The following is a 1,153,433-nucleotide window of genomic DNA, read 5'->3' as shown; positions in this document are numbered from 1 at the left end:
GGGCAGACCCCTGCTGAGGCAAACAAATCTTTATCTGTTACAGCTAAGTGGAGTTTTACCAGCTTTCTTCCCCCTCTCATTATTTTCTAAGTCTTTCCTTGCAGACCTTTTCTTGGCTCTTTCGCCATTCACTTCACCACCAAATACCACTTGTAAAGATGTATGAATTAATAAAAAAGTTCATTCAGTGCATTCTTTTCAGCCAAATCATAACATTTTTTTTCTTTTTCTTTTCTTCTTTTTTTTTTTCATTCCTAATAAATAGCACTGCTCAGGTAAAGTCTGAATCATGTAATACTGTGATTTCATCACTCATTAGTCTGATACTTAAAGCATTCCTCTTTCCAGACAGCACTGTAGTTCATACTATTGCTACATACTGAAACCTTTCATTTCTTCCTGAAGAAACTTTTTCCTGGGTTGATGTTTGGCCTCATGTATTAAAAGGTAGAGATGTGAGGAAGCAATTGTCACACAGTGAAGTTTCACATCCTGGAACTTACGTTTTGCTCTTAACTGGGCACACTGGGATTCTGTCCTCACAAAGGATGAGCAGGATCACTTCCGGCTCATGTTAGGGCTTATAAATCCTTAGCTGACTGGGTTAATTATAAGGGCAAAAAATAGGGACCACTAGAGGTCAAAAATGGATGGTTTATTTGCTAGGCTCAATGTGTTTCTCTAGATCTACAGTCCTTGCTAAAGAGACTACGCAACTTTTAGCTGGAAAGCACAGGTGCTGGCTGTGCAGCTCTCTCTGGTCAGTTTGTCAGCAAGGCTCTGTAGTCTTTGGGTGAACTCATTCAAATTGAGCTGACCTGATCCCATGGGTTGCTGCCACCAAAAGGTGGGTCCTCTTGTCCCTCCCCATGAGGCTGTGCACTCCTGCCATTTAACTTTTGCTACTTCAGGACTACTGTGTGAAACATTTTTAACTCACTAAACACCTAGAAAAATTTGTGATAGTTCTCTGCTGGATTAGGGAGCCAGACTGAGCAAAGCTCCCACAAGCTCTGGATCTGACACGAGAGAGGAAGCACACCAACCTAAGGACAGGGATTATCTAATAGGATCATCTGATAGGAAAAGGAGAAAGTGGAGCTGAAGCAAGCTCTTGGATTGCAAACAATCCAAGCAAGCTCAGGAACTTTCACAATTATTTATGAAAGAATTGAGCTGCTACTTTCCTACTTAATCTGCTCAAAAATGCCAAGATAGCAAAAAAATAAAAAAAACAAACAAACAAAAAAAAAAACCAAAACCACAAACAAACCTAGGATATTTTTTTTGAAAGAACCCAGACATTTCCTGATTCTATATATTTACAGATTAAATAAGCTTTATATTATTAAGCTAGATATTGTTCATAGGGTACTTATGTACAGAACTTTTACTTTCTAAGAAAATGCAGCAGTCTGTTTCTTGGAAGCTAACTGGGAAATACCAGCAGCTTATGCTCAGGATTTTATAAATAGATTCTGTGGGTTTTAATTCTGTGTGAGGACTCCTGAAACACAAATTCTGGCCTCTGTTTGAGCAGAATTAAAATAAAATGCAGAAAGATGGGGAATTGCCATGCAGTCATGCACATTGTCTCATCACCTTTACGTGGTTATACTTGTTTTCCCACTTGAAGTGTATAATTGTATGAATTTTATAAGGGTCAATTACTATGGCTATTTCTCTAGCTACTGACAGAAATTCAGATGCTTTGGTTTGCATATTTGTAATTTTGTGAAATTTTAATTATTTCCTGCAATCTGGCAACTTCTTACCACTCCAGCTGCACAGAGCAGCTGGAGAGCCCAACTTAACTGGAAACTTGGGAGTTAATTTTGTTCATAGGGGATGTTAAGTGGACATAGAGATAGTGAGACTCCTAGCATTTAATATTTAAAAATATTAAAAAGGAAAAAGGGTGTGTGTCCAAGGCACTGTCTTGCTCCAGTGATTGAATGGTCCCATGGCCCAAGGGCAGCCAGATGCATCTTAGAACATGGCAGAAAATACTGATGAGAGTAGCTGAATCAATACCTTTGATGGCCTGAGCTTCTAGGATTTGCAATAGTAAAGAAAAATTAAATGTCCTTCAGATACTCAGAAACTGGACTTCTACAGCTGTAGCTGGAAATCTGATGCTGCTAATCTGATGCTAAATCTTGGAAGAAACAAGCTATAGGAACTCTTGCCATCAGCTCCATGTTTACTGATGTAATCCTCTGAAATTACAGCACATAGAAGTTTGATTAGAAGATAAAACTACTGTTATTTCTTTGTGAGGGTACTCTTTCATTTCTTTCCAACATTTGGTTCACAAGGTGTGTTTGTGGTCATAAAAATTGCCACTGTGTTTGTGCCCATCTAAATAACATGAGGGGGATTTATGTTGCATGTATACCACAGTTCAAGGAAAGCCAAAATTATAATTGAATACTGAGATGTGATGAAGGATTGATGATAATGAATGTGATGATTGATTTTAGTAAATAATATTTCTGAACTGAATTATTTTATAACCTTTTTTAGCATTTGGCGGCAGCTTTATTTCTTTGATTTTGATTACACTAAGGAGGGGTAATTATAAAGCCTGGAATATTGACACTCAGATATAAGACTATGGAAGCTGATTGAATGACTTGAAAGGATTTTTTGTTTTTGGAGGTTTTCTTTCCTCTTCAAGATACAATGAAGGAAGTACACAGTGAAGGACATGCCAGCGACTTTTGACTGGAAGTGTTCAGGAGAATACCTATTGTACTCATTTTGTAGAAACTTTGGAGATATAACCACTAGGATTCAGGGCCAAGTAGGAAATGGTTCAATGTGTCTGGAGGTCCTGGCCATTAAAACCCTCATCAAGAATATACTCCTTCTTGCTATTAGCTGATGCTTCCATGGGGAGCCACATTGCCCATGCATGGTTCAGTGGGCAGTTCCTCCTCTCTTCTGAGCCTGTTTAAGTACAAATCAGTTAATTCTCCCCCTCTATGAGAAAGCACAGTCTCTGCAAGTTTCCATGATTCCTGACCCTTGTCCAGCAACAGCCAAGAACTTCCTTTGCTAGACACCTGTGGTAAGGAAATGACATGAAAAAAGTTATGAAGGCAGGAGAGAGGACAAAGCATTTTTGCTTTAGAACAGTGTGTTATTTATCCAAGAAGAATTTGGACCCTCAGAACAACTTTGTCCCAGAATGTTTGAAAAAACAAACAGAAGAAGGCCTCTATCTAGTCTGCATATATTCTGCTGTCTGCAGAATTAACATTTTGTTACAGCAAATATATTAGTTTCATTATTTGCTAGTTATATTTGAAGTGGAAGACCTATGCATTATGTCATGGTTATAACCATATTTGACTTAGATTCTCTTGGGCAAAATGACACAGTCAGGGGGTCAACTTACAAAACTGTTCTCTCCAAGGTGGTGATTTGGGGAACATTCTTTACCTCAGCAATCTCTTTCTCCTTATCCATGGCCACAGCCACTTCTTCAAAGTAGTAGTCTGCCCTATTTTTCCCATGCAATTTACACCTTTGCATTTTTCCATTTGCTCACAGGCTGTTTACTTGCCTAAGTAGACTTTAAATTAGAAAACACTTCTTTACTGGGAGGGTGATTAAACAAGTTGCCCAGAGAGGTTGTGGCGACTCCATCCTTGGAGATATTCAGAACCCAACAGGGGACAGTCCTGGGCAGCCTGCTCTAAGTGAACCTGCTTGAGCAGGGGAGTTGGACCAGATGATCTCTAGTGATGCCTTCCAACCCCAACTATTCTGTGATTCTGTGAAATGCAATTTCCAGAATTTCCTTCAATCTCCAGCTGGACATTTCTCAAATTTCCAGTTTCTCTAGCATTCTTTGAATGACAATTTTAATGTACACTTAGTACTTGGGAGACTTCCTAAACTGTACAAACTCTTTACAAGCTGTAGGCACAACCTTGAGAAACTTTATTTCAAAGTAAAGACCTGATCTGACGATGACAGAGACAAATACAAATAGCTAGTAGATATCAATAGGTCAAATTCTGTCTTCTCATTTAAGCATGCCATCTATGAATACATCCTCTGGAATCTGGATTTACATTGTGGAGGGAAGAGTACTTTCTCCATGATTAGCCTGATGCAAAGATCTAGGCTTGCGATTTCTTAGATTTTATGTCTTATATCACTTGCCATACAATGAAGTTTAAGCATCACTTCATCACCACTTCAGAGCAAAAATACCTATAGGTAAATCAACCTTCTAGGTATTTAAAAAGGGAAATACAAGCAAATACATATATAGATTAAGAGACAACTGCATAACTGCAGAAAGAATGATATCCACTAATTCTCTAATATTCATTTGCAAAACAGAATTTGATGATAGTTAGAATAATTTAAGAGAAGCAATAGCAAAGTTCAATGAAAGAGACATCATACTTGATAGCACTTTCTTAGAGTAATATATACTAAATTGCATGTGTAAAGATTTTCAAATGATACTGTTTCAAAACCCAAAGTAAACTAAACAAAATAGAATCCTAGATCAATTAGATTGCATTTGCAGAAGATATGATTAAACAGATTAGAAATGCAGCTAAAATATAGTTATAGAACAATCCAGAAGAACAAAACTCAGTCTTTATTAAATGGAGAAGTGTCACATGGTACAGATAAAGACTTGGGAATTAAAGTCATGTATCATAAACTAAACAGGCCTTGGACTTGTCAATATGTGAGTAGAAGAGCTCTAAAGAAAGCATTGTTACAGCAGGAAGTTGTTTGAATCACTGATCCTCTGAGCTCGTACTGGAAAAATATTGCATCATTAGGTTAGGGAGGATGCCATGGTACCATGATCTGTCATCCTGCAAGGAGGCTATTGAAAATACCATTGATTTGGGGTTTTTTTTTTCCTTAGCAGCCAAGTGTGTTAATTCTGGTCCCCTGGATAATTTCAAATAGTTAGTTATATTGAAGGCTATATAGAGCAAATGATGGGGCTCATTTTATCCTGAAATGTTTTTTTCCTTCCTTGTTTCAAAATTGTCACTGCTGAAGTCAGCTGAAGTTAAGCAAACTGGTTTTCGCAGCCTGTTAAGAAACTTTTTCTTACCTTTTCTGCATAAGGCAAAACAGTGATTTTTAAAAGCCATGTTTAAAAGAACAAAAGAAAAAAACTGGCAAATTTTCTTTGGAAAACTCCAACAATCTTGAGATTTGCAACTGTAATGTGAAATTAGGTACATAGGGTGGCCTTTGTCAGAGGTTTGCTTTTTGCCATCCCTGTAAAAATCTACTCAAACTTGTTGCACCTTTGGGAAATCACACCTTGCACATGCTCAGTAGTGACTTGTTATATTTTTTAACAGCTCTGTATTCCCTGAGGGGTGCCATCTGCATTGGCAATCCTCCAGACAGGACTGAGAATGACTTTTCCCGCAATTGCATCTTTAAGATGCTGCAGGCCATGCCTGGTCCAGCAACTGCACTGAACACTGCGCATCTGTCTGACTAGCACTCTCGGTGACACCCTACAAAGGAGACCAAGGGGAGGTAGTAATAAACCTGCCAGAATCAGATACAGAGGAGATAAAATCCAGTAGGGGAAGGAACCCAGGGTAATGTGGAGAGAAAGACAGAGAGGGAACGATAGGCTCCAGTAGAAAGGATGGTGGTACTTGAGGGTGTAGTGGGAGAAAAGCATGGGCCTGCGAGGTTAATGACAGCAGAACATGAAGCCTGAGCTATGAGGATAGTGAGACTTGATAAAGGTCTCAAAGAAAAAGTCTAGGACTGGAAGCTGCAATGTTTGTGTGGACAGGGAAAGAGAGGGAGAGAGAAACTGAATGAGGAAACAAAGATGGAAACTGCATATGACTTATGAAACAAGCTTATTGTGTGACCTCAAGGTTATGCTACTTGCATGCATTGAATTGGTTTCTGCCTTTTAATGAAGTTTAAACTGGAGGGGGAAGCCATAAGCACCAACTCTAATCTTAGCCTCTTTGTTTCTGAGCCTGACACTCTAATCCCATTGGGATATCTGCCCCATCATTTAGACAGTTCTGCTTTTCTTCCCCCAGGACCTCCCCTCAGATGTCAGCCTACATTTTCCTGACCTTGAATGATTCTTCCTCCTTTGGAATTTTTCTCCTTTCTGTCCATAAATCTCCCAGAAGACCTGGCTCCAAGTCAGATGCTTCTTTTGTTTCTCAATCTTTACACTCATTCTTTTTATCCCTGAAGTCCCAACTAACATCGGCACAGGCAACACTTAAACTCAAATCAGTAGTTTGCTGTTGATCAAAGAATCAACTGCACAAAGAAGAACCTATCAGAAAGTGACCACTAGCAAATGCGCCTAAACTCAGAAAATCATCTTTAAATTTGTTTTTTGTCTGAGGAAAAGAGAAAATATATGAAGAAAAAGGAAAAACCTTCCTGGTAGGCTATGGCTGGTATTACAGAAGTTAGGCAAGGTGTCCAAGTAGTAAGATATATGAATGGGAATCCTATTCCTCATTTTTGAGCATGCCTGTGAGCAAGCCCACTGATATGCCTCTTCTCCCAGCAAGATTGTTCTGTCTTTCTTCACTCAGCTGTGTGAAAAGCAGAGACGTATATGGTGTGTGCGTTTGGATGTGTTTGTGAGAAGATACCCTGAAAAAAAGACTGCTCCTACCCTATGGTGTCAGCCTCTCCCTGTTTATACTGCCTGGGATCTGAAAAAGCTTTTAACAGCAAACTTTGCAAAAAATTTCCATCAATTGTCTGACAGTGAATATAAAATCACTTCTGATAAGTTTGCAGAAGAGATCAGGCCATTATGGCATAGCAAAAAAAGGATGATTCTTGGAGCTGCTTTATTTGGTAAATGGGCACCCTTCAATAAAAATGTGTTTCGTTCAGTATCACCAAATGCTAGGTAGACTATGAAATAAGGAATGCAAGTTAAATCTAGAGAATGGAGGAGAGTGCCTTGGAAAGCAGTGACTCTGAAAGGAATTTAAGGGTCACAGTAGATATATAACTCCACAAAAGCCTTTATGTTAGTGTTGTGGGAAAAGGGTTAATGCTGTCCATGGATATATAAACACAGGAGTAGGGGGAGGTGAGCTTACCTCTGTGTGATTGTTATTGCAATACACTCTGCTGTTCTGGTCTCCATATTTTTAAAGGATGTTGGTGAGAGTGCTAAAAAGAGCCATAAAAATGATTTAATGGCTGGAGACTTAATGACTTACAGTGAGAAATTTAAAGCACTCATTTTGTTAAGCTTATAAAAAGGAAGATTGAAAGATGATTTGATAATGGTTTATAACCACATGCATAGGGAAAAAACACTAGGGAACAAAGGATTCTTTAATCTACTGGGGAAAAAAAGAAGTATAACAAGAATCAATGACTAAAAGCTGGAACTGCAAAATAGAAATGCAACACACGTTTTTACTCGGAAAGGTAAAAATTGATAAAAATCAGCAGGGGAAGTGGTGGAGCCTCCACCTCTTGCTGCCTTTGGATCAAGACTGGAGTATCCTTCAGAAGTGGGCTTTAACTGAGCAAAATATGTTTAATAAAAGGGAAAATGAGAAAAAAATTATTTCCAGGATTATTTTTTGTGTCTAAATAGATGGCCTCTGAAAACTTCTAATAAAAAAAAAATCAGCTCAGCGTGGGCAACAGAGTGCTGTATTACTTGGTAGATTGCTTGAGTCTTAGATTAACAGGTCTCCCGTGGCTGGAACAATGCAAGGCGGTATACAGATACCATCCAGAGCAACTGCCTAGAGACACGAATTTAGCTCTGAAGGAAAATGTGGGTAAGAAAGTGACCTGGGAAGACAGGCTGAGACCTATTCAGCAAAGATAATGGGCATAGACTGGATGTTAGAGAGAGCTTTCCATCAGATTTGTAGGACATGGCTAAAAGACCTACAGCAACCCAGCATTTGGGGTGAAAGAATTTGGCCCCAGCTGTTTAAAAGGTAAGAGCCTCTTTGGGATTTGGAGTCTATTTAGACAGAACATTTCCTTCAGGAGTTCATGAGACAAAAGAACACTCAGCTAAAATGTCAGGGAAAAATTTATCAGTAGAAACCTCCTCCTTAATCTTTGAACATAATTCCAAGGGTTTTGGTCTGAGTTTGTGTTTTATTTGTTTTGTCTTTGGATCTTCCCCTTTTTCCTTCCTTATTTCCTTACTCTTCTGGTATTTCCCACACAAGGAGGCCAGGCTGCAATAGGGAATTCCAATAGGAATAGTTCTTGTTACAACTCCTGTCCCCTAAACTGTCTGCACTGATTGACCACATTTCACCTTACTGTTGAGATAGAGGAGGCCCTGGTCCTTGTTATTCTCCTTTAAGAGTGAGCAAATAATTCATAATGAATTGCTGATTTGGTTAATTTCACTCCCTCCCCCCTGTTTGTGAGTTATTTATGATTCTCATAAATACGCTTGCTGAATAATTTCTATTAGCAATTCTGGTCTGCATCTCACTTCAGAGCACTTCACTGCATGTCTTCAATGTGTGACATTTGAGCTGTGTTGTCTAGTTTAAAGTAAGGGATTCCAGAGTATTCTTCCATCAGCAAACTGAATTCCTGGGATTTGCTTCTCTTAACAGCTTGGGATAGTCTCTCAAAGGAAAGCAAGATACACACTGTGTGATCTCTAACAACTCTCTTCACCTTTCTCTGCCCTACATATAAATTGGAGACAACATTTTCCTACTCATCTCTCAAGCATCTATTTCTGTAATAAAGTAATTCCCTGCTTGTAAGTAGTGTGTTAAATGAAGCTTCCACAGTCTGGAAGATGATCCTAGCTCTTTTTTTTTTTTTTTTTTTTTTTTGCCCTTTTTTTCTTTTCTTTTGCCTTTTGAGTTCCGTCATATTCCTGATGGTGCCTTGCATCTTCAGGCCCTTTCTCACCTGGCACTCAAAGAGGTGCTGCCTCCTTGCCCATTCCTTCCCTGTAGGCCGCACTGCTTTCCCTTTTCTTGAGCAACGTTAAGCAGGGACAAGGTCTAAAGGACTTAATGAGAAATCCTAGCTGTAACATATTCCTCCAGCAAGAAAAATTTGGCTTAATGGTTTCTGAAGCTTGGGCCAGAATTTATTATGTAAGAGGCTCTGTGTAATGCATTTGCAGTGGCCATGGTGTCACTAGCCCTGTAGTGTTGCTGTGCAGGGCAACTGTAGAGCTAACGACTTGCATTGTAATAGAGCCTCCCATGAACCTGCTAAATAGACAACCACTGTATTTTTTGCTGCTCTGCAGTCTGTAAGGCAGAGATGAGCTTGGGGAAAAACACAGTAGGGGGATTCCTTCTCGTAGGTTTATCCCTCAGATTCATTACAGTAATCACACCATCCATTCTTGCCATAATTTACCCTAAGTGCTAGTTCCTCTTGATAGTTCTCTTTTACAGACATTGCCTTTCTTCTCATGCATCACCTACTGAGGGAAAGACTTTGCCCTCTGAATTAGATTTTTGCTGGATTTCAGAGAGCTCAATCTGTCATAAACTCTGTATTATTAGTTTTGCTTCCACTAAGATGCTATGGTGTACTGTATAAGGTAGTCTATTTCAGAAGATTTAGTGTGCTTTTAGTAGTGGTGCATTTACGAGCAAATATTCATTAGCAATGTTATTTTATATCCCTTTTCAGCGTATGCTGCACATATGGTGACACAGCCTGACCATTGAGGGTTAGGATGTTGCACAAGCTACTTTGTGAGTGTTACTGCAGCTTTTGGATATAATAAAACGTTCTAGTGTGGAAGATGGAGGCACACTCATGGGATGAAAGAACGCCTGCATTGGAGACTGTCTGGAGCAGCTAGGCATAAAACTAGCAATGCAGAGGGGACAAATGTGGGTCAGACTCAAGGTGATACACAGAAATTGTACAGAGGTGGAAAAGAAGAAGAAAAACAATTGCTTATTCACTGGTGCTAGAGGTCTATAAGAGATAATAAGCAGGAAGAACTGGAAATTCTTCTGAGAGACGGGAAATCTGGTGTAACTAGCTTTGCTGAAGGCCAGTGAGAAGAGTTGCCAGGTTGGAATGTTAAAAAAAAAAAAAAAAAATCACTGGCCACAATGTTTTAGGAAGGACAAGGCAGGGAGAATATCATTTGCTGTTAAGCATTGTTAGCTCTGCTTCAGAACTGGAGAATCATGAACATGTGTAAATGGCTGTACCGCCTAGCAGGGTGAAAGGGGAGTCTGGTGGAAGTTTGCTACAGATCAAAATTAAACTAGCAAAGAGGATGTGCTACTCATTCAGCAGCTGTCTATCCTGAACAAAAGCAAATGATATTGCAAATGAAACTGCAGCAGGGTGAACATGAATTAAATTTCAGATAAAATAAGATAGCTTCCTTACATAGCACCACTGCATTAAGATTAACCAATTTCTTGGCCATCATGATGATGGACAAAGATGAATTGATCTTTAAACTGAAATGGAGTAGTTGTCCAAGCACTGACACTCATAGCCTGATGACATTCACTATGCATGAATAGATGACTTATTTCTAGGCTGTCATACTCACATCTGTCAACTGAATTTTTCGAATTTTAGGAAAATTATATATAAAAACTGGGAAGAAAAAGAAAGAAAAAAAAGGGAATGAAAGTTGGGGCTTCATTTAAGATGCTTGCCAATAGTCAGAAAATGTGCTCTGCCTCAGAGCACATACTGGTTAAATGAGGTGCCTTGAATACATACAGCAGTTAAATGGGGAAATGGGAGAGTAATTCAGGGACAAATTTGCTGTCTGAAACAGCTGAGTATATAGCTGGTCAGACTAGCATGGACTTCCCTTCGCAGTAGTAGAAATATGAGTCGAAATAGAAATATGTGACAAGATATTCATATACCCTTTGGAAACGTGATCCAGACTTGGAGGTTTAGGATATACATCCATTTCATTCAGTTACACGAGCACTCTTTTATTTAAAGGCATTATACCATCACTCTACCAGTGGGCTTCCTACCCACGCTGCTAGTGCCTGCTGTCTATGTTCATCACTGATACTCAAGACACTTCATTACACAGGACACAAAACAGGATTTTGGTTTTAGTAGTTTATCTGCCAGGAGAGGGACCTCCCCTAAGAGGTATTGATATTAGAAAGACAATTTAATCATTTGACCATCTTCTCATATTTATTAAGGCAATATTTGCAGCATGACTTATTATTAATTTAGCAGGAGTTTCTTGTCATTAAAATACTAAAGTTCCATTCATACCAAATAATATTTTTGGAAAATGGCATATAGGGTTGAGCTATTTCAAGTGAGGAGAAAATCTGCTGAAACAATTATCTGTTCTAAAGGTGTGGTTTGAACAAGCTCAGTTGAGATATACAAGATTTTAGCTGCTAAAATATCCACAGCCTAACGTAAGTGCTCTGAATTGTATTCTACAGGACTCTCTTGTTTGCTCTATCTCACTGTTTACTTCAGGAGGCAGCCTAATGAAACTCCCCTTGAAAGAGATGTCTGAAAGTTACTTTTACTAAGTGGTTGTTATTTTCTTTTTCCCAAACCTTGGAAAAGTTGCACTAAAAATTGTTTTAAACCATTATGAAGCCTGCAGGATGAAATATTTAAATGTTAGAAAATAATACTATTAAGGTTTCTGGTGAAAATCTATTTTAGAAATTTGGGCATAAATGATATGATATGGTCTTAATTGCATGATCACTTTCTTCTTCTTTCCCTATGCGATTCTTCTGTTTATGACAGTGCTTACATAATGGGCAACTATTCAATATGTCTTTTATCATTATTGTCCACTAGGTATCTCCAGAATTTATTTAACACACTCTGTCCAACTCTTCTTTGAAATCAGAAATGTTAATCACCTTGTGGATTTTTCTGAGTTGATCGTTACTATAGCACCTGGATACTTTTTAAACCATATTATAGTCCTCAATTACAGCTGGAAAAGTTGAACATTCAGAGATTAACATTAAAAGTATTTGCTAATTTTACATTCTCAAAATGATGAGGACCTTATTCTCTGGAGAACATTTGTATTACCCACAAAATCAGTTGCACCTTGTCCAGGTGTGCTTTGGTCTTGTAGGTACTCTCCGTGGTGCTTACATACCCCTGCTCTGTCACCTTCCAGCATTAATCTCCCCATGTCTGATTTAAGTTGGTGTAATGCTACTGAGAAATAGTTACACTTTTATACTGCCCAGAAAATGAAATCATATGCAAATGAATGAGAATCAGATTGCAGTGAAACTCTTCAGACAAATTTTATTAGTATCCGGCACATCAATCAATGGCTGTGCATAAAAGATATGTATCAGACTAATCCTGCATCTTTTATACAGCATAAAATTTACAGTACCTATAATATCCTTATGCATAAACTTAAATGTGAATTGCCAATATTTGCAATTATCTAGAAAATGGCCTGCTCTCATAATTATTAAAGCAAATGTATAAACCCTGGGTGACAGAAAACACAATTTTACCGCTATTAAGAGACAATTTAATGTATGAAATCACATTAGCATGCTCAGAAGATGTCTTTCAGTCATTCATATGAACACTACAAACCTGTTTCTATGGAACTTCAGAAAGAAGAGGGATGAATTTTGAGAGAGAAAGCTTTATGAGGAGATTATTTGCTCACTGCAGGTAGAACAGAACATCTATCTGCTGTCCTGATAAATCACCAACTACACAAGCTTCCTTTACATATCAAGGAATGAAACTACTTATACAAAACCAGTACCAATTTTTTGCTTGGGATTAAGGCCAATATCCAGATCTCATGACTTGGTATTAATCAGATGTGTCTCCCTCACTTGAAGGGATGGGGCAGGGAGTAGAAGGAGGTGAAGGAGGGCCCCTTATGGATGCTGGGACAGAAAGCGAGAAGACTCAGATTCCTTCCCCTGGGTGAGCTCAAACCAAAGATTACCAGGATGGTGTCCTAACTTCCCAACCATCTGGAGCCGGGAGTGCAGACCCAGTGTGCTCAGGCCTGTCTGAAAATGTATGGGTTTATACACCCCAAGATTGTGATGTGGATCTGGTCTTTGTTCTGATGCCCTCGCCACAGCAGCAGCCATCTCCCTCAGTCTTTCTCAGGAAATAGAAATGCCCCAACACTCCTCAAAGAGCTGTTTAGAGAACTTCCCTGACCTCTTTTCTCTCTCTGTTTGTTCTCCTGCCGTACAGCTCCACAAATGATCTAGACTGTTTCAATGGCTACAATAGCTATTGCTTTTGACACAACTCCAGTGCTAATGTCTGTTGTTTGGAGATGTACTTCCAAGTCCAGAAATAATGCCAGCAGGAAAACTTCCAGTAGCACAGACCTCCTCCTGATTTTTGAGGATTACCTGGATATTCTATATTTTAACTAGAACACTGTTTGTGCAGAAGTGTCATTTTTCTCAGTACAAGAGAAACGGCATCAAATTCATACGAAGGTACCGCAGAAGTCCTAAGCAAAAGGCCAGAGAGCTTCTATCATGTAAAATACTTTATAGTATTTTTCACATATCTAGAGGTTGTATAACTAGTTTACCTTTTTCATTATAGATTATTTAATGTCTGCCACAAGTCAAGAGCCAGTTGTACTGCAGTTATATTTCTGACTACCTGATAAATACGAACTCCAGTTTAATTTATGAGAGCATAGCTAAGTGCAAGACCTTGATATAGAAGATACATGAATGACCAAGGTCAAAAACCATAATAGACTTTTGTGTTTAGGGCTTGAATAATAACTCATAATCAGTAAAGATAGGAGAGAAAATGGAGGTCAAATGGTGGTAGAAAGATTGAAGCAGTAAGTGCAGATGTTATTCAAACCGACAAAGTAAATATTATTTCAGTGAATGGCACATTTAGATTTTTTTCTGGCTCCTCTTTGTGATTTGCAATAAAACGATACCTGCCTGAATGAGAACTGCTTATCTGCTAAGAAGAGTGAGGGAAAATGTGCATATAGGTACTCACACAGGCACTTGGGAGGAAAATCTCATATATGTAGCCAGACAGGCTACAAACTATATATATTCTTGCAATGGAGAATAGCACCCAAGCCCAGTTTTCATTGTTGCAAAAACATGGCTAGCTTTCAACTTTCATTTTCTACTGGAATTATCATCTACATCCCCACCCATGAAAAAAATTAAAATTATTTCCAAATAATTAAATCCAGCCTCTGCCTTTCAGTGCTAGGGGCTTCCACAGTTTCATACTCTCTGAGCTTTGATTAATAAGTCTTTAGTTGAAAAAAAAATTATTAGGAGGGGACTCAAGGGAATAACTTCCTCTGAAATTTTTAATGGTGTAAGATGGTATAGTTTAGAATCCAATTATGTGCATGAAAGAAGAGATGCATTTCTTGCCAAAGAAAATGGCATTCAGAGTACTTGCTAGAATTCTTTATCATTTGTTTCCTTGAGCTATGCATTAAGTATATAGATTGTAATGTGTAAGGAACTTTTCTCATTGAGGAGCTATTGTCCATATTGGGATGGATGTTTATGATCCATGCCACAAGGCGAGATCTCAGGAGAAACACAGAGCCTCAAGTCAAAGTCTAACTGAAACAGTGAAGAAAGGAGCAAGGTATCACATCAGAAGAGAGAGTGATCCTATGTCATGTGACAGCTGCAGTGTGGATACTGTGGATTAAACAATCTGTTTTGGTGAATAACTTTGGTAAAGAAGGCAAAAAATATGAGGCTCTTAGCAAATTAAGGGTTTGGTCTTTTACCATCAGATATCAAGATGGGCAGAGATCCATGTGTTTCAAGTGAAGAGATACTACTGGGAATTGAATTATATGAGACTGAAAAATTCCTGATGTATGTCAAAGGACAAAAACAATGCACAGGTAAGTCCGAGACATCCAGAATGTGATAGACCATGGATTTATTTGCCAAATAATGACAAGACAGAATGCTGCTTTAGATTGTTTTGGTAAGTGGTGAGGACATTATAGATGATCCTCATACTGCCTATCCATAGCATAAGCCACAGATACAATCCCTGGGACATTAGCTCTGTGATTCCCTGAGAATTCATATGCTCTACAGCAGTGTTTCCCTGTTCAGCTCCATGTCAGGCAGAGCACTCTAAAACCTTGGCTGAGAGCATGTCCCCTTTCGGGGTTACTGTGAAGCCCACCTGGTAGGAGTTCAGTTTCTCTGGGTCAGGGGACAGTGGCCTAGAGGTTGTGCAGCTTTTGGCTACTTTTTGGCTATGTGTTTTAGATAAAGTGAAACTTGAACAACTTCATATTAATTTAGTGAAAAATGTTAATTTTCATGAAGCCCCTGCACACATGGTGAGCCTCTGCTGCTATATTCATAGGCCTGCTGAATACGCTAACTGGAGATAGTGTTGCAGAAGGAACACAGGACACTGAGTGACTGAAGAATGAACTGGACGACATTCAGGACAAACAAATGTAAAGTAGTGCACAAACACGATGATGGTTTCTGAACTTTCTAATAGCACTGAGAGAGTGACAACATCAGCTAGATTAAATACAGAGAATAAATTTGTGAAAAAGAATCCATTGAGACTGTTACAGAAAAAGACAGTTCTTGCACCACAAATTGCTAGAGGCTGGGAAAGGAAGGGAAGCACTCTAGGGCGGTAGCACTGTGTACTTGCTCTTGGTCACTGTTGAAAAGGAAATACTGGGCTGGAAGTGCCCTTGGTCTACCATGGTACAATTGTTCTTAAGGCATTTTTGTATCAGTACATTAGACAAACTCTCCAAGGGAAATAAGCCAGGCCAATACAAACTCTGTTTGTCAGCTGCATCTATAGTAGGAGCCTTGCTGGTGTGGCAATTACAGGCAAGAGGAACGGAAGGGAGATTTTAACGTCTCAGGGAAAATAGCCCTTCTTCTGGTTAGGGCTCACCAGGGCTATCATAGCAGAGCTTTGAAGCTGAGCTCAAAAAACATTAGGCCATAGCTGTTTCTAAAGTTCAGTGAAATCATATCCATTGATTTCAGCTTTGGACCTGGGATTTACAATAATTCAACCCTACATTCTCACCAGAATGATGCCTTTACCATAAAGCTACATTTCAGGGCTGCAGTTGTCATTTCAGTCCATGCCAGGAACAGGTTGCGAGGCAGGTCCATGGTTTACCAAAATTTCAAAGTTGCCAGTTTTAATTATGATAGTAGGGCTCAACCCCCGCAAAAATCTGGTCACACAGAGAGTCCCTGGTTGTTAAGATTTATAGGATTTGGCTTCAGCAAATAAAGCAGAGGTCATCTAGGTTTAAACTTTGCCTTCTGATGCTAGAAGAAATCATTTCATGGGTTGAATCAAGTTTACTCACAGTTACCCAAGCACTCTCCAGAATTATTATTTTTCTCTTTTAGAGAATGATCCTGGGATAGAGTGATATATAGAGAGATATATTCTCTCTTGCTCATGGGCCAGCTGCAGAGGTTTTAGAGAAAATACCTTCGGCCACACAGAAGACTTCGCTCCTGTATCTTCCCCCTCCCCAGGGTCCTGTGCTTTGTGTTAGGATTTTGTCCCAGTCCTTTCTCTCCTGAAGAATTTAGTTCCATTTACAACCTACAAGGTGCTTCCTCAGGACCAAATATGAAATTGATAGATACAATTACACCCATCCAAACACTTCCCTCCTATATTCCATTAGCAGAAGATTGCTTGTAAATGCAGAATCTTCGGTATAACACACCTACCTTCTTGAAAGAAGATGTTGTCTGTAATATATCCTACAAGAAAACAAAACATATCTGAATATTAGGGGAGCTTTGTACTCATTTTCACAATCCTTCTCATATTTGCATGTTTAATATGGCCGTGATAGAAGAAGTGATAACTGACACTTCAGGTGGAGCAACATAAAACAAAATTTGTCTTCAGTCAGAAAAAGAACTTGGAAAGATAAAGGATTTCTGAAGCGCTGGCCGAGCTGCAGGCAGATACACAAGTATGCAGTGCTGCAGCAAAGAAAATTGATACTAGGACACTGTCTCTTGAATGAAGAATTTATTTATAAGCCCATTAATTCTTGCTCAAAGCTGAGCATTGGGCATGAGAAGAATATGAATAAAAATAGAACTAACATACCCACCTGGCCACATTCCATAGGGACCAACAACATTGGAGGATAATCACAAAAAAGGGTGACGACTTCCAGGCAGAGTAGAGAATAGGCAATAGGGCTCACTAACCATCTCTATGCCATACAGCTGTATAATTGATATCCCCATACAAAGAATGAATGAGCTCAACGAAACATTTGCAAAGTGATCCTGGTCATTTGTGCTATGTAAGAAGACAAAACATTGCAGAATTTATGTAATGTCAAATGTTAGTGCCTTTTATTGATACCTTCTGGTTGAGAACTAGCACAAACATTAATTCCAGGCACATAAATTGTGTGTGACAGGTTCCAATAATTGAAAGAAAAGTTGTGCCACCTTGTGAGGAGCAGTCTAGTCTCATCAATTCCTGGTCACATAATGCAGACAAAAATCCAATAGATTACAAAGCTAAGGTATAAAACAAGTAATCTCTTTACTGTGCAAGTCCCTCTGCATGAAGTTAACCAAAGATCACAATAAGGAAAGCAACCAAATATTAAATTAGGAGAAGTGTGTGAGTTATTTTGCCTGCCCTCAATGCTTTAAACAACCATATAGGATCACTGTGCGAGACTGATACCATTGGTTTCAGCACCCTTTTTTTGTATGCAACATATTAGAAACCTGCCACAAATCTGCCACAAATTAAAGTTAATAAAACGACATGCTTCTATGAGCTTAATGTATGGAATGCACTATGGGCCAGCATGACTCCTAGGATGACCATACTGTTAATGTTTTTTGCAAAACAGAAAAACCTGGGAATTCTAAAACTTAGGCAAAAAGAGTACAGCTTGGAGGAGCACAGAGCACTGACCCAACAAGGTATAGTGGGACAACTGATACCACAAAGAACCGAGACATTCAGAGACTACTAGATCATTAGCCCTCAAAGATGCCCTAGAGCTTATGAAAAGCAGCTTGTATAATCAGTGAATATATACTGATTAGTAATGTACTAAAGTGTACAGAGATATGCCAGCTACCAACAGTACCAATCAGAAATTGATGACAAAAAGTATAGAAGAGTGCAAAATTATTTCAGTGTTGGCTTGCAGGAAGGAGAAAATTTTCTCCAACCTATCTAAAACATCGTCACTGTAATTATCAAAATAAAACTGTTGTGTTTTGTTCTAACATATTTAAATAATAATTTTCTTTTATAAATTGCACAAGTATATATAAGGCTTAAGCTATAATGCAAAATATTCTTCTTCGCAGATGAGAGATTATCAATAAGCACATAACTATCTCTATTACTAATTGAAAGTTATATGCAAACAAATTTTATCAACACAGATATCTCAAAACACCAAAAGAAATGCCATCTTAGATAATGCCAGTAGCTGAAATTTTTGATCTTAGCTTATTGATGGGGGTAAATCATTTCATAGAAGAACAGAAAAATTCAGTTTGGAAAGGACCTCAGAAGTCATCTGTTCTTACTACTCCAATTAAAGCAAGGTCAGCTTCAGTAGCTAATTAATTGTAGCCTTGGGAAGGAAAGCTCCCTAAAACAGCTCTATAGTCCATGGAAAGACAAAGAGATTGAGTGAATAAAGAGAGAAGATCTTCCTATGAATCAAAATGGGACCTTCTTTTATTTACTCTGACTCAACTCTGGAAGGTCTTTTATAAATTAGAGAGCTTAGCCCCTCAAAGACTAAAATTAGTCTTTGTGAATATGCTCTCATATTCATAAATCTTCCAAGTAATTTTTTTGGGGAAAAAAAAACCAGTCCCAAAACTATTCATTGTTCTTACCTTCTGTATGAAAAAGTTTCAGGTTTCCCCATTCGGAATAAAACATGTTTTTTATAAAGATTACTGTCATATGGCTAATTTCATGCAGCTAAGCTCAAAGTTAGAGAATATGCTAACATTCAAGTAAATGCAATGAAAGGAAGTCTACGGCCCTATTTTTGTAAGTCCGCACCTGGGTAGTGGTGTCATGTACCAAAGATGACAGGCAAACACAAGGAAAGTTAGGTCAAGTGGGAAAAGCAAGCTGGCATGGATATTAAAGGCGGGGATGTTGATGGGGGGTATGGTTACAGCATTTCCAGTGGGATTTACGGTAGCTGTAATCCAGAAGCTGTAAAATTCTTTAGGGATAGTAATGGAAATCACACAGCTCATTCCTCCCAAACAGAGAAACTCAGAAAACATAGCCCTAAAAACAGATTCAATTACAACTTTTAAGCTGTCTCTTATGGCTGTGCATTTTTTTCACATTTCTGGACAATGATATTAATGTCGTTCCCCTTGAGCCATACTTTATAGTGCACCATTAACCTTCCTGGATCCTATGAATCCGACACCTCGTTCCCTAGCGGAGTGCACAAACACACATGTGCACGCACACACATGCACACAGAGTCTATTTTGAGACTGTTCTTACAATGTAGGCAAAGGTTAAAATTAAGTTTTAATACAGGCATGCATTGTACCCAGATGGCAGTCAATAGATCTAACACTATCATAAAGTACTCAAAGAGAATTTATAAATCTTCAGTTTTCAAATTAATTTCAGGCTGAACTGCATGCTCTTGCGTCTACCTGTCTCTTATGTACCTGGGATTTAATTGTTTCTCTCTTTGACATAATGAATGCCAGAAAGTAACCCTGAAGCACTTATTTTGCATCATAAATCAGAATATCTTTATAAAAAGGTCGTATAATTACAACAAAATAACAGTTCACAACTGCTTGGAATTCACTACTTACCTTTGACAAATAGTGGAGAAAATAATTGCCTAAAGACAATGTACAACATTGATTCAGATGACTTGTTATGCACACAGAGTGTATTCTGCTAAAACAATCGTCTTTCCAAAAAAAAATCCAAACCTGAGAACTGTGCAAGCTGCTGACAAATTAATTTGTTCAGGGCAAAATGCTGCACATTTGTAAAACCTTGTCTTTTCTTTAAATGCTTGTGTGTCACATCTCTTCTGCCCTGCATGTGTGTGTGTACGTGTGTGTGAGTGCGTGTGTGTCTATGTGTGTGTATGTGTGTGTTGCAGTTTATTTTAAAGAATGCTTCATTTTATCAGCCTATTTTTTTATTGTTGCACTTATTTTTCATGAGTTGTCTTTCTCCTGCTTTCTTGCTTTTTATCTCTTCTAGTTTGGACAGAAATATGATAAGATGCCCTGGTTATATGAACCACAGTGTAGCAAGTACTGTTTTGTTTGTTTGCTGCCCTATTCTCTTTTTGGTGTGGAATCTATCTTTACAATCAACTGTCTGCTTTTGCTGAAAGCTGCTTGAGATAGATAAAGTTATACTGGAGGACGTGATGATATCTTATAATTGCTGTCCCAGACAAATAATTATTATCTGAATTATATAATAGCCATCAGATTGTACTAGCCTTTTATTATAAAAAGCCTAAAAGAGATGTCCCTTCCTTAGTTTAGGGGAATATGAGGGAAACAGAGGCAAAGTGTTCAGTATTCAAGCTAGCTAGCTTAAAGCTAGTTCAGGGATGTCTGTATGAATTGCTGTTAGTTTTGCAGTTACTTTTGCTGTTACTTTTACATAGTAATGTAGGCATATTGTGCAATGTAGGAGAGCTGTTTTGCCTCCCTTCAGCTGTCTTCATCCCTTCACCTTTTTCTTCCCTTTCTAGGTGCCATGGAAGTCCTGGAGAACTGCTCCACTAGGCCAGCACGTCCATTAAAATCACTAGGGTTTGCAGCTCTGAGCAGCCTGGACATCCACTCTGCTTTGCAGGGTCAGGACTGGCACAGGGAAGGCATTCAGCAGCTTGTCTGGAGCTGGCAGAACATTCAATACATTTAACCTGAAGGTCTCCAGGTGCCATGGAAGCAGAAATTACATGAAGAATGGAAAGTACATATGAAAAGCAGGTCCACCTGCTGCTTCCCCAAAGATAGATACCTGAGCGATATATATATATATATACACATATATTCAGATCCTGAGGGATGACTTAGTTATATTCCAGACTTTCTCTTTGCCTTCTTTCCCAGCATAAACTTCTCCTAAACCTTGTTCTTGAATATGATCCTTGGCTGCGACCAACTAATATCATGAGCATACCAAGCAACCCACATCTTTCTCTCTTACCCTCCCATACAGCGTTTAATGGAAGATCCACTACATTCAGGAAACAGTGATCGGTCCCTAAAACAAAGAACAAGCATGATGGTCTTTAGCATACCAAGGTTTAATAAAAATACCCTCAAAGGGGGATTATTTAATTATAGTATTATATTTTTCATGGAGAATAACTGTAACACCACACTAAAATACATAGCTAAGAATTACACTTCTCTTTATGACTAAATCAATGAGTAGGTCTGCTTTATTAATTTACAAGGGTCTATACTTTTTTCTTATTCTTTTACAAACCATAGAGTAACTGTGAAGTTAATTTTAATTAGCAAAATTATCTCTTAAAATATACCACATTATTCCTTTGAAACATTATATATGATACTACAAAATTACTGTCCCCTAGAAATTAGGAGAAAGCCATTTTGAATTTCTTCTTCTAAAATAAGATCTACTTAAAGGAAATTGTAGTTATGTAAAGCACCTCTCCCGGGGCAAGAGAAAATCAGAACTTTCAAAGTTTCAGCAAAACAGTTTGGTACTTGGAATACAGGCATCAAACCAGACTCGCTATCTTGGACTGAAGATCTAAGGGGTCAGAGTGCTCTGCTGCAGGCATAAGTGAGAGAAAGGACTCCATTTTTTTCTTCAGGGTATTTTGGACAGGAGAGAAAGAATGAAAAAAAGAGGGTACCCCTGACCATTTACATAGAATTGGCTTATTTAATACTGGTGAACGGGGCTCAGTTTGAAGCCAAATGTCAAATGGAAGAGAATGTAAATGGAAAGAAGTAGAACTGATCATTCACCTCTGGAGTTTATTATGCAAAAAGTGTTGCAAAGAGAGTGACTGGAAAGTCCATGAAGGCTAGGACCACCAAGGTACTAAATTCAAGCAGTAAAATTTTCCACTTAGAGTTTCTTCAACTTTCTTTGATCCTGTTGTCTCATAGCAATCCTATCAACATCATACTAGATTTAGCACACAGAAATCCTGCTTCTGTTATTATAAAACACAGAAGTGGTTCGTTGTCTGTGTACTCATTAGAGAAGATTTTTTTCGTTAAAAGTCAGCTGGGACTTTTCTTAATGACTTAGTAATAAAGCCCATTTTAAAGATCGGGGTTTTTTTACAGACAAAAAACAATCAAAAGGCAGCAGTCAGATTACTAAACCCACAATGGAAATGTGAATTTCCTAATAACATGTAGATGTTGAAAGCACAGCTTATGGCTGTGGACATATTACTACAAAATTCATCACTGCTAAAGTATCACTTTGATGACATTTTGTAAAATAGCTTTTCATTAGCAGGGTGTTTTGTTTCCTCTGCTTGTTAGTTGTGAGGTTTGGCAGCAAATACAATAAAGTAGTTCTCCAAAAGAAAGTATCTCATATTTTGGGTTTTTTTAGTATCGCAAGAAAACATACATGAGGCTCTTTCTCCTTAGCTATACAGCTAATATTCAAAATGACAAATTAACTGACCTTTGGTTCTTCTTGACTGATCCCTGGGGAGCCCTGTCCCTAGCAGTGGTCAGTTCCTGAGGCTAAGAGCTCTGTAACAGAATAACTTGCCTTAGACAAAGCTTCTTCTAATCTATGTTCTACAGTTTATGCCTGGAAGCATGAAGTTTTTTTATCCCCCCATAAAGAAAAAAATAAAGCAAGGCAAATATAGAATGCCATGGGATACATCTGTTGCCACACTCAAAAACGCTATAAAATATCTAGTCTTGTCTCGCAAAGTTCTCTGACCTCACTGTCACCATGACAACATATTTCAACTGATATATTGATCAGTATAAATGTGTTAGTCAACTACTAATTTTTTACCAAATGCAAGTTAGGTAGCAAAAGGTGATTGAAAAGGTGATTAACCAAAAATAAAAAGCATCCAAACACTTTTGAACTGCAGCTAGAGTTTAGTTTCTTACTTGGGTCCAAACTCTAAATTACTTCTGTAAACGATTGAAGAAGCCTTCAAACTGAACACACCCAAACTTTGGAGTTAAGATGTGTCTGAAGAAATTCATGCGTATGGTATTTAACCCATGGGTGTCAGCCCTGTGAGGTTAACTCAAAATACTTCAAGTTACTTCCAGGGAAGCTTTGCCTAGCCGAATGTCATTACAGTGATTTCAGCATCAGCAACAATGAGAATATTCATGCATGACTGAAAATGTTTTAAGATTTACATGAATGAGGCAGAAGAATGGGTGAGAAAAGAAAGGTTTATATCAAATATATCTAAATGCTGATCTTTTGAGAATAGCCAAACACCTTGGATTTATGCTTAAATGATATTAAAAGGAATATACTGTATCAGGTCCCCTCTTTCTCACGGAATAATATTGTAGGGCATTCTTTGATGTCATAGGCACAGTCTGTTAGCCTTTCAGCCTCAAGTAAATTAGGCAGTAACTTTTGATACACTTTTAGGATGTATGATTAGATTTAAGTAGCAGCCAAGTTACGCACAGCATGGGCTGCATGTTGATACAGATTGGGCTAAGTAGCTCTAAAAGGACATAAAACAGCAGGAAAAACATCAGAAGTGTCAGGCCAAGTACAGCTTTCCAGAAGCACAAATAGTAAGATAAGCTAATTGGCAGATAATAAAATAGGTATATTTGCTTATCTGATTTAGATTCTCATGGAAGACCGGGCTCCCAAGTTTATGCTTACTCATTTCAGCTGGCACACCATCCCCATCCAAGAAGAAAGGAATTTTGCTTCTCCATATATTTACATACCACAGCCAAAGAATGGTTGCGCAGTCCAGGTCATACAATTTCCTCCCAATTACAAATTGCTAAATAAAGTTATTGTTTCCCCTTACCCACCCATAAGCATTTCTGCTACCCCAAACCCTAGATTTTACCAAATCATATGATTCTCAAGAAAACCACTTTTGCTTTTCTTAATCAGTTGATTTCAAAACAAATTTCTTTATCCCTTTCCAGACAATCAGCTCCAAACCCAATTGAAGTGTTCATTTTCTTTCACTGTATTCAGGAGTGTTCGGCCAGTTCAGTCTGTAAGTTCTTCCCTCTCCTCGCACAATGAATATCCACAGCAGCCAGTTCCCAAAGTAGTCCATCTCCAAAATCCTCATCTGTAAAATCTCTGTTCATATAAGTAGTTCTGTTACAAGACAACCCTGAGAAGCTCAGAAAGAATGTTTGAAGTAGGTAGATTTGGATAACTTCTATCTTAGGCAGAATTTGCTTAGCATAAGTAGCTAAATTTGCTGAAGCCTTAGGCCGCGCTCCCAGTTCGTTAAGAAAAGGCCTCAGAGCTGGTGCAGGCTGGAAAGATAAGGGAGTTACAAGCAGTCTGCATTCCTGTGCCCCACTCTCCAAAAGGGAGGATGCCAAGGCTGAGAAATAAGGCCTGTTTGGGCGCCAAGACCTTGGGAAGTAAAAAGCTTCCTCTCACTGTTAAAACAGTGATGATTAAGGGGTCTGGATTATGTCTTCTTCCTCAGGGCCTTAGAAGATAACACCTACTGACCCAGCTGGGGCAGTGTTAATTAATTGACCAGGACCTTGAGAAGCAGGGGTGGGACCCAGGGAAATGTGAAGAAATCATTAACCAATCAGTGTGAAAGAGGAAGGAAGTCACAAATATGGCAATAAGAGGAAGGAAGTCACAAATATGGCAAATTTGATTGTATAAATGCTACCTGAAAAGTTGGGGGGGGGGGGGGGTGCTTGATTTGTGGGAAACCACCGAGCACCCAGGCTTGCGCAATTCTGAAATAAATAAACAAATGTCTCTCCTGAGTGTGTAATTATTGGCTCATTGCACACCGGGCAACGAATCCGCTTTTCGGACAACAGTTCTTACTCACATTGCACATTGCATAGCAGGAAGATAAAACTAGAATACCAGATGTCGAAGAGTAAGTGGAACTGCAGCAGCCTGTAAAAAGATATATACTATCAAACCACGTAGCGTCTAAGTAGTATTTAGAATCTTGAAAGCAGGGCAAAATTAATCAAACAGCCAGAAGAAACTGGCCTCAATTGAAATACCAGACACAGTAGAAGAATATTTTTCAGGCTTACACAGAAATGATAGAATGGCTGGTGTCTTGGAGGAAATAAACCTGCAGACATCCTACTGTTTAAGAACAGAGTATGACAAGCATGAGCAGCAGAGAAAATGTCATTAAAGTTCTATGTGGGAAAAGCTCTAAGTGTGTATCAATCAAGATAATATCAGTAGGAAGATGGCTTCAAACCCTCAGTGGCTAAAACTGCTAGGTATACTTAGAAGCATATGCTCACCTTAAAAATGTAATGCAGAAAGGAAAAGATTTAAACAGTCAGTTTGCATGCTTGGTGATTCCCAGAGAGCTTTTCAGCCCATCCTGTGTGAACGTGTATGCTGGGGCATAACTATGGCCCTCCCTGTCAGGGTGTATTCTCATGGAAATTTCCAACTGAATCACTCACTGGACACATTTACATGGCAAAAAGCTGAGGAAAAATCTCCCAAAGCCAGAGAAAGGTTATATTGCCAAAACTGTTAAGCCCCAAGAGGGTTTCCAAACAAAATTCGGTTGCTCTATTGGGCACTACTTCAATGAGTCAACAATAAACCAAGGCACTAGTTAAAAAAGGCCTTTTTAAAACAGAAAAGTATCTTTCAGCTTCTGAAACAGGAATGCCCTTGAGAATAAACTGAAAGGTGAGATTTCTGAAAGGCTTTGTCCAGTTTCAGCCCAGTGCCTTTTATATGTTTAGGGATGCAGTCTACTGTTGCTGCATATCAAGTTTTCTGCTTTAGTGTGGTTTGCATCGGTTGCACAGAGCAAAAGAAACATTTCTTTGGATTTTAGAGAGCTTCTGAACGTTTTCCATATTGTGACTAACCTTCTAACATACAGGCCCATTCATGGACCTCTTTCACTCCCTCCCTCGTTAACCTCATCTCACGCCTTTTCCTTTAGTTGTTCATCTGTTTGAGTACATGAAAAGTTCTCAGAAGGCAAGATTAAAATAAGCTTCCTTCAGTGAAGGGCTGTGGTGGTTGCTAATTTATTTCAAACAGCAATGAGTCTTCAGAGGCCTACTATTCTTTCATAATGATCTTCATAACTCGTCCTGATCTGCAGTTTTTTCCAAATACTCTTGATGTCAGTGAGGCAGAAAAAATACATTTGTTCTAAAAACCAGACACCTTGGGTGTATTTATTTAATGGGTGACATATTGTGCTTGGTGACTTCAGGAAGCCAAAAAAGTCTGTGATAAGGGGAAGTATGTACAACCTAGTTATTCGTGATGAATGTTACAAGACATTCTTGCTCACTGGAGTTGTAAATACATCCCGGGCTAAATTCTTTCTTCTCTAACCAGTACAAAAACAGATGCAAATTTTGAATCTTAAGGAATTCCGTTACTTGAGCTCATCAATGTATTTCAGATTATGGTTTCAGCATTATTACACAGCTGTTAAAGAACTGGCTCCTAACAGCTATTTTAAGCAAGAATAACATTTTATTTTTGGTTACTTAAAGAGACAAAGTATTTAATATCTAACAAGAACTGCAAGCAGCTAAAACCTAAGAGAGAACTGAGGTCTGCTGAGGTTCACCATCAAAGACCATATCTGCAGGCTTCCAGTAAGCTTTTGCAAGCATCCCCCATGAATCCAAAAAGGTATTCTTCACTATGTAGAAGAATATTAATTATGGCAAAATGTTCAATCAGTTAGAGTATGCATGGCAAATCCTGTCCATACCCAAAGTAGCCAGCTACCCTACTTTTTAAAACATACATTTTTGTAAGTTAATTAATTTCCTAAACACATGAAGGTTTGGAACAGTGCTCTAAAGTACTGTGGTGCTTCATGTACACTGTGATAATATTTCAAATGTGCTAGGCCAGGCTGCATTTTGTCACATTTCACCCAATTAGCAAGATCATGCTTGGGTGAATGGCTCCTAGAAAGTAAAAGACATGGCAGCAGTCAAAGACTAGTCTGATGGGGGTAGATGCATGCTGCAAATGCATACCTTCCAAGCTCCTGTTTTCTGAGAAGTTCCCAAATCTCTAGATTCCTGTTAAATGTAAAGGTCCCTTTTCAGTGTTATATTTTTTTCCTATTTAAAAATGGATATTTAAATCCTTATACACAATCATTTCTTTGTACATAGAACAGAACATTTTCCATCTCATACCAAAGCTTCCTAGTTTAGAAGATCAGCCCCTAGTGTGGAGATTCAGGTGGTAAAGTTATTTTCAATAACTCAGTTCTGAGCAAATGCATCAGACTGGTGTTTGGGGCACACTATGCTGCTTGAGACTTTGGCATTTTCATGACACACAACTTGGTCCAGGTCATTGGGGTTTAGTAGAGATCTTCTGATACTTTTTGCAAAAAATTCAGTTGCAGTCCTGATGGTCTTAAATTCTGCGTAATAATGCTTTCAGTTACAACTTAGTTATACACTACTCTTTGCTTTCTGCTTAGATGCTTTGTTGCCATGTAGATTTTCCCATTTATGGGATATCAAGTCTGACAAACAACGGCTAGGACTAACATGGACTGAATATATAAAATGAGCCATACTCAGCATCCTTAGGAGCACGAATAAAATCTGCTACTACCAGATCTTCTGGATCATAATAATATTTGAAAAACAATAAGCATCTGCCATGAAAAGAATTTTTCATGTTGATGCTTTCCCAATCAAGAAAGGGTGGGTGGATGACAGCATTGAAAACAGAGAAAAGGGGGTTAAGTTTTAAATAGAATAAATGATAGCAGCATATAGACAAGCTTGCTTTAATCAGTCAGCCAGCATTAGACAATTTCAAAAACTGGCAGTTAACAGTGTTTTTCTTAGCTGGTGGTATCTGAAGGACATTGATATACACATCAAACAAAATTCAAAGCACGCATAGTGGAAGTGCCAGTTGAGACTTCATATGTAAGTTTAAGCTGGAATTCAATCCTTTTATCATACGTGAGGCATACAGCCTCTATCCTATCAAATTTTTACTCTTTTTGAGTGAAGAATTAATTTTCTGAGGATTTACAAGTAAATGTGTTCATTAAAAGCTGTCCTTAAAACAAAATTGTCACATACTCTACACCAAAGATTTAGGGTAGTTAAAATTAGATAGAAAGTTGGAAATGCTTCTGTTATTGTGTTAACAGTTAGCATTGAAAATAGCCTAATAACCAAATGCTGAATTTCTTAAAGGGGTCCTATTAAAAACAAGCAACCCCCCCCCCCCCTTTTTTTCCCAGGGAGAACACAAACAAATCTACATTTCAAAATCTTAACCTTTATTCTCATGTTATTCCCCCTGCTTTAACCGTGTTCCACTACGCACAAATGAGCATGTCTGAGTACAGACATGTCCATACATCAACTTCCCTCTGCTTTCTGTGGCCACATTTCCTCTTCTGCAGCTATTTCAGCCCAAATTTTTCTATCTTCCTGAAGTTTAAACCTTATTAGTGAAAAGCAAATGATCATTATTTGTTCAGTTTTTAATACATAGCTGCTTACCAGCCAGCACAGGCTGGCACATAACCTCTTCTCCAGAAGGGAAAATCACAAAGACTATCTCCCAGCCATCTAAGAAAAATAGGATATGGATGCCCTTCTAAAATAACCTACTGAAAGCAACTTGGTAGCTTCGGTTATGTTATTGACAGTGGAAGATGGCAATCGTTTTGAACAATGTTTTCTTCATGTACAGTCTGTAGAGTAATAACTTTTTCCTCAAGAGAAAAATATTTCTTAGAGAATAACAAGAAAAGACTTAATGGACCTGTTAAGGTAGCTTAGTTGTCCTGTTTTCACATACTTACATTGAAATATCACATTTCTTCTTATGTGAAAACTGCAGGCTGTCTTCCCCAGGCTGTCTTGCCCTAAGTGTCTGTAAGTCAGTGATACAAGCTAATGGAACACGGAGAGTCCTCCAAAATGACAGCAAATGAAGAAAGGCTCCTTAGTTTAAACAGCCAGTTACCAAATCTGCCAACTAAGCTCTCATCTGTATCCTTTATAGGAAGGCTATGATATACCAAAAATCAAAAGCTAAACGCAATTGCTTTACAGAGCATTTATTTTACGTTGTATAGCATTTGAAATATAATAAATGTAATTTACTATAAAAAGTAAAAGAATTTTAAAATGTTTATTAATGCCATCTAGAAAGGGAAAAGTGGGTAAAAGATCTAGCTCAATGCACTTCCAGCAAGGAAAATAAAAAAAATTTGGAATCAAACTTGTAATGAATGCTTTGGATATGAAAAATACTTCTAACTAAGTTCTGAATTCTCCAGCTGCCATAGAAAGCAACAAGAAACCTCCAGCAAATATATTTGGGAAGGTGTGACTGAGAGAAAGGGTTCACATCTGGAAACATATTTGGGATGTTGCATCGCTTTGAAGATAAGAAACACCAGCATAGCTGCAGGCAGTGGTGACTCTTGGGGGCCTTGCACCAGAGGCATGGAGTGGGGTGGCTCCTGCCAAGGTTCGAGGACAGCGCTGGTGCCACTGGGTGCCCAGCTCATGGGAGAATCCCCCTCCACAGACACAAGCCGCCCGCTCCCCTTCAAGGAGCGGGCAACCGGCAGCTGCAACTCGAGCAAACCAAACAAAATCCATCACAGCGACTAGCTGGCTTTTTAAAACATCCTTAATGAGTCTTCTGTGACTCTTTTAACCAGCTACAGGGTTTGAGGCAGAGCTGCAGAGCCATTTTTTATGCGTACCTAAAACTCTCCTTCTTTCCCAAGATGCTGAATGTCATCAGTTCCCATTTTGGTCAACAAGAGCCACAGATGTTTAGACTGACATCGAAAGCCGTAGTCTTTGGAAGGGAACTTATAAATCTCAGAGCTTATTTCTGGCCCTTACTTAGACATTTGTTTTTTTGCAGATGTTTGGCCCACTATGCAGTATATAATTTGTTGAAAGGCTAAGGAATCATTTGGATGGAAAGCATGATACAGTTGTAAGAAATAATTATCTTTGTTCCCCAAATGTCATATAATCAATGAGAGGAAAAATTGATTCTGTGAGAAGTATTACGGCTTTTAGAAGATTAATGCTAATGGAAGAGAGTAGCAAAACAACACCCTGCATACTCTACATATTTTCTAACTTACTTAGACAATGTTTTTTGAACCTATACTGTAAATAAATATTTCCTATACATCCCAGCTATATGGTCTAAGATGAAAAAAAGAGAAGAAAGAAAAAAAAAAGATAATCTCTCAGACTTTCCCTTTTTTATTTTTAGTTGATTCTCTACTTGTATCAAAACATATCATTTTACACTGACTTCAGTGTAAAAAACAATTAATGTAAAAATTAAGAGATGAAATTTCCTGGGAAATGAGAGACTTATGATCTTCACTGTCTTCTGAGTAATACTTAAGGTATCAGGCTTCGTGCAAAGTTACACATATTAGTTACTGTGCAGTAAGCTAGAGTGTGGATTCATGCTGTGTTAGCTACTCCATTGAAATTTCTCCTATGTTCTCAGTTTGCATGTTTATCCTACAGCAAAGGTGAGGAGTAAGTTATTTCACATTCCTTGTGGATAGTAGATGCACAGGGACAGTTATTTCAAAGTAACTCAATCTGCAAACTGTTTATCCTGTGGTGACTTCATTATGTTGCCACACCTGCAATACAGTGTCCTTGGGATCAGATTTACTAGCTTGTCTAGTCAAGGTCACTCAAGAAGGTTGATCAAAAGAAGTAAAATTTATTTATTTTGGTTTTGCTAAATCATATTAAATTTATTCATGTAGAACTTAAAATATTCATTTAAACTTAAATTGATGTCAATAAAATTGAGCTTCATTTAGTTGAGTTCACTTCCAGGGTGTGACCAGGTTTAACACTATATAGACTAGCCTTTCCTAAAGCAAGACAAATATCAGCTGGGGTAGCGACTCTGCAAATAAACAGCTTACAACTCAGTCATTTTGTTTCAATACCTGCCATTTAATTCTTATTTAATCTTAGGAACCTTCAAGGCTTTTCCTAAAGTAGCTTTATCTACACTACACTAGAACATCTATTTGATTACCAAATAACTAGAGGCAGCCAATAATGCTGGCTAAAAGGTAGCAGGACAATAACTTATACGCTTCTCCCAGCTTTCAAAGGAACAATTTTACTTTAAAAGAGTCAAACTTATATCCACCAGTATCTCAATCAATACTTGAAAATTTGCCAGTCTTTTATATTAGATTTGCTTAGGGCAATGCAGAACATCCAAAGCCTGCTGCCAAAATGTCTGTAGTGTCCACTAGCCTTTAAGCCTGCTAACTACCTCAAGTTACCTGCTGACCAATTAACTGAAGATAGAAATATCTCATGAAGAAATCCTTTTCACGGCACACTTTGAAATTATTTGCTGCTAGAACTTTTTCTCTACAAAATGCATATGTCTGAATCTCTTTGTAGTACAGAAAACCTTAAAAAAAACTATTCTGAAGCATAGTTAAATCACTTTGTGGAGGACAGACAACAAGAACTTCACAGAATCACAGAACGGTTGAGGTTGGAAGGGACCTCTGGAGATCATCTAGTCCACTCCCACTACTCAAGCAGGGTCACCTAAAGCACATTGCTCAAGATTGTGTCCAGATGGCTTTTGAATGTCTCTAAGGAAGGAGACTCCACAACCTCTCTGGGCAACCTGTTCCAGTGCTCTGTCATCCTCACAGTAAAGAAGTTTTTCCTCATGTTCAGCTGGAACTTCCTGTGTTTCAGTTTGTGCCCGTTGTCTCTTGTCCTGTCACTGGCACCACTGAAGAGAGTCCTGCCCTATCCACCTTAGTTGAGATTATCAGTATTGCAATGTAGATCAGATCTGCCTCCAGTTGCTGCAGGGACAGAACTCGAGTTTTGGGAAACACACAGATGTGCACACACATGCACACACGCACATGGATGCAGACGCACACACATGCATGCACACATACACACACAGAGGACAATACACTGAGCCAGTCCAGGAAGGCAGCAGGCTTTGTGGATGTACCACAGAAGAATCCAGAAGAACACCACCCAGGTGGCCTAAAATTTCAGAACAGCAGGAAACTATGGTTCCTTTTGTCCCAGGGACTACAATAATAAAATTGCAGAACAACAGTTAGGCACTTATTCTTCCCATTTCTGTGCTATTTCTAATGACTGCCCTAAGGAATTCTTCTAATGACTTGTCTGTATGTGCCACCCTGCGCAGCTCCTTGCTTTAGTATCCTGAGACATGGGTGTCCCAAAAATGTTTATTTGCTTCTTCCTTGGCTGTGATGTCTCTTCTCAATGGGAAACTGAGTGTCATGTCAGCATCTACTGCCCAACACCCAGATCAATGACCATGAGGTGCGGCTGCCAGTGACACTGATGTGGAGGGGCTGGAGGAGCCCTTCCACCCTGCTGCCACTCTGCCCCAGGCCCTTGAGCCCTATGGTGCAGCAGGAGCAGGAAAGCTGTAGCAGAACTGGGAAAGCTGCGGCAGAACTGGGAAAATTGTGGAAGGAATGGGAAAGCTGTGGCAGGAATGGGAAAGCTATGGCAGGATGCAACAGGTGCCACAGGAGGAGTTTGAAAGCTTGGGCAGATGTCACTGCCCCTGCAATCTCTTGTGGTCTTTTCTAGGGAAAAGGCAGAACACAAGAGAGAAACAGCGCACAGGTTTAATCCATGGGTTCACCTTGACCTAGATTGTCCAGATTTCACTGGGACAGCAGACAAGATTAGATACTAGAGGAAATTAATAAAATCCCTAGTTTAATTGGCTGATATCACTGATGTTAAATAGATCCTCTTAAAGAGTAGTGCTACTGAATCACTAAGGTTCAAATCAAATTGAAAATGTACTTATGAGAAACATTTTTTGCAAAGCCTGTGAAACTGTGAGGATTATGTTGGTGCATCCAACGTGATCAATATCTTGCAATTGCATTAAGGCCTCAGGCAACAGGGGCCCTCATTCCTTCCCATTTCCCATTTTCTGTTTTCTGTTTCTAGGCACCATCATAGGCAATCATACACGAACAGAAAATGAATTTGCTACAAGCTAGTAGCATTGTCAGTGGCTTTGATATAAGTGGAACAAGGGTCAGTAACTTCTAAGCTCCAGTAGCCTGATAGGAATATTAAGTCTACCATTTATCCCCAATGAGTGCTCGATTAGCCATACAGTGCTCTGCTGACAGAGTTCACTAAAAATATATTATGCTAATAACACTTCAGTGCCAGCAACACTGGGAAAGCCCAAGTCTTAACACAAAGAATGAGTCATTACAGTATTTACCTGGCTGATACAGTTACAATAAAAAAAATGACTTCCTAGTTCTATTTGCAAAGATACTACTAGAAACAGGTGATTTCTCAGAGCACTAAAGGGCTGGAGAAAAAAAAAAAGACATGTCAGCACAGTGGAGTTGTGGGAAATAAAACAATGCTTGGTGTTTCAGGCCATGTAGCTGTTAGTGGGGTCAACTGGCTTATATGTGTTTATCTCTGTCTAAACTACTTTGTACAGCTGCTTCGCTAGTGCCTTTCAGCATGTTTCCTCCTTATTGCATACTTGGACCGTAAGCAGGGATTTGCCTTGTGCTCCCGTGGCTTCTGCCTGTTCCCCAGCACACTGCCATTGCTGGTCTTCAGTTATCTTCCCCTGTCTCCATACTCACGCTCACCACTACCAAGACAGCTTCCCTCGTCTAAGGGAAGGATTCATGGGCTGCCTTTCTTTTTTACAATAGGCTGCAGGCATTAAATACCTCAGCAAGAATCCAAACCATACTTCAGTGTACTGAAGACAGTTGGGTGACGAGTTCGATGCTACTTCAAATTAACTCCCTGAATCCTACAGCTTTTTCCAAATGCTGAACCTGCCCATCCTCTTCCCAGTCCTCTCGTCCTCTGTCACAGCTGCTAACAGCGGAGGCAATGTGCAATTAGCAAACTGCCTAGGAGGTCTAAGTACCGTGAACAGGACTAAGATACGGTCTGCAGTCAACTGCTTGGTTTCCAGCTATTGCACGGGCAAATTATTGTACAGCACTTAGGCATAACCCATAACAAGGGCAAGCAATCATTTCACAGATGTACAACAGAGACTGGATCAGGCATGGAAAAGAGGCACAACTAATTTGGCCATTAGAGCTGGGAAAACCATTTTCTTCAGATCTTTTGTTAGTCAAAAATGCTTTTTAATCCCAGCAAAATTAGGTCAAATTTGCCAAATATTTTCAAAGAGCAAAGGCAACATTTTAAAAGGAACTGGATTGTCTTCGCAATTTTAAAAAGTTGTGTTATTTTTATATTTTTTACAAATGTTATTAAAATATTTTTAAGAGCTGATAAAAGATAAAACCAAAATATTTGTTTTTGAGTGGATAAAATATTTATTTTTTTGTGAAAACATATCTTGAAACTTATCTTTATTTTTAATGCTTCATTTTGCCCAGAAAATTGAAGAAAAGAAATAAACTTGGGATTCTACCAATTTTAAGAAATGTTGGTTCTGGCAGTGCACCAAAAACCTCAGGTACTCACAGTCAACTATTACGAGCCACCAGCTTGTTTAAATGCAAAGGTACAAAAGAGCTGAGCAGTCTGATCTATTGTAGCTGCTCGTACCTGGGTTAGTAATGTGAGAAAGGTCCTGGCAATGGAGAAAAGCAAGCACTTGCATGACACAATTTATCTCCTGTTAATGTAAATGCCTAAAATAGGTCAGTAGAATCACGTCTTAAAATTCCCATTTCTCTTCACTGACTACAGGGGAAACATAGGTGACTAATGCTGATGTAGCATTCTACCTTATTAATGGCTACAGTTGGGTAAGATGAATTTCTGCATTTTAATGATGCACAAACAAATTAAAATTAGCGTGTGAAAGACCCAAAAATGTAGCACTGGAAACTGGAAGAAGGATTGACCAAAGGAGAGGACATCTGATGATGCCTACCATACCCCGTAAAAATACAGTAAGAATCACAGCAGAAATTAAAGGTAATCTGAACTACTCTTACCTGTGAAAAATCATGCATTTGACTACATCTCTGAAGAAAGAGAGCAGTGCTTGTATCTGCCCCACTCCGTAAGAGCCACTTACAGGCACCAGACACGTAGATAGCAAATGTAATATTGAAGGAATCCACCGTGCTTCCAGATGAATAAACTGCTGATCACTTTGTCTGATGGTATGGAAAGCTAAAGCAAGCTGAAAGTTTTCAATTTACAATGAACAGTGTACTTAAGTAGCAGAAAATTATGTACTTACTGCTCCACTCCAACTGCGTGTGATGTATGAAGGACAATGAATTCCAGTAAAAAAATAAATGAATCCATGTGGTAAATAATCAGACTATTCTCTTCATTAGCCTTGGTATCTATTCTGCTATTTTGCAGTGCTACATGCAGTGCTAGTGTCTTTTAATTTCTTCTTTCCTTTATTCTTTGCCATTTTTATTGTTCCTTTTGTCACTATTTCCCTTCCACAGTTTCCCCAAATGTTCCTTTTTCCTCCTCCTTCTGGGATTCCAAATTTGCTTTCAGGATTAAACATTTGTTGGTTCATAAAGTTAATCCTCCATCACTAGAAACATGCCATTATAAGTTCTCTAACTAATTATATTAAAGTCTACTGTTATCACCTCCTCTTTCCAGATAAATTCACAGTACCTTGCAGGAATACAGAACAGGACGGATTTTTTCCCTGAGCTTCTCTGAGCCTGATTTTTGACCGTAGAAAGTGCCACTTAGATATATGCAAACTGCATTTGAGGCAGTGTAGTTATGATCACATAAAATCCTGCCCCTACTTCACAGACTTCTAAGAAATTCATGCAGCTAAACTTTGGTAGATATTGAACATGAAGCGAATTAAAGACACTGCAGAAGGAGGTTTTATGAAAGCAAATTTACATTCTACTTTCAGCTAAACGTGCAATTACTTTCATGAAAACTGGAGAATTTTCCCTTTTTCTTCAATTATTTAAACTCTCTTGTCATCTGACTGTTTCATAGTTCTGTGCTGTACTCTTGGCAGTAACAGTGAGCATGTTAGACTCAGAAACAGTAATTAGTATCTGTTCATATAAATGTTCTGGCCTGTTTTTTCTCATTACTCAAACTCCATACACAAGACATGTTTATAACCATAAATTGTTTTCCTACTGCGCTTCTAATTAACACTTCCATTAAGACCCAGGCAGAGAGTATGGAACATACTGAAAGAAACTACTGTTTACAGAAACATTGATAAAATGTATACAAACATGTCCTGCAAAGTGCAATCAAGCCAGCCTGGGTGACGTATGGGTGTGTTTCTCTGTGTATGTAGGCACAAACAGATGTGTACATTCACATGCAAGACTGATTTGTTCATTAACATGAAAAAACTACATGAATAACAGTCCATTAATTTTTATAATTACCTCTTGCATACCTTTAGCACTGCTCAACTTATTTTCTGAAGCCCTTGGTAGCTTCAAATTGGCTTCTTGAACCTGATCATACTTCAGTCACCTTCTACTGGTTTTGCACTTACTGGATTGGATTTATTTGGATTTCTGTATTTATACAATTTTTAATGACCTCTAACCCTTCTTTTTATTCTGTGAGAAGTCTGAATTAATCTTAAATTAAGATCAACTAGTAACAGGTTAGTTTAGCATTTTCTTTCAGCCTGGAAAGACAGAATAAACTGATCAAAAGGCTTGCTAAGCATCATAAACTGTTCTGGATTTTTACCTGAGCTGGTTTATGCCTTTGAATAAAAACATATAATCTTTCAGATTTTGCATATTTTCTATTCAAAACCAAGTATAGAAAAGCTCCAAACAGCTACAACTGACTTTCACCTCCAGAAATCTCATTGCGAGACTCAGGAGAGTCAATGCACAGGGAAAGAGATTAAATAAAAAGTCCTGTGACCTAAAGTGCAATAAGCTTTGCACTGGGAGAGTAAGTTTGAAAGCCTGACAATTAACTGTAACTCAGGGCTGGTGGTAGGGGGATTTTGTTGTCTTTGTTTTTAATTACATTTTATTGAACAACTAAATGATAAGCATCAAAAGACAAGATTGTCTTGGATCATCAAAGACAGAGGAGTTTGTTTGTTCTGTGAATTCAAGCAAGGTAAAAGCACTCTTCCTGTGTTTACCTGAGTAATTAATGAAAGACCAAATTGCTTTTGAGCCAGCAGGCTGCAGTTAATTGGAGTTATGTGCGTTCATTGAACTGAGTGATTGGGAGTAAAAAGGATTTGGAATATAGACGATAACCCTTTTCAGGAAAATATTGCAGCAAAGGCTGAATACTAAAAGACAGCTTCCAGATAATGTCATTTATGTGGGGGGCCTTCTCTTTTTCTTATAGTTTGAAAATGGATACAGTAGTGGGTTAACTGAGCAAAATGCTGGGGAAAAAATTCAGTTAAATAATGAGGTTAAAAAGTGGGACTCAGACATTCAGCCTATTGCTATCACTTTTAAACTTGTAAGGTTAGTGAACTAAGAGAAATTTGCCAGTCTACATTAAGGAAAATTATGTTTGCAGGGAAAGAAATGTTCTAATTTCTGACACTATTATCATGCCTATTTTTCCATGATATCTCGCCAAGGACTGGAGGCCATATTTTGAAGTTCCTGCTCAGATGTAGTAGCATTTAATACTCTACTGCCACTTGCAAATAACAGTTGAAGTTAAGGCAATTTGCTTTTTAATGTATACTTGAAATGCCTAGGATTATCAGCACGTGCAATCCTACTGATTATTTATTTTATTTTTCCAGACCTGTCTGAGTGTATTCACCAAAAGGTTCTTGGGCTATGGTGATCACAGCTATGGAAATATTGAGGACTGAAAATTGCTGATGGGCTGAAGGAGAAACAGAAATGAGATCTCTCTTATTCCTCATGAATTAGGAATTAATTAAGTTAAAAAGACAAGGTTTCTCTTGCCTCCTTGCTTGCTACAGTAAACCTCAAGTTATTTTCTTTCTCCCTCTTACTCAAAGAATTTTTTCACTCATGCTAGAAAAAAATTTAAAAGTAAAGATGAAAGAGTGTTATTCCTCCCTTCCTGCTCTCCAGAAGAAATTACCTTTTAGGTACCTATATTCTTTCTTGGACTTAACTCTCACCAGATAGCAACAAGCTGATCAGACCTCAATCTCAGCACACTTCATGAAGTTGTGTATTAAATGTTTACCTTACTGTTCAGAAGATCTGTTAAACTGCAGCTTTTTTTTGCCTTTTTTTCCCAACAAAGTTTAAAACAACCTGAGTTCTGTCGCTAAGTAGTTGCATTATACACAGCAGCAGGATAACTGAATTCTCAGCCTCTCCGTCTTACCTCTGATCTGTGCCCCAAAATCACATGCCTAGACTCCCTGGAGGTCATGCTGCTGTTGACGGCTTGATATTTTTATAAATATTGATTATGAAAAAACGTATGTTTTTAATCATAAAACATGTGAAATAGTATAGGTGGTTCAATTACACATAATTTTAAATGGACATATTAGCTTTATGTTCCGTTTTTCTGGGAAAAAAAAGTAAAAGATATTCAGTTGCTGTTTTCTGCTTTTAATAGATCATAATTTTACTGGGACTTCCAACAAAGATTTTTTGTAGAAGACTTCAGAATTCTTTTTTCAAAGTCAGTAGCTGTACTTCTGCCTCCCTTCTGCCCTTCTTTCCTTGTCTTCCTTGTCTTCTTTTTAGTGAAAAACACTGATGAGCTGTATCGACATTTCAACATACTGTCAAACATAAAGCATAATAAAAGCAGTATATAAAATCTTATTGACACCACTGACTTGGGGATCAGGCCTAAATGCATCTATCCTGAGCCCTACTACTGAAATCTCTGCAACGCTTTGTGGGAGGTAGTAAGATGTTTCTACAGTTTTATTTTTAACAGCTATCCGTTGGGACTAAAATTGTGCAGCGCATTATAAAACTTCATTCAGCCTCAAGTGCAGTGGGTATCTGTAGAGGCTGCAGTATAATCTGTGTTTAAGTTATTATGGGATAGATTCCCAGTGGCTTCCTTTCTAATTTGATAAACTCAGAGATCCATTACATTTTAATATGCAGTTCATGAGCTAATAGAAAAAGCTGGCTCAAATTAGTAATAAGGCGCACGTTTCCACACTGGACTTTAATCATTTCAGATGACTGGGTATTTACAAAGAACCGGAGCTCTATAGGAATTGCAAGTTGTGCTGACTGTGAGAAACAGCATAGGGCCACTGGATGCCATTTCTTTTAAGCAGAGATCTCCATTGAAGTCAATGAGGAGGTATGCTGAAAAACTGGCCTGATATTTTCTATTTAATTCAAGGGCAGATTCTGCTACGCTTACTCCAATTGAGTAGCACCTTATGTTGTGAATCACGATAATGAAACCCTGAGACTCCATGAGAAGTAGTTTCTCAGTGTGTGCAATGGCAAAAGAATCTGACCTTTTTTTGAAGACAAACTGCTAGAGAACTGGGAAATAGTACTGAACGCTTTGCTTTCATTGGAGTTGGCTTTTACCTAATATATTAACCACCAACATATCATATAAACAAGGCCATTTAGTGGAGCTACATGAACCACACCCAAACAAGCTGTAAATATACGTATACACACACACACACACACACACACACATGTATATGTGCATTCTCACTGTTAGTTATTTGACTTGTCAAATTCCATATTTCTTCCTTCCACTTCCAAAACTGCTGAATACAACCAAGAGAGCCCAAACAACCCTAGGCAATGCTGTTATCAGGTGGAAAGCAATTACATAAGGATGACTGAGACCAAAAATACTTCATTGACAGACATCTTGAAAAATACAATTTTATTTTCTCTGTCTTTGCAAGAGTAACAGCTTTCTTTCAGAGAGATGGGAAATTTTCATGGAAAGTACTGGTTTATTGCATAGTCAACGGCTCTTCCACAGCCTTAACAATATTATTTATAAATAGTTTAATTTTCTTTCCTTGTTTGATGGCAATTTTCATTATTTATTAGGATAATGTTGTAAAGTCACTGGTTATTCATTGCACGATTCTGTAAATTACCTTAAATCACTGAACAAATTGTTAGCAAAACAAAAGAAAAGGAAACATACAGGCTTCTGAGTAATATTGTGCATTTACGATGGAGCTCAGAAAAGATGGCTAAAAGCAATAAAAATCAGGGTAAAAGCAAATAAAAACATTATAAACTGGCTTCTTTTGGTTACGTTTATATCCATTTGTACTTGCTTCATAAGAATCATCTAGTAAAGGAATTTTCTGACAATAACATCTGTGCTAATAGCAAGCAAGGGCACTTGTTGAAACTCTTCTCAGTTCCCAATTCAGAACAGTTACATGCTCTAGTGACTAGTGATATTTCTTGAATTGGGAACCATTTTAGAAATCTGAATATTCACTTCAGATATCTGACTGTAAAGTCTTATAGACAGATAGATGTTTTACACTAATAACTGGCTTGATACTCAGTTTTATCAGCAATATTGTTCCTATGAAGAGAAGGGGATTAAGTCTATTACTATGGGGCATTTTCCCAGGACTGTAACTGTGTAATTGTTTTTACGACTACAGTTATATTGGTTGTAATTTGTATATTTGTGTATTTGTATGTTATTATTTACAAAGCAGGTTTACAAATGACATTTGTTATATCAAGGAATTCAGCAAAAGAAAAAAATACACTGTGATTACTGAATATTTAAGTAATTTGAAGAGCCAGATTTACTTTGAATAGCCAAATGGTTTTTGAAAGTCACAGTATTCTCACAAACTCCATGCAAAGAGAATTAATTGAATAATTCAATATTGCAATTTTTTACACAGAACGAATCTTTGGTATTATTCTGTGAATATATTATTTCCCAGCATTACACTTTTGCAGAACTTATTGACTGTGTGTGCCTGAGTTCTTGCAAGAAAATAAACACACAAAGCACTTCTCATGATCAGAAATTAATATGAAGTGTGATGTGTTTGATTGCCAGCTTCCTATGGACAAGAAATTTCAAACATTTCTTTTCCTGGAACTATTGTGTTCTGTGAAATTAGCTGAAAAAAATAAATTATAACTTATGGAAATACTTCGTTCTTAATGATTTGTAATCATTATATTCTTCCCTTTGGTTTAACATGGAAATGTACCTCCCGTGTCATATATTGAACATATCTAGATAGATCAAAAGAGAGAAATTCAAAGAAACGGGAACAGTACAATCCACAGTATGATTTGTGGGCCCCGAATCCTGATTCTGGTGTCCCAGGACAATCAAAGTGCACATAAACTGATTCAGTTGATAATTGGGCTCACCGCTAGCATATCCCAAAGGCAAAAATAAGGCTCCTAACATTTAGGTAAAATCAATGTGCAAATTCAATTAAAAAATGAAACCCACAGTGAATTGCAAGTCTGTTCCCTGCCTTCAAAAAGAGGAAGCTTTTCTGGAAGAGGTATCAGTGTAATTCTGATGTTTAACAAGGGGATTAGGGTCTGGAAAGATAACCTAGCGCTACAAGCTTCCTTGCACAGAGGGTAAGGGCTTACCAGCCCGTGGATGGGCTGGATAAGTCCTCCACTCCATTGTATTTCACCCCACAGTTCAGCAAAAATATCTGTACTTACCTGGCTACTTACCCTGGCCTGGCACAGAGTAGACAAGATGGGATCTTACGGGTAGGGAAAAAGAAAGCAAAAAGGAATGCAACATATGGATGATTAATTCCAGGCACAGTATCCAGCTAGCAGGCTCATTTTCTCATATGGCTTGTGGAGGCCTGTGTAGATAATTCAGATATCATAATGCCAAGTCACATAATAAATAAAAACCCAATTATACTCATCACCTCATATTTTGGCCAATGCAACACTTGGCCTCATTCTATCCTATGGGATCATTTTTGCATAAAAGAAGCCAGAAAGTTTGGCAAAGGAGAAATAATTCCTTGGAATACGAGATATGTAGCACCCCAGATATGTGCCAAGCCCAAGAGTTCCTCTAAGGCAGAATGATATGGGAAGTTACTCTGAATATGATTTGGGGGCAAATTGTGATTGTTGCTCTCTGATTTGTAATGCAGAAAGAAACAGGAGACATAAGAAGCTTTTTTCTCTTACACACACACCTACAGACCCCAGCACATAATCTGGCTGCATACTTCCACAGCAAGCAAAGGATGCTCCATAGATTATGTCCAGAAAGGGGAAACAGATGAAAAAGACCTTCTCAGTGAATCAGACAGTACAAAATTGAAACTATTCTGCGTACTTTACGTATATTAAAAAAAAAAAAGCTAAATAAAGAAAAAGCAAATACAGCTGTTCATTCCATTATCCTAAACAGCATTAGGCTCGAGTCACAAGAATTGCATTGCGCTGGCCAGCTTGTAGTCAACTGCTGCCTAAGGGCATTTGCAACCTCATATTTAGGCGCTAAGGGTCTCTCCCCACTATGAGGACTCTCCGAGAACCGAGTGCCCAGAAGTCCCCATGCCCCAGGGACCAACCTAATCCAGCTCCTTTGAAATCCTGAAGCATCCTGCTGAAGCTGTTCTTCTGGGCTCCAAATCATGAAGTATATGGGGAAGAAGAAACAGAGTGTGCATGAATAACAGCTAACCTACTGATAGTGCTGTTTCCAGGATAGCATTCAAGCCTCTGCTCAAAAAGATATGTAAGTATTTTATGAAAAGCACAAAGGTTTCAAAAAGAGCAATGAAAAGAGCCCTGAATCGGAATATGCTGTAATATGGTGATCAGCAAACTCCATCAAGTGTAAAAAACATGGGCTCAAGTACCTTCAATATCATTTTACAGATGAGTTCTCTAATCACTGAACTGTTGGATAAAAAGAGGAGACCACACTCTCTCCAGCTGTGCCTTCTGCAGATTTGGAAGTGGTTTGACACTGCTTCTTCCTGGATCAGCCCCTCAAGTGACCTAGAGAAAGAAATACCTGCATTTCAGACTCCTGAGCTAGTGAAGGATCAATACTGCCCTTCCTTTTCCTTTATACCCATGTCATCATATCCTTGCCATATCAAGAGCTATTTCTAAATCCTGTATGTTAAGGACATCCAATTTTTATTTTTAATTTTTGCCCATACAAATGAGTTTCCTGAAATCTAATGGAGTGTAAAGGGAGAAGCTGTTCAATTTCAGAAGCAAATTCTCAAATCGTTTTGATGTATTTTTATGACACTCTATATTCAAATTTGCAACGAGCCAAATATTATAAATCCTGAAAGGACTTTGTACCATTAATATTTCCCATGTTACATAATTTGTAAAATGAAATCAATGTATTCTAGGAAGGCTGTAAGCAGGAGGAAGCAGCCTGAAGCCTAAAGCTAGGAATCTACTAATTAAGATATGCAATAAAAATGTTAATCAAGTAAACTTAGAGAGGATGGGGGAAAGAGATTACATAAGCCTCTTGGCACCATATAATGTCTCAGTGCACTCACATAGGAAAATGATGAGTAGGTAAACAATAAGAGAAAGAAAAAAACAGGCCCTTTGATTATAGGCCAAAGATGAAACAGTTCCAAATGGCTCCTCTAGCCAGCATTAGCGGTTCAAGTAGAAAACATGCAGATCTAAGAGCTCTCTCTAGTGTGCCAGCCTTGGGATAGCTTGGAGAAACTAACTGCGCAGCCGCAGAAGCAAGCTGGGAATCCGGCATATTTAAGGAAGATTCTTATCAAGTATGGTCATCGCTAGACATTTTGTTATTTTATTTCTTTACAACTCTATTCCACTGTTGCAAATCTATATTTTAAGCAAACAGAATATTTGCTTTGGTGTCCTGTATTATAGATGCTTCAGTGCTACCCAACAGGTAGGTACCTCATTCATACTTTCATGGATCCTTAAAGCCAAGGGTTTGGGATTACATTTGTAGCCTTGTCACCCAGTAAATATGGTGTTCCTTGTAAACAAGCTTTGTACTAAGCTAACAGCACAGCACTTAGGATTTGTCAGGCTTTGTCAGGACTTGTTTTAGCCTGGTTGGAGCCATATTTTAGCTTGCTTAGCTGTAACAGCAATTATCTAATGACCAGGTAACTATTAGCGACTTTATTTCAGCTTTTACACAACTGTATGGGGTAATAGCAAGCACTTGCGCTGTGTAGAATGAACTATTTATGACCCTAGAATAAAATGCAGTGTATAGGAGTATAGCCAAGGGATGGTAGCAGGGGTCTTGAGCTACAGGCACAGGATGATAGCAGAGGCCCCAGGGCTATAAACAATTCACCACTGGTCAGTTAATGATCATTAAAGGAAAGCAACCTTGGGAGCTGGGTAAAAATAGTTTTAAGGGTAACAAAGAAAATGAAGAACTAGCATCTAAACTACGTAAATGCACTATACACTGTAAATTCAGATGTAATGCAGAACTGCGGATCGACGAAACAAAAGCAAGGTATAGAGCATGTTAAAAAATTTATAAAATGACCCCAGGGCAGATCCAAAAGTGAGGAGGAAGAAATCATTAACATCAACATCATAGCTCTCCCAACAAAGGATGAGGGATGCTGATCACTGTCTGTAATCAGTCCTCCTGGCTCCCAACCAAAGCCATCAACCTTAGGACCCAGAAGTACAGTGGAAGGGTGAGAATAATACCAGAGAAGGGTGGAGAGACTAGACAGTTTGTGTGTATATAATTTGAACCAGAAGTGTTAATATAATTGTAACGGGACTAATAACTATCCCTTGATTAAACTGTTAAGACTTAGAATAACAATAAATATGTGGCTTTGTAAATGAGACATGCTTATTTTCCCCATAGAAAGATTTTGAGTGCAGCAAATAGGTAGGAGTAAACGTCACTTACTCTGTAACGTGGATGCAACGAACTGGTAACACTAGCAAGGTGCATTGTATGCCAACACATTTCTTTGGGGCTTCCAAAAGGGAAGGAGATACATCTCCACCAAGTTGTTGAGCCATTTTAGGAGATAATAATATAAAGTCTGTACAGAGAAAGCATCTTCGCAAATTAGCCGAGAATCTCCTTGTCCGGAAGCAGGATAATAAAGACAGTGAAAGCTGAGAACCTTCTTAAGTTCATAACAGACCTGAAATTGCCGTCGGTGGTATCTGCTGCAGCTCGAGGCATTGTGTTGCATTGAGTACTGCTGAGAACTGCCTGATTATGAATGCATGAACATGAACCACAGTTTCAGATTCTCTCTTCTAGGCAGTTTGCTAGGACTTTGCTTTCCATGGGGACAGCTGGGTTCTTTGCTCAGGCAGCCAGTAGAGTCTTTCGTGGAGTTTTCCCCCTCTTTTGGAGAAGTTCCTTTTTTAATACAAAAAACACCATTGCTTAACACCCAAAGCAATGATAATAGTTCTGTTCTTTCAGTTCTGTCAAGATTAAAAATGCTTACCAAAGAGCATAAGCATACACTTCAGAGCACTTACTATTTTCAGTGTAATTTATTTTTTAATTAGAAAGCAAAACAGTTAATCACAGCAATAGGCTTTCTGGCCACAATGAACTCCTTGGCACTAATTTTGACTAAATTTTCATGTTACATCACCAATATGATAGCTTTAAAATCCCTTCACTGAAATATTTTCTCATTATATTTATGCCAGATATTATTATATTGGTCCTTTGTCCAATACAATGAATATTATGAATTAGGCTAAAAATATTATTCCATGTCTACAGTTGTGTTAGACATAAGTAATCAGGTAAAATTCAAACACTGCATCTATTTATTACCTGGCTAAAGACGCCTAATGTTTTGGGATTCTGTGTATTAATATTTTGTATATTGATTTCAGAGTTTGCCTTTCTAAATTGTTTTTAACATATCTCTAAATTCTATTACTTAAATTCCAAGAGAGTAATAACGATTTGCAACATGCAATTTTAGTTTGCAATAGTAATACTTCTACAGCTACTAGGCATAATTATTAGCATGCAAATTTTTGCCTGGAATAGCGCCAACAGTATATGCAGTTTAACTGCATATAACAAACCTGTGTGGGACCTGGATAAATTTCTGTTATATGAAAATGCTCATTTTAGTGTGCCAATCTGCAGTGGCAGAGTGATGAAGAAAGAAAAATATGAATTGAAAATAAATCTATAATGCTTGTATGGAGATTACATCCCACTAATCAACATTTTTAAAGAAAATCAACACACTTTAAAGAAAGATATTTACAGAGGGGAAATAAAAAATTATATCTTCTTTTTATATATAGTGTAAGAAAAGCAAGAAAAATATGATTTTTGTATCCAAGTCAGTTACATATACATCTCCTGCAACATTAAAAAATGATGTGGATTGGCAGAAAGTAGGCTACTAAAATGAACAATAATAATATTTTGTAGTTTTTTCCTAGATATCAATGTTAGCTGTAATTGTTGCTGTTTTACAAAGACAGTAACATATGGGTTATCTGAATGATCTGGGTACCAGTTGGTGTGAGATCTCTTAGTGTTCAGTCCTAATGTTATCCTCCTAAATCAGCCTGGTGTGTGCCAGAGCAGGCCATAAAGTATTTCTGAGCCAGTTTTGATTTTGGTAACCTGGCTTTGTTTTCAACAGTAACATATAAAGTTTTTTTGTGTACAATTGATGTTTTCCAGGCAGTCTTCAAGTGGAAGTGGATTTCAGTACATGATGCAGGTATTTCCAAAGGTGAAATACAACCCAATAGCATGCAGGTTGGGAACAGACCATGTATATCAAGGAGCAGTCTAGAGAATAGGGCAATAAATACACAGAAAACAATGACAAACCTCTAACCCTTAACCGTGTGGCACTACTGCCCAATACAATAATTTAGTATATCAATAAAACTGGATGGAACATCAACAAAAATGCCTTCCCAAGAATATCACTGACAAAGGAAAGGTTAAAACTGCCATGAACATGCCTTTTTTTCTTTGCACTCTGGAGTTTTAAAGAAAAGCTGAAATTTACTCCACTCGATAGTCAGTGATGTATATAATTAAATAGAAAGGTTTTGGAGGATGTGATTTTTTGATTACCATAGCAACTAGCACCTAGATGGTCCATATTCCTATCCTCTTCTACCATCAAAAAAAAAAAATCTGTCTACCACCCACTTGAAAACAAATAGGTTTCTACTGTTCAAACTCCCATTGTTCTTAGCAGGCATCTATTATTGCTCAGAATCAGGCCCTAGGATAATCCTGCTATGGAAATCTGCCAGTGGTTTTACCAAATAGCAGTATGCATAAACTTCTGAAACATATTTATAGTGGAAGGTCACCTTACAGTCATTTTTGCCTGAACTAAAGATGAACTAAAGCAGAAGTGCTGGATACACTATGGCCAGAGAGAATATTTACAGGTTCACACTGCTAATAAAATCTCTCTCATCACCTTTCTCATGGTGCATCTGAGAACTTTAGAGAATAGGATAGCAGACATGTGATGAAGCTTTGAAGTGGAACAAAGTTATTATCTATTGTTAAAACATGTAGTACTTTGTGGACACTACTGAAATCATTTGTTCTGAGTTTAGAAGGCTTCTAGTTGCAAATCTTTCTCATGTGACCTTTTCGATGGACACAAGTGCAAAAATTCAGTGCAACAAAGTGCATAATAGCCATTTAGTAAGTTTGCCATCTCTTCCTTCAGAGGCCTCACAAATGCTACTCATCATTTCTAATGCAATCCTTGACTCCCCGCATGCATATGAAAGAAAGAATTAGTATTAACATTAATGTTAAAAAGGCAGGAAGATGTTCTTTTCAATTTTCTCCTGAAATTGCTGGTTTTCATTCCAGATGAGTTTGAAAGAAATTTTTTAAAATCTCTTTCTCTTTCTCTCTCTCTTTTTTAAATAAGTAATTGTTGCTGGAATATTAGAGGTGGAAAAAAAAAGAAAAACAACAACATATAACACCTCTTTATCACATAATGGTTTTAGGTCTTCTAATAATCAAAATATACAGCACATCAAAATTTAATACATTTATTTATTAACTAAATATTTCTTATTAGAATGACAGTTTCCTCTTTTACATTCCTTCACTCTTCTCCCAGTGGACCTTCCAATCCTTATTTCTAGACATCTTAACTTTAAATCATACTCATTTCCATTCTGTGATCAGAATATAAATACCTAATTCTGCCAGACAGGCATACAAGAAACTACTTTTTCCTTCTCAGTCAGTGAAGCTTCTAATTTTGCCATTCCATCCTTTTAGAACAACAATGGAAAAAGTCCAGAAATAGGACTAGAGAAAGGTTTTACACAGGCACTATGCTGCAAGTATCTCTATAAGCGTTCATGTACTTCAAATCTCCAGTGTACTTGCCAACCCATATGCAGGAGACAGATGTTCGTCCTTCCACTTTGTTAACTACCTTGTCACAATACATCACCATTTATGTATTACTTCTTGGAGGTGTGGTTTACACAAGGTATTCTGCAGTTCCTCTTGTGCTTGAATAGGACTGGGGAAGTACCTGCTCAAGCTATGATGTTATTTCATGTTTATTTAGCCATTATAATTTATTATCTTTACTATTCTTATTACATAGAGATTATTTAAGTCTGTTCTGTGTTCACTGCAGGTAACAAGCTTGCAGAGCTGAAAACAGAAATCATTTGGCTGTCTGCATTGTATTTTCTCTTTGGTAGCTAACCTGAAATGGATTAGCTTAAAGGGTGGCAAGACATCTAAGTTCCTAGCCCAATTAGACAGCTTTTTGATCTCACTCAGGTATTGCCAGCAAGGACAGGCAGGCTGCACTATGTCTAGGCTCATCCAGGAATTTAAGTGAGATCCCTGAATCGTTTCAGGTGCATTTGAAAAGAGTTATCGTATATGAAAAACTCATGACATGACCAATGTGGGGTGTTTGATCCAAGGACCTCGCAGAGACAACAAGAACCATGTATCAGATAGGTGGAGGTAGACTGCTGACTCCTAAGGGCTGGGTGGTTATCCTGAGCACTCCGATTGACACTGTTTGTCAGTGTGACGTACGGGTTCACAATCCATGAATTGACATCAGATATCAATTTACCGATCTTAGATCAAAAACTTCACATTGCTTACCTACTTTGTAAGAGCCCAAAGGGAGGTAGAACCCATCAGTCTCACTATAAAATATATTCTAGTTTTTCACTGCACCAAATAAAAATGCAAAAGTGAACAGTTCTCAAGGTTAATAAGCCAAGGTATATTTTCTGATATACTGCATTATTTATCTTAGGTAAACTGCCTTACCTGTTTAACATACATTGAAGATTATGGACATAGATAAGAACAAAGCATACTGAATACTGTCCTTGTTTTCTCTGCCTTCTTCTGATTTACACTGCTCTGACCAAAAGCAGAACTGGAATTATGCTAAGGGAGTTGAAGACAACTCACCTTCAGTAAAACATACCCTGCCCTTTTTTTCTAAACACCAAATACAACTGCAAATATAAGGCTATTCAACACAGGGAGTGATAAAACACAGGCATAATTCACACGCAGACAAAGAAATGTCAGAATTACTGAAGCACATGGGCAGTCCCTAAAATATTCATATTGTAGCCCAGCACACTGTCAGACTCTCTAGCAGAAATAAGGAAGGGGAAGTTGGGAGAGCTGATGTTCACACACCATCAGTCCAAAGTTATTTAGCACAATTGTTTCTGTAATTGCAGCTCACTGGGAATGTTCGGTGTTCAATGATCCTCGAAAATCAGACTTCCGATTGGCTGATGATGGGTTTTGTTAGATGCACACACTGAGCTGTGAAATACAGCCACACATGGCAAGACTGGAGAATTCTTGACACTATCACAGGCTTTGGGGTGAAGAGGGTCTTAATGGGATTTGAGCTATTTTTCCTTATACAAACATTTGTCTCTCACTGAATTAATACATAACATATATATAAAAGTCAAAGCTACTGAAACTCAGTAGCTCATAGCTGTTTTAAACTGAGGAGAGAGAAAATTACAGTGACAATAGTGTGTTCTCTGAGAAAAGTCTTAAGGAACTTGTGATTAACCATTTCCATACCATTGCACTTGAAAAATAGCCAAGTCTGAGATGTCACAAATGTTACGAAATTGAGGTTACCTAAAGAGCTTTCCAGATGCCCTGTTTCATTATTTATTATTATTAGCACTATATACAACCCCATCCCTCAACTCCTAATTAACATAAATGAGCTACCTTCAGCTTTTATCAACAAGAGTGGCAACAACCTCATGACTGGAGTAGGAGAGAAACACTGGGACACCTTCTCCTCCTGGGAATGTCTGGTGACAGACCACTCTCCTGCTGTATGCTTCGGGGATGTGGATGCAGACAGGAGGAGGCAGTGGCTTGGGACCGTAAAGGTGCAGGAGTACATTCCTCCACCAGCACCACAGGTCGCCCCCACATCTGGAGGGAGCAGCAGAAGGCCGAAAGGGCAAAGGCATGTGGACTGGCCTGAAACCTCTGGATTCTTCTGTATCCTGCACCCCCGGTAAATCCACACCTGAGCATAACATAACAGCAAAACTGGGTGACAGTAAGCCTCTCACAGAGACTTCCATTCTGCAGCAGGATAAAGGATGGAGGTCAGTAACTCTGCTGCCTCAGGAACTATTGTGCTGGGTAAAATCACATCCTTGAGGGGAAGAGAACTCTCTGCTCAAACACTTGATCTTATTTTATAGACCCGAGTGTTCTCTGATGGGAGAAAAAATGACGGTCCATGTGTAGGAGCTATAAGAAAGAGTGGGCTGCAAGTCTAAGGGCTGGGACTGAGGAGTTGGGCTGATTGTGGCTGAGGAGCCTTCCCGTTGGATTAAGCAGGGGCAGCTGAGGATAGTTAGCCTTCCTGGCTGGGAACATGAGCCCTAGTGGTGCCAGGGTGGTGCGATGTGTGATATGTGAATGGCCTCTGAGTGCACGCAGGGGAGAGAGGTGACCCCAACACAGGCGCATGTGGGAAGCCACAGAAACCTGTGTCAAACAGGTACAAAACTCTCCCCAACAGCAGAATTGCAAATTGGCTGTGAAACGCACACAGCGTGCTAAGCGCTGCCGTTGATATTATGCTGAGCAAAACACATCATGCCTAGGTTTTACTGTGATGTGCCAGAGGAAGAGACTGCTGAAAGTTGCCAGGCTCACATACTCTTCCTGAACAGCATTTACCATTGCCACCACAGGGGACTTGCTACTGCAGGAGATGGGCCTTTGCTCTCACCAGCTTGGGTATTTCCTACCTCATATCATCAATTAAATTGTTCGACACTAGTACAAAGCCATAGTAAACAGACCAGTGAATCAAATCTATTGCTTACCGGTATGTAAAGAAATAACCAAGACAACTTGTAAAGAAATAACCAGTGCAATCAAATCTGTATCTTTCACCATCTCCTACATGCTGCTTCAGTAATCTGTGTATTTAAACAAAGCTTCCTGGTGTTTGTGCCTGAAAGTGCATACTGAAGGAAACTGAAGCCAGATGGTTAGTTGTCAAAGTGACTAAAAAAATTGCTTTTAAAAAGGTAGGCTTCCAATAATTAATAGTCCAGATCTTGAGATAATGCAGATCACTGAAGTGAATTGCACAGTTCTGATTTACACTACCACATAATCTAGTTGTGTGTGTCCAACCTTTATTTTCAAAAACGTTTAGCACAGATTGCTTGGATAACTCATTTTCAGGGGCGGAAAAAAAATCCAAACATCCATTTGCTGAAAGCCTTTAAGGATATGACATATTCTCAAGCACTCTAAAATGTAACTATGAGCTAATTAAAACTTCATGCTTTTAAATAATAATGCAGGAAAGAGATATGACTCTAGCCAGAATAAGCATCCTACTACAGTGTACAGTCCAGGCAGTTTTTAAAGGCACAAATGGCAATGAAGCACCTCCCATTCAGAACTAGCGATGACAGGGCAGGTCATGCAACTCTGCACTCTCTCAGTATCCTAACGTAAAGATGTCAAAAAGCTTCCGAAGACAAAAATCGCTGTCACTTTTCTTTGCTGATCAAAGAAAATTTTGCAGTTCAAGTTTCAGCATAATTCTTAGCACTTGTAGAGTGGCAAAAAGATATTACACCTCTTCCCATCTGGTAGGCTCTTGTATTACACCATGCATGGCAATAATGAAGACAGATTAATGCTATTTATTTACTGACACTGACAAGAGTAGCCTGTCTTTGTTTCTGTATTTCATCATTAAAGTCTTGTTTTTCAGCCTCAAATAACCCCAAGGCAAAACACCGCAATAATTAAATAAAAAAAAAAGAATAGACTGGATGAAATCAACAAAAGCCAGGAAACTGTGGTCAGACCAACAATCTAGCCTTAACTTATTCGTGAGGTAAGAAACAACAGAAGAGGAAGGGTCTGCTGATATGTAAAGATTTTCCTCCTTTGCACAAGTGTTAGGGAACCTAATAGTGTAGGTAAAGCATTAGAAAAAAAAAAAAAGAAAGAAAGAAAGAAAAGAAACATTCATCAGAGAGCAGGAGCAGGCTACTTGGAACAGCTGTCAGATCTGCATCTTTCCAGGTTTTAACAATCCTGCTAGACCAAGGTGCAGATGACCTGATCTAGCGTGGGTAATAGTCCTGGGGTCTGGACTAAACGACCTCCAGGGGCCCTTCCCCCTGTCATTGCTGTGATTTGATGATTCTGAGGAAACAATTGCAAGATGGTGTACGGAAGGCAGTACATGCTTGGGCAGCTTATGCCTAGAGAAGAAAGGAATAGAAGTAGTGCCACTGTGCCTTTTTAGCTTACATGCATGCTGAGACTTTTGCTTTCTGCCTCTAGTAGCATAACTCTTACTAAAACAAGCAAATAGACAAAACCTCTCCTAGTGAAAATAGTTATACTCTTAAGTAAGGATTTAATTACAGGACAAAGACCATTGATTTTCACACATGGAATTAAATTTATTCTGATGCTTGTATTTGCAAGACCCAGACCATAAATAAATATGAAAATATTGGCTTACTTGTTCTAAATTCTTGAGCTGGCTTCTTTGATCTGCTTTATTTTTTAGTTATTAAAAATTAATTAAAGAAAGCTATCAAGCTCATCTTTCTGGCTGAAGTCAGCCGTCTTTGCTTGGATAAGTACAGTCAGCATTTACAGTGGTGAGCAGAGTAAAGTCTGTTTTTAAAATGCTCATTATTTAGAAGGGTCACTGCCAAGGTGATTAGCACCAAATCCAAATGAGCTTTTAACCTGCCTCCTTCCCTCCATTGCTGATCTGACTGAAACAATTCTGCCAGCAATGCCAGCCTTAAAAATCACTCCTTGAAGCTGAACCCCAGCAAAAGGCTTCTTGAAGTCCAAGGAGATTATGCCTATGGCCACACTGCTGTCAGCTGTCATTGTCGCTTCCTTGGAGAAGTTAATCAGATTTGTTCAGCTTGACCTCAGCTTTAACTAGCTTTGACCTCTCTATGTCTGTACCTGTCACGTGCTGTCCGGCGCTGTCCTTGTCCAGAGACCGTGGAGTCTTGCTCAGTGCTGAAATCGGACTGTGGGTCCAGCCTAAACATGAGTGTCAAATTAGCTCCCCTCCCTTTCTTAGCCTCTCATCTCCATTCTCTCACTAGGAGAGATTTTAAAGTCTCTGCCATTTGTCCTTTTCTTTCCTCTTATTGGGTTAATCTGGGGATAAAGGGTATTCTGCTTTTATGTTTGACGTGTGTGTCAGGTGGGTATATACATTCTCCACAAACGGAGCTACATCATCATTATGCCTTTGAAGGCATTCTTTCAGTCTTGTTTTACACCCCCTTATCAGTGGAGAAGCACTGGTAAAACAAATTCAATCAATATCTCTTAAATATTCAATTGAAAGAGAAATGAGTCACCTAATATATAAATGGGGAACCTGTAATTTATAAACATAAAAATATTAATCATTTTGGGCTATATTTTGCATGCTTGATTTCTGCCTCGAAAGGAATTGAATAAGGATTAAAGGCTCCTGCTTCCTATTTATCTTCCCCAAAATATTCTCTTACTTTAATAAAGTACAGTAGGCTGGGAGCCAGGAGCCCATAAATTGCACTTTCATCATTTCTTCTGCATAATGCTAATAATTCTGTGTAATTCAGTCTGCAATCAAGCAAGGTGTTATGCATCTTTTGCATAGGAAGCAGAAAACTGTCAGTCCATCAGCTTAATCAGTGAAGTAAAGGAGGTTTTCAAAAGTTGTACAAGGTCATGGATGCAAACTGGGATTAAAACTTTATGGAAGAAACCTGATGTTGTCCACCATACAAAAAAAGCTTCTAGACTGCTTGCTTTTGCAAAATCATTAAACAGAAGAAGCCAAGAAGTGAAAAGAACTTCTGCAGTCATCAAATTTTACACTCTGATTGCAAAGGATGCCATGCATACCATATTCATAACACATCAGAGACATGGTCACTTGAGCTGGGACTCCTAGGCTTTTTGAGCACTCTTGGATATATGGCTGAAAGCCTAAAAGCGGGTTTTCCAGATCAGCATGGGGAGTCTTATACAAGTCATTTCTACAGGTTGAAATAAAAAATTATTCTGATTTTTTTTTAATGTGAATGATTTTCCATTCCACTGCACACAAGTATTACATGCGGAAGTGGAGTCTTTCTCTCCTCTCCTTTCCTCTCCTGTCTGGACAGGGTACTGGGCAACCTGCGGTAAGTGACCCTGCTCTGAGCAGGGGGTTGGACCAGACCATCTCCAGAGGTGCCTGCCAGCCTCAACCATTTTGTGATTCTGTGACAGCAGGGCAGCCTTTCTTGCTTCTATTTACTGCTACTACCTTCACAAAATCAACAGGAAAGCTTTCCAGCCTATATTCTTCCAGCATCCACCACTTCAAAACAGGTACCTCTCACCTTTTCTCCTTCACTGTTAGGCTGTTCGAAAGCCTAATGGGGCACAAAGTGCTCAGCCAATGTGGATTTCTCTACTCCTTGGCAATGCAGAAAAGTATGCATCTGTGGCCCAATTCCATTTGCCTCAGCCATGAGAGTAGCTTCATTGAAGTTACTCTTAAAACATGCAGGCTTTGCCCCTTGAGAAGAAAGCTGCCTTCACCTTTGGCACTGAATGCAAGATCACTCACTGTTCTGCTTCTGCTACGATACTTAGGTCCAAGGGATAAGGAAGACAACCTGACTCTAAAATTCTCCAATTCTGTGAGGTTAACCTTCACTTTAATCCTTCTACTTTTCATTTATTTTTGTGAGTGTGCTTTCTTGAATATATAGGGTCACAAGCTTCAGTAGCAGAAAGAGAAGGGGCAAAAACCATTCTTAGACAAGAATGCTAATTCTGAGAGCGAGCATTGAAAGGTTGAGTCAGCCTGTGCCACATTGTGAGAGTTCAGCAATGCTCCATTCATTTGTGTGACAAGCCTCATTATGAGGAAGCTTTATAAAAGCAATTCGTTCTGAGGAAGCTTTGGATACAGTTCCATTGCAAGCAGAAGATAAAACCTGGGAGAACTGGGGAAAGCAAAAAGAGCAGGCAGCAGAATCAAGCAGGAAGGCATGCAAAAATCAGCTCTTTTGCAAGTTCATCTTTTCATTATGTTTGACATTCTTTGGGAGACAGAGCTGCGCTACACACTTGTGGCCTCAGGCACTAAAGCTGGGAGAAGATATTTCAAGAACTGCAGAACACACACACAGCTGCATAACACACAAAAGATATAAAAATTGAACTGACAAGATTGTGATGTTAGCTTGCACCAGAATTGCAGCAGCCAAGGTAGTCTATTTGCAAGCAGAAAATTCTACATAATCCTAATTACTGTGCTACCCTTAGATCGTGATATGGGATCTAACGTTCAGTCGAAAAATTAAAGTCAAATCTATCACAAACAGGCTAGATAGATTTTCTAAAGAAAGCAAGCAATACCTGAATGTTGCGTGTGGATTTTTGAGCACAGAGATACCATCAGTAATAGTTCTAAACAGACAGCTAAAAAAATAAGAAACTTGATAATACCCTATGGGTTCTAATACCTGGGGGTTGTATTTGTCATTTTTAAGTCAATCACACCATCACTGAGAAATTAAAAGAAAACAAACAAACAATGTTTTGTGCTCCCTCTGCTGGCTCTGGAGCAGCAGGTAGCTGAAAAATACTAGACCCAGAGCAATGCTGTTTGACATAATTCAGTGATGCTGAAGCAGAAACAGAAAGCTTTGGCTTTAAATGTGTTTTTGGATGAAGCTGATGCTGTTATTAAACAATCAAGCAAAAACAGCAGAGCTCATTTTATCTCTCTTTTAAAGGAAAAATATATTTCACTATTTGAGAGTGGTAGAAAAATCATTTATAGTCATATATATCAAGGCACCTTGTAACAACTACAAGCTGATGCTTGAGACAAAGCTCGGAGACTAAGTGGCTTGGAACAATACAGATATTGGCATACTTGCTCCAAGTCCAAGCAAATTTATATTCACAAGCTTAGGCCTGAACCTGATGCTATTAAGATTTTCAGTCTCAATCTAAGCTAATAGTCGATCAAACCTCAGCTGTGCTTATTAGCTCAGTTGAGCTGAGGATTTAACTCACTATAGAGATGCCCAGAGAATGTAAATATGAAGGACTTTCTATAAAATGAGATTAAAGAGATGAGATTAAACATAAATAAACAAACTAGAGTAGATACAAAATAGACTCCAAATGATTGGCCCTTCAAATATATGTAGCTTCAGCATGACTTGTAATTTGTTCATGAAAGGAAACTTGTACTCACTGGGTTCACAGGAAAATGTAAATGAGTTTGAGACATGTTCATATTCCAGTGGTGCAAACAAGGTGGTTCGTTTCCTACTCTACATCCTCACCTGCTATGTAGAGGATGGTTCCTCTCAGGTAACAACCCCTGTAATGGTACCTCTGCTGGCAGTTCCTTCAAGAAGAGGAAGGTGAGAAGAGTGAGGATAGAGTCACCTTATGGTGACCTCGTTACTCCTGAAAATGTTTCACCCTCACCTTCTAGTAGAACATGGGGGGAGCACAGAAGTCCAGTGCGACTTCTGGGATGGGGCAGATTTGATTCATGCTGAACATAAAACCACTCAATCCTCATAGGAACAGAAGCTGATCTATTGCACATAAAAATATATTTGTTGATATTTTAGGTCAGATTAAAGCTGGTTTTTTGGTTTCAGCATTAACTCAGCAAAAAAAACATGCTTTGTAAAGCATCACAGACAAACACATCACAAACATCACAGACACATACAGGCCCAGCTTTCTGACTGGGAACTTGTGGTGCTATAAAGCATCAAAATAACATGCATGTTAGTGTTAGAATACATTGCTACAGTTCTAGAGAAACTAGAACACATTACTCCCTTCCCAGAACATGCATATTTGGAAGCCATAATTCTGCTAATTCTGTCTTCTATCTACTGTGTTACTACTTCTGGTCTGGAATTGCACTGGTGTCACTCTTCCTATGTGGGCCACAGTTACAGAGATAAGGGCAGTTCTCATTTGGTGGCATGACTGTGGAAACAAGTCTATCACAGAATCACAGAATAGCTGAGGTTGGAAGGGACCTCTGGAGAACACATAATCCAACCCCCTTGCTCAAGCAGGGTCACCCAGAACAGGTTGCCCAGGACCCTGTCCAGACAGCTTTTGAATATCTCCAAGGAAGGAGACTCCACAACCTCTCTGGGCAACCTATTCCGGTGCTCTGTTACCCTCACAGTAAATATGTTTTTCCCTATGTTTTCTTATGTTCCATTATGTCTAGTCCCAAAGAAGATATAAGTTCCCCAAAGACAATGGAATTGCACTAGCAGAGCACCTGTGTAAACAATCGGATGATTAGGCCACTACTTTGCACACCTTTGACCTTGGCGAGCTCTTCTTCATTTAGAGAATTGCTGTTAAAAGCAGTTTTAGGTGGGTATAAACTGTCTTCTTTCAGCAAAAAACCTTACATAAGGCATAAGTGAAAAGACATGAGAAAATTCCACTAGTCCTTTGATTAACCCTAAGGAACAGAACTTGCTAACATAATGAAGCATGACACATCATCAGGAGACTGTATCTATCTGAAGAAGTGTCAAACAGCACAGTTTTATGAAGCATGAATAGTCTGCATTATGGAAAGATAAAAAGATTTTAATTTTATTTCAACCTCAGCTACCGACTCACCACCCCTAGGGTAGAGACACTTCCATATGCAGGGTTGTATAACTTAGAAAGTCATGTAAGTTATTATGGCATGAATAATAGTAAAAGCACCAAAGCCAGTCTTTTTTCTTTGTTTGAAAGGGTAAATAAGTTTTATCCTTACCTTTATTAAATTATTATTTTTTCTTAAAGAAATCCTAAGAAAATAATTCTTCCTTTAAAATAAAACAGACAAGGCATAACATAAAAATTGAAGTATATAAATTATTCACTTGGTTCAATTTCATTAGAGAAAAATAGTCGCAGGAAACATTTTCCTTGTGATGCTATGAAAGCTGTATTCTTAATAGAATCTATGTGCTTAATTTTTTCTGGATAGATCACACTAATAACATGCATTTGTGTACTATTTCTCTCTGTGGCAATTACAAGAACATCTATGAACTAGGTTTATAACATCCCAAAACTGGAGAGAGCAGGGTTAGGGTCTAATTTTAGAATGCACCCATTAGCCTGATAATCATTTACACCAGTGACATTACTATGCTTTCTTATGAACTGCAGCTGGTAATACATTACAGGAAAAAAAAAAAAAAAAAAACAAACTCCCTCATTTCTGCAACTACTTTTGTATGATTAAACCAATAGAAAGAAGTCTCAACTTCTGGAGAAACAGCACAAACTTATACACAAATAGACTGAGATTCAGCTCGCTTTCCACCCTGCATGATGAGCAGTTCTCTCCGAGTCTGTAGCTGCTGTGGACCCACTCTGCCCAAGTAACCGTGTAGGACAGTAGCAGAAATCTTCACAACCACCTCTGGGCTATCCTTCGTTTTCTACAGTTGGCACTTTCACTCCTCTCTGAAATCAAATTTCACTTCCTTCTACACAACATCATATAGGAAGGATACAGTTCCACACTTCGTTCTCTTTCTCTGTCCCTTCTAGCTTATTGAACATCATTATTTTTGTGGAGAAGGTTCTCTGGTGTATTGAAGACTCTGTATTTGGCCTTAACACCATTGTTAAAAGACTTTGTGAAATATTTTGTTAAGAAAAATCTCTACCAAGCAGGCAACGGAGCTGCTAATATCTCTTTCTAAGCACTGTTGCAGTATTCATCAGGTCTAGGTAAAGATCAGGAATGATTATTTCAGAGCGGTATCTTTTCTGAAATATTCAAGTGTCCTTGTTAAGCTCTGAATGAAATGCTATCACTGCCAACATTTTATCTCCTTAGAAACAAAAATTACACAACTGGAATAATAAGCAAAATTAAAAGGAAAAATATAACTGTATACAGAGCAGGCATCAAGACTCATTTCCAACAGGAATAATCAGACTGATCTCTTTCCTTTTGTGTCTAATTTACAATAAGTAGAAAGAGAATGTAAAGTAAGCACCATCCTGAAATACTGCACAAGAATTATGAAGTTAGCGATACCCAATCACTGTGTTCAGTAATTTTCTACATACTAATTCCTGCACAGCATGGTCTGCTTGAGAGGTGCTGAAGATCAACAGCTGCCAAAACAGACCCATAGCTACACTGAAGTTTCACACCTGCGTGCAGAGTCCTTCATCAGCCCAGTGAACTTTGTCCTTTAACAATAATGCAAAGCGGCTTTTTAAGTGTCATGCTACTGTTTCCTTAGCAAACAATGAGAATAATTAAAGCTATTATGTCTCCTCCAAGCAAAGGAACACCAGTAATAAAGTTGGAAAAAATATGGCTTGGAATTTAACTAGCTAGATTTGTAATTCTTCCACTGCAGATGGCAAAATGTTACCAAATGAAAAAAAGGGGTAGTTAATTTTTGTTATTGCACAGGAAATGTCTGCAACCCTTAGTTCTAAACACAATTCAAAGTGAAGTGTTATTAATAAATATGTTTCTGACAAGAAAGGTTGATTTTAGTACAGCATAACATCAGCTGCATTCAATTGCATTTGCATTTAGTAAACAGAGCTACCTACAGGTCTGGAAATAACTATAGCTGGAGAAAACATGTGAATCAGTAGAATCACTTTAGAACCGTGGACTTGAACCCAGAAGTCAGTAATGTGAAAATGAACTGTTGTTCTCAATGAAGATTGAGAAATAAGCAGAGAGGTAGGGTAGAAAAAAAAGGAATTGTAATTTGCCATCCTGTGATCATTTTACAGTGGAAAAATAAGTGGTAAGATGAGTGGAAGAATTTCATTTGGTTTTTCCAAATCCATTAACTATTTAAATGATGCAGACAACTTTGGTAAATGGTTAAAATGGAAAGGAAAAAACCCACGAAAATAAGAACTCTTGCCAACAGCTGTCCAAAATAGAGTATCTTAGTATTTCATTTAGGAATATCCAGCAGGTTGACTGAGTAATTCCACACTGCAGAAATGCCCTTGGGATGCACTCCTGCTGGCATTCTTGTATCACCTGCTTTGGAAGTACTGTACCATGGGTCTTAGCATTTGCACAGACTTCTGTAAAAAGAAAATGTCATCTTCCATCTAATGTCTCAGTTCTGTTGCTACAAAAGATGTATTTGCATAAGCAGTGGCTGGGCTTATGGAGGCAAGACACATGCATACTCTGCATATTTCAGCGAGATTGGAATCTACCTCTGGATTTTTCTATCCAAGTAAAGTGATTATGTGGTGGATGTACAGTAGATTTCACGCATATCAAATATGGCCTATTCTATACTAGCTGGTAAATGGGAGCCCAGAGACAGTGCTCCATGGACTTTGGCCTTAAATCTTTATAGGCTTCTTATAAGAAACTTTGTTTCAAGTTATATTGAGTTATTGATGTGTCTTCCTTTTAAAAAATATTTCCCATGTCACGACTGCAAAGATTTGCACAATGATAGACCTTCTGTTCTCCCCCTACTGTTATTATAAGCCAGATTTTTACGTCTCAGAGGAAGTGGTCTGCAAAAAAGTTTATTAGATTGGGGAATGACTAGAGAGAAAGTACCAGGAGAATAAAGCTAACTGCACTGTACAGGATATAGAATAACAATAATACCAAAAATAAGTGTTGAAAATTGAACAGGCCAGCATAAGTCACTGGTGGAACTTAACACTGTAGTTAAAAACATGTCAAATGCTTGTGTTTTGTTTTCTGTTGTTGTTCAAATTTCTTCTAATCAGGGGACTGATGAAGTAAATAGCTTTCCATTCTGGTCCATAGATTATCTTGGAACATGTTTGATGTGAAACCACTCCTATTTACCACAGGATATGTTGTAATGAAGGCCACCAAAGCTGACATATATCATTAGAGTAAATTCTTCTCTTACTGACATCGGACTAGTTTTTCTACCACAGGACACATTTTACCTATTTAAGAGCAAAATCTGGTCTGCTTACTCTTTCTCGCATCTGCATCACAACTTACTCAGACCATGATTACCAGTGTCTACCCCATGCTATTTAGTACTGCAGCCAGTTGGATTTCTATTAAAAAAGAAAATCAGCTTCCTTACCAAGTCAGTAGGTAATAACAACTGACAATTTAAGAATCAGTATTTTAACAGTTTGGAAATTTTATAGACACCCTTTGTAACATCTCCCTTTTTCAATTAATCCCGGCAGAAGCTGTACTCCTGCTGGGATATAAAGTTCCACATCCAAGGACACAAGCAGGCAATCCTGTGAAAAAATGTATGTTTGTTAAATATGTGTAAATAAATAAAGGAGTCAATAAGAAAAAGGCAGGCCCAAGAATATCTCTAACAAACACCTTCAAAAAACACATAAATTCTTCCTAGGGAGAGAGAAGCTGCCACACTAAAAGATGGCTACCGAGCTCGATAGTTTATTGCAGAGAGAGCATGGGAGCAGATCCATCTTGGTAACTAGTTACTTAATTTTTATGTTTCTTGCTGTTCATTGCAATGCACTTACAGCACGTCACTTAAGCTACATTCACTCTGAAAAATTAAGCCTTGATACTGCATTTCAATCTTAAGAATTTATTTGCCAGATGTTAAAAGGACACAGGAAATAAACACTTGAAGAAAGCCAGAAGCTATGTGTGTCCAGTTACTTCACAGTTCTAAGATCTTCTCTATGCACATACCATAAACCTGTAGATTCCATGTTCCAAAGGTCTCAGAAATAATTTCCAAAGTACCAGAGTATTTTTCTAAGGTTCCAGTTACTTCTATGCAGCTGGCAGCTCTGGTTCATTGCATTTAAGGAACAAACAAAGCAGTTTAAAACAACATCATTTTTTAAGACAAATTACCCTTCTGAAACTCCAAAGAAGTAATCTCACTCAGACACAGGAAGATCTATTGTCCTCTCATCCCCAGGCACAACTTCCATTAAAGTAGATCAAGGAGAGAATACACTTCTAGTATTTAGATTTTGAAAACTATCTCAAATCAGACCTGTGAAGAATATTAAGGCCATCTTAATGGACAAGCCATTAAAAGAGAGGGCAAAACACATACATTTTACTGAGCAGGAAGAGCCATGCATTATGTGCAGGTTGCCACACTAGCACAACTCCATTTTACTGAGTGCAGTATATTACTCCACCCTGACAACACCAAGGTAAATGATAAAACCACAATCAGGATGTAGGACTACAGTCCACTTCAGAAGAACCTCCGTGGATTTCGTTGCCGGATGGCAGTGGTTAACTAGAAAAACCACAGAGAGCCGTAAGAGGCATAAAGTGGTCATGAGTAACATCCCATTCTCCTTGTAGATAACCCTGATTTAAGCCCACTAACCTGTTTGTAGCTGAATATCTTTAACTGTGCTAACATAGAAATTTAAAATCAGTGATACAGTAAGCATGAGTATTGTGCTAACGATGCTCTGCACAGAAATTCTACTTCTTCCATCACAGAAGTCACAGACTTTACTTCAAGTTTGTATATACAGAAGCTTCACAGTCAACACCACACAGAAATAACTGCAACAGGTGGGGACTTCAACAACATATGACCACCAATTTGTATCACAACATCTCAAAATAAAATTCTGACTAAACCTAACATTTACCTCAAGAAAACACAGAGTAGAAGAAAGATGCTATTGCTTTTCCTGCATTTCTCTTTTTTATGGCCTCCTGAAACATCTGTCAAAGAAAAACAAAACAAAACAAATCTTTGTTTCTTTTAAGAGGTGAACAAAGACCATTCAGTACTCTTAGCCTGACAGTTATTCTCAGCACCCTCAAGTAACTGCCCTCCCTGCGCTCAGTTTGTTTTGGTGTAGAGCCAGATAAAACACTCAAAGTTTAAGTTCACTTTTTTTTCAAAATACTTTAGTATTCTTATCCAGTTTTATAAGGAAAAAACACATTGAGCAGTGTTCTAGTAATACTATAGGTTCATTGTTCACAGAGGCATTGGAAGGTGTCTGTGAATAAATCAAAATAGAGATGTTTTACCAAGTCACCTAAACCTAAACATTTTTATTACAGCTTTACACTTGACACATGGAGCATTTATTTTATGTAATATCAGTGTTCAAACTCTTTTATCTCTTTGTCCTGTTACAATGTTTGAGAACATGTAACACCATCTGATGTCTTTTACGTTTCAGTGGGCTTCCTTTCTGTTTATAGCATTTTGTTCTGTATCTTTCAAATTTGATAATAGTAGCCAGAAGAAAAATGATGTCCCATCCTACTAATACTGCTGTCTTTTGGCTAAATCAATTGTAGTATAGACTTGCTATACCTCAACTGTTGTAAAGAGTTATCTATAATAACAGTTGGTTATTTCTTAGGTGCAATCTCTTTATTTTATTAATTTTTTAAGAAGAAAAATGCACATAAAGTGTTATTTCCCTCTAAACAGAAAGTAAGAAGGAAAACACACAGTTTCTTTCCTCACCAAGCCTGTTTCTCCGGCAGCTACTGTGTTTTAAAAGAGAATATTCTTTTCTCCATCCCAGGAACAGGACAGATTTCTCTTCCTGCCTTCTGACACTCTAAAATACATAATTTGGACTGTTTTTCACTGCCCATCTCCTCTCTTTGCAGTCAGCACCAGGCAAATTGGCCTAAATGGCTTAAAGCACAATTACACGCTGTTTCCCCCAAAAGCCCACACAATTCAAGACATAGCTGCCCCTGTTAATGCCCTCCCTACCCCCAAAAACCTGGGATGGGATGGAAAAAAAAGGGTAATGCTACTGATGTGCAAAACCAGACATATTATGCTACCATGGACACGGATACTCGACTCCTTGCCTTTGTGCCCTGATGCATTTGGAAGTGCTCACAAGTCATGACTGACCTGCGTAGAGCAGTAACCTCCAGCAAAAGGGCTGTACGGTCTTCCACCTCTCACACCAGACCTGAAGTAGGTTGTCTACTATACCTTTAGCTTTGGCTCAGCCTTTTATTGTGATCCACATTTTTGGACAGAGGCTTTTTATGGTAGAAGTTACTGATAAATAGGAGTATCTGCAGCCACAATAAAATACAATTGTGCCCTCGTTTAGACATGATAAAGGATGCTTGCTTTGGTTTTGTTCAAGTTTGTCACAATGAAGGCTATAACCAGGATATAATACTATATTTGCATGAGATAAGTAACATACATGGCAAAATATTACTTATGTTGATCAAAGTTAGTTCCATTTTACTGAATGACCTCCTGTTTATCGCCCAGTTCAGCATAACAGCAGGGTCAATATTTATTCAATGAACTACTTGTATGCTAATAGCTAGGACTGTCCCATAACCACTCTATACCAAGAGGACTTAATGGTCTTAAAAAAAAAAAAAAAAAAAAAAAAGATTTCCAGTTTCTAATGTCAATAGCGATTCCTTTTGTCCAGTCTCTCCCTCCCAGTCAGCTGTATGTGTTGGGATAGGGTATGTGTGTAATTACTAGTATATTCTATAGGGAAAAGGACCTGCTATAGCTTATCTGTACAGGACCAAATCATCCTCTCCATCGTGCTGATCTAATCTTTTAGTAACATGGTGCGTAATAAAGTTACTTTGGTGAAACTGTCCACCCAGGATATTAAAACATGAGCAATTGTGCAGTTTGATAGAATTCCTTGGCTAAAGCACTTATTGCTATATCATAAACTATTCTCCTACTTTATCAAGTGCTATTACTTCTGCACTATTGACGAGTGGGCCCCTTTTACTTATTTTCTGCATTTTACTAGTCAAGAAAAGAGTACCTAGATATGAAGTGTGAAATTAGAGCTGAGCTTTGTGTAAGGTTTCTTTATAGCAGCTTCCGTTTTGTTTATGCTTTCCTTTCCTCTTTTTTCTCCTAATATATGCAGCAGTAACAGAAGATATAGGCAAGGCAATGAAATGGAGAATGGATTGCAGAAAGTAAACTATTCTTTTCACAGGTAATGAGGATTATTGGCTATTCTACAGTGCTGATAGCTTTTCAGATAACAGCAATAGAGATTTTAATATCAAGCCTTATAGCTAGAAAGATAGCATTTGCAAATATGACTAAATTCCTTCAACTGTGAGAAGCATACTTATGCCTCCTAAATCCTAAATAGTTGAAAAACTACATCAAATGATATTGTGCATAAGAATAAAAGCTGGTTAGTTGAAGTCTCCCTCTTGCTTGAAGTTTAGTCTATTTTAGATATGATTTGCTGTTATAGATATACTAACAAAATTTTATGTTTCAAGGACAACTCCTTTTGACAACAATGAACCTGTGTTAACACTGCTTACAGAAGTTTCTCAGAGTATGCCACAGCACCTTCAACAGAGAAGTGGTAGAGAAGTGTTGCAAAGAATCACACCTGTAACCAGCCATATAACTAGAAAAAGTTTCTACCATAGATGCGAGCTTCAAGAAATCATTTTGATCATCCTATGTAATACAGGTGATGATGTAGAAAGAATACAAGAATGCTGGTGATCCAGAGGTTGATGTTATTGCTTATTACTTTCGAAATAAGGACTCCTTTGTTAATACGTCAAGCTTTTGGCATTCCTTTTTGGTCTGGCATGTGTCTAAACAGCAGGATTTAGTGAATGTCTACAAAGACAAATCATAGGATAAAGAACTGGCCTTGTTCCCATTGGGATGCTCATTTTGCTGAGGTGGGAAAGGTCTCAAAGCGTCAGTAGTGGCCACGTTGCCAAGACAGAGAAGGAGATGTATCTACCTTCACTGGAAGAAAGAAATTCTGAACTGTCTTCCCCAATACTTCCAATGTCTCCACTGCAAGGAGGATACCTAACATAAGTATCTAGAAGATCAAGATTAATCATTTAAATTTTTTTAAGTACCATACATATTTTCCTCAGCTTTATATAATACACAGTATCCTAAACTGAACATTATTCCACAGTCATTTCCTCTCACAATTTATAGCCCATGTTCTGACTTGAGTTCACTGTCAATTTCTTTCCTTGTAGCAACATGATCCCTCCTGGTAAAGAGGGTTTTAGCCTTTTCTAAAGAGAGTGAGATGCTAGTTGCTTTCATAAATAGAAATACTTCACTCGTTCTTTGATATTTTTGCATTACTGTAACATTCTGGACTTTCATTTACCACACTATCTCCATATCAAAACATATTGTTTGACAACCTTGATGCAGACTTTCCTTCTGTTTATGTGGAAGGTGTAACTACTTTGCTAATGTATTTTAACCTGCACACTACATTCTTCACCATCATCCTTTGGTTTGCAAGCTTAAAAAAATCTCTTCAGATCTATTTCCCTGCTGTCGTATTTTCCTTTAGATATATTCTGAAGAAAGCTTCTCTCTCTGAATTGAAAAATGTCATAGTATGCTTTGTAGTGTCTAATTTTTCATCTTATTAATACCAATAATATAATGTATTTGAACACTGCAGCATTTTCATAAGATTCATTGGGGGTCTATCTTTTTCCAGGACTACTCTAATGTTCAGATAATGAAGCATGGGGGCTGAAATAGATAGCCTGCTGACCACCTGAACCCAGAAAGATTAAAATGTATGACTCAAAACTGTTGAACAGACATGCTTCCTGGAAGAAAGATTCCTGTAGTGCTCTATCATTAACATCTAGACACTTCATACTGGAAAAGTCTGAGGAAAGTAGAAATTCAATTGCTTCATATAGCCAAAAATACATGTTTAGACAAAATGCTAGGCAAAAGAATAAGGGCCATTGAGTTGCGTTTATAATGTCAGTTAGGCTATTTGAAAAAATATCCTTTTCCTAGGACTCACTTCTAGGTAAGTCAAAAGGAACAAGTAACTGAAGCAGAACTACTCAGAATCTCCTTTATTTCTACCAAAGAAGACAGAAAATGGCACCAAAAAATATCAAACAAAGGGAACAAAAGCAACATGCTGATAATAAAGTTTCCTATGACATTTTAGCCTCCAGAAATTAGCTGTCAAGGAAGGTGTATAATTAGTGAACTGGAATACATGCAGTAGTAAGATCAACTGTAAAGAATATAAGCTATTATCAGAAATTATTTTTTAACAAACATATCAGTGATGGACAAGGAACTGCAGGGGATTTTCAGAAATTTTTAATGGTCTTTCAAATTTTCAAAATGCATTTTTTATGAGAGCTATTAAATAGCTAAAAAATGTGGAATATTCAGCCACATTCATTTTCATACAAATTTTCTTTAATGATGAATATTGTCAAAAACCTTAAATGCAGAACATTTTGTGGACCTCTAATTGAATTGAAAAAAAACTGTAGTCAACCAATACAGAAGCAATACCTTGCCTTTGACTTATTCTAGACTTCCAGGAGTTAAAGATGTGTCTTAGGTCATAGCGCAGGCACTTTCTACAAATGGTACAGAGCAATCCCAGTCTGATTTGATGAAATCTTGGCTTAGACAACTGGCTCATTGACTTCAGTGAGAACAGGGCTTCACTGACTTCTCTAAATAAAATTTACAGGAGGCTCAACAAGAGCTACAACTGTATTGCTTTGGAGGATATATTTAATTATCAAAATTCAATAACATCATAAATGTAACTGTATTCTGAATGTAGCTGTTCTTTGTTAAATTAAGTGTGTTTTGCAGTTCCTTGCCTTCCCCAAATAAAGCACACATTGTGACTGTTCCTTTTCTGTGAGTGTTCTTTTTCTGGCTTACTTCTTTAATGCTACATCCAGACGTACTGCATAAACTCTCTGCTGAGGATCATTTGTTGTACCTGGAAGCCCTGAGACTGTTCTTCTGCATGGAGTACTCCTGCCAAGTTAGAGTTTTCTGCTCTGCAGAGGAATATAAACAGGTAAAAATCGTACTTTGTTTGACACCTTGATTGTGCCTTTAGGCTACAAGTCTGATGGTTTTTGATTAGTGAAAAGCATCGTGGTTCCAAGAACAGGTGGAATATGACGATTCAAGATGTTCCTAAAGTGTAATGAGGGATAAATAGACTTCAGTGACTTTGACAGGTGCTTCTAAAAGATAACTATAACTGCTTCAGTCTCAAAGGCTTTTTTGGCCATGAACAAAAATTTTGGTAATCCGTAGGCATTGTGACAAATAATCAGCTCTTCTGCATTACTTTTAGAGAGCCCAGAGTTCAAGAACAACCCACCCTCTTCACTCCCCAGGCTATTGGGAGACTTCTTTGGCAGTTGCAAAGTTTGATGGGTTGTTACTTATCTTGCTGTGAGGTGCAGTTTTCACACATAGCAAACTGTCCTACAGGGTGTTAACATTTCCCATTCCCACTCATCGAAACACTTACCACAAAACAGATGCACCAAAGATGAATCAAGTTTGAACTTGTACTTTAGATACCAGGCTTCATTTTCAAGTGGTCCGTATAGGCAATTCAGACAACAACATGATGCAGCTGAGCTGACCATGGGGCAGGTTTCAGCAAGCTGCTTTTAGGACAGCTTAGGTGAAGTAATTGGCTTACTCCCCTCAGCACTGAACCTATACAGTATTTGTGTCCTGACCAATCAAAAGAAGAGGATATATCAAGAGTCATGCTACTTTTATTACCAGTTCATGGCCCCAGGAGTTATTCCATCATATGAGCATCACTGCAGAATGGAAGTGCCCTACCTGCAGGGCAGGAACTCACCAGTATGTGTGGATCCTCTGAAGGAAGACTGTGTGAAAAGATAGTCTTTTGGCAGGGTAGGGAGGAGATGGAAGGGAAACAACACAAAAGTAGACACTCTGATCACTCAGGAGCTTTACGTTTCCAAGGCAAAAATTAAGCTTACGAGTAGAAACGAACCCAAAAACAACCACCAGGTTTAGTACTACTATCTAATATTCTCCTCCTATCTGTAATGATTCATCTTAAAAGGGGCAAAAGAGTTTGATTTGCTGTAACTAAAATGTGTTTGCATTCTTTGAAGAATGTGTGTTGTTAATCCTCATCACAGTCTGGACTGAATATTTATTGCCAGGTACAGCAATGTTCTGCTACCATTAAGAACCCTTTCCACTGTGAGTTCTCCAGGAAATTCAGCAAAAAACTTTTGTATAGGAAAAAAGAGCACAAATTAAAGCACCTGCTTTTCACTAATAAATTCACTAGGAATATCTTGCTTCATAGCATAATGAGCAGTCATGAGCTTTTATCATTATGACAATAGAGAGCACTAATCTGACAGTTCTGTCATCAGTCTCCTTTGCACTTATTTTAGATCAAAATAACTCCACTGACTTCCCTGGAACTTCATGGTGCTTTGTACCAGGTTTTGAACACAATCACGTCCAAATTTTCTTACTTCAACAATGCACTCATTTTTCTTGGACATTGCTGAAATTCTGAAGCAACCATAAATGGGACCTACCCCCGGTTTATATCTGATCCTTCAAAATGAAAAAATCAGCTATATGCTATGCAATGGTTTGATTGGAGGGGGCACAGCTTAGGTCTGCTGTTTGCAAAATGCCCTTCTAACAGTTCAAAACCCTTTCCTTATTACCAAGCAGTCTTTCATCAGTCTCAGCATTTTCTTACCCCTTCATAGTCTCCCTTCTCTTCTCCTGTAGAAGTCAACACATCCTTAAAAGCTTACCTGGGAGGCCAGTTAAGGACAGAAAAAATTAGCCACTACTGACCTCTCCATAGTTATATGTCTATGTAGTTTCACTGTTTAACTACATATGCACCAGCATAGTTAGAAGCCTGTACACCTTTATGAGATGCAGCAGCCAATGTTGTATCTAAATATAGGAAGATGCTTCAAGCAGAAGAGTAGAGACAGGAATCTTTTCAGAGTGTGTTTTTACAGGGCTGCATACAAAGATTGCTGACCAAAGTCATGTATGATTAGTACATAGTATATGGTACTACTTCAATTGTAACACAGTTGGAGACTAACGATAACACAGTTAATTTTAACATAAAGTGAAAAGGCTCATTTATGAACTTTATGTGCAGAAAGCTATGCTGAGACACAGAAAGCAGTCCCTGTACTCAGGAGAGTGCATGGATGCAGTTATTTGTGCCCAGTCAAGAGCTCTATAAGGGGTCTCCCTGTGATCACCTTGCACATCCATGCAGGTGCTGTTGCTGACTGCAACTACAGTAACAGAAGATACGTGCTTTTTTCCTTAAAGCAGGCAAATCTTTAGTCTGTCTTTTCTGATCAAATTATACCATTCAGGTGGGACAACCACACAGTATAGATGAAATTGGGAGAGAAATCACAATTTGTATAGCGTTCATGGTCATTGCTTACAATAATTGTAAGTCTAACATAACTTGAGAACTAGTTTCTTTCTGTTGCTCTATGGGAAAAAGGCAAACTCTCAAACAAAGCAAAGCTGATGAAATTTCTTGTCTACAATCATTTCTAATAAATCAAATAAATTACATGACCAAAAGGTTACACAAATTATTTAAACATCTGAGTGAAATCTTAAGGGACCCATAAACATTTCTCAATGATGAAACATAACAATAAGAGTTTTCTTTGTGGAGGTTATGCTGAGGTTCTCTTGGATTCTGTATATATAAAACCATAAAAAGTGATTCTTGGGATATATATATCAAATGAGGTTCCCTCCACCCCTTACTTGTAGCTAATATTTCACTAAAATCTAATAGCATTACACCTATAAACACACCTATACAATATCCTGTATACAGAGAGATGTTGAACACTTACTGAAGCACTAAAAAAAAAAAGTATCTAGTTATTTGACAAAGTGAAGCAATGGAACATGAACTATATATATTATAATTTTCTGAAGCACTGACCACCTTTTTTTTTGCACCTGAATAGCATGTAGCAAAAAATGATTCCCAAACACTAAAATACAATGAGAAATCCAATAATCGTGAATTAAGCTGGTTTTCATTCACATTTTTATTCCTGGTTTTGGAAGACCCCACTCCCTTCTTCTCACTGCTCTGCCGCTCTCTCCCCTACTTCAGTTAAAACGCATCCTGAGCAGCAGGTCACCCACCAGCAGCACCAGGCAGGGGGCAGAGCCCTGGGCTGGAGGGGGAAGGGGGAGTCCAGGCATGGGGGACAGGGCAGGAGAGAGGTACCCACGTAAGGCTGAAGTACCAGCTGAAAAGGTCCCTGTCTGTCCCAGCACCCCCAAGCACGGCATCAGCTCCCTTAGCAGCTACTGCTGGGGACAGGAGGACCTTCATCAGCACTGCAGAACTAATAAACAAGCTTTTAAACTACATTTTTCCTCTCAGACTAGTTCACTTGGGGGCTTAGGAAGCAAAAATAACAGCAATAATATGTTAAAAATGTTCTGCAATACTTAAACATTGCATTTGGATGTACAGTAGGTGTGTGCAGAAATACTAGTGGTATGTACAAATTATTACTTTACAGACTCCGATCTGGCAGTTTTGAAGTGAGTAAGAACTAAATCGTTGACTTTCTTGCAGAATGTGCTTGTCTTGTAAGCTCTTTACACAGGGTTAGTTGTTTTGTTAGTATTTAGATGGGGTGATGATATTTGTGCCTTAAGCCACTATCAAAACACAGACCCAAAGGTTGTTATTCCAGAGCAGAAGTTTGGTCACACAGCCCTTTCTCATGAAAACTTTACTACAGATTTCAATATGTAAATGTTGTAGTATCAATTATTTATAGGAGGAAGTATCAAGAATAAGCAGCAAAACACAAACAAACATGGAAAGATCTATGGTATCAACTATTCTGCTAGACTTCTTGTGGTCTTGGACATAAATTGTGAATAGAAAATAGTGTTGTGCCATTCTGTCACAAAATTATAGATTCAAAACCACTAAAATTCAAACCCTCGTAAATGAAACTATTTTTTCTTGTCATCCTTCAGGACCACAATGTTATTACATAAAGGAAACAGAGGAAGAAGACATTGTTTCTACAACTAATTCTCAAAAACTATTTATGTATTTTATAAAAAGCAAATCACCTAGGGGTTGTTTTTCTCTGGATCGTGTTGTTAAATTTAGTCACTCTAAAAATATGTTTGCAATATTCCTGCTTTCAATAGGCCTACAACATTCCAGAGAAAAGCAAAAAAAAGTTTGAGTGCGAGCTATTTTCTGTCATCTTTGTGATTTTTTTTTTTTACTACTTTCATTACTACACTTCACACACACACACAGGAGAGTTTTCAGGAAAGTATGCTTTTGTTCCTTGTCTAATGAAAAAAAAAAAAAAACCCTAAGCAGTTGCTTGTTAACTGAGGCAAGCTAAATAATTTTTTGTGAAGGAAGAACGACTCTTCCTCATAAGGGTTGAATGTAGTAGTAACTGTATTCTCACTAAATCATTTGGTACTGGCATAGACAAGGACATTTTTATCAACCGAATATGTACAGTTAAACCTTATGATAGTGTGCTTTTCCGACTATTTCACTGCCTATCAGATTTTAAAAGATGAACTATTAGCATCAATTAGCTGACATACTGCTTAAAACATTCAATGTTACTGTAGATGAGGCATACTGCTTTTCAGATGAATTTATACTGGACTTTCACGACATATATTCATCACCACATTTAAGGTGCACACCTTGAATTCTCATCCAAACAAATCAATTGCTGTGTAGATGTAACCATTTAATTTCTTTAATAGAGCATTCAACAGAGGAAACATAAGGAAAACACCTAGTGTTTCAAATACATGGGGTTTGTTAGTTCAAATCCAGAAATAATTAGAAATCAGGAATAGGTTCTTGTCAGGATCTGGCTTAGTGGCATGCAGATATGTCTTCTGGATTAGAGCTAATTTGTGCCCAGCTGCTCAGTGCAGATATAAACATATGTGCGTAGACTGTTATCACTAATAATAAAGTGTTCCTGATTTTTAAATCCAACTAAGTTCACATCCAGTTTCCCTGAAGTGATAGGACAATCAAGTTTACATAGGTTGCAGTTGTAATATTCCTTATAAAGCAAAACCATTTTGCTCATGATCCTACAGCTCTTGCCATTCATGTAATTCTCATTTTTGGAACTGATGGATTGACAGTCCTGGCACAAGTCTTGTACCCTGGAATCAAGAGGGGTTCAGCAAGAGAAGGTTTTGTTCCCATGCATTCAGATGACAGAGGGCCTGATTTGATTTTTACCTTAAAATGCTATTACATAATTCCACCTGCATCTTGAATGCTGGCCATACCAGTGTATTACCATAGAAAAAACAACAAGAGCAAACAAAAGCAAAAAAAGATCACAGCTTTGGTGAAGATACTCCGTCTGTTTGGTTGTTGAAAGCTTTGGCTCTGGCAGTATTTTATCTCAAGATAGGGACCTCCCACATGTTCTGTAATAAACACAGCTACTGGAAATGTAACCAGACTTAACCTAAGCACACCTGTAAATTTCCCTATGTTAATATTGCAATCAGATCAGCTGGTCCCTATTCTTCTACAACACACTTTTCTGTAGTCAGGGGAGATGTGAGATTCCCGTGGATTTGCCCATTTCCCTTGTTTCTTACTTGGGAGGGAGTCACTCCATCTTTGCCTATTCTGTCTTTGACTTTCCGGCTGTGATAGGAGTTTTCCTTTCATTCCTAATTTTGGGAACACTGTGGCAATGAACTGCTCCGCCATATTTGATCAATAAACATGGAAAGGATAATTTTTTGCTTTCTACCAATCTGGCTACTTAATAACAGCCAATGACAACCTCCAAAAAGTTCAGATCCCGCTGTCAGTCTCAGAGGCTATCTTGTCCTCAGGTGTATTCATTAGTTGAAAAGTGGCTTGTAAACATTTATAAATTTCTATAGCTCACATTTCCAAAAACAATGAAATCATATGAATTCACAACTTTGTGAAACTGTTTTATGTTAATGAGTGGAATACTAATGTTTTACTCAAAAAATAATTGCTATTTTTCAGTTATGACAAAAGGGTATTAGTAACTATTGAGAATGTGTACAATAACATGCAAGAATGAGGAAAGAAATACAGTAGCTTTACTGAACAAGTATCTTGCTACAGTATGAAGAAATTAGAAAAACCCTCAAGACCACATCTTCTATGGATATGTGATGTACGGAACATGCATACCTTCCGTAAGTAACAAAGTCGCCCGGAAAAATTAAATTGGAGACCACCAGTACAGTCAAGGGACATCTCTGAATAACACTTTCTTCTTACTGTCAAAGTGTTTATGATCATGTATCTTCTAAAGCTAAAAATATCCCTGTTGCTTGAATAATGTACTTGGGGGAATGGTCGGATGAAAGCCAAACATGCAGCTCCTTTTGAAGAACTTGACCCAGCTACAGGATTTCCAGTTTCTTCGATGTGATGCTGTTAGTTTGCCAGACTTATGATCCAGCTTGCTGATTCCAGCTATAGAGGGCTGGGTGCTTGGCTTGCAGTACCTTGGTATAGGGTAGTGTGTGCTACATTAGTCTGCCAAATAGGGGAAGATTATAGCTCCACTTGTGTAAGACTAAACTGTTCCTGGGCATAGTCACCACGAGGCAATGATACTGATTATCCCTCAGAAATAAGAACACTCCTAGAGTGGTGTAAAATTAAACTGGTTCAAGACATAAATTGTCCTGTGGTTCACTTGGTTTCTTGATCAGACAGCCCTGTGGCGCATCAAAGTCTGCCTGCATACACACTGCAAACTCTTTTGTTTATTTAGCTATGGGCAAATTCTGAATATGGTTTAAAGGCCAGATCTGGCTTTCTTTGATGTGAATAATCAGCACTGAGGCCAACAGCGGTTTTCCTGGCAGAACTGAAAGAGTAGTACAGAAGCTACCCAACACTCATGGCATCTGAAGCTTTACCTTTAAAAAAAGTAAAAATGAGTAGTGAAAAGCTGTCATAGCTTGAGAGGCACCACAAAGAAAAAGAGAAGGCAAATGTCTCCACATGCCTGCTGTAGACAGAGCTGGTGTTAACCAGCGCAGACACAGGTGCAGAAGATGCATGTTCAGAGAGCACAAGAAGATCACCTTAGTAAGGTGAGATCTGTTTTAGGAGTGCTTGAGTGGATGAACTATTTGTGTATATGCACATCTCATAGCCATGCTTTTGTTTGCGCCAGCAGGATAAAACCTTCCCTCTCCAGGCAAGGAAAACAAGACCGTAAAGCTGCATAACTACCTACATCTATGCTACTAAGCACATCCAACAAGTGATTCCAGGTCAAGTAATGCAGAGTGGTTACATCTGCACTGGTCAGAGTATCCTCCTGCATAACAGAGGACTCATAGGACACAGCACCAGTCCCAGGTATTTCCTCAGTCCTGGGTAGCCCTTCTGTCTCTGTGATATAGAAGTACCATGTTCCTGTGATTCTTTTCAATGTAGTTTCCGAAATACTGTCAGGATTGTGCTGCAGACCATCAGAGCAGGCTTTTTGATTTTCTCCCCCCTGCCTTTTTTTAATGGTATGTAACACGGGGTGCAACTTCCATAAGAAAACATGGGATACTTGAGTCTGCTAGGATGGTGGTAGAGGAATGCATAGAGAAAAGAGGGCCAAGTCTGGTGTAGCCCCATCCATACTACTTAGTAGAGGGGTTATGACAGAGACAGAGAGTGGGGTCTCGCCACCAGAATCACCCTGAGTTTTGTCTAGGAGGGAACCAGCATCTATGGGGAAGGAGAATTGGGGCTCCAGAACACAGGACTAGCCCAGGAGCTATGTTACTTTACCATGCAGGCTCGTGTGTCTGCATGAAAGGCATCTGCTAGCTTGCCAGCAATTATCTCTCTTTACAGAAAAGGTGTCTCTCAGGCTGACCAAGCTGAGCGAGAGCTTGCTGCTCCCTGGGCATGCTACCCTCTGTACGTGCTCACCCAAGATGGCAGGAACCTCCATGCCAGGACAAGCCTTTTGCTCACTCTTCTGTCACCACGGCTGTGCCTGTGCACTCCTGGCTGAAATAGCTCTGCTGCCAGAATCCAGGGTAGAGCTCTGCTAAGTTTCTGGAAACAAAGGAACAGCATTTAAGGGAAGCGAATATTTGAATGAATATGTAAGACACCAAAGATTGAAAGACAGGATAAAATTTAGATCTGTAACTTTGTTGCACGGCTCAACACCTGATTCCTCACTATTCTACAAGGGTTCCCAGTCCCACACCTCATCATTGTCATCACCCAGTGCCTACTGGCTGTGCCCGGGGTTTTCAAAAGAATAAAAGAGAGTTTAGATTTCAGTGGGGTCTGGGCACCTAATTCTGCCATGATAACTTGATAATCCCAGCATACAAAAGAAGACTTTTCTCTGGAGAAAAAATAAAAAAAAGAAAGAAAAGAAAAGCAGCTAAGGTTTAAACTACAGAGTTCAGTCCACCTGGTGAGAAATTCATTGCATCATGTTAGATCCTTTTCTAAGATTAGTGACTGCATCACCAAAATCAAGAGCATATACAGGACAGACTGATCTTATGAAAACTAGAATCCATGTGGTGATAAGGGGAGATTGTATTAATCAAATGTACAGAAACAGACACTGAAAGAAATTTCTCCCCAGACTGAAATGTGGGATTATCTTTGAAAAAATAATATTGCAGATGGCAGGGCTCAGGCTAAAGAAAATCTAGTTATAGCAGAGGAGAAAAGCATATTTTCCAGATAAATACTATAAATAGGTACTCTTATGGGATACATCAGCATACAGAAGAGCAGCAATAGGAACAGCCAGTATAAATGTGCAGGGCTTTTTTGGTTTTGGTTTTGGTTTTTTTCACCCATCAGTTTCCTGCATCCATCTGATGGCATTACAGTTTCCTGCTCATCATATGTTCTAAAATCTAGTGTTTGATTCAAAATAAAGCTAATTTGCATTGGCATAGTGACTTAGCTCACTGGTGTATTATTACTGTGTAAGCAGGTGTACCAGCAACTGCAAATAAATGCTTGCTGATGGAATCCCAGCAGGGTTTCTGATGAGTTTTCATTTTGTTGAACCTTACCCGGGAAATTACTGTGTAAAAGCTTTGCTCTTAGTTCTGCCTGAAACATTATTTAGCTACACCTGGCCAAATTCATGGCAATTATACTAACTATTCATAGAGGACATACCAAAAATCCCATCAACCTTTTTAAATCATTGTCTCAAATCCTGCATAGGAACAGTAAAAAAATCCCCCTCAGATTAATATGCACAATGAGACTTCTGATCCAAATGCTGCTCACTGTATAACCTACATAGAGAAAGATAAAATGAAGACTTTAAGGTGGAATCTAGGTGACACATCACTGGAATATTTTAAGTTAAAGCATTTTACAGTAAAACATGTCATGCAAAGCAAAAATATTTACTTTAATGAGGGTTTTGGCAACATATTTGATCACATCATTAGAGCTGATTTTTATTTTAATTATTTGGGCTGAGAACATCTCCAATTATTTTGCTGTTTGGGGCTTAATAGCTTATTCAAATCAATTCAGAACATCCAAGAAATGCTGCAACGGGTGCTGCATGTCCCACATTCTATAGTCTCCTATGAAGGAACTATTTAGGTCAATCTTTCTTACCTACACTAAAGAGAAGGGAAAAAAAAAGTTTTCAGTGAAAGCCAAAGAATAGCTATTGATGCTTTTATATAGATCTGTGAAAGTAACTGCCAAAAGCACATACAAAATCCACAGCTAATATTATATGAAGATTTGCAAGTTATCTTCAAACATGACCAGGGTGATTATTTGAAAGTCAGCAAAAAAGATCAAAATTAACGTTTAACTTTTCTACACTAACAAGAAGACATTTTCCAAAAATGTAGGAATTAAAGTTTCCTACTGATTTTCCTATTGATTGTCACAAGTGTTTATGTATTCTCTTAATTGATATGATGACAATATACATAAAATAGAGAAAAACTGATAAATTAACTAAAACAGACTATGCATGGGTCTGTAGAAGAATTGCCTCAGTATCTACAAAGGATACTGACCTGCTGGGTTTTTTTTTAATTCCACTCAAAGTGTCTATACACTCAGAGCAGTAAGAATTTTTGCAAGCTTAAAACCAGATCTAACCTGGAACCTGCTTGGTTCCAAAAGGATATACTATAGCATGAATTTCCCTCACTCGTGACATGAGAGTCACTAGGCACAGTTCCTGTAGCATCTGGAAAAGAATGACACAGGCATACTATCTCTTAGCCACCTGGCTATTACAACGTGACACCTGCCTACATGTATAAAAAAATGCAAAATTCACTTCGGGAATGTAAAACTCCCACATCTTTCCTCTTTGTTGCATAGCTGGTCGTTAACTTGCCATGGTTTTCAAGCACACAAGAACATGTGAGGCAAGGCTACAGAGTACAGCACATGCCTTGGAAGCTGTTATAAGGGCGGACTTAGTAATGAGCAGGCATGCGACACCTTTTCTAGAAGCTGTTTTTGGGTTTTTTGGCATCGCAGTGCCAGCACTCATTAGAGGAAAGCTGGGGTAGTTGTGCTGACATAAAAGCTGTGCAAGGGCCTCTCCCTCCCCTGGGAGTGGGCTATCACCAGGCAACTAAAAAGAAGTACCTCATCTCTGTAAAAAGTGGCTGCTTCTGTTTCCCAGCTTATGCTGAATTCAGCACTCAGGCAAATATGCTGCCTCAGGCAGAGAAAAGGATCCCGTTTCTGTGAGAAGAACAGGTTCCTGCTGCCTTCTGGCTGCTGACTTGGCTCGGGGGAAAGGTAGCTCCTGGCTCTCCGCTCTCACTTGCTGCAAGCACAGCAGTGGCGGGAGCTGCTACCTCTCCTAGAAGCAAGATTTTTGACTATATGAGGAGCTGTGATTCAGAAATCATGAGAGCTTCAAATTTCGCAAAGCAAATTTTAGAAAATCAGGAGTCCTGCCCCTTCTCCCCACTTGTCCTCAGATCTCAGGAGAAGCCTGAGTTTGAGCAGAGGCACAAACCCACCAACTCACTAGAAGCCTAGTAAAGACTCAAACAGCTTTCCTTTAGAAGAAATTAGATTATTTTTTTAATTCAGTGAAGAGAAGAATAAGCAAGCAGGCATGCAAGCAACACTGTTCATTGAAGAAAAATGTAAGGAGCATTTTTATCAGGGCATCCTTGTTAAGATATGATTGTTACCTCGACAAAAATGCCTTATCTCACTGAGATCTGCACGATAGACTGACTGGCAGGGTTATTAATTGATTCTTTATATTTCTGATCTCACTAAGGCCAGCAAGCATTCCTAACAGTTCCTAATTCTTCATCATGACATCCATTATGTTCACCTCAGAGATGACTAAATGTATTCCACGTATAATGGCGATGTTATTTAAAATGTAACATGACAGGAATGCTTAGAATTTTTCAAAGCTGCACTGTAGAAACCAGCGTGATTTGTGCTAGCCATCCAACACGGGATTTGCATATTTTGGCTTTCTACAAGCATACTGAGAAGCTCCACTAAGTAAGGGTTTAGACATTGCAGGTGGACTAATGCTATGTCCCTAGTGGCTCCACCATGAACAGAAAACCAAACACAAACAAAAATAATCTATACAGGAAGAACAGACATGCTGACAAAGGTTGTTTGGCATTAGAAAAGCACAGCTACAGCTGCCTACTCTTTGTTACAATGCCTACAGCAAGTCTGGGATAATGCTCACAGAAGGGACAAAGAACTACCGCAGAGGACTCTTAAATAGGAGAAATAGACTCTGAAAGGTGTCAATTTAAATAGTTTAACTACAGCAAATGAAAATTAAAAGAATTCTCTAAAATTTGAACCTTTCAATTATAGGAAATAGCTATGAGAAAAACTAGCTTTTCTTGGAAGAAGAGAAAAATAGGGCAGTTGTATAATACAGGCAAGAAACTAGAAGTATCTGCATTCATAAAAAGTAGTGTGTTTTGCTTATCTGTATAGCACAGTAAAAGACTACTAAATCTACTGTTTCTGTGCCTGAACTGGGCAAGCAAACTGTGATATGATCTCCAGCATGGCAAGATGCCTTGTGATCACAGAAGCAAATACGGCTTATTGGCTCACTGGTGTCAGGTGCCTTGCTCTAGTGCCATAGACTACCTCACGGGTCTCACTCAGCTTGGGAAGGTAAGAGAGTGTTCACTTAACAGTGCAGCAAACTGTACTAGCCATAGGGGCCCTGCCAGTTATAATTAGGTAGCACAACAGTGATACTGTTTTATGAATTATAGAATTTGTAACTCAAAATATGTTCCCAGATATACTGAAAATAAGCATAGTTTATTCTTCCACCACTCAAGAAGAGAAAACACAAGCTTCTTTTAGATTTCAGTGTCAAATGTCCAACGTGATAAACTACACGTGAAGCACAATTTGAACACAAAATGAAGTATTTGCTACATAAGTTTCTGCAACATGCCTGAGAAAGACCTGAAGCATTGTTCCCACTCCAAATTCATCCACCTATAGATTAACTAGTTTTGCTACAAGAAGATGCAGAAATATCCCTTTATGGCTTTGCTTTATTGGGTGTCATTGCCCACTTATCTGTCAGCCACATCTTCTTTTTTTTTTTCCAGATGAACAGAACTGCTATAAAAAGGCTCTTCTCAAGAAAAAAATCGAGATATAGATATTAAATATATGCTGCTTTAAGAGAAAACAGATTGTTCTTTTTTCTTCATATTACCCCAAAACTGATAAAATCTTTTTTGAAACATATTCAGAACAAGAAGTCTGTGAAGAACATCTGAAATCTAGTACTGGCAAAATATAAGGCGAGAGCAGAAAAACTTCATGTTATTTTTGCATCTGCGTTCACTGCAGAAGTGTTTGGAACTGGCTTCAGAACCTTTCTCTGCAGGGGATATAGATCAAATCAAAGCGCAGGTAGAAGAGGTTGTGGACTGAATAGTTGAAACAAATGGCAACAAATAATCCCATTCACAGGGTACTCATCCAGCATTTTAACGTAATTCAGGGAAAAAATTCCTTGACAACTAATTGCAGTGTGTAACTTCTCTGCATTCACATGTGATGACTGATGGTCAAATATCTAATCAATTTTGTAATGGTTTTGCATATCTGAGATCCATAGAACTGCAAATTGGTAAATCTTCCAGGAGCATGAGTAAAAGCATTAACAGAGAGCCTATCAGCTGCTGTACAAACAAGAAAAGAAGAATTAACTCAGCCTTTGAAGGGCAAGCCACAACTCTCAAATTGTTAGATTTTTTAAGGGAATCAAAAGCATATGAATAAGAGAGACCTTGTTGATGATAGCCTCCATGAATTTCAGAGAGGCTTTCAAACCCTTCCATAGATAAATACTTTGTTAAAAGAAAGGAAACAGAAGATATTATTAAATGGGAAGTCTTCATAGCCAGGAAAAGGTCTGAAGGAGTCTATGTTGGGGATTTTGCTGTTGCTTGTGTTCATAAATAATCTGGAAAAGGGTATGACAAAACTTGCAGATGAGACCAAGTTACTAAGGGTGGTCATAAAGATTATGGACGATGAAACACTGTAAAAGGACCTCATGGGACACTGGATGATGCTAATGGCAGTCGAGATTCAAGGTGGGTAGATATAAACTGATGCACAAAAAAACAATCCTAGCTTGACATAGGAAATGATGAACTTTAAGCTGACTATTCCCATTTGGGACTGAGATTTTGAAGGGATAGTAGTTCTAAGCTGAATGCTTAGTGGTGAGTGAAAAAAACAGAAAGAAGAAAGAGCAAAAATGTTATGCCCCTGTATAAATCCATAACACACTCACAGCTTAAAATTTTGTACAGTGCTGTTTTCTGCAACTTAGCAGGTGTAGCATAGAATTGGTAAAGGTTCTAGCAGGACAAGGAGGGTGAGAAAGACATGTCATTGTTTCTATAAGAAGATTTAGTGAACTATGATTCCTGATCTGGGAAAAGTAAAAATAATGGGAGATACACTAGAGAACAATAAAATCATGAGTGGCATAAACAGAATGATTAAGGAATGATGTTCTCTTCCAGTGCAAGAACTAGGAAGGTTAGCAGGTGTCAAGTTTGAAACAAAAAACAAACAGTCCTGCCGCAGGTAAGCTGTGGAAATCCTTGCAGCAGGGTAATGTGAATGCTAAATGTTCACATGCCTCCTGGGGGTGAAGCTTTTGGGAGGAGGAGATCATTGAAGGCTTTAAATGGAAAGACAAAACCTCTGGCCCAATAAGTCTTTGAGCCACAAGTTGTTGGAGCCTCAGAGGAAGTTTTTTTTGTTATGCCATTCTTGCTCTTCCATACGTATCTACTTTTCATCAGTGTCAGATGCTGCTTAGATAAAACTTTGATATTATCCAGCTTGACTCTCCTTATGTTCCTATCCTAATACCTTCCAAGGCACATTACAAAATGAATCCAATAAAAGAACCATCCTTTCTAATCTTTTCATAACACTAATCAGGTGCTATGTAGCTCAAGAATAGTATTTAAGATCAATGAAAGCATATTTTAGTTTACTGGACATAATTTCAAATCCATTCTTATTAGATATCTACTTATATAAGTTTATATACATAAGCTTACTGATATTTATTTTACATCCTCATTCAATATTTCTCATCTCTCTGCAGGACAAAGTCAGATCTGAACCCAAAGTTGCTAAGGAAGATCATGAAAATATCATGAAGAGAAGTACTAAAGAAGCATTTCAGAAGAAAAGTGAGGCTAATCTAAGCTAAATTGATGCTATGAAGTGTAAGATGGACAGAAGAGAAGAATGATGAAAATATACAGTTGAGATTTTTTTAAACAGAAAGGATGAAGGGTTGTTAAACGTCTATTTTTAATTTCTCTAGAATAGAGGATCTGTGGTAAAGTCTTTTTATCCCATCTTACATAATAAAATACACACTGATACCGCATATCTTCCCTATTTATGCAAGAAAGGACAAACTCTTGCTTTTCCCTTTCCCCTCTTCTTGCTTTTTCCCTTTCTCTTAAAAGCCTCAAGCAATTTCTCCTCCCAGACTGCATCCTTCCAACACTAAATAAATCAACCTCTAAACTTGTAAAAGGCATTTTGCAAACCAAGTGGTTTAATTAATTCAATATCTATTTTCAGAGAAATGAAATTTAAACTTCACTCCAAATTTTAGAGTATCCACACCTTCAACATTTGAGAACAAGAAACAACTAAGTCTGGTTTAATAAAGAATAAAGCCAGACTTTATTCTTTCTTAAAGATACATTGTTTTTCTTGTCAAGCTCTTTCTAAAAATAGAGTTCTATGAAATTCTTTGCATAATCACACCATTGAAACTCCTGCTGGGCAGCTGTGTAAAACAGTAGCTTAAAGCACCCTACATAGCCAGTTTGGGCTCTGTATCCGTGGTATGATCTGTGGTAAGTTATTAAACAAATATAGTCATCAGAGGTTTTGCTCATGACAAGAACATTTAGTTTTTCTTTAGTGAAAAAATTATCATTTCTGTCTTTCATAAAGAGTAAAATCCTACATATTTCATTTGTAAATCTTAAAAGGCAGAATAAGAACAGAAACACTGGAAATCTAAGGCTTTGGCTGTAGCACTTTTTTTCAAAATATAAAACCCTTGAAGTAGGAAAAAAAAAGAAGATAAACTTCTTACTTCTTACCTTGGCAAACTCCTTCTATAGAATCAAAAGGAGATAAGCCTACAAAAGAGGAAGAAAATGGAAGAGGATTGTCATAGCAACCAGTTAAGAACATATTCAACACAGGCAACAATCTGATTAATCTTCTTTTTTAAGAACCATGGCACATACTGCACCATCCAGTTCAGTAACAGGACATTTTTTAAAAGATAGTGTATTAAATCTCACTTCATTAAAATTAATGATTTATCTGCAGAGCTTTTGACTCATTCAATGCATTTGCAGCTTATAGGGCCATAAAAGAAAATAAAGATTCTTCTGTTTGTTTAAATTACCTAGACCATAAGTAAGCCCAAGGATTTTTGGTAAGAGACAAGGAAAAGGTCATATTACTTTTTCTTACACTGAAAACAAGAGTGTTAGAAAACTAAACTGGTCCAGGACTAGAGACCAAATAAAGTAATCCTAACTATCCTTCTTTTCCTTTTTTTTGCACGGCAGTCTACAATGCTAGAGAAACCTCAGCAGCTTCAGAGTAATGTCTTCAGCTCATGAGCCCACATTCTTGTTTTAAAATTGATATCACTCATTGATCTAGTCCTACTCAGTTTGAATATAGGGCATGCAGTAGTAAAAGAGTGCAATATTGTCAGGTTTAAGAAAATAAATAGACACTTCTTTTTTTTTCCCTCTTGGGGATAGTCCTGATATAAGTAACATTTCATGAGATAAGTTTCTGAAGGATTTGATTTCAGCTACTATGGGAGTCCACATAGGAGAATTCCAAGAAAGACTCATCAGTAGGGCTGGGTCAAAAACTTTGTCTCTTGTTAGCAGAACTTCTGTTGAAAACAAAAAATCAAGAGACAGCAAACTTTTAAGAAAATGTTCCAGCTTTTTTCAAGAGAAAGACCAAATATTAAATACAGTCAAAGCCTGCTTTTCTAATAAGAAGTTGAAAATTCTGCAAGAAGCTGACACTATCTTTTTCTAATGATAAATAACTTTGATGGAATTTCTGTTTCCTGTTTCATTAAGCATAAGGGAATTTGCAGGAATAGTAGGTCATTTGCTCTTCTTGAAGTTTTCAGAACCAAACTGCATTTCCTTCAAATCCTTTTCTGTGTGTAGCTGTTTTTGCTTAAATAAGTCAAGTAAAAATGCTGTGTGAGCTGAATGTAAAGGATATTTATTATATAATTGAAATGTGCAATTAATTTCTGGGAAGTTGAAGGCATTTATTTATTTCAGATCCTTCAAGGAAAAAAAACTGTTCTTGCTACTATTAAAAGCTGCATACTTCTGAATTCTAAATGTTTACCCTCAGGGCTTCCATCTTCAGATGCAAGAAATCAAAATGCAGAAACTTATTCTGGTAAAAAGGAGAGAGAATAAATTTGATCTCACTCATTCATTTGCTTCAAAATATCTTAACTGATCCTAAACATAAAGTCTTATTCTCCACTCCTACCCTAGGAGTACTCGTGACACTGATCAGAGTGCTTGCTCAAGGGTTACATAGGTTACATCTACTCTATTTTTGGTAGGCCTATGAGAAGTACCCTTTCACTCCTTGGCCAGGCAGTGTAGCACCACCTGCAGCCATACAGTGTGGCAGAAGCGCCCCATATCACAAGACGTGTCCACAGCTCTGCTCGTAGAAAACTCGGGACTCCCCAACACACCCAGTCCCTGCCTCGTGCCCGGGCCTCACCACGCTCACTATAATAGCCCATTGCTGCCACTTGCCCCCTTCACTATAGTTGCTATGCAGCTGTGCTGCTCCTTTCTATCTTTGCACCTGCTGTCGTCATCACGGGGGAAAAGCTCTGATCTGCCACCTAAAGCTGATGATGGACAGATTTGGAGTTGGGAGGCAAGCACGCACAACACTAGGAAAATCAGCAACAGATACATTTTTGCATGATGGCACTCTCCTTTGGTGGCCTTGTGGACATCTGGTATCTGCACAGCAGCCGCAGCACAGAACTCTCAAATCCGGCGTTGTGTGCTCAGCCCAGCTGCATTTACCAGAGAAAACTATCCACTAGCGCTAAGTGGAGGACAACAGATCCACTACTGCTTTGTTCACACATGAGCTTTGCAAAGCCACCCCAGATCTACTCCATCATCCATACCACTCCCGCCAGCAGCTCCTGTGACTAGAGGTAATATGTATCTCGATTCTGTCTGAGTGATTTCCTGTTCACATTATTTTAATTACAATAGCACCAGTAAACTGCATTCAGGTTTCAAGCCTTTATTGTTGGAGGAACATGAGAGGAATATATTCCCTACCCTGAACAGACCTCTCCTTATTTTGTCCCTTTCCTATCCCCCTTCCACCCTCCTTCCACTCACACACTTCTTCCACATCACTGTTCTTGACTGACCACATTGAGCAAATGAGGGTCACCTTGTAGAACTATTTAAGGTTCAATTTTTAACCCTTTATCAGCTTATCACAAAAAAGTGCCAGTAAAGCATTAGTGATGGTGGCAGTCAAAAAACAGCCCTTAAAACTGCAAAAAGCAAAGTTTTGACTTCCATGGATCCCTGACACTCTCTGCCTCTCCTTTCTACAAATGGTCTGAAAGCAGCAAGGCAGATTTGGGAAAGTCTGTGGTGGTGTGCATGGGTGTGTATGCAGAAAGTAGAATGGCCATTTCAAGGGGAAAAAAGATACTTCAGAAATTGCTGAGAATTTTAACAAAAATGCCAGTAACTACGTTCCGCAAGAACACACAGAGAATGGGAACAGGCTCCTGCCCTATGGTTTGTCCATCATGAGATGCAGACATAAAGACTTAAAGATTCAGGGCTCATAATTTAAACTGTTGGATGACTCAACCTCCTCGTATTTTATATTCCTGACTTAACATAGGTCTTGTTTGATATATTCGTCCTTTCATCTTACAATAGTTAATTCATGAGTCAAATGCTCATTTACTGGATTTTAATCTTACCATTTGCTGTTTCCTGTCCTCTGAGGATTTTGTTAAAACTCTTCATAAAAAGTTCCTCTTATTTTCCTCTTAATACTTGGCGGCATTTAATGAAGTCCCAACAAAGTATGTGCTGAAAAAATACATTCTCAACTATTGTTGCTTTGTGTTGTTCTTGCATTTCATGAAGGATAAAGTAGTTTTATTTATTCTGTATATAAACAGACTGATTTACCACAGTTTTATGTTGTTGAACTCATTACAAGGGATTAAGTGTAAAGCACAGACGAAAAAGGATGTTGTACCAGTGTTAAAATTTCAGGATGCCACTGAAAAGGGAAGATTTAAAAAGACAAAGCAGCAATATTTTTCCACTTCTTCCCCATTCTGGGAACTGTGTATTATATATTTATAGAACATATGAAGATTCTGTATCCCTACTATGGAAACCTATAGGAAATTAAATTTCTGTTAAAAAAAACCTCAAAGCTTTTCTTTATTTTTTACAGTTGTGATAAAGTTTTATAAAGATAAAGATTTTCCTTTCTCTGTATTTAGCCTCTGGATCATTGTACACAAAAGCATCAGCAGAAATCACTCTGGAAGAGTACATGTGAATTGCTCCCCCAAATCTCTAAAAAGAAGCTAGAGAATGAGCCATCCTTGAATCCACACTGTATTATCTTCAGTACACTTGCAAATGAGAATGATCCACACAACAAGGAAACACATTTAAACAACTTCCAAAGGGGTAGATAAAATTCTTTTGCCTAGCAAACAAAGCTTTCTAACTAACTTTTATATAAAGCTCAGCTGGAATAAAGATGGTAACTTTAAGGTGGTCAGTAATGACAACCAGCCTATTACAGTCATTTCAATGACAATACTGGAACATTTCAAATACATAGTTCCAGCAATTTGTAGGTTAGACATTCATGCATTATCATGGCTAAGATCACTGGTAGAAATTAATCAGTGACCCTATGGCACTATCCATTGGTAAAATAATTTTTAACAGAGTATGACTGGCAAAATGACCAGTTTGATGGAGAATTTGCTTTTATGACTAAAGAGTAATTTGCATATGTATGTCTTTTACTTACAGTGCAGCTATCTCAAACTTGTACTTCACTTTTTGATGTGTGTGAATAGACACTCACACTTCCAGAACTAATAAAAAAAGATACAATAAAAGGAATCAACAAATACAATAAAAGGTGTATCGTATTTCCCTATGAGATTTTAATGTATTCCAATTAGATATGGCTGGATTTTTTTCACTGGTAACTCTATATTCCATTAATATAGCTTTCTGTAGTCAATTTTTTGAAAAAATAGTTTTCCACACATGTAGCTATTATTCATCCTAACAGTGAATTTACACCTTCTCCAGTTGAGAAAAATAGCATTTAAAACAAAACAGACAATGGAAAACTCTAACCACAAGCTTACTGTAACTGTCACCAGATATGTGAGATAGTATATAAGAATACATTATAATTACAAATGAACAGTGAAAAAATGGATATTGCTTAGAATGATATAATTACCAATTATCTCAAATAAACACTCATAAAATGAAATCTTTCTGCAAACTGAACCAACATGCAGTAAATGGAGACAATCAATATTTGCTTCAAAAACATATTGCTGCTTCAAACCAAAAAAAGCCAGTATAGCCACAGCATATTAAGCCTATTGTGAACAGAATGTATGTATATGCATATATATGTTTATATAAATGCACAATAACATACTGGTTGACATCAACATAGAAAGAGTGAACTGTTCAAAATACAGGAAAAAAAACATTTAGAAGCCAACCCTTTTCTTTGTATCATATAACTTGCTCAGAGCTGCACTAAATTATATGAAGGTTGAGCGAGAAAAAAGAATACAATTCATGAGCATGTCTTCATTATCATCTGTGCTCTTAGGAGCACCAATTGAGCTGTGGCAATGTTACAAAATACAAGGAAATTTTCTTGGAAAAGTTAGTAGGAACAAGGAATAGCATTACCACAGTGGTATTGCATTAAAAAGGACTAAAAATTTCATACTGACTCTTCTTGTAAAAGAGCTGGGGGACATCAGATGAACTTAGGAGGTGGCAGGTTCAAGATAGTGAAAAGCAAAAAGGTTGTTCATACAAAGTACAGTCACGCTTTAGAGCATCTTTTTCCAAGATGCTGTAGGTGCTTAAAGTTTACCAGAATTCAAGGGACAACTGAAGAAATGAAAAGACAATGTATGTACTGAGGGCTATTAGATACAGAAAAAATCATCTCTGGGTTTGGAAGTCTCTGAACCACAAACTGGGAAAATACGTTGAGGAAATACCACTGAATGAAACTTCTGGAGGCTTTCTATATATGGGTGTCACAGAAAAGGAGATGCAGGCATATTAAAATATGCTGTTATTAACAAGATTCTGACTTCGTTTTCTAGCTTCTATTTATTATCAGTCAGCATTATGCAGAACTCTCCTGGGTCATCTCAAATGGTGTTTATCTTCCTAAGGTCCACGGACCGATAGTGACTTATGAAACAGTCAAATATAGTCTGTGAAGGGTCAAGTATGAAGAAGTCAGTTACATTTCAAGAAACTGGACTAAAACAATCTTGCTTAAACAAGGTTGCAGAAAACATAGTTTTATATCCAGAATAACAAGACTGTAAATATTCATGTGTTTAGATTAGTACTGTAAACAAGTCTTATTTCATAAGCACATTTTGACATTTTAAAGCAGAAAGGTGCATTGTCCCTTATATTAATCTGTTCAGTGCAACTGGAAGTGAAGTCACATTTTCTTAGCTAAGTCAAAAAACAAAAAAATAAGAGAAAACTTGTTTTGTTTGGGGGCTTCGGTTGCTTGGAAGCACTGGAGAGCTCGAATACTTGAGCAGATCAGACAGCACAATTCATGGTTCATTATGTCTTCTCTGTGTTTTGCTGACAGCACAGTCATTCGTCTTTAAACCTGCAAATAAGAAAAATAAGTAGTTTTGTGAGCAGGGAAACTTAAGCTCAGCTTCCTATGTCTTAAAATTCTGTTTCTGAATTTTTCCCATTCTACTAAGTTTTTCTTCTTCAGTGGGGCATTCACAATTTCATTTTGTTTTTTCTGGTGTCTAATAACTTAGATAAGCTGACATGACAGTCTTTATCAAAATACATAGTTTCACAAAACTGTTTTGGAAAGAAACTACAGGATTTAAGGTGAAGGCAGCCAAGAGGCGTCTCCTGTAATGATTCTGAAAAACAACCGATAGCTATGGGTTTATTCATTTTCATCTATGTTAGCTAATGCAAGATGATGGGTCTAATTTGCCATGCTTAGAAGCATGGTATCATGTCTTAAAATGGAAAACTATAGTAAAGTTGGGTACATGTCGATGGACAAACAATTCTGTTCTGAGAGTGCTAGAACTATGTCCTTGAGATTTATTATCAGGTTTTATAACTGAAACTTCCTTAATACTATGCAATATTTAGATATACTGCATAATTAACAGTTATATTTATTTTATCTTTCCGATTTTGTGACTAAGTTTATTCATTGACCTGGGAATAACTACTACTGTTGTACTTAAGGAATAAACCATAATTTTACTTCAAAAGATTCAATACAGGTTTTTTCTGATGTATTCATGCTTATGGAAATATGAATATTGTAGAGTGAAGTCACATGAATCCTACCTACTATAGTAAAAATATACACAGATACAAAACATTGAACAAGGAGCTCCAGGACGAAGGCCTATTTATGGTTGACAGAGATTTTTATCAGGCTGTATGTCCCATTACTGTTCCATAATTTTACAATTCTTAATTTGTCTGGGTTTGCTACAGCAGTGCTGCATTACTAGAAGACTCTTCAAAATCAGCCTTAGAACACTAGGTAACAATTTTATGGATTATTACACACAGAAAGGGAACACATTGATTATGGATTTATATATGTATGTATAAGTATTCATATCAATAACCTATGTAAGAATTGATATTAATAATCTATAGGTATTGTATACTTATATAAATGACTGTATAAAGGATTTACAGTGCTTTAAATGTGTGCAGGTGTGGCTGGATGAACAGATAGGTAGATTTTGCATTTAATAGGAAGATGCAGATGGTTATGCGCAGGTATAAATCTCTTTTGCTTCAGAATATTTGGGAACTTCATACCATGATGCTGGCTTGTTTCTGTTTTACATTATCTCCTGTCCCAGATTAATAAACTAGTAAATACAAACAGAAAAGGAAGATAAGAATAAAGTGTGTGTGTTTGAAAATTCTGTGGTATTTAGGCATGTTGGGAATAGCAGGCACTGATTTGATTTCAAAACAACACAAGACAAGCTGACAGCAGAGAACTCATTTATCCTTAACACAAAGCACAAAGTAAATATTCGGCCTTGTTGTTTGAGTGTTCTGTCTGGACACACTGTTCACATATTACATCTGACTACATTACTTTGAACAAGTTCAGCTACAAACTACCAACAATCCTTTGTGATTTAAATTCCTCAGTCATTTTTCTCTTTATATCTTCCAGATTTTATGATGTCTCATCTTGAACAAACTGCCTTGGGCTACTGCTGCTCCAACAAAGCTTAGTCTAGAAGGCCGTCTAAGCTAATGAAAAAGGTAAAAATCAGAAAACAGAATCATGTGGACTCTGTTCTCTCAGGAACTACTGCTTTTCTGGTACTACTTACTACTACTTACACTCCTCATGTTCTCTGAAATATTTGGCTTAATTTTTCCTCCTACTTCTGTATTGCAGAAATACCTTTTTCTAAAATCTACAAAACTAGAAATGCCTATGACTATCTCCAAGACTGAAAACAGTGATTACTCAGAAATCATAACTTAGGCCACAGTAAAATATTATATGGATCAATGTCTTGAATTTACATTAATGTTGTTTTAATACATCTTTGAAGCTGTCACGTTTGCAGAGAAGAGCTCAGTAAGCAGCAGTCACATAAACAGAATCCTAAACACACTGTTTTTTTAAAAAAAGTATGATTTTTAAGGTGATCCCTTCTTTTCAGTATTTGAAACTATTGGCAAAAATACCTTGTGCCACATAATTTCCAATAAAGCCTCAAAAAATGAGAACCCATTGTGTCTTTCATAGTTTTGCTCCTTCATCAGAGGAATAGCAAAGAGGCAAAGAATTCCTAGAGAATTTAGTTCCGCTTGTTCTAGGCACAACAGAATATGCCAGCATGAACTCAACTAATAGCAACCTTCAGTGTCACTGTTGAGGTGGGTGTTACACGTAAATACAGAAAGCAAGACAAGAAAAGAAAAATAAAAAGAATCTGTGGAGAACTGGCATATTACAGTATGGTAATTTGAACGATCTTTATGGAAATGTTCTTAATTCCAAACACCATCCTTCACTGTGCCCCGCTCTAGCCCTAGCTTTTTTAGGAAGAAAATGCAATGATTTAACATCAGACACTCTGAATGACAGAGTGATTGTGAAGTTAGTCTGACTGAAGAAAAGGGAAGGTATCTAGAGGAAAGAAAAATCCTCAGAAAAAGATCGAGTTCTAAATTTATTTTTAGAATATACTTACAATATATATGTATGGGCTGCTCATTAAAAAATGCATGTCCCAAGGGTCCAGGTCTCCATCTGAAATGTCAACAAATACATCTTTCCACAAATGCCAAATAACAAATGAAAAATAAATGCTCCGAGGAACCAGTGTTTAGTGAGGTTTAAATGACAAAAAGAAACAAAGAAGTGAAAGAGGAAGGTTACAAAAGATTCAGGCAAATCTCCATCCTGATTTTAATCTATAAACAAAAAGTAACAGTATTTGGCAACGAATAAAGGAATATCAAAGAGCCAGAAGATGTAAATTGATATGGACAATGAGAAACATCTGAGCTGTTTGAGCTGAACTAATTTAAGGTGTCCTAACCGCAAAATGAAATACGGGTACAGGATGGAAAAGCACATATTAAAGGAACAGAACTATAACCACACTTTGCAGGATCTAGTTTTAATTGGTAAAGGTCAGTAAACACTGCTTTTTGACACGCTACTCTGCCTCTGAGCTACTAGGATACCTATTTCTTGGTTATAATTTGTAGACAATTTAGCCTCTGAAATTAAACAGAAGGCTAAAATTATCAGGAAAAAAGGCAACCCCAGGTAAGGAGAGGCTTGAACTGCCCACCAGCAATGACTGTATAGTCCTGGAGGGAAAATCCTGAGTCTCCAGCATTGCTGCAGGGAAGAAAGGCTGAAACTGCCCAGAAATTACAATCAGCAATAAGCATCAGCAATCAAACATCAATTTTGACAGTCAATTTTCAATAAAAATGCAAAATGAAATTCTAACAAGCCTAGATGTAACACCAATATCAAAGGGTATGCAATAGAAAGTAAAATGTGAAAGCAAAAAGAATAGGGTAGCAGATATAGACTGAATAATTAATGCTAAGCACAATTATAAAGTGCAGCTATTTCAGGATATAATAATAAACAGATTTATTCACCAAATACCTACTGAGTCAGCAAGAGATGATTTTATGCTATTTTTAGATGAGGTTTTGGTAAGCAGCAAGAACAATAAAGGAGAACTGATTGCAGAAAATAACCTTGAATGGAGTGATCATGAGTGAATTCAACTTAAACTAGGATTAATGTAACTATGGATTTCCATTTCGAAAAGACAGACTTTGAGATAGCAAAGTCATCTGGTCCTCACTGATGAATCAGAATGTGGAAAAGGCTTGGAATTCCTTTTAGTCAAAACGCAAAAGAAAAGTGGAATTTGCACCCTAAGGTGTGTGGGGGGGAATAAAAGCTTGTGTTATGACCTGTATCTATACAAAAAGGGCCTTCTCTCATTTGCACTAATTTCAGTAACTGTATAAAATGCCATTCCCTATGAGCATCTAAGATGTAATTTATATACTCCCAGAAGCATAACAGTTCTGTGTTTGCAAAGCTATTTATTCATTTGTGTTAATTCATCTCAGAATGGCAAGATTTGCTTGCAGAAGACCCAAGATCTGTACACTCTATAAATAGACTATTTTCTCTTACTATTGAGAAGTCTGGTCTTGGCAGATGTGTTGATGAGGCAGGGTGCCAACCCTTGAAAATCACTTAATATTCATCATTAGGCTTATTATTGTGTCTTTGTGTACTCCCGAAGTAGTTGTAGTTGAAGATATTCTCATGTCTGGTCACAGTGAAAGATTTTTTTTTCCCCCCATTTAAATATATGAGAAAGAAGTGAAATGTCTGGAGATCGTCTTTAGGTTACACAGACACTCCAGTGTTCCAGTTGTTACCGTGAGACGTCTGGATTGACTGCCCACATAACGAAAAATCTCAAAACGCACTAGGAGGTTAAAGATGAACTGAAAACCTTGCTGTAAATAAACACATTATTAGCAAATGGAACATCACAAATCAGTAACAGAAGAGGATGATATAATCTAAATAAACACATTTACATTATCGATTTGGCTTGCACAGTCAAGCAAAATGCTGTCATTTAACCTGTTTTGTAAGAATCTCAGCATTTAAAAATGTCATTTCTGTCCACATGATACAAATGTCTACACATACAGAAAGTGAAACTCTGAAGAGAGGGGCTTCATTACTTGTTTTACTTTGTTTCTTAGGTAAGAGAATTAACTTAGCAAGAATTCAACAAATCCAGAATACTGGGCAACTGCTAGGCTGAATTAAAGCTGAGCAGGAATTAGAATAACATACTTTACCATTATGTAAACCTCAGATTCATGAGGAAAACACTGATTTCAAAACAATAACAAAGTTATTTAATATTTTTTCAAAAAAATTTTTTTCTTGTTATGAGAAAAAACTATTTCAAGTCATGAAATTTTTGTCTTTACTGAGGAAGGGGCAAGTGCATTCACATGGATGTGGACAAACCATGTAAGAAAAACATCGTTCAAAATTGAGAAACTTGTTTTTTCACACAAAAATGTGTTAAATTTCAGCACGATTCTATGTTCAAAGAAATTTTCAATTACATACAAAATGATAAAAATATTCCAAGCTCAGGAAAGCTCCATAAAACAGAATTATTGTTCTCTGCACAGCTCAAAATTAAGACATAATCACTCTTATTGTCTTTATATTATACTGACACTATATCAATGAGTGCATCTTTAGCTAAATATATTAATATAGCTGATACATCTTACTGTTAGTGTGTCAATACATGTGACTATGTCCTAAAGTCAATTTATTATATTGATAAAATATCAATGAGAATAACTTTGACTATAACCATTCCCACCCTTGTAACTGGAAACCTATACTTGAGCTGACAGGCTGACATGCCTTCATGACTCATTGACTTTTTCCAGGATTAAGGGGGAAGGAGGGGGAAGAGATAAACCAAGACAAGCAAAGAAATAGCACAGATTTTAATATCATAAATGTGAAGTGCGTGAAGCAGATTTAAGTTTTTTGACTGCAGATGTATATGCAGGTCTTATTATATAGTTTACTATAATCTTAAACTATAATGCCAAAATAACAAGCTACTTGTTTTTCAGAATCACCAGCTTCAGTACCAATGGTAATAGCATGTTTCTCTCAGATTTCATGTCTAATCCAAAGCCTAGGGGCCAGTCTTTCATTAACTGTCAAGAGCAGTGTGCCAGACCTTTCTTGCTGTCAACTCTACATGTAATAATATTTCATCTCTTAACCTACAGCCTATGAAAGAAGGAAATAGGACCTATCTTTTGGACTATCATCCTCCTGGTACTAAAAAAAAAAACCCTCTTTATGATGTCCTCTTGTCCTAATAATGTAAATTAATTTACCATCATATGCAATTGCAGTGTACCATATTTTATATTCTTCCATACACAAAATAGGAATATTGCTTAATTCACAGAGGGGTTTACCTTGAAAATCATGGCTTTGAGTAGGTTAGATGTACTGCTGCACGCAAACATACATTGTTCTTATTTTGTACAAAACTAAGCTAGTCTTATCACTTGACGCTTTCCATGAATCTGCATGATATAGCTTTCATTTATTTCTTCTAGCACTCAGCATTTACTACTAGGCTTAAGATAATCAATTACAAAACAATATGAGGATCCCAGTTTCCATAGGGTGCTACTCCCGTATGAAGAGATTGTCCTTGTAAGTACACACAGTCTGCCTTCCAAGTTGTTTGTCCTCACTGCTACTTGGTCAAGATGTTCAGAAAATAGAAAAACCTAACAGCAAATACTCTTTTTCCTTAAAACCACTGTAGAATAATTTTCACTGAAATGTTCAGCTTCACCACCAGTTCTCTTAACTGGATCTTCTGGGTTTTTTTTAGTGGTGATAAAAATTTGTTTTTGAATCATTAATCTTGTATCTTCCTATTTTGTGATGATCTTTTGAACCTAAGGCACAGGACAAATTATTAATATGCCTTTTTTGTTGGTGGTTTCTGGCATGGTCTAGAAACCTGTGTTCCTATGTCCAGAAAGGAAAAATCACCCCTCTTATACTTCTTTTAGGAATAAATATGCAACGGTTTTCCAAAACAACATCAATTTTGTCTCTGTTTGATATTTTTGCATTTCTTATATCTTATATTAATTAATTCAGGAATTAGATGTTTATGTTGACATAAATGGCTATTATTGTAGTGCATTTAGGGGATTTGCAGGTTCAGAAAGTTGTAATAAACTGACTGCCTCAACAGCTGAAAAAAAGAGGGAAAGCAGCTTGGAAGAAATGAAAAGGAAGAGTGTGAGGACACTAGGTAGCCCCCAGAATGAAGAAAACCAGATTGTGAACTAATAAGGAGGGAAAGGGTTTGCATGCACTGTGGTGATATTTTCTCTCATTTAATTCAAATCCATGAGAAGAGACGGCAAGAAGGACTTTGCTTTCACTTGGCTGTCAGAGGGAGAGGGACTGGCCGGGAAGATATGCGAAGCAGCTGCTCATAGGGTGGTAGCCCACAAATCTCATTGATGGGTTTTAATGGTAATTAGCTCCTAGTGCAAAACAGATTTTGTCCCTCTTCAGTGTGTTTTTGCATGGCTAGTAATCAGAAGGGGCCATAAAAGTCGCTTATTCTTTTTCCTCCATTCTCCTTGATAGGAAAGAGGGGGGATGAGGTGCCCTGAATGATGCAAGGCTAGCAAAAAAAAAAAAAAAAGAAAGAAAGAAAAAAAAGAAAAAGAAAGGAGGTGCTTTAGATGCATTAATGCAGAGTTATCTAGGGCCTTGCCCTTGTTTTATAACCTCTTCAGCACTGTCCTGAAGGAGCTCATGGATGAATTCTGTTGGAGGAAAGCAGAGTTTGCTGCTGAGGCACCCCTTGGAGTACGTGCAACAGACCCCAGAGAAAAACATGGAAACAATTCCTGTTCCTCGCTGAGCCCAGGGGCTATAATTGCCCACACAGTGGAGGAAAACCCCTCCGGGCACCCTACCCATCCTTCTGCCCCCTCTGACAGCTTGCCCCTGAAGTCTGAACAAAATTTTAAAATGATGCAGGATACCACTACAGCTTCCATCCTCTCACAGTATCAGCTCTTTGGAAAAGGACTTTGGGATACCTTGCTTATAAACTGGGATACAAAATTAAGTTCTCTGCCATTTCTAGGCAAAAGAAAATATAAAAATCACTACTGTAAACACTACATCCATCTTTTCAAATGTATCGCTTTTAAGCCTACATCGCACATGGTGAAAACAGATCAAGAAAACAGATTGAGGCTTTTTAAACCATTGGTTTTATCCTGCCAGCTGCACTTATACCCACTGTCATTTACTATCAACATTTAAGTGTTCCAAAAAAAGTGTAAAGAATCAAACATATTCTTGAAAAATAGTATAAGCTGCATGCTAATGAAGTCACTCTTCCTGAGGGTCTGTCTCCTGCTATTTGTCAATAAAGACATTTAAGTCTCTATAGTAAATAATGGCTGCTCCTTAGAACATATTGCAAAGCACCAAGAAGAAATAGAAGGATAACAAGTACCAGGCATTGTTACTTTGCTATGAGAAACACCAGTGACTTCCTCCATGAATCACCAGCTCCTCCCACACACGCTTCCTGAAAATCCTGTCTAATTAATCGTTTTATCATTCAAAAGTTTGGATTCCAGCATTCAGCAACACAAATATTATATAGTAGACAGATCATAAAAATAGTACAAATTTTTGACTGTAAATAATGAAAGAAAGAATCGGATTCATGCCATCTTTCCTCGCATCATACACAGCAATTTTAAGAAGCTGAAGCTGACTTCTGACTGACTTAGCAAATATTACCCCTGGCTTCACTGGCAGGTTTCACCATAATATCCAAGACCAAAACACTAACTGACTGCTGCCAAGCCAGGACTGAGGCTTGGTTTTTATATTGCCTATTACTGCATGTCTATTCTGGGGATTTTTTTGTTTGTTTTTTTAAGAAATGATTAATTTGTGCAAGTATTTACATTTCTGCTTTACATTGTCTGAACACATAGTAACAATAATAAAAGAGTCTACAAATACTCTCTCTCTCTAGTGGCCTCAATAAGATTTGGATTTTCTTATCTCTTAGCATTGCTGTTCAGTGCCATAAAACCCATGAAAAATATGCGAGCATATGAAGGCAAGGATAGCCAAGAGGATATACAAATAATTTAGCTTTTATCCCAAATATAAACAACAATATTGCAGTGTAAATAGATAAGCACTGCTTCAGTTCCTTCAGTGGGTTCTGCTGCTATCTATACAGCATGATATTTATCATTCATAAAATGACCTTCAACCATTTACTTTGGTACGCTACCAAGACCCCTTAATTGAATAAAGGGCAAATTTTACAGAATTAGAAAATATTAGTCTTTCCATGAAGCAATGTTACATAGGGCTACATGCATCCTAAGGGTAAAAGCACGGCAACATGTTTGCCCTCGGGTACACCTACACAGCTCTCACAGTGACTGAATTATTCATGAGTCATGTGGGGACAATATATTGTCTTTAAAGTCCTGACTGGAAATATGTGTTACTATCGGGGATGAGAAACATTTCTGATCCAAGCAAAGTCTCCTTGGCTCAACATATTGCCTTCCCTCCCCCAGGAATGATGATGTTTGAGGACTAAAGGGTTGGAAAAGGTAAGTGTTTGATCCACTAGTCCAAATGAATAGAAGGACCTCATCCAAATGTCTTTAAACTCTTCCATAGAGGTTGTCTCCTGAACCTTTCCCTCCACCTTCCCACAAAGGCATGAGTTGGCCAGCAGGACCGTCCCACCTCACCTTGGGTGGAGGCAGGACATTTCTGGAACTTGAGAGCATCCCCCAACCAGAGGCAGACATGGAATTCCTTGGGACAATTCTACCCAAATCACTTGTGACAGCCACACTGCTGCAAGAAGAAAAAAAATAAAGCCATGTTTGCAGGGACTGGAGGTGGCAGATGAGAAATGACCTTCAGGAGATTGTATTAAGGTGTTTTACTCAGATTAAAAAAGAAAAAAATGGAACAACAAACCATTTGAAACATAAGAAGCAGCACAGACTTTGCAGTTATATCAGGTAGGATAACAGTTATAAGGGCTATTAGCCTCTGTATTACAGATCAACTGAGGAGGGCAGAACTATATTTCAGCCAAGCAGTATATCTCAGTGAGGCAGAAGGAATCATTTTAATCTTCTTTAGGCTATTCACTGGCCTAAACCAAGTGATATAAGCAATCATTCTAGAGTTCAGGGACCAGGTCTGCCCTTACAGAAAAGTAGATAGAGACAATTAAAATACGAGCCCCTTGATTTCTTTGGCTGTTGCTGGAAGTAAATCAAAATTAGGGTGCATTTCCCATGCTAGAGAGGATTGCCTTGAGCAAGAGAGAGGAATCACTGGTTTGATCTGGTTTAGTTGCATAACAGTTTATTAGGCCTACAATGCAAGCAAAAATATAAAAAAGTCTTTAGAGAGGTCATTTGCACACTTTCTTTTTAATGGTAGTGGCAAAGCACTAGAAGAGACTTTCATGTGATTTTTTAAAACTAAAATTCCATGCAAACGTAAGACTCAGAAGAATTAAAAAAGAAACAATGAGGATACATAAAAGCATTTATATTCCTCTAATATTTATTTTATGTTTTTAATCTAAAATGGAAACATACAAACATAAAAGCATTTATATTCCTCTAATATTTATTTTATGTTTTTAATCTAAAATGGAAACATACAAACCAGAATCATTGGATTCAACTCATCCAAATTTTAGGCAAGTTTAGGTCCAAGTGTGGGTACAGATTCCACTTGTCAGCCCTCTCCTGTAAACATACCCCAAAGTATGGGGGATGGCATTCGGGGCTTTAATATAAGCCAGCTAAAGTTTTCCATTGATTGCAGTAGAGTCTGGCTCATAATATCCGAGCTGTATGTGTGTTTCTGCATGCAAAATTATACTGAATGATTTTAATGTCTGATTCACATAGAACTTCATCTGCTGGTGTAATACCTTGACAGGAATGTCAGGCAAATGCAGAAATCAAAATTATAGTATTAAAAATAGATGCGAGTTACTACACACTTTGAGAGACATGATTTTGTCCTACAGAAATACAATGATAAGAATACTTGGTCAGTCTGGGATATTAAAAAGGTGTTTTTCTCTTCTCTTATGCATAACCTTTGTGTGATAGGAACAGTTATGCTTTTTCACAATAAACATTTTATGCTTCTCTGTCCTGCAAGGTCAGCTACGCTTATGAAAATCAAGCTGCTTTCTGTCTGCCTTACTTCATCACTAAAATTTCCAGACAGAACAAAAACTCCAAAACTCATCAAAACGCCATCAGTTAGACTGAAGAGAATTAGAGCTGAATGCTAATCTTTGTAACTCTGTTATATATGCACAAGACAACTATACTTGAGGTTGAAATAAGCAACGTATCTTGAAGGGCCCTTGTTTATTCACTCTTTCCTAAAAGAAGAAAAGTAACAATTCCATCTAATGAAGTGAGAAGGTGAAGGTAGTTTTACTTCGTAAGCGAGTTAGTTAATGAGGCAATATCCTCTTGAATCTTTGAGATAAGCGCTAGGTCAAAAGTAGACAAATTAGCATAACATTTATATTAATATATTTCAGAATCAGATACAGAAACAACCTGCACTCTGAAACCTGCCTAATCACAGACAGCTAATTTTCAAAGGAGTTTTGGCACTCATTATGGTGATGGATGACAGTACTAAAAACATCAACACTTTCTTGAGCTCTGCCATGCTCTGTAGGCACTTCTCTTATGTACTCTATGAATGGTATTTTATGCCTTTCATAATTTATTTAGATACTCAGAGATGTAAAATGACGTTCCCTGTTGAAGATATTTTGGCATGCTGCAACAGTGTTTTTGCATACTTGCAGCAGAGAGAATGCAACACAGTGCAGTATGACATTCTGGTACTAGGAAGCTGCAGCTCTGCTCATCTAAAACTATTAGTGTCGTATCACAATGAAAAAAGTACACAAACATTTGTGTAAACACACACATATGCAAAATGTTCTGTACATGATGTATACATCAGTATTTATGGACTTTTGCATGCACACACGCGTGGACACACACACATACAAACACCTCTGTTCTTGTAGCTATGTATATAGACTGTAGCCACTGTCAGAGTATATATAAACCCACATGCTATTGTACGTAAATTATTAAATTTTCTTCTTTTCCTTGGAATGAAAATAAACACTGGAAACATTGGCACCAAGGGTTAACATTGCTGATGCTGTCTAGGAAAAAAAAGAAAACAAAGCTGAGGGAATGGATGGGTGGAAGATGCTATTTCTATCTGAAATTTTTTTAATCAGTCATTTTAAAGAGAAAGGCCCCTATAACTGTTTCATAAAGTTTTGAGTGGATTCAATTAATTAAGCTAGTTTAGCCTGGAAATCTGTGTAACACATGTATGAGTGAACATAATGACCTTAACTCTAGAATGAAATGATTTTATGATATCAAAATTGTGTTGCTGGAAAAATTTTTATTTCATTTTAAAATATAGTATTAATCAGGAATGAAAATGAAATGCAGCCCTTTGACCTGTGAGGGATGGATCTGAATGAAAAGGTATCAGGGCCCTACCTTAGAAGTGTGTTAAGCAGCCTTGGAGGTGATGAATACACTCAGTTTTCACCATCCACAGCAGAAACTGGTGGGGTTTTGGCATCTTCTGGGTTCGGGCTCAATTTGATTGTAGTAAAAAAGAACACACAGGGCTCCGGCCTTAGGCAGTGCAAATTAACCAAAAAGGCATACTGTACTCCTAAAGATAAGAAATGGCTGGAGTGTTTTAGGCAATGGTAGGGAGGATGGGAAGATTGCTCCTGCAAGTCACTGCAGTGAGAGCTGGCCACGGGCCTACGAGCAGCAGAAGCTGGAGGCTGAGCCAAAGGAAAGGAGCTCATCTTATGTAACACAAGAGTGGACAACATGTTGGCAGCCTTGCTCACAGCATCCCCTCTGCCTCCTCCAGGGAAGCCACAGGGTCTCAGACCATGCCCCGCTTGCAACAGAAACACGATCCGCAGCTCTCTGGGTGCCAGCAGTAAGTGCTAGCAGAACACCTGTTTTAGTGGCTGCTTCCATCTCACCATATCTCACATTTCTTTATGACCTCAATATTATTTCTGCTCAATTTCAGTTCTTCTTGTGTCATCCTAAGATCCTCTTTCCTGCTTTCATGTTTTCTGAACAAGTTCTACCTATTGCCGCCTTTCTTCCTTAGCTGTTTGGGGCTGTGAAAAAACACATCTTCAGGAGCTGAGTGAGCCAGTTCTTATGGTCCTTTAAGCATTGATATACTGGTTAAAATGTTATTTTCTAAAGAACTAGTTTCTAAAGTTTCTAAACATTCATTGCAAACACTTCGGATCTCTCATACCATCGCAGCTGGCACAAGCTCAAAGATAAGCAGAGAAATTGTAGGTGACATCCCTGTGTGGGGACTTACTGGCACAAGTACTGCTGACAGCACAAAGCAAGCAGCTTCAACACACTGTAAATTCACTTGGCATCCAAAGGCTTCTCTTAGTCAGGCCACTAATAATCCAGAGAGATTTTTACCATCGGCCAGGGACTAGCTGTATGCGTTGTGTCCTGGGCTCATATCCGTATGCTTGGCCTTATTCTTTCATCTTGCAGGAAGCAAGGATCAAAAACTGTTTTGAGACCATGAATTATGGGGTTCCTCAATAAAGAGGAAAATTTCCTTGAGCCTGATCTGCTGGATATGTGACTACAGCGTAGATACTAATCTCATTTATTTTTAATAAATTTTAATTCAGATTAAAAAATGATGCTGTAATCTCTCCACCCAATGATGGGGAAAAAAATAAAATTAAATTAAAAAAAAAAATCAAGCCTTAAAACAAATCAAGTCATAAAAACAAAAAATGTGTTATCATATCGGAAAAATACAATAGATCCTTATTTTCTTCTTACTGCAAAATTTCTCTGTTGATGTAGCATGGGAAAATTGCTTTGTGAAAAGTTTCTGTTCTCCACAGGTAGTAAATTTTCACTTCTGTTAGGTAGCTAAGAGTTCTCTATCAGTTATCTAGAAAGCTCATAACCATGCCTATCCATTGCACCACTGATTCTCCTATACTGATTTAAACACTTTCCCTCCCTTCCCCCCAGGTTGATCCCTACCTTACCTGGCATTTATTGACCAGTATTGAAAATTTAGCTCTTGTTTCCAGTCAGATTATGACAGCAGCTTTTGGCTCACCAAACACCTTTGCGTTTTTCACCACATGGAGCCTTGCCACAAAGCCATCTAATAGTTCTTTAGATGCCTTCTGAAAACGTGCAGTTGTATGGCAGCTATGTGCCAATGAACAACTTGGCTACAGCTCAGCTGCTGCTATTTCAGGTCATCAATGAGATTTTCTTGTATATTCTCATCTGTGAATTAATGTCCAGTTATCGCTCAGTCTATGGAAGGGACAGCATTTTTACTCTGTCCTTGTACATCATCCGGCACGAGGTGGTTCTAGTTCAAAAGAAATAGCAACAGAACACTGCGGTGCACAGCCTGAACAACTACAGACTCCTCTGAGCCCTTAATGAGAAGGAAAACAGCCCTTCCCACAGCAAGTGACTGTGAACCACAACCTGGTTTCACCCCACCATGGTTTGGGTGCTCACATCAGGTGTCCAAGTTAGGAAATAACTGTCTGTGCTCCTCCTGTAATCCATGAAGATAGATAGACAATTCCAGAGACTGAGTCCATGCTGCAACCATCTACTGGGAGCGATCCCCACATCAAAGAAATGCAATATACTGATGCTATGTCCCTCTCTCAGTGCTTGGCCTTAGGAAACAATGTTAGAATTAACAGCTGATTATACATTCGTACTGGTGGTCATAATTGATCACATGTTCGTACAAGTATTTGCATGCAATACTAATTATTAAACCTCACTTGATGGAGAACAAACAACAAAACAAAACAAAAACTTAATTCTCTTTTTAAGGGCTGAGATGTTTTTGTCCCTCAATGTCTTTATGACATTTCAAATTTTCTTAGATTTTAGTGCCTTTGAAAGTGGGGATTGTACTTTGTTCTGTGTTTGTGCAGCACCTAGCACTACAGAGTTTCAGCTTGTAACTATGGCTCCTTCTCAGCTGGTTGCAACCACAAATTAATATTAGAAAAAATAAGAAAAAAATATTTTTTGTTTTTCAGGCACTGCATCATAGGTATCGCTAAAAAAATGATCATTTGTATGTGGTATACATTTACGTGCTCGTGTTACTATTCATCAATTACTGCTATAGAAAATGCATCTTTTATGTCTTTACAGCGTGCTTCATTTTGTATCTTTAGGCATTATAGATTCATGAGCATTATGCAAAACATTACAAGGATAATCGGCACAATGGGGGTTCAGTATTTAATGAAAGTAACTCTTGTTTTTAATTACAGCATTTAAGATCATCTTATTGTCAAGTGGAATACAGCCTTGCTGTTTTGTGATTTGGCATCCATGATTCCATTGGATTTAGGAAACATCCCACCATCCTCTCCTTTTATAGTCAAGATTATTTCCCAGATTTCCAGATAACTGGGTACACATGATATGCTTTGTGCAGACATGAAAGGAGCTTTCCAAAACCAGGACTGAATAACAAACAGATCAAAGGCATTTTATGAACGTCTTAGCGGAAAATATTTTATTATTGTAACATATTGCAAATGAATGAAGGCAGAAGTTCAGTTTCAGGTATATCTCTACAGGATGTTTTAAATTCCTAGCATATAAAGTTCCCCTCTTTGCAGCTTCTTCCTCCTAAAAAGCAAATCCCATGAGATTAAAACAGCTCAAATGCTAACTGACTTGGAGCAGACACTTTGGCTGCAGGTGATTATATTTCACACTTTCTTACATTTTCAGTGATTTCATTTATATTATAATCAATGTTTTTCACAGGTGAAGAACACTACATTGGACTACAGCTTCCCATCTTCTTGCAATAGAAACTACTAAACAAAAGAATAAAAAACATAATTAACAAAATGTTCTAGCTTCATGTTTGCATACAGATACGCACTATACCTCTGCTATAACAAAAAGTAATTGTATCCAGGCACATACATTCCAAGACTGAAAAAAAAATATGTAATTGCTGTATTTAATGTTTCTATCTTTTGTGTATATTTTAAACCATATTTGCAATTTGCAAAGCTATTTGCATGATGCCATTATTATAAACCTATAAAATCCATACTTTGAACAGATGGTACTTTAAAATACAATGGTAGCTGGGAAGAGGTGTCTGAAGATATAGTATATGTATAGGCATACATATGATGACACCTAGAAGACCACAAAAGCTATGTAAAACAGATAAGCCCACCAACTGGGAGGCCCTTTGCCTGGGATGACTGACAGAAGTATCTTTTTCATAATATGAAATGCCATCTTTGCAGTGCTTGTAAAATAATACCCATTGGGTATAGCAATAAAGATCTCCACTGGTACCTCAGCAGTATCTTTTTCCTGAAAGCTCTGTATTCCCTATGGATGCTCTGTTTCAGCAAGTAAGCGATAAACAATGTGTCATGTTATTTAGCTCTTCTGCATTTTTAGATGAATCCTTTTTTTTGTGGAACAATTTTTTTTAAAATCAGTATAAAACCCAGCAAAAGTTAAAATGTTTCATCATAAGAGGGGTAGTATCAGCATTTATTTAGTAAGTATTTGAGGCTATTTTTTTCTTCATGAAAATATGCGGCAGATATAATAAAAAGCCAATATCATATTATTTGATCTGATGTCTATAAGAAGCTGACTCCAAGTGCTGAAATTCCTACAACATGTTGGCAAAGTTCAAGGAGAGCAAATTTGCAATGAATGATGATAATTTGCACTGAAAGAAATTAGTGCCTATTTTGATTAGGAATTAGCCTTCTGCTCAAATTTCAGCAAAGTAATGTATTCATTCCTGGTTAGAGCATTAGCTGGATTTAAAGGGTGGAAGAAAAGCTGGTGGACAAAGTGAAAATTAAAAAGCAGAAAAGATTAAAGGGTGATCTCGCTAGTTCCATAATAAAGTTACAGAGTTCAAACAAAGAAATCACAACCGGTGTGTTACATATGCATGTATGATACGTATGCATTTATCATGGTACCCAGCCTTTACCTAGCTAGGGATTCATACTCTTCTTTTTTAGGAGTACATTATTCATCTTCCTTGTCTTACACCTAAGCTGCACAGCATTGGAGGCAGGCAGAATCAGCACCATTTTGTGACTTCCTGAAAAGAAAGCAGCACTTGAGCAAACGCCATATGACTTGTATATTTGGCATGGTGTGCAGACAATGTAAACTTTCCCTCACCAGCGTTAATTTGATACTGCACAAAGCACTTTACTGACAACTTTGCACCATAAGGTAGATGCTTAACTGATGAAAATTGCCATCAGTCTTCTGGCTTCAGTAGGCTATGCCAATACACAAGAGATGAGGATGTGGCATGCATGCCACAATTACATACAAGTACTGCAAAGCTGAGACTTTGCTTCCTTCATTTTAGCCCTGACCTGGAAGAACAATTCGTGAATTATCTTAAGGTAATTCGTGTTTAAACCTACCCAGGGCGGCTTCAAAGTTACTGAGATCTTCAACTGCCCTGCTGCTGTTCCTAGCCAGGGTGTCACGCTAGCCAGGGCTACAGTTCTTACAGTCTCTAGCCAGGGCAGACACATTTCCAGGATGGAAATTCAGCTCTCTGTATATTGAGAAACCTGGCAGAGAACAAATGAATCCTCAGCAATGTCTGCTCAGAGAAAGCGAAAGGCAAAGCATTGACGGTGATAAAGTGGAACCAGGAAGGGTCTGCCATTCAAGTGTGCAAGCTCTTTGAGGAGTTAATCTACAAGATATGCTCAAAAAATGCCAGTATTTCTGTGGTAGTGCCAGCTGTCAGGGCTCTGACAGTTTACCTCAGCACTGAAGCTTCAGAACAAAGGAACTAGGTCATGAAATGGAAAATTTAAGCATATTCCCTGCGAAACTTACTTTAAAAGAAAAACATTCAGGTTGCACAGTGAAGCACTGAAAAGTCAGAAAAATGACAAATTTAGGGCTATGTGTTCAACTTTAACTCGCTTTCTTTATATATGTGCACTATTGAACTACTAATTATATGACTGCAGAAATAATTGTATGTAAAGACCATACTTCAGTTGATGGCAAAAAGGAGTGCTTTTGCTTAATTTTCAATGATTAATCAAAACAGGAGGTTTAAAATATCTCACTGAATACAGTGCCTGTCCATCAATGTTTTTAAGTGATTTATGATTAACTTGACAATTAAAATGACTCTTTTATAATTGACATTAAAGCAATTAAAAATACAAAAAAATATTTACAAGTATTCCTAAGGAAATTGGCTAATTATTTGCAAATAAAATCTTCTGTACAATGATAATAGCCTTATGCCTTTTTTCTTTTTTCCCACTGCAGGGAGATATCTAGTATCTACACTAATGACCAATTTTTTTCCCCTCGATTAATATATTGTAAATTTAGACTACTGAATGAATCTGGGCTTATAGAGTAAGCAGGCCTTAACCTAAATCCAGTGAAAGCAGATCATGATCAAATACGGATTTAATCTGAGGAGGAAACGAGCATCTCAATATCCAGCCCGTTGAGAGAGCACCTGCATGACAGCAGCCTGGGAGAAGCTGGTGGCCTTTTCAGCCAAGCTGGCCATGGCACCAGGGCGACAAGGGACGAGCCAGGATCTGGTGTTCCTCTACCGGCTTCAGGTCGCGGGGAAGGCAGCTTCACCAAAGCCCATACATCCCCTTCATCCCCCAGGATTGCCAGATTCAATGAAGTAGCCTAGCAACACATATGCACTGCTTCACCGCAGAGACAAGCAGAAAATCTATGAAGGCTTGTTTAAGAAGGGGTTTGGGGGCGGTGGGGAGGAAAGGGAACTAGTTGTCTCTTTTGTCCTTAAGGGACTGAACGACGCCACCTCCTTCTGCATCCTGTCCCCCAGCCCGACAAGCCGCAAGCTCCTTCCCTTCAGCACCTACCTCCCACCCTGCAGCTTCATCCCTCACACCCTTGGCTTCCCACATCTCCAATCCCCATTCAGGTCTACAGACACACAGATGCTCTACTCCAGCACTCAGTGGCACTTCTACATCTCTGTTTTGCATTTTATTCCCCCTCCGGGATGAGAGGGGGGAGGATGCAGCAGGTGAGGAGGGGGGTCTTCCCCCTTTCCACTCCCAGGCACCGAGAGCCAGCTCAGGAAAGCCAGGGCACCTTGGTGGCAGCTTCCTTTGGCCCCAACAGGGAGACACACACTGAAGCTGCCTTTTAGCTACCCGTCCTCTAATTGTGCAGAAATCAGAATCAGAAATTGCTCAGAGCCAAGGGGGTTTTGACAGAGGACCACTTCATTTACAGGAGCCTTTTTCACCTGCCTTATGCCAGAAACTCTTCAGTGTACAGCTCTCAATGTAACCAAAGAGCTAATAGCTGAGAGGGAAGCTTTATAAATGATGATTCACTTTAGGCGCATCGTCATCATTTAAGGTTTACAAATGATAAGGTACAAATGATGCTGCAAGAGCAGCACTGCTCCTAGTTCCCTTCTGTCTTTCTGCTCCAGATATCTCAAATGGGGGTGAGGGGGGAGAAGAGGGGTAGGGAAACACACAGGTCTATCTCCACTTGTACCAAAAATTAATGAAGGCAACGTGTTTGCCTCGTCCCCCTTTCTACCAGCCACAAAACGCATGTACTTCATGAAACACTTCTAAGTTTTGCAAAGTTATTTTCTCCTATTGGAGAAAATAACAGTATGCCACCATAAATTAAACCTCAGTCTTTAATGAATGGAGCATTTCAGAAGGAGAGACAAAATCTTTTATGAGGCTAACTATTAGAGCTGAGAAAAAAAAAATCAAGTTTTGGGGAATACAGCCTTCAGGTCACGTTTTCTTCAGATCATGCATTTGTGGGTTGAGTCTATTTAAAAAACACCAGTAGCAGGAGTGTATAGTACATCACACAAGATACAGAGAAATAAGGCAGATTATATCTAATATGTATTTACAAAGCCATTGCTCATAAACTGCTCAGAAAATAAATGTTTCCTAAAGCCATTTTAAGCATGCTGAAATATGTTCCCTGACAAACACATCCTTTACAAACTCTTCCAAGTCAGAAATGGTTTTCAGTTTAAAAACAGCAGATATTGTTTCTCTAAAGCAGTACAGAAGTGGCATATCCTTCTGCATAAAGTGCTTGCTTAGTGAAGATAATTGAGAGTGGAAAATACATTATTTTTCTGTTCTATCCACCATGGCAATTAAAAACAACAATTAATTGTGTCAAGGTGCAAAATGATGATTTTAATTACACTGCCAGAGTAACACAAGAGGTTCACATGCAGCGACTGCATCCTTGATTGGACCAGGATATTACAGAGGGAAAGACAGAAATCCTTCCCTAGAGCAATATTCTCCAACTTGTTCATGTTGATTTACTTCACAAATAACCTCACTAACTTATTTCACTAACCTCCATGGTAGCAGGCTTTTGGAACTAAAACGAAGATGTTTTTTCCCCTGTATGGAAGTTTTATTATTTTACACTATTTTTAAATACTACCAGAGAATTATAAGCCATACACAGCAGCAGATTTTACAGCCTGTTTTGTAATTTAAAATCAGTTATGAAGGTAAAAGAAACAATTCTAAAAGAATGAAAAAGTTTTTCAGCAATATTCATGATATTACTCAGGGCTCAGGAAGTCCAGAGTTTTCATTACTGTTGCTATCACACCGTAGCACCCGTGGAAAACAGAACACCGAAAAGCCCCTCTTTTTTTAATTATGCTTGTACCTCTACCATCATTGAAATAACTTACCCTAGGGCAAAACAGAGAGAAACAGCAAATTCTTTCCTGAAAAGTTCATAAAACAAACACGATCCATGTATCTAAGCTTCTATTCCCATTGTACCTTCAGGGAGAGAGGAATATTATTAAAATGATGAAGTTCATTTTACTGTCAGTGCCTTTGAATAGTATTGTTAGATAGGGAGAAGAATATCATTGAACTCTTGAAGCCAGAGTCTCTAATCCAATGCTAGAGGCACATGGAAGCACACCCAGATACTGTAGATTATTAATATATTCAGATTTATATTAGGTATTCCAAGTCGAAGAGGGCAGTTTCACAGTAATGCAAATCCTAGCTTAAATGGCTTCACTGAAACAAGTTTGCCCATGGTTGTTGACCTTTTTTTGTTTAACTGTCATAAATACAGAGATCACTTTAATCCCTCTTGTTTTTATTCAGACACGTGTGCTGGTACATATTCATAAAGATCTTTCATACCCCATCATGCATCCTCCAGCTTGTTTTTATTAAAGGTCTTTGGGAAGATTGTCTTCCTACCCCCCTTCTTGCTTCTTCAGAGTAGTTAATTAAAATACTTCTACAGAGATGCACAACATAGACCCACTAACTAGTGTCAGTCAATGTGCAAAAGGAGCCAATGTGTGGGGTAGCGGGTTATCACAACCCTTCTTTTCATGGCAGCCCTTGTTCTTGCTGTGATTCAACAGAACTGCTGAGGCATCAATTGGTGTGTGGTTTCTAAAAGCTTTTATAATTTATGTTTAAAATGCCAGCTTCAACCACAAAGCACAGCAGTCCCATAATCGACAAAATAAAATTTGGGGCTCAGTTTCCATTTACCTAAACTTCTTCAATAATACAAATGTGTCTGCTGAAGACATCTATTACAACTCAGTAACATCTAATTTTAATGGCAAATAATAGAGTTCAGCTCCATAAGATTAGAGGTTATGGGCTAGGCCTTCTAGCTGGTTTGGCATCCCTGTTGAAATGTACTGCCAGCCAACTTAATATATGCATTAGAAAATCCCAATGACTTGATGTTTCCCTCCTCCTAAGCTTCAAAATACAGCAATTCCGTCTTCCCTTAATGCTTTGCTCCATTGCACTGTTGAGCCTATGGCAGTGTCTGTTAGATTGGACTGACAATAATATTATTTCTTTTCACTAAAAATACAGGCTAAATGAGGAGAAAACCAGAGTTAATTATATGGTGGAAACATACGCTCTGCTGGAGAGGAGGTGGAGTTGCAAAAAATCAATCTTTTTCAGGCCAGCCCTGCTTGTGCTCCTGAATTTAAAATGTTGACTTCGCCAACCGAAAACTTGAGACTCAGGTTTTCTCAGATCATTCTACCGAATTTCAGCCAAATACAGTCTATCACATGTAAATCACAAAATGGTACACTGCTATTGTTGAGCAGGCTTTTGGAAAACAAATACCATATCATCACCTTTCATAACAGTCAAACCTCCCGTGAGTTTTAAACTCTGAACCAGACTTCTGCGTTCCTTTTTAATCCAAAACCCTGCTAGAAGGTATTCATGGTTCTCCGAGGTAATGCATACTTTAGTGGAATAACCAGATTTTGAAATGCCTGTGAAAATCATGAGTAGGAAAAGGATACTGTCACTTCATCCAGCCTCTAACAGAAGCAACCCATCCAGCAAATCACTTAATAGAACTACTCACCAGGACATGCATGAATGAAGCTGCAGTAAGCCATTCACCAGAAGTTGAAATGCTACTGAATAAGTCTCTGTAAAGAAAGTCTATAGAATCTGGGTAGATTGTGCCATCAAAATCAATCTGTCCCTTTTGAAAGATGAGTAGCAGAAATATTGTAAGCATGGGAAGAAAAATGATCCAACACACCACAGACTCGCTGCTGATGTTGCAGAGGTCTAAATGGCCTTCTGGGATTTTCGTGAGAGAAAAAAATGTAGGCCCAGACACAGTTTGGGTTTTTTTCCCTCTGGGCCCTGCTGTCCCTCAGGGCACGCACCCTTACTCTGGCTGGCTGTCACCTTTCTCAGTTCAGCAGCTTGCACTGTTTCTCCCTCTTTTCCAGGGACTTGAACTTACCGACTCCACACTTCACTGTTATATATCAGCAGGTCTGACTTCAGTTCGATACCTTAACCCCATGGGCACTTTCAAGCACACTACTACGCCATGTTCAGAGCACAGTCTTACAGAAGAAACCTCTCAAGGGACCGCATTTAGATACATAGCTACTGCTGGGGTGGTGAAGCCTTTTGCATGAAGTCTTGACACGAGCAAGCAAATTTATCATTTCTCCTGTTTTGGTTCAAGAATAAATGATTTCATGTCCAACAGGCATTTTGCATTCTGTAAGTCCCTCATGTTGCTGAACAAGGCCCAACTTGTGTGTGTGTTTTTCCTAGGGGGTGGGATTTGCCAGGTTGCACAGCCTAACCATGGGAGTTGCACCAGTAATCCTACTGACTTCAGTTGACCCATTTATTGGTAACACAACCACTAGGAAACTCAAAAAGATACACGCAGCACTTATAACATGGGTATAACAGTGTTCAAGTATTCTGTGCATCCAGAATAATATAGTCTTTAACTACTCTGCAAGCAAAGCATCTGCAGCAGTTGAGACACCTAGGGCCGGTCCCACAGTCTATTTGAGTGAAAAGAAAAATCTTACTGTTTTCAGAGTACTTCAGAACAGATCTTTATTACTTATAAAAGAGTCGGCAAGGAGAGGAGAGGGTTCTGGATGCGTCACTTTTTCAATCTAGACATATATATTACTGTTGGAAAGGCAGCTGTTTTGGGAAATCTGCTGCTTCCCTCACACTCAGCATCAGAGTGCTCTGCCTCTGCCAGATGTTGGCTGTCTACATAACCAAAAGAGGAGTCTTATTCAAGAATAAGGTCAGCTAATTTCTCTCCACAGGGACTGAATACACTGCACCCATAGTTCCTTCGCCCAGAAAATGGAGGAAATAAATCTGAATCTCTGCAACCAATTGCCCAGATAGGAAGAACAAAGTGCTGCATTGATAGAAGGATGGGAACAAATTTACATTATATCACTTCAATACTGAAAAACAAATAAAAGAAACAGTATTAAGAATAGTATTTTACAAGCACATTAAACCTGAAACTCTTAAAGGGCCTTAATTCACATGTAGTTTGCACACAACAGTTTTTTCCAGAACAGTAAGTAAAAAAGGTACTATTTCTAGTGCCATTCCATTTGCAGATGGTGCCTACAGAATAGATTTATCAAATCAGCCATTTATATAACCCAAAGATGAACAGATTGCAATCCAGGAACGGGGAAAGTGCCCTGAAAAGACCATCTCCCCGGCTATCATCAGGCTTTCCTCAGCTATCACTCAGGACTAGTTTTTTTTAATATACTATGGTCCTGGTTCCTCACTTTAGCATTTCTAGTGCAGTCATATACAGCTATACAAATCAAGTAAAAATTGGGTGTTAGACATCTTTATTTCATTCTGGTAGTGTTTTATGAACTACTCTGTAACGTTTGGAAGTGAGCAACCAGCTTCTGGAGGGAAAAAAAAAGAACACACATTAAAAAGGGCTAAAGACTTTGGACAAACCAGTTGCATCTTTTACTCAGGTGTAAGTAATCTCATAAAAATATCCTGCCCCCCTCCAGTCCCGGCCTTTTGCTCCTTCCCATTTTCTGCACTGCATTAGAATGAGGGCTGGTTCCCAGCACCTGTAACTGCATGTCAGTGCTGATGACTGGCCCTGTGACCACAGACGCAAGGGAGGCACTGTGGATGCATAGCCCGGGGCAAAGAGACAGCAGCACCAGCATTTCAGGGGCTTTATGGGGAGAGTTTCAGGCTTGTAACTGAGACAATTTAATGCTCACTTCCATGAAGAAAAATCTTGCCCCCACTCTCCCTTGTACTGACTCTACCACTCAGCTGATCACCAGGTAAGTTTTCACTAAGCATGTAAAATAAAATTCACTCTTTTTCTCAAGTGGTTCCCTCCATTCTTTTTATGAGCTGTTACTGTTTAGTGGGAGCTCATCTGAGTGTCACACCATGCTCAAGAAAACGAGCAGAAGTGCAGGACTGACAGAAGAGAGCTGGAAGCGAGGGAGGGGAAAACCCCTTTCCAAGGACAGCAAGCAATTGCATGAGCTGAAGCCATTTCATGAAAGCACATCCTCCAGGGTGTGGGGAAAGATCTTCAGACTTAGCTGAACAGTCAGGAGGAAGGTAGGCAAGACTTACCTACTATGTGCTCTTACAAGTGCATGGCTAGGCAACAGAAGTGGAGAAAAATGCAAGTGGGAGAAGCAGTGGTGCTCTCTCTATCCCTTTAATTGTAAGGCAGAACAGCTGAAAATAGTATTTACCCAGTGGGCTAAAGGACCTAATCCCCACCCCCCAGCAAGGGAGGCTGAGGGGACATTGTCATCACAATCACAGCTCATTCTCTCTTCTGTCCAGGGGTTAAACTTCTGCTCACTTGCGCTTGTTAAGGACACGTTGCAAAGCAACAGGCTGTCTGGAGGATTATTTTTGTTCACCATGGCTTTTTTGAATAGACAAATACTAAGTAGTCCTACTGGTTTTCTTCTCCGGTGCTGTAACAAGCACCACTTTCACTTCTCTCTGTTGTGCTGGACACACCTGCAGAGCTCTTTAGAAACAGAAGATTGGTTATCACCCAGCAAATCTTTCTTCACCTCTCACAACTCTATTTATGATATACTGATTAATCAATTATCAGAAAGATTAAAGGTCATCTTTATAAAATAAATGACTTATGGCTGCAGCAAATCATGAGTCTGAGATTTATTGGCAAAGGCTGTAAATTATCAGTCATGACATTGCACAAGCAAATCAAATAGTTACTGCAAATTGATTAACTGATTCCAATTTTTTAGGAAAAAAATTGTTGCTCCAACCTATTTTTCTCTCTTCTTGGACAAAATGATCACTCTGTAGTCCAAGTGAATGATTATCTGTGAGTCCAAGGCCATAGTTATTCCTTTAAGTTACTTCACACACACACGTCGTTCAACACAATTTGCTTTCACATGAGCACTGTTCCCTGTCTGAAAAGACTGAATGGTACAATGGTTGCCTGAGATGTTGCAAATAATATTTCAATAGTATAATCAGCATTATATTTATATATGGAACAAACCTACAATTAATATAGATTTTTTTTCAATTTCCACAATAAAAATAGGAGATCAAGGCTAATTTCCTACACTGAAAGAGGAACAATTAAGGCTGTCATTATACCTGACTTGCTGTAAACATATCAATAATGGGGGATGAGGAACAGAAAAGGAATTAATGGAATGTTTCAATAACAAAAAAATAATAAATTTGGCTGGAATTCAGCACATTCAGTGCTGAGACTTCAATGAATTTTCATTCTTAATGAAAAAAATTATAGAAGTACATGATATCAGAAATTAAAAATGGATTGAGCATATTTAACCTACTCTCATTCTCATTGTATTTGCACCATCTGCATGTCTCAAACTTATTCCCCAGGGTCACAGCTAGTAGACACATTGGTTGAACTTACACTGTCAATTCAGATTACTCTCTTTCATTTCAGAGTCTTGTTCCTGTGACTATCCTTACAGCATGCCTGCGGGATCCCTTCTGGAGGAAAAGAGGTAGGTTGTTCTCACCAGCTAAAATCCAGGCATGGCTCCATGGTCAGATCAGCTCAGGCACTGCTCAGATGGGCCATATAGATACGTCTGAACCAGGTTTTTTTGTTCCTGCTATAGAGCCCTGTCCTGCAATGCTAACAGCTCTTGCATCCTCACACATCTTCATGGCATGTCCTGCTGCAGGCGGGACCTTAAGTGTCATGTTACCAAAACACAAATGCAGAAGGCTGTCATCTCTGGTATACTGTAAAGAAATACCAATTATTAAAGTACCTTAAAATAGCTAAAACATCTCAGGGCCAGAAAAGGCTATGCAGGGCCAGCAGGCTCATGCCTTGAACTGTTCCAGAACAGGGAATGTGGGGAGGCAAGGAGAAGGAGTTCATAACTGCAAGAGTCTTCCTGGCCACCTACGGGAGGACATACCAGCTCAGCTTGGTACTGAGAATTTTAGAGTAACACCACTCAAAACTGAAAAACTAAAAGCATCCTACTTGAAAGCCCATCATGAAAATTAGCATGGATATATGAAAAGTATGGAGCAGCCAAGTTTTGTGCACAGAGTATACAACGTGCCAGAGGGGCCTATGGGTGAGATGGTACAAAAAGCTGTGTGATAGGTATCAGCCAAAGACCATCCCACATGCTGTCTTCTGGGACTAGGCAAAGCTTCTTAAAAGAGCTCTCCATGAATGACCTGAAACACCCAAGGCCAAGCGCAAGCAGTTTGATGCAGATTAATAGACTGGGTGATGAGGCCCTTACATTTGTGCTATACATGGTTAAGGGGGTTACTTCAGATTAGATTTAGCCTGGTCCCATATATCCCCACAGTAATGATACCCACAGTAAAGCAGGCCCACAAATCTTCGCTTTCTTAGATGCAGTCTCTTTACGGGAAACTTTAGGAAGCCTTGCACAATCTTTTTGACTGTCTCATGCAGAGCACATCACTGCTTTGTGACCCTGGTTCCTATTAGACAGCAGCTAACTGGTGTGCAAAGAAGTAATGAAGGTCTTCAAGCTATTAAATTCATGACAGCATGACACCAGACCGGTGATAACACATCATCTCTCTGCAGCTCTCTGACCAACATCCTAATTCTAACAGAAGCTTTATGTATTCCTTTTTGCCCCATCTGCCCTCCCTCACATACCCTCTACTAGCTTGACAGTGCACTTTTTCAAAAACAGTGCACTTTCCTGGGGTGAAATCTGGAGCAGAGAGGGCCCTTCAGGTAGGTCTCTGTGGGGAGTCTCTGGATGCTTCTTTATTGTGGTCTTCTGCAGGGCTTAGGAATAGGGACCTGAAGCAGCTCCAGATGATTATCCGCCTTTCTGAGTGTCCCACACGGTGAGCCCAAGACCTGCAGTGTGGGCAGCCAAAAGGGTGACCAGCTCAGTGGGGTGTTCTCACCTGACCACTTCTGCAAAGTCTCTGTAGTAGGGACACAGCTACTCTGCCACTTCCAAAGGGAGATTATTGTCCTGGGTCTTCAACAATGATGGCTTCATCTTCTTGATTTTAATGTGTCAGCATGTATGTGTTTGTAGTCATGAGTTTAGTGGCTTGCTGATATTGCCATGGGTAATCCTGCCATCAGAAAAACTTTTGGCCCCTCAGGGCACAGGCAGATGTCAGTGTCACTGGAACATTTTCTGGAGCTTCTGGGACATTGAAGGGGAGTATTCTGCCCTTTCTAAGGAGAGTAGGAAGAAAGGAGGCATAATGCTCTTTAAAAAGGTGATAGGATACAAAAGTTCAGCAATGGTAGATGACAACTGAAGGTAAGGCAGTTAAAGAAGGGAAAGGATCTTGAACAAAGAAACAGCTGTATATAAGAAGAAGGAACACGGGAGTCAGCAGGAGTTGACTGCTGGTGGTTGACTGCAAATGTGAAGGCGCATATTTCATATGGATCTTAATACACCATAGACAAGCTCTTCTTGGTATTGCAGGAGATCTCATTGGATTGTAAACCTGCAAATTGCACCTACATGCTTGGTATGCATAGGATGCCTTTGTGCTGATGTGAGCCAGTCACTGTGCTGCACCCCTGCGTCCTCAGCTGTGTGTCCTGGGAAGAACTTCTGGCTTTGTTTCCCTTGAAAGGAATCAAGTTTGCACACACTATGCTAACTCTGTGAGCCCAACTGACACCTCCGAAGGGAGGATGATCTGTGATTCACTTCAGAATGGTACTAGAGGTACTACAAAGAAAATGCTAATGCAGCCCAGCCACTTCTGTTACACATACATAATGGTTAGCAGAATTGTTTATACTATCATGAAGCAGCAGCTCTGGCAGTGTAGACAGCAGACCTGATTAGCAAGTCTGATTCACACTGATCCCTCATTAAAGTCTTATCCCTTTGCTTTTACAGTATCACAATGGCTTTTAAAATATCCACTTTGCCAACATGAATACAGCTGAAAAGAAGTTATCGTTAGGTCGCCTGTATGCTGGAGTTCCTTGTCCCTTGATACAGGAATGGCCCCAGTAGCTAGCTATGGGTTGCCCATCACAAAGCAGACCAGATTGAGGATAAATGCTTATTGGCAAAGACCTAACTGGCACCTGGCAGCTCCTGAAAGAAGGAGCAGAAAAATAACTGAAATGTCACTTTTTCCCTTCTGAACTTGCACAAAGCACAGTTCAGGCAAACCAGAGAATATGGGCCAGAAAGTTGAAACAGTCGATCACCTTACACTCAGAAGAGGAGCGTATCGGGTTTTCTGTGTAACATATTACTGCTAGGCCTCAGCTATTTTTCTTTTTAGGAATTATTGCTTTCAGAGAGGTACATTAGAGGACCTGGTGCTGGTTTCTCTGTAAATACATTGATGAAATGGCAAATCTCAGACTTGCTTATTATATAACTCATGACTGTTAAGGGGTCTAGAAATGTCATGTACTTGTTAACATACTTAAAAACAAAAAAGTAATAGGATTATCCATTGAAATTATTACACTAATCTGGTTAGGAGATGATCTCACAAGCACTGATGATTCAGAAGCCAGTCAATATTTACTGGTCTTAAAAGATGAATAATACCTGGTAATTCCATTTAAGAATTGTTTAGGTGATTTCTTCAGGTGGACTGACTCATGTGCATCTGATATGCTAGATCCTTACCTAGATGGTAGGTAAAGTGATGTAAGGTAAGATGATGCAAATCATTTTTATTCCATCGACTCGAAAAAATATGTCATTGTTTGGAGCTAGGCTGATGCTTTTTATGGTAGACTCCATCCTGCAAATGCTTGCAATACCAGACAGTCAGCTTAAGGTTGCTGAATTCGGTGAAGCAAGGCTGATTATCACCAGCTGGAAGCCTCATCCTTCCTATAAGCAAGACCAGTTATGTGGGATATTTTTCTAGCTGTATCCTGAATATCTTTTAAAAGTTTGTCAAAAGTTTCACACTTTCTAAAATGGGCTCTAAAACATTAAAAATCTCTATAAATGTTTTAAAGATTTAACAAAGCCAAATAAAAAAAAAAAACTCTCTGCAGGTTTGTCCATTCCTGCTCTGAAGTTCCCTGTGGGCACACTGCTTCATAGAAAGTCTTTTCCCAAAGTAACAGAATATGCCTTTAATGGCAAAAAGCTGTATTGTTATTCTTAACTCTTAGACCAATATTTGCTTTAGTTACATCATAATGAAACCTTTTCTATAGAAATCAGCTGGAAAAAAGTCCCAATGGAACTGTAACAAACAGAATCTGCCACCAAGCATGTTAATTTAAAAAGAGCCCAGTTATTTCTTCTGCTAAATTTGGTATGATCCTTATAATATACTTTCAAGCAGCACCAAGCAGAGCTGTTGAACTTTGCTTTTCAAATATCTTTTTTCTTTTCTTTTTCCTGTTTTGCCCTGAGGTCTCTGAACTTCGGTGAGTACATGAAAGCCCTCAGAATCCCCACTATTTTCTTTCTCTTTTTTCTGTTACTAGCCATCTTCTGGGTCGTCACTAAAAATGTCAAACTGTTGTAAGCCTGCTGTAGGTGTGCCACTATCTCTTGACAGTCAGGCCCAAAAAGCCGAGCAAACACAATTCCTATTGGACTCTCTTTAGGGTGTCCAACCATCTTACAAATGCCCAGTAATAGAACAAGTAACACTTGATCTATTGGGGAACTTCATTTACTTATTTCTCTGAGCGTTTTAACATTCTGTAAGTAGTAAGCAAAAACATAATGTACTAGATTGCTTATATCACTCAAGCAACTCAAAACCTACTTTATCTATAAATCCCACTGACAGATCGAGCCTGAAAGGGGCATGTCTGGATGCATATATTGGAACTCAGAAATTCGAATGCCATTATGTTATGACATTGCGTTTTGATCATCTGAATGAGAGATTTGCATATCCTAGTGAGAGACTCGAGAGTACTCAGATAGTGAGTTTGAAAACCAGAAGCACAGAATTGAATCCAGTGGTCACTGAAGTCAATAAACAAATTCCCACCTGGCACACTGCATAATCACAGAACCACAGAATCAGAGAATAGTTGGAGTTGGAAGGAACCTCTGGAGATCATCTGGTCCACTGCCCCCTGCTCAAAGCAGGGTCACCTAGGGCAGGTTGCCCAGGACCCTGCCCAGTCAGGTTTTGAATATCTCCAAGGACGGAGACTCCACAGCCTCTCTGGGCAGCTTGTTCCAGTGTTCAGCCACCATCACAGTGAAGAAGTGTTTCCTTGTGTTCAAGTGGAGTTTCCTGTGCTCCAGTTTGTGCCATTGCCTCTCATCCTGTCACTGGGCACCACTGAGAAGAGTCTGGCATCCTATTTACAGTCTCCCAACATGTATTTATACACATTGATGAGATCCACCTGAGCCTTCTCTTCTCCAGGCTGAACAGTCCCAGCTCTCGCAGCCTTTCCTCATATGAGAGATGATCAGTCACTTAATTATCTATGTGGCCCATTGCTGGACTCGTTCCAGTAAGTCCGTGTCTGTCTTGACCTGGAGAGCCCAGAAATGGACCCAGCACTGCAGATGTGGCCTCACCAGGGCTGAGTAGAGGGGAAGGATCACCTCCCTGGAGGAAGGAAGGGAGGGACGTGATAATTTCTGTGGAGAAACAAATAATAAAACCAAGTTACCAAAGGTACTCTTCATTTGCTTTCAAAACGACTAGATAAGGACCCAAAATAGTCATATTCCTTTGTCAAGCAAATGTATATCCTACCATTTTAAAACAAGCTCCAGCACATAATTTATTCCACCACCACCCAAAAAAGAGGCTGTCAGTTTAAAGAAAAATATTTTCCTTTCTTTTGTACTGTGTGTTTTTTATACTGCATTAAGCTGTTAAAAAATACATCATACCCTTCCTTCTCTTCTTGGTGGCATTGCCACCACTGAGTTAGTATGTAAATTACTGCAATCTGGTTAGCTCCTTCCGTCTCTTTTCTTAACAAAAGGGGTCTGCAAGTGCTAATCAAAATGTTGCAATTTACATATTAATGAAGTTTTCATAATAGTGTTTGCTTCATATGCAATGTGCATGGTATGGAGACCCTTCACGCTTCTTTTGAGCAACCACTACATTTTGATTTCATGAAGTAGCTGAAGTGCATTTGAAAACAAACTGTAAGTGCATCTTAATATATATCTCTATATATCAATATATCTGTATGTCTCTGTTATCACTGTGATACACTCCACATGTGATATACATATAGTGTCTGAAGCTTGAACATAGCTTCACTTGTGCCTGTGGACTGTCATTATTAACAAACATTCCCTTGAACACGTTTGTTGCAATCATTCTGCAAAATGCTAAAGGCACATTTTTCTGCTGAGACTGCTGAGCGCAAATAAGTAGTTAATCATTTTCCAGTTTAAAAAAAAGAGAGAGAGCAAGAGAGAGAGAAAGTTTAAAAAACACCACAGACCTCTGCTATGAAATGTTGAAAGGTAAAAAAAAATTGCCCTACCTGGATAAACGCGATGTTAAAAAAGCCAAATAGGGAAGTGCATTCAGACTACATTTTCTATTTTGCTATTATTTTAAAATATAGCTCAGTTTTAGGAGTTCAAAGGTTTTAATTAAAGGATCTGTGATCATATCTACCTGCGAATGTAGATAAGTAGACTTCCCTATATTGATTTCTACTTTCAGTTGAATAGCCAAATGTGAGGAACATTATGTCTCTTAAAATCTTGATTTAAAGATAGGAAGTGTTAGGGAATCCATCACAATACCTGGTAAATAGCTCCAGTGATAAATTGCCATCTATGTTGGAAATGAATCTCCGATGGGCTTTTGTCTAGCTTCCATTCATGTGGTCTTGTTCAGCCCTTTCCAGTTAGACTGAAGTGTTCTTTATCAATTTTTTGTTCCTCACTAAAATGCTGAGATGAGGTTAGTTGCCTGTTCGACAAACTAAATACATCACATCAAAGCTCTCCAATTGTCTTTAACCTTGCTCTTTATTCTTCTTTGAACCTTTTCCAATATTCAAATACGTGCTTCAAGAGTGGGCTCTAAACTTGAGCATTCCCAAAGTATTTATTCTGGGTGATATAAACTCCTTACTCCTAATCAGTCTCCCACGTTTGTGCTCTAAACAATTACACTGGCCTTTTTGGCCAAACATTCCACAGGGAACTCATTTTCAATGAGATAACCAATATACTTTCCTACTCCATAGTTCTGTAAGACCTTTTTTTTTTTTTTTTCCACGTTCCAGGCACTTCAAGTAAAAGCAGCTTTACCCCTGCCCTCCTCCCTTGAATTGTTTCTGCTGCTCCTTCCTTCGTCTGTTTTATGCCCTCACTATTGTGGCATAACTATCTGTGAGCCATGTGGTGAAATGGACTGAGGAACTAATGCTGGTTATTTAACCAATTCAGATCAATCAGTCAATTCAGACTGACTTTTCTTTGTCAGGATGAGATCTAATATAGGATTACTTCCATGCTGGATGCAAAATATTTTGACCTTGGAACTTTTATAATGCATAGATAGCAATCTTGTAAGATATTTGAATTTCGTAGCATGAAAATTTAAACGTATTACTCAGATTTATGACCTATCAGAAGGTCACAGATTTACCTCTATTTTCATAAAACAGTTGCAGCATAATTGATAGATATTCAAGGTACTTAACTGACTTCCTCTTGCTTATTTATGAGTTAGTGCTTTATCTGAGAACACCAAACCAGGAGCTTACCAATTATTTATCTCCAAATTTTCAGGAACCAAAAAAATGAGGAATTTTATTTTCACACAGAATTTCACTCTTTTTTCTCCATTTACCCACTCAATCCTCTTTAAACAAGCTGTAATTTAGGCTCTGATCCAAAGCCAACAGAGTCAACATTAGCTAGGCTGCAATGGAAGATTTGCTTTGCATGGAACATGTTTTTTATTATTGAAAGAAAGACCTAGTGATGGATATATCCAAAGTTCCTTAACAAATACTTGAAAAGCAGATTGAGGACAAGTAGGAGTTATAGAATGATATTAAGAAAGAGGATAATTTACACTGAATTTCAGGAAAACACTTGAGAATAAGCTTGATTCGGCTATAGAGAATATTCCCAGAGGAGCTGAGAAGTGTTTCATTGCTTGGAGTATTTAGAACTACTGCTAGAGGATAAACATCTTTTCCTTTTTTAGTTTAAAGTGTTTGAAACTGAAGTAATGTTCCTTGTTTTCTGTAACTTTTTTTTTAACTGACGTATGATCGATATTTCTAATTCACTGAAATACCTAGTTTTTAGAAAATGATTTGTTTCAGCAACAGTTGCAATCATATTCTCAATAAGCAGTTCAGAATTAATCCTGAAAGGGCACAAAATAATCATTAAAATGTATTATTAAGAAATTTACTGTATGTAAGTGTATTTTTTCAACCAGAAAACCCAGCCCATACGAAATGTAGGGAACCTCCATTTACAACAAAGTCAAGTAATGCTTTGGAGAGCTTACCTGCTCTCTGCACCTCCTGTCCAGTTCTTCTCACTATTTTATTCGCTGAAGGGAGAAGCAGCAAAGAGCCACCTCTATATGATGCCAGCCATCATGATGGTGTCTTGTAGTGTTGTGCAGAGGAAAGATGGAAAATCTCTTATGTAACTGTTCTCCTTGCCAAGGCATTTTATGACCCACCTAGAGACAGAAAACCCTTCCAGCCCTATGAACCTCTGATCAAAAACACCAAATGATTGAAAGCCACCTGGCACATCCCATGTACTTCAAAGACCAAAAACGTGAGCTCTGAGAGGGGGTTTAATTGAAGCACAGGAATTGGAAAAGATGTACTTGAACTGTTCATAAGCTGCATTCAAAACATGAGTTGCAAGTTGGCCACCCTGATCTGACAGAATGCCAGAATCTAAAGCAAGAAATAAAATAACAAGTACACTCCAGCACACATATTACATAGGGTGTCTGATAAAAGATAAGGAAACTTTGAAACTTGCTCTTTCTCCATAAAGCTTGAGGGAGTTTTGTTGTAGCACTGCATAATTTCTATGAGGAATTCTGGCAAAACATTAAAGCAGAACCCATCCTCATTTTATGGTCAACTTAGTTATCTTTAAATTTGCCTCTACGAAGTTACTTTTGTCAAAAGGCTGAAGATTATGTTTTAGTGAGGATGATGCTCTACCACATAAAGAGACAAACTTCAGTGTTTTTATCAGCAGGTTAAGAAAAGAGATGATGTTCTGTGTCATTTGGAACCTGAGGTGACATAAATATTACAAAAACAAAGTGGTGCTTTGGAACTGGAATATGGCATTTTATACCATTATATTGGTATAGCAACTGGTACACATTTGGTCCGTGCCCACTAATTCTCTCCCAAGCAACTCCCAGGTATAGCTCAGGAATTAGGTCTTTCCAGAGCTGTTACCAGCTGGCAGTGTGCACACAGCCAACCTTGGTTTGAGGAATAAGGCATGTTACAAGCAGTGATGCAGATTATTCTCTGACACTTGGTCTCATTGTCCAAGAGCCTTTCTGTTCGCTCTACTAGTACAGATGTAACTGTACAGTTCTTCCAAGGATGAGAAGGGGTTTGGATATGCTGGTTTATTTTCCTAAACCTTAGATAACTTCTTTTTCTAGGCTTCATGCAAATCAGGTGCTTTTTCCTATCTGTAATCTAGTTTTGAACCTGATATTCATTGTTTATACATTTGGTGGCTTTTTGATAGAATACATCCCAACTGTAACAAGGTCTTACACAAATGCTATAAAAGAAAGAATTAACCTTCTAAAGTAGAATTTTGCTCTGATTCCACAACAATGGTGGAAGTATTATTCCCAAAACTGAAAAGCTCAGTTTTGAGGCAAACCAATCACCTTTCACAGTTGTTATTTATTCCAGAAGGGATAGCACATATTCAGAATCCTGGAAAACAAACAACAAATTCACCTTCTGCTATGAGTGACAGGAAAACCTCAAACATGACACTGTATAGTTTACCTGGAAAAACAAAATACAAAGAGCGTTTCAGAGAGAGTTCTCAATCAAACATTCTTAAAGAGAACAAACTCACTGATCTATCCTGTCTCTGTTACTTCTCATCTCAGAACAAATGGCCCAAAAGAATTCTTTGTACAGGTACTTAAAAAGACATTACAGACAGATTGATACCGAGCGCAGCAAAACTTCCTTGCAGATTTTCTATTTTCGTGCGGATCTGCACTGCGTTCTGACTCTCAGAAAACTCCAGCAGAGTTCCTTCTATAACATCAGTTACCTATCAGATTTGATCTGCTTAGAACAGATTTAGCAAAGAAGTGGAAGCAGAGCAGCAAAAGGTTTAAAAGCATTCCCCAGGAAATATACTCTACAGGACATTGGCATGAAATTACAGGGGAGGAAGTAAATGGGAGAGAAGTGTATTTCTAGGAAGGTGTTGCAACTGTGACGTGCCTGGATGAGATGTGGGAGGAAACAATAAAGACCAGCTAGTCAGCTAAATAAAGAACAGCTAGCCAGCTGTTACCCAGGAAAGGCTTAAATAATTTAAGCGCTCCATTTCTGAGTATTATAAAGATTAAAAGGTGTTTGGTAAGAAGTGGCAGAGAGGTCAGGGAAGAGAATAATAGTGGGCTACAGTAGGGAACCTGAATCTGAAGGAGCCCGGCTGGTGAAAGCAGAGACCCTTGATAGGAGCTAAAGAATCTCTCCAAACTTAGGGATTACAGGATATTACATTATGCATAGCCACTTCCGTAGAGAGCTGCAAGGGCAGACAGCATAAAACTGGACCACCAGTGCTGATGAGCTTCCTTACCTTGCAAACTTTTTTCCCCACTATGTTCAAAAACATATCAAATGTCAAATCCATCCCTGGAATAGGAGGTTCAAAGTTCCAAATAAAAGTATTTTTCACTTTCTTTACCTACCCTTCTTATCTTATAATGCTAAGAAAATGATTTTAAACTAGGTACCATGGCATCAGAATGAGTCCTAGATTACTCTCAGCTTTTACTTATAATGAAAGGCAATACCGCACTTCAATAAAATTGTTTGGAGTCCAGCCAGAAGCCTTTTCTGCACTGTAATTTCATTTCCTTTTAGAGAAAGGTGCTTTCAGTAATAACATTCCAGCTATGGCCAAGGACACGTGGAAGAAATCATGTCATTGCCTCACACTTAGAAACAAATGACAGATGTCATTGTTCTAGAGAGACTAGGATACCATACAGACACAGAGGTGAATGGCAATGATCAGCTATTAATATAATGTCCCTGTAAATCATCAGACCTACTCATGTTTTCACATGTTTAAAATTGGCATGTCTAATTTAAGAGTAATGAGGAAATGTGAAACAAAATTTCAGTGGAGAAAATGTGATACTTGGGATTTATGGTAAGAAGTCAACAAAAGACAATCTACTTGGAACCTTGAATGCACAGGTTCACTTTAAAGCATTTGTCTGGTCCCCAGTTTCATCTAGAAAATATAGCTCTTTGACTTAGCTGTATGTTTCAAATATATGAGCAAGCAGAGAAGTGGTTTGGGTCCGTATGTCTGGAGACCAGTTACTGTCCAAAACAATCACTTTCTCCTCTTTTTCTAACACTAAATTCCCAAGTATATGAAAAAGCCTATTCCAAGTCACCTCACACCAGCTGTTAACAGAAATTTCTTGCTTTTCTGTGGTATTTGTGTTGGAAACAATTGCCAAGGTGTCCAGACTGTTGAATCGCAGGGAAGTTAAGATTTAACCTTGGCAGAAGGCCATGTGATTGACATTTCCATTGCCAGAGTTTGTCCAAGTCATTTGAAGAGCCAACTGGATTTCATTTTGCCTTATCTGTGGGTTATCATTCTTACGAGAATCATCTCATTCTGGCGGGATCTTGATTTAAGGCTTTAAAACTCAGCTGGGCTCAAACTGATTTTGCAAGGTCACAGACACTGCAGCTTTGTTCCATAATACAGAATCAGAAGATTAAGTGCCAGTCCTTTCAAGGTCCTAGCAACAGTTAGATGTGCCTCACAGTCTCATTCTCAATTAGGGCAATTTTTAAGGCTGTCAGCAGCTCACAATTTTATCTCATGGTTCTCCCATCCAATATTTCTTCCATGTGCACAATCTTGCATTTGCTTCCCTACAATTTGCAGGCTGCTTGGAGAGTCTCCCTTTGTGTTATATTTAGATAAGTATAAATTTTGAATTTCCTTCCAATCAACTAAAATTTCCCTTTGCAAAAAATGTCTGCCACTGTAATTGACTCTCTTAACCACAGGGACACGTAAGATGTAATGCCTGCTTGAACCATATTGACTTATGAAGGGCCAGTCTTGCAAATTTATTACCATATTTGAATTAATTGCCAATTTTTTAATGAACTGACAATAATTAATTATTGCTAAATATATTGCTGAAATTTACATTAAGTCATTCCCAAACAAACAATAAGCACTAAACTGCTGGTAAACTAAACTGTAGGCAATTGCAGGGCATAGCTTTAATGGCTTTACTATGAAAACACTATGAGTTTACTACTACTTGTAGATTTTACCACTTACACTACCACTTTGGCTAGTCACTTTTTTTCCATTTGATTGAAAGAGGGTAACTAGCCCAAAATTCTGGGCAACTGGTCATCATATAAGTGTCAATTGACCCTGAGATGCAGTAGTCCGACTGTGCATGCAGTTCAGAGTATATGCAGGCTACATGCACATGAGCAATAAAAGTGATATGGTGTCCACTCCTCGTACGTTGGTCTGTGCATGTCAGATCAATTGTACAGAGAGGGCACTGTATGGCAGATGGGTGCTGGACAAGTGAAACTCATTACAACTACATTGCATGAGCATCTTCTTCTGTGTTAGAAACCCGAGACAGAAATCTGGGAGCCTTTTATCTAATGGAGATTTTTTTTTCATTTTGAATTTCAGATGTGGGTTAGTAAGTACTACCTGGGTGTCTCATGCCAACATGCAGTTCTGCATACATGAGGTATGTTATGTGGGGTAATGCCATTTACTGGGAAAGAAAGCAAACACAGCAAGCTCTAACTTTTGACAACAATAGCATCTATCAAGTATTTTAAAGTAGTTTAGTTTATCCCCATCTTAACCACTGCTAATTTTTACTGTTAAATGTCTCCTCCTCAAATTCTTCTGCTAAGTAATTGCTATATACAAGATGCTATATACAAGATGCTATATACAAGACCAAAAGAAAAGAAGCTGCATGCAAATGTTTCATTAATAACATTATAGAACCCTGAAGGAACAAGATAACTCTATATAATCAAACATAGCAAGAAGATTGTTTTTGACCAAAGCAGCCAACAGGCTGTACAGAGTTTTATTTTAATAAGGACTGCCAAACAGCACAATAATTACTATTACTTATTATTTCCATAGTACTAGTATCAACAATAAAAAGTTACAAATCCTTCCCCACAGAGCTTTGGTCCCAGTCCAGCCACGCACTTGAGCAAATACATAACTCCAAGTAAACCTACTGAATTCAAAACACAACTCACCTGCTTTAAGTTAAACAGTGTGTTTAACAACTTTTCTGGGTCAGGACCTTAAAGCCTGTGAATCTCTTCTTGGAAAACAGACTTAGCAATGTTCAGCTATGAAATGCTTTATTTAATGAAGAACACAAAAGCTTCATTTATATTTTTCCTTCAGCCTTTTCCAGTAAGAGTATTTTCCATTAGTTAGAAAATTGCTTCCTCCTGAAGAGTGCCCCACAAACATATATGTCAGGGATTGCTGCTGCATCATAAATATAACCATCCACAATATAGCCACCCAGGGATAGTCCTGTTATTTATTATATATCATGAAGAACATCTTCTTCTCATCATTTTGAATTATCCTTGATGCTGTGCTCTGTACTTTCAGCAGGGCACTATCTTTGTTTGGAAAGGTCATGAAATCAAATATGGTGAACTATCTGAAGTCTGGCCAGTAGCTTGTATAGAAAACAATAGCATTTTAATTTCAATATCCCTATGGAGACACCTCTATAGCCTGCTCATCTTTTCCAGTGCCATTATATGCAGTTAGGAATTCAAGGACCATTAAACAATAAAATCCCTTTTTGTCACTTGTGTCTTGAATTTCTTGTTGCTGTTAGCTTTTATTCTTCATCTTTTTCCTCTTACGCACAAAAGGATGCACTTCAGCCTACTTGTGAGAGCCTCAGAAACTGAAGGGAGGAGGGGAAACCAAAGCCATCTTCACTATTATGAAGTTTCCTGAAGATATGAATGTTGCAAACTTCTTGCATGGTAATAAAAAAATAATAATCTCAGTGTTATAAAAAACATGTCAGATGACATTTTCATCTCTCTGGACCAGCAGCATAGCAGCTCCTGATTCCATCGTAAACCATTCCCTAAAATTTGCCTTGTTTACAGATAGGCTACTAGTGGTAAATAGTGGTACAATGATAAGCATTAAGGCTTCCCAGTCACATGGAAGAGGAGATGGGCAATGCTAACACAATTTGAAGATGCTACTGAGTGGGGACAACCTGTTGGCACTACACAGGAATTCAACTAGTTGGACATAGTAAGCATTTTCAGACATTTCAGGGGTGTTCTGTACTTGTTTTTTATTAGGTAATTAAGGTCAAACCCCTTTTTGTTCAGTGTATGCCAGTCAATAATTCACACACATGACTAAAACACAACTACTTAAAGATTTTAATAAGAGGCTTGACTGACACTAGGTATAACCTGAGAAGGTGAGACACAGTGACTAAGTCATGAAGCACTTGTAAGGTAGCTATTCATCATCATTAAAAGCCGTGTTTCATCTTAAGCGAGACATAAGCCAAAGAAAGCAGACCTCTATGTGTGTAAGTAGCAGGAGAAAGCAGAAACAGCGCTAAGGACATGGAGTTGGGAAAGCAAATAGAGTGGTGAGCTGCTTGGGTAAGCTGCTGCTCAGTGTAGCCCTCTGCGGCAAAGCCAGGCTCTAACACTCACAGATCGCTCTTCCTAGTGCAATCACTGGCTGACACATCACCCAGCATTACTTCAATATTTTGCCTGCATGTTCCTGAAACGTTACTTCCTCAGTCACATATCCCATAATTAAAGAAAAGGGAACACAGAATCAGGTAGAATGAACAAAGGCTAAGATATTTATATGAATAATAAATAACTTGGCAACAGTCTGTTAATTTGATTTTCCAGCCATTACAGTGAATGCTTTTAGATAAATCTGCCTTCTAACCAAAACAATAATCCTGCAATAGTCATTAAACTCTAAGATGATTGTTGCCCGGGTAATTCCGTAACCAAGAAGACTCCACACTTCCTGGAAGAAGAGAAACGGGTCATAATGATGATTACCCCCCAAATCTGCCCCAAACTCTGAATTATTTTGACATATTTGTTTGGACACTTCTGTTTGGCTGGTTTCAGTCTGTAAGTGTGCTCCTTCATAAGCAACCTTTTGCCTGATATGTTCTAGAAACTATTTGAAAATGTGAAATCGCCAGACAAAAAGCAACACTACATTCAGTGAAAGTTAACTTACCCACAAGCTTCAGTCCCACTTGCAAAAGTGATGTACAACATGTCACAACCAAAAGACAGAAGTATCTGCTGACGTGAGGGGCCAAGTTGTGGCAGTACAGAGGTCTGCATGAGCTAGCTCACCCTGCCTCTCCACCACAGCCAAAACAGTGCAATTGCAAACCCTGCAGGAGTATCAGACGAAATGGTGGGAATAGGCTCAGTTTCCAGATGAAAAGCATAAGCTTTGCCTCCTTCACCAAAACAACCCCTTCATGAATTAATCATTGTCAGTGGTGAAAGCACTATAAAATACATTAACAAATAAATTTGTGTCAGCTCTTCCTGTACTGGATGCAGAAAATATCACACAGTAAAAGGTGAAAAAAAATCGCAATTGAATTAAGCCATACCAGACTCTCATAAATCCGTGTCACTTGTCTCTAAAGGAATTAAGTACCACAGCATGCTCCATCAATGACCCTACACATTTTTGCTTATATTTTTCCATAATTGATGTCACTGACCTATCTCAGACTAATGACATTATGTTTGCAACTTTGTAGTACTCTCATCAAGGAACTTGAAAAATAATTTCCCAAAGACTTCATCTGCTCCTATCTTATTTTATTGAGCTCTCATGGTTATGTATTACCTGGCTATGTAGTTACATGGTTATGTAATACCATTCTGGTAACTTCTCTTTCCTTAAGATGCTAGAAATTTTCCTTTACAGTCATGTCTACAGTCATGAAGACCATGGCCCTAAATCATTTAAGAACATGAACTTGTTCTTAACTCCAAGCAGAGGAGTGGTCTTTTTGAAACTGGTGGAAACATTTATAATTTTAATTCCGACATGTGCTTTGCAAGCCAGGGTCCAAATTTTCCCTTGGGCTTTATGACAGAGCCTGTGGTGAATGAATTGATGGATAGACAAATGGATGGAAGGAAGGAAGGAAGGAAGGAAGACTTGCTTGCTGCCTAGGCTTATAGACTGGGTTCTGCACAGATACAAACATGTATGTCGTCTGTCCACTTGCAAGCATGGCCAGGCCCTCTCTTCCTCAGATATCATAAGCTATTCCACTTGTTATAGGTTCCTAAAACATTCCTGTCCCTCTCCTGCATATGATTTCAGGTAGGTGGAAACCTGTGCCACTGCTGGCTTCAGTGTGGCTGTGAGAGGAGCCTGCTGATGTGGAAAATTTTGTAAAATAAGAGACACAGAAAATTCATTTAACTCCCATTCTCTTGCTTCTTCTTTTTTTTTTTTTTTTTTTTTTTTTTTTGGATTCTTCCCCTGCCTAAAACCAGAAGTTGACACCCTTGCAAGAACAGGAAGAGAAAGGCAGGGAGCTGTCAATCAAAAAGCCCTTTAATTCCATCCATGCTACCAATTCGATTTGCACCAGACTTACCACAGCTCTGCCTCTGCTTTCCTGTCTGTAAAGTGGAGCTAACTTCTCTGTATCTCTTACCAGGCAGTACAGAGCTCTGAATGTGCTAAATACAATAGAAGTGTTGATAATTGGCTTCATTAGGAAATACAATCTTTGCCCTGAGCAGCTTGCCATCTCCCACCTCTTCTTGAAATCTGTAATTTTATTAGACTTTTTTCAGTTCCCCAATCTCCCTTTTAAGTAGATCACTTTCACATTTTATTCTTCATTTACTGTAAATACAGCAGCAGAATGCTTTGTTAGTTGAAATACCCTTTACGTTTCGACATTCAGTACTGCTAATTATGTTCTTGACTTTTTCATGTTTATTTTGAGAGATTTCCCCATTCACCCTTCACTACATTTTGTATGTATTTTTAAAGAAGCATTCTGTTTATAATTATTTTTACATTGACTCTTAAACAAACTTACATCTGTTGCCTTTTTTCCCTTTAGACTGAACCAGGATGGATTTTAATTGCATCACCAACTGTTTCTAAAACACTTCCTAGAGTCTCCACTAGATTCTGTCTGCATAATAAAATCTTGACCAATAAAATACTAACAAAAACCTGTTAGGACATTTCATATTTCCTCAAAGTCAGCTTTCCTGCAGTCCAGAATGTTCACTTTGCTTCCACAAGCCCCCAAGAATATTTTGAACTAATGATATTGTAATGTCCTGGGTGTTTCTCTGCTTTAGTCCTATTAATCATACTCGGTATATTTCCTAGGACTTGGTCCAAAATAGCCTCTAACCATCTGAATGCTTCAATAAGCCGTGGAAGAAAGCAATCCTGAAATACCTTTCAAAATGTGTTCCTCCTCTTCATTTTTGTATTGACTTGCATCCAAATCAACATCTGAGTAATTAAAACTCTGCCAGGATCAAATATCCTGCCTTGTTATAGGATTCTCCAATGTATAAAAACATTTGCTGATTCTGTGTTATTTTATTTTAACTACCCTAGAGATGTAAACTCTCTCTGTAGCATCCTAGAATCAACTTACCACTTTATGGCTCTAATTTCTATACAGATTTCTGTGTCAGCCATAATATTTCTATTCCCAAATCAACATTCTGCCTAACCAGCTCGCTTACCCACTGCTTTAATTTACTTAACCCTTTGGCAGATTCTGTATTCTTCATATTGTAAGAGATTTCTGTGTAAAATTATAAAAATATATGTATATTATTTATAAAACTATAAATATATAAAAAGCATACAAAATATGCAAAGATAACATACAGGCACAGAAAAATATTGGCAAGATGCATACACACAGAAGAAAAGGACTCAAATCACTTCTTCAAAACCTAATTTAATAGCCACGCTAAATTTTGCCTAGCATTCTTAGTGGAGTAACAGGGTTTTGTAGTCACAGCCTCACGGTTCTCCCTCGCTGCCAGTAGAAATGCTGTTGGAAGGAACTGAGAGAGGTTTACCCTTTCAAGTGGAAAACAGGCCTTGATAGAGCAGAGAGACAGATCAGCAGAGATCAGAAAACAGGCTGATTAGATTTTTGATCCCAGAATCGCTGAAAAAAAAAGGGGGTGCAGCTTTCAAGGCAGAAGCAATGCAGCAGCCAGGGAGTAGGGGGTAAGGAGAGACAACCCCCAGTGATGGGAAAAGGAGCCCAGTCACTGAGGTAAGGCAGGACCTGGGAGCCATCTCAGGGAGTGAAGCAGTGTAAAGAGGGGTGGAACCATAGGGGAGTTACCTGGCTAGACAGGGTGAAAAGCCTACACAAAATCAAGGGTCTTTTTGTGCAGGATTCGACAGAAAATGAGACAAACAAATTTCAGAGGTCATGGGGGTGAGAAAATGGCTGGAATCATGAACTTGGCGATCCCTGAATATTTTTATGATCTTTACCTATATTAAACCTTTTTTTCTTTTTGCTTCACCTACCATCAGCTAATAAAAGAAAATTATACTCCCTTTCATTTTTAAAGATACAAGTCAAAAATCTAAATTTCTAACACATGTCCAGTTGCATATCTCCCATGTGATATTCATTTCAGGAATCACAACAAACTGCAGCAGGCTCATCCTCCTAAGTTCTCTTGTCTCACTAACTGACCTTCTTATTATCTTCCCTAATATTTGGCCTGCACTGAATAATCATTTTACAGGTAGCCTTATGCTTATCCTTAAACAGTTATCCAAAAGCAAATCAGTTATCTCTATTCTAGCAGAACTTCCACAGTGTCCATCTTATAGATGCCATGGTCCCCTTCCTTTCTTCTGCTGTTTCATGCATCCCCTTCCTCTGACCTGTCTACAAATGCCAGCAAAACCTTTAGCCACTCGGACAGTGAAATTTTTAATACCATTCTTCTAACTAGTGCCTTCTCTAAATCTGATCATAGCCATGGATTTAGAAACAAAACTCCAGATGAGTTCTGAATTTCAGAAAGATATCATCAGATCCAAATCAGGATCCCAATGTCTCAAAGAGACGGCACAACCTCAGCTTTTAAAATTTCACGTTTTCTACAGAAAAAGAACAGCTTAGAAATACACGAGGGGAATCTCAGCACTGGGAACCCACTGCTTGGGAAATCCCATGCAAGGCAGGATGAATATTTGGGTTACTGTTGCATTTCTCTGTCATGGCTTCAACAAGAGTACAGGATATCTGGGACCAGATTTAACATTGTGGCCCTCGAAGAAACAGCTCTTGCCCAAATTTTATTCTCTTGAGCCTCGTGCTGAGCTACTCCAGTTACAGCTGAGGCACCTAGATCCTCTTTACTATGGAGATGCCAGAGCAGCACCACCAGAAGGGGAGTAGACCCGGAAATCTGTCCCCTTGCTCCTTTGAGCCATAACGGCATCACAGGGCCCCAGCAAAACCAATTTGGTGTTTCTACACTGGCCCAAACTCCTCTCTAAGTGTAGCGCAGGCGCACAATGGTGCCTGGTGGCAAGCACCAGAGGCTGGCTGGAGAGGCAGCCCTATATTTCCCTGGTCCAGCACTTCATCATCCATCTGTGCTGTACCACTGCTTCTTCATGACACCTTTTCACTTCATTTTGATATTAAAACTAGACTACAGATTTTGGTCTCAAATATAAATATCTTCCATGAAGCTTAGTTTACTTCTTTCAGAAAATAAATAAATAAATGGCAGACTAAAACTCACCTTTAGTCCACCCACATTAAATCAAATAAATTGGCCAGGTGGTGAGGAAAATCCTAGGTGGTGGGGAAGAAGTGCTAGGACTCCTTCCCTTTAACGTTGGCCATTGCTCACCTGCTGATCGTGCTGTGGTCCTGACCATGGAGCTCTCAGTCTGCAAATGCCCTGCAAAAAGCATCAATTGTCCATGTTATTCTTCTACATATGCAGGCAAATTATCCACTTCAGGTTGATGAACACTTATAATGACACAGGTTTACTGTCCTTGAAACTGTCAGTTATTTATTGACTTTAATTCAATATACACACTGGGGTAAATGATATGGGAGAAGGGGGTGTTTAGCTGGTTTTATATTCATTAAAATAGTTGTGTATTTATTTAAATGATAATATTCAGGCTATCTGACATCTTGAATTGAATATATATTACCATTTGTAAGTACAACCTTCTTCTCTTAAAAAGAATAACATTCATTTCATGTGATTTTCTGGTGGTTTTTATGAACTTTATTTTAAACTAACAGTATTTCTCCCTTCTACTCCCAAGGATTCTTTTTCCTAGTGAGAAAAGTGAAAACAGAGAAGGTAAGAAGGAAAAAAGAAGGAAGAAAAACAAAAAGAAAAAGTCAAGTTGGTTAAAGATTAATTTGTTTTTTTTTAAAGTAAGCTTTCCCTCTCTCCCCCCGTAGAATATTTAAAATCAAATACATCTTTTACCTTGATTTTTTTAGAATCTAACAGGAGAAAAAAGAGACAATTTTTAACCTTTTGACTCTTTTTTTTTGCAAAATACAGACACTGCAAAAAAGTATTTCGCACATTATGGCCTCCCTAATTGTTATAGCTGTATTGTAGCAGAGGACGAAAGGTATGTGTCTATCTTCGTTGACAGAAGAAAAGAAAGGAATGAAAGAGGAAGAAAGCCAGCTGGATTACACAGTGGCTTATACAGTGTTATTATTTGAAAGCCTTGTTATTTCAGCAAAGCTTATTTTATTTAATTCTCAATTTTCCTAGAACAGGACAACTCAGTCCAGAGAGGTGGCACAGATAGAGGAGGTCTCTACTCATTTCCAGCACTCTGAGCGATGAGGCTTTGCAAAACCATTTCTGAGATGATTAATGGCAGGTTTGACTCTGGGGGGTAATTACAGGTTTTGACAAGAAGTTTGAGACTTTGGGATGAAAGTGGCTGTGAAGGTTTCACTGAGGAAGCCAATCCCTGACAGGCACAACATGCTCATTACAGAAATTCTGAAAAAGCACAGAGGTCTGTAAAATAAGCTAAGTACAGAGGAACATATTTTTATTAATCCCACTGCTGCTGATGGCAGATGCATCCTTCTTTTTGTTTGGCAACTAATATAATTTGTAGCCTCAGTGACTGCGGTCTGTTTAAGATGCTGTGGTTCACTTGCTTGTGAACTCCTGCCCATCTTCCTTCCTTCACCCCTTTTTTCTTTTGAGAGCTGGGTTAGAGGGAGCAAAGGGAAGGAATATCAGATAAATAGTGTCATGAAGAATAAATTATAACTGATCAGAAAATTCTTCCCATAATGCAACTAGTTATAGTTGCTGTTATCGTTTTTTATTGTTTGGGTTTCAGTGGTGTTATGAATAAAGAAAATATCAAAGCAGTATATGCACTCCTGAGTCTCAGAATACTTATTTTGAGCTAAAGTCTGAGAACTGGAACAAAGCCTAATTAAAAGGGCTTCCTCAAAGGAAAAGGTCCTTAAAGACAGCAGGGCTGCTGGCAGGTGATCTTAATGTCAGCAAGTGCATTAGGCTATTCAAAAGCAGCAACTTTCACCTGTGTCAAGCTACAGTCAGGGTTAACTGTCATGTTAGTCCAATTCAAAAAAACACTGACCAGGCCCTTGCTGCAAACTCTCTGATGTCACAGCTCCTTCTGGTATGGAGAGTGAACTGTCTGCATCAAGCAGCAGAGAGCAGAGTCCAAATGTGAATTCAGAACAGAACTTTTCCTCAAAGAAAGATTTGTTTCCACTGAATAAGAGCATTGAAATAGAATCCCGCCCTAGGAAAAGGCCATGAAAAGACATACTGTTGTGTCTAAATGTATTTACTATTCATACACTGCTTTATACATCTTGCCACTATTCAGGTACAGACCTAGTTTCAATAGTACCTTCTGGCTCCTTTGTGCCTTTTTCTCAACATAAAACCGCTGTAAACCTGCCTTCTTTGGCCAATTAATTTGTTTTGTATTTCTGGAGTGGCACAAAGGGAACCCGCCCCTCCTTCTCAGTTTGATTTAATAAAGTAGAGATATATGAGGCACATAGGAATCACAAAAGTCAGAGAGGAACAAGAGGCATGGGCCAAATTCTTCAGCTGCAATAATTCAGTGACAATTCAAGAGGAAAGCTGCAATTTATGCTAGCTGGGAGTCTGTCTCTATGAGATTCCATAAAAGCTGTTCTGTCAGAAAATAAAATGACATTATTAGGCTACCTGTCACCAACATCCCCAAAAATATATCTCAACAAACCACTTGTGGGAATCTCTGAAAAAGGGGCATATGCTCACATTCTTTTTTATTAGATCACTTGTATTATTTCATATTAATTATGAACAAATGCCCCAGCACAGCAGGAGCTTATCAAGAAAGGCTAAGAATCATGTTGCATCAAGAGGATACACCCCCGACCAGAGTCAGCGTGGGGCTGTTTTACTTCCCTTCAAAGTCCTATTTTGAAGTTTGGAGTGAAATTTAAATCAGAAGTTTTGCCTTGACTTTGATCCAAGAATAAATCTCACCTGCAAGGCATGATGAAAACCTTAATAAACAGAAGCAAGGTGGATAGTAGAGCTGCTCCCAGTGACGCAATAGGAATTTCGCTGCTCTGGAGAGAATTGAGTCCTTATTGTTACTATGCTTACACATATACTCCACTGCATAAAAAAAAGATTATGATTTGATTTCACTTAACTTAAGCTATGATTCATTTCACCTAGATGCAGATAACTTCAATGTAGACATTTCTACCCGAGTTAGTCACATTAGCGTTGCACAGCTTTAGAATAAAATGAATCATTTTCTAGAAAGTCCTATTTTATTGATGTCCTCTGCATGCCTGTATCGCTGATGTCTTCTGCATTTCAGTTCTATAAATCCCGCCTTTGGCCTCTTAGTTTCCCACTGTGATCACTGGTGAGACAGAGCGAGATGATCCAGAGAGCAATTCAGAGCACTTGTGACCCAAGTTGTCCTTGAATGGTTCTTGTCTCCCCCTGTCTGTGTTGACTACAAAGGGAGCCAAAAGCGGTGGCTATAATGAAATAAACACTTTGAGAGTGGGACTCACCTCATGAGCCTCACATAGGATCCTTAGGAAAGTGCCTGAAATTAGGTGGAGAGCATCTGGGCCTATACATTTCTGTCTGACTCGGATTCACAAACTATACTTCTACACAGACGTATTCATTTAATGGTCTGGCCTTATAAAAAATACGAAAAGAGTGAGAGTAGATGATGTGCTGTAGCACCCAAATAGTTTTGTGACTCCACCTCCAACATTTAATGTCACATTTGCTGCACAGTGAAAGCAGCAGCTACTGGGAAGTTCATGCGTGGCCTCAGCATCCCTGAGATGGAAAGGTCAGATCACACACTACAGAGAAGAGTAAAAGAAAATGACACAAAACATGAAGCCTCAGAACTAAAGTTAGTTAATGTGAGTGAATATGGAAAAAAGCCTGCAAGGGAAAATGTTTGAAATCTTAGAGGAAGTTACTTAAATCTGCATCTGCACTAGCTTTTCGCCCATATATTCGCTGAAAGCAACTTCAGAGTTGTAAGCATGAGAATTGGCAGAAACTCACCTTTACTTCTGCACATAAAATACTCAAACATAAGAACTGCATGTTTTTTCATGCAGGCTGGGCACAGAAGTACCATGGGATTCAGGAGGCCAATCGTAGCTAATCAAGGATCAGATAAAAAGCGTCCCATTTATTTTGAAAGAATTACAGTACATTGCTCCATTTTCAAATGAACCCTGTCAAGACATAAAACAAAAAACTCAGAGAGACGTCTGTCAAATAAAATTTTAATAACATATGAATCAGAATAAGTTGTTGCCTATTGTTTGAATATTCCAATAGTAGAAAGGAGGTTAAATTCAAATAAATTATTCATTGAGAATATTTGCTCATGTCTAGTATCTCTCTGTATAATTTAAACAAAAACAAAGGTTTTCCACAGAATAAAATGAAGATTTTTAAATACTTCATTGAATCTAGGTGATGCAATTCTCCATCTCATTCCAAAATAATTATTAAACACTTGGGAAAAAAATACTAATGCATAAAAAATATATTCAATTGGCAGACAACAAATACATTATTTATTGCTTCAAGTTATTGATGAGCTTTCATACCACCTCGTCATTCTGTTTTGCTCTGTCACTCATGAGCTATAAGATCATCAGTAATTCATAATAAATAATGTATCCATAGTCAGTCTTTCGGGTAGCTACCCTTATTTATCTAGATATATGTACATGCATATGCACTTTTTCACCAAAAGAAATGGTCAGCATACTAAACAATACTGATTTGCAGATTTGTAGGCAGAGAATTAAAAAAAAAAAAAAAAAAAGGAAATTGAGAACTAAAATTTTTTTAGCAGTGTATTTTTTCCATTCTAAGGATGAATTGCTAGAGCAATATATAAATACAGAAGGTTATAATAGGATCAGTTCAAACCACTTTATGTATTAAACCTACAATATATTTTAGTTCCTCCCATATTTACTGTAAATCAAAATCATAATGAAATTCCATTTTAACAGATTTAATATAAGCAAAGGGAACAAATTAATACAGAGATTGGTTTAACTATTTGTGGATAACCTCTGTGTAGTGAATAGTTTTAAGTTTATGGAAAATATTTGGGAAAGGATAAAATGGAAAATAAATTCAAAAGGTAAGTTATTGTTATAAAAATGACAATTTCCACACAAAAATGACAAATTTCCACACAGCGTTGGATTGAATAGCTGCTTGGAATTATCAGTAATAAAGGACAGATTACAATACAGTAACATCATTTATAATAATAAGCAAATATCTAATATTTTTTTGTCCTGTAGCACAAGTGTTTCTGAATATTTGCACTGAAATGCTGATGCAGAGTGATCACTGACAAAAATTTCCTTTGTTTCGACCTGCATCATATTTCAAAGTTCTATACAGTGCAGCTATTAACTCTTTCTTCAGCTAATGAAGTAAAAATTGTATTGGTTCATGGCAGCTATATAATAGTATATAACATAGTTAACAGATTAATATGAATAATGATTTGTACTTTCAAAAAGCACCAGGAAGAGATGTTTTCTATACATATTTCGTCTTTGGGGAAATGAGTTTCTGGGGCCAATTGCTCTAATATTGTATGCTGTGTGTTGGATTACATATTTTTCTGTTGTTTTATCCACCTGTTTTGTATCTTGCTCTGCACAAACATCTGTTGTAAATGACTCAGGAGAAAATATGGGTGTATTAGCTGCATAAACTATATGGATCAATGAAATGTATAAACAGGATATACATGAACCATTGGTGCCTTTTGATTTAAAAGAGGCTAATGTGATTGTACAACAATGCAAACAAAATATTTCCATAGGTTACACAATATTAACTCCATTGTATAAGACCCTGATGATAATTTATGTAGAAATATCATAGAGTAGAAGTATCATAGAGATACTGTGCATATGTCTAACCATATGTATTCAAGAAAGACAGCTTCAAACTGGAGGAGAAAAAAAGAGGATTTTGTAAGAGAATGAGGACTAAAAGGGCTTATGTGTTTAGCTTACAGAAAACCTGACTTTTCATGCAAGTCAGTATGTATATTTTGCATGCATGTGTGTTACGCGAAGAGAGGGATAAATGCTCAAAAGAAAAGCTATTTACACTAAAAGAGAGTCTTTGGCACAAGAACAGAGGGGAATAAAATGTGGCCAGGAATAAACTTGCTCAGAAAATTAGAACATTGCCAGCGGAATTGTTTTGGAGCAAATTTCTAGAAGTAGTAGGCACAAGGAGCCTAACTGAAGAGGGAGTTTGATAAATCAATGACTAACACCAGGCAGAAGGCAAAGGTGCTTGATGACCCCAAACACCTTTCCTATGGTCTTAAAGACTAAAATGTGATTTTTTTTCCCCAGTAAAGGTGAGTACAATTGCACACAGAACTGCAAGGCAGTCTCAGCTCCTTCCCACCTGCAAGAGAGGGGGGAAAAAGAGGCACAGACACCTGTGATGCCTCTTTTGCCAGTGCTTCAGCAACACAATGTGGCGGATGGATGGAGGAGTAAGGCCCTCCTTATCCCCTGAATATGAGAGGAGATAGCAGAGCCTGTTCTCCCTGCCCAGGCTTCAGCCCGAGGCACTCACACAGCATGAGGCAGCTCCTCTTTATACACAGCCACTTCAGCAACATGGATGCTCAGTGATGGCCAGTACTGGGCCCTAAGCAAGCAGAGGGAAAAAGAAAAAAGCATCTAGTATGAAAAACAAAACAAAACAAACAAGACCCCCAACCTGCCGACTCTCAGCTGCTTTTTCAGTGCTCAGCTTTCTGGGACCATATGGCTAATGTCTTGTCTTAGCAGGGCACCAAGAGCTATGCTTTGCCGTTTTTATTCTTTTTGCATAGCACCTTTCTCTACAATAGAAAGGTAGAGACTGCTCACCAAGAAGTAACCTATATATACTGCTTTCACTTATTAAAAGAACCCAAGGTGCTTACAGAAACGACAGTGACTCATGCCAACTGAAATCAATAGGTATAGCAGTGGAATACATGGAAATAAATAAAGAGCTGGCATGCCAAAATCGTCAGTGTTCCCACTGACTTCAAAAATGAGTGCTAGGAAAATGTCCAAATAAATTTTGTGTGTGTTATTAAAGTTTTCCATCATGCGAGGCAGAAGTATCCTGAGGCCCCAGTGCTGCAAGGAGCTCTCCTGCAGCATGCGCATGCAGCCACACTACAGTTGGCGAGAATTGGAGCACGTCAGTCCTGCTATATGTGACTGAGGCCTTTGCGCGACTGCTACTTAAGGCTCGGATTCTGTTGTATGCCAAAAATCAGAAACCAAGCTCTGCCTTAGCAGGGTGTAGCAACTGAGTCCCAACATTTGGGCTCATTTGACACAATATGCATAAAGCAACTAATTACAGTGGCCAGCCAGTTAAGTGTCTATGACTATTTTTTTTAAGAATAAAATGAACGAGTTCAATTCCCTACACAATCTCGCTCGTCTCCTTTTCAAATCTCATATCTGCTTTCATAACCAAAATTTTACACTAGAAAGCAGCAGCCTGGAATTTCTCAAATGTGTAGATTTTTTCATATTGCACTGAGATGACAAGAGCCTTCCTAACCAACTGCGTCTATCTGTCACCTGCCCAGCAGCACTCGCAATCTGTTTACAGTCAACTGCAAGGAGATATATAAACTTCCCCAGATGAGGCAGATGTTGAATTTACACAGACAAGTGACAAATGAGCTCAGAATGAGAACGTACACAAGAATAGCCTACAGTATGCCATTATATCATGACATAAATATATGAGAAATAGCTCCAGCCAATGCCCGTGGCAAATGTTCCCATGTGTTACTGCCATTAGAGTAATTTCCTACATGTTGCAGTTTTTTTCTTCATCTCTCATTCTAAAGTAATAATGAATAAAATAGCACCTATTAGAAGGAGCAGACTGTGCTGTACTGCATGGGTTTCAGGACAACAGTCTGATTACTGCAGGTTTCCCTATAGTAAGTTAATGCACCTTGTTTCTTGTGGAGCAGCTTCCGGATGCCAGTAATACACATCACCAGAAATACACACCAACAAATATACATAAGAGATAAACTATAACCTCCCTATATCTAGCAGTATACCTAGACTTTGATTATAACAAACAAAATAACCTACCACATATATCTGTAGAGTAATACAAAGCAAAGCTTTCGGTATACATGAACTACAGCTTTTCATAAAATGAATGGACTCTGCGTAAATGTTAGCATGGGATGGGAGCTTCACCCTGTCAAGAAGCATTTCCAATTCTTTCAAAGCTTGAAAATCACACCTCTGCAGAGAAACAAAACCAAAATCCGCTATGCACAAGTGATCTCTTCCCTAATTCCTCAAAATGAAGCTTATGTTGCAGGAGGCGTTGCACAGATTGTGGGGTAATCATTTGGAGGTGAAGGAGTATCTCTGAAAAGGAGGAAAAGGTGGCATCAGCTGTGTCAACTTCCCCAATTTCTGCATGTTGCTAGCAGAGATGGGTGAGACCAAATCCTTGTTCCAATCTCCGATACATTTAACAAGTAACATCTCAGTTTTAGAAAGGTTACCTTTTGTAGCTAATGAAATCTCCCATCTAAAATACTCAAACTCAGGCGTTTACAATCTGAGGATTACACTTTTTCAGCTTGAAGCCTTTCCCTGTCATTTACTATTCATACCACTGCAGTATCGTACTGGGAAGTTACAATTTAGTTGAAGACCCAAGACAAAGCAACCCGCCTTCATTCAGAACATAAACAAAACATTCAGCAAGAGAGAGCTGAAGCAGGAGTCACTGCCCAAATGCAGGCCAGCCAGCGCTGGTTAAAATCTTACCAAAGAGTCTTGACTGAATGAGATTTTTTTGTAAGATGAATCCAAAACATCACATCAGGGAAAGGAGAAGGTAGCAAGAAAACATCTACACTGTTCTACAAAAGCATGAGTGGTAAAACCTGAAAAGGGAGAGCTGTAAATTAGATACTAGCTGGAAGTGGGCTTGAACTGTAACCAAGGATATTGAATCCTAGATTTGATTCTTAATATGTTCAGAAAACTGAGACTTTGTCTTCGTTTTTTTCAAGGAAGAACACAGCAAGGAAGTAGCTTGGAACTGACTCTATCAAATATTTCTATCTCTAATGGATATAATCCACAGGATACCAATTTTGGCTAACCACTTGGTTCAAAAAAGTTAATACTTTCTTCTCTGTCAATAAAAATGTGATTGATCTTGACATCTCATGCAACTACGTACTAAAGGCAAAGGAATTACAGACCTGAAATTGCAAATCAAGAGCCTCACCCCAGATACCTTCTCTGTGCTGGCCAAGTCACCAGCTGGTCCCTAGTCTTCCTACTCTGATATTGTGGAAATGTAATCATGGAAGGTGGCTGGGAAGGAGTCACAGCACATTCTGGCCATGTTCTTGTTCAGGATAATGGAAGGACTGGGACTTCGTATGAAGCCCCAGGTGGCACTTCCTGCCCACTCAGTACAGATGTGAGTGTAGTTACAGACACCCAAGCTGTACATGCAGTACAAATACTACTTTTTATTTATTATAATTATTTAATAATAATGTATATAATAAATATATATTTATTTTATGGTTTGTTTGCAGGAAAGGGTGCAGTACTGTCAAATCCTGAAACCCTTCCAGACTAAACCATCCCGATGCATACCAGAATCATTGCTTCTGCCACAAAAAGCCAGAAGACAGACAGGAGTTGCACTGAAGTTACTCTGATAAAAAATAGGAATTGCACTGAGGAGAAAGGAGCTTCATTATACCCTTACACAATTCAGTGCGTGAAGCAATTTTCAGCTTCAAGAATAATATAATTTACATGTAACCTCACATAGCCCAGAGGAGTCGTCCCAGTTGTCAGGCATATCCAGAGTAATTCAGGCACCTAAACAGAGTGCTATTTTAGATGCCCTAGAGTATGGCTTCAAGCCTCTCCTCCAGCTGCCTCTCTACAGATCTTCCTGAAGTCCCACGCCACGTTTGCTGCACCTGTGAAGTTGCATCAGGGAGCTAAGGACCTTAGATGGTCTAGACACTTGTGTCTAGGCAGCTGAATCCCACCCATTGTGTTTTCCCTGTTAGGTTTTTTATGTTGAAGCTGTAAAGAAGATGATAGTCTGTTTCTCTACCACCCTGGGACATGTTCGGTAGGAGAAGAATGGTTGCTCTGGCTTAACAACCCCTCTGTGTAAAATGCAGCATAAAGAGGTCATATCAGAACTGAAAATTGGGCCAAAGAGAGTATATTTTCCTCTGGATGCACAGTTATAATTGCTATTATGTTTAGGGAATTGGGCTTGATCACTGAATGCAAAACACTGCAGCTAAGACGGTTGAAAGCATAACTAGATTTGAATAATTGATGTTAATTTCCATTTGCAGAGTAGACTATCACAATGCTGAATCCAAATACCATACACTATTCTAGTTCATTCCCTCATTTCTTGTTGCCATAAATCGCAAGGTAATGCTAACTGGAGGGTCTTGTAGAGAACTGCTGTATGGATCACATCCCACTATACTTCTGAGATCAGGAAGAATCCACTCTTGCATTACTCATGCTTGCAAAGCAAGTTCTTTCCTTATTTGGCTATACAATTAACTTGAATGAAACTGAATGTAATGCCTTGAAAACAATACTAAATTAAATGGTAATGCAGTAATCCATCAATTACAAGGGTCAACTAATGGCTTGAAATAGCTTTGTACAAGAGTTTCTAGTTGGATTAATAATATAATTAATGTTATGTACTCACCATTAAAGTAGGAAATAAAATATTGTTTTAGTTAATCTCTCTTTGTCATTGATGGGAAAGTGTAATGCAACAAAAATGGATATTCATTGCAGTTTCTTGTAATGTAGTGCCTAAGTATGCAAGTATCTATTCAAAAAGAAAAAAAAAATCAGGATTTTCCAACTGTTACAACATAGTTGTTACTGACATTTCTGTAAGTTTCAGAAATAGTGAATATATTTTTAATACCTTATTTGTTCTTAAGGCAGTAATAGACACTTTAGCTTTGTACAGGTTATAGAGAGAGATCTGGATAATACTGTGAGCTGGTAGCCTCAGTATTCAGCTGGTTCACAATTGTTTTAGAGACACTATCATAAAAACAGAAAAGAGAAAAAAGTGAGATGCAAATCATCTGGCCAGCTGTAGCAAGAGGGACCAGAACAGTGTACATTTGGAAAATGAAGGGAAGCTCACTCCTGTCCCCTTTGCTGTTACAGATGCAGGTGATCAGCTAATGCCGGTTTTCAAATTTTCTACTGACATCAAGCAAAGCTCAATAACCGCATGAACTTGAAGGCACATGCATGTGCATAGTGTCCCTGTGTGACATGTGTGCAAAGGAGTGCACAGTAGGTGTTACTTTTTCTGATCTCTTCCATAAGACCCTGGATCTGAATTATGCTGACTGGCCTCTTGGTTTATTCAATCTACAAAAGCAGGTGCCCAGAGTTGTAAAGCAGCTACCAACTCCATGCTTCAAAGCAGAATATCTCAAATTTACTCAGCGGAGTCGAAAAAACGCAGCTTTTCCATGCTGGTGGCCGGCTGAGGTGGGAGAAGAGAGGAAGGCCAAGGGAGAGGAGATAGGGCAAGCTCCCTCTCCCAGAGCCTGCATAGGAGGGCTGTGCCCCTATATCTCCAGTGCAAGGGGGGCAACTCAGCACATCCAGTGCTATTTCATCAGTTGTGCAATGCTTGCTGCTGACCTAAAGCGGAGCTGTAAAAAGGAACCCAAAGATCTGATTTTGTGCAGCATGAGAGAGCTTTACCCAAAGAAAGCCGGTTAGCATATGACATAAGCTACAGACTGAAAGATTTAAAGCTATCATCTAAAAACAGAAATAGTGAAAAATATGTGCATAGACACATCATCATCATCATGGTATGTTTACAGTAGCCTTTGAAGCAGGTATTAAAAAAATCTCTTTTGCAGTAGGGATGGCTCAGAGAGTCCCAAAGAGAAGTGACTTGCTCCTGTATGCCTTTGGGCCAACAAATTAGAAAGCACAGATATTGTCCTAGTTCTTCCTCCTTTCTACTTTCCATCCCTCAGGTTTTGTCTTGCCCAGTGGCTGCATAGACACAGTTGTTTCTGAGCTGTGGAAAAGCAAGGAAATGACAGGTCTGCTTTACTTTCTAATGCTTTCCCCTGACTCCAGCAAAACACCCCATGGGCAAAGTATACTGAAAGAGAGGGGCAGCACATAGTACAGGGGTCACATGCAGAGCAAAAAGCTATCCTGTATTATTTACAAGAAGTACTAGATAACATTTTGGCCATGGAGACACAAAGAAGCATCATGAGATCATTAAAGCTTTAAAGTGCATGTAAAACAGAAGGGTGTGTTTTTGAGAGGTTATCAAAGGATACCACATGTGTATCAAGTCGACTCTAGCTGAAGCAAAAAGACATGTGCCTGTTAACATTAATGGAAATTGTAGAGTGCGTAGAAAGGCAGTAAGTCTGACTGTCTCTGAAAACTGGAGAATACAAGTTTCAGCAATACTGAGATTTTAACTTGTGGTTTAAGGCAATCTATACATTTTTGATGGGAAGCATAGCCCATTAGACATCATGTCTAATAATTTGCAAACACTAAACATCCACACGGGTAGATTTTTGTTGCTTATTATTTAAGTAAGGAAAATCAGCTACCTTACTATATGGATTTTATTCTAGTAAGGGAGGTGGAAGAAAACAACACAGGATACCAGAAAACCCAAGGGGATCAGTCAGGCAAAAGGTTAAAATAGCTATATGGGACAGGGTTGCCACTGACCTTGTGCATTCCGTGCTTTAAGTGGAAAGCAAGTAGAAAGAAATTAAAGAAAGCTACCTTTCAAATTGACAGTATTTTGTATTTCCTTGGTGCTTGTGGAAGAACTATAAAAATGCAGAAAGTGTAAAATCAAGCTTCTGTGAGATAGCTTGAATATGGTAAAATTAAAAGCATATCTTACCTAATTCAGGTTTTATTTTGTGTTATGGTCATGCCTAAGAATTTTCAAAAGATATATTGAAGATGATGATCATGGATAGTTTGTGGCTATACATTTGTGTCTCTCAAGAAAAGGAAAAACTGTGTATGAGAAAGCTGAGGTTTGGGAGAAGGAGCAGAGAAAAGGGAGGATGACGCAACCAAAGATGGGTGAGAGGTGGAGGGGAAATAATAGAGCGATAGCGAGAGAAAGGAAGAGAGAAAATCAGTTTGGAGCTGGATTGTGTGTGGGGGATTGCTTAGGGGTTTTTTGTTGTTGTTCTTTGATAACTGTCTACAATTACCCAAGGTGTCTTAACATCTGGAACAGATTTGAATTATTAAGGGAGTGAATAACTAGGAAAAATAACCTCATTTAATTATGAATGGATAAGTTTTAAAGCAGGAAAATGCCAGCTCAAAGAGAAATTCCTTCAAGTGCAGAACACTCTCCCCCTCAGAAACCGCAGCCCCCCCCCCCCCCACTATTTGGGATAGCTGGATAGTGTGACCAGGAATGTGAAGCTGGGAACAATCCTGTACGATCACCCTTTACTATAATTTATTGACTGCTGTTGTCGTATGTGGCACCACGCAAACACTGCCCCAGGGTGTTTATCCTCTAAATCAGACACAGATAATAGAACTCAGACACAAAATACCAGGGGAGAGCCCGAACCAGACGGAGATAATCCATTTTATATCACACGTGGATGGGACTTCCTTTTGGGCTGATTACTTCTTGCTAGAAGAGAGCTTTACTCCGGGATTTAATTGAAAAGTCGCCATCACTTGTACCAAGACAAAGAACTCTCTTGCAGGAGGTGCAGAGTAAGTGCACAAACTGTAAACTGAGATTAGGGAGCACCATTCAGAGATGCCCTAAAACTAAAGATAGTTTAGCTGAGGTTCTGGATGCAGCAGAGCCATTTTATGTAGTGCCACCCTTGAGTAATTACTACGTTACGAAAAAGCTGTTCTGTGTCTGCTGAACACGGAAAGAGGCCATGCTGACCTGCCACCTTGTTCAGAGCCAGCTTTTATTTCTGTGTCTGGTCTTGCATTGCACAAACTATATTTTACCCAAGAAGAAAGAATAAAAGCGAGTGATACTGGCAGGCTCTTTCATCTGCTTTGGCAATTTCAACACCCAGCTCTTCATGGGTCTGACCGTGTTTATGTACAGAAGGAGGATGACACAGTTGGACAAGCACTGAATCAGCCCAGACCATAAATTTTAGCAAACTTGCTGACACACCTTTAAAATCGTCATAATATATACCCCCAAATCAGAGTACCTAGGTCGGACAGCTGCACTGCCCCACACACCAAGACCATGCAGAGACTGCTATACACACAGATGGACTCATGGGCAATCCATAAAAGACAGAAAGCCCCAGTGACTCACATGAGAACATTTCCCACAAAACAATCACTCTCAGCCCTGATCTCAAGACGAATGTGCAAAACGTTTCCAGACATGAGCTTGACATCAAAAATTTGTACATCTACTGAATACCAAAAAATCACATAACCCATAAAGATACTGGTCTTAAAACTTTCTCCTTCCCATACTCGCCTGCACTCCTATTAATCTCTCCAAGTTCTGGAGGCTATGAATTAGCATTCTCTTTTTCCTTCTACCTTATCATCCCTTCCCACCAGTAACATCCCCTTTACTTCCAGCAGACCTAACAGTTTTTGTCTCATGGTCTGAGACTCACCTGATTAAACTCAGCTTATATTTAACTTCGAAATTTGCCATTTCTATTTTGAACCCAAAAAGCTATATAGAAAAGGTTATTTCCTTTGTAAACTCCACTAAAAGACTTAGTAAAAGATGTTATCTCTGCCTAGAAACAGATTGGGTGGAAAATTAAGCTGCTGAAAAATTTCTGGAGGGAAATTTCAAATTCACCAGCATCTTCCATATTTACCTTGATGAAAAGCAAAGCAAACACTATTTCAAATGTAATTATTTTCACTTGCTGAACATTAAGTTGTATTTCTCACATGAAGGAATCCCAGCTCCTGTACCATAAGAACCCATCCACTCTGATCAACTCAGGTTTTTTTCCAAATTACATCTTTTCTGATATACAGTGGCCACCCTTCTCATGCAAGTGCATAGCACCCCATGGGATTCACATGGTCATACATTTAGCTGTTACACTTAAAAGTGGAATTCACCAGCACAGAATGTTTTTCTTTGCTTCAAAAATTACTGCAAACTGAATTCCTTGAATCCTCATTCACATTTTGTCTCTTTTGCTCTGCAGTTAGTTTCACTGGAATGAATGGGACTACTCAGAATCTAATGCATGTCTCAGTGTGGGCAAGTATAGTGGAATCAGGCCACAACAATGGATAAAGTAAACACATTATTTTGTTTCCATCCTTTCTGTTCTTAAAAGCCCTATTTAAAATAACCATCAGACAAAGAAGATGATGAAAAGGCACAAAATGAGGCCATGAATAACAACACAATTCAGATTAAGAATTCTAGCCTAAAACGGCCTTCAGAATTAATAGGCCATCCAAAGAAAAAGAATACCCTCAATAAAAACAACTATTTATGTGAAATCCTCCCTTTATGCCTTCAATTTAGGCAAAGCTTTTTTCCTGAGCTGCTGTCTTGCATGTATTTATGTGCTTCAGTCCACATCCAGGAATAAAGAAAACCTGCCTATTGCACATATGTACATCTACAAATTGAGTCAGAAATACTGTCACAGTTATGGTAGACCAAAATATAGATAATACAACTTCATGATTCAATTTGATCAGTTGCTTAATGATATCTAAATTGTCACAACATTTGAAAATTACTGCCTGATTTACTATGGAAGCCACTGGTAGCAACTGTGTGTGTGTATTTGCATGAAGAAAGCATTCAAGTAGCTACAAACTGTAATGTTAAAACTAATATTTAGACACAGAAATCGTTTTTAATGCACTTTTTAGCCTTCTAATACAGTTTATTTGTAAAGTCTGTAAAATGATACTGTAATGCTTTGGAAGATTAGGGGATTTGCTCTTTGTTATAGGGCAGCAAAAATTCATGCTCCATGCTGTCACTTTCTTGAAAAAATTACGCACAATATCATAAGAATCTCTCAGCAGCTCCTCTCAAATATATGATTGACATTGTCCACTACAAAGACTCCTGAACAATGGGATACAAAATATCTTTTTAAATGATTTGTTATGTTTTATGCTCCTAATGTCTATTATTTTCCTTTCCAAAAATCTATTCCACCCAGAGAAGTTTGTACAGCCTCTATGTTTACAGGATTTTGTTAAAGTTGCACTGGCTCTTTTCTCATATATAAGTGATATTTCTTCTGGCAACAGTGCTAGCATGATTTTCCTGAAGTACTTCATTTTCCTAAAAAATTTCTATATAATTCAGACAAAGAGGCTAAATAGGAAAATCTATTACAAAGAAAATGGAGACATGCTCAGAGAGCAAAATATGAAATTCATTTTTTCACCATGTTGTACTCTGTTTAAAAGCACACGTGTGACTACCTGAAAAGCCATTTTGCAACTTGGAAAAAGGAAAGAGGAATAAGAAACCAGACTGAATCTGTGAACAAAACTGGGATTTTCTCCAAAGTACTCAAAAAATAGCAGAAAGCCCAACAACTTGACAAAGGAATTTGTTCAGATTGAATCAAGAAGCAATCAAGTGAGAGAAGGTGCTCAGAAATCAAATAAGTGCTTATCCAACTGCTACAAGAAGAGACATCCAAGAAAAAAGAATCAGAAATGTGGTACAAAATAGGAGTCTGCAAAAGCTTGCATGTGCTGCCACAAATGGAACATGCCAAGGCAATATCCCACCCTTACAGAGAAGAAAGAGCTCCAGCAGTTTTCAACACTGTGAGAATTTGTAAGCACACAAACAGTGGAGTTCATGACCATTAAGGCAGTGTATGAATGACTTTTGTGATTAGAAATGAGAAAAGATAAAATCCAAAATATTCTCAAAGGAGGAAACATCCTTTTTGTAAGTTAAGAGCAATGCAAGTCCTTGGTCTGCTAAAAATTTGCAAGGTGGGAGAAAAGTCATTGGAGATGTTGGACATGGCATAGAAAAGGTCTTAACAAACTACAGAAGGAATGTGAGCAATTGTGTGTCCAAGTCAATCAGAAAGTTCTCCCCGTTCTTGAAGCTCTAAGAAACATAAAGCAAAGATAGGATCAACTGACTCACCGCCCTCCACAGTCACTATAAAAAAAGTTCTGAGGGAGGGGATAATTGTCTTATTTAGGGATACCAATAAAATATAGATATAAAAATTGTTCACTGCTTAGAAACATAATAGCCAAGGGTACATAATGGATACTGAGCTTTCTACACCTTGAGTGTCAGGAATGTCATAGCTAGTGCAGAGGACGAGCCCTTGCAGAACATACTGAATTTTGTTGCAGGGAGTAGGTTGAATGATCTGCAAGACATTAGAAATAAAGATATTTAAAAGGAAAACTGAGGGCCAGTAGGGACTGGAATATACACATGCACACACACACAAAGTAAGACTGCAGGATTCTATATTCATCTCAAACATACAATATTTTACAGTAAAAAAAGAGCTATATAATGGAGCTTTTTTCTTAGCAAAAATTGGAAAGGTGGTCATTGACTTTTTTACATAGGTTGTAAGAAACCATAGCTGTGTCTTAGACTTCTTAGACTCACTTTCTTCAGATAGCCTTATGACATGATATATCAGTTCAGTAGCTGATTTTGCTGCCCACTGCCCTTAAATGGTGGGTATGACTATGCATTTTTCAGCAAATTACATGTTTTGACATAATCTGCTGAAAATCTAAATAGAAAACACTGAAAAACTCTTTAAAATCAGACCTTGATCCATATTTAGCACCACAAGATTATAGTTTGGAACCAGTGAAATATAGCTTGCAAGCTGATAACATTTAGTTTAGCTGAAATCAGAAAATAGGAATGTTTGCACTTCTGTGAAAGGCACTGGAGGCTTCCAGATGTGCAACAAGACAGACAGGGCTAAACAAAGCACTCAGTATGATTTGAAGGTGAGGAAATTTCCACTAATTCCTGAAAAAGACACTGAATATCCTTCCTATGAATACAAGTCCTTCCTTGTGTCCTGCCACAACCAGTGGCACCAAGGAATTAGCACCAGAGGTCCACCGACTGCTGTTCCAGTCACACAGGCACACTCCAAAAAAGCAGATATCACTTGCAATAAGGCCAGAGAGTGAGAAAGACTGGAGGCAATTCACCTGCCATCCTCTCAGACACACAACAGACTGCAGCCTCAGGACATGGAGACACCAGAAGAAATAGCACTGACAGAGTTCAAGGAAGAACATACATGTCTGTGAAGCAACGCATGGCACTTTGGAGACTTCATGAACATTATTAGCTAAGAGGAGGGAATGTGCATGTGAAATTTCACCATTCCTCATGCTGTTACTAGTTAATATCATTGTGCTTGGCTGCAGAAGAAAGGTGTGGGAAACTGAGCCTTTAAAAAGCCTTTGCAGGGGACAGCTGAACCACTCCAGCTGTTGAGCTATTCAGAGCGTTACATTACACAGCGGTGAGCAGCCAGACTCTGCATAAAGCAGAAATCTGTCCCACCCCCTGGTTTCAAGGGATTGATGGCCATATATAATATTAGCGAAAGGCCAGGGCAGCTCCAGCAACAGCTTAGCAGATCAAAAGCATGTTGCTCCCCACCGGAGAAGGGCCCATCCTGCTCTCCCTGGTCCCCATGCCAGAGAGCCAGCCCAGTTTGCACCAGGTTTGCTAGCCACTCCTTCAGACCGTTAGAAAAGACGTGTGGGGGATCTGACGAAACCACAGGACTGGTTCCCCCGACCAAGCAAGCAGCAGGAGCCCCTAGCCAGGATTACCAAGGGGAGTATGAAAGGTGGGAATAACCCTCCCTTGGTAGCAATGTGCTATTAATTTGCCTCAGCCATACACTGTGGAACAACAGCCAGAAATCAATCTCTGCTCAGCATTAACTGCAGCAGCAGAGCATTTCTGACAGACTAAATGTGCGCCGTGAATGGAGAGGAGAGATAGCAAAAGGTTTTGCTGTGCCATCCTCCTCTGCTTCTGGAAATTGAAAAAAATGTGTTGCCCCCCTCTGCTTTGGGGTAAAAGGTCTCACATTCCTCTGACCAATGCAAATCTGTGTACTGATAATTTTCCCAGGAATAGAAGCAGTAAACAGTAAATATTAACCAGTTATTAAGTGTGCTTGTCAGCTAAATCACCCATTCGGCAGTGGAATCGCTGTCCCTGTTATGTGGGAGGCAGACGTAGCACTGTAACGGGAAGGAACCAAATGTCAAGTAATACGGTATTCTTATTACAGCTTCAGAACAGATGTCATTTTTGTCATAGCTGCTGACATAATTTTGAAGATAAGAAGATTTGGAGATTTAGTCCATGATGTTTTAAAGCTAAACACAGACTGGATTAAAGCTTTAAATATAAACATAAGCTAGATACAGCCTTGCGACACAGGATTATATCAAACGTAGCCTAAAAAACATTTAGAAAAACATACTATTTTTAATTTATTGTAGCTGTGGTACTAATGCTACTTCAGTTATTATTTTACTTTCTCATATATTATTAACCACTATTTTCACAGAATAATGAACTAATCAGAAAACCTGACCCAAGTCCGCTGTTCCGGAAAAAAAAAAAAATAGAACTAACGAAGCTTGGTTTCCTTGGATTAAGGTCTATCGACTTTAACGTCTAGGATGATGTAAACTGCAGTGCAGGCTTTTCTCTCTGAGCGGTATTCTTAAATGAACATCTCTTGTGTGGGTTCTCCGGTGTCTAGTAGTGTATGAGTGCATGCCGTAGGATTTATTTCAGCTAAAGATGTTACAGAATTTCTCTCCACTCAGCCATGTGTTTTCAAATAGCTTTGTGGGTTTAATAACTGTCAAAACGATGCACCTTATTCAATTTTGACTGATTAGCCAAATGGTTTTGAATCTATTTGATGTGAGGAAAGAGACACCCACCAATGTCTGAAGAGACAACTATCACTTAACCCTTGTTTGAGAATATTGCCCAAAACAGTATCCACATTAGACTATTTTTAATGATTTTACAATTAAAAAGAGAAATACAGAACACTGTCTACATCACAATTAAAGCTGCAGTAGGAATTTCTTTAGAAATTGCCAAGTTGATCTGAAGCTACCCAGCCTGGGTATGGCCATCAGTACAGGCTAAGAAGTATGGAGTTTAGTGCACAGTACGGTAAAGATAAGGAAGGATAGCCCATACTGATCTCTGGTCTACCCCAACTAACCTGTTGATGCTCCAACTAGATTAAGCCAGTTTAAAGGCTGGGTATGCTTTTATATGCATGTAAACTGATGTCACATTGTTAACTTCAATGCAGACTATACACATGCCGCTGTATCCAGTTTTATTCCTGATGTGTATCAGTATAAATATGTTGAAGACAAACCATCTGAGGAAAAGGAGAGAGCACTCACTTCACACAAATGAATCCAACCCGTGAAAGCTTAACCTCTTATTTTGAAAAAACTCTATTCTGTAACTCTGGGTCCAAGGAAAAGCAGAACTGAAAGCTGTTGCATATTTTTTAATTGTTGCTGTTGCAATATTTTTTAAATATTGTGTAAGAATTTTCTTTTACTGATTAAATAACATTAGTAAAGGCCTCTCATGCAGCTTATATACTTTACTATGTAGTTTCATACAAAACCGTATAGTAGTAAAGTATTCTATGTACTTTCATATAAGCTTTACATGAAACCAGCATTTGTTTTCTACTGAGGTTTGTTCATGCTTACAGGTACTATAGCAAATCTCAAATACCTCAAACTGTATCACAGTTGAATGGTTTGAAACCAAATCAAAGTCTTGCAAAGCGAAAAGAAGTATTCCTAAGGCTTTTGATAGTGACTGAGCCTGGTCTTATGGGAGCTTTCGAGCCTTTTACTAATACCTACTCAAAACTCTTCTTCTATGTATAGTATCACTATTGGAAAAAAAAAACTGCAAATGCTTATAAGTCTCTATCACTTTTGATAAATTTAACAAGACTTTCAAATAAAGACCATAAACATGCTGCCAGTGGCCTGAACTGGCAAACTCACAATGAATAGACTGAGGCCTCTGACCGGCAAAATGATTTTTCTGCCTCTTACTAGACATTTTAGCAACCTCTTCACGATCCTCTGACCACAAGGTTGTTCATTGCTCATGTTTACTTCTGTAGTGCAAAGTTCATCCTTCCTGTTGCTTTGTGTCAGCACCTAAAGTTCATTGCTACTGCAGTTCAAACATTTTGGCAAGTAACATGCAACTACTGGTCTCACACTCGAACACAGACTAGGAAAAAATGTCAAACTAGCCAAGTCAGGCTGGCACTGAACAGGCAAAAGAACTGGCAGCAGGCATTAATTATTTGTGGCTTCCACTACCAGGGCAGCATATACAGTATTTTACTTTGTTTCATGCTGGTTGAATGTACAAGAATTTTCTAAAGCATTGTTCGGAAGTGTAAGCTGAGGAGGAAAAAGTGGAGAAAGACAGAGGACAACTAGCTACGTATGCCGTCAAGTAATTCTCTTAGGAAAGGGAGAACTCCACCATTTCATACAGGAGTGGCTTTATATTTCAAAACTAAAAGCAGTCAATCTAAGTTAAGACAGGCAAAATGGGACATTCCATTCGGCCTCTGTTTTGGTTCCTGATCTTGAGTCTTTAGGGGGTACACAGTTAATCTCTGCAGGTATGTCTGAGTCTCTCTGAGTTTTTCACGTAACATTTAAAATGATCTGCAGTGGATTCCTGAACTCAGGTATACCACCTGAAGTTACCTAACTAGTCTCACTAAACCTGCCTCCTTTGAATTGTCATCCTATCTTGTGACTTCATTGATTTATCACCACACCATGTTTTCAGAGATAAAACTTACCTCACTGCATGACAGTTCACTTACTTATCACCTTTTGCTGAGCCTTATGCGAAAGGACTTCTCATTGGCTCTCAAAAGAAGCCATATCCATATAGAAAAGGCAGATTTGAGGCCTGATGTGAAGTCAGCTTCATTAAGTTCTATTTCACCTGATGGAAAAATCACTAGCTAAAGTTAGTCCATCAGAGGACCATATAAGTCACTTTTCTGTTGAGGCACACTGAAATTTCCAAGGTGTGGAGGGGCTAGGGCGTTCTTTTTCTTTTCTTGTCTTGCCTTGTCTTTTCTTTTCATCCTTTCCCCTTGAATATTTTGCCTTAACAACATCCTAGATGTACTCCTACTCCAGGACTTGACTTGCTTTGGACTTCAGTAGGAAAAGCAACACTTTCTCCCAAGTGTGTGTGTCCATATCTATGCACGGAAGATTCAAATATTTAGTACTCTAGTACCCCATAACTTGTTAGAATTCCTACATCAATGTATTTTGGTTGTCAACACCTTGTCTATCATATTTTCCTACTGAAATATTAAGTGTAGACTTTTTTAAGCTTGAAAGGCATTGACTTTCTTTTGGGGACTTTGAAAGACTAGGGGATAGGAGGCCAATACAGCATTCCTGTGAAATGCAAAGTGGAAGCAGTTATGTTGTCCTTCAGCTCTGTTAATTCCTACAGGTGACTATCATCTCTCACGGGTTCAATACACAAGTAAAGGCTTGTGTCCTGAATTTTAATTCATGTACTTGTTTCTCTCTATTGATTTCCTGCTATTGAATTTTCAGAAACACATGGATTAGAGAAGCCTGTAGCTATCACTTTATACTCAGTCAGATAAATGGTTAAAGAACAAACCATCACACAGTGAAAAACCTTGCAATCTTAAGAAATGGTTTCAAACTAAAATGGGTTTGGCCCTCTTTTGATTCTCTCTAGCACAGAATGACTGAAAATGGGAATTTGTTATCTTCCTAGGCTTTATTTATTCTGCTTTGGTCAGAAAATTACTTTTCTGTTCAGAAAAACAGATAAAGCTATGAAAATCAAAGCTCTACAAACTTGTTACACTGTGCAGCATACAGGGTCACTATAAATAGCTGCTTAGGATATTAAAAGTGTTTACCAGTATAAAAAGAACCAATCAGAGTCTTAAGATCTAAAACAAATCAAAATGTTTGTGCTGACCTCATCACTATCCTGTTTTGCAGCTCTCACAGGAGGAGTGTCGGCTTTCTTCACTGTGTGTAGCTCGCTGTGTGGATACTCATGTACTGCAGAAAGGAAGCTGTGGCATATGGTGCTCTGGCTCCTGGGTTGCTCCTTCCCCTTTGCTCACCCTGAGTGCAGCCGTGTGCAGCCAGGAGGATTTCCAGCTCCTTGGGGTGGGCAGGCAAGGAGGAAAAAGGGAGAACCACTGCCCACAGAGACCTTGCAATAGGACGCAAAAAACACCTAAGAAGAAGCGACAACATGTACACATCCGGACCTTCAAATGACAGAACACAAAGTCTTGCTAGAGACCCAGCAGTTACTTTGTGGAGCTTTTTAATACCTAATAAAACCAGCAAAAGTTTTTGGACTTAGAGCAAAGATGACCCTCTTTGCAAAGGTGCAAGGGGCAGGAGGTCAGTCTTGTCCAGCAATTTTCCCTGTGTAAAATGCAAATGTTCTAGGCTGTGGTCTAGAAAAGTTTTGTTTTAGAGGGTCAAATTCCCCATTATTTTTACTTGTTTTTCCTTGAAGGAAGAGGGGTGGGCAGACCCACCTTGCATCCACCCTTTACTTGGGGCCTTGTCATAGCAACAACTGAGCATCTGACCTCAAATGGCTAGCTTTATATTTATTTTATTCTTTCTGCATTGTTACTCCTTCACCTTTTGGTGGTTTCCCTTTTATTAAGAAAATATTATCTCCTTATTATTATTTTATTACCAAATAAGAGCCTTTTCTTTGGAATCATGAACTTTCTCACAGTATTACATCAGACTCATTATCAGATTCCAACCCTTTTTGACAGACTAATGTGGCACAAAAATCCCTAAATCCACAGGGGCAAAATTCTCCTTGATAGGAATTATCAGAAAAAGCTGTAGGCTATTCCCTTGAACTTCTCACAGAGGAGTGTCCCAAGGAAGAGGAGACCCGTATCAGGGACAGGACTGATGCTACTGAGTGTAGCACTGTTGCCTCCTAGGTGAGCGGTGGCTACCAGAATAACCTGGCCCAGGAGCTGGATTCAACCATACCGATGGCCAAAGGCTGCTTTGCATCAATCTTATTCCCTGAGACACTGAGCTCTTCCTTTTTTTACCACAAATATTAAGCAAGTAGCCCCACATACAGAAAGAAACCTTCTTCTCAGAAAATGACATGGTATTTAAAGAATGAAGCTCTCTTTAAGAACCAATAGTTGAGATCAAATGTTTCTGTATATTTCAAAATTCAAAATTTTCCACAGTGCATGCAATAAAACCTATACATTTTCATCACTTGCTTTTGTTTACCTACATGCACATACATACAGAGTGCATGGCTATGCAATACACAGCACAGCATACTCATTTTTCCCTCTCCTCCCTGTTGTGCAGTAGCAGACTGAATACAGGTGGCCTCATAAAAGCAAGCATAAAAATGACAATCATTTTTTTATTGTAAAATAATCCACACTGTCAGATGTACCACCATCTGTGTTATTCAGTACTACTGCTCTCTGCCTGCTGCCATGAGCACGGGCCCATTGTCGGAGAAATTACAAGAGGAGATGCTTGGCTTAATGAGAGAGCTTGAAACCAGTCCCAGAGTTGACTATGACACAAATCCCAAAGCCAGACTTACGTGTGTATTCAAATGGTGTCTCCTGCTGCTGTACAGCCGTGGGCATATCTGAAGGGAATGGTTTCCACTGTTTCCTTGTCAGTGACCAATGTGTTAAGGTAACTTTCAAGACCAGAAGAAGCTTTGTGTAGCTGTGAGAGGAGAAATAAAGATCCCAGTGACTCAAGCTTGCTTAAAACATTCACCTCTGCAGCTGTCGCTGCTGTGGTATTCCAGAAAAACCCTTAGCATAGAGCCTGTGCATGAATCAGGCATCAAACCTGTAAGCCAACTTCCACAGAATTGCCAGAATCTAATTATTATTGGGTGAATCCTCATGAGAAAAAACCTTTTTCACAATTTGTGGAACATTATCTTTTCAGTTACCATATTACTTTAAAATCATGCCCTAATGAATGCCGGTCAACATTAACATAAAAATGAACATGCTTTGTGCAGAACAATAAATAAAAGAACATTAAGACCTTTTATGCTTGTAGTAGGGTCTTTGTCTTATTCCCTTTTCCCTCACAGCCTGAAGTGCTAATGAAGAATGCTTTCTGATATGAAGAAAACTGTGCTGGTTTAATTTCCAGTAGGCTAGTACCCGTTTTCGCTTTATTCTAGGCAGCTGTATTTTGAGAATAAGAGGTTATGAAAACCACCGTTGAATTAAAATATTGAAAGACTGAGGCATGTTTCCATCACCAAAACATTTTAACTAGTTAAAAGAAAAAAAATAAAAAAATAATTAACTTCAGTAGAAAGTACAGGTTAGTCGCAAATATTTTGCAGGTGTTGGCCTTCTTCTACATATGCATTCACAGATCAAACTGCCATCTACTGAATCACAAATAAAACCTGCCAGATGGACTAAAGATTGGAGGTAATGATTACAGATTAAACATGGACCAGACAGGGTCCCAGTTGTCCCATTTTACCAGTGAAGGGCCTGACAAAATGTGGGAAGGGTTCCTATACAAATACTGCTTCAGAATTGTTAAATAGATTTTTCATAGCCGTGACATTTTGACATGCCTTTACCAGTAAAATCATAGTGAAGAAGTGCAAAACAGCTCAGAATGACTTAGCAGTCAAACTACCTACTGTGATCCCTCCACAGGTTTGTATAATTTTCATTTTGCTTTCAAAAAAGCCTTTGTCTTTTCCAACATACTCCATGTCTGTGACAAACCTTATTCCCATTCCTCTCATCCTGCTCTGAATCCCTGAACAATCTGAAGCTGGTTGATACTTGTTAGTCACCCACCAACAGGTTTGCTAATGTAATATTTTACATTACATTGCAATAATATAATAATGTGATAATATAATATAATCATGCAATATAATATTCTCTTTTTCATTGCTCTGAAAGAATTTATGAGCGAAGGCTAAAGTTTGTCCTACTCCAAAGTTATGTCTTTCAAAGCTGACTTCTCTCTTGCACTGTCCCCTTCAGCTCTAACATGTGTCATCAGAATAAGTTGGTGTAGCTAGATAGACGTCCATGTTATAGTCACTCTTAAAAGATGTCACATTATAATCTTACAATCATGATGTTCATTTCACTGACCTTTTTGCTTTTCAGAACAGCTGAAGTTTTCATTCATTCAGGCTACTATTAAAAAACATTCACATATATACTGGAATCATGGTAATACGTCAGCATCTCTTAGAAGTATCAAAAGATGAAGAAATAGAAATCCAGAGAGCTCAATAAACTCTGTAAACCATGTCTGAAATGACAAAAAATGTACCACTGCAGTAGATTGTAACCTTGAAAGAAGGATGAGTCAAGAACATAAATAAACATAAAAAATCATTCCAATTCTAAAAATGGTTTAAATAGATAAAAAATTTCCATGATATTACTGAAACATTTATATTTGATGGTTTTGTCTTTCACATTCTTCCTTCCTTTTAGTGCTATGAATTAGAAGGAAAGAAACAAAGATGAGAAAAAAGAAACAAAGATGAGAATAAAAGAAATGAAGAAAGCATAAAGCAGAAGATTAAACTGTATTCTTCTTTAGTTTAGCCTTACACAAAACCCATCAAATTAAAAAAGGATGAAAACTTTGTTAAAGTTTCCTGAAAAAGAGAAGTTATTTTTGGTTCAAAAAATGTTGGCCAGCCAAATGGAATGAATGTAAAATCATGAACCCCGTGTCTTTCACTGATACATTAAAAGGAGACTCTTGGCATTAGAAGCTCCAGAATATAACTAATTTAACTTATATGTTGTTGTCCTTCATCTATTTCATTTTCTTTTCTTTGTTTTAAAAATGGCTCTTCATCTGTATTCCTATTGGTAGAAAAGCATATGCACACAGTTGCACTTTCACTTTCTTAAAAAGAAATTTACTTATTTTAATTGAAGTGCTGGTAAATCTGGAATATATTTTAAATAAATTTAGCTATAAGAAAGAAAAAAAGCTAATGAGAAATTCACCAAGCATGAAAATTAACTGTGGTATGTTAATTGAGGTTGAATTTCAAATGGAATATGGACTCTCATAGAGCTTCAATTACAAAGATGGTACATTCAGTTTAGCATAATAATAGTGTTCATTCTACCACAATCTGAAAATTTTATTGAACTCAAAAGTCAAGAATTGTCAAGAAATACGGGCATCACACCACATGGTGTCTACCGAGTATGCGTGTTTCCCAAACACTGGTCAGAGTAGTGTACTGTGTCACTGAGAGAGGGTTCATGAATAACTTTTGATTGAAATCATTCTTTTATAAATATGCTCAAATTTAGAACAAATTTGTGTCAAGGTTCCTTCTACCAGCAGTTGTTTTCCAGGACTGGATTGACAGTTTGACTGAGTCCATAATTTTCACAGTTTGAGTTTCATGATTTGTCATGCAATGGTGATTGGCGCAGTGTATTGGGAAAGTCCAGGATTCTCTAAATGCCCCAAACTTCATACTACGATTTGGCATGCATATTTTGATCAATTGGTCAGTGTTCAAGTCAGAAATCATTCTTTTCACTCACAGGCAGGAAAATATTCCTGATCAACAGTAAAAGGATAAAGTCCTGATTTTGAGGTTTATGTTATTGTCTTTGTGCCACTAGCATTTTTTCTTGTTTCTTCATACATACATACATAACTTATTGTATTGATAATGCAGGCAAAGCAAGCAAATATTTAGATCTTGAGTGAAAATTCCTTCTCGCATGCTTTCTGGGCTATAATCTCTGCTATTATTAAATCAAAGAGCTGCTAAGCACCCCCATATCCACTGAGTTAACTAAGACAAAAGGGTGGTTGGCACCTGGCAGGGCTGGGGATCTAAATGGTTTATAAAAGCTCAGTAGCACCTCTTCTAATTCAGCATAACTTGTTCTGAATATGATTTTATGTGTAAAAAGGATTTACCAGACTCGTAATAAAGATAAAACAGTGGACTATGATGAAGATTGGCAAGAAAAGTAAGGAGGAAGAGCACAGCATAATGGAAAAGAAAATAGAGAAACTGAAATGCATAAACAACTGAGAAGAGCAGAGAGAGAAAAATAAACCTAGTTTCTTGTGAAAATCTCTCCTTCTAGAGCTCCCTTTTGCCAATTACAACATATTAATACAGTACTCCCAAATCTTCCTTCTAGAAAAACCCTCTTTGAAAGTTTTTCCTAGAAACTTAGTGATAGTTGAAAATTCAACATTTTCTGGCGAGTGATTTGGTTACCAACGTTACAACTGTTGTTTTGTCCTTCTTTGTTACTCTGCCCAGTTCTGTGCACATCTTTATTTTTCTTCTGGCAGCTTATCTCCTCTAGTTTAGGTTCTTTTTAGTTTATGGACCAAGAAATCCTGCATCATCTTCTGAAGTGGGGTGCAGAGCAATAGCTGAGACTCCCAATTTACTCTTCTGACATGGTTTTTTCCTCTTACCCAGAAGCCCACAGGAGTAAACTATAGTGCAAAGGGGAGAGTAAGCAGCGGGAAGAAGAAAAGTCAGTGAAATAAATAGCTTACAAACAAGTGCAACTCAAAGGTGAAATGAGTCTGTGGGTAGCTGTTGCTCAATTAATGGAAGAAATGAAGGTAAAACATCAGCACTAAGACAGCTAGCTGTCACAGACTCAGAGCCTAGGTAAGCCAGTTTTTCCCAGACAGAATGTCACATCTCTTGTGCATTTTATAGAATGCATATCTTTTTATCTCACACTCTGTGTGAGCAACCTGGCCAGTGCAAGGAGGGCTGTTTCTTTAGGAGATAGACCTGTGCTTCTGTGCCCCAAAGACAACACTGGAAGAATGCTGCTGGAGCTGTGGGGTAGGCAAGGGATGGCAAATGCCAACACTCCGTTTTTTTGGTATTTTTTTCCATCTGAGTTATTGTTTAGCATCCTGTTTAGCTCATCAGGGAGTGCTCCATTCTGGACTGAAAACTTGCTAAGAGTCACAGGTTCAAGTAGCTGCTGAAAGCGTTTTTCTTTCTTTCATCTCTGCTTTGCTTACTGAATATTAATGCGACTCTGACTTTCTGTCACCATTAGAAGTCCCAAGTCATATGCTGGCTGCAAACCTGTTTCAGGAATTTTGCCTCATTTCTACTCTGACAGTTACCCGTGCCTGTTTATTCAATATATCGCCTTACCCTTTTTGCGAGGATGGGTTAAGTGCCCTCCTTTTCCATTATACAGACGTAGCACGCTACTCCTCTTCCATAATTAAATACCCGCAAAGGAAGTAGACGGGTGCAATGATGGATGTGTCAGAGCACAAAGGAGCGACGGTGGCGTGGGCACCTCAGCTAGGCGGCCGGTACCAGAGGGAGCGTCCTCCTAGGGAGCAGCCTGAGGGAGGGGGGACGCATAAGCACTGCGGTTTGGCAGAAGTGACTGTGCAGTCATTATTCAGATGAGATGTCTCCAGCCAAACAGAGTGCTAGAAACTACATATCTGTGAAATAAGTATACAGTCATGGGTCATTAATTCTACAGTATCTCTGTTCTCTATCTGATGGGGGAAATAACATAAGACTGAAATTTTTAAGAATGTTTGTGGTCAGAGGAAGGTTAGATTTTGTATTTGCCAGATCATTTTTTTGTTTGTTTTCCATATGAAAAATTGTGTAGAATATTCCTGGCTCAGTGACTGCTCAAGCAGAGCTCATATGTTCTCTTTGTGGTCAAATGATATCATGCATGTATGCTTTTTCTGGGTTATTCTGAGAGAGAATGGGACAACAGAGCTGGTCCTCTTCCTGCAGGTTAATCAGGATATTACTGACCATGTCTTTTCTTCAAGTACTACCTCTGCCAACAAAGCTGTTCCTAGGGCTATACCAAAACATAGATGTCCATGCCTTTCCCTTAACTAAGGAACTTCTAGAGACAGCCCTAGCTTTTCTGGGTGAAACCATTTTCTTTTCCTTTTTTAGATATGTCTAAACATGGGTGGAGTCTTGTCCATTACAATCTCACTTTCAAGTACTGCACAGCCAAATGCATGTTTTGGAGGATTAAAATTTTCATCCAAACCACTTGGCAAGAGACAGAGAGATGTCTTGTAATGACTCTATGACTTCAGACCCACAGTGTGGATACCATACTGTATCATCCTAATTTATTGGCGCTTGCTCCCTTGTGATAATTTAGACTTCATTAGTTAGTGCAAATATGGGAAAAAATTGAGCTACAGCTCAATGCTTGGGATTTAAAGTTTCTGTCTGTTCCATCCTAAGAAAATAAACAGATGAAACCCCTTAAATTGCCCCTGCTACACAAGTTTGCACTAAGCTTCCAGTTCTTACGGGGACTTTTTTAGCTATTACAAAACACCCATTTCTCTTTGGGATAATGAGTTACACAAACATATCCAACTCCCTTGTCTCTCCTGTCCCTCAGAGGAAGGAAAGCTCTTTCAGTTCTAGATGCAGGGCAGTATTGCTAAAGAATTTTGGTGTGGTAAAAGCTCCCTAAAGCCTCTCATCAGTATGCCAACGAAACACCAACCTTCACATTATTATTTATCCAAAATAAAAATCAGTGTGATCATTTTTAATGTCTCCTGCAGCACTGAACTGGAACTTCCTTTACCATCCATTCCTGTCAATCACTGTGGCAAAGCTTTGCCTGAAAGCAGAACTGATTCTACTCAGCATGGAAGCTGAAAAACTCAGCTACAAGGCATTTAGTGTTAATATGCTACCAGAAATGACATTAAGACAGTGAAAAGTTCTGACAAACAAAAGTAAACAAATTTAAAGCTGTGATGAAAATATGTTCATACACATATTTACAGTGATGTAATGGACCAGCTATAGTATGACTTTCTAGAAATACGGGGAAAGCTGTTTTGCCTTTAAAGGTTCAGCATTACGCACTGATGCTTTAAAGCAAAGCCCTCAAAAAAAAATAATTTTTTTTCTGAAAGTCTTGGTTCAGCCAAGACTTGCAGCCTGTCAGATCCCCATTGACTCCATAACATGCATATTTTTAAAAACAAGATTATGAGGATAAAGGATTGGGTATCTAAGCCTAAAGACAGTCATAAGTAGGTCTTCAGCCCTGTTTCTTTGTTGCTGTGCTCAATGCACACCACTCTCTCTCAGTCCAACGTGCTGAGCAATTATTTCCACCCAGCGTTAGTTACACCTTGAATCCTGCCCTCCGGTAAGACGAGCACAGCCCAGACCAGAGGTTTTCTTCTGCAGCCCTGTCTCTTGCTTTCTTTATGGAAGAAGTTACAGAAAACCCTGCCCTACAAGAAAAGGGGCAGAAAAGGAAACAAGGAACTGGCAGAAAGGAGATGCTCCATCCCCGTCTGTCCCCACAGCGCAGCATTTGCTGCCAGGGGATTGCTGTGCCCTGCTGCAGAGGGGAGTTGCCTCAGGGGAGCGGGGCCAGGGCCGTGGAGGTGCACAAGACGCATTGCCCCAGTGGGAGCATGGCTGCACCCCCCTCCCAAATGAAGAACGTGCCTCTGCAACCCAAATGGACCTTGCTTCCTCAGGTACATTGGAGCAGTGTTTTCAGACTGTACAGACAGAAAAGTTTCTTTTTCTTTCTCTCTTTTTCTTTCTTTCTTTTTTTTTCTCTTTGCTTTCTTCCTTTTTTCTTTTTCTTTTTTCTTCTCTTCCTTCCTTCCTTTTTTCTTTCTTTCTTTCTCACTCTTGCTCACTTGTGTCTTTCTCCATTTCTCTTCCTTCCCTTCCCTTCCCTTCCTCCTTCCTTTCCTTCCTCCTTCTTTCCTTCTTTCTCTTTTTTTCCCTCCATCTCTCTCTTTTGTCTTTTTCTCTCTTTCTTTCTTTTCTTTCCCTTATTTCCATGTGACCCCCTTTCACCAGGAAAGAAGTTGCCTCACTGTATGCAAAAAGATTCTTTAATGGTGCTGCTAAAATGTTCAGACACACAGTTTGCAAGCTAGAATCTGAAGCAGATCTTCCCCTAGGAGTTCAAAGAAGGAACTGAGTGCCCAAAACTTTGTGGAGATCCCTCAAGTTCACTTCTCTTCTTGATCACCACCCTTCAGATCTACCACAAGGTATTCAACTAATAAAAGTGTGGCCATTTTTATGCTTAACTTTTATGCAGAAAAAATAAAAATAAATAAAATTCTTTTCTGGATCATATTTTGTGCAATACACCAAATTTGAGCCTGAAGCAAATTTTTACAGCTGAGTTATGAAGCTTTAAAGGCAGAAGTCATAATGGAAATGATGACCAGGTCATTATTCTGCTAATAATAAAGTATTTCAACCATCTAAAATAATACTGTGGCATAACATAGAACACCAAACTGCCTCAGCAGACAGAAAGACTGAGTGAACAGAAGTCTGTACAACTATATCATCACACTCAATTGCACACTCCAGGGTAAATATTTGAAACGATATGAAGGGGACTCAGCCACATGATGCCCAGTGACACTAATGGGACCCCACACAGCTAACCCCCTCCCTGTACAGCTACTCCCAGATTTCTGATATGATAATTAAGTTACTCGATATGAAGGTGTGTGAACTCTGTTGCACCAATTCATACCTACACTGTTACCTCAGGCCAGAAGCCAGGTACCATCAACACAAGTAGGTTTAGATTCACGATACACAGTTCTTGTACCACTGCACCTTATTGAGATTAGAACATGTTAAAAATATTTATCTAGTTAACCAAGCAATGATGTTCTGGAGCTGTAACTGTAATCAGCCCTATTCATGGCAAATGAGTTCAGTATCATGAATGGTGTTGATTAGTCATAGCTTATAAGGCTTTTTAAACAATCAGATCACACAGTAGTTCATGCCCATTTTATAATTATTTAAGAGAGCAGTAAATGGAATTTTCACCAAAAATCAAGTAAATAATGCCTGCAATTTTTTTAAAAAAATTCTATGTAGCTAACCCTCTGCCAACTTTTCCATCGAGAACCTCCTATTGAGTTTTACCAGGCATGGATCTTGCTCACATTCCACAGACTTAAAAAGATATCTTTAACTTTGATCTTACTTTGTGTTATCTTCTGTGATTTATTGAGGGTATCACACTTTTGCAGAACAGACATAATCCTATATTTTAATACTCCCAAATCATTTTATTTTAAACCACCTTTTTAAATGTCATTAAATTCTATTTTAGCTCCATAACAGTGAATAGGCTATAAAAATCTTCCTGTATTAATACAGAAAGGCCTTAATCCTAGAAGGTAAAGGCAACATAAATAGTCTTCAAGTATTCATTAAGAATGAAATAATTTTGTTTCCCTAATCACTAAATAAAAAAGGGTCAAAATGTAATGGTTAAAACCATCACCAGTAATCCACAAGAGCTCAAGTTCAGCTGAAATGAGGTAGAGGATTTGTCTATTGAGACTGCTTTATTATCCATGCTGGATGACTAAAACAAGTGAGGAAGTCATCCATAGTATAACTGACCTAATGGTTTAAAACCATTTGGGAGGGGTATATTTTTCTTGAACTGTGCAATAACTCTGTTGGTCCCAGTAGCTCAGATCTCAGGGAGATCCCATACTAAAACAGTCAGACAACACATGAACTGAAGGGACGACAACCCCAGGGGATTTCTAGGCTGCGGAAAGCTGGACCTAGGCAAGACCAAAAAAAGCCAGGGAGCAAAGAACAGTAGAGAAGTTATGTGCTTGTTCTGCTGGCATAACCTGATGAGGTTAATACAAAACATTCATTAATCTTTGCAGGTATACCTGACAAGATTTATACCAGCAAGTATAAATCTGAGGGACTCTGAACAAGCTTAGCAGCAAGAGATTACTTGTCATTTAGCTACATATCCAACTCAAAAGGATTATTTTAATACTGATATCAATACTACTTTGTTTGCCCAGGCTGAGTGTTTGCCCTACTGTGACTGCAACTGAAGAGTATATCCTATTCCCTAATGCCAGTACCATGCCTTGCTTCTGTTTAATGAAAACCATCATGGTAAATGCTTGCTGTAAACATAATTTGAGGTACTGTTATGAAGGCTTGAGGGGAGAAGAGGAGGACTTATGTGTGTTGCTTGGATCCAAAAGGGGATCTGCTTGATCAGAATTACTCTTCCAGTAAATGTTTTTCCATCAGTTTTTATGTAATGAATATCGGTAATTACTGAGATTGATCTACACAGCTATGGTAGTGCTATCCAGTTATCAAACTTGTAACAGCGATACAGGGACTACTCTGTAGAGTGAAAGAGAGAAAATGCGAGCTTTCCGCCCACAGCAAAAAAAATGAAAGCAATATTTGCTGTGCACTATAGAAACTTATAATGCTCAGCACTCTTTAGATGACACATAAATAATAAATTAAAAAATCACAGTGACATATAGTGACAATATCAGTAATAGAATGCAACCAACCTAGAAAAAGACATCAAAGCCAGAAAAAAAAATCAAAATAATGAAAAAACAGAACATCAGAATATTTGTGAAATAAAGGTGTAATAAATATCTGGGTAGCACCTATTTATATCTGTATATCTTTATATCTTTATAGCTATAATAAATATCTGTTTAGCACCTATTTAGTACTGAACACTATTTTTGAAAATATTAAGAATGATTAAGGGAAGATTTTTTTTTGGAGTTGGCTGTGCTCTTGTGAGTGCAACTTCCCACTGCAGACACTGTGTCAATGTGTTTTGCAGATATGCTTCTTACAGGTTGTGACCTTTTTTGAAAAACAGCTTAAATTCTCTGTTAAAGACTATAACAAGTGTCAGTAGTTCTGTAAATAGTACGGAACTTCTATTTTTTAGAGATTCCACACCCCACAACCAAGAATAATGAAAACAGAATGTCCATACAATACTTAAATATATTAACAAATATTTTGTTTTCCTACTGTCATGATATTCAAAGTCAGCTTGTGTTAAAGTGCTGTGACTATTTTTCAAACACTTGTACTGAAAATTCACAGGGAAATCATCTATGTTTTAGTTTAGACAAAGCATTAATTTTTAGATTCAAGTAAAGGTCAACCACCATAGCCAAATGCAGCTGTAATGAAAACATGTTCTGCTGAAGAGTGAAATATTTCTTTCAGTATTCCGCATCAAATGCCTCTTTACATTAGCTATATTAAAACTGTGACAAAAAAGTGCCCACTAATTCTTCAACTGTCAGGTATGATAAAGAATGAGAGAGATGTGAATTACAGGGCTGAGACTGGAAAACAGCACCAAGAAGAAAATAAAACTTGAAAAGTCTGAAATATAATTAATGTTGTGGTGCTTTAAAAAGTAGCAGGGGCTACACTGATATAGATAACATACAGAGAGATATTCAAGAGGTTTACAGAATTTATAGATTTTACCCTATGAATTTTAGAACAAAAGAGTACAATATTATGACTGGTTTGGTCATAGTGAAGAACAAGGAGAGCTTTTCCTTAAAATACCATAGTTTTTGCATAGTCCTTGGAGCAGAAGTATAGAGTCTGCTTTAATCTACACATACCTTTGATGACCTCTTTATGAACTGCTCTCATATAGTGAGTTTCATGCTAAAGTGAGAACTTGGCCCAGATTATTTCTGAATGTGATTCAAATTGAACAACATTAAGACCTCATTTTCTGGATCTTAATGAAAATATACTCTAAGACACCATTAAAAATATTTAAAAAATTATGCTGTGCATCTCACAGCTCTATGTATTATTGATAAAATTGTATCTTATAATTGCCATGTTCACATTAACTTTTAATAAAGCTGTACTTAAAATTTCTAGGAATAAAGCTTTTATCTTAAAATTTGGACTCTAACCAAACAGATTTTAAAAGCTAGCCATCACAGTGCTTTTCATCAGAAATATAACTACTGTACTTCTACATATTTGCTGTTAGAACTATCTCCTTCTTTGTTGTCCTTTTGCATTACTATAGAGTATAGTTCTGTTCAGTTTTAAGGGTAGCTTGAAAGGTGATGATACTGATCCAAGCAGGCATTCACATCATTAGAGTTTGGAAGTTTTAAGCAGAATTGGATATTGAATGAAAACCATGCTTAAAGGCCTCCAACCAAGATCAAGATTTTGATCATATTTGCATTTTTATAAGGCCAGAAGGGTTTGGTTGAAATTGTAGACTTATGCCAGCATTTTTAAACTTCAGTGTCTAAATAAATCCACAGCTCAACAGAAAAACAGAATTCTTTCTCAGTTTGTTTTTATTCCCTATCAGAGCCAAAAATTTTCAAAATTTTTCCATAGACAGGATTACAAAAATAAAGCTAATAATTTATAGAATGTTGAAACCTTTCAGGTCAGCCATGTTTACATTTTGCTGTGTTAACATATAATGACAAAAAAGAATTGATAAATTGAGAAATCAAGAAATTCAAAATGAGCCATTTTGGCATTTTCCAAGAGAAGATTGCCTGAGAAGAAGTACAGCTCCATGAAACTTTTAACTCTACGTAAACTAATGTTTCTGTTGTCTTTTTTATAATAATAATTCTTATTATTCTAAGAGGAATGAAGGCAATGTGAGTGATCCAGGAAAAAAATTAGGCCTTCTTTAAAGGAACTACCCGAGATGCCCGAGCAGAAATATTCTGCAGTGCAAGATGGAAAGTTATCTCAATGCAAAAAAACCAAAAACAAAACCAAAAAAAATACTATGTATCTTAACACTATAATCTCTTTTTAAGGAAGGAATTCATCTAGCCTAAGTTTAGGCATCAGCAGTGCAGATAACAGTATCTGCGCTCGTCATCCCGGGCTCCTTGCATAGTCTGTCACCGAAGAGAAATAAGCCTTGTTAGAGCATGATTTATCTGACCTATTTTAGATATGTATCTAAGGATAAAATGAATCACATCAAAAAAGTGGCATTTCCTCTCCCATATGAGGAGCTAGTACATGGTCCTAGCTCAGGTATAGACAGCTACATTAGGGCCAGATGCCTCTCATCCGTGGGGTTTCCATCACAGCAGTAACAAAACCCAGGGAGATACCACAGTTCTACCTGTAAAGCATTCACATCATCCTGCTATTTAGAAGAAGAGAAAGGTATATGTCATCCATGTATCTATATGCCCAGTTGTTGCCTAAACACAGCAGCTGGAATGAATAATCCTTTTAGACAAGTTTGCCTTCTCTCTCAGTTTTTCTTTCTCCTGAAGGACAAGGTAAGATGTAACTTCTAATTTAATTAAATGTGACACATGTTGCTATAAGCTACATACTTGCAAGTACAGTATTTATGCCAAGTATGAGCAATACTAGAGTAATTATGGTTTATGTTTTACACAGGGCATGTCACTCAGTAGACAAGTTTCCTGAAAAGACTGAGAGAAAGAAATGCCAAAAAAAGAAAAGGAAATTATGAGCCAGAGGGTTTAAAGCTCCCAGCAGAATAAAGTGTAACTGGAAAGTCTCTTAATGACAGAGGAGCAAGATATGATGATGATCATCATCATCAAAAACAAGAGGTTAGAGTTTAAGGTCAGACTGCCAAACCAGGCAATGTCCTCAGGTTGCTGAGAGGCAATCACTCCAAGACTTGCCAGGAGAGGTACTTTTCCCAAAAATCTGCTCTGGAGCCTTTGGGGGATAACTCCCTTTTAATGATCCAAGCCGTATATGAGAAGAAACGTCAGTAGGTGGGTACAGAGGGGTAATGTTTACTGTGAGGGGTGTACATCTGTATACATATGGTGGACTCCATCTTAAAAATCATGTTACAGATTTCATGGTCCGGTGTATAACATCACTGGCAAAAGCCATGGGAGGGATCATGACAGGCAAAGAAATACATTACGATATTTTTGTACTAGATACAATTTGCAAAAACACTTAAATGCAAAGTATCTATATTTGTTGCCTCAGAATGGGTATTCAGTTTAGAGTGGTTGATTTAACGTTCTATAAACTCTACTGTGATTACAATTATATTGGCATTAAAGTATCATGTCACTGTAAGATATTTTAATGCCAATATAGTCATTATATACTATTGTAAATGTTCTTCCTCTTTTTGTGTGTGATTCAGCTATCCAGATAGCAACTCTACTATATTGAAATATTTGGGGGGGGGCTTGTAATTCTGCAATTACACTGATACTTAAAACTACACAACTATCATGTGAAGGGGCTGCAGTCTATCTGAATGTAGCAAAGGGTGTTCCGAGGGCTAAATCTGAGCCTTCTAAATAATTTAGACATATTTGAAAATTATTTTTTACTTTCACTCTTAGGGCCTTGTGTGGAAAAGGTGCATGCTCAGGACACTGAACCACTCATGCACACACACAGAAAAGAATGAAAGCAATAAATAACACACTATAAAATAAATCAAAGCTGTGGGCTAAGAAAATTGCAGGAGGAGCTGAGTTGCCTCAGTTAACTGCATAAAACTAACATGCATGAAAACTAACATAAAACTAACTATTTTCTCATCCTGCTCTTGAGTTCATGTATGACAGTTAGTGCCTATAAACATGCTAATTGCTTATCATTACAGCGGTGTCAGAGGATTATTCCAGGCACAGCTGAGCCTTCCTTGGGCCTGGAGATGATCTGCTCCTCATTAGCATCCTAGTTTCTGTGATCCTGCGGTAACTCAAACTTCTTCTCGGATGCCGTGTCAATACTGCTCCTGTGGCCCTCCTGCCCCTCTGTACCTCATAAAATTGACTTTCTGGTTACAGGGTATTTTATTCTCCCCAGCTTCTTCTATAATCTTATAGAGATGTCCTCTTTCTGTCTTTGGGGCCATGCCCCTCTGTGTTTTTTTTTTCCTTTTCAGCTTTACTTTTGGAGGATGCACTTTCTCCCTTCTCCTCAAATGCTGATTTCCACTTCCTCACATTTTTTCTCTAAGCTATCATGGACATTCAGATGGTTTCAGTTACCACCTTTCCAAACATATTAAGATGCCTCTGGTTCAGATTCATGTTAGGGTCAAATGTTTAACTTAGGATCCATCCCCCATAGATGAGTTATTATAGGAATGAAGTTCATTAGTTGCTGTCTATCCATTTAATCATCTGAACCGTGAAACCAAGTTCACCAGTGTAGGCTATCTCAAACCATTGGTATTCTGCTTCCCTTGCCATTTCTCCAGACCACTAAGATAACTGCTCAGTTTTCTCTCTCTAGCTTTAGATTGAGGTTTGGATGGAAAATCCTGACTTAAGTATTAACCTTAACACCTTGCTCTGAAAATGACTGAGTTACTCAATCATTTTAGGCTGTTTCAGAAGCAGAGGTCAGAAGCCACTGCCAGGGGAAAAGTTATGCCTTGCGCTCTCAGGAGTTTCCTGACAAGCCCAGCTGTCAAAAGAGTTGCTACTGAGGACTAGGATTTCACTGGTACTTTATGCCAATTACTCCGGGACCAAATAGGAATGATTCTGGATTTATCATGTATAATCACGACAAACAGCCCTTTTTCCACATCTGCCATAGTTCTTGTTAATCAAGTATAAAGCAGGCAAACAGCACATACAGTGTGCTGCCCATTACTCCATGCTGGGTCCTGGAGTCTCCAGCTCTGTCAGAAAGACAGGAGTTATGGGAAGTGTACTAGAGGTAACTTTAAAATCATTTCCAATTTTTAATCTCTGCATTGTGAGTTCTGACAGATCTCTCATATTTATGTAAAATGACTTACCTATGAAAAAGTTTCACTGTGATATGAATGACAATCTCTCTTTACCACAATCATATAGTTTACCAAGAGCATTACTTCTAATTTTCTATAAATTTCACCACAGCATCAGCTCCATGAACAACTAGAATTCAACAAATTGTCACATTTGTGGTTTTACAAGTGCTGAGACAATGGCATCCATATTTCCCTCTCTGTGCTGGAAATAACTTCTATGAGATATTTCAGGTTTGCATTTGTTCTGTTTTTACTGGCAACATCTCACTGGGAGCTCATAAAACTTCTTGGGATCAACAAATACATTCATGCCTTTCTCTTCCACATAGTTGTTTTCAATTGACAAATTTCCAGCACATAATAGGCATTCTTATTAATTCCTAAAAGCATGACCTTGCATACCGAATTATTTTATTTCATACCATTTCTATTACTTCAGTCCTCAAGGTCACCCGTGCCTCTTGCATACTGACGATTGCTCACAACTTTTGTGACTGGTGCACTTCATTAGCAGACTCCTGCCTTTGTGCCAAGTACTTTAATGAAAATATTAAATAAAATTGTCCCAAAATTGATGCTTGAGGAGCTCCACTGGTAGTCTCAGAATATCATTAAGCCTTACATTTTAATACTAATTATATTGTATTATTTACATTATAGCAGCAATGCTAGGCTCAACCTTCCTGTAGCACTATGCATATCTACATAATAAGAAGCAGTCCTTGTCCAGAGGAGCCAACAACCTAAACTGACAAGACAGGTGGAGACAGACTGGAAGCAGTGTTCAGAGTCTAGTACCAGATAAGAAGCACATGGTCACTCAAGGAATTCAACACAACCCTGCTGGCTCCAATTCTGGTATCTTTGTTGTAAAGCCACTTTTTTTCTCTTCAGTATTAGTCCCTCTATTAATTGGAAGACACTGTTACACATACACAATTTTTGAAGTTATTGCTAGAACTACGCTTTCTCAAACAACAGGGTAGATGCTGCTTATATTTCAGAGGATGTTTTAATCGAAGACGTTAAAAATCCTTAACTGAACATGATGCAGAGGGATCTGCATTATCTACTAAAGGCAATGGGCTGTACCTTTGATACTTCTCCGTTGACAGGGCACTGGCATGCAGCACACATTCAATATCAGACAAGTGAGCGGCAGTGTGTGTGTAGTGGGGAGGGGAAGCAGGGGAGCCACGTGCACTGGTTTCAACCGCAAGCACCAGGCTCAGACCAGTAAGCTCACGTTGCTGTTAATGGGAAAAGATAGGCTTCTCCAGAGGGCAGTGCAAAACAGCTGCATCTTGGTCTCCAAGGCACCTGCTGGACTACAAAGCAGGGCCCACCTTCATGCCAGTGTAGAGCAGGTAAACATCTTGCTTACTGGTTTTGCTGCCATTGTTTTTAATCATCTTTGGCACAGAGTCCTGGACTCTCAGATGGCTCGAGCACACAGGTGTGGCTTTCATGTTTTACTTATCCTGTCACTGGGCTAAAAAAGGCTTCAGACATTCCTTTTTTGAAAAAGCCTATCTTCATATGTTTCCATCATTTTTCGTGGTCCTGAAATTTGACAGGCCGTAGTCAAGATGTCATGATGGCAGCTGTAATAGTGAAGCTTATCTGAGAATTCAACATTCTTTGAAATTTAGATCTCTGATATTTGGAGATTAAGAAAAAAAAGTGAATTCCTGCTATGACTTATTCAACTACAGGATGATCTAAGGTCAGTAGAAAATTGAAATTTTCTAGCAATTGTTAAGCAAATTGATAGTGCTACTTTGCTTTGCTATTCAATCAATTATAAGGTCTCAAAAAGTATCAAGAGTTTTCCTCTTGATATTCTTCGCAAATCTGATGATTGTTGTTAAACAAAACTTCCCTGGATCTGTTGTACAAGATTCCTAGCCACTTAATAGAAACCTTTTTCAACCTTACTTTCAGAATTTCTGGATTTTTTAACCATTTTTCTCAAACATAAATAGGTAAGATAACAATAATAAGCATCAGTGAAGAACTGTTTGTTTTTGATTGGTGAAGTATTACAACTAGCAAATATTTAAGGAAAGTATCCTTTTTTTCTCTCAGTTTTACTTTGATTCTTTCTACAAATCTACAGCCACATTTGAATTAATTTCTTTAAAATTTGATGAATTTATTGAATCATTCCATCTGTTAGGAACTTAATAAATATATCACTGATAACTTATTAATAAAGCACTTCTAAGTAGCTGGACTAACATCTTCCATAGCTTGCCCTCAGCAAGCAGAGTAAAGGGACTGAATTTAGTACGTAAGTGGTTTCCTGGCACTTGGAAGCTACACTTCCACAGTGCGAGCAAGAAGTCAAAATGTAGTGACAGTGTGCATGCACCCAAGAAAGCAAGCCAATGAGCAGTGAGCAGGAAAAAAAAAAAGATCCACAGAAAATCTAATTTTTGTTTTCCTTTTTTGTAATATAGATTTATTACACTTCAGTGGTCTGGTTAACTAACTAACTAAAAGCTCTCCAAAAGCTATTGAGAAATCATCTTGCCTACGATCACAAAGCAAAAGTGACAGAAGTAGTGCTACTACTTATGGCTTATATAGAAATGTTCATATCCAGAGTGCTTGACAGACATTAAATTAATCCCACTGTATCTTAATTGTAACTGTCACAGGGCTTCAGAAGGTTCTGAGGCGTATCTGCCGCAAAAGTTAAGTGTCTGTAGCACCTATCCACAACAGGAAATTCTCAGCTAAGCTTCAATTTGTCATTTTAGTTAGTGAGAATATTCTTTCAGGGACATTTTGCTACATTTTAAAACCTGACTCATAAATATCCTGGTTTGTATCTTGTTGGCACAGCCTTAAGCTCAGCTCTATAAAAATGAATGTAGCTGAAGCTTCTCATTTGAAAGTTTCACAATGATTACCATGATGGTCAAAAATGACAATTATTTCCATAGGAAATATCACCAGTCATTTGTTTTTCTAAAGCTTTCATACACAGCAAACTAGGAACACAACAATATTTACTCAGTCTTTTTTCAGCAAAAGCAAAAACAATTATTTTTAAAGCACATTTTTTTTTTCAAAAAGCCCACCTTTTTTTCGACTCTGCATCTTTGTTCCAGGACATGTAACACTTCTGACAAACTCCTTTCCAAACACTCGGGCATTCAATCAGCTCTTCGCAGATCAGAAAGCAATGCCAGGGGGACCAAATACTTGGCAGATGGACATCCTGATTTCTTTCATGCTCTGAGAGCAATATTCTGGAAACAACAGCTTCTTCACTCACCCCCCCTCCCCCCACCCCTTATATCTAGCTTCATGTTATTGCCCTACCTAACTTCTTCTTTGGAGCATATTGGACATATGTCAGCAGAAGCAGAGCAGAGCGTGTGGATGTGTTTGTAAGAAAGAACTGTATGAGGTGCTGTACAAGTTCAAAAGGAAAAAAAAAGATCCTTCCTATTTCCAGAATGTCAGTAGATTGAACTGTGAACCCCCCTCTATATTTATAGGCCTATTTATTAATGTGGAATGAAGGAAAACATTATAAGACTTCAGAAACTGAACATTGCCACTGTGATAGTCTCTCTTTGTGGTTTTGATAAATTTTTGGAATCACTCTGAGAATGTAAGTTTTAGCTTGTATTCTGCATAGTTGAAAAAAAACCCCTATCTCACAAGAATGTGACGAGGATGCCTATATGAAAGGCTGTAACGGTGAAAACAGCTACCTAATACATAGGCAGGATAGCGTGTTTAGTAGTGCGGGCTTTGGATTTACTGCTTGCCTCTGTTGATCAGCCAAAAGGAGTTCTCAGTGATTAGGTTCCCAGTGCGGATGTGTTTTTTGGTATCCTAACGCTGTGCAGAGCTTTAGAGAACAAATTAAAATTTGTTTGAAAAGAATAATTTGAATAATATTCATTAAAAAAGGAGTGGAGGTGCTCAACAAACAGAAAAGGTTCTAACAAACTAGGCAATCTTCATCTTCTACACTCCAAGAAACAGGTTCTATAGGAAAAGAGGTAAGATGCAAGTAAAAAGAACATCATATTGCAAGCATAGAAGGGCAGAAAATTTTAGGTTGAAGGGCAAATTTCTTCCTCACTTCATCTTGACATTCATTTCACTCAGGCTTTGTGCACATAAAGCTGCTGATGGTAAAGTCCTTTTGGAGCATTCAACATACAGTATCAGCAGCATAATGATACCTATGTGCCTCCCAGGTGGACCCCTACAACCAAGGTCAGCTCAAGAAACAGAGAAGATATATACATAAAGTCATTTGGCACTCAGCATTGTTCACATCTGTCTAAGATTCTGTTTCCTTTATGGACTCCATTATCATCTTGCATTAAGTAATACAAAATCATTTCAGGTGCTGGTACCTGAGAAATAGTTAAAGCCTTCAGCATTACAGTGGCTTCAGTGTCTGAATTTTAGGCTGTCTGAACCACCTGATACTGCCACCTTTGCAGCATCTGTCTTTGCATCTGTCAATGATGGCTGTAGAAACAAGTATTTTGTTTCCATTTTCATTCTTATTAGTGAGGTGCGTGATTAGTAGGGTACAGACCTGGCACTCTACTGAGGTGATTGTAACGGCACCTACTTCTCAGCTCAATTTTTTTCAGGCATTTGGTAGGTAAAGGCAACTCTGCCTTGCTCTGTACACACTCAGCAAGACTACAATTTCTTTTGCAACTGTCTGATTTAGGAATATAATGGAATCTTTGATTCAATTATAATTAACATTGCAGATATAAAGGTTTTTGGCCATTATTTTCATGCTATTTAAATGTTTTATGAATATCCCATTAGTTACCATTTGCTGAAAGAGTTGGGTTTTTTTTTTTTGCTTTGTTTTTCTTTTTTCCTTCTATGCATCGAAGCCCATAAGGGCCTCTTTGCTGTTATCCCTTGCTGCTGACTTTGAACCGTACCTATGCATTAAGACTGATGGGAAGCCACAGAAGAAAAGTCAATACTAAGTAGATTTATTCTACATTTCCTGAGGTTGGTCTTGCTAAAAATATCTTAGACCTGAAAAAAATTCAATAAACACAATTTTTACCATTATGGCTTTGATTGTCATGCTCCAAAAATCTGAAAAGCAATTGGCTCCACTTTATGCCAGATAGAGAGACTAGAGCTGAGTAGGTTCCATCCTCATTATCTCATGTGACAAGGATGCTGAATGCCATGGTGAATTAAAACCTCACTTTCCTCTTCTGGCAGCTGAAAATGAGCCCATTTAATGTATATTTAACAAGGAGATAGAGCAAAACAAGCATGCAGCGAGGATTTCACTCTTCTTCTAGTGTTTATCGCATTGTGATGGCTATTGTTTTCCAGTTTATAAGGAGGTAATTCACTCCCAAGGCAGTTCAATTGAACAGGATTTTTGCCATTATGTTCAATGAGATCTGGAGTCCTTAATTCCTTGACTTCTTTTCTCCTTATACACCTTTTATTCCCCTTCTCCAGCAAGCCATCCTGCTTTAAGGGTTTCACAGAGACTGGATTCTAGTTTCACCAATTCCTTTTCCTTTTTCTGAATAGCATGGAATTTTTTTCCATCCTCAATATCATGAAAGGGATCCTCATTTGTACGGTGTCATCTCAAATCTTTGTCAGTTTCTGAGATCCACGATTCACATTTCACTGTTACAGACAGTATAACACTGCACTGGCTTTTGTGAAGAATGCATTTATATAGACAAGGAAAAACTCATCATAATATAATGAAGAAAATGTAAAAAGTCAAACCTGAGTAAACAGTTCATACTGAGGTCCACAGTTATTATCCATTTTAAATATTCACCTTGTCATCTTAATTCTGAAATTTTCATTTAGTTCAATACACAACAAAGATACTCAAGCATATGTCCAGTGAGGATGATGTCCATGGCAACACTGGCAGTTACTCATGCATGGGTTATATCTGTAAACTTCAAACACCAATAAACATATTCACCTTTCAGCTGAGACTCTGGAACAGACTCTCAGCTCCTGACCTTCATCTCAGCAAATACAAAAGTGTATACATATGTAAAGCTGCATTTGCAGATACCAGTATCTTCATGCACACACACTAAACAAATAACACTTCTCTTACACATAAGCGTTAGGATTTTCATTCGCAAACAAAGAGTTTTCATCTGCAACCCTTTAGCATAAGCAAAACCAATGTAATTTTCTCCACTTTCAAGAATCTACTTTCATTAATTTGAAAGCTTCACTTAAGCAACAAAATATTTGTCCCTTTTAATAGATGGTTCTGTGGCTGATAGCAAAAGCATCTCAGTAGCTGGGAATACAGAGGCTGAAGGTTAGATTTTGAGAAAAGCATATTGCAGAATACATGCTATTTTAGGCAGATCCTATGTTTTTTTGCAGGAAAATTCTTTCTTCCTTAAGCTTATTCAAGGAAGTTATGGGATACTAAAGTAGAAAATGTGCAACACTTTGTGTGAAGCATCTACTTTAACAACAAATTAACTAGGTAGCTATTCTAACAAATTGTTGCTTCTGAAACACAGGAACTAAGGTGGTAGACAATCCAAATGTATTTTCAGGAGTTAAAGGAAATTATGTTATTTAGGTTTAATTTTCAGTTGCAGCTAACCTTGTTCTATACGATTTTTGCAAATACAGATTATAACATTTTATATTTGCATTACCCTAATGTAAAACCACTTTGTCATTTATGCTTAAAAACAAGTACTCCTTGGAAAATAAATTGAAATTTAATGCTAAAACATGTATCAAGGCGTTATAGTTCTGATTTTTAGATATTTTTGATACTATCCTACTGAAATACTACTTTACTCTGAGTAAAGTTAAATTTAATAGTTCCTAATATAGGATTTCACAGAACACAGTATAAGAAAAATCAAACTTTTCATCCATTATATTAATTCAGCACACAAATATTAAAGGACTTCTCTAGCACAACTTTTGGTGTCTATAGGCATTAACCTGGAGACATACAGCACAATTAAGAACTCTGATGACTATTTTCTTCTATTATGTTGACTTCCCAATCACTGAATAATTTTTTTTTATGTAAAGTAGCAATGAAAAGATGACTGGTTCTACTACATCTGAATGCTGAAGACCAAATCAAGTATGTATCAAAACTGACTAACAGGACCTACAATTTTAAGACTAAGCTGTTGCACTTTTTATCTTCATTACAGTATTTTTGGTAAGACCATAGTGTACTGAGGAACCAGTGTGGATGAAAGAATTCTATGATATACTGTCTTTTCATTTACTCATTTTAAGATATCGTTAATCACGACTGGATATAATCACAAAACAATCCAGAAATGTTCCAAGGGAACACCATCAAACTAATTTATAATAATTGCTAATAAAAAAATTCATTGGTAAGATTTCCCACTTACCATTACTTGAGGTCAGAACTTTAGCTGGGGTCTGATTTGTAGTGAAGCTATGTAGATTTACATCAGCTGGGGATCTGACACTTGGTTTCCAGTATTTCACCACGCCAGTAAAGAATGAAGTGAGTACCAGTTATTTCAGGCATGTGGCACCAGTGTCTTTGGACAAATAAACCTTACAGAGGTCTATACTCTACAGCTTTAACTAGATCCCAGCTTTGTGATTCACCACAACACCTTTGGCAGCAGCCTGCGCTTTTGTGCCAAGGCGCAGACCTCTCAGGGAACACACCTAAAGTTCCACCTCTTTCCCCACACACTGGCACAGTAATGGCTTGAGCCCAAACCATCAGGCCATTCCCAGCGTTCAGAGAGACAATCAGCTATTGAAGCAGTCTGTGCTCATCAAACAAGCCATTCCCACCTCCTCCGACAGCAAGCTGGCAGGCCAGATGGAAGTCTCCTGTGGCACGGTCTAGTCTACAGGCCCTTGCCTGGATTATGTTGACAGCTACAACACATGGCAGTCTGAATTCAGGCATCAGGACTGAAGACAAAAACTCCCTTAAGCATCATATAAAGATAATATATTTAATTTATTCTACTATCTTACCACCTGCTTCAAAGCCACAGTTACAGAAGAAATTATATTTGAGACATAGGCCTGATTAAAGGTGCCAAGGTTCTAGCAATCTTCTGTGGCGAGACACTCGGTGCTGTCTCAATACTCTGCAGCATCTTAGGCGCTAGCTCCAAATGTCTGTTTTAAGATCTTGGGAAACAAGAAGTATGACAATCAAAAAGACAAGGAACAAGAAGGTTCTGTTGAATAAAAGACGGGGGGTTTTTTGCTACACCATTTGCTGTCCCTTTTTTTTAAAAAAAACTGAGATGAAGCCAGAAGGGGAAGGAAGGGCAGGAATGGAGGGTGCAGTAAGAGTAAAGGGTTAAGAAAATGCAGGAAAGGAAAAGGGATCGTTACCTATTCAGTCATGAATCCACAGCAGGATTCTGCAGAAGACCCCAAAATGGCTAGAGCAGAGGAGGCAACAGTAGGCACTTAGAAAACTTGTATTTGTGCAGGCTCATAAGACTCAAAATATTCCTTCCCTTTAACTATTTGAATCTTACTTCCTTTTTAACAAAAGTGTCTCACCTAGGAGGTGAATGCTATTGTTGGTACAGATTTTCTTCATCAGCTCCCTCTGGAAATTAGCAGGCAAATAGAAATTTTAGTTGTCACAGCTCATGAAGCACCCAGAAATCAGATTTTTAAGGTAACCAAAAGTAAAATCAGAAGTGGCCCTAAACAAAAATTTCAGGGAGCACAAGAAACTACACAAGAAAAATAATGTATTTGAGAACATTTTTAATAAATAATGTGGCAAAAATTACTTTTCTGATTATTGGATCTTCAGTATGTAAAATTATGGCTAAAATATGAGGTTTCTTACATGAACATAATGAAAACATTAATCACATGGATTGTTCCTTTAGTACTGCACACCCTTTCTATGTAACCGTTCTTTAAAAATTAGCTAAATGAAAAATTTCAGTCTTCGGTAAACACCAAAACACTTTTTTTTCTTCTTTTTTTTTCCATTGGGGCTAGTCCTGATAGCTGTCCATAAACAAACACACAATTTTCCATTAGCACCAATGACAAAGAAATTTTATAATTACAAAAAAGATCATAAAATCTACAGACAGAGGACATCATTTGGCAAATTCAATGCAACTAATGCCTCTATTTCAGCTTCAATGAAAATCCAATGTTGAGAGAGGCCACAGCAAAATTGAGAATTTTCTGTAAGTCCAGGAAAAGTGAGAAGTATTCTGATTATGGCCCACATTTAGGTTTGTTACTTTACCATCTGTCATCATTCAAATACTCCAAATACAAACATAGAGCATTAACAAAAAGATGAAAAATATCCCAAACAAATGCTTAACATTTTCAATAAGACAAAAAAGGTTAATAGTTACAATGGTTTACAAACAAAGTTTAGTGATTGTGCTTTTAAAACCAAAAAAAAAAAAAAAAAAAAAAGATAAGCAGTGCATTACAAAAAAAATAACCCCCAAGATCAAACAAAACTTCTTTAAGTGGCACTTCTTCTTTAAGGTGAATTGAGACAAGTAGAGGTCTGAGATTTGGGCCAGTAACAGTTAATGATATTATCCAATAATTATTAAAAATGTCCATTGATTTCCTTGCTTATTTTTATAGGCATTATTGAGGCTTAAAATCAGAACAAGTTTCAGATAAACTTCCTCATGCCATGATTAGACAAATAAATAGCATTTATATTGGCTTGCTTCCTGCCTATCCCAAAGGACATTTTTAATAAGAATGTACGTAATGATGAAAATGGAAAGACAAATTAAAGTACCACAGGGGATTTAAAATGAGTACATATTTACAATAAGAGCCACCTCACCCCAAATTGATTCTAGTTGCATCTGTAAAACTGTTGCTTCTGCAAAAGGTTAGCAAAAGACTGGCAAAAAACAAAATACAGTCTGTATTGAAACTGCAAGATACCATTTGCACTAACTGCAGACTACAGGAAAATCGCTATAATAAGAGCGCTCTGCGTGATGTTCACTTTATGCAACTTTTTACCCAATGCTGTATGTAACATTATTGATTGGCTCATTAGTGTACGAGCAGTGTACCGCGCACTGCTTTTTAGGGGCAAAATGTAGGGATTCCAGCTTTTGCAATCCCCTCCTGTTCTAATCCTGAAGCAGCAGCTGGCTTAAGCACCACGAAGAGCAGCTTACCTGCCTTCTTGGGCAGCGAAGGTGATGCACTTAGCATTATGGAAGAGGCAAGGGCCATTCCTAATAAGGAGGGTTTACAAAGAAATAGTAAAATAAAAACTAGCAATCTGATGGCAGAAAGAACAAAAGGAAAAATTGTACACTCTGATTGCACTGAAGATTATTTCTGGCGTCAAATATCATCAGACTTGAGGCATCTTAAGTAATATTTTTTTCTGATTAGATTTTAAAAGCCTGTTACAGTACTTCTCATGTTGTCTTCAGCTTTCTGTTTCCTGTTAAAAAATGAAAATCAATAGCTACATGTTAGATATTATTAAAGTTTGTTTCACATACATTTTAGAGATCTGTTAACTTTAAAGCAGATTAACTTTTCGTAATTATGTTCAACAACATGGCTGCCTGCTGGGCACCCCTTCCAGAAAGAGGATTTAAGTTAAATTAATACCAGAAGGAGGCAAAATGAGAAAGGAAAAAAAAAATTACATGTCTTTCAATATCTAATATAATCTAGAATTATAAACTTTCAAAAAATGTGAAAGAGCAGTGTCAAGGTGTTCTTGGATGCTCTACCTCTTTATTTTCACATTTGGAAGAATCTGGATAATGTAAAGTCCACATTTTAGTATTTTATTTCTGCAAGTTCTGTTCCATAACTTTTAGTATGGAGATAGTTACACTGTATCACATCTTACTTGGCTTTTATGTTTTTGATACATTCTTAAAGTTTCTTTTCTTAGATTAGGCATAATGATAATGGACAGATAAATTTACTAATTTTCCAAAGAAAAGTATTTCTGATTCAAAACTGCTTTTTCTTGGCATCTGTCTAAGAACAGAAAATGGCCTTATTCTGTTTATCTCTAGTATGCAGCTGCAGTTACCTCCAGCTCTTCTTCTTCTTCTTCTCCTTGTTCATACGCTCCCAGTACTTGCATTTCTGCAACATTCCTCCGGGCCATGTTTGCTTGATCTGCTCTCTGTCTACCTCCTGATCCTCTTGATGACATGGAGCTGGAAGAGCTGGGATCTCTAGGATTATTTGATGTTGGAAATGTTGGTCTAGAATATGGCAGGATGTCCTCTGTATAATGAAATACATACACTGTTATGTTTACAAGCTCTGAGATACTGTGATCCTAAAATTTCTGCACACTGTTCATTTGTTTTATTTTTTATGGTCCTCAAGGCATTTAAAGAGATGCCTGACAGGAATAGGAAGTAAAACTGTTTCCATAATAAAATTACAGAAGCTTTACTGAGGAAATATATAATATTCACAATGTAACATTCACCACAGAAAAACTAACTTGTGAATAATGTCCTCTTCATCTTAATTTATGATCCTTGCTCTATGTTCTATGGGAAAATGAAGAAAAAACCTGTTGCAATATATTTTCAACATGACTAAGTGGGAGGAAATACAATACATGCATGATATTTACCAGAATAAGGAGCTCATTGCATCTAAGTATTAGACCCTGTATTTTTCAAACTGAGTTTAATAATGCAGATATTCAAAATTAGTCGGCATGTTTTAAAATATCAGCACCATCCTTTAAGCTAACCTTCCAATAACTTTTCTCTGTAGTAAACCACTCAAACCAATAACAACCTTTTAGTTATGTGCCCATTTAACCAACTTACTACTCGGTCTCCCCTGATTTGGACCTTGGACACCTTGACTGAGAAAGGACTATGCATTTATATGAATCTTTTTTGAAAGCTTTAGTGAACACTAGGCAAATTCCATCAACCATGTTCCACTTATCAATAACCTTACCTACAGCCTTAGAAAAGAGATTATGTTGATCAGGCATGAGTCATATAATACCATGTGAGCTACTCCTTATAACCAGTGCATCACTACTGTACCTTTCTCACTTTTACACAGGACCAGGTACCACTTTGGTATTTTTCTCCTTTACAAATATTAGATAAAAATGGGTCAAGTTCCAGTTCTTTGGTAGAAAATTTAAATACCTGACTTACAGCATTTCAGTTATAAATTATATTGCAATTAGTTAAGATTAGATATAATTAGATTATAAATCTATGGTAAGGACAAGGACAAAGCTCCTTATGGCTCCTGGAGAGTATTTCTTCTCAAGCTTCTTCAAAATTAGCTTTCATACATGATAGGTGCATAAGGAATTTAAAAGAGAGAAAGCGAATCTATGTTTTCCGCAAGCTTCTGTTTCCATTTTGCCCTAATAAGAATCAGCAATGTGACCTGTATTAGCACTGCATAATTTCAGATAAATGGTCACAGTTCAGCAGATCCAACTTCACTCACACCAGCAATGCGTGTGACCTGGAAGACGGCCTCTGCCCTATGATCAACACTCAGTACTTTATTTAACCCAGAACATGCAAAATAACCTTGAAGAAGATGAGTTTTTGCTGGTGTGCCTTCTCGTTTTGGTGCTTTATTTCCTCGCAGTTTCCCGTCGTTTTGCTGTTCCTGTAATTCTCTCCGCTCTCCTGAATTTGTCCGCACATCTGAATGCTGTCTCCCATCCACCCCTTCCCTCCCCTTGTAGCTCGCTCCTTTTCTTTCTGCCGATCTGTCTGTCCTCGGTTCTATAGAAGCAAGTTTTGGCAACATGACAGGCCGCACCTCCAGCTGCGACTTGGACTGGGCAGTTGGTGATTTTATAGCTGGAGGTGGCACAGGAGGAGGTGGCAAGTCTAAAAAAGTTAGAAAAAGAATAACAATTAAAATGACATCATACACTAATAACATTAGGAAATAATATTTGACTGCCATTGAGGAAACAGGTGCCTATTTAATTTCGGCCTCCCCCCCGCCCTTCTCTCCCCGCCTTGAAAAGATTATGTTACTATAACAACTGCTAATGGATATTTTCCCAAACCTCAAGCTTTAAAAATGCAAGCTAAAGACCTCCCACTGCCTTTCCAAATCACAATATTCTCTTAAAAATCATTAGAAAAAATCTCTAATAATCTTTAGGCACTTGGATATTAACATTTCAGTAACTGCCTTTGCTGATGTTTATCATTGTTGTTAAGCCCATCCAACAGCACAGCAGCTTTTGCCACAGTTGTTCAAGGTCTTCAGCGTACCGAGTTCCAAAGCAAATCGGCCGAGGTGTAAGAATGTGTATCAGCCCCACCGCTGATATACCTATGGCTGAACTGAATTAATTACTGGATTCTTCTTTCAACCTAATAAGGAACCAGTTCATCTAACACACTCATGTAGACATTCAGAACTGGTGGGCATGTTTTAAAATATCAGCACTATCCTTTAAATCCGTCCGTGGGTGCGTCATGAGTTATTAAAAACATACTCCATCAAAGAAGTAACATGCTCATGGGGGGAACAAAGAAAGAAAAAAAGACAGAAAAAATTTTAGCCTTTGTCTCCCTAATTTATCTTTTGCTGCCATATTGCAACACAGTTCAAGGGTTCTAAAATTATCTGTATTTTAAACCAGTATTTTAAACATGTTCTTTACTTAGTTACATTCTAGTTTTAAAAGTCTTAATACAGGAATAGAAGAATGTGTAAACCATTCATCAGGGTCCAATAGTGCTCTGTAGAATATAAAATGTGAAGAAAAAAATTGAAAAGTCCAAATGAGGAAACTGCAATTCAAAATTAGTTCACAACAAAGCTATAGGAACAAATCACTTGCGTATAAGAGAAAAACAGATGAAAAATGTGAGATGGATGTGAAAGACATTCATGAGGCTATACTCTCAAGCGAGATTGCTAAAAAAAATGAGCAGCACTGTTAATTGAAAAATGTAACTTCGGCATTTTGTAATAGTGTGCATTCATTCTTACTACTTCCCCTCAAAATCTTGGAGCAGCTGTGTTTTTTAAACGACCTTATTATATGCTCAGCTAATTCACAGTCTATTCAAGAGGAGAACATTTGAACTGAAAACCAACTAAGCTGGCCCAGGAATAAAGGCAGTATTCCTACATAAGGAAAAAACAGGAACCTAACAGATACGTAAATAGTGGGATATGGCAGATGTCAGAAATTTTTGAGCGGTTTTCCTGTGACACAAGGTACAAATGAAATGATCTAGCCATGCTGAAAGGTGTAGCCATGCAGAACTCAGTGCTCTGTGCAAGCTCACTCGGCATCATGCTCCATGTTAAACTGGTGACATAAATTGGAATTGGCCTTGGCCTGTTTTAAATTAGTCTAGAAGCTGTATCAGTTGTAAGCTGGCCTGGGATGATGAGACAGAAAGACGGCTCAGAGCTCATTTCCTAAGTTTGGACATACTTCAGGTAAATGAGACAGGAAACATCGTTCTTACTGCATTAGCTCCGCTATGTCTTGGCAAAAAAATCCTACTGTTGTTTTAACAAAGAGTCTCTTGTCTTGAATAAGGGACCAAATCCATTTTACAAGAAATACAGAAACTTTCCTTCCATTCCTCTTGGCTAACTACAAATTGGGGATCTGTTGTAAATTCCATGGGTTTTTTTGTTTTTCAAACTCTGGCAGTCTGCAGAACAAGAGTCAAAGAAAGTATCTAGAAGTAAACAAGTGAATACCGACACATAACTCTAGGTACGTACTTAACCCTCACCGTTTTCAGATGTCTTTCAAGAAAAGGCATTGTCATTTCCAAAGCTTGAAAAAGCACAGTGTAAGTTAGCTGGAATGATTAAATGAACTAGAAGCCTGGATATACTAAGTGACTGAGATTTATTAGACTGAAAAGTAAGAACAAAGGCAGATCTGCGGGCAGTGGATCAGACTTGTTTGTCTGAGGGAAAAATAAATGTAAAATAAAGTCCTCTCTAAATGGTGGAGAGGCAACTTCTTATTCAATAAGGTGAGAATTACAATAGATTTCGGAAAAAAAGCACAGAATCAGTCATGAAGCATTGCTTCACTATCCTTAGCTCTTTAAAGGCAGTTGACTGAGGTACCCTCAGTCATATCCTCAACAGACACATACAACCTTTACAATGAAAATCTGTAATTCCAAAATCAGAGCAGCATTCAGATCCCTCTTCTGCGCATCTAAAAAAAGGCCCTATGTGGGCTCCAGCCCCCTAAGAACAAACCAAAACACCTCAGCTGTGCTGCCCAGCCCTGGAGATGCTTAAATTCAGTATGTGCCTACAGGTTCGGACACTTGGATCAACAGGACTCTCTAGCTGTGTAAGCTTACGTGTCAATACCTGCTCCAAAAAACGGTATGAAGAAGTAACAAATACTTTTTACATATATCCAGTTACAATTCAACAGGTAGCCGAGGAATCATGTGAACTCTGCCTAAGACCCCAGAATAGCCTGTGATATGTTCCAAGAAGCCCCAGCACATCAGGCAGTACGAGGTCCAGCTCAAAGCTTATCAAACGCAATCATTTTTCTTCAAAAACATTGCTGGAGGTGGTGATGGTTCCCACCTTTCACAGAATGCTTTCACTGATAATAGAAACTGCTCAAGATTTAGAAAGCCCTGACTGGACTCTCTGACTTAGCCTAAGGAAATTCAAAAGGTATTTTCCTTCACCAGGAAAACATCTTCCTCACAACATGTCTACTCTCAGAAAAGGACACACTGAGTCAGAAGTGGATGGAGACACTCAAACTCAGAATATCTAACTCAAGAAGCTTGGGCTTCTGGAACCACAGTGTTCAGGCAATATCTTGTGTCTCACATTCCCTATTGACTATTTCTATTAAGTTATCAGAGCACCGATTTGCCCTTCTGTGGAGCCCACCGGTGTGAAGGGAGGCACTTAGCACCAGCATTTTTGGTCACCCTGGGAGCCAGTCTCCAACAGTTTTGGTATGGCAATGCACTGGCTAGGTACTTAAGGCAAGGGACCAGAACCTCTCTGGTAGCCTATAAACTACAGCTTGGAACCAGCTATTCTATACAAGAATCCTATCCAGCTACACAAGACACGGAACAAAGTGGTGTTAAGTCTTGACTATGTAAAGGAAAATGCATTGATATAAAAAGTTTCATAAAATGGCAATAGCTCTACGGTACAGTAATAACTAAAGAAAAGTGATATTCTCTTTCGAGAGCTTTGGCACAACCTGCAGGGAAACTATAAAAATCTTCATTATAACACAGTACTCCTTGCTGAGAAGAATCCTTTACAGGGAAAAAAAGAAACTTTTCACAGGTCAACACTATTACACCCCTGTGGTATTTATTTTAACAGCTCAGATCACAGAGGAAATCCAGATTCAATCTGCCTGTTCTAGTACAAACCAAAACACTTGTTATTAAAAGGAAAATGGAAGCTTCCACTGCAAGAAATAAAAAATAATTCACAGAGCAACGTCAAACCAATATAAAGAACTCAGAAGTACTTGGTAAAGGTCAGCTGTGCTCATGTTTCATTTATGTCTCTGTATTGCTGTTGTATTGCTTCCCATTTAGCCAAAACAATTAATGGATGCCATTTTTACACAGTCTACAAGGGGAACCTTCCATATGTGTCTTTTGAAAGGAGGCACCACAATTTTCAGTCAGATTCTGAATGAGAACATACGTAGGAATCATAGGATAAACAAAACAACAGTGGGGAAAATAATCTACTAAGCTAGTGTTACACTGATGTGGAGAAACCACAAATTAGTACAAAAAGGATGAATCGTATGTAGTGACAAATGAAGTAAGTGGGCCTTATTAGACAGCTCTCTTTTTTAAGCTCTATCATGCTGAAGATTTCTACAGTCATATCCTGAGGAAAACAGAAGACAGTTACAGATTTGATACAATATTTGTGAAGTCAGTCAAATTTTCTCTACTGCATATTTATGCATGCATGCAAAACTCAGGATTGTTCCCAACTCAGTAAAACTTGAACTTCGTTTAAGACTTCTAGATGTGTAATAAACTTATCTAATATTACTCATGTACTAAAGTTATATTTATGCTTTATCTTTCAAGAAACATGGCTCAAACTGTACACAAGAATTAGGTGAACAGATACAGAAAAACTCAATATGATGTGTAAAGGCAGGGGGTCTTTATTTTTTTTCTTTTTGCCCATATGCACATTTATGCAACATTTTTATCAAAACAATTTTCATTCTACAAGAACTCCCTCAGTAACAAAATGAACATCAGCAGGTATTTCACAATGGAATCACAAGTGAAGACTGCAAAGAGATCAGATATCCAGACACTCTTATCATTCAATAATAAGCTTATTTTTGGTAGAGGTAGCAAATATATACCTACAGATTATTTTACCTTGTTGAAATATACGCAGAGTAGACTTTTTTGGTAGAGGGAGACAAAATAACAAATGGTGTTGGTATCCACAATGGCTTGCATTTCAGAATGGAAATTCATGTAAATATTTCTCAGATATTCATTAACATTTGCTTTTTATGAGAAATGCAGCTGCCCTAACTTCCTGTAGACGTCAGTGATAACATAGCCAAATAATTGTTGCAGGCTCAGCCAGATAGTTTTCATAATACTATTATTTTTTCCTACTGTCACTCAGAGAGTTAAAAAACAATGAAGATTTAGTTTGCAAACTGGCGTCATTGTTATAGTATCTGTTGAAAGACCTACAGAATACAAGCAACTACAAAGGACTTTTATTCTGTTTACTTAAATGCTTACAATTCAGAGGGCTTGTAATTACTTACAAATAAATTCAAGACAACAAGTTTAGAAGAGGTTTTCATACACATAATTTTAGAAAAGACAGAAAGATATTCTTTAAAATTTGATTTCTTAAATCAAGTATGTAAGTAGGTCAGGCAAGGTTGGGAAGGAGCATACATCTGTTAGTAGGTTCTCATAATGCACCCTTAGTATTTAACTCTCTAAAAGGCTAGATAAAGAGCAATTAAAAATTCATACATTTTAATCCTTACCACCTACTGGGCAAAGATTTTTAGCAACAAATATGGAGAACATTTCACTGCCTGGATGACTGTCAAGGAACAAAACAATGGAGCTGAAATTCTGTTTCACATAGAGTAGAAACTGATTTGAACTAAGATTAGCAAAGAATACTGAATTTCTACCACTTGTACAATGCAGAATAAACCAGAGAGCACCCTTCTTTATCTAAAAAGGGATAGTGGCAGGCCTTTTACTGCTATATTCAAAACAAACACACTTTTAGAAATACCACTCTCTTTTAACAAGCCTTTCTGTATAAAGTAAACAAAGACAGAATTTTATAGGACATACATACAATGCTAACAATGCTCTTCATATTTGCAGCCATTCATGCAATGACTGAATTTATTCGTGTATCTTTTCTGTCAGCCAATTCTGTAAATTCTTCATGACACAGGTATTTTCATAAAATTGTTAGCAAATATTTACTCAAGTAATTTGGGAAAACGTTCATTCCAGTAATTTCCTTTACTTGTGAAAGCAAATTCCTTTAAAAAGGCTGAGAAGGTAATGAAGTAATGTATTTTCATCTTTTTAATATTTATTTAATGATTCTAGCCATCAATAAATGCTTAAATTCAAAATATCTGCTTTCCTCCTCTACAAAACATTCATGCTCACTCACTACATGGAAAAAAAAAGAATTTTATTTGTATTAGGCACTCCTTTATAAAAGAAATAAATTACTGTGTGGCATCAAGACAAGAGAAAAACCTAAGAGGTACCTGGGAAAAGTCAGTTGTACTCAAATGTTTCATTCATGTCTTCATATCACTTTTCTCCACTTAAGGAAAACAATTAGTAGATGCTATTTTATAGCTAATTCTAAAGGGACAGTCGTTAGTTATGCCTATTAAAGTGAATGGTTATAATTTTCAGTAAGGTTTCAAATAATGTTATGTAAATGGACTGGGGTTAAAAAAAAAAAAAAAAAAAAGCAAGCCCTCCCCCCCCTCCAACCTTTGAACTGGGTTTTATTAGATCTGCACAAATTAAAGCCATAATTTGCTGTTCTCTAAATGACCACATTGTATTGCACATTAATTATAACACATGGGTTAGCAGAAATTCATATCTAATTAAAAATATGCTGCAGTAAGCAGGTGCTATACAACACAAAACAAATATTGATCATGATTGTCAAATCTGTTGCAATGTCTAACGACAGTGCTCTATGATTTAACTTGATGTAATTACTTTCACAAAAACCTGTCGTCAGCTGTAGGTCCCCCTCTTATTTATTCCTGTGTTAGAGGGAAGAAAATGACCACATAAAACTCCTGTCCAGATTTTTATTTCTGATGTCCTAGCTCCTGTGTTCGTACCAGGGCTTGATGCTCAGCCAGTTATTCAGTTAAGAGCATTCTCTTCAAGATAATAAAAGCTGATAAAATGTCCATAAAGTCTTGCAAAATGCCATTACAAGGGTCTCATAAATGTAACATTTCTGGTACAGTTTTGGGATTTACACCTTGCGTTGTCCTTTCACAGAAGCAAACATGCACAAAACCACTGTAATAACCTCTTGAAATCAGATAATATTCCAACAGCTCAGTTTCACTGACAGAAGGGGCCTGGGCATAAGCCAAGAGGCCCAGGTGCACTGTGTCATGCCAGTATTTAATGCAGTCTAATATCAGATAGATGCTAGTGAGAGAAAATACTCAGAATAAAGTATAGATAATAGCACGGACAACCACTCATTGCTAAATTACTTCTGCTCATCATGCTGTGAGCTTTGTATTAAATTTTTTCGTCAAGTGGCAGGAATCATAGGGAGAAGTGGCTCAAAACTCCCTTCTTGTAACCCTGGATAAGGATCTATAATATTAGGCTTTCATATGATAATGGCAAATGATGCCCCTCTCTGAAAAATTTCTGACTGGTAATGAAAGTCCTAATCAGATTGTTGTTGCTGAGAACCAGGACGTGGGGAATGATGCCTTTTTTTCCCCTCCCCCTGTCAGCAAATTTAGCAAGCTTGACAAGATGGGTTAAGTCTTTGAGAATTTATCTTACATGAATTTCCAACAAAGCCCTTGGGTTGTTTTATAAAACTGGAAGGTAGTGGTTTAATAAAAGCTGCACCACCTGAGGCATTTTCATTAAAGGCTCTCTCTAGACAACATCACAATGTTTGCATTATCCTTCTATACTCCCAAGAGAATACAAGCACTGGCTTTTCAGCAAGAGTTGATATTATGTGTGAAGGCACGAGAGAAGATTAGATTTTGCTTTTTGGTTCACAAAGTAACTGTTTGCAACAATACTCTGGCTAGGATTAAAACTCATTGATTTATGTTGCCCACCATTTGAATAGTACGAATTGTTTCTGTAAGAAAAAAAACACAATCTGAAGGATTTAGTATTTAGTCATTTCAATGAAGATTTTTAATCCTAACCACACATTACTCTCAACAACTGTACTATTTATGCTATCTGGGCGCTTAAATAATGACAGTAATTAGCCGATTAGGACACTCTAGAAAACAGGTGCAGGGCTGTGGAGTGGAAGAATCAATGTACAGTATTAAGGAACTATGGCATTTAAAATGATTAATCTGTTCAGTGTGTTTAGCAACAGGAAACACAAATCACCGAATTTTGAAACATAATGTTATCTCTGTGGAAAAATTTCACACACACACAATGAATGCATATTTAGAAAGGTTCACTGACGTTTTCACCCATTTCAGTGGACTCACCATCTGTGTAGACTTCTCTGCGCAGATGTCCTGGCTGGTGTTTTTGCTTTTTGGCAGGTCGGACCTTCTGTATTACAACAGCACTCATGTTGCTGTCAGTAGACACAGGGCTGGTGGGTCTAGGACAGTGTGATGCATGAAAATGTCTTCGGCCTGAAAATTGTTACAGAACGATCGTTATTAGTTTTCTCATCCAAAACCAGACATTTTATTCTTTCTCTTCCTTTACATGAGAACTATCTAGCTTTCTGGAACTTAAAATTATACTGTTAGAACACTAATATAATTCGCATTCTCACTGTGATCAGTTTTAGAGCAAGACTTTAGTTAAAGTGAAACATTTGCTATCCTATTAATAGGCAGGCTGGCTTAGTTTCACAGAAATTATCCAGCTGGTTTGCAGATACTAGCTCTTGCTCCAGGAACCCAAACTCTGTCACCAGTCAAGCACACATAGGCTTCCAGCCCAGCAGCCTTCCATAAACAACAAAATGTTTCACTTTCAAAACAGGTTTCACTTCCCCTGGCTTGGACGGTACCTAGGCTCACCCACACAAACAGCAGAGCAGGTCACTAGCAGGCCTTAGTCCCAGATGCCCCCAGCCCTGCTTTGAGTGAATTACTAAGGATGCATCTGGGATATATAACTGGCATTTTAGCACACCTTATTTGAAGACAAAATGTGCTGCATCTGTAGGATGTGCAGTCAGGTACAGGCAAGATCAATATATAAAAATCACTTCACAGCATGAATTTGACTACTGTAAAATTATTTATCTGTAATAGCAACAAGCTGTAAAAAGAAACCTTTCCTAAACATATAAATTTATATATGTATACACATGCATATTTATGTGTGTGTGCGTGCACATACGTATGCACGCACACACACACATACATACATTTTTATATATATATATGTGTGTGTGTGTGTGTGTGTATATAAATAAAAAAATGGGAAAAATTCTGGCCCCATGGGTATGAATGGGAGTTTTGCCACTTCTTACTTCAATGGGCCAGGATTTCATCCAAAATTACTAAATTACCTCCCCTCTCATTCTTCATGATGAACAGCTGTGTTGATATGAAACAAAGGGCTGTTAACTCAGAGAGGATATCAGAAGTGAGAGAGGAATTTTGCAAATCTGTGGAGTCAGTGCGGACACAGCTTTAACTGAGTTCCTCTTCTCTAGGTTTGGCAGTTTTATAGGATTGGCAAAATATTCATGGATCTGCTTGAAGCTAGCATTCCACACTGTGGTATTCCTATTTATTAGCTGAAATATAACAATATCCACCTGGTAATTATCAGGGCTAATCAGGTTACTGACTACCTGTATACATTCGGTATTACTAGTAACCAGTATGTTGTAAAACATTAAATATTTCGAACAGAGTATTTCATATCTCCAGTGGTGATTCAGGGGAAAAAAAGAAATATACACATATTTCCTTGCTGCATATTCATGGTCTATAATCTAACCCATCTCTAATGGCAGGTGTTAAACTGGGAAGCCAACACAAACCCAGTTCATCTCAGTAATAAAGCAGTAAGAGCTGGAACAGCATTCTCCAAAAGATAATAATGAAATATATAATAGAAAACAACTGCATTAACATTTTTTCCCCAAATCCTAGGGAAATAAATGTCTGAAGTTTTAATATTTCCTTGCACATTTCAATATGGGGGGATTAAATCTCTCATGAAGAGTGACTGAAAATACTGGGAGCCTTATATTGGGAAAGGGGTAGAATTCTCTAATGCCCTTTTTAACAAAAAAAAAATCCCTACTGGAAGAAATCTGAACAGAAACTTACGCATCTTTCTACAAGAATATGGGAATATTTAGTAAAAATGAAGATGACATTTTCTAAACTATGTGTAAGTTCATTTTACCTCAATTCATTGCCACAGGAAGCAACTGAGGCTGAATCATAGCAGGATTTTTTAAAAAAGGGCATCAAAGCAATGAGTTTGTGGAAAAAAGGATTTTTAAATCACTTTTAAGAAATATTTTTCAGAACAAACTGTCCCATATTTACCAACATCACTATCTCCGATTAAGCAGTTTTCTATGAAATACTGGTTTCCGAACTTTGCTCCACTGATTTGCAAGCGATGCACAGCTAGGCAAGACTGTGCTAGACTCATTCAGTGGAAATCCACCAGGAGGGTTGAGGTTTGGCAATAATCAATAAGAGCACATAATTAGGAACTACTTATGTCAAACAAGGTACTGCAACAATTTATTTAAGCTGTTCCACCAAAGCTCCTTTTCTGATTGTTCCCCTAGTGTAAACTGACCCCTTGGCTGTACGATTTGTTGCAAGAATGCTAATCTACAATATGTGCATGCAAAACAATTTTCTGCATGTGTTAAATTTCTAAATGTTGTAAGAACATCACTGTGTGATTTATTATTAAATTACTAAAGGAATTCAAGAAGAAGCTGTGGATAAATGCATGTCATAATGGCAATATTTTTTCTTCTCCTCTCAAACATAAGATGAACTCACCTCCGGCAGCATCCTGCATTTGACGTCTGGCTACTTTAAGGCCAGCGTATTCTGCGGCTGCTGCAACAGCCTGTGCAAAATCTGCATCAGTAAAAAATGATCCATCTGAAGAGCTAACACTGGACCGTCCACTTGAGATGTTGTCTTCTTCAGAGGCTGAACCCCAGCCATTGATCATGGACCCTGTCACAGAGCTCTCCAAATCCCCAACACTTGAGGCAGGTGTCTGCTCAAGGCCACGCAAAAGGAGTCTTCTGTTCTGCATCTTGGCAACCTCTATATCTGCTTCATCTTCTTCCTCCTCTGGTGCGTCGGTATCCATATCAGAGACCAAGGGGCCTGAGATATAGCCATAGGTATGTGGCGGAGAGATAGGCCTTGGAGGGGGTGGAGGACTCACAGGTTGACGTCTGCATAAAAATACAAGGATAAGAAGAATAGAAGTCACATAACGTAACGAGACGAGAAAGTAAATTGTTGAAAATATTTCTTCTACTTTGAAACCAGTTTAACTTGCCACTTTTAATCACCAGAATTTATATTTGAAAGGTTCAGGGATTTTTTCAGTTTTTATTTTTTCTTTAAATCAAACTGATCAACGATGTAGTTTGAAATCTATCAAAGGAAATCTGATTTTTCATACAGTTCCTTCAGCTCTGATTTTAATGAAAATGGGCTCATTTTGCATAAATCTCTTTATGTTTCTTCATACAGCTCTTGTACAGCTAGGAAAGAGACGGTTACAATTCTTGCGACGACTGAAAAATATCATTTGCACACCCTTGAGAGTATGCGCAAAAAAGTCTATGTATTGCTTTAGAAGCTTGAAACTACCAACAGATACCTGTACCCAAATACATTGCTCCACCAACACTATGCCCCTATCATTGTTTCAAAAAGATAGGAATGGAGATATTGCTGTTTAATGATTTCTGAAATTGGTCTAGGAGATAATATAAAGAAAATTATCTACTATCACGTTAGTTCTAGGTTTTAAGGATTCTAAAATGCATAAATATGCATAGATTAATATATTCTGAGTTTAAATAATCACTAATGATGTCTCCAGCTTAAGGAGGCAAAGTATTAGATGTCATTAGATCAATGTTCATTTACTTAATACTGGATTCAGAAGTCCATGTTATTAACATCGTCAACAGTTTCTCTTCATGAGGCCATGCACATGCTCTTTAATTGCCATTTGTGTGAAAGAAAGAAGTACGTGGTGTAGCAATGGCTGGATTGTTGACTTCACTTACCAGGAAATTCCAGTACAGTTTGGTTTGCAAAAATTTCCAAAGCAATTTTCCTCGGATTTCTCCCTTATTATCTCATTGACAAGATGGCAATTCTTATACACTTTAAATGTTTGCTTTTTGGGGGTAATTTCTCTTTTAAAAAATGGGAACACTTATTTTGAAAGGAAAAATGAGCGAAGAAAAATATAATATTTTGTGGCCTGAGAAAACTGGAACCTCCCTGGACTGTATCATCTAACCAGTGCTTTCCACTTGCTGTGTTAACTACTAAAATGGCAATGAAGACAAGGTCAGTTAGAGATATATACTCAATAATAATTTAATAAAAAAAAAAAGAAGCTGTTGCTGCCTGGGAAGTTCTACCTGCCTTTGACTAGAGACCTTGCCCAATAAAGTTTTACTGCCTTAATTTAAAGCTCTTGTGACATCTGTCCTTGTAATATATTTGCCAGCCTTCCTCTTCTCTAGATTTTGGTATTAGAAGACAGGCAACTGGTTACAAAACATGTTAGGGTTCTTGAAATTATAGCTTGCCTACCAACCCTTAAGGATAGGCTAATTGAGAGCAGCTGTTCATGGGCAGATAGATTTAACAATACTTCTTTCACTTTATCTGATGCAGTGGCTCTCGCTTTAACAGTGACATCGTCTCCTATCTCTGCTCTCGCTTTAACACTGACATCATCTGCTATCTCCCTAAACCTTTAGTTTCTCCTTTGCCTGCCCAGTCTTCCAGAGCACAGATTGCTATTTCAGTTTACTATAATTTTAGCAAGCTGACTGGACAGAGAAATGTTACCACAGACAATCATCATCACAAGAATCATATTCTAGATGCTGGCTTCTGGTAGGGAATGGAGATAATATGCAGTAGGACTACAAGGATCAAACAGAGCTAACAAAAAGTATGGCCGATAAAAACCAACATAATGTGATTTTAATATAGCAATATTTTAGGCACTGTTTTCACTATACAGCCACGACCAAGAAAACAGACCAAGAATTTGACCAAGAAAATGAAAACAATACAGAGAGATGCACCACTCAAAGTGTATTCTTAACTGGAAAGTATTGCCACACAGTATTCGAAACAGAAACCGTCTCCCAGAATGGGCTATAGCTGTTAAGCACAATACATCCAGCTCCTAAATAGCAATGCCATGGGTCATATCAACACCATTAAATGGAAAAGGTAGTCAGTCAAGCCTTGCTAATCAGGTAGATAGAACTGTGTGAATCTTTTTTAACTGAAGAGATAGAGGTAGCATACAGACAAGAAACAATGTTAGAAAAAGTAAATAGGAAAGACAAATATAGTCACTAACAATTCTAAGACCTTCAAAAAAGCTAGACTTAACCATCACAGGAATAACAAAATAATAAATACATTTTTCCATCTACTCAGTGATTAAGCTGTATGCCCTGGGAGTATAAACCACAACATCTTTCCAGATAAAACTCAGTCTTCTTCCACTATTTTTGATGGTATTTATGGTGACCAGCCATGACTGTGTCTGTTGAGAGAACTTTTTACTTTCCAGGCAGTTGCTGGCTTGTTCTGCATATTTTCATACATCTGCACCAATGCCTACTCCATCCTGTATATCAGTATGCATCTCACACTTTCCAGAACATGGTATCTGAGGTCACTCATAATAGGTTGCTCACTTAGCTTTTCCCTTTTCCATTAGTGTCCAGCAAGTTTGACCTCTACATAACCCTTGAAAACTGGAAGTGCTTAAAATGAGCACTTCTGTGCCCCGATACATTAGGGCCAATCAAAATTACAGAAAATATTATTTGCCACCCACTAAGAAAAAGAGTGATTATAAAGAATCAGGAAGATAAAGAAAGAGAAAAAGATACACAGTACAAGAACTGTTACCATAAAGAATAAAGAAATACAAAACAAAACAGACAAAGGAGAAGCAGGGAGTAAAAGTGAAGGCAGATATAGGCCCTTTTAAAACAATCAGATCAGATAACTACTGCATACTTAAAAAAGGAAAACTCAAAAATGAAGTAACTTTTCAAAAAAAATTCTGGAAAATAAATCCATAAATGTCCAGTGAACTATATTAATAAACTCAAAATTATCTCTTTATACAGCAAAAACTAAATTCATTAAATCACCATCAGGCTGCAGTTTTCTAAAAGCAGAAAGTATGGCTGGAATATTACAGGTAAGTTGGTAATAAAAATATGTGAAAACCACCAGAGGAAAAAAATTGAAAGGAATATATTTCTGGATGCTAAAGCTGTATTATCTTAACAAAAAGGCAAGACAAATAAGGATCATACATAAAGAGCCTCATTCAGAATTCACTGTTTTATGGAACAGAAGCTGTGAGAGAGCATATGCAAAATAGTTTGCGCTAAAAGCAACTCAGGGAAGAAACAAAATTTCCCTGTAACAAATATCTGTCTTTATTAATGTTGGTCATTTCTTTAAATGAGGGTAGGTGGAAATGTTAAGAAAATTTGCAAGTAATAATTTACTGTATTAGGATTTATGAGAGGAGAAAAATCTATAGGTTATATAAATTATATATTTATATATATTCATACATATTGGTGACAAGTTAATTGCACAGTTACTGTGAAATAATGCATGCTATTTTATGGTAATAATGCAGTAAATCTACTGGAAACAATGGAACTGTAATTATATGGTAAGCTGTGTTAACGATACCACTTTAATATCCTGATGACTGTGAATTTAACTTGTGTCAGCACTGTACGTAGCATAAAGTGATATACCGCATTTCTTTCCGTGGTATCATAATAAAGCAACTTAATTACATATTTCTAAAGTTACAAATAGTTCTAGCATCCCAGATCGTAAGTTAAATATTAACAGAATAAATATAACGGGGAAAATCTTGGCCTCACTGAATTCAGTAGGAATTCGCAGTGGGGCCAGGATGACCTTTGTCACATCTCGCTCTCTACATTTGCATTGACACACCTCCGGTCGGGTTGGTGTTGTATGTGTCCCAGATCCTCCTGACAGTCCTGTAACATGGGCTGGAGTTCTTCCTGGGGAGAGGGGGTGAGGGTGGCAGTTGACTGGTGGCTATAGGAGACAGCGGCTGGAGAGGAAGCTGCTCCTCGAACAGGTGGAGTAGGACCTCGCTCATCTTCTTCCTCTTCCTCTAGCTCATCCTGCTGCAGATACATCCTTGCAGGTGGGACTGGACAAGGAATTTCTTGGTCATAGCTAAAATTAATTTTTTAAGAAAATAAGGACTTAAATTTTTACTGTGTTATTAGCATAGCTGATATATGTATAAATAGCCCAGAAAAAATCACCTTTGTTATTTGTGCTCTTGAAAACAGCTTAGTAAGGATGCACTGACTGCCACACCACTGTCACTCAGCAATCTCTCTAATGAGCAACAATACAGCTAGTTGAGGAGCACCAGAAAAGCACTGAAGGAACATCTCACTGCCAGCTTGTAGGGCAAATTACAGATCAATTAGCTAGCTATTAAAATAAGACACGGATGATGTGTTCATGTCTCTTACCTTTCATCCACTGAAAGACTGTAATCTTCACTATTGCTATGGGGAGGGGGATGTGCTGGAGGGGGTGGAAGAAGATCTGCCCAGTTCATGCCAGCTTGCTTGGGAGCCTTTGGAGTACGAGCACCCTTCTTATGTCCTTGACTCCCTATGAATAAAAAGAGGTACATATTTTCAAGTTTTTAAATATCTTCTCACTGTTTACCCTTTGGAAAACAAAATAACCATAGTCCCTTCCAGATCCTCCTGAATTCTCTGGAAATTGTCTTGAGTGGGAATAAACTGGCATCCCACCTTGTTACATCAATTTATAGCTTCTTCACAGAATTATTCCACATTTTGAAGCTGTTGATTTTAACTAGAAACTTTACTATAGCAAGGAAAAAGCACACAGGATACATAACTTGAAATGTTAATAAATAGCCAAAATGCAATAAAACCATAAATGAATTTTACAAGCAATGTCATTAAGAGTGAGCTTCCTACTTCTATTAATTACATTATAGATTATCATCTAAAACAAATGAGCTGTAGACATATTTTCCAAAGTGCCTTTCTATTATTTAATTGCTGGAACCTAAAATACAATATGATACAGATATGATCTATTAAAGTTCCACTGTTGCATTAAGTTGCTGAATATATGTAATTTGTACTTGTCCACTGAAACGTTTTAGGCACAATGAAATTACTAGTTTTAGTCTAAATGGCAGGTGCAGCTGAAAATAATTGCGGGAAGAACTAAAATAACAAAAAAAAGAAAGAAAATCAATGAAGTATGGCACAAATGTTTTCAACTACTATTACTGGGAAATTATAGCTCATAATAGAACAATGCAGCTTTAACAATTCCAATGACTTTGAATCAGGCCAGTTATTCAGTTGCTCCTGAATTTTAACTTCGGACATGGCTATGATCAGAACTGACTCTACCATTGTTCATTTGTATACCTGTTATTCTTTCTTTGTTATTGTTACTTCTTTAGTGGTAGGTAAAGCCATTGTATTTTTGAGCATGTTTTAAAGTTCTTGATATTTATCTCTTCAACTGAGACAGTTTTATACTAGCACACTTAAGCCTATTCCCATAACTAAAGATGTTGCAGTGAGACTTAAAAAGCTTGTTTTTCTCACTTCTGCTGCCTCAGATTTTCTGTTCTCATGGACAATAGTTCTGCTTCTTATTGTCCCACATTAACTGCCAGATATCAGTATGTTTTAGCTACGTACAATTATTTTTCAGGTATCTTGGTATGTCAAGCAAGACCTTAACTATCCCAAGAAGACCACCATCTGCATTCTGCTCCCTAAGCACCATGATATCTACTAGGTTCAGTACAATTAATTTATTACTCTGGTCACTTTGCTTCATTCCTGCTGGAGTCCTTGGTATAGGATTATAAATTGTTAGCGTTATGAATAACGATAATAGGTGTCAGCATGGAGAATGCTACCTTCTCATTTTCATTTTGCATGGGTTCATACCCCTGAGACGTTCCTTGCTGAATTTCAGGTCTGAATGCCATTGAGCACAGGCTCAGCACTACATCCTGATGCTGTAGATCTGGGAATGGGCAAAAGGCTGGCTCCCAGAACACCCCTGAGCAGCTGGGAGAATCAGGCACCTTACTTATCTCACCCCAATAACTGAGAATTCAGGTCACCCAAATGAACACAGCAGGCTCATTTACATGTTTATACCTCTTCTGTGTCCCAGTTGCAATAGATTAAGATGGAGTGCAGGTTAGGATTAAGGCAAGTAGGCTATCAAAGGAGACAGCAGAACAAAAGGTGAAAAGAAAAGCCCTGATCTTGGTTAGCAGAAGTAAAGTCCAGGGAGATTGTGACTATGATCCATAAATCACCATATAATCAGCTTAATGTAGGTAAACATGGGCTAAGTATCAGGTTTATGGTAAAGTCCCAGGCCAAGCCTGTGTGTAGCTTCTGGATTTAGCTCTGAATATTTCACACACCTCTATCAAAATTCAAAGCTGAAAGCTATTAGCAGGTAACGCCAATATAAGAAGCAATAATTTTTGAACTAAACCCTGCTCTGTGGTTCAAGAGCACAAAGTGCAATTTCAGTGCCCCAGTCAGATTCTCAGGCACAAAAGACTAAGTTTTATCTCAAGACTTTTACAAAAGACTTTTAGACATGGAGACGCCTATAGGAAACAAAATGTGACTAATTATCTATTGTCTACATTTGAATAATGTACAAGAGTAGTTTTGACATACAACCACTGAATCTGTAAAAATAAAGGGAGATTTACACACCCGAATATGTTTGCAAGCATGTTCTTTTATCCAATAAAATGTAAGGGATTACATTAAAAAATGAAAAATTTCTTAAAGTAGTTCTGTTAGATACCATACAAATGTTCTGGTATCTTCAGCCCCTTTCATGAATACGATTGTCTTGGGTGAGTAGAGCCAAGAGAGGGAAAAGAAGTCAATAAAGCACCAGGAAGGTAATACGTAAATTAAAACTCTATTTATGTGACAGTAGAAAAGAAATTTCTATGATTTGTCTATTTGGAGGTCATACAATTAAACAGTAGTGCATTAACATTTCGAAATCCAACTAACTTACTATTTGATTTCATGGCTTTTGGAATCTTGGTCAACCAATTAATTAATTTATACGAAGATGATACTAAGTGATCATGACAATGTAAAAGAAATACAGACATCTATTTGGCCAGTTTTTATGCTGTTTAACAACCTTGTGCTATACTATTTTCAGTGCCCCGCCTTTCCATCCCTTCTGGAAGTTGAGTAACTGGTGCTAAATACAGCTATAAAGTCTGAAAAGAAAACCACAGATTGGAAAATGTAGTATATACTCACCAGATGTACTACTGCCTCGATCTGAGCTGTTGTAGGATCCACCTGTATTCTGGTCATATGACTGGTTGTATGGAATAGTTGGAGCAATGTTGTCATTTACTCGGTAATCTGCAAGTTTAATAGTATAGTTAATACTACCCTTCAGAAAAAGATAGACCTTTATATACCTGCTTTATAACACAAAGTAAGACCTCCTGAAAATAGTGAGGAAGAAGTAAACTGACTTTCTGAAAGGAAAATCTTTACGTTTTATTTTTATCTTGTCTCTAAGCATAAGTTTAGAGAGAATCATGGGAACTTAATAGCTCCACAGCAAAAATAATCCTATGCAGAGGGTTGTTACAATGCCTCTGCAATGATTTAGTCTCAAAGGACGTATATGACCTGTGTGAACATTTTGCATGAGAATAGTACTGTCACCTTGATTGATTATCCATGGATTCTGCTTAATTTATGCATGCAGGGCAGCCAATTGGCTGTGGTAGTTATTTTTTGAATTTCAAAGGTGACAACCCTACATGGAAGTCAGCCTACAAGGGCTGAGTGATCTGCTGGAGCAACAGTGCAGCTTCCCTAAATTCAGTTTTCAACAGCACAGGCCTTGGTTCAGTGTCTACTGTCTCCAGAAAGATTTCTATTTATATTGGGTCACACAGGTTCTAGTTATACAGGGCCTTTTTTTTTTGCTAATGGCTACTACAGTAACTTCCCTCTCCAACTCCAAAGCACTTGATAAACATTACTTTTAAATCCAGTTTTGGCAACCAGATCTGCAAAACTTTAGCAGGAGTAAAATACTCATCTGACAATATAGTACTTTCATGCCAAAAAGTGTTTATAATTTACAGAGAACAGAAATAAGCTGAGTTGCTCTTCATATAGCAAATAAAACTGAGTCATAAACAGCACCATGGACATAAAGTAGTGACAGTGAAGCACAGCATGTAACACATCAAATGGTTATTTCTCATTACAAAAGCTATAGGTATAATTTTCAGCAAGATGGTTTTGACTTAGGAAATGAGAAAACCAAGATCAGAATATTGACTCATAAAATAGCAAAGCAAAATAAAAATAAACAAAACTAAGAATCCAGTCCCCATCTGCTGTAGCAATGTTTGTGATAATGTAAGCATGGGAAAAAGAGCTAAATGATAAATTCCACACCAGAGCATATTCTGTAATAGTTTCTCAGCCTAGTTGCATTCCACAGACCATGGTGAAGCCCTACATACCACATACGTTTACACAGAGGATAAACAATAAATCAACACTGTGAAATATGTATATATGACTGTCAGCAGACAATGCTTTAAGGGGGCCTTTCCACACTACAATATGCTAGAGAATATGCAGCTGTAATATACACAGTTTGAAAGATGCAGTGTATTCCAGGGCATAAAAACCAAACATGTTTTAATTCTGAAACAGATATGTAATACACAGTTCATGAAAGTAAACATAATTACAAGAAAAATAAAGCTTTCACCCTCCAGTAAAGAGCCACAAAAACTGAATTTTCTCTTGACATGTTTATGTCAAAGGAAAGTGTCACATTTTGTATTGCCCTTTGAACTCCTCTGTGGGTAGACAGGTCCGGTAAAGAAGTCAACATTCTTGTAATGAAATGTGTCTTTTTACTGGATAACTTATCACTATATGATCATCTGAGTTACAACAATCCATTCAAAAAGTACAAAGTTAGAATGGGTCCAGTTCCTAGGGATACTGTTTTGCAAATCAGGTTATTAAAAGAGGTTGCATGGTAGCCTGGAGGACTAGCAAGAAATCACATACCTATTTCTTCCAACTCCCACACATTATATTAAAGAAAAATGCCCCCAAGGCCACAAAAGTACATTCTGATGTTTCACATTAACACTGAAATCAATTTATTTTTAGCTTCTGGATCCACAGACTTCAGTCAGGGTAACAAAGGAATTTAGTTTCCAAAATTGTGTGCAGTAGAATTGCCTCTGAATATGTGAATCGGAGGCTTGCTAGGAACATGTCTAAAATGAATTGGATGGCTCCATTTCTGTCCCCAGTGTACGACACAATACAATTTTACAGAGTCTGATATGCAAAATTTCATTCGTTTACATGAAGATGTAGATTTAATTAGTCTCCATCCACGACTGGGAAGAGTGGGTTGACCTATTTAAAATTTAAGGTAGAATATAATGTGACTACCATGCATCTGGCTTATGAATAAAATATCTGGTCTCTGTCCTAACCAATCCCTCAACTACTATTAAATTTAAATTAACCTCAAATCCATAGGAAATATATTTTATTTAAATCTTTTCAAAGATACAGCTTGCTATTTGTTATAATAAATTCAATCTCTGAAGGTTATTGTGGTGCTAATTAACTCTCTGACACTGTTAATTGTGAATTTCTAAATCTAAAGAGAAAGAAGTCTAAAAGCACCACAGAGGTCTGTACTTGCTAACCCTGAAAGCTTTGGACTCCCAGCACCAGAAGGTCACAACTCCTCTGATGCCTAGAGAGCAGAAACAAGCTAAAAGCTCTTCACCTTTGTTTAATTTGTTTTGCTCCATAATGTTGTACTGTATGGGTGCAACCTCTTGCTTTTGCTGAACAGAGGGTTTCCAGTGTTTCTCATTCATATCCCCGCTGCCATTGTTAACATTATTGCTGATATTTGACTGGATGAGTTGAGTGGTGGCATAAGGAGTGGGTTGCCCAGGTTGGCTGACAAATCTTCCATCCTTTAGATTTGGACTATTGAAGGTTTTCATCTCATTGATTTTGTTGCTTAGGTCCACGTCACCATATACAGTTGACTCGGGCAACATCAGGTTTGTTTGCTTGTTGTCCAGCTGATTGTTGTAATTTGCTATACAATCGGCTAACCACAGAGGAAAGAAAAAAGAAAAGGTCATTCTGTTCGCTTACGCTATACTTTCAATGAAATACCCTTTATAAATTTTCTAGTGCATAACTGTATGGCTCGCTTCCATGAAACAGAGACAATATAATTAACTATTGAAATCATGGAGCATAATTTACCTTTTAAGTCACTGCTCATACTGCTCAAGCAGCCAGACCAAAGGTTGTGTTCAATGTTTTGGTCCGCTGTACATTCAGATCTACTGAACTGTATCTACTATGACTTACCTTTTTTTTTTCTACTTTGGCCATATAAATATTTACATTTAGACACTATTCTCAAGGCAGTACATGTATCTAATGAACAACTGTGGTTAAAGGAATTTAAAGGAAATTTAAAGGAAAAAATGCATTTAAAGGAAAAATCAACCAAAACCTAACAGTAGGAATAACTAAACATGACAGTCATCTCATGTCTATACAGAATGAAGAGCACTTCGGCTTTTTGGTAATTGTGGTAAGAAAGGGAGAATACAGCAGATTTTTATGAAACAGATTAGAAAATAATTACACATTTACAGAGTTAATTAAAGAGAAACAGTACAGTGTGAAAAGTAACTCAGTACCCTGTAGCAAGACTTTATTTGACCATTGTTTCCTTGTACAATTTTATATTTTGGGTTGAAACAAAAAGACAGAAGAGCACTTTGGAATTTTTGCAAACTATTAGTTGCTTTGGATACTGCAGAGTAAGTAATACCATTATAATACCATTGTCCTGTATGCTAAATATAGACAGTATGAATTCATTCTTTGAATAGTTATTGTACCATGAGATCAGCACTCATTATAGTCATACATTAATTAGGCATGTACTGATGCTCTGGCCACTGCTGTGTGAACCAACGCGCCTGCCTTTCAGGATTTTCTTATCTTCTGTGTGACAGGAATGCTACGTATTTTTTTCCTCTCCATATCCAGGCCACTGGAAGGATGCTGAATGTAGTAACACAGTCCGTGGGTAGGCATTTAGAAAGTTTAATGAAACCAGCGTTCAGTGATTATTAAACAAGAATGACAATTCATCAGCTGATTAATGCAGCAGTAAATACATAATGATCACTAGGTATATAGTCTCCCTCTTTAAAAATACGTAGTATTTATGTTAATGAGTTTGATTCAAACGTGAAGTCCATTCCCTGTGGAGGCCAGAATTAATTTACTAGAGAGGGTGCCAAGCAAAACTAAATACAGAATTCAGGATCTGACCATAATACTATATGAAATAACCACTACATACAGAGGACATTCCATTTCAAAATAGTCCCTAATACAGACATCTTTCCTAAAAAGTAACTCCTGAAAAAAGGGCAATAAAATAACATTTGAGAAAGAAAACCACTCATCCACATTTTCAATGATTATGGAACAATATCAGAAGATGCCACATACAACTTATTCATTGCACATTTTATGCTTCCAGCTTCTGTTTTTTGAAGGTTTTACCATTTTATATATTTTTCTTTCTTAAGTGAGCTGTTATTTATTTATTGCTTCACAGTCTTCAACTTCTTGACTTCTACTTCTTAAATGTTTTAATTTCTGCTTTTTCTCTCACCTATTGAAGCCATCCTAGTCTTTACCTCTTTTCATGCCTATTCTGTTAAATTGGGTACATATCCAGGATTCACATTCTTTCCTGATAGCTCTTGCTTTGCTGTAATATCCTTGCAGAGCCACTTACAGCATATATTTTACCATTTTCAACTAGATACGATTTTTGTGTAGGGCAATATAACTGATACAGTATATGCGATAGATACACTTTTTCCATAGACTTATTAGAATTCTTCATACACAGTACTTAAAACTTGTTTACCTATATCACAGAAGATTTATTCTGTTAGATTTTTTCATATTGTCTACTTTTAAAACAATCTGTTCCCATTTTGTAGAGGTGGAAGACAGTACTATATTTAAAAGAGACTAAAAATGTGCACTGTTACTCAGGATATTCACAAATCTCAAAAACTTCCAGGACAGAGGAGACCATTATAAACATTGTCTGACCCCAAGCCAGTAAGTTCTATTTGAAAGGAAGGAATGTCTTAGCAAGACAACCAAGCTTAATACAAAAGCTAAAATGAGAAAGAATCCACTGCACCTCAGGACAAGATGTTATAATAGTTTATAATCCTCAGAAATGCGCATTCTCTTCCTTTTCTGAATTTGTTTTCATTTACTAGAACTTGGAATGTTTTTGCTTGCTACTCTAAAGGATCTGTATATCGGAAATCTTTTTACATAGGTATTTGTGGACATGTTATCCTTAGGCAGGGTAAGACACTAGTCTCCTATGTTAAAATCTCTCACCTTCCTCTGAAGCACCTGGCACTGGTCACTGTCAGACATGATACTGCAGTAGATCAATTATCACCTTCACATTATGTCTGGCTTCACATTAATTACACTAGAGGTAATGCTGTTTTGCACTTACACAACTTCACTATGGATAATCATAATCTCTCTGCAAAATGCTGGGAAATGCTACCAGCAAAAAGCAGCCAGAGTTGCTAGTAGTGTAGAAGGGATGGAGAAAAAACTCATTTTCTTTCTTCACCAGCAACACTAGCAGGGTTAAACTGAAAGGAATGTCAGGTCTGTTTAAAACAAAATGCGTAACAAATAGCACTTCCAGATATGTTTCCCCTGTTGTGTTCCTGGGGAACTCGCAAGGTTTTTTTCAAGAGCACAGTGAATCCTGCCAAGCTCCTGAGAACTAACACTTAACCTGACATTTCACAATTGCTTTTAGGTCATGAAGCTGACTTTCACACCCACACACTCTAAGCTATCCATTTTTGTACAGAATGGAGCCCCACAGAAGATTTTAAATGCAACCAGGTAGACTAAATATCTTGCAACTATCTGTAGCGATGAGCTAGTTCTTCCTTCCCATCACACCCAAAACAGAATGAAAATCTCACTAGCATCATTTTGGAACTTCTGTTTCTCAATCCAAGCAACACAAAGATATACAAAACATCCTAAAAATGAAAAGCTATCTGCACTTTTTCAAATGTTGGAATATATCATTCAGCATGACTTTTGGTAACACGTAACATTGCAGGGGCTCATTCAGCTTTTAACAAAGCTTGTTACAACTGGCCATAAAAGGAAACAAAAGCACAACCACAGCAAAGAGGAATGAAACTGTATTAAGTCTACGCATATCGAAAAAGAAAAAAAGAAGCCTATTCTCAGGTATTGTAAGTATACACTGTGCAAAGAAGATTCCATGGCAAGGTAGAAACATATCTAACCTGGTCGACTGTATGTTGTGAGGTTGCTATCGCTGTTTCCATTGCCAGAGGTGCAGCAGTTGATGGAGCAGTCGTTGTGATTGTTCCCTGTGTTAGGCCAAGTATCTGCTAGCCATGGCTGAGTGGCTGGTTCACTGATGTTTAGGAGTCCTGGCCTTTAAAAACAAAGTTTGGACATTTCAAAAATTAAGCCAAAGCATTTTCAGCTTGCAATTATATTCTTCTCAAAAGGTTAGATATTATGAAATAATATTATATATTTAAAGGCTTGGGCTCTAGGCAAATATAGCTTGATTCAACTATTTAATAGTTTCTGGTCTCTTACATAACTTATTTCTCAAATATGCATATTTGTTCATGTGCAACCTTTATCTGTTTGGAGCACTTTGTTTTTGGTTTGGGTTTTTTTTTTTTTTTGAGGGGGGGAAAGGAGGTTGTTTTTACTTTCCTGTCCCTTCTCCCTCCTTCTTTAAGAAAAGATGGTAAAAAAGTGGAAACTGGCAAGTGAAACAAAAGCAAAAAATTCAAACATGGAAGTGAGAGGGTGATGCAGAAATGAACAGAAAGCAGGCAAACACTGTGGTTGAATTAAAACCTAAGTTTGGATCTGGACAGTCCCAAATTCTTGGTGATTTATGAAGCCAGGTTCTAATCACCATCAGATACTACTACTGTAATGGATCAAAGGGGAACAGCAGATTACAGAAACCGCTATCGCTTGGGAGTATTTGGATCCTGCTAAACACACACAGTGCATGACACATCTGTGTTAATGAGTAAGCCACTTGCTTAATCTTTAAGTGGGTGGAACAGCGGCAGCTCCTAAGCAAGTTTAAAGTAACTGGGAATACTCGACACCTTTAAAAATACCCAGATATCTCTGCTGCATGTTGGTTGCATTTGGGATAAAGTGTGTTTCTGCCATCAGCAGAAAAAATAGTATTCCTTGGTTTCCAAGTTACTGAATTTTTCTAGTCAGTATGCAAGGCACTGAGAAACATTTTGTAGAATCTCTGGTGCCTCTTCAGTTTGAACACTGACAATGCAACAGCATGTCACAGAGTCCCACGTATGTGGCATCCTCTAACAATTTGACAGTTGCTTTTGATCACTAAGATACTTTTAACAATAGATAAGTTTAGCCACAGTCATATCAAAATGACGGAACGTGGTCTCTTCCATCACGGGTTTTAACCAGCAAGTTTCCATTGTAAACAGTAAAGAATCTAGCCTCCATACTATTAGATGTGATGCTCTTAAAAAAATAAAATATGCTAATCCTCTTAAACTGCAAACTGAGAATACCGATTGCACTGGCAGCTAGTTGTGGGGCATACAGTTTGCCTATGCCACAGGCTTAAGTCATAGTCTTAAGATGGCATTTAAAAATATATATACATATATACATAAATATATATACACACACATATATATTTCTGCACTGCATGTGTCAGCTGACAATTTAACATTGGAGCTGATGAGGCATGACACTGTCAGGCTAACAAACCAGCCAATACACACGCATTAGTCAAGAGTTCTTTGTAAATCTGAAATAAATGTACAGCTATGTAGCCCTGTGAGTGGTCCAGCTGATTGGAAATTTCCTGCATGTTTTTCCTACCACTTTTCTGCTCATGAAATGAAAATACATCTCAAGGCATTTTCAGGACACAAAATCTTCCAGAATGTTTCAGCACTTTCAAGGCCTGCATCCTGGACTTCTGGATAGAGAGCTAAAGGCCTCTCTCTTTGTTTCTCAAATTTACTTTGCATTTGAACAGGCTGTCATGTCAGAAATGTGCTGTATTATAAGTATATATAAGTGTATATGTAAGTAAAAAAAAATTCTACTGAAGATATTTAGGTGGAAATGTGCAGAACTGGGAATTATTTTGAAATATCTCACTACAGTATTTTTCGTTCTGAATGATGCTTTGACACGTTCACATATCTGTACCTGGCAAAAATGCTAAAACTCCCCAAAACATTACAAATGCAATATAAGGAAGTGAAAATCTCAAGTTTGAAATTCAGAGTAAAGGCTTCATATTTAAAAACAACACTTTTTTAGATTGTAGAAGTATCCTCCATATTCTACAAAACATTGCACAACATTAGATGTTCTGTAAATACTATATACTCAAATGAACAAAAGAACCATGGATTTTAGCACCTTGAATCAATTACACAGACAGACTATGGCACTGATCCTTAAAACTAGGACAGCAGAAAACAGTGCTGCTACTCCAGCAGTACCAGAATGACTGCATATGATGTATACACTTCTGGGTTCATTTCTGTCCTCTGTGTGTATGTGGCTGTGCTTTGCCTACCTTGAACTACAGGAAGAGAGAGATAACCCAGTGGCACAGAGAACACAAAACCTGTTAACTGTGTATCTTGCTGAACAACTGTATCAGGGAAAGAGAGGTTCATCTCTGTTCTCCCTTTTTTTCTCACTGTCCCATGGTGAAGGCAGCTACTCAGTGATTTACAGATTTATCCATTTAAAAATCACATGTTAACTGTTCTAGAGGTTTTCCTCCATGGTTGTATGGCTATGACTATGCAGCAGCATACAGTGCTGGACAGAGATATCTGCATTAGCTCTGAACATGCCAGGTGGAGTACCACCTCTGCACAGCATTCAAGTGTACATCAAGCATATCTGATAGGAATGTTTAATTTTACGCCTAATCTTCATCACTACCAAGTTTTTGTACAGTCTGGCAAACCAGGAATCACAAAATACCACTGGTGAAATAGGAACTTACATAGCAATTTATGACCCAGCTGTTCTCTGAGATTTAAAGGCTCATTTCAACATCATGCCGGACCTTTAACTCAAATGCTTACAAAAAAGCATGCCTGCAAGCGACCTGGAAAAAAACGTGTGCTACTAAAGTGACACATCTCTGACCTGCCTTTTTGCTAACACTGTTACTTTTTCTTCTGAAGAAACATAGATCTCTATGCAGGAAATGGAAATTACTGTTTTATCCATTGTCATTCATTAGGTAATAAACTAAACCCAACAAACATGTTTTAGTTAAGTCCTCAACCTGGAGTGGACTAGGTTCTCAAAGCACAGAGCCTTTAATTAGAAACCTACCTGCTTCCCTTTCAGTGTACCTTCTTCTCTTGCAAGTGATGCTTTAACTATTTTATATTCAGAGCAAGATTTTTTTCTTTAAAAGTCACCTTATAAGCTCTTTGTGTCTTCAGAAAATTCCTCCATTAATTGTTTTTTTCTTGTAGTATTTGTGAACCAACTATATTTCTTAATCTTCATAAATGCCACGACTTAATTACTTTTACTCCCTTAATCAGCTGCTAAGTCAGGTCTTTATTTTGAAGTTAAAGTGCTCCCTCTGCTGCTTGTTTTTTGAGATGCAGTTTTTACAGGTTAACAAAGCAACTCAGCTGAAAATACTGTGACTCACTCCTTGGAGATCAATGTAAAGCTGCAAATTGCATATTCTCATTCTAAACAGAAAAATATATGGCTAAAATGTACCGTGATATCATAAATTAAAAATAACTCTGCAAGTGATTATTCTGCCGTCACTTACAAGCACAGTTGTACACCTAACATCTTCAAATTTATTAGCCCACAATTTATAGTTTTAAAAATAAAGCACATAATTACCTGCCTCCACTGCTTACGGCATCTCCGCCTCTCTGATAGGTTACTGAAATATTAAAATATATTGAAATATTAAAAAAATAAAAAGCATAAAGAACGCCTTAAATAGCAGTATTAAGTCTGCCTTTTTTCATTTTAGCTAAGACAATAAGCATTGTTTATATTTTGAGTCTCATTCTGCAACTGTTTGTTATTCCTTCATATGCAAGTTTATACATAATATTTGTGTTGCTTGATAACTGTTACTCTTAGCTCCATCAAAGTTTGATATTTCAGTTGTTATAAAAAACACAAACATGTATCACTTAAGAAAAAAGGAAGCCATACATCAGACTGAACGTATCTTTAATGTAACTCTGCTGACTTCAGTGCAGTTACTCTGTGGAAGAATTTAGGTCATATATTTACTTCAAGAATGACCAGATGTTAAAGCTTTTCTCTATCTTAATATTTTGGTAACATTAAGGAGGTATCATGATTTTGTAACAGACCTTTACTTCCAGTGTAAACAATGGCTCATGACAGCTGAACCTACTGCAAAACCACATGCTCTTGCTGAATGTTACTGCATTTTACTCATGGAGCTAACACACTTGAAAAGTCCATGTAAGCTTACTATTTTATAACATTTTTCAATTGGATTTATTAATGATCCTTTACATCTAAAAACTTAAATATATAAATCTTGGTAAAAAATGTCTGAAAGAAAGAATACATCCTAAACTAGTAGGAACAACTGTGCTAACATTTCATAAGTGCATACATTAACAAAGCGCATGTCCACATGCATTTACTTGTTCACATGGATTGCATCTACTGCAAAGTTAGCTTTTTAGGACGCATACATCCAAGAAGAAAATACTATAAATTCTCCAGGTTTGCACTGGGTTAGGCAAAGGGTTAAGGAGATTAGCCTCCCTGCAAATGCTGATGGGTTCTACATTTTCCAACTAGGAATGTGTTGAAAAAAAGCAGCCAAATTCTGCTCTTTAGAAGAACTCCAAGCTGGGAGTCTGCAAGAGAGAGATAAATACTGGCAGTGATTACAATAACAGGATTAAAATGTAGGATGCATTGCTACAGGTAAGTCTTTTACTATAGGTAATGCTAAAGAAGAGAGTTTGGTACCATCTAAAGTCCATGGAACTAACGATTGGGATCCTGGCTGATTGAAAAAGGATTTCTTTTCCTTTAAATGTTTTACATACTTTTATTTTTCCATTTTCTTCTTTTAAAATCTCAGTGAGGCTTACTTTGCAGATCTGCCATCTCTTACAGAGCTCTGATATTTTCCTTTAATGTTAAGAATCCAACTGAGAAAATGTGCATTAGCTCACTCACCAACCTCTGCAGAATTTCAGTAGCATGCTACAACTGTGATTGCACTAGAAGCCCTATGTTAAGCCAATTAAAGTAACAGCAAAATAATAATAATTTGAATTAGTCTCCACTGTGGATCTCAAAGGACTTCAGAAACATTAAGGGCCACTCTGACTCATGCTGAACAGTAAGCAACTCCACTGAACTTAATACGATGACTTTTGAAACAATATACTATTCAGTGTGATTAAGAACATGTGGATAAGAATCTAGCCCATTAAGATTAGGTCTATATGGATGAACGCAGACAGACATGAGATTGCTTCATCTGCACTCCAAGCTGAAAGGAAGCAACTCAGCTGCTGCCCAGAGGCCACATTAGCACAGTGCTGGGTTTGAGCTAACATCCCCTGCTAACCTGAGTGGGCAGAGGAGTTTGGTCTTTTTTAACCTGCTTGGGTATATGTGACTTATAAGTCTCATAGACTAATGAGACGCATAGTGAAAATAAGGGATATAGACAAAGGAGGAAAATATGACCAGCCTGCTCACTCAGGTTTTAGCTGAAAGGAATATATGTAGTATAACGGTGGGTCGTGAATGTGTAGAATTGCATCCTGTATTGAGGAGAGCAACTGAACTTCCAGACTGTGGGACTGACTCAAGGTCAGGTCTACAGAATGGAAAGGCTCCCACTGACTCTGGTGGGCTATGGCTCAGTCTATGTTATGGTCATATTTTATACATTTCTAAACAAAAAGAAATAGAAGATGATTTTAACCCACCCTGAACACGAAATGCAGCTTTGCCTATGTAGAACAGGATAACTGTTTTAACATTTCATAGCACAAATACAGTTTAAGGCAGCAAGCAAAGAAATCTAACTGATACAATATTTTGCTTTCCGTGTCTTCCAAAGTAGGCAACTCCTAGGACACTGCTTCAGTAGAGACTTGGAGGAAAGAAGAGAAGCAAATGTTTCACCAACTTTAATCCCAGTGGACCCCCTTTCAAGTCAGTATCTGGGCTCTGCTAAATCACTTCTCCTCCATCAGGAGTACCTTTGGCATTACTAGGTGCCGATGGCCACACTACTGGATAGTAATGCAAGAACAGAGCCCAAGTTAGCGTGTACAAACTGACAGAATCATGCTACAAAAAGGTATGCTTGCATTAATATACATCAAACGGCATGTTGCTAAATGGTATGCACAAACGGAAAGGTGTCAAGTACAAAGCAACTACACGACTTCTTAGAGACCATGAATAATGATACTTGTAATTAATAGAATTGTTTAAAAAACTTCAGAACAGCTGGGCTGGTTATGTCAGAAAGAGAAACAGTACCACAAACACATGCTAAAGTAACAAAGAAGGGGGGAAAAGTGCAAATATATACCTGTTGGTGTGAAGGTAAAAGACGGGACTGAAAAATCAAAACAAAATACAAACTGGTTATTAAGCTGAAGAGAGAAAGGGAAACATACCACATCATTAGTACAAATCTAGCAGACAGCTGAACATAAAACAAATGCAAATAACTAACCCAGTAGTTCATTCACATTAATTTAGAAATAAAATTAAATTTGTGATTCAGAAAAAGCTTGTCTCCTCAAGTACCATTCCGAGAAAACTGCTCCTGAGGGGAACTGAATGTGGTTTAGCCTCTCAGTAGCCCTCAATTTGGTATCTTATGTTTTGCTGAAAAGCCTAGTACAAACAAAAACCCTACGCTGTTAATCATTTTAAAATGCAGAATGACAAATTCCTTAACAAAGCCTTATCAAGGTCCTATTGAATCTTATCTGCAGTTCACTAAGTAAATGCTCATTACACTGAACTAATAGGCCCGCTTAAGTATTCAGTACGGAAATAATAATCATATAAAGGAACAAAGAGAACTGCTGTTTGAGTCTATCTGAATCAAGAATGGCACCAAATTGCACTGTAATAAAGGCACTAAAATCTACTACAGCAATTCATTTTGTTTTCATAGAAGAGGAAATAAGAGACAGAGTTATTAATCTTGCTTTCTCAAATAATCATTAGAAAAAGGTAGAAGGCATCTCTAGCCATACCGCCTTCCTACCATGCCTTTAAGAGGAAAAGGTTAACAATGGAACAATGGCATTGCTTGACAATCCTCACTCTCCTGGCTACTATAAATCCCCTTCGGATCAATAGGGCCTCTAATCCGTGTACAGAGCACCAGCATCTGCTCTTCCTATTAGCACATGCTCCCCCTCCTGTTGACAACAGAGTATAGTTCTTGTACTGACGATGGGTAGAAAAAAGCTAGTATCATCCTTTTCAATCTAATGGAAGTAAAGAGAAATGCAAAAGAAATAATATAGTCTTCACTAAAAGAAGATGAAGTTTGATCAGCAAACCTGTCACAGACAGGAAAGGCTGTGGCTAAGACAGCAATTACTTAAAGAGCTTAATGTAATTTTTACAATAACTCCGATGCTTTGGGGGGCTCCAGAGTGTCTTGTTGGTATAATTTAGAACATGCTGTAATTTTTTTCCCCCTCTCTTACCAAGCCAATCTATTTCCAGGAATATGACACTGAGCAAAAAAGAAAAACCTCTGAACATTTTGCCCATTTCAGGCTTCATTTGTAAGACAGCTTTTTATCTTGGGAATTCCATTGTATTTCCTTTGAGCTAGCCCTTTTCACACAGTCAGTGTAATTTAGCTACATTCAGAAATATAGAACCATAGTAACAGCAGGCTTCCATTAAAAATAGAAGGTGCATTTAAACCAGAGCTATTCAAAAGAGAATGAATTGTCTCAAAATTAATTTGCAATCACAAGGACATGAAAAAAATCTTCAAATATCTGTCTCATTACTCTGCTGTGAGCTAAGTACTAAACTTAGTTTAGGTTTTAAGGAATTGAGAAACAGATGAACAGAGGCTGAACTAAATGAAAACTGCATAGCTACCACGTGAAAGAACAACTTAATTCTCAGAGCTTCTATTAATAAACTCTTGTGAGTGTGTAAGAGTGCTCGTACAATATGTATGTGTAGGGGTAATGAAGTATTTCAACAGATGTCAGGTCTGAAGCTAAACATAAAAATAAATAAGTAAATGCAAGACTGAAGAAAGTTTGCACTCACGGTCCTAACTCGATGCATTGTGGAGTGGAAAACACTTTGCAATTTCTATTTCAGTAAAGATGCTTTTTTTTCTTGAAGAATACTTGTTAACGGAGATGCAGACCCTGCTTTTCTGTATATTTTTTATTGAAATACCCAGTAAATTATACAAAAGATATTTTTACAGCTATTGAAAAAACACAGCTGTTTTGAACAATAGCTGATGTCATTGAAGTGATCATTTTTAAACATATTATATGCCTTTTGCTTAATCACAGATACTGCTGAAAGCATAGTGATATTAGTTTTACAGCACTGTAGAAAGGCAGTGTGGCAGCATGCTATTAGTAAAACAAAACAGAGCAGGCTAATGCAGCAGTACGTCAGGGTCTGTGTTACCTAAGAAATCCTAGAACAACAAAATCAAAAATGAAATTCATCCTTGATTTATGTGGTTGCAGCTCTACTAAAACCACTGTGACTGAAGTCTAACATAAGTTAGACTATTCAATAGTGTAGAATTGACACTTCAATAATATGGGGGCCACCTAAAATTCTGCTACATGTCAAAATTATTTATCTATCTCCATTACGCAACTCAGTTGCTATTTTTGCCATTGTTTTCTTCTTATTGTGACACACAACTACTGTTCAAAAAAATTTGTATTACATTGGCCTATCTCTCTGACCCATCACACATTCATACTGAAGTGACTGAAGAATGTAATCTCATGACACCTTTCAGAACACGAAGATGTGTGCACCTTTTAAGCCTAAGCCTATCTTTTAACTGCTAAATCTCCCAAATCCTCCCCCTGATTCTTTAAAAGGAGGATTGCTCATCCTGATTCATTCTATCACTCTGTGAGTGTGTATGTGGTACGATGTAACTTTGAGTTGCAATGAACAGTTGCTGACTGAATTCAGCTTTAACTTGAGGGCTTAATCAAAAGACTATTCAATTGGGAGAAAACAAGTTTTTATTCCAGAAGATCTTCCAGGCAGAGATCCTGGTTTTGTTTGCACAGATTATACTGTAAAGCACTGCTTGCCACCAACTATCTGATATAAAAGGTATCAATAACATGAAAATGAAGAGTGCTTTAAGTTAGTCCCAGAGCTGCCATTCTACCTGAATGCAAATGCTAGATTTGATATAGCCCCAGAATTCAGCCCCAAAGAAGGACCTCACAACAGCATTTATGAAAGGGTCTTGGAAAGTATTACTGTTGTGCTTTCTTAGACAGTCACTTTATCGCATTTCCCCAGAATGTAAGGAAATCCAGGTACACACACCAAGAGCATTACATTAACTGACACCACTGTTAGTATTCATAGCAGCAGGCAAAAGACTGAATAAAAGGGACAATGCACTACCATCCAGTTGCTTCCTTTTCAGATGGTACAGTGTCAGATAGCAAGGGCATAGTGGAAGCTGCCAGCCTTAAATCCATCTCATACATTTCTCCTCTTGTTCGTATGAGTATCTTCTATGAAAAGCTCATCTAGGTATTTTGCTGAAGGCTCATACTTAAAAGCCAGGTATTACATGTTGTGTAGTTATTAATGTCTCCTATATGGGGTTCTGATCCAAACTTCCTGACAGCTTTGAAATAGTTTGGTAAACCCTGCATCAAGTCTTAGAAAAGTAAGAGACGGGTGATAAAGAAAATGGCTCATAGCTCAGTAAACAGGCATTCAGCTGCTAATGGATTGAAACATGTAATATGGCACCTTTTCTGATACCAGCGTAAGTACTAGTGAGTCCATTTCGCTTCTTCCTGTGGCGATATAGCCAGATGCTGAAGACCATAAGGATAATCCAACAGGCTGCACCAATTCCCGCAATAAAGGCAGGCTGTTTTACTACATCAGAAATCTGCTGGGCTAAACTGACTTGATCTTCTGAAGACACGGGGTTTCCATGAGAATCTGAAAAAAAAAGACACCCAAAATCACCAATGAATTGGCATGAGCAAATGTCAGCAAACATCGCAAGACAATGAAAGCTGAAGTACAAAATAGATGCTTCGACTGCTCTTACGGTTTTGTGAAAGCATAAATTCAACTACATAATCATACATTCACATAGAACTGAAAATCACAGAAGAAACACAAATTCAAAATACATTCATAAGGTTGATATTGAGTAATGAACTTTAATTTAGCATTTCCTGATACAGGATTTGAATCTTATACTACACAGTCTAACATTCTCTTTGCGGTCTCTCACTTTGACCTCAACTCAAGACGACTGAAAATTTAAGAGTACATAAAGAAGTAAATGTACAAAATAACCAATTCTGCCCTCCTGACATGGATGAACAAGCTAAAGGATGACTAAAAAGGAGGTATGAATTGGTAGAAGCAGTCGAGCAGTCTCATTATTACTGGAAATGTAACCCTCTTCAAAAACTGTTTACTCTTAAAGATCAGATCAAAACAGAGGATGCATTTTTTGCACGTGATTTTTAATTTTTTACATAGGAAGCATCTGTAAGAAACAGTCTTTTGTTCTCTTTCTGTTCTACTTTTTCAGGAACCTTCTAGAAACAGTAGTGACAATATTTGGCTACTGAACAATGCTTTCCAACTGTAATGAAGCAGCTCAAAGATAAACTACTGTCTGCCTTATTTTTACCACCGCAGTGACTGCTCATTGCAAATTTCATTAGTACACAGAGTGAGGGCAAGAATTTGAAACCTTTACTCAGAGTGGATATTGCTTTACACATTCCACAGCTTAGTCTTTGAAATACCCTTTTTTGTTTTAGCGCAAATCCGACAGTTAGTTGTTTTTCTGCTATGGATAGTGACATCAGATTCTGGATCCGAGATTAGTGTTTTAAGGAGAAAGGTGCTGTTTACTCATGGAACTATTCTCAAACAATTGTATTAATAAATATGTATGAATATTTTAATAAAATATGTAACGAATGAAAATCTATCCACTTAAAAAACAACACTTTTCCCTAAAAATAACCAGGTGAGTAGGTTAATTTTTTTCGTTATGCTGTCTCTTGTTTGTTCCAAAGTAAGCTTAAATAAGATAAAAGCAACCACAATACAAACAGGATATGGAATTGCAACAAACTGTACAAGTAAAATCAAAAGAACTTCCTCTGGAGAGGACACCTTTATGAATGGGAAATGATTAAAATAATAATAGCTTTTTTCAAGTGCAAAATTCCAGATTTCTGTTTGTGTGACATCATGGCCAAATACCTATTTTGCCAAGGAATCGATGCCTTTGACTGTTAGCTTATTGAAATTTTTTTTTCGTATTTCAAATCCCTTTATCTTCTGTGATCCTAAGTGCACTGCCTAGTCTGAAAGTTCACTAGGCAGGCTCAGGCTTTGCGTACTAATACACCCTTTGTGTCTGCTGGGTTTAGAGATTTCATGCCTATTTGTGCAAGGTTAAGATGGCTTGCTTCAGATTTTACAGAGACAGCCAAGTGAAGTTCCACACAAGTGGCCAGATGGGCTTAAACGTATAAAGTATACTGTGACTAATGAATTAAAACTGTCACTCTGTATCTCATCTTTTGTCTCTTTGCAGCTGAGGCCATATTAAGATATGAAAACTTGCATCATCACTCTGATTTCAAAATGAGTAAGCTTACATTTTCTGTATTTTTAAACTGCTACACTACCTTGTATCTTTTAAAAAGATGCCTAGAGCACCTGTGGTTGCAAATAAAATAAGAGGAAAGTTGATATTTTTTCCCTTATCCTCTAAAAACATATGCTTAAAGCAAAAAAAAAAAAGCACTCCCATTCCTAAAACAAAGAGTGAATGAGAATGAGAAAATGAGAATGTTTTATAAACACATCAACAATACAGCCATGCATAAGGATAACACCTTTGTATATACCAGCATTTTGCATTGCTCAACCAATACATGTCTCAAGATTACAAAATACTGAAGAACCTCTTTGAACATTTATTGTTCTAATCTTTAATTAAGATTCATTTCATGGTGTTATTTTGCTGTCCCTTGCAAGCATATGAACAGCATAATAATATATTTGTTTTTAAGAAACCAGACTTGGGCCACACAGTATATGAGTGGACTGTTAGGGTCATTACATTAACCGGTATATATTTATACACACGATAAGGAGAAAAATGTGTTTGTGTGTACAGTCATATAAACAGCATCATAGAAAATAGCACAGAAGAGCCCTCAAGAGACCACATTTGACCCACCTCCTGCTCCTCTTTTAATTTAAAAATGGAAAATAAGCTAAACATAAAACAAGGGGAATTAAATCTAGTGAACTCCTTATTGCTAAAATTTTCAACATACATTATTTAGGAAGCCCTTCTTTGAGAAAGGCATCTTCATTCTTTGTAATAGTCCAGTGAAATGTGTCAGGAAAAAAGCTCTTGGACTTAAAAAGTGCTTTTTCTTCATCCTGGGAAACTTCTGGAAGCTTTGATTGAGAGATAAGTGGTTCATAATCAACATTCCTGTTCCGGCTTGCACTCCTCAGGGAAACATGCCAAAATAATAAGTGAACATAAACACTCTAAGGCAAAGCGCATCTTACTGCCAGAGCAGCAGCCACAACATATAATGTACTTGAAAATGCCTCAGAATTGTTGGAGCAGGCGGATCACTACTCCCTGAAACCAGCATATTATCACACTGACTCATCCCGTCTTCTTCTGCCCCAAGAGAAGAGACTTCTTTTGACCACAGATAACTCTTGCCGTGCCTATTGTTCACAGGGTACGGGATCTGTCCCAAAGCTCCAAGTTCAAAATTCAGTAAAATCTTATTGAAATGTATATTGAACAGAATGGAGTTCTCCAATTTAAAATATACATGTAAGTAATAATGTAAAAATCAATGTTAAAGTTGTTAAATGCAAGGTCAAAATACAATTCAGATTGGAATGCCAAAGATTCACAACAGATAGGAAATTCCAGGTTCACAGGTGTGCAAGCAACCTTAACTTTGCCCTGTGTGTGTACACCCTACGGCATGCTATTTTCCATCTGCCTGCCCGTCTCTTTCAGTACACAAAATGTATGAACAGTAAGTAGGAAAATTTAGGTCTCATGGAGACTGCTAGTTCTGGCAATCCAGAACTTGCAAAGCACTTGAAATTTGCAATAATGTCTGAGGTTTCCTTGAATATATGTGCATGAGGCAATATGAAAATTATTTGATAAAATATTACCAGCTTAAGAATAGACTGTTTTGTCTCCATTTCCATAACCGGAAAAATATCATTTTTGCACTTCGATCTTACGACATACAATTTGTGAGGAGACAGCACCGAGCTGGTTTGGAAGGGCTTGCTGTGAGAAAAAACAGTCTACTTCTATCAAGTCATTGGCAGGCCACAAGAGAAAGAAACATATCAACAAAAAACCTTACAACTATTGCACTGTAGGAGTACTTGAGGGGCTGAAAGAATAATATCCCTAAAGGCAGGCACAAATCACAAGTTCACAAATCATATCTCATAAAGGAAGTGATTAGAATAATAAAGATTCAAGGAGACTTGTATTTTGTACACTTGAGACACCCACTAGTTGAATAATGCACTCAACATCTACAATTATTTTACAGACATCTCTTAAAAATAAATCCATACAATATATTCATACAAATTATTTGTTTATGAGTAATATTAACAGCAGAGCTATCATAAGCAGCATGCCATCACTAGCAAAAGTGAGACTAGAGATCAGCAAATTTACTTTGTTCTGATAATTCTCAATTTTCTGTACAGAGCATTTTTGTAACCCTTGTCCTGAAGGTACATATCATTACAAGACAGAAATCATGACAGATTTCTCACTACAATTTTACCTCCACTGGATAGTATGATAAATGAAAATACTTAGAGTGAGCTGTGGCAAGTTCTCATGAAATATGTATTTTTGCCTTAACACCACAGGTCTTGCAGTCTTTTACTTATGTAAAATATCAACTTTTGTCTTAAAAACAAACAAAAAATGGGTTTCTGGCCTTTTCAGTTTCAGGGAAAGCTTTAAAAGGTGGCTCAAAACTAAAAAGAAAATTTAAAAGCCCCAAGAGTAGTGTTTTAAGTAAGATGCACCATTTTGTGGTTGGTCTCATGATTTTAAACCCTGAAATGTGACTGAATTGAATAACAAGTGCATCTATGGTTGGCCTGTCCCAGGTGGCACTGGAAGTCTGAGGTATGGCAGCTCAGTGAGCTGCTTCATGTCAGCTGAGATATGGAAAACAAAAGAGGTTTGAGCTCACAATTTGTACCTGTCTCGGTAAAAGGTTAAGTGTGCACACAAGGTCAGTTATCAGAGCTTGGCTGATGCACGGGGCAGCGATTGCATATCTCAGCTCTCAGAGAGTCCAGTTTCTCCCAGCCTCCCCTCTCAGTCTGGAGCGCGGCCTCAGGCAAGTGCAGCTTCCTCACGTCATGCACCTGTGGCTGAAACTCTGCCCAGGAGCCTCTCCCAGGCAGAAACCTGGGAGCATCCTGCATGGCGCACAAATGAGGTTGTGCTCTGCAAGGGAGTGTGTTACATCGGGGCAATAAACTTGCATGACACCTCTTCTTTGGATGCTCCGCAGCCAACCAAAATCTAGCCTCACATTTTTGTAATGAAAACACACTAGGAGGAGACGTACCTTTGATTTTTATGAAAAGTTGTTCAAAAAAATAAGTCTAACATGTAAATCGCACAGTATATCCCAATTGCACACATGGAATTCTTAAGTCAAAAATGGAAGTATTGTATTAATTCAGGCATCAGGAAAAGATTTACAGAAGGAAAAGTTGGGATCAGTGAAAGAAAAGCAGAATCTTGAAATCGACTATGGCAAAAATACAGTTTGTTGAGCACATAGATCCTTCCCCAGTCTAGCATCCCTCCCCTCTCTCTGTAACCATTTGATTTATTGCCTGTGAAAGGTGCCAAATGATGACATCAACAAGTTAATTTTCTTTCTTCAGAAGAGCTACCAGCAAACAGCAGTGCCTGCTCCACTCTCGTGCTGGGAGCATGTCCAAAAACCGAGAATGCAGCCCTCTGTGGGGGCTCTAAGAGAGCTGGTATCAGCGGGAAGAGTTAGGTAGCTTGGAGCCATTCTTGTGCCTTGATTTTAAGCTGCTCGGTGCTACTAAAGGGCACTCTTCTTAAATTTAAGTACTAATTCTAAGTAGCCTCCTGCAGTTGCCTAAAGCAAAGCAGCACTCTCTAGAAACTCCTTTGTACTGCTTCCAGCGGCATGGATCCCCACACGTCTCCTGTGTCCAGATCTTTGTCATGCAACTGTAGTGACCAAATTACAGGACTTTTACTGTATGTATGTACAGGACTTCTTACTGTATGTAGCTCTGGCCACTTAACTAGAAGCAAGCAGTAAAAAATATGAAATCACACCCCAATCACATGGGAATGCATGGCTACAAAAAAGGAAGCTGAGGTGAAGATAGGGACTGGAGTTTTATACCAGCCATACCCATGCAGGAACTAGGAACAAACCCAGTTCTCCCTTTCAGGGAGCACAATGTTTGTTTTAGCTTAGCCCCGAGAAGTATGATCTCATTGCCCACTGTCACCATCGCTGGCTCATACAGCTTGCAAAAGTGTGGGGTTGATAGCCAGTTACAGATGGACATAGGCAACACTTTGATCAACAGTCTGTCAGGGACCTAAATTTCAACAAACTTCAAAAAAATGTCAACACAGTGCTACAGGGATGATGCATTACTATATCAGCAAAGGAGTGGCAGAGGGCTGTGCCTTAAAAGTATAAGACAGCCTTAATGGCAAGGTGTTTGCTATGATTTTAACACTTTCAGATACTGTATCTACATACTGCATATGCAATATTCAGCCTATGTTGAAAATTATAGTGTTAATTATTAATAATATCAGGTGTAACAGTTTTGCCAGTACTTTAGGAACTGAACTCTTAGCACGGACACAAAGGCCACTAAACATTGGATTCTAATGAGCTAGTCCTTACAAAGATAGATAAATCGGAAAAATATAACCTGGAACAAAGACACTTTCAAAGGCAACACTGAACACCTGAATTATTTAGTACTAGTTTTGCAGTGCCTTGATATTTAAATGTCCAAGTTTGAATGAGAGTTCTTTCGCTTGTACTGTACTATAAAATGCATTAGAAGAAGACGTGCAAAGGCTAGGAATTTGACTTCTATTGGCTTTTACAAAGCTATAGCCATACTAGTACATCTGAACATCCTCTGAGTTGTGTGATCACTTCATGCTTTCCAACGTAGTGTCAATAAAGGCCAGCAACCCAGGAGCAGGGAAAAGATCCTGCTCTGATTTGCTCCTTTTTCTGCTTGCCAAAAAGCCAAACTGATTATTAGAAAATTCACTTGCAATTAGCATTTGTTTATCATCAGAGAAAAGACAAAAGTGTGGTTATCAAGTCTTTGGTTTTGAACATCAAGGTTTCGCCATTATTTTATACTTCACTGATCTAAAGTTTTCAAAATCTAAGCTGTATAGAAAGAACTTTAATTCCTGAGAATGGAAGCTGCCTTAGGAAAGAACATTCAAACAAACACCAATCGTTTTCTACGCATATTATTGAAGTACCGTGTAAGCCGTGTGTAATTTTGTCATAAAATCTCTCTTTATGTAAATGGAAATCATATGCTTATGTAAGTTAAATATGTTGTAGATGACCTTCATTTTAATAGTCAAGGTAACGTACATGTAATTTTCCAAATATATCAGTTGTTCTGTCCTTTTTTCATATCCAATAATTATAGACTTTTAAATATAAAAAAATCAAGTAACTAGGAAGATATATTGATGACATAAAAGTAGAAAGGGACACAAAGTCCAAAGCAACATGCTGAGTTTGCTTTTTGATTTGATAACACAGATTATATACTGTAATGATAAGGTATTCTGATAAAGGCCTACTGGCAAAGCAAGGTATGACTACACCTTTATCTTGTTCTTCTGCTAGCCAACAGCAAAAATGCAATTCTCCCAGATACATCCAGATGCAATGCCATTGATCCTCATTTGTGACACAGAGATGTTTGGTGTAGATAAACTTAGGAGATGAAGATTACTATAAATCATCTACATACCTCTTGTACCTGTACTGCAATTGTTTACTTGCTTTCTCCCATAGTTGATACTTATTGTACGTAACTGTAGCATGCTCTTGGTTTTTTGCCTTAATGAAGAAAGATAAAATCTGATCAAGACGAATTACATCCCTAAGCTAAAGTGAGCCAAGACTTGTGATTCATACTGCTTTACATGTTTTATTACACCATTCTTACTGTGAAAAATTACTTTGAAAAATCAACAACCAAAAAGCATTGCTGAACTGGGAGATTAAAAAAAATAGCAAGAGATATTGTTATAACCTCATCTTTAGAATTCAGTCCTAAGAAAAGTTTAAAGCCAGAAATGCCAAATCCTGCTATTCCAGACATCAAGTAACACTATCCATTCCACTGGTCTTGAAAATATTTCTGGTTCCATAGAAGACAAAAGCAAACACAACAAAAGTCACTGAAACCAACAGGTAGGATTACCAGCAGGCTTACCTAACTGGATAAACTGTGGATCACTTTTCACTCCAGGTCCTGCTCCGGTACTTGCTGCCACTTCCACGCTGTATCGAATACCAGGAACTAGGGAGGGGATGACTACGGAAAAGGTGGAACCATCCACTGTCTTGTTTATATGGTATCGACTTTCATTGCCAAGGCACCAAACCTGCAGGGAAGTGAAGTGTATTGTATATATAAATGTTCAAAATTCAACACTGAAAGGATAACTGGATGGAAGGATGACATAATTCCTTTCTGCTGGATAAAGAGAGTTAGAATTTGTCACTGCTAAAAGCTGCAGCCATGGATCACTGTTCTAGGCACTGCATGAGTACTAAAAAGATACTTCCTGTTCCAAAAAGCAGCTCCAACCATTAAAATTATTTGATAGGTTTGTCCTAATACATTTACAGTTCAACCCATGACAGGAGTGCTAATAAAAATAAAAGCATTTGTAACACTGGACAAATAAGGTAAGCCTCTTAGCCAAAAATCATGCACATAAACAACAGAGTAAGAGCATTCAGTTAAATGAATTTGCAATTCTCTTGTTCAAGAATAATCCATCAAGCAATGCTTTCTTCACTCAAGTGCAAGGGCAAGTCTTCCATCACACGGCTTCACAAGAGAATTGATATTATGCTGGAATCACAAAGTTGTCTTTTTTTTTTTTTCTCTGAACAGCAGCTAGTGGCAAGGGTAGAGTAATATGCCATCTTCTTTTGAGAGGCAACAACATGCTGTTAGATCTCATCTTTTGGATGAGATCAGGACACATCTAAAGGCTTCAATTCACCATTTTACAGATGACCTCCATGATATTAAATGACTGTGAGAAACAATCTGATGAGGTTTTTGCTTGTACAGCAAATGCTTTTAAAAGTATGGTTGAACTCTCAACTGCTATTAAAGATGAAGCAGCAGCCAATCTAGGTCCGTTGAAAATTTGATGAAGCTGTGTTAATTTCTTTTTTATTCCCTTTCCGCAAATGTGTTACTTTACCATGGACATTTATCCAGAAGGTGAAAAAATTCAGCACTTCCTCTGTGAAGAAACAACCTTTCCTGGGAACATCAACATTTCTGAAGGAGGGAAGATTCTGACATACGGAGCTCCTAAAAGATTTACTACCCAGGTATCTGTTCTTAGCCCCTTGTGCAATTCTGCTGCTGCAGAGATTATCTGGTGAACAAGCTTCACTTTTAAGGCACAGAACAATTGGTAGAGCATTTTGGGGGGAGTCCTTTCTGCTTGGATACTGTAAACCTTCTTTATTTCACCTTCAGGACACTGTAAGACTGTTTTTCATTCTCTGTATGCCAAGGACTGAAAGAATGCTAGTGGGACACTGTGAGGATCTGAAATGTTTTTTAAACTCCTTAGAAATAAAATGTCAATTTAGCAAATACATAACCGTTTTTGAAAAGCTGGTCAAAGCACACCGAGAGAACAAAAGAGAATCTCCATTTTATATTCCGATATTAAATACATATTGTTTCAGCCATTAGCAGTAGTAGTAGCGTTATTATTACTGCTCTTAAATTCTAAAGCATAGTCTATGGAAAAGCTATTATTTATGTAAGAACTTCATAAAAAGTAAGCAAAAATAGATATAAATGTATATTTTGACTTAGGAAATTTTGACAGAAACTGTTGCCACCACCTTCATAATAACATATATGCAAAAAATAAAATCAATGTATCGAGCATTTGCAAATATGCATTCCCTATCTGCGGTGAAAATGTGTTGTTCTTAAGTACTCAAATACACAGAGAAATTCACAAATTGAGAATATCACATTAAACTTCAGGTTGTTGAGTGCTTGCCAATACTACAGTCAATTGTATACCCTAAATAGGGAAGTGAAAACTAGTTTTTAGAATGTTATGAAATACAGAGGAATTCTCACTATAATGGACACATCAGTGAAGAAAAAGCCAGTATAGCAACTGACTTTCTAACTTCGTGATAGGGGATGACAGAATGATCTGTACTGTGATTTGAATTTCTTTTTCTCTCTCTTTTTTTTTTTTTTTTTTTTTGAGCGGTACTGGCACTTCTCCAATTAAGATAGTATCCTTTTTTCAATTTGTTTTATCTTTAATTAAGTAGGTACACTCTTGTCCTGGGTGTGAGTTGCTGAGAGAATGAAGAATCCCCCCCCCCCCCCCATACATACCTTTCTTCTAGGGAAAAAATAGGAGACAGAAGGTGGAAAACAGAAAATTTTACAAGATCTGTGTTTCTATGCTGCCCCCAGTTATTGGTTCTTAATTTCGAAACACTGCTTTTGCATTTCTTTAATTTTTAGACAAAAAAATATTAACTACATACTGCTCCTACAGCAACTACGTATGTGTCTGTTTTCTGTCCAAGGCAAACACCACAGAGGAAAATAATGGCATCCCTGCGCTAAATGTAGGAGTTGTAAAACGTGCCACTGTGCCATCTAATGGTACACGGGCACTACAAGATGTTTGCTCTTACACCTGATAGCCTCTTCTCTCTAAATGCTAGGAGGTACGTTAGATACTATATCCACTCTCAGATGTGAATTTCTTGTCTTCTATTGTTTTGTGACCACAACCTTAACATTCCTCTACTGCAGTTTCTTCAGGGGAAAAATTCTTTCTCTTCAGTTCAAGGTCTGCCTTTTAATGAAATACCTTTGTGAATATATATTTTTTCCAATTACATTATGTATCTGAAACTAAGCCACAAACTGATTCTGTAGCAGTCAATCAGTTTCTGAAAGGTGTTTTATTATTCTAAATTGACCATGAAGCTTAGAGATCTCTTCCTTTTCCTGTTTCTAGTGAGGGGAAAAAAATGCAGAATGGCGTTTGTTGGCTAGGAATAAATGTCCGTATAACAGTTTTTTACCTCAAAAGAATAGCCAGGATCAGTAATGCCAATTTGCAAGAGACTGAAACAAACCATCCTGCCACTCAGTGGCTATATAGCAGACCTGATATCCATGACTAGCCACGTAAAATGTCTGAAGCTTGCTCAGGAAAAATCAGCTTCATTTACTTTGCTATGTATCTCAGAGCAATTTAAGCTGAGAATAAATACAATGTCTGTTGCTAAATGAACATCAAATAATAAATATTTTATAATATACTTCCAATTTGTTAAAAAAATACATAGCATAATGAGAGCTGTGTTTGTGTTAAAAGAACAGAAATGTTTCTCTACATTATATATATTTAATTTTACACAAACACATTCTTTATTGGAAAGTTTTCCATTTGTTTTAACTACCCCAGTTACATATAATTTACTCAGATCTTAACATTGTTAATAATTATCCCTGAGCTTTTCAACTCATTAAGCCTGTTTATATTTATTACATCAGCCAATATCTTTCAGTCACAAAATGGGTCTCAAATAGGTATATTTCCCTCTCAGCTTGTGTACACATTTCTCAACGTATAATGAAGGCAAGAAGGTAGTTATTTTAATTATGAATGTTGACCCTTCGCTTTGATTTATGCAGGCTCTTTTAATTGCTTTTTACCATTTGGACAGAATTACTAAATATGGAGTTTGATTCAAAGAAGCAATTTTCTACCCCATGTGCTCTTACTTTAACCAGTAGATGGAGCCAAGCATCCACAAACAACTTATCCATCAATACCTTGTTGATCCTTGCCAGGAGATAAACGCGTATTACCTTATATTCTTGAACCATCCCATTCTGGTTATCCTCGGGGGGTGGCTGCCAGGTGACCACAATTGCAGTCCCATTCCCATCATTTTTAGTCACTGAAACGCTTTGTGGCGGAGCGCTAGGAGCTATTTATTTGGAGGGAAAGATCGAATGGTTAAGTTTGTCAAGTGCAGCAGCCAGCTTTTTAAGATGAAGCCAGCTTCTGAACTACATGTGGTCTATTTTGGGCTATGCAAATATGTTTTTTTAACTCCCCACCCTTCGTTAAGGGCAATTCTTGCCCACAAGCTAAAATGATGTACAAGGAAGGGGATGTGAACCTGCAACTGGGCTCCTGAGTTCTGCTGTAGTCTCTCTCTGTAAGATTGGAAAAGTCTCTCAGGTCACAAGATTCGCCTGAACTCAGGTGCCCTTTACCTGCATGCCAGAATTTCCAAGCAATGAATTCCTCGCTGGTCTCAAATCATCTCATCCAGGATCCACAGTTTCGAGAAGTACAGCCTATAAACTGACCCTGATGAAATGCTAAACCCCAGTTCCTCTACTGTGTAAGTAATAATAATACAAGCTGATTAAAATCAAGACAAAATGCATTACCATTAACACTCCTATTTTGCACTTTAAATGGTCTTTGTAAAACTAGATGCCTAAATGATGCTTAGGATGAATGCATTTAACCACTCTGCTTGAAACACACACAGAAATAATTTAAGCCAGAGCTAAACATACCTCTTTTGGGGAGGGAGAGAATTTAAGCCAGAGCTAAACATACGTCTACTGGGGAGGGAGAGAGAAGGGAAAAGGTATCACATCCCAACAGATGCACTGAAATCCCTACTCAGAGGCACTGGACATCTTGCATACCTATTATGCCTGAGTTACCAGAACAGCTACGACAAAAGGAACAGCTTTATGAATCTTCCCTTTTTAGCACATGTATGAGATGGAAATACATAATTTAGTCCACTATATCTGTTGCCCTTATTCATCTTTTCATTTTGAACTAGTGACTGATCCAGATATAAAAGCCTTTTAAAAAATGTGGTTTCCATTCCCTCAGCTACAGTGCTTTGATGATTTCTGTGGTGTCTGCTATCTACTCAAGATAGTGATTAGTAAGTGTTTGAATCTGACAGAAGTCACTTGTGACCAGACCATGAACTCAGCAGGGAGGAGCGCACACAACACTGAAGATAAAAAGCACATTTCCCATTGTGTGTTGGAGGGGGGGTTGCACATCCCTCTCTCTCCCCGTCTCTCATACATCCTTCTGAATATTTACTTCTGTGACACCAAACAATTCACATAATGATTGGTCCAACACAGAGTCTCCTCTGCTGCAGACTGCTGTTCTCCAGCAGCCTGCACTTCAAACAAAATCAAACAGTGAACAGATTGGAGAAAGGCAGGCTGGGATACTACTTCAAAAAGGCAAGACGAAGACAGCCTTGCTCCTACTTGCCTTCTTCAAGGGTTTTGGCAAATTTCACTTCACTGTCCGCTCCTTGAAACTCATTGAAAAAAGGGCGGGCTTTGATTTCATAGTTTACACCTTTCTTCAGCTCTGGGATGATAACACTGTTTTTGGTTGGAGTCCTCACTTCAAAAATTAGCCATTCTGACTCTCCATAGGATGCTGGTGTAGGCCGGTACAGAATTTTATATCCTTGAATATACTGGGATTGCTGGTCCACCTGGCAAAACAGCAGAAATGCACATTAGGACACAAAACAAAGTGTTTAATAAATATGAACTGTCTGTGACATTACGCACAGTCCTCTGACTATTTTATTTTATTCCAAGTAAACAACACCACCGAACTAGATAAAAGCTCCCTGAATTACAGCAAATTACAGGCCTGATGCACAAGTGCATTAATCCGTTTGACGCTGGTAGAATGACACCAGTTCCAGTGGATTTATGAAGGCATTAAAGGGAGATAACGGAGTGGTATAATACGCCCTCAAGCTGCGAAAAGATCAACCTTTACATTCACGGAGCGTCTGAGCAGAGCGGAAGGAGCTCTGCACAGGCACAGACTTCTTGCCCTCCCGAACGTGCTCTGCAGACGAGCCAGCACAAGGGCAAAGGGAGGTGGGCGAGGGCAGGGGATCTATAGCTCAGCAGTGCAGGATGATGAATGCAGAGATCAAACAGAGAAACCTGCCACCTCTCCTGAGGTGTGGAAGCCTCCCAAAATCCATGAAATGAGCACTGCTTCCTCCCTGCTTCCTTCTGGAGAAAGTGATTTAAAAGGGCAGCCAGCTGGCACTATCTGCCTTGTGCTGATTAGGTTTGCCTCAGGCAAAGGGCAAATTTATCCAGGCACTTCCTCCACCTTCACTGACTCAGCAGGAGGCTACTCTGCTGGAGAAAAGGGGCTGGTTTAAGAAGAGGCCCATAAAAATCAAGATGGCAATACAGAAGAGGACTACTTGGAAAAGTGGATCAAAATGATAGTCAGTAGTCCTGACTGCTTTTTCGACTGAGGACATAACACACATATGGAAAAAGAGACCATAACGCAAATGAGGAGGGACTCAATGTATTTGGTGATAACTGAGACAGAAAGTTATCTTAAAGGAGCAATCTCTTGTGAAACATTCACTGTCCTTTAACTGCTGGTTCCAGTTTCTGATGAATAAGGAAGTCCAACAAAAAGAAAGGCTTTTTAAAAAGTGCATCAGATTTTCCCTGTTTTCAAAAATGTCATACAGTGATATAATAAAACTGCTTGCTTGCAGTTTTACTCCAAAAAACAACATGCTTCATTTTTAATAATTGTGTAAAGAATACATGTGTTAGCTAACATTGAGGTAATGCTTACTTTTGAAATTGCAGAGAAGCCACAGGCCACCCAAGAGACTGACAAAAACTGGCTGTCTGGAAAAGGTTGTTCTGTAAGTAAAGGTCAAACAAAATTGCGCTAGGAACCTCAGAGATGTTATTAGTTAAAACCTGAGGTTGCCTGCTGCAGGTGGCCTTACTGCAGATGACAGTGTAATTAGTGTGCAACACAGCAGATATTATTATTTGTATTCTTGCAGCAACAAGGAACCCTGGTCATGGACAAGGACTCCATTGGGCTAGTCAAGTGCTTTGAAAAAATAGTCTGCCATCACCTGGCAGGGGCTATATCCTTTGCTGTCCTATGCTCTCCCCTATACACTTCTGCAGACAGGAGCTCTGAAAAGACCTCCAACTTCCACTCCTTTGGGATTTATTGCCACACCAGTATAATTGTCCCTCATTTGTTCTTCATTCTGCATTCTGTTTTAAAACTGGTCTCTTGAATTACATTTTCTTATCGTTTATTACTTTGTCTTTCCTGTGTTCTTCTTCCTCCTCATTTCTTTTTATTCCAGAATGTCTTCCACTCTAAGCCATTTCTAATTCTTTCTTTCACTGAGGCATCAGCCTGGTAACCTTTCTTGAATCTGTTTCATGCATGTTCTCATTCCCCTCACTTTGGGACTCATGCAGTATATTTTCCTCACTCTCTCATTTCCTCTTCTACTACATTCTCCATATGTCCAGCTTCCTGCTTCCTCCTGTCAGAGCCAACCTCAACAGACCACCCCACCACCGTTTGCCATTTTCCTCTCTTCTCCCTGCACCGCATGTATTGACTTATAATGCACTTGGGAAGAAGTGTAGGTTCAGATGAGGCTTTAAAGGTGTGGGTGTATGTAGGATGGAATTAACTCTCTCAAACAGAATTATGCACTATATCCCTCCACCTAATGACTGACAGACTGGGAAGTGCCGATGTTATCTCAAAGACATTAGGGGACTGATATACTTCCTCCTGAAAGCAGTGCAAAAGCCTCAAATAATATGACTTAAGAAGGCTTTGATCAGTCCTTTAGCTTCCAGGGGAGGACTCTGAAACCCTCACTGTATTGTAAGCAGCATTACCTACAGAGACACAAAATGGTGAAAAGAGGTCAGAATTTAATGATGTAGGTTAGCAAAGGACAAGTAGTACTTAGTTCCAAAGAAAAACATTGGCAAGTATACAAACTCCATAGCTTCTTACAGTGTGACTCCACAGCCGCAAAACAGTGCAATCTAGCAATGTATAGAGCCATCTCCATGATACCGATCTATACTTACGGTCCAATGAACTTCAATTGAGGAGGAAGAAAGGATAGTAGGGTTGTGTAGATGTAGTACCACATCCCCTAGTTCTCTCTGGACTTGCTTGTGATCCACACCTTGACTTGTTGGTGGAATATCTGTAATAATTTAAGATTCCATTCTCACAAGTATATTTATTTGTTTTATATATATTTTATATATATATTATATAGTTATATATATAACTATATATATCATATATATATAATACTACATATTAATAATATATTAATATAATATTAATAATAAAATTAATAATATTAATAATATAATTAACTATATAACTATATATTATATATATATAGTTATATATATATTATATACTTTATTATATAAGCATATACTTATTTTAACAATTACATATATCATAAAGTATATGATGCTATAATCAGTAGTTTACCCTGAGTACCTTCCAATTATGTAAGAAGCAACTACAGGAAGTGTTTTCTTAAGCAAATCACCAATGCTTGGTTAGCACCCAATCAATACACTGCACTTCCTTTGACATAACAAAACAGGAGACAAATGCTGGATAAAAAGAAAGAACCACTCTCAGGGATATCTATGGTAAATGACTATAGCAGCATCTCTTTATTCTTTCCTGCAGGGAGGAGAAAACTTTCAACTACCCAGTTCAAATTCCAAGAGACCAGGAAACCCACAATGAAGGGCAAAAGCAGAAGTTGTGTCTACAAATACATTCATGGGCAATCTAATGTAATGTTTTAATTACAAAAAAAGTGTAACAACAGAAGAGAAGAAAAACGAGTCATGCGGCTGATGCTTCTCTGATAGCAAATGACTTCTGTAAACAGGAGGCAGACCACAGTTGCTGTCTCACTCTCCCAATATTTGGTTTTGGCAGCTTATAGCTAAAAGAATTGTTCATACACATGAAAGAGAAATTCCCCTCAAAATATTCAGCGGTTTCAGCTTTTACAATGGAAACACATTTTCTGCACGCAGAGCTCTTCTGCAGAAAGCATACTTAACTGAAACAGAATGACTGTCCTAGACATATATAAAATTTATAGGGCAGTCACTAATAGGGTGGCTAAAATATACATGTACTATGGACAGCAGAGTAACATAGTTTCTATATTGATTTCATATGTCTCCCTTTGATCACCTCATTTTAAACAACTACCATGCTGACAACAGTTAAAATCACAGACTGGGAAATTCATGAAAAGTACTTAAAGTGATTTTTTTTTTCAACAATCCCAGATACAGAGTAGTGCATTGCATGCACTTTGCTCTAGCCTACTATTTTCCCTGTCTTTCCTCCTCCAGTGATTAGGCAAGATCAGGAAATCTTCAGTGTTTCTGTTCTCTGAAGTACTTAGTAAGACCATGGTAATTTCCATACCTGCCTGCTCACAAGAAGGGCCAGAAAGGGTGTACACAGAAACAGTGCATATATTTATCTACAATTCCAATTACAACTACTGTAATAAGTCATTGCAGGTTTGTAGACTATCTTGAAAGCTGAGGTGGGGATAGTGCAGCAGATGCCAATACAGAAAACGCACATATTAAATGCAAGTGCGACAGTTGTAACACATACTTTATATCACGGTGGTTATATTTTCAGTTTACCAGCTTTTGTTCATGCCTAAATAATGATAAAAATGTTAGACTGCATTAAAAATACTGGCACAAAGACAAGTTTCTTTTCCAGAAATACAGCTCCCATTTAAGAACAGAAAGCCCATGTCACTTTGCACTTTTGTCATACAGTTTTCCCAACATATTCACAAGAAGATTTATTTAAAGTTAAAGAAGTAAAGTGAGGTTACCACAGAGCTAGCGGGTGACAAATCTGACTTCTTAGAAATGAGCACAGAGAAAGAAAAAAACGCCCACCTCTGAGTCACTGCTGTATCCACGTGTAATATATTCTCTCAAATGGTCCATGTATCAGTGCATTCTGCCTCCCTCAGTTTGACAGTCTTAAAGATAGAAGCTTCTGTTTGGAAGTTGCCTACAGCTCTAGCCATTCTTTCCACTTCGGATGTAACAGAAAAGCCAGCTGAATAAGTAGTGATATCTTCTCTACTAGCCATGAGAGATGAGTCACTACCAATATGAGTAAAACCACTCATAGGCTCAGCCATTTGCACATCTGTGCTATACAATGTCTATTGTCTACCCCATATTTTCTTGTTTACCTCTAAGCTTCCAGGACCAGGACTGTCCTGTTACAAGTACTTAAACACGTTGTTAATGTTAGTAAAGCTGAAAGACCAAGGTAGGTTGCTCGTCTGGACATGCATTTAGCACAAGAATGCAAAGCCCTGTGAATGAAAGTTAAGTGGGAAACTTTAGACCCAACTTAGCTAGACCACAGCTTACACAAAAGTGAAATCATACTGGAAGAAGAGTGGAACTGCTTTAAAGAACTTCTCTCTTTATAACATTCTTACTACTGATGAAAATTGTATCTGTGGGTTGTTAATTCCCTGCTTAGGCTTTGGGTGGTCCTTGATTCTTCAGCTCCACCAGCTGCCCAAAGGACTGCTCTCCCTGCTGCCTCATTCACCATTTATCAGAGTCAGGCCAGTGATCACTTCATCTGGGACATGCAGACCCGATACTGCATCTCATCTCTAAGCATGAAACCACACTGTATGAAAAACTGGCTAATAACACTGCAGCCTACTGGCATAATAGCACACGTTGCCCTATAGGCATGTGTATTCCCAGGAATACAGAAATCACTGAAAAGCTATTAAATCTCTCCTTGGTAACAGACCCAGAAACTTGTGGGATCCCCACTTTCTATCTGGCCGTGACTCTAGTATGTGTCTACCGAAATTGCCACCCAGCAGGAGAAATGCATAATGGCAGAGGACTGCCGTGTGAAAACTATTCATTGCCCATCAGAGACAGGAAAGACTTGAGTTCAAATTGACTTCAGAACAAATAAAAAGTCACTAACTGAAAAAGCTTTATTTCCCTTCAGGAACTTCCTTTCAAAAACAAACATGTACTTACTTATACAAACAAAGAAACAAACATACAACAGAGATGCTCTTTATTAATGAATGGGTCTAATTCTCCAGATAAGTAGGGAAGTAGAAAAAAAGAGAGATATGATCTCCATTACTTTTACCTTGAAAAAGAGTATGTTCAATTTATTCTCTATTTGTTCTTAAGAATCCAAGTGTTCACACTGGAAAAATGCAGGCTGCAAACTTGCACTGCATTATCCCTTGTACACTGCCATAATTGACATTTATTTTCTATACTGAACACAAATTTATTATAAGTTTTACATAGCTGGATTCAGGAAGAGTGATGGTAGCTTAGAGTCTGTTCTCTGTTATTAGCCAGCATTTCCAGGGCAATGTAGAAGCTCAGATTCTACTACCTGTTGGAGCTCTCTTCCCTACTATTCTGCTTTCAATAGTAGTACTACCGCAGTACTTGTAACATATTGCCAAAAAACTCTTATTTACTGACTCATGAAAGCCGATTCCTCCAAATCTTAAATTTTTCTCTTAAATTCTTCTCCTAATGCAGCAGACAACGTGCTGTTTCTCTCTCTGTCTGAATCTTAGGGATCATTCGATTCTTCGGACATAAAGATAAGGTTTCCACTGAATTCTGGAAACTGTGTGATAACTTCAAAAATCTGAGATTACTTTTGCTGTTAAAAAGGGCTACTCTGCAAGATGTAACTATCTTTTGGTAAGAAATGCCAGGGTTCCCTTAGGCAATGCAATAGGCCGTCTAAGGAGCTTTAAGAATCTCTGTTACGGGGAAATGCAAGTTTGAATCCTTTACTTTCTAATACATATTACAGCATGCATAGATGGATAGTTAAAAGCTAGCAGAACTCCTGTATCCAGTATTGCTTAGTCCACTTGTGACAGCCATGCTGGTACCCAAAATGTTCAACATTAAAAGCTTACCTTGAGTTTTCACTGGATCAGATATTTGGCTAGGGTCACTAAGTCCATATGCATTAGCTGCCCTCACAAGGAATAGATAAATTGCATTAGGTTTTAGACCTTTAACTGCGAAACTCTCAGTTTTCACATTTTCAGCTACAGTTTGCCAGCTGCTACCAGATGCATGGCTAAGGATAAAACACAACAGCAGGTTAGCACATGCTTTTCTCTAGCAATATATTATTTATACAAACATAAGTACAGCAAGATCACATGAGACTCATATACCTGAAGGCCTCAATTATATAAGAGGTTGGAGTTGCACCTGAATTCAAATTAGGTTGCCATGACAATGTTACGGTATTTCTGCTGACATCTGTAACCTCAGGTTTCAATGGAGCACTAGGAATCAAGTTTGGGTCAGTGGGTCTCGGTGGTTGCACTGGGACTCCAAATTCTAACAAAGGAGAGAGAAATCCAATGTATAGACAGGAAGCAGCTGTAAGCTGAATACTGTTCACATTCGCATCTGTACTGGCAATTTATGACACTGTCAGATAACTGCTGCATTTCAATTTCATTTCAATTTCTGATTTTCTTTTATGTATTTTCTCCATGCAGAGCAACCCTAATTGATTTACCTTGGACCTCTATGTAAGCACTCCATGTAGCTTCGCCACTTGGGGTTGAAGCAATGCAGGTGTACCGACCAGTGTCACCCAGCTGAGTGGGAAAAGAGAAGAATAAATATTTGAAACAATCAGGCACTCAGTGGGCTAGAAAAGTAATTACAGATCTGGACATTCCCCCATGAATATGGATAAACATATTAGAATGCAGAAACTTTGAAGCAGAAACTTGTAAAAGTAAAGGGTATGATTTCACATGCTATAAAATGAAAAAGGATACATATTTTTGAGCATTCTTTAAAGAGCTGGAAATGCTGCAGATACTAATTAAATATTTCCCTTTCGCTAATGAACAGAATGAAGGCTAAATCTTGCAGCATTTCTTCCATGCTCCGCAGAGCTCTTTTCAAATAAATTGAGAAGGAACTTGGTTGACAAGGCCCCATGCAACCCTCAACCTTCTGCCTAAACAATGCCTAGGGATTTGTCTGGACTTGGACTGCAACACTGGAGAGAATGTCATCCTTAAAGAAAGCTTAAATATTGCACAGGGCCCCGTACTTATTGGGTTCTCTCTGCTAGTATAAATTTCACTCCACGGGAGACCCAATAAAAGATCTCCATATGCTATTCTCATCCATTTCTGAATGCTGGATTATTTGTCCATATGTGACTTAATCACATTTCAAAAGAGGGCTTTTTGCAAAGAAATGCTACTCTCCTGAGGTCTCAGTCTCAACAGATGAGCTAAAAGGGAGCACTCACAAATCAGAGGTTCAAATTCTACGACAGCGCAACTTGTAATTGGTAATAAGGCAACTCTAGGGAACATAGCAAAGTCATATATTTGGCCTAATTTTAAGAACTGCTATGTCTCAAACCACAGAAAAGACAGAAGAGAATAGCCAGCACGCTATAAATTGACAGCATTTTAAAATGTTTTACAGTTTGGTTGGCATGACTAGCAATACCAACCAGGTATCTTGCTCCAGTTCCTTAAGGAAGCCATTAATTGACAGGTGCTTAACCATTTTAAAATATGCTTAAACTGTCAAGTAAATAAGTTTAAAATTTTAAAACTACTTCTAAAAAGCTGTGTACACTGCTTTATTACTGCAGTACCAAAGGTCTGCTGAAACAAGGATGCTGAACAAAGGTATGTTTGAAATTATTAGATCATTTTTATCTATGAGTGCCAAAGCCCAAATCATTTAATGATTCATCTTACAGAAATACAAGCTTTGCATCCTCCCTCATGTTTTAAGTACCAAATAATTCTCTTAATTAATACTTCTTAGAAGCATTTTTCTTTACGAAACCTGAAATAATGTGCCCTAGGCTGAATAAGCCAAGGTGTTAAGCATAAAGAATGAACAATCTGAAAGCATAAAGTATCAAACTGAAACATTTTAATGCAATTATTTAACATTTCATTAATTCTAAAAGTAGGATTTGCTATACTAAAAGTTCCCTGGAGGTAAAAACAAAGTGAAACAAACAGCAAGAAAACTGAGCACAAAAAGCAAGGCTTGTCAATTCAAGTTACCTTGGCATATCGGATCTGTAACGCTCCTGTCTCTAACTGCTTGATGCGCGAGTCCTGGGTAGACATCAGGGCCCCATCTTTTTTCCAGAGGATAGTGGGCATTAAAGTCCCTGCGGCCACACAGTTCAGTACTAAAGTACCATCCACAGCTACAGTCTGATTCACAGGACCCTGTCGAATGACAGGGGGAGGCCGGTCTGCAATCACTGCCAGAAGAAACAACAGGAAATAGATTTCTGCAACTGGAAGCAATTTGGTAATCATCTAAGCAACAGCAGTCGCTTGAGGCTTTGAAACAAACTAAAGATAATTAAACAAGTAATTAAAGTTGGAGAATGCATTATCCAGGGCAGGGTGCATTAATATGATGCACAGCTACAGAATTTTTACATGATACACAACATAATATTTTCAGAAGGGAAAGAAGCAATGCATATTATATACTGGTATCTGCTAGACATTCTTTAAATTCCAGTGTCTTTATGAAGTGATAATGAAATATATGATTTATAAAGTGATAAAGAAAGGACATCCCAAATTCTCTGTAAAGGCACAGATTTCACTTTGCTCATCCTCTACCACGTAGTAGGTCTATATACCAGAGTTTGTACTTGTAGCATTTAAAGACAGAAAATGAGGAAAGCAGGCAGGGGATAACCTGGAAAATAATGTATTTTTCAATTTTTCTTTTCTTGTGTACCATGAACTCATCCTTGTGCTGTTTCCTAATTGAGAGATGCCCAGCACGAGGGTAGAATAAACACAAAGCTAACAAACAGAACCATATTAGATTTTTTCAATTAAGAAATACTTTTCTAGTAGTTTCTAACTTGCAGGTCTGTGATGGCTTAATCTGTCAATACAAGTTCAAAGTCACAAGGAGAATCTCACAGTGCATTTGCATCAGTTTTAATGTATCTTTCACACCATAAAAATTAAATGTATATGATGAGTTACTTAATAACTATGCACAGAAAGGTACAAAGCAGTGTCAGTGCTCACAGAAACAGGAATGACTGTCTATTTATTTCTTTTTCCTTATCAATGGATAATTAATATACTTGTTTATATTTGTTTAGCAGTGTCAACAGTTGCACTACTGCAACTTAAAAGTGGCTTTGGTAGCTGAAATATAAAACTGAAGTTCTCATAACTTGTGAACATTAAGTATTCCTAGATTTCTTTTTGAAACAGGAGGGTGTTAACACTGCTTTTTTGGCTAAATTTCAAATTTTGTAATTTCATTTGCATGTTTAAATGACACTGCATTTTCAGTTGCATAATTTATCCTTTACTTCTTGTCTCAACCTGTTGTAATGCACTGTAATGCACTGTTAGGTCACTACTATCTTTCTCTTCAGAGACAGTCAAAACAAACCCACATGTAGTTTGTATTTAACTTTGACAAGTTTGTAAAAAGCTTTGCAGTTGTCAATGATAAGAGGTTCTACATAAAGTTTGGTCATAATTTTTCAAGCAACGTATTTCATTGGGGCTTTATAGTTATGCTTTGCTTTACTATTAATTAACCTATTTAATGCTAAGTAAATTACAAATCGGCACAATCATAAACAGCTATGGCAGCATGTTGATGTAATGTCAGATGTTAAAAAACATAAACATAATCAGAAGTAATATGGATATATTTCTATTCATTATCAACCAGAGTTGATTTCATAGTGTCTTTATTCCCTCCACCTGCCCCAATAGCTACCCAATAGCTGACCAATCTGTGCTCTACAGGTGAAATCCAATACCACTGAAAGTGGTGAGCAAAGGTACACACAGTAATAGGGATAAAAGGTTAGGCAGCAAACAATCCAAAAGTAAACTAAATCTAGTGGGAGAAACTAAAAAAAGTCAGATAAATTAACAGACCAGACAAAAATCCATAATCTGAAGTGTACTTATTAAACAAAAAGTGGCAATACCACATTCCACAATATCTAAAATTTTAAACTCCTGACAGAGATAGTACAAACAGAATTTTTAGATTCAAAGAAGTAATGCATGCAATCTGCATTTATGCAAAACAGATATCTAAATAGTATTTAAATAAAAATAAAAAACTTGAGAATGATAAAATAATGGTATTTTTACCATCAGTAACTTCCAAGTAGGCTTTTGTTATGATACTTCCTGCAACATTTAAAGTCTGGCAGATATAGTACCCAACATCAGATCTCTGGACATTGGTGATAGTGAGGTCACCTGTCTGGGAAACTGAAAAACGGCTGGATGACTGGGGGGGCTGGTATGAGAAAAGCAGATTCTAGAAGATGTAGAGGAAAGAAAGTGAAAAAAAATGGGTTAAGTAAATTCAAACATCAATAAATTCAAACATCAATAATCTTAACTTCAATATAACTAAGTAAGTTTATCTTTTCACATCATACACATAGGTATTCTGCTATTCATACATTTCTGCTATTCGTATCTTAAGCATATCCCTTCATACAGTAATGTGAATAACTTTTTTAGGCTGTTTTATGATGAAGTAGGTGCAAATATACACATATGACTGCGTAAGTCTTTTTGGACTGCTCTAATGCCCTCTCTAGTCAATGGTGGCTTTTCAGCAAAGTTTAAGAGGCACTAACAAAGGCCTGATATGTGTAGACACTATAATGGTGCAAACAACTGTGGTGCACCTAAAGAACTTGCTTCAAAACCCTTTTCTCAGAACCTATTCCAGGGCATTCTATTTATTCTATTTCAAGAACAAATGTTGGTTTACTTACTGATATTTAACTTTGGACTTCCTAAGAAAGAAACAGTTTTATAAAAAGAGATGCTATGTAAGTCTCTCTGATCATAGCATTCCTGTTCTATAATCGGTCTTATATTGCATAATTAGATCTTATGTCAGCTTCTGCTTAGACAGTTTTGGTACAAAGTGCATGGTTTGCTACCAACAGTGGTCAAAAGTCAAAACTGAAACCATAATAGTACAAGTCTGTTACATCAAATACTAGTTTCAAATTTCTACCCCTGGCTGAACAATTTGTGAATGAGAATGAATGTGTATTTTCAAAAAGCATCCCATCCAAATCCAAAGGGCATTCCTAAACAAAAGGAATAGGACAAAAAATCTTCTATTTTACTGTTGGCAAACCCTAGCCATTGACCTTCTTCTCCACTTCCCTCCTTCATCATGAGTGGCCAACATTCAGCATAACCAAAATTGAGCCAGAAAAATCATGTACTGGACAAACCTTCAGAAAAAACAGGACATACAGAAATGTAAACATAATATACCAGTTTACTTATAAAATTAAAGATTATTATCTGAATTTGTTTACTAGTCTAGATTTACTTACACATTTAGACTGAAATGCTGCAAGCAAAGTAAAGGAGCCAAACTCTAAAAGTTCTCAGTTTCTCTGGGCTATTATTTTATAAAGGAAAGAACTCTGTCATATGCTATTGCAACTATTCATTCCTTCAGTCACAGGAAAAAAAGAATTCTATACTCCTTCAATAAATTATACTTTGTGTAAGATCACTCCTTCAAAAGATGTCCTTGAAAGAAAACTGTGATTCTCTTGCTCTGTTATATTGTGTTTCATCCACAATCTTTTAAGATTCTTCACAAAGCTGAATTTTTTCCTCCCATTCAAATAAGGAAGCTGGGAGAAAAAGTGACCTACTCAGATATGACCTGCCAGCCAAGTGACTGAGTGGGAAAATAAATCTCCTTAGTCCCAGATGAGTGTGCTGTCCCTGCAATGATGCAGATCAATATGGCACAGGTTAGTTAACCAGAGACACATAAACAGGGCAAACTAATAGCTCCACGATAAAGCCAGAGCGAAACTTTCTGAAAATTTGGGAGCATATACTAAGATACAGCAACTCAGAAAACTTCAGTATTATTCATGTCTTCATCTCTTAAACATTTCTCCCTGTTAGGTGAAAAAGATTTTCATAGTAGTGAAACATGGTATGTTTCTAGTTGGTTCACAAATTTATCTTTATGTTCATGGGTCAAAAGGGAGATTGAGCAAAACACAGCTTTCCTTTTCAGTAAGGCTGACACCACCTAGCATGCATGTGACATAGAATTTGAGAAGAAATGTCCAGCATCTCCAAGCTCTAAAGCTATTTTCCAAATCTTAAAAATGATAATTATTTTTTTTCCCTTGTGTGACATCATCTCCTCAAGAAACTGCCAGGAATAGTGGTCAGAAAGTCTGTTTTACCTGACTTCCCTCTCTCCGCCAAAAGATGGCTGGCTGAGGGTTTCCAGTTGCTTCACACTGGAAAGTCACTGTTCTCCCCAGTGCAGCTACCTGATCACGAGGCTTTACAACAAACTGTGGAGGCTCTGAAAGAGGAAAATACAGAAGAAAAAATTTACACTATTGTTAGAAGTTTGCCTATTTGAAAGCCACAATTTGCCTACTGCCTTTAAATGATGTGAAATAGAATAGTTACATCTCTCTAGCATGGAGAGGCAGCACAAAGAGACATCAGTCTCTGACAGTCACTGCTTCATCTTCACTCAGATCATCTCTTCTGTTGCTGGACCTCCCCATTAAAATTCTGACTCTGCATCACTTGCTTTTACTCATGACCACTTATAGAGCAAACTAACTCCCACTGACTTAATGGGTCGACCTCCAGGGTAACATTCACCAATCTGAACAAATTTGTTGCAATTTGGTTTTAAAAGAGAAGAATGGCTAGAAGTCACAATGGAGAAATCTTTGAGTGACAATTGGCTCATAGGCCACACTTTGGCAAGGGCTATACTAAACATTGTTGAGTAACTATGAATTCAGGTCTACAAGGACAGAAGTCAGCATCTTTGATGTAGAAAAGTTGAGGAAAGAAAAAGCCTTTAATTGCTTGTATAAGAGACTTTTGATGTAGTCAGGGTCTCAAAAATTTTCAATTTAACTCAAAAGCCCCAGAAATACTATTGAACAAATTATATCTGTTTAAAATCTTCAATCCAACTACTGAAGAGGAATGAATTTAAAGCAACAGTGGAGCTGAATGTCTCCTTCATTTACATAAGCAAGGGCATGTTCAAACAAAATATATATGCAAATGAAGGCAAATTTGAAACATCTGCTCATCCTAACATTATAAATACTGCCAGCATTGTCCAAACTCTGATTTATACAGACTTCAACAACCATTCTATCCAATAGTAAACAGAGCATCAAAAAATTGTATCAGTCATATTAAAAACAAAAAGTTAACATAATTGACAGCATTAGATATGCTGATGGGGCTAGCAGAGAAAAAAAATCTAACTTGTTTTAGGCTGTTCCCTCTCACTTCTTGAAAGATGTGCATTAAATGAAAGTCCATTTACTTAGTGTTTATGCATTTCCATTTCCTTTCTGATCTGTCCAAAACTAATTATTCTCTCCCTCTTGTCTGAGTTGAAGAATAAAGTGAATGTTTTGAATCAGACTGTGATAACCTGAATGTTTTTCTTCTTCTTTTAAAAAATCCGTATTTACAAGCTTTTCTTTAAATAGAGTGTAAATAACATCATTTGAAGATACAGCTCAATGTGTTTACAAAACCGAAGTAATTGTGACTTTAACTAGAATGAATTCAATAATACTTGAAGTCCTTTCTAGACAATTTGTTTTCATTGGTCATGTGGGTCACTATTTCTAGTTATCTGTTTCACTTGTCTGTGTCTCTGCTTCCTGTTGATCTCATAGTAGAATATACTGTTTCTATTACCCTCTACTTTGGGGGGAATTTTTAAAGCATAACATAGCATTATTTACATTTGGATGCAAATGCTACCATTCCCTAGAATTTCCTTAGATAAGAAACTGCATGAAGCTAAGGTCAAACTGACCTACAGTAATTACCATACTTCAAAACATTTAACTTTGAAACATTCAATCAAGATCTTGGAAGAGGATGTGGGAAGATTTTGACAGGACAGCATGTTTAATTTAGGATGGAAAGTGAAAATGTTAGGATGGAAAGTGAAAATGTTGGGGATTTGCCACAGGGTTGCAAGGTATGATTGGGAAAATGGAGATGAGGGAGAAGAACCGTCGTTACGCTGTTGGAATTTTAATAGCAAGAATAAATTTAGTGCATTTAGGGCTTGGCTAGCTCTGTACTAGACTGTGACACAATACCAAACAATATGGAAGTTGGAGTTTTTAAACTCTCTGCTAGAGCATATGATTTACAAGGTTTCAGATTTCACTGCACTTGAAAATGGATACAGTTTTCAAGAGATTACAAAAGTTGTGATCACCAGAGAAAGCTGAATCCTTGTGATTCCAATACCTGACGAAGATTGATCAGGAAGTACTGAACAGGAAAAATGGGGGGAAATTTAGCCTCTCAGGTAACTACAGTAGAATTTACAAACTGTAAACATGTATACACCTCTATGTATACTATCCTAAATATGTATTATGCCTGTCAATTATTCTATTCATGTATTTACACATAGGTATATTAGTCTAAATCTACTCCCATGACAGTAAAAAATAAAAATCCTATTACCTTTAATGCCAGAAGAATTAAAACAGGATTAAGTGAAACTTTGTTTTTGATTTCCACTCAATGTTGAATGCACTGGAGGCATTTTCATCATTTTTTTTTTAAATTTGTTTGCTTTCACACCTCGGGTCACACATACATGCATGGTATGTAATGAATATAATGTAATAGATGCTAAAATAATAATGCACTTAAGGAAAAATAACTTCTGCTATCCTTGAGACCTTTAAAACAAAAATGATTTTATTTTATAGAACACTTAAGTTCAACTACATGCAGTCACTGGAGAGAGAAGATATCAGGATTCAACTCATTACATCATTTAAAAACAGACAGAAAGTTAGCAACGCATTACCTTTGCTCTTTGCCATAAAGTTACCCATACTTCATGCAGAATCTAGTCTGTGCGATGTGTCTTGTCAATAACAAGGAAAAGATGGGAGCTGACTGGTTGAAGGACATGGAAGGGAATGGATGGGAAGGGGAGGAGAAGTTCTCGTCACAGTGATACGATGATTAGAAGATGGCCAATAAAATTTCAACTTACCAGACACAACTAAAAACAAAACAAAACAAAAAGAAAACATGGAATAAATAAAATCGAACAGACATGAAACAAACCAGAGTAAAGCAAAATTAAAAAGAAGAAAAAAAAACAGGACCTGTGGTAAGACCTTAGAAAGCACATACATATTCTGATCTATGAAAAGTAGGTTAAAAATGTTGAACCACATATTTTGCATTTGATTTTTAAGCAGAACTCTATCAAATCTTGAAAGAAGGCTGCACAGTGAATGGCTAACAGACTAAAATAATGGTCAGGCAACTTGTGTTCTAGTCCAAGCCTTTCCAATGTACTGTGTGTAACCTTGGATTAAATGTTTTTAGTAGCAGTAACATAATTTGTTTCTATTAATTTCTCTGTGCCAAGAGCTTTCCATAATAAAATTCACCTGAAACCTCCAGTAAATATGAATTTACATCATTGCTGAAATGCAACAATGACATTTACACCCTTTCTAAAGGATTCAAACATCTACAAATAGAAAATACTTTCCTGAGGCTAACAACTATTAAATAGGAAGTTTGTTCAAAAATTAATAAAACGGTGAGGCATTTAGCCTACTTACCAATTTTTTCAGTATAATGACTGCTGTATCAAGGTCCTAATGCTCAATATTAAATTCCAAATGCAAACTAAATGACTATTAAGATTAATTTTAAAACAGTCCTAACCCTTTTCCTTGCCAAAAATCTCAGTTTCAGTAAAATATGCAAAAAAGAGATTTATTGCAAAACATTGTATTTCTCAACAGAAGTTTTCCAGTAGTAAATTATGCTTCAATCATAGTTGAAATTTTTCATAACCTTTAAAAAGGCATAGATCCTGACAGGCTAATTTCACTTATAAAAGAAAAGCATTTTCAAAAGCGCTCCAACAACATATCTCTAATTTAAAGAACAGATTCAAATAAAAAGGTAAAAATCATGCATTTCTAAAACAGATACTCAAATATCGACAAAGAAAGTCAATCAGAAAAAGGGTAGTTGGTATAAAATAATTACAGTAAATGGCCAGAAATATATTATTTTCTTAATGCATCTTACAAATAACAAGCCCTTCAAAACTTTGGTCTTGTCCCTCTATGTTGAAACTAAAATAACTATTGTTCAGAAGGGGTACACTTTCACAATGGGTCAGTAAGCACCTGCAATACACTATTCTGTGGTAAAATGCTCGGAGGAAACTAATAATATCCAGTCTGCCAAAACTCATTAGGTAGGAGGAATACTGACTTACTGTTCAAATAAATGAAACATACAGAGGACTCCAGGTGTACAATGAAAATGAAACAGAACAAGAATCAGCTATAATATTGGAATCTGGAGAGTTCAAGCCAAGAAGCTGCAACTGAATGCGCCCAAACCAGGTCATCTACACAATTCACTTTTGATGTTAATGGAGACTTTTTTATGAAACAATCCCAAACAGAGGAAGTCGAACTGACAGTATTTTAAAGATTTTCAATTTTAAGGAAGGATTCTGTATGGATGGCAGCCTGCTTTAAAGGTGTGGGTTCAGTGTTTCTCAAAGAAAGCACCAGTACGTATTATTCTGCTCGGATTATCTATCCTGGCAAATCTAGGATTTACAAAGGGAGCGGTCAAGAAATGATATACAAGAATTTTTGAGGGAAATACATTCCTCATCTCCAAGACTCAGCTCCTACCCACTCTCTTCATCATATGGAAGTATATTACACAATAAGCACTCCTTTTTAACTGCAAAGCTCTCTACTAAACCTGGGGTCTAGAATACTTGCAATTACAGTCTGCCCTGTTCTGGAATTTGAAATGCTTCTCCATAGAAAACAATTCATATTCTAGACCAAATAGGCTGATAAGAGAAATAATAGGGTACTCTGATGAACTGAAATTCTTGCACAGTGGATGTAACTCTAAATTACCAATTGTCCATTGCTTAAAAAGTGCCTACAGGAGAAAAGTTAAGTCTTCTTGGTAACTATGCAAATCTGCCTGCAAGTCCTCTGCTGAAAGTTCACTTGAAATTTCCAACAGATAGGAATCTGTCTTGGTTGCTCAATTACATTACCACAAATTGAATTAACTTGTAAGTGCTAAATTTCCACCTTTCTTTTTACCAGAAGGTTTTGTTATTGTATGTCAAATATAACCCTGTCTAGCAAATGCAGTTTTTGCCCACCTGTAAAAACACAGGGGATACTGATGCATGAAAATAAATCCCTATAGAAACAGGGCATCACATTTGTGGTGAGAGCAAAGGGTGAAATTTTATAGAAAATTATAAACAGGTCTGTCAGAGGGGCATTGTGTGGTTTATAACAACAACAACAACAAAGCCACACTACCTTCTTGGTTTAATTTACATGCTATTGATACTTAAGATTACTAAAACTGGAAAGTGAATCATTTTTCCTCCATTATTACATATTTTATTTGACAGCACTTTGCTCACAATTATTAAGGAAATTAATTTCCCCTGTGTTTATCACAGCTTTTCATATGGCAATTAGGGGGAATAACCTGTTTGTAAAGATAGTGAAGCACCATGTGAAACCACAAATAACAAAAAAATAATATTTTTGTGTTTAAAATAATATCCTCAACGTGTGAGATTTATCAAGGAAGACACATGTCCAGTCACTGAACAAAAAACAAAAAAAAAGTGGTTTCTAGATTAGTGCATGATCTTCTAATACCTTATTCGTGAGAGCAATCCTATCCACCTCACTGCAACTAATTGTCTCATTAAATCTACTCTCAGGAGTATCAATTTGTAATTTCAGGACCCAAACTACAGGCTGGTATAGTTGCAAGATGTTAGTGGAGCAACTACTGTACTTGACAGATGTAGGATCACAGGCTCATAGGACAGTTCAGGTCGAAAGGGACCTCGGCAGGTCTCTAGTCCAAGCTCCTGTTCGAGTGGGCTCAGGTGTGAGGTCAGACCAGGTTGCTCAGGACTTTATCCAGTTGAATCTTGAAAACCTCCAAGGACAAAGACTGCACAACCTCTTCGGGCCACCTGCTCCACTGCCTGACTGTCCACCCAGTGAAGAAATTTCCCCTTATATCCAATCCGAACTTATTTTGTTTCAGCTTACACCTGTCGTCTCCTGTCCGTGCACTGCTGTGAAGAGCCTGGCTGTCTTTGTGACGACCTCCCCATAGGCACTGGGGGCAGCTGTTAGGTCTCCCAAAGCCATCTCTCCTCCAGACTGAACAACCCCGTTCCCTCAGCCTGTCTTTACAGGACATGCACGTCTGAGACCTCGACATACCATATGTATACTGCTAGGTAACACATTTTGTAATTCCTCCCACAAAGGTGAATGCAAACATAGATCTACTGTTTCTCTATACGTGATCTGTTGGTTAATATCTAGAACCAATATTATAGACTTGGGCCTATTCTTTACCCTGATACTGAAGAAGCTACAGTCTTCACATACCTCATTCTTGAAAGCTGTGGTAATAATTATCTACCTCAAAAAGAAACAGTAAAACGATAGAAATTTTCATTCAATAGTAATAATAAAGTGCTTTTGTGATCTGGAGGTTCAAGGTAGTATTTAATTACTAAACAGTATTTTATTCTGCTTATTAAATAGTCATTAATTATTATTATGACTATTCCTATTTATTAATATCTTTCAGGCTCTCAGCCTGTATCTTGCTATTCAGCTGACACAAGTTGAATACATTTGATTTAAGCTCTGTACATTTTATTTTTGTTTATTTGAACAAATAGCTTTATGTCTTCAAGGACTGCCTGACACCCTTAGAGCAGATAGAGGCTGATATACAGGAATGAAGACAATATAATGCTACGCCAGAGAAATCAAACAATGGCAATCCCCAGGCCAACATTTCTACACAACATCTTAGTTTTCATATAAATCCTTGGGCTTATGATAAACCTAGGATATGCCAGTCACAGCGAAATTTCATATCACTTTCAATTATTTTGTGTCACATTAATCTTAGTTCAAGTGAAACATGACCAGACGTTGGCTATGCCTGTAGAAACACAAACTGAGAGGCGATGGGACGCGAGTTTGAGGCTACTTGCTTGTGTGTGCTGGAGGAGACAGCAGAGCTCTGGGAGCAGGCATTTAAGATGTAGCTGGCCAGTTAGAGACTAGACAGAGAGGAAACTCTAGAGCTAGCAACGGAGATAGCACAGAGATAGCTATGCTCTCTGGAAGGAAACACTGCAGTTTTCCAGAATGGCTGAAACTTTTTGAATCCTCAGGTGTTTATAAGTGGCTGAACAAAGTACAGAAAATTTGGGTAGCAGAATTACATGCAGAGGAAATGTTAGAGTTTGAATATGCTTAGCAAACTGGTCAAACTCTGATTGCTTGCTCTTAAAAAAAAAAAAAAAGACATTCTGAAGATTTTTACTCTTTTTTTAACAATAGCTAAAAAGCTGCCAGCCTCTTCTGGTCATAAATACCTTTCATTGCTGAACCTGCTAAATTCTGAAATCTAATTAACCACTTTTTACTTATAAAACCATACCTTAAATCCTGCAGGCATAAATATCTGAAAAAGGACCACTCAAAGCCTTTCTGCACAGCAACTACCAGATTTCTTTTTTCTGTTCTGCAAACAGTTTAAGGCAATGTGCCGTCTTCCATTTCCCTTCCAATGATTTGTAGGCAATTTTGTTCTTATCAAAGCAATCTGAAACCTCCAATATCCTTGAGATGCACTTTTCTTTGCAGTCATTTGTAGAAAGTATCACCTTCTACAGAGAAATAAACAAAGGCCAAAATGTCTACTTCTGAGAAAATATAAATCCTGCCACTCATCTGTCTGCAGGCGACAGCCTGGGAAAATTATGGGAAAATAATACCAGGTACATTATAGAAGAACTACGGTATCCTTTCTCACCCTCATTCTTTGGTCTCTATGTATTCTCAGCTGTCACTTCTTGATATCTGGATACACATATAAGTAATTTATATTTTCACAGATTTTCTGCTAAAATTCACATTCATAGAAGACCATACTGGGATACCCTTCCTCACCATGAATGCTCATACAGTACATAGAGCCCCTGGGCATCAAATATGATTTTCTACAGTAAAAACTTCTGAGGAAAGGTCTAACAGCCTGGCTCCAAGTATGCCACAAATATATAGTTCAGCCAAAATGTTTATATATGCTTTTTAATGCTTCAAATCAAAAGTGATGACTTGTAATTCCAAGCTTCAGCAAGGAAGTGACCATAATTAATTACATTTATGGCAACCGGAAAAACTCTATTATTTCAGATTGCTGCTGAGATATCAGATAATCCATCTTACATTTATAGGAATAAGTGACCATGCTAATTTCAAAATGCACCTGATGAAAAGGAAGATGACAGAAATCTAAAACTGTTGTAAGAAGAAAAACAGATGAATTATTTTCTGTAGTAGTACTAGAAGCAAGAGAAAGAAATTCAGAAAGCAAGCAGTTGGCTGAATATCAGGAAAAACAGTTCTGATAGGAAAAAACTGACACAAAGTTTCAGTTTCACACACAGAAGGGCTAATTATGGAAAATCTCAATATCAGTTAGCTGCCGGGTTCCCCAACATACCTCACGCCAAGTTTATTGATTCATTTTTTTCTAATATTTTATCTATAATTGACCACATTCACTCCTCAATAAGGAGTCTGAGTAGTGAAGATTTGTCATGTGTTGGGCCCTAATGCAGAAGTGGGCTGGTGAGAGGCTGTGCCCTGCCTGAAAGAGCCATGTTACAGCATTCATGGACTGTGCATTTATCGTGCTGCATCTGAGCCAGCGGCCACGAGGCAGCTGCAGTCTGGCTGGGGACCTGGGAGCCACATCAGCAAGATGCTCACTCGCACTGAGCAGGGCAGGACTTATTCACTCAAATTCAGCACACAGCATGCAACTGGCAGGCTGGATTTGGCCTGGTGGCTTGGTACCCAGAAGAGAAAGGGCAGATGACCATGTGTATTCTGGAGAGTTAATGCGGGCTAGAAGAAAGTGGTCTGAGGAGGGAAAAGGCAAGCACTGCTCCTTAGTGCTGACAGTGTAAATGAAGCCTTGAAAATGTAATTACATTTAGAGTGGGTACATGTATCAGGGCAGAGGCACATGTGAGGCTATGTCATTACAACATATACGTAAAAATGTATGTCATAAAATAAACTGCATGGCAGTTTAACAACATCAATTCCAGAACCAATTTTAGAGATCAAACTAAATTGCCAAATGTTCAAAATCAACTATTTTCTCTATTGCAGCAAGCAGAAATGTATCTGTCCTCAGCTCTGCAGTGGGTGCAACAAGGGGTTTGTCACTTTTATTAACAGTGTCAAAATGTCACTAAGCTGCTTAACTCTCTTCAGGGGCTTAAACCCCATCCTGTGCTGATAAACAGCACAAGATGTAGGCACTAGCCAAACCCTTCTGCTTGTGGGCTATTTTGCTTTCAGGAGCTATCAAAAGGGTATTTTAATTCCTAATGAATTTCTGGCCATTCTGAGATTTAATTAGGACCAAGAGGTTTTTCTCCTAAATTTACTTGATGGGGCTGGGCAGTAACATCTGACTGTATCTCAACCGTCTATCAGTTGTGCAACTATATTATAACAATACCTGCTTCACAGCACAGCAACAAATCTCCCTTTCAAACATTTCAGTATTTAAGACAAGGAGGGCTACACGAGTGAGTGTGTGTGGAGGGGTGTGGGGAAGAACCTGCTGCAAAAATTTGTGGGAGAATGGTGTGAAAAATGTACTCACTTGAGATTTTTTGACTTTTATATAATCTGGCTGATACCAACTACAAAATACTAAAGTCCATAATCTCTCCTTCTGCCGGAGTGAATTAGGAAGATTTTTACAGTAAAACCTAAAATGTGGAAATAGACTTTGCAGTGTGGTTTTAAAAGGTGGCACTTCTCAGGTCAATACATGTAGCACTCTCAGTTTAAAATGTTTATAAGTCCTAGAGTCATGCCTTGAGGTGACAGGGAGAAAGCTGAAATGGGGGGGCTGAGAAGAAAGGAAGGATTTAAGTTTTTCTAGAAGTTCACTTCCCCACCCTCCATCCTTGCAAGACGTGGTCCTCCTAAACCATCCTATAAGCTAAAAACAATTTAGTGAGCTTACTTGAGACTGGTCTAACTCTATCTATTTAAAACCTGGAGTAACGCAACAAACTCGAGAATTCTGGTTCACAGGCTTTATTTTTCAGAGAAAAATTGTCTTCTCCTCTGTTTAAAAAGAACCTAGGTAATTTTGGGCATTGTTGCAATATAACTAATTGTGACTACAAATATTTATACTAAAGTCTTTTAAAAGAGTGAAAAAAGATAGACAAACTTTAAATAAGCTATAATGAGCTATAAATGAGCTATAATACAAGAAGATTATGATACCTGGATACTATTTGAACATTTATTAGGAGCTTCCTACTGCATTTTTTGACTTAGGAAGAGGATAGTAGAGCTGAAAAGGCAATGGAGTCTGATTTTTTTCTCAGATGTTTACGATAGCACAGTTTTATATTTGGAAAAAAGTATTTAAAATCCATAGCAACCATTTTCTAATAAGTTAAAGATATTTGTGAAAAGCAGCCAAAGCCCAATGATAAATGGATACCAAACACACATGAAAAATGGAAGGACCATAAATCTCTACAATGAAGTAACTTTTCATTATTGTAAAATGTTATTTGTGACATGCAATCCTCAGTAAGGAATACTGTTGAGTGAAACGGATACTATTTCAAAAGAAATCTGTACTTTTGCTTGATAGTTATGTCCTCCCTACCCCCGAAACACACACACAGACACACAACTCAAGTCTCCCTGTGGCAAGCTAATACCTGAATTTACTTTTGTGATTGTGTTATCTACAAGGTAACCATGACATTTTAACAACTTTTAATTTCAGGTAGCAAACAACCACAAACATCTAAGAATTACATCTAAGATGGAATTAGCCATCAGGCCTGGGAATTTTTATGGTGATGCAGGTAGAAAAGGGAACAAGCTGCTTAGGGAAACGAACTCAATTTGAAAAAAAAAAAAAATCTGGGACATAGCAAAACACTCAGCCTGTCCTTCATACAGTGAGCTCTATCAGGCAATGGTTCATTTTTGCCAAAAGACTGTAACACTATATAAACTGTTGGTAGTCTTGCTGCAGCTATGATAGTCTAGAGATATTAGCAAAAAGAGTTTTGAGTTAATACCTTTAATTAGGCTAATTATATTCTTTGGGGGGAAAAATCTGACAAGATCTGAGCACTCAGTAACTCTGGAGGAAGAGGTAGAGGAAAGGCCATCAGACATTGCTGGTGGAAAACTGGACCACCGCATGACTCTGAGGTGACTTCCCGCTCTGCACAGGGAGACCCAAGTATCAGTACACTACCTTAACTGTGTCAAAAGAGAGAGCGGCTATTGAACAGAGGGAAATGCAAGTGCCAAGGGACCTCCTTCCTGCTCCCTCCCTGAAGCAGGCAAGGGGCAGAATTCCCTTCACTGTGTGTTTAGTGAGCCTGGGACGTTCATGAGAAGGTGGCATGCAGCGCTGTGCCTGATCTCCATCCAGGCAGCTTTGCCTGCTTTTTTGTTCTTTAATCCTCTCATCCTTTTCCATCATCAAATGAAAACATATCTGATCCCAAACTTTAGGATTTCATGTGTGGTCATAGGGATAAGAGGAGCAAGCAGATATCTGCTGCAGAAACTACTGTGGACATACTTCTTATTTAGCATTTTAACCTGAAGAAGCAAGTCTTTTCTTGCACTGGAAAATCCTGACATTGAGCCTGCTAGGTGACACAGCTGGCATATGAAGACTGTAAGGTACTTTATTACCAGTATTTGTCCTTGAGTGTTACTCAGCACCTAACAATAAAATGTTTTAGTGTTCAATCAAAACAATTCATAGTCACAAGCTGTACCCAAAACAGCTTATCAAAATAATGTTTGAATGCACTGTCTGTTATTAAAATTCAGCCTTTTTTGTCAACAATTAATTCACAGAGATGACTGATTTTAATGATGCATGTAATCTAAGAAAAATAAGGGAGTGTATTTCTTTAGATTAAGGCAAGTTTGTATTTTGTTAGGTTTGAGAGCAAAAGTTATTAACCTTCTTTTTATACTTTACAAGGAACATTAACAACACTGCATTAGAAGGATACTTCTAATTTTCATATCAAACCAAATAGATAGATAACCTTCAGCGTATCTGTTTTTTTAGTGATAATCACTACATAGTCTATACGAAAATTAACTATCGGTTAGAAAGAAGGCAAAAAAAAGCTTGGGTTACCATTTTAAGCACGTCCAGCATAATTTAATATAGCCTAAGTTTATTTCAAAATGAACATAGAGCACAGGCACTTTTTTTAAACAAATTAACCAACCAATGAAAGTTATTATTCCTTGCACTCTGTTTAATTTTACACATAGAAACTAAAATCCCCACACAACAACTTGCAGTAAAATTCTACTTTGTCTTATTCCAATGGCAAAATTATTGAAATGTTATCTTCAGAATAACAGCCACAAAATACAGTCTGCAACAGTAATGCCTGCCACAAAAGGAATTGATTTTTCCCTGGCCACAGGGCTTAGGAAATTGCAGGCACTGGAAAAGAGTCTTCAAATTTTCTTTGCTATATTTTAATTGAGTGCAGAAGTATTTTATAAAATCTATTTTCTTAAATTCTCTGCAGTGAGTGATTAAAAGGTATCATTTTTAGGAACTTTACAGCAAATAAAACTTTTTCAGCAGGAGAAAGCGTCTGGCTTCAACATATTTTCATAGCACTATTTCTCCAAATTATTTGGCCTTTGCTGTTCTACTTACTGAGAAAAATCTGTCTCACCTCCTTCTTTCAAAGTACTAAATTGCAGTAAGGGATCTCCAAACTTTTTCAGCATTATTTCCCTGTAAGCAATTGCTGTCAGTGTCATGAGATGCTACATAAAAAATTAAAACTTCAGTTAAAAACCATAGAAGCAGCTATATATTAAAATTTTACATGAATTTGAAGTAACTGTAAATCACTTTATCTTTTTTATGTCACCAAAATATTTATTGATTCCTTCTTTTACCTGTATTTTAGCAATGCTTCAGGAATCTTAGTGTTCATCACTCACATCAGTAGAACAAGCACCTTCAGGGCACTAATCTCATCTTCACACAGTTTCCTCATATATTGTTCCTCTGATTAACTTTAGAGATTTATATTCATTCACCAGAAATAGGTGGCAGTCAAACTCCTCAGATCATTGATAGAAATCTCAAGTGCTGTCATAGTTTACAGCAGTCATTAAGGGGGAAGGGCTGTTTCCTTAAGCTACACAAATCACAAGAAGTGGCTTCCCTCATTTATCCTGCCACAAGTTTATTAATTAAGAACTCCTGAAGATCATAGGAACAGTCACATATATTCTTCCTCTCTCTCTCATGGAGACTGAAGACAGAATATGACCTAAAACCAGTTCTTTCAAAAGGACACATATTGACATATAGGGAAACCACACAGACAAGTTCAGATTTAAATCTGGATCCTGGTTCTAAAATTAGTGAGTTTAAATTCACGCATGATCCAGTGAGGCCTTCACTGTAACATATACCATATATCCGAACACTGTAACCACCATATATTTGAATAGTATTTTTTTAATTTCATGAAAATTTGCATTTTCTCCTTGTTGTTTTAATGTATGTAGCTCGGATACCATAAAGCTATTATATTTACAGCCAGCTATAATGTGTACCAGCAGTCTGACACAGTGGAAAATGTATATAAAATCTGGCAGATAAAAGAGCAAATCCCATTCCTTTTCATTCAGGGTGGTATTCTCATCCCCGCCCAGAAGCCCAATCAGATAGATGGCTCTTATAGCATGCCTTGAGGCTACTTAGTACCAAGACGGGGTGGAAAGAGGAGGAAATTCCAGACCTTAAGCATGTGCCGCCTTTTTGGATTAAAATTCTTTGTTAGTTGACCAGTGCAGCAAAATCACAGCCAGCAGCCATTTATTGAACATTCTGGTCACCATCAGCCTTACACATAATCTCTGCTAACCCTAAACGTAATGGCATCATAAGCCAAAAACTCCTTGTTATCAAAGATCACTGCTGTAAAATATGAATTTGCCAGAGTCATTTCCAGAGGAATTCTTCTTTTTTCCTGCCAAAACAATAACACTGAATGTCTTCAGTACCTTTGAATGCCAAATTTTACAATTCACCGTCCAGTTACTGCTGCTGCATGTGTATGTGCAGGGAATTTTAACAGGTATTGGGAGCTTCTCCAGAGTTACTGTCTGAGGAAAAGAAGTTAAAGAAGTTTGAGGATTGTTGTTTACCACCATCCTGTTGGGGACCGACAGGCAGTCCCCAGCAGTGGCAGTCTTGGTATTATTCTTGTGAAGTCCTCGTCAGCTGACCGGCTTAACCTGTTTCTCTTTCAGCTCCTGCTGAGAAGCAACTACACTGTCATTGCTGCAATGCTTCTTGGCCAACTGCCTAGTAAGGCTTCCACTAGAACCACAATTTCCAGTTGTATCAGAGAGGAAAACTTGCTTCAGCATAAATCATAAAACAAATATAAACTTAGATGCTAAAAAAAGCTTAATTAAGTACTGTAAATGGGAGCGAAGCAAATGGAAGTAGGGGAAAATTTGCAAAACCTTTGGTTGTTAGACTGACTTAGAAAGGCCTTCATGATTAAATGTGAAATTTGCAGGTTTTAGAAGAAGTCCTACTACGACTTCCATCAATGGTAAAGCCAAGGCTTTTTACAACTTGAGTTCTGAGGCATGTATTTTTGATAATTTTGTATATGTCCTAGGAATATGGGCTTCAGTAAAATTGTATACAATACTATCATATTTGCAGCCCTGCTTCAAGATATCAAGCTAAGCAAAACACATATTAGAAATCTCCAAGAACACATGAAAAGCATCTTGCACATATATTAAATACATCCACCATAAATACACCTAACTTGCTTAGGGCTACAGCAACAGAGAGCTGGGGTGGGCCCAGATGTACACTTTCTGCCATCATTTTCGTCTGCTGGAGCACATCAGCTACTTACTACAGATTGGTAAAATATAACATATTGCACTCTGGACTGTTTCTTAGCAGTTCCTATTGACTGAGGTATTTCTTTAATAGTTAGTCATCTCCTGAATGAAACTCTTCCACATGTATTAGTAAAGCTTCTAGATGTGCTACAATGTGCTACACATTGCTACAAAATGAAAACAGTGAACTGAGACATTCTGATTTTAGCAAGATGCAAGCAACAGCAGGATTAAATTTTTGTTATTTAATTTTCTAGGGAGAAAATAAGTTAACTTGACAAACAGTTTGAAAGGACAGAAATGCTTTTAAGTTGTAACAGTAAAGGACTAAGTGAAGCGTTCAGATTTCCAGGCCAATAGAGAATCTGAAGTTTAGTTTAGGAACATAAGTGAAATTGCAATAGTAATACTGCAGCTGCACATCACCTAAAGAGAGGAAACACTTATAAATCCCCAAGTTTGGAGCCTGAAGAGAGGGAAATATTGCTTCCAATAATCAGCACAAAACAAAATCTGTAACGCTGAGTGTCATGAGCAAAAAGAACGTTAAAATGAAATTGATATACCTGCCTATCATTTGTATTTTCTACAGTTAGCATCCAAATATGCAATTATTGAATAGCTGAATTATCCAAGCTGATGATTCTCCATTCCACAGATAGAGACAGAGTTTGTACGCAGAAGTGCCAATAGCTTAGATGCAGCATTGTGCGGTGTTCCTGAGATATGGAGCACTGTTGGACATGTCTTCTACAATTCGATGTCTGCTAGATGGAGTACGGTCAGTGCTGAGCTAAAGCTAATAAGACAGCTAGATGCAGGCTAGCTCTCTGTTGAGACACTAGGTTATCAGTTCACCATATTTCATCAACCTATTGTTGTATGTCGCGTTTCAGTCAGTACAGCAATTTGACTGTATAGACACTTACAAATTATGACTGCTCCTTTCCTAATACAGATGTACTTCTTCTGGGGTTACCATTACTAATTCTTGTATTCTTTCTTTGGACAGTAGTCTGGCATGAAACCACCACAGCCTCTCCCTGAGATACGGATAGAAAAGGGGAGGATCTTTTCATCTTTTGCTGAATTTAATGAATCTACATGGTGGCAGACCTAACTCTTTGAGGCTGTAGTTTGTAATATAACCCTCTATTTACAAATATGTAACAGAAATAACTCTGGCAAAACAGAATGCACCCTTATTTTTTAATCCTTAGGCCTCACCAAAAGCACAGAAAGACTTGTCATTTCCATTCCCTAACTCAACCTGAGAAAATACTCTTCATATTAAAAAAAATATTTTCCTCAATGAGATGTGTGTCTGTGAACACTGTCAGATCAATGTCATTTCAGCAGTGAAAAAACAAGATCAAATCTCTCTCTCAAAATGTAGCATAGTCAATAAGCTGACCCTTTAGAAAAAATTGGGTGTGTTTTAAACAAGAAGGAAAGGGAAGGAAGAGATAGAGAAGGAGAGGAAGAGGAGGAAAGGAAAAGGAGAGAAGAGAAGGAAAAGGAAAGGAAAAATGTGATCAAAATCTGAATGGAAAGCATTTTTTCTAGTACAGTCCTTTTTTACTTTTTTCCATAAACCTAGCTATCCTGAATATTCTAATAAATAATATTCTAATATTCTAATAAATAATAATAAATAATAAATATTCTAATAAATAAGATTTAATCATAATTTACTACATCACAAAATACAACTTAGCCCCAGACATTACAATTTCTCACATCAATCCATTCTATGAGCACATTAGTACAGAAAAATGGCTCAGAAGGTAATCCATTCTCATAGGGAGACAAATTATCGCATAATAACATCCACAGAACAAAGCTGTTACAACCTAAATATCTATTGTGTAATACAAGTACTTACAAAAAATTACAGAAAAGATAGCAGTACCAGTATAGTGATGACTTTTAATAAGGATTTTTTAATTGCATATTTCCTATCTCAATATATTTCTCAATTAAAAAACAAAAACAAAAAAATTACAAAAAACGCCCAAAGGAACTAATCCACACCGGTGACTAATATCTTACATAAAAAGCTGCTCTGAAATACACTAATAGTGCTTGAAATAAACTAATACTGCTATTTATTTCTAATCTACCAAATACTAGAAAGAACAACTCAATTAAAAAAAGCCTGGTGTCCTCCCATATCCTTCTTTGCAATGAAATGTCAAATATAAAATTTCAAAAAGTAGAATTTTTCTCAGAATCAAGATATCACCAATTGTATAGGCAAGTGCTGAGAGACTGAAGTTCAACAAGACAGTGTTAGGACTATTGGGAATTCATCTTTTGAGCACGAAGCCTTCATTCGATGATCCTTCACTTAATGTAGTGAACATCTTTAAGCCTGGTAAAGTCTAATTCTATACCCTGAATATATTCCTACATTCCAAAGCTGACAACCCCAGGAGATAATGAGCTGCTGCAGTACATTTTCAAAGTTAAAAAATATCCATTATAAAATGGCATGAAACATATCAAAATGCTGCCAGTTATCCCAAGCCTTGGACAGGTTCTCCCCTCCTCCACATGGGTGTTGATTTAGAGAACAACTCAAACACAGGACTCCCTGAAAGCATGTCTCTCAGTCTCATGAATTAACCCTGGTTAAAGCATGGTGGTTTTTTTACATGCTTTGTAAAAGCAGAAATGAAACTAGGCACATGCTGAAGTGCTCTGCTGAATCAAGACTTACGTTATGAGGCTGTTGCTAAAATTACTGTTGTTTTACCCAAATTCAGAAGATTTCACTCTAGACCTCTGATATCTACATACTTACGTCTTTTTATATCTGTGTAGCACCGTTAACCTAAATGGGACTACATGACTGTGTTTGCTTACTATGAAAATAAGACTATGAAGGATTAGGGCTACCAGTATCTTAGTTTCAGAAATGTAACTGCTCAGCCAGTCATAAAACAAGTTTCCTTAATGCTAACATTTTAATTTGGGTTTCAACATTAACAGTTGATGTAAGAAGTGTTCTCCAGAACAAATCACTGATTTTAAAATAGTTCAGTCTTTTTCTTCTGAATAAATGGTGTTTATTTTTCATGTGTTAATCTTTTATTCTAAAAAAAGAGCATAAAAGCTGATTATTTTGCAAACATAAGGTATCAGTTTTGATGCATAAACAGCATGACGACTAACAAAACAGCATATCTCGAAGTGCTTGGTTTTATGAGAACTTCAACAAAAGAATTCCTTCCCCTATTTTTCTAACAGCTACAGATGTTAAGGACACCAAATGTTCTTTGTGTCAGGCACTGGAAAAAGCTGAGCAGGTTAAGGACAAGATCTTTCCTGTTACAGTAAATGTGTCAGAATAGGGGCCTATTGCTAAATAAAATACTTCTAAACCTATACTTCCCCAGAACTCCATAATGACTAATTCCCACTGAGCAGAGAAAACGACAGAAGGAACATCAGCGCTTAGCAAAAAAGCATTGGTATGACATCATTGCCTGTCTGCTAGCCAGGAAAGGAAGAGAGGGATTATCTGAATGGTGAACATCTGGATTGTGTATATAAAGGCAATGAAGAATTTTTATACATATTAGTTCACTGAGTTCCACTGAATTTTTATCTTACAAAGAAACAGTAGTACTGTGATATGCTTTTGCAATGAAAAGGCAACAGAAATGCCAGTGGTCTGGGTTAGTGTATTAAAAGATATACACACACAAATTTATCATACACTGCTTCTTTACTAAATTGAATTGAAAAAAATCAGCAGATACTTGAACTTATAAGTCTTTCTTTTCAAGTTAGAGCAATGTGGTTTGGCAACACTAGTTTCTTCTTTCTGTTAGGCTTTCAGATACAAAAATTGTAAGCAACATGATTCTAATCACACCTAAGTTCAAAATGTATTTACTTCCCCATCCCAGTACTGTAAAGATCACTTACAAAAAAAAGCTGAATCTGAAATAATTGTTTCTTAAGAATACTACTCAAACCAAAACTGTATTTCCACATGGTTTCTTTTACAACCCTGCACAGTTACTTATTGTTACAATAATGTCACTGCATAAAAAATCCATTTTTTTTATTCTGGGTTAGAGTATTAGATAAAGAAACATTCTTACCTTGAACTGTTAGAGTTGCTGATGCTTCGGCTTTTCCAACCATATTCTCTGCAACACAAGTATATGAGCCCATGTCTCCTGCCATGACTTTCCGGATTTTCAAGGTATGATCATCACGGATTTCATATCTTTAAATATACACAGTAATAAATAATGACTACTACAGGAGTAAGACAAAAATTTGTACAATTTCTGTAAAGTGTAGGAATATGGTGGTTTTGCTTTAAAATATTTCTATTCATATGCTTCCTTGAGAAATAAAAATATTTATAAAATGCTGTAAACTGATAATGTAAAAATCAAGTTTTCAAAGCAAAAGACATTAAATATTTGAAAACCTCATTCTGATTTCATTTGCAATGTGTGAGTCAGTTTCACTGACATCAACAGAAGTTCACTGGTGTAATACAGATAAAGCTCTAACAGAACTTTTTACTATTAGAACTCTTTTAACACGTAAATTTAATAATATTTATTATTCTCCCTAAAATTTTTCCATCTGAATCTATGAATTTGTTAAGTATGGTCAATAAGAAAGCATTGTTCTCAAGAAGATAACTCAAGAACTGCTTAAAAGTCAAGATAAATCACAACTCATTCAATTATTTTTTAAAGAAATGATGTGGCCTTATACTATTTCCTCTCCTTTCATCACCTTTTTTCCTCTTCTTTGTATAATGCAGTCAATATGTTTCTCTTCAAGGAAGGTAGATTTTCCTCTTAAAAATGCAATAGTTATTATTAAAGCTATAGACTAGATTAACAGGAAACTGGATTTAGATGACAAACGCCAATTGTTACAGTGTTTCTTCTTTCAACCCTCCAAACCCCCAACAGCTTTTTCACTGATGGTTGGGAATTTAAACAAAATGAAGAAATAATCTATCACAGAAAGCATTTCTTTTTAATAAGGTGTTTTACTTTTTTGCTCTGAATTAGACCAAGGACAGAAAAAAAGTAAATGGGAGACTTAATAACAAAAAACATATGTTCCACAAGCAGCTTTGTACATTAACAGACTACATTTTATATCAATTGCAATTCCAATATACACTTCTTGATGCTGCAACCTAATTTATTATCTCTCCTGCATTCTTCAAAAGTTGTAATAATTACAGTAGACTCTTCAACTGAAGAATTAATCTATGTTGGGTATTACTGACTGATCTTAGTACTTTTTCTGTTGTATTTGTTCTGTGTTTTCAGGATAAATGCCTGAGCACGAGCGCTTCCTGAGTTTTAGTGTAATTTATAACTGCAATAGAGCACCACGGAAATTAGGAATGTCTCATTAGATCAGCCTGGCCTCCTCCACTCAAGCAAAAGAATTGTTGGATGTCAAATGTCAAAACGCTACAATATATACCGAACTGGATCTTATCAGAAAGATAGCTCCATGTACTGCACCTTGTTTTTGGTAATTCTCCATCATCTTTCCTCCATCTTACTGTAGGGACTGGGTCTCCTCTTGCCTCACATTTAAACTCAGCGCTGTCATCCACAGTTACAGCCAAATTACTCGGTCTCTTCACAAAAGATGGTCTTTCTAAAAGAAAAGGAAGGAAAAGGGGTATTAGAACTACAAGTCTAGCAGTTCCGTGCCTGAATTGCGATTTTCCCAGACTTCCTGTTTTTAGGGCAACAGGAGCAGCTCCACAAATGTGATGGAGGCGATTCTGCCACTGTTCCTCTAGCTGCTGACCCCAGGACAAGTGTTCAGCCTGGCGGCAGAAGGTCCACAGCCCTGTAGGTGGCTGGCACTACAACCACCAACAGTGGGGGCACATAGCCTCAGTGGCGGCTCAGGATCCAAACAGAGGCTTCTTTACTTCTTACATAACATCATATCAAATATAGCTAAAAGAAACACTACTTATGCAGAAAATCTAAACACATACCAGTCCTCAAACAGAAGCAGGCTTGCTGCAAGGCCCTGGAATAACAATTACTCACCTGCTGCGCTGCTTCCAAAGACAGAAGGCGCAAACTACATACTGTCTCACTGGACGTTTTGACACCACTGTGCATCTATACACCAAGTCTAAGCCCAGCACAGTATCTCTATGAGAGTGTTTGCAGGTGTCACCAGCGACTCGTATATGAGGCAATCATTTCAAATGCTCTATTAGAAAGAGAACATTTTCTTTCACTAACACACAGAGAATAAAACAAGCCAAAAAACCCCACAATGTCTTTGTAATTCTTGTTCCTGAAAATTGCTGTTATCTCTGAATCACATTCTAGGGCATGGATGAGCAAAGCCCTGGCTCACCAGAGTCATCATCAGAGAGATTAATTACTGCATACTTTTTCCGAGGCTTTCCAAAACAATATAGGATCTCAGTACAGGCTGTGTAGTTCTGGCAAATCAGCTGCCAGTTGGAAATTTCAGGGAGGGCATGAATACACTTTACTACCTAGACATAATAACAGGGTCCATAGCTTTATAATGCAGGGATATTAGTAGAGTTTCACTCCAGACTGAAGGGCAATGAGGTTTGCACATGCACAAGGAAGAAAATGTTGTTAACAATTAGTGGGATACTCCAGGAAGGATCACCCATCTAGAGAAGCAGCATCTGATGACAAAAGGATGTCCAGGTTTTATAATCTGTAAAAGAACAGGAAAGGTTTAACAAGGGAGTGTGCTTTACAGTTTCCTTTGCCTAAGGCAGATGATCTTGTTGCCTATAAAGCTGTGAAAGCTCTGAGGGAGTTTGGAAGACAGCTGCGCGTTTTGACTTGCACGTACTAAAGATAGAAATATCATCTCCCTGGAACTGCAGGAGTCTCAAGCCAATGGCACAATCAGGAACTGCATACCCCAAAACATGCTGTAAGTTTCTCCTAGAGAAACAAAGAACTGGACAGAAGGATAAAGAGACAACCCCATATTCTTTGTGTCTGATATTTGTGTTAGGTTTGACAAGGCTGGTTCTGAACATCACTTTGGCTTTGCAAATAGATTTGGAGTTTCAGTACTAAAAAACCTTAGTGAATGGTGCAGAAAGGACTGAAATGGAAGTGAGGACTAATCAAAGCCCTATAAAAGAACTTCCTTCTTTCTTGAGGATGTCCAGACCAACTGGACACTTGTGTTACAGGAAACTTGCCTGTGTCTGCAATGTTAGGCAAGTAATGTTAGATGAAATAACAAGCTGATCTTTAAGCTGTCAGTCCTAGGCTAGCAGTATCTTCAAGAAATGAAAAATAAAACAGTGACTTAGAGAAATGAACGTAACTGTGAATTAAAAAATACATATATAAACATCCTAACCCCACCTATTTTCTTGTAGGTACAATAAGCATAAAATCTGTATGCAGCACAAAACATTCCAGATTAAACTTCACTGTACAAACAGTTTTGGGAAGAATATTCAACTAAATTATGAAAGAGAAAAAGGGCTGTTCTGGCAAGGCTGAGACTGCTGTGCAACACCAAAAAACACAAAAGGCATATAGTTTTTAGACCAATTTCCTAAAGGAAGAGTAATAGTCCAACAAGAGTTTTTGTCTGCCCATTCATACTCCTCTTTTCAAACACATAAATGGATGAGGGAAATCAGCACTGATACTAGTATAAGTACTTATCTCTGTCACACAATTATTTGGTAAATAAAAGGAAAGCTTAGCAAGGATCACTTTGAAGCTTTCTAATATTATGGTTTCCGGCATATAATCCTCCCCCTGATTTAAAGTAGAGACCTAAAGCGAAAGTTCAACTTCCAAATAACCACAAACGATAAACAGAAGATTTATGTTGAATGATATTAATGTACGAAGTCAGCACGCTTCTCGATCTAAGACAGGCCTGAGCTGAAAGAATAAAGTGTATTAAAGACTTCTAGACATAGACTGATAAGACATTCAAAGCTCTACTTTCCTGTTTAAAAAGAAAACCTTACTTGTTTCTCCAGGCTGAAAATCAGAAATACATTTGAAGAGAAAACCAGATGTAGAAAAGGAAGGCAAAGCAAGCCATCTCTCTGTAATGAATCTCTCTTAAAAGTTTTCAGCAGGAGAATTAAAGTAATACTTTCCAACATTGATTATATAACAATCTATATTATGATTCTTTGCTTAGCAGTAGAGTGCCCTGACGGATAGTTAACCAGTACAATTAAACAGGAGCCTAGTGTCAGTACTATACCCATGAGATGCCTTCAACTCTACATTTTGCTTGGAAGTTCTAAATCAATTTGACAATAAATTTCTCCCAAAGTGCTTCAAAGTGTCTATCTACAAACAAACAACAAAAAAAGGAAACAACATAGCAGATCACAGGAAGTCTTTCTTAGCTTCTAAAAAGTTACTGCACTATCTCGCTGGATGTTGGTAAGATTTCAGCAATTTTAAGATAGTATATGATCTCATCTCATTAAGAAAAAGCCTGCTTCATATAAAACTGTGAAGAGGACTTCAAGTTCCATATGCCTTGATTCTAAAAAGCAGTGAAGACAGATGAAAGTGCCAAAGACTGAGAAGACAGGTCTTAGACTCAAATTAAAAAATAAAATAAAACTAAAAAAAAAAAAGGCAAGAGCCAGGACAACTACAGCAGCATGGTAATGGAAACAGAATAGTTCTGAACTCACGGCTTGGATATTCTCAGGTTGGACAATCCTGTGATGATAAAATTTCTATTCCTTCTGCAAATAGAATTTAGCTACCTCACACATTCCCTACTTTGAAGTAACATTAGATGCAGTTCGAACGAAGACTTCCAAAACTGTAACTACAGAGATCAGGAGACAACCCTTACATGCTGAAGATAGTCTGAGATTTTGCAGTGGAATTACAGCTTCTTTTCTGCAATGGCAACAAAAAGTATAATTTTCAACTAAGTTATCTTGAATACAAATCTATTTTTAATGCTAAGAGGAATTATCATTAGGATCATTTGAACAAGAAACCTCTTGTATCTTTGTAGCACACTACTATAACTTAAAAGATAATTGTTTGGAATAAAAATTTAGAATAATTCTGATTTTCTTTAATGAGAGAGAAATATTAAGGGTCTGCTTCATGATATTAATTTTTGTTCCACTATTTTTATCTTTCTGATGCAGTCAGTAAGCGCTGGAATTATTCTCAATTTGAAAGCCAAGTACAAAAATGAGTTCTGATAGCAACAACATTCCAAGGTGGGCTGCTAAGGCATTAATCATCACCCATTTGCTGGGACACAACTGTGACAAAACCATTTTCAATATAAACACTGAAAAGGAAGCAGAGAAGAATGACCCCTAATAAAAAGTTTCCTAGGAAAAATGAAGGTTAGACATTTTCATTTTCATGGACATTATCTCTAGCACAGCCTTAAAAGAGGAGTTCTTACCTAAAACAGTGAGCTCCGCCACTTCACTTTCCCGCTCTCCAACCATATTTGTTCCAACACAAACATACTTGCCGGCATCATTCTTTCTTGTATATGCGATCATAAGCTTTCCTCCTCTGATCTAGGAAAATCAAGGTTATATTCATTAACTTGAAAAAGGCCTTTTTGTTATAGATAATGACAAAAAACAAGTTAGCAGTGATTTTCCAAACCATGAAAAATCAAAAAACCCCTCAAACTTATTACTTAGTTTCCTCTTCTTATGCAAAAACTTGCTTATCTGAGTCTTATTTTTACAACTCTGTTTTAAAGTCTCTTTAAAGTGTTTTAAGTTTATACTCCTACTACTCTTTTTTTAATTTCTGCCTAATGTAATACTGGCTTTTCAATATTCCATTTAATGCTCATGGGCCAGAAGCAGTACACTTCCTTTCCAAATACTACTGTATTTTAATATAATTAGACAGAGTACTAGAAATTAGCACTAGATATAAATCCTATTTTCACATCAAGTGCTGCAATGACTTTTTCTTGGTAAGAAATGTATGTATTATTCTACTATAGGTCAAGCTTGCTATTCTGAATGAATTTTGTTTTTATTTTGGTTTTCGTTTCTAAAGGAAACAATGGAAACTTCTTACCCTTTACGTCTTCACCTTTAAATAAACAATTTTAAAGGCTGATAAGCAGCTGGGCAGAAACAATTAAATCCTAATTGAGAAATGAATTAATAATGTTCCGCTCTCAACTCTTAATTCCGTTCTTTGGAAGATAGTGGAAACCAGGAACCCAACACGAAACAACATATTTCCCCCATGTAATTCCAAATTTCATTACTTTATTCAAAAATATATTAAAAGCATATGAAAAAATCTGAGCTCCATTTATAAACATTTATTCTCTCCCTTGTTTTACAAAATGGTCAAAAAGTTTCAAAGTTCAACAAAATGCAGTGAAATTGCATAGACAACTGAATACATACCATGTTTACTGCAATTATACTAAAATATTACTTAATTATATCAATTACATTTTTAAGTGAACATATGCTTATGACTCAAATCACATATGATAACCACTGAAGTTCAAGACTTGGGTGGAATAAAAAAATAAAGCTACACTAAAGCGTCTAATGTGGTCAGTGACAAGGAGAACGTTCTCAGTATGACGTACTTTGCTCAGCTTGCCTGCAGCTAGAAATCTATCCCTGAAAATTTGACATCTTGAGCAGTGTTGTGCTCTTATTATCATTGTAAGATGTACGCACACAAAGATGACAGTCAGTTATTGAGATAAATGAACATGCACATGTAATGCAGATAGTGTTGCATACGAATTTCATTCTTTTGCCTTTGGCACTCATTGTTTGAGAACAAAAAAGGTATGTCTTTTATCATCCAGAAATCTAGTAATGCTGAAATTTCCATGGGGATTTGAGGCAGGAAGAATGGAAAAAATAAAGGTGACCTGCAAATACATTTTCTACATGAATCTAAGCACATTTTTAGATTGTTGATTGCCTCAAATGGTAAGCATGAGAAGAGAATGTAACACATAACTAAAAGTCTAACTATATTTATTCCTGTTTTACATATCCCTAAATCAGAGGATGTTATTTATTTTCAATTAAGGTATGCAAAAGGTTTTAAAAAACAATTTCATACAGATTTCTCTGTGCATTTTGAGGTACTTACATAAATATATCCAGATATAAGTATAAAAATGTATCTTTTCATGTGTATGAATGTTGGAATGCATTGGATTAAACATAAAAGTATATTTGCATGTCACAAGAGTCACAAGAATTACCTGATGATTTCAAACCCATGGCAGTTGAAAAGTCGTGATTTTCATACATATCTTAAAGGGCTTAAGTCCCACTGATGTTCAATAGCACTTGTGCTCCTTTGTGATTTTAGCACTTAAGAAAATCCCATCCAAAGCCTTTACAATATGACATAACTGTGTATTTTGTACAAACCCAAACCTCCAGCAAGAACTATTCTAGGAATGTCTTAGAGATCTTATTAGACTCTAGTGAAATGCTGCCTTCTATCTACCTGCAGTGTCAGATGCTTTATTCATCACAAGTCTCTCTCTTTTTAAAGGTTAGACAGAAGAAGGCACTAAAGCAGAAACATTTGAAACACCTAAAAGATTACTGAAAGCTGCTTCACTTCCAACTTATTTAGAGATTTACATCAGGAAGGATAGATAGTGGAAATATTCTCTCATGTCCCACATAAACCTACGGAGTCTCTCTTTCCAGCCTCAAGGCTAAGGACTAGCCATGGACTTTGAGACACAACTTAGAAAGAAGACACGATATGCCTAGGGAAGGTAGTTGCGGTTCCAAGGTGGAATTTTGAATGCATTTTGTTTATTTTTTCTAGAGTTTTTTTCTTTGTTGATCTTTTTTTTTTCCTTAAAGCAGCAGAAGGGTTTAGAATTTTAGCCAGCATGATGGCTATGTGGGTATATCACACTTCCATTAAAATGTGAAAAATTACACATTTCTGATAAAACGTGTAAGTGCATGTGGAATTATACATGTCTGCAACTGAGCATTCATAGATGGCTAAAAGACAAGTGTACTTCCTCCAGTGGTTCACTACCCAAGTTTTCCACTAATTTTTAATGAACATCTATCCACCCTGTGGGTAAGAAAGAGTGATGAAGCCCTTCTATTATTAAAACACTGCAAATCAAAACTGTAGCTATGACAAATACATATGCAAAGTCTGCCACATTTTTGCTCAACAGGAAATCCTACAGATACCTATAAGCTACAGACCAATTGCTTTAACTAACAGAAAGTACACAATGAAATACACATGTGCATTTTTGTAGGTATATATATACAAAATTACTTAAAACTCATTTCCTTGTCCTACTAAGCTGTAAGTTCATATCCAGGATTTAGAGCAGCAAAAAGCCAAACCACCTTTCGAGGTAGTATCTGAAACGATGCAAATTAAAAATATTCATAGTGTGTGGACCCTTAACAGTCACTGGGGGTCTTAATTTGAGTGTTTTGGCTCTTCCCCTTCATGTTTGTGCCCCTGCCTGAATATATCAGGTGGACTTTATAGCAGCAAATGATAGTATTAGGGGTTGAAAAAGTGACAGACAGTGTAATATTTCATCCCAAACTACCACAAGAGTTGTTAACATACTAAAACCAAAGAGAAGTCATTTCTCTTTAGTAAACAAGATACACCGAACTGTTCTATTACACCTCTGGTAGATACCACATACCATGGGAAAAGAACTGATTTGCCATCTGCCAAAGCTTTATGTCTAATTCTGAAAAGACAGAAGTAGGTATCATGTTTCATTTTCACAGAAATGATGTTAAGGTATTTTTTGACCTTTTATATCTCCTCAGGATTTTGTTTTGTTCCACACCCACCAAAAATTTATTGGGGCTGTGCAAGCAGAGAATGCAAAACTAACACTGAATGCTGATAAGAGACACAGGTTCTGATAAGCAGTTCACAGATGATCTTCAGTTGCCTGTAACACATATGGATTGTTGCGTTTATATGAACAGAATATTTGATAGCATGGTGGTTTATAAAGATCCATTGAAAGCTATTTTCTGTGACTTGCTTGACCATATTTTGCTCCTCATGAGCAAATTGTCCATTCAAGCAAACTCATTTCATTATTTCTTTCAACAACAGTAAGAAATGTTCCTACAGAAAACTGGAAGCAACCATACAGTTAATCAGGCCTAGAATTGAAAATTATGACTACCTCGCAGCAAAAAATCATATATAAACAATGAATCAAATTTCTCTTTCAATAAACTAAATCCAAAAAACTTATCCAAGGGTTCTACAACATATCGTCAAGTGTTCATATAGTTGTACACATATATACTTATCCTGAGACCATATTTTATATATTTATGTGAGTGGGTATTTGTAAATTTCTGCATGTATAAATCACATCATTTGTCTGTGTTACAAATATTTTGCACCTGTGAGTGACTCATCTACTTTTCACAGAAATGTGATATGGAATATGAGAAAGAAAGAAGCCATGAGAAAAATGTTTGGGAAGTCCAAATACAAAGATCACTGGCATCTTTTCATTTAATTTCTTTTAACTCCTAGTTTCATTCTATTTAATAAATGCAATCTGCACTATTGCAAATTAATTCTAAAACAAACTTAAATCCACTTAATAAATGAAATCTGTACTATTGCAAAATAATTCTAAAGCAAACCTAAATCCATAAGGAAATGAAATTCAGACTGAGGAGTTAAACACTGACCTCTGTTCCTATAACCTCAGCTTCTGCATATGTAATATCACAATATTCACATATACATAATATCACATATTATTTAGAATGAAAATGTGAGGGACGTGATATTAACCTGTCAGACATGGTCCTTACTTTAAAAGTGTACCATCTAATTATAAATGACAATACAGTGGTTAAAGAACAAAGTGAGTACAGGCAATTGTAATTAAAGGTGTCATCAAAGGTAGATACAGCTAAAATAAGAGTGCTTTTATTTCTGACTGGGGAAACACAGAGTTTGCACGTTTCTCCCTACGTGGCCTAGTATCCCAAAACAGATCAGTATATCCATTTTATTACATACCTTTGCATCACAGATTGTAAGGAATGGCATGTCAGCAATAGAAGACAAGTTTGAAGCTTTAATGGAGAAGTTTGGAAAAAGACAGAATACATATATCTAGCTTAAAATTTTATTTAAAAACACGTATCTTGTTCCAGGCCTTGTGAATTCTGTGACTACTTCCCTGCCCACTACAGTTTATTTAAAGAGCAGACACTAGACATAAAAAAAAATTGGAATAAGTCTTCAACAATGATTAAAATTTGTTTGTGTTCACTAAGGTTGAAAAAGATAAGTCTTTCCCATTTTTGGTCTGACGCTATTAGACCTAAAGAAGCTAGGTCTTGCCTTCCCTGGATCAAACACATATAAAATTCTATTTTAAAGAAATTTAAAAGATATTTTTATTGGCCTTTCTATACCATACATATATCTACCATGACAAAATGTAGGTCATTTCACTTCCCACTACCATGCAGATTAGCAAAGCAGTCTTACAATGATGATAGGCATGAAAACAGCGTTTATAATACATGGTGCCAAATGCATAGAAAGATGGATCTACTTAAAAAGAAAGAGGATTTCAGATAGATATATTGACAACTGATCCAAGCTGCCATTTTTGGCACCCCTGCCAATCTATCCAGGATATGTGAGAGTCAAATCAGATTCAATTCTGCTCATGAGAAAGCCTTAGTGTTTCTTACGGCCTCTTCTTTAAAGACTGAATCTACAAGAAAATTGATATCCAGAAAGCATTAAGGGTTTGCTATGCTCTAAATTGTTTGGTGACTTCAGAGGAAGTTGAAGGTGATTCAGCACTTGGCATTATCACAAGACATCAAATATCAGAATGATCATGTGTCGGATATTTCCCCCAATTAACAAGATAGTGGGAACAGCCAAGACATATGTACAATGTCACCAGTAATCTTCAGGAAAGAAAAAACCCTAGCTTGGCATAGAGAGCTTTCAGAAATTTAAAATGATAACAATCCAAAACCTACTTTCTACAAACATTTGACTTTTGTTAATCACAAAGGAAGATTCAATGCAAAATAGGCCGTATTGGCTCACATTAATCAGAACTGATTTCTGAACAGTCAGCTATGTTTATATGAAAATATTTGAACCAGTAAAATACTTTCCTCTAACATTTTCACAGCTATAAGACAAAATATTTATTATGTAGTACTTCCTTTGTTATTATAAACCAAGATTAAAATCCTCCTACAACAAAAGCTTTTTACAACTATCCCCATGGCCTTAAATCCGTTTTACTGAGATCTGGAAAAAAAAATGTGTAGTGACTCCCTGCCTCAGAAACCGCTTCTCACTATAGTATTTACTGTGTACAGAAAACCTGCTAACCTTAAAACTAATTAGCAACACACAAGCACATCCTTTGCATCAGGAAAAAATCTATGGAGCCAACCAGTCTTTCTGCAACACAGAACACACAAGTGAGCAAAACTGTCATTGACACCAAGGGGAATGATGTGCATGTAACTGAGACTAAAATATTTCTGTAAGATTGTAAATCTAGGCCATGGCATGAATCTATCCTGGATGCACTGGGGCATATATAGCTTTCATTGCAATCAGTGATTGAAATCAGAAATAAAAATGAACTTGAATTGAACTCAGTGTCTGGTATGTCTTCATTTCTCTCCCCTTAAGCAAGTCAGATGATTTGAAGTATCTGTTACAAAGGATTTTCTTTCAAGCATCACCACCACTGAGTTATTTACACACCTCCAAGGATAAAATCCTAGACCAGCTGGGGTTAATTAGCCACACAAAGTCTCTTAGGTTTTTATTATGTTACCTAAAGTACCACACATGTAATACGGAAAAATAAGCCTAACAAACCACAAATTTTAAAGACCTTTAAAAAAAATCTATCTGCTAACCATGAAAGAAACAATATAGCCCAAATCTATAAAGACATTTAGCAGCCTATTTCCCACTGAGCATGTTTACATTGCAAAAGACAGATGAAAGGCAATTCTTTAGGGCTGTGTTGAAAAGTCTGCAAGAAAGAAGCTAAGTGTGGTTTCAGCCCGGCTCTCCAGAGACCACATGGGCCTATTTACGTGACCAGAGCCAGTGATTTAGCGTGCTGAAGAGTATGCCTAACCCATGCAAAAGTGGGGGGAAATACTATTTCAGAGGACTCTGCTGCTGATTTCAAGGGGATTTCAGTTCCTAATTGCCACTCTAGGTAGGTCTAGACGACCTGTGTCGTCTTTCTTTTCTAAATCTGGAGTTACATTGGGTGGACAACGATATGGATTTAATACAATTCGATATTATGGGGCATATTTCCCACTTACTACATTTGAAAAACTTTACAGATTGAGACAGAGACAGATTTTTTTTTTATGAGAATGATTTTTAGCTTGGTGACCAAGCCCTAGAAATCATATTCAGATGCCCTAAATTCTGCTGATAGGACACACTGAATGCAGAGTTCCAATTACGCTCTGACAGATCCAAATGTCCATTTATTATCTGCATCAGTTTGGGACAAGCCCAGAAGATACAGTGATAAAAAGTTACTCCCTGTGAACAATCGGATCTCAAAATCACTAAGAAAAGGGAAGCTGTGCAGCGTATGGGTCTCCAACAGCAGAATTTTAATTTTCAACTTCAAAGCTTAGAAGCACCAATAGAAAAAACTTCACTAAGTCTTTTAATCTGACGAAAGTCATTTCTCAGAGTGCAGATGCTTCACTACCATGGTATCAAAATCAGTGATTTTTCAAGGTCCTGACATAGGATCTTCTACAGGGAACTGGTCTGACAGCATTCAAGTTATCAAGAGCTTTGAGGTGGAAGTTCACAGGCCTACAATGAGCTCCCAAAAGAAATTGAAAGGCTTTTAAAATACAAAAGCCATATTTTACTAGACTTAAAAGTACAGTAACTTCTGAAACAACAACCACTAAAAAATCCTCACAGTCTGAGAAGAGAGAATAGAAATAAAAAAATATTTTATGCAATTTTTCTCTTGCTATGAGTCTGTGCAGCAGGTCACTGTTTTCAGCCTTAGTTTCAGCTGTCTGAGTTTGCAGCAAATAAAATTTGCTGGGTTGCAATGAATTTTGCTCAGATCCTCCTAGCCTAGAGGAAGGAGGATGATCCCCTGAGTCTGGCTGGTCACTGCTGGCTCCTCACTGAAGGGAATAGGAATTACAGGCTCCCAGATCCTTCCTGCGACTGCCTCACTTCCGGCACTTGATTGTCTGTGCCAGCCTTCCTCCTGTGAGCTGGCTCTGTAGCTGCCCAAGGGAAGGAGGAATTCCTTCCCTCCTTCCTTCCTCTGGTGGTAAACCTGAGCTACTTATGGTACTGGATACAAACCAAGAGCCAAACCAGTCAAACAAGTCTGTCAGAGATGGCAGAAATGCAGTGTTGTTTTTTTTTCAGACATTTCCAAATGGATATTTTCATAGTTTTGAATTTGGAGAAAGATTTGACTTCTCATTCAAAATATTTTATTTTGAAACTCCTCAATCAACTTTACTTCCAAAGAAGTGTCAGAACTACCAACCTCGCACTACAGACACAGAAATGCTTTGCAAAATTTAACCTTGAAAAGTTATAACATATTTTTTATAATATAAACACTAAAAACCTGCTGATTCTCTGACTTTCGGCCAAGATCAAGTGTTGTGGAAATTAGACCACAGTTCAAGAAAGCACATAATCCCAGGTTAAATTCCTACTGCATTTTAATTTGATCAAGCCTAGGCTTAGCAGAGCTCCAACTTTTATTGTAAGACTATGTTGGACATTGAGTTGTGAAAACATAAAACTTCTTGCACCATTTGTGTAACATGATTTCAAAAAAAGGAACACACCCACTCTAGTCTTCATTTTTCACATGACAGTTAAACACAAAAGTCATGTGTTTATCTGCCATATTTCATTCTCCTATCAGTAATCAGTGCAACTCTGTCAGCAGCACATGCAAGGCATAAATCACCAAATTCCATGTATTTTCTGTGGCCTGTACATGAGCTCTGTGCTACAGAACTGACGTAGAAAAACTGGAGTTGCAGCCAACCACAGACAAATCTGATTATTATTTTCATTTTTATTAAAGGAACACTGCAAAGTTACTGTGCTGGACATTACAGGTGCAGGAAACGCCCCTACTCTGAAGATCTTAACATTTAAAATTACAAAGAATAAGAAGGAAAATGCATGCACAGAGAGGTAAAGGTCAAATCCCCAGATTTCCCCAAGCTCACACAGAAGTCCGGTGTCATTAATTTTTACTTCCCCTTCATGCGCAAATTCAGATCCCCCGGACAGACTCGAATGGCAGTGAGTGACCTGTAGAGATCTCAGCCAGTTCCCAAATGTTCAGTCCCCTCTTGCAACCAGGGTCTGTGTGGTACACACCAATCTTCAGTAGTGGTCAGTGAAACCAGGACCAACTTGGGAGTCTCTGCTATGGCTAAAATAAGCCAAGAGAGGTTACAACCGAGCAGAACGAAGACGATATTCCCACGGTTTGTACATAGTGGTCATTGCTCGCCTGCACTCACACGCTTCCCATAACTGTCCTTTAACCACAGCAGCTCTGAGAGCTGTTGTCTGGGGGCTAGTGCCAGGCTTAGCACCGAGAAATATGGGGCCCGTCCTGGTGATAACACTGCTTGCCTCTGCTCTTCCCACTGAGCCCTCGCCGTGTGTAAATGGAGTCGATTACAGTGTGAATAGCCGAGGAGCTGCGGGGACGGATGCCAGAAGAGCAGTCCCTCTCTGCTCGCCTGCCCACTGCCACACGCTCTTGTCTGCTCCCGGTCGGGGGCTGCCCAAGCTATTGAGGGGGGCTCTGGCGCCCTGTGGCGATAATTGCTTCCTTTGCAGCGGTTCCTTGCTATTCCTCTCTGATGCCATGGTGAGTTTCAACTCCCGGGACAATTTCTGTTGTTGCTAAAAGGCTATCGTAAACTGCACCAAAGAGGGGAGGGAAAAATAAAAAGAAAGTGGCTGGACATAGGGAGAAATTGTTTTGGACACTGGAAATCTCAGCTGCTTAACTTTTCTTTCATTTGAATTTACAACATGAAGAGCAAGTTGGCCTAGTTCTGTGTGGAAATTAGTGTTTCCTGTCTGTGGCAGTTTGCTGTTGGTAGAATGGGCTTGTAAAAGGCCTGAGAAATTAAAATTACTCAGCACTTTCCTTTTCCCAGTCTTTCCTGTGGCTGTGTGCCAGCCTTTTTTTAAACTAGTACTATCTTAACTTACGTAAGAAACCTGCATGTCTTCTATGTGAATGGTATGACAAACATACAATGAACAGGAAGTGATATTTAGAGAAAACTAATTAAAACCTGATCAGATTTCAGTTCCTTTGGTATGAATTAACTTTTTTATTACATTGGCAGGAATTTAAAAACTGCTATTGCATTTCTACAGTAAACTTTCCTCCCTAAATACACAGAAACAGCCACACTAAGCCTCCAAAAGAGATAAAAAAGCAAAAGTAAAAGCATCCAGTCTGAATTAATTACTTAACTTTTAAAGACATTAACTCTTTCAGCCAGCTATTTAGCATGACAAAAGGAAAGGATATATACCTTTTATAGTCCATTTAAAGGACTCATCTGCTTAAGATCCTGACCAAGCTTTCCAAATGAAGATGGCTAAAGTTAGGTGTCCTTGGCTGCTGGGTATAAACAGGGGGATACTCAACACTTGTGACTATCAGACAAATGTATTGCAATCCCACTTTAAAAATCTTGTCCCAAGGGCACAGCATCAAAAGGCACTGCTTGTAGCTGACAGTATGCGTGGACCGAGTGCTGACCTGAACAACACGCTACTGCTTACAAACCTGACGAGTGAGAGCAGCCCTCAGCTGCAGCCCCCACCAAGGTCTGATGGCACAACTGTTGTGATGCTCTACAACTGCATGCTGCACCCCTAACACATGCAACCATTTGCAGGAAAAAAATATTTACACAACTGGCATTTCTCAGTAGTATTCCTATTACTGCAAATTTTTCCTTTGCTGACTTCCTCCCATGCTCATGCACTTCAAAGAAAAGTAAGACAAGTAACAAAAAACATGCACTAAAGAGTGCTGGGAAAAATTAATGTATTTGAGCAGACATGAAAGACTCTATCTAAAGGACTGCCTTGTTCGCATCTATGCAAACAAAAGACCTTATCGATAAGCTTCCTCAGTCTTCTAAAAAAAACCCTAAGTATGATAACTTTAAAAATAAAAAATAGTCAACTGAGGAAAGACTTCATCAACTATATTATGCCTTGTATTTCATGTTTGTCATACTGACTTTTTCTAAGACAGCCACATTGCTGGGGGGGGGAGGGGTTGAAGAAAAGAAAGCCAAACTCCCCTGAAAATAGAAGACTGTCATGACAAAAAGTCAGAACTTCAGAGAATGATTGATACACGAGGCCAAAAAAAAGAGTTCTGATAGTTCCCTTTACTTCTCAAACATTTGCACGTGCTACCACACAATTGACAAAAGTGACATAAAATCTTAAAAAGTTTCCTTTCTTAATGAGAGTTAAAACATCCAGCCACTTGCAGGCTCAGTTTTGGTTTAGTGATTTCAGTGGACTGCAATAAAATGCCACATGTTTTCCCCAGAGCTAAAGTTTTGGCAAGAAATATTTGGCAGAATATAATACAAATATTTCTACTGCATTGCCGAACAATGCTTAAACCATTCTTAAATTTCTGTATACTGAATTCTGAATACTGAAATATTAGGAGGATCTGAGAATTTAATGAGATTCACACTTTTTTAAAAGACTTACAAGGACTAAAGGAAAAACACTGTACTATAGATATTACTACTGACACTTTCAAACATCTGTCCAAACAGCAATCTGACATACAGGCCATTCTGTGCGTATAGTATTAAAATACTGCATACACTGTAGTTAAAGTTGCCTGTAAGCGTGTCTTATAGATTGATACAGGCTCATTCTGTTCGCACAGCAAGCTAATTGCTTTGCAGCATTGCCGGAAAACATACCACAGACAAAGCGGCATGAGCTTATGATCCTAAAGGTTACTTTCCAACAAACCCTGAGGAGAGGTTCCCGCTGAAACTGCAGCATGGCCTTCTGCTGAGCCTGACACATTGGGAGTCCGAAGCAGCATCTCGGTTTCTGGAACACACGAGGAGGAGAAAACCGAAGCAGGAAGCGAGATGTAATGAGCTGCACGCTTTCCCAAGGAGTGGAAGACCAGAAACTTCTCAAGGGGGAATCTGAATAAGTTGATCATATGGAATTCCAGCAGAAAGAATGTTTAGATGCTAAATTAGTCAGATATGCATGCAGATACTAAACCGGTTTAAAGTGCCATTTCCTTTACTATACACTGTGATTATGTGGTTAAGTAAAAAATACTTTTCCTTTTATGAAAGCTCTTTCGTGTCATTATCATCTAGTATTCAAAAACTTTCAAAGGGACAAGCCTATGGTATCATAGCTACCTGGAGTTAACACAGTTATGCTGATTTTTGTAAGCCTCCAGAGAAGTCTATGAGAAGGAAAATGACATGACTCTAACTGAAAGCAGTAAGAGATTTAAGGCTTGCTACCTGAAGTGTTGTGCTCAGAAAGATCAGAGAGAGGACAGAAAGGGATACGGCACTGCCCCATTAATATCTCACCTCTCCCAACTGAATATAAAGGGAACATAGGGCAGCTTACTGTACAGTCTAAATGCTGCAGGCAGTAACAGCTAGGTGTAACACCTAGAGGCCTATTTTAAAGACTGCATTTTGTCGAAAGTAAGGAAAAAGAACACAAAGGTATAATATAGGAGGCTATGTGTTGTTTGGAATTAAAGGTCATCTCTTCCATCAGTGGAAGCAAAAATTGGATTGGCATTTCCTACTATATCTGAATAAACAGATCATATTAAAAATATTATCATATTATAAAACATTTCAGTGTTAGCTACTGTTAATTCTCTAATGAGAATATGTGAAAGTTATATGAAACAACGTTGGAGGGAAAATAAAACTGGTTTGATATCTATTCCTTTTATTATTTCATGAACACAAAAGTGACGGGCATAACAGTACCCAGAAGCAGACTGGGCCAGTCAAAAGGCGTATTTGTTGTTTCGGAGGAAATTCTTGACAAAAAGATGAAGTTTGCTGAGAGCACGCTTATAGGGCATGATGCATTAAAATAATGCACATTAATATACATTAGGAAAATCAGTGTCAACAGAGATCTCTTTTATAAGAGTTCCCTTGACTAGGTATCAATCCCAAAAACAGCATTTACAAATATAATTTTCTAGAGAGATAAAAACCCATTTTAATCATAACAGGCTAAGTATCCAGGCTGTTACTTGGTAGGAAAAATTGAAATACAGAAAGTGCCACTAACATGTCAGTAGCTAGAATTTATCCCACAAAGCCAATATGTAGTGATGTCCTTTGGTCTGTAACCATAGGCTGTTTTGCACTGCATAGCTATGTAGTATTATAAGGAACAGCGCTGGTATGCAGCTGCCAATTTTCAAATGCAAAAGTAAAATGCTTCCTGAAATTTTAATTTTAGTTCATAATTACATAATTGTTATTTTACTAAAGCAGGAAAAACAGGGATGAAATGGCAGGTTTTTAAATTTCACACCTATTTTTACACAAATTAGAAATAAACATAATTTGGTCTCCAAAATAAACAAAACACATTCCTACAAAACAACAGTAAGAGACTGAGTCTTCTGTTTTAAGTTGTTTGGAACTGTCCAGGCTGATCCAGGATAAAATGGACAGGGATCCTGAACACAGAAATGAAAACTACGAATTGTAATGATGTGTTAACCTTGGTGACAGCCAAAACAGACGGGTCAAAGGTTCAGCTGGCATCCCTGGGGATGATCCCCCAAGGTAAATCTGAGACTTATTGGCAGTGCAGCATGGTAAAGCTGACACAGCAGTCTGAGATACGTATCTCTTAAAAAGATTAAGAGCTGCATTCTTTCTTGAACTTAATATTTGTAACAGTATAAGAAATGGCATTTATTGAGATGGTTAAGGCATGGAGAATGTGGTTCTCCACCTGTTGAAATCCTTAAGACAAATATTTTCACAGGTTACCTTCTATTTTCAAATCAGAAATAGTTAGCAAAGCAGGCCTGCAGGTTTATCTGCTGTGGTTATTCCATCTACTCCTAAACATTTTGCAAATATTAAGTTATTTCCCTGTGTTCTACTTAAAATGTCCAGATTGCTGACACAAAGTTTTCTCCTCCCACCGCAAAACCTAGATTTCTTAGCTGCAAGAATAAAAGCTTGATATTAGGTAATAATTTCTTAATATAATAGAAGTCAAAGTTATAACTGTCACCTCCAGTTGGACAATTCTTAATATTTAAGAACGAGAAATGCAGGAAAGACCAGCTAAAAACATAGCAATGAAATTCTTTTAGCAGAAGACTCATTAGGAAAAAAAAAGGAGAAGGAAAACGGAGTGTCCATAAAACTCCAGCTGAAAAAAGAAAACTATCTTAATGACAAACAAGCCAAAACCAACAAACAGTGAAGTAGCAACAACAACAAACAGATGAAGAACCTCAACTCATTTTGCACTTCAAAAAAGGGGTTTTCACTTGTTTTAAAGGATACTATATGCTCTCATGGAAAGGGTGAAATATTAGTCCCAGTGAAGTCAATGGTAATATTCACACTGATTTCAGTAATGCCAGAATTTCACACTGAGAGTAGAGGATGTGCGCAAATTAAATTTGCATAAGACATCCTAATCATACAGTCTTTATGAATGCCAATCTCCCATAGGAATTATAATCATGCAAAGTACCTACTACAAGGTCAATCTTAGTTTATTAACAAACTTTTAAGACCCTGGACTTCAAAGGACAATAACTTCAAAACCACTCCGACACTTTGGCATACAACTTGTACAGGGAGGGAAATGTTTTCTTTAAAATAAAATCTCAAAATATTTACACCTGGGCTAGATCCTGCAAGCATTTAGACAGTCACAAACATCTGGAGTGGTGCATGGATCTGGGTATGTGAGTGAAGATATTACTCTCCTGCTTTGTCTGCCAAAAAGAGGAGGTTGATGATACTGGAGGTACTGGTGCTTTCCACTTTGGCAAAGTGGTGCAACGCCACTTTGTTGTAATAGCGTCAGAGTGCTTTGCAGGTATGAACGAATTCACTGTCACAACTCATGAAATGCTCAACGAGAAGTACTGAACAATTTCATGGCTTGCTAAAAATCCCATCAGAAGATTGCAGTAGCGGCCCAGGGAATCTGCTCTGCTCAGCTTGTAGACTTTCTGCCTCAGGGCAATCTTTCCTTCGCTGTACGATAATTTTCTCTCTCAGAAAATGTTTTTCAGTTCACTTGTAAAACCCTGCTGCAACTAATTTACACTGTGTGGTAAAAACAGTGTATCTTTAATTCTATTCAACATACAGGGCGGGAGAGAAAAGCACCATTCATTCCTGCAATTAGGAATATCTACCATGAACTATACCATGACCCCAGTCAGATACTTGCAGCTTCTATGATAACATTAGACACCAAACAAGCAACTTTTTTCCTACTTGATTTGTGTCAGGTTTTAAAAAAACTTGGAGACAAAAGCTCAAGCTGAACACCAGAGTTCAAAGCAGTCTCAAGAGCCAAAGAGCTGCAGGTGAATCGGAAGAGCAAAATCTACAGAGTTTAAAATGGGGGAGGAGGGGGGCACGGGAAACAACATGTTTCGCTTTCAAAAATTCAGTTTTCTGAATGGCATAACTATTTGGAAAAGTCATGATGGAAAAGTACTAAAAATTACAGTCAAAAGATCTTGAGTCACGTGCATTTTGTTCAAGGAACCGAGCTCCAAATTTTGTGAGGGAAGGCAAAGCTACACAAGCATACATCTCCAGGGCTAGTTTCAAAATTAAGTAAGTATATTCCATGTAGCACTAGAGAGATTTCAGGATCTACTTCAGGAGAGCACTTCACTTTCTCAAGCTTTATTTTTTAACCACACTATATTCCCTGGAAGTTTGTTTTCTTTTAAACTTGCAGGGGGGAAAAAAAAAACCTTTACTTTTTCCCCCCGGTATCTGAGTAATTTATTCTCCTTTATGCCTTTTCCCGCAGAACAAGGAGGCCCAGCAGAGGCAAGTAGACGACTGTCAACAACAGCAAAGACAGTGGCAAAAGAAAATCTGTTGAGTTAGAAGAAAATTAATATAATTAGATCCAACTCCAACTAACCGCCCACACTTCCGCTTTAAAAAAAGGACAATCTTTACGTGCCATGTGCCAAACAGATTCTTGTTAGATAATGATTTCTGAGGAGGAAAAAAACAATGAATTGCTAAATGCAGCAAAAATATTAGCACCAAATGACCTATAGCTAGATAAGGAACAAGAGTGGGGTTTGGGTTTTTTTTTTTTTTGTGAGGAGGGAAACCAGAAGAAGGCAGGCTTGGTCTGGAATAACACCCAGCAATGTGTATGTTAGTCCCATGCTATTGCACATGGTGAATATCTGAACTTGGCAGTAAGTAATTGTGAGTATATTATTACCTGGAGAGAGAGAAGTACTCTGTTGGGTTGAGGAAACCCAAGAACTGAAAAATTATTATTTTTGTAGTGCTGTGATTTGGACTAGACTTTTCATATAACCAGAAGCATCACAGGAAATTTTGTAAGGCAAAACTATCCAAACAAAGTGAAATAAGCAAAAATGAAGTTGACAGAACTTTCAAAAAGTAGACCAAAAGAATCAAAGCAAACCAAACAAGAAGCTCTAATCACTTACATCTGTTTGAGGCTCCAAAAATGGGCACTGTTCTTCTCCATTATTTTTATTCTACATTTTTCTTTTGATTATGAGAACATAATATTTGCAAACTCAGCACACAGATTGTTGAGGTTTTATTAAACATGCTTTTAGAGTCAGTGTCTTTTTTACTTTACAAAACTAGTTCTTAAAAAAAGCATGATAAACAAAATTTCAGTTAGCAGTTATCTGATATTTAGATTTTAAGTGACAACATGTGGTTGCTGCTGTGTGCAAGTGACTAGGAATAACACAAATGCCAAAAACAATCAAACTTATAATGTCCACTGGAGACTTTCAAGAACAAAAATGTAATTTCCCCCCCCAAAGTAGAGGGTTTCAGTGTCTGGAAAACAGAACCAGTGAGGAATTGGGTCGATTCACTTCACTAATACAGCCTTGCCACAAATAATCCACTGATTTCGGTTGGATAGTTACCTGTTAAAAGGTCTTTCACTCTGTATCAATGGAAATATTTTCTGTCTACAAATACAAAGTAAGTGTTTACTTAAGCTTTCCTCTGGACTTGGACTTGTGCTTCAAAGGCTCACAGGTGCAGGAATCCGGACCAAAGAACATGGGAAGACCGGAAAATGTCTAGTGCTATTTTGCACATTTGATACGCAGGGATCCTAAACCCCATGTCTGCTGGACTGAACTCTATCCTGGCCATTCTTTGCATCTGTACACCCTGCACATGCTACACAGCATCTGTCCTGAGTGTACCTGTGGTAGACCCAGAGCGTCAGATTCAGTCTGTTGAGGCACGTTCATATGCTCAGCAGATCTGACATGTTGGGCACCAGATCTGCTGGGCACTGCCTACACTTTCATGCCCTGGACAACATGAGAAATAATAAAGATGGAAGGAATAAGTCATTAAAACTGAGCACTGCATGTTAAGCTGTTTCCAGGGACCAAAAAGTAGGACTATGTAAATAAAAGCAGTACAAGGCCCACGTAAGAGTCTCTTTCTATAGCTCCAAAACACATACATTTTTTCATGTAAAAAAATACCACCTTAATAGGTAAATTCTGATAACTGCACATGGATAGACTCTAGAAAGTAAGGAATCAGGATTGCTTATTTCCCCCTTTTTTATTTACTTAATACAACCTGTAACACAAAGAAATGACTAGCGTTCAGTGCAAAAGCTCTTTGTGCTTGGAGACGGTATAATGTTTCATGTATCCTGGATACATTTTTTTTCCAGGATGTGATTCAACACTTCAGTTTTAGCTTAAAGGGCTCTTAGAAGTTTGATTCTTCAAATATTGCTTTGTCTCTCACTGCTTTTGCTCATGATTTGGAATCAGAGAAGGCACACAGCACAGCAGTGCCAGAGGCTGGGAAGAACAGTCTCTCCAAAAATAGATTTTGGACTCAGAGAAGGATGCCCACACTATACATTTTGGATTCCCATACAGCTGATGAGGGGAGGGCAGGAGAAGAAATAACTTTCTAAAACTGATTTTCAGCTTTATTGTGCGCCTAATGCAAGCAAAGTCTCCCTTCCCGACTGCTTAAAAAACCCCAAGCATACAAAAATGTTTCTTTTTCATTAAGAGAATAAAATGAAAGAAGAAACAATTTCCCTCCCATATCCTTCTTTCATCTCCCTTACCCATCCCCCCAAAAACAACAACTAGAGTATCAGTTAAACAAAGCAAAGGACTCACTTTCTCAGCATAATAAATCACCTTTGCTCCTGGCCATTCAAATCATAAAGTTCTGCATGCTCTGGATATCTCAAGTAACCTAGTCTGAGATAGCAGCCACCTGTTTTTCTTTTTCTTTGATTTTTTTTTAAGGAGGAGACGCTTCCCAGACTCCACTTCTATCATTTCAGATGGTCCCAGAGGTTCAAAAGTCTCAATAAGCCATTTTAACAAGAAAATCCTCATAGTCTAATGCCTAGGCCAGTGGAAGTCTCAAAACTCAGATATCTAACGCATATCCTATTTGCTGCAGGCATTTATTTTCTTTTATTATCTAGGTCATCAGTTCACAACCAGGGACAAAAGAAATCTGTGGAGAGTTTTGACTCAGTCAAGGAGCTTTCAAATTCCTTTAAGTCAGTAGAGCATCTGCAAGAGAACTTCATTCTTTTTTTGCTTTATTTTCATATTTAAAAGTAGAAATCATTGTAAAATAAAGTTGAACATAGAAAAATGCATACTTATTTCACACAAAGGAGTACCTGCTATTGCTGCCGGGTCAAACGATACAGAGAAACCATAATTCTACATGTCTGCGTGCCTAACACATTTTAAATGGCAAGAAAAAAACCAAAATAGCTGAAGCAATGTGCACCACTGATGCAAAAGGAACATTTTTGAAAGTGGTGAGAAAACAGAAAATTTAGCAACTCAGCTGTAGGGAGAAAATGATCTTCTGACACTGGGATCAGCAGTAACTTGGTTTAAAATGCCAGCAATGAAATGACCACAATCAGCCTTCTAATCTAACACTGAATTATGATGAATTTCTATTTCAGTAGTTTCAGTTTATGTCTCTAAGTCTCATAACCTCACACAGCGGGTTACATTATTACATGGCATATCTTTGCAAACACAAGGTGGCCAGCTTGGCCCTAAATGAAAAATTGAGTCTCTGTGAAACCCAGCACAAGCCTAACTGGACCTGTCACCCTCCCCAGTCTGCGGACGTTAGATATTCACCCATTTGCCACCCTGCATCACGATACTCCCTCCCATTTCAATAAATCCACCCACCAACATTATCTTTTGCAGATGTCTATAGAAAAGACAGGTCACTTTGGTTATTCTCTACCAATGCTCACTTTCCCAGAGCAGTCTCTGGGAAATTAGCCTTCTCCTCTGTTTTCTTCTGTGTAGATTCTTCCACAGTATGTACTGTCAGTGTGTCCCAATGCACAGCCTACCATGTCTTACACTCTATCCAACAACCTTGCATAAAGGGCGGGTGAAGCTCAGGGTTAAAAATGAATCATTTAAACCAATCAGAACAACTTCTGGCTTTGCGTATGACTCATAAGCACTTTAGACTAGCTGGCTAACTGGTGTTTTCCTGCAGCAAGCACATCACACCAATGAAGAAAGCAACTTGCCCCCCAAAGAAGTATTAGAGACAGTCGAGTGTAAGATGCTATTGAGAAGGAAGGGAAAGTCCACACGGGTGTTTTCAGGCCATTTGCATTGGCTTGGAGTGTGAACACTGCAAGCCAATGCAAGCTCCTTTTGCCTTTACGCTCAGCACAGCGGAGGCTGTGCGGCCGTATTAGTACAATACAGTGCCTGAGTGATCTAGCCTGTCTCTCAGCAGGGCTTATTAGCTCAGGCTCGGCGCCACATTAACCGCTGCCATATGGCTTCTGGTCGATTCAAAGAGCAAACTGAATGAGCTCACATCTGCCTGACAAAGCTTGCATAGCTATGCTCTTTAAAATGGCAAACCTGCAAAGAGCTGCGAGGGGAGAATCTCGGGGAGAGTCTAATAGGTTGGGATTTTCAATCCACATCTACCTTCAGTGCTTGTACGAACAGGACCTATCATTATTAACAGCTGTGCTCAGGGTTGGACACTACTTGTGAACAAGTGAGAGGTGAAAAGTTTTGTCTCAAGGAGCTGAGTGGGAAATAAGATGCAAGTATCTCTACATGGAGTGGAGGAGGAGAAAGAGGACAATGAATATGAATAGAAAATTTTCTGTTCAAAATTTTCTCTTATTCTTTTGTTAATAAGTCAATCATCCTTTAGCAGTACTTGGGCTATTAGAATTAGTCAGATTTTTTCAGTTTTCCAAGAAGAGCGGGGTCTTCTGTAGAGGAGGGTAATGTTTTTAGGGCTCAGTTAAAAAACAAAAACAAAAACAAAAACAAAAACACTCGCGATGCACAAAACTAATTGAACTACTAAAACAACGCAACTAATGCTAGCCATAAAGATTAACGCACCAGTGAAAAGTGCTCAGATATCGCTGCGATAATATAAAAGTGACATGGCAAGTAACAGCATGGCAGAAGATACCATTAGAACCCTTTGCCTAAACGCTGGAGCCGTGGCGATGCAGATGTGAAGAAACAAGAGTGGTTTAGATACGGGAGGGAGGAAGCAGGCATGCAGGGAGGACTGAAGAAGAAGGCAAGAGATTTGACCTGAGGATAATGCAGGAGACAACAGAAGGCCACGTCACGGTCCGAATAGCCAACAGGGAAGACTGGTCAGTAGATATTTTTTGAACGATTTCTGTGCGCTAAAGAATCTGCAGAGTAAAGAGAATCCAGCAAGAGTGAGAGGGACCCTGAAATAGAGCTTTAAGAGGCAACACAGAAAAACAATGTCACATTTTGGAAAAATTCAGAGCAAGAAACAGCAGGACACAGAAGCATTCTCATCGTCCTCTGGGATAACTATGTGGTTCCAAATTCTTTCTGACGATCTTTTACATTTTTTTCCCCTTTGGGTGCCAAGTTAACTCACAGCAGCTCTAATTGTGTTGCCAGAGGAAGCAATATTAATAACAGAAGAAATATAAATCATCAACAAAACCTGCTCTTGATCCTTGAGGAAGCCAGCAATGGAGGGATCAGCAAGAGGAGGAAAAGGAAAGGTAGAGCGGGGAGCCAAACCTCTCAGGAAGTGAGAAAAAGATGGAATGGAGAAAATGGACTGGGAAGAAAGGAAATTGCTGGGAGGACCAAATACATATTGGGAATCAGATGAAAAAATATACTTCTCTTTCTGACTCTCCTGGGGCATATAGGAAATTGCTGCCTGCCCTTTAATCTGCTCCAAAAAAGAAAAACAATGAAAATGAAATAAAACACTTAACTGTAGTTACTTGGCCCCCTACCCTACTGCTTTCTGCACTGTGTACCCAGCCCGTGATCTTGTGTGTAGTTCTGCACAGGACAGACTATGTTATCCTAGGAGTAAGCATTACATTTTCTACTAGAATATACATTCCTTTGATATGTAACTAAAATATGTATTTTGGGGAGCTGTTGAATAAAGATTAAGAAATTGATTTGAAAAAAAAATAGGAGGCCCGGAAAAAAGAAGTGAGAAATGGAGGAGAAAGAAATCAGGCTAAACACCTGAATGAATTGAGAGCAGCATCACAATAGTACTACAGGAACACAGCTTTATGAGAGTGTCATCTGTGGCAGGAACACGGCTGTTTTAAAGAGTTGAGAGCATTATTCCTGACAAAAAACAAACTCTACTCCATCAGTTTTCCCTTCCTGTTTCTTGATTCACCTACCCTCTGCAATTTTTCCCAATGCAATTTATCTTTTGAAGGAAAGGGCCCTTTGGTAGATAGGGAATCTATTACTGCTTTTCCACTGTTCCCTCCAATCAAAAAAATTCTTTTTTTTTTAACCGATATGCATAGTAGTTTCTTCGATTCCTTTTTTTCTTTCCTGTTATGACTGACATGATTTTGGGATCACATAGGTAGTTTTAAACTTGTCAGAGCACAATGAGGCTGTGAATGGCCTCCACCAGTAAGAATGAACCACGTTCTTTTTGGTAATTCATTAACAAAAAACTTGGGGCAAATAAATAAAATGTTTTCCTGTGGATGATACCTCTAAGGAGGTGCTCCTGTCACAGCAGAAGATCAGACGCTTTATTTTTGCCTATTGTCAAAAACATTTTCAGCACTCTGTTGTGTAAAAGCAGCACTGTGCAAGACACAACGACTGCTTCATATTTTTGACGTGCTATTTAAGGGCCAGGATAAGAAATGGGAATCAGGAATTCAAGTTACAACTTATCTAAAATAAGAGTGTAAGTCATTCAGAACTGTTGATGTCACAAGACAACCACACAAAAAAGGAATGAAAACCTGTATGCATTATTCATCTTGTAACTTTGATCTTAAAAGCTAAGAATCTTGAACAAGGAAAGATAAATGGCTTCTCAAGGTTTTTCTTTTAAAAATCAAATGAGGATGATTCAGGATAAATGATAGATAAGACTTAATATGAAAGGGGGAAAAATTGCAATCACAGTACTGCACCAAAGTTCCAATGCAAAAGCTTTGCTTTTTGTATTCAGTTACAAAAGGTTTCTTTTTTTGGTACCACCATTCTTTTTCATGTATATGTAAAAGATTTTACCTATTAAAAATTCATGTTCAGTATGCACAGTTCCTTTCTTCCACCACCCACACCATTACTTCATGTGAACAATTAAGCTGCATCCAAAAGTAGGGGCTACGGCTGGGCAAGGGGCAGGAACAGAGGCTGCGAAACTCTGACTTCTAATCCTGGCTCAGACATGGAGTTGCTCTGGAGCTTCTGCAAGATATGTATACATTCTCCCACAGGGCAAGCATTGATAATTACAGGCACTCTGACTGCACTGTGATTTTTTTTTAAATTTTAGTTTATTAAGCAGGCATTGCCCCTAAAACATGAAACAAATTGAGAGAGATCCAAAAGCGCATGTAAGTTCCTCTGTCTAGGTGAGAGATCCACAGCCTCCTCTTTGAACCCTTTGAGCTCCTGAGAGTCTGTAATTTTTGCTAGTCTTTGCCTGAAGATATGACCAGAGGTGCCACCATCTTGGTTAAGTTTCTGACGTCAGCATCTCCTGCACAAGCAGTCGCATTTGGGATTCACAAAGAAGGCGAAGCAGCAACAAAGTTCCCTAAGGGAGGCTCCAAGCCAATCTAACGCAGACAGACAACACTACATGCATAACAGATCACAGCACAGCAGCCAGTTACATTAAAATACCACCGAAGGAAGAGTGCCTTTACATTACAGCATGGAGCAGGAGGTTTTCCTTCTCTGAGCTTCCAAATTATTACCTCCGCACAAGCAGTTAACACCAAACAGATGATGGAGTGGGGCTAGACAGGCAGAGAAAAAGGCTACGTGGATGGAGGGATAGATTGCGAGAGGTGGAGAATGAGGCAGACACTTCATTATAGTGGTGCGTGGTAGGAAAGCAGCAGGGACACCATTTGGAAAGCAGCGGAAGGTTTTGAGGTGTAACAGGAAGATAGCAGAAAAGAAAATGGAGGCGCTCTTTCTGTAGGTGTTCACAGGCTTACAAGCAACCTGCCTCCATTGCAATTCCTGTCAGTACCCAAGCAAGTCATTGCTAATGGCGCTCATAGCTACTGATGCTCCTGTCAACTGTATGGAGACAAAGTCTGGAAAGACCCAACCCAGAGATTAGAGCAGTCAGCAGAAACTAGAAGACTGATTCCATCTCCTCCTTAACCTAAGGGAATCAAATTCACAGCCTCTCCCTCGAGGTAAGTGCCTTAAACACTCAGCTATGTACTAATACAAGTGGGCTGCCATGCAAAGAGGACAGACTGATGGGGTTGGGAGTGTGCCCGTTCCTGGTGAGGATACCGAGAACCCAGGAGTCCTGGCCTAGATCCTCACTCCACAAATTTGATCTGGGCAAGGCAACAATTACAAACGCATGAACAACATGGAGGTCTGGAACAGGACGAGGAAATTCCCCGCCCCAGTGAGTTACCGTCTCTTTTATTCATATTCATGATCTTTTATTTCCTTTCAGCACAGTGGCTCAGCTTCAAGATCAGAGTTGTTGCACAGCCTATACACATCTCCTATAGCAGATTTTTTTCAGAAAATTGGAAAATACATTTTATTTTTTGAGAAATTAGTTCCATTCACTGGACTGCACTGGAGTACTCCCTTTCACCTATATATATTGTAGGAGGGATTCTTGATCCTACAATGATCCCCAGAGAAAAATTAACTAGATGTGCATAGCATCTCACCAGTTTGGCTCCGGCCTCATGATAACTGTTTCTCAGTTCAACAAAATTAAGTTAAAGATAAGCATTTGCCTCACATGCAAGACTCTCATTCCTGCTTCATTTGCAATACATGGAGAGGGAATAACCACATCTACAAGCATATGTTTTCATACTGTGGTGCAAAGAATACGCATAAGAAAAACCATGTTTTGTTCCAATGCAATGAGAAAACTGTTTATAGACAACACGTTCAAGAGCAAGGAGAAAAAAATGTTTTGACAATGATTCTTCATCAGATGCACCCAGTGGAAATGTGTACAGGGAACAGCCTATACTGAGCCTGACTTGTGCTAAAACTGAGGAGTACTGGGAGAGCTACACTCAAAGAGAACACATGCTTCTGTAATCCAGCACAGATAGCTATGTGCCCGTACCCCTACTTTCATTTCATATTTGTTCCATTCACTACTGTTTATAACCTGAAAGACATATAAACTTATTTCTCTTCAAAGCACATTTATTTGCCCTACAAATGGACCAAAACTATGCAAACGCTACTTTGATTTTTATTATCTCACCTATATAAACATATCAATTTCCTTAACCCTACCAGGACAAAATAATATTTTCTTTTTATTGCATTCCAGAGGAAGTTATGCCTTAAACTTGGATCTTATTTAACTGCTATTTATCTCAATCTCTTAGTTCAAACTTTGTGTCAGGAACCAAGCTACCACCTCTGTTTCTCAGGCACCCTTAACACTCAGTCTCTAAAGCCCAAGTCTGCTGACTCCAAGATTAACATTGTTATTGCCCAGGAGGAAAAAAGTTTCCAAATAATTACAAGAAGGTTCCTTCATGGACATACCCTCTTTTTGCAGGATTTATAGATATGAATCAGAAAAGAAACATCAAGCATCATCCCTTATTCCAAAACAAGTACAATCTTAATGGTTATTTGAAATCTGTTGTCAGAACAAAAAATGTTAATATTAAAAGTTTCAAACAGCCTTTGACACTTACAGATGGCAATGAGTCAAAGAGGAGCAAGTGTTTAAGAATGAAAACAACTGGAAATGCTTTAAAAGTGGAGCCACTACGAATATTTCCATTGATAATATGTCTACTGGTATTACATACATATCATGCACCGCCACATATATTTTGCCATTTTCTTATCTGGTAACTTCATGACTTAAAAAGAGGAAGGGAACTCTTGTAAATTATGTTATCTGAAATTTAGCCTTACTGATGTGAATGAGAATTTTGCCATCCATTTTAATGGATCTATGCATTCACTTTATATATATATACACAAATGAAAAACATTCTGAAAAAAGCAGGTTGATTTCCTGTAAAAAAGAAGCGTCTATCACTTAAAAGCTGACAACTTCATTCTTATTTCAGTTACTGTACTGATTTAATTCTTACGTTCCTATCATTAAACTGAAATAGAAATGACCTAAAGAAGACTGTAAATAGAAATGCAATAATTCTAAGTCAGGTTTCCACATTAATACTTTTTGTCCATCTGTCCTTTAGTGCCTTGCCCATTCCAGGTTCCAGTCTCCCCTTTTCTCCCAGCCACAAGCAAGAAAATACAGATGGTTACTGCGAAGCTGTTAAGACACACATCTGAATGCATATTTATCCACTTGGCAAGATCCTGCTACAGCTGTAAGTCAATGCAAATCTGCATTACAATGTAGCTTTAGTCTCTCATCTGTGTGAGAAAGTGGCCGTGATATTAATAGTGCTATTTAAGACAATGCCAGGCAAATATTACGTAAATTAATGCAGTTGAGCTAGCTATCTCAGCCCTGTTAATTTACACCTCTGAACATAAACACTCATTTTGGCATGTGAAACAAGTGTATCTCTACACCTACATCAAAACTCATTTCCATTTGTTTGTTTTTGGAAGCAGAAACTGATAACACAAAATAACTCCAGCAGATGTCACGCTGAAAGAATACAAGGTAGGTATTCTTATATAATCATCAGAAAACAAAACCAAAATGAGGGGCTTTATTCTATCATTAGCACAGTTTTAATAAACTACAGGTCGTGATGCCAATCAGTGATACTTGCTTTTGTTCTGAGTATGTCTTTGTTCTGACAGCTGGGAGAGGAGACATTTTAATGCACAACAAAGGAAAGGAACTGCAGTACAGATCACCTGAAATTCCTTCAAGAGAATTAACTATAGCAATAGAAAATGCAAGTGTAGAAAGCATTTCCTGAAGAAAAAAGTAGTGCTGGAATCTTCTGTCGATTGACTTGTAACAGGAGAAAGGAAATTGCAAAGGTTTTTTTGTTTTTTTGTTTTTTTCGTATGATTGGAGGTATTTCGTTAACAGCAACCAGTAGAGGTTCTATAGGATACTTAAAAATTTAAATGTATGTGTACACCACAAGTGTGGGATGCCTGAGCTTTGTCTGGTTTCTAAGAAATGAATGAAACAAGGCAGTTTAAATCTCCAACAGAAGTTGTAGTTTTGTACCTACATTACTGGGTTTTAAGTGTTCTTTCATTATACATTTCCTCATTTCAGCATATGATTAAGGCATAAAGTGTACATGCCTCTGATCTTCTTTTATGATAGTATATTACCAACAGGATCCTACATGGTGTATACTTTCAGATGACACAGTTTCCCACCATATGGAGAGATGTTTTGGATCACCATGTTGGCAGCATATAAATGATTTTTGAACTCCTTATTCGTTTCCATTTCTACAAGCCATTTAGGGTCAACAGTTTATTGTTTTACATGTCAAAAACTAAAAGAATGATAGTTTTCTGATTTGAGAAGCTGCTTCTTCCATACTCTTGAATAATTGTGCACTGCACTCAGCAAGCTACAGATACAAATGAATATGACAACACTTCTAATGAAAAACACCTCAGTTTGAGAGACTAGGATAAGCCATTTTCTCTCTACAGAAATGCAGCTATATCCCCAAAGTCTTACTATCCTTTCTAATCCATTGCATATCTTTACTGCACTGATTCTTTTTGACGGAATTACAGAAAAGTCTCACTTAGACTACTGGTGGTTCCTCTTTCCAGCTAAAGAAGGCAGATTATGTAGCTTGCAGAAATTTGTAAGTGGATAAAATGGAAGAAAATTACAAGATAATGAATGAATTTCATTTTCAAAAGCTTCTAATTCCTTTAAGGAAGAGAAGAACATAGGTTTTGCACAGTTCTTGTTAACAAACATAAACACATAGCTTGCAATGAGACAGTGTAAGACTGAAGGACCCATTACTAGCTAAATGCAAATTAGCATTGCCTCCAAGGCAAAGAAAGGACCGAGCTCCAGCATGGCTGGAGGCTTGCATGCTCAAGAAACTAATAATTTTAGATTAGCTCATTTTGCCACTAAACTTTTTCAGACAATGCCTTTTTACACTTACTGTAATTCTCTCATCTTTGTCATCTAGAGGGGTCCCATCTTTCTTCCACGATATTGTGGGTTCTGGGTGACCTCTTGGGGGCTGACATTCCATCACAGCAGGCTCCCCCACAGCTACCATTACATCTGATGGATTTTGTCTGAAGTCATCCCGCAGAACTGAAAGAGTGAAGAAAATGAAGTCAAAAATTACACCAACAGGACAGCACTGTTTTGGCCTTTAACAGCTCCTTTTATCAAGTTTTTAATTAAATTAATCAACAATCCAAGTAATGAATTTCATTTGGCATCTGAGGATGAGCTCTAATGTTTCCATAGAGTAACAGAGAAAACCCGTTTATCCTATCATTAGTATTTAACGTCCAAGATATGAGCAAAGTGACTTTAACAGTGACAGAGATGAAAAGCTGACAGAAACATAGGAATGTTTGGATTGAATAACTGCTCTAATACGTGTACCTGGCATAACTTCTGCCTAGTGCATAAGTACAGGACTCCAATCACAACTCAAGGATATGAAATGCTATTTGTAATGTTGAAAGTCACTTGGGGAGAAGCAACACAGAGACTGCTTTCTGCCCATCTTTTTCCAAGGCACAAGGTCAGCCTGCCAGTAGCTTACAGGTTTATGGTTAAGGATTGGCCAATGGCCATACGAATTGCATTTATCTCTGTATTTAGGGCAAAGACGGACAAACTAGCTAAACTTCCCAGCTCTCAGATGACATTATAAGGAGGACAAATATCAGGGCAGCCTAAGCCAAACTACTTTTTCTAATTTGTCTTTTGTGTCTTTTCTAGGAAAAAAAAAATTCTTTCCTGATTCCTGGGAGTCACCCCTTTATCTGATCCAGGACCACATCCTTCATTTGGCAGAAGTCAATTTTATGACCTTTTCAAGGAAGGAAACATTTTTATTGTGGCATCGCTACTAGAATTTGTTCGCATTATTTGGCCAAGCCTAGGCCTAGGAGACTCTATTTCCATCCACTCAGTCCTTTCATGAATTTCATCAATAGCTGTGTCATTATTTTTCTTCTTGGGGAGGAGGAGAGACATCCTACTGTGCTCAGCAGACCATTTACACAGGGCAACAGTTTAACAGAATAATGGCATTCCTGAATCTTGCCAAGTAAGTGGCATTAGGTTTAATCTAAAAATAAATAACTCAAATGATAGCACATATAAAATTTTAGACCTCTCCACTGCTGTTACTCCATCCACACTGAGCAAAGCATATGGTTATGGAAAAGTACATTAGAACCAAAGAACTCTTATGGTTTTGACTCAGCTTTGGGTCATTCTTGCTACCTGCACCCATCTTGTGTCAATAGAAAATAGTGCCAAGAATCTGCAGCAAAAAATATGTCCCAAGAGCCATGGACCTCAGATACATGGCCATTCATTACTGAACAGTGGTTTGGTTGTTAATACTGTTTCAAAGCTTGGCGTGATTTATTATTAGACATTAAGGAATGTAGGTGCGCTTACAGATTGGCAGGTGGGGCTCTCAGGCTGCTAAGACCTTTCGAAATGGTCTGAGGACAAATAGGGCATCTGCCTTGGGACAGAGGGGAAATACCTTTCTTGCACCTACTTTCTGCTATGCTGTATAATCTAAAACAAAAAGGTGAGCAAAAAGGACTTTTAGTTCTTTGACTGTTTCTCTATTCTTTCTTCTCAAATATGTCTACTTCACATCCTACTACCCTATGATTCAGTGGTTACAACCACATGCATATGTGCTTAGCTATGTTCATTATAATATACAATAGGAAAATTTCAAGATTAAAGTGTAAAAGTGTAAATGGGAATCAAAAGCAATATATACAGAATATTTTACCACTGCTATAGAAACAGGATATAACTTCTGTAAGTACTAAAGAATATTTGAGTACCAAGGCTACTGAAGTATATTCCAGATGTTACCAAGCGTCTTCTGAAAATACCCGCCCTCTTCCATACTGAAGCACTGACATTTCAAATACTTTAACTTAATAATCAAACTTTCTGAATGTCCTGGAATCAATAGATGCTGATGCATTGAAAGAAGATAATGGGAGTAAAACGGCTCTAACACTTTAACAATGCAAACTACTACAAGAGAATGTTCAGATTTAAGGAAGAAGAAATCATGGAATAGTTTAAGTCGGAAGGGACCTCTGGAGGTCATCTAGTCTATAACAATGAAATGTTTTTGGATGAACATATTCTCTTGTCTCAAACAGACCTTGTCTAGAAAGCTTATTTCAAAAATAAATTTGGTGCACCTATTGTCTGGTGTAAAAGACTTGAGAAAGGATGCTCCATCTAAGAGCGAAGAACTTCTCTCTATAAAGTGCAAATAATATGGCTATTTTCCTTCTATGGACTAGGGAAAACTGACAGTTTTAAACAATAAAATTTATCCAGGTAACATCTAGGTGAAATAAGTTTTCAGAAAGGGGGACTATGTCATTTTTAGTTATCCAGAAAGGCAAGCCAAAAGACAGATCAATCCCTTAGCTTCCCTTCTGCTTTCAATGAAACTTCAGTAAGTTCACCTTACTTACTCTTAGAGCTTCCTTACTACATTATCCTAACTATTGATGAAACAGAACTGAAAACACCAAAATACTTTGGTTATGGAAGCATTGAAATAGCTACATACACACACTGAAAGTCAAATGCTTATATTCAATATGGTATTAATAATAGGATGTGAATTTTTTTGTTTCTAAGTAACCCCCAAGCCATCCAGATACAATAAAATGTGTAGTATAAGGCACTGGGCTGACACTGCTTCTGTTGAAGTCAAAGAATTTTTTTCTATTTACTTTAATAGAGACTGCATCTGGCCTGGAGCCACTGCTCATATTATTACTTCTTTTTTTTTCCCTTCTCCAAACAACAGAACATAAAAGAAACAGCAACAAAAGTTGCACCAAGTTACTAAAAAAACCCCATACATCCAGTTCCCAGTGCCAATAACATATGGAAGTGTAGAAGAGTTTATCTGCTACACCAAAGTTCTATTACAACATAATAAAAGGGCTGTTTAGACCACAAATAAGAAGCCTCTTATTACTGCTGAAGATTAGATCACTTGGATAAAGCTAAGAGATATATAAAAAGAAGTGCCATAAAGTTTTAAAAAAATCAAGTGAAATGATCTTAACAAAGCATAAGTGTTTTTCAAGTCTCTAAGACCTCATAAATCTAAGAAGAAAACCTTTCAGATAGCACCTCGGATGGCTTTTAGCACCTTTGAAGCAACAAAGAAGTCCAGTACTTGCCTAATAAAAGCAAATTACTTGAGTAACTTCTACACTTGTTAGTCTTAGATCAGCTTTACAAGCATAGTACCTTGTCTGTAAACCAAGACCTTTCACAAATTAACCGATTCATAATAAAATGCCTTAGGAGAACATCAAAGGTCCAGGCCATAGATACATCAAAATATATATATTTTCCATTTACTATGAATTATTTTGGCTCTAACATTACATAATGAAAAGCTAACAAAATGTAATCCATTAGAGATTACTCCACAGATAGTGGTCATGTAATTATTTTTGCAGCTGTAATGTAGATGCTCTGGTTTTTGCCTTATGCCCTGGCAATCTTGCATAAAGTTATAAATTTAAAATTTTCTTCACTTAGTGAAAAAAGGCAATTTTTCTTTTCTGTCCTCCACAGTCAAGGTTCATTGTAAATTGAGAATATATTTCCTTTTGAAGATATATTAGAAGTATACTTTGAAATCCAGTATAGTTGGTGCTTTCAGTTACCAAAGGGTCAAATTTCACCACGTGCATCTCATTTTCAACATGTATGCAGTTGGAATGAAAATGGACAAAGCAAGAGGATGCTTTTTAGAAATCCAGTGTAGAATCTTTTATGTATATGTGTGTATATATATATAAATCTACATTTCTGAAACATTGTGGGTTTTCTAACATTTTACTCTAACATTTTGTAAAACACAACAAATAATGATCATAATTGTTGTCATTACACAGCTAGAACAATAATGAGGTCCCTTGCACAGCTGAATAACTCCTCTGTGATCTCCCTGTGTGAAGCCCAAACTCCTATGCTTGTGCAGAACACACTTTCATGCTATGCTTGTTGAATTAGTCAAGTTCAAGAGCAACTTTGGTAAATCTATTTAAAAGTCAGCTACTCATACAACCATTTAAAATCTGGCACTTTTCAATCAATGAGGCAATTACACTTCCCCCCAGAATCTTTCCCAGAGCAAAAAGGAATTAGTAATCGCTTGAGGATAAATTTTTATTGAGAAGCAACATAAGTAGAGACAGCATTTTTGTGCAAATCCTAAATGGTGCTTTCCAATATGCAGCAGCCAGTGGTTTTTTTGTTTTTTTTTTTTCCCCTTGAAGCTCTTCACTTGCTATCATGAAATAGAGTAGGGAGCCATTACTAGGTGAAACGGCAACTATATTTAAAGATTCAGATATAAAGAAGCTGTACAAAGGTGTTATCAGAAGGAATGAAAACAGTGTCCAGACAACGAAAGAAGAGCATAGCTTTCTTAAAATTTTATACAGCCAAATGTCACTACTACTAGCTAAAACAGCTCTCTTGCTAGTAATACAATAGTCCAAAATGATACGCTAAACCCCCAAATGGTCTTCATTCTCCTAGTGGTGGCTATTTGATCCATACGTTAATCACCTGACAGTCATGGATAACCCAAGAGCAAGCAGTGTTCACCGCATCTTCAATGGTATGTTTAAGCTTTGTCTTGTAATGGACCAGAGTGAGAAGCATATGCTTATGTTTAATAGCTAACTTTGACTTAATCTCATCGCAGAAACAATCCATAAACATGTGTGATGGTAACTGCCAGGTAGGCAGTTTTTGCACACACACATTGAAGACATTTAAAAAAGATGACTGCTAAAGGTTATCATTATATAATTGTACTCTAGTTTAAAGAAAGTAAAGATAAACAAAGCACAGCACAAGAAAAACAAACCAGGCAAAAAACTCTAGGCACTAAGCCAAAAGAGTGAATTTGTAAGGAACATGCTAATTACCATCATACACTGTATATAGGGGATGCCTTACCAGGTGGTACCATTTAAGAACTGGAAATTAGAAAATCTCCCGAAATTTTTGATTATAGGTTTTACATTCTACTCAGACTGGCTAGACACTTCACACTAAACCAGTTCAAAGCAGTGCACCAAAATACATGCAGGATCCCTCATCAATGAAGATATTACAGCCATGGTCACCTGATAATACAGAACACCTTTGGAATAGGCTGTAAAGGCAGAGAGGATGTTGAGGGCGCGGTTTCATGATCGGATTAAGGTAACCTTAATCCATTCCAATTCTTCTAAAGACTTGCTTCTTGCTAACCTTCTTGCATTGCCATGGACAAATCTTGCCATTTTGCAAGGCTAGCTATTTGTCAAATGAGCAGAGATTAGTGAGCAAAAGTATCTCACAATTAGAAAACAAAGAAGATCCCAACAATTTCCGCTCTTTCAAGATGAAGATAATTTAAATGTTTCTTTGTTTTGTAGCACATGCCTCAATCTTCTTTCAAATTCTGACTGTGTGCATCATAATTTTACCTGATTGCCATGTTCTTACTCTGATTATTTGGGAATCACAGGGAAACTTAATGTGGAGAGTACTTCTTCAATGAAAAAAGTAGAAGAAATGATCATTCCTTACAGGACTTTAAAAAAGAACCAGATCTCAGCTAATGAGCAAGTTTTCTCTCATCACACAAAAATGTGCTAACAACAAACTGCGTGCTAAGCTAAGCAATGCAACCTAATTGTCCTCTGCCCTGCCTTTTGGCTAATTCCTTAAAAAATATGCAATAGACTAATTTTCTAAATATTCACCAATTCTATTATTTTAATTCCTGTAAAGTTACAGCAGTTGTTTCAATGCTTCCATTTCTGACCTCAACGAACCAAAAGAAAGTTTCATCTGACTAATAAAATGCAAGCAACAAGCACTTCATAGGAAAATGCTGTAAAATTTAGAAAAATATTTTGGATCCAGGAAGTTAAATAAACATTCTAAGCTCAAAATCCCATGAACACATAATCAAACAGACACTAATCATTTTTAGTCAGGACTGAGCTATTACTCAACAGCAAATCAGTTCCTGTAATTTAGGGCTAGCAATGATCCCTTTCCCCCCTACCTACTGAACTTTTTCTACTTCTAATTTAGTGAGACACCGCAGACATTTTTGACATTGAAATATAATATGAAACCATTATGTCAGTTGAAACAGCACTTCTAACCAGGTGCTGAATTTTAATCACAGCTCACTTAAGCATTAGCCGGAACTATGTTTTCCTGTTTAAAGACTTTGCTGGGATAAAATTTATATCAATGTCAGAATATAATTTTTCTTAATACATGTATGTCAGTGATAAGTAAGTGTTCTGGCCCTCAATTAAGTTCAAAAAGAACAAAAAATGTACACATGGCCAGATTTAAGACAATATATGTGTTGCCAAAATGTATTTTGGACCATATTAAACTCTTTAAGGATGTTACCTGGTTTGTTCAAAAACTTAATCATTTCCAAATTAGAAGAATCCTGTTCTGAAGGCGACCCCCCAAAAGTTTCCATCTAGCTGTATAAAGTCGAAGGAAAAACTGGTTCCCTGAAAAAACTGATTTATTTTCCTCTCTGAAGACATTAAAAACTGCGAATAATCCGTTAACAGCAACTACAGTGCACAGTTATTACAACAGAACAGAAGGAAAATGGCTAGAAATAGAAAGAATTTTTAAGGACAGTTGCGATCTAACAAGCTCACTTACATAATACAGGCAATACTGTTATGCAGTGGCTGAGCCCAGCAATACACAGCTGAATATTTCAGAGAATGTCTACTCTTTTATAAAGCCTCCAACAGATTAGAGAGTCACTTTTTTTTAGCAACCTGTCTAGTGGCTCACTACTTCCATCATTTTCTTTTCGCATCTTTTTCCTCATTTGAAGCTTTTTCAGCTCAGCTACTGGATTCTGTTACTCCTTTGTCAGCTGAAATAAAGAGCCTTCTAAAGGCAGGCTGATACCAATCAGTTCAGTATCTAGATCTCAAATCTTCTTTAAGGCCTCTCTGAACTTCAAAACTACTGAAATACTGGGCAGGCGACCTGATAGTTTAACCTGTCTGACACAGCCAGCCCTTCTCAGGATGTCCCTGGCGATGCAGTCTAGGAAGTCACATTCAACAGGTTGCCAGATGCACGCGACTGCTTGTTGTAAAAAAACTGATCATAAGAGACCACCATCACTTAACATCATCACAGTACAGATCAATTGCAGATGTTCAGCCGGACATTTATGGCGACAGATTCAAGGTAATATACTTGTGTAGAGCTGGCCTGTTCTGCTTTAAATTCCACCCTTCAGTAAGCAACACCACCTCAAAGCCAAAAAAAAATTAAAGTACTTTAAAAACAAGTGATATTATTTGCTTGGTATTCGAATGTATTAATATGAACTTATGTTGACAGCCTTGTCTTGAATCTTCACAGCTATGATCAGAGCATCATATATATTTGTATTTCAAAATCTCCTTTCAAGCTTAAAAAAGCAAAGTTAAAAGAAGCAACCACAAAAATTCCATATTTCTTCTACTCTACTACAACTGAAACCAACTAATTTAGTTTAAGCAGCTGGTTCATAAAAGCTTCCCCTACGACATCACCATGGAAGAAACAGTACTGTTAATGAATGCAAGAAGAGATTATAAAAGGCCTTTCATTTTCTAAGTTGATGTTGAACAAACTTAAGATCTATTATTATTATTACGTTTTTTTCTCTTCCTAGCCTTTCATATAACATGCAATGCTTGATTTTTAAACTTTAATTTACACCATTTAAAAAATTTTCGTAGGCATTATAATAGGCATGCCAAAAGATAAATTATTTTCTTAAATACCAGTAGCTTTTGAAGTCTCTTCAATATTCTATGGTGTGTTTCCATGTACTGCACCATTTAAGCTTACTTATTAATTATTACTGTGTGCAGATAGTAGGAAAAGAATGCTTCTAGATCCTCTATTGCTCCTCACTTAGAAATGTACCAACAAAAGAATTATTGAACAAAACAGCCCATATATGAAATAGTAACAACTCATGGCGTAACATACTGAAGTCCTTGCTCTAATTAGTTCTTAGCTCTAAGTCACTTAATACCGTATTGAATCAAAAGAATCACAATTGGCTGCTCTCCTTGCATCTGAGGGCAATTGTACTTCACACAGAAGCCCTTTTATTTCAATTTACAACACGAACAAACCAAGGTCAGCTTTTTCAGTATCTAGTAGAATTACAGGATTTACAAATCTTAGCCAGATTTTTAGAGGAATTGCTAATTTTGGGTACCTCAAATTTAAAGCACATTAAATGGGACCAATCTTCCAAAGAACGGATTAATTTCTTTTTTAATCAAAATCCTTAAACAGGACTCAGAAAAATTTGAAATTGAGGTATCCAAAATTGCTAGCCTTTAGATGTTTACTTGTACTAATCTATTGGCATTATATTATAGAAGTCCACCAAACACAGTTCAGCTGTTTTTATCCCACAAAATACACCAAATGTGAGAAAATGTTTGGTTAGTTTTCTATTTAAAAACTAACAATTATATTTCAGCTCTCAGTAAAGTAGGAAACAGAACCCTGTAACTCAGAGCTGGATCATGCAGTACAAAGGAAAGATAAATCAGACAAATGAGTACTACCAGTAATTGTAATATCTGATAATAAAACTGAATTAAAGAGCAAATGGTACACAAAGAATGCTTTAAATAATTCTGGGAAAAGAAGTTCAGAAAACTTGTATTCCTGTTCCCTACCACAGCTGAACAGCATTTAAAGCAATGGAAAACTGCCTATTTTCATTTAATGTGCAGATCCAATAAATATTTTACTGAATCTGGTACCACATGCTTCTGTAAGACTGCTAATAGATTAAAGGTGTCAAGGATGGGTATTAAGTACATGAAAGTACACTTTACAGAGTTATGTAACTTAGTATTAACATTATTAGTACTGCCTAGCAGGTAACACCAGCAAAGAGCACTGGTGGACAAAAGAACTAGGAAACACAGCCTCATTTCAGCGACCATTAGCAGAGATACAGTCAAGACCCAGTTGAAATAAGAGTTAAATATAGGCACTGGATGTATGAAACAGCAGCAGCCTCACTGGCTTATGAAGTTAGATCACACTTTTAAAACATTAACAAAATGTACTGCCTCAATTACTGTAACCTTTAAGTTGCTTTAAAATGTACTTTCTCTGAAGAGCAATGTTTTTCATTGATTGTTTTTTATACAGCAGCACTAAATTGGTATATTAATACCTACTGAAGGTTAATAGTTACCTCCTCTAGAAAAAGTGTCATTCCCTATTATATTTAGCAATGCATGTTAGTGAATATAACACCGGCATGTTTCTATTCTATTAATGTTGAAAAAAATCAAGGAATGTGGCACCTGCTGCATCGCATCTTTTAAAAGGCGCTGATGACAAATAAAGTACTAAATCAAGCAATAAGCCACATTGCAAAAGCAATTAAATGCTGAGGTATTTGGCAATAAACATATTGAATACACATATAGATGTTAAAATAAATATATTTATCCCATCATTCATTATTTGTAAGTGGTGTTGAGACACAATTGTTCATAGAAAGAAATATGCTTAAGAAGCAGGCTCCAAAAAAGACTCCTGTAAAAACCATTGGCTGCAAGTTCTAGATGATAATTATAGAAAAGTTTTAGAAACCACGCACGGTCAGTCTGATTTTCTTTCATCAGTTGAAGACCTAGACTTTTAGGGGCAGGAATGTTTGGGGAAAGACAGATGTCATCCCATAACAATATTTCAATGCGTGAAAAGGACAGTGTAAATGAACCAGATGATAAACTGGGAATCAATTAAATGACCAAATCTGAGAAGTCATATAAAAGCAGTATTAGCTCCTGTGAGAAAGGTAACTGACAGGCCTAAGAGAACACACTGGCGCACTGGGAACCCTAATTAAACCCCGAAGTATCTGTGATGCCTCAGGCATATGACTGAGAATATCCCTTAGGTTGATCAAAAATTGAAAATAGATAAGGAAAATGGACCTAATTATTAACTTGATTGACTGTGTTACAAAATGGGATCCCTCCCAACATCTTCCACATATTATGATCTAGGACAAGGCATTTACTACCCATAATTCAGAATCTGTCTCCTATGAGAGTAAATTCATTAGTACAGATGTGAAGAAACAGCTTGCCTTCACTTTTTCTAAATACCTACAGTTAGTTCCTTTCTTTTTTTTTTATTGTACATTTCATTTTAAAGTTCTTGGGTTATCTGAATCATGTTCCATGAGAAACAATACTTTCAGTGTCACTGAACGCAGCAGATTTCAAAAATTATGGACACAAATCAATGGCTTTTAGACAGTTCACAGAAGAGCTATGGCTTTGGGAGATCCACAAATCAGTCAAAGAAGTGTCTTCATTTTCAAAACCAAGGATTTGGGTGTATTCTAAAAACAAAGCACTTTTTTTTGTACACTGCCAGTCCAGGTCCCAATGCTGAGTTTGAAGTGAACTGTTAGCTGCACTAACCTTCCCTCAAAGCAGAAGATAATGGAGAAGAAGAATCAGTTTAAGATGTTGGAGCAAAACCTTGTTTTGGCCTTCCAAATTAAAGGATAAAGAGATAACTGGAAAAACAAAAGCAATATAAGGGACCAAAAGAAGAGAAAGAACAGGCGAGAAGACACATTACCAAAATGCCAGTGTCTGCCTTGACTACTTCACAAACCTTGCTGCAAAAGCAGGATAGTTTCCTCTCTAAAGAAAGAAAACTTGACCCCACCCAGAAATGCCAGTGTCCTTGGCTGCTTTTGCCATTTAGCATTCAAGGGAGAAAAAAGAAAGGAAGGAATTCAGCTACAAGGACAGAAGTAAAGACTTAGCCAATTTTTAATGAAAACTTAAAACTCTGATATAGGCCACTGGCAAATTGAGCCCGACTGGAATTGATTGAAAAGGTGTTGCTGTCATGGCTGTGTTGGCTTGAGATTTGACAAATTGACTCTCTTCCCAGAGCTGCTAAGCTGGAAAATCCCCCACTGTAGGTGAGACCTGAAGGAACCTTATTTGTCTTAATTTACCTTGTTAAAAGAAGAGATGTAGCTATTCCACAGACTTGCCAATGAAACTATAGCAGTAGTGTTTCTGAAGTATAGGCAAGATTTAAATGGCCTATGCTTGTGCAATTACTCATACTCATTCTTTAATTCTGAGGAAACCTAAAATGTATTGCAGAAGATGTTTTTAAAGAAATAAACAAGCATGTGACAATCCCATGGTTAAGCATTCGCCCACCTGGGAGTGACAAGGTTTATGCACTGTGCACAACTCTAAATCTGCAGATGCACTATCCTTCTGTTTTGCTAAGCTCCTGCCTCCAGGCAACCATTTTAGCCATGTCCTTTGCTTAGCATACAAATTTTAGTGTCATAACTGTACCACTACACTCAAGAGTCTTCTGAAAGGACCCTATTTCCACGAAAAAATCCCCATTATGCTATTAAAGTGGTTGAAAAATGGAACATGTTTAAATCAGAGAATATACACTACCATTACCGCAATCAAACGGCTAAGCCACTACTGCTTTAATATTCTGGAAAATATTATTCCACCATTATATCCGAGGTCAAGTCTGAAACATCATCAGTTAGAAGGTGCAAGACACAGACATTTCATATGGTTAAGTGGCTAATTCAGAACAATAACAGAGCTGCAAAGAGGATGCAGGATTTGTTGGCACTAAACACTATGGCAAAACCACATGGCTTAAAAATATTGCTGGACTGTTAGATTCTTCATATGTAATTTTATTCTACTGAAGGGAACTATTAACCGCACAGCTCCAAACTCTTCTCTCACCTCTCTGGACAATTCTACAGGAGGAATATGCTTTAGTGAGATAGTAGACTCTTAGTTAATTATACTCTGTAATTCCAACTGCATGAATATATATCATTCTTGTGGTAATATTGTTTCTCTACCTTCTAAATCATTTAAGATGTAAATTGACAAGACTGTCACAGTAAGAACAGATAAACTTTTTCAAAATTTCCTTTACACCAAATATCATATACTTTTCAACTTACTATTTCCTTAATTTTGCTGGCTTTAGAAAACATTCTAGGAAATCATCTCAGAGAAAAATAGCAGATGGCCTTATATAGAGGTCAACAAAGAGCAGAATAATTGTCCTAGAGACAGTCTTCACCTAATTTAATTGACTGTTTTGAGACAGATCCCACATAGTACAGACAAATGTTTGCTCTATTTTGGACATATTCTAAGATATGAATCATACTCCTTCCTCAATGTAAAGAAACATGGCTCAATATGATATACTCACTGTTTTATTGTTCAAAATGTGAAAAATCTCTAGACAGATGTTATGCTGATGTACAATGTTAGCTCTTTGTTTAGCCTTAATGTTCTGAAGGCTTCGACTACTGCAAAATCTATCCAAAGTACTACAGCAAAAAGCAAAGCTAATAGCTAAAAAAATGAAAAATGGTATTGTAAAAGAATAGACATTACCAAACCCACGAAGCCTGAATTCTTAATTGCAGTTCTTAGAGATATATCTGCTACAGCAAATGGCAAAAGACAATACAACCATGCAGAAAAATACTTCTGTATTTGGACTCTTATTCTGGCTTCAATCCCTATGTGATATTCAAAGGCAACATGCCAATTGATCAGTATGTTAGTTTTTAATGTACAATAAATGCTACTGAGTAAAAATCAGAGTTCTGTTCTCAGAGTATGCCTTATTGCCGGCAGGAAAGAGCACATGAAGTTTTGGATCGCCCCATGTGGTAAAACAGCAGCCAGAAGTCTGATTCAGAATTGACGAAGGGAAACAGAGGGGGATGCTCAGCCTGAACATGAGTGCATATAAAGACAAAGGGATTTCATTACTGAAGATTTTAATTTTGATTAAATGCTTCGTTTTATATTGGGTCACACTCATTGTTTTCAACTCTGTGTTTTCATTAATATTTTAATATATACAGAACATGAGGTTGCATAACTTCAGTATTGTGGCTAAAGATAACATCTTTAATAACAGTTACAAAAGAAGAGAAGCTGGCATGCATTGCTGTCTAACTTAATAATGCCGCGAGGCACAATGGGCTGCTATGGACTTTGCGGCCTGCAATACAAAATGCTACACCTGCACTCACCACCAAGTCAAAGCGGTTGATCATAACATTTGTTTAGTCTGTTTGAATAAGAACTTATAAATGCATTCAAGACAAACCAAAACAACATAACAGAAATGGCTGCTGAAGTCTGAAAGAAGCAAGGCAGTTAACCTTTACTTTAAAATGTCTAAGAAACTGCAGTACAGTGCAACTCCTTAAAAACTACCCAGGAAACAACTGCAATAAACAAATCATAACATGCATTTTTATTTACTGATTGTTGGATTTTTTGCTATTTCTAACCCCTAGTAGGGAAAATCTGGACAAAATTCAAGAGATGATACCTTCTTCTGATAAAGTGTGAGCTGGGATACAATTAGCAGAAGTGTTTAGGTTCAATTTCCCTTGTCATTACACCCTGAGGTATGTGGTGCCACACTACAAAGGCCTACCAGCCCTGTAATTCACTCCCTATCCATCCTAAGCAGCCCATATAGGTTAATTTCCTGGTAAACCACCACAGTCTTATGTTTCCATTAAGAATCACTATGGAGAGAAAAAAGAAAAAAGAAAAGCAAATACCATGTGAGACCCTGAGTGGGATTCTTTTATTTATGTTTACCTATGAACTCCAAATATGATCATGTTTTCAAGTCAGTTAGTGCAGTGCATTGGTTTTTTCTGTATATTTAAGCACAAAAGATACTGCAAAGCAGTCCTGAAAAGCAGAATGAGGCTCAATCTAGATTATCAATAGATGCACAATAATAAAAGTCACAGATATATACATTTTTAGGATAGTTTAAAAAAAAAAATACTTCGGGACTAATTTTGGTAAACAGGATGATAAAGTCAGTAATTTTTTAAGATAAGAGCTATGGGTATCTTCTAATAAATCACATAGAAAAACAGAGTGGAGGGGAAAAAAATAAAAACAAACAAAAAAATTCTCTGGGTTACCAAAATCCTTACGCTTGTTTTTCCAGCATACTGAGAAAATATTTGGCTATCATAAAATTTTCTAGTAATCAAAAGTTTCAGCTGGTTCAGCGACGCTTACTTCCATTGGCAGGCATGTTGAAACTTACTTTTGAATGGCATTGTGGAGGTTATGTCCCTATTTCTCATTTTTATTAGTGCTGGCTAATAACAACATTGGCTTTAGCAGTCTTCAATCAATAAGAATTCCAGCTTCTGCTTTCTTAACCTATCTAGTTTGTTTCTGCACAGAAACTGTATCAAGCAGGTCAGAATTTCTATTCATTTATTAGGTTTCCTGTCTGCACAGTTATGGGGGCTGACCTCCAGTAAATATACAAGATATAATAAAAGCAAAGGAATGTTAACTTCAACTGCCTTCCAGTCTGCTCACAAAACAGAGCAAAAATAAAATGCAAATGCAAAATGGAACTCCCTCTACGGATGCGCTTATATCAGTACTTTTAGTTTGGATCAGGAAGGTACTTCTGAAGCAATTCTCCCCTTGCTTTGATTCATACTGGGGAGCAGGCTTGGAATGCAAAAGCTGATTTTTTTCTTTTCTGGATGCAGCTAGACCAAAAGATGAACACCAGTTGCCAAAGGATGTTCAGTCAGCAGGCCAAATTAGAGTCCAAAGTCACTACCCATGAAGCATGCACAGTGTAGACACCGGCTCTCAGCCCCAGCTGTTTCACTCTATAAATACACCTCAGCTAGGCTACACTACTTGCAACCACTTGCTATCAACATAGCACATATACAGGAGAACTCACAAAGCCTGGTATCCTAAAGATTTTCTTCCTGTATCTCCTTCTTCATATCCACTCTAACAATCTCAGTCCTTCCTCCTTCCACTTCTTTCAGCCCCCCCCCCACCCCCCCCATGGCCTGTCCACCACTCCCTTCAGCAACACCATGCCTCTCCTCCCACATGGCCACTAAATTACTAGGGGATCAGAGGAATCACAGGCCTCTTGTCAATATTTATGTGCTGTTTGCCCAGCTAGGAGGCCAAACAGGACAGACAAGTTTTAAGTTCATATTACAGCTTCTCCTTCAGCGGATGCACTCATTTGATAGATTTTGGCCCAGTGAGTTCAAAACCAACTGGGAGGAAGAGGGCTACCAGATTGATGACACAAGCCTTCATTTGTCAGGAAAGACAGCTAAACACAAGAAAGCAAATAAAAAGCTTGAAAGTCATAATGTTCCTTTACATAAGGGAATCTAAAACAAAAGGAGAAATTCTCGTTGCTACAGAAAGTGCCTGTTGTTGTTGGAGTGCTTGAGCGACATTGATTGGCGTCTTTCAGTGCCTTACAATGACAAGTGATTACTGAGAATATTTTCTTAACTTTCAGGCAGAGGCCCTACCCTTACTTCATGTAGCAAAGGCTTCTAAGTAGACAGTCCTAATGTTTACACGGACTGTAAGGAGCATGTAATTACGCAGTTTTCTTTGTCATGTTTCTTTTTCCCTTTCTAGTGATGAGATGCTTGTCTGAGAACTGAAAAGCACAGTGTACTACATAGAATGAAAATGAAGAACAGGTGAGCGCTAAAGCTAAATGTTCAGATATTTTTGCACATTTTTATTCTGGCATATCTGTTCTGTTCTTACTAAAGACACAGAAATCAATCATATTATCATATATTCACAAATCAGGTGAATCAACCCACCTGGTCTAAAACTGGAAAGCTTAAGAATGTAATACTAAGCCTAAAAAAAAAAAAAAAAAAAAAAAAAAAAAGGATGTATGTAAGTGCATCAACCAATAAACAGAAGTAAGCAGTTCTATTCTCATTTATTCCCATCACTTTTTGCCAAACTTTTATTTTCACTATAACTGTGAATAATACCGAGGTATTCCTTATTATTTTAAAATATAAAACTGTATAACAGACACAACTGTGTGATCTTCTTTCAGAGGAAAATTTGTTAGAGAGCAAAGTGGTAACTCTAAAAGCATTCATCTTAAAAACAACAAAAATCTAAATTCTATCAGCATTCATAGAAACAACTGGGATTTATACATACATCATTTGGATACAGGCCATTATCAAACTATCCAGAGAGTTAATCAACAGAGGACACTTGCAGCAAAACAAGACTGATGCCACATAATCAGAAACACCAGAGCTGTAAACAATGAAAATGCACATTATTCCCAAACAGCATAAATAATTTAAGACTTCCAGAAATGAAGTTAATCTACATACCATTTGAAGCACACACAACCACCAATTCAGAGAGAATAATAAAAGGTAAGGAAAAAACATATGGTAATTAAAAAGATACTCTCCAAGTGGGAATATACTTAGCTTGGCAATGTTGGTAACAAGTAAAGAAATACATATTAAGGAAATCCTATTACACACATGAATATATTATATGATTTTGTTTTCAGAGGGGATTGGGATATTTTCACTGCTGTGACTGGACACCAAATGTGCTAGATCCATCAACACCTATCTGATTAGCTCTTCAGCTCTTTGAAGCGTCAATGTTTGATAGCACATTATTTGCACAGAAATTGAAACAACCTGAATTGCCAGTATTTGAGATGTGCATTCTTCTTTTAGTCCCCATTGCCCCAGAAGCCCATACCCTTTCTTCCCCAGATGAAGTCTCAACAGCTTACTTCAAAGGAAAAAGATATTCATGGTGTCTTAACCTTTCCTTTGAAACTGAATCTCTATATCCAGTATCATCTAGCAAGGCTAATTGCACAGTATGCAAGGGAATTATTATTATTTCAATATAACCCACCATAGAGAAATGATGAAAGCTGAAGCACTGTTGTAACAGGCTTTACATAGAGAACAGTGCAAACACACTATCAAAGGTGAGCATCTCACACAGGTGAAACAGGAGGCTTTCATAAATTATCTTTATAACCTTAACAATTACATTCAAGTATCAGCCTTCCTATCCTGAGAAGGAAATCTTAGGAGAAATAAAAGAAAATCAATGAATAGAAATATGAAGAAGGTATCTGATTTCACAGCTAGATGTTACTATATGGCTTTCACCATGTTAAGTCCTATTTATTTTACATTTCAAATCTCTTCATCCTCTACATATTTTACATTTTGCTATACTACAAGTTCAAACTAGTCTACAACTCGATTTCAGATGAAGTAGAAAGATATGGAAATGCAAGTAAGAAACTGGGAAGAAATTTTCATTGAAAAAACAAAAGTTAGCAATGTCATTTTTTTCATTAAACATTCATATTTAAGACTGTTTACCTACCTAGAAACCTAGGCCATATATTTTAAATATCTTTTACAAGTTTGTGGCAAAAAGTAGGCAGCTACTTGATTATTTTAAATTAAATATTCATATTTGATACTGTCTATCTACCTAGAAATTTAGGATATATGTTTTAAAAATTTAGTGATAACATTTTTGTAAGCCAAAAACTGAAGAACCAAAAAGCTTTTTCATGTTAGATTACTTACAAACTCTCTCACCTCTAGGAAGTTATTTTCCATACCACAGGAATTTGCTGTAAGTTATACCTCTTCCACTGACAGATTTTCAGACAAGTTTCTTTATTTTTGTGGACTCCTTTTTTAGCAGTAATACAGGCATATATAGTTAAATACATTAAAGCTATTGCTAGACTTGGATTCTCTAAAACAAGTGGTGTTTGCATATTGCAATTATATTGCCTGCAAAACAATCCACAGTCCTAAAAAATTTATGGAAAGAGTTATATGCGCAGAAGTAGAAGATCCGATCTAATCAGCAATTTGTCAAATTCTTATCACATTGCTCGTATTGCAAGAATGAACACAAAAGGTAACTAATTTGGAGACAACTAGAAATTTTAAAGTAAAGAGGAACCTCCTACTCTTCACTATGAAAATTTATATCTCAAATCAGTTCCAAGATTTCCATCAATGTGAAAGTAAAAGATAAGCACTGGAATCCAAGTTGGAAAAGTATTTAAGCATGTCCCAATGTACTTTGCAGAGCAACAATTTGTTTAGGACATGCTCAAAAGTTTTTTTGAATCACTGTGAAACCTGTCGGTTTTCCCCATAAATGCCGAAAGCAGTAAAACGGTCTTCATTCTTGCTAAAATGCAAACACAATATGGTGTTCAGTTCACAAACAGCACCCTAAATAACACTGACAACCATAAAGTTTCCAGGATGGGAGCTGTATTCTCATATTCATTTCTTACATAAGTGTAGGGAGGTACAATTACCTTAGTTACAAGGAGGCATGTTTTATGCTACCTATAATTACACACCAGGGTCCAAGTAAAATCTTATTCAGAATGCAACAATTCAACTCAAAGTGTTAAAGGCCTGGTATGCAATAAGAAGATCGAGCTCCATGTGAGATACCAGGGATTCAGAACAGCTTTGTCCACTTATATGTTCAAGGAATTTTTTACATTTCGCATATTAAAAAGTTACAAATGGTTAAAATTATAACAGAACAAATGCTTTTGCACAGATACATATATTCCCATACTGTCCAGACACTTGATCACAATATCTTTTGTCTCTTTTGCTTCAGAAGAAATATAACTTACTTGCATGTATTACCTATCATAAAATAAAAAATATCTAGAATTCATACATATCTTTATTTTAGGCAACACACTCAATCCATAACAAGTTACATTTTTAAAGGCAGCCAAACTCTTCAGAAATGGAATGGATGTACTTAGTAACTTTAATTATTTTTCCATATGAGTGAATATTAGCAGCACTCACGTCAGCAAACGTTGAAAGAACCACTCAGTACTTTTAAAGACATTTTACGTCAGATGTAAAAGCTAGACCTGAAATCTTTGATTAATATGTTTTCTGAAGAAACAGCCATGAAAAAGAGCAAATAAATAAGGTTATTTTTAATTGAACTCAGAAATTAATATCTAGCACAAAGTAACACATTATTAATGTGCTAATTGAAAATATCATATTCTGAAAGATAAATATATGAGAAAGCCAGAAGGATCTGGCCTTATTTTATTGTGTATTTTAATAGACAGCAAACCTAGTTAAACAGATGGCACTCAGGATTTCTCAATGAATTCAGCATCTGTGAATACATGTTGCATAAATGCCAATTAAAATGTGTCCGAGTAAATTTAAATCCCCTGCTGATAGAACGTAAGCCAATATAGCTGGCTTAAGATCAAGGTTAAACTTAATCGTCTGCTGAACTTGCAGCAAGTTGCTCTCAAATTGTACAGAAATTCCCAGTGAAATAATAAAAACAGAGCTCCTATTGATTTATATTTATTTACATCCATAACTCTTAAGCTTTGGGCTGAAGCACAAAGGGAAAAGAGTACTAAGTGAATCATTTGGCAAATCTAAACTGAAAAAATACTTCTTTGATTAAAAATGTTTCTGGAGGAATGTTCTGCAGAACCTTCCCTTGGGGTAGTTTTATGAAACAATTACTTTAAAAGTGTCTTGATAATTTTTTATTAACCACACAAGCCACTTGCCACTTTCCTTTTTTTAGTCTGTTAGTGACAAATTACCAATATTTTATATTAGGCTGCCATCTAAATTTTTCATACAATGCAAAGTAAATGTTGAATACTTAATTCAGGCAGGATATATATTTTTAATTTGAAAATGTATCATGTAATAAAAGTTTTAGAGAAAATTTAAGGCAGTGCCATTATGCAAGCCTACAAAAAATCTGTTTCAATCTGACACTGCACTATCTTGTAATAAAAAATGCAGAGATGCACAGAGAAAATAGTACCTTTTTTTTTAATTAAAAAAACAAGGCTCTAAAAGTTCAGTGTACATTTGAAGAATTAAAATGTGAAGTCTAGCAAGTCTGTACCCAGGAAGGTTGAGGATCCACTCACACGAAAAAAAAAGAAGGCATCTTTGTGATGTGCTGGGCCATCCATAAAGATTCGGTATCACTGACTGAACTGCGGCAAACCTACACCAAGTCAAGGCTGGCTTTTTTGCAAAGCTAATGAATTAAGTCCCTTTACACCATAATCCATGCACACAAGTCCTTTCCCACACCAATTATTTCCTGCTAGCAGTGTGGTGAGTTGAGGAAAGAGCCTATCAGAAACTATAAAACTCATACAACACAACAGCAAATGAAATTAAATGTGCAAATTAATATCTAGGAAAGAAATTCTGAACTATTCATGTACATACACATCCTGGTAATAAATTAAATGCTGGTGGTCAGGAAAACAACCAAAGTGTTATTAGGAAGAGTGCAACGAAAACACTGGTGTAATACTCAGCAGCCATAAAATGAAAGTGTTCGTTGAAAGTGGGGAAAGCAATTGGTTTATCACTGTTTTCCACATAGTAGGAATAAACTGACCAGCAAAAAACCACACATCCCTATGTATCTTTAAATTATAGAAATCATACTGGATTTTGAATTGTTGTTTATTATTTCAGCAAAATCTGTTTCGTAGGCAATTCTGGGAGACTGGATACGGAAGACATGAAAAAGTCTTTTACAGAAGCTCAGCAGAACTGCCCATAAATAGCCTGATTTTCAGACCTATTCATCACTGGCCTATTGAAGCTTTGGCTGAGAAGTTTCACTGAAAATCAGGCCCATAAACATTTTAATAACAATAGACAGTGGTATCACGAAAGAAAGGAAATAAAAAGCCAAAAAGTCAGGGTCCCCAACAGATGTGCTTCCTAAATTGAATTATTAATTCGGTAATGAATTTAACGAAATACGGAAGGCACGCTGTTCTCAACTGCCTTGCAACTTGTGGCTTTTCATTATGGCACAGAGTGACTGCGGTAGGAATGGTAAAACATTAAAACATTGAGGTAGTTGAAGGTCATATAGTACAACATGACTGACTATATAATTTACAGGGAAAAGAAGCACCTAGTCCAAAATAAGGTGAGAAAACTTGTCATTTGAAATATCATTGCCAAGAGAAATAAAACCAGAAACCTTTGGAGTGAATTTCTGAGAAGAGGCAGCACTAAACACAGGGGGAGGCTGGGGGAAGCAAGGTCCAAGGGGCAGAGTAGCAGGGGAGGGCCAGAGAAGAGAAAGAGAAGGTCTATGTGGTGTGTTCTTATTTTGTGCTTCTGTTGTTTTCCAGTTGCTATTCCTGATTGCAGCTGTGCTTGCTTTCATGTACTGGCTAATATTTGCAGCCTCTTCAAAGATTTTGGATCCCTGCATGTAAAAGTTTCATTTAAGACACGACAGGCCCCTTCCGCCCATCAGCTGCAATGGCCGAGTGTCACGTACATCACAGCAGACGACAGGATTTTTGAAAGTGGATTCAGACGTTTGGATGGAGGAGGCATCCCTAGCTTTACAAATAACAAGTTTTGCAACTGGAATTTCAGACATTTGATTTACAACAGAGGTCTTGGAAAATCAAAGGCAGAGCAACTAATAGGATGGATCAAGCCCTACCAAAACCTTTCCAAGTAGCAATCATCACAATGACTGCAATGATACTTGGATTAGATTCTTTACTATAGCTTGCAAAGCACAAAATTATGCTGATAATGTGATTCAGCAATTGCTGTAATTCACTGCAATTGCACAAAGAATAAACACTTAAAGATAAAGATTCAACAGAGCAGCTTGCATTGTTTTCTAACGTAAATGCTGCCTTATTTATTCAGACGAAGCAACCTTCCAGTAACCTTGTTTTGTGGCTATGAATGAATGGAAATTTGAGTTTGACCTCAGTTTGTAACCTCTATAAAAAGAATTACACTACAATGATCTTGCATCTTTATGTCAACATGCCAGATAAGTATTTTATTCAACTCCTAACTGGATAATGCATTTTCAAAATAACCCACAATGCTGAGTGTATTTTGAAAAAATATTGCTAAATGAAGCAAAAATGGAACTAATTCTGTAATATTTAAATAAATTTGACATTTGTGAAATATAGGACTCATTTGCCCCGCAGAGAATGTATTATGCATTAAAAAAGTTTTAGCTTCCATTAAGAAAAATTATCTATGAATAATACATCTTTTTCTAATGTCTTTTTCTGCACACAAAAATATCAGTTTGTACCTAGCCTAAAAGAAAGCTAAATTACAGGTAAACCTTCTAATGTGTCTCTTACTACCCTCTGGCAAGCTTAGTCGAATCAGAGTTTTTCCACTAAATTACCCAGATCAACAGAAACCCTGTACAATTATACCCTGCTCTCTAAAACAGCACATGATCTTTGCTCATGTGGGTAATTGCTAGGGTGGAAAATTGCAGTGAGGATGATGGTACAGATATTCTTTTTCAGTTGACCAAACAAAGTGAAAGAAAACAAAGAATTCCTGTTCCATATTAACTTCTATTTAAAATGTGCTGTTTTATACACACACACACACACACACACACACACACACACACACACACACAATGTGGATTTTCAATATATTTTTCTCATGTGAGATTACATTTTTCTGTTGAGGGTACAAGAAAAGATTGGACTTTCAGGTAGAGAAAGTATTAATAAAGCATCAGCATGTGAAAAACTTTCAGCGTCTGCAAACAATAAAAACATTCACTATAATATTTACTAAGTTAAAGTTGTTGAAGAGTTTTGAAGGTAAGATAGATACATTGGATAAAATCTTTTAAACCTGCATGTGAAGAAAAAAGACAACCAATCTCAGCACAGACAGGATAAAAAAGTTTGGCTTGTAATCATTATTACTGTTACTTTTATTGGACCCCATGAGTGACCAGCTGGAACCACAGCTTGCATTTTAAGGGGATAAAGGCAAGGCATCAAGAGCAGTGTCCTTTTTACTCACCAGCGACTGTCTCAGACCATGCCCACAGAAGGGGCACTGAGGGACATCCGTTCTCCAAATCACTCAACTCCTACCCACCCCACCCTCGGTTTTCTTCCTTAGCTACTACGCCTTGTTCCATCTACTTTTGTCCAGGAATTGTTCTCCCTCACCTGTCTGTTCAGTGAGATTCTACCAAGTTGTGGGGTTTTTTGTTCTTATAATTATTTCACATCATACTCTAAAAAAAAAATATTGAGTACTGTTGCTGTTAGTTGAGTTTTTTTTAACATTTAGGTTACTCCCAAAGGGTCCTGCTTATTCTTAAATACAAAGCAAAACAAACAAAAAAAGCTCTAGCTATTAATTTGAATTGATGTATATTGGCATTTGTCTTCAACTATGGCATTGAGTTCACTACCATATGATCAAGACTGGGAGACCTGACAGGGAAAAAGGGAGACACAGAACCAAGGACAAAGGATGGAGAGCTTAGAAGAGAAACTATCTAAAGCTAGAAGACCACAGAGTCCCACTGTGTAAGTGACAACAGTGATTTCTATCAAAACCAATAGCTTAATACAGAGAACAGGAAGGGGAGGAACAGAACTTCTATCTATCTGTCAGAATATACTAAGAGCAGTAATGAAAAACAAACTGCCTTTACCTCCACTGAGAAATATCTGGGCTAAAGAGCTTCCATCAGGCACCCAGAAGCCAGGAGAAGCAGATGGCACTATGCACTGCGTTATTTTTCCTGCTTGTCAAGTCCTTCATCGCCACAAGCTTTTGTATACGAGAAGCAGAAGGACCAAAGTTAACAGGTGTCTTACGTGCATTAAACGCTGCTCTTGTGAGGGGTGCCAGAATCTGCACCTCAACAAATCCTAGTGAGGTAAGCACAGGCCAGAGACAAACATTGCCCATCTTCTATAGTCTAAGCAATAGTACTTTCCTGTTTCCTATCTTAAAGCAGACTTTTGTCCTAGTTTTGTGTTGCTTGGGTACATATAATACTCATTTTCTTCTTATTCAGCATGGATACAAAAAAGACTGAGAGGTATATTTGTCACACCAGGACAGCATGCTGATATCACCTATCTCTAGGGCTCCACTACATCTAATCCTACCAGTAGAGAAGGAAGAATAACTCAAAGTCAACTTGAGACTGGGGACTAGATATACATTAGCTACCCTGGGCCTCATTACTCACAAAATTCAGATGTTGATGGTTCTAGGTTAGGGCAAGCTACTGCAAATAAAAAAAATAAAGTTAGCAGCACTTTTTAAAGAAATACAGGATCCATTTGATGTTTCACAGCTGAAGATCTTGTAAGGTGAGTGGTTGCTGCACAAAAGCCTGTTGGCACTCACTGCGACCTGTCCTTCCATCACCAGGCCCTGACAGCGCTACTGATCGTTTTTTACAGATGATTCCCTAACTATTGTTTAGGTCCACTGCTTTGCTATTCATTGTAAATAGCATATATGTGTCAGAAAGGGAATAAACATCAATGTTGGATGTAAACTGCAACTGAAATCAACCATATTTTCTCAGATGTCTCTTTATAAGTCACACTGCAAGTCATCTGCTCTGTGTTAGGCTAGATAGAAGAAGCAATAGAGGAAATGCCTTGCCCATGTAAACACAAGAGAAGACAGCTTAGAAGATAATTATTGAGTCTTAAACTCCCTAAGTCTATTACTGATTTTCTGCTTAAATAAGAGAAACAAAGAGGACTGTTTTACATAATAGTTATACAATTTTCTCTTGTGATTTGCTACAAGATAATAGAACAATGCATGGAAACAAATTTTAAACAGTAAGTTACATCATTTTGAAAGCATGAAAAATTAATGACTTAAGGAAAAAGTTGCAGAACATATTAAGTAAAATTATTCCTTTTATTCAGAGTTGTAAAATGTGTAACATTATCAGGAAATGACTTCAGTCACTGATATTTCTTGCACTGAACAACTGATCCTACTGCTGCAACAGCTGAGATAATGTGTTTGGTTTTTAATATTTATGAAAATATAAAGTTGGGCTAATGTGTCTTTTCATCTGGTTTGCCTGGTATCACATGGCATAGCGTGCTTTTTGCCCCAGGATGTCTGAATGTTGACAGAGAACAGAATATGCAATTATTTAAGACACTGCATGTAGTGTTTGTACTGTTATGTAAGCATATTCCTATATTATCTCTGACCACGAAGAGGGATGGAACTGTTCTTCCTGCCAACCTCAAGTATGTGTGTTCTGTTTATGCTCATTTAAGAATACAGTAATCAAAAACATCTGACAAATATTTAACAATAAAAAAACATAATTACTGAGAGTTATAGATGGGAAGAGTAAATCCACCATTTACAGTAATCAGCAGTTCATAGTGTTACTTTTCTTTAAATGAGCAGAGGAGATCCAGGCCTCACATGTTCCTCTGCAGAGTGCACAGCCACAGCTGCCGGCTGGGCTCATGCTCTCTTTGCAGTTCAGCTTTACTGGCAACTGAGACAATACTGTAACATACATTGGGCTACATTCCTCCCCAAACCAGGCTGTCAAGGATCACTCGTACAAGGTGGGTTCCTGAGATGCTGACCTCCTCTCCTACACGCAAGTGCCTCTGTCTCAATGAATCAGAAGACCCATTTCATCCCCATGTAACGGCCTAACGCCTGCAGACTTAGCTGATGGCTAAAAAGTCTCTGTCATCCTCTTACACTTTCTGATACTTGCCCTAAGAGTGGAGTGGAGAAGGATAAAACAGAAAAATTTACTTTCTGTCTTCATAGTGAAAGTTAGTCTGAGGCATAACCTCCTCATTTCTCCCCACAGTCCAAAAATCAGTTTGTGGTGCAGGGTTTTAGCCACTTATCTCTGGTTAAGCCAAGCACAGATTTAGTGGTTTCTTCCTCACCTTGCCTTTGCCACAGTTCTGTCTGATTTACCTACCTCCCTTTGAGAATAGTTGAAAATAGTTTTACTCTGAAGAAACTATCAAATTCAGAAACTTTCTGGATTGTTTCTGTATTCGACTGGAATCACTGAATAACTTCAACAAATCTCCATTTTAATTTAGGGAATGTCACATTAACTATACTTAAATCGCCTCTCACAAATCAAAACGTGTCCCTAACAAAATGGAGAATGAAGGGGTATCAGCATCTGACACTAACAGCATATGTATATGGTGGCTCATATAAATTGCCTTTCACCTGAGAGGTCAGCAATCAAATTCAAATCTCCGCTTTGTAATTTATGAAGAAATTTTTAATGTGTCTTTCAGAACAATATCTCAAACAATAAGCTTTTGGATTTTCTAAATAATCAAAAGGAAGTACTGACACTTCATCCTATTCTTATTTAGAGCTTTGTCCTGTGCAAGAATTATTACCTGTGTAATTCAGCATGAAATAGTTCTAGGCTTCAAGCTGCTCTAAGTGTTTGGTCTTGAAAATTGTCTCTTTTACAGTGATACTGTCAAAATTCTTTCCTTTAGCAAACATATTATATTTAATTTAATATATAATATACATAATATAAATATATATAATACAATATAAAATACATAAAATATATATCTATGTATAATATATATAATCTCATAGATATATAAAATATTATATATTTATATATAATATATTAATTAATTTTATATTATATGATATATTATTATATATTAATATATTTTAATATATTTAATATTTAATATATTAAAGTAGTACTTGTAGTTTATATTAAAACATATTATGACGTGGGCTGTATTTTTGATGCTGCATTCACAAAAGAAGCTGGATGTGTGTGCAGTGGGATTTAGCAGTATTCACATGGTACTTCAGGGACACAGAAATACATTAATATCTTGGTGCTTCCAAGAAATGGTAAATTCTTCAAAACTGTTTTAATGGATAAGTATTTCTCTATCAGTACCAGGACTTGATTGATCAGGTAAATTCAGTGTTGTTTCATGACTAACTTTTACTCTGTCTGTGGGAAGCTTCCAAAAACTCAGCAGTTTCTGAGAGAGATCACATAGGGTTGTCTGCTGCGTACAGCACTCCCTTGGGGCATCCAATTTCACTCCTGGGCCACCGAACATTCCTGGTGTCACTTTGCCTGACCTGTTTAGGGTGGCTCTGCCTCCTGCAGACTCCCAAGCTGGCTCCTGCCAAACCGGAGATGTGGGGATTACACCGCAGGTCTGAAATCAGTGCAGCCACATCATTTCAGTACGGCACCTGGGTTAATAAACCTACTTGTCTGAGCTTACAGATCTGGGCACAGAACCATGCTGATCGCCTTTGCAGTGCAAACATACATGTAGTTTCTCTAGCCCCAGCTTCTTGCCTGTGAAAACACATGGCTTACCACAAAATTAAAGCTTAGAAAACTTTAGAAAGATGAAGGCCATACAAATACCTCAAAAAGACCTAGAACATGACCTAAATCTAAACTTGGATAAGTACTGAGAGGATTTAGATCACTTTGAGCCTATGAAAGACTAAAATGGCTTTATGTTAATGAAAATCCTTCCATCTTCTTCACACTGCCGAAGTCCATGCACATATGTTAACAAATTCAACTTATTCATAGCTTTCTTTGTGTAAGGTCATATTTTTGCCACTAAGACAGACCCCTTGTCTTTGACCACACTAGCAATGCGTTGACCAGAGAAAATATTTACAAGATGCTTCACTGTATTTGTTATACTCGCATTAAATTCTCGAATGAAAGCCTATGAACTGGTCATTCAAGAGATTTTTAAATCATATTGAAACTGTGTAAGTGAGATTTTCTATTGTCTGTTTTTGACATAAAAAGCATTAGCATTATTTATGTAATATGGATCTGATAATTTCCATTCACCTGTTCTAATGGGAGCATGGGATTAATAACTGATGCAGATTTCAGTGAAAAGTACCATAATCGGAAACTCATCCTTTCCGTTGCTCTCATACTGTCAAATCCTACAGAGTAAATGGCTGTCTGATTTCTGGAGCAAAATATGAGAGGACTTTACATCACGGATTTTTAATGGATAATGAGGCTGTCAGCACTTTTGAGTCCAGGCTACAGATTTATGTATGCTGTAATTAAACTTACATTTTTAAAAAGCTTACTGTAGCTCTGCTGATGTTGTGTGTACTCTAATTATTGCACTACTTTAAAGTTACAATTAAATATGTTAATATGAATTAAAGTCAGTTTTAAAATTCAGGAATAGCTGCAAGAAGTCACAGGAACAAGAGAGTGGTTTAATATATTCATGAAGCTGGACTACACACAAGCATTGCGTCCTTCCACAGGCAGTACCATGTTTCCATAATGCCTAAATAATGACAAATTTGGATGACAGGATAATAATTCATAATCTGCTCAGAAACTACACCTTGAATGATCTGATTCAATGCAGATTGTGAACCATGATCTGGAGAAATCTTTCTTGCTGCCAGGCAGCAATTTTTCACATGCAAAATCTCCAAACTGTGATTCAACAGTTCCACCTCCCTGCATGCTTAAAACTCGCTGCACATATTTATATATGCACACACAAACACACACATCTACACGCTCATTATCTGGCTTCCTGCTGTCTTAGCTATCTGCACTGTCTCCCTGTTTTCTAGCCTCTTTTCTCAACCACAGGGGCCACTAAATTACAAAAACAAAGCCAATGAAACTCCATAATGTTTTCCAGAAACTCCCATGCAGCCTCTTTAGGAGTTAGACCTTTAAGAAAAATACTACATATCATGAAACTCTCAATCGAACTGCAGGAACTGGCAACAGTTTAGCTGCACTGAGATGATGGGCACTGGGCAAAAGAATTTAGGAGACTGTCCAAATAATCATTCAATCCACAAACTTTCCTTCAGGTCTACTCTGTCTTAAGCAGCAGTTCCAAAATAGCAGGCAATCCATTAAAAATACTGATAGCTCCCCATCTCCCAACAGTAGTTTTTTGTGCTCCCAATTACTGAGGCGGCTTGGGCTCCTAACAGTACTACCAGCACTAACACATGAACCTGTTTCCAGACATACCTGCTTCCAAGCATACTGTGGTTCTATTCTAAGCATTTTAAAAAAACCCTGCACACGCCAGCTCTTATGTAATTTACGTGAAAACATTTTTCAGCTAATGCTAGGGCCAGCGAGCTGTGGCTCTGATTCTGTAACAGTGTAACAGTTCATCCATCACAAGACATTGTTGAAGGCTTTTTCAAAGAAAAGTATGGGTAAGGGAATAAAAAATGTTAAAATACAGCCAACCACCAAGCTTAAATCAACAAAGCAAATTCAAAATTTTGGATGAAATTTCATTCCTTATTTACTCATTTATTGCTCTGGATAACTATTTATGATTTTTTAGTTGAATACACTGGTGGAAGGTACCAGATTTCCAAGCATTATTTAAGACTGTTCTCCCTTTGGTTTTCTTTGGCTTTAGCCTGTTATGATTTTGAAGACGTTAAAAACTGCTTCCTGAAACAAACTAGTAGCTCAAGTACAAATGCATTCATATGTGTAATGAGTTCCATGTGTATCTAACACATTCCACAGAGTTTTGTGTTAAAGTACTTTGCCATCACTAATGGATCATATACGGTTCTACAAATTAACTCATTTCACTAATTCCAGTGTGGAATGGTTAATAAAACCTCAAATTCTGGTCTATATCTAGGATTGCATTAGACAGTTGTAATCATGTGACTGAACAGTTTTCTGAACTTACACCTAGATCAGATGAGTGAATCTTGGGTCTGTAAGAGCAAAATTTCAGTGGAAGAGCCAAACCAGTAATTTATAAAACTGAAATCCATTTCGGTGGCACTAAAATAATAAAAGGGTTTCTGAATAGTTTCTCTCTTTGTTACACCCAGATTACTGTGTCATCTGGGTGAGGCTGTCAACTGGAGAGTATATCACCCAAACTAATAAACCTGTTTACTGAATCTGAACTAAGTGCTGAAGTTTACTTCTAATGAGTGTTGACTGATCTTGGTAAATGAAGTGAATTAGACCACATGTAGCTGAGCTCGACAAGTTGTCACTAGTCCGTGTGTCCCAAGGGGACAGAATGAATAAAAGTTGCCTCTCAGCTGAATTTTTTTTTTAACGGAGCACTACAAATGATCATGTTGATAGTAACACTATCTTGACATCCTTTCAGAGCTGTTCTTGGCACTGGTAGTATCTTGTCTTTCTGAGATTTTTTTTTTTTTTAAGATGTTAAAAAATGGAGCCATTCTAACAGTTTACTCTATTTTTATCTATCCAAACACTTATACCACACTCATCACCCTAGTATTTGTAGGCCTAATATTTAAGTGTTGTCACACAGAGGATTAGTGTTCAAATCCCACGGGGCTCGGAGCGCTCCACATCAAACAGTGGATTTTATCTCCAGTTTCCCGTGTCGCAGCTCTGGGGTGGCAAGCAGGTCTACTCAAACGGCACTGCTTTGGGAGGCTGAAGAGCTGCCTGGTTTGACTCAGCTTTCTTTATGCCCTGAACATCTCGGTGCCTCAGTTTCCAAGCAAAATGGAAACCATGATACTTCTAAAAAGCCTTCAGAGCTATACCTGAAAAGCCAAAACACAAATTCTCCATCTCTATTATTATTTGCTATGAAAAAACACACAAAATATCAGTGAAAGGTTTGGGGTATAAGCCACATCTAATCCCCGCTACCGAAAGAAAAGTTGCAGTGCTGCAAATTCTGTCACTCATACAAAATTAAAATAGGATAAATAATCCTGACCTAATAAAAACATAAGCATAAAACCCTGTGCATTTAAAAGTCATGTTGCATTTATTCATTTGAGAACAATTGTTTGAAAACAATCATTTTTTCTAGTTTCACGGACATTCAGTTACAACCCAGATCTTGATTTCAGCATTCATGAACAAAGGGGAACATGTGTCCTGTCTATTCGTGCTGCTCTCTTGGCCTGATTATAACCTAAAGAACAGAAGAGCCAATCTTTTTGGATGTACCTTTCATCGCAGAAAAAAAAAATAACTCTGCTAAATTACTAATCTATTGCTCCACGGACGTCTTTCTTCTAGGTATTACCATTGCTTCATTCAGAGCACTGCACGGGCAGCAAAGCACACTTGGACGAGACCAGCAGGGCCTGCAGTGCACCCTTTGCTGAGGGCCGCTGCCTTAAAGGGAGTAAGGAAAGATGCCTGTGCTTCGTTGGGTCCGTATAACTTGGAGAGAACACATGTAATCCAACCTTTCCATGTAAATAAATATATAGCTGCATTGCTTGAGTTCAGCCTCTGTAACTAGTCATAACTTGATTTATTTTTCATGGGTGCTTACATTTTGTGCTACTTTTTACTTGGTTTTGGTAAAAAGTTTTATTGCTACTGGCTTCCCACTATTTCCTCCATAGCTGAGTTGTCTTTAAAATAAAGAAAATGTGCACACTGTGTTTACACAGAAGTGCCATAATCACCAAATAAATCAAGCCTACTGTAAGGGTTCTTAAGCGTGAGAACAGAATGAAGGCAAGATAAGCTCTTCCAAAACAATCTGCAAAGATTCAGTCTTATTTTTCATTCGCAGAAGTTCAACCTCCAATGACATTAGGTTTCCATCTCCTATTCCCCGCCACAAAAAAAGGGAACTTTTTCACTTTTTTGGCACGCCGCAGCATTAGTGGCAGATGATTTGGAGCATGCGACCGCTTGGAACACACAGCGCTGCTGACCGTATCACCGCACAAGAAGCTGGAGCTCTTCAAAGGTTATTTTAAAGACATCAAGACCATTTGCAGCCTAATACAATAATAACATCTTTTTAAAAGTAACAGTGCATCTACTAAACCTCTTTGTCCAAAGGATGCTGAGCTCATTTGCTCCCTGGAGATTTTCAGCTGTGCCGTGTATTAGTTTTCGTGATCATCGAAAAGCAAACACTACACGCTATGAACTCTTTTGCAAGTACATTGGGAGTTATTCCTGATGTTCTTGTTAGCTACATCTTTTTTTACCTGTATATTTCCCAGATATCTAGTAACTGAGGCAAAAAAATGTTGGTTAAAAAAAAAAAAACCCTCAGTCTCAGTGTAGTGTTGGAGGAGTAAATTAGCATGTTCTTTGCATACAAGCTTCAGCCGACCTGGAAAAAGTAGAGGGAATTGATGCTTCCTCTAATTGAAACCTAGTACACAGATAAACTTGCACACATCTCACCTTTGTTCTCTCACTACAAAGCTGCTCAGTCACACATGAAAAAATGGAGCACAATAAATGCTGTGGCATCCATTCATACCACAGGAATCCAGTTTAATTATTCCCACTAGGAGACATGAAGTATTTCCTAATGCAAATACTGGACTCTCAGAACATCAACATCAAGGATCTGCACTATATTTTTCCCCACAGGGAGGGAGAGTAAAACGTGTTGCATTTTTCACTCAGTTTAAGCACAATATTTTCTGATGATTCTACCACAAAATTACAAAGGCAAATGTCAGAGCTTTGAGAGCAGATCTTATGAAACACAAATTTGCATAGCAAATTATTGCAAAATACAGCTATTTTTGTAAACATTGATGGAAATGTAACACAGTAAGCTCTGCATTTATTCATGGACCTACTACTAGAATGTAAGTAACTCTCTGAAAGCAGAAAGTGTTTTCGTGCTATGTTTCAGCATTAGCTCTGTGGCTACAAATTATCACCAGTTATAACCCAAATGGATAATACATTTGTAGGACGTACCAAAATCTGGTGTTCTTCATTTCGAAACAAATGCTTGGTGAGTGGCAAAAATAACCTCTTTTAAGAGGGCAGACTGATTTGTTAATGATTTAAATCAACAATTGAAAACGTTTTTATCACACAAAATTCAAAACTGAAGCTTCAGCCTAAACCAAACAAGTATATACTGCCAAATGCTGAATCCAACCTCAAAGTAGAGGCATTCCCTCCCTATTCCTTGCCGACACTCCTCCACCTCTGGCCTTGCCCATGACCACCTTCCCGTGTCCCCTTCCATGAGCTGTTCCTGCAGGCCTCCTTTTCCGCTTCCAAGTTATTTGCAATGACTTGTGCCACTCTGTAAAGTGAGGCAATCCCCAGCGGCGACTCAAGGCTGGGAGCATGCTGTCCATCATGGTACTCAGCTGCAGTACTGTGGCGGACAGATGAACGAATTTTTTTTTGCCTTAAACATTTCTTGGTGCATGGGGTGCAGGCAGGCCACAACCCCGAACAAGCCATCTGTCCCTGGTGGAAACAGGACTGGGCTGCTGCGACCCCCGAGATGGTCTCCCTGCGACCACCTGGGACACACCGAGCCTGCACTGAACGAGACCACAATTGGGCAGAGACTTTGGGATCTGGACTGTAAATTATTGTCCGTTTTTAGCACAACTTCTATAAAACCTGCTTGGCATGAGTGGCTAAATTTGCTGAAGCCTTAGGCCGCACTCCCTAGTACAGTGAGAAAGGGGCCCAGAGCTGCTGCAGGCGGGAATGATAAGGGAGCTACCAGCAATTTGCATTCCCGTGCACTGCTGAAACAGTGCTAATTGCTGGAGTTACCACCTTCTTTGTCAGGACCTTGAGAGCTAATGGCTGGACCCAAGAATGGAGACACACCTGTCAGCAGAAACGGCAACAGTAAACGGCCTACCTAGGGACAATGATGAGACCCAATAAGGAGCAGGAGACCCCAGACCCAAATATTACTATTGGTCTGAACTACCACATGAGGGGTGGGAAAATTTAATTTGAAAAAGCTATAATTGCCGAGGGATTTCTTTGTTTGGCCCTCTCGCTCCCTCTCTCGGCCCTCGCTCCTCGTCCCTGGTCCCTCGTCGGAGGCCCCCAGCTTGAGCTGTGATTCGAGCGGAGTCAGCGGAACATCATCGGCCTCGGAGTGGTGGTAGCTAGCTTCCTCTCTCCTTTTCCAACTTTTCTCTATCTTTTCCCCTTACCCTTGTTCTGTTCCCTTTTTCCCTTCGCCTCCCCTTCGCCTTCCCCCGACACACACCTTTTCTCCCCAGTTCGTGGAAAATAAAGGTAAAAGGTTGTACGATATTTGACCAGATTTAGCAACTTAATCTCGTCCTTGGGATCGTAACGAAACCCTCCCGATATTGGATCGGGACAAGTACAGCTGACAGTTTTCTACACGAGGTACCAGAATTCTGTACAAATTAAATTGTACTGCCTATCTTTTAAAATAAATAAAATGAATATAAGGGAAAAAAGGTCCTGAATCTACCAACTACCATACAAGAAGTTCCTTGCAACTGCCCAGAGCCTGCTGATTTTATGTGAGGCCCCCTGAAACGGGAACTGAGTCTCAAAACATACATTTATCACTAGCAAACCTTTTATCCCAATGAGAGAAAGAGGAAATAGATTTTAAGAAAATATCTGTATACTTTCATGAAAAGTGTCTATCATTAGATCCTGGGAAAATGAAGGACCATGATTGGGTTATATTAAAAAAAATCACAAAGTTTAATGTTTGAGGAAAATTGGGATTTACATTGTCATTTATGCAGTGCTAGCAATCCAAACATTCTCACTTATATTAGTGTATGCAAATCAGAAAATTAAACTGTTCAGCTGCAGATCACTTTTATAAATAAAAGTAAACTGATTCTCATTGTCTACGTTGAATGATACACATATCTATACCTCTCTCTATATATAGATAGATCCAAAAGACTAAAGCTAAGGTAGGATCAACTTTTGGCATTATGTTTGAAAGTTCACTTACACATTAAAAAAAATCTTCTCAATATAATATTTTTAACTTGATACACCATTTCAAGAAAAACACTCTGGACAAACAAAATGTTTAAGACAAATGCGGTAGATTCACCAGTTTAACTCATGTACAGAGACACATACACATCTTTGCCATACACAGAGCTTTAAAATTGCTACCATGTGCCAAGTAAACTTTTACAGATGTTCAGTAACAGAGTTCAAAGAAATTGTACTATGTCTTCCTGGATATATACCGGCCAGATATATAAAAACAAAGAAATGTCAAGATATCAAATCAAAGTGTCCTTTTGGTGATTGTCAGATCCAGGACTGCTGTTTTTTCTGCTAATATCCTTTCTTTCCCATTACTTGAACTGTATTCAAAACAAGAGTCTGCAGTTATTTTGAACTTAAATCATGATACATTGCAGCCAAACTATGGCGTGTTATTAAATTACTTTTTCCCTCAATTTTCAAAAGAGTATTTCTACATGACAGAACATGTACAAATTCTGCTTATGAGAAAGTTTTGCATGCATAGACACACAGACATCCTCTCACTCTCTCTCTGTATATCCACTATACATGTTATCCTGAGACAAATACTTCTGTTGGTTTGGGTTAGATCCATAAATTTAATCACAAAAAACATTTAAGCATTTTGCCTCGTAGAACCAATAATGTTCTAGATACGGCATGCCTAAATAAGGCATCTTCTCTGTCCCAAAGAGTCTGCATTTATTTTTTATTGCTTTAAAGACAAATATATTGCAAATTCACGTAATAAATCTAAAATCTTGTAATGAAGCCTGTAACTGTTCCGTAAGTTTAATTCATCCCATACTACTAACTGCTCACCTGTTCTCCCGTTCTATGCCCACTAATCCATTTTCCTGAAGGCCAACTTTCCTAACATTTGAACATTTGAACAGCTTCAATCACTTCTTTAAAACAAAAACAAAAACAGAAAAGCCAAGCAATCCTGCCCCCCAACAACAAGGAAAGATTTCCTTTTCTTTCCCTCCATTGTGGCATTTTTTACCCCTTTATCTCCAAAATATCCAGCCCCCACTCCAAATGACACTTCCCTTAGGCACAGGACAAACAATATTCAGCCTGGAACAGTGACAGGTTTAAAATATAATATTTCCAGCCCATTACGGCTGGAAAGAGAGGCTTTTTATCATTTAGTGGGCTACAAATTCCCTTTCCAATAAGTGAGATCTGGCTTCTACTCTGGGTTATTCTCCATATGTATATACACATATATATACATATATACATATATATGTATTTATATGTATACACCCTGGCCTCCCAAATACACATCTCTTTATACACATCAATCACACTTTTCAACAAAAAAGAATTTATAGAAATTATAAAGCAATTTTTAAGGTTTCTACAACTTATTACTTACAATTTTCCTTTCTTTTCTAGTTCCACACAGGTGGATTTGTTCTATGAGGGGAATTCAATCAAGCAAAGAAAGAGATGAGAAATGATACCAGTACAACTGAGAAGTAATCCAAGAGAGTTTTATGAATCTACATTTTTCTTCCACGTAAATTATGTGATATAGAGAAAATTCATGGTGTTTTGGTATAACATAAAGGCTTTATTTGCCTTTCCTTAGGATGAACTGCACAAGTAACTTATAGCTTCCACACACAATACCATCAAAAGCTCATGCCAATAAAAAATACTACCACCCCATCATGTTTTCTTCCTCTCCTAAATCTAAAGCTTCATCTCATATAAAAGTCTATAGTTCTTACTACATAAAAATGATCAGATTTCTTTTAACAAAAAGACAATTCACTAGAAAAGGCAAACAGGTTTATGAACAGCAAGCTTAATGAATTTCTGATCATTTGTGGATTTACACCTCATAAATGGTTACTCTAGTATTGAACAAGGTGGGGACTTAAACTGCAGCATTTTCCTAGTTAAGACATTTACATCAGCTCTTATCTCTGGTGTCTCATGGCGGCTGAACTCACCCACAGTACTCCAAGGTCTCTCTCTCTCTCTCTCTCTCTCCTACTCCGCAACCTAGCTGCCCATATTTCAGAAAATCGCTTGGAACCGAGTATCTGGCCAGTAAACTGGCCCCTCCTTCACCCCATAAAATTTGGTTGAAATTGCCCAGCAAATTAAAAAATATGTAGTTGTGGGAAACACTCACATGCAGGTGGGTGCACATGTGCACGCACACAGACACACATAGTGTAATTATATAAACCTCATTTCCTTTGGAAACCAGGCTAAAAATGACATAGCGACAGCAGATGTGAACACAATTATGAAAAACAGCTGCATGAGTTTTCCACGAAACAAACAAACATAAGGTCAACACGCATACAGGTTCCTTTAAAAAAGCTGAACTTGCAGGCCTTTGAAATATTTACACGAATATCTTAAATATCCGCCTTCTGTGGGGCAGAGGACATACGTCTTGATTTCACTTTATATAAGACATGTTTCTTATTTTCTCTAGGTCAAATTCTTACCCACTGAAGTCAATGGAAGCTTTATCTCGGACTTTAGTACAGTTAGGATTCCTTTCTCTGCGTACAGGGATATAATTTCTCAAGGGTGTGCTCACAGCACCCCTTTCTCACGGTGCACTTATATAAATAATATGTTTTCCAATCTTCTCTATGCCATATGTTAATGGGTAATTTCAACATCCACAATGGACAAAATATGCACGAAATCCTAAGTACCGTAATGAATTAGAACCCATAGACAATTAGAAACAAATATCATCACAAAATAGTCCTCAACTCTAACCAGAGGGATGAGCTTTCCGCTGCTTCTGATAACGTTAAGAAGTTTGGGCTCTCTGGGACCAACACGAGAGCCATTTAGCAAACCCAGCACTGAAAACACTTTGTTACATCCAACTTCAAAAGCCATCTGGAAATTATAATGTGACGTGTCATCTGAGGCACATAAAAACAAAGGACCATGAGGGATCTTGAGGAGCAGCAGAATCCAATCCCACCCTCCCCTCCTCCACTTGGCAAGAGATTTAATCCACAGAAGGCCCCAGCATACCTGCCTTGTACACCCTACCTTTCTTCCCTCATCTGCTGCAGCGAGCTCAACAGGACAATGAAGCTAGGGCCCTAATTACATCCAAAAAAGACATCAACATCTCGCATTCAAGAATCTATTCCAAATGCTAGTTATACATGTCTTGATAACATTAGTCTCCAGCAGGTCACAGGAGCTACATTTTCTCCTCAGTACTCCTCCAGGAAAGCTTCCCACCTGGTACAGTCTGTTGTTCAATATGGAACTTGCTCAATTTGAGTGTTTAAGCCAAAGAGAGCAAGGGCTGCTATTTTTATACCAAACCCAGAGGTAAAAAGGATAATTTTGACCCCTTCTATGGAAAATGCAGCCCAAGATTCAAAAATGCAGTTACATTTTGAAATACTCTAACAACTATTTGGTTTTGCAGTGCGTTGATCATATTGTTAGCCCTTCATGAAATACTCATAAAAGAAAAGCCCTCAATAGAAATATTGGATCTAGAAATAATAACAAAAAAAAAAAAAAGCCAGCAAGCATAACTGGAACAATTTTACAGCCCTGCCTCACTTACAAGCTGCTTTCCTTTGCTCTCCCAAATCCAGCAGTTAATCTCTTTCTTGTACGGAGTAAGATTCAAGTAAAATTCACTTAATCACCTCTGCTAAAGAGATTTGGGTAACAATTAAAGGAGATGAAGAGCTATATGCATCCAATGTTGAGGGCACAGCCAGTCATATATCCTCAGGCTATATGCTGAAAATAAGGAATATCAGAATGTACAAAATGTTACATTCTCAGTATGTTCGTACGGATGAAACAATTTGCATATGATAACTTCTCGATGTTCAGAAAACAAACAGCATGGAAGCATAGCACAAACTTTGTGAATATCGACACAGACATGGTAGCCTGGATCAGTTATTTAAGCTGAAATATGTTTTCTGCTCACTCCTCTGAAGTTGGCTAAGCTCTTTTCGAAAGAAAAATGAGCCATGCGGTTTTGCTGTACAATTTATTTTTGGTAGAACACGCAGTACTTTTCCCTATTGCAATGAATCAATAAAGCAGTTGTGGAGACAGGGCCTCTGAAGCTGAGCACAACTATGTGTCTGTGCACACACGTTTGAAAGACCATTCTCAGTTTTACCACTTCTTCATATTCAGATGTCATGTTAGATCTTTCTCAAATGCTGGGGGCATAATGATCTTATTTAAGAGTTTGCAAAGTAAATGTTTCTTACAATGTATGAAATATAAAGCACTTCAGCTGACATGCCAATGCAAGAAATCCTTTGACTGGTAAAAGAAACACCTCCTAGGTGAGTAACGCATGTTCCATGTGCTTCGCAAGGGGGCAGGGAGAGGCAAGCCTCAAGAGAAGCCAGAAAATGAAGACTTCAAGTGTAAATACCAAAAATTAACTCTGTCCAGGATAACTCTACTAACATTTCAAATGCATGTTCAGCAACACACAGAACTCGTATTTAAAGATCTCACTACATTTGAAGACAGACTAGACTAATTTTGAAAGCTCATTTGCTGTCAGTGGTTATCTGACGAATCAGGAACATAATTAGAAGCCAGTAATCAAGGAAGGAGGTTGAGAAGTTGGTCTCCAGTGTGTGTGCTTGAACAATGTTATCAATGCTCCATATTGAGAAAGATTACCAGTACCCAAACCTGGTTAGTGCTCAGGATTAGAATTGTGTCCTAATTAGGTCTTGTTAACATACTCATTTTCCTTTTGCAAATTCAATTCCTGTATTGTTCTCACATGCCTATTCTTTTACTTTGCTAGAAAAAATTGTGACTTACTTGTGTCTATAAACTTGTCTTAAAACAAGAATAAGCTTAATATAATTTTACAGGCACCAAGCATATTATTTCTAAGAAAGAGTTTTTCTTTTTTTCCTTTTTTTCCTTTTTTTTTTTTTTTTTTTTTTTTTTTTTTTTTTAAGAAATAGGCAAAGCTACATGGTTGCATTTGTCCTCCAAGATGTGTTTTGCACTCTTCAGAATCAGGGTGTGATTTTTAGTTTGAAGCTGGTGTCAGATCAATGAAAATCAATCTCCATTGCAATGTGCAAACTGATAAACAATGGCACATGACAGGGAACACAGAGCTAGATCTCATTGCAGGAATATCCCATTAGCTTTACAAGACAGTCATCTATCCCTCTGAAATCTGTAGCAACACTATTTTCTCAAAAGAAGACAAAAAGTTTTTGCCACCAATGTTTTTGTTTTGTTTCATTTTTGCCTGCTCATATATATCAGAAGTATTACTAATTTTCATATTACACATTTCTTAGTAGCAAAACTCATACATGGATGTTTTTTATGCATCAAAATGTTAATTCAGTCCCTCTCTAAATAAGAAGTAATGACTGAATATTTTCCAGTTTAAAAAAGCAAAAGTGAAAGAAAGTCTAAAATGAAAGAAAAGTTCTGTTTCCTCAGTGAATTCCTAATAAATAAAGTGAAATACAACTGATTTTCATTTTGCAACTGCCTCAGGATCTGGCACATCCTGGATCAGCTTGCCAGCACTTGGCTTCTGGTTAGTTCACTGGAAAAACATCTTTCTGGCTTCTGGCAAAATCCTGTTCCCTCCTGGAAGCCTTCCCAATAGTTGTGGTTCCTGATCCTTTTTTCTATGGACAGCTCAGACATCTCTGGGTTAGCTTGCCTTCTGCAGTCCTCTAGATTTCTTTGCTGTGCTTTTTGGACCAAGTTCCAAAAAGCTTGCACTCATAAGCATTCTCACAACTCCTGCCTTTGGCACGCTGTTCTGGTTTCCGAGCTGACTCTGGCATCATTTTTTTTTGATAATTCCTTTCCAGCAATGAGTCAATCTGTGGTGCAAGTCTCAGCGCAGCAGCTCCCTTCATCTTCCTCTTATTTAGCTAGCAGTACTCTTCTGAACATCTTGTTTAAGTCCAAGCTTTAAAATGATTTGTAGAGGTCAGCAGCAGCTTTCTTCCCTTTTGTCTGGAATATAGAATTCCCTAAAGGCCAGTTCCTTCTCTTGAAGAAAGCTTTAATATCAGCGGATTCGCTCTACTTTACCAGCAAGTTTTAAGACATTGATATGCCTACTTAGACACCCTAGGCAATCCTACCACCTGAAAAAATGGCTGTAGGTTGACAAGAAAATACAGCACCACCTAAGACTGGCCATGGAGCTTGCTTCAGATTTCATGTATTAAGCTTTAGTGAAAAAGATTGCTCGCTTGCTCACTCACTCTCCTTCTCTCTTGTTTTTTTTTTTTTTTTTTTGGGGGGGGCATGGTTTTTTGTTGTTGTTTTTAACCCAAAAGTCAATGCAGGAACACTGAATCATATCTGACTCTGAATCCTAATGAGCACAGTAAAATAGCCCAGTTCTAGTCTCACCCTTCTGCCTTGCATCTACGCAACCATATTGCAATGTAAGGGAGTTAAGAACTCTCCTAGAAAACCTATGCTGCTGAAGATGATACACAATACAAAGGAAAAATATAAATAAGGATTAAGGACTCAGCAAGGACTTACTTGCTGTAAAGATAGGTTACCTGACCTATAAATTCAGTAGTATTTACATACAATAACTTTGCGTGCTGCTGTTACAGAAAGACCTCTAAAGCAGAACCACATTTCTAAAAACAGCTTGTCCCTATCATTTTGAGCAAAAACATTCTCCCTATCATTTTCCTGTGGCAACAAATACCTGGTGGCTTTGGGATTTAATGGCAGGCTTCTGGGTAGCTCTTAAAGTCACTACTGTGAGGTAGTGAGCAACTCCAATATGCATCCAGATGCAAAAATGTAAAGAGCCTGTTCTTCTTAACATGGAGCACAGGCCGCACTGGCACATCAGTTCCACTTGCTATTTTATGCTTTTAAATAATAAAGACGTTAGTACCATCAACGAGATTTAAACAAGGATTTCTGCAGTTTCTTACTCAGCTTTGTCCTTTGTGTATTATAGCACAGCACTTCATAATCTACCATTCCTACCTTCATGCAGTCCGTATCAAAATGGTGTAACTATTTCTGAATAAAATAGTTTTAATTTGTCTATCTTGATTTGTTATATCATAGAAAGATATATATGAGTTTAAGAATTAAAGTGAAATGGAAAATAGGATGTTGGCATTTGAAGGTTATTTCTCATACTGAGGTGCATGCCATATCAGTCATTTTATAAATGACTACAAGGGAAACATCTGCAAGGTCTAACAGCTGATAAAGAGTAACCTGCCCTGCTACTAAAAAAAGGAAGACTACATTCTATTCAAAGGCTGCCGATAAGACTTAATGAACTGAGATTTCATAATGGAGAAGCAATGTACAACACACACCTAATATAACCCATATAAACAAAGCACTAAGAAAATATGTTAAAAAAGGAGACTCTTAAGCTCAGTTTTTCAGGTGTCTGCAACCCTGCATAAAATAACAATTTAACAATTTTAAATAACTTTATCTTTCAATACCAACTTTTCCAGAGATGCTATTTCTAAATTAGGATCATGTGATTCCTTCCCTCTCTCCCACCCATGTTTTGGCAAGCATTATTGAAACACGTTATTGTAACCAGGATAGAACATGCAGGCACAGAAAGGGCTTTGCGATATTTGCTTTGCTGGCCATTTTCACAGGGAAGGGACTAAGCCATATAAATTTTAACAGTACTCTTGCTGGTCAATTCAGAGAGAAGCAAAGCTAGTTGTGGCATGGAAAACAAGGATAGAATTAGAAGTTTAAAAAACACTCTTTTCACTGACAATAAACAAGCCTGACCTTTTGGAGGAGGGTACTCTTTCCTAATACTGTAGCTTAAATGAGCTGAAAAGGGGATCTCAGCACCAAAGAATGATTTATAGATGGAGAATCTTACAGCAGAAGAAAAGAGGGAGCATAAATGACAATGGTCTGCGGAATTAATCCCCAAGACTGCAGGCGGTGCATCACATTTAACTAAGCCTCATACCAAAGCCATTTGCATGTGCATACTGATTTAACAGTTCCTCTGTTGTAAAAAGGCCTAAATCTACAACAGGAATATAAGGTATCAGGACACCTTAGCTGCAAAATGGAAAGAAACCTCAGAGCTTAACAGACCTTCCAGTCGAGATCAATTCTATCGCACCCTAACCCTTCAAAACATTTGTAGCCTTGTCAACAGTTTTCCTTTAAAAATATATTGCCGAATCCAAACTTTAATCTAAAACATTTTATTTGGCCAGGAGCTGCTACTTCTCAAGCAAACACTAATTGTGCCAACATTTTTTTCTGGTCTCAGTAACTCGGAGCTGTATTCTTGAAAAGATTGTTAAGTATGTTACAAGACGTCGTTCACAGCAGTGATATCACACTAGTAAGTAAAGAGGCTTTCATCGTATAACAGCTATTAGCTGCCAGCTTTCTTTACTCTGTATGAGTGAATAAAATGGGCTAACCATGTGTCACACAAGTATAATTGGCTGAAGTGATCAATTTGATTGGCTTCCAGTCATGCGGTTTTCATAGCCACACAAATCAGTATGTATTTGCCTAATAACTCAGTAGGTGTTAAATAACAGAATGTGTGTCTTAGGACTGGCATTTAAAGAACATTAAAACCATTTAAGGTCAGTAACTGCTCCCAGGAAAGCCAAAGGTGAAGTATCATATCAGGATTTCCACATTGTTTAAAAGCAAAGGCAAAATCCAGGCAGGCAAACGCATCTGGTGAAAAAATTATTCTGTAAAATGCATTGGAAAAGTAACTTCATTTTGTAACTACTTTCATAATTCAACTCTTATGTTACTCGTAATGCTCTCAGGTCTATGAGGGACAAAGGGAAGTATGCATCCAAAAAAGTGCTACATATGGTCCTCATTGCTTTTTGCAGAGAACTCGGGGTCCAATGTAAAGAAAAATTATTCCAAACTCCTGCTTGCAAACCAGGTTTTCATGTGAAAATTTCCAATAAAAAAGGCAGCAACAGATGTGGCTAAGGCTATTAACTTGCTTGGGATGTTTTTTTCAATCTGTCCACCTCCAGTCAACTGCCATCTACTTCTTTCTAATCAACACTGTTTTCACTTAGAGCAGTCAAAAGTTTTCCCTCACAAAATCTCTTGCCACAAGGAATCAGCTGTACGTACAACAATGGCCATGACTTTCCTTTTTCTTTTGTTCTCTTTTTTTCAGAATTTATTTCTGAATTTTTCCTTTTATTCCTGATTTGATAGATCTAATATAGAATATCACTTTCAAATGAGGTAATGAAATATGGTATCAAGCTACTGCACAACAATGTAGCTGGCTGTTTTAACACTAACCAAAGCAAAAGAACTCAACATTGAACTTTTATACATTGTAAGCAACATTTTCCTAATTTGATTCCTTAGCCTTGACTACAGTAATCCAGACTGTTAGGCGCAGTAACCCTTCACTTACAGAAGTTACATCCAATGTCACAGCACAATTCTAATGCCCTCGGAATATGGTCGATCTTTTCCTTAAGCAAATTCATCGGATAATTTCCATAACTCAGAAGTATCAGCTCTTACCTACCCTAGACTCCCAATTACCCATGAGTGTAAGTGTTGAATTCTGCAAAAGAACCATTCTTCTCTGTTTGTGGAAAACTTCAGTGCCGTAATCAAGTCACTCTAAGCAAATTAGCAGGTCAGGAATAATTTGTTTTCCTGTGACCTGCTTTCCATGTAACATTCTTCAAGGTCAGGGACAGAAGAGGAACCACCAGTGTGAAAAGAGAGGAGACAGGTAAGAAGAGAGAGAGAGAGGAGAAAGAGAAAGTTTCCCAAACCTGCTCTAACCACTATGGGGTGCAATGATGCATTAGGCTGATACAATGTATAAATATATAGGTATTACCACTGTGTGAGCCTTTCACAATTCCTCCAAAAAAGCTCAAAATCAGGAAATACTAGAACTCTATTATAAAGAGCGTCTTCTTTCCCTCAGCAAAGGACGTCTGCATTTTCTGTCTGGCATGTATGTACAGAAATTATTCTAATCTGCAATAAAAGACTCTTGACGCTGTCATCCTCTTTTAAGCCCTCTAAAATCTTGATCAAGGAAGAAAAGAAATCCCAGGAATTTAAGGATAATTTGACTATGCAACACTAAACATTGGGAACCAATGTGAGAGATCGCAGGGGAGGTGAGAAGAAACATTTTAAAATTTAAATAAGAAAACAGAAGAGGGTTATTTAAGAAATTAGTTGAGTAAAAAACAAGTAATATGGTCTCATACTATTCTGAGTGTACATTAAGTCATTCAGGAAATAAGGAAATAAGCAAACCATGCATATCAGAATTAAATAAAAATAAAAATACTACACACACTAGCTAGGCGAAGTCTCACTCAGTACTGACAACTGGTTTTATAGAAGATTGTTTTAATATTATTACTTTAACAGCTTACGACCAAAGTTTCTTTTCCTAAAAACATTTTTCAAGCTATACATACAGATATTTCGTTTAGCCCTGGTGATTAGCAGGAGGTCTTGTTACCATTTGCGAATGAGGCTGAATATGCAACTGAAGGGCAAGAATGCAATCAAAATGCTAATACATGTGGGGGTTCCCCACAACCATCAGAGACCGGTGTCTGCATGAACTCCCTCCCAAACAAATCTTCACTGGTATTTTCATCAAAAGCATGGATGTGACAGTTAAGGTATGCAGTGAAGGAAAAATGATCTGTAAGTCTGCGTTTATCCTGGTTTTGTTTTGGTTTGATTGCATTCTCTGGTTGTTACGTTGTTGCAGCTGAGATTATGTCTTTTATAGCCTTTATATCTATTTTTCCCACATAACATTGTGTCTGTCCATGATGGGCTTCCAAAGCAACATTCCATTTATAATAGAGACATGAAAAAAAATCAAATAGAAATGAAAATACTGCAGATGCTGATTTAATATACAATTCCATGAAAATTTATAAAACTACAAAAATTCAGGGGAAATACACAGGTAATATTAACTTTGGATTACAGTGAAAATTCTTCATTGGGGGCAAGGGTAATTATCTCTTCTTATAGCATATTTTACACCACAATGAATTTGTGGCAGGAGGAGGTGGAAATCAGAAAGGACTCGGGGATAAATAAATAGTTTCCCCAAATTGACAAAGTGCCCCCCAGAAAACAATTTACAGATCAGTATGTAACAACAAACCTTTTCCTACCACTGGCTTTTCACTCCACAATGGAGTAAAAAAAAAAAAAAAAAAAAAAAAAAAAAAAAAAACCTGAACTGTGAATCGTATTTGCCATGTCTGTATTCCTCAGTAGGCTCATTGTTGACGTAATATTGTCTCTAAGAAAAGTATCATGCACACTAATTTCAATAGAAACTATAACTTCAACTTAATGTAAGGATTGAATTACACAGAAATGTTAAAAGCTCATTTTAATCCACAGCTTACTTTATTTTAACGCAATTTAGGTATCTTGTATTTTATGGAAGAACATTTGCCTGAAAGCTGCCTGTGAACACAAAGATAGGGAATGCTTTGAGAAGCAGAGTGAGGCTTTCTTTCCATGTATGGTCTCACCATGCCATACCACCAGGTTGGTGGGAGGAAGAACCCCTGAATATACTGAGCATATTCTTTAGTTCAATAATAATTTTTCTGTGATGAAAGTTTTCATAGAGAAATTCATCCCATTAATAAAAAATGGAGTTTCTCAATTTGAATGCTGAACTCAGAGACTATTTAATGGGAAAAGGCAGCCCAAAAATGAATTTGACGATTGTGCAGTCCAGCAGGCAGAATCAACGGGACCAGTATTTAAAGACAATCCAAGAAATGTTTTTTGCTTTACTTCTTGTCTGAACTTTGCACTCTGTTCTCTTAAGCCTTAGAATAAAGAGGAAGAAAAGAAATGAACAGACAAAATTCCAAAGGTTTTCAAACACTTTTCATGTTGTCCTTTCTAGTTCCTTCATGGCCACTCACAGTGTGCATATAAGGTGACTTACAATTCTGAATCCTATCTATGATGACATCTTCAAATACCATCTGAGGGGGGGAAAAAAGGCTGAGTGTTCTTAATAATTACGTTGTCAACTATGTATTTTCAGTTATTTGAAAGCACAGGTAGAACTAATCAAATTAATACACTTTGGCATATGTTAAGCCAATGCCCAGAATAGACTTCTTTCAGGTCTTTCAGAAAGCATTCCTAAGAACTTCAACATACTTCTAGAAGGAAGTTCCTGCATGTAACTGGCTGATATTTAGCTCTTTAGAGATTGCAGCCACATGCATCCTCTTGAGCATTAATTTGGCTGGAAGTTTGGAAATATCCACAGTTTACGGACTAAAGAACAGTTGCCAACAACTGATCCTGGAAGAACAAGAAAAGGAGTCCTGTTTATAAGAACACAGCAGTCATCAGACATTTGTCAAAGTATCATAAAGTGCTTACAAGGTCTATTAAAAATTATATAAACCTAACTTCCCCATTCTTGAGGAAAGGCATACTGCCTCTATACATGATGACAAGGACAAAATGGACATGGATTTTTGTATCCAAAAATTCTTTCATCAAAAACAGAGAAACAAGGAGCATTGCCTCTGTAATTCCTCTCCTCAGACTAAGGTTGCAAATTATTTGATCACTAGAATTTGCTTACCAACAGATACAATTCAAACACTTCTGCAGTTTATCCCTGCTGTTCCTCCTGCTTTGTTTTTTCCTTGTTTCTCCTCTGTCACTCTTTCTCTGCAGCAAATCTCCATTCCTGACTGCTCTAATATCTCCGTTCTGCTAAACAGATCAATAGTAGGAAAGGATCATACAGAACTGACCTTCAGGTTTGAAAACAAAGTGTAGGGACAAAGAAAGCTCATACTTGTGCTTCACTGCAGTTTCAGGTAGCCACCAAGGCAGCCACCAAGGCAAACATATAAATGATGTTACGTCATGCAAACTGCATTAATGCACCATACCACCCACATGGCTGGTAGGTTAAATGTTTACATGCTTATCTATAGGATTTCTTGGAGTAAACAGCAGCACAAGCCAGAAGAAATAAGGAGTTTTAGAATAAGAAGCTTTGCAGGACCTAAATTCAGGGAAAAGAAGCAGAGTCTTCAGTGGCCATAGCAATCTCTATTGCCTGTAAGGGAAAACAAGCAAACAACAAACCTTACTCCATACATGCCTACATACCTCCATGTGCTTATGTTTAGGCAATTACTCAACTCTGTATTTCAGATTTTACCTGAAACATAGGCATTTTCTTTAATCGGGGATGAAAATAAACAGCTGAAATGAAGAAAAGAAAGTCCTATGGTATAGAAAAATTCACCTGGGTGAAAGGATTAAGTAAAGTTAAATGACTACGCAATAAGTCAAACATCCAATTATATTCTCTTTTCAATTTTTCCTCTTCTTATACTTGAGAACTTCTCTGAACCACACTGTTAATAAAAGCCATGAACTGAAGCATATCAAGCAAGAGTGCTTAGTTTTCTCACATTTTGAGACTGTAATAATTTTGGCTTGATAGGAATTGCTTAAAACAATATGCAACACTAAATGGTTCAATAAGCACAAAAAAATGAAAGAAACGGTTCAGATGATCACCACTGAAATAATAATGAAATTGTGGTGTTAGCATGTAGCAATGACAGAAGGGCTGAAAAGGTGACTAATTTGCACTTCTATTGCTAAAACTAAAGATTTGGAGGCTCTGATGCTGCAACTGCCAGCACTTGGGTTTTAGGATCCACTCACCCTCCAGAAGTAAGCTGCAGGATCAGGCCATCTGTAAGGAGTCCTTCATTTCCCCATTTTTGGCTTCCTGCTAAAACCAAACTGTGTTTTTTTTTAGTGTGGGTTATGCCCATTTATTCATAAAAATTTTACATTTCCATGTTTTAATATTGATTCACTTGGGATTAGCAGATGGGGAGTTTATTCCAATTACTAAAGCATGATTTTTTTCCCCTTTTACCTTTCTAACTCATGGCCCTCCTTATCCTGTGAACACCCCCATTAAAGAATGCCCTTTGTTTTTTAGTTGAAAAAAAATATTTTCCAATTTTGTTGCTTTTTGTCTATTTGGTTAACAAGGATCTTATCAGCTTTCTTTTATTCCCTCATGCTCCCTTATATCTGCAGGACTTAGACCACAGTATTTCTCTTGTGGGTGTAACAAAATACAGTGGGAAATCTTCAATTTTATAGCTTTATAATTAAGATAAGTGAGGCTAAATAGAAAACTGCTGTTATACACCTTAGGAAATTCAAAGAAAGATTTGCAATTAGTAAAGTCTCAAAAGGATTCTGCATAAAAATGTGCAAATTTGTACATTATAAAACAGACTCTCTTCTAAGACCAATGCAAATTAATATTTACAAATTGTTCTGAATCCTTTTCTCTAAGTATATAATAGTTCACTTGTTAACACTGACCTATTTATCTGGCCTTTCCCTGTTGTAGGAAAAAATTATGTCAATTTTCCCTCAGACTGCTTTCCGATTCTGTCACACACATTATTTCATGAAATATGAATCCAAATGTTCTGTTTCTTTTCAATTTCCTTTCACCACAAATTCCAGAGTCCCCCACTCCATGGCTTTTAGTAACAATTCAGCCTTTCTAGTCTAATGGCAAAAACTCAATACTGCTGTCTTTAATCACGCTACTTTTGACGTGTCTTCAATACTGAAGATTCAACCCTTTGTTAGAACTACTTCTCTCCAGGTCACAAGTTACACCTAGGACTCTACATTAAGTATCTAGTCTCACAAGAAACAGCAAGGTTTGACAAGATGACCAAAATACACAGAACACTCACACAACAGAAGGAGAAACAAAAACAAAGCAAAAACAATGGACACGAAGAAAGATCATTATTTTACAAGTCATAATAATAAGGTACTAAGGCACTTCTGAGTGACTCAGGTGACTGTAATGGGATATGGACCCTTACACTAGTTAATACAAAAGCAACCCATATCACTTGGAGATGAAAAAAACAGTGATGACTTGTAAATAATTAAAGAGAACATCTTTGTCACTTTCCTTTCCAAAGTGAAAAACTATTCCTTAGTTGGTTCATATGACCTATGATCACGAGTCTGTGTCAGAGAAGGTAGTTGAACAGCTGAAGGTCCAAAGCAGCTGAATTCAAATAAAGATCACAAAAATGACGTAATCCTGATACTTTCTATCCTCAAGAGCTCGTAAACACAAGATATGTGACAGACTGTACGGACAAAGTGACACAATTTGCTGATGCATTCCATAAACCAAGAAAAAACCCATCATTAGTAAGTGGACTTTCTTTCTTCACTAGCTGCAGGTTTGAATGGTTTAACCTGTCGACAACATAACAACAACTATAACCTCACTGTGACAAAAGGATTCACAAATACACAGGAGAATCCCTGTAAAAGTAAAGAATGCAATATCATTTGATGAGAAGAAACAGATGTCCTTCACATACTGCAGAAAGGCAAATTCACATTACAGCCTTTGATAGAGTTTGATAAGGTCTGAATGAGAAAGTTTTCTATGGTATCTATTTACCTCAGCTAAGACCGTTCTTGATTCTGATCAGCAACCATCCTTGATTAGCCCTGCCTCTTTGTCCAAAAGGAAGGGAATACTCCAAGGGAATTCCGTATATCACTACAAACTACAAATGTGATTTGAACTTAGAAGCAACCAGTATCTAAGAGACAAGCGAAAAATACAATCTCCATGTCACTCACATCTTCTCTCTTTGTACACAGATCTTATTTCCACCTGGATCTGCGATCCAGCTGATGCTATGGAGACTACTGTTCTAAGGAGCCTTTACCACTGATTTTTTGTTATTCAGCCAACAGTATATACAATAACCCAGTGATGTCACATAAGCTGTGAGGTCATGAGATGCTGGAATTAAACATTCTGAATTCTATGCTCACATGAAAGATTTAGGTCCTACTTTCACCAAGGTCGGAAGAAGGGAAAACACCAGGTATAGACTTCATACACCTCTACAGAGACCCACTGCCTGCTGCAGGTTCTATATAACCAATAATACACATTTTGGAAATTTTTTTGAACCCATTTCTCACTGCAGGTGGGGAATATATTGTGAATATATCTGGGGGTGGGGAATATATTCTACGGATAGTCTACAAAATTGAAAATAGCATAGGAAGTGGATCTCAGGATAACGCAGCATAAAAAAACAGGGTCATTAGTCTGTTCCATTGGATGGTGTATAGTTTAGGACTCTGTTCAAAAGACCAGATGTTTGGTTTTAAAATGTATACATCAAGCTCAAAATTGGTTACTGAAATGAACAGCAGTTCTGATTCAGATGTGTTTATAAACATAGAGGTTATACTGAAAGATATACAGGCATTGAAAAATGTCATGTATATTTATGTGTGACTATCTGTATGTAAACTGGCCTCAAGTGTTATGTTTAGGTTAATGCCTAAAAGGCAAGCTTTCAAAAATAAGGACAATTTAGAGTAACAGTGACCACAGAAATGATATAGATCACAGGCTTACCTATGGGTAAAACAGCTATTTCTTTAGGATTGCAGTTTTAGCTCACACATCCTTCCTTTTGCTGTACCACTCCTTTTTAAGGAGACAGATGGACACAGATGGTGGACACAGATTTGCTTCAACAGTGACAGTATCCATGGAAGATGTAACCAAGACACAGATGGGGAAAACCACGAAAGAGATGGCTCTTTAGCTTTGGAAAGATATAGCACCTCACAGAAGCAGCAGCAAACAAAACCACAGGTTGTCTCTTAAATGGGTAGGGCTACATAACTGATCTGAAATTACCTGAACTGTTTTAAGTTTTATCTAACCAGGTCACCCGGAAATCTGTTCAAGTCAAAGCATTCTTTCATAGGATGTAAGCAAGGAAATGCTGAAATTTATTTGTTTTAATTGCAGCAGCTTAGATAACACAAATATTCAGATATGTTCATCCTGTCAAGGGGAAGTCAAGCAAAACAGAACACAACTAAAAATACTTTACAATAACTCATCATGGAGAACTGCATACCACAGAGGATCCCTAATGGGATACACAAATTATACCTCTTCATCATTGCTGTGCATGTAAGTTGGATTTCCAGGGGCTGAAAATTCTTGCCCTATGATGGTAATTAGTTGCTTTAGCACTGAGTTATAAAATCAGTTATTTGATCCCAATGAATAACCACAGCTTTTTTATGTATTGATATTTATTTGACTATTTAACAGATGGTCTTTCATACAGTTGCAGTTTGGAACAGCAAAAACTATCGGTTCCATTTTCCTCTTTGAGCCAGCAGTAGTAAATGGTTCACCTTAAGAGATAGCTGTTGGAACACTAAATGTTAATTTAATCACAGAATGGAGCACCCAAAGAAGAAAAAAACAATTTTCAGAGAGTGGAACTTCATATCAAGAATGACTGGCATTGCAGAATGCAGTTTTCTTTCTAAAAACATCTTCATTCGCATTTCACAGGTTGAAAAAGAAAGAAAAAATGTAAATGTGAAAGCATGTAGAAGCTTAAGCTGAAAAGTACTCCTGAGGTTAGATCTTTAGAAGAAAGATGGTTCTGAAGAGTGAAAGAATTAAGGCAACTAAAGTGAGATATGGCAATCAGGTTATTGTCCTAAGGTCTGATTCTAAGAATGAGGATGAAAGAAACTTTTGAAGTGCTAGTGTGATTAACTTTGAAAAGCGTTATTAGAAAGGTACCGAACTTGGACAAAACTCTGAAGAGAAAGCTGTAACAGAATATACCATGGTTCTCTATTTTCTAATAAAAGAGGAAAGCGATATTTTGGAAGGACCAGACTCCTTTTGTTGGGCTGTTTAAACTGAGATTCTCACGTTTCCAATTCCCTGACAGAAATCAAACCTCCCAAGATCCAGGTAAATGTTAATAAAGGGTAAAGAACTGAATTCACCTTCAGGTAAACAGAAGGAAGGGAATGCATCCAAGGAAAGCTATTCTAGGAGAGCTATTCAGGCCTTAGAGAAAGAGTTTCCCAGAAGACTGATGCCTGAAACATAGTTAGAGCCAAGTAGGATTTTCACAACATACATCTAGGGGATGCACAAATCATTATATCTGATCAAGCAATTGTATTGTTGTGATCTTGCCTGTATCTGAGGGCTTCAAAATAACACTACGGAGTAGGAAAATACTATTATGCACACTATACAGAAGGAGAAGTGAAGCACAGATAAGCCAACATGTCCAAGTTGTCAATGCCTGCTGAAATCAAAGTATCAGATGAGCCTGCTAACACTTCTGCCTCTCCAGCTGGGGACCTCAGAGGATGTCTTCAGTGTTCTGCAGGGAAGCTGGCTTGTGCCCTAACCACTGTACTGCTTCAGTTCCTCTCTCTGTAAACAGGTACCTTGTACTAGCTTAATTTGGAACTGGTCTGACAAAGAAACAGAAACTATAATCCACATGTAAAACTGGTTATCGCAAAAATGATCTGTTTGTCCATTAAAGATTTGCTTAAACACTGTTTGAAGAAAGATGGAGCACACTCTTCCGTACAGGAAAACTCCATCATCTGCCGATCCTACAAATCCCAAAGTGCCTGGGATTACATCCAGAGTTTTTTAGCATACTTGACTGTGACAAGTTTTTGTTTAACAGATCCCATTTTGACATTATATGTACATACCACACATCTTTGTGCCTTCTAACCTGTGTATGACTATAGAAAGTACTTGAAAATGTACACTGTCTAGCCTAGCAGGTACGGTGACTTCCTATTTATCTTAATACAAAATCTGACCTTATTTACGTACACACAGCTTAACTGAAATCAGTGAAGCTCCCTCTATTTGCTTATGCTAAGAATCAGGCCGAAACTATACAGGTATGGTAACCCCCTAAGTACCTCATCTCAACCATGTAACAACACTTTTACTGAACACACTGATCTTTCATTTCTTTTTAAATTATTACACTTTCTCTATAGACATTTCCTCATTTTGTTTCCTTGCTTTTACTGGGATTTTGCTACTAGCAAACAAAACCTTTCTCCCACCATCTCTTTGATACCAGGAACCCCAGAGCCAGTCTATAAAAATCGATACATATCAAAAAGGCTATTTTGAGTGCTTTGACATGGCTTTGAGCCAATAATATTATTTTGCAGGAAATAGACCAAACTGGAATATATTTTCTACTTACACTGATAAAGTCAGTCAGCTGGAATATATTTAAAAATTTGCTGGCGCTAAATTAAATTTTATAGTAACTGCATCACCTAGTGAAGAAGTAGAAGAACTTCTCAACTATAATGGGTTCATCTGAAGACCTGTTTATTTCAGATTTTAGGTCCAAAACCATGACACATGAAACAATTTCAACTCTGCTTGAAGCTGCACAGCTCAAGATCAAGCCCATACTATTCTGTGGTTGGGTATAAAACTGCACTCAATTTTGAATTATCTTTAATAAGCAACATGTGCGAGTATACTTGTTGTTAAAATTACTCTATTTATAGCAACAGCAGAAAGAAACATTTTTCAGTAATTGACCCACCTTTACAGATACTAAGTTTTAATTGATATACGTTGGTATTTTGAAAAAAAGTTGTGAAATATGATATACTTTATAGAAAATTTGATCTTCTGAGGTGTAAATAAGACTCCGTAAGAAAAAACTGAAGCCCTTAAGACACAAAACAGTGAGTTATTTTAGGGTTTTTTTTTGACAGATACTACTGCACAAAGATTATAACTTTTTCTAGATTAATTTCTAACTCTTAATATAATATGGAAAAATAAAGAATTTAAATTATCAGTAGAAATATGGTAGTAAAAATAAATAAATAAATGCTAAGGAAATGCTTTTCCACAGAAAACCCCAACAATACCCAAATCTTGGAAACTATAAACAGGTAAAGTAAATTCAATGTCCTAGCAACAAATGATCAGGATCTACAAATATCAATAATGTCAACCAGTAGGACTAGCAAACAAAGCTTTTATCTTTTTTTGATGGTATTAGCACTCTGTTATGTTGATAATCTAGATTTCCAGTTTTATAGCAGAATTTGTTTTTATTAAAACCCTGTACTATATGTTTTCTCTTAAATGACTTATTGGCTCAAAATGAATGAGCAGAACTGCTTTAAGGTCCCCAGGGATCTGTTCTTAGTCCACTGCTATTTCCTTTTTTTAAAAAAAACAATGATCTAAACATAAAATCTCTTCTCTCTTTTGGAAACGTGCAGATGGCAGAGAGATTAGAGGGTGAGTAAATAATGAAAGAGACTGGGCTACTGCTACAGAATCTACCTGGCTAAACAACTGCAAATCCACAGAATAGATTTCACATTGCCAAATTCAAGATAACACATTTGGAAGTTAAAATACAGCTTAGGATAATGAAAGAATAAAATCAAAAGTTTGGAAGGTCATCATACAGTACTACATACTACAACGACACAGACTGCAATCCCCCATGCAAGCTACCCTTGGACCTGGAAAAAGTATAGCTGCAGCAGTAGGGCACGGCGCCAGAGCCACAGTAACCTTGGCACAATACTGCACTGAGAGACAATGTGGTCACAAGCGAGTGAAACTAATCTAAGATTATGCTACCACTGGAACAGGGCTGCAATTTTCCCCACCTCTGGCCAGAATGCAGCTGTAGCGCTCGTATTGCCTCATGGGGAGCTGGATCAGCTTGCTAATCCAAATGGCGACAAGGATTTTCTTCCATGGTAGATTTAGTCCGATGAGGAAACCGATTCACCATGCTAAAGCTTGGACACTATAGCCAACACAGGGGAAGGGATGGGAATGTGTGGCCTGGGCTGTGAAGTAAAAACAGACTTTCTTTCAGCAGTAGTGTAGCCCTGGACCAACCTAAGCCAACAAATTGCTACACTGCTTCCAAGACCCCACCAAGAAAAAAATGCCATATAGAAATACTTGCGAATAACTATCAGAACATGAGTTTCTAGTGTAATACTGTGGCAAAAAAGCCATACAGCAATCAGTGCATGTATACAAAGAGAAACATCCATGCAAGTGGAGAACTGGCTCCACTTTCACACAGTGGGAGAATGCAGCATACCAGTTTTGGCACCCAAAGTTCAAGACAGATGTAGGACCAAAAGAAAAAAGACCCATAGCTGAAGCAAGCTAAGATGTGAGGCTTAAGGAGCTCAACTTACTCAGCTAATCAAAGATTGAGAGACATTTCATCATTGTATACTCAGACATAATGGAGATGTCTAATGAAGAGCAGTAGACAACCTTACTGGTGAGGGACTAACAAACACAATCAAGTGGCTGAAAGTTGAATTTAGATTAGTTCTACCTTGAAGGGAAAAATGGTTTTGTAGAAGAGAAAGTAACCCAGCATTGGAAGAGTTTATAAGGAGAGACAGTCTCGACTTTTAAGTCTTAAGAAAGTATCTATTCTCCCAGGCTAAACTCAGGACTGCAAGTAAATCCCTTGCTTTATTTGAACCCCAGTGAGTCTGGATCACTGTGTAAAATGATCAAATGAATTCTAGTTTGTCTGACTGTTTTCACCTTTTTTTTGCAGGGAGAGGGGAGGGGTTGTTCAGTTCTGGGAGATGGGAAATAGAAATACAAGGGAAATTCCTAATTGCTTTGAAATTTTACCTATTGCTCACAGACTATTGAAGTGTTATTTTTCCTAGATATCAGCTTATGTGTGCTGTTTGACCACAAAGAGCCGTAGCGATTTCGTAGTGCAGTCAGACAGGATGCATGCATACTGGAGGTCTTACCGACGCAAAGGGAGGGAGAAAACAAATCATTTTTCTTTTCAGCATGCATTATGACATACCTGCTGAGATCATCTTAGCAAACTAATCATTTTGCATAGACCTCAAAAATTCATAGTGCTTTGGTCTCTGCTGTGCTCAGCTGTTCTAAAAAATAATTTCTTTTATATAAAGTTGCCAGTCTTAGCAGGCAGACAGCTGAGTGAAATTTAACGGATGCGACATGCATGGTCCCAGTGAGACTAAATGGTTTATTGATCCTTCCTGGCCTTAAACATTATGAAAGCCAGACTTGAAGCACATAGGCAGACAGATCTGAATTATGATGAATCCCCAGGTGAGAACAACAATCGTGCCTAATGACAATTTTAGGGGAAGGAAAATCAATGATGTAGTATGAAATAATTTCCACTTGAAATAATTCCTTTTGACTAAGCATGCATCTGACTGCATCACATATGGTTTGGAGAAGTTGTTTACTGCACGTATGCTTACGTGAACGCAGGCAGATGTGCATACCATCAGCTGGAATGCACAAACCACTGATTGCCCCATGCTTGGTCTAATGACACTCATCAAGGCAAAAGATCTGAGTCACAGCCAGAGGCACAGGGAACAGCAAAAAGCTTCTCATATTATGCTGAATACATGGAAATCTGTTTTGGTTCAACATGTGCAAATCAGAAAAATAAGACAATTTGCCTAGACATTTCACTTGCTCCTATTTTGATAACTTTCCAGGTCACGGACTGCTCTTACTGCATTTGTACAGTATCAAGCACAATGTCCTGGTCATACTGGAAATCCCTAAGGTCTACTGTAATATATTTAATAAGTAATAATGCCATCTCCTGCTGTTTCCTGCATCTCTAGCTGCTATGCTGACCTTCTTCTCTTGATACGGCACATGTCAGCAGGCTCCATTTGCTTTTGGAATTAGCATTAAAATGGCAGTCCTTGGAGATTATGTTACAGCCAGAGTGACGATAATGGAGATTTTGAAATAATTTGGGGGCTGGGGGTGGGGGTAGAGTTTAATTGCACATTTTAAAATACAGCTTCAGTTACTTTTCCTACAACAATACGAAACAAAGCTAAAACTTACTGTGAGTATTCCTTACAAAATATTTAATAAAATGTCACTATCAGAAGTTTGTGTGGGGAAAAATATTTCTGCATTGTTTGTTGCCAAGTCAGCCACTAGGCGCATTTATCAGAGCAATGCCATCAGTGAGATTTTATTGCCAGCTTACCTTAAAGGAAAGAATTATTCTTTTTTCTTTCTAGAGTAACTACTACAATCATAAGAATTCTTGCAGTCCTCGACCAGATTTTAAAAAGAAACACAAGCTAGATTAATTTTGAAAATCTTGATCAATAATTCTAAGGTATGTGGAGGAAACATAATAATAAATAATAAAAGGGATTGGTTAATGAATTTTGCATGGGTACTGCATCTTAGAGGATTCTTATCATGCTATACATTATATCAAAGTTGTTATATATTAAATCTAAGTCGTAATTCTTTCTGTTGAACTAAACTACATTTGCATTGCCTGCTCTTTACCTGAAGCTCACTAGGAAGATACTGTCACAACAGATTTGCAAGACCATAAGAAAGTTCTGGGAGAAATAAGATTAAGAAATAGCACGCAATATCACCTTTAAAATAAAAGGCTTTTTGTTCTATGATGATTCTTATTGTTTAAGACTCTGAAATTGAATTAGTACTGTACGTTTATAGTATTTCTGGTGAACATACTATATTTGGATTCTTTTTGATGCATTTATGATACATGTAAAATATAAAGAAATAAAATGATTTTGCACTACAAGCTACTAAAAATGTACAAAAAAGTACATTTAAGTAGTTCACTTTACCAATGATTTTTTTTATGACATCCTGATTATGTTTGCAGCTTGTCAAACTTAGAATGCTGCTGCCTGGTTAAGTATCTAAAAAGAATATTTCTAGTAGAAAAAAGCATTCTTTAGTTTTGGAAACAAAAACATAAGATTCAATTACTGGAAGTTGTAATTAGACAAATTCAGTCCAGAAAATACAGTGAACACTTAACAGTCAAGGAATGTGGTAGATTCTCCCTCATTTTAAATCTTTTAATTAAGACTGGATGTCTTTCTTAAAGATATGCTCTAGTTAACCACAAATTGCAGGCTGGATGTAGAAATCACTGAGTGAATTTCTAAAGCCTGTGTTATGCAGGAGGTCCAACCAGATGATCATAAGGGTCATTTCTGGTCTTAAAATCTATACATTTGTACTGAGATTAAAAGCACTCTTAAAGTAAGTAACACGTAATTAGATTTCTGTGAATTCTGAAGTCAATTCATGTTCTTGAGGGTCAGAAAGGAAGGATGGAGGCACACAGACTGCATTCTACTCCTTCGAAATGAGCAGTGTAATTTACCTCTCATACCACAGCATTTTTCTACATAGGAATAATACCCACGCTCTAGAAAATACAGTAATGCATTAGAAAACTCAACTATTTACAGTATTCTTTTTGCTAGGAATAAATGTTACTCACTTTTAACTGATTTGTCATTGTGTCAGACACCATCTCAACTTACTGCTCTACAGATCTGCAGAACACTTTAGAGGAATAGTACTACCATTAAAGTGATTTTTATCACTTTAAATACTTAGTAGCAGGTGCGTACTTTCATTCCTATTAAGATGAAATAGAATTATACTGGATCTCAATTATATGCAGGTGAAACAGTATCTGTGACATGATATGAAGATTTTATAATGGCTTTCTATATCAAGCTGGGTATACCACGCACAGAACCTACCGCACACTAACTCGAAAGCCTCTCAATAAACTGATGAGAATTCAAGATGAGCGATAAGAAAAACTTATTGAAATATTCGGAGGAGTAGTCCATGCAGAAGTGTGCAGACAGCCACACTAGCTTTGCACTTCAATACAACATGAAATAGAACCGGCATGAAAACGTGCCACAGGCAGCAAGGGCAGGAAAGAGCGGGCCGGCTTTGACTGCACAGGTTTACTGCCCTTATTTACACCGAGAGTTAAACTGAGCATTGAACGGCAGGTTTAAACCCAAAGTGCAGGACTTGCATATGTTTTTAAAACTTGGAGGGATGTGGAGCCAGGACAGGCAAGATCAGCCTCACAGGGAAAGGCGGGCTGCTTGAGAGGAGCCCTGCAAACCCTGCAAGCAAACGTCCCCAGGAAACCCGCTCTCCCAGGTCAGCTGGGAGCTGTCGCACTACACCAAAGCCCACAGCCTGGGCATGGCCGGGGCGGACAAGCCCTTACCAAAGTCTGTCTGCGTCGGGCGCTTCAGGCACATCACAAGCATGCCTCCAAGCCTCAGCAGCCGGCCTGTTGCAGGATGCAGGTTAAACCGCCAGGACACTTCGCTCCTGCTGACACGGCTACTTCTTGCAGCTCCCAAGTATCATGTTGGAAGATGGCTCTTCTCCAGACAGGCTGACTTTAAAAATAAACTTAGCTGGAATTACCTCAGCAGTAAAGAGAACATGAGCCGGAGAATGAAAAAAACTACAGAGAAAAAAAGAAGTGAAACTATCAACTAGCTTGTGCACAACAGCACCAGTGATGTGAAAGATGCACCACTGACTGCTTATATACTTCAAACATGAATTTCACTGCTCTCCTTCAGGGAGCAGCTGGGCACTGCTGATGGGATGATCTAACAAGTCTCACTCCTCAATGAGTCTTTGGCAGAAAAAGCACTTACTTTTAAAATACTTGCGAGCGCTATGACATTAGCATCGCTGATCATTCTTACAATCCCAGTGTTATTTCCCTATTCCCACTGAACTTACAAATAACTAAGATGGCAAAGCTGTAATTCTCATCAGCAAATAAAAACAGAAAGCATTTTTAATGGCAGAATTACTCATTAACTCCACAGACTCCCTTATCTACTACTGAACAACCGTCCCTGAGCTGTCTAACTGAGCTGGCCTTAGGGAGTTGCTCTGCTATCAGCTGAAGTAGCAGAAGTCTTTGAAGTCGCTCTCTTGTAACATTAAGTTAAAACGAAAACACTGCCTCCAAAGAATTCTCATTAAAGTATTTCATTTCCAGGAACATAGTTTTATATTGACCCAATGGCTCAAGGAATACCCATTTTTGTCTTTTCTCTATGATAAATTAATGAAGCAAAAGATATTTTTAAATGACGTTTCCCAGGCCTAAGGGTTTTTTTTTTCTTTAATATGTAGTAAAAAAAAGAAAAATCAAGGTCAGAAACTATCTCCAATAAAACATATTAAACTATAATGTGGATTAAAAAACACGTCATTCATCTGCCTTAGAGTTCTATTTACAGTGTGTCTATGTAGATTATTTACCAAATTGTCTATATGAACAGCTTAATGGGAATCTAAAAGAATACAGCAAAATCAATAATGTGGAGAAGGTAGACAGTTCTGTTTACTGTCAGTTTTTGCTGCTATAACTAAATACAAAACAGTCAGGCAGGCTGTATAGTTTTATTCCTTCATGAAAGGCTACTTTTCTTGTATTTTTACCACAGTCAGAGAATGGAAGTATGACTCTTTCACTAAAAGCTATGTAGTTTAATTTTGGGCAGTTTTAAAACATTTTAGCATTTTGCTTTTCTGAAGAAATCAAGGAAAACCTGCGTTCATTAAATCAACAGAAGATGATCACAAAGCAATGCTTTAGCGTGGACAGGTCCTGGTGAACTGATGGAAAGAAAAGTTCACTGAAATAACATCACTAACATTGAGAAAATCTTCTCCACAGACTTTAAAGAAAGTGAATCATTGTCAGATGTTTTGTAATTCAATTTTATAAATATGGCTGTAATACAAGGAAGACTCAACTAAGCCCACGCAACAGTAATCTACATTATTTACATTACAAGACTGTATTCTAATTTTCTACAGGGAGTACTTAGTGTTAAATTACAAAGCAATAATTTTTTACATAAAAATCCTACTGGGAAAATGATATAACCTGAGTGTTATAGAGGCAATATGTCTAACTGATTAATTATACCAACTTAAGAATTCCAAGTTGTCTTTATTTAACCAACTGGGAAATGCATATTTCACTGTATTTTTAATGCTATATTAATCTCCAGTATTTCCCCTTACCAAGACAGTCAAATTAAACATTTTGGAACAGCTTAGTGATATACTTTAGCTTTGTGTTACCAACATTCCCTGCTATGAGGACTTAAATATCCATTAGGAATTCAGGTGAAATAGAAAGGACTGATTAATTTAAAGACAAAGGATATTTTGCTTTACTTCTCTTTGAAGGCCATTAAAGAAAGTGATAGAAGGCAATGGAATGAATTTACTTATAGTCTATAATGTTTAAAGGCAGCATTCCACTGATCAAATCAAACTCTCCTTGGGAAAGCTGGAAATAAATTTTGTATCTGCCAAAAATGGTAGGTGCTGAATACAGAATTTTGCCTTTCACAGCTCTCGTGGTGTTAGAACTTGCATCAGCCTAGGCAAAACTAGGAGTCATTTCATTTTATTTCTGCAGGTTTCGGAACAAAGCTGCTCTTACTGTCCCACTGGCTAAAATGAGCTTGGACATCAGCGGGCGTCCTTACCTAATGATGTCACATATAAAATCTACGGCACCTATATCACTGAGAGTGAGCAACATGCAAAACAGGCACTGGATGAAATAAGATAATGAGAAAAGTTTTGGACCAAAATTTTGGGATATATATTTCTAAAGGTATTTTCCTATATACATGTTCATGCACCCATGTGTAAATGGCCCACTAGTCATAAAAACTCCACCAAGTCTGATGTCAGTGAGCTGTAATATATGCTGTCTCTAAACTAAACAATTCACTAAATATATCCATATATAATCTCTCTTCTTTGTCTTGTATTTAAAAGCCATGGGATTCTCTCCTGAAAATCCTTAAATATTTTAATGAATGGCTCTGGCAGGGCTTTAGCTGGAGACTGAGCTTTGGCATCACACTTCAGAAAAGATGTCAACTAACTGTAGAGAAGTAGGAGACCAGAAAAGCATGCCCAGAAAGTCTAGTCATGCATTCTATTACAAAGCATACTTCCTCTGACTCGCATGCAAAGTATGAAGGGGAATCAAGAGCAAAAATTATTGCACAATTAAAATTATGCAGCATGGCATCCTCAGGTGTCCAAATCTCTGCTTTTGATCAGCTTAATTTCAATTCTTCAAGTTTTCTTCAAGAATTCCTGTCAAGAAGACAACAGAATGATCTCCTGAGGCTCTTTCTTTTTGGAGTTATGGATTAGAAGAATTATCTAACAAATCTCAATCCAAAAGTACCGGCACAGAATGAATTAAACCCTGGCATCGTACACTTCATGAACAGTGATTTCTGTGGTAGTTTCTATGACTGGCCTTCTTATCTTTACTTTGAATCATAAACTGAGAAAAATATAAAACTATATTTTTTTGACCAACAAATCACTGATAAAGGCAACCTCAAAGATCCTGTTAACGTCCACGAACTGCATCCCACAAGTCCTTGGAATAATACCAAGGCAAACTTGGTTTTGTCTGTCAGGAGACTTTTTTTTTTAAAAAAAAAACTCAGTTATATTAATTTATTCTGGATGAAAGCAACGGTATGTCAGCAAGTTAGCAGATGTTAAATGCTAATTTCAAAAGTTTCACAGTAGTTAGGAAACTGACTATACTGACAGATTTGACATATTTTATGTAGCAAGATATCTAACACAGCAGACTAGCAGGGATAAGAAATCCAAAGACTTTCTTAATATTTCTAGTCAGTAAGATGAATAAATCTTTCAATTTCAGATTTTTGTGCATGTCTGTGTGATTACAAAGCCCCCAAACATCACTGATATGGTAATGAAAAAACACAGGACTAGACAAATACGCCTAAATGTACAATATTCATCTGAATAGTAGAGTCAAAATTACCTTAAGAAGCCAGCTCTTGATACTCTGTACTCAGAATCTGAGAGATATTGCACTGAGGTGCTTCCATATCCAAACAGAACATGTTTGCATTGTGCACCTTCTTCTTTACTGCTAATGTAATAAAATGAACTTCATAAAAATAACTGAACCAAACATGAGACTTGGTACACAATTATTTCCCTAAAGAGGGATAAGAGAAACACTGTTTGTCATACTGCCTAATGCACAACTCAAAGACACTTGAGTAGTAAAGGTGCTAAAAAAACGTATACAAGAGAGAACCGTTCAATCCTGAAGTCTTAGAATATTACCATTGCTGCAGGGGATATTTCCACCGTACAGGATGATGTCTGTAAGAACAAGTTCCTACATAGTTCCTACCATTATACCTGCAGGACATATGAGATTTGAGAGATTTAGTGTTACAGGAGTGATGCTTTTAAATAGAAGCTGCTTTTTTAGCCTGATTTCCTGAAGTAACAAGGCATATATGAACACACTGCCTATCTGCCCGCTTGCCTGTCTCCCTCTAATAACTTTGTAACATATCAGCCAGTTTCAACCAAATTTGACACAGGGCTAAGGTCTCAGAGATCATCACGCTCCTACAAGTTCTGTGAAAATTAACAGCTAGGGATAAAAGAAAAGTGTAAATCAGTGTTTCCAGTAAGAAAAACGCGATCAGAGCTTTTAGGTAGCAGTTGGCTCACAAATAAGCATATACAAGGTTAGCCACAACACTCCTATGACTCACCGAGCATCGCAGACTACACAGAAATTAGGCGGGTTTATAGGTACACGTATGCATACGGTGAGAAAGAATCAGGTACCAGCCATCAGAATTTGAGGTATTTTCCCCTTTGGCTGCCAGCAGATTTTGAGTTTCGAAGGAAGGATACCAGGAGAGAGAGCACAAATGCGGATACCTAATGCTATCGAAGCTTTCCATAATGCTTCTGTACGTCTGCCAGGGAGAGGCAGAGAATGCTGCTGACCCACTTCTCCAAGCCCTTACTCTGCTGCTGTAAGAGGCTCAGCTCCATGCCTAGTGACTAAGCCTATTGCTAATGGAGGGTATTACCATATAGACATAAGGCATTCTTGACCTTCTAGTAACATCATCAAATCAATACAGCAGTAAAAACATTTGGGGTTTAATGATATAATCATTTTGTGTTATTCATGTGCTGTAAAAGATACGGAGTTTCACAGAGCAAATGAAATGAGAATGAGAAAAGGACTGGACAATAAGGAAAATTCCTGCCCCTTTCGACACAATTATGCATAAAACAGTGCCCATCCACCTAGCCCAGTTTTCCATTTCTCCTGATTAAAAGCAATAAATCTTGACAGTTTATTGCCATGGTATGTACTGTTTTTCAATCTAAAGAAGAATATTTGTCTTACCAATTTGACATCTTCAGCATCAATTAACAATTGGGCCTCAGAAGGGCATCTTCTGCTACGAAGTTTAATTTCAGATCCATTCCAAAGCGTACTAACAAAAGTCTCTGGACTGAAACCTCCCTTACATTTACAATGCATCACCACAGGACGGATAGAGATCACAGGACAGCGATGGCAATATTTTGTCATCAAAGGAAGGAATCATAACGGAATATCCAATTTGAGTAAAAACATTATTCGCTTTTTCTGCACGTTAGGCTCCTTCTAAAAAACTGTGTAGGAAATTCCCATAAACTAGCCTTAGACAAACCAGCCCTCTCAGGCCCTCATATTATAGCATAGCGCACTGCACAGACACCAGTTTGGGTCTTTAAAGCAAGAGTATACTTCCTTACGGTAGTATGGTGCCCACACTAGTAATTGTTATCTCCATGAGAATACACATTATACTGAGACCACATGACACCATCATTGTTAGTAGTACTGTGCCTCACTGCTCACACATACCAAATGCCCTTCAAGACTTCTTTCTTAAACTACATTTCATTTTAACCATAACTAAACAATCAACATTAATAGTAGAAAATAATAATAAACACAAACTATTATTTTGAGTCCAGGTTAACTGCAATATTAATACTCTCCTAAAATTAGAGAGAGAGGATGGCAGAACTGCTGAACTAAAACACTGTTTTACAACTCACAAAATACTGTCAGTTCAAAAATCTCCTTCTGGTAGCACAGCAATTTTTTGCACTACGTGCAACAAATCATATCAGGACCTTCTGCTCTATTTTAGCAACTTGTAAAACTTATTTTTAAAATGTGCAGAATCTCCACTGTAGCAATGACTTGCAAATTTACATTATTTAAAAATAGAGTACGTTTAGATTAAAGCACTAAAATTCTCTTATCTCTTAATACTATATCCTCTGAAAATTCCTGTAGTGAGAACTTCCATTTTTTACCATAACATTGCACTATTTGTGCAAGAAAACAAGAGAAAAACATAAGTACAATAGCTAGCCGTAAGAAGTGAATTTGCTCAAGGTGCAAAAAAATCTGTTTTCCACTTGAGCAAACACAGAGCTCTTTCTCTAAGTCCATTAATGAGTAAGTATTGAAGGAGCTGAAGTAATTTTAGTCATATGACTCCTGTTAACGTCAAGCAGAGTCCTGTTGCTAAAATCCCAATTACCACTTCAAGAACTTAAGTGCTGATAGAGACTTCGATAATGCCATGTGTCTTTTGAAGGCTGTCTACAGCAAGATACTTTTTTTCTTTACGGAGCAAATAACTTTGGTCCAAATGACAGCAGAATGATGACCATAATAGTTTCGATAAACCTGTTGGTGGTGGTTTTGTTAACTACTCCAGTCAAAGCGAAATATCTCAAGACAAATTCTGATCATGGACACATAGAGCAAAACACCATGCTGACTTGATGAAAAGGCTCCCCAGTTTCTAAGTAGGAACATTATTTTTGGTATTTGTTTATATTCCTCTTGCAAATTTAAAGTAAATGTTTTAGCAGGGGTAAACCTGAAAACATGTGGGAAGCTTCCCCTGATAAATTTAATCCTGAATATTTGCGAGTTGAAAGAATAAATATGTATTTTACAAAACCATAAAGTAATTTAGTAGAAAGAGTGAAATGGGCAATAAAACTACAGTACTTGGCTATGGAAAATTTAGCAAATACTTCTACAACAGTACAACAGAATTAGCTATTTCACCCTTTTATCTCAGTCCTCAAGTGAAGAAATTAGGATGATTCCAAAAAAGAAAATTACTTTCACACAATTTCTTACTGCATAACAGCTATCTTTCAACTACTGCTAAAAAGTGCATTGTATAATAATAGTTTTCCATAGGATCCTCTTATTTAGACTTTGCAGAGTGATAAAGAATATTAAATAGACAAGAATAACTGAGATATCTAACAGTTTAATATATAAAAATATATACATATGTACACAAAGAAATATGTATATACACAAAGAAGGCAAAATTAGTTTTATGTGGTTGTGTGATACCACTTACTGCTGAAATAATAAAAAAGTAGCAAAATATCATGCCTGTTCTGACACAGACAAATTTTGCTGTTTTTTCTCCTCACTTCTTCAAAAAGAACAAGTGCACAAACACACACTACGAAAACCAAACATCTATTCATTTTCTATCTGGCTCCACAGACCTGCTTGTAAACCCGTCCGATTTCAGGCTACGACTGGCTACAAGACAACAGGATCCCTCCCCCCCCCCCCCCCCCAAAAAAAAAACCCTACACACCATTATGTACAATGCACACAATGTGTTAAAACTGTATCACAGGGAAGAAGAGATCCTACAAGAGAGAATGGGATGCTCATACTGATGCTTTCGAAGTACCAGACCTACTTGCTCATTTTTAACTACCCTTTGACATCTATTCTTTCTACAGTCAGAGTACATAGTGCCAAATTAAGGTGAGGTTTTCAAAAGCATGCAATGTTGGTTAAATCTGGTACCACTGATGTTAACGGGGGCCAGATTCACAGATGGTGTAAATCAGCTTAATCCTATCAAATCCAGCTTTGAGTGTTTTATCACTAACTTTACTGGGTACAGATTAGGCCGCTGCTGAGTCTTTTGAAAATCCCACTCTCTAATTCTTCTGCACACAGTAAATTTAAAGCACAGTAATTAAAAAAGGAGAAAATAAAATTCTAGGCAAAATGAGGCTGCTAGCTCCAGGGGATTCTATTTTTCCTATCAAGAATCATCCCAGCTAAGGCCTGCAATCAGTTCTCAGAGACAACCTATATATTATATCATTAGAAGAATCCCTGCCCTCGCTTTAAAGGAAGCAGTAATATACTTACTAATGCACAACCAGCTACTCACTTGTGAACAAAATATTCTCAAAGTTTTGCCAGATAATTATAATGTATTCATCTCAAGATGCAACTGTACAACTGCAAATATTGGTTTCGTTAATTTGCCATCAAGCTTAAGAAGCAAATTCCTCTGTAAATGCTACACTAAAAGCAAAGAAAGCAGCTTTTTGCCGTAAGAGCATGAGGGATGATTTACTTTGCAAAGCTATAAAATTCTTGGAGTATAAATTTAAAAGTATATAAGGTCAAGTGATTATTGCATGTGTACTATTAATTTTCGTCTATACAGCCCATTAACAAATCCAATGGCTTCAGCTATACCAAAGCATTTTCATTCCTTAGGAACAGCTTTGTACCACAAAGAACTAGAAAGACTGATGTGATGAACCACTGAAATGTCAGAGAATGGATTAGGTGAGTAAGATCAGCGTATGAATATCAGGTAGTTCCCATTTCATACAGTTTGGAAAAGCAAACTCCTCCACAAAGTCCCTTCCCACCTCATGTGCAAACCCTAACTCTGGATGTGGCAATCACTTTCAACCTAAGTATCAAGTCAGAGCCCAGCAACCAGACTTCTTAGAGAGGGTATCTTTAGTACCATTTCCATTTCATTTAGTGCTGAGTGTCTCCCTGTGACGATATCCTGATGTTACAGAGCCAAATAGGGGTAAAAAAAAAAGAAAGAAAATAACATGTGCTTGATCAGTTGTACATCAGGGAATAATATAAATTCCTGGCTGACCATGCAGATGACCAGATGAAACAGTCGTTTTCTTAATGATGGGGGTTGTGAGCATGTTAAGGGAGCACAAGCAATTCTCGTCTGCCCAGGGCCTGAGAAAGAAGTGCGAAGTACTCTCAGGGCCATCTCTCTTAGGAAAAAGCTTAATATCAAACTCTAAGCATCACAAACTGTTATATTTTCTTGCAGTTAAAAGAACACTATTCCTGTTCTGCACACCTTCCTTACAGTGCTGTGACTTTTTTCCATGCCAAATGTCTTTAAACCGAGCAAAACAGTTACACACGACTCTCATTTCCATGTTATAACGACACAGAACATTGTAAGAAAATTGTTTTTGAAGTTCTTTTACACTCATTTGATCAACCGTTGTCAAAAACAACCAGTGGCATATAACCATGTCTCTGGCACAGAAGAATAAAATTACTGCTCAACTGAGACCAAGAATATGAAGTAACAATTTAATTTTCATTATTTTTTGAGACAGAAATTCACAAATAGAAACAGATATTCAGACGGACTCTGTCCTCTTTATCCCCTTGAGAGTTCACTCACACAATTGAAAAGTGTGCATTTATAGAGCATTTTTACAGTTTTATTTTGATAACAACATTTCTAGTGGTATTCTCTGTGTTAATCTTCACTTTCAAGGACCCTTAACGTCTTAACTCTCCATCTAGCTGTCATCCATATGATCAACGTTGCCTTTTACTCCATTTTTCCCACAGACAACTAAGTCTGTGACACCTAAATAGCAGCCTTCTGTAACAGTAATGCTTCCCACAAAAATCTCAAAATCATAAAGCAGTTTTACCAAAACTGTACTATTGCAATATTGACACAGCACTCCAAAACTGGTAGGCTACTAACAGGCTGTCATCATCACTTACCTTGTACTTCTTTCATTATTACCTTATATTCCCTCTGGCTGTTTTTGCTTTATTCATCTACTGTCTCACACCATAAACTTATACTATGCACGATATCTTATACTGCATACATGGCATAGAGTTTCTGCTGCTTCTGTTTGCCTTTCCTGTTTAGCAACTGAAATGACTGAACAACAGCAACTGTTTATTGCAATGCTGGAAAATGATAGACCCCACTAACCCCAAAAAACCCCCAAACAAGAACTGCCTTTGACAGCCAAATTCAAAATGCATTGTCTAACTTTTGAGCAAGTTTAAACTTTCCCCACAAATTTAGAGCAGGAAGAACTGTTTGGCTTTTATTTGTGAGTGCACCCTTTATACTTAATTCCATAAAGTAATGGTGCTGCCCGTTCTCAGGTTCTTTAGCAACACATTGCATTGTTCATTCACTTTCCTTCTTTTTTCCATTCTCAGGAAAGAGAGAGAAGTGACAAATCCAGCTCAAAGGAATCAAATCAGGACTCCTGCCTGGTATACCCCTTGACAACTACATGTGTCCTGCCAAAGCTGCTTACAAAAGGTGGGATTTCAGGAGAAGACTGTTGAAGGTTGCTCTCCAAAGGAAAACGTAACTACAATAAACATGGCGCTCATAGGGATTTACGTACAAAATCCAGGACAGAAATTAAAAAAAAAAAAAATCCCTCTAGGGCGTTAAATCTTTAATCCTTGATTGTTTGTCCAGCAAGGTGACAGATGGCAGATCTACTGCTTTTATTAAAGCTTTGCCTCTGCATTGGCATCTGTTTTCCCTGGGGTAAGTAGAACTAGGGAGTTTGCCTGCCTAATCAAATCAGCTAGGTCTAGATATGACTCCTTTCGGTATACTAATATTGCACATAACTACATATCTTCACATTGTCCTCTAGCATCATGCCTGCTAGCTGTATATATCGGGTTGCCATGATATCCTGTTCCAGTCTTTGCATAAAGGAGAATCTAAGGAGATATTAATTTACACCTATCTACATATTTTTAGTACATGAATTGCTGGCATAAATAGGCATTAAATATTACTGATCTCTGGTATCTCAGAGAACTGCAATTGTAGTCATGGAAACAAGATCCAAGCATCAATGTCTCCTCTTAATTTTCTATTCAAGATGAATGATCATTGGAAGGAAGTTGGTATTGAAAAATACTTTATACGACCGTGTGTTCCTGCAGGCATATCTGATCCCCTATCTGACCTAGACCGAGACCTGGACAAAAATGAAGCTGTAAGGCTATCTGCATTTATGGAAATGAATGGGGAATCTATGTGGTAGGATGTACAAAATGCTGGATTAATAACACAGTCATTCTACTTTAAAAATACTATTCTTTGCTTCGGAGACATGGGGATACTAAGCAGTTACCTGTGACATTTAACAAGAGTTTGCCACCCAGTTCAAAGGAAACAAAAGAATATTTTATTTCATGTAAACTATGTAAAATAGCCAGGGTAACAAAAATATTACTTTCTGAGCTCTTCCTCATAAATAGTCAATCCTTTTGCTTTTGTTTGAAGTAAACGCAAATTCCAAGTGATGCGTGGCAGGGAAGCAGAGCAGTTTTTCTTGCTTCAGAAAGAGGAACAGCAACTAGTTCGAATCCTCCCAGTTAAGGATCTGGTCTTCTCTAAAACCCAATCAGATTCTTCCCTTGTAAATATAAAAGTAAAATTTTGCTCTAAATAATGTTTAGCAACATTCTAGATTCCCAGAAAATTTTATTTGCCTTTTAATGGAAATACTTTCCCTTGCTAATCATGGGATGTTAGACTACAACTGTAAAATAAAAGATAATAAGCTTTGAGACTGAGATGTTTATTATATGCATAATACTATTCATCTATATCCTGCAATGCTATGTTGTAACCTACTTTGCAGAAATAAACAGCAGGTACTCACTGTACAAAGCTACTTCTTTGCAGGGGGGGAGAGGAGGCTCAGGGTTTCAGTGACCATAATTCATTCACCTTGGTGCCCATTAGCCGCTTTTTACAAACCTTTTTAGACAAACCAAATAAAGACAAACCAAAGCGAAGCAGCCATCTGTACAACTAAATGGTCAGTCAGCACATTTAACTTACATAAGCCACATTACTGAACAATGTAAACACCATGTCCCTGAGTGGACATCCTGGCAAAAAGAAAAACACATGCATCTTTCATGTGGCTGAGGCTGAAGCTGCTGTGGCGTGGGCAAGCATATCACACGTTTTACCTACAGTAAAGGAGTAGGAAGAGAACGGACAGTCTCAGTTATGATCAGTTTGGTCTTTGACAGAATGAGCAAAAGTAAAAATAAGAAGCTTAACAGAATGGAAAAACAGAGATCAGGAGATTGCCTACTACTTTTTTTTAGTCAATATGGACGTGAGAAAAGGAACATGCAAGAAGGAAGAAAAACGCATGGGATAACGGAAGGAAACTATCTGTCGGGAAACATGCACATTCACCGTCTCCTGAACAAACTCACTGTTTAATCCTCAGAGATAGTTTTGCCACATTCAAGTTTTCTGAACCTCTTAATTATGGACAATCTGCTTTCTCCTGCCACCTAGGTTATTAAGCTGGTTGATTTATTCAAAATGAGCCTTTTGGCCTTTTGAATATGAAAAGCCCATTAAACAGCATGACTCAGGCATGTGCCATAATTTTTGCAGCAACAAACAAAAGGTCAAAGGCTGAGCTTCGAATTGACAGGCTAGCTGAGCTGTAAATCAATACTTGCCTTTGTTGACCACGGTGATAGCTTTATGGATAAAGGTCAAATCATTTAGAAGGTTCAGAGAAAAGCAACGAAACCCTGCGCTTAAATCCTTCCATTTTTCTACACCCCCAAAATATACTTCTCCTGTGTTAGTCTTTTACTGAATAGAAAGATGAAACTATAAACAATAAATCATTCAATTACTAATCATAAATGGGGGAGAGACAGAAGTCACCATCCATAAACTCTAAAAGTTCCCCTGACACCAGAAATTAAGAGGATGATGCCCTTCCCTGCTGGCCTAGAAGACTGATGGCCAGCGCTGTAAAATATCACTTAATTTGGAATTTGCCATAAGATTACTAATTGGGTCAATAGCCAGAAAGTGAAAGTCGGCAGTGACAGTCTGTCACTCAGGCGCACTTTAGCTATCTGCTTAGAGAAATATTATATATTTGAAAGGAGCCCTGAGCAGTAGGATGCAGCTGCAATTACACAGGGAGAAGTGATGACTGGAGCAATATTAAATGAACCTGGCTGGAAGGTGGTGGGGTCTTCACACTGCAAATCCATCTGTACCCAGGTGTTTCTACAGCACTGCTTCACCAATCATCCCATTGCAAAGCAGTACTCTGAGCCAGGCCAAATCACGGGCAAAAGTTCAGGGCTAAGCCAGGAGACCGAATATATGTCAAAAATGGAAGTGCCTTGATGAATCCAGAGTGGTTCTGACTATCCTTTGTGAGTCAGAAATGTGTAATTGTCTACAGGGGAAAGTTACAGCTAATTCACGCAAATCGCCTTTTTGGAACTGACGCATCTCATCGTGTTGTTGCAAACTATAATAATTAGATGAAATTAGACCGTAAGAGTAGAACAGTTAATTTCATAACTTCCAGAGAATTAACACTGGCTCTTTTATTGCTACAAACTCTGAAACTGTCGTTTCCAGTGGTTACTTTGCAAACGGTTTCAGAAAGCAAGTGCCTCGCCCAATCATTTCCATCGACCTATTAAAGAGCTATTAGTTTCAACAGTTTCTGCTCCTGACTTTGCATGCTGATGAGGCAGCGTTTGGATTCCTGCCTATTGACAGATTTCCTCTTAACAATTGATGTAAAAGGCTGTAAGCCACTTTGTCACTGCTCTGCAGGAAAGCGAAGCTTTCTCCTGTATTTCATCACCTTGACAATCACAGTTTTGGGATCCTGAAAAAAAGCCAAATTCTTTCCTCTCAGTGGTGATGAATGTCAGCAGCAGCGATTTCTCCCGCACTGGTACCACAGACTATTACTGAGGCTACTCTTATTATTCTACACTCTGCCAGAGTCAGTCAGGAAAGGCTGAAAAGTTTAAGGTTCTCTCCGAGGTCAGAAACATCAAGAAACGAGTAACCTATGTAAGCACATGGTCTTACCTCGCTCTCAAATTTTCTCCTCCCACTGTACTGCTATTATTTCATGCGTTTCTGCCCACCCTGCCAGCTTCTAAATGATTTGTAAGTCCTCCAGGGACTTTTATCTTCTTTGTATAGCAAAATTCTGCCTGCAATGCAGTTCAGTGTGCAACCTGATTCAGAGATCATGCCCCTTATGCAAACATCAAAAATATTCCAAGAAACCTCTTGAAGTCACAGTCCATTTCTTTATGTGCAATGGGGCCTGAAATCACTGCCTTTTTTCCTTACTGTTTGAAAAACAGCAACAAAATTCCTAATCTGTCTGTAGGACAGGTCCGTCAGTTCACAACTGGCATCAGACACAGACTACTTTAAAATGGAAACATTAATTTAAAATAGACAGGCTTTATTTAAAGAAAAAAAAAATATATCTTCCTGTGGTTTTCCAAAAGCATTCCAAAGAGGTCACTTGCATTGCTTTGAAATTGGTTTGAGTTATGGGAAGGCCATAGCCCGAGACCAGCAGCTGAGACAGCAATGGAGATGAAAGTTTTTTAGCTTTCAGATTCAGGGGGGAACACAGCTGCTACAGCTGGTCCTCTCAGATCTCAACACTTACTGTAGTGATCGAGAAGGCGATAATGTGCTGTGTCTCAGTTTGAAGAATGCATTAAAAACAACAGTTCCTAAATAGACCAAAAAAAAAAAAAAACCCCTCACCCAATTAATCAAACACTAGACTTAAGGCTCTGAAAATTGAACTGGGCTGATTTTAGAGAAAACAGGTTCTATTACATACTGAATTATTATCTCTACATGAAATTGCCAGTGGTATTAAGTTGACTTACTTTATTTAAAAGACAGCAGCTTGTTTAGTCTAATCCCACAAAATGTTAGTTTACGGTTTTCATTGATGGCTGGAAGAATCCGAAATAGAAAAGCAGCATATATATCAAATAACTACAAAAAGTTTCTTGTAGGATGCTAGAAGAGACAATTCATACAATTAAATGTGAACACACAATTTCAACCACACTGTGACTTCCAGATCTTCTTACAAACAAGAACTGGTTTTAAAACAAAATGGTAGCAGAGTTGCAGTCATTGTTAAAGTATCCAAATCTGCTTAACCAACGTGAAGACATTATTTTCACTGAAATTATTCAGATCGTGGAATGTAACATAACTTTGTAAAGCATGGAGGAAAGCATCAAACTAGAAACTCAAGTTTGAAAATTTTCAAAAAAGCACACTTTCCAACTAAAGACAGTGAGAACTGCTGAACATAAAATAATAATGACAACACTCGTTCAATTTAGGTGTCTAAACATGAAGTGAACAATTTTGCAACTTTGCCTTTTGCAGTTCTGTATTCTTGGTCAGCAACCAGGCAGTGACGACTTCTTCAAAAAACACCTTCAGAAGTATTTTGTACTGTGATTTTAGTAACTTTATAAGGCAGCACATATCTCAGATTTGGCTTTTTTAAAAATATGAAAAGTCTCCTTTTAAAGGAGATTGGCGATTGCTTTGGCAGTGGAAATATTTCTGGAAAAAAGTAACAAAAGTATCCAGCCAAAACTACAGAAGAACTTGAGGGCTAAAGCCAAATAGCTGTATCTGAAAGATGATATAATGATATTGCATCAGACCAGTTCAGCGGCCTATAAAAGTTAGCATAAGAGAGTAAACATGTTGTTTGAAAGCTTTTTGCCCAGCTTCGCCTTCAGTCATCTAAAACACAGTGTATGAAGCTGATGATTTCTTTGCCATTAGCAAAAGAAATAACAAAATTTTCCTGTATCTTAAATTACCCCTAATCAGTTTTAAAGCATTATATTCTTTTTATGTACTCTTCATTAGTTATGGTAAAAGGTATCCTTCAAGACTTAATTTACAAATGCTCTTTCCTAATAGAGAAAAAACTGAAAACAAATACCTGCTTGTATCAAAGTAGTCATAACTCTATTCACTTAGCTAAATCACACAGGCAGTTGTAAGTCTGTATGAACTAAAAGCTACAAGTCAGTATGCATGAAAACACAGACTTAGACAGCTAAAGACCCAGAGCTGTTTACTCAAAATTTGCTTTTCAACTGTAATATGACCAGCGATGTTTTACGTTACAGAACACAGAAGGGAATTTTGCAAAACTGTCCTCCTTGTTTCATTACAATTAATTAAAACTGTAAACAAGCCCATCAACTCTCTCCACAATAAACTTCATTTAAGAACAATCAAGCAACAGATTTGGTATAATAACTATTGTTGTAACACAAAGAAACTTCATATGTTCAATTATGAATCATACACAGAAGTCTTAAGTTCTATTTTGATTAAATATCCTAAGAAATCTGCCTTGTCTGAAATGAATCCTCCCAAGCTTTTTTAAATATTAAACAGAAATCAAATGATTTTTCTTATTTTCCTGTTACTAAGTTACATACAATTTTTAAAAATGGTGCAAGCTCTGTATCTGTAAAAAGGATCAGGTAAGTTTTTATTGCAGATGCTCAAGAAATAAGTTTTGGAGAAGTTACTACTATATAATTATTATATGCTTCCCAATGGCAGGTGCAAATGTTTGGAGCTTTTGTTTCTGTGCTGTGGGAAGTGCTTCATTTTAATATTGTTGTTTTCAATTACCTTATATTTTTTGAATGCTCATTATTTCCCTGTGCAACAAGACAAATGCTCCAATTTTAAGTTTAAAGAGGGCGCCAGGAAAAGCAAAGCCCAGCCTTCCTGTGAAACGCAGACCTAAGAGGTAAACCTTAATTTCTTTAAGGTACGGCTCTGGACCTAATTAAGTCAACAGCTGACTACTGCAGGCCGAGAAATTCAGAATATTGCTTGCTAAGCTAGCAACTGGCCACCACACTTTGAACTCACTCGCTTCACGCTCCAGAAGCTCCCTATACCGATACAAGCGGCACCGCTGACACTTCAGTAAAGACACAGATCTAAGTCTCTGCTCGGGTGGATTCCCCCATGCAGGAGCCTGACAAGACAGCCCCACACCACCTATTTGCGTTGTTAGGGCAAAGGCTGCCGATATCTAAGCTGGGATCAGTCAGTGTAAGCTAGAAGCCAGCATGCAGCAGGGCCTACAGACACAGGGAGCCAACTCCGGCCCCTGGCAGGGCCAGGGAGGAAGTTCATGCTGTAATTCCCCAGGCTTGGACTAGTCTTCACAAGAAAACCAGCAAAAAACTGCCACACAAAGTGCAAAGTGATCGCAGAGCAGATCACACCCAACAGGCTCTCCATTCTGCCTACTTAGGAGCATTATTTTACTCTAGCTTGGCTTGTATTCAGGTAAAACCTTAGCTTTCAATAGTTGCCACACTCGGTTCTTTCCATTCCTAGCCCTGGCCAGCCAGGGATCCTGTTACACAGCATTATTATGGTGCATAAGCATGCATGAAAATGTAAAAAGAGCAGTCATTCTCAATTCTATATATCGCTTTGTAAATTCAGCCACAGCTGCAAATCTCGAATGAGGAAAAGTATCAGAACTAAGTATCTCAATCCACAGGGCTAGACTACCAAAATGTCATGACCTCAGTAATTCCTTTGAGCATTTGGTGTTAAAATAGCAGCCCTTGCATGTCCCTCAGCAGTGAGGCAGGTTTGAAAAAATTACCACTGAGACTATTCTGCCTTACCAGAAATAATTGTTACTGGGGTTGTAATATCAGCTAATTGCACTTGATTAATGAACATTAAATGCATTACTTTCACTTAGGAATGTTTTAAGACAATTACATTACATTGGGGACCTAGCTGATACAACTTGAGAAAGAATACTTAGCATTTAAAACAAAACCAAATCTCTATGGCTTCAATAAAAGCAATGCTATATAAAGCAAAAATAGCATAGTCCTAATTTTCTCAGTTATTTTTATCTATTAACATTAACCTATTCAATTGCTGTTAGACCATTATTTTTCAATAAAAGTTTGTTTCCTAAATAAAGCAGCTCATCTTCCTAAACTTAAAATAACTCTAATCAATGAGGTTAGAGGGTTCGACAGTGAAATTCACTCTTGCAAGTATCAAATGTGTTAGAAAATTACAGCATTCAGAGCATTTGGTAAAACCATCTGTGAAACATTAAATGAAATAAAGGAAAAAGGTAGTCCAAAACGGTGCTACTTAATTTAATGAATTGTCAGCTAGAACTCACAAGTTACTATCAGCCAATTTTAAGAAAAAGATTATGTTAATTCCATATTCATTGGAAGTTTAGATCAGAATTGCACATCTAAGTGATGCACAATCAGCAAGAGAGACAAGAGCTCACACTGTTTAAGAACAAAAGCACAGCTCTACTTAAGTTTGGAAGTGGGAACACCAAGGATGCTGCCATCTGTGGAAAGTATTTCTATTTTATCAGTTCAAATAGCTATTTCTTGCTTTATTAGATAAGGCCTACGCAAATAGAGCACTTGGTCAGAAGTGACAGACTAACTTTTAGTATTCCTATGAGTTAAAAGAGATTCAAATTCACCTCTCCTGCATCTTACAGTGGTAGTTCCCAAGCAAGCACTCCAACTAACGGGTTGCTGTTTAAAACAGAACGGTGCAAAGAAAATTAGCTCTTACTGCTGTTTTCTTTTTAAAGTAAGGGTCACTGCAGGTAAAGCTGACATGCCTTCTACCAATCCCACATACGTGGCATATGCCAAGGTTTCAAACTTCAGGTTCTTTTGCAGCATTTACTTTATAAGTCCCAAAGAGCGCTAGAAATGAACTCCGAAAGAGATGCTCACCTTACCTGGGGCAGCACTAATTCTGAACCCCCACAATCACAGAAATGTAAACACTTGGCAAAAGCATGGGCTAGAAGCAACTTGCCACAGCTTTTTGAAGTCTTTTTTTGCATTAAGATCCTAAATTTTGTTGAAATTCTGTAGATCTGTAGCCATCACCTTCTGCACAATTTAAGTCACTATTTTAAAATACATATACTTCTTTCCTATTGGTAACCATAAACAGGATAATAATCAAGTGACACCTTCATCCATCTGCTACAGCACGTGATTTGTAAGCATCCTGACTATGAAGTTGAGAAAACTTTTGAGCTTTCCTATTGCTTTTACAGAATCTTGTGGGGAGCAGCAAAACTGTAAATAATCACACCAATGCCACACTAGTGCTGAGTCAAATGCTTGAAAATAAACCCAAGCATTGTGAAAGTCAGGAAATAGCATTATTTGCGGGGAAATATGACCCAAGATCTGGTTTTATTGTGGGGAAGTACCACCAAAAACTCGAAACTGGGGGAACAAAAAGTCACAGAGAGGGAGGTAGAGGTGAAGAGCAGAGAGGAAACTTTGTCTTCCTTCTCAGTTTCCCAAGAGTCTTCGCCATGGGAAAGCAATTGAAGGCTCTTTCTCATCTCGTGCTCAGTGCTAAAAGAGAAATACTGGCTAAAGACAAATTTGCGAAATTCTAAACAAGGACCTGATCAATGCAAGAAGCTAAACCAAACAGTCGATATCACACAAATACTGGGCTCTGCACGAGGTCACTGCCTCTAGATTTTGTCCACCATGTTTTGAAGATCTGTGTATAAAATTACACTTTTTATTCAGACAAAGCAGACTCTTCTCAAACTGGGTGATCTCAATCTTTCTTTTCTATGAGAACTCATGAAAATAACAATCTCTGTAATATGCTGCTGTAAATTAAAGCTGAATACACTAATGGAGAGGTACTTGAATGAAAGTCAATACTACAGGTGATACAGGTATTGATTTCATTATATGATTGTTTATTTTTATACAAAATCTACTAACCCTAACAGATTACAAAGGGAAGTGAATGGGATAAGCCAATTTTTCAAAGACATTATTACTGCTCTTCAAAGACATGCATTAAGAGCAGAAAAGTAAAAAGCTTCAAATCAGATGTCAGAAAAAAGGCAGCATTATAGTAATTACACATCAGACAGACTTCTTCATTAAGTGCCCTTCTTAAAAAAAAAAAAAAAAAGGCCCATGAAAGCCTACAATTTTGAGATGTCATAAGCATTTGGAGCTCCAACTCTATTTTCAGGCCTTGACTCCTGAAAATAATACCAAGAACGTTTGGACACCACGCACAGAGTAACATATTAACTAAAAAAGTCTGAGAGTTACACAGAATCCAACTGAAATACCAGACATTTTAAAATTTCATCTCTGAGAGTATAAAGAACTAACTACAAGACATCTTACTGGTTAACATCTGGTATCTGTAACTACTTTTTTCAAGGAAGCCCTATACCAAAAATTCTAACATTAAACGAGCATGTTTCTTTTATGACTAAGCATTTCTTACGAGTGTTACACAAGTTACAATTAACTCACAAATGTTATGCATTAAAATATAACACAGAGTCTAAAGCCCATCTCTCTAGTTCAAAAGGCCTTGCTGCAGTACAGTGAACTATTTTAATTTGGTGCAAGAAGCTGGCAAATGAAACACCACTTCTGGTAGGCAGTCAAACTCTTTAATGCTTTCTCTCAACCTATAGCAAACCCTGAATCCATTTAAGGATCTTATTTAGAACTATCCCACATTTATATTTAAGATAAATGTTTTAGTATGTTCTAGGTGAAGCTGAAAAGATTATTTATGAAAACATTCTTTTCCACTCAAGATTTATTTGGCTGACTCTGTAATTTCCAATCAAATCATATTAATTAACACACTGAACGCTCCCTTTTATTTTTAGCTGTTATTTTTATTTTTGTTCTACAAAGAATATTTAAAAAAATATCACTAAGGCTGTCAATTATACAGCGAATATTTTATTATACTAGCAACGGTATATGCTGTGTATATTTTCAAAGTAAATGGATTCGATGAGAAGAATACATCTATAAGTGATTCAAAAGTCACCAACATGAATGGCAACACTATGGCTCAGGTCCCTGATTTGACTTCAACCCTGAAAAATGCTAATATTGTAGAGTCTGATATCTCATTTTAGTTGCCTTCTACAGTCCTCTGACAGTGATTGTAGCTATTAGATGAAAGCCTGACAAACGAGCATTTTCTATTCAGTCATTCACAGGCAAAAGTTTCTTTATCATCATCTAAATAAATAAACTGCATGCTTTCATTAGAGATAATAAAACTATCATTAATTTTAATCAACAATGAATTTTAATCACTTAGACCTATGCTTATTTCATAACTTCCCTGCAATTTAAAAAGCATTTATCACTACATCATCATTTGTATACATTTTTAAACCTTGGTCTTGTAAAGATTTATGTACTAAAAACATGCTCCTGTGTTGCTTTATATTTCCCTTAGAAAAAAGCCATGGTCTGTACTTCTTTTTAAGCTTGTAAAATGTATGTGAAACTTTGCAGCAGAATTAAGTTATAATGCAATGTATTCCAAATTTTTACAGTAGGTTAAAGTGAATTCAGTAAACTATATGGAGGAGTCTTCAGTTTGACATATTTAATAGCTCTATCATTTCCCTTTTCAGTTTCAGAGAGTAAGAGTATAGACATGGAGACCGCGGCTGCTTTTGGCTACGGATAGAACTGATGGTCAATAGTTTAACGTGGACTCTGAAACTTAGAGGATGGCCCACGCATTTTGCAAGCTTACACAAGAAAAACAGTTAAAGAATCAGATATGCATTGCCAATTTTCAGCCTGAAAAAACAGGCACTGGTTTAACAATCTATCAGAGCAATGTCAGCAGCTGGCCAGCAGTCCTACGGCAGCTAACTCATGGCCAGCTCATGAAAAACAGAGCTCATTCCTTTGTGATTTAAAGGCAGGTTCTCCCTCCTAAATATGTCTTCCCTTCAAATCAACTCTAGTATCAGACAATGATCTTGGATCTCACGGATCCACAAGTCAAGTCAGTATGCTGTCTTTAACAAGGTAGACGCAGTAATTTTTTATGCACACCTAAAAGACTGTAAAGAAGTCCCAGTTGTTTCTAACACCATTCCTAAGAAAACAATGTTCTGTCTTATTAGTGTAAATGTTCATTTTAAATACATTTTAGCATTTATATAGAACTATGTATATTTGGAAGGATGACAGCTGAACTCTGACAACACTCCTCTGAAGCACATAATTACTATTTTCTTATTTTGCTAATGGGTAAAAAGAAACAGCAATAAGTTACTAGCAGAGGCAAAGCTATGAACTGGGACATGCTGTACGTTTTTGCCTAAACTATTCTAAATCCCAGCTGAAATTCACCTTTCTGAAACGCTACGGTGCATTTGGGTGAATTACACCAAATAGCAAAAACCACTTAAAGCAGGCAGTCAAAGGCAAAAGAAATATTAAGTGAATATTTCAACAAAACAGTTTGACCATCTCTCATAATTATCTGTTCAACTCAAACAGATAAGGTGGAGCCCGCATTGTTTATAGATGTTATGTCCTTTGCTTCAGTTTTGTAAAATAACACAACCTGTACACTTTAAATTCACAAAAAAAGCCCTGAACATAGCATTAACCTAAGGTATTGTTATATCTTAAAGATTTTTTGAATATTAAAAACATCCAAAAATTATTTAATTTATAATTGTAGACCATTCATATAGAACCATATAGCAGAAATATTCAGAAGATGACATTGGGAATGATATTGTGAAGGCATCAAAGGAAAGAAAAGGCAAAATGGAGCATAAAAAAAATCAAGATTTGGTAGAACATGGGGCAAACAGGTGCGGATCTAAAGGGTGAAAATGGGGATGGAGAAAGACATGGCAAAATGTGGAGCAGAGTGGTTCAGTGGAACACAAACAGAAGGTGAGAGGGAAAGTAAATCTTGCAAAGAAAATGTGATGGTAACTAAGCAGAAATAGAGGAAAATACAGGAAACAGAAATCAGGCAGTGGGTATGGAAGAAACATGGAGACAGCACATAAATGGAATGTCTGTTTTCCAGTGGAGAATGGACTGAAGACAGTCAGCAGAAGGTAGCAGAGCTATCTGTTCTTGATAAAAGATCGATGCCTAAGTTTCTTTTTGTTGATAAGACAATCACATATGTATGAGAATATTTTTTCCTCTTAAAGGTGACAGTTATTATAAGGCAGTGCATTAACGTGATTAATTCGTAAGATAAAACCAATCAAAACCAACCGAAATATATTTGAAAGTAACTCAAATATTTGAGTACTTTCCTATAGGAGAGTAAAAGTTTCAATTTTTTTGGATTTGCAATGTAGAGTAATAGCAATTGAGATATATGGCTTACATTGTTGTATGTGTATGTGGTTATACTGATTGGAAAAGTACTAAGTAAAAGTTATAGGACTTTAAAACATATGTCATGGCTATTGTCCAAAAGAACATAAGCATTGCTCTCACATCTAATTAAAATATAACGTTTGATTTTCCCTATCTGTTATTGTACAAAGGATATGACTTCTGAAACATCAAAGCACACTGCAACTAGAAAATGTATTGTAACTCAGAACAGTAACAACTGCCAAACAACTGTCCTGAATTTTATCTTCTCATACTTAATGCGTTGTCACTCTAACGGCAGCACACAGTGAGAGTTAACTCTTACAAAAAATGAACTAGGCAAGAAATACTTCAGCAAACAAATGAAAACTAAAACATTAATAAAACTAGAGGATTTTTTTTGAAAGCAAAGTCTCTTAAAGGTAGCTTATAATTACTAATGTTTTAGTGACAGTTGATCTGTTTCATCACAAACCAAATTAAATTGCATTTATTCCTTATGCATTAGGTGAAACTGGATAACTGTAGTGATTGTATAGAATACAATACAGAGAAAGACAAAGATGAAGAAAGTAGGAACTTGTTGAATAAGCAGTTATTCTGAAATTAACGGTAGCGCACTCTCAGGCTACCGTGATTCTGCTTTAATACAAAGTTGGCAGAGTTTTAAAGATTTCTTATTTTAACATACACTAGAGATAATGTAACTTAGCTATAAAAAGTGCTTCCCTCCCATGACATGATGGCTTAGCCCCAGAGAGAAGTCAACAGCCATAAAATGGAATTTAGCTTAGTTTTTTGACCATCTTTAACTAATTTAATCAAAACTAATTTTAATGTAAAAGAAATAGAAGAGAGGAGACTTATTAACTCTTTAATAATTAACATAGCCGTTTCTTTGGGCTTTTAGTTATATAGATTTGCACTGGTAGTGTTTGGGTAATAAAGAGTCGGTCCCACAGGACCATATTTAAGGACCTAAATTTTCAAAAATCCTGATTGATACATTCTTTACTCTGCATTCACTGAAAGCTGAGGGAGCAAGGAAAAAGAATCCACATCACTTAGTGAGAGCCCCAAGACATGGATTTCAATGTCTGACTTAAGACTTTATATAATGTATAGGTTTGACTGACTGTTAAGCTAGGCATTCGTTGAGTTCCAGATACATAGATCTGTTCACTTTTCTACGGCATATTTGTCTTTTATATGCATATACGAGAGAGAGAGAAAGATGGAGAGATACAACAACAGAGTAAACATCCTAAGAAGGTGTGTGTGGGGGGGGGGGGGGCGGATTTTGCTTGACATTAAAGATATTTTTTCCTATATGGGCAGTCCTAGTCATACAATTAATTTCCGGACTTTTGCCAAGGACTTTAAAGAGGCAAAAGCTTCATCCTCTGGGAAACACTTCTGTTTGGGTTAAAAAGAAAAAGCAAACTGGAAGGTGGTAATAAAACTGCTCATTCAACCAACCTTCAGTGGCATCTCCACTGAGGGACACATCATTGCGGACTTTGCCATAACAGATAACAATTTGTACGCAAAGCACTTTGTGTGCCTACAAAGTAGCAGGCTGTATCTTGAATTACTGGTAATTGCTTTCTGTAAAAACATATTTTATAAAATTGTAAGGTTTCACAAGATTCTTTCATCATGGTGTAATTAAAACAAGCTGAAGGTACCTTCACATTGTTTAAAAAGTATAATGGAAATACTGCACATGAACTGGTCTATAAGAATGAAACGGACCTCTGATACACCCAGACAGGCAAGATAAAAGTCCCTAAGGTTAAAAATGGGAATAGGCCATTTGTCCCACCTTTAGAAGGTTCTGCTCATTTACAGATCAGTGACTTTACAGAAAATACCGTAAGTCAACTTACCTGTCATCATGGGTGTGCAAAGAAGTTTCAGGACTAACTCTGTGATTGCCTGGAGGACTCCTCCCACACCCAGGAACTGCTTAGAAAGACTGTTGCAATATTCATATCTTTTGAGATGATGAAAGAGCAGTGAGAGATGATGGAGTATGTGACTTCGGAGTTTAGACTATGATTTAGTGGATTGTGCATGAACAAAGCATCCTGAAATCAGCAGCTGCCATATGGATCGCTGGTGATTCAGAAAATATTTCAGTGGAAAAAATACACATAGGCCCTTGTTAGCATTTTGGCAAGGCATCATTGCAGTTTTTCTGCCAGAGGTGCAGAAGCCGAACTGGCATAACATTATGCTACACGCTGTACATCCTGCACGTATCTTTCAGCTGTGATTGCTCTTGTGTAACAAATGGCATCTGAGAAGCCATAACTATCAGTAAGCAGTTCCAGTCCACTAATAGCTTGTCTCTTTTTTTAAACTGGCGTTTCATACAAACAACAGGCCATTTCTACTGTTCTGAACATGAACTACTTCCTTTTGGGAAAGGGAGAAAGACAGACGGACAGACAGACAGACAATTCGTAAAGAGAAAGATGCCCAAATCGCTTTTTCTAAAAACACTGAATATACATAGAATTCGACTACTTCGAAATAACTTTACACAGGTAACCAATTGATTGAGTGCCACTAAGGATAAAGCTGCTGTTTGACTTTTTGCCACCACTACCAGGCAGGAAATGTTAGCAATTATATATTCTCAGCAGGTTGTTAGCAAAGCCTAGGTGAGACTTGTGGGTGAACATTGTTTTTAAGACATACTTTCATTTTTATCAGCGTTGCTGTTGCAAGCCCAGTAGCACGCATGTGAGAAGTCTCAGTCTTCTTCCATCCATATCATTGCTTGTGGAACACGAGTTAAAATTTATCTATGACAAGGTCACAGGGTTTTTCTATAGCACTGTCTTGCGAGCTGATGTTGAAATCAGGCAAAAAAATGTAGGTTAAGTACTGACGCTTGGATGAAATGAAGCTCATTAAATGTCACTAAATGTTTCCAAATAGAAAAAGCAAAAGGACAAAGTTCAGAATAGGATTTGTGGCAGAAAACATCCCTTTCATTCACTACAACTCAGAACATTTATATTAAAAGGAAAAATCCTAAACAAGCAGTGGAAGAAATTCAGACATCTGACTGCCCTAAAAGCCATTAAACAAAAACTATAAAACTAACCTATTAATCCACCAAAAGTGGTAGTGTAGAAATAATAATTTATGCAACCCCCCTGGTTACTCTGATGCCTTTATCTGTAGAAGTGCACTGACCCCTAACCATCTTTGACCTACTAAAGTGCTAACAGATCAAATGCTCAACAGCTTCTAATATATTTTCAGTTTTAAGAGTTCTTCTAATCAGATGCTGACTCTTAAGTTTTCCTGCAATGAATGTTTCGTAATATTCAGCCAAATACTATTAGAGTCAGAAAGTATCAACTCTTGTGTTTTATATGCAATATAATCTCTGCATATAATTCTAATACCTTTGCTTCCTAAATTCTTATCATTTGGCAATATCAAGCAATTGGAGAGAATAACATCAGGCATGGTAATAACACTTAAATAATAAATCACTCTAAATAATATATGGAAATTTTTAATCTATGACATTACATACATTTATTTCCTAAGCAATATTTCCTTATACCTGAAAGGTGCATTTAATATATTACATTCACAACATTATACTGATAGGAAGCCAGAAGTGAAAATGTTGAACTTGTTTTTACTGAATCCCTGGTCTGTGTGTTTATCATACTGAGCCAGAGGTGACAACATTTTATAAAAATGAACACACCGAATTACAAATTTATCTACTCTACTGTATTAAGAAAGAGACTTAACGATGCAGTCAAACAAAAGCAAAGTGATATGAATGGTAAAGATGATCTCATACAAAAAACTAATTACTACAGAAAGAGATGCTTTCCTTAGATATTCATCCTCAATTATTAAAGCTATGGTAGCAGAATCAATCTGACCATGGATAATAATCAGTTTAAGTTTTGTAAAATATATGGATTTATACTAATATTCAGTTCTGTGGGTTTCCTTTATACGATCACTTGGGGTTCATAAGGGCTTTAAAAGGAAAGATAAAGAAAAGATCAAGACAAAGGCTGACTAGAAGCCACGAAAGTCTGACCTAGAGAGAGACTGGCATTCACTCAAGTAACCTTTTCTAAATGTAAACTCGCAGACCATAACCTAGTTTCCTTTGGGTCACTTCTACTGTTACAGGACATGAAATGTTATCTCAAACTTGTCTCTATCTGCCACAAAAAAAATAGAAAATGAGTTGCTAAACATTATTAACATTTAATCTACTACCTGAATGCAAAAATAATATGCTAAATAAAACCCTTCCAAACACGCAGAGTTAATAAATCCACACTATTCAAAAGAGAGACTGAAACGGCAAGCATAATTTGCAGTGTGTGCCAGTAAGTAGCTTACCTTCTCATGAACTCAAATTTGATGATTTTGTTGGCTTTTCAAGCCAAAAATTGCTTGCACCTTAGCAGTTTACCAGCAGGAAAACAAACTCTAAAGCACCGTAAAAAGTGTAACTACTGAAGAACAAGCAAGTGCATATTTGAATGAACTAACTATACAATGTTGCAAAGCTGAGGTAATTACAAACAATCTTTTTAAAAAATATTACTGCTCTTTCATATTTATTATGGAAAACACATTACCTTTTGAACACAGTGTTATTAAATGACTTCTTGTCCAAGCAAATTTTAATAATACAATGTAAAATGGGAAAATGTGTTTGAACTTTGTCTTTTTTCCCCCCTCTGGGACAACTATGAAGAAATTCACAATCTGACTCATCCAGATCATTTCATCTTGCTAAAAATGAAACTACCTGGCCACCTCCACTCATGATAGTTGTATAAAAGGACAGCTGTTTAAAAAGAATGCCCTCAACACCTGATTTGCTAGTAACTCACATTGTGAATTGCACTGAATAGGCTGGAAGCCTGCACTGAACCTCCTTCGAAAGTGTAGAAAGGGGGTCACAGAGGAATGGGAATGGGTAGCAGTAGACATACCCTCTCTTTCCCTAGTGTACTGAATAAGCACTGCTTGGAAGCCAGGAGGGCAGCTCGAGTTGTGATCTTATTTCTCTCACATGTCCTCTCACTGGCATATGGATATTTAAGTATTTTCAAATGAATAAAGTTGTCCCAACTTAAATTAGAGGCAGCAGTAGTCTCTGCTTTCTTTGAAGGATGCACCATCTGCGTTTCTGGGGTTTATATGGAGGGAGAAACTAGCAGGAAGCACAAGTGGCCTTTAAGAGTCATATCTGAACAACAGTTAAATAAACTTAGTAACTAAATGATAATGTTCAGCCCTGTGAAGACGGGAATTTACTTATTTTACTACGAACACTGCAAACAGTGATTCTCATAGCAAGTTAAAAGACATCTGCAGAAATGTATTTGCCATGCGAAATGCACCAAGGCCATGAATTCTGCGCCCTCTGACTGTAGCCCTATGCGGTGCCCAGCCCCCCTCAGAAGAACCGCACGCGACCCTGTCCTGAAGAGGACTGTGCCCTGTTTCCTCAACGTGGGGCAAGAGCGCTGCAGAGCTGCATGCCGAGGAGCTCCTCACTCATGAGGCTGGAGAGCGCCAAGTCCAGAATTTCTTGGCACTTTGGATTGGTGGGAACACAGGCGGAGGAATGAAAACCAAACACAGAGAAACAGCAGACAAGGAAATCCTAGTGAACACCAAATGGCCTAGGCTCTTGTTTTATCACCTACGTTCTTAGTGAGATGCAATTCATCACATACGGCATTATTCTAGTTATTACAGGCATTGAATCAGTTGTAGATTTACTGTATGGGAGGCAGTAAAAAATTCCCTTTTATAGTTTGCCTTCTCAGGAGATATGTATGTCAAGAACTACACAGCAGATAAGGAAAGGAAAAGCATACCAAAGGAGGAGAAAGCAAGATGGTTTTAGCAAACTAAGGAGAAAGGGAAGAGTGCCAAGCGAGACAAAAATTAAAATATATTTGTGTGAAAACTCTGTCTTGACATATTGCATCTTGGCAATGTTCCCACACAGAAACAAGGCTGTTTGTTTACAGAAAAAAAATGTTTTCCGGTTCAAAAAGGAGGTTAACTTGTTTTGTTCTGGCTAAAAGGAGGTTCGACTTGTTTTGTTCCAGCGAAGTGGGTAGCTGGCGGGAGACAGAACTGTCCTTTTTATTTTAATTTTGAAAATATTTTTAGAATAGAAAGAACATACTTTTCAAATCCTGGAAAACAACTTTTCCTCTGGAGGTAACAAGCAAAGCTTGGAACAGAGTAAGAAAGAAATGGAAAGATTTGGCTGTTGCTTTGCATTTCAGTCTAATAAACAGACATCTTCTCAAATATTTCTAAGAGACAATAAAAGACAGCCTAGTGAGCACTGGCATCACAAGCAAGTGGTTGAATCTGTATTCTTAACCAGACATCTTATGACTGAGTCCCAGAAGGTGGTAATACAGAATTCAAGGGCACAGTACAAAAACCTTCAGCTCTCTCCCAATATCAAAACCATTTTTCTATCTCAGACAAAACATAGAATACGTATTGTTAATAGTCATTTGTATTACCTCTACTCACCAAACAATCTTTACTCTCCTATCTTAACACCAGACATGATATTTTAATAAGACATAGTCACAAAAGGATTAGACGCTATGGGAAACAACATCTCCCATTCAAAATTATAAAATGCCATTGGTGATATCTACACAATAATAACATTTCTTTTGCATTGTTAATTATTTACCATAATGTGGAAATCACAGCATGAGTGCTTAGTATTTACATACTAGTATTAGTTTCTTCAAAAATATATTGAGATATTATTGACACAAACATTTAACCTGGAGGTCGCAAACGTGGATCTTTATCTATAGTATTTGGTATTAATTCACTGATCATCACATTTGCATGAACTACAACTCTGCACTTAACAAGCAAGACAGAAAGTAAATGTTACTTACGTTAGTCTGCAAGTCAATGCACTTTTGAAATAGGCTTTAAAAAAATTTAAATGCAGTAGAAAAGAATAATAAAAACCAAAACAGGAAAAAATAGCTGTGACACTGAACAAGTTATCTTTAGTAAATGAAAGTTATTTAATGGTATTAAATGAAAATACAAATATCTAATTCAACATGTTAGAGATATATTTCATAAAAGGCCTGTAACTAAATGGTACAAATACAGACAGCTCGATGGTCCTCTTCCTTATTCCAATTTTGCAATGAAGACAATAGAATTATTCTGTATTTTGTTTAGTAAAGAATAACAATCACATATGTTTCAGGATAATTAACAGAACCGGGAAGAGTGATCTATATTGCTATGTGCTTTATCTTGCATATTATTTTTATATTTTAAAATCACACTGTATTTTTCTACTCCACTCTCCCCCCAAAAAATACACATGAAATGCCTTCCTCTGACATTCAGCATAAGTGAGACCCTTCAGATATGAATGAATACTGTTGAGATTTTCCTCTTCATTTCAGTAGGTGATGACAAGTCAGAGAGCAAGCAATTGCAGTAAGCTGCACAGATGTTGGAATTGTAACCAAGCTCAGTTTTACTGTACTTCAGGGCGTGCAGGGTTTATATCGTACCATCAATTTTCTATTATTATAACATCATTATGAAAATTCAAAATGCAACCTTGAGATTCTTCAGAAATGAATGCTACAACCTAAACTGTAATACTTTGTAGTAAACAGTGTTTTTTTATAACAAATCTAAGCAGTAAAGCCATAATAATGACTTGAGGTAACTTTATTCTTCAGAAGACAAGAAATAAAGGTCTTATCGAAGAGAGAAATATCTAACAAATACAGAAAGAACAAGCCAAGTCAAATGAAAAATTGTCAAGGGAGTAAAAGGACATGGATTTAGCAGAAGTGAAGAGTGCATATTCTCAAATCAAGAGGGTATGCACAGGCGCATGTGCACACATACACAGAGAAAAAATTTTTTTCTTTATTAAACTCATGCTTTATTCTCCAGCTGCAAATACTGCACCTCGCTAACTAAGAGAGTGACAAGCCATCACATCAAGATACAATGTCTCTAGCTGCCCAACCAAATAGTGTGCACACTCTGAATTGCCAGCAAATGGTTTCTTCAAGATGAAAACTATATCTGAAATTGCTAGTTGAAAAATCTATCTCACGTTCAGTGAGCAGACAAAAAATACTGAGCGTGTTGGAAAATGAGCACATTCAGCTGTATCTTTCCTGCATTATTTTACATAAATATTGGATTTGGGGTTTTGACAGTGCTTGTTTGTGCTTTTAGACAACAATGGTCATTAAGTTAGTTAAAGGAAACACGAGAGACATGGGCATGGACAAAACATATATTTGTTCGAATAAACCAGAATTCACTTTCTGACTACAAAGCATTAGCCAGGAAAAGGAGACATCAGATTCTCCTGAGATTATTTGCTACCACAGCATCTCCCAAACTTTCACTAATTCCTTGCCAGGTTAGGTTTTACAGTTCAATAATGAGAAACCACCTATTTACCCTGACTAAGATGAATGCCAGTCAGGTGCCAACTGTCTTATAAACAGAGCTACAAGTACATAAAAATTCATATAGGCGTGAATGCTGATTAGCTGACTAACACGCTTTCAAAAGTATGTTTATCTAACTTAGATAATTAGCTGCTTAACTCAGTAAGGCATTTCTGAAGTCACACAAGACATCCATCCATGTGCAGCAAAAGGCTCCTAAGTGTCTTCAAAAATCCTGACTTTGGACCTGAAAAGCTCATCTTATTTTGTAAAAGCATCTGCAAGTTACCATGATTACTCTTTCAAAACTGTGTCTGTCATAAATGGTCCCTTTACAAGAAAAAAACAAATTAAATACTGGAGTTACAAAACCAAACTAGAATCCAACATCCAAGCTATAAATTCTCCATCTTGCATACAGTAATAAACAGTTTCACAAGTCAACTTTTCTTCTCAGTGACAACTGTATAACTATATTGTCCACAAAAGCTTGCCTCTGTGACACTGGGACTAACCCACTTGATATCAATGGACTTAATTAATTAAAATTCATTTTAATCTTGCCAGCTCTAAAAAGATTACAGACTTGAAAGAGAATAAAAATATTTCTAAATATAAATCTGAGTAAACATCTACTTAAAATGGAATTTCTATGAAGCCACTTTCAAAATTAAATTGCACTTTAAGAGACAACTCAACATCCACACTACAGGACTTCAAGGAGCATTCCCCAGTTCCATGTAAATCGAGGGAACAATCTCAGAAATTGTTTGTAGAGGTGGAAGAAATAATAATAATAATAAATAACATGAAAAATCTTGAACATCTCAATAATTGCCAGACACTAAAACAAATCTCTCCTTGATTGTGAGAGCAGGAAAGGAGCACCATTACAAAAACTCTATTTAAAAAAAATAGCGAATGCATCCAAAGTGATACTTGGAGCTGTTTGTTAACTCTAGATTTAGGATAAATTAGCTCTCATTCAATGCCTTCATGTACTGGTGCTAGTCCCGACTACAGTAAATAAAGAATTCCTTACTTTCTCTCTTATAGCTATAATGATGATCTCTTAACAACTTCCCTTGGTAAATTTGTTATCTTCATCCCTGAGAAGACGCGTAGAAGACACAAAAATATCCCAGCCTAACTCCCTGACGTATTTATCTATACCAGCTCCAAAATCTACAAAATATATTTGAAAAAACAAATTCATTTTTCTCAGAGTCAAGATCTACATGAGTTCTGTGACGCTCAGCTGTAGACAGCTTACTAACCTGCCATCAAAACTCTGATAAGTTCACACATGCAATACACAAAAATGTTACTTACTGGAGAACATTACTAATTAACAAAGGTGGGGGGTGAGTAAAATTTTAGGAAGACTTCAGAACTTTAACAGATCTAATAGATCAATGGTACATTATTCATGGAAGCCTTACAAATATTAAAATGATTAATAGTCTGAAATTAGTTATTAAGTACTTGGAAGATGTAAGAGATATAAAGGAAATCCTTTTCACTTCTCTTATAAAGGTAAGTGTAACCTATTAGTATGACTATATCCAAAGTAAGTTCTATCTGTATTTGTATTTCTCTTATTGTGCAAATTTTTCCTTCTTTTAATAAACAATCACATATTCTGAAAATAAAACCAAAAAAACTTTTATGACCCACTTTATACCTCATACAAAAACACTGGAATTCAGTAGTGAAAACAAGATTTTTTTCTCTTTAATTTCCAAAATGGAAAGAAAAAATATTGTCAAAAACTTCTTTACTTATACACTATCTTAGAGTATCTCATCTTATTCAGGCTGAACAATTGCCTATATTTTCTTCCCATGCTTTGAACAACAACAAAAACAACAACAACAACAAAAAACCTAAAAACACCCAAACAACAAAAAAGCAACTACTAAACAAGAATTCAGAAATTGGCAGTCTTATTGGCAGGGAGGAGAAAAGAAAGTAAGTTTTGCCTTTTTTATCTTTCCTCCCGTTCCCAATGATTGAGCCATGAAGAAAATAACTACATGTGACCACATATATGATATCTGTGTGTAGCAACAAGTGCACACCTAGATGCCTAGCTCTATATTTAACTTTCCCAGGTGTTTTCCATTGCAATAATGACTCACAAATACTTCCCACTGATCTTAATGTACATATAATTAGCCCTAACAAAAGACCTTATCATTGCATTGCTGGTTTTATCCTTGCATTGCTGGATCACATGATTTTTTGTTGTTGTTGTTGCTTTCTCAATCCTCACTGCATAGCGGTGAAGGGCAATGAGCTATTCAACAAAACAGTTCTCTCTCCCTTTAAAAAGCCAGCAGGCAGCAGGCTAGATATTGCATCAGGCAGCTCCCAAACCAGACCACCCCCTTCGCCACCACATTAGATCCTGTTCCTATGGAAGTTGCTACTAAAATGCTACAAGCCAAGTCTGCTAAAAATTGGTTCCAGCAGACAGGAATGGAGACACGTGACTCCTTCTGGCTGTGGTGCCCACGGTCGAGATTCTCCTGTCACCTCATACGAGGCCATGCTGTGCAGCCAGACAAGGTGGCTATTCTAAGAACGACCCTATTACGCTTTACAATTAGATCAAACTGCTGACTGAAAAGCGGATTTGTTTATGGGCAAGTCTAAACATTATGCATCCTTTCTATCAGATGGGAAGTAGCAGCAGATAACTTTCCTCTCTAATTCCACGTACTAAATTTTCTATTTCCAGAAGACTTTCCAAAAGCTCCAGTTAACATGATCAAAACATCACACTTCATTTTTCTGTCCTCAAACTCTACCACTCGCGCTGTTGTGTTATGAAGCTGACAAAGCCAGCTTACAGTACTCAGTTCAGCTTTGACTTTGCCTTCCTCACATGTCCAAGGCAAAACCAAACTGAGCTGCTTTTTCAGCTTGGTTTAAACATGTCACTAGGCTACTCCGAAAGGCAACAGCTCTGAGATGGTGTTTCCTTATGCTCCTTTATACCACCTCATTAACAGTTTCATTCTCAAGGGCTTTGTCCATCAGCTGTCCTCCCCACTTCTGTGTGGTTTTTTTCCCAGGTTACTCCCAAGAAGCAAGCTCACAGTGCTCCAGTGCATCAGGCCGACTGTCTTCGTTCCTTTAATGCCTCACTAAAATAAACAACGCTTTCATGGCATTCACTAAAGCTACATCCTAGAAACACACTCTACTCTCGTGGTAGAGAAAAAGAGCAAAATTAAATAAGTACTATCACATGAGAAAATAAACCTAACTTCATTCTTTCCTATAGGTCTCCCTCTAAGATTTCTCTCTTCACACTTTCATCTCTACAGGTCAAAGATATTCTGGTAGATGTGTGTCAAGCAGGCACAATTTATTTATTAAATAATCAATAGAAGCCGTTTCTCTTCAGAAATGAACAGCTATTACCAAGGAGACTGGCTTTGCATAAGATAGTCTTCATCATCTTTTCTTTTTACACTAATAAATAAGGCATGATGAAGAAACTGAAGACAAAGCATTAAGATATAGGCAGGCGAACCTCAGGCCAGTGACCTGAGTACAGCACAACATCAACAGGTAAAATCTCTAGGCCAAGATAAAGGAGTTGAATCAGAGATGAAGAAAGAGGTTTAATGGTTTAATTTGAATTAAACAATTGGACTACAAATTCCCACTTACACTTTGGAAATAACTCAGTCAAACAGGATCCACGTTCAAGGGACAGACTTCCGAAGAGAGCTCTCTGCTCGGAGACTTCCCTGCCAGCCATCCCTGCTACTTGAGTTTCAATTCTGACATTTCATTAACGAAGCAAAGTGCCATCGTGAATACCAAATTTGAGTCACTGGCACTTGTGAGATGAAATGTGGAAATACAAATACATGGTGAGAGCAGTAGAGAATACTGCAACAAGGCTACATTTCTCTTTTATGAGTTGGACAGTCGTGGCATGAAGTGGCGTTATTTGCCGCTACCAGCGTTACATGGTAGACTATGCGGATACTCAGATATAGTGGAAACCAAGTATCTTCCCTAAAATTAACCCATTTTTTTTAGCTGCACTGGTGAAAGGGGGCCTTTTAAAGTGTTTGATTCAGATAAATCAGTCTGATCAGGTAAGTTTTTCCTTGGAAAATAGCAAAACAAAACCCTAGTACCAAATCTATTCCTGTCTAAAAGTTAGTCATTTTTTTCTCTTCATTGCAGCAAATGGTTACCTTTTCCTTCTAAGTTTCTTCTAACTTTCCTTCTAACTTTCCTTCTAATCAATAAGATTATTGTTACTCCTGAACCAAATTTTATGACAAACTGCTTAGTGCAAATGTGAATTTAGCGTTGGACTTCCCTCATTTCAGAAGGAACGGATTAGAAATGCTTGTGTACAGAGCACATTTTTCCATTCAGCTTGTTGGGTAGTGACTGAAAGCTCCAGAAGACTCAATAACTAGCTTAAGAGTGACACCCACTCACCTAGGAAACACTGCATTTAGGAAAACAGTCAGTATGCAACTAGTTGCAGATCTTAGAATATACCTTGAAGCCATCATTTCACAATAAACATAAAATAAATATAAACTATTATGCAGGGGCATATACATACACTTACAGGCAAAACACTAAAATAAAGAAAAAGTCCAGTCAAGTGACTCACAGAAAAGGATCTTTCAAACTGAATTATATGAAATGGTGATTGAAAAGAAACTAGGCCACCATATGAAGTAAACTAATTATGCTTAATATTCAGAGATGGGTAGGGATAATCAGCTCTAATTTTACTTCTATAACATCTATAATATGTTTATATTGCATTGTATTCTTCTTAGTAAATCCTCTTTCATCACAGGACCTGTTAACTTTATCTATTAACTAAGTTAATCTATTAACTAAGTCTCTCTGCAATATAGTAGGCTATAATTATGAAATAGTCACAGCAAATTTCAAGTTTGGTAAGGAAGTATTTATGATAATTTTGATTAATGGATCATTTTCTTTTTACAAATACACAGAAAATTAAAAACACCTTGAATCTGCAGGATGGCCTTGTATATAAGATGTTTTTAGTACAAGTTCCATCAATCCAAAGAATTTATCTTTCACTTTATTTGACAGAGGTGACTAAACTTTCTGACCGAGGTGACCAGGTTACTCAAACAGTAATCCAGACTTCCATTAGCAAGAAACAAAAGAAATGTCTGGCCCCTGAAATCTTGAAATCTTTTTCTTCGTTTTTTTTTAAAGGTGGACACCAAGGATCAATAGGACCTATAGGTTAGTATACAACAAATTAAAACAAATGCTTCAACTATAATCTCATGTACAGAAAAACGAGATTAGATTTACTTAGTTGACAATATGCATCATAAACATTTCAGAGTGGTACAACAAAACAGGCATGTACGTAGTATGATAGTGCCACAGCACTATTTTTTTCATGATGAAATGTCTATTATATAAAATTTGTAATATAACTTGGGCATTTGGGGTACTTGACACACACTCCTCTATCATTTCAGAGTATGTGATTATAACACAAAAAAATTATCAATCCTGTTAAAAGCAGCAGAAGAAAAATAAGAAAACAGTTTAGGCTTAAGCTCTAAGCAATTTTTATTTTAAGAAATCTGTAAGCGATTAAAATCAGAGATTTACAACAGAATTTGAGTTGGAACGTTAACTATAGCTTTCACAGACAGGGACATTTTCCATTCATGCAAAAGATAAAAGGCAAAAAAAGTATATTTGGTACATCACAGCTGTCTTCCATTACCTGTAATTATCCATTTCCAGACCAAGCAGGGAACAAAAGATATACAAGGAACAATAGTTAACTGCATGCTATAAGGCATCAGCGTAGTACCCTTTCAAGTACGTGATGTTCACTTGCAATGAAAAACCAACAATCACTCTACCCCCAGGATACAGGGTTTTGCTTTACGCTGTGGAAGTTTTAAATTAAATGCAAGTTAAAAAGGGTATATTTTTAAAAAGTCTATTCTTCTTGAAATATGTTCTGTGGTAAATTTTATTCGAAGATGCATCCTGACAAAGCTGAAATAAATAACTCCATACACTTTATAGCAACAGATGATGAGTACAGACTTGCTGGGTTAGTGAGGCTAGTCATTAGTTCCAACGCAAAGTATATAAACTTTTTAATTTTTTTTTGTATGTGTTTTAAAAAGTTACACTTTTGCCCCCAATATTCCAACAGAAAGCTGCTTCAAAACCTCACACCTTTGTTATTTAACGATCCTCTTTAAAACTGTAGTTGTGTTTTATTTAAGATGATTTTTATCCCTTTCATCTTGCGTAAAAACTGGTCTTTAACAGAAAGAAAATATCTTCTCCCCCTCTCCAGTTTATCTAGTATAGATTTTTTAGTTCCCCTTTCACTAAGATAAGTAAAGTTGCTCTTATAGTCTCTTCTTACAACCCTGATTCATCCTTCTCCCAGTCATTCTTGTAGCTTGCCTTAGCATAGTTTCTAGTTTCAATTCATCTCTCTTGAACATGCAAGATAAAAGCTGTATATAGTATTTCAGGTGAGGTCTCACCTAGACTTTCTACAATGACACAAATGCTTCCCTATCTACTTAACAATACATGCAACGTTTTTAAGCTGAATCACACCACAGGATCAGTCATCATCTGATACAATCAAACATCATCTCATTTTCAGTCGTTTCCATTTCCTAAGATCACTGCTTACATTTGACATTTCTTTTATTCACCTCAACTATAGGGCCTTGTCTTCATCATCCTAGTACTGGACTCCTGGATTTAGCTAAAATTGAATTTTAAAATATGTTATCTTTTTTTACTTGGTGAACTCCCTATACAAATATTTGTAGACTCATGCTATCACACAAGACTGGAGCAAGACAATGTTTTAAAGTTAAAATTAGAAAAAAAGTCACTTATTGACAGACTAATGTATCTTTCTCATATATATACTATCATTAAAAGGGTGAAGAAGTGAAGTATGGTCAAACAATGACCTGTTAAATTAAAAAAAAAAAAAAAGTCTAAAATGGAAAACAAATGACCCCACACATCCCCTTTCCTCTCCACTTCTGTTCTATACTATTCGATGGTTAACCTCTCATATCCAGTACTGAAACAAAATCCTGAAACAAAGGATTTGGGGAGTTGGGCATTGTAATGCTGGGTTAATCTCTTTTCCCTAACAGCAAAAAGCAGCAGTTTCCAGCAGACGGTACTGACGGGGACTCACAGCTTCAGAATGGGATGCAGAAGAGTCAGCTTACAGAATAAAAAGGTCTAAGTCAGCATGTTCAGCACAAAGTTCCCTGTCATTAGGTAAGAGAAATGCTGAGGAAAGGATCTTAAACTCCACCACTAAAGCAGGCACCTTGGAGTCTCCCTTTGTAAGGGAGACCCTAGCCAGTACCTTACAAAGACACAAATTCATAATAATAGATCATTACCATAAACCACAGACTAATTTGAAGACAGACTCGTCTTTTGGGGTTTGCTTCGCTCTCTAGAACATAAAACTCTCATTTTAAATGCCATCGCTGCTGTAGAGCACAGGAAGATTTCTATGTAACATCACCTTTTTATAAGATACGATCTCAAGACATGTGGTGCTTTCCATAAAATTCTGACCTAGTTAGTGGTTTCATAAGACTTGGCCTTTCCACTTCTTGAATTATATCCCAACCTCTGTTGCAACTCAAACATTTTTGAAGTCTCAAGAATATTGGGGGGGGGGGGGGGGGGGGGAGAAGAGAGGGAAAGATTTCAGGAGTATTTAAGATAGACTATTTCTTCTCCTATGTAAAGTAAATTTTAAGCTTTCCCACAAGAATGCAAGAGAGATTTCTGCCAACACCATATACTTTTCAAACTCTGTTTTTTAATACAAGCTTTTTTGTAGCTTTTCTGGCTATTGTATAGGTCTGAAAATACTTTTCTCTTCTTGCTAATTTATACAGTATCAAACAACAGCCAATACGATTTCCTTCTTGTTTCCCTTTGATAATTTAGCCACCTAATTTTACTTTGAAATTTTGATTTTCCCACAACACCTTTTGGTACTGAGGAAAAAAGAATACAGAACTAAGAAAAAAGTATTTAGTTGTGGTCTTTCTCCTCACTTCCTCAGTCTTCAAAAACTCTTTAAACATTAAATTACTCATATAACCATTGCATTAAACTCTCATACCCAATAAAAAACTCTCTTCTCATTTTCTTCAATTTGAGAGTTCTTCCTTTTCAAAGGAAAAGCTGCCTGACAAAGAAGAAGAGTGTTATTCTTACATGTCTGATTTATTTTATTCACCTTTTCAAGAGAACTGAGGTAACTGTGTTACTTTCAGAAGGATTTATTGTTTCGTTTCCACTAGTATCTCCCTCTGGAGATATCAGATTTTGCTGCCTCTCTTCCTCCAAAATAGAAATAGATGAGCTAGCTAAACTGTTAGATCTTATTTCCGGATTGTCCATATTCCTCTGTCCATCAACTGAAGCTCCGTCTGCAGAAGGATCCCCGGACCAGGTCTCCTTTTTTTTCGCAGGCTACTATATAAACATTTCAATACCCTTGGGATCACTCAACAATTGCTTGAGAAGTTAATCAGTTTCAATGTTCCTTTCATGCTTATATATTCAGTCCTGATAGTTCATTATTTAGATTAAAAATCAGACACCTAAATAGGGGGAGCCTTGCCAACAAGCTGCTGAATCAGCAAAATCTGACCTCTGAAACAGCGAGGCGATCTTCCTCTTGTCCAGTGTGACTACATCCAATGGAATTAATTCATCTTTGCGCAACATGCCTGGCATACAAAACAGAAAGCTGTCCCCTCAGTGAGTGAGTCTAGGACTGTGGTAGATGTACATCATTTTTGCTGTGACAGAGATTTTGTTACTTTGTCATGTATGCTGTTTGAAAACACTGTTCCCTCTCCTGGAAGTGAATCAGGAAAATCTCAGAAGTTCTGTTCAGCAATTTACTGTATCAAGAACGCATTTTTAACAAAACTGTTTTCTCCGGAATATTTTTAAACACGGTAATCTTACCCAGGAAGAATACGCTGGAGGGATATTGAATAGTCCTATGTGAAAGAGTCCTACATTAAATACCTGTTTCAGTGCAAATCGATATTGCCATGCACCGTTCATTCACTATCAACATAAGGAGAACACTTATGTTCATGTTTGAATACGCACTGCCCCAAATCTCTCTCTCTAATGCCATCTGATATCTGACTCATCTTTTCATTCTTTTGCCTCTCTCTCACTCCAGCATTCCTATTTTGAGCATAAATACATTAGGCCCAGCTCCGTGGGCACATTTTTCACACAACATGTAATGTGAAGAGGCATCAAGAGAAAATCACTCTTTTTCCTTGGTGTGATGGACTAAGAGAGCTACAAAGCTGGACCAATGGGCAGGACAAATAATGAAGGCCCTGCTTCCAGTAGGCAATTTGTGCAGCTGTAACATCATTTTTACCTCCCTAAAAGTTCATTCTGCTTCTCCCACCTTGCCAGATGACGCCAATTACAGAGTACTTCTTTCAAAAACAAATTTATTTTAGGCATGTGAAAATGTGTTCTTGCTTTTGCTATTGTAATCGCTGCACTGAACTCAATGAAAATAAGATTCATGCAAATGGCACTAATCTCACAAAACCCATGCCTTTAGCTGGGAGAAAACTGATATTGGGGCATGATAATAGTCTTCAAATATGCAAAAGCTCACTGCAAAGAGGAAGAGAGCTTGTGTCCCTGGGGTACTGGACATGGAGTATTGAATTTAAATGGCAGGAAGAATAAGTCAGGTTAGGGACAGAGATCATGAAGCAGAGGAATAGATGACACTAGGGAAGCAGTGGAGTCCCCAACACCGTGGGTCTTTAAAAACAGACCAGACAGATGTTTACCAGGGCTCATGCTAGGGATTGATTCAAGAGATCTGTTTTATGATTCTTGCTGAATAGTTATGGTGAAAGCCTCCCACTGGCACTTTGCCCCATGCTTACTCTTCAACTAGTTGAAAAATATGGCACTCGTACGTACTCACAATGAATGCATAACCTTCAAATATTCTGTGCATTCTCATTTCCTTGGGAAACCAGACAATCTGAAGGTCAAGTTTTGGAAAAGGTTTGTTGCATACAGTACAAGAGAAAGACTAGGATAGTAGGCAGCAAGGCTAACCAAAGCCAGTCAATGCCAACAGTTCTCAAATAACAACTGCAATTTCATTTACACAATAAAGTAGCCACCATAAGCATGTTTTCAATATCCGTGTTAAACATGATGTTCTACACCTATGCTTCAGTCACATATAAGCCATCAACACTTCCTTAGACATTCTGGAAAAATGCATGGAATGATAGGGATTATATGTTTGAGTTAGTAACACAGAACAAAAATAGCTTTCTTCAGCTTCCTATTAATTGTTTTTTGGACATCCATGATGCTAAATACATCAAAATAAATATAAAACATCTTTACAGATTTCACATAAGAACCTTACAGAGTCAGGACTTAAAAAATTCCATAGTTCCCAACAGGAAACAAATGTTAGCCTTTGTCTTCTCCTGCTGGAGACAGAGTAATTTGGAAACAAAAGCTAATATTCTGAAGTGGGGGACAGCACACCAATGATTTGAAATTCATACTGTATTGCATGCAAGCTACCATCTTCCAGATGGAAACCATCCGCTACCTATTTCTAGTGATAAATGGGATATCCATCTCCTCTAGAGGACATAGAAGGAGTCACTGAGATCTTCCTATGTATAAAAGATTTCATATAGATGAGAGTATGTTAGCCAATTTTCACCACCTTTCTCCTAAAATATATTCTTAGAATTATAAAAAATTTAAGGGCAACAACAAAAACACTATCTGTGAATCTGGTCATTTCAATAACTATCTAATCTATTTTTTTTTTAATATACTTCTTAATTGCTCCAATGGTTAAAAACCTAATTCACCCACCATTTCTCTGAGAAGATGTAGCCAACTTTTTCTCACTGCTAATTTCCCAGTTCAACATAAATTTATAAATTTAGAACAACACCGTATTTGACATTGTGATCAGGTCCCTTCTTGGTCTTCATCTTTTTGCTAGTTTTAGCACAATATCTAAACTTTAATTTTAGAAAATATTAATTGATGTATAGTTATCTACACCCTTTCTTCTTGTCCCCCACACTGTGACTGCTCCTTCTGCCTCACCATTATGTGAAATGATTCTCCTCTTTTAAATCTAGAACAGTAAATCTCTTCCTGTTGTTCTTTTCCTTTACCTGCATCTCTACTCCTGTCTTCATCTATAATCTCTGCTCTCTACTATTTAAAAATACTGGAATTTACATTATTCTCTCAGCTTATGTTGGCATTGAATTCACAATGTTTTGTTATAAGGATTATTTCTTTACCTCTTCTTATCTTCTAGTATTGCATTTTGGAATTTAGTCACATCTTCTTTCTTTCGTTCGTTCTTTTCTTATGAGAATCTCCTGAACACTTCAAAGAGGCTCAGTAGCAGCAACCAAGCTGTGTTAATCAGTGTTTTATCAAAACACTGTGGAAAAATCATATTTCCTTTATGCAGAGTCCACCCTGGACAATTTAAAAGCTGCAGTTTGATTCCAATTGCAGCAGTGTATATGCCAAACAAAATGTGAAACTGTCACTGGAATTGGCAAGTTCAATATACAGTTTAAACAAGGCAAGTGTCGGCTTTCATGATGGTTCATCTGTGTGTTTTTTGTTGGTTCCATGGATGATGCAAAAGAAAATGCAAAACTGTCAGCAGCAAAGACATCTTCTAAAGGGAGTAGGTACTTTTCTTGTATATAATATTTATGTCACAGATTTAAAAAAATTGCCTACAAATGACTTCACAGTGCAAAGGTAGCATACCTCCCACTGACATCAACATTCTAGAATCAATTTGTCCAAAATGTTTAATTCAGTCTATGGAAAAAAAAACTTGCTGTATTTTTTAAATTTGACTATTTGGTATGTCTTTGTCAGTGTTCATTCTCCAAAAAAGTTAAAGCACAGATGTATATACTACTGGATATAATATTAGAATGACTGCAATCATGCAAACCTCATTCAATTTTACTTTTGAGTCAATGACCAAGAAGATAATAATAAAAAAAGAATATTCCTTTGTCAGAAGTACCACTAGTGTGGTGCAATGCACTCATTTATGGTCCGCTCTAAAGTGCTTTGGTAAGAATTTCGTTGTGTATTTAGGTTCACTTTCACATTTGTTTCCACCCAGTGGTCTGGCCCAAATACAAGGTAAAGAAATATGCAAGCAAAATCTAAGTAGCATGTTTGATCTTATAAGAATTCATGAATATTGTTACCACACGCTTTCTTCACACAAAAAAAAAATCTAAATACCATCTGTGCAAGATAGTCTAATTAGGGGATTAGGACCACAGAAGTTCTGTTAGCTCATATGTTCAAGCGCCTGCCCCTTGACCACTTAAGGAAAAACATAAATGAAGAAGAACAGAAAATGGACAGCACCACCCTATTGGATTCAGTGCAGACAGGAGTTAACTGACTTCACAGAATTTAGCTGTCCAGCTCTCCCCTTGGGAGTTTTGCATTTTTTTTCCTTGATGTATAATGGCTGGCCCAGCACAAGGCTTGTGAATAAACTTGGCACCGGATGAATCACATTTAATAAGTTCAAATGATATTCTGCAACAGACTGGTATTTAATGGCTGCAACATACTACAGGGACCAATTTTTCAGGATTTGGCACCAACAATAGAAAACCAAATGATAAAAGTACATAAGTAGTTCTTAAACAAAATAAATGAGGTATAAACATAAGTAAAGACTCTACTGAATATATAAAAAGAGCCTGACTACACATAAAACCCCAGATCCATTTGGAAGCAACTAATTTTAGAAACAGAAGTGATAAATGTACAAAACAACCCTCTATTAAAACAGAGTCACTAGCTAACATGCTTCACTATCAATTTAAAACTGTTTTTGTTTGCCACATCATTTTTCTTAATCACAGGATAATTTATGAATGCTAGTAACAACATGCAACCAAAACCCTTAAAGGAAAATCAGATCTTTTAATTTTGAACACTAATTCTGACAAGTTTCAACAACTTATTTCATATTCAACAATATGACAGAAATTTCTAGAGCTAAGCTGTGAACTCAGAAAAATGTATTCAAAACATTTGTTTTTCTTTTTGGCTCACAGAATGCTCACAAGCAGATGGGCTCTATTTGACTTATTTATCAAATTCATTTTTTCATCTTATCATTTCTGTAATAGTTGCTAATAATTCACTTAGACTAAAGAACAATCAAAATGCGAGACTTATGTCATGAATAACTAGTCTGTTCCTTGACTGAATACATGTGCATATCTCGTCTATCAGCCACTTAAAAATTTGCTTTCTGGGAACATTTTCCAAGTTGAAACTCAGTCAGAATCCCTTTATGGCAGTAGTTCACTATATATTTCCATACTGTCCAGATATTAAATATAAATGCCTATTGTTCTCCAAATTTACAGCTGGGAGAATGCCACACAAAAAGTCAAAGTGGTCTGCCAAAGCTTTGCAGGAAAATGGAGCAAGAAGGGACCCTCAGGTCGCCAGGACCCTGCAGGAACATTCTCAAGACTGGATTATCGGGGTGCTCAGCAGTGTGCAAATACAGCTCCGATAACAGTCCTTGCCCCTAGATGTGCTTTAAAAGCCAACACAGCACAGCTTACACAAATACACTCTAGACTGAGAGGCACATCATGTTATATTTGCAGCATTAAGTTGCAAGTGTATTTTCTCCATTTATTTTTCTCCTTTTTTAATTGCTAAGATAAGCAGCTCTAGTGAAGATTAAATGTGAAGGAAAATATTACTAAAAAAGGGAACAAAATTAAGGTAAAGTGCAAGTACATTTGAAAGGCACTTTTTAGTAATAAAGACGATCACTGCTGTCACACTATCATTACAGCTGGAGACGGAAATGACTGTCAAGTCAGTAAACACCAAGATATCCAATGTGATTGTCACTGAACATAATTTTGATTTTCAATGCTATCTCTTGCCTGGTCTACAGCTGCTTTTGAGGACTGAAGGCTGATTACACAGAATAAAGTTTTTAAGTGATTTGGTAAGGTACAGCTGGCCATCCAGAAGAAAAGCACATTCCCAAACATAGTTCATTTAATTACTTAACCTAGATTTTAAAGTAGCCCTGAAAAAAACATGGCTCTACTAACCTTCCTGAAAAGGTTTGCTGTGATTAAAATTTCAGTAAGTTCATTAAAATTAGAACTCAGATTTTAATAATGCGAATATTCAATTCAGTAACTGGCCAACCCAGAACCAATAAGCTTCTCGTAGCATAATCATCTTGGGTCTTCCAGTTGGGCTGCATAAACATGGGAGAAACAGAAGGTGGCAATACTATAGCCATGTACCACCATGTGAGTAGCTGACTCAAAGTGCTCAAATTCACAGTGCACACTTGTTCAAGACTCATATTCACTTCCCAGCCCTGGACATTGCAATGCCTTCTCAGATACTGGCTTCTGCAACAAACTCACATTGTCAACAGATGCAAGGATGCTGCTTACTCAGCTTATGAACGGCTGCCAGAAGAGATCTGCTGCTTCAGCTGCAGTAAATTAATCCCAGTAGAGGCCAGGTTTCTTCACTTCTCCAGTAGGAGGAAGGGAATCCTGACGGCATAACTCTTGAGCAAGGCTGAGGACAGTGGAGCACCAGACATGGCCTTGGAAAAGTCAGAGCTCTGCTGCAATGTTACTCGCCTGCTATCAAGTCCACATTACCTGCAGGGTATTCACCTGAAACTCCACTTCCCCTTTTCAACATACTGGTGTTTGTTCTTCAAATGTTTGCACGCAGAAAATTGTTGGTAACATTGTATACCTACATTTAAACTCAAGGACGCAAAGCTAGCAAGTGAGGGAAAATAAAATAAAATAAAATAAAATAAAATAAAATAAAATAAAATAAAATAATAAAATAAAATAAAATAAAATAAAATAAAATAAAATAAAATAAAATAAAATGCAAGCTATAGAACCCCTCCCTTTCCAGAAACTATTGCAAGGAAAACATTTGTTTTTCAGCAAAAATTCTTTTAAGATGACTGATTTTCTTAGACATTCAACTTCTGCATGGTTGATTTTTTTTAAACAAAGTTTTGATTATTCTAAAACCATAAAATTAAATAACTTAAGGTAGACCAACAACTTTAACTTTGCCTCCATTTTTGATGCCTCACCTTACAAGAAATTCTTGCTCTATATAGGAACTGCCGAGCTTTCCTGACTAATCTGAAAGTCAACTCAGTGCTACGGAGCCAAGGTGGCATTAAACTGAAATCTTTTCCATCTGCCTGCTAAGCCAGCTATTAAAAGCCAGGCATTTGCTACACACAGTTCTAATATAAATACCTTCCCTCTCTGTGTTTTGTCTTTTTAACATTATGTATGTTAAAAACTTAACTTACCTAAACAACAACAAAACCCTTAAGGACAATTTCAAAAAGCCAGCACAGAAATACAGGCTTCTTTAATTAACATAATTTATTTATTTTAACTATGTTTTTAGTTGGATAGCCAAAGTCAGTAACACAAGAAAGAAATACCACGAAGTCATCACAATCTCTTTGTATCCAATTGCAAACACTCAAAAGGAATATATTTATTAAGGAAATTGCAAACTGATCTTTCAGATCATAGGTACTGCATGTGAAAAGGAACTTCGTTCCAGCAAGATTCTTCCCTACTCTGCTGATAAAATCATTAGTCAGTGATGGGATTCAAGTGCTACATCATAAGCTAGGCAACATACAAAAAGACTGCCTGGCTATGTGTTCAGTGTAGAAACATAGAAATATAGAAAGTTCCATACTCAAACATGAAGTTTATTTTTTTTGTAGAGGCATGGATTTTCTACACCCAAGTCATCCAGTTCCTACAAAAAGTATGTATTTTTACAACATTTAACAGCATCATACTGAACTTGCACAGTATTTTGGGTTTTAAATTTTGTCCAGCTTTGATGTGAATTTTTAGCTGTTCCATGGACATTTATCAAAATCAGAATTGAGCAAAACTGAGCAAAAAAACTCTGAAGGGTACTTTGATAACCTGCATTTGGTGGCGTAACAGAAATTCATAAGTTCCGTTTGTAACATAATTTGAAGGCAAATGAATATTAAGTGGTACAGGTAAAAAAATTCTCTTTCTTACTTGTCAATAAAGTATCACTAGCTAAAGACAATTTAAAAAAAATAGCTGACCTTGAAATACCTGCTAATTCAAAACCAGCAGAAGATTTATAAATCCCTTGAAAGTTTTTATTTTTTAACTCCTTACATGTCCAGAGAAAAATATTCCAAAAACAAACTGAAATCTAATTGTTTCTTTTTCCTGACTGTGCCAAGCATACTTTCCAACTGGCACTTTTGACTTTGCACTCATCCTAATTGAACTGCTAATTACAATCTCCACCGGTTTAGTGCTTCCTGATTTTTACTACCGAATATTATTATGTTCTCAGAAAAACAGAATTAAAAATACCCTCAGGCTAGATAAAAGAACTATTTACAGCAGTAATGAATCTGCTAGATTTTATTTCCTTCACAAACCTTGCTTGTTAGAGTCCCACATTCATGACTGTCACAGTGGGCCATGGATCTAGAGGCAGTGACCGCTGCTGGTACTCGAACCTTGTCGTAGGGGCAGCAGGAGCAAGCAAGATTGGCTTATTTCTGCTGCTGAGACCCCTTAGACGATCCAGACAGGAGAAGATGGCTACAGAATGGCAAATGCCAGAGCTGACTTCTTTTCCATAGCCATGGATCTGACCAAAGGACACAGAAGCAGGTACTGCCTTCTCTTCCCTTCTCTCACAGGCAAAATGCTAAGAGAAGGAAGGGGTAGGCTTAACTTATCCAACATTTAGTAGAAAAAGTCAAAAAGAGGAAATGAAGTTTATGAGCAGCAACCAAAGTGCTGGAGAATTTCAGCACTTCTCCCTGTAGATCACGTCTAGTTAGTCATCAATCCTCAGTTTTAATGATGTTTCACCTTTCTTTTAAATCATGTTTCTAAAACACTGTCTTTAAGCTGCTCTTAAGAAAATGTTAGTGACTCTGTTTATTCCAGTTGCTGACAATTCTCTATTGAGAACTGAGAAGTCCCGAGACTTCTGCAGCCTTGGGAAAGCTGCTAGATGCAATGGCCCCAGCAGGCTGTACAGCTGATGGAATGGAGCCCCAGGCAGCGGAGGCTCAGAAACACTCAAAAACAGCGTAAAGCCACTTCAGCTTGACTCCAAGCTGTGTTCATCATGTCCCGTTTTGAAATCCCTGGAATATTTAAAAAATGCAACATATTATAATTTTCTTTGTTACTTCTCCACTACCCTCTACAGCAATGATATCTGTACATGTATATTATAAGAACATATTACATGTACATGTATATTATAAGAACACAAAAAATCTCCCTTGCAGGACTAGGCTAAAGGCCCATCTTGCCCGACATTATGTTCCTATTAGTGCTGAATAGCTGATTCTTTAGTAATATGTCTCACGGAATGAATGTTTTCCTAATACACCCAGCTCAGCTTCTGGCAGCCAGAAAAATGAATTTGAAAGAGTCTGCACCTGGACTTGCATATTTAGTAGCCATTGGCATATCTACCCTTGATAAGTACTTATTTCCTTTTTGAAATCATTAGTACTAGTTTATCTTAATGAATGAAGCCATTTCATTAGGCTAGGAGGAAAAAAAAATAGGCTGAGATTTTCCAATACAGTAAGTTGGTCATTTTCTTCAGAGTTTCTCCAGAATAATACCTCAATTAAGTAAAATGATACATCATTCTCAGTTTAATGGAAAAGAGAGAATAGACACAAAAATCAGTTTCTGACAGTTATCTCAGATACTGTGTAATCTTTAAAAATTTTGCATTCTAATTAGAAAGAATAACTAAAAAGAAGCAATGAAGTTTTTCTGGATTGTCACATGTAGATTGTCAAAACACAAGCAGAGTTTATAAAATGTACTTTCCACACCCATACTGGATCACTGAGCCTTTTCCTCCTGATAATAACTGCTTAGTCTGGCCAAACGAAAAAAGGCTTCCTCTCGTAAACCTTTCAGGGGTAGTAGTGGGGGGAAGGGGAGGGTGGAAGACTCCATCATCTCATCCAATACCTGAGCTCCTCCTTGAAAACAACTTTTTAAAATGTTATCATGGTTTTTATTCCAAGAAAAAATATTGTATTGATCTACATGAAGGCAGTCAGTTAATAAAGCCTTCTTCACAGGCCTTTGCAACAACCATTTTCACACACTAGTATTTTAAATGTTATGAGACAATCACTACAGTAAGGAAGGGTGGGTAGACAATGCAGACAAGAGAAAGGTTCTTCACGATAAATCTATGGTCCTCCCCTCTCACTTTCTTTAAAAACAAGCATACAAACAAATAACTAAAGAAAAAAAAACACAGACAAATGAATAACCAAACGAAACTAGCTGGCCTAACAATGGCAATGGTAAAATGCGTCATACAGCAGAATCATTCAGGATATTCCCAGGGAATATCCTAGTGAATTTGGAAAACGTGAAAGAATCAAATTTGATCAAAAGTTACTGTCCAGCACAGCAAAGTTAAAATGGAATAAGTGACAGAAATGTGAATTTTAATTGAAGATGTGTCATCCAAATTTTATACACTTGTTGACTGGCTTAATTGCCAGCATGGTTGGAAGGCCTGACTGCTATCAAAAAACCTCTCACTTCTCATGGTAGCCTAAAATTTTGACTATTTGAGCTGACAAAATTACTACAACCTAAAAAAACCTCCATAAAATCCCCTCAGCTGAAGAACTGACTCCAAATACTAACTTTGCCTATTCTGTCAATGGCAGAACCTTCTTTCCTGCTCCCTTCTAGTAAGTCGCATTCATTTTCTTACTACTTTTTCCAGAAAAAAACAGCTAGAATTGATTTTAAAACTCCACTTCTTAGATAATCTGGCCAAATTCTGAAGCAATTGCCTTAAGAAGCAGTAACTAAATGGAAACCAATGAAGAAACAAAAACCTCTCCAGACTTTCTGGGTTTTATCTTCCTAGAATCTTGCTTTTGCTTTTGCTTTTCAAACTCATTGCAAAAAACAGCAGAAGGATGACAGTTCTTCAGCTGTATGCCTGTACTCATGAGGAGTTATTTAAATTCCTTATCGACATTTTGGAAAAAACCTCACTTGCAAAACCAAGCGCTCACCACTTCCTCTGTGGTTCCATTCAAGTAGTGGGCAATAGTATTAATTAAAACCAGCCAGCCAGATTTTTAGTATGTGCTGTTTGTTGTTTTAAATTGTTGAATATCAATTACCTTATTATTTCGTGATTAGCATGAAACATATGCATCTGTCTTGTGGCTTTTGGCAGTGGTTTAAAAAAAAAATCAGCAACTTTGCATAAGGCTGTAAAACAGCATGTTTCCAGGCATTTTTAGCGCTGACTAGAGCCATTCTCAATCTGCTCACCAGCATGAAGTTAATTAGGAGAGGCATGAAGCTTATGGCTGGGTGTAGAAATCAGCAATGGAGCAATACTATCCTTTTTTTGGCTTCAGCCAGTAACTGCCACCAAGTCTACATGATTTTTCTAAAATACTTGTACTGTTAAGTATCAGTTAAAGCTTTAACTTTGTATCTTACCCAGTTTTCTAAATAGTTCAATGAATGCAAATTGATGAACACAAGAAAACTGAAAGGGCTAATTACGTAGAGCTCAGGGAGGTAGTATAATGTATTAATTTACAGAAAATCCAGGTTCAGACACAGCCTTGGGATTCCTTAAACTACAGTCCATTTCTGACCAGAGTGAAACTAGACATTTTATTCACGAAATGCCACAACAAGCTTGGGTTGCAATACGTAAACATCTTACAATAATACCCACTTAAGAGGGCATCTCCCTGAATGTTTGACAAGACTCCTGCATCATTACAGTCCATACAGAAAAAAGAATAATACCTGGGATAAGCAGATTTCATCAAGGCTCTGCCCATTTTTCTTACATAACAAAAATCACAGTGAAGGAGGAGGAGCACTAAAAAAAGAGAAGTGGACAGGAACATCTTCCTCCCAGGCCCCCTAGGAAGGTATCACTCCTCTTTTGATATTAGATCTGGCATTTTTTAGGGGAAAGGACACATTAAACAAAAAAAGGTAGTCAATGAACAGATGAAATTTAAAAGTCCTGGGGTCTTCATTTTGCAAACTAAGAATAAATTTCCTTGCCTAGGTCACATTCCACTGTAAAGAGACCTCTTAGGCACATGCTAAGCTGTCTGTCACTTGAGCTTTGCCCCAGGTTTACACTGCACATGCATTAGTGTCCCAGTTTCAACGAGAAGTCTGCTTTCGAAATGACTCCCAAACATCCCCACTTACTGTCTTTTAGTTTGTGTCACGTAGCAGCCCTGAAGTGTGAACTGGGTTCCTTTCAGGTGAAACTAAGCAGAAAGCAGACTCCTGGAGACGACCTGATGTCATTCAGGCCAAGTATCTAGACCAGAACTATTTTAAAGTAAAAGCCCTGAAATCCATAAACAGTCAATACTGGGCCCATATCACAAACTCTTTTACCCTTAGTAGCTACTCCTGCTGCACTGCATTATTTGTCATCGTCAATATAACCGCAGTCTTGTTAAGTGTCCTTGGCTTAGATTGACATGGTGTAACTACACAAGGTTGAAACTCCTACCCTACAACGTGTTCAAACATCAAGAAGAAAATATTAGCTAGGAGCAAGAGGACTAGAGTATGGGCAGGATGGGCTTGAGATGGTCATAACAGTAGGAGGTTTGGGTTATTCCAAGTCAGCACCTATCTTCTTCTTCAAGTGACAAGTAAAGAAATATTATAATGGATCTTTTATAAACTGCAATTGTTTGTTCTGACGCAGACTTAACTTCCTATTCAAAGGACTTCTTAGGAGCTGCCATAAGCTTATCACATTAAAAAAAAAAAAAAAAAAAAAAAGAATTCCATTAATTCCTCTTTCTATTCTTTACCTCCTCAAAACAATTCTCTGAAAAAGCAAGCATGCCTCCAAATGAGACAAAAAGCAAAATATTGAAATTGAGGAGATTTAAGCTGCAATATTGAGCTTTTGAAGCGAAGTCTACTTACCATGTTGCTGCTTCTTCCATTAAAGAACACCAGTGCACTTGTAAGTAGTAAGACATACAGTTTGAAACTAGACACAGGTTAAGACAAAAGTATTGAGTACTTCAAGACTTCATAATTACAGTATTCTATCATCTCAAATTCACATTAAAATATAAGCAGGACATTAACATTTTGATAGATAAATACAAAACATGAATTTTTTATAATAGGTACATCAATCAAATATTAATATGTCTGATCTTTGTTTTCTAGTTTGAAGAAGATTCAAAGAAACAGTCAGTATAGCACACACACACAAAAAAAGAGGGAAGTACCTCTAGCCCTAGTCACCAATAGAGCAAAGGAATGCTGAGAACACTAGAAAAGGCAAAAGGAATCAGAGCTGAGAGTTACAAGCTGTATTAAAACCCATTATTTTTACTCTGGATTGTTTGTGATATGAAACACTTTTTCCTGAGAAAATGTTGCGTGAAATAAACTATTTCTTCCTTGAACCGAATAATCAAACAATAGATCATTGAAGACTCCTGAATCTGGGGACAAGATGAACAGAGAGAAGCAACTTTGTGTTTTTTATATTCTAATTAATTTAGTAAGAATCTGAAGGAAGCAAAAATCAATGAAAGAACTAAAGTACATCCCTGAAGTGACAAAAAAGAACGGGTTCTAGTTAAAAGAAAACACCCTGATATTTGTTAATTTTTCTGGAGATAGAGATGAAAAAAATTATGTGCAAGACAATAATAAAAATATGATGCATCAGTCACTAAATAATACTAAATAATAAAAAATACACGATATTTACATCAACAACTACCTATTAATAGCTACCTATACTAACAATAGTATTTTTGTCTATAATTTTGGTAAGAATGCAAGAATAAGCACAATTTGAGTTCTTCACAAATACAACATAATGTACTTTACAAGTACATGTACAGTACAAAGAAGCAGCATGCACTTCAGTGATCATAGAAAAGTGGGATTTCAGTGCAGTTACTGCTAATTAGTATATGATTTTTTAGAAGGTACTTCTTCCTTAGTCCTTCTCCTCTCATATCACACAATGATTTCATGATGGACAAGCAAAAGGAAGGGTTTAAGCTGCTAACTGGTAAAGTAAAGGTGAAAAGTTTTATACTACTTTCTCAGTACTCTCAGTTTTCTATATCCCAATTAAACAGGCATGTAAAAAGTTAGAGGGTAGTTCATTTTATTAAACAGTCACTAGTTTGTAGCAACTGTTTTACATTCAGTAAGGAGCTGGCATTGTACCATTTATATATATACATATGTATATACTCACACACATATAACTATATATATGTAGTATGTACATATAAACCATATTTATAAACTGTATAAACCATATTTATAAACTGTGTATATACACATATATATAAATTATATAAATGCATATAAAGACAATTCAAAAATGTGGTAGCAGAAATCATGGAAAAGTTTGAAAAGATCAACAGTACTCTTCTGTGCTGCATTGGCTTTCCTCCACTAATTTGCTGAACGGTACATGATTGTTCAGACCATTAATTGAGGGTAATGAACTGACGTGCTTTCCAAGAGCAAAAGAGGCAACGCTCTCAAAGGGCTGTCACAGGGGTTTGTTTTAAAGAAGCAGAAGTAAGGAACAAGCACAAGTTAGGAACAGCAATTTGTCACGAGGCAGAAGAACTCCTGAACTCCTGTGTCCCCACTCCTCACCTCCACGGCCTTTTCCAAGCCTGAAATAAAAACTGATAAAAACCCAAAGCAAAACCAAGCTCCTCGCTCTAAATTTAGCCTCCCACTTGCCCACTGAAGCTCAAGATCCGCTTTGGCAGCGCAAGTGCTTAAAGTGTGCATTAAGCGCAGCCAGCTGTTGTGGGCAGTAAGCAGCCTTGCTGCCCCGAGCATATGTGCCTGCTGGAATCTCCCGAGCAAGGCAGAGGCAGCTCAAAGGCTCTCATTACCCCCGCAGGTTCAGGCCAAATACAGCCTGCCTAAAATCCTGGTAATCAATTAGCCGAGGTCCCCCGCGAGCCCAGGAAAGGAATAATTTAAAGGGAAAGTGGAGGGAGGGGGAAGAAGGAAAATTCAGCGTGCGGGACAAAGCTATCTCTTACAGGGCAAGAGCTTTTCATGTGCAGATGTGCACTGAGCATTGTTCTGCGGCTGAAGAGCCGCATTAATCAATGTTGGGGGCTGCTTTAAATACAGCAGTACAGAGTTGGCTATTCAGGGGAGATTTATTACGGGGCCCAACACGCAGGCGACATGAAACAAGTTGGTACTTTGGAGGCTGCCACCACCAGATAGAAGGACAGGGATGTGACAGTGGGGGCACGAAGGCGCAGTCAGACCAACTCTATTTAACTGCCACAGCAGGGGAACGCAATGCTAGCTATCGCCTCAGCGAATATCCACAAAATGCCCCGAAAGACTGAATGCCTCATTTTGATTAGCAGCATTATGGAATTGCTGAAACTCTAGAAAATTAATGCTCACACAATCATGAATAGTTCCATTATATATACGTTATATCCCAAATGTCATTTAGAAGTGCCTGGAACTGACGTTATAAATTAAGATATCTACACTTCCTTCAGAAGGCCATGGAAGTTTAAAAGCTGTAGGTGTCCTTGCTGTGTGTGTCCTTAAATGGAGAAAAGAAAACAGAAAGAGTTTTCCACATTCCTATGGCTCTAGAATTCTTGAAAAAGTCCCTTTAGCTTAATCCAGGGATGGAAGTCACAGAAGCAACTTTAATTTTTAATGACAACTGAAGTTCCATTTAAAACTTTAACGAAAATATCTCTAAAGTCATCCTTCCTCTTACAGGCTTAGGTCCCGGAGTAAATATGCCAACACAGAATCTACCCAATAAGTCCAGTCTTCTTAAATATCACTCAAGAAGAGAGGAAGGTGCAAAAGCTTTCTGATCAAAAAAACAATAATAATAATAAATCTTATGCTGCTTTATGACTAATGCTAGACAGAACAATTACAGTTTTATTACAGGATAGTTTTTATTTCAATTTTATCTTAAGATGTACAAATTATTCTTTAAATCAAAAATACTACTATATCACATCTCACATTGGATTTTTTTGCAAAAGATAGTAATTGCTGTAATGTGAACAAAAAGAGAAGTTACATGCCAGACAAACTGGAAAGAATTTTTGACACATAAGCATTGCAAAAATAAGAAGCAATAAGAAATTGTTTCAGAAAGAAAAAGGAAATCCCTGCAATTCGCAATACAAAGGCCATGGTACTAGCCAGGGGTCACAAGTGTAAAAGTGCACTCAATAAGCTTTGACACCAGCCCAACATACATATGTTGCAAAGTGCCATCTGTGCAACATATGTAAATGTGAATGTTTTTCAGGATCTGGCTGAAAACTCGGAGGAAATATAACCACAATTCATGGACAATCACACTGTGTCTACTCTTCCTTGGAAACTTAGGTGTGTGTTCTACATTCAAATGAGTGAAAGCCTTCAACTTTGCTCAAATAATCTGTCATGTCTGTTATTTTGCTTTAACGATACAATCCCTCTGATAACTCTGCTCTCTATACAACTCAAAAGCTGTCATTAAGTGACAGCACACGCACACACACACGGACACACATAAAAATCTTCAGTGCCTTGCTTGGTTGCTGAAAAAAACACTGCAAAACCAGATGTGGCATTTGGCTGTACAGGTTAAACCTATTAATATTATAGTAACTGGCCTTGCCTCTGCGCCTACTGGGTATCCTTAAAACAAAATTAAATTTTTTAAAAGTACTCGTCTTCCTAAATTCTACATCATCTGAGCCAACACTTTCACCCAAGTAGAGCTGCCTGAGTTTCAGGGTTTGGTCTTCACAATACCTTTATTTTCATAAAGCTTTATGGAAGCACTTTAGTATAAAGGCTAAACAAATATCTGTTAGAAAATCTGAACACTTATCCTGAAGCAACAGCTTTAAATTTTCAGAGACTAAGAAAACATTTATAATCCACATGTTCTCATCCAAATATTGTCTAAAAAACTGCAAGTATTTTACAAAATAAATGCAGAACTATTGTCTATGCCTTTTACTTCTAAGTTTCACTTGCAAAAATACAGCAGTTTTACACATAAAACACAATACATAGATCTTTTCATTGCACTGGAAGTCTATTAAGTGAGACTGGTAAAATTACAACATTCATCTGAGCATTAAGTTTCAGTGCAATGGCTGGATTGTATAATATTTTACTTCAATTGACCTGAAGGTTTAAAATATTCCCAAGAGCAGGGAAATCACTCGGAATTACTAAGACAAAAGTAATTTAAAATTTATGGCGTTCTCTGAAACTACCCAAATTAAATAAGGGCAAGCAAAAGTGTATTCACAGAATTTGGCTATGAATAGCTATATTACACATTTATTAATAAATCTTAATATACACAGATGCATACATATATATTTTTGAATGCTTTAGCCTACTCGATGAGGGAAACATAAAACAGGGTATAGTAATTAAAAAATAATAAAAAACATGACTTACGGAAACAAGGAAAATTTACCTCCCCGAGGGACAGCAAGTTTAGGTCTTAAAAACATTGGAAGAAAACAGGACTGTAATCATTATATTTGCAAATGATGTGGAATCAAGGCGAGTAAGTGTCGAAGAACAGAAGCAGACAAAGGCATCATGTTTGAAGAAACATGAACAAAGTCAGGCACACGGACAGAACATTTCCTGCATTAAGGGCAAAAATTTATTCTCTTTAACAATGAACTAAAAGGAAAAAATTGAAACAAGCCTCGAAAATGTTCAACATATTTACAAGAGAAACTTGCATGAGTAAAAAAAGTATTGGTAATCCAGTATTATAGGCTTCAGGCAGCCATTAGTAAAATTATAAAGTATTATAGATGAGGATTCATTAACTACTACAGTACTTAGTAGGTTCAAAGAAAAACTGAAAAGGACACGAGTGCAAAATTCTCTAATATAGTTTAATATACAAATTGGAATTATGATGAGACAAAATGCAGAGAGTATTATTCAGGTCAATTTGCAGCCAATGTGAATCAGGATAGAATTATTCACTGTGGTATTTATTTAAATACTTTTCTGAATGATGGTAACACAAACAAAAAGGGAAGAAAAATAGAGCAAAATTGAGGCCCATCATGTATAACGTATACATACCTTGAATTTAGCCATAAGCAAATTATTAATAACTCCAGTGAAAGCAGTCTTTACTGGCTGTGAAGCTTCCCATGGAGATTAAGGCTGCAGAACCGGCACCCCAAGCCTACAACTTTGGAAGCACATGCTGCCTACCCATATACCATACAGAGTCTGCAGTCTAGGCACTGGGCACCATTTAGGTGGCCGCAGTTCAGATGATGGGCAACTCCTACCAACCCTGCAGAAGAGTAGAGTTTTTCTCACAATTACACCATTTTTTTTTTGCAAGCGAGTATTCTGGGAAATTAATTTCTCTAATTAGTAGGCCACAAGCAATGAATGCAAGAGGTAAACATTGCATACCCAAGCAAATACATCCTATGCTTATTTGCCCATAGAAATAAATCCTAAAATTCAGGGACCCCAATTACAATTGAAAGGATAGTGCAGCTTTAGGTGACCTTTGGCCTCCACTGAGTCTATTAAGAAAGTCGTCTGTTATAATGACAGTTTCCTGTCATACAAATTAAGAAGTGTCCTAAATCAAAGAACTCTAGTCACTCAAGCAGCAGGTTTTCTAAGACTGCTAAGTTTGGGCACTACCACCGTGACTCCAATCAAAAATAGTAACCCAGAAGTTAAAGGTCCAAGATCCTCTAAGCAGCATTTTACATAGATGCAACAATTTTGATTTTGGCATGCACTGCCTCTGAAGAGCACTTCTCTAAACCGGAGAGGTATGATGTATTAATGTCATTGCTTACATGTTCCACTGGAACAGACAGATCGTGCCAGCAAGAAAAGAAAACAAGAGAGTGGTTGACCCAATACTCTGAACTTTTTTTGTAGAAGAAAATAGTTAAACACTTCTCAAAGGCAGGATGTTTCAGGGTATTACTAACGTGTTTTGTCACCTACCAAATATCTCTAAAACACTGATTTTCATTTAGTTCTAGATGGTATAAAACACTAACCATTCCAATATCTGAACTCTCTAGAAGATAGATTATATTTTAGGAAGCAATTTAAATTAAAATGCCAATATATTATGAGCCAAACAATATCTTTTATTCCCCAAAGTATTATTTTTACAATTCTCTCCTCAGAATATTTCTCTCAAATAATTTTATTGAAGTGCCTAAAAAAACCTTCTTAGATATGACATTTTCTGAATAAATATCTTAAAAAACCCTGAAAGCGAATGTTTTAGCTTAATGCTTGAGATCAAAAATTTATTCATTACAGTTTCAAAGGAAAAAAACTCAGTATAAATTAGTTATAATTCCTAAATGAGATTGAGTTTATATTTCAATTTAAACTCCTTTAATTTAATTCTCTCTCTTGATGCTACAAATCCCATTCATTCATAGAGTTATCTGGTTAACAGGGTTGATGCCCTAGAGAAATCTCTGAAGATATATGATCTGTTGTTTCTGAATGATACAAAAGACCTCTTCCAAACGTTATAAATCTCCAAGCAAGCTCTCCTTTAAAAATGAATTTGAACCAGCATACACTTAGACTTGACAAGATGTTTCATAGCTCAACTAATGTTCTCACCAAGTATTTTAATTGAAGGAATTTGTCTTAATCTCAATAAATCAAATCAATGGCCATCTCCAAATTGTCCAAATTTTATTTAACCTACATGAACCCATATGCAGAATAATTCTATTCAAGCTAATGAGAACTCAAGAGAATAAATTTACACACATAAAGAAAAGTATAATTAACTTCTTGAGACAAAGGATGAAACCTCCACAAAGCATTTATACATTAACTTAAGTGTGAGTACTCACATTTTTAAAGATCATACGGCAAGGATAAATGCTGGAGGATTGAGAACTCTAGTATGTAAGTGATGACAAATATGCTATTACTTGAGTGAAGCTTGAGCTCAAAAGCATGCCATAAAACCTTTATATTCAAACATCATGCTTTTGTGTTTATGCCACTGTATGTTGCATTGAACTATTTTAAGCTAATTAATTTATTTTATCCAAAGATAAATGAAAAAAACCTTCTTCTTGTTTTAAGGGATTAATCGGGTGCCTTAAAGCCTGGTTTAGTTCAATTGCAGATCAAACAGGACATTCCCACTGAATGCAACTGAAACAGAAACGATACAGTGGGAGGTTCGCAAACTGTATAGTCCATCAGGCAATGCTTGGAGCTGGGCCACCACATGCTCAACCATGTTTTTAATTAAAAGCTTAAGTGATAAGTGCGCCCATTGGTCCTGGTGAAATTATGATGGTTCATTATTGACTGTCATTCCCAATGTTTAATTTATTGATACTGAGGTCAAACGGGACACAAAAACAACGAATCGACATAACCTTCCCTAAACTAACTTGTAACTGCATAGCCTTTTCTAATCCTGTAATAGTTGTCTCAGATATTTATATGGCTAAATGTATATGCTGTTCTTTCCAGTGCTACTAAGCCTTACTCAAAGGGGGGGTAGGAGGGAACATTTTTAATCAAATACTGATCTTGCCTATTCTTAGTACTTGAGCTGATGTAAATTTGTAGAAGAAATACAGCATTTGGAGGGAAGACACATTTATCTGCCAGTTTCTTCAAGTTATTCAGGATTACTGAATATTTAAATAAAACCTGATGAGATACTTCAGCAAGCAGAAGGCAGGTGAGGTATTCAAATAGGCATGAAATTCTTTTTTCGCATGCTGTAACAGTTCATCCCATGACAGTCAACTCAGTGTCACAAGTACAGCTTCTCAAAGCACACATACCTTGTACACATAGTTACGTTTTTATCTCACTAGTAGACAAAGAAATCTGCAAGTTCAAAATTTTTCTACAGTGGGAATCCGATTACCATGCTCAAACCTTAAAGAGCTGTGATACAGATCCTAAATTCCAGAACCGTTATTATTTCTGGAATCAACGTCAGTAATACATAGTAGGTTCAACTTAGTCTGTCATTGGAGAACCATCACAGAAAGCATTCACCACAGAAATACAGTTCAGGCACAGAAAAGTTTGGATGATTTTACTGATACTACTCAGAGAAAAGTAATAGGAAAACTACCAGCCCTGCCTATAAATCAAGGCTACCATAACATTTCTATGTATGAAAACCACAGAAATAAATTAAGTAATAAAAAATAATCTTTTAAAAACAGAACAAAAGTAGCTACTGGCCTTTCCTCATATCCTGCCAGTGCGAAGAATTCCTGCTTGTAAGAAAAACAGTCAACGTTGAAAGCAAGCAGAGAGACCTGTGGGAATTTGAAAAGCATAAGGCTATTATTTCTGGGCTTTCATAGACAGAAATGTGATCAGAGCGTCAGGAAAACACAGAAACCAGTAGACACGGCAATTTAAATTTTAACCACAAGAACTCTAAAAGTGCAGCTATGCATAACTGTGGCTATTGAAATTATATCAGTCTTACCACACAAGCCTTCATGTAACAGTTCAATTAATATTTAATTTTATTCCAAGCAAGGTCCTTAGGACAAGCTAGGACTTTTCCAACATGAAGAAAATAAATTCAGATACGTACCCTGAAAAATCCATTGAACTGTTCTCAGTTCTGGTACTACCAACATAGAATATCAAGGTGGGGGGAAAAGGTTGCCTGCAGAGTATCTTTAAGGAAACTGAAAATCTGCTCCACACACAAAGTTAGACTGGTTTAATAAATCAGTTCAACATCACACGTTGACACACTTACCTGGCTTGTGTATTTTAATGTGTCAGTAAATACAAGAAGAAAGCCGAGCTGACCTAAGAAGTTCGAAACTAGGAAAAGTGTTCACTTGGAACACCAAACTTACTCAGCTAAGTCAGCTTCAAAACCTACTTAAAAAAGGCATCCAAGTACCCTTGTACCCAAGTACATGCCTAGCATGTGTGTATGCCTGTATGGATAAGACTTATCCACCCCCCACTGGCACGTGTCCTAACTGTGCCAAGAGTCCAACGAGGGTGAACCTTTTACAAAAGTGAGACAGTTTTTTGTCCCTGAGTGATTCAGATGAAGTTAAACAGAAAGACAAAATAAAAGTAGGTGCAGTCCTTGCTCCTCTTACTTGCTGTTGGAAGACTTCAAAAGTGAGGCCAGTGAACAGCAATTTCAAGTTTATCTTCAGAACCTTTAAGTCACTACAGGAGCTAAAACCTAATGAGTTTCTGTAACAAGCCCTTGGCAATGTATCATTCTTAAAATATAAGTTTCATTGTCAAAATTTAAAAAAGTGATGTTAGCAATTAGGCTTCTGCATCTCCTGGATGCTGCTGTTCTGCTTTATTGAAAGTTCCCTCAACAATCCATTTATCTGTAAGTACTTATCACTGTTTCTCTTGGCTTTTACATATAATCTTTTTTGGACTCCGAATTAGGAGAAAGTTTCTTCGTCTTATCAACTGTTTTTTTTTTTTTTAATTAAGTAAAACGCTGAGAGAAAAAGAAACTAATGACTCAAATTTTCTTGTTTTAGATATATGGTTCCAGAGTTTGCAGATGTGACTTGCAAGGCTAACCAAACCCAAAATCTGGGATTGGCTGGTCAAAGGAGAAATCTATTCACAAAATGATGCAATGAAGAGAACAATTGTTTAATTATTATTCAGTTTTCCCATTTGCAAAGAATTTTTTAACTAAGCAAGTCTATGAAAAATGATTCATAAATATCATTCAAAACATCTATAATCTGAAAACTGAGAAGAAAAACGTTTGCATTACCTATGTAATCTACCAAAAAAGATTAAAATAAAAACAAAGGAGAGGCCTTCAAAAATATCCAATTTCTTGCCCAATATTCTTCTTGCTGACTATTGTTAGATAACTAAGTGGAAATTGCTCAATATATAAATCAAATTTAATACACTGGAATTTTACATAGAAACCGCAGGTTTATTCCAGTTAGTAATACTATACAGCATGTTTGCGGGAGCAAGATCTCCAGGACCCAGAAGCCATTGCCTCTGTAGGAGTGAGAACGGAAAGTCAAAATTCACTTGTACAACAGGTCATTTTCACAGAGTTTCATTAGGACATGACAGCTGTGAAAAGTGATCATCACCGCTGAGAGGCACAGAAAGTTAATCAGCCAGTGACATGTCGTTAGAGTATGTTACTCCAGTGGCATACATTATAGGAATATGAAAGTCCTGACTCGTGTTAAACGTAGCACTTCACCAGTGAAGAAATTTTGAAAAAAATCATTAAAAAGACTAAAATACCTTTGCTGAAGCACTGCTATTTGAAAGGGCTTTTTCAGAACTGTGAAACACCAAAGGCTATGAACTAATCAAAATTCAGCAAGGAAGTCAATGGTTGTGATTTTAAACCAGTACTATTTACTGCAAAACCCCCCCGCCATCTCCAATGAACAGAATGGTGGGTTTGTTTGTTTGTTTTAGTGTTTGTGTGGTGGGGAATGCTGTAGAATTGAAAGTGAACAACAACAACAGCAACAGTTTTCCAAGGTGGGGGGAAATAATCTTCTCTCACAGAAGCGATTTAAATTTGTGAAGTGTCAGGCCTGGCAGGCATGAATTCGCTCCTGTCTTCTGTTATACAGAAGATGCATTAGCTATCATTTCTTGAAACCCCTACCTTTGGTAAATTAGACCCCAGCAAGTGTCTACTCTAATAACTTCTGTGATTGCCCAAGTTTTGCTTTACAGATACATTTTCATGCTTCTTTCCTTTCTCTCATTAAGTCAATTTTTCCCTTTAGTGCCTCCCCCCTCCCCAAATTGGTCTAATAAAACAAAACAAAAAAATGCATTGCTTAACGGCCATGTCCAAGGGAAGGCAAATATGCTGCTCAGTTTCTTCAGCCATGACTTAAAGTAGACTTCAGAAAAATTTGACTTTTTTTCTAGAGTCACTATTGTCCAGCCTTTACAGACTAAACAATTTTCCTATTAATTAAAGGGAGTAACTACAATCTTTCATTCAAAGGTCATCTGTAATATTTTTACCAAGCTCAAAAAGAAAAAGCGAGCTTGGTATTCAGAAAAAAATCCCAAACATCAAGTCATCAAGAGTAACTAAACACACCAATAACTGTATCATGCTATAACTATTAAACTGGTCCAAAGGAAACATATTTATTGACAAGTATTTTTAAGCCTAGGTAAGTTAAGCCTCGATAGTTTTTTAAATCTAGTTAAGGGTGTATGTATTGGAATAGAACATGTTTAGAATTAAGCAACCCTATTTCAGATCAAGAAAGGACTTTAGAGCCATTTCTAGCCAGAGAATAACATTATTTATACTACTGTCTCCACAGAGGATAAATCCATTTCTTGTTTGAAAAGGTTAGGCAATAAAGAGAGATTTATAAAACTAGTACAAATAATTGGTTTCCTTTGCCTTATCCTCTGTTGTCTTTAGTACACATTGGATAACCTTAAACCTCCACCCAGTCTGGAGCAAAATATTTTTACTACGATTTTACATTACTGTTTTTCTAAGAGATCTGCATAATTGTAATTAGCTTTGTGCTGAATCAAAACCCTAATTTAAGCTAGGTCTATCTGGATATAAAGCATTTTTTCACACTGTCTTAAAATCCACATTATGAAAGGCTAATTTTTCACAAGATCAGTTCTCATATTCTATTTATCCATGGATAATAATCATTACAAATATGCAGAAGACAAAAGATGGGAAGAAATTTATAAACACTGATGTTAACAATTTATTAAAGAGAGAAAAAATGCACTGAAGACAGGAAAAAATAAAAAGATAAGCAAAAGTTGGCCTTAATTATCTCTGAATTAGATTTACTTATTATGATTTATTTTTTTAATTCTGGTCTTGATTAACATTAAGTTGCTATCTCTATCTGTCATTTTGTATCTTGCAAATATTGTTTGATTACTCCTTTAAAAAATAGAACAAGTAAAAACCCAAGCAAAAAAACCCCAAAATTCTTTTATTATTGGTTACCTAGAGGTAGGCCTTCTGGAACATTTCCCATTCCACTCAGAAAGTATACTTTATTTTTTAACATTAAGCCACTATTTCTCTTTTTGATATGCTGTGACAGTCATTGAGATAATTTCAATAACAACATTTTCAAATCAAGTTGTGCAAGGTTTTATTGTATTTCATATAATGCAATCAATAATAATCATCATTAATCATGATCTGTTTCTAAAAGCAGGTCAGAGCTGCTGATGAAAATCACTGAGTGAATAAAATCACTGAAAATAATTTCTATATAAATATTGAGAGAAGAGAGAGTTACTCGGATTTCTTATGCACCTGCTTAGATAAAAGTTCTATTTTATCCATAATACAAGCACAACAATGGCAGCAAACTACCATGATTTCTTTCACTGTGTAACTAAAAATGAAATTGGTCTAAATCATAACTGTAAAGGATGGATTTGTCAGCAAAATATTTCGGTGCTAGTCTTTCATGCTCCAATTTACCAATTTGATCCTGTTAAGCAAAACACTTGGATACACACTTGGTAGTAAGCTTCACATACTTAAAACACTTTGATTTCAAAGTGACATACCCATGTGCTTAAATATTTTCCTAAATTATTGCTTAACTATTTGGCATTTCTTTGAAGACAGCTTGCCAATTAATGCAAATTACTGTAGCACTTAATATAACTTCAACACCTGGGCACCAGAAATTAGGGAATATTCACTTAGTCATTTCACATAGGCCACTGAGCAATAAATTAGGCCTAATGGCCAGAATGAAGCCTCTTACCTAAAATGGACAAATTGAATAGAACAAAGAATATTAAACTTGCCTATAAATAAATGCAGATTTAAGTAAGCTTTACTATAAATGGGAAATAGATGGTGAGTATCCAGTCAAAAGAAATCTGTAACATCACAGAAGGTCACAGAAGGAGTTAGGGGGAGAGGGCCTTTCTTATTTTTCTCTACTAAAACAATAACTAAATAGCCAATTAGATTCTATCATCTTAAAAACACATTTTCATCACATGCAAACCCAAATACTACCTGCAAAAAAGACAATCAAGAATTTACTTTAAGTGTTATTTATTTCCTTGTGATCCCTTTGATCAGAGCTTTGTATGCCATGTGTTAACGCCAGCAAAATTAAGTATGGCTCAGTGTATCAGATAATGTTTTTAAGGTTGTGTTTTCTATAATTAGACTGACACTTTCATCCTGCCTCCCAACACAAACTCCATGACAAAAAATTGTACATTTTCCAGGATGGATGAATTAATCATTATGTTTATGGTACTCAACTGCTAAAATTCCCAAACTCTGCTTCCTTGGCTAACAACAGCAGCACTAACATAAGATACAAGTACAAACTCATGCCCGGCCATGTGCCCAGCCACGTGTGGTGAACGCATGAGAAAAATGAGGATAAGTTTGGAAACCACTGTTCTGCTACAATAATCACATAGTATAGGTACATTCAGCTTTTTGACTGAACAGATTCAAGAGATTGAACTAGTTTGAACATGAACTCATTCAAACTCTGCTAATTTCCTGCAACCAAAACTTTTTGTATGGTCCTCATCTACTGACATGTATCGACAAGCAAGACTGCCAGGCACGTGAGCTCACAGAGTAAAACAGATCTTTTCTGTACAATTACAGATCTAGGAGTGATACAGATCTGTCACTGTTTTCTTCCAGTGTCCTGACTCTTTGTATAATCTGGAATCTTAAGAGTCTGGACCTGTAGAGGATAAGAGCATGAGTCAATAATACGGTGCTGTTGTGAGAATATATAGACAAGAACGTAGCTAGGAACGTACAGTAGGGCAATCCTTCTATGTGCTCTCCATCAGTAAGGCTTCAGCTACAATACTGTGTACGGTTTTGGTTACAATACCAGAGGCAGGGAAAATGTCCCAGCATCTTCAAGTTTCTTACACTTTTCCCCTAAACATTCAATAGAGGCTGGATGGACTTCTGGCCTGATCCATCACAGCTCTTTCACATTCAGTGGGTTATCATAAAAAGTGTGGTAAAGGAGAGGGAAAGGAAGTCAAAATAGAAAATAGGTTCTCCTGACAAGCACTCATTTTATATTCCATTCTCTATATTATCAACACACCCTTGGTAAGAAATATCTCCAGTCCTAGTCTAACTTGAACTAGCCCAGCTTTCACACACATAGAGTGATAACTTTCCAACCTGATCTATACTTTCCGGTTATACTAACCCATAGCTCCTAAGTAGTAATTCCTACCAATCCTACCATTTGACTGAGTTATCAAAACCTTTTCTCACTCATTCAGCTGTTAAACTCTCAAAAATTTCTACACAGGCTCTAAACTTATATTCCATTCCATTTTCTTCACTAAAGTAATATTTAGTCATCCAATCTGAGCAAAAACTCAGAAACTGTAATCCTGGACAACATATTACATGGTGTTGCCAATATATTATACATGATACACTTTTTAATTAAGAACTCTATAGCATAGATGAAAACATGCAATACAGTCTCTAGATGTATGCTTATTTTTCCTCAAATATAAATTGAGGAAATTGCTATTTTTAAATTCACTTCAACAACATCAAAATTAATGGTGAAGGATACTTTGTGATAGATTACTGAGCAAAAAATCAAATTTATTTCTTTTCTAATCTCATTTTAATTATCTTTTTAACCCCACAGTTAATGAAAGCCTGCTCTAAATGCTATTTTATTCTATTGTGTTTTCTCTCGGTTATACTGCAGTGCTCATCCTGACTATTATACATCTGCAAATCAGCTAGGCTGGCTGTCTTTCCCAGTATCTACTGACCAGAAGGCATAGCCCAAAAGCTAATGAGCTGCTAAACATTGCTGCCATTGAAGAGAGATGTATTGTGAATTTGCAATTTTGCAAAACACCATCCACATAACTGATGATTCCTGTCAGTAGCTGCAGTGTGAGATTACGATTGACTCCAAGATAACAATTAAAATGGAATACATTAAATAACTTGTTATGGATAGGAGAACCATAAAGCTTGTCACCGACTGTGGCTTCATTCCCCCAACACAGACACTTCGTGAAAGCCTTAATGATTTGTCAGGTATCATAGATGATGAATCCACAAACAAAACTTATTTTGAATAGCTTACAGCTTTACTTCAGCTTTAGAGCTTATACCTCTACTTTAGCAAATCACAAATTTCACTTACTCTGAAATATGAACCTCTTTGGTCAGGATGCCTAGGCAAAAGAAACACTAAATGATTCAGAAGAAAAGTACTACAATGCCATTATTTCACTCAATATTGCACTCATGCAAAATTAAAATCTGATTCACAAAAGGAATTTTTTTTTTTTTTTTTTTTTTTAAGTACTCAGATTCCAAAGTGGACTTCTTTGCCCTGAGCTTTATACCTCACTTCCCATTCCACCATGTAAGAGAAAGAGACAGCTCAGAATGGGATTCACACAAAAGGGTTTTGTGGACTGCACTCTTGGACTTCATATTTAAAATCTGCTTACGAATTCTTTTAAGCATTGATGCCCTTTTGTGAATTTGGATTATCTATTTGCTAAAACTTTCAGGGCAGAAGAATTTTGCTGAAAATAGTAAGTGTTGAACAGGGAGTATGTGAAATCTCATCCTTTTAGCGACTTATGCATATGACACACCACTGAAATCATACACCATAACCGTCTAGATTTAGATGATGATTTCTCTTTAAAAAAGAAAATGGGTGTTCTTCCCAAATATAACAACATTTGGAAATGTAGCTTTCTTACATTCAATAATTCAGTGGTCAAAGTTCTCGCCCATGTATCATCACATCCTCAGGGACCACCTCTCTAGCCATCTGGACTGTTTTCAGGTGGGTGGAAGTGGGTTCAGTGATGAGTTAGCTTGTGTATTTATTACAAAATCCAGTTAACTCTTAACTGTTGACCAACTCAAAAAGACATCTCACAGTTACTTTGTTCCCTTTCACTGCATCTGCTTTTATCACCTTTGAACTCTCCTCCACTTTCCTGACTATATCATTTCTAGGACAAAATTGTTTATATTTTAGGTTTGTGAAACTAAACATAGATATTTCTGAGACTCCTTGAATGAATGTGACTGTTGTTCTTGTTACAGCCATGTTCCTTTGAGAATAATAATGGAGTAAATTTTCACCGACTGTGCTTTAAGTGGATACATATTTGTGCATACTGACCAACTGAAATATATGAATTCAAATGAAAATAGCAGTGACCTTGCATGTTCTTACAATACAGGAATGAGGAGACCTCCTTTTAACTAAAATGCAATATTCATGATGTTCTCCAAAGCCAAAATATCCTTTTAACTAATTTAAAAAATGAATTATTCCTCAAGTTTGCATTTCCAGCACTGCATGCCAAGCAATCCTATAAGCAAAAATGCAACGAGAAAAACCCAGGACTACTGTAATCTTGTCACGTCAGACTATAGATTTCAATGTTTTATTCCAGTTATAAACTTCCATCTCTGTGAACTCTGAGTAAATTATTCTATAATGAAAATAAAGTTACATTAGTCCAAGGCGGAGGCTTCCCTGGAATAGGATGAAGCAAGGCTGCTAGTCTAAAGGACAAATGAAAGTAAAAGCAAGACAGCATTAAAATTGGACATGTTTTAAATCAGAGATATAAAATAAAGCAATACACCAAAAACTCTTTGGAAATTTTAGATTTCTAATGTCTTATTATATTCCTTACAATGGAACTGATAGGACTGCAGGCCTTTAAATTGTATCATTTTTGTTACTAGTTTGCTGTGATTTGTCAGATAAATTCCAACCTTGATTTTTGCAACTAGCAAAGCATAAAGGACTAAATCTATCAACTACTGCTTTCATTTTATTCTCTCTTTTAATGCCAAATGCCAGCTTTCAAGCAGCACTGAACATTATTAGCATCTAAGTGCAGTGGCTCATGAAATATTGGACATTAAAATCAATCAGAATTTATCTCAGGAGCCTAGACACAAAAGAAGATGTTTCTAATGTTACTTTTAAAAATAAAGGATGGGAATTTTTGTCACGATAGCTCATCATATATGGGAGAAAAACACATGGACAGAACAGTACAGATATTTTCAGGCCTAGGCAAAAAGCTGCTAAATGTGGATCTGGGAGCAATAATCAAGCGGGTGGGGGAACGGCAGTAACTGCACTGAAAGTTCTCCAAGGAAACATATGACTAACATGCTGGAACCAATTAAAGTAAAGCAAAACCCATTCTACCGGAAGAGTCTCAAAGTCCTGCTCATGCCTCCGTGAGTAGCCAGGTGCCGCCTAACAATATGGGGCAATCGGAATTAAAAAGTCACTTCAGCGCTGTAACACTGGAGAAGGGATTGTGTAACGTTATTTATTCCCAGAAACTTTAGTAGAACAGTCAGTACAATGTATCACCAAAATATATTTACACATCAAGCAGAAAATATTTCTTCTACCATTGAATTAGGTTTCAAAACAATTTGTCATTTGAAAAATAGTGATACTACAAAACAACCCACAATCATACTATAACTATTCATGCAGGTACACTTTAATTTAAGTATGTTTAAAAACCAAAAATCTCTCTTTTGTGATATGAAAAAGGCCTGTCTTTCCATTTATTCAATCAAACTAAAATTATTGTTTCTGTTCCAAGCAGATTCATGTTAAAGATGAAAAAAAATACTTCTTTGATAATATTTTTCAGAGATTGACTTGAAAAATTTGGAATTCACTCCTGAACTCGAAAACTATGCTGACATTTTCTCATTTAATTTAATCTGAAACCCATTTAGGAGAAAACCATAATTACAATCATTTTCTAGAGTGAAGGTTAGTTTCAGTAGTTCTTTACACTTACCTTTCTTCTAACCCTAAATTAAAAGAAAAAACCTTACCAGTTGGCAATTAACCAGGGAAAATGTTGGCAAAACTGTTAATTTTGCTGAGCAATTTAATTTTATCTCCTCCATTAGAGACTCCCCAGGTAATCGTTTTATTCCAAGTGAGGCCATTAAAGCACATATTTGAATTCTTTTATAAGATATTACATTTGGCTGTTATTGAAGACTTCCAAGCTTCCACTTTCTTGATTAATATGAAAGTTTCTAGTTCTAAAGTTAATTATCAAAATTTCTGAAGAATTTCTGCATTTACTCTTCTAATCTTTATTAGAAATTGAAGTCTTGACAAGCACTCTCCTTCAAACGACTGCACTAGAATTTCACAAAGTTCATGCTCCAATTCTGTACAAAACTCTTCTAAGTCCAGATCTAGTTTTTCACATTCATTTACTACAGTTTACTATATTCATTCGTTTTTTTACTCAGAAAAAGAATCCAAGCATAAAACAGTTTTCTTATATAAATAAATTAAAAAAAAAAAACAAACAGACTTTTAAATACATGAAGATTCTTGGTTCATCCCCAACTGTAGAACATAATCTGGACTATATGGTAGCACTGAGGATGAACTTGTGCATAAAGTCGCAGAATGGCAGCGCCCCTTTGGCTCTGGTCCTTGCATCCCTCTCACCCCAGCCTGTCTCATTCTTCAATAGATCGTCTTCTTTCTCTTCCTTCCTCCAGGACTGGTGCTAGTTGGTTTTACTGATATGGCTTTAACTATCACTTCTGTGATGATAACCCATGGAACGTCCTCTCCATTCCCGACCTGTCTAAATTGTGTCCTGCAACGCTGCTGTCCCTTGAAGTAGCCCGAACATCACAGACCCAAGCTTGGGGCAGCAGTGCAAGCACTGTATTTTACAGCCAAGTCACTTCGGTCACTACTGGTGATGCTTCCAGGAACTCTGCACTCCTTTCCATTGCAAAGTATACGATAAATGCAATATATGTTTTGCAGCAGGGTTTCCCTCAACTTTCACAGAAGCATACTGCACTGGCCCGTTTCAGAAACAGACCACTAGACTGGATAATTTGTCTGCTCTAAATAAGAAATACAAATAAAGGCATGAGGAAACACCTACTAAGAAGTTCGTTACATTACTGCTTCTCTCTAAGCTCCCTCCAACCTGAAGTAACGGAGTTGATGCAATTACAGCAGTCGATTAGTTGATCTGACAGGCCTTTCAGATCTGCTCTGCAGGCCTTCCCACACCATCAGGTGCGATGGAGTAATCTGACTGCTGAGTAATCTTATCAATTAACTCGACATAGTTACATTTGGAGATGGGTAAACTTGGCTCCTATGTGTCAGGGCAAAGCAGCAGGATACTCAATCCCACAGAAACACTAAATACTTCTTTTCTGAGACTGTAAGCATCTAGTTCCCAGACAGCCTAGACAATCTGTAAGAGAAAAAAATCAACTGTGAGTAATACAATAGCTGCTTCTAATTTCTCCTTGGGGGGGTGGGGGGGACGACAAGTAACTCATCATAGTCAGGCTGGGAACCAAATTAATGTGTTAAAACGGAAAAGTTACACACGCATAAGTATCTGGCTACGTGGCTGAATACAACTAAAGTTACAAAACACTTTTATTTTTGTTTTGTGTATGACCTTTCTGATTGTCCTAAATTAAACAGATGGAAAGAATTCTAAAACTTTCCCTCAATCTCAAATTTCAGCAGGCATTAAAAAAAACACAAAATCATAAATAACCAATAATCTGCAAGATTTTATCTAATAGCTACTGCTAAATATCACCACACTAATTAATGTAATGAGGTCATTAAGACAAGATGCACACAGTCTTACATTACCAGAAACACTCTAAGCATAAATCACCTTGCTTACAGACAAACAGTCTGATACTTTCCCCTTTGGACACTGCACAGGAATAGATAAAAGGGTTAATATATACTCTGTATTGTCCTAACAAGCAAGATATCAGCTGGTAGGTGAGACCGTACAGAAAAGCATCACTGAAGCCCAAGGAAAATACCAGCTGTCTCCGCTCAGGGAAGACAGATTACCACCTGTCCAGTTATCTTCCATACACAATACGAGGCACGTTGGCCATTTTAACAGGGATAACTGTACCCATATGCTGTTTAATTTTGTGCTGCACTCTGCCTACTTGTAAATATTTGTGATGGATCACTGTAAATTGTAGATTAGCTCAGTGGTGATGTTTAGCTAAAGGCTAAGCTTCACGCTTACTTTAGCTCCCTGAAGCCTTAATCTACAGTATGTTGTGTTAGCATCACTACTTTAGGCAAACAACAGAAAGCAAACACACACATGCATGCACACACTAAAAGGGAGGAAAAGCATTTAAGATTTTCAGGAAGAATAATTTTAAGTCACCATCTGGCAAAAGAGCACATACAAGCTTTGCTTTATATCCTGTGCGAAGTCCTGCTGGCATTTGAGCAATACACCAAGTGATACTGCTGTTCAAGACCATGCTTTACTGTTGTAGCTTTAAAAACAACCACATAAAAATATTTCTGCATCCTATACAGCCAGCAAAAAAACATCCTGCTGCAGTAAGTTTCATAATGTTAGCAGAACACGTCATTTATGATGCAATTACATGATAAGCACAGTTTAAAAAAAAAAGACACCATGTAATTAGAAATTCAGCAACCACTTTTGGTTGTTTTAGACACAGTGATTCTTACAAGTTAACTGAGGGGTTTTTATGTTTAGAATGTGGCTCTAAATGCCTAGCTTTATAATACAGTCTGACATTTATTAAGAAATACGCAAAAGAATCACTTACAGTGCAACTCTGCCATCTTCACAATCACAGCTTAGCCAAGAAAGCAGACTCAAACTGAATCTTTGGAGCCCAGAGGAACTGCAAATTTTATTACAATATGTTTGCTCTTCACGTTATTTTTTTCTGCCATTCTGTGTGATGAAGACCAAAAAAAGAAAAAAATGCACTCGGGCATCGCTGGCGTGGAACACAGCTGACTGTTGTCTGTCAGCCAGATGTTAGTGGCTACAAGCTGCCTCATTTGCATCCTCAAGGATGTCTGAGTAGAAGGCAGGAATACATAAACGAGGAGTGTGATGAAGGATCCCAAATTTTGAGCTTTTCTGAAACTTCAGTTACTTGAGGTAACGTCTAGCCTTACTCCTTCCCAGCAAATACTTTGTCCTAGCAGCTGTTCAGATGTTTGTTTGAACAAATGTTTTGAAAAATGTTGAAATAATTATTTTGTATGAAACTGTTGCATTATGGTCGAAACTGCCTGTTATTGCAAGGCTCCAACACAATGCACTGTGGTTTTGACCCACAATCAAGTATTCACATATGCTGCTTCTAGTTTTAGGAAAAATTAAAGAACCACAGTCTTGGAAGATTCAAGCTGTAAGAAAAGACTGGACATTTTCTGGGAAAGCTCTGGTCACTCACCCATGCAACTCCTTCAATTAGCTCAGATGTGCAATTTGTGACAGCTGAGCAGAAACATAATACAGCATCCATCCCTACATTTATGCTAAAATACTGGCACCAATCACAAATTTACCATCTAGCCTTTTCAGTATTTCAGTATTTTGGAAATTTCAAACAACAAGATGTCACTACTTCTTTATTCCTAATATATATTAACTCCTTCATTCTCTGTGGCCATTTGACGTTAAGCTGACAAGCTAGCAGATGAAAAAGAAAAACAAAAACCCACACCACCCAAAAAACCCAAATCCCCCCAAAAAACTGATTTTCAACATGTGACATCTTATTTCTTATTAGGAATCCCAAGAACTGATAAATTTTATCTACATGGTAGAAGTCAAAATCCTCATAAAATTTAACCAAGAGAACTTTTGTTTACACAGTTTAGGGGATGTAGTTCAATATGCAAAAGATGCACAATTTATTGACTAATCACCTCAAAACCATCTGGTCATTTAATTCGCTTCTGCTCCATTGAAGCTCCTAAAATTTCTTCTACTGTCAGCTAAGGCAAGTCAAGGCTTCTCTTATATTGCTCTACATAGCAACAGTGATTCACATGTTGCTTTTAAATAAGTCTCAAATGCTCGGAAGATTCTTTAAAGATAAATGAACTATACCTTCTAAAAATGACTTCCTTATTTTGTAAAGGAAATAGATTTCATAAACGAGATTTTAGATCTACAATACAACTTGTAACTGTTGAAATAAAAAGTACAATTTCTATATACGAATTTCAAATTCACTTTTTGCTCCTATTCTATCTTTGTGCAGAATTATATAACCTAACTCCAACATGTTTGCCCGTTCAGCCGCATGTGCAAGGGATCATATACTAAGCTAAGCTAAGTATGTAGCTAACACTGCTCTACGCCTGGCTGGCTGTGTAGCTAACTTAGCCCCCAGTAGTACAACTGGGCTGACGCACACAACTTCAACTCTCGCACAGACTTGGAGTATACATGTGAATCTAAACACCTCTACATTCTTGCATTTCTCCATTTCTGTTTCAAAAATTAAAAAAAAAAAAAGAATTTTATAGAGTTTTTCTGAAATCCTGGATTGCAAGAGGGAGCATCTTGATGAGTAAATTGATATAAAATTAGTTATTTATGGCTATAAATAGAAAAAATAAAAGAATTCCCTATCACTATGGCCTAACAAAGAACAACTGACTCTACATAAATTAATCATGAGATTAATGCCAATTTGCAAACTAAAGTCAGTAATTTCTTAGTTTCAATCAATCACAGACACACCACCTATCAGTGGAAATAACTGAGATATACAAGAGTAGTTCAGGCCAAGAGTGGTTCTGGATGTCAGTCAAGATCACCAACTAATACTACAGCAGCAAAATGTAAATCTATTTCTTTTTAAACTGGTCACATCTAATTGGTCCTGTCTGTTTCAAAAAAATACATCATTTATTTTGACAGCCATTTACAGTAATGAGTTTCAGCAATTCCATGAAGTACTTTTAAAACAGCTTTTCTTTTCCCTCATTTTAACTACCTGTAGTTAATATTTGGTTTTGTCTACTTTAGGAGCTGACTAACAAGATTTCAGACTATTGCGTGTTTCAGGATTCTCATAGAAAAAAAAAAAAATCAACAGATGTTCCTCCTTGCTTGGTTTTGCTCTGCGCAATTCTTCACCCTCTCGGCATCTCTTAAATAAGAGTGAGATGAGACCAAATTGCCAGTATCAGGCCTCGCAAAGATACTGTAAATGGAACACTGTAAACTTTTCAGAGTTGTTTTTCTTCCATATTCCCTAAAAGAAAAGTGTCTATCTTAGTTAATAAAATATAGCTCTGAGTTTTTACAACAGGAATGTTTAATTTACCAGTCTATCTTGCTAAATCTTTTCAAAACCTTACACACAAGACAAGTGCTGATAGGTTTCTCTGGGTAACAATCATATTTAAAGCTTGTCAATTAACCAATTAATTTAATTGTTAGAATAATTTATTTTCCATCAGCATCACTAGAATAAACTTTTTGCATTGCCTAGTGCCTTTTATCAAGTCACCCTGAGAAAATACATAAGATTAAAAGAAGGAAATTGGTGAAGGAAGCAAAACCATTGTGAACCCAAACCACCCACCTTTTCCAGTTCATTTCATGTGATTCCCAGTATTTCATGCAGGGTGTCGCCCTGCCCATGTCCCCAGCCACCTGTTTCAGAGTTAACACGTGGGTGTAAAAGGGACAACTGTACTTCAACTTCAAAACGCCAGCTTGTGCAACTCCAAATCAGCGGAACCACAACGGCCCATTAAACATTGCTTGTAATACTTAACTCAGCAATCACTCATGTATTGTTATAAATGGACAAAGAACACAGATAACAGAAATAAGCAGGACTTTTTTCAGAATTTTTTTCAGAAATTAAGGAGTGCACCATGGTCTTCTACGCATTTGAATTCTTTCCAAGAATAAAAAGATTAGATTGACCTTTAAAAGTGTTATATTATTTGACAAGTCTCATATGCAGCAAAAGCTTATTCCTTCCTACGCTAATATCTTACCTAAAACCCTGCAGTAGGATGGTATTTTATTGTATTAAGCTCTAAATAAAGTAAACACAAATTTACTGGGTTAGATACTATATTAAATGTGTAAGTTTTCTTAACACAGTCAGTTCAAACAAACTTTCTTTTTGGCAGACCTCCTCACAAATAAACAAACTATTTTTAGTTTAGAAACTTTGACAGAATAAAGCTTCTGTGCTATCTGAATTGTATCGCTTAAATCTGATTAGACCTTTTGTTCAAATTGTGTAAACCAGGTAAGAAACAGACTCCTACCAGACATGTCTCTACTTAAGCTAATACATCAGGTTAAAATAAGGAATATCAGTAGCCAGAATTTTAAAAGTTCAATTGATCATTAGGTTAAAGGAAGTCAAATAAAGAGGAAAAAAAATTAAAGGCCCAAATATGCTATGTGAATATGGAGGTAAGGAAAAAATGATAGCATCTTTCATATCTTCACCAAATACATAATTATACTCTGGCAACAACGTGACACAGCTACACATCCTGTCCTGGTGGGGAGAGGAGATTACCACCCTCCTTCCCAAAGGCTATCGCAGCTTTAGATCCGTTAGCCTAAATACAGACTAAGTAACAACTAAAGTATAGCTGTTCCCTAACTTAGCTCTGTCAGAACAATTCTGTATGGTTTAAATAGCGCAGTTTTATGAGGCTTTTCTCAAAACAGGTCATTTTGATAGAATGGCTTAGACCACAGCTACACATGCAGTTATGCTGCATTTCTGAATGAGGCTGCAGTATCTGTACACAAGGGCAGAAACAAACAGCTGGGGCTGAAACCTCCTAAGTTGGATTAACTGTAGCCAGAAGTGCAGATCTGACCTAATTTGACAGAAGAAGTCAGCTTCACACTCAGCCAGCTCCCAACCTCTGCGGGGTCACGCACACAGAGTAAAGGGAAGAGATTGTCTCTCAATCCCTGCTTTCTGAGCCACACAGCGATAAGATCAGTCATCCACTGCGGTAACAGACTTGTGGACTTCAGCAGCTGGGATCTGGAGAAGCGTATGCCACAGTACGGGAATGCATTTCCCCAAGCACCCAAAATAGCCTGCGCCTGCTGATCTCCTGGGTTCCCAATTGTAAACTGTCTCTTTTCTAAAGAGTTTATCCAAAAAAGGAGTAAGCACTGCAAAAGGAATAGTCTTTTTTTGTGTGTGTTGTTTTTTTCCCAGTGCGTATAATACCCCAAGTATCTAATTATCTATTACATTATGCAACTATTATATGAATTACACTGTTTTGGGGCTCCCACACTGTTGAGATTGAGATGTAGCAATCCAGAGCCATAGGAAGCTAGAGACACCCCTCTGTCAAAGGTAGGTTCTCTCAGCAGTGTTAACCCGGTGAAGAAACATCCAGGTTGAGCTGTCACAGATATAACTGGTCAGACAATTCAGGTTATTGGAGACAAACTCATTCATATGAACGTCTAGGTTGTCATCTTCTCATTCATAACAGCATTGGCTAAATGTTCCTAGTAAAGCAGTAAACTATGAGCTGCATGGCTTTATTTCCCCTGCAAAACTCCGTGAACACTTGCTTATCTGTGTGTGCACAAAAGGAGCTGTGGCGTAACACCGCAACATGTGCAGTGCAGTACAGTGGTTTAGTCTGCATCTGTCCCCAAAGTCCATCAGACTCTCAAACCTAGCCATAAACAGCTTTGGAGCATAACTGTGACTCAGTTTTGGCTGTTAGCTCAGGCGTAAAGATGGCTCACTGCAAATTAGCGGGAAGCAGTTTAAGGATAACTATCCAAGTGCCTAACGCCTCAGGTAAACATCTGATGGAGACCAGTCCAAAGAGACTCAGCATCAGCAACTTGCTCCCTCAGTGTGTGGGGAAACTCTACAGAAGAGCTTTGGAGGGGTCCTCTCAGCCCTTCCTACCCTCTTCTGTGCATTTACTCTTAGGCTGGGGTATAAGCACTTTTGCTCCTCCGAACACTGGATTTTATTTTGAGGTTATTACAGAAAAGAGGGCAAAAACAAAGCAAGTTTTCTTACCGCCTTCCTGATTTGGTCAGTATCTACACCTATAAATTCTGATACGTGTTCCAATTTTACGAAAGTATTACATAATGTTAATAACAATACTACCCTAAAAGAAAAAAAAAACACAATAGTGATACATTGGGAGAAAGTTAGCCACAATGATTTGTATTTTCTTACTGGAGGATTTCTGTACTGAGGAAGGAATAAGAGGACTAACAGAATTATTTCAGAATTCATTATATGAAAAAAATAAAGTACATAAAAATAAGCCAACAAACTTGAAAGTACCACTTGCAACACTGAGATGTTACAGCATGGATAAAGCAGACTTTTTTTTTTCCCTGTGTGTGATGCTTTTTTTGGAACTCTCAGAAATAAGACTATAAATCAGTTTTTAGCCAAACTTCATTGGAAATTGACTTAAGGATGTTTAATGGAAAAAAGAATACATCATTTTCATTTGGGTTCCTTTAATTAAGAACTTTCCATGTTGCTTGGAATTGCATGGGCAGAACAAAAATATGTTCATAAATGGTTTATACTTTCTTCTATTTTATTCCTTTGAAACACTCATTACAAGTCCTTGCTTGGGAACAGTATATTTACAAAGACTTTTATTTAATTAACAGAAATGGTAAAGGCAGCTCACAGTGCATTTACTGAATTCTTCCTCCTCTTCCACACAACTGTATTCACAGAGAATCCCCTAACAAAAGCCTTACGGAGTACAACTTTAAAAACACCTGTGCTACATGGACATGGACTTTTCTCAGTGCATCTCTTGCATTCTCCCCCAGGTAATAAAGTGCTGAAGTAAGCACATTATGAACGGTTAAAAGAGATGATGTATTTTTCCACTCAATAGCAACCTAAAATCTATTACCTTCCCTTATAAACTGAGACACGGTTAGCTTGGCATCGATGCTGTTTTGAACTCCTTGCTTATAAAAGATGAGGACCCCCCCCCCCCGACCCTGCTTTGAGCAGAGGGGTTGGACTAGACAATCTCCAGGTTTCCCTTCCAGTCTCCATGAGTCTCACTGTATTTTAGGAATAAGACCGTCTGCTAAATTTACATCTTTAAATTGTATTATAAAAGTATTTCTAGATTTCTAGATTTAAACTTTAGTAATTCCACTATTACCCCTACAAAATGAAACCTGTGGCAGCAGAACTTCACATGCACTAAAGGACAGAATATGCATCAATTTTCAGAAAGGGAATAAACATGTGAGGCCAGTTCACACAAAAGGTAACAATTCATCTTCTCAATAAATGGTACAACCAACCTCTGTAAAAGCCTCAGTGAGAGCACTTCCTTATTCCAAGTACAAAACAAACAACTTTGAAATACTACTTCCTCTTTAAGTACAACTTATGATGCACTTCATTTTTATTTTAGGTTCTGTGTTTTTTTTAAAAAAGACGTAGAATGTTGCTGCTGTATAAACAAACTGCTATACTCCAAGGAATATCTTTGAATTCTCAAAATCAGGAATGCTATAACCAAGGCAGACCACCTTCTACCCAGGACCCTGTTTTCCTCTTTACGATGACAGACATCTCAAAAATACTGAAAAATTTAGACCTTAGGTTTCTGTTTTCTCAAAGTCCATTTCTAACAAAATGAACTGGGAAATGAATGGTTGCAAATGAGAAAAGAGAAACATCAACAACATTTTTCATGTTTTGGTACCTGAAAGTCCTGCTCACACTCGTAAGCCCTAATTACAGTGTAGTCAAGAAATTAATGTGCAACTTTACTAGATCTTTAAATTTTAGGAACCTAACAACTGTTATCACCATAAATTCTGTTATAAGAAATCTCGTATATTTTAATGCAATTCAGTGGCTTTAAGGTGGAGAAATACAGGCAGCGAAGACAATGTTTATCTCTGCAGTCCAAAAGACTTATTCTTTTACCTTCCAAATTGCAAGCATCTAGGTCTTATGAAAGTAAAATAAATAAATAAATAAAATAAAATGCACCATTTCTAGAAATTTGCTACATCAACATTCCACTAACGGAGGCAATAATTCATTGTGTTAAAACCCTTTAAGATTTAGGTCAGAATTGTAATATTAAGGAATACTCTAATATTTGCAAATAGGGATTTTCTTTCATGAATCAAATAAAGTTGTAGTCTTCTTGCTACAGAAAATATCAGAAATAAGCTTGAAGAAAATTATTCACAGGAAAATAATGCATTACTTCATTTTTAACTAATTATTGTGGTTTTGCAAGTTGACCAGACTTGCTGTACTTTTGAAGACACAGAACAAATTGTTCACGTTAATTTTTACAATCTCCCCATCCAAGTGTTTCCAAATAAAATTTGATCCCTATTTCAGGCTCCTTTTCTGTATTGCTGCTTCACAGTTATTGGAACTACAAAGCAACTTTTGAGCTGACAAGCACCACTAAAAAACAAGCGACAGAGGGAAGCGTTCGCAAGACAAACATTAACTGAACCTGCAACAAGAATCTCTAAGTCTTTTTTTTTAACTTTTCTAGTTACTTGGGTTTCTGTGCAGAGCTCATCTAAAACTGGAACCACACCACTCTGGAAATTAAAATTCTTTCCTACCTGCTACAGTTGTAACCAATTCTGGTGTGAAAAACCTAGTAAATCTCTAAGGAACACATAGACCATACATATGAATCACATAAAGACTTTTTATTCTGTAATTCTGAATCTTAGTTCTTATTTTTACCAAATCTTAAAAAGATTTTATTTGGAATGAAATTAGCAGAGTCATTGAAAATATTTTACTTAAATCCTGAAAAACAAGCAACAATATGATGTTAGCATATACACTGCAAATTCAAGCAAAGCTGCTCTACTAGAACGACTGATCTGTCTCAAATACTTGCAATAAACACTTAATTGGCACTTTCTCCTCAAAGTACTTTATAAAGCACCACTTTTGCCTTTGCTTTACAGAATTCCGATACAAATATATTTCTATGTGGCCAGTAAGAGCTGTTTACATAAATATTCCGGAGACCAGGATAGAGAAGTTAATTCACTTGTTCAGGGCCACAAAGCAAATTAAGTCTGGAACACACTGTGGTTTCCTGGCCTTAGTACTCTCTGATAGGAATCCTTTAAAAAGCTGCTTGTACTTTAAAGCTAGTTCCACTCTCATAGTACTATCAGAAAACCTCAAGATATAATAAAGACTTCACCGATACAGATAGATCTAAAGAATTATATGTAAGTTGTCTAACTTTTTAAATAGATAATTCACTCTACTGTATACTTCATATTGTTTTTTAAATACTAATGAGTTTGTAACTTTTTAGACAGCAGAGACAAGTAACAGTTGTTTTATGGTATTTTCTTTACAGAAAGAACCTTAACAGAAGATCTCTAAGGCTTTTTTAAATGCCATAACTTGTAGTGTATATTCATACATGCAAATGTTTGGCATACTGAATTTTTATCTGTACACACACGTATGTCTTCTAAAACGAAGGAAGAACATGTCAGAGAGATTCAGTAGGTAGTGCAAAACTATACTGGGGATATGAATTTTTTTATACTGCTTCACATTTGTACCAGCTGTTCACAAAACAAAGGCTAGACCAGCACTGACCACTCTGACAACACAGAATGATAAGTAGCTGGAAGGATGTTTTTCCTAACAAGCTAAAATGAAAGATGTCCTCATTACTTGGCTTGCTCAAAGCTCAATGATGTTATCAAAACATTGCACCAAACTTGATGAAGTCAACCAAGCAAACAAAACAATCTGGCAACACACTGCCAGTAGTTTCATCTGTCGATAAATGAAACGGTTTGTCAATATGCCACATAATAGATATGGTTATGGCCCACCCAGGGTAACAAACCACCCACAGATTAGATCCAATACTAGTGTAGTAATTAATATTATCCAAATGTTGTATTCTATGAACAAAACTAGTAGCAGTTTGATTGAACTTCGGTGTGGACATGGCATTCAGTTTTAGCTTGTGTATTCTGACTATCTTTAGAGATATTCCAGATTAAGTTAAACTAACAATCTGCACCCTTTGTACCAGTCTACTTAAATAGACTACAATTAGTTTAGTTAATGTAGATAAACCCCAGTCTGAGAAGAAAAATCTGTAAAGAAAGAAGAATAGCAAGTGAAACCGGCTTCAGGGACATGCAAGTTTCTTGAAATAACTAGGCCTTCAGAGGATGAAGGAAAAAAAGAAAGTATTTTAACTGCTCTTTTACTGGAAGCTTGCCCAAGGCTGAAGTAAAAGCTGCGTACAGAATTCCATGGAAGACAGACAAATATTCTCATCGTCATTAAGATAAATGGCAGTCTTTCACATTAGTATTTCCCATCCTTAACTAAAGAGGAAAATAAAATCAGTGTATTTCTGTTCCTGTCTACCAGAAAGTAAACAAATAACTGAAAAGCTATTGGATTTCCCAACTCAGAAGAACTTTTTGCCCGCTCACTAACAGAGGAGTCTTAACAGTATCACCAAAATACTGCACACAAATCATTTTTGTCCTCAATTATCTCCTCTTCCCGCTTCATCTTGAACTCAAATTCAGACAGGTCAAACAACAAAACTCCCTGGTTCCTTAACATTTTCATAATTTTATATGGTTAAACAATAGCCAAAGGAGACTCTTTATATGACACTTCCTCCAAAATCTTTCTTCTGTGCTTAATTAGCGCATCTGTAGATGTAGGAAGTTGGATTCTGTTCCACAAATGAACAAGTTTGGGTGCCTACAAAAGATCACATTTAAAAAAAAAAAATCCTAGGACACACACAGACACTGACTGGGATGTAAACAACCAGAAAGATGAAGTAATTCACTGATAAATACAGAACTGAATTTTTCCAAAATATTCTGTAAAACCTTGAAAAGAGAACAAAAGTTTGAAAAAGATGTCCTATTCACAGGACATGGAAAAGTTCCTAATTAAAAAATAGAAAAAGAGTCCCAACAAAGTCTAAAAGTAAACAAAGTCTATTTAACCTTCAAGGAATGAAAAACCCTTCTGTTCTCCACATGGTACCATTACGTTTATCACTAGTTCTAATTATAAACTGTATTACAGAGGCTTTTTTTATTGAAAGTTTGGTTAACATGTCTTTTATTTCACACCACCAATAAATAATCCACACTATAAAAGAAAGCTGCAAGAGAAACAACAAAGCTCTACTGGCAACCTTTTACTGTGATTTAATTAGAACTTAATTGCTGAACTACTATTTTTCTAAACAGAACAGTAAAGCATGCTCAGGAGATTCATGTATTTTGACCATCTCAACAATCATCACTGAATGCTTAACAATATTCAGACAACAGTTTATTATTTTGCCAAAAGAAATCATCCTACGTTTTATTTTGTTGTTACCATGAAGAAACAGTTGCCTCCCATCAGCATGAAGCTTACTTCTCCCCATTGTAACAAAATGCAGCTTGTGCCAGCATTAACTTTATTTCTTTCCATAAAAAGGGTGAGGACCTTCCAACAGCATTTTCTAAACTATTTTGGATAAAATCTTCTAGCCTAAACACTAGTTTTCTTTCCTCCTAATTAGCTCCAGTATACCACCACTCCTTCCTGATCCTCGTTGTAGGTGCTCTCTACCTTTCCAAGCACATCCTGAACTTCCTCAAGATGGTAAATACAGTTGCAAAACTTGCCATAACCTTTTATGGTAGCAATACTCCCTTTATAGATGAAATAGTAAATCTAAGATGAAGAAATTTAAAATGCACAGGTTCATGAAAGATCTTTATTGCATGAAATAATTTAAAATGTATTTTGTGTTATATTTTTGTAGGCAGGCTTTTTCCATGTATTAAATTAATATGGCTTTAAACAAGATGCCTGAATAAATTTTTCCAGAATTTTTATTTCCAGAGATATACATGAAACCCATATACTACAAACATATATGTTTAATTAAACAAATAGGTTTTTAAACAAGATACTGGAATACATTTAGAAAATCAGTATAAGAAAAATAGGGCATGTTAAATTACAGCATGTTTTACTTAAAAATTGCTTCTGTGTGAACACTGACATGTCTTAAGGTTCCACTCACTTGTGTTGTTTATGCTTGCACTAAAAATGCAACATAACTGTATTTCTGAAGTTTGACACTCTGCTACATTTATAAATTGACCTGAAGAACCTATCTGTGATTTACTCCCACTATGCATACACGTTTCAAATATGCTTCCTACTCATCAGCCAGAAGAGTCTCCAATATATCTATAGTAGGAACAATCAGATAAAAATAAGCATCAGGCATTAGACACCCTAAGCCATATGTCTCAGCAAATCATCTTAACCAAAGTACTACTGTTCAAGGGAAGTAATTTTATCTCTCTAAATCGCTGGAAGAGGAGGACAAAAACACAAATAATTAAGCACAGGAATAAAGAGATCACTACTCTTAATTTATCTTCCCATGCTTCAAGTCTCCTCCACAACACAATAGTGAACTTACGACCAAAAACATTCACCAGCAGGACCAATTCTCTGTTTGCTTTCACATAGGAAGTAGTTACTGAATTTCAGACAGGCCTTAAACCCAGTTCAGAAAAACATCTGTGGAAATAATGGATGGGCAAAACTTTATCTAGCTTAGCCAGATCTATAAATAGCAGCTTTCCTGGTTTGTTGTTGGTAAATGATCCTATATCTGGGCGAGGACTGCAGCTGCCTTTCCAAGAAAGCCCTTAGAGAGGAGTTTCCTCACCAAATCTTCCTCTGGCATGCAAGTGAGGAGCCCATGTGGAAGCTTAAACGCCGGAGCTGTACCACTGCCAAAGGCTCATTTGTAGCCATGCAAGAGTATCCCAAGCCTGCGATTCCACTACAGGATGCAGACAAAGCATCATGCATTAAGAAGGACTAAGACTTCGGATACAAGAAATAATATGATCAGAACAGAAAATAAATACAATTATAAGGAATCAGAGAGAGGGGGGAAAAAATCAGAAGCAGGGCATAAGGTGTGAAAAGGCAGGGGGCACTGAGCCCTGAGGGCTTGGCACCTTCTGCCACTGGCCAAAAAGAGCTTGGTTTTCCTACAAAAGTCCAGCTGGCACATCTGATGCAGCTGAGTGCCCACAGGCAGAGGGGGCTGAGGAAGAAAAGATTTCTTTTTTTGTGTAATATGCATGCATCAAAGCACAAGAGCTTTTAAGTGAAATCTGCTTTGCAACACTGTAGTGTGTAACCAACCACTTTTGACTGTTTCCTGCTCTTTCGGTGGTCTTTGGATTTACAAGATGCCATCGAAATGAGTTACAGGCAAAATGACAGTAACTTAAGTCTGGTGAATAGTTAATGTTTTCAGATGTATACCACAGATCAGTTTGCACTTTCTCAACTCTCCTCTTTATCTGCAAGTACAAAGACACTATACAGAACCTTGTCCAGTCTTGCATATCATCAGTTCACCTCCAGTGCAGGAATATTTTGCATAAATGGGAAGATCAGCTAAAAATGCTCATCTCATTTCATCAAAATGTGACCTATGGAATCTACATTTCTTAGGGAAGAAAAGCATATTAAAAACTGTTACTGGTTTCTGGCAAGTTGTGCACCTGAGGTTTCAGCAGAAATTTTCTTCTGGCCCTTCCCCTACTTCTCTTGGATTTATTAATCTGTGCACTATATGAATAAATATGTATTTCCTCAAAACAGAAATGTTACCTACAAAGCAAAACCAGTCTGAACAGCAAATTGCACTCTCACTTTCTCCTGCTCTGACATACTTTACTGTGCTCTTAATTGAAGAATAAATGACAGTAATAAAACAAACTTCAGTGCTGATTTATTTAAGCTCCCAGAGCACTATGCAAGTTAAAGTGCAGCAAAACTAGCAAGATATTTTACCTACTGATTTACTTCACAGGCCCAAAACTGTTTAGACATTCTTCAATGTTGTAACTGTGGCCAGGGTAATACTGCACATACATACACACACACACACACACACACACACACGTCTCGCTTCTGAGAGACAGCAAACTAGTTTAAAAAAAATCTTACACTGTACTTTACACTGTTACTTTCATGTAAACAAACTACTGATCAGAAAACCGTTATAGTATAAGTGACTTGTAAAATCTGATCAAGTTACCTATCAATGTTTGCTTTGATAAAACATTAGGTTTAGCTGAAGTCTTGCACATATATCAAGTTTTTCAGAGCTGGAATTGTTTGTGCAACTGTTTTCTGAACCTGCTCTGACTTTTCAACGTCCTTTTCTGTGTGTGCAGTCTCCATATTCCCATAACAGTCTCACTGACAATCCACCTATACCTCACATCCCTACTCCTATTACCCAGTGTAACATGTAAAAATCTTGTTTGACTGATTATTTAACGTGATTCCACATCCTTTTCAGCATCACTCTCTTACAGAATATGGCCCCATAATGCTAAACTTTTGACATATATCTTTTGGCTTTAACCATATGATATTGCATTTGAGTGCAACAGAATACACTTACAGAGCCATTCAGTTCAAATACACAGCAAGGACTTACTCTCAGCCCTATTTATCTGTCAACTTTTGTGTTACCTACACATCTTGCCAGTTGGGATGATTATCAATGATTATCAAGTAAATCCAGTTTAAGCTATGTCCTCCTAATTTAGTAACTATTTTTACATATACATATTGTTTTATCATCTTTTTTTAATGTGTTAGGAGGCAAAAGGCCACGGCTTGAATCTATGAACTACACTGTGAGAATTTGAAGGAAAGCAAATCAGTTTTTCACCATGAGTTTATGCTGTTTTCCTATGGACAAGCTCTCCTCAGCTCAGCTCATCTCCCATGTTAAAGACTGGCTTAAGTCAGGTTTCTTTTTGCCATAACTGAAATCAAGGAACAACTAAACTTTTCTTCCCAGTAACAAAATACTTCAATGATGACAGCATACCGAAGAAGCAAACTCAAGGACTGCAACTCCTAATTACTTCTCCCATTTTCTATCTTCTTAACTTTGAAGCTCAGCAGCTCTTCCATGAGATACAGCAGAAATATGCATGAGTTGTGACTCTCCCTCTAGAACAGGGAAAACTAATTGACAGCCTGAAGGCTGAATCCAGCCCTGTGAGACAGTCGTACTCGGCTCCCACAGTGGCCTGGAGCAAGACTGAACAATGTGCTTAGCCCACAGGAGAGCAGGAAAGAAAGAAAAGGGAACAAGGAGGAGGAGGAGGGGGGGAGCGAAGAAAAGGAGAGAGCGTGTGACAGCTGACTGGCTAAAGGCGGAAGCTCAACAGTTTCAGCAATTCCCCACCTTCCGCAGTCGGCTACCTGGAGCAGTAGCTAGCATGGAGCTGACCTGAGGGCAGGTGGGGTCCATCATCGAGAGTCTCCCTCAGATTGGGCTAAACTAGAGGAAAACTAGCTTCCTGGTACAGTGAGAACTATCTCAGGGTCTAGAATCAACATGCCTTTCAAAATGAGCTTTTAAGAGGTTGCTTTGCTAGCTCAAGTAAGTAATTGGTGTAGACAAGGAGTAAACCAGTATCCCAAGAACCCATAGAGAATGGAGGAGAGGAAGGCAGCATCATTCCTGCATGGGACCTACAATTTCTCCTAGCAGGGGTCACACTCCTGAAGCATAGAGCTACTAGGACAAAGGAGGGCACAAAGTCCCCTCCTTAAATTTTGCAAGGGGGCTGCATTTGACCTGATAGGCTTTCGTTGAGCATGGCTGAAATTAAAAACAGTGATGCTCATCTGGTTCTGCAGGAGAAGCCTTGAGTTTAGCAGGAATACGCTAAAACGATGTTAGAAAAACAATCTAACTTTGTGGTCAAGTGTCCCCATACCAGGCTCTCTAGCATACCCTATGGCAGCTATATATTATCAAGGTTTCCCTTTTGCAGTCTCCCCTCTCTAGACAATGAAGGGTTAAGCATACAATCATCTTGATATATTCATCTGATCCATGAGCAGCTGGCAGAGAAGAAAAAAAGAAGTTGCTCATAACCATAGGGAATCGTCAATCCAGGGTCTAGAGAAATAAATCCATACAAGGAAAACCTAAAATTACACGTTCAAGAACTAAATTTATACCCCAGCACCACCCAAAAGGGATAATTTTGGAACATTTCAAAAGACTTGGAAAGTTATTTGCAATTAGTGTTAAAAATAACTATGAAACATTTCAACTGCTCCTAAAAGCATAGTGATGAAGAGCAGCCTTGTGAGTAACAAACGTAACCATCAGTGAGCTCCGAGGTCTCTCCACGGCCCTGACAGACGTCTCTGTGACCCTCCAAGCCCAATACTTCATTTCTTCCTGCTTCAGTTTTGCTGTCTACAGAATTGCAATTGTAAGGCTTCCTTCCTACCCAAGTGCAAGTACAGTTAAACACTTATAAAATGCCTTAGAAATCTTGAATTGAAATAAACATTAAAAAAACCTCCAGAAGCATACGGACATTTGAGAGCACTTTTTAAAGGAAAATATCATAAAGAAATACTAAGACACTTGATCTTTTTTTCAGGAGAGGGATAATATTTATTAAAATTAGCTGGCCTTGAGGCCAGCTTGGTCTTTTTTTTTTTTTTTTTTTTTTAAGAAAATGTTGTGACTATTTTTGTTTAAAAAGTAGAGGCTTCATTACCTGAGTTGGTATTTTTAAATGGCGTAATTTGCAATACTTACCATTCCACCTTTATTAGTGAAAAAATTATACATTGAGGATAAATTTTACAACTTATTTTACTATCTAATTTTATCATGGCAGTTTTGATAGTCTGTTATCTGCTTATTTAATTATTATTAATCTACATTATATATACATATATATAATATATATATTTATATATATATACACACACACACACACATATATATATATATATATATATATATATATATATATATATATATAAAACTTTGATCCAACTTTGCCAGCATATCAGGTTGTCTTGCCAAAATTTTTCCTTGATGTCTCTTTATCAAAGGACAGTCCTTTCCACTGTATTTTCATTTAATGGCTATTCAGAAAGTAGTACACAGCTAAGTTTTCCTATATTTTGAAGAAAATTCAGTTACTTAACCAAACATGAAGTTCTTAGAAAGAACAGTCCAGAAGACACAGTTTTATAAAATATCTTGGAAAAGTCACATTATCAGTGGAGCCTTTCCTGTTTTAAAACCTCGCCACAGACTGTACCAAAGAACTCATTCCACTAAAAAAACTGGAGCCAAACGAATTATCTTCAGATAAAGATGTCTATAAGAGAGACTCACTAGTGTCTGATGAAAAATTTAAGAGCAGCATGGTATTCAAGGAATCTGCTTAATTATTGCCATCCTGCTCCTGTAGCATTTTTAGTCTTCTAGTCTACATACTGTGTAAACTTTAGGGAGAAAAGATCATTTATTTATTTAATAGAAAAATCTCCAAGTTTTAAGAGTTTCTGTACTTTCTATCTGTAGTATAATCACTGAGAAACATAAGGTATTGAGCTAAATACCAGACTTTTCACACTTTCTTTCACAGTTTCTTCCAGTAAAGCATTTACTAATAGGAACTGAAGAACAAAAGTAACCACAAATGCTTTTGCATCTGGAAACGGTTACAGAAACCAAAATGGTAACCATGTATAAAACAGCACATTCGTATATCTGTAAGACTTGACTTTATTGAGGAACATGGTTAGAAAAAGTATTTAACACTTTTGCCATTACTTTTTTTGCTACATGGAATATTCTTGAGTTGTAAATTAATAAAATAGCTCACTTTTAGGGCTTTTTTCCAGCTTATTATGAACTTTTAAACTTGAATTAAAGCATGTATATAAGTAAAATATTAAATTTCAGTCAAGGCAGATCTAGCATACAGCTCCTCACCAATCAGTTTCAACAGAAGCACAAATAAGCTCAGTTTAGAGAGTCCACATGTGTTTAATCTTTGATTAATTGAACAAAACCAAGAGCCTCCAGACGTATTTCTTTTAATCACAGGAAAGATATCTTTTCGGCTGCTTTGTTAGTAAGAGAGAGTCAGCAGATGTGTGTCTGGTCTGAAGGGAATTTCTCTTTCTCAGGAGAAAACAGTTTAAATAGGAGAGGAACAGCCATATGCTGACTATGCACTGCTTAACAGATGATGTAGAGAAGCATCTACTACCACAGGGAGAGGAACCAGGCAGTTTTCAAATTAAATTCCTTTCAAATTCGAAGCAATCAGCTGAAATCAATTTACATATAGGATCCAAGTTGGGTCAGACAGCTCTCATCAAAACAGTCTGCAGACACAAAAATGTAAATCTATCTGTACTGTAAGAAATGTTTTAACATGATGATAGAGAAATCAATTTATTTACAATTTTAAATACAGCAAATATTTCCCCCTCCCCCCACCCACCCCAGGGAATGGTGATTTAAAATAGTAATAAAATATATTGCCCATATACACTATTTGCCAAAAGCTCTATGTTCATAAACAAAAGGACACTGGCACAATGCAAATTTATCCCTATATTTAGCTCATAAGCAGGTGCTTCAGTACTTCAGGGAAATATGTTTTAGAATGGAGGACTGGGAAAAAAGCATGAGAATAACCAATGCATGAGATTGTTACTCAGCAGTCTATTTCTCTGACTTTCCATTATTCTTTTGCCTATATCCTATTATTTTTACCTATATTTTAATCTAGAAAATACAAACGCTAGTGAAAGAAGACAAGTTATCTCCCTCACTTCAACTAGCTCTAGCAAGACTTCTGGGGGAGGGGGGGGGGGGGGGAGACCTACCAAGCAGCACATTGCCCAGCACAGTAGCAAGGCAAGGAGTCCAACTGCAGCAGACACTTAGAGACTGTGGCAGTAAGACCTCTGTTTCCTTCTTCACGTACCTGGGGTTCCTGCCATTATTGATATTTCTAGCTGATGGTCACGTAGTCCAAATTGCTTTCTACAGACTTCTGGACAGCAAGAGCAGAACTAATTAGAGTTTGGGAAGCAATTCACTATGTTGGTCTGATTCAGGAAAAGGACTTACATACCTCTCAGGCTCATGCTTGGAAAGTTAGATCCCTTTAAACCTCAGTTAAGAGCTACAGTATTCACTTCTGTGTCTCAGACTGAGCAACTTACCTTATCTTTGCTATTAAGAGAACACAGGTAACAAACGTGCCCAGTAACCTATCCCATTTTCAGCTGTCCTGTTTTCCATATAATTTCTACTGTGCCAACAAGTTCAATTTTAACTCATACTGGTAAAGAACGAAGTGCACTGACATCACCTAAGCCAGCTGCATCTTCTAGCCTGGATACTGCCTGCATTTCTGTCAGCAAAGGTGGGAATTTTATCCATTTTAATTTCCTTGGTGACAAAACTATGTGCCTCTAATTCCTGGAATGAATAGGAGTCTTTCATTAGAAATGCTCTGTTTTCAAAGTAGTTTTAATTCTCAAATGTATGAGCATCTAAAAAAAGGTTTAACTTCTTGCATCTGTATCATTGTTATCCACTAATGATACCACTGACCTGTGAACTGTCATGGCTATGGAATTAGTTATACTGTTCAAATACTGTGCTGACACACAGCCTCAATAAAAATCCTCTTTCTCACTTTCCAAAATACATTGAATCTTAGCATTTTGGATCTAGCAAGAAAGATATAAATAATACGGGCTTTGAGTCATCTCCATAGAACAACAAAAATCATAAAACATGAATTTTAAGTATGCGGACATTATATAACATTCATATCTTTAAAAATTTCTCTTATATATTACCAAATATATACAAGTTGTATTTTAGATAATACAAATAGAGATCTTCCTTTGAGAACAGATTTTAACATCCACCATACTAAAGACATTTCCAATCAAGTTTTTTTTAATTTTTTTTTTTTTCCAAATCTGTACACCATTTTATCCCTCAGTGCAAAAAATAACTTTATAATGCTCTGCATAACATGATCATCCAATGACTCTGATAAGCCACCTTTCTTTTTAAATCATTTATTCATGAGTATAGGCAAGACTAACTCAATCTTCACTAACCAACACTAAAAAAGCGTAACTGTTGGTTCTGTTCTCCCTCCCACACCCTCCAAGCACAGACCTTGGCCTGAAGAAACCTAATCTTTCAACAGAATATAAAACGAAGAGCTCAAAAGCACCCCAAATCATTTGTGATATCCTAAAGCTATACTGAATTGCACATTTGAAACAAAAAATAATCCACACAACTTCTATGTGAGGCTTTGCCTCATAGAACAACATAATGTTTGCCATATATGGGCTTTTACTATGTCTGACTGCAAAGTACTGTACATAGCAGTTGCCGCAATGCAACTCTTCCTAGCGGGGCCCAGATAACTCTGAAACCTGCCAAATGGGGGGAGACTCTCTTCCCAAGGATGCTACACTGGGCTTTGCCTGTGGCTTGCTCAGTGCTACGGGGAAAATCCACAAATCAGCTCTAGAATCTATGGTGGAAGGAAAAACAAAAAGTGACCTGTGCTTGGCTTGGCAGGAGTACATATTCCTCCAAAGAAGTCTCCAAGGGACTAGCTAAATCTAAGCTACCTTCACTGTGGGACTGTTTGCCTCAGATCTAATGGAACGTATTTGAGCTCAAACAATTTTCATGGAGGTAACACCTTTAAAGCCAAAAGGAGTCTTAATTTATGTGCACCTTGTATACATATTATTTCTATCCTCAACTAGAATGCAAATATAATTTTAAATATATTTCTTAATATTCCTAAAAGAACTGTAGCTTTAGTTACTGTATATAGTCTTTTCTATAACTAAATATAATTTCTCCTCCTATGTTTATCATGCACTAAATGGAAGCGGTAGCGTGCACCACAGGAAGCATCTATTGGCCACTTGCAACAAGGATGCCGCACAGACAAAATGACCATGAGCTAAATCTCAGTCTGTAACTATTTTAGTGAGTCTGTGGTATGGATCACGGCTCTAACGGCAACATTCCTTCACCAAGTTAAAGAGAAGTCTTATCTTCTCCAGGATGAACACAGAAAAGATTCTGCACAGATCATTCTAAAGACAGCAGCAAATACCGTATGAAATGCTGAAATCTAGTCCACAAAAGTTTTGGCTTTTTTTTCCCCCCTCAGTTTGGTGAGCTATGAATTGTAAAACAGCATGCAAAGGGAGCAAGTCATTAAAATCATTTTTGCATAACTTTTAAGAGCAAAAACTCCTTAAAAAAAATTGCTATTAAGAAATGTGGAAATATAGTAAGCCAGGTAGCTGTTGGAAGCACAGAAGGTATACCAGCATTATCCATATACATCAATGTTAAGCCTACTCACTTGTAGAGAACTCGACCGTAACAGCAAATAAACAGCATTTTTTTTGACATTCATCCAACACTAAAATGATACTGTCCAGTAGGACAAAAGCTTTCTTATTGCCAGCAATATATTTCCTCATTGAAAAGAAGAGCTAAAAGAACTGACGGCTTGGTTTAAAGAAAGGGCATAATTTTCTGAGGCCATGGGTGTCTCCAATCATGGAAATTCCAAAATGTTTCCAAAATTTTTTGTTCATTGTCATGCAGCTGAAAAGGGAATAACCCATTTTCTGCTTGATTCTTTTCAGAATAGCAGTGGCTGCACATTAGGGATCATTTAAAACATAAAACACTTACAAAAATTAAATGGTCTGAATTCTGACATTTGCACCATTTGCAGCTAATAATGCTAATATTTACTCAGAGAGACCATATCTTGTCCAAGATTAATGGAAAATGAGAATGAATTTTCCAGCTAATTGAAGAGCTCATTTTACATAACACGGGAAAAATGAACTACAGATAAGTCATTGCTGATCTTTACGATTCTGTAGCAACCTTTTCTTCATCTGCCAAAAGAAATTCAGAACAACAGGGGATATTTCATTTTATCAACATTAATTAATGATAACGCTGATGAAACCATCCTCTCCTCAGGATGGTTATCTCTATTCCTTGAAATTCAAAGGAATTTGAAGTGTTTTTTGTGATAAGAAGGCACCTGCATTGACTGTATGCCATTTCTTTCCCTTTTAAAATCATATTAAAAGCTTTTGATGATGCATTTTTAAAACTAGAACAATCAATCTAATACATACTGAAGATTATCTTACAATGAAGACTAAGTTATACGAAAAAATCGTGACAAATTCTTTGGTCATAAATACATTTCTTCAAAAATTCATTATGACATAGCATGCGAGGTAAAAAAAAAAAAGGAAAGGGTCTAATTTAGAGGGAAACATTAGATTTCCTATCTTGATTTCATCAAATAAAATCATCTTAAATTGATTCAGCCACCTTCTCTGAAACTTCACATAGACCATATGTGGATTGCTTGCATAAGGATAAGTTCTGCTCATAGACAACCTGAACATAGAGTTTCAACACATTGCCTTCACATGTCAGGACTCTTCCACATGAAAACGGTTAAAAATTATGTCTTATTTCCATCCAGTAAAGGAAATCACCCTAGCAATTCTTATTCTCATTTGGAATTTGCTGAAATATTTTTTTTTTCATTTGCACCATGCTATGAGTTCAAACAAACACTTTAAATGTTTTAAATGTCATTATTTTATCTTTAAACCATGTTATATGACAGTCGTGAAGGCTCATGGAAGGTCAATTTTTCTAACTCTGAACTAGGATTATCAATGTAATAATGATATCATTAAATCTGAGTACTATAATAGCCATAATAATTAAGCATTTCCCTTTGCTGCACTATTGGATTTCTGTGCATACACATTTCCTTATCGCCTTTTTTTTGTTTGTTTCACATCAGAAATTTAAAGGAGCTGTACACATTAAAAATATAAAATAGGAACATAAGACCATTATTTTGTTAGGTTGAATCAGACAAAGAAATTTCTTGTCTTTCACCCTACATTTTACAAGCAAAAGTAAAGACAACTGGGTAAGGATTTTTTTTAAATATGGGATGTTTGTAAAGCATCTACTATTTTCATTAGGCCTGAATATGTGACCACACCATTTTTGTTTAATGAAAAAAATTGGATTTTAACATTTTTATTTTAGTTCTTTTATTTAGGGTAGACCAGAACATGCATGCAAGGCAGAGCATAGCAGCTGTTTAAAACCATTTCCCTTCCAGCAATTTTTAACATAACAAAGAACGAAGTTCACTCCTCACTTTCAGGAATGCAACATCACTGCATCTGAGCTATGCATCTGCTATACTATACAGTACAGAGACAGACAGAGAAAGAAAGAAAACCAGACACAAATACATACACACACTAGCATCTAGAAATATGACAGTAAGTTTCAAATAATTTATTCTCATTTCGACATATTTTTTCATTCATTCTCAGGTCTTATTTGGCCAACAGGTTTCACAGCAGTGACACCTAAGCAGGAGTTCCTATTGGCACTAACAAACACCTCCAGTTGGGCGGTTGTCAGCAGGTTTGTAAAGGAAGCAGAATAACTAAAGAGAAAAAACGAGGCTCTATCTTTAAGAATTAGGTGGATGCCTTAAAGGATTATGTTGACATTCAAACTCTCAATGTTCCTCAACTGACTGTAATAGCAAAGGAAATTAATACACCTAAACTTATATGAAGTAGCTAAAATAATTGCTTTTACTTTCCTAATACACAGATCACTAAATTATAAAAAGTAGCACATTTACAAGCAACTTGGATATCACAGTTGCACAGAAATTTCTCTTAAATGATGTTACATTGTTTTTTAAAACATGCTTCAGAGGCCGCTTTTAGTAAGCCAGGCTTTCAAGTGTTGTTCCAGCTGCACTCTAAAGGTTAGTTTCAACGCAAACCTACCACTGATTAAATGTTTTAATAAGCATTACCAACAGCATTACTATGAAACCTTTATTGACTCAAGCAACTTTTGTTAATGCCATTACTTGTGGGCATAGCTTCACTATTTTTTTGAAATGTACTTTTTCCTTTAAACTTCAGGAGGAAAGCAAGCAAGCAACCAAACCTTTCTATTTAAATGTCTGTCTGCCTTTCATTTGAAAGGAACATGAAACAGTTTCAGCAGCATGCTTTGAAAAGTTAACAGGGGTATAGCAGTGATACTAATATTTGCCTTTAATCTATTCTTTCATCCTAAATTAAACATTTTTTAAGGATCAATTTGATGAATCGCTGTCCTACAGAAGCATATGTTACATACTACGTTTTGGTGCAGCCGCACTGTAAAAAAGAACAAAGGAGCTTAACAAGATTCTCCGAAAAGTGAGAGTCGTCTTCATTATAAACAAAAGAACGAATAAGCTTTTGACTCGGCACTAACCATCAGTGAAAGGTAACAGCTCAGGTAACAAAATCTGCAATTTATTCATTAATTTCAGCTTGGTTTAAACAACGATGCTACACAACGGCAGTCGGATGTTCACTAACTTAACATAACATAGTACATACAGAACGTACCACGACTCTTTGAAAACAGTATCCAAAGAAATAGGACATTGTGAGAAGGATATTAGTGTTTTAGAACCACTGAAGAGATGGAGCTGTCAGGTGATCCGTCATATTAATCCCATGCTATGGAAGTTTTTCAATGTCACTGCATGGTAAGTCTGCATACTAGGAGCAACTCTCTTGGGAACTAATGTAGAAAGCACTTGGAGCATTGTCCAGCATAAATTAGAAACAAATGCGTCAGCAAACTTTTATGCCCAACAGCTTACTTAGTGTAAGATCTTAGGTATCCTGTTATTGAGGAAAGAGGTAACATAGATATGTACTTCCTTACAAATACTTTTGCAGAAGCAAGCCGCTTGAAAAGCAAATCCATACGTCAATGGAAAAATAAAGCTGTTTTCATAAAAGTTACCCAAGAACTTTCATAGCAAAACTGAAAGCTATCTTCTCAAAGAAACATAATTTGAAACAAAGATCCATGAAGTCAGTGACCAGCGAACATAACCAATTTCATTCTCACTTGATTTTTCTTTAGATCCTCAAAAGCTTTAGAGCGGAGAGAGAATGATGAATACAAGCCTGCAGCTACTGTTGTCACTCTTGATTACTGATAAATTCTATGTAACACTGCATAATAGATACCCACAAGATCAAGAGATATCACTTTCCTCAAAAAAGTGTACTTGCGGGAAAATATAAGAAGAAAATTTAAATGCTGAAGCAATCTATGCATGGCAATAACTGAATTTGATCTTGATCAGGTACATCTGTTCATCAGACAATCTTCGGCGACTCAAGCACAGGAAGCAGCTGCAGTCACTTTCCAGTCTGCTGATGGGTATCACTTCCCTTTTTCCAGAACTGCCTTTGCTTCTTCCCTGTGAAAAATGACTTTTCTTTCCCAGTTGTTTAGGTGATAGCCAGAACTCTGCCTCAAGCACTTACTCAGAGAAGCACGAATAGTTCCGGTTTGCGCTCCCACCTGTAAAAGCTGACATTTACAGTGAGAATTACCCGGTTTCGTTTTGACAGGGACATGCCCTTTATCACGTTCTTTAGGACCTTTCACCACCAGGGAATGTGTCACTAGTAGGTAGTAACCTGAAACCAGTTACATTCCTCAAAAACAAAACACGGAGCTAATTTAAGTAGGTCTCCAGTGATCAAAAGGCTGAGTTCAGGAAGTCAAGAAGAGGGAGGCAAACAGACTTGCAGCAGTATAAAGCTGTGAAGGATGATTACAGTCTTATCTGATTATCCCATCACGCACTGGTTTTGGACTACCATATCGAAGCTTCACTCTACTGCAAATTAAATTTGAAGATATACCATGAGGTTACATTTCAGAAATTCAGAGGGAATAACGTTTCAAATAAAGATGAAACCAGTCAGACAAGAAGAAAACAAAAACTCCCCAAATCAAGCAGGAGTTATGTCTCCTTTTTTATTTGTCTTGTAATTCAGCTTTCTGCTGGGTTCCCATTTATGCAAATTTATATCCTTCCCATTTATGAAGATCTTACAGATCTCAATTATACAGAAAATGTCATGCAATATTAAATTACCGAGCTACATTTCACAAGGCTGTGTAGCTCAGGATAGTTTTACTGGTCTCTGAAGTGTCTGAGAGATTTTAATTCTTGAAATATCAAGTGGCTAGCTATTTGATTAGGGAAAGTTACTGTCCTGGTAACATAATCGAACAGAATGCAGTCAGTGCGCGTGTAAGTACTGCTCTGGTAGATTTAAGAAAGATACCACTTTGCCAGCCAGAAGGATCATCTTGTTTTTTCAGGCCATTTTTTTGGTAAGGGGGGGGGGGGATGGGGCATGGTTTCAAGGAAATAACCATGAGAAATGCAGGAAGTAGTGCTGGAAAAAACGTTTATGGGGGGAAAAAGAAACAGCATGGAGAGGATATAACAAATCCACCATATCATAAGTAGACACGTGGGGTCTTCCTGCTTTTTGGAAGGGCCATAAGAGGCAGAGATTGGGTAAGAAAAAGATGTCTCTAATTCAGTTTGCTGAAAATAAACAGCATTTAGATCTTGTTCAATGTTATTCAGCAAGGACTACACTGTCATGACAGAGACACACAACAGTGGAAGAAAATGCAGCATAGTTTGGATCAGATGACACGCTCACCATAGCCCATGCACCAAAGAAAGGGTGATGAATAGAAGAAGAGAAAGGAACACTTTTTTCTCCCATTGTGTTCTACAGTTACTGAGGATTTTAGTCCCTCCAGTTGTAGATATCATATCTAAAGTTGTTTCTAAAGCTCTTAGATGATCTAAGACAACAAAAATATCTTTCAATATTTTTGCACTTCAGAAGTTTTTATAAGTTTCTAAGATTCCTCTTCATTCCGCTGTTTGCACCTGGACAATCTATGCACGGTATAAAGAAAAATAGATGTCCATCTTATTCCATAGACATGGAGGATGAGACAGGATGTCTCGAAGGTTAACATTGGCGCTGCTCAGAAAATGAGCTATAGGAAGAAATAACAGACATGAAAATTTCTTTTTTGTATTTATCTGAATCTGAAGTCATATCTACACATGTACTGAACAGCAAAAGAATGTCATCTAACTGAAGTGGTTGCTACAAGATGTAGTGGCAGAAAACGAAGCAATGAATTCTTTACTGTGTTATAAAACATGAACTGGTGCACTAGACCATAGCTAGTTCCAGTGACAGCTAGCAGGTACAGTGCATAAAAAGCTTTTCTTTCTTATGATTCACAAAAGTTTTTTGGTTAAACTTACAGCATCAAAGCATAACCAAAGGAGTACTCTAAATAAACTTTTGTATTCCCTAAGTGGACACCAAATAAAGGCAATTTTACTGGGTAAACATACAAAAATTAAACTTGAACACAGGATTTCTAAAACAGCAATGGTCTATGACAATACTGTGGTATTCAGAAAAGGGCATGCTGAGAAGCCAGTCAAAATGGTTCGCTGATTTGTTGCAAACCACTAGGAATGTAACCAGAGCTTATAAAGATGACAGTATTATATCTACGTCCCACAGATTTTGAATTTAATGTAAATTTATTCTACTAGCTTTCAATTATTTCCTTGTTCCTCACCTCTTCTGTGCCATTTAAAATATTTTGGTGCTTTTGCACTGTCACATCATTACCTTTTCTGTTAAAATTCTTTGACTATAATCTGCTGGGATACAATTAAAACTGTATAATATTACACTGTTACAGACCTAGAAACCTCATTTCCAAACACAGACAGTAATTCTTTTCCCTTACAACAATGTGGGGGCTTATTTTTAAAATGAAAAAAGCTTGCAAATCTTGACTGCATTTCAAACTTCTGAGACTATCCTTCAATATGAGAGTCATTTTGAACTGGATTAGCAATTCACTACTATACTACTGTGAGGTAGCAAACAGTTGAAGCCCCGTTAGAAGATCCTCATCTTTTATTTTTCTCCTAAGTATTGGAAGAAACACTTAAAAAACCTCCTGGTGATATTAGTGTTCCACATATGCATCCAGACCCTGTCAGTAAGACTATTACTGTAATCTCATCAAGGTGACTTCAGACAAGGGTCACAAACAGTTTTAGAAACTAACAAGTGAATTGGCACTGGCAACGCTGTACCAACAGTTGTGGCCTACCTCATGTTTCTGGGTTTTGACAAAAAACTGTGGAAGATACAGAAACACCACATGCAGGTCAAAGATTTCTTTGAGGTACCTCACAAACCGAAGCACATGCAATAAGCATGGACAGAACTTTAAAACTCAGTTTAAGGATCAATGAAGAGTGCTAAAAGGAAATAACAGCAATAAGGTAAAAATCAGATTCTCTTCACCATTAAGGTCCACTCAAAACTGCTCCTATAGGACATGGTATACAACATTTCTGAGTAACTAATCAAATGTTCTCAAAAAATTTGGATTAAACAGGTTATGCATTTGCTGGATAAATTTTCAGTTAGTCATGCACTAATTATTTTTATCAATAACAAACAGTAACAAGGAAACTCTGTGGTCAGAGGTCTTAATGGGGTGTACTTACATGTTATTTACATGTGATTACATGTGGCCATATCACAATGTGGTTACACATGATGCTTGAGATCCCTCTGGTATATGCATTAAGAAAGTACTTGGGATCTTCTGTGAACATAGGCGCAGCTAGGCAAAGGGCTCAGGTAAGTGCACAACTTCCCAGTCTGTTTCCTTGGCCTCCTGTGAGAGTTAGGAAAATCTAGCCCCTCAGATGCATCTTTTTCTAAAGCTGGATGAAATAAGTTTCACCACGGGTGTCTAACATTAGCTGTGACTAGACTCCTAAATTTAGACAAGTAGTTACCAATATGCACTGTTTAGCCATTGAAGAGAGATCAGTATTTTGAGAGAGTAATTCACCCAGTTCTAAGTCAGCTCTTCAAGAGAGCACCAGATGAACTGCTATAGATCAGAGAGGGAATCTATAAAACTAACTTAAAATAGACACCGAACTTTCAGATAGGAAGAATTCCTCTCATATTTAAGTATTCAAAACTGATTTCTTTTTTAACCTAGTCACAGCCTATGAATGCTTGAAACCCTTTCATGTACACTCTCCTCCTCTAAAACAAGTAGATTTTAAAGGGGATACAGAAAGAGATAAGCATAACAAAGGGACGTGACAACATACTTGACTGTTCCTTCCTTTGGCCAAATACTTATAACTAGACGGATAATTTGTAGGCCAATTCTTACAGAGCAAAAAAGGTCATTTTGTGTTTGTACACCTGCCATTATCTTGTTCTAGTGTTTATTCATGCAACAACAATTCCAAATGTACCCTGTTAGATCAAATCCTAGCTTTCCTGCCTCCTATCATGCATTGCATTTTGCATGGATATTTGGTGAGCACAAAACATCAGTAAATTTAAGTATGTAATATCTAACAAACACTAAGTAATCATAACTGCATGGAGACACAAAAAATGTGAGAATGCACAAAAACGTCTAAATTCCTACAATGATATGATACCTCTTCTATTTTCCTATTTTCCTGACTATTTCCTTATTAATAGGTATGTAACACATCTATGCATATTCATTGCTTCTAACTTAAAATCTCATATGAGAGGCAGTCCACGCTTTATTTTCAATCTTCAAATAACGTCAAGGCGAGGTTGTTGCTAAAGCATGAAAAGACCTGCACTTACTTGCGACCTCCAGCGATGCATTATGACTTACAGCTTCCCCAAGGTAATTCCTGGCCACACAGACATAGATCCCTTCATCTGGCCTGCTTTTGCGCCCGTGCACTATGCGTAAGAAAAATAAAGATCCGCTGGGCAGCAACATCCGGTGGGAGCGTGGATCATCTTTGTCCGTTTCCACTCTTTCACCCCCTTTGTACCATTCAATCGTTGGGGTCGGCCTTCCTTCAGCTTTACAGTTTAAAGTTGCTGGTTCTCCTTTGGAAACAATTAAATCAGAAGGGTGTTCGACAATTCGAGGCGGGAAATCTTCTTGCCGAAGGCGGGAGCCTGCAACATAAAAATGCAGTTTTCTTATTAGAATGGTGCCGCGTACAGTCATAAAGTTTTGTAACATAACAATTTAACCTATCCCGTAGTCCAGGATTTAGTAAGAATGGCTATTATCATCTTCTTAAAGTGAAAAAAAAATCTCAAAACATCTTTATGTATTTCATTGTGTGCGAGGTTCTCCCAAGTGAATAAATTCAAAAGCATTTTTCAAAAGGCAACCTACATTACTGAAGTAAGCTGCCACGTTCCTAAATCACATCAATTTTTATACTGATACATTCACATGGATGAACATATACATATATGTATGTATTCTACATATGCAGAATTACAAAAAGCCTCTACAGATATTATGCCATATTTGGCAAAACTACTACTTCTCTAATGTACAATATAAAGTCACGGCTAACTACATCTGACCTTTTGGAGAGTCCATTAATTCACGCAATGCCTGTCGAGTAAGTCTAACATCTCTGATACTACAAAGTTACTCTATTTTACCTGTACCATCAGCTCCCTTTAGCGACTTGTTAAGCAGTATTAAAGAGGTAGAAATACATGGAATGCCGGAGTGTTTCTTACAGCTATTATGTCAGGGAAAACTAGAGTAAATTTTGTGTTATAAAATTTTTACTCTCTCCTACTATTTTTTTATCTAATCTGGATAAAAAGCAGCCTGAGAGGAAAGCATCAGGGATAAAAGAAAATGTACAGGCAACCAAACTGCTCATCTATAAAAGCATTCAAATTCAAATTCAACCTAATTCAAGCTGCAAGCTGATGATGGCAAGGAAAAACTCTAACGATGGTGAGGATAGTTATATACCACAGAAGGATACAGCAACAAACAGGGTGCCCAAGAATTCTGAATTACACATAAGCAGCTACTGAGGCTTTTAGGTTTTTAAATCGTTGACTCCATTTCCATGTACTATTATCCTCATTTCTCTCTTTCTTGATACACAGTTTTACCATGGAGAAAACTAGTCTCTTGGGTCAATAATTCCTGATTATTAACATTCTAAATGCCAAAGTTTTTATTAGTATTAATAATATGGTTTTTGAACAGCTGCGTAGCAGTATGAAGAAATATGAAATCTGTACACTGCAGGTTAGAAGACCGTAAATTGGTAAAGAAAAAGGGAAGGAGACAAGGAGAGGATGGTCCCAGAGAGAGTTCTGTTTTCAATATATACACTGAAAACATCATGAAATGTAGAACTTGCATGTAAAGTTTATTTCACATTTCCTTCACCTCAAGTTAATCAGTGCAAATTAAACTTCACACTAATCAGCTAGCATTAACCGCACAATCCCAAGTCTCCAGTAGTATGGCTTGACTACATTAAAAGATGCTGGTATTCTTTATGCAGTACAGTAAGATAGCTTTATATGAATGTTAATGTTTATTAAGTATGTTACAACCCAACCAGCAAAGCAGCCTACTCTTCAGTCCTCTGAGAAAGGATATTATAAGTGGCCCTGTATTTAGGGCTGCATTCCTAAACTATAGGAAACGTTTTATCACTTGTCTAATTTGTTGATTTTTGTTCAGATACCCAAAACATTGCAAGACTCTGCAGTAACTAAAGCAAACAAGTACATTTCACATTCCCTTTTACCTGCAACAACTACCCGAGACATGAAAATTAAAGTAAGGGCAAGCAGAAGGGAAGCCAGGAAACTCCCAAATGCTTTTGCTGGCTACACGTCACGGCGCAGCTCCGAACGAGACTCCGGAGAGGGGATTCTGAGTTGCCCCTGCCAGGTGCAGGGACAGACCAAACCCTGGGAGAGGGGTGCCTGCAATACAAGGAAACTGGGCCATCCTGCTTTGCTATTATTATATGTCATTATGGAGAAATCAAAACTTGACTTGTAAGCAAAATGTATAAAGATAGTTAAGAATTGTTGCAAAAGTCCAAGTCTGCATCTATGTTATGTGAATTACATGTTCACATTCTTATGGATTACGCTATCCAAAATAAGTGAAAAAATAAAATGAAATATAAAGGAAGGCAAATGAAATATTATTTTCAGATTTTCTGTATGTTCATTCTCCCTCCTGACATTCAAGTCACTGCACGCTAACTTCAAGTACTGTACAAAACGAGAGTTTACATGCTGAGCTGTAAACTTTCTTGAAAACTGAGACTCAACATTCTCGAGGGGGAAAAAGTCCACGTACAAAGTCAAGTTCTCAGGAAACTTCAGGAATGCTCGTATACTTTTAAAATTTCTTTGGCAGGTAACATTAGAGGAATTTAAATGACAGAACTGTCCATTAACAGATTTTTATCCTAGCATTTTATAAAGTAACCTTTCTCTAGAAAATTTCATTGAATTGCTTGAAGCAGAAGGGTACATAAGTTGTATGAGTAGTTGACTGGCACCCAGCAAGCATTAACAGCAAATTTAGTGACAACTGCCTAAGGGGATATAACAGCCTTGACAACCAAGTTATTATCTTTCTCCATATCTACATGTTATTTTTTTTAAATCTTTCTTTCCTTTTAGCCTAGTTATTTAAGCTCCATTTATGTTTTATTGAGAAGAAGCAGCTTCAATTATCAACATAAGTCTTAAACTGGGCAACAATCCTGTAATTTTCTTGTCAAAAACCCATCCCACAGTGGATCTTTGGTAAAAAATAGAAGCAGAGCACCTATTATGCACTGGATCTGCCATTAAATATACAATTAAGCTATATTTTCCCCCCACAAAGATGACAGCACTATGTTATAGGAACTAACCAACTTGTGTTCTCTGCTTTTACTAGAATTCAAGTCTTTCATAAGAAGACAACAGGATGCCACCAATTAAAGTATGCCATACTACTTATTTCATGCTGCTACTTAAAAGAACAATTATATAAAATGATGTGTCCAGTTTCTTGGATGACGCCTTAGCTATTTTTACAAGAATTCTAACGCTGAAAGGAATAGAAGTGAAGGTTCAAACAAAGCTCCTAACGTTAGACGAATCCTAAATTTCTAAAGAAAAGAATTGCTTTATTCTCTCCTTAAAGCTTCATGTTGATATGATAAACAAATATAGAGTATTGAAAAATAGAACAGCAGGGAACATACACTTAAATGGGAGAACTGCTGGTATCAGGGCTACAAATACTATGCTAGTCTCCTCTAATCTTCTAACAACAACAAAAAAACATGAGGTAGCCTGACACAGTTAGAAATCAGGACCATATTTTGGTAAAATGTTGACATTTCAGCTGAGATGGATAGGAAAAACCTCATTTCCTAAGGTCTATATAATGTAAATAATGACGTAACGAATATGCAGTAAAAATGCTGCACGACCTACTAAGTCACCAGCCAAGTGGCAAAAAAACCAGAACATTGTTGGCCCTAATTATTTCCATTCCACAAATGCAGCCTTTAGTGTATTTTATGATGATTTTGAGAGCACGAGATCTCAGTCCCTTTTTTTTATTGGAACTCTTTACGTTGTAACATAAGATCTGAATAATTGGCTTAATTGTTATCAAAGATATTAGTAAAACGCTAATAAACAAAACCAGAGTTTCAAAAGTTAAGATTAGGTGATTCTTGCAAACAATGACACTTCATAAGAACATAAGACTGTTCCCAGTTTCCCAGTACTTCACTTACATATCACAATCTCTTCAGAAACTTTTCAAAAAGTGGTGGGGTATTTTTGTTGCTTTATTTTATACAGATGAGAATGATGTTCCAAAACCCTGTTGCTCTTGGGGTTAGATAGCTTTCCCAAATTCTCAGGTCAAACATACCCACAAGTAGTAAATACCCAACCATGAGCCTTAAGTACCTAATTCTTCCTGTACTTGAGCTGCTCTTGAATTCAAATCTCTCCACATCCTCCTTGATACTGCATCAATCCCTTTGACGTGCTTACAGATTGCAATCATATACCTTTTCCCTTTTTACCATACTCTTCGAGTTTTGGTAGTTGTTCCTGTTAGAATCAAACTCACCTCATCTGGTTTTCTCTCATAAGATTTGCTTACCATTCCCTTGTCTGAAAATCTAGTTTTAGTTCATCCTTTTTGAACACAGAAGACCCAGACTATATAGACTTTAGAAGTAAAAAGACTTAAAACACTATTTCAAGGATACACTGCAAAACAGTATCACATCCTGTTATGGGAGAACAATAACCAAAGGGAAATCAAAGTATATGGCTCGCTCTCATATCAGGGAAAAGCACCCCACAGTTTGCTCCTATTTATGTCACAAAACCCTGGAAGCTTATACATGCCATTTCATGCAAGGGCCTAATTTGCTTGTCATCGTGTGAAAATCTAACTTCAGTATATGGATGTTATTTCAGAAACACCTTTTTATCTGTTATTTTTCCAAAAGTGGCTTTTTATCTATTCAGAGTCATGCAGCTAACCTAACCTCTCAGGTTATTTGTGCTTATAGAGAGCAAATAACTTTCAATGAAAAATCAATAGGACAATTGTCCTATTCCCGTTCACTTTCTTTCTCTCAAACTCCTATGCTTAAACTCCCTTTGTCCCTCCCACTGTTTAAATGTTCTTACTCTTTGTATGATAAAGCAATTACCCTTGTTCAGTCTAAATGGAACATTTAATTTCCTGGGCTTTGTAGCCTGCAAAAATAGTGCATTTTTTAAAAACAGCTACTCCAAAATTTCCTTGCCAGATGCTGTAGTCTTTCATCCATAAACAAAGTAATTAACCAAGTAGTGCTGTGCCTCTGGCTCCTGTTTTTTCCAAAATGGTCAAGTCTGTAAGAGCAGAAGCCTCACTTTTGGAATTCCACTTTGGCATAAGGCACAACAGCCAAAACTGCTGGAAACTGATATTTGTGAAATGCTCTGCTTTAAGAATAGCATTTGTCATTGTATCACTTCAGATTCATGCAGTCGTTCTTTGCAGTGACAGCGAGTTTTATTTACTGCATCTATTGATATCTAACAATTGAGTTCTGAAAATATACTCTAGAAAAAGAAACAAATTATCTCTTTAACCTAAACCCTGACATAACTTTGCACAGTCATAACTGCAATCATCTCCATAAATACTTTAAAAGGATTCCACCTTTATGAACAGTAGTGTCAGGCAGTAGAGATGCTGTTTTCCTGCAAATGAGTAGGTATTTTGTATACTGCAGAGAAAAGGGAGTAGCTGGAATATAACAGTATTAACAGTTGTTTAATGTCCACCCAGGACTGCAAATTTATTGAAATGCATTGTAATATGTATTTAATAGTTCCAAATACTCAGCTGAGAATAGGTCCAAATCTTTCCAATGGCTTAGACACCATAAAACGTGACGAGCCTCTCACAGGTTGGATCAGTAGAACCTGCAATTCCCCTATATGCTCCCAGTAAACAGTATCGTCTCCACTTCTTTTTCTGAGTACACAGTGGAAAATAGGAGAGAAAGACTTGACTAAAAGAAACGAACTGAAGGCTAACTGATCATCCCTATCATGAAACCATTGAGATGCTCCCCAAAAAGAGAAGTCAGGTGCTTCAGTCTATACCACTATAGAAGGAATCATTTTATTTCCCCCCCTCAAGCTGTTATTGAAGCTTCTGTTTCTTATGAGAGATGAAGTGATAAATAAATGTTCTTTTTCATTATTTCTGTTACTAAGGTACATTTTGGGGTAAAACAAACAAGTTGCAGTTTAAATACACTGTCTGCATATAAAATATAAAAAGAAAATTTGTGGGTCATGGCTTTTGAACCTAAATGTCAAAATCCACAAAATATTTCTCCCAGTTAGAAAAATAACCCTGAAGTATTTAACGTTGCTAAGACACCATGAATTATAATTACATTTCTGTCCTGACTACCACACTATCAGAAGATGCCAGAAACCAATAATTTACTGTATACTTAAGGCTGAAAAAATCTACAGAGTAACCACAAACAGCCTGGAGTTTTAAGTTATGTCCATCTCTTTCCCCAAAGCAAAAGATTAAATGGGAGCCGTACTGAAAATGCCTCAAATTCAGACTGATCCTGTGCCTGGCAGTTGTACTGAGAAAAGTTACAACCCAAATATTTGTAGCAACAGAAATTCAGTTTACATAATATTCTAATAATGTGTTAGTCAACTGAATAGGAGTTAAATAAAGTATTACAGCAATAGGGTAAAAAAATAGGAGAAAGAAAAATAAAAACTAATACATTCTGTTGTTTTGCATGATTTTTTTTCTGTTCCATTTTGTACATTCTGCAGTAATTCTGGATGTAGATGATTTAGTCAGAAAAAGGTGCAAGTTTTTAGGCAAAAACACTTCTGAAAAGATGTATGGCATCTTACGGCTACCTAAATGCTCTGCCTGGTGCGAACAAAAAAAAAGAAAAGCAGGTACTGTATTGCAGAGATGCTAACACTGAATCCTTGTTTTTCATAATGAAAGATATATTTCCCAGGAGATGCTAAAATAGACTAGCTCTCCAAAATGATCACATTTAAAGAAGCTGAAAGTGGCAACCATAAGAGTCATGCTTTAGGGTCTCAATCCAAAATTAAAAATTGGTTTCTTTAAAATTGTTTTTGAACAGACTATTTAATTTCAAGAGATGTATCTTTACAGTGAATCCTTTTTATGCTAACACATGCTACTGTCCAGCAGTTAGCATAAGTAAGTCCTGACCTAGTTATTCATTAAACATAGTTAGGATATAAATTTAAAGTAATAACAGTTACATTGGACTATGTAAGAGGCTGATACATACATAAAACTTCATGCAGTAAGTGATGATCTCAGTATAAGAAAATGTTTAATTTTATTTTTCTTTTCCCCAGTTCTGCTCTCTCTGGCAAGCTTTCTTATCTCATTTGGCGTCAGTAGATGCTGGAGCAGTCAGAGAGCAGTATCTACAGCAGCGGCTTTCGAAACCAAACCTCATTCAATAAAAATTACAATATTCCACGCCAAACTGGTAAACTGATAACAGTATTTTCCCTTAAAGGAAAGATCTATGGAATCACATAAGTATTTTTCAACTGCACTATATTACAGAAACAAATACAAAGGTAATAAGGCCCACTTTATTCATCCCTTGGTCTTTGAAATGGCTGAGGTAATGTTGTGGGATATTCCCTGCACCGAGACGATACCAAGAACAAGAGTACTCTAGCTAGAGCGACAACGACCAAGATGAACCTGAGGCAAGCTTCTGTCTTTGGGGATTTGGACAGGACACCCCGGGAACACCAAACTGCCTGGAGACAGTCACTAGGGTGAGGGAGGCAACAGGGGCAGGAAGGCAGAGGGGGACCGAGAAGACTGTGGCATTGCTAGAGCTGACAGGAGTCTGGAATAGCAGTCAAGAGCCGAAAAGGGATGCCTTGGGGAGGGAGGGCTGACAAGGAGGCAAAGGATTATGGAAAGACTGTGAATATCAAGTATATCGAAGTAGAGTATGATCCGAAGGCCACGAGGGAAACAGATACTTGGCTTACACTAAGGTGAAAGAATCTGAGGATAATCTGGGTAATTTGGTAGATAAATTGAAAAGACACTGGAAGTGAACACAGGCTGAAAAGAGGAGTTGGGACATCATAGGAAGATATGGGACCTCTCAGAGCCATCACTGCTGCAGAGTCACAGGCAAAGAGAAGTTGGAGAAAAGCAACAGAAGTGCAACAAAACCAAAGGAGAACCTTTGGCTGCAGTGAAGGAACCAAACGAACTGCTAACTTGGTGAAAATGCTTAGGACTTCAAATTATATAGTTAATGAAATACTTCTGTGTTGTTAGTTCAGATGTCAGCAGAACTGATGAAGAAAATCCTGCTTTGACTTGAGGTTTGTTTGGAACTAGTGGCTGAGATTTCACCAGTTTGTGGCCTGCTTATGGTATGCTATGCTATTTTACTCCAAAGTTTTATCTATCTGAACAAACAAGTAAAATACAAAATATCCTATTGATGACCATACTCCTCATTTGGAAACAAACACAACTACAGATAACTGTCTTTTGGGTTGCTCTTTTTTCAGAATCATTTACTCACGAAAACAAATGTGCATGAACACATCTTATTTCTATTATTTCAGATGGGCTGCCCGCACACTATTCCAAAACTTAAGAAGCTTCAACCCCATCTCCTACCATGCTTATGAATGCTATCTTGTAATTCATTTCCAACTCCAGACTCAGCATGAGATTGATTCTCATATCGATCATCTGCACGTTCAGATGTCTATAAGCTGCTGAGAGAAGGGAAAAAGGATCTTCACACCCTCAGGACTATAAGGAAGCCGAAGAGACAGCAATTCTTAAAAGGGCTAAGGGTTTCCTCTACTCAGCTCTATGAGCCAATCATACTCAACTCTGAGGCAAGAGAAGCATAGTGTTATAACATTATATAACAACACAGTAAAAGGCATTTCTAAGCTTCTGCCTCTGCCAGTTTTGATGCATCTTATACAACTGGTATTGCCACTTATTCATGTTTTCAAAATAAATCTAAAAAGAAATAAAAGGAGTCAAAATATCTATCCAAACACCTGTTCTTTAAGACAATTATTAATTTGTTTATCTGTGAGGGTGAATGAAATATCAGAATTGCCCTCACAAACCCAAATTTTAGGTATTAACAGGAAGGTTATGTCAGCTAAGGAATAAGTTTGAATTAAATACCCACAGTGCTTGTAATTTAAAAAAAGTTAACAATGCAATTAAAAGAATCACTATTAAACAGTTCAGGGTTTTTTTTACTTCTATCATCAATATTTTGTTGTGTTAGAAATTTGGATTAATTTCTTTCATGCCACTTAAACCAAATTGACTTTTTGTACAACATTAAGTTTGGCAGTTGCAAAAGGGCGGAGCATTTTCACTTATGAGTTGTTACTGCAATAACTCACTTCTGCCATGTTTTAGTAGCACATGTAAGAATGGTAATTCAAATCCAAAGGAAAAACTGTTTTCAGTAAGTTATTAAAATGACATAAAATACATATATATCTATATCAATTAAAAATTCTTTATTTTTAAGCACAAGTGGAATAATCATTTTCCACACAAAATTAAATAACCACATACTTTAAATGGTCTGTTCATATCCTCTTTCCAAACTGTACTTTTATTCAAATAAGCAGCTAAGTAAATTAGTACAAAGCATAAAAGATGACATCCTCTTAGTGGAAAGCAATAAATTTCTCCTCCCGAGAGGAGGGGAAAAGGGATCTACGATCCCACAGGTTTAGAAATGAAACATTTGTTGAACTCAGAAAAGCACTGCTATTCAGTTCAGAATATACTTCTGGAAAATGAAATTTCAATGAGATGACTCTATTTATACTAATACAGAATTTTCAGAAAACTTCTGGAATACTTTAACTTTCCCTGTAAATGAGTTACTCACTTACTTTCAAAATATGATTCAGATTGCTTACACGTTAAAAAGCCACAAGTTATTTGGTATAGCAACATACATAATATATATTTTATCACTACATGATGACTGAAGATCTCAATCTTTCTATTGCTATTTTTCACTATTACAAAGCTATGCCAAAACAGCAAACAAACTTTCATCACAAATGAAATTCCATCTATCATTGCCATCAAAATCATCTCTTTCTAAGCGACTATTTTTCCCATTGACTGCAAGGTGTCTCAATTTCTCATTTTTCAGCAAACCAGAAAATCCATGGTTTTTTCTAAAGGCTTCTTTGCTTCCAAAATTCGAAGTGAAAATCAGAAATCTTATCCATTTCTTTTACAATTGTTTCTACTTCCTTCTTTGCATAATGCACAACTTTACAATGCTAGCAATTGCATCCTTTTATAGATGATCAACATTACATGAAGAAAGCCATATCCTAAGACTTCCTTAACATATGGTGGTATAGGCGCAAAAGTCTCAGCAAGTTTTCTACACTGTTGGATGAAGAATTAATGCTACCAATAAAATCTCCGTTTCGAGTTCCCATTCCAGAGCATGGTTGCTGAAAACCTAGTGCAAAATCACCACCAGTTTCAACCATAGCCTCTGTCACTGCTATACCCTTCCCAACTGCATTTCAGTTCCAGCTGCAGCAAAAACAGTACAACATAAACTACTTGGAAACAACCACACTGAATACTTCAGCATCATTCAATGGCCACCTCAAAGCTGCCTAAAAACAGGGCCTGGAGAAATGCCATTAACCAGGCTTGCATATTTACTCTCACATAACCCTTAAAGTCATTTTGATCACCTACACCTTAGCATCCAGCATTCTCATATTTCAAGCTCTGAATCACCTTATTAATAAAACTCTCTGGAAGAGACCAAGCAACCAAGCCGCTCAGGAAATTGTTCAGCTCCATATATTCCTTCTTTACCAATGCACACTGCAAAATTTCTCAGTTAGCCAAAGACTGAAGTGAGATCTGAGTAGAAGAAAATGTGCTTCACTGTAAGTAGGAGCTACGTTGAAGAGATCATGACCCTTTTACCTCAGAGGGAGGAAGAGGAAAAAAAAAAAAAAACCCACAAAACCCCAAACCTACAGACCAGTGGGTAACTGGAACGTCTCCATGATCTCCTAGCTGGGAAGGGGGAGGCGCTCCAGCTAATGCGCTCAACCTTCCCGGTGGGAAGGAGGAAGGGAAAGGCGAGATCACAGCACCTCCAAAGAAAGGCACTCCCCAGCCAGCAATTTGCCACCCTGCCAGTGAAACCTAGGGGTGTAACTGGAACCGAGAAGGGACAAAAGGACTTTCATTTTTTCTTTACAGTCTCCAGAAAGCACTTAACTAAGATAACTCAGTACCAGAGCGGACATATCTTCTGTAATAGCACTATCAGTTTTGACCCAACCACATATTGAGATTTTTCCAAATCCCTTGAATGATTGCCAGACTCCCTTCTCTATTTTCCAACATAGCTGCATACCTTCTTAACAGAAGCAGATTGTACTGTACACTCACAGCTAGACATATATGAAATGCGGTAAGAAATCTGACTTTTAGTCATTTATATCTTACTTTACTAACAGCTTTTGTTGTACTATAAAGAAAAAACCCTCAAAGGAATTAGCTTCAAATGAAAGTTTCAAAGCACTCTCTGTACGGACAGTAACATCAGTCTTCAAGCATACAAATGATATTTAACATTTGTTTATTCAAAATTAAGAGGAGAAAAACAAAATGAAAAGCACACTAATGAGTGAAGTTCCTACTTACAAAAGAGACAGTAAGAAGAAATGTTTACAGACTGTTTTCCTGCATATTCAGTGTGTTTTTCAGAAAATCTGTAGCTAATAGCCTAAGTGTTCAGCAGTCTGAAGTCTATTTAAACATTTAAAACAAAGCTTTTGAGATGTCCTGTATGAAAGGCACACTCAAGGAAGATATTTAAATAGCACTGGTTTTAGGTGAGTTATTAACTTCTTCAAGAAAAAGTACTGAACCACAATTTTAAGGATAATTGTCTGGAGTCATTTATACTTTCAGAAAACAAAATATTTGAAATAGCCTTTTAAAGGATTAGTAACAAATCCCTAGAGGAATGCAGCCCACCTCAGTCAATCTTCAACCTTAAAAGCAAATTCTGACATATCCCGAACATTAATGAAGGCAACGTTTATAGCTTACATAGCATGCTAAATGCGAGAATTTTACAGATAAATAAAATGCCATTGACTCTGCCTACTGAAGCTTATAATGGAATGAAAAATAGATAATAAAATAGTGGTAGGTTATAGTTGTTGAGGAAGAGTTTGAAGAAGTAAGAACTTTATTAAAAGTACAAGGTAAAGATTTAGGAAATTATAATTATGTGACCAAAAACAAAAACTCAGGAATGTGCTTTTATGCTGGATATTTTTTGTAACTGTTCAACTGTTATTCCTTTAATAGTATTTCCTTTCTTCCTCTTTATTGTTTAGCAAGCAGCTTACGAACTACTATTATAAGGAGTTCTGATGAAGGGATTAGAGTATGATGGAGAAACAGAGACCAAGATCAGGCATCCAAAATGGCGAAAGGAATGAGACAGCAGAGGTATGAGAAAGATACGTCGTCACTTAAATTGTGAGGCTTTGAGACAAAAGCAGCAGAGATGAGTGTTAACAGCAAATGAAGGCAGAGAAATAGAGCTCAGAAGAGTTCTGCAGAGCTGCACAACAAAGGCACCAGAAGCTGGAACTTAAAAGACAAAATTATGTGAATTACCGAGCTATATAATTTGAGAAGATTATAATGCATAGTGCAACAACACTACAGGCAGGCCAGAGGTTTGCATGGTTTACATATATAAATGCGAATTAGGAAGACACCTCAAAGTGATTAAAAGGAGAATAGCTGTTGGGGGTGGGGGAGGAATCATCATACTATTTCTAACAGTATCCAGTATGCCATGGGGGGTTCAAATGGTAAAGAAAAATAAGTTAGGTCAGGAATTAATAAACTGTAGAGGAGCCTGCATGCCCCCCTCCCCCCCCAAAAAAAAGTCTGTCTTTTTGCAGCTCTATCAAGTGATCTAATAAAAGAGACTACTCCCCACAAGCCTTGTTTCACAATGTAACGATAGACAAGCACAGAGAGGCAAGCGGAAGCAGAACAACCACTGCCTATAAAAATGGGCAGCCAGATTTAAAGAATCTGCTGCTAAACTAAGTATGCTCCTTTGGCAAGGAAAAGCTATTTTTCTCCAGTGTCTGTAAGACTCTAAAACAGAATTACATTATTGGAGTTTTCCTTCCAAAAAATTAAAGTGCATTTTACAAGGATGTAGAAATGCTTGGGGGGGTGGGGGCTACCTATATTCATATAATGAATTTGGATTTCATCTCATGTACAAATATATCATCTACTACTTGGGATTATGGTAATACTTCCTATAATGTCCTGAAGCTACCTGCTCACTAAATTTGCATGTTCCCCCCAGTTTATTACAAAGTGGACTCGTTTTAATTACCCCCTCCCTCCCCTGCCTCCCGCCCCCCCGCCATGACTACATCATGCAGAGCTAGTCCAATCCCTCCAGAAAGATAAAAGTAGACTGCAGTCTCTACTGCCAACACATAACATTAATCTCACTAGAAACTTACGCTTTTGAAGCAGCTACATCCATCTCTGTATAGCTATCAGCTATGGCTTGAGAGGCAGATACAATCTACTGTAGGCTTTGTTTGTCTTCTTCTTTGCAAACAACTATCCAATGTTTTAAGCCGACTTTTTTTGCAACAGGGTTTTCAAGGCTAAACTACTTTTCTGCATCAGGAATATAAGCAGGGCATATTTTCTAAACTCTAAAAGGCAATCAATACATGGACTTCTTCCACTTTATGTAAACAGCTATTTGAAACAAAAACCTCTCAGCCTGCAGTAAGCCTTCCTGAATAGGCTGAAAGCCTTCGGTGGGACTAATTAGATAGAACCGCTAGGCCTTGAGGCTCACAGCTGCTCACTGGGGCCCTGTGCAAATGCTGACAATTAAATGCATGGTTAGGGGGTTTAAATTGATTAACGGATATCAGTTGTCCCTTCTCTACAGGTAGACCCCTAATCTCATCCTTTCCACTTATCTAATATACCATTATATGACTAATTAGTAAGCTTTATGGCACACATCAATTCGAAGGCATTTTCTAAATGCCAGCTCATCTGTCCTTATTTTAAATTCTTATTTGAAATGTACAGGAAATTCTCCTTCAGTGTTGTGATTAAAAGCAAAAACAAAGTAGTGCTAAAAATTTACTAAAAATGAACAGATCTTTTGCTGAGAGATTGTAGTGCAAATTGTCAGCCCTCTGCACTTTACTTAAGAGTTCTACTCTGAATTTTTTCTATAATTTTGTGGTTGCTGCAGCAAGTATTTATAAGCTGACTTACCTGCATTTGGAACACCATAATGTCATAGCTACAGGACCTTATATAGAGAAATGGATTATAAATAGTCAAGTTTCATAGGACAGATTCAACACTATCTGATTCTTCACAGGGACAGTGGCAAACAGCTAATTTTCATGATTGTTAGGGAAGAATCACTGGAGAAAGACTGGAAAATCTCAATTTGTATCAACTGCCTAAATCTCTTAATATAGCACATCATCATCACTGGAAAACACTACCATCAAAAAAGCAAATGAGTTCATTCATCAACTTTAAGAATGATAATCTAATGATAAAGACTAGTACATAAGATTTAGAAGCAGAAGATAAGAAAAAGATCTCTAAAATATTTCACCCAAGATCTCATGCCTTTTTAATCAGAAAAAAAAAAGTAATGGGTTTTCATGGAGAGTTCAAAGCTCTCAGCAAAGACAGGGCCACTAAACCATATATTCTTCTTTCAGCCTCAACAGTGGTGTGGTAGAAGCCACTTCAGCTCTTCTCTGGATTTACCCTTAAGGGAAATCACTATATGTGCATAGCAAGTGCTTGGCCTCTGCAGTAAAATCCAGATTTTCTATTAGGTACATATGACCTCTACAGAGTGCAGAGGAAAGATAAAATGATTCTGAAGAGAAAGTTAAAAAAATGTTATGCTGAGCACAAAATGACTGAGAATTAGCTGCTTGGTGTGGAACTGCCTAAACCACGCCAAAGCCAAATTCTTTATTTCTTCATGCCTTAATTAATTTACCATGACTAGAGTGGTACCTCCTTCCACCTGGAATGAGCAGTCCACAGACCTGTGCTCAAGGCAGATGTCTTCAAGATGTCTATGTCCTTTCTTTCAAAAGCATAGAAGAACTTTTTTTTTTTCTGATAAAGCCTCATGAAGGTGATAGGGGCCCCATTCGTAACAACAATTAGAGACATCACAAAGGGCAGGAGACCTGAGATCAAGTCTCTGCTCCACGGGCTGTTCATCAATTTTACATGAAGCAGTTAAAACGCTAGCATCCTAATTTTAGAAGAAAGTTATTGTGACATTGTTTATGAAACCCAATCTGGTAGGCCTGAGATGGACTATTACTGTGCTAGTGGACTGAATCCCTTAACGGACATAGGAAGAGTATTATTCCTCCTGAGTTCAGTGCTAAACCAAAAGGCAAGAAGAAGAGCACATTGTTTAAAAAAGTTTTCCTATGGCTGAGAAATAGATGAAGGAGGTTTCAGAATGGCCATTTCAGACACAGTTCCTCTTTAGGTACCTAAGTGCCTTTGGGATCTGGCCTTTAACCTGTGTGCTTATTTCAACGTGTAAAAGACAAGCAGATATTTATCCATCCTTTCATGGGAAGTGCTAGCAAATTCATCTACGTACACGTGTGTTTATATCACTATTTAAATAGTGATATAAATAATAGAGAACAGAACCAGCTCTTTCATGAAGACCCTGAGAGCAGTATCTTAGGTGCTAAATCTAACCAAAATGATCAAAATACTTTTTTTTCTATCTCAAATGGAAGTTTTGAGGCACTAAAAAGATCCTGAGAAGCACTTTCCAAAATAACAAGAAATTTCAAGCCCTAGCTGTAACACTTAAGCTGACAACACAGATTCACAGAGCTGTAAACATGATTTGTTTGTTTTAATATTGCCATTTACTTATCAGTAAAAATCAAACAACATAGCTTTAATCTGTGCAATTAAACAACTGTTCTTACAAGCCAGCATTACAATTTCACAATTGCTTCATTAGGTAGCATTACATCCTGTGCAAAAAAATATATGGCATACTTAAGGAGGCTTTCCTAAAATAATATGATACCATACTACTTTTAAAAACAAAAAGGAAACGTTCAGTTTTGCTATTTGGTTAAAAAAAAAAAAAATCTGATGAATTAGCAACAACGTTGTAATAGTCTACTCAATACAGATTTCTACCTAAAAGAACTGAAGAGCCTGAACCAAAGCTGAAAACTTTTGCTCAAGTTAGGATACATACCTATAAGAATGGAAATGAAACCTCTGCTGCTTTCCTGTTAAAAAAAAATTTCATCTAGCTGCTCTATTCGTTCTTAATTGACTGTGCAACATTATCAACAAGATAGGAAAGCTTGACGGTTGTACATGCAATTCTCCAGAAAGTCTTCTGTTAACAGATTAAGAAAGGCCTGCGGGGACTGGGTTACAGCCCAGCTGCTGAAGCTCTGACATTGTGTTATTTACCTGAAGGAGACCAACTTTTGTACAAGCGCTTAGCTACTATGAGCCTACATGTCCAAGAAGTTCTTACTTGGAGATAAATTGATAGTATAGGATAAAATGTTACAAGTGACTAAGGAGGTCCTAAGTTATTCAGGTACTTCGAAAAAAACCATACCAGATACAAGACTGGGTTTCAATGGGACAAATAATTTAAACAAATAAAAATACTTTTCCTCATGCAAGACTACAGCACTCAAACTCCAGAAAAACAAAACAAAACTACAGTATGTAACGAAAAAGGATATATTCAAATTGTTATTCTATGGACTTAACGTACACTGCAAAAAGTGTCTCATGTATTACACTGTCTCTTCTACAGGTCTCAAAATGCACATAATGTTAAAAATGCAACAGACTCAACATGTCTGTTCCTAATAATTACTGTTTTCACTGCCCAGGCCTTTGTAATCACATTAAAATATATTTTTCTGAAAATAAAATTAAAGGTGCTCACAGAGCAATTCTGAAATTGTCAACTTATTGATTTTAGGCTAGGAAAAGGTTCTAAGGAGTACTAAGTCCCAGTGAATGTCAATGAGATTTGAGTGCCTTAATTGACCATGGTCAATTTGAACTCTTTAAAGCTAATCTGAAAACCGACATACTTAAATACTGCTCAGAAGTAGTGTGTGGAGGGTTTTTTATTTGTTTTTTTTACTTCAGATCCCCAACTGTAAAACTCCACTCCTATCACAGCATGCTTACATACATGACAATTCAAAGGGGCTGGCTCAGCAAGCATTTACCAACACATTCATACAGGTTTCACTGGTGAATTCTTAGAAAGTATTATACCGTGAACACTAGAAACAATAAAAAGAAACAATTGAACAGAAGGTTGTACATTGAGTACACTGTATGCATATTTAATTAAATACTGTATTTCAACTGTAGAAGAAGAGGACATATGCCATGCGAATTTTCATCCTGCTACCATCCTTCGAATAGCCTAATAGCATCAATCTTTATACAAGACTGACTAAAAGAAACCAAGATATGAAGTATATAATTTTGTATTCTTCTTTTATTAAATGGAAGAGATCTCTTTTTCCTTGACCTTGATCAAATACCAGCCTGTAACTCTTTGAAATGACACTTTTTAAAACATACCAAGCTCCCCTCCCCCAACACACATACACGCCAAGCATAGAACTGCAGTCCTTCAGCCTCATTAAATTACATTCCTTAACTAAATTATTTTCTTCCACAATAAGCCAAAGGAGCCTGATGGGGGTAACATAGACTGCATTCTTTCTTTTATATCCCCACAAATATAATTCTGAAACAAAACAGAAATTTAACCTCTATTTTCAAGTGAAACAAGAGAACTCCAAAATATCCTTCATCCTCATTTAAGTAAATATCCTCACTCACCAATTGCAAAAGCAATACTCAAACAAGCAGGATCAAGCCATAGTAATGATCACTCCTGACACTGAAAAAAGCTTTTCTTCATATATTTCAGCAAGCAAAATCCCCATTTTCCTGTTAATGCTGTCTGTCATAAAGCCCAGAATGAATTAGCAAAAATACTTACGTTCATGTTAAAGGCTCTCACAATGACAAGAATACGTTAACAGGGGAAAGAGAGTAAAAGATAAATAATGCTAAGGAGGCCATCTCCACAAAACACTGCTGTGAATGCAAGTGCCTAAAGCCTTGCATGCTTAGTAGTATTGCTCACTGTAGTCCTCTCTCCCTGGAACAATTTACCTGCTCTCCTTCACTAATGTACAATCTCCCTTTTTTTCCATTAAGGAGATTTCCTTCCTTTATGAATATCTATCACTCTACAATATGTTGTCTCTACACTGAGACTGAATACTACTTAATAACTATCGGTCAAAAAAAACTGCAGGGGTACACAAAGTTGTAGTGGCAGACAGTGCATTGTTTCCAAAATAAATAAGAGAGAGGACACTATTACAGATAATTACCCAAAGGCACTGAAGTTCAAATACTGGAGAAAGGAATCTACTCCTAAAGACTACGCACTTTCACTGACACGCAAAGAAAAAAAAGGCAAATTCTAGCAACTGAAAATAGGAACCATTAAAACATTTAAAGTAATTTAACTCCCTTCCAAACTGAACAGTTTGTAAAGAAACTTCCTTAAGAAATACCACAGACAGTGTGACCATCAAATGGTTAATTTATGTAGCTTATCAATTCTATAAACCATTAAACACTATATACCATGACATGACTGAGTTAAAACAATAAAGCTGGCTTGCCCATTTCCAGCAAGCAAATACACTTTTAGGTTAGGCTTTCAATAAAAATATGATAGGATGGAATTGCGGTTTTACAAAATACGGTACCACTCTCAAGACATGAGATGTCTCTATACCGCTAGAAAGAACGGAAATATATCCACATGGGGGAATGCTTAAACACACATACGCGCGCACACACGAAAAACATTCTTTGTAACCTGTTCTCTTATATTCTTAAGGTCAACAGATTGTTACATACAGATGACAGATACTTTTGGTCTGTGCATGGAGAAATTACGTTGAGGACATAGTTCACAGAAGAGAAACAGGTGAAGGTATGAAAGGCAAATGTTAAACTTGACAGACTACAATATAAGCTTTATAAAATCTATATATTATTGATAGAAGACTGTTTGAAGTAGTTTTATATTTTAAACATAAAACTTTGAAGTTCAAAGCTCTTCATCTATATTGCATTCAATGTAATACAGTATGAGATTGAAGATAATGTCATTTATTACACACTTCTCATTTAACTTCTTAAATTGGCATACATTCCTTTACTCCTTTTTGGTATGGGTTTGACGTTGCGGGTTTTTTTTAACATCTTTGGTCTAGCTGCTGCTGGATAACTTTTGCTTGTGACCAGGTCTCAATGGAAGTGATGACTGACTACTACAAAGCCATTTTGAAAAAGCAGGAATATTCCTGAAACAACTTCTAAATGAATGAATGAGAGAATTATAATAAAACCCATCTCTCTATATACTCAAACCAGATTTTTCCTTACAACACATCAGCTCTTTTATCCTAGAGATTTGTAAATTATTCAAGAAACAGATTTAGTGTAATGAGTGGAAATTTGCATGTTTTAAGAAATGGAAATTTTATCTCTTCCCCAGAAATGCTGCCAAATAACTGCTATAGAAAGATCTGTCCAGGTCTGTAGAACTAAAAACAGTGACTGAGGGTGTGATCCATACATTTTTCATATCAGATATGTAAAATAAATGTCAGTGGAACACTGGAAGCAGTGTTCATACAAACATACAGAAAAGAGGAAAGACTAGATTATGACGACATCTTACCATGTCTTGATATTGCTCACATATTGTGAGCAATAGCTCATTTTAGTGCCATAACTGAGCAGATTTAGCAGAATACGGTTACTTTCCTCCTGCCCTTCAAATCAAGCAAAAAGAAGAAATCCCAAGAACTCTTACAGGAATCAGCCGGTCATCCAATTCCCTAGGACAGCAGAATAAGAATCTAGGGATATTTGAGTCTCAGCATGAGGAAGACCAGCACAGGAATCCTAGAAAGGATAAATAATTCGGCTCTTTCTCAGTGGGCTCTGAAGAAATTCAAGAGACACAAATCATACATATTTTCAACATTTACACAATTCACTGAAAATGACATTCATATGAGTAGAAAATACTTGTTAAGTAGAGCTCCACATACTACTAGTAATTTTTTGTTAAACTTTAATTTCATGTTCAGATAAAAGTATAGTATTGCAGAAAGTGTAAGACATTGGACCATTAAATTACAAGCAAGGGTTTCCCCCATCCCTCCTTCATTTGATAAAACAGGAGAGAAACATTTATTTTGAGTGATTTGTAAGTGTTTATGTTATTAAGTATTTAAATGCACCCTATACTGCTTTATTAAATACTTTTAAAACATAAATGGCCCAAGTGAAAAACCAATATGGAAATATCATGCTTATGTAAGTATATTCATGGAAATACTTTATTGATAACCCAGTAGATCTTAGATAATAGCTTACTTACATCTTTCAGTTATATTTTAAATCTATAGCACTAAAAAGTTGTTTTACTACATGTAAGGTAAATGTTTTTGTTCAGTGATGCATATACATAAAAATTTTTTCTGTATCGCAGATGTCTTGGCTTAAATGTGAAAATCACTACAACATTAGTACATCTTTATAATTTAAAGACACAAAATTGCTTAATATTAACCCAAATTGAACATTAAAAAAGTAAAAAATATACACCAGCTGAACAGAAGAATATTTTTTATCATAAAAAACTAACTTCAAAGCATTACCTAAAACAACAACTCCACTCCACTTCCCAAAGTCTCTAAAAATTGCAATGGCAGTGGCAACTCACTGACATTGCTCACAGCTGGCCCAATCTGGATCATTATTTTAATTAATGAAAATCATCAGATCAGCTTATTGCAAAACTGTTCTCTGCTCTGTTGACTAGACCCTCATTTACAAACTACAGATTTTGCTTTGACTTGGCAGCTCTTTCAGCAATCACTCTTGACTTGGAGCTCGAGTTTACTAATTTCACTTGATGGATATTGGTGAAAGGTTCAATTGAGACACAAACCAAAGCTTCACCATTCTTTAGAATGTCTTTTTTATATGTGAATACTTTTATTATACGTAATTGTCCCTCCAAATGATGACCTTCTGGAACAAAATTTGCCTAGAGCATCACACTGCTTCTTCCAACAAACCATGAATGGCCAGACTGTGTGGCGTTAGTTACTACTGTAACACTGCATCTCAATTGATGCACTTTTTCCTCTCTCTCAAACATTCTAGTATTACCCAACTAGAATTATTTTTAAAGAAATTGTATATTCTAAATATTAAGTACAATTTGACTTCACTTTGCGGAAATAGCTAGTTCTGTCACCAAATAGAAGCACTTTAGAAGACACGCTATTAAATCTGGTTAATGCACCACAATTTCTAAAAACGTATCTGTATACATCAAATAGTTTCCAAAAGAACAAAGCAATTCAAGAGAATCATCTGTAAAATGAGCTACTGATATTTTATTTCCGTCTAGATTGCCCTATGGTCTCTACACTGCGATGCAACGCGCCAAGACGTCACACAGTCCTGCAGAATCAGCACAGCACATGGAACTATCATCATGCTACACAGATTATCAGACATGCAAAGGAAAGTGGCAGGGGAAGGAGGGAGTTGTAGGAAATTCCAGTATGAATCACCACCGAGGATCCCAGGGAGGGGAAGGGAGGAGAAGAGCAAGGAAAGAGAGGAACACAGACAAATAATTCCTCCTACAAAGAATGCTGATTTTCTACTGAAAACCAAAGCAGACATTTAAGAATGGCTGTGGATTCCTTAGACAAATGGTGTCAATAGACCAGTCTATTAGTCAGTTTGACAGTAGAAAAATGAAGACGAGGTTTGTAAAATAACACCAAAACTCAGTATAAACACAAGAAGAAGAGATTAGGAAGTTAATTCTATTTTCCAATACATGACACTTTTTTTCCACCAATCTTGTAAAACTAACTATTGTTAATGTCAAAGAGAGTTTACAGTTTCCTCTATAGACTGCAGGAGAAATGGACTTAAACCAAAAGAAAGATCCCACAAGGGACAGCTGGGCTTAACAGGTGAAAAGATCAGATCTAATGGTTTTCTTGTCAAAGTCCTTCTGCTTGTTTGCTTTTGCTTTCTTGTAGGAACTGACACCATGTACTGCTGTTTTCTCATTGACATGCCATTTAAGATGAACCCACAATTGATTAAAAGAAAAAGAAAAAAAGGACCTCTACTTCCTATGAATGTGATGTCAGATCAACTCTTAATTTTTAAATAACTCAGTTTTCAAATACATCTTGTTTAATACTCTAAATTTCCTTTCCAGAATTTTTTGATGCTAATGGATATAAACAAAGCCTTCTTAAATGAAAACATATGAATTCTAGAATCCTTTACATCCCTGAAACCAAGTTGATTAGTTCTACCAAGAGGAAACCTTGAATCTTGTTTTTTGGGGTTTTTTTTGGTTTTGTTTTGTTTTGAAGGTGGAGGTAGGTGCTTAATATAAAACATCTACCTAGGGTGAGGGTGAATATGCAGTTCTAATAATCTTGGTCGTTACTCATGTGAAAAGGAAAGCATAGTGCAATCAAAGAGAAGGTTGGTCTTATCACAGGAAATGCATATGGTAGGAATATCGTTGGAAAATAGTCAAGATCTAAAAGTAGAAGAACTGTAATTTAATTACCCACAACAAAGCATTCCATCTGTCTCGCACAAAATCTGAGTCATATAGTTGATGTTTTAATTATAAAAGATTCATTGGTTAGAACGATGCTTGCCACGGCATGGTGAATATATCTTCAAGAATTTTTTCCCTCTGTTTGTAACAGTGTAAGAAGTGAAAGCGCTTCTGAAATAATACGCAGCATGCATCTGAAGACAGGCTCCTGGATGCAAGCACATGGTCATGTTCAGATCAAAGAAGCCAGTGAGACTGCCTGCTTATAAAATTGAAGTCTGACCAAAAATATATATTTGGTGGACATACAATACATACAATATTGGACACACAATACATACAATATTGGTGATGTAATCTTTAAGCTCTAGAAATCATTTTCACAGATAATATTAGACACAAAGCTCACCTTCTGTCTTTTCTTGAAGCTGGATCCTAAACCATAGGCTGCAAACCACTTTGCAGCTCACATGGTGTCCTAAGAGGTTCACAGTTTAATATAATGGAACCGTATGGATTATACAGAACCACTACCACCTTTATAGTATTCTCAATTAAATTTCATTTGAACAAGGTATATATACATAGAATAATGTATGAGAAATTTTTAGGTTTTACATAGTACTTTAATTCCCCAAAGGTGAGAACTACTTATTACACTGTATTCAGGACTACTGCTATAAAACAATTTGTATAATAGTACACTGCGACTTTCACTATTCATCTTATGATAACACTTTTGGACCCTTTTTGGAGCCAACTACCTTTCCCTTGAAAGAGAACATGCTTTCTACTGTAGTACCAAGCTGCCAGAGACAAAAAGACAGTTCCTGGCATTTCATCTCTATTTATACAAAAGGCTACAGCAGTACTACTCTGTAACTAGTATATTATGTAAAATGCGAATTCATTCACACCGTTTTATTCCATGAACTAACATTTGCTTTATGGAAAGAGAAAGACTAGGAGCTGTATGGCTTTGCGCTCACAGAGCAGAACCAAGCAAGGTAAAGATATGCAGTAGGGGATGGGAGAAGAGTGGTCGTCCGAAAGAAACTGTATCATCACCAAAACAATGTTCCAGCTAGTTTCTTAAGCAGCTGTAGAAAGAACCAAAAAAATGTTCCCATAAACGTGGGTGTGAGGGACAATGAATTGCTTGTCATTTTATATATACAAGGCATTCATCATTCTATTGGAAACACAAAATACTTAATAAACAACTTCTTCCTCCCCAAAGTTTCCCATAAAATTATAACAGCAAGCTGTTTAAATATACATAGGAAAGATTATATATATATTTCTAATTATATGTAAGCTTCCCAATTTTAATAACATTATAGAACACTTTATTTTTTGTTTAAGGATGGATATTTTCTTAGAGAAAAACATCCCTCCTCCTCTCTTACTCTGGCATGCCTAAACTTGTATTTATAATGATGGAGACAGGCAGTAGCAGAGGATTAAAGGCCGGTCTAAAATGAGTTGCCGAAAGTTGTTAAAGCTACTGGCTATGCATGCGATGAATGACTGTGCTACAAAAACAAAAAAGACAATGACATTCTAATATCAGTATATGTTATACAAGAATGAATCTACTTCAAACTCAGTAACTAGGAATACTAAACACTAAAAAATGGTAGTTTGTGGGCTGGAAAAACAACCTAATCCTTTCACCTATATCAGTGAAGAAATCTGGACTAGGACAAAGATTTTGGAGGGAAGAGATGGCCACTTTTGCCTCTTAGGACAGTGAATTGTCATCAAAAAAATAAACCAGTGCACCACAGCTAAATTACAGGCAGAGTTACACCAACATAGTAAACAACAGAATTACTTATTTTCTTCAAGTAACATTCCATATTATCTAGTAAACCCTGCTAATTAAGCACCTGTTTACATTCAGGATACATTACTATAATTCAGCAGGAATGACTTCCTTTTTACACGAGCCTTTGGAGAAAAGACAATATAAATGAAGTTATCCAAGACCCAGTCAGGAGTGTCTGTATTCAAACATCGAAAAATCAATGATTAAAAGGAATTCAGTACAGAGAGAGCCAAAAATAATGAAAGATTTAAAACCAACAATCAGCCAATAACTGATTATTCATGTACTTGCTCATAAACACTAAAAAAAAAATTCAGCCATTTACCATGAATTTTGTTGGAACTGAAAACTCTTAGTGTACTAGTCATGTTACCTCTCCCCAAATCCAGTTCTCTCTCAATTCTGATACTTACCGAAACACGACAGAGCCCAGACTATTTCTATACTTTCTGCCATATGGAGCCTCTGACTCAACCATTCTAGCAAGCACTTAATGATTTTTTTGCATAATTTTATTTATCAGTTTTACTGACTTAACTTTGAAGTCTATTCCTATGACAAATAGCTTTCATTTCTTAGAAAGAAAGGAAGGATAGAAATGGCTTATGTTTAGAAACTAGTATAATTCATTTTGCAAGGTTTATTCTTTAAAACTGTTCAAAGAGAAAAATTAAGATAAAGATATAATCAAAATTATTCAGATTTTATCACTGTGGTCAGAAGATTTTCGTCCAATGAGAATAAAAACAATGTTATTAAATACAGTCTAGACCATTCTTCTTTTCCAGCTGCTCCTAAAACTCAAAAGGAATGCATGATTTCTTGGAGTCACGTTGAGAAAATACCCACCATTCCAGACTTCACAAAAAAAACATTGTATTAAAAGTTATATGGTTAATACTAACACATTTTAAGCAGGAGGGACACATCTTGTGCTATCTTTTTCCCCAAAATATTAAAGTAGAAACATGAACTGATACATAAGAAACCAAACAATGATTTTTGTGATTAGTCATAGTTCTGCCTACGGTAAACCTAAGAGCAAGCTAGTATTTCTATGACAGACAAACAAATCCAACTCATATTCCCAAGTACACTTTGTCCTAACTGAACCTTATTGTGGGAAGGAAACTTGTAACATTTTAGCAACTGAATGTCATTAGATTAGTGAAGCAAATATCCAATATAGCTCAATACTCTGTGACAGTAGCTAAATGCAGTGCGAACAGATAAAGAATTCTAAACAATTGTTTTCCATTCAGAAGTCACCGATTCAAACGCACATACGCACACAAAGCCAATGAAGAAAACCATAGCTTCATGTTAAAGTGTATATACAACCTGTATTCCTAACAGGATATTCCTACAACTGTAGGATTAAATGCACTTCCTTATGATAGCAAGAGAACAATATTGGATACATTCAAAATTTTTTCCTTCATTTTGTTGAATGCAGTCTTGTCCCAAGACAAGAGGAAAAAAATTTTCCCAAAGAGGAGGATTTTAAGTGATTTCAAAACCCACTCTGTAGCTATTTAGAAGTATGCTACTGTTTAGATTCTCTATCAATTTTCTTCATGCTAGAGGTATTTCTTTAAACAACATATACAGCTTGAGTGGCATCTATTTTTTTGAATGTATGTAATTGAAGTTGACCAAAGCGTCAACAGCCTAATGCACAGAGGGATTAATGGGTCCAACTGGTGAATAGTTGCCCAGATTGCTATTGTTTCTGACAGTTTGGTACTGTGATCTATCTATCCTCTTCCATGGCTTTCATTGCTTCCTAATTAGTGTTTTCTTAATCCCCTTCAAAAAAACTTGAAGCTAAACTTTGCAGTTCCATAAGCGGATGGTCACTTACACTAGACAAACCAAATCAGCCCATAAAAGCATCTTTAATCAGTCAAGGTAAAAAAAAAAAAAGGGGGGGGGGGGAAGGAGAGGGAGAAAAATCCTACTTTTTTAAATCTTTCTGGATTCCAGCTAACTAAAATGTAGAGTCCACACATTACACCCCTGAAGATACTCTGCACATTAATAAGTCAACAAAAGGTAGTGAAAGTAACGAGCTGAATAACTGTTCAAATTTACAGTTTCTAAAAGAAACTGTTTAAAGATTTTGATCCCCTAGTCAGCTTCCAATTCAGAAAGAAAGTATGATTTACTTCTCGTTTTTCCCACAATTTTTGCTTATTTACTATTTTAAGTTTGTAAGCCTTCCTAATATTTTAAGTCTTGCAAGCCAGATTTATTACTTTCAAGAACTGAGACATATCCATGAAAATTTAGATATCGCACAGGCAATCGTGTGTGCATGTGCACACTTTCAGAGAGTCAGAGAGTGGGTTGAGGTTGGAAGGCACCTCTGGAGAACATCTGGTCAAAACCCCCTGCTCCAGCAGGGTCACCTAGAGCATGTTGCCCTGGACCACGTCCAGACTTTCTGATGCTCTTCACAATGAAATCAATCGTTGAAATGTTATTTCCTTTAGCTGAATTCAACCTCCAGATGCAAATGGGCCCCTACTATTCTGATTCAGTCTGTAATGACTTCACTACACTGGTACGATACATAGAAAGCTTAAAGTTTAGGAGGAGAACGTGTCTCACAGCTGTCCCCAAATTTGTTTTTAGCCCTCAAGAACACCAAATCAGTTCACTGGGAATAAATACTAGCATAATTATGTATTAAAACTGACAATATTTAAACTAACTTCTCAAATAGAAGCCTTCTCAATAAGCTTTTGATCCTACTTTATCCCCAAGAGCATTGTTTCATAAAAAAAAAACAACAACAACAAAAAAAACACTTGGCATGTAACTTAAGAATAAAACAATAATTTCCCACACTTCAACATATGTAAAGACATATACTTTGGCTTAACAGTTACCAGGAAACTATGCACATTCCAAAACATAAGACACACTTTATATAAAATCTGACTTTAAAAATACATGTGTATTTTGGAGACATAAAAAGTTTAAAGAAAAGTAATTAAAAGAAAAATAAATCCCTATAAGGAGGGAAGATGTCTGGACAGACTTTAAAAAAAAAAAAAAAAAAAAAAAAGTAAGTGAATCGTTAAGTGACAGAGCAACCAGACAAGCAGTTAAGTCAAGAAATTTTCTGTTGTATTCTCCTGTGACACTACTGACGCCTAAGTAATTTCAAATCAGGGAGGAAGGAATTGCTAGGGAAGTCCTGCATATAAGGTTATTTTCTAAACAACTATTAGACATCACAGGGTGCTGAGAACCTATAACTCCCTAAGCCTCCATCCCCATCACACTTACTAGCATGTTTGCTATTTTAAATCTTGGTCTCCAAGCTACACAAGTGCCTTCCAATCCTACACACCTGCAGGACCCAGACCTAGAAAATGACTTCATCAGCAGGCACGCAGCTCAGCACAGACCTCCAAACTACTGCTGCTCTTCTATTGACCTACATGACACCCCAGTTCCCATCCTGTGAAGGTGGTACCTAACAAGACCCTGTACAGGCATGCACATCAGAGACAAATGTGATAAATACCTTATCTACCCTCCTTTGAAATCCTTTAGAATTTAAGAGGAGAAACAAAGATTGGCTTGCCATATACACAAAGCCACATATGATCCTTAGTTTTCATATACATACAAAGCACATTATAGTTTTGGTTAAAATTAATAAATAAATAAAGGAATCTTTCTTTATATTTGCCTATGTCTTTCTTTACATTCTTTGCAGTCTTACAAGGTGAGGTGAAACATCTGATGTTTCAGAGATACTCTTGCGAGTCCCAGCTACAAACAACAACTAGTCTTACACTCGGTCAAGATGCAACCATGTCCTCAGCTAGAATTATCAACCACTCATGAAAAACAAAATGTGATCATACTCGATACTATTTGGAAATATCCAGAATATATTCCAGTTTAAGATTTAATCCGAAGTGAGTGTCATGGGGAATAGGAACAAAGCACCAAATACTCTTGGTCTGAGAAAAGGGGTAGCATTCTGCATACAGTAATTCCTTGGCTCACTACATGTGTTCTTCCCAAGTTAAAATCACTGGCTTATGAATGTTTAAAAATAAAATACTGCCTTACTCCTGGAGCCATTTAATCACAAAAATAGGAAACACAAACTGAACAGTAAGTATTTTACAGGGTTGCATGTCATATAAATGCAGAGCAATGGATATGCATAGCACTTCATATAAAATACTTCAACACATCAGCTTACAGGAAGAATCAAAGCACAGGGCAGAAAAGAGCAGCAATTCAAACCTTCAGAGAAAAAAAAGTTTCTCCATTCCAGCAAGCACTTAATACAGCATTAAATCCGGGCAATCAAATCATCCCACCAGTTGAGAGGGTCTTGTCTTAGAGTCTCTGGCTAGTGCTGCATTCTTAAGGACAGAATTGGCAGTTGGCTTTTTCTTCACCCCTCATTTATAGCACACTCTTCCAATTGGTGATGTATAGTATGCTACAGAAATTGTTTTTTTTAATACTTGAAAGTCCTTTTTAAGGAATGCATAGTTCAGCAGTAAAACTCTCCTCCCTGAGACTGCTAACACTAATTTCAATAGCCTTCATAATTTTATTGACAGCATTACTTGATAACATTAAATTAGGAAACTAATGTCTAGTTACTCTGGCATAGTTTCTAAAGTCACCAGTTTTGTCATCTAGCTTGGTAAAAGGGACAATTTTCAGTTGACCTGTGAGGCTACTGTTTTTGAATTGCAGCAATTTTTTTAAGTGTTACCACTCTTGCAATCCTTTGTACTATATAGCTGCATCCATAGGGACCAGGATGATCAAAGCCTGTCTTCAATGAGGTCGCCCTGAATGGGCAGAACACACATGCTCATGAATATCACCAAGGCCATAACTAAAACACCCTGCTCCTTGTCTTATTTAAGACTATCTTGTAAATACCAAATATAACACAGCAAAGCAAAGGAAAAAGTTGCATCCATTCTTTCAGGGGAACACATGGTGTGTATTTTCATTTTCACTAGAAGTATCAAAAGCCCTGGGATACATGTAAATGGCATAGGGTGAGAGGAGAGTTAGTCTCCATTAAAAGGATTCCTCAGTCTCCACTGCTAATTACATCGGTCATGCTGAACGATGAGTGATGTTTTTGTGATCTCAACTATTGTTAAACTGAGCTGAGATCAGCCACTTGTTTCATTAGTAAGAGAGGATCTGAAATGAAAAGCTAAAATACCTATTATTCCTTTATTTTCAAAACAGCAACAGTTAAGGAACAGACCTGTAAAAAGTTAACAAACCTTTCATTTGAGAATAAAAGTTTACTTGCAATAATCACAATGGGGATGTAAGAATGTTAACTGCTTCCACGGAAGAGGAGGAAAAGAAAACAAATACAAAGCACCAAACACCAAACTGATTCGAAGTCTTCCTGCGGGAGGAGTGTTTGCTTTTGAATTTGCCAGTTGCTCATCTATTTGGGCAGATTCTCAAGTGAAGTAAGTTAACGCTGGTTCAGTGACTTTGGCAGCACCACACTCACTCACAACAGGTAACCTGACCTACGTTAAGGAGGCATTTCACACCAGGGACATCCTGCCTGAAGAATGTCGGAGATCACAACTGCCGTGTATTTCTCCTGCATACTTAACCGTTACGCTGAATATCTATCTTCCTCTTCTCTGAGGGCCAGTATTCCATGCAGGCGGCAACGACAAAAAGGTGACTGCCTTGACAACCAGAAATTTTTAGCTTCAGATCTAACTGGACACCCCCATTCCAGTTTGCAGCTTTCAGATCACTAGACAAAGCATGTGAAAGCCCGAACAATTGCTCTGGAAACTCCTCCTAGGGAGTGGTGTCTGTGGCTGCCAGACTTTCAGTTACAGAACTTCATTTCAATTGAATTATTACGGATTTTGCCAGCCATCCTTCTTTTAACTGTCACAGGCATGTTCTGTCTGGAGCTAGTGGATCCTTCTGACTGGCAACACACCATAATGAAAGGAGGCCTGACACAAAAAGAGTTGGAAATGAGGCAGGGATAAAGAGAGAAAAATTGTGAAATTCATGAGGGAAGACTGTTAGGATACCTCCACACCTTTGAATTTCTTTTCTACCAAGCATAAATGTAGGCCTGAATACATAATCCAAACCACTAATGAAAGCAGAAAACCACTAGGACTAAGATTAATAAACTTAGGAGAAATATAGCACTGTTCAACAGGGCAAGAAGAATAAGCACATGAGCTCAGCAGCAAAAGAAAGTAATATTTAATAGATGAAGCTAAAAGTGTTCTAAAAAACAAGTCTCATTTTAAACTGGAAACAAAAAATGAGTAACTGTCTAGAAAAACATTTGTTGTTTCCACCTGCAGATTAAATGGGACAGGCTCTGGCAAAACTACAGAAATGACATTGTGCAAAGTTTGACACCATGGAATCACTCTGTATCTACAGGCATCCACAAGCAAGCAAGCAAGCAATAAATGCTTGTAATTCTGATCTTTCTTGCTTTTGTCTCTCTTCACATCTCCCTGTTAACTGAAGACACTGTGGCTGCACTCCAATTTTGAAATCAAGTAAGCACACTTTTTTTTTTTTTTTTTTTTTGGAAATTAGCTTAACCTTGTTAAATCAATTCTTACACTTACCAGGGCATGACATTGTTTACATTAGACTAAGTGCGAAACCCTGACCTCTGTATTTGCATCATGACCTTAGAGAACAGAGCCCACTCACCCAACCCCAGTCCTTACAACTTTAATTATGTCCAAAAAGGCTGTTGTGCTTTAATAGTATCATTTACCAAGACTAAAAATTGTTTATTTTTATTTGCGTTAGTCACTCCTCGTTTGTTTTATTCCATTTATATGCCCTGGCATTTGTAATCAGAATTGTTAATAGACAGGGTCACTTCATCAGACACAGCTGAACGCTCTTCCCAGCTTCTTACATTAGTATATGATTCTTCAAAAATACACACTGTTTGGCTTCTGTCTGATGTAAACAGAATAGATCACAGAAATTAAACTTCCAAATCGTTTAGCTCTTTAATAATTTTAGGGGGGGGGGGGGGAAGGGGAGCAGACTATTGAAAAGGCTTCTACCTGTCTAATTACTCCCAATTTTAACATGGTTAATCAGGCTGGTATCTTTAAAAGAAATTCCAGGCTTTCTGTCTAACTTCCCTGTCCCTCAAACACCCATACACTCTTAAACCCATTCCCTTTCCACATAGGTTATTCCCATATATTTAAGTCAGAGAAGTTCAAGTCAGAGAACTGAGTGAAGAGTCAAATTATGAATGCAATTTTAGAAGAACTATCTAGAAGAAAAGTTTAAACAGATTGGGGGAGTTTTATTGGGGCTTCATCTCAATAGGTTCTTCAAATTATTTAATGGCATGAGAGGAAATCTAAAATGTCTTCACGTCTAAACATTAAGCTAAAATAGACACCACTTAGTTTAAAGCCATTATCATTTCACTTCACATTTAGAAGATGAACAGTCTAAATCAAAGTTGTATTAGATTTAGTTTATTTAATAGAACTTCTAAATTGAAGTAAGAAGTATGTAGTTTGAACTTTATGGCAAAGCGTGCAATCTTCACATTTTTTTTTCTGTACCACATTAGCTACTTGCTCACTAGACATATAATGGGTAGAAAACAAGAGTTTCTTTGTTTGCATACATTAATGTAAAGCTGTAAAACTCATTCAGCCAAACTTTCACCTTTAAACCTTAACCTGACTTGTAACAACATTTGTAGCCTCTAAAATTACACTGCATGCACCCAGACGGAGTCAATCACCCTTCACTTTTGATGCGTAGAATAATGATCTACCACTTAAGCTTGAGCCTTTAAAAGCCTGAAGAAAAATATGTACATATCTGCATCTTAAATCAGTAGTGAAATAGCAAAATTCTATCCAGCATTACTGTTTAGAAAACCAGGTCTATATGAAACAGAAACATAATTTTATTTATTAAACCTCTCTCACAACCCTGGCTAAATGCCACAGGAAAAAGAAGGATGTTATACAACATAACAACATTCAAAGCTGAAAGTGCTTTGAAAAAGCCATTAGACAAGCAAACAAACAAAAATAAACAAAGCAGATAAAAATGAGAAGCTAATACACAAACAGTACACGTGGTAAGGGAAGCAGAGGAATCAATGAGCACTGCAAGACAGACACCAAAAGCATCAACATAACATGCAATAAAACCGCTCTTGCAATGAATGATGAAAACAAAAAATCCTGCTGAGTTTGATTAGAGTCTTGAAACTTTCTTCACTTTTTAAGTTTAGAAGTGAGATTATAAATTATTTTTTCTCCCTTATTGAACATTTCTATGCAATACTGCATAGCGGCAAAGTGACATACAGATTGAGCCTTTGAAATACAAGCAAAAAATCGAAACGAGCAGTGAAACTTCTACTGACTTTAAGTAGCTGAGAATTCATCTAGGTTTTTTGTTTCTCCTCCTCAGCCCACAAAAAGAATAAGCTGCTCTTCCTCTTTCATGTATGGTAATACAAACAGTGAGCTATTTTTATTTTGTCTTTATTACAGCTTTTTTTGTTTTTAAGGAATCCTTACTTTAAAACAAGTTTTAACAAGTACATTACAGTCTGCACACATAATGTGCTGGGTGGAGTAAGAGCCCTCAGAAGCACAGTGCAGAGAGCCAATAAAGGACTTGTCATCAACACCCTCTAATTTCATGACTACTAGAACAAAAGCAAATGCCAGGTTCAGCTCATTGCAAAGAAAAGGGTTCATTAAACTCATGTGGCTTTTTATTTGGCTAGCATAAGGTGAGTAAAATAAAATTTAGTTTTATGAGATTCAAAATGATCATCTGCAAGCCTACAGGAATTGTGATGAAATGACCAACTTAAATGACTAACTTGGTTTAATTCTAATTATTGCTGGGCTGTAGTTCACCATGATTTTTTTAGCTGTGGGGTTGTTGCCTTCCTTCCTGCAGTAAGGTAATAGGCAAATAAAATGTAAATGTCTTTCTGTAAATTTATGTAGAATAAAATGTAAATTCCTGTCCAAGACAGAAATAACAATGCTGATGACATGATAATCTGAGTGCAGACATTAAACCAATCTTTTTAGAATAATAACAATTGATTTCAATCATATTTAAATAGTGATTTTCCCAAATTCATAGCTATCAGTCAAAATTAAATGTCCACATATAAATATATATGTGTATAAATAATGCTTACTAACGCTGGTCTCATCGTAAAGGCCCTGGGTCAGTCTAAGCCTGTCAAATGTCCTAACTTGGTTCTCCCAGAAAATGCGCAGGAAAAACACTCCCCATCTGACAGAGAGAGACAGACAGACGGGGGGGGGGGGGGGGGGGATTAAATGTTCTCATTCCACATTATGTTAATGGCTGCTGTACAAGTGTGTAGATAGAAAAGAAGCAATCATTTAGATTTAAAAAAAAAAAAAAGACTTATCTGTTTGTTTTTTCCTTGGGTGGCAGAGTGAGGGGGAACAGAATTTGAAAGACAACCAAGACAGACAGCAAGTAAGATAACTGGCAATTCAGAAGCCAACAAATGTTGTGAGGAGAGATTTTTCAGCAGTGGGATTTAGGGAACCTCAACCCCAAGTTGGTAGAGACTGAAGTTGAATCCTATTTTAGTGTTTGTAGTGATAAGCCTCAAAGGGATAATGTCTCACTCTAGAAGGGCCCAGCTCACTTGTATTTTCTGCCATTGTGTACTTGCCACATAAAGCCCATCCATTTTAAGCGGTTATATCATAAGTGACGCCTTTGTGCCTTTGTACAGTTCTAAAAAATTAATATTCATATACACACTACAATGTTTTCTTCATTTCCTCCACTAAAAATGGGAAGTAAACAGAAGTGTATTTATATTGGCACTATAATCCTCCTATGGAATAAAAGCCTTACAAACAGTTGGAACGTTATTCTTGATATGATACCAAGCTACACCACTGTTCAGCTCAGTGAACTGCCAGAATCAAACCATAACGGAGAAAAGTTAAACTAAGTACTCTGTATGTCTCTAATCTTGTTTCATTTTACACTTCTTAATATTTTGCTCTCCCCACAGGCAACAGATACATTCACCATTAAAAGTTACAAACTCAGAACAATTATTTTCTCAAGTTTTCTAAAAAGCAAAGTACTTCTCAGCAAAAAAAATCCATCCTGTATGTTATTTCTCATTTCAAGGTTCCAATTACTGCAAATCCATTTTAGAAGTCACAAAATGTTCCTGAGCTTAATTGTTAAAAAAAAAAAATTCCTAGTTTCTAAACTTAAGGATTTAACAGTAGTGTCTAGATTTCTCCTTATATCAAAATACAGGAAGACTTTCCTCCCCCTTCTATATTCAAGAGGTGAACAGAAGCAACAGTTCTTTCTTTCTGCTTTTCATCTAGTTTGAAATTATTCCTCTTAATTTTTGAAGGTTATACAACCTAAGCAATGAGTCTCATCAATCACTACTGAATGGTTTAAATCAGCCATTCAGTTCCAGATGCCCCTCAGTGCCAATGATATGCTAATTCCTTCCGAGCTTTACCTTCTTTTGCAGTTGAAACCACCATTTTCCGCACTGGTGGAGCCAGGATTTCATTCCTTGCACAGGGCCTCCTGCCAATCACTTTTATGCCTGTGCATTGGTATAGTGCAATTTCCATTTTACAGTTGCATAAGGTATACTATAGTTAAACAAGTTTGTTATGCTATACCATCACCTGATACATCCTCTCACTATTACATGCTGCTGCTGCAGTTTCCATAGTCCCAAACCCTGCCTTCTCCAGTAGCAATTCCTATTTTGGGTAGCAAAAGGTAAGATAAGTTATATTTATCCTAACCTTGTTTTCTCCTGCCCTTGTTTCCTCACAGCTACTTCATTTCTTTCACTTTATCACTTCCTACCATTAAACATTTCCATTGTGAAATATTTGCCAACTGCTGTACCTAGGCCATCAGCTATATTCAAAAAGAGAAAGTGGCACTGACAGAGCTGTTTTATGAGTGGGAGGTGGGGGGGAAAGATGAGAATATGTTCAGAATTTGCAAATCCCAGCTCTGAGCCTGCCTAGCATCCAACAGATCTCCTAGCATAAAGCTAGAGCAAGTGCTGAGGCTCATACCAGCGGCCAAGAGGTTCTCATAGAAGAAGTAGTGACACTGCTGTAAATGGGTATTAATATAGACAGTGCCTATTTTGGATTTTTGGGCTGCTATACTTAACTTGGGCTTACACGTTTGTGCTTATGTGGTCAACAGAAGATGTCTAGCAGGAAGAGTACTACTACTGACCAATGATAGTATAATGTACTATGACAAGCCAAGAAGATGCGAAAAAAAAATACTCAAATACATTTTTGATCAGCTTCACACTATACGTAGAGCCATAAATGTGTATGTAAATTCATCAAGCGTAGAGGGTTTCTTTTTTTTCTTCCTCCCAGCTAATTGACTCTTAAGGAAATGTTCACCATAATCTCATTTTCCGATGTGCTGAGAGAACTCACAATGATCCATAAACATTCACAGCTGAAGTTGAAGTCAAACATTTTATACAATTTAATTTAAACACTAAAGTCAAGAGTTTCAAACGGTACTACTGATTTTAAGTGACTCAATTTGGGTTGTAGGTTCCCAACTTCAACCAGCCAAAATGGGCTGGATTACAAATATCTGAGCGTTTACTGAAAATCAAGTCCCTCTTTATAGCACGTCCATCTGGTCACTGACAGAAACCCATTTCTTTTCCCCCCTGTACTTGCTTCCAAAAGGACAGACCTTTCATCCTGTACATGTCTTTAGGCCTAGGGCACATACCACACACGAACTTCTAAGATAAGACACTATTGTTCTTTATTACGGTACTGCAGAAGTTAATAGTAAAATTACAATCTTCTCTATATGAATTTGAAATAGTGAACTGTTTTATGTCTAATCTTCAATGTAAAGGCAGTTAAGTAATTAGATAAGAGGCAATATAACTAACCCAGAATGCAAAATAAATATCTTGCCTGGGGATATGCAAATTTCAGAATGTACAAAAATGCTAACCAAGCAAGTTTTAATGCAATACTAGCATGCTCACTCATGAAACAGTTTAACAATACTAAAGAAATCACAATTCTGATTTATATACAAGACAGAGGAGCAGAAGGCAAAGACTACAAAACTGAATTGCATCAAAAACAAGTATATTGATTACGCAGCTCGCTCAGACTGCTGTTAAGGAGGATTGTTCAGATTTCACTGGTTGGAAACCTACCCCCAGTATACTCGGCACTGCATGTCTGAGAAGGTATGTCATTCCAAAACTGAGCTTATTTGATTACTGATTCACTACGCAAGATGAAGAAAATAAAATATTAAGATTTTAAATCCATGGCTTAGTACAGATTAAGGTTTATCAATTTTACAAATCTTTAATCTACAGTAAGGGGTGTTCAGATTATATTAATCATTTACTATATTAGCATAAGACTTAAGGTAATACAACACCATATTGAGCAAATACTTGCTAACAGAAAAGGGCAACTTGAACAATTTTGAAGACATGTGTCAGATACACAAAGAAAGTATTTATTTGAGGAAGGTATGTATTTGGCTGCGGCAGCCCAGAAAACAATAATATTTTCTGATAAGAAATATTCATATAATTTTAATAATATTATACATCTACTTAGTTTGGTCTATACTAAATTTGTAGTAAGATACATTTAAAGTGAGTGATCTATTTATTTAAATTATAATGATTTACTGAAATGTAATTAAATATAAATATTTAATGTAATACAGAAAGTCCTATGCCCCTCTGGAGGTATGAAGTCTGGTAGCAGAAAATGAGAGGTGACTGGGAGTATATTTTGGCATTTACCTCTACTATCAGTCAACAAAACCATACAGGAACTCTCTCATTATTTAGATATAGTATTGAATTCGCTGGTTTGTTATATAATTTATTTGAATGTCAAGTGAGAGAGAAATGTTGACCAATATATTTACTATTTTAGGAAAGTGTGTGTGCCAATAAAAGTGTACCATTTACGTCAGACTTCTAACTGAGAAGCTGAATACATAAGACAGCTTTATTTTAAAAATCTGACATTTTGATGCACTAACTGCATAGAGTTTACATACAAAAAGTAATAAAATAAAAACCAAATGTGTTAGAGATGAGGTTGAAGACAGAAAGATGCTATTGCTATTATCGAAATCTACGTATTGAACATCTACGTTAGAAAGTGAAGTGCATGCCCAAGTCATACCCTCAGGTCCTATGCTCCTCCTGCAGCAACTGGTTGACATCTTTTCACTAAAAGCTAGGTAGACAAGTCACCAAGTTCTTTGTAGTGCTTCAGAGAGTGATGATGATAGCAGCTGTGAATAAGTTTGAAGACCTGAAGTACAGCCTTCACAGAAGTATAAAACTGCTTTTAAAACTTATCTTAAAACAAGCTTATCCTTTATTTAGCTCTACAAATGTATTCTCTGCTGATTAGCAGAGTAAATCTTCCTTTCTAGGTTTCCAAGTTTCTGGAAACAGAATTAACACTATTTCCCACTGAGAAATTGAAGGCAAAAGGTTTTCTATTCACCTTGTCAGCACAGAGTTCAACTCCTTTAGGGTAAGGATAGCCAAAAAATGTGCAGTTCAGCAGACTGTCTTGTCTTCCCACTAATAATCTTTGCAAGGGAAAGATGACTTCTTTGTTCATGGATGTTGGTGAGGTAGAGCGTTTTGTATATTTCCCTTGCCTGAGGCTGCTCAGGCTATGGCCTAAGCTCTAAATTAGAAAGCTGGCCTGCTGCAACGGCCAAATACGTATTATTTCCAATTTATCTAGTTTGTTATAATCAGACATGCAGAGACATGTACCTATACGCTTCACTATAGTTCATTTTCACAGTTCTGAAACTTCGGACAAAACAGGCAATGAAAAACTCTACGACCCTGAGTCAAAAAGCCCCACAACAAACAGTTTTCAGTATTTTAGAACATTTAACTTTATTAGTTGCTTATATATTCCTCCACTCTCCTAATACAGTTAGTTTCCTCATTCTATTTTCAATAGACATGGAAAGAATTGGAATGTATCTCCATCTGTTGTTTTGTCGAAGTGTAGGACACTTCCCTACTTAAAACTGAAGTGGATACTAACAGTACATGACTGAGAATAAATACTTGCCTATCTCTTCCCCAGCTAACTTTATGTTGCTGTTTTAACATACAAATTAAAACATACACATTCCTTGCATCATCTGAGAAGCCTATCCTCTCACCTCTTAACAAGTGCTCCAGAGCCAAACAATATATTCTTGGTGAGTAAATACATGGTGTTTCTAATGAATCCCAAATCACTGTGTCAACTCAGAGAAGTTCTGGCAGCCAGATTAAATTCACCACCTCATATTTCAAGGAAGCTTAGAGTCATTTGCAGAAAAAGGTAACTTACAGAACCCGGCTCAAGTCTTTCGGTGTCTTGATTATTAACTTAGATCCTTAAAAAGGGAAAAAAAACAGAATACAGCACATCTGGCTAAAAACTGTAATTCAGTATCAGCTGCCTAGCAACTCCTCTTGTTGTACCTGTTCAGATTTCCCACAGTACCAATCTCAACTGCAAGAGTTCAATGTAGGAGGCTGCCATCTGTGGCCCATGCCTGTAGTTCAAAATATTCGGCCTTGTAAGACATTTCCTTCCTTCATGTAAAATGCCCTTCTACCCATGCCAATTTAGTGCTGATTTAAAGCTGATGCAATAATCAGCCAAGAGGCATCAGCATACTCAATACATAGAATTAGACTTGCATATTCAAACACCAATATTGGGACCTACCTTGGTAATCCTAAGAAGACAGAATGGAAGGTGTGAATTAGCAAATTATCTGCCCCTCAACAGCACCTCTTTACCTTTCAAGATGCTGAAGAAGCTCACCTCTTGGTCAAGATTATATTGGCTAACAGGAAAATACTCTTATTTCCCCTGTTTACACAGTTTGTTGGACTCAAAATACACCTCGGTCACAACGTCAGTTACTTCATTATTTACTTTACAATTTTATGAAGAGGTACTCAGGTGAAAAGTTAAGGAAGGTTATCATCACCAAAAGAGGCTATATAGCAGAATACACAAATAAAATGTGTCAGAACCTCAGCGTATAAAATTTTTAAGTGCTCTTTAGTATGCTTGGAAAGAGCAAGGTTCCTACTAACTTCCTGACTGCAAAATAGCCTAGAAATATTAACAGCTATTAACAAAGAAAAGCCTCATTCCTAGCCATTCAAGCACACACAAAAAAAACAAATTCTCATAAATAGTAACTTACATGAATGCACACTGACAATGCTGATTTTCACTGAGAAAGAGAAGTATTTTGAAAAAAAATCTAAAATAGCTACTGTAATAACAAGCCAGGTGACTTATTCACAGAATGCATTTAATGATGACAAAAATAATAAATTGCAGAAGCTGAGCAAGTGATTGGGCTTGCTAGCTCCAGCATATTTTTACATGAATTAGAGAAAACTGTCCCCTAATGAAACCTAATATTATGCTTGTTTCAGATTGCGAAACAAAAGCTATTTCAGTTACTCAGGCAAATAAGGTGCCAAACCAAAAACAATGCTGGATTTGGGAGAGGGGATGGTTTCTTACATTCTTAAGTACAGCATCAGATTTCCGTGTTAAGCACCTAAAAAGAATTATATTCTACCTTTACCACAGTATTGAACTGTGAAAATAAGATTGGTTTTGCTCCCCCATATGACTCCTAAGCAATCACTTCCAAAGTGTTTTATTTTAAAACATCATTTGAAATCGATAGTACACATGAATATTTGACATTAAACAATGTTGTCACCTAGTCGTCACTAGTTTCTGCCAATATTCATGATGTTCCCTCTGTATTTGTAGACTGAATCAGAACCTTTAGACTGCAGACTTCGGGCAGTAGTTTTAAGAGCATCTTTCACATAAATTTATGTTTTCTAATCAAACCTTATGAATGGTACACAGTTAACCTCCAAAGTTCAGAACCCTGAACTTCACAGATGATCCCTCCACAGAGGTACAACTGACAGAGCTGCTAATGAAAATACGCGGTAACTTCGGGGACAACGAGAAGGAACTATGTAACACAGAAGTAAAGAAATCTTTGACAACCAACAGTGACTGCAGCAAGCAACGAAATTTGGTCTGAATATTCTTTAAACAGGTGTCCAAATTCATTTCTAAACTGTATCAAAAGAGTGTCTCTTTCCTTCTTATTGAAAGATAACAAAAAACACACTAGTGCAAACTGGGGAAAAAAGAAAGGGGGGGAGGGTCGACCTCCATGGACACCATCAGTACTCACATGGATAAGTGGTTTCCGATCAAACACCTGGATACTTGGAGAATATTCCACCACTAATAAGGAATTTAATAGCACATGGTTGTTCCTTTTAAAGTTTCAATGCAAATGTGGCTAGCTCCTTCAATGGTAAGCAGCTAACTATCTTTCTTAAACATTCTTACAGCAAAATTACTTAGGACACAATGCATATGGGGTAGGTGCTTTTCAGATTTTCTTAGATGACTTATTTACTCTGCAAAGATGCACTCAGACATTAAAAAATATTACACAGTAATTCAAAGTATTATGAATCTTTTCTTTATTTTATTATTATCAGACAGAGAATATGGAAAAGGAACAGGAACATTTCCTGAAATACTATTACAGGATTTCATGAAGCCTATCAATTTCTTCCTTACTGCACAAGGGAAACTTCCTTCTCTAAGAACAAACTGATGAAACAACAACAATCAAAAGAAGTTGCTGATGTATTTAATCCAATAGGTAGGTTAACCAGCTGGAATGGACTTTGGGGACTTTCCATGGACACACCTTAAAGTATTAATCCTTAGAAGACGACTTTCCCATAATGGAATATAAGAGCCAATTTTGCCCTCCGCTGGCTAAAACTATCAACAGAAACCATGCCTGCATAGATTCTGTCATTCGGAGCTGCCCATTCCATACAACACAAAATTCTCTCTTTATCAAATTTACCAACCCAATTTGAAGTACGGTAACTAGGATGTGATACTATGAACTGGAAACAGCAGAAAACATGTTGAGCAGGTGGAAATCAACTAAAAAGTTATGCAGTGAACCACATGGTAGAAATATAAAGATTTCTGGTGTGGAATCGGAAAATCAACCAGTGACATATTTAGCCTTGGAGGCTGCTAGAGTATTGAATGTACACTAAAAAGCAAACAACCAAACCAAAAAACCCAGAACTCTGAAGCCCCCACTCCCAGCAAAAATGCTCTACTTCCCACATAACTGAAAATTTTTATTTTCTGACCATACCAATTTGGTGCTGCTGTTCTTTCTTGGGGGGGGGGGGGGTGAGATCTCTGTGGATTACAAAGGAAAGACAGCCTCAAAATGGAGACGAAAGGACACAGTACAGGTAAATACTGAAGAAAACAGGGATACTAGAGAAGAGGCACCCCTTAAAGCAATTTTTCCTCTTATCTTTATGCAAAGCAGCATTGAAATGACAAGGGAGGAAAGCTGCTATATTCCAACATTCAAAATGATTCAGAATTTAAATTTATTCAACATCTATTAACCACAGGCTTAGATGAAAGAAGGTACTTCAGAGAATAGCAGAGAGGTAACAAAGAGTAAAAGGGAGGGTTTTTAAATTCTAAGTGGTTTACCAATTACTGTTTTCACAAACACTAACCAATTTACCTTTTGATTATTATTAAGATTTTCCTCCTCACGGTCTCCTAATTATTTCCCATCTCTCAACAGAAGACTCTAATATTTAGAGTGTGGCCACACAAACCATTGACTCAATATTTGGCATAAGCAAGGAAAGGAAAAACCTTCCGTGGACAACAGGAGAAAGGAACAAGCAACTGCAAGCAGATCAGCTGACAGTGGAATAGAAATTATTTCAGTGTAGAAACTGCTTTAGATTATTCCTGTCCTTCTAAAGACATTTGTCCTCATACTTCATCATGCCTAAGGTTTCTGGCCTGTTTCTGGCCTCTCCATTGTGCCAGACACAAGATCAACTGTTTGATCACATTCTCAATGAGGGACAAAAAAACCTCCCTGGCAAGAGAGATGGAACAAGATTCATCTAGCTTTGATACTGGCTTTGCTTACAAGGCAAAATTAACAATGTCCATTAAAAAAAAAAAAGGCTTTCTTTTTCTGCCTGACATCTCAGCTGGAGCCAGCATCATTATTTGAGAATGTCTTCATCTTGGGAAAAACAAAAACAAAAGAATTAAAAACTTAGGTCCATGTTATGCATTGCTCCCATGAACAGCATGGGATGGAAGAAGTCTAGAGTATTCATGTGAGAAATGTATCAGACAATAAAAAGTAATTAGGAAAAAATGTTGCTTAACTTGGAATTAAAGATCTGCCACCACAGACCTAAGTAAATGAGTACATTGTGTATGAAGTCAGCTTTTCTATGGTCAGGAAGATTGGCAGAGATTTACAACGAGCAAGTTGTTGAAAAGCCTTTCCCACTCACCCCCCCATTCCAATTGTTTCTTCCACTAGATAAAGAAGACAATATGGAGGGAAGCAAACGAGGGATGGCATGACTGACACTGTTAAGAGAGAACAGGGTTAGAGTTACTCTTTTTTAAAAAGAGAATGCAAAACTTTCCACATTTGAAGCCACAGAAGTAAGCCTAATACCTAACAGCAAAAATGTAACAGTTAAATTTATGATATAATCTAGAAATAGACATAAGTTATTGCATTCAGTGACATAATTAAGACTTAAAGCTTCAGGCAGTGTACTTTACTTAGTCTTTCAAAAACTTCATTCATTCACTTACTGACCAGGTGTCTCATACTACCATAACTTTAATTACTCATAGGGGTCCTCAGAAATCTTATAAAAATCAATTAAGGTAGAAGTTAGTGCCCAAACTAAATTTAACTGTAAGGCAAAGTTCTACTTTGAATTTGCTCAATGTACACTTTCATAGCATACTTTAATGCCTGATAAAAGGAGTTGCTGAGAATGGGAAGGAATACTGCAGACAGATGAATCTGAACTCCTAAGAGTAATAGGAAGCTTATGCAGAAAGAAAGCAAAACCAAAACACCAAATACCATCAGCACTAATCCAGTTCAAATTAAAAACACACACAGAGAGTCCCGCACCGTGGCACAAGCACCGAGCACAGTGGATGAGCATGCCACTGCAAAGCCCAAGGAAGGCATACCCATTCTGAAGCCGCTATGCACAGTACTTTATCACACTCCTCGACACCAGTTTGATGGGGTACTTAAACACGGAGAATTTGCAGGCGAACAAAAATCAGCTATCAACAATACCCTATTAGTGCGACCCTAACTTTAATCTACAGGCATGATAAGATGCCCCAACACACATAAACCCAGCTCAAACAGTGACTAATGACCATTAATCCCCCTATCTCTTCAGGGATCTCGCCTTCTTCCATTTATCACGCTGACACTCCACTTTGCACACGTGGGTAAACTTTAACCGAGAAGGTGAATCAAAAACTGCCTCCGAGCAAACCGCAGCGAGCAAGGAGAGCCGCTGCCCGCGGCGCTGTGCCGCCGTCTCCCACCGCCCAGCTCCGGGGCCGTCCTCGCCCGCTTCCCGGGGGCTCTCCCCGCACCGCAGGGCCGCCCCCGCCCACGGCTAGGCCTCGCAGGGTGTCAGCGCTTCTGCCGCCAGGTTCGACGGCTCCAACACGTGCGCGGCGGCGCAGGGCGGAGCAAGACCGGCTCGCGGGTCCGGTCGCCGCGGCGCACACCTTCCCCTCGCGCACCCCACCCCGCGGCCGCCCCGCTCCCCCCTCGCGCTTTGATGGCGGCCGCGGCGCGGCGGCAACGCGGGGTTCGGCGCGAGCCCCCGGCTGCCGTTACCCCGGGCGGGGGGGAGGGGGCGCGCGCCGTTAACGGTTTCCGCGGGAAGGGGGAGCCATCGAGGCGGTGTAATACCTGCCCTCCCCCCGCAGGCTTATTATGGGCACCGGCTTCCAGCCGAGTGGAACAAACGGCTCGCAGCCTAGGGCAGGAAGGAGCCACTTCCTGCAGCCCCTTCGCCATCGCGCCTAATGACGAGCCCCGCTGCCATCGGGCCAGCCGCCGCCCCTCCCCCTCCACGCACACACACCGGCGCCGGGCGGGGGGGGGGGAGGGGGCGCCCGCCCGCAGCCGTTGGGCCGCGCCCCGGCCCCGCGACAGCCTGGGGCGCCCAGGCCACGGCCCCCGCGGGGGCGCCGGCGGCGGCCAAGCGAGGCCCGCCCGCCTCCCCGGGCACGCGGCCCAGCATCAAACTTCATCTCAGGGGGAGGGAGCGAGAGGAAAAGAGAGGGCGGCTAAGCGCGTCTTCCCCCCACTCGCGGCAGCGCGGCCCCGAGCGGGGCGGCGGGAGCCCGCGCGGTGTTTGCCCGCGGTGGTGATTACCTGAGGTGAGACATATTAATCCAAAGATGCAAAAGTGAGCAAACTCCGCGATCATTGTCCTCAGGTGGCGCCTTCAGACAGTCTCATGCCAGGAGAGAGGGGGGAGAAGTGAAAACGAGAAGCCCCCAACTGTAATTCCACAGAAGCTTAATATAAGCAAGGTTTCTTAATCCTCCAGGACTTTAGCGGCGAGCACTCTCCGGAGAGGGGACTGTCAAATCCGAGGGGCTTCAGAAGCGCGGCACTCCGCTCTCCCCTCTCTCGGCCCGGGTTTTCCTAAAAGGCGCTTTGACACTTCCGAGGACCATCCAGAGCAATAGGAGAAAACAAAAGATCCTCTCACTTTCCCGGGGCTGAGATCCACTGCCTGCCGCTCGCAAGTTGCTCCTCCAGCCTGAGACTTTGTTTTTCAGTACCCGGGACAAGCAAGTAACAAAACAGAACAAAGAATATTAATACCGGTATGTATGTACCAGCTGCTGCTGCGCTCCGCGAAGTAGAGAGAGGGGAGGGAGGGGAAAAAAGAAGAAGAAGGAAAAAAAAAAAGTGCTTTCTGCAAAGTGAGACACAAAGTCACTGCGCATCCGAGGCAGGAGAAGGGGCGGCGGCAGCGCCGGGCGAGAGGCTCGCTGCGGTGGCCGTGGCAGACCGCGGGGCGGAGTGAGGTGGCGGCGCGGCGGCAGCAGCCCTCGCTCCCATCACGGGGGGAAGGAGGCAGGAGCGCCGGGAGCCGAGCCGAGCCGCGCCGGGCCGCGGCAGTCACGCAGGGCGGCGGGCAGGGCAGCGCCGGCGGCAGCTCCTCGCCCTGCCCAGCATCGCCGCCGCCCTCCCTGCACGCGGGAATCCCAAACTCACCCCTCCGCCCCCCGGCGCCGGAGGACACAAAAGAGGGGCAAAGCGAGCAAGCAAGAAAGCAAAACTTCCAAGGACCAACGCCCCACCCACCCACCCCGCCGTGCAGCACCAGCAGGAGGAGGAGCAGCGGCGGTGGCTCCTCTCGCTCCCTCTCCGCCGGGCAGGGGTGCACCAGCCAGGAGGGGCCGACCCGCCGCGCCTCAAGTTTCTGGTGTCACGCTGCGCCGCTCGCGTCCGCCGTGGGTTTCCCCCGCCTCCTCCTCCTTCTCCTCCCTCCCTTCCTTCTCCTCGCCGCTGCTGCTGCAGGTCTGATGCCGCCTCGGGACACCGTAGAGGAGCCGCACCTACGCAGCCCCCGCACGCTCGGCGCCGCCCGAGCCGCCGCCCGCTCCCGCTGCCTGCCCCCGCCGCCGCGTCTCTCTCCTCCCGCGGCCTCTGCCCCGCCGAGGGGCCGCGCTGCACCGCGCTGGCGGGAGAGGCGGGCGGGCAGCAGCCGTCACCGAAAAGCTACCCCACCAACCTGCCCCAGGTCTCCAGAACCCCACGCCCCACAAGGAAAATAATACCAATTTTCTTGAGGCCTCCTTCGTGGCTTTGGACCTTTGGGTCACACTCCGTGGGCAGGTCTGCAGCGCGCCCTCTTACCAGCCCAGCATTACCAGGGTGACCAGACACGCCACAGCGGATACAGCCTTAGCCCTGCTTCCCTGTCACAGCTCACCTCGTTATTTTCCTTTCCTTTGCTCTAATTATCAATTGCACTAGAAAGTAGCACAGTAAATAAAGGGTTTTCCAGACAGTTAGAGTAGTCTGGTATTCCTGGTGGAGCAATGAGATTGTAGCTTGTTGGATGATCCCTAGTGACTAATGTTACATGTTGCAGGCGTGGGCCCAATCTACAGGAATAAGCTTTGTTAAATTTGTGCTTCTGCAACTAGGGGCACAGACAAACACTATGCAGAGGTGTGTAAGTGGCTTTAACAGTCAGCCCCATGTAGTCATGGAAGCTTTGTCTCAAGCCAAAAGAGGTAACATAGTGGTGGGGAAGAAGACTTAACGCTCGAGGGGAAAAGGGGAGATGGACCGGGGAGAAAGATTGTTGTTAGACAGTTTGGACATATGGCAGTACTACCACTTCACAGTAAAGCTCCATGTACGTCTAGGTTTGATTCATTGGGTTATAAGGATTGAATGAGATGTGAAAAGAAATGTAATTTCTAAGAAGCATGTTAAATAAATTAACCCCGTTACAAATGGGCCTTCTCTTGCATTTGGACAAATACTGGAAAGAGCCTTACTTCACTTCCTGGCGTAGGATTTCTGTGCACCCTCCATTTCTATCAGCCAAACAGCTTTAGATGTTCTCAGTCTCCGTTAGTCAAATCACACTCACGCAGGCATACCAAAATCTACTGAGTTTGCCCCACTTTGCCTCCCTCAGTGTGGCCTAGGACAAACTTAGGCTAAAAATCCAACACCAGAAAGGTCCTGTGAATTGCATTCAATCTATTTTAGTCCTCTTGTATGTGAGATGTGTAAAGACAGTTTTCAACAATGTAAAGCACAATGTTTTTACATTCAAAAAGAAGGTTTCTGATTTGCAAGTGTATATATCAGCAGGAGCCAAACTTGCAAGATTTTCCACTAAAACCGATGAGAATAAATCAAGCATTAGAACAATCAAAAGTTAAAAAAAATGGTCTGGTGTTTCGCATGGATCAGACATTCATTTTCAGAGAGGAAAAGGAATTAATGTCCTATTTTGAACACATTTAGAAAACACTCACAACTATGGAATCAATAATAGGCATTTCCACAGTTAATAAATCTACATATGGCCAGAGTTGTTAAAGCTGTACCTAGCCAACAACAGTTTCTCTTTCTGTTCAAACAGTGATCTCATACCATCATTCTGCACGTAATGAAAGAAAACTGTATTAGCACCTCCAGAATTAAAACACACAGCAAAACCAGTGAAGGGGTCCTTGATACTCCTTGAACCCTAGTGAGAAGTCTGAAATTTCAATAAATTAGTTAAAAAAATTAAATAAATGGAGTCCCACATAGGGCAGAAAATGAGGTCAAGAGTTCATGTAATTCAGCTCCCTATTCTGAGATAGGGTCAAGTATATGCGGACCATCACCAGCAAATACTTTTTAATCCCATTATTAAAATTATCTGAACACTGGGATTTCATATCCTTCTTAGGTAACCTGTTCCAGTTACTATATAGTTAGATTTTCATAATGCCTAGACTGAACAGTCTTTGGGAAGAAAACAAAACACACCACCACTACGGATAAAATTTTCAAGGCATGTAAAATGTCATTTTTATGTATCCTTGTTTTTGTATGAAACTATCAATATTCCATGTAATCTTGAATTGCAACAACATCATTTTAAATCCATTTCTATGATGTATGTGTATCAACATAAATTAATTCATTTACTTTGTAACTGGCAACAAGTATATACAAAGTAGAGAGAAGGTAAATAAAGGATTTGCCTAATTCCCAGAATGTTTTCTTTACTCAAGATAAATCTGTTTCCCATACTTTAGTGGAATAGTAAGTTTCTAGATTCATGCACTCTTTTGCTTAGGTCATTCTAAAAAAAGTGCCAGTAAAAACTTTATGTTGTGTTGAAGTCTTATGTGTGCTGGATGCTAATTTTCTTGTTTCACATTTCAGATACAAAGATATTCTAAATTCAGCAATGGATTAAGGGTCTGAAACTTGAATTTCATTTCCATATGATCATGAGGTGAGTGTAAGTAGAGTAGAGTAAAGCCTTTGTGCCTCAGTTACCCCATCTTTAACAGGAATCTAAGACTGTTCCTGTGACTGTAAAGAAATCTTTATCCTTTGAGAAGTATGGGTACATTCTACATGAGTTACCTCTAGTAAAAGTACACTAAAACTTCAAAGACTTGTTCAGTGTGTACTATCTTAAATACTTCATAGCATACTGTTTAGCTGTCACTGTTTTCTTACTCCTAAAAAATTACTAGGAGCATATGTATACTGTTCTAATTATCTTTTTAATTCATTTAAATTGTAATAATATATAACAGCTGCACAGCTGAGTGGTTCTCTTCAAATTGTAAGCCTACAGAAATTCATAAGAATCTCATAAGTAATTGACATCATCTTTAATTCTGCAGATGTTCTTACAAAATGTGTGCTATTCAAGTATCCTTATTCTCCTTGATACGAAATATATACGTATTTCAGATAACATTTCTAGGATAAGGAATATGGCTTTATCTTCTTCAAGTTTGGGGAACACCTTTTCTATATGCATTAAAATGCAGATCTGCTTGCTGTGTTAATTCTGTAATATGTGAAACATGATGCATGAAAAATAATCAGACCAGTTAAAGTAAATTTGGTGACATCTGAAAAGGAGAAGGCAAAAATGTTGTAAAGCTATATTCCATTCCAAATCATATCAATGGATAAGTCTGAGTCCAAAAAGCATAGGAAAAATTACCCCATTTCCACTGACATAAAGTCATGTTTTTTAGGTGAATTTTACAACCACAAGCTAATTCTGAGTCTTTAGAAAATACAATAATGTATGCATTTGACTGTACAATAACACATATCTATTGCTTTCAGCCAAGTGAAACATTGGTTCTAACTGCCAGCATGTATCTTTGTATATATGTTTCATACAGTACTGGATGCACAACAGCTGCAGGAGTGAATTTTTGATTTGGCATTTCTTTTCTTATACCTTCCACCCAATTTTTGAGACTTCTACAAACATGTAATTTGTGACAGAATAAGACTGCTCACATGTATGAATTTACATATGTTGCCTGTGTTTGAGAAACTGGGCTCTGGCTGGGAAACCTCCAAGAAAAGGAGCAGGTTCTACAGAAACGGTACTTGTCATTCAGCAGATGGCACTCTCCCCTCAAAGTGACTGAAAGCAGTGCTGCCTCTGATACATGGGAGAATGTGCTTTTGGAGAAGACTTATTTCACATCATCCCAAAGAACCTGGATTTTTGTAACTACTAAAGATCCCAGGGTATTTTTCTCCAAAGGCGGAGATAAGTGCCTGATGCCTTGGATGTGTTATGGGGGCAACTGTACTCTCAATACAGAAATCTTTTTGAACTTCAAATGACTTTTTGCTTCCTGATCTTAAACTACTGTGTAGCCTTCCAGTTATCTCCATGAAGTGGCTGCCAGAAAAATGTATGTGTGTACATGTGTATATTATATGATCGCATGTAGACGTGTATGCATACCACCCTTATGCACACAGAATTTATAAATCTGAGCATTCTGAGGCTGGCAACAAGCATGACTCAATCAGTAATATTATCTTATGCAGTACAATTAAGCTTCCACTGACATCAACGAGAACTAGTTCAGATAAGAGTGCATTGTTATTGTTACCAATCAGACTATTAGAAATATATCTGTATAAATTATTCCAAGTAGAACTATTTTCACAGCTTTTTGTCAAGATTTGCATGACATGTTCCAGGCTTGAGTTTGCTTTCACATAATCAACCATGTAGATTCACATATCCCATGAAATGAGCTAATGCACTTGCACATACACCAGTCATAATGCATGCAATTCTATGGGTCCTGTCCTTTGTTGTTGTTTTTTTCCAGTTAATCCCTTAATCATTTTCATGTAAATCACTGATAACATATCACTATAGTTTGAAGTAAGTTTAAAATATGGTAGTCAGTTGTATTGCCTCAGAATGTAATATTCATTAAAAAAGGTAGCCACCTTGAAAGTTCCCCAGATTTTCTCCCATTGTTCTATCAGATATAACTAAGTTTCCAGAACTGTTTCTTCACAGACTGTTTAGGACACCAGAGAAGCAATCACACTTGGATTATTTAGTAAGTTGTCTTAAAAAAACCTGCTGAAAATCTCTCTTCTATAGTCTAATCATTAATAATCTAAAACGAAATGGAAAAATACAAGGAATTATATCTCTCCCTTTGTATGTCTGTCTCTAAGTGCATTATGTGTTTTAGTTTGTGCCCATCGCCACTCATCCTGTCACTGGGCACCACAGGAAAGAGTCTGGCCCCCTCCTATTTACACCCTTCCTTCAGATATTTAAACACATTGATAAGATCCCCACTCAGTCTTCTCTTCTCCAGGCTGAACAGTCCCAGCTGTCTCATAGGAGAGATGCTGCAGTCCTTAATCGTTTTACTAGTCCTCTGCTGGACTCCCTCCAGTATACTCCATGTCTCTCTTATACTGGGGAGCCCAGCACTGGACCCAGCACTCCAGCTGTGGCCTCACCAGGGCTGAGTAGAGGGGAAGGATCATCTCCCTTGCCCTGCTGGCAATGCTCTGCCTAATGCAGCCCGGGATACCATTGGCTTCTTTGACAAAAGGGGAGATTGTCTGGTTCTGTACAGTGTAGCTGAATATCAAAAGTGAATGGATTTTAAAAGCATGAAAGCCTACAGTTGCAGTATAATCAATCTGGATAATTATTAAGGGTAAACAAAAGAAAAAAAGTTCTTTCCATGTCCATGTAAGTCAAATTCTCTCTCTTTTTTGACCTGGATTATTAACTGTTTAAACACACTATTCCAAGAAATCTTTTTTCTTGTGTTTGATTGTTAGGTCTCCAAGATGATTTGGCTTTTATTTACACTAATTTGGGGATGTAACTCTTGTTTCTTTGATGTTACACTTAATTACATCACTAGTGAATTCAGACTTGGGATGTCTTTCACTACCTTCTTGTACAACATTTCAATAGTACTCATAGTCACTGCAGAGTAAGGAATAGTAGCAATAAAGTGTAAGATTTTATTTTTTATGTTGAATTAGTAGATAGAGACCCTAAACAAGATCAAGCCTCATTATTCTAGGTGTAAAAAACCAACATGACAAAAGATCCTTTCCTCAAAGGATTTATAAAACATTGTTATCAACATAAAGGAATACAAGAAAAATTCACCACTGGCATAAAATTCCATTGATGTTTATCTTGTAATATGCCTTTATATTAGGGGCGACTCTAGCTTTTCATTTCTGTTTCAAAGATGCTATAGCACATCCCTATTGGAAAAAAAAAAAAAAAAAAAAAAAAGCACTGAAGCTATATTCCTTCTGTTTCTCCAGTAAAAAAATGCTAGGGGCATATTTTCTATTCAGTCTACTCAGCAGACTAGCTCAAATGCCTTTTAAAAATTATAATTATAGGAAATATTGTGTACAACTTCTGCTCTGTGGTTTTGTTCTCGTTAATGACAAAATGCTAATCTGCTTAATATGTAATTTATATACAAACAACATAGTATTTGTTGCAAAACCAGTGTTATCTCTGATATTGTTAAACAAAGAGAGACCTGTCCCTGATATCTCAGTATTTGGTTTAAATGTTTAACAAATGAGCCATTCAGTACTCACTAGCTCCTTGCTCCTATAAAGAGCATTGGAAAGAGTATGAGGGTGTCACCTAGTGGATTGTTTGGACTGTATATCAGAAAAGAGAGCTAAGAAGCAAAAACATCCAAATGGCATTCAATGAACTAACAAAATGAAAAGGAAAGGATTCTTTTTTCTTTACTTAATTACTCCAGGAATTGTGAAGGCTTCAACAGAGCATTATTGTTCTCTAATATCTGCCTGTGGGTTCCCATTCATGTCACAGAAGCTATTGGCACTGAAAAGGGCTGTTAGAAAGATGCATCCAAAATTCTGAAGAGAAAATTACCTATATTCCTGACTCAGAGGAAAGGTCTAATATTACCAAAGATGACCATTTCAAATGAGTTGCACAAAACTTCTGTTTGGGATTATAAATAAGTGGAAGAAATGATATACAGTGCCTGTAGGTTCCATCAATTATATTTTAAAAGAAAGAAATATTCCATGGTTTTCAATAGGCCATCAAAAAAAGGTTTTTTACATGTATTAGTTGGAGATTGCTGCATGCCTTTTTAATTCATGAATAGTTAACGTTAACCTTAGCAATCTGGAAATGAAAAGGATTACATAAACTATCCATCTTATTTCTTTGATTGAATTACTGCACATATTTAAAGCAGACGCCACTTAAGAGCCGAATTCCTGCAGTGAATTAACTCAGTCAAATGCAAAGCAGACACCCAAGCCAGCTAACCCAGTACAATTTAAATTGCATGTTGAAATTTAAAATAATCAGCATACAATTTTTATTTGCATGATGAAAGTCTATCTGATCCCATTTATTTAACCTCCTTTAATTTAAAAAAATGCTTATTAGAGTTTTAATATTCTATTCTGCCCTTGAGTGGAGGAAGTGAAAAAGTAAGGATGGAACTACAAATGATAGAGACATCCTGCTTTAGTGCCTAGAGCATACATTTTATTACAGCCCCTGAAATGCTTCAGTGTATTCTGTGTGACCAGCATGAGAAGAGGAGAAACAGTCTCTGCCCCATGATGGTATGCTTATTTGTTGGTGTCAGAAGTACGTACTACTTGTCAGAAGACACAGTGTGCTGCTGGAAGCAGCAGCAAAAAAACTTAAACGCTAGCAGTGTGTTTTGCTGGCCTAGCTGTTGGCACCCTGTTTGAAGTGGTAAGATGTCTCTTTTAATGAATAAATGGAACTGCCTTCTTCTATGTATAAGGACTAGCCCAATTGTGGCCTTTTCTGCACATACAGAATACATATAGACAATCTAAAATACTTTGCAAAACCCCCTAGGTGATATATTGGAGAAAAGATATAAAGACCCCATCAATCAAAACTATCCTTCAAGAGAACTTGAAGGATATATTATATTATTTAATGACCAAACTAAAAATGTCTATATTTAAAATGTTTGGGTAAAACCCAAACAATCCCTGTGTGGTGATGTAGGAAATAAAAGAAAGAAGGAACAAAAATTATTTAACTATCACCCTCCAAAAAAAAGAGTACAGCATATTTTCTGTTGATCAGAAGCATCTTATTCTGCAAGATATAATTTTTCTGATCTTTAGAAGCATTTGCTTCTGCTTTCGGACATGAAGTTATTTCCCTATACTTTTTTTTCCTCCAAACAGTTGGTCTCTAGGTTCTAATGGATTTTGTTGAGAAATGCCCAGGTGATATATATTATCAGGTTCAGCAGTAGACACTGATAACATGTATCAAATCTGCAGGGCAAGTAAGAATTGCTGCTGAGGGACAGGATGCTGTCAATGAATCTTATATACCCATTCATATAGCAGGCTATTTTCTTTTAAGGTAGTTCCTTCCCATTTTGTGCAGGAAGCAGCGGAACCAGACTCCCATACTGCATACATCTCCTTTCTCCCAGAAGGTCCAGCTGCCTTCGGAATAGAAAACAACCAAAAAACAACCTACAGGGAAGGCCTTGGGCCTCAATTAAATATTTCATTAAAAAGAAAACTAGTCTTGCATGTGTTCTCTTTAAAACCTCCCAGAGGACAAATCTGTCAGGGTATGTCTACATAGTTAGGAGCATCCAGTAACACAACTATTACTCCCACTCTCTGAGACGGCCTGACATGAGCCAGCTCCAGTCCAGAAGCTGAGTAAATATGCTAGCGTAGTGCCAAGCCTGAGCTAACACAGGTTGTGTCTCAACAGGCCTCATTAGCTCAGGCTCATTACTGTAATAACATGGCTACATGGCTGCTGCATTGCAGCTGGCTCTGTGTGCCTGGCTTGCAGCGTGCAAGGAGTGGGCACAGAAGTATCTCCTCCTCACTGTGTAGACATGCCGTCAGCATGTTCCTCCTCTTCTTCCCGGAGATTTTGTCATTTAATTTGAAAGCCAGCAGCTGCTTCTCTCGAATTATTGTACTGGGATAAACGAAGAACAGTTGAAAATAGTAAGTTTGTGAAAGGTTGTGGAAGGCTGACTGCCTCTAGCAGGTCGGAGGATCATTTCTGTTATACCATGATGGAGTTTTCCTTAGTAGAAAGCACAACCTTAAGCGAGGATCACAGATATACAACTTTCAGTGTCCTCTCCTCTCATCTCTTAACAACACATAAGATGCAGGAGTAAATTACACAGTGAGCACTGCAGCAGGGGGTAAAAAATGCAGCAATCTGCTTTCGAATAAAAAGTGGGAAAACTTGCCCTTCTCTTTCATAGAAATGGACAGGTTTTGTATTTCCCAGGTTGTAACTGAGTAGACACAATTTATCTGCACTTACCCTCAAGTACTGCTGGATAAACATCCCACTTTTAGCTCAAGGTCACGGTCAGAGCTGCATAGACTCATAGCTAACGTCAAAGAATGCAACAAGAACAGAAACATAACTCTAAATTTCAATGCTGGAAAGGGACAGCACCAGAGTGGCAGTTCAGATAGTAATATCAGAATATAATAAATACTCGGACCAAAGAAAGTCTCAAGCAAAATTCCTATAGACCACAATAGGGGAGGATATTACCTGTGATCTACCCCTTCCACTTATTATCGCTATGGCTGTAATTCTTAGGTGGGGAAGTAGAAGAGCAACAGCAAGATACAAACATGATGTGCCAAAAAACTAATTCTAAACCTACACCTACACCCACACCCACACACCCACACACACACACAGGTATTCCCAAACACTCTGCATTATTTATTTAATAAATTCTTTTTGTTTTTAGCTTTAACTCATGTCTTCAAACTTTGCTTCCTAATGATGAAGATGGGAAACTTTTACATTTGTATATTCGAAATTGATATTCTTCCATAGAGATAGCAATCTCAAGCTAAGGAATTTTGCCTTGTGATATCATTGCAAGAGTTTGCAATATTGAAACTTTGTATATTGCTGTGAGAATGTCGCACTACTGGGGGACCTCTTCTTAACTGGTAAGTGAAACTATTCATCTGAGTAGGTTTGACAGATTAGGTTCAAATATACTCATTCAGTTCTCTTTACTAACAAATGCATTTTTAATTGTAAAATTTTACATGTTCTTCCCAACTTTTAAGAAAACAGACATGCTTACTCTTTATGTCACACTTTGGTATGTAACACTACTAGTACTGCAACATTTGCTGTATGATTTAAAGAGGTAAATAAGGTTTTAAAAACTTAATTTTTATGATTATAGTGGGGAAATCCTATCGGTTCAATAAGATCATTTTATAGTCTCCATGTCTTTCAGTAAAGGCCTCATCAAACCTCCATCAAATCTTGTCTGTTCTTAAATTGGTTTGTTTCCAAAAAGTAATGGTGTTTTTTAGTGAACTATGTTGTAATGCCCTCTGCTGGCATTAAGTTGGTAAAATCTCTTTAGATCTCCTGTTTAGGTGACTTTAAGAGGTGTAAGAACAGTTTAAATACTAAGACATCAAACCGCTACCAACTACTAACAGTATCCTAAGTTGGTGAGAATCTGTAAGAGACTTTTAAGTAAAAACAACCAACTCAATTTTAAACAATACCAAATTTAATATAAACTTTTTACAAAGTTTTCAAGACCTTTCAATGTTTCTCAGATGAAATTTTTTGCTAACTTCCCAAATTCTATGAAAAAATCCCAGTCTAAGTGAAGAAAGTAAGAATATCAACTGACATATCCATTCACTTCAAAAAAAGTCCTTCAGCATCAGCAAATCAAGACTATGAAAACTTTATCAGAATGGTTGTGTTAGATTTCAGTATTTCAAGTGGAATTTCAAAGCTCTTTGAGAACGCTTACATTTTACCCAGCCAATGCATGACAATAACCACTTACAAATACAGACAGTATTTATTGCACTTGTCTGAAGCCATTGTTAAAGCAATGAACTGAACATAGGCACTAGGGCTTAGTTGATCCTCTTGGTCAATATTTTGAATAGCTTTTAAGAAAATGGGAATGATAAATCAAACAATTATATATGTACTATAAAATCCAGCTTCAAAATATGGCATGAATACATAAAAAGAAGGAAATTTTGAAAATCAGCCTAATTGTTTTACTTCCCAACTTTCTGCTGTCCATTGAAAGCTTAGTGAGATGCTACCCATTCCCAAGGAGTTAATACTTTCCATGAGTAAATTTGAAACATATAAACATCTTCTATACAGCAAGATTAATCAAGTAACATTAAAGTGCCATGTCATCTGAAGTACATATTTTACAGCTGCTCTGTAAAAATTGCCGTAAGTATATAGATAGTATATAGAACTGATAAAATTAGGGTCTGAAATGTTCTTGTCATTTTTGTCTTTCAACTATCTCTAAGTGCAGAGTGAAAATTATAAACCTGGCCCAAATTTGGCATCTTGGAAACCTGTGTGAGAGTTTCAAAAGTGCTTTGTAGAGGGGGATGTTCAGCCGTCACTGAAAGAAATCCCATTAGTGTTCTTGAAAATCCCACCCTTAAACCTTTAGTAAGAATCCCTTGAAAGAGATTTTTGCTCCAAGCCATAAATCTTCCCATCAGATATGCAGGGCAGATCACCAATTAACACTAGACATGAAGGATTTTCTTGATTACAATATGGACATACTTTTCTCTGGAGAGCTGCTATGTTCAAAACCAGCTCCTTGTCACCTCACAGTATTTTTCACAGTCAAAAATAGAACATTTTAGTGCATCAGAAATATGGGTTTCAATGGTCTAAACTGTTTTCATGAGACAAATTGCTATACAATAGAGGGCCTCTTACTGTTCTGACACAAGGGCATTTCATATGGCAAAAACATTGTGCTCCTTCTGTGACACAGTGAGATTGGATCCAAATGAGGAATATATGTAGATGCGGTGATAAACATGTTACAAGGCAAACATTAGCGCTTAAGACTATTGTGTAGGTTTAAGCTAATCCTCAGAGGATTTTAGTTCCTTGGATCTGCCATGTCCTAAGCTAGCAGTAGCTTGGGGTGACAACCCACTGCCTGAGAGCAGGTGTGGGAGACAGCCTGTCACTTTTCAGCTATGTATGAAAAGCTGGAGTCCATCTGTTTTCTTCTCAAACATTTTACTGATTTACCACATCTCTGATTATCCCTGTCATTTAAGTCATACCTAAAAGATGAAGACAGCAATGGAGACAGATTTTAAATAGCATAATGTAGTTTCCTTCAAATTCTACTTTATAAGGACTGTACTTGTTTTTGTTTGGGTTGGTTCGGTTTGGTTTTTAAATTTAAGCTATTAGTTATTGGAAACAGTTTGATCAGTGATCAGAGCTCTTATCAGTGAAATAATGTGATGCTTAGCCTTTGTGAAATTTACTTTATTGCTTTGCTGAGACATACTGCCCAATACAGTCTACCAAAGCAGCATTCCTGAGTTGTCCCTTGAATCTCTTCTCTTCTCTACTAAACTATGTATTATTGGTAATGTTAGTCCCAATGATATATTGCTAATACTTACTAAACAGGCTATTATAGTGTCTAGTGGCTAAAATAGGACATCTTCAACAAATACCATATTCTTTTATTACCCATTAGATTCAGAAAAACCCTTTGATTTGACACTGATTACTCACTTGACTAGTGGAGAGATGGAAACAAAAACACAGTGCAAAACCCATTCTACAGAGAGGAGAGGGTTTATTTCCAGACTCTCAGTGCCCAAGTATGTGTAGATTGTTGCGGCTCGCTAAAAATGTAATTAATTCTGAAGTATAGCAGTCATGTAATATTCTTGCCCAAATGTCCCCATACTTGCTCTGTCCATTTACGTGGCATGTGAGCTGTTCCAAGGACAGAGGTGGCAGCCATTTCCTATTAGAAGACAAGTTCAGTGTTTTCCTTTTTCTTAACAGAACAGCAGTCTTCCCTGATTGTCACAACTAAGCATGTATTAACAGCAACAGATAGAAAGGAAAACTGTTTGAAGGGGCTTTGTCTCTTCAATGCTATACTCATGTACAGGTGAGAATCATTTAAATCTGACTGAGATTCCATAACCATAAAGTCAGATCTAAATCCATATAAAAACAGCAGTAAAGTATTTATGTATGTGCTGTCTACTCATTCTTCAAACATTTGCAGTCTGAGACACTGTCACGTCCAAGTAAAAGCCCAACAACTCAACCTCTGGAAGTTTAGGGTCATGACTTCTGAAGTAATATGAAAGTATTATTTCTGTCATATCCTGGAAAAACTAAAGAACATTGTAATTATTTCCACCCACAGGAAAAAAAAAGAAAAAAAAACAGATAAATAGCTTTTCGGGTTCATTTATGCCAAACTGTTGATGAGTTTAGTAAAACATTTGAACTGGATCTCAACTCTGAAATCAAATACCAGCTTCTGGAGCTGATAGTTAAAAACAAATTATTGTTATTACAAACTATATGACAATATGCCGTATCAGGTCCCCTTACTTTATTTAGCAATAAAGTATTTGACAGTAACATGGTGCCAAATAATTAGGGGAAGAGGTGGAATTCTTCATTTCTTCATCCCAGCAAATCAAGATCAGATGCTTTTCTAGAAGCCTTAAGCAAACACAAGTGTGTTTTATGGAGCCCAACACAAGGGTTAAATGGGTGAAATTTAAATGGCTTTGTATAGGGTTATACTTGTTGATCTAATGGTCTTTTCTGATCTTAAATGCTACAAATCATGCAACTGACACTAAGCAACATTTTATCTAGGATGATCATCAGTATTTAAAAGATTTTTATATATTACATGTAATTTAAAAGATTTTCTTTGTGTCTGCATCTATAACCATGCCACAGCTTGCAAGGGATTCTTTTTTATTCTATTGACAAAAATGAACACAGATCCAAAATATGATAGTCCATACCCACGAAATGGGAAAGGGCTGCTGTTTTCACACCTCTTTAATTTGTGGTTTACAGACTACAACAAAAGTAGATTACACTGATGTTTGTAATTATAAAGGTTATGTGAATTTTCATATCTTTCGACGCAGTAATGTCTTCAGTTGATTACAAGATTGGAAAACAAATCCTTTAATGAAATATCTACCACAATTGTACTAAATACAATCACACATTGCTCAGCAAGGCTGCCAATAAAGCGAAACGAATACAACTCATCAAATGTTTCCACGAAAGAAGTAATTAAAGGTTTTCTAGTATGCAGCTTCATGGAGTACAAAGAATAAATCACGTAAAATAAAGGCAAGACACTAACAACCCAATTTCATGCAGAATTCCAACTCCCAAAAGGTTTCAAGCCTCAGGCACTTAGAATTTACTGTTCTCATTCAGAGAAATGATTTGCAGACCTAAATGAATATTTTAGGATTTTTTCTTTGAGTCAAATGATCCATCTGTTTACTAAAACAATTCACTGCAAAGCCAAAGAGGTCATTTCAGGGTAAAACCTCCATCTTAGCAAATGGTAACCCAAACAGGGTGTCAAGTTGAACTATTTGAAGTATAAAGTGACAACAGATAATATTTGATGATGTTCAGATTCTATGATCTTTGTGCTACGGTATTTTTAAAACCAGGATAAAAGAATCTTTTTCTTGGAAGGTACAATATATTAACAAATGTCTGTATCTCTACATCATTATCCTAGTTTTATGCTGTCAGCTTGTATTAATTACAAACATTATATGTAAAAATGTATATACTAACCGACTTACTGAACAACTTATAGCCACATCATCAGACAAAGAAGCTGTTTACCAGTCGGTTATGAATTCATAAGTTAAATCAAGGTAATGGGCATAGCCCAGAGAATATTTTTCATCCTCTTCCATTTTAGAATGACGGACTCAGTTTATTTCAAATTGCTAATTTGCAGTAAGGTTGGAATGCTTTCATATGTGTCTTGGTGGCAGGGGGGAAAAGGGTGAGACCATGATAGAGTATGTTTTTATAGTATCAGCACATTGGAAAAAGCCTGTCTGAAATGAAACTACACCATATAACCTAAATTTAATATTAATAGAACTTTCAGTGGTGTTTGTTAGTTACAGTGTTGCTTCTACTAAAATCAAGGAAAAACTTCCTTTAAAAGGGTTGTGTTCTAAAAAGTAGAACACAGTTTTGCTTCCTAAAAGGGAAACATAATAAAGAAGTTGTCATGGTTCTTCAAATGCTATCACTGTGCCCAAAAATTAGCAGAATGTATAGAAATATAGAATAATGCTGTTCTCAGTGAGGTGATCCCCCTTTTCTTTTTCTGCTCAATGCATTGGAAACCGGCAGGTGGAAATGCTTTACTAATGACTTTGCAGATGGTACTGTCTTGTGGAAGAAACTAACTTAAGCAAAAAAAACCCAAAAAACTGTATACTCTCCCAACACGCAAACTTATCAGATGGATAAAAGTGCAATTAAGATCTTGTCCTAATGTTCGCATTACAGTTCTTGACTCCCTCCTAATCTGCCTTTGAACAAAATGTTTAATGCTTTAAAGTGGCTGGCTCCTGGATGCTGAATATCAAAACAATCTAACAACAGGAGTACCTTTTCATGTTTTTCATCACTTCTTACCTTACAGAAATTACATTATTAAGACACAAAAGTTAACAGAGTTTAAGATTTTCTAGATGATTACTTAAAAGAAATTATAGTGAAACTATGTAAAATATTAGCATCAAAATAAAGCTTTATTCTGTAAACATGCTACCTGTAGACATTAAGCAGGTGGAAAAGAGAATAAATCAGACCATTCTCAATGGAAGCTGAAAGAGTTCCCCCTGTTCTGCGATGTTGTGAACACTAGTATTTACAAACGTTCTGTACAGTACTTATGCAGTGCGATAATCAAGATGATTAATGACAAAAAATGTTCCCTCTTGCCTTACTCTGTTTTCACATCTCTTTTGAGGTTCGACACCTTTCTCTGTTTTCACATCTCTTTTGAGGTTCAACACCCAGGCAAGTGTTTAACCCTTGCCATTTGTTTCTAAAACTGTGGACGAATTCTTCCAAAGTTCTTTAGGCAAAGTTCTTTAGGCAAAAATCCTGTTATGAAAAGATATTTGTTGCTATCCTTCTGTTTCTTTTAATTCATCCTTTTGTACACTTCTTTTATACTACTTTTCAGATTATCAGACACACAGGCTAGAGGTAAAATACCGATATTACATCAGTATAGATTTAATCTTGTAAGAAAACAGATGCCATCTTTAAAATGATTTAAAGAGTACAGGTGCTTTATATTAATCAGCTTCTTTTTTGCTTTGAGTATAGCTATGTCAATTGACGTGCTTATCTGTTCATGTTCTGTTCAGATAAATTACTCCTAATTGTGTTTGAGGGCATGTTTAAGAGTTTTTAGACCGGTTATAGATACTACACCATTTCAGACCTATAATAAATATAACACTCTAACAGCTATAGTGCATCTGGATAACATTTGATCTGATTCATAATCATTGCCACCTACTGTGCTACAGTAACCAAGCATAAAGGCACATTGTATTAGTCTGTACAAACTACAATCAAGCTATATGATGAATATTTTTGAGGTGGCTATCTCACCCTCACCTGCTTGACTATCTCTATATATTTGTAACCTGTGATTATTAAGAATTTATTGCAAGATTGGAGCCCATGCTACATATTTAAACTTATATCACTTTCCTATGGGGCTTCGCTTTTAGCTGAAGAACCAAAGATATTATTTTCATTTTTCACTGAGAAATATTAGTCTTCTTGTTTTAAACTGGGGGAAGAGAGCAGGGACCAAACTGATTCAGACAACAAAATCAAACCTTTTTCTGACTCGAAAACAGAGATTCAGAAGAGGTGCGCTTCCAAGGAATCGTAAGTCTATTATTTTGCCGTATTATCCACAAAATGTAATTGCAGAATAAAAAGTCAGATAATCCAGTTAAGGCTATTAAAAACCTTTGTCATTAGCAAAGGATGCCTTGGAAGAGATGGGGTGTGACTTGGCTGACACTGCAAGGTGTAGCCACACAAAGTGCTCATGAAGAGAAGGGAGTAGGACTGGGCAAAGGGAATCTGAAAACTTTGCCATGAATTTCACATGATGATATTATGTTATCAGAAGCAGATAAGGAGAAAAGTGTGGGAGGGAAAATGGAGGAAGCAATACAGAAGACAGATCAAATGGGATATATTGAAGGGAACAAGGGAACAGGCAGATGCAGAAGCTGAGAAAAAGTGACAGCAATGCTCTAATGAGAAGGGGAAAGCATTAGAATAGCTACAGCAAGTCTTAGTAGCATAGCAATAACCATAAGAAACCTAATGACATTTGGGAACTTAAACAAGGCCTAATATCTAGTCTGGATGTTACCAAGGTAAATGAAAATCTTTAGTAACAGCACCACTTCAGTTCTCGTTTCAGTGTTACGACAGTTATTTGCTGCTTGTCAAAAGGCTGCACTGCTGAGAGTAGGACTGGGTTATGCATTAAATATCTGATTGGAAAAAAATACTCCTGTGTGAGTACACAGGAGTTCATATCCCTTTCTGAAGGATATCTCCCTCCTCATTTTCTTTGACGGGAGTCAAAATGTTCAGTGCTTGACAGGGATTGGGCCTTAAGAATCATCTCCAGTCATCACTGTCTTTATATTTTCCTCTCTGCTGCCTATCTTGTAAAATGTGATTTCCCAAACCCAGTGCCAGCCACCACCATTCTTCAGTCATATTCTTCCTAGAGACTCACAAGTGTCACATCAGCCAATCCAGCACCTCATTATAAAACAGTGGGGAAACTGATACGAAACATTGGGGAAGGAAAGCAAACAGAAAAGAAAAATGTAAATAGCATCACTGGGTTACCAGGTGCATCTTATCTTATCTCTCTCTGTCTCCCAGGCTGTAAATTCCTTAGGGGAAAGGGCTGCCTTAACAAGTGCTTTGTAGAGTGTTTATCACAGCATTATGCATGTGTTCCAGTGCAGTGACAAATATGTCACATAGCTACGTTTCAGCTATTGTATGTTAGGTTATGCAATACTATTTCTGGATGAATATATGTCACATGATTCGTGTTGTGCAACAGCAAAACAAAAATCAAGATATTTGGACTTCATTGTCACCTTTCTAGGACAAAAAGCCAGAAATTAGTGTCAAAACTGACTTCTAAATAGATCAGACTGCAACATGAGAAGGTGTGTGAGCAAAATGAGGATTTAATGTGTTCACACCCAATTTCTTTATGCTGAGAATTGCTGCTTTGTTGAATTTCTAAGCTCTGCTCAGATTACTGGGCCAATAGAACTGTCTTTATACCAAATTGCAAAACAGATTTCTAGAAACTGTCCTAACGTCAGGAATTGCCCTGGATTCCTATATTCTAAGCACTACAATTTGCAGACATCAGGCACTCAAAGCATGTGTACTTTTATAAATGCCCGCATAAATGCCCAAATTCTTGTATGGCTGTATCCCTGCATATTCTTTTCATTTTAATTGTGCTGATTCCAGTTAGTGTCAATTCAATTTAGTCCCAACTTCGTGACACATTGTCCCTTTTTAACCTAACCCTTTCAAAGCCTCCCCCTTGAAGCACAGGAACATGCATGAGCACTCAGTTTGCACTACCTCTAATGTAAGTTTGCATTTTTACCCCCATCTAACAAGAGGTGATATTAGGACAGCAATCAGTCATTTTTCTCACTTCTGTTACACTGGTCTTTTATACTTTCTATCCATATTCCACAATTACGATAGTAATACTTCTCATCTACATAATGCTTTTCTGCAGTTTCCTGATCTGCTTTTCTAAGAATCGCAGTGAAGTAGGTAGGTTGTATAACTAGACAGATTTTTGCGAAGTGGTTAAATACCTTGGGTCAGACAATAAAAAGGATCATTTCACAGCTGGTATTAAGAGATCACAGATTACAGTCTTAAATTCTAATCAAACCTTATAACATCATCTACACTTACAAAGTTGAACTGCAATTTGCATACAGGCCTAACAGTCCACTTACAAAGCTACGTGTTTAACACATTTATTTTATTCCTTCAAATAAACTAAGGCATGTTCGTATTAGGACTATGTGATAACAGTTTGTATGGCTTATATTCCAACAATAATAAGAGCAGTATTTCACATTTGGGCTAACAAGACACAGGAGAGCTGTTGAACAACTGTTGTCCTCTTATTTCTTGTGTATACACACTGTGGTAATCAGAGAATTAATAGTAGCTAATACTAGGGACAGAGCTAAAACCAGAGGACATTTTTTCAACTAGCTAACAAGTAGCATCACTCTAATTTCTACTAAAAGAAACGGGTACGTATTTGCATAACTTCATTTTCATGTGGAATGGAATTATCCTCACTTAAATGTTATTTGTACCACCATTTTGTGGTCAGTCCTAGAAAGAAACCTACACCCTTTTACTAGTGGCAGAAAATGCCAATATCCTTTAAATCGAAGTGATAAAAACCAGCAGAGAATTTGGGGCATTACAGCCGTGTACATTTTGCTTCCTAAACCACAGATTTTAGTGAATTAGTTCTTCTAAAGCTGCTTTAAATGAAAAGTGCTGCTGCTAAGCAGAATCAATGAGTACTCCTACTAGCCAGAAAGAGGAGATCAGAAATTACCCATTACTCAAATGAGCTACTTTGACATCAGCTATGGGCTACTGAGAAATAGTGTGCGTACACCAAATGGCCTATCTTGTTATAGCTTGGAAGATGTTATTTTTTTAGATGCCATGTATGAAAGAATTAAGCAGCTGTAAGGAGGGAGCTGTACAGATGAGATGACATCTCATCTGCAGGGGGAAACCCAGCCAGTGAGTTAGTGTGGAGTAAAACAGACTCTCCAGTCAGGTTTTCTCTGGTAATTGCTGAGGGGAGGTAAGGACGCGCTAGACTGTACATTTTGCTGCACATCCTCAGCATGGAAGGGATATGGCAAAGGCAACTATTATTTAATGAGGATCCATTCCCATGGATAATATTTTCAGCCTCTGACTGAATTCCAAGTCTCAAAGTACGTGGTAGAAATATAGGCATTTACTACAAGAGGAAACATTGCATCTAAGCTATAATCACTGGAAGGTTTGTTTTTTTTAACTCTGTATTCAAAATTGAAACAAAGACTTTTTCTCACTTTAAAATGAAAGAAAAGTGAAGACATCATGCTGGGGAAATTATGCAAATTAAACAGCGTCCATACAAGCCAATTAGTTTCAAGATCAGAGGTGACATATTTTCTAATTAATACCAGTTTAAGCTTTTATTTATGACCCTATAAATAAATATTCCCTCACAGGCACATGTACAAAAGAAGACAGAGTATCTACAGAAGAGGACCAGTTAATTTTCCATGACACTAATACATTAAATTAATAAACAATAACCCTGCAAAGAAGAGCTTATTTAGAAATTACCGACCTCCTAATACTGTCCTGCAGCCGTGAGTTTATGCGGGATTTACAGACTACAAATTTGCTAAGACCAGGGACATAACGGCTAGCTGCCTGGGGAGCCTTATTACAGGCCCTTTGATTCGGAAAATCGTGGCGGGAGCATTCATTTGGTGGTTTGCCTGGTGTCCACAATGCCACCACCTGCCTTAAAATGGCTGCTTTGAGCCAGCTGCCCCCCAGAGCAGTCGGCTCACGCTCTCCGGCGCATTGCACACCCCTAATAGCGATGTACTATTTTTTCCCAAATACCACAGCATCTATTCATTTGGGAATCTGTGGCGAGCTGGAGCGGAGCCAGGGAGGAGTCTCTGTGCTCTGAACGCTTCTGGCAGAATCCCTGCCAGCAGAGCCGCTACCTGGAGCGGCATTCCCCGCGCAAGGTGTGTGGGAATTGTGCTCAGGGCTTCCTAAGGAACTTTGCAACTCTGTAATTTTTCCCATTCAGGAATGGAATAAAAAAGACCATATGAAACCTGAAGCACCTGTTTGATAACAAAGGCCTTCTCTAATTTTGACTTTGCTACTGAAGTTCATAAAAAGTGCTATGACAGGCATTAAAAAACGAAAATCTAAATGCCTTACTTGATTTCTGTCCTTATCGAAACACTTTTTTATTTTCTCTTTTGACTGATTTTTCTTTATTCATCTGAAATGTTTTGATTTTGGTAAATTACCATTTCAGAGGAAACGTTGTTTTGCTAAATATTAACTCCCCTTTCACGCATTCACTTTCCTGCATAGCTATACTGTGATCATGCCATAGCTTGTTTGATGCAAAAAAAGTCAAAACTGAGGGGTAGAGGGGAATAGTCCCTTCAGTTCACCAGAGTTTCAATTTCGCATTTTTTTCCCACGATAACACTTTCAGGTTACATGGAACACTCAGTACTTTTACTTTAAGAAAATAATATTAATATTAATCTTCCCAGAAGTGATGGTGAAGCAGAATATTCCTCTTGTACTTTTAGGAAAAAATTTCCGAATAACTGTAGTAACTTCTAAGTGTGTCCAAGCTGGACCTAACAGCAATAAAAAGAAACCTGTTTTAAACACAGACACATCTGCTTTGTAACATCTTCCAGCTTTTGTATCTCTCTAAAACAGAATTTCTAGGTTATAACAAGGCAAACAGAATTGGAAGGAGAGTGTAGGCTTCCTGCAGATTCAGTGCCATGCTACCACACAAAACATGGCACATTAGCCTGTGCAGGAATTTCATCTCAAGTACGAATTTGCTCCAGCTATTCTTATTGGAAGGCTATTCCAGAATTTTACTCCTCTGATGCACAGATGCATTTTTCTAAATCATAATCTAAGTTTATTCATAGATACTTTATGCCTTTTTAGTTTTGTGCCAATATCATCTTTATGTTTGATTACTCCTTCTCTTTCCCTAATGAGTAATTCCTGATGAATACTTTTGGGAGCATACTTTTTCCCTAAACTTTGTTTTTGCATTACTGTTTACCAGTTGTCATGTTGTGATTTATGTGTACACTCAGGTGTTTTTTCTTTATCGTTTCTCCATCATGAATTCTCAAGTTTGTAGTAGATAATCTAAGTACCCAAGTGTATGACCTTGTTCTTCACATAGTGCATGCAATCTCATTTCTGTTTCTCTAGTCCCTATGGTCAAAACAGCTTTTCCTAAAAGATACTCTAATCTTCTTCCGTACATCTTGTTCTCATACAATGATGGTTAAGGAAAACAGAAAAGTAGGGCAGAGCGAAAAGAAATATTTGAAAGACTCTGCTGTGACTTTTCTTCAGCCTCAGTATCTCTATAAATAGTTCCCCCTTCAGCAATACCCTTTGATTTGCTTTCTCAATTCACTGATCTTATATTAATTTCAATCTTCTACAACGTGTAGTTCAATAATTTGCTTATGTGGAATAGAAAAAATATTTACTTGAGTCCAGATATCAAATAGTCTGCTTTCCCTCATCGAGGGGGATCAGTTATCAAAGAAAATGATGAGAGCTCATCAGTTGTCTTCTGAAGTCATGAAATATAGAAAATCTTATTCCCATCTCCTTTTTTCCCTCCCTTTCTTGGTCATAAATATGAATCTCAGTTAATGCTACTGGGATCAGCGTTCTTCACAGTAAAAATCAATGTGTCTGTCAGCCCGTGGTCTTTTTTCCATCCACCATAATTCAAGCACAAAGCATGCAAAAGCACAGTTTTTCTTGAGTTTAGACCTAGTGCTACCAAGTGTGGTACGACAAATGTGGGTAACTGAAGAGCAGGACATCTCCCACCTGGGGATTTTAACACTGACTTCCTAGAACAGCCCCCAGCTTCCTGCCCAGCCCTTCCACTAGCACTTGTGTCCCTGGTCTCGTACGACCAACTTCTCTCTACTGTATCTTCTTTCTCCCTAAGTGGGAACCTCAAGCCTGTGGCCATTCCTCCCCACTCCATCAGCACTTCTACCCCACACCTCTACCGCACAAAAAAGGCTCCACACCTTCCTGCTGTACTCCAACTTGGCTCCTCTTTGTGTAGCCTCAGCTACAAGCAGTGCTCCTCAAACTGGCTGAGGGGCAAAAGGGTAAAAGTACTTGTGGGAATGGGAAGCTCTTGCCTCTCACCAGAACTTACTCTGTTTCTAAACATGCTTTTGCCCAGAACAAGACTCTTCCATTTTCCAGACATCAATACTAACATCTGACAGTCTGAGAAAAAGAAAATCTGGCAAGCCTACTCGGAATATAAAACAAGATCAAAATGAAATATAAACTTCAGCTGGCGTATTCTTTCCAAATTTGGTATTTGCTGTGATGGCTACTTCTCTCATACTAGGGCCTCTCAAAGTCTCCAGTAAAACACAGCATATCAAAAGGAATGGGTCTCAGGATCAGATGGGAGATCAGATCATTTTACTACAGTTTCTTCAAATTAATTAAAAATAATTTTGAAAAACTTCAGGAGAAAATGTGAATTTTTCAAAAGCAAATGGAAATAAACAGGCTAGATAATGTATCTACTTCATGTCTGCTATCGCTAGAACAGTAAGTAGAACTTTAATAAACATTTCAGCATTGGATCTGGAGTTTACACTAAGACTTGTGGCACATTTTGATATTTTTTTCTTCCACCATAGAGTAAGTATCTTTCTTGTTCTAGAGGGAAGGAATCCTGAAATCTGAATTGCTGACCACAGAAATCAAATTAATTTTTCTTTTTCCCATAAGGTGTAGATATATGAAATCTCGCGTCAAGTACACACCACACTGATTTTTTCCACTAGTTTGTTTTGAATACCTCAAAAAACTCTAGAATTACTCCAAGGCAACTTGTGTTCTTTGTGATGGTAGTTTCTGTAGCACAGCACAAGAGTTAAAAATTCTAAAAAAGCCTGATCCTTTGGGAAACACATAATCCGTGTTTGCTTTGTCTGCCTGAAATTATATTCTTGTGAAAGATGAGACTCCAAGAAAACTCCAAAGTAAACACCCGCTCCCCCCACCCCCACCCCCCAGCTAAAAAACTGCACTGGCGTCTGCTTAAGGACTGATATAATAGGCCGATCATTTGGGGGGCATCATGTCCTTTAAGCAAGTTCCCACACTCAGATGGCTGTCAATGGTGGTGCCAGTGAACCGTTAGGCAAAGTCCCCCAAACACTTTGTAAACTAGAATCTGGGCGGACAATAGTAAAGTTCAGTGCGAGAAAGAGATAGTGTACTGAATGCACAATACCCAGCTTTGTCTGCATGGGCTTCTGTTGAGGGAGAAGGCTACTTAATCTCCCCATTTGCCCTGGGGACTCTAACTGTTTTAATGTGTCCTTTTTGAGAGCCTGTGAACTGTGGAATATAGGCTGGTAACAACTTTCTTTAGGTCTGCCTCAGCCAAACCAAAAGCTGCCAACACAGAATACCAGCACAGTGGTGCTAATGAGCACAAAGAAAACCTTTAGCTGTTTTTACAGCTACCATGGCTAGGGTTTCATGTCATTCCTTGGTGAAGGAACTAATTCTTTGGCTTGTTTTATATGAGCCTCACTTCTATCACACTGCAGAGGATGGCCTCTTCACCTTTTTTTTTTTTTTTTTTTTTTTTTTTGAATAATAATAAAGCCTGATGCATCTTTAATGAACTGTGGGACTTTTAGGATTTTTTTCCTCCCCTTTTTACTACACAGTGCACTATACAGTGCAGATACACAGTGCATGTGTCCTGAATGACACAAAAATTATTAAATGATAGCCTACTGATTTACCTAAGGGTGAGTAGCAAAAGCATATGAAAATTGTTGACATGTATTTTCACATTTGGGGATAAATTCCTGAAGTCAGTGAAATTCCTGAAGTGGCAGTAGAATGAACTGATAATCTTTACTTCAAGACTGTTCTAGGTTTTCTAATTTTAAAAAGGAATATATGTAATCTGGACTTTTGGCTGTTCTTAATACATGGTGCATGAAACTGTGGTATGTATGAAAAATATAAAATGGTGAAAATTATGCTATATATTAAAATGGATGTGCAGTGCAAACATGAAGACATAGGCCCTAAAACAATAGAACAACATTTGAGACACCTTTCAGAGGAACAAATGACTTGAAGTCGTTAAAGCCTCATGTATGAACGTATGAACTCAAGGCTTTCCATTGTCCAATCAAAAATGTTTTATTTATTACCTATGGATATGTGGACATAAAAATTGTAAATCATTTTCTGTTTAGGTTTTGCGATAGTTTGTCTCTGCATCAATCTAATGACTGTACATGTCAGTGTGCTTACGACAAGCTATACAAACATTTGTATATGACTGTCTCCTTCTCTCTAGGTACCTAGATACCACATAAATTTTGCACGTACATATATCCATATAGGTATCTGAATATCCTTTTGTTTTCTTTGTTATCCCCCTTTACTTCCCTTTTTGTTTCTACTTCACTCTGAAGTTTTGCATTAAAAATTAAAGGATACAATGAAACTGAGGTTGAAGTCTTTATGACATACTCACGGCATATTCAAAAGCTGCATTTAGTTGCTTTTTGCTGCAGTAGCATAGGATAAACAGCACAGTCATTTTTATATATACATATTACTACTTCCTCTCAAATAATAAATGAACCGTAAGTAACAGACACTTGCCTGCTCAAGCCCACAATGCAGCTGCATGTTTCAAAGCACACTAGTATGCAGTTGTCTCTTTGTGAATGAAAGTACTTTATGGTCTCATGAGAAATCAAATATTTACCCATATAACCAAATTAAAAACAGGCTGATCAGATTGAATCCATGAGAAATATATATGGTGGCTAATCTGGAAGCATTAAATTAACTCTATTTTTACTACTTAGGACTTTCTCTAGCTAGAATCTTTTGTGCGCCATTAACTTTTTATGCAGAAAGCTCTACTATGAAGCAAACCTGCTTTAATATATACTGATGTCTCCTGAGACCAGCGAGCCAGGTGAGGATTCATGCTGAGACACTAGATTTACATTTATACATCATGAGCCAGATTCATGACCCATTTTAGTAAACTATTGCTCACATTGCACACGATACTAAAAGACAGTCAATAAATTCAGTAAAATAACATCATTTAAGGAGAGAAAAAAAGGATCGGGAATAAATAGCTGTAGTAAGTTTCTTTCTAAGCTATACTAAAATCACAGGAGATGGATCTGCATATCTGGCAAAAGGAAACACTATGTCTGGCATTTTACAGGCAATTGGGTTTTGCTTGACAACCAGCATTCGCAGAGAACCAAAGGTTTGTGCAAAAACATAAACTCACTCTAGAAAAACAAACAAACAGTTGTACCCTAGAATTTCTAGGGAATTAAATCAAATTCTTCACTGCTATGGGTCAATATTCACAGATTTCTCTGTATGACCAAGCAAATGTCATAGATTTGCCCTAGGATTTGTGTCATCAATTCAAACCCAAGCCAATTGCTTCTGTTTACTTTTTCCCCATGGCATTTTGAGCCAAAACCTGTTCTTATGGGATATAACTGACATTCAAGGAGGACTCTAAAATATATAGATAGGAACACTCTTAGTGATGCCACTATGCAATTAACCACCTCCTCAAACAAAACAGAACAGAACAGAACAAAACAAAGCAGAGATTTGGAGCCTGTTGCTTTTTGGAGAAAAGAGGAAACACACATGATCTGATGCAATAAACTACTAATGAAAAATACGAAATCTGGCCTAAAATTTTATGGGCAAGTGTAGGTTATCCACCTACAAAAGCTGTAGGATGAACCTGCAAAACAGAGCAGAAACACCTATTCTTTAGCCATCATGACTTCTGTAACGGGATAAGAAGATGCCCTAAGAAACTCCAAACCCAGTCAAGTTTACTTTAAGTGCTCTTATGGCACCAGGCTGGCTTATATCTGGAGCAAACGAATACAAGAAGATGCAATCTGTAGAAATCCTCAAGTGGCATGAAGTTTCTAAAGTCAGGCTTATGTCACTTGTACTTGCAGGCCCTGATACAGTGCAGCAGAAGTAAATATTTAGTGAGAGGAGAAAGAATGTGGCTGGAGCGAGGTCATGTTCATTGGCTGCCACAAGGCTCCGCTTGAGACATTACAACTGGGCATAAATTAGAGGAATCCTGAGATTCCTCTAGGTTGTGCTGGAATATAGATAGATCTGCTACAAAAGGGTATAGATAGATTTTTGTGCCCCACAGACCATTGGTCATAATGCTGGTGGCCCAATATAGGATGTAATGTTTGGTTACGTCATGGAGGAGAGACAACTTGCATAGGAAAGGCTAAGGGAAAAATCTCTTTCCCTGGTTTCAAAAGGAAAAAATTAATCTTTATTTTAGCTGTATAATTTTGGCCTAGAAAAAGAAAGCTAGTTGGCCACCCAAGACTGGTTCTGGATTCTCATGAATCAAACAAGCAAATGAAGAGGCGGAGAAAGGGAGATTAATTATATGAAATCTACATCCATGTTTTGCTCTCTGAAGCTGAAATCAGAACAGAAAAGCTTCCATGGCTTGGCCGAGTATGGAGGCAATGTCTGTGGATCACCGTGGATACAGGGAGTCCCTAGGTGACTATAAATTACAGATCCCTGCACTAATGCAAATACAGCTACATTCACACATCTGTGTTTTATTAGGTCAACATTAGTTGCCAAAATAAGTATTATCATTTCCACTAATAAATAAATAATATTCTTAGGACTAGTCAAAGGCAAACCTGATTTTATTGACACAGGCAACCCTGCTTCTATTGAAAATGCTAAGGCCCTGTACTTTACACACATTATTTTGGGGTACAAAGCATGTGTTATTTGATAGTGGAGTAATACGGTTTCCAGAAATTATCTCGTATAGCTGCAACAGAATTACACCAGTTGATCCTAATAAACAACAGCCCCATTTGTGAATTAGAACTTGTCTATATGAGGAAATGAATGCACTGTGAGCTAGCGTGTGAATTAAAAGTACGCTTGCTACTCAACACTAATTCCTTGTATGGATGTGCTAAGATCTAGATTCATCCACCTAATTTGGGGCATATAATTGGAGAATCTAAGTTAGGAGTGTATCTATCCTATAGCTTTTCTATTGTCGGTGAAGAATCTACCTGAAATTTCATGTACGTTGTAGAAGAATCTCTCTTTAGCTATCACCTGTATAAGGTAATGAAAAATGTGCTTCAAATTAATTGCCAAAAATTTGGTGAGATGCGTCCTGGTGTAAGTGTGCTCTGAAATTTTGAGCCACATGTTAATGTATGCAAGGATGCATCTTGCACAGATGTTGGCCTGGCTTCCCTTTATCCCCAGATCAGCAGTGAACAGGGATCCAGTACTGCAACTGCTTGTATTATACTGGCTCTATAGTTAAAAAGAAGAGTTCTATCTTCAGAGCTTTCAAATCAATACTTTTTTACAAGCTTTAAAAGTTTACAGTTTTCTAATGGAAAGAGGACAAATAATGAAAATACAATCCTGAGCTCTTTTCCTCTCTCGCTCCCACCCCGAAGTATGTAAGTGTGTTCTGTCTGGTATCCTTCAGCTTTAATGTTTCCTGCTACACTCAGTGAAATTTAAACAAAATCACTTTTGCAAACACTTAAATGAAAAAGTATGGAGTTTTGTCATTTCCCTCCTTGTGCAGCACTAATTAACAAAGCCTCTTTGTGAAAGCAAAAAGCTTTCCTTTTTTAGAGCTGGCATGCTCCTCCTGACTGACTCTCAACTGTGGTGGCACAATCCAGTATTTCTGAACAATGATGAGAACAGAAATAGCTGGAACTCAATGGAAGCACGAATAATGGCAACCAGAAACAGAGCGGTGACATAATCTGTCTTCCAAACCGAAAACATCATATTGTAACTTGCATGTTGTGATCTGCTATGATAGGTATCACCAAATAACTTGCAAGACAAATTTATCCACTCCAATTAGCTACTGAAACATTTTTTAAAGAAAGCTTACAAACTTATGTCATTTCAACTCCCACATCCTAATGTTTATCAGCTGGTTAGTTTCTTTCTCATGCTCAAAAAAGTGGAGATTTTACAGCATTTTGGAGACAGTGTTTTTTGAAAACATGTTCAGGTAGGATACGCCATGTGAAGAACACTTTGAACATGTTCGAGGTGGCAAAAGAGATGCAAGGCTCTGTAAACACAACAATGCAGCAATATGCAGAGAAATACTGGGAAAAACCTCAATGTGGTGTGAAGCTGTTAAAATTCAAAACCGAAGGAGGTGGACATATTCATATTTGCTACAATGAGCCCTATTTACAGCTGATGCTTTCTTTTGTTCCAAAGCTGCATGCATGTTTTTCAATACTATATTAGGATATCAGAAAAAGGAGTAAATTTAAACCAATAGTATATTTTGCAGTTTTTTTTAAATCAAAAACCTTACGATTCATTAATAGTAAAACAATCTAACACAGTGAAGATGCTAAATTTCATACACAGATTAAATTTACTGTCCTCAGAGGCATATGACCTATTACAATTTGCTTATTATTATAGCTTTTGAGGGAACAAGAGATGCATGGGAGTTAAAGCTGTGCCACGATTTATCACAGACTTCTGTTTTCATTTGTTTGTGACTTTCTGAAAGAGTCTTTTTTTGGGCTGAGACCTCTATAATTGGTCTCAGCACAATGGAGCTCCTCCTCACTCACCCCTCTTCCCTTCCCATCCCCCTGCATTCAATTTGTTCAGTATTTCTATGTTAGTGGCAAGTGGAAAAAATAGCACTTACTAGAGAGACTTTTTTGGCTTCACCATGACTCTAAAGCTGTCTAAAAAGAAACCAAGAGAATTTTTATTTGGCACAGTGAACAGCACAAGCTGCCCATTTTAAAGGTGCAGTCAAAGTGCTGCTTTTGAAGGTGGCTGGCAAAGTGCCCTAGGCAGCATTTTAGTTATCTTCACCATAGGCAGGTAAAATTCCTCTGATTGCTTCCTGCTAGCTGACATAATGCCATACCCACAACTCTCTAGAATGCTTCCCATTGCACATGCCAAAGTGGTTACTAAAAGCACACGAATGTCAATACAGCAGCAAGAATAAACAGAGCCCAGTGGTAGGAAAGGTAGTTTTGGGGCTACTGCAGCGGTCTACCATCTCTTTAAGTAAAGACCTCTCCCTGCCCTTTCAGCTAGATCTGTGCATGATTTTCATCTCTATTTCCTTCACATGCAGGAAAGAGCACTGCAGTTTACCTTTTTTCCTCTCTTTTCCCTCTTTCCATCTTTTCTCTCTGATTTCATTCTTTTCCCTTTTCCTCTGGCCCTTTGAGAGATTTGCTGGTTGTAGTTTAGCCTTTTTTAGCTTGCAAAACCATTCCATTTGTTTTTGTTCTGCTGCTAGTGCCAGTTCATTAGGGGTTACAGGCAGTTAGTAGTAATACACCCTTGCAGAATTGTGAGGCTCCATTGTATTGACAAAAAAGGCAACTGTGAAAGAGGGCTCAAAACCCTGCCAAAGCCGGAGCTACAGGCCAACCATACAGCTCTAGCATAGGGTGGTGTATCAGAGGTCAGCGGAGTCTTTCTTTTAGAAGTCTGTGTCCGAATCTACCAGTAGCTTTTTTTGTACCTGTGAACATTTCTGAACCTTTGTCTTCAAAAACTGGAAGTTCTTTGGAGTGGTTTTTCACTATATTCTCAGTATATTCTCAGTGTTTATGGCAAGAAGATGCAGCTCTTCGTTGTGACCTGTAGATATGATTTCATTGCCTCTAATTAATCACTGTAATTTTTGATGTGAGTTCAAACATTGAGAGTTGCTCCTCCTTTTCTTTATCCTGAGTTTTGAGAAGTCACCTGGGCAAAGACAGGCACTGGCTTCTCCTTGCATGCCTGCTCCACATCAGTGGGACATCCCTGATTTCACTGTGTTACTCCTCAGCCAGATGAGGTCAAGGAGAGAAATAATCACAAGCAACCAATGCAGTGTTGCTTGCACTTGATTAAATATACTGACACTATCATTAATCAAAGTTATGTTTTAATGGCATGTTCACCATGAAATATATGATTAATGCTATTGGTATCTGAAGAACAACCTTCTGTTATCTTGCAACTACTTTGTCTTCTTTAAAATGATTGGCAATTTGCATTTGAGCGTACATGTGAGTGAATGAGTGCACATGTGCATTTATTCCTGGCACTTACGTATTTATCCACAGCATTTGTAATACTGGTTTTCTGTGTATAAGGATGCCATATGTAGTAACTGCGCAAGAAATGTCATTATTTACACGTGTGAGCTACCAGTGCATACTTTCAGAGCAGTTTGTCGTGCTGTTAGCTGCCACCCAAAGAAAGACCGGGGCAGCTGAATATCTGCGCTCTGCCACAGGAAGTGGAAGACATTCAGCATCAGAGAGCTCCACTTGTCTGAACGCACAAAACACGGGTGTGAGGGAAAGAGCATGTTTGGTGTGACAGTGATTTATGGGGTGCAGCATACTCCTGCTGCATACCAAACACAGCGCGCAGGCTGGTGGGGAGATTAGAGGAGGTGAGGCCACACTTTATTTCTTTCCCCCTTGAGAGCCTGTTCAACCCACAAGAACAAGGCATAAAGAAGGCTCTGTAAACACCTGTTTCTCTATTTTTCCTTTCCCCCCCTGCATTGTTGTCATCTCCAGGCAGAATCTAGGCCATAGATACATCCAATTTCTTTAAAAAATTAAAATTCCAATATAATGTTTCCCATTGTGATCCATAAGGAATGGGTTTATCAAACAAATTACATTCCTAGCTATTCTCTGATGGGCCTTTGAGTTTTAAGGCTTTGTAATTCCAATCTTTTATCTGTATATACCACCTACACTACTTTCCCCTAAAGGAACCGACAGAATTTGTCTTGATTACTGAAAGCAGATGCTTGTAGCATATGCATCATGTATTATAGCTATGTTACATGAAAAAATGTGCAGAGAAATGTGTTTCATTGCCTGCAGACGTACAGGTCTCCACTAGAGGGAGATCAGTAGAAAGCAGAAGAAACATTCTGTATCCAAACAGGATGATAACAGCATGATCCTGTTTCTCCCTAAATGGGTGTTTTTATGTCCCTATTTAAGCATTCTTAAATAACTAGAATCCACCTATACTTGCTTTTCAAGCTGTTTTCATATTTATGCAAACAAAATTCCTCGAATTTATTAAATAATAATGGACTGCAGTTATTTCAAAGTTATCTTCCTTACAGAACAAGAAATTAGATCATCTCTAATCTGCAGTTGGTGAATGTATTAAAACCTCGTGTTTACCTTTGGATTTTGTAATTTTGGTTTATATATATCTTATAATTGAAAAATATACATAAATATTTAAGAAATACAGCAACTGGATCACAGTGACATTTTGCTTTTGTCTGACTTCTCTAAATTTTATTGCATGTACTAGAATTTGCTATCTCAGGAAATATTTAAACATATAAAATACTCTGTATTTATGGGTTTTAGTGGTTTCAGATTATCTCACTCAAGAAAAGAAACAGGTAATTCTCTGAAGGAGAAGAGAGCAGTTCAAATATTTTAGTATTTAGAACATAAAATCAGCAGTAAGAATGTGAAATTATAAGTGTCTTCCTAACTTAGTATTTTAAAAATAATAAAAAGAAAGCAACACAATGAAGACACAGTGTGGGAAACCAGAGAATGCCATGCCATGTACGAGATTTATGACTTTCCCTGGTTGGTGCCATTCAGTTCTAACCATATTGTTGGCACGTTGCCTTTTAAGAGCAGAATGTTTCCTTAGACTCTGCCTGTATTTACAAATTTTTCTAATGCTCCGACAAGAATAACCCATACTTGTAGCATCGGTGGTGCTGGACTTCCTATAATGGCTCAGCTGATGAAAGGGTGTTGTCATATCCTGGTTATTCTGTGCCTGGGAACTGCAAACTGGCAGCAAAATACTAACAGTACAGAAATGAGGTATCTAACCAACCTAGACAAAATGTGCAAGAATACTGAATATCTATCACACAATCTGTATCTATGTATCAACAAATGCACAGATTCCTTTTCTTGCTGAGGAATGCATATGATTCAAATAGATTCCATGCTAACACGCACGGAGCATATAAGATTTTCTACAGCTCTGCGGATGTTTCTTTTACAAATGCCCCACATGGGTCATCACAAAAGCACTTCACTCGGTGACGGTCTATAAAACATTCTGAGTTCTTTCTATATCATTCATAGCTGTTACAAATATTATTTTAAAAAACATTAAGGGACTTTTAAAAAGTTAATTTTCCATAATCTTTTGCCTGTTACATCTGAATACTTTAAGTAATAGTCTGAATCTTGCCCAACTTGGACCCAGAGCAGCTATAATTTTAAGATAAAATTCCGTAACTGGAAAAAGGAAGAAGTCTCTCTTGGTCATTTTAAAGCTAGTCACTTTGCCCACAAACAGCAAATAATTTCTAACATGTGAAAAATGTAGTAAGTTTCTGTATTCTATCAAACACAGTCTATCTAATCCAGGGTCCAGCCTTTGGGACTGATCAGTAGCAAAGGCCTAAAAAGAAAATAAAACAATAACTTTGTGTTAGGCAAATCTACTTGTCATGCTAAACCTAACCGAAACTATAATTAAAGTTTGGATTAGACTTCAAATATAAGGTTTAATATTCCACTATTTGTTGGCATTACCTATCATAACTTGGGATACAAATGAGTTCAAGAATATCATGTCTATTTTTGAGTCTTCACATCCGGTGTGAATAAGGATGAATGAGAAATAAAACTCCTTTTTTTTTAAATACTCTCTTTCCTTTCATTAAATGCTACAGAAGAAAACACAGATATCTGTTCCAGTTTGGGAGCCACAGTCTAATATTTTCCAGCAATAGTTGCTTCTGTGATTGTCTGAAGCTATTTCTCTGTGTATCTTTACATCCTAGTTTGGACTGTTCTGTGGATTTGTTTGTTTGTTTGTTTTTTTCCAAATTTTCTGCTACTTAAAATAACCAACTGTTATATGGTCTTATGTTTGTTTAACCTCTATTTCATCCAACCTGAGATGTTTTACCAGAATTGAAATTATGTAATGTTTTTCACTTTCAAATTCTAATGTCTTAATAGTAATGTCCATTGGAAACATTGCAGTATGTATTTTATCACACAAATAGAATTAATGTAGTAATCTAGCAGTTCTATGTAGTGTTACTCGATATCCTGTAACCGTTCTGTTCCTCACACATTTACAAGTTCCAGTAGAGATTATGGCCACACTTTCCCAAACTGTGGACTAAACCTCTCCCAACATCTCCAAATCCTTTTTAGCCTCCTTGCAAGATGCATACCGCATGCACTGTTTTTTTCCTAATAAATAACCTAGTATTGAGAAAAAGACAGTACTTTATGTAGAGATGTAAATCCCAAATTTGGCAGGCATACTGCCTCAAAATATTGCCAATCAGACAATTAATAGCACCTTGTTTCCGTGGAGATACCAGCACGAAGAACAATGCACCCTATTACAAATTCTTCAAAAGGATATAGCTCCCGAGTTAGCTAGAGAAAATCCACAATATGTATCAAAGTATACCAGAATTTTATCACCAAGGATAATATATTAGGGAAGGCAAATAGGTAAAGTTGTGTTGAACAAGGCCATGTAATATCAACTGGGTTCACATATTGGTAAACAAATGCATTTTTCTAAAGTTGCCACCTCTGTTTAGATGCTTTTCCTTATCTCAATCAAACAGTAACATAAATTGGGCTAGCAATAGATCTGCTTAATATTTATGCTCCTTGTATCTGAGAAAGTCAATATTCAAGTGCTATCAACAGATTTTGATTTCTAAAAGTAACAACTCTCATTTTTTCTTAGCTCTTATTTCAAAATATCTATTCTGAAATTAAAACCTTTTGATTGGCAATTGTGAATTTGATTTCATTATTTAAGAATTAGAAGCTTCTTAGAATTTCCCTTAAAATTTGGAAATGCAAAACATGCTGTGAATAATTTCTAATTACAATTTGTTATAGTATATAAAATTCCATTTTCTAATGAAAGGGTTATCAGGGTACAAAGGACAAGCTTTAAAAAAATATAAAAATGTCAAGGAGAGAAATTAAATCATTAATCCATCTAAAGGGTGACAGCCGTAGCCTAAAAAAATTAGCATGCATATATACAATGCAGATTTATTTTTACATCTATTTACATTCATATGTATTTACATTCACATTCATGTGGATGACTCCTCAAGCATTTTCATTCTGCCAAGGAGGATGGGAAAGAGGGGATGAAAATAATCAAAGTATAGCTGAAAATAGGTGTATTTTTTGTGCTATCTGGCTGAGATGTTGCACAGATTTTTTCTGCCTCGGGGAGACTGCTGTCTTCAGAAGCAAGAAATGGACGTGTTTTCCACTCAGCTGAGTCCTGAACATATTTATGCATAAAGATGGTGTGGTGAAAAGTTACTTTACACTCACATAGGTGTCTCACTATTCTGGATTATCACATGCGGTTATATATTATAGCTTTACGTATTCCAGAGTGCAAAAAAAATCGTAGAATAGGTCATTATCAGATAAAGGATGGAGTAAAAAAATCCAATAATTTACTTTAGGAGGGGTAGTTAGTTAACCTTACACAGCGGTTGTCGTCTAGCTTGTGCTGAGGACTTATTCACACATCCTCTTTCAGCTGAAATGGTGTCAGCCAAAGACGACTTCTCCACTAGTCACTGCCTACTACCGCCCTGCTGGCAGTTTGCTGTCTCTGCAGGTCCTCTCTAACCTGTTTCGGTCAACAGCGCAGCCATACTGTTTTACGCCTTTTCCTGCAACCTGTGCTTAGAGAAACTGCATCGTTGCATCAACTGCACTGCCACGGCCTCTTGTTTCAGGAGTCTGAAGACACTGTGAGATGAAGACCTCAGCACTCCCGGCACAGCGGGCTAAAATGCCTCCTTCTTTCTCCATCAAATGGCTGCTTTTCACTGCCATTTAACAGCTCTTCCTTCTAGAGCAAGAGCCACTTTGGACTGCATATTTTTACTCGTGTGGATACCATTATGCCATGATCAAATTTCTCCCTGATCTTGTTTTCAGAAATTAAGCTAAATAAACTGAGCTTATTATTAGTCTTTCGATGAGAGACATAACTCTTTGGCACATTTATTTGCCCATTTTTTCAATACTGTCCAATGCAATGAGCAGTAAAAAGATAAAATATAGGACTCCCTCTGTGCTATAGTTTTACGTAGAAAATCCTGAGCTACAGAAAATACATCACGGGCCAAGGGTATGGCCACACACAAGGACAGTTTGTCAGGCCTATCTATTTCAGATTCTGAAATAGGCTTTTAAATTGAAGACTTGCTTTCCACCCATCTGCCTTCTAAAGCTGTGGTATGATTGCGGGACCAGCTCATACATAAACTACAGTGGTAAATATTTTATGGATGTACAATTATAATGTTTAGTATGAAATTATAATAATCAAGTGTAGGGTGTTGATCATTCTGCAGTTTGAACTTTCCCTGCACAGAAGGGCCATTCAGAGTGCAGATGGGAATCCCAGGCTCGTTGAAATCAATGGAAAAATCCTGTTGACTTTGACTTTGGTGAAGTGAATCCTTAACATTTCTAATTTTCCAGAGAGAGTCTAAGAGCAAAATAATTACAATTTTTGTGTTTTACAAGGATCTTTTTTTTCCTTGTATGCCCTGTAAGTATGTAAGAACACTCACATATTTGTCAAAAATATGACTGACATTGAACGAAACTCATCACGCTCATACAAAACCCTATCATCTCACCTGCAAAATGTTAGTACACAATTTGAATTGACAAGCATTAGTAACATAGAATCCTATTTTTGCCACAGAGGTGCTAGACAGGCTGCAGCACTGGGAATCTTATGTATTTTATCCTGTTATTGCTTGCACTATTATTTATGGCAAAATTAATTCAGCATAGCATTTTTCTGCTTTACTCTTTTAAACAGAGACTATCATTCCCACTAGCTTATCCCATATAAAGTGATTATATAATATGCACTGATTTCTATAACAAATTAGCTGAGATATAAAGACTTTTTATAATTAAGTTGTTGCCATTTGATTCTGAACAAAGCTCTGGAAGTACAACAGAATTTTTATCCAATCAGCCAGTTTTCCCAAATATTTTCTTTTTTATTAAAGGTGTAATCCTCTTTTAACCTTTTAACTGTACACAACATTTCAGATGAAACTGCAAGAATTCTAGACTGCCACTAATATGCATGTCTTGTTCCCACAACAACAACAAAAAAAGGAACTAACACCTGCAAGACTTTTAAGCCACAGCACTGAATCATTTGGCAAGAGATCAAAAAGGACATCACTGTTTTGGATTGCTATGCATTTATGTGCTGCCAAAATATATTATATTGCTTTTAAAAAACATCATGCTGATTACCGCTTCCAAAGAAGATTGCATCTCTACAGGTGATAAGTTCTGCTTCATAGCCTTTGCCAAAAATTAACACTTTCATTGCTAATATTATCTCACATAGGTTCTGAAACACATAAAGGAGTTTATAAAGTCTGTCAAAAACAGAACTAACATTATTTAAGCCGTAGTCATTGCTGGTATAATTTCAAGTAAGCATAACCCAAACAGGACCAAGCCAGGTGTTTTACATGCCATTTTCTAGCTTTTCAAAAGATTTTGGGTCTGAGAGAAAAATTACTGACATCAACAGATAAACAGTCAGTGGATTTTCAATCAAGCCCCCATATCTCTTTCCAAATGAGCAAGATACTTTTACATGTGAACAGATGCATTTTATTTGTATGATTACAATTGTTCATACAAATAAGTCTTTTGGTGAATTGGGCTTTCAGGCTTCTGAAAAAATTGGTCAAATTTCAGAATTTAGCACAAAATCCATTTACCTAAACATAAATTAAGATTGTTCACACATTCATAGCTATGCACCTATACAATTTGCAATTAGAATATGCCTATGATTTTTACGGACTTGTTAGGTTAGAACCTGCCCATCACCCTCCCAAATTACAGGGCATCTGCCCCTTGACTAAAGGCTTAATAAGCTATTATGTTAAGATGTGTCAGTTGAATAAAATTAAAATACAGCTTTTCGACACTAATTTATACATTGTAGCTGTAAGTCATTGTCATGACTTACATGACTTAAGTGAATCTTGTCATAAAGCAGGTGTAGATTTCAGGGCTAGATGATGTCGTTTGGGTCAAACCTAAGTATATGTCAGTGCACATATTGCTATGACAGACAGAGCGCCTGGAAGGAATTATGATGAAGAATAAAACAGTTTTAGAAATAGAAAAATTTATTAAACAAGTCCCTAACTGAGGTTTACCATCTGAAAGCACTTTATGCAAAACAGGCAACATTCTGAAACACAGATCCATCTTTTCAAAACTGATCTCCTTTTGTTTACCTTTCATTAAAAAAACATATAAGAATGCACCACTTTCATGGACCTACTGAAGCTGTTTCTGAATGCACATTTCATAATATGAGACAGAAGAGAAGAACTGGGCAGTTTCTCAGTAGTCTGTCCAAGATTCCTTGTATGACTTTTGAAGCTTGAAGAGGACATTATAAATGGGTCCTATGTTGTCATAAGTGTTTTATGAAGTAGACAAAGTTATGGTTCTTGCCCTACAGAATTTCTAATCTTATTCTTACAAATGAGACAAGTAAGCATGAATAACACTTGAGAAAGAGGAGAAAAAGTGAAGAGGAAATGAAGATTACAAAGGGAATTAGCATATGGTCTCTCTGCCACAGTGTGTTTCCAGCTGCGTGAACCACTTTGTTGTAATCTGTAATGCAAAACCATGCTTAGATTTTCTTTGAGAGGGTTTTTAATAAGGGCCAAAATTTGTATATTCATCACATGAACCTGGTAAAGGGAAACATCTTAGCAGAGACTGACCACACTGAAGCAATCTCATCCTTTTTTTTTCTGCCACAATTAGGTGGATCTTGCATTTTGACAGAATCTCACTGCCATTTGTATATGAATTGAAAAGTCCAGAACATATGCAGAGACAAACAAAAACCATACCAAAACATGTGCTAAAGAAATTCCTGCAAATGCAGACTATGGAATCTTGTATGGTTCTATTGAAATAGAAATGAGTCCATCATTTGAGTTGTTTTTATGTTAAAATTCTGTTCTTATACATAGATATTATCCATGGAAGTGACCTTCATTAAGCAGAATTGAGCCTTCAGTTGTTGAAAAACTGAAAAAATAAAGCAAAGCATAAAAAGAAAGCAGGTCTTTGCATATGCCTGTCTATGTATTTCTTTATGTTCCTGCAACCTGCCATTACACTTGAATTCCAACTGGTGTTTCAGGATCCCTGATCCTGATGATACATAAAAGTGAAAAAGTAATTTTGGATAACAGCCATCCTTAAGAAATGTGGTATAAATCCAACCTCAAGTTCTTGTGATGACTTTAATTAGTTTACAGTTCTCCTATAAAAGACCTTAGTTACTACTTATCATGTAGGTAAACAGCTTAAGTCACATCAAGGAATTCATTAAATTATTCCTCTTTATGATTTTTATTGGTCAATATGTACAATTCTTGGAATCATTCTTCACTTATTTAGAATTATTTATTGACTTACAGGCTTGTAACAAATTACTACTAATACTAAAATCAAATAGTTGGGTGGTGAAGTACTGGCGTGACTAAAAGTAAGGACAACTTTAGCCAATTAACTTTATTCCAAGTATTTGTACTGGATGTGCAGATTATGTAACATACTTTTATCTTTCCATTGTATTAGTGTAATTCTAAAATTCATCCTTTTAATAAATAAATTTATGAAAATAAATGTCCATTTCTGCCTATAGCTACACTGCACACTCAAACCTGATTTTATCCTGATTTTCTCATTCCAATACAGAAAGAAGTAAAAATACATATGCCAGAGTATCACTGAAAAGTAGCTTAAACACAGTCCAAATGCATTTTTAGACTACAATTTTTGTATGTTTTCAATGATAAATCAAAGATTTCTTTGGGAGAAAGATATTTTCAATCAAAAGTAGCTCAAAGCCCAATCTTGTTTGAGATAATATTGCAAGAAAATTTTAGCCAGACAGAGAAATGGCATAGCTGCACTCACCAGAAATGGGTATGTATAAATGAAAGCAGAATATGTCCATGCAGTAAGTAGTCTGGTTTTTGGACAAATCCAGCAACCAAAGTTTAACAATTTTTTTCAGAAATATCAGCTTATCTATTAAATTCTACAGCAAGCTCACTTATGTTGAAATGCTCAGCTAAATACAGCTAGAACTATTTACTGCATACATTTAATGAATGGCTTTGGGGAAACTACTTTTTATTAATTGTTATAAGCCAAAATTAGGATCACAATCTCAGTATGGGGGTTCAGATCTAATTTCCCAATAACGTAGTGTGCAACTATATATATTCATCAGAAATGTTAAATGTCAGAGACTGCCCTAAGGATTTTGCTTCTGGGACCTGTCCAAATGTGGATGCAGCCTCTTTTCCAGATCTGTTTTGGCCAGCTGTTTTCACAGAGTTTCAAACAAAGATAAAAGAAAACTCAAAGGAATAGATGACCTCATGAGATTTTCACTCCTTAGGGTAGAAGTCTACTACGGGCAGCTCATGATATTTCCCAGCTGTCAAAGTCATAATGAAACCCTTGCATTGACTAATTTAATATAATATAAACACCTACCTCCAGACACCATTGGCTTGGCCAACATCAAGTTTATATTTAAACATCTTCCAAGAAAATATAATATGAGTTTATTTTCCACAAATCTAAGTGTGCCATAACTCTACAGAATACATGCTTTACAGAAAACATTTCACATTTCTTTTCAGAACGCATCTGTTTTAATTAGCTGAATGTGATAATGGAACTGTGTCAGTTTTCAGGTTTCTTATATTTAAACCAAATATTTTAGTTCCCAAAGATGGGAGCTGCTGTGTGGGATATTTCTGTAGCAGGTGGCAGCCTGCCTTCTTTCAACACACACCACACATGCATTCATTAAAAAAAAAAGAAGAGAAAGCACTGAATAAATTCCAATTTGGCATGATTGTGTGATGTGTGGCCTTGTGTGTATGGAAACTCTCACCTATTGGCACTTGTAATTTTAGTATCATGTAACTAAATTGATTTTTTTGTCAAGTCAGTTTTAAACTATGTCTTTGAGGTAAAAGGCCAGGCCATTAATCCACTGTGCTATTTATTATTTAAATACTAATCAAGAGGTCAATTAATGTTTTCATTGCTTTTGTAAATGAGTAATGGAGTACTGCTCAGAGCTCTTGGGAGAGTCTACTGTTAAATAGAAGCCTGATTTCATTCCTTCTTTTCAAATGGCTTTAAATGTATTTATTATGCAGCTCTTACCTTCTGGACATTTTGTGGTTCATGAAAGTGGAGCAAGCATTTCACTTTAATCCACATGCTGCCCATCCAAAAACTTGAGCTTCTCAAATATGCGAGGATTCTAGTTCCACTCTTCCAGTACATATCTATTTTGCAGTAGAAGGGCTTAGTGAATACACAGCTGATTTAACTGTAAGAATGAAAATCTCCCCATGTGCCAGAGATGAACTAGGAAGTTTCAGTTTGACTTCATATTATCTGCAGTACTGAAAGGAAGGGGAATCAATTTGGCAGGGGATAATTAGCCACTTTACTAAAATTGATTCAGTAGTATGAAAAAAACATTCTGATATATACATTCCTGAGTCTAGTAAACACCTATATAAGCTCTGTTTTCCTCACTGGGTAAAGTTGCTTAATGCATTTTTTGTTACAGCCACATTTTGAGTTCCTTTCGCCATGGGAGTCAGACTTGAACAGCTATTTTGTCCTATAATGAAGCTCCAGACTGCTACAAAGTGATTATGGTATATCACACTGATATCCTTTGCCTCACGGTTATCTGTGTTTCATTATTAACTCTAAAATTCTCCGGGCCTGAAAGCATGCTGGCTATCTCAGCTGAGAGCAGAGATGCCAGATGGCAGCACAGGAAAGGACTGGTTCAAGATCTTCATCTCAGCATAATCTTGCTTGCTGTCTCTCTCGCATCTGTTACTTTTCACTGAATTTCCTTTGCTCTCTTGTGCAAAGTGGAAAGAACGAATAGACAGGAAGGGGGGCAATGTCTAAGAACATCTTAAATTTATCACATATGTTTCTGACAAGAGCATATATAGCTGTTTTAAGAAGTCATACCTCATTTCCTGTTGCTGCTGCACCTGGGTACACCGTTGTTTCACCAGCTAAAACCTTATTTTGTTACTCTCGCTTGTTACTCTCGCTTGTACAACAACAGAGCCAAAGAACTATAGACATGACCTAGAACCTCTTACGCTGCTCAGATGAATTCTTCAAGTTAGGTCTGTAGCATTACATGAACTAAGTGGGCAGTGTAGTATGGAATTTGTGTCTAAATGAATAATAATAAATAATAGCAAGCAAAATAGCTTTTCACTGTGGCATCTTAGTGATCAAAAATAGCTTTAAAAAATGCCAGAGAGTACTTTTGGGAAGCAGACACTATTTACTGATGGATAACACAAGCAGAATTACACACCGGCAACTGAGAAGTTGGGAAGAATTTTAAGAATTTCATATCCTCAGAACATAAAAGCTTTATCCCGACAGAGAAGAGAGTCAAGCCCAAGCACGAACACTAAAAAAGAAATGGCAAAAGCCACAGAAACTGAAGAGTGGGGACCATGACTGAGCTCTGTACTTATACTTTGCATGAAACAAGCCCTTAAGTTACAGTCTGTCTGCCTCTTCTTTCACCTTGCTCATCTCTTCCTTATCTCTGATGTATGAAGTGGAAAGCAAAGTGCTGAAACACAAATAGGACTACAAATAAGGAATGAGTAATGATCATATCCTGTATGGGCATGTGATGCTGGTACCTTCAAAGAGGCTCTGAAAGCAAATCTACCACAGAAGTCCAGCATTACTGCTACTTATCAAGATAGACATGTACCCAAAATGATCATCAGTTGTCTGTCCCTTAGCAGAGGTAGTTAACTGACAATTCTCAACTTCTGTTTGAGAAAGGATGCTTAATGATAGGATTTTCTGTCTTCATATAAGGGGTGCTACTTCTTCACTGTGCAAGTGACTTCTTTGCATTAGAATTTTCTCTAGAACTGCAGGTCCTGCTGTAGGAGCGTATTTCCTCTATCAGCTCTTGCCCCTTCTCAGACTAAGGCAATATAAAAATTGACAATTTTTCACTATTAATATGATTTTCATAGTTTTTCAAACTTCTTATTAAAAGTTCATTTTCACAGGAGAAGGAAATAATGTTTATATTATAGTAACACCCCAAAGCTTATGCTGAGCTAACTGCAATATGATGCTGTTAAAGGGACAATTTCTGCTCCAAAGGCCTTACAATTTTATATTATGCTTAACAGTTCTGAGTATGTTGAATGCCTAGCTAAGATGCAATCTGAAGAATGATATTCAGAATATGACTACTGCTAATCACCAGCTGTTAACAACTGAAAAGAAGCATCTGGTACCAATACTTCAATGCCAAGAGAGAGAAGGGCTTTCTGCATGATGAGAGGTTATTCACAGGGTTGCGCTGGTTCCCTAAGTCAGTCTATTGTTTTTGGCACCCCTACTGGAGGGACAAAGATCTGATCAGTTGTGTGCAGGCTTGAAGCCATCCCGACAGATGGTTTCTGTTGTGGGTAGAGCATGTGTGTTGTATGCAATATGTTAGGGTAATGATTCCCTCTTAGGACAAGTGAAGTGTCTGCTTACCTTGATTTTCCACACTTTGCCATTCCTGATTAAGTTCTGAACTCTATGCATTTTAAAAACCTACTCATAGAGAGGTTTTCAGTATTCCTGGACTTAGCACAGAGCTTCAGTGGTAAGAAAGCTAACTGTAATGACAATCACGTCACCGCCTTTCATCCTTCAGCTAGAAGAATCCAGTGGAATGAGCCAAAATTTTCTTGTTAGGCAAGCCAAGGTTTGTAAATATGTCAACAAGGTGAGGAAACTCTGAGATAGCCCCTGTGCTTGAATGAAAAGCACATGTGTGGACAACTGAATCTCTAGTGCTTTTGAGTGAGAGAGCTTTCTACATTACTACTGCTGTACTGTGGTAAAGCAGTTTTATTTACTGGAGATATGTCAACTAGATATGCTTAATTCACAGGAAGAAGCAGCCCTTTACTGAGAGCATGTCTCAGATGACAGCAAACCAACTCCTTTATTAATATGAGATTCATTTTTGACATTTTTTCTCTCTACCTGTTTTGCAGGATGAATTCCACAGAGTAACATAATACTCCTGAAAATAATTTTCTAAGTCCTTAAAATTAAGAACGGGAAAGTTGCTTTCCTTACAATGCTGACAGTTTTCATTTTCCTTCAAATTATGCAGCGTCATCAGGGATGAATAATACATGTGCAGTACAGCACCTGGCATGAAAACAAACGGTTTCTGGAGCAGCCAAATCAAGGAAGCCTGGTTTCCTACAGATTTGTTTCTTGCCTCCTCTCCCAGCACTCACATTGCTACAGTCCTGTGTTCTTCCTTCTCAGGTTCGCTACGTTGTCCCCACTGCAAGGCACTGTCATCGGTTCTCCCCCAATCTCCCTTGCACACCACAACGTCCCAGCTCCCTCCCACGTCTTCTATTTATCTTTTTGGAGATGTTGGCTGGGGAGGAGTCTGCCCATTCTATAGCTAGTCTGGAGCTAAATATGTGTTGATTTGTCAAGTGGTCCAAACAGGATGGGGGTGTAATGATTTCTCCCTGCCTTTCGGAGAACTAATGGGATCTTTCTCTTCTACCCAGTTTCCACAAAGTTCATATACATCTTGAGACTTTTATCACTGTATCAAATTTAGTTGACATTCAAATATTAATAGGAGGGCTGTGAGCACAGAAGTTTGGTTCACATGGAAGTACAGATGAATAACGACTGCTTTTGCCTCTAAATCTAAAATCATTCATACTGTGTTTGTAAGGTTTTGATGTGTTAAGCAAGTACCAAATTCTTTTTTTTTTTTTTTGCTACTTAACATGTTGTGTTAACATTTTACTGACTCTAGAATGTCTGATTATTGTGGTTTATGTTCTCTACAGAAGAACCCTCTTGCCCTCTTCCCTTGCTTTTCAACAGAGATTTAATAGGAAAGGCTGAAGTGCATAACTATGTTAGGGAAGCCTCATAATTTTCAGTACCTCATGCATTTATTTGGTTTGCATTACTTAGCATGCTTTATAAAAGAACTGTCTGTAATTTTCAAAATATAATGTACCTTTAATAAATATCATCCTTTCATTTTGATTATATTTACTCTCCAATATTCAATATTTGCAACTTTCAGTCATTTAAAATATGTTTTTCCTTTATGAGAGACTGACTCTCTTCTTCTCAGTTGGATATGTATATATATATCATTAATTCAAGAAAGAATGGAAACAACTATGACAGAATTAAATCATGAAACACAACCTTCTTACGAACTCCTGCAGCTGATTGCTTGTGGAGCTCAGTCTTATTTAATTAGAATCCAAGATACTGTACTGTAGAGACAGAATTAAAAGCTTCTTACTGCATACCTGCCATGGAACTTGATATTGTTTAAAATGTGTAATGATGTCATTATATCACTGGTAGCCTGTTGAAGTCAATAAGGACAGAAGATGTTCTCTGATGTTTGTTTTACTTCAGAACCTTATTCTTGGTTTGTATTGATTCATTCTGATTTATGGTAGCAATATCATGAAATTTTCTGGTTACTGAGTTTCAAACAAAGGTTATTTGGGACATTTGGTATATTTGTCTTACGAATTTATGTCATTATCTATGAAAAGCACATGTCATATTTTTAATACAGTTAGACAGATCTTTTCCCTCCCTGTAACAGTTTCAGTGCTGAAATAGAATGTTAATCCATTCATCCTGATATATGAAGAAACAATATCTGTTTCATCATTGATTTCTGTTTATGTTTACAGCTGATCAATGGAGAGGTATTTCTGCAATGCGGTCGTCTGTAAAATTCACCATGTTTTAACCACAACTCCATTCATTTAGTGCTTTGGACCAATAATGTGTGTACCTGTCTTGTAATAAAGAGGATGTGTGACTAATAGCTACTCTAAAATATCTTATAAAGTATTTGTCTTATATGCAAGTTATTTATCTGTTTTAATTTTCCTATATATTTTTATTCTTCTCCATAACAAAAACATGTATTTTAGGAGTGACAAACGTTATTTAATCTAATGTAATAATGTTAGTGTTTACTATACCAGTTAAACAGATTGCTAGGCATTCAAAATTTTCACTCCTCTCTACTATTAGAGGTTGTTAGAGGTGTAGATAACTATTGCTGGTAGCTGTAAAGTGAATGAGATGTTCATTTTTTGAATCAGATGAGTGGTTAGACTCATATTAACACATGTATTTCAGCAGAATTCCTAGTAGGTTAAACCCAGATAGACCTATTATTTCCACTGTTTCTCCTACAGAACATATTTGACGAAGAGGCATGAATTAGGCAGAAGTCAGATCCACAGCTAGACAAAATTCAAGGCATGGATCCACAGAAACCTCTACAAGGCTTAATCCCTGCTTTGAGCAGTACTGACTAAAGGACTATAATCAAAAGCAAAACCTCCTGAATTGCTGGCCGCTGTGAACTGAACCACGTCTTCATAAACAATTGTGGATTGCTTTGTAACTCTATAGGTCAAAATAATCAACTGAAGTAGGACCAGGACATTTAGTAACAGTGTGTACAATGTTTTAGTATGGAATAATTCAGGAGTGCACTCGGCAACAATCAACCAGCCTGATCCAACTAAATTTACCAGTGCCAAAGGGGACCTTTAAAGAGATCTGGATTCTGCGTAATTAGCTTTTGCCAAAATAATGTTTAATTTATTGGCATTTCAAAAATATTGTAATCATTTCCCCAAATATGTTAAAAACTATACTCCAGTATTCAGTGTTCTGGTTTTTCAAGAGCTTGAAAAAAAGAAGAAAGCCCCAACAATTTTCTTGAGAAATCCCTGCCTTCTTATTTTTAAGTGGTAGCTAATCATACAATCCCTTTAAATACTCCAGTGACTTGAATACAATGAAAATCTCTAGGGAGATCATTTAAGAAAATGAATGATATGGAGCTACCACATGAAATTCAGAATATCCTGAATGGGTTTTTTGAAAGAGCTTTTTGATATATATCAGGTGTTACAGTAAAATCTCTTCAGCGAATGAGAATTTTCCATCATATCACACTGAGAGCCACACAATATGGAACAAAAAGGTGTTATGCTTGATTTAGTAGTTAAGAGGCATTTACATCTATAAATCAGAAATGGACTGCATACAACATGTATATCAGGTACCTTTCAGAAACATAAAGCTGTGAAATGTAGTTAGAGTCTAGTGGTACAGTTAATTTTTACTATTTTAGTGGTATGTTTCCAGGCTTTAATAAAATGATCATTCTTTTAAGGAAAGTCAATTGTTTCAAATCCCTTCTGATTTCTGCCTGTACAAAAAAAGGATACATTGCAAATAAAAACAATTTTAGAATGACACAAAGACTGTGCAGGAAGCTACCGCTTACTGCTTTCATTCTGTGGAATTTTTATAGGCTTCTTATTTGAATATTGTGGACTTAACTGTTTGTTGTTTCCTGCATTTCTTTTTGAGCCACATGAGGTTGAATTAAGGGATACTGAAAGTTAGTACTTATATTGAACATAGATCCTTTAAAATAGAAAGAACATAGAGAGGAAATGGGTTAAGATCATTCTTTGATTACACGACTATTGAAGGTATGCTGACCTAAGTATTTTTTGCATCCTTAGCTTTTGTACAGTGCAGTAGGGCCTGCTTTAGTGAGGCTATTTTAAAGACCATTAACAATAACAGAGGCACATTATGATCTCAAACACATACATATATGTATGTATATATACACACACACACGCACACACGTGTATATATATATATATACTTCATATATAAATGCTTTATATGTTAATATTTCTTTTACTAAATGATAGCAACTTAATACATACTTAATGTTGTTCCATGGATATTTTGATATTTTGATATGTAGCAGTATTCAGTCCTTTCGAGTAACACACTTGATGCTATAAAATGTTTAAAATGTTATCATGTTATTATCACAGGTAATACATTTACTCAGACTGAATGAACTTAATCAAGGAATTCATTTTTTGAAAAATTTTTTTTTAATGAGTAAATCATTTAGTAGCTAGTATTAATATGAGGTAGTAATAGACTCCATTTTAAAGAAAAAGCACCAGCTGAGGAGAACTTTTTTCATTAATGTCTCAGGAAAGTAGTCTTTGCTGTGCTAACGGCAGCATGTTTCAGAGAAATCTAGTTTCCTTGGCAGAGTGAAGAAGAAAATCTGCAAGGCAAATAAAATGGAGGAAAGGCTCTACTGCAAGATGTATGATAAAAACATTACAATAAGATTTCATTTCCCAAAAGAGGTAATTTTTTCCTTCTTCTCTGGAAAGCTATTTAAATGAGGTCTCATTAGCATCAGTGGTTGGTGCTCAAGGTGTGCTGGGTTTGCTAACCTTTTGATTAAATCCCCAGAGGGCTGTGACCTATTTCTTCTGTGCTGACCATCTAAGATTTGATCTGATGCACGCTTCTGTAAAGGTAGTCCCAGAACCAGGATTATTAGTGAGCCTAAAGCTATTCAGAGCTTGAAAATGCAAGCAGACATGAATATGGAATCTCATGTGGAATCAACCATCAGCACTGCCTCACTGGGAGCCTTTAATGTCTTCCAAGACTGCTTCCCTATATAACCCACCTGCAGCTTTGCTTAAAGAACAATGACGTTTATTGATAAAAGAAATCATCTGTCAAGAGAAGAATGAGAGCAGGGTTGGATGCTGTTAATAACATTGCAAACGAAGGACACAAGAAGTTGTAATTGTTAGTGATTTTCCACATGTAATTGTTATTTAGTTAACACTGTTGGGAATAGAAGATGCTTGTAAGCTACATACTGTTAAAAATACTTGAGTTCCGGTAGGTTTCCCATATATTGCAAAGGAGTAGGCATTTCTGACAAAACAAAAGGAAAGCTTCCTTGGGTTTTGTTTTGAGCTGTGTGCACTGAACCTTACAAATCGTGCAGGCCAAACTGTGGCTTGACCATCAGTCCGACTGATAGGGCAGCGTGCCCTTAAACTGACCTAAAAGCCCAGGAGATGGGTGGTGCCTCAGCAGCAGCTTGTGTCTAGGAGCTCTTCCTTCAGCTAAGTCCAGCTATGCCCCTTCCCTCTGCTGCAGTGTGTTCTGACTTCTGTACGTCCTCCTTGATTGTATCTACTACCAACAGAGCTGCTTCTGAATTTGTGCTGGGTGACTACAGCCTGGAAAACTCTGGAATGGAAAAGAGAAGAAGGGATGAAGGCTGGCAGAGACTATAGGGGAAGACCAGGAGCAGCGGGTGCCAAACAGCCCAGAGGCAGGAGAATCAAGAGGGTAACCCTCTGCTGTGCCTGCCCTTCTCCTTCCTTATGCTGAAGAGAGATCCTTATGTGAGAGCATAAACCCATGCACATGCTCTTGGTCCTAGCCGCAGCACCTTTTGGGCCCTACTGAAAAATATGTTATCTCTAAGCTTAGATCCTCTGGTGTGGTGGTGCATAGGTACTATTTGGTGCTTCAGGAGGAGAAGAAAACAAAGACAGTGCTTTATCAGTTCCTCACTCCTTCTGATAGCTCCTGCTCTACTTACATGGGGACATATAGAGAAGACCTTTCCTATGCTCCCAGAACTATACGTGGTAGGGGGCTATAGGAGAATATGAACATTGATTATGCCCCTTTATGGCTCATGGTGAAAGCTGAGAGTAGGCAGTAATCTAGCCTATTGGTTATGCAATTTTTTTAATCAAGAATTCTTCAGGATTATTTTTAAAGAAACACATATCTATATCTGTAAATCAGAAGACTGCCTACAATATGTCACGACTCTCAGAAGCATAAAGCCAATTTTCTGACTGATTGTGTACTTGGATTCAAAAGTACAGGAAACACTCAAACTGCTCCAGTCTTTCTCATTTTCATTCCAGGGTGCTCATTTCCCTTCCATCTGCACTACCTTCTTCTTTGCCTATTGGTAGTGGCACTAAGAGGCCAAGCTGGCTGGCTCAGCGGGAAATACAGACTAAATCTTTTATAAGGAGCCCTCTTGAAAGGAAAAGGCATGCTAATCATTTAGGCACTCGTAACTCCACTGTTGTCTCATTACAGTAGAAGATCCAATTGCTTAGTGGGTCACTGTATAAGACTGACTGGTATCTGCAGTGCTTCTCCCACTCACTTCTGTGGGACAATTACCTAAAAATACTCTGCTTTCCCATGTAGGTTTTTTTTGCCAGACAGACCCATTATAATCCAAGTTACAGATCTGACTGAGTACCCTGCGTATATATGTTGGAACACAGCTGTTTCAGAAGAACCCAGAATTGATTTTTATTCAATGGATCTCTGTTTGTGAGAGGGTGAAGAAAACCCACCAATTCTGAGATACTGAAAAGCACATTCAAAGGAGTGTTTTATATCTATTTAATAAGACTTTCTCACATGAGAAGTACTTTAAATTTTACTTTAAGCATACCAATAAATTAGAGGTTTAAAATCCACTTTTTCTATTATTTGAGTGTTCTAATGCAATGCTAAAAGTATGCTCTTTATCCCTGCTGGAAAAGACAAACAAATAAGCAAACAAACAAAAAATAAAATTAAGAAATGCTCCATAGTATCTTGGCAGAAAAAAGAAGGGGAACTACATTTCAAAACCAGCTAGAGGACTTAGTATCTGTGTTACTCTAGTTGGACTCACAGCCTTAACTCATTTTTTAATAATTTTTTGAAATCTTCCCATGAAAACTATTTATTGGAGTCGTTGTTTGCTGAAATAAATTGACTATAGCTGGATGGGCATTGGATCAGTCTCACTACAAACAGATGTGCTGCAGCTAGAGGGAAATTAATATAGTAGGCAGCAAAAGATTGCATTGAATCATAATTTCTCACTATATTGAGTTCAAGCTGTGTCTTGATGGATGTACTACACCTTCTAACACCAGGCCGGTCTGCCAGCACCACCATAGAGCTTATCAAAGGACACAGTTTTAGGAATGCTAACTCAGCCATTTCAACCTGCATCACTTTGATACACTTGTCTGCCTAAATACAGCCATGCCTCTTTTGATCAGGCCGCCAAAATAATTGTCATGACTCTTTCTCCTTATCTCACTTCAGCTTCTGAACTGCAGGTTTTAAGAGCACTTGCAGCTACAAAAGGACCTTAACCTTAATACAAGGACATTTTCCAACAAGGTAAGCGGAAAATTCATAAAGAATACACCTGGATATTACAAGAGAATTAATGATACAGATTTTCAAACTGTAGCTGAACCCATTCTTCAAAGATCTTTTTCAGAAATATTAAGGAAAAGATTGCACCACACATTCTTTGTAGGTATTATAGCTACACATCCATGAGGATTAAAAAGGAAAAAAACCACTTATCCCCTCACTTATCTACTCTATTCTGTTCTCCTCTGACTCCCTACTCTCTTGGTAATATTTGCAGCTATCTTAGTTTAGATCAGTATTCAGCATGTTGGCAAGCACAAAAACACAGAAACAAGCTAGCCTAGCATGTATGTGTGTGTCTACCCACATAAGCTTATAATTAATTTACATTCAATTTATATCTAAATTAATTAGATTATGAAGCACTTAACTAATGGAAATATATTCTAACACATTCATAAGTCCAAAGCACATTCCTGTCAAGAATAATGGGGTTCCACAACTCCAGGTTTCCTGCAAGACTGGAAGAAAGCACAGACAACTCTCAATCTTAGTGGTGTTTTTCTTTTTTTCTTTTTTTTTGGGGGGGGGGAAGATGAAACCACTGCATTCTGGAAATTAAGGGTGGCCAATAATCTTGCTGCTCTCCACATCTTATTATGTTTTTCAAGGAATATTTTTGGCCAAGAAAAAATAGTTAGCTTGAGATTGGTTGAGCTTTGTTTGTTTTAAAGTCTTTATGCTGGAAACTTCAGCAAACTTTTAGCCCAATATTGTCTGCTCTTGATATGCTAAAAAATGTCTCACTATGCTGACATACTGGAGTGAAACTTGCATTATGACTGCCCAGATGTTAGAAATGTGTTAAGGATAATCCTGCTTGTAAAGAATGCACACCTGTATTTCCACAAACATTTCCTCTGCAAGTTCTTCACTACATGATAACACCTTCCCTTTGGGCTGATTATAGTGTTTATCTGCCTTGTATACCATGTATAACCTGCCTTAGGATGTCTTGAATTTTGAAGAATTTTTATTACAGCTGTCTGGAATCAAAGCATTATGATTATGGAGAATTTTATTTTTTGCTCAAAATACATTCTTGCAAAGGATCCAAAATGTAAAAAGCAATTCAAATGGTGAATGTGATATCTGTATCAGTTACATTTTAAAATGATTTTTTTTCAGGGAATGTGTGCTTCATTTCTCATTGCATACCATCTGATTCTTTTCATTAGATTACAAATACAATTTTATCAATAAGTAATTATTAATAAACCCAGAGAAATCATTAAAATCATATTTATTTATTTATGTATATCTGAACTTTAAACAACAGTATAAATGGTAAATTTGGCATAAAAATCCAGTTATACCATGGGTGCTATTGTATGCTGAACAACTGAAAACTGCATTGATGATGATTTCTGTGTGTACTGTGCACAATGCTCACGTTATTCCCACAAGTTCCTACACTGTCCTTTCCTAAGAAGATTTTGTTTCTCTTTTATACATTTGATAATGGTCTGGAAGGTGTTTCCATACTCTTACAATTACAATTTTGGAGGGAAAAAAACCACAAAACTATTTTCAGTCTCCTGTGGTGCACTTACTGTTCACGGCACATTAAAAAAAGGTCCCTCAGCCCTGTATAATGTCTGAATGTTGCATGGTAGTTTTCTGCAGAGAAACAGGCATCTTCCTCCCCACTAGATTTTTATGCAGAATTTGCCATTTGGAGTTTTATAAGAAATCTGTGACACTAAGTTCATAATCCTAATTAATCCACTAAATTCATAATCCCGGGTTACTAAATTCATCATCCTTTCACCTTCCTTTCTCTTTCCCTTGTGCTTCATGTCAAAATTTACCTTATCCTTTGACCTGAAGAGTGCAAGATTATCCACTTGTTTCTCAAGTAAAAATTAAAGAGAAATAATGTACACACAAAAAGACTAATGGGCTAATTACTCACATCAGAGTATAAGGAAAAATTCTTCCTGAAAATGAAGCCAGTGATACTTTGCTATCCAAAAATTTAAATCTACAGAAAATGAATTGAGTTTCCTTAGACAACTATAGGAACATTTATTCCTATCAGAAAGAGTGACGTCTTTTATCCAACTTTGCAGCAATCCAGAAATAAAACAAAAAAACATATCCCACCAAAGATTACAGAGAAAAAAATACAGTAAATAGTTGAAAAGAGGGCACAGGAAGATTTTGAGCGGGTTGGTTATTCTATTCCAAGTTTAGCCAAACTGTAACCCTTCTTTTCCTGTTGGTTATTTAAAAATGAATCATGAAATTAGAAAAATATAAGAAAACAGGAGGTTGAAGCTGCTGGAGCTTATTACTTTACAAGAACCGTCTGATGGGAATAAAAGGGGTCTAAAACCAGGCAGAGATTCTAGACAAAAAGGTAGCTAAGATATGAAAGAGATTTTCTCCAAATTCATAGTCTGAAAAAAAACCAAAAACTAGGATTAGGGTCCTATGTATAATTAGGAGTGCAAAATAACTTTGGATTTTTTTCCACAATGAAGAAATAAATAGTGTGTTAGTTTCATGAGTAATTCTCACTGCCTTTTAGGAAGTATCAGTCAGACACCCCATAAATAACATATTGTCTAGTAAATTGTAAACTATACCACAGAAAAAAATCTGCTTTCATATACAAGGGTCACCAAAAAATCAATACAGTTCCTTCTAAAAAGCTCTCTACAATGTTTTAACACTTGTAGGTGATGGTGCAACCTGTTATTGCTTATGGACAAGTAATGTACAAGATCACACATACAAAAAGTGCTGAAATAAATAAATAAATGTTTGGTAACACATCTAAAAAAATTTGATCTAATAGAAACAAGTGACATTTTTCTGGATCTTCTGATAGAAGTTGATATTCATTTTCTTACTCAGGATTGACCTATGAAGCTATGATTCTGAGACAAGAGGTGCAATTCTTGACAGTGATAAAAGGAGAGATCAGTTTTGATGGGAAATCTTAATTTAATATATTCTCTGTTTTCTAGGCTCCCAAGCATTGGGTTCAATACTGTCTCCCACAGTATTCCTCTCTCCAGCCTAGGACATCATGATCTGGATGACTGAACAAACGGATGGGCAAAAAACTGGATGGATGTTTGGGCTCAGGAGGTAGTGCCCAATGGGTTGTAGTATACCTGGAGACTGGTAACAAACAGAGCACTGCAGGGATCTACCCTGGGACCTGTCCTGCTTAACATCTTTGTCAATGACCTGGAGAGGTGACAGAGTACATGCTTGGCAAGTTTTCAGATGACACCAAACTGAGGGAACCAGTCCATGTGCTCAGGGTCCACCTGGAGGGACCTAGATGGGCTGGAGGAACAGGCCAATGGGAACCTTATGAAATTCAACAAGAACAAATGCAAAGCCAAAATTTCTGCCCTGTCCTGCCACTGGGCAGAAAGAGCAACACAGCAGGCTGGGAACTGCCTGGGTGGGGAGCAGCTCTGCTGGAAAGACCTGGCGGGTCTGGGCCGACAGCAAGCTGAGCGTGAGCCAGCAGTCTGCCTTGGCAGCAAAGAGGGCCAGCAGAGACCTGGGCTGTATCAGCAGGAGCACAGCCAGTAGATCAAGGGGAGGGATTATCCCCCTTTACTCAGCACTCATCTGGAGTACTGCATCCAGTTTGGGCTCCCAATACAATAAAGACATCAATAAACTGATGAAAAATCAGCAGCTGGCCAGCAGGACGGTCAGGGCTGGAGCACTTGCCTGCTGAGGAGAGTCTGAGGGACTGCATCTTGTTCAGCCTGAAGAATGGACAGCTCAGGGGGACCTAACAACCTCCGTGCCTACAGGGGGTCATGAAGCCAGGCTCTTCACAGCACTGCCTGGCAAGAGCATGAGAGACAAGAGACAGAAGTTGAAATATCAGAGGTTCAGACTGGATATAAGGAGGAATTTCTCCATGAGGACAGTCAGGCAGTGAAAGAAGTTGCCCAGGGAGGTTGTGCAGCCTTCATCCTTGGAGGTTTTCAAGACCCAACCGGAAAAAGCCCTGAGCAACCTGGTCTGACCTTGTAGCTGACCATGCTTTGAGCAGAGGGTTGGACTGGAGACCTCCCTAAGTCCCCTCCAATTTGAATTATCCTGTATGCCTATGATCCTACACAGCAGTTATCATGAAAAATAATTATCAAGAAAAACACTAACATCTGAATTCTGAGAAACAGCTTTTCAATATTTTTCTTTCCTTTAATACTCAAGCTAGGCCACCATTTTAGACTAAATAAATAAATAAATGTTGTCTTCTACACATGGCATTTCACTGCTAGGCATTTAATGAGATCACATGTGTGTCACTAACTTCCTATTCCTTAAAATAAAACAAATTGCCTGTGTAAAACAAATGACTAACTGGTGTAACACACCTTGGTGAGGATGAGTAAGGTGTGACCTTACCCTTCTCATCTAGTGATAATTCATACTCTTTTGACCTACTGGCATAAATTGGCACTTCTAAACATCTTCACAATTTGTTTTGTACACTTAGTTCACTGAACTGAAGGCAGTGTCTGAGGCTAATTTGCTCTGCCTTTAGTCTAGAGGCAGATGCTATGAGGCCCTCAACAGAAAGCTTCTCTTCAGCTTCAGGGGCTTCCACCCTGCTACATTCCAGATGGAAAAGAGAGAGTATAAAAAGCTGAGAACTCCTTTTGGTTTTGGTGGTTTTTTTGGTGATTAGTTAGAAACACAAGGACACAAGACTAAAATGCTTATCCTAGGGAATCACATCTAGCTCCTATGTACAGCGCCCACCACAAATTTAGATCTCTTTTGTAGGGGAGATCTTTAAAACTCCTGTTTGAAAACTGTTGTAGAATCTCACTTTTCTGCTGTTGTAAAACATCCTGTATTTCTATCCTAAACTAATTAGGGCCCATTTTATGCCTTTGTCTTTGTTTGCCAAGTAAGTAGTGACATATGGATAAAAGCTTAGAAGCACCCATTATATGAGCACACATTCTGAGTATTTCTTGAAGATGGGTTATTTACCAATAACTGGATTTTGTCAAGATGTATAGTCAACATGTCCTTCAGCTAAAATATTTTTTCTTTCTATGTGTTCTCTAAGAACATAAGGCTGGCAGCAAATGCCAATCAAATCCCTTTCCATTGAAGTCTCTGTCAAAATAAGCTTTCTATTCCCTGATCATTTTAATAGTCCTTTCCTGTGCCTTCTCTATTTCAAATTCTTTTTTCTTAGGTATGGTTGTTCAGAACAGTCCATAGTATCTCAGCTACATAGGAGCATATACGATCTAATTCTTCACACAATGTATTGCTATCGTAATTTTCTTTGTCATTTTAAATTGGTCTGATGGCTACCAGAAAACTCACTAACTGATTGAGAAACACAGGACTTTGACACGGCTTTCAGTTTTAATCAAAAGTCTTCCTTGAAGTATAACACAATAACTAGAGGAGGATATTTTCTATAAACTTTTAACAAAAACTGGCAGTGCAAGATTTATGTAAGTGGAAGTATCTATGCTCCAATATTGCTACTATATGTTTTCGTTGAATGATTATTGCCTGAATGTTGCTATTGTTAACAAGGAATTCTATTGATTCCTTTAGTGTTATATTTGCATCTGTATTGTAATATGTATTAAAAAAAATCCTCAGTATCTGTGTTATAGGAAGAATGCTTGCAAAGAGGAGCACAAAACTGAAAGCACCTTTCTGGCAGTTTAGATTGACATGGTGGACAAAGGGACTGCTGCTACACAAGAGCAGTTTTTTTTTTTTCTTTTTTTAATAAGCATAACAGTATCCATCTGTTCCTAGATTTAGAGTGCAGATGTACTCTACGAAGTAACTTTGTAAAATTGGTATCACGGGGCTCTCTTTTCACTCTCCCACTGAATCCAGAGTACATTTGCTCAGCTGACAAGTTTTAAAAAGAGAAAGACTGTGAAAAATGTCCTAACTGCTAGGTTTGCAAATATATTCTGAGATGCAAAACAGAAATCTTCCGTGCATTACTTCTGGTGATAAGGATTCTGTAATTGCAATTAAGTTAAAACATTATTGCTGTCTAAGCCAGTGATTCATTCAGCTCTGTCTGTCACATGTATATTGGTTCTGCAGTACTAACAAATACTAGCTTTTCTTAGGTTCTGGTTTTCTTTAGGTTGCTGGACATGACAAACTGAGTGCAATTTCAGACATGCTGATAGCTTACTCGGAATACCTGCATGGAAACAATGTTGGAAACAACTTGTATGGAGACACTGTTATCTATTTCCCCCACATCTACTTCCCCCACATCTGAACTTCTGTCTTCTGCAGCCCTCTTCTGCTCCCCTGACAGAAATATCCAAATTCTGCAACTTCCTCCTTCACTCATCACTTCTTTGCATCTCATTAGCCATCACACTCTACTTACGTTTCATGGATTTTTCCCTTTGCAAGTTTCAAGATCACTCATTCCTTCCAACTAATCTTTCTATTCTTAACCTAATGATAATAATAATTTAGTATGAATGTCCAATAGAGTGGCAATTATTTCTTTGCAGCATTATCAACTGTTTTCCTATTACTTTTCTCCTCTCACCTACAAAATCTGCATGTGCATTTACTACTTCTACAGAAAAACATTTCCTTTCTCACAGGTTAAACACTACTGTTAATTTCCATATTTGGTGTCAAAGAAGCTTTAGAAATGTCTTCTTGAATGTGTTTTTAGAATTGCACTCTTCAAATGAAGTGGACCCTACATAAAATTACTGGAGAAGAAGAAGAAATGTCTCAACAGTGACCAGGCAATTAAGACAGCTTTCCCCTTCACTCCCTGAAATGCTCACCAAGGACATCTGTCCTATTTGACACGGGGCAAATGGTGATACACTAAGAACAATTCTCCTGATCGCATAACAACATAGTGGTAAAGAAAGAGGCCAGGAAATGTGAGAAGAAGAAGGGGGTCCCATGAGACACCCAAGAGCAGTGGCACAATGATTTTGCAATCTCAGTGAAAATCAGGAAAAAAACAAAGGCTGACTTTGGGTCACAGGTGGAAACTACAGATTTTTTTTGCACGCTGGAAGTCTTTTGAGAAAGCTATGAGTAAAAATGTTTATTTGGAAAGATTCCTTTAAAAACCAATGCATCTACTTAATGAGGAGTGGTGATCCTTGTCTGCAAATATTTGACTATATAGTGTTAATTTAAGAAGTCATCATTCTGGTTTCTGTAACACATGCAATACTCTGTGACCTGTTAAACGATCCCCGATATTTATGTCACAGTTGATTTAACAGGAAATGTGCTACTTCCTGGGATATAATGCATAAGCACATTTCAATAACAGAGTACAATGCAATCTTAGAGATTGCTTTGCAGCCGTTCATTATGTGGAAAATAACTGAGGCTCACACTCTATGCTAACTGCCCTTGCACTATTTTGGGGATGAAAAAAAGCCCAAAAGCTAATAGTGAACAGTTAGTTTACTGATCAGGCTGACAAACCACATGCCAAATCTAATGTGGAAATATTAAATTACTTTATTCCTTTCTTGAAAATCCGTTCTTACAGAAGCACTAGTAAGCTCTTAAACTGAAAAATACATTTATTGGTTTTAGTTGAAACTTTTTTATCCTAAGCTCTTCTTCAGGTTTCCTCACTCCTGCTGCATGGTTGTGGCTCGGTAAGCCTCTGTGCCACTTGGGGACATCATTCAGCACATTATCTGCTCCTTTTGGCCACAAACCATAAGCTCTGCTTTCTGAAATCCTGATGTTACCTGAGGCCTTTCCTTCTATGAGCATCCTTCCAAATTCTCCATTCTCCTTCCTATACGGAGGTTCCTCCAGTGTCTTACTTCAACGATTTTCCATGTATTGCCTCTTATTATTGAGAACTCTCCTAGACATTTTTCCTTGCTTCACTTTTTTTACTTTTGTCTCCAGGATTTTACTGAAAAAGTGATGATGGGTTCTTTCCACTCTAAACATAGCAACTGTCCAAACAATAGTCGTAGTCTGTCTGCCATCTCCTCAGCTTACGCTTGACAGATAACTAACTCTTACTTCTGTCTTCCAAACCTGCTGCTTCCCTAGGTCATCAGGAATGATTTCATTATACTCCCAGGTGCACAGTCCTAACACCTGGTTCTCCTTTCAAAGCCTAGGTACCAACTGATGGAGTGGGTGGTATGAATTGCAACCATCTTTAGACATCTACATCATTGCTAGTCACCTAATGTTCCCTTAAAATCAGTTTAAAAAGTGTATTTATAGAGAATTTCAGAAAATTATTTTAGATGTCTCCTTCAGCATAAATTAAATACAACACAATGTAACCAAATCATATGCTATCATCCTATGCTATCATTGAATGTCACTGTGATCTGGCCTATTTATGCACAGTTAAAATAGTCATCTAGTTTTTTAGTATTACCAATCCTAACTATGCAATTTTCTATTCTGGCCTTGACAGAGTAGCATTGGCCTTTTGTGAAGATGTAGACAAGATAATATTCCTGACTCCTTTCTTTAAACTCACACAGATGCATCTAAACTTTCTTTGTTTTTTAACCTCAAAACCTTTCCTAGATTAATCCAGACATGTCTAGCATCTCTTATATGATATCCAGGTGGTCGTACAAGCTTTGAAATGTTTTTTATTCTTAGCATTTCTCTCATATCAAACATGTGGGAGAAAAACTTCCTATAAGCTCTCTCAGTCTAACATTAGAGTGTCATATAAAATGATCATCAGTGACTGAACAGGTGTAGTTACACCTCTCTCTTTTTTCTTCAGTCTCTATTTCTTTATATTATAAATACTTTCCAACAGTGTTTGTCTTTAAAACACATGCCTATATATCCCCTTCATTTGGCCCTATAGTTAATAACTAATTACAAATGACATTCTAATAAAAAAAAAGATGATATAAAAAAGTGTAGCAATCTATTGGATATCAGGTTAGCATATTGGATAGGGATATAACAAATCTAGAGTGTGCTCCTGTAACATACTACGAATCACTAAAAATCAAACGCAAACTCATCCTTTTCCCATAATAACTGTCCTGATATTTACTTATAACTTCCATCTTTATTTGAAATAACTTGGATTAGCAGCTCCTCTCTTTGCCATTAAACTGATGTGTTTCCTATTTATTACATGGTTACTTTTCAAGAAAAGTTTTCAGATTCACAGTGGAGACAACAGAACCTAATGGGATAGACAAAGAATTCCTGATTTAAAGCGGATTTTAACAGAACATACTCAAACACTTCGTAAGAGTCATGTACATCTACTTAAGAAAAATATGAAACAGCTGTTTATACTGATTCTGAAAAACCTATATGGAAAGAAAAATGTGTAGAAAAAATGTCTTTGAGATTACTTGACCTTGGAACTTCCCATATGAGCAAGTGGTTTGCCTGTCTATCTCACAGCTAAACTTATATGGAACTGAAAGGAAGATATGTCCCATAAAGGAATCATTTCCATATGAGTATAAAAATAATATCCTACTGTAGGATTACAGTCATTCGCTTCTGCTTGGTTTGCGTGCATTCAGAATTAAAACAACAGCAACAGAATTAAAAAACAAACTGGTGCCTTTTTTGCCAATGGATCTAAATATTCTGGATTTTCTCTGACTGATTTTTGAAACAAGTCAGAGAGTTTTCACTACAAACAAGATTCTGGAATGGTTTTTGTTTTGGAGAATGATATTCTATAGGTAAAAGAGAACAAAAAATGATTTAAGAATACTTCTGTAAAATCGGGAATTCTGTATTACTACATAGATTGGGTCCATAAGTTAGAGAAAATATGACTTTACTCATAAAATTGTATTATAGTTAATGTTAATTCTATAAATCCTTACTGATTGCTATACAAACATGTTGGACTAATTTTAATAGACTCTTTCAATAACTCCAGGGCTTTTTTCATACAAACCAAGGTATACACACAGAGTGCTACTGATTATTATGACACAGAGGAGGAAAATCACTGAATCATTAAATCTTCAGAAATGAATAACTTGGTCATTCCTTCATCCACTGCTCATTCAAACAGAGGCACAAAAAATCCAACCAAACACAATTAACTGTCCTCTCAGTTTTCACTTTTGTTCAACTGGTATCTGCTTTCAACTTGATCCTGAATTCTTTGTTTTCTTGGGAAATATCTATTAAAACACAGCTTCTCAGCTAAGACCCTGAGACTCCAGAGATCTAGCAGACCAGGATTTGATTTTGTCAGACTTCTTGACCGACGCTCTTCAGTCTCTTGGAGCCCAGCTGAATACCTGCAGGTCACCCCAGAAGCCTGTGCTCCTGCATTGAACCCCACTGTGGGTGCTAGCACCTGCAAAGGCTTCCTACAAAAGCAGGCAGCAGCGTCAGAGCTCTCCACAGGAAATTGTCTCATGTCTGTGTGCTTGGAGGGTAGGTACAGAGTCTTAAGCACTGCCCTAAATGTCTTAAATACTGTCCTGCGTGGTGGGACCAGACGATTAGCCCTGCACGCAGCCCTCGCCCCATGTCCTGGACCTGCTCTCTTGGGATGGGAGGACACACATTGAAGGACCCGGAAAGCCTCAACCCCCTCCGAGAAACTAAGAAAAGATGATGGTATCTTCCCTTTAAATCTTACTCCTTCTAGTCTCGTAGTTAGAGCACGCATGGGCATACTTAGGCCCACGTCTCCCAACACGTCTCTCCCGTCTTGGCAAGGGGTCATCTCTCCTCCAGGCCAGGGAGGGAGACGAGGAGGCTGGAATGTAACTACATGTTCCCCTCTAGAGAAAACTGACAGACTTCATTTAGACACTGACTCATGGTCTCAGATAAGTTACTGGCTGTTTAAACACAGGACCCGGGAATTACAATTACAATTACAATTACAATTCCCGGGTCCTGTCTCCTGAAAGAAAAAAAATCTAACTCATAGTCAGTTAAAAAAGCATTATTTAAGCTATATTAGTTTCAGTTTTTGACTATGACGACCCCATCTGTGTCAGTGAGGACAGATGTTTTGTATTCAGTGAGAGGGGGTAAATTTAGAAGAAAAAAATAATAGGAATATTCAGAATGTATAAAATTCCTAATACTCTACATGCACCAGGGTTCATGCTATATTTTCTAAAGAGGCATCTATTTTCCTGACTGAGGGAAAATTTGTGATTGTTTGTATTGCTTTACTTTTTTAATCTTTTTTTAAAAAAAGTATTTTAAACTGGAAAAAATACGATTTTATACGATTACTCTTAAAGCTAGTATTACGTGTCAAGGCTTGAAACCACATGCAGAGATGATTGTGAGGGGTAGGTGATGAAAGCTGTAATCATGGTAAGTGGTGTATAACAGACCGGAAATTTTATGAATGGATAAGAAATTACTCTCTCTCTCATCTCTACCCATTCTCTTCTTGTATCCTGCAAGACTGTCTTATTTACGAATACCTGATTCAGATTCTTTAGTTAATAACTTAACTATATGGAAATTGTACAGTGTGACTAGTAGTAGCACTAGCAATCCACTGCTAAAATAGTTAAGAGAAAATCTTCCAGTTAAATATGTAACGCACCCTCACATTTTCATTCCCTTCTTTCCCTTTCCAAAAGTTGCTACCAGCAGAAGAGTTAATGCTTAGTTTCCCAACCTAAAAGTTATTTAGGTAATAGACTAGTCAGTTAGTCTGGACTCTACCACTGTTCTGGCCCAGGAGTATTTCAAGAAAACTCTAGATGCAGGGCTGCTGCAGCTGGTTGGTGGTGTGTTTCTGGGAGTCGGGTAGCATTTCAGTGTGTGTAAGAGTTGCAGGACTGGGTCCTCCAGCGATCACTGCTGCAACACACTGAATGATGCTGCTTATCTGTGGCTGTTCTTACTTAGCCTAGAGATGCATTTCTCTAATTCATGCAAAACAGAGGTCAGTGAAACAGATTCTTCTCCAATCACATCTTAGTTTCATTCGGATTTTTTTTTTCCACTGTGATATATTTTGGCTCTGGTTACAACAGCAGCCAAAACCCCTGAAACGAGCACATGGGAAAATCCCTGCCTTCGGTCTGCGGGAAGGTTGCTCTGAGATGATGTATTGCCTCATGCAGTAGTAGACATAGTTTGAAGGAAAATAATATATGCATTGCTTTAACAATAGAAAAGGAATTCAAGCATTTAAATAACTGAAAAGTACTGAAACACACAAATAAAGAGAGCCGTTGCAGTTAGTTAAAAAGCACAACAATATTTCCAAACTCTACTAACAATGTTGACATTCTAGGGTAGTGGTGAAGACAGCCAGCTAGCAGAGATGGTTAAGAAATTGTGTACAGGTGGTAATGGCAGATGTGGGTGGAAAGTGTCAGCAGTACACAGCCAGGAATATTTTGGAAAGAGGCACTCTACCTGTGTAGCCCAGTGAATTGTCACCATTATCAGAGGTGGGGAGTGGCGTCCCGCTGTCGTTCCCCCTCTCTACGTCGTCGGAGTCTGTCGGAAACAACACCAGAGTTGCTGATGGGGTCACAGGAGTAACAGCAGTTGCCATTGCGATCAAAACATGTCGAGACACAATTAAATCCACGTACAACAGCAAGAGCCACAGTGCCAGCGCACGGCACGCTTTGTCCTTCCCCCGCCTGCGTGCCGGCCCCCGGCGAGAGGCCGCCGGGAGCATTGCCCGGGGTCCCTACGCGCTGCCCAGCGGCTCCGTGCATCCACCCCAACTCTGCCCCGGCGCCTTCGCTGTCACTTGGCAGCCGGCGGCGGCGAGCGGGGCCACCCTGCCGAGCAGCCTGCACAGGCTGCTGCGAGCATATGGGGCCGGGTGGGCAGGGGAGCTGAATGCTAGCATTGCTAATTTTCCACCTTATTGTTAATCAAAGCTATTGACTGTGATCACTCCCCATCATCGCTTCATCTCCCGGCAATTACGGACTCGGGGGACTTCACCTCTTTGTGGCGCGGAGGAGGGGGCCGTGCGAGGGGGGGCTGCCCCATCTCTGCTGGAAGAGGGCAGGAGAGAGGGGAGAACCCCACTGCCAAAAGGCAACAGTTTAGCACCATCCGCAACAAGATGAGCAGAGAGGTGCTTGCAAAGAAACACGCAATTTTAATATCACGTTAAAAGAAATAAAGGGCGGGGGGAAGGCAGCTGGTCAGCTAAACACAGACGAACACGTGTTGTAAGGCTACAAGACAGATTGCTCATCACAACACCACAAAGCACCGTGAAGATGACTTGTCATAACGAACCAAATATTGCAATGCAAAAAAATAAAACAAAAATCCCAGTGGCTCTGAAAACAAAACGGCACAGCCCAGAGGCATTTGTTGCTGATATCGTGAGATAACTTCTTACCCTCATCTGCATGGCTTAATGTAAAACTGCAAATTAAACTTAAATTCTGTTTTTCATTTACTCTTGATAACGTGGTGGCAAACGGATAATAGCTAAAAGAAAACATCCATATTTTGTTTGAAAAAATGGCAAGGAGCAAATCTGCTTGCAAGAATATCAATATCAATAACACGACAATAGGTATTTCTGGCTGCTCATACCTTTTTTCTGACTAAGAATACTCCTTGACAGCTATCAGGTCATCTTTAATTATTTTAAAGACCGTGACTAGGAAAGGTCGTTTTTACTCACTTCCATAATGACTGAAAACAATTGTTTCTTTTTAATAAAATGCACATGGTACTAAAATCGTTCTGAAGTTTCACAAAACTCCTCAAATAACTATGAATGAAATTAAATTATAAAACACATTAGTGGATTTTTTCTGGATGCTTAATTTTACTACCTCAGTCAATCTATTTTTTTCAAATATGATATCAAACATTAATTGCCTCCATTTCTCTAAAACTGATCATAGACAGACAGCATCCTCACAAATTCATACCTCTTTAAGGAATTATATTAACAAAAGAAATAACCCTCAAGACCAATCTAGACAAGCAGACTCACTAGAAAAAGTATTTCTTAAAAAGAAAAAAAAATCAATTAAAGGAACTGATCGCACCCCTTTTAGAGTTGTTGTTCAAATTAAAAACAAAACACCTCCCCCTCCCCCCACCCCCAAGATACTGTTCCTGGCAGATGAAAAAAGTGAAGTATGTTCGTTTGTTGGTCCATTCATCTTTGCTGGCTCACTCGTGGCCAGTTCCGCGTACATCTTGAAAACCTGCTCTGGAAGTGGCTGTAGCACGAGTGGCTCCACATTTGGCTTCTCCAGATTGTTCATTTATTTGCATTCAAGGGTTGACTGGATCAGAGTTTTAAATTACAGCAGTAAAGGACAGAAGGACGGGACTTTTCATTAAATTCAGGGGCACAGCCTCTGCCTACTTTCTTTTGGGCAAATGCTTATGACCAACTAAAAAAAAGTGCAGACTTAGATTTCAAACAATGAACCTGCTGATCATCGTTTTGAAAGATTAATTGCCTTTTAGGAGACTTACTCACACACTATGCTCAAAAATGATTAAGAACAAGGAAGATGCAGGGAAAGCTACTCGAGTGATCCATGAGCTGGTAAAATACGTGCAAAATATAATAATGTAATGGATTGATCTTTTTTACCGAAGATACTCCCTGGGATATGGCTTTCTCAGCCATAGGCCAACCCTCCTAATAGCAGACATCTCACACAAAACCACCAATGCTGATGCTTACTTTGGTTTTTAAAGCTTTTGTTTGTTCCTATTTACAATCCAAAAGCACACACACATCATTCACTCTCATGCTGAGGAATGCTAGTTTTTGACTGGCCATAAAGAGGACATTCAAATAAAATTGTGGAATTATGGCTGATCTTCATTTGGAAGTTACTTTCATTAGTGACAATCAATGAAGTTTAGTTCTCATTACGGTTAAATTTTACCCGTTTCACAGAAGGGTAGTTCTGTGCTCAAGTCCTACCTTTTGGGCTTTGGCCCTCTGCACTGGGCTTAATTTCAGCTGCGTCACAAGATCAAGCTCTGTCTTTCTGAGAGTCCCTGATAAAACTTAAGAACAGTAAGTACTATTGACTTGAATGGCACATTTCACCATCAGACTGCTGCTAGGGCATTATGTCGAATGTGTGGCAAAGGGCCTAAATGCTAAGATGCAATGCATTTCTTACTACTTTCTTACTCCAGGATCAGGCAATTTTATATTTGGTTTTGCTAAAAATGATGAATAATTTTAGATTGTTACACTTTTTGAACCAGTTGCCACACACCAAAATTAAAGAAATTAATTATATAACCTAGAACAATTCATCTGATATATGAAAAATTTACTGCTTGCCTGAGTCTAAGCATTGCCTGAACTCAGTGGCTCATCCCTCAGAGAAGTGCCATAAACACTATAATAGGGCACTCTCAAGCTTTCTTAATGAACATCTAATTCACAATAACATAAAGTGGTAGAGGATTCAGAGAACAGACCAAGAGAGCCATCCCTCAAAATCAGTCACCTCCAGAAAAGTTGTGCTTTTAAGTAAGACAAAGCACCTAACTGCATTAATAAAAAAAAAAAAAAAAAAAAAAAAAAAATCATATCTTTCACTTAACAGGAGCGGCTAAGTTTACCGGCACTGAGTGGTCTACCTTTTTGGTTTCCACCGAAATCTGTAAATTCCCCCACTTTATTGGGCTGCAGCAAAAGCCATTGAACACCTTCTATTATGCTTTAATTTACATATCTCTAAAATATGACCTTCTAAAAATAATGACTAGAGAACTGTGGAATAAAAATGCTTATCATTTAATATGAATCTTATTTTCATGATGATACCTATTTTGCAGGAACTCTAAATAAATAACACATGGTGCTGTGGAGAAAATCTTGGCTTATTGAAGCTGAACTGCATTTAATTAATACAAACACAAAGACTACAGTTTCACTCAGTCTGGTTTCAGACATTATGGAGCTGTCTAACAAACTGATTCAAGAGGCCTAGTGTATGATCAGAGGATACAAATGCTAAATATCTATTACCATTACTCACCACCTCAGCTCCTACAATATCCTGAACTGAATATTCACATTTATTTTATAACTACTTACATTCAAATGCTTGGTGCGATACTCAAAAATTATACTAAACACTCTTTTAGCTATGGCTCGGTTATTCATATTGAGATCACTATCGATATTCCTGATGTACTTTAACAAGTGCCATCAGTTATTGCTTGTTTTGTACCAGGGAAGTATGCCTGTATGACATGTTATTGAAGATGCATCCTTAAAAGTCCCCAAATGATTCAGTGTTGATGCTCCAGCCCATCCTCCTGGAGGACATAAATAAAAACTAAAAAGACCTAAATATGTACAACTTCTTACTACTGTAGGAACCTCATGTATCTGATATTTAACAGCGATCATAGTTTATCAGAAATGAAAGTCATCCACTGAAAAATGTCTGGCTGTAAAAATAATAACTGTTGCTTTATTTAATTCCAAAATATATAGCTTCATTATTTCTTTGAAGTACCTATTTTTTTAATAAAAATTCCATTATCATCGTCAGCTTGGGGGTACAAAGTTTGTAGAAAACAGCATGAACAGCATTTTGAAGATGACCATTAATAAAAGATTAGGCGGAGCAAATGAATATAAACTACTATCAATATTAGAATTGTGTTCTACAAATTGGATCAATACCCATTGATTCCTTTCTAGGGATCTAGAGGAATTCAGGAAGAGACATCACAAAAACAAAACAACTTTGACCACATCAAACCACAGGCTAGAATGAGTAAGTAAATTAGTAGCCTGTTTTTTTCCTGATGTACAGCGTTAAGGCTGTGTTACCAAAGAAAAAGTTCACCAAAAACCCAGACTCAACTGTTAAAAGAGCAGTCAATATTGTCCTGTATTCATTATAGATACTACCCAAGAAGACACAAGGTATCAGGGTCAGGTCTCTGCAATGCCACTGTTATCTGGAGTATTTTGATTTATTCTAGGTTTTCACTGGAGTTATAGCAGAAATACACTATCATATGTCTTTAAGGGTCATTTGATAGAATTCTATTCCATCATTTCATTACTTATACTGATGAGACATTTTATGCTATCAGAGCATAGTCAAGCAAAGACAGTATCTAAGCAAGAACTATTGTTTAAGTTGAAACACATTATCAAAAATCGATGGGAACTAACTTTTCTACACAGATGTACTACATAAGATCATTATTATTTAGAAAAACACAGACAATCTTCCAAGCATGCAGACCTTTTCTTTGGATCTGGACCAGAAGGGGAAAAGCTTCAAGCTATGTGCAGAGTTGGGAATAATTAGGCCATCCTTAGACTGTCACAGCTTCATAAATGCTCACAGATCTATTTCAGAAATTGTGTTGCACATGGTTGATTCAATAGGATAGTAAGGATATTGTCTAGATTAATGTTTCATATTAGCTGAAGGAAAATATTCTATTATTTTTAATAAGACTTAATATGACAGCTTTCCAGAAACATATTCACATTCAGCCAGATCTTCTTTAAATTGGATAGCATTATGGAGATTTGACCATTTACACCAGCTGAGGATCTCCACAGGTAATTAAAAAGTTCTTCATTAAAAGTTTGCACTGCTCAGCTGGCTGAGCTGACTGATCTTAAAAGTTAAGAAAGGTTTAAACTAAGGGAGAAAAGTAACAATTTGTTCTCGCATAATAGCACTAATCTGAGGATTTGGCACAAGTGAATTACAAAAAGATCTGTAAGGATGCATTTTGTTAACAGCTATTACAAAGGTAGCCAGCTCAATATATATTTCTAAAAATAAAATGTACACTTGTGCATATAAACAGGCACAAAAATGTTATTCGGTACGCACAAGAGACAATTTTCTGGCAAGAACAGATTTACTCAGTGGTGTAAAAAGCTTAGGAGGAGATTCTTCTAAAACAAGGCACAACAGAGCTTATCTAACCGACCAAGTACCTTTTACAGATGGTCTTCAAAGAACTCTGTATATGACTGAAATCCTGACAAAAGCTCAGGATGCTATTTAAACACCTTCACTTTCAGGATTCATTCAATATCAGCCTTTAATTCAGTGAAGAGTAAATGAGGATGTCTAGTATTCAAAAGCATGCTGCCAGTAAACTATTTTTTTGCATTTTTTTTAAATGGTGGAAATAGACAGTAAACCTAGGTGTTAGCAACATCAACACAGACCCAGCAAATATATTCTGTGGAGTAGCATAATTATGTTTTGTTAAAAAAAAAAGTAAATCCTGCATCACTTGTCTCCTCTGAACATCCCCACCCCTTGACTTCTCTTAGCTATTCTGCACACTCCTCTGGCACTCTTGCATCTCTTATGCTCTGCATCTGCTACCATTGCTTTCCCTTGCAACCAAAAGCAAAGGTAACAGCCATTGAAGCTAATTAAGTGGGGCCTGAAGTGAGTTAACAGGTGGTGGCCCCAGCTGCTTTCATTGCATGGGTAGATAGAGGCCCATCACTAGCCTCTATAAGGCACGATGATTAATTAGGACAAGCAGCCATGTGCTTAGGAGGGACTACCAGATTTATAACAGAATTTTCTTCTCTAAGGCAACAAGCAAGCGTTTTCCAGAAGATACTGAAATAAACAATGTATTTTGAAGTGTTCACCAGTCATCTTGACTACGCTTAATATGGTGTACACATAAGAGTTAATTGCTCTGGGATTTCTTAAAGTAACTTGTTTTAACATCAATGTTTTGTGTTTTCTTTTTATCGCAAGCTCTCAATTTGACCTTAGTGTAGGCCCCCATATTTTGCTTTCTTCCAAGTGAACCTATATGTTCTTCCCATGAGTTCTGTTGATGGTGGGAACCACTATCAAGACATTTAAGTAATACCAACTAGCACCATGTACAGTTGAGGAACAGGTAATACAGGCTTCCTAGACTGTCCTCCAATTCCAGTCACTCACTGGGCTTTTCCTTGCAATATTTGCCTAAGCAGTATAGTGGACTTCAGTGAGACTATGCCCAGTCCTCTGGTCATTAACCCATAGATCTGCTTCTTCTACTACTTTAGTCATGCAAGGTTGTTTCAAGGCTGAATTTTGCAGCTGCTTTATGAGCAGGTACCCCCAAAACTGGAGCATGGGACTGGGTTCATTTTCTGTTTAATTCAAGATTGCAAAGCAGGCGAACTGGAATTAAACCACCAAGAAAGCCACAATGCTTAATTACCTCTTGTTTTATTCAGCTGAGTGATATACTTAGGAAAGCTTATGAATTTCCCTTGTTAATCACAGACAAACAATGAAAATACAGGAACTAATTCAACACTCCAACTGCCTTGCAAGCACATGATTTGAAAATAAAATTACTGTAAAAATGAATATTGAATGAGATGCATACAGTTTAAGAGCTGAGAAAGTCCTTTCTCATGTCCTTGTTTTTTGTATATCCAAAGTCATCATCTGAGTTGTCAAATATATATCTGAAACAAGTCCATGTCATCTATATTATACTAGGCTAGCTGCAGAAATCAGCATGAAAAATAATGTTAAATCAGTGTAGGCCAGTGCTTGTTTTTAGAAAGAATGGACATACACTAATACACTGTCCTGAAAGAGAATACTTTGGCATGCTAGGTAAGCCTATTAAATCCAGTATATAAGCTGGATATATAAGATAAATAGATATATAAGCTTTTCTTTTTTTTATTTAGTTTTAACAGGAGACTATTTTGAGCCATGGTGCTATTACCTCTGGCTTCAGTGCTGACACATGTTCTCTACCTCGCAATAGTGACCTCTGCCACAAAGCAATTATACCTGTAGCATATGGATTTCTCATAGGAAATGCATCCTGCTGTTGCTTTTCTATGCTTTCCCTTCCTTTTTGGCTTATGCAGTTCCAGCCCCTGGGCTTCGACACAGAAGCCAGCAGGTATGACAAGCCAGGAAGGTCCTCTGACTCTTTCATTTAAAGCCACTCCTGTTCCATTTTAGTCTCTGTTTTGCACGAAGTAGAGACCTGAAAATGCTATATCTTAACAGGACGATTTGACGATTAGAAAAAGAAGTCTTAACCCTGTCATAGCTTACAATTAGAACCTCTGTGGCCCAACCACAGCCTGAAAGAAAAGTAACTTAATAAGGAGCATACAGTGAGGATTTTGAAGGGAACATTTCAAACTAGAAGGCAAATTACAATGCAAAGAAATATTCACACTGACTTTGTAAAAAAGACTTTGAGTTGAAAAACATACTATATCAAGCAGCACAGTTCTGCAAGAGTAAATTTTTAGCAAGCTGCATGTGTCATCAGATCACAAGGATGTATCCACGCAAAGTAGTAGTATATTGAGTCTGTCCAGTACTCCCTTTCCTATTAACCTTCCAAGAGAGTGAATTACTTGTAGGTAGCAAATAATTCTCACAGCACAAGTTTTTTTCTTTTTTAAATCTAAAGATAAAAAAAGATCTTTTACTCATACAAACTAGATGTAAACACTTATAGGAAGTTTTTGTCTTTTGTTATTAGATCACAGGGGTTCTTTCTGCAAAGCTCTTTCTAAGAGCTACTGCTCTTATGCAGTGCAACAAAATGTAAACTACAAGGAAGGAATTTTAAGTTCATTCCCTGCAGAGGAGAGAAGCCATACAACAGGTGTTCCTCCTTTCTTTATTTACCTGAACTGCCTATTCACTGGTAAAAATCATATCCTTAAGAAAACAAATGATTGAGCATGCAAGCATTTGTCTGGAAAATTTGATATTAGGCTGAAATTCTTTCTTGTTAAAGCAGCAAAATGCTCCCATTGACTGTATTCAGAGTTCTGTTAGCACAGCTCTGAATACTTCAGGGAAATGGGAGAAAGAGCCACAAATAAAGAATTAGCAATTATTATCCAGGTCATAATGAAACATACATGTATGTCCTAATTAACTTAAAAATCCGGAGTCTAAACCGGGAAAGATTCATAAGATGGTAGGAAGTTAATTTAATATTTTGTAATAGTTCTTTAGCATCCTCCAGCTGGGAATCTCATCTCTCAGTGTGATTAATGTGAGCCTCAAAAGAAAGCATGGGGTCAAAAATTACTCCAAGTTTATGAACTCAAACTCCAGACGAAATAGAACTACAATGAAATGAAATACCCAAGGAGGATAACAATCAATAAGTCTTCTATCTTGTCAGAATTCAGCTCTGCAAAATTAATACCAGATAAGAAATCATACAACACAGCAAGGGGTACTTGGGGTTTACAAGGATCTACAGATACCTCCAGATATTGTCAATTTGTAATACTGTGTACATTGAGCATGGGAATTACTAGCTAGAGGCAGTAATTTTGAAACAAAATAGGACCTTCAGTAGATCCATGGGAACTCCTGAAATAATTAGAGCTATAACTGAAAGCACAGAGCCCAAAGCAATAAAGTATGAACACTGAAAAATAGCATGTTTTAAACTGCACAAATATGATGAGAACAATGCCAGTGTAAATAACAAAAGCAGATGCATCAAAATTTTGATGGATAAGAGTATCAAGATAATAAAGATGTACCAAAAAAATACCAAATCACGTATCTGTGTACAAAAATCAACTGGACCTTTCAGATAAACTGGCCAATAACATATAACAATTATTTTCCCCTAATAAGAAACTTTGCATGTTGGTGGATAGAGAACAATATCTAAAGAGCAAATGTCAGGGAACAGTTATACTACAGCTATACTACTATAAAAACACACAACCAGAAAACCCCTGGTGCTAGAGATCAGGAAATTAGGCTTCTAATAGTAAAGGACTCATTTAGCATCACAGCACTGAATTGAAAATGGAAGCACAGATTTTCCAAAGTATATTGTTGCCAGCTATGTCACAGCTTTAATATCTCTGAACTAAAGTATAATGCTGTATAGGTAGTAAGAATATTAGCTCAAAGCAAGAAAAATTTTTTTAGTAAACCCCAATTGTTTGTTTGTCCTAACTTCATTAAATGTGTTGATGCACCTGCTTTGAACAGGAAATAAAAAATACTACTGAAGCAACATTATACATATTGTATGTTTCTAGAGTGATTGGTTCCATATTGTTGGGGCCCTCAAGTGCCTCTAGCAGTTCATCTCGAAATTTTAGTGTGTCAAACTGAATAAAAGTCAGAAGTAGATGCTTTATCCCTACAGGGTAGGATGACTGCTATCCAGTACTGACATTCCAGCACAGAAGATGACATCCTGGCTTCAGTTTGAGAACTGGGTCTTCCCATAGGCTACAGCTAACAGCATGTGGCCTTAAATGGTAGGTTTGAGGTGGCCACCACCAGTCTTTGAGCTCCCGTGAGCTCTCATGCCCTCAGGTTCCCCCTCCTGCTTTGAATGGTCGAGAATTCAACCCTGTATTATTTAGATATTGTTTTCTATCTACCAGCACACAGAAAAAGGTTTCTTATAATGTTATGTATCATTGGGAAGTTTATCTGAAAGGTCCGGCTGGTTTTTCAGCATGGTAGTGGGAATGAAGGGATTGGGATTGGCAGCTCTCACAGTCATCTGCTGTCCCCTTGCTTGGTGCTGGGCATGGGCTACTGGGTCTAAAAGTGTAACAGTTTAGTCAATAGTCTAACTCACTATTTGACAACATTTTTACTACATAGTCATTGGACAACCTATAATCAGACTAGATCTCAAGTTGAAAACTTCAGTTCATTGGAATGAACCTTTAATAGTTACCTTTAAAAGTAAATATATGGAACAGAATATAAATAAAATGTACAGCAGACTGTATCAGAAGATGAAGTCACCAATAAATATGGAAGGAACTGTCGAGCCAGACCTTTACACTTAAGCCATCAATTGCAAACAACTGCTACCTCACAGTTCAGTGATGCATCATCACTACTTCTAAAGTTAAAAGACTGTGTGCAGTGTCTAAAGTTAACAGGCTTCTTAGTTTGGGATTTTATCATATTATGATATTAAATATTTCTAGATATGTCCAAGATGATCTCTGTTAGTATAGCTCTGTTAGTTATAGTGCCATACAATAGACTGAAATGGAACAACATTTAAGAGTTCTACAAACTTCAAGTTTATTTTATCGAACTTGATAGGAGCATAGGTATGAAAGATTATGAAAAAAGGAGATTTAAGAAAACAAAAGAGAAGCACAAGAATCTAAAGAAAGAAAGAAAGAAAGAAAGTATTTTAGGATATTACAGGCAATTAACCATCTTTCCTTTTAGGAGGCCAGACTACAGAAAATTCCTGGAGAAACTCTGTAACTTCAGAAGGTGCTAAATATGAAAAAAAAATAGACTAACACGTGATCAAATAACAATTCCAGCTAAAGACTGATCTGACATTCAACACTTGTTAGAAACTAAAATAACACAGAGTAGACTGGTATTATTTTATTATCCAAATTTAATATCTCACATAGAAGAACTTGCCTCAAAAATGGTGAGGAAATTTAAACTTTAAAACAAAAGAAACAGCACTGAGTTTACCACATCATTCCCATTACTCAAGTTTTACAGTTTATCTAATTCTACTGAAACTTGTGTTGTTCTTCTTCTATGACTGGAGAGAGACAGAGGAGATAATGACATGATCTTGAATGTATAACACTGGAGATAAATAGCCTGTAAGTGTGTGTAACTGTTCAAAACTGAATACAGCTGAAGCAGGAAGCAAGACAGTGAAAGATGTTATAGCTGAGATGAAGACTGCTTCGAGTGCACTGCAGCAAAGACTTCTAAAATTATTAGACATTTTAGATTTTTCTTTCTCAGCTACAGAGATTGAGCAGTGAGAACAGGAACAGTTGTCACTGAAAACTATTTTTTGTGATCATCCTGAAGACTGAAAAAAACCAAGATGTTTTCTCTATGATTTTTATTTTGCTAAATGGCTATAGTGAACAGCTGTATTTCTGAAAATGTTTTTAGTCTCAGAGAAGAATGCACTATCACATACAACATAAAGGAAACATAAAGGTATGTTCTGTGATAAAAGATAAACTGGGTAAAATATTGAGATGAACAAAATTCTCCTATAAGCACTGATTGAAAGTTGACTAGTTTTCTGTTGATTGACACTTATGCCTAAGAAAGCTGCTAAGTAAGCTCCTATTTAAGCTTTTCTCATCAGTTTTCATGCAACTTGAAAAAATTATGTTTGGCTTGATTCAGACTAAGTGTGTCTCAAGGTTCTGGTCTCCCAGTCATCCAAACCAAAGTCCTAAACAAAACCTTCCTTGAGGTCCTTTCAGCCTCCAGCCATGGGTATCTTTCTCAAGAAAACCAAAAGACTGGAGAGAAGCTGGTGTGTGGCTAGATCTTGTCCTAATATGGGGAGAAAATGTAACTACATCTCATGTCCATGAGTTCAGACAAAGCTTTGAGACTCATTCTGTCTTTATTTAAGATTTTTTGGTAAGATTAGCAAGTGAGTTCAGAAGATATTAGAGGAAGATATCCAACAGATGCAGACCTTGTGATGAAAGAAATAATGTTCTGCAGAAAATCAGACTAACCTAAAACACTTCCAAGCCCTCCCCCATCCCAAATCAGCTGAATTTATCAATACTATTTAAAATTTCAGCTATGGAATTACATATTTCCTAAATCTGAATGACCAACATAATTTGAACAATTACAAAGATCCTTATAATTAAAACAGGTAAACAGCAAGAAGAAAGAAATTTCATTTGATGAAAAATGCTATGGGCACATGGGGATTTTTCTGACAGTGTACTATCAAACAAAATTTATTTGAAGTTAAGCTGACCCCTCATTTATCATATCCAGTGGGTGAGTCAGTTAATGACTATATTGATTCTCTTTTGTGTTCATTTTTATATACCTCACTCAACCAAGGTGCAAGTTACCATAAGATATTAATTCCAGAATAAAATATTTCAATGATAAATATTTGAAGTTTCAATTAAAATTATTATTATACAGTAGATTTGACAAACTGAAGTCACAGGGCATATTAGTATAATTACAGTAGGAAATACCATACAATATGGACTAGATAATTCCTAGAACTACTGCATTGATAGTAACTGAAATAGACTTCAACAGAATTATACAATCTGAGGATCTCATCCATGTTAAGTATATCTATTACTTTTACTCTACATACAACAGTACTGAACTGCTTGGGAACCTTGGATTATTCAGAGAATAATGATGAAATAGATATCTGACACTATGGCTACTCCATCCTACCACTATCTGACTATGAGAAGAGGGAAAAGATAGAAATAAAAATTTCTATGCATATCTGATTTCACAGGAACCCTGTGGTGTTTGGCTTTTTACTCTCACTGAATTGCAGAGAGCAGAATATATGACTCCAAACCTAATGTCTGTCTGTTTTAGAGAAAAGGTTGGTCAATGAGAGAAATGAAAACGATCTTTCTTCCATAGGGAGAAAGAATGCTCTGCACTTTGCACAATTGGCTTCAATCTGTGAAGAAAGGTGTAGAGCAAGTGGAGTAGTATATGATTACAAAGGAACCATAAAGTATCTAAAACTAAACTATCAACACAATAGGTATTTTAAAAATAGGGGCAGCAGTGCAAGTCTTTTCTTTGACTTCCTTTCTATAAAATGTAACTATTATTTTACCTTTCTTGTGTAATTGGTTTTGGTTTTTCAACTAAACAGCAGAACTGATGATCCATCCTTGATTCTTAGATCAATTCAATTAGTTACTATTTTATTATTCACAGGTTTAGACAGTTTAATCTTGGCAAGGCTCTTTTTAGGGATTCTCTTCATTTATAACCCCCTTTCTCAAGAACAAACTTTTTCTCCTGGCATTTTTTTGAAAGGAAGCTATCTGGTTTATAAAAATAAAACAAAGCTGAAGATGCATTTTTGTGAAAACTGTGTTCACACAAGCTTCCTTTAGATGCAGAAAGGTCAGCATATATAAGGGAAGCTGCGAGGTGATAGACAAACTATGATTTCTTTAGGCTCTTTGGAGAAAGGAAAAAGAAGTGAGAGAGCAAGAGTGAGAGAGAGCGCATTTGCTTTGGTATGTGGCTCCTTTTAAGGAAACAGTTGATTTCTTTTGTATTTTTATTACCAGATAAAATGAAAACAGATATCTGAGGAAAAAAGAACCAGATCCCATTACAAGAATACTCAGTAAAATCTGGCTGGTGTCCCCTGTAGTGTTCGACCATAGGGAAAAATTGGGCTTGAAAGCAGCCCCCTGACTCCTGCAGCTGGGGCCGAGAGCCCGGCAGAGGTCAGAGCAATGTACCAGTGCCTCGGGGGAGAGCTCTGCCGTGGCCAGTACTGGGAAGAGTTACAGCTGCTGCTGCAAGGGCAGAGATAAAATTATAATGCGTGCGTGTGTGCGCTTGCGCATAGAAAAAAAAAAGGGCATCTTGAGGGGAGGAAAACCCCACAATTTCACTTTCATCCCTCCAATATCGTCAGAACTGGCTTTGAGGAGATGAGAAACGATACTTTAAAGTCTGATTTCCCCATCGTCATGCTCTGCAGGCATGAACTGAGAATAGAAAGAAACCAACAATGAACGAACACTGAAAACACAGTACAAAGTGTTGGCTGAATCCTAATCAAGTTAATGCAACCAGGTACATATTCCTTCAACAAACACTTTGGCCAGTTATTTTAGCGAACAGCATCATGACAAAAGGCAGTTATAGCACAACCCTCACCCTCAAAACAACACAAATCCTTATAAATAAGAAGACTCTTAAAGAGTTTTGAAACTTTGGAAATTGTAGAACTGAAGATCCACAAGTGATCTTAATAGGGAGTCCTCAAGCATATTTCAGTCATTAATTCCATGACCTGATCAAATTATTCTTCCAGTGCATAGAGCAGATGATGCTCAACTGATAAGCAACCAAGTATTTAATTTCTCCTTATTGTTCATTTGTATTCCAAACCCTGCTCTAAAGGTAGATTCATTCCACTAAGGGACTTGGCCCTATAGAAATTGAAGTTCTATAGAACTGAAAGTGCCTGAGGTACATAGACTCCAAACACTAATTAGGAATTAGACTTCTTCAAAACCAAGAAACTTGCTGAACCTGCTGCTGAATGTTCTGCAAACACACACTAATACATTTTCCCCAAAGCCTCGTGAGCCAAGGAGGTACTATTAGCATTTCCATTTTAAAGACGAAGATCTGAAATACCATTGTGATTACATTTTTTTCTTTGAAGAAAGTTATTCTGTTCAGACTTTCAGGATCAAGACTTCCAGCTCCACAATAAAAGCCTGTAATATGAGAACTGATATAAGGACCATCATTAGGGAGAGGAGTGCATCAGTGATGTTCCGCTACACTGCTGATCTCTGGGTTTTAGAGCTTAATCTGCTGTCTGATAGCACAAGGTTGACTAGTTTCAATATTTAAGCCTAACTGGCCCTGGGGACAAGGTAAGTGCCTCTGCTCCAAGTGGGGACAGAAGCTTTACATCACCTCTTGCCTTCATGAACATTACTTGACCAATAAATAATGAATTGATTAACTCACAAAAGAGCATTTCTCTGTCTTTGGAAAGAATTAATAAGTACGAAATACATTTGTTGCTCCCACCAAATATATTTGAATGATGTAATAGTTATTCTGTAATATTCTGAACAAGACTTATATTTAATGTCTTTTTTTTTTTTTTTTTTTTTTTTTTGCAAATGCATTTAAATGATGTTATATTCAATCCTACAGAATCTGGGTTCATGTTTGGATGGCTAATATGAAATCAAGCATAAAAAACAGACTTTGCTTGCTATCTTCTTCTATCTTCTATTTTTCTTTCTTTCTTTCTTCCTCTCAATCCATCTTCCCACAAAGCAAAAATTTAAGTCCCATTGCCATTTTTAAGTAAGCATGTGGAAGAAAATTGATTGCTGAGGCAAAGTTCTGCGTGTGCTGCAAAAACTAAGGTCATGCTGACAAAGGTTCATTTTGTATAAAGGAAACAGTTTGTGACTGATTGCTTTGGGAGGAAAACAAAGGAAAAGTTATTTTACAGAACACTTTGGCTCTTGGAATCAAGACATGAAAAGAAAGGAAGTCTTAAGGACAGACAGACATTTTGAAAGAAAGATTGCTAACCTGGAAACTGTCTCAATAGATGACTTTTGAAATCAACTATCTTAATATGTCACTTTCTTTCTGGGTGACCACAATCAAATCAATAGTACTCAAATCCAGATGTGTATTAAGATGCCAGACACCTTTGTGGATTTTCCCCATGAGCCTTTCTTTATCCAGTTTACAAAACAGGAATAAAAGACCCTTAAATTATAAAATATAAATGTCCATATCAACTTGAAATGTGTATTAATGGCTTTGTTATTAATACAAAGTACAGTATCAAAAATGTTTCTGTAACAACCTCAAAGGGTCTTTTGACAAGGGCATAAATGATGGGCATAAATTTACCTAAGATATTTCTCAACCACTTAGCCTGCTTAACCCACTGAAAGTTTAACAATTGTGTACGTATAACTCTTACATATTAATCCTCCACTTTGGAGAGAACCTTGTATTTGCATTGTAATTACATCTTTAGAAACATCAACTGCTGCGTCCTGTAAATGCTCTATTAAGCCTAAGTTCACCATCACTCTTGAAAGCGGGCATTTTGGTGAGAGTGGGCACTTCAGTGTGGCTAAATGCATGCAAAAGAGTAATTTACCTCATACCACATTCTTCATGTTTTAGACCTAATGACAGAGATTTTCTTCTACATGAAGAGAAATATTAATACGTAAGTATTAACAATGCTCTGACTGCAAGTCTCTTCAATGGTCAAATGACTGCTTACTCTTACAAACTCAACCTCTTTGCATGAGACTCCTAAATTACAAAGTCTAACTACTCCTACCAACATGAATGGTTTATCTTAAGGGTTTAGTTTTTGGCATTGAAATAACCTAATGTCAGAACTGTTTCTGTTACTTCTGTAGTACTGCACATTGTATATTAGTGATAGCCCCTAGCAACATTTGAACATGACATTTTGCAACGCTACTCAATGCAATCCTGAAATAATACGAGTCTGAAATACTTTCCCCTTTCCCCCAGTGTCGCTGAATGTAAAACCCACTTCTGCAAAAGATCTATTTACCTAGGACTGTTGACTCAGGTTCTGCAGAATTTGTATTATGAAATGGACTGCAAATGAGCTTATTTGTTTGTTCTCTAACTATTGCCCAGAATGCCCTGTCACTAAGCTGATTTCCAGGATCATGTGGATCCTAGGTGAAGGAGCCACAACAGGTTCCTATTTTCTAGTCAAAGAAGTTAGTAAGCTTTCAAATGTATCAGAAAGTCTAACTTAGCAAGAGTGTATGATAATGTGGTCTAAATATTTTTTCTTCATGAAGCTGGGCTAGCTGCATTACTCCGAAGCTATTCTCCAGATAATCTCCATATATAATCAACAAATTATCATACAAATGCCATAATGGGGTTTGCACATGTCATTACTGTATGACAAATGCCATAATGGGGTTTGCACATGTCATTACTGTATGACAAAATCATCTCTCAAACACCTTTTCAAAGTTACTTACAATATATTGGCACTTCTGCGTGTCCTTTTTCTTCTAAATCAGGGAGGAGGGGAATTAAGTTATTTCTGAGTCCAGAAGACAGAGAAAAATAATGAGGTTAAAAAACTCCAGCTACGGTCTGAGATGGCCTTTCCAGGCATTAAAGTGCACATTATTAAGGCCTAGTGTCATGGGACCTTCAATGGCTTGAGGCAAATGCTCTCCCAAGCAAAGCTGAGGATCTATCCTTTCTCATAGTTTAAAGCTGCTGTTTCTAACCTCCATGGTTTGTTAGCCAGGTGACCTCCAACCTTTGATCCTGGAAAGACTATTAGCAGTGACTCCAGGAGATTTGCCTTAATGGCATGGCTGTAGGGGAGCCATCCCAGGTGTATTATAAATGCAACTTATCACAGTGTTCTACAATTTATCACTGGGATATCAAGATGCACTCAGAATGTGTGTATATAAATATATATTAAATAAATAAATATATATGTATGTATATAAACAAAAATGGACATTTAGAGATAAGTCAAGGTGCATTCTTCAGGCTCCTGTGACCTGCTTTTATATATATATTGTCCATTCATCTTGATCCAAATTAGGACTTATACAGGTAATTTCAAGCACTAACTTAGTGTCATGACTGGGGAGGGTTTTTTGAGCAATGTTATGGAAATCAATTACACTAACTTCTAGAGAATTAGCTATGTGTTTCAGCAACTTATAGCCAATTGTGGCTCAATCCTAACTCTTTAGACTCTACAGTAACATTTCAAAGCTCAAGCAAGGTTTGGCTACATGTCAGGTAAATAATTTCAAACCTGCCATTGCTGGGGACCAAAACAGGATGGCACTGTGTAAGACAGCAGAGAATCTCTAAGACAGAAAGTGATGATGTGGTAACTATGATCTGTGGCCAGCATGTGTGCACGTGAGTTGCCAGTGATCATGATGTGCCTTCCTCCCTATGTACCAGCAGCCATGATGTGGCTTCTTCCCTGTGTACCAGCAGTCACAGTGTGCCTTCCTGCCTACGTGTCAGCAGCTACGGTGGGCTTGTCCTGCTGGCCTGCCTGCCAGCCAGGGATCAGGAGATGTCTTCCTACCTATCACAAGATGCCACAATGCTTAGGAGATACTTGGAGGAGTGGCTGGGCTTGATTGCTATATAACCGGCCATTGTGTTTTTCAATAAAGAATCTTTGCACTACCCTACCTCAGGTCCGTGTCGTCATATGCCACATGCCATGTTTGGGGCATTACTGCAATACTAATAATAAGTAACATTCCAGAGCTAGGAGATGTTTAGAAGAATTGTCAATGAAGAATAAAAGTTTTTTCTCCCTCCCTCCCTCTCTCTCACTAGTTGCACTTTTGCTTTCTCTTCAGGATTCTCTATTGCATTTCTCATTGGAGTTCTCTCTAAAGTATTTCCTTCAGGTTAAAAGGCAAAAAGGAAGCTTTCTATGGTGAGAATGTTGCATTGCTAGTTGAATTCCGCTGCATTTCATGCAGTTGCAAAATGATAGCATACATGATATACTAATGTTGTTTCCTATCTACCAATCTGTAAACCTTAAATCATTCATTTTTCCACTTAAATAATAATTAAAATGGTAATTCAATAATGATAATTAAATTAAATTAAAAAAGGATAATTAAATAATTAAATAATAAATGATAATTAAATAATAATTAAAATGAAAGCATGTGCCAAAGACAGACAGAATAGGGGACTGGACAATGGAAGGGCCAGAGAAGATGCCAGGATGTCCATGTGCTCCTTAAAGCAAGTGGGACAGAGCTGCCTTGTTCTACGGAGCTTAGGAGTCTGGAATATACATGGTTCATGCAAACAAACAAAACATGATTCAAAACAGTTGACCTTTCCTTACAAAGAGATAAGAAATGACTTACTTTGGTGACAATTATAACGTAAAATGACTCTATTCAGATAACTGTAACACGAACCAGAAGCCTCATCTTGCAAAGGCTTGTGCTTGTGAGGAGTCCCATTGACCTCCCAGCATTTAAGCCTAAGCAGGCAACTGTGTCTTCACCTCTCAATAGTTTACTTGACTTGTGGTCTAGCAAATCAAGAACTCTCAAGCTTAAAACTAAGCATTTTTATTCTGGGGTCAATAATTATATGGACCGAAAGGAAGAGAAAGACAGAGAAGAAGAGCAAGTGACAAGGATGGAAAAGGCAAGAAAAAGGTTTTGTTGAGAAATGAGGTCTAGCTGCTGACACACAGAACTGTTTCTCAATGAAGTCCATGAGGATATTCAGCATATGGATTCAGTATGCACGTGTGACTGCTGAATAGTCTATGGATTAAGAGCCATAGACACAACTTCCCTCCTGAGCTTTTAAATTCTAATGACTATCAAGTCTGAAAGTTTCTCTTTTTTCCTCCAATAAAGTTTATGGGTTGTATAATATGCATGTAAAGACCCTAGACAGTTCCCATGCCTATTTTGACTGTAAGGTACCCTCTGGCAATATTACTACATACTCAATGGTAAAAAGTGAGAAAAAAACTTTTTCCAGACTATGTGAACTCTGTATACAAAGATCGTTCCTAAATTTAAGTAGCTGAAAAATATTTAGTCTTTAGAACAAATATATTTATTAGTACTGAGGGAAAGATATAAACCCTAAACAAGCATAAAACCTGCCTCCAGCTTTCTACTTGTCTCATTCCACAGTTTCCATTTTAAGACAGCAAAACAGGTAAAACCTCTCTCTAAATTTCTCCATTATCATTACTAATAGAGCTGCATCATTAAGAACACCACAATTTAAAGCATCAAGACAGTGAATGCACTCCTGTGTTATAAGGTCCCCAAATACTTGGTAGTATGATAGGATGTATAAAATGTTCCCAGTTCAGCAGAACAGTAAACATATATTTAGGCTTATTCCTTAATAGCAGTTAAGCATGCACTCCATTTAAGCATATTTAAGCTACAAGAGGACTTAAACATGTGGTTAATGGCATAGTTATCTGCTTTGCTGAATAAGGATAAAAGTGCTATGAAATGAATATTGGTTTTCCACTTGAATTTCCTTGTGTCTTTTCAAGACAGACTATGAAAACAGTCTGTAAATATGTTCATTTATTATTTATTATTTCATTTATTATTGCCTGTTCAGTAATAGACTTGTACTGGGAAGCCCTATAATAAATATTACAGTGCAGATTTCTCATATTATACAAAAAAAAAATCAAAATACCTATTATATGCAATGTCTTCCCTACGAAATGATATGCCAACTTTCATGATGATTTGCTATTCTTGCTTTAGAAAAATTTGATGTCTTTTAAACCTCCTAATTACAATAACAAATAAAAAGTCATTTTTAGTAATAAGGAAGGAAAATGGCACAGATTCATAATAAAGAAAAGCCAGCTGAGGAGCCTGCTACAAAACAATACTATGTATAATTGGTATTTAATTATGCAGAATTAACAAATGGCAGCAGCACTGGTTGTATTACTTGACCAGGGCTCTTTGCCAAGTCAACAAGCTGGTTTTAATGTAGGAAGTACCCCATTCACTTATCTGGCGCCTTTGAGCAAGGCCCTGACTGCTGTGTTCTCCATCTGTGTTGCCAAAAACATTTAGCAGAAGAAAGAAATCTGTTGATTTGCTACAGCAAGATAAATTTCTGTCATTGATATGGGTGAATGCACCAATAAGATCATAAAAAAGTTTTCTAATCATTTTATTCATCTGGTGCCAAAGATTCAGTAACACTACGAAAGCTCAAAACACTAATTAGTATGAATTTGCAGGGCTGATATGTTATACAAGAGAAAATCAAACATGTTTATTTGAATACATTCCCTTCACTACCCCTCCCCTCTCCATACACACATATTTGAATGTATTTAAAAACATGTTCAAATATTTATGTTCTCTGAAACTTCATTACCTAATTTCTGCTCCAGTAATCAATTAATTTGCATTTTGAAGTGAACACAGCTATAACAATGTGTAGTAAGGATGAATCATCCGTCTCCCCCATAGTGACTTCTATAGGTTTCCCCTCTATTTCACAGTGCCCTAGCGGATGAGGGGTTCCTGGAGTGTGTGTCAGCTGAGATACCTAAACCTACAACTAACGGCGGTGACAACGCTGAGCGCTGCCCTTACCATTAGCTCCTGCTGTTCCCCCCCCGTTGCAGGCTGCCAGATGTGAGGTTCTCTTTCAGCTTTTTGGATTGGAAACCAGGGAATTCCAATTCAGTTTCAAAAAATCCTTTTCAAATTAAATAAAGATAACATGAAACCTGTGGGGAAGGAGAAGGCAACCAAAACTCTGGAAGGCTCCTATAAGCTTGTGGCATAAGCATGATAACAGTAGCAGACATGCTGTTAAATCAATGAGAGCCTTCAGAAGAAGGCGGCCCACAGCTAGTCAGGATAGTATATTGATATATACATGATATAGATATTTTATAAAGATGCTTGCAGGAAGGCAGAAGACCTACCATGGAGAGAAAAGCTGGAGCTAACTTTAGGTTTTGACAGAACTGGGAATACAGACTGAAAGTAAACAAATGGGTAAATCTCTGTTAACCGAATTTTTCTAGAGATCTGCATAGATTAATTTCATTTTAATAGCTGGAGCTGGTTTTGTTAAGATCCTGACTAGTTTTCACTTCAGTCAGGTCAGGATTTAGACTAGGCAGGACACAGTGAGCCAGTCCCATCAGAATTCCTAGGAGAATGGCTATTTTCGCATCATCTCCCTCAAGAAAAGTCAGTGTCATGAGAATCTGGTTGTAGCTGAAGAGAAACTAAGATTACACAGATTGCTTTTCTGCTTTCAGAGCTCCTTTAAAAGAGAGGGTGCATCCAAATCAAGTACACCAACCTGTAGAGCACAGTGTGACAGAATTAAATACGGGACTCCTTTAGATCCCATAAGCTATCCCTTCTTCAAAACAATGGGGTTTAGAATTCAAATGCTCATTTTAGTCCAACTTTACTGGCAAAGAACAGCAGCTTTCTCATTACTTTTTGCTATACTTTTTCAGTGACATTCAGCATCATAAAAACTGATTCTAAAATCCATAGCATGTTATGTTTGGAAATAGAAAGGAAAATAAAAATGTCCCTCTGTATATGTGTGTATCAGTATGCGACTTTACAAAGCTGAGCTGTTTCCAATGCAAACACAAGCAAATCTGGACATCCTCATATAGTCTATATTTTATAGATCCAGTAAAACTTGATCAAAATCCACTTATACTTGTTGGTTGTGTGACTTAACCTTTAGGGTAGATTAATTAGATTAACAGACCACATACTGTAGATTCCAGTACTTCCTCAATGGCTATTAAATTACACAGAAGGAATTATGTTTTAGAGTCCTACTTCCTTAAATCAAATTCCAGCCCTGTCACCTTGCTTTCATTTATTAGCCTGCAAAGCTCTTGTTCCTTTCGTAATAAAAGCTGAACCTCCGCTAAATTCCGTCCTTCATACTCGAACTTATTTGCAATTACTGTGCTTAGGATCAGGTAACAACAAAACTGGAACCTAAACTGGGAAAACAGAGCTCATAATAGGTATGCTACCAAAGGAATGATAAAGGGCTGCATAATGTGGAAAAAAGCAAGGAGGAACAGAGCATTCTGACTTTTGAAAGGCCAGCTACCAGCAGCGCTTCGTGGGAACCACAATGATGGGAGCGCAGAGCACACGCTCCTGCGGCAGAGGGGTGCACGCAAGCTGGGAAGCGGGTGCCCTCTGCAAGACGCCACCTTCAGCCTGCACCATCATGGTGGATAGTGCAAACAGGCAGAATGGCTTCTGCTTACAGCACCAAGTTGGGTAAACAGGCCTAAAGAAATACATCTGGTGCTTCCCCAGCACGTTCACTTTTTCTTTCTCAAAATGTCCTGACCGACAGTGAAGGTTTTGCACATTTGGCCTGGGAGCCTGGGCATGTCCATTAACATGAGCAGAACGTCCAATATTTCTCTGAAAGCGTCAGAGAAATCGTGTGCACAACGCAATGCAACTAGTAAGCTGAAGGTGAGAGAGAAGTTTTGGGGCGTATACATCCTTGCATCCAGCTACTAACAGTCTTCCCAAGATACCTCAAACAGCATAACAACTAAGAACATGGGCAAATAAGCTGAAACGACTAAGGAGATGGGAGTTCTTTGTTCTGAAAAGGCTATGTACAGCTGGCAGGAGCATAGTGACGCACGGTGCCAGGGAGAGGCCTGCCCTGTGTGCTTTGCTGCTGCGCCAGAGGCAAAAGAAGATGGAGCCTAAAACCTGTGACACAAGAACGTGACTGCAGCCAAATTACCTATGGCACCGTTGCTGAGGCACGCTTTTGCACTCCCATGCCGGCATGTTAACTGCAGTCAAAATTGCTAGAAATATTGAAAGAATTCGCACAGAAAAGCCAGTGACTTTTTTTTTTTTTTTTTTTTTTTTTTTTTTTTTTTAAGTACCAGGATGTCTAGACTAGTTTTGAGTAGTGCTACACAATCTGGTGCTAAACCAGCATGGCCAGCTTCGGTCTCCACCAGCACAGCAGGCAATGCAAACAGCATTTGGAGTCGCACCATTCGGCCAGCCATAGGAAAGGTTTGTCGTCATCGAGACATCACTCTCATTCCTCTTTCTCCGCAACTCATTTCTGGTCTGTGATATTACTTATTTCTACACTGCATGCCTAGATAGCTCCTTGCATTTAACTGCTGGCCCGGCTCTTTCTTAGCTCTTAGGATGGAGATACTGGTTTAAGTACGTGCTCACAACTCCCATTACAGTTAGTACATGTTGCTTGAGCAGCTAGGGCAGTACATGGTGATAGTGACAGGCCAAGTATGTTCAAGGGCAGCAACTTACCCACAACCGTATTTCTCCAAAACTCCATGATTAAAACCATATGGTTTAAGTAAATAGCAAAGCAATCTTGGAGAAAAAACTTGATGAATACAGACAAAAGAATCCCCCACCTTTATTTATGATGTGCTAAAAAGCCACCTATTTATATACATTTTTAGGACGGAAATTTCATTTTAATCCAAGTGGGCAGGCAGACTCTCTAAGCAGCGTGAAACAAAGAAGGCTGGGAACAACAGCTGAAATAGCAAATCGTGACAAGGCACTGCAGATCAGGTAGCAGGACCCAGGAGTGGAGCCAGATAAGGTAATTAGGTGCAGGTAATGCTTGTCAAGAAAGACTTCAATCTTTAGGCAATCTGTGCTAGAGGGACTTTGACAGAGCCTACAGAAGAATGCAAAGCCGCCCTAATGCTCAGATCTTCTTCAGAACATGAAGCAAGTGCCATATCTGTTGCAAAGTATGACAACTTGCAAAGATTTTTTACTGTAGTCGTGGCAGTGAGTTGAATTTTTTTTTTTCTATCGTACTACATTTTTTGCCCTGCTGATACTGACATCTCCTGGTGTTGCACAGTGGGATGAGGAAGAGTGTACATATTTACACTATCAATTTTTAGCATCTTAATTTGGATGCCACCTACGCCTGAGGTTCCTTCCATGGTGGCAAGCTCCTCCGCAGTGATTGAAAGCACCTAAACTACATGTACCGGCTGGAAGAGTCGGTCCTCATTCTTAAAGTATAGATATGGATCCGTCAGCTAGAGAGGAGCATTTAAAAATGCATGCCTAAAATAGGTGATCTGATACTGCACTGTAAATGATGTTAAAGGGTTTCTGTCCCAAAGTGCTTACAACGCTAAATAGGAAAAGGAGGAAAAAGGACAGAGGCCTAATTTGCTGTAAGCAAAACCACAAGTTAAGATCAGAGAGAGAAACAGTACCCAAGGCCTATTCCTTGTTCAACAGACTTCATTTGCACAGTCACAGAGCTATGTATGACCACATTTAGAACAGAAACAAAAATTCTTCCACCAAAAAAAATCTTACCATAAATGTTAGGGAAAAAAAGTAAAAATGTCCCTCTCCCTTCCTTGAATCTTGAAAAAATAGAATTCTTTCAAGCCTTCACCTTCTCCCTTAAGATATAAATTTGCATTCTGAACTCTATTTTTCTTTCATTTGATTACCATGTTCAATCTAGAGGAAAAAAGCACACAGTGAAAGATACAGTCTTTGAATGAAAAAAGGAAAAATTCTTAGTGTCACAGATGGCTGTCAGAATGAAATGAAGCTTGTGTCTGCTGAGGGAATCAGACATTAGTGTGAAATCTGAAAAGAAAGCAACATAGCAGAAGGCAACATTTCAAAAGGAGTTTAGCACCAACTGGCATTGTGAGGGTTAATTTACTGCCAGGAACTGCTGGGCTTTTCATTCTGAGTAGACACACAATAGACAGATCCCAAAAGTACCCATCATATTCACAGATGCTGGGGATTAATGCTAAAATGAAAGCTTCATGAATATTAAAAATATCAAAACTGCTAATGATGTAGCAGAGTTTGGAATAACATCCAATCTGAAAATCTAAGAGTGTGCCACACAGACATAGTATGACACTGTCTTTTTAAAAACTGATTAAACCTACTCAATTTGTAACAGAAAGAGGTTTATGCATATTAGGAGCTGAATTGACTGCCAAACTTTACAAATTGCACAGGCTAATTACCATAATTAAGCCTTGGACTGAAGAAGAAAATTCCATTTATCTCAGAATGACTCAGTGGAACTTCAACAAAGAAGGCAAAGTACATCAGATGTTTTGGACTCTTTTTTTTTTTTTTTTCCCCCTGCCCCTAAGTCGTGTTTCAAAAGCAGTGGTGAAAAAATAATCAGACTGACAGCACAGAAATAGTTTTGCTTGAAAATCAGAAAAAAATGCCTAATTTAAGGCTCTGATTTTTGGAATTTATTGCAAATCAACCCCTAGAACCCAGTACAGCAAAATACAAATGTTGCATTTTTCAAAAATATAAAGTCTGAAGTCAGAAGGAGGGGAAGACTGCATAGCCATGTGCATTTTATAACCTGAACCCACATGTAATTCCTTTAAATGTGCTTCACCAGCTTCCTGGGGGAGGCCTCTAACAAGGGCTTCATCCACCCTTCATACTTTTAATTTGGTATTACTCATCTTATTTACAAAAATCATACATATCTGCATCTATGAGAATCTAATCTCATATAAAGACTAGGAGACAGAAAGTATCACTGTATTAGTACTCCCTAAGACATCTACAGAAATTACTACGTAAAAAGACCAGATCATAGGTACTTCTACAAAAATCTTCCATCTATATATATATTTCCCACTATTATATGACTGCTAATGCAACTAACTTAAAGACAGCCATCATCTGAAAATCCACACCACACAAACTAACCTTCCTGGCAGAAAACACTACATTATTTTGTGAATAATCAGAAGGCATTCACTCCACATGCCCAAAATTAAGCATGTGTTATTTTGTGTGGAGACAGAATAAAGAAATATGCATTGTGGAGACCGTGTAGTCACGGTGAATGTATACCATTGGGACACATAAGTGATTATGTTGGAGATGTATGCATTTGAGCAACTTTGTTACTAATTCTCTATATGAAAATACATCAGTCTCCCTTTAAAAGCTGGAAATAACCCCATCAGATATAGTAGAGATATCAGTAGCAATGGACTCTTTAGGAGAACCCCAGATTTACATCGCTCTCACTCTTTCGTATGCTCATCATTAAAAAAGGCAAACAAACACTTTCATTATTAACAAATATAATAAGGAAGATTCTCTTCTTTTTAGCTCTTTTTAAGACTCTTTTCTTGTCCTTTTGTGGAGCTATTCTGGAAACACTTGCAGCTGTCACCAGCTGAAATAGGCAATAGAATAAGCTGCATTCTAAACCATCCTAATGCGATTATGTCAGATTCTTTTTATATCACTCTGTTATCAGAGACCACATTTTCTCTTTTTTCCTCAGCATTTCTGTACCCAACAGAAAGCTCTGTGGCCAAAAAGTGCATAGGAAGCCTGTGGCTGGCAAACCACTGAAATGTCAAAGCACTGCTTTTAAGTGTTCAACTGTCATGACAGTTTTATCCACAGTGGATTAAAGAGGTAAGTGACATCTAAAGACAAAAAAAAGTATGTGTTATTTCATTATCCCTCCAGTAAGAGACTGGTTGACTGAACTCAAAATAGCCATTCACAGCTCAACACCTTGAGTGAAAAATGCCAGCACTTAAGATGTACATGCTTCACCTGATCTTTGGTTTGATGTACCATGCCTGGAGTACTTGTGCTAGAATGAACTTTACACACATAACATGCAACTGAACATAGCAATCTATGCACTTTCTCAGAAAATTTCTACTGACTTTAAGGGCAAGGGAAAAATCTTTCTATTCATAGCCTTGTAAGCAAGGTCTTTAAACATGTATTACTCGATGTTTGCAATCTTTCCAGCAAGAAAACCCATAAGCTAAAACAGGTGAAGGAAGATTCTTTCAGGTGCCCATGCAGTGGGAGATGTCCTGTTATTGGTAATTCTTATTATTATCCCCTAGATAAGAACAGGACATACGAGTTCTAAACATGCAAGTTTTGATTTTTTACTTTGTGGTATCCATGCATGTTCAGTTCATGATGCAAGACTTCACACAGTTTGTTCCCTATTGCTTGCCTGTTTGTTTTAGATTTCACGTTTAAACAAACTAGAAAAATCACTTAAAATATCTCAATCCAATCTAAAATCTTGGGGAAGAGGGAGAGGAAAGAAAAGCTACAGTTCTATTGTTTACTACATGCAGAAAACAAATGTCTACAAAATATTTAAAATCATAAAGAAGTACTAGGGCTGTGTGTACTGATACTATAAAATAATTTAATACAATATTTACTTCTTATTTTGCATTTCTAGAAAGAAAATAATGGCTTTCTATTGGCAGAAAGCTATATGTAAACATTTTTTAGAATACAGAGTACAAGAAAAAACAGAGTCCTAAACCACTGATGTTGCACCAGCTTAACAAAACTTTAAGAAACTTTAGAAACCATTATACTATTACTCTAGAATAATTTCTATTATAGTTTCTATAATACGTCTGTTATATTTAAAACCACTCAGTATTTTATTAAGTTTTCTTTACATGTACTCCTGTTCTATGACAGCGTGATAAAATCTACTAGCCTTACCTCGGTGTTAAGGATACAGAAGCTAAAGAAGTAACCCCTAATCATTAAGGGCTGTAAGAACCCTAAAGAGCCCTGCCTTAAAAATTCCTATTCTTGAGCTGGTGTAGAAGGGGTGCTCTAATTATATCAGCTGGTGCTGATGAGGCTCTAGAAGTCTTCCGAAAAGCATCCTACAGAATCTCACACTTGCATGTTAATCTGTCAACATAGTAGGGCACAGATATATAGATTTTTAGAAGCTTTCTTCTTTTTAAAGTATCTCTAGACATAGAATAGAAAAAGAAATGTGTCAAATACATTCTAGTCAAGCCTTTAGTCAGAAAATGTGTAGACATGATCTAAAAGATATCTGCAATGAGAGGAGAAATTTGGAAAATACCTCCAGGCCAGCCTGTAGTTTAGAGAAGAACATTTCCTTATATTGAACTATGGGCTATAAATATACTGAAATTTCATTTATCCTAAATCTTGAACTATGGACAAAATTGTGGCAAGATACAAAAAACTCAGAGAATTAAGGAATATATTGCCTATCACCTGTAGATTACCGGTTCAAATTCTGTCAGATGAATAGTGACAGAAAGTCAATACAAAGCCAATGGCTGTTTTGTGAACTACATGTGAATCAGATAAGTAGTCCAAGAACAGATCCCAGTATAGTATAATTCCTGATGAGGAACAGCTGGTGGCTGTAGCAAAAAAGTCATACTGAGCTTGGAGAACAAACTCCTCTCTATTAATAATAAAGGTGCAGACCCACATTATGAAAGTATACATTTAAAGCACTGGCTGTGCATCATTTGCACCGTGGATTCAAAAGATCCTTTGTCTTTGAATGTTGTTAATGTGGCAGGGGCATATACTCCAAATCAATGTCACTATGCACCGTATTCCAAAACCCTGGACAAACAGCTCTGCAGAGATCACTTCTGCTGCCCAGAGACATACATTCATTTCATAAAAATATCCACTTTAATACATGGTGTTCTCCAATGTGTTTTCTTGCAAAGGAACAAATGAGGATGATCAGAAAGACTCGGGGTTCGATGACTGAGTATCATAACATTACTTAACCAATATAAAGATGCTATTACATAATGGGTTTTTTTTAATAGTGTTTTTAGAAAAAGGAGAGAAGAAAAGACAGGTAGATGCTATTTTTTTAAGAAGAACTGCTTCTTATCTAGCACAACATTTTTCCCATTTTCATTTTAGATTTACCATTCTAGCAGTGCATTTCCAGTATATTTCAATGAATGGTAACTTACAACTTTAATTCCCAGGAACCCCAACGTGCAACTTTTTGGTGCCAGTGTAGCCAGAGCAGCAGGGAGTACAGCCAGGAAGCAAATTCATTGCTGCAGTAAATCATGTTGCTTTCTAAATTTAATTTCCCACACTGGCCGAAGTTTTTGAGAAAACAGAAAAGCAAGCTCTTTGCCACCTACACTGTAGATAATGTGAAGCTAGTATCATTTTGCAGCACAGTTAAAAAGTTATATTATTTAAATCATTGGAATTTAAATTACATTTTTTTGGAACAGTTTTAAGTAGCTCTGATATAAAGTTAACAGATTACAGAATAAAAAACAATCAAGAAAAAACAGAGTGGTATTATCAATGCTTCTACAGATACTCTATGTATCATAGTCCTCTTCATGTCATATTTTCCCGTTTAATAGCTCTCAGGTTTTTGTAGAGTGCCATCTACTTTGGAGCTTCTATCATATCATAGCTAATATAACACAACTTTTCAATACCTTTATTTAAGGTAACTACCTTCATTCTATGCATTTTAAAGGAAACTCGGCTATCAACCTGGTGAAAAAACTTGGATTTTTTTTCTATCGTGTTGTCATTCAATTTATTTTCAGTAGATCTAGCTTCTTCTGCTTTAAGTAACTAGCTATTCCACAACCTTTATTTTTCATTAGTTTGGAGACTAAATCTAAAAATAAATCTATGCTTTACTTTTTGTCACACATAACTGATTCCATTGTGTCTGAGCTGCAGTTTCACCCATACACTTTTCTGTAGGCTGCTTAGTCTCTCCTTGTAGTAATCTATCTTGTTGGTAGAATAGGAATAATGCTTTCTAGGAGCTGAGGAATATTTGAAATGCATTTAAAATAATAACACGAGATACTTGAAATGTGCAAGAAAACCCCCCCAAACCACCACCACCCTAACTTGGTGTGCGCGTGTGTGTGTGCGCGGAAAAGAATAACCTAATTTGCCATACCCCTGTGAATTCAAAGTACACGTACTTAGGAAAACATGTGCACATGTGTGTAAAGGCTAGCCCCCTCTCCAATATTGGACACTAATATTAAACACCTGCTTTTACAGCCTATTGGATGAATATGGCTGCTTTTGACACATAAATACTGGTACAAAACCATCAAATTATAAACTGAGTCAATCTAGAGAGGGATGGAAGAAAAGGCAAGAGTTAAAAAGAATACAGATGTCTGCTCATGTGTAAGCAAGTGATAAATCATGGAGCACAACACTATTTCCTTGCACCTTTTTATAATGTGGCTAGAGACTGATGAAATACAGGACCAGCCCTAGTAAATCTGAGAACTGGTTCTACCAAGCCCAGATTTCTGTCCAGGCTGGATATTCATAGGAGTAAAATATGCCCAACCTATTGGACAGTATTAGAGATGGAGGAAATGATTTACAATGTATGTATGCTTAGAGGAATGACTTAGTTTATTTTTAAAGAGAAAAGACTAACAAATAAAACAAATTATACAGAAACAAAATATACTCTGTGCTTGAGACACAGCAGAATTGTTGCTAACTGCCACAACTACAGCAGCCCCAAACAACATACTTGCAGTGGAAATCACTGCCACATGTTAAACGTATTTAGGATGTGCTGCAGAAGGGCAAGATTAGTACAAAAATTTCAAATATGTGCAGGGAAGGAGATAACCCCTAAAGAATTCCAGTTGCACACAATAAAGGTGAAACTGCACTGCTCAGGTTTCTCCAGACTCACTGTAGCTACATCTGTGTTGCTATTCCCATCACCAGTTTCATATGCAGCTGCACCGAGACCTAAATGTGAGGGGAATCAGAGCACCCATCTGTGTTCAGCATAGTATCGCCACAGGCGGCGGAGTGGCAAACATGCAAATGGGCTGATTAATCAGGAGGTAATTATGCTTGGGTTACTCTGTCTGCTGCAAGAATGCTTTGATACCAAGATTAGGCATTATGCACAGGAGCAGCTCATAGGAAAAAATGTTACAACACCCTGTGAGACAGTTTAAAGTCCTTTACAAGCACGTCTCCTGTAATATTCAGATGATCGTTTCATTTATGAGAATAGGTTTGTATGTCATTAACTAAGTGATTTTTAATGGAGAGAATCAAGTCTATAAAGTATTGATTTCCAGGATAAAACATTTTCATGGCACTTTCCAACTAAAGTAAACCCAGCACTGGGTACAATCTATTTACTAATTTCCTTGAAGAACTACTTTTTCAGATTAATTCTCAGTTCTTTCCACCTCTTGGGATTGTGCTGCTGCAAAATGAAGCAGGAATGACTAAAGGAATGTAATCTTAAAAAAAAATGGATTGAGCACCTGTATTGACTATATAAAAATTACTGGTTTTGAATCCAGGTCGGATAAGAGAAAAAGCAAAAATCTGCAGCAGTTACACTGCAAAGGAACAAACCATTTGTACTCAAGAGTCAAGTGTAAGGCAGTAGTGAATTCGTATTTCCAACTTCGAGAGGTTCTTTTAGAGGATGTGCAATGACAGGAATTGAGGAAAGCTATCCCAGTCTGCATCTCGCAGGTCAGCAAGTCTGGTTTACTGATTTTCACACCTTCTCAGTGGCTCCCAGTGACAGCCCCTGCTCTGCAAGCAGTAGGAATTGCCAAAGCTGGTGACTGTATCTTATCGTGCAGCTCTGCTGGATCTAAGTATATTCTCAAACTGCATATCCTTACATTACTCTCAGTGTCCAGAATACAGCAGACATTTTTACATTCATTACTGTATTCAGTTTAATTCTCTATATGCTTACATGTGTATATTTCCTACTTTTGTACTTCTGTACGATCTGGTCATTGATTCCCAGAAGCAACAGGACAACATGCCCACTGCCTGGGCTAATTCATGATACAAGGACTTTAATGTTCAGCCCACTGACAATAATAAATCTCTAGGTACTCTAGGTTGTGTTATCTCTATCAGTTAAGGTTACCCTCCCTGCTGAGAAGATTTAGTACACTTCACCGAGAGGGCAGTATGCCTGGGTAGGAAGCAGACTTTCACAGATGTCAAACACAATAGTTTGTTCATAGGTGAGAGTTACATGATGATTAGGATCACAATAGCAGAGGTTCAAGTTTCTGCAGGGAGCACTAAATGCCCAGGGATCCATTATTTATACCAAAAATATTTATATGTGCACAGGTATCGTGTGTCCAGCTTTGGCCTTCTGAAGGGCCTAGCTCGGTATAGCAAACTGAGCTGAGATGCAGGGACGTGCTCACACTGTTCCCACTCCTCACTACCGCGACTCCTGCAACTCTCCATGCTTTCAGTAGTTGCTGAAAACAAGATTTGCACCTAATACTGAATACTGTGGTTAATTGTGGATGAGATGTGTATGCCTAGAATGGTTTTTCCCCCCTATAGGGAACTTCTCTGTCTCACATCTGAACTGAGATGTCCGTGAAGTGTGTTTAAGTGATGTGTGATTACTGTACTCTAGTACTACTCATACAAATACATCCTTCTGCAGACGCTAATGAAAGGTCCCCGCAGAACACTTTGGTGCATCCCTTTTCCCGTTGCTTTGCAGTCTGTCTAACGTGACTGATCAGACCTCCGACAGAAAGCTCTGCCAGTGATTTTCCACTGGGCTTCTTCATAGATTGGGTGCTGGCTACAAAAAACAGCTAGTCTGGAACCCAGTATTCATCTTGGATCGGGCTTATTTTATAAAACAAGCTGAAATACAGCAGCAGTGACTGCTCACGGTGGGCTGCCTTGAGGACAGTTTCCTGGTAGCTGCCTGGCTTAGGAGATGCTCAGTGTCTGGCAGAGCCGACTATGAATCTGCTCCTGCTCTTCCTGTGGGAAGGCTGATGATCCACTGGATCCTAGTGTGAAAAATGAGGTCTTCTCTATTCAGAAACTCTTCAGTCATTTCACCTGAGCTCCTAAACCATAGCTTGCTTCCCACAGCATGTTACATCAGCTTGAGAGCTGATGTAGCACTGAAATCCTGTCAAATACGAAGCCTCTTTACTAGAGAAGAGGCTTCCACCACACACAGCTGCTGTTACGAATCTCTGCCACCTCCACCTCCCTTGAAACAATACTAACATCTCTCTGTATCAACCAGCAGAAAAATAAGATTAGCAAACAAAGCTAAGCATATTTCTTCTTCAAAACATCATTCAGTACTGTCTACAGTATCAACTGTGAAATTTCAAGGTTACTGAACACTCTTACTTCCATACTTCCAATTACTTCCATAATTTCCTAACAAGCTGAACCGAATTGCAACTCAAAAAATAATAACAATAAAAATTTAAAGTCACTTCTGTATGTAAAACAAGTAACACTGGACAACTTCCTTAATGTTCCTGCTGAGGAGGCATGCCAAGCTGTGTTAGAGAAAGTCAAACAACTTCATTTTGTGGAATGAAAACAACCAGTAGACTTGAAGGCACGGTGGGGCTTTTTTGCACGTCTTATGTGGTAAGATGGGACCTTGAATGGACCAAAGCTTTAAGGTCAATCTGCTTTCACCTTTTCTTACACTGAGTACCCAAAGTGAACCCTAAGATCCAAAAGCTAGGTTTTACTCAAATAAAACCTTCAGTACTGAACTTCAAAAAGAGAAAAAACTGCATGTACAGAAAAATCAGAAAAGTAACGTAAAAATTTATGCACATTTCCCACTGCCCACTCGGTCTGTGTGTATTTGCCTCAGCCTTGGTTCTACTCACTGAGTGACTTTTTGAGTGAAGCAGTTCTGCCTGGTCCACTGTGATTCTTGGGAGGGATTACTACCCTGCTACCATGACTGGTAGTAATTTTTTTTTTTTTAAACATGAGCTCCCAGATATCTCTCTGCTGTGATTGTCTGATCTTTTTCCTGCCATTCACCCTCATTTGTCAAACCTCTTTTCTCCTTAAAAGAATATAAACAACATGTGGATTAAAGCAACTAAAATATATATTGTTCATCATACCCAGATTCCTAAAATAGTAAATATTCTCTGTGAAAACTCTTTTACAGTTTGAAATCTTAGTAGAGGTTTCGCATCAGGTGTGTTAAAAAGCAACTGAAAATATGAGATGACCAAAAGAATGAAACACATTTGATGAAAGACAAGTGATCATGCTTAGTAAGACCTTAGAAGTATAAGTTTTGCAAAGAGTGGATTACGGATAACACATACTTGCAGTATAATTTACCTTGCTAATAGCACACTTCTATTTTGTACTCTAACTTCTTGATATAGTTTTACAGAACATAAGAATTGCACAACATTTAAAATCTAAAAAACAGGTCACTATATTAGAGCTTTAGAGAGGTGAAGCCAGGATTTTCATTTTTGTTTTTTTTCACTAACAAAAATTGGTAAGACATTTAAAAGAGATTTGGCTCTATACATCTGCCAAGGTTCAGAGAAGAATGGGTTCTTATCTTTTCAAAGCTAACCAAATGGATGAAAGCCATTACAGTCGCAAGACTTCCCAGATATATAGAATAGAAAATAGATACAGATAAACCTTTCTCTTCACTGCACTTTTAAATCATGCTACTTTTAAAGTGTGATTACATGTGTTCTTCTTCATCTAGAATCCTTCAGATTAATCCTGAATATAATAATTCTTAGCACATACCAAACTTAGATTTTCAGCACTCCTAAAGAATAATAATGATGTGATTAAAATGACTATAAAATAATATGGTTAAATCTTTTTAGGCCGTTTTCAGGAGCTTCACTGAAGCACTTTGAAAGCACCTAAGCCATGAGTGTGTTCCTGAAAAACATACCAAAATATATTATTTTGTTTGGCTTTTAAAGCAAACCTGTAAATAAATACTTTTTTTCTCTTATTCTGAGCTTGAAAAATGTAGCTTTCACAACATGCATGTGTGGCCGATAAAAATACAAAGCTGATGTAAAAAAATCAGGCTGTTACTATTTTCCTATAAAAGGGTAGTTAGATCAAATTTTGGGTAGAGTTTTAATGAAGACAGTAAAATTTGTCAACTGGTAACCTAAATAGTCAAAGAGTGGCCAGATTGGGAAGGGTTGTTAAGAATGTTGTAGTGAGCCAACTCCAGGAAAAACTGGATTCTATAATACTTGCTACTATTTATTCTTAACAGGCTCGAGTGATGTGGATAGGGGCCTGAAACCCTATCAGTGTAATGGCCAAGGGAAGGCTGTTCTCCAGTGATTTTATTAGCGTTATACACAGCTTCTGGTACCATGACCAAACAGTGCTGCTGCTTTTCCGGTGAATTTTAGCAGACCAGACAGACTGCTCTTTCAGGTTATTCATGTCAGAGGTCCCAACGGAAAAATTGACATTTATTCGCCTTCTTACGTGGATTAGAGTTTAGGTCCTCCCGGGGTAACCTGTTATGTGCTGTTTACAATGTGCAAATATGCTGGTGGAAATATGTGAACCATGTTGGTCTGTATAATTTGCAGCTCATGCAGCATCTGATGCTTAGCTGTGTCATTCGTTCTGCATCAGTCCACTTGGTTGAACTTCACCGATGTAGCCTTTACTGGCTAAGCAGCAGACTGCGTACAAAATATCTAATATGATACATCAGTGATTGTGAGTTTGTTTTCTCTCTTATAACTGGATTTTAATAATGAAAAACCAGAAGAAAATTCTTTGGTCATCAAGTACAGTCCTTTGGTACTACAGGCAACCACATCTTGTAATCCCTTCTGTAAACTGATCAAGCTCCCTCAAATCTGTAATATTTTTATGACCTTCACAGATGACAGCAAGGCATATTTATTTTGTTTTGCACTGGATGAACTCCTCCTAGCTTATGTTTTACTGCGTTATAGCTAAAGATTTAGCCCCCAAACAAAAAGAACAACAGAATTTGAGAAAACAACATATATTACTGAAATTACCTGATGTATTGTAAAAGAGCTATCTCAAAGAGCTAGGCAAACAGTTTTGTGTGACAGAAAAATCTAATATCGTCCTATCCTAAAATTTCATTCAGATTATACAAAAACCACAAAATCTACTTAATTATTAATTTATTTGATGCTAAACAACTCTGCCATACCAAGCTGTAGTTACCACTACAACTATGGATGGTACTGATCATCCAAGTTTAATTCAAAGCATTTGTCAAGCTGAAGCTGATCAAAGGATATAAGATTTGCCACAAATCCAGCTTAACTTGATTTTATCCAATTTGTGGAATCATCCCTACTGCAACCAGAAGAAAAGTATGAACAACGCACATTGCATAAGCGAGCAATTCAGCATCAGAAAAAAAGCCTAATGAAACAGTATGACTCACATCTGGATAATCCATCCATAAATTTCAAATTTAAACTAGAACATGTTGATACCATCTTTCTAGCCAAATCTATAAATCTTTTTAAGACCTGGGAATAGGAGTGGCAGAAGATATTTCTGATCTGATGCTAAATAAGAGCATAAAGAAAAGACAACTGGAACAAGTCGTATACTTTTTTCCATAGACCACGAAGATCTGATAACTACTGGGGGTAGCACGTAAGACATTCTTTAAATATAGAATGCTGAACAAAGCATTTGGTTATATTTTCAGATTATATTTTGTGTTGCTCAGAAAGCTGTCTTAAGGAAAACAAACACTTGCTGTACTTGCATTTGCAGAACAACAGCTTTATTTGTGGCCTCATGAAATACCTCATATCTTGCTGATGACAGACAAGTGCCTGTGCTTCTTCCCCAAAGGCAAGCTGGAAATCAGGATTTTAGACCAGAAAACAACTAATAAAATAGTGTTCAAATCATGACTGTAGCAAGCAAATGCTCAGTTTTCAGTAAGTAGGATTTGCTAAGGCTTGCTTTGCTGTAAGCTGATTATGTATATATATTGTAGCCTTCTCCAAAGGGGCTGACTGGGGAGAATGAAACAGGCTCAGACCCAGTACCTGACTGCAGTGGGCAGGGGAGCATAAGCAGCGGCATCTGTGCTGGGCTTGGTTAGCAAGCCCAACTTCAAAAACAAGTTCATCAGATCAAGCACAACTCTTTGCAAAGATCTAGATCCTCTTTGACCTGGTGGCTGTTACTGTCTATCTCTGGACTTGGCAAAACTCGGCAGCAGAAGTTACAGCATCTCCTCCTTTGCTCAGTTTTTCATTGTCCTTCATCTAGGACCACCATTTCCATATCTGGTAAGTGAGGGTAAGATGATACTGTTCTAATACAGTAATGTTTGCAGCTATCTTTTCCTCAGACCCCCTATATCCAAAAGCAATATTAATAGTGCAAAGGAACATGCTGAACTATCTGATACAAATTCCATTCATGTCACTGTTACCAAGCACTCCGCAGATGGATTAGTTATGCTACAACAGTCCTATTTCTATAGGTCTAAAGTTGCGAAGTCCACTTCAAAAAAAAAAAAAAAAGAAAAAAGAAAAAAGAAAAAAAAATTTGAAAACAGGGACCAACAGTCAAAATCAAGCCACTGCAGACCTTGAAATACCAGCTCAAACTTTTCTTGAGAAACACAGATATCTCACCCAGAAATCAGGCTCTATTTGTTTTGCAATTTGAGTGAGTCAGACACATAAATATTTAAGTTTTAATTCAATTGCCTCTCCTGCGGTCAATGAGTCACTACTGCTCTGATATCTGAGGAGTCTCACTAGGGGAGGTACTGCAAATGTGTTATGACTCCCAAGTGGGTTCCAGCCGGAAAGTCTGAGCGCTGCACGTTTAAACTGTATAAACTTATTTTGCTTTCATACACTCAAAATATATGTAATGAACTAGAATATGTTTGCTTCCTGAACAGCAAACAATCTTGCAGCCAGAAAAAATGTTTACTTTGTAAACAGTATTTTCTTTTCCGAATAGTGCTATAGCAATAGATTCTATGAGGAAAAACAGTTTAGGTCATAAAAGACCTAAAAAAAAAAAAGAATCTGTAACACTTTTCCCTCTCTAGACTCCTGAAATTAACTTACAAGAAGTTATAGTCACTCTAACATGCTAAAATTGTAGAGAACATGCTCTATACAAATGGATGATGCAAGGAAATTTCAAAGCCTTTGATCAAACAGGGAGTGTTATGACTCTTTCCATACATAAGCATAATAAATATGAAGCTGCAAAATGAGTCTAATTAAAATAAAATAAAATAAAATAAAATAAAATAAAATCCCACATTCCATTGGCAGACACACTGCAAATCAAGAGGGAAAGTCAGCTGTGAATGCAGCATAAAAATAATTAATGTGAAGGTGTAAGAGAGGCACTCCCTTTCCTGTGTGACACCCTATATTCCTGCAACCTTCTTCAGTCATCTTTCTACCACTTAGCATGAAATGTGCCACTTTTGACAGTTCTGATTTTGACTCACAGCGGTGTTGGTACTGAAGAAGCAGGTGGACACTAAACTCAGCCCTGCTCTGAATTCCCGAGAAGTGTGTTTCATCCACGGAGCTACAGCTGAGAGAAGGAGAATAACCCTGCTGGAGCTCTGCGGGTCCAAACCAGTGACTGTGGCGAAGCCAAAGCCACCTCCCAGCCTTCGTGGCCTGGGGAGCCCCGCAGCCTCCGGGGAAGCTCCTGCCCCTGGCTGTGAAGCAGGCCAGCTACTTCGCAGATGAAAAGTAAACCTGCTGCAGATGTCTTGAAACACAGCAAAATCCCCCAGTCTCCAGCTACGAGTTATGGAGCTTGTGCAAATGAGTTCCCCCTTGTCCACGTTCAGCAACTTACAGTCCTCAGAAAGGATATCTCTACACCTCTCCAGGGGATGGAGCCCACGGCAGCACAGCTTTGCTGCACAGCTGTTAGCGAGAAAATATTAGGTGTGACCACAGCATTGTTACTTCTTCCTCCCAATAACCACCTACAGTTATACGCTCAGGCCATATTGTCTGCTTGTACATGAAATGCAAAGCCATGCATATGCACTATGTACTCTCCTGCAAAACAGAGACTAAAACTCTTTGGTTTGGTTTCACTAACTTTTTGAAGCTAAAATCAGTATTTACATGAAGTCCAGGCTTCCATGGGTTGTTGGTAGCTTTTCTGGCAGCTCAGAGATATGCCATTAGATTGCAACATGCATTAAGAAAAACAGCATTTTCACTGATCAGTAAGACAGGACAGATAACACAGAATAAGCACCAAATGAAACCTGATTTTTATAGCATGCAAAAGCCCCTTAATATATGTTGCAAGCCTTACTCGTACTTTTTTTTTTTTCTTCCTGTAGCCAGCCTGTACTAATGAGGTGGTGGAAATGGAGGGAAATGACATAGTGCCTACATATGCTATTTTGGAATGAGGATTGCTAAAAGAACTCAGAATAAAACACCCCCCATGCACTTCAGTTCAAACCCATCAGTTCTCTTCTCTAATGGTTGTTTTTCCGCCTTCTTTTTTCCACTTTGTTATAAAGCATATACATTTTCTGGATGTCCTACGCTTGTCCTACATGGCGCTTCCTTCTTATCTGTTACATCTACCTTCAACCCATTTCATGTTTCTGAGATACTTACATGGGGCCACTTTCCTGCAGGTAGCCTAAACAGAAGGATAGATGGATATATCCCATGGGCAAGTGCATGGACACGGAATAACGACATGCCACTGGCGCCTGAAATTTAGCAGTTAACTGTGGGTGCTGTAGGGCTGTTTTTTTGTCACTGATGTCAAATTTACAAGAAAATAACCACAGAATTCCTTTAATGTTGGCTACAGTTTTCAGTTCTGGAAAGTGCCAGAGGGATGCAAGGTGATGCATCCCTTCCCATGCACCAGGATTTGTCTTCCAAAGTTGCACCTATTATGGATGACGGGATATAGTTTGCAAACAATTCATGTGAAATCAAGATGATGTCACCAAACTACAAAACATTTTTTCTTTGTATGTCACATAAGTAGGATAGAATTGAATTTTGAAGAAAATAATCAGTTTAACTTTTTTGTTTTTCTGTTACTAACTTAATTTTCAGGTCTCCATGTTGACTCCACAGCTGTAAGAAATGAATTGAAGTCATGGCATCACTTGAGACCTTATACAGTCACCAGTAACTGCTTGCCCACAATGTCCATGCAAAACAAAACACTTCGCTTTCAGAGAACCGCATAATATTCTGCTATTTCCTCTAAATAACATGCTCTTATTCACCAAAAGTACAGGTCTAGAGTACCATCACAGGTAAATTAGCATTATTGTATTAGTAATTGCAGGTATTGTCCGGCTTACAATAGCAAAATACCTAGTTCATTAACTAAATATTCACACTGAAATGCTAGGAAGAAAGTATTAGAATGTGACTTATTACCACTGTAGCAAGAGCAGGGATTTTAAATTCAGCAATTTGGCAAGATTTGACATACAGAAGTTGCATTTTCCCACAGGGAGAGCCAAAATCTGGCCAGATCTGTCATGGTTTTGTAAGTGTGCCAGATATGACACAGAATAGATGTGATTAATTATCTGAATAATTATACATACATGTATTTTCACAGAATAAACACAGTCTCCCTGAACAAATTATCCCAACAACAGCGGTCTTGCTGGGCAGGCTGAGTGGAGGGAACACAGAAATCTCACAGAGGCCATGTGGTTCCACTGAGTACCATAAAAAAACCTGAACAGCATGTATTTCTCTTTCCAGATAAGTTATTTTTAAACCACTTCCTTTTCCAATTTCTCCTTACTTGGTCCGTGGCATAAAACTATACAAAAAGATTCAAGCTTACAAAAGCACATAGTCAGTGGTCTGAATACTGAACAATGAAACTTGAACTTCTGAAACGGCAATCAGATATCTGAGAAATGGTCTGAATACTAAAACTGTTAAGCAACAGTGTATGTTTGAAAGACTTATTAAGAATTCTTAAATCTAACTGGCAGGACCCATCTAAGATCCTTCTAATCTTTCCCTACCCACTGCAATAACAGAACAAATACCTTTTTTTAAATTCTTGTTATCTCCTGACAAGGAGTAGCTTACCAAACTGAACCACAGTAACTGCAACCAAACAACTGTTGCAGTAAATCATACAGATTACACAAAAAAACAAATTAATTTTTAAAAATTGTATTTTAAGTACCTTTAGCACCAAAACATAACTTACTGTATCTTTGGATAGTAACTTTAATTTAATCTTGAATTACAAGAAAGCAATATTTTAGATACATTACAGTATACTCTAGCATTTCTGAGACTATAAACAATTTCCAGATTTTCTGGACTTCTGATTTTTGTGCCTTAGGCAAGACATAAAACAATCGCTTTATGGTTAATCATTGAAGTCTTTAGAAGACCTTGCTAGGGAAACTGCTACTGCCATCTGTAGTGAAACTGTATAGCCATAACTAACATGGAGCACAAGATACTCTTCCCTTATAAACTCAGACCTGCTGGAGTCATTCCTGTGAACAGCCACCTGCTTGTGGCCACTTGCCATTTGTTCCATTCGTAAAATGAATTTTAGCTCCTTATGAACTTCTGAATGAGAAATTTTCTAAGCTAGCCAACCACTCGTATCCGTTCTATTGTGTAAATTATGCATGTTCCTATACTTAACGTGTTATCATTCAGATGCCATCCCTGTTAGATGGTATTCCATCTTAGAAATGAAAATGTGTAAAGAAAGTTTTTTGGGAAAAAAGTTCACTTAAGCCAACAAATAGAAAGAAGAACAACAAGCAGATAATCACAGGATTAATAAGACAGAAAAAAATCACTGTATTTAAGTTGTTTGCTACTGAAAAACTGTTTCCCTTCTAGTACTATTTACCTCAGTAGAATAAACTCAACTTCTGCTTACCATAGGCTTCCATAACTAACATTAGATTTAAAATTTTTCTGCTGCTGATTTTCTTGTAGAAAATTAATGACGACAAATGTAATCAATCAAAAAAGTCCTTTTCAGTTAAGTCAAAGACGCTTTTCTAAATGAATCAGAAAGCAGAATTCAGCCAATTCAAATACTCAAACTGCAAGACAGAAGGATGCAAGACAAAAGAGTAGTATAAGACAGCTTTTGTAATTGTTCACAATTTTTTGAACTACACATTATACAGTTGCCCATATGCAATGTACACAGTCCTCTCATGGCCTCTGAAGTCATGAAAATATCCAGTAGTCACGACAGTCATGGAGTTGCATGATTACTTGCTATCTATACCAGACTGAGCCACACCTCCAAGAGAAAACCTGGCATTTATCCCCTAGCGAGTGACACAATCAACCTCTTTCTCACACTGCTAGTTGTTTCTGCCTGACACCATGACACCACGGTGGAGCTGGGCTCCGGCTGCCCGCACGAACCTCAGGGCTTGCTCTCACAGCGCCACGCTTCACATGGGCATACTCCAGAGTGGAGACACGAAGCACGTTTGAAAGAGGTTAACTGCAGAAGTTGTACCCTGAATGTTGTCCCCTTCACTAAATGCAACAGAGAAGTCAGATGATCAGAAATAAAAACAAACTGATTAGATGGGAATTTTCTGACTGCACGCTACAGTTAGACATCATGCGGTACACCTCTGCATTATGTTAGGGGGAGTACAGAGAACAAGGTGTAGCCCATACCCTGGCAATCATTGTCTGCTGTGGGATCCTTCTAGGATCATGAGCCAAAAGCGAACTCTAGGACTTCCTACCAATTCCTTCAGCACCACAGGAGCTGGGTCTGAGAGTGCCAGCTGCTGGCATGAGCTCTCGACAGGGCAGATGTGCTAACTGTGCTCCGGCACCAGCGCGTGAAGACAGATCTTGTCTCTAGAAGTCACATCAAAGAAAAGTGATGACACGATCTCCAAACCCAGTAAAACAGAATCTTAACTCTGTCCCAACTGTAAATGCAAAGCTGTTTTCTTCACATCATCCAGACTCTCAGAGATATGAATTTCCCTTTTTGTATAGTTCCTGCACATATATACACATTCAGAACTCTTCTGATGCCCTTCTACTAACACTGAAAAATCTCTTGTCACCTTGCAGTATGCACACAGGGATCAATCCCAAACAAAGGGAAAGCAAGACATGAGGAACGCTTCAGATATTTCATGTGCATATGGTATTTTTTCCTAAGTGGCAAAATTATAAAAGAGAAAAAAAAGGGAAAAGAGGAAAAAAGGAAAAACTAACTTCCTAGGTTTTGTTCACCAAAGTGCACTGCTAATAAATCAAAGATATGAATTCAACAGTGCATCTCTGAAAAAGTGATCTGATGAAATGAATAGATTTGATTCTAAAAATGTCATATGTGTTTGATGTTCATGATGCAGAATAGGGATTTTCAACCCTGCTGACTGTAGCCTTTCTGTCACCTAATCAGGAAGAGAGCATTAAAAAACCTTTTTCCGTTTTTTGTTATTTTTATTGTGTGTTCTCAGTAAGGAGGTGAACATTCAGTCCCAGCTGGCTACCAAATCTCATTCGTCAGATTATTTTTCAAGTAGTAACAATGTCACCCTTTTTATTAAACAGTAGAAAGTTTATATCTTCAGTATTAACTTTTTAAACCCTAAAATGTTGTTCTTGTTTCAGTGCCTAGATGTCTCAGTTTATTTCTAGACACTAGTTTCAACAATTGAACAAGGAAGGGAAGTGAATTAGCAGACCATATTTAGCCAACATAAGTAATGCCTTCTACAAAGGTCTTGCTGTTTTGAACCTATTCATAGCAGTAGAAAGCATTATCACTATCGTAAGAAGACATAGGATCATGCAGTTTGGAGGTTCGGTTCATTTGCTCTTGTAACAAACATCAAAGGCTGTTTTCAGTGTGGTGGCATTTCTGGGAGAATCAGCCATGGGCATAGCTCCTGGCTGGCGATTAGCAGAACGTTTGCTGGGCTGCTTTATACCGGAGTTGTGTAGTTATAAATGCCAAGACTATGAGGAGGCTTTTAAAACCTTTTTGTTTTTTCTCTCTCCATGTCTCTGGTTTAGTCTGTTCAAATACTCTGCAAATGAAGAAAATGGAATATCAGGTCACCCTTAATTAGCTATATGAGTGGTGCTGGACACTGCCATATATTTTCACATTTAGGAGATCACCCCAGTGAACTGATATCTTCTATTTAAGTTATTAGGAATTTCTTTTATCAGCAGGAACAGCAAGCATTTGAGTGATGTGTGGTTCATTCAGGAAAATCTGCATCAATTTTGTGCAGGGTGTCACACTGACCTCCCAAGAAAGCAAGTCTACATTATGGAGGTCCATCAGTAGTCCTGCTCAGCAGGGGATACTCATCAGGAGATACAAAGTGAGATGGCAGGAAGGTGAGGTTTGGCAAATACTGGCAACATGCTTCTAATTTGCTTTGTCACTCCAATAAGAGCCATGACCATGGGGTCATGACCATGACATGCAGATATGCCAGAGTTAGTCTGGAGAAAAGTCAGCAAGTACTTCCAGCATCTTCAGGATGAAAGCAGAGGGCATGTCGTGTCTTCTCCTCTGAGTTTTAATAAGCAGCACCACCCTACACTTCTTTTCATGTGGCATGAACTGCCAATCCTGTTCTAATATATGTTAACCAGTCACAAAACACGAACCCAAAGTTTCCAAATTATTTTGTTAATAATTGTTTTTTCACTGAGCATATCTATATACTGCCGCAATAAACTAGGGATGGAATATGGAAAGAATCAGCTACTCTGAAAAAAAATGCTAAAGCCATTTTTTAAGCACAGGGCATCTACTCTTAAGCCAAAACAGACTATTTTTGCATGTTACTCTTAGTTTTTAGGTGTAGGGTGCTAACAAATGTTACTTTTGGATGTATATCTGAACTGGATCCCATACAGAATTTGGTAATTTGCCTTGATTTCTATATAAGAACAAAAGAGAGATGGAGTAATGCACCAGTCCTCACAGAGAAGTAACTGCTGCCTGCCAGTCTTGTAATAGTCTAGAGCTAAGTCTGCAAAATTCTTTACTAACATTAATCAATCCTTGCAAGAAGAGTGGGACCAGCATGATTAGGGCCTCAGCCTGATGATATCAAGAATCAACACACAGACTTTCTATTTGACCTTGAATGAATCGTTTTGCTTCTGCATCAGATCCTACAGTGGCAATATTGACACGTTCTCCTTCATCATCAGTAAGATATGTGCGCTTGTCTAGGAAGAGAAAGCACACAAGTGCATAGGTGCAGCTGTTTTCTGATATAGATGACTTGAAATGTATCCCCACTTTATACACTGAGTGTTTACTTTTAGATAAATACACATACACCCCTATTTATAAAGTATTTTCACAACTATTTATAAAGCATTTTCCTCAGGTCTCTGTGTTTTGCTTTTGTTTGAGAACAGAAGCAAAATATTTCCACCATTACATGTAATAATTTCCTCTGAAATGTATTGTTGCAAGTGAAAGTATGAATTCTTTCTGTCCTATGTATTTTCCTTTCTACCTTGCTTTCTTCTGAGAGGTTGCATTAACTGTCACTTATATATACAATTCTAGTTATGCTTTGTTTATGACTTTTCAGCAGCTCTGTAATCCTAGAGGATGAAAATATTTTCCATTTGTCACAGTGACACGTGCTGTGGAGAGAAAATATGAACAGCTGCAGGCTTTCCTAATAATGGTATCAGATAACACACTGTTCAAGATTTCAGTTTATCATTTTTCCTTAAAGGAAAAAGCAGGTCTTCCATTCACACATCTCAAGCAAGACTCCATAAGGACCGTGACACTCTGAATCAGCAGCAAGCACTTCAAAACGAAAAGTCTCTACAATGTCTTGCTCAGAGACTTTCACCAATACAGAATCAACCTATTTTAACCCTCCTCTTTGACCCAGACTTGCTGGCTTTAAATTAGCCGTATGTGCTGCATGCAAGTACTCAAAGTTCAGTCCTTTGCAATTAAACAAACCCTTTGGAAGAAAAAGCAGTCTGCAGGTCAATGAAACTGAGGTGCTGAGTTGCCATTCCCTTACTGGGGAACTTACAATATTTGTCAGTGATATATTAGGTCCATAAAAAATAAAATATCATTATTTAGGATGTTTACTTTAGCTTGGCTCTGAGAGGCATTTGTGACCTTACAGAAGTACTTCATTGGAGGTCATTATTTAGACTAAATTCCAGATACAGAAAACAAAGAGCTCTATTCATAACAACTAAGACAGCAAAGAATTCACAAGAGAAATGAGCAAGAATTTCAAAATGTAGACTAAATAGGACTGTGATTCAATAGAGGTCCCAATCCAGGAAAGCACCCCTGGAAAGCTAACTCCTTAAGCACACGGTTATTTTCATTTTAAGTAGCAGTGAATTCAACAAAACTTCATAAATACTTTCAAATGCTTTCTTGACTTGTAGCCTGGGACTCCTCTCCCGCACTTCAATAGAACTTCCTCAAATATGGATAGGACATACTTTATAGAGAGCAAAAAGACCCACTGTAGCGGTGGTGGTGACTGATGTTACCAAGAACAACTTCTTCGTGGTCCAGACTCACATTTGTTCTTACCAAATGGCTAGAAGCTCACAGCTCCAAAAGGGAAGAAGCTCGACAAGAGGCAACTTGAGTTCACTGAATTGACAATAAATGAGCGAGCCAAAAGAGGGAACTTTGTATTCCCAGGATATGCTGTAGGTAGCCTGCAATACCTTGAGATCTTGATGAGTAAATCGTGTTTTACTGAATACTTCACCTTCTATCTTTTCAGTAGTCAAGCTAATGAAAATGCAGAACACAAAGAATGTAATACTGCTGCAAGGACATTGCTCTGCTTTGTCACAAAGGATACATGAGTGTGTTCTGAGGAATACATATGCATCACTTACAGGAAAAATATCAGGCAATCTCGACGATATTTATGTACCTCAAGATATAAACTAATACTCTCCTACATAACATAGAGACAGATGGAACAACACATTAAGAGCACAACTGCAAAAGGTCAGGAAAGATAACAAATTTTTATGATCTTTTGACAGCATTCACATTCATTTACAGAAGCTGTCAAAAATGGGGCGGTGGGTGGACAGGTCCTGAAGATCATCATGTCAGTGAGTCTCAAATCCCAAAAGACTCACCTACAGGATCTTCCCTGACACTCACCAGGAGTAAATCTTCTGATTGATCTCCATTAGCTTCCTTTTATTTAAAATGGTGATAATTATTAGGGCTGTACTGTCTTGTCCAAAATGATCTTTCCATGAAAAGAATGAAACTGCAAATTTGAAGTTTTCTGCTTGAAAATATGAAGGAATAGTGGAAGCTTTTACTGAAACATTAAGCAAAGCTAGCTTTGAAATAAACAAACTTTGTCTTTAAAATATTATCATGGAAGATTGTCAATAAATAATGTTATCAGTAAATGTCACTGATTTTCAAGTGGAATTCTTTGGCCTCTTCCTAAGATGCTTCATTTTCCATCCCTTCCATTGTTTTAATGTATTTATAATGTGAGAGCTTTGTATAAGAGTGGTTACTATGTGTTAGAGCCTGTACCACAGGGCCTGCTACGGCTTGGAGATGCTTGCAGTAATATAGTAATAATTAGTGAGCCATGATGCCAAGCGAGAGTGACTTTCTACAAAGTATCTTTGTGAACGCAATCTGGTTTCCCTATCTGTCGATGTGGAGGTTGAAAAGTATTACAAAGGTAGAGAAAATACTTTTCACTTTTTACAGAGATGGTAAGATAACCACTGTGCAATACTTATGCAACAGACATTTCCAAATATAAATTTAAATGGTGTGTAATCTTAACTATAGTAAAGACCATTGCTTTAACAATATGACCTATTCCTCCCTCCCAACTGAAGAACAAAGCTCACTCCATTTAAATCAGGTTAATTTTATTTCAAGGCAAGGAAAGGTCTTCTCTAACAATAGGGAGAAATGAGCCTTCTATTCTCCTATAAATTTGATGTTTATACTATATTATTATATTATATTGTATTATTTGAAGTCATTGTAGCAGATCTCCTGATCCTACTGGATCTTAGTGTATGATAATATTCTCTGAAAAGCTGTGGATCCTGTAAAGCAGGAAGGATCTCAGTTTCTAGAAGGAATGCTAGTAGGAAATCAGAAAATGTAATTTTCTTGCTTTGAAAAGAGAGAGGAAAAATCTTTGCAACAGTAGCCGGGATGTAGCCAAGAACGTACTCTGCCTTGTACATTCTTCATCTAATACATAGTTGTGTTGTTGTTACAGGCACAAGTCCATTTGCCATTCATTGTTTCAGGACTCTTAATGATTCACATATTTACCAATTGGCTTACTCACCACTGAGGAAACTCTGACATCACTTACAAGTATTTACAAAACTGTAAATTCTGATTTTGGAGCAATCCTCTCAGGAAGTATATTTCTTTATCAGCTCTATCTTCTGATAGAGTACTTGCATACAACGGATTTTGAAAAAGCTGTGTTTTTGTTTAACAGCAATGTTTAACCTTTTGAAACTGTGTGTGTCAACCAACTTTTAAGTTCTTCAGGAAAAAGCACATATAGCACATATGTTGAACATGCGCTGTAGAGCATACTTGGAGTGCGATATGCTAGAACATAAGTAATAAGCAATATTAATAAATTTGCAACAGTGTACTTACATTACAATTCCATTTGAATCTTTCTGAATAATCACTACAACAACAAACTTCTCCAAATCAAATGGACCTGATCTTTACACTACTCCACCACCACCACTGGATGGTATTTACACTGAATGGGCTTGTTTTCAGACCTCCTATATATCAAGTAAGAAACAAATCCAACAAAGGGTTTGCTACCATTCACTACAGACTGCTTTTCCATTATCTGGAAATTTCCTGGAGAAGAGAGACATTCAGTAACCTAAGGAATTACTTCCCATCTTTTAAAACACAGAAAAAATTCAAAACAATCCTTATTAGTGATGCCATTCTGATAGATGTTCGTAAGAAAATATCAAACCCAAGCAGAAAATTGCACTGGAAAAGTAGACTCCTATGCATACAGAAGCACAGGTGCTGACAAGGATGGAGATCAGTCAAGCAAAATTTTACTGTGCATCTAAAATGTATAAAGAACTTGAAAAATCTTAACCCAGTAATCCTAACTTGCACTTATTTCTCTGCCCTGTGACGTTTGAAGTGTCAGAGCACATGACACTAATTTTAACCATGAAACAAATCTTACTCTCATGTGGAGGAAGACACAAAGGTTTCAATTTCTACTAAACTGATGTGCAGACCTTCTGAATATAAATTCAGATTTCCAGATATCACTGGAGCTATTATGCATGCTAACAGGATTAGCTAGCATTAGACTGGCATGCACAGGAAGCGTGATACGCGGTACGACCTGAGGAATTCTCTTGGGAGGCAAAAGGTCTAAGTTGAGGCATGCATGATTTCAAAGCAATTCTTTGTACAATTAACTGCTTGACCTGCACAATGAACAAGCATATCATTTAATTAATTGCCCAGCTCTTTTGAGCAATGCTGCTCATTTTTCTCATAAGTGTATGATAATGATAATACACTGCCACTGTTTTTTAAGGAGATGATCAAAGAAATTATACATTAAATGGATGAAGACTTCATTTCATGATGCCATCGATCTCTCCTATCAACATTCTGATATGATTTAATATACATATACATGTGTGTGCATAGGGGTGTGTGTGTATATATATATGTATATATAAAATATTAATATTACTGTAAAGATGAAACAACAGTAATCCTACTAACAATAGTTCTGGTTCTTATGGAGATTACCTTTTGTATATTTTTGTCTCCTTGATAATATGGGTAGAAAAATAAACACAGAATAAAGAGATTTAAAAGTTATTTATAGAGCAAGTAGTACAATAGTTTCTATCACCTCTGGGTTACACCAAATATTCTCTATCTGTATATTCTAGTGAGTCAGAACAAGAACCAATTTTCCTTCCCTCTGTACAAGCAGATAGGTAGTTTTTTTCCTTTTCTTTCTATACAAGCACTTAATTACTCTTTGAGGTTGGCATCTATTTGGAAGTACAAACATGCTTTCTTCAGATTAGTGACAGAAAATACATTTGAACATCTATTCTTTAATGTGCAGTATACACGGGGAAGAACAAATGTTATAGTAATTGTAAATGCTGCATAGTAACTTTTAAAAATAATGGCTGCGGCATGTAAGAAAAACCTGTTTTCCCCATGTCTTGATTTTTCAAATGTTTATACAAAACATCCATAACTGTTCCCTCATGCAACGTGTTCACAAGCAGACGATCTGCTGCACTGAGCCTTCACAATTTTCGTGTTGGCAGCCAGACTGATGTACATTTTATCTGTGTATTGTAGAATTCTCTAAGGATTTAAGGAGATTCATCCTGAAAATCTGATTTTTCTTATATAGCCAACCTTATGAACAGTCAGGAAGACCTATGGAAGTGGCTCTGTGCTACTAAAAAGCTAAAATTTGTATTAATTGAAATTTTGCCTTGAAGTCTTTATAGTTATGTCAAAAGTTCCAGCCATCCATATAGTATACATATTACCTAATTGTCAGACTTCATACTAATTTTATGTAATTTTTAGTCAAATTGATCCACTTCATTGACTACAGAGAGTGGACTCACCAATGGCTGCTTTCTCATCTTTAGCTTTACTTTAATTCTTTTGGATTATACTGTTGTATTGCTGTTCTTTCCTTCCCCTCCCCCACCGGTAAACTTATAAAACTATTAGTTCATACCACCTATGTGAAGCCCAATATAAATATAACATAACTGAAATAGTATTTAAAGAATGAAGAAACCTAATGTCTTTACATGATCGGGTGAAGCAAACCAAAAAGTACAGCTACTTGATGTTCTCTTCCCTGATTGTCTCAAAAGGAAAAGTAGAGATCCATTTGTATTCTGTTTGATGTAGTCATTTAGAACAGGCTACACTTTTTCTAGGGTGCCTTAATTTTAAATTGCCACATCTTTATATAATTTAGATGGTAACTGATGGAACAGTTCTTTCCTTTCTTTGTAAAAATATGTCTATTTATAGAACTGTATAAACAACAAGACACTCACAAGAAGGTTCTAATAATAATAATTTCTTTTTAGTCCAAATGACCTCTCTTTGATCATACAGTATCTAATGTATCCCAAAACCTGTTGCTTTACCAGTTGGCTGAAGTATAACAAATTTGCAGGATGGCTTAAGAGCCTACTAAGGAATGTATGAGACTAGGGCAAGTGAGCCAATGATTTCAAACAGAGATATAGTGGAAACTGGGCAGCAAGTTCAGCAGCGCATATACAGGGGAGCACACAAGCCTTCAGAGAGGGAGGCAGCCCGCCTCCGCACCCCTTTGGGCTCAGAATCATTCTTCCTGACAGCAAGAGATTTGCTATTAAAAGCATTTTAGCTTTCTCAATATTTTTCACTTACAAAGCATGAAAGATTTTCTATGACCTTATCAAGGCTCTACTTGCTCACATTCACCTCTGCCCTTAAAGTACCAGCAACGGCTTTCTCTTTAATTCCCTAATATAATCAAGTGAAGCTTGGAGCAACTGTTCTCTTCTGTGATTAGCTTCAAGTTTGCAGTTTATGACCTTGGTGCCTGAGAGCCAAGGAAGCTATTTCCCAACTGTGTCACTTTGTCCAACAAAGAAATGTAAGAATCGCCTTGTCCCCCGAGCTAAAACTTTCAATCCTTCCTCTCTTCTGATACCCATCTTCAGACGCGTCTGGATTCGTTTTTAAAAGTGCAGCTTTCAAACAATACAAGCTGATTTCTAAGTATATGTTATTTCTGAAAAGAGAGCCCTTACCACACACTGACGCTTGGTAAATAGTGGCTTAGTTGTCTGGAAGAGCAACTCTTTCACAGTTAAAATTGTCAGGAAAACAAAAGCACACCAAGATCCCAGAGAATTGTATCAGGAGCACCTAAACAACGCAGGGCAGCAAAAGACAGGAATGTTCCCGCATAGGTAACTTATATAGGAAGTTGCCCTACCTATACAGGAAAGTACATTTGAAGGAGATAAAAAGCAGCAGCAACTCCAAACATAGCATTCTCCATGTCCCCAGATAAGTTTAAATGTTTTTCTCCCTCACCTCTCTGTTTTCATATATATTTAACCACAGGAGCTATTGATGGCAGAAGAGGTTAAGAAATTATCAAGCCCACTTTTTTTCAGAATGCAAGGCTGGAGCTGAGATAGCCATGAGGAGAGTGTAGGACAGAAAAGCAGCCTGGGGCTGCCTCCTACTCTCTAATCTTCGGTGAACACGAAAAGATATCAGCAGTAAGACAACTGACTAACAGCACGCAACTTGCCCATATTTCTCTGACAAATATTGGAAAGATATTCCATTGATTTGTACATGTCCCTTATCAACTCTTTTGGTAACGCAATGTTACACAAAGAAAGAGAAGCTGGAACTCCTACATATGAGCCATATATTTCTGCCTAAATTGTAAATTCTAAATTGTAGAAAGGAAAGAGTAAAATTTTATTTTGCCTGCCTATCCAGATAGCATCTTAGCCTCCTTAACCTGTCTTTGAAATTGTTGCTAGCAGGTACAGATGCCAACATATTTGATACATAGTGTTTACTACCAAATCTGTACATTTATTTCATGCATGTACAATTAGGATGATATATGAAATTTTGTGTACATCTGAAATACCATATGACTATTCCTGTAGGCTTTTTATCTGCCTAAGGCAGATAATCAAAGTATCAGCTGCAAAATTTACAGCAAAGTTGATCACAGTCCCCATCCAAAGTGTCATGAAAATACAGTCCAAGAAATGCTACAGGTCTCTGAATGATGCATCCCATGTTGAACCAAGTAGAAAACAATTTGCTCCTTTCAAAGGAAAGAAAATAGAGGAAATTTTTCTCATTTGCCACGCGGTAGCTGTCTTTCATAAAAATACTATTCTCTCATTACTTTCAGAATGAAATATGATTGGTATGTTAGTTGGTTCAGGTAGAGAAATTTCCAAAACTTATCTGTTGCGTTATTTTCACTACATTTTCATGGAGAAGGTAGTAAACACTCGTACTCTCATCCCTGAAAAATCTGGAGAAAAGCAAGCACAGCCTTTTATGCAATTTTTTATGACGTAAATATTTCACTGAAACATTATATAGGTCATTTCCTACAGATGTTGCTCCCAAGAACAACTTACCTGATCTTGTATGGCCCTCAACTTTATAGTATTTCAGTTGCAAATGTAGTAAAATATTAATATCCTGTGAGATAAGAACTATCTTGTCATCCCTAATACCTTTACAGATAATAGGTGCTCACAGATCATTTGACTCTCCTAACATCATAAGGACGTCTTTTGCAGCAAAACTTGAACGTACACATTGAGAATGACTTCTGGGCTACAAGAAGTCAAACTGAAATGATACATCTCATACTTCTTACTGCCACTATTATACAAGCTACAATCATAATCTTGTTTAACCTCATAATCTTGTCTAATTTAAGTAGCTGCTACTGTTGACAACTTTCTTACAGCTACTTTATTACTTCATAATAACAGCATCTTACCAACATTGATGAGTTTAATTCCACTGAAGATGTTAAAACAATTTTACGCTCACTGTCAAGTCCGCATCATTCTTACTGGTGCCACCCAAATAAACCCTTAAACTGAACAGTAATACTACCAAACTCCTTTCATCACATACAGACTATGAAGGAAGTATGAGTACATTCATCACAGAAAAACACCAACAGGACTGGAGAATTATAGCACAGCATTTTGCCTAGACTGTCTAACCTAGTGCCGATTTCTATTATTGAAATGGTCTCCCAGCCAGTCTGTGCTAAAGCAGAATTCATCGGTGGGAAAATGTCCCTCTCACTTTCCAGTGTTCCTAGTGGTTGTTCTTTGCAAACACTAACACCAGGATTTAAACCAAAATAAAATGAAACTCTAATGGATCTGAAGTGTAAAGGAATCGGTTCACCCAGGTATACATTTATTTCACAGGGGAAAAGATTATTGAAAGTGCACCAAAACTGGCAAGTAGAAAGGGCAAAATGATGTAATTAAAAAAAAGGGTTGTTGGTGGTGGTGGGGGCGGCAATGATGATTGAAAAGCATACCAAGCTTTTGCTTTAAGGTGAATTTTCTTGACAAGTTTGAGCCCTCCAAAGACAGTACTGATGCTTCTCTTCGATCTTTCAACCCCTATGGTGATCAACTCTGTCTTTGGATAGACCCCAGCTGCTTGTGAAACCGCATCCTTAATCTTCACAGAAAGATGCCCGGTACAATCTTGAAAAGGTATGAAGGAATGTAAATCTTGTGAATCTGTGTGTGCAGCTCCCAAGCAGAACTGTTCATCTTTAAGTCTGTCACCTAAATTCAATACATAATAGCTGCGGACAACTAAGCTCCTCACAATAAAATTTACAACAACTGACTGGTAGGATGAACAAAGTGTATTTTAGCTAAATAATAGGAAAGGCTGAAGAAGGAGTCTCCAACCCTGGAGATATGCAAAACATGATAGGACATGGCCCTGGCCAACCTGGTCTAGGTGACCCTGCCTTGAGCAGGGGGTTGGACCAGGTGATCGGACCAGGTGATCTCAGAGCTGCCTCCCAGCCTTAACTGTTCGGTGACTGTCAGTTAAATCCATGCACCTTTGGAAGGCTGTACAGTGATCGGATATCCACATCCCACAACAAAAGAAATTTGCTTTTTCCTATCATTTACACCTTTAAAAATTTCTTCTGCCCCACATAAGGTAAAGGCTTTTAAAAATGTTTTCTGGAATTACATATTCTGTATATGTATCACTGCATTATAGTATTAACATTTTGACCTTACATTTTTTGGATACAAGTACATCATGTAAATGATAGATTCAGAATCAAAAACCACATCTATGTAAATCCTAACAGATATCAAATATAAAGCAATCCCAATCTTTTGTCATTAAGACTTTTTTTTTATGCATTCTTTCTCAGAGAGGTGCCATAACTTAATGTTTTCATGAAACTTTTTGTGAAAGGAATTTCATGAAATTCCTGAATTCAAAATATGTTATTTTATATTCAGTACTTCTTCTGTCAGTCATTTAAACTATGCTTTTTTCTTTTTTTTGACTTACAGAGCTATAAGTCACTATTTAAAAATCCTCAAGAAATGAGATTGACTGCCCTAAAAAGCAGTCAATCATATTGACTAGTACTAAGAAAGGTGAACACCATGTTAATTGCCTGCAAAATTACTGGGATTTTGTAGATGATTTTCTCTAGCCAAAACCCTTCTATGCTCTGCATGTGTTGAATTACCAACCATTCTTACTATAAAAATAGCTCACGAAATCACTTAATGTTATCAAAACATAGGAAAAACAGTAGGAGATAAAGAAGTTTTTCTTTCAAAACCTTGGTTGCCTCAAAAGATGGTTAACGCACCCCTCGGAGGTTTTAGGGCCATGCCGCTCACACCGACTGGTGCATGTTAAAACATCGTAACAGCTGCTGCAGTTCTCAGACACTGGACTCTCGGAAAGTCTTAGCCAACTGTCAGTGTTACAAACGCAAGAACTAGTAGTATAACATACCTAAGCAAGGACAGTACATTCAAATTTACTTAACTAAAAGCCACCGTCAATATATTTTTAAATTCCCAAAATGTGCACTTTGGTAATCACGTGATTCATTTTGTAGAAGTTGTAGCATTTTAAAAAGAGCATTAATATTGTACACACAGCTGTATTCACTTTAGTTTGATAAGCCTTTGTTTTTAGTTTCAACCCTCTACTTTTCTCACTTTATAACTTGGGGGGATATTCTCATATTGATGAGTTCAACGTTTATTAGGTAACTCACTGTGCAGGAGAAGATAATTATACCCTGAGCAAGGTCTGACACCTTTCTTCCCCTTTCTTTCTTTCTTTTTTTTTTTTTTTTGAAATTGTAAGAGTGGGTAGATGAAAGCATGCTTTTTAAATTTTATATTGTATGTAAAATAATCATACTTCTTTCCCATTTGATCTGTATAATCTCTATCAAGCATCAGTCACATAAGCTTAAAAAACAACATGAGCAGATCACATGAAAGCATTCTATAGGGGCAGATGTGGAGATTAACAATTGTAAGCAGGATACATTTTCACCAGCCTGCCTGAGAGATCATAGCATCTTTTAAGACCATTTTTTAATCCTATAAGTAGCAGACTGATGACCTATAACATCCTCCAAGTGTAGCATTATGTATGACATCTACGTATGTTTGGGGAGTTGAAATCCAAAAACATACAAAAACGAGTGGGGATTCTGAGCGGTTTGGGCTTTTGTTTGTTTTAAAATCAGCCTGTCGGCACTTCATGGTCCATTAGAAGAGTCATCTTGCATTCTCCTTCAAACACTGTTCCTTCTGGGAGACTTTTCTCAAGAATATGAAAGGCCATATTGTAGGTTACACTCTCTCCACTTTGCCTATCTGCGTTGGCAAAGAAAAACTATAAAATTCTGGGTGATGGCAGGCCAGCCAACTCAGCTGATCTCAGAGGCTACTGAACGGGGTGGTCCACGTATTCCTTCCCTGTCCCCTCGTTCTGCTTCCTTTCTCTTTTGCTCCCAGATGCATGCTCCTGCCCCTCTCCTGTACTGCCTATGGCACCAATGTGACTTATCAGTGACCTGACGTGGCTCACTAAGACAGCAGAAATCTACTTTCCTCCCTGTTATTACTTCTCTGTCCCCTCCTGAGCTGCTTTGATTTCGCAAGGGGTCAACAAAGCACCAGGACAGTACACAGTGCAGAGGCAGGGGACAGTGAGACCATCCCTTTGGTGACAGTGAATCACCTGATCAGCTGGTTGTCCAGCTACCTCCTACTTTAACCAAATAGCTGAGAATTCCCTCAGCAAATGTAGTATGCTGATAATAAGGACTTGCATACTTCTCTGCAATCAAGAACGCATTGCTGGGTGTAGTTGGCGCATTACTGCTCAGAAGATGCTTTATATTTTACTTATTCTCAGAAAAAGCAACAGAGAGCAGCATTCAAAACTTTGAAATCTAGTCTGAAACTAGGCCTCAACACCTAGGGGTCAAGGGATGATAAAGCTGCCTCATTTTGCATCCTCCTAGCTCAGCCTATCTGAATCCAAAGGTGGGGAATTACACATCCAGAGGCGGCATCGATTCTGTCACTAAAAGGTGCCTGCATTAACCAGTCCTGGGAACGCATCGGTGGGCAGGGAAAGGAGACGAATCACAATTCTCAACGGTGAGGGGGGAGTGAAGCAAGATAAATGCTCAGAAAAATTCAGTCTTTGAAAGACCAAACCAAAACAGTGGTCTGTTCAAAAATCCAATTAGGGAAAAACGCGGACACATCCAGGAGACCTTAGATCTAGTGATCATATCTGTTACAAATTGAGTAAGAAGCGGGTCTCATGAGAAGTTCCAGATAATTTGAACATTTCTCCTCTACAAAGTTACATGACTTGCAAAGATTACTGCAGTACTGGCTCTCCCGGGGAACAGAGTGGGAACAGCTGGATGCACAGACAATATCAGAATATGGATTTCCTGGTCTAAACAAACCCGCTATCCCACAACAGCTTTTGTGCAGCAGTTGCACGAGTAGGAATTTTCCCTGGTCATTAAGCTTAAATCGCAGTTTGTCAAGCAGCAGCGGTACTGATTTAAACAGCACCTCTCCGCCCAGCTCCTCCCAGCGCCACGTATCCTTGGTCAGGCCAGGACAGCAATGCCTGAGACCACTGTGCTGGAGAATGGACCCACCATAAAATAACCTGCTTGGGAGTTTTGTACCTGTCTTTTGTTTTTCTTTTCTTTTTTTTTTTTTTTTGGATCAATTTTCTTAATAAATTACTTGATCCAAACAAACACATCAGCTGTCTTCTAATATGGTCAAACTAAACCAGATTTTCCAAGATGAATAAAAAGCAGCTAGTTCAGTCCCATCCTGCCCCAACCTCCCCTCTCAGTCTATTTAGAGAAAAATGCAACAATTGGGTTTCATTACAGCACTACTAACTACATGTGCCTTACCAAGGGCTCAGGTAAGCAAGCCAAACATTAATTAAGGATACAATTAAGGATTTTCTTTAACTTACTGCACATGTATTTTAGCCATAGCACTGACTGCTTAATACTGATAGATTTCCAGCAAGACTGGAGACTCCTTGAAAATACTGACACCTTCAGTGAAATACAGGAAATTAAATGAATATAATATACTACACACAGACTTTCTCTGCTTTAATCTGTAAATGCCTGAAACAGATTAAGCACAGATTCAGAACAACAAAGCCTACTGTTTTTAGATAACTGAAAGATAAAAAGCTGATGAGAAACCAGGATAAAGGCCAAAGGCTCAAATCAAAGCAAAAATGAATGGAGAAAGGTGTTGGGCAATCACAGTTGTTAAAAAGATGCTAAACACTTTGAATGCCAGACTAAATACAATTTAGCAGAACATCCAGTGCAAACATGCATATTTGAATTAAAGTTTAAAAACTGAACAGTAAAGATATGCTTATATTAAGGTGCACACTTAATTATATATCACGCAAATCTCAAGATATTAAAACTGAGTCACAGAAACCAAAGCATACGCCCTAAGCATTTGAGAATCTGAGTAAGGAAAGATAGATTAATTTGTAAAAATGCAGCAAGACATTCCTTTCAAGCCATTTTTCACTGAAAAAATAATTATTTTTTTTCCTGAAACTACTCATCTGCTTTGTGTCCGAAATTTAGGGGATTTATTCCCCCCCCCCCCCCAAAAGAACTACACTTTTCAGGAGAATATTTGTATGTTGAAGGCAAACCTGTAAATTTTAAGCCAAAATCCCTTTCTTTTTCAGAACTTCTGATTTCTTGCTGAAAAAATTTAATGAAGACACAGGCAATATAAAAACCAGTTTTAAAAGGAAGACTTTGAGTAAGAAGAGTATCATGTTCTTGAACAAGTTAGGCTTTAACTTTGTGCAAGACACTACCTTATTTTTACCATGGCCAGTTTAGCTATAAATTGGGTCAGGCACCTCAGAGTGAGGGTCAACTCCACAGAAATAAAGTGTTGCATCTGAGTGGAGCTAAAAAAGTGTACGTGGCTAATGCAGACTTCGTTAAGCTAAACTGCTGCTGCAAGGTCTCAAACCTTCTGATTAAATTATCATCCATGTTATTTCTATTCATAAAATTAAGAAAAATCCCACAGTAGCCATTGGGGCACGAAACATGTGAGCCCTCTTTGTGTGAGCAGCTTTACTGCAGCCACGGGAAGTGCAACAACCCAGTGTGCTGGATCAGACTTGCGCTACCCTCGGCCTCTGTTGTAATGTAAATGTGCCTGTCACTCTCCAGCATCCAGGCCGAAGGGGCACCTTCTGCTACGGGTGCGGCACTACTGCATGTAAGGAAAGGGAAGAAATTCAGGTCTGCTGCAGGATCCACACTCCAAGAAGGCCAGGGAGCTGAACCTGGCGGGTCATCAATGCAGCTGTGCTCAAGTAAGGGAGTCAGCTCTTTCTACCGCCTCTGCTGTGAAGGAACTCAGAGAAAAATGCACTGGGTGACTTACTGAAAGTTTCCTCTTTAAGGATAACCCCCTCAAGCTTGCTTTGGCAATAGCGAGAAATTTGAGCCTGCTGAAGGGCAGAGCTGGCTGCAGCCAAATGGAGTCCACATGCTTATGCAACATGAAAAGGCTGAATAATGGAGAGAAGTTCCTGCATGTCACGACTGTCGAGTTTCCAGCCCAGCTTCCTTCCATGTTCCTTACTGTCTGTCTCATTCTCATTCTCATTCACATCACAACTCCCTAAAAAATGAATAAAACCAGCTGGGTTTCTTTTCCTAGTATTATACCCAGGAAAGTACAGCTAAGCCCAGCGTATGAGTTACACACATTTAGATCAGCTCAGGATGAGGTCCATAAAACTTCTGAAGTAACTCACCAGTATCGTAAAAGCTCAAAACCACTGGCCAAGCCAAAAGATCTAAAAACACTGGGAAGCACTTGAAGCAGGCAAAATTATAAGCAATTGAAAACAGACTTAGTAATAGAAAGTGTGAAGAAACTAGCTACAAGCATTGCTGCCAACTCTAACTATAAATCAGACAAGTAAAATGGGAGGGGAACCTTCAGCAGCCTGTTCAGAGCTTTGTAGAATACAAGCTTGCCTGTTTATATATTTTTGCACAGTCCTAGAACAATATGGCAATTAGAATGGAAATACTACATTTCATACTACTCTAAGGACAGATTAAAAAAGGGATCTTCAGTAGCTACAGAAAAAGTACAAAATCGCATAACTAAAGGTTTTCCTTTGATTTTTCAATGTCCTCTAAGGTTCTGTAAAGGTATCAAAATTTAAAACAAATTGCATTTCCCAACTAGCTCTGTTGAAAATGTCAGCAACATGGTGCTCACCTTGATCAAAAAGGATAAACACAACTCTTCATGAATTTAATCTCAGTTATCAGCTGAACTACCTCAACAGCAGGAAAAACTTGAACACTTTTTGAATATCACAGCATTATGGCAATATTATGGCAACATGGCATATGTTGGTGGATGAGTGAGGCCCCTCCTAATTTTGGGTCTGTGACTAACCGTCTTCAGACCTGTTTCAGAAATTCGTTCCTTCCATCTTAAACCCACAGACCAAATAATATTGCTTGCTTCTTTTACACCGTTTTCTCTCTGGGATATATTTTATTCATCTCAAAAATATTCCTCACCTTGCAGATGAGGAACAGAAGTGCTTTACCTCGGCCCTACAGTGACTCAAGAACAGATAAAATAATCTAAGCAGTGGAGTCACAAACTCCTTGATCTCTCTGCTGAGCTCTGCCGCTCCTCACACCGAAGCTCCCCATGTACCAGGTCTGGCTGCCTTCGCTCCTGCTCCATTCCCGAAGCATCCTGGCCTTTCCTCAGTTGCCCTTTTCTTCTTCCTACTGTTGCAACTGTCTCTGCTGGAACACTTTTATGACATTGGATAATGTTGTTATTAACTATTTTATTCATTACCATTGACAAACGTACACTGGTATTTATTCTGTCCTAGATAACTTGCTAATACCATGCAGCATTAATTTTTAAATGATTCCAGATCATCCTAAGCATTGGATCTGTAAAAGCTGAAAGTAAAACTGTTACTGATCCTGATAGGAGAAGAACTAAGCCAACTAGCATCTATATATTTTTCTAAATCTTGCCTTATTTCTTCTCAACTATATCTCTATGTTCAACTGAACAGCTAAATAAAAAGCAAAATTCGTAGGATCTGCCTACTGAGTTCAGCTGCCTGATCTGACAGACCTCTAACTCTTGCACACAGTTACAAGGACCCAGTATTTTACTTCTTGCTTTAAAACCTGCTGGGAAAACAAAACTGCCAGTACAAAACTCTTGTTTACTATAGAACGGAGCCAGGAAAATAAACAGAACAATGGTTCAATGCTTATTAGACATGTTTAAGTTTCTGTTGGATGTATTTCAGCATTACTTCAAGAATACATTTACTAATACCTATAAACACCAATTTAGGGTTTGCTCAACTAACACAACCCCCAAAATTCTTTCACACAAAATGTATTACTGTAGGGAACAGTTTCACTTAATTTAATCACTTGTTGAGTCTAAGTTTTGTTTTGTTTCTTAAGCAGTGAGGAAATTGAAATCTAAGAATTTTAGGAAAAATTAGCCTTGAAAAGCCTAAAATAAATGAATCTCATTCACTTTTAAATAACTGAGCTGTTGACATTGCAATATAGAGCCCTTTTACCCTAGAGACTAGTTAAAACAGTAAATAGGAAAATAAAGATATAGTGCTAGTCTTAAATTTTAAGTATATATTAGAATTTATAGGTTTATCTACAATAGGTATGGTTAGTAATGAAGTGCAAGGTTAAATTACAGTAAGAGCAATAGAAACATGGCAGAAAGTGTCTGTGGTCTTTTGACAAAACTAATTGCCTATCCAGAAATTATTTAAAAGGAATTTCTTTTATAAATGTACAGATTATGAAAATAAAGTGTGAAAAGCTTATTTAAAAAGTTGTTTAAGGATGGCTAGCCATCCTTGAGCTTTTTTTCTGGATCATGTAATGCCTGGCTTCTCACAGGCCTAGTTAATATTAACAAGAAATACAACTATTTAGATTTGAAGAATAAAGAATGTTAACTTAACCTCTAGATTTCTCCTTATATAAACCTCTAGTTTGCTGTAAAAATCCCAGTGTGATTCCTTACATGTGAATTTAAAAGGTAAGCATAGATTGAGCCCCATCTACTCCTAATTTAAAGAGATGATTGCAACTTTACAGGTATTCTTGCAAAAATTTCCAAGAGTCAGTATGGACCACAACTTTCCAAGCTTTGATTCAGCACAAAAAGATGTGACGAACTCTTTGTGAAGTCATGTCTTTGGTAGTGAGAAAATATAGAGTAAAAGGGTTAGGAATGTGTATTTTCTGCCAACGATAAAAATAAAATGGTTGGGTTGTTTTCTTTATCTTTAATTTTGAGTGTTGGAATTTCTCTAAATCAACAGGAAAGGAGAACCACTGGACCAGTACGTATTTAAACAATTGGCTGGATCAAGGTCAGCACGCTCAACATTTTCCAAGAGTGAAAGGAATTCAAATATTAAATAACACTTCTATTTTCTTTCTTAAGTTATTATTCTTCAAGAAAGTCTTCTGAAAATCTAGAGCTACAGTGATGGGAGTACACAAGGCAAGGGAAGACTGACCAAGAATAAAGATATAAGAGCCTGACCATTCACTTTTTACTATGGACTGGAGCGGCAGTTGCTTCTTAACTATCCAGTGGTGTTTTACATGTTTTTTAGGTAACTACACCATTGCTTTAAAGGCTCCCATGCTGGCCCCATGTCACCCCTATTCGGTCCACGCACCACTATGCGCGAGGCCAGCTCCGGCGCAGAAGCAGGCAGCGCTCGTGCGATACAAAGCCGAGCTTGTAGGGCAGAGCCGTGACAGCGAACCCCTGGCACCACGCTCCTGTCTCGCCCCAGCGCAAGGAGCCAGGTGAGCGTTGTGCCACCCCGAATAAACCAGGCACAACGAGGAGTGCTGCCCAGAAAAACCCAAGTGGCTCTGTAGAAGATAGCTCCTGGCTAGCTAATTAATTTTCCCTGTCAGATCTGAAATAACTCTCCTTGGGGGCAACTGGGCTTCTGTCCAGCACTACATGTAGCATACACACCAAATTCTAGTATGCTGAATAATGAAAAAGCACACCAATGGCCTTGCCCTCCACCCTCTTACAAAGTTTTGAAAATATTCCTGTTTTTTAAAGTGGAGAGTTTTCCCCCATTCAAGGTAATGTGAAGGACAAACAGAAAAGGGTGGTTTGAAAGTCATGCACCTATCTTTTTTTCTGTCACTAACCAGCTGCTTACTCTTCTCCAGGCTGTATTATTAAACGTGTTTTTGACTTGGTCAAATATCCTCCATCTCCGCATGAAGGATTAGGCTAAAGGAATCATACCATATTTTTTATTTACAGAGTACACGGGAATGACTTTGCAGAAGTTCAGGTTGATCAAAGCTCAAAGAATGACTTTATTTTTGGCACTTGCCATGTTTGCAGAAGAAACAATACCTAAGGAAGCGCAGTTAATGAAAGGAGTCTGCTTAATCAGCATAAAATAAACAGTTAAAAGCAATAAAGGAACAAGTAACTCATTATGCTATTGTTTTCTTTTCAAGCTCTGCTCACAACAGAAGCCTTTCAACAACTGTACTTAAATGCCTCAGTGTCAACCCTGAACTCCATACGGAAGGAAAGAGAAAGCTTTCAGTCCTTTGCCCTACACTGCTCATGAGCCCCCCTGGATCTCCTGCAAGCCTTGTGACACACTCCTCACGTAAAATGTGAAAGCACAAAATTGATTAAAAAAACCAAAACCATGATTTGTACACCAGATGCAAGTAAAAACAGTAACGGAGCATAAAGACTGTATTTTAACTGGAAAGCTATGTTCACCAAATAAATAAGCTTCTCTTTACAAGACATATGTAGACTCAAGAGTACATGCTGAATTAGGGAATGCACTGCCCTGCTGGAAATCTCTACGTGATCAGAACCTTTTATCCAAGTGGGACTTACAAAATGAAACTCTGGATTTTCTTGCAATAGTAAATGTTTGTGATGTTATTTTGATCTTAAGCTCCTAGTAGACTCAGACACAAATAATATCTATACCCTCTTTGGAACAATAAAAAGAAAGAAAATATAGTCTCTTTCTCTTTCAGCAGCATTTCATTCTAAAAGAAATTAAAAATATGAAGTCACCAGAACTGGAGAATTTCAAAATGCCAGTTTTGAACAAAAATGTCTTTTGCAAATTGATTTATTAAGATAACGAGGCTTCAAAGAGAACCCTTCTTAGTAAATGAGATGAAGTCATATTTCTAACCCCAGAAGAAAGGAGTGCTATAGAAAAAACACTCTCTTCACTTGCTGACCTCCCTTCGAAATCATCACACAGAAGAGCCACCACTCTGAATGGGACAAGAAGCTGGAGTATGAAACTGAGTTACCAGTGTGGTGTATGCGAGTTTGTTCTCTTAGTGTTATAAACTAAATAATAATCTTTTGCACTATAAAAGCAGTAGCATCTCATTTTGTGATCTGGAACAACAGTTTTATTTGAGAAGCCATATCCTTCTGCACCATACATATTTTTTTCAACCATAGTGGCGTGTTTTATGCGAAGGGAAACTGGTTAAACTGGCAAGATTTCAAATAGCTCTATATAAAAGTACTAAAAGGTTTTCTTTAAAAACTGTCCAGCAAAGGGATTAGAGTGAAAAGCAGGGGCAAGGATGAGGAGGGTGCTTGTCTTCAAAACAAATGAATAAAAGGAGCCATAAAGCATAACAATGTAAAATTGCCTAGACAAAAAAAGAACAAGCTTTTTAGTTCATGGTATCTCACAATACAGGAACAAGAGAACTTTCAAAGTGCTTAAAAAGTGGCAAGCTGAGAACAGCTGAAAGAGCAAAACTTATTCACCAGGCAAACAGAGCATGGAATTCACTGCCAGAAGGCACAGCTGAGAACCTGCTTTTGGGAGAGTCAAAGAGGATTTTTTTTTTTAATTGTTGGCGATGATGATCATCTCCGTTGCTGATGTTGTCAAGACACTTTTTCTAAGGCCCAGCTTGCAATTGCTTATACTTTTCATTTTTCAGGCAAAAGACTTTCATGCTGGATATTGCTGCATAATGAAAGCTTTGTCGTTTCATAATTACCTCAGAAAGTGTCAGTGTGATTTCTACGGCCCGGAATCTGAGATTTCTGGATTTTTAGTTTCTTTCCTTAAAAGCTTCAAATAAGTCATAAAACATAAATGAAATACTGATTACTGATGGCATTCTATGCTCTGAGGAGGAACCAGGAAAATACAGTGAAGGAAGTTTCATCAGCTTACTTTTCACAAAAATTAAAAGCTGTATACCGAATGTGTCTAGAAATGTTTATTCTTGACTTTTATTCCAAAAGAGATGTTTTGAAAATAGGAATTAAACCACAAAATGAAAACAAAGGTTTTTCTCCCTCCAGATTTGATGCTACTTCACCTACAGGTCTATCTTGCTCCTTTTCAACATCTGGTATTGGCCACTGCTCTCACCCTGTTTTGCCTTGAAGGCAGATGAAAGGTGGCTTGCCCCCTTCATTCAAGGTAGTATGTATTTTCTCCTGTTAGATACCTCACCCCAGAATAATATTCTGTTCATATGAGTAAAGAATAAAATCTAGAATTAGTCTACAGCATCTAGAAGGTAGGAAAAAAAGTATATCCCTGAAGCTGCAAACACAGCGGCATTGACGCACAAAAGACACGACAAATTTGTAGCGTGGTTAAAAGAACTACTGCATCAAAGTGCACGTTTTCTGAAGAAGCTATGAAGGGCAGGACATAAAGGCTTCTATCGAGAAACTAAATACAGGAGAAATAAAATTGATTGTAACTGTAGTACTCTGTAAGATACAAAACAGCTGCAGCATCCCGGGAACCTGGGGTGATGGTAGCAACATGTAGATAAGCACAGCAGTTCATAGCGCAGTTGCTATGATGTGTAACATCTCAGAAGCCACTCTGAATTTTAAATAGAAATTGAAATAAAGCTGTGTCACAGGTTAGCTATATTCAGTGTTTTTCTCTGATTCAGAATAGGCACAATACCTCTTGTACCACAACAAATAACACCATACCGGCATGCTGATGCACTTCCACCACAGCCTTTTCATTAGGAACGGGGTCTGTAATTACCATCTGGGGTCTTTGATTTAGATGTATTTTTATGTGCAGAGCTACTAAGAAGTTCTCCACTGTTGTGGGAGGTAAAGGGAGAAAGACAGAGAAAGGAGGGAAAAGGGAATTGTTTTGTTTAAAGCAAGACTTGTAGGAAAACTGTTTGCTTTTGAAGAAAATTCTCATGGGGAAATAAGTCTCGATTCTAAGTTTTTGCTTTAGAAAATTGAGGATTTCACAATTTTGTACTGAATATTAGCTTTTTTACACAGTTAAATTATATCATAAATTTATTTCTGATCATGCTTGGTATTTTTGCAGAGGAAATATATACATATGCATCTATATAAGAAAGTTCTATCAAGATGTTTTCATCATCAAGAGACATTTTGGAGAAAAAAGAAGGCAAGACATTTTCTTTAGCTGCAGCTGTCCTTAATGATTCCAAAACCATACTAAATTAAAAATAGAAGGGAATATTTCATGATATTCTGATACGATAGTAGTAAGAGCATACTATTACTGCTACTCTCATGTAATGACATGTATAGAGTAAAATGGTGTTTCAAAATTATGAAACATTTTTTCAGTAGCCTTTTTAAACTCTCTTTTCCATCATTTCGGCTTTATGGAAAATATAAGCATGTCCTTTAATTCTAAAAGGAAATTGAAATACATTAAAAAAGGAAAGACAGATGTACGACTTCCATCAGCTGTAATGGCATAAACTGTTATTATCTTAATTTTTAAGCTTATGCATACGAGGTTGTATATTAATAGAGGCTTACAAAAATCATATTCTATTTTATTACTTAAGAAATAAAATATTGATGTGTAGCAATGCATCTTATCAGTTTAGAACATATTGATAAGATAGTTACTTATTGATAAGTAACACTTACCAATTTAGTAAGTCCGCAGAAGAGAGTTTACATAAAGTCTTCAAGTTCTATCAATAATTTATTCTTTATGGGGATTTTACATTAAGTACAGTGTAAGAGAGACAGGGCCAGAATTACTCTTGAATGTACGCGGAGTGACATCCATGCCTAGCCTGTGACAAGCGCTCCTGCCTTGAAAGAGGCTCTTGAGGCTGTCCCTGCTGTCACAGTCGTGTGCCATGGATACACAGAGCTAGCTGGTGAGCTAGAAAAGGTCTCTTCCACACCAGCGATGCGTGTTACCAGCTTAAAAGGGCTCTTGAAACTAACTGAAAGCACCCCTACTCCCAAGGCACGCTTGTGTTTTGTGCTGCTAATACCACAATACAAAAATCATCCTGGTCCCTGGTTTTAAGGGTTGCTGTAATATACACCTCTAGTTTGTCTGTCAACCTGAAACCAACCCTGATGCCAAATACATGTTAAGGTAGAAGTAATGAACAATTTTATTATAATTAAAATATCAAGAATTAGTAGGTCTAAAGAAAGGCATGCAGAAATAAGAAAATTATCCTTACAGCTACGTATACTTCAGTTAATCTCCAGGAAGCTGCATTCTTCCTTTAACCGGTGGCTGTGACAGACGGACAAAGACTCACAGCTGTATCCAGGCTCATGCAAAACCTTCATCCCAGAAGTTTCTTTTACTAGAGCATATCTTTGTTAGGATACATGCAACTTTTTATATTCAAACACTCCCCATGATGCTTCTCAAACTCGGAGCTTTCACCCATGAATAGTTCAAGACTCACAACTTAATCAGGTCAGTTTTAATACTTTTCTGACAAGACTACTAACTGTCTTAGCCTAATTTCGGAAACACAAATGTTCCCTGGAAATGGCAAGGTGGAGCCATCTCCTCTACAGGGTTTAAACCAAACCTGTAAACGATTATCCTTATTTTACTAAGCTATAAAAATAGTTTGTAATCAATAGTGAGTTAGGTGCAACTTCTTTTTAAATTGAAATCAGTATCTCACGATAACATATATTAACAGAACACATTATTTAATTACATGAAAAAAATGCATAGGCTTCATTTCCAATTCTTTTTTTGGAGTTAAAGGTGTTAGTGAATTTAAGGTGAACACTCTCCTATACAAAATTGTATTTATACTTCTGTCGTAGCATCCTTTGAGGTAGAATCAAACTGGTAATATTTTCTTTCTTGTCAGTATTGGAATTAACATTTTAGACAGATAAAATCTTTGCTTTACAGAGGAAATACTCGTATAGTGCATTTTGTATGCTGATGACATAACAAAATTTTATCATGTGTCAGATTTCACCGCATAATTCTTGGTTAGCTTTTCAATAATAGAAACTGTTAAAGAAAGAAAGAAGTTGTTAAAGAAGTAAAGGGAACTGAGATTAAAAATCTCAGATTGTAATTTACATTCTAGTAGACTACCATGAATTCATAAAAAGGAATCATAACTTTATACCATTTTGTGAAAAGAACAACGAATGAAAGGAAGTACTTAGGGAATTTAGTAGAAATGGAAGAGTATCTTTGCCTCGTAGCCATGCTTTATCAAGGTATTAAATTTCCCTTTTCTGAGGCTGTCAGCTTACCTTGCTGAGGTTCACTAATTCTCCCTTAAAAGACATTTGTATTGGATGCATTGCAGAAAATGAGCTGAACGATGGATGTGAAGAGAGTGTCTTATCACTAGAACACAAGGAGCAGAACGCAACACTAGGTTTGCCTGATATATGGAGTTGTTTTCTTTCCCTGTTTTGGTAAGCTATCACCATTGCTCTTACACAGACATGGAAGAAAAGATGAGCAGATGAAAGTTAGAAAATAGTGATTTAGGAAATTTGACAGGACAGTAAAAATATGCATGTTGAATATGGGTAAAAAGTGGGTAAAAGGTGAAGGATAATGATACAAATAACTGGGAGTAAAGGAATGGATAAAAGAAAAAGGATTCCATAAAGGAAATGGGTGGAGAGACAAATGGAGAAAAAGGACACAGAAAAAGGAAATAATAAGTAGCAAAGAGAAAAACAGAAAGAGAGACAGAGAAAGAACAATCTACTTATGAGGAAAATTAAAAAGAATTAAAATTAAGAAGAGAACTGAGAAGAAAATTAAAAGGAAAGGCAGAATTTTTGAGATTTACAGAAGTGGTTTTGAATATATCTCTAGTATTTGAAAGTGGTTAACTTAATAATTAGTTCAATGATTCTAAAACAGAAAAGCTTTCTAAGTAATTATATCTCTTCCGACTATGGTACTTGAGCTACTTTGAAAATTTTATTCAAGGGCAGAAATTGTCTTGAGCAAAGGGAAGTGATCTTGGAGAGAAATAACAGCTTTAGACAACACGTACAGTTATAGAAAGGTTAATATGGAAGAAGGAACTGAAAAAAATGGATCAAAGAGAAATTAAGATAAGAAAGTCAGAGAGAATAAGGTACTTTTCAAGCTTTTACCCAAATGCAGAATGAAAGAAAGGAAACAGAAAATGAATACAAATCAGGCACTTTCTTGACAGAACAAAGTTGAGCATTGAAGGCAAATCTGTCATTTCAAACCCATGTGTTTGCACTCAGTTTTGGTACTTCACTCTTCAGATATGACATTGAAAGAGAGAATTCACATTCAGTTAGTAACTTTGAGCAAAATACATCTCTTAGGTCATCACATTAAAAGGGCAAAACCATGTTTTAAATTAACCTAATCCATAAGATAGGATGTAATTGCACTTAAATCAGTCCAAGAACAGGAGCATGGCTCAGTGTCTTAACTCCTTCCTATTTTCTCCCTGTTTGCCAGGGCAAGATATTGCCATTAGCTACTTAAGAAAGAATTTATTTCCGTACTTTTTATTTTGTAGGGAAATGCAGTTTCAGATGGCCTTAGCCTGAAATGGAGCAGAATACACGTTGCTCATTCTCCTCAGTTCTCTTTATTGGTTTCCTGAGTACCAGCAAAATTAAGGAACAAGCATCAGCCAAGAAAAGGCTACTCCCACTCTTTTCTTAAGGGACACTACAAAAGAGGCCACAGAAAGGTACCTCTGCAGACTCTATGACCCTTTTACTTCCTTCAGGGCATAGGTCAAAAGTAGAGCTCTGTATAAGAAGATACAAGATAGCCAGAAGGAGTAAAAGTCCCTGGTATTTGGCATCTTTTTCTTCTTTGGTCCTTCCCTATTCCTCCTGGGCTGGTCCCATTACAGGCACTTGAGGTCTGGAGAAGGGCAGCAGCACTGGAGAAGCTGGGGAAGGACAGAGTCTGCCTAGCCCCGCCTCCTCTCTCCCTGCTCTTACCATGGCAGGTCTCACTCTAGCTCCAACAGATTAGGGGAAGTACAATGGGTCCTGGCATTATAGATTTTATACAGTACTCTTTAGGTTTCTATTGCATATGCTCACTTCTAATACTTTCGTTCCCAGTCCCACCATGAAATGCTCATGATGACTTCTGGTCCTTATCTTCTGCATACAGCCGGCATCAACTGTGGATTAATATGGAAGATGTAAGATTAATTCGTCGGCCTTTGGAGATCCTATATAACCCTCAGGTCTTGGGCCTCAGCCTGAAGCTATTTGCTCTAATGAATATATACTCATCTAAATATAGATATCATTTTCCTTTGCTTGTATTATTATACATTTCTCAGTATTGGAGAGTTAGCAAGAGAAGATCCCATCTCTGAACCTAGGCAACGTAAGACAAATTTTAGGGAAACAGACACAGAAAAGTAAGAAATTCCATTGACAGCAGATGGGGAGACAAATCCTGTGTTTTGACTGGCAACACAGTATATTTTTTTCTTCTTCTTTTTGGGCTACTGTATCCTTGTCAACCTTACAAGTTTATTTTCCCTCCACAGTCATAGTTTTAGTTGGAAATATTTTAATAGCAATCTTAGTCCGTGGACTGGCTGTGGATGACTAATTGTGAGGCTTTACAGCCAATGATAAGACTGAAAGAGCCTTATGGCTCTTTTGGGGAAAGAAGAAATCAAAAAAGTTCTTTGTTCCTATAATAAGAATGCAAAGACACTTCAAAGAAATTCTGTAGGTTTACAATGCTAATTTCAACTTTCATTCAAGATGAATTTTAAGCAGCAGATTTCTATTTAATTTTTTGATATCTTTGCAAAAAAAATGAATTTTCTTTCTTACTTAGAGAATTTAATAATGAAGGAGAAGCTGTAGGAAAGAGGCAGTAAGAGGTAAGTCTTGAGTGCCTATCTAGTATTGTGTAATGATGAACCAAACAGATCCTGGCATGGATCCCAGTAAAGGCATTTTATAACAGTAAAAGCTTCAAACAATTTCTTTCAAATAACAACTCTGTCTTCAAGAGAGAACAGTCTATATTGCAGAAGGGCATTTTGTCCACTTACACTAAAGTAAAGGATCATAAATTTACTTTGGTGTAGAACCACCATCAGTGATGGGAGCGCTGGTGACAATTTGTGGGGAAATGGACCGGGGCCAAAGAATAAACAAAGACGGGACATGCAGTCTCAAGAGGAGACAAATAGGAGAAACTATGATCTGCGGAGGCAATGGCAACTTGCAGCTTCCCAGCTCTGCATAAAACTTCCCTGTCTCCTGAAGGTAATATAGGACCTAAAGGGTGCACAGCATCACACCCACGGCATGCAGAGACAATTCGCATAAGTGCACCATGGTCAGAGAACCCATCTGTAGGACAGCTGCCAGCATGTCCGCCAGGACCAGGAACTGATATAACAGCGTAGGCAAGCCTTTTATGTACAACACGACTTCAAAAAAATTTGTTTTTAATCCAGATTGCATGATTTTGATAATCATCTCCACCCGCCTAACCACTGTTTGAAAGATAATGTCACTTATTAAAGCATATCTACAATCAACTAAAGTCCTGCATATGTAGTGACATTCTCATCACATCTGAAAACAAAAGCAAAATCTTGATGACAGAATTCACACAGAGTGAAATCTGAGTTTGACCTTGGGAGGATGAAAATTCCTTAACTTAATATTCATTGACCCACAATCTTAGTTTTGATCAATATTAATTTCCAATGCTAGTAAATCTTTATACTATGCCAAGGGCAGGAGAATCAATAATTGCCTATTATGGTGATAAAGGAAAATATAATCCTGCATTTTATTTATATATATAAAATATAAATATATTTTGCATAAATATATGTGTATAAATATATATACACATATATACATATGATATACATATTTTTATATATATGTATATTATTTATATATATGTGTGTATATATTTTTACACAAATCAATTATCAGTCAAAATTTAAGTTTATAAAGCCACCTGTCTCAGGCTCCACCAGTTAAAAATAACTAAAAACTTCCTAGAAAGCCACAGCTGATTTGAAGACCACAGAAAATTTGTGTTTTTTCTCAGTGAACCACTAAGCCCCATCTCATTTAATACACATTATGTTGCAAGGAGATTATTCCATATGGAGATCTTCCATTTTTTTGGAGAATGAACAGACAACCTCAAGCGGTTTCTGTCATTCAGAGCTCACAACTGAACACCGTTCTCCATTTTTGGTCTAAACGTTTTTTTTAAAGATTTCATCCCCTTACATTCAGGCATCAACAGAGAGTCCCCAACTATACTGAAAGCAGTGTCAAAATTCCCATTGATTGCAACACAAATTTCAGGGTCTCTCCCCGGGGAAATGAAGAGTGTCAGTAATCTTGGGAAACCAGCCAAAAGGCTAAAATAGCCAATATTTAATAACCATATTTAATTTCAAAGTGTCCTAGTTTTGTCTCTAAAAACTCTGCCTACTCTACCAGCATTAGCTAACGAAACGTGCTTTAATGGGATGGCAGTGTCACTATGAAGGGTTATACAGATGAGAAAGCAATATATAAGAAGTTGGCATATTAATGGTTTAGTTCCTCTAAATTACAGGTCAAAAAGGAATTTTCAAGTCCATATGTAGGCTAGACACAAAACTTACTGCACAATTAATTTTAACTAAGACTTTCTGAGTTAGATTTCATTATAAATGAGTGACTTTTGACTTTGCTGATTAAGCATTTTAATGGGATAACACATGTTCACAGGGGCAAACAATCAGTGCAATATTCAAATCTCTTCATCAATGTCTGTAGCAATCCATCTTTATCACACAGTCAACAATCCCCTGCTTTTAGCCACCAGCCCCCCACACAAGCTTTTTTAGCCATCTCCATTTTTGCCTCTTTGTCACAAGATAGAGTGCCATTTATACAGACAGTTAAAAAAGGCAATCATATATTACTAAGTTTTCTAATACATGTCTTTTGATACAGCCTTTGTCTTTTGGCTAAAAAAAAAAAAAAAACTGTCAGCTGATTTAACTGAAATCTAACTTATACCTACTTTAATTATGCAGCCAACGAGCCTCAAGGGATTATGTGAGAGGCCAATGGTACATTCTTTATCATCATAAATATTGTATTACTTCAAATGTACTTTGGAAATTCTGTTCTCAGCATTTCTTAATGATATTCAGAATTCCAGAAGAGAATAGACCCTTATCGCATCTAATGTTCGAACAAGTCCTACTGCTTGTGTATTATTTTTCAATTAGTGCAATATCAATCTTCCTTTATACTTCAGTAATCCAGTAAAAGATAATATTATTATGGTGGTCAAAGGGCTACTGAAGTTTCTATTAAAACATTTTTGATCAAAAATTCATAACGCTGTTGCAAAACCTTTACCACAGTAAGAAAAAGTCTTTATACAATATGTTAGCCCATAAAAACAAAGGTATACTTTCAGATATGTATACTAATCTGTTTTTTTTTTCTTAAAACAGTAAAATGCTACTGGGTTTGTACATGTCTTAAAACAAACCCAGAAGTTGTGGAGGAATATTTTATTTCATGCCTGCAAAATAAGCATACAAATTAATTTCCCTCTTGAATTTTTTTATTTTTTGAAGCAAAATTAGAAAAAAGGCAATGAAAATAGACCTAAATACTGAAATAAAATATACTGCAAGAAAGTTATGAGAAATCATTATTTCCATCTATTTTAAAATCTTTCTTTACACACACCAATTTGTAATTGCCTTTAGGACTTATCTCTAGGTTACCTGCCAAGGCACCTTTGTTTTGAAGGCTGTCATTGTGCTTACCCCTAAAACTGGTATGTTTTGTAACTACTTAAATGCTCCCTTCGGCGCTAATTGCCGAGTACTGACATTAAAAATAAACCCAAGTGCAAACACCCGATGTGCATTGCCTTCCCTTCTGGCCCTCACGCCGTGCAGGCGCAAGCAGCACGTGCACGGGCTGGTTTTCAGTAGGAACAAGTGCTGCAGAAGGCAAGCGATGTACAAATCACCCAAAGCCATGCAGAATGCAGAAATCACCTTTAAACTGTATTTTCTGGCGAAACACACAGCTGCTCACTAATGATGATTTACAATATACAACCTGAGTCGAAAATGTAATGAAATGTAATGTAATGAAAATTGGTGTGTCACATAAAGTATTATCTACGTGCGTGTGGCAATGGCTTACATAGAGAACATGTAAAGAAGGGTCATCACTGAAGGGTCACGAACTGCTGCTGGGATTGCTTTGACTCGAGTGCTTAAATACCTATCTTTCCACAGTTACAGTGCTGCTGATTTTCCTTTCAGTAAACAACAGTACGACCCCTGACAGAGAACTGTAGCTTCCTTCCTGATTCCTCAGAGCTCAAGGAGGGCAAGCGGGACAGGGCTCTGCCTCACGGCTGCCCTCCCTCCCCGACAGCAAATGTGTCCTCCTCCAGGCTGCATGCATTTCTGATTAGAAGCTAGTAGAAATAACCATACCTCCAAAGCCAGGCGGAAACACAGTGCTTAAAGCTTCTTAAAATGAGTGGTACTGTTTCTGAAATGCAGAGCAGACCAATGTACAAAGAACTTTTCTTATGGGTTATATAAAAGAAGGTGCCCAGCTCAGGCAAAGTCAGTGCTCAGTGGAACAACCTGCTTCCCCAAGGCAGCGCACTACAAGCCTGTAATCCCAAATTCAACACTGCATCACAGTGACAGTTTCCAGAGATCTTTACGGATGAAGCATGCACTGTTGCTGAAATAAGTTGAATGTAAAGTTCCAAAGGAAGTTCCCAGATACCATTTTATTTATAAATTCTTATTCCCACTCTATCTGTATCATCGCTGTTGAAGTTTTAATGAGACCTTCAGATGAAACATAGTTAAGTATGACAGCCACTGTTACGCAGATGTAATTTAGAGTGTATGTTTTAGGTCTAGACATGCAATAGGAGATAGCAAACAAGTTATAAGAAAAGGCAGGCATAATGCTAAATGCAAATAGTTTATACAAACATAGCAGCAGATTTTTTTTTCAAATTAAAGAAATAATTTCTTTTCATTAGTTTCAGACAGGTTTTAATAGGACATTTCTTGAGAAATGTTTACAATGAGGTAATTAAACTTCTTTTTCTTTTGCCCTCTTCTTCAAAGACAGGCATTACTAATCCAAGTTTAGAAGTCGATCACAGTGGACTTCTTAAAAGAAGCTTTCATTTCTGTAGAAAAACAGAAAAGACTTTCTGCACATACACTTCCCTTGTACTGTTGGATACTGGGCATTTCTTTACAGACTTATCAATCACAGTAGAACCACACTCAATATTAATTAAGACTTCTAAGGCAGAATTTGAGAGACCGCACTGTAAAGAGGTGAAAATCTGTTCTCATTTTAGGCAGGAAAAAAAAAAAAAACTCTTAAGAAATCTCACATAACTTACATGGTGACAGATCAACAGACAAATGTGTTATTGTCAGCCTCAGCATTATTAGTAGTTTACACCCAAGATGGTTTCATTTTTGGAAGGTTCTTGTACCATGTCCCTTTTTGACTGGGAATTCCATATGTATTTTATTTTGCTTATCTCGAGAAAGCCTAGACCAGTTCACCTAAGGACACCGTGTCACAAAAACCATCCACACGATACTGTCATCCCATATGCTCATGATCTAGAGCATTTTGTTTTATAATGTATTATTTGTTCTTTGTTATATGTGCCCTTGTAAATCAGAATGACATTGGTGAGATGGCTATTCTGGCAGGGAGAGCTGCAAATAAAGAAGCCTCTGAGGGTTTAAGTGGTGGGTCAACTGGGACTGAAAGCTCTAGAAATGGCAAAGGAAAAAGAAACCCCAGCTATACAGCTGAGAGTGACAGAACAGGCAATGTTTAAGAGTTCAATCTGGGAAATGTTCATTACCTTTATAAATCTTCATTACGCACCTTTGTGTTTTACTGATACTGGCCTGTTACTTAGTCTGTAACTTAAAACATGCATTTATCTGTGAGAAGGCAGAAGGGAGCTTTCCAGTTAAGGTAACTCCTGTAACACAAGCTCCTTTCTTCCCTCCCCCCCAAAATGTCAAACCAAGCCCCAGATCCACAATCTCTCTACTGAAATGATGTGTTCACATAGCACCGATACTCTGAGTACCTAATAAAAATAAGTGTGTACTCCAAGGGAACTTATTCAAAGTCAAAATTCAACCAAGAGGTGGTAATGGGCTGACCAAAGTAATTCTTCTCTTTTCTATTTCAGTCGCTACACATGGTGCCTCATGGTCACATTGTCCTGAGCTAACGGAAAAGGCATTATCCCTTTGGTTCCTGACATCAGCCCCTGGGAATTCGGAGTGGTTTCAGTGCTAGCAGGATGCAAACTCTGTCAGTTGAGGAAACCCGAGGTATCCCAGATACTGCTTTGTCCTTCCCAAGTCCTTCCTAGGTCTTGTCACATAGCGTACACACATTCAAACCAAGCCTTTGGCAGAGAGGGAAACTCAGGCATTGGCTTGCTTTGACTTCATGTCAGCTCTCCTGTCACAATACATCTCCTGGCTCATGCCTGACACTAGTCTCTGTGGAAAAAGTGGCTAATAACGTTTCTGCCATCCTTCTATGTCTCATCAGCATATGCAAGTCAGGAGCCTCAGCTGTGATTAGAGATTACAAAAACCTTATCCACAGCTAACCTAACATGAGTTTTCCTGAAAGGAAAAGAAAGCTTAAATTCAATAATGTAATAAGAGGGAATTTCTGCTGACCCATTCCACATTCTACTGGAAAATATTAACAAAATGCCATAGATTTACATAGTGCTTTGCAAACATATGTCTTCTTAATGCCTTATAAGAGTTGCATGACCATGGTCTGAGCTACTTACCTGTGACAGAATTGCTGATTCCACATATTAAAGCTATCTATAGGTTTTCATCATCTTTCTTGATTTCTGCTGACATTGTACTTTTCATATTACATACCTCTTCCTTTATTATATATTGATTTTTATTTCTATTAACTATACAATTGTTTTCATCTTTTTTATTTTCCTTTTTAATGTACTTATGTCACATGAATTCATCTGTCACAACTGGAGGTGCAGTCTAATTGAATAAATTATACTCACCTGCTAATATATGAAAACAACTGCAAGTTCATTCAGGTTATATGAGACAAGAACCTAAGTGAAACAACTTTTAAGTGCCTTTGTACAAAGTATACTTTCAGATTGTATTCCTTTTTACTGCTTAAATAGCCCACTGAGAAGACTAAAAACATAACCAAACAAGTCACATATAAATACAAGTATCTTTAAAATTGTAGCTCAATAGGAACTGGATCCCCAGAGAAAGCCAGCTTATTCAGCGAGAAGAATAATATTTATCAAGGTTTTCCTCAATGACCTATGCTGTCATCTAACCGAAATGACACCCTTATGGTCCGGGCAGCATGTTTTTGCAAAATATGCATTGTGTACAAATGCAGCTCTTGACTATCCCAAGAACTGGGCTTACCTTTGGTTTCCTTCTACACCACCCCAGCTGACCAAGCACACCATAGCCACAGTGAAACACTAAATCCCAGAAAATGCAAAGCTCAAGTCCTACTCCGTGTAGGCAGCAAGACACAAGGACACAAACCTCTGCCATTAATGCTACTGCTACATTGCAGTGAGCACAAGATATGGCAGTATTTCTGAAAAGGCATAAATGACTTTGGCATTTAAATCACATCTGGAAATGTTTAGTGTACTTGGGCATTAGTTGTCACTGAAAATTACTGGATGCTAAGCTCTTAAACATCTTAAAAATTAATGCTAAAGGGCTGTCTTTATGAGGCAGAGATTCAGAGTGATTTGGGATGGGAATTTGCAAAGAACCTACTATTTTTATACTAATTCTCTCCTGAGAGCATTCTCAGAATGCAGTAAGGTAAGGAAGATTTTGTGGAATGAAGGAAATCAGCTAGTTCTTCTCAATTGCTTTGAACTTTGGACCCTCAGCATCTACAATCCGTATGTCTTTAAAAATTGGACTTGGGAACCTAGCAACAGTCATGAATGAGAGAGTAGAACCATCCCTGACCTGAACAAAATATTCTGTTTTGTCACCTGCTACATGGTACAAGGAGACTAATCATAAATTACCTTCAGTGTCTTAAGTCCGATCTGATTTTGGACGAACACAGAATATGGTCCTCGCACGTTGGTGATCATCTCCCTCCCCTCCACCACATGCAGCACCTGAATCGCTCAGGGGAGGCAAGTGTCCTAGTAGCCGGGAGATCAGGTCTCCCCTCTTCCTATCTTCCGACACATGCACCCAGGTATTGTCACCTTTCTTAAGAAGCCAGGCTTGGGCCCCACTTTTCTAGATGTGAAGACGAATCTTGCGTCTGAAAACAGAAGTGTGAACGCTGTCCTTCGGCACTGCCCTTCCGGCATGCTACACTCCAGCCTTTCAGCTTCCATCAAGACTCAACTAGACACTAAAATAACTGTGTCCCAGGACTGTTTATGAATCTATGAATCTAGCTTCCTGGAATGACTCTCCTAATTTTACCCTAAGTTATCCAGTGTGTCTATTACAATACTAAAAACCTCACAAGAAAAGATACATAATCTTTTGAAAATACTATATTGCCTGCCTAGATGAAGTTTTGTATTTCATCACTATTTCTGTAGTTTACAAAACTGCAAAATAACCTAGACTAACTCAGTTTGGTTAATAATCTTTCAGGAAATTAATCTTGGGCATGCCATAGTCCACAAGAGAATTTTTGTGAATATGAGTAATATCCCTCTTAAGAATCTGGCTTGGACAGTAAGTTTTATCAAATGATTTCTACTGTTGAAGAACATTTCTATTACAAATGCAGTCTTAACAAGAGGACATGCCCAAAGTTCTCTTAACATCTGTAGTTTTGAGGACACTAAATGAAGTGATTGAAAAGCTAGGGAAGGCAGAAGTCTACTATCAGCCAGCCTACTAGCCACAGACTGAAACAATATTATGACTCCTTTCTGCTTGCAAGGCTAGTATAGACAGGTACTATACAAAATAGTTATTTGATACCAAGAAATAAAAATTCAAAAATGGCTGTTTTCAGGTTCGGTGTCTGGAAAAAGAAATTTCCAGAACTGGAAAGGAAGAGGACATTTTGCACCATTATGGTTTGCTTTTGTGTTTTTTTCCCTCTTTCTTCCCCCAGTAGACACTTAGCTCATTCAGAAACCTCACTTACTCTCATTGAAGGAAAAAAAGAGAGAGGCATGAGCCTGATTATAGCACTGATTCCCTACTGCAGCTATCTGAAGTTATATCTGTATGCATGCATGCATACCTACGCACATATCTATCTATAAAATGTCTGTGAATATATATAAATGTGTACATGCATGTATTTCTATATGCATACATATATATTTACCTACAAATAGACACATGTACACTTATATCTAAAAAGTATACATATATATGCATTTTTATATACACCTATATACATACACACATGCATACCTATATCTAATGTATAGGTCCATATATAAGCAGACACACAAACACACACACATATATATACTGTATATAAAATAAACTGGGTTATACTTTTGCAGCACAAAACACTGATATTCTATGGAGATATTCTATGGATATCTCAAGTCTGATCAAACCACATTTAGAAAGTTTAAGATTAAAACTATTTTTGCTGGAAGACCATCAGCTTTCTTAGTATCTGGGATCAGGAGCTCAAATCTTACCACTTTGATTTTGCCTTGGGAGTTTGGATACTACCACATAAATACTTGGATGTAGTCATGCAATACAGCCCCAATTTCATCTACTAATTACGTTCCAGATGTACATTCCACCCTGATACTTACCACTAGTTGAAGATATTTAAAATAATTGCTTTAATGAATGCATCATTAAGAATTTCATCTAATAATTCTACTCTAGATTGTTACCAACAAAACCTCTGGGGATACAACCAATCACTGAATCTACATCAAAAACATTGTTTAATCTTTAATGTGTGGTATTTGAGAAGTATCCTAAACCTACTGTAAAATAAATAAATAAATAAATGACTCAAATCCAACACTGATCTATCTCTAAGTATGTCAATAAGATATTAACAGGAAAGAATTTGGTTCTATTTCTCTTAAGACCTTGATTGTTAAACACATAATGACATGGGAGCTGTCTTTCATTCAGCAGAGAAAAAGAAAAGCAGCAAAAAAACAGACCCCCAAAATGAGCACATACAGTCGAGGACACTGGTTTACTGTCATTAGATTTTACTCTCCTTTTCATTTTCAGTAATTGCAGTAAAATAGCTGCTCTTCAGGGGCATATTAGGAAAAGAATAGTAATTAAGCTTAGGGATGTATAATCTGTATAAAAATGAATTAGAACTGACTCAGTCTAGAACTAATGTATTATAGATTCAAATGAAAACCTAGCTGAACCCTGTGAATAGCTTATTCAAAAACAATTCCAGATTTCTAGATGTCAGCTCTGTCATTTTAGGCACATTTATTATCCTCCTCAAAAATTTCTAACCCTTCAATGTGAAAACTGGCTTCACTGAGGAGTCAACATTTTTTCTTCCCTAAGGAGCCACAACTGGAAATCCAAATGATAATCCTAAAGCCAGATAAATATAAAGCTTATGAATGAGCTTGCACAGCTTATGAACACAACCACTTAAATTGTGCATTTTATTTTTAGCAGAACGTGCATGGCCCATACTCTATTCTTAAAGCCCTTCTCACCAGAAAAGAAATCAGTGTCATGTGCTTTTAAAAGTCTAGTTTTCCAGCAGAGCTTTATCTTATTTGAATTGAGGCAGTTTACTAAAAATAGCTACATAAGTTGTTTAATAATTCATATACTTTGTTTCCAGCATGTAAGCAAACAAAAACAAGGACAAACAAGGTGTAAACAATTTCTTTTTAGATGGTGTGCTTGACAAAGCACAGCATTGAAATCTGGATTGGGATATATCTTATGGGACTCTCTCTCACAGTCCAGATACAGTAGACTGAAAGAAATTTGTGGACTACTGCAACATACGCTATTCACTGGATCTTCATGAAATGCCACAGACATTAGTGAGAGACTTCAAAGCTGGCCCAGCTCCAGCTTCCACATGACATTGGTCCTCTCCTCTCCCACTCACTCACCCCAGGGTTAGGCTTTCCTTTACTGAAGCAATTAGAAACACACAGCTTATTGTGTCAAGTCTAAATAATAGATTTACTTTACCATTAAAATTAGCCAACATTTGCACAGAAGAAAATAAAAGAGCTTTAACCAGACCTCTTAGATTTCTTCACTATAAATTACAAAAACAGCAATTAAACAGAGAGCAAAACACAGCCTGACCCTCCCTGTCCACTAGATCATCTGTGGCAAGTTGTACCAATGGATGTATTTTGGAGTGTTCCCAAAGCTAAGCTGCTGAAGCTAGCTTTAAAGCACCATGCGAATCAACCTACCATGCTCTACCCTTGACTTAACCCTCAAGGGTACGGACAAAGATTTGCCAGACAAGCAGAGGGAAAATCAGTGCAGCGTGACTGCATTCCTTTAATTTTGCAAAGCACCATGTGTTGTATAGAAAAACATGGGAAATGTGGTGGATGAGATGCTCTCCTGTCCCAAACAACCTGTTGTGTGCTTGTAATATTACTGTATTTCTTATTTTTCATTGAAAATTGTATTTTAATGATTACCATATTATGAAGCATTTCTGAGCATCATTCAATATTTTAAGCCTCTATCTCCCAATGGCATACAAAAAGCCTATCTATAATAAAAATAGTTTTAAACAGTAAACAAACGAGGTGAGAATGGCTTCTAGGATATAGATCCAGCACTTAGAAAGTGCATGGAAGTTGTGTATAAAGTTTATGCAAGCAAGGAGGGTTCATAAAGCTTTACTATCTTGTAGTAAGACTTTACTGTAAGACTACAAATACCAGCTTTAATTACTTAGGAACATTTGTGATAAAATTGTACAAAAGCAAATAGATTAGAAATATGATGCAATAACATTTTGCTCTATAGTTGCACACAGCCGATGCCCAACAGAGCAGCTCCCTGTCATACGCTTAATACTGATGGATAAGACCCTGGCTCTCCTCCAGTCTGACACCCACAGGGACATGCATTACTGCATGTCCTGGAAAATACACAGTTGCTTTTGAGTAGGCATGACCTAAAGAAAAACTATCCTCTGCAGCATGCCAGATACTGAAAAAGGTTTAAAAATCTAACAAAACAAGGAGTTCTGCTGTTGCAGAAAACAGTAGTTAGTAAAGTAGTATTCATTTGACTTACAAAACACTTGAGAATGCAGTTCAAACGCTGGAGAGTATCACAAAATGATTCATATCTACGTCACTTATTTTGTAGTGCAATACAAGAAGCGAAACACGTGCTAGCTCCTTAAATTGCATGTTAATATTAAATCATTACATATGGCAGCTGTTTTGTGTTCTGTGTGGTTTTCAGTTTCTTGCTGACAGGTGTCCAAATCACAGAAACTATCACCACATGTAGTTGCAGCTGGCAACACTGTCATCTCAGAGATACCAGAAATGAAAAACACTTTTCCCCCCCTCAGAATCAAGATAAGCTCTTCAGGAAAACGCAAAGAAATTTTAAACAAAGGCTGTACCTTTTCTGTGAGTAAGGTAAAGAGTTTATTTATTATGATGATTAATACAATCACTAAATAGCTCTGTGTTTGGTGTGAAAGTCAAACATTTTAAAACATTCTATTTTGAAGTATTTCAGAAAAAAGTTCTTTCTAAAGTTATGAACAAGATGCTGTTTTTCATGGGAAAACTGATTAATTGCTGGAGATGTTCAAATGCTCAAAAGACTGAAATCTCATTTCTAGAGCCTTGATGGGCTTTCCACGGTGTTGTCCTGCTCAGGTCGGGTACTCCTGGCATTGTAAGAACTCAGTGTAACATGCAATTAGAGCATGTCCCTCCTCCACATCTGCAATGAAATTGTGGCATCCTTCTGGAATGCTGCAGTCGTATCTCTGGTAGGAAGTCGGAAGAGTTAAAAGACGACAGATGTTTGACCTAATGTTATCTTGTAAAATAAACACCTATTGTCAGGTTTTTACCTTCTTTACAGCAGGAACAGGAATCTACAATACTATTTTCAACTGTCTGTTAGAGTGACAGTCCACCAAACAGTACAACATACTCACTTCTTGCTACTGCTATTAAAAAGGTAACCAAGCTCAGTTGCAGAAACTGACTCAAAGTCCTCCCCCAAAAAACATGTGCAGAGTTTTCCTGACTCCTCCTTTATGCCCTGTGTTGTTGCAAACCTCTCTATTTTTAATGCTTTTTACAGTTTAAAAGGAATTGGAAAACACAGATGATCATTCTAGAGTAATAGTTGTTGATCTACAGATGTCAAGGTAGGCAACAGGAGAAAAAACCGACAACCTTGTTTGGCTTAGTTGCCAATTTCTTGTTTCATTCTCCATTCCACTGATTTTATCCAATAGATTGAAATGGCTGACTCTTTTCAAGACCCGTTCAAATAGATTTCCTTTAACTCATCCAGCCATTGAAGGGACAGAAAAGTATACATTTTAGTTGCACAATAAGTGATAATGCATATAAATGTGTACTGAATAATATTCCTTCCCCACATGGTATTTATTTACACATGCATGCTTTTGTATTACTTTTCTTTCACTGAAAGATTCCCAAGCCGTGGGACAGCATCTTACAGCGTTTGTTATACAGGGCTCAGCAAAGAGGAGCCTCAACCCTCTGCATATACCTAGTAACTACATAGCAGGAAGGGATTGTTAGTATATAGAGGGGTAATAGAAATTACATTGAGGAGTGAATACAAAAAAACCCCAAACAGTCTGCACTTCTGCTGATGGAAGCTGGTTGCACACTGCGTCCTCACAACAGAGTGGCAAGGTGCCAACGTGGAGATTGTGGGACAGAAACGAAAAACCTCAACGCACCTCATACAAACCTACGTAATTAAAAGACCAGCAGCCAAAGGGCAACATCAGAACACCTCCTTGAGCAGCCTCTCCCAAAGACTGAGTCTGCCTGGCAAACTGAGATCTATGTTTTTGCACAGTTTCTGAGCAGAATAAGGAAGCTGAAGTCAGAGTGGGTTCATCTCACATTGATACTCAGTTCTTCCTGTTAACTTCCAGGCTTTAAAGGGTTTAGCTAACTATTCACCATCCTGGTTGCAGTCTCATTCCCTTAAGAAATTCTAAACCTGATATTGCAGAAAGGCTTGGATATTTCATCCTCACACCTGCTAACCCTGGAGGGAAATATCTTTAAAACAATCTTCTGGGAATGCTTTAAAAAAAAAAAAAAAAGGAAAAAAAATCCTTAGAGCACATTCCCCAGAAATTTTAGAAATCTTCAAGAAGCACTGTGCCTTTGAAAAGAAAAGGAAGTAAAAACCCCCAGCAACAAACCAAGTTAATTCAAAGCATATTTTCAAACATTGGATGTGCTTACTCTAGTAATTTTTGCCATCAAATCAAGTTACAGCTTAGCAAAGCCATTCAAACGTATTCTATAAAAAAAATCACAATGGAAAAAAGATTGTTGCTTTTTGCTTTGAAATGGTTGAAAGAAATAAAAGTTGTTTTTTAACAAATCTTATCTCACTAATAAATTTGTATATATGCATCAATAAATTATCTGCATTACATTGTGAATATGGTTCTCTTTCTGTTTAGTACTATTTTTTAAAACACAGTAATTTCTGTAATGTCTGCTTGACAAAATATTTTACCTTTCCCAAGCAAACTAATATTACATTCAGAAATTATATGTATTTATTATTCTTGGGAGTTTAACCCCTCCCCCTTATTAAAACATACCTACATTTATATTCAGCAATAGGGAACATTCAAGGAGCCCCCAAACAGTATAAAAATGACTCTGAATTGTGCTCTGTTTGCAGGCCTTCACTAATAAGATAAGATAGAGAAGCATTCAGGAAAGAAAAGGAAGTTCTTCCTTTTCTCTTAAGAGCTGCTGGGGCAGATGGACAACACATGCGGGAAGTTTCTTAGAGGCATTAGCTTGTTTTCTTCCATCCAACCTGAGCTGCAGCTGCATCATAAGTTATTCTGCAATATACTATTTAGCACAGAAATCAACATTTGCATATGTGAATGAAGGTTATCCAGGCGGAAGAAACCACAGACATGCAGCACTTTGTGGGTCTGTGCTTTATAAAGAGCTCAGAGACCGTAGGATAGAACGAAACAAGCTCAGATGGGAATTGTGTCTTGACAGCAAAAGTCATGTGCTGATAAACAACCCAAAATTTGGATTTTGGATACATGTGAAGTCAGAGAAACCAGATGCAGATCCACTAATCTGGCAATAAATCTCCCCTACCCCCGGCATTGTGTTTTTCTTTATTGAACCAGCTCCTTTATAAGTTCACAGCTGCCCCCTGAGCCCGACCTTCAACCTTCTGCCTTACTTGGTGTTGTGAGCTTTATTAACATTATATCTTTTAGTGCATGTGAGCAGTTTATTGTCTTACCAAAAGTTACTGTTTTCTCTTTCAAACAAGAACATATGCCTTGAAAATTATTGCCCCACCAATAACCGACAGGTCACAGGAAAGGATACTTGTGTGAGATATCAGGTACTTTTCTATGCTCTTGCTCAGGCTAAATTAGGGAGAACAGCCTTTCTCATTATTTCAGGAGGCCTATTTCTATGGCCATCTAGAGCAAGATACATAGAAACAATTCAGGATAAATTAAAAATAAACCTTCCAAACCCAGAAAAAGGAACAGATGATTTTCCTAACAAAAAATGAAAAAAAAATTCACCTCCAAATTTTAATTCAGACAGGATACCCAGAACGAGACTTCTGGCTTTTCTTCAAAAGGGAAGTGAATACAATAGCAGATTTTCTATCCTCCTTGACCAACCTTCACTTTGGCACAGATATGGAATTTGGGACAGATCAAACAATGAATCTCACAATTAGCAGCCCCAATTAGTCCAGGCACATTTCAAGATCTACCTGGCCCGATCCCTAATCATGCTTCAGTTAAGATTTTTTTTTTGATACCAGGAATCTGTTTTAGCTGACCAGGCTGCAGAGGCTCACAGCACTACATAACGATGAGGGACTCCCTTTTTTCTATTATGCAGCCCCCTTTACTCTTTCACAAAAGTAGTGGAACTAAATGCAGGCTAAATATCATCAGTAACCATATAAGCGTACAAAAGAGAAAGATGTGTAAATAACCTTTCTGCTTTAGCATACATTTATCTACGGTTCTGTTCATTTTCGTTAAAATGATTGGTAACCTCGTCTAATTATGAACTATGAATATCCGTTGCCTCTCTAAGCATGACACTTAGTCTAATTTTGTTTACAATATCATAATGATCTCAATGTGTCTCAGGATACGATCTAAAGCACACTTTTTTCCCTATACAAAAACAATGACTTAAATTTCCCTTTTCAGGGAATCCATATTTCAACTCTGTTTACTAAATATTTTATACTAGTACTCTGTGACCAGGAGAAAGAAGAGATTTAAGCAACAGTATAAGGAAATTAATCTTTAGACTCAACCTGCCATTTTAAAATATCCCAATATATCTCTATTAGGCCAAAGTCAAAAGTCAACAGAAGCACAGTCTGCCTAACCTCCTTAGTCCTACATTAATCAATCTCATCCTGTTTCATTTTGCTTTTGGAATAGGAAATAAAAGAAATAGGACAGAAAAAGAAAGATGATTACACAAACATACATTTCAATAGGATATATCCACTGCGGGCAGACTGTTGAAAAATACTCAACAAAATAATGTAAAATAATGCTTTCTTTCTGTAAAAGAAAGATCAGTCATATTAATGAAATAGCCAAATGGAACCTGCAGGCCTAATGTAGTAAATCTCCAGTAAATTCCAATTAGTACTGAAGTAATAAGTCTGGAAATGATTTTCTCCCTGTAAGTAATGTGCATGCTTAAAGAAAAAAAATGCTAATAATATGAATGCCTTCAAGGACCAGGCCATTAGATAGCTAAATTCATCATTTATACATACTACATAATTAATTGACACACAACTTTCAAGATACTGTTTGTTTTTTTTTTGTTTTTTTTTTTTTTAATACATACATCTGTAAACCAGAACCAGATTGTTGTCCCTCAACAGAGTGATCCCATTTCATGGCTACTATCAAGCTGGCACTCCCTTCCACTGACACAGCACCATAAAACATCCTGCATTAGAGAACAGGAATCTCACTATTGTAAATGGAATATGAACAAAACAAAACAGGCACATTGTACCAATACTTTATGAAACAGTGTATGAATAAAACAAAATGATGTCAAGAGAAATTTCTTGTTTTGCCTAAAGTATTTCTTGTAAAAAAAAAACAGAAAAAAAAGAAAAAAATACAGTACATTTAAACTGATGCTGAATTCTTCTAAATATTGCTAATTTAGGGTATTTAAATAGAATAAAATTCTAGACCAAAAAGGAATACTTATATTACAATAGTTAAATGCTGTAGATTTTTGACAAATACTAACATGAACACACTTTAAACCAGATGTAAATCTAGAAACTGATCTCAGCTGTATCAAAGCAATGACACAAGTGGAAGGCAGAGATGCCACCCATCCCTTTTCCATTTTTATATAGATAACACAATGGTGGAGAGAAATACTAGATTTACTGGTATTAGGGCCAAAAATCTCATGGACTTTAGAAGAATGAAGATTTCATCCCTGGGTCTGGGCACCAGCTCTTAAATTCAGGAGTTCAACTCAAGACACAAGTCATCGCTCCTGATCTTCTGTTTTCACAATCTTGCACAACACAGCACACTTACACATGACATACACAGTAAATAATTAAATCACCAGCTCAATACCTTGATCAGTAAAATAAGTAGGAAAGGTTCCTTCTCACAGGTTGGTAGCAAAACAGAGCTAATGTGGAGAAAAGGCACCCCAGGAAAATCTGCCATTCAAAAGGAATAAGGAAGAAACCATAGATCCTTCTTGAGATACACGTGTAGCAAAGGGACTTCCCCACCTCTCTGTGGGGTATACCATCAGAACAGTCCAATTGCAGGTCAGAAGAGTAAAGAGTTGCTCACTTCTTCCCAGCTCCTCCAATAATTTGGGGTTTTATATAGGACAGATTGAAAAGCACATGTTGTATTCGCTTATCTGCCTCTATACACATGCCTAACACTTTTTAAAAAGTGTTTCTAGCTCTTGCTGCTCAATGACTCATGTTTACACCACTTCATGACTACATACCTCCAAAGAACTTGTCACTAATGGATTGCATGTCTATGCCACTATGATTTACAGAGTGTGAGGGGGACAATTACATAACTGTTTACTTAAACTTGTAATTTCTTGGAAGCCCTACACGATCCTTTTGTTATCATAATCTCTAATGGGCACATGTAGTATGAATATATCATGGCCTGAAACTGGATATAGCTGACTTTGCCTGTCTGACTTGTGACTTACCGGGCCCCACACGTCTAGCAGCTGAACTTCTGGGAAACAGCTGCTGGTCCCACACTGAAATCAGAACATCTGAGCTCCTCTGATTTATGTTAATTCTCGTGGGAACAATGACATGAAAAATGACCACCACTTGTAAATAAAGTACCAGTTCACTCAGCAGTGGAAGGGAAAAAAAAATTATTTCAGGGTACGCTGATCTATTTACCACCTTGTTGCCCTGAAACATATACAGTGTAATGGTATTGTAGAAAATGGAGAATTGAGTATCCAACTATTTAAAGAAAATTTCTCCTTCTCTCTCTTGTCATTATTTGAAGAATTATTTTGGTTTTGGTTGAAGAAATATTGAAATATTATGATACAGTGTGGCATGAGGCAGGCAAGTGAAAGTGAAGTTTATGTAGAGAATGACATGATGAAGGGAAAGGGAGCAACACAGTAAATCTGTCCAAAAGATCCAACTGTCAAGGAGTTTACACTGTGCAAAATTAAGAAACCCTTACAGTTTACCTAGTCCTGATTAATCAGCCTGACATATCAGACAGGTGAAACCTGCTTCTTCAGTGTACTGGACTGTCATGGGAGACTACACACAACATTATACCTTCTACTGTTAAGGGCTGAGATCCAAGAGACTAGAAGGCTGGAAAGGTCTCCTCAAGAATTTCATACTTTTTCTGCAGATGGAAAGAATAACACCTTTCCCAATATTTAACGCAATTACAAAAATTGGTATAAGCAAAAGAATAATTAGTTGTCATTGTGACTAGAATATGACTGCATCATCTAGCTGTGTAATTGGAACACTTCTCAGGTATGTATAGGTACTGATTGTTATGGCTTACATATGATGACCTTTTATCATGCAGGATTTATTACCATCTTAAAGCTCTGGGAAAAATTCTCGCCTATTGGGAGAATCTCTGCAGTTGTCCTCTATGAGCACAGGGAGCCTTCAAGCCTAAAGCAGACTCTGGCAATTCTGCTGCTTGAATTACGTTAGGTAGCAGAGCACAGGCAGGGATACTTAACAAAAAGCTACATTTTTTTCCAAGGAACATCTCTTCATGACATTAAGTCCTTTGCTTGGCTAGCTTGGACAGGCACAGTAACACGAGGTCAGGGGAGGAAGCAGGCATGGTCAACATGTTTGCAACCACAGAGGACGATCAGCTAGAGGCTTGAGAATACCCCATTTCAGAGGACAAAAGCACTAATGTACTTTTCCCAGTTAACTCCTTACGAATTTTACATGCTGAGCTCAACTCGGGTGTTTGTTGTCAGGATTTCATTTATCAGCTTCATGTTTAAAAAGGCATAAGATGACAAGAAAACTTTGCATTAATACATTTAAGAAAAAATACAAAGTATTTACTGAAGGATAGGACTCAAGGAGGTCTTAATTTTTACCTCTAAAATTGCAAAGTGACAGACAACAACACTACTGTAATATGTAAATGCTGATATGTAAATGACCACTGCAGGCAAAAAAAGGTATCTTCATACAACATGCTGATAAAGTACTACTGATAAAATACTGCTTTAAAGAGCCACAAAACAAAACATACATATAAGATGACTGACTGAATACCTCGATGTTCTGCAGCTCTTCAGATAATCTCATTTCAGACACAAGCTGGCCTGATTTTAAAGTCTGATGTGTCCTTGAACAGTATAATTTGAAAACATAGTTGACTAATCTGTAGTGGTATTTGTGAAAACAGCTCTAAAAGAAAAGGAGAAAGGGATGCTTTTGCAAGGGAAATAAGAAAAAAGACAAATATCAGAGGACTGTAGCATGGGCAGGGGAGCAAGATACAGCATTTTATACAGACGTTTCATTAATGACTGCCAATCCAACTGGGTCCCTCCTCAACGTGCTAAAGGAGATTAAAGACTTTAATTTACCTCTAAACCCTAAAGATTGTACTAATGTGGAAAGTGACTCACTGGAAGTGGGATTTAGACTACAGCAAAATATAAACAAATGAAAAGAGCTATCAACAACAGCTATTAATAAGAGCTGAGATTTGCTTTTTTTTTGTTTTTTTTGATTTTTTTTTTTTTTAAAGTAACTGCACTGACTGCGGAGGATGATCTTTTCATGGGGAACAGAACGTACATGCAGGAAAGAAAGCTCAATTAAAAGGAAGGAGAGTCTGTAGTCACCTAATGGCCTAGTGTCCCAAATCTTCTCAAAAACATAGGAGTGGCAAGACTTTTCCAACACAACTGCTTGGTGATCCAAAGATGGACAACTTGGAGATACTGTTGGGGTACACCATCATATTATTTTGAATTTTAAGATAAGTAATATGAATTTGTTATTACTTCACTAAAGTAATACTTCAGTAAGGTAATTACTTTAATATTCACATGTTCTCTTTCACAGTTTCCAGGAGGAAAAAAAAAAAAAAAAAAAAAAAGAGTGGGGAGTGAATGAAAGAAAAAGAAAGAGAAAAAGAAAGAGAAAAAGAAAGAGAAAAAGAAAGAGAAAAAGAAAGAGAAAAAGAAAGAGAAAAAGAAAGAGAAAAAGAAAGAGAAAAAGAAAGAGAAAAAGAAAGAGAAAAAGAAAGAGAAAAAGAAAGAGAAAAAGAAAGAGAAAAAGAAAGAGAAAAAGAAAGAGAAAAAGAAAGAGAAAAAGAAAGAGAAAAAGAAAGAGAAAAAGAGCTTTCATAATGCTTCCTGGGCAGAGAAGGCTCCCTGCTTTTATCCAGAGAGGACTTCCTCAGGAACACCATGCGGTAAAACTCTCAGAAAGCTTCATATTGTCCTTTTACGTTATCACCAATTTTGCAGGAAAGCATTTTGCATTTAGCTGTCACATGGCATCCCCTTATTGCCCAAGGTTTCCAGGTAGCAGCAAAGGAAGACAGACACTTCATACACGTATTACCTGCTAAGCTAATCTACTTTACTGGTAAGTAGTATAATAATTCTCCCTTCAGCAACTAGTTCTCTGAAAGTATAGCAATTATGGCTTATGCTAGAGGCCTGTACTAAGAAGTTCAAGCTTCAGTTCATCACAGATACATTAGCTCCAAATCTGAGGAGTAAAAACTAGATTTGTTTTTCTGTTTTCTAGTGCTTTGATTTCTCTGTCAGAGACAATGCTCAAAAAGCAGGTTGTATGTGAAATACATCATCACTGCATCAACTGCTGCATGGCGCACAACAGCAGCAATCGTGCTGCAGAATTCTATTAGTTAAGACTTCTTTTTGTTGTCTCCAAAACTGATGGTTGAGAGAAACATTTATTTTTTAAGCAGAGGACAGCGAAGTATTGCACTTCTAAAGGGACAGTTTGAGAACATTCATGTAAAGCCCAGATCAGAAATGCAAGTATCAAGTTTGATCCATCTCAAGGCCACTGATTCAGTCGCCACAGAGTTCAGTAAAAGCCACTGAAGATGTATTCATGCAGACAAATCCTGTTCCTGGATGCGCTAGGGCAAAGTCCAGCAGACCATCCGCACGTAGTTTTTCTAGCTTTACTTGAATACTAGACTAGCTAAATAGAAGAAGGGATTAGCAAAATGAAGTAGAGAAAACAAGCCTTGGGCTAGCAGACAAGGCCAGAGTAAGACATTCACGCTCAGACACTGCTTGGATTTCTGTGTTACGAGCTAATAGAGTGAAATGCACCATTGAAACGACCAAGATGCTGAATTAACTATGCAGTCAGAGAAGGAGGAAACATTCATTCTGTGTTAAAGAAATAACCTCCTTGAATAGTCCTTCTCATACAACAGGAATTGTAACACCCTTGTCTGATTAGTACTACACAGCGACACAATAAAGGGCTGCTCTCTCTTTTTTTCTCCATTTGTACTCTGTAGGGTCTATTCTCCACAATACTACTGAAAAGTAAGGGAACATAAAAGTAAACATGTACTAGTAGGTAGTGAGGTCAAATTCTAAGGTCAAAATATTGATAAAACAATTTAAAACATTTATACAATCAGTGATTGGACTAATGAAACTTTTTTTTTTTTTTTTTTTTAACTGTAAATTTACAGGTATCTGTGCTTCCATTGTGCTTGCTGTGAGATGTTTTTACCTAAGGTAGTTAGGCATTGTATATTTTCTCCTTTAAACTGTGGACAGTTTCAACTTGTGGTAAGCAATGTCAGAATGTCAGTCACTGAACATGGCTGGATATTTTTGTTTTCTTACAATATATCCTGACACTGTAATGCTTTTTTTATTTTTTATTTTATTTTTATTTTTTTTAAGTAGTAAAGGCTGGCGTTAATAATACTGAGAAGGTAAATTATTTTTCCTGGCTGATTTTCAAATAATTTCTTTAATTCCTTCAACTTAAAGACATTTTAAGCCTTCAGTATATGTTGCTTTAACTGATAATGTAACAGCTTTTACACAAATGCCTTTTGTTTGCTAAGATGGGACAGCCGGTGACGGTGGGGTGCTGCGGCCTGCCTGACATGCTATCCCCCTTTCCCTCTCCTCTGCTTGGAGACCAGTTATGTCCCCAAGACGCTCCATCACGGAGCTGCTGGGAAGTCACACCGGCAACTAATACTGCAGCCAAAGTCTGATGTCCCCTTTCTCCTTCAAGGAGGGGGGAAACTCCCTCCTCCTCTGTTTTTTCCCCGCTTTCCTATTTTGCAAGTCTATGCCCCTCTTCACTTAAGAGCTGATAGAGACGTCCACTAAATATGATTAACCACACTTTTTTCCTGTATTTTTCACATCTTTATAAGTGTTTCACAGAGCACAAATAGAAGCACATATACCTGGCTTATAAGTACTTCAGCTTTGTCCTGACCTATCAACCCAGTCTGGCTATTATAATTCATGATATTCATGAACTAGTCATAATCTAGTTGCTTGCAGGGAAGTAGAATTATTTCTCTTGTTTCTAGGTATCCCCATAAACAGGCCATTTGGAACAACCTAAAGGTAACCTGGAAGGTTCAGGGAGAGGGGAGGGTGGCCCTCTAAAAGAGGAATACTGTAATTTTCACAGAAACCAATTGCTAGTGAAAGAAACTTTTCTTTAAGGTGGAACGTGTCAAGACTCATCCACTCTTCTGTTAGCTTCTTGGGGCCCTGCACTCTGACCAAAACCTGCACACTTTTCCTATGGATTAAGGACACTGAAGAATTTAACTTCTTGCAAATCTAACAGCATTCCAGGTGTCAGCTTGTAAGGGAAATAAATACAGTATTTCCTTAACCTTATCCCTAATTTTTGCATCCGATACTGCTCAGTCATTCCTCAGACCCTTTCCATTTACAACAGATATTAACCTCATGGCCACATAACTAGTACTGAGCATTTTGCACACTGTCATGCTTTCAAAGGGACTCTTTTTGGCATGAGCACTTCCAAAACAGAGAAAATGCTCAGGACTTATCAGGATAGAGCCCATGAAGAAGAGAGTCCCAATAAAAAAAAAAAAAAAAAAAAAAAAAAAAAAAGAGAGAGAGAGAGACAGACAGACAGACAGACAGACAGACAGACAGACAACCACCACTACAGAAATAACATTCAGAAGTCTGCTGTATCAGCTGAGGTCCTCCACACATATTTAACATTTTTTCATCCTAGCCCGCAGAGGCAAAACAAAATGCAGTGGAAGGAAACCAGAAAAGCAAATGTTACATCCTATCAGCCCACATGAAATATTGATGATAACTCATGTGGAAAAGAAATTAATGTTGAAGTTTATCAGCACTTGACACGTGCACATTCTGAATAATGAGGAATTACAGTAGGTGACGGACAGAGTAGACTTTTGTGTCAATAGGAAGGGTCAGTTTCAGAGCAGCTTAATCTGTAGGCATATTCACAAAGAACTACCATGAATTTCTAAAATAAATAATAATAATAACAAAAGCATTCAAAAGAAATTCTTGGATTTTTTCTCCAGGTGAACAGTGATGCATGATTCACATAGCATACCAACAAGAACAAGAAAGCCTACAGGACAGCAAATGCTTTTACACAGATCAAGGTTGCAGTGGTTGCAGCTCAAAACTAATGAAAATGAATTCCAAGAAAAATTATGCTTACATGGCAGCAGAAGACTGGTAAATCTCTTCAGCTGAGGTAAAATTATCTTTTGATTTCTATCTTTGGCTAACCTCTTTACTAACTTCTTCTGTCTTTATGGGAGAGGTTAGGAAATAGTAGCAGTTTACAGACTACTAAGTGAGAATTTTAAAAGGGCAAGTTCTGTAGAAATTAAGAGAAAATATGGTTTTAAATTATGTTAAATGGGTAAGTTGTAATTGTTGCAAACAAGATTTAGAATATTTTGGAAGTTGGAGAGGGACAAAGAAGAAAAGAATTTCATTTTTGTAATGCCGAAGATGAAGAACATTGTCTGAACAAATAGATTTTATAAGAAATTAAAATGTTTATTATGATACAAAGTAAAATAAGCAGTTAAGCTGTTATGCAAATCTCTGTATGAGACTTTTTTTAAACAGAACATGGAAACAGCTGCCTGTGTATTTTTCAGTGTGCTTTCAAAAGAAATTTTCAGTCTACAAATAACTTCATCTGAAAAGTTCTTCTTTTTCTTAGAAATAAGTGTTCACAATTAAAAGCCATTATTTTCTACCAGTTAGTACGCATCACTTTGAATTCTATCATTATCTGTTCCCTTTCTCCACATACTCCCCCAGAGAACAGGCAAGTCACGGAAAGATACCTGATCACTGTACGGCAATGATTGTCAACTAATTCTGGGGTGGGAAGGGGAAAGAAGAAACTTTCTTCTACAAATAAAAATAACGGAACGTATTGTGGCACTGACGGAGAAGTAAGGCTGCACCCTTCATTTTAAATACGATGACTTATGGTGTATCTTGAGCCACTAGCAAAAAGGGTTACTGAAAGAATAACAACCAGACATCAGCGATCCTTTTGAGATCTGTTGAAAAAAGTTAGGCCTTATTAAAGAAGAGTTAGCTTGTAGTCCACTTACTGAAATAGCATACAAAAGGACGTACGCAGGGCTGGCACAAAGACCTAGCAGGGTGTTCGGCAGACAAAAGTAAGCTCGTGTCCTGCACGCTTGGACACAGCTCCTGCTCGGAAGGAGGCTGGGGAAGAGGCGTCTCCTGGAAGGATGCTGCCAGCCACCTTCACCGTGCCAGAGTTACCTTTGCTGGCCTCCTGCAGTTGCTGTGTTGCTGGCAAAAGCCTTCCCCATGGACTAGGCAACAGCAGAAATGAGAGCAAAGGGGTGATGTACTACACCTGAGCAGCTGCCATTTCTCACAGAACTCCCTCCTGCTCGCTCCGATCTGTGCTGTACAGTGGCCTGGGGGTGGCTGTACTACTGCTGGACAGCCAAAACTATACATATCCCTACTCTCATTCTCCCGCCACATGTGAAAATCTCCTTGGTTATTCAAGATTTTGAGATTCAAACCAAAACCTCCAGAAAGCTGGAAGTGATCAATGCAGTTGTGTGCAATGTGGTTTTTTCAAGCAGCCATGGCTATTGCTACAACAGCACAAGAGTGGCTCTACATAATTATTTTCTGTCTCCCAGGTTGACTAATCCCCCCCGAGTGAGTACGAAAGCCTGCTTCTGCAACCTTAAGAAGATAGGGAAGAGCAGAGCCTTCTGGCAGCAGATCAAAGAGTTATCATGTTAGCCTGAAATATGTAGAAGGCAGAAGAAACCTAAGCTTTTATTACAGAAGTGAATGCTTTTTTTGTTTCACCGCTTAGCTAGCCATTTAGTAGACTACGCTAATTATTTAAGGGAGGCACAAGTCAGCAGACAGATGTATGGTATGCACAAAGCAAACTGTAAAATCCTTTCCATTAACCTGAGAAAAACATTTCCAGTTCAAGATGGTTTCACAAGCCAGTCATTAATTGACAAAAAGTAGGAAACACAAAAATCTGTATTCATTTGGCTGCTCCTAGGACAGCAAGCATTTTGTGTTTTGTTCTTAAAGTGTTATAACCATGTTGCTCTACAGAATGAAAAGGCTTCATAGAGGTAATGCAGGCTTCTCAAAACTAATTTTGGTGAGAAGGGGAAGAAGGGAACTCCTTAGGATTATTTTTGAAACAATCTAAAAGAAAAATATATTTTGTGGTATTGGAATTTCCCGTAGGTTGGAAATCAGCCAGCGATTGCCACCCCCCAAGGTAAAACATGCTAAGCAGCGCAGACTTAGGCTCAGTGTCTGTCTTATTTGCGTATATGTGTGCATGCTGGATACAAGAACACACTAGATCAAAGCAGAACTCCACACTTGACAACAGCAGCAATTTCCTATGCACTTCGTGCACATATGATCGATTTTTTCAAGGTGGAACAAGAAGCCCTGCTTTCTGACAAAGCTTTTCATTGCTGAGATGTTTCATTGCAGGGATGGTCTTATAAAAGGAAATGACTGAATTCAAAACTATAAATTCTACATCAGAAAAAGGATAAATTGGAACTGTGTATAACACACAACCTGTGATACAGTATGATAATTTATAAGACCATATGTCAATCATACTTACAGCAGAAACGAAGGGATCACAGTCTTCAAAACGAAGCAGCCACTCTGCAGCCCTTTGATAGCTTGATAGTGACATATCAGAGCTGGGAAACGTGGCCTCCAAACTTCATATATCATACTGCAGATTGATGCATGCACATACTGTGCTTTAAAAACCGCTACTGTATTGCTGAGCCATGGTAGAATAATCTAAGAGCCCTTTCCCTTACTGTCTATCAAGATGAACTTTGAGCAGAAAAGCAAGCATCAGACAACCCCTCCCCCCATTTCTATATATTTAGTATATCTTCATGAATCAAATACAGAGGTTGAAAATTCATATAAGTTTTCTTTGAACAATGTTTAAATGTCACACTTAAAAAAAAAATGCACAGCTGTCTAATTGAGCCTTAACAATCTAATAAGGTATACAACAGAGCTGAAGAACAACTTTTCTTTTAGGCCCTGCTGTGCACAGGTTCTGCATCTCTTCCAGCTTTTCAATTAGATCATAATTATACCATGCCTCATTTGGAGCTACAGGAACCCTGACCCTGTCAGCACTACTGGACCATAACGTGTCTGTCTTAATTAGATCTGATTAGTTCTGGGCCCAGATTTCATTGCAAGTCCTAGCGCTGTTAAAAACTGCTCATCTGTTGGGCAGCTGTGGGTATTGCCGAGCTTTATTCATCCTACTGCATGGGTGTGCTTTGGTCCTCCTAACCCTCCTGGGACATCGGGTCTCACAGCGGAGTATCGTTGCTCAGTCCTCAGCATACGGCAGACTGCTAAAATAATTACAAAAAGCATAGGGATGAGGTAAAAGAGAAGCCTGTTGTATTGACAATTTCGCACTGCATCAGACTGATCAAATATGGTTTAAATTTGTGGCAGCAAGCTATACTTTGTGAAAAGTAAAAGATTTTAGCAAACAAAAAGCCTCATAAATATGTTGAAATCTAAGATGCATGACAATGGAAGATCACATCTGTTGTCAATGATTGACAGAAAGTTGCACAAATAAGTGTGTTTTTCACATCAAAGGTAGTAAAAGTTATCAGCATTACAGTTTGGGTATATTTCTCCCCTCCAGTGTTTTGAACATATTTTAATAATCTTAAAACACAACAAGTCCTTTTACCTGTAATGTTTTGGTTTTATCTTGAGTTTTTGCAATACACAACTGACATTTGCCAAGGAATCACATTCATTTTTAATACCTTTTCCTTCTTCTAACTTACAAAAAATTATTTTTCTGCAGTATCACACTTTTGGGGAATATTTGAAGACTATTGTGATTTTGTCTCCTTATTGATATCATAGACACTCCTGGGGAATTAGTAAGCATTCTCTACTACAAGCTCTATTTGCCTAGCTAAGTTTCATGACTACTTGTACTGCCTAGCTAAGTTTCATGACTACTTGTACCACTTGAAAAAACAAACTTAGTTTACAAAACAGCCTACTTAGTGCTACAACTGTACTGCTAGAATATCCTCTGCATCCAAATTATAACCCTTGGCTACACAATTCCCTTCTTTAAATACAGTACCCAATGATTCTCACGTACTGCTTATAATTACAGCAGATAGAATTGAAACATTCTCAGCTTATAAACAGAGTTAAAATCTGTCATTGTACACAGTGTGCCTACAAATGCACTGGTTAGAAAAGGTGTTTGACATCAAATTCTACCACTCTCAAAAAATGCAAACTTGATTTAAAAAATGGGACAACTCGGGCCACTCACAGAACGTCACCCCTACAAACGATCACTTTTTAAACCCCAGTCTTTCAGAGTGAGTCAGAGGTTCTTAGCAAATGAAAGAAGTCTTATGTGCTAGCAAAATATTTTAAAATGTATTCTAAATTATAGGAATACTAACTCCAATCTATCCAGATATAGTTAGTTAGAATGAGTAAGGCAAAATCCCAAGGTGCAAGGATTACAGAAGTTAAGGGGATTGGAATAACATTAGTTGTAAAAGGACAAAATCAGAAAACTTACTGTTCAAATCAATTTTTAAAAACTCCCGAACATTATTTTGGCAAGATATTGACAGACAGTAGAGCTAATCAATACCTACTTCCCAATTAATGTAGGAGACTATATCAGAGTAAAACTATTCTGTTCCAAAAACAAATACTAATGCATGCTTCATTATTAATGCCACTTAAAAAGTGTGTGAATTTCGAAATTTAGCTCTGTGAAGAACACTGAATAAATGCAGAAAATCCAAAGCTTCATTTTTTTTATAATACAGTAAATGCTACAGCAAGTATGAAAATATTTAATTAAAGTTTTCATTGCTATCAACTCACAGAAGCCTATTTATTTTGGAGCATGAAAATCTTCAGAGGTATATTCAACTGTTGTCACAGTATCTGTGTAATAGAAAGAATTAAAACGAAGCAAGCAACAACCCTACTTTCTAACAGCTCATAACTTTGAAAAAGGTCTGAAGTAAGGCTAGCACTACATAAAGTTTTAAAAAACAAGATTAGCCAGAAAAAGAAACTAAGTATTTACTGATATGTAAGGAAGAATAATGCGAAGTATATACATTCTCCTTAAAAAAATTCAACCATTTGCAAATCAAGGAAGAGGCCAAGACCTTCTACACTTCTTCTTTCTTTATATGGGGACTAGCCTTTCCATCCTGACACCACGTACAGGACTTGCAAGACCTAGGGAAAAAACACCTAGATCAAAATAAACAGCTACAGTGGGAACATTTTGGACAACTATTCAAAGAGCACAAGAAACCCTCTGCTCTTTTACCATTTTTTGAGTGCCCTAGAGAAGATGACAGCCCTCACCTGGGGCCAGCCTTCCACTGAAAGATACCTGACAATCTCTTTCTCCACTCCCAGAGATTTTATTGCTATGGAGATACAGCCTGGTCAAAAAATCAGATGTAAATAACATTGCAGGCAGTCTTGGGCCTTGTATGTCATCCTCCCTTAAAGTGCATTATCAGTACTAACTGGTCACTATATGAATGTATGCATGAGAGCATAGCTGACAGGAGGGTTACACATTACCCTCCTATATAGCATATTTCAAGCTGCTGTTGTAAAGATAAGGCATAAAATAGTCAAGATCCCACTTTTGAAACTGTGGGGCATGTATGTAGACTTTTATGTGAGTATCCATATGCTCATGGGATAATTCAGGTTGGAAGTGACCTCAGGAGGTCTCTAGCCCATCCTCTTGCTCAAGCAGAATCAGCCAGGAGGTCAGACCAGGTTGCTCAGCGTTTTATTCAGTTGGGGCTTGAAAATCCCAAGGCAGACACTGCACAGTTTCTCTGGACAACCTGCTCCACCACCTGACTGTCCCTATCCTGAAAAAGTTTCTCCTTATATCCAATCTGAACCTCCCTTGGTTCAGCTTGCACCCACTTACTCTTGTCCTCCTGACACTCACCACAGGAGAGCTCTGTCTCCTTGATGACCTCCTCATAGGCACTGGGGGCTGCCATGAGGTTCCCCCAAGGCCATTTCTTCTCCAGACTGGAACGCCCCAGTACCTCAGCCTTCCCTCAGCAGGCAAGTGCTTCAGCCCTGACCGTCCTGGTGGTCCTCCACTGAACCCTGAACCAGTTTATTCATGTCCATCTTGCACTGGGAGGCCAAAACTGGACGCAGTGTCTAAATGTGGTCAAATGAGAACACAGTAGAGCGCAAGACATCCTTTCATTCTGTCTAGCAACCGTGCTTCTTTTAATACACCTGAGGATGCTGTTGGCTATCTCTGCTGCCAGGAAGAGTACAGCAGCTGGCTCCTGCTCAGCGTGCTGTCACCAGGAGCCCCAGTCCCTTTCTGCAGAGCTGCTCCCAGCCTATTGTGTTGCCAGGTGCAAGACTTTGTGTTGGCCCTTGCTGAATTTCAAAAGGCTCTTGTTGGTTCATTCCTCTGGCCTATGTCCAGTGAACCAGTATTTTACCCATCTAGTTGTCCTGTAATGGCTTAACTTGAACATGAACATCTGGGAGACATTGGTGAAAACCCTGCTAAACTTGAGGTAAATGACATCCATTGCTTTTTACTCATCCACAAATCTAGTTATTTTAGCATAGAAGACAATTAGGATTGTCAGGCATGATTTACCCACAGTAAATCTATCTGTTCCCAATCACCTTTGCGCACCCCAGAAGTCTAAGAGGACTCGCTCAGCAATTTTTCCAGAAACTGAAGTGGGGCCTGTAGTTGCTAGATTGTCTTTCTGGCCTTTTCTGAAGGCACTAGGTGCAACACAGTCACCCTCTATATGCTCCAGATCTCTGGCATTATTGGTGGCACCCAGGTGGGAGAGTCACTTGGCTCCCCACCCCAGCCCCAGGGCACCAAGACCCCCCCACAGCCCTGGACCGGCTGCCCCCAGAGCTCCTGCCATATCCGGGCCATTGCTGGCTGGGGTAGTTACCCTGATGGGTGCTGGGTACAGAGCCCCCTGACCGCACTGCCACCCCTAGGTGGTCAGCAGCAGAGCTTTTGGCCCCCTTCCACACAAAGTACTGCCCCGCTGGCTGTGCCCTTTGCAAACAAGAAAGATAGGTTATCTAGGTGTAATAAGCTTGAGGCTAGACGTGTCTAACCTAAATCTCCAGTTTGATTTTTATCTCCTTTAGAATACATCAGAGGGGACAAGGATCTTTCTTTAAAGACTGGAGTAATTTAGTACTTGCCTGACAACGTTAACAATGGATAAATCCATTTTTGCTTAAAGTTTCCTTTGCCACAAGTAGTGTGTCTTCTAACAGAATGCAAAACTAAACTGCGACTTAAGCAAGCCAAATTCAGCTTCTACTTATAGCACAAGCAGCTCCATTATCTTCAATGGAGTCTTTATAACATAAGAACAAACAACATTGTTAAGCTTTACTGGGCAGAGACCTTGTTTTCCGGTATGTCTGCAAAGGAGCACACAAACTACAGGGGTTGTAGACACATTAAATAGTAGTTACAATTTGGCCACTGACCCAAGTGAGTTTTAAGTGCTAATTTAGGGCAAAATTTAATCCCATTTGCATTAAAGTGATCATCATTAAAGTCTTTATAAATTCCTTTGCAAGTAATTACACTACCATAACATTTATTAGGGATTAAACACACAAAATGCCATGGCAGTCTCTGCAGCTTTATCCTGGTGAATAAATATGAATCATTGTACATATGTGCAGATTTTTGCCTGATTGCCGCTAAGTGTATGTCATAATGTTTGCAGAAAGTGAACATTTATTATAGCAAGTTGCGCGCATGGAATTTTATAAATTAACACAAATATATCTTGAATGAGATCACCAATTTTTCAAGTAAGTGTAGGAAGTTCAGTGAGTGTAAGAAGTTAAATAACTCACTATTTTAAAATAATGTGACCTCACTACATGAAATTTCATAAAGGAAGTAAGAGATATTTTCTAAGTTTCTACTTATTACCATTAATCATAGAAAAATATTTGCATGAAGAGACGAATGTGCTCTGCATAATAAACAGTGTAAATAAAAATGCTTCTTACAAATCACTGGGAGTCATTTTATTGAATTTATATCAGTTAGCAAAATACAACATGAGTTCTGTTTTTATTGCATGAATATAAACTCACGTTGTATTTTGCTAACTGCTATATTTACATTTTCTTTTGATCCTCTCCAAGTTTCAACAGTACAATGTTTTTAGATTCATTCCTAATTTCACTGCATCAGTTGATATTGCAGTGCTCAACCACTTAAAGTTTTAATGGGAGTGAAAGGACATCAACTCATAGAAGTTAGCTTATCACTAATTTTCAATTAGTATGAAAAACTAACCACACATTCAATTTACTAAAGGTACGCTTTCAGATTAATAATTCCTAACAATTATCCACACATGTACTAACTCAGAAGAAACACCTGTTCAAAAGCACATAGAAAACTGAACTGATGCCTCAAGAGTTCCTAGACTTGCCTGATTTTAGACGAAGAGATGGTTTTCTCAATTACACACAACTGGTTACTAATGCCTTTTACTGACCTGTGTCAGTGGGAATTATTAAAGCCCAGGAAAATATGTTTCAAGAGAGGAAGGAAATAAAAATCTTTCCATCCACTGCCACTTAAAAAAAAAATCATATCTCAAACACTAAAATGTTGATTTGCTTTCAAGGGGCACTGTCCTCCTCTTACTGCACGCATGCAGTTCCCATCTAGGATCAGTGATAGTTACAATGGTGTTTTATGGAAGAATACATCTCTAATTAGGCTAGGTTTTTGATTCAACATTGTGGGCCTGCTGGGGTTTTGTGTTTTTTTTTTTTGGGGGGGGGGGAGGGTGGAAGAGGGAGGTCAAGAGCTATTTTTAGGTAGTCAGATTTTTTGATAACTCTTACAATTATTTCAAGGACTTATAATGTGCTGAGCAACACATCTGGTTAATCCTGTTTGCTTTACCTGTGTCTCATGTATTATTTCAAACAGAAGTAGCACTAGCAACCTGGCTTTGCTGGAAAATCTGCACAGCCAGATGTACAGGCAGCCAAGGCAGATGCTGATCTTCAGCAGACACCTCAAGACCATTGATTCTGGTGGCTGGGCAAACTACTCTTGTTGAAAATAAGTTCATGCTCCCTCTTGCCTTGCTTTGTTCCCCCTCCCTTCCCAATTTCTTTAGTCTGCTTTTTCTTTTAAATCATTAAGGTTCCTGATAGGAACCTGTATGTTTTCCCTCCATTTTCCAAAACCTCCTGATCTGCTGTATCCTACTGGGATTGCGGAAATTTATTATGACAAGAATAGCAATGTGGATATACCTAACCTGTTATATTGACAGAAACAAACTAGTTTTTGCCTTCTTGTCCCAAGAAGCCTGGCAGATCTGAAAGCAGCTTACATTGATAAAGAAGCAAAATCTGCCAGAGGCAGGAGCACTGGATCTTTTTCAGCAAGAACTTTCAAAACTATCTTTAAATTCATCATCCTGTGCCCAAGCATGCTGAACACAACAGAATAAGTGCATCTGGAACTAGAAATTTCTTATGGATAAATGAGCAGGTGAGACTTGCTGAGGACATAATCCATGTATAGTGCTGCATGAAATTCAGTGACTGAGTCCTCACCTATTCCTATAGTAGCTGTTCTGCAGGTTTGGCACGGCTGGAGGTCAGAAGCTGGGACAGCAGCAAAGAGCAACTTAGTCCTGCGGACTGTCATCACTACGCAAAGTGCATCAAGGCTTCACTCAATGGAGCAAAATACTTGTTATAAAAAGAGATGTCCCCAGCAAGCGAGACAAAGCTTTAGCATTCTGGTGGGCGGAGGGGAAGTAGTACAGGAATCAAATATATGGAAACTCTCTCCTTTTGTTCACTTAAAAGTAAATCAAGACTACAGCGTTTAAGTCAGTATGCTATTAAAATTTACTACAAACTAGTGAAGCAAGAAAACATCTTGATGGTAAAATAAATTAGAACATTTCTGTCAAATTCTCTCCACTGTTAGCTTAAAATATTCTGAGCACAGCCTAAGAGTAAACTCCAAGCTTCTTTCCCTTACTACCATCATTATCTCTTCCAGTTCCCAGCAGTCTTTCCTCTTCCTTTCTTCCCTGCTCACATAAAAATACAACCTCCAAGAAACCTAGCAGCTAAATCTAAATATACTTGTAAATGGAAAAAAATAGCTAAGTTTTTTTTTTTTTTTTTTACCTCCCCCAACATACGAGCTGATTGTAGAAAACACATTTTAATCCATAACATACTGCATGAAATACATTCAGACATGTTTTTAAAGCTTAATAAGCTGTTAGACTTACATATTGCCACTCTCAATATCATCCAAAAAACCCAAAACAAACAAACAAACAAAAAATCCCAAGCATCATCTATGTAAAAACATAGCCAAATTAGATTGATCTCTCATAAAATAAATTAGTTTTCCCTAAAATATAAGGAGTTCTGGAAACAATGAGGAAGAGAGAGTTCTGACAGTCAGATAGATTAATAATGTGATAATACATTAAACATAAACCACCAGTCCCAGCTGCCTACGATCTAATGGTCACTCAAGGACATTACAGAGCTTTAACATCTGGTGCAAAGAGGGCAAGATTACTATAACCTGGCCTTTCACCTTCTAAAGACACTGGGATTGCACATGGCACAGTTGCATGTGTACCAGATGCTCACTTACAACATACAACAATCCCTTCCTAGTAAAGCCAAACAGTTTAAGTGATTTTAGTCCAAGTTAACTCACAACGAGTTCAAAAGGAAAATCAACAAAACATTTCTTTTTCTATATAAGATTCCTGCTTAGAAGACCATATTTAGATGAGGGATATAGTCATTTCACTCATGCATTGCATCCAGGTCAAATGAAGGACTGGCTGTTAAATCCTGGGAAAAAGCTTTGGAAAGCATTGTATAACAGTTGGCTCTCTTCTACACATTATCAGTATATCCTCTTTCAAATGAAAATGGCTATGCTTGAAAGCACAAAGTTGCAATTTAGAGAACTGATGCCACAGCATACACAAATAATGACCTTCAAACCAATAAAAATGTAAATCCAAATTTAATGGAAGATTAAATACACAGAGAAATTAACATTATATCAACAATTTAATCTTGCACGTCGTATCTATTTTTTCACTAGTCTATAATATTTGGGAAGTGTGCCTAGAAGATTGTCTGACTAGATTGAACACAATTGTGCCCAGCAACATTGCAATATTTAATCCTTATATAAAGATTTATCTCTATTTACCACCTTGTATCTTTTCTTTTTTATATCTCTCTATATATATCTCTATATATATCTTATACTTTGTATCAACATGACAGTATTAAATCAGATTGGAAACATCTGCATTAAGTAAATCTGACCTTCGTCAGTAAGAAAAGGAGTATTTAAGGATTTTGTTGTTTTGTCTTTTTTTTTGTTTTGTTAAAACAACACAGTTTTCTGCTTTTCTTACTGATTAAGATGCCATTAACTATTTAAGCAACTAACAATTGTATTTCTAGCTGCTGTTACTGAAAAGTTATTCCAGTCAGGAAGAGCAGTGGAAATCAGCTGGACAAAGCTTCTGGTAAAGTCCCAATTGTGCCCTCCTGAGGTGGACAACAGATGCCATCCCCACAGGCACAGGGCAGCTCAAATGTGCATTTGGGTCAAGACCTCTTTAAGGAGCTTATGCACAAGTGACTTCATGGACAAGCTGGCTTAAGGTTGTTTAAATCCTTCCTGGAGTTGTATTAAGGCTTAATATTGGGCTTAATATTGTGCATTATCTTCTTTCAGTCCCCAATTATCTTCTGATCATTCACTGAAGTATTTGCACAGCTCATTACATAGTGAAAATATGTTGCACATGCTTAACCATTTGTAACTTAAAGTCATAGAAAAGAAGTTTTTCTCCTGCATGAAGAACTGCAAACAAGCATGGGAATGTTTCCTTTCATGCATCAACCAGAGAGAGGCAGTGCTCAGATGGGGGCACAACACCGATAACGTCAGCTATCGCAATCCTCATCTCACAAGGCTGTAAGACCACCAGAACTCAGTTGACTCCTTCAAAGTGGAGATGAATAGCTTAGTTTTTATTTAATTGGGGGGCTGTGGGGGACAGTAAGGCAGCATCATTACACGTAGAAGATATTTATCAATATAAGACCCTGAAGTTCTACTCTATCTTCAACATGATACACAAATGGTAAGTGGGAAGCCTTTTAACTCTGCTCATAAAGACATACTCTTCAAAAAAAAATTATATATATATATAAACATACTTCAAAAACCTTCCCCCCTCCAAAAGGCATACTACAGCACAGTACAAATGAAAAGTTACTCTTATGTTTGACTTAGCAAGTGTGAGTTGAAACCAATTTGTTATATTTACTGTAATTAGGACCCCTTAAAGATTATGTAATCCATCTGCAAATACAGTACTTTTCTGCATTACCAAAAATTAATAAAGGAATTGGTGAGGTACAACCCCCCCAATGCCTGGTTGACTCAGATGTTTATCATTATCTTTGCATTGTTATATTATCATGTTACAGATGATTGTAATGCTTCCAATACAGGTTCTATAGGTAGCTTTTTTTTTTTCTTTTTTTTCTTTTCTTTTCTTTTTTTTTTTTTTTTTTAATATAGCCTTCAGTGACAAGAATTTATACTCTACTACCTCAAACTTGGGATAAGAATGCACTGTAACACAAGTTCTAAAGAAATAACTATTTGCGTTCATACCTTTATACCTCCAATTTACAACTCAAAGCAATGCAGAGACATTTTTTGAACCTCTGCTTTCCCTATTTGTTCCCTTACATTAAGTATTAGCCTGCGTTATGTTTTTTCAGATTTTAAAGATGTCTGCATATGCTTTGTGGCCCTGGATATCCCAAATATAAAATCATGAAGAGTTTTGGGAAGAAGGGGAAACCCATGCCAAACCTCCAAGCCTAAACAATATTAAGCCTTCAGCTGCCTCTGTGAAATAGAAAATGAGACACTGCCAGTTGCAAGACTGATCAGACCCTGATTTTACAAGTAGCATGCACAATCCTCCAAGATCATGTACCACTTTCTGAAGTATGCTCTGCATTTAATACATTCATGTCCAAATGACAAAAGTATTATGCAACTGAGAGTAAAAATTTGGTGATGTATTTGTCAAACTGGAAGACAAAGTTGAGCTGATTCCCAAATCAACTCTTCATTACTCAAGATCATTTAATTATAGGACCATCACACCAGTCATGTTTCTAAAGCCAGAACAGATTCTGACCTGAACTGCAAAAGGAAACAATTTTGAATTGACACTTTGAATTAATAATGGTGGGGGTAGGGGATGACCCCTCAGAAATTAAGAAACAGAGTCTTACCAATTCTTGATAAGTTATTCCATGGTTTCTTGTGGTACCATATTACTAACAGAATGCTTTACCTATGAGTTAAACTCAGGAGACAACAGCTGCATGTGACATTCCATCTAATAACATTTGTAGAAATGTAGGTTATTGGGATGAACCCCTCCCTCTCTCATGGAGAGAATGGCTCCATTTTATTACTCTTTTTACCACTGGACTCATGTATTTAAATGCCTTGGTGAACGGCACAAACAAATCAGTCAGGGAATGTATGAGGCAGCATTTTTTTTTTTATTCTACATATTTACATTATATTGGAAAAAACACATCTATTTAATGTATTACAATGCATTAACAAGATGAATCTTAATACAGTATCAAGCTCACAGCAGGTGACAAGTGTTAGCAAAGCTCTGAGAGCAAGTTCTTGCTTTGGCACGGTATTTTGACTTTTGTGTGCCTCACTGGCTCTCCAGAACATCAGAAATTTGAATGTGCCTAGGTTGTACTTGCTGGCAGCAAACCTAATCCATTGAAACAGGCTGATCAAGGTGGCAAGATGAGAAGCCACTTAGTCACTTAAACTTTCCCACTCTGCTCACTGTTGCCAACATAGGACTAATTTTTATGCCACTATGTTTGGGCCACCAGGAAACAGTGTCAACTTCGATTTTTTCAGAACTAGTTACCCCTTGTGTAACTAAACTTTCACGGACACAAGTCATTTCCGTAACTATTCACAGCATGCTTCATAATCTTATTTTAAAGATTTTCAACAGGAATACTGGCAAGTAAAATCCTTTAATAGCATACTAATACTTCCTAATACAATATGCTTTTTTATGTATTGAGTTTACTTCAATCTCACCATGTAGAAGTTCCCATGACAAAAACACAGAGATTTCGATTTACAGAGAAGTAATTCAAGAAGTAGTGTGTGCAACAGAGGCAAGGAAACAACCTCCTTTGGTATACAGAAAAAACAAAACTAACTCTCCTCACTTTACAGGGGAAAAAAAAGCAAACATTTTTCTTATAGTTGTTAGATAGTAGTCATCCTTTGACTGTGAAAATCTTCCACATTTTGTTTCTTCTTCCTAATTTATAGATCTACAAGAGAGATATCCACCTAACAGCAAAATTAAAACAAACAAAGGAAAACCCAGAGATGCCAGCAGTCTATTCAGTCTATTCTTATAGGAGAGGAACACCTCTGTCTTATGCAGCCCTGTTATATGTGTGTGTGGGGGGGGCAATCCAGTGGCAAAGCACTGTGCCTGTAAGACTGATTGCTGTCCTAGGGGAGACAGGCCTTCTTCAGGAGCAGACACGCAACCCTCGTGTCCATAACTACCCGCTCTCAGTGAGGATTAATAGCCTTCACCACAGGTTCTATATTTCATTAGTCTCCACGTTGCAGATGTCCACGGGGGTAGGTTCAGAGGACTCTTGGCGGCGGCTCCGCTGGCCGATTAATTCTTAATGGCGAGGGGCATCGCTGGCGCTGTCAAACGGCCCAGCGCGGGCTGAGCGCCCGAGCCCAGCGCTGCTCCCAGCGCAGGCGTCTTTCAGGGCTCCGGGATTTGTCTCTGTATACCAAGAAACGTCTCCAACTAAATTCATTTGCAGTCTATAAATGCAGCTTTATCTCTTGAATCTCTAACAGCCCCTCTGTTTACTCAACAAAGAAATATGCAAGTAGAATTTTGGCAGTGAAAAAATAGATCTGTAGCAAATAGAAATGAAGTTTTGAACTTTTATGAGGTATGGATACCCTTCCTGGGTTCTTGCCTTGGAGAATAAAAGAAGAAGGAAATCTGGTGACTGAAACAGCCTGGTAGGTGACACTGGATACATGCTAAAACTCTTGACATTTTTGTAACTGAAATGGAGAGGCTGGATTAGTTTCAGATGTGGCAAAGCACTATGTACAAACAGAGCTAGGCAAGGAACACACACACGATAACAAATGTAGGGAAAACAGAATGTAATTTCAGATTCAACAGAAGTTTCCTGCTTTCCTCATCTATAAGGCAATTTTTTATTTTGATGCTACTGTTGGAACATATGTGACTACCTAGCACGGGGCGGGGGAGAGAGAGAGACCTACCCCCAAACCCACAAAGGATTACAAAAAACATTTCTATCACTCACAGGGGGACTGTTTCACAAATATCAAGAGGTTAAGGATACAGTACGTTAGCTTCATTGTCTACACATCCTGATATTTAAATACAACACGATTTTCCAAGTTGAGTATCGCCCTAACGTTTTTTTTGTTTGTTTTGTTTTAAACTGTTAATATTGTCACCAAGCATGCAAATAATCTTTGCAACTTTCAACATGTCACGCTTCAGTGGCACAAGACAGCATTTGTCAAAGCTTGGAGAAAAAAAAAAAAAAAACTGCGCTAGCCGAGACGCATATAAGAACCTGGACAAGAATTTTAGCTACCTGCACAAACAGGGACTGCTACACTTCAGGTACAAACAGGGGACCACAAAAAGAGTTACTGTGGCTTAATGAATTACTGTTTGCTAGCTGAGCATACACACACTCCCAGCTTCCTCCAAGCACAAAGCATGGCATTTTCACTGTAAAATATGCACCAACAGGCCTGTATTCGATCCGGCACAAAGATCTCCCTCCTGACCTCTCATATATCACTGCTATGTCATGAATGTGCAAATATTACGTTAAACCTTGTGGGCTGAGAGGGGCACTCTTCAGTTTACATGCCCAGTCCTTAAGTCCTCCTGATTTCTGAAAGACACTCTCCCCCCTCCCGCAAAATAAACAAAACCAAAACACACACATGAAACAAGTCAGAAGTGTCTCAACAGGAGATACCATTTACCACAAGCAGAGAAGCTGAGTAGGTAAATCTGCCGTGAATGCAGTCTACAGATATCTCTCTCCCCCCTTCAGCCCCCTCAAGAAAAGGGGGGGAGGGGTGCACAATCCACAACAACTCACCTGTATGAATGCCAATCACAAGGTCAAACAGAGCTCTTGAAAGTAAATTTTACTTCGGCTACTCTTGACTTCTCAATAATCATAGTAAAGTTAGATATTCAGATCTCAGCTTCACATTCCCAGGCCCTCCCAGCTCTCCTTTTCTGTTCATCCTCTCATGCAGGTAGTTTACTTTTGTGTGATCCTGCTATTTGTATACTCAAACGAGTTTGCAATGGAGAGGGAGAGCGGCAGCGGGGGAAAGTAACGCCAAAATTATTCTTATTTGGCTTGAGGAATCAGTCATTTGCCATTAGCATATTTCAATTTTTTTTTTAAACACCAAAAAAGGGAACACAGTATTTCAGGATGAGCTTTGTAATACTTCAGAAGGACTGTTTCTGCACAGCACTACCCACCTGCTCTCATGTCAGTGTGCATTTTCCAACCATTTATTAAGAGTAGTTACTAATTATTTATTCACTAGCCTTTCTAATATCACTAACAAAAATGCTCATATTTTAAAAGATGTCATTAGACAACAAAATACTTTTAAAACTGATGAACATTGTATTTTGGTCCCCTCTACCAAATAGCTTAAAGGATATCCTACCACCCTTAGGTATATTCAGATTAACTGCTGGAGCGCAATTGCAAGTACAATTCCTGTACATGAAGTTCACAACTTGTACCACAAATGAAGTAATTTCTTTAAAGAAACAGAGCAGCATTGAGAAAATGCACTTATGTATTCTTCTCACATATGGTAACATCATCAATAGCATGTCTCAAGTGACTTTTGAGTTGATATTTTAAACAATGAGTAACCAGCTTTGGTAATTTTATTTTAACCAAGATATCTGAGAACAGAAGCTTTTCATACCTTTATTACCAATGACAAAGTTAAATTTTCCTTTTCTTTGGGGGGGGGGGGCAGGGTGGGTGCACATGCATGTGTGTGCATGCGTGCATGTGGGGTGAAGCCAACATGGCACAGGGCAACTATTTCAAAGAGAAATGAAAGCAAAGGTTTTGTTACTAGAGGAAGGCAATCAAATCATTACATTTAGACATTAATAACTTCCCAGCTTTCCCAGGGGCAGCGGTGTGATGTGGAGCTGCGTGCCGTTGGTCCATGTGGCACCTTGGGATGGCACAGACGTGCTCTGGCCAGGGCCTCAGTACAGGTCCAGGGCTTCCGGAGACACTCATGGCTTTGGCACACAACTGACACTGCAGGGAGCCATCTGCCCCCTTGACACACAAGGGCAGCAGATGCCAGTGTACATCAGGAATAAATACACAGCTTTCAACCGCAAGTCTTTACAGCACACATGCTGCTGGGATTTTGACTTTCCAACACACCTCTTTCTCAGCATGAAGGAAAAAAAGTTATACTGGATCCTAGGCTTGGCCTTAGAAGTTTAGCATGCCTTACAACAGCCATCTGCTTCATTTGAGTTTTAAACTTCAATTATTTTATGTGGTTAATTAGCACATGTACTTCTTCAAAAAGCTTTATTAAAAGCAGATTTTATTAAAGATATTTTCAGTGAGCTTTCCTAGTTATCAATACAGAGACTAACTCTCTACTATCAGTGCTTTAGATGTTAGTCACAAGATTTTGCATTTCTAACTCTCTTAATTCCTGGACACCTGTGAAGGGTTTGAAGCAAGCTGAGACTCTCAAGGTTTCAAAGTGTTCTGCCTGTGGACAGAAGCCTAGAGGACCTGCTGCTAGCTCACAGGCCATAATATGTATCTTTTAATTAGCATTTAGGATTCTCAGTATTGCTGACTTCCTGGTGACTCCTTCAAATCTCTTCCTTGTGAAACAAGCACCATTTCTTCCAGAATAAATCCTCCTTACTCCAGAACAAACCTTTGACCATTAAATATTAGAAGGTTCAAAGTACTTCATATGAGCAAAGTTCACATGAGGAAGCAAACAATCCACCATCTCCAACAATTCTCCTTCCTTCTGCCTCTCCCCACCCCCCAAAAAAAAACCCAAAATGCTTTGAAGGAGCTACACAGGATACATAGTTACATAGGATGCACAGTTACATCCGTATACATAGGATAGTTTTGTGATCTGCAGTGATTTTTATTCAGAGGTTACCTCCCGATAGACAAATGCGTTGGGAAGAAAAACTGTATTCTATTCACCACTTTCCACACAAATGAAATTAAGGGATTCCCTCAGGATTTGCAGAAGTAATTCCACGGGGGGAAAAACCAATATTAACATTAGATCAACCTCAATATGGGGTCAGGACCTTGGGATAAGGAAAGTTTTGAGTTTTAATGTTCAGTAAATAAGTAGCAAGTCAGTCTTCAATCCTTAAATCATTAAAAAAATAATTTGGATTAATTGTTCTCACAAGTACTTAACATCTGTTCCACGGGAAAGCCAAACCACAAATGTGCACTGTAGGTAGTATTTCCAATGTCAGTGAAAATTTAACCCAAGAAACTGTTCGCAATTATTTAGGGCTGGTTTTTAACCCCCAAAAGTAAAGTTAGGTAGAAGTTATTTTTCCTTATTGTATTTTCTGGACTGTCTTGCTCATGGAGAAAAAAAAAAGATTCTTATAACACCTTATAAGACAAAAGGTGTTATAACATCTTCTACATTCTTTCTGGATTCAGGATTCTGAAAGTTTTCAGTGTATATTTTTGTTACTTTAGTCTGGATATTACATTCTTTTTTTCTCTTTAAGATAATAGTTATTAATTCTTCCAGCAATTCTCTTACTCATTCAAAAACTTTACATGGGCTTTTTGGAGGAGGAATTGTCAACTGAAATGTATTTTTGCCTTCAAAATTATTTGACATGAAGTCATGCAATCATTTGGCATTGTATTAGAAATCCATGTGTTTTCTTTCACACACACAGGTGTGTGTGTATATTGATTAGGTGTTAGCACAACATTTATCCTGGAATAAATTTTTCCTGTACATATACAGGGTCATTTTATAGATACCTTTACGTTCTAAGTTCTTGTATAGCCTCCCAACTCCTAAACATCACCAATGTTTCTAAACATGCTTTGTTTTCTCAACTTTAACACACCTTCCAACAGACAACTTCCAGAAGACTTGAGAGAGAAGGATAGCGTATGCCTAAGTTTGGCAGGCAGGGGCAATCTTCATCCTCCAGTCCTTTCACTGCTACTCTCCAAACTTGTAGTGAGAAGGCAAAAGGCAACACAGAACAAAGAAGAAAGACAAGATGCTGCATAGACGTAAAGACTACTGTTTCTTTTATTTCTTTTCTATATATTAGGAAGAGATTGCACAGACAAGTACCCACTAGGATCTAAGCAGTGATGCAAGCGTTTTGAGGAACAGTTCTGCAGAACATTAGAGCTCTCAGTGCCTGGCTCTGCAAGACACTGAATCTGGAGGTTTCTCCTTTGCTGAGGGAAGGTGGAAGGCCATGATCTTTCCTGAAGCTATATATAATAGCTTAAACACATAGAGGGAGAGTTACATCTGGCACCTCTTTCTTGCTAAGTGAGAAGAACTATGACCAACTAATACATTAACCAATTCACAAGCACAGAAAGGCTACATACCTAGAAATCAGTATTCTCTGTTTTTTCCTTAATGGGGTCTCATTCCTGGAACACTAGAAGGATGTCCTCCAAGGTCTGGCCTCAGCTGCAAGGCCCAAAAGCATTCCCCTCCTCAGAAGCCTTTTCTTTTTTTTTTTTTTTTTTTTTTTTTTTTTTTTTTTTTTTTTTTACATTGGGATCATTTCGTCACAGGAAAGTAGGGTTTCTCCACCGGCCAACTGCAGGCACACACATACATATGTGAAATGAAACCACCAGAGCTATTTTGCTGACTGTCAGATCTATAATAGATTTTCATATCAAGGTATGAGCTGGTCTCAGGGCTACCTGTACTTTCTCAAACCAGAGACCCATGCCACATCATCTGGCATCAGCCTATAGCTAAGAAATTCTCCTAATCCTCGCCTGTAAACTAAGCACCATTTTAATGGTCTAATATCTCTTCATATCTAAGGAAGAACACAGGAAGCTGCCTCTTCTTAGCTATAAGCCTACTCTCTATGCTTGAAAACACAGCTTAAGTACACTCCAGCATTACTTTAACTTTCTGCCTTATTTCTCTGTGAGATTTCCATGAAAAGAAATTCATCAGAAGAAACACAATGATGTGCAAATTAAACTTCCACAAATATGAATATTTCTATTTCATACAAGCAGCTCAGAATAGGCATTGCTTGCAGTGGGCTTCAAATTCTGATGTTTACCCTAGTAAGGGCTAGTGGATCAGACCAAAGAGCACCTAGTTCAACATGTGATAGATACATGCAGGAGTCAGTTGTTTGTTTAAAATGACTACATTCAGTCAAGTTACTTAAAATATGATAAATGTGTTTCTAATAGAAAGAACAAGGGTAATGTTATATTTAAGCTCTTCCCTCTTCTGCACTGAGCTGTAGTAACTAATCATTAACAGCAACTGCAAAACTCCCTGCTTTCTGCAGTTGTTACAATCCTTTTATTTGCTCTTCCAGGGAGGGGAAAACAAAACAAGAACTCCCATAATGACACAAACAACACCACCTATAAAGCGGAAAGCCAACTACAGCCAATAGGCACGTGATTGTTAAGTAAATACCATTAAACATCAAGGCTTCTGCCAAAGACCACTCAAGTATAAGCGCATGATACAACCAGTCAAACCATAAAATTCTGAAGATTTTTAACAATGTACAGGAGAAAAATGTTTCACTCATAGCATATGTTTTGTAATAAAAATATAGGAAAAAAGCCTAATTCCCTTGAGATTTTTTAAGAGGAACAGATTCTTTTGGTGGACATGCACCCAGTTACTTGCAACAGCTTATGAAGATGGTTTTCCTAGGTTTCTCTCCTCTGATTATGGAGTAAACAAGTCTTAATCATCTCCCAGAGAGCTCATCTCTAAGGCCTCTTAAGACTTGGATGAATACTACCCAGAGTGCCCCTTAAATGAGAGGGAATACTAAATACGTAACTTAAATATAGAAATAGAAGCAAGTCTAGGGTTAATGACTAAAGCAGAGGGTAATGTGTTATAGGAGGGGAATTTAGAACACCTTCGCTCTGTTAGTGGCTACTGAAATGTGCCTATAAAATATAGCAATGTGCAACATATACTACAGTAGTTTTGTACATCACACGCTGTGCTAGGAAAAAGGAATCTAAACACATTAAAGCGTACTTTGTGGTCTGATAATTAATGTCCTTATTGCCATGTGAATTTGAATGAAAAAGCAGTATCATAAAGCAAAACCACACAATTCATGATTTATTGTCCTGCCAGGGCATACAAAATCCCCACTGCTTGCTCCACATCGAAGACCATCAGATCCATTCCTCGTAATCCTTTTACCATCTTGTACGTCACCAGGGACCTCAGACAGATAAGGTTGCTGATGCAGGTTCCCAAATCTCAGCCTAGCTCACTTTGCTGCTGGAATTACTGCTATGATGGATGTTGGCAGCACCAAGTACATTTTATCATCTTTTACCATCTTTCATAGTATGTGTTCATGGACTACTTATTATAAGTCTGGTACAGTAATTAGAGTATAAATGTTACTAACTGAAGTGCGGCAAAGTGACTGTGAACAAGACTTCAATGGTCTAAGTGTCAAAGAGCCTGCCACTGATGGATGTAATTTGATGCAATGACAAAAGAGGCCTTGGTCTCTCTTTGGGTACGTTCAACAGTTTTTCAGATTGCAGTTTCTAATCTTTCTCAGAGTATTGATTTTCTTTTTTTAAAGAGAAGAACATCACTGGAGAGCAGCGTTCTTCACCTGGTATCAATGAGATGTTACTAGAACGGTAAGCATAAGATCATCATCATCCTTGGAAAAGAACAGCAACAAGGAAAAAAGTTTAATATTACAGATGCTGTTTAACTGTAACACAGAGTTCTGCCTAGTTTTACTGCATGCAGTTGCCTAAACACAGGTGCCTAGTGCTGTTTTGGATGACTTACGGTATCCTTCCTAGTCTCCAGCTCACCATTTTACTTGTCCTAAGGTATCCAAGACATCTCGCATGTAGCTGGCACATATGAGGCAGGACCTGTGGGACACCCATGACAGTCCAGAGAAGCAGTGGAAACTAGGAAAGATACTTTAAGGTTCTTAAAGTTGCAACAGACAGGCACATTTAGGCAACTGAATCCTGTCTTTAAAGATTGCCACAGACCTAGCACTAGTCTGGGCAAACACGGGGAGGGGGAGGGGAGGAAAAAAAGTTCTACATATTTGCAGCTTTTTCCAGCTCTTTCTGGAGGAAAGAGAAAAAACTCCAAATACTATCTGAACATACAGATAGGGCAGATATAAGTATACTGTATTAAGCAAGTAATGAAAGAAAAGAAGGAATGAATTTTACTTAGACAAAAGTCATAACTGTTCTAGATGTCACCACTGGCTCTAACAGAATCACCGCAGCAGGAGGAAGTTCATTTATTCTAGTAGCACAGAAAAACCCTTCAACTTCCACATCAGTGGCTGTTTTAACACTCACGGCACTTGATATCCAAAAGCACCGACAAAAAAATAAATAATAAAAAAATCCATCTTCTGTTCTCCTTAAAACTCCCTATTTTGGGAACCTGATCAGTTTCTCTGCTAACTGCTAGAGCTATAGCTCTTTAAAGCAAGTTAGCAGAAAACCTCTGTCTCATTTTTATTCTTTTCCACTTTCCAGGTTCTTCTGAGGAAGTTAAAATATGTAGGACATGCTTACAGGTATCTACACAACTTTTCCATTCCCTCTCTTTAATAAAAGTGTCAGGTGCCAGTACATTCTTGTACCTGCTAGAGTGCCCCTACTGCATCAGAAGCAGCTAGACTGATTTAAGGAAATCTGTGACATTGCTGTAAACAGATTGAATGAGTTAAAAATTGTGACTCTTGTACTTTGGGAAATACATAGGAGTATATTTTATCATTATGTTTCCTTAGTTTCCACTATTCTAGGAAAGTCTTCAGTGTACTGACTTGAATAAGAAAATAAACAAACAACCTCCTTGCTCCAACCCATTGTGCACAAAAAAAAAAAAAAAACAAAAACAAACACACACAAACCCACAAAACAACAACACACCCACCCCCACACAACACCCCCACACAACACCCCCACAAAAAAACAAAAAAAACACACAAAAAAACAAAAAAAACCAAAAAACAACAACAACAAAAAAAACCCCTAGGCTACTCAAGATCAAGAGGGTACTTGATTTAGACATTCAAGCATTCATAAGAATTCTGCAGCTATCCAAGATGGCTATTTATCAAGGACAGCTTTGGAGAAAACCAAACCCAGATAGACATCCCAAAAAGCCAGTCCAAAAGAAAAAGTGCCTGTTGCAAATGCCATAGTAATCCTTTGCATGGTATCTGATCTTTGATTCGCCTATTAGATACCAGGGAGAGTGTCTACTCAGATGAGGACCAGTGTGCAGTTACAGAAAAGGCAAATATTTAAATTCTTAGCCCCTTCTGTATAAACGTGCCTACCAGGTTGTATCCTCAATTTAGAGGAAGATCAGCTTATAGGTCCTGCTTATGCAGTGCTAAAATTACTTGATAATAAGGCAGTAATTTGTTTGCTTCTTCAGAATTTTATGAGGGATTAATCTGCTAACAACATTTAATGGAAATTAAATCACAAGCATATTATAGCATAATTGTGAAACATGAAAGGAGTTGCTTAACTATATTCATGCACCTCCTGTTCTTGGAAATTACAGTACCAATAAAAGATGTTAGAGTTTCTTTTAATTTCTCTGTAAGAATAATGCACTGGAATTTAGTGCCAAAAGTATAATAGAAAGGGACTAATGAGATTGTGATCACACAAACATTCAAAAAAAAAAAGAAAAGAAAAGAAAAGAAAGAACTATGTATTTAATTACCCACCTACTGATAACTATTTTTACAGTCTTCTCAAAACACACAAATGTATAACAGCTCTTTGACACCACTGATTAACAGGGAGCAGTGTTAAGTCCTGATTAAATAATGAAACAACATCTGAGACAAACCTTAGAAAAACCTGAGAATACAATCAAAGTCATTTACAGGAAAATTGCAACAGAACATGAAACACTTTCCAACAGAGAGTTTGGTCCCACGCTCCACTGCATATCATTGTTTTAATACCTTTACATACAAAAAAATTAAAATGAAATAGAGCTAATTACATCACTCAAGACAGAATGATGATAGCTTAAGACCGAATGAGGGAAGCTGCAGGCAAGAGAAAAAAAAAAAAAACCAAACAAAAAAAAAAACACAAATCTTTTTGAGGTTAACCTGATACATGAGAGAAAGGGGTGCAGATGAAGGTATGACTCTTCCTCTGCATGTGGGAGGCCTGGCTCTGGGCTAGGAGCAGCTGCTGTTTGGGTGCAAGTCTCCTTCTTCAATGATAATACCTAAGCAAACTAGACTTGTGACTCTTGGATAGGACGGATAAGAATCATTCGAGTTTGCACAGCCACGTGAGAACAGGTGGACGTGGTGCTGCTCTTGCATTTTCTTGCAAGGTGCATTAGCAGTGCCTGTTTCTCCCTTAGGATTCAAAGGGATCATCATCTCGCTGCAAAGAACAACTTGTACCCAAAAACCTCACTCCCAGGCAAAAACTTAAATGACAATAACAGTCACTGCATTAAAGTTTGGAGGCTACATTCAATTCATTCGCCTTTTAGCCTTGAAATACCGATTACAAACTGGAGTTAACACAGGATGATTTGTTTTGCCTTTACCTCAACACAAGCAGCACAGTTCTGGACAGCCATCAGTTGAACACCATATGTACAAGGAGGGTAGTTACAGGTCAGGAATGCTGTGCATTGGCAAGACTGTGTGGGAAAATGCATATAGCACCTGCTGACACCCTACAGGCACTTTCCAATGCCTTACTCCTTCAAGAACACTAAATAAACAAGCTAAATTCCTGATCCTGAGATTTACAATGTATGGGTGGGCAGATTGCTGTGCCTACATGGTGCCTTACTGAAGTCAGTGGGGCTCCATGCAGGTGCAGCTGTCCGTATGCACGCAGTAAAATGCAGGCTTGGAGCTTACTACTGTAAGAATGAAAAACAGACAAAAGAGAACCAAAAAAAAAAAAAAAAAAAGAAAAAGAAAAAAAAGAAACAAAAAACCCCACAATTTCAGGCTTTTTTTGAATTTTAAGTAAATTAATAATTTGGAGAGAAACAATGAAATTGAATCCAGTTCATTTTCCCTTTCCCCCTGTATACTTAGGGAACTGAGGAGCTTTCTCAGAGTAGCTTACGAAAAGCAGTGGCACATATTTTCGCTTGTGAGGTGGGGATGTCAGAGTCATAGTCATCTTGTCAGACTGAACTACAAGGCAGTAGGATTCCTGTGATTCACTGATCCTGAATTTATTTTCACTTCTTCACAGAGATATTAATCCTTAAAAAGAAATGATACTGACTGCGATACGCCTCGCTTTTCCAGGTCCTCAGAGTTTGGCTCCTGGAATGTGTGGGAGTGGCATAAAGCAGACAGCTGCTCCTCTAATCTTCCCTAACCTCCTGTTTTGTAACTGCTAGGTCATATTATAGGGAAAGCATGCTGTAACTTTGCCCCATATTACCTTTCAAAGTAACTCAGGCTATACAGTTGTTCCTACAAGGATACTTCATGCTAGCATATGGGAGAATAAGCCAAGTTTCTGAAGTATGAAGAAAGAAAATGGGTGAGAGCCACCATCTCTCCTAAAATTTGATAAACAGTATGAGAAAATACAAGTCACATTTCAGTTATCTGAATTTCTGGTTCTGAAGCTGTAATTCCCAGATTGAAGACCTATTAAATCACATTTTTTCAGTATGCCGTTCATTTTCTATCATGTTGTATCACTTTAACACTAATCCAGAAGCCCCTTCAAATGAACCTGCAGAAACACTTGCAGAACTTATTTTATCAATTCTTGCATTTAATTACTTATTCACATTTGCTTCTTGGTGATTGAGAAACTGCACGAAACACAAAGCTTAGTGTCACGATAACTGCCATCTTCAAAGCAAAATTTTTTCTCCCCCATTTCATTCTTATTAGTTATAATTCCTGGTTTTAAAAAGAAAATAGGTAAACAAAAACCTAACACATTTTTGGGTAGGGTTAAGTTCAGTCCTTGGTATCAAGGATGCATAGTTATTCTCACCTCCTCCCTCCCCTTGTCAGTACTATTATGTACACCTCTGAGAAAGGTGGATCTTCTAGACAGATTTCCTTCGATAACATCTACCTTATTACAGAGATAGCAAGACTCTTACATTCCCATGCAGCAAGCTTATGAGGCCATCTTTGCAACCTCTTGAACATTTTCATCGTTGTAACACATATTATGTAATCAGACACCTCCACATCACGTTTCAAATTAATATACTGGGAAATTTGTTTCCTCAACATATGCATGGCAAACTCTGTATGGTCCCTCTGCACAACAGCACCAGAGAAAAAACATATACAATTCTCCTGCCACCTTGTGTAGGCAATGTATGCAGTCCAACAAAATCAGGTTGAGGAGTTTTGGGGTCACTAGCCTTCCAACAGCCTGAAAAATACTTTTAGACTAGAACACAGTTAGTACAGCCTTAGTGGCAACAGTACAGCAGGGAGCACACACCACAAGCCTGCATGCTGCTCAAACCAGCATCCATCTTTCTTGCCTAAAGAATAAGCTGTGATGACAGTTTGATTTACACAACACAGAACACTTCAGAAATGTGGTGGAATATTTTCCAGTCAGCTGGTTGAAACTGAATATTTCCCATGAAGGAGGAAAAAAAAAACAAAAACAAAAAACTTGTTGAAGCAGTTTGTGTGTCTGCTAAGCCCATGGTCTGGGGACCACATTTCAGCCCTTGCTTTTCATTCTCCAGAGTAGAGCCACATGCAGCAGGTTGCAATCACTTCTATCCTTTCCAATATTTTTAAAGTATGACTAGATAAAAATAGACACTACCAAAAAACCCTACAACACACAGAAAAGAGACTTCAAAAACTTAAAGCAAGTTTGTCTTTCTAGCCATTAAAAAAAAAAGTTACCGCTTCAACAGCTTGTCTCTTCCAATCTCTTAATTGGTACATCATGTTAAAATATAAAAAAGTACTTGAGAGAGTGTGGAATTTCAGATGCTTTTTCTTACATTATAGGGTGGGGAATTACAATTACAAGGTGGGGAAAACTCACATTATCTTTTTCCCAGTAATTTCTTTTTCTCTAAGTGAGGCAAAAGGCTCTCTTTGTTGCTTCTGCAATTACTGCTCTTATGATCTAATGATGCACACAAGTATCAAAACCATCCACTAAAATTCAGTACCCAAGAGGAAGAGAAAACAAAGCTTGATTGTATCTGTTTTTACCTTCCTTAAAATAAAGGCTTAATGCTTCTTAAACAATTTTTGCTTTTTGTTAAATAACCAGTAAAGAAACCCGTACACTTCCCCCACTAGAATTTTCCATAGGTGGAAAAACACCCCTCTGTAATTATGCAAAACAGAAGTAGTGTCAGTGGAAACATGCAGTATTCATGTTAAAAATGCAGTAATTTTCAGGCATATGCTAGATAAAAGCAAATCTATGCATGCTACTGTATGTGCCCATCTTTGAAAATTCAGCCTAGGTTACCAACGCCTATAGGTGAATCCAACAATACTTGAAGGGTTTCCAGCTCAGAACTTCTGGATTTAATTTTGAACATAACTTGTAGCACAAAAGACCTTGAACAAATTTCAGAGCAGAGTAAGAAACTGCAGAAGGGCTTAAATTTTATTGAGCCCCAGTTAACCCCCCCCCCCATGAAAATCTTCATAAATAGGGTGCATTATGTTTCAGACAAACAAACAAAAAACCATCACCACCAACAAAAATCACTTTAAGCATATTGCTGATCTGTTATATTGGTCTGCCATCTGTAGGTCACTCAGAAAATCTTTATTCCTTGTATTTCAGAACACTTTGTTCATCAGTGCACATTTTTGAGTAGGTAGTAATGAGAAATACTACCATCGGTGGTATCCCATACACTTCGCATACAGTTGATTTGGAACTCATTCCAGACAGACGATCATCATTAGAGACTTAAAAACAAGCACAAAACCCCCCAAAAGCACATCCCAGATTCAGTCCATTATCCTCCACTCTAGGAGCATCTCAGGATTAATCAGCCCCAAAGATGGCATTGTGCAGGTATAAATGAGCATTCCCAAGGCTGCAGCTTCTCATCCCTATGTTTTCAGGCCTCTTATCTCTAGTATGCCATATGGTAACTACATTTTATAACTCTCTCTCTCTCTCTCTATATATATATATATATATATGTACACCCCCTCCACCCCCATATATTTATATATGCACCCCTGTACATACATTCACACACACACTCTTGCATCTCATGATTTCTCTGCAGGTTTCTTTTACATGAAACACACAAAATGGTTTTTCTTCACGTGGCACCCTTGAAAACCATCTGACAATTTAAAGATTTAAAATACAGTCTTTCTGTTTGAGTGTCCTCAGGCAACCTCTGCCGCAGCTCGCTGTGCACATCCCGATTCTGCAGTGAATGGAAGTGCTGTGTCTGCACGTTGTGCTCCCAGATGTCACTCAAACTGCTCAGTTGGAACAACTGTTCCTTTAGAGATTACTTTCTTTGTATCTACTACAATAGAAGATAAAATAACTCAGAAATAGTTGAAACAATGTACAGACAGAGGGCTCGATTCTAGTATCTTCCAGATTTGGGCAGGCTGTCTTGCACATTTCAGGGTGTAAATTAAGGCATGGTCTATTGGGATTGTTTTCTATCACACCAGCACAGATGCACAAATTCTCCTTAGACCCACATGTTCTGCATTATGGTGATGAGCCCTTTATAAAGGATAAATTGCTTGGAAAGACTTTCCTTTCATATTTTCAGAGTTTCAGAGTCAATCAATCCTTTCTGGAACTAAAGGGAAAGATTCTTAAGGAGTCCTTAGACTTTAAAATCTGAAAAGGTTCATGGATTATAGAGTTCTGTTGTTTATCAGAGATATTAAGCATTTGTAGTGACCTGTACTTCCTGAAGTAAGTATGCATGGATACACACATACATATTGTCCCTATCTGTGAAATCAGATATTCTTAATCAGCCTCTGACATTACTGAAGTGACAAAGATGCTCTTTTTATTCAAAAAGCATCAGAGTAAGGAAATCTATTCCACATAGTCTTGCCAAGTTTTATACGGCAAAAAACCATCTGCAGTGCACCACATCTTACTGATCTATGTGCAGAAATATCTTCGCTAGTTCTGAAAAAATAGCTGGAGACCTAGAAGCAGCTGAGAGGCCCCTGCTTAGACCAGCTGCAGTGGAACTCCAGTGCTTCCAGTACTTTGGCTACTAGTGCTGCATGAAACCGTGCAGCACAGCATTGACATATCCACATTTGCCTGGAACAGCTGATATTTTCAACATACAATGTACAAAACAGCTGTAAGCACACACAAAATGACAGCAAAAGCACAGTTTGTGTATGTGCTCAGCCCCACCAGAATTCGTGTCCAAGTCTGAAAGAAATTATAGACCAAGAACCATCACGAGGGAGCAGATTCAGAAGCAAGCGGAGAAGCAACGAAGAAAACCAAATCATACCCTTATACCATACCCTCCCTTATCACCCCCAGATGGATTAAATATTGTAAGCACACACATGTATCAATCCTTTTCCCATAGCATCTATGTTTCAAAAAACATTTTATCCACATACTGCTGTGGATATGGCCCCCAGCTCCGTTATTCCATCCTTTTGTCTCCATCATTTATGGGTAAGATATCTAGTGCAATCCATTTAACAGAAGGCATGTTGTAATCTTTTCTTTCTGAAAACTGCATTGAACATCTCATCCAGAAAGGACTTCTTAAAACATTACTCAGAAAGGATAGACCATACTTCTTTATCCTAAGTTCAAATAAATAAATAAATGAATAAAACCCACAACCCACCCTACCAAAGTTAGTTTTATTGAAATGAGCTTGAGTGCTCAGTTCTGCCCTGGATGGCAGCAAAGCTAGAGCTCTGTTTCATTTGCAAGGCAACACAAGAGGATGCTTCCTGCGCTTCCAAAATACCTCAGAGCAGGGCCCTAGAGGAGGGGAAAATAGGGTCATGTATTCCTGCAAAGCATCCTGAACTGAAACTCTGCGAGGGATTACTTTCGTTAGCAACATAAGCAACTGCAGGCAGCCCGCATCCATCCAATAGGCCTCCTCACTTTAAAGCCACCTGGGTTCATTGTTTGTCACAAGTTTCTTTCATATGAAGTGGTACCTATGACTTCCTCATCCTACATGGGCATCTTAACTGTAAAATAGACTGTTAATTCCAAATTAAATTAGCAAAGTCTTCCTATGTTGGCACAGTTTCAACAACTAGAGTAAATATCATCATCAAGCAACTAACTAGTAGATCGTAAGTCAGAGCAAAGGTACAACACTAGCCAATGTTTTAGTGTCCCATAGCAGATGCCCAAGAAAATGTTTGGGCTTAAACACAGAACTGATACTTCCCCTGAATACTCTCCCAGTAAAGGGGTGATATGCTGCAGCACTTCCTTAGCCACAGGTTGTTTTTTTTTTTAATTAAGTTATTCTCAAAAAAAATTCTTCCATCTTAAAGATATTTTTGCAGAACCTTTTTGAGCCCTTGCAGGTTTCCAGGCTGCACTCTCTCCTCCAGGGGACAATTCCACAATGCAACTGCATGTAGTGTTAAAGGTATCTTCTTTTGTGTACCATAAAAAGAAGTCCTCTGATGTCTGCTAAATCTCGAACTGAAAGATCATACCATGGAGGCAGCTGGTCATCTAGTGACATCCAGATTTCCACTTTTTTTTAATCTAATCTTAAATTACCTTGAGAATAAGGAGTACAGTACATCACCCTTTTTCAAAAAAAAAAAATATATATATATACATATATGGCTGATACCAAAACACAAATTTAGCCTATACATTGAGAAATGTTAAATCCAGAGGCGGATTTCCTCCTGTGCAGGCTGCAGCTGTGGGCACAAGTATTCCACAGAGGGAAGCAGCATGTATTCCATCTGCAACTCCAACAGCAATGTCACCCACGTAGGGGCCAGTGAAGAAATTCCTAACTATCCTGTAACCACCACATGATCATAACTGTCACAAATAGTGAGACTCACAGGAGAAAAATCTGTGGCTGGAAACTTGAACTATTGTTCTCAACATGAGACAGAGAGGTATGTTTCAAATTAGTATACTTCTCAAATGTTTTTTTTTTTTAATGTAAAAGCCTGTCTATGACAAATAAATTGGAAACAAATCTGAGGAATTATATGATTGCACATCTGCAAGGTAAATGATCCACTTGGAGTCTATTCTCACAGCTTGAAAACTCAGAGCCCACATAAAACTGGTATGATCTCAGGTGAGATGAAGTGATCTCAGATGAAGGACCAATTGGATTATAAACAACTTGCAGTTAAGACTAAACCTTTACTTGAATAGCCACTATAAATATAAGTTAGTAGGTTCAACACTGAGATAACTCTATGGTTTACATCACAGAAGTCAAGCTAAGTTACCTAATTACTCATTTGAAATAAAAGCCCTTCTATAATTACAGCTGTAGTTAAAAAAATATCCTTGCTGATCCAAACAGGTGTCTTCAGGCCTAAATAAAAACACTTCATGATGAAGAGGAAGATAATAGCTGTATTAACTTTATGAAGAGGGCAAAAAATTATCTGAATTCTCATAATTTCTCTGGCCACAGAAGTGACAGACTGTAACATATTCAGATACTTGCCTGTTCCAGCTGTGAAAACAAACTTTTCAAAGTTCCCAACCAGCAGGCTTTCACATTTCTGGGAAATGAAACACTACTAGTTGTTTTATTTATGGTACCATTGCTTTATGACAGTTAATGAGCTGTAATTTTATAAAAGAGAACAAAAACAATGTTTTGTGCCATCACAAATAGCCATCAGCATTATTTATTGCAGATGTTTTAATCTATTGTGGTAATAATGAAACATTCATTGTTTTGCTACCCTGAGCAATCTGTGAGAAATTTAAAGCTACAAAAGCTCCCTGCTTCTTCCCTGAAGCTTTTGCTTCTTTCCAGAAGGCTCTGTTGTGGAAGAGATAATGAGGTGCATGGCAAAAACATAGCTGAGGAGACAGAAGACGTACAGAAATAGTTTTACGATGAAGTTTAATCAATGCCTTCTGCAGAAGGGAACTCTTTTATAGACAGAGAAGTTATATGAGTGATTAAGTGTCAGTTATTATGTTCTTGTCTTGGTATGTTCATGTGAAAAAAGTATCACAGTATTCAGACTCTTGTAAATTGAAGACTTACAAGAACAAGCTAAAGGCTGTTGATTCAGATCCACTGGTCACTGCTTCAATTGCGAACCACCATGGTGGTAAACGATCTTACCAAAGCCACGCAGACAGGGGCTCAGGCATGCAAGAAAATACGCATTAGCAGTGGCCACACTGTACAAGAAAACCCAACATTTTGACAGTCTTCCCCAAACTCAGCCAACTGCTTGGCACTATAACCCATCCTTCATCAGGGAAGCATCGTGCCGAAACCTGCAGGGCGATTCTTTGGCTCCTCATTTACTTAGCTTACCCACTTAGTAAGCAGGGATAGAGAAAAATCTGGGGTCACTTAAGCCACTAAGGTCTTGGTTAGTATTCTAGTGAATATTTCATATTCCTTCTCCTATTTCTCCCTCTCCTTTAACTTAACTGTGAATTAACACAGCCCACTCATCTAGTGAAACAACCAGACAGCTCAATTTGTAGGCAGTTTAGCATCTGCCAGGCAAGCCACAAGACTGTCATTTGCAAGGTTCTGTACCAAGAGAATGGGCAATTGCTCACTGGTCTGGAAAAGACAAAAGAAAAGCTGGAAAATTTGTAGTGTGGTGATCTCATGTTCCAGTGGTTGACTTTCTGTAACAACAGTATGGAGACAGTCCAAGTTCCACAGTTGTCCACCAGTGTTTGTCAGTGCTCTGAGTTCACTTACTTAAACTCAGGTTTAATCACAGTGGAAATAGGTTTCCTTCCTCAATGCATCCCTGTTTCTTGCACTTCAATATCTGTAACTTAGCTGCAAATAAGATCATCCTTTCCTTCTTTTTTAAAAACCAAAGCAGAAAAATATTGGGAGGGGAGGAAGAAAAGAAAAACCAGACAATCCACACCACACCACACACACACCACTGAAGATGCAGTCTTCTTGTTACAGATCCAATCATAAGAAAGCAAGTAGTTCACAACAGCAGAACTTAATTCTTCAAACACCACTGCAGGCATTGCTTATTCTTGTTTCACAGAAAACAACTGCTTTGGTACGACTGCAGGAAGGTACTAGTTATGCTCACAGGACGTAATTGCTTACATTTAAATCCGTTCTTTGGCCACTCTAAGCTTTCGGCAAGTGGGTAAGAGCGCCTTGGTTACGTGTCCCAGACTGGGGCCAGTCTTGTTTGCATTTACCTTAAGCTAGAAGGACTACCAGAGCTGGACAAGGTGCAACCCTCTGCACCTACATTCCTATCACTCTCCTCATACCAACCAGACAGTGCAGGGGGCACAAGTGACCAGAGATCTTACCCTTCACCACAGCTCATCAGGAAGGATCTCTATTTAATACCTAAAGAATCCACTTACTGAAGAAAGAAAAGGGGGGGTGTCAAGAGCCTTGTGCAAGAAGGCTGCAGTTACAGATCATATGTTATCTTAAGAACTGCTGGCTATATTCTCTTAATTGCTTTTGTATCAATGAAAGATAGACTGTATGTATGAACATTGGTCGTAAGTAAAGTAGAGAGACAGTTATAAACAGCATTAACATAGCTGAACTGCACTGCCTTCCTTAAAACATTTTCAGGGCTATCAGGTACTATTTCAAATAATTTCTTTCACACTAGCCATAGCACAGATAGTATCTGATGATAGGCTAGCTTATTAATTTCCCTCTAAGTGCATTAAGAGCCATAAAAAGCAGGTCACCTAGCAACTTTCATTGCTGCAGTTCTTTGATCCAGCCAAGTCCCATGTAAGCCCTCAATTTTTTTTCTATATTTATCTACCTTGACAATAGCCTCATCTTCATAACTTCATTGAGCTAATTAAAAGAGAAAACAGAACTATCTGCTTGAGAAAGATATGGTCTCTCTAGTTTAACATTTCACAAAACTGACATAAAAAGCATAGCAGAGATTCAGGCCTTGCTGTCTGATTTACAGCTTCCTACAGTTTGTTCACCAGAGTTAAACAATTTGCTTCAGCTTTAAACACATTATCTGCACAGCAGTCTTTCCACTGACTGTTTTCAACAGGTAACCTCTCAAACATAAAATATATGGTAGAGCTCTGCTGACAAACAGCAATAGGGGTGAGGGGGGGGTGACCAACCAACCAAAAAACCCAAAACACCAAGTGAAGCTCCTGGGGCTTCGAGACAGTTAGTTACATTACTAACCGAATCACAAGGCAAAGAAGCCTTCAGAAGTGACCTTAAGATAGCTACAGAGTATGTAAACAGCCCTCATCACTCATTGTATCTGCAGTAAACTGGTAACTATTTATTTATTTATTTTTAAATCAAGGAACTCATGCTCCTACAGGTGAGCTAATCCCACAGAGCAAGAAAACTAAATATTCAGTTGTAATATAGATTTCATATGCATAAATACTTTATGGAAAGTATCGATCTATTAAAGCTAACAGAGCCAGGATATACATTATGTATAAAGCTAACCGATAGTTGGAGCAAGATACCCACAGTATTAAATACATCAGAATTACAGGACATAGTACTCTAGAGATAATATTAGAGTTTGCTTTAAGGGGTGATAAGAGCTAAACACGTTTTCAGAACCATAATTTTGAACTTCAGTGCCCAAACCCTCAGCTGCACACCTGCACTGCAGAACACCACAGTGCAAGAACCCTGCAGAACAAAACCCCCACGTGACAAGCGTGACACACACCACAGAAGACACCTAGTGCTTCTGAATGTAAACATGAAGTGAAAACTCAGTATTAACACCATCATTTTGGTTCCTAAGGGCAATCTTACACTTCACAAAACTCTGAGAATCATTTACAGAGATACTAGAAAGCTTTTTGAGACAGCTGTTGGCATTAGAAAGCAACACAAAACACCAATAAGTCATCCCAAGTTGCTGCTAGGTAAAAGAAAACTTCTAAAGAGATAATCTTTTTTATATAGGATCTTCATACATCAACTGATTACTTGCCAGAATCCCTCTTTTAGATAGAAAGCAACAAACTTCAAGAAATAGGTGTTCTGCAACTCTATTTCCTTGAGCTTCCTTTCAGGATATTTTTAAAAGGAAGAAAAAAAATGCATGATTTTTCTGTATGGTAAGGACTGTTATTCACACAGTTTCAAAAATATCAGCAACCTAATGTACCATGCACTGATGTTCAAGAACTTTTAACATTAATAGAGGATGGTTTAAAAAAAAATAAGAAATAAACCAACAGGAAGTCACCACATCAGATAGTAATTGCTTTTGACTTAACAGGCACTATTTACCCACCTTACAGTCAATGGCAAGATACAGCAGCTATGACTGCTCTTCACTAACCTGTGTTTATTTTATTCAGGTGGCAGGTTGAGAATTTTACTTTTCAGAGGGTAAAATCCTGCAATACACTTCAACCCTTTGTGATGAAAAGGATTTCTCTGCTTTTAAGCAACCTCTCACTTCAGGGAGATCTTTAAGATTCAAACCCTGCTAGACACCACATTCCCAGAGCCCAGTGGGGAAAGCACCGGGAAAAGATAACCCAGTTCAATATTCTGGACTTGCTAACAAGAAACACTTTGACTCTAGATTGTTAAAATCAGAACTGGGTATGTTCCACCTACTGTGTTAAACTATCAGCTGCACCATAGCTAGGACCCTCCAAATCAAAACATTGCAGTAACAAGGAAGGTGGGGGGGGAGGGGGGAGAGAAAAAAAAAAGAGAGAGAGAGAGAGAGAGAGAGACACAAATCAGTCCATGAAGTAAACATTAACTACAAGAGTTTGAGCATTATGAAGAAAAACACCTGAAGAACAACAAAACAGGAAAATCTTACTTGAACTGTCATGGAAAGACAAAGCTTGAGTTGCTAACTCAAGACCAAAGGCCCCTCCCATACTACTACTACTACTACTACTACTACTACCAGGAATAGCTACTTAGGCAACCTAGTTCCTGTCTCATTGATTTCTTCACTCTGCCTCTGTAAGGGGGCACATATTAAGGCTTGCTCCTTCTCAAAATATTTCATCAGTTTACCTAGGAAATTCAATAGTAACCTTTCCAGATCAGATATAAATATCTACCAGCTCAATGTACCAAAGACCTACACAAGACCAAGCAAACCCTGGAAACTTAAGAGAAATCCACAAAGAAACACACAGTGTTTTTATAATGTAAGGTATCCCTGTATTTCACAAAAAACCACTCTGTAGAACATACCTGTAACTCCCCCACAACTCCAAATTCTTGAGTTCAGTAAGACTAGATAGCTAATGGGCTGTTGTCTTTGATCCCACTTTTCTCTAACAGTGGGCCAGATCCACAGTTGGCATGAATCAATCTCATCACTAAATTCATTTCTGCCAGCTGAGAAAGGGGCCTCTTTTTACTCTGCTGCTTAGAGTACACTCCATTTATTCTATCATTTGTCATCTCATATGCAGCAGAATGAGCACAGAAATGGTTTATGTTTCTGAGAGAAAGCTACCCTCCTTGCTTTAAACAGCACTTGACTTTGCAGATTTGCCTATTAAATTCTTGACAACAAAAACAGTTTAAATATCTAAGACAATATATTAAACAGTTGGTGAAATCAGAAGCAAGCTTTGAGTACTAGAAGTATAGGTTTATTGTTTCAGTCTAACGGTATTTTTACACTTTTTTCCACAATAGATTGACTCAAATGTAGTTCACAGTGGTGAATCAAAACACTCAAGTCTGGTTAACAGCAGTCTTTTTTTTTTCTCTTTCATAAATAGGTTTGCACCAACCCTCTAGTTGTTGAAACCTCAGAGCTCTTGAAGCTAACTACCAGAAAGTATGCAAACTCCTAAGCTATTCTTTTCACCATCACCTACCTCCTTTTGGGGGCTTCACGATCATGTGAATCCTGTTGCATATAAAATACATTTTAAAAGTACAAGTACTGTCTTAAACTCAGTAATTACCAATATTCATCTCACTAAATGTACTGCTTGCATTTCCCATGACATGAAAACACAGTGAGATGTTTCCTACAGCAGGATTCTGGAAGTCTTTTTGTTTCAGATGCTTAAACTGAACTGTCTAAATAAATATCCTGTATGAAAAGAGATTTATACTGTAACTTTATACTACATATGAATAACTACACTAAAAGAATTAATGCATGAATTGGGCTTATCTACATTATTTTGATCATCTCTCTGAAATTCAAACTCATATCTTATGCATGCACATTTTGCAAATTAAGCAAAATTTATTGTCACCTGTGAAGCATGAAGAGTGGATATCAAGTCACAAGAATAACAACTGTAGTTGACACTTATGTAGCTTGGATGGCTCAGTCCATGTTGAAATGTTTTCTCACTTAAAAATTCAGTATTAGGAACTTTTTTGACTTTTGCATATGTGTTTTACTATAAAGTAAACAAAACACTAAGGTTGAGGGCAAAGGAAAAAACAAGCTTTCTCACAGTAATGAAAGTATCTTATTGAAATAAATTCTACAGTACATTATTCCAAGAATCTTAAAGTTCTTAACAAATATTCTTTAAATATTTCACAATATACCTTTCAGTCTTATCTTTGTACTTTCTAACTCTTCAGTGACCAGTTTGTTGGTTGTCAAAAATGTGTGAACTCCATTGATGAAACAAAAAGTTGAGAGGCAAGATTGCACAATGGTTCCCTTTTAGTACCTTATTTTGAATAACTATTAACTTTCTGAAACTTTCACTGAGATCCTGACATTTTTCCATGCTGCTGTCCTGCATGAAAGTGACTGTTTTTAATTAAGAAAAAATGGCCCTATTTGCTTTGAGTGAAACAACTATTTTTCTGTGTTAGTAACCACACATGTACGTTTCCTTTGAATAGTTGTATAATTGCAACAGGTATGGTCTGGCAGACAAAATACAGTATCACCCAGCAAGTAATTGTACCCACCTGGCTCTGTAAGGTATTGCTCTATTCCCGTATGAATTGCACATTGCACATTAAATACACAGAATATGTTTCTTTCCCTAAACTTAGCAGTTATATCCTAAGAACGTGCTATGTAAGCGTGCAGAGCTAATTGGACTACACAGTGAACTGCCATGCTAGATATACGCATATTATTCTGAATTAGTAAAAACACGCAGGTTACCATAGGCCTACTGCAGAGAATGTAGCAAGGTGTGAAAGGGCTGGGGAAGTGCAAAAAGCTTGTAAAAGCTTTAGAAAATACAGATGCGGAATACAAGCCACAAAGATTTTGTCAGGGATCAAGACTGACACAACTGACTGAGAAAACAGAACATTTAAAAATAGTAATCTAATGAGGATTTATTCTATGAATGCTTAAGGATTCCTCAAGCAGCTGCTCTTTAGGGTTGCTCCCCCATTTCAGGACTGGAGCCTGGGTCTATAACTGCTGTACTAAAGTATTGTACCAATGACACAATGGCAAGTAGAAAGTGTGAACACACCTTTATGAATATGAACAAAGCAGAAAAAGTACTGCATGATCAAAGGTAGCTGGATAATGCAAATGGAAACAAAATTCTGGAATTTCAATCTGAATTCTAGCATTTTCTTAGAGTGCTCACCGATTATTTTATTTGGTAGCATTTTGAGTACTTCAGCGTGAAACCATATTCAATGCAGCTGGCAGCTTTGGTATATTCTTTGATGATTTCTAGTTTTATTTCAAATGTTAGTCTTTTGAAATAGGTGTGTCTCAGCTGCAAGGTATTGACATTTTTATTTGAAATATCATACCTATATGAATAGTATGTATCTTCCAAGAGATCTAGAAGTAATCAGCAGCACTCTCTCAGGCTGAACACAGCTGGTATTGTTTATGTACCCCATCTCCGTGTATACACATGGAGGACTTGAGCCTTTGGGCTCTATTTTGCTTTTTCTATGTGAGATCAAAACTCGGAAGTGAGCACCTATGGCAGTCCAGCTTCATGGAAAATGTAGAATTATAGTGTCAAATCACGAAAACTTTAGGTCAGATCTGCTAAACTGTGGAGGGTTAGGAGAAGGAGTTTTTTTGTTAAATAGAACAAATGGTATTGTAACAATGTATTGCTTAAAGCAGCTGCAACACTTCTCTGCTGAATGTGATAGATCTATTCTGCCTGTTATAGCTTTACACTGAGGCCAACTAATCCTACGAGTGATATAAAACATGTCGCATAAGAACCTGGAATCTGGGTTTCTTTGGTAACCGTGACATTGACCTTGCTGACTCCTAACAAAAACAATTTTCCATTGCCCTGATATAATGGTGAAAACTGAGCTGTTATGTCTGCTTCCTGTTTGTGGAAGTTGATATAAAATGCAACCAGTTTATCAGAAATTTTCTGTCATAATTAAAAATCCAATAATCAAGTATACCTTGGAAGCTGTTGAGGAAAACAGACAGCAGCAAAAGCTGATGTCACAACTCAAACCACTGTGCAGATGTATTGCTATTTTATTTATTTTTGCCTAATTCTTGCTAAATTGCAGGGATTTAGTCCTAACATTTCACATAGCATGTTTTGAAATATATGTATTCAGGTCTTCTGTAATAAACCAGTGAGAGGTTTCCTTCTTTTTATTCCAAATCCTTATTTCATCATGCTAAAAGAAGCTAATTTACAGCTCATTACTTTTTTTATCTAGAGAAAATGAGAGTTTTGCAAGTGCCAGGCAAACACTTCTGGTATATGTGAGGGACAAATGCTCCTCACAAGGACTACATATTTGTAGTTAAGCTCTGTCACAACAGAGCACTTTCTTCTTGATAGTTACCCCTCACCTTTTAACAGGTTTTACCTGGCAGACTACTTACCACCAGAGTCTACTTTTTTTATACTTCCTTGTCTATGCAAGTTAACAAGATTGCAATGAGTAATCTCAAGTCAGACTTACATATTGCTTATCTCAGTGACAACCAGCTTGACTTGTGGATTTCACTACTGCATGGCAAGGTGTTTGGTAGCACCTTATTTTGCTTAGCACGCAAATCTATCAATTAAATATTGAACAGCTTCAGTCACAGGGTTGTTTTTAAGAGCACAGACACAAATTTTCTAAGATGGTCTCAGCACACTGTTGGGTAATGAATCTCCGATTTCACATGTCAATGAGATTGACCTGATTGGAAGCATTCAGTTCATTCAGAAACATGCATTGTTACATATTTTCTCTGTGGCTGATACTCCTCTTCCTGGCTGCTTTGAGATTATGTATCCCTAGACGTGCTCGTGGCTTCTAAGCCATTTTCTGTTTTATTGAGGAGCCCAAGCCCACAGCTGAGATTTGTTGTCCAAAAAAATGCTGTTGCACTTTGAGTGGTCCAAAGGCAAACTACAGCCTAATAAGGCTACTTCCCTAGGCTCCCCATACAGGTTCCTTCAAAGCAGTATCTCTCTCCACTGAGAAGCTTTTGGATAGCTAGACTAAATACAGCCTTTATATCACCCTATTTATTTACTGTCTTGACTGACTGATGCACCTGGTCTCTGGGACTCCTAACCAAAATATTAAATCATTTGATTCTGCTATAGTCTAGAGAAAACACCTTTTCCTTCCTCTATTTGGCCTTATCATGAAAAAACTGCTGTAGAATCTTCAGAGCAGTTTAAACCCAGAAACTATAACTCCAATTTTTGTTCTGTTGCTTGTCTTCATTGTCATTAACTACTATGTTTGTGAGAAGAGCTAAGTATCGAAAAGCACTGCAGGAGAGAATGCTGCTATATATGTGCACTAGATCTATGTACATTTTTTACTGGAATCTGCCCCCAAACAGTCTTATCAATACAGAAATGCTCAAGCTAATCCAGAAGTACATTTTCTACCTCTGCTGCAATGTCCCTAAAAGACCAGGTAAGCCCACATATTTCTGGATTCACCTTTATATGTTATAAACAGCTTTCAGTAGCTGCTCATAACATATGGCAACATTGTCAATAATTATCACAAAAAATGTCTAGAGCCAAAACACGTACAAGAGAAAACCTGTATACAGACACTGCATTATATGCAGACTCATCAACATACTATTTTCTTGTAGCAATACCATTTTCTCATGAGCTCAGAACTCCAAGATAGGAATCTACAAAACCAGTAATTTTCTGTGTGGCTGCTGCAAATCGTTGTACATGCTTTGTCTATCATCCTTTGTCTACTATGACTTTATCTGTGAAGTAAGGATAGTATATACAGTACTGCTTATAGAACCTAGTAGTGATGTGAAGAAAATGGATTAATTAATGTCTTATTTAAATATTACAATTGCTGAAAGGTTGCTGGATTATATTTCTTCAGATGGGGCCTCTCAGGAAATGAAATGTACTTCATAAAATATCACCCCAAAGGGTTGAACCAAGGATGAACTAACTCTTCAAATTGCATTTTGATGCAGTACTGTTAGCGGCCTTTGACAGTTTCTCTAGTAAATTAAGGAGGGACAGCAAGTCAGAAAAGGAAAACCATTTTCTTCTGATCATACATGTTTTCACAGAACAGGAGGTGCTGCAGCTGCGGGAGGGAAAGGAGAGAATATTTTCTTCCTCAAAGATTCTGTCAGAATCACAACAGATCGATAGTATTTGTTGTTCTCTAGCTACAGTATGCATCTCAAAAAGTAAGATTTAGTACCGACTGAAGCATCTACTGCAGCAGAATGATGGACAGTACTTGTAACATGATCGTAGCAAGAACATATATCAAAAGTCAGATGTAAGCTTACCAGACTCATAGTTTAAGATTTTAATACTTAAGATGAAAAGAAAAAAAAAACTCTGAACCTTATAATCTGGATGGAATAAAATGCCTGTCAAAGATTTGCTTTGGCACCTGCCTCATCATTTTCATATTTCTCTAACAGTTCCTATCAAAAGAGTTTCTGAAATACAGCAGACACTCCTGGGAGACAATCTGACAAAACAGGCTACAGTCTGCATCCACCAGCACAATAACATCATTGCTTCTTAGTCCACGATTTCCACATTATCCGGTAGGTGCTTATGTACACAGACTATCAGATGTCCAATTAAAGCTTAAAGGTGCTGCATATAAAATGCAAACTAAAATGTTTACAGTCAGTAAAAAGAAGACATTTATGTTGTAGTGTTATATGAAACTAAGCAGGCTTTGCTAAAAAAACCAAACATTGCTATTCAGGGCCATGTGATTTTTAAATCAAATACTGGATATAAAACCATTAGCAGCTGACATGTAAAACTATAATATTCCCAATGGTCTTTAAGAAAAATGAAAAAAAAAAGAAAAGTTAAGTCAGTGAGACGTCGTTTTCAGGGGAACATGTAGTTAAATTCTTTTTATGTTGCTGAACACAAAAAAAGTAAAAATGTATCTTTAATTGCTACCTGAACACTAATAAATCACATCAACAGATGTTAAAGCAATCAAAAATTGATTGTGAGAAAAATATTATCTTTAGACATTGTTGTAGAGGGAGAACCAGTGTCTTGAAAGAAAAAGAGTGTATTTGTAAAATGATATTGAAAGAACTAAAAACAAAATGACTTGAAATAGTTTGTTTATTACCTTCCATGGCTTTTTTATGAAGATGTACATAAAGACTGTATCTTGGAAGATAAACATAAGACAGTTTAAAAGACATATTATTTTAAGCAGTATCTAAAACACCGAGTGTAAAACTACTTGCAGTGTGCTGTAACCTACGCTGTTTTTGTTCCTAATATTGTATGTTGGCTTCTCTTTACAAAAAACAGTAGTCTTTCCTCATTAACAATACACAGGCCTCATCTGTTTCTCATTAAATACCTTACTCTTTCTGTGGTGCATTGTGTTTCTGCCAGAGAACGCTCTCTGAGAAAAACGGGTTCCCTAACTGCAGATTTATGTAAATTCTCTAAGCCTCCTTAACTCTGATTCAGCACAGCTAATAAGAAGTGTCAGTAACTGGGAGACATTTCTTCCTCACTGACACTTTCTGCTTAGACAGTCCACATGTCCCGTCATCACGTGCTAGGGAAAGATATCTGAAGCAGCCCCCAAGACATGCAGAGGCTTTCTCTGCTCCCTGTGTGGCAACCAAGGCTTGTTTCGGGAGAGTAAGCACCAAGGGACCAAAAAGAGTAAGACCTCCAAAAGGTAACTTCTCTCAGCAAGGTCTGTTGAAAGGAAAATACAAATAAAAATGCAGGGAACACAGAAAAGTCCATTTTCCTTCGCTGCAGTATCTCAGAGTAAACATCCCACAGCCATAATTTCCCAGCCTGACAATGCAGCCCATTGGGTAGGCAAAATCTATAAAAAGCTTGATGAAAGGCAGTGTAACTGAAAGGAGAGGACTGACTCATTCTGAACATATGTAAAAGAATAATAAATAAATGCATTTTTCTGTAGTGGCTGTATCTGTCAGCTCAGTTCATCAGAGATGAAGATTTTTCACACAGATTTACTACATGGTATAGCCAGATTTGCCTTTTTGTAGATTTTTCCAACCCATGCAATTTTCACATTAATTACTCCAATCCAAATTTGTAATGTGTAATAAGTGGTCAGTGGCTTTCTCCATTCAGGTGTGTGGTTTGTGAATGAAAAACTGTATTTTGTAAAAATCTGTTCTGTATTGCCAAAATTCCTACCTGGCCCTGCAGGCCAGCAGCACGGAGTATCTCAAAGATACTAAAATCTTACATGTATCATGAAAATGGGAAGTTATGTAGGAGAGAGATGCCCTAAGAGCATAGTTACTGCAGAAAAGGTTGGTGTCTAAGACAGAAGCTGGTGGTACAAACACAAAGGGGGAGAGGAAGAGATTAAAAATACGCCATTGCACATGTCTTCACAGATGATAAAAACATCAAATGTGAGACACTTCTAAAAGCTTCATTATTTCTGCTCTTTTTGGATGACAAACTTTCAAAAAGAAGGAGAACAACTGAAATATGTGCCATTTATTACACACAAGAATGCAAACAGCTTAGTTTCTATGGAGTTATGGGTAATTGTACAAAGAATGGCCATTCCCTAACATTTGTGAACAAATCCAGTTTTGCAAAAAGCAAGCAAATTACAGGTGACATGTCTGCTTGAACAGCCATTTAGAAAATAAACTCATGCTCACGAGCTCTTCTCAAGCCTTTGTACCAACCGCCATCATGAGTTTGTTTTTCTTGTAGTTCTGGCATAACTAAAGAAAGTGCAACTGCCAGCCACCTTCACTTTATGAAGAGTCTTGGTGTTTTTCATCCCTACTCCAGTTTCAAAATCCAATAAAAAAATCCAAAGGAAGCTCAAGAAACATAAAAGTTCATATTATCCTTGAGGTACTCTCTATATAGCAAGCTTCATGTTTACAATTTTGTTTTGCTTTTTTTCCTTCATGCACTCTTTCAGGATATAAAAATATCTAATGGGTGACACAAGGTGCACAGCTACTTTGTCAAAAATTCATGCATTTATCTTGACCATGGTATCTTCATTCATTAATCCCTTGCAAAGAAATAACTATGAGCATTCATTGCCATAAGGATTTTTTTCATCTGTGACAAGAGGGTCAGATTTATCACTTCAGTGGTCCAGTGCTGTGTCATTATAAAGCAATAATTTCACTGGAGGGCAGACTTGAAGCAGGACAGTGATGAATCAGGCAATGATTCATTTTTAAGGATTTACAAATAACCAAGCAAAAAATGGTAGATCAGAAAAATATTTACTACTATATTATAATAAACAAAAATAAGATGAATTAGCAACTACATTTATACTTGCTTTCTGGAAAAATAAGTTATATAGAAAAAACAAAAAGCCTTTTTCATAAGCAAAGACGAAAGACTTACAGTAAGAAAGTGTAGTAAGTGCCAATGAATTCCTGTTTGGCTCTATTCTGAAGCTTTGAGATATATATGCACAGGCATCAGCACATACAGTATTTATGTAAATGAAGTAGCCCCCTTCTGAACAGCATAAGTGTAGCTCATGGTACAGAAACCAGGACTTTCTTAAAAAATTAACACAAAAGCTTTTTATTTTGGATAAAACATCCTTCCCAGCCAATACAAGTAGCCCTGAAAGGAGTCCTGGCACCCTCTGCTGTGTTCTAACTTGAATATGCAAAGGAAGCCAGATTTTCTGATCCTTCAACCTGCAACCTAGACCCTTCATCTGCCCAAAATCCAACAGGTACTTCAGGGAGCCACGTAAAGTAACTCTATCAGGGGAAATCCCAGTAGAGTCCCCGCTCTCCACTATGCACTCAGTGGAATCCCAATGATAATCCAGAATATTGATTATGGCAGTAACAGGTCTCTCATTTCCACAGGGAAGCAGGTTACCCAAGGCTCACTGACGCATGGATTGACAGGGCAGCTGTGATGGACATGTAGCTTAAGCATCACAACGGCACCACAGAGGCATGGGACAAGGAACAAGGTATGTGGAAAAGGGCAGAAATGAAATAAACACCAGAGATTAATCCGAAACACATGTGCAGGCATAGCTGTGTGTATTCGCACACACAACACAGTACACTGTATTCCCAGTCACTCTTCTGTGGAGCAGAGGAAGGAACTGGGAGTCCCTGTCTGCCTTCATCTCACTGACTGAGGGAAGCTGGCAGCAGGATTTCACACTCACAAGAGGAGAAAGATGAACAAGATGAACTCCCCTGATGACCAAAAAGGAATATGTAAGGCACTGCGATAGAGAGACATTTACCCCTATTAGGCAGCAATGCACTTGTGTCTGACGTCTGACACTGGCCACGTCTTGCAGTTTCATTAGCGGCGGGACGCAAGACAGTGGCTAGGTAAAGCTCTAGGCCCTGGAGATAAGTGATGGCTATGTGAGTCCTCCTTGTGTCGGGAAACAGCCCGAAAATGGGAATTAATGCAAGTGGAAGTCTCCGATACTGAAAGATGAATGAGAGGGTTCCTTACTGTTCTTTTCTATATCTTGTGATTTTTAAATCATGGTTTTAGATGTTTGGAGTTAGTAACACTGCTCTTGGCAAGAAAGCAGACTTAGAGCTACTTATCTAGGTACCGGGTGGTCCTTATGCTCCTACTTAAAATACCCCTGCCTAATGATTCCATCACCAAGTGAAGAGCAGAGGGAAATGGACTATCAGGGAGCCTTGAACTATCTAAGATAAGGAGAGAAAAAAAGGAGGGGATGCATTCACAGGGGATTTTAGTAGAGTTCACATAGGGAATGGTGTTAACTCTTGCCTAGCCCTTGCACAATAGCTAAAATATGCAATTATAAGTTAAAAAGTAAAGGCTCTTCTAGGTGCTAGGAAATACATCTAATGTTTTAAGAATTTATTACAGAGTGATTAGAAAGAAACTATTGACAAATATATTTAAAGGAGAATATACACAACCCTGGTTTAACAGAGGGTACAGAACCCTCAAAGAGAAATGGCATTTGTCTCTCCACATAACTAAGTTACAAATAGAACAAATATTTTTGTTCTGAAATAATACATAAGAAATAAAGTTGCTAAAAATTTATAATCAAATGATTTTAGACAAAAACAGAATAGGTGCACAGAAACTATTCTTTTTTTCTCTTTTCTTCATGTAAGTACTTCAAAATCATTTAAGGGTTTTATTGTAATTGTAGTGTGTCTTACAGAAATGTAATCTCACAGTGGCTTCATTGACTATCTATCATATGGTACCCTGTACACTGAAATTCAGTTCCATTCCATTCAAATTTATTAAAGGTCAAAAGTTCCAGGGCATCAAATGTTCCAAATTTTAATTACTCTGAAACCTTTATGCTTTATGAATCAATGTCAGCTCATTTCAGTTTCTACTCTAAGATCTTACTGAAGCAATTTTAAACTAAAACTGTTCATTTTATCCTCATAACTTGGACAAATTAAAGTTCTAAGTAAATTTATTTCAAGATGTAAGAGATCATTTTCTAGATCCTACAGATAGTTGTGATGAAAGGGGGACACAAATATTATAGAGTAAGCGTTTTGCATAAGGAATTACAAATTAGTAAAATGATAGCAGCAGTAGTTTGCTTTCCACCCTTCTACATTCTCTTTTTTCCTTCTCCTTTTCTCCCTCCACTCTCTAGTCCACTTTCTTTATTTTCCTTCAGTCTTCAGCTACACTACCCTCACTTTTTTGTTTGCTTCCAATTTTCTCTTCTTCTCCCTTTTCTCTCTCTCTCATTCCTTTGTTAATCTCCTTTTTCATCATTCTTCTAAGTTTCTTACCAGTCCCATCCACCCCAGGAGAAAAAGTCTCCAGCATTTAAAGGGAACTCTCCTTTCTGCTCATAGTTCTTTTTAGATGCAATAAAATGCTATCCTTTAAGACAGTATTGTGTGAAACAAGCTCTCCTGTAAGAAACACAACTACCTGAAAGCAGAACGAAGTACTCTGAAACTGGCCTCAAGGATAGCAAAGGCAACGTTAAACCTTTCTGTTTACATTTTGACACCAAAGAGCACTAGATGGTTTTGCTTTGGAATTTTTTTTAAAAGCTTGCACTGAAGCATGTAGTCCAAAATGATAATATTAACAGACAAACTTGCACATTAAAACTATTAGATACATGACAGGGTTAAATACTATAACAAAAGACCAAGTTTGAACATCAAAGAATACTTTAAGGGCAACAGTTCAAAAGGAATGCATTTTTTTATTCTTCACTGAAAGATAAGTAACTTGTGATGGCTTGTTTAAAAGAACACTTATTTCTAGTGATCAAAAGCAAGTGTACTGAACCTATAGTTTTTTACATCACTCCAAGAGAGTTCATCTGGGCAGCTAAATTAGTTTATTATCAGTGGCCTGCTCCCAGTCGCTGCTTGTCTGGGGAGCCCAGTGGTCACTCCCACAGCAAAAGATGGGCAAACGGCCAGTGTTACATTTGGGCTGTGTTGCGTTAGGGCTAATGGCTCCCAGGTAAGATGGTGCAGTAGCAATCCATCTGGCCTAAACCTATTGCCTGTCTTGTGCTAAATATCCCCTCTGAGAAAATGGGGTTAGGACCATCACAGTACCTGACACCACTGGATCACGTTCATGGCTCTGGCAGCAGCAAGCTGCCCTTAGCTGTCCTCTGCCCTGCCATCTCCTCCTCTCCAGGCTGCAGCAGCCATGCATACGCTGGGCTGGGCACACACGTTTGATCCGGACACACACCGCATGGCTGCTGGCAGCAGCACAGCTCCTGCGCAGGTGGAGCAAAAGCTTCCTTCATGGCTGGTGTGGCCGTGATGCACTGGCGCTCTGTGTCCGGACCGGCTGCCCCGAGGGGCTGGCCCAGCCTGGCCGTTTCACCCCGTCACACTCACAACGCCACGTAGGTGTGGGCCTTGCAGCGCCAACCTAGGTACCTGGGCCTGTTTGACAGTGAAGCTGGAAATGACTTTTTCAAGGAAACAGCGGGTAGACTCGACATGTTAATAATGCCACACAAAAGGGTTTTTTGAAAGAGTTTTAGCCATAAGATATTCTTTCTAACTTATTTCAGTACTGGCTTTGATCCTTTTCTATTCAAGTCTATTGGCTGCAACGTTACAGCTAAATACTGAAAGTGGTTTTGTCAGGGAGAGCTGGATCCACAGAGATAAAGCCACGTGCTGTATTTCTTATTTCTTTTCCTTCTTAAAAACTACTGGAAGGATGTATTTATTTCATAGTCAAATATAAACCATGGAATGACTTGCAATATTTATCCCCAATGTGCTGTTCAGCCTGTCTCAAATCATGATGAGTCTGAGGAAACGTGAAAAGAAATGGCTACATTTTTAATTAACTGAATTAGGACAGTGTCTCCCTATCAGTGAAGCATGTAAAAAATATGAAATACCCTAATAAATTCACAACCAACCAACCAGTCAATGAACAGCAACACAAAATTTTCAGTAGAGACCATGTAGACAATTTCAGCTTATTTGCTCTACCTAGAAAATACTGGACTAAGATTAACTGAAAAATGAGTAATATCTTCCTGATATGCTTTTAGCATCATAACAGCAAAACGTCCTAAAGCTTTTAACAGGGTAGAGTGGTTCTGGATGTAGCTATGCTGAAAGTTAGACTGGGGCATTAGCTGAGTCATATTCAAATACTAAATTCAGGTATCAATATGTACCCTGAACAAAGTAAAATACTGTCAGATCAAAAACTAAATCATGATTACCAACATCATTTTAAAGTCAATGGTTTACTCAGTCTAAACTTATGTGAATACTGACAGTAACTACAGGAAATGATATTTATTACTTCTTACCACACATTACAGGAATTTTAAAGCTTTATGTCCCTATAAATCTCTCAGCAGACTGAAAGTTTTAGTTATTGCCTACTTCTGAATAAATCTGAAGCATGAAATACATTCACTGTCTTTTAAAACTGATGACAGTTGATTTCTTGTCCAGAGGAAAAAGGTGATGGCTTTCATTGCCTTTTTTTTGAGGGGACTGCAGTAGAAAAATATCACCATTATTTACTGACATTTTCCCCTACTTTTTGTATGCGTATGTGTGCATGTATATACATATATATGTGTGTGTATATATATATATGTATATACACATTTACTTTTTTAAAAATAAAAACTCTTATCAGCATTAGAAATAAATTGTTTTCTTACGTTCAGTAATTTACATATGAATAGACTAGATTAGCAAATCAAGTCCTCTGTGTGGTTTCCCTGCTTGGTCATACTTTTGCTTATGTATAATTCCTCCAAAGTAACCGGGCATGCACACACACACTATCAGACAACAAGATGAACTCACACTTTTTATACTCTAAGCTTCACTGGTAAACGTTTGCAGTAAAAGTCAGTCCTCCCTCAAGAGTGAGTCCCACTGCAAGTCCTTCCGAGAAACTAGTCAGCAGAGGGTAGTGGCAGAGACATAGCTGTGCAACCCTCTTTCAGATATGTTCCCCTAGCACACAATTTCTGTTCAAAGTGAGCATCAGCTCACATTCATGAAAACCAACTAAATTATAGGAAATTTCTAAAGACTCTTAAGTTCAGCAAGAGTATATTTTGTCCCAAGGTGCTCAAGTGAGAAAGCTATGAAACTTTCACAAAGCATTGAAATTCCTTGTAGACTTCCTAGTCTTTTAAACCCTTCCTTCACTGAAGTAAAGACTTTGGATCACTGTAAGATTTTAATGTCTTGCCCGTCTACACAGCAGCCCTCCTCTTTTCTTTGCTCATAAATACTTACCTATATACATATATACATATATATATATATATATATATACATATATATTCCTACATTAAAAAAAATCAGCAAGAACCAGTATGACTCTTTTTTACTAATGATATATTAGTGACATTCCTAATAATAACTTTGGTTAAAATAAGACCATGGCATCTGGCATTCCTAACAATAACTGTGGGAAATAAGATGATGATGTTATTGGCTAGGTAAGCTGATCCTTGTCTAAAATGCAGAAAGAATTGCACAGTGAATGAATACTTTTAATGTCTTGTAAAACATTAAAGCTTAAAAATTCATTTTTCAACCAAAGATGTAAAAAGCACATATTTAGCCCAACAATACTCTCTCTCACAATTGTAATGTTTCTGGTGTTTACACGTGATATTCAATACATGTCCAAGATATTACAATTTTATTTTCTATGAAGTGAGAAAGTGTATTTTATTCACAAAGTAAGCAAACCTCTTTGACTACAATCTCCTAACAGAAAGAAAATTACATATAGTACAGCAGTAAACATACAAAGTTACAAATGTCTCAAAATATCCTCAAAGTTAATGCGTGTACCGTCTTAAATGTAGGCATTATATAAAATATAAGAATTAATAATATTAATGGTATTGCATTACTGTTTTTCTGAGGAGGAATAAGGCAGTCTCTAATTGCCACTTCAGTATCAAAGTAACAGTAAGATTATATATTATTTCCTATGACCCTAACCATGTAAACTGTAAGAAACAATCATCATTGGCTTTCTTAAAAATAAAATGAATGGAAAAGGGTAATAACATGTGCCAGAAGAAGACGCCATAGCATAAAGATGTAAAAACATTAATTTCTACGTGTTTTAAAATACTTCCTCCAAGATCCTCCTCCTCATAATGCAGTTATAAAGAAAAGTACAGAGGCATATGGGAATAAATTCCCTTGCTTTCCTTGCTTACTATTTTTTGTTGCCGTTGTTACATTTGTCATAAATGATCATTTCTCCAGATTCTCCCCAAAAGGGATTTCACTCATTTCAGTCACGGAGGATCAGAAACTAGGCTATGAAACTCCCTGCTCCAAGACCCTTATATGAGAAAGAGAAGAATAAATTTTCTTCCAAGGAGGTGTAAGCTCAGGTGAAGCAAAGCCCACTCATAGAAATGAGAGTTTTATTGTGGTCCTTGCTCTCCTGCCCTGGAGACAGACAATTCAATTTGGATCACCACGCAACTCATTAGACCTCTAAACATATCACGATCTCTGTATATAGGGGGGTTGGAGGAGCATCACAGACAATCTAAAGAAATGCAAAGTTATCTGTTTTAACCACTTGGAGCAGAAGCATTTTGAAATCTATGTATGATGTAAATTTAGGAGACTTTAAAAGCATTGCTTGGCTGTTAAATCTGAATGCTTTAGTGAAAATTCCTGTGTTAAGCGCTGCGTTTTAAAGTAATTTTTGGCTTGGGTTATGCAATTCAATCAATGAAATGAACATATGTTGCACATAATCACACAATTTTTTGGAGTATTTATTAGTATTTTTATTTAGATGTGCAAAAATAAGTAAGAGTACATCCTCAAGTGCTATGTAAACTGACAGGCAAATACACACTCTTACTAACAACTGACAAGCAAAACAGCTATTATAATTACAAAGCATTTTGGCTTTCTCCTTCCTCATAAAGAAGGAGCTGTCTACTTCTTATGGCCTCCAGCTCTGCCATGGTATGTGCACATTCTGCTACTAGAGAAATTTTGGCATTTTGGATAGCAAAGGCAAATGGTATACATTGCAAATAACATTCTTGTAAAATCTCTCTTGCCAAACAGATGTTATCAGTGAAAAAAAATTGCTAATATTTAAATAAAAGGAAGATTAGGGTATGATCCAAACATCTTCTCTTCATTTCAAGGAGACCTGAATCAAACCCATAAGTCTTACTCATCCCACATTTGATCTCTCCAAGTAATTAAGGATCATAGTATGGATATGATATAAAAACTAATTTACATCCTTGTTTTTCTTTTAATCAATCAAATACTAGTAATTTCCTATAATGTGCTGGATTGAGAGCCCTCTGTCCTGAGAGTAGAAAGAAAAGACATTGAATCCAGAAAATCTAATTACCAATTACTGATCATATTAAATGACCTACTGTAGTTGTATTACAAATTCCAAAAGGTGTGGTGTTCCTAAGCTCCTAAATCTCTGTGCAATTAACTCATTTGGCTAAAAGCCATCCCAAGCTGATTAACTTCTCTTCAGTAATGCTTTTGTGAGAAACTAATACCTGTATCTGCAACTATTTCAGTTCTTCATGTGAAAATATCAATCTAAATATTCAGCATCACAAGCTTTTAAAGATTTGAAAACTAACAACTCAGAAGTAAGAACACATACTTTTACTCCAGGAAACAGCTTTTTTCAACAAAGGTAGTACTTGAGAAGATATACAGATATATATATAGACACACACACACACACGTATTTCAGAAGATCTTTTTATTCAGCATGAAACATGCTTTGGAAAAATTTAAATCCATGTATTTCAGGCCTTATCAGATTTGTGCCTCGGTTTCCACATCCACTAAATTAAAGGGCTCTTTTAGGCATAATTAGTTAATGTGCTTAAATATTTATAAGCTGTAGGGTGCTATTTATGTGCAGCACTTATGCACATATTAACAGCCTGCTAATGCAGTTCGGGCAGTGTATTATTTAGATTTAAATTGCTTGTGATTTGATGACTCAGTCTTCGGTTCCATTCAGCCCAGGGCCTCTTTCTTTAAGGGTGATGATTTGCAGAGACCAAGTGAAATGGCAGACTTATTGGTATGTATGTTCATACTTTAGGAAATACTCAAGCTGTAGATCAACTTTCAGATAACGGGACTGTCAAGATAATATCCATCCTAAGGATATCAACAGCCACCCCTTCAAGTTCTGGTTATTTTAGAGACTTCTATCACATCTACTTTCTAATCAATCATATCATATTCAGCTTAATTAAACTGAAAACCTTCTTTCAATTTTCAATACTCCATGTTTTTTTTCTAGACATCTCTAAAAATATAGCAAAAATTCACATGCATAATGACAACAGTACATTGTCCATAACGGTCAGGCTTATTTATATTGCTAGACAGGAATAAAGAATTATCTCAGCAAGAACGGAGTTGCCCTTTAAATGAAAAAAAATCATTTGGATATCTCAGTCAAACAACTGTGTATGCAGTAAGAAATCCTGCAGGTCTCACTCCCAAGGATTATCATGACTCATCTACTTTCCTTTTTAATAGCAATATTCTTTTCTCTTTTTAAGTGCAACATTGATAAACACTACACAATCTGCAGTGCTGTATTAAATCTCCTTTTCTAAATTCACAGACTTTAGACTGCAGTTATACCATTTATATCAATAAAGTTACCTAGCATAATCGCAGTGGTTACACACTTCCTTTAAATAAACAGTACGCTTAAAAAAATTTGCTACCTTTTTCAATGTTAATATTTATAGCAGTGTACAGAACAGTAAGATTATATATAGAAAAAGCACAGGTGATTATAGCCTGGAACAAGTCTTACAACTCTGGAAATACACGAGTTAATCAGCACAGGCTGTTAAGAAACCTTCCAGTGAAACACAGGACTGTACTGCAGATGTGTGGAGCATACAGAAGGTGTGGCCCATGCTTTCTATATGCATATTTAAATATCTAATTTTACACAGCCTTAGGTTATTATTAAACAATAACCTCCTGGAGAGGAAGAATTACGCAGCTAAATGAGGCCTAACACATTTCTTCAATTAAAGAGCAGAGAAGAAGAGAAGGAAAAGCCCAGGTTACTCACGATTCTTTTCACCTCTCCACCTTGACCCCGCTTTTATTCTAGGCGAGATGTCCACAGCAGCAGTTATTTCTACTAGCCAAAGCAGCAGCAGCAATGACAGCACAGCCATGCCAGGTAAAAAAAAAAACAAAAAACAAAAACAAAAAACAAAACAAAAAAAAACCCAACTCTACCTGGAATACTGATAAAGATGAATTAAAAGACTTTCTTTAGGAATGAATAATGGGAGGTAACAGCAGCTACTCAGCAGAGGCAGAGAGAGATGTAAAGTATTATTTCTATTAGAAATGTTTATTAAAAATTATATTTCCATTGCATTGTTTATTTCCTCTATCCAGGGAATGTAAAAACAGAACAGATGTAAACGCTTCCTCTAAATAGGAGAATCTGGGATTCAGATGCCGGAAGAGATGAACTGACAGCTTTCTTTGGTCTATCAGAAGCCACTAGTTCCTAACCTGCGTCTGCCACCTCTCAGCTCTTCCTAATGTTTATCAACATTCCCCACAGCACCGTAACACAGGACACTGCCAGGCTGAAACCAGAGGCGATTTTTCTCCTTGACTTGCAGATTTCACTGCAGTTTCAAACAGCTGATGACACCAAGCACTTGATGTTGACCCTCAAAACTCATTACACTTATCAACAAGAGCTAAAGTACAGTTTGTAGAGCTTCCTCTCCTACTCACAAAGGGTGGCAAGGGGAGGAGCGGGGGAGGAAAAAGGAAGTATCTAGAAGGAGAAAGAAAGGCTTAAAAAAGAAACATTTTTAAGCTGCTCAATAACTCCCCTGTATTTAGCATAAATGTCTTCTCTTCCTGGGGAAAATAATATAAACAATGCTACCTCTCATCCATGTTTCTATCAGCAGACCCTGGAACAGTTCACTAACAGTGAAATACACAGGAAGAAAAGCTCTGAGAATGTATGTTGCTCTTGTCTGTGTATAATACATGTTACGTAACAAATCTCTACCTTGCAAGCCAGCCAAACAGCCTCTCAGCAACCAGCATTCTATGCAAACTTCAGTGTTTTCAGAATTAACTCTATTACTACTTCACATTTAACACAGTATCTAAGAATGCCAGGGAGCTGGATCATGGAGTTCTCCATCATGATCTAAATAGTCTCAAAGTAGAACGGCAGCAATAATTATCTACTAACCCTTTCACCACAGTAATGAAATCATTCCTGACTTGTGGAGGCCTTCTGAGGCTTGATCCTGAGTTGAAAATCACTATAACAAAATCAGAGTGCTTTTCACTCATTACTGTGACTGAGGGCTTTATTCTAAATGCCTTACTTCAGTGCCCAGTACCTTGAGTGGATCAAATATACATTTAGATTCAGTAAAATAAATTACTCCAAAATATGTGGTCTTTTAGCATCACACACATCAGCCTCGGGAATGCTTATGCCTGTAGCTTAATTATACAGTGGTAATACTCATTTTCTTAATAGAATATTAATGAATTAGCATTCCATGTTCACTATTATGTGCTGGGGAGATGCTATGACTGTAGGTGACCCTTGGAATTAAGGAGATTTTTGAATAAAGCACTGGACTGAATTTCTAGATACGATGTCAAATTACAGAGACAGGATGCCAAAGTACACTATCTGAGTCTTAATATTATACTTATCTATTCATTTATAGTGTTCATAGACCCTGCTCTTTACAACATTCAAACTCAGAATGATTAGCACTATTGAAGTGCTGGATGGTGACCACTTAAAGCGTGAACATCTGAAGCCATAACTTTACAAAAGAGGCAAGGAGAAAATTTTTTACCTAGAGCTGGTAAACTGGGCAAAAGAAAATGGGGAACCAGTGCTGCAGCCTGCTGTTGGGCCTCTGTCCCAGAGTAAATATAACTCTTATGGTAACACACAGAGTTAAAAGAAAGTGCCTTTTTCTTAGCACATTCCAATTCCACTTTCCTTGTCATCTTATCTCATGCCAGGGAAGCACGTCAATAGTTGTGCACTCACAGATGACTCATCATATTGCTAGCTATGTAAGACACCTAAACATACCAAATTGCTCACTGCATCAGAATATTGTACAGAAAATAAAACCACAGTTAATACAAGGTGGTCCTTTAGGAGTACACTAGCAGCAATGTGGAATGGTTTAGTTTACTATGAATGGAGAAATATTGTCTTTTTAAATGACAGCTGCATTTCTGAGCACCAAAAACAGAAGGCTGTGCAGTTTTGCAGTTTGCAGTGCACTGTCTGAGGAACAGAAGATAAAGATTTTCAAGTAAAATAACCAATGTGTGGAATTCCAGAATGAGTCAGACCAAAATCCAAGCCAGAAACTTGAGCTGCCTCATAGATGAAAAACAAACCTTATAGTTAATGATTGTTATCCTTAATTTGGTCCCAGATGCAAATCTCACTGAGCCTAGTGCTGTGCAAAAGTAAAATGATGCATCAACGTGGTATTTTAATAGATGTCTGCTGAGTTCTCGAACCACAGAACTGTTGAGTCCAGTACGCAGACTTACACAGACTGAACAGAAAGTTTCCAAACTGTGGGCCAGGCTGCTTTTTATCTTACAAGGATAATGAAAGTGTATGTACCTTTAAGGATACAAAAACTGAACAGAGATTTTTGCACAAGTCACATCCATTTATTCTGTCAAAGCAGAACAAGCTGTTGCCTGAAGAAAAGCCACCCTGTAGCCTGATGGATGTGAAGGCATGCCCAAAAAACAGCATCTCATAAATGACTATTTACCTCTTCATTCACACCAAAAATGCAATCAGACTGCATAAAACATATCACCAAAAAGGATTTTATATCACATTTTCTAACTGAGTGCCTCACGCACTATGTTGCTGGTTAGCAGGACAGTGGGAAAATACTGCCATAGGTGCAATGCCAATCCACTACCTTCCCCTTGGAATATATCAGTTAAAACTGATGAAGCATTCAGAGGTGTGAAGCTCAATAAAAGGTGACCTGTTCCTATGGGATGCAGTGTTTTTTAGCTCATGTAACTAATTTCCCTTTCTGCAGTATAATTTCTGCTCATGTGAGTTCCTTAGCAATTTAGAAGCTTACTCAAAAGCAAGGTAACTAAGTCTGGAATTAGACATGGGGACAACATTTTCAGAGATGCATTACTTACATGTTGCAGCTCAGTCAGAAGTTAAGCACTAAAAGATAAAATTAGCAAAACAGTTTATGGTCTGTGTTATGCAGTGGGTCAGACTAGATAGTTCTATCTAGCTTCATTATAGGTGACTCTCTACAGTCTTCAGACATACTTAATTTCTTTTCCATTCAGCTTTCATTATGCCACAGACTTTTGATTTTTGTTGCACTAAGTCATAGATAAAAGTCACTAGCCTTTTCTGCACGGATCAGATATTTTTCAAAGAGTTTTTTTTATCCAAAAAGGGTATAACTTTTTCTAAAGTTCTCTCTCTCTTCATTAGAGACTTCACCCTTACCTTCTTGTCAGGATAGCAGAGCTCTCTGTAGCATCTTGGCAAAGCAGTCTAGGAAAGGCTCAAAACAGCTTTGCTCCCTACTGTGCAAGGATATCTCATTCACTGAGACATAATGAAAGCTACAGCCTCTCATCCTGAAAGTCTATACAGTAGTGAAGTCAGCCCTCACGGGCAGAGGAGTCCTACTTCATTCTTCGCAAAGCCACTTCCTTACATAGGGATCTCTCTGTTGCCTCCTCTAAACAACTTGCCACTGATTGTGTTAGAAACTGATGGTCTAGGTATGCTCTTTCAAAAGGCTCACATGCAGATTTATTGGTGAGAGAGAACAGAATGACAAGGAACAGCGAAGCACCAGCTCCTGAGCCATCCCCTCCTGAAAGTCAGATTAGGACTGTGCCAACACTTAACTGAAGCAATCTATTGCTCTCACCTTGTGTTATCATGGAGGGTGACGAGAGGTCCACTTTAAGGGCACAGAATCCTTGATTTTAAAGCATCTTTATCAGGTTTGCAAAACAAGGCAGGTCTCTATTTCTGCAGTATAAGCAGTACTTGAGCTACTGTCACACAGGACAACAGTTGTTATGTTGTCTTTGATGCATTTCTGCGATAGTCTCAAATTCTAAAAGAAAGACAAAATTTGATGACTACTAGACAGCCTCCATGAGGCAGTCATACAGATCCTTAAGGTATGACAGGACAACAGTTACAGAACCCAGTAAAGCTAAAAATGTCCTGAGTTTTATTTTGCAGCCCCCATGACTCTAATAACTCTGGGGAGATCAGCTCATACACAGCAGTATTTGCCATGAAAAAAGTGCAGTTCTGTGAAGTGAATGGTACATTCACATAATTCAGCAGTGCACAAGGACCAGATTCTGCTGTTTTACTCCTGCAAGTTTGGGGAAACGGTAGAGCTCCCAGATCAGCTTGGTGGGGGGGGGTTTGTTTGCTTGTAATATAGAACTATTAAACAGAACCATCAAAAAAATGATCTTGAGTCTTTCCATAGCTGAAGAAGTGTGCAAAATACTCCTTACAATCTCTTATCATCAAACTTATCATTTACTTACTCTCTTTTTAACGGTCAAGGCAACAAACTATACATTAAGATCCAACTGCGTAAAAGTAAAGAAATATGCAAAATTTACTATCCAACTAATATAACCTTTGCAGTTACTGTTTACTTATTGAACTCCAACAGTGCACTCAGCACCATATAAACATATAAAATAACATAACCTCTCCCCTAAAAAGTTTATGATCTAGTACAACTGTGTCTTAAAACTCAACATTTCTGTGAGGGAAAATGTTTTACTATTTTGTTAATTTCATTATTTTGGAGCATTTGAATTCTGAACTATAACACTGTCACCTTTAAGTTCTTGGTGGTAGAGGAAAACAATTATGGTCTGCATAAACAGACAGGCATATAAAAATTTAACTGCATGTATAGGTATTATGTATATATACACACTCCTGCTAATAAGCTCACAAACACATAAACACAATGAGAGTTGCACTGTTAAAAAATAGTTTTGGAATATACTCTTTCATCTCGATTAAAGTAACATTTGAATAAACTGATCTTGATTTAGGTCAACCAGCTTTGCATACTTATTTTATAAAATTAGCACTGAATCAAGTTCTTCTCAATAAAAATCTTAAAAGACATGGTCTGTTTTATGAGGAAAAAAACTAATTTTCCCTACCCATATGCCTTATCAGTTTGCCATCTTATCCTTATGCCCTCAAGATAACACAGATTATTCTAAAATGTAAGGGTCTGAGGCTAACAACTATAAGGAGACTTCAGAACTCATATTAAGACCAAAGCATATTACCTGACTCATATTTTTTTCCATCTGGCTGTAGAAGAGTGGCATTAGACAATGCCTGTGAAGCTAGGCTAGTGGCTACTGAGACTTTTAAGAAAAATTCCACATTGTTGGCCCAACTAGCATGAGAAAGGAAGAGTTATGACTGAATTTTTTTCTTATTATACATAACATACTCCCTCTACTTGCAACAGACACCCTTTAAATCCATCAGGATGTAAATAAAAGAAACACTGATTTGTAAACAGGCAGCAGAAGAGCTTTGTTTGTTCTCTATTGTTAAGAATGAGAAATAAGTTTCTACACGATAACTCCGAAATGGCATGCAGAAAAAAAATCAGAGAGCCTTCCTAACTGACCTAGACATTTGAGACATCATAACTGCCTAAAGCCTATATGGGAAAATGTTTCTCACAGGCTGCCATTTGAGCTGAGCTGGCAATGGAAGTGACTATCTTCACCTTCATACCATGCAGTCCCTGGAAAGTTCATTTACAATCACTATGAAAAAAAAGCAAAACAAAAGAAATAGCTGTAGAGCTAAAGACCAGAACTGCTTGGCAATCCCATCCAAGCTGAACTAGGTAGGATACACTAGGTACCCAGGCTATGCTGAATGGGGCATGATGCTATGGCCTATCTGCAGGCTACCAAGTCAGGTTCCTTCCTGCACATTCCCTTTCTACAGCTACAAAAAGCTGCTAGGCAACACACAATAATAAATTACTTTTTTAAAAGCAAATAGTACCTGCAGACTCTGAATCCCAACACACCATTAGTAAAGAAAGCACTACTTTCACAAAAGCATCAAATCTCAATATCCCTTTTTAGCTCTGGCACTAAATCCTCATTTCAGCAAAAAAAAGAAAGAGTATATCTCTAGAGGTCTTAGGACCTTTACACGAGCTTTTATTATAACATGGCAGATCAGTCTTTTAAGGGCACTCAGTCTCTTATTGTTCTGACCCCAAACTAGCAGGCATAGTGTGTCCTCTTATGATGACAATTTAGGATTTTTTTGCATGACTACAAAACATCTATATAGTTCTATGTGAATTGATATCCCAGCATAACCAGTGTTTTATGTTGGCGTAAATGAGAAGTTGTATGAGACTACTGCAAGAATGCCTCCTGGATCGTGACAACAGGTTTTACAATATAATATTGCTTTGGTGCTTTAATATCAGATTTATGGATTAAGTATGCCACAAATACATTTAAGGTATGCAAGTCATTTATCATTATCTGTTCTAACAAACTAGTAATCATTATCCTAGTCATTCAGCCAAAGGTAGGAGTCCATACTGAGTGGTGGAGAATTATACGGATATATTCAGACAAAAATAAGCAAAAGAAACTAAAATAATATTGCTTAATGTAGAAACATTCCATACTACTTGGCTCTAAAAATAAACTACTAAACTGTTCTTGTCATGTTCTTGAAAAGAAGAAAGATCATTAGGCTAATCTGACAGTCCTAATTTGCATTTCTATATTTACTTTTTCTCCCACACTTTAAATAGAGCTTTAGTAGGTTTCAAGAAAGTATTCAAAGAAGATCTGGACATTTTTAAGACTGCAAGATCAGAGACAAAGCTTGTCTCATTTCTTCTTCTTCATTATCTATGCTTTTAAACGTTCTTCCTTTTTTGCTAATTTCTCTTTACTGAAATCTTATTTACATTTAGTTCTCACCTGTTATCTCACTTTACTACTCTCTTTTTTTGCATAATATCCTCCACTTACCAGTTCTCACCTCCTTCTTTTGCATCTTCTACTTCCAGTAGAACCAATACCTACTCAGTGCTGATCTATCGTATGCAAAAGGTGAAAAGGAAAGGTAGTCAGGCTGAGAACTGTGCCAACACTAGTGAACAGCAAACAAGCAGGAATCAAGGTGGGAGTGGTGTTACCTCAGCAGTTGATTCTGAATAGATCATGTGAAATTATGGTACAATACACCTTGCCCACTGACTCTCTCCTACACTTCTGCACAAAGACCTAGAAACCAGAGCTGACCTATCAAGTTTAAAAAACCCTGAAATTTATCCCTGAAAGTGAGGATATTCCTAGTATTCATGGATATAAGATCATTCTAATCATTCAGGAAGAAGAAATTGCTTTCTATACATGCATGCTGAATGGGGCAAGATGCTGGAATACCAAATCAGCTCTTTTTTGAGGGGGTGGGGTGTGGAGGTGGTGGCACTAGAATAATGAGTAACTCATTTGGCACATGAGGAGGGAAAAAGAACTATGACAATATGTATACAACAAGGTATGAAGGTCAGGATACATTTTTTCAGCATCTGCCAATCTTATTCCAATATAAATTGCAATGAAGTAACAGCATTAAAGTACTACCTGTATCCAGCTGGGTGAGGGCATTTCCTCTACAGGGCTTCCATACTGATTAGAACAAGAATGAAGGTCAATGACTTAGTCTAATAAAAAGAAATCCAGGTTCAAGAATGACTTTAGCAGGCCATTACATTGGTGTTAATGATTAGACTTTTTTCGAAAACGTGTTTTCATTTTCCATTATAGCTGAGAAAACTTAATTCTTTAAAGTTGAATTTTATGATTAGGAGACTAAGTAACTTACAATCATTTTAGTAATGATACGGTTTGTGTCCCAAATGATGAAAATAACTCACTGACTGTTGTGGAACTGCAGTGAACTATAAGCATCTGGCCTCCCCTGCTTTGATGAACGTTTTCAAAGCCTTGTTGAAGATGGATTCTCATTAAAGGAACAATGGGAATTGGGCTTCTTTATATCCATTGGGATTCTTTATATCCAGACAGAAGGCACTAATAGAATTTTCAGTGCTCAGTGGAGTTAGTGATCTGACTTCTATTTGTGCCTTTGAAAATCTCCCCAGTGAGGCTCTTTGGGTGAATTAGAGCTATGGGGTAATCTCCTAAATTGGAACAGATTCAATAAGCTAAATGAAAACATTTACCTTCAACTCTAATTTAAGCCATGAGCTGATGGAACCGTCCTAAAAAAGCTGTACTCCTTAACAGCTGTACTGAAATTAAAAAAGTCTCACCACAAGTTGATATTTCACATGGAGCGAAAATTACCATCATAAAATTGTATGTTCCAGTGAAATACAATGTAAATACTTTTTTCTCTGGGTTTGGACATGTAGATATTCAGAACACAGGCCACACTGACTAACTTTTATTTATGTATCAAAAAATAATAAAAAAAAATTGTAAAAAATTCAGGGCAGCATTTCACCTGAAGTTGCATGTACTATTATCTTATATACATGTGTTAATGGAAGTCAGTTCAACGGCAAAAGTATGTGGTTTTAATGAGTTCCACATTTTGTAATACAGAAAATCACCGGTATATCATATTGGTGTTTAGGGTAATACCATAATAACAAGACACAGGATAATAAACATTCCTAAGTATATGAACTCCTTGTTATAAAATTATATTTTCTCTTAGAATTTAATAACTGTTTCCAGTGTAAGCTCTGACTCAAGCAATGTATTAGAGATTTTTGCTATCCATTAGATGAAATTACTTATATGCCACCATAAGACTTGCTTTAGATTTGGGATCATGTTATCATTTTTATTTGTTATGAACAGAAGCATTATTTTGGGAAATCATTAAAAATACACATGTGAAAATAACCACATAACACCCAAGTTTAAAGATTCTGAAATCTGATTTTGGAGCCATTTAACCCTTTTACCTTTATAAAAAAATGAAACATTCATAAAAATGCAAAAGCACATTTTACTTATTGGTAAGAGCTTGTTGTGGGAAAGAAAAAAAAATACATTTAATGAAAGATTAGTTTTAATGAAAACATTACCGATGTAATAATCAAATTCTCTTTATTAATGCTGGGATGAAGCATGATTAAATTCTGCTATGAAAAAGATGATTTTGTGAGGGACAGAGCTCTGTATTAACATAACCTGCCAGGAGGCTTTTTACAGATAAGATAGATTTATTTTGGATAACATAAAAATAATCAATAATTTTCTAAATGAAATGAAAATAAAAAAGAAGTAACCTTAATAAGGGAAGGATAACACATGGCATGTTCAGAACTCTCTTACAGTTACAAGACGAGAGAGTGATTATCATACTTTCTCATAAGAGAGGGATGATAACTGTCACCTTTTGGAGGTGTCAATATAAATCCCTGCATATGAAAATGAATGCACCCTGAAGGCTGCAAAGTGATTTCAGTGCCTGCAGCTGCTGCTTTCCCACAGAAAACCTAGTTTTTTTTCTAGTTATTAACTAGTTATTGAGGACTTACTGACAGCAAAAATACAGACCAGCAGTGCCATGAAGGAGGTGAGTTAAGTGCAAAGTATGAGTGGCAGCCCTTGGGCCTGGCAGGCACCTGTGCAGGCTCCAGGCTGACACAGGGTCAGCAGATGTTCTGAGGGGAGCTCACACTAGGAAAACATGGGGTTTTTTATGAGGCCCTGAGAGTAGGTGACAGAGTTCTTGGCAGACTCCCATTCTGAACTTCCTTCTCTCAACTGCACAGTACAGGCTGGTGAGCAGCTTTCCAGAGAAGGCCTGGGGGGTCCTGGTGGACAATAAGCAGGACATGAGGTAGCAACGTGCTCTCATGGCAAAGGCAGCCACCGGTATCCTGGGCTGCATTAGGCAGAGCATCGCCAGCAGCGTGAGGGAGATGATCCTTCTCCACTCAGCCCTGGTGAGGCCACAGCTGGTGTGCTGGATCCAGTGCTGGGCTCCCCAGTACAAGAGAGACATGGGCATACTGCAGAGAGTCCAGCGAAGGGCCATGAAGGTGAATGAAGGTGATTAAGGGACTGGAGCATCTCTCATACAAGGAGAGGCTGCAAGAGCTGGGACTGTTCAGTCTGGAGAAGGGTCAAGGGGATCTGATCAATGTTTATCAATAGCTGAAGGGGGGTGTAAAGAAGACAGGGACAGATGCTTTTCAGAGGTGCCCAGCAACAGTATGAGAGACAATGGGTACAAATTCAAATACAGGAAATTCTGTCTGAACATAAGAAAACTTCATCACTGTGGGGGTGGTCAAATGCTCAAACAGGTTACCCAGAGAGGTTGCAGATTCTCTGTCCTTGGAGACAGCCGAAACTCGACTGAATACGGTCCTGGGCAACCTGCTCTAGGTGACCCTGCTGGAGCAGGGGGGCTGGACCAGAATATCTCCAGAGGTGGCTTCTAACCTCTGCTATTCTGTGACTGCAGACAGCTGTAACTTGTCTCAAAATATCTAATACAAACCCTGATGGCTGTCTCAAAGCTATTTTTTCTATTTAAGATACACTCAACGCACATTGTACAAATGAATCTTAACCTTGCTGATCAGCAAAACTTTTAACATGCACATTGGTTTTGGAGTGAACCTCGGTCTCTGAAAGTGTTTTTTCTCCTATCATCTTCCAAGACCCATCATTAGCTTTTGCCACGCAGTGGACTTTCACTTCCTGGATGAGAGGCCTTGGCCTCTACTTCTTCATGGCAGTTTCTCATACCTCATGACCTCACTTGGACATGCAATGTCAGTTACTTCACTTAAATTCTGTTAAACCAAATATGTGTTTAACCATAAACATCTCTTTACCTCCTATCTGGTCTTTGACTCTAGGCCAATTATCCAGTTACTTTCCAGTTCTCAGATTTTTAGAATCAGAAAATGTGCCCACTTGGCATTCATGGACATTTACTTTTCAATTATTTAGAGGCCTAACAGATAAAAGCAGACACTCTTCCAAAGTATCTAAATGTCTAAATCATACATTCCTTCAAGAAATCATCTCTATGAAACATCCCTTTTGCCATCGAGGAGAGAAACACACCAAAATCCAAAACTAATGTAAAAAATCAGCCTAAGAGAAGCCAGTTAATTTTGATGGAAAAGAACTCCAGCGAAATCAAAACCATTATGTCCACAGACTTCAGGGTAGATTTTGGTCCCACATAAATCTCTATGACATCTGGAAAGTAGGAGTGGGAGAATCAAGTCAAAACAGCACAAAGCTCTTCCCTTTGCTAAAGCTTGCTTTCATTTCCCCATCTTCATCTTCCTTTCATGTTCTCCTCCCCCTCCTCTCCATCCCCTGCACTTCTTCACAAAACACACAAAGAACAGCTTGACAAATCACATGACATAGCTTGTTTCCCAATTAGGTTTATTTAAAATTTTAAATATTTAAAATATTTAAAATAGTCCACATAATGTGAAGTTGATTGGTTTATCAAAGTAAACATTTAGAAGATCTTTTTACAGAAAAAGTAGTCCACAATTGAATTAACAAACATATTCCCTTTGTTCTAACTTTCCAGAAATTCTTCAGCAATTTGGTTTTCTCCTCTTAATGTGATTTATGCAAAATTGTTTTTTCATAGTAAGAAAATACATGGATAATAAAATGGAGAAAACATCTAAGATCTTATTTTGTAAGGTGATAGCATCTCCTCTAAGTAGCTGCTCCACTTTGTAATGGGCAGTGTAAGGCCCCATGCGGATCCATTACCATTTATCTGCAATTCAAGCTATTAGTTTTAATACTGCATGACATAATTCCCTGTTTACAACGTGTTGGCCGTTTCACTCTGTGAGGTCCATTCACTGAATCTGAAGTGTTAGCATAGAGCAAAACAGTACAGTGTATATACACAGAAATCCCTAGAGTACTTTACCTTTGTAGTCTGATTCTAAAGATGGATGTAATATGTCAATTGTGTCATACATTAACATGTTTATTGGGTTCTTCATGTAATGCAATGTAGCTCAGAAATTAGGAACTGCAGCTTGCTCTGTGATATATCAGAAAATGGTAGAGGGGAGAAAACGGCCTGGAAGCAGAAGTAGGAAAAAGCCACTCCATTTTTTTCAAAATAACTGGAGTTATAACCAAAGTATATGTTGCTCAATGCTTAGCAGAACAATGAGGCAGTCTACTAAATGTGCAGCTACTGGAAAATGTCTGAACTTTATTTGCTGAGCAACTCAGGCTCATCTTACTGTCTTTCAAAGTTAACTCCAAAGAAATTCAGGAAAGCAATCATTTAAAAAACTTGTTTTTAAAACACTTCTTTGAGGTGTTATTAGTTTTTAATGCATTGTTTAAAAAACTAAGACTACATGTATCACTGTATCAAATATTGTTAATTAAAACAGTAGTAATTATAAAGGAGATGCTATAGCCAGATGAATTTTAAATAATAGAATTTTAACATGACTAGTAAATAAATTTCATCAATATTTTATTTTAATAATTGAATGAATCTAACAACATTTGGATCCAAAGTATGCAGCCAGCTGAGATGAATGCTGTAACAATTGACTACAGATACTATGAAGGCCATATTTCATACCTAACATGAAACATTTTTTCACACTAAAATGCTGAGATGTGAAAGGCTTAGGGTACACATTCTAAATCCTTTGCTACGAAATATAGACTTGGCTATACCAGTTTGAATTCCAAAGGTGAAGATTCACCAGATCTACAAATAATCCTTTGATATATAGGAATATTTTGTTCTTCTGCAGCACAGAACAATTCACAATTATTATTTGCAAAAGTATTGATTTAGACCTTCGGATAAAATTTGTTCCAGTACAGAACGTGCATTTGAACTTGAATCATCATAGGCTGATGAATAAATATTTGGCCTTGAATTAACCTGTGAAGTTCTACATCAGCATTTTATAATCGTAACACATGTTTCATTTTTATTGGCAGTCCACAACTCATTTTATTGCAAGAATAAAAGTCTGATTTAGACATGGCCAATTGATATGATTTGTCAAATAGGAACATATGCACCTGGTAACAGTCAACCATTTCTAGCAATTTAATAGAACAGCATTTTTCACCGTTCTTGAAAGGGAGAGGTAATGTTTTTTAAATTTTCTAGATGCTTTTAAATTTTCTTTCATGTGAAAAGCTTCAGGAGCCAAATCTTATATTCTGTATTTCTGTGCCAACAGATGGTTCCTTCAAAATCACCCTCCTAATTTTTATTCCTGAAACACACAAGATTTCTGACACTGTATATTGTACAAAAAGGCATTCCAAAGGCTTCTACTTAAGTCTAGTAAGGTTTTTCATCCCTATGCCCTCAAATGTATACATTTTCTTCTGAAAAAGACATTTATTATTAGCTTGCTCATTTGTTCTTTAAAAAACTGAATGTATTACACTGTGAATTTATTTTTATTCCTGAGCAGTAGTTCTGGAACCGGAGTCATTTTTATTCCAGAGCACCGTTAAGCAATCCTTGCTTAACTATGAGATAGGATATCAGCAACTATGAAGTTTGCAAACTTACACATTGCCCATTTTTACTCATGTAAAAGTACTAGGAACTAGTATCTAAGTATGTATTGAACAAGATAGGTCATTGCCGCTAACACTAACTCCAGTGTATGCTCTGCAAGACATTTCTCCAACTCTAATTTTGTAAGAATACCATATATACTGAATAATGTTGATTTAGACTAATTCTGTTCACTTCTGCTCCAGCCACACAGTGGCGGCTGGGTCATCAACCTTTTTCTGGAGAATGGGAAGATAGGAGCAAGTCTCAAGTTAGTCATGGCAGTTGCTGCTAGGCCCATAAACACAAAAATAAAACCAGATGTCAGAGATCTGCGGAGTAGATCTGATGATATCTTATGGCTCTCAGGCACATAATAAACTCTAATGAAATTTTTAGATGAGATAGGAGGATTTAAATATCACAAAATGCTCACATGCAGTATTTTAAGTTGTCTGTACCTCATGCATTGCCAAAAATAACCCAACCAGCTTACAAATTAATACTCTTCAGGTTTTTCTTCTCACTCTCCTTCTCTCTAAATTAAAGAAATTGGAGAGTTATAAAGTCATAATAAAACTTGAACTTCAAAGAGTGAGATATGTCAAACTTCCAACACTATGGAACCAGATGCAAGTTATTTTCCTGATGAAGGAAATCTTGTTTTGTTTCAGTTACCCTTCTCTTCCTTAAAAACTGTTAGACAGATATTTTGAAAGCAGAGGATGTACTATCAAGATGGTGCAAAGCTGTGAAGTCCCATACCTATCAAATAATTATGTAGCTCACAGTCACAAAAATACCCTTACAAAATACTATGCCCTTAGAGCTAATCTAGCTTTGCTAAGGCCAATGGAAACTTTTCATTTGGCTTTTACAGAATTTAAGAGAAAGCCCTGGAGAAAAACATGCATCGGTGATGTAAAAAGACCTTTTACATCAGATGACTGGGGTAAGAAGTGAAACACAGCTCTGCTCAGAAACAAGCTCCAGAAAATAAACATGCAATAGAAATCCCAGCTAGTGTTGAAGTGTTAATATGACAATGTTATAAAATGCTACGAGAATCCTAAAATATTTCAAGAAAAAAACTAAACTTGCTTTGATAAACTTGAACAATGTATAAAAATGAAGATGTCCTCTACTTCCATTCTTCTAATATAAATGAAGACAGCTAGAAGTTTATGTAATCTCTACTCATTTTGGAGAGATCCAATAACGCATCATGTAATTTATAACATGTTTAACAATTTAGTGTTCATTAGATTAATTCATTTTCTGTACTTTGTAAAGAATCATAAAAAGCGCCATAATCACAGAAAGGATTGCAGCACATTATTGAACATGCTGGAAGTATCTGTTGCTTTAAATAGGACAGTTCTACAATACTTTTTTTCTCATTAGTCTGCGTGCTAAGTTGCAGCTTTTTTAAATATAATTTTGTTAGACATATTACACTAGAACATCTGAAATATTCTGTATGTCTCATTTACAAATAAAGGAAATTTATTATTTAAGTAATTTACGATAATCTGTCTTTAGCTTTATTTACCAAGAAACTTTTAAAAGCAGTATTATTTACTCAAACTACGAACTAATTTACTATTTACTCAGACTGATTTTTCTAGCAGGAATTTCACCTTTGCTTCTTGTTAATCATAACCCCCTCCTCCAACTAGTTTAATACAGGATAATGAGTTATAATCCTCATTTTACCTAAAGCAAATATCACTTCTAATTTAGTGAAGTGTACAATGAACAATATATGAACAAAACACACATTACAACGATATTATATATTCCCTCTGGAGTTTGAGTTCTTTTTCATTACGAGTTCTATTATAGATAAAATTTAATCCTTATACACGATGCCATTAAGATGTGAGAATTAAGTGGGTTGTCTAATTCTTACAGTAAAGCTAGCAAATACATGTTCTACACCAAATCATTAAAAATAATTATCCAGAAACAAAATGGAGGACAAACACGCATACATTTGTCTACAGAAAGTCCTCAGTTGATTATAAAGAGAAACTTAGGGTGGATTGATAAAGTCAGTGGTGAAAAAATCTAAAATCTCACAAAATGTCTAGTGTATATCTGACTTAATGTCCAGCAAAAAATGAAATAAAAATCTTGGAAACAATCACACATCCTATAGAAGAAAAATCATGCTTTCAATATAACTTACACAGTAGGTAAGACAGTAAAGAGGTCAGTAAAGTGATAAAAGCATAGTTGATAAGGAGAGATGATCTCTCTCAAGCTACCACATACCATAAATATAGTCAAGACAAAGGAGCTTTAGGATTGACACGTTACAGAATTCAAAGATGTCAAACCTGTACTTTCTAAGAGTTCATTATGAAATGTAACTGGTATTGAAATTAATCTTGGTGCTCTACAGAAATTACATTACAACGCATAGCTTAGGGATATAGTGAACTAGTTAGTATCTGTCCACAGAATACAGAAGTGCCTTAGTCTACTCATTAGTCAAACCTGGACAAGAAAAAGCCCAAGAATTCTATTTATGAGTGAAGATGGTTTACGGTAAGGTAGCTTATCAGTTTATTTCCCATGAACTTCATCCATCTCTTCTGCCTGACATCTAAACTGAAAACGAGTCAGATGCTGGATGTCATAACTTATGGTCCAGTGTTCCAACATAAAACCATGCTGTGAGTAGTTCAGTAGCTGCTTAACATACGGCTTATTCAGCTTCATGAGAGTACACAGAGGAGGGTAGCAACTACTCTGCCAGCTGACTGAAATGTTTTTATATTCACGTCAACTAGGAGGGAACTCCCTGGGCCACTTCGGTTAGTCAGCTTCAGTCAGCCACTTCCTTCAGCTAGATTCATGTTTGAGCTCAGGTTATCCTACCACCCCATACTCACATGCACACTTGGGCCAAGGAAGAGAAACCGCTGGAGGAGGAATTACACCTCCCTAACACCTTAAAGGGTATTCACATTCCTCCAGCCTGGGAAGAGATCACCATCAGATATCCCACACTTCTTCATTCTTAATTACCTTGTGAAGGCTTTGGGCTAAAGCAAACAAGCAACAAAGCAGAGAGTTTACACCTGGTTTCTAAGTCTGTGCTTAGCCATGCTGCACAAAAAGACCTTGACTTTTAAAATGCTGCTGTCACGGGTATCTGCGCCCCCCCCCCCCCCCAATCTCTATAGAAAGGGTAGAAATTCCTAATAATTAAAAACACAAGTCTTTGTCTGTGAGTTACTCAGTTCCAGCTACACGACACACCATGCAAATTCTCAAAGGTCCTGATGCAAGTAGTGAAATAAATAGAAATAAATTGGATTTTTTTCTAATGCCCACATCCACAATTTTGAAAGTTGTGAATATACCATATCACAGCAAACAGAAACCAAGCTCAATGTTATATTCACCCAAACAGAAAAAAAATTCAATTGTAAGCCAGCAAAACTATAACACATGCATCAGAGAGCTACTGCCTGTCAGTATAATCAACTAAGAGTACGGTTCTTAAGCTACATCCTTCTGGGCACGTGGGAAAAAGAAGTCATTACTGCAGTGGGAAGGGACTATACTCTTTTTTAAGGTCAGAGAGGTGAGTCCGATTTACTGGCAAATGGACTCCTTAAAGCATGATGTGATCAAAGGGACAATCCAGAATAAAGCCAAGGCACAACTGCCTGGTTTACTACTGTCATATTCACTTCAGTGAATATTAAAGGAATGCAGTATTAGGCAGCACAATACCTACCAATTTTGTGCATGTAAAATACCTTGTTACAAATACTAGAATATTATTGCTGTTGTTCTTGTGATGTGCTACCAGAAGTGTAAAGTATGATTATGAAGAGGAGTCTGTCCATGGACACAGTCTTATATATATTACATACAACACATTAAAAATGGAATTCAGCAACTGCTGACAGGACAGCAAAAAGAGGAGAGAAAAAAGGACAGCGAGAGGGAAAAAAGAAAAGAGAAAAAAGGAGGAGTCAGGGAAATGTAGATCCCCAGGCACACACCAACAATTTATTCAACCTGCCTGTTAGCTGTCAGGCTACTTCAAGCACACTGGAATATGTTCCAGTGGTGATAAAAAATGTGTCACACAGTGGTGGAGGAAAAATAGAAAGGTATGCTGAAATTTGTGGTCAGAATCCATAATCCCTATTCAGTAATGCCCAGCAAATGAAAAAAAGAATGAGCAGTAGTAAATATACTTTACTTGACCTCCAGCTAAGATTTTTTACTTTTGTAGAGACTGGTTGAGAGATTGATAGAGATACACCTTTATTTAACATTTGCAGCTCTTTTCGTGTGTGCGTGTGTGTGTATCCGTCATATTTTGCCTAATGATTGCTCCCATTTTCGGTTAATTTTCTGTAAACTGACAGTGTTTATATAAGACAGTTATTATACAAGTGCTATTTGCTTTATGAATTGCTGGTGTCCATAAAATATTTTTAGGTATTTAGTATCCAAATTTCAGCTATGTCTTCAAACACTGTTTTTGCTTGGTATTGTTTCTGTGCCTCAGATGAATATGTAAATAGCAGAGGGGAAACTGAAAAAAATTTAGGAGTAACACACAAACACTTCTGGTACAAATCTTCAAAGCGACATATGTTTGCACAAGCATTTGTGAAATTTTAATTTTCTACAACAATTTTCTGAAAAAAAGTTATTTATAGGAACTCTAGAAATGTAAGAATTCAGCACACAGAGGTGTAACAAGGTAACAGAACTGTTACTGATCTATAGCTACAGGCTTGTAATTCAAAGACACTTAAAAAACTGCAGTGTTTTTCTCATCTAACTTACTTTCATTCCCTAGTTTAAAATCCAAATATCTTCCCACAGCCAGTTTGCTAAAGGTGTTTCTTTATATTATAAGCTAAAAACTTTTTGGCATAAAGGTTCTTTTTTAACTTGCCTAGTACAAGCAGTATCTTGCAACAAATGCCAGTCATTTCTTCTGAGTGAGCTTTATTCTCATGTTTTTGCTTGGTTTGCTGGATAAAATACAGAATGGATTGATGAAGAGTGTAAAGTGAATGAGTTGAGAAAAGTAATACTTCAGGAAAAAGAGAGGCGGAGTTGACTATTATGGTTTGTGGTGAATGAAGAAAATAAGTGGAAAGGGTAAGTTTTACAGCCTGCCTTTGCAGTTCCTTTTAGGAGATCCTATTCCCAACTGCTAGATGACAACTTAAAAGGGGATCTTGAAGGCTTAAAGCCCTCAGTGTTACATTACAATGTTCCTGTTACAAGAATCTAAGAAAAAGAAAACACCATAAGTAACAATTGGAGTCTTTTCATTCCTCTGACAGAAAACAGGAAGAGCTGAAAAATGAAGAGATACAGCATCACACACATAAATACTCATTTAACTACAGAAAATTAAAGCCTAGTGTTTTAACATTGATTCTTTTGTAAATGTTCTCAGGAACATTAAGTGCTGGTTCATGACCTTGCTACCCGAGCATTTGATCACTATAAAGCCCATTTCAGGTGAGGTTCTATTCTATTAGAGAATTCTGGGACCGTCTGCCTTCGTGGGACTTCATGCCTGGAGGATGTTAAATCAGCACCCTGGGCAGATCTACACTGGTGCCAGAGCTTTGGGGTTTAGTTTAAGAAACTCTAAATGGTTTCGGGTGCGTTTAAATGAGAAATTGCCTTTCTCTCTTTGATACATATCGGCATCTACTTCCACATAAACAGCAGTGGTCTGTTGGTTTTCGTTCACTGAGGCAAATTCCACATCAGAAACCAACCATGGCTGGTGTGGACCCTTGATCACACCTCTATCTCTACTTTCCAAGGATATGGGAGAAGAGTCAGCTGACAGAGATTAGTGCAGAGCTTTTATCTAGTTTTAGTGTGATTCTGATTTTTGTTTTTAGGCTTTATTTTACACTTGCAATTGTGGACTACCGCATTAGGACTATTTTGCTGAAATCAAGTTATGTTGGTCATCCAGAATTTGGAAAAAGCATGTCTTCATTCACCTTCTTGCTTTCACCATTACAGCAATGAAATGATTCTGTAAACACAGTAAACAACCAAAAGTTAAAGCACAGCATAAAAGATTTCTTCAGGAGGCAAGAACATTCTCCTACAGAAAATTCTTTTCTTCTCTTTTCTGGATCACATTTAGCTATATAATTTCAGCATAAATCTTTCTCACTTGTACTAAGATCCTTGAGGCTAAGGGCATCTCACTGAGTTGGATTTTATTTCTCACCTTACTGAACATGCTAATGTATGACAAGAAAGGCTTTTATTTTTAGGAGGCAAGTGGTGTAACTTGCAGTGATGCATTCTGAGCAGAATATATATGCCCTAAAGTTTTACTCTTAGATCTAACAATACTTTTGAGGAATCAGGTAGTGTGTAACATTTAGCATTAATCTTTTTTCTTCTGTGAAATTAATGCAATTAATTGTAGATTAGATGATGTAACTGTTTTGCCTTTTTTCTAATTTTTATGAGACTAGTCTGTCAAAGAAAATCAAGGTAAAATTTTAAACCTGAAAAGAAAAGCAGGCCTGCCAAAATGTCTAACTAGAAATAATTTTAAAAGGTTATTAAACACAATTTGTTCTATGTTTCATGTCAATGAAATACACTTTAATAGTTAGTCTTTCCCACCTTTTTTTTTAATCACAAGTTCCTAAATTGTCACAGCTTGGGAATCCCAATGAATAGTTTTTGCAAGTGCATGCATCTACATGAAAAAGTGATTATTCAATTTATATCATCATTGCTACACCCTATCATTGTTTCCACCACTGAAGAAAATGTTCTGTCAACAAGATGATAGATGGCCTGGAGTCAGAACAGTGCAATTAACCTTTCTTAGGCTTATTCTCTTTTAAGTGGTATAATAGCATCTGATTTTTCCTTTCAAGGAGTTTCATGTTTTCAAAATTATTTTGCAGCATGCAGAAGCTAAACAGTTTCTACATTTATGAAAAAAAAAGCTGCCATTTTTGGATTAAAGTTTTTTTCTGTCTTTTAACAGAAACATAAATCTAATGATAATTAGTCCATAATGTAAAACACTAAATAACCAGACCTCCCAAATAACAAGGTTTTAAAATACAGTTCAGCTGTGTTCTAGTTTGTTTTCTGGTTTATATGCCTTTAAAATGCATTCTCTTGAAGTTTTTAGGTTTTCCTCTGCAAGCAAGAGAGCTGAAAACTTATTTTCAACAAAAAAGGAAAAAAAGGCTTAAAATCCTGATATTAGTATAGCCTAGGAGCTGATGGGAATTTCAAGACTTGAAACAAAAATGCAAGAAGCAGAAACCTTGATTAACATACATGGATAAAGATCCTGTACATAACAAAGGAGAATCAGCATAGCTGAGTCCAGCTGTGACAGCTATTATTTAAAAAGGTTAAGTGACTTTTCAAAGTCACACAGGGATGACTTTGCTTTCTGATTTTTGTTCCCTTGCTCCATTAGATCTCCACAGTGCTCCACACACATACTGACAGTATGATGTGCATGGGCTAGTCATGACTGACAGTTTGCTGTAATGTCATCATTACATCAGAAACATTAAAAGAAAGGGACTACAGACTACAAAGCAGGCTGTATATAACCCTGAAATATTACTTCCCAACAGTGTAATTACTTCACAAGGTCATTGGGGGGGGGGGGGGGGGGCGAGGAACATCTCTGCTTCATAGTTAGCTTTCTATCTTTTGTCATATTGGGAAGAAGAAACAAATAATGCAGCATCTTCCAGGACAAGACCTTGCAAATCTTTGCTCATAGGAAAAGGTTGTTTTGTTTTGTTTTTAAGCAATCCTTCTGATATCATATTTCACAAGATTGTATTTCACAGAATAAAAGGGTACCTCCTAATTTCTCAAGATGAATCCTTAAATTGGCATACATTGATCAGAGCATTTGCTGTGTGCTATGTTGGTTACCCTGCCTTAGCTGACCAGAAAGCAATGTGCTGTATTCCAGGAGAGACGTTATCTGTGATATGTTACCCTATTTCAGTATCATGTACCTGCAGAAGACCCAGGAAGTCACAAAATAGCTGTAGAAGCTACCAGTATGAATAAGGAAGGATCTCATGATTCAGGTCCTCAGCAATGAGTCCTTTACAAGCTCTGACATTTACAGTTTCAAAGAAAATGTCTATTGATTGATATAGGGCAGTCAGCACAGAGAAAAACCAGGTAAGCTTTCTACAAGAACCTAATAGGACATGGGAGCAAAACAGCTCAGCAACTGATCCAGCAGTGCTAACGTGAGCCTCTCTCCAGACTCATGCTGAAGGACACTGCTGGCTGCTGGAGCTGCAGATGTGTGCTTCCCCCAGACCAGAATGGGGCAGGGGGCCTCTCTGCTCCCTCTTGGCCAGCTGGTTGCAGAAACTGCACTAACCCGATAGGGCCCCTCCTGATCAGGGTACCAGGAGGAACCACTGGCTGCTAAGGGTGGGAATAAAGTAGAAGAGTATAAAATGGATCCTTAAGAATTGAATATTTGGCCTCATACCTTTATCCAATTAAATAAATAATAAATAAATCAATCACTGCTGTGATCCATCCATTTCTGTCTGGTGGGTGAAAGTGCTACAGGAAGTGTTCCAGAAAATGCCTTTGTTTCAGGCTAGTTTTTGCAGGAGTAATATGAATGAATCTTTATCAATTTTTTGCCCACAAAAAGCTTACATTAGCACTTACTTGCAGTAACTGAGCATGAATATACAATAACTTCATATAACTTCATGTCCAGTAACAACTAAAATACATACAAAATTTTTCTTGCCTTACATAAATGCTAGCTTTCACATTCAGGATCTGAGTTTTATCTTATGCTCACTCGCCTAATTTTACATTTCTTTTTCCTTGCATTGCTGAAATGTTCAATTAAAAATCCATTATGGTCCATCTAAATACATGTATAGAAAAACATGCAATCTGATTGTTCTCCCCTTGAAGAAGTAAAAATAAAAGCTTGCTTAACATACTTTTTATCTTCAAAGGGCTCCCTTTGTATTAGGCCCCCTTCCTACGGTTTGATAGTTGAGGCAGAGTTGGAAAAACTTCACATATTGCAGCTTCCTACACAATTTAATTAATTCTTCACACTGCTATGAGTAAAGTAATGCATAATCCAATAGGACTTCATTTGTAATTTATCATCAATTATTGTCCTTCATTGCAGTGTTAAATAATACTAACCTCATTTAATGTGTGAAATGAGTCCCATTGATTTCTTTGTCTTTGTAATTGAAAGGGACAGCCCCATCAGTTTCATTAGAGGTTATCCATCCTCTAATACATCAAAGATTTACAGCTTAAATATTAAAAAAATCCATTACGAAACACAAATAAACCCAAAGGTAAAAATATGTAAGGTCAGTGAAGTGCTAATATTAGGTTCGGCTATCCAAAGCATCTTGGAGACAGATAACATATTAACAGCTAGGACATGATTTCGCTGTGAAAACTGTAATACAAGAAATGACTGTCACTTAAAATCAATGGTAATACAGAGAAGTATGACAATGAACACTGCAGGCCAGCATGCATTTCTGAAAAATGTATTTTCATATCTGCTGTATTGGTACCTACGCCAGTCACACTCATACCACGCTCTGCTTTAGGTCCTACAGGGTGCTGGGGCAGCAGAAGCTTCGCTATGCGATCGTATTATGTTTGGCTTAGGAAGGGAATGTGTATTTTAAGCAAGCAATCCAAGTCATGGATAAAAATCAGTATTCCCTAATAAGTACTGGAATTGCCAAAGGAGCTTACAAAAATGAAGGAATGCATTCACTAGTAAGGGCAGTTAACCTTTTTTATGCTGGAAGAGCATGAAAGTGTAGTGCAATACCAGGAGCTAGGTGGATGTTCAAGAGCCGTATCAGACTGCAAATATTTGAGCAGTTATCACTTTTATAGTCAGAGGGCTGATCCACTATTATCTGTTGTTTTTAGAGTATTTTAGTCATGTATTGTTCAACAACATGGTGCACTATCTTGACCATGAATCACAAAGCAGAGAAACAATAGCACTTGACTATCTCACAGGAACCAATCACCTGAGTATTTATTGAGTTCAATATTATTATTCATGCATGAAAGAGCTACTTGTGACAAGCGGTTATGGATTAGAATTGATTCTTCATGTTAGGCTTTCAGAACAAACCTTTGCCTTTAATGTGTTACATATTTCCCTGGTGTGAGAGTCCAGTTTCACTGGACATTCTCTCTTATGTAGAGAACCCAGACAGAACTGTATCTGTCCTGTCATGTTAGCTTGGGACTCTAGTCTGCACTGCAGCCCTAACCCCCAGACTGTCTTCACTCTTCACATGCTGCCTCTCATTCTGGCTTGCTTGGCAAGAAAATTCAGATACAGGGAAGGGACTGGCTGACCTCTGAGCTTTGCCTTTATGGGGAGTAAGAGTTCAAACGGTTCAAGCCCAGCTATCTCAGGCAATGCAGATACATTGTCTTTAATCTGGGAACAGTAAAAAAAAAAGTAAAAAAAATTAAACAAATAGCACCTTATAACCAAAGACGTAAGCTGAAATTTCACAAGTTTATCACCAAGTTAAGGAACTGAATAAGCTAGTATGGCTTATGTTACAAAAGTAAAATTTTCCGCTTTCCAGTTGAAAGTATATTTTAGTTACTGCCCCCAAAAGGCAGCAGCTTAGTGGCATGGCCTCTATAGCTACCTAGAGCACTTTCCCTTGCATAGCCTGCTCTGTCTTAAAATCCTTCATTGAAAGATCAATATGTAGTTAACATTTATATGACCTAAGGCTTAGCTGGAGAACTTTGTACTTGAATACCAATTTCATCTTACTTGTGTTTTATTGTCTCCATAAACATGTCAAGCACATGTTGCCATAAGTACTGGTTCTCTTTTCCCTAAATGTTCTTTCATATCTTCAGAAGGGACCTTTTTTTTCAAAATGTCAACCAGGAAGTTTTCCTAATCCATTTAACACACAAAAGATATGACTAAGAGGTAACTTTTCCTTTACGAAGTAAGAACTTGGCTTCATTCACAAACTCAAGCAAAATTAGCAATGGTTGTGAGCCTTTACATACAGAATAACTCAACAAGTACATCTGTTTCTTTCCATAGCTTTATCTGAAATAATAAAGCTCCTCTATTTCATGTTTTAGGCCCTCTTGCCAAAATTTTAGAATATAAACAGAAGCACATCTCTAAAAGAAGTGGAAGACCAATAGCAAGAAAGTATCACAGACCCAAGATTTTCCCACCCCTTGCATTTTGGAGGAAAAAAACCCAGAGAATAAACCTCTTCTACGTATACACATACACAACAAAATCTCAGGTTTCCCTGCTCTCTATGAATGTTGCCTCAAGAGAATGGGTTTTGTACAGAAAGGGTAATGGTCTTAGGCTACTTCAGGAAGAATTTCAAATAGAGGAGCTTTTATGCAATCCAGGAGCACTCTGGCACTAACCTCCCCACCTGACAGATCACCTCTTTTGTCGTAACTCCAGTGTCATACTGACAGGATGCAATCAGTCACTTTAGTTTCCCCTGTGGGGTTGTGAGGAGGGAGGAATTCTCAGGTAAAAGTCTTTAGGCTTTCACACAAAACAACTGCTGTAATTTCCATCTAGAAGATGGTATGTTTAACCGAAAGCTCTCTCCAAAATTCAACGGGTTACTCTATAAACCAAATCTCAGATGCAATGACAGCAAAAAAGTGAAAGGCAATAGAAAATTAAGGTCATTTAAAAAACAAGCTAATAAATAATGGCAGAAGAAAGAACAGGAACGAAGAAAAGGTGAGAAGCTGGATGAGTAAGGGAACTGCTGAATGGAAAGTATGACTAAATTAAAGAATCTGTAATATTCTCCACTTCAACCTCCTCTTTGTCATTTTTCACACTTATTACAGAAGTGCTTACAAGGTGCCCATCACACTTTTTCAGTATGCACTTTAAGACTTTCCAGTCTTTAGACATTCTTGTAAATACTAGCTCTATTTTCATTTTGGTGTCAGTATGATGTTGAAGGCACTCTCTCTAATTTTGTGCTACAGTACTCTTGTACCAACTAGAAAAAATTTTTTTTGGTTTTGCTTCAGTCAGAAATGAGTCTTAGAAAAGCTTCAGAGAAATTTCTAAGTCACAAGACCTGTCTTTATAGAACGGACTTCCACTAATTTCAAAATAAACACATTCTGCTATCTTGATTAGCTTAGAATGATTACTGTCTTCCCTCAACTAATATTACATATTTTGTTTTCCTGCTTAGTTTGCTATCTTGGAAAATTACTGAGTCTATGCAAGAACTTTCCACACAGTAAATGAAATTGTGAATTTACAGTATACTACATATTTTTCAGTAATTCCCTTTGTGGACAATCTAGCTGGCATAGGTCACAGTATTATCAAGTAAACTATCTTGTCCAAAGGTATTCTTCGTGTGTACTAGAATTAGATAGCCTGCTATAAATTCACATCTTACATTATTGAATAGTATTATCCCTGTGCTCCTCGGGAATAGAAAAAAATGGAGAGTGAAAGGTGTGTTGTAATTGGAATCTGGATGAGGCTTTGTGTTTATGTTTGCTATTTCTCATTTTAATGTCCCAGTATGGTTTGTCTGATACTGGGTCAGCATTTTGAATTTCAAAACTGTACTGGAATATACTAGGAAATATAAAACTATATAAGCAAAAAACAAAAAAAAAAACAAACAACAAAAAAAACTTCTTTCTGTTCTATTCCTTTCTATTTCAAAAGACAAAAGCAACCTCAGCAGTAATATTTTAGACATAACCACTACATTATGTATCTATTGCACATGTTTTACTGCATTATAAAGGCAACCTGTGTATCACAAAGGATTAATTACTGGGAACACTTTCAGCTGTGTCCAAGAGAAAGTCTGTAATGATATACTAGGGCATAGAATTGAAGCACCATCCCAGTTAAAGCATGATATTGCCTTTGATGTTTTATTCTAAAGTATCAAAATCCATATCCAATTTTGATCCTTTTTTTTAAACATAGTATATATTTTGCAAGGCAATAGGAGCATAATGGTCAGAATCACCATACTCAGCCATGCTCTCTCTGATGTAATATAGAACCATAATAATAATACACTAATAACAGAAAAGGTGTTGGAAGGAATAAATAAAATTTCTGCTTGGGCTATGGAATTTAGTCAAATTTTTGTAGCTCTTTGAAAAACACTCAACTTCCTTAATATTCTTTTAATTTATGTCCAGAATCTTATGGTTAACTAAAACTAAAAAACATTTAGAAGGCTAAATAGAACTCTGTGAAAACTTTTTTCCACTTCGCTGGTAATATCAAAAGAAAAACATCAGACGGTGTGAGTGTTTTCATGTGACTCAAAACAAGTAGATTTTTTTGTATTAAAGAATTTTAAAATATTTTTTATTCTTGTATTTAAAAATAATGCAATTAAATTGTGATATAAGTTCATTTTATAAAAGGAAAGTGAAATTATTTGGATTAAGAAATGTCAAAACACTTTCTGAAGTGGATTTAAACTTATTTTTAACCAAAATAAACAACTTAGAAAATTCATTTTTATCACAAATTTTTCTTTTAGAAATGGAATGTATATTAAATTTCAAAATTGTATGAGTAACATTCAAAGTAACTTCTGGTTCCACAGACACAGTGGTTTCAACCCAATCGCAGATTTTGTTATGATACACTTAAATACTTACTAGCCGTCAATTTTAATGGAGCTCCACTAACTCATATCAGCTAATGTTTTGCTCAACATTTCTATACATACTTCTATATATTTTAAGTTCTATATGGTTCCCGAGTTCTATTTTTATTATTCATATTACAGAAATGTTTACCCATCCTAGCTAAGACTGAGCACACACAGTAAAGCAAGACACACAAAAGAAACAGAAGTATGAAATGAAAAACTAACTGAACTTGCTAGAATAAAAGTCAGCAAATGTGAGTCCCAGAACAGTGCTGAACTGCCCTAGAATACGATTCTCAAATTGTAGAACTTAGTTACTACACATCTGGGGTAAACTAGTGCTCCTCCAGGTATTCACCAAAATAACCTAGATCTAGGACTAGAAGCTATCACTGCTGTTAGACAGAATTGCCTTCATCACTACTGCTGAAGGCCTGAATTAGGAAATGGAACAGGTCCTCCGATTTTTAAATATGTACAAATAGAGTATGTAAAAATGTTTTATTGAACTTCAACATTTCTATAGCATTCAGAATTTCAAATTGTTCTGTCTCTTTTACATTACTAAGCAGCATCTCAATAATAAAGCATATTCTCTGAGGTAAATACTTTATACAATGCCAAGGTTTATCTACTTTAAATTAAGCTGACCCTAGAAGCTTAACATTTAAATCAGGATTACCTCTCAACTAAACCAGCGCAGACTGCACTTGAATATTCCAAATCAATGCATGACTAGCAGGATTTTTCCTACCACAGACTAGCTAAATTCAAACATAATCTTAGCTACTGCTTCCTTTCTACTGATTATAGTCAAGGATGGAGCAACCTTTGCTGCTTGGGTGAACTCTTTCTGATATCTTAATGCAATTTACAGTACACCCTGGGATAATCCTTTGTTCAATATTGCTGAAGTGGCTTTTTCACTGACCAGTGGTTTCGAGAAAAGCTCAAAAGAGCTTTTATCACTTAGCAACCATTAATTAAATTTGTTTTTATTTTGAAACTCATTTTAATACATAAAAGCTGAACAAATGGCTTTAAAAGTTTCATGCTGGGAATATTAATTTTTTTGAATTTCTTAATATATTTTATTGTATCCAGACTTAGTTAAATGCCATTATCTTATATAAAAAATGGAAATTTAGTCAAATATCTAAGCATATTTAGGTACATATGGGCACTGTATTTGTTAATTTCAAAGAAAGTATCAGTATTTGATATCTCTTTTTGATATCAATGGAAATACCCTCCAGCTTTGTCATCAGATGAAAGACTTAATCATAGTGCAAATGATCATTTGGGAGAAGACTCCCTTACGGAGCATCTCTCCCTTCTGATGGCTCTTCCGTTCCTCTGGCTGGGTGAGAAAGCCAGCTTTCCCTAAAATGTAGGTATTGGCTCTGATACTTTGACTGCAACCAAAGTGCCCTTCCTCTGTACTGTAGTATAAAACCAACATTTGCAGGATGCTTCAGGTTTTACTGATGGACCCTTTTAAGGGAACCATGTTTGCTTCACATGGGTCAAAAACTGGGTCAAAACTGACAGAGACTTGGTTAACTTTTTCACCTTTCTCAGAACAGGTTGCACAGGTAGGTAACAAATCACACTTTGAATAGTTAATGTGAATGCTCTGTTTGTTCCCATTTTTCTGTGGTATCAAAACAGACAGAAAAAACTCCAGGTCAGCTAGTTGTGCAATTTCACTAGAGGTTCTTTTGTTATTTAAAGAAGGGGGGAGCTTAACAATTTCATATACCATTCATCCCTCTCATACTGAACTGAATTCCTCTGGGAGGGTGAATAATGGTTATTGTTTCACAGCCCCTGCTCTAGACAGCTGAAGTAAATTCATTAAACTAAAGCTTACTCCGTTTTGTCTATTTTCAGTCATTTGTGCATCTTGACCAAATAAAACATTCTTTCGCCCCAAGACAGTGTTGTGCGTGTGCATTCATACTTTCTTTCTCGGTTTGGGGGCAATTCCTATTTATGAGAACGCTCTGACAGCCCATTCCATCCTGGATAGCACGGAGTATCCACGTCTGGTAAGCTGCATTTACTGCTGTTTTGCTGTATAAGAGCAGCACAAAGCAGTTAGAGAATATTCTTGGGATTATAGCTTTATCTTTTCCTCTACCTAGAATTCTACTAACCTATTTTCCCTACTTTCACAGGTCCCCTTACCACAGTAGCTAAGCACTACAACACTTTTTCAACGTTCCTGTAACACATTTGTGAAAACTTTGTTCCCTTTGCACTGACCTGGAATTGAGGTAGTGGGAAGCTAAATGGAGGAAAACCCATGGCTGACAGGGAATTCCCTAGTCCTTGGCCAAGCCTATAAATGCTTCAATTAAAAAGAAAAAAAAAAAAAAAGAAAAAGAAAAGAAAAGAAAAGAAAAGAAAGAAAGTCTGTTTTATCTGTTTGCCTTTTCCACAACAAATCACAAGAAGTACACCTGAGAGGTAACACCAAACTGCTTTCAGGGTAGGAGCATTAGCTGCTATTAAATACTATGTCTCTAACTCATTAAGCCAAAGCCAACATAAGAAAAAAGGTTTCCAGTAAAGGACAACTGGGTTCAAAAACTCAAAACTGAAAAGTTACTGTTATCTGAAATGCTTCAGCTAGCTATTCCTGTATGCACAGAAAAATCCTCTTCTGTGTTCTGGGCAAAAAAATTACATTTTAGTGATGTAGGTGACTCATTTGATGACATTTTGGAGTAGAAACAGTACAATAAAATGGTCAGAAGAGTTGTAACTGCATTTTCCAAAGTAATTTAGGACAAAGTCATGCTCTAACTTTATATTTGCTGTTTTACATGTGGGAGTTTCCTTCCCATTCTCTTGCAACATAGCTGAAGAATGTCACAAGTTCCTAGGCGGCCATCTTTTGAAGACAGCTTCCACTCTTGTTCCTCAGAGCTCCTTTGTATCAGCACACACCAAAGTCAAATATAATTGCTGAACACTTAAAATTTCCTAATAGGATGAGAATGTCAAAAAATGAATTAAATTGGTGGAACTACAACATTAACTGAATATTGCTCAGTATAGGAAATGCTCTAGAAAAAATGCCACAAGACAGATTGACTTGAGATACTTACACGGAGAAAATCCAAGTTCATTTCTGCCAGACTGTAATTTAATCTGTCCCAAAGTAGAAAAATTAGATAGAGCAGAGATTACCCAATACAGTGAAATCTTAAACTACTTTTAAGAGGCTTCTGTTTTTCTTGCTGATGTGGACATTTTTGTACATTAATTTGTAACTTTAAAGCAGATCAACCTAAGGTTATTACATATCAAATAGCCAAGTGGGCAGACTTCTTCTCACAGCACGAAGATTTTACACTGAGGGAAAGAAAGACACTGAAACTCCATTTTAATTCTCATTCATTACTAAAACTGAAATAGTGGGATGGATTTTTAATCAAGTAATGATATAGTTACCTACAGGTAGAAATAGGTAGGGAGAGCTCAGCAACTGTGAGCAATGAATGAACATAACTGCAGTGCAGTGACCTAATTGCAAATACAGAAATAACCCACAAAAACCCACTTTAACCAGAGACTCCACCCAGATAATAAGTTTTGTGTCACATGATAAACATCCTAGTTCTGATAATGAGGACAGAAAGTCAGAATACATTAAGCAAAGACCAGCTGCAAAATTCAATCCAAACTATAGTGACATTTAAAGTAAGAACTCCTGCTAGGCTGTGGATGCCCACCCTATCATTTTCAGAGAAAGAACCTTGAAAGGTGTTACAGCCAATATTCATGTGGAGAACTGACATTTAGTAAAGCCAGAAGTAGATCAATCCTTTGTTTAGTCAGCAAAGTTAAAGGTGAGTTAGGTAAGCTGGAAAAGAATAATTTCATTTTTTTCAGTTGTTTTTCTTTTGTTTTAAATAGACAATTTCTGTGTCCATAAGTACATCAAACTACACAGTCTGTATCTGTGGGAATCAAACTTACAAGCTGATCAAGTTCCATTCCATAAACATGAGACCAAAGCAACCAAAAGTAGATGCTACCTAAGTTAGGGATAAAATATTTACTATGACGGGACTTACCACTTAACTACTAGCAGACTGTAAGAAATTTACTGTAACACAAGCTCACACAATTTTTTATCTGTTCAATAGATTGTTGTGGAAACTCTGTTGAAAAGTATCCCATATGTTATATTAAGGACTGACAGCATTTTCCCTACAGGCAGAAGTGATGATAAGCATCCGTCAGCAATGAAGAGGGACTGGACTGACTACAGGCTCTGGGAATTTGCTTAAAATAAATTATTTGCATTTATATAGGATCAGAACATGTAGACAACTGGACAGACAAGAAGGGAGAACTACTCCTATGGCAGTCAAGGTCAAAGTGACCGTCCCATTGAAAAACACAGACATGATCCTGTGTTACTAGGTTTTCCCACATGTTTCAGGCCTTTTAAGGGACTAAAGAAACAGACTCCCTGAGGCAAGAGCCAAGACAGTTTTCTAGAAAAAAAACCTTACAGCTTTCTCTGTATTCTGATATATATGAAGAATTAGTATTGCCACCCATAATCAGAGGTAAGGAAGGTTTTGCCACAGAACATAAGGTATATTAATAAACAATTAGTTATGCCTCAGGGTTACTGGCTAATGTTTGGTAAGGTTTTTCTCAACTCTAGGAAGAAAAGCTGATAAAAAACAATCAGTAAATGTAAATGTTCTCTACTCTAACAGATAACAAACCACTTGTAGAACTTTTTGATGAAATGCAAAGGGGTGTTAGCCATGGCATCTGTTCAGCTGGGGCCTTGGTTTTGAATGTAGCTGCATGAATCTAGGATAATCAATTAGGCAGGGTGTCAGTGTGCCAGCACAGATGTCCTCAGTCAATTGCAGATAATCATCTAGTTCTTTGAAATTTCCAGAGGAGATTGTATTACTCCTGGGACACTTTTGACCTGCCATCAGGAAAGGTTTCTGAGATAAGAAAAATAAAAGGATCATATCCTTTCCTAGTGCAGCAATGTATATTGCAGGCTATCCATAACCTTGAAAGGGTTAGTGATGCACTGAGAGCTCGATGCATTCTGCAGGACACAGGAGCAGTTACTCCCTTGCCAGTAGGAAATCATAGCTCTACAGAATGATACGAAACACATCCAGGCACTTCTTGCAAGATGTATTTTCCCATGAACTACATATTGTGTAGTCTGTCAATGAGGAATAAATAGTAAGGGATAAATGGCACCAGTGATATGAGCAGATGCTTCCTTTTACCCTCTGCATCGAGGAAGACCAGCAGCTTCGCAGACATGTAGCTTTTGCAAGGCCAAAGGGGTGGGGGGTTCATTTCAGTACATGCTTACTCAAGATGATGCTTGGAGTGTACAGAACAATGCGTGAAAAAGTGAGACTGAACTTTGTCATACATGGACTACAAGAAGCACTTTCGCTAGTAATAGATCAAATTTTACTAGCACTGGCTTTAAAAACTTCGTAAGTAAGAATAAAACAAACCTAATAAAATTTCTCCGTGTAATCCAGCTTCAAATATGTTGTTAGAGACTTTATAGTCCTGGTAAAAAATATTCCTGGTGACAGTTTGGAAACAAAGCTATCCTGATTTCTTTAGAAGCACAAGACAACTGTTGAAACTGCAAGAACATCTTATTGAGAAAGCATAAATGAAACCCCTTTTCACTTTATCTGTCACAGCAGAACAGGTGATCATCATAGAAACAAAAGCCGAAACTGGCTATGAGACCAAAGAAAGGAAGCTGGATCCAGAGGACTATTTAGATCTATGTTCACTCACATTCTAATTCTCAGTAATATCATAAAGACAGACTATATATTTGGGGTCTTTTTTTTAGGAACCATTGATGTGAAATGACGAGACAAGCAATGGCATCAAAAACTGGTCCACATGGGAAAGGACATGCAGATAGTGGAGTCTTTTACTCAGCCAAGGTGTGTCTGGAAGACCTAAGGACAGAAGAACTCCCACTTTTGCTAGAATCCCAGTTTGGAATATCCAAGCAATTGCTAGCTGGGCCAACAGATTGCAGAAGCAGGTATTTGCCACTTGAGACAACCCCTAATACCATGGATTCACGCTACCCCAGGATAAAGCAAAGGAAAAAGAAGACTAAAATAAAAAGAAAAAAAGATCGTATCAAGACTGTCAGTCACCAAAGATAAATACAGTAAAACAGGTATGCTAGAGTTAATCGTGTCTACATTGTAGTCACTGCTGTGTAACATCGAGATAAGCAGGCAATCTTTATCCGGTTTCAGTAGCCAATCAGTTGTGACAGTACAGAGCCCATCACAGGCTAATGTATACATATGAATAACTTCTGTGACTACCGTTTAAATATATATTGGTTTATTCAGGTATGCATTGCCTCTCCTGTTTCATAAGTGAGAGTTTTCACTCTCCTCTTTCTGTTTTATGACATGGTTGATTAAAGCAGTGAGTTCCTACCATATTGAATAGTGTAGAAATTACTATACTACTATTGTTCCATAAAGCACTACTCAAAAAAAAAAAAAAAAAAAAAAAAAAAAAAAGGCAGTATTCTTTGTCTGGTGTTCTGGATACTTTGGAAAGGGAGCTTCAAATTTTTCCAGAATAATTTTGTCCCCTTCACTGACGCTACTATAAAGAAATAAGAAGTCAGTCCAAGTGCTTTGTGGCTGCAGTGTAGAAGACAATGTCTGGTAATCTCTGTTCTTAAGAACTCATATGAAGTATCAGACATTCTCTAAGTTACAGAAAATTGTTCAGGCTCTTCAGGCTGAAGATACAAACATGTGAAAAAGGAATGATCTCATGTTTATTTGAAAAATGTTTTTCTGTAGTTTGAGTGTTCTGCTGCATTGGTCAGTGTTTATGATAATACTGTATAACTTCATTTTGCCACTGAAATACTGATGTATCAATTCCTCTAAAATAAAAAACACTTCGAAGTTAGATTATAGAGAAATGTTCTTTCATGCTCTGTGCAGCATGTGCAGCCATTTGAGAAGTTTTAACTTCCTCATTCTTTGAAATTAAAGAAATGTAAATGCTCACCTCTTAGATTTGAGCTTTGCAAGTCTTGGGAAACAGATGACACTGAGTTTTATGCTGATGCCATTGAACAGATGTCACTGTCTGGCAGGACCGATTTAATTATTTTGGGCCAGGTTGGATCACTCTTTTTCCATTAAGAGTCTAATTGATTTCGCTGTGATTACTTGCAGAGCAAAGTCCTATCCAATGTGTATCAGAAATGCAGACTCCTGCCTTGCTGATGGACGATGACTACTCAGATTAAAATTATACTTCTTCCTTTACAAGTTAAATTTTTTTTTCTACATATTCTGCAAAAACCAAATCCTTCAGTTGTGCGACATGGTGGGTGTTTTTTTTCCAGTCAAGAAACATCCCAACATTGTCATTAACTTCTCCTCCAACATGACTATTTGCAAATACACTTTGCTAACGTATGACCTTCTAAAGAGGCACTATGAGTTTCTGTTAGCCATGAAGGCATTTTCAATAAAAGAATCCTTCTTTTAAGACAGTCAAAGTGATAAATGAAATGCATATTAAATCTTAATTGTAATTAATTAGAAGTATACATAACAATACCCATGTTCAGTACCTTATAAAACAGGATAGGTTTCTATTAACACTTATCAATGTGCAAGGTTTAGATAACAGTACAAATTAATACCGAAGAATGCTAAATACAAAATCAATGAACTTCATCCAAGTCTGTTGAATAATGAAGGGATTTTAATAATATGGTTGTAGTTAAATGCCTGGTACACGTTGCCCTCTTGTGGAATCCATGATAAAGTACAATTTACCTTTATTTTATGATTCTGCAGTGGTATTTTAATGTCTGCAATGTAATGACTTATTAAATTTACCATGTGAATAATTCATCAAGAGGAACACTGAATATATTCTGTATATGGCTAGATTTGAAAAATAAACATAGGTAATTGACTGTAGTTAATTAGGCCTGAGCACTGCAAATAGTAAAGGGCTTTAAAACGTTAGTCAGTGTTTTAATGTTCACTTGAGGGGCAGGGAAGAACTATTGTACATAGCTTTCCTAATGTTTGAGTCTCTGTCATAGCTAAAAAATTTGGCTAACTCTGCACAAATATTATTTTAGAATGCATATTTTCACACACCAAAAATGAGTAAAATAACTTTTTTAGTATCTTGAAAAAATACATAATTAAAGTTAAAAGAAAAATCAGAAGAGGCTACATTTATATATAAGCATACTGGATAAACTAAATTTCAAAATGAGATGTTGTGCATAGTTTATGCATGGTTTAATTTAGTGCAAAAAAAGCCTTCCTTTATTCTGCTGAATTGTTCATCACTATATCAGATCTCAAATTTGTCAAACTGAAAGTATTTCTTTGAATGTTTGTTCGCACTGTATTTCACCTTAGCCAACCAAAATGAAACTACCGATGTGTTAAAATGTTAGACTCTCCTATCCTGACCATCGCTTCTCTAAACCCTTTAGGTCTCTTGGTTTTAGAAAAAACAATTTTCAAAATTGTAAGAAGCCCAATTTTGAAAGTGCTGTTTGATTAGAAAAGTGCATTAAAATATTACCTTAAAAACATGAAAATTGCAATAGGAAGCAGAGTTAGAACATTCCTTAATTAAGGCTGCCCTTTCTACTTCACAACAGTTTCTTCTTTCACTCATATCCTTTAAATTCAGAGTAACTGAAAGATTATCTTTTAAAGAATAACATATGTAGTCACCTTCATTCAATACATTTTTAAGAGAGAAATATTTTCATCAAGAACCAGGAAGCCTGTATTAAATCAGACATTAGAGAACTAGAAAATAGATTTCAATGAAGCTAAAGAGAAGAATAAAGGACTTCAAAGACAGTTTAACACAGTATCAGGATATTTTAAGAAGAGTTAAAAATTGAACTGTGCCTGAATTTTCCATGGGAAGATCTGATTATATAAAAGTATGAATCTTTTAATTCCTTTAGAACTTATTCTAAGAAAAGGAAATCTATATTTAACATGCTTATATTGTATTATTTTCAGGTAAACTTTGGATACCTCTGACTTTTTTATCTTTTCTGTTTGATTTCAGACATGAGTCAGTTTAGTACAACACTTGTACCCTTGATCAAAGATTTCCGCCAGCTGTCGACAAAGGTCAGGTGTCCATATGAATGTTATCAATGGCCTCCAATACTGCTGACAGGTAGGTGTCACTGATCTGTCTGCAGGATCTGATGGATTTGGTGCGATTGCTTCATTCTTCACCCACTCAGGTTTTATTTAGTTTAGGAAAAGAGGCTGAAGGGAGGTAGTGATTAGCTAACACATTTCAGTTCACCCTGTCCTGTGACCCTTTTCCTAGGGCTGGCACAAACTATCACATTTTACCTTGATTTGCCTGGATTAAATCAATCCAAGGGGCAAGGGGTTCAAAGTTTAGCTGGTTGGTATCCCTGGATTGTCTCACAAAAATGTAAAAGCACAAGATGTTCAAATTCTTTCAATATATTGGACTATTTATGGAGACTATGAACTATTTGGAGCAACAATGTCCTTACTAAATATCTGGATGAATGAAGTCCTTAAGCTTTGTTTTGTTTCTGTCAACTCCCTCCTTCTCTACCATCTGCAGTTTTTGGCTGCAGCTTCTGCCTGCAATAGGAAAGCAATGATTAATGATCATCGTATAAGCTGAGATTATGTTGAGTGATAAGGTCCTGAAGAACTGACTAGCATCCTCAGATGTATATCCTACTTTTCTTCTAGCCCAGTTGTCTTAGGAGAGTTTAGTATTCCTTGAACTTTTTTTTACTTTAGTATTTTACCTATAGCATCCCTTAAATCCAGTTCCGTGCTTTTACAGTATTTGAATGTTTATGTTTGTGTATGCATGTGTGTGTGTAAATATATATATATGTATTCTAATGTATACCCATATATACACACATGCTTCTTGGACTTAAATTTCTTGAGGTACCCCAGCATCAGAAAGTGTATTAAATAAATGCATATAGCATCTGCAAATTTTAAGATATTATGACTTATCCATTAGCAGATGTGTAACAAAATACAATCTCAATGCTTTTAAAGTAGAAATAAAAGTTCTGCATAAGGCTTATGCCTATATGAGATAAGCTGACTAAAAGGTTGTGGGTTTTGGGGGGGGAAGGGGGTAGGATTTGTTTGTAGGCTACTCTGATCAATTCTTTGAGCTGGCTGACCATGTAGCTTCACAAATATTAGTGCTGGCTCAAGGGAAGTGGAAGGGATGCCTAGCAGAGAGTGCTAAAGAGAACAGAACCATCTCTTTTGTCAACAGTGTCAATTTACTTTGACTTGATTGAGATGTGAAACAATACCACAGTTAGATGACCTGGGTGAATTGAGGCTTTAGTGGTTTGAGGTCGATAATGTCCAGACTTTAAACCCCAAACCACCTACATATATCACAAAGCATTAGGCTCATGTGTTCACAAAGAACAGCGGTACTGAAATAGCCCCTGCCCTTTCGACTAGCTTCTGTAAGTTTATTCATGAAGGAGCATCATGTAGCAGAACTAATCTCCAGACCAGAAAGGTATGGATCATGAAACTTTAGGAGCAATTATCATAACATCCAAACTGAGGATAAATGAAAACATATATTCAGGGGACTGCTTTTTTATTGTTGCTTAAAAGCAAGACTTAAATACAGCAGCAGTAACTCTAGAATGAGGGGCCCAATAATATCCAAGGCAACTGAAAATTAGAATTGAGGCAACTGGAAATGACACAATTGCTCCCATTTCAAATGGCATAATGTATTTTCCTCTTCTTTGTCACTTAGCCACATATATCTTTTTCTTATATATCTAGTAAATCACGTAGAGAAGCACCATTTACAATCCAGAGTCATGAAAGACCAGCCAAGGTACCTGATATTTCTGATGATTCAGACAAATGACTCATACAGAGCTTAAAATCATCAGTGCATCAAAAACATTTTGTCCATGAAAAAAATGTGCAAACTACTCCTCCATACACAGCAATCTCAATCTGGAGATCAGGAAGAAAAAAGCCCCAAGTGAGATCTCTGCAGTTGTCTAAAATAACTTCTGGATCTTCTGGAAGCCTGAAATACAGACAGATCTGAATGAGAGGACTAACAGTGATTAGCGGTTTGGATCCTGACCAACCTGATAGTTTGCTCAGCCAAATCTTTCCTGGCTCCAGCACTATTAGAACTTCCTGGAGGGGACACCATGTCTTTGGGTTACTTCTGCAGAGGAGAATTAGGCAGTTATTTCTGCAGAAAATGAGGCTTGAAGAAGTCTTGTCTTCTAGCCCAGATGTGTGGAATGCTCAAAAGAAAATGCAGACATTATTCAATATTGCAGTCAGTACTGGGAGAGGATCTAACCTCCAGCATCCCTGCCGTCTCCTTCAATCCCTCACAGCTTTTGGTGAAAACCATTGAAGACTGCCACCACGTCCACTTCCTCAAATCATTATAGTTGCATCAGGAGAAAAGCGTAAATCTCAGAAAACTTGTCTTGCACTTGAATGCAAAAAGAAGCAAAAAAGATGGGATTCAATTCTGACTCTCATGTTGAGAAAGTAAATAGTCAAGATTAAAGCCTATTTAAGCCTATTGTAGCCAGGAATGAAGGCAGAAGTCATACTAGATCTGAATTACACCACTACAATTCAGTGCAGAAGTAACTCTAGTGTGGCTTGCAAAATTTTCCTTTGACTTTCACTGATGACTATATGACTAACTGATGAAGCGTTGAAGTGACAACTGAGTGAAACAGGTAACAACATTTCCTACTTTGCTCTTATAACACTTTCTTAGCACCTTCCATCTTAAAAAAAAAACAGGTTTTCAAACATACCAAGCAAAAGCACTTTCTGTTTTCTGTGTCACTTCAGAGTAACACAGTAACACAAGCTGTTACTTATTTGCAAACCCCTTTTACACACACAATGATCAGCCCCATGGTCTAAGAAGAAAGACTGTAAACAGTCCCTTTGAGGAACAAATAAAAGCCATTCTGTGTACATGAAGTACTTTCAGTAAGAGAAAACATTTTATGGGTCATGATCAATGTTTCATATCCTGATAAATTTAGATTAGCAGCTATACTCCTTTACAAAAAGTGGGTTGAAAAAGCTCCTAGTTCAGTACAGCTTCTAAAGGTTGGATGTCTTAAAAAGCCTTTAAAATAGCTTTTTTTTGCAGAAATCAATATGCTTTAAAACATTTTGACTTCAAGAGCTATTGCGCTTAAAAAAGAAACATATATGCACACTCTTCCCCAAAACATTTTTTAATCTACCTTCTAAAAATACAATGATATTATATCCAAACATACTATACCAAAATGTTTAATATTCAAAACATAGAGTTTTATCTCATGGATCTATTTTTATTTTTGGCATGCAGAACTCAAACAAAATATTTTTACTTAACATACTTCATGGGAGGTACGAAGGGGAAAGAGGCCACATCATCAGCCCTGCTGACATTTCTTTGTGCCTTTCCAGCTAGTGAAAGATTTATGTGGTACTTATGCTGATTTTGCTTCATGATGAATGTGAATTCATAGCAAATTTGTAACAAAAAACAATGCAAAACTCTCAGATCTCTTTTTCTGTTCATTAGTCTATTAAATCAAAACTCGTCTTTGCAGGAACATCCTGTAGAATGATAGCTAACATAATGTTGAACTGAAATGTCATGTTTTGTTATACTGAATGCTATTTTACACAGGAGGCATGTATGGAGAAAGCATTGCTAGAACATACTGAAACAATTTATCTGATCTTCATTCTAAAAATGAATCATGAGCGTAATTTCATGCAAATCTGACTCCCAAATGCAATAAGAAATACTAGAGTTTGGTCCAAAATCTCCACACTCAGTAAGATCAGTGGGCGCTGAATTACTGCATTAGCCTTCAGCAACAGCCAAGTATTATAATGACCCCAACGGTAAAGCCTAGTAACCAAAAGAGGCAACATCTCTTTAATCACAGGATTTATAGCTTTGTCGTATCTTCTGCCTATCTGCAATTTCTGCATCTTCTGCTTTTCACTATTGTCACATTAACTCTTACACATCCACTGAACATGATGGGTGACAGAAGCTATGATCACTGCTTGAGGTATCCCCTACAAGACCACATGCGAGGTACCTGAGCAATATGATAACCAAGGGGTTTGGGGCAAAATACAAATGGATTCGACATGAATCAACAGTTATTTACATAGGCCTCAGAACATAAATGCTAAAATAATTATGTAAAATGGGGTATGTTTTATCTAGTCATATCAAGAAAGAGTTGAAAGAGACAGAAAAGGTTTATCTAGTCTATCTCTTCGTCTTCCTGGCAAGAATGGAAGTGGCCCTGTTGACTCATTAGCCTGTATCACACTCCTGGGAAATAAGACTAGGTGCGAGTCGAAGGCAGAGGTTAGGGAAAGTACTGGTAGTGGATACTGTTGGCAGGATGCATCTCTCCTTTTCACTACCTGTAGTAGAAGGAGGTGCTACACTTAAGCCTTTTGTCTACCTCATGGCTGTTGGCATGGTCAGCCTAAAGCTATGAATTTCTCCATTTGCTGCAGCCAGTGCTCTGTCAAAGCTCTACTCCTCAGCAGCTGGGACAGCAAAATTTATTTTTGCCTACTTTGCTGAGAAGCCCTGAGTCAGCTCTGCTAGAATGATCTCTCATGATGAAAAATTTACATCTTTTGCACTGCCTCCTTATATCCCTCCTTTCCTTCCTCCCTTTTAATTCATTCCCCATTCACCACGATGTTCTTCCTAACTGGATTTGGCAACCTCCTCAAATCCTGTTCAACATCCTCTGTCAGTGTTCTCAAAAGAAATGTATCTAGTACAATGCCTTTATTTCTAGGCCTCTATCCTATTCAGGGGGGAATAGCTTTTCTAGGGGACAGGATGCCAAGATGGCTGGCTCCAAGTCAGAGCTGACAAGGTAAGTGGAACCAAGACTGGTGCAAGTGCCCATCTGCAAGAACATTGTGGGCTGAAAAGAATTTTTACAGAACCTTTCGATTTTTATTCTCTATGACCTAGCCGCTTTGAATTTCACCTATTAAATGTTCATTATTCTAGCTTATATTCTAACAGAATTTGGCTTTTTGTTGATTTTCTTTGGGGAGTCATGTAAGAAGAAGTCTAGACATATTCCCCTCAAGTGTCCAGCTGACTTAGGGTTAACATTACAGTCAGAAAAATAATCCTTGTAGGGAGCTAAAAACATCTCATAAGACCCTATTCTTGCATATCGTCAGTACTTCACTTGATCTAAGAGATCCTGAAAAGTTCTGGAAGCTTTTCTGCCTGGGTGGGTATTTATTGTCTATTCCTCCCACTTAGAACCTGGCAGAACTTATGAGAAAACGTGCCTTCATGAACTGAAACAATGTTAAATCTTACCCTGCCCTTCTTCCTCTTCATATCCTTAATGTATTTTTAAACATACAAACTGGGATTGTAGGCAACAATACAGTAGGCCTTTATCTCCATATATACAGAGCTCAAGTATTTCAAGAGAAGCATCTTCAAATACATTAAGTCCAAATACAATAATAAGAAAACTACGCAGTTTTAACCAGGTGAGAGGAGCAGGGGTGGAGACAATCCTCAGACTGGAAGAAATGGAAACACTCTGTATATCCAAGTAGATACTGTGAATCGACGGTAGCCTGACCTTCACATAAAGTATTTTATGTCTAGCAGCAGAGTTAGAGCTGCACATCAAAATCTCATTTCTGATTACTGATCTGTGAAATTCTTCTAGACAGTAGAAGAGTTTCAGAGAAGATAACAAATAACACCAAAAGAAATATCAGCAAACAAACTATGATATTTAATGAAGCATAAAATGTATTTTTTCTTTGCTGACTGATCCACACATCTGCAAACCTAGTATTTCAGAGAACACTACGAACAATGGGTGAACACTGTTGTTTATAAATACTAGCAGCACACTTTGTCTTTGTGCACTTATTAAAGAAAGCAATAGTACAAGTCACAAAAATTTTCTTACTATTAAGCTAATTTCACACTTTCAGAAGAGATTACATCTCCTTAAATGAATAGTTTGACTATAAGCTGAAAACCTTGTCAAAACAATTCTTTGCTTAATTAACATTACAAATGTTTCTGACAACTAAAAAAGATGCCAGTAATATTGATGTTATAAATTACGAAATTTTAGCTGTTTAGAGTAGCAGAGATTCTGAGCAGATGCATTGCTGACACCCTTGCTGAGTCAGTTATAAAAATGCCTCGTTTTCATACTGAAAATAAAATTGATCTCATTGGTCTTCATTGCCCACACTTGGAAAAATACAAAACAGAATCCAATAATGATTAACTGATTTTAAAAATGTATTTTTTCCAACAATTAAAGAATACGGTAAAATATGTTTATCTACAGTATTCAATTTTCTAATTGTAATTTGGAATCAATAAAACATTTAGGTGGCTTGAATCAGCCAAAGAGTGACCTCAGGCTGTGAAGCTCTGAACAGAAACTCCTCAACAGCTTTAGCCACAGTCTGTAATAGAAAGTGTACAGTATGCAAGCTAAAATTGTACAATTTCATTACAATTGGAATATGAAGCTGAAATGGTTACAAGGACTGAACGCCCCCCCCCCAAAAAAAAATTTACACTCCGAATCCACAGTCTTTTAATAGTAACGTGCAAAGAGGAAAATAAGGCCATTTAATTGCTACTAACTACCTGGAATAGGGCAAGGTACTTAGCAGTCTCTTTTCATACCCTCTGTGACCTGCCTTTGCTCTTGTAAGAACCATTTCTACCCAAAAAAAATTTCTGAACTTTTCACATCTGATGTCTTTTTTTTCCTGCTCATTTTTCCTTCCTACCACCTTTTGTGGTGTATTTTTCATTGCCTCTTCTTGGGTGGCTCCCCCAGCCCCAATTCAGGTTCACCTGCTTGCCGAGGGAATAAGGAAAATCTTTGGTTGTTCTGTGGTTTAGGCTACGGCTCTTCCCTCCCCACAGGATTATCAGCCAAATTTGAGGTGGGAACATTTAAGAAACGTCATATATATATATATATATATATATATATATATATATATATATGTATGTATGTATGTATGTATGTATGTATGTATATATGCATACACATATGTTACTAGAGCTAAGAGGATAACTCCAGCCGGTCATAGCAATAAGCAAGCTGTTAATTTCAAGTGAATCAGCTAATGCAAGCTGATGACATTGCCCTTTTCATATCTTCCTTTAAATGCTCTGAGTATTATGGGAAGAAAAGCCAGCAAAGCACAGAAAAAAATATATATGGATGTCTGCAAATGTCAGCTGTGCCAGGAGCCACTAGAGGGACAACAAAGAAGGAGAAAATACACAAAAACCCAATGTGCTTCTTCATTTGCAGTCACTGGAAGACAGGTATGTTGGGTGAGGAGGGAGATAGAAATCCGGGTCAGGCAGCTTTACTTGTAGGAACTGCTCCTTTTTTGTGTGCTGCTTCACATTAAATCTGTCTGTTGCTCTGAACTAAGGGCAAAATATTCCCTCCCTTCTTTATTCTTCCACTCAGAGTTCTTCCATTCTTCCATTCAGAGTTAAATAATGTTTCTTCCACTCAGAGTTCTTCCATTCAGAGTTAAATAATGTTTGTTTAAAGCTTACTGAAAATACACCCTGTATGTTTGTTTACTTACACACAAAGTTTTTACTCTATACCAAAATCCTAAAGGAAGGCTGGAATTCTGCTCTTTCTTTTCCTCTCATTGCGGGACATTTGGTCTTACAGGGAGAACGTGTAGAATGAGATGAAAGCCTACTATTTTAGCATTATTAAAATGGTTATCAGAACATCTTTAAGTCTATTGTAACATGGAAATTGAAAACTACTTTTCAGTGTCTTTTTCTCCTCTCCATTAGTGATAATTATACAATCATTTTTATTTCTCTTTCAGGAATGTAGACAATTATCAAAATGCATATATTAAAAATTTTGATTCAAAATGACAAAGCAATTGGAAATGCACACATGCAACCAGAAAAGGTTTGCCATTATTGAATAGCAAACATAAAATCTCCTGGTTTTGAGAAGCAAATTTCCACATGAAATGTGTAGGTTATGTCTGCAGTTGACTAGAAGAATAACAGGGCTATGTTGTGCCTTTTCAACACACACTTGAACGTATTTATTCATCAGTTTTTACCACTGCTTGAACAATGTATACATACTTGAGAATTCTGAATAAGTATGTTGATTTTGACTTAAAAAACAAAGAATCCTGTTTATCTGTGAAAAATACAAATATGACTGGGTGCTGAGAAGTTATTATGAAAGAAATAAAGACAAGGCTAGATGCTGAGTGTTTTATGATTTGGATTGTACCAGATATTCTTGGATGGCTGAACACTGATAAAATCAATTGACTTCAAAGGCTGCATGAATACAGTTACACAGGTTGGCCGTTAAGTTAAATCTGGAATATTGTAAAAAATAAGTAAGTGCCATGATTAATAGAGCAAATAGGAGCAAACATCCTATTTTACAAACAAAGTCAGGTTTTAACGTTGAGGTGAGCATCTGACACAGAAAACAAAACAAAACAATGCTTTTACTTCATGAGTAAACAAAATCTATAAATAGCAGCAGACATGATCACATTTTCCAGAAAGTAAAAACACCACTGAAAGTCTGTAGATTATAGTTCAAAGGTAAACTACTGAAAAAGGCTATAATGCTTTTTGGCTTGTAGTTTAAAAATTTCTTTGAGGACAAGCAATTCATGTACTGAAGGAGAGGAAAGATGGTAATCTGTGGCATATTTGGATAAAGCAAGAGTGTGAAAGATGAAATTACCATCAGTGTAGTTCAAACTGTTAAAATGTTAAAAAGAAGTGTAGAAAAAGAGAATTTTCTTGCTTCAAAATAGGAAAGAAAAAAAAAAAAGAGTAACATTATCAACATTTTTTAAAGTGCTGAGAAAGGTAAAAGAAATCCTTGGTGACCATACCAGCTTTTCAGTGATCTTGGTTTCTGATATCATATACTAGTTGATAATTATAGAAAATAAGGGGGGCATTAAGTGCTACTCTCAGCATCTTCAGGTTTCTTTACTGCCTACATAGTCACTGGAGAGAAAATGACTTTTAAAGAGCTAATCAGCGCTAGTCTTGGGGTGTTCTCCTGAAATTGCTCTCTTATGCTGTTTTACATTGCCCACTGCAAGGGAGGTGTGTTAAAATGGTAGTATTTTATTCATTTTTTGTCTGAAGATCAAAAGATAAAGAGGCAGACCAAATGTCAAATTTAATTTCAACATTTTTAGTGCCTGGAAATCATTAGATGAAGCTGTAACACATAGTAAAAGCCTTTAGGTTATTTCCTAGTGTTGATTTATTTGTTGTTGGCTTTTTTGTCAGCAGAACTAGATATTGTTCCCTGACCTTCATCTACGGCTGGATTTGAAAATGAGCAAGCAAACACAAATGAAGCGCAGGGTTAAAAGAAATTTTATATTTCTTGGCTTTGCATGTGAATTTACTTCTGCTTTCCCTTTGTTTCCTTCAGATTGTATTAGGGCTGTGAAGTGTACTAGGAAAACTGTACCCCTGTGTGGTCAAAGCTGCATTGCATATTGTGCATTGTGAACAAGAAGTGATCAATAGGCCCTGCTCTGAGAATGCCAGTGAAGAGAAAGTTCTGGCCTGAATTAACAGCAATTGCAAGTGCAAAGGGAGTAAATGGGGGCTGGAAAAATCAAAGACATAAAGAAAGAAGAACAAAGTGAAAGCAAGATTCCAACTAAAGTTCAGGGAAGATCAGAGGACTGAGAAAAGAAAGAGCCTGAAGAACCTGGAATAAAAAAAAATGACTTCTAGGCAAGTCCTCCTTTAACATCACCCTATTTCTACTAATACAAAATTATTTTCTTATTGAATGCTATCTGCAATGGGCAAGCAGAAGGACACGAGGAGAAGGGAACAGCTGAATGAAGGAAGAATAAATGAAAGAAAGAAAAGCAGTACGAAAAGATGGAGCTGAAGATGAGATGAAGTTGGAGTAAAGGTGAGCACCATGAAAATCATGAAAACATGGGCAGTGCTAAATATTACATTTGTCAGAGGAATCATTAAATCTCTAAAAATGGTAACTTTTGTTCATCACATTTGAGCATTTTATATAAGACAATGCTTTTAGAGGACAAACACCCAGGGATCAATCAGATGTAATACGAACACTGGATAAAGAAGATCAGGGGCACAGAGGACAATCCATATATCAAATGTTGCAGATCATAGATATTTTATGGAATTTTTATGCACTTCTACTTCATCGCTAAGTTTTGATAAATTTGTAATAAAAAAGAGAATTTCAGATTTTGAAATAGGAAATGAACCTACTTAAGTCTGAAGAAAACGTCTCGCAGTAATTGCTAATTAGTGTAATTCCACTGAAGTGAAAGGGTATGGAATGGATTTTGCTCATTATGGATCTGATCCTCATTCAGCATAAAATGATGTAAATTATACTTTAACAGCTTCCTATTTCCTGCATTTCTTTCCCCTTGTATATCCCCCCTCTATGTCTTTTAATCCTCTACAGTCTCCTGTCATTTTCTCTGCCTGCCAGCAAAGCTGGGATAATAGAATTCTTGGGCAATTCTAGTTCCTGTGGTCTCGTGTTCATCAGCAGTTTGACTGATTTCTCACATGTGATGTAATGCTTGCAACCTGCAAGTGGTCTTCCATCCAAGAACCTGACAGGCATGGCATGGCTTAGTTTCCAAGATAAAATGCACTCAGGTCCCAGTATGGCCAATGCAGTTCCTTCAGTTTTCCACACCTGAATACATCATTATTGTAAAACTGAAGCCCCCATTCTTCTTCTTATCTTCTCCCTTTATCCCCAGACAAATATCACAATGATACACATTCACTCTTAAAGAGCCTACTGTCATATTTCAGATTTCTGAAAATCTGAATACTATTTTTTCATTCTACAAAAAAGAAAATCAGTTCTCACTGCTTCTCAGTCATGAGACATATTGATTATAATGTAGACTCAAATTTGTAAAAAGAAAAAAACTCCAGCCAATTAAGTAGGAATTCATGGTAGGAAATAGTGAGCATGCAGTATTTGTAGAAATCATTAAGAATCACTTTTTTAACCATAAGATGAAATTAGCTATGGATAAGCTACAGGTAAGCAATAACAAATACAATATACAACATATTTAACTGATACTGTTTTTCTCCAGAATTTAACTAGGGTTCCATCATCACAAGAGACTGTGCTGTACTTTAATTTCTGATTAAATAACTTTCCATACCATCCTGAGGCAAAAAGATTCTGCCTGTTAAAGATGACTCCAGCTTGTAAGATTTGAAAAACCACCAGTTATTTTCTAGTTTTAAAAGCCCCTAAGCAAATAATTATTCAGAAATACAGGAACACATGAAGTCAAACACGACACAGAAACAAGTATCAAATACTCAAAAGTAAACAGTCTGAAAAATAAAAAAATTTTGAGAGGTAATTAGCCAAAGTGCTCAGTGACTATTTATGGTAACAGATGCAGTCTGCAGAACATCTGGATTCCCTCTTGAACAAATTTGCTCTTAGCTAAACAAAGGAGAGTCTAAAATCATGGGACTGCAACAAAAATTTTACAGCTCTCCTAGTGAAAAATGTTAGCCTCAACGAAGACCAGATGATTTACTGTCTACAACAGCAGTTCTGTTTAAGAATGCAAAAAATGCTATTTGTATTGAGAAATTTTTGTTACGTTTGTTTCATACTATTAAATGTTACTCTCCATCTCATTCTTATTTTTAAAAGTTTTTGTCCTAAAAATATACTTGAATCACTTTGGTGAAGTTGAAATTTGATACCTTAAACACTAGATGGCAGAATAAGGCTGAAGCTATGGATCTGGGAAAGTCTGCCTAAACTAGACTACACTTCACGTATAGCATTTCAAAGTTACTAGCCGAAGTGTATTTTACCTGTTTTTTCTATGAAAGTTGTCAGGAATTATATAAAATTTATCTTCATACATTATAATCTTTGTATATGCATGCTTTATTTTCTTCCCTGAAAATCAAGGGGTGACACTCGTTCACAGTGCCTATTCTCGCCCCACTCCTGGCACTCGTAGCAGAGGCGGAAACCCCAGCCACAACAATGAGAATTCACTGTACACGGGATGACTGCAGAACATGAACCATTAAGCCATAAGGTCAACTCCTGAACCCAAATTGTACTGACTTCAAAGTGTTGCATGATTAAGTAAAAAATGAGCAAGAACTGAATGTAGAATTTAGGATTTATCCTGTAGTATAGATCAAAGGAAGGGATTTATCTTTCAAACTTGTAAAGGAAACTAACGGTAAGACCCACAGAAACAGTATTAAGACACTAAGCACCATAATAGAGAAACAAAAAGACACGGTAAAAAGATCTCTTCTAGTCCCTCTTCTGAAATTTTAAATTGCTCTTTATGAAAGCAAGGTTAGCTAAAGTAAGAGATTAACAGACAGACTGGCTCACCTGACCAGTTTCATGTATAATAAAATACAACTAACAAAATGCATTTAAACAAATTAATAGAAGCAGGGTGTGATTTAGCTGCATTGTTACTGAAGGCAATTAGGTGACCATTTTGTTCATAATCAGGCTTATAGACTTTAGCATCCCACATCTTCAATGGATCCCACTGCTGTGATGCTCACGTTTTGCCTAACGTACTGGCTAGCAGAAAAGTTAAGTTTGGCTGAACTTGAGCAGTGTTACGAATCTGATTTGCTGATAACAGCACTAACACTACGTTCTAGATGACAAGGCAAATTTCACGGAGGCGGCACTTCAACTCTGCCTTTAATTCACGCACAGTAAACATTGTTTCAGGCAGACAAGGTTTATGAGGAAATATAGTATGGCTAGGAAAAGGCTGAGGGTAGGAGTCTGTACACATTCTTTTTTTTTTTTTTGTGATCCTACCTGACACGTCTAGGCTGCGATGGATACATTGCTGCTCCTATTCAAATTCCTAGAGTTAAGAAGCTTCAGTCTCTCTGGTTATGCCAGAGCTCTCCAAAGCATCCCCTTAGGAGACCTCTGGATATACATTACATTAAAGCAAAAAGAAGATACGTCACAAACTAAGGCAACGAACTGTTGATGGACGGTTATTGAGCTTCAGCTACCCAGCAGATGCTCAGAGCTCTCACCTCAGGGCTGTTCCTGGGACTGCCAGGGAAGGAAGGTGCTTCTAGGCAGTAACAAGACTGACTCAAATGCATTTTAAAATCAAAGGCAATGGCTTGCGCAACAACGTACATATCACTTCTAATCAAATACGTTATTTCTCAATGTAACATGCAGGCTGGAGATTGCTGCTTTGGGAGGATGAAATTCTATCGTTTCCTAAGAATCAACATACATGTATGTAAATTACCAATAAAGAGAAGAAAGTGCAAGACAGAAAATAAGGGAAAAAACCCAATCCATATATTATCACTGGCTGTTCTACTGTTCTGGTTTGACCTCATTCTTAAAATGATGCATTTAACTGGAATTAAATAGTAATTTCAGCCCAAACTTGCAGAAACGGTAAGAGTATGGTTGGACTTGCAACTCCACTTTCTCTTGGGCTGCTAATTTGATCACTCAGAGGTGAAGTTCTCTTTAAGCAGATATAATGTTTTGACTCTTTATGTAGTTTCTGTGCTGCCTAGAACAGAAATAGCAGCACACTAGTAATACATACTCTAATTGACTAACTTGACTGAACACAACACCCTCTTTTATAGTTGCAAATACTAGCTGTCTAGCATGTTGATTGGATTAGTAACAATAAGAAAGAAGAGATTACTCAAAAACAGGAAGAATTATTCTCTGTCAGTTTTAACACAAGAACTAGGGAGCAGCAAAAGTGGGTTACAGTGGGTAGCATATTTAGAATCAACCAGCGTAGATGCTTCTTCACAAAACAGTTAATGAAATCATTGAACGCATAGCCACAAGAGGGAGATGACGTTAGAAGTTTACAATATTTCAAAAAATGTTTAGACAAATCAGTGGTTAACTTCCCCACTAAGAGGGAAAAGATACTACTATGGGCTCAGGAAATCCCTGAGAGTGTTTTGGGGAGGTGGGCTTTCCTTCTTTTATATTCTTTTATATATATTTGCTATTGGCCACTGTTGGATTTGACATATCAAGATAGACCATTGATATGTCCTCTCATAGTTTTCTTTATATTCTTCTTAAGCTACGGTGTATTTTAATGAGTGACATGTTAACCTAGATTGATTATTTTAAGGACTGCTATAGAATTTAGTTAAAGAAACACGATTTGATCTTTTGAAAGGAGAGATTTCATTAATAATTTCTGAGTATAATTCTACCTCTTGTTAATCAGAAATTCTAGCAAAATCATTAGTTTTTCCTCGCTTTCCTGCACTTTTTGTACATCTTCATTCAGGTTAGGGCTTCCTCCTAAATACAATTTTTGCTGAGCATAGTGAATACTCTAACTGTGGGTAAAAATATGTCAGCCTCACTAATAATCAGTATGAACAGAAACAGCTTTTGTTTCATTAAACTTATTAAGACTTCTTTGAGAATATTATTTAAACTGATTAAACATAACAAAATTGTTCATTATACAAGTCAGCTCATATTATTTTTCTTTTGCCTTTCTGAACACAGAGAGAATAACTTCAGCTGTAATTCACCATTGGATGCTGCTAGCAGTTTCTGACTTGAAAGTAAGAAATAATTTTGCTAGTTACTTACAAAAGCTTTACTGTTCTATTATGAAAGGAAATCTCTTGTCATTGGAAGTTACAGAAATTGCCTACAGCCTTCAGCTTTGTAAAAAAAATTGGGATCCAATTAAACTTCTAAAACAGTCTCTATAAATAAATGCAATAAAAACACAAATCCCTTGGAAAACCCTGTATATTGCTCTGACAGAGGAATTCAAATGGTCAGATTCTCCAGAGCTGTTCATGATAAACAATAGCTTAATCTCATGAATAATGCTGGGGCTAGTATAGGCATGAAGCACCAGAATTCAAGAGTGATAAAAATAAAAGGTTTGTGACCAAAAATAATTGATCAACAATAAAATACTGAATTTTGCTGAGGTGCTTACGTGAGCATCAGTAGTTTATATTAATATGCTAGACTGACATGGCTGGAGTACAGTGATACATTCTTCTCTGCAATTCCTAGATCAAGGGACGTAATTTCTTGCAGAATAGCTCAGACATTTTTCATGTTAAGTCATACCTTCACCAGTCCAGCAAGGTTTGCCAGAGAATGTCTGCTGAAACCAATTGCACACTTAGGTTTGACAATTTTTGCCTGAATTAGAAATTGCTACAAATGGCTTTATCATGCAAGTAAATACTAGTATTAATAAAGTTCCATTTGGGAGAGGAAAATGCATGGGCCACTACCTAAATTTACTCAGTACAGAATCAGACTAGTTTCAGGATTATTGTAGGCTATGGATAATAATGGGAATTCACAACAGTACATACGCTATCAGTTATTTTGAACCCTGACAACCAAATGTCTAAAATATGACACACTCTAGGCTGAATTAATTTTCCATAATGAAATTCTAAGCACTATTAACACTGCTTACGGATATATCTGTCTAAACACAAAGGGATCAATTTTCATTGAAATGCAGAGGGGAGTCATATACATAACCACCATTTACAGCAGTGGGAATTACAGGGAAAATATTCTGTGTACTAAGAATAGATTCTAAACTTTTTTTGACATGGTACTATATTTTAGTAGCTGTCATACTACAGTGAATAAACAAGTAAGCATATCTAACATGAAAATATGATTGTGAATAACATACTCACAAATTCAGCCTTTCTTACGTATAGATGTAAGAAGGGGTCAGAAATATTCTGAGAGGCACCAGCAATTCTCTCTTTCAGCACCTGAACTGAGACACTACGATGTAGCCATTAGATCAGTTCACAGGCTAGTTCAGGAGCCATGGAGTCTTGGAAGAAAAATCACTGAAACTGGAAAGCAATTTTAGAATCCGAACTATATTAAAATACATAAAATTGTGGATTATGCTAAAGTTTCTATCTTCTTTGATTCTAGGTGGATTTGGGATTCTACATGAATATTCAAATCATACAGTGAAAGAAAATTACACATCTTGCATGAGCATGAAGTAAAATTACTACTGTTAAACTTAGAAATGCATTCCCAGAGAGAGGCATCTGTTCCAACAGACACTGAGACCTCAATTTCTGGATGTTCTTTAAACAGACATCATTCTGGTGTTCTGTTTTGAAGTGCTGGCACACCACAATCTCTCACTGAGTAGCATCTCACCACATCAATAATCTCACTAAAATTAGTGGGAACACTCACATGATAGTTGAACATAAATAGTTATATTATCTCTTGCCTTAGGCAAACAAAAGCAGGGAGACAGAAATCTAGTAATGCCACATTACAGGAGCTGACCTCTGGCAGCGAGTGGTACATCCTCAAATTTTTGCAAGAAATTGATGGCAGAATGAAGAGTTGTATGCAGATCTGTTAGTTTCAGTCAATATCCTAAATACCATTTTGATACTAATTTGTTGAAGGTATTCACATCTTTCTTCTCCAAGAGAGATTACTGTACAGTGTCACTTCTTTACCAAGGAATGTTTCAGAAAGCATTCATCTCTCATTTACAAATATTTCTCTCTGCCAAATTGTTTTTAATGAATCCCCACATATTCTTTGTTTGCTGGATTACTTACATTTTCTCTCTCTCCCTAGAAAATACCTTCTTTTTGGAAGCATATGCTACCATCCAACATGGGTAAATCACAATCAAGATATGGAAAAGAATATTATGCCTGCCCACCTCCAAGGGAAATTACAGCTGCTAGCCTAGTCTAATCATTTTCTTTGATGATATACAGCATGCTGCAGCCTTGAGAGTTAAGATCCCTTATAAAACACCATGGCATTCTACCATTACGGCATTATCATACCCTCTTACTCATACTGCTGCCAAGTGGGAAAAAATCACTGAAGTCAGTTTACCCTGTTATAAAACTATGCAAGAGAAAGGAGAAAAGCTCTAAATACTCTGGCACTGCACTTTTAACTCCTAACACATTTTTAAGTTACTGTAATAGAATACTGGAGTACTTTTCAAAATATCTTTGTTTAATTTACTTCAGGTAGGGTTGGATAGTAACAAAATATCCTAAGCATTTTAAATGCTCCTGGGGAGTTGTACAATATTGCAGGTCAAAATCTGGTATTTCCTGGCAAATCAGTGGTGGGACCTTGGCTGAATTCACAGCGAGTCACAGTGTTATTTCAGCTAAAAGCATGAGTCTGCTGCAAATAAATACAGTATCTGTGCACTGGCTGTTTATAATGCTGCACATTAATGAATGTCTATAAACAGTGTTAAATCAAAGTGCACACCAACCCTATGAAGTGGCAGAATTTGTTATTTTCTGCAAGATACCTTTATCCCTTAGAAAAATTTGTATAAAGAATATAGCATGATAGCAAAATACAAGGAAACGTACATTTCTGTTGCCAGTCATTTTGCAAACAATTTCTTGTTTGAAGAACAGTCACAAAGCCCTGCAACTGGAATCTTCCTTCCAGTCCCTAGCCATTATATTGTGCCTGATTTGAACATGAAGTTTCAGTAATTTATTTTATTTCAGTGGGATTTACACAAAGTGGTAAATTACTTTCATTAATAGCTTTACTCCAAATCTGAAGAATAAAAACCTATACATGCACGATCACAAAGTTTTAAAACATGCTTCACCGAACAAGATATTCTTTCATTCACCACTAGGAAGCAGCAGAAACATGTTTTTAATAATTACAAAATAATAACTACTCATGTCAGACTTCTGGAATATTTAAAGAGTGGATTTCAAGGCAAAAAAAATCCCCATTTCTGTCTGATAACTGTATAAACTACTAGTGACGCTGAATGCCCCTTACAAGAGAGTGAAAGTAGAGAGAATTCTGAACTTGATGGAAAAGCTTGAGGCAAGATACTTTTCTCCTGATTAAACAAGACAAACCTTTGTAAGCCATATTAGTCACACACGGTCAATGGATCCATACTCTTCCTACTCCTTAAGCCCTAAACACATCCTAATTACTTCAGTAGTAAAAGTGTCATATTCTTCATTGTAATGTCATTAAGAAGAAAAGAATGAAGGCTTAGATTCTCCTGCAATTCAAATATCACAACAAGACTATTTACTGTGGTAATAACACTTAACGTTTACACCTCACATTCATCTACTACTTCACAAATATCAGTTAATAAGGCAGATTTAGATGTGTATGTTTTCCTTGCTTTATGGACTGGAAAGCCAGCCCAGGAAAGTGATTCATTTTTCAAGAGCAATAGAATAAATCAGTGTCCCTAGCTTTTCTTTCTACCTGAAACCATCATATGACACTTCTCAATATATAACCTATTTCAGGACAAAGTGAATATAGTGAATTAAGTTCTAGCATGTTTATTACTTTCCAGAGTTTTAAATACAATTATTTTATGTCTTAACCTCCATATAAAAGGGCTGAAAGTTTTTAATATTACTGAGATGTTTCTAAATAAAGGCATCAGTTTGATAGAATAATATCATTTGCAAAGCTGGCAAATATACATTACTGTTTTTATATTTCTATACATATTCCTATCATATCTCTTCTAGAAAAAAAGTTTCAAAGATGTATGTTTCAAAGATGTCCTTCTTTTCAGTCCTACTTTTCAAAGACCTGTAGTCCAAGTGATAATATGAACACTTCTCAGCTCTTCTGAACCTTTAATTTTTTTTCTTGCGCACTAAGGTATTTTTACATCCTTTCTAATTTAATTTTCTGTACTTGTGAAGACTGCTGACTAAGCCCTTGTCAAAACATCCTGTTGGTTTTTATTCTGGTCTTGATGTAAAATGTCATTGATGTAAAATGTCATTGAAATTCACATACACATAAAGGATCAGTATATACATTGCCTAAGAGAGTCTACATGATCTGCTAGACAGAAGGGTCAACCCTGGAAGGTAGATTAGGCTGAGCTGGGTAAACAGACTCATCCACCCCCACTTCATGCCTATCTCTGCTATCATATGATACACATATTGCCAAATTAGTAGCACTTCTATACATTTTATTACAAAAATGATTGCAAGAAAATATACATCCTTGAATGAACAAAGAAGCTTTAATATTGACTAGGTCAATGCTCAAGATTTTGTAAGTAAATCTCCTAAGTGAGGGAAGAGTTAGGAACTAAATAGGTCAAACATAATAAAGAAGAAACGGAATCAGGATAATCTGGGAGTGAATGCCTGGCCTCAGTGAAGGCAGGAGCAGAAATTGCTAAGACTGCAGAGTGAGGACTTCTCTCAGAGTTCAGACATTACAGCTCTCCTCAATCCTTTGGGTGAGCTTGCTATGTATATTTGGGGGGAAGGAAGGGAACACTCCTTTACAAATGAATGCATTTTTAATTATTGCTCTATAGTTTTAATAAAATACCACTTTTTTTTTTTTTAATTATTCTCTGAAGAAGTGCTACTATGATTTCTGCCCCCAACATGCACTCTTTTAAATATGGGAAAGAAGATTAAAAGGTAGCACCATGCACCATAACAAGTGGTTTAAATGATATAGAAATAAAATATAATATGGTTGGCAATATTCCAGCATTCTTGGCTACTGGTCAACTCTTAGATGTGATGATATGCTGTACCAGACTTGCCTTAGTATCTTCTACATATAACCTTTACCTGACTGGGACCTAAAAAATGCCCCTTGGAGGAGACAGATTATGAATGCTGCAGTTTGTATTTAAAGCTAAATTCTATAATTATGTATAGTTATGTGCTGTATGTTTTCATCCTTTCAATTTGATGTAGCCTTGAAAACGAACTAACTAAATATGTAGGCCTCTATAATAATGCAATTTGTCACTGTCATGCAGCATTTGTGATATATTTTTTATATATTCTAGAATGCAAATACAGTCAATGTAACTATTCTAAACTATGTTATCCAAATTACAGGTTATTTACTATATAGGAAAGCTTACAATTTATTCATTTCTTTATAAAGTTGTGACTACACTCTAAGAAACTCAGCCACATCATTTACTTCCATGAAAATCTTGGCCTCCTTAAACTTGACAATTTATGTTAATCTCCAAAACTTTTTAAATCCTCAAGGAACCTGTTACAGTACTTCTCGCACATCATTTGCCATATCTCAGTGCCACTGAAATCAATGGTGAGCCTCTTGTTGACTTGATGTGGAAAAGAAGTCACATGGTTCACTTGATTCATAGGCCACAATGAACTTCAAAAGATAAGCCACAGACAAATGATTATCCAATATATTTTGTATCGAGTATATAATATACAGACCTAAGGCATCAATAATTAAACCAACAGCAAACAGTACATTCTCAGGTACATATACTAAACCTTAAGTATTATGTGCTAGATTTCTCAATGCAGAAAGTTTACAGCAGCTCTGCCTATGTAATATTTTTAAAAATGATATTTAAAACAGTTCAGAACTGATAATTATTACTTTTCCCCAGATGAATTCTCTTGCTCTAAAATTAAACTGATAACATTAAATCTGCTCATTAAAAAGAAAGATGAGGCAGAACTTTCCATTGAACAGTCTTTTTAGCATCTCTAAAGACACTGACTGACACCACTATGAGAAAAGAGATGAATAAATATAATATCTACAGAAGAAGAAATGCAGCTTTAAAGACATTTGGAAATCCTTTTCCCACAGTGCATATAATATTAGAGCGCTAGTTTTTGATTATTAAACCTTCACCTAGAAAAAACATTCTAGAAAAAAAATCCCAACAAAGACAAATGCTGTGTAATGATCTTGGGAGTCCTATCACAGGTAAAAATCTTATTACAAATCACCACCAGATGGAATGAAGACTGTAAGGAAATGTAGCAGTAATGCACAGCAAATACTATTCTTCCATTCTACTGAAGACTCACTATTGTAGTGAAAAGTCAGATAAAGATAAAACAAGCTCTTGTTTTCAAAATTTGAACAATTAATATTCTTGGGTCTACTGGAATGTCCGACTATTTTTCAAATCCCACTGACTTTTGACCTGTAGTCTGACACCGAGTTTCACAGTCTCATTATCAGACTGCATTTGATTACGCAATAGGACGATTCAAGATTAAAGCACTTCAACCTTACTGAAACACAGTGCTTTCATGAAGTTTGTTATATGCTTCTGCTGAATTTTTACAGTTAGCACAAAATGCTGCACATATTTTATATACATAACACTTCTCATTCTGTTGCAACAGAGAATCTAAAATGAACTAAAACGGAAATGTGTGATACTGACTCTTCCAAACACTTTCTAGCAGCTCATGCTACTTTTCTGATTTTGCGCAAGTTTCTGCTCCTACCATGTAGTCCAGGTAGCATGTGTGTGGGGAGAAAGGGGAGAAGGTAAATGAGTTGAGGCAGCTACAATAATGGGAAAAAACTTAGCAAAAACAACAAGAATGGAGCAAGCAGAACAAGCCAAGGCAAATCTGGAGCTCAGCCAACCGTCTCTGGATTCCTGCAGCATGCATGCAGTTGTGTCTCTAACATGACATAGAGAAATAGTAGGACCTTATGAAATCAGTCAGGAAGCTAAAAAGCAAGTGATTAGCAGAGCCCAACAGCTCTGTTAGCCTTCCCAGCATTTTCAGACACTGCATTGCCTGCACACCCTGTATCAGTCTCTAGAGCCCATTTTCCATCTCCCTCCCATCTCTCACCTAATTAGAGAGCTCACGCTATCCTGAAATCCCGTAAGAATATCCCCTGGTGGCCAGCAGCAGAATTCAAGAAGCATTTCATGGCTCATAGCAGAGTTCCTGCTCAGAGAGCTCACAGTCACCTTGGCTTCTCGCTGGTAATTTTACACCTCTGCTCTGTTGCATAAATGTTTAAATAGCTTGCACACACATTTCCTGATCACTGAGAAGACATTTAACAAGTTTTGTCCAAGAAAAGATTAACTAGTCATGATCTCCTTAGATCAGAAAAAAGTAAGTGAGGATACAACAAATGTATATAAAATCATGATCACCTAGAACAGGTTTTTAGTGATATCCAGGCAGACAAGTCTTTTATGTTATTTTGTATTACTTTTTTATATACTGGCAGCAATAAAGTCCTCCAGTTTACCTTCTTTCTTCAATATTTCCAGTGAATTAAAGTTTTAGGGTACTACGTGGTCTGCGCTGCAAGTGGAAAGGTGGTTTAATAGGAAAATGGAAATAAAAGCCTATGGTCTTGGTTAGGCTATGAGATGGTGTACATAAGCATCGGAAAGCAGAACGAGGAATCACACATGTGCACCAAGCCATGTGCAGATGTGCACAGAACAGCTTGCTGAGTTTACTGTTCTTGATTTTCCTCTGTTCTCACCGGCAACGGAACAAATTACATCAGGTGGCTGTGGCTCCATTTGAGTCCAGTGCTGACCATTGTTACCCCACAGTATAAAACCAGAGTAAGCCCATGTCCTTGATACTATCCATCATCAAAGGCAGTATATAGCAGAAACAGAAAAAAAAAATACAGGAAAGAATAACATAAACGATGGGAGAAATGATGGATATCAGAGTTCGTATGAGTAGAGATTAGGCAGCCCAGGACTCTTCAGGTTGGCTTAAATCTGAGGCTTGATCATTTTATTCAATGCTGTTACTTGTAAAATAACTTTCTCCATGCTGTTTAGGACTTTTACATGTTTCAATATCTTTCCTAACAACCAACAAAAATAAATTCTTCTTCATATAATGCATGCTTAAATTATGGCCCTCATTGCCACAAAAACTCGTGGACAGCAAAAGTAGAAATTGTGACTTATCAATGAACCCCTACAGTCTCTTGCTGAGACTCTGCTGATAAATCAAAATCCCTTGTAACATCAAACGATTATGAATAAGTAAATCTGGTATTAGGCATGAAACCATCCACATGTGGAATAGCTAAAAGAACCCGCTCGGAGAATCTTGGACTCTTGACATTAAAACAGTCAGAAGTAGTTAAATCAGTTAATGGAAGGAAAAACCTTTAAGGGTTATTAAACACCAGTCTTTCATTTAAGATTCTCTAACCTGCATGTAAGGAGAAGGGCCATCTTATGTCAGTTCTCCTCTCAGCTACTGTGCAGTAGAAGAGCAGATGGCCCTTTGATCTGACCTAGTACAATTGTTCTTACATAAAGTCATAGACAAACTCAGAAGCTCTAAGGTACATATTTCACTGGTGTTTCTTTTGTTTGTTTGTTTGTTGGGCTTTTTTTTCCCCCTCCATACTGAAACCTAGTCATTTATGCTCAATTTCTGCTTTCTGTATCTAAGTTATTTTTTGATACAACACTTTAGCTCCCACCACCTTGTGACTATTTAGGGTATTTAGTAAATGTTTTAAGAGATGTCCTCAAAGTCTCAGTAAACTCTAAACAAAATGTCAGTTATGGTCTTCTTAGTATACTCATTTATTAGTGTGTTTATAGAACATCAACAGATCAGGAATGAACTTCTTTCTCACCCAGGCTTTGCTGCTTAGACATGTCATGGTCTCATAGGTCTTTCCTTTCAATACACCAGGTTCAAGTACATGGCTTATAGGTTAGGAGTCCCCTGGTTCAAACACAGACATTTTAAAAATATAGATGTAATATCTGCCATTCTCTAGCCCCCAGCAAGAGAAGAAACTGCACATTTCTCAATTCATTGCTTTTATACTTCAGTTCTCTTTGCAGACCTGAATATGCCCTATTTGAACATAGTGATTTTTTAAAATTATGAACAGTCTCAGAACTTTTGCTTCCAGTACCTCAGTCTTTATTGCCAAAAGGGGGAGGTATGTTTCTTCACAATCTTAGTGTCAGAGAGTCTTGTATACAGTTCATCACTGCTTATCACTGTCTGTAACTCCCTGGATTTCCCATTTTTATATAATTGACATGTTCCTTATTTAAATATTAAAGAAAGGTTTTGATATGAATTCTGTTCCTATACCAATAGGTCTTTCAATCCAGTGTTTAAATGAATCTCACAAGATAAGGCCTAAATGACAATATTAGGAATCTCTATCCTACTATCTCACCTTAACAATTACCTCTGGTGCATACATTTATACAAAAATTAGAACTAAAAAGAAATTTATCTCATTTTAGCATCAGAGAATATTTATTCTATCACTGTGCTGGAGACACAGAAATGTCAAACACTATCTAACATTCGAATGACTATCCCTTTGATTAAAAAATGAATTAAAAATGATTAAAAATAAACCACTTGAAAATTAAACTAGCTGAGACAGAAAACATGAAATTCTACCTTATTTTCTGACTGTTAACAAATCAACTTCAAGTAAGTGCATATTCACAGAACAATCCTGTTTGAAAAATAATCTTCTGAGTTCAATGGGAAATGAAGGTTTAGTGAACAAACTTAACTTCTATCTCTTTACCAGAAGAAGTACGAAACAAAGTATTTCCTGCATATGTCTACAGACTTAAAATCTCAGGCTAAAACCTGTCATAATCAACAAGCTGAACATTTGACAAATTCCATTTGCTATTTCTTCTTTCTTTTAATCTCTTGTCACTCTGCAATTCATCATGCTAAAAGCTTTGATCCCTAGCGTTGAACAGACATGAATTTCCCAAATGACTAAAACTTATGGGCAAGTGTTTCCTTTTAGAGCTGTATGTAAATGCAATGTTTAATTTTATTTTTGTAATCTCTTTAATCAGGAACAAGGGAATTAGCCAGCTGTTTGGAACTCATGTTAAGAAGTAATTAAGCATCTGATTGAATTTTTGTGCATATCAAAGAGCAAAGGCTAGTATTTGCACACAAGACAGATCGCTTTCATTAAAATAAAAATCTCCTTACCAAATGACCACAGAAAGGGTTTACTCCAATGGTTTGTCTCTTAGATATCCCTCTGCAAGAAAGCACACATCAGAATGGCAAAAAATGTTGCTTTGTGTGTCAATCATACCAACAGGATTCCTTGCTGAGTGACACCTAGCTTTCCCTTACATCTGTACTGTGTGCTACTGCAATACGCTAAGGAATTGCCTGTCTTGCAGTCTTCACAGGAAAAAAAAATCACAAATTATCAGTTACTCCAGTGTGGAAATAGACTTCATTGCCACCTGTGTTTTTATGTTTTGGGTTTTTTTTCTCCCCAGGGAGCAGGTGTGTGTGTGTGTGTGTGTGTGTGTGTGTGTGTGTGTGTGTGTGTGTGAAGGGGGTTCATTTTCAATTGCTAGTGAAAGATCTATTACAAATGATTATTGCTGAGGTCTATGCATATATATTATATATAGCCAGGATTATTATATCTGACAAAGTAAAAGCTGATTTTTCTCCTTTTCGTATTCGTAACCGAATTCGTATTCACAATCAAATGATTGTCTAGTATATGATGAATTTAAGAAAGATTAAATGTATTCTAGTTTTTAAATATAGTCAATAGCTGGACAGAAAAAAATAATTTTTAGATATAGGATAAAGATAGGAAAACAAGTCATTGGAGAAAACTGCTTTAATTTAATCTCAAGAGAAGTAGGAACAGCTCCTTGACTATTCCAGTCTGCTGTGATTTGGGTCAAAGCATCCATATTCCCTTTGTGCTACCTAGGAACAAAGCAGACGCAGGAATGAGCGTCATTAAGGTAGGGCAGCAAACTCTCTTCGCCTCCTCAGAGATTCCAAGGGTTTGGACTTAGCACGGAAGAGGGAGTATTCACGCAGCTGTCCTCTTCCCATGGCATTTCTACACTCTGTCATTGCTAAAGGGATGTCACAATAAAGTGACGCTGACTCCTTGAGAAATAATCTGTAAGTGCCTCACTGCAGTCCCCTCACCCAAGCACTTGCACTTTACTCTAGAGAGAACAGGGAAAACGACCAGCATGAATGCAACATCACATGAGCTATGCAACATCAAGCAGCAGGGCTGAGAGCACATGATAGCACTATTGTGAGGATACTGAATCGGCACACTCAGTGTGAATGATGGCCCTGGCCTTCAAACCCCAAGTGGAGGTTGGCTCATGGGTTTAATCTGTTAGTCTGGTTTTCTAGAAATCCTTCATGTATACACACACAGCGTGACCCCAAGAGATTCTAATCTGGTCTACTGGGACAGGGAGGGAGAGGTAGTAGCAGGGATCTAGGAAACTAGAGTATCTTAGGCCTGTTCCAGTAAAGGTATTTAAGGAGTTCCTGGCGTTGGGGTCTGCATGATTTCTAGACACGCACACACAATACATACTCTTGGAACTCTCCTGCTCCTATCTTCTTTTACATGCTATAGAGAATGAATATATTGCCTAAAGGTTTACTATGCAACATAAAACCAGTCCTGTTGTGGCCAGTGTCTGGTAACCCAGGGGAAAGGAACATCACAGTGCAACAAACTACCTGTGTAATTCACACGTATTATGTAGCCTTCTTCTGATCATAACAGTTTTAAAAAAAAAAAGTCCTTGGCTATGTTTGTTTTGCTACCCCTCTGCCAATTAAGAGATATGGTAAGATCTATAGATCAGCTAAAAATCACAACCGTTCAGAGATGCATTTGAACATGAACTTTAAAGAGAGTAAAGTGTATTTGCACACTTTGGTTACTTCCTGCAGTGTCTGCTCATTCAGCCTACCAGAGTGAGTTTTTGTAAATTAAGTAATTTTCACTGAAGGGAATTTTTAGGAATTGTTTGGTAAAAAGTTGTCAGGTGTTGAGACAAAGATCATTTCAAAAATTCAGAGGACGGTGCAAAGTCTTCCAAAGAATAGCCAAAGTGGCTCTCAGTAGAAAAATAGCAACTTATTTATAACAGAAAATTGAATTTAAATTTAAATTCTGTTTGTGCTTATTAACATATGGAAAGTATATACTTCCAGAAAAGAAAAGGCTTAAATTAGCACACTAGCACAATGTTGAGGGCAACCAACTTTAAATTTCTGAGAAATTATGTATTATTTATACCAAATATCTACATGGCCACTGGAAGAGGTCATGGGATGGAAGAGAGAGCTTGTTCCACAAAAAAAAAAAAAAAAAAAAAAAAAAAAAAAAAAAAAAAAGCCAAAACATACAAAAGCACCAGCAGAGAACGTTTTGCTCACTCCAACAGCATTGAGTATTCTCCACCCTAAAGGAGTAGCTGCAAAGAACGTTTTTCAAGATAAATCTTTAGGGTAGAATATTTGGCTGCATTTCAAAGTTCCTCAAGCAAACACAGTCTCCCCTAGAATAAAATACTGAAATGGGACATACACATAGAAACTATATGAGCCTACGTATATAAATGTCTATACAAGTACAGAAGATACATGCACATATTAGTTCATACTACAAGAACATCTTTTAAAAGGTTCCTTTTGTCCAAAACCCAAAGCACAATATTGATATAAATACCCAGAAAGATGTTATCCTAGATCAAGACTCTGCCTCTCTTAGTACATCCAGCCACCTCAATTTGAATTCTACTCATAATATGGCTCTGATTGCAGAGAATCCATGGCTTAACCTTTGATTATTAGTCTACACGTGCCTCCTAAGAGAAAGAACAATCCTTCTGATCTATTTACTCTCCATTTCTCCCATTTAAGTTCCTTCTCCCTGCACTACAGATTTCTTTTTACTGGAGGGTTTAGAAGCCAGTTGTGCAGATGCTAGGAAATGATGACTGAATAGTTTTCTTCATGGTAAAATGAATTACAAATTGATTATGGTTATTACTCTGTTGCAATGGGATAGATGCTTGTCTAATAACACTTTGTGCTACTTTATCCATCATTTTCTTTCTTCTCTAGAAGAAGAATTTGAGAAATTGTTCTCTTACCCGAAGTAATCGACCCACAAAATTGAAGTTACACTCTCACATGTACTTTGCAGTAGTGGAAAGCAAACATAGCTGTGTAAATTAAACAAACTGTAGTAGATAAGACTAGCCTTCCCCAGATCCTGCTCCCCTTTACAGCATTTAAATGTTATTCTGTATCAGCAATTACTATCACAGCAGAGACAGAACTCGGTCAAAACAGAGAAAGAATTCTTCAAAAAGTAACTGCTTTTTGAAGTTGTTTGTAACTTTGACTAAAACATTTGTTAAGATTTGATCTTCATGAAGAGACCTTTTCTCCCTTTGTTGAAGAAAGAAATGTTATTCAAAAAAGCTACATACATGACCAAAAAGAAGCTAAAATATTGAAAATCGAAATAAATGCCAGTTTTCTCAGCCTATCTCATAATTCTAAAGCATAGACAGTGTCACATCTATATACTATTTTCTGCTTTAATTACTGATATTAGTTATTAATTTTTCCTTTATTATAGTTTTTGAGTGATGAGCAAGAAAAAGAATCTAAGATCAACTCTGACACAATTATACTTCAAGTTAGATAGGAAACCTTCATGCAGTTTATTTTGAGTCTGATGATGATTCCATGTAGTATTACTGAAGCACAAGGCATGTACAGATTTTCCAATTTCCCACTTCCTTTTTCCCAATTTATGTCAGTCTTTGTCCTTAAATAAACTCCTCAAGCCAAAACAAAACAAAGGAACTTCCTCCTGCTCCTACTTTAGACGACCTTAAAGCTGAAGCATTGGTCCACAAATGAGCACGAGTACAATATTTACCTATATATCTGAAATGTATCATACTTCCTGTGGTACTTGCAGCTGAAAATTTAACTGTCTTAATTGCAACAGCTACTAAAAATAGAGCTTTTGACTAATTTTCCTTTTTCAGTGTATCAGAACACATGACTCTACACAGTGGTATCATATGCATTTCAGCCACGCTTCACCTGGGGGGCTCAAGTACTTGTTGCCTTGGCAACATCATGCTTAATGTTTTTCATTTTGCCTTTCTCCTGTTGTAAGTATGAACTTACAAAAAAAAAAAAAAAAAAAAAAAAAAGAGGAGAAAGTAATATATCACACATTTTTCTAACCAAAATTCACAACACTGCATGAAAGCAGATGCTAATAATTAAACCATCATAAGAGTGATCATTTTCTTGACAAAGAATGCAAACAACATGCATTATAGAAAAAAGCCAACCTGTTGTGTGAATTCAGATGTTCAATATTTTTAGTTTATTGACAGCAGCAGATACAGCATCCTTAATTGCATAAATCTTTTTTCTATTGTTTAAAAAAGAAATGTTATTAATTCTATATGTAAATAACATACTGTACATTTTAGAAGTATTTTAATAAATGCTCAAATAATTTCTTTAAATTAGTCATTTTATATTTTATATATCTGCTGGTATCTTCTGCAAGATACTGCCTATCCTTCAGAATGCAGTGTTTTTGTTGCTGTGACAATACCTTTTAGTAATCAATAGGGTGAATGGTACCTCTGTTTGCACCAATAAATATACATAGACTTGTTTTTATGTATGTGTATACACACACAACCTTAAAATGAGGTGCAGAGCACACGTATTATTAGCAAAAGCTTAATATAGCACTTAGGTAGTAAATAAGGTTGGCATGTAGCTTGTTGCTAACTGGTCTGGCTTGTTTTACTGTTATTTTATCAGTTACTGGCAAGGCAAGCGAATTTTTCAGCTTTAGGAGCAGTAACTTTTACACAGGAAGTTTTGGACTGTGCACATGTGCTTGACAATGGCCACGAGCATGGGCAGCACACTCCAAAATCCATCCAAAATACTGAGAATGACCTGCAAATCATCTTATTTCCTGAAATGACTGGGGTTTTTTTTAGGCATCCGTGTGATAAGCATAATGCTAAGTCTATGACTTGGTAATGAGCACATCCTTAAGGTAGGAAGATTACCAAGGGGCTTTTTGGTTCTTTGCCAAAAGAACCACTGAATCCACTCTGCAGATGAATCTGAACCACTGTGAACTAAAAGAACTAGTTTTCTGTTGCATATGTGCTTCCATTGGTGTAGGAGTTGGAAAGCATAAATAAGGTGGAGAGGTAAGAGCAGATGGAACAGTTCTGTGGTTGAACTTGTTAAAAAAAAAATTCTAGCCCTTTTTGCGTCATGACAGCAGTCATTTAAAACAGAGTTCCCACTAGTGATCTCTGTCCATTAGCCACACTTGGGTCCATGCACAGTTATATACCACTTGATTTCTGAAAGTGCCAAGGGCTCACAGTGCTCACAGTGGCAAATGAAGAAAATGAGATCTGTGCTTTGAATGATTCAACTGCTATAAAAACCATGTCCAAGGTGTCTCCAGCGGAGATATATATGAAATAGCTACTTCTGATCTAAATCTCTCCACATTTCAGATCTGCATCTATAAAACAGGATAGTAACACCATTTTACCTTGTCAGAGACTTGTGATTATAAATTCAATAGTATTTCTAAATCACTCATGTATTTTTGGAATGAGCAAACTGGAAAAGATCATTAGAAAATTAATACCTCTGTCTTTGAAGCTAAGCAGTAAATTCAGCCTACATCCATACAGCCAAGATCATTAAATGAGCACTACCTGTTGTTTTAATGGTCCTTCACTTTTTCATGTTTCTACCCTTTATAATAGGCATTAGTTTTATATGTATGTATCAGAAAGAATAGTTGATGGCATGGTCTGGAACAGAGATTTTGTGAGTGTGCATCTGGGATTGTCACTTACTCATGGACAGCCAAGTCAAAAACGAACTATACAGATGAGTCTGAACAAGTGACAAAAATACATTTCTGTTGCATTGTGTGTTTTATATACAAAGAACATACACCAATAAAATTATGGAAGAAGTACTTCAGAGGTGTTACATTTCATTTTTACAACCATAATTATCTTGCTATATACAATATAATTTAGTGCTCCAATATACACACAAAATTTACCTGAGTCTAACTGACTAAACCTACATGGAACAAAAATACCAAACTGATAAATCTTGCAGGTTTTCTTGCTCCATATAGAATACAGAAGAGACACTATTATGATATTAGCTTGATGTAAAATTATTATTTTATGTCAAAATCTTCCATGCTGGAGCATTTCCCAGCTACAGTGAATGCTGTGTGTGCTCCTGTTTGGAATTAAAATCTACCTTTAACATTCAGAACATGACTACATTCACACCATCCTTATTAAAAATTATTAGAAATTCATCTCCCTGTAACAAAACATGCTTTTTCCCTATTCCTTTTCCACATTATAATTACAAAAGCAGTTATGAATTCAACACTAACTTAACAAAGCCATGGCTGTAGCTATTGCTCCTGCATGTTTCACTCCCAGGTGGGCACCTCCATTGCCCTTTGAAAGGCGTTCTAACAATTAAAGACACTGCTAGCCACCACACGTGCTGGCATACACACACACACACACACACACACACACACACAAAGGTGGAAAACTAGAAGCAAGCAAAAGGACTGTAATTCTTTGTAAAAGGAGTACCTTATTTTAGCTCTGCATAGATACATTTTCAAACAGTTGGACCCAAGTCTAAGTTCTTGCAATTAATGTTATCCCACAAAAATTAACACAACAGTGCCGATCTTTAACTGAAAATGTGATCATTCATTTATGCTATCACCACAAAAGAGTAGCAACTGACACAAAATTTTGTTATATGTTATTGGCTATGTACAGTTTACTGGTAGTTTTTGGCCACATAGCCAACAGCAGCAACTTTCTTCCATCAGCAAATTCTCTGGCAGTAAACAGGACATATAATATCCTTAATGCTGAGTTACAAGGACTGACAGTTAAATATCCTATTATTCGGAGTTGACCATATACCCTTAAATGCATAAAATGAATGGAAGATAGAAGATACAGAATAGCATATTTTCCAGAAAGCATCACACTAAAACATTTGATCTCTGCTATTAAAGACATGATGCAAGTGTCACATAAAAGTTGCTCATATGTTTAAGCTGTCACTGAATTGATTAATGATTAAGAAGAGGTGAACAGTTCAGCAGGGTAAGTCTGAATCTAATACATACCAAGGCATTAGCATTTGCTGAAAAGAAACTATCTTCTTTTTTATTAGGTAGGTTCAGATTTGATGGGATGAACCATTCACCGAGACATGGTCATAATTCAAGAGAAATACAAGCAGTACAAAATGTCTTTTTTACTTTACTATTCTATATACAAGTGGACAGACAACATAATGTGGGTCAAATCCTACTCTTTGTATTTAGAATTACAATGCCTGAAAATCATATTACAAAAAATATATATATATATAAAATGAATATACTCTGATCAAAGTATCTATTGTAATCCTGCACAGCTCCCCCACTAACCCATCCTACAAAATAACTCATATAAAGAGTCTTTGAGGCAATTACTGGTGAAATGGGGAATATTCAGAACTACCAGGACCATCCAAACAGCTCTATGCTTCATTTCCCAATGCCTTTGACTTTCTTTTCCTAGGGAGAACCAGGCAGTCCACAGTTTTCCTCCTGGCATACTTTTGGATATGAAGAAACATATAGCTTAGAGAGAGAATTTGCCCACCTCTTTCTCAGTCTAACTGAAGCACCTGAAACATGCAAGATCTAATGAATGACTGTTTAAAGGGCTTTGAAAGGTGAAATTAGAAGTATATTTGCAATTTCTAGAAAGGTGTTTTTAATCACTCATCATTAGCTACAGTTATCACATTAATCTATAATAGTGTGAACCAGCAAGGATATGGACGATGGCCAAGTAAACTCGTACAGGAAAAAAAGCAAAGACTTATTAAAATTAAGAAGGAATATGTTAAGCAGTAAACAACAAAACTATACTAAATGATAAAAAGCAACAGAAATCAAATCTGTCAACTAAGGAGTCTCAAAGTAAATTCTGATTTTTTTGAAAATGTATGAAAAAATTAAGTATGAAATAAGGAAAATATCTTTCTAGGTACACTATTTCAAAGCTTGTTAATAAATATAAAGTTCCTTGAGCTAAGTTGTATAATTAATTAATTAGACTAATGGAGAAGCATCAGTGCCTATTACGGTGTACCTGAAGCAGCAGTAGGACTCACGATATTCTTGTCTCCTAAGACGGATAAAGTGTATGCATTTTTTATGTGATTATAATTATTTGTTTAATGGCAGGAGTCATAGGCATTAATTGAAATCATTATGATAGATACTGTACAAGCGCATATAAATTTTATATGATCCATGCCTGAAAGCACTGACAGTCTAAATGAAAGGAAAACCAAAGTAATTATAAAACTAACAAGGGAAAAATAAGAAAGTCAGAGTTCAATAACAAACCTGCATGCTTATAAAACAGTGATTATACATGTAAATAATATATTCTGTATCCTTTAATATGTATGTTGTATTTACTACTATCAGCTGCTTATTGATCTACTTATCATTAGTTACTCAGTTATGTCGCTATTGAAATACAAACTGATGATCACAGTAAAAAGTGAAAAGCCTCTATCTGCTGTTACTTAGGAAACTTTTAGTATTACAGGTTTCAACAAATCTGCCTTATGTTGGAAGGGTATGCACTACAAGGTACAACGTAAAAAATGGCCAAAAGTAACTCTAATCATTACAGCTATGCTTATACGAATATACTTAAAATTACGGAATCAGATCAGGCTATTAACTAGGATATACATACAGATGATAATGTATTTAAATACACTAAATAAATTCAAATAACCAAGTTAAATTAACATGTACAAATTATGCACCAATATCTGAAAGTATTTTAAATGTTATTAATGAAGCCTGGAAGATAATTAGGTTAGGAAACTAGTAGCATTAAACAAAGACAATTCAATGTAGAAGAACAAAATTCATCAAAAAATTTAATAAAAGAATGAAAGATTAAAGAGAAAAATCCAACTCTGTTAGAGTCCAGGGCCCCAGTCCAGCAAACCACTTAGAGCATAAGTTTAGTTCTATCAAAATTAACAGATTTCATCTGTCTGAAGATAAGCATCTGCTTAAGGAGTTTTCTAGACTGGGACCTATGGATTGTGAGCAACTATGCTAAAAACAACAGATTTGCCTTGCAATAACTATATATATATATGTGTGTGCGTGTATAACTAAAATAAATAAATAAATAAATACTATCTTTCAAAAGAAAGTGTACTCTAGAATGAAACGCAGACACTCATGTTTCTAGCACTGTTTCATGCAGTCTAATCCGGAAAAATTTCTAGGAAGGTAAATAAGAGAGAACTGATTTCTAATCTGAAAAAGGAAAAAGAGGATGAATTTTGCAAGCTTTTCTCACAATCTATGGCTTTTAGGAACAGATATGGCTATTGAAACAAATCTTTCCATGAGGGTTGAATAAAATTTAAACATCACAAATGTGCCAGCATTTAACTTTTGCTTCAACTTTTTAAAACAGAAGAAAACTCCTAAAAAAAAAGTGATTAAAGAAGTCTTGTGGAATACTGGTAAGACCACTAGCATCAGATCTGGACATCAGTAGCAATCTCCACTGAGAACCAGCGATATGTCATACTGGCAGTTATGTTTTACACTCAAGACACAGCTTAGAGAACAAATAATGACTTTAAGAGCAGGTGCATCTGTCCGTGATAGCGGACATTTCTTCAATACTGAACCAGCAACTGGTGATTCTGTTTTAGACTTGGCTTCAATAAGGACAACCAACTTTATAGAAAAAGATATTGTAAAAATAACCTTCAATAATTGTAAGTTCATAGTGTAAAAAAAATACACCTGTTAACAAATGCCAACAGTCAGGCTTGAGAACAGGGAATTCATTACCAAAAAAAGTGCAGTAAAAAAACAGAAAACTAGACTATGCTGTTGCTCTTAAATTTTAAATTGAAGATGAAACAAAAAAATCAGAAATTGTTTTCCAGTTAAGAGGAAACCCTATCAGAGGATGGTTCCAGGCAGGACAAGGTGAATGGTAATACAGAGGTATACGTACATATAATTTCTCTTGGGAGCATAAAAACTAAAAATCTGAATGCACTAAACTGAAACTATACTTCTGTGTTTTCTAGTACTATTCAGGAATATAATTTAATATTGCACTTTAATTTCAATCCAAGTTTTTTTTTCTTTTGGTAATTGCAAAAAAAAACAAACAACTGAAGAGTTGAATTCACTCAGCAGCTTGGTGGCTTTTGTGGGTAGAGTCAGAAAGGAGAAGACTGTCGTGGTGGACATGCAAGCATTTCTGTCTTTTCTCTGTCTGAGGATTTTCAAACCATGAGATTTTCTCTCTCGGGCAAGTGCTCCAGACATCATGTTCTGATGGTGGCAATAGATAACGTTTGGGTGTGTTCTCAAACCAGTCACTTTCCAAAGAAGCAGAGCTGAAGTCCCAAGATTGGAAAGATGTTCCAACCATTAGATTACACAAGTAAGCTTCCTCTTTTGCCCTCACACCCCCAAATACCTGAACAAGCAGTTCTTACACCAGGGAATTTATGAGATGTGAGGACATCTATATGCGAGAAAGAAGTAGGGAACATACAGCTTTCACATTATATCATGAAAGTGCCTTCTAAAACACAGATACTACCAGCTTAACTCCAGTATAGACTGTTTCACTCTAATACATACTGAGGGAGATTCCAGGATGTAATGGAGATTTTTCTGATTTGTATGGTATCAGACACAGCTTTTACAAGCCATAATTTGAAAATATACTGAATCACGTATTATTTTGTTATGTTTTTCATTGCATTAAGTATATGAACAATGGAATGTGTTCACAGAAAATGTATGCAGCAGATGACTCACTGGAAAGAACTATCTCTGTATGGAAGAAAGCTGTACACATGATTTAGGTTACTTGTGGGACAGAGTTTAGGGAGCTAACCATTACATTTTTAAAGGAATATGCCTCCTATTAGGCAAGATTCCATTTTCCAGTTACATTTTTGATAATCTAGCAACCTTTGTGTGCATATTAATTTAGTATATTTGCAAAAATGCTTAATAGATAGGCTTAGGCAATGATGTTCTCTGTATACCCATATGCATATATCAGAGATAGCATGTAAAGATCAGTTCAAATATTCACCTCATGCAGTTAAGAATGGCTTCAGGAAGGACACCACAAGGAAAGATCCTTTCCATCCTTCCTTCCTTAATAACATGAGAGATGACAGTGAATTAGAACACCGACAAAGTGCACTTTAAGTTTTTGCTGCATGTCTGTGAAATAATAGCTACATCAGTCCCCTTGGTAACACTGTCGGTGAGAGTCAAGGTCTTAATTTTTCTCATGGCGACCTACATGGTTAGGGGACTGGATGTGCAACTTGCACGTGGCAGCTCTTTTTTCAGATGGTGGTCAAGATAGGGAAAAACACTGTCATGACATAATTCCAGAGGATGCATGCAATCAGAAGTGTCAGTTCAGGCCTCACAACAGTAACTTTCTAATAGGCAATTCTACTGAGATTGACTCCTGTGAAAGCACTGTTTGTCTACACATCTGGTATTCAATTGATGACCTTGCAAACTGCTTGGGATAGGGTGTGACTGGCACCGCATCAGTCTTTAATTAGCAAGTATTCCATTCCATTCTAAAAATGTTCTCTCTACAGCACGACAACCCAAAAAGTATATGGACGTTTATATGAAATCAAGTATATATCTACTATTCTCAGCTTCAGCAATTTTAATAACACTATTAGTTAATGTGTCAGATACACTGTGCTGAGGTTTTTGTGCTTAAAATCAAGAACATTTTTGCTGTTACAATAAGTTCTTATTTATACAACTTCTAAAAGGACTGTCATATTTATCTCAACAATGAAAAATATTTTAAAAATAGAGTGGGTATAGCTTTCATAGTCCTTTTGTCTCAGGCTCCTGTAACCATGTTCTAAATTTTTAGCTTCTTTAATCATAATTGAGGAAAAGAAATCATTTCAGACAAATAAATGGAAACACAGCTTTGCAAAATGTTTCTTTCCTGGCTATTGTAACTCAAACAGACTGCAAGTTCAGCAGGTGTGAAATTCCAGTTTAAGTATAAGCTACTCTAATTTCACAGCTGAATCGCGGAGTTGCCACAAAGTCCTCATTGAGCAAATTTCACATTTGCATGCATTCAAGGTCATTACTGAAGGTGATCAAAATGAGACTCGACACCTCCATTTATTTATTGTCAGGAAGTGGGTCTGAAATTTGCACTGACTCTAATCATGCAGATTCCATGTCTAAGTCAAGGTTATTGCAGTCTTGTCTTGCCTTGTCAAAGAATTTCCACTTCTAAAACACCACCTTTCAATATTTCTCATCTTTGATCAGATTTCAAGCTCCATAATTCTGACAGAGATACTACACAATCTGCTTGTACATTGCTTCATCAATTCATATTATTTCCTTTCAGATTAAAACATCTTTTTCCTTCCTTTATTATATTCCTGAATACTTCATTCAATGATGCACTTCAACATCCTAAATAACCCAGTGAAAGACAGTTTAAAATACATACATGTCTGTGTATATACATATATATACCTATTTATATACATATACTTACACACATATACACATTGTATATACATATATTCATAAAGCACATACACACATATACACACACACACATATAACAAGGCAGAATTTAAACGCTGTATCCAGATAGAATAGATGGATTCTGTGTGACAACTAACAGAAATTTCAGTAACAGTTAAAGCAGACACTGTAAAATGAGAATGAAAATTATCCAAATACTGACACGTACTGAAAATGTTATTGATTCATTACGTTTAAAATGCTGAATGAAATGAAAGTGAAAAATAATTCTGCTCAGTAACTGTTTTTTAAAGTAGTATCTTGAATTTAAAAAAATATATATTCTTAGAAAAACACCATGTTTAATCTCATTTTGATTAGTATCAAAAATAAGAAAATGTCACAGGTCTATTGACAGTTCATATGAAGGGGAATGTTTTATCTCCATTACGTAGATGAGAAAATTTATGCACAGAAGTATTATGATACTTGCTCAAAATGACACACAGACTCCGAAGTGTTGCAAAACCACCAAGGACTTCTTCGTGCAATATCCTTACTCTTAGCATTATGTGAGCATATCTATCCTTTCTTTCAGAGCTTGCTCAAGCCTCAGAACTCATTCATTTTATTTCTTCCCTAGTATTCTGATACAGCACTATTGCAGTCTATGGGTTTGTTTAATTGTGTACTTCTGGAGACTTTGAGCCTGAACACGCTTAACTTATTCTATTATCATATGTATTTATTAGGAATTAAATTTATCAAGTCAGACTAATTCATGAAGTCAGGCTATCTTTATTTTTAAGATCCACCCATATATTCTTGAATTGGCTTCCATGGTTTGATAATTTCAAAACAGACTAGAAAGGCAACAGCTATCAATTGATTTCCCATCACTCATTAAAAAGCTTTTTTTTCGGCTGAAAAATAAACAGTAAATTGGTAAGTGTGAAATTAATTCCCCTTTACTCTTTGCAATCCTAAGATAAATACTTGTAATACACTTGGAAGTTACAGTATATTGCTAACTTTTGATCCTTGTACTCTCTGTACTGCATTATATGTCAAAGCTATCAATCAGAGTTTACCTAATTCACTGACCTATTTCTTTTTTTCCCCCTAAGAAAATTAAGTTTAAATGTCACTATAAGGAAGTATAAGGAAGAACACCAATAACTAGCCATTTGGTCGCTACATTTTTACAAACTGGTCTTTCACTGAGCTTTTTGCTGAACTTAGTATACTATATGATGCTCTTCATGGTATGTATTTAACAACAACAAGATCTTTACTAAGCATGCAGAAATACACAATCACTGCAGTATCTGACTTTTAAAGGTCCTACTAAGTTTATTCTCACATATCCCTATTATTCAGAGAAGTATTACCATCCAGATTTACAGAATAACTGAAAATAGCATAGCAGTATTAAATGAACTAAAGTAAGTTGTACAAGCAGTGTGTATACAAGCCAAGAATATTCATCATTGAATGCTTTACTCATGCTCATTTACTGATACTTCCTCTGGGAGCTATTATCCATGCATCAAGACAGAAGGATTCAGTAAAACTTGCCAGCAATAGGGGAAAACATTTCTTTAGTGCAACACGCTTTACATCTGTTTTAAACAAATATTTTCATCATTATTTAAAATTATTACATCCTTTTCACCCCCGAACATTTGAAAATAATTAATAATTCAAAAAATTGGACAAAATTTCACAATCCATTCTGGTTTCAGTCTATTCAGAAGAACACTCCAAAGATCTGTTACCCTGGCCTTTGTTTTAAGCATTCTAACATAACCTACTCGTCCTGCCTGTAGAGCTGCACACCTGTTTGGCAGAGGAGCATCCCAACTGCTCTCTCTTCCCTTTCCAGTCCTCCTTTAGCAACACTCCTTTAACAAAATGGTTCAGAAACTATTCCTCATTTTGTCTCTTTCTTGAGGGTCTCTATAAAAAATATTTATCAGATGTATTATCATAGGCTAACACTGAAATATGTTTTCCTTACTGTTGTCTTGCTCTAATATAAAAAGATTACATACAATAAAATAGAACACAGAAGTAAGAAACCATGTTACTGACATGCCAGAATGAATCATACTGAAACTTGTGTAAAATTTGAAATTTATATTATTTACATGAAAGTTTTTTTACTCAGAAAACTACTCAGTTGCTGAAAAAGGAAAACAAAAATGGAATAGGAAAAGAGAAGGATTTTTTTTTAAGATTAAGCACTAGTTTATGAAGTTGCTGTCTCTAGTACTATGGGACTAATTTACTTAAGATGACAATGGAACTTCTTCTGGTGTAATGCTGCCTTTCCATGGCTATACCAATGTTGACAGCATGACACATGGCAGAGACACAGAAATCTACTAAATCTCATCTTTAGCAAGAAATCTAAGATGTTAGCATTTTGAACCTACAGAGATTAGCAGATATGAGTGAACCACCATGTAAGGGGTTCACTCACATGTCCAACCAGTGCTTGATTTACTGATGCTCACCTACTGGCGTTGTAATGAATTTAAAGAGAAAATCCTGTTAGAAATTTATGGTGCTTCTACTCATGTGAACACAGAGCTCATACGGTCTAATAAAGCTGATACCAGCATGTATACAGACTGATTTGAGATAGTTATTTTAGACACTTTTTCTTTTCTTCTTGGGAAATGTAGAAGTTACAACGGTAGTTCTATGCAAATACTACATCTGTGCAGTAGTGGATCATATGTCAGTTGTGTATTTGTGTATTTCTCCTAAGCATACAATACAATAATCATGCTGGCTTTACACCAACTGCTGCAGCTAAAATCTGGTAGAACAATTTTACTCTTTCATGCATTTTTAGAATGAATTTGTTCTGTCAGGTTACGCTTACACTGACATTGCTTTGCTTCATCTGGCAATGCCATTCTGATCCAGTAACCAGCAATCTACAGATAGAATCAGTTTCATGCAACCATTATCTGAGTCATGCTGGGAGCTAACAGTAATACTGATCTTTAAATGGCATTATTTAGGTTCTTGATGAATATTAGTTGTTTCTAAAGTTTAAATGTCATCTTTTAGGATTAAATAATGATATAAAATCATCTACAGAATCTTTTCAAAATTCATGATTCTTCTGTGGCTATAATAGTGAACTGAAGATGCCTCCAAGGTCACTTCGCATGGCACAATCCATGTCTATGCTAGTAAACTCTTAAAAAAAAAAAAAAAAAAAAAAAAAAAAAAAAACAGAGCTGCACTGAAGCTGCTGGGAATGTCCTCTGGCCTAGGTTAACTCCTGAACCATGTCTGGGAATTGCTTGGGATGCTGGCTGGCCCATGCCAAAACCCATGCTAGGGACTGTTCCAGTTATTCATCAGTGTAAACTGTCAAGTTTCAGCCACCAGGAAGTTCCCTTTCTAATCTTTAATTTAATAGCACAAGCATAATGGTACTACCATTAAGTGAAGCCAAAATTTTCACATGTGACAAGTATTTTGTACCTCCATCTCAGAGTATCTAGTTTGTAAAACCGTAAACTGAGCTTTGACTTTCAGAAAAAGCATTCTCCCCTACAAACATCATGTACTTAATGATTTCTCAGGATGGCGTTCTCTCATCAATCCTGAAAATCATTCTTGAAATTGTTATGCAGCTGGTATATATATTTAAAACGGTAAGAGTTGGGGGGGGGGTGTCTTTGATTTTACTTTAGAGTGCAATCAGGCTCGTAAGTTCTTATCTTTAAGAGATGGTCAACTTTTCAAAAGTACTAAGCACTCCTCAGTTCGCAATAACTTCAGAAGACTTTTGATTATCAGCCCAGGCAATTATTGCACTGAACAAACAACATACCCTTAGAATATATTAGCACCTTTTAGCATTGCAACTAGTAATAGTGGTATTTTGGAGTTTTTTTCCTTTAATACAAAAACCCCCAAAAGGAAAACAAAGAACTAAATCAAACACAAGCCACACAAACACAAAGCTTTAAATGCCCAGATGTTATAAAACTGCCTTTTATAAAACACCAGCTGAGAACTTGATCCTGAACTATACGTGATATTCTGAATGACCACTATATCCCTGTTTAAAAAGATACAAAACAAAACTGTGAATGTATTGCCCCTCTTTGCAAAATATATTGTGGATAATTATAAACTGATTTCTGAAGTCCTAACAACTTATTTATTTTCTCAGACTGAAAGAGATTTGTGTTCCTTCTCCACTAACTTTATGAAAGAAAGATGAGAAATGTATCCAAGATGCACTGACATTTAATGATTACACGGTAAGCATACCTTTCTAACACAAACAACAGTTTTATCTTGTGATCTTACCTACCTGTTAATCTATTATTGTGCAGGGAGCTATTTTAACTTGCTTTCTAAGCTACAAAATGCAATATATAGAAGTGCATCAAGAAAACTACCTGTTAAAAAAAACACAAAAATAAACTCCATCTGTCACAGCTAGCAAGTGAGCAAATGGTAGCTTTGTATATAGATTTACAGAACTCTGTCTTGTTTAAAAACTCATTTTCTTATGAAAGTCTAATGCAAATGTCCACCAGCATGAGCTTATTCTTATCTTGTCTGAAACAACTGTTGGTTTCCAAAAATTCTTTTTTGTTGTTTTGTTCTGTACCATGTGTTTTTTTTCTTTTTCTGCTGGTGAATGTAATCTTACTTCTAGAGAACATAACTTTCCTCATTTGCATTGAGGAATAAGCTATGACACTTTCCTGAAGAACCTGCCTCAGGGTAACTAGTGCAGCCAAAGCCCAGGATAACCATAGTACCTTAAGTTCCTCACTACTTTTTTATGTTCACAGCATTTATCTTCATAGCATTCCTGTCAGGAACTACAATATTAGCCCTGCTTTTCAGACGTGGAAGTCAAACAAAGATACTTACCCAATAAAAGATTTTGGGACCTATATTAAGATAGTTAGATAGAACTGAGGTGAGTGAAATTTGATCACCCTTTCTTCTAAGAGTGGAAGAAATGAAGCTCCTTCTGTATTTGACTTTAAAGTTCTCTTGGGTGTTTAGGGTTATGCTCTGAAAAAGCCCAGAACTGCCTTAGGTTGGCAAGTCAACACAATTCAGCAGAGCAAAGATATCTCAGTCAGGTTCAAGAAGATATGAGGTTGTTTTATGCAGGAATATTTGCTAGAGACCAACACATACCAACTGGTGTTAGTAACACTGCTGTCTGCCCTGCTTCTGTGAAGACACTATTGCCAGTAGCACGAATGTCTCACCTGGTCACAAATTAGTTTCAGAACCGTTGTTGTTCTAGCCCAGCCTAATATCGATTCGATATACAAATATCTTCCAAAAATGAAAATACAGTGCATTACTAAAATATGCACATTCATACCTTCATTAAAACAACAGAGCTACAAGAGAATATATGCCATATTATACAATACTGTGGAAAGTTCTACGTTCTGTAAATGACTGTTCAGATACATCACGAAACAACTACAGTGAGAGACAACACGAGCGACTCATACTGTTGTTGAGCTATGCTACACAGTTGAGAAAAAAAACTGTCTAGTCTTGTATGGGTAGAATGAACACCTTTTATGGGAAAAGGGCCCTCACTACATGTCTTTCAGATGTCAGAAACTCTATACATGAGCTAAGGATGACAACTCATGTTACCAGTCATATCTTCCTGCTTGTTTTAGTACATGCAATGTGAAGAAAACAAGTTATTTTTGTGCTATTGTAAGTAATCTCATGAACAACTTCTTAGCCCACCCACTCCAACCTTACTTTTTTTGTTTCGTAAACAAGAACTACACAACATTAACATATATATTTACATGTAGGTTGGTTATATACACTGTAAAACTGCTAAGAACATTCCTGGAATATCTAAAAAGCCTATCACTTGACCAACAAAAATAAATCAATAAACTAAGCTTTGCCTAAAACAGGTGTGTAACTTTGCACATAATTAGAGGTAGCACTGGAAAAGAAGAGACATTCAGTTTAATGAGAGAGATTTCATTTTTTAAATATTGTGACAGGGAGAAGTAGAAATGTGAAATAAATGTATTGCCTTTATAATTCTATTCCTAGCAGTTTGTTCTAGCTCAGAAGACTTTTCAGACTATCATGTTGCGAATTACAGACCTGCAGGTCACACCATAATTAATACAGCCTATGTGGTAGATAAAGAAAATAGTCAGTTCCCATTCTAAGAAGCAGGTGTTGTCATATTCTTTGCTTGCAGCTTATTTCTGCTTTGACTGAAGTCCAAAGTGAAATATCTATTGACTTCAGTTGTGCAGGATCAAATGAAAAGTGCATGTGTTAATATAAATGCAAACTAGAATTAGTATAGAAATGGGTGACATAAACATAATGAAGAGAGAACTCAAAGGAATCTGTAGAGTGAGACCCAGAAAGGCTAACCTTATATAACTTCCCAAGGAAGTCTGGGTTCTCAGAACTACTGAGGGAGGCTGTGCTTCTGAAAAGCGAGGAAATTATTTGGGTGCCCAGTAATGATAAGAGCTCCCATTTAAGCATGTCATTTTTAATCTTTGTTTTAATTAATTCTGATTTTTGAAGTGTTCAGTTTGGTAGAGAAGAAAGAGGGGAAAAAAAATCAGGTAATATGTTAGCCAATCACCATCAGCGAAGGGAGACTCAGTAATTTTGAGAACCAGTGTTATAGAGATATTACAAAAAACACACACACTCTCTCTGACAAATATTACACATATTGTTTCACAACATCAGAAAAAATCAATACTATCATAAAACTGCTTTTTTTTTTTTTTTTTTTAAAGTCTAAACCCAGATATTTGTATTTACCTGAGCAGGTGAAAGAAAAAAGCCACACTGTAAATAAACAGGGAGGTTGTTCTATATGTATCTTGTCTAAAATCCTATCTTATATTTGAATGTTTCTATCAAGGTCTATCTAGCTCCTGTCTTCAACAATGGCCAGTGATCAATGCAAGTAAGAGTGCATTATCGGTTCAAGAGTATAACGCTCATTTTTTAACATGCTTTCCTTATATCCAGCAATTATGAGGTCATGGGCTTCAAGATACAGAAGTACTGCTTTGTATGTAATGGTCCTTCATCTTTCATTAAATCGTCCAATCAACTTTTGAAATGAGACCTTGTGATAAGGAGTTTCACAGTCTGACTAAATGTTATACAAAAGAAGAACAAGTTGATTTGGTTTTGGTTTGGGTTTGGCTGAATTTTTTTTGCACATCTGTCTGTTACTGGATGTTCCCTAGTTCTTGAATCAGGAGAGCCAGTGGACAATCTTTCCAAACTCAGTTTCTCCATACCATTCATGGTTTTGTAGATCTCCATCCTATATACCTTTAGCCATCTCTTTTCAGGCCTGAAGAATCCTAATCTGAGTTAGTCTTTCTGTGCAATCATATCTACTGTTTTCTTCCAGACCTCTTCCAGTTCTGCTACATGCTTTTACAATGATAGGACTGAACTTCAGACAGTTTTAAAAATGTTATTTATGTATAATAATGTTCTTTGTCTTGTTCTATGTGCCTTTCCTAATTATTTCTAACATTTGATTTGCCTTTTTTTGCTTACTGCTATTGAGCACTGAACTGACACTTTCATAATACTATCTATCATAACTCCAAGATCTCATTTCCATATGATAATACTCAGGTAGGAAACCATCGTTACATATGTAAAGTTAAGACTGCTTATTTCCCATGTGCATCACTTCACATTTATCTAGATTGCATTTCATCTGCTATTTTATTGCAGTCACTTCATACAGTAATACCTTTTTTTCAGCTTATCATAGTCAGCCTTTGTCTTTACTACCCTGAAATCTTTGTATCACCAATAATTCTGTCTACTCATACACATGCCCTTTCTTCAAATTATTAATGAAACTACTGAACAACCCAGACTCACGCAACTCTGCTTATGACCTCCCTCCTCTCTTAAGAGTGACTATTAATTCCTACCTCCTGTTTCCTGACTGACTTGTGTCTGCTTGGAGGCAAAAATTGTCTGTCTTTTTCAGCCTTTCCTCTTCCCCTTCCTTCTTTCCTTTGCACAAATCCTCAACATCATCATATGATATGCTACACTGTTGTCCAGATGCACTTCTACAATTAAACACAAACAAAATCTACAGCTGAAATGAGTGACTTCTGGGCAGAAAGAGTGTTCTGTTGATACTGCTCACACAGCAATATACTAAAAAAACCCTAACTCGCTGAATGCAAATGAACAGGTTCCACTGAACACATTTTCTCAAAACTATTATCAAAAAATACATTTTATGTCCATCAGTTGAACACATACAAAAGAAATCTCCATGTCAGAATTAATGAGCATGAAAAGACTGGCAGTAGGTGTAATCCATTACTATGTTACAGATTTTGGATATTTATTCTGTGAAGAGTGGAAGTGTTGTACCAATGCAAACTGTATTTTTTTCCCCTCCCTTGATGCCCTGCCAATTCCTTAAAGAGTTACACTTAATGTCAATCATATTCCACCTATGTATTTTTTGAAAGTGACCAACTCTATCTTCAATAAACGCTTATTAAAACTAGTTTGAATAATTTCACAACAGAATTCAAGTGTATGTAAATAGACATAAATAATAAGATTGACCCTTCCATCATAGTATGTTGACAATGTTAATCTACTACAAAATTGATTTTCCCTCTGGCTTTTACTTGGATAGTCACAAGTCTTTCTATTGACATCTATTTACAGTAAGTGCTATGAGATAAAAAGGAGATTACTTTTCCTATTCGTCTGCTCAGACACTGACTCTAAAGATAGAATGAAGGTACCTGAGGCTTCTCAGCCAAAATTTGCTAACTGCAGGCGAGTAGGGAGCAAGCAGTTTGCTTCCTTGCTAAGTAAGCAAATTAATCAGCTTAAATGTACTGTAGGAATTAAACTGCTTCATGAAGATATGCAAAGTACTATACTGCTACTCTCATCATTTTTTCTTTATTTTGCTGTCAGTCCCCTCCTTCTCTAGAAAGGGTACATTTGAGCTGTGGCAGTGGTCTCTTTCTCACTATGGGATCAGTAAAGCTCTAGACCTGTACAATCCATCCTACTGTTTCCAGATGTTAATTCTAATACTAATACACATCCACATGTGTATACCAGCTTGTTGATATAAATAAGCTTTGGACTAGGATGACATACACCCTTCCTGTTCAATGAAGTGAATTAAAAAGAAAGAACTTCACTTCGAATGTTAAAATACTCATTTTTGATTTATCTGAGCACACCCTTTATTTCTGGTAAATGTAACATATACTTCCAAAACTCATTAAATACTTAAAAAAAACCCCAAAAAACAAAAAACCAAAAAACCAAAAAACCAAAAACCAAAAAACAAAAACCCAAAAAACAAAAAAACACATTGAGCACTTGAGCTCTTTAGTTATCATACATATTTCTGCATATGTATGAATAGGTTTTGCATGCCATTTTGGATATTTTAGAAGTACTTTTTATAACCTCTGCTTGTCATACAAATGTCATTGAAAAATTGCTGAACTAACTGACATTCGACACTTCATTTCAAATACTCTGTGACATCTTATACATACATCTCACATTTGTGGAAAGAAACTGGAATTATGCATCCCTGCAATTTTAAGAATTTTCCCATGTGCTCTGTCCTAAATGATTTTGAAAATCTGATTATACCCTCAGAAAAAAATACTTAAAAATGTTTTAGCTTATCAGCTCTTCTCTTGCTACTCTCTCAATTACATTTTGCTAGCAATCTTTCATTGCTCCCTAACTCTACCAGTCTATAGCAGCAGTTTGGATCACTGAAACTACATAAACTGAGTAAGAACACAGAGAATGCCAGAGTCTAAGTGCAAATATTCTTATGAAGATCAGACCTTCTTCTCTGTACATAAAGTATCAAAGGAAATAGAACAAGCAGCAACACAAATATATGTTAAATACAGCTATGTGAAATCTGAAATAATGATACAAAGATTCACTTTAAAAATTGTTTTTAAATGGCCATAAGAAAATCATCTAAACAATGTACAAAAATCTGACAATATGGCAGAAAAGCAATAAAAGAAACTTCCTTTCCATTCACAGACACATCCTGAGTCTTGTGAGAGAGCATATGCATCCTTCACTTGAGATCTCCTTTTAAGTCCTAGAATTGAAAAGAAAAGATGAAAAAGCCTATCCCATCAGCCTTTCAGCACCCCATATGTTAGAGTGGCCACAGTAGGTAAACTGAAAGATGAAGTATTTCATCCAATTAATTTCACAGCATGAATAAAAGGAAGTGGGTCATGGTAGCAAAGTAGTAAGTCTGCGGTCTTTCCATTTATTTTAATGAACAAATAACATGGGTTGAGAAAATTTAGTATATCACAATACAACCAGCATCTGAACCTATTATACATGTCTCCTTTTATTAAGAATATGGATTAATCATCAGTGAAGTATCATTATCTTTTTGATAAATTACAGACCTGTTTTGAAAAGACTGTGTGTGACAAATGATTGTATTTTAATAGACCACGTAACAAGTTGCTATATTAACATTAAAATATATATAAATATCAGTAAAGGTATTCAATCTTTTTTTTAAAACTATTGTAAATACTATAGAATTCTTTTCTGACACAACATATGAATCTACATTATCATGCTGGTTCACAAAAAAGTCATGATCCATTAAGGCGGAGCCAGACTCTTCACACTGGTGCACAGACAATGCAAATTGAAATGGGATTGAAACAAGATGGTCAGACTGGATATATGGAAAGACTTTTCACCATGGAGACAGTCAAATAGTGAAATAGGTTGCACAACCAGAGAGGTTGTGCAATCTCAGTCCTTGGAGGTTTTCAAGACTCAGGTGGATAAAGCCCTGAGCAACCTGGTTTGACCTCGTGGCTGACTCTGTTTGAGGGCTGGACTAGAGACCTCCAGAAGTCCCTTCCAATCTGAATTATCCTATGAACCTATGACAGTCTATACTGTCTACAAGATGGTTACATGACCACGCTCCTATCTAGAGCATAATCTTCACTTCTTTTCACAAGACAACTGAGGTCTTAGGTGGCAAGGTGTGTATGTGTACAGGCGCATGCACACACACATACAGAGTACTTTCAGGGCTCCTGATGCAACTAGTGCATTTCAAGGACACCCTTCGGCCTCTCAAGGTGCACATGGCTGATGCATGCTCTTTGACCAGAAGAATGAGTGCAAGCTTGAACACTGCTACCAGAGACTGCACAGTCATAGTCTACATGCACTGAACTAGAACTGTGGAATACAGTTTTCCAGATTTAATCTAGTTTGTAACCTGTATGCATGATTCAACTTGTCAAGGGTAAGGAAGGATCAAATCTTGACAACTAAAAATGGCATAGATGAAGGAAAATGCAAGCATTTCAGATCAGTGTCATCTAAACCATCTGAAATAAAACAGCATGTGTACCCTCCTTCCTCTGGTTCAAATCATTACATCCCTGATACTGTGGCTCCATGATATCTCTAAGAAATGAATGTAAATGCTGCAATGGCAGTAGCCTCATCTGATTTCTTGTACTCTACTGTATCAATTCCTCTTCTATTTACATTTTTGTAAAGACCATCATAACAGCTTTAAGCTCTAGTGTTTGCAAATACATGATAATTTGCTCAGAAGTATATACTGGGTACTGTGTTCTGATTGATGTTACACATGTATTGAAATACACAGGACTTAACTTGAACAGAAAGACTATCTATAAATATCCTGTCATTTCACTGTGTTTTGATACCTTCTGGGGAGCAAATGTGAATACTGAGATAACATGAATGATATATTAGTATCTTTTGGAAGGAGATTTCCTTCCATGTGGTGACTTCACACTGAGTCAGTGGACGAAGAAAATACAAGCGTAAGACTTTTAAGCTGTACCATGGATAACACTTATAAACATGCCAATTCTTTTCCAACTTTAGCCATATAACTGATTCCAGTCCATAAAACAATCTCATTACCTGACAACGTAAGAAACATGAAACACAACAGTATTAACAGGGATCATAATGGAATACATTCTGAATCCTAAGACTGGCAATAGAATATATTTTTGAAATGACTGTATAGATTATAGATCAGCAAACATTTTGGAAATGGACATATGAAAGCAATCAACAGTACTTCCTCACATTTTTACGGATCTCCTTTCCATGTAACTCCTTCCTATTTTTAGCCTGAGTGATTAATATTTTGCTACTACCTAGTATTTCACTGCTACTTTCTGTGAATAAATTTTCCATATCTTTCCGTTTTATGCTGCTTCATCCACACCTGGAAAGCGCCCAGCTAAAAGACTGTTCTTCATTCTTACCTGTCTCTTCCTCATCCCTCACTGCATTTACAGGAAAGAAAGCGTAGAGGGTACCTTCTCCAGGATATACATAATTACACCTAGCAAATCCTAAATCTGAACTCAATTCATTTCACTGCTGTATTCTACAAGCACAAACAATGTTAATCTCACAGCTTTGGTATGTTTTAGATTGAACTCTTTTCTGAAGTTTACTCTGGGTTTAGAGTCAGGAGTCTTTTTTTAAGCCTAGAGCAGCAGTTCTTTAATTAGATTAAAAAATGCCTCTCACATTTTTCAATTTATATAATTGCTATCTATATGAAAAGCTCAGGAAATAGAGTTCCCAAACTCTGTGCCTCAACCACATCCTGCCAGGTCATGCTCTGAAACCCTAAGCTATCTTGTAGGTTCACCTTGATAATCTGACAGAAACTTAGCTGGCAGAAGTGGAATGTCACATTTAGTGAGGCTCTTCACAGCAGACAACTATTTCAACAATGGGCTTCACATGCATAACATTTTATACCATTTCAAAGACATGCACTTATGCTGGGTTCTTATTGTACTCACTTTCTGGCCCATAGGTCTTCATTTCTGTTGCTATTCTTTCAAAAATACACACATATGAGAGCTAGAAAAATATTTATCTGTGATTCAGAATAGATTTAAAAAGGTTTGTTTGGCTATGAACTCCAAACACCTCCTTAACATGCAGCTCCTTCTTGCACAGTTGTCTGAATGTAAAGTAGTTGCCTGAGTTACTGATGCATTTTGATATAAAACTATTAAAAAGATAGTGACTTGTGAGAAAAACTCAATGGCTGTATGACATGTTTGAATTGTACTTCGTGAGCTCAAAAATCTCCCTGAGAGGCACATTGGAGGTTAATTCATGTCACCATACATGTCACCATTCAGTGCTGAATCCTTTAGTTAATGTTCTTTTTACTTCATTTTTCTCTTAGTAAATGTTCCTGGGGCTCCATATTTCTTTTCCTTTTCTCCTGCCTGTGGGCTATGGTTCTAATTCTCATATTGGATCTATTCACTGGCCTCTAAATTTTCTTTTTGACAGCTTGTGAGCATATGCCACAAATACTACTATAAGGATACCAGCTCCATCATTTCTTCTTTCCTTATTTTCATTGTTTATTTTCTGTCCTCTCTGGTATACTGCCATGCTCTCTACTGCATTGTTTTTTAAAGTAATTTCACAAATGTATTTAGTTAACACCTTTCAGCTATTTACATAGTTACTTCTCCTTTCTCCTAACTAGTAATCCCCATAATACATTTACTTTGTGTTCTCTTTGTCCCTACTAAGTTCAGAGAGCAGGACTTCACAATACAATTAATTTGTTGTTACACTGAAAACTAGGACATGGCAATTTCACAGAATGCATGACATAGCAAGAAAAGATGCTCTGCTCTTCAAAACCTACTCAGCCCGTCATAAAACTTGATGTGACTTAATGGACCTTCTACAACTGTGCAAATTTCAGTCTTACACAGTGCCATTAATAACAGATCATCAGAAGCAGCGTTCAGTACCCCAAAAGCAAAACTCAAAAAACCAAAACCTCTATAGAAAAAATTACCATTGAGAGATGACAAAATTAGCAGACTGTCTATAATGAAAATCATCCATCTCCTTCCTTTCACTGCCAGTACATTAACTGGCATCTTTGTTTCCTTACTCAAACAAGAGTTTGAAATGTGATGACTCAGTTGTGCAATGTATTTTTCAGAAATCAGTAATTCAGCCTTTGTTATTCTTAGGTATGGAAGCTCATTGCTACAGCAAACAACTGTACTGTATTACAGCCCTAATACAGATTATATTTGAACTGTGTTGTGGCAATGACTCTGATATCTGTAAATTAAAGAGGTTTTTAACAATGGAGAAATAAAATCACTGTTGCAGATGTTTGTGTAATAAACAGTATCAAAGGCATCAGAATAATAGTATGTATATTCTTACTATGCCTGCACTCTTCGGTGATAACAACTACATCTATAACTCAGAAAGTGTGTGAAAATGCAAGAGCAATAAAATACTGAACTTATCAGGTTGAACCATTAACCATAGGATCAATTTATGGCAAAAACTTGTAAAGGATTGTGACCTTCCTTGGTCCCATAATTCCAGAGATAAGCCACTGAGTATTTGTAGACTCCAGGGGAAACCAGGTATTTAAAAACAGCAAAATAGAAAACATGACATTTCTAAATTCCAGCTCATTTTAATGAGCCATTCTGGGTTTTATAAAGCATCACAGGCCTTTGATAATCCACATGAGGAATCATGAGTGATTTTCATCTTCTAAACCTTTCCAAGTTTCTTTGGGAGTGTAGGATGAAGGGGGCAGGGGAAGCAAGGTTATAAAGAAATCAAACAATACTGTGGGAGTAAAATACCAACATGCAAAATTATGCAAATGTTATTTGTTTGTCCTACAAATTAGAGATCTGGGAGATATCTGTAAAGTTGGAATTTGAAGTTTTACTTTCATGTTTATGAAACTAATAGAATGCCATTTGAATTTCATGTGGCATTCAAAATGAAGTAGTTCCCTCTGTATTCTTTCTCAATTTAAATTTAAATTAGTTCAATTAAACATTTTTAAATTAGTTATTCTTTTCAATTATAATTAAAAAAACATTTTTTCCCATACTTTTTTTTTTTTTTTTTTTTGGGAAGTCCTTCCCTGGAGCAGGAGTCTTGGTATGACCGGGCATACTCTGCACCTAATTTTGTCTATTTTTTTTAATAATTTTAAAAACAGTTTAATAAATGAAATCGTAGCACAAAACAGAATTTTAAATACTATTTGAAAGCAAAAGATTCTGATTATCTCCTCTAACTACCATGCAGAAAATAAATTATAATGGCAATGGCAGAAAGTTTAACAGGAAAGGTTGCATCTGCAGCATTCTGTTCCCCTGTCCTCTGTCAAGAAAACTTCAAAAAGATTAATCATGATCTCATATACATCACATTCACATAATTCCTTATACCAACATTACTTCTGAGAAAAAGCTATCATTTTATCAGCAACAAAAAAAATATATGTGGAACCCTATCCTCAGGAAGGGCTGAATTGTTTTGGCAAAAGTAAGCAAAGTAAATTAACTTTAAGAAGGTTGAGTTTTCATACAGGTATCTGCACAGAGAATACATAGAGTATTTTATAACAAATAGTACTAAACAACTTTCAAATAGATGGTGATTTCAACCTCAAAACTAAATCGAACCTAGGATATTAAACATATGTATTTTTTTCATTTAGACAGCAAATTATTTGGGTTGAAAAGTAAAACTCCCAGCATTTTGGAAATCTCAGGACTACAGTTGTTTACAAAATTGTCATTGCTTGTATATGCATTGCTGTAATCTTTATTCACACAGCAGGAAAACCTCTTTCAGTGCACAGGCTGAAAACTGCTCACTGAAGATCTAGCTGCACTGTTTCATTTTGTCATCATCTTTAAAAATGTGAACCAATGCTTTACTTATTATCCAATGCAAAGTTCAGTAATAATTTCCTCTGGTGGTTCCTACATCATTCCCTTAAACTACATCCTTAGTCATTTTTTTTAATCCCAGGAAGGAGAAAAGAGTAGTCAAAAAAAGAAATAGCTTGCAATTTAATCACCTGCTTTATTTACATGTTCTAGGACAAAAACAGAATAAGGCAAATTAGAATTATACTCAGAGAGCTGCAGAAGTGGGGAGAATCTGAGGTGTGTAAAAAAAATTGCTTGATCCATACTAGAGCAAGTGATGTCAAGGCTGCTTCACAATGGTGGTACTACTTCTTATACAGCGTACATATTTTCTATTTCAACAGAAAATGAGAATGCAGTTATTAGCTTGGAGACTATAGCTGGATTATTTGCTGTGAAGATTCTGCAGTATCTACATAAGAAAAAAGGACTTGCCTTATCTGATCTCACTCACCAGCTATCATTAATGGTTCATTCTTTAGTCAACAGGAAGACACAGGTAATCAAGGAATAATTCAGCCCACTTCAACCTTGACTGCAGAGAGAATCTACCCTCAGGTGTTTCAGTTTAACATTTAAGTTGGCATGAGTTCAGACCCTCAGGGTCTAGAAAAGGCAAGTTACGAACCTTCATAACTATCTCCTAATTTATCTCTTCAGGCTTTACATATTGAGCTTTTGTGCTTCCTGAGACTGGTTAGCTGTCAGGCTCTATGTGCTTAATTTCAGGAAGCAGATTCTATACCTTTTTTCCCTTCTGAGACCTGGCCCAGCTGCTGAAGCTTGTGACTCGTGCTTCAAGTTTTTTTTTTTTTTTTTTTTTTTTTTTTTAATCAGTCTTTTTAGTCCCTTCCCAGAACATGTGAATATAATGAAGACTTCATAAAGGGTTTCAAAATTCCTCCTTGACAGCACAAGGTCAAAACAATGTAATGAAATGTATCATGTGTTCCCCACAGCCTCACTTACTTTTGAGAGTACGAGGATTTTCTAATGAGTCTCAAATACTTTCCTTCTCTGTACTAGAGCTACAAGCCTTCTGTATAATTTGGAGTTGCTATCCACAATATGTAGGGAAAGACACTTTTCCTGTAATAAAGCATCCTTATCCATCTCTTCAACTTGACAATGGAAAAGGCCACACATTTAAAATCTGAGGAAGACTTCTATGCTACATATAAATTAGTGGATCTAGCAGTACTTTTTCAGCCTGATCCATACTTCTAGCAAGCACTAAGGTCTTTATTCTAGGCTTTAGTCTTCCCAGAAAGAAAACAGGAAATGTGGGTTCATGAACACAGCCACAGTACACTTTATCTCTATCCTTGATTTGGATATAGGAACAATATGTGCAAGATAAGACACAGCATACCCACTACTTAGACTGGAGGCAGCCCAGTTGTCAAAGAGAATTCACAGACGCCAAGGATGGGATTTATCCGACTGAAGGTAAATCCAAACTCCTTTAGTGAAGGGAGAAAAACTGGCAATTGTGGAAAACAATCTCGAACATGCACATAGGACATATCAACTATGCCCTGAACTGCCTCTCCTTGCTGAGTATAAAGTGATTAGAGCCTAAGTGATAGGCTCAGATACGCTTTTCTACTATACACCGTTAGGTAACTGCATCCATGATGCTGGATGGGTGGATGGATGGATGAACACTAAGCATCAGCACAAAAGAAAAAAATCCTACTTATTTGATGGGAATTCAACAGGTCTGGATAGCATGTTGGAAGCTTGCAGTGAGCTACAGAATACAGCACAGTAAAGTTTGTATTAGGAAAAGCAAGAGTTCTTAGTTTTGAGAAGTTGTTCACAAATAATCTTCACACTGTTTGTAAATATTTGAGATTTTAAAAGTTCGTGGACAAAAGTTATGGTGCTGTTAGGCTGCCACTTCTGAACAGCTACGTTGAGTGTTTTGCATAGAGTAGCACCCAAGCTTTGTCATGAGTTTTTCTCCAAAATACTGAAAACACAAGATTCAGGCCTGTGAAGCAATATATACAGTAGGTTATTACAAAGTTTAGAAGTTCTCTATTTTATTAACATTGTCATGACATGCTATACTCCCAGAGTATCTGAACTTCAAAACCAGTAAATATACCTTTACCCCATGTAAGTTATTATTTCTTGCTTCATACAGTTGGAAAGGAATTGGGGCCTAACATTCAAAATCATCTAGAATATCCACCAATTTTGTACAGATAAACTGAGATACATTAAGTCTTATTTTTTTTAGTCTTATTTAATACTCCAATTTTTTTGCAATGAAAATTTCAATTGCATTTGATGCTAATAGTAAATGCTTAGAGCTGCTGGAAAATCCAGCCCTGAGAGTAGAATTAGGCAACCCATGAAACAAGGTGTGGACTACTAATGGCATTCTGTCAGTGTTTTGTTTGAAGCCGCTTAAGCAGCAGCACTTAGGAAACCTGTGCCAGATGCACGGATGGATTCCAGTTCTCTATGGCAGCACAGTAAACAAGACAGGCACTATAAAAATGGCAGTATATAATGTTACCCTGACATGGTCCAGAAGCATAATGCTTCCGGAGAGAAGGAGACTGTAGAAAAAGAAATTGTTCCATAAGCATTACATCTAAAAAAAGCATAACCTTCTATTCTCTTATATTCTCCCACCATGGTAATTCCAGATCTTTATGAAATATCCTCTGAAATCCTCTCAGCAGTGACTCCACTTTTACTCCAGTTCCTCTACATCCCCTCTGCATGTCTTCTCTTTCTTCCTTCTTTCACTGACCTCCATGTACCCTAGTTACACATGCCCAAACTCCCAACATGTACTACAGCTCATTCTCTGATGCATATGCTAATGCGTAGTACATATCTGGGGGTACTAATCCGGGTCTCTTTCTCTGCATAACTGCCAATTCTCAAAGGAATTTCATATCTTTGTGAACTCTCTTCCTCTGTTAAGTCCCTAAAAATTGGTCAATAGATACAAAGATTACTGAAGAAAGGAGGTTTAAAAAAAATGGGAGAAGAGTGGACAAACTTATTTACGTGCAGACATACTGTGCTATCTCCCATATAAGTTAAACCAAGTTAAAAAGAAGACGACAACAGTATATATGCAAAAATAGTTCTACTATACATGCAAAGTATTATGATAGAAAGTAGTGTATCTGCAAAGGCGTTTTGAGATTATGGACATACAGGTGCTATCATGAAATGCTATCTCATGTTTTACTAAACAGGATAATAATATGGAATAAATAAGAAAACTGTGGATATACTCAACTGACATAGAAGCCATTCATTCAGCTATCTTAACTTAAATACTGGTGATGGTTTCTTCATAACCTAAACATTTAGTTTTGCAACTCGAATGTTCTTTTCTTATAATTTATTGTGTGGCATTTCTTTGGCTTGTCTTCTTTTTCTGTCCTTCACCATGAGAAACTAGATAGCCTCAGAGTCAAAGTATAAGGTCCAGGGGTGTTTCCTAACTCCTGGGGATGAGTGAACATCTGAACAGCACCTTGCAGATCCCAAGAGTGATCCCAACACAAGAGGCAACACGGTAACTCCATCTCTGCACTTCTTCTGTTGTCTGAATGAGGCAGAGATACAGATCTCTTCAAATGATCTACCAGAGAAACCCAAGCCCAAATAGGATATCATTCTCTGAAGGTAGTGAAGGATGAGACCTCCCAAATTTATTTTTAGGCTCTTAAGACTGCTGTGCTTACAAATCATGTTATTCTGCCCCAATCCCTCTCCGTCCTTTTCCTTTTCCTGCTGTGCTTGTCCCACTCTCTGTCTTTTCCCCATCAGATACAATTTCAAGGTAGGTTCTCTTTATTTTCCTAATTCCTTAATTCAAACATCCTCTGACTTTTTTCCCCACAGCATCTTCATCACATCAGCTCTCCCAGCTAGTAGCTCCTTACTAGCTGCTTATTTTTTTAAGAGAACCTCTTTTTAAGAGAACAAAGGGTGAGGTACTTAGAGCTGCAGAATGAAAAATGATAATCTAAATTTATCAGAATACCTGCTGATGTACCTCTATAAGGCTGCATGAACACAAATATTAAAACAGGAAATAAGAAGGATTCAGTAGGAGAAAAAGTCAGACCACATAACTCTTCAATTTGACAGAAGTCAAATTATTAGCAAGTTTTAATGCTGACTGAGAGTGCCCTGGGGCCCTTTAATGAAATTTGTTATTTCGGCACTGTAAGATTAAAATATTGCTTACAATTTGCTACAAACATGAAACACTGATGTGACTTGTGTCATCATCTATCAGAAGAAGGATTCTATATACTAGGCCTGGAATGGAGCAGTTCTACTCTAGATCTTCCTTCCATTTCAAAAAGTGTGAGAACATATATCCTTTTACCAATGACAAGAATATAACTGCAGTTACCATATATAAAATACAGGCTTTTAGCCCTTCTTTAAAACAGGACAGACTAGTTAGCATTTATTTCTAGTATCAATATTCTGTCCATCTCTCTGATTTAGCAAAATGGACTGTTCTGCAAATGCTGACCGAGGGATTTCACCTATTTTTTTACAAGGTGACTGCAACCCAGATTAATTGGAGTTTCTGCAGTAATAGAAAGGCTAAATATTTCGAACCAGAACTCAAAGCCAGCCTTGACACTGGGTGAATACCTTCATAAGCTATGACTGACCTCAAATCATCTTTTTTTCTCACTGTACTTAATTCCCTCGAAATATTAGATGATTCAGAATTCCCTGCTAAAATGCATACAAAACCCTCTATAGAGGGTTTCAAAAAAATACAGGAAAGAAAAATCTTAAATATGGAGAAATAGGAATTTGAATCCAACTTCATTTACAAGTTATATTATAACTTTATAAATATTTACAGTAAGATAAAATGCTATGAAGTCTCACAAGAAAAGTAACACCACCAAATAAAGACAGCAGACAGTGACGGCACAGCAGACTGCAATGTAAAGTCAAGGTCCCAGGCTAACTTTAAATAAGCTAGCTCTGCTCCCAGAAGTAATCCAGCCATGACAGCAGGGAGCTCAATTCAGGCAAACTGAGTGAATGCTGGAGAGAGATGAACTTAAGGTAACATTTGGCCTATGTAGCAGGGTCCTTTCAAAGCGAGAACAGTTTTGAAAAGATACGTTCTAAGAGTATAGAAAATAAACCGGAAAGGTAGGTATTAGTCTCATGTCTTGTTCCCATTCCCCAATTTTGTGCATTTTAATTCAAATTCGGATTCAGAACTGTCTGTGCGTTTGGAAAGTACAGGATAGCGTACCACCAAATTCCAAACACCATTTGTAATCTGTGCATTAAATTGCACTGATTAACTTCAAAGACCAATCCAAACTACCTTGTTCAATCCAAATGCTGAAGCAAAGATATTGTACAAAACTTTGTCCCCTGCAACAGATCCAATTTAAGAATAGAAACAAAACAACCTACAAGTGCTATATCAGAAGCAGGCCACCAAAGTTCTGAAATTTAAAAATAGGGAGTAACTTTGCACAAAGTTGGCTGAAGTAAACCTAAAGCTTATAGTAAAGCAAGTCACAGGTATTTCAGATTGTATACAAATTAAAAACTTAAGGATGTAAGGCTGTTTTATCAGATGTTACAAACATCTGATAAAAACAAATGAAATAAAACACAGGAAATAAACCAGTGGGAACTGGAGAACAATGATTTCACATGCAGTCTATCAAAGAACAGATTAAAGAGGCAACTTAACACATGCAACCAAGAGGTAATTTAGCTCTTACTTAACCCTGTACAAACTTTCAATAAACTCCAAATTTTCCACTTCCCCAGTGGAAGACACAGTCATGAGCATCCATAGGCTACATTCTCTCGTTAACTCTGATTCTGAACCAGTCCTGATTTAATAGCCAGATAAAATCCACCTTCAGCAGTTACCACCCATGAGCAAACATGCCCTTAGAAATGTGCCAGAAAGAGACACCAGAAACTGATGAATAGAGTTAGCCGTAGTTAGTGTATTTTAAAAGCCCTTACGTTTATTTAAGCATTACAGGCCAAAACAGCAAAGAAGCCTAAGGTTGTGCCAAATTTTAAGCATTGAACTATCCTAGAAATCTTGTGTAACATACAATTAAAGCTAGGTATATGCTTACAGACATTAAGTACTTTCAAAAGATTGTGACCAATTCTGTGCTAGTTTGGTGCCGTGTTTTTATATCAGCGTTAGTGAATATAATAAAACGTGTTTCATGAAATGGTATTGTACATAAACACAATCTTTAATTTTACATGTACATATATAACTCTGCCAAATGGATGTAAAATGAACTGGAAATACTTACTGTGAGTAGAGAGTACTGTAAGTAAGTAAAATCCTGATAGGAATAACTGATGTATTTTGCAAAGAGAAGAGAAAGGAAGGAAGAAAAAAAAGCCATGCTTATGTCGGGAACCATTAACCGCCTTTTTATTTTCATATATTAGAAGTGTCACCTTAGAGGTCACATCAGCTGCATGTCAAAATGAAGTAGGCATAAACCTCACTCATCTATGAGCTGGTTTCAAAAACAAGTTATAAATAATATCATTAAATTTTACCCTTAGGGTAATGCTGGGGAGAAAAAATAAATAAATAAAGAAAAAACCACCCACAATATAATTAAAGAAACGTCTAAACGTGGAAGCTTAACAGTAAATGGCTAACTAGATGTGCTTCACAGCACTGTTAAGGTGTCTTATCTTCACGATAGCCTGTAAAAATGCTTTAAGCAACAATCATTTTAAAAGGATAGGTGTTTCTTTGTTTTCAGACAACAGAGAAAGCGCAGTAGACTGATTTAGTATTAGCAGACACATAACATTTGACTTGTTATTTTGACAATTAATGTACAATAATTAATGTGGGAAAAATATTTTAGCTGTTATTAACAAAAATATAAGCTTAAAGTCATGGTGATACATGCATACTTTTATTGCTTAATCTAATTTATCAAATATAAAATATTCACTCCTCCAAATATGAACTGCAAGTCTCTCCCTGGATCCAGATAATAGGTGGTGATTTTAAACTGTATTTGAAAAAACATGTATCAAATAACATAAAAAATTAGAATAAATAACACACAGTAACTAATCAGATACACCTTCCTGTATGATAATGGATATTGTATAACATAATAGATGTTACTGCCATAACTCAATAGTTAATGTTGAGAAAGAGCTTAAAATACAAGCTTACACTCTATAGAATATATGCTTCTATTAAAAAATAAGCCTTTTTCTGCTTTCATCACTTCCACCGGGATTTAAAGTTCAGATTAGACAAGAGGTAGAAATTTCCTGTGAACTTTGTGCAAAACTAAAGTGGCTGTCTCTGACAAAACAACATTTTTCTACACATGCAGATACAGGTGTATATAAATCAACTATTTCCAAGGCAGTAGTTGTGCAAATATATTAGACATTTATTAAAATGTTTAATAAAAAATCTCTAGACACTCAACTTCATAGCATCAAAAATAAATTAGCAAGTGAAGATGTACCTGCAGTAACCACTTGAGTAGTCATACATGTGAAAACACACTTGTAAATTGTTACATTCATAAGCAAATGCATTCTTAGATTGTTACAGGCAAACACCTTTACACCTTTACCTCATCATCAACTTTGGAGTGTCAGAGTTATGTAAGTTAGAAGAGTTTTTCAGCATAATTTCATAAGTTTATAAAGCCCATAGATAACTTTTAAGATCCAGTTATGCCATTTCACAGTTAGTGTATTTTTCTCTTTAAAAAGCTTCAGAATCAGGTCCACACATCTTTTATTAAAAACAAACAAACAAACAAAAACCCAACAAACTTTTACTGTGGCCAGTCTAGCCCACACTGAAAAAACTAATTTGCTCATCACCAGGATTTTTATATATATAGATATATATATACACACACACACACACCTTTTTTAGCGCTTGATAGTCACTGTTGTCATTTTTACTTTTTTTATTCCTGTAGGCAGCCTTTCCAAAACTTTACTTTTAAGATCAGTTTTAGAGACTTGATGAATGCTCTGTCAGAGCATTCAAAACAAGTGAAATATTTTGAGGATAACAGGAGACAGAGGCTACCACTGAAGAAAAATGGAGGAAATCCTCCTGGGATCACTTCCTCAAAAAGTAAAGGAGAAAAGGGAAACAAAGCAAAGTGCCCTTTCTTACATACACACATACACACAGTTTATAAAGGGGTCTACCTGCAGGCACAATAACAGCAGCTGTAGCATCTAACCTCTATCAGTCATCATCTAGAACAGTGCCACTTTCTATTAACCAAGAAACAGACGAACTAAAATTACTTATAGTGGTCTACGCAAGTCACTCAGCTTGCTCCAGTGCATTTTGATGACTTAACTAGGAGGAGAGTGCAGCACATGTGGTTTTCCAGTCAGGTTCATCACAAAGGCCACATCATCAAAGCAGAGTAGTTGTGTTCTACAGCTAGATTAAAAATCTGGGTTTTTTCATTAAGTGTCTTGCAGCTGACTGTGCCTCTTAGTTTGTCTCCATCTATTTAGACAATTAAATAAAGCATCATGCTCTATTTATTTTTTTTAAAGGCTAATAAAGAAACAGTGAATTGAAGTACAGCTGGCAATCTTTTCATTTATTAAGACCTCAGTGTACACAGTGACAATCTCTAGAAGGCAAGGCATGTGCTGGGTTCCACCTCCCGCCTTTAATATGTCTTCTTTCAAGGCATAACATTTCTACTGATAGGATTTCCAAGCCCTTGTCATCTTCACAAAAAAAGAAGGGGGGGCGGGGAACAACACTAGGGCCATGCCGTAAGCCAAGAACTGTGAAACAATCTAGGAACTTTGAAAACGTATTGGCGTCAATCAAAATCAAAGAAGGAGGATATATGACAAAACTAAAAATCAGCTAGCATGTATCGTATAGAGGCAAAACCAGTTTAGTCATAATACTACAAATCAAGAATAAGAGCCACACATTTTTACTTCTACCAGTAGGGATGACTAGGAAAATTATATGACCATTATGTAGTTAGAGTAAGTAACTCAAATCAGTATATGAGATTTACGATAGTTCCCATTTTCTGATAGCAAGAAATGATTCTCTTTTTTGTTATAAAGTAATCCGTTTTGCAGCCTCCTAATGGAAATTATAGATGGTAACATATGACTTTTCCTTGATGACAAATACATTGTATCACAACATATGGTGACCTAGCATTAATTCATAAATACTGGAATTCAAGAATAAAAATTAATGCAAAATATTTTTTAAATAGCGTATTAACCTGCACTTCAAAGACAAATGAGTACTCCATGAGGTAATACAGTTTTTCAGTTTTAAGAGTTACCAGTTGAAAATTGTACATAGTTATGTATCTTCACAAAATTGCATACACATGCATACAAATATATGCTGGTCAGATTGGATGTTTCAAAGTAGTGGTAAGACCTCAGTTTGTACTGTGTCCCCTCTACAACAGGTTATAGTACAGCCTATGTTTATTGCAGGGATAGGAAGGAAGGAAAAGGCAGGCAGGCGTGCATGTGCACACACGCACACTTACTTTATGTGGGAACGGATACCATTTTTCTCTTAATTTTTATCTAGTTTATTTTCTACAACCTTTTTGCTGTGAGATTCTTCTTTGTAGGGGTTAGCTGAAAGGTGAGGGTATTTTTGAAGTTTGAGTTGAAATCTATTTTCTGACTTTTTTGAGTTAATTAGACATGGATGACAGAAACATAGATAGGTTTCCACATGTTCCGCTGTGGAACTAAACTGGATTGACTTCAGCAAGGCCAAAATTGCCTGACTAGTTTCTCTGAATTTATCATTAAATACCATAATCTACAAACCTGGGAGCACTTACAACTGGAAAGAACACATTGAATCATCAGCCATTACTAAACATCACTTACAGATGCCATTTGTCTAGGTTATATTAAATTAGAATCACAAAGATATAACTTATGGCCATGACTAACATTTCACAAAGCCTGTGAAAACAAAATTACAGGACAATGTGCACCAAAACACGGTATTTCTTGCCACTTCAATTTTTGTCAACAGAACCATTCCTCCAAGGTGATCCTTTCCAAAATAAAAGGCATAAGGTGTATGATGGAAAGGTAAGAACATGACAGAGAAGCATCTGGGGTCCTGGTGGATGAGCTGAACTTGACTTGGCAGTGCACCCTTGCCCCAGGGGAGGCTGCCAACATCATGGGATGCATTAGTGAGAGCGTAACCAGCAGGTCAAGGGGAGTGATTATTTCCCTCCACTTGGCAGCTGAGAGACTGCAAATGGAATAGCATGTCCAGTTTGGGGCCACCCAGTCCAAGAGAGATATAGAAAAACAGGGAGAGTCCAGAAAAGGGCCACTGAGATGGTCAGAGGGCTGGAGCATATGACATACTGGGAGGGGCTGAGGAGACTGCGTTTGTTAAGCACAGAGAAGTCAATGGGGAGAGCTAAGTGTAGTCTTCAGCCACCTTATGGAAAAGTTTGCAGAAGTGAGAGTCACAAACTGCAGGACAAGAAATTCCAGCTAGATATTAGGAAAAAAAATTTCATCTTGGCAGTGGCTAAGGTTATGCAAAGAGCTTATGAAATTTCCATCCTTGGAGATGTTCAAAACTCAACTGGCCGAGCCCCTGGGCAACCTGGTCTATACTTCGAAGACAGCATTGTTCTGAACCCCTTCTCCCCCAAGAAAAACAACCAGATGACCTCCAGAGATTTTTCTATGAATGTGCAAGTGTACCTACATACAAGAGCTACACACTAAGAACACTTCCAGTCCTATATCTATATATAAGCCTTTAATCAAAGTAGGTAAAGGTTACCTTCATTTGGGCTCAGATCCAACTAAGAATTTACATGTAATTTAGAAATTTGATGCTGTTAAGTCACAGATTCCTCTGTTTTGAGAATTTATATATCCTTGGCACATAAAACGCTATTCCTGAGAGGGCTTGGCTTTCCATCAGGTTTGAGCTTTTTGGCATCTATCCTATTTCCTCTGTGACCTACAAACTTCACTGTCCTGTTCAGGTGCTGTGAATTGCTCACTGGCTCATCACAAAGCAAAACCAAAAATCAGCAAAAATCACCATCTTTTAGTTATCAGCTCAGTATAGGTGAAATCTTCAATCTCTCAACTGAAGAGATTCAAATCCTATACCCTACTTCTTGAAAAGTCTCAATAGAGAACTGGGCACTCTTAATTCCCTTGGCTCAATGAATCTTCATGGTTCCTTTGCAGCTTCACAATTAGGGGCTCATATAGAATTCGAGCATCTAATTTCTTTGCCTCTGAGCCTGTGTCCAAAGACAAGCAGTGGTTAACCCATAGTTTGAGTTGGGCTGAATATTTTATCATTGTTCTCAGAAAAAATGTAAAACCAATCAACTTCTTTAACTGAACTATTCAACGTCTTATTCAGAGCATTAAGAGATTTATTTTGGTTATTTCACTGAAAATTCATTCAGGCACTTTAAAAGCACAGAAAAATGAGTGAGCATACATTACATTACAAAAGACTGTCACAGTCTTCCTAAAGCAACAAAGGAAGATCTTTAAGTGCCAGGAATTATTTTTCTAAGGTAGCTTCATAGGCTGCAGGGAAATGCAGAATATAGAATTTGTCAAAATGTAACAATCATGCATATAAACACATAGTATCATATTCACATAACAAATTCAGTGGTTTGATAAGCCAGTGAAAAAGGAAACCTACAAATCTATAAGCCATTTTTACTAGCCAGGTCCAAGACTCTTGAGGACTGAAAAGGGTGATTTTAAAAATTACAATAACCTGATAGAAAAGGCAGAACTTAAGAGTTAATGATGCTACTGAATTATGATTCACTTGATGAAAGCTCTGATGGAAAAGATTCCAGATTCCAATTATGACTGTTTCCAGCTTGGTATGGCCTCTAAGGTGGGCACAGTGGGAAGGTGACTACTCTAGCTAAAAGCTAGGGGCAGTGGAAAAAGAAAATTTGCATTCATGAAAGTTTCATTACGAATAATAATTGTCTCCTGTTGAAAGAGGAAAATAAGCTGGGGTAGTAAATCTATTTTATCTTGTAATGAGCCAAGGAGTATTAGGAAAAAGGAAATTTAAAATATTCTTATCTACTCCAGAAGAGGTCAAATCCTGGGCTGGTTCTCTTCAAGTTTTCAGTAAGCTTCTACGATTATCAGAAAACATTTTTTTTTAAACTTACTCTAGCGAAACATATTTCCCAAGTTTATATTTTGCTTGACTGGCATCTCCTAAAAAAAACCAATTTCCTGGAAAAACATTGCATTTTACACATTTAAAAATCCAAAAAAGTATCAGAAAAACAATCATTTTTACTGAAAAATGATGAAAATATGACAGGCATCATAGTATAGCATTAGTATTTGCTCAAATATTCATGACCACAGAGGTATACAAGCATCTATCAAAATCTCTTAAAAAACTGTGTTCAAAAGAGGTTTTTTTACTCATCCTCCTTTCTCTAAAATCTACAAAGAAATCTGTTACAAAAATCTATTAGTCTACCAGAAGCATTAAAAATTTGTCATTCCATGCTTTTACAAGGCTTTCTTGTGCCAGATATCTCTGTAGAGCTCAAGAACTGACTAAATTCCACAAATCTGGAATCTGTTCCAGTTCGCATGGCATTTTCACCTTCCACAATAATTCCTGCTAAAGGACCTGATCCCAAGCCCAACAAAGTCCATAGAGAATGCTCCTACTGCCTTTGTATCAGGCTCTAAATCTGAAAGCTTGCACTCACTTCTACTGGCGTAAACTGAAAAAAGTGTCCCAGCTTAAGCTATTAAAATCTTTTGCTGCATGTGGGATTTGTATTTCTTTTATTGTATTTTAATGCATTCTTGACAATGTGGTAACTGATAACTTAAAAAACCCTTCAATGACTTAACTGAAAACATGGAGCTCAACATATGCATCTATACATATACATAATTAGTTCACATCATGTTTTCTTATATCAGTGACTTTAAAATCAACTATCAAGTTGTCCAGCTTTTAAATATGCAGAGCAACTGGATAGCAAAATCACTTCTTAGATAATGTTCAACCCTGATTAAATAAAGATGTGCCAAGGCAGAGATACTCTATGCCTCAGGAGACAGCCATTGTAGAACTGAGAGTGTATTTTATATGTGAATTAGAGGTAAGATGTAATGACACAAGATGAAAGGTTCAGCTGTGATTTTAATAAAGAGGGGGAGACACTACTTCCCTGTGGACCCCATATGCAAAGGAGTGGGACTCAACAAGAATATATGAAAAGATCCAGCAAAAACTACAATCAATGATTCAAAATTATAAGATCACCATTAATATTCATCACATTTCACTGAAGTCGAGAATTCCAGTTGTGAGGTTAGGCTTTAACATATTTCTGCTAGTTTATCATATGAAATTACAGCTGTATCATCAATAAGTTGGAACAATTTTAGATTTTTAGGTAAGACAAAACTAAAAAATTTCAAACAATAAAATTTCATTTTTTAAAGGTTTCACAGGGCAGATGGTATAGAAATAATTTCACTGCATCTGTTATTTTGAAAGCATGGTCAGACTTTTATTGAAATAAAATAATAGTTACATTATTAATACTATGTTCACAGTTTTTCAGCTGCTTTCTTACGTGCTTTTAGTAATCCTCAGTAAAAGCTGTTATCTTCTGCTCTAATGATATTTTTAAGGATACAGCAGAGTTCCAAAGAAGCATTATTGCTTTTTTCCCATTAAATGGGGGAAGAAGTTTGAGATTTTGCACAGATCTCTTTCTGTGCATTAAAAAAAATTAAAGAGAGATACATGCCTTTGTAAGTAGAAGACATGAAAAGAGCAAAATGAATGGGATGAACTGCTTAAAGAAAAAAAAATCCTGCTTTATTTGATCTTTTGTGATAATCACACTTCTGGCACCCTGCCAGCTAGGCTGAGCACACTGATGTCTGGCCAAGGAGAGTAATCTCTTGGTTTGAGTCTGAGCTTTGTGATGAAAATTACAAAGCAGGGACAAAAAAATGCCACCTGTGATTTTATTCTGAAACTAATTTGATGGAAAACGTAATACAATGCAAACAGCCTTTTAGTAGCATCTACAAAACTATGACTAAACTGAAACCAATGCAAGTAGATGGAAGTAGCTATCATGAAAATACATTGGCATCTGCAGGCTTTCCTTTTTTTAAAAAAACTGTGCATGTCTTTCTGACAGGCAAATTGCTTTGAAATGATGTTGGAAGTCTGAGGTCAAACTTTTAAGATGATAATTTTAACTTACACCTTTTATTTTACAGTCTTTTAGGTTCTCCTACATAATGCATTTGAATCCAATAAAACCTAAAACCCTAAAAAAAAAAGAAAATCTTAATTTACTTTGTATGGACTGCCATTCATTATAGGTCAATGTACCCTTGAAGGAAAAACCTGCTCTTTTCTCTTTTCCTTGAGTAGTCTGTATATGAGCTAGTTGCTGACCGCTAAATAGACAAGAGTTGTATAGGCACAGAATTCTCCACACATACCATATTCAGGTTACAAATCCAGCTAGTAGAGTCCTCTACATTGTTAATCAGATCCAAAACAGTAAAACAAAACAAAAATCAGTATGTCACTACCTTCTTTGTATGTCACTTGATGCTTCCCACATTTTACTGAATGGGTATGCATTATTAACAGTACCACTGAAGGTTTGTTTGGGTTTTTAATAACAAATATTAAAGATGATTCAGAATGACTCAGAAGCTGTTCTTACCAATTTACTCTAAAAAAAACATACAGATTTTATTTCTTGTATGTTGTTTCATTAAAAATCCACTGCTCACTGAAGTGGAATGGTATAGATTACCTATTTTACTACTACTTTTCTTTTCAAAGCTGGACAGTAGTTTGAAATTTCTGTACATATTTATTATTCTTCTCTGCCCTAGTAAAGACTTGCCATATGCAGACATCAGGATGATAACTGATTGCTAGAACTTCCCCGAGAACACTTCATTTCAGCTATTTCACATTTGCAGTGCTCTGCTATTTTCTTCCTCCTTTAAGAATGTTCTCTATAGATTTCCTATTCTGTTTGATCTTCAAGTCTTTCTGCACTCTGTATCTCTTCCCTCCATGAACGGTGTTAATCAAAGGAATGTTTTAATAGCCACCTTAACCTTCTCATACTTATATTTTCAGGCCACTCCTTTTATGTATTTTCCCTTGTAATCAAAATGTAACTCACTGCTGTGTAGACTCTACGGTGCTTATTAAATTCTTTCTTTTAAATATACTCACACATATCTACCACCCACATATGCAAATATACACACATAAATATATGGAGAGAGTTCTTTATGTATGTACATGGATATATTCACACTGACATCATGTTAATTCATAAAAATACGAACATTTATGTTTAAATAAAAGGTACGTACCTGGAATAAGCTGACCCACTAACTGATGGCATCTGGAAAGGCTGAATACAGCTACTATGACCAAAAAAAGATAACGTTTCCATTTCATGATGTGTCCTTCCTTGCATTACACCAGCTCAGCAGCACTAATGTAAAGGCTATCTGTAACAGAAATGGAAATAAGAACAGAAGGATCAATGATAATTTTAAGGTACTTTCAAACCACTTTTTCCCATATAGCTTCTGTCAGGTTTGCTGGTTTCAATACAGTTAACTAACATTAAATTTTCTAACATTTAGGAAGCTGTAAACTACAACCAGAAATATATTAACTATCCTTCCAGAGCAGAGTAGCCTAAAAAGGATACTTTAAACGTAGGTATGAGAAACCTTATAGTACACATGTATGATTGTAAGCACTGCATATTCTTTGGGTTGTCATGTAACCTAAGTTATCAAAGCAATTGCTCAGTTCTGCAAGATAATTCAGTGCAGGTTTAATCCATCCCTGTTCAAGGAAATACTTCAACACCTGTCAAAGTTGAAGAACACATTTCAGTGCTATTCAACCCCACATAAGCATGGTTAAAACCTTACACTAGTACACAAGTTTTCCTGTGACATTGGTGTTTTGCTAAATAAGAACTATGGATAATTTAACCCAGTAAGCCTTTGAATAGTTAAAGCAACTTTCTAGAGAGTTTCTGCATTCATAAAGGCAGAAAACTTCCATGCCATCAGCAGAAAAACTGAATGCTAGGAAGGGAGCAAATCTTTTGAATTATAATATCACCTCTACAATCATTTTTCTGACCACTATAACTCTAAGTTGAAAAATATCCACAACTCTGCCACTGTTTAAAAATAGTTTGTCCTCATCCTACTCACCTCTCACACTCCAGCTACATTATCACCTTAGTACTGAGTTTGCCAGAACTCTACAAGTCTTGTTCACACTATACATATCTGTTAAAAATGACTTTCCCTTATGGGTGCTCAGCAACATCTTATTTTTTTAAAAAAAAAATCTCTAAATTAATTACAGAAAATCTTTAAATACGTAGGTTTTTTTTGGTTTTTTTTTCTGGTGAGGGCCTTCTATTTCAAAACAAACACAAATTTGACTGAAATATATTGTAAAACTTCTGAGGTTCTTGACAAGTTGCTGATGACAAAAGACATAATATTTAAAGTGTTTGTTTAGTTACTAAATTCCCACCATTGTCTGATGCTAACCAAGAGTTAGACACTGTACCCAGCCCTTAGTTCTAAACAAGAAGTAGGCCGACATATAAAGCTATGTTCCAACAGTAAATGTTAAAACTTGATAAGGTTACAAGTATACTTCTCAGTTCTCTCTCATCATATTCTTTACCCTCTCAGTTCTAAATATGTATTCTCTGAGATGAACAGTTTGTATTGCGACCCATATATTACCCAAATGCCATCAGACATAATCATAATAGTGAAAAAGTTATGGTGCTGTCAGTCACTTGTTCAGTCTGCTGGGACAGAGAAATTAAGTAACACCATTACTGGGAATATTCAGTGTTATCTGATACTTCTGGATGTTCAAAAAACACATAAGTTAAATATGAATAGATTCAATCACCTCCTCACCTCCATTTCACATTTGCTGCTTGTGTTACACCTGTACTTCTATTATCTTAGAAACCAGAAATAATAATACTCGATTTTCTACTACTGCTATTGCCTGAACCCTACAAAATATTTATTCTTCCTTTTTTTCTCCTTCATTTTCAACAGATACAGAAACAGTTTCTTCCATTCCCATTCTTTTAAGCACCCCTACCACTTGTAGGGCTGCTCTTCTCTTGCAAACAACTTGACAGCTGTTAACTGCACAGAGCAATTAAGAGCAATTACTGGCCAAGGTGTAACAGGATGCTTGGAATGTCATTCATGACAGGACTCCAAGGCAGAAGTCAGGATTTGCAACTTCAGGCCCTAGAATGTCATTCTCTTAGTCTATACAGTAATACAGACTTGCTTAATAAAACTATTTACAAAGTTGGCTTCAAATTCCTGTACTTTCCACTTGCAAACATCAAACCGAACGGCATTTCTAACCCAAAGCCAGTGAGACAGCCCACTAAATTCAGTTCACCAAACACAAAAATAAATTTTCTTTATGGTTCTATGTTGTCATTCCAATGTGAGGTGCTCACACTATATATAATAAGGTGAAAGAATCATTTCATTAATACACATTGCAAAATCATTCAAGGACTCAGAGATTTAATGAGTCTTCCCATCCACTGGCAGGACACAACTCCTAACCCTGTCAATAGGAGTTGAGAGAGAGCACACATTCTGAGGGGAGAATTTGACTTGCAGACCCTAAAGTTGCTATGTGGAAAAAAAAAAAAAAAAAAAAACAATCTCAGCAATGTACATTACAGGATTTGCCCTACACGCAGAGGCATCCTATACAGGAATCTCAGGTATTGTCTTTCCCATACCTGTCTTTTCTATTTATACTTATTCAGTGGACTATGCCTTCTTTTTAATCCCTTACCACATGACAGAGCTTTTCAAGAAACTCAGACCTTGAATGTCTGACTTTTTTGGCGAAACCTTTTTTCTCCTCTCTGATTCTGCTTGAAATATTGTATTTAATATTCAAAGATGAAGCGTGTTAAAAGCTGAAATTATTCCTATGTTATTAAAATGCTGATTAATCTTAAGGAAAATTTCAGCGAACACTGCTCTAATGAAGCAAAATAATTTTAATATGAAAACAAAGCTTTTTAATCTAAAGTTTACAAACAATTTCTATGGCTAGTAACTAGAAAACAATCCTGACTAGGAGGCTAATTCTCCACATTGAGAGTATAGTTCTTTCTTCTGAAATAGTAACCCTGATCATGAGGAAGATAAACTGAAAAAAAGATCATTTTGGTTATCAGAAACAGTTTTCACATACAGGTTGAGTTCAGAAGAAGAGAAAAACAAATTCCTTCTCATCATGTTCTACCGCCACAGTCTAGCGATTCCTCACATACAGCTATAGTGGAAGAAACCCACAGAAGTGTATCATTACCAAGGGAATTCAGGTGGGAATTAAAACACTGCTTCCTTTAATATATACTAAAAGCCCATGAAGTATGTGCCAAATGTATTTAGAAATGCTATTCATATACAATTATCTCAGTGTCATAACATTTAACTTTTTTATTATACAAACTGAGTTAAGTATTCCTGTGTTTGGTCCTTCTCTTCAACTAGTCTTTTACTATCCGAAACGCAAAACCACTATTGCAGAATAAGAACTGGCACTAATTAGATGTTGCCAGTGACAGAAGAATGATGGACTAGCCACAAACTTGCTGGCCACAGACCTTGGTTAACTCTGTATTAAACGACTGCAGATCTACACCAGGACGTGAAAGAAAAAATTCAAGTAGAACGTGTTGTCCACAGCACACGATGAAGATAAACACTGGTTCCTCTATGAGATTATAATCATTAAAGAATCAATGGTAAATTAAACTACACAAACCCAGAGGGCAAAGAAGCACTGTAGTAAATACAGGGAAAGCATCTAATCAATTATTTCCTTCCACTTTCCAAGTATAGTGTTATTTATCACTATAGCCAGTGCAGCATGCAGCAGCAGAAGTAAAGACACTGAGACAAGACCAAAAAATCAATGCTGGTTTTATCTTCATTTCTTTTCCCTTATTTTAAAATTACATTATCATTGTTGTTTGTCTCAGAAATGGTAACCAGCTTTGCAGGACAAGATTTTCACAGCACCCTGAACAGAAAAAAAGAACAGAATGGTCAGGTAATTGAGCTCCTGACTCACCAAAGTAACCTCCTTCTATAAGGTCTGTGATTTTTAGGAAGTAGTATGCTAAAGATCATTTATGTACAGGATGAGTTAGAATTTTGAATTGTGGTGTACCCAAAGGCCAGTTTGGAGTAGACTGGCAAAATCTGACTTAAAACAGGAAAAACAAACAAACAAAAGAAATCTTCATTTTGAAGCAATATATACTCCTTTTGAATGCGGACAGTCTTCAAAGCTTTTCATGCACTGTTAGGCCTGCTGACATCAGATGAAACTTCCTGGATTTTCCGCCCTTTTACTGCAACATCCTAATATCTGTTAGTTGGACCTCGGACATCTGGTCATCTCTGTTTAGATTGACACTTGTTCTGAATTTACTCCTCCTGTGCATTATAATCTCTGAAGTTATATATCACTGAAATAAAGAACTATTTTAATCATCCTGTCTTTGTTACACTAAATTTATTTGGAGTTCTAGCAGGATGAGAAGAAAGTACTGCCATACATTCTCAACTGTTTCCATTTAGGAGCAAGAATGACAGAGGGCTGAGAAACTAGGGGAGAGGAAAAAAAGTCTGGCCAGATCCCTTTTTTGTTATCAAGTAAATCAACTCTACCAAGATCAAAGCAGCTACAACTATAAACATCTATTTAAACCAGAGCAGCTATCACTGCAGAGCAACTACGGATGTGGACTGCGACTCCTTCTAGTGATAGTTTCAGCAGACAGCTCAGGGAGCTGACATGTGGCACCTATTCATGAAGCTCAACTTATTTTATGTTCTACTACACAAAAAAAATTTTCCTTATTTTAGAAGTGGATGCTAGGTCAGTTCTTGAAAACACATTGTCCATATGCCTGTATTTGTCCACTCCCAATGAATGACTGAAGAAGAAACCCAGACATCAGTATTAGCATAACAAATTGTGGTACATGACATATGATGTATCCTAAATCCTAAATATCCTCTAATACACTGCCTACACATTAAAGTTTAGTGTGAAGAGCCAAACTTACGGCAAAAGGAACATCTTTTCTCCCACCAGTCTCAGCCTCACAAAATCTCTACCAGAGGCTCTGCTAATCTTTAACTTTTCCTTCTCTTGTCTGGCTATAAAAGCTGAGACTGATTTTGAATAAAGCACAACTTTAACACAGAAGTTTTCCTCAGAGAGGAGCACATAAATGAGAGAGCAAGCAGCAGAACGTGATTTCTGAGTAAGGAAGCAATGTATTTATAAGGCAATCAATGTATAATGCAAGGTACAAAGAATGAGCTGGAGTGTCAAGAAGCGTAAAGAGAAAGCTAAAAAAAATTAACCACAAAACAGTGATTTTCAGCCGTTCCATGAATTAGGACCACTTGAAAAGGCTGACAGCATTCTGCACAGTCCTGTGTTCAGAACTTTGCCACTGTCTGACACCCAGACTGCTGCTCTCTCAAGGACTTAAATTTGGTTATCAAGTGCTCATCGTTCTCTGCCTTTTCCGATACGTGCTCTAACTTCACTGTTTGGAAACCACAGCACCAGAATCTTAAATTCATATACTGTATCAGTAAACGCAGTATTAAAGGAAAGTTTTACGTATAAAATGAGAGAAGGCAACCTATTTCAGAAAACCAGTCACAAAATCCTCACAAACTTTAGTGTGAAATGATGAGGTAAGCTATCAGCATCCAATAGTCCTGGAATAATTGACTGGCTTAAGTTAGTATGCTGAGCATGCCTATTAATGCTAAAGAAAGATACAGACACTATAAAAATCCCCTGTCCTGCACATAGCCTCTATGCGTGCTTGAAAATGAACAGCTGAAGCTTGTGATGATATTTTTTTCATTCTTTTTTTTTTTTAAAGAAATAACCTTATGATTCCACACGTAAGCAGAATGTGCACAGAATAATGCTAAAATATACTATGCAGTGTTGTAAGTCATTGCCTGCCATCACAGTACTTGTTGTTCAGTGTGCAGTGTTCAGGCCAACTGCTCCGCCAAAATGCAATGGTCAATTCCAACTTGCAAACTATTTTTTGCACAGACCTGCAGTATTGCAGTTTTTGTTCCTTATTTTCTATTCAGTCACCCACAGGGGAATAATCAGAGGCCAGAGGTAGCTGGTAAAAGTCACCAGTTAACTCACTGGACAAAACGTTCCTCAAATCCAGAAGGTGATTTCATTTTGCTAATTAGTCTTTTTTGTTGAAACTCCTTACATAGCAAAAATCTGTGGGAGGAAAGGGGAAAAGTGAAGATATTTGTATCACACTGTCCAGAAGTTACTTAAGAGAATGAGAGTAAAAGGTCCTAGCCAAAAGCTTTACAGTGCAGCAGACATCATGTGTGTGCGTGCATACATGTCTTTGAAAGAGAAAGGAGACTTAGAGACTTTTCTACTCTAGTAAAATTTACTTTTGCTTCAAACCTGAAATTTTGGTTGTTCTTTCCAACTGCGACCCAGATGCCTGCCATCATTCTCACTCACTGAACACCAAATTTCTATATAATTAATGATGCCTGCCAAAGAAGCAGAACCACAATCTCTAGGACCTTAAACTGACTCCCTCCATGCAAATCTAATACACAAGACTTCTGAAATTTTTTTAATGTAACTTCTTGTTTTTAGCAATTCTCTCCCCTAGGCCTCCAATTTACAGATTTAATAAGAGACCATCTCTAAATAAGGGCACAGCGAAGAGTTATGCTGAGAACCTGTTCAGGAAGCATTGCAGAAAACCCCATGAAATTAACATTGAATTCCAAACAGGACTCAGATGTTGTACCGTATATAAGGCTACATATTTTAAGTAAATAAATAAATAAACAAAACAATTATCAGTTCATGCCTAGATGACTGAAGAAGGCAATGCCTGTGAAGAACTTGCACACGGTCCTGGGAGTAAAAACTGTAACACAACTCATGGGTTATCTACAAGTTTCCTATCTTTTAAATAATTTTTTTTGGTTGTGACTCAACAACCACAAAACAAAACGGAATTTGAATCTTTCACTTGAAACAGAATCAGAATTTCAAGACTCCTTTAGCATGAGATACTAGGCTATGCCTACTCAACGTAAGGAAACTACATGTATTACCATACATAAAACCAGTGGCATTTTTCTCTCTGTTTCTCAAATTTGGAAAAACATAACTACGATTAATAAATAAAAGTTCCCTTTAGGAATAGTCCTGATTGTGAATGTTGGGAGAAAAGAAATAAAGTAATACTCTAGTCCTATTACACTTCTCATTGGATAAACTCCTTTTGTACATAAGTAAAGAGATACAAGAATTAAGGTTCTTTCGAAGAAGTGCAAACCTGTTAAAGCAATGCTCTCTCTTCCAGAGAGTAATACAGAGCTCCATATGCTTCTGCTCACATCTAAACTGATGACAAATGCAGTAACAGTGGAATCAGCCCTGTGTTTTTCAATGAAGACCTCTTATGGGCAGGCTGAACATAAAGCTTTTCGAAAATAAAGCCAAGAAATTATCTAAATAAAATAAGAACTTTCTAGTATCTTATATTATTGATTTCTTATCTCTTTTCTGCCCCAATGGCATATTAAATCAACAATCCCCATCTTTTTGTCCAGATTCTATGAATTATATGCAACTGTCAAGACTTTCAAAGCAGTGTTTGGAAAGGCTGGGTACTGCACCTGTTGCAAAATTCCCGATTTTAAACATCGTGTTTTCAAATTGCTTTTTCTACTAAATACTCATCGTTTTCTGAACATCAGGCCCCTTTACCTCTTTTGAAGCTATGGGTACAAAAACTCAGACAAAAATAGCATTAGTAATGCCCTGATGTACTTTCAATATATCAGTAGTCATATCTTTTCTTTATACAGGAAATTAAAATTGAGACAAAATCATTTATATATTCTTAGTTGATTAATAAACAACCTCTAGCAGGGAACATTCATTTTAAAAATTATTCCTAAGAAATACTGTCAATGTTCAAGCATGTTCAAGCATGTTCAAGCCGTGGTCATGTGAAGAAGTAAAGTGGTAGCTGTCAAAAGTACTTCCAAACAGAGTCACATGGATAAGAAACAACATTTGATCACTACAGGATTATAGAAAGAAAATTTTGTGTCTGAAAGGTTAAAAAAAAAGAATTCTTTTGACTGCATTTCAACTCCTCTGTTATCTGACCTAAAAAAGCAAGGGTTTTTCAAAGGCATTCAGCTTTAAACATTCACAGTACCTTTGAATGTCCTCAGCAGGATCAGAAAAGAGGGATTCAATTTTCAAAGATAATTGTGTCAGATAACTGTCTCATCCCTTTTCAGAAACAATCTGATAAATACCTAATTACCAGCCAAGTGATTTCAGAGCCACACAGCTGGGCCTGAGCAAAGGCTACAGGGAATGACAAGGTCCCCTAAAGCTATCAGAGCAAGAGGCAGTTAGTTTGTGAATTACTTCACTTTTTCAGTTGATAAACTGCATAGAAAGTCCCCAGAGAAAACAAAATATTCATAAAATGTTGAAACAGTAAACACAGAATCAATATTTAACCAGTGAAGTTAAATATTCTTTTTCAAATAAAGTAAGACTGAGTATACAAAACAATTAGATCCCAAAATCCATTACGGTAAGTATCCGAGTCCTTAAAATGACACCTTTTCCAAAAAGCATTTGTTTACTTTTCAGTTTAATTTTATCTACTATTGATATATAATGCTGCATTTTAAGAAATTAATTTAAACAAAACTTGTATTGCAGTCTTGTTGCACACTTGAAAAAACATTCTGATCTTACACAGCTGTAGTTAAAAATTCAAAAACTTCCCTGGAAGAAGTCTTAACTGTTAAACTGGAAAGAACTTCTAAAATGTAGCCAATGTTCAAGAACTCTCTCAAGTTTCTTGAAAAGATTAACTCATAATTTGAGAAGCAATCTCTTTTAAAAATACACAGTAACTTTACTTTGGAATTATTTTCTTCAATTAAAACCTACAGGTATATATAGCATCTCAGGTTTCAGTGAATCTTTTGAACATGTTTCAGTGAATCATTTACATTGTAAGAGGTAATTCTGTAATCTTGCCGAATTCCTTGTCCTTGGAAAAGCATTGGCCCTCACTACACATCCTAAATGTTAATGGAGTGGAGAGCATGAAATATTAACATAATGATGTGCAGCTCAGAATCACAGATGGGAAGCAGAAGATTACTGATAATGCTTCAACAGTATTAAATTGACCAAGTTATGTATTCCTCAGGTGTTATGAAATATGTGTTTACCTTGTGAAAAATGCAACAGATTTGAGATGGTACTCTCAAAAGCATACACTGCTGACCTAACTCTGCTCCTAGATTGGAGAAAATTGACTGGAATTTTGCAAATGAAAGGATCCAGGCACTCCTGTAAATCCCACTCATAAAATAAGGATACCCTTAAAAATAATGACACAAAAGTGTTACATACACACAGCAGAGGTGAGTCAATGCTGTTCAGCACAATGTGGGGACAAAGACTTCAATTAAACCGGTTGGCTTTCCTCTGGAGTGGAACAGTAGTGATCACACAGTCAAGAATAAACAGAAGGGAAGTTTTAAAACCTGTTCCTTACAGGTTCACAACTATTAAATAACAGCATTTCTACATGGATCATTATTCATCCTCCACATAAAAAGAAACTAATGTTTGCCTGGAAGAGCTGACACTCTGCTAGCATTCAAAATGCAACAGTCAGGCTAGCATATTCAGTGGGGCAGGCAGAAAAAAGTGCTGGAATTTTGCTAGTGTGTAAGTTAAAGCTTGACTTCAGGTCACAACTTTGGTCTAACCAGTGCTGTGAAAGCATCTTTAAATATGGAAATAAAATTTTCAGATAAGTTATCTTTCCAGCTACAATTACTTTAGCAAAGTAAATAAATACTCTGAGCATGGGATCACCATACCAGAGTGATATTTCAACTTATTAGGCGTAAAAGGGAAAGATATATTTAAACTTCTCTCTTGGGAAGAAGCACAAGTCTGCTTGTTCACTTGTCTAGTCTACTTCCCTTTGGTTCAAACTCCGAAATACTAAACATCAAATGAAGAGAAGCAGTTTCTACCCGGCAATAGCAAGCACGATCACTGGATGTTAATGCAGAGTACAGTGACTGAAACTGTCCCTGAGCACACGGGTGGAAACTCTGTGGAAGGTCTCATGTTCAGTAAAGTGCAACAGAATAAAAAAAGCCTGCAAAAAGACTACCAAGTGCTAGTCATTCAATGCAAAGAAAAGAGCAAACTCCACTTCAGTGCATGGGGAAAGCTTCGTGTTCTGCTAGCTCTATTCTTCTCGGGCTTAAATCTCTCATGACAGAAAGAGGTGGGAAATGGCTTCTTGTAAATTTAAAACTGCATGAAATAAAAAGGGGAAAAATAAACAAAAGTCTCAGTGCTCAAAGCAAAACAGGGGATGCTCTCCACTCAGAAGCTATGAACCAGTAAGCACTTGGGGACTGTGAACTGCAGTCTCTGGAGGCAAAAATGCCTGAAAGATTTCTCGTCTCCTCTAGAGATTTAGCTTTGAGGAGAAAAAAAAATAGCTTGGCTTTTCTGTCTTTAATAAGAACTGGGGAATGAGAAAGGGCTTGCAGCCCTTGCCCCACCAACGAGCACACTCAACCACAGAAATTTCCACAGTTTTCAAATAAAATTTAGCTCTCCCCTAGACTGCATTCTACCCTCCAGTAAAGGTGAAGTTTAAATAATTCAAGTACTTCCAACATTGTCTGCTTCTTGGTTAGATCTGTGTGAAATGCTAACTCCTTAGGGGAAAGGAAGAAGAGTCCATCTTTCATGAAGATACTGGAAGAGTGGCAGAATCCCTTTGAAACCGAGTCTGATCTGATAAAGTCATTATGGTTGTTAATAGCAACCCTTTCAACTGCTTCCTTGGACTATTCCATGGCATTTAGCTGCAGCTCTAGGCATTTAGTAGTGGCGGGGCTGTCATTCCAGGGGGATGCTGAGGACTGGCTGCACTTTAGGAAAGTCCCATCCCATCCATAACCTAGGGAAGAAGTGAGTTTCTCTCTCTAAGTGAAAGAGGTCCTGTTGTCTCTTAGCCTGAGACCAGGAGCTAGTAGCTTTTTGCAAGTAAAGATGAGTTTGCTATCTCACTGTCTGCCTGTTCCCATTAGCTTTTATATCAAGAGTCCAGTCTGAAGTAAAGAGAAACACAAAGATGCAAAGTCACCGCAATTCTACAACTCCTGAGAATGTAGTCTTTGAGTCAAAGGAAAAATCATAACACATCCTTTGTTTCCACCCTGCCCCCAGGAGAAACGAAGAAAGGATATAAACGCTATCCCTTCTGTCTGGGTCATCAGTCCATGCACAACTAACTCTGTATTAGCTAAAAGGGAGTGAGATGTGGGGCATTGTAATGGTAGCTCTTAAATGACAGCAGAGTAATCCCAGAGACAGGATGAGAGGCAACGGGCACAAACTGAAACACAGGAAGTTCCATCTGAACAGGAGAAAAATCTTCTTTACTGTGAGGGTGACAGATCACTGGAATAAATTGTCGAGAGGAGCTGTAGAGTCTCCATCCTCAGAGATATCCAAAAGCCGTCTGGACACGATCCTGGGCAACGTGCTCTAGGTAACCCTGACTGAGCAGGGGGGCTGGACTAGATGGTCTCCAGAGGTGCCTTCCAACCTCAACCTGTGATTCTCTGAAAGTTTAGCGGATGCAGGACATAAATCTTTCAGAATCCAGGTCCTTATGGTCCTGCTAGTCTTGCTTTGGCCTCCTGTGAGGAAAATAGGCAAAAGTAGGTGGGGGAGAAGGGAGAGGAGCCTACATGCAAGAAGGGCTATTTTATTACCCCTGATAATCTCTCTCCATTACGCTTTATGAAAGGAATTTATTTTTTTGGTGAGGTCTCAACAACCTAGGAAAAATTAAGATATCACTAGCAAGTTCCTCACAGACAGTGACTGGCTCCCTGTTCCTATGCAGAAAGTATGAGAGAAGAGAGAATCTGAGGTAACACTTGAAATCTCATTTTCAGTATTTCTCTAGAATTTAAATCTCAAATAAAATCTGTTTTAAAACCCCAAACTTCATCAAGAGCAAGATATGTAAAAAAATTTTCTTCACCATGTAAAGATAAATTTGAAAATGCAGATAACTACTTAAAAGAAAATCATCCCTCCTCTTTCTCCCCTCTTCCTTGTTTTCTCCTTTTAAGACAAAATCCCCTACAGCACAGTTTAAATCATCTAATCAGTTCTAGGACATAAACTAATTTCTGGAAGGTATCTGTTAAAGAGCTAACATAAAGAACTCAGGTTGATAAGACTGAACAGCCTACAAATTTTGCTTTGTAATAGTGCTCCCCAACCATTATTTCCATCCTTTAGAAACAGAGAAAGTGTCAGCATACACTAGTATAGAAAGTAAATTAGAGTATGTATTTTAAGTTTTGTTTCTAAATATTATTGGAGGAAAAGAAAGAAAGAAGGTTCTTTTTATTAAACTCTTAAAAATGTCCTAACCAGGAATATGAGAAAGACAATCTATCTAATGAAGGCTGCATTTCTCAGAAAGGATGTCTAATCTAAGGAACCGAATTCTTATAGAACACCTGAAAATATAAACAACAACAAAACAAGCATGTTTCACAATAACAAATTCTGGCATTTCAGCTCCCCAGACAGCCTAGCAAACCAAAGCCCAGAAAACAGTTCTTATTCACAATTTTTCCCATCAATGCAGGGAACATTTCTAAAAGAAAACAAACAGCTCCAAAAAAAGAAAAAGTAGTATTGCTTTCTGTCAGACTATCTAATATACTAAAAATTCAGATTAACCAGTTAGTCTTTTGACAGGTCCCAAGCTTCTAGTGTGGATTCTCATTCATTTTATATGTCAGATGCATAATCAGATGCTCACACATGTACTGCACTCCCTGTAACTATCATGGCCACTAGCTATAAGCATTTTAAAAGTTATGGATGTGCCTGCCATAACTGGTGTGACCTTTCCTAATAGAGGAACTGCTGTATAATCACTCTCAGGTGAGCAGGAAAATAAAACATCTTGAATCACTGAATTCAGTCACATCAGCAGAAATTTGAACACATGGACCAAATAACTAAACTAGCTCTTAAACCTTGAAAGACTGAAGCTTAAATATTCTTGAGATGGACTCAAACTGACAGTTGGAGCTTTACAGAAATAAACAATTGATTTACTAGTAGTAAACCACTATGAACAAACTAACTTGAAACTGATGAATAATTAGGAATGGGTAGAAAAAAGGCCAAATCTACAGGGATCATATTTATGACTTATTAACCATTTCAATTTTAGCCTTTCATTTAAACATTTCTCTCAATCTGTGACTGCTACAGGAGTGACTAGCATACAAGATTTGTGACTGTCTAATTTTAAAAAGGCCAAAATCAACTTCTAAGAAACATTTCTGTCTTTGATTTTAGAGAAGTTTCTATTTCTTTCCATTGAAGCAGCTGTCTCTGTGGAAATACCTGAAATAAAGGAGCATTCATTTTCTAATAAGTCTTACGCTTATTAGAAAATTACACTTATGCAGAAATAAGACGACATCAGTCCAGGAAGACAACAATATCATATACTTCCTCTCTGAACTGGAGACAGAAACGAATTTTGTTAATTAGATGTTAGGAAAAGCTATACATGAACTGGCTTGTGCTACTATGCTCTACTGCCATTTCCTGAAGGCATTACTGCTTTTCTAAGAATACAAAAAAGGCAACATTAATGTATCTCAACTTGCTGAAAGGAAGACACTACAAGAAAGGGACTCAAAATAATTTAACCTCATAATTAATGCTGTCTACAGTTGTACCTTTCTTTAAATACTGATTTTGATTCAGTATTTCCATTACTTTTTTTTTTCTTTCTTTTTCTTTCAGATAAATCTGAAAACCTTGGCCACACAGGTTTTTGAAGCCCTCTGGTACTATGACCAATGAGAAAAAAGAACTGGATTAGATGCTAGGCCCATATGGCTAGAACGTAAACTTAACACTTCAAGAAGTTACCATACAGTCAGATGAACTAGTCAGTATTAATGAAGAGGTTCATAACATGCCTCAAAGTCATGCTCTGTGCACACATTTAACTGATTCAGAGCTATTCTCTCCCAGTTCTTTTACTGTCAGTGAGAGAAAAATAAATTTATTTTGAAGCTTGGCTCTTATCTGTGCAAACCCATACCACAACCCACTTTCCATTCATTTTCTGAAAAATGGATACTTAATTTGTTTTGGTTAGAATCTAGCTTGGAGATCTCTTGTATATATTGGCAAACAAAAAGAAAATTTGTCAAGTATAACAAAGAGCTTGGTCTATAGAGTACAAAATATTCACTTTTTAACTGGAGAAAAGTAACAGGTACTTGTTTGTTTCCCAGGGAAATGAGTATTTACAATACCATGGAAACTATCATTAGTCTCTGCATGGAAAACTCCACAGACAACAAGTGTTTCTATCAGAGAGAAAATTAATTTTCATTAGCACAAAAAAGCACTGAGAAAGGTGCTGCTCAAAACCTGTGTCCCAAAGTTGAACCCTAAGTACCTTCTCTGCAATCCTCTGATAGAAAATGACTTTTGTATGTTTGGGGAGAAATACAAAAATGGAAAAAGGTTCATAGATTTCTTCTCAGTTTTCTTACATACAATGCATGAGTTTAGAGAATACCTTAAACTGTTGTATGTACCTACAGTATGATAAGGCTGTATCTTGCAGAGAGAGCACCTACTCAATTTGAAATCTCTAACACAATATATGATCATAATTAAGAAATAATACTGATAAAGCTTCTTTTGCATAACCACAGAACAATTCGAGAACTTCTGCATCTCAAACAAAATACTTAAATTTCCTTATACTGTTTCCGTCTCTTTTATGTCCCCCTGCTGCATTATTTCATTAGTATCCTTCACAGATACCAACACCGTAACACAGTCAAACTTTACTGCCTGAGGCTTTACTGGAGTCATTACTATTGGATGATCTATCTGCAATTAAGAAATCTACAACAATATGAGTCTGTGTGCGCACCACTTGTTATCAAATACTTCCTTCCCTAACCATTTGGTTAACAGTTGAAATAACACTGATTTTCCCTCTTGGGCTGAAATGATGCTACCATGAAACTGTTTAAGGGTCCCCCAAGGTATCTCCTAGGTCCACAAAGAAACTGCTTATGCAGAGCACTGAAGCAGATTAAAAGCCAAGAACTGAAGTACTGGCAAATGACAAATCAAAATCTTGTTTTCATAAAACAAACACTTCCTCTCCCAGCTTTTTAAATTCTTGTCTGAAGTTGGCATTGATGAAACAACAAAAGTTAAACTGAAGTCAAGGAGAAAGAGTATGTTAAAATATGCTGCTGTGCTTTGCAGTGGACCAAAGATGATACACATTGGGACACACTCTCAAATATGTCTTGGAAGACAGTACCTTTATCTGTACACTGGGAAAAATTCTCTTAAGTGTGCCTATTGAACACAGATCTTTCCTCCCCTCCCCCAGTATAATCCAGTTAAAAATATTCTCACAGATAAAACATAAGCAAATACAAAACAATTGATGATTGACAAGCTGCTGACTTTCTTCAAAGCATTAGATGTTGCACTACATTGCAGGGAAGGAAGACTTAGACAAATAATAATGGAGCACATGAATAAAAATTACAGCATGTTTGATTACTGTGAAAAATAAGAAAATCCAAAGCTCCTGACAAGCAGTTTGAAGACTGATAGTCCCTGTTTTCCAAATGGGTAAATTTGGCATTCAAGAAACCAAATTCCCTGCAAAAACTTTCCCTTTTTAAATATTCAGACTCCAGTCTTCAGAAGCTGATATTTATGAGACTCCACTTTTCGTAATTTGCTGTACTAATCTAAAATAGCATTGCTCACATTTACATATAAATTAAGCCAACTATATCATCACATTCTTTAAGCAGTTTATTTACTTTGTACTTGGAAAAGCATCTGTTTCAGTTTTCCATAATACAGAATATATTATACAGAAAATATTGGTCTTCTCTGAACATCTGGAATAGGATGAACTAAATTTTATACCAAGTGTGACACAGCAGACTCACAATAAAATATGAGAAGAGGGGAAGTGACAAAATAGTACAGGAATGACACAATACAGTTTCACTGCTCTTCCATTTAATGCAACCTGTCGGTATAACTCTAAGTCTAAAATACTAAATTTCACACATGGAAGTCAATCTGATCTGCTGGGCAAACATTCAGGCAATTTATTTTAATGGATCACTGTCTCCATTCAAACACAAATCAACACCCCTGTTACAGTAATAGAAGATATGAGAAGAACCACTTCTGGTAGCAGATCTATCGTCAAGTCATGAAACCTGCAATAAATGTACCCCCTTATTAAAAATATCTAGTTATCCTCAATGGTCTTTGTTTTTATTCTGTGATTCTATTTAACAAAACTGTTTACTAAACAAAATTCATAAGCAACTTTATTGACAAATCATAGATTAACCTCTCCAATCCTGGTCTTCCCTCTTCTACCTAATCTCTTATCTCAGTTGTCTCACTGATACCTCACCAAGCTGGCATGTCATTGGCTTAACACGACCAAAATAGAACTCTCAGTCCTCCCACCCAAGCGCTACATTACCAGCATCCTCCCTGTCATTCAAGCCTGTAATAAAATGTCATTTTTGTTTCACCTTTCTGTAGCCTTCCTAATCCAGACCATACATAAATCTTTGTGCTGCTTCTTCCACACATTAAAGATAATTTTATTCCTTTCTGCCTGCACAGCTAAATGCTCACTTAAGCTCTTGGTTCTCATTTTGATTCAATTATTCTCAAGCTCCATTACATCATATCAACCATTCCCTTTCAATCCCTTCTAACTGCAGTTTTTAGTTTTATTTCCATTTAGGTTTGATCACAATGGGTAAAAATTCCAAAAGCATAAAACAGCCTGAGAACCAAAGATCCTTGAATCCATTTAGGGTTCTGAATGGATATGGGCCATTTTTGTAAGCACTCATGCAGCTAAAGATGCAGGTTGTTATTAGACACATGAACACCTACAGAAGCTTATCTCTTTGACAATGGCACATCAGTTCATAAGTATCTTGGAAATTGGACAATTTTACACATTCACCCACTCCTGATATCCTTTAACACCTTCCTTTGTTTCAGGCACGAAGTTCTTCATTTTTTTTCCCTTAACTTTGTCCTTCTTTTATCTACTCTTCTTTCTTAGCATTTTAAATTCTAGTTCTCCTCCTCTGCTGATATGTATCTGATCCACAGCTTTGCCACGTTCTCCAAAAAATGTCTAAAATTTCAGTTCATTTCATGCCTTTTGCCCAAAATATCCTCAGTGAACTTCCTCCTTAGCAGTACACCTAGCTCTAAGATAGAACTAAGTGCAAGATGGTTAATGCTGTAATAGTAACAAAGCAAGTAAGTATTCATACAAAGCATGTGTGTTTATGTGCATCTAAACAATATATATCTGATCGTATATTGACGTGCCTCTTCCATTGCAATGAATTTACATTCAAATTTATGTCAATGTTATGTGTCTGACAACAACATCCCTTCACTGGGAACAATAAATCTTTTATCGCTATAGATATTAAAACCATAACTTCTAATACTTCATACAGAAAGACTCTGCAGAAAATTATCAGACACCCAACACCAAGATTCTAAAGCCAACAATCCATAAACACAGATATCTATGTTTCATTCTTCCCTGATTGTTTCTGTCTTGGATTCCTGTCTCTTATGTGTGACAGTATAGCTTTGCTGAATTAACCATTAGAAATCTAAGCTTTCCAGGAGTAAAGAAATAAAAATGAAACCACTAAACTAGAAAAAAAATATTTGCATGTTGTTAGTCAGAGACAACGCTCACGGAAATTTTAGTGTACTCTGATGTGGCAGTAAATTAACAACTGTCACTCACAATTGACTCAAAGAACAAAATGAACTACCTGTTGATCCTCAATCAATTGGATTTGAACTTACCAGGTGCTTAATGTTGCAGAGAAAATGGATCTTCATCACCTAGGAAAAACATCTGGCCCTGTGCTGTAAACCTGTCAATGACGGATGATCCTCAGACAGCATGCTTCGACTTCCAAGTCAAGGAACATGGAAGGAAGAGAGGAATGCGTCTCTATGAGCAGCGTTTTAGAAGACGCAAGTTTTGTTAGGTAGAAAGCTTTGCCCTCGGACTCCAAATTAACCTGAAACCACCTGTGGCAATTTCTCTTCTGTCACGCAACTCCTCTGCCCTACTCCCTATGCCTTAAGTAGCAGCATACCTAGGTTTCATCTTCAATGTATCAAAGCTTTTGTCCCTGTAAAAGAGGCAATCCACCTAGCTGTTTGCTCAGTTCTGGTTACATTATAAGTCATGTGGACACCCAGTGAGCTGGCTATTTTCTTCTTATTGGTTAAGTTTTTCACCCAGACCAGTTGTGTGATCCAACCTATGTGTTACCTTCATAAATACTATTGGGAGCACAAAGGAGAAGGCAAGAGTAAACAGCTACAAACACGGAGGAGGAACGGTGAAACTGCCTCCATTGGCAGCAGCTTAAATTTATGATAGATTAAGTGACCACATGACCATGGCTTTAGACCATGATCAAATCATGACTCTAACCTGTCAGGGATTCCTAATAATAAACCTCTACCTTCTGGATGGATTTTTAAAGGGGAGGGAGAAGGAGAACAGAACAGGAAGAAAAAAAATTTTTGGCAAGTGAGAAGAACAACAGTCTTCACAGGAAGGCTTTACACATAATGAAGTTACCTAAGAGAAACTGCACATGACTTTCAATAAATGCTGTCCACAATAGAAAATATTTATGTTCTTTCATTTACATAGCAGTTGCATACCTATAAAATAAAGCAATATTTAATTATTCTAATCAGATCCTGTTATTTAGTAAAACCATTTGCAGTTATTTGCTTTTAGAATGTTTTTGCTAAACACTAAATGCGACAGCAAAAACTATCATATCTATTCTATAAAGAGAACCATACGTTAGAATCTATTTAAATGTATCCAATAAAATACTTGGAATTTTTCTTAAAAGAGGTACTAAAACTTCCCCCTTTAATTCATTAGCCTTCATTCAACTTTGATTGCTGCTATAAAATGCTATTTCTTTTTTATGATATCATGATCAGCTTTTTTGGCTTACCATAAAGGAAGGAACATCAATCATTTGTATTATTCTACCACGATCAGTGCTCAGAAGGGAATGCTCAAGTAACTTTATTAAATCATGCATTACCTATCGCCCACAGTTAAAGAAAAACAAACTGCTGAATCCAAAGCTCTACTTATCAGAGAAATATGAATTGCCCTTTTCAATATGTATTATTAAGAATGCTGTATGAGAAACTCTACTAGAGAAGCCAAAAATGATTCACATGAGATATGCTTCGGGCTGAAGCACTTGTGATAATTCAGCACATTTTCAATGAGGGAATAAAATGGCCAGCACATGTATTAATCATCTGATATTATCTTTTGTATAACAGCGTGTACTCCTCTCCCTTTAATTGTTGCTAGCTGAAATGGCATTTGAGCTGAGTAGAGACTTGAGGATTAAGCTCGTAACAATATACAACCAGGATTGCTTTGCCAGGTCTTCTACTGCATTTATCTTGGCCACAACTCTCAAGACTCCATTTATATTAAAAGATATAATCAAGAGAACTAGACAGTAAGGGATACTGAAATGACTCACACTCTAAGAGCCATTTCCTAGCTTCTCATGAAAGAGCGTTTGTGACCAACAAAATGCATTTTCCTCATGTCCCATGGCACAAGTAGTAAACACGAGCATGAAGCGCTTTTCCGGGGAACTGTCGGTGTCACTCCTGACAACTGATCGATAAAGATGGTTCTTCATGCTAGACTTCATATTTTCTTGTATGTGTCCAGAAATTTGGAAAGTGAAAAACTCAGATATCCCACATTTACTTCATATTGTACCATAATGAACAGTACCATATATATACACTGCCAGTTACGATGATAGCTTATTTCCATTGGGTCCCAAGCTTTCATTGGAAACCTGTGGGAGCAATAGTAGGGGCTTTTCTGTTCATTTCTTGGACATGCGGTTCTGTTCATCTTCTAAATGCCAGAATCAAAATGGAGACACCCAAGTATGCCTCATTATCCAGACCATATGTTACTGAAGGGGCAGAAGGGGTTAAAACCAGGGAAGAGGAATGTTTTAGGCTATATCTCTAAACAGGTCAAAACAATATAATTAAATGCATTTATCTTCTTCCCTGGAAAGAGGTGCTGTGCTAACAAATTTATGATAATGCAATAACCTTCTGAGTAGAGTAAAATAGCCAATTAGTTGCTTGCATATTTAAAAGTCTGTTAGAGGATGGAGGAAACAACCTAACTTCAAAGACCTGAAGAGAGAAAAAAGAATCTCTACATTTAAGAGAATACGGTTGCCTGAGGATGAGGGCAAATTGTGTCAGAAAAGTGGAGAAATATAGCCCAAAATCGTATTACAGCAGAATGCTGCCTCTGAGAAGTATCTCCTAACGGGAAAGCTATGGTGATGTTCAGTTTCTGTGATATTTAGTTTGATGTTACAAAACAATTTACAACAGTAGCAGTCTTTCCAAATTTTTCAGGGGCTACATGGATACTACACAGATTAATCCCTATTCCCCACACCAGTTGGTCTGGACTGGCTTGCATCCTGCATTTTCCTAGCTCTGCTTAGAATTGCCTGATTGAGTTCACACCACATAGCATTTGGAGTAATCTTTGGCTTAGTACTTACTCCACAGTATTCACCACAGTCATCTATTACAATTTATATATACCACATTTGCAACTACTTCACCACCACACGGTTTTGCCTAGAGAGGCACTTTTGTTCCACATCACATGGGGGTCTGAAGTGACATAGCAACCATGGTGTGAAAAAGATAAAGGGAACAGGTCCCTTGAATGAAACTGAGTGATACAATCTGAACCACAAAGGCAAGAGCAGAGTAGCTGGAGCATACAAAGTACACAAGATCTGTACAGATATGTAATAAAAACTACAATAACAGTCCAATGTGATTGACACATGCTGTCTCATCTTACAATTTCTATTCATTTTCTAAAAGAATTCCCAAATGCTTAGCCCACCTCTAAAACACATTTTTCTACCCATCCTAAATTGAGGAAGAAACAAGGAAGATTTTGGAGCTTTTGTTTGTTTTTAACATGGGTGTTTTGGCAACAAAATAAAAGACAAGCCCCAGTTATGGAGGATTTTAAATGCCGGACACATGAATTGGGGCAAAATTCAAGTCACAAGAGTACCCTCCCCAGTACTGGAAGCCAGTTCAATTTCTTGAAAGATCAATGACTTGCAGAGACAGCCTGCAGGCCCAGCAGAAGTTGACATGAGCCCTGAAGTGTTAAGAGCAGAAGTGGGAGGAGAGAATCCAGCTCCTACAGAATGAAGTAAACCAAGACTGAAGTTTCCAGGTGGTTTTTGGGTTTTGCCTTTTTTAAATGGTAAGAAGCCACAGCATTTTTCTCCCAACTGACTCTCGGAAAATATGAAAGTTCCTCTAGAAGACAGCTAATTTCCATTTATGGTTGGCAATGACAACAGGGAATTATTTGCAAATAGCTGCTCTCTTTTTTTTTTTTTCTCCCCGACCAAGTCCATATACTTTCCTCTTTTCCCCTACAAGAGAGGTAGAATAGTTAATCATTACCAAGTAGGATAACTAGTACAGAAGGCAGCAAAAGAAAAACAAATTACTGAAATATCTAGAGATTTTTTAGAAGATCCTATGACCAGCCACACAGTAAGCAAAGCAGCATTTTGAAAGTGCAACTCCAAAGGTAGCACTGAAAAGAATTTCTCTTATTTACTTGCACATTTATATTTTAATGCAACATAATTTAGTTAAAAGGACAAGAAAAAGAAATACAAGAAGATTCTAATTGGAAATTATTAAATAGTTAATACTGTGTAATGTTCACTACGAGACATCAGCAGAGAAAGGTTCCAAGGTACACCTTGCATCGCTGCTGGTCCCCATATTTAAGATCATGCATAGAAAAAGCTGCTGCTGTCCCATGCCTATGTAACTGTTCTCTCTCCCCTTTATTTACTTGTTCAAAGTCGACTGTGTGCAGGGAAAAGAGGCAGCTGAGTCCTGAGATGGCTACGGAACAAAAGTTCATATCTGCCACCACCCACGTGCAATACTTCAGAGCTGGTGGCAGTGCCCGAGGGCTCCAGCACAGGCACAGTGCATTTCCTCTGCCAGGGAGTACTGCCATTCCCCAGAGGCTACTGCATATGCGGCACTGTGCTTAGCGCAGGAGGGAAATAAGACCCAAAGAAATTGAGAGTTATGAAGATCTGGACTTCACTGGCCCCAGCGTAACACTTGCCCCGTCCGCAGCTCCTGGAGACATTCCTCATGTCTTTGTTGAAGTTTGAGACAGATGGTACATCTCTCTCTCTCTCCCATGTTCCCCCAGTTTTATTACATGGGTATGGCATATTTTGGTAAAATGGGTAGACCTTTGTTAGCGTAGTACTGCACAGCAGAAAAAAAAAATCTCTCTTGCCTATTGAATTTAGAAAACTTGCCTCAGGATTAAGTCAGAGTCTTTAATTTAGTATCCATGAAATAAAATAGAATTATCAAGAGTGTGAAATTTTAAGTTAGCCCTGCTTTCAGCAGGAGGTTGGACTAACTGCCAAATACCTGAGTTCAAATATACTTCATCTTTCATGCTTACATTCCAGTTACAAAGACATGGGAAAACAATCTCCCTTTTCCCTACAGTTTCAGTTCATTAATCCTGATTCTCTGCCTGTCACCTGACACAAACACACACACACACACACACACAGAGGGGGGAAAAAAAAGGTATTTGCTAGCTTTCATATATTTCAAGTTCCAGTGTCCATGAAACAAAAGACAATATACTATTCAGTGCTTGAAGTAAAGATGATCATTTTTTCCAACTGGCATTCTACACTTCGGCATTAGTAAACCTAATTCTGTTGAAGCCATTTGTATCACTTCATATTGCTTTATTTGTATCACTTCATATTGCTTTAGCTGAGCCTGCCTAAAGATCTGGCACTACACATTTAATTCTTAAGTGAGCTTATATATAGGCCCTATCATATAAACTCCAGCATTTTAATAGGTGAAAGTTTAGTTGGAATTTGAAATAACATACTATTAAATTTGAAAATGCAAAGAGAAACTTGTTGAAATGCTTTTAGGAAATGCAGTCATCTTATTCTGGACTTCCTTATTTTGATTTCATTTAAATATGTAGCGGTAACTTTGTATTCTAGAGCTAGGTTTACATCCCATATGTGCATGGAGTTAATGTTACTTGGCTCATGGGAAAATAGCTAGAGAGTACAAAGATTTTCACGTTTGCTTCTGAAAGCTTAAGAATACGAATGAATTGAAAGCTGAATGTCTAAAGTACAGGAAAGGGACAGTCTCCACAAAAAAGGTCTGAGATGCTAGAGAACAGTTGTCAGATTAACTGCAGTCTCATTACTTGTCATATTTCTAAAAATAACTGTCAAACAGAAATTAGCTATCCTTACTGTAACATCAGTGACATCTCGCTTTATAGTACTACTCTCTTGCTATGTTGTCGATAGGTCACACACATCTGGGAATGTCCTTGCATCCATTTAGAGTAACTATACATAAAGCTCATTTATCATGCCTTTGTATGAGACCTAAACATTGTCTTTCAGCCTTCTCTTATTTCTCCAGTCACATCCAAATACTGGGTCATGGACTGAATACAAATATATACAGAATTTGCTCAAAGAGAATCTCCCTCTTTATCAGTCTGCATATATACTGCTAGCTATGCTTTCATTTGCATATCTATGTTCCCAATAGTAACTTCAACACTTCAGCACTAGAGAGTTCTCTATTAAAGGCAAGCAATCCTGGCTGACTGTTTTATGGCTTTCCTCACCTCTCTCAATTCCAAGCCACTCACAATGGGCTCATTGCTTCCTTCCATCACCTTAGCTTGAATGCCTGAGGCAATGGATCCATATCTAAGCTTCAGATCAGATCTTCAAGGAGCAAAGGACCTAATTAAATCAACTGGAGAAACAGTTTAATCAATAGCAAGCTATAAACTCCCATCTTTGTTTTATCTGCAAGTACGTAAATTAAAAAGAAAAGTTCAATGCAGGAAAAAAGGTTGAGAGAAGCACTAGCTGTACATTATCCACTGGTTTCAGTAAGTTAAGCCTCAAACCATTAGAAAGAATAGCTTGAGTTTTAATCAGGAAGTGCAATATTCATTATATATTTTAACTTAGGTAGGTGAAAATTACATTATTCTTTTCCTGTATTCAGCTTTTCTTTTCAGCCTGTAATTTCTATTCTTTTATAAGTCTTTCCTTCAACAATTCAAGGGACAAAATTCTTTTCAACTTCCAGTATATGCCAGATGGTAGTTTTAACTGCATACTGCAATCTCTGCTTTTGCCCATTCAGTTTTGAATGCAACATAATAGATATATATTCTTCTCAAATAAGCCTTTATTATTCACTGTTTTCACTGCAATTTTAAATACTGTGTATGCCTTGTTATCTCAATGTGCTCTACAACATATGGGCTTTTTTGTACCTTTGAAAGGGGCTTTGCCAATCCAAATGGCACTGATAACCAGGAGTACCACTTTCATTTCCTTTTAGAATGAAAGTTGTCAGTTTCTCCTCTTCTGTTGACATTGTTCTTGCTATGTAAGCATTTAAGTGCCATACACTGCATTACTATTTTGCATAATGCCATCTCTGCAGGCTTCCATCCTAGACTACACAAGACTGAACTGGTAAGCACATATTACAATGCCGCATTTTAAGCACGTACATGTTCAACACTATCTGCCATACTGCACCTTAGACAGATGTGTTTGGTCTTGAGCTGTTTAATAAATAGCACATTTTAAAAAATGTCCATTTTGCTTATGAATTTACATCAAGGGAATATTAATGCAATACTGAATTTCCAGTCCACCCTGCATACTTCTGGACCTGCTTTGCTCATTCCAATTTGATTGCAATGTACTAGATAAACCTCCTTCTCAAACTTGCCTTCATTTATCTGCAGGCTGATACCTTCATAATGTAAAATAAAGTGACGAGGACTCCATTTTCTACCACTACACAGAGCATTTATTATTATTAAAAGAACTCCTTATGCTGCATTTCCAGCTGCCTTTTCACTCACTTATATGCAGACTAACTTTGTGGTACCTCTATCTTTCTTTGTGCAACCAGTATTCCCCCCAACTTCTATGGAGGCAACAACGCCTAAATGTAGTTATTGCTTTTGTTTAAGCAATCACTAAACTGGCATACACATGCCAACAGAACTATATCTTAATAGGTGGATGCTGGGTAGACATAATATATATATATATATATTTCCAGTAATAGTTGGCTAAACAAAAATGAATAAATATGAACTTTTTCTTCCTAGTTTTACTTTGAAAATAAGATTTATGCAATCATATCCCCACTTTAAATAAAAGCCCATAATAAGTGTTGGATCTGTTCATAAATTGTAACCAAATTTGAGAGAAGGACTCTCAGAGATGAACTCTACATACTTTATGGAAATGGGCAACTGGACAGAGGTCTAAACAAGTGCTCTCATTGAAGGGCAGACAGCAGCAGGAGTGCACCCAGCCAGTCATTCCACCTACATGGGTCAGCCAGTTAACACATCTGCAGGTCAGGGTAAGGCACTACTCATTTCTTGTCAAAACTACAGCTAGGGAAGGATGCACTGGGCACCTGCCAGAAGCCACAGTAAGAAGCATCTCAATCTACCCCACTCCCCTAACACCATCTATCACTACAGTAATGCTTACAATAAACACTTCGAGAAATCTTACATATGCAGTGGGCATCAAATATAGATTTTATTAAAACAGACTATTACTTCCAAAACAAGTGTTTCTGCACAGACTTGAAACAGTATTTTTCATGTTGCTATTCATCTTCAAAACCTTGGAACCCTATTGCTCTATTTGTCCTACAAATCACAGACTCATGTCAGCTACCCTGCCTTAGTATTTTATCCTGTTCCCACACTGTGCTACTCATTTTATGAGCAGCTGTATTTAAGAATGATACAAGGAAACATAAGTTACGTTTTAAGCCTTGCTTACTTAATTAAAAACAAAGGACCCTACATGTTCCACACAAACCACATTTTATTTATGGTTACATTCATACTGTTTGGATATACATTTTCAGAAAGAGAATAAATAAGAGATCCTTAGTTTCTGGTTATTTTTAATATGAGAAGAAAAGTTTTAGTTCAGAGAACAATGAAAAGAGAGTGAATAATTCTAATGAGACAGTTGTTTAAAAACATATTTAAAAGTCAGTTTTACTTAATATCCTGCACTAATATTTTAATGTCACCTGCTTTGACTTCAGAAAGACTATATTCCACATTATATTAATGCTAGATAATTAACATCAACAGTAGGTGTCAATTAATGTCTCTTTCAAAAACTTATGCAGTGTACGAGTATATACTTACACAATCCAACATATCAGATGATGGTGAATAATATAAAACCTTTATTAATGCTTTTTAAACAAAATATAGCAATGAAGTATAAAATTGTGTCAAGTGGCTACTAACAACTGTTGAAGAGATGATTTAATGAAACATTGTCTTAAGCATATCACTCATGAGTTCTGAGATCTTAAACCCTCAGATCCATTCCAAAAAGATTTTTCAGAGGGAACTTCTGAGAAACTAATCAGAAAGTAGCCCAACCGAAACCCTCAAACTGGTAGTTATTAAAAATTAATTGGATGTACCTGCAAGCCACTTCACTTTGCAAGTACAGGCCTGGAATTAATTCTTCTGCTGTTTTCTTTCTTTAAGAAGTTTAAGCTTAAAAGAAAAGTCTCCCTGGCAAGAAAAATGTACAAAAATAAATAAATGAATAAACTTTAAATTATACCATTCTATGCACATGCAGTACATTATGCTGTTTTCAAATTGCAGTGAACAGTAATTCAGTAATTCATCCATTCGCTATGTATCAAACTATGTGGTCACATTGGAAAGGACTGAGCTTGCATCTTGAAAATTTAATAAAAGCTTAAAAAAAAGAAAAAAAACACCAAGGGCTACTTCTTTACATAAAACCAGTTACAATGTTGCATTTTAAGTTCTGTCTCTTGTCTTCAGATAGAGGTGGCTGTGGAATGCAGACTCTTCTACTTATTCATTATGCACTACATCCATCCTGCTTGCAACTAAAGCCTTCAGGCACTAATAAATTATAAGCAAGCAATTCATATATCCCTATACTGAAAATTTAACATATATATTCAGACTTCTTATAAAAATGATCTCAGGTTGCAGTCATTATTTGGTCTTTTGATCCCAAGACAGTAACAGGAAGGACCTTCCAAGTATGTGTCTGTAAGAAAAGTTCCGTAAATAACAGAAGTTTTAAAGACAGAAAGAAAAAGTCTTTGAGAAGTAGAAAGTCTAAAGTTCTCAGGAAGAGAAAACTGTATTTAGAAAAACATACTGCTTTTAAATTAATATTTGATGACAATAGTACACAAAATAGCAAGGAAGACTATAACTTTTTACATTTATATAAATGTAGCTGCTAATTTAGAAATGTGGTTAATGAAAAGCAGTATAGCTAAATCAAATCTGGTTTATGCTCCCCAATTTCCACGTTCTCTTAAATTATTGACTGTAGTTTTTATTTTAATGAAAAAAGTTTTTAAATGTCAGTTTAACTGTTTACTGTTAGATGACCAGTTTCCTACCACATCTGGCTTCTCATTACATATAAAGCGCAGCTGCTCAGATGTGCTCTACCATTTGAGAAGAAAGATGTTCTTTTCCCTTACAAATATTCCAGCACTATGCATCTTTAATGTTTTATAACAGCCAAGAACTCTTCAAAACAATGTTTTTGTATCCCTAGCAGCTGGGCTGGCTTGCATTAACCTGATGAGCCTTTACAAGATGCACTAAAGGGCAATATTAATCTATGATGATGAAAATGAAACTTTTGGAGTACAAGTCTGAATCTGACAAATACTGAATATTTACAGCGCTTGTTGAAGTCAAAAGAATATAGTCAAAAGAACATACAGATGCTCGGCAGTGCTAATAATAAGGCTTGTGGCTTCGGGTGATTAAGAAAGTGATAAAGCAGAATAATTTGAAACAAATTTGGTCTTAAAATAAATCTTAACCCATTAAGTATCTATGATTACTATGGTTTGAAGAGTGGAAAAGAGACACTGAAGTCCCCAAATCCTTTAAGCAGACAGACAGATGATAAAGATGACGAAACCAGACGACACTATTTTTCACTTTGTATTTTAAAATGAATCCTTTATGTAGGTATTTTACCATTATATTTCTAAATCAAAGGCCAGAACACTGACCAAAACTGTAACATTGCTGACAAGTGTGTAATTAGTTTCTTGGCTTTCTTTTTCCCCATTCTGGGTAATATTTGACTTTGATATTTATGTAGTGTTTTGTTCGGGGCGGAGCGGGGAAGGGAAGGAGAAATCTACACAACATACTAGTGTTTTCTCACTTAGGGCCTGCCCCCCCCCCTTTTTTTTTCCTAATCTTCCAGAATCAAGTCCTAAAAATTTTGGTGCCTTCAAATGAGTACTGAAAACTTCTGCCTATTAAGACCTTATCCTGTAAATCCTAATGCCATTATTCTTCTGTTTAACTTGCATTACATATGCACACATTTATTATTTCCAGTATTGTAAAGTAAAAATGCAGTAATTTGTTACTATATTCACTATATTTATATAAGTACTAAAGCTATTTAAGTATGTTCTGCTTAACTTTCACTAGTGCACACAACTGTGTAACATCAATTTTGTAAGCTACGAGTTGGAATAGATACCATCACCAAGCGATCTGAACTCAAAGGAAAACGCTAACACCAGTGACAAACTTTTTCACTTCTTAAAATCAACTTGGAATTATTACTCTGCAAAACCTCATAGAAAACTTCCAGTAAATCTTGCTTATTTAAAGGAAGGCCCTGTGCTCCCTGATGCTGAGCATCTTTATTACCCTTAACTGACCAATCAAGAAACTCAATATTGTAAAAGGCAGAGGGGTAGGTGGTACCTCTCCCTTTCTCACAGTGGCTTTCAAATATCCTTCAGCTTTGCCCCATGTGAGCAGTATTTTAAGAATGGAAATATTTACATGATCATTATATGCAGTTTTTACACCTCAATTTCCATAAGGGTAAAACAAACCATTAATGTCCCTGTATAAAGTATGATTGTTTGTCAGATGTTGGCACCTAGAGATCTAGGAGCCATAGAAGCTAGTATGTGACTATTTTTCCATTCCTCATGGATTATGGAACAGCTTTCAGATGGTAACAACTTACACTAAATATTAAGCTAGTCTACATTTGAACCTGTGATGCAGGAGTGAAGTTCTCTCATTAACAAGGCCCCTGAGCTTTTAGCTTCCCAATAAACATATATACTTTTTTTTTTTGGTGCAAGTTAAAAGCATGTGTTTTCTTGATTATATAGTATGATAGCTCTGATAGTTGCATCTGTTATGGATACCCCTGACTGGTGACAAAACAATTACTAGGTGACTAGAGACTTTAATTGCAACATGGTAAATATAATGGGAAATAAAAGATCACAATTATTCTACCATGTGGCAGAGATTCAGATTGTAAGTAATCTGAAGACTAAAAGTCAAAGTGAAGACAGGAGTGTATACATAATGCTACACTTTTTATAGGTGTGTGTACACACACACACACACACACGCACACACACACACACACAGAGTTTGCTGAAGTTCATCCTGGCAGCAGAACACTAAGTTCAAGGAAACTATATATTAATAAATCTGCCAAAATGCAACTGTGAATAAACTCCTCCTACTAAAAATAGCACAATATTATTTGCTTTCCAAGTCCTGTAACATTATTAACAAACTGATGCATCTTAAAGACTAAACAAATTCCTGCAGAATTCTACTGAACTCACCCTGAGGCAATGGATGTTGAAGAACTACAAATATCACATAAGAATGTACTAGCAAGTGAAATAAAACATGACAAGATTGAAAATTGTGGAAGGGTCTGTATATTTGTACACTAGAGTTGCAGAAAACTAGAAACAAAATAAAAGAGTAACAGCCAGCAACCACTAAATCCTTGACTTAATCCTCAAAGCAATGAAGAGTGGATGGGAGCCGCATGGCTGGAAGGAAGAAACACAAATATAAATAAACCATCATTAAGGAAGGATGGAAGAGGTATCAAGCATTTAGCAGCCCCAAATAAGAACCGATTTTTCATGTCTTCCTTCTTAACATAATGAACAGGTAAAGAAGTGGAAAGGTTAAAAGGGGAAATGAAATCCACAGCAGTTGTATTTAACAGACTTAATATGTCTAATCCCATGGATATGCGAGGTAAATAGGAGTCAACAGTTAAAAGCAGCATAGTAGCAGAACAGTAACCTGAATTTCTAAAACATAAAACCCTTTTCCTCAAAATTTGACAAGTGCAGGAACTGGAAGAAAGACCCAATTTGTAGTCTCTTATTTTTACAAACAGATTTTTTTAAAAGATCTAAAAAAGTTTTAAAATAACACATAACAACCAACATGTAACAGCAACTACACATATAAATATATACATATGACACTCAGCAGAGGGTTAGGTCTGAATGGTACAGATGGGCTGTGTTCTTCAGTCAACTAGGAGATTAAAAATACGTATTTCCCCCTACAGGTGAAGGTGCTGCCTCATAAAATGTTTCATGTTTAACTTGAATGGGAATTGTAAGTGTTTTGGATATTTCTGCAAGCAAGGGGTTAAACAGCGCTCTCCTTTGTTTGAACCATAACCCAAAAGCATTACTGAAGTGCATTATTGCACTCATAAATATGGAATTCACAATGGATACTCACTTTTCTTTGGGGAATAAAGAAAAGTTTTATTCCCCTTCTGTCTCACAATGCATTGGCAGGTCTAAGGTATCCTTTGTAGTCACGCAGCTTGTTACATATTACTGGATATATTTCATTTACATACATGCAGGAAGCAGTTAAGCATTAGAATACAGCACCTCACCTAAGGTACAGCTATTTTAATCTCTCAAACTGTTACCCTCCTTATTCATGCAGAAACCAAGTTGCACTATTTCGTAATCCCATGAGTCTCCAATTCAATTGGCGGGGGGGGGGGGGGGGGGGGAAGTAATCATAAAAAAGACCATAAAGTTACACCTCAAATATTTAAATTCTCATATTGATACAACAGCTATCCTATTACCATAATAATATGTATATGAATATAAATAAACGCTTCACTTCATTTGTGTCAGCATTTGCAGAAAATAATATGACAGAGAGCAGGGCTCCAGGGATTCATTTAACATTACTGAACAACCTCTTAGCCTACTGTATGCCTTTAGCTGCCCTGCTGCAGACAGATTACACAAAGGAAGATCTAATACTGGCTTTGGAAAGTCTCAGAGACTGATTTGTGCAACACCAAGAATTCACTAACGGGAATGCAAATAGTGCCATCTTCAGAAAAAAAAGAAAAAAGAAACACCAGTTTACCACCCTAAATATTAAATATAAATATTTTCTTAAAAATGTTTCTCTGAAAGGGCCCTTATGAAGACTGCTGCATGCTCCTCATTGCTCCTTGAGCAGTGGCTGAAATTTTTAATATAAGATTTAGATTAAAATTTTATTGTTCCATTTTAACAGCAATGAATATGATAATAGTTTTACCTTCAGAGGACATAAAATCTAACAACAATGAAGAGTGCCCTAAAATATAAGAGATTGTTATTAAGTACTAGATTATTAGATACAACTCTCAGAACTCACTTCCAAAAACTTAGTAATAACCTATATGTGGTAAGACTACCAAGCTAATTTTAAATAATTATTGCTAATGAAAGTCCAATGCATATTAGAGACTCAGTTTAAACTTGAAGTAATTCTGAGGATTCTGACTGAAAATGGGATTTTCAGTATTCCAGCTGGAGAATATTCTACAGTGGCACAAGAAACGGTGCTTCAAAAAGAGCTTGTTACCACTTTAAAATTCAGAAAGAAAAGAAGGGAGGAATAAACCTAACCATCTCACTAGGGCTCCTTTAAGGATAGGTTCCTGCTGGTTCTGCACATATTGGATAGTACCTAATACCATGAGAAAAGTCAAGAAGGTCACAGTCATTATTCATGGAGTAACTATGACTCTCTTAAGACGGGACCATAGTTACTAACTGGGCTTAGCTGCAGAGGCTACACCTCCTCGTGGTCCCGCTGGATGCCCGTCTCCGGGTAACCAAGTTAGCCTCTGCCCCAGTGTGATCGTGGAATTATAGTTACTTCCTACCCTACCGATCGACTTCACCGACCGCTCGGTAGTATCCTCGAGGTGAAACTAAATTGATTTGACCATGATCTATATATTCGTGTGTCCACAGCCCTTCGCCTAAGGGCGATACAAAGGCACACCAGTTGAACTTGGGGGCTGGTTCTTCTGGTTGTATCTCGAACCCCCGTAGATAATATGTACAGCCCAATAAAATCATGGGCTGTTAATTTCGTCTCGGTGGCCACTCAGACTGGGGAGTTTCCCCATGAGGCCGTGAGTGTTACTCCGGCAGTAATAACAACTAATGAGATGGCCTACCACTTACCAAATTTGACTTTTTATAACTCGGATTATGTCGGTTGGGGAGGGATTTATCCCGAACCACCATATGCTTGCATAAAAGATCTGCCGGAGGTTTATGAGGTGCTGGCACCTATCGGATCGCCTCCCATGACCGGTACCAAAGAGGTGCCGGAGGAGGACGTGAGAGATAGTGTGCCGACATCTCCCTCTGGGCTCGCAATCTCTGTTCCAATTGTGACAAGTCCCATTCTTGACACCAGGGGGGAAGCGATTGGTGTGAGTACGCCAATCATGAAAGTCCCGGATGAACATCCAGCATGTCCATGCTGTGGTGTCAAGATGGGAAGAATGGCGGCACTAATTGACCATCTTCGAAGAGCCCACGGTCGGCGACGAATTCTGTTCGCATGCTCCCGATGTGGGAGAACGAATGAGAAACATCATAGTATAGCCTGCCACTTCCCAAGATGCCAGGGGGCTCCAGTTGAACGTGAAGAGGAAGGCCCTGGTGGCCCCAGTGGCTTCCTATGTGAAGAATGCAACCGAGAGTTTAAGACCAAAAGCGGCCTCTTTCAGCACAAAAGGTGTGTGCACCCACTGCTTAGGAATAAGGAAAGGATTGAGGTGTCTCGTCAGAAGGGAAAAGGAATTCGAGGTATGCATAAGAGCTGTTGGACGGAAGAGGAGATGGTTCTACTGACAGAGTTGGAGAAGAAGTATAAGAACGAACGCTTTGTGAATAAGCTGATCGGAGAGCATTTGCCCACGAAAACGGCGAAGCAGATCAGCGATAAGAGACGCCAGCTTGCGGCAGGTGCTAAGACATCAGCATCGCCAAGGAAAGCAGAACATCGGTGTGAAGGGGACGAACCGGTTGAGAAGGAAAGGATTGAAGTGATAAAGACAGAATACAGGAAGATTGCTGCGGAGAGAATACGAGCTGGAACCCTCTCCCCCAGTCTGAAGATCGCTTTTGAGGAGGTCCTGGAGGGTACCAAAGATGCCCAGAAGGTCATCAAAGGATCAACGGAGGAATGGCTGGCACAGCTGGCGGGACATGCTGTAGTAGCCAAATTGAAACAACTGAGAAAGCACCAGGCTGGACCTGTGCCCAAGAGGGTGGAGAGAAAGTGGATGAAGATCAGGGCGGTGAAGCGGGGCCAATACCTGAGATACCAGCGGCTCTTCGAGATGGATCGTAAGAAGCTTGCTGGTATCATTTTGGATAACATCGAAGCACTTAAGTGCCCCCTTCCAATGGATGAACTTTATAATTCATTCAGAAAGAAGTGGGAAGAAGGTGGCCCCTTTCTCAGTCTGGGTGCGTTCAACAGTGCGGGGGCAGCGGATAATTCTGCTTTTAAGAAGATGATTTCCCCAGCGGAAGTCCGGAAGAACATGGCCGAGATGAATAAAAACTCGGCCCCCGGGCCTGATGGCTTAAGCCTGAGGGATATCCTGAAGAAGGACCCTCAGGGGAGTCAACTAGCCGACTTGTTCAATCTGTGGCTTTTGGCCGGGAAGATCCTCGATGACATCAAGGAGTGCAGAACAATCCTGCTGCCCAAATCCGTGGATCCTGGGAAGATAGGGGATATTAACAACTGGCGACCCATTACCATCGGGTCGACTATCCTGCAACTGTTTTCCTGGATCTTAACAACACGGCTACGGAAAGCATGTCCAATTAACAGCCGCCAAAGAGGGTTTATTGCAGCCCCGGGCTGTGCGGAAAATCTCAAGCTTCTCCAGATGTTGATCCGATATGCGAAAAAAGAACATAAATCTCTCGGGGTTGTCTTTGTGGATTTGGCGAAAGCCTTTGATTCAGTCCGTCATCAACATATCTTCCAGGTCCTCAGGCAAAAAGAGGTTGATGGTCATATCATCGACATTATTGCCGAAATGTATAACAACAGTGAGACGCGGCTGGAGGTTGGGGGAACCCACTCGGAGAAGGTTAAGATCCTCACCGGGGTGAAGCAAGGCGATCCGATGTCCCCGCTTCTCTTTAACCTATCAATGGATCCGTTATTGTGTCGACTAGAAGAGGGAGAAGAAGGTTTTAGGTATAAGAACAGCTCTGTATCAACATTGGCATTTGCAGATGATCTGGTGCTGTTGAGTGACTCGTGGGACAATATGCAAAAGAATATTCAAGTGGTGGAAGAGTTTTGTCATCAAACCGGGCTGAAAGTGCAAGCAGCGAAATGCCACGGTTTTTTTATAAGGCCCACAAAAGACTCTTATACAATTAACAACTGTGACCCGTGGATGATTAATGGAGAACAACTGCATCTAATTGAGCCGGGCAGCTCTGAGAAATACTTGGGCCTGGGAGCTGACCCTTGGATTGGTCTTTCCCGACCAGAGCTGCAAGAAAAGCTAAGCACATGGGTGAAGAACATCGGGGAAGCCCCATTAAAACCACTTCAGAAGGTTGAAATCTTGAAAGTGTATGCAGTCCCACAGTTGCTATATGCGGCTGATCATGCCGGAGCGAACGCCTCATACCTCCATTCCTTGGACCTTGTGATAAGAACAGCAGTGAAGGGTTGGCTTCACTCTACCACCCAGTACGTGCGACGCCATCCTGTATTCCAGCACTAAGGACGGCGGTCTTGGAATTGCGCGGCTGGCGAGCCAAATTCCAAATATCCAGGCTCGCCGGCTGCATTGTATCGCCCAATCCTCCGATACCATCACCAGAACAATTGTTCTGGAAGAAGGCATCCAGGGAGAGATTGAGAGGGTGTGGATTGCCGCTGGAGGAAGGGCGGATAAAGTACCATCAATTGGGGAAGAACTCCCCATGAGAATTCCAGCCGTACTGGATGGGAGCGAGACGACATCCGAATGGGAAGTACCAGCTCCCCGGGTCATCTATCCTATTCCTAGCAAGTGGAGGAAAAGAGAGTTAGAGAACTGGGCCAATCTGAAAGCACAGGGCCGCGGCATTAAGAACTTTGAGAACAATAACATTAGTAATGATTGGCTCGTACATTATCGGGGCATTCCTCACAGGAAGCTTTTAACAGCGATTAAGCTGCATGCCAATGTCTATCCCACTAGGGAGTATTTGGCACGTGGGCTGGGAGAAGGGGCACCAAAGGAATGCAGGCATTGTCCTGCAGAATGGGAGACTTGTTCACATATTATTGGCTACTGCCCTGCAGTCCAGGATGCCCGGATTAAAAGGCATAACATCTTTTGTGGAATGCTGGCTGAAGAAGCGAAGAAAAAAGGCTGGGAGATCTACACAGAGCCCAACTTCAGAGACAATAACAACGAGCTTCTTAAGCCAGATTTGGTGGTGGTTAAGGAAGGCCGGGCGAAAGTAGTGGACGTTACAGTCCGCTATGAGAGTGGATTGTCATCTCTGGGAGATGCAGCGGCAGAGAAAGTCCAAAAATACCAACATCTTGAAGAACAAGTGAGAGAACTGACAAAAGCTAGAGAGGTAGAGTTCCTGGGTTTCCCAATTGGTGCTCGCGGGAAGTGGTATAAGGCAAATGACAGCTTCCTCGCCGACCTTGGACTTTCCAGTAGTCGCCAATTAAGGATAGCGAGGCTCTTTTCTCGTAGAGCTCTCCTATCCTCTGTACACATAATTCACATCTTTAGCAGTAAAGGTAAGGATGTTTAACATTTGTTACTAACTAATATAGGACTTACTAATCCAAAGTCCTTCTTTGGAAGGCAACAGTAAAATTCTTCACACAGACGACATGGGCTTGCTCAGTCTTCTGTCTTGCTGAATTTTGCTCTTGCCCAGCTCCCTTGTGGTCGAGCTTGTACGTTGGGACATAACATCTCATCTCCAAATGACCGTCTCCTGATTTGACATGGGTGGACGGGCCGCCTTTAATCCCAACCCGGAAAAGGTACCATAGTATCTATGGTTCATTAAATAGTAGGAGACTACTAAAGTAAAGATTTAGAAAGGCATTACAGATCATTTAAACAATAACTCTTAGTTTATGCAGCAGTTCTCAATGTCACAGAGAAAGAAAAAAAAGATTTTTTTTCTACAGTATTAACATCTTGGCTGATAATTTTTGGTAAAGTGGAATAGGAGGGACCATCCCAGGTAACCTACAGATGACATGGCATGACAGTAGCATTCTAACTGAAACTATGACACAAAAGTTTCTGTGCAAACTTCACCTGAATCATTGAAGTTAAAGCAGAATCAGAGCTCTGAAGGGGTTACTCCTGCTATTTTTCTAATAACAAAGAACTCATTCAAAGACATAATATTATGACTGAGCATATATTGTTCCACAGCTCATCTTTAATAGATTTTTAGATATGCATCAATTGAAAAAGAATTTGGAATGGAATAAAAAGCAGACTGGAAAGTTATACTGCTGCATAAAATAGGAAAGCCCTTTGGAAACACACTAGACCTAACCTTAAAAGGTTGGAGATCAACAACGTTTCATTTTACACCAGCTGAGAATCTGACCTACTGAATTTAAGATGACATTTTCCAATATTTTACTTCACACTTTTTGCCAGTTTTCTATACATTTTAGAAACCAACACGAATTATTTCTATTAACAGCTGTATTCTAGAGTCATCATGATGAAATTAAAACTAAAAAGGATAAAGTTCTGCTCTTTCGTCCTTTTTGTCCTTCTTTTTGTAAGATTCTCAGTTATCTTTCAGAACTTTGTAATCCTTTTTCCTGGCATCATTCAGGCCACTTTATCTTATTTCTGTAAATAGAGCAACCTGAAAATTTTAGTGGAGAGCAAAGAAAGAAAATAGATAAAGAAAAGAGGTTAAGGCTAAATTGAAGATGGTGTAAAATGGTGAAAAGAAACTGATTTGTGTTGCAGCGAAACCATTTGTAGTAAGTTCAGTAATCTTGTATCATATGATACAAGCCTGGCATATTGAAGTATAGAAAGTGTGCACTGCATGGCCAGTTCTCACCTTGGGTCCACCTTCTGCATGAGTGGTTGGGGAATGGTAGGAGACTTGGCTCCTTCCTGCAGCATTTTTACTTCTGCAGTCAGGCAGGTATAGAGTTTATATTCCCTTGGAAACAAAAGAAAAGCAGGAATTGAACTGCATTTAGTTTGGTATTTCCCTGGAGTAGGGGAGATACTGCCTTTTATTCAGGGTAAGTAATGAGATGACAATTTGTGAGATTACAGTGAGAGACAGCTGTATGGAAAGAAGAAAGTAACAAAGAAAAGAACACAATAAGAAAATTAAAGGGAACTGCTGATGAAGAAGAACAAAATTAACATAGTAGTAAGAGAAACAGCCACCTTCTCTAATGGGAACAAACAGCACCCATTGATTCTGAAAGAAGTTCAAATTAAATGATCGGACCGCATGCAGATTTTACAGCAGTCATGGGCATACTGGGAATTCTGAAGCAGTCCTAGTGCTCCTTTGGAAATGGAAAATTTTTTTACTAAATAGGAAATGTAGTAAAAGAACTGGTAAAGTAATCCTTGTATTATGCCACTGAATATTATTACATGCAATTAATTTTACAATGTACCTACATTTCAGATGCACTCTAAGCTGCAGAATATTGTATTTTGAAAATATCACACAATGTGGTGGGGGAAGTAGGAAACTCTGGCAGCTATAGAGACAGTCTGGATTTGGCATTTCGGAGGGAGTAGGAAATAATACAAAGTACCTCACTGATAGTTGAGAACGCACAGTAATACAAAGAGAAGTCTTGACTAATAAACAAAGCTGATCAGAGTATAAAAGAACATTCTGTTTTGCTATAGCTCCTGGACTTCTGACATTTATTCAAAAACTTCAAAAAGTCAGGATGATTTATTACCCTTTTGCCCTTAATCACACTCAATGTGGTCATGGGATATAGAAAGAATGGTCATGGGATATAGAAAAAATAAGATGCAAATTCTTGCATCTTCTACATCCCAGCCCCAATCTACGAGTTCCAGCCACAACTGTTCAGATATGTGACACTACAAATTAGTCATCAGAATTCCATCTTTACATATCTTCAGGAAACACTTTAATTTCAATAAAACAGCATGTTTACTGCCAAAGTATTTCTTGCAAAGCAGACTCCTTTTCCTAAAAGCACCAATTAATTGAAGTTCACAGCTTCACTCACACACTTTTGAAAAGGCTATTTTCTCACTACAACAAAATAAAATAAAAAACAAACAAAAAAACCCAAGAACCTGCATCTGGGAAAAATAATTCCAGAGACATAATCTTTTCAGATAAGGATATAGAGCTTGAAATCCCATCCCCATTTCCAATCTCTCTATGAGCACAGATAGAATGGATTTTATCTGACCTTAATATAGGTATTCATAACCAATGAAGAAATATTGGTACCTTCAGATATATGACTTACCTTAAGTATCTATTTTAGGAGGAAGTCATCTCCTGGACATGCTCCCCATTGACTATCAGATCACGCTGTTGGGGCTTATAAGCCTAACTTTAAATGACCAGCCTCAGATGGCAGAATCCTTCCTACTGTAGACACTTGCTTAACATTTTAATAAGATTAAGATCTGGAGGGAAATAAAGCCATTCTTCTTGTCACTTCTAGAAAATCATTTCTGTTGCACAGCCTGTAAGGAGGTCCATCAGAAGACTGCTAAACCAGATCATTTTCTCCTTCCTTCTCTGCATATCCAAGACTTTGCTCATTCCCAGTCCTTTCCTCATTGTCACTCATCTGTGACTTCACTCTCCATCTGCACTGCCTTACGCTGAGTGATAAGGTCATAACAAAATCCTATCCATAAATTTTAAAAACTGTAACATAGCAGCTTAGACAAAAGAGCTGTTATTTAATAGCGGTATAGAGAAAAAAACTTCTACAAAAATCAAAAATAACCACTCTTCAAGTATGAGGGTTATATGCAATTTCTCTTTCTTTCCAAGCTCTTGGTTCTTGATGTTGATACATCTTGATGTTGTATGGTTTTAGGATGTTTTGTTGCATCCAATGCAGAATCTTTTCTCTTTAAATATTATACATTACCATAAAAATATATTATAGCCTATTATTCCTAAGAGCCAAATCTAGATGTGCACATGCACGCAAAAAAAAAAAAAAAAAAAAGACAGAGAGAGAGAGAGAGAGAGAGAGAGAGAGAGAGAGAGAGAGAGAGAGAGAGAGAGAGAGAGAGAGAGAAAGAACACGCTACAGAGCACCTGAACTAAGCTATTCCACAGCAAAAGGCTTTTCTCTACAGCTCATGTTATTGCCTCACTTACCAGGAATCCTAAACTACCCAATAAAATGTTGGCAGAATTTATGTTAATGCTAAGACCTCTAATGCCCTTAAAATTGCTGAGTCAACATACTTTGCTCAGGATGCTACTTCTCATGGGTGATGAAGCAAAGAACACCTTAATCTGCACATGTCCAGATAAGTAAAATTCATTCCAGCCCTTGCAAAACAAAACTACCGGTGCAGAAGGTCACTAAACACTTCAGGCCAAATCCTGAACTAAGGCCCTGATCCTCCAAATCTTCCTTGGAGACACTAAGTAAATGGAAAATATTCTGAATATGTGCCAACAAATAAGGCTTAGCCCTTGTTCAGGGTGATTTGCCTGAATAGGGAGTATTATCCTGCAATTTACTGTTGCTCTGGAATATTGAAGTTGGATCATATATTAAAGTGTTAGTTATTACTCTGATAATCTAGGAAGAATTGTGCCTATATGGACAGTGGAATCCCAGTTCAGCAAAGCATTTAATCTCATGCTCAAAAACTGTTTCTGCTCAGAAAACTTCTTTTCCTTAAATTAAAACTTCAAACCCTTTGGATTCAAACTTAGCGTCATTATATGAACAACAGTAGAGAAAGTCGCCAGATACTGAAATGACAAGTTCAATTGGATGGTTTGGATGCCTATACAAACTAATGCTAATCGTTGTATGACTTCTCTGCTTCTAGCACAGTTTGGTTTAAGAGTACACCAAGCTGGAGGTCATACCTACATCTTTAGTCTTTATAATACAGATTTTTCCTTTTGTTAACTTATCTAATTGATATTTTAACCCATTTTGGCCATTACAGCCATCCTTTTCAGCCTATGTGCTACAAGCAGTAATTCCTTCGCATTTTGTCAATACAGTACTCAAACAGAAATGACAGGTTTATATGAATCAAAAATATATTTGGTTATTTTGGTGCTACTTACAAATAGAAAAATCTTTAGTTACCGTCTCCTGACGCCTGAATGTTCATATGGATGGTGCAGGGAGGTGCTGGTAGTTCAGTGTGGGAAGCATGGCGTGCTGCTTGGGGGATTGGAGGAATTAGAATGCTGTTCATGATTTTTTCTAAAGCTTCAAGGGGAAGCATGAATGTTTACATGTTGGATCTTTTCAAATGCTTTGTTCATCCACTTCTAACACAAGAAGAAACTCTATTCCTCTAGCAGGTGGATCTAAAGGATGGTATGGTCAGTTTTTGTTAATTACCCCCCTGCTGCTTTGCATGTAAAGGAAAGGCTGAAGCATTTTACTTTGCTGCCGCCTTTACATCTATAAATGGAGATAAAGCAGGTGTTTTTGCTCCACTCACTCCACAGCTGCAGACTAGAAACCAAGAAAGCACTGATATTGATTACAGTATCTTGCTTTTCCCATGGGAAACACGTCTTCCAAGAAATATTTTGTATTCTGTTTGGTATCACAAGGTATAGCATTCCAGACAAATGAAATATTCTGGAAATTTTAAAAAATATGAAGTAATTTTGCCTTCAATCTCTGTTGCTGTTCAGTATTTCTTCTGAGCTGCAGTGTAGCCACAATAAAAAGCATAAAGAAACAACCCAAAATGACAGCAAAATTGGACAAGAAAAATAACTTTCCCTGCATTAAATAAGTCTAACATCAAGAAATGAAAAGAGCACAAAAAGAGAAATTAAAGTTGCACATGCAAATGTATAATTAAGAAGCCACTTTTAATCCTCCAGCTGCAGAAATCTAATAATCACCAGAAAGCTGCTTATGGGCTGATGTAAAATGGATGCATTTTCTGTTTTTTTCTATGGCAGAGTTTTCACTTTCTTGCTTTATGATTTTGAATTTGTTTTATGATTTTGAATATCAACATTCAGGACAGCTAATACAAAAAAACAACAAAACACACACAAGGATAGCACAAGCCAACAGGTTGTGGGGTATGGTAACTACAAAATGGCAAATAACGTTGTTAACAAAGCATTTATGTACATATAATTGGGACTAACCCAAATCTGGAAGGAGAAAAACCCAAAAGCTACTCTCTAGGGTAATACTTGAGTAATTTTTATTGAAAACAGTCTTTTAAATCAGTATGAAACAAGCTATTACATTTAAGTTCCGATTTTAAAATTTTCAGAAATGGTAAGCAAGAATTTGTGAATGAGTTTGAAGCCTTAAAAATTTAGCTTTGAGAACAGTAACAAGCAACAAGCAAAATCACGTTGTAAGACTTGCTTCACAGAAGTTAGTTTGTTTACTTAAAATATCGATACGACTTGTAATTTTATGATAACCAGGCAGAACTCCAAATTGAGATTTTCACTGAATTACATCTTTTGCTCATTCAAGGAAATACATCTTTGTATGGACACCAGGCAAATTTCAAAGATGGTATAAGTAGGTAGGATTCCACCCATATCACAGGAATTTTCAGAAACAGTTGGTCTAAATTCACTCCAAAAGCCTTTGGTATGCAAGATATCATTCTTTTAATTTGGATACAGAAATCTCACATAAAGAAACCTCAAATCTCACAGTTGTCATGCAGGGCAGCTACTCTGGGATATACCTTTGATTACACTGTAAAGTAATATTTGTGCTAGGCTTCCGATCAATATGAAAGAGTATTTTGTCAAAAGGCGCACTGCTGGCAACACTTGAGCATATTCATGAGGGCTTAGCAATGCTTATGGTGCTAACGCATACACAATAGCAGAGCTTCTATCACCGTTGTTGCGTGTACTGCCCTGTGCATCTTTACTGGAGATTTTCCACAGATTCTAACAGCTCCCAGTAGGCCTCACCACAGCAGACCTCTGCACAGCTTGTAAGCTGACGTTGCTATGGAACACCACCACCATTACTGAATAAAGGTGCAAAACAGTGCATTACAGCTGACATGCAGCCAAGGAAGGCATTAAGTGTCTTTACTGAGCTGTCACTTACAGCCCCATGGGAGATCAGAAGCAAGTCATGGGCCCAGGAAAATAATACAGTGCATTAGCAGTAACTGCGACAGAAAACTGAAGGGGTTGTGTAAAATTAGTTATACCACATATGGTTGTAGTTGGCAAAGAACGACTGAACTAACATTAACTATACTAAAGCACAGAACTCTGCTCTTATGTTTCAGAAACTTCAAGGCACTGCTAGACTTACAATCTGACACTGAAAAAAATTATTATGGCTACTAACTTTTAGACTTTCTTATCTATTTTGGTGGTAAGCCAAATTCTCTTTTCAGGCTTACACATGACAATCTTGTTCACTGCACTAGGAGTTACGAACGCGTATCCCAGCAGCACAGTTTATGCCTTATAAGCATATACAGCAGGCTAAGCAGCACTCTTCATTATTTCACATGTGACATTCGCATTTATAAACTTAGGAAGATTTCCACATAGTCAGATGCAATAAATTAGATATCATTATAATCCCTCAAGTATCCCTGACTCTGTCAGCATCTTGAGTTCTTGGAGTCACTCATTATAAAATAAGCTTATTCATGCACATTTCTAACAGCAGGTCTACATGAGTAAACACAAGACTTCATTCTTTCTCCTCCACATTTTTCAAAGGAACAATCTATGTCAACAGGCAGGTGGCCATACAGTATCTATCAGCTGCTGTTTGGTATAAAAGCAAAGTCTGCTCTTGTCTTAAAATATAATTTACCATCTTAGCACAACTCTATTCAGTAAAGCATTCACACTCTTCTGACCTAAGTTTGTGACTCTGTTACTAAATAAAATGCTCCACTGGGATGCAAGTTAATACAAATCCATACATACACCTACACGAAATACATATATTCATAAAATATTCTGCGAATTACTAATTAAAAATAGCTTAAGGTCAAAGAATAAGTAACTTCTGAATTACAATTATAATTTCAGTAAAGATTACCCTTCCTTTACATATTACATCCAGAGTTTTTTAAGGTGTTAAGGTTTATAAGGTTTTATAAGGTTCAACCAACCAGTGATAATCTGTTATAGTGGATAATATGTGCCTTCATGTACACTGCTTCTGATCAAATCAAGACAATGGCAATTTCCTGTCATTTCAGACAGAGGTATTATCCGTATCAACTCAGTAATGATTATCATTACAGAACACAATTCAGCGTACTATTAGCTCATTCATTAATGATTTTATTCTGGTAACTTTTAGATGTTTCATGCTGGATCAGGACCTTTTTCACTGGGCACACATTCAGTGGAAACAACAGTCTCTATCTCCCAGAACTCCCAAGAGCTGTTTTGGTGGAGGGTTTGGGTTTTTTATTTCTTGTTTGTTGTCATTATGGTTTGATATTATTTTGCATTATCATCCCAGAGTGCATATTTGGAAAATGCAAAGCAATTCTTCGTTTGCTACAGTTTTTGACTAGAATCAACAAGTTGAATGGCTTATTTTAAATCTCAGTAAAGTGGACAGATTTGTCTTTAAAACAAATAGCCTCTATTTTATGGACCAGCTGGATAACGCTTTGTAGATCTATAGAAATGTAGCCCAGGCCACATCTCAGCTATCTTAATCAAACTACGTGGAGTTAAATTATACCTCCACTACAAAAATAACAGGTTAAATCAGACTGCTTTAAAGCTATAATTAGCTTAATTTGGCCTTCAACTAAATTACTTTAAGAATGAGCATATATGAGAGTTTTAAAGGAAAGAGTAGTGCTAAGTAAACAAATTGATGTAATTTATTCTCGTTGAAAATCGGTAAAGCCTGCTTCTATTGTAGACAATGGGGGAATTCTTAATGGTTCCCAAGGTTAAAGAAAAAGACTGTAAAGGAGAAATGATAAAGTACTGCATACTGGGTGGAGAATGAAGTAAGATCTTCTTTCCTCCAAAAAAATACACAGTTCCCTTTAGTGTACGTACTGGAAAGGTATAGGCATTACTCCACATATAGAGAGGCCTGGGTATTAAAAGACACTTTGATGCATTTTGGCCAAATATGTATTGCCCATTGATTGATTCCATCCTCCTCCATAAAAAGACCTGTTAATTGGAATTCTATGCATGTAATTTATGGAGCATTTTGATATCAAACAATAATAAATAAATAAATACTAACTATAGGGGTGCTGCACCTACTATAGTAATAAAGTTTGCAACAGGGAAATATTACCACAGTATTGGTGTAGTGAATAGGAATACCATTTCCTCAAACAATTTTTGGTAATTGAGTAGTTTCAACTCATGTTTTGAAGCTGGTATGTATTTCACTATGAATATCCTATACCCATCTTTCAAGGACTTCTAAATGCTGTACAGCTTTGCAATGAAGCAATAACGACACATATATAAGAATTTTAACCTGAGGCTTTCTGAAATAAATGTTAGTACAGAGAAAGGGAGCAAGGGTTACACGGTTGTGAACTTTGTCTTAAACTAACATTTTCTTTTGGTTAACAAAATAGTTTAAGTCTACTGCCACTAGTCAAATGTAGATTATTTTTAATTTTGTTTTTAATGGCTACATACCTTTATTTTTTGACGTCCCCAAATAATTCAAATAAACACTGGTTTAAAAAAAAGAAAAAAAAAAAACAGATGCCCATTAGCATAGCTGCTCAAAAATAACATTAACACCTTATTACTTATAACATATTCATCCAAATGTTTCATTAAGTTTGTAATGTAATATTAATGAGAAAAATAACTAAAATTTCCTGGATCCAGCAACCACAAACTGCCAGCTAATCATTAAATCCCAGTTCTCCTTTCACTTAGTTTCATCTGCACAGGTTCCTCACAAATTTGCATTCACAGATCACAAAAGAACAATTTGGGTTTCTTCAAGAATTAATTAGACATTCGTATGAAAGACACTAGAACAACTGCTCCTCCTGCGAGTTCATAAAGCTGTTTAATTTGCTCTTGTATTTTCATTCAGAGAAGCTGGCAACACCACAATAAAACACAGCATGCACAGATAGCAAGCCAAATTTCTTACTTAATTGTTCACTTTCATTTACTATGCTCATTTAAAAGATGCAAGCACTAACACCTTTTAACCTCACCAATGACACAGCTGGGGCACTCTTCACATATAATACAGAGTGAGTTAGAATAATGCACCCCTTGTCAATCTGTAAAGAGTATTCAGGTTTAGATTTAAAGTCTGTACTTGTATCAGCAAAAGGATGAAAACCCCTCTCTTGTATAGTTAAGCTTTTATTATGTTTATATCTTAACAGCTAATTGCCTGAAGAAAGGAAAAGAAATACTGAACAGGAAGTATTGATATGTATGTTAAATGCTGCAGAATAATAAGACAGCATGTTTACTGATTTCTTTTCTTGTTCTTTTTATTAACATTTTAGCTTCTTCACTGAGGAGCTAAATAGCTAATGGAATGATGCTCTTTGGCCAAAGCTGTCTCTAGAAAGGTTCTATTGAGCAGAAATAATACACAGACTAATGTAATAGATGCAAAACAGATCAGATTTCTGTATTCAGCAGAGGTATTCCACAAGAAACTTGGCTTAGCCACAGAAATAATTTTACTGAGAAGTCCGGGTGTGCTCTGTGGAGAGCTATTCAAGGGTGGAGACGATTATAATCCTCACTCTGAACAGCGGCCCTGGTTTACAAGGGCTAAACATCTGTTTTATACTGCTACAATATTTTTTCCCTACTTCTCCAAACACAGAGTTGGAAAGTGCTGGTGCATCCTTTTCACCTTAAGCATTAAAGCCCTTTAAGATTTTCAAATTCACTATTTGCAAAGAAAAATCTAGACATTTACTCTTATACGTCATGCAAATATTGGCTTGCTATCATACCAGCACTAATGTCCATCTGTCAGTATGGCATTTAGCCCACAAACGAGGTGGGATGCCAGTTTCAATAGGGCATAGGTGCCAATTAAATACAAATTTAGAGTGATAGCCTGCAGAAGGCAGAAAATAACATATATTCTGTGAAGAGGCATTTCTAACGGTAAATACTGCCAAATGTTTTATTGCAAGGGATTCCTTATGTTTATGATAGTGGGCATTAGGAGTCAGATCTAAATCCCATGAAATTCAAAGTTGCCTTCCAAATGATGCAGAAGAGGGGGGGGATGTGTATGTGTGTGTATGTGTATGTACGTGTACATGGATATAAAAAAATCGTGTCAAATCCTGCTCTTAAATTGAATGACAAGACTATTGAATTCATCAGGAGAACTGAGGGCTTCGAGAATGTGCTTTTTTCCAATCAATGCACATGACAGTGAAAAACTCTGTGTGCACAGAAAGTACTAATTATGTTTGATTGACAAGGCAAAGAAACACTGCAGTGTTTGTCCTTAAGAAACAAGGGGGAAAAAAAGCAAGCTTTGGCTAGTCACAATTCTGTATTCTTTCTCCTCCACAGCAAACAGCTGGAATGAATATTACTTAATCAAAACCTATCTCCCAGGTTTTTTTCCCCTGAAAGAAATGTATTACCGTAAGAAAAAAAAAAAAAAACAAAAAAAAAGGAAATTGACATTTATTTACCCTTCAGAAAAAAGGGCATTCAACAGCAACAACAAAAAATCTGATTAAGGCATTATTGTTTACTGACAGAAAAGAACTCTCAAATTTCCTTCTCATCTCTCTCTTCCTCTGCACCCCTCTCCTACCTACCTTCCAACTTCTACTATTCCATAGTCTTTCAAGACACTTTCCCCCTACAGAATGCATCTCCTGTGATGAAGACAAGATGGAAAAAACACAACATACAAACAGATGATTTCTGCAAATTATATGAGGTGAGAAGGGAAGAGGTGCAAACATGGGAGATAGATGGGCAGAATCACAGAATCCACTAGGGAAGAAAAAAAAAAGGGGGACAGACCTCACAGGTGTGAAATACAAAGTAAATACCACTGGAATTACTGAATGTGATGCAAAGAAGAATAGAGATGACAACAGTACAGGCAGGTGCAAAAAGCCAACAAGAGGGAGCCACCAAGCAACTGAAGAAATAGGGGCAGAAACTACTACCCTATCACTACCTCCTATTTGAGCCCACAAAATTTGCACACATTCTCACCCTAGCACCATTCAGGACAAGGGAAGAGGAAATGAAGAGAAGGCAATGCCAACAACAGACCAGTAAACTCACCAAGTGCAAACAAGTGACAGGCGAATGACCCTTGCCTCTCCTACTATGTCTAGTGACACAAAGCCTTACCTCCTACAGACTCCCCAAACATACAGGGAGCAGAAGCACTCCAGTGGTGTCAAGCTTAATAGTTTGATCATCAAATTCACATGGGATGCTTCCAATTTTATTACTGACAGCTATTGAACATTGGTGGGGGGAGAAAGGAGATTGTTGGTGCTTTTACGAATTCCAGACTTCAGACTGGGTTCCATGTCACTACCAGTGTTACGGTGTGCTACAGGTGTTATGGATTGTAATGCTTTATAATGTCTGGCTTCTGCTCAGTTTTTTTAGAGAAGTTCCTCAGCTCTAAGGAGCCAGAGATGGAAGTGAAACAGATGGAGTATTCAACAGGGTTTCTCCTTCCCAGGGATGTGGACAACATCACACTAGGCCTTCAGAAAGAGAAAGACTGAGAGAATGACCTCTACAAATGGAATTAGTTCCTCCTCACCATTTCTTTTTTAACGTAGAGCCTTGTGCCTAATACACTGCGCTCATAATGTCTGTCACTCTGAAATATTTACAAAAGCTGCTGAATGTACAGATAAGCTATTTTGAAAGTTTGTGAGAGAGATTAGAGTGTCTTATGTAGCACATAAACAGATCCTGCCACTTTAATTGGAAATATTTTACATAGCCATTCTGTTATAGTATGGGAGTCGAACATCTTGATATTAATATATTTAACACTTGTTTCTGTGGGCTATGTCACACAAACAACCCTCCTTTTTTAAGATTTACTTAGTGCTGTGTCTGAACAGGGAAATGAAACTGTATTTCCAATGCCTGTCTTTGTTCTTCTGTCAAAATTACAGTGTTTCAAAGTGTGAGACTCAACTATTATGCAGATTTCTGCCACCAAAACAGAAATTCATTTTTTTCCTCCTTCCTTTTTTCTTTGTTAAATAAGGAAGTGGGAGTAAAGGTGGTATTTCAGAGGCAGAAAATATACAACCCAATCAAAATGAAAATAATTTACAAAATGACTTTCATAGCATACTTGATAAAAATGCCTAAGATGAATTTTCATACATTCATGCAGCAGACATGCCTAGTTTTCTGTTGTACAAGGAACTGAATTTTACAATGCAATATAAGGATCTGCCTTGTGGGGAAAAAAAAAAAAGAAAACACGAAGGATTTTCCACAAAACAGCATCAAAAGCTTGCAATAGCTAATATCTGGGTAATATTAGGGTGCTTTTTCTATTCACATCTTCACCTGGAGAAGTCTTGAAGCATGATTTTCATATTTGAAAGAAAAACAGGGTAATTTAATAACTCTGCACTTGTATTTTCTTTCTCTGCTAGAACAACCTTAATTTCCTTCCCCCTCTGAAATATGTTAACTGTGACACACTTTCTATATCCTGTATAATACAATCTCATTTACTGAAAGCAGTTCGGGAAAGAAGAGTTTCTGAAAGGTTTAGGGGTAGAGGAATTGCAATTTTAACCACCAATTCCTGCAAAAGACCTTGTAAAGTGACTTTAGCTGAATTAATCACTGAAAAGCACAGAACCAGGTATCTCTAATACAGAAACTAAGCTAATATTCCAAGTAATCTGGAAAACAGAACAAAATAAATCTTGCTCTAGAACACACAAGCTTCACACAAAACTCTGTCAAACCCAATAGTACAAACCAACAGTAGGTATCAACAGTAACAATCAGTTAATAACTGAGAGCTGTAAGAAAATAAAATGCAGTCCTTCACTGTGTCTTAAACAGCATATGTCTTCAAATTTGGCAGTGAATTGTAAAACTAATGGCCCTTTACTGAAACTATCTTCCTAGTGGGGCTGTCCCTGCTTTCCTTCCAATATATAACAGAGGTGACAATAGATTTCAACTGCTATGATCTGAGATAGAAGAACTGTTCTCTGATTTAATGGGATCCTAAATCATTAAAGCTAGTTAAATTACAATGACATCAAATTGTAGTTGAATCCACAAAGTTAATTTACAGTGCAGAATATGGAATATCACCATTTCTGCCTCTACCTTGCCTACAACAAATAACAATTAATGCAAAGTGAAATTTCCTGGTGTATTTTTGTAAATCAACCTAGCAGACTGCAATGCTGTAGTCCAATTTACTTGTTTTCTCTTTTCACAGTAAAAATATGGTAAGAAACTGTATTTGACAGGAGACATTAGAGGCCTTTGGTCACAGAGAGGGTGACTTTCCAGTGTCACAGCAGTGAGACCAATAAATCCACTGTAACGGGAAGTTTTAAACTAACTTGGTTATGGACGAAGTGTTGGCTAACAGATACAACTTCCGCTACAGGGAATGATCTTTGAAAAATATGTAAATTTTAGCATTCTCAAAGAGTAATGTAATGCTTATAACCGTTTTTCTTCACTGCAGTCAAAACCTGAAACTATGGGAAACTCTAGCTTGTATCAAGAACCTTTAGTATTGTATATGCCATCTTTAGGAGAGTTCCAGTAAAAAGACTGCTTTCCTGTCGTATGAGAGTGTGCAAGTCTGAGAATTTACTGGTAAAGGGCTTACAGAGCCTTCCCTAGAGTTTACAGAACACCTACCATGCTTTTCTATAATTAGAGGAGTAATGAGAAAATATTAAATGGTACCAGTGCCCTAATTTGGCTGCCTTGAAAACAGATAGTGGGCATCTCTCAAGGCATAACATTTGGGAAAATACAAACAAGCAAGCAAGCAACAACAAAAAAACCCACCCATATATTTCCCATTACCTGCTTAAGCAATGTATGTCTTTTTCCCACAGATGAGTAAACTAGGATTTCTAAAAGAACTACTAATTCATCATAAAGTTGTATATATACACTGATATGAGAGAGAGTTTCATATCTCATTGCTCTCAAACTAAAAATGGAGAATTATGATCTGAAAGGCTACAACCAGAGAAAGGCACTGTTGAAGGAACAGACAAATACACAGACAGGTTAAACACAAGATGAATTTCATAGTCTCTCTGGAAGCATGATTCTTAGATGAAGGTTGTTCCAGAAACTGATTTCCGGTAATCTTACTCCACAGTCTTATCTCTAGCTTTTTATAGAGTATGCCTGACCATTCTCTTGCTGTCTTCACTTCTGAGTGCAGAGCAGCCCAACAATCTTATAGCTATCAATACAGTCTGAAAAAGTGTCAAATAGCTACAGAATGAATGTGTTAACACAAGCATAATGAATTGCCTGCACCTGTGTATCACAAGTAGAAGAATATCACATTAGGAATCTGGAAAGAGTTGCTGAGCACTGCCATGGCATCACTAAATGCCAGCTGGCATGCTAGCCCTTAAATCCAAGTCCCACATGGGCAAAAATAAGTGAAGTTTTAGTCCTCTTAAACCTCCTCCTTTCAAAATATTGCATTTGCTCAGAGGATCTCAAAAGAAGCATAATCTTCCAAAATCCTAGCCTTATTACCTATTGTGGCCCCTAATATAAAGCCACTAAGGTATTTAGACAGAATTTTCATGTATATGAAATCTCAGTAATACCGAACTACCACCTGAAGAGTCTTTTTTTCTGCCTATTCAACAATTCCTTTGAGAAAACTTCTTCAAGTGAGAGACCCTTCCTGCCTAGGATAGGGCTGGTACAAAGGGTTTCTGTATCTTTTGCTTCTTGCCCTGCTTTGGGCAGGAGGAGCTGTACCTAAAGTGCACTGAGCTACAGCTATCTTCTGCATCCTACCTGTTCTTTGTTTTTGCCAGTCATAAAGACTCTCCTTCACAGCTCTAGAGAACAAATAACTTACACCACACCCGTGTTCTTTGCAATCATCCTATGCTCTTGAGCTATGCACAAGAACAGAGTACCTGAGGATTAGACCTTTTAATCTTTTGAAAGAAAGCAGATACCCTTCAAATTCTGATGAAAGCTCTAATTCCAGAAAATAAATCTTGGTACTAGAGATCAGGAAGGAAAAAATGAGTCAGCTTTTTCCTACTCTGGGAGACACTGAATCATTTTAGAAGCATACAACAGGAACTACCATCAGAAAGAAGATGGCAGCCTAACTGTATTGGACCCAAACTCTGCCATAGGAATTATCATGTTTCTTTAGGTTATAAGAAACATAAAGAAACATTCACCCTCAGTGAATTCCAGTTATTCCTGGCACTGAACAGAAAAAAATATTATGTTTTGCAATTAAAAGGAAGAAAGTTTTACCAATTGGCCACATAATGGATCATTAACCAAAACATCCATATTCAGAAGCCCAGCAGATTTAATGAGCCACTGAGTACAGATCATTAGCACTAGAGATAATAGTCATTGATTATAAACTGACACACTGATCATTTGTTCCAGCTTTTGATTTGCCTATGGCTTCTACCCAATTCCTTGCAGTCCCACACATTTTATCCCCTAGATCCTGAAAACTGCAGTTTCAGCTCCATGAACACACATCCTTAGTCCATCTATTTATGGTATTTACGCAGCATGTACGTTGATTGGTTCCTGCCATATAATTTAGTCATAAAATCTTGCCAGGCCCATGACATGATCGGCTTCAAATTATTAAACCACTTTGTTCATTATTTATTATTGCAATATTGTTTGCCCTGTAACAGCTAAGGTTATGTTAGCATTTACATTACAAACACAGACACATCAAGGGATTTAAAACTTTACAATCTCGCTTTAGGCTGGGACTCCACACACAAGGTTTCAGCTGACAACAGGCTTTTTTTTTTATATAGTCTGTACATTCTGTGAAATTTATACTTGCTGAATATACTGTTCCAAAATTTCCAGAACAATGTAATATTTGCATCTTGCAAGAGCAAGAAGAAAATTGAAAATTCTACATATTTCAGGAAAAAACATTTCTGAGTTGTATCAGAATTCTTGGTTCTCTCAAAGTATAATTTGTAGGTACTGATATAATTTAATGTATTATATACTTTTATTACATAGTCAATTGATTACATGTGGAAAGATTTATCTACAGTTTGAGTTAACTGTTTTTACAGTTAAGCATAGACATTTTACAGCTACTGCAGATATACTTGTGAACCTATACATTCTCTACTCACTATGGAACCTTAATCTAAATTGATATCCTCAGTTAAAATTGCTACTCTTTGTCTCTGATGCACTTCTAGAACCTTTTCTGCATCACCTCCCCTCTGACCTTCCTTAAGTCTTTAAAATCACAGAAAGAACATAGTAGGTAAGATACTGAGAAGTGGGTCAGTATATCGCTCTGCACAAAGCTTGCATCAAATACACTTCATGACATTCCTGACAGATGCTTTCCCAAACTATTCTTGAAGCCATCATATAATGAAAATCCCACAACTTCCCTATGTTATCCATTTCACTGCTTTGCCATCTCTACTGTTGGAAAGATTTTCCTGATGTTAAAAAAAATCTCCCACGTTGCCTTGGAGAAGAGTTTATTCACATCTGTCTACATATTCAAAGAAAGATGGCATGTGTCCTGAGTTTTCTCATCTCAGGAATAAACAGACTAGTTATGCCAATCTTTACTGAGAAATCCTGTTTCGGAAAATGCTTTATTGCTTTCCTCTGCATTATCTACCTTCTTGAATTGCTGTATCCCAAACTGGCGGTAGTGGTCCAGTGACAGCTGTTTTAATACCAAGTAGAGTGAAAGATGTTTAATGTGTCTTACCTCATTATCTTCCAGGATGATGCCTGCCTTTCTCAACAGGATAACTCACACTCCTCTTGTGTAAGCCCCTGCTACTCCACCAGGTTAATCCTGAGATCTACTGTACAGAGGTGGAACACTATCCTACCCCAGAGGAGGACAATAGCCAGTTTTCTCCCTGTAAAAAAGCTAGTCTGTTCTCAATTGTTGGTGCTCCCACAGATTTCTCTATTTGGCCTGCTTCCTCTTCCTTGGAAATGTACTTTCATATGCATCTGCCCAGTAGACTCTCTGCCTCATTCTAAATAAGCTCATTTGCTCCTTAACCCTTCCCATAAAGCTATTTCCCCCCTCCTTTCTAAGGCATCCCAAACCAGGCAAATTCCAAAAAAGACATCATCTCTTCCCAGCTGTCACCTGCCTGGAGCTGTTGACCACAGTCTCTGCAAATTCAACTCAAAGTCTGGGTCGAGGCTCCAAGGGCCAAAGTCCAAGCCACTTGGGACCCTCAAAAGTACGACAGGCAGAAACAGCAGCCAAACTGACTCTGGCAACACACTGCTTTATCACTACTACAGCCCTCTGTGCTGTTGTCCCTGTATAACTGCCTTAAGTTTCCTGCTAATCTTCTCCTTGTTAAGCAGGCTGTAAACATGACAAGGTGTTTATTCAACTTTTAGAAGATGCCTCAAAAAATTAATGTCTGGGTTTCTATTCCACGATGTATGGTTTTGCTCTAAAAGCTTTTAGAAATATTTAACTTAGTTAAAAATAAATGCTTTGCCAAACTATGCAGGGCAATGAAAGATATTTACCTAAATGATTAACTTGCTTCATGGTCCAGCAGAGTTGTGTGACGTCAATGTATGAATAAAAGCCAGTGATCCAGGCAAGACTGGATAATAATGTGCTAAAAGCATGGTTACAGCCGGGGGCATTAAGCATGTATTGTCAAATAATGTCAAACTGATTTGCAGGTCACCTTTAAGTAACCAATATACTCTGTCACTGTCCTCCTCCCTCCCTTCCCTAGTGAACTTCCTCTCCTGACTACTTATCCCCATTGAGTGAGGAGATACAGATAATGATAAATCTTAAGAGACAGATCCTCAGTTTGTATGAATCAATTTAGCTCCACGAAAACTAGTGAAGAGTGTCTGTTCACATTAGATGAGAATTAGGTGTTGGTATTCTGCAGAAAAGATGTACAGTTTTCCAAGCCTTCCAGTTTTACCTTTTATTGTCTTTTCTCCGTAATTGCTTCTAATTGGCTTAAGCACATACTACCCTAAAACTATTAGAGGTGCATACAGTGACCTGCAAGAGCACAAATCACAAGTATGTTTAAGAAACAGACTGTAGCCAAGATAAGTAAAGCGCACTAAATTCTATGAAGAAAAACTTCTTTCCTCCTGTTCCCTGCTCTCCCCCTCTGCCATCACTTTCCATATTTCAGAGCCAGTATCACACCGCCTGTCCTCTGCTGCTTCATAAGGACAGAATGCTCCAGGAGCGCATCTTCCTTCAAAAGGGAGGAAGGACAAACTCATGCTCAGGGCACCTGCTTGCAATTCTAGAAACTACCACACTCATTTTCCTGTGCTGCCCTTTGTAAGTCACTTGAATCCCTTTGGAGTACTATTACAAAAAAATATATTGGGGGAGTAGGGGAGGTAGGCGTCCAAGTTCTGCTGTAACTTTCAAGCACATAACTAAAGTCAGGCTCACTAATAGGATATTTTGGAGCACCTGGTTAAGCATCTTGAAGCATCTTCAAGTAACTAAATATTTGAAAATATATCCCTCCTTCCACTTCAACCATATTTCCTATCACACAGTGGACGTGACAGACATACTATAACAGCTATTGAATCTGGGGAATCTAGCTTCTGCTCCTTCTCTATGCTTACCCTGTTTGACTTCATTTAGAGAAATACATCTCTACTACATATTTCTTGTCAACAGGTTACTATATTATTAAAGAAGTGGTTCAAAGCATGGACAACATGGGCATCTCAGTAAATTTTGCATAGAGAACTAGACATAGTTTTAAAATCACCCTATGAATGTATTTCAAGTTGGACATCAAAAAATAGCATCTGGAATCACTAGTCACATTTAAAATTAAGATTTTGAAAATTTCTTTATCGCTGACCAAAATCGAGTTCATATTAGGCTGGTTTTTTCTACTGCTGTTTAGAGTTGATTTTAATGTGTTGTTTGTGTCTGTTAGCCAGGCTAAAAAGAAACTGCTTAGAGACCTTGGGAGTAGAATTCAAACTTCTTTTGTGAGGCAGCATCTATTTCCTTGTCAAAAGGAACTACCAGGGGACCTCCTTCATGCCTCTCCACATAGCCATGAGATTAAAGTTTTCTCTACAACACCCAAGGGAACACTCCAGGAAGCATTTTAAAATTTAAACAGCTAGTTCAGAAGGAAGCCATATTGCAATGGCAGGGCCCACCTATATGCTGCTGGGGAAGTAGGTTAACCAGGGGCTAGAAAATTATCCCTTTGGAGCATAGCCCTTTGGATGGACCTTTCTGTGCTATTCTAGAGATATAGAAGTGATTCAGGGAAGACCTTAATTGATCCTGGAGCTAGATGGCCTCTTGGCCCAGAGGGGATAAGGACTGTGACTATGGGAGAGAGGGATAGATAGGCAGAGCATTAAAAAACATTAGGTTTTAAGCATGACAAAGGTGGGATCACTCACTGATACTGATTACACATAAAGCTAGAGGCAGCTATGAAAATGAAGAATTTTCCTTCTTTCAAACTGCCTTAGAAAGATACTTCTTCTTTTAAAAGTTGTATTTAGCTTCTTAGTCTGAAACACAGCAATCTGACAAATACTTGTGCTGGCAGGACACAGAGTGGGCAGAAGGTGAGAACTCCCTAGCTTGCACTGTTGCTGACATTCGTCTTTCATCAAACCACAGTTTGCAAGTCACTCCTAATACTATATAAATACTGACACAATCAAGTCCAAGCACTATATTTTAGATATTAAAAGTTAAATCCAAAATTAATGATTATACTTTTTTCTTGACGAGCTTAATGTCTCAGGGCTGAGCATGACTAGCAACAAGGTCCAGTCTATACAAGTTACACCAGAGTAACTACAAGCATATAGCTTAACAAATACAAGCCTCTAGGCAATACTTTTGATTTCATTCAGACAAAGATCATACTGATATACCTCGTACTGGTAAATTGACGGTCACAGGCTATAACCATTCAAAACCTGGCAGGTTAGTCATTTAACTGAACTGGTATTTAAATCAGTTTTAGGTAAGTTGGTAAGTTGGTAAAAACTCTGTTTTTAGACAAACCACAGACTCCTGATCTGAAACAAAAACAATTGTTATATTCATGCCAGAATCACAGCTGTCCTTGAAACCCATTTGTCCGCCCTTGATTTCCTTTCTAACTTTTCATTTCTTACACAGTACTGTTTTATATATTCTTCCCTCAGGAATATGGACTTATCATATGCCCCGCATGAACTTACAAACCATTTTGAGATACAAGCATAGTAAATTCTGAACAGGATAATTTCTTATGTCTGAATAACTCAGCTGAACAAACAATCTATCAAGGACATAAGGAAAAGTCCTCCATGAGGTAAGGACTAGAAGAAATAGCAGACAAATTACTTGCAGTGTAAAACTTGTGTTTACCTAATATACACCTACTCACTCATAGTAACAAGTAAATGGTTACTGTTTAAAATTATATTAATACAGGTATGGTATAAGGATGGTATAAGGATATGGTATAAGGATAACCATAAGGCCACATTTGTACAGGCATGCAATGCTCATTAGACTAACAGCTACAACTCAAAAAACAACAGGTTTACAGCAAAACAAGTCTAATTCTATATCTCTCAGTTTTGTCCTTAAATCCAAGGACAGTACTTTTATAGAGAAACTAAAATTAATTCCACTGAAGATAAGCATTGCTTCTCAATTACACTGATGAGATGAGGAATAATTTCAGTTTGATTAGTTCGATGCAGACAGAAATGCATATTCAAACTTTCAATAAAAGATGGAAAGATAGACAATACTTATAAAGAACTTAAAGAGAACTAATTTATAATTCATGATCTGTTGCAACATCTTATAACAATCTTACAAAGAAGCATTTTCAAAACAAAAATTTTTTATCATATTTTATATCATCCAAGAATATCCTGCAAAGCCATTATTTTGGTTGGTGAATCATTACACCCATAATTCCCACTACTTTCATCACTATTTGTAAAGGGTGGATAATAGTACCTTTACAGCTCATTAATTTCTAAATGTTTATTCAACTAGTTATAATCATCCTTTAAGTAGATGCAATTCATCATATAAGTCGGAATCTCATTTTTCTCCTGCTTTGCAAACAAGTCGGATGAAAGAGATTCAATCCTAATTTCATGCAGAGATCTTTGTTTTAAGATGAATGTAACAATAGAAGAAGCATTTGCTTATAAATATTTATTAGCTGGCAACCATTGCAATTCATCTATCTCAATATGCATTGTGACTACTTTGCTTTTGTATGCCGTGATAGACTTTTAAACAGTGCAAACTTGGTTGGTTGACTTGGGCCTGCGATTGTAACCTTTCGAGAGGATTCAGAAGCTGCTTTATCCCTGTTTGCTCTGATTAGATATCTTTCTCAGCTTCATATCACACTCTCCGCAAAAAGAACATCAGCAGGAAATGCTTCTGTCTAATGATAACCCAAATTTTGTAAAGACTTGGTCATGATCACCTGTACTCAAAACAGGAAAGTAAAAAACCGAACACTACTAACACTTACTAGCTCAGCAGAGGAGGAGATTTTTTTTAAAAAAAAAGAAAAGAAAAGAAAGAAAGAAAAGGCCAAACTCTACTTCCATAACGCAATCAGCCACTTGCTGCATCATCCGCAGCGACACTGGCAGCAACACCCCACCTGGGGAGGCCACGAGCTGCCCCCACCCAGTCCCAGCCGGTCCTGGCACCTCCCGACCTGTGGCCAATCAGGGGAGCCTGCAGCTCCGCGGCGCAGGCGCATTCGCCATGGCGCAGCTGTGGGGGGGGGGGGGGGGGAGCACGTGGGGCGAGAAGGCTGAGAAAAGGCACAGGAGGCGGGTGGGCTGCTGTGAAGGGTGGGGTGGTGGTTACCACTGGGTGGAGAGGCTCAGTGGCTACTGCTGGGTGGAGAGGCCCAGTGGCTTGTGCAGGTCTTGCCTCAGGAGAGTCTGGACAGGGAGAGGCCAGGTGGGTACTGAAGTGTCTAATTATGCCCCCCCCCCCCCAATTAGTGTGAATTGGTAATAAATTAATAAAGTTTCCATATATGAGGAAAGAATAGGAATTAAAACACTGCAGGAGGGATCCCTGACACACAAAGTTCCTCTTTTAGGCTTCAATTTGTTATTGTGGGTGCTGTTCTGAGCCCCATAAGCTAATAAGATAAATGAATTATAGTCTGATTATTGATGCCTCTCCCCAAAATTTACAGTAAAATGGATAGAAACTGAAAAGAGTAGCTATGTATTCATACAGAACATACCAATAATATCCCTCATTCATCTCTGCAAAATTTAGTAGGGAATTTGCCCTGACAGAAACTAAAGAATCAAAGGTGATAAACAGTATATGGAAAAATCTTAGCAGGAAGATGACTACGAACAAAGAACATTTTAGGGTATTTACTTTCATTTTGTTTAATTATTTTTCCAGTGCTCAGCTAAGATCTGTGTTCTGTTGAAAGTAGCATTATTACAATCAGAGTCTCAGATAGGTATTTTCTTTCTGCTTACTTGCATAAATTAACAGGAGATCAAGAAGTGCTTTTCTAATTCCAGATGTCTGACAAGTTGGTTAAAGCCACAAATAGTGCAATTTATGCTAAAAGAAAAAAATAACAAAAAACAACATAAAACCCCAGCATCTTCACAGAATAGTGAAAATGCTAAATGAATTATGGTTTCAAAGCATCAGAAAGAAAGATTCTCCCTGTAATGAATGACAGCTTTTCACATATCATTAGCAGAGATTATATAGCCAGAACATAACTTTTGCTGGTTATTTTTAACAAGAAACAAGTAATATGTCCTCCAGTAAGCTTATAGAACTTTCAAAGATCTTAAAGCAGTATAAAAATAAGGAGTCAAAGATTCATAATTCCTATAAAATGGGAAAGGATGAAGTTAGCATAGTGTGAACCTCACTAAATATGTTTATGCACCCTTAATATTTCATTATGCCACAGAAGATCATAAAATGCAACACAATTCACAAATCCCACTGAAAATTGACTACCCTGCAAATAGTTTATGTTCTTACTACACCTAATTGTATAGTTTTCAGATGTCATTAGCCCTACCAAGATCAACAGGATAACTCCAGTGTTCTGAAGTCAGGGCCTTGCATAACTGTTGCAATACAAGTCTTTGTGTGTACCAATTTGAATTCTTAAAATGAATACCATAATGCAGACATCACAGATCAAACAGTTTTCCTGCTGAAATTTCAGCTGCTCTTACTGGCTTTTTGTGATAGCTCCTCAATATTTCCAGAGAGTTTGGGAAACTGAGAATGAATACACTCAAGCTATTTTTCAAGCTTTATTATGTATAGAATAAAGTTTCCAGATGTGGACAGTTGTAATGACTAAGCAACACAAAGTAGCTATTCCTACTTCAGTCAAGAAACACAAGTAGGAAGTTAGTGCCAAAAATCACCCCAGTGCACGAGGGAAAACTGAGTGTAGTTAATTCATCAAAGGACTCAAGTCCTTCATCAGAAAGATTCCTGAAACACCAGCACAGCTAACTCTTGAGATCTCTTGTTCATTGAGACTTGAGCTTTTGATATTAAAATTCTCCAACTACCTAAAACGTTGGGGTTTAGAGTGCTCAGCTTACCACCTAACACCTACACTAACTCAGGATTCACAAATGAGATAGTCTAGCACGAAGTTTGCCCAAGGTGCTCACCCCAAAGTGCTCACCTCAAACTAAGCTTACAGGATGGGGGTCCACGTACAAACAAAAGTTACCTCTGTTTCCTTGTGAGGTTCTAGCAGAGGTAGGGGTAGTGGTGTTCGCTTTGCATCTGACAGCTCTTTGGGGACAAATAGGACCCTTAACAACAGTTCCTTTTTCTCTTTTTGAAGGAATTATCAAACCTCTCAGGAGCATGGTTTGCAACAAGGTTTGCCATAGGGACACTCACAGTCTCAGCTGAAATAATTCCAATGTACATTTCCATAGGAGCAGCAGAAGGAGAAGCAGAAAGGGAAGGAGAGAGACAGAACAGGCTCCTGTACCTTACTGTACAAGTACTCCTTCCAGAATAGGGAGAGGATGGTGAAACACCTCCCTAAGAGCTGTTTTGTACAGCTGCTCATTACCAAGTACCTGAACCCCTAGCGAGAAACATGTCTGTCTGTCACTCCCTTGGTTCATCTACTGCAGAAGCCTCCTATGCAAAATGAAACAGGTGCTGCTACAGCTGAGCTCCCTGCTATTGACAAAACCCATGGAGGAAGCCAGGTACAGAGTCTTACAACTAGTCCAGGGTGACCTCCATGCTGCTGGAGCAATAATGGAGCCCAAACAACATGGCTGAAAGGTAATTTACATCTCTCTTAACTAGCTACACATTCATTTCTTGCTAAAATGTATCCCCCTCCCATCCTCCACCCCCAGAAAAAAAATCAGTGAAGACAAATTCTATCAACATTGCTGTTGAAAAGTTTCAGATATGAATCATTAGGAAGAAGAAATAATGACAGGTTGCTTGTTTTGGGTTATTCCAGTCTTTACCCATGCTTATGGCAAAGTGAGCGGGCCTGATCCAAAGCTTATTGAAATAAATGGAAAAGTCTCTCAAGTCCCAAATGTCACAGAGATTTCAATCAATCTCTTGAATGAAAAGGAGGATTTGACTGGGTTTGTCTATGATTCTACCTTTCATATAGTAAATAAAACAAAAAAAAATTCTAAATTTGTTGTACGTGCAAGATTATTATGAATTACGTAGTAAGACAAGCTCCTCTACCAGTCTTTAATATTAAAACTAAAAGAGTAAGCACAGTGTTTAAATCATTTGTTTAAATGTCTATATCTTGTCTGCTTCAGTACCTATGCAGTTTTTTGTGTCACTTCTTGTGCCCGCTATTGATTAAATGATCACAATTGCTAATGAGGAAACAAAAGGTGCTATTTTTTGATCCAAACACTGAATTTTTAACTCTTATTTCAAAGCTTAAATTAATTTTGCTATTTAAAAAAATCAGTATACTTTCTACTATACAGTCTGAAAGTTATAAGTATGTACATTACATTACTTCTCAGTAATCCACATTCATGTCCAAAGATATTTTTTCCTCCCTTCAGAATTCAATTAACCTTAACGAATTGCCCTATCACAAACTGTCAGTCAAGCAGAACATAATCATTATGAATTAAGTTCTCAGAAAGAGTGATGCCTAAATATTCAAGTGCAGTCTGTTCAGCTTCATATAAACAGAGGTAAGGAAATGAATAAGTAGTTGAAGCCCATAGAAACAGTGTTCTGGAGGCACTGGCTAAGGACAAATGCCTGCACACAGAGTGCTTACTGTGCGTTTCTGTAGAAGAATTGTGTTCATCCTTTAGTCCAGACAACAAAGACATTTAACCATCTCATCCTGCAACTAATGTATGATGCATGAAGAGATGATACCAAATGAATGCCCGTGGCATATAGAGACAGCAACTTATCTTTGTGTTCAAGCGCTACCTGTCTACCCCAATAGTATCTGGGTCCTAACTAATATTAGCAAAAAAAATTCAAGCTATGACTCCTGTTGGAGATTAATTTAGTAAGCCAATGCTTTCTAGAAACTTCTCAGAAATAAAGAAGGTGGGCATACAAGATTTAAAACATTTCCCTTTATTTAAAATATGCAGGTTGGGTTTGTTGGGTTTACTATTTTGGCAAATACAATGCCTTAACGTTCTTCCAACAAATGTGACTATTGCAAAGGATTTTGGTTAGGGGCAGTTATTCTCTAGACTCATTGTAGGATCTTACCTCTTGATTCTCTCCTCCTTTTGGGAACTCACTTTGCAATGATTCAAAGAGGCTTTTATGGAGGAATATATCAAGTGGTTTGTTTTCTCATGTCAGAAGGATGATCTCTTAATGGTTTTTCTCGAGTATTGGTGTTAATACATTCACACTTAGGTCCTAAATGCCGTTAACAGGCTTTGTAGTACAGGAAAAGCGTGTTTTGTAGAGAGAATTGACATGGGTGCTGACTAAACTCAGCCAGACATTGATTGTTTGCCATGAAGCCCACGTTTTAGATTACAGAGGAGAAATAAATGCAGTTCAGCATTCTTTCAAGTTTCTGACAGCAGGTTCAAGGAGGAGGTTGGAAGAAGAACAAAGTATAAAAAAAAACTTCAGTCTTTATCCACTAATATTATCTATAAAAATATTAAAAAGCAGAAAAGATAGACATATTCATCCTAAGCAGTACTAACATGTTCAATTAGAGAAAATGAAAACTATTTGGGAAGGAACTGACTCCTCAAACCATAAACAGCTGTCTTCCACAAGAGCTCTGAGGATGGCATTGGTAATTCAAAGGTGACACCTTCTTTGGACTAAAAGTCCATTTAGACAGGCTAAATGCTTATTCTGAAGCCAAATCTAGTCTCTGATACCACTGTCAAAGTCTGCTTCAAGCCATAGCCATGAAAATGAATTCTTACAGGTATGTAATACAAGGCATAGTGTAATGGTTGCTGATGTGTTTTACAGCACACCTTTTAACTTTATCCACTATCACCTTTATTTTCTGTATATAGAAATATGTAGTATAATCACTGTTTCTATATGTAGAAATGTATAGTATAATCACTAACAGTGAGCATCAGACCAGTAAATGAGCATCAGACCTGTAAGGTGTTATTTCAATGGTTTCTATTTCTATTATATGGTTCTTGATATATTGCATTGATTACCAAAGCAGAGGACACAGCCCCTCTCCTTTTGGCACGTATCCTGGGGAGGGAGTGGGACAGTGCAGTGTTAAAGAGCCACTGGAAACACAGTAAGAAATTGTTGCCAGTACACGGAGAGCACTGTGGAGCAACCGCAAAAAGCTTGCTGGTGCAGAAAGCAGGACTAGAAGGAGCTACGCTAGAGTGTCGCAATTTCTTACCATGATGCCTGTCTCCCAATCTACGGACATGGTGCACTGGCTCCTGGCATTCATAGGCTCCCTCTGCTAAACATAATTTCCATCCAGTGCAATCTCTTTATTGTTCTGTTTTCTAAATCTATTCCTGCTGCAGAAGAGGATTCATGTATTCCACCACTCCTTTCAACTCCCTGGCCCCCCACAGGATATAAGCTGAAGAGCATAGCTCCCAAACTGGTTGAATATAGTATATGGTAAACCACTGAAAGCTGTAATAGAAGGGCTTCACACTATGAAAATATTTCTTTTTAAGCAAAAGTCATAACACAGTATAGTATAAGAAAATGCAGTATTATGAACACCAAAGAAACAGCTGAAAGATTGTGGAGAGAGACACGATACTTTTTTCCGGTTTTGCTCTCTTTCCTAAACTCTTTATTGGAAAAAAAAAAAAAAAGTCTTCATCAAGGAGGCTTCTCTGTTACCTTCCCAAGAGGTTTGGCAGGAAACAAATAAAGCAAAGATGCTTAAATATGCATCAATCAATGAGACTGCTTACATTTCATTGAGGGGCAGATCTTTTTTAAACACTATATTTATGCCATGCACATTAAAGATGAATTTAAAAGGGAGGATTTTAAAGAGCTTAACAAATTACTATCATAAAATGTTGCTAGGAATACAGAACCTTTTAGTTTTTCACCTAGCAAAGCTTGGTCAGTTTTCTGATCTGTCATAAACAGTGTTTTGTGAAATTTCATACTGTTACAGTTTTAGATTCAGAAAACAAATAAATTATGAAATTGATTTTCTCAGAATTGTTTGAGAGAAAACAATGCAAAAAGTCTTCACTGGTGTTTCATGAATTACTCTAACGATTTTAATGCTTCAAAGCAAATCGACTCTTCTAAAGCTCCTCCATGGAGTTAAACTGGCCTATCTATAAAACTCCTTGATTCATTCTGTTTATCTCAGAGATACACACCATTGCATCATATTTGTGATGAATAAATCTGACTGTGCACTGTGCTTGATCCATTTACCTATTGTTCATAGTGATAATATATTTTACAACATTATCCTATTCAGAAATAATTTAATGCTGGTCACTACATCACTTGTGTTTATTTGTGCTACAGCATTGAATTTGTCGTATATAACAGCTTCAAAAATACACTTCCATGTTTCTAGATTTTAAACAGGTATTATGAAAAATGTCTGCTATGATTACAATTACTGAAAGCTTAAAAGGCTCAGGGCTTGATACCACATTCAGGTGTGTCAGCAATAGATACAAAGATAAAAATCAAATACATAAAAATATTTAGAAAAGGGGAAGAAAAAACACATTTTTTCATTTTCTGATGATTCCACATTGATATCCCTTCACATACAGTAGGTTCCACTACACTGAAGGTGTTTATCTGTAGGTCTTGTCCAATGACAGACTATTATTTGTGTAGAAACTTTGAACACAGTATTTATGTATCATTTTATCTGTGACTTCAAAAGGAAAAGGCAGAGATAGGATGTGAATCTGCAAGCCCAGAACAAAATTTAGACTACATCTCTCCAGGAAACAGAAGGTAGGGTAGTGCATAGGCTATCATACCCATCTAGCTTGAGCTAGCTAGCAGTGCTAGATATGATAGCATGGGCTTTAAACCAAACTAGCAATCAAGTATTAACTCATGAGGACCCTGGCTTCATAGCTCATACTGAAGCCCAGGCTACTACATTGTTGCTATGATTGATGTTATCTACAGCAGCTTGCAAGTAGCACAGATGCTATAATCACAATTATTTTTACTATGTCAGTTATTTTGCTCAACATTTTTTAAAGATTTTTAAAGATAGCAATGAAAAAAACCAGATAAAACTCGAAAGTTTTCTTAAGAAATACAAAGCAACCAACAAAACATGCTATTCGAAGTTCTCCTATTACATCCTGCCCTTGTTCACTTGTTTAAAAAACTGAAAGCATTGATATTTTTCTCTTTAAATTATCTGTCCTAATAGTCTTGCACACCCATCTTGCTATTAAGACTTAGACATAAACTATGACCAGATGGCAATTCTCCTTTACTCACAGAAATTAGGACTTTCCAATTGTTTCACAAAGTACAATGATCTTTCATGGATTTAAATATCAACTCTATCTCACCACTGTCAAGTTCAGGGTGTAATGTCTCATTATTGTTATTCTGAGGATAATTATTAAATATTGATCATTACTCTTACTGGAAAGTACTATTATTCTGTTCAGTTTTATTTTTACAGCCAATCCTTGAACTATACTGAAATACAGCTTTAAAAGCTGTACTTTAGTACTCTGCTGCCAGGAGACAGTTTAGCTTACTAAGTTAAGTACTAAGTTATATTACTAAGTACTGCTGTTACTACTGCTTCTCTTCATGAGCTCCCATGAATCATTTGGTCATCTTCAGTGTTAGCATCATCTTTCTCAATCCAGTTTCTGGTTACCTTAAGCATACTGCAGGTCCTGTCAGATCTTGCCAATTCTTAATTTATCCAATTGCAGTGACAGGCATACCCATGAAGTAGTCAGAACATAAGGATTAGTCAGTTCACTTCACCTTTCCCAAATGGCCATGTAGTTCCCAAATTTTCTTCCTGGTAGGGATTAATGCAGAAAAGAATCTTATAGAACTCCAGAATGAGGCTAGAATTCAGTAATGCCCCAAAGCAGCACAAATAACTCTCAGGATCCTAGGGAATTCAGTATTTCCTTACATTTCATCTAGAGTTCATATATCAAAAGGACTTCAAGTCAGCTAGGTACTTTGTAGTTACACTACTATGTTAATTAAAGAGGCCCTGAAATCCTGGAGGGTTTCATCTTGGGGAAAAAAATACCTATATATGTATTTGATTGCACAGTAATCAGCTACAAGGTATTCTGATTCAAACAAAGAACAATGCCAGTTCTCAGTTTGTATTTCAACCTTCAGTAAGCAAGTAACAACAGGGTAATCAATACCTAAAAATTCAGATTTCCCAATTGTTTATAATTGAGATTCTAAGCTTAGTGATTTCAGTGAATCTGAAGCTACCTCAACCTGAAATTTTGAATCAAGATATATGAAGATTTTAGGGAATTTTCACAAGGCCCAAAATTGCTTGCAGATGCCCAGCTTCGCATTCACAATGAGCTACAGTGGAGGTAGGAGATACAGTCACTAGTTCTAAACTAGTATTCTTCACTCATGAAATTTCAGAAGGTAGCTGATTCTTCTACCTTTGTTATGCTGATTAAAAATTACTGTAGGAGTGGTTGCATGTAGACAGCAGCACTAGTGAGAACCTGGTGCAGCTGAATACTGACTACTGACTAGAATCTCCTCATACAGTTAACAGGAATTTAGTTTGAATAAGAGACATCAACCATGTCAGCCATTTATTGGGAGCAGGGATGGGGGGGAGGGGTGGATCCTAACTGAAGCTACCCAACCTTGATAAATTTTATTAAATAAAAATATAGAGCTAGTCTAGTAGCAGTGCATGCAAGCTAGAGCTGCTATTTAGGAGTGCAGTCTTGTGCCTTAAGTGCATTAAAATGTCATTATCCATACTGACCAAAGTACCTTTTTCACTTCCTTTAAGCCTTTTTGTAAGCTATAATTACAATTAGGCAAAGACATGTTTATTGTCACAAAATGTATGCCAACAGCTCGCACTAATGCAATCCAAACATTAGTATGAAACATTTTTCCAATTACTGCACAGACTCCCTATAGTGTTTCAAGCTGCTTTATGACATTTTAAACTCTGTATATAATACAGTCCTTTAGAAAGCTGCAAAATCTTTCTATTTCTTTCTTATGACCCGAGAAAACCTAAATCTATTAAAAGCACATTTTCATACCAGCAGGATAAAAATGCTTTTACTACATTTATCTTCAAAATTGGTGGTATTAAATAGTGCCAAGGGATAAATAACCATAAAATATAACATTAGTGTACGGGGTACTGTTCTAACTATGCATGATGTGTTGTCTTTACACCCTTTCATTTTTTATTTCTGTTTGTCCCATTACAGCTATGCAATCATTCATCAGTCACTGTGGCAAGTACTGTTGCTGTGGCAAGCAGTGTTGCTCCATCTTTCTTGCTGCCTAACATGAGATCTAAGAAGGAAACCATAGAGAGAAAATATGTTCCGCAGCAGTATAACTTGTATGTCCACACCTGTATTCCTGATTGATTTTCTAGCAACACGCTTTTAATATTTCTGGTTTTTTTAAACACCTTCATATATGATTTTTTGAAGTTGCATTATAGAAGCATTTATTTAGCACGTAAAAAGGAACTAGCAAAAGAAGTCAGAATAATGAATTATAACCATAACGAAAAGCCAAGTTTCAGCTTGGATTTAAAAATTCAGATGTCACAATCAGCTTTACTAATTTAATTCAGCTTCAGCTTCCTTGTACTTGCAGCAAACCCATGCTTACTTAGTATACATGATCTGTTGAACTATTTGAGCTTTAAGCAGATGCTATTTTTCCAGTCAAAATATTTGATCAATAATATTAGCATTGAAGCAACCTTAAAATAAATTTTATTCAACAAAAATATGGCAAGAATATAATACCTATCCATGGTAAAGCCACAATTTTTACTAAGAAAATTGAGAAGAATTAATATGGCTTGGGGAGAAGTCCGACTATGGCTTCTTGACTAGCTTCTAGTAGTTCCTCCCCTATCATGCAACATCCACATCTGGCCATGGTATGGTTCAAATGTTGTCCTTTCTTTTTCAAAGGAGAATCCTTTAAAGAACATTAAAATACTGAAACTGACGATTAGAAGGTTAAGCTACTTCAGGAAATCTGGCACTGAATTTCCTGGAAGGGCTGAAAATTGCATCTTAATATTGTGCATTCCATCAGGAATTCGTTAAACACATTCTCATTACTTTCTCTATGCAAGTATGTTCTCTTACTGACATCTTAAAGAAAACTCTTTTTAAAGCAGTTAAACAACAAAGTTAAACTGTGAAACTCTGGAAAAAATGCAACAAGAGCTGGAAAAGTATGGACACTTCCTTTTCAAGGGATAAATAATTTCTTGAACTTGTGGCTACTAAAAGTTCTAAAACATCTAGATTTTGTTAATCGAAATTATGAATAAACTCAAGGAAAAGTAGTACCACAATTTGGACCATCATGTCTGATGTACTGAGTTTGGTAAACATACCTTTCTAAATCACTCTGGCCAAGTTGTGAGCTGTTTATTCATACAATTAGTATTTCATCTCACTGAAATTAATAGGAGTCATCTCATGAGTAAATTCCCACCAATGTAAACTACTGTTTACTGATAGGTGATGTTTTCCACTTTCATATTTAAGCCATAACTCAACATACACGTAGCTTTAGTGACTCCAGCGGAAACAGTAAATGCTTTTAATTTTTTTTGTGTTAAATACTTCTGTGTCAAAGCCTAAATCCACAAACATACTGAGCCTAAAAAAGTCAGGAATTAATCTCAACTTTGAAATGATTTTTGAACTAGAATGGGCTAGGAATCTTACCTTATAATGGAGAAAAGTGCCAACAGTGGATTAATCAGAATGGGAACTCTCAAAAATTCAAAAATTAAAGAAGTAAGGGGTAAGGGAAATTCAAAAACAAAGCAGAAGTGATACTCTAATCTGAAGTATCATTAGCATCTACAAATTCATATAGACCTCTTGTGTTGACATGCATTTGTTGCTGCAGTGGTTCTTATGAAATGTCTCAAAGCAATTTAGAGGCAGCCCATTCTCCATAGCAAGTGCCAGAATAAGCTAAAAGAGATGAAATTATAGATCGTCACTTTACAGTTTCATAGTTTTCTCTCCAAACCTAACATCAGTACTTCAGCTCAAATTTCTAACTATGCAACTGTAAGATTTTACGGCATTCCATACTTTAAATGTTTGGATAGGAAAGAAAAGGGAAAATACACACTATAGCTAAACTTGTTTAAAAGAGCAAGCAGATCTCTAGGATGCTGTGAAGTTTATGGTGTGTCAAACATGTAGAATGCATTGTACTACAACCTTTAAGAACTCCTTCCCAAAATAAATGACAAAACAAAAACAAAAGTTCATGTCAGAAGGAACATTTCATTTATATCATTGGGAGACAAAGACTATTTCACAAACTTATTTTGAGAGCAATTATGAAAATATCATGCTATCAAATACAGTCATAACTAAATAAAAATGGTATTTGATACCATTGTCAAAAACAACTCCCTGTCCCCACCTAGAATGCAGTCAATACATTGATTTTGAAGAGGTATTTTGAACACTTTCAGCAGCAATGCTAAATAAGAAATATCAATAGACCTACATTTTCCACCTTCATCCCTCAATTCATTATTAAATAACGCAGTGAAAGACTTGCATGTTCAGCATGCCTGAAGGTCATATAAGCCACAGCAGCATGGGAAGGCAAGAGACCAACCTATTGGGAACATCTGAGAAGTACATGAGCTGCATGTATTTGAAAAGTTTGTTTTAAAATTACAGTAACACAGTATGTTTAACATAAACTCTTAGGGAAAAATAAAATCAGCTGTAGTTGCTCCAGATGACTGTAGTCAGTAAACTCATTAGAACTACTTTCACTGTATACTTTATATTCTGTAGTTATAAGTGCTATATGGCTCAAAGAAAAATTACTGCTATAGTGTGTTCAAATTTTTGGCATATCTCCAAAAGATCTGCTGGTTTAGGGTCTATGCTTCCTGACTTTAATCATGCTTCAGAAATCTCTGTTAGCACTGTAAATATTCTGTGCTGGAGGGAAAAACATCAGAACTCTTCCCAGAAAACTATTCCAAAGTTTTCTTAGTCAAAATAACATCTCTGCTACTAACTTTTTCCACAGTAAATAGATTTTAATGAATGATAGTGGAGACATGAATGTCTTTACACATTCTGTAAGGGAATTTTGACCAGGTGAACTAAGACACAGCAAGTGCTTACATTTATTCCTTAATCAGAGCTGCACAATTATTGTAACCCCTCATCTTGGGGAATGTCACTGAACTACAAACTTTCCACTGAGATGACAAATCCTTTTGACTTTGACTTCAGTAAGACTATGGAGAAAAGGCCAATGGATTAAAGAGACCATACTAGTACCAGGTTTTTGGAGGGGTGAAGTGTGGGGGGGGGGGTAGGTATTTTTGGTTTTTTTAAGAAGAGTAAATGAAATGTCAAACTGACAACTGCAGAAACTTTTGAACCTTAAAAGACCCCAAATTTAAAAAGATTTGTATCTGACATGACAACACTTGAATAAAGGTAAGACCAACTCAATTTGTACACAAAAGCTGAAATAGTATAAATTGGCATGCATTTATGACCCTAGACTATAGCAAATTCTTCAAGTGTAGCAGTAAATGATATTTTCACCTACGTTTAGGAAAAAGCTGAAAAGTTGCCAGAGCACAGATCTTACTAAAAGAGATCCAAAGGAAATTCTTCGCATATTTTTTCATAGGGGTTGATCTTATGGAGAGACTATGATTCCAGTGATATGTGTACAAGTCATGGTGTGCCACAGGAATGTGATTTTTGTAGCAGAATAAGAAATGCAATCTAATTTGAAGAGCAAAAGATGACATCAACAAGGACATGACTTAAAACCCCCATGAGTGAAGGCAGATGAAACTTCATATTGTAGTAAAACAAAAAATAGCTTCAATTTCTGGATTGACCTGATTGTACAGATTTAGGATGAAAAACAGTAGAAATTCCACTATTTGAATGTAACTATCAGCATCTGTATTTGTAGGACCTTCTTCTGTCCTCATTTAACCTGCAACAACTCTCAATTATATGAATACATCCAAAGAAAAATTAGGTCTAGCTACCAAATATTTAGATCAGGATTAGAGGTCACTGTCAGATGCTGCCTCATGTTGTCAAATAGCATATAATGCCTAATGCAGTTATAAAATAATGGCTTTTACTTAATAGATATCTTATTTGTGATCAGAAAGAGCAATATCGCAGCCTTACTACAGCTCTCCAAATAGATCAATTACATGCTGAATGTAAAAGAAATCAATTCTGTAAACAAATGACATATCTGCTTTAAGTTTCATAAAATTTATTGTCTCAGTCAACAGTAATTTGTATTTGTGTAGTCTCAAAATTAAGATTCTTTTTCTTCTTACATAGATGACTCCTCTGCAAGCATAGAGCTCATCTTTAAAAGAATAAAGTTTAAAAAAGAAAAAAATAGTATTTAATTATTTTTCTGTAAATTATAACCACTAAACCAATGATCAAAGTGAGTCTCTCAGGAGAAATAACATTATTTTGTATAAACCTTGTACACAGATACAAGTCCTACATACAGACAGATGTTAGGAAAAAAACTATGAATTTTCTCCCTTTCATTCATTTTGCTACCTCCATCTTCCTTCCTCTCTCTTTAACATGTTTGTGGAACTGTCAGTGTGTTTCTATCAAATTGTATTTGACAACGTTGGTGCCTAAATTAAGAGAGAACTGATTTACTCTTAAATTAGCTCTGGCTTATGCTAGCCAGAAACAGCATGTGCACTAATTAAAGTCATACAGGTACGGGTTATCCAGACTATCCAGGCTCCAATGGAGAGCTACAGAAAATAATCACAATGAAATTTTCTTTGGCAAAATTGAGGGAAAAAAATTGTAAAAAACTCAAGTCCTCTTGAAGCCTTTTTATTTTTTTTAATCTTAATCAGAATCCAGTTTAGAATGATAATTTGGTAGCTTTGGTGATTCATGCCTCTGCTCTCCTCAATAAATCAGGCTCCCTGTCTAGGATATATTTTTCATTATGGAAGTTTTACTTTTTGTCCAGATGCTATGGTCCACAGAAAAATATCCTAGTACTGACTGCAAACAACAACCACAGAGCTAGATTGACCTTGCTACCTTGGACTTGTTTTCCTGTTACTGTCCCATAATTCTAGTAACTTAATCATTCAAAATTTGATGCATATAAATGATAATTTCACAAATCATGATCTGAATTACTGTGCTATTTTGTTAAGAAAACTTTTTTAAAAAAACCCAGCAAACCTGGTGACGAGCTATTGGGAGATATAATTACATGAATAGCAACTCCAGAAACTTCTCTGAAAAAATGTGCATATTTTTATCTTAAATTACAATTATTTTACATCCTGATTAAACATGAAATATACAGCATACATGTCCTTTATACACATATTCCAGGGACATTTCTGAGGCTCTGTTACATAAACCAGCCTTCTCCAGAGATGTATCCATTTAGGTCACGTGTAGATGGAGATTAACTGGCGATTATTCTGAGATAGATTTGTTCAGTAGAATCTCCAAGATACTCAGCTTTATGATTCTGGATTGCTCTGTAGCCAAAGTTTTCCTTTATAAGTAGCCTTATAAAAGGCTAAGAGCCAAAAATTGTCCTGGTTCTATTCCAACAACTCCAAGTCACAAAATGAAGTTTGTAAACAGAATATATATTAGAAAGCTGCTCTGAAGAAGAGTGACTTCTTATCTCTGAAAGCAAAGATCTATCATTTGGACAAGACCTCAGGAGAGAGAGAAAGAAAGGAAAGAAAAAAAAAACAGGAAAGATTTCTTTCCTGCTGTTGTATCAGAGTAGTTTTTGCTAACTATCAAGTTAGGCTGCCTCAGGCCACTTGATTCTGGCTGCCAGTACAGTGCTGTTTTATCCCATATTCCTTTTAACAGCAGTGTCACCCTCTTTTATTTGGATCTCAGTTTCTCCCATTAATAGGAATGGGAGAAGCAAAAACAAACAAAAAAAAATCCAAAAAAGAATATTGATACATTGGCCTGGAAGAATATTAAAAAGATTTAGGAAGTCATAACATTAGGAACCCCAAATGCTGATTAGAACATGAGGGAAAAAAATGACTAACAGGCATCATCAAAGGTAAACATATTTATTAACCCAGGGAAAGCAGAGCTCTGTAGCAAGCAGTCTCTTGAATTTCTGATTCTTTGAAAATGTACCGATATTTCCATTTTAAATGGCTGCCTTGTCCTGAGCTGGACGTCCAAAACTAGAAAAGCACAAGCTCCTACAACTTAAATTAGAAAACCAAATGAGAAACCATTTTTTCTACTGCTGTGGCCCAGTAAGTTACCCTTTATACAGATGAAGTTAAACATGCAGGCAGGTTTTTCAGAATTTGGGAATAGCTGAATAATTTCATTTTAAGGATCTAAGCAATAGCGTATGTATTCTACACTTCCGTAAAGCTCAGATTTCAGTGCTCTTGTGGCAAGTATTTGAATGTTTGGTGTTTGAGCAGATCGAATGTTTTATGGCAAAGCTTTCATTCTGAATCCAAAAGGCATCGCTTTTGCTTGTGGTCAAAGGTGAATTTATTCCCTATGCTAGCTCTGTCCTGAGGCTCTCTCTAAGCGGGTTCTGTCAACTGTGCTATGCTTCTGCCAAATTATGTGATGATTTTGTCATGCAGGTTAATATTCCCCAGAGATTCAGCTTTAATCAAATGCATAAAAGCAAAGCTTTGCTGAACAGCACAGTAAAAAAACATGTTTTAAAGAGTTATGAATGAAGTACGTTCGGGTTTTAAAACTCGTACGCACACAAATGTAAAATGCTTGCCACAACTCAAAGACCTTTTTTTTCCTCTTCAAAGCAGTTACTACAAACAGTTATTCACAGGTCTAACCAAATTTAAATCCTTGACATTTTTTGTTGCCTAAAGGTAATGAAAGAATATATTATTTTGATCAGAATTTATACTTTGGAGTGAAGGATTGAGTTCAGTAAGGGTGAATTTTAAGGCTGTTAGCTCATACATACTCCCTGACAGTGTTCCACTGCTTAGCAGAATTGTATGGTAACTTGAATAATAATCTATGTAATTCCAGGATAAACTGTTAAAAGTGAATGACAGTGGCAAGAGATGGGTCAATGCACAGATATAAACTTCTGCTTGTGGATCCAAATCTTGCAGGTTTTGCAATCTATTGAGATTATACAGTGATGAAGATGTTACAGCTGGCTATCTCACTGAATACATGCATTATGCGCATGTATTTTGTGTTGTACCTATAGAAGTGTCTGCTGTAGTTGTAGATGGATAGAGACAATCCTGTTGAGGGAAATAGCTGATACTGATGACGTGTCCACAATATACACTTTTCATGGCTTTTTACTTCAGATGAGCTCTAGTCTGTCCCATGGACTGAATGCCAATTTGCAGCTGGAATGCATTAGTTACACTCCTGGAGTGTGCTAAATCTTCTAAATCTAAATCCTGGTTTCATCTGAAAGGAATCAAGTTCAGGCACCCCAAAAGCCCCCCGTGGTGTGAACCAAAGCACAATAAGTGCAATAAGAAAGAAAAATACACACTTCAAAAGCATACTCTTGATTCAGAGTAACACACCAAGAAAGATGCACCCTGACAATGATATGCACCCTGAGATGCATATCTTAGCCCCCATACACAGGCATATATAATATATATAAATAAGAAAGTTTCTGGCACAAACTGGTGGATATTGTTTAATCTGTTCTCTTTGTGAGTTCACTTTCCCTGTTTACTGCAACTCAGCATAGTTCTGTCAGGATTAATTTACTCACTATTTTTCTAAAACTTCAGTCTAACTAAATTTCTCATTCTTTTAATGAGCCTTAGCATCCATTTTTTCCTCCATAAAAATTTGATCCCAGAAAAAAGATTTATAATTTGAAACTATGTCATTAGCATGAAATTCTGAATACTGAATCAGATGCTGCACATACTAGTAAAAAAAAAAAAAAAAAAGCTGCACATTAAACAATCTAGTGTTTTGTATTAGCAAACATAGGTGATGAGGGAAACTGTGTACATTTAGCTTATAAACTTACCAAATATACCAGTTAACTTGCCTTGACAATAGTTTTTCCGTGCAAGTCATAAATGTGTTTTATTCCTCATCAGCAATGGCAAAATCAGCTTTAAATCATATTTCTTTAATGCCATATGGATAATCTCGAAGAAGAATGTGTAAAAATACTGCCTTTCAAATAAATATCTACTCCCTACAAACTATTTTAGTATGACTGAAAAGACTGAGAAATATGATTTTTAATATAAAAATAGAAAAACAATGAGCTAGTGTATTTACTTATTCACACTCACTGCAGTGGAGTTTAAAGGGTAGGGTTTGGGGAGATAAATATTTAGTATTCCAGACTTCAACTTGTATTTAGAAGACCCTATGCTTATTTTCAACCAACAGATATTTGGAAATCATTTTATTTTATTTTTTAAACTCAGGTTTATTGCTCATTTCCCAAAAGGCAGATTACTATATTCATCTACAGCACGTACTAACCAGTAAATACTGTGCATACTGTTTGAGTTTTACATAGCACAACTCAAAGCAGTGCAAAGATACACTTGTAAACACATCTTAACATTTGGTCACCTTTGCTTATATTTATTTTGTAATTATGCATACTGAACTAGATATGCATGCAAAATTATTGCTCAAACTTTTAAAATTTTTCTTAAGGTGATAAAAGTTTTGAACAACAGATCTTTCAACGAACAGTGTAATGGCAGATGCATAGCAGATGCTCCAGGAGATATTTTATACCTAAGGATTGCACAGTGAACCACTTCCTATAAAAAGCAACATAGTTTATCCCTAAGGGGTTCAGTTGGCTGGTGGGGAGTAAGGCCATGACCTCTTAGGGTGTCTTCATTGTTTAAGTATTCAAGAAAAATCGGTACCTGGCTTTAAACTTGTAACTCTGCTACTGAAAACAAACTCATCTTCTTGTCTGTATGTATATACTATGTCCATCACCATAGTATTCATATATGTATGCCATTTATATTGCAGTGCAGTAGCTGAATATTAGATAGTTGTGCTGAGAATCATCTGATGATTACCAATAATTAGTTACATATGGGACATAGTGATATGGTGAGCACTGTTATTGAAAAATTCCAGTCCATAGGACAAATCCACAAGTCTTTTCAGCTGACAGCATTGCTGGAAATGAAGGCAGTCAATTTTAAGGTGGAAAATGTTTTCCATGGAGGTTTTAATAAAGAAGCAGAATGAAAATGAATTTCAAAGAAGTATAATAATGACAAAAGCTAACATTTAAAATGCAAATCAGCTAGTGTTGTGTGACACAGTGTGAGATATATCTCAAAGTCTTAAGGTTGACTAATTGAATTGCCATTGATAAGATGTCACTGAAAGAGGCATCTCTGCAGTGAAACATGGGTTTGCTGTAAATGACCTGTCATTAGAGCCATGGGTAATGTCCGTGTCCAGACTGAAAAATATTGTAGCTCCCAGCAATATGCTCAGTAGGAGCTAAAACAGCAAGAATAATAAAAAGTCAGTGTACATGAACCACCAGAGAATTATGCCTCAGGTGCTATGTTAATTTACTTGTTGGCATACATTAATTGAAACCAATCAATAAAGCTGGTGGTACAACAGATTGAATGCAAAAAAAGTAATTGACTGCCACATTTATTCATTTTAAACTTGGAAAACAGAAATAATTTAGTCTAAAATTTTTCACTTGTGTCAATACAGATAACGTAATTAATTATTTATCTTCTATTCTTCCAGAGCTAATTAAAATAACTATGATGTCTTTCAACAGCTCCTCTGTAAACGCCAGACTGCTAATTCTGATTAGCAGTTAACTTGCGAATAATGGAGGTGAGTTCTATCAACAGATAAATTATAAATTTTTGCTACTACCAATAGTGCTAATCATTTTGGCATATTGAAGTCAATTATATATTTTAGTTATTAAAGATTTGCAAACACAGATTTTTTAGAGTATAATAATGCAAAAAATGTCACGATAATATAAGGTAATCTAGGAAGCTCATAGAAAGCTGATACTGTTTTTCTGAATTTTTGTCATTAAAATGGCTCAACGTATTCATTCTGTGTGTCTAATGTTGGCTGGTATTGCTTTTAATTTTTATTCTAGATGTTCTAAAGTTGTGGTTTTACATCTACCAGAAGCCTTTTGCATCACCATTATCTTATTTACTACAATTACTTCTCTGAGCTCTTCCTTTGGCATACAATTATTAAAACCGTATAGTTGTATATCAACTGTGATTCTGGCAAACTGACTTTGTAGTATTGTTTTCCCTACTCTTTGGAAGGAGGGGGGAATAAAAGACACTATACAAAAATACAAACTTGCAGATTATCTGTGAAACCAAATGAGTTTAATAGATGCCTCTTGATTCCTAATGTATCAGAGAGAATTTGTGAAACTCCAAGCAACAGTATCAAACTTGCTTAGGCCCTTTTACATCACAATGCTGTAAAATAGTATAGATTTATGGATTATACATTTTTCAATAGAACTTCTCTAGCCAAAGGTTAATTCAATTCCAAGAAAGGAGAGAGTCCTGGATGCCAATTACAATGTAATATGTGAGACTGAATCACAGATAACTGCCGCAACAGTTAGACCAAAGAGTCAGGTTGAAGTGTGTTTGCTCTCTCTCATACTCTCTAATTCTTATGCACAATTAATAACTTGAATGGTTTGAAGTAGTTGGACCCTCTCAGGTTGAAGCCCAGAAGGAACAATACTGAAATTTTCGGTCATAAAATAGTTAAAATTGAAATATACCTACAGAATATAAAAATGGAAGTTTATACTCCCATCCCAAATGTTAACAATCCATTTATTTTTTTAAACACTGGTAAAAGAAAAAGCTTTGTGGCAGGCAAAAGGCATGTAATAGTTACGTCAGACTGCTAAGAGTTTCCACCATTTATTTGCAGTTACATACTAAGATTCAGAGCCAGCTATTAAATATGCCTATTAAAGTTAAAAATCACCTTTAAGCATTTTACACTACTCATTTAAGATACTAACAATGAATGATAACAGCTAAAGACATCCCAACTCTCCTTTCTTGCAGTGATAAAGGCTAAATACTTCACATTTCATTCATTCCCACATATTTGGCTGACTTTTGAAGTAAAACTGCTTTGTATATCTTTGATTGGAATAGAAGGGTCGAATAGCTGCATTTGCCAGGAGACAGCAAGGGCCAGTTTATGGATTCATAGCAGTCTGTGGGGGAATGTTCTAGCTTTTCAGGAATTAGTATGGATAAGGCCCTCCTTTTTCTTCTCTTTTCAAAAATGTGCAGCTTAGCTTCTTATGCAAAATGCACTAGATGAAACCTGTGGATGACTGCAATGAACAACATGTTCTGCAAAGCCTTGTTTGGTACAGATTCACATCCTAAATCCCTTCTCCAGTTCTACTGCAATAATTCTAATCCCAATTTGTTCCCCTTTTCTGCCATGGTGGAGAACTGTGCCTGTCATCAGGTCCACACCACATCTGCAAATCTTCCCCCAACACATGCCAAAGTCACTTAAAGGGATAGGCTAGACAAGGAGGAAATCAGTCTGCCTGGATGAATTCGGAGCAGCCTGGTACTCATTAGCCAGCCACTAAGCACATAATGATTAGTCATTCTGCAGGACAAACAATAGATAACTATTGTGTTTATGTGGATATTAATTTGGGTCTCTCTTCTCCTCTCCTGCTTTTCACAAAATTTGTAGGAACTTAGATCTATCTTTAAGACCTCTATCTCTCTATCAAGTTTAATTGAAATTGGATAGTAGATTCCAAGATTAATTATAAAGACAGGACAACTATGCTTGTAATTACTCAGGCTTTGTTTCTTTATCTGTTCAGTGCATGTAAGAAGAGGATAATACCAAATTGCCCAAATTAAAAGACAGTTAACTCCATGTACCTTGGACTATACCACTGTGAAACCTAGTATAAGTAACAGTGTGACTGAGAGGCATACGTTGTGTATTCCTCTCCGTTCAAACATGTTATTTAATTTAAAAAGCTATGGCTTATTAAATATATGGAAGTAAGCAAAGTGTACCTTGCCCTGAGCTATTAAGTGTCTTAGGATAAATAACCAACAAAAGTATGAACAGATTTCTTATCAAAATGAGACAGAGTGCACAATGGACTAAGGGATAACAGTATTATTAAAGACTTACTACAGCACTTCTTCGATCAAACCTTGCTAAAAAACACCAGCAGCTTTGTAAAGAGATGAAAAAAGCCAAAATGGATCCAGTGGTTTTGGCTGTATTTTGTGTTTGTCTTTTAATATACAATAAGGCATTGAATTCTCACTTGGGAAGAAAATAGAAAATCTATAAGCAATTATGCTGTTTCTGTAGGACATACAATACTTGAACATACTTAAATATTTGAAGTTTACTGTCAAATAATCACTTTTAAAACACTCTATAAATGGGTTCACAATTTACAGACATACCTCGGAGATACTGTGGGTTTGGTTCCAGACCACCGCAATAAAGTGAATATCACAATAAAGCAAGTCACACAAATTTTTTGGTTTCCCAGTGCATATAAAAGTTATATTTACACTATACTGTAGTCTACTGAGTGTGCAATATCATTATGTCTAAAAAGAAATATACATACCTTAATTAAAAAATATTTTATTGCTAAAAAATGCTAACCATCATCTGAGCCTTCTGCGAGTCCTAATCTTTTTTGCTGATGAAGGGTCTTGCTTCGATGTTGATGGCTGCTGACTGGTCAGGGTGGTGGTTGCTGAAGGTTGGGGCCGCTGTGGCAATTTCTTAAAATAAGACAACAGTGACGTTTGCTGCATCAATTGACTCTTCCTTTCATGAAAGATTTCTCTGTAGCATGCGATGCTGTTTGATAGCATTTTACCCACAGTAGAACTTTCAAAATTGGAGTCAATCCTCTCAAACCCTGCTGCTGCTTTGTCAGCTAAGTTTATGTAACATTCAAAATCCTTTGTTGTCATTTCAACAGTGTTCACAGCATCTCCACCAGGAGTAGATTCCATCTCAAGAAACCACTTTCTTTGCTCATCCATAACTTCTCATCTGTTCAAGTTTTATCATGAGATTGCAGCAATTCAGTCACATCTTCAGGCTCCACTTCTAATTCTAGTTCTCTTGCTCTTTCCACCACCTCTGCAGTTACTTTCTCCACTGAAGTCTCAAACCCCTCAAAGTCATCCATGAGGGTTGGAATCAACTTCTTCCAAACTCCTGTTAATGTTGATATTTTGACCTCCTCCCATGAATCAGGAATGTTCTTAATGGCATCTAGAATGATGAATCCTTTCCAGAAAGTTTTCAATTTACTTTGCCCAGATCCATCAGAGGAATCACTATCTATGGCAGCTATCACCTTAGAAAATGTATTTCTTAAATAATAAGACTTGAAAGTCAAAATTACTCCTTGATCCACGGGCTGCAGAATGGATGTTGTGTTAGCAGGCATGAAAACAACATTAATCTCATTGTAAACCTCCATCAGAGCTCTTGGGTGACCAGATGCATTGTCAATGAGCAGTAATATCTTGAAAGGAATCTTTTTTTCTGAGCAGTAGGTCTCAACAGTGGGCTTAAAATATTCAGTAAACCATGTTGTAAACAGATGTGCTGTCATCCAGGCTTTGTTGTTCCATTTATAGAGCACAGACAGAGTAGATTTAGCATAGTTCTTAAGAGCATGAGGATTTTTGGAATGGTAAATGAGCATTGGCTTTAACCTAAAGTCACCAGCTGCATTAGCCCCTAACAAGAGAGTCAGCCTGTCCTTTGCAGCTTTGAAGCCAGGCATTGACTTCTCCTCTTGAGCTACGAAAGTCCTAGATGGCATCTTCTTCCAATATAAGGCTGTTTTGTCTACACTGAAAATCTGTTGTTTAGTGTAGCCACCTTCATCAATTATCTTAGCTAGATCTTCCGGATAACTTGCTGCAGCTTCTACATCAGCACTTGCTTCTTCACGTTGCACTTTTATGTTATGGAGACGGCTTCTTTCCTTAAACCTCGTGAACCAACCTCTGCTACCTTCAAGACTTTTCTTCTGCAGCTTCCTCACCTCTCTCAGCCTTCACAGAATTGAAGAATTAGGGCCTTGCTCTGGATTAGGCTTTGGCTTTAGGGAATGTTGTGGCTGGTTTGATCCTCTATCCAGACCACTAAAACTTTCTCCATATCGGCAATAAGGCTGTTTTGCTTTCTTATCATTTGTGTGCTCACTGGAGGAGCACTTTTAATTTCCTTCAAGAACTTTTCCTTTGCATTCACAACTTGGCTGTTTGGCGCAGGAGGCCCAGCTTTCGGCCTGTCTCGGCTTTCGACATGCCTTCCTCACTAAGGTTGATCATTTCTAGCTTTTGATTTAAAGTGAGAGACATGTGACTCTTCCTTTCGCTTGAACACTTAGAGGCCATTGTAGGGTTATTAATTGGCCTAATTTCAATATTGTTGTGTCTCAGGGAACAGGGAGGCCCAAGGAGAGGGAGAGAGATGGGGGAACGGCTGGTCGGTAGAGCAGTTAGCACATGCACAATATTTATCGATTACGTTCGACGTCTTATATGGGCACGGTTCGTGGCACCCCAAAACAATTACAATAGTAACATCAAAGATTACTGATCACAGATCACCATAACAGATATAATAGTAATGAAAAAGTTTGAAATATTGCGAGAATTACCAAAATGTGACACAGAGATACGAAGCAAGCACATGCTGTTGAAAAAATGGCACTGATAGTCTTGCTCGACGCAGGGTTGCCACAAACCTTCAATTTGTAAAGACCGCAATGTCTGCGAAGCGCAATAAAGCAAAGCACAATAAAATGAAGTATGCCTGTATTTAAAAGTTCATGAGCTTTAGTGAATGAACTCTTCAGCGTGTTCTGTTTACCAGTTTTTGACTACAAAGATGTTATTTAGGGAACATTAACCTCAATCTTTGATTTGAATCAAAACTTACAGGTTTTTAACTTTTAAGGTAAGTTAATTTGTCTTCCATATAAAATTACAAACAAAAAGTAGATTTCAGACACAATGTAAAATAGCTGCCTATCAATCTTCCCTACCAGGCCTTCCACAGTCATACTATCTTAGCCTACAGATCCAATTATCCTCCAACATTTGCTGCTCAACCATGCTGAGATTATTCACCGGCCCTCCAGTTAGACTATATTAAAAGGTCTATAAGTGCATTTACACTCAGAGAAATAAGCTATAAATGCTAGCATTGCAATCATCTCTTTGAGTTACATGCACAATGATAAACAGTGTACTGACAAATCAGACTATTTCCAGCTACTTTTTCCGTTCATTTGCATGATATTTGGACTTTCTAATTCTCAACAAGTCTAGGTGCAACATACATTTAAGATGATACAATCCTTGACCAAAAAACTGTACAAATAAAGTACAAGTATCGCACTAAAGATATTTTATTCTATGCTCCCAAAGACCCAAAGTGTGGCTTCAGCATGGATTTGTGATTGGCTTCTGTAAAGGCAATCTCAGTTCTCTCCCACTGGGTGTTTTTTTTTTTTTATTTAAGCTTGACATTTTAAAAAAAAATCATATGCTGAAACTGCATTAACCTCTAAGATTATGTTCTGCACAGGATTTGGCGGACTCTTTCTGCTCCTCGATAAAAAATAACAGCAGATTAAAGGATAAAATGATTTCTGATATTCCAGTCTTCAGAGTCTTTGCTCATTGCTGTACATCATCATAATTAAAATAAATAAATAAATAAGCAACCTCTTGCCAGAGGACATTAGTATATGTTTCCAGAAATGTCAGAATGACAGTTCTCAGCCCAAAGCTGCTACTACTCGAACTGCAGGAGTCATTTCATTATCTGGCAACTACAGTTGGGTGTTTTTTCTCTATGTGAAGAAGCTACTGGTCAGAGATAAAACACTGGCATATTCCATAAATCGTATACTATTTTAAAGAAAAAAAACTTAAGAAAACATTGACAAAGTACTATACAATATACTTCTTATTTATTATCCATACTTTCTTGCTGCATATATGCTCTAACATTTTACAATTCAGGAACTCACAGTCATGACAGACTTTAAAGACAAGGGACAGATTTAGGAAAATTCAAACTTTTTGTTCCTATCTGTACTATTCCTGTGATTTCAAGAATCTAGATCTTTGGTGTCCCTTGATGATCTATCCCTGTTGACCTACAGAAAATAAAATGAGGTTCTATAGTTATAGGCTGAAGTCATACCAGTACTGTTCATTTCCTATGTTACTGCTCTATAAGGTAATATAAAATTGTAACCTGATATACAGCTAGCTGAGAAGGACACTAACATCTTCCAAAATCAGCAGTCATTAGTAAAATACATTGTATTAGTGAACTGTGTTAACATACATGGACTCTTTTGAGCAGTTAGTGCTGTGATAACCTTTGGTCTCCTAAATGTCTTAACGAAAGCAATGGACTAATGAAGGTGGAAGAAGATTTCAGTGTCACAGACCTGAGTTTTTTGGCCATTGCTGAACTGGCAGGTAACAGGCCTTCATATTTACCTTTTGCAGTAGCTTCTGTATTATGTAAACAATTTTCATGGAAACCAGTGAAAATTGCTAGCAAGTAATAATGCAGCCATATACCTAGATTATTTTTTATATATCCATCACATTTTATGCGTGAACCCATAACAAATACATAATGTTCATTCTCACAGCAAGTGTATTCTGTTCTTCAGCAATGGTCTACTGCTAAGTAAACAGAGATGCTATGTTTGTGAACAGAAATTTACATGAATAGTGACTTATGTATGTTTGATACTGCATTTCCTAGGTGATTTTGAATTTGATATTTTTAAATTGCACCACATTTTCTCCTTAATAGTCATTTTTTTTTATTTAAGCTGGAACAGAACACACTTAAGAGGATTTGTACAGATTTGTATGGGTGTTCACTTCTGAACTAGTCATTTTACCTTAGATGCTCAGTACAAAGCAATTAGAAACCACATTTGAAGCTATTCTACCCCTCATTGGGAGAAGGGTGCCACATCTCTGCTACAGACATAGAAATACCTGAGTCACAGCCAGAATATTGCCTAGCACAGAGGATTCTCAAAAGCAAAGCAGGATGGAACAGGCACTTCAGTCCTGCACTCTAACAGTGGCTATAGCCATTAGGCAATCAAGATAGAGCAGCATTTAAGTTGTTTTAAATGCTTACTGAGGCAGTCCTTACCTATTCAGTTTTCTGAGCATTCTTAGGAAGTTATGGAGAAGAAAAAAACATATGTTTCAAGCTTTTGTACTTCCATTGCTTTTCTCCAAAGTTATTGACAAAAACAATATCTGTTCCACTAGAGGGAGGAGCAGGCTCAGTAATTGAATTTCCAAGTAATATTCCAATACTACCTACAATAATAGCCTTATGTCTATGTGAAGTATCTTCTATTGTCACAAAGAGCTGAAAGGGCAAAACCAGAACTTGAAGGTACCATTTATGCTGAGAAGTAAATGTTATATCATTAAAAAAAAAAATCCCCATATCAGAGACTTAGAAGAAGAATAATCCTACCCAAGGGCTATTTGATTTCTGCATACATTATTAGGAAAGAGGTAGGATGCATTTTTAATCACAAATTATGTCTTTCATATAATACTTGGATTTTATGCTGTCCTTTGCTACTTGGATAAAACTACCTGGAACAGAGCAGCAGTCTGTAGCTTACTTCACCTCTGATCAAGAGCTTTACACAAATGTTATTCTTCATCTATTCTGCTATCCCTCCTACTGTCCTTTTTCCTATCTCTCTCCTACGGCTAAGGTTTGGTAACAAGATACTATCTTCTTCTGAAAACAAAAAGAGAAGTCTGAAAGACCTGTTGACATTTTAAAAGATGTCTAAAACTTCCCTGGAAAAACTTCCATTCTGAAAACCTATGAAACAGCACGCAGTGCAAATTAACTACTATGTCATATTTACTGCATTTCAATAAATAGTGTATCACTTTTTTAAAGTTTTGAAATGGCATAATTTATTAAGTACACTAATGCCCTACTGTGCATTTGATAACACAAAATACAGTTTTCAGCAGAATGGATATATTTAGGAATTTGTAGATTATGAATATCTTATAATATACAAAGATACTAAAATTTCTAACTCCAGATATTTTTCTGCAAAATATATTTGAGATAGAACAGAACTAGAGATTACAAAGGTTCCAATTTCCCCAAGAAATCTCATGAACTATTAAGTCCCTTGTCAGAGCATCTGTATATGCAACTACGTACAACTACATGGCAATTTACTGTAATGAAATGATTCAAATCATTCATCGATTAAACTATTTTTGGCAACTTTAGCTGGGACAAGTCCCATGCACAGTTAGTGCAGTATAAAGGAAACAGGCTCCTTAGAACTCCTGTACCTTATGCAGACAAGCAAGGCTACAAGTGGATATGGCTTTAGTCCTAGGTGTCCATCTCACCTGCCAGAGAATAGCTGTACCAGAAAATGAGGACATCTATGGAAAAGCTGGAACCCAGCATACATTCCTGTTTTCCTCACTCTCTGAAAGTCGCTAGGCTGATATGGAAGCCAATATACAATCTCCCCTTCAGGACACGGTGTGACAGCATCCACCCGAATGACTTTTATACCATGCTCATCACAGTAGCAACTTACTACTTTCTCATTGGGTATGACTAACAGCTATCATATGTTTGAATCTTCTCTGTCTTAAGAAAAAAAAAAAAAAAAAAGCATGTTATTTAATCCATGTAGACAAGACCACACCAAAAAGGAGTACTGTATTCAGAGCAGAAGACAGAAGATAAGTGTTTGTTCCTAATTCCTTAGTCAATCATTCTAATCAGTCTCTCAGTGCTTTAGAATAGGACCTCATCCCGCTCCCAAAAGTTCTGCCTCTTAGAGAGGCTGAACTTTACTTTTACTGTATCATGTTCCATCAGGCCAGAACGCAGAGATGTTTTATACAGAGCCTGAAAAGATTTTACTTATCCTGGGCCAAAGACATTAAGCTCCTTGGCTATTAAGACAGAAACGTTGAGCTTGATGGGATGCAGAGAGTAGGGTCAATATGCTTGTGGTAGTCCCGGGAGGAAATGTGCATGTGCTTCATGATTTTATACTGGCCAGCATTTCCTAAATAGTTAGGCTTTCCTACTTCTCATTACTGTAGTTCAGCCAAGAATCAATGAAACTGAGTAACTGAGGTCAGCTGAAATTTTCCTGCCTTCCCAAAAGTGACAGACCATATCTGTAGTTGCTATTGTGTGAAAGTTTGCACCATTCTCCCAAACAATGTGTTATATTATAGTCAGAGTAAAATAGATCAGAAAAGGTTTTAGAGTTGTCTGTGATCATCTTAGCAGACTAGGGCAATAATTTCTTTTACCGAACTGCAAGGAATGTTTGGTGGTCGTTTTTATTGTAGGTTGATCCTGATATCAAGATGGGAAGCCACATGTGGTTTGCGATTAGAGATGAGCTGCAGAGTCATATAAAGGTCAGTGAGAAGAGTAAGAAGTCTGGATTATTTCACTGTTCCTAAAGTCCACTGACTCCCTGTCTGAGTCTTTTGATTTGTAATGGTAAGTAAATGAGCATAAAAGCTGTAGGGCTTGGATTTCGCTCCTATTGTTAAAAAAAAAAAAAAAAAAAAATCTGAATGATGTTCTCTCACCTGCGTGGGTTTTTTTTTTTTTGATGGATGAAAAGTTAACTCCATTTCCTCTTTTGATCTATGTTCATTAGCACAGGACTTGCTGTCTCAGTCAGAGCTGCGTGATATAGGGCATCTGGATGCTTCAGCAACACTACACTGACAGTAGATTATAAACTATCAAGCTGCTATAAAGTCTCACACTAAAATTTATGCATTTTGCTTTACAATATTCAGCATACCTTGACATAGTAAGATCAAAATCAGTTTTGTTTGGTTTAATCTTTCAGAGTGCTACTTATCGTTACCAGCTGCATAAAGTGAAATAATTTCATTGCCATGAAATAAAAGGGAATAGGTACAAAAGAATTATTTTCTTTGTACTTAAAGCTATTTATCAAGTGAGACAAATATGTACCCATTATGCCTTGTCCTAAAATAACCCAAGAAAGGCTATAAAGATATTTTATTGGGGGAACGATTTAGGAACTTGGAAGCTACAGCCAAAACCCACAAACAAATACGTATCTATGATCATTGGTAATAAACACGAGATTCACTGTAATGATAGTAGAAACCTACTCTAGCAGATTTAGGATAACCATTCCTAAGAAAGAGGTTACAGTACTTAGTTTAACAACATTTTACATACAACCTTTAGACAACTATTGTTGTGAACTGTGTATTAACAGGGTGAATATATAGTAACACAGCTGCACACTGGATCTCTCACATGTGACATTAAGCAATGGTAGTAGACAGAGGAGTAACAGCCCAGAGAGAAAAATCATTCAAATCACATACTTGAGCCTGCTCCTACTGAAGATTTTGGGAGAACCGCTTTTCACTGGAAAGAGTTCACTGTCAGGATGGTTGCTTATATTATGGACATACGTGAGAATTTAAGCATGAAACTACATGCTGGCAATTTGCAAGCAAATACAATCAAAGAATATTGATAGACTGATAGACTTCCTTCCACCAGAAGTTAAGTAAGACTGAATGTAGAAGATGTTTAAGTATGGCAAAGCATGAAAATGCTCATCCTTCTCTTTACCAATTATGCTTAGCACATTTTAGTATTTGTTACCAGAACTTTTAAAATGCAAACACTACTATCTCAAAACATGTTCCATAGCTGTACTTTGTGTATACCTTATGTGTACCTTTCAAAATTGAAAATCTATATTTTCTTATAAGCTAAGATGTTAAGGGCAGGGCTCTGTTCATTTGATCAAAATATATTTGCATTTTCAGCAGAGATAATCTTCACATTACAGAAATACCACTTCTACCTGTTGTGCTAGATTATGAAAATTCTGGTTTAGGTAATGTGTAGAAGAAGACTTGAATGATCTAACACTCCATTCCATCATGACAGCTCATGACTAAGATTCTGAAAAATCACGTACATGCTTTCTGCAGTAGAGAAGAGGAATGCTTCTTGTTTTTTTCTTGTCATCTAGCTGTTACGAATTATTTAAATAAAGATTTTTCATATGTTGATTCTCTTCTTACTATAACAGCTTTCTGTAATGAGATTTGCTAGTGTACAACAGCCAATAAGCTTTAGATTATTCTATAATACTTTTTAGTGAGCAAAGAAAAAGTTATCATGAAGTTTCAAATCTCCATGCAAGATGAAATGGATCTGAGCCTTGTAATTCTTTCTGCCATTCTTTCCATTCTCTCATTCCTCTCCTGTTATTTCCTGAGGAATTGTTCATATCTATTCATAACATAGCCTAGATAGTTCAAAAGTCTGCCTTGCTTTCTTGCATATTCAGCACACCCAGTCTAGCAGAAATTATTGGAAACAGTTATTTCAGTGTTTAGTTTCAATGCTAAGGGAGGTCAAACTTGGTTTCAGTGCTGTGCTATAAGAAGTAGCAATATGTTTTCATTTTCTTTAGACTTTGTGCACACAATTTTTTTCAATAGCATTTTTTTTGCTCAATTTTAAAAACATTCAAAAGTGCTACTAGCTAGAAGTACTTAACTGCACCAGGGGCTTGTCTAGGGACTGAATTTGGCTTTATCTTATTCAAATATTTTGCTTAAAATTGTTTGCAGTTCTACAGATAATTTAATTTCCCGAGCAGAAAGGATTTTATTTCAGTTGTCAGCTATGAAAATGCAAATGTGGGCTCAAAGAGTCCAGTTGTATCCTTATAACCCATTTATCACTAATAAAATTCTTGACACAACTGGGGTGCATTTGAGGCATAAACCTGCAGAAGAATTAATCCAAGTTACAACCCCCAGTGATGATAAATGAGAGTGAAAGGACAGAGTGTGATTTTCAGATTAAAAGTTGGGCGTGCATGATCGGCAGTTAGAAAGAGTTTGTTATTTAGTAAATTGACAATTTTGTAAGGAATCAGAATGGTTATACAACTCTATTGTCCACCCGTTCATGGTAAAAACCTACTTTATGAGGTCTTTGTGTTCTTGGAACAAAAGCAAGTTACAAACACAACTGCCACCCTTCTTTGGATTTCCATATTTTTAAAAGGCAGCATAATGCTGCGGATCTCATCCTATAGTTTGGTGATCGGTTTCTGGATGGATATAGTCTTGGAGAATCACTTTACCATTTTTAGTTTTTGGTGCTTTTTAACACTAAGTTAGAAGTATGGATGTCTCTTAAGGAAGACTATAATGAGGTTCCCAAAGTCTTGTTTTTTCTCTGAAATACCACAGCACAATAAAAAAATGACTGTGGCAACTTTGTGTATGTATGCTCATAGACGGTATATTTTGCATTAAATTTTTCTATTAAATGTTTTCTTCCATTGCTTCTTAGAAAGAAGAGAACTAGGAGAACAACAACAACAAAGGATATTTAATTGACTGCCAAATCTAAGGTCACTTGGCCACACAAAAATATACTAGAAGTATCTGAAAGTGTGATATATTAGATCACACATTCAAATATGGTTCTTTTTGAATATGTATTCATCACTGTAGTGAACTTCATAATATGAAGAGCCACTATGAAACTGTTGTTGGCAACGGAATCCTAGTTTACCAGATCAGTCCAATTCTTTCTTGTGCTATTTTTCGGGATGGAACAGACTTACTGTTAGGGGAAGTAACAGAAAAATACACACTCATTCACTTGTGTCCCCTGTGCAACTGTTTATTCTCCCATTGAGGGCACTGAGAGTGAAATCCAGAGCATACAAGGGAAATCTATTTGCCTAAATTGAAGAAAGTGATATGGAAAACCCACATGCTAATCGCCACTTTTGTGTTTCTCTGTTCAGCCTGAAAATTTCTCCTAGAAGACAGAGATGATGCAGAAGTTCTTCAGCTAGGAAACAGAGCAACTCCACCGCAGTATGGAAAAAAGAGAAAAGGGCTTTTGAACTCAGTGCCTATCCTTGGACAGAAGAAAGTCCTGGACTCTGAGCAAGGTTAAGATCCAGGCAGCAAGGACTACAATACAAAACATGGCAGCTACAGATACTTTATTTCAAAAAACTGAGGAGAAAGAAGTAATTGGGTTTTGCTCAGGAATTGTTTTATGAGGAAGCATGAGACCTTGCTTTTAGCTATACTTTTGCCAGAGGTTAAGGTCTCATGGCTCATTTTCCCAGTATAGATGCCTAATCAGCCCTATCTTACACTATCCTACGTAATGGTACAAGGTTCAAGGAAATCAGGAAGCAAACAAATGGCACCTTCTCCCCCTACTGCACCAGGCTGCAAAGAGGAGTGGACACTGCTCGGGGCGAAAGGAACACATAAGAAAAGCATGCGGCCCAGCAGCTGGAGCGCTCAGCGGCAGGTGGGAAGTCCTAGGCTGTGGATGCTGCTCCTAAGCCTGATTTTGAACACTATATTACACACTATTTGTCTAAAGCCAGAAGTAATATAGAGACATTGGATCAGAACTGGCAATATCTCTTCCAGGTTAGGGGACAACCAGTAAGCTACCAAGTCATACAGCTGTTTCCTTTTGACTCATGCTGCACTCATTTTATTGATATAAGGATCAGCTTACATGGATTCTGAGGAGCAAAAGGTGAGTTAAGTAGGGAAGGAAGATAAATACACTCAATGTGTTCCCTGCTGACAGAGGAGAAAGCAAAAGGGCATCTGGAGAAATAAATTTGTCTTAGAAAAAGGTGAGAAATTCTCATGAATTGGCAAACCTGGAGCAGAAGCCTGGGAATGGTTAAGGAAAGACAGACAACACAGCACTAGAAACTAAAAAATGCCCTTATGAAAGTTATACTGAGCTGACCAGGAAAGGCAGGAAGAAGGTACACACTTGGAGCTAAAGATGCACTGGATGGATAAATGACTGGAGAAGGCTGGAGGAGAAAGAGTTAATTGAGACAAAGGATTGATGTGTTTGGCAGACAATAAACTGATGGCGCAGAGAGAGAACTGATGTGACTCATGATTAGAAGATGGATAGGGAATGAAAGATTTATGGACTGAGCAGTTTAGACAGGTAGAATATTACAGGTGAAACAAGATATCTGGCAAGTCTCATGCAGTCTGAAGGAAATATTTTATTATGTCTGAATAAGAACGACGTGAGTTGCTGCATGTTTAATTTACATGCTAAAGGTATGTAAGCTTGCTTTACAATTCTTTAAAGGCTTATTCAGTTTCCCTCTCCCTTTTACTTATTTTTTTTTTCTTTTTAATAAAGGATATCATGTTATAACTGCAGAGGAGGTCTCATAATTAGAGATGTTTCTCTTCATTTACCTATTGTATAATATATCACCCTGATGACCCTGGGATAAAATTGTAATTGCCTAAATTATGCTTGAGGAGGTCCTTTTCTTTCTTCTGTGATACAAGCACCTCTATGTGCAAATCTGTTCAAATTGGTTGAGCTATAATGTTAGGAAACAAGGAAAGACACACAAAAACTACTAAACCACAATCATCTCCTGAACCTAGAACCAAGTGCTAAACCTACAATTCTATAGGGCTTGAAATATACTTGTAAAAATAAAGAGTTTACAAAGAATGCTACCAGGAAACTTTAGTCTCAATCTGCAGTGATTCTCATATTGTCCTTGACAGAAGAAACCAACATATTACTTAAAGTTCCCGACCTTGTATGTTAGCAAGGGTGAAGTTAGGAAAGAAATGAGGTTATATGGAAGTATATTAGTATAGCAAGGAGACATGCTATGTATGTTAACAAACTGGGATATTTTGTTTTCTCTTTTGTATTTTAAGCCATGGAAGAGGCTTTCTGGAGAAAATACAGAATTGGAGAAAATAAAATTTACACCTATATTATTGATTTCTTCACCTCTTTCCTCCAAAGACAGGTTTGTAGCCCCTACAGATGAACAGATATACTCATATGCATCTATACAGCCACCCCATCGGTTTTAACTTCTATCCCCTGCTACCTGGGAATGCAAGTCTGGCTCTAAGCAACACAAGATTGCTAGCTGTCTGTTAGGACAGAGATCACACTTAGAAGGGCAAGTGAAAAATGTGGACAAACAAAAATTACAGCTCCCCAACCAGACTTTTGCTTGACAGCCGACTCCATCCCTGCAAGATGAGACACCATGGAATTCCTTTCATGTAAGAGTTCAAGAGAACCTAAATTCCTTAGCTTGTAATTTTTTTTCCACTTACCTGTTGAACTATAATATTAAGTCTGCTAATTTTATACATAGCCTTATGCCGCAACAAACAAGTCGCAGAACCCAAACATAAGACTTCTTTACTCTCTGTTCTACTTAACACTTTACCACATGTAGAAAGTCCATTGTAGTTGTCCACCTACACGCACTGAAATTTCACGCAATTTCCTCTAGAAATCTGAGTGTCCTCTGGCTAACATAGCTGCCTGTGTTGCTGAGGTTGAGGTTCAGGTAGGCTGAGGCCTACAAACAGACCTTGAGAAGGGCCATAGTTTCTTTAAAGAAATCCACACAGACATTGTATGTGAAGTATTATGTTGCTTAGTGTGGTCTAAATCCCCTTAAAGCAAAAAACAACATGAAGAAAAGTCCACAAAGTAAAAACTGAAGATAAAACACAGTAACAAATTAAATAAATAATATCAGCAAAGAAAAGCTACAGAACTCACATCGAGTTCCCTGCTGTTAAGAAATGCATTTAGTTCCTTTTAAAGAACACATTGGGAGGCCATATTTAAAAAACAATTTGTTTATGCCTTAGCAAAGACGCCTGCAGATACCTCACTGCAGAATTGGTCCAGTCTTCCTTGATTCTCCAGTCGCCAAATGTTGAGGATTCAATACAAATAAGGAAAGCAAAAGGTAAGGTTGAGATTTCCTCCCAGACTAAAAAGTCAAACAACAACCGAGCCATTTCATGCTGCCACAATGTCGTCCTTTGTTTTTTTATGAGAATTCTTATGGAAATTAGTGCAGTTTCCGTTCAAGTGTCAGTCATGGTATCCAAAAGTGCTTATAAGAATTTGTTATTGTCTGGGCTTGGGACACAACTGCCATACAATTTGCAGAAGTTGGTCTGTGTTTGCTGGAAGACTTTTATTGGAAAGCAATGGACTACTCTGTCTGAAAAACACTAAAATCATTTCATTAGCCTTCTGCCTTCCTTCCTTGTCCTAATCACAAAATACATGCCTCTTTCCACACCAACTTGTACTTGTTTATGCCAGTGTGATGTCACTGTAATTTACATCAATGAGTAATGTAAATAGAAAACATATGTGTAGAAAATGCAAAATATTTATAGAAAAGAAACAGAAAAAGAATCAGACCTGATGTTAGGAGGTGAGCCCTATTACTTTGTAATATATCAGGAAATCTTAGTCTGTTTTGTCTACAGACCAAGTCCAACAAGGGCTTCTTTTTCCATAGGAACTTCAGTTTAGTGAGAAACCTTCTCAAATGCCACATCTTGCCTATCGGCTAAGCCTAAACAAATCTATGACATGATGGTCAAGAACTAGAGAAATGCCCCTTCTATCTACTAGTCTGAGAAACACAGGTCTTCTTTCCTCAGAGAAGCTCCCCCAAACACAGGCAGAGTTCTTCAGTGTATTCACAATAATCAGCAACTTTAAAGTTTTCCGTTTTGTAATTAAAAAGTGAAGAATCAGAAAAATAATGATGAAAGTCAGCTTAAATCCATTTTCTAGTCATAAACCATTAATAAACCTTAACAGATCCCAGTGAACAGCAAGAAAAAAATAACATACAGTAAAGAAAATTGTAGCTAATTATGTTAAAATTGAACTTAATCTATATCCTAATTCTAGCATATATTCACGTTTCGCATTTCTTTATCCAGCATTTTGTTCCTTAATAGTTTGCACACTCTGGTGTCATAACACTGTTACCGACACCGCACAGGATGAGCCATTTGTTAGTAACCCTTCCACGTGTATAAAGATACGCAAAAATTAGTAAAGCGCTTTCAAGCAATCTCGTGCTCGCACCGCTGGGTGACACTGGGCTCAGCACTGAGCCCGGCAGGATGACTGCTATGCTTTGGACTTCCTCAGGAGGCTCCGGCCTAGGTGCACACAGGTGACCGCGACCACTTTTGCTGCGGGTGGATACAGCTGTCGAGGGCGGCGGGGCGCTGAGGCCAGCCGCTGCTTCGGGGCTACAGGGGGGCGAGCGCTTGCGGCTCTTCACCCTTGGGCCAAGACGCAGCGCCCAGCCCGGGGGCCGCTGGTTTCCAGCCCCCGGTAGCCACTGCCGGGGGGGTCTCCCGGGACCAGAGAGCGGGGCCAGCGAGGGCAGGAGCTCCCGCGCCCCAGCCACCCCGCGGCGCGCAGCCGCCGCCTGCGCAGCGCCGAGCACTGGCGCCGAGCGCCCCGAGGACGCTGCCCCGCAGGGCGGTAGTGCTGAGGGCTTGCGGCACTGCAGCGCTGCAGCAGCGAGGCCGGCGGCTGGCCGGCCTGCCTCCCTCCTCCTCCTCCTCCTTCTACCGCCCCGGGGGGGCCTCCATTGTGTGGGGAGGCGGCCGCGCACCCCCGGGCTGCGCGACCCGCTGCGCGCCCCACCGCGCGCCGCCAAGCGGGTTATCACAGCCGCCCTCCCTCGCTACCACTTTCCGTTTGTCTTATATATATGTATGTATGTATACATATATATATATATATTTCTTTTTTTCCTCTCCACATTGATTTTTCCGTCTCCGCCCGCTGGCTAAGCGGGGGATTGGGCGCAGGGAGCGCAGCGGGCGCGCTCCCCGCAGCGGGGCCGCCTCCGGAGCCGGCGTCCCGCGGGGGAGCAGGCAGAGCGCACAAAGCGCGCTTTCCTCGTCGCGGCCCCACGCAAACCCCGCGGCGGGCGGTGCGCGGGCGCGCAGCTCAGCCGCGCTCCCTCCGCGGCGCGCAGCCGGGGCAGGCGGGCTGCGCCGCTGCTCGACTTCCTTGCGAGTATCAAGCGGACCCCGCGGAAACCCCGCAACTTCACCAGCAGCACCGCGCCCCGCGCAGAAACTCGCGGGAGCGCGGGTCCCGTCGCCGTCCCCCCGCGGCCCCGGCCACGCGGCGCGCTCCTGGGCCGGACCCCCGGGCCGGGCGCTGCTGCGGCACTTGGGGGACTTACCGAAGGCGGGAGGGCGCTCAGAAAACTGGCACTTCCATGAGGCAGGCAGCCCCCTGCAACTTTCTTTGTATAGAGAGAGAGCGTGGAGATATATATGCCTTTATATATATATATATATATAAATAGCTATAGGTGGAGAGCGAGCTTAAAAAGACAAGCTCTTCAGGAGACTTTTAAACACGAGGGGGGGTGAACCCGGCTGTCTTCGCCAGCTTAGGACCCTGGCAACCCAAATCCTTCTTCGGAGGCGAATCCCCCCAGCCCCGTTATCTGTATCACTATTAGCGCGGCGCGCAGGAGGCTCCGCGTGCAAATAGCGGCGAGTGAGAGCGGCTATTGGCGGCTGCCGGGGGCCCCCGGGTCCTAACTGCTCCGGCGCCGGGGAACTACAAAGCCGCGAGAAGCGGGCGGCTGCGGAGAGGGGCTGGTTTGGGGCGGCGGGGGAGCGAGGGAGGAGGGCTGAATCCTGTTTAATTGATTCGTTACCTCTGGTACTGTAATACACGTTGCAATGTTTAACCGAGGGAAAGCCGCATTATAAACGGATGTCATGCAATCTCCCCTTACATAGCTGCTCTTTCAGTGCCATTGTGCAGTCTGCTGTGAGAAATGGGTCTGATTTTTTAAAACGGGTTTTGTCTACCGCTTTTTCCTTCGCTGTCGAAACTATCCATCATGTTCCCTAATAATTATGTATTTACTTCAGTAATCAATTATTCATCGAGTTTTCACTTACCTATGCCTTTCCAAGTCATACCTGTTTCCCTGTGCAAAAAGGAAATATAAGCATATTCTTAATAATTAAACAAATTATTCCTAGTTAAGAGAGTAAAAAGAACTGTCAGGATGTGTTTTCTCCAATATAAAACAAAAACTGCCAATTTGTAAAATTTATAATCACGGTCCTTATTAGATATAAGAGATCAATAGACTGAAAGAAAACATCCCATTTGAAAATTAAGGCAGTATAAAGAGAACAAAAACCCAAACAGACACAGTGTTTGTGTATTGACTGGTAAATGGCAGAGGGTAAGTATTGAGACAATAATGCTATAGGTCAACATAATTAAAACTGACAACAATGTACATGTAATATATGCCATGTTGTCACACCAAGTTAATTTTCTAGTACTATCTTGTAGATAATAAACATTATATATGTAATATACATCTAGATAATGTGCATTGGTAGGCTTTAAAATTTGCATATTTAATACAGTCTTTTTAATAATGTATGAAGATTATCTAGAAATAAATGCTGCAATATATTGCAATATATGACACAGTTAAAGATCTAAATGTGCCCATTTGCCCTACAGAGAAGAATGGAAATCAGTGAAAAGAGGACACTGCCCACAAGGTCTAGTGTAAGGTGTTGACAATAAGGTGAGGCTCTCTAGTTATGAGCTACCCACATACCCCAATACAGATAGTATTACAAATATATTTTTATAAGCATTGATGTAAGGTCACATGCAGCACAAGGCTACTTGCCACTGGCCTATGACTTCACTAGGTTTATAGACAGAAAAAGATGAACAAAATGAATTTAAAATAAAATGTGGAGGGAAGTATAGTGTTTATGCAACTCTTGGACTCTGAGGATCAACAGTAGTAGTTGAAACATCCTTTGAACAAACTACACACTACACTTCGGAAGAGAGTGGCAGAGAGGGAAGAAGAGATTCAGCATTTTTGTTCATCAGCAGCTCCTAACTTCAGAAGTACTACAGTATTACTTCAGAGTCAGGTCTCTAGTGTTGCATTTCAGACCTACATTACAACTTGTATCTTTAAGATCTTGCTGGAAGAAGAGTTTAATTCTTTGTTCTTTGAAGTCTGTTATTGCTTTGATTTGGATGTTTTTTCGCCTTAGATGCCAAGTGTATCCCAATATGATAGCATTACTATTATCAGAACAGATAAACCACTAAACTTCTACAACTATTCAGTTTTCACTGTAGTTGCACATAAAACAGTAAAAAATAACTTTCAGCTATGTTATCCTGAAAACAGCTGCATATTGCAATAGTAAATACAAACTGTAAAAGGAGAGAGATTGTATTTGCTTGTAGTTTTGTTTTGTTGTTTTTTTCTTAAAAACTCTACTTATGCCTAATTCTGCCTATAGTTATTCGTGCAGAAACAGAACATCAGAGTTACCCAAGAGTTCAGGATATACCTCTGTTCCCCTCTTACTTCCACTACCCTTAGACCTGCCATGATATCCTTGAAGAGATGCCCGATTAATATTAATTAAAGAGACAACAAGCTCAGGCCTACTGTATTTAAGACAATAATGTAAAATCATTGGCAATTTCTATCATCTGTGAATTTAACAAAAATAGCAGATTAGTATAAGTACAAATTAAGTAGGCATTAACTAACATCATCGCAGTTAAGAAATTACTGGGAAATTACTGAGAAATTTCCATGCCATGTAGAGCCTACAGAGATTAATGAAACATAGCTGTGAAAGTGTTTTAATAGATAAATTGGGTGGGTGGTTAAACATCTGAGCTAAGATGATTACTTTGTAGTGAAACAAAACAAAGAGGAATAAATCACAAGCTGCTCTATTACCACAATTAAAATGCAATTGCTTGATCAGTTATCACTCTGTAGCTAATAGCTTGATGGAGGACAAGCGAATAAATAAAACATTACACTACACAAAGTTCTTGAAGTATAATAATATCTGCATACACATACATTTCTTATTTACATATATTTATGCCTAATACATATATAATGTATTGCATAACATAAGTGAGGCTGTATATGATGTGTTTAGACATTTGTAATATACAAGAAAAAATGTAGATGATACATAATCGCAGTAATGCACACAGTGGTATAAATAAATAACATGTTTAGAGTACTGATATAATAGCTGTATGTTTTCTAGATGTCTAAGAATCTCCTTGTTTTACACATTTACAGACAGAATGCGTTTTGGCATAGTTTCCTCTCGGAATAGTTTCCAAGGTCAGTCTGTGTGATGACATGTCTGCTTCCAAGTTGCCCTTGGAAAATGATGACCACTTACGGTAGTTCATGTGGACGTGAAACATTCTAGGGAAGTAGTAAAGCAAAGGGTGACTGTCATATATCAGCATTATATTTTTATGTTTCTAGTAATCAGCAAAGCGTGCATTCCTATGTAGGAAGGCAAGCATTACATATATAGTTGTATGAAATAATATTCAGCTTATAAAGACAAATACCTTGCTTCTCTATAGTATGAGCACCCTGTGATAACCTGATCTATAGTTAGTGGCAGTCAGCAGACTTGTCCCCTTGATCCAAAGTCCCGGTCAAGCATAACATTTATTTCATCTATGGAATTACTCAAACAGTATAGTTTTGTGTAAGCACCAAATACCAATAACTTGGTTGTGATTATTCAGTATGAGAAAATTATATGAATTTATGTTACTTTATATGACGTGAAAGCAGCACAGATCCTGTAAAAAGTTACATAAAATTTGAGAAGAAACAAAGGCTTGCAGTGAGCTTTAGTGAGCTTCCCAGGTATCAAAATAGACATAAAAGACAAGTGGTGAATACATCCAATTGCAGAGAGGTCTGTTTAGGATTTCTTTTTAATATTTTAATGCTTTGTCTGCTGCAAAAAGATTACATGTGTTTGACAAAACTGTTTTGCCTTTTCCTAGATGAACTATTCAGAAAATGTATGAGTATGTACAAATTTAAAGTGAGCAATTTATATGTTGCAAATATGTATGTATTGCTGAAGCATACTAATAAAACTTAGCTTTCCCACTCTGCTGTGGAGGAAGCAGAGTTTGGGCTCTTGCAAAAGTAGTATGGAGTCTAGTCAGCTACTACGCTGTGATTCCCAGAGGTGCAAGTAGCCTAACCCTAACCCTTCACTTTCATACTTGGAATGAGTATTTTATCTATGCTTGGTAGTCTATTTGAAGAATTATCTAACAGACTACTGCCATTTCATCACTTCTGGATCAGAATGGATTTTAAAAATGTGGATTCCTTCCTTTCCACCCTTCCCATCTATAAAAGCAGAAGATGCCTTCTGAATATCAGAAAAAACATACTGATGAAGAGAGAAATGGAGTGTAGAGAAATTCTGCAAGGAAAACTGTAGGAGAATGATCTCTGAAGAAAAACATCACAGTGTGAAATTGGATTTTAAAGCTCTGCTAGAATATTGTTTGGGGTTTCTTCTGAAGTACCCTGTATTACCCAACCACCAGTATATCTAGTACTGAGTAGTCAGAAAATGTGGGAAGGAAAGAAAGGGAATGGAGAAAGGAAAAGTAAGAAAGACTAAAATGAAGATTGAGAAAGGACCTGAAGAGAGACAGCACAGAAGTATGTATATACAAAATTTACACTATATTGAACAGAAATACTGCTCTATAACTAAAAGTGGAAAATAATTAAGAATAATAAGCTTTCTTACAATAGAGATATAAGACAAAGGTAGAATTAAATAATGATTTCATGCAGCTCCTAAACTGGCAGCTATCTTTTTTGCAGTACATGAAGGGCTACCGTTAAAGAGTAATCATTCTGCACGCCAGTTCCTTGTGCAATCATGTGCTTAGCCCTCTGTGCAATCATTTTATTCCAAAGCATAAAACGCTTCCAGTCTGATTGACAGCTATTGCCAACAGATAGGAAGAGCTGCAGGTCACAACACCGTTGGCTCTCAGCTGGTATCAGGCTTGTTAGTTAAGGGCTAAGAGGTGGGGTACTATGAGTATGTTGGTAACATTGCTTTATCCATCCATCCATTCAGTACAGTCAAATTCACGTCCAAGAAGTTCTGGGGCAAAACTGAGGGAGAGAAAGTGTTTTGGCTGAAACTCAATTGTGAGGAGCCTGAGGAAATGGTGTTAACTGGAGGGAAACATCTTTTGTAACCAAAGCAGTGGCATCTGAAAGGAATTTGAACCCCTGGGTGATGTAGATAGCTGGCCTCACTGCAGAGGTAATACAGAGTCACTTGGTATGCACACACAAGTCTGACTCCTCAAACCTGCTGTGCACACAGACACGCATGGCAGGTCCTGTGTATCTGCCTGTGGGGCCTGTGAGCTTATGCTCTAAGATGGCCCTCGGCCAAAGCCCACAGCTTCAAAATTGGTACTCTTCTTGCCTCTGGATTAACAAATTGCAGCAATCTCCTTTCTACTTACGCAGGAGGGTGCTGATATTCCCTGCAGATGTAGCACTTGTCAGTGTAATTCATGCCTTTACCACCTCTTTGCTGGGCCACGTCACCACACTCTGCACTTTACATCCATTTGAAATCTGGTGCTGGAGCAGGCTGCAGCAGCAGTGCCTGATATGCAGATTTCCTGCTGTGAGTGCGTTAGAAATGTGCACAGGGACCAGCGCTGAATCTGTCAATGCCTATTGGCTACCTATGGGAGATGAATACATTGATTTTGAGAGAAAAGGGAAAAGAAAAGGGAAAAGAGAGGCGAAGTGAGGCAGCCTTGAGACCTTCTAAACACAGGCTGTCCCTCCTTGTTACAACACTGGTTGAGGTCAGCGAGGGATCCCAATCTGGAAAAGGCTTCATAACTGAGAAAGGCTGAATGTTCTTTAGACTAAGGAGATTTTATTTGAAATGTTCAGTCCTGGTTTAAGATCTTGCAAAACCTTTTTTCTTATGTGAAGACATGCAGAGATGAAGCACTGGAAAATGGAATTTCTTTATCTTGGGAGGGTATGGGTCTTCAGGGGGTGGGGGCTATCTGTTCTTGCTTTTTGAATGCAAGAGAGAAATATCACTATTGTAATATTTTCTAATATAAATCTCTAAGATTATATTTTAAAATGTATTGTGGAATTGGAGATTCAGCACTGGATGATCATGTATATAGTGGCACTTGGGTTTTTTTCAGACCTTAATCATAAATAAATATATAAACAAGGACTAACCAATGTGCTGTAGTAGCACATGTCCAAAGATGGAAGGTTAAAATGAGTTTGAACAAAGTGCGAAAAATAGGAAAGCATCATATATCCACTTAGTGAAGGCTGCAGGGAAAAGATAATGTCAGAAAAAAGCCAAATGAATTAATGCACAGGAGTATAGGAGAGAATAAGAACTTTAAAAATATTTATCAGAGGCCAGTGCAGTTCCAGAGAGAAACTTCTTAGGAAATGAAGAGGAAAATGAAGACTGACGAATTGAAGCTACTAAACTCTTTAATTTTCTGTTTTCCTTTTCCTTTTGTTGTTAAAGAAAACTAGAGGGTCCTTGTGAAAAAAAATGAATCTATAAAAGGTATCAGTTCCAGATTATATAACACTTTGTTTTAAGTGAGGCAAAGTAGGAAGATACAATATTTTTAACGAGACCCACTGATACAGCTGGGGAGAGAAAATCCATGGCTGTTGGCTGTACAAGCAGTTTGTGTCACTTACATCCTTAAACCATAATAGCTACAGCAACATGACAACTGGCATTTTAGTTTGAAACATAAGCTTGGAAAGGTGCCTCTTGGGTCATCAAGTTGAGCCTCCAATATTAGAGGACACCCTGAGAGTTGTTCTCCAATTTAAAACACACTAAGGCAGGTTGAAATCTGAAACCAGAACTGTGAAATTCTTTCTTATGATGTATAGATAACTCTGCTTTTAATATAAACTGGAGCAAGAGAACAGAAAACATATACAATATTCACGACAATAATACAGGGCTTCAGGTGTCATATACAATATTCACAACAATAATACAGGGCTTCAGATGTGTGCCAGGATTTGAATGGTGGCAGACTTCTGCAGCTCAGGATTTGGTTCCCGAGGATGGGGAGTGTGAATGCAGCCTGGTGCAGAGCGGCTGCCAGCTCCCGTGTGGGAGCGTGCAAGGCTGCTGCTGCAGTGTTCCCGCAGGCTTGAGGCAACCTGAACTGACAGCAAGCAGGCTGTGTTGTTTGCATTTGTATACCCTATTCATCGATGATTTGCAATGGACAACTCATCTCAGCCGCACTTGCTCGTATTATTTGAATGGCTTCTAAGTGCATATGGCAGAGGAGTTTTTTGTGAGGAACTCAGTACAATACTTCAAAAACTTGCGGAAGTGACTATTGTGTAGCTTTACTAGGGGGCTGTAATACAAAGTAATTATTTTGGCTAGTTTACTGCTGCATATAAAACAAGGTCCTATTTTGTTTGGTTTCTTTGTTGTTCAGAAGGAGAAAAAAAGCAATAAGTTTTTCATTAAAGCTATAATAAATTTAGAAGTCAATCCTGTCCTCCATCAGTGTATATATTCAACTGTATGTCAACAGTGTTTTGTTAAGGCAAAATTTTGGGGGAGGAATCGGGTATTTAACTAAAAAAACAGCACCTTTTAGAGCAAAATTCTAGCTTCCCATTGAACAGATGAACTCTAGAAAAGCAAAATATTTTAACTGAAGACTTAAATTCAGAAACCCTAGCTTTGTATCTCACTAGTACAGCTGCAATACATCTGCTTCATGCCTCCATTTTGGTCTTGCCTTCCCAGCTGTGCTTCATTATAGCTTGTATATTTCTTACATACTGAAAACATTTTTGCGAAGAGAAAGTAATTTTTGTTTCATTTCAGGGTCTGTATGCATCAGTGGGGAGAAGTTCGTTTTAAAGACCTAAATACTCCCTTATGCTTTAACAGGTAGGAGGAAATTGTCATAGGCAATAGAAGCATGGAATGGAGATTGGTTGATGGCAGTGAGCTTTAAGGTGCAGTATATCTTTCTTTCAAAACTTGGGATTGTTTTTTAGTTGTACCATGTGATGATGTACAGGAAAAATGAAGCTAGGGCTGAAACAAAGCAGAGAATGTGCCTTTCCTTAACTGAACTCCTGAGATGACTGATTGCAAGGAAATGCTGATTAAGTCACCACAAACCTGTGCAGGTGTTTCCTTTTTGTTTGTGAAGCCCTGAGTGAGATTCAGGGGAGGGTAAAGGTATGAGGGATGTGCTGAAGACCTGGAGAGGCTTGTGAAAAAGCATTGTAGCTGAGCATACATGCAGGTGAATATCTGGATGAGTTAGGCTATTTACTGTTTTCTTTCTTTACTATTATTCTGCTACAATAAAGCTTGCTGAATCCAAAATTTTGAGGTGCAAGTCTTTTGCCATTTTGCACAGGAAGGGAAAAACTTATTTTGATTAGAAGGCTAAGCTCATTTAACTAAGCTAGTTTGATTTGGTTTGTATTAAAAGACTGAGGTATTTCTGAGGAGTGTAAGCCCTGTGTAAACAGTGCTAAGCAAAGATGTAAACAGGAAACAAAAAGGACAAGGAATATAATCATAGTCCACTTAAACTTCTTTAAAAAATTACGTGTTAAGAGGATGAAAATGAGCAGTGGACTATCAGGAAGAACTTTCCAGCAACCATGTTTATTAGGTGATGGAACAGGTAGTAAAAGGAACTGCAACAGATTGGTTTGAAGTATTTGTGACTATTCAGCAAAAGTCACTTAGCAAATATTTCATAAACTGAAATCCTAAAATGGGTTAATTTTATCATTTAGACAAAGGATGTTAATAAAGATTAAGGGAAGAATAAATAGTATTTGCTGAAACCTAGATCTAACCAGTCCTTCAAAAAAAAAAAAAAAAAAAAAAAAAAAGCTAATAGATTAATTCTTCATGTCAATGAGCATCTCATCATCCACATTCTTGGGATGAGGTGGTTCAGATAGAGGTACTATAAGAACTTTGTTTATTGGACAGCCAAGAAGCGGCATAGGTCTGGTCAGTGTGCATTCTTCCCCTTCGGTGGCGTTCAGAGAAGGCCTTCCCCTACAGCTAAAGGCAAAGGCTGGTCCTGCGGATCAGCAGACCAAATTTTGTTGTTACTAGAAGATCTTTTTTTTCCCCATGTAATTCTTAAAATAGTTTATTATTAGTAATTATTTCTTAGAGCTTAAACTTTCAGATAAGTGAGCATAACTCTTCTGTCTGTTTCATTACACAGGACTGCATCAATCTCTATTGACTTCTGGAGAGACGTACTGAAATTAAGGAGACTTGGCTTTCATTTTAGCTGGCAGCACTTTTGGCTCTATATTCAGCTGTTTGAGGTTTTAATTTGACTTCTATGTTTTTATATCCATCTACCTATATGTATTTAAATTTGACTTTTTTTGTGAAGAAAATGTTGGAAGGGACCTTTAATTTTTGTAGTGTTTTCTGAATTTTTCACACCTGGTTTGTAAACAAAAAGAAAAGAAAGAGACAGAAAAAGTAGAAAGAGAAGGGAGAAAACAGCATGGTTTTTAATCTGTTTTGAGCACATGTTAACTTAGAGAATTATTTTGAAGCATTTGAAACAATGAACTGTTTTTACCTGATCAAGCCTTTATATTTGTAACTTAAAAAACAGTCTAAGAGACAAATAGCAGAAAGCTCAGATGTTCTCCACAGATATGAAACAAATGAATCCCTCTTCACAGAGTACCAACAACCACTGCTGGGAATGTACTCTTTAACACCGGTCTTAAAACAAACTCTTTCAAAACCTCCTCTACCTCTGAAGAGCCTTGAAGTCAATGTTTTCTAGAATGCATTAAATCCACTCTACAGTCAATTGATGAGGAAACTCGAGAGTCAAGAACCCCCCCAACTTTACTTTTAAAGGAGTTGTGAGGTGGAATTCTGATGATGACGACCTGAAGTGCTGTGCTGGGGAAAAAAAACAAAAACAAAAAAACAAACAAAAAAAACCTCTCAAAATATCTCGCTGAAAAGCCTTTAAAGCAAATTGTCATTGTTAGGACACCAGCCAGACCATTCCTAAACCATAACCTTAAATGTTTTCCCCAAAACAACAAAGCACTGAAATACATTTTTCTTTTCTTCTTTTCTTTTCCGCTGCACAGCACTACAATACATTTACTGCGGTTACAAAGTCTTCCAGGAAGTATCACACACTCACACAATGTTTCTTCAAAGCTCAGCTTTATATTTTGTTTTCTGCGTTAGCCAAACAATTCTAAAATCTCATCTGGCAGGAGAGCTCCGTATTAGAGGATTCTCAAGAATATAAATTGTTTCAGTTAAGGTTAGTAGACCTGAAATCAGTAGACGGTCTGTATATCTATTTCAGCTGATCTCATTAGGAGATTATGAAGTTATGCTCTGCTTTCCACATCTGTTTCCCTCCTCTTTTGATACTGGTAATTTCAATGTGAATGAATATTTGAACAAGTGCTTTCTTCATGAGTGCAGCTGAAGTATTAATATTATTACTGGATATTGAGTTGGATACATTGGATAATAATTAATACATTTGGAAAACCAATCCAGGCTTCATTTGGACTACATAGAAAAGTACCTATATACCTGTATTATTGTTGTTGACTGTGTTCCCAAAGGAATCTCCACTTTTAGGAAGAAGTCTAAGAGTAGAAGAAAGAAGTTTTTCTTGTGTGTCATTTTCTAAAACGTTTTTGGTATGCCTTTTGGGACGCATAGCAAAAGACACTTATTTCTGCCTCAGAATAAGTAGGAAAAAAAACAAGTTTATACATATGAGTATTATTTAAGAGTATTTAAAAAAAAAAATCTATCCTGGTAAATATTTGCAAGATGAAATCTAAAGAGTGTTCTGTGTCACACAGAGAAAGTATGGATGATAGAAACCAAAGGGAGGACTGAAATGTTTAATTTGCATTTCATGTTTTTTCATATTTCTGCTATAACGAAAGTGCTCTTTGCATGGAGAAAACCATGCAACTGTAAGCATGCCTGGGCCAGCCAGCTATGTCCAAGCAGTATAGTTAGTTGTAAATAATCAGAGGCAATGACATGCAGACTTATGGCATGAACAGGCTGAGGAATAGTTCTGAAAAGACTGTTTAAGATGCATTTTTGGAACTGGAAGACTTGTGCATGTACTCTTGATAAAGAATGAGCTCTTGACAAAGTTGCCATCATTAACCAGAGCAAACAGTCGAGCAAGAATATCACAGTAGTGGCTAGTGAAGCAGGGAGGACTAAGAAAATGGGAACTAGCATGGAGTAACATGAGAGCTCATTCAATGCACTCCCAGTAGGTCATTAACAGCTTGGGTAAGGCTGAAGTCAACAAGATAGGTGAATTTCTTTTATCACAAAATCTGAGGAAAGTGTTCGTGTAGGAGGAGGGGAGCAGCCTGCTGCCTTTTCTCCTTTTCTCATTTCTTAATGATACAACTGGTCTTTACAATAGTTAGAGCTGCCATTTGGAAAAAAAATGTTTAATTGTTCTACATTACTGTTTATCCTGCTATCCTGTTTATCCTATTGCTGTTTTCTTTTCTTCCTCCAACCAAATACTTCTTGGTAAGGCTTCTGATTTTCAGCGATGTGGGGAATATTAACTTAATCAGTCCAGAAGGTTTAGTTTAATTTGATCAGCTTTTTAAAATTTGAAGCTTTTGCTACCAATCAATGTTTGGTAAGAGGAGTCTGAGTGTTTTTGCTAATTCTTTTTTTTTTTTTTCTTTCCTTTTTTGAGGATGGGCAGAGTATGAATAACAAGCCTCTTTTTATTAGCAATATAAATTATATAATTGGACACTAGTCATTCATTTTGACATCTTTTCTTCCTTCATCTCATGGTAGATTCTAGAAAATAAGTATTATCATTTTCTACTTTGTATTCCATTTTGCTTGGTTTGATCTTGACTTTTTTTTTTCTATTCCCACTAGAAATAAAGATAAATAGCATGAAGAAGAGATATGATCGAATTGGAATCAGTGATTATTTTTCTCTTGCTATTCATGTGTCTTCTATTCTTTTGGAAATTTAAAAACAGTCACCTAGTGTAGTAAGGAGATTCAAAGGCCAAGGGGCAGATTGCCTAAAAGGCTGCAGTAAAAACTGTATAAGCTAAGCTTGTGTGAAACTAAGAACCAGGCAGGCTTCATACTTGCAAAAGTATCTTCTATTCTCCGCTTCTATAAAGTGCATATGCCCCATGCAGAACTGCCTTTCAGTAGTAAGGATGCAGTCTGGTCCATCTGTTCACGAGCCAGATAAACACACAGTCCTTTCTGTGGTGAATGGTTACAAGAAAACTATTTATCTGTGTCCTGAGACTATTGAAAACTGATGCACATTCTTCCCAATGAGCAGCTTATACTGCTGATAGGTACTCTGCATTAGAAGAGCCACTTGAAGACTTGGGAAGATGCAGGAAGCTCTTTAGAAGTCAAGGACTGAAATCCTTCCTTATATATAGGGAGATTTTAAGGGAGCTTTTGAATGTGACTAAAAGCAGCACCTGATTTTTAGGGAAGAAATGGAGGTTTCCCAAATAGGGCATATCTGTGTAGTGCAGCAAAAAGGAGACAAATGTCAGGCTAAAGTGAGAGCACCATGGCAGGCATGCCTTTGGATTGAATGATCTCAGAGGTTAAACTATGATAGAGAAAAATGTGGAGAAAATCAGAAGGAAAGTTGGCAATGAAGAGCAAGGACTAAAGAGAGGAATAATGTCCACTGAAGGGAAGTCAAACATGATCTCTGTGGGCCTTGGCAGGAAAACCGAGCAGTGAGGAGCAAGGAAAAGCTGAAAACCAGAGACTAGGACAATATGAAATGATAATTTCTGGACCAAGGAAGAAAACAGAGCATCATATGAGCCCATGGTAACATTTGAAATACAAGTAAGATTCCTTTAAAAACTGCGGACACCCAACAAATGATGAAAATGCTAATACTAATGACAGCTTCTGCAGTGAATATTTTGTTTTTTGTTTTTTTTTAAGTGGCAATTTGCCGTGTCTTGAGATAGCAGTTCAAGTTCACTCACAGGGAATAAGCACAGTGCTGCACTCCCTGAGAAACTGGTTATTTTCAAGAACTGTTGCACTACAGAATGACTGGCTGAAGGCTGGAATTAGCAGACTCTCCTCAGAAATATTTAAATAGGAATACTTTAATCAGTAAGACCTCTTTTTTTATGTGATGCAAATATCTTTACACACTCACTGAATTTGTTAAGGTTTCTCTCCCTAAAAATATGTCAGAAGAAGATTTTGCTATTTCCTTGTTCAGTGCTCTGGCAAAAGTTGCTTTTAGCTCATTTCCCTCTCTCTTGCACACAACCAGGGAAGTCAATGATATGGACTAAAACAAAGTATATACAACTAATACAGTTGCTGATAATACTTATGCTTGAAGTTAAGTATATGCAAGTATCAGCAGCTAAACTAATCTACTCTTTAAAAAAGAAAAGAAAAGAAATTTGGTATTGAATGACTGACATGTCCATTATTACAACACAGCAGTATAAATATTGCAAATTCTAACATTTTAATTAGCAATATTTTTCACATTTTTTTTAATTTAAATTGCAATAAAACTTTATACATTGTAGTAAATGTGCTCTCATGGAAATCATGTCTGCCTGTTTTACAAGCTTCAAATTGCCCTTATCCAATCTGTCTATATTGCTGGAGGTGATGAAATGACTGATGAATAAAGCATCTGGTAAATCCTAGAATTAGATTTTTAAGATAAGGCTCAAAATAAAACTTTGGGTCTTGAAAATCTCAATGGACTTCAAAGCTCCATGTGAATAGAATGGTTGGTAGAAGAGGAAAAATCCTTGTAGAAAGTCAACTGTTCAGAGTTTGAGTGAATTTTTAAAAAGCAGATGTCCCATTTTGATGCCTAACCTGTGTCACAGCCCAAAAGGAGTTGTTCAGGACGACGTCCCTCCCCTTGGGACCAATGACCAAGTTCGTGATGCCCTTAGACTGAATTAAGGTGAAACGACACCAGCCAGCCAGCTTTAAGGTTTATTAACACAAAGATAAGGCATGTGGTCAAATAGGATAATTCAATGGCGAATACTGCAACTAGCTAGACAAGTCCCGTGCCACACGTTTCAAACAGATTCAACAAAGGAGAGAAAAAAGAAGGGAGAGAGAGAGGGAGAAAAGTTATCACCACCCGTGGATCCAGCGGCGTCCTTTTGGAATCTTGGCGGTGGAGGCGGGGGGGTGTCGTCTCCCGTCTGGTGGTAGGTGGGTCCTCTTCACATGGCTTGAGTTGGGTACCTCCGAAGAGGGACCCCGAACAAAGAAAACCCTGGGCAATTATACCTTCCAATCTAAGCTCTCCACCCCTCACGCGGTGGTTTGGACCAATAGTAATTTTCTGGGTCCGGGGTCTCCTGCTGCTTATTGGATCTCATCGTCGTTCCCACGCAGGCTGTTTTCTGCTGCAGTTTCTTCCACAGGTGTGTCTCCATTCCTCGGGTCCTGCCATCATCTCTCCAGGTCCTGACAAAGAGTTGGTAACTCCAGCAATTAACACTGTTTCAGATGCAAATTGCTGGTAACTCCCTTATCGTTCCCGCCTGCACCAGCTCTGGGGCCCTTTCTCACCGAACTAGCGAATGCAGCCCAAGGCTCCAGCAAATTCAGCCACTCATGCCAAGCAAGTTTCACAGAAGTTGCGCTAAAAACGGACAATAATTTACAGTTCAGACCCCAAAGTCTCTGCCCGATTGTGGTCTCGTTCAGTGCAGGCTCGGTGTGTCCCGGGTGGTCGCAAGGAGACCATCTCGGGGGTCACAGCAGCCCAGTCCTGTTTCTGCCAGGGACAGACGGCTTGCTCAGGGTTATGGCCTGCCTGCACCCCATGCACCAAGAAATGTTTAAGGCAAAAAGATTCATTCATTGGTCCGCCACAACCTGAAACCATTGTGGTCAATGCTGAAGCTTCCATTGCCTGGTGGAACTGCAATAAAACCCATTTGGCTGCACTCATGTCAGTTCTCAAATCCTTGGAAGGAATATTTTCTTTGTGCTAGTTGTTATCTGAAACTTCAGGTTTATTCTGTAAAAGAGATGCTTAATGGACCTAGAAATTTTTTTTTCAGCTTAAGTTTTCAGAGAGGAAGTTAATATTGTTCCCTATTTTACAGCAGTGACATTTGCTCTAGGATGTGATAGCATGTTCAGCATGAAGCTGTTGCTGTAACAGAGCTACTGCGAAGCGAGCTGGATCATAGCTAAGGTGTATCATTCTCTAGGCTCACCATCCCATGAGAGCTCCCCCAAGAGCTCTACAGCTACTTTTGATGCGGATTTTAGGTATTATTATTTATGTAGCATTGCACAGTATCTGGCTGTGAATAAAAGTATCTCTTGAAAAGCCAGACACTTTGAAAAGTTGGATTCACAAACAAGATACAGAAGCATATTTGGTGAAATGATTTTACCTTTGATCTTGACTAAAACAGATTAATCTTTGTCACTCAGGCTTCAGTTGGTGAGCTTACAGACAGTAGAAATAAACTTGCTAAAGCTGCTACTTATAAAAAGCTTTAATATGTAGTTGTGTAAAACTTAGTTATGAGAGATCTGCAGGCTTTGGGACTCAAGCCTGCAATATTAAATATTTTGGTTAAATCCATCAAAATACTTAATCACATAGTTTACTTGAGAGCACCATTTCAGTGAATAGAAGTTAATGGGCTTTTCATATACCTTAACGCCTTGTGTGGGTCATAAGCACGCAGCCCATACTGCATTCTAATTGCCTACAAATTTCTAGAATGTAAAAGAAGAGCTGGAACAAAGCAACATAATGAGTTGGGTTTAGTTTTCCTCGGTTCCCTGATATGACCGTGCTTATATTGGATTTTCATGTAGATTGCCACAGCCTGCATTTGCATTACAAATTTTTATTCCTATTATTGTTAAATGGATATATAATATTCACATAACTGTAACAATGAGCTTTGAGGCTCACTTATTTTGTTTTATAATTCATTATTGTAGTGGGATGCAAAGCAAATATTTTGCTATAATGGTTATGCTAATCGACTTTTAATATTGTTTTATTTTCTAGTTACTCACCAGCAGTCTCCAAAGTTTAATAAAGCTCAAAACATTTAATTTTATTGCCTTGCACTATTGATTATCTACTTAACACCAAGAACAATGTGATCTGTTGTCTTTGCCTTGTTGTTCCCCTGAATTATCTTAAAGAAATAAGAGGTGTATGAGCAGAATCTCATGCAATGAAAAATGTTATTTGTCAGGATTACTCATGGCTATTGTACAAAAAACACAAGCCTTTAATCTCAGACTTGCAAAGCAAAGAAATTTTATTGTTTCACCACTGAACTTGATATCCCCTTGGGCATTACACCACCATTTAGGTTTCTCCTTCTTGATTTTATTGCCAACATAAGCCTATTTAAAGGAATGAAAAACATGTTGTCTACTTTGAGATGAGAAATTTTAAAATAATACTTCGGAAAAACTAGTAGATTTATTAGAGAGGGTTTATTTGTATCTTAGAAGTTAAACTATGAAGGAAAATAAAATCCATTACAAATGAAAAAGAGAAGGCAAAGATAAGAACAACAGACAGCTATACCTATTCCACTACTGGCAAACGTTTTTCGCTTATTACAATGGTATAATGTGGTATTGAAAACCTAGAGAGTGTGAAAACTGAAACAAGCTATTCACAGAAAGTCACAGGTGATTTTATTTATTTATTTTCAGAAAGAATTTATCAAAGCCAATATATATTTTGGAAAAATGTATCAGAGTACAGTGTTACAAATTTCTAATTCCATTTCATTATGATCAAAACTTTTTTTGTACAACAGTATAGTTTCACTGTCTGCTCATCACAGGGTTATAAAAAACAGTAGCTCCTATCAAATGTATGGAACTCCCTTCTTGCTGTGTCATTCGTTCTTTTGAAAGTTGCCATGTTACTGCCTGTTATATCAGTTTTCCATTTTGTGAAGTAGAGCTAATTCCCAGTGTTGTGGCAGCAGATGTTTTACTATCAATGAGCTCATAGAAGCTATCATTCTAGTGAATCAATAAAAGTAATCTTGTGCTTGGTGAGCTGGAACAAATCATATGTCTTTACTATTAACTTCGTTCTTAAGTATATCACTTCCATGTCTCCAAATTTTTGAACAAGTGTGTAACGTGTTTAACAGGGACACCTCATTTTTCTGGCAAGTGTCTACATATTCCTGCCCTCAGTGCTTGCATTGAGTATATCAATTGTATTCATCAGAGAGAGAGGGAGGGAAAGAAAAAAATAACAAATCATCCAGGGCTATCACTTCTAAGGAATTAAATGGAGATCGAGTTGTATAGAGTGTTGCTGTCATTATGATTATTATTAGGTTCTCTATTGTTTTAAGGAGATTTTTGTGTTTTTTTTCCCCATTTACACTGAAGTATCAATATTTGTTTGTGTCTTGACTCACCAATGCTGTTTAGCCTGAAGCAAGTTGTGTCAATTTTAGCAATTGTAGAGTTTCAAAGTTAAGAAATTGGAGGTGTTGCCAAATTCCTTTTAATTTTTCATTTTTTTTCCAAAGGCTGAGTTTTGTCTTTAGAATGATACTGTCAGGAAAACTAAAAGTATAACGTTATACATGATAGGTAACCATGTGCTCGGGATTCTGGCTAATTTTAGCCTGGCTAATGTTTTTCCATATAAAGAATTAAATAATAGTAATAATCTCAAAGAAAAGCCCTAGTATGGATCAGTACTTTTTTAGGTACCTATTAGGTCATATACATTTTACTTTATGATAGCCTTCCAACTAGTTCTAATGAACTACATAGGTTTAAAACTCAGTTCTGCAACTGTCTTTGGAATTAATTTTGCATATGTTTTGTCTCGTATAGTCATGAAGAAATTTCAAAAAGACATACCATTGCATTTCTCAGTGTTTAAATTCAAGGGGATTGAACTAACCTTCTTCCTCAGTAAAGCTGTTGGCTCCACCTCTCTAGCTCTAGCTTGTATGTCCATTGCCTGCTCTGGATCACCGTTCAGCTACACCAGTGTCAGGGCCAGCACAGGGGACCTAGTAGAAATGAACGATGAAACAGAGAAATGAAACATCCTGAACTTACACTTGAATAAGTTGTAACTGTGGTATAAAATCCCTCAGCTAAGCACTTTTCTTTGAGATAAACTGCTTTGGGGCTGAAAAATTAGCCCCAGCGAATAGAGCTTCTGGCCAGTGCACCTCTAACGCATCATGTAATCTATTGTGGACACACTGTTGGCTTGTGTACTGGGTAGGGCTTGAATAATGTTACCTTCGTAAATTCCCTCAAGAAATCATTTTTACCAAATTTTCAGCGAGACGATGTTGTGAATTTGAATGGTGTGTCAGGCAATTGTTATAAAGGGACTTTGACCTGCATGTAAATATTTGCAATATTGTTTAGCTTTCACTAATTTAAAATAAAATTGTAATCTAGTAGAGTGATCAGCAAATCTCTGTAGTATTTTAGAGTTTGATATAAACTCTAAATGTGGACACTACATTTTTTTTTTCATAGTGGTATTCTGGAGAAAACTTTTATCAGCCCTTATCAAGGATTTATCTCTGTTTCATAGGAACTTGAAGATATTTGTTATGTTTTTTTTAATTGAGAACCGATTAATAACATTAATTGTTGATAGAATAGTCATCTTTTTGCAGCTTTGTAAATTCTACCATTCTTTGTGAAACCTATTAAATTTTTTTTCAGGAGATGTTATTTTCAAAATATATTAAAACACAGATTCAGTAGGAGCCAAAAAATACTTAGACACTTAGTTTCTTTCTTTGGACCACATGCAAATCAGATAGTCTAACTGTAGTTATTATCTCTAAGTGTTTTTTACTGTGTTACTTTATTGTAACACTTTTTAATATCTGTACTTTGTAAATACATTAAAAATTGCAGTCAGGTACAATTGTTTTTTGCAGCAGTAGTAGTTGACAAATATTAGTAAAAATAGCATGTTGATTATTAAATATTCAGAATTGAATGAGAATTTTAACATATGTTTTGTTGTAGCCCAACCTCTTACTTATTGATTAGCATTTTCTCATATTTAAAATATCATTATTACTGTAAATTTTTATGCTTATGTAGCTTCTAGATGTGCTGATTGTTATCCAGTTACGATAAGTATGCAAAGAAGAAAAGACAATCTGTGTCCTGGAAAAAAAAAAAAAAAGCCCCAAACCTAACCTCTGAGGTTTTTATTTATTTTTATTCCATATGAATATGGAAGGATGTAGGAAGGAAAGAGGGGAAAAAAGAGATCATTTTAGAAGTATTTAGGCTGCTTTAGAATTTTAGACTGCTTTTAAGTTTTAATAGAGTCCCTAATGAATCACCAAATGTTTGTGCAGCAACTGCAGTTATAACTTAAGATTCTCTAACTAATGTGTAAAAAAATTATTTTAGTGTGGCTCATAAATTTGATACAGAAAAGGATATAGCACTGTGTGACAAACCATCCAAAAGACATGCAAAAATAGGAGACTTAGACTTAAACAATTTGCATGTTTTACCCTATGAGATTTGGATAAGGATAATTATCTCTTTGTGACTCTGTTTCCCTGTTTGTAAAACAGTGGAAAATATGCTTTTAAGAAAGCATTCTGCCTGTTACATCAGCTTCAATGCCAATATGAACCTGCATTATTCATATAGTACACCCATTGCTGTGGTAGCCGCTCTCTAACATTTGCATGACACTTGGAGGTGTGCAAGTGGAAGATACGATATAAACGTACAGCAGAATTGCCAAGTGTCATGTTTTGTGGTGTGCGTATATGTGTGTATACATACCCACACAAAGATGTTGCATGTGATATTCAGTTTCCCGATCTGTTTGACTCAAACGTTGCAAGGAGGTGAGAAGTGGAGGTGAGGGTAAGAGGAAGAGACATGTGGTCTCTTCTTGGTGCTCCATCCTAGAGGGGTGAAAAAACATGTGGCCACAATGTGAATGTGCTTATGTACAAAAACTCAGGTCGGTGGCTGACAAGGAGGCCAACAGAGTCTCTCTGAATTAGTTTTCAGCATGATCTTAGTAAGGCTGGGAGGTCTGGACGTCGGGCTGCCAATACTGGGTGTTGTCTGGTGGCTTGCTGTGCGCCTTCGAGGTGAGCTGGCCACTGCGGGCTCCTGGGAACCTTGAGGCTGGTACCACAGCTGCGTGGATCTCTTGACTTGGGAGTCTGTGAAATAGCTATGCTGAGTCCATTTGTTACCTCCTTGCTTGGGTTCATGGACATTTTGAAGCATTTCTGAGACTCCTAGGTCTGTCTTGGCTTCTGCTTGTGGGTGCTCTGTTGCCTGTACACTTCAAGGAGTTCAGAAATAAAAGTGGCTTCCTCTATTGAACTGGGAGTAGTAAGGAATAGCAAGCGCAAGGAATTTGAAAAGATGAAAAATTATACTTGTCTAGTTCATTTAATAAAACTATTGTCATTTTTGTGTGTGTAATACTCATTAAAAATAACTAACTTTTATCAGTAGTCTCAAAAACATTATAGAAAGGTTATTATTTTCTGCCACTGGGAAACTAAAGTGAAGGGTGATTAGATGATTTTTCTGAGTTCATCAATGGCAGAGCCAGGGGTAAATCTTACATTTATGAGATCCTGACCTCTATTCACTAGCTCACAGCACTATCAGAAATACAATACAATTCTGAGACACAGTTCCCATTACAGTGTTAATTCTAACATTACTATGAACTGTACTGTCTTTTACAGGTGCTTTATGAAAAGGATCCTAGTAAGAGAAATGTAGTATTCTCTAACATATTTGTCCCTCACAGGTGCTTTGCTCCTTCTTTTGCCTTTCGACAATAAAACTATTGTTTTGCCATCAGTAAAAAACAATTGTCATAGAGACTGCTTAACACAGTGAACTTTATTTATCTGTTGGTAGTATCTTTCATTAAGATTTAATTTTGTAGGGGGATTAAAGTATAAATCATGTTTAAACTGGTCGACATCAAACGTTCATCAGGTTTGACTTGCTCTGCTTGAGTTGATTCACAGTTAATATTCAGGGTTTCTCCCCTTCTCTCCTACTTATTCTCTTCCTTGCACTCTCACTCTCTTCTTCGTGTTACTCTGAAGTCTGAAAGAACAAATGTGATTGCTTTCTAGATCCAGGCTGAAAATCAGTTAGCTCATGAAATAAACAGACAGGCAAGCTTGGCTTTTTATTCTTGGAAAGATGACATTTAAATTGCTATTGATCACAAAAAAGTTCAGTTTGAGCAAAAGAATAAGGATAAACTGAAACTTATTTGCTGAGGCTGTGCAAACAACTTTAGATACATAACAGAATCTTAACAGAAAAATCTAGCCTACGTCTGCTGAAATTCATTAAGTTTCGTTAACTCTGCAAAGCTCTCAGCTTTTCTAATGTCTATTGTTAAAGGATAATTTAAAATCCTACTTAATTAGAAGTTAAACTGGTAGAAGAGAGAAAATTAGGGCCTTCAAGTAAATTTGGAAATATCAAAGTTAAGAATATGCAATTACTTTTTTAAAAAATAAAAATAATAAACCCTGAAGAAGTTTGCAGTATGCACAATCTTGCTGGAAGGTGAATGTTTCTGCCTTATTTTGTAGGATAGCTGAGTTTATTTCTGCTTTGGAGGCTCTTGCCCTGCTGGACAGCAGGTGACTGGGAAGCTCTTGAAGCATGTGCTAACACCTTCCAAAGGTGTTAATGTGCTTTGCTGCTAAGCCGTGACATGTTAGTGACACTTTCGGACAGTTAAAGAGTAGTTCTTCAAATATTTTTGTCCTGCAGGCTTATCACAGTTGTGATGCTGACCTTGCTTTATGCAGGGGAAAAAAAAATCCAAACAGCAAACTCCCTATTTAAAATAGTCCTAAATGTCTGACTTTGCTTAGCATCCTTTTTTTATACAAAAAAACTGTTCTATTATTTTTGACATCTAGAATGTTTTCCTCATGCAAACTACAGTTTTTCTTTCCCATTTTAATCTACCTAGTTTATTTACATAGGATCTGAATACCTTTCAATAATTTTAAAACAGAAACATCAGTAATAGTCCTGTTTTATTTCTAGCCTGTATAAAGATCAGCCTTAAAAGTTTCTTGTTTCTGTTGCAGTTTGTATTTCTGTGGTAAGTCGTGTTTCTGAAGGACTTGCACATAGGTATGGAAAAAAACTTACAGAAATGACCTTTTAGTTCCAAAAAAGGGTGAGGATTTCAGCGTACTTACCTTCACTTTATAAGTTGCTGCATCTCCATTTTTATGTTTTTTAAATTTTTTTAACTTTTCTCTATGCGACTCATCTTACGGTTTATTTTTTCGTTCCACCTCTACTTTACCTTTCTCATACTAATCCACTGTGCATGTGTGTTATGACTACCTTGTTCCTTCCTTTGAAGCATCTGGAGTAGATTAGTGCTAAGGTCAGGCTGTTAGAGTGGATGAATTTGTGCTCTGCTTAAATTGCAGGGAGAGAGCTAATGTGCATCGGCGGTTTTCTCCGATAGAGAGAAAACTCAGCCCTTTTCAATGTGTCATTGTTCAGCTAGAGTATGAATCATTAGACATACACACCTACATAAAAAAAGAAAAGCACTCAAGGTCTTACAGAGAGGTATTGTATGATCTTTGAAGTAGAACTCTTGGCTAGAAAACTTAAGGTTTTCCTGAAATAGAGAAAAATAAAGAGGGGAAGGAGAAATAAAAAAAATGCTAGACTTACTTGTGAATTGAAAGAGTTTTGGGGCTTAGGTCAGTCCTTTAAGACTATGTATTTATAGTGAGTATTACAGAGGAATCTAGATTGGGCCCTCTTTACGCATAAATGGATCATAGCGATAGATTGCTGGAGTTTAAAGAGACATTTTGCTCCTGGCCTCTCATTTCCTTGGATACAGATAGCTATCCAAAATACAGTCCTGTTTGATAGACACCAAAGTTAGAATTTCAAACCAAAATGACCTTGTTGTAATGGAGTTCTCAACAATGTACCCAGTAAAATATGAGCTGTTATTCATCAGAGGGTACAAGGCATACTACTGCAAAGATATGTTGATACAAATGGATGGTTATGAGAATTTTATGACCCACTCATTTCTTTAATATCTTAAGCAGGATGAAGCAATTGGCTGACTAATGAGATCTTAATGGGAGTAGTGGTCTGAGAGCATAACTGTCTTCATTTAGTCTAAATCGGTCCTGCTTGGAAATATACTGCCCTGAGAATTTTTCTTTTAACACTGCAGAACTGTCACTGACAACATTACTGATATATATAATGATTTGGATAAAGCAATGACAGCAACAGAGAAAGTAATCTTAGCAAGTGGAAGTATTGCTGGTGAATGTTTTGAGGGGACCTGCTTATTTCCAGGAAACAACAATCCTAGAATTTTCTTATATCGCACCATAAGACTTTAAAACTCTGTGATCCCAGAAGAAAATTTCATAAATGACTTCCAGCCGTTAGGGTACACAGTTTTTCATTTGAATTTTCTACCAAAAATACACAATACAACAAGTATTACAACAAGGTAAGTAAGCCTTATTTTTATGGTCATGTACTTTTTTAGTTTCTCTGTTTTCTAATTTTATCTTCTAATCCCTGCTTTTTTTCATTCTATCATCTATTTTTCTTCCACTCTGACAGCAAGAATTTCTTTTTTATTCTTTTTCTTTTTTCCTTTTTTCATTTGAGTATTTTACTTCTGGCTGAGGTGTCTTTTCTAAAATAAAAAAGTTCTTTTTTCTTTCTTTTTCCTTCTCATTCCTTTCTATCTGGTTCCTTGTTGTCTGTTTTAAGCATAGTAGTTATGAGTCTTCCAGCTTATATTTACTCTCCTTCTCCTTTTTGGTCTAAAATTGCTTTCACAGCTGTCTCTTACTGCTATGTGTGTTTTGAAGTTTAACATCTTCAGGTCAATTAGGTATGTTTCTGAAATTTTTGCAGTCCTGTGTTATAGTACAGTATTATTGTAACTGTTATGGTCTACAAATATAAGCAAGACAAGTTTTGTGGCGAAAGGCAGCATCTTTACTTAGACCAGCTAATATGGTTTGGAAGAAAATAGACAGCTTTTAGGGATATAAGCTCCTCTTGTCTGAAAGAGAAACAGTAATCTTTAAAACTAAATACTCGTTGAAAACAATTATTTTAACTTAATTAGCTGGGTTACTCAAACCACAGGATAAAAGATAACTAGTATCTGTTTCTATATGAAGGTGTTAACCATATCGCTACCTTTTTTCCTAGTTTCCAAGAAAGAGAGAAAGCAAGTTTATCAACTGTGGAACACTGCAGGTTAACTGAGGGAATGAAAGAAATTATAATATTCTACAAAACCAGTACCTCTACTGAGGAACATAATTATTAGTATCCCCTAGTGTTATGAATTTCAGTTTCCAGTTCATATGGGAATCAGTTCATCTTTTAAAGGCATTTTGGAAGCCTCCCTTGGAGAGGAGGATGCAGAGGTCAGAGGGGGCTTGTCTGTTCGGTGAGAAATGTTCTTCCTCTGGTGCCTGTGTCCTTTGCTGGCTGTCCCTGGGAGGTCATTGCAAGGCTGTTGATTTTCACCCAAGCTGTTTCTGCAGCTCTGATGCTCTGGGTGAAGTACAATATACCATATGTTCTGGAAAGTGTGCAGGTTGCGCCTGGGGAGTTTGATTGCTCTGGTGGGGGAGGTGTCTTGTGGAGGAGTTGTACGGGTGGGTGGGCCAGATTTTGGCCACTTTTTCTTTAGCCATGGGCTGGTTGTATTTGATTTGTGTATCAGAGATTAATGATACTTCATGATAAATAGGGGTTGCCTGAAAAGTAGGAGTTTCTAGGGAATGTCTTTCAAGATAGAAACTTCTAGCACAGGTTGTAACTTTTCAAAGGTCCTTTTTAGGGTGATATTTCAGAGCCAGGAATGCAAGTCTGTTTTTTTTTTTTCTTTTTGCAACAATTTTGCTCATAGCAGATATTTTCCTAGAAGAGTATTCTAGTCAGATAAAAACCCTCTTTAGGTGGCTGAGTGTTATCACAAGCATTCTCCTCTGAAGAAAATATGGTGTTTGGAGGGATGTCTCATATTATTTATATTTTTGTATGTTGAAAAATGAATTCATAATGATTAATTATTACCATTATAACAGTAGTATCAATAAGTAATAATTCTTTGTTCATCAGACATTTATTGCAATCTTTTTTTGTGTGGATGGAAAGATGGCTGGATAGATGGAGGTAGAAGTTAGTCTGTGCAAGGTCTTGATTGTTTTCTATTATAATTTGTCATCTAGGCTCGGTCCAACAGGAGGCTCAAGGCTCCTCAGCCTAAATTGATTTTTTTTTATGTCTTTAGAATGAGAATTTGAGTATAAACCACTACTACCAGAGCAGTGAAAGAGAGACTTAACACCTTTCTGAAGTTTGTTACAGTGGATAACCTCAGAGCTGCCTGTCAGCTTCATTGACGTAGTCTTTCTGTTTCAGGATTATCTCCCTTCTTTTGTCTGCTAGTTTAATTACTATTTGGTGGTTACAGACAGTATGGATTTTCTCTCAGAAAGATAACAACCTTTTTCTCTTTTACTCCACTTTCTTCTCTGTAGGTAGGAGATTCCTTTCTTGCAGATGGTCTGGCTAATATATACATTTCAACTTGGAGTAATTGTTTGCAACTTGTATGCAGCTTTCAAGATTTCCTCTATTTCAAACACGAGGAAGGGCTTGTGTACCTAAAAGTCTATTTGCTTTTTCTGCTAAAGGAAAGTCTTGTCTTGGTATGAGTGAGAAACTGTTTTCAACTTGGATCCTTATTCTAAATAAGACATTAAAGTGCAGCTGAAATAGTCTTCAGGTACAGCCTGGCCACCATCAATTTGCTACTTTCTTTGGCACAGCATTCAGGCCCACTCCATTCAGAATAAGATAAGAAAAATTCAGTACACCTAACTATATAGCTTGGCTTTAAAAATAATGCATTTATGAAGCCACTTTATTAAAATATTAGAGAATAGGATAATTAGTTCATAAACTCAAAATTCTGCTTAGGCAGACAAAAGTCTTCACTTCATCATTTAATAAGTTTAGTCAGATGAAGGCAGTGAGACCCAGAATATCCATCCAAATTTCAAAAATCCAAGTCTAAGAAAGGCCACAGAGCTGCAAAAGCTGCACATAGGCAAAACGTAGGGGTTTAATTTCAGTCCTGTAATTTTTAGAATCTCCACTTAATCTCTTTAGCTCCTGAAATCCTGAAGCACATAACTTTTGTTAAATGAATATCCCTAAGAATCTAATATTATTCTTTCTGCACTTGCTTAAACTAGTGCTACTTTGGCAGGACTGGGTAGTTCAGCACCTGGCCCATGGGTGCTGAGCTTAGCTGCCTGAGTAGCATCAGAACAACATCCTTAGCAGGGTACACTATATTGATTTTTTTTCAATTCAGTAATCACTATTACTGAATAATGATTATATAAGGCCAGGAGGCAGAGCACCTCTGCATAAGAAGCAAAAATGGAGGGGAAAACATGGACAGAGAGAGAGCTGTGATAACCCTTAGGCCTGCTGCTCCTGTGGCCCTGGATTGCGAGCAGGGTGAAGATGGCAATGGCTCCTACAGGAATAAGTCCCACAGTAGCAGCTGCCCTGCTCTCCCAAACTTTTGGGGCTCCCCAGGGCTCTGGTCCAGTGGGAGCAGGTTGTGGGGCCAGGGCATGCTCAGCCCTGGAGGAATCTTGCACTATGGGCAAGCACATGCTTCACCTCCACACAAAACTGTCTCAGCACAACACAAATCACACCTTTCAGCCAACGGTAGAAATAAAGGGGAAGGAGCTGGTGATAGTGTGCTTTCTGTTGATTAGATATTGGCTAAAGTATGTAAAACAGTTTTTGGAATAGGGTTGCAATGCAGGTCTTCCTTTCCCAATATAATAAATATCATAATCACAGAATTAAAGAGTTATGGACGGTGCCCTCAACATTAAGGTGAGGGCATTACATTGCCAGTGGAGCATGATAACTATAATTGAGCAGAAGTCCAGGAGATAGATACAAAGCAAGAGGGTAAAGGCCACAAAGTCTATCAGGGTGCAGCACAGCTCTCTGTTGTACTGATTTTTTCCTATGTTTAAATTAACAAGGTTTACATAAAAAGTGCAACACAGGCAAACAAAAAAACTTCAGATCTGCTGGAAGAGCAGCAACCATCTGAAGAAAAGGCAGACATCAACCCTCACTTTTCTGGAGGTAATTACGATATTACTGATGACAATATTTTGCAACAAAAATAACATGTTCCTCCCCATTATCATCACTGGAAAAAACAACAGGATCAACAAAAACAAATTAATGGAAATGGACTTACCATAGTTGCTAATCAGGCAAGAATAGAAGAGTTTGTCTGACAACAGCATGCATTCACATGGTCTGAAAGCCATTAAAGTGCAGAGCCAGTAGTTATCGACAGGTGTCCACTACAAGACAGAATAATCCTCTTATTTGTTAGGAAGTTTAGGCCATTTACAATGACCTTTTCCGCTTGCGTGATATTTTATTTGCTTTCAACCTGCCTGTCCTACTGAAAACAAGAGAATCTGTAACAGAGATCGGTGGAATCGATGTTAAAGGCACATAATTCTTAGGTCTTCCACCATTGTCAAGTGATTGAATCCAGGGAAATAAAAACTAGTTCTGACAGAACTCCCTTGGGTAACACTTTAGATTCTTGTTCTTGACAATTAAGTTCAAAGCTATATGACATTTGCTCATTTTTCTCTGAAAAGACAGATTAAGACCTAGAAAGTATTTTTAAATAAATTATTGGGATTTATAATCTTTATAAACCAAGATTCATTTCATAAGGGTAATTAGTAGCTACAGTTATGTAATGTATCTCTAGAATATACGACTGGTCTGGTCCCACTCCTGTCAGCTGGATCGCTGTAATCTTCCACTCCCTTTTGGCTTTGGCACTCTGTTCATAGCTCTATTAAGTCTGTCAGACCCTTTGACAGTCAACTCAAAGCATTTGCCAAGTTGGCTATCTTTAATTTCAGGAAGGAGACGCCGATAGAGGTGTTTTTTCTCTACAAGTGTTGATGGTTTTCTTTAAAAGGACGTGTTACAAACAATGACTTATGCGTGTCTCTGGGAAGCAGTTTATGTATTACAATAACTGAAGAGAGTTTCTCCTTGATCAGGAGCAGGAACTCCTAATCAAACCCAGTGCTATGAAACACTATTTCTAGAAATGTTTCTTTTACTCGTGAGTAATAATGTTATAATTGTATGCAATGACATACATTACAAAAAATCCTAATATTGCTACCTTGTGCTAGGTATATTTATTTCATGTTACTAGATTCTTAGTTGATATAAACTAGTTTTGATTTGAAGGAGCTAATTTATATTGGTTAAGGATCTGGTCAATTATATTATAGCCATCTTGGAAAAGGAAAATAGCAAGGAGTAAATTTGTAACCTTACGTCTCATTAAGTGCACCATGAAATATAAAAGAAAGTTCATTAAAAAATAATTCTGTGTAACTAAGCAAGCCTGGCTGTCACTGAAGATATAGATAGAATACATGCATAATTGACAAGATAGGAAAACAAATTACAAAAAGGGCAAATTCTACATGACCTCAAGAATCTATTAAAATAACCATACTCGAACTCACCATTGGGAGTTTTGTCAGAGTGTCTTTATTTTATCTCAGTGATGAATATAGTCTTAAAATATGAGTGCAGTATGACAAGATAACTAGGCTAATATTAAAGTCCTCACACTAACAAATGGGCCCTCAAATCACCATGTTAGCACCAAGTCATAGGCAACAACTTCTGCAAATGTTTGCTTGATGTGGTTCCATATGCCATTCTAAATTTTTACTTACTGATAAATCGTTTAATATCTGATAAGAGGAACAATTAAGCAGAAGTGTATTCTTTAACCAAAGATCATGAGGAAGTAATGTTTTATTGGAGAGGCACCAACATGTATGTACTTACAATCTTAAATGTCTAAAATGATCACAAGTTTAAATGCTTTTGTGAGTAAGAGTAGGATCAGTTAGGTGCTGAAAAATAAGCATATTCTCAGATATTGTTGAACTGCTGTTTTGACCTTGAAAAATATATAACTATTCTTATCTGTACTTTGTATAAGGATACAATTTTTTTCCTTGGACCTCATTTTTGGATTGAGTTTCATCATTATATTTCTGCTCTTTGTCTAATATTTGAAAACATTTTACGTTGTATTGTTACTGTAACAAAACTTTTAATTAGAGAAAATTATTGGTAAAGGCAAATTCATTAAAATTTAGAAATATAATCTAGCAATCTTAATAGTCTCTCTTTTAGATATAAATGATAGTTTATTCCCCATTGTAAAGTTTGACGAATTTTTAAATTTGCAACATTGTACTATTTCTTTAGTATTCTGTTCACTGTGCTGCTGTAGATGGAGCTTTATCTGGGTTGATAGATCTGCTATAATTCAAGCTGCATTATTCTGAAGTTTTCCTTCTGCATACCCGATTATATATGCAAAAAATGGTAAGGAATTATATGCTTTTCTAAAGCCATTTAGAAAAGTGAGGTTAGGTCTAAAATTGTCTAAGGTTTTGCAGAAAAAATTTCTTACACCACAGAGGCATCTATATTCTGTATCTGTTGCAAAGGACTCCGTAGTCTGTTTGCCAATTAAATAACTAATTAACTTATATTTCATCTGAAGTGGCTAATCTTTTCGTCTGAATAAGTGCAAGGGTACATATCATAGCCTGAGGCAACATCTTCCTGAGGTGGAGCCCAGGTTCTCTTTACCTGCTACCCCTCTAGTAAAGACGGGCTTATTTATTCCTTCCACGGAATGGAAACAAGTCTCAACCTACCTTCCTCACCAGTATGTCTCATTTTTAATATTTTTTTTCTTCTCCCTTCTTTCTTAATTAAATGGAAACTTTCTACCACTGCAGGTGAAATTATCCAATAATATCTGGCTGAAGTGATCAAAATAATGAGTGAATGTTATTTTTAATACAAATAATTTTGCTCTTGAGGTTTTAATCAAATTAAGTAGAGAATTAAATTAAATAATGATTGAATTAAGGGGAAAGCATTGTAGCAGCTTGGTTTTAAAATGACTTTTACTAGTCTATTTCTAGTAGGACCTTCTAAAGGAGGTCTAATATTCTTCAGTTATTTTAGCATTTTTCTGAGTAACCTCAAATGTCATTTCTTCTTACTCATATGTCTGTAGTGATTTAGACCAGTGCACTTTTCCATATTAATTCTTAAACTGCTTGACCTTGATTTAAGTTTATGTTCTATATTTTTTTGCCATAATCTCTACTGGAATATGGATAACTTTCATCTAGAAAAATCATGGTTTCTGTTATAACTGGCTTGTGCATAAGACTGTAATTTGGAAAATCCTGACTTCATATCTTTGTTTTCAATATTTTTACTGTAGCCTGATATAAATATAGGGGAACTGTTCTCTGCTTGTATACTCTGAAACATTTTTTCCTAAGACTATGGATAACTATTTAAAAAGCTACACTAAGATAATTAACAGTTCTCTAAACAAGTCAAAGCGGATGCCTGGTTAAAAGATCTAGTAGTTTAAAGGAAAGGGGAGGAGTCCAAGGACACAGAATTGTGGGGAAAATATTAATGTGATAATATTTTGTCCTAAAGCTATGTGTGTGTGTGTGTGGGGGGGGGGGGGGGGTTGTGTGTTTTTTCATTGGTTTATTTGTTTTTGTTTTCTCAAAGCAGTAATTGAAAAATTGCAGGGTGGGATTTCAGTGTTGTTATCCTTCCCATTTACAGATAGGAAAACTGAGACATAAGGAGGTCCAGTGACTTACCAAATGCCACCGGCCATGTCAGCTGCTAGTCTTGAAAAAGAACTATTGTACTTGAGACCCAGGCAAGGTATCTTGGCCAGAAAGTCATTTAGCTGAATGACATTTGCAACTTGAAGGTTGCCTTCTTTTTTTCCTTCTTGTTTAATCACACAGACAACTTCTTAACTATCTTACCCAGCCTTATGTCTTGTTGATAACAAGGAGAAATAAAAACATGTAACTTTATAGACTTATAATCCTTCCTGAGAAAGAGGCTAGTTGTGGAAAACATAAGAAGGCTTGCAGACAGATGGAGAATGCAGATATTGAACTACGGGGACAGAGTGCAATAAGGAATTCTGATGACCATAGCAAAAAGACATGTAAAGGGTTAAAAAGATATTCATAAGGTTAATAGAAGTTCACTGAAGCGTAAGAGAAGAATGGGATGAAAGCAGGTGAGAACACCTAAGTTCACCTGGAGTCAGATCTCCCAAACTGTTAATACAGCTGTTAATATTGTTAATAAAAGAGGATATTGGTAATCAGATCCCTGAAAATGTAAGCAGGTAAATCCCCAGAATGTAAAAGTGAGCAATGTCCTTTTAAATTAAAGGGAGGGGATTTTGTATCATATTTGTCATTTAAGAATGAGATGCATTACTTTTACCCCCACTTGCAAGGCCCAGTGGAGAGAGATTAGCAGTAAGCAGCAAAAGGCTGCAGGAAAAAAATGACCAATGTCACCTTTCAAGCTACAGAAGCTACACAGCAACTGAATTTTTATGCTGCTTCCCAGCTCCCCATGATGACTTACAGTTAACATTCTCGGTACTGTGCTGCTAAGGACTAATGCCTTACTCAGCAGAAGTAACCTAAGGTGAACACGCACTGCTTGTTCGTATGGGGTCAGTGTGAGCTGAGAGTGCCTCATACCATGCTATCATCAATATTGCTAGATAGGGAAGGCAACCAAATGATAACAGGGCTAGCTATGACCTTGGTGTAAGTGACAAACACCTTACATTATAGCAGTTCACAAGTGGCAGTAAGTAATAGGGCTCGCAGAAGTGGCCATCAAGTATAAGTAATTAACTGAAGCAATGCAGAGAGGATACATGAGCCTGGGAAATGGTCCAAGAAAGCAGCAGAAAAAAAGGACAGAAACTAGAAAAAGACATTTTTTGTTTAAGACAGGAGGCTTATGAAGGATGCTGATAGCATCCTGGGCTGACTGGGGAGTGGAGATAAATTGGATCAATTCTGTATAAAAAATGAATATCTTGGCTGACTTGGATAATATCACATTAGTAGAACCAGTATTTTCTTTCCTGTTCACAAGCAAAGCATATAACAAACTAATATCTATATCATTGGAGTGGGGAGGGAAGGGCACATGCAGAGTTAGGTTTAGAATATATATATATCCAGGGCCAACAACCTGGACCTCCATTAAAAATAATCATGCCCTTAGATTTCATTTTTAATAGTCTTTTCTTTTACCTTCATTCTCAGCATCGTGGAGGGGAAGGGGATGAGGCTTGAAAATATCTCCAGCATGTAATTGAAGTAGCAATGTCCTCCTGAGTCAGCAGACAGTCTAGGGGGGAAAAAAAAAGAAAGAAAGAAAGAAAGAAAAAGACTATTCCAGTGAAGGGGTGTGTCAGAACTTCAGCTCAGGCAGGAAGCATCACTCCTGCAGAGGTATTTCTGGCAACGGAGTGTGTCTAGTAGACTTTGCAAGCACATGCACCCTTATTAAGAGTATAAATTCAGAAGAAACTCATTTCTGCTACCTTTGTCTCTAACCATCTATTACTTTCAAAAGCTGTGAAATCTGTGCTGTGATAGAAGCTCAACCTCCAAACGGCTTCAGTCTATTCCTGTGAGAGGAACATGCTATCTCGTGAATATCAAAAGCCTTCTATATTGTTTCAGAGCAGGTTGAACTTATATTTTGTCTTCACTACAACCTGTTCCACCCCTTTTCTGAAAACTAGGTATTACAGAGTGAACAAAGAACATCTGCAGTCTTTTTCCACAGGGAAGACCCAAAAGCTGTACAGCTGTTAAACCCTGGACTTGATACCTCTATGCTGTGTAGCCTCTGGAATAGGCCTCTGTTGAAATATGGAAGCATGATCAAGCATGAAAGCTTTTCTCTCTTTTTATGTGCTTTCTAAGGATGGTTGCAAAATGGAACACGTTATTCCTTGGGAATTCAGGAGCTGGGGCAAAAGATCAGAAAGCTGTAGGTGGGACATTCATTTGCAATTCTCTTTTTTCCTGTGTATTTCTTTTTTGTTTGCAGAATCTCATTTTTATAGAGAAGAAAAGCAGTTCAGTAAGCACTTCTATATATGCAAGGAAAGTTCACTGAAATTTTGCTCTGTTCCTCTGGGAATCCCATAACTAGACAAAGAAGCAGGCAATGAAATAGTGTTCCCTCTTTCCTATGCATTTTCCCCGCAATTTAGTAAGCAGGGGCAGGCTTCGGCAGGTGCTATGGGGAAAAAATCCCCAACAATTGCTTAAGGATGTCTTGTGGTTCATATCAAAGGTGCTTCTGAAACTACATGACAAGCAGGGAGATTTGAGGGGGAGACAGAAATAGAACTGCTGTTTGAGAGAGGGCGACCCAGGGAGCACAGTGCCAGTTCATGATCGTACAAAACCTGTTTTCTTTAACTTTAGCTGCAGACTGTTTGATCTTTACTGGGAAATAGGATTTTCTTTTTAAACTGCATGTGCAGATTTGATAGGCCTCAATGTTTGCAAATTGGCCAGAATTTTCTAAGTGCTCAGGATTCAATGTGCTACTTTTCATGAAGCCAAAGTAGAAGTTTAGCCCTCTTGAAATTGAAGTCCAGATGTGTTCAAAAAGTAAAGACTGAATTTTGGTGTATTACTTGTGCCAGCAACACAATGACTTCATATCCTATAAACAAGTAGAGTTTGGTGGTTTTCAGCCTGGAGATTTCTGGTTTATATCTTGAAGGAAGTTGTGAACAATACTGAGGAAGTTGCTGATAAACTTAAGTCTACTCGGGATGGTATTCAAATCCTATGTTTGCTCACAAATAGATCTTAAGATATTTGAGAATAAGTAAAAGTAATTGTATGATTACCCCCCTAAAATCTTCAGCTTTGATAATATATACTGTTTTCTCAGCAGTTCATCAGGTATGCTTATAACTATAAAGGTGAATATGCACTAGCAAATAGCTTTGAATACTGATTGTTCAAAGGTACTTTATCAACCAGCCAGGCGTTTCTGATGAAGTCCAAATCCTGCAATGAAGGACAAATATTCAACATCACTGAAGGATTTAAATAATACACTTCCCATTAACTCTAGAAAATGGGATATTTATAGATATTTCTATGCTTTTGAAAATCTGCTCCTGAATGCATGCCTGAATGCCACTGTTTAGTGATGTATAAAGAAATAGAAATAAACTATATATAGTTTAGAAATAAATTATATGTAGTTAGTGTACCACATGCAATTTTAAGGTAAAACCCAGGAACAATTCTTGTGTGCCATCTACTTGAATAATTATAAATAATCAAATAATTATTGCTGTATATCTTCCCCTTTACTGAGTGTGCTTCAGTACTTGCAGAGTCCTCTTCCCTTGTTTCTCTAGGAACGTATCATGCTTGAAATCTGTAAGTAATCTTCTTTTTCCCTGAACACAGTCCTGGTTGGAAACCATGCTGAAAACAGTATGCCTTGTTCATATCGTACGTGAAATCATTCCTCTTTGTTTAGATTTAGAAATTGGCATGTCATGTTGAATATTATTCTGGTAAAAATCTGTAAGAAACTTCTGAAACTCCCTGGAAAACTTCTGCATAAGAGTTGATACATTTGCTGTAAACAGATAGTTTTAATTGTCAGCCTGTCTTTTCCTGTATTCATGACACCTTCTTCATTTTAGCTAATTTCCCTAAAATGTAAGTTTCCCTAAAATGGGTAGGTTTTTGTGGATGCATCCATATGCTTCTTCCCAAGATAGACATCCTTTTAGACGAGAGAAGAAACTGTATGATGGAAGGTCTCTGTCATCATGAAACCACCAGGAACAATTGTTAGAACATATTTCCAGGTACAGTATATATATCCAACTGGCAACATCTCCTAGTTGACTGCAAACGCTCGCCAGAACTCAGTGTGGTTTTGTTCTCCCTATCTTCCAATTATGCTCTATTTTCATATTTTGTTTGTTTCTAACACTTCAGAATAGTCTACAATTTATCCTCAAGTTATTCTCCATTCATTTTTCTTGTTAGCTTCTACCAGTGATCCTCTAAATGGTAAGAGTTACCTTACCAGGGCGTTTCTTCTGAATCTGCATTTGATTTATTCTTTCAAAGACATATCTTCATTGACCGACCCTTTGTAAAACAGCTGTAAGGTCACTCCACACTTCTCTTTAAGACGTGAAATACTTCTTTGTCTTTAACAATACAACTAGATTGGAGTTGCTGAGATCAAAATTTGACACATTATGTCGCGCTTTCTATATATTCAATTCTGACACATTTCAGAAAGAAACTTTCATTGAAATGTGTATCAACTTTTCCACTAAGTAATAACATCCTGTTTGTCCTGATAATCTTATTCAGAATATATTAGTTATCTTTTACCAATGTCTTGATGCATGTGATGTATGTAATTTATAGAAATCATTGCATCTTTCAGGGTGTGGGTCGTTCTCACTAGCCATTAGTTAAGGTAAGAGGCATGAAAGAGTTTATGGACAATTAAAACCAGATTTTTTTCCATGAAACATACCAGGAGACTGGCTACTTGTGGAAATCCTAAATCTTAATGGTTTGTAGGAAAGAAGGAGTTAATATATTCTGACATTCACATAGCTTTGGGCATTTGCCTTGTTGAGGAGTATTTTACCTTAAACTTTTTTACATTTTTTACGTTTCGTATAGCAATGTTGTTATTCTATGCAATGAAAACAGATGCAATTGTTCTCCATACATATATTATTGTTTTTTATTAGAAATAAAAGCAGTTAGATTATTATACAAGCTATTTTGGTAATTTATATGGTTTTGTTTTTTCACTGTGTGAAAATTTGGGTAAAAGTGAGTCTAATATTAACTCACATGATAAGATTTTTACCAGCTTAATTTAAAATTTTTAAACATTAAACATTTTAACATTTAAGTTTTTTAGAACAGTTGCCAGAATATTGTAAGGTTACTTCTTAAAAAAGATAAAAACCTTCTAATAAACACTTCTAAAACTGTTACCATGCATTTCCTACTTTTAGAGAGCTGGAATCTGAAGGGTACGCTCCATTTAAGATTTTTAGTTGATTCGGCTCTGCTTTTCCTCTGCCCTTTAAGGTGCATTCAGTTGAAAAAGTGAACACCCCAAGAAGCAGAAAATTAGAACACTGCTTTTATTAAAAATCCCCCTGTAGCTTCTGTAATGTCATTTCATGTGGGCTAAAAATTATTCCACTGCATTATGGACAATAATGTTCACTTTACAGTTCACCTAATGTTTACATGTCAGGAATTGTTTCTGTTTAGTTTTCTGCTAATGTTCAACTCAATTTTAAAATCGCTATATTCCTACCATCCTTTATGGTGTTCTCTAAGGAAAAATGAGTGAATTAGAATCTTCTTTTAACTTTCCGTCCTCTACTTTCTTGTATTTTAGTGCTAACAAAATGGAAACTTTTACATATAGATACTATGAAGAAGTAACAAATAGTGCAGTGTGCTTAACCTTGTCTTTGAAGCATGTTTCTTGTTTTTTTTTTTTAAATTGTGAGAAAAATCTTAAATAAGATTAATGCACTGAAATATAATGCAGAAAACCTAGGAGAAAATGTCAGTAAAGAACTAGAGAGTAAATCACATACCTGTACTAGGAAAACTGTATTCTAAAAAAGGTTTTTATTTCTATATTAATTTCTTGGAATTAATCATAAAATCAAGGCAGAACAAGTTTTGGGAATTGTCATGACTGCTCACAGTTTATTATTTTTGAAATATCACTTTAAATGATGTTTTCTTCTAAGTGCACAGAGCATCTAGATCCCTTTCAACATGTTCCAGTTGTTTACCTACATCAAATGTTATCCAGTTTATTGAAGATGCTGGGCATGGTTTGATTTACTTTGAGTAACACTCACTGTCTTAGTGTAAACCTGGATAACAGTTTTGTGACTGATCTTAGAAATTTAAAAGAAAAAGCACTTTTTGTTTGCATGTGATTAAGTCTGAGCTATTTAAAAAAAAATGAAGTTTTAGAACTTGCTGTAATTCAAACAAACTTTAGTGGTTCCCTGGGTAAGTTTTGAGATTTTACATGTATAAACAGAGAAACTACAAAGTCATTGACCATTTTTGACTGCTGAGATAAAAATAAAATAGAGACAAAAAATATTGAATTTGAAATTAATATTTGTGCAGCTGTGCAATGGGATTTCTTTGGAAGGAAGGAGGGTGGTAATGGTTTTACAAGTTTGTCCTTTGCATGAAGAAGGAGATTAAAGAAGGCAATAATGATGAGAGGAAAAAGGGGAGGAAGAAAGATCAAATTTATTACAGAAACTAATCACAGATGAGCAGTGAAGATTGATAGTGATACGCAGCAACAAGAGGAAATAACACAAAAAGTATGATGGTGAAGGAAGATCATAAATGTAAACCTAACATAACCCAGGCTACAAATAAGAAAGACAAAAATAGTGTAGGTATTTCCATATTTCCCTCAGAATTCATCTTATCTGTTTTCAAACATATAGCTTTCGCCCAAGGGTTTTCCTGTGTTTGGGTTGCCTACAAGGAGTGAGCTCTTATCAGTTGTTATGAGCACTCATTCATATGGTTCAAGGTTAGGCCTCTCAAGAAACATGTAGGATGAATTCTTGCTTAGGAACTTGACCATCAACCCTGTGTGCTTACTCAGCTGAAGACCTCTGTAGTGCAACCCATGAACATGCACCAACAAGCTCAGTGCTGACTGCACCATCTAGCAATTGAGCCAGGAACAGGCAATGCTTCCCAGTCTCCCACAGTGTGCGTCCCATGAACATGGCCTCCTGGCCTCCTTTCTGTCCCCTATGAATATGCTAGGAAGTGCCAGCTTCCCTGGAGATGATAGTTACCTGTCTTGTGCTGGAGGCTGCAGCTGCAGCTCCCTTCCATCCCCACTTCAAGGGCGCTTCCTCCCTTGTCCACATCTGTAAAGGTCTAGCACTGTGAGGCATAATATAAACCCACGTTGCCAGATCACACCATTGGCAACTCTCAGGTTGACATCTTTAGTCCCTGGATAGGTTGATTTAATCTGTTCAAAATAAAGTGGCTATGCAATATCCAGCTACTTGAAAACTGATCCAAGACAAATTCTTTTTGAGCCATAGCTGTCTTGATGGAGATCTTGATTCCCCAGGACAGTAGCCTTCAGTAATTTTGTTGCTGGTATTGTAACTACGCCACATATTTTGAATAATGAGAAGACTGCTTTACAACCCTACAGAGTTATCCTGAACACACTGAATGTGTGTCATTTATGTGTAGGGATGTGGAGTGGATCACATGGAGGATAGTGACAGTGGGAGAGAGATCCAAACTCGGTAGGGCCAGCATCTGTGCAGTTTGAAAGGAGCAAAACAGGGACTAAATCAATTGGTTTTGTAAACAGGTGTAGGTTTAAGATATTCACCCGTGCTTCCTTTTTAGTCCGATGCAGTGTCTAGCTCCAGACCCTTTGTAGGCTTTTTATTCCAGACTTGCAAAGCTGTTGTGCTCACCAGTGAGGGCCTGGCACAGATACACTCTTGGAAACAATGGAAAAAAACTATAAAAATCTGTAGTCTGGTCACAAAAAATGAATGAAGAGGAAAGGGTGTTCACTGCAAAGACTTCATACAGTGTTATTAAAATTAAAGCTAAGATTTACCCAGCAGTCATCCGTTATGTTTGGTTTTTTATTGAGATGTGACAATTCTATAACACTGATACATGGACTAATAGCATAATAGATTTTTAATTGAACTGAGGAAAATACTTGCGGGGTCAAAGTTTTAAATAAATGAACAGATTAAATGTCCCATGAAAGGTACCATATGGTTTTTAAAAATCTGAAAATTAGTTGCAAAGTCACAGATAATTTAATTATATGGTCTTCCTGTCTTGGGATAATAAAGCAGACTGAGAATTATAATAGTCAGAGAATGAAACCTTTGCTGCTGAGAGACGTTTTGAAAATGAAATGTTTGGCTAACTGCTTTTAAATGACTCTACTCATATCCATAAGGATATTATTTTAACAATAACAAATTTCACTCATAACACAGTCGTGATTGGTGTGTCATCTAGTGAGCTGTACCTTCTTGTTATGCTGGGTTTTTCAGTCCTTGTGCATGTACATTTTGCTCTCTGTAGAGCTAAAATACAGTTGGAAACATCTGGGAAGCAAACATCTATGGGGTACTGATAGGGTTTTCCATTTATAAGTACTGCCTTATAAGTACCAACCTTTAAGACCAGTACTCCAAGTTTGGTTATTACAGGACACCTTGTTAGCAGCCATCTTCCAATGCATCTACAGTTGTCCCTAAAATGCATGAAAAAAGCTTTCTGTATAATAAAGAGCAGAATCTGCCATATTTTCTTAATACATTATAAGAATACTTCTGCTTCTCTTGTATGTAATTCATTCTCATAATTTTTGAGATTTTCATACGTCTGTTCTTCTTTCCCATATGGTGCTGTTTATCAGACATGACCACCACCAGCGCATCTCTTTTATCCTTTTTGCGTTCAAATACTACACTTGCATTAACTTCCTTCTTTCCAGATAAGTGGTAATTAAAGAGCCAAGTCTTTGATCCGTTAACTTGAGTGCCTCTGAACATCATGGAGAAAAGGTAACTTTATGTCTGACATACTAGATGGACTTTGTCTAAGGAATTAGAACTAGAACAAGATTATTCAGATGAGAAAATGCTCTCTAAAGCACAGTGAACGTTCTGCATTCATGATGCAAAGAGATCTGAAGTCTATTCAGCCTGTTAGATTTTATATTTCGAGCAAAGTCAGCATGAAAACCAGAACACTGATAAGAAATAACCATGATTTTGATTGTATTTTTTTTCAGAAGTAGTAAAAAAATTCTTTCAGAATTAGATTTTTTTTTTCTTTCTGGACAAGCAACTTTCTTACAGACATACACTTTTGAGATGTTTTTGTTATCCTGCAAATGGTTTATATATATGTGGTGTCTGGAGCAAAGTAAATTTAGAAATATAAAAAATATGAAAACAAAATAGAAAATGAACTATTTAGAAATATTTAATGAAGAAATATAACACAAATGCATTTCATAAAGACCAGATGGAGAAAGCATGAACTAAAAAGAAGAAATCACCAAGCAGTAAGATCTAAGATCTCATTGCTCATTCTTTTCATTATTAACAGCTTGATGAATTTGGTATCTTTGCAAATAGAATGATGATCAGAATCTTTAATAAGTATCCACTCTGACTTATTATAACAAAATAAAATAATGGAGAAAGGCTAAAAGTTAAGTCTCGCTTCAGCACTTAATAGAAAATGGAAAATGTGCTGGTATGAAATAGCGAAAACCCATAAGAAAGTGTTGTAGATAACTTGAATCATTAAAAAACATTATCGAGACAGATTTAAAATTTGCTTTCTCTTATCTCCTCCTATTTTCAGGGGCAGAGGTGTCTCTGTAGACTTGTGATACTGTATCTTATATTAAGCAATTTCCACCTCAAATGTATTACCCTGTCTTTTCAAATGAGCAGTCTTGAATATTTTCAAATATAACTCTACATGGTAGGTTCATACAGTTATTTTATTGGTTTAATTAAGATGAAATATTTCATATTTCTTATCATAATTTTAAGTTATATAACATATTTCCCTGTATGTCATGAAAGTTTCTATATATGCAAACACTTCTTGCTATTCTAAATAACTGGATAACAGGATCAAGGAGAAGTGTTGTATAGGAGCTAAAGGAATTGGAACACTCCTCAGTCGAAAATGATTTTGCTATATATTATTGGTTTCATTTCCTTCTTCTTCCTCCAGAAATCTTTTACTGAAAAGAAAGTCTGTGCACAGACTGATTAGTAGAGGAAAATATTTTGGATTTTACTACTTCTTTCTAGGCTAGAGATTAATCTCACCTATCACTTGCTTGAGTTTCACTTCCCTGAAAAATATAATCTGAGAAATATAATCTTAAGTGCATAAAAATCAGAAGATAAGGTTAAAACTTTCAAAATCTTTTAGTATGCAGCTGGTTGGATAGAAACCTAGGGAGAAGACTTTAAAAGGTAATACTTTTAAAGCACAAATTTGACTTAAGTGAGTGAGCATTGTATTTAGAGTTAGGGGGGAAAGTGTAACAGTGGACCTCTGTCCCAACGCTCTGAAGTGTAGGCGTATCCACCCCAGTTATGTCGTATAAGTGAGAGGGCCAAATTTCTTATGACCTTTGAAGACCAGAGAGTATCAAAATTTGCTGTATAGATTCATATTAGTGTGCTGGCACCAGTGATCTGATCTCATTTAGTGAGCTGACTTTGACTACAGGTTAGTGTTGGGTGACCTGACTTCATGACTGTGAAATACTTGGTCTCACTCACATAATGCAGTATATATTGTATGTATTGATGCTTTGTAAACACTTTAAACTTTTTTTAAGACCATAAAACTGAAATAAAAGTACTTTTTAGGTAGTGTCTCTTCAATTCTGCATGTTTCTTAATGTTCTGAGTAGTGACTGTGACCATTCTTACATTACATTAAATACCTTCTCTGGTTTGATGCATACCATTTGCAGTAGCTCAAAAAGCAGAAAGGAAATTTAAACTGACCAAGAACAGCCAGCTGAGACTTTCCCTGTGAGACATTACTTTTATACTAGCTGAAAGCAGAGAGAAGTGTGTGTGCTTGTTTCTACCCTTGGGTGGCCCCTGACTTGCAATGAGGAGGGAAGAGAAGGATGTCCAAATCCCGTTTAGAAGCTGGCAAAAATGTGATGAAAAATGAGACAGTCAGTGGATGAGAAGTAGAAAAATATTATTTAAGATTTCATGTGTCAATAATGTCAAAATGTTTGATATTATATCACCATGAGAAACAAAATGTTTGTTTGGGGTACTATAATACTATAACAATTTTATAGTAAATCTAATGTAAAACATCTGGTGTTTAAAATTTAACAAAATGAAACAACACTCAAAATGTAGAACTTCAGTATTATCAAAAAGAGGGGAAAAAAGCTTTTTCTTTTATTCCATTTTATCCTATTTGTTATATCTGACCATTGCTATTGTTAACAGTAAAGGGAGATAATCCTTTCCTATATTGGATTATTAAAGTCATTGGTTTTTTTATACTCCTGTTTTTTGCTTTGTTTAAATTATTCTTTGTCATGATTCAGATGACAGATCTCTGTGCAACTAAACAGTTCCGACTCTGTGGAGTTTGTTTGTGATTCTAAATAAATAATACATGCTAGCAAGCACTCTGTGTCACCCAACACCATCTACTCAGAATGAGCTGCTGAACAGCAAAAAAAGAGGCAATTAACATTATAAATGATTGTTCAAGAAGCAAGGTGTGCTCAGGGCTGGAACAGGTCACTTTTCTCCTCTTTCCTCCCTATTTGTGATAAGCTTGTTCAAGCAGATGTTTCTCTTCTGAAGAACAAAATAAAATATGTTTGGCTGAGAGAGGAAAAAAGGGGGCAAGTCTTCACAGGAATACACATGATTCTGACTGAAGAACAAGTAATGGTGAAAGAAACTTAACATAGAAGTCAAAGATTCTGATTTCTGGATTTCTCCATGTACTGAAAATGAAGGATCTGGTCTCTGACCACTTGTATGCATGAACGCTGGTGAGGAGTGAGTGGCTGACAGGGATGCTACTGTTTTTGTCCACAGTTTTGTCCCCCCCAAGCTATGGGGAGACTTTGTTAGACATTGCAGGCAGTGGATTTAACTACTGTTTGCTAGTTTTAACTATTCTGTTATTCTTAGAGGACTTGTTCAGAAGCACTTCCTTTTTTAGTGCCTGAAAATATTGACCTAAGAGTAACTTTCTGCATGAAAGCTGTCCCATTGAAGTAGTATGCATGAAACTAATTACCTGCCTGGAATTATTCATGTGAAAAAGTGTCTGTGGGAGGAAAAGAGGTATTACGTCCCTGTAATTCCAAGATGAAACACCATCAATCTCAGTAAGGTAAAAACTGCACCATTTCCCTTAGTGTACATGTGTGGATATTACTGCTCTCCAACCACAAACGTCCCAGTTCTAAGAAAGCTTGAAAAATTTCTCTCTCTTTATTTCACTTTTTCTCTCTTCTGGTCCTCTCCGTTCAAATATCCCCATTATAAATAGGGAGAGAGGGAGAGAAGGAGATACTATCAGCCAAAAGGTAGCTAAAGAATATAAACACATTGCATACAAATGCTAAAAAGAACTCACATGCTTTGATTAGTTAATCACTCAAGATTAAAGCATGATTAAGAAGCCTGATTTGTGATTTTCTGTAGTTTGTGTTACACCTTTTCTCTCCCTTAAAATCGCCTCTGTTCTTCATTCATTGTCTGTTTCTCACTGGTGGATGACCATGATGAGTAAATGCTTAATATGTTAAGCATAAAGTATGCTTAGTGTTTAGTATACACTATTCACATAATCCTTTAAATGTAAAATAAATGAGATCTGTATGCAAATTTCTATGGTACTTCAAAATATTTTAATTTTGATCTTTTCACTTAGAGGTGTAGAGGTTTTATTAGGCATGTGATTAGCTGGAAATCTAGCCTTTCTTTTTTTTAACTTACAACTTAATTTTATGGAAATGGTTCAGCCTAATAGGTCTATTTAAAAAGCAAATAAAAAAATAGAAATGACATGTACATAGGTCACCTACATGGCTAAAACAGCCTAAAATCATTGTACAGATGATTGCTACCTGATCTAACAGAGAAACTGGTAACAGTAGCAGATTGCCATTTTCTGTACAAACCCTTACTGGTGCATTTGTACAGGCTCAGCTGGTACATTTCATTAATATTTGCTGACAGCTGAAAAATATATATGGCTTTAAGCAAATACTACAGCAAGCATCATATTTAAGCATTTTAAGCATATGTTCTGGTGGTATCCCATTTCAAGTCTCATAACAAAGCTAAAATGTGTTGCATAGAAAATTGCATGCTGTGTTAAGTGTTTTCATAATTTTTACATTCCTCTTCCCTTTCATGTAAATTTTCTTTGATGAGCGCTCCATGCTGGTTTTGCACAGGATCCTGTGTTTACCTAAGCTCTTCCTTGGCAGTGAGGTGGGACTGCTGCTCCCCTTGGTGCATCCCACAATCATGGTCCCTCCGTTGTCCAGGACTGGTCAGGCATTATGTGCACTTGAGCTTCCTCTGTATTCATACACAGGTTTTCTTCCTCCATCTGGCTGGGATGCATCCACATTAAACACGTGAACTTAGGAACTAGAAACTGATGCTGTGTCTAGCAATTCAGTTTTATATCTGGGAAGTCCAGGATTTTATTCCAGCTACTTGAATAGACTGCACTATTGTGATCACCTGTTTTTGTTGTCTTCTCTAAACAAGACACTCTGCCTATTCCAGCTTCTTCTGTTTCTACTGCCTCCTGGCTGGCTTCACAAAACAGTCAACTCTTCTTGCATTACCAATTCTTCCATGATCCCATGTTCACAAATAGTAAATTAAAAGTTCCTTTTTTGTGCTCTTCAGTTTGTGCTCTTCCTTCTAAGGTTCTCCGTCTCACTCCTTCATTCAAGATTTTTGCTCCTAGTCTGCTTGCCCTGCTGGTCCCAGATTTTTTTTTTTTTTTTCCTTTCCTGTCCTAGGTCCTTGTTCAGGTATTGTCTGAACATCCTTCATAGGTGAACTCAGTCTACTTATGCTTACTCAGTCACTGCCTTTTCCCCCACTTTCCTGTATTTCCTAAATCTGTGTATTTTTGTTGAGTTAGCTCACATTTCTTCAATGCAACTCCCAATCCTATTTGTCTTCAAATATTTCTTGTCCTAATGCCATTTTTGTTTGCTTGCTTATGGATGGTTTTCCTCTTCTCACCCAAGAGACTGCTGAACATCTTGCTAAAACTTCCCCAGAAATGCAACTTTTGCAGATGAGGCTATTAGTATGTCTTCAATTAGGAAGTTAATTTCTCAGATGCCTTGGATATTCAAATAATTCAGGAAAATCCCCATAAATATCATGTTTTGTTTCCTTTTTATCCTAGTTATATTCCAATTATGTAAAACAGTATTACTTTTAGTGGCATATTCTTTACAGCTTCACAAGTTTAAAGCAACTGGTTTAACTTACTGCTTATTTCTGCTAATTCTCTTCCATATCTTGATATGTGACCATCCAAAGTGTATCCTTTTTTATTTCTGTGAAGTGTGGAAGATTGATTCTAGCAGCTCCAGATTTGCTAGCATTAGAATGACAGCCTCAGCAGTGTTGTTAGGCTGAGGCAGCTTTCCTATGCATTTCCAATTAATCCCAGCAGGTTGTCGCTTTGTGGCAGGATAACATATAAAATGCACTGTAAGATTGTGGCACTTTCTCTTCTACAGATTGAAAAGAAAATACTTGTGTCTGCATTTCAAATACACAGTAAGACAGATGTTACATACAGTCTTTTATATACATTATGCATTTTAAATATTTTGGAGTATATAAACACTATGAAGCAAGTACTCTTTCTCAGCTGAAGATCATGTTGCTTATTTTGAAAATCAAGTAGAAAACACATACATGTTTTAGCAAAATAGTGTGATCTTTGTAGTAAATGCAGGGTAGATAATAAATCTGTGAGTAGGAAAAAGTTGCCATAGCAGACTAGCTTTTTTGTTTGACACATCTATTACTGAAAGGACCATTGTACTCGTTATGTGGGTTGTTTTTCATGCAGATATATGAATGAATTATACCAGGGTACTGGAATTGCTCGTATATGTTCTACCCCTGACAATGAGTAAATGAAAATGTGAATTCCTGTTACTGCTGAAGAAGGGTTAGAAGGTACACTCACATCAATACGCACGTGTGTGTGTGCACGCACACACGCACACATTCACGCATTTATATATCTCCTAGAGTTCCTGTAAATGATTAATTATTGCAATTTGATTTTTTTCAGATGTAAGGATTCATTAATCAACACTCCTAAACTATCAGAGTCATTACTGAATGGATAGTTTATTATAATAGATTGTATTTCATAGAGTGATACTATTATGCAGACGTTTTGAATTGCAAATGAATAGCTGCACATCTTTTGGATCAGTTAATGCATGCCAGATCAGAGCCAAATAGCTACTAGCTACATAGATAGTGTGACATTTCTGAATTCTCTAGCTTTTTTCTAGGATCATATTTGTAGAAGTGGAAACAGTTAATACGCTAAGCCTTTTTCTTAACAATTCTGTCAGCTATACTGAAATCCTTTTTACAAAAAGGCATAAATATTTTCCTTAATTCTTCATATGATGTTTACAAAAATATATACGTATCACCTGGTAATTAATCCAAAATTAATCTGTCCTTCTGATTTTTTTCATATATATTTTTTATTTTTTCTTAGTAGTTAACTGCTTGTGATTTAGAGAAAAATGCATCCCCCCCCCCCCCCCGATCTGCCTATTTATATTTAAAAAGCATATTTTTTTTCTGGAATAAAATACATGACCTCTTAATGTTTAACAAACTGGTGTTCTGACAGATTAAAAAAAGGTCCCAGATTAAAATGTTATTTTTAGTCACATTTAAGATTAATTTAGACCATTCTTTGCTATTAACAAATATGTATTTACTACACCTAGTTATAAAAACCTGATTTCTATAAATTACTGCATATTCATTAGTGAAAAATGAGCCAGAGTCTTGTTTTGCAGCGAAAGGGTATAGTAGGTGATTAGGCTTTGAGAGTGAAAACAAAATATTCCATTCAGTAGGTAAACTCCAGGCTCCAGTACTGTGGTAAGATAAATATTCTTGCTGGTAACAGCAGGAAATGTTCTTTGATGTGTTCTCTGGCAGTTCAGTACAAATGGTCCTTACATGAATGTTGACAGAACTGAAAACTAACTAGAGGAGTCAGCGTCAAAACTATATTATACTGCAATTGCCAAAATAGTACTGTAATAAAATATTTTAGAAATGAGTAAAATAAGTCAAAGTAGCCAATTTTATGTTACTAGTGGATATATAAAATAAATACTTCTTCAGAAAACATTAAGTTTTTTTGGAAGAAATATTTATGCTTTAAATTTAAAATAACGGACATGTTTGAATAGTGAAATTAAAATCTGTCTAGAAACCAATTTTTTGAAAAGTGTTTTGTTTTCAATTAGGACAAAAAGTTAAGTTTAACATTCTTCACTGAATCTAAGGATTTCTTAATTCTATTCAAAATATTTTATTTATATATTTCTAGTAAAAATGGCATTTCAAATAAGCACAAATCCAAAATTTTGGTGTCAGCTTACTGAAATGAATTCAAAGATTTGTTTTTTCTCTAGTGTAATATTGTGTCTCCATGTACTCCCATAGTATCTCATGGGAACTGAGATTGAGCATCTCTTGTGCGTATTGATCTCTGTACCTGATGCTCAGTTCAAACAGATTTCCCTATACATACTATGGTCAAATCACTCATCTCATGTAGTCCAAGGAAAAGGCTCCAAGGCACCATGGTATATGAACTTCAGCCTAGGAGCTCATCCTATGGAAGCCAAACAATTCATTCTAAAAATCACTACACCTGATTAATGAAAAAGCTGGTAACTGGCTGTAGCTGGTGTTTTTTTGTTTTTTTGTTTTTTCCACCTGCAAAATATTTGGTTAGACTTTTCTAACAGAAAAGTGGTAAATGAGACATGCTTACTTCAGGACCTGATTCCATGAACGCAAAAGCTGATGGAAAGTTTCAGACTGAGAAGTGGGATTTGGGGCTGGACTGAGGAAGGGCCAGGAGGTGGATGGATCCCATGGTGGCCACAGACCTCAGCTGCGCTGCACTGATAAACTTTGGGTCCCCGCAGAGTCTTGGCCCATCCAGTGCATTTAGGACCGGGCAAGCCACCATGTCTGTGATGCTTCTTCTTCAAGCAATGGGTGGAGATGTCGCTGGTTGAAGGAGCGAGATGGTAGGACACTCTGTTAGCGTCTCTGCCAGAGAAGCTAACAGCTGCAGGGAGCTCGGGATCACCAACAAGAGCAATAAATAGTAAAATGTATCGCGAGGAGAAGCATCCCTAATGGCAGGAAGCAAGGGCAGATGGAGGGCCCACCAAAGGAGATGGGGTTGTGAGGCTATAACAGTTTCATCTACTGCTATGAAATGTGACTAATGCAGGGGTGCCACACAGCTCGCTCTCAGTTTCTGTTCAAATATAAATGCAAGCCTGTGTCAGGGTGATATACTTTACATCTCATCTAGAATACATTATTTTTATTTATGCATTTTCCTGGTTATATAGCCATACAAATGGAATGGCTTGGAATAATTTATCCAAAGGATAACATATATGCATTATTCCTAATTTATAAATGATTACATTTTTCCAATAGCAGAAAAAGGGCAGGCAAAAATCCTGTCCTAGCTGCTTGAAATGAAGATTGAACCTGGAAATAAAATACATATAGACTCAGTCCTCAGGGAGAGATTTGGATCCTGTGAATGCTGTAATGCTTGAGAATGTTTTACTGAGAAGAACAGAAAATATCCTTTTCAGAAAAGTACCACAAGATTCTAGTTTTCAATTTTATGAAATCTGTCATTTATTCTATATTGAAGAGAGAGAACAAAAAAATGCTGATGTGAATTTCACTAATTCTTGAAATCACCATTGCATCTAAATTGAAGGGTTTCAAAGATGCCTGAGGTGCGGCATTTCTCCGTTACTTCTGGTGCTGGTGACCTACTCAGCAAAGAGAGTGAGCCTCGGTTTTGGTGACCACTTGGGAATGAGGTTTATCACAGATGGGGAGTGACCCTGGCTTTGAAGTTTGCAGATATTGAAGATTAACTGCCTCGATAAGATAGATGAATAACATATTGGTGATTTTTTTTTCCCCACGGTTATATGGATCATGCTTGGATTATAGTGGCAAGGAGGATAATGGTTTCTAGAAAACAGAATCTGTTCTTTTTGTTTAACCACAGTTTTTTGTGTTTTGGGTCTGAAACGATTGAGGCTATTAAATTAAATGCAGCATACAATATCTATTCTAAAGAAAAATTATTGAAATACGGGAAACAGTGATAGTAGAAAGGAAGAGATTTAGCCATTCTTTTTACCTGAATGGGAATTTGACTACTAGTTATTTAATTTGTTTGTGAAATGAATAATTTTATGAAATAGCTAGTGGGCAGAATGAGCAAATAGAATAAGTAACTAAAAGTTTGGAAGCTTATCTAATAGCAAACTCTTGAGTCAGCAGTTCTGAATGACGAAACACTTTTACAGCTAGATATTTTAATGTACCACTATTAATAGAGTTAATGTTCTCCTTATTATGGAGAAGTCAGAGCGAAAAGCTTTCCTCTATTAATTTGTTGCCATGCTTTGTCAGCAGGAATCTACTTAATTATATTTTAATTTGTGGTTTTAATGAATGCCATGAACTTTTTTTAATGCAGTACACAGTTTTAAGGGATATGGAGTTACGATATATACGGTATATGATATGAAAGAAATTATAGTATGTTAAAAATTATAAAATATTATAGAATATTACTTGACAAATAATATACAAGCATAAGACTATATTTGAAACAGCTGCTCAAAAGAAACAAAAATTAAGATTAGATTTCACATGCAGATGAAACTTTGGTCCCATTAAAGCCAAGAATGAAATCCTGATTTTCTTCAGGAAGTCATGCTAAATAAAAACTTGTACAGTTACATTAAAAAGAACAGAGAAAAAGAAAATCAGTGCATTTTGTGTATTTCTAATCATTTTAGTGTTACGTAGGTACATGATTGCGCACTTTTGTAAAACAGTTTTAGAATATATTGATAGGTAAGTATGCATATGCTGTGGTTTTATAAAACATAAATTGTTTTATCAATTCAAAATGCTTTTATACCCACTGATAAAAAAAAAAAAAAAAAAAAAAAACCAAAAAACCCAACCCCCAAACCCCAACTCTTTTACTGTTTCTCTTCCACTTTCTTTGGGGGCAGGTGGAGAGAGAATGATAACAACGGGGCTATGTATATCTAGTCAGATGTACTTACCTCTCTGATTAACATCACTGAAATCAGTGCAGGATAAGAAGCTTCTCCGTATAAGAAAAATAGGCAGCATAAACAAGGCTAACCTAGACCTAAGTCTTGTTTTTCATCTGGCAGTATGTACTCCAGAAAAAGTATCAAGACAACAGAGTTAAGTTACAAGGAAATTTAAAGTATTCTTCTACTTGATGTTTTCTTTTTCCTGTTACTCTCTGATTTAAGAAAATATAGTTCCTTACTATGCAAAATCTGAAATATTCATTCATAGTGTAAATGGATCCCTAATGATTATTTAAGCCAAACAAGATTTCATTGTCACTGGGCAGTGTCAAGCAAGAAGATCTTGGGATTTGCATAATAATTGGTTTGAGACAAGTGATATTCCATACAGTACTATGTATACAGAGAGTAATGAATATGGTAGCCACAGTCTGTTAGATCCGTATCGGGAATATAATGAAAGCTGAATATTTTTCAGTCTTTGGAGGTTTTCAAACATTCATACAAGCTAATGAGCTAATTTAGATAAGCATTAAACATGAGTTTAATCACATTACTGGTAATTATTAGCAGACACACAATATGAAGGCCTTTTAGTTTCCTTCAAAAGTTGTAATTAACCATAAAAAAAGTAAATTATTTGACCTCATGAACTGCATATAAATGACTCAACTGAAGAAATGAGATTTAATAGGATGCTTAGCTTAGAGTCATTTTCCCTGATATTATTTAGCTGAAAGTGAAAGTGTGCTCCCTTCCACATGTTAACTTAAGAGCAAAATTAGGCTGTATTTCTGAAAATGTTGCTCAGTGAAATGACTCTGAAAACCAAACCCATTCACTAAGAGCATGCAGCATACGTTTGTCTGCTATGTGGCCACATTCCCTTACCATCTCTCAGATTTGTCATGAATTAGCGCTTAAGCGTATACTTCCCTAGCTCCTCTGAAATGTTTAAGGTTAAGCATGTGAATGAGCATCTCACTGGGTTAGAATAAAAAGTGTGCTCCAAATAAGACTTGGTATTTTACTCAGCAACCACTGCGCAGACAGCTGTGTCTGGCTCATAAGACTGAAAGCGCAGGAAGAGCTGCTCTGTGAGTGCCTACACCAGAGGGGCTATGCTCTCCATGCATTTCTGTGACAAACAAATAATGGTGGAGTATAAAAGAGGTATATAAAAATTGTATGAAAGGATTTTCATGTAAGGTTTTAAGTCCTAGAAATAGTTGTCTTTTTATCTCATAGACTTAAATATGTGACCAATCATATTTTTAGTTTGTTTTATTTTAAAGCAAAAGCAGCTGTTATGTAAAGTCTTGTAGCTGATGTATACAGAGATTGGTCCCTGAAGTTATTATTCTGGAAAGAAACACTTAATAATCTAATTTTAAATAATGGAAGTGAAAGTTGGCAAATGGCCGTGACTGTTCAATTTCTCACAGGCAGTGAGGGAGAGTGCTTTCTTATTTAACAGAGTAGTGAGCTCATCTACTTTTTCATTTATCAATGTGCTCAAGAGCACATCTTACATGCTCTTACTCATGTTACTCAGAAGTTACATGCCTTCAGCAATATTGAAAATGAAGATTTATATGAAAATAGATAAAATGACTTATTTCCAAGGGATTATAGTTGATATAAAAAGGGTTATCTTATAAGAACATTGTTGCAAGTAACTTTTTCACTTCTCAAAAACTGGTGGAAAGAATTATTTTTAATTAGAAACTACTTCTAAGGCATAATTTTGGGTTAAAATATATATCTGAAAACTAACAGCTCAACATATTTTATTTTTCATCAGAGAACAAGAAAAATTTGTCCACATTTGAAATTTTCTATGCAACTTTCATTTTTGCTGAGAAGTCTTTTTCTGTGTAATTCATCTCTCAACAAAAAGCTGACCAGCTTGAGCGGATCACTTATGTTATGCACTCTATGTGCACCATGACTATGTGTCTGTGATTTGGCAATTTTGTAATGTATTTTGCATATGATAACTTTTTGTTTGCAGACTTAATCACTCGAGTTTATAGATGCTAGAGTTACGACTGTCTTGGCACCCTAGCTGTCAGGCTAAGCTAGAAGGTGCTGTTGCACACCAGAGACGGGGTAAAGTGGAATTAAGCCAAAGCTACACTTTTCCTATTTTGCAAATGGCTAAAGAGACTGGCCACGTCAGATCTTCCCTCCAGCGTTCTTCGATCTCATCTGGTATTTCTATGAAAGCTGCCTTCCAACCTCCCAAACACAGGATATTTGGGATAGGAACAAGTGGGAAGCCATCAGACAGACGTGTCGCTACTCAGCTGTAGGAATATATGTGGTGCCTAGAAGCTGAGTGCTCAACAGCTTTGTGCGCTTTTTTCCTGCCATATAAAAATGTTCTGCTTCTTGCAATGGCTTCTACTTCCTGTCTTTCACCAGATTTTGTTCTTCTGCTGTACTTCAAAAGATTTTGCTCTCCTCCCCCTGGCCCTTGCTCTGATGGAGTCGTCCTTTTTCCTTTTGTTGGTTTTCCAGCTGGCCAGTCCTTGTTAAATAAAACATTCCTGAAATATTGTGGAACTAATATGATGGTTCCTGCAATTGCATTCTTCAGTTTATGTTATACGTCTTTCTCTTATGCTGTGTTTATATCAGCAGTTACAACAGTGGTGCACACTATCTAGGGACTAATTAGTATTTACCATAATAAATACAAACATTAATTGTGACTTTCATTATTTTTTGCCTTAATAAACATGTGATATAATCCAGGACAATGACAAGAGAATGATCATTAATGGCAAAGTTGGCACCTACTAATTAATTTAAACTACCCTTTAATTTATTTTAGGGGTAAAGATTAATTTACTGTAAATGAAGAATGGAAGTATATTCACTTAGAAAGAAAGTTTTCATTAAACTTCATGGAGTGTGATAAGAACCTTATGGGTGGAAGGTTATACCTGTGCTTAATGAATGAAGTTCATGGTTCAATTCTCAGTCAAAGTGCACACAAACTGGTGTGTGTGTGTGAATTTATAACATTAGGTAAGCAAGAAAAGGTATTCTCTTGTTTTCTGTTTTGCATACTTTGGCATAGAAAGAACGTGTGTTATTTTGTTTTCTGTGCTTTGTTTACGGCAAATGGAGTTATGACCTTATCTGGGTGTGTCATCTAGATGTTTCTTTGTTCTATTGTATTTAAGTAATTTGATACAAAAATATGAACTGTCATCATCTTGCAAGAATACAAAATTCAGTTGAGGAAGTGAATTTAAACTTTGTTGTTGTCTGAGGCACATCTTCTCGAATTAAGTTATACCCGTCTCTACCAAGCTGATTTTTCCAACATACCTGCTGGAGTTGCTTTACACAACAATTAATAACTTCTTTTGTTTATGTATTTCATAGTCTGTTTTTAAAACATTCCAGCTGCAGTTATATGTACTCTTGCTTCTTGACTCAAATATCAAATTTGAGTATGAAAATCTTCTAGCTGTTAAATATACAACTTCAGTTTCCAAACATATGTTTTTGTCTGATCTCTTTTAGAGTCTTCATTAAGAGCCTAAAGCACTTTATATTGCTTGTTGATAAGCAAAAATTTCCACTAGTTTTGCTGTTGAGTAATAATATTGAAAAAACATGAAATAAAATGAGGAATCAGAGTATATGATGATAACTCAAGAAAGAGAAAAGCTATTAGCAAAAACTATATATAGTAAGATATCTTCAGTCTTTCCTGTTTTTAACCATGATCATCTTTCACACAGTGTTGAAGGGCTGCTTGTCCCTGGGGCTGATGAGGGAGCTGTGAAAATGGCCCCTTTCCAGCCGAGTGTACCCAATACTGGGCAGTACTAACGCAGCCACCTTAGCTCCACTGCCTGCTCTGTGGAAGTTCATGTCTGGGCTGTTGAATTACAAAAACTAATTTACTTCAGGTGATTTGGAGGCAGATGCACTGAATATTTTCCATAGAGTTTAGTAATGGAAATATTCTTTAGAAATATCAGGAGTATTGTCCCAAACTATAAAGAGCATTCTTGAAACTGAAGCAAAACATGAAATAAATCTAATGGGTGTCAGCATCTAGTTTTATTCTTGTTAGTAGTCTCTCTTGCTCTTTTTTTTTTTTTTTTTTTTTTTTTTAATGATATCATGCCTGCTGGTTCCCGTGTTTCCAAATTTCCTGAGAAGAGTTTTATTTCTGTAGAGTGTGCTCTGGAATGGATTTTTATTTGGTATCTCTGAACTCGAAAAGTATCTTTTCAAGTTGTGCAATTTGGGTGTGGACTCATTCAAAAAGTGTAATGTGTGGTAAAACTTTTAAAAGTGCATTACAGAGACATTCTTGAAGTTGCTATGGTGGGACCAGATCATTCTCCTAGATCATGGTAGAGGAAGCATTGCATTTCAACAGTGTTTGAGATTTGTTGTGGAAATTACTTACCTGATTTTGTGGCTTATATTTGACATTTTGAAGATTTGGTTTTTATAAGTATGCTGGGGCAGGTAATTTGTGTTAACTAGTGACAGAGCTACATTGATTTACACAAAATCATGATCTGGTTTGTTTCTCCTATAATAGTGCAAAATGCCTGAGGCAGCTTTTTCAGGGGAAAGGCACTATGCAACTGTTAGTAATTTTTCTTAGCTCAGTGAATCAGCATGTGCTGTAAAAGATGGAGGAAATATTCATGTGCCATGCTGGCTATCCTCCTTATTTTTGCACAATCAAAAAAAAAAAAAACCCAAAAAACCAGAATTCAGCGAGTGATTTTTGACCCATGCAGCTACTTCAGTCAGTCAAATTTACAAAAAATCTGCCTGAATGGGTAGGAAAACAAGCTGTCTCCATGTCCATGGATGCAGACAGTTCCAGTGGGATCTTGTTCATTCTGTGAGTTTTTGTGACCTCTGGATGAACAGAAAGTTGTGCATGAATACGTAGGCAAGCACCAGCAAGGCAGATGTTACACTTGCTGACCTTCACTCGCTGAAACTGATAATCAGTTTGGCTGTCATTCATTGTCCTTTTGAGGCTTTCACACAGCAAATGAATGCCAAGGAGACATATTTGATCCTGCAGGTCCTGCCAGAAATTAGGTTTGGACTTGGATTTTTTGGGATGGATCCAAGCCTAGTTTGACAACAAAGGGAACACTGCTGCAGTAACACGTGCAGATGATAACGCTTCTCAATCTGCTTCCATGCTCCAGAGCAGGGAGACGTTGGAAGGCTTTGCTGCTTTCATGCAGCAGTGGTTATGAAGGAAAAATATGCAGTAATATCAAATCATGTACTTTACTTATACAGGCAAAATGGCCACTGAATTTACACCTATGCAGCCTAAAAAATGGGGCAGTCATGTGGAGTGTTACAGTTAAGAACAGGTAAATCCTTAATGGCAGTAGCAGGAATCTCCCACTTTATAAGCCATTTGGATGAGAATGAGCATGTGACATATAAAGAAAAGTATTTTCTTATCTTATGCATTTAGTGACATCTGATACACTTTAATCACCCAGCAGCTAAAATAAGTTGGATAAAAAGAAAGGAAGTTTTCTTTAGTGCTTTGTCAGATTTCCTTCAAAACTTAATTAATGTTTTTTAGAGGTGCTGCAATGGTACATGAGGATGTATATACTAGAGCTATATATGTATATAGAGCTGTATATGTATACTATACATGAGCTGTATATACTAGAGAGAAGGAACATGACAACAGAACATAACAGTGTTCAAGGACCATAGCATACGAGGGTTTTTACCTCTTTAGAAGCTGCAGGAGGATGGTTATTTCCCTATAGGGATAGTATTTCCTGTTTATGTCAAGCATTTGCAGTCTTACTGCCAGCATTTGTCTCACTCAGTCACCTTAACGGTAGCTAAAGCAGGAGAAATGGTGAAGCCCAATTTACTAGTAGCCTGGTTTCTATATCCTTTCAGCCTTTCTCCTCATGTGCCCTCTATTCGATCCCATATCTACAAAGTCTCTAAAATACTTTATCTTTGATGTTTGCAGTCTTTTTCTCATTTTTAATCAAATTTATGAGACTGCAAAAATTGCTGGTAATGACAAACAGTATGGTTCCTTGTAGAAACAGGATAAAAACATAAGGTTAGTAGGAAGAATTCACTGCAAATCTCATAATGTTCACAAGCACATTGGGTCATTGGGTACATAATCTAAAATCTCTTTAGCACATACTGCTCGAAATACTGGTTGTACTAATGTGTTTCCTATTCATTTTAGTAGGGCTAATATTTCATTCAACTATATACATACGTTCCAAGTACAAATTGCATCTTTGCATTTCTTTTCATATGTTGCAGTTGAATTTATTGGAGAGAGATAACAAGACAGAAAATGCTTCCCTATTCCTCTTTCCTTTTTATTCCCTTTTTTACAGAAATCATTTGCTCTGTTTCGGTTTTCTTATATGTATACATAAGTGTAAAGATAAATATAGAATATTGCTGTCAATATCTACCTTCTGAGAAGCCGTTCTACAGTCTGCATCTGCTTTCACTGTAAAGTCCTTTCCTCTGCTTTCCCCAAAGAGTAAGAGATCTTTTTGTTTGTTGTTGGTGCTTTTTATGAAGCAGCTTGGATTTAGATGGAGTTAGAGTCAACATTCTTCTATAAAAAGGAATGAAAAAACTATTGGGGCCTACAACAGCCAGGATCCTTTAAAGTTCAAAAATGAGTGAGTAGTGGCCTCCAGGCTCACATAAGTAAAGCCTGCAAGCTGGTACCGTTCACTGACTGAGGTCTCTGACGTCTGCTCTGATCTCCTCTGGTGCTTGGCATTAGGTAGGCATTTGCCTCACAGCCACCAAAAAATGCAGCAAAGGGAAAGATGCTGGGAGCATAACTTGGAAGTGGAGTGAAAAATCTTACGAAGAAAAAGATAGGGAGACTTTATTAGCCTAAAGCAGAGAAAACATTGCCAAATATTGGAATTTAGACTAAAAGACTGTACTTGCAGCTTGCAGCTGAGGAGCACACAGGACAGCTCATCAGGAAAGTTAGCTTTGCCCTTTTTCAGTCTGCAGCTTTGTATGTGCTGATCCATTCGCCTAGTGTAAGTTTACATAGCCAGAAGGGCTCTAACATGCTGTGTGCGCAGTAAGTCTTCTATGAGGGCTGTATTAGACAGCAGGTTTGGCAAAGAAAGCACTGCACAGCTCCCCTCATCCCAACTCACCCTCCCCTTCTATATTTGCCTTGAGGGAAGGGATATAGAAATAGTTTATCTCATCTCACGACTATTAGGGTGATCTGTTAATTATTTGGGCTTTCAAGTCTCCATGCATTGCCTGAAGTGGCTCCAGTAAACTAAAGGGTTGAGGCAAAGGTACTCAATCCTGTTTCCAAGATGTTGGTCTGTGTTTGTAACTTGCTAGGTGTCCTTTGCTGCAGTGTTGGCTAGTTGATCTCTCAGCGTTACAAAGGTTTCAGAGTGGTGTTTTCATTGCCCTGTGAGGTTCACACCTTAGAGCAGAGGCGTGGCACGGGTCTGGGCTGCTAACGGTGCCACACAATGTTGATGCAGTAGCTGGAGTTTGGCAGCAATCTCCAGCCACAGCGCTTGCAGTGCTACTGGCTAATCCGGGCTGTTTCTCACTCCAGAGCTTCCAGCCTCGCTGTCCCGTGTCACTGCTGAGTGCAGACATGATCCATGGCGGTTAAAAAGGTATTCAGAAAGATGGAAGGAGACAGCTTCTTATGTAGGGGGTGAAATGACATCTCGCTGAATAGTATCCATGAATACCTCTTCGACTTTGAGATTTATACGAGGATTTTTTTCTTTGGAAAAAAAAAAAACTTTCCAATGACTGTCAAGATTTTTAAAAATGAACCTTAACAGATTTAATACATTATAAGCAAATATATTTACAGTATAAATACATTAATTCATAATTTCATTATGGGTATAACCACATCAATTTTCTTTTTAACCTAGCAACCATATTTAAGAAGATCAATATTCTTTCCCCATTCTCTTTTCTCTTTTTCAGGCTATGTGTTCTGTCTAGAAAAGTCTGCTGTCTTCATGGCAACTAAAACGTTATTAGCAGCACAAATATAGCCCATGCAACCACTGAATCCTCCGAATTTTGCCCTACCTAAAACCTTAATCTTGGCGTTAGAATGAACACTATTTTTTAAATGTGGATGATTCAATCTCTGAAAAATCTTGATCCTAGGACTTTCTTCAATGCAGACTCACAGTTCTGAAGGCAAAAGGAAAAAACAGGAAAACACTTCTGACTGTGTGAAATTGAAAGCCAGAAACTAGGCAGAGCATCACAAGACTGTGAGATTGCAGTTTAGAGAATTCATGAAAAATAGGCCTATGTTACTTTTCAAGGCTCTTTGGCTCATGAAAATCACTCCTAATGTTTTAATGTTTGTTTTTTTCTCCATATATTGTGTTTCTTAGAGTGATATTTATTATTGACCAGAACTGTGGGGTTCTTTTTTGCTTTGTTTTATTTTTTTCTGGGGGAAGGCACTAGTCAAGTTGTAATTTACATAGAAAATTGTTTTTGTTGGGCTTATGCAAGCAATTTAAAAAATTCACTTAAGAACAGTTTATTGCTTCCAGTATTAAATATAACCCTATTAAGTAAGGTATATATGTAACAGTATCTATCAGCCAACTCCAGTTTATTTATTGAACCAAATTTCATTAGTGTCAATGATGTTGTACTGTGGGCTTAAAGCAGTTGGTTGTAGCTGAGAGAAATGCTAAATAACAGGACTTAAAACACTCTTCTATGGATTGGCAAGGCATTGGATGTGAATATTTGTTCTACTCTGGGAGGAGGGAAAAAAAAAAAAGATGGCAGAGACACATCAATCATTCCTAAAACTGCATGTGCAGGGTTGTTTGTAGGCTGGGTCTGTGAGCCACAGAGCTAATCCTGTGGTGATGTATGGTGCACTACTTCCAAATTCATGCTGGTAGATCTTCACTGAACTGTGTGTTTCTAATAAGCCCAGATCTCCTGTAATCCGAGTATCTTCATTATTTATGCTCCCGCATTGCACAGGCCATATAAACCTTTAGGTATGCCAAAAGTGGCATGGATGAAATTCAGCAGAGGACCTCTTAGGTCGCTCAGGAGAATTATTACTAAACAGATGGTATACAGGCCATAGAAATCACCCTCTGATAAAACCAGGACATTAATGTACTGAAGGTGTATAGGCTGTTGATTGATCAAGTAGCCACTGACATGTTAAGTGAAGTGAAGAAAAGGAGGAATTGATTCACTTGGGTTGCCACAGACTAAGTCTTGTGAGTCATTTGTCCTGTCTAAGCAGAAAGCAATCTTGGTCTTGGGGCTGTCATCTCTTCTTTGGCTTTTTTTGTGGCCTGGTTGTTCCTCCGGGGCAGAACAAGGGAACAGGAGGAATCGAGAGTCCGTAATTTTCTTGCTGAGCACTGTGAATACAGACAACGTAAACAAATGCATTGCAGTCTGAAGTGATCATCTGGTGGAGTTAACTGCTCTCTGGAGTGCATCTTTCTCTCTTTATAGGGCTAACAAAAGTCAGTGGGATGTACATGCTCCTTTGTTATCTATGATACGCTGTTTATACTTAAGCTAATTATGATGTACTGCAGTAAGTAACTAACTGGGTTTTTCATTGCTACTGCTGGTTTCTGAAGAAGCAAAGAACCCTAGAAGGATATCACTTGGAAAGGGTGAGAGAAAGCCTACAGGAGGGAATGCAAACAGGCCTAGGATAACTAGAGTTACTGAATACTTCAGCTGATGATACTACTCAAAACTGCAATACGTTGGGAGTGGTAATATCGTATATTTGCATGGGAAGCAAGCATCTCCAATTTCAGCCCAGGTTGTGACCTGCATGTAGCAAAAACAGATAGGAAGGTGAAAAATGCTCACATTTCCTGGCAGTTTTGGGGTCTGACAGAAAATGGTGTAGATGGTAATACAGGATCATAGTCAGCACAAAAGACCAATACCAAACCAACCCAAAAGAAGACTGATCTTGCTCCCTGTAGTGAAGCCTGCTGAAAAAGACAATGCTGCTTAAAAAGAAGATTGAAGTCATGTGAACTCTAAGGGACCAATTATTTTTTTCAGCTGTGCCACTCTGTCAGCCTGAAGACACCTGCTGAAGTATTCCCACTCTTTTTCCAACCCAGAAAATTCACAGGTGGTCTGTGTTAGATTATGGGGAAGTTCATAGTCATCAGTATGATGTTACTACTTCTCTACTCACTGTATTTCAGTGCTTTGATCAGGGGACTGGTTTTCCTTATAGTCACAGATGATTGCTGTTTGACAGGCTGACAGGCAGACAAAGTAAATAGGCATTAAAATAAAATAATCCTTTGTACTGGTGAGTCAGGCCAATGTCACCAGTTGTCATGTGGGTAGACAGTGCTATATAATGCTTCTAGCTGCATTAGGATGTGGAGGGGGCATGGTATATTTATATCATTCTTTCAGAAAGCCCTTAACTGTCCTGCTGAGGTTTTGACCAACTCATCTGAGCTCATAGTGCAATTTCACTATTACTTTTTTGTTTAAGTGGGAAGTGGTACTGTTATGTAGCACTATGAAATTTCAAGGGGTTAGTCTGGAAAAATCCCATCTGGCAGCGATGTGCCTGATTCTTCACAACAATGGGATTTCTGAGCACAGATCAATAGTAGGATCAAATGTTACGTAATTATTGCATGTCTGGGCCTATATCTATCTCCCTGCCTCTAAAATGCAAGGAAAGATTTTTGTGAAAAAACTAAGAACAAACTCTTGGGGTCATCAAAAGGTACAGATACTAATAAAGCATATAAACCAGGCACTATAAATCTGTTCTAATGACAGATTTCTTTATTATCAAAAGAAAAATCCAGTAAATCAACAGTGATTTTGAAACTGCTGAAATATTTTGGACTAAAAAGGGCTGTTCTATGCCATCTGTGGCAACTCTTGAAGTAATGTGACATCTGGTTGGTGAACTCTCCTGGGGTAAATTTGTGGGACTGGAAATGCGGCTTCCCTGAAGGAATTGCTATGACCTGTCGATGTGATACCACACTGTGTCCATTCTGGCAGGTTAATCACTGGTAGACAAAGTAGTCCCACCAGCCCTTGGACTGATCTTTTACCAGTTATGTAGGAAAGGAATCAAGTCACTGGCTGCCTGGCCCCAAAAAAGGACAACAGTATGACAAATTCCTCATTCTTGGTATGTATCAGTTAAGGTGAGCTTAAAATTTTTTTTCAGTCATTACCTACGTTTTAATCACAAATAATGGAGTTATCAAGAAAATAGGTTTTGTTTTATTAATATGTAACTTACCTGAAGACAGACTCTCTCATTCATACCATTCAGTGCTTGAAATAAATGACTTGGTTAATTTAAGTAGTTGAAAAGAAGCTCCATTACCTGGGAGCTTTCATAAACAGTTCTCTTTTCTACTTGTTTCCTGAATGGTTTTATTAGATTGTAGTTAGCTGCTCAATGAAGCTAAATTACAATTTATAAGGTACTTCTGTTGAAAAGGAGAATCAAGCCTGTTATCTTTTAGAGCATTGGAAAAATGTGTTAATTTTTACTTAGTATTTAATTAAATGTGTTAATCTTTATTTAGTATTTAAATTCTTTGGAACCTAATGGTCTCTGTGCATAAATACCTATCACGCTAAGGCCACAGCTCCAGATAAGAGCCTCCAAGCAAGCATGATCTCACTGCAAAGAGCGTATCTATCATCAGTCTGTAATTAATAGAATAAAATGTACTTTTCAGGTAGTTTCAAGCACCAGTCTTTCTCCCAAGAAGCCCTGTAGAGAATTAGAAGGCTGGCGCTTCATCTTCTAAAACAGGGTTTTTATTAGTGGCTGCGAAATGTAAACATGGCAAGAGTTTGAGGCAGCCCCCTGCACAGTTTGCGAGGGATTAGCTTTTACCCACTGGTAGCGACTGCCTCTGTGTGGTGGAATATTGCACCTGCTTGACATGTGCTTTTGCCATATGTCAGGAGCTGGACGGGGAAGGACAGTTACTCACAGTTAACAGAAGTCTACCCAACAGGCTATGCATGTTCTCAAATATTTTGGATGGGTTTTAATTCAGGAGTGCCATGGGACCAACAGCTTTGTGTCATGCCAGGCAGAAGTGTGCACTGTAAAATACGTGCTTACCCTTTTCAGGGTGAAACCAAGCCAACAGAAACAGAGCTGAAAATCTGCTGCTAAAGTTAATCTTGAAAGTTTTGGGGGAGCATTCAAACATTTCCAAATATCAGGTTACTTGCAAGGAATCCTAGAGAAGCCTTGAATTCTGCCACCGGTTCTGGAAATGTTTGTCTCTAGGTTTTGACTTGGTTTGATAATTCTGATTCGCTGATCCTGGTTTCCAAAGACATTGTGCAATAAAGGTGGGTTTTCCAGTTACTGAAAAAAATGGATTTATTTCTAAGGAAACGATTATGAACAGATCTATTTCTCAAAAATCGTAAAAATTGTAATTTTTAAATTGAAGTAAAAATTCAACAGGCTATATTTCATTAAGAAAAAAAGGTGAAAATTACAAACCATTATTTTCAAATATTTTTGCTAAAGTCAGTATAACCTAGAAACTAACACTGTAAATTTTTACCTATAATTTGTCTTCAGTTGGGTAAATGCAAAAATCTGGGTTAGTAAAACTACGTGCCTATCGATGCTTGTGGAAACATTGCAAATACAAAAATAAAAAAGTGTTTTCACAAAAGAAATTGCTTGGTAGCTATTTGAAAAGACTTTCCTAGATTCAGATAAATTAAGGTCAGGGAAGATATGTATATTAAAAAGAGGCCAGAAGAGAAAAAAGGAGATTTTATTAAGTAATCATCAGCATTTACATGGTGAAAGCATACAAAAATATGCATGAAATACATATACTGAGATTTGTGGATTATTTACTAGATATTTGAAGTAGTTGTCAATGCTCAAATTCTTTTTGATCCAATGTATTAAAAAAGATTAAAGACATCTATGTGTGGTAATGAGTATTTGAGAGGGGGACTGACTTTGATTAAATCTGTTTGTATTAGAACAATTTTCTTTTCATTTGTACCTGTATTAAATCCTGTCACCCTTTCCACCAAGTTCTGTTACTTTTCTCAGAATCTGTAAGAGGCTGATTTTCTCTTTTTTGGCCATCCATATTTTATGAATGAAATGGTATATTAGAATATATTTGAAAATGTTCATGATTTTGTTATTGACTCACGTTATAAAATGTGGGCTTGAGGTTTTTCAGTGAGATGCATGAAGGTGGAAATGCGTATAATCATTCATGTTGGCACAGGCTTTGATTCTTAGTAGAGCTTTAACTCTGTTTGCCACTGCATAATTGTCATCTTTTTCTTTTATCAGTGAATTAGACAGCCTCTCAGTCTGCCTATCAGAGAGTCCTACCATCCTTCTACCATGCAGATCTCACTTAGATCTGTGACATAAACATGGTGATAAGAAGTATTTGTGCGATGTGTCCCATGGTATCATTATTTACTATTTTTGGCACTGTCAGAATTACTTCAGTTTCTAGATTTAATTCTATCTCCCTTACCTTCCATAAAAGTTAGATCTTGTTTTTATTTTCTTTCTTTTGTTTTAATGAAAATAAACCTGGATGACTAAAGGGCTTTTATTATTTAAATCCATGTATTATGACTAATTGATAACTTTGGTTACCACTGGCAAGACTAAGTGCAAATGATGAAAAATAAAACATCATCCAGAACTCTACATTTCTTCTTTATTGACATAATAATACATTTTTTTTTATTCATCTTAGTGGATATTTTCACCTTTCTCCATGTGTCTATCACTTCAGAAAAATTCATGTGTCAACATTGTCCCTCATTTTAGGGAACTGAAAATGAGAAAAATCAGTCAGCATGTTCATCATGTGTCTTTAAATTAAATCAGTCTTGCAATAATTTATCCTTCCCATGAGCCTTTCAGATGATACACAAATCACACAGAAGCTGCCTGAATGAAACTGGCACTGCTTCATTTGAGTTGCTTATCCATGTGTTTCTGCGTGTTCACATTGGATCCCTGTCTTAACAGGATGCAAGGCATGTCTTCATGTTTTCGGTATTCTGGGTAAATCAGATCATTAAAATCCAAGTTAACCTAATGAATCACCCTAGAGTGTTTTTTTTTTTAAATCCTTCTTCATATTTAAATGGACAAAATTGTTTTCTTTATCAGCTTCTGCATCACTGGAAAGTAATCATTAAAGTTGATGTAGAAAAGCAGTGTGAAACACGATGCTTGAATTATTGTTAAGCTCAGTTTTGACTCCTCTGTCCACATTTGCATTTATTTGGAGGGGGGCCATCTTTTTGTATTTTCTTTGGATAGTTCTTTGCACAATGGCCTATGCATGGATGGGGATCCTTGTTGCTATTGTTGCAGAAACACATTTCTTCCAATAACTAATACACAATTTGTAATCAGAAACATCTTTTTTTAAAAAAAAAGATTTAAAAATTAAAAAAAATTCCAGTCAAATCATGCTTGCCTATGTTAAGACCTTTGTCAAGGCTCTAAATCTAAAAAACAAAAAAACCTCCAAATTGAAAAAAAATACATATTAAAAACAATCAATAGCACAGTTAAATATATTTGCATTGTCTGAGAGGTGAAATTGTCTCATAATTCTTTTCGGCCGAGATTGCAATTGTTGCAGTGTGTCTCTGAGTTGGAGGCACTGTGGAACGGCTCCAACCCAAGGTGCGCAGCCTCCCAAGACCTCCGGTGCCTCACGGGAAGCTCTCTTTAAACATACAATCTACTTCATTCATGTGGCTGATGACATCCCTTACCAGCAAGCTGGGATGTAAGAGTCATTTTTCCAAAAGAAAGGCAAAACAAAGTTTCCTAATTTCTTCTGGAATAGGCACTGCAGCTGAGCCTCTGCCTGTGTTGCCCATGGGAGGGTGGGCTGTGAGTCAAGCTCATAGCAAGCTGGAGCCCACTGGAAATGCTGGAGCTTGCGGAGGCATGTTTCAGGGTCCCAGTTCCTGACTATCTGGACCAAGCTCTAGGCTCTCATTCAGCCTGTGCCTGTTTTACTTATTTATTGACTTATTTTATCTTATCAGAATCAGGCTGTACATAGAGTGACTGGGGCAGACCTGGCTCTTCCCCTGGCAGGACACTGGGATGCAGCAGAGGCAGGTCTCTAAACCTGTGAATGAAGAAGCTCTCCCAGGTCAAATAAACAGAGGTGAGCAGGGAGACTTGGTCTGAGGAGGACGGGTTGCTAAGGCAGAGGTAAGAAAGTGCTCTGCCAGCTTTTTACCAGCTCAGAGATATTATCTTATAATTCTAAGACCAAATGTCTTCATATTGGAATTAGGACATTGACAGGCTGTTAAAGTTCATTTCAGGCTTCGAATGAATGACTCTTTCCAAAGACCTTAGAAATTCATTGCAATTTAACACCAACATCAAGTATTTCTTGACTGAACTACTGGTTTTCAAGAATTCTGTTGCCATTTGCCAGTTGATGTGCTTCATGTCTCACCTTGCTCTGTTGCTGTGTTTGGTTGATCACTGGCCGGACCTTAATTCCCTAACAGCAAACTGAAATCATATCAGATCTCAGATGCTGCTGTGATCTGTTGCTACTTTATCAATGCAAACAATGTCTTCCTCCCTGACCCTCAGGCTGGTTTGTGGAGATGCTAAGCCTTCAAGAAACAAATGGAAGCGTAAACATGAAGAATTAAGATAAAACAGAAAGGAACAGGCTATGTACTTTGTCCATTGCCATCCCTTCCTTCAGGCCTACCAGTCCAGCTTTAAACTGACACCGGACCTCAAGACAACTCACGAATCTGGGATTTGAAGTGCTACTTACTCTAGAGGCTGAAGAAGATATCATATCACAAGTCAGAGGTTAGGAGAGTGATAAAAGAAAGAACTAAAAATCTATTCTGGACAAATATTTGACTTTTAAAATTTTAATATAGATCAGAAAATATGCTATCAGTTTTCAAAAATATAGAATTATTATAGAAACCTCATTGACAACCCATTTTGTGAAGAGGAGAAGGTCAAATGTGAAATATTTCCCATCTTATTGGTATAGTGCCAAAGGTAGTTTTAGTGGATCTCAGACTTTGCATACTCATACAAAACATGATAAGAAGGCTAAACAGATTCCCTTCCAAAAGAACATTTCCAGGAAGAATTTCAATGTGCTATCCAGTTATCCTGTCTTTAGTTGCAAAGCTATTCACAAAAATAGCTCACTGGCTTCATGTGCATTGAATGGTTCAAGTGAAAAGCCGTCAGTGGAACTGAATTAAAACCATAGAGCCGAGGTCTCTCCTGGTATAAATCATGTGCATTGCTATAGTAGAACAACATGTAACAGAAGCAATTCTTCACACCACTGAATTTTTGGCATGGGAGTTGGTCTCAGGGTCCAAATCTCACTCTTATGGCTTCTGTGTTTCTTAGCACGTAAGAAAACCTAAACTATAAAATTTTGTGATCACTTTGTGACAACTGAGAATAGCATATAGCATATATATCCTAGATTCTAAAAAATAACACAGATTGGGATTTATCTTATTTTTCTTTTTTAACAGTCTTGATCATGCCAGAAAATGCCAGTTTCTTATCTGTAAAATGTACTGGAGGTATAGTACCATGTCATGGTTTTACCATTCGAAATCTCTTTTGTTTTTCACAGTGATAAAATATATGTCAAGTACTATGTGCAACTCCTTTATGCCTTGCTTGCAGTGCTGCAATTAGGATCATACTGTGTCATATTCGGAGCTCAGTGACTGTTAAATGTGCTATGCCTGCATCACACTAACTACTGTATCAGTCATTTTAGATGACCCCCTTGAAAACTGCTGCCAAAAGTTTATATGTCAGAAATCACTTTCAAAATGCTTATGAAGTGAAGAATTTTCACGGCTCTTTACCTACTCAGATACTAAGAACTGTCAGTCAACAAAATCAGGCTTGACAGTTTATATTCTAAGACACACTATTCAAAGATTTGCTTGAACAATTATTCCTATCATCTGTCAGCAATTGGGTTCTGTGTTTAGTCTGTTGTTCACCTTTATATTGTAATAACCACTGAAAACTGCTACAAAACCCTCGGTATTATTTTTAAAAGGGATGAGTCAAGAGACGTGCACATCAGCATTATAGTACTTGAATGTTGCCTGTGGTGTGAGCTGCAAACCCAGTCCTGCTGCCCAGGTGTGTGGTTGTTTTCATTCAGAGCTCTCTACTGTTTCATCAGTGTTTTCTCTCCTACATGATAAAAAAGGATATGATTTAGATATTGAACATGGGAGATTTATTTACAAATCAGTTAAAATGTGATTGTATTTTTTGGAGAAGGGATAGATTGTTTCCCCTTTATTTTATACACTCTTTCTGGGACCCGAGCAGTATACTTGGACCAATTTTTCAAACTTATCTTTACAGCTACAAGAAAGCTCAGCTTTCTATGCAGTGTCTTGACTCCAGTAGCTGAAAAAAAAAACACAGTAAAGAAAAACCATAGAATGTGATAAAACCTGTGATAGATTTATAAGAGTTTGAATACTGTGAGCTTATCGCATAGTTGCTGGACCACGGGTGAGATTTGATTTATGGGTAAAACCCTACTTTCTCTTTCTAATTTCCTAGAAAAATATACTAGTCTGATCAGCTATAGGCTGGAATTTAGTAATATGGCTTTGACCCAGATATAAGTCTAGAGAATGTATAAGCTAGAGATTCTAACAGGAAATACTGCTTCTTGCTAATATTTGAGTGTTTGTTTATTTATTTGATTATTTTATTTTCTTTATGCCTGTATTCCTGCCAATAGAGGAGTAAGAGTCAATATCTTTAAAGAGCTGTTATTAATTAAAATTGAGCCACTTTATTACTCATAATTTCAAGACTGGATCAACATCCTGCTAAAATGAAGGGCAAAACTCCAATAGTCTTCAGGAATCTTCAGACAGCACACTGCTTAAAACACAAAAACTGGAGGTAGGCATACAGATCTTTTATTTCATTGTATTTCAGAGCAAGAACAGGAACGAGAAAGAAAAAGGGATGGGGGAAGAATGGTATGCCTAAAATAGGACTTAGGTGGACTTCATTTGCCCTATTGCCAATTTGTAATCCAAACCTTTCCAGTTCATCATTTCGTCATACATAAGGTACATCTCAGTTTTACTGAAGAGTTCCCTCAGTGCCATCAAGTCTTTTGTTCAGTCTGAGCTGGTAGGTAGGTACCTGCTTGGGATCCAGAAAGTGAGTTTATCAGAGCCGAAGTCCATCAACAGGCCCTACTCCACAGACGTGCTCAGAGCATAACATATGTATGCCTCTACGACTGGGTTCTTCACAAAACAAAGTTATAGAATAATGCTACTGTAATCAACTGTCTTTTTTACAGTAAGATTTTTTCTATGATAAGTTCACCACTCTCCTCATTCTCAAAGGATTTAATTTTATTTTACTGGGTTTCCAGATCACCCGAGCTGTAGGCCAAGGCCAGGACTTCATGTCCTAGGAAGAAGAAAATTCGTGCAGAAAGGGCAGAGACCTGTATTCTTGTCTTTTAATCAAAAGACAGGTAATCACTTGCACATTTTACATTAAACAATCATTGGATTAACAGAGATAGTGCTGGGACCGGGTCATAACTGCAACCTCACCGCTATGTGTTGTCCATGGAGATTTTTACAGCTCTCTGAGGGCTGATGCCTAATTGTCCTATTGGGCCAACTCTCACTGAAATAGAACTAAAAGAGATTTCTTCCTCATTTAAAGCTGTTCTTCCCTCCTTTGGAAGTGGCTTTATAGCCTCAGGAAGAGTAATCAGTTGCCAGGTGCTGCAGAGCAGATCTGCCTTCCCTACTACAGGAAGGAGAAGCAACTTCTAGAGTTCACCCCACAAAAAAGCCTTGTCACAATCGCGTCCATACATGTAAGGGATAAGCTATATCAGTGTACAAGAGCTTCCTGTCAGTATGGTATTTCTGTATAGCAGTTACAAGCTTACATATATGCTTCTAAATATACTTACACATATAAATATTTATAGATATAAAGGTGTTTGGATAAAAAAAGAACTCTGACTGATACTAAATCAATGCATAAACCATGCATAAGAGAGTCAGTGGGAATTTCTTTATTGACTTTCCTGGGATTTTGAGCAGGCACTTGCCAGAAAAAGCACTTGTGAGATTCTCCAGTCGGTACACAGAGTTCTGGGAAGCAAATTGCCCTTGGATGAGAGGAGAGACAAAAGCATTTCTAGCAGTCTGCTCTTGTTTTTCTGTAGTCTGATGAGATGCCTTTTTGCTGTCTGGCCTATCCATTTTAAACACCAAACCTTTGGATGAGATTTCTTTAACTTTGGCCTAGTTTCCCTGGCTTGTCACAGTGTGTTAACTGTCAGAATTATTCTAAAATGCAGGCATCCGGCACAATACTTTCTCCAAGAATGGAGCCAGTATATTTTTTAATTACATGATATGAAAATATAATGTATCTAATGTTCAATTCAGATTCTTGTAGCTTGGCATCATAAATGCATGTGACCTTTTATTACAGATGAAAGAAACATAATTTAAGATGAAACAAATGTACTGCACGGGAGTGGCTGCTTTCAAATGTCTAATATGTTACCTATGTGAAAACAATACGGCGAACTTGAGGTTTTGAAGGAGATGAAAGTAGAACTTCCTATTGGTCAATAGTGAGAAATGTGTCAGGGAGTTGGTCAGCTGCGTTGCCGAATCCAATACCTTAGTTTGATTTTTGTGATCTTTTTTTTTTTTTGCCAAAGAATGCTAGAAACAACCACATGAGGCCTGTAACCGTGCTATTTACTGCAGAGCCTTCAAGATTCCTCACTGAATTACTGGAGTTGCCTGTCAGTAATGTGGGTCAGATTAGAAGACTGGATCCAAATAAAACTGTAATCCCTGAGTCACTTGTCCTGTTATCTACCTTTGCTGGAGTGATAAGGTAACTCGAGATCCTATAAATCCATTACCACTTTTTAGATGCTTTTCAGAGTGTTATATGCCAGGTGCATAATGGAAATATGTGATACAGTGTGTACTCCCCCAAAGTAGACAAAGCAGTGGTAATTCCAGTATGAAGATTAACACCAGCCTTAAGGCTAAATCTTAAGGCTAAGCAGTCTTACTCGAGAACATGTCTCACCAGGATGACAAAAGAACGTCGGTGGTGCCGATGAGAAATTTTACTGTGAGCAGGGCAGCCTGTTCTGACCAAGTAATTTTTGCTAGCTAGAATTATATAAGGTAAAAAAAAACAAGCCTTAAATGAAGAGGGCTAATTTAAGAATAGGATTTGTAGCATTATTCACAAAGATTATACTTCAGGAAAAAAGTACTTATCAAAATTATATTTACTGCATTTGGAATTCTGTCTACAAGGCTACTTTTATTTCTGTTGTCTTTTTGATCATACCCCAGCAGGGATCAAGCCACTGTTGTCACTGTTCCTGAAGTGGAATGTAATTCCATTTCTTGTAATTCCCATGGCAATTCTGTATGGGTGGTCCCCCATTCAATTCAGACACTTGCTGCTGTTTCTGGAGTCCATAACCAGGGACAAAAATGGTGACCAGAAAGTGTTGTTTAACAGTGGAACCTGAATGCACAAACAGAGGTTGGTTGCACCAACCAAAACACCTGCATTCAGCATTATTTTACTTGAGTCCTTCCCCTTGTCTTGGCACACAGGAATTTGGGTTTCTTTATAAACTGTGGGAGTCGTCTTTATCTGAGTGTAATTTCTTATGAGGAATGGCTTTTGTTCCCTGAAGAAAGATCTACTTTTTAAACCAGCTTGAAACCCTTTGCCTTCTCCTTGTCTCTGTGACTTTCCTCTTTGATAACCTGGTTTGGTGAGTTCAGCAAGGGGTCAGCCCTCGCATTACCTCTCAAGTGTTGCTAGATGGGCAGTTATCTGAAGGTGTTGCATTCTTTTCTGCTCATGGGAACTAGTCCCTTGTTAAATTAACCCTATAGATTCAGACTAACATAAAGCATATATAATATTCTTGCATTATTACAAAACAGCTCTTCAACCAATACATTTGTTTACTGTTATTTGCAAACACTGGAAAATCTTGCTATTGTAGTTTAGGTTTTTAACCCGTTTTCCGTTCTGTCCAAAGAGCTTACTGCCCCTCAGCAATGTTAGCAGGAGGAAACATGTATATCATCTTGGCTCAGACTCTCTGTCACTTACAGTTTCTTCTGACTCTCTTGTGATAGTGGTGAACTCTGGTGAAGAACAAAGGGAGGGTGTTAATTTCTACAGCAAGATTTGCTAGAATTTATCAGTTAATCCCAGAACATCAGAAGTCTTGTACAGGATAAAAGAAGTATTTCCATGTTCTGTTTCAAATCCAACAGTCAGGCTGGTCTCTCTCCTAAGTGTTGTTTTTCTTTCTGTAAAGAGCCCAGGGCACTATTTAAAAATAAATAAACCTCTCTAAAGTTTGCCAATCTATATTTTATTTAGGATCCTTCCCCCCCCCAGGTCCTGTAAATGAGGCAACAGTCAGGACCTTTGTCTGTAGGAAAACAAGCCCTTTTTAAAAATAGTGAACAAAGATACAGAACATGAGATCATTTTTTATCCTTGAAATAACTAGCTGAAAAACTTCAGATAAAAACAGCGGTTGGCAAAACTGTGCACAAGAATGTTGCTCTCCAGGGAAGAGAGAGACTGTGATTAAGTAAATGTATATATAATGCAATGATCCTTTAATAGCGTAAGTATTACAACATACAACTACAATTGCTTGAGCACAGTAACACCACATACAGTTATGGTGGACGTGTTTGCCAGCATATAATTTTGGTAAACTTTAGCACTGTAGCAACATAACTATGACAAGCACTCCCAAATTCCTAACTTCTCCCAGCACGCTGAGGTCTGCAAGACCCCTTTATTGGCCTTGCAAGCCCATGCTCACGATACGGGGGTTGCCAGGGTGCCCTGGCTGGCGTGCCAAGGTCGCCTGAAAAACAGTGGTAGTCATCCTAGTAGTTGGGCGCTGGGATCTTCAACACTGATCCTCTTTGTCTGGTTCCAGTTCTTAGTGTTAGAGTTACCTTTTTGTCCCCTCAGATCTCCGTCACTTGGGGACTTTTGTGCTTCCTTGTTCTGTGCAGACTGATTGTTCAACATCTCAGGCGAGTCTCTGCCCCAAAACTGACCCAGAGACAACTCGTCACCTTGTCCTTGCTCTGCAGCTGTTTACCCGATGACGTGCTGTATGTTAAAATCAGAAATGTGCTAAAATATGTTTAAACTAAATCAGCGAATAGGTTGCTGCCTTATGGTTATACTAAGTCAGAGATTTAGTTAGTTCCTGTTTCACGATAAGAAATGTTAGATATATTTGTGCTGGGCTTGAAATTTGGTTGCTGACCCATCTTGGCATAACAGTCGTCTTTTCTCTATCATAGGCTCATGACGTCTTGATGCCCTGAGGAGAAGAAAAAAATGTCTTTTTTTTTTCTTTTTTTCTTGCTCAACAGCTTGAAGGGTATTTCTGATTTCACGAAAAGAAAATATGGAACACTCTCAACTTGCCAGAGAAAACCACTTTGTACTCAGTCTGCCTCTGCAACAGGCAGAGCAATTTCTGAAGCGATTTTTGGAGGACAGCTAACCTCCAGCTGTAGGAGGTTAATAATAACCTCCATATTTCTACTATATATGGTCCTCTGTGTGCTTCCTGGGGAAACCAGCTATGTGCTGGATCCACTCTATTCTGTCTTGACTGAGGGATTTCTAGAGAGGGATGAGCAAGCAGTGAAGTCGATGTCTTCTCCCTTTGCACCTTCTCTTTCTAAATTACCCTTTCGTTTTCATTTGCAGGCAAAACCAAAGGAGACAAACCTTGTGGCCCAAGGAAATCAGGCTGTCTCGCTTGCTAAAGTAATTGTGTGCTGAAATAATCAGTAGGTGAGAGCCGACTGAAAACAAATCTCTTAACACATAAACCAGGTAAGTTGTCTGAATAACAGGAATACTCAAAATAGTTCATGAGGTAATTTTGAACCCTTCGATGAGTGGACTATTAGAGAAAATGTTTAAATTTGTTGTAAGACTGAGAAAGTTAGAGTTTTACTAAGTGCTTAGGCAGCTCAACTGTTGCTTGTGATGCCTTCTTTGTGCTATCTCTCAAATTTCATTAGAAGCTGCTTTTCCTTCAGTTTAAATAATCCTTTACAATCCCTGTAAAAATGGAAGGCACACGTGCTTGAACTGTTTTTGCTCTATTAAAGCACACAGTGCACAAATGAAACTGACTTTGAAATTATGATTTGCACAGTACTATATGATATAGATGCATCTGAAATTGATAGTGCACCATGAACTGTTTAATACTCAGCACTTAAACCACTGTGTTTCCACAGCAAGCTGTAATAACTGGAGATTTAATACAGAACCTGGTATCTGGACAGTTATTAACATTGTTTTCACAGTATTTTACTGCCTGCTTGTAAACACTAGTTTATTGAAATGTAATAGTATGCTCATGGTCATATAAACTGTGAAAGAGAACAGGTTGTTTTCTTTACCAGAGGTACTGTAGAAAAAAAATGAGAAAGTGAAATGAAAAAATGAAAAGACCTTGAACTTAAACATCCAATTCTATGTACAGAAAAAGTAAGTCCCTTTCTACCATAATATTTTGACCTTGTGTACCTGTTCAAGCTTTTAAACAAAAAGCTGGGGGAGGTTGCTACTTTGGAGATCTTTTTTGTTTGGTTTTTAAACTCTGCTATTCTCTTTAAAGAAGTTGGGTTTGGGTTTTTTTTCCCACTCTGTTTTCATGATATTTAAAAAGGAGGAAGGACACATCAATATATAGCGTTATTTTTACAATTGGCAGTTTTACAACTGCCTACAAGACTGAGGGATTTAATTCTATTATACTGCACAGATTAAAAATACCCAGGGAGTTTCAGTAAATGATTATGACTTGATCTATATATGTTTCAAAGTAAATATCTTCTGTGGTCTTCTTTAATTTACGTGTATTTTAAGATTTCTCCTTGCACTCTGTCACCTTTGATGAGTATTTTAGGGCTAGTCCTTAGCAACTGCATTAAAATCAAAACAAAACAAAAAATTTGGACCTTTACACGTAGGTGAGAAAACTCTTCCCCAATCACTGAAGCCAATGAAGTATAGTACTAACTGACAGTAGAAACTATGGGTTGTCCAATACGTTTGAAAACTAAACAGCTTATTTAGCAGCATTAAGGGTAGGAAATCAGGGACCTAACTTCATTCACCTAACTGAGTAAATCTCAGGCTAACTGTCAAAGATTACCCATAGCTAGCCATAGTCTTCATAAAATTTTTGTGCAGATAATCTATCCTGGTCTGCAGGAAGGGAGGAAACAAAGGATTAGAGGGTCTTTTGGGAAGGAGGGTGTCACACCTTAATCTGCCTTCTCAGCAGCGCTGAGGTCTAGAATCTGCATAGACAAAACTGTCTTTCAGATGCTTTTTGGCACATACCATCAGTTTCTAAGGTGGGTCTTCTATTCTGAGACTTAAGAAGGTGTCTTCAAATGCTTCCTCTTACCCCATGACATGTAATTTCCTGCTCTGTAGGTACTGTTCTTTTGCTAGATCCTATGTTCCAGAGCCCTTTTGCAGATGCTGTTCTTGCTTTGTCCACAAAGATAAGCAGCTGAGAAGCTGAGCTAGGCTCTAATTGATGGACAATCTTTCCCAGTTGCTTTGTCTGTATCAATTCTGATCTAAAAAGAGAAATCTCTAATCAAACTTGGTGCACAGCTAACATCAAACATTGCACAGCTGCTTCATATATACAGTTATGCTGGAATTTTAGACACATGACTAATACAATTTATTTGATGGGGCTTTAGATCTAGAGATTAGCATATCACAAATAGGTCCACGAGCATATCTTGCATCTCTGATACCTTCTGAAAAGTTAGGTAGGCACATACAGAAGTGCTATTAATACTTTGGATGTCTCAAACCGGGAATAAAAAAGAATAAAAAAAGTAGAATGTAACCTTTGTAAGTCATAAACTAGGAAGATCTGTTAGCCTAGTCACTACTTTCACAGAATTCCCAGACTAACAGTGAAACATTTTGTGTGTGTTTGTTAATGTCTTGTAGCTGGTAAAGAAATGTCAGAGAATTCCTTCTGGTCCTATTATTATATTTTTAGTCTACAGTACTAAGAAATACACAGTTCAGCATCAAAACAGAAATCCCCCCCCCCCCCAAAAAAAGGGAACGTTCTGTGGAAAATAAGAATAGTGACTTATTTTTAACATTATATATCTAAACTTCTCTATAAAATGTCAATCGTTTTTGCAATGTGAGGACGTATTTTCTACATTTAAAGGTAATGTAGAAAAAAACCTAGAATGAATATACATGATAGCTGTCTACTGCTAGGTTTCGGAAGCATTCATTTATTAAAAAAAAAAAAAAGAGCAAGCAAAATGGTTCTCTGATTCAGGCTGTATCTGTTTTTAGCTACAGTGAGTAATTTGCCACATATTATGAACTTATATTAAATGGAGATCCCAGAGGAAATGTAACTAATATACAGAGTACTACATTCACTAGTCAAAAACACTGCTAGCATTTTTACCCTATAGAATGACATTTTAAAAACTCTAACAAGGTCTGAAAGGGCTTTAGTTATTACATTCTTTTTTTCCAGTAGAAGATAGAATTGTCACCTAACAAAGTCTAAAAGAATAGGAAACAGCAGGATGTGATTTTTTAATGAAGTATTCTCCTTTAAATTTTTCCCTCCTTCCGTCTTGTCTATATATATATTCTATTAATATGATTGGAGATTATATTTTGCAAACAGATGTTTATTCACCATATGCTAGCATGTTATGGAATCTCATATGCACGTATAGCATATAAAAGAATGTAGAGGAGTTTTGAGAAGAAACAAAGCATTTTTATGTTATTCAGTCACTCTTCAACACTCAGGCTGCTGTTCATTTCCTTTCGCTCTCAGATTCCTAACCTGCGAAGGTACAGCCAACACCGTATTGTTTTTCACAAAGAATGCTTTTGCTCCAACAGAACTGCAAGACCAGTGGCCAAAGGTCTGATAGCTGCAACAAATCTTTTTAACATTGGGGTGATTTTTGCAAACCTTAGTTTTGCTAGCTCCAGGCATTATGAAACCACAATCCCAAGCATATTATGATGTCCTTAATTAAGAAATCTTTTGCTTTCTTCTTTTTCTTCTTAATTGACATTCTCAATTACTTAACCAAGGGCAGGAGGGCTTTAACAGATATATCGTAAACTGCAAGATACGACTTCTGACATCCTAGACTTAGGGTAAATAAAGCTTACACTTTTGATGGGCTGGCTCAATGTCATCATCTGGCTCAAATGGGTTAATCTGTACCATTAAATTCAAATTAAAGGTATTTTTGTGGTTTTCTCAGCATATATAGTTAGGGCAGAGAAGTGGAGGAAGAGGTTTTATTAACATACATGCCAATGGCATATGAAAAATTAGGACCTGCAGTCTAAGTAAAGACAATGCTGCAGACAGAAATCTCTTTTCAATCTGTCTATATGGGATTAAAGCTTAAAAACCTCTCATAGTTACCTTCAATGTGAACTCATTTTTCATATCAGTATCTTACATTAAAATATACAGGCATGCATAAGAAATAAATCCAAGGAAGGGATGCAAAATATGCATTATTATGGCTCATTAGTGCTCGATACACCTTCCAAGTATAGAAGATACCATCATCCTGTTCCTGGGGGAGTTCAGTCAAAAAGAGACGGATTTATAATGTAGGAACAGAGTAGCCTATGACAGGGCCAGCAGCTCCTAGTCCACTGCCATGTATCATCGATTATACTTAGAATCCAAAAAGGTAAAGTCTTATCAAACAAAAAAAGCTGTTTTCCACGCTGCTGTTCCACAAGTGTAAATTTTTGCACAAACTGCAGGACAGTAGGGATCACCTTGCGTGATTTATTCTTACGCAGTCAAAATAAAATACTCCCATCCCAATATGACAATTATATATACCTGCTCTATGCAGTATAAATGATTACTCAGGATGAGAAGCAATGGAAAATTGGGCCCAGTAGATACCCCTTTCTTCACATTCCAGCCCTTGTATCTTTTCCATCGGTAATGGGAGACCCTTATGTCCTGTTATCAGACATAGGCAAGAAGCATATATTTGCACTTATGTTTGAGAATGAAATCATTGCAACCAGCAAAAGATGAGGTTTAAAGTTACAATAGCATGTATTCTGATATAAAAAAGTTGCTTGCTTTACAGGTAATGTTTCAATTTTCCATTTCTAGCTTTAATATTATTTTGAAAAATGGCTTTTACTTATAAAAAAGGTAGTACTCCTCTAACAGTATGCTATGTTTTAGGGCCAGGGGTTCTCTTGAATTTCATTTCTTTCTGCTATTCTGAGAACTCAGAAAGTCTAGAAAGCATTTAGAGCTTGCTGAATGATGATTCCTCTAATCTCAAGGAAGTCTGATGTGACAGTGAACAGGCTAAACTTAGCCCAGATGTACATATATCAAAGCTGGGTGAGGGAATAAAAACCTTGCAGACAGTACACCCCAGGAATTATCAGTCAGTGTACAGTCTTCCAAGGAACAAATGCTATAGGCAGGCAGGCAGGCCCAGAAAATCAAAAAGTCCTTAATCACTTATGCTAGATTGCTGAGTTATCCTGAAAGCATAAGACAGAATTAGGGTCTTAAAATCCAGCTCTATTTTAGTTGAGCATCACCGTGTGAACTGATGTATTAAAGTGTAAAGCATCTGCTAGTCAAGCTTAATGAAGTCTTGAATAGTGGACCTGATCTTTATCCATCAGTATTGCTGATTTTTATCTTCCATGTAGCTATTTTTGAGCTAGAACTAAGTTGTATAATTTCACCATAAAATTAATTATCCCCTTATACTGCAGTAGCAGTCCTGATGATGTTTACCTGAATATAAATATAACAACTTACCAAGACACAGCCATGTATTTGATATACCTATTTTTCTATCCAACAAGCTACAAAATCATTCAATAAGCTCAATAGTACAAAACATCTGAGTAACTCTAATATACTTATTATAGTATACGTATTGTTCAAACTCTTTTCATTGCCTTCCTACATAATATTTTAACTTTGGAAGGCTAAAAGAATGAGAGAAAACATACTGTAAATCAACTGGCTCTTCCTTGATAGATTATAAAAAAACCTTTTGATCTTTTGATCTTGAAACAACATAACTTAAAAGCTTTTTCTTTTTGGCTTGAGTCCCAGACTCCAAATGTCATTCAAAGGGTACATTTTCATGATATACTGTTTGATACTCTACATCCTTGTATAAATTTGTATTCTTTTATTTTGTTTTTTTAATAAATTGGTGCTTCCCATGAGCTTTCTCGTATTGAGCTTTGAGCATTTTATTGGAGGAATAAAATATTGGATTTATATTAAAATAGTGCTTCCCAAAGAAGTCTCTCAGTGTGGAAATATCAAACCCTGCAGAAACAAAGATTAAAAATAGAGCAAAAGTCATCTTTCTCCACTGCTAGGTGAAACCAAAGAATTTTATACTAATCAAAGCAGTACTGTACTATAATCACAAAGAGAGATGGATACTTGATAGCTAGACAGCAAGAGTATTAGAAATTAGCATTAGAAAAACTATCTTGCTAAAGTTTACATGAGTAGAGCTGTCTAACCAAGAAACTTGGATTTTCATTTTCTTTTCTCTTCATGGCTTATCATTATTGGCATCTGATTGTCTGTTTTCTAAAACATGGCTTGTGGGTGAAAGTGAATTTCCTGGGCAATAGGGAAATATATGCTTTGGATAAATAGTGAATGTATGCTGTGGCATATATTGAAAGAATAGAAAATCCTTGTGATCCAGAATTTCAGTAAGTGCAATTCATGAAAATGTTTAGCTTCAAAAAACTATAATCTAATGAGAGGAGCAGAAAATTGATTTATTGCAAATTGTTCTAATATTTCTGCATAATATAGCCTTGTAAAATTGTCATGAAAATTTACCAGTCCAGATGCAAATTACTAGTGCCTTTTTTCACTTTAATCAATCATCATAGCGAATTAACTAATAACTTTTACTTGCTGCATCATGAAATGTTATTCATTTGACAAAGCTGCACACACAAAGATTTCCCAAACCACTATACTCTAAACATATATTTCTGCATACCTGTCTTTGCACAGAACAGAGGAAGGCACATGTTGTATTAGATAGCTCTACAACTTGCTCGTGTGTTGGGAGTGTAATGAACATTGAAACTAATGAAAATAGAATGCATGAGGATCACGTGCATGCAAATGCAGCTGTAAACAGTACTTTTTTTTAAATTTTAGGAATGTGACAAGTCTGAAGATTAATAATGTCAGCTGCAGATCTAAGTAATGTTTTAGATCTTGGAGAAATACCTTTCAAGCTTTAATAACAGATTTGTAATGCTTTTTCATAAATAAAAATCACCATACATAAGCTCCAGGTTATGTCTATCAGTATTGGCAAAACTGATCTTATAAAGACGAGTTAATGATCTGCTGGATCTCTCTGTATGTATGCTTGAGTAAGAGGTATGGAACTAAGAGATAATGTTCAGTATGGCTGGATGGTTTCCAAAACAAGGGGATTGCTGAAGATTTCAGTGGTCTAACAATGTAGCTGGACTGCACAATGTATAAAAAATATTTATTATATTGTAATAACAATAGTGAGTTGGCTCAGAGGTGGCTGATACACCCACATAGCTCAGCAGATTACCCTGGGTCCCAGGAATTGCTTAGTTTGCTTGGTAAACCAGCTCTTTCATCCATCTCTGGGATTTTTATGATTCTGTTGCAGACTTGAATCATGCCTTCTACATTATGTATATATAAGGTATTGTAAAGAAATGATTAAAAACCTTGCTGGAATTCTTGGAAGGAGTCCAAATCTGGAGATTTCTTGGTGCACTGTAAATCCCTAAACTTAATTTGAATTGAGAACCTTAACCTAATTTTTTTTTATTCAGGAGTCAACCTAATGTTTTGAGCATGATGAAGGAGCAACGATATTTTTTGGAAGATTTTGATTTCAATAGTGAATTTAGTAGAGTCTGGTATGAAGAATGTTTCTGGTTATGAAGTCCAAGTCTCCACCACACAATTCTGTGCACTTGGATGGTTAAACTTTATGGTGTCCTGAAACTGGGGTGGCACATGGCTGGTAAGAGTGAGAAATTATGAGCTGTCCCTTGATTTCCAGACTCTTTTATACCGTAGGGAATCTGTTCGGCTAGAAAATTAGGTCTCTACCCATAACCTGTTTTTCTTTATTCTGTAATGATGATACTAGCTCTGAGGAAACTAAACAGGTTTCTGGCCAGGAACCAGTGTTCCCCCAGAACCTTCCTTGGATCTGGAAAAACTTTTCTGAAGGTGAACTGTGTTCATTCAAGACTATAGCTATATAGAAATTAGAAAACATCAGAGGAAAAAAAAACCCACATTTTTTCCACCTAGATCTAATAGCTATGCATATAACATCAGACTGCTGCTTGGGCATTTATTTGGTTGAATGAAGAAAATCAGTTTCAATCACACTATTGTGTTTGCCATCCATATTGTGAAGCATTCTGTATGACACTGACACTGGAACAAGAAAAATCTGTTTTGATACCAAACAAAAATCTTTGATGAATTTGTCATTTGATGGTATAGACCTGGCTGACATGCTGGAGAGGGGCTGTGTTGCAGGAAGGTCCCTGTCGGTGATGGGGCAATAAGGTGGGTGAGACACATCAGCTTTTAGAGGAGGTAGAAGGCAGACAGTAAGAAAACTGAGTTAGAAGCAACAGAAGGGCAAGATTCAACAAATACCCAGTGGTCCCAGGGTTCAAGAGAAATTTCAAAGTCCTTTAAATTAGTAATGAAAATCAAATTAATATAAGCAATTCACTATGTGAAGTCACAAGCTCGTTTTAGCAATAGAAAGGAGAAAAAAACCCCTCTTATTTAACACAAAGAGAAAAATTTTTGTTACATGGTGAAATTAGCAGTTGAGAAGATAACAACAGCACCTAGACAAGCATTTATGACAGCAATTGCGTCTGCCTGAGAAGGCAGCATTTTTCCACCTTCAAGTAGGTGTTGCTGGAAATGAAGATTCACTTTAGATTTTGGGTTGTATTGTATCAGTTTCTTTTTAACATCACTGATTTAAATATAGGGATTGAGATGTGCAACAGTGAGAAGCAGATAAACTGGATCATTAACATAATTCTAGTAACACCAGCCGCAGAGAATACCAAACACAGTTATACTTAGCAAGGGAAAGTAAAAATGTAACCTGTACTGTGATTTGAATGTCTATTAACAGCTTGTCCAGTGGCTGAGATTAGACTAGCCTCTTGTCAGTTGATATGTTTCACTCATGGAGTGATCTGCTTAATATTAACCTAATCATTGTTTAGGAAAATAAAGAAAATCATAAATACCTGTAATAAATCGGATGACCTATGGTATACTAGATCCATGCCTGATCACAAATACAATTTATTATTTCCTTCCTCTTGTATCAACACACAAGATGAATTTTCAACAGTTCTGACATTTAAACCTAAAATTTAATGTTTGCTTTTGTTCTAGACTTGTCAATGTTTCTTTTAATATAAATCTGTAATTTGTCTGCAGTTTCGTAGCAAAACAGCTGCCAAATGATCTTCTGCTGCTGTAGGAAGCATTGCAGTTCATGCTATAAAATGTTTAACCTCTTCTGAATTTCCTGGAAAAAAAGTGCATTTTTCAGATTTTTGAACCAGATGAATCACCTACGTATTTCTCAGCACAAATCAATGTTCAGTAACAGAGGAATTAATAGTGTAATTTCATCCACCCTAGTACGTTTTTGTGTTGCATCTGGAAGCTGTTTGTATTTTCCTTTTTTTGGATTTTAGTCACTGCTTGTGCCATTGCCTTTAAAAATCAATAGTAACAAAGAAAACCTGTCTGCTTAGTCAGAGTGTGCCAGAAATGTTACTTTGGGCTCTAATGGTTAAGATTCAAGGTAGTCTCTCTCTGTTTTACTGCTAACATGTAACGTGTGGCTACAGGACAGTGTCACTGTCCATTCACTGTGATGAATTTTTGTTAGCTCAGAGTAGAGCATGGTCTGTTTCTTATCCTGGTTTTGTGAGCGTGAATCACTTTGGCCTAGAATAGAGGTGAGTGCCACTGATTAGGAACCATGTTAAGTAGTGCAAAAACTGTGTGAGAAATTGTCCTGAACCACCTAAATTACCAAGTCACAACATGCGCAAGTCAAGCCTTCACAAAAGTCTTGAGAGCATATGCTTAAATCCAACTGATCCCTTTGTGATTTAAGTTAAGCGCATGCTTAATGTCTTATTTCAATATGGCCTTTGAGTTGCACTGAGACAGAAAGAAGCTGAGAGTGTTAATTGCCTTGTATGCTTTTGCCAATGGTTTAATAATTATAGTGTTTGGGAATTTATGGAAATTTTCTCACAAGAACAGTGGTAAAATTGCCATTGACTTGTGTGGTTCAGGTTCTAGTATTTATAAAGGAATATATATGATAACAAAGATACTTACAGCTTTGACTGGATGGGTAGTGAAATCAGAGGTGAGATACAGTTGCAGTGATAAACAAATACAACTAACTCTCTTCCAAAGTTTGCTGAGATATTAGTCAATGCATGGTGATACATTAGAAGTCTGCTCTAAGAAATGTGTTCTAAACTTTTTTTTCCATGTGGATCAGCTGCCATGATACTGCAGAATGCTACTTTAAATGAGCCTGTTTTAAGAAATATAATCATCTAATGAAATAGATTTTAGGCACATTACAGAGAGTGACTTAAGGAAAATATTAATCTCAATTACTTTATCAGTTTAGAATAATACAGACTGATTTTTAGCATATTTATTTCAATGAAGGAAACAATTGGATGCTATCATCACCCGAACCTTAGTAACATTCCAGACCAATGTGCTTTTCTTATTGGACTGACTGTTATTAGAACTTCCTGCCAAATACATCATGTAGTATTTTTCTATTTTACTTTTCAAGGGGCTTATAGAAATGTAAATCTTAAAAAATATCTAGGATAAAAATGCTGCAAAGAATAAAGTCTTTAAAAACAAGTCTTCTCTCCATATGTGTTCTGGATTTTTTCTGAAGGGATACTCTGTCAGTTGCTCCAGCAAGTATATTTCATCACGCACACATCTGGCCTGGCAGGATATTTTTTGCTAAAAGTTTGTGCTTTATGGGAGATGTTATGGAAATGTCAAATCTTTAGGTCACCAAAAGATATTTCCTCTTAAACAGAGGGAGCAGGAAATTTTCATGGAAAGAAAACATGTTATACTTACAATAACAGTAGTTGTAATCATTCTTCTTATATCTCTGAAAAGTCCACAAGAACTGCCTTCTTGAAACCTCATGCTCTTTACTAATAAAGCTGTAGTAATAAGAAATGTCCAGAGTAATGTATAAATATTGTATTTCTCGTCAGGTCATATATTTCCTACCCTCCTAGGAAAAGCTGGTGTAGAGGAATGACAAGAGATAAAAAAATTGAAGTGCTGTATACAGTCTCTGACGGGGATAGGAATTTAGGTCTTCTCTAGTCTTTATAAAAACATGGCGAGATACTTGTCCTCTAGTGTTAAATTTAGCATTGCAAACACACTGCAAAAAACTACCGCATCGTGCCTTGAAGATGACTCAAGTTTATCTTGCTTCATGTAATTTTTTTTATCTACTTCAGAGACCAGTTCATTTGTGTTGGGACATAGGATGAAGGCAGGAATATGGAAGTAAAATTGTTGCTCTGGTCATTTTTCAGCTCCTTTTTTCATTATCTCTCATTTTGGGTGTAATGATGGAGGACTGCCTAGAAGTAAGTCAAAAATAACAGTGAGAGTTGTCTCCTTTAAACAGTGGAGCCTGGAGAGCTAAGGCAATGAAACAGCATTTAGTGATTTCCCTTAGAAGGAGTGTTAAAGGCAGCCAAACCTGGTGGGCTTTGGGAGCTGGGGAGTCCTCCTGCCCTGATGGATGTAAAGCTGCTGATGCTCTGTGTCCCCGAGTCCAGCAAGTAGCGAGGCTCAGTATGTATTCCTGCACACATGTGCACATGCCCACACCTCCAAACAGACCTGTGAGCCCCTCCGGTTTGCAGCCCCTCACTCCAGTACCTGGTCCCTAGACCTCTTGTCCATTGGTTAGTCTGGCTTGAAGTTTGCTAGCATTCACAAGCACAGGCTCAGAGTATAAGCTGCACACTTGAGAAAACAGAAATATAAGATTTAATGAGACTATAGGACTGACTGTGGTAGTCTAGTGCTGGGATCGGTCAGACAGACATACTCGCCAGCCACCTGTTTACATTCAGCTGGTTCCTTTCAGCCCGTTTTCTCTCTGTTTTTCCCATGCTTGTTCCTCCCTGCTCCATCTGGATCCCTCCCTTTCCTGCTCTTTGGTCATTCCCTTAAACATCCCACAATAAGTTTCATCCTCTTAAAGCATCCCGTCATAAGTGTTACACAATCCCATATTTTTTTTTCCTCTTGTGCCCAGGTACCTGGGTCTTTAGGATCTCTAACCTCTAAAATGTCTGCAATTTTCTCCTAGTTTGTGGCTAGGGCACCTGGGTATCTTTCCTTTGTTAAAACTTCCAGTACTCCAGGAGGCTCATGAGTAGGAAAGCCCATTACCTGCTCTCCATCACTGCTCCTCGCTGTTGCTGTACCTGGCTCCTGGTCTTAAGGTTATCTGATAGAGGTACACATAACTGTCGCTGCTTTGAGGCTGTGAGGTGGAGAGCATTCCTGGTATGGTCTACGCTTATTGAGGGAAACTTCCTCCGCACAGTTCCTCTAGGAAGAACACCTCCTACAACCCTTTCTCAGACTTGTGGCAGTATCAGCTGTTACTCATTTAACTCGGCTTGCCTTCAATGCCAATACAGTGAGGACCGCTAGGAAGAAGGTGGTCTCTCAGGTATTACAAGCTTGGGCCTGCTTTCCAGGCAGTAGTAAGCTGTTCCTTGTTTTCTCCACAGCTTCACAGGAACTATTCCATGTTATCTCCGATCAGTGACCTTTTTCAGGTACTTTTCCAATTGTTATGTAAAGTAATGTTATTTTATGCTACCCATGGTGATTTTGCCAAAGGAGCATGGGGAGGTCATGAAGAGGGAGGTGTGAGCAGAAATGGTGGATAGGCTTGCTATGAAGAAACCTCTTGAAGGCCTGAGCTCTCCCAGATATCCATGACAGCCTAAAAAGGAGGCACTTCACTGACCATGATAGACTTGTCATCTAATATGTTTGTTTAGTTTAAAGGGGAACTGGCCATTCTGGATTGGAGGAGTTACCCATGTAATTTAGAGAACTGTTTACCTGTGCTTTACCAGGTTAATTTGGGGAAAATAAATTTGGCATTAGGTTTTAGCTTATATGAGTCTCGATGAGAGGACTTTTACACCGCTGAATCTGCAGAAGGACAGCAATCAAAATTCTATGGAAAGAGTTGTTCCAGAACTGACCTTTATCGTTCTAGAAAGTTACAGACTTCACCCCCATGACAGCTTTAGAGTTGTCCCATGATCACCAATACAGATGCAAAAACACTAGCATTTAGGAAGAGAAATGTAGTGAAATTGATTTTGATCAGATGATTGTCTGCATTGTTAATTATTTTGTATCAGCACCTGAGGACTGTCTGAGGTGTACTTTATAAAGATGTACAGGCTTATGTTATAAAAAACAGAGAGCAGAAAGACTCTACTGAGACTGTCCACTGTGAAGAGAACTCCCTCTGAAATGATGTGCTGCCTATAAGAAAAAGTAATTGAAAATACTAAATCATATGATATAAAATCCAAGCCACTTCTCCATTAAAAAAGATGGAAAGGTCTAACAGGCAAAGTGAAAGCATTGCAATGTAGGCTTTCTTCATTAAAAACAAAAAAACAAAACCCCCTCCAAAAAAACGCAGAAACGAAAACACACAGCATAAATTATTTCTGAAATCTATTTTCTCTGCTGGCAGATGACAGTGATTATACTAATTATAGTTATATTTTCTGCAGAAGTTTATGGTTAATGTATGAAATTAAAATAGTGGTTCAGATCTTGTTTGTCAGATGTTAAAATTACAGGGAGAATAACTTTATGTGAACTTTTTGAGAGCAATAATCTCAGGAAATGGGCAATACAAGTTTAGCGTTGTTTTTGGCATTATGTTTTCTTTGCAGTATAATGCTGAACAGATGTATCTGATAGCAGTTGTAACCTATTCAGAAGGAAGAGTGCCAGTGCTAACCTACCACTGGTAGAAAGCAATAAAGTGTCTCTGGAACCTGTTCACTACATATGGTTTGCCTGAGGTTACTGTCTCGCCTCTCTTACAATGTTACCCAGTAAATCACAGAAAATATGGATTCATTTTCAGCTTAAATGAAATAAGACAAAAAATTTAAAAAAGCATATGGTAAGGACTGCTGAATCTTTTCCTTTCAAACATGAAATAAAACATTTATAAGGCTAATCTAATTTAAAAAACAAACTAAAATAAAAACCCTAAAATGTATTTCTTGTTGTCTAATTTACTCATTTTTCTTTTCAGAAAGAAATGCTATTACATCCAAGACTTATGCAACATCTGCTGTGTTAATTAACAATATATTACTAAGCCCTCAATTTCCTTACTCAAACATATTTCTTTAAAATCTTATGAGAAACAATGGATTTAGGAGTGTATCACTTGGGGATTTGATGTACTGTTTGACTTTGAGTCTTTCACTCTGGCCAGATGGAGTTCATAAGAAGATGAGGAGGAGGAAGTCTCTAAACTATTGCCAAAATATCTTTAACTGCACGTGCAAGATTTTTAAAAATGGTAAGGGAAGAGATTATTCAACAGCGGCCTATAGGGAGAAGAAGCACAGTTTTATATATATCAGGTCTGTCCTTAATGTAAAGTCAAAGGTAATTCTCCTTCAGACAACAGAAAGTAAGTTTCACATACACTGCAGTTTCTGTTTCAGATGAACCATTTGCTTAATCCATTTCGATATCAACTTCTGCAATGCCCATGGTTCTTAAAATTTTTGCAGGAAAATGTACAGAAACAGATTCTTCCTATGATACGTATCAAAAACTAGGACTTTGGAAGACAAAGCAGAGGGACAAGATAAACAATCAAAAAAGTCTGCAGATGTTATTTTAAATTACTTTCATTTCAAAAGGTGTGTAGATCCAGTTACCTAAGGTGGGATTCATATTATATACATCTGAGCTTGGCATCTTAGATTGCCTTTAAGTCAGCAGAGAAAAGCTACCACTTTTAGTAAGCCATCTAACCTGTTTTAGATGATCGCTTTGCATGAAAACTGTTAATGTTTTTTATCTTCCCATTGACACTTAAGACAGTCTAGAGCAACAAATTCAGATTTTGGTCTTTACACTGGTCTTGTAAATCCTACCCCAGTGACCAATGGCTACTGAGTTTTTGCTGTGTACACAGTGAGCTTAGGGGCAGAGTTAAACTTAATTGTTTTCTTAATTTATTTCTTTCTTTACTAGACACGTAACCCTCCTCAGAGGTTATAATAACTTGGCCTTCTACTGACTTCAGTGGAATTCAGCAGCCAAGAGTCAAGCGCAGCCTGAACGACATGTACGTACATTTGGGTAATGGGGTGAGATACAGAGATGCATCTTTGGGTCTAGGTATGCTCTGGGTATACGTATCTTGGACCATCTTATTAGACTCACCTGCTTATTAGGCACACTGCATGTGGATGAATCCTTTGGGCTATGCAGAGACTTGATGTGAATGAATTTGCTTTGATGTCAAAAAGATTTCCCCCCCCCCCCCCCAGGAACTGTATTATCTTATAATGCCATAATAAATTTAACAGTCTGTGTTTTAAAATGTATATAATATACTTTAGGAATTTAATGGGTGTGAATTAAGAAAAAAGAACTGACTATATAAATAAATTTAGGTAAAATATGTATTTATCAAGAGCCACAATAATCACTATTTTACTTTTCATCCTGGCAGTTTCTTGAGGTACAAAAATTTTGTTCTTTAGGCATAGTGGGCCTTATTCCTAGCTGTTGTAAATCAAGTCAGGATAGCTCTAGGGATTTATGCTGGAGGAGGATCTGCAACACTGGGTAAAATTAAGCCCAAATGAAAATTTTGATGTAATTCCAATGAATTCCCTGAATAAGCGTGTCCCTTAAGCACATGGTCACATCTAAAATAATCTAGTTTCCTCATATGCTATGTTATTGTCTTGAAGAAAGAGATTTCTGATATACTATTTCCTATCTGGTGACTGATTGAAGGCATTAATAAGATGCCTTAAGTTGGCTTTCTTCCAGAACACACCCAATATTACTTGACGCTACTTTCAAAACTTTATTTGCCAGTAAATAAAGATTCTGTTGTCTCCGTAAACTTAAAGTCTTTATGAGTTTTTGTTAGAAAATATATAGATATGTTCCAACCAATTATAAATACGGTCTGAAACACAGTTTAACAAAGCTATATTCTATATCTTTTAAATTATCTTCTCTCCGTGTTAACCTAATATCTGCAAAGAGATGGGAAACCACAATCTTCTGGAATAAAATAGTAAATTACTGGTAGGAAGATATATGCTGGTTAATTAATTCGGCCTTGCTTTTTCTCCTGTGAATAGAACAGAATGTATTATAAATAGTCTTGAGTCTTTTGTAGGGTTTTGAAACTGCTGATGTTGTTTACAAACACATTTTCTCTACTTTTGCAACTTTGAAATGGTGTAACAGTAATATTTCTTCCTTAAACATTAGTATCTTAATTATGCAGGAAATCTGAGGCCAATGTATAGCATTTACAGTCATATATTGAACTCCATGGAGACAGTTACTATCATCTTTGTATCATACCCCACAAAATAACATCATTAATATGAGATGGATCTACAGATACAATAAATTATAATTATGATCAAGAAAAATGGTTTCTCCACTGAATATAGATTTTGTCATTTTCTCCTACAGATTTCTTTTAATCAAGTTCAGTTTATAAATGGAACAGCTGTGTTTGACACTGGAAAATGATCATTTTTGCAACTTCAATAGAAAATTAAGATTTTCTGCTTTCATTTGAAGAAAATATATAGTGAAGGTCAAATACAATGCTCAGACAATTTAAAACAAATACAGTTCTTTCTCAAAGCTGTTTTTAAAAGATTCTGATTTATTGAAATGTGAATCCCCACTAAAAACGGTAATGTACAATTAAATGCACAAAACCTATGTTTAAATAACATGAAGGTTGTGACACAAACTGACAAAAGACAGGAAATTTAAAGTTAAGGCTGTAACTCTGGTTTTAAGTCATGTCGTGGAAAAACAGAGAGCATTATAGATAGTGTGTCAGCTTTAGCTTTCAATTTCCTGCCTTTTGTCAGTTTATGTCACAACGTTAATTCTGATTATCATAACTTTTGTATTTAATATCCTTGCCTATTTTTCTGCAGCTTTTTGTTGTTATTGTTCTAAGGGGAAATAAACTGCATTGCAGTTAGGAAGGTACATGTTATTTAGTGGAAAGTCTCTTTCTTTCTTTTTTTTTTTAAAAAAAAGACATTTTTAAAATGCCTTTATATCAAAAGCATTTGGGGCATTGCCTTATTACCAGAGACATGAATGGCCTCTAAGACCACAATTAACAGACATTTATGAGGGCAGTAGCGAAGGGCAGAGATCTATATCTGTTGTCTGACAAATTTGACAATATAAGTCCTTATTTGCTTTTTGAAATGTTAGGCTGTCCAGAAAAGGAGAAGTTAAAATAATTTCATGCCGTTGCTGATGCTTCCCCTGGAAGCTTTTGGTCTGCATAGGCACTGATGACCAAATTATTTCCTTGTGAGCTGGTATGGTAGGAGGAAGTACTTTCATGCTCTGCTGACATAATTCAGCCCTCTACTCTTGCATTTAATTCCATTAGTTCCCATATTTCAGGGGAAAAGAGAAACATTAATTTTAAGTTACTTTTCAGTACCAAAAAAAAGATGTACGTATGTATATATTCATTTAATTTATGTAGGACGTAAGGACATTTGTGTTAAGAATGATTACTTTCTACCTAAAGCTGGAGCCTTTAGGCACTGGCCATAAATCTGGTCTCATTTGCTGTGCTCTTTTAAGTATTGTATCTACCTTGGAGTTGGAGTTTTGTAATTTTCTTAGAAACCTGAATGCAATACACCGACTTTCCAAGTGTTTGTTCTCCAGCTTGTTATCTCCTCAGGAGCTTATGATCAGTGTGGCTGACAAGAAGCCTTTAAATCCACATTTGAACTGCGGAGCTGAATAGGAGTCTTTTGGGTGTAGGAATAAATAAATTTCAGAATAACCAGAACAACAACTATTTTTTGTCTTTTCTAGTTTGATATTTCACTACAACTAAATAGGGCAGCTTTTCTATTCCACTTACGGCTGCTGGACAGATCAAATTAGGGAACCGCAGATTTTAGATCCTTAGTCTTGGTCTGAGTTTTTGCCGCCTGTCGATTGCTCATCCCAGATTTTGCTCCCCTTCTTCAGCAGGGAAATCCCGCAAGCCTCAGTAGCTTGCAAGCATGTCAAAATTATACAGCCAGAGTTCTGGCTGACTAATATTTTAAAATAAAAACAAGTTTCAGATTTAACCTGTGTGTACTTTAAAACTGTATTTTTATAGCTTACAATTCCTGAAACAGGTAAAAAACCCAACTGTGAACAATGGGTTTTGTAGCAAAAAGGAACAGAAGTGCAAAAAAAGAAAAGAGTAGAAAACTTACTTTAATTGGTCCAAGCTGGAATTTTTCATGGAATAGACCATACTTGCAGATAGTGGAGAAAACATGGTTTCTATTAAAGGTCAGGAAGTTTAATTGTTTTTTTCATTGTTGATTACTTTTCAGTAGAATTTTTTAATAGCTAAAATATTTGAGAGTTTAAGAAATGTGTTGTCTCTCTAACATACAATAGGTTTTTTTTCTGAATAATGCCATGTGATATAATTGATTTACGATTTAGTGAAATAATTCTGAATGATATATGCAGAATGACGTTCTGACTACATTCATTATCAGGCGTCTGAGCAAATGACCACTGAAGTCAAAGGAAGTCTTTCTACAGCCTTTAGACTGGGTGTGCTTTAGACTGGGTCCCAAATATATTTTTTGTCTGCTGTTTGTCTCTGCTCTTAGTACATGCTAAATTAATTTGATGTCATAGTTTTGGCTTTTTTTTTTTTTTTTAATAGACTGCCACTTGGATTAATGCCACTACTGTTTATGCTTCTGATTGCCATTTAAATGTTCCCAGCAATTGAAGATGTTCATAAGGAAAGGGATGGCTTTTATGAGGAATAGAATTTTGACTAGTAAGTTTATGTGAATGTACTATTGCGTTAAAAAAAAAGGTTTTTTTATAACTGATAATAATAATGATCTCTTATGAGCTGTAAAGTACTGCTATGGAAAGCTGCTTCTTATTCATCACCACATCATTATATGTTGTTTCCTAGAGCCTCTAGTTTCCTAGAGGGCTGAAATGGTCATTTTTATTCCTTGTCGGTTATTTTTGCCTTCTGTGTGTTGCAGTAATTTTCTTTTTTTTAGTAACCTAAGACCTACATGTTTAAAAATTAAACATTTCTCTGTAAATTCTTCTGGAATATGATCTCATATGTTCTAGACTGTAATTCATATTGTTTCTTTCTTATGGTTTCTTGCTATTGAGCCCAGAGTCAAAAGAAGCTGAGTTGATAAACTGTTCCTTTTTTAGGTGAACAGCTTTTCTGCTTCTTATTAGTCTCTCTTTTAAAATTCTGTATTTACTACATTCAGCAGGACTGTGAACTGCTGCAATGAAAGCTACAGCTGTTTCTCCTTTTGTTTCTTTCACCTCCTGCTAAATATGTCCCAAATATGGTCAACAGTGTTCTGTCTACCCAGGAAATGAGCATCAAAAGTCTCTTTTGTTTTGTTGCATTCCTTCTTTGCTGCTCTGAGAGGAGCAGGTTTTACAGCATGTTAGCAGCAGCAGCAGCAGCAGCAATGATAAATATTACTGGATAGTAATCTCCTGTTTTCTGTTCTAACCAGAAGCTCCCTGGACTCGTTCCAGCCCCCAGAGCAAGCCGTACCAGCTGCCTGAGGAGGCACTTGGGCAGGCGTCTGTCCTTTTTCCATTTGTATTAGGGAGCGGCTACTGTGCCAAGAGGTCCTGGTGTGCTGACAACCTGCCTTGATGTGCTGCTCCCACCATGCGGAAGAGGGACTGAGGCTTGCACAACATCTGATGGGGCAGACCCTAGCAGCAGCTGATGGCTGGCGGTTCTGCCTCCAAAATGTCATTTGACGCTGGGAAAACACCAGCCATGTAAGTCCGCTTGCAAATGTACTTTTGTTCACCTGGGTTTTGCCTGGTGGAATCCTACCTGGTTTCTGACGTAAGCAAGAAGAAAGTATGGTTTCAGTAGTCATGAGAGCCCATCCAGCATTTATTATACTTGCTCTGAGACATTTCCCGTTTTATTCTGACAACACTAAAGGAAAAGCAACTTTGAAACCATTGCTTCCCTCTAAGCACCCAAGGATTAATTATTTAAATAACTCCTTGCCCACTGTACATTGTCTTGCATACATATTGGCCCAAGATGATCAGCCTATCTGTATGCTGATACAAGAGAAAAAAAGCTGCTTTGATTCCAGACAAAATGCAGATTACCTAAAAAAGTTGACAGGAATGCACTCTTTGTTCTGTAGAGAGGTGTTCAAAGATAGAAATGAGACTGTTTTCTGCTCATGCAGCCTTGGTGTGACCCATACAATATTTTGTCATCACTCCCTTCCAAAGAGCCTGGTGGCAGAGATCTGTTTCAAGATCTGTTTGAGACTGAAGTCTCATGCCTTCTTTTAACAGGCCAAAGTGCTATAATTGGAAGGCAGCTACATGTCTACTGGTTTTGCTTGTGCTTATGCATGCTGAACTCAAGCGAAGAACTAATGTGACTAAAAACCTGACTTATTTTAAAGAGTTTTCGTCCAGATCCAACATCCTGTTTCAGGTGCCAATACATTATTGAAGAAGCTGGGGAGGCGCATAGCTAAAGTGAAATGGAGAACACAAGGAAAAGTAGAAGCTCTCATTTTATAGGCAGCTTTTTTTCATTTAATGTAATCTTGGAATTCTATTTTCAATTCCAGTTGACCAGAATATGATAAGAGATAATTCATGGTTTAACATAACAAGTCTTCTAAGGATCTCCCATGCTGGAAACTTTTAAAAGTCAGTCACTACCTTGGCACTTGAAAAGCAGGCATTTTTGCATAAATTAAAGGTTATTAAGGCTTAAATTTCATTTACGTGTTCTGATAAATGTGTACATAGAAGCAGTATAGGACAGCATAGTTTGACTGTGAAAATCCTCGGGCATGGTCCTGTGGTATCTGAAATGGCACAATAACAAGAGAAGGCAACAGAGAATGTATAGTATGGCACAGTTTAAAAAAGTAAAGCTGGATCATGGAATACCTGTTAATTTAGAAGGATTTTGTATGATTGTTTACTAGAGATGTCCAGACTATCACTTCCTAGCTCGCTCCTTGTTACTAATCCTTGTGCAAAGAGACAGGACTAACTAGTGAAGGCATTCTCTGTGCATGGTGTTAGGATGAGTGGACTGGCAGTGTGGTTACTGTTGTCACTCAGTATCTATTGAGATACAATCCCATTTACTGTGGTTGAAGTTTTCTGAGACTCCCACATAAGACTAGAGAACCTGAGCTGCAACATCAGTATGCTTGTTTCAAGATGCAGTTACCATTTATGTCTTCTGCACTAAAAACATCTTTTAATATTATGAAATAATTAGCATCTTTCAAGATAAGCCTATCTGATGATATAACAAAATGTACTTAATTTACTAAAAACTCCAACTCTAGAAGGTAACTGATAAACTGAGGAAACATGTAGTTTCTGGTCGAGGAAGAAAAGAAGTGAAATCAAACTATTGACTGCAGAATGATGACCTGTTTCCTACGATTCACCATTAAAAGACAGTGTCTTGGTTGCTCTTGAATACAATGACCCAATCCAGACTGAATTTTTAAATGTATAATTAAACAGATAGCTATAAAATAAAAAAATAAAATAAACAATAACTTTTTTGACTTAAAACAAAGAAAGCACTTTGTATCCTCTTCATTTGATTTCTTACTTTGCGATTATGTAAGTAAGAAAATAAAGTGAAATGAATCTGTATTTACAGATTTGTTAAATATATTACTTGTTTCATTTTCATTGTTCTTCCAATAGAAGACACTAAGTACTTGCCTTTAGCAAAAAGTTCTATGTTATATTACTGTTTTTATTAAGATAACCTTGAATGTAATAGAAATAGAGCAGTGACGATACATTCGTTTTGTCATTCCAGGCTTCAGAATTTGCCAGTGTCTCCAAGGCATTAGTTATCTCACAGTAACATATCTCTTATCTATCTTACTGGTTAATTGTACCACCACTACCTGCTATTTAACCTTGGTCCATTTTAAAGTATTATTTGTGAGACTTCCCATATTCCTGATGGAGAAGTTTCCATGCCTCTAAAAATCAACAGATTTCTTGTTGTTGTTTTTATTATTTTGCAGTCTTCATCAGAAGATTTGTACCTAATAACCAATTGCATGAACACATAACAGTTATTAAGCTGGTAAACTACTTACATCCATAGCTATTATTAAATACAATGTTGTATGTACGGCACATACAATAAACTTTACATTTAAATGTAGGTGTGAATCAGTGCAGAAAGAAGCACCAGCTAGAATTTATCCACCATTTTCAGTTATTCATGGAGTTCTTTATGAAACAGATCATCTCTGTGCAGGTATTCTTAGATAAATGTGTATGTAATTTTAATATGAGGAAAATAATTGATTAGTTTACTGTTTACTAACAAAAAGGCAAGAATGTGGTTGATCTTCAGTTATAAAGATGTATTTTGCTTTGTGAGTTGTTGTAGTAGTTTTATGACACAGTTAGAAAAAAAGATCTAAAACCTTTGCCAAATAAAAGTAATCAGTCTTCAATTTTTCTGAATCTGTGCCATTTCAGAGTGCTCAGACTCACTGTGGTGAGGGCACCACTATCTGTAGGAGTAAAGCGTCCCAAAAACTCATGTTCATCACCTAGACTTGTGCTGTGATAAGTTTATAAGTAGCTGGTATTTTTGCCTGATAATTTTTACCATTCATCAGATGTAACACAGTGAGTCAAATTCTAGATACATTGTAGAATTAGATTACTAATCTTTGATTAGCTCTTTAGCGGTGAGCGTCTTAAGCATTGCAAGCAAATTGAAAAGCAGCTTTTTCCTCTGAGTTTTTGTTTTCAACAAAGCTGTTTTAACACCTTTGCTCTTTCTTTTCTTTGTTTATAAAATAGGGGTCACTGTAGTTAATCTTTCAGTAAATCTCTCATAAATCTTCATGTCTTTCCCTAAGACACAGGATTCACAGTAAGGGCCAAGTTTTTCATAAAGAAAAGAGAAATCAAAACCAAAGAACTTTAAAAGGTCACATTATTAAAGGTGTGTAATAGTGCTTCCTTTTATTTTTTAAAAAAAGTTACCTCCAGACCCTGCTATTTTGTTTCTTTTTATTTTGCAGTAATAGGACATTTGTCTTCTACGAGCTGATACAGAAGAACTCTCTCAAAACTCTAAGCAGAGATGGCAATTGACATTTGCAAAATGAAAGAGAGGGCAGAACAGTACAAAAGTAAATGGTAGTAAATAGCCCTACTATGTAAAATTGAAAAGTGGGACAGGATGTGAAATTCAGAAGCTTGTTATGACAAAAGAGAACATACTTTATATGGGGAGATAAGAATTTATTATAAGCCTAATTAAAATCTTGGCAGACAGATCCAAAACATCTGGTTATTTTCAGTGCAGTTGCAATGGTACTAATGCCTGCAGCCCAAATTAGCTAATTAATACAGAAAAACCTCTTTAATAATGGAGTTTAAATTTTTAAATACTAGTACCTGCCCCTTTTTCTTTGGTGTCGAGGTCCCATTTGCATTCTTCCCTGGGGCCCTAAGGTCAATGAGTCAGCCTTCCCCAAGCAGGACGGTGATAGGGGGTGTTTCAAGAAGGCGTCAGCACCTCGAGTCCTTTGCTGGGAGTCATGCAGTATTCATGCTGGGTGGTTCTTCCTACTCCTGCACTTCGGTTATTTTATAGGTTTCCTTAGCAAAGTCTGTGTTGTCTTCATTGGGTCCCAGTTCAACGTAACACCTGTTTTTCTGTGTCCTTTGTTATTCCTAAAATTAGTTTTTCCTAATTAGTTTTTCCTAATTCACAGGGTTATACTCCTTTAGCCACCAGCCAGCAACTGCTGTGCTCAGTGCTTACAGTCTGGGACCCCTGATATCATACTGGATTTTCCCATTTACATGCCATGTTTCCTTTTAGAGCCTTAGACAATTCGCTGTGCCCGGAACAGCTACTTGCTATTGCTATAAATGCACGTGGAGGCAACCTGACAGTGACGCGATGGCCACCACTGCTCAAACAAGCCAAGACCAGTCCAGCCAAGATATGCCCACACAAGTCCTGAGGCCCTGCACTGTCACATCAATAAAAAGTCCAGGGCCTTTTATTAGTAAGCGTAAAAACCTGTATTTACCGGGCTACAAGAAGCCTACAAATCTCCAGGCTTTGCCTTAATATCTAGATGTTTTAGTATTGACAGGCAGGGTGGAGGTCAAATGGCAGGGGCCTTTGGTGTGCCATTTGTAGAAGAGTTTCAATTTAGAGAGAAAGGGGATTGTAATGATTTTTTGCTGATCTCTAGCTGATATCCTTTCCCTCTTCTGAAAGCTCCCATTTCATTCATGCATTTGGCACAAAAATCAATCTAGCATGAGATGCAGCAAGACTTCCTAATCAGCCATTACAAAACAGAAAGTTTGAGCCTGGTATTAGAGAAAAAGAGAGATTTCACTGTTGTCTTCAACTTAAGTGGACATTCCAGAATGCTCCTTATATATTAGTTGTCCTGTTACAGTGTGCGTTTACTTTTAGCCATCCTATATTACACTCCAGAATCCAATATAAAGTCGCACAATGGAAAAAATATGAAACAAAGTCTTATTTAACTGTGTTGCCTTCTCCTAGCTTTTGCATGTTTAAAAATCCTAGTCTGAAAAAAAAATCACAATAACAAGAAGGAAAAAAATAGAGCTGAGTGAAATTCAGCAATTTAGATTCATAGTAAAAAATGTTATATAAACCTTTCTTTACTTTCCCCTACCTGTAATGAATTTTATGTCTAAGGACCTGATCTATATTTTACTGAAGTCAATGTCCACCAGTTTGAATAAACCTTATGTGAAACTGAAACTTAACCCAGACTGTAATTTGTTTTCCAGATTTTGCTTGAAACAATGAATAATTTAACAAAGACACAGGCGCTATCCATGTTTGCTTTCTCTTTCCCCCATATTAATAATCTGTTTATACTTTAAATTTCATTAGCACTGAGTTGGTTTCATCTGTAATCTGAGAAAAAGTTTTAGTTACCACAAGGTGAATACAAAATCTGTGTTTTGAACTAAATTGCGGCTGTGTAAGTGACAGTGTCCAGAGCACTTACAGGCTGTCTACCATTGCTGGATTTTCATAATAAGTAAAGACCTTCTGAACAGCAAAGACTGCCAGCAAAAATCTTTTACTGAAGTTGTTTCTATTTATTAGTTCTCAATGTCAGGATATAAAGCTGTGAACTGATGACCGGATTATGACAGTGTGTGTTTATGAAACTCAGATAGAGTTTTGTATAACTTAACAGACTTTTGTATAATTGAGATCAGCATTTAAGCTAAGGAGTAATGTCTAAATATTCTCACATGTTTGTCTAATTCACCAGTTGCTGATCATACCTGGAAAAATCAGCTCTGGCTTTTTTGTTAGAAGGGAGATTCACAGACAATAGTAAACATTGTGTATTAGAAAACCTGAAAATTGTTGGAAAGGCCAGAACTGTTCAGGTGCATAAGCTATTTTAAGGTCTAAGTGCAAGCTGATAACAATGACATTGATCTAATTTGAATATGTTAATCAGGCAGTATGAGAAAGAAGGCCTATGGAATAAACCGTGACAGTAGGAAGGGGGTAGATGATGGCTTCTGTGGGACAGACAAGGAGATACAGGCAATTAATTCACATATACCACTGAGGAGTTAGCAAGGATGGTATGTGGAAAAGTCATAATGTATTAAAAAAAATTATCTTATGGAATTCATAATGGCCATAGTTACGACACTTGGTTCCTAAGGTTATCTTCTGAAGATGTTTTGAAGGTTTTTACTGATGTTCAGGACTCCAGCATGTCCACAGTGATATAAATGCTGGACTACTTTGATGGGTGAATGCAAAGGGAGACTGGTGCAAGTCTGATCTTGAAATATTTTGTGTCAGAAACATATTTGGAGGAGATAGCTGAGGTGCAAATGATTATTTTATCCCTTATTTTTGTTTGTCTGTTATGAGAGGAAATTCTGAAGCATGAGGAAACAATGACTTACAAGATTCCTGTCATACACAAATGTTCTCACAACCTCTGTATCTTCCTGGTTTTTTTGAGGGAGTCATCATTGACTCCTGAAGTATTTCATTCAGAACAGCCTTTGAATTGGAGAGACCAGTGTCACTTGTTCATTTCAGTGACAGAACACTGCTCATTTCAGTGACAGCAAGAACTTGCATATGTAGGAGGGACCAAATGTTAACACCAGGGTAAATTCCTGCAATAGTAGATAATAGTCAAAGGCTTTCAAGAGTCTCATAGGAAAAAATAATAACACTAAATGAACCTTTGTAAAGAATCCAGTCCTTATGCTTTGAGCACGTGCTCTTTCTCTCTCTCTCTCCCTCAAAAAAAAAAAAAAAGAAAAAAAGAAAAAAAAAGAAAGAAAGAAAAAAGATAAATGGGTTTTTTAGTGACCGTTTTGGCACTATTACCTCTTCTCTTCACCCCTTAGGAGAGCTTTTACCTTTAATATTGGTGCATCCTGCTGTGGCCGTGCTATTACTTAGCTATGACAAGAGTTTTAAAATTACAAATGTGGGGCTAGGGTTGCTGCATTTTGCTTTAGCCTTTAAAAGTGGCTTGTTGATGCTAATGTACAGCACCCCTACTGTGCTTTTTTTTCTCATTTTGACTTTCTTTTTTGTTACATTTTGCATGTGGAGCCTGAGTGATTAATATTTCATCAGTTCTTCAGTGCAGCATGACACAGGGATGTGTTGCATTTGGCTCTTCTGGAGCTCTGTTGCCACTGAATTGTGACTAATAGCTGGAGTTGGACCTCTAATGGTTTCATGGGATCACCATGAAGTAGAAACAAACAACTGTTTGCCACATCATTAATCTATAAGAAGTTAATTAAATACTTTTCTCTGCATTTTAAATATATTATCTTCTCTACAGTAAGTCTGAAATTAGTGAATACTAATCTGATCAAACATACCACTGACTTTTCTTAATTTGATGTTTAATGTAGTATTCGAGATAAGGTAGTTTCAGTACTATTAAAGTTTGTCCCACTAATGGAAAAGTGTTACAAATTTTCTGAAAAAAGCTGTCATCTGTGTATTCTGACTGGAGATTGTATAATGAAATGCATTTGAAAGCTTCTATATCATGAATGTCAATGTTATACGTATGTATATATATATACATACACATGTATGTTTGTATACACATTTGTATATTTATATGTATATAAATATCAAATGCCAGTAACACTACCACTTTGTAAATTCAGTTACTGCTATAATGTTTTCATAAATTAAATCCCATTTTTCAAGTTTAGCGTTAAATCACCCTGTATTTGTAGTAAGAAATATCAGGAATAGTATGTTGTAGAAGCTTGTGTATGCAATCAGAGCAATTGTGATTTCAATTTTTTTTCTTAAATTAATACATGTTTTATGGATGTATTTATGTATGCTTTATTAATGTGTGATTATTAAAATTCAAATTTTCAAGCCTGCGCATTGGATGCAGTGTGTATATTTAGGTTAGTCTTGCAGTCTAATGACAGTGATGATGGCGGGTGGAATTCTGGAGAGAGACCAGAATTTTGACATTGCCCGATAAAAAATAAGATTTTAAAACAGGGAAAAAAAATCAGTTTAGCTAAATCTGCAAGAAACTTGGGCTGCAGGGCTCTTTGATTATATTTCTACTTGATAGTCTATTTGAGCTAGTGGATGGATAATCCACACAAGTGTTCTTATCAGAAGCCTAAACTCTCTGTAATGATGTTCGTAGGTTAAAATTCTCATGTGTTACAGTACTGTATCTCAGTGATCATATTAATCATAAAACTACAAGGTATTGTTGATTTATTAAGTGATATGTACAAATATTTAATTTTGTGTGGACAGTTTGCCACTGTTGCCTTTGTAATTACTTGTGTGGATCTTGCGGGTGACTGTTTTCAAAAACTAGGGAGTGTTTAACAGCAAGCTTGTGCCGAGATTTAGCTGTGGAAGACAGATCTAAAGAAACAAAATGAAATGATCTCATATAAAACATAAAGCCCAAATATTTGAAAATTACATCCTGTATATTCATCTTTCAGAACAATAAATAAAGGAAAAAGAATAAAATATAAAAGGAGTCTCACCTCAGGACTGTAAAGAGACCAAAAACTGAAACAATGGACTATTTCAAAGGGTCACTTTATTTTGCTAATGCTCTGTGATCTATCAAAACAGGATGAAAAAGATTCTTTTGACTGTTATTCCACTGAAGCCATTTTTCTTATGCACTTTTAAAAATTAATGAAGGAAAGCATATTGCACCAAATAAATGAGAATGAAGAGAAGATGAAACGAATGAGAAATCATATTGTATTCCCAAATTATTGGATCTCAACAGAACCAAAGCCACATCCCACTGCATGGTCATCCATTGGTAAGATTGCTTCTACTTTGTTCTCTTTTCCTCATTTGAACATATAGCCTGATCCTGGAGGAGAGAGACTATCTTCAGTGTTGCCAGGTCATATTTGTCTAATAGGTTTCTTTTATAGGATCTACTTTTTTTTTTTTTTAAGTCTATCCAGGAAAATCAAGCAAATGCTTGACAGGTTCAGCTGGCAAGTGAAGAAATTTTAAACTCTTCTGCTCTTCTTGGTGGTTGTGGAAACTTTGAAAATGTAGCCTTAAAAATCTAAAAACCAGAAAACCACAAGAGCTAACATGATAACTGCTGGGATGTTTAGGGAGAGGGGAACAGTTCAGTACTTTTGAACAGTTAGAGGCTCTAGTATTATGCACTATAATTTAGGGGGAGGGGGTGTTTCCATGCTTTCACTGCTGCATTAACTGTCAAGAACAAAATGCTGCATAGTTATATAACAGTAACTTAAAAAACTCTCCTGTAGTCTGGGCGTGCAGCTAGTCATCAGGCTGTTGGGTGTTCATTAGTATAGAGGTCTCAGTCTGTCCCACAGGGATCATCTCATCATGTTGCAACAATGACTTCAGCCTTGGTCTCTTAGGCATTGCTGTGTTACTGGGCTTACGGAGTCATGATGATGAAGGATGACTTAGTTGTAAAAAGAGAACAGCTCCAGAAGGAAATCTCAGAAGTATTCATGCTGGAATAAACAACAACTGTTGGCTAGGAGTTGCGCCTGAAAGGTAGAAGATTAAGGTTTAACTCCTTTCTCTGAGTTATATACAGAGCTATAATTGCTTTGGAAAGCAATTATTCTCTTATTTTCCTTTTCAATAGTTTAGATTTCCTTCAGTGTGGGTAAAAAGAGTATATGAATTCTTAAAACTTTTTGTGGGATGGAAAAAAAAAAAGCTAGGAAGAGATGGCAAAGAAATCTCTTTCCTAGAAATGTTTCTGTTCTCGGAGAGGTGAGCCTTTATTAAGTTGAGGAAACATAGCCAGGTTATACCCCCTTCTGTTGGTGGGGTTTGCTGTGGATAGATGGATAATGCATTTCCCTGTGGAACGCTTCACCTGATAACTGCCCACAAGCAGGGATTTGAGAATGCTGAAATCGCCTCTGGCTCTTGGCAATGGTGTTTTGTGTAAAGGAATTCAGTGCTGATGAAACAGAAATTGGCGCTGATATGCAAAAATAGAAATGGCAGTTGTAAGCTTCTTCTTACTGTTTCAGTTGCCTGCCTTACCCCTTCCTGGCACAGCCAGTCAAAAAAACCTTACTCGGTCTCCATTTCCATTCTATATTTGGCCCGCTGAAAGCATCAATCAAAGTTGATTGCGCTGGAGTTTTTAGTTTGGGGAGCTATACACATGAAATGTATTGAAACAGCTAATACATTTTATTAGAGCAAGAAAAATTTAATCTCACATAATGTACTCAGCTATCACTTCATTGTGCTATGACTGCTGGATGAAACTTCAGATCTCTCTTGGTCCTGACCTGGGCTTGATATGAACATTCAGTCTAAATGTGTGCAAAACTCCATATCTCATTACTAGTCTCCTGGGTTTTCCCTAAACAAATACAGTGGATTAAAATGCAAGTTCATTAGGTTAAAGTGCTTAATTATCTTAAAACTCTTAGTGTTATAGTCAGATGTCAGGGTTTGATTAGCACTGCAGGGAGGCTCTGTAAGGAGTGAAATGGAAATAACCATTGTCCTAGTATAGTTAAAATGCTGTAAATATGTAAATAAAGACACAAATATGGATCTAGATACATATTCAATATTTCTTAACTCTCAAATGAAGTAATTAGCGTAAGTCATTTTGATGGATCCCTATCTCTGATCCTTAATTATATCAGTGCTACGTTATTTAAATTTTGTCCTAATCACATTACTTTCAGTCTTGTTTCTTGCCTTCTCTACATATTAAAGTGCCTTTTATTTGTGTGAAGTATAGAGAAGAAGTTATTGTCATTTTTTATTGACTTTTAATGCATCAAGTTCCAGAGTACTGGGCATCTCATGCAAGGTGTAATACAACAATGAATTTTAACTTACAAAGCTTACTCTAAAAAGAGTAATGAACTGCAACCCAGGAAAGAAGTAGAAATACTGTGCCTTCCCATAAGATGGGACAATTCTGTTAATGCAGTCAAAGAAGCTTTATTTTCAGCTTGTTCATTTCAGTGGATTTCTTTATTATTTGAGAAGAATTTCACAGAATTACAGAATGGTTGAGGTTGGACGGGACCTCTGGAGATCATCTAGTCCAACCTCCATGCTCAAGCAGGGTAACCAGGGCAGGTTGCCCAGGATTGTGTCCAGATGGCTTCTGAATTTCTCCAAGGATGGAAACTCCACAACCTCTCTGGGCAACCTGTCCTAGTCACCTACACAGGAAAAAAGTTTTTCCTTATGCTCACACAGAACTTCCTGTGTTTCAGTTTGTGCCCGTTGCCTCTCATCCTGTCATTGGGTAGCAAAAGTCTGGCCCCAACTTCTTTACATTCTCCCTTCAGACATTTAAACACATTGACAAGATTCCCTCCTCAGTCTTCTCTTCTCCAGGCTAAACAGTCCCAGCTCTCTCAGCCTTTCCTCATAGAAGAGATGCTCCATTCCCTTCATCATCTTAGTAACCCTTTGCTGGACTCACTCCAGTAGCTCCATGTCTCTCATGTACTGGGCAGCCCAGAACTGGACACAGTACTCCAGCTGTGGCCTCACCAGGGCTGAGTAGAAGGGAAGAATGACCTCCCTTGACCTGCTGGCAATGCTCTTCCTAATGCAGCCCAGGAGACCATTGGTCTTCTTGGCTACAAGGGCACATTGCTGGCTCATGGTCAACTTGTTGTCCTCCAGGACCCCCTGGTCCATCTCTGCAGAGCTGCTTTTCAGCAGGTCAACCCCCAGCCCATACTGGTGCATGGGGTTATTCTGTTCTAGATGCAGGACTCTGCACTTTGCTTTATTGAAATTCATGAGGCTCCTCTCTGCTCATTTCTGCAGCCCGTCAAGGTCCCTCTGAATGGCAGCAGAGCCCTCTGGTGTATCAGCCACTCCTCCCAGTTTTGTATCATCTGCAGACTTGCTGAAGGCTCACTCTGTCCCCTCATCCAGGTCATTAATAAATAAGTTCATTGATGAATATGTTGAAGAGGATTAGAATCAGTATTGACCGCTGGGGTACGCCGCTAGCTACAGGCCTCCAACTAGACTGCGCTGCTGATGACAACCCTCTGAGCTCTGCCATTCAGCCAGTTCTCAGTCCACCTCACTGTCCACTCATCTAGCCCACACTTCCTGAGCTTGGCTGTAAGAATGTTATAGGAGACAGTGTCAAAAGCCATGCTGAAGTCAAGGTAGATGACATCCACTGCTCTCCCCTCCTCCCCCCAGCTAATCATTCCATTACAGGTGCTGACTACTCCTGGTCCACCTTCTTGTCCTTCATATGCTCAGAAATGGTCTCCAGGATGAGCTGCTCCATCACCTTTCCAGGGATCCAGGTGAGGCTGACTGGCCTGTAGTTCCCTGGGCCCTCCTCCTTGCCCTTTTTGAAGACAGAGGAGACATTCTTCCAGTCCTCAGTCACCTTTCCTGATCACCATGACTTTCCAAAGGCAATTGAAAGTGGCCTTGCAATGACATCAGCCAGCTCACTCAGCACTTGTGGATGTATTCCATCAGGGCCCATGGACCTGTGTATGTCCAGTTTGCTTAAGTGACCCCTAACCCAGTCCTCTATCAAGGGAAAGTTGTCCTTTTTCCGCAATTTCTCCCTGGTCTCCAGGGCCTGGGATTGCTGAGGGCCAGTCTTACCACTAAAGACTGAGGCGAAGAAGCACTCAGTATCTCTGCCTTTTTTGTATCCTTTGTCACCAGGGCCCTTGCCCCATTCAACAGAGGGCCCACACTACCCCTAGTCTTCCATTTGTTGCTGATGTATTTATAGAAGCCTTTCTTGCTGTCCTTGATCTCCCTCACCAGATTAAACTCCAGATGCGCCTTGGCCTGCCTAGCCCCATTCCTGCATATTAGGGCAACATCCCTGTATTGCCCCCAGGTTATCTGTCCCTGCTTCCACCTTGTACGCTTCCTTCTTCTGTTTGAGTTTTGCCAGGAGCTCCTTGTTCATCCATGTAGATCTCCTGCCCCCTTTGCTTGACTTCTTGTTACAGGGAGGAGTGTTCTTGAGCTTGGATGAGGTGATTCTTGAATATCAATCAGCTTCCTTGGACCCCTCTTCCTTCTAGGACCCTAGCCCAGGGGATTCTTCTAAGCAGGTCCCTGAAGAGGCCAGGGTTGTGATCCTACTTTTTGCCCTACTCCTTCCTCTCAAGATCCTGAACTCTACCATCTCATGGTCACTGCAGCTATGATTGCTCCCAGCCTTCACATCTCCAATCAGCCTGTCTTTGTTTGTAAGTTTGAGGTCCAGCACAGCACCTCTCCTTGTTGGCTCCTCTATCACCTGTGTCAGGAAGTTGTCATCAATGTCTTCCAGGAACCTCATGGATTGCTTGTGCCCTGCTGCCTTGTCCCTCCAGCAGATATTGGGGTGGTTAAAGTCACCCATGAGTACCTGGGCCTATGAACGTGAGGCTACTTCCAGCTGTCTGTAGAAGGCCTTATCTACTTCTTCCTGATCAGGTGGTCTGTAGCAAACACCCACAACAGTGTCACCCATATTAGTCTGCCCCTTAACCCTTACCAACAAGCTCTCAGCCAGCACATCATCCACCCCTATGAATATAGCTCAATACATTCCAGCTGCTCCCTTGCACAAAGGGTGACTCCCCCACCTCGCCTTCCTGGCCTGGCCTTTGTAAAGAGCCTGTATCTGTCCGTGGCAGCATTCCAGTCATATGAGCTATCCCACCACGTCTCTGTAATCACAATGAGATCATATCCCTGCAACTGCACACAGTTCTCTACTCCCGCCTGTTTATTCCCCATACTGCATGCATTTGTGTGCAGGCACTTCGGAGAGGCGCCTGAGCTTGCTGATTTCCCAGAAAGGGTACAAGGGGTTTCCCCATAGTCTGGTCTTGTAGGCACTTCCTTGCCTGCGTGCAAATGCATCACCTATCTCCACTTCAGCTGTTTTGTTTTGAAAGAGATCAGGAGCTGACTTCCAGATAAGATGTACCTATGATCAGCATACTGTAAAAGTTTCTTTGCCATGTGGGAATATGGAACCTGATGATTTTTAGTGTAGTGTTTGGAATTTGGTCCTTCTAGTATCAGGAAGGAACATGCAAACTACCAAAGTCCACATTCAGTTCCATTATTATCTGCACATTCTCTGAAAAAGATCAAAACTCAAACTGTTTATTACCAGCAAACAAGAAATGAAATCGAAAAAGTTCATTAGATTAATCTTGAGTTTACACATCCGTGAAATTCTTTTACCAGCCTATTCCTAGTTTCAAGATGCCTTAGAGTCAACCCCCAGCTATTTCTTCTATATTAGAGTTGGTTTGTTATTTTTTTTTTCCTTTGTTTGTTTTTACTTAAGGATTCTATTCTTAACATGTGGTATTGAAATGTTATTTATTCTAACCCATGATGAAATCTACGACATAGCACTGCACTAACAGGTTCCTAATGTGTGCATTGCCAGGTCTGTACGTGGTTGTGGTTTAGAAAGACCAAGGAAATGGCAACTGAAATAGCATGCCTTTGGTGGAAGTGACAGTGCCTATGACAAACACTATATTGTGACAGGCAGTGTTGCAGAAGGATTCTGTGTGGTTTTAGACAGTATGTCTCATTTCTTCCCTTTGGATACCCATTGTGTTGCAGAATATTCATGACAGAGACTGCTCTGCTGAGGCTAAAATACTTAATCTGCAGCTTCCTGCAGGGTTTCAAGACTTGCTAACAGAGTGAGGCACGGGGAGCATCCTTCCACCCTGTTTCAGGCCCAAGTCTGGTGGCTTTGCTGTAGGAATGTTTCACTTTCATGTCTCTCTCTATTAAATGACACTATAATTAGAGTTTTTTACATAGTGTCGAAATGATTCTGTAAATAGCTAGGGCAAAGTCCTACCCTAAGGTACCAAATAGCAATGCTGTTGGAGTGAATGATAGCCAAATGCAAATATTCGACCTGATAGTTGAATTTGACCTGATAGGAGAGAATTCAGAATGCAGAGCTGAATCTAATAATGCTCCTTTATACAGGTCATCTTCATTGACACAAATATTCCCACTGAAAGGAAAAAGATTCCTCAATTGAACAGTGGTTGTAGCAGTGGTCCTTTAATCTTTTGGGCAGTAATGACAGTGTATTGAAATATAATAAAATTAAAAATTATTCTTGATAGGAAGACCTGTTTTTCTTCTATGATATTAGTGTCTCTGTATCTAGAAAAAACAATATCAAAACATTTTCTCTCAAAACCTGTTTTTGGAAGAAAATCTATTTGAAGGAAGAGAATGCAAGGTAAATTCTGTTATCAGCAGTTAATGCTTTCTAGGAAGCATTTAATACTGACTAAAACCATAATATTTGAAATATTTTGAAGAGATCATTTTAAAGACATGGAATAATAATCCATATTGTTCTTTTATGTTTTATCTCCAGCCTTTTGATTGCTCCTTACTTTATTCAGGCCTTTGTTGCAGTTTTGAAGCAGTGTATCCTCAAGTTCTGTCTTGCACTGATTACCAGATGAATTTTCTATCACTGACCCTAAAGTGTGTTCATGTTGTAAAGGCGTACTTCTGTAAATGTAAACCTCTTGTTTTCTGTGGTTGCTTATAAGTTTACTCTCCTCCTCTTATGGGAGGAAAGGACAAAAGAGAAAAGCACAAGCAGTGAGATGGTTAACTGGCTCCAAGATAAATGTTCATGTGGCTCTAATTTAGACAAAAGTACATTGGCTTCCTGTGAAGCAAAGGATTGATTTTTAAACATAGTATTTGCAGACCAAGCACTGTATGGCTCAAGTCCAGCTTTCTCGAAAGACTGATTAACGGTCCCTCACATTCTCTTTGTTCTCTTGAAAATCATCAACTGCTTCAGACACCTACTGTAGCTTCCTGTGGTTCATGTTCTGCTGTTCTTTTAATGGTCACTTCTCTTATCTATTGAACATTTATGCTTTAATTTTAGACCATGTTCTTCATTAGCTTTTTTTTAAATTTTTTTTCTATAAACAAGAATTTGCTTACAAATTCTTGGATTTTGCTTTTTTATTATATTCTCATTAGATTTTGTCCTATTGACTTTAGTCATCTTTCCCAGATCAGGATTTTAAAAAGCTTCTGAATACTATTAATAATTTTCTTTTGTATCATTGTTATTTATTAGGACTGGTTTATTTGTGAACAGATTTGTATAAGTATCAGACATCTTAAGTATCAGTATTTCCCAACTTGTTCTGATACATACCATAGCTTGAGGAGCTGTCTGTGAAATGATTTAAATTATTTTATTAATCCTCACTGACCTGGGAAGGCTGATCAGCAGTAAAAGAGCTATAGGAGGCTGGCACAGAGAAGTGGTGCTGCTTTGCTCTTTCACCCTTGTAGGAAACCCATCTGGCTCTGTAGTAAGAAAGTCTTGGAGACGAGAATGAACAAGCTGAGGGTGAAGATATTCTCACAGTAACGTAGTTTAGATATAGCTCCCATTAACTTTGATGTTTGTTGCAATTTAACAATAAAGGAAAAAAACAGAGATAGATTTTTATGGGCCAGTCACAGGCCATTGTGAAACAAGATGTTGGACTAGCCTTCCAGTTCAGAGAGTGGCTGGCACTTGCTCCTGGTCCCAAAGCAAGTCAGGTTGCCTCTGACTCTTGAGACAGTGAGTTCAGGCCTGGTAAGAAGCTATGCTAGTGGTAATAATTAAACCAACCTGCTTTCTGATAGGACTTTAAATGCCATATATGTATGTATGTCTCTTTATTTACATATGTGTATATGTGTGCAAGTGTAAAAGGACCTTGAACTCTATGTATTTTTACTATGAATAATACTGCATTTGCTCTCAAAACTCACTAGTCTGGGAGCAAACTTTATGCTAATTATGATATCATGGATCTTTATCACCTACTCATAGAAAATGACATGGTGGAACAAGTTTAAGCCTCACAATGAGAAATTTTAATGTATTTATGTATCTATTTATAAATGTATTGTTATTTATTTATGCATTTGTAAGTTTATTTATAAATTTATTTATATGTAAAAGAAATTTTCATCTTCTCTTAATGTTGGTGGATGCCAAACAAGATTGTTACTGATTACAATAGTGTAAGTACAGAATAAGTCCATTTGTTTTTGTATTTCTCTTTCCAAGATACGCATATTCTTTCAGTAAATATCTTATTTAATATTTTCTAAAATTAAAACAGTAATTAAGTAAATATTTATTTTAAAGGGTGCGCTGTCTCAGATAAAATTTGAGGTAAAATTAATACCAAAACTTCATTCAGCTTTCTAAGACTTAAAAGATGAATTTCCTGACTTTCTTTTCTTGCATAAAAATATTCTAAAAATAAGCCAGTATTCCAATTGCATTCACTCCTCATTCTCTCCCATTTACAAGGTTCCTTATGTTATCACTTGTAACATGTGTTTGAGGCAAATTGATTGTGCTTTACAGCCACTGAGAATCAGTCTTGAGGAAGGGCTCATCTAAAGACAAACAGAAGGAGCCTTATGTTACCATTCGCTTTCAAATCCAGCGTTGCTAGCTAGTGTCTTATTAAAATACCCTGCAAAACACAATAAAAATTAAACACACTATTTAAAAAAACAAAAAACAAAAAACTGCCACATTTTTAACCTGAAGAAGGAAATGGTGGCAAAATTTTAAGGTAATTTGCTATATTTTTCTAGACAGTTTTGCTAGGATATCTACGGCTTTACAAGATTACTGTCTCTTTTCTTCTCTTTTTGTTTTGTTTTATACTCTGATTTACATACAGAGCATTGTAGAACATGAAACAAAAGTGTCCATGACACTAAAAACTGCCCGGGACTATCCTTTGGCTTGAGCTGCTAGTCCTTATCCAAGACTCTATTGCTGATTTCTGAGTTCAAAGAAACTAATTCTCAGGGCGATTTCTTCTCATTTTTTCATTTTTGTTTCGGAAGGTAACTTTTCTTCTTTATAACCAGTGAAAGTGGTCCCATTTGTATCATGATTTAGATGTTGTAATTCCCTGCAGCAGACGCAAACTGCAGTGTGTTATGTTTGACATACTTGACTCAGGGCTTAAATTCTAACTTTCCTCCTTGTTTAAGAAGGCAGAAAAATCTGCTGGCATAAATTAAATGAACCTTACTGCCTGGATAAGAATGTCACTCCTTTAAAACTCAATAACATCAATGTGCAAAATACCACCTTGATGGACTGTAATAGGGTTATAGCTGGAACAAAATATTCCAAGGGTTCCTAGCTTTCTTATCAGTTTTTTATTACTCTTTATCTGTTACTGAACTGTAAAATACTGCATGTGATTCAGATTATGTATTCAGGGTGCTGTGAGAATGGTCTTTCAAAGCATGGTTTACTGTATATAATTCCACTATTTTACATTAAATGTAAACGGCTCGAAAATAAGCACTAGAAGAGGCATAGACAAATGTCACAGCTGTCTTACAAATCAAAACCATTATGCTTACACTTATGTTGAAATGGGAATACAGAAGGAAAAGGCCAGTTACAATTCAGCTTACAAACATTTTTTTGTGGTAATTATTAAGATAGATAGATAGGCATAATTCTGACACCAGTGCTATTAACCATCCTTCTCTCAGGGAAAATTACAAAGGAAACGTAGGTCTCCTTTACAATATGATGGGGGTGTATGGCACCCATTTTTCTACCGGCAGATGAGGATACCTTCAAAGAGCATAATGCTGGAGAATTTAAGAGGTACAGATAAAATATTTAAATATATATCTACAGTAAAGGAAAAAGAAGGCAAAACAGATTTTCATTCACGTAGTAAAAAGCATGAGCATTGGCCAGGGAGTTATTTCCACAGGGTACGCAGTGGCTGCAGTTCTGCCAAAAATTATCACCTGCAGAGTATCGCACTTTGTAGGTTCTCATAAAAGTAGAACATTTTTTGCCCTGCAGCTTTTTTTCTTTTATGAGGAAGAGGCTGTTTTGTGAAGCATAGATCATTTTTGTATGTGCAGACTTGTTAAGGGTAAAATATACCCCATCACTTACATCCCGGGGCTACAGACAATTAAAGATTGAGACATCTACAAGCTGCAAAATCTTACTTTCAGGTACTTGGCTTTAACAGTACCTGAAGTCCAGGATTAAGTACCTAAGCAGTGTAGCCAAGGATGACGGCTGGACAGATGCATGCCAGGTAGGTCAATCATCAGGTCTGGGACACCATGGTCAGACAGCATCTTAAGGAACATCTGTTCCTCAGTGCTGGACATGGGACATGGAGAAGGTAGATCCTCAGCCAGAGCTGGTAAGAGCTGTTGTTTTGTCCATATGACCTAGCCCTGCCACCCCCATAAGGTGAGAAAGGCAAAAAAATAGTCTAAGCATACTTACCCATCTCTGGTGGGCACCTGAGCCAAGACCGATTCCCAGCTCCCTCCATTTGATATCCACAGCCGTCAGCTGATATCTTATTTCCCTTTAAAATGAGACCATTGGTAAAGAAGCTGGTGGGAGTGATCACACACACACACATATTTTATATATGTAAAGTAGTCTTTATCTAATTTCGTGGTGGTTTGAGCATCTGCTCAGGAAGTGAAAGGTTTTATTTATCCAGAGAGTTTCCTCGCTGCCGTCTCTAATTCCAGAGTCACCGTTCCAGCAAGCGGGCATCAGGCGAGGCTGGAGGAGGGGGTGGCGTCCCCATCCGCAACCCTGTCATGCCAGCAAGCGAATCTGTCTGCTGCAGCACAACTTGCAGCCAGTGCATAGGGAGGACCAAGGTTTGGATAGCAGTGGCTAAAGCATTGCTGCTTTGCACTGACTAGTGAGATTCCCCCCCACTTCCTCCACCTCATGAAGCGTTATGTTGTTCTACAGGCATCAAAGCTCAATCACAAATACAGATGTTGCAAGTTGTTTTCTTGGGGGAAATATGACTCCTCCCAGTAAATATTTACTAGTGAATGATTAGCTATAGTGGCTTCTGGTGAGCTATATAAGCTTTAGGTTTATTTTAAATTTTATTTTCAGTAATTAGACTAATACAGATATGAATCCCATAGGCAGTTAAAAATATATCCCTTTTTGATAGATCATGATGATAATTTCAGCTTGCAAAACAGAAGCTTTTTTTAACTGTTAACAGTGTGAGGAAATAGCAAGTCTAAAAGCTTCTGAGCTAAATTAAAGAGTCATATGTATAAATACTTGGAATATGTGTACACACAGGTACACACATATACCCATATGCATATAAATGGAGTAGAATACAGTTTTTTTGTGGTAACTATTAAGATTGATAGATAGGCATAATTCTGATACCAGTGCTATTAACCATCCTTCTCTCAGGGAAAATTACAAAGGAAACACACATATACCCATATGCATATGGAGTAGAATACAGATTCCTTTGCTCCAGAACTTTCAGAAAATTTCAAAGCTTATTTTTATTTTATTTAGTTATAAGTTTATGATTTACGGTACAACCAGTCATATTTTCTGTTACCTCATGTGAATGACTGTGGCCAAATTTGCTAGCCTCAGAATTCTTCAGTAACACTTTGTCCATGTGGCAGTAGAAGCATTTGAAAAAATACTTTTAAATGTGACTGTTTAAGAACAGAGCTCTTGTGTGTATCTTTGTTTTCTCTCATGTAAAAGAATAACGCTTACAAGATGAACAGATGTTCCAAAAATGGCTCCAGACTAGAAGATAATAAAATGCAGACAAATGTCCCATCAAATTTGTTGGCTTTGTACTAATGTTGGAACACTTGGTGTAGCATCAGAGAACAGAAATAAGTGAGGAATAAGGAAATAATGCAAATACAATATTTAGCTAACTTTTGGAAAGCTAATTTTAATAATCTTGAGAACTGAATACATAGTAAGTCACATATAATCATAGGAATTAGCGTGATATGAGAAATACAGAATGAAAGAAGCACAGAATTAGCAGCCAGACATTTTCCAAAGGTAGGGAAGCTGTGGCAGTGGCAGAGTATTGGGTTGTAGGAGTAAAATCCTGTACACAGAATAATGAGATGCGTGCTTCATGGGCCAATTTCAAGAAGACAGAAGTGATGCTGATAGGAAGAAGAGACTCGCAGTTAGAGCACAGGATTCGGGACCTGGTACCAAAACCTTCCGAGGGCATCAGGATTATTTTGAGACCTTCAGCAGAGATCCCTATCTCTGAATTGAAGCTACTGGCAGCAAGGGGAGGTTGTTTTCCTCTGATAGGACTGATGTTACAGGAGACATAGCAAGTGAGCTATTGCCAGCACAAATAGGACATTCTTACTCTTTCATCCAGGAAACAGAAGAGCTGTCACTTGCAGCAGTGTGGGCAATTCTTGTTGCCTGTGTTCAGGAAGATTAAGGGAAAGTGGAACAGAATGACTGAGGAAGCGGGGAGCTTTGCTTATAGGGGCAATGAAAGGACCTAGCCAAATAAAAGCCATGTTTCAATGTATAAGAGGCAAGCATGGGGAAGGGAGTAGTTCTGCTTAGCTAAAGGATAACACTTGTCTAAAGACACATAGGGATAACTGCAATACATATGAATTTATGCTGGAAATTAAAAGGATGCTTCAAACCCTACGAGCACTGAAACAGGAAAAAAAGTAGGTGAGGGAACTTAACTGACTCAGATACGAATCCTGTTACAGGACTGTAGAAGGGACTGTTTGATTTAGCTGCCTGAAGCAGCAGTAGCAGGTCTCTTCCAGCATGTTTCCCCTGTTCTTGAAAGTCTGAACGTGCAGCAGAATATTTCATCTGAATTCTGTGGAAATCAATGTTTCATCTTTCAGCAAGAACATCATTGTACTTAAGTTCTGCAAGAGTTGAAATGTATAAATTTGTATCTACATGTGCTGGCTTTAAATACTTTCATGTAAATAAACCAGTCAATTAGACATAGTTTATATAGCACTAATTAACGTAGTTTTCTTTGCACAGATTACAAGAAGTGTGTTCTGTAAATGGACTTTTTAAATATTATATGGATATATGAAAGTTTAAAGGCTGCTTTCAGAAGAATGTGCAAATTTATCTTTAAAATAACTATTTTTCTGAATGTACACTTTGAGTAAATTGTATTATTATAGGTGGTTAATAGTAAAACTTAAGACCATTAAATGCTTTTTTAATAATTGTATAAAGTGTAAATATTCACATCATTTTTTTCCACTGACATTTTAGTTGAATAACAAGACTGCTAACTTAATTACTCTGTGTTCCAAAGTTGTTAATTTTACCCAGTATATTTGTGATTTCATTGGAATGTTGTTGATTACAATGGTTACAAATTAATTTATGCGTTGCAATGAATTTTATTCATGGAGAATTACAGTAAGAATTGTATTACTGGTACACTGTCTTTTCATTAAGCTCTTCATTCACCACTTAATAACGTAATCACATTCTTTAAATAAACAAATGTATTTTTGATTATAAACATTAAAATAATAGGTATGAAAAGAAAAGAATATTGCTATGACATATTTGGTTATACAAGCAGAAGGTCAAACCTTCACTACCAGTATAATCTCCTGGGGAATTAGAGAGGCTATGTTACTGGTAAGATAATTAACATTACAAAAAGATTTATGTATTTGCAGGCTGATTTTTTTTTTATGATGTGCTTTATTTTCATGCCTGACACTATGGAAAATTACTTGCCAGTTATGCTTAATGTTTTGTCACCTTTCTATTATATATATTTGTTTTTTCATAACAAGACTATAACAAGATAAAAATTTAACAATAGTCAATTCACACTTTTGAGTATTAAGGCTGGACTGCAAATGAACTCAGTTTTCTGAAAACTCTGTATAAGTTAAAAAAAAAGTCGTAGTTGAAACTCTTTTATGAAAGTCTTAAGAGCATAGTGGGAATAGAAAATTAATTTCTCTCTACAGCAACCTTAGTTCTGTAGACTTACAGACTTCACCAGGTGTTGTTTTTTCTTTCACAGTCTTTACGCCTTTGTTTACTCTGCATTTTTATTCTGTATTTACATGGCCTTTGTTGTTTAACTGCTCAAGTTACAAACATCTGACAGCTGTATAGTAGGTATTTGAACCCCCTTCAGTGCCCAGAGCATATTGCTTAGTGCACATCCATCAAACTGGCACTTGAAGAACCCTAGGAAGGATGCTGGGTCTTAATGAAACTTTGACAACAGTGGAAGCGCCTTCAGAGATTTGTCCCTGAGTGTAACATGGGAGAAGTTAACAGACTGGTTCCCTGTTTAATTTATCATTTGTCAGGCCTTCAGGTATATATATTTTAATCCTGAATTTTTCAGTGTCTGATGTTCTAGACTTGATTCCATACTGTGTTATACCAAAACAAGAATAAATCATGATGAGGCAGCAGAAATATCTTATTGTCAAAATAGTACAAAGCAGTGAGGGAGCCATCAATATTTTTTTGACCTCAGGCAGGTATTTAATTTCATATTTTCTTTCTTTTCTAAGTAAATAGAGTGGATTAAGTAAAATAACAGAAATTGCTGCTTGCTAATTTCATTCTTGCAACTATTTAAAAAATATTTTTAAATTTACACAACCTACAATTTCAGATTACTTTCACTATTTAGAAATGTCTCCTTACTGTATTTGTTCATGACACACATTTAAAAGGTAAAAATAGTATGAAAAAGACTGAAAACATCTTCAGTGTAAAACAACCCCTCAAAACCTCAGAATCTCATCAAACTTAAAAGTGAACTACCAATAACTTTTTCTTCCCCCCCCCCCCAAACTGTGGGCAATCTATAAAAGGAAATTTTAAAAAATTGCTCACTATCCTATCATTTTCTAGATCTAAAAATAGATGAAATTGTTTAAGATATAAATTGTAAAAAGAGTAAGGTTTAATAACAAGGTTTAAAAAGCCAGGTTGGTTTATTTATTTGTTTATGTAAAATTTTTTGTGTTCTTTTATCCTCACTCAGAACTATCCATGTGAGGTTTAGGGCTGAACGTTAGGAAAAAAAAAAAAAAGAGAGATGCCTCATCCCCCATATTTAGACATGTAAATAAACAAGCAAAGTATTAAATGTCTTGCTCTTGCTGTCAATTTTTCCTTAGAGCATCTGGAAAGCTGCCCGGTACCTAGTACCTGAATGTGGATTTAGAATTTTTGTTTAAGGTCTCTATTTTTAAAATATAATGGAATTAAAGGGCATGGATAACTATTATGTAAAACATGGAGGCTCATTTTCCAGTCATAAAAAGGTTAACTAACTTTCAAAAACTCTGGCTACTGTTGTTTTAACATGAGTGAACTTTGAAAAATGATATAGTGAGCAATATTATTTGTTAGCAACACTAAGAAAAAATAAATATACCTATGTTTTATGCCCTCAAAGAAGGAGGTATGTAACTTCTTTAATGAGTCTGCTACAACTCTTTTAAGTCTTGGCATTTCCTCCTTGCTTTTTTTCCCCCACTGCCTCATTTTCTCCTAAGGATTTTCTATTTATTCTTCTGAACTCTGCTTTTCCTCTTTCTGTTCACTTTCCTGCACTCCCCCTCATTTTTGTTTCCCATTCTAGTCTATTTTATCTACCTTTTCCATTGCCCTTCATTTTGTCATACTCTGCTCTGCCTTCAGTTCTTGTTTGTATTCTCTTTCACTTCTGCTTCAGGACTTCAGGACTCTTACAAGTCCTTCAGTTCTTCATTCTTTTAATTCTTCTCTTTTTTCTTCCATGCTTGTCATTTTTTATATTTACATATACTGTTTTTTCCTGTTTTCCTGCCTTCCCCATACTTATGCACTGTGTGGAATCTCATTAAAGGTTTTCTTATGTTTCCCCTTTGTACTCTGCCTTGGAAGCAGTCACTGTAAACACTGGAGATATCATGGATAGCAATTTCAGTTGCAGTCCCATCATAATTTTAGGAGGTAATCCCAGCATGCCAGTTTCTCATGCATAGTTATGTGTGTCTTCATTCAAGATACACACATGATTATACGGCTCCCTCTGTGGTGCTGTTCCATTTCTATGGTAACATTGTCTATATGCCAGTTGTGTGTGATGAAGATTCTGGCAAGTGGCCCCTTTATGTGATCAAAGTACCTGCAATATACAGAGTATTTCGAAGAAAACTTAGCAGCAATCAGTCCTCCATTTACTCCATACACTGCGGGAACGGCATTATTTATTTATTTATTTATTTGACAATCTACTTGAATATGGCCAAAAAATAGAATAAAACCATAATATATTTTTTCTTTCTAAATTTAAATCACAATCTTGTTCTCAGAAAAGTTCCTGGACAACAGCAGTTCTGTTCTGTGCTTGCCAGTGAAATCTTTTCTAATGTCTGATGTTAGCAAAGCAAGACTTCCACCTGGAAGGGAGACTGTGACCTTCCAGATAAGGCCAGACCTTCAGAGCTGTGTTGCAGACTCTCATTCAGATTTTAAAAGATTTTAAAATTTCAGCCATAAATACTGATAAATATATAAGAATACCACAATGAGGAGAGGGTGAAATGTGTTGGGTTTCTGACATGGGAGGAAATGTTTTTTGCACACTCCTTCAGCAATGTGTGGAATAAAAAAAGATTGGTTATTTCAAATTATTGAGGCTGGATGCAATCTGCTGCAAAAATCACCAAAGGAAAGTCAGGAATGACCTGACTGTTAGAAAATTAGAATTCCTTGAGAAAATTAGGAATATAATAGGGGCAGGTTTGGGTGACAAACTCTTCCTGGTACAGATATGGTGATTAAAATAGTTTTACTTGGAAAAAGCTGGAGTATCTACCATGGAACCACGGATGTGCTATTTCACTCTGCAGGACCAAAATATATTAGACCAGCAAAAGTTTATCTTTGATGTTACATTTTATAAGCACTTTTTGCTTAAAATATATTATGACAGTAAGACATTCATGACTTAAGGGAGTCTCAAGTTAGATAGAAGATAGGATTTATATATCCAGTGTGGGACTGAGGAAGAATTTAGGTTTATGACTCTTGAATGCAGTGCTGGAGAAGCTTACATGGAGGGAGAAGTCTAACCCATGAACTTCTGCTTTTAGTAGCTGGATTTTTAAGCCTGTTTTTTATGATACATTTGATAACATTTTTGATGTGTGTGAAGTGCTCTGAGTTCACTGAGAGGTGGTTTACTGAAAATACTTGGCTTAGAAGGAGCTGCCTCATTTCTGGATCTTGGCTGCTAGAAATAGACACCTGAATATTCAGGCTGAGTTACTGCAGGGAATATCAGTCTGCATAAGGAAGGCTTATTAAGTTTCAGATAGTTTCTATGTTAGTGAAGCACTGATTACAACTTTAGGATCTAAGTTGTTTATGTGGTGCCTTGTGTATCTTTTGGATTTTAGTGTTGTTTGAAATCTGATTCTGGGACTCCTTCAGACTGGACAGCTTGTTAACTGTCCCGAAAAAACACTGAAATCACAAAAATACTTAAAAAATACAATACAAAGTTCAGCATTTAATTTGCTCTAGCAAAAACAATTGTGGTAAAAACCAAGCATTTACTTTAGTTTTGAGTATATAATGAATAGATGTCATGAAGTTATAATGTCTTTGATTATTCTTGCCTTTCACATTCATTTTCATTAAGATCATTAGAAATACTTTAACTGATGGTTTGTGTTTAATGACTCAATACCTCAGGTGCTTCTCTAAGACTGAATTATAAAGCTGGCCCTCTTTATTTGGTCTAGGGAAGGATCTAAACAAAATATTCCAAATTATAAGTTCAAAGGCTCCTGATTTCAGGTTTTCATCTGAAAAAGCTCCAAGATCTTACGGCCTGAAGTAACTGTTCTGCATTGAGGATACCATGCCTGCATCTTCTAGCAAGCTTTGCTTTCTTCAATAATAAGAAATATTTCTATCTGGCCCTTCTCTCGCCTGGACTAGGTGCTTGTTCCTTCTGTGTATAAACCTTATCATGGGGTTCAGAAAGGCAATCAAGAATATAAAATCCTGTATTATAAAAAGTTATTGTCAGGAAACAGACAACCAATCTGCAGCTGTCATTATTTCTGATATTTTTTTGTGTGCCAAATGAAAGGAGAACTAGTATTAGTACTGTATTTTGTAGCCTAACTAGGTACAAAACTGTAGAAAAAAGAACCAACATTGTCTTTTATTCTTCATTTTACTAGTTATTGCCACTATCATATTTCCTGCTATCATTTTGTAAACTGTAAGAGCTTTTAGAATAAAAAGATTTTTAGAAAAACCTTCCTTCTACCATACAAAGCATTACTGATATTAAATATTGTAAGCAACTAACATTTATTTCTATTCCTTCTTTTGTTGACATACAGTTTCCCCATATTATCTTTTTTTCTCCCTTTCTCCATCTCTCTTTTTAAAATTCTGTCCAGAAATTCACTGCCATTTGAACCATACTGTTTTATGGAAGCTAACAATCTGGCCCTTATCTCTTCTCCATTTTTTAAGCTACTTTTCTTTTTTGAACTCTCTCTCTCTTACACTTTCATAATATTTTTATTTTATCTCTACCGATTAGTCTTCCCAATCTATAATGTTTATGTATTTTAAAGGCAACCTTATCTTCCTGATGTGAAAGGATTTTCTTTTTTTCTTCACTGGGTGGAATATTTTTGCATAATCTTGCTTAAATTCAAGAATGGGGTGGACCTGACCATAATGTAAAATGCATCTAGATGGCCAGTCTTTCAGACAAAAGAAATAGATATAATAAACATTATATCTTTCCAGATGTACTACTTGTGGGGTAGTTCTTCCAAAGATTAAGAAGTTTCTCCAAGTCAAAGCCAAGTGAAGGAATGTCTTTCACATATGCCCAAACTAACCTACAGGTAATGGATATTGAATTCTGTCATATGCTAGTCTCTTAAGAAACATGGGTGAAAAGTCAAACAATTCAGTGGAGTGTACCAGAATACTCATGAGAATCTATTCAATATCCACAGAGATATCAAATAAAGCAATGGTAATGAAAATGGAGATATATACGGGATCTTTGACAATGGAATTAATGAATAACTCAGATTTACTGGCTCCTGTTGGATTGCATTCAGCTTAATATAGAAGAACTACTGAAACAGTATTGATTTTTGAAAAAAGGTTTACCACTACAATTAATGCCTTTGTGACCATATCCAAATTCCCTGTGTATTACTTGAACTGATATTGTGCAGAAAGCAGAGTAATTGTGGAGAGCAGTGGAGCATATTTCAGCTCAAACAGCCTTGCACTGGGGTGGCTGGACCTCAACTGTATTTCCACTTAAGGTGAGTCAAAACGAAAAGGAATAGGTAGCCTCCTCAAAGTCTTCTGCTGTCCTTACACCAGCCCAGTTTAGACTAGTTTGGACCAACAGATCATCCTGTCTGACAATAGGTATGCCATATTCAAGTTGGCTAACTTGGGTTAAAATAGCAATGAACATAAGACAAGCTCGGCTTAAATTCTGTGGTAAGCATGGCAAATGGCTTTCTTTGAACATGAAAGCATCAATCTCCACAAGGAGCTGATGATTCTATGCATACCTACTGGTCAAAGGGAAGGAATTCATCTTAACCCGTGTTATGATTTTAATCAGAGCAAGCTCTGGCTAGACATATGCCACATAGCTGAAATTTGAACAATTATAGATGCCTTGTCTCATCCATCAGACCTGCTGGGAAGGCTTTCATAAATCTTTTTTTGCTGCTTGTTCATTGGTGTGATAAATAGGCATTTTTCTAAGTAGTACTATTTCATTGCCTATATGTTTTGATATGCCCCAACAACTGGGTTTACCCAGTTTCCCTCTTGCTGAGGTAAACACAGTGCATGAAGTTACATTTTAATCTGGCATTTTGTCTGGTAGGTTTTATGGTGTAATAACAACATTATTAGAGGAACATTAGAGAGGAAAAACTCCAGGTCTCAACAGTATGAAGCTAGATGGTAGCCACAATGTCTTAATGTCGTTTTAATGTAAGTATGGTACATTTATAGCATAGATTTGAACAGCTCAAATAATGGCATAAGATGAGTGAAATTCTGGCCCTGTAGAAATAGAGAGGGACTTTGGCATGAAATCTGAGAGGGCCACAATTTCATGCAGTGTGAGGAGAAGTATGACAATATTTTGTAAGTTTTAGTCTTTGACATTAGCCTCCCAGAAAATAGGGACATACCCGCTTTCTCTTTTTTTCCCCCCATTTTCTGTAGTGGACTGAATTGTATTGTGCTTTGCCTTTAAGTATCAGTTAGAACTTCCTTCACAAGATCAATAATTATTGCCAATCAAACATCAAGAAAATCCCTTCTGAAAGCAGAATTTCCAGAACAAGCTCTTTTCCATTTAAATTTGTTCTGCTTTAATTGTCTGTTTAGTTTTACACAATTCTACTGACACAATAATAGTGGTACTGGAAAGAAGTTCCTTTTTTGTGTATTAGCAAATATTTTCTCAGTTTACTTCTGTAGAGTATTCTGTATCATTTAATGCAAAGAAATGATTAATCAATGAATCGTATAGTAAATAAATTAGAAAGTGATATTCTGGCTGTTAAGCCACAGGCATTGTTGCACACAAAGAGAAGGAGCCTTCTACCAGAAGGAATACAGAATTATACAAGCTCATCTCCATTCAGCCGCAGGCACCCACACACCCCGCTGGCAGCTGAGTATTTAATTTCTTGGTGCATTTCTATTATTAATTTGTCTAACAGAAACAATTATCATCAAATTATTAGGCCTACTCTCATAATCAGCATTTCATTATTGAAATCTATAAAATCAATCGGATTGCATGGATTCGTGCCAGATTGCAATCTCGCCTTGCCAGTGCACAGAATAAAGGAAATACGTTTCTTTCGAGGCAGGTATATGATGCCTATCTCTTCTTAGGAGTAGACATTTGAATCAAATGATAGTCTTCAGTATAGCCTGCTATATTCTTGTGCAACAAACCTTGCTGTGAGCTTTGTAGGAGCATGCTGTAGAAAAGACATATTTTGTTACGCGAGGCTGAAAAACTTGTTGCTGCGATCAGCTATAAAATGAGAAGGGATGTTTTCTTAATGGTAAGGAAACATGGATTAAGATCTCTGGGGATACACAGCAGAATTTACAATAGCAGTCCTCCCTGAGCCAGATAAGAAAGCCTATTAGGCAGACGGTATCACACATGAAAAAAGTGATCAAGCTGTAAGAAATAGACCCAGATCTACTTAGTGTGATAATTAGAAAAGAAAGAGCCCCAAAGGAAGTGCAGGAGAGTAAACCACAACATCACAGCCAGAAAAAATGGTGGAGATTGCCATTTGGATCAAGGAATAGGTCAGATTAAGATAGGAAGAAGGAAGGCCTGTGAAATTAGTGCGCCGAATTTGGGGACAGTTTGCATATCAGATTGTGGGATTGCAGTTCGCTATCACACTGAAAAGAGGATTGATTTCATTCCTGTCTGGTTCCAATAGCAGTTCAGGAATTTGAACTGCAAAATCCTAGTCACATTTTTTTTTTCTGTGCTCTCCCCACCAAGCCAAATTCTGTATTTGCTTGTCCAATGCATATACATAAACAGCCGCAGAATATGAGTTTGGGAATCTGATCTCAGTCAAATTGGCAAGAAGACAGTCATTCGGTTCAATGGACTTTAGCTCAGTTTAAAACCATAGTGCAGAGTAGTTACGTAGATACCAGCTGACGTCTTAGTACTCAAAAGATAGCCAATAAATTAAATACATGTTGTTATATCATAGAATATTTGTATTTCAGAGTATCAAATCTTAAAAAAGTCTTCACATGTTTAAAAGCTGCTTAATAATAAATAGTTAAAAAATATGAAACATGAGGTTTTTTTCCCTCTTTCAAATGCTTCAAAGTTTCTTTTCAAGTATTAAGAAGGAATTTCCTTCCTGATATGGTAAAACATTCTCTTTTTCCTCCCTGCCATACAGGATTTTTAAAAGCTTGAATATTCAAATGCACACTTCAGTACTTAACAGGTATCAAAAGCAAATGCTACACTGCAGTGCACAAGGCAACATTAGCAAAATGTTTGCTGTGTTCAGTTCACTTAGAACCTGAGGCATAATGACCCATACAGGCATTTTATTCCTTTGAACTTTTCTGTAGACATCAGATTTAAAGAACAAGCTAACTGCCGCCAGCGCATTTCATTAAGAAGTTAGTATTTTTTATAGTTAAGAGTATTATTTCAAGTCTCTAAACACAGACTTTAATTTTAATAATTGTCACAATATGTGACCTTCACCAAGGCTGATATTAAGATTAATCTCATTGCAAAGTTGCACTTCAAAATAATCCTAGTTTCAGCATTTAAAACAATTAAATTACCCTGCTATCTTGACTTCACAATATACTGCTTATGAAAATAATGTAGTTCAAGGAATGAACATTCGTGATCATGAAGAAAAATCCTTATTTAACTGTCTAGCTCGAAACAAAGTTAATGGCAATATTTCCACTGATTTTGGGAGGGAAGAGCCAGAAGGTTTTAATTTTTTTTTCATGATAGCATTTCGAATGGAGGCATTTTTGCACCTATTCACATCAGTTTAGGCTTGTTTTTCCCTGAGTAGTGAGCAGCTTCACTGGTTTCCAAGGTTACTGTAGAAAAACTCCTAGTGGACAATGAAGATTCTTCCCCATGGGAACACCTTTCAGTCACCATTAGCTTTTTTCCCTAACAGAGGAGAATTATGTTCATTCATAAAAGACATAGTACTGTCTCAGCCTTTTTGTATTGTGTGGTTTGACCTTATTTACTGTTTTTGTGCAAGAAGATAGAAGTAGGTATAATGAATGAAGACTAATTATATATTGCATAAATGGACAATCACTATCAGTTTTACATTCTTCCCTTCAGTTTAATTTACTGTTCCCTTATGCGGATATTAGCAAAAAGGGTAAATAGTGTCTTGGCACCATATACTTGTACGAGTACTTCTGGCATCATTTCTTCTTATTCCAAGATTTTTTCAATTATTTTGCAAGGCCTTTTTAAATCAACTTTTGTTTCCTTCGCCTTTGAATGTCCTGTGTTTCTGCTTCATTTCATTTTTGGCCTCCTTGTATGGAAATCAAGAAAAGAAGTATTAAGCATTAGTGCTATTGGAATGCTGTTGCTTATTTTCTCTTTTTTATTTTTGTTTTGGTTGGCTGTTTTAAAAGGATGGGGTGTCTGTGAAATTCTTAATAGAATTATTCTTTTTGTGTGCTTTATTTTGTTTTGTTTTTGAAGCAAATTTCTGCTTGCTCTAGGCAGAATGTGGTGCAGACTCATATTCCAGAGCAGAGAGGAGAGCTTTGAAGTGCTCCCTTTCCAGGTGTTATGTTGGAAATATGAAAAAAGCCTGACAACACAGTCTGAATTTGCATCCACAACTCGTCTAAAAATCTGTAGTGCTTATCACAAACATGTATTGAAATCTTTGTAATCTCAAAGTTAAAACTGGAAGGATAATATTTACTCATACTCGTGAAGTCCTCCGAGTTCTAGAGGGAGAGGAAAAAAAGGGAGGGGCTTATCAGTACTTCTAAATATATCTTCCAGGCACTGCTATTGATCCAAAGACACTTTAATTTTATATTTATTTGGGCATTTTGCTTAATCTCATCATAGCTGTTGGATTTTTGAAGGCCTAGAACTCTCATTTATTTCGGTAGAATTTAGAAACCAATATAAGATTTAAAAACATTATTCTGAGTTCACAAGTTAATTCAAATGCTTTTTGCTTTTAACATCACATCTAAAATGTAGATTCTCAAAAAAACATGCTCAGTAAGACATCACGCAAAGGGTGTCTAAATTCACAAAGCCTGAGAGTGCCCAGGTGCTCCTCTCCACAGTGCACCGAGTTCCAGAGATGGACCTCTCCTCTGCCTCTCTTGTCCTTAGCAATCCATTGCCGGTCATTCCACCCGGGCCACAGTGAAGTATGGCAGAGGGGAGATTGTGCCAGAATGCCCTTGTCCCCAAAACAGTGATTGGAGTATTCCCCAGCACATGGACAACCCACGTTCAGGTTCTTTTCAGGCTGAATGAAAGGAAAGACTTAAACCCATGTTTTTTTCAGCCTATGGAATAAACTATGGTACTTTGAGGCATTTCTTTAAGTCTTCTTCCCAATAATATGAATACTTACTGGATGACACTGAAATATAGTTGCTCGACTCCCTAGTGGTTACAGAACTTACATGGGAAATCTGAAATAGGTAAATTGTACATGATACATATCTTTGATTCCTTGCAATCTTTTTTGTGTCTACACCCAGTCATGAAGCAACTAGACCTACTGGTGGTTGATGCTGTTTCTTCTATTTGTTTAGGAGTAGTGGAACCTCTTTCGGTGGTCTTGTTGTCTATGCAGACTTTAGGAATAGTATATATTGCACTCACGGAAGGTAAGCATTTAAAACACAGCAATTTGAAAAAGAATATAATGAAATATCAAAGGCTGTTGTAAAAATGATATTAAATAATAGCATAATAATGATCAGCTAAATCACCTAATTTTTGAGTTATTGGAGATTGTAAAAGCACTTAAAAAGTTATTGTTATTAGTTTTGGGGGAAAAAGTCACATATTATTATAATATCAACAATTCCTTAAAAATTAATTAAAATATCCATTTCAGCTGTTGCCGCATCCAAAGGTTCTGTTTTTTTCCTGAGGCACTGATTAATGGAATAATTCATCCTTAGATTATTCCATTTTCACCCTAGAGAAATCTCAAAAAATTCCACTGTGTTCTTCTTGCAGCAAATAATGCCTGTGATTCTGTTTTGTTGTCTTTTTTTCTTTCTTTTTTATTTAATGTAATGAAGATATAAAATCAGCATAAAAATCAACTTCTTGTAACATTTATTTGTATTAAAACAGTTGCAGTTCTGCTGAATGTATTTACGGATGGCCAGATACTCATATTTCTGAAGTTAAATAGGTGATTTCTTTGAACCCTGTGGCATGAGTAATCTGTATTATTCTCTATGCACATATAATGCCTTGCATCACAGAGCAATTATTTTTCAAATAATAATTTAAATAATTATTTAGCAATAGCTAATAATAATAAAAACTTAGGAATAATTTAGAAATAAGAGTAGCAGGAAAAAAAAGAATCCTGTATGTCTCATTTGTTACAAGTGATGTAGGTAAATTATGCAGGTCTAAAAGGCACTGTCTTTATTGCATCCTTTGGTCATACTTCATACAGTAAATCTACTGTAAAAATAAACAGCTCAACTGTTATTAATTACCTTAAAATGGAATTCTGTTTGATTTTTGAGTGTTGACAAAAGAGAGTTTTAAACCCCACAGAAAATCCAGAGAAAATTACCCATTTATATGCAGTGAGACAATGCCGTTGTTTGCTCATGTGACGGCTGAAGGGCACTGAACGCGAGGGGAGAACTGAACCCAGGATGCCTCAGCATCAGCTGCGGGAGGTGAGGGTGCCTCTCAGGGGGTGGGTACCAGATGCCTTAGGTGTACCAGTTCTTGCTGCTAAGTTGTGCTAACCCTAAGTGTAAAGGATTTTTATATCACAAGTAAATTCCCTTAATGTGACTTACAATACATAAAACAATTCTTTCCTTTTCAGACTCCTCCCGTAGTGGAAAAAGATGATATATCTTAACCATCTGAGGTGCTATGCTGAGCTACAGACCTCAAGACTATGTCACATCAGCTTTAGTCAGAATATCATTCATATGCTTCTAATGGAAATAATATGGAGCTGATCTTTCTCCTCTTGCTAGTGTCTTTTATAGATATGTATCTTTTTTTTTATTTAATCATAACTTTATCTTCCTTGTCATTCTATTTTAATTCTGTGCATTCTTCATGGTTCGTCTACTTTACTGATCATTTATTCTGAAAGTTCTGATTTTCTCAATTTATGATGCTTTGACATTGTCTTACCCTTTTTTATTTGCTATCTATGATTATTGGTTAGAGTCCTGTCCATTAAAGGCTTCTCAAAGTTGTCTTGCTAGGTGGAGATACTTGCTTTTTGTCTTTCTATTAGGAATCACCCACTGCTGACACACAGAACCTCATCTTCATGATGACAGGCTCACACATACGTGCCCTTGCTTCAGTTTGCTCTTTTTCTTCTCATTTCTCATACTGCATGACGTGTGAAAACTTGTGATAAATGCTCATCAAAGTCTTCAGAATTCTTCATTTATCTGCCTAAATTGCTTTTGTCATTCTTTAGTCCCCAAGAGGTTCATTTTTCAAAACATTCCACAAAATTATTCGTTAATGTCAGAGATGCCTGCCACACACAAGTTTTGGTGCTGCTTTGAAAATATAAACTAACATGTTCTATCTATTTCTAGGTAGAGCACTGAACCTCAACTATTTAAATTGATTAGAGTTCTATTGATTTTTTTTTTCTATGATTTACTGATCCTTATTCTATTACCTACAGTATTTCAGCAGACAGTTCCTCTGGGCCACTGTCACCTCAAAGGGAAAACACTACCAATCCTTTAATAGGCAGAATTAATTCATATTCGGTTTTCTTTAGTTGCCTATATTTTTAATGAAGAACAAAAAATTAAAGTATTCCCCCTCCTGCCCCTCCTTCACTGGAAACTATTTTTTTTCAAGTCAGTCAAATTTAGCCTCAGGCACTTTCTACTAATAAGAAACACAAGCATTTATGCTTCTTATTTCTAAGTTTCAGACTTGATGTCATGCTTGCCAATTGTTTTTAATGTTTTCTTAACCTTCAGTGGATTCCACATTTAGCAACATCTGCACATGCACACCTCCTTAACAGAGTCTGAACTCTGTGTTTTGCTGGTGATTTTTCATTATCTGTCCTGATCAAGCCGTCTTTGTCATGTTCCAATTTGCTTTGTCAAGTGACTAAATCTTTATTTATGGTCTGGCTGGATGTTCTGCCTGGCGGTTTGCTTTCACAAGGCTCTGGTCTCCACCTTGCCAGTGGTTTAAGTCTAAAAAGTTCAGAGCACTTGCAACTTTACAGAAATATACAGCACCTTGCAGTACTGATTTCCAGATTAAACCACAGTAAGGACAGTGCTTTTCTATCACAATTTTCTGGTTAAAATGACTTCCCTCTATTTATTGAATTTGTAGTTAGGTAGGTTTTTCTTCAGTTTATTTTCCTCTACTTCACACATTCTAGTAAATTTGAATGTACAGCAGTGTCAAAATATCAATGCAAGTAATGTGTCTACATTAGACCATTTAAACTGAGTGATACTGAAAGCTATTAACGCCTCCCTTGTGTATCTTTCTGTATGTGCCCATGTCTGTCTGTCCTTTCTGTCACCCTGTCTATCCATAAAGGGTCAGAACAAACTAAGCACTTGATGTGCCTACAGGGCATAAGCAATCCTCATAAAAAATTGCTGTAGGCTTTCAGGATTGGTGACCCCAATGGTAAGATCTCTGATGAGTTCTTTGGGCTCGTATCAACTTCTATCTACAATAAGATAAATGCAGACCAGCTCCCGGCCAGCCAAAGAAATGTCGCTACCACAGAAGTGCTCTGAGATCAGATTCAAGCTTCCTTTCTTTTTCCAGATCCTTTGTCCACTCAGTATCCATATCCAGGAGTATGTGTCCATGTTTTTGCATATCTGGTAGAAAATGAGACTAATTATCATATTGCTAACTTTAGTACAATTAGAAGCCAAAACAGCGCCTAGCATCTTAGGGGCTGCTCCCCTTAAGAGGCAGCTGGCCCAGCTGCATGCAGGCACGACTGCTTTTCTCTCTGATCTCGATGGTCTGTCTGCACAGCGGCGGACATGAGTGGACATAAAAATTACTGCAGACGATTTACACTAAGAACACACTGTCCTTGAGAAATTCCCTGAGTACCTTTTTAGCATTTCTGAGGGTTTCCTTTATCCTTAATCTCGTTTTATTCCTATTTCTCCATAGGCAACATGCAATGGCTTTTGAATTCAGTCCTTGAAGCTCTCCATATATGAAGGGAAAAGAGAAGTCATATGTTCACTTATACTGCTTCATCTACTGAGAATGCATGAAGCTTTATATCTTAATCTTGCTTGCCATTGTATCTAATGAAAACTTTTTTTTTTTTCATTTCCAATCTGACCAGCTCCAAGAGTAATTTCATTTTATTTGGTGTGGGCTGTTACAGAAAACAAAAGAAAAGTATGTGTAAAGCTATTCACAGGTACATTTGGACGCTAATTCCACTGCTCAGACAGGTTGCTTTTGTGGATTTGGTGCAGTAATGCGACTATTTTTCTTTGTCCCCTGCTGTTTTTGACTTGGTGGTGATATTATGTGGGCCCAAATATTGTAAATGCCTTCTTCTGAGTGTAGAAGTTAGTGCCATGACTAAAGCCACCGAAGACAGTAAATTTGTATTATTTCTTTCCACATAATAGATGAAGAGCAGTGTTCTGGTTTCAGTAAGTAAAACCATTTTAGCTAAGCAAGATTTATTTTGTCACAAAACAAACCATTAACTACTGATTTGCAAGCCAGGTTTTTTTTTAAGTCTTCAAAATAAACCCTGTCAACTGCCTTGCATTAACATTGTCTTGCTAAAACAGTTGAATCATAGAGTCTAAAATTTCAGTGAATGTCAATCTTATCTGAAATAATGATGTGTGGATATTAAAACACTCTCCATCTGTTCCTATTTTCTTTCATTATGAAAAATGATTCATTCGAGTAGGTAACTTAACCCATGGTCTAACTAAAATGATATTTGCGTCAGACACTTGATCAGCAAATTAGTTTCACAAAATGTTCATAATGTAGAGAGAGGAGGAAGGAGGGGAAGGAAAGAAAGAAAAGGCCTGCTCCCACCCTTCCACTCCCACTGAAAACTTGCATTTCACCTCTGAAAGTGTTCTGTTGCGCACATACTGCACACATGTAATGGGCAAAAAACTCCCCAGTATATTATTCTAGGTTTATGACGGTGAAGATTTGGAGGGTTTTTCACTGGTTATAACTCCATGGAAATTCATGAATATAATCCTGCAGTGATGAACTGAGGAATTAGGCCCTTTATTTTTAATAAAACCGGTAATATTATCAGTGTACTTTCCTCTCGTAAAATATAATATAAAGCTCGATTCTGAAAACCTATGCAAACACATATCTACTGCCAGGGCTACATCTTCTGAAGTTACTGATTTTATTTAGGATAGCTGGAACTGTACTTTTTTATATGTTGGGCCAGTAAGCACTGGAGAAATCAGGCTTTGCCTCCTTTGCTGGGAGAAAGGCGAGAAGGCAAAGGCTCAGTGAAGGGGCAAGGAATAGTCACTGGTGCGAGTAGCACCTCCGAAATCGTCTTCCAGTTGCTGCAGTCCTGGACAGAATCAAATCTGTTTAGGTCTCATGGCTTCGCTGACTGCTGCAGTGGAACATTTACATCTTGCCCTTCCGCTGCTCTTCAGAGATAAATACGACATTTTGTCAACCCGCTAATAGGAACTGATGCCAAACTCAGGCGGCTTCAAGGTCATGTGATCCACTCATAATTCAGGGGTACAAAATTACTTCTTCAGTATGTGAATCTTAGCATGTTTCAAGGAGAAATGCATTCTCCATTTCTCCTCCTACAACTAATTGTCTGGCCACAGTGAAACAGAAGAGAAAGAAGGCCCTTTGGGTTTCCGCAATGCTGCCCTTGAAAATGTGAATTGTACTACTCGTAAATAAATACGGTGTTATATTTAGTTACAGAATCCAAAGTAACAACAGTGTAACACACACAGCCTGAGACACAGCATCCTTTCTTAGCAGTTGTCTGAGTTATTTTAGACAAATAGTTTTATTTACTATGTGTGTTTTACATTTTTCTTCTAATACTATTAAGGAAGACAACTTTGGATCAATTTACTTGGAAGCCATTTACTCCACCAAGGTGAAATGTATAAAGCACTCGGTATTGCAGATCTGTTTGGCCTGTTTCCATCTGTTTGTGCATTTTGCCCTTCAGGCTATTTTTATTAGTTCTCTATTTGTATGTTTTCAGTGTGTCCTTTCCCTATAAACAATAAGTTGTTAATAAGTGAGAAAAAGCCCACAAAATATAACTATTGACAAGAGCAGAATGTTGGAAGAACTGAGAGTATCACTTCAAGAGGTTCATTTACCATTTTTTCATGACTTTGTCACCTATTGGATTCTTCACTCTTTTGCCTTTTAAATTCTCCTATATTGCTCATAGGCAGACTCACATTAGCCTCTGCAATTATTTGATGCTATTGTGAGAAATGCAAATGCATGATGACCTGCAAAGATTGATTTTTCTTTCTTCTTTTCTAAGTCTAGTTCATTTGCTTGTCCAGTTGAAGATCTTATATTCTGGGATGGCCTGTAACGCAGAAGGGCCATTAACTGCTACCTGTGCTGCAGGCAGAAAAACTTACAAGACATTAAAGACCTTTCTCATGCTGTACATTATTGGAAAAAAATAGCCTTTAAATCAGCAGCACTTGCATGCAGCCCTTCTTGTTTTTTGGCTATGTTTTACCAGGATCAAGCATGTAATTTCAAAGTTAATAGATCTGTAAGTTCATGTAATGCACAGCTTTTCAGAACACTTTCCTGAACATTTCATAACACTGCAGATTATTTTCATAATTCATGTTTACATGAACAAAGTATTACATGATGCATGCACCATGTTACGCAGTAGTATATGTGGAACTATAAAATGTGTATTTTTTATATACTTCTTGAAACATTATGTGAACACAGAGCTGAATAAGGAACTCTATTTTCCTTGAGAAAGGAAGGAGGAATAGGTGATAGAGTATCTTCTGTATTGGCTCAAATCTTGTGCAAGCTCTATCCAAGAAAATAGCTCTATTCAAGAAAATCCCATCTCCTATCACAGTTTCTCACAGGTAAAATGGGGAACACAACACTGCTAAAAATCAGTGCCTTCTAAGGCACGGAAAACAAAGTAGAACATGAAAACAAATAACTTTGGTCATCTGGAACTGTTTCAATAGATATTTTAGACACTTCAGCATCCTACTTGATCACGTAGATCCACTGCGTTGGATCAGAGCAGGCATCCAAATTAAGTGAGCAGGTCCTTTTAATCTCTGAATGCAGAAAATGTTTGCAGGCTGAGGCACTAAACAACCAGCATCAGCTTTGGAGAATCTTATTAGTTACACTGTTTAAATGTAAAGTTTACCTAAAAGGAACACTTTTTGAATAAAGGGAATCCCAACATTCATTGTCTGTTTTTTCCAACAACAAAAATGTATGTTTTTGAAAAAATGCAAGTTTTCTGATAAAAAGTAACCATTTGCTTTGAATTGACAATCTGACTTTGTTTTTCCTATCAGGTTGATACAAAGTTGAATCAGAAACACAAGGCTGGTTTTTAGAATGTTACTTCAGATAACCAAAAATTCCATGAAAATTGACATTCTGCTGCAGAAATATATAAAATATGTATAATATTATGATAACATATCTTCTAATGTGACAGACATCCAATACTAGTGATCAAAACCTGATTCTGCTCAATCCTGCAATCTTTTATGAGAGTGAGTCAACTCACTGATAGAAGTAGTCTCACTGTCATGATCAAAGTCTCCACGTATAGCATTGTTTCTGGATGGAGGGAGTAAAGAGAAATTTGAAAAATACTTTGCACGTGGCCACATGAAAAGTCTAAAAAGCTGTAATTCACATCAGACTTTTTCCTGGAGTGGGGAAAGGCTCTTTTCTTTCATGTTTTTCCAAACTCATCATGGTGTCTGCTCAGTGCAAAGTGAAAAAGATCACGTGCGAAAAAGATCACAAGTTTGCCCACTTGTCCAGCATAACCGTTTGTATGGATTAACTGAGTCTGGCAAGCTGTACTATCTGTAAATTACTGTAGTTATACCCATTGCAATGCGAATCAGCATCAGTTATAAATTAGAATATTACTTTTGGTTTAAGGCAACCATAAACATCTTCATTAGTATCTCACGAGAGTCTATGATTATTTGAAATAGCACAAAACTACAGAGAGATTGCTACAGGGCAAGATTGGTAGTGGGAATATTGTTTTCACACATCCATCAATCAGGGTCTCACTTTAAGGTTGGGAACAAATAAAGATGAAAAAGCTCTCACATAATGACATTCATATTTGTTATAGAATTCCTTTTATTTATAGTGTTTTGTGCAATAATATAGAAAAGTTCTCTTTTGTACAACTACTCGCCTTTATGCAACACCAAATTGAGACCTTTTTCTGTATAACCTGAAGCAATTTACTAGAATTCTCATTTTGAGCACACAAACAAAAATATGCAAGACAATTTAGCTTTACAACATGTCATTAACACAAATATCTCACAATTCCCAGCTGCTGCCACCATGACTATTGTTTGAAATGTCATGTTCTGAATTTCAAATTAACAGGCACAGTTATTTCAGGGGTTGTATTCTGCCACCTACATTTTATCGGAGTGATCTTTTATCTGCACTGTGATTAACTGAGCCAATTGTTGAGCAAAGTGCTTAAATGATTAAAATGTGAAATGTTTCAAGGAGTGTTTTAAGGTTGGTCACCTGGAATGTGCTGGGTGGGGGTGGGGGATAATGACAGTTGCCAAATTGTTTTGGGCAATGAACAGAAAACCTTTTGACATAGGCTTTAAATTAGACTGGAGAGCCACTTAGGAGAACCAGGTGAATTCTGTCAGCTGTAGGTAAAGATGAGCCAAAAAGGACTGAAGAAGGGATCGGTGAAGGGCTGGAGGAGAAAGGGACAAACCCCAGAGGACTAACAATATGGGGTACTTGCATTGCAATAGAAGCTCCAGTTCAACAGGGAGGGGGAGTTTTATGTCCATGATGTTAGAATTAAATGGTGGTGGTTTGGGTCAAAACGAGAGGGTGAGAAGCAGTGGTAGAGGTAATTGCTCCAACTGAGAGAACATTCTGCCCATTTTGACCTGGAGTGACTCACCTAAGGAAAGGTAAGTGTATGGTGTATGGGAGGCATAATACTGAAATAGTAGTATGAAGATTTGCAATAGTAGTATGAAGATTTGCAAAATTAAAAATGAGGTGGAAGTAATTAAAGTGAATGAAAGGGAAGCTGGAGCTAAGAAGAAAGACTTGGGACTTAAGGATGAACTTCAAAGCAGTTTTCTTTCCAAACAGAAGATGTGTGTGGCAGTCAGCAAGAAGATGTTATGTTTAAGAATGGTGCACATTTGTTACAGGGATAGAAACACATCTAGAGAGAATTAATTGAAATATAGAAAACAGAGATTGTTATTAATAGATATGCATTCATCTAGTGCTTTAGGATATTAATTGTAAAATTGTATGAGCAGACGGCAAACATTTGATAGAAGAGAAAATGAAATGATGAATTGAAACTCTGAAGCATAACTTGTTACACTCTAGTGTAACACTTGCACACTCTAGTTTCTAAGAGCTCAGGGTTTAAGCTCAGTGGTTTTGCTAGCCCTAAAAGCTGTATGCCAGGCAACTTTTGTGAAAGATGTACAAAGTGAGGTGACAGCGATGGCATATGTAATGAAGATAGACCCAGATCCAGCAATACAGCAGTCCGTTCACATGCCACTGCTAATACGAGCTGCTGCACTGGCATCAGGGTACAAACAATGAACTACAGAGTAGAAGGTGATTTCTATCCTGGGAAAGGTACCTAAAATAATTCTGTTCATAAACCTTTCTGTAATTCCTGTTGATGCAAGACAATTAAAGAGCAAATGCATTCATGGCTAGCTGTAGGTGGAGAGAGGCTCACCTGCATCCCAAAATCAAACAGAACTAGCTGGGCATGAAATAGGGATGTGGCATCCCTGCTGCCTCCTGAAGGACTGTGCTTGAAGAATTATTTCTGAATGTTCCTGGTATGTTGCATCTCTACCATTTCTCTAACATGGCTGAAGCCCCTAGTTCACATAAAAATGTCAAAACAATTTGCTTTTATGTAAGGCTTTACCAGATTTGCAGAAGCCAAGCAAAATATTATTAAAAAATCTGTATAAATATTTATGTCACGATGACATTATGCTAAAAGACAGCTGACTTTAACCAGTCTATGGGGCCTGATAGTGTTTTCCTATTACTCTACTCTACTCTACAAAAATCATTACATTCTCTTGGTTAGTTTCTGTGTGTTGTACTTAAATGACCTATAGATCTCCATTTGAGGAGTTAAGTTACCCTGGAAAGAAAGCTGCAACAAAATCATAATGAAGCATGTGCTTGATTTTTGCAGATGCTTGTTTCTACATTTGGGCTTTCTCCACTGAAAGCCTGTATGCCATTGAGCTCTCCTCCCTTCAGCTGCTCTGGAAAAACTGCTAGGGCAATCCCCTTAACTTCTTACTGAAGAGCATCAACACCCCTATACTTAGTGGATAGGATGTAGAAACTGTATGTATAGGCAAACTCTTGTAGCTCTAAAGTCTGACAAGAAAAAACCTTCAGTAGAATGCAAAAATACAGACGCGCCTGCTCCTTACTCGATGTCTAGAAGAATAGAGCTGCTCCGTACAGTCTTTTCTCCCTGTCTGCATTCTTTTGAGGAAGCCAGAGGTAGGACTCTGATCATGCCATGATATATTCGAGCCTTCAATAGCATGAGAAAAATCGAACCTTTGCATGCTGTAGAGAAGATTACTTTTACAGCAAGATACAATTTCACCAGCAAAACTTCAGAGTAGGGTTTAAAATTGCCTGGAAGTTCAAGGGTTTCCGTGGTTGTTACTGAGCAATTCCTCGAGGCATCTGTTTTGTGTGTGTGCAGGAAGAAAGGAAAGTCAGATCTGCAGCCAGAGGCAGTATGTGTCCCCTTCCTCCCCTCCCCCAAATTTTGTAAAAGAATATTTTCTATGTAGTATTAACCAATGTTTCCCTCTAACTTGCTAATATCTCTCTTTGCATCTCTGATCCTCCTCCTGCAGTAACATAACTTGTGGTTGCTTTCCGACTATTTTGTGCCCATATTTTCCTTTCCTAACTCAGATTTTCTGCTTCCATATTCACCAATGGTATCAAAAGTTATTTCTTTTTCTGAGATCAACCATTCATCCTTCAATGATGATGATTTGGCAACCTAGTTGCTATTGACACATTGTTATCTTTTATGCTTTCTTAAGTTACTGGAGTCAGATTCTGTATTTCAGAATAGTTAGCAATAAACAGTAAAAATAAATGTAGGAGTGTAACAAAACATCAACAGTAATTTTAGAAACTCCCCCAAATAACAAATGTAACCTGGAAGGGTAATAAGATTGCTCGGCTTCAAAGTATATTTGTTCATTTGAGTAGGGAAAACGTCACTAATGTTTTCAGGGAGGGTAGCAAACAATTTGGAAAGATTTAGTTAATTAGCAGAAACAAAAGTGAAAATCCAACCTATTAACTGTAGAAGCTATTAGAAGGAGACAGATGGATAAACAAAGCTGTTTTTCCCTTTGGCTTTGGGTTCAGTTATTAAGGGTGGAAAAATCAGCATGCAGGAAATACTCCTTTCTTTGCTCCAAATTCTAGGTCAATATTCAAAGCTGTGTGTGGGCAGTGCAAGAGTTTTGAAAATTTAGCTTCTGCTTCTACTCACACCATCTGGATACTTGGTTATAGCTGCGCACACAGGAGACCAGGACAGCCGCCAGAACAGGTAACAGGTTGTGCCTATTTCTACAGTGCCTCTTCCCTTCACTGTGTCTCCTCCTGTCCCTTCCACATCCCACACCCATTGCTCTAGTACAGAAGGAGGAAAAACATATAACGACTAGAGGTGACATCTGTGAGTTGCTCCCATGAAACCCTGGTAATTAGCCAGTGATCATCAGATTAACCACTGCTTGCCTGAATGTGGGGAACTGATTGTGGAAAATCAGTGCTGGAACAGTGCTATGGAAAAACGACAGGAAAGTTTGTGGTACCCTGTGGCCTGCTGGGCTACATGAGCCCTTGTAGGGGTGCTAAACCTTAACACTCAGCTAAGCAGGTTATCATTCATTTGTACAGCCTCTTTGGAAGGAAGGAGGTATGTCTACCATGCGAGCTTGGCATCACCTTGGTCTCATTTTTCCCTTCCTTCACCCAGTTTGTCTCAGCACATGCTTGGACGCAATCAGGTCTTGCGCTATTTTTTTGTTGTTTCTTGCGTCACCATTCAGAAGTGCATCTCTGTTCCTTACACTCTTCTTGGACCCTCCTTCTTTGAAGATCCTTTTGTATTCCAAGGATACACTAATATCCAGATAGAGTAAACAAACTTTTATTTTGCGTGTCTTTAGAAAATGTGTGTATGTAATATTTTGGCAGAAGAGGACGTTTCCAACTTCGTTGTTTGTCTGAATAGAAAAACGTACTCCCTACGCTGCAGTGTTTCCTAACATTATTTGCAGAGCTAAAAGGTTGGAAAAATTAATTGTTCTTTTGCTTCGGCAGTGTTGTGGAAAAGCTCTTTACATTTTTTAAATTAAATTAATCCCAAAGCAGTAACTAAATGCATTACATGGTAAAAATGTCGAAAATATTCTCTGTGCCTCGTGCACAGACTTTCTGATTGATTTATGTATACATGAAATACTCAGCTTTGATATTACTAGTACATTTTATGTACTACTCAATGTTTTCTTAAATTCCTTGAAAGTTTATATGAAATTATAATAGGTGCATTGGGAGAGTTTAGTTCATTAACTATAAATTAAAACTTGACATTCATTATTTAGTGGTTAAATTCAGGCTGTCGGTTGTAGCAGTTTTTGCTGTTCTAATTATTGTTTTCTTAATGGAAATAATAATGTCATGGTACAACTCCAGGTCAAAAAAAATTTCAGAATAATTAAAAAAGAAGTTTAAGTGTCTTAGAAGTCAGAAGGTGATCCCACAGTGTACAATGGTTGTTTAGCCTCAGGGAAAAAAAAGCAAATAATAAAGGTGTTAAATTCTACATCTTGACTTGTCTGACTGTTAATAAGGGCAGATTTTCATGGTGACAATGACTAATAAAATTAATATGTACCTGTAGTATTAAGTTCTTCCAACTGAAGACTGCAAATAAATGATTTCCTTAATTAAGACCCAACCTGCTATTCTTGTTCATATTGTAAAGTCACATATTTCTAGAATAATTCTTCTGAAGCTTGTAGGAGTTTTTACGGATTAAGTTTGTTCTTAATGGGCTGCATGAATTATTACAGTCTCAGCGAAGTCAAGAGAATTACAGGGAGTATTTTGGTCCAGTTAATACAAAATAAGACCTTTCAAAACAAAACAAACTAATTTTCAGGATGAAGGAGCAATCATAAGAGAAATATTTCATTTTCTTTAAAAAGAACGTTTAGATATTTACAATGAAGCATTTACATCTGAGCTAGTCATGTCAGACTTTCTTTATACTCAAGGGAGAAATAAGAAATTTCAGAGTATCCTTCTTATCCAGTGATCGATGCCTACTTAAAAGTGAAATGAATTGCACCTTAAAAGGAGGATTTTTTTTTCTGAGGAGGGAAACTGAAGTGACTAACCCAGGTATACATATCTACATTAGGGAATCCTAATCCCCTTGGTTTGATGGATCCCATCCCAGCTCCTTAAATTTCACTGTGTGAAAGAAGATATCAATGAAAATAACAAAACAAATACATGAAAAGCCTGAGTATACCAACCTACATTACCTAGCTATTATTAGCAATGCAATATTGTAAGCATGTAATGCTTGTGAAAGTAGCTGAAACAAAAGTTAAATAGCCACCTGAACACTTGTTCAAACAGATATCTCAAAAAAATATTTTTTATTTTTTTTTACCTAGAAGCTTGCTGTGGGAACCTAGACTGTGAGGGAGAGGACCAAAACTTAATAGAAAGTTTCTTAAGCACTGATTTGGAAATTTCTACAGGATTTCAAAATAAAAACTTTTTTTTTCTTTTCTTGTATGTAGGGTCTGATTTCTATTCTCATCTGTATTAAGTCTGCTACTCATTAAACTGGCATAGCTCTCCTGGAGTGATTGGATCTCCAGTAGTTTCCACCCTCTGGAGTCTGGCTGATAATTTAGTTATGAGACAAAGCAGACGCAGAATGAGGTTTTTTGACTCATGACTCCTCTCACTTCAGTGCCAGTCCTCCCTGTCTAAAAGAATTCATTTTTCAGATATGGGCTTTTGTTCCAAGAAGAGTTTTCTTTAGGTGAAATTTACTATTCAAAATGCTCCTCCTCATTCTTCATTCTGTGAACATACTGATGAAATGCAAGGGAATATCCTGATAGTCAGAAACACAAAAGGTGAAATTTATCATTCATACTCCTTGTTAGCATCTTCAATAATACAGTATTCTTGGTTTGCTCCTGACGAGCTAAAAAGGGAACGAATAAAATAACTTCATTAAAGGGAGAAAAATAAGGAAGGTTGATGGCAGGTGTTCTTCCAGAAATTGAAAAGGGAGCTCAGATGACAAGAGCAGACGCTGCAGAATGTTCTCAGGGAAGAATCACGCCACTTCAGATCACCTAAATGTCTCCTTTATTTGATACTAATAACACTATACTATGGTCAACTGCATAATAAAAATCCCATCAGTAGAAGCAGAGTTGCTCATGCATGACTGACTAATTCCTCCAGTGTCAACAGAAAGAGTTTGAAATACCCTGTGGCACAAAAGGTTAGTTCTGCTGTCACTTTATCAGTGGGAAGAAGTGTATCTTGTCTTTCTTGGGTCACTATGATCCTGCACCTGATTACTCGTATAAATCATAAACTGCAGATGTGTTATTATGTCAGTGATAGATAGTATGAAAATCTGTCAGTTTTCAACAGGCTACTTGCTAACTCTGACCTCTTCACAAAAATGAACGGAAATATTAAACTCAGTCTTGTGTTTATTGAAGCAATATCCTATCACTTAAAACTTATCACTGAAGTAATTGCTATTTCACAAAACTCAACATGCGACATACTATTCAAATTCTCACACTGCTATACAACTGCGTGAGTATCACCATCAGGATTTTGGTGTATGACAAAACAGAAAAGCACTTCAGTTATATGATTTTTATGGTTTTTTTATACCTTAAGTGTCTCATTGAAAATAATTATAAATTCACAATTTTTTATTATTTGAAAGAGGATGAAGGTAGTGATATGCCTTTCAATCATGCCATTATGACCATGGCAAGTGGACTGTGTGATTCACATCTACAGCTATTAAGGTGCCTTTGTTATAACCTCAGGCCTTTATCTTACCCTGGATGGACTTCATAAAATGATGGTTCCCACCTTCGGGATTTATTAAGCAGATATGTTGTCCTTCACAGTTCTGACAAAGGTCAAATTCAGAATGTTCCTGTTCCTTACAAGCAATTACCAGAAAATACTAGTATTGGAAATGCTTGATATCTTGAACCTCAAAATAATGGTGTAGGGAGTTTTCAGCTTCAGAGTGGGCTGAATCTAAATTCTATACAGTCGACTCTAGAAATGTGTTAAGCAGATACCACTGCTTTTAATAAAGCCAAAGTGTTCTATTTTTAACATTGGGCTTAATTTAATCAGCACAGTTGAAACTTTGGCTATGGTGAGGGAAAGGACTGTCATCATCTCATTTATTTAAGTTGCCCCATTTTTCCAGTAAGAATACAGTTGCTGAGCAGAAAAAACTCCTCAAAAAGGTTGTCAAATCTTGTCACTGTTTTGGGTGTAGTAAAAAATTTGCTGCATGGCACAGCACTTGGAATATAAACAATAAAGGGTGATGCACTCTAGTGATAGAACAATAGCAAATCCAGAACAGTTGAATTGCAACATACAAAACGCCACCCCGCGACCTTGGGATCTGTGATTAGCTGCATAAGCAGTTGTGAGAGTGAAGAGGAATAAGAGTATTGGTTCAAAAGATGAAGAAAGGAAGATACTAATCCACAAAAATACTGATACCAAAGCCGTATAGCTGTTAATAAATTCTGATGAATATTATAGGCCTAGAGAACATATCAGAGATGCTAAAGCCTGGCTCATTTGAGTTACTGGAGTTGATACTTAAGAATACATGCACAGGGAATGGGAGGAATACTCCCTTCTTTTGCTCTATTAGCCCCAGCAAAGCCAGGTCATGCAGCTCCTTTTTCCAAGAAGAAGCAGATGATGTTATTGATGGGCCAGTAGTGCTGGTATCACTGAAGATCTATATGCCTGTTTAACAGAAATTTGCTGGTGCCGATACATGATACTTTACTTTTGAACTGATAGCCCCTCCCCCAAACTTTATGATTTTCTGTTCCATTTCTCGATTATTTCTACCTAGATTAAACTGTCTTGCTTAAATCAAGGTAGCAGTTGCCAAGTCCATATATTTCTTTTGAGGATAAGGCTAACTGGAGGATGTCTGGTCCTCTTGCTCAGTCTCCCACAGCTCCGTCTAACCATATCGTTTTCTTTTTCACGCCAAATACAACAGGTTTAGCAAGCTTATGTGGAATAAACCTGAGTGCTGATCGAAAGGATGAAGGAAAAACAACACATATGGGGATTTGATTCCTCACTCTACTATATTCTCCAACAGAACTGTGAGACCTGCAGTGTACACATAATAGCCATTGACCAAAGTACTAATTTTAGGCCTTTAAACGCAGTCTTTTGTGAAGGCACTAACCTGGAACTGAAACCAGAAATTAAGCTTGGCTAGCCTCTGAACTAAGAACAAAATTGAAGTATTGCCACTAAAGCAACGACAGTGAGGCTCATGCAAAACTGATATGCTAGTTGTAAGAAACTTGGAAGCATAATTTGAAAATATCAGTGTAGTGTGTGCTGTATGGATGGGCAGGAGCTTGGTGCAGCGTGAAGCACATCCAATTTTATCTTTGTATCTCATGTAGAATTTTCTGTGTGCATTTATCACACATGAGTTCTTTCTCTCCATTAATGACAGTTTGAAGCTGTAGTGCTTTAGTAATCTGATGAGCATCAATTCCAAATTGCTTCTAGGGTGTGGTGTGAGTCAATTAATATCTTCTGTTCTGACAAAAATTCAAAGGCTACAGTTGTCAGAGGCATATACTGGCATAACTGCAGAATATGCAGTATGTATTGATGAGTATTCTAAGAGGAATATAGAGATAATTATACTCAACTGCACTTATAATGAGACAAAATCAATGTTATTTTCTACTGATCTTCACAGAGGCATAAAAATAGCTTCAGTGTTAATAGTTCTGCTAATTGCACATGTCCTTGTGCATTTTTATGAATGCAAAATAACTAGACTATCTCAGAATAAAGCAAGCAGGGCTCTTCTTAGTAGGATAGTTAGGGGCTAAAGACATTAGACAGGTAAAAGTTTATAAAGAAACCCAGAAAAGACCACTACAGAAATCTGCAGGTGAAAAGCTGTGGCCTGAATTTTAAAAATAAGTTCTTTTAGTCATTGAAATGCTTTTCTTAAATGGGCCTAAAATACATATTGCACTGATTTATTTTGAATGATTTTTAAATAAAGGAGAATGTTAAGCTGTTTTATTTATTTATTTTTTGTCTTCAACTGCATTAGTTCCTTGTTTCATGTAGCAGGTCTTTATAAACTGGAGAAACTCCACAGCATCCAAATGTGGTTTGAAATACATAAGAAATAATAAAAATTTTCTGAGTTCCAAAACTAACTGAAGTTGGAACTTTCCATTCAAAACAATTATTTTAAATTAAATATTTAAGCATTTCTTCTACTACTATTTCCCACACCCATGATAGCCTTTTCATGTACTGAGCGCAAGACCCTCCCTGTCTGCAATGTTTCCTCCAATATTTGTCCTGGGACCTGCAGCTTTATTTCCTCTCCTGACCAGAAGCGGCAGCCCACGCTGTGCTCTTACTGCGGCAGAGTGCGAGTGGGAGATTAATCAGGCATCTGCTCGCGCTCCCACTGTGGGATGGGAATGGCTAGGGCTAGTCCACTGCTAGGACGAGCTGGTACCCCAGCCATAGCTATTCTGGTGTTTGTATCAGAAACTAAACCTGCAGTCCAAGCTCTCCATGACATATGCAGAGTTGTAGTACTGAGACCATCCATTACAGGAACTGACAAATCATATAGTTCTGCTGTCATCCATACATCTAGTTTCTACTTATTTATGCTTGAAGTCAACCCTAGGGCAAGCACAGCTCCCAAGTTAGAACAATTTCATATTTCAATCAAGTGCTGGTGCCAGGTAATAGCCCTCACTTTATCACCTTGTATCTATAGCTACCCTTGGGGTTCCCATCCTCATAGCTCTGAGTTTGTGTAAAAGTCCTGGCAGTTCCTGGACATAAGATTTCACCATGTCACTCACACATAGCATCAGCACCAGTAATGAGTTTCACCTTCCTCTAATATGTGATACAAATTATTATTGTCATTACTGCTTCAAGTACAAAGCTGATTTTTTACAATATTTTACAACCCATTATAAAGGTGAAGAGAACATCTCCTGGATGAATGCTACATAGCCAGAAATTGGAGAGCCCTTCTCACCAATGTTGGGAGGATAAATGGCTGTGAGCCAGTCCATCAGGGGCACTCTGCTTGTAGCACCCTCCGCAGAAAAGCAATAACGGAAACCCTTTTTTTAAGGGAAAGTCATTTTAGAATGAGCACGTCTGTGAACTGAAACAACAAGAGTAAAAGAAGGTAGCTAGGATGAAAATGAGAGGTTGTAGAGGGGCTTATTAGTAAAGAATCAAGGCTCTTTATAGTGTCAGCTGAGACTTTGAGAAGAGAAAGAGGACAATAAGAGTCGGTAATATTGTTTAAGAGTTGGCATACTTCTGTGAAGGAAAGCAATGACTAACCAATCTGTCCGAGTTCTTTGAAGGAGTCAACCAGCACTAGGATAGCGTATCAGCAGTCAGTATAGCACCTCTGATTTTTTCAAAAAGCATTTAATAATGCATTTTATGTTTAAAAAAACATTCTGCCATGGAGTAGGAGTTTATTCTTGTCTTTGATTAAAAATGGTCAAAAGAAAAATAGGAACTTCATTACAAATACTGAGCGGAATGAGAGAAAATCTAGCTGAGTATTTGTGGTAGTGGAAATTATTGAGTAAAAGCTAAAAATTGCTGTAGCTACTTTGGGAATTCTTCTTTTACTCATGACTGCCTCAGTGTTTATAGAAAATGGATAGCAGTTGGTGGAGTGGCTGAAGAGGAAACTCAAAGCTGTATTGAAAAGTGGCTTATCTTTGGCAATGGAGAATGCACTTAGCCAATTAATGTAGACATTATATCATATAGCTACAAAGTGCCAATGTTTATGGATAGTCTGAGTAGCCAAATTTTGGGTCACTTGGAAAGTATTCTCAAAGTAAGATTTTACTTTTTGTCTCTATTGAATTACACAAGTCTTTGTTTCACAAATTCTCTCCTGAGTTCTTTCAGTGAGATAAATGTCACTGATTTCCTGATAATTTAGTGCTCTGGTGAACTGCACGTTTTTGTGGTTCCTCTTGATTCCTTTATATGTTTTGTCATACATTTTCTGCAATGCAGAAGAGTCTTAAATAGGATATAGTTGGGGAAAGGAAACAAAGCAATGAGCATCACAGCTGAAAAGAAGCATGGAAAGACATTGAAGTGGAGATATTCAGAAGTACTTGAAATTTTACCTGGGAGGAATCTGATAGTGAATTCTTCTTGCTGAAAGCTCAATGTAGGTGCTTGATGAAAGCTGCTGCTGATTGTATCTGGAGCTTCAAGGAGTCTGGGGCCTCAAAGCTTTGTTCTAATATTTGCTGAACATTTCCCGAACGCTGCTTCCTTCTTCCACACTTGCCTCTTTTGCTTGGGATGGGGATAGGATCAGCACTTCAGGGCATTTGGCTTTGTTCTGCTTTAACAGTACAGCAGACATATTTCAAAAGATTTTGATTTTATACCTTGCTTCTCTGGCTCCAACAACCTAGTGCTGTGAGACATTTCCTTAATTACTTCCTTAATGCACACTGTTGGGAACAGCCTGCACCTTTAGAATATATGGCCGATGTTGTCAGGCTTCATTCTGACTGCACAAAGAAAAATTTATATCCCATCCAATTTGGTATTACCACGGATTGGAGTACATGATGCAGATCTCTGAGGGTACTGGCAATTTTCAATATGATATTTCAGCAGATTTCTAGCACTTGTGATTTATGTAGCTAACTTTATAAACTGCAGTTTCATAGAAGAAGTGTTAAATTAAGTCATCATCACATAAATTGGTGGCTTTCCTTCTGCCTTTATAGACGAAAAATTTGAATCCAATACTGCAACTAAACAAAATGGCCATTTTATTAAATCTAGCTTATGATTCAATAATTCTGTCGAACTTCTCTTCTTGTTCAGATATCAGTCTTCTGGATGTCTTTTAAGCAGTGTACAGAGTCCCAGACAATGGAAATGAGAAAGAAAATCAGGCTTATAAACCCCCAGCTTGCATACAGCCAGGACAGTGATTTAATCGCACGAAAGATATAATCAAGGCCTGCAGAAATAGCCATGTCCTATCTTAAAATTAGTAATGTAAATAAAGCTAGCCCACAATACTGATGTCCATACATCAGCTATAGTATACACCACTTGAGGATAATAATGGATTCTCCTAGAGCTGAAAAGAAGATGAAAAAAAGAAGAAAAGGGAAAGTTTATCAGATCCATCCAAAAGAGAACAAATTATCTTTAGAGTGGTAAGAGCGTTGGTGTTGTCTTCTTTTCTTAAAATTCAACTTCAAACTTTTTTATTTACTAAGAACTAGATTTCTGGTGATCAGAGGTGAGATATTCACCCCCAGATTCCTCCCTGATCAATTGCTTTTTCTTTGATCACCTAAGTGCATATTGCTTGTGCAAAGTCATCTAAATAACTTAAGCCTTGGATCTTGCAGCTGTGTCTGAGCAGTGCTAAACCATACTGCTTGACCCTCACTGTGAATCCCTGTCCACACAAGTTGAGAGAGTAGAGCTATAACCCCCTTTAAGTACTGCATCTGTATGTACAAAAGGGCAATATAGAAGTAGGAAAACAGCTGTATCCCATGTGCCGAGGAAATATGTTACACGGTTTCTCTCAGTTATGTACAACATGTGCATTCACACTGTTGTTTCACTGGTGTCCCATTACCCCTTTACAGAGGCTAAGGAGGACTAGCTAGCAGGTTAAGGCCAGCACTTGAAAAACAACAAATTTCACCTGCTCTCCTGTTCTTCTGGAACTGTTGAAGAACTCTGAACACAGGGATAAATTCCAGTTATGCACATTTGCAGCTCCCACTGTATTGAGTAGAATTGAATGAATGGAGAGAGGATAATTATAAGAAAAAGTAATATATGTTATTAGAAAAACTGATACATTTTGAAAAATAGACATGATTCTTTTTCACATCACTGATATTCACAAGTAGCATTTGACCTAAGGGACTGGGAAAAGTTTTCAGTTTCTTAGAAATAACCAAGTCGAACTCTTCGATACCCTCATTTTTCTGTTTATACTGTTCTGGTGTAGAAGATATCTCTTTGGACTAGTGTCAGGAAAAAAATGAGGTCTTTTCTTGATGCTGTGATTAATTTTTGTTGAGATGAATCTGATGACAGTTTTCAGTGGCATTCCTGTTCTGCTCATTTTTCTTATACCTTTGAATATTTTGCAGCTATATTTTTTTCTAGGGGACACACAAGGGAATAAACTATTCAGGTGGATGCCTAAGTAAAAGCCTTATAATCTTGGATCTCCATAATGAGCTTTTTCACCATTACTATTACCATCAGTCATTCACATAAGGAAATGGGAGTTCATTTTTACAGAACTGCAAAACCGTGAGGCAAAATGGCTACCTAAGGTGCTCAAGCACCTTTTTACTACATCTGAGAAAATACACTGTATACAAAGAAAAAAATATGACAGCTTTAGGAATGTGGGTATTTTAATTCCTAGACAATTTAAACCATGCTGATTTCTTGAAGCAGTGAGTACACGTAATGAGAACAATACCAGAGGTGGGCTAATCAAGGCAAGTCCCATTAACTCCTCATTAGGACCACCTGGGATAACCAGAGGTCCCAGTCATGTAGTGTGAAACAGCCAGGCTCTGTTGCCTTTCCCTATTCACCTTTTGTCTCCTTCTAGCCCTAACTGCAACTCCAGTGATGATGTACCATCTCAAGGAAAACATGGTGCTTTGTTACAAAGGATGTCACAGGAGAGAAAGCTGGTCAGTGTTGGTGCTTAGTCTTTGTTGTGGAGTCTCATCCTCTCCAGCTGAGTTGTAAGAATGTTTTTTAAGAACTCTTACACACTTATTTTGTGAGTACTTGACTTATTTTTACTTTTAAGCCTGTGGAAATGCACAATCAGGTTAAGCATGTGTGTTTGTAAGATTGAAACTCAATTCCTAAAAACATAGAAAGAAATTGAAAGAAAAAAAGTCAGCTTTCTATGGCTCCCTTCTACTGAAGTCAATAGTTTTGTGCAATCTGATTAATGCCTGTGAGTTAGCAGTACTGAATGGCATCTTCCATATTATGCTAAATCCAATGGTGTTTAATGGTTTGATAATATTTAGATTCATGCAATAAAGCTCTTCAATGGTCTGCTAAAAAACACTGAAACTAGCCTTTTCCCAATGCAGTTTTGCTGATGTGGGCGGGGGAGAAGGGAAGAGACTTGCAACCAGGGGAATTGCTTCTCCCTGTACAAAAACAAAACACATACATCACCCTCAAGAAAGAAAAGAACAATAACAGTGTGATTACAAGCCTCACAAAAATAAAATGTAGGAAAAAGCAAAAGAGCAGTTAGGGGAAAAATCAACAAAATCAATTCTTTTTAAGAAACAAACACCTTCCTAATAATACTTGTGAGAGGAAGACCACTCCCCATTTATGTGATCAAACCCCTGGAGGAAAAATGTAATGGCAAAACTGTCACCTAATGATATCTCTCTAGTCTCCTCCTAATCCAATGGGCAGGCTAGTAAATGTATTATACAAACTGCATATGCATAAGGAGTTCAAAATCAAGCCTTACAAACCTTATTCCCTGAAGGTACAATAGCTAAAATGAGGCTCTCCTTGCTTGCATAGGAGTAGAAGTCAGGGAAGGGAAAAGGCATATAGCATCCTACAGATAATCCAGCATTCAAATAGCATTTTCTTCAAAGTCAAATGGATATTTGCACCATAGAGGAAAAGAAGGGCCTAATTCTGCAGGGTATATGAAGGTGAAGTTTCCATTGCAGTAAATTTAGTTGACTCCTTACTGTATTACTTACATTTTACAAGGCTGCAGAAAATCTTAAACAGTCCAATTTTTGGGTGTTGTGACAAGCTGGCAAAACTAATTCCAAAGGAAAAATGTGACTATATTAGAAAGCAAAAATACAGTTGATTTAGAGGGGAGGTTTGCTTAAATAAGAATTCCAGCCCTTGTTCCTTTGTTTGTGATAAAAGCATGCAATCCATAACACTAGAATAAATTAAGAGAAGTCAGCAGTCAATTAAACTAACTAAAATGGGCTCCCAAAGCAATTGTTCCAGTGACTCAAGTTAAATTTCATAAATTTATTGGTGGAGTTAATGACCACAGCTAGTTTTTGAAAAGGAGGAATAAAGCAGACAATTAGAACCACTGCTTCAAAAAAAAGGAATTCATTGTGAATATTATTTTGGATTTCTGAGGTAGGTAGTTAATAACCAAAACCTGTTTTTTAAGTTTCAATTTCTACTTGAAAATGATTCTTGTTTTCTGGTGTGAGTTTGAAGAAACCTTAATGTTTAATCCTGGTATCCTAGCTGATATCCAGTTACTACTCACCTAAATACTCCATGTCACTTTGATTGTGGAAGATAATTTTATCACTTCTTCTGCTAAAAGTGTTTTGGAGCTGTGATGTCCCATGTTAAACAGTTGCTGTGTTCCTTTCTTGAAATGACTGCTTTCACACACAATTGAAGTGAAGTGATTCCTGTATATGCATCACTTAAAATTATGTAAGGTGTTTTGAGGATACATAAGCCAATACTCAATCGGTGACTGAATAAGCAGCTGGCATCTCTTATTTCTTTACAGAATCTGAATATTAGTGGCTTGAGCTGTTTCAGGATTTTGGGCTAGTTTTAGCAGCAGTTCTCTTAAGGATGAGGTTAGTTCTCCTAGGCTGGGGAGTGGAGCTGGGGTCCTACAGTGTCCATGTTATCACAAACCCAACTCAGTTCAGAGTGATCCTCATTAGCAATTAGTCAAGATATGCAAATCCCCATCTCTTTCATATCTTCCCCAAAAGCCTTGAATCTTTGCTTCTAACAGGTATATTCTATGCCAGTTTTCAGCTGGTGCTTGTCCACATGGTTGCATCGGGGTGTATCTATTTGTAGTGTGTTAGTGTATTTAGAACTTTGCCTTTTAAAATGAGTAACTAGAAAGATAAACACTATTAAGTACTGATTCATCACATTTTTAAAGCTCGATCTTCTTTTAAAGCTTGGACTTCCCTTTTACTTCAGCATTTGTGATGCTGGATTTGTTATAGGAATTTTATGAAAGGAGGAAGAGTAGCTGTATTTTAGGGTGCAATTCTTATGAATAGCAGCATCTGAGCTGTTTCTAAAATGATTATACTTAGGTGATTTTGATTTTGTAGGTGCTTAGTACTGACATTTTTAGCACAAAATTACTTATGTTGGGAGGTCTGAAAATCATGCTGTTCTGCTGACAATACATAGAGACATAGACAACAGGGGGAAAAAAGTGTATTATGACAGCCTGTTAAGCTGTAGGGTACAGGGTAAAATCAGGAATTGAGAATCAGTAAAAAACAAAGAAAAGCACAGACAGGTGGGTGGAAAACTGCTAGAGGGAACAGAAACTGCTGCAAGCAAGATTTACCATAATCATTCATGGAAGGTTTACAAAAGGATATTACAGCTACCTGGGAGACCAGAGCCCAGGGCCATTTTGGCAGGCAAACTAGAGAGAAAGTATAATGCAGTAATACAGTGTTTCAGGATCCAGTCATAATAGAAGTGTGTCTGGAAGGCAGAAGGGGGCAAAAACGATTGGAACTTGAAAGTCGACTGATTTTCTTTCTTAAGCAAATGATATCGAGGCTTCAGTGGAGGGTGTGAGGACTGTCATATGCACCCAAAAAAAGTAAATATCCTGCAGGCTGAGGGTGAGATTTCTTTTTGTTAGTTTAGTCCTGCAGATTCGCACTGATGGAAAAAAGCAAGCACTGACCTTAGGAACGATTCCTTTCACAGTAAGGCTGTCCCACTCTATTGGCTATGACAATAAAACACCTCCACATAGGTAAATCTTTTGGATTTTACCATCTCTTCACAACTCTAGGCTAGTAATGCATTAAATAGCCTTAAATTTGCTGCTTTCAAAACAATACTTTTTCTCATCTGTTAATGGCAACTTCACCTTGTGCGGCTACCAGAGTGTCTTGTGTGACTTCACTCATGACATTTGCAGTGTGATTTCTCCTCTCCTTTTCAACTCTTTTTTTATTGGGAAGAACTGGGGAAATATGCTTTAGGGGTAACATTTTTTAATGGTAATATTTTTTTTAACTAGCCTTAGTGATGAGAAGCTGTACGACAACAAGAAAGAGGTTATCAACAGCTGCTGTGGCAGAGCTGTAATTGCAAGCACCTAAGAGTTAGGCACTATAGCATCCAAAGGTACAAAGTTTCCTCCCTAAAGGTACAGCTTTGTGATCTGCTTAAGCTAGTAGTGGGCTGCTATAAAACGGTGCAGACCTGCACGCCTGCTCTCTTCCTCCCTCTGAGGTGTTCCAGCATCATCTTTATGTCACTGTTAATTGTGCAATGGATCAGCTTGCCATGCCAACTTGACCTAATGTATTTGCTTTTACTGGGTAGCTGTCTAGCAGATCAGTTCCTTTAACCATTTTACTTTGCAGCTAGGTGATTGCAAGGGAAGGGAATGGCAACAAGCCTCCTTGCAGAGCAAGGGAGGGGGAGGCAGCCTGGGCTAAAATCAGTTTACAGTGTCCTGGAGCCACAGCTCAGATGCACGGGGTGGTCATCTGCATGACCCCAACTACAGCATATGACTGAGGAACACATTATAGGTTGTCCTCTAACAGTGCAAATGGGAATTACAAAGCTTCCTTAGGTGACCTGTGAAATCTGTGCCTGAGAGCACCTGGCTCCTGGTCCCTCAGGTCTCCTGGCCTCGGTTCTCCCCCTGTAAGCCAAGAAGGACAGTACTCTCCTTTTCTCATACTTTTTGTGGGTTGTGCATTTCTACTGCCAGGTTTGCAGGCTATACGTGGTCCTTTTGCATGTCTGTGTGCGTTGCCTGGTGCAATGGCACCCTGATCTCAGTGGAGGAGGGGAGAGGAAGGGCCTGAGAGCATTTCTCACTATTACAGTGATACCAATAAGAGACAGCAATGTGTTTATTGACAGAAATGTGTAACCCTGGGCCAACTGTAGCTGTGTTTCATTCTGATTTCTAGTGGCCATCTATAAATCAAGTGCAGATTTTGTTGTTGTGGTCAACTAGCACTTTCCTTTGATAGTTTTTATATAATTTTTATAGGACCACTATGTAAATTATTAAAAATGTGTTATAATTGCCTTGACAATTATTCTATATCTCTGTGGGTATGGTGGAAAATGAAACCTGTTCCTAGAGCATCTCTGGTTGCTAAGATACAGTTACTTCAATCATAGAAATTGTCTCTCACAACAGATACATTGTTCTGGCAAATTGGACTTTCAGGTTGTTCCCTTTTCCCTTGGTACTCAATCAGAAATAGAGACAATTGCTATTACAGAGCTGCAAGGGGTCTGGTATATGTGTGTCAAAGATTCTGTTTTTATATCTGCCTGTGTTTCTATTGTCATGAACTCCTTTTTTTCTTTCTTTTTTAAAAAATTTTCCTCTCTCAAGAAATCTTCCAGTGAGGCAGCATTCCACAGAATGTGTTTTCCTCATAGTAGAGGGGAGTGTAAAGATGATGGTCTCCAGTTCCTATTCCCCCATCTTTCCAAAAAAACAGAACTCATGATATTGGATTTAAGACTGAGGTTTCAGCAAAAGCATGTGGTGCATGGGGCTCTGCCTTGTATGTGAAGCAGATAGGAAAGGCAATAAGGTCTCCTCTGTGTCTGCTGCCCTCTTAGGGCATGTAACCATGTGGGGCCCCACTGGTCTGGGCTGCTGACTCCAAAATTCTGTGGACCCTCCTTCCTCAGGGTGTGTCAGCGTAGCATGATTTCCTACACATGTGTGAGTCAGAGGCTTGTGTGGCAGCCAGGATTTGAGCCCAGATTTTCAAAAATTTGTTGAACAGAGAGAAATGATATCCATGACATGAGAATGAAAGTGCAGAGAAGTTTCTCTGAAGAGGCAGCATAGCAAGAAATCACTGGATTCATTCATTAGCTCTGGCTGTGAGTAATGTGTGTGTGCTTATAGCTCATTTGCTTTTTACATTAATTATAAATTGGCCTCGGTCCTCTTCAGCTTGATCTACGTTTAATTCTCCTGTGTTACAGCTTCATATTTTGCTGGCTTTAGAGATGCTTTTTTTTTTTCTTAGCATTGCAAATCTGCCTTGTTCCCATTGAATAAAATACAGAAACAACAAAAACCTAGCTAGCTTTCTGTCAAAAGCAATGAAAACAAAAGATCAATCTTCACTGAACTCCATGTTTTAAGTTTGAAGCTGTTACAAGTTCTGAATCATGTTACTGTAATCTATGCTAAAATGTCTTGGCTAATTAAGTTTCTGGCCAAGTTTCTTCTGTAGCTTGCTCAAAGATTTATAACACTAAAGATCAGAAGGTTGAATCAAGGATTTAATAAAATGTGTTGTACAAAGAAAGAAGTTGTGTAGCTGCACAGAATAGTAAGTGTTCATTTTAGCACTCCTGATGTGGACGTAATGATAATTACTACACATCTATTGAAATTGATTTAAGTTTCAACCTTACGTGGATATTTAAGCATGTCATTAATTAATTACTTTATATAAGCGGACCTGAGGTATTGCTGAAACCTTGTAGAGAAACGTGTTGCTGTTTTTGTGTTTAGCTTTTCCCACTACATTTCCGCACATTTGTGTGGCAGCAAGCCCTTGTATGCATATAAACAGGCATAGTAGTATGTTGCACTCATTCATAGGTCTTACCAGAAAACTACTTTGTATTATCCTACTGTGTGCTACTCAAATCACATTATAGTTAATGGATTTTTATTTTCTGTCTTCAAGATAGCAAAACTTCAAGAAATGTTTCCTAGGGTTTATTCCTCTGAGTGATAGTATGATGCTTGTAAGAGCTATGTCTGCTGTTATAATATAGAAATAAGACAGCTTAGAAAACAAACAAGAGAAAAGTGTGTCCAAGTTCAAAATATATTGTTGGTTCTCTAAGTCTTGTCTAGCATGGCAAAATGTTCAAAAGCTGTACCTGCCCAAAACCAACCAAAGGTTTTTTAAACTATGTTTCTATGGAGTGCATTTTGAGATACTGTGCTGCCCTGAACTGTTTGAAAATCATGGCTATAAGCTGACCTTTCAGGGAAGCTAGAGTTTGGCTATTTTGTAATTCAAAGTCCAGAAGCTGTGAATTGGATTACACCCAAGATTTTTGTATTTAAAACTGAACGGACGCTTTGAAGAGTAATATAAATAATGGCAAAACTAGCTTTCTGGACTCTTGATTTCCCTTGCATCAGAAAATGACTGAAATGTTGCCACATCATCTTTAAATAATTCGTTTTGAGCAAACATCTTTCTCAAGGGAAGAATTAACTTGCATTTTCATAAATCCATACACAAAACTTATCACTCACACTGCTGAAAAATAAGAGATTGTTACAGCATTTGTGTGTTTTTTGTTTTTGTTTGTTTTTTTTTTTAAAGGTATAGCTGTACTGACTGGTACCCATGTATTCAGACTGTGGGACTCTCCCCATGGCTCCTGTTTTTACATAGTCTAGCAAGTTAACTTACAGTTGTGCATAGGTGAGCCTCTTAAGAAAGCTTGAAAGATTTCTCTAAGATATTTTAAATGTTTTATGCCTGCTTTCCTTATAAAGTAGTGAGTTTCCTCTTTTGAAATGTGTAATGGGCCTGATTTCAGGGGCTTTAGGCTCCTTTTGGAGATGGTAGGATGCTAACAGAGCCACTATACATCCAAGCTGTGCTGCATGGAGGCACTAATCTGAAACTCCCTAATATCCATTGCAAGAGCACTGGCTTTGGATCTGAGCCTCAAATTCAAAGCAGTTGGCAGGGGTGACTCTCTGGAGCTCTGTCTTACGGCTGGCGCATCAAAGCCAGGGAGCGCCCATGTTTCAGCACACAAATCTCTTTGTGATGCGGGGACCACTTAACATCCTCTGCCACCCTCGTCGCGGCAGGGAAGGTGTGGAGGGGAGGGCTGGGCTGGGCTGGTGCTGCTGAGCAGGGCCATAGCATGAAGTTCAGATGTTCAGCGACAAACACCGTTGGCATGGGATTACTTCTCCCTGCTCAGACTCTGATGCAGAAATAGGTGCTGAAGCATGAGAATCCATTAATAACTGCAGGTGCCATCGTTGCACAAGCAATGGCATGTATTGATTAAAATCTCGTAAGTGAGGGAAATGGGCTGGTGACAGTTCTAAAATTGTCTTTTTCAGTGGAGTAAATATGGCTTAAGGCCATCCAAGGAGGAGCAGAAAGGTGAAACTGATCTGAAGGAGAAAAGGGAGTATGGTATCATCTATTTGGTTAGATGGTTAAAGCAAAATCCCTTAACTTCTCCCCCTACTATTTGAAATAAACTCCACTAATGCATTTTAAAACTAGCAATGTGAAACAGTAAAACTCAGTTTCAGAGTACAGTTTTTTGGGGTTTCTGAAAGAACATCTTTGTCCATTTCTTTTAGCCATTCATGATTTTTGCAGAGATTGAATTAATACAACAATAATAAAATGGTAAAAAGGCAGATACATAAGTAAAATATACATCTTTGCAGCTAATAGCTGAATTATTTTTGGAATAATTACTTGAAATATGATTGTGTATTACTTTCAATGCAATATTTTTCCCCTCTTTTTTTTTCTTTCGCAATACTATCATTTTTTCCACTTAGTGAAAATTCAAAAAATGTAATAATACTTGCAGTGGCTTGATAAATTACCTGTCTATTATCAGGAGAAGTAAACCTTTCCTTATTCAGAGAAGGCTAATAGAGCAGAAGACAATGTGCCCTATTGCAGACTGTAACAGAAATCAATGCAGTCATGCTAACAAAAGCATTTTAAGTCAAATAGTACCCTTGTTCCATTTAGATTCTATTTAGATAGCAGGTAACCTAAGAATTCATAGTATATATCCTTTCTATATAATAGAAAGTTTCTATCCTTTCTATATAAGAAGATAGTACATATCCTTCCATAGTCATACAAGGGCTGATTCTTTACTAGGTCTTGAACTGGAAGCAACTTAGTAAAGTGCTACACAGTGTAACTGAGGAAAGCTAGATCTGTCTTTCAGTTTATTCTGTTCTGACATAAACAATTATTCTGATATAGTATAAGTACTTCCCTGTGTTAAAGATGTATGCTGTAGGTGGGAATAAAACAACGCAGTCAATACCTCTTTTTTAACATATAGATAGCACCTTGGGAGCATCTATAAATGTATTAGCTTTTAAAAATTTCTGAAGTTTTATTAACATCAATGCATCAAGTATATGGCAATACTGAACAAATCAATTTAACCATGTTGTCATAATGGAACTTTAGTAACAAATCAAATTCTAACATAATTACACAAAATTAACACCAAACAACCTCTTAATTTCCTGTCGTCTTTCCAATAAAATTAGAGTAGACAGCAGAAACTCAAATAAACAATCAGCACTAATCATAATTCAGATGATGAGAGAAAGTGAGCCCTACCTTCAACAGAAATGTTAAATGAAAAGCTAAGTTTGAAAAGCTATGAGTTTGTCGCAAAATGATAGATCATCACATCTGCAAATTTGGAGTGGATATTAAAATCCTAACCTGGATCCAGATTTCATGTTCACCCTCTTACAGAAGAAGTTCTTTCACAGGAATATAGCTGTACCTTGAAATCTGGAAGTTGATGGTTGGAGGTAGATCATCCAAAATTGCAGAATCCTCAGTACAAATGAATAGTGAAACATTAACAATAATATGAAGCCAAAAATAAAACTGCCAATGCTAATTACACAGGAAGATTCATATCTGAACTTATTTTATCAAATGAAGGCTGTTGATTTGACATCTGGCTTACACTTTTGTATTTCATTTGCCTCCATTAGAGTTTCTTTGATGCAACAGAATTAGACACCTTGCCTATTATAAAATGGCACTTTCTTATGGAAGTAATTTTTGTGTTTTGCTTCTGATAAACCAGAACCACTGAAATTTGTATATGAGAGATTTTTTTTTTCACTCTCCTCAGCATTAACCTCTTGATTGTGGAATTATACCTGAGGTGTTTTTCCTCTAGATTTGTGAGCAAAATTAACAATTCCAGTTCAACTGAAGGGCAAGCAAGAATGGGGAAATGATCCAGCATAGTGGAGCTCTGTAGAGCTTCTTGATATAGGACTTCCTTCTGAGGAGAAGGCTCGGCAAGTTGGGGGGCGAGGGGGAAGGGTTTTACATAGAAGGAAAGATGACATAGACACTAACTGGAGCTGGAAAGACACCATCACAGATGTTCCAGATTGCAACCTCAGAACCATGAATTGCCTTTTTAACTGTGCTGTGCCCTTTTTATGTTCATTTCCTACAGATGCACAAACAACTGAGATTCACTTTGGTATTAGTTTTTCAGGTATTTGTAGAGATAAAATTCCTGGTGGTACTCCCAAAGAAAATGTTATGTATTATATGGAATAAGGTGCTGTTTCCCAAAGAGAAGGATCAAGGAGACAAAGTAAGAGGAAACCAGCTTTTTCTACTGGAGGATGATAATACAACATCATTGCATTAAGTTCTTTTCAGAAATGAACAATAATGAATACACGATATGTCACCTATGTGATATTCTGTGTCACACATCATTTTCAAAAGAGACTTGAGCATTTGAACCCTGTCTTTAAAAGTCAGCAGCATTTAACTTTGAAGTGCCTCAGATGATAAGATTTTTTTTCAGTTGTTCACATTTCATAGTTTTTATTAGACTACATTTTGGTGTGGTAGTTTATTTTATTTTTTAAATGTATGTCAGGAATAAAGTTTGGTCATTAAAGTGCAGTCATCATTATTAGAAAGAAAAGACAAGGCTCTAAGGTGAAAAATTGGTCTGTATATGTGTGAACTGTCTACTGTGCCATCAGCAAGATCATTACAGTCTATCTGGAGTGCCATGGACATGCCACTGAACAAATATTGGATTACATTATGCTTATAAACCTCAGGCATTGTGCACTTTTCTAAATTATTCACACATAATCACTCCAGGGGATTACACTTTAGGACGATGGTAGGATGCCTTAAAGCAGACAGCCATGAAGTACCTTTATTCTTCAGTGTGTTCTTGGAATACATTAGTCTTGAAGCTTAAATTGTACAGTGATGAGCTTACCTATTTGGAAAAGATGAGGACAACTGCAGATCTGCCTCATAACAAGCTAATGCTGTATTTAAAGTAGTTACTGGGAATGAAATGCAAGTTTTTTTTTCTTTTTCTTTTTTTTTTCTTTTATTTTTAAGGACACTCTTAAAGACAATTCTTTTTAATATGTGCTATGGTTAGTTATTTTCAGTGGTTAGGGTTGCTACTCAAAAGTCTTGCTGTCAGAAATAACAAGTGCATTAAATTGGATCTCTTGAGTCAGTAATAGAAGATTACTGTTATTAATAAAACTGTATTTGCTTTGAAAAATGTAGCATGCCTAATGAACCTTGAAAGTATAAAACTAGCAAAGGTTGTGATGTGTCTGCTTTCCTACTGGACTCTTTTTTCTTTCTTTTTTTAAAATAATGCATAGAAAATTCCATAATACTGGATGCATAGAAAATTCCATAATACTGGATGCATAGGGGAATTCTGGAAGTTCATAGCATCCAGTCACCTTACATGGCCATTTCAATAAATTAACAGCCGGGAATGATGCACAGGATAGAAGTAGCAATACACTGATATTCTTTCCTTCCGATTTCTTAAGCAGGCCAGAGCACCTTAGTAGAAAGCTTCTGGTGTAGTGAACTCTTGGGCAATAGCCTCAGAGCACTTTCTTCATTTTTAAAGGTGAAGTGGAGTTTATTTTGACATAGCTGACTTGAACATATGCATCTGTTGCAGAATCTTTCTTTTAAAAGCAGAAAAATGTCTCGCAGAAACTATTGCAATAGCGTGTAATTTTGAGATCAAAATGGCAGTGTCTTCAAGAATGTGTTAATGCTTCAAAGAAACATTTAAATGTAACCCTTTCTCTGACTATTCTTGCCTTCTTTTGTGAAATGAAACAGATAAAATATCTTGTTTCTCCCTAATTTTGTAATGATTAATATATTTTTTCACTTTCCTCAGTTTGAGGATTGACTTTTGCATATAGGCATGCTCAAGAAGGCAAGCAAAGAAAATATGTAGCTAATAGAAAATGTAAAAATTGACATTGAAATATTTTCTTTAAAATGAGGCACCCAAAACTTAAATGTAAGTAGATTTCAAACTGATGATGGTGCTTTTGCATTTAAATATTTGGTGTAAAATATATATATATATATTTTTCCTATAGGAAATATTCTTTTGTCAGGGTAGAAACCTGAGAAAGCTCCTGTGTTTTTCATATACAGAATTTTAAATGTGGTTAATTATTCCTAGAGTGAGCAATGTTAGTTTTATAGGTCTTATTTGCATGCAGATAACTTTCAAATATAGAAATAAAGGAAAATCTAATGTATGCAATGTTAGCTAATTTTTTTTAGCAAAATGAGAAGTATCTCTTGTTACAAGAGATGCCTGAGAAGTCTGACGGCTGCTATTGGGAATGTCTGAAGTTTGGGTATGTACTGGAGGGAAAGTGGAATTGTCATCTTTCAATGAGCTTTTTCCTTCTTCCCAGGGACGTAATTCTTGCCACCTATTAGCTTCTATAGACTGTCACCCTGCTCAAGTTTCATTTGAGCAGACCTATGGCATTCAGCACAGCTATTCAAACGAACAAACAAGCTGAAACCAGAGCAGCTCCTCAGGTCTGAATGAGTGTTGGACAGTGGAGAATGGACATGCCAAAAAAGCCCCATAAGCACTGTCAACGTGTTTCAAAATGCTGCTGTTTTACAAGAGATCATGTTGGAAGACTGAGAGAAACTATCCAAATGCAGAATTTTTAGGAAGTGAGGATTAACTTTTTTTTCAGGTAATGATACATAGATAAAGTCCTGAGCATGACTGTTCCTTTTTTTTTTTTTTTTTTTTAATATACATTCCTCAAAACAATTTGAGCCTGAGACGTTTATAGCCAGTGTTGAAATGATGGTTTTGCATACATAGTAGCAAAACTGACATGGACCCCAGTTTCCTAGTGTGTGCCAAGAACTCTCAAATCACGTACCAGTGCTTGAAAGATATGGAAAAAGTTCCTCTGTGCTTTTCAGTGCATTGTTCACACATGCCAATTTGAAAAGAAAATGTTGTTATTAAAGTCAAAGTAATGAATCTGTTCTAAGTAGTTAAAAATAACTCACGGTAAAATCTCCAGTAAAAAGGAGATTTAGGATTAAAGGAAATTGTTAATCACATTAGATCTCTTCATCCTGGTGTGGCTCATGAGTGCAATCAATTTTGCTCGAAGAGTGATATAACAGTACATTTCATCTGGAAGAACCATGCAAATTACCCAGGAAGTTACTGAGAAAGGTTATATACACACTTCTATTCCTGAACTCATACTTCAGTGAGAAGTATGACTGTGGATGTTAAGACTCAGAAAGGAGAAAAGCAAACAAACCCTTCAGGTCTTTAACCGTGGATGATGCCTCCCTAGAAATATTTTGTTAGTGTTTCGTACAGCTGCATTCTATAGTGAAGTTTCTCCACTTCCTTGGGAAACTGTGAATGTGCAAAAGAAGGAAACCTGGCTTATATTTGCTGGAGTCATGGTTTCAGGGAAAAAAATGAGATAGAGCAGAATTTTGCAAAATAGTCCGCAAGAAGCATTACAAGCTATAGATTCCTTGCAGGGTGTTCCTAAAAATCTGCTCCAGTTTGTGTTAAATAAGAATTTTACCACCGCCCTTCAAGAGGGTTGGACTCACAGCGTAGCATAAAAAAAGTCCATTATGTAGATGAGGATTGCTATTACATGGCAAATTACTAATGTGTCTTTTTATGATACTTACTAATTATATATAATTTTCACAAATAAGCATTTCTTTTTTGATTAATTTTTGTGTCAAAGTCTTCTTTCTCCTTGCATCACTGCAGTCCAGTCTCATTTTTTTGCCCTTTTTCCACACTGTAAATGTGACCATGTCTATGAAGTTACATATCTTCATTAAGGTTTTCTATTAGATGTCACAACTGGTTAGAGATGATCAATTGTCTATAAAGACAGCAGAGCTTACTGCACATGTAGTATTAAAAAAACAACCAAACAAGAAGGTATGTTAGTGCATGCATGCAAGCATGTGCATGATCATGCTATCTGAATTCTGATTTAAAAGGATGCTGCTATTTGGCAAATAAATTAGAAAAGAATATTAAAGTCATTGAAAGCTTGTTACAGACTGTTCTTACACACTCTAGTAATTGCATTTTGCAATTTTTTGCTCAAAATCTGAACACATCAGTTACTTTCCCTGTCTGAAAATAGCCCAAATTCTAAATTGTCAAGAATATGCAACAAGCCCCCTGTTGTCAATACTCTCTCAAGAACCCTAAAGTCATCCGTCATGCACCATGGAACTTACTAAACATTTATGTTACCAGAATGGGAAAAGTTCCAGTCAGATCTACATCTTTTCAGACAGTCATGTCAAATAACAAGATGCAAATCAATAAAATTGAGTTTTGTTCATTATAGCACTTGCAGAATTATTTGTAAAAATCCTTGAACTAAGGAAAGCTCAGTCATGGATTTTAAGAAATAAGGTACCAGATCTTCAGCTGCTATAATTCAGCAAGGCTAGCTACATATTAAAAAAAAAGTATGACGCTCTTATTTCTAAGGTAAGCATTGGAATTACTATGTCAGAGATGCACCTATGAAATTTTAGGAGCATCCTGCAGTGTTAAATTATAGATGAGGAAAATCTAACTGCAGCAAACATCTGAAGGATTGATTGACTGATAAATGTAGAGGCAGTATCAGAAGGCTATGTTTTAAGTTATGCTCTTATTCTCTTACTGAAGTCAATGCATTTTATTATTGAATTTAATAAAAAAGACAATGCTGAGAGTTATGAAAATGTCCATTTATACACATATCTATATATATTTATATACACATTCACTTTTATCTGGGGCAAAATACTGTATTTTAAATGTAGTTGAGTGTCCTTATAAGGTGACAGCATATTGTATCATGAAGAGTCCTTATGTATCTTGCCTCATCCTCATCTGGTCACTTAACTTGAATGTCGAAAATGTTCATTTAAAATAGAAGATTGTATAATTCTTATGAAAATCAACCGTATATAGTACAGCAGCACTTATAAACCACATACTTCTTGATACCACATGGATTTATAACAATAAAGAACCCTAGTCACCCCTAACCCTAAAGAAAACATGTAGTCCTGGAGCTGATTTTGGCATTGTTCCTTTCAAGAAACAGGTCAAGACCAACATTTTTAAAGGACTCTTAAGAATTCAAGTAGACTGTTTTTACTGTGTGTTTTTTTTTTTTTTTTTTTTTTTTAAGAACTTAAACAACACCACACTAATTTTGCTTCCTCTTCAAAATCTTGCTCCAGTCTTTGCTCACCACAGGTGAGAAGAAAAAACAGTTATGGTGATAGTTCTACCTGCTGCTGGTATCTTTGGGGAGCAATTTATCCTGTTTTCTATGTTGAAGAATAAGGAATAGAAAGGCTCTCAAGCAGCCATCTGGCAACTTTCAGTGTTACAGAAGAGATGGAATGTAACACTAGAAAGTAAGAAGAGACCTTGGAGTCCTAAAAATCCTGTGATCTTTCTTAGTCTCCTAATCCTGAGAAGGAGAGGACCTTTACAGATGGCATATGAAGGGGAGGGAGGTTCCTTTGTAAGCGCACTTTATGTCCCAAGCTGAGTTCTTTGTAATGATACTCTACTTTCTTCCCTTCTTCCTCCCTCAGTTCTTCACAGTATTGCACACTGTTCATCCCAATCACCTTTCATAAGCTTAAACACACAACCTTCTAACTGCTATGTTGATGTTACTTCACTTTAAACAGATTTTTTTTTTCTTCCTTCAAAACTGGAAGGAAAAAATGTATGTGGAAGCTAGGAGATTCCGTTTATGTTGCCTTAAAGCCAAAGACAGTACGTTTGGGAACTGTGTCACCTAACTTTGTATTCCCAGCATTTAGATTTTTACAGCTGGCTGGTGACCTACCCTTTCTTTCACCAGTGGAGAGAAGCAGGCACCTCTGTCCACTTCTACTTACTTCCTAGCATAGAAACCTCAAGTAGATCAAATGTATCGTGCCTTGAAAGGGTCTACTCTGCCCTGTTGGCATGAAAAGGGAGTCAGTTCCTCAGCTCAGATGTGGATTTCTCCTTAAAGATGCCTGAAGCTAGATGAGGTTGATCCTTTGTGGGCTGAGGAATTGTACGGAGTCCTGTTTAAGTCATTTCTCAACCCAGCTACGGTGTAAAGTTGTCTCTGACTGCAGTCAGAGGTTTTATTTCAGTGCTTATACACAGATTCTAGATGGCTCTGTTGCTCCCCCTTCCAGGCAGCAGGCCATCCCTGAGTGGCACCTCTGAATTGCAAGGTCTATACAACCCTATTCAGCTCTTCTACAAGTTCCCCACTCCAGTCTAGGTATACACTGAAACAGTCCTTCACTCAGGATATGCTCTCGCCAAGTAGTTTACAATGCTGAATTTATCTAATTTAATCAACATATGTTTCTGTCTAATTGTGTGGAGAAAAAAATTAATGATATTTTCCTTTTCTGTATGCTGGCCATATATATGACTAGGCCCTCTCTAACACCTCTCCTTTTATCTATGTCTGTGTTCTTTGTTCTGAATATGGAGATGTCTTGCCATAAAACTGACAGTTTTCTATTAAATGGAGAACAATATGCGCTATAGCCAAATCTATCTAAATACTTATAGCTTATGTATAGACATATTTAGGTACCAGGATCACTTAAATGCTTGACTGAGATGAAATACTCCTGGCAATGCTCTGTGGTGCATTTTACAGTAATGGAGAAGCTCTTGTGCTTCCAGCAAGTACAGTCTTTTGATCACCTGAATAATACGCAGAGTGTTGCAAGGATACCTCCTTCTCAATTTTCTTGTTGCATGAAATTAAGTGTGTGTCACAAGTCAGCTTTGCACAGATCCTATAGCAAATATTTTGGGATTTAAAACTGCTAAGAAAACAGCAAACGGTTTGCTGACACCTGCTGCAGCAGTAGCATTAAGAATGCTGTCAAGCAGAAGCCATTTGTCACCTACCCATAGTGAGGAGGCAGAGTCAAGCCAAACTTAATCTACACTGCTTCTATATTAGTGGAATAGCTGTTCAATAAAAAAAAAAGGTTAGCCCAGCAGGAAAAAGCCTTTCAGTGTAGTGCAAAGTGAAATAGCCAATTCTGATCAGAATTAATGTTACCTGAGCTGCCCAGCCCTTTTTAAATTCAGAATGTACCAAATGCTTACTGAAGTCTATTGCTTTTCTGACTTCTAAAATTACTGAGTGAAATACCTGACATTTACCTAAATGAATTTGCAAAAATTCAAGTTATTTGCATGCCAATTGAAATGAGGAATGTGTAGAATTACACTCTAAAAATATGAATATTAAGTTAATCTCAGTCCTTGCTCTACTGTGCTAGTCAGTTCAACTGGGGTTGTGAAATAAAAATTGAAACTTTTTTCTGATAAGTAGATTTTTTTTTTAATTCAGTTGCATGCAGATTCCAAGGAAACTACCTGGATCTCATCTCCACTATCTGTTTCTCCAGTCCTCACTGAATTAGCCTGCAGCTGCCATTCAGTTAGCTTTATTCTAGCTGTAGCGGTGTCACAGCTATTGTACAATCTGTCAGAAAGAAAAAGACCCCTTTTAGGCTCCCTTTCATTTACATTTATAAACTGTTCTTCTTAAAACTGTTCTTTGTATGCAGAAGAAGTAAAAATGATTATATAAAATCTATTAGTACTGACTTACCTGTTTGTTATCCAATAGCTTTCTGATTTGGTGAAATAAAGGAACTTTACAGTACTGACTGATTAATACAGTGTTAAGCACTGTACTGTATCACATATGGCAAGCTGCTGTGCCTTTATGGGGGTGAGGGAAGGGAGGAAAATTACTTTAATGAGCCTGAATACAAGCCCTGCAGTCAACTTTATAGATTTCTGATCTGTAAGCCTTGATCCCCAAATGATGGCTGCCTAGACAAACTTGCATTTGTCACAGGAGCTTTTAGGATTTAGTTTGGAGTTCAGATGTTTCAGCTACAGGTAAACCAACTAGATGGTACCAGACGTCCACAAAGTAAGCAGTAAAGATGTAAGTCATAGAAGGCTTAGTCTCTTTTACTTAGTTCTTGTGTTCTTCAGCATAGTTGTTATTCTGTGGTGATGACACTATTTTGCTGAGGTGATGTCATATCTTATATTATGATGGAAAAGTGAGACTCTGAACCTTTCTTTTGCTTCAATAGCATAGTCTAATTCTATCAGAGTCAGAGCTGTGTAATAGGAACAAAAATTTTAAATGTCACTTGCAAAATCCTTCAATGTTGATATTTTATAAGTACACTAATGCAGCTGAACTAATTTAAGCCTGTGTTAACATTGCTCATGAAGCATATCGAGTGTTTAATTGCAATGCAAAAAGAACAAATAATGAGAATAAGTTACCTAAATTATTTCACTACAAAAGAATTAATGTGATGGGCAATTAAAGTATCCATTTAAGTGCAGTCATTCCATTGTTTGTCATTCAGAATTACCTAAGCTAAGGTTAAAGGTGTTATTAAAAACATTAATTTAATTTGTTATATAAAAGGCAGATAATTATCATAAAATATTGCAAATGATAATGAGAAACACTTTAATGAAGTCTTGGTTTAATTAGAGAAACTATCATTATGATTTGCCTGTGGAAAAATGGCAGGGTATTAATATATTTTCTTTTCATTATGATTAGAGTCTTAGAGAGTTATTTAACAACTTCCATAAAGAAATATAGGCTTACATTTAAATCTCTGGGAGAGTATCTATTGTTTTGCTACACACAGATTTATGATATTATATAGATAAATCCAATTTCTAAAGACTGTTCAAAGTATTTCTTATCTTGCTTAATGTGTCAATTGCACGTAATATCTGCTGTTGAGAGCATCTCACTAAAAAATATCTTATGGAACTTGAAAGAACCTGAGAAGCTTTCCTTGGTGGCTTTTGGCCTTTTAAAACCACCACATAAAACGTATTTGAAAAGTACTTGAAAACTATACTTATGTTGTACTAGGCTGTATTTCTCACTCAAGCGAAGTGTTCTACGACAAAAACTAGCTTAAGATATCCTTCTTGGTACAAAATTATCCTTGAGAGAAAATGCTCCCTTTTTAAGAAGTTCATGAGTGAAGGAAAGATTAAGGGAAAAGGTAGGCGCAATCATTTTCACTGAATTTTAAAATTATTTTTAAAATGACTTTTCCCTGCATCCTTTTTATGAGAAAATTACTAGAAATTGCATAGTGATAGACATTTAGTTGGGGATTGTTCTGACAAGGGGAAGTGGTTATACTTAGGAAAGTATTACACTTACCATGATAGTCTTCCCCCCGCCCCCCTAATCCTCTAAAACTTTCTGCCATTCCTTCATCCAGAGCTTCTATAAAGCTAATAAGAGCCATCAGAAGCTGCCATTTTGTGTTATAGAGCAATCAGAATAATGTGGTGGAAAAAAAAAAAACGTGTTGGTTGAGGCAGTTCTAGCTTCCTCTCAGCTTTTCTGGTTATAGCAATAGCTGTGAGTTTTTGCTTTAATAAGGAAAGGACTTTATTTCAGGGATAACCTCACTGGCTTTATCTTAACTTCCTATTTTATTCAATAACATATACACACCAGGGAAGATCAAAATAGCTTCTCTTATTTACTATCTTCTATTTTCCATCTCTTTATTCTGTTTCTCTTCCTCTCAATTTCTAACTTTCATATTTAAATCACAGTTAACATAGTAGCAAGATAATGAATTTGGTTCTCACTATTAACTCACCCATGCTTATGGTCCAGCAAACACATTTTCTTTGACATAATCTTTTGTATGCATTATTTTTCATATGAATTCAGGTTTGGGCAGATATCGATAGAGACTAAGGCCTCTGTTTATCAAAATAAAATGTGCTCTTGGTAAAGAGAAAGACCATAGAGCTTTTCAGAAAGTCAGATTATTTGCTTGAGAAATGAAACTAACATCGGTGTCTCTTCTTATTTTTGATAATAGGTACATTTTTCCACTGAGAACTGCCCGAGAGCCAGTTTTAATTACAATCTCCTATATAAAATAGCACTGAGATTAAGCTCTTGTCAAGTGTTCCATTATTTGATTTCAGTAGTGTATAACTACAACAGAGTACATATATGGACTGTATCTCAAAAAGTAATATTTGTTTGATTTCTAAGCTGGAGATGAAATAGTTTCATAGATTTTACTAGGTTAAAGGAAGAAGAGGTCCTCTTAGCAGCCTGACAAGTTTGATGTGCTCTACTCCATAAGTTACAGACACTTCACAAATTACGAGGCCATAACTTGTGATGGACCTGCCCCAGCTGCACATATGAATACTTAAACCTTACAAAAGTAATTTAAATAGCATGTTTTATCTCACAGCTGAGTGGAGTAAGGTCATGCCAAAGCAAACATCCACATCTGTCTGATAAGAAAGCTGGACTTGAGTGTGCACTTTCAAACTGAGATAAAATGACAATATTAGATGCATCCGGATAGATCAGAAAAGCTATGGATACCCACACAGTGGCATTACCACAGTTACTAGACTTACTGTGATTTTAATAAATAAAATTGATATGCTTGGCAGATAGTTTCCTATGGATTGCAGATTTTTGGAATCTATTTGATGAAAATACATTTTTTATAAAGGAACCACTTTTCTCTTACTAAAGATGAGTTGATAAATGTATATATGTCAAAAGGCATTCTATGTAGTACTTCTAGTTTATTTTCATCATTAATTCAGAGGCATTGCATGATTTCTTTGATCAAATATTCTCTGATGGCAAGGTAAGGCAAAACAGCTCATATTTTACACTCTGAAATCAGTCTATTCAGGTATAGTAACAGGTGTTTGAAAAAGGGCAAATAAAACAAGCATTTTTTCCATTAAGCTGTTCATTCATCATGAGTTCTGTTAAAATGCTGAATATGACTAGGAAGCTCTATGTTGTTTCTCAAAATACATCTGCTCTGTCTGAATTTCCCTTGTGAGTCAATGTGACTGTTGACAATTCCTGCAGAGCACGGAATAGTGCTATGATATTTTGTCATCTTTTTCTTATTCTCTTCACATATAAGAAATTGTATTTATCTTGCTGTACTGGATGAACTTTTACAAAGGCTTCTGCTAGTGGTTTTTAATTTGACTGCATATTTGTTAGATTCCACTTTGCCTTCAAAGGACTTCATCGTATTTTAAATAGAATTCAAAAACAAAAATACCTATCGAGGATCATTTTTTGAATTGTAAGGCTCGGAGTGAACCAGCTGTCTGAAGAACGTGACCCATCAAGGAAGATGGGGAGAAGAGGTCACTGAGTTTCCAGACCGAAATACCTGTATCTTGTTCTCAGAAGTTTAGCATTTAATGCAGTATATCCTGTAAATCACTGTCCTGTTAAAGAAGCGGTTGTGTGTCGTTTGAGAGGATTTGTGGGAAGGAGACTGGAGACTGTTACCATTTGATGGATCGTATGATGTTGACAACTCAGTGATATATGGATTGTGTGTATGTGTGTGCTAACAGCTATCTTAAATACTTTGGCTAATAATGCAAGATTCATCCTTCCTTTTTTGTGATCCATAAGTAGTGAGATGTATCTGAATAAGTTTATTAGATTATAGTGTCTCAGTGGCATTTTTGTTTGGATTGAGAATACATTTTTGAAATGCATCTCTTGATCCTGCCAAATTTCTGTGCTTTGATTTGCATCTCCAGTGTCTCAGTGAGTGCAAACTGCCTTCCTTTTTGGATGAAAGTAATCTGAAAGATGTACTATGAGGCCTTGATTGTGCGTCAAGTCCACAGGAGCAAACCACAGTCAGTCTAAAGAAAACTCCCTTGAAGCATGCGTTGTATGGATGTCAGGTCCTCAGCAGAGTTTTTCACTCTACTCATCTACTTTTATTGCTCCACACTACTTGCTCAAGTAGACACAGCCTGTGCTTCAATAGTACATGTGGTTCATATACCTATTTGGGCAGACACCTCTACACCAGTAGATGTGAACAGCGTAGATGTACTCTTTTCTTTATACGGCTGGGTACATTCCAGCCTGAGTTAAAGTGCAGCATAAACTCTGATGTCATATCCTTAGCCAAATAAACTAAACCATGCTGAAAATGTCTCAAAGATGGTAACAAAGTTAGGGAAAAACACTAAAGAGGAGCCTGAATTAGGTCTGGAGTGGTCGAAATTTTCTGTTTCTGATATAACAGAAGCATTTCACCTGGCACTCATGCACAATTAATGACAGAGTCTACTAGTAACATAGTTATCTTAGGGCAGCAGGTTTTCATATTGGTTAGGTACAAAAATTTTTCTAGACTTAAAAATTGTTTCCTGTCAGAGATTAGAACTAGATAGACTGTGTGACCTGTTGCATGAGGTATAATTAACTTAGGAGCAGCTTGGCCGATCTGAAGCAATAGAAAGCAATTTTCCTGAGAAAGGTTAAAAAAATCCATATTGATCAGTACTAAGTAGTAAAAATTTATTGCAATGTTGTCACTTGCCTTATTCCAAATCAATACAAATCTCACCAAAAGCTTCTTAAATGCAATAAGACTCTGACAAGGCCTTTTTGTCACAGATTAGTGTTAAAGCAACGAAAAGGCCCCCAAGGAAAATTTTCTCTGACCAGAATGCCAGTTGTATGCCATTTCAGAGATATTCTTTTTGGTATAGCACATCTTTATTGGCATTTTGGAACCCTGAAGAAAAGCTTTATGTTTTATCATTTAACTGATGCAAACATTAAGAAATGCCTGAAGACCTTGCATTTTGATTGTTTTCATCAAATTGAAAAAATTGTTAGTTTATAGAGGAAAAAATTAAATCAGCCACCTGAATAAAAAGGATAGATTGGATATGGATGTATCACTTCTGTTTTCAATTTAAATAGAATTAAAAAAAAAAAAGTTAGTCAACTAAGATCCTGACAGAGATTAGCTCATACCAATATGAGAGTAATACTTCCCTTCTTAGGAAGGCATTCTTGTAAACAAGAATTCACATTCAGAATAATTATAATGCAGCTATAACATACATTTAGATGTGGGTAAAGTACCTACCTAAAGCAGCAAAATCCAATTTGAGGTACTCAGGAACTAAAACAACATCCCCTGTACCTTTAGGAAAAGGTTTTTTCAGGAATTCTAGTTTTACTAACACTTGATCAATTAAGTGGCATTACCATGGTAGTTTCCATGAAAAGAGCTATTTTAGCTGTTAGGTGCTCAAGTCCTTCATTATTTGTGCAGAAAAGGCACATACATATTCATTAAAAATTAATGAATCTGGAATTAGTGAAAAGTACCTACTTAAGAAGGTTTGAATCATATATTCTTCAAAGCTTGAAATGATCTGTTGATTTCGGTGGGAGGTTGGATGCCTGCGAATGTCTAGCCACAAGTAATACAAATCCTGTGGAAAGTCATTGGCATTTATGATTCTGAATTGCTTAGGAGCTGGGGTTTTTTTTAAAAAAAAAAAAAAAACACTATTTTGTCCTTCATGTAAAATGGTGTCTGCACAGTTATGTGATTTAGCTCTTTATCCCTAGCTCTTTCAAATACACTTGCCAGCATCCTGAGCGTGCACCACATTAGCATATTTGCTTATGCTAAGTCAGTCCCCACTTTTAGAGCCAGACATTTATCTCAGTTAAAAGGCAGCAAATAGGAGGAAATTGCTTGCTAAACCTTCTCTTGGGTGTTTTTCACTCTGAGCGCTGCTTCTGTGCTTTCTTCCGCCTGAAATGGAACAGGTTGCCTTAAATACTTGCTCTCAACCAGGAGAGCAAAACAACTTAATTTCTTAGGTAGTCTGATAGAGGCCATCCATCAGCTAATAAAAGATAACTGGCTGTTTAAAAGGCTAGGGTTACTTTCTGGCTTGAACCTAATTGAAAGTTCTCTTCCTTCTCACACTGTTTTCTCAAATATTTAGTAGCTTCCTCCTTATCTGCAAGGTTTCTTATGAGTCACTACTTAAAGAGTGTAAAAAAAAGGAGAAAGAAACTGAGAGTGCATTTAGAATGGAAAAGACTGGAGACTATGGAGGCATGGCCTGCAGAGTACAAAAACGCTCCAGAATGCAGCTTTCCAGAGTAACTAGAAGTTGTCTAAGGGAGGAAAAGGAAAAAAATCTCACAAAAGCAGCTGGAAATACTACAAAGGAGGATAAATAGAAATTAGCTTTTCATTATTTCTGTGGTAGTGTGTTGAGGCATTTATTTCATATGCTTCAGTTAAAAAACATCAAACTTTTAGGCTCTTCTAAAATTTTCTGAAAGACCGCTACATGCTTAGAAGGAAGGAAACAATTGAGAATTATTGGTTCCACACAAGAACTCAAACATCTGAAATGCCAATAATGAAACTGTTGTGTTGCAGACACAACAGTCTTTTGTAACAGACCTGGAATCGTCATTCCCGAATGTGCAAGTTGGGAAGCTTTATGGACTCTTCCAGTCCAGGTGAGGTTGCAGTCAGGAAGGATCCAAAGCTGAGAATCACACTTCCAGTGTGGACTTAAACATGAAAAAAACCAGCTTTAGCTTAGCTTAGTGGTAGACCAGATGTATTCTCTTAATTTTAGCTAAAAACCTATTTTGGAAGCTCTTCCTTACCATCTCTCAGATACTCAGGGACTGCCTCTGGCTTAAAAGCAGTGTTTCATCTTCATAGGTAAGATAGGGAGGTAAAGGGTAGAGATGAGGATGAAAAACAGTCCTTCTAACTTTAATATGCCACAACATGGGATAAGAAGCTAAGATGCACTTTAGGAGACTGCTTCCTCTTACCTCTCAATAGGTAGTTACCAGCCCTTTGAAAAGGCCCAGAAAGTGACTACAAGAGTTTGTGTTTGTTTGCTTTTCAACCGGGGTGGAAACCTGGGTATGCCATTAACAGAACATCCATCTTTGTTTTCTTTGCAAAATCAGCATACAATGGCAGAATTTTATTGACGGCAATGTCAGCTTCTCACCTTATCAGCTACTGAGAATATAAATTACAGCAACCAGAATAAACACAGTTTTTACATAGGAGCTCCAGACAAAAATGCATTCAAAGCATTAATCCAGCCAATTTCATTGCAGTCAATAGTGGATATGCAGAAAAGGCTTGAGAGAGTTATTTAGAGGGAGGATTGCAGAGACAGCTCTTTTATTGACTGCTGCTCTCATGTAACAAAAAAACAGGAAAGAGGATTTTTGTAAGGCATTTATATGCCACAACTGTCTGTTTAGATGGTTTAGTTGTGTTAAAGACTGGATTATGGAAGTATCCTCATGTTCTGTGTTGAATTAAAAAAAGATTTGCTGCCTTGGACAATGGGAAGTCATGCAGTCCAATACTAAGTAACATCTGCTATGTACTTTTATGCCACTTGCAGACTGTAAAACACGTAGTAGGGATCTATTGAAAAAGAGGCAGATTTCAAGGTCCAGAATATAACAACTGGTAACAGATGTTTTGGTCAGATGGTTAAATTAAAATATACCTTTTAGTACTGGTATCTGAAGCAGCAAATAAAAACAGGATTTATGACTTAACGAACTTCTTACTCAGTAATTTGCCTGGAAACCTCCTCAGGACACACAGCAACATTACAAATATATTTCATTTTCTTATCATCAAGTAATTTTATTTTGTGTGTTTCTGAATGGATCTTTAATTTTGTATTGATACATTCTGCCATGTCTAGTACTTCGGCTGGGAAATGGAAACACAGCCTGATGTTTCTTAAACTGAATGCTTTTCATATTGCTAGAATGTTTTGCTTTCCTTTTCTTCTTTTTAGTATTAAGATTTGGCATGCTTTTTGCTTTCCTTCTTTTTTTCTTTTTTTTTCCCCCCAAGACATCTGATGAGACCTTCATCTGACCCTTCTAATGAGCTGCTTGTCTTTAATTGACAGACACATAGCAGTTGTGAAGGCCATGAACGAATTTCCAGGGTTCTCTGAAATTACAGGGCTGCAGGAACCTGAGTATTTCAATGTGTTACAGAAAGCAGATGAGTTCATTCAGTTGTTCTGGGGCCGCTGCCACTGCTCACGGAGGCCCGCAGCAGGACGGCCCCTGCCTTCTGGCATCACTGTGGGAGGGCGAAAGGCCAGGAAGCAGCCTATGAAGTGGCTGCTGACTGATGGGGCGCCCCGGGACTCCAGGAGAGGCCTGGATCCATGGAAAGTTTTAGGAGTGGCTGCTTCCTGCTACACACTTTGCCAGGCATCTCTTCTGGCAGTTTGTAACCGTAAAGGCTGAAAGATCACACAAACCGAAAGAAACTGTAGATATTCACATAGTGTTGCCGCTAGTTTATCCTGTCTTGATTTATGGAAAGTAATCCAGTTACTGAGGTATTGTAGCACCCTTAAAATGTGATTTCCCTGCCACGTGCTGTGCATGGTGTGTTTGCCTGTCATTGCCTCTCTCTTTCACCTGATGCGCTCAAGTTCCCCACCACTGGGAGTGGGGAACCTGGATTCTCTCCCACTTCAGTATGGTGCAGCCCAGCGCTCCTCAGCTTAATGCATGCTGCTAGGTCATCCCTTCTTTTTTAACTGAGAAATACAGAATTAGGCAGAGATTCTTTTAAGATCTGCTATTTATTAATCTGAATCAGTTGAGACAAAAATCTTTTTTTTTTCTCCTTCCATTTAGTTTGATTCGTGTATTTTCATGCATCAGATTCCGAAACTGACAGGATGCATAGAATTTTCAAAAAATAAACATAAAGAATCGCTTATCAGAGCCCTGCAGGATGATCTCTATCCTTCCCCATGGTAACACTTTTTCAGCACTGTAGCAGCCAGCAGAGTAGATAATGGGGCACTTCTGAACCTGAAAATTAGACGCTGCCTGCCATGACTAAAAAGAAAAATCTCACAGTGGAGGGACATGAGGAAAAGGGGATGATGTTAATTTTTATTTGTTTGTATTAAAAAAAACAAAAGCAGATTGAAAATATAAAAGGCAGGTAATAAGAGAGAGAGAAGTGCATGTGAATTTGGGGAGATGACCAAACAAACCAACCTATGCAATTGCCTGAAAAGGGCAATGCAAACTTTTTTCACTCATTTAATAGGTAGAAAGTTTTTTTGGCCTATTTACTGAGAATTACTGATTGGCTAAAAGAGAAAGAATCTCTTGTTTCCTTTCAGATAATTACCCTAGCCAGCTTATTTGGGTATGTAAGAAAGTGTCTTGCAGAGTATATATATTGATGATGGTACTGCAACATCTGTATTGCCATTTGCTTTTTATAGTGGCAATATTCACAAATAAGAATGTGAAAGGAATAGGTGAATTTTTCTAAGCAGGCACCAATAAAAAGCTTAAGGACTATTACAAGATGAGAATGACTAAGAGTTATTTTCTAAAAAAAAAAAAAAATTGGATTTCTATTTCATTTTTTTACTACTTTTAAATTGTCATGCCTGTGTACTGCGTGCCTATTAATGAATTAGTTGATACAGGGGAGATGAGAGGAGAAAAGATTAAAGCTTATATTTTCTTATACAAACAGTCCTTTGAATTTTCCATCAATCTAGGGATGTTTTATAAAGTAAAAAGGATGAATGAATTTCCTTGAAAATTTCTCAGTACTGATTCCTGACTCTGGCCAACAATACCACTTTTCTGACTGACAGCTACAGCAGTCTAACTCTGTCTCTTAAAATACAAACATCACACTGAATCTTTCACGAATAGATATAGTCTTCTTCCCTTTATTAGCTTTCTCATCCCATAGACAAAGCACAGCCAGTACAGGCATCATTCCTTTTCTTTAGAAAGAAGTAGATTAGTCCATTTCCTCATGGGGGTTTGCAAAGTCCTTCAATAGACGTGACTGGAAGAGGAAGAGGCTGAAGATGGTGGCCTAAGGGAATAAACTGCTGACTTGATAAATCTTTGGGTCTTAAGAGGTCATCTCTTGATGTCTGAAAAAAAGATTGACTTACCAGCAAATATGAGCACTACTCTTTATGGCTTTGTGAGTTTTTTTAAAGTAATATAGAAAACATATTTGTATATGAGTTTCTTATAATTTTTCAACAACTATAGAAGCAGTGTTCTCCTTTCTGAAGCCTTATGAAATTCTCATAGATTTATCTATTCCTTTTTACATAGTGTGTACACTGTTCATGTGATGTGCAGGGAATTTTAAGGAGCTTTTACACTAACATGCAGCTGTGAAATACAATGTGAAAAAATGTGAAACTCTGAACTTTAGCAGCACCTCATAGACTCTAAAGACCATGGAAGCAGTAAACAACAGATTATTAATGGAATTATGATGTTTCATATGCATTGCCCTGAGATGAAGGATCAGTCGAAGCTAGGAGCAGATTAATTCATTTGATTTTCCTAGAGTATTTCATAACTTGTGAAGATTTACTCTGTCATGGGAGAATATACAGATTTTGGGTTTTTTGCCACAAGCATTTAGCTTTTATTGCTCCTTACTTATCACCAGGACCTAAAAACTCAGAGCCCAATCACTAGTAATGGAAACTGAAGTGATGCTCCAGGAATCAGTGGAATGATCTGTGTTTGCTATTTTGCAGTTTATAATTTTGCTTTTTTTTTTTTTTTTTTTGGTAACAATAGCATTTACATAGGGTGAGACAAAAGAATGAAAACTGCACATGTTCAGACTGTGATTTAAGAAGTATTCACTTCTAAGACAGGCAGACCACACAGTCTCTAGAGGGTTAAGGGTATGGATTGAGACCTAAAGTTGGCGTTTCAAAGGAGTTATACCTTAGGGGATGCCCTCTGCGTATTTCTGCCTGGCAGTAAATCTGCAGGTAGACTACGCTTTCTATCTTTTGTTGTTGCAACTTGCTCTCAGCAAATTTGCTGCTGCTGCTTAGTACCAGAAGTCCAGAAAAGGACTGTGTGCTTTTGTGGGTATAAGAGACTGTTCCAAGCCTAGAAGTATTTTTGTTGTATGTGGGAAATAGAGAAGTATTATTCTTTTATGTGATGCGCTCAGAGTAGCTCTCATTATCTGTAGCTGAGCAGGGATTCAAATTCAGATGTTGTAAGCTCTAGACAATTTTGATTTCAATTTGACACTTGGGTGCAAATACAGACATTGCACCTGTGGATTGTATTTTGCAGAAGCACTGGAAATCTGTGAACAGTCTCTGATCTAGTTCCATTACAAGATTTTTCTTAATTCCTTATCATTGGAGTCTTGCATCATGAAGCAGATTGATATTATTTTTAAATAAGGGCTGTGAGGGCACACTGTTGTATAGAGTTTGTTCTGTTTTTTCTTTTTTTCTTTAAACAACAATCTCATGAGGGCTGTACAGTCTAAATCCAGATTGCAGCTGTCCTCCCCTGACCGGCTGGCAGAGAATTATTGATCCATCATGGGAGGATCTGATGAAGTGACAGCAGCAGAGACTTTTATTTGCTCATCTCAGAAAAGAAAAGAAACAGACACCAGTGTTAGCTAATTTCATATATTACTCTTCAAGGAGGAGGAAGATGGGCAAAGAATAAGGTGAAGAATGCATGTGCTTATTGCTTCCATTACAATTCAGGCAAAGGTGTGTTGGGAGTAAAGTTGCCTTGCTGAGAGTAAAAACCCCATAATTTATTTTCATCTTATGATCATAGCAAAAGACTGAAAGAACCACTTGAGGCCCACCCCCAGAGTCAAAACTAATCGCATGGGAGTTGCTTTGTCCAAGGCACCCAAAGAACGTCTTTGGTCCACCACCTGAGGCCACAACACATTGTAAATATTTAGGACAAATATAAACTGTAAAAGAACAAAAATATTAACTTTAAACAGGTAGATACTGTTTTTTGTCATAGAAGAAAGTGCAGGCTGAAATAAAAAGAGGGAGAAAGGAGTGTTGTGGGGCACTAGCTAAAGTCAGCACTGAATAAACAGAGCGATACTTGTTTCTACAAAACTTTTGATGGAACAGAGATTAATACCATTTTCAAAAAGAATAGCAAAACAAATTTGTAGTAGAAACATATATAATTTTCAAATGCAATCTGCATTTCTAGCCTAGCAGTTCATCAAGTACTACACGCTTTGCTAAAAAGGACAAAAAGTAAAATGTTGCAGAAAACAGATAGGCTTAGTTAGGGTTAGGAGATCAGAGATGCACGGAAAGAAATCTATTAGTATTGATCAGAATACCTGATTTCTAGGCCATTCACATGAAAAGCAATTGTTCTGGTGCTTAGGTGTTGAGTTTCACATTTTATATTATGCCATGGTACTCTATGCCATGCTGTGCCCCAGTTCTGCAAAGTGTTGTGTATGGCTGGATTACTGCATTCTCATTCAGGCAGACACAGGGAAGTCAGCCAGCGCACAGCAAATTCCGAAACAAGGGCGAAAGTGAAGAATGTTAAATAGGAGAATCAAAGCATGATGATGCTTATTTTTGCAAAAAAAAATAAATGCACAAAATGTTGCTAGCTGGGATAGCACAGGGCTGGGATTCAAACACAGAAGTGCACTATGGAAAAAGAGCATTGCATAAATTGCACTGGTTTCTAGATTTTTTTCCTATACATATTGTGGAATTGCTTTCTTTGCAGAAACAGTTTTGACTGTAAAGTATCTTCCTGTCCCTCTCCTGGGGAGCACTGCTGAAAGTCAATGAGAGATACTTATCACAGCTTGATATTATTTTGTATACAGAGGTAAAAAATTCATTTTATTAGGCAATATAAAGCATCTAGAAACTAACAGTCCTCACCAAATAGCAACATGCTGTCTGTAATATGTTTAATATCTTGTGAAAATTAGGGAAGTTTTGTGGAGATATACATATATATCCCACTTAATCCCAGTTAAGTCCCATGTCTACTAATTATAATTTATTTGTAGGCTAGCTGGCATCAGTGCTAAACAATTTTTCATGACCCTAATATTTCAGTTGCCAGAAGGTGGTCTGCAGTGAGCCTTCTGTGATTTTTAAGGAAATAGAGCTAAACTGTCATTCGTACACGGTGGTTTGCAAAGAAAGGGTAAAAACGAAAACAAGTCCTCCTCCAGAAACACTCCTGACTAGTCATCCCAGCTTTGTATCTCTGAAAAATATTCTCTGTATCTAGCATTTCTCAAAGACACCTTAGAAGCTTGCCAGCTGTGTTGTAATAGCCTGGTAAAATAGTAGCTGTCTCATAAGAATGGCTCAGAAAGATTGCATTAGGTACATACATAATACAGTAATTTTGGAAGTGGGTTGGTATATTTTCAAAACAAAGATGTTTGGAAATAATTGCCTGAACTAAGCTAAGCATGTTTAGTCACCCACTTGCCTGCTGACTCCTTAATGACTGTGCTGCTATCTCTTGGTGTTGAGAGTCCCTCTCTCTCTTCCTTGCAGTCTCTGGTTTTGACAAGAAAATGTTTTCCTTGTTGACAGAATGGATACTTTTTATTGGCACAAAAAAGGAAAAGAGAATGTAAGAAGGTAGCAGCAATGAAGCAAAACTCAGCTCTTTAATTGGAGACACTACTAATAATTGTGTCTAATAATTCTCATCACTAATTTCCTAACCTAGATTCATACTGAAGAGTAAATAGTGTATATGAGCGTACCTACCAAGGGTATCCACATAGAATGACTTATGACACTTTCAAAAATGAAAATCTGTAAAAAAGATCTTTTTAATCCTGCTTTGTTTGTTTGTTTGGAGATAACCTGTTTTATCATTAGCACATTTTCACTGTGTTCAGCAGAGCTGGAAGGCATGTGGAATTTCTGTTGACTTCAAAATGACATCGGTAAGATTAAAAGATTTTATGTAGGCAAGACTAAAATTATGATATTATCAAAAAGCAGAAAAATACCATATTGAGTACGAGATAGTAATATAGTATATTATATAACGATACTATAGTAATAGTATATGTAATATTTCTGATTGGCTTAGCAAATCTGTGTTATTTCTTGCCTCATACACCAAGTCAACCTAGCCTACTATATTTTACTATGGATCAGGTAACTGAATATAGGTGAATAATTATGTTTGCACGAGAGTTTGAAAGGTGTGAGCTAGCCCCTGAACTTGTTATACATAGCTAATGTAGTGTCTACAGCACTACAATATGGCTTCAGCACATATCAGCCACTCATAGAAGAACTCAAGATACAGGGCTCACTTTATGACAGTCATTCAAGACTACATTGCCTCAGGATGGTCCCAAGTTATGGTACCTGAGATAATTAGATTAAAGTTACTGGAGTTATTAAAATAGGTAGTTTACTTATTATTAAGGTAAACACAGTGCCTGTGTGAACAGTAATCACACGTGATTTCTATTGCCACAGCAACAGCCCCTTTAACATTACTCACATTTTTAAAGAAGCTGGAAACTTAATGTGCTATGGAAAAAGAACAAAGCGAAAGAACATTGCAGTTTCTGTAAAAAAAAACACCATAGGCATAGAGTCCTAGAGGAGAAAATATTGAATTAAGATAATACTCTCTTTTCATTTATTCAAATTATTAATATGTGTAAATGTATGCATGCGGAAGAACTTAAACTACATAGCAGATATACATTTATGCTATGTACACATATATAATGGATGGAAATGGATTAAAATCTACCTGTACCCTGAGGTAAAGAGAAGATGGTAGCAACCTGTATTCTTACGTGTGTAATCAAGTATTGCAAATTTCCTTCATATATTTGTTTAGTACTCTGGATAGCAGGAAAGCATAATGTCAGTCTGAAAAAGCCTCAAAATGATAAGTGAAAAGGGGATGAAAAGTAGTTCTGGTAATCAACATTTTCAATTGAAGAACAGTTTTGTATATGACTACTTTACATCCTCTATTTGAAATGTAAAGAGAATTCAGTTCTGTTCCTTTTGTGGAGAGCAGATAAAAATACATTTTAAGGGAGACCTTTTGGAAGGTCTATTGTAAATATTTTAATGCTTATAAAACTTTAACTCTGCATGAAACAGCCTGGAATGTTGACCTTGCAATTTGCTTTAGGAAAGTATAGCATTTTCTGCAAAAACTAGCCTTAAAGTAGGGAGAAATTGATTCTGTAATGATGCCCTTTTACTATTACTTTGTTTCTGTTATACTAAATGGTTGATGTAGATATAATCATTCAATCTGATGTTGTTGCAGGAGAACAAAAATTGATCAATATATCATTATTGATCAGTTTATTTCTGACTGGCTTAGCAAATCTGTGTGTTATTTCTTGCCTCATGCAGCCAGGCTATCTAGCCCATCCAGAATTAATCTAAATAAACGTTTGCCTCTACAAACATATGAGGTTACAAAACAAGTAGATTATATAAAAATGAACTGAACAATAGCATAATTAGAGATATAGATATATTAAAGCATTGAAATATGCACTTAAAATTAGGCATGAAATTGAAGTCTCTCTTAAATTGAGGCAAAACCCAAATTACTTTGCTTAGTCACAGTCATGCTAATCAAATGGCCATCTCTGTTCTGCTCAACTTATGCAAAGCCTTTAAAAATTACAGTTTCTAGAAACCACGCACTATAACTTTGAGTGTTTTCTAATTGAATTCACTTAGGTGCTTTATTAATAAAGCTTTTAAAATAGATTGAAATATTTTACAGCACTATAAAAGACACGTTGCTACCTGTGCATTTAGCACAATCCAATGAAATAACATCTGAATCATGCTCTATCTACTTTTGATATATTCTTTACATACTATGTGAATCACATTCAAGAAATATTCATGATTCTGTGATTGCATTGTCAGTGTTACCTGATGATCCTGTTTGGCTCCTGCACATGAAGCAGTCTGATTTTTTTTTCTTTTTATTTCCTAGTTCAGCCATATGACTTTTAATTTCTACTTCATCAGGATGCTAACCAGCAAACCACAATAAGTTCATCAGCTTAGAGTGCTTTTTTGTCCAGTTGTGGAGTTTTTTGTCCAGTTTCAAGTCTCTACCTGGTAACATGCTGAAAAACTAGTTACTTTACCAATTGCACGTCTTTCCCTGCCTGCTTTCTGTGTAGAATGACATCTGATTAAGAAACTCTGTCACAGTACAGTTTCAGTCCTTATTACCATATATCCAGTAGTAGAGAAATGTGTAGGAGGAAGGGTCAAGAAACATTCATGTAGTTCAAGTTGAGAGGTCAGATTAGGCTTCTGCTACTCAGGTATCATACATTTGAACTAACTGAATTATGGTGTTATCCTATTATGTCAACAAAAAGGTGTCTGGCACTGATTATTTTGCTGCTCCATTACTAGCCTCCTTCAACTACTTTTTCTCAGTAAAGCATTCTAAAAAAAAAATGCTGACAATGAAAGTATATTAATTTTCACTTGCTTAGAGCTTAATTTTTGGCCAGTGTATGCAGTGTATGCTGCAATTTTATGTTAGAAATCATTTTGAAATAGAAATGGAGAGGTAAAGGCCAAATCCAAAGGACTGGTCCTTTTGGCATCAGGCATAGTTGAGAACTGTGTGAAGAAGGTTACAATAAAAATAGATGTTTTCGGCCAGTCTCAGGAAGTAATTTATAGCTGCTTTGAGATTGCTTGGTCTCTTGGTCAGGGACACCCTGTCTGCTGAGACACTTCTGCTTTTAGAAATGTCTATGAAAGACAAGATTATGCCTCAATATATGCCCACTAGCTTCCTAGTCCCCAGTTTCCTTGGTCAGATGGATACCAGCTAAGCTGAGGGCCAGATCCACACTGATTTTTCAAAGAAGAGGAGATGAAATTATAGAGTCAATCAGTATTCAATAGTCAGTATTCAAAAATTGTACATGACAAGAAGCATTGCAGATGAGCACAGAAACTTAATGTTTCTCCTGAAAGTTGATTCCTTTTCCAGGTTCTTCTTTGTCTCCAAATAATTCCAGCGTTTCCCCTCACCTTCCTGCTAATGTGCACTATTTTCTTTAGTCTGCTCATTGCCTCATTTTATACAGCATAAAGTTTTTTAGTTTCCTACGGATGGCCTTGGTCAGATGCTCTCCTAGGTCAAGGATTCTCATTGCTCTCCTTAGACTCTGCTAATGCAGGCCAGGTGCGGCCTGAAACCATTTCCCCTTTTTCTGAATCTCATCCCTGAGATGAGAGAGTTCACCCAGTATTAGTCTTCCTCCTTCTAGTTTGTGAACTCTTGTTATGGGAAGCAGAAAATATGTTGCCTTATCCCCATTCAGTTTATAGATTTCCTTGACCCTGACAAGTTTGGGTCCAGTAAGGCACATCCCATAGAGCCTCATTCCTAGCTGAGCTGGGGGCTAGGATTTGAACTGTGAACAGTCTGGCTCACCAGAGTCCCCCAAAGAGAAGACAAATTTTTATTACTAGAGTAAATGAACACATACCTTTTTGTTAACAAAAATCTTCTCTCTCTCTCTTTTTTTTTTATTTTTTTTGTTCACGGTATGTGTGTGTTAAGCCACATACCTGTGTGAATGGCAAGAATAAAAGAGAATAAAAGTCATGGTAAATCAGGTTGGGAATATCATAAAATAAGATTAGGGAAAAGCTAGCTGGAACACAGAGGGTGGATGAACTGTTTTTCTCTTTGTGCATCTTTAAGAAAATACTCCAGCCAGCTCAGGAAATAGTGAAGAGCCTTGGATACAAATCTCTGTTTTGTGAATTGACATAAATGACAGCCAGCCTGTGCTCAGCTACTGTCTGCTTATTACTGGGCCTAAGGGTAAAAGGAGGTTGAGATTTACTAATCTTATGTTTCCAGTCTCTAGAATGTGAAAGTCAGGAGTTGAGCGCTATAGCCTTACCAGGCTGCCACATTTTTCTTAAAGTGAATTTTGTTGCTTTTAAATTTTCTTTCTGGCTTCTGAGCTTTTGAGGTCTATCCAACTCATTTTTGTGAAAGGCTACAAACTTTCTTGAGATGAAACCCAAGATTTTTACTAAATTGCAGACTACAAAAAAAAAAAAAAAAAAGAATCTTTAGGAACAGTATAAGTAACAGTGAGATTCCCAGTAAAACAGAAAAGCTTCTTCATTATTCTTTGTATACATTTGTGAGGAAACAAGCCAGCCATAATAGGAACAAAACATATGACCACTCAAATTTAGAGCTAAACAGATTTTAGCTAAACAAGTAAAAGAATTCCCAGAGGGACCATTAAGAACACAATTGACCATCAGTTGTCAGGCATTGGTATCTCAGAGGTAACAACTGTTTCCCATACAAAAGGATAATATTCCATTCTTTGTTCATACAAAGTGTCTGGTGAGGTCATTCAGAATTTTAAGTATAAATTGTGGAACTGATATTATTATTGTCATATATGATAAACTTTCCATGTTTTACATTGCATCACCTTTTTGAAGAAATACATTCCTGGACATTCTCAGTTATTCCCTGGGAGCTGCTTAATACTAGGTATTTCTTCTATCTTATCCCTGCTCTTTCGGCAGCTGTTCTTTACCACGTGTAAAGGGCTAGATGTAATAGCAATAACAGAACGGTTAAATACACAGCTCATTCAGGGGGCTGTAGCTGGAGGCAGATGGTCCCTGTCAGTTGGTCCCATACACAAGAAACCTCCTCGGTGCTGGCCGTCTTCCGAAGTGACACAACTCTGTGAGCTGTTGCTTTAACTGTAATTTATTGAAGGGATGATTAAATCAGAAGGAAGGAGAAGTAGTGGAGTTAAAGCAGGCAGGGAGCAGGTCTAGGTTTTGACTGGGCAACTCTGCTTGTCGGCTGCAATTGCTGCGGGGCCTGATCCAGAGACCCCCAGTGAGAACGATGCTGAAAGATAACGGGGGGGTTCTCTGAGGGCAGTGGGGGGATTTGCAGCCCCCATTTTCGGGTAGGAAATACTAGATATGATCAGTCCTGTAGCACAGCATCTTCTCTGTGATTCTCACTGTAACAAAAATAAAGCCTTTACATTAAACAAAGTATAGAAGAGGATATGAGTAATTTTACAGTGAATTCAAGACCGGTTCTTCTCCTACCGGTATTCTGGTAGCTATGCCAGCAAAACAGAATTAACTTGTGTTACCAAATGGCCCAGCAGTGATAGTTATGTGAATAACTGATTTGTAATGACAACAGAACGGAAAAATTGAGAGGAAAAAAATCTACTTGACTTGAAAAAAATTGCTTTCTCTCTAGCTGCTTTGGGTCAAATGAAACCTTTGGAGTCTGAGTGTATATCTTCACATAAAGTTTATCCAAATTTGATTTCAAATACAAAATTAATTTAATGCCTATTTAGCTAAAATACTTTGATTTTTTTTTTACTAATTTTCTTTCCTCTTTTTCTGCACAAATGATTTACCAAATTACCCCTTACTTGTATGATAAATGTTTTTACTTAGATGCTAAGTAAGAATTGAACAAAATTGAGAGCTAAATTTCAGCTAAGGTGTTCATTTTTAATTGCAGGAATTCAAGTGACTCTGAACCTGTGTGAAGCTAAGCAGATGGTGAATGTCAACCACAACTCAAAAGGATTCTGCAGAGCTTAGGAATAGCTAATGAAAATTAAAAGTTCACTCTAGAAACCCACTTAAATATATCTGCTCTGTGTGTCTCTTTTCCTGAGCCCCCAGACTGAACAGAATATTATCACTGAAGCAATGCAAACCCATGAGTGCTCATCTGTCTGACTGAACAGCAGAAATACCTGCTGAAATCCAGCTCAAAAACTGGCTTTTTTCATTTATTCTCTAACTGAATTTGTAAATTGATGTTTAGCTAATAATAACCCACCATTACATCTACAAGCTGTATCATTTCAGCTCATGAATGGTGCTTCATGGTAAATAAGCCTATTTTTTCTGATATTATAACAGTGATCTGTGCAATAGGATAGCCATTCACTCAGTAGCATTTGGCAGAAATGGAATTCTGCAATTCCTGTAGTACATTCTCTAATGCACTTTTTCTTGTAATCCCTACTCCTGGTGATGAAGGCTGACTTACAGCAGAAACTCACCCTCTTCAGGATTATTGTCAATAAATTTGAAGATGTAATTTGAGTGATAATGAAAGAACATTTTTATTGAAAATCTCCAGGGAGTCTGTTTCACAAGATATAATTGGAAGGGGGCTAAGTGTCTCCTGCACCAATTTCTAAGCTAAGTATCTCAATCATCAAGATGTGTATATTTTAAATCTGTCTAGGCAGAGAAAAAAAGTAAAATAATCAATAACAACATGAGATTAGAATATGGCTATGCTGAAATGGGGTGGGGAGAGGGGATTGGTAAAGAACTCCAAAATTGATGCATAGTTCTCTGAAATGTTGCCTACCAATGTGTTCTTAATATTCCCTTTCATCCATTTCTTTGGAAGTGCGGGGACAGACCATCATGTGTTGTAAATTCTGCAGCTGCACTGACTAGCAAGGTTTTCAATCATAGAAGACACACCTTTTTTAATTTTTTTTTAAATTTTTTAAATAGACAAAGCTCCAGGCTGTGTTGGTAGAGCGGGAGGTTGCTTGCCGACACTTCTGTTTAAGAACTTACTCAGAACCCAACAAACATCTCTCCCGTCTCTGTGGGTCTAAAATCACATCTAGAAATCAAATACTATGCTTGGAACAACAGCAATATCTTGTCAGTGCTTTTTCTAAGAGTTTATGACACTAGAGCTGCAAGGTCTGCTTTGGTTGTATATTTATTTCCTGGTAATGTTGAATTCTTTAAGGCTTTAGACTGAAGTGATTTGAGACTTCAGAGGTGACCTAATTTCCTTCATGATTAGTGCTGTGGTCACAAAAGCTGAAGCTGGAGTCCATCATTTAAAAAGACAGCAGATTGCTGGCTGTTCATTTCAAGAGAATTTGGTAGCTGGAGTCTGTTTTTCTCCCTGGTCCAAAATAATTCAAATCAATTGACCCTTAGTTGCCTTTACTTTTGTTTTTTTTTTTTTTTTTTTTTTTAACTGAGCTCTTGTGAAAAAGCATAAAGACTGGTATTTGAGAGTAAGGAGTCAATTGAACTTCATTTGATGGCTGATTTGTCATTTTCTTTTATTGGTGCTGATGAGAAGCTCCTGGTTATTATAAAAAAAATCATGTCAAAAGTGTTGAGAGATGGTTTTTCCCTTGTATGTTTATTTAATACAGTAATAATAAATTTTTGCATATTATGCTTGACCTTCCTTTTACAAAGGCAATGTACGTTAAAAATCATCATCTAGCACAGATTGAAAATAAATGAATATTCCTTTTGCAAGCGTAGGAGAACTTAGACAATGTCACCAACTTTCTAAGTGCTGAGAATGATGTTGCATTGTTTGTCTCTGATATACAAACCAATTTTTTTGTAGTAAGGAATATGTTCCACTCAAATGTGAATTAGGTATGATTTCCTTTTGGGTCCATTAGGATCATTAGTGGAGCCAGTGGTCCCATGAGAGTCCATAATTTTAAGAGGGTTCTTGAACCAGTGAGGAACAGTTTGCCTTTTGCTGTTAGAAAAATAATTTTTGTACTCATGTAATATTCTGTCTGATGGATTCCTTCCTCTTCTCCACTCTGTCAATCTTTTGCTAATACAATGTATTTTGCTCCTGATTTCAAACATACTGATCTTTATGCTTCTAGGCTTAAAATAAATATTTTGCTTGGAAGTACAAACTTTTGTGTAAGCAAAATACACGTGTGTGTGTGTGTACACACATATACTTGTGTGTGCGTATATATATACACACACATATATTTTCTTCATTACTCTCGCTGCTAACTAAAAAAAGATCTTGGTGTGCATTATTACGAGACAGGCTTACAGTCTCCTTTGCTTCAAAGACTGAAAATACAGAAAAACATTTATTTTTAATGATATTTGATTTTAACAGCACTCAGTTTCTTTCCTTACAAAACTTGTTTTTTGTTTCTTTACTCTGCTTACCTGTAGAAGGAAGTGAGCAGTTAAAACTGACATTCCTATTCATTCATATTAGGACAACCTGAGCACTAAAACGGACTGTAATGATGGTGATATTTCCGAGTTTCCTTTCAGACACCAAGAAATAATTTAGAGCATTGGTGCTTGACATTTAACAGCTTGAGAAACACTCTGCTGCTAAACAAAGTTGCATAAGGTATACATAGTCCTAATGACCTGACTTTGTGCAGCCATTTTTACATAGTACTTGAAGTCGACCTTTTGAATTTGTGTAACCAGCTGTCAGTCTCACTCTTAGTTGTCTTTCGGAGTTGCTTATTCCTGGGTACCATAGACAAGTTACTGTTCTCTCCTTTGTGGATTCCCAGCAAGGCATTCTAGTCATGAGTTGTTTGCCTAACTGTCAGGACTCCCGTCTGTAACCTTTACTCATTATCCTACATGCCTCACATTAATCACATCCAAGCCAGTTCATTTTTAACTATTTTATTTCAACTGTTTCATGCTGTTAGTTATGTAATGTCATTCATTTTTAAAAATATACGTGTTATAAAGCTATGCATTTCTTGAGGTGTTGTAGGGCTTTTTTTTTCTTTCCCTGACATGTTTAATGGCTATGGAATATTCATATTGGCACAAAAATTACCAAAAGCAGTTTGCCAGCTGGGAAGCTGGATAGAGAGTAAAAGTGTGGTGGCGTGATCAAATAATGCAAAGTGACTGGACAGACCACCTGAGCTAACGAGTGGGAAGAAGAATATTGCTGAAAATATGGATTGCAAGGGACCCCATGGTAGAGAGAGAGACAGTGATAGCCTGTGCTCCAAACACAGCCAGCTTAGCTTCAACAGAGGGGTTCACTTTAGCTCAGCCCTGGTCTTACTGGACCTTAACTGGTTCTGTAATGAGCCCCAATCCAGATAAATCAACTATGGATTACTTGGCGGTGGTTGTAATTTGAGAATCATTGGTTTAAACCCTTTTTCTAGAAAATGGAACATCTTATACTGACACTAAACACCAACAAACAAATTTTACTATGGGTAGAACGGAAAGGGAGGGAAAAACTATAGTTGTCTTATCACTTCTCCTACATCTGCCATGCTAAACCAGATCTGGAAATGTTTGAACATCCTCTCCTTTTTGTTGTAACAGAAGCACCAAAATTCAGAAATGTAAAAATAGCGGTGATGTTTTTATAAAGAGTTCACTTTGCTAAAAGTTCACACCATAGAAAAGTGCCAGATAATACTAAGGAGCTTGTTTCAGTTTCTTTTTATTTTAAAATGTCAAGTCATTCTTGAATAAAAAGATTGGTCATATATTATGCTCTGAAAAACGTCAGATACTGACATATCTGATCTGCTCAATGGAGAAGTGATAGACACAAGCCTGACAAAGCTTCATACATGATAAAATTTTAGAATAATATTACTGCTCTTTACAGGCGTAAGTGGGTGACATTCTCCATTATACAAGTCAGACTATATGATATATGCACCCTTCTGTTCTTAAGATACATAAATCTGAGAGTTGCTTACTGTGCTCCTCTGCTGCTCCATGGAAAAGAATGAGGGATGCCATCTTAGACCCCCACAATCTGTGTTTATATACTAGATTTCACAGATAGGCACATATTTTACAGTGATAAGTGCATCATGGAAATGCTTTAGCTAAGAGGCAGCACAGTTAAAGGAAGTTAGAATGTTGAAGTCCAGAACTGTTTTCCAGTTCTGATATAAACTATAAAATATCTGTGGGAGAAGGGTGTGCCTGAGGCAGCCTTACCAATTCTGTTTGTTTACACACATCTGTGCACACACAGGCATGCACACACACACACAGGTGCACTTTTATACATATATATCTACACACACACATGCACGTGTATATACAGTTTGGGCATGTGGCTATGGGCCACATAGTCATCATCCCAGAGGAAGATTCCTCACGATCTTAATTAACTTCATTTTTTGACAATCGATCTCTTTTTGAGGTGGCTAAATTTCATGAAAAATCCAAACCTGAACAGGGTAGGAGAAGAATGAGGAGATGTGATATTGCTATAGCTTTTCACTTCAGCATAAATTTGGGTGATCAATGGTACGCTTCAAAAGACATTAACTGGGGGGTTTTAGTTTTTCCCACAAGAAATGATTGATTAAGTAAGTTGATGGCATGTTCTCACAATAAAATGTCTTTTCCACTCTTCTTTAATTATTATAAACTAATATCATTGTGCAATAAAGTGTTTCCACATTGTACGGTGGATATTTCCTCTCTTAAAACTCTCTCTTTAGAGATGTGGCAAGTAGGGTCAAATGCCTCTTAATGTGAATAAAAATGAAAAGCACTACCTCATTGATTTCTTCCCCACTTCCAAAAATGAGATCTTTTTTTATCTCTTCGCCTCATCATGATGATTCCAGATAAGTACCTCCATAATAACAGTCTAGTATGGAGGGTTATAATGCTTCATTTCAATGATATCCTACAGTAAGTTTATCATAGATTCAATTCACGGCTGTGAGATTGTGGCTGCAGTTACTAAGAAAAGCTCTCAATGAAAGAATTCATCTGTGAGTGGCAGATAGTGAACCAAATTCATCCCTGCTGTAAGTCATCTGACTTTATTGGACTTACCTCAGAAGAAAAATTTTGGCCCACTCCATTTATCCGTCACTCTGTGAGAGGATGCCTTTCATAAAAGCTATTTTCCTCTTTGTTGCTCTGCTACTTGCATATTTCATTCTTTGAGTGGCAAAAGCAGATGATAAAGATGAATATTTGGAGCTCTACTTCTTTTACAATGAATTTCTTATGCAAAGTAATATAATAACCTCTGAACATTTCACTTGAAATGGCCGGTGAGATTCCTGTAAAGAAACTGTAAGCCATGGGACTAGAATCAAAACTATATAAAAATATTATTTTATAAAAGTGTTTCCATCAATTTAATAGAAACTATACTTACATAGCAATTCTAGTATTCAGCTTACTGAACCATTCATAAATTACCGTTCCTCACATCACTATCAATGAGGAAATATTATTGTCCCCGTATTATTAAGATGTTAACCGATTTGATTAACACCACAAACAGGGATACGCGTTTAATTATCTGCTGAAAGAGTAACTCCCATTTAAAATAAAATATACTTCCTACTAAAAAGATAAGAAGTCTTTTAGCTAATAAATCAAGTGCATTTCTTGAATTATGTTTCTGAGTAGTTAACTTATTATCTTGGAAAAGCCAAGTTAAAAGGGGATTTTTCATTCCTTTTATGAACCAATTTGGCAAGGAGTTAAATTTGCAAAGCAATATCTGGGGGTGAGTATGAGAAAGGTGGTTCGTTCCTATTTAACTTCTTCTTTATAGTAACACTGAAAATTAGAATGGGCAGAGAGGCCAAGGTTTTACTGAAGTCTGCCTAAGACAAAGTGCTAAAAATCAGATAACTCGCTTATAAGCCTTCCTATGTATCTATGTCACATTTTAAAGTACTACTGCATATAAAATTGTGTATCTACCTTGAACATGCTTACGTCTGTTATGAATACGATAAAAGTTTTGCATGTATGCTTATTCTTCACAAGAATCTAAAAATTCAGCTCCAGCTTTGTGTTGCCTTGTTCCCTTAATTAATGGTAATTAGCAACATTTACTCACTTTGCAATTTTACCTTTATGTACTAATCCCTTCTGATACACAACTTTGTACTTACAGAAAGCTGTCAGTCATGAAACATTTTAAAACTGGCAGAATAGCAAAAAAAGAAATCCAATGGCATTTAAAATACAGTTACTGCTTGTATGCTACATAGGGAGAAAGTTTAATTAGTATTGTATAGTTTGGATGACTGATATATATTCACAGTATGCTGATTACATATCAAGAAAGCTGTCTTAGTTTTGCTTCAGCGCTCAGCTAGCCTGACTCCTGCTTATTGCATAGTTCACATCCACTCATTAGCAATATTTCAATCTGACATCTTCTGTTCCAATATATTCAGCCTATCCTATTGTTTAACAAATACGTCATTGAAAATTAACTGCCTAAATCAGCAATTAGATTTTCAACTGCAGGTAATAGTCTCTTAAATATCCAGATAGTTTCCTTTTCTTTTTCTTTCCCTCTGATTTGATCTTTTTTTTTATTATTTATTTTTATTTTTTTTAACCTGCAGAGGGTGCAGTTTGCAAGATTTGGGATGTATATTCAAAAATGAAGATTAAATCTAAGAAATCTGTGTGGGCTGTTTATATAATCAAATGTGATTGATGTGGAAGTGACCTTTTTCATGTATGGTTCTGGTATTGAACATGTTTGCTCTTTCTGTGGATCTGAATTCAGTTACAGCTGTAAAAACTACTAGAAAACCTCTTGGAAAATCTATTATACAGAAGATGAAGGTGAAGGAACTAGGGCCAAGCTCACCGAAGCCTTTAAACATATGCCTACCTTTTGAACAGGTGAACAGTTCCATTCATGTTAAATGGGATTATTTGGCTACTTTAGGTGAAATATGTATGTAAATACCTTCCTGAATCAGGACTTATACTGCTTGTTTCTTGTGAAGGCTAGGCCCCGCATCACTGCAGACATAAAAATCTGATCTGGTGCCACATGGTTCTTATGACCTTATACGATTTGCAATATTTCTCTAGCGTTCCAACTATTTTTCCTCCAAACATCAAAAATGTAAGATGTCATATAAGTTCAGATTGTCTCTGTCCTGCAAGCCTAAATGAATGGATGAATTCTTTCCATCTTTAGAAAGGTCCAAATCATTTTATGCTCCCATCTGGAGAGTAAAAGAAATATGTGAAAGTTGGCTGAGGTGAACTGAGAGGAAAAGTATTTTGCATGATGAATCCACCTGAATGACGATATATACTTTAGCAAGAGAAATAATTTCATCCAAAGCTCTCTGAGATCAGTTGAAAGTCTCATGGTGACTAAAATAGCCTTTAGATCAGACCATATTTGCTAGGGAAAAATGTAAACAGTCTTACTGAAAATATTTTCAAACTCGTAGTAGTCAGATAAAATGAGCAATAACACAAGTGATTGAAAAAATACAGTACTATAATGTTTACTGGAGTACTTAGTACTGCTTGAGTGCTGTAACAACGACTGAATATATCAGATCAGCTCATCCAACATATAATTGGATGCATGGGGTGGAATATATTGGGATGTTGATCATGTAGCACGTTAGTGAGCTGTATATTGACAGGGAGCTTCCATAGTCGTGGTGTTGATTTTGATTTCTTGTTAAGCTCTCTCAGTGATTTGTGACTAATCTATATTTAATATAAAGTATTCAATAGAATCTCCCACATCTCTATTTTGAAGTCCCTCTTTTTTGATAGAAATTTTTCTGAACGTTATTACTCCCTGATTACAGTTAAACATGTAGTGCACAAGCCTTGAGAGAGCTTGTCTAATGACTCATAATTAGTTTGATAGCCAGCTCCATTAGATGATCCACAAAATTTTCTTCCCCACCTGTTAGTTTGATGAGCTGCGACCACTTCATGGGAATTACAGCATGAGATATTGCAAAACATGCATTAAAATGGAATTGAATAGTGCTATTTCCTTATGATTGCAACTCTAATTGTTTAAGTATCAGCATTATGCACCCAGCAGAAGCCTGACTCTCAGCTGCCCATACTGTTCAATGTAGCACTTGCTTCCCCTCTGAGTGTGTTACCAATTTTAGCTGTTCTGTTTTCCTCATTATTGAATGTGACTTTGACTAATGTAAATGGAATTGACCAGGGAACATGAGCACTCAGTTTTTACTTTGAAAAGTTGAAAATTTATTCCTGAAATACGAAAGAAGCTTGTGTTTTTAAAAAAATCAAAATCATGCTTTTAAAGCAGACATTTTCCATGCACAAGACCAAAAGTTGTATAAATCATCATTAAATCATCATTAAATGGAAAAAGTAATACCTATAGCAATAAAAAAGGAAAGATTGAGAGACATTTCACAATCTTTTTTCCACAATTTTCAGTGGAAAAAATAGAAAATCGGACAAGCAGAGGTTTTTTGTTTCCCTTTAGAATAAAGGCATACATGGTAGAAACAAAGACGAATGAGGAGATGAAATAACTGTAGCCCCTAAAGCCTAATGGTGTGGACACTTCGACCACTCTGGGATGATCTGGGAGACCCCCGATTCAAAGTAGGTATTTGAATTTGTATTCAGACAGTGAATCTGTCCCTTCAGTGCTGTGTCACGAGAGCAAGGGCCCAGATCCCTTGCTCCCCCACTTCTCCCTCTGCGAATGGCCAGATCACTAAGTTATTCTTGCTCTCTTTCTTGTCCATGGTGAATAATAACTATTTTACACAAAGTGAAACATTTTAAGGGGGAACATTGGCATCTTCTGGTTGACATGCACTCAGCGAGCAAGGAGCCTGTTCCTAACGGGAAAGGGAAGAGAAAACTGAGAGCAGTCCTTCTTCACGCTTTTAGCTTTTGTTTGTTTTATTTTGCTTTTACCACAGCAGCTGGTAGGAAACAAGTTCTGAGGCAAACCCTGAAGGCTTGCTGGGGATTAGGAACAAAACCTGCACTATGACTCACAAAAGCTCAAGCTAAGTAATGAAAAGCATTAGGTGCTTAAACGACTTCACACTGATTTCTCCAAGGTAGGATCACAGATGGATTGCAATCTGAGCACCTAAATTTACTATTTAGGCAGCTGTTGGCAGCAGTAGACAGAAGTCTCTGTAAACCTTACACAGAGCCTTTCTGAGCAAATTACGATATACTAGATGCTAAAGATAGACTGATGAATAGGAGGCTGTGAAGGATAGTTTGCGTCTTACTTCCAAACCCCAGTAACAGGGTAATGAAAACAGTAATATTGAAACATTATGCACTCTCTTTCTAAGCAGTAAAACAATGAAAAAAATCACTGTCCATTGCCATTTATCCCTTGCATTTTCTCCATTTAAAAATACCTAAACTTTTCATATAAAGTGATGATTTTAATAAGGTACTAGAATGCTGACTACAGTAATGCAAATTGCTGCTTAAAATGATAATTAATTCCTCTGACAAAACAGATGAGCAGTAAATATTTCTTAGGAAATCCATGTTTCTGTATATGCCACCACATGAGAATGGGAAGTCAAAGAAGAAGCTTTGTTCCAGATGACATCCTCACAGGGGACTCTGCAAGCTGCTGGTGGAGAAGAGAGCATGTATGAGATTCTGCTGTATAGTTCTCTCACTAGCTGTCTTATCATAACTGGGTGAAATATTCTTATTAATGTATTTTGCAAACTGTTGCCAAAAGTAAATAGAGCTTTCTTCTTTTGCTTTCTAGTTTTAACTGTTACTACTACAGTGGCAGACCTTATTAATGTAATTGCTGTTATATTGTTTCCCATATGCTTTCATTATCAAATGTCTTTTAAAGAAACACCCATGATGCCCTGGAGAAAGTAAAGTCCATTTCTACGTAGAGAGGAAGCAGGGAGCTCCCAGATAGACTTCAAACTCTGCAAAGAGCATACCAAATGTTGCAGTTAGACCTGTTTGCTGCACATGAGAAGAAATCAGGGGAAGATTATTGCAGAAGTTCTAGAGAAAAGCTGATTAAATGCCAATGGCTATCATGAAAGTGCCCTCTGATAACTGAGCCGGCTTGTTCACCTACGCAGCACGTCAAGGAAAAGATGCTCGCTGTCTAGCCTGACTCTGTGTCCCAAGCACTACACAGCTGCAGTGAGGGGCACTGCTAGAAAAAACATAAGACATTCATGACGTACAAAAGTTTTATTTTTGCAGAGGCTGAAACCAGAAGGTGCCAGGAGAAATAAGGTTATATATAATAGGTCGTATATCCCCTTCTGGATCTAGACATCTTGGCCGAAGATTGGCTGCTTATAGTGGCTCATGAATTTTCAGCAAGTGCTACTATTCACCACACCTCTGACATTTATACTACAGGATCAATTCAAAGTCGGATGGATTAGATCACGTCTATTTTTGCCAGTGTTTTAGCCTAACCTCACTCCTTTGTCTGAAAGAGTCTTGTAACACTTGGTTCTCTCAGTAGGGGTAGAGAGTTGACTATCTGAAGAAGAGACACCAGAACTAAAACCCTGAGTTTACTATCATCTGTACAGAGGATGCTGTTGGTGAAAAACATATGCCAGTCTATAATTTAATAGATAACGTTATATAGAGAGTTCGGGAGGGGAACCGGGGTTCAGGTTGAGGAGTGTGGTGCAAGGCAAAGCCTGGCATAGTGTTGTCGTTTACTTGTATTTCCTCGTACATGTCATCCTTTTCCACCTAGAATTTTTATTTGCCTAGGCAATAAAAAGAAAAATAATTTCTCAATTTATTCAGGATTTCAGGACACCACGTGGCTGCGCTCCAGCTGAGCTGCCTTACATATGGAAGCGTTCCTCAGCTGAGCTCCAGAGGTTCTGGACAAAGGCCCTGGCCTTCTGGATGTGTCACACACACTACTCACATTGCAGCTCAGCTACACTGTGTGTCCATTCATGCATATATCTATCTGAAATTTCTCAGCTGGAAATGCAAGAGCCCAAACTTACTCTGGCTATATTCCAGGAAGGTGCAATGTTACAAAGAGTTCCTTTAGTGTATATCTGGTATCGACAGTGAAAGGGACCACAGTAATACATATTCTCCTCACTAGGAATTGCATTAGCAAAGAGTGAGGTCATTGGTATCTCCCTTAGTATTTTTCCAGTTTTGTAACTCGTTCATGGTGTTGTGAGGAGCGTGGGTTTTGTGGGTGAGCTGGAGAACTGCGAAAGACTGACAGTGGCTGAAATGTCTGGGAACCAGTGAATCTGAAATGCTAACAAGAATGGATTATGCGGTAATTTCCGAGGTGTAACTGTTTCACTTCTTTTCCCCTAGTCGTCTTCCTCCTTCCTCTCTCTTCCTTCTCATAAACAAATGCTTATAAAAACAAAAATGTAGATTATATTGCTTTGCATGGCTTTGCTTGGATTTTACTGACAGATAGAGAGTATTGTGCTCTGGTCTGGCTCCCTGCCAGAGCAATAATCAAATCCAATGCCAAATTGCAGCACAAGACTATTTTGAATGACAGACTAAAGTGTGCATAAGGATGTGAAAACAGGTGGTCTGGGATGTCTGATATCAACAGAGCATCTGGTCACTGGAGTGTGACTGCATTATACTTCATACTCCTAATCTAGAGTGGTATTAGCAATGAGGGAAGAAGCTGGCATCTTTTCCAGTCCTATCATTTTGTAACCTATTCTGAGTATCAAAATACTGACAAACCTGTATTTTGGGTTAAAAATATTTCAGCCAATCCACAGTTTATTTATATAATCTGTGTTTCATAAAAGACTGGAAGCCAGATTATCTTCCCATATGATAGAATATTTGTACAATATGGCTTCACTTGCTTTTGTGAAGATGCACATCTGTTGCAAAACACATGAATGAATTTTGACCTCTTTGTTCGGTTATGACTAGCTAAAGCAAACATATTTTTATGCCCGCTTAATGTTATCAGCTGTATTAATATTCGGCCTGTTAAGTCTTTAAATAGCCTTTTAAAGTGAGCATCCTTTCTCTCTTTGCAACCATATACCTGTTAATTTATCAGCAGTCTTACAGGTACAATACTTGTAGATAACCAAAGGCCTGGAACACTTTCTGTGAGAGAGCAACAGCATTTGCTAGGGATGCTTTTGCATTTGTCAGGGACAGATCCTGAAGAGAGTGTGCTTTTTGTTAATGAGACAGGTTGTGAATTCTTTGATGAGAGGAGCACATTTTTTCTTAGCATATGAATGAAGTTTTAGATACAGAATTCTAATAGCAGGTAAGAGAGTATATGGTCACATAAAACATGTAAAATGTTCAACATTATGTAGCATGTCGCATCTTTCCTGGTAACTACTTGTGTACACTTAATTGCCTCCAGTAAATAGGAAGTAATTCGTGGCAGTTTATCATGCAATCAAAGATGAAACATAGGCCATGATTTCATATGGCAACATTTTTCAACTAGCTTTCTGTCAATGACTAGGTTTTATGAACATGATTGTTTTGCTGAAATCCAAATGAGACAGGTTTATGTTTTGTTATAAGTTTTGTTATAAGTTAAGAAGGACTGATGAGGAAGTTGATAATTTTCCTGAATGTTCTCTTTGTATAGGACACCCACAAAAATGTTTCTTCACTTCTGTTCAGGTGATTACAGGCTGTAAGGACTCCAGGAATTACCTGGAATATCCCTGTCCATATTTAAACTCAGACTTAAAAATACAAAATTAAAAAAGTCTCTCAAGACATTGCTGAAGCAAGTCCTTTCTTTCATTATTACAACTCCTCTGTTACTATGATGACAAGTTAGCTTTATTGTTTCTGAATCAGGATCTGCACAAGAATTCAGCACCAATGAGGATTGTCCCAAAAGGACTTACGGTGCCAGCATTATTCATTTGCCCTTGTGAGAAAGTAGAAGAGAAATACCATGGTGATATGTGATGAATATGTATTTTGTTAAAAAAAAAAAAAAAAAAAAAAAAAAAAAAAAAAAGGAGGGATAGCAACATCAGGAACAGCTATTCCTCTCTATTCATGAAAAGGAAAATTATTCTGAATTATTCTGTAGAATATAGCCATAGATGATAACCATGATTGGATAACCTCTGATTGCAGGGATGATAGCTTTCGATTGCACAGAGCTGATAACCCTTTTCTTAAATTTTAGAGGTTATTGAAGGAGATCCTGTACAGGTGTGTGCATAACTGGATAACTGCTATGACCAGTGGCCTGAATTCCTTACGGTAAGTATCACTTTATAATTCCCAAGGCACTGGGCTAGCAAGTTTTAAAAAAAAAAAGTGTTTTATTTTTAAGGCCTGTTCACAGTATTATAAATTTACACTTACTAGGTGCTCTAATAGGTCTAACTGAGAAGATGGGAAATCAAATGTTAAGCTTCTGCTCAATAATGAGCGGTAGAGAGATGGTAGTCCAGCTCAGATGAGATCATGATGTTATAAAGAAAAGATCAATATAAATTTTTATTATATTTCAAGTTCATATTAGCACTAAAGCAAAGCAGAGAGTGAGGAAAATAGCTCTGTGACAGATGAAAACATACTTCTATTTTTATTCTTATTCCAAATGCTTTTTTGGCTGTTTTTTAAACTACTGTGTCTTGTTTTGTGAGATTTCACCCAGGAATACCTGTCAGCATTAAAAAGTCTGCATTTTAAGATGGTACAGCATGTATGCTCTCACTCAAATAGCTTGAAATACCAAAGGTCATTACCTGCTCCAGCACCAGAACTCTTGTAACATGCTGTGGTGTCGTAGATACATCTGTGTGCTCATGTTAACTTTTTAATGGTGACAGCTTCATGGAGAAATGACTGTTGGTATGAGGTGTTTCAGACATTTTCACTTCTTCTCCATCCACTTGAGAAAGAATTTCAGGTTTTGCATCCTGAATTATAAGCTATTTTTTAAAATGAATTTATTTATGCTCATTAATGTAGTGCTATTAGCATCACAATTATAAAGAATGCAGGGGATGCACCATCGAACCAATGTGGCGATCGTTAAAATAAAGACAAACATGAGTCAATTAACGAAGAGTCTCTGTCAGCACTGCACTGAAATCCAATGACACTCTGCAGCTTTTAGCTAAAATACGTTTTTCTATTCCACTAGAAAAAGTCTAAAAGAATAGAGATTTTAAATCAGATTTGAAGATACTTTTGCCCTTTTGGACTGTCAGAGTGACACAAGGCAGCAGGAAAACTGGCCTTGGCCGGGAGAGCTGTGTACAAGCCCACTCTGGCACATCCCTTGCTGTGGCTGGAAGTGTGGGGTGGTGGGTTCTAGGTAGGTGGAGGGGTGGTGGTGCTGTGCTCTGTGCCTGTTATCCTCAGTGAGTCAAAATGACCTTTGGAGTCATCAAAACTCAGGCAAAGCCAGCCTGGCGGCTTCGGTAAGTAGCCTATCGAGCCGTGGTGGTGTGAAGGCTGACAAGGACAGTGGCAGGGCTCTGGTGCACGTGAGAAACTGGGTCTGGCCAGGTGCATGGTCTTGAGATGGCTCAGGCTGCAAACCATGACCACTGCCCTGTATTTTAAGCTTTTCCTTTATTTATTTATTTACAAATAGCAAATTTTGGAGTATTGCAAAACACTTTTTGCAGAAGGAGAGAGTAAAGCGCTCAAAACATACGGCAGCAGTATCACTAAGGGCTCTCCTAGGCTCACTTATCTTACAGTTCATTCATGTCAGACTGTTTGGCAAAAGTCAAGTTTGTCACCAGCTAGCTTATGCCAGGCTTACTGCAATGACCCAGTGACACCACAGAAGCAGGCCTGCGCTCTGACTAGCTTTGAAAAATTACACGCCTTTGGATGTTTCTGTTCAAAATACTTTTCTTGAAGTTCATGCAGGGAAAAGGCTGTTTAGAAAGGTTACTTCATTCTCATCCCTACCTGGACCTTCTACATAAAACTGTTTAATAAACAAGAATTCTGGAAGGAGAGGGAGCAGTATTTTCAAGCTGATAATAATAATGATAAAAAATAAAAGAACTGGACATTAAATTTGCTCCAAGATTAAATTTCAATTTTATTACCTCTAGCTCTGGATTAAAAATTAGGTTACTACTTAATACTTAAAGTACTAGAAATAGAATTTCACAGGGGAACAATGATGGACCCAGATAGTGAGCTGTTACTATAACACTTCACAGAAACATCATGATGTTTTGAAAGGCCTGTAAGTACAAAATACAGGAATGATACCAGATGTATTTTAAATATCACAGGTGCTCTATATTATTTCTCTATAAATGTGTTGCCCTACTTTTTTAATCAAGGCTATCATCTGTAACATAGTTCTCTGCCCAAACCAAGATCTTAAATTATTTTAAAATATTCTTCATTAATTTTGTCAGAGCTGTATTATGAATTAAAACTTGCATAGAAATGTAACAGCCAGAGTAATAAGACCAGAACCAGAATTCATTTTAGCTTCTAAATTAGTCTTCTATAATAAATGGTAAATTGTAATGCCATTACAGAAAGGTTACCATCTTTTATTACATGAAGTTAAGAACTTAAATTTTACTAATGGTGCAATTTTCTCTGTAATTCATCTTTTACTTAGTAGCATATAATTGTTTAAATAACATTTTAGTCCCTATAAAAAGAAGGTATTGTTAGCAAGGAAAATCAGAATGTTAGCTAGTTCAAGAAAACCACAAAGAGTCCTCCTTTTTAGGTGTTCAGATATATTACATTGTATTTCACTAAGCTGCAGGAGCATACCATTTTCTGCACCACCAATTGATTTATATTCTGGCTGATGACCTCAATCTCTTTCCCCTTTTTTCCTAACAAAACACTTGGGGGATTTTGTTTAAAATTCATTCTGTTTTGTTTTTTTACTAATCTTAATAAGATGCTATGAATACAATTTACTGAAATAGATTTGTAAGTGAAAGAAAAGTGTGCTCAGAATTGCAATTAAGCCTAAGAGCATATAGACAAGCATGCACAATTTTTAAGCTTAAAACTTTCAAACCCTCAGGTCTACTCTGCTCTCAAGGGATTCAGTCTCTCAGACTCCATAACTCTTACAGGTCTGGATGCTTTTCAAAATCCAGGTAGGAAGCTCTCACCAAAATGCTAACCCACTTCTGCATCTACAAACCATACTTGGGTAGCTGCATTTCTTTCAGTGCGCGCACCCCTGTCGCTTAGGTACGATGGCAGTAAGTGTCCATCTCCTGCACGGCAGCTTTGTGGCTGGAGCCCAGCAGTGGGAAGGGTGGACAGCGACATGGAGAGCTTAGCCCAGGAGCACCCAGAGCCCCAGCTCCTTCCAACAAGGGAGCTTGCCTCCATCAACACACAGGGGAGCGGCAACCGTGCCTGGCATGGGGGCCTCCCACCGCAGCCAGATGGCTGCAACATCTCCTGGGGACTGCCACGCATGAGCGAGTGCAAGACTCATGGGGACAGGATGAAAACAAGCAAGATCTGGAGACACACACACCCCTGTAAGAAGAAAACCTGTCCCTGCTCTACCTGTTGTTAGGTATTTTATCCAAAGACTTCTTAATGCAAATGTTTAAGCTGTCCCTGGAGCGGGAAAGAAATTTATAATATGTCTATTGCCACAATATCTATGTGCCAAATGCAGACATTTGTTTGATTTGGCCTCTGGCATTTTTCTCTGGCAGGCACTCCATTTCATTTCTTCTATCCTGTATCAATTTTAAGTCATCTTTGACAAAACAAAACAAAATTGCTGTACCACGTAAAAAATTGCATTACATGCTGTACCATGTAAAAAATTTTAGTTGAGATGCAAATGCAAAAGCCTTCCCTTCTGAAATGTTGGTGCTAACATGATGGTAACCCTACAGAAGAGCTGCAGCAAACATTCTGCTGGTTGCGGTTGCCTGTGCAATGTCCCCCCCCAGGCCCACTGTCATTCAGGTCCTAAACAGAGAATGCTCCAGCTGACACATGCCTCGCTGAGCAGGGTAGTGCGGTGGCACCCCGCTCTGGCATCATAATGTCACTTCAAATTGCTGCTTTGGAATATAAATTAATCTCAGAAATTACCCTTCTGATAAGTGTATATATTTTGCTTTTTCGGTATATACATTTCTTCACACCTAGGGGAGGGGTTCTGGAGGAAATTCTGTTAGGTGGTAGAGATGTGGCTCTCTAGCATCTCAGTTTACTATGTAATTTAGGCTATTAATTTGGGTTCTGACACATTAAGTGGAAAACCAAAAGCTTATTAATCTTTCAGGTACCAACTAAATGGTACTCAAGTTAAAAGTAGCATTCTTGATGAGCCACGAGGCTCCAGTTCCCAGTTAGATTAAATTATTTGTAAATTTTACAAGCAATATTCCAGTGAGAGCACAGCACAATTAGCAAAAATGTCTTAACCAATTGTGTGGAATAAAGACACTCTCGTGCTGTAGGAAAAGGAACTCATTTAGGTCAAAGCAAAGTCTCCCCTGTCTTTCAGCCATGTGACAAACTTTGTGTAGATTCTAGATGCTGCCTAGATTTCTGTTGATTAGAGGAGGAGAAAGCCTGAAATTAACAGTTATGCTGCAGTGAAACAAGAGTTGGGATTACTGGTATTAGTTTAATATTTTTCTCTTTTAGTATATTCATAACTCTCCCTCAGGTTATGGAAATCCAGAAAAATTATTTCAGAATCATCTTTCTCTACTTTATATATTTTTTTCATATTACCTGCTTTACATTCCGTGGCAAGCATTTGAGAGTCCTTAATTTCAAATGGCTGAATAAACATTGCTTACTTGACAGGCACTTATTTAAATGCATTATTTTTGGCATAAGGTCTAAAATTATGTTTGCAAGAGATGGCAGCATTTTTTGGCTCTTTTTCCTTCATCACATTGCAATCTGGCATTATTTTCCCACTCTGTCCTGTCTTGCCTTACCATAGCAATGAGCTTAATGGTCAAACTTAAAAGGATGGAAAGCACCCACACCTAGAAATATGCAGGAATTTTTTCCTTAGATCTCTTTTTTTAAGCCATCCTCTGATGTTTAGCTGTGTTGCTTTGTCTGGAATCTCCATGGAATAGACTATGCCAATAAAGGAACATTTTTTAACTCCTTGTGTCAACAACTTAAATGGTGAAGAACAGCAATTTCAGCAATGGAGACCCACACATTTTAATTTTCAATAATAGATTTTAAATGAACAATAGAAAGCTGTTTTAATGAATTTGTAGTTCTTTTATGCAGCCGTTCATTGCTTCTTAGTTTAACTCTAATTATGCTCCTTTGTAGAATTATTTATGCAGTTCTGTTGGCTCTCTTTCTGTTCTATTGTCTGAGATCTAATTACAGTACTTGTCAATATAGCTAAATTGTTTTGAGGAATTGAAAAAAAAATACTCTGTGGGAAAAGTGCATTCTGAAATGTGGAAAGTAATTTACTGTGGAATCTGGTATTCCCTGAATCACTCTGTCCTCTGTTCTAAAAGACATTGCAAAGTGGTCTGAAAAAACAACTACAAACAAAGAGATACCCCCTGCACACATTCCTGTGCAGTTGCCAGATATGGCATAGTGCATTCTGGCAGATGTACCCACAGACTGTCTGCTGCCTGCTACCAGTACCTGCAAGCAGACAGTTCTTGCAGGCAGACAGAGGTTCATATGATATAGATTTATTGTGAGAAATACTTAAATTATTTTAAAATTGACTATTTTAAATTTAAAAGTAATTAGTATGGTAGTAAATGTATTATTTTTATAAAATATGAAAGCATTGGTTAGTTAAATTTAAAGAAATTGAATTATTACATTGAAGACAGTATCTTGATCTGGAGCTGCTGTCTCCATTCTGATATTCTTAAGAATATATTATTCAACCTGTGCTCATGAAGTATCATCATTATGCTTCTTCCTAAGCTATTAGAAAGTGCAAACTAACAGACAATACTAGACAGAAGATATTTCAAGACTACCAAACATCGGAACATTTATGAAATGCTTTTTTTTTATGGAGTGGATGGACACTGGAGCGATGTAACACACTGTTTACAAGGCCTTTGTGTATGATCGTGCATAATTATGTTATGTATTCTGTTGTCATATATCACCTGTGACTTCTGTAGTGCAAGAGCTACCAAAATGATATCTGAGAGTTGTGACAGCATGCAGCTGATACTCTGATTTGGCACACAGGGTTATACTGGTTTACACTGGTGATGCTCCTATCTTAGGCATCTCGATTAAGTGCCTAAAGAGCAGTGAGATGAACTTGGGACACACTTCAGCTGGTTGACAGGTGTGTCCTAGAAGCAAAAATGTAGAACTTAATTTGTCATGTTGTGGTTACCTCAGGCCCTTCCGCTTCAGTGGATGGACCCAGCTTTCCTGCTATTGTTCTGAATGTTGTGTAATCATTTATATCCACACAAAGCAAGTGAAATGCCCATTTTCTTATACATTCTTCATTCTTTAAGAGAATTGGGCCCAAATGATTCTTTCTAAATTGAATTCCAATATAAAGTTAGCTTACACCACTTGAGAGCAAGCTACTACATTTTGCTATTTTAATGGTTATCTATTTACAGGTGTACAGACACGAAATGGGCTTTGTCAAGAGTAGTTATGAATCAGGCCTCGTATTTTACATCATGAAGTTGGTTGATCCCTTTAGCTGAAATTCCTCCTTAAATTGAGATCTGATCTGGGAAGGAAAGTACCACTTGAATTTCCCATTTCTACAAATCTTGATAATATCATGAAAGTTCTTTTTTTTAATTTAAAAAGAAAATCTGAAATACAACTTCATTTTTGATTTTTTTTCAGTATTTGTATAGAAAATATTAGGAAAGTTACAAATTATGCACAATATTTTGCAAGAGCTAATAGAGATCTTTAAGACTGTTGGAGCTGATGAACTGCATTAAACATGCATTTTAAAAAATGAAAACCTACCAGTGAGATGTATAGAGTGGGAATAATATGGAACTGTAGAGCAAGCAATCCTGATATGGGAATAAAGACAGGAAATCTGCATCCCAACCCAAATTAAGTCATGCATGAAGCAAAGCTGACAGGGCTAGATCAAACTTCTGGGTTTCTGATGTCATAGGCAAAGTAAATGCTGTAGTACCTTTATGATGGTTGCCACCACCATATCAAGGGGAATGCCTTGTGTCCTGGTTGAAGAGAAATTGTGATTATTAAAAGGCCCCTGAAAAGTAACAAAATATTTTAGCGCTGAGTTTCAACTAACCTCTATAATTTAGCAAAGTAACTGTAGTTCTGCAAGAGAATGAAGCAAAGCCCTCCAGAAGCTTTCATAAAATCATATTTTATTAAATTATCTGCTTTTGGATGGAAAAGCTTAAGTTTCTGTTGTTCAGGAGATCTGAAACTAAAATTTCCTAGCAAAAAAATTCATACTTAGTGAATGTTTAGTGAAAAGTCTCCATTCCGACGTGTAAGAGGTTTCTAACCAGAGAAATCTTTCGAGCACTAGCTAGATTTTCTCTCACTGGACACTAAGAATCAAACATCAAATCCCACTTCAACATTTCAGAGATATTCACTGATTTTAAATCTCTCCCTTTTTGTTTGACTACGTTGAACTTGGCTTGAGGCAAGAAGTACAGGACAGTATTCAGAAGTTGGGAATCTTCCCGCTTGCAGCCAGGGAGCTGCCAGCCCTTGACACTGCTCCTGCTGCAGCAGAGCACAACTGGGGCCCACAAAGGAAACTCCCCAGAGGAGCAGTGTCATGGGCTCTACAGTAGTGCTCTGCCAGTAAAATTTCATGAAGATTGCATCTTATAGGATAACTTTAAGGAGATCCAAGAGGCATAATGCATCTGCCAGTATCCACTACTGCATCTGCAATTGCAGTTTGCTCTCAGGAGCAGGTCTGCGGTGATACTGATGCTATGCTGCAGCCCAGGTCAAAAGGTACTTTATTTACGCTAGCTGACCATGCATATATATTACCTTTAAATTGAAAAGGAGACCAGAAACAACCAGAAATTCCTGAAATGGGTGTTTTGGGACTGTGATTTCCTGTCACATTTGAGAAACCTGAAGTGCTAGTAACTGATCTGTTTTATGTGTATGAGCATAGAGCTTCTGTTTTTTATTGTAGAATAGTGCTTTCAATTTAGAAGAAATCAATCCACAGAAACAGTAAATGGCACCAAGCTCCACATTTCTCTTTGGGAGCACCATTATAGCATTTAGACTTGCTCAACGAGAAGTTTTATATTGCTTCTGTTTATACATAGGATAACATAATGTGGATGCAGGGCTTCCTTTTAGAAAGGTTATTGACACTCTTGGTTCTCTGTTGGCATTTATTCTTCATATTTTTATTGCTTCTGATCTGTGGTATTTATGTCTCTGGGTTGAGCACTTTTGTCTGTGATACATATTCATAATTTATGGACTAGATGGTGCCCTGATGTTGTCTGCAGGAACAGGAAATTAAACAATTAAACTGGAGACAGATAGGAAGAATAAAACAAGCTATTACCCTCAGCATACTTCTTTTTCAATATTTTTGTCTATTGTTCAGAGGAGGCTGAAAACCATTGCCTTATCCAATGACTTTGAGGGAAGTCTGACAGGTTTCAGTAGATGAGCAAGAGAAAATGCCAAAGCAGCTCAAGAAAGGGAAGTAACCAAGCAGAATATAAATTCAGCCTTTAGTAGCAGTTTGAGCTTTTGTGTTTCACCTGTGATTCAGCTTCCCTGTACCTACATGGTATGGCTGACGCCATTTTTGTTGGCCTTTGAATGGTTCCTCAACAGGATGGTTCCTCCACTTCCCCCTGCAACTCCAGCTGTCTGAAATGACCATTGCCAAGCTCCTGGTGATTACTTTAAGTGTAATAACATTTATAAATCACTTTATTAATTGCAGATTGCCCTATCTGAAGATGGTGACAACAGATATTGAGAAAGGTACAGATTATCCTAATTTTTCATAGTATAATCAGCCTGTTTGGAGGCCCAGATAAAAATAAATTACCTCAACCTTACAATATACTTGACATGTATTTATTGCAGCCTTCTCTATCAGCAATTGCCATACTTACGTGGGCTAACTTCTCACACATTACCTCGAAACGTGAAGCGAAGTGTTAATGAGAAAGCGCAGTTTGGTTGTCAAAGCATGGACCCCCGTGCCAGATCTGCATTCCAGCCATCGCACAGTCGCTGTGTGTTAGCTTGTACGAGCCTCTTAACCCCTCTCCAGGTGGTAACTCGCCCACCTGTATAGTAGGCCTGATGAGAATTTTCTGTCCGATATCTTGAGAATAAACATATGACAGTAAAGGACTTCATAATCCTTCTGTGGTAGGAAACAACTTAATAGATATTGTTACATAAGAATGCTAAATATTGAAAAAGAAATTAATTGTGACATGCATAAAGAAGGAAAGAACAGTTTCAGTGGCTTGAGAGTGAAAGCTGGGAAAATTAGCTTAATTTTGAAGAGCTGGAGAGCATTACTACGGACCTATTGTTTATCCATTCTCACAAGCCTGAGTTTGCAAGACATTATAATAGAAGGCGACAATTTTTCACTTCCTGTTTGCTGCTTACTGCTGGTTTTGTGATGTCCTAAGTTGTTTGATACAAAGTCTAAATTAGGCTTGAGAAACGGGATTAACCTTTCCAATCACATTTAAGGTGAAATTGCTTAACTACAGCACACAATATCATGCTGCAGATAATCCATGTCCTTGATTAATGCTTTTATAATCAATTGCTGTCTGGAAGTGACTCCTTCCCATCACACTCTTCACAAAAAGAGCAGATGGTATTTAAAAGGTTATGGCAAGAGGGCATTTCAGAGGTCAAATAGAACATCGATCAAGTGGGCAGAAAAATTGCTTTTTTCCTTCCCCTTCTCCTTATCCTCACAATCCATAAGGGAATATGGCCTATGAATTATAGTTTGATCTATAGTTCAAGCACTAAAATGTTTTCTTGTTTCAAATTTCTATGTTGTTTTGGGTAATGAACCTGGAAATTGGATTCCTTTTGTGCCAATAAAAAATTGTGCCCAATACACGTATCTCAGCGTATATAATTCTTAGGCCCATGGAGATTTTCTTGCTATTACCTTGAATGCACTCAGAACACCACCTTTGAATAAAGGCTATACTAATATCTAAAATGTCCTTAGATCAATTTGTAGCAATGGTAATGACTCTGTGAAAAAAAGTTGCACTCCGTTTCCATGATCTTTTATACAAACCAGTACAAAAGTGAACATATTGTATGATTTATTCTCTCTCTCTCTTCTCCCTGTACACAGTTGCCATTCTGCATTGGAATACAAGGAGAACTATTCTCCCCTGGATTGAAGGGGGCAGGGAGAGACACTACACCCACTGAGGCAATATCCCAAACCAGAAATCAGTGTTCTGCCCTTTTGCAACACATGAAATATATCAGCACTTGTTTTCTTCATCTTTCTTTTTCTTTTCAAGCTAAATACACAGCTTATGAATAAAGGAAACAGAAGAGTAAAATTGTTGTGTATATGCTTTAGTAATTTGGGGAATTTTATTAACTAAAAGGTATTTTTTTCATATTGGTTTGGAAATGAGTATCATCATCTTTGCTGCCAAATAAGAATACATTTTTGTCAGTTTTCATATCCTAAAGGCCAGTCATTGTTATGAATGCTTCGTTACATGTGTTACGGTGGACAAGTGAAGTGCTCATCCTAATGGGCCTTTAAAGTAGACTTTCTTCTAGGAAGGAAAAAGCAAAAACCTATCGTCCTTCTTTGTGGTCGAAAATAGGATTGATTGGCTAAGATATTTTTTAGCATTTTAGCTTATATTTAAGGGCCTCAGCCTACCAAATTGTTTTTATTGGAGCAGTTCTCATTCACATCGTGTGAGTAGCCACACAGGAGCTTGCTGAGCTCATTTTCATGAGACACAGATTTATGTTTATTCAAGAGTGGTTAGTATCTAGCATACACTGCATTACTGAAGTTATTAAGCATGAACTTTCCAAATGAGGACAAAAGCAGAACCTGATGAAACCATGCTAACTAATCCTATTAAAGTGACATCTGGGTGTCTTGCTATCCAAGAGTGGTGGAAAAACTATCACTGAAGCTAATGTCACATTATCACTGAAGCTATATGACATTAATATACACAGCTATTTCTAATGCTTAAACTATCTGTAGTTAATAGCATAACATACAACAGAAAAAATGGCAAAAAACCTGATACCCCTTTCAATGTCAGCTTTGTAGCTTAATTTCCTTTTTTCTTTTCTTTTTTTTTTTGAAGACTAAAATGCAGATACATTAAAAGAATTTTGCAGTCTATGAGACACTTTGACCAAATCAGGTCTGTCATTACAGAAAAACAAACACAAATGCAAAGGTATATTGCAGGACTTTTTCCATGATTTGCTGGCTAACAGAGAGAAATTCTTTCAATATAGCTGAGGTATTGCTGTTTTACCGCTTAATTAGAGGTTCTTAAGAGGTACCGTATGGTAAAAAGATGTTAACTTAAATATTTGCATAGTTATGAACGAGGAGATATGAGTCATAGTTACGAACGAGGAGAGATTTACTTCCAGCATTAATATAGAATGTGTAGATTTCTCAGGAAGAGTAATTCTTAGGGATTAGTTGTATTCAAGGCATTCTTCACACGGATTTTTGAGCTGATATACAATACCGGCCCTTAGAAGACAGTTAATGTCAGTTGCCTTGTTATGACTAGGACCCAAATGATCAGAGCTGCCATATTAAATGCAAATTGAAAAATGAAAGTCTTCACTACTTGTTAGAGGCAAAAAAGGGTGAAAATAATACTAGATATATTGACACTATCCAAGCATTTTTCATAATGTTTAATGCAGATACTTCATCGCTAATCCTTTAGAAATTCTAATATTAAATCTTTTGTCTTCTATTGTGTGTGCATATTGATCTGATCTTGAAGCATTGCTTGTGACTGAGAGAGATTATTCATTATTTTTGGAAGCTGTTTGATCAGAAAAGAAAACAATAAAGCACGATTTCAAAAGAGGGAGAAAATTAAATGAACTTATTAGAGAAAAAGAAATAGTTAAGTGGTGCTTTTCTTTTTGAACTTCCTTTAATTTATTTGTCTTTTTTTTTTCCTAAAGAAACAAAGGAGCCTTCAGATACATTGACAGCTTCTTAAGTACCCTAATAAATAGCCGAAGCCATCAGCTAGCTTTTAACAATAGCGATGAAAAAGAATAAATGTGTCATTTTGGCTCTTTTTTCCCAAGCTTAATTTCAAGCACATTTTTATTTCTGGTTTTATTGAGATTTAAATAATGTTCTGGATCAAGTAATGTAATCATATGTATGATTATAACCTGATGATGTAAAATCTGTTGTATATGATTGTTTGCTAGTCTTTTAAATGCTAAGTGTGGAACAAGAGTTTCGTATATATTATCAATCAAACAAAGGGAGGAAGGTATAGAAACCATTAAAGGCATTCTTCTTAACCATCTCCCCTGTAACTCAACCAATTACACTTCTGTGCATTTCCCATCACTCTCTCTCTACTCTGTCACTTTCCAAGCCATAGCTCACTCTTGGCTTTCATAACCATTCACAATCAATCCTGCACATCTCTTTTCTGTTTAGTTGGAGAGTACGCAAAGGCTTCCTTTTCCAACATCTTCTGTTCCTGAGCTTGTATGCGATATCAATCATTGGGGCCATCACATATATCTGCTAGGTGATCACTCTTCTACATCCTCAGAGTATTTCCTTGGCCCAATTATACTCCTGCTGGGGATGTTTTTTCTTTCTCAGAAATCTATAATACACTATCCATTGGAAGGGGGAGGGCAGGAATGCCCTGGGCTTTCTGGTAGTTGTTGCTGTTGTATAGTTTACATTGCTACTCGGTCCATAAACATAGCCCTAAAATGAATCTACAGTGCCTGTGTTTGGATGGCTGTTAGATGACGGAAGCTGTACGGTGTTCTTGTACGATCAATAACTTACATGTGAAACCTAAGACACTACTTTAAATTACAAAAAATAATTGGATAATAAAATATTAACAGTGATAGCTATCACTGCTTTGATTGTGTATTGCTGGTGTTTCACGCCTAAGTACTCTATCTCAGATCTTTGAGTCCACTGACATGCGCTAGAGAGTGACACTGATGCAGAGTGTGCTATAAACACTCTGCATGTGTCAGATATGCTTCCTCACACACTGTAAGCATTTGCTTCTTCATTTCTTCATTTTCTGAAATGTCCGCTGATTTTTAGGTGTTGCAGTTTTAAGTAAGCCTTATCTGCTATACTTACAGTTTCATCTGAAAAGGTGAGAGTGCAGCTGCCTATGGACATGGGGAAAAAAGGGGCAAAAAACCAGGCAACTAACAAGAGAGAAAGTGATTAACAAAACAATGTTTTTTTTCCTGGTGGTAAATTTAATCAAAATGCATAACATGAAACCGGTTGTTTTTGTAGAGGTACAAAGCTAATAATACCTGAAACTAGACTACAACAGTAGTGTGATATGACTAAAATTTTTCAGTTCTTTGGGTCTGATAATTCTAAACCTATCTGCCTGTTGGCACTCTTAGGCACACAAATTCCTCCACTAATTTGGTTTTCTGTGCCTAGATTGTCAGAGGGAGGGCAAGAAATCTGTGGTAGAATATGTAATAAACAAATGAGTTCCGCTCAAGTAGATTACAGATTTGGATTTTTTATTTTTCTTTATTTTCACTAATTTCTCACAGTCAGATAACTTTATTTGTGTAGCTTTCCTGAGGGTAGTGCAGTCACCTAGGAGTCAGACACCCAGGATGGGTTGCCCACACTTCTTTTCCATTGTGATGGAAAAATGGCTATGTGTGTTGCTGAGCTGGCACACATATATAGTCCAATGTGTTGAGTTACCCTGCAGACTGATTCTAGAGTGTGCATATTACACCAAAATAAAGCTAATAAATCTAAGACTCAAAATAAATGTGCTGGACTAACTGCACGTGCCACAGCATTCATGTGCACACATCCGGCTCGCCTAAGCCCTGGTGTGCTGAACACCCAGCACAGTGGCATTTCCAACCGGACTGTGAGGTGTTCAGACATCCCCTGTATTGGCTGTTTCTCCTTTTCCACCTGGACCTAGTTTCTTCATAAGAAAAGAAAGCATGTCCAGGATAACTTAGATAAGAACTGTCTTTACCTTTCGTCCAACAGTATCTTCACTATATCACAGTTAAGAAAAAAATTAGCTGTGTGGAGTTAACTGACCTGACAGTTAGGAAAACAAATGATCATTTTGCTTCACTGGTAAACCCAGCACACATTATTTGGAATTTTTTCCATGAGAAAATATATAGAATCCTTTTGTCAGATATGACTATATTATTTTAAAGCAGAATTGGACTTTAATCCCCAAATAAGCAAAGCTGATAAGCAAAGCTAAGTATTTATGTATAAATACACATTGTCTTTACATATATTTGGTATTGCTGAACTTTTTGCTGTGAAAAGCACTACCTTTTAAAGTAAGGGAAATTTCTTGGCTTTTTTCATTCTGGTTTTCTAATGGAGGTGCAGATGTATTATGTTGCAAGGGGGAATTTTGAAAGAGTCCTGACAGGGGGACTAAACAAGAAGTATATTTGGTAATAAGCAATAATTTTTCATAATTTAAATGTGTGACTTAACCTCCTCTTTGTGGTGTCCATATGCTGAAGAAAGAAACAAAGAGAGAGGTGTTGGCTTTGCTTAGGGAATGGGAGTTCCCCAAGCAAAGAAGGTGTAACAGATATTTGCAAGAGCCATAATGTGCTTCACAAGAGCCTCCTTTCAGATTACGCTGCTGAGGTCAGGAGGACACAGTGGGAGATGAAGATCTGTACAACTCATAACATTACAGTCTGGTAGAAAGCTAGGCATTGCTCTTATTTACAACAGTATAAATGTGGAATGATTCCTCCAGAATCAATGGAGTTCCTCTTGATTCAAGGCTGAAGAACTGAGAAGAGAATTTGGCCTCCAAAACTTGAATTTTTTTTTTTCCTAATGCACAGCATTCAATCTGAAGACATTTAATAGTTGTCTTTTAACTTTATTTTGGATCCAGAGCATTTCCTACTTTGTTTTTCCTCAGTAAGTGGATAACTCAATATGTCAGGTCAGATTTACAAGGATGATCAGATTTCTTTATATCCTTGAGGAAAAATATTATTAAACTAGCCACTTGAGGAAGTGAAATGTATTATAACATCTAACCCATTACGCGTATGATGTTTTGGTAAAAAATATCTTGTAAGACATTCAGCTCAGTCACTGTCTTGTAGCTGAAACAACATGTATTTATTTGATGATTATCTGATTGAAATAAAATTGACACATCGGGCTAACTTCTTCACTTTTCTTTAGTGTCACACTCATTAAAGGTTGACATGGGCTGGTGGACTCTGAAGACAAATTGACCACCAGGAGGTACATATTTTGAGGCAGCTGTCTTCAACAAATGAAAATTGTAATGTCCCTGACCCAAGAGGCATGCCAAGAGCTACCGATGGAAACAAAGGCTTGGTATTCAGTGAGGGGAAAAATTAAAAAAAAAAGAGTTGGTATCAGCTGAGCTGGGGAATAAGAAGCCTAAGATGGCCTATGTGTGAGAGAGATGATACTATCCAAATTTTAGGATGCATGGATGCACTTTAGTAAGCAACTGCAATAAAAATGAAGATACATAGCAACATCTATCACAGAAACATGTAGCATGTAACTCAGCTTTTTATTTTGTTTCTACTGTATAATCTTTGGGGACTATTTACCGCTAAGAACTCATATAAGATTAAGAAAGTAGTTCATGAATATTTAAGCTGTTAACATTCAATTAATTTTAACTGTGTTAATTACATTCTGTTATGTATAAATGTGCCTACCAGGAACTGTTCTTAGGTGACCAAAATACTTTCATATTTAAAAAACAAGCAAATAAACTTAAATGAGGCAAAAGAGAAAATACTGACAGCAAACTAGGAATTAATAAGAGATAGAGAATACTACAAATAAGAGAAGATAGAGGCTCAGACATGGGAAACTCAAAAGAGATTTAAAAAAAAAAGCTTTGACTCCAGAGACAAAAATATAATGTATTATTAAACCTTTATATTGTGGTACCATGTAGAGGCCAAATGGCACAATTCCCCATTTTGCTCTGAGCTGTACAAACATTGAAAATGACAGATATTCCCTTTTCAACCCAATGAGCGGATAGAGCAAACTCACAGCTACTCAATATTTATATTATTTCATCTTTCTGGCATATTTTATATCTGTTTCTATTCTTTACACAATACCTAGACTATTTTTGTGTAACTAGTGGATGCACAGTACTTCTAATCTGCCAACAGCTTGTGTCATTTACCCAAATGACAAATATAGAAGCCAGAATGTGCCCGTTTGCTACAAGAACTCCAACAGTTGCCCCTGCTGAAATGTTATAATGACAAGAAATGCACCCAGTGTCCAGGCTGATTCATTATAAATACCATGGTGCCTTGGGATTACAGTTTTCTCTCCAAAACTTCCAAAATTGACTTTTGCTAGTGTGTATGGTGGAATGTGGAAGGCCAAAAAATAGACATGGCAATCTCAAATCCTGCTACTCTTCAGGCTTAGATTTTTGGAAATGACATTTAAGGAAAGAATCCCTGGCATATGTTTTCTGCTGCTGTTTTTTGATGCTAAATTATTGTGAATGAGTGAATGAAAGAATTTGTGAGCTGCTGCTCCAGGAAAGAAGCATTAAAATGGTACGGTTTCGTGCAGTCCAGGGCTACTCAAGTGACTTGCAGATAAGCTAGCCCAAGGGCTGGAAGCTGTCACAGCAGGATTACTTGAAGCTCTTCCTGAGCAGCCAGAATTGGCCAGCCAAGGCAAATAGATCTATTTAGCTGGGGCAGGGCACCGCATTAATGATGCTGGGTTGCTTCCAGGCACTCAAGGCTAGCTCTGGTATCTCAGAGCAGTTCCACTCTGGCTCCACCAGCAAAATGTGCTGTCTAAGGGGACTGCCCTTTACTTAATAGGGCCTGTTTATTCTTTGAAATTGGGCTATTCCTTCATAAATCAGTAAGGGTCTGATTCCAGGCTCACTGAATTCTTAGAGAGCTCTTCACTGATTTCAGAGAGATTTAGAGTGAACTTTCTAAGTGTAAACTTCACTTTACACCTGGGCTGGCATGTTTTGTGTTAATACTTTAAATTAAATTTTGATTTATATGCTGGCAACATACATGAAGTGCAATATAAAATACAGTGATATATATCTGATCACATGCCTCAGGAAGAGTGTTACATATGCTGGCTGCAACAAACAGTGATTCCCCCAGGTTATTTACATAGCCTTATTAATTCTCCATTTAATTAACATACAGAAAAGATGACATTTTTGGGCTGGGAACCATAGGAATCTTTAATCTTTGCTACATATATTAGAAGAGATCATGGGAGCCAAAAAAGAACTGAAATAGGGAATTTAGTAGTATAAAGTAGATAACCTTCTATTCTTGGACCCCATTTCATGATCTTTTTAACTTTATCGTTTAATTTTATATTTTAGTCATTAACAGATAGATATAAAGAATGCCTATCTCATTCAAGTATCTTTAGACATTATAATGGAAAGCAATATTCCATTTGCAATAAAGTGAATGACAGAATTCCTATTAACTTTAGTAAGACTAAAATCACGTGTTAGATACTAGCAAATATTTTGACTTTATCTGCTTCTGCAAGAGGAAACATCTGTGAAAATCAAATTTTCTAAAAGAAGTATAAAAGGTGAAGTGATATTTTAATCAAATTATTTGAAGAAATACGAGATCGTCCATGCTTTACCTGGGCCACTACGTGATATGCACTACTTTAATAAGCTAGTATACGTTTATACCATATGAAAGTGTATATTTATATTATCTTCATAAGATAGTATAAACAAATCCTCTTCTTTCATAAATTGGAAAAAAGAATGGCTGAGTTCTGTTTAATATGCTGTATTTCCAGGGCATATAATATACTTTTCTCATTCTCCCTTCCCGAAACTATACACCTGGATGATTAGATACTTCCTCCTAGAGCTGGTGCTGCATTGCCACTGCCCTGATCTGCCCTGATCTTGCTACCCAATGCCAGTGCCACTGTGGTAGAGGCAGCAAGTAGTTTCAATATATAAGATATGCAAAAATTTAGAAATCTTCTAGACCATTTTGGGGATGTTAACTGTTTTAATCTATCTTTTTAAAAGCATGATTATTGCTCCATGAAAGACTAGATGTTTATTGTTTTTTTCTGCTTTGAAAAGATTTATGTCCTTTACCACATCTCAGGATTTTCCCAGGAGGGCTGTAGACACCTTTGTGAAATTTCAGTGCTGTGAAGCTGTGAGCTTTTGGCCAGACCTTGCAAATGTGAAAGGTGAAAAGTAAGGGCTTGCTTTAACCTTTCTGTTTTTCATAAGCTAATCCTGACAGATGGATGGAAGAAGGATCATGGGTGTTGCAGATGAACCCTGAAGAGGAAAATCTGACCCATTTGCAGTCAGTCATAACGCAGCCAACTGATCCTTGCCCTGCAAGTTGGAAAGTACAGCTAAAAAAAGTAGTTCAGTGTGCAAATCAGTTTTACTGTTTTAACTGCAGTACTTATGTAGTAGTAAAGCATTTGGGAAGCAAATAAGTATGGGAGGAAGGGCGGTAAGCAGAACCCCCACAACATCCCATTAGATACTGTATGACACTGTAGGCACTAATAGAGAACAAACTGCAGACCCATGGGGAACATGCCAGGCATTTCAGGATGTGCTTGATTACAGCTGTTTGGTGTTTCTCTCTGTTTTTTCATTAACTGAATTCTTTTTTTTTAGCTTGTTTGTTGAGGGGAGATAATTGTGTCTTTGGTTTATTTTTTAAATTCTGCAGTACTAACCATGAGTTTTGATACTGCTGTAAAACCATAGTAGCTGCCCTGTCAAATGTCGGGGCTGTTGTCCCAAACAGTGTCACATGTAATTTGTACAAGATGGTAACATGATTATCCCCATAGTTTCTTAACTTTACTGATGTACATGATCTGCACCGTGTGCCTGTGTTTACGTTTAACTAACTGCGATGTTATAGTCCGGAGAAGGCAGATGGGTTTAGGATGTGTTTGACTGTAGCTAGCCAGGGACAATAGTTTAAAAGAGACTTAATTGCTGTAATATATTTTCATATGTTTGTGATATTTCTGATGCATTGTCGTGCAAATGCACTAGTTATCATGCCTGTCTGTACTCAACTGAGTTATTTTTTTGTGATTAGACAGCCAAAACTAGATGCAATTTTTAAATGTTTTTCTTTTATCACAGATTCACATTTTAATTCTTACCTGCCTTAAGAATCTATAAAGAAGGAAATTTGATTACTTCTTAGCCTGCTTTCCTAGGAAATGAGGCTTGAGAAACCAAACACTGTGTACATATACATTTGTGTGTATGTACAAGTGAGTGTGCACAGAGATTTTTCTTCTTCATATACCTCTTGCATCTATTTACCTTGTAAATTTACACATTTACATTGACCAATGTCAAACAAATCTAATAGAATGGCAGATGTCAGAATGACAGTATGTTTTTTTGAGTTCCAGGAAAATAGACAGATGAGGAAAAGGTGATAGACACTATTTTCCCATTAATGAAAGAAAGTTCCAGTGCAAGGCTTGCTTTCTTATAGGGAAATACGCACAAGAACACAGCCTTGAAGCCCTGCAAAACTGGGCTTCAAATGTTTTGGTGTTCCTGCAATTATTTGTTTTCTAATAATGTAGCAAATTCTCATAGCCTAACAAGAGGAACTTAGAATAATTTTCTCTCCAACTATAATGTTACTGAATTTAATATTTCCCTTTCTTCCCAAGTTTATATTGCACAAACTGAACAACTTTCAATTCCAGCATCCATATAGAATACTTAATGGGCAACTTCATGTCACGGTATAAGTAATATGGAAAAAGAAATAAACATATTTGTGAGATCATTTGAGAATGTCCAATAATAGGCTGCCCAAACAAACATTTCTTAGTCAGAAATGCTGAGGAATGAGCTAAAGAATTTCAGTTGCTCTCCTTGTAGTAATATTGTCTGAAGCAGCAGCCTTTCAACTGAAAATAAAAGAGCTAGAAAAACAAATCAGGATAAGGGGGACTGACATCTTTTGAGTTCTGCCATATATACTTGATGAGACAGAAAGAGTGATGATGCTCATGCTGACTGGAATATTTGATTTTTCCTTCCCTGTTTCATCAAATGGCATTACTACTTTGCTTTCTTATTATGGCTCACTGCTTTCTGTCTGATCCAATTCCTTTCTCTTAAATTGGTAACAGGTACCAAGCATACCATTACCAGTGTTGTTACTACAGATGTTTGATCTCTCTTTTGACTTTCAAACTTGGGTGTCTGCACAAAATATAAGCCTGATAAATTTCAGGTCTTACCAAAAAAAAAAAAAAAAAAAAAGGTAATGACCGTAAATTTTCTGAATGAAAACATATTTTCAGTATTTCTCAGGCATTCTCTTTTCTATAGTCTTGAAATGGATGTGCCTGGAAGTGCAACCAGCTCATTTTGCATCACAGCTAAGTCTTCTATTTTTGAATGCCAATGCTTTTCACATATAGTTTTAAAAATTCTTTATCTAGTTCTGAAATGATGCTTTTGGCATCTCAGCATCAACTGTTTAAGCTCTGTGAGTAGTCTCAAAACCTGCTTTCAATCCAGGGGTTGAATTAGTAGGCCAGATACTCAGATTATGAAATCAGCACGGCTTCATTGACTCCAATACCTCTCTAATGAATAATTTGAGGTGATTGATTTGATTCATCATATTTTACAAAATAGGGTCAATTTGCCATGGAGAGAAGTTTGGAGTGACTTATTTGTTTTAGTGAAAGAAGATTTCTGGGACTCTTATTCAGTCAGATTTTTAACTCCAAGTGACTGCTGATGATCATAGCCATTCAAGCTGTCACAGGTGTTGAGTTAAGCAAGTTATTGACCGTCAGTGGGTAGTAACATTTTTCTGCTCTCACTTTATTGCTGCCCCCATTACACCATCCTCTCAGATCCTATATTTGTGTTACTGGTTCTATCCCCTATGGTCTGGAGCCATTAGCCCATTTTTCAGTAGTGTACTATATAATGCTTTCTTAATTAACCCTGTGGATCTTGTTGCCCCAAATAAAATTTAAATGGGAGTCTGTAGTTCTAATATCTTGATATAGATTTCCACTTGAAGTGCTTGAAGTGAATATATAATTTCAGGGAGAAAATAAATATATCCTGCATAAATAATTCTAAAACCTACAAGACACTTTTGAGATAATTACAACTCAGAAAGTTTCAGAACAGAAGGCCTGAATTTATTGTCAAGACGGCATCCCACTTTTCTGTGCCGTTCTTACTCAGTTGTAAGTCATATGAGATTCTGCTAACCCAAATAAACCGAAAACAGTAAGGCAGTATCTGTCAAAATATTATCATGCTATATACACTGAAATATTAACACACTAAAACGTCATGAGAATTAATACAAATGACTTCTTAAGTCACAATTCTACCACAACCAGCATCTTTAATTGGTCAGTACATTATGCTTCTTGAATTAGAAACTTATCATATATTTTGTTTCCATACCTTTTGAACCATTGGTCTCCAACTTTTCTTTCTGTACATATCTTCAGATTTAGTCCGAGCTATTTGATGGTACAATTAAACAAACTCTTTTGTTGAGCATGTTGAGCCTGTCCAGCATTAGTCTATCTTTATGAATTTATGCGGTCTATTTTCTTTTCAGTAAAAGGATCAGTAGCCTTAGTACTTTGGATAAATTATTTTCTTGTGATGATTTTTGAGAGTTTGCTGTGTTTTGCAGCTATCCTTGCTTTTGTCATTGGAACTGGTCCTGTTCAGGCTGAGTAATCTATAAGGAGACTTGCTGAGGGATCTGTCCAAGCTGGTCCTCCCTTCTAGATGAAATTCCAGACCACAGATCAGAGGAGAAATAGTGAGCTACTTTGCACAGACAAGTTTTTAATCATTGTAGATGGCACAAAAGATCATTTTACCTGCTCCACCATTATTTTCATTTCTTTTTTTACTCCAAAGTAGTCTGACTTCATTCAAGATTATCCCTACTATCTTTAGGGATAATTAACTTCTGTCTAGTTGCCATTAATTTCTCTGGAATAGTGGTTCACTGACAACATTTTTCATGTGCTCTGTCTGCTATGCCATAATCCTTCTGCATTATGCACAAGTTACTGCTGGAATTACTAGTAACGCCAGAATTAGTGCCCGTTCTGAAGAACCTCCCAGGAATCGAATCATGCAAATGTTCAGTGGTGAAGTCCTCTGATTGTGGCAGCATATGGCCCACTGCAATTTTCTGAAGAGGAAATGAGAGAAGATACTCTTTAAAGAGTAGAAGCTGAATAGAATGTGACATTAATAGATTGAGGTTTTTTTCTTAAGTATGAAACGGAAGAATTTTTAAAAGCAAGAATGTATTTTAAAAATACTAATTTAGTAGTTGGCACAAAAAACTAAGGAACTGTTTTCTGACTGCAGTCACAGCAGTGCTCTGGCTTAATCTGCTCCCCATTTTGTAAAAGGATTATTAACACATCTAATTTACAGGTGCATTATGATTTTATCTGTTGATTACATGAGAGCTTCGGATGAAAAATAATTAACTACAAAGTACTCACCTTTTTCCTGAACTGGGCAAGACATATTATCAGTAAATATATTTTTTGATTGTAATTAAGGAAAGATTTTCACCTGATAACTAGTTGTTCAATATGCCTCACTATTTTTATTTAAGAAAATCTGCTAATGAGAAATATAAACCAAATGTTTGGTGTTACTGTCTCTTGAATAAATAAGATATTGAACAAAATTTTTGGCTTCTGGTTATTGGAATAGATCCCTTACAGAGGGATATCTTACAGAATGGAGAGCTCTGAGTATTCTCTGTCTTCGATAATCTTCTCAGGAATATGGAAGTTGTTCCTTTCTTAAGCAAGGCGACACAGACAGGTAAAGTTGGATCCCATGAACAGAGACATGTTATAGAACAGATGACCACAGCAATTTACTGATAGAACCAGAAAGAAAATATTATGTAATCTTCCATTTTTTTCAGAAGTGCTCCTTAAAACTCATGGAGATTTTTAGGTAACCTGTAATAGAGTTTTCTGATTACTCATCTCAGTTAATAGACAATATGCCCCTTCTGCGTCCTTTCTATCTCCTTTGCCTCCAGCTTTTCTCAAAAATGCTGAGAGAAAGAATGAGCACCTTGTCACTACTCATTATTTGTCTTAGCTAACAAGTGCTATAGAACAAAGCTATCTTTCATATTTTTTTCCATTAAAATGGAAAGTGGTGAAGATCAAAGCAACAGTTTGTAGCTCTTGTCTGTGTGTTCAGTCTACAACTTCTACAACCACAAGGAATTTACACATTGAACACACATGCCAAGTAAGAGATTAATGTTCCCACTGGATGTGATGGGGCTCTATAATGTCTGAGTTTTCTTTCTTATTAGTCAAAGATGTTATCATGGAACCAAACACTTGCTGTACTACATTTCTCACTGTCCTTGAGAAAATGGATGGCTAAGTTATAACCCTAATTATATCCACTCACAGGTCTAATGAAGAGCATTAGAGAAAGTGTAAACAATGGCTGTGCTGGGGAGAGTATGCATAATTGGGGACTATTAATCTAATGGCGAGAGATAGAGACGGGTGAGAATGATTAATATTTGCCACGTAGAACAATCATTTGTGATAAAGATGAGTGAGAAGACACTGACATTACTTACTGACAAGGAGAACATGAGTAAAAATAAAATTAAACCCAGGATTGGTCAGCAGGTGTAGTGTAGCAGCTTTTCAGCACTCAGTTTTCTGTAGAGTTTTGGTACTTTCTCTGCAGAAAAATCCCACAAGTTTTCCTTCCCTTTCCATGTTATTAGTATCATAAAAAGTGCTGAAAGGTAGTGTAAAATAGCAAATGTCTAATAAAAGAAAAAGTTTCTGTGTCATTTTCTGGGGCAGACAAGTGTGTTGGAGGTTACGGAAGGCAGAAGTTTAGGTTCTTGCTTACTTATATCTTCTGTCCTCTGAGATGTCCTTCCTTTGTTGCAGGCAGAGTAATGGGTACTATTATTTAGAAAAAAAGAGAGAAGAGGAGGTAGACAGTGCACAGAAAGGAAGCAAGTTAGTAGTTCACTGGAGGTGAGAGTAGAAAAGGCTGTGGGGACTGGTTGTGAGAGGAAGTTGAGAGGAGGATACTAAAGGATGCCTGGGACAGAGACCCACTGAGGCAGATGGGGACACTGAGCAATTGACATTTATTGGGTGAAGCATTGGAACTTTTTCAGTTGTGAGGATGAATTCCCTCAGTGGAGGAGGAACTGGATAGAGGAATAAGAAGCAGAAGGGCACACAAATCTGGTAAGAAGCTAGAAAGTGGGATGGAAGCTGAGACAGAAAAAGAAAGGGAGGGTCTAAATAGGATCCAGACCAGGCAAAAGTGAGAGAGACTACCTGCAAGGTTGAGAGGAACTTCTTTAAGAGATTACAGCCAGATGATTGAAAACTGGCATTAGAAATATCTGAGAAGACTAGGGAATAAAGAGAGAAGCCAGACAGACAAAAGTGGAGCTTCAAATGTGGGTGGGTGGATAAGAGACAAGACTAAATTAGTGTTTAGTGTCAAGTTTGGAAGAGCATGAGTACACTGTAGGACACTTTCCTCCGGCTCCTGGAATGGCAACCAAGACCCATAAATATGTTCTTCTCCTGACAGCAAAGAACCAGACAACAGCTTCACCACACATATCCTCCGCAGTCACCAGCACAGGTTCATCTTGTGTGCATAAGTGGGGAATCCCAGGGAAAAAATACAAGGTAGTCATTTAATTAAAAATTAGGAAATTTTGAGTCTCCTGAGGCTCTAGTGAGCTAAAAGAGTTTCCACTACCTGCCTTAAATTTATTATTTTCTCTTTATGGTTTTGATTTTCCTTTACTTGAACCTGGCAGATGTTTTCATGTATGTCTACACAGTTGCTAGTAAGAAGGCATGCAGATTGCCTCAGATTGGAGAAAGGCACACCAACACAATAAACTCTAGCTATCTGACCATCCCACGTGAAAGTCCCTGATTCTTCTCAGTGCCTACTGTGCAGTGTAGAGGGTTTTTCTACTGAAAAAATCCACCCCAAAGGCATAGCTGATGCCATTGAACTCAAAAATTATTTTGTGTTGCCACAGGCTTTCCTGAGTGTAGCTAGGAGAAAACTTGAAAAGATAATAAAGAAGGAAGTGTAGGGAAAAGCATAATCTTGATCACTGAGGTCTCAATCTCAGTTTGTATTTCTCCAGATGACCATCTCAGAATAGGATCTATACACATAAAAAAAGAAATATTAATGAAAATTATGAGATGGTCGTGTACTTTGCCTGTCACATATAGTTCCTTCTGCTTTCGGCAAGAACCAAGAAAACATTTCTATTGGATTCATGTGGGCAGGAGTGCAGAAGTATAGCGCTTCAAAGCATATATTGCAAGGAACATATTTTATGAAAAAAATGCCAAGTACTGCTTCTGTGAAGCAAAAAACAAGTTAAAAAAAACACACCCAAAGCCAAAACCAGGAGAATACAGAAAATGGACAACCTGAAATCTCCTGAAAGCTAATACTTAACTGATTCAAGCTGATTCTCAGACAGTCCATCTGTTCTGAGGACTCTGTTAATGCATCCTGCCTTCCCAAGTGCTCCCGAGACAGAATGCTTCCAAAAACTGTCAGTGGAATGAAGTCCTTCCTCCTTTTCTTTAGTGTGGTTTTGACTGCTTGAAACAGATTCAAATCCTGAGCATTTATTATAGAAATTGTCTTCTTTTTACTAAAGCATCATGTGTTATTTGAAGAATATGTATTTACTTTACTAATGAATCACAGATGATATTTATCAGCTGTAGACTGTGGAATTAAGTACAAGACCATAGGTTTATTTTTCTTTTCCCAAAACAGCCTAACATCAGCTTAATATTAAATTGCCTGTGAGCTCAAAAACATTCATATCTCTAATTTTTTTTACACAGTGATACAAATCAAACGAAAAGGCTATGTAACTTTTTTCCCCTTTCAAAATCAAGACTTGTAAGCTTCTTTCCACTGAAACCCCTCTCTCTTTTATTAGTTATCCTGTGCTAGAGCATTTCAAAGATCATTGAGAACTGCTGGAAACCAGTTCAGAAAATGAAAACCAAGTACAATTACATTAGGCAAGTGGTGCTCTTTTAAATAACAATTTCTGAACAAGACACAATGCTAGACTCTTAAAATATCATTTTAAAATTAAAATAAAATGTTTCAGAGAAAGCCAATGAAATCTATCTATATGCATACAGTTAAAAGTAAATGATCAGTAAATGGTAAGTATATGAACTTTAACTACTGACGAATCTCCACCCTTCTGCTTCTGTCCCACAGATTAAGCAATAGGAACTGTGAGATTTCCCTTCCGTGTGACATGAGCCAATATGACTGTCCCTGAGAATGCTAATTTAAAATTGTTCCAACTGGTTTGGAAAGACTGCACTTTTATCCACACATGTAATGTTTCAGTATTTGTGATACTGTAGAGCAGCACAGCAGACAGCAGATAAGTGGGTACTGTCACAAACTTCTCTGGGGCACTGGAGCCCTTTCACACTGCTTACTACTTTGAAGCAGTCAGGAAAACTTTTCTTTTGGCTATCATCACCTGCAAGAGGTGTCCCTTTCTCCACACAAGACCACAGAAATACATAGTGGTTTTGGTGGCAAAATCTCCTAGATGCTTAGTTTCTGAGGTGAGGAATGCGTGGAAATCAGTCATAATTGGAAACAGGGTAGGGTAAAATATGATTTATAACAATTTTATTCATAAACAGAATTTATTTTCAGTATCCAAGTAGACAAGCCAAATGTGTTTATAGACAATTTAAGTGAAGATATACAAATAAAATTATGCCTACCACACTTACATCAAGATCTAAAGTAGAACTATCTTCTTCTTGTATTTCGTGTGTTCAGCTATAGGTGTTGCTTGATTCAACTCTAGGGATTTTTTTTCTTCCTGTATAGCCTGTCCTTGAGCATACATCATACTCTCCAGATACAACCCCTTTCTGGTAGAACTCGTTAAATTTTACAAACACATCTTTGAGTTTTCCTTGGACTCCTACCATTCAATTTCTCTTCCCAAAGTTTATCCATCTCTAAGTTAGCCAGGAGAACTCCTTGCCAAAGGATTTAGAGAATGCTAAAATTTATGTACTTTCAAAAAAAAAACAATTGGAAAAATTTATAGAAGCCCATCTAGGACTCTTAAAATACAAAGAAATAATTCCTGACTCAAGCAGTGCCTGAATCGTTAATCCCTGGATACTGTGATACTTGCCTGCTCCTTATATCTGAGGGATACTGCAGCTGAGGCCCAGAAGCTCCACACATCTTCTCCAACAAAGTTCAGAAGAGAGATTCACCTTTCCTCTCTCTGAAGTCCATCCTTCATGGGGTCCTGCAATTTCTTCTCAGTGTGTACAGAAAACCTTTTCAAAAGAGACTGAGATTCCCTGTTCTTAGCTGACAGCAACATGGTGACAGCACCTTTCACATTTTTTATTCCCAGCTGATACAGCTGCCAATGCCAAAGCAGCTGCCAATACCAAAGCAGCTACTTGCTTGAAAACAGCAGCTGGTTCACACAGAATCCACACAAGACTTAAGTGAAGTTAATTAGAAAGGTGGAAAAATTTCAAAACAAGATGAGATGTTATCCTCACCTTCTATTAAAAAGCTAGAACTCCCATTTATCTAAATGGCGCACACCCTCAAAGTCTGATTTGACTCTTTCCTCCTTTTGAAACTAGCATAATAATAAATATATATAAATAAAATATAATAATAAGGTTTTTTTGAATTACAGCTTACTAGAAACAGTGACAATTTCTCATGAATAAGGACTTGTCATGGCAGTAGTAGTGCATATATTTGTCAGTTGTCTGGGTAATTTTAGTTCATTGTACCTGTGAGTTAAATGTGAAGTAAATGCCTAAGAATTAACTAGTTAAGAGTACATCTGACTTATTTCCTATGGTGCTGGCTGCCAAGAGTTTATCCAGGTCCCTCTAACAGGTCCCAGTTCCAAGCCAGTTGAAGTCAAGTGTTTTGAACTGCAAAACAATAGTTTTTTCAAGTCCAGTTGTGTCAAAAATCAAACTACAGTCTCTGAATCCCTGGTATATTTTATTCCTAGTGAGAGAAACCCTACAGATTAGAGCATTTTCAATCAGGTGCAACACACTTCTTGAAGAGAAGAATCTAGAATCTCACTTTCTTGATTCCTGGAAAAAAAATCCTCCTGAAAAGGTCTTTCCATAATAAGGACACACACAGCACAAGCAAAGTCTTCCATCAAATAATCTCAGCAACAACAACCCAAAAAAGAACTAAAAGATAATGAATTTGTTTGTGCTAGTTATTTTGATTTTTCTTTAACATAGTAATTCGTTAATGACATTAATGACATTAACCAAGAAAGAGTGTTGCAAAAGGAACTCCATGATGGCCTCTGTGGGTTTCCAAGTCACTGCTGATTTTATCTGGAAATTCTCTGATATTACAGGAATCAAATGGTTTCAATGACAGGCGGAAACCTGCTAATAGTCATATGCCTGCAGGATCAGAAATGAGATTTGGATTGCTCTGTTGGATAGCAGAAATACAAGCAGAGCAGAAATTTTAGGATATGACTATTAATTTGAGACAGAAATAATGTAAACTATTGTCTCACCCCCCAGTCATTTAACAGGGGCTTTTATGGGCACAGGGACAATAACCCATGACCCCTAACCCAGCATTATCCATCCTGCCCCAGGACTCCCCTCTGGCAATAACAAGCCAGACTCGTTCGAGGAAGACTTCAGGCCTCTCTTTAAAAGCAAAAAGTCTACCAAATAATCTCCCAAGTTTTATTTGCCGCTAGGAGTCTGCCTTTTTGCTCTTAATCTGCGCTGGAAATGTGCCACCTCCCATATTTCATTTTAACGTCAAGAAGCTAAACTTCAGTTTTGTTTACTTCAGCGGGGCCTCCCAACATTTTAAAGACATGGAAAAAGCTTTACTGCAGCCAGTATGGCCCAGTGCAAATAATGCTTTTCTAATGTTTCAGAACAGGCAATCAGTCAGGCTCTCAGCATCCTGGAGATACAGCTCATGTGTGGTGAATATAAGAAAAGGAGCGAGGGGGTGGGGAGCTTACAGCTGTAAAGACAAGAAGCTGCAGACGCCTAGGGAGAGTTTTCCTTCGGGCAGGGGCAAAGGAGAGAGCCAGAAAGCCAAATGCTACCATTTACTCTTCTGGGTGATGTGGGATGCAGCACAACAAGGGAGGTTCCACTTCTCAGTTTCTCTTGTGCTTTGTGGTTTAGTGTTAGGTTTTGAAGGATTACAGCTTGGGTTAAGCTTCGCTTACTTTTAGTAATAAAATTACTGCTCTACTAAAGTGGGATCATGAAGTTGTAACTTTAAAAAGCTGTCACGTTTCATACTTGCACAGCCTCTCCTGTACAATGAAGAAAGAGAGAAGTGCCTAAATTAACCCGGGCATGCTGGCACATATTAAAAGTGTTAATAAAATATATTCAGCATTGTCCTAAAGAATAAATTTCAGCCTGTGTTAAGAAAAAGGAAATCCAAAGTCATAAAGTTTTTACAGAATAGACCCTGAAACCATTCCAATTCTTTTCAAGTTTTATTTCACTAAAACAAATTAAAAAACAAAAAGAAAGAGAACTTTGATGAGAGTCCATAAATACAAGCAAGACTATATAATCTATAATACAACACATAATAATTGATATTCCTGTTTTTTTTCTGTCAACAGAGAAAGAAAGGAATACAGTCAGAGATTTATCACTCTTTCTTCATCAATACTATGAGCAAATAAAAAGACTCTTAAAACTCCAATAATATTAACTAAGAAAATGAGGAAGAAGAATGTGAAGCTGAAGCAGAGAGTGATATAATGCTATTAAATTAAAATTCATTATGTCAAAGAATTAAATGCATGCAATGTGTATGTGGCATATGTCTCAAGTATCTTACAGTTGAGTCCATAAATTAAAATAATAATATTAATAATAATGAAATGCTTTAAGGTAATGAGACAGTCATCAGGATACCTTTTGGTATTTATTATAATATGAATCATGATGAACTCACTTAGTACTAAAATAAACATTCCACTTGCAAATTGTAAATAGACTGGGGCCAAAAACAGCTTTTCATGGGAAAAATGAGGGTAAGAAAACCAATAATTTTTGAACTTTCAAACTGGAATAGAACAAACACTCAGGCAAAACCCCCAAGCACACTAAATAAGTTTGTATTTCCTGGAAAGTAAGATCTTTTCAAAGAAACATTTCAGGTTGAGCCAAGTAAAATTTACTGTACAGTATGTGACACACATCCTCTGGAAACAACTGCTCGGAAGAGGCAAACCAGAACCCCTCAAGATGTGAACTTTTGGGAGGGGGTAGCTTTGCAACTGGGATGTCCTGGCCCTTTAGATTACAAGCTTCATTTTCTGTAGATCCTAAACCAAGAAGTATCTTCAGGCCAGTCACACACCTCCATTCTCCTTCCATGCCCCCCTCCAAAAATAGGGCTAGATCTTTAAATTTGAAGTACCTAAGTCCAGTGTGACAGAATGCAGATGAAGCATCTCAATTACTGTTCACCAGGGGAAACTTTTCATGACTTCGACAGTTAATTTTTGTATGGCAGTGTTATAAATATCTGTGAGCAGAGCCTGGAGAAAGAATTTTCTAGTTCCAGTTGTTTGCACAACCTGCTACAAGCTTGGGGCTACACCGGAGCCCTGGCTTTGTTAAGCTGAGGGGATTTGCCTGAATCATTGCTGCAGAGGCTGACTGTGACACTTGCACTTTCTCTTAGCACTTTTTTAAAAAAAAAATCAGCTCCTGAAATGCAAGCAAAATATGCCTGTAAAAGCAGAGTTACAAGCCATGTCTGTAATTCATGACTGTCAGAGATTGCCAGTTGGCTTTCCAATTTTAATTATTACTCTATTACAATCGTATTATATTCAAGATGTCATGAGCTGTGCTTTTTGTTCAGATTACACAAAATAGAGTTATGCCTGAGCACGTTCTGGTTTTGCTTTCTTCCTTCAGCTGTTGTGGATGTGACAAACACTGAATTTAGGAAGAACTTAAAGTTCGCCTTTTTCATTGAAATCTGGCTTTTTCCTGAAAAAGTTCTCACAGATTGGCACCATGCCTCACAATTTAAAGATGACAACATCTTCGCTTATGCTAACATCTCATTTGCACATTTTAACATACAGAATTCCTCCTTGATTGGCATTCTTATTAACTTGACATTATAAAAGACTGTCTGTTAAACAATGTAAGCAGTACTTAAATGCGACTGCTGTTAATTCATCTGCTTTACAGGAAGGAATACTTAATGGTTACTTCTTTTTGAAAAACTGCATTGGAGATGAATGCTGAAAATTAGGCTGTTCGTGCTGAGGTATATGTCTATGTTTTTGCCATACAGTGTCATTCAGTATAGGTACTGACTTCATGTTAAAGATGATAATACAGACAAGAGGAGGAGACATGCTTTTTTAGATCTCTAGAATCTACAAGATCTTTAGCATTTATATATAACTGTGTGGAGATAATAGAGCTTTTCTAATTTCTGTTCTTCTAATGGGAAGAACTGCTCTAAGAACTAGTTTGTGGTATTATTTGGAAATTAGCATTGTTGTCTTGATTAAAAACAGATCTTTAGGAAGATCTTTAGGAAGATTTTTAATTTTAAAACCTAGTCTTGAGACTTATACTTCTTCTCCAAAGCATATCATTGGACTGAGGCTTTATATAAGCTTGATTCTTCCTTTTTGAAACCTTCAATATC

At 37.3% G+C, this 1,153,433-nt stretch overlaps 1 protein-coding gene, 6 long non-coding RNA genes and 1 pseudogene across 13 annotated transcripts; 4 read left to right on the top strand and 4 right to left on the bottom strand.

Moving 5' to 3' along the window:
• Positions 1-86,651: 86,651 nt before the first annotated feature.
• On the bottom strand, positions 86,652-102,539 carry LOC112987884 (uncharacterized). Its single transcript, XR_003260401.2, has 3 exons — positions 102,401-102,539; positions 92,860-92,918; positions 86,652-90,245 (listed from the first exon to the last, which is right to left on the bottom strand). It is a non-coding gene; the product is annotated as an uncharacterized LOC112987884 (long non-coding RNA).
• Positions 102,540-120,513: 17,974 nt separating this feature from the next.
• On the bottom strand, positions 120,514-122,738 carry LOC135330321 (uncharacterized). Its single transcript, XR_010392276.1, has 2 exons — positions 122,604-122,738; positions 120,514-121,466 (listed from the first exon to the last, which is right to left on the bottom strand). It is a non-coding gene; the product is annotated as an uncharacterized LOC135330321 (long non-coding RNA).
• A 61,723-nt stretch (positions 122,739-184,461) lies between these two features.
• Positions 184,462-924,131, bottom strand: ROBO1 (roundabout guidance receptor 1). Of its 7 annotated transcripts, XM_026107996.2 has the most exons (31): positions 923,815-924,130; positions 827,861-828,001; positions 572,192-572,275; positions 462,743-463,069; positions 300,525-300,682; positions 272,929-273,049; positions 268,998-269,136; positions 267,591-267,718; positions 248,548-248,672; positions 246,446-246,617; positions 244,346-244,551; positions 242,812-242,893; positions 242,459-242,627; positions 242,192-242,358; positions 238,251-238,372; positions 235,597-235,828; positions 234,138-234,259; positions 230,454-230,625; positions 222,630-222,827; positions 219,190-219,216; positions 216,474-216,516; positions 212,825-212,979; positions 209,185-209,520; positions 206,646-206,753; positions 203,796-203,940; positions 203,236-203,487; positions 199,009-199,418; positions 196,492-196,644; positions 188,282-188,590; positions 186,784-186,983; positions 184,462-186,174 (listed from the first exon to the last, which is right to left on the bottom strand). In XM_026107996.2, the coding sequence occupies exons 2-31, from the start codon at positions 827,946-827,948 to the stop codon at positions 186,160-186,162; spliced, it is 4,965 nt and encodes a 1,654-aa protein (XP_025963781.2). In that variant the 5' UTR covers positions 827,949-828,001; positions 923,815-924,130; the 3' UTR covers positions 184,462-186,159. The 7 variants fall into 7 exon arrangements, with proteins under 7 accessions (XP_025963781.2, XP_064379344.1, XP_064379307.1 ...); XM_064523274.1 differs by lacking the exon at positions 209,185-209,520 and having other exon boundaries at positions 923,815-924,131; XM_064523237.1 differs by lacking the exon at positions 219,190-219,216.
• Positions 511,252-513,578, top strand: LOC112987896 (uncharacterized). Its single transcript, XR_003260411.2, has 2 exons — positions 511,252-511,358; positions 512,275-513,578. It is a non-coding gene; the product is annotated as an uncharacterized LOC112987896 (long non-coding RNA).
• LOC135327145 (tigger transposable element-derived protein 1-like) lies at positions 908,245-910,012 on the bottom strand (annotated as a pseudogene).
• Positions 922,719-935,533, top strand: LOC135330320 (uncharacterized). Its single transcript, XR_010392275.1, has 3 exons — positions 922,719-922,782; positions 931,475-931,542; positions 932,790-935,533. It is a non-coding gene; the product is annotated as an uncharacterized LOC135330320 (long non-coding RNA).
• Positions 935,534-996,714: 61,181 nt separating this feature from the next.
• On the top strand, positions 996,715-1,015,431 carry LOC135329213 (uncharacterized). Its single transcript, XR_010390598.1, has 5 exons — positions 996,715-996,902; positions 1,009,044-1,009,091; positions 1,010,798-1,010,884; positions 1,011,571-1,011,664; positions 1,015,301-1,015,431. It is a non-coding gene; the product is annotated as an uncharacterized LOC135329213 (long non-coding RNA).
• A 106,066-nt stretch (positions 1,015,432-1,121,497) lies between these two features.
• LOC112987887 (uncharacterized) lies at positions 1,121,498-1,131,869 on the top strand. The gene is made up of 3 exons (XR_003260404.2): positions 1,121,498-1,121,574; positions 1,130,228-1,130,268; positions 1,131,632-1,131,869. It is a non-coding gene; the product is annotated as an uncharacterized LOC112987887 (long non-coding RNA).
• The last annotated feature ends 21,564 nt before the right edge of the window (positions 1,131,870-1,153,433 follow it).

This window comes from Dromaius novaehollandiae, chromosome 1 (genome assembly GCF_036370855.1).
Source record: "Dromaius novaehollandiae isolate bDroNov1 chromosome 1, bDroNov1.hap1, whole genome shotgun sequence".
In the NCBI taxonomy this organism is placed as follows: Eukaryota; Metazoa; Chordata; class Aves; order Casuariiformes; family Dromaiidae; genus Dromaius; species Dromaius novaehollandiae.
Note: the sequence above shows the minus strand (reverse complement) of the source record. Positions and strands in the feature narration are given on the sequence as shown.

Bases quoted from the DNA above. Each gene is read 5' to 3' on its own strand.
- ROBO1 (XM_026107996.2), bottom strand. From the start codon at position 827,948: ATGAAATGGAAACGTTATCTTTTTTTGGTCATAGTAGCTGTATTCAGC. The intron at 242,628-242,811 runs GTAAATCAATTA...CTCCTTTGTTAG, and splicing joins TGCTTACATAGAGGTCCAAG to AATTTGGAGTCCCAGTGCAA. The intron at 216,517-219,189 runs GTATATATTTGC...TTAATATTTCAG, and splicing joins TTTTACCTTCACACCAACAG to TAACCTATCAGAGAGGCGGA.